Source organism: Stegostoma tigrinum, chromosome 5 (assembly GCF_030684315.1).
Source record: "Stegostoma tigrinum isolate sSteTig4 chromosome 5, sSteTig4.hap1, whole genome shotgun sequence".
In the NCBI taxonomy this organism is placed as follows: domain Eukaryota; kingdom Metazoa; phylum Chordata; class Chondrichthyes; order Orectolobiformes; family Stegostomatidae; genus Stegostoma; species Stegostoma tigrinum.
Window position 1 is genome coordinate 5,522,501 of NC_081358.1, and position 849,707 is coordinate 6,372,207.

Sequence of the window (849,707 nt, forward strand, 5' to 3'; positions counted from 1 at the left end):
AGTGGGACTTGCCCCCTCTCCAACATCTTCAGAATGACTGTTTGTCGACATGACAGGGCAGCTTCAGAATGCCAGTGCTCATCTGGGTATACAGAAACCTATTAAAGATGGTGCAGGGCTCTAAGATGCTGGTCTTCCAGAGGATATCTGGTGAAGGAGTGTACTTCCAGGAATGGTAGGTGGCAGAATGGTAAAAGATAGGCCTTTCAGAGAGCGAGAGGACTCCTCATCTCTGCAAAACTTAATGAAACTGATGCTTAGGCAAAATAAATGTCAGATTCAGCTCAAACTATCCATGAAATTGTTCTGTCATCTCTTTTTCACCTGTCAAACACAATCAAACCTCAGTAATCCATGTGTATTCTCACCAATCTTTTTCATTTTTAGGTGCTTATCAAAGTTTACAATCCCTTCCTAGATTTCTAGTCTAGTATACTCTCACATCAATGTTTTTTTTTGTCATCCTTTGCTAAATAATAGAACTTTAAATACTGCAGTTCTCAGACAGACTGATCTTTCTGGCAAACTTAGAAAACTCTTATACAATCATTAAATGTTCTTGTTATCCTTGGTTTGAACACTTTTTCTGTGGAGATTTTATTTCTTAAGGGCAAGCATAATGGTTGCACATTATGAATTAATTCTTTAAATGCTTTGCCTTTCAACAAATTACCCATTGGCATGGAGATAATTTACAGCAAAGTACTTTGCTCAACATACATAATCTTCTATCCAAAACAAGAATCACTCTGGCTTCAGGATTGAGCTCAGAACAAAGATGAGCTTATTGGGGTTACTTACTGAGCTCCAGGACATCATTGACTATTTCTCTAAAGTGCATGGAAGAATAGGCATTCATTAGAACACACAGAAAACTGAAGTTCCCCCAACCTTACTCCTGCCTCCACCCCCTCCTCACTGATTATGATTGCTGGCGAAGTCCTGGAAACTGTGGACCAGTTCCATAGTTTTGTCTCTCGACAAAGGCAGGCATAGACAATGATACTCAACATTGCCTCCAACATTCCCAATTAGTAGGGGTTGACACCCTTAAAGAGGTCTAATACCCCACTGACTCATGGGTGTCCTGAGCTTATGGCCAATCAAATTGATGAATGTTCATTCATTCACATCTTACCAGTGACAGATTTCATTGGGAGCATGCAGAGGTGAACCCAGGGCATTACACAGGGACCACCAACATCCAATAAACTCAGCTACCCAAACCTTCAAGCACCACGTGTCCTGCTCTGGGAAGACTTCATCAGCGTGATATTCGTAACCATAAATATTCATTTCTTCTGTTATCATCTGCACAGTGCGTACCCTATAAAAAAGGCACTGCATAAAATTCTCTTTGAAAACAACTATCAAACTTGCTACCTCTATCACATGGACAAACAAGGGAATCAGACTTACTGAACACTACCAAGGGTAAGCTTGCATCCAAGTCCCATGCTAACATGATACGGGAGTGACAATAAAAGCTAGTCCTGCCAACAATATTTGCATCCTAAGTATGAGAAAGAAAGAGAGAAAGTTATCAAATGTCTCACTTTTACTTGCACAACATCAATATAAAATTGTCTCTTTTCTAGTTGCTTCTCAATTTGTTGATTTAGAAAACTAACTGATGGTTTCCAAAAACGAATGCATGATGGTATTAATTTAAACTGATGTTGAATGTCTGTCTGAATATAAAAGACCTCAATGAATATTGTTATACTCTTATTACATGCCCCTCTAAATTCCTAATTTTTATACTGGCAAAAATTGCAGCTGCTGTTAGGGGACAAATAAATTGTTCAAGTCATTGTATTTCTCTCCTTACTGCTTCTTAAGTCTACCTGAACTGAGAGTGTGGATGCAGTTTTTCATTTTCAAGTTAATGAATAGCATCAGGTGGCTTAAGGCATCACTTCCACCATGGCCAGTGATGCACCAGATACACTTGGTTCCTTGCCTGCACCCATAAGAAAAAATAATTGTCAGGGTCTGAACTCATCTACTATTCTTTAATACGGAACCCTAGCTCAGATCAGGACTGTCATTTCCAAGTTTCGCTGGTTTTCACTGTTTATTTTCCTCCTGGGCCCCCTGCCAGTGATCCCATTGCCTGAAGCAACTCAGCTGAGCAGGATACACCTCCATCTGTACAGGAGGCTCTCAGCAGGCCAAACCTCTCAAGGCCCCAGAGAACACTCTCTGAAACCTTCACAGCCATCAGAATGCAGCAGACGACAGGCTTTCTCCACCTCAAGCTGTGGGTTTAGGGACTGCACCACGATGTAGTGAGAAGCAGAGGAAAGAGAAAAGCTTTTGAGGGCGCATTAGTGGCATGGGTGTTTCATCAAGTATTTAGTGTTCACAAGTGAGATATATATATAAATATATTCACTTTCAATGTTCCAATATTGGTTGTCATCTTGTTTTTCCCACTAAATGCTCACATGGTCATCTGAAGGCGAAGGATTCTTTCATTTACAGGGAGACGCTGGCCATCCATTGGAATACCTTTAATTGTCTCATGGTGTCAGCAGTGATTCTGCCTGAAGCTGTTCTCAGGACGTAGAAAACCACAGACCCAGCATTTGGAGAGTGCAGTCAAAGTTCTGGAGATGGTGCCCAGGTATGCTTGCTTTACCCAATGTGTTCAAACTGAGTAGTCCACATAGCGGGATTCATACAGATAATTAGTAGAAGTCATGTAGATATGTTGCCAGTGTGTACAGTGTGCATGAAGTAAAGGTCTGGAGTTTCAGTCGGCGGTCAATTTTCAGTAAATGAGACATCCACTGGCAGCTGAGACGTCACTCTCTGCATTCCCTATGGATAATTGTGTTTAGGTGTTTGCACTTGTGCAGCCCATAGTAGTGGAAACACAATCACTGAGGAAACTCAGCCATTGCAATCAGAGATAGTGTGAACTGCCAATGCTGGAATCAGAGATAACACGGTGTGGAGCTAGCAGAACACAGCAGGCCAGGCAGCATCAGAGGACCAGGAAAGTTGACACTTTGGGTCAAGAAATGGAGAGGGGGAAGAGAGCTCAGAAATAAAGAGAGAGAGGAGGGGCAGAGCTGTGGATGGTAGGTGGGATAGATGAGTGCAGGTAGGCAGTGGTGGGGATTGGTCAGTGAGGTGGGAGGGAGAGAAGATGGAGAGGTTGTGTCAAGTCAAGGAACATCTACCATACTCTGGGATAGTGAGTTTCACTTGAGCGAAGTAATTTCTCCTTATCTCTATTTTAAATCTGTTGCCTGGTATCCTAAAACAATGACCTACATGAGGGACCATCCTTTTTATGTCTACTTTATCAATCACCTTTAGCGTCTTATATACCTCAATTGGATCACCTCTCATTCATCTAAACTCCAGACAGCATAGGCCAAACTGCTCAATCTCTCTTCATAAGCCAAACCCCTCATTTCTGGATTCAATCTGGTGAAGCTCCTCTGAACTGTCTCCCTACTCAATTAAGGCGACCACAATTGCATGCAATTTTCCTGGTGTGGTCTCACAAATGCCTGTACAGTTGAGCAACACTTCCCTCCTGTCTATTTTCTGAGCATCAAATGTAAAATTCCATTTGACTTAGATTGTCGAGGCATCGGTGATGACCTTTCAGGAATCACTGGAGTCAGCAAGTGTGCCCGAGAACTGGAAAAAGGTTAACGTGACACCCTTGTTTAAGAAGGGAAGAGGCAGAATACAAGAAATATTAAGCCAGTTAGCCTAATCTTAGGTGTTGGTGAGATTTTAGAGTCCACTGTAAAGGATAAAGATGCCGAATATTTGGAAGTGCATGGTAAGATAGGGCTAAGTCAGTATGGCTTCATCAAGGGGAGGCAATGCCTAATAAATCTGTTAAAATTCTTTGAGGATATAATGAGCAAGTTAGACAAGGCAGAACCAGTGGGCATCAGCTATTTGAATTTCTAGAAGGCCTTCCACAACAGGCCTCCCATGAGTTTGCTAAAATGATGTTAGGAGAAATACACAGGCATTATTAGAAGATTAGCTGACTGGCTGAAGCCAGAGTGAAGATGAAAAAGTTTTTTTAGTGTGGCAGTCAGTGACGACTGGAGTTCCACCAGGGTCAGTGTTGGGGCCGCAACTATGTGTGTTTTATAATAACAAACTGGATGGAGGAAGTGAGGGCACTGTTACTAAGTTTACAGATGATATAAAGATAGGTGGAGATACAGATAGTGTTGAGGAAGTAGGGAGGCTGCAGAATTCATAGATTCACACAGCACAGAAAAGGCTCTTCAGCCCATTTAGTCTGCACAGGAGGGTTTGGACAGGTCAAGAGAGTGGGTCAAGAAATCGCAAATGGAATACAATGTAGGTTAGTGTGTAGTCATGCACTTTGGTAGGAAGAGTAGTAATGAAGATTATTTTCTAACTCGGGAAAAGTTTGGGAAATCTGAACCACAAAGGGATTTGGAAGTTCTGCTTCAGGATTGTCTTAAGCTTAACATGCAGTCACAATTGGCAGTTAGGAAGACAAAATCATTTTAAGAGGGGTAGAATACAAGAAGAGAGATGCACTGCTAATCCTGTTTCAGGCTCATTTGCAATATTATGAGCGGTTTTAGACTCTGTATCTAAGTAAAGATGTGTTAGCATTGAGGGTGAGAGAAGTGGGTGTGTTGTCTAGAGGAAGTGTACAAGAATATTCCTGGGGATAATGGGTTGTCAAATGAAGAATGGTTGTGGACTCTGCGTCTGTACTCAATGGTATTTAGAAAGATGAGTGCGGATCTCATTGAAACTTGCAGAACACTGAGATTGTGTTAAAGACCCTGCAATGCAAGCTCTGCCATATGAACCTGTGTTACACATGGCATCTCCTCCAGGTTTATGCAATTTGGCATAAAGAATAAAGTTAAAGGGAGAAACAGTGTAGAAAACTGGGGTTCCTCGTGCATGAATCTCAAAAAGTTAGCATTGAGGTTCGATGGGTAATAGGAAAGGCAAATGCAATATTGGCCTTTATCTAAAAGGGAATGGAGTTTAAAAATAGGGAGGTCTTGCTGAAACTATACAAGTCACCAATCAAACCATAGCTGCAGTACAGTGAGCAATTTTAGGAGCCTTATCTAACAAAAGGTATGCTGACATAGGAGACAGTCTAAAGATGGTTCACTCGGCTTATCCCAAACATGATGGGATGAGTAGGCTTGGCCTGTACTTATTGGACTTTAGAAGAATAACAGACATGTTGTTGAAATATACAAGATTCTCAGAGGATGTACAGGGTATGGGCAAAAAGGTCATCTCACCTTCTGCGAGAGTCTAGGATCAGAGAGCGTAAGCGCAGAATAAGGGGTTGTTCTTTCGAAAAGATATGTGGAGGAATTTCTTCTCTCAGAGTGGAGTGAATTTGAGAAATTCTTTACCACGGTGGGCTATAAAATCTGGGCCATTACGTATATTCAAGGCTGAGTTAGACAGATTTTTAATCAGTAAATTAATTAAGGGTTATGGGGAAAAGGCAGGAAATTAGAGTTAAGGATTATCAGATCAACCGTGATCTCATTGAATTGCAGGTTGCTGGATTTTTATTGTGAGGCGGTAAATGGCAAAGTGGTTAGTAACACCTTAGGGAGGTGCTTTTATGTGTGTAGGACATGTGTTAAAAAGTGTCTATCCAATTTCCTGCTCAAGCCTACACTGATTTTTTTTATTTTTAAACTTAACCAATTTTTCTAAGCAACCCGTTGCAGAGATGTTATTATGCAATTTTGCAGCAGGTGGGACATGAACCTGGCAAACCTACTCCAGGGATAGAGATAATGGGAACTGCAGATGCTGGAGAATCCAAGATAATAAAGTGTCAGGCTGGATGAACACAGCAGGCCAAGCAGCATCTTAGGAGCACAAAAGCTGACGTTTTGGGCCTAGACACTTCATTAGAAAAGGGGAATGAGGAGAGGGTTCTGAATTAAATAGGGAGAGGGGGAGGCAGATCAAAGGTGGATAGAGGAGAAGATAGGTGGAGAGGAGACAGATAAGCTAAGGGGCAGGGATGGAGCATGTAGAGGTGAGTGCAGGTGGGGAGGTAGGGATGGGATAGGTCAGTCCAGGGGGAGAGGGGAGATTTTGAAGCTTGTGATATCCACATTGATACCATTGGGCTGCAAGGTTCCTAAGCGGAATATGAGTTGCTGTTCCTGCGACCTTCGGGTGGCATCATTGTGGCACTGCAGGAGGCCCATGATGGAGATAGTTAAAATGGTTCGCGACTGGGAGGTGCTGTTGTTTGTTGCGAACCAAGCGGAAGTGTTCTGCGAAGCGGTCCCCAAGCCTCCGCTTGGTTTCCCCAATGTAGAGGAAGCCACACCGGGTACAATGGATGCAGTATACCACATTGGCAGATGTGCAGATAAACATCTGCTTGATGTGGAAAGTCATCTCCCGGCCTGGGATGGGGGTGAGGGAGGACATGTGGGGGCAAGTGTAGCACTTCCTGCGGTTGCAGGGGAAGGTGCCAGGTATGGTGGGCATGGATGGGAGTGTGGAGCAGACAAGGGAGTCGCGGAGAGAGTGGTCTCTCCGGAAAGCAGACAAGGGTGGGGATGGAAAAATGTCTTTGGTGGTGGGTTCGGATTGTAGATGGCGGAAGTGTCGGAGGATGATGCGTTGTATCCGGACGTTGGTGGGGTGGTGTGTGAGGATGAGGGGGACTCTCTTTTGGCGGTTATTGCGGGGACAGGGTGTGAGGGATGAGTTATGGGAAATGCGGGAGACACTGTCAAGGGCGTTCTCGACCACCGCAGGTTGCAGTCCTTGAAGACCGAGGACATCTGGGATGTCCGCGAGTGGAATGCCTTGTCCTGGGGGCAGATGCAGTGGAGGTGAAGGAATTACGAATACGGGATGGAATTTTTGCAGAAAGCTGGCTGGGAGGAGGTGTATTCCAGCTAGCTGTGCGAGTTGGTGGGCTTGAAATGGATATCAGTTGCTCCAACTCCACACTTTGTTATCCAGGGATGGGGACACTAGTTCTGCACCACAAGAGGGCCTCATTCCAGCAGTAATTTAGTATTGGCATCATACTTGAGTCAATTGGCTTGCTAGCAAACAAATAGCCCGTTAATTAAATTTTAAAATGGCAGATGTGCTCATGATTTTATTGTCTACCTGTCAATAATTTTATGGGAAATGGGTTGAAGGTAGGCAGGAAGTTGACAAATTAGCCATCCATCATATTTTACAAACCCCACAGCAACAATGCACGTGAGGAGAGCTGTAAAATCCAGCTCAAAATATCTTTGTAGAGGTAAATATATCTCATACTGAACTCTGCAGAATTTCAGATAAATATGACATAATATCATTTACATTTTGTATCCAGCTTTCTTGAGCTAGAAGGTAACATTCCTTTTTTTTAATGTACCTGTTCGTTGGCTTTTAATGATCAGATCCCCAAATCTTCCAATTTCTCCTCATTTCCTTATCTTTTACTACGTAGAAAGTACTCTGATCCACCTTGCACTGACTCAATTTGCTGATATCCATTTCCCTGCATTGAACACCACAGTTTTGTCCAAGAACTTGTTCTATTAATATATCATTGAAAGCTTCTATTCACAGCTACACTATTTACGGTCAATAGCATACTTTGATACACAGTTCTTTATTACTTTATTCAAATCATTTATTAAAGCTAGAGCCCCTAGGGGCAAAAGTAGACATACCCTTCCAACCTATGTATCTACACATTATCCATATTTTCCATCTCTTAACCAATACTCTAATTGGGGTTTGCCTCTATTCCCATGTGCTGTTAGCATCATTAATGTGGGTGGCACAGTGGCTCAGCGGTTAGCACTGCTGCCTAACAGCACCAGGGACCTTGGTTTGATTCCACCCTTAGAGGACTGCCTGTGTGGAGTTTGTACATTCCCGCTGTGTCTCTGTGGGTTTCTTCCCACAGTCCAAAGATATGTAGGCTAGTTGGATTGGCCATGCTGAATTGCCCGTAGTGCCAGGGGATGGGTCTGGGTGAGATATTCTGAGGGCTGGTGTGGACTTGTTGGGCCAAAGGGCCTGTTTCTGTGCTGTAGGGATTCTATAATCCAAGACACTCAAATAGTAAACCTTATTGAATGTGCCCTGGATGTCACACATCCCTCAATCATAGGTTAGCTATCTCTTCAAAAAGTGCCATTTGAGTCCATTAAATATGATTTAGACATCTTCACAGTCAACTCTGATTCTCTCTCTTCAGTTCTATTTTTGTCCAAGTGTTCAGTCAGTCTGTTTTGATAGACCTATAAGTATTGAGTCTGACTAGCTTTCCCTTCTTATATAGTCAAGTAACATTGTCAACTTTCCAACCCAATAGTACAATCAATAAATTTAGGGAATTTAGGAAGATTTTGACTCATGAATGAGCAACTTCCTCAACCAATTCTGTTACTTTCTTTGGGGTGACACCAATAGGTCCTAGAGATCTGTCAATTTTCAGACATATTTTTCTCCAATACTTTTTCCCACATATATTAAATCTGGTGTGCTTTTCCCTTGTTTTTTATTTTTAAATCCATTTCTGCAATGTTTATCCTCACCACTTATGAAGACTAATACAGAGTGACTATTTAACAAGTTTATTATTTCTTCATATTTTAATTACTCTATCTGGAGAAACTGTAAGTAGGATTTTTGGTATAAAATTTTTGATGGACACTGTATGACAGGGACAAAAATAGAAATTACTGTAGAAACTGAATAGAGCTGGCAGCATCCATAGGAAAAGAGCAGAATCAATGCTTAAGTCCAACAACTCATTAGCTGTTAGCAGCTGGGAAGAAGTAGTATTTATGTTGAAGAAAAGTGTGGAGGAGGGAGAGGTGATTGATATGTAGAGATGGAACCAAGAGGGAGAGAGTGATATGAAAGCGGTAGTTAAACAAGGAGATTATGAATGGCAGCTCAGGGCAGAAGAAAGGCTTAATAAGTGATAATAAGAGCTCAGATAGGAGAGAATGGATGAACAGCACTGAAGTCAACCCATATAATATGAAAATCAACCTAGGAGCAGGTGAGAACAGATAACTTTGCTAAAAGCAACGCATGTGTGGAGTGGGAAAGAAGGAATTAAACTCTAAAGTTACTGCACTCGATGTTGAGCCCTTGAGGCTGCAGGGTCCCCAAGCAGAAAATGAGATGTTGTTCTCTGAGTTTGCGCTGAGGCTGCCTCACACACTACAGCAGGCCTGTGTCAGAAATGCTGGTGTCGGAACTTGGTGGTGTGTTAAAGTGGCAGGCAAATGAAAGCTCAGATTCATTGTTATGGACAAAGTAGTCGCCCAGTCTGCATGTTGTCTGCCGTATGTGGAGGAGACCACATTGAGGACAGTGAATACAGTAGGCAAGATTGAATGAATTACAGATAAATCATTGCTTCACCTTGAAGGTATGTCTGGGACCTTGGATAGTGAGGGTGGTAAACAGGGAAGGGTGTTACACCTTCTGTGATTGCATAGGGAGGTGCCATGAAGTGTGAGGAGGTGTTGGGAATGGAGGAGGAGCGGTCCAGAGTGTCCCAAAGGGAACAGTTCCTGCAGAATACTGACAAGGGAGGAAAGGGGAATATATATCTGGTCTCGGCATCCCATTGGAGGTGGAGGAAATGGTGGCTCATAATCAATTGGATCTGGAGGCTGGGGAAATGGTAAGTGAGGACTGGGGAAACCCTATCAGTGTTGTGTAAGGGAGGGAAGGAGTAAGGGCAGGATTGTAGGACATGGGTCAAATATGGCGAAAGGCCCTGTCGAAGGCCATAACGAGGAATCCTTGGTTGAGGAAAAAGATAGAAATTTCTGAGGGTGCCCCGCAGAAGGTGGCACTGTTGGAATAGGTGCAACAGAGACAAAGGAACTAGGAGAATGCAATGTGGTCCTCCCAGGAAACAGGGTGTGAGGTTCTATCGTCAAAGTAACTGAGGGAGTCAGTGTGTTTGTAATGGAGATCAGTTAATAGTCTATCCCCGCAAATGAAACAGAGATGTTGAAGAAGGGATGAGCCACAGATGAAACAGGTGAAGCTGAGGGCTGGTGAAAATTGGAAGTGAAATAGATAATTTTTTACAAGTCAGAATGAGAGATAGAGCCAGCACTGATGATGTCATTGATGGACCGGAGAAGGAGTTGTGGATGGGAGCCAGAGTAGAATCAGAACAAGAAATGTTCCACATACCCCACAAAGACATAGGCACCACCAGGCCCATGTGGGTACCCATGGATGCACCTTTGACCTGAATAAAATGAGAGGAGTTAAAGTAGAAGTTGTTTAAAGTGAAGACGAGCTCAGCCAGGAGGAGAAGGGGAAACAGTTCGGACCTTCTTTCCAGGAAGAAGTGGAGATGCCTGACAGCATCCTGATGGGGGACGGATGTGAAATGGGATTGCATTTCCAAAGTAAGGAGCAAGCAGCTAGAATCTGTGAAATGCTTCTCACTTCCAAACCACAATTTCATCTTCAACAAAATTACAACCTTTACCAAAATACTAGCAACTCTGATGACTTTTCACTGGACATGAAACACTAACTCTGCTTTCTTCCAACAAAAGCTAACAGGCTGGCCGAGTTTCCTGTAGCAGTTTCTATTTTTGTTTCATATCTCCAACATCACCAGCTTTAATCGATGGTGTGGAGTCTATCTTGGGGAAGTCTGTTTTGGGGAACACTGAAATAGAATCTGTGATGGAGGGATTCTGTGATGGGTGTGATGAGAGTTGTGGATTTCGGTGCTGGGGGAATCTGTGATGGGATATCGGTGCTGGGACAGTGTGTAATGGGATATCGGTGCCGGGGGAGTATATGATGGGATATCGGTGTTGGTGGAGTCTGTGATGGGATATCGGTGCTGGGGGAGTCTGTGTGTTATATGATGGATGAATACTCACTTATTCAGGAGGCTGAAGGGGTGATAGAGAGGAGTTACAGGGAGGTGGTCACACCCAAGGTACAGGAAAAAGGTAGTTGGGTGACTCTGAGGGAGGGGTAAGGGAATAGGCAGATAGTGCAGGGATCCCCTATGGCCGTTACCCTCAATAATAAGTATACCGTTTTGGATACTGTTGGGGATGGTGACCGACCAGGGGTATGCCATAGTGGAGAGGTCTTTGACCCTGGGCCTGGCCCTTTGGCACAGAAAGGAAGGGAGGAGAACAGGACAGCAATTGTTGTGGGGGTTCAATTTTAACAGGCACAGACAGGCAGTTCTGTGGACGCAAACGAGATGAAAGGATGGTATGTTGCCTCCCGGGTGCCAGGGACCGAGATGTCTCGGATTGTGTCTTCAAGATCCATAACGGGGAGGGTGAGCAACCGGCCGTCATGGTATACATCGGTACCAATGACATTGGGAGAAAGAAGGACCGAGAATGTGAAAAACGAGTAGAGAGTTAGGTTGGAAGCTGAAGTCCAGGACAAACAGGGTATTTATCTCTGGATTACGACCAGTGCCACATGATAACAAGGTAAGAAATAGGGAAAGTGTGCAGCTAAACACATTGCTACAGGGCTGGTGTAGGAGGGAGGACTTCCATTATGTGGATAATTGGAGCACATTCTGGGTAACGCGGGACCTGTACAGTAAGGACGGGTTGCAACTGAACCGGAAGGGCACAAATATCCTGGGAGGGAGGTTTGCTCGAGCTCTATGGGATGGTTTAAACTAGTCCAGTAGGGGGTGGAGAGCTGGATTTATAATTCAGAGCATGAGGTATTCGGCCTTCCAACAGACACAACAGGGGGTGAGGTGGTTTATAAAGAAATGCAGTCGATGGAGCGTACTTGCGTGTACAGAGATGGTTTGAGGTGTGTATACTTCAATGCTAGAAGTATCAGAAATAAAGTGAATGAACTCAGAGCAATGGTTGGAACTTGGAGCTACGATGTTGTGGCCATTACAGAAACTTGAGTAACTCAGGGAGAGGAATGGTCGTTGGAAGTTTTGGGATTTAGATGCTTTAAAAGAAATAGGGAGGGTAGAAAAACAGGTGGGGGAGTGGCATTGCTAGTCAGGGCAACTACAGCAGCTACTGAAAGGCAGTTCGAGAATGATATGTCCACAGAGTCAGAGATAATGGGAACTGCAGATGCTGGAGAATCCAAGATAACAAAATGTGAGGCTGGATGAACACAGCAGGCCCAGCAGCATCTCAGGAGCACAAAAGCTGACGTTTCGGGCCTAGACCCTTCATCAGAGAGGGGGATGGGGTGAGGGTTCTGGAATAAATAAGGAGAGGGGGGAGGGGGACGGAAGATGGAGAGAAAAGAAGATAGGTGGAGAGGAGAGTATAGGTGGGGAGGTAGGGAGGGGATAGGTCAGTCCAGGGAAGACGGACAGGTCAAGGAGGTGGGATGAGGTTAGTAGGTAGGAGATGGGAGTGCGGCTTGGGGTGGGAGGAAGGGATGGGTGAGAGGAAGAACAGGTTAGGGAGGCAGAGACAGGTTGGACTGGTTTTGGGATGCAGTGGGTGGAGGGGAAGAGCTGGGCTGGTTGTGTGGTACAGTGGGGGGAGGGGACGAACTGGGCTTGTTTAGGGATGCGGTGGGGGAAGGGGAGATTTTGAAGCTGGTGAAGTCCACATTGATACCATTAGGCTGCAGGGTTCCCAAGCGGAATATGAGTTGCTGTTCCTGCAACCTTCGGGTGGCATCATTGTGGCAGTGCAGGAGGCCCATGATGGACATGTCATCTAAAGAATGGGAGGGGGAGTTGAAATGGTTTGCGACTGGGAGGTGCAGTTGTTTATTGCGAACCGAGCGGAGGTGTTCTGCAAAGCGGTCCCCAAGACTCCGCTTGGTTTCCCCAATGTAGAGGAAGCCACACCGGGTACAGTGGATGCAGTATACCACATTGGCAGATGTGCAGGTGAACCTCTGCTTAATGTGGAATGTCATCTTGGGGCCTGGGATAGGGGTGAGAGTGGAGGTGTGGGGGCAAGTGTAGCATTTCCTGCGGTTGCAGGGGAAGGTGCCGGTTGTGGTGGGGTTGGAGGGCAGTGTGGAGCGAACAAGGGAGTCACGGAGAGAGTGGTCTCTCCGGAAAGCAGACAGGGGTGGGGATGGAAAAATGTCTTGGGTGGTGGGGTCGGATTGTAGATGGCAGAAGTGTCGGAGGATGATGGGTTGTATCCGGAGGTTGGTGGGGTGGTGTGTGAGAACGAGGGGGATCCTCTTTGGGGGGCTGTGGCGGGGGCGGGGTGTGAGGCATGTGTTGCGGGAAATACGGGAGATGCGGTCAAGGACGTTCTCGATCACTGTGGGGGGAAAGTTGCGGTCCTTGAAGAACTTGGACATCTGGGATGTGCCGGAGTGGAATGTCTTATCGTGGGAGCAGATGCGGCGGAGGAATTGGGAATAGGGGATGGAATTTTTGCAGGAGGGTGGGTGGGAGGAGGTGTATCCTAGGTAGCTGTGGGAGTCTACCTAGGATACACATCCTCCCACCCACCCTCCTGCAAAAATTCCATCCCCTATTCCCAATTCCTCCGCCGCATCTGCTCCCACGATAAGACATTCCACTCCCGCACATCCCAGATGTCCAAGTTCTTCAAGGACCGCAACTTTCCCCCCACAGTGATCGAGAACGCCCTTGACCGCATCTCCCGTATTTCCCGCAACACATCCCTCACACCCTGCCCCAGCCACAACTGCCCAAAGAGGATCCCCCTCGTTTTCACACACCACCACACCAACCTCCGGATACAACGCATCATCCTCCGACACTTCCGCCATTTACAATCCGACCCCACCACCCAAGACATTTTTCCATCCCCACCCCTGTCTGCTTTCCGGAGAGACCACTCTCTCCGTGACTCCCTTGTTCGCTCCACACTGCCCTCTAACCCCACCACACCCGGCACCTTCCCCTGCAACTGCAGGAAATGCTACACTTGCCCCCACACCTCCTCCCTCACCCCTATCCCAGGCCCCAAGATGATATTCCACATTAAGCAGAGGTTCACCTGCACATCTGCCAGTGTGGTATACTGCATCCACTGTACCCGGTGTGGCTTCCTCTACATTGGGGAAACCAAGCGGAGTCTTGGGGACCGCTTTGCAGAACACCTCCGCTCGGTTCGCAACAAACAACTGCACCTCCCAGTCGCAAACCATTTCCACTCCCCCTCCCATTCTTTAGATGACATGTCCATCATGGGCCTCCTGCAGTGCCACAATGATGCCACCCGAAGGGTGCAGGAACAGCAACTCATATTCCGCTTGGGAACCCTGCAGCCCAATGACATCAATGTGGAATTCACCAGCTTCAAAATCTCCCCTTCCCCCACCGCATCCCTAAACCAGCCCAGTTCGTCCCCTCCCCCCACTGCACCACACAACCAGCCCAGCTCTTCCCCTCCACCCACTGCATCACAAAACCAGTCCAACCTGTCTCTGCCTCCCTAACCTGTTCTTCCTCTCACCCATCCCTTCCTCCCACCCCAAGCCGCAACCCATCTCCCACCTACTAACCTCATCCCACCTCCTTGACCTGTCCATCTTCCCTGGACTGACCAATCCCCTCCCTACCTCCCCAGCTATACTCTCTCCACCTATCTGCTTTTCTCTCCATTTTCAGTCCCCCTCCCCCTCTCTCCCTATTTATTCCAGAACCCTCACCCCATCCCCCTCTCTGATGAAGGGTCTAGGCCCGAAACATCAGCTTTTGTGCTCCTGAGATACTGCTGGGCCTGCTGTGTTCATCCAGCCTCACATTTTGTCCACAGAGTCAGTTTGGATTGAGGTCAGGAACAAGAAAGGAGCAGTCACTTTGTTGGGGTTTGTTTACAGACCCCCAAATAGTTGCAGAGAAGTGGAGGAGCGGATTCGGAGGCAGACACTGGAAAGGTGCAGAAGTCACAGGGTTGTAGTCATGGACTTCAACTTTCCAAATATTGATTGGAAACATTTTAGTGTAATAGTTTAGATGGAGCGGATTTTGTCCAGTGCATTCAGGAAGGGTTCCTGACACAGTATGTGGGTAGACCAACACGAGGAGAGGCCACTTTGGATTTGGTGCTTGGCAATGAACTGGGCCAAGTGTTAGACCAGTTGGTAGGAGAGCATTTTGGCGGTAGCGATCACAACTCTGTTTCTTTTACAATAGTCATAGAAAAGAACAGGTACATACAGCAGGCTAAGGTTTATTACCGGGGGAAGAGTAATTACAATTCTGTAGGGCAAGAACTGGGTAACATAAATTGGGAGCAGATACTGTCAGGGAAGAGCACGATAGAAATGTGGAGATTGTTGAAGAATGCATACTGCTTGTGCTCGATATGTTTGTCCCTAGCAGACAGAGAAGATGTGGTCGTGTGAGGGAGCCATGGTTCTCGAAAGAGATCGAACGACTGGTTAAGAGGAAAAAGGAGGCTTATGTAAGATCTCGGAAACAAGGATCAGAAAAAGCTCTAGAAGAATACAAGTTAGCTAGGAAGGAGCTGAAGAAAGGGCTGAGGAGAGCTATAAGGGGGCATGAGAAAACCTTGGTGGATAGGATCAAGGAAAACTCCAAGGCTTTTTACACCTATGTGCAGAACAAGAGAATGACCAGAGAGAGGTTAGGGCCAATCAAGGATTGTAAACGGAATTTGTGGATGGAGCCTAAAGAGATATATGAGGTCTTTAATCAATACTTTTCTTCGGCATTCACAACTGAGAGGGATCTAGTTGTAGAGGGGGGCAGTGTGAAACAGGCTCGTAGGCAGGAAGGAGGTTGATGTTAGCAAGGAAGATGTACTAGGAATTTTGAGGAACTTGAAGACAGATACAGCCCCCAGGCCTGATGGGATTTATCCTAGGGTTCTATAGGAAGTGAGGAAAGAGATCGCAGGGTCTTTCGTGATGATCTTTTCATCCTCACTGTCCATGGGTATAGTGCCGGAAGATTGGAAAGAGGCTAGTATTATTCCCTTATTCAAAAAAGGGATTAGGGATAACCCCAGAAATTACAGGCCAGTTAGTCTTATGGCAGTGGTGGGCAAATTATTAGAAAGGGCTCTGAAAGACAGGATTTATGATCACTTGGAAATGCACAGTTTGGTTCGTGATAGCATGGATTTGTGAGGGGTAGATCATGCCTCACAAACCTTACTGAATTATTTGAAGAGGTGACCAAACACGTGGATAAAGGTAGAGCGGTGGGTGTGGTATACATGGATTTAAGTAAGATGTTTGATAAGGTTCCCCATGGTAGGCTCATGCAGAAGCTAAGGAGGCATGAGATGGGGGGAAAGGTGGCAGATTGGATTCAGAATTGGCTAATCCTTAGAAGACAAAGGGTAGTAGTGGATGGAAAATATTCAACATGGTGCTCAGTTACGCATGGTGTACCACAAGGATCTGTTCTGGGTCCTCTTCTATTTGCGATTTTTATAAATGATTTGGATGAAGGAGTGGAAGGGTAGATTAGTAAATTTGCGGAGGATGCAAAGGTGGATCATGTTGCAGACAGTGCGGAGGGCTATTCTAGGTTACAAAGGGTCATTGATAGGATGCAGAGCTGGGCTGAGAAGTGGCAGATAGAGTTTAACCCTGAAAAGTGTGAGGTGATTAATTTTGGAAGGACAAACTTGAAAGCAGAATACAAGGTTAACAGAAAGATTCTTGGCAGTGTGGAGGAGCAAAAGGATCTCGAGGTTCATGTTCACAGTTCCCTGAGAGCTGCCACCCAGGTGGATAGTGTTGTTAAGAAGGCGTATGGTGTGTTAGCTTTCATTAATAGAGGGGTTCAATTCAAGAGCCGTGAAGTTATGCTCCAGCTCTACAAAAGCCTGGTTCAGCCACATTTGGAGTATTGTGTCCAATTTTGGTCCCCTCATTACTGGAAAAATATGGAAGCATTAAAAACGGTGCAGAGGAGATTTACCAGGATATTGCCTGGATTGGAGGGAAGGTCTTATGAGGAAAGGTTGAGAGAGCGAGGGCTTTTCTCTTTAGAACGACGAAGGATGAGAGGTGACTTGATAGAGGTGCACAGAATGTTCAGAGGAACAGATAGAGTGAACAGCCAGAGACTTTTTCCGAGGGTCAGGGTAGCTGTTACGAGGGGACATAGTTTTAAAGTGAGTCGAGGTAGATATAGGGGAGACGTCAGAGGTAGGTTCTTAACTCAGAGAGTGGTAGGGGCACGGAATGCATTATCGGAGACGATAGTGGAGTCGGCCTCATTAGGGGCATTTAAGTGCCTATTAGACAGGCATATGGATGTTAGTATAAGGTAGGAGTGGAGGTTAAATAGACTTTAGGATTAGGGTAAAAGTCCAGCACAAAATCATGTGTCAAAGGCCCCATACTGTACTGATTGTTCTATGTTCCACGTTCCATGTTCTATGTTCTATGTTCTGCTCTTTATGTTCTATGTTCTTTGTCGGTGCTGGGGGAGTCAGTGATGGGATATCGGTGCTGGGGGATTCAGTGGGGGATATTGGTGCTGGGGGAGTGTGTGATAGGATATCGGTGCCGGTGGAGTCTGTGATAGGATATCGGTGCTGGGGGCGTGTGTGATAGGATATCGGTGCTGGGGGAGTCTGTGACGGGGTATCGGTGCTGGGGGAGTCTGTGTGGGATATCGGTGCTGGGGGAGTCTCTGCAGGATATCGGTGCTGGGAGAGTCTGTGTTGGGATGTCGGTTCTGCGGGAGTCTGTATGGGATATCGGTGCTGGCGGACTCTGTGTGGGATATCGGTGCTGAGGGAGTCGTTGCGGGATAGCGGTGCTGCGGGAGTATGTGATGGGATATGGGTGCTGGGGGAGTATGTGATGGGATATCGGTGCTGGGGGAGTCTGTGTAGGATATCGGTGCCAGTGGAGTCTGTGATGGGATATCGGTGCTGGGGGAGTCTGTGATGGGATATCGGTGGTGGGGGAGTCTGTGTGGGATATCGGTGCTGGGGGAGTCTGTGTGGGATATCGGTGCGGGGGGAGACTGTGCGGGACACCGGTGCTGCGGGAGTCTTTGTGGGATATCGGTGCTGGGGGAGTCTGTGATGGGATGTCGGTGCTGGGGGAGTTTGTGACAGGATATCGTTGCTGGGGGAGTCAGTGATTGCATATCAGTGCTGGGGCAGACAGTGATGGGATATCGGTGCTGGGGGAGTCAGTGATGGGATATCGGTGCTGGGAGAGTCTGTGATGGGATATCAGTGCTGGGGGACTCTGTGATGGGATATGGTGCCAGTGGAGTCTGTGATAGGATATCGGTGCCAGTGGAGTCTGTGATGGGATATCGGTGCTGGGGGAGTGTGTGATGGGATATCGGTGCCAGTGGAGTCTGTGATAGGATTTCGGTGCTGGGGGAGTGTGTGATGGGATGTGGTGACAGTGGAGTCTGCGATAGGATATCGGTGCCAGTGGAGTCTGTGAGAGGATATCGGTGCTGTGGGAGTCTGTGATGGGATATCGGTGCCAGTGGAGTCTGTGATAGGATTTCGGTGCTGGGGGAGTGTGTGATGGGATGTGGTGACAGTGGAGTCTGCGATAGGATATCGGTGCCAGTGGAGTCTGTGATAGGATATCGGTGCTGTGGGAGTCTGTGATGGGATATCGGTGCTGGGAGAGTCTGTGTGGGATATCGGTGCGGGGGGAGTCTATGTGGGATATCGGTGCCGGTGGAGTCTATGATAGGGTGTCCGTGCTGGGGGATTCTGTGTGGGATATAGGTGCTGGGGGAGTGTGTGATAGGACATCAGTGCTGGAGGAGTCAGTGATGGGATATTGGTGCTGGGCGAGTCTGTGATGGGGATATCGGTGCTGGGGGAGTCTGTGATGGGATGTTGGTGCTGGGGGAGTCAGTGTGGGATATCGGTGCTGGGGGAGTCTGTGATAGGATGCCGGTGCTGGGGGAGTCTGTGATAGGATATTGGTGCTGGGGGAGTGTGTGATAGGATATCGGTGCTGGGGGAGTCTGTGTGGAATATCGGTGCGGGGGGAGTCTATGTGGGATATCGGTGCCGGTGGAGTCTATGATAGGGTATCCGTGCTGGGGGAGTCTGTGTGGGATATAGGTGCTGGGGGAGTCTGTGTGGGATATCGGTGCCAATGGAGTCTGTGATGGGATATCGGTGCTGGAGGAGTCTGTGATGGGATATCGGTGGTGGGGGAGTCTGTGTGGGATATCGGTGCTGGGGGAGTCTGTGTGGGATATCGGTGCGGGGGGAGACTGTGCGGGACATCGGTGCTGGGGGAGTCTTGGTGGGATATCGGTGTTGGGGGAGTTTGTGATGGGATGTCGGTGCTGGAGGAGTTTGTGACAGGATATCATTGCTGGGGGAGTCAGTGATCGGATATCGGAGCTGGGGGAGTCTGTGATGGGATATCGGTGCTGGGAGAGTCTGTGTGGGATATCGGTGCGGGGGGAGTCTATGTGGGATATCGGTGCCGGTGGAGTCTATGACTGGGTGTCCGTGCTGGGGGATTCTGTGTGGGATATAGGTGCTGGGGGAGTGTGTGATAGGACATCAGTGCTGGGGGAGTCAGCGATGGGATATTGGTGCAGGGCGAGTCTGTGATGGGATATCGGTGCTGGGGGAGCCTGTAATAGGATATCGGTGCTGGGGGAGTCTGTGATGGGATGTCGGTGCTGCGGGAGTCTGTATGGGATATCGGTGCTGGGGGAGTCTGTGTGGGATCTAGGTGCTGGGGGAGTCTGTGATGGGATATTGGTGCTGGGAGAGTCTGTGATAGGATATCGGTGCTGGGGGAGTCTTTGCAGGATATCGGAGCTGGGGGAGTCTATGTGGGATATCGGTGCCGGTGGAGTCTATGATAGGGTATCCGTGCTGGGGGAGTCTGTGTGGGATATAGGTGCTGGGGGAGTCTATGTGGGATATCGGTGCCAATGGAGTCTGTGATGGGATATCGGTGCTGGAGGAGTCTGTGATGGGATATCGGTGGTGGGGGAGTCTGTGTGGGATATCGGTGCTGGGGGAGTCTGTGTGGGATATCGGTGCGGGGGGAGACTGTGCGGGACATCGGTGCTGGGGGAGTCTTGGTGGGATATCGGTGCTGGGGGAGTTTGTGATGGGATGTCGGTGCTGGAGGAGTTTGTGACAGGATATCGTTGCTGGGGGAGTCAGTGATTGGATATCAGTGCTGGGGCAGACAGTGATGGGATATCGGTGCTGGGGGAGTCAGTGATGGGATATCGGTGCTGGGAGAGTCTGTGATGGGATATCTGTGCCAGTGGAGTCTGTGATAGGATTTCGGTGCTGGGGGAGTCTGTGATGGGATATGGTGACAGTGGAGTCTGCGATAGGATATCGGTGCCAGTGGAGTCTGTGATAGGATATCGGTGCTGTGGGAGTCTGTGATGGGATATCGGTGCCAGTGGAGTCTGTGATAGGCTTTCGGTGCTGGGGGAGTTTGTGACAGGATATCATTGCTGGGGGAGTCAGTGATCGGATATCGGAGCTGGGGCAGTCTGTGATGGGATATCGGTGCTGGGAGAGTCTGTGTGGGATATCGGTGCGGGGGGAGTCTATGTGGGATATCGGTGCCGGTGGAGTCTATGACTGGGTGTCCGTGCTGGGGGATTCTGTGTGGGATATAGGTGCTGGGGGAGTGTGTGATAGGACATCAGTGCTGGGGGAGTCAGCGATGGGATATTGGTGCAGGGCGAGTCTGTGATGGGATATCGGTGCTGGGGGAGTCTGTGATGGGATATGGGTGCTGGGGGAGCCTGTAATAGGATATCGGTGCTGGGGGAGTCTGTGATGGGATGTCGGTGCTGCGGGAGTCTGTATGGGATATCGGTGCTGGAGGAGTCTGTGTGGGATCTAGGTGCTGGGGGAGTCTGTGATGGGATATTGGTGCTGGGGGAGTCTGTGATAGGATATCGGTGCTGGGGGAGTCTTTGCGGGATATCGGAGCTGGGGGAATCTGTGATGGGATATCAGTGCTGGGGGACTCTGTGATGGGATATGGTGCCAGTGGAGTCAGTGATAGGATATCGGTCCTGTGGGAGTCTGTGATGGGATATCGGTGCCAGTAGAGTCTGTGATAGGATTTCGGTGCTGGGGGAGTGTGTGATGGGATATGGTGACAGTGGAGTCTGCGATAGGATATCGGTGCCAGTGGAGTCTGTGATAGGATATCGGTGCTGTGGGAGTCTGTGATGGGATATCGGTGCTGGGAGAGTCTGTGTGGGATATCGGTGCGGGGCGAGTCTATGTGGGATATCGGTGCCGGTGGAGTCTATGATAGGGTGTCCGTGCTGGGGGATTCTGTGTGGGATATAGGTGCTGGGGGAGTGTGTGAAAGGACATCAGTGCTGGGGGAGTCAGTGATGGGATATTCGTGCTGGGCGAGTCTGTGATGGGATATCGGTGCTGGGGGAGTCTGTGATGGGATACGGGTGCTGGGGGAGCCTGTGATAGGATATCGGTGCTGGGGGAGTCTGTGATGGGGATATCGGTGCTGGGGGAGTCAGTGATAGGATATCGGTGCTGGGGGAGTCTGTGATGGGATGTTGGTGCTGGGGGAGTCTGTGTGGGATATCGGTGCTGGGGGAGTCTGTGATAGGATGCCGGTGCTGGGGGAGTGTGTGATAGGATATCGGTGCTGGGGGAGTCTGTGTGGGATATCGGTGCGGGGTGAGTCTATGTGGGATATCGGTGCCGGTGGAGTCTATGATAGGGTATCCGTGCTGGGGGAGTCTGTGTGGGATATAGGTGCTGGGGGAGTCTGGGTGGGATATCGGTGCCAGTGGAGTCTGTGATGGGATATCGGTGCTGGAGGAGTCTGTGATGGGATATCGGTGGAAGGGGAGTCTGTGTGGGATATCGGTGCTGGGGGAGTCTGTGTGGGATATCGGTGCGGGGGGAGACTGTGCGGGACATCGGTGCTGGGGGAGTCTTTGTGGGATATCGGTGCAGGGGGAGTTTGTGATGGGATATGGGTGCTGGGGGAGCCTGTAATAGGATATCGGTGCTGGGGGAGTCTGTGATGGGATGTCGGTGCTGCGGGAGTCTGTATGGGTTATCGGTGCTGGGGGAGTCTGTGTGGGATCTAGGTGCTGGGGGAGTCTGTGATGGGATATTGGTGCTGGGAGAGTCTGTGATAGGATATCGGTGCTGGGGGAGTCTTTGCGGGATATCGGAGCTGGGGGAGTCTATGTGGGATATCGGTGCCGGTGGCGTCTATGATAGGGTATCCGTGCTGGGGGAGTCTGTGTGGGATATAGGTGCTGGGGGAGTCTGTGTGGGATATCGGTGCCAATGGAGTCTGTGATGGGATATCGGTGCTGGAGGAGTCTGTGATTGGATATCGGTGGTGGGGGAGTCTGTGTGGGATATCGGTGCTGGGGGAGTCTGTGTGGGATATCGGTGCGGGGGCAGACTGTGCGGGACATCGGTGCTGGGGGAGTCTTGGTGGGATATCGGTGCTGGGGGAGTTTGTGATGGGATGTCGGTGCTGGAGGAGTTTGTGACAGGATATCATTGCTGGGGGAGTCAGTGATCGGATATCGGAGCTGGGGGAGTCTGTGATGGGATATCGGTGCTGGGAGAGTTTGTGTGGGATATCGGTGCGGGGGGAGACTGTGCGGGACATCGGTGCTGGGGGAGTCTTTGTGGGATATCGGTGCAGGGGGAGTTTGTGATGGGATATGGGTGCTGGGGGAGCCTGTAATAGGATATCGGTGCTGGGGGAGTCTGTGATGGGATGTCGGTGCTGCGGGAGTCTGTATGGGTTATCGGTGCTGGGGGAGTCTGTGTGGGATCTAGGTGCTGGGGGAGTCTGTGATGGGATATTGGTGCTGGGAGAGTCTGTGATAGGATATCGGTGCTGGGGGAGTCTTTGCGGGATATCGGAGCTGGGGGAGTCTATGTGGGATATCGGTGCCGGTGGCGTCTATGATAGGGTATCCGTGCTGGGGGAGTCTGTGTGGGATATAGGTGCTGGGGGAGTCTGTGTGGGATATCGGTGCCAATGGAGTCTGTGATGGGATATCGGTGCTGGAGGAGTCTGTGATTGGATATCGGTGGTGGGGGAGTCTGTGTGGGATATCGGTGCTGGGGGAGTCTGTGTGGGATATCGGTGCGGGGGGAGACTGTGCGGGACATCGGTGCTGGGGGAGTTTGTGATGGGATGTCGGTGCTGGAGGAGTTTGTGACAGGATATCGTTGATGGGGGAGTCAGTGATTGGATATCAGTGCTGGGGCAGACAGTGATTGGATATCAGTGCTGGGGCAGACAGTGATGGGATATCGGTGCTGGGGGAGTCTGTGATAGGATGCCGGTGCTGGGGGAGTGTGTGATAGGATATCGGTGCTGGGGGAGTCTGTGATGGGATATCGGTGCTGGGGGAGTCTTTGCAGGATATCGGAGCTGGGGGAGTCTATGTGGGATATCGGTGCCGGTGGAGTCTATGATAGGGTATCCGTGCTGGGGGAGTCTGTGTGGGATATAGGTGCTGGGGGAGTCTGTGTGGGATATCGGTGCCAATGGAGTCTGTGATGGGATATCGGTGCTGGAGGAGTCTGTGATGGGATATCGGTGGTGGGGGAGTCTGTGTGGGATATCGGTGCTGGGGGAGTCTGTGTGGGATATCGGTGCGGGGGGAGACTGTGCGGGACATCGGTGCTGGGGGAGTCTTGGTGGGATATCGGTGCTGGGGGAGTTTGTGATGGGATGTCGGTGCTGGAGGAGTTTGTGACAGGATATCGTTGCTGGGGGAGTCAGTGATTGGATATCAGTGCTGGGGCAGACAGTGATGGGATATCGGTGCTGGGGGAGTCAGTGATGGGATATCGGTGCTGGGAGAGTCTGTGATGGGATATCTGTGCCAGTGGAGTCTGTGATAGGATTTCGGTGCTGGGGGAGTCTGTGATGGGATATGGTGACAGTGGAGTCTGCGATAGGATATCGGTGCCAGTGGAGTCTGTGATAGGATATCGGTGCCAGTGGAGTCTGTGATGGGATATCGGTGCCAGTGGAGTCTGTGATAGGCTTTCGGTGCTGGGGGAGTTTGTGACAGGATATCATTGCTGGGGGAGTCAGTGATCGGATATCGGAGCTGGGGGAGTCTGTGATGGGATATCGGTGCTGGGAGAGTCTGTGTGGGATATCGGTGCGGGGGGAGTCTATGTGGGATATCGGTGCCGGTGGAGTCTATGACTGGGTGTCCATGCTGGGGGATTCTGTGTGGGATATAGGTGCTGGGGGAGTGTGTGATAGGACATCAGTGCTGGGGGAGTCAGCGATGGGATATTGGTGCAGGGCGAGTCTGTGATGGGATATCGGTGCTGGGGGAGTCTGTGATGGGATATGGGTGCTGGGGGAGCCTGTAATAGGATATCGGTGCTGGGGGAGTCTGTGATGGGATGTTTGTGCTGCGGGAGTCTGTATGGGATATCGGTGCTGGAGGAGTCTGTGTGGGATCTAGGTGCTGGGGGAGTCTGTGATGGGATATTGGTGCTGGGGGAGTCTGTGATAGGATATCGGTGCTGGGGGAGTCTTTGCGGGATATCGGAGCTGGGGGAATCTGTGATGGGATATCAGTGCTGGGGGACTCTGTGATGGGATATGGTGCCAGTGGAGTCAGTGATAGGATATCGGTCCTGTGGGAGTCTGTGATGGGATATCGGTGCCAGTGGAGTCTGTGATAGGATTTCGGTGCTGGGGGAGTGTGTGATGGGATATGGTGACAGTGGAGTCTGCGATAGGATATCGGTGCCAGTGGAGTCTGTGATAGGATATCGGTGCTGTGGGAGTCTGTGATGGGATATCGGTGCTGGGAGAGTCTGTGTGGGATATCGGTGCGGGGGGAGTCTATGTGGGATATCGGTGCCGGTGGAGTCTATGATAGGGTGTCCGTGCTGGGGGATTCTGTGTGGGATATAGGTGCTGGGGGAGTGTGTGAAAGGACATCAGTGCTGGGGGAGTCAGTGATGGGATATTCGTGCTGGGCGAGTCTGTGATGGGATATCGGTGCTGGGGGAGTCTGTGATGGGATACGGGTGCTGGGGGAGCCTGTGATAGGATATCGGTGCTGGGGGAGTCTGTGATGGGGATATCGGTGCTGGGGGAGTCAGTGATAGGATATCGGTGCTGGGGGAGTCTGTGATGGGATGTTGGTGCTGGGGGAGTCTGTGTGGGATATCGGTGCTGGGGGAGTCTGTGATAGGATGCCGGTGCTGGGGGAGTGTGTGATAGGATATCGGTGCTGGGGGAGTCTGTGTGGGATATCGGTGCGGGGTGAGTCTATGTGGGATATCGGTGCCGGTGGAGTCTATGATAGGGTATCCGTGCTGGGGGAGTCTGTGTGGGATATAGGTGCTGGGGGAGTCTGGGTGGGATATCGGTGCCAGTGGAGTCTGTGATGGGATATCGGTGCTGGAGGAGTCTGTGATGGGATATCGGTGGAAGGGGAGTCTGTGTGGGATATCGGTGCTGGGGGAGTCTGTGTGGGATATCGGTGCGGGGGGAGACTGTGCGGGACATCGGTGCTGGGGGAGTCTTTGTGGGATATCGGTGCAGGGGGAGTTTGTGATGGGATATGGGTGCTGGGGGAGCCTGTAATAGGATATCGGTGCTGGGGGAGTCTGTGATGGGATGTCGGTGCTGCGGGAGTCTGTATGGGTTATCGGTGCTGGGGGAGTCTGTGTGGGATCTAGGTGCTGGGGGAGTCTGTGATGGGATATTGGTGCTGGGAGAGTCTGTGATAGGATATCGGTGCTGGGGGAGTCTTTGCGGGATATCGGAGCTGGGGGAGTCTATGTGGGATATCGGTGCCGATGGCGTCTATGATAGGGTATCCGTGCTGGGGGAGTCTGTGTGGGATATAGGTGCTGGGGGAGTCTGTGTGGGATATCGGTGCCAATGGAGTCTGTGATGGGATATCGGTGCTGGAGGAGTCTGTGATTGGATATCGGTGGTGGGGGAGTCTGTGTGGGATATCGGTGCTGGGGGAGTCTGTGTGGGATATCGGTGCGGGGGGAGACTGTGCGGGACATCGGTGCTGGGGGAGTCTTGGTGGGATATCGGTGCTGGGGGAGTTTGTGATGGGATGTCGGTGCTGGAGGAGTTTGTGACAGGATATCGTTGATGGGGGAGTCAGTGATTGGATATCAGTGCTGGGGCAGACAGTGATGGGATATCGGTGCTGGGGGAGTCTGTGATAGGATGCCGGTGCTGGGGGAGTGTGTGATAGGATATCGGTGCTGGGGGAGTCTGTGTGGGATATCGGTGCGGGGTGAGTCTATGTGGGATATCGGTGCCGGTGGAGTCTATGATAGGGTATCCGTGCTGGGGGAGTCTGTGTGGGATATAGGTGCTGGGGGAGTCTGGGTGGGATATCGGTGCCAGTGGAGTCTGTGATGGGATATCGGTGCTGGAGGAGTCTGTGATGGGATATCGGTGGAAGGGGAGTCTGTGTGGGATATCGGTGCTGGGGGAGTCTGTGTGGGATATCGGTGCAGGGGGAGTTTGTGATGGGATATGGGTGCTGGGGGAGCCTGTAATAGGATATCGGTGCTGGGGGAGTCTGTGATGGGATGTCGGTGCTGCGGGAGTCTGTATGGGTTATCGGTGCTGGGGGAGTCTGTGTGGGATCTAGGTGCTGGGGGAGTCTGTGACGGGATATTGGTGCTGGGAGAGTCTTTGCGGGATATCGGAGCTGGGGGAGTCTATGTGGGATATCGGTGCCGGTGGCGTCTATGATAGGGTATCCGTGCTGGGGGAGTCTGTGTGGGATATAGGTGCTGGGGGAGTCTGTGTGGGATATCGGTGCGGGGGGAGTCTATGTGGGATATCGGTGCCGGTGGAGTCTATGACTGGGTGTCCGTGCTGGGGGATTCTGTGTGGGATATAGATGCTGGGGGAGTGTGTGATAGGACATCAGTGCTGGGGGAGTCAGCGATGGGATATTGGTGCAGGGCGAGTCTGTGATGGGATATCGGTGCTGGGGGAGCCTGTAATAGGATATCGGTGCTGGGGGAGTCTGTGATGGGATGTCGGTGCTGCGGGAGTCTGTATGGGATATCGGTGCTGGGGGAGTCTGTGTGGGATCTAGGTGCTGGGGGAGTCTGTGATGGGATATTGGTGCTGGGAGAGTCTGTGATAGGATATTGGTGCTGGGGGAGTCTTTGCAGGATATCGGAGCTGGGGGAGTCTATGTGGGATATCGGTGCCGGTGGAGTCTATGATAGGGTATCCGTGCTGGGGGAGTCTGTGTGGGATATAGGTGCTGGGGGAGTCTGTGTGGGATATCGGTGCCAATGGAGTCTGTGATGGGATATCGGTGCTGGAGGAGTCTGTGATGGGATATCGGTGGTGGGGGAGTCTGTGTGGGATATCGGTGCTGGGGGAGTCTGTGTGGGATATCGGTGCGGGGGGAGACTGTGCGGGACATCGGTGCTGGGGGAGTCTTGGTGGGATATCGGTGCTGGGGGAGTTTGTGATGGGATGTCGGTGCTGGAGGAGTTTGTGACAGGATATCGTTGCTGGGGGAGTCAGTGATTGGATATCAGTGCTGGGGCAGACAGTGATGGGATATCGGTGCTGGGGGAGTCAGTGATGGGATATCGGTGCTGGGAGAGTCTGTGATGGGATATCTGTGCCAGTGGAGTCTGTGATAGGATTTCGGTGCTGGGGGAGTCTGTGATGGGATATGGTGACAGTGGAGTCTGCGATAGGATATCGGTGCCAGTGGAGTCTGTGATAGGATATCGGTGCTGTGGGAGTCTGTGATGGGATATCGGTGCCAGTGGAGTCTGTGATAGGCTTTCGGTGCTGGGGGAGTTTGTGACAGGATATCATTGCTGGGGGAGTCAGTGATCGGATATCGGAGCTGGGGGAGTCTGTGATGGGATATCGGTGCTGGGAGAGTCTGTGTGGGATATCGGTGCGGGGGGAGTCTATGTGGGATATCGGTGCCGGTGGAGTCTATGACTGGGTGTCCGTGCTGGGGGATTCTGTGTGGGATATAGGTGCTGGGGGAGTGTGTGATAGGACATCAGTGCTGGGGGAGTCAGCGATGGGATATTGGTGCAGGGCGAGTCTGTGATGGGATATCGGTGCTGGGGGAGTCTGTGATGGGATATGGGTGCTGGGGGAGCCTGTAATAGGATATCGGTGCTGGGGGAGTCTGTGATGGGATGTCGGTGCTGCGGGAGTCTGTATGGGATATCGGTGCTGGAGGAGTCTGTGTGGGATCTAGGTGCTGGGGGAGTCTGTGATGGGATATTGGTGCTGGGGGAGTCTGTGATAGGATATCGGTGCTGGGGGAGTCTTTGCGGGATATCGGAGCTGGGGGAATCTGTGATGGGATATCAGTGCTGGGGGACTCTGTGATGGGATATGGTGCCAGTGGAGTCAGTGATAGGATATCGGTCCTGTGGGAGTCTGTGATGGGATATCGGTGCCAGTGGAGTCTGTGATAGGATTTCGGTGCTGGGGGAGTGTGTGATGGGATATGGTGACAGTGGAGTCTGCGATAGGATATCGGTGCCAGTGGAGTCTGTGATAGGATATCGGTGCTGTGGGAGTCTGTGATGGGATATCGGTGCTGGGAGAGTCTGTGTGGGATATCGGTGCGGGGGGAGTCTATGTGGGATATCGGTGCCGGTGGAGTCTATGATAGGGTGTCCGTGCTGGGGGATTCTGTGTGGGATATAGGTGCTGGGGGAGTGTGTGAAAGGACATCAGTGCTGGGGGAGTCAGTGATGGGATATTCGTGCTGGGCGAGTCTGTGATGGGATATCGGTGCTGGGGGAGTCTGTGATGGGATACGGGTGCTGGGGGAGCCTGTGATAGGATATCGGTGCTGGGGGAGTCTGTGATGGGGATATCGGTGCTGGGGGAGTCAGTGATAGGATATCGGTGCTGGGGGAGTCTGTGATGGGATGTTGGTGCTGGGGGAGTCTGTGTGGGATATCGGTGCTGGGGGAGTCTGTGATAGGATGCCGGTGCTGGGGGAGTGTGTGATAGGATATCGGTGCTGGGGGAGTCTGTGTGGGATATCGGTGCGGGGTGAGTCTATGTGGGATATCGGTGCCGGTGGAGTCTATGATAGGGTATCCGTGCTGGGGGAGTCTGTGTGGGATATAGGTGCTGGGGGAGTCTGGGTGGGATATCGGTGCCAGTGGAGTCTGTGATGGGATATCGGTGCTGGAGGAGTCTGTGATGGGATATCGGTGGAAGGGGAGTCTGTGTGGGATATCGGTGCTGGGGGAGTCTGTGTGGGATATCGGTGCGGGGGGAGACTGTGCGGGACATCGGTGCTGGGGGAGTCTTTGTGGGATATCGGTGCAGGGGGAGTTTGTGATGGGATATGGGTGCTGGGGGAGCCTGTAATAGGATATCGGTGCTGGGGGAGTCTGTGATGGGATGTCGGTGCTGCGGGAGTCTGTATGGGTTATCGGTGCTGGGGGAGTCTGTGTGGGATCTAGGTGCTGGGGGAGTCTGTGATGGGATATTGGTGCTGGGAGAGTCTGTGATAGGATATCGGTGCTGGGGGAGTCTTTGCGGGATATCGGAGCTGGGGGAGTCTATGTGGGATATCGGTGCCGGTGGCGTCTATGATAGGGTATCCGTGCTGGGGGAGTCTGTGTGGGATATAGGTGCTGGGGGAGTCTGTGTGGGATATCGGTGCCAATGGAGTCTGTGATGGGATATCGGTGCTGGAGGAGTCTGTGATTGGATATCGGTGGTGGGGGAGTCTGTGTGGGATATCGGTGCTGGGGGAGTCTGTGTGGGATATCGGTGCGGGGGCAGACTGTGCGGGACATCGGTGCTGGGGGAGTCTTGGTGGGATATCGGTGCTGGGGGAGTTTGTGATGGGATGTCGGTGCTGGAGGAGTTTGTGACAGGATATCGTTGATGGGGGAGTCAGTGATTGGATATCAGTGCTGGGGCAGACAGTGATGGGATATCGGTGCTGGGGGAGTCTGTGATAGGATGCCGGTGCTGGGGGAGTGTGTGATAGGATATCGGTGCTGGGGGAGTCTGTGTGGGATATCGGTGCGGGGTGAGTCTATGTGGGATATCGGTGCCGGTGGAGTCTATGATAGGGTATCCGTGCTGGGGGAGTCTGTGTGGGATATAGGTGCTGGGGGAGTCTGGGTGGGATATCGGTGCCAGTGGAGTCTGTGATGGGATATCGGTGCTGGAGGAGTCTGTGATGGGATATCGGTGGAAGGGGAGTCTGTGTGGGATATCGGTGCGGGGGGAGACTGTGCGGGACATCGGTGCTGGGGGAGTCTTGGTGGGATATCGGTGCTGGGGGAGTTTGTGATGGGATGTCGGTGCTGGAGGAGTTTGTGACAGGATATCGTTGATGGGGGAGTCAGTGATTGGATATCAGTGCTGGGGCAGACAGTGATGGGACATCGGTGCTGGGGGAGTCAGTGATGGGATATCGGTGCTGGGAGAGTCTGTGATGGGATATCAGTGCCAGTGGAGTCTGTGATAGGATTTCGGTGCTGGGGGAGTCTGTGATGGGATATGGTGACAGTGGAGTCTGCGATAGGATATCGGTGCCAGTGGAGTCTGTGATAGGATATCGGTGCTGTGGGAGTCTGTGATGGGATATCATTGCTGGGGGAGTCAGTGATCGGATATCGGAGCTGGGGGAGTCTGTGATGGGATATCGGTGCTGGGGGAGTCTGTGTGGGATCTCGGTGCGGGGGGAGTCTATGTGGGATATCGGTGCCGGTGGAGTCTATGACTGGGTGTCCGTGCTGGGGGATTCTGTGTGGGATATACGTGCTGGGGGAGTGTGTGATAGGACATCAGTGCTGGGGGAGTCAGCGATGGGATATTGGTGCAGGGCGAGTCTGTGATGGGATATCGGTGCTGGGGGAGTCTGTGATGGGATATGGGTGCTGGGGGAGTCTGTGTGGGATATCGGTGCTGGGGGAGCCTGTAATAGGATATCGGTGCTGGGGGAGTCTGTGATGGGATGTCGGTGCTGCGGGAGTCTGTATGGGATATCGGTGCTGGAGGAGTCTGTGTGGGATCTAGGTGCTGGGGGAGTCTGTGTGGGATATAGGTGCTGGGGGAGTGTGTGAAAGGACATCAGTGCTGGGGGAGTCAGTGATGGGATATTGTTGCTAGGGGAGTCTGCGATGGGATATCGGTGCTGGGGGAGCCTCTGATAGGATATCGGTGCTGGGGGAGTCTGTGATGGGGATATCGGTGCTGGGGGAGTGTGTGATAGGATATCGGTGCTGGGGGAGTCTGTGTGGGATATAGGTGCTGGGGGAGTGTGTGAAAGGACATCACTGCTGGGGGAGTCTGTGATGGGATATCGGTGCTGGGGGAGCCTGTGATAGGATATCGGTGCTGGGGGTGTCTGTGATAGGATATTGGTGCTGGGGGAGTCTGTGTGGGATATTGGTGCTGGGGGAGTGTGTGACAGGATATCGGTGCTGGGGGAGTCAGTGTGGGATATCGGTGCTGGGGGAGTGTGTGATGGGATATCGGTGCTGGGAGAGTCTGTGTGGGATCTCGGTGCGGGGGGAGTCTATGTGGGATATCGGTGCCGGTGGAGTCTATGACTGGGTGTCCGTGCTGGGGGATTCTGTGTGGGATATAGGTGCTGGGGGAGTGTGTGATAGGACATCAGTGCTGGGGGAGTCAGCGATGGGATATTGGTGCAGGGCGAGTCTGTGATGGGATATCGGTGCTGGGGGAGTCTGTGATGGGATATGGGTGCTGGGGGAGTCTGTGTGGGATATCGGTGCTGGGGGAGCCTGTAATAGGATATCGGTGCTGGGGGAGTCTGTGATGGGATGTCGGTGCTGCGGGAGTCTGTATGGGATATCGGTGCTGGAGGAGTCTGTGTGGGATCTAGGTGCTGGGGGAGTCTGTGTGGGATATAGGTGCTGGGGGAGTGTGTGAAAGGACATCAGTGCTGGGGGAGTCAGTGATGGGATATTGTTGCTAGGGGAGTCTGCGATGGGATATCGGTGCTGGGGGAGCCTCTGATAGGATATCGGTGCTGGGGGAGTCTGTGATGGGGATATCGGTGCTGGGGGAGTGTGTGATAGGATATCGGTGCTGGGGGACTCTGTGTGGGATATAGGTGCTGGGGGAGTGTGTGAAAGGACATCACTGCTGGGGGAGTCAGTGATGGGATATTGGTGCTGGGGGAGTCTGTGATGGGATATCGGTGCTGGGGGAGCCTGTGATAGGATATCGGTGCTGGGGGTGTCTGTGATAGGATATTGGTGCTGGGGGAGTCTGTGTGGGATATTGGTGCTGGGGGAGTGTGTGACAGGATATCGGTGCTGGGGGAGTCAGTGTGGGATATCGGTGCTGGGGGAGTGTGTGATGGGATATCGGTGCTGGGGGAGCCTGTGTGGGATATCGGTGCTGGTGGAGTCTGTGATAGAATGCCGGTGCTGGGGGACTCTGTGATAGGATATCGGTGCTGGGGGAGTGTGTGATAGGATATCTGTGCTGTAGGAGTCTGTGATAGAATATCGGTGCTGGAGGAGTCTGTGTGGGATATCGGTGCTGGGGGAGTGTGTGATTGGATATCGGTGCTGGGGGAGTGTGTGAAGGATATCGGTTCTGGGGGAGTGTGTGATAGGTTATTGGTGCTGGGGGAGTCTGTGTGGGATATCGGTGCTGGGGGAGTCTGTGATGGGATATCGGTGCTGGGGGAGTCTGTGATGGGATATCGGTGCTGGGGCAGTGTTTGATAGGATATCGGTGCTGGGGGATTCTGTGTGGGATATCGGAGCTGGGGGAGTCTGTGATGGGATATCAGTGCTGGGGGACTCTGTGATGGGATATGGTGCCAGTGGAGTCAGTGATAGGATATCGGTGCTGTGGGAGTCTGTGATGGGATATCGGTGCCAGTGGAGTCTGTGATAGGATTTCGGTGCTGGGGGAGTGTGTGATGGGATATGGTGACAGTGGAGTCTGCGGTAGGATATCGGTGCCAGTGGAGTCTGTGATAGGATATCGGTGCTGTGGGAGTCTGTGATGGAATATCGGTGCTGGGAGAGTCTGTGTGGGATATCGGTGCCGGTGGAGTCTATGATAGGGTGTCCGTGCTGGGGGATTCTGTGTGGGATATAGGTGCTGGGGGAGTGTGTGATAGGACATCAGTGCTGGGGGAGTCAGTGATGGGATATTCGTGCTGCGCAAGTCTGTGATGGGAAAACGGTGCTGGGGGAGTCTGTGATGGGATATGGGTGCTGGGGGAGCCTGTGATAGGATATCGGTGCTGGGGGAGTCTGTGATGGGATGTTGGTGCTGGGGGAGTCTGTGTGGGATATCGGTGCTGGGGGAGTCTGTGATAGGATATCGGTGCTGGGGGAGTCTGTGATGGGATGTTGGTGCTGGGGGAGTCTGTGTGGGATATCGGTGCTGGGGGAGTCTGTGATAGGATGCCGGTGCTGGGGGAGTGTGTGATAGGAAATCAGTGCTGGGCGAGTCTGTGATAGGATATCGGTGCTGGGGGTGTCTGTGTGGGATATCGGTGCGGGGGGAGTCTATGTGGGATATCGGTGCCGGTGGAGTCTATGATAGGGTATCCGTGCTGGGGGAGTCTGTGTGGGATATAGGTGCTGGGGGAGTGTGTGAAAGGACATCAGTGCTGGGGGCGTCAGTGATGGGATATTGGTGCTGGGGGAGTCTGTGATGGGATATCGGTGCTGGGGGAGCCTCTGATAGGATATCGGTGCTGGGGGAGTCTGTGATGGGGATATCGGTGCTGGGGGAGTGTGTGATAGGATATCGGTGCTGGGGGAGTCTGTGTGGGATATAGGTGCTGGGGGAGTGTGTGAAAGGACATCAGCGCTGGGGGAGTCAGTGATGGGATATTGGTGCTGGGGGAGTCTGTGATAGGATATCGGTGCTGGAGGTGTCTGTGATAGGATATCGGTGCTGGGGGAGTCTGTGTGGGATATCGGGGCTGGGGGAGTGTGTGATAGGATATCGGTGCTGGGGGAGTCAGTGTGGGATATCGGTGCTGGGGGAGTCTGTGTGGGATATCGGTGCTGGGGGAGTCTGTGTGGGATCTAGGTGCTGGGGGAGTCTGTGATGGGATATTGGTGCTGGGGGAGTCTGCGATAGGATATCGGTGCTGGGGGAGTCTTTGCGGGATATCGGAGCTGGGGGAGTCTGTGATGGGATATCGGTGCTGGGAGAGTCTGTGTGGGATATCGGTGCGGGGGGAGTCTATGTGGGATATCGGTGCCGGTGGACTCTATGATAGGGTGTCCGTGCTGGGGGATTCTGTGTGGGATATAGGTGCTGGGGGAGTGTGTGATAGGACATCAGTGCGGGGGGAGTCAGTGATGGGATATTGGTGCTGGGCGAGTCTGTGATGGGATATCGGTGCTGGGGGAGTCTTTGATGGGATATGGGTGCTGGGGGAGTCTGTGATGGGGATATCGGTGCTGGGGGAGTGTGTGATAGGATATCGGTGCTGGGGGAGTCTGTGATGGGATGTTGGTGCTGGGGGAGTCTGTGTGGGATTTCGTTGCTGGGGGAATCTGTGATAGGATGCCGGTGCTGGGGGAGTCTGTGATAGGATATTGGTGCTGGGGGAGTGTGTGATAAGATATCGGTGCTGGGGGAGTCTGTGTGGGATATCGGTGCGGGGGGAGTCTATGTGGGATATTGGTGCCGGTGGAGTCTATGATAGGGCATCCGTGCTGGGGGAGTCTGTGTGGGATATAGGTGCTGGGGGAGTGTGTGAAAGGACATCAGTGCTGGGGGAGTCAGTGATGGGATATTGTTGCTAGGGGAGTCTGCGATGGGATATCGGTGCTGGGGGAGCCTCTGATAGGATTTCGGTGCTGGGGGAGTCTGTGATGGGGATATCGGTGCTGGGGGAGTGTGTGATAGGATATCGGTGCTGGGGGAGTCTGTGTGGGATATAGGTGCTGGGGGAGTGTGTGAAAGGACATCACTGCTGGGGGAGTCAGTGATGGGATATTGGTGCTGGGGGAGTCTGTGATGGGATATCGGTGCTGGGGGAGCCTGTGATAGGATATCGGTGCTGGGGGTGTCTGTGATAGGATATTGGTGCTGGGGGAGTCTGTGTGGGATATCGGTGCTGGGGGAGTGTGTGATAGGATATCGGTGCTGGGGGAGTCAGTGTGGGATATCGGTGCTGGGGGAGTGTGTGATGGGATATCGGTGCTGGGGGAGCCTGTGTGGGATATCGGTGCTGGTGGAGTCTGTGATAGGATGCCGGTGCTGGGGGACTCTGTGATAGGATATCGGTGCTGGGGGAGTGTGTGATAGGATATCTGTGCTGTGGGAGTCTGTGATAGAATATCGGTGCTGGAGGAGTCTGTGTGGGATATCGGTGCTGGGGGAGTGTGTGATTGGATATCGGTGCTGGGGGAGTGTGTGAAGGAATTCGGTTCTGGGGGAGTGTGTGATAGGTTATTGGTGCTGGGGGAGTCTGTGTGGGATATCGGTGCTGGGGGAGTCTGTGATGGGATATCGGTGCTGGGGGAGTCTGTGATGGGATATCGGTGCTGGGGCAGTGTTTGATAGGATATCGGTGCTGGGGGAGTCTGTGATAGGATATCGGTGGTTGGGGAGTCTGTGACGGGCTATCGGTGCTGGGGGAGTTTGTGATAGGATATCGGTGCTTGGGGAGTCTGTGACGGGGTATCGGTGCTGGGGAAGTCTGTGTGGGATATCGGTGATGGGGGAGTCTCTGCAGGATATCGGTGCTGGGAGAGTCTGTGTTGGGATATCGGTGCTGTGGGAGTCTGTGTGGGATATCGGTGCTGGGTGACTCTGTGTGGGATATCGGTGCTGAGGGAGTCGTTGCGGGATAGCGGTGCTGGGGCAGTCTGTGATGGGATATCGGTGCTGGGGGAGTCAGTGATGGAATATCGGTGCTGGGGGAGTCAGTGATGGGATACTGGTGCTGCGGGAGTCAGTGATGGGATATCGGTGCTGGGGGAGTCAGTGATGTGATATCGGTGCTGGGGGAGTCAGTGATGGGATATCGGTGCTGGGGGAGTATATGATGGGATATCGGTGCTGGGGGAGTCTGTGTGGGATATCGGTGCTGGGGGAGTCTGTGATGGGATATCGGTGCTGGGGGAGTCTGTGTGGGATATCGGTGCTGGGGGAGCCTGTATGGGATATCGGTGCTGGGGGAGTCTGTGTGGGATATCGGTGCTGGGGGAGCCTGTATGGGATATCGGTGCTGGGGGAGTCAGTGATGTGATATCGGTGCTGGGGGAGTCTGTGCGGGACATATGTGCTGCAGGAGTCTTTGAGGGATATCGGAGCGGGGGGACTCTGTGATGGGATATCGGTGCTGGGGGAGTCAGTGATGTGATATCGGTGCTGGGGGAGTCAGTGATGGGATATCGGTGCTGGGGGAGTATGTGATAGGATATCGGTGCTGGGGGAGTCTGTGTGGGATATCGGTGCTGGGGGAGTCAATGTCGGATATTGGTGCCGGTGGAGTCTATGATAGGGTATCCGTGCTGGGGGAGTCTGTGTGGGATATCGGTGCGGGGGGAGTGTGTGAGGGATATCGGTGCCAGTGGAGTCTGTGATGGGATATCGGTGCCAGTGGAGTCTGTGATGGGATATCGGTGGTGGGGGAGTCTGTGTGGGATATCGGTGCTGGGGGAGTCTGTGTGGGATATCGGTGCTGCGGGAGTCTTTGTGGGATATCGGTGCTGGGGGAGTCTGTGATGGAATGTCGGTGCTGGGGGAGTTTGTGACAGGATATCGTTGCTGGGGGAGTCAGTGATTGGATATCAGTGCTGGGGCAGACAGTGATGGGATATCGGTGCTGGGGGAGTCAGTGTTGGGATATCGGTGCTGGGAGAGTCTGTGATGGGATATCAGTGCTGGGGGACTCTGTGATGGGATATGGTGCCAGTGGAGTCTGTGATAGGATATCGGTGCTGTGGGAGTCTGTGATGGGATATCGGTGCCAGTGGAGTCTGTGATAGGATTTCGGTGCTGGGGGAGTGTGTGATGGGATATGGTGACAGTGGAGTCTGCGATAGGATATCGGTGCCAGTGGAGTCTGTGATAGGATATCGGTGCTGTGGGAGTCTGTGATGGGATATCGGTGCTGGGAGAGTCTGTGTGGGATATCGGTGCCGGTGGAGCCTATGATAGGGTGTCCGTGCTGGGGGATTCTGTGTGGGATATAGGTGCTGGGGGAGTGTGTGATAGGACATCAGTGCTGGGGGAGTCAGTGATGGGATATTGGTGCTGGGCGAGTCTGTGATGGGGATATCGGTGCTGGGGGAGTCAGTGATAGGATATCGGTGCTGGGGGAGTCTGTGATGGGATGTTGGTGCTGGGGGAGTCTGTGTGGGATATCGGTGCTGGGGGAGTCTGTGATAGGATGCCGGTGCTGGGGGAGTCTGTGATAGGATATTGGTGCTGGGGGAGTGTGTGATAGGATATCGGTGCTGGGGGAGTCTGTGTGGGATATCGGTGCGGGGGGAGTCTATGTGGGATATCGGTGCCGGTGGAGTCTATGATAGGGTATCCGTGCTGGGGGAGTCTGTGTGGGATATAGGTGCTGGGGGAGTCTGTGTGGGATATCGGTGCCAATGGAGTCAGTGATGGGATATCGGTGCTGGAGGAGTCTGTGATGGGATATCGGTGGTGGGGGAGACTGTGTGGGATATCGGTGCTGGGAGAGTCTGTGTGGGATATCGGTGCGGGGGGAGTCTATGTGGGATATCGGTGCCGGTGGAGTCTATGATAGGGTGTCCGTGCTGGGGTATTCTGTGTGGGATATAGGTGCTGGGGGAGTGTGTGATAGGACATCAGTGCTGGGGGAGTCAGTGATGGGATATTGGTGCTGGGCGAGTCTGTGATGGGGATATCGGTGCTGGGGGAGTCAGTGATAGGATATCGGTGCTGGGGGAGTCTGTGATGGGATGTTGGTGCTGGGGGAGTCTGTGATAGGATGCCGGTGCTGGGGGAGTCTGTGATAGGATATTGGTGCTGGGGGAGTGTGTGATAGGATATCGGTGCTGGGGGAGTCTTTGTGGGATATCGGTGCTGGGGGAGTTTGTGATGGGATGTCGGTGCTGGAGGAGTTTGTGACAGGATATCGTTGCTGGGGGAGTCAGTGATTGGATATCAGTGCTGGGGCAGACAGTGATGGGATATCGGTGCTGGGGGAGTCAGTGATGGGATATCGGTGCTGGGAGAGTCTGTGATGGGATATCAGTGCCAGTGGAGTCTGTGATAGGATTTCGGTGCTGGGGGAGTCAGTGATGGGATATGGTGACAGTGGAGTCTGCGATAGGATATCGGTGCCAGTGGAGTCTGTGATAGGATATCGGTGCTGTGGGAGTCTGTGATGGGATATCGGTGCCAGTGGAGTCTGTGATAGGATTTCGGTGCTGGGGGAGTGTGTGATCGGATATCGGTGCTGGGGGAGTCTGTGATTGGATATCGGTGCTGGGAGAGTCTGTGTGGGATATCGGTGCGGGGGGAGTCTATGTGGGATATCGGTGCAGGTGGAGTCTATGATTGGGTGTCCGTGCTGGGGGATTCTGTGTGGGATATAGGTGCTGGGGGAGTGTGTGATAGGACATCAGTGCTGGGGGAGTCAGCGATAGGATATTGGTGCAGGGCGAGTCTGTGATGGGATATCGGTGCTGGGGGAGTCTGTGATGGGATATGGGTGCTGGGGGAGCCTGTAATAGGATATCGGTGCTGGGGGAGTCTGTGATGGGGATATCGGTGCTGGGGGAGTCAGTGATAGGATATCGGTGCTGGGGGAGTCAGTGATAGGATATCGGTACTGGGGGAGTCTGTGATGGGATGTTGGTGCTGGGGGAGTCTGTGTGGGATATCGGTGCTGGGGGAGTCTGTGATAGGATGCCGGTGCTGGGGGAGTGTGTGATAGGATATCGGTGCTGGGGGAGTCTGTGTGGGATATCGGTGCGGGGTGAGTCTATGTGGGATATCGGTGCCGGTGGAGTCTATGATAGGGTATCCGTGCTGGGGGAGTCTGTGTGGGATATCGGTGCTGGGGGAGTCTGTGTGGGATATCGGTGCCAGTGGAGTCTGTGATGGGATATCGGTGCTGGAGGAGTCTGTGATGGGATATCGGTGGAAGGGGAGTCTGTGTGGGATATCGGTGCTGGGGGAGTTTGTGTGGGATATCGGTGCGGGGGGAGACTGTGCGGGACATCGGTGCTGGGGGAGTCTTTGTGGGATATCGGTGCTGGGGGAGTTTGTGATGGGATGTCGGTGCTGGAGGAGTTTGTGACAGGATATCGTTGCTGGGGGAGTCAGTGATTGGATATCAGTGCTGGGGCAGACAGTGATGGGATATCGGTGCTGGGGGAGTCAGTGATGGGATATCGGTGCTGGGAGAGTCTGTGATGGGATATCAGTGCCAGTGGAGTCTGTGATAGGATTTCGGTGCTGGGGGAGTCTGTGATGGGATATGGTGACAGTGGAGTCTGTGATAGGATAGCGGTGCTGTGGGAGTCTGTGATGGGATATCGGTGCCAGTGGAGTCTGTGATAGGATTTCGGTGCTGGGGGAGTGTGTGATCGGATATCGGAGCTGGGGGAGTCTGTGATGGGATATCGGTGCTGGGAGAGTCTGTGTGGGATATCGGTGCGGGGGGAGTCTATGTGGGATATCGGTGCCGGTGGAGTCTATGATAGGGTGTCCGTGCTGGGGGATTCTGTGGGGATATAGGTGCTGGGGGAGTGTGTGATAGGACATCAGTGCTGGGGGAGTCAGCGATGGGATATTGGTGCTGGAGGTGTCTGTGATGGGATATCGGTGCTGGGGGAGTCTGTGTGGGATATCGGTGCGGGGGGAGTCTATGTGGGATATCGGTGCCGGTGGAGTCTATGATAGGGTATCCGTGCTGGGGGAGTCTGTGTGGGATATAGGTGCTGGGGGAGTGTGTGAAAGGACATCAGTGCTGGGGGAGTCAGTGATGGGATATTGGTGCTGGGGGAGTCTGTGATGAGATATCGGTGCTGGGGGAGCCTGTGATAGGATATCGGTGCTGGAGGTGTCTGTGATAGGATATCGGTGCTGGGGGAGTCTGTGTGGGATATCGGTGCTGGGGGAGTGTGTGATAGGATATCGGTGGTGGGGGAGTCAGTGTGGGATATCGGTGCTGGGGGAGTGTGTGATGGGATATCGGTGCTGGGGGAGTCTGTGTGGGATCTAGGTGCTGGGGGAGTCTGTGATGGGATATTGGTGCTGGGGGAGTCTGTGATAGGATATCGGTGCTGGGGGAGTCTTTGCGGGATATCGGAGCTGGGGGAGTCTGTGATGGGATATCGGTGCTGGGAGAGCCTGTGTGGGATATCGGTGCGGGGGGAGTCTATGTGGGATATCGGTGCCGGTGGACTCTATGATAGGGTGTCCGTGCTGGGGGATTCTGTGTGGGATATAGGTGCTGGGGAAGTGTGCGATAGGACATCAGTGCTGGGGGAGTCAGTGATGGGATATTGGTGCTGGGCGAGTCTGTGATGGGATATCGGTGCTGGGGGAGTCTTTGATGGGATATGGGTGCTGGGGGAGTCTGTGATGGGGATATCGGTGCTGGGGGAGTCTGTGATAGGATATCGGTGCTGGGGGAGTGTGTGATGGGATGTTGGTGCTGGGGGAGTCTGTGTGGGATATCGTTGCTGGGGGAGTGTGTGATAGGATATCCGTGCTGGGGGAGTCTGTGTGGGATATCGGTGCGGGGGGAGTCTATGTGGGATATTGGTGCCGGTGGAGTCTATGATAGGGTATCCGTGCTGGGGGAGTCTGTGTGGGATATAGGTGCTGGGGGAGTGTGTGAAAGGACATCAGTGCTGGGGGAGTCAGTGATGGGATATTGTTGCTGGGGGAGTCTGTGATGGGATATCGGTGCTGGGGGAGCCTCTGATAGGATATCGGTGCTGGGGGAGTCTGTGATGGGGATATCGGTGCGGGGGGAGTCTATGTGGGATATCGGTGCCGGTGGAGTCTATGATAGGGTATCCGTGCTGGGGGAGTCTGTGTGGGATATAGGTGCTGGGGGAGTCTGTGTGGGATATCGGTGCCAATGGAGTCAGTGATGGGATATCGGTGCTGGAGGAGTCTGTGATGGGATATTGGTGGTGGGGGAGACTGTGTGGGATATCGGTGCTGGGAGAGTCTGTGTGGGATATCGGTGCGGGGGGAGTCTATGTGGGATATCGGTGCCGGTGGAGTCTATGATAGGGTGTCCGTGCTGGGGTATTCTGTGTGGGATATAGGTGCTGGGGGAGTGTGTGATAGGACATCAGTGCTGGGGGAGTCAGTGATGGGATATTGGTGCTGGGCGAGTCTGTGATGGGGATATCGGTGCTGGGGGAGTCAGTGATAGGATATCGGTGCTGGGGGAGTCTGTGATGGGATGTTGGTGCTGGGGGAGTCTGTGATAGGATGCCGGTGCTGGGGGAGTCTGTGATAGGATATTGGTGCTGGGGGAGTGTGTGATAGGATATCGGTGCTGGGGGAGTCTTTGTGGGATATCGGTGCTGGGGGAGTTTGTGATGGGATGTCGGTGCTGGAGGAGTTTGTGACAGGATATCGTTGCTGGGGGAGTCAGTGATTGGATATCAGTGCTGGGGCAGACAGTGATGGGATATCGGTGCTGGGGGAGTCAGTGATGGGATATCGGTGCTGGGAGAGTCTGTGATGGGATATCAGTGCCAGTGGAGTCTGTGATAGGATTTCGGTGCTGGGGGAGTCAGTGATGGGATATGGTGACAGTGGAGTCTGCGATAGGATATCGGTGCCAGTGGAGTCTGTGATAGGATATCGGTGCTGTGGGAGTCTGTGATGGGATATCGGTGCCAGTGGAGTCTGTGATAGGATTTCGGTGCTGGGGGAGTGTGTGATCGGATATCGGTGCTGGGGGAGTCTGTGATTGGATATCGGTGCTGGGAGAGTCTGTGTGGGATATCGGTGCGGGGGGAGTCTATGTGGGATATCGGTGCAGGTGGAGTCTATGATTGGGTGTCCGTGCTGGGGGATTCTGTGTGGGATATAGGTGCTGGGGGAGTGTGTGATAGGACATCAGTGCTGGGGGAGTCAGCGATAGGATATTGGTGCAGGGCGAGTCTGTGATGGGATATCGGTGCTGGGGGAGTCTGTGATGGGATATGGGTGCTGGGGGAGCCTGTAATAGGATATCGGTGCTGGGGGAGTCTGTGATGGGGATATCGGTGCTGGGGGAGTCAGTGATAGGATATCGGTGCTGGGGGAGTCAGTGATAGGATATCGGTACTGGGGGAGTCTGTGATGGGATGTTGGTGCTGGGGGAGTCTGTGTGGGATATCGGTGCTGGGGGAGTCTGTGATAGGATGCCGGTGCTGGGGGAGTGTGTGATAGGATATCGGTGCTGGGGGAGTCTGTGTGGGATATCGGTGCGGGGTGAGTCTATGTGGGATATCGGTGCCGGTGGAGTCTATGATAGGGTATCCGTGCTGGGGGAGTCTGTGTGGGATATAGGTGCTGGGGGAGTCTGTGTGGGATATCGGTGCCAGTGGAGTCTGTGATGGGATATCGGTGCTGGAGGAGTCTGTGATGGGATATCGGTGGAAGGGGAGTCTGTGTGGGATATCGGTGCTGGGGGAGTTTGTGTGGGATATCGGTGCGGGGGGAGACTGTGCGGGACATCGGTGCTGGGGGAGTCTTTGTGGGATATCGGTGCTGGGGGAGTTTGTGATGGGATGTCGGTGCTGGAGGAGTTTGTGACAGGATATCGTTGCTGGGGGAGTCAGTGATTGGATATCAGTGCTGGGGCAGACAGTGATGGGATATTGTTGCTAGGGGAGTCTGCGATGGGATATCGGTGCTGGGGGAGCCTCTGATAGGATTTCGGTGCTGGGGGAGTCTGTGATGGGGATATCGGTGCTGGGGGAGTGTGTGATAGGATATCGGTGCTGGGGGAGTCTGTGTGGGATATAGGTGCTGGGGGAGTGTGTGAAAGGACATCACTGCTGGGGGAGTCAGTGATGGGATATTGGTGCTGGGGGAGTCTGTGATGGGATATCGGTGCTGGGGGAGCCTGTGATAGGATATCGGTGCTGGGGGTGTCTGTGATAGGATATTGGTGCTGGGGGAGTCTGTGTGGGATATCGGTGCTGGGGGAGTGTGTGATAGGATATCGGTGCTGGGGGAGTCAGTGTGGGATATCGGTGCTGGGGGAGTGTGTGATGGGATATCGGTGCTGGGGGAGCCTGTGTGGGATATCGGTGCTGGTGGAGTCTGTGATAGGATGCCGGTGCTGGGGGACTCTGTGATAGGATATCGGTGCTGGGGGAGTGTGTGATAGGATATCTGTGCTGTGGGAGTCTGTGATAGAATATCGGTGCTGGAGGAGTCTGTGTGGGATATCGGTGCTGGGGGAGTGTGTGATTGGATATCGGTGCTGGGGGAGTGTGTGAAGGATATCGGTTCTGGGGGAGTGTGTGATAGGTTATTGGTGCTGGGGGAGTCTGTGTGGGATATCGGTGCTGGGGGAGTCTGTGATGGGATATCGGTGCTGGGGGAGTCTGTGATGGGATATCGGTGCTGGGGCAGTGTTTGATAGGATATCGGTGCTGGGGGAGTCTGTGATAGGATATCGGTGGTTGGGGAGTCTGTGACGGGCTATCGGTGCTGGGGGAGTTTGTGATAGGATATCGGTGCTTGGGGAGTCTGTGACGGGGTATCGGTGCTGGGGAAGTCTGTGTGGGATATCGGTGATGGGGGAGTCTCTGCAGGATATCGGTGCTGGGAGAGTCTGTGTTGGGATATCGGTGCTGTGGGAGTCTGTGTGGGATATCGGTGCTGGGTGACTCTGTGTGGGATATCGGTGCTGAGGGAGTCGTTGCGGGATAGCGGTGCTGGGGCAGTCTGTGATGGGATATCGGTGCTGGGGGAGTCAGTGATGGAATATCGGTGCTGGGGGAGTCAGTGATGGGATACTGGTGCTGCGGGAGTCAGTGATGGGATATCGGTGCTGGGGGAGTCAGTGATGTGATATCGGTGCTGGGGGAGTCAGTGATGGGATATCGGTGCTGGGGGAGTATATGATGGGATATCGGTGCTGGGGGAGTCTGTGTGGGATATCGGTGCTGGGGGAGTCTGTGATGGGATATCGGTGCTGGGGGAGTCTGTGTGGGATATCGGTGCTGGGGGAGCCTGTATGGGATATCGGTGCTGGGGGAGTCTGTGTGGGATATCGGTGCTGGGGGAGCCTGTATGGGATATCGGTGCTGGGGGAGTCAGTGATGTGATATCGGTGCTGGGGGAGTCTGTGCGGGACATATGTGCTGCAGGAGTCTTTGAGGGATATCGGAGCGGGGGGACTCTGTGATGGGATATCGGTGCTGGGGGAGTCAGTGATGTGATATCGGTGCTGGGGGAGTCAGTGATGGGATATCGGTGCTGGGGGAGTATGTGATAGGATATCGGTGCTGGGGGAGTCTGTGTGGGATATCGGTGCTGGGGGAGTCAATGTCGGATATTGGTGCCGGTGGAGTCTATGATAGGGTATCCGTGCTGGGGGAGTCTGTGTGGGATATCGGTGCGGGGGGAGTGTGTGAGGGATATCGGTGCCAGTGGAGTCTGTGATGGGATATCGGTGCCAGTGGAGTCTGTGATGGGATATCGGTGGTGGGGGAGTCTGTGTGGGATATCGGTGCTGGGGGAGTCTGTGTGGGATATCGGTGCTGCGGGAGTCTTTGTGGGATATCGGTGCTGGGGGAGTCTGTGATGGAATGTCGGTGCTGGGGGAGTTTGTGACAGGATATCGTTGCTGGGGGAGTCAGTGATTGGATATCAGTGCTGGGGCAGACAGTGATGGGATATCGGTGCTGGGGGAGTCAGTGTTGGGATATCGGTGCTGGGAGAGTCTGTGATGGGATATCAGTGCTGGGGGACTCTGTGATGGGATATGGTGCCAGTGGAGTCTGTGATAGGATATCGGTGCTGTGGGAGTCTGTGATGGGATATCGGTGCCAGTGGAGTCTGTGATAGGATTTCGGTGCTGGGGGAGTGTGTGATGGGATATGGTGACAGTGGAGTCTGCGATAGGATATCGGTGCCAGTGGAGTCTGTGATAGGATATCGGTGCTGTGGGAGTCTGTGATGGGATATCGGTGCTGGGAGAGTCTGTGTGGGATATCGGTGCCGGTGGAGCCTATGATAGGGTGTCCGTGCTGGGGGATTCTGTGTGGGATATAGGTGCTGGGGGAGTGTGTGATAGGACATCAGTGCTGGGGGAGTCAGTGATGGGATATTGGTGCTGGGCGAGTCTGTGATGGGGATATCGGTGCTGGGGGAGTCAGTGATAGGATATCGGTGCTGGGGGAGTCTGTGATGGGATGTTGGTGCTGGGGGAGTCTGTGTGGGATATCGGTGCTGGGGGAGTCTGTGATAGGATGCCGGTGCTGGGGGAGTCTGTGATAGGATATTGGTGCTGGGGGAGTGTGTGATAGGATATCGGTGCTGGGGGAGTCTGTGTGGGATATCGGTGCGGGGGGAGTCTATGTGGGATATCGGTGCCGGTGGAGTCTATGATAGGGTATCCGTGCTGGGGGAGTCTGTGTGGGATATAGGTGCTGGGGGAGTCTGTGTGGGATATCGGTGCCAATGGAGTCAGTGATGGGATATCGGTGCTGGAGGAGTCTGTGATGGGATATCGGTGGTGGGGGAGACTGTGTGGGATATCGGTGCTGGGAGAGTCTGTGTGGGATATCGGTGCGGGGGGAGTCTATGTGGGATATCGGTGCCGGTGGAGTCTATGATAGGGTGTCCGTGCTGGGGTATTCTGTGTGGGATATAGGTGCTGGGGGAGTGTGTGATAGGACATCAGTGCTGGGGGAGTCAGTGATGGGATATTGGTGCTGGGCGAGTCTGTGATGGGGATATCGGTGCTGGGGGAGTCAGTGATAGGATATCGGTGCTGGGGGAGTCTGTGATGGGATGTTGGTGCTGGGGGAGTCTGTGATAGGATGCCGGTGCTGGGGGAGTCTGTGATAGGATATTGGTGCTGGGGGAGTGTGTGATAGGATATCGGTGCTGGGGGAGTCTTTGTGGGATATCGGTGCTGGGGGAGTTTGTGATGGGATGTCGGTGCTGGAGGAGTTTGTGACAGGATATCGTTGCTGGGGGAGTCAGTGATTGGATATCAGTGCTGGGGCAGACAGTGATGGGATATCGGTGCTGGGGGAGTCAGTGATGGGATATCGGTGCTGGGAGAGTCTGTGATGGGATATCAGTGCCAGTGGAGTCTGTGATAGGATTTCGGTGCTGGGGGAGTCAGTGATGGGATATGGTGACAGTGGAGTCTGCGATAGGATATCGGTGCCAGTGGAGTCTGTGATAGGATATCGGTGCTGTGGGAGTCTGTGATGGGATATCGGTGCCAGTGGAGTCTGTGATAGGATTTCGGTGCTGGGGGAGTGTGTGATCGGATATCGGTGCTGGGGGAGTCTGTGATTGGATATCGGTGCTGGGAGAGTCTGTGTGGGATATCGGTGCGGGGGGAGTCTATGTGGGATATCGGTGCAGGTGGAGTCTATGATTGGGTGTCCGTGCTGGGGGATTCTGTGTGGGATATAGGTGCTGGGGGAGTGTGTGATAGGACATCAGTGCTGGGGGAGTCAGCGATAGGATATTGGTGCAGGGCGAGTCTGTGATGGGATATCGGTGCTGGGGGAGTCTGTGATGGGATATGGGTGCTGGGGGAGCCTGTAATAGGATATCGGTGCTGGGGGAGTCTGTGATGGGGATATCGGTGCTGGGGGAGTCAGTGATAGGATATCGGTGCTGGGGGAGTCAGTGATAGGATATCGGTACTGGGGGAGTCTGTGATGGGATGTTGGTGCTGGGGGAGTCTGTGTGGGATATCGGTGCTGGGGGAGTCTGTGATAGGATGCCGGTGCTGGGGGAGTGTGTGATAGGATATCGGTGCTGGGGGAGTCTGTGTGGGATATCGGTGCGGGGTGAGTCTATGTGGGATATCGGTGCCGGTGGAGTCTATGATAGGGTATCCGTGCTGGGGGAGTCTGTGTGGGATATCGGTGCTGGGGGAGTCTGTGTGGGATATCGGTGCCAGTGGAGTCTGTGATGGGATATCGGTGCTGGAGGAGTCTGTGATGGGATATCGGTGGAAGGGGAGTCTGTGTGGGATATCGGTGCTGGGGGAGTTTGTGTGGGATATCGGTGCGGGGGGAGACTGTGCGGGACATCGGTGCTGGGGGAGTCTTTGTGGGATATCGGTGCTGGGGGAGTTTGTGATGGGATGTCGGTGCTGGAGGAGTTTGTGACAGGATATCGTTGCTGGGGGAGTCAGTGATTGGATATCAGTGCTGGGGCAGACAGTGATGGGATATCGGTGCTGGGGGAGTCAGTGATGGGATATCGGTGCTGGGAGAGTCTGTGATGGGATATCAGTGCCAGTGGAGTCTGTGATAGGATTTCGGTGCTGGGGGAGTCTGTGATGGGATATGGTGACAGTGGAGTCTGTGATAGGATAGCGGTGCTGTGGGAGTCTGTGATGGGATATCGGTGCCAGTGGAGTCTGTGATAGGATTTCGGTGCTGGGGGAGTGTGTGATCGGATATCGGAGCTGGGGGAGTCTGTGATGGGATATCGGTGCTGGGAGAGTCTGTGTGGGATATCGGTGCGGGGGGAGTCTATGTGGGATATCGGTGCCGGTGGAGTCTATGATAGGGTGTCCGTGCTGGGGGATTCTGTGGGGATATAGGTGCTGGGGGAGTGTGTGATAGGACATCAGTGCTGGGGGAGTCAGCGATGGGATATTGGTGCTGGAGGTGTCTGTGATGGGATATCGGTGCTGGGGGAGTCTGTGTGGGATATCGGTGCGGGGGGAGTCTATGTGGGATATCGGTGCCGGTGGAGTCTATGATAGGGTATCCGTGCTGGGGGAGTCTGTGTGGGATATAGGTGCTGGGGGAGTGTGTGAAAGGACATCAGTGCTGGGGGAGTCAGTGATGGGATATTGGTGCTGGGGGAGTCTGTGATGAGATATCGGTGCTGGGGGAGCCTGTGATAGGATATCGGTGCTGGAGGTGTCTGTGATAGGATATCGGTGCTGGGGGAGTCTGTGTGGGATATCGGTGCTGGGGGAGTGTGTGATAGGATATCGGTGGTGGGGGAGTCAGTGTGGGATATCGGTGCTGGGGGAGTGTGTGATGGGATATCGGTGCTGGGGGAGTCTGTGTGGGATCTAGGTGCTGGGGGAGTCTGTGATGGGATATTGGTGCTGGGGGAGTCTGTGATAGGATATCGGTGCTGGGGGAGTCTTTGCGGGATATCGGAGCTGGGGGAGTCTGTGATGGGATATCGGTGCTGGGAGAGCCTGTGTGGGATATCGGTGCGGGGGGAGTCTATGTGGGATATCGGTGCCGGTGGACTCTATGATAGGGTGTCCGTGCTGGGGGATTCTGTGTGGGATATAGGTGCTGGGGAAGTGTGCGATAGGACATCAGTGCTGGGGGAGTCAGTGATGGGATATTGGTGCTGGGCGAGTCTGTGATGGGATATCGGTGCTGGGGGAGTCTTTGATGGGATATGGGTGCTGGGGGAGTCTGTGATGGGGATATCGGTGCTGGGGGAGTCTGTGATAGGATATCGGTGCTGGGGGAGTGTGTGATGGGATGTTGGTGCTGGGGGAGTCTGTGTGGGATATCGTTGCTGGGGGAGTGTGTGATAGGATATCCGTGCTGGGGGAGTCTGTGTGGGATATCGGTGCGGGGGGAGTCTATGTGGGATATTGGTGCCGGTGGAGTCTATGATAGGGTATCCGTGCTGGGGGAGTCTGTGTGGGATATAGGTGCTGGGGGAGTGTGTGAAAGGACATCAGTGCTGGGGGAGTCAGTGATGGGATATTGTTGCTGGGGGAGTCTGTGATGGGATATCGGTGCTGGGGGAGCCTCTGATAGGATATCGGTGCTGGGGGAGTCTGTGATGGGGATATCGGTGCGGGGGGAGTCTATGTGGGATATCGGTGCCGGTGGAGTCTATGATAGGGTATCCGTGCTGGGGGAGTCTGTGTGGGATATAGGTGCTGGGGGAGTCTGTGTGGGATATCGGTGCCAATGGAGTCAGTGATGGGATATCGGTGCTGGAGGAGTCTGTGATGGGATATTGGTGGTGGGGGAGACTGTGTGGGATATCGGTGCTGGGAGAGTCTGTGTGGGATATCGGTGCGGGGGGAGTCTATGTGGGATATCGGTGCCGGTGGAGTCTATGATAGGGTGTCCGTGCTGGGGTATTCTGTGTGGGATATAGGTGCTGGGGGAGTGTGTGATAGGACATCAGTGCTGGGGGAGTCAGTGATGGGATATTGGTGCTGGGCGAGTCTGTGATGGGGATATCGGTGCTGGGGGAGTCAGTGATAGGATATCGGTGCTGGGGGAGTCTGTGATGGGATGTTGGTGCTGGGGGAGTCTGTGATAGGATGCCGGTGCTGGGGGAGTCTGTGATAGGATATTGGTGCTGGGGGAGTGTGTGATAGGATATCGGTGCTGGGGGAGTCTTTGTGGGATATCGGTGCTGGGGGAGTTTGTGATGGGATGTCGGTGCTGGAGGAGTTTGTGACAGGATATCGTTGCTGGGGGAGTCAGTGATTGGATATCAGTGCTGGGGCAGACAGTGATGGGATATCGGTGCTGGGGGAGTCAGTGATGGGATATCGGTGCTGGGAGAGTCTGTGATGGGATATCAGTGCCAGTGGAGTCTGTGATAGGATTTCGGTGCTGGGGGAGTCAGTGATGGGATATGGTGACAGTGGAGTCTGCGATAGGATATCGGTGCCAGTGGAGTCTGTGATAGGATATCGGTGCTGTGGGAGTCTGTGATGGGATATCGGTGCCAGTGGAGTCTGTGATAGGATTTCGGTGCTGGGGGAGTGTGTGATCGGATATCGGTGCTGGGGGAGTCTGTGATTGGATATCGGTGCTGGGAGAGTCTGTGTGGGATATCGGTGCGGGGGGAGTCTATGTGGGATATCGGTGCAGGTGGAGTCTATGATTGGGTGTCCGTGCTGGGGGATTCTGTGTGGGATATAGGTGCTGGGGGAGTGTGTGATAGGACATCAGTGCTGGGGGAGTCAGCGATAGGATATTGGTGCAGGGCGAGTCTGTGATGGGATATCGGTGCTGGGGGAGTCTGTGATGGGATATGGGTGCTGGGGGAGCCTGTAATAGGATATCGGTGCTGGGGGAGTCTGTGATGGGGATATCGGTGCTGGGGGAGTCAGTGATAGGATATCGGTGCTGGGGGAGTCAGTGATAGGATATCGGTACTGGGGGAGTCTGTGATGGGATGTTGGTGCTGGGGGAGTCTGTGTGGGATATCGGTGCTGGGGGAGTCTGTGATAGGATGCCGGTGCTGGGGGAGTGTGTGATAGGATATCGGTGCTGGGGGAGTCTGTGTGGGATATCGGTGCGGGGTGAGTCTATGTGGGATATCGGTGCCGGTGGAGTCTATGATAGGGTATCCGTGCTGGGGGAGTCTGTGTGGGATATAGGTGCTGGGGGAGTCTGTGTGGGATATCGGTGCCAGTGGAGTCTGTGATGGGATATCGGTGCTGGAGGAGTCTGTGATGGGATATCGGTGGAAGGGGAGTCTGTGTGGGATATCGGTGCTGGGGGAGTTTGTGTGGGATATCGGTGCGGGGGGAGACTGTGCGGGACATCGGTGCTGGGGGAGTCTTTGTGGGATATCGGTGCTGGGGGAGTTTGTGATGGGATGTCGGTGCTGGAGGAGTTTGTGACAGGATATCGTTGCTGGGGGAGTCAGTGATTGGATATCAGTGCTGGGGCAGACAGTGATGGGATATCGGTGCTGGGGGAGTCAGTGATGGGATATCGGTGCTGGGAGAGTCTGTGATGGGATATCAGTGCCAGTGGAGTCTGTGATAGGATTTCGGTGCTGGGGGAGTCTGTTATGGGATATGGTGACAGTGGAGTCTGTGATAGGATAGCGGTGCTGTGGGAGTCTGTGATGGGATATCGGTGCCAGTGGAGTCTGTGATAGGATTTCGGTGCTGGGGGAGTGTGTGATCGGATATCGGAGCTGGGGGAGTCTGTGATGGGATATCGGTGCTGGGAGAGTCTGTGTGGGATATCGGTGCGGGGGGAGTCTATGTGGGATATCGGTGCCGGTGGAGTCTATGATAGGGTGTCCGTGCTGGGGGATTCTGTGGGGATATAGGTGCTGGGGGAGTGTGTGATAGGACATCAGTGCTGGGGGAGTCAGCGATGGGATATTGGTGCTGGAGGTGTCTGTGATGGGATATCGGTGCTGGGGGAGTCTGTGATGCGATATGGGTGCTTGGGGAGCCTGTAATAGGATATTGGTGCTGGGGGGGTCTGTGGTGGGATGTCGGTGCTGCGGGAGTCTGTATGGGATATCGGTGCTGGGGGTGTCTATGTGGGATCTAGGTGCTGGGGGAGTCTGTGATGGGCTATTGGTGCTGGGGGAGTCTGTGATAGGATATCGGTGCTGGGGGAGTCTTTGCGGGATATCGGAGCTGGGGGAGTCTGTGATGGGATATCGGTGCTGGGAGAGTCTGTGTGGGATATCGGTGCGGGGGGAGTCTATGTGGGATATCGGTGCCGGTGGAGTCTATGATAGGGTGTCCGTGCTGGGGGATTCTGTGTGGGATATAGGTGCTGGGGGAGTGTGTGATAGGACATCAGTGCTGGGGGAGTCAGTGATGGGATATTGGTGCTGGGCGAGTCTGTGATGTTGATATCGGTGCTGGGGGAGTCTGTGATGGGATATGGGTGCTGGGGGAGTCTGTGATGGGGATATCGGTGCTGGGGGAGTGTGTGATAGGATATCGGTGCTGGGGTAGTCTGTGATGGGATGTTGGTGCTGGGGGAGTCTGTGTGGGATATCGGTGCTGGGGGAATCTGTGATAGGATGCCGGTGCTGGGGGAGTGTGTGATAGGACATCAGTGCTGGGGGAGTCAGTGATGGGATATTGGTGCTGGGCGAGTCTGTGATAGGATATCGGTGCTGGGGGTGTCTGTGTGGGATATCGGTGCGGGGGGAGTCTATGTGGGATATCGGTGCCGGTGGAGTCTATGATAGGGTATCCGTGCTGGGGGAGTCTGTGTGGGATATAGGTGCTGGGGGAGTGTGTGAAAGGACATCAGTGCTGGGGGAGTCAGTGATGGGATATTGGTGCTGGGGGAGTCTGTGATGAGATATCGGTGCTGGGGGAGCCTGTGATAGGATATCGGTGCTGGAGGTGTCTGTGATAGGATATCGGTGCTGGGGGAGTCTGTGTGGGATATCGGTGCTGGGGGAGTGTGTGATAGGATATCGGTGGTGGGGGAGTCAGTGTGGGATATCGGTGCTGGGGGAGTGTGTGATGGGATATCGGTGCTGGGGGAGTCTGTGTGGGATCTAGGTGCTGGGGGAGTCTGTGATGGGATATTGGTGCTGGGGGAGTCTGTGATAGGATATCGGTGCTGGGGGAGTCTTTGCGGGATATCGGAGCTGGGGGAGTCTGTGATGGGATATCGGTGCTGGGAGAGCCTGTGTGGGATATCGGTGCGGGGGGAGTCTATGTGGGATATCGGTGCCGGTGGACTCTATGATAGGGTGTCCGTGCTGGGGGATTCTGTGTGGGATATAGGTGCTGGGGAAGTGTGCGATAGGACATCAGTGCTGGGGGAGTCAGTGATGGGATATTGGTGCTGGGCGAGTCTGTGATGGGATATCGGTGCTGGGGGAGTCTTTGATGGGATATGGGTGCTGGGGGAGTCTGTGATGGGGATATCGGTGCTGGGGGAGTCTGTGATAGGATATCGGTGCTGGGGGAGTGTGTGATGGGATGTTGGTGCTGGGGGAGTCTGTGTGGGATATCGTTGCTGGGGGAGTGTGTGATAGGATATCCGTGCTGGGGGAGTCTGTGTGGGATATCGGTGCGGGGGGAGTCTATGTGGGATATTGGTGCCGGTGGAGTCTATGATAGGGTATCCGTGCTGGGGGAGTCTGTGTGGGATATAGGTGCTGGGGGAGTGTGTGAAAGGACATCAGTGCTGGGGGAGTCAGTGATGGGATATTGTTGCTGGGGGAGTCTGTGATGGGATATCGGTGCTGGGGGAGCCTCTGATAGGATATCGGTGCTGGGGGAGTCTGTGATGGGGATATCGGCGCTGGGGGAGTGTGTGATAGGATATCGGTGCTGGGGGAGTCTGTGTGGGATATAGGTGCTGGGGGAGTGTGTGAAAGTACATCTGTGCTGGGGGAGTCAGTGATGGGATATTGGTGTTGGGGGATTCTGTGTGGGACATAGGTGCTGGGGGAGCCTGTGATAGGATATCGGTGCTGGGGGTGTCTGTGATAGGATATCGGTGCTGGGGGAGTCTGTGTGGGATATCGGTGCTGGGGGAGTGTGTGATAGGATATCGGTGCTGGGGGAGTCAGTGTGGGATATTGGTGCTGGGGGAGTCTGTGATGGGATATCGGTGCTGGGGGAGCCTCTGATAGGATATCGGTGCTGGGGGAGTGTGTGATAGGATATCGGTGCTGGGGGAGTCAGTGTGGGATATCGGTGCTGGGGGAGTGTGTGATGGGATATCGGTGCTGGGGGAGTCTGTGTGGGATATCAGTGCTGGTGGAGTCTGTGATAGGATGCCGGTGCTGGGGGACTCTGTGATAGGATATCGGTGCTGGGGGAGTGTGTGATAGGATATCTGTGCTGTGGGAGTCTGTGATAGAATATCGGTGCTGGAGGAGTCTGTGTGGGATATCGGTGCTGAGGGAGTGTGTGTTTGGATATCGGTGCTGGGGGAGTCTGTGACGGGGTATCGGTGCTGGGGGAGTCTGTGACGGGGTATCGGTGCTGGGGGAGTCTGTGTGGGATATCGGTGATGGGGGAGTCTCTGCAGGATATCGGTGCTGGGAGAGTCTGTGTGGGATATCGGTGCTGGGGGACTCTGTGTGGGATATCGGTGCTGAGGGAGTCGTTGTGGGATAGCGGTGCTGGGGGAGTCTGTGATGGGATATCAGTGCTGGGTGAGTCAGTGATGGGATATCGGTGCTGCGGGAGTCGTTGCGGGATAGCGGTGCTGGGGGAGCCTGTGATGGGGTATCGGTGCTGGGGGAGTCAGTGATGGGATACTGGTGCTGGGGGAGTCAGTGATGGGATATCGGTGCTGGGGGAGTCAGTGATGTGATATCGGTGCTGGGGGAGTCAGTGATGGGATATCGGTGCTGGGGGAGTATATGATGGGATATCGGTGCTGGGGGAGTCTGTGTGGGATATCGGTGCTGGGGGAGTCCGTGATGGGATATCGGTGCTGGGGGAGTCTGTGTGGGATATCGGTGCTGGGGGAGCCTGTATGGGATATCGGTGCTGGGGGAGTCTGTGTGGGATATCGGTGCTGGGGGACCCTATATGGGATATCGGTGCTGGGGGAGTCAGTGATGTGATATCGGTGCTGGGGGAGTCTGTGCGGGACATATGTGCTGCAGGAGTCTTTGAGGGATATCGGTGCTGGGGGAGTCTGTGATGGGATATCGGTGCTGGGGGAGTCAGTGATGTGATATCGGTGCTGGGGGAGTCAGTGATGGGATATCGGTGCTGGGGGAGTATGTGATAGGATATCGGTGCTGGGGGAGTCTGTGTGGGATATCGGTGCTGGGGGAGCCTGTATGGGATATCGGTGCTGGGGGAGTCTGTGCAGGATATCGGTGCTGGGGGAGTATGTGATAGGATATCAGTGCTGGGGGTGTCTGTGTGAGATATCGGTGCTGGGGGAGGCTGTGATGGATATCGGTGCTGGGGGAGACTGTGTGGGATATCGGTGATGGGGGAATCAGTGATGGGATATTGGTGCTGGGGGAGTCTGTGATAGGAAATCGGTGCTGGGGGAGTCTTTGCGGGATATCGGTACTGGGGGAGCCTTGATGGGGTATCTGTGCTGGGGGAGTCTGTGTGGAATATCAGTGCTGGGGGAGTCAGTGATGGGATATTGGTGCTGGGGGAGTCTGTGATGGGATGTCGGTGCTGCGGGAGTCTGTATGGGATATCGGTACTGGGGGAGTCTGTGACGGGGTATCGGTGCTGGGGGAGTCTGTGATGGGATATCGGTGCCAGTGGAGTCTGTGATAGGATTTCGGTGCTGGGGGAGTCTGTGATGGGATATGGTGACAGTGGAGTCTGCGATAGGATATCGGTGCCAGTGGAGTCTGTGATAGGATATCGGTGCTGTGGGAGTCTGTGATGGGATATCAGTGCTGGGGGACTCTGTGATGGGATATGATGCCAGTGGAGTCTGTGATAGGATATCGGTGCCAGTGGATTCTGTGATAGGATTTCGGTGCTGCGGGAGTCTGTGATGGGATATCGGTGCCAGTGGAGTCTGTGATAGGATTTCGGTGCTGGGGGAGTCTGTGATGGGATATGGTGACAGTGGAGTCTGCGATAGGATATCGGTGCCAGTGGAGTCTGTGATAGGATATCGGTGCTGTGGGAGTCTGTGATGGGATATCGGTGCCAGTGGAGTCTGTGATAGGATTTCGGTGCTGGGTGAGTGTGTGATCGGATATCGGAGCTGGGGGAGTCTGTGATGGGATATCGGAGCTGGGAGAGTCTGTGTGGGATATCGGTGCCGGTGGAGTCTATGATAGGGTGTCCGTGCTGGGGGATTCTGTGTGGGATATAGGTGCTGGGGGAGTGTGTGATAGGACATCAGTGCTGGGGGAGTCAGTGATGGGATATTGGTGCTGGGCGAGTCTGTGATGGGATATCGGTGCTGGGGGAGTCTGTGATGGGATATGGGTGCTGGGGGAGCCTGTGATAGGATATCGGTGCTTGGGGAGTCTGTGATGGGATGTCGGTGCTGCGGGAGTCTGTATGGGATATCGGTGCTGGGGGGGTCTGTGTGGGATCTAGGTGCTGGGGGAGTCTGTGATGGGATATTGGTGCTGGGGGAGTCTGTGATAGGATATCGGTGCTGGGGGAGTCTTTGCGGGATATCGGAGCTGGGGGAGTCTGTGATGGGATATCAGTGCTGGGAGAGTCTGTGTGGGATATCGGTGCGGGGGGAGTCTATGTGGGATATCGGTGCCGGTGGAGTCTATGATAGGGTGTCCGTGCTGGGGGATTCTGTGTGGGATATAGGTGCTGGGGGAGTGTGTGATAGGACATCAGTGCTGGGGGAGTCAGTGATGGGATATTGGTGCTGGGCGAGTCTGTGATGGGATATGGGTGCTGGGGGAGTCTGTGATGGGATATGGGTGCTGGGGGAGTCTGTGATGGGGATATCGGTGCTGGGGGAGTGTGTGATAGGATATCGGTGCTGGGGGAGTCTGTGATGGGATGTTGGTTCTGGGGGAGTCTGTGTGGGATATCGGTGCTGGGGGAGTCTGTGATAGGATGCTGGTGCTGGTGGAGTGTGTGATAGGATATTGGTGCTGGGGGAGTGTGTGATAGGATATTGGTGCTGGGGGAGTCTGTGTGGGATATCGGTGCGGGGGGAGTCTATGTGGGATATCGGTGCCGGTGGAGTCTATGATAGGGTATCCGTGCTGGGGGAGTCTGTGTGGGATATAGGTGCTGGGGGAGTGTGTGAAAGGACATCAGTGCTGGGGGAGTCAGTGATGGGATATTGGTGCTGGGGGAGTCTGTGATGGGATATCGGTGCTGGGGGAGCCTCTGATAGGATATGGGTGCTGGGGGAGTCTGTGATGGGGATATCGGTGCTGGGGGAGTGTGTGATAGGATATCGGTGCTGGGGGAGTCTGTGTGGGATATAGGTGCTGGGGGAGTGTGTGAAAGGACATCAGTGCTGGGGGAGTCAGTGATGGGATATTGGTACTCGGGGAGTCTGTGATGGGATATCGGTGCTGGGGGAGCCTGTGATAGGATATCGGTGCTGGGGGTGTCTGTGATAGTATATCGGTGCTGGGGGAGTCTGTGTGGGATATCGGTGCTGGGGGAGTGTGTGATAGGATATCGGTGCTGGGGGAGTCAGTGTGGGATATCGATGCTGGGGGAGTGTGTGATGGGATATCGGTGCTGGGGGAGTCTGTGATGGGATATCGGTGCTGGGGGAATATGTGATAGGATAGCAGTGCTGGGGGTGTCTGTATGAGATATCGGTGCTGGGGGAGGCTGTGATGGATATCGGTGCTGGGGGAGTCTGTGTGGGATATCGGTGCTGGGGGAATCAGTGATGGGATATTGGTGCTGGGGGAGTCTGTGATAAGAAATCGGTGCTGGGGGAGTCTTTGCGGGATATCGGTACTGGGGGAGCCTTGATGGGGTATCTGTGCTGGGGGAGTCTGTGTAGAATATCAGTGCTGGGGGAGTCAGTGATGGGATATTGGTGCTGGGGGAGTATGTGATGGGATATCGGTGCTGGGGAAGTCTATGATAGGATATCGTTGCTGGGGGAGTCTGTGTGGGATATCGGTGCTGGGGGAGTCTGTGTTGGATATCGGTGCTCGGGGAGTCTGTGATGGGATATCGGTGCTGGGGGAGTCTGTGATAGGATATCGGTGCTCGGGGACTGTGTGATAGGATATCGTTGCTGGGGGAGTCTGTGTGGGATATAGGTGCTGGGGGAGTCAGTGATGGGATATCGGTGCTGGGGGAGTCTGTGATAGGATATCAGTGCTGGGGGAGTCTGTGTGGGATATCGGTGCTGGGGGAGGCTGTGATGGGATATCGGTGCTGGGGGAGTCTGTGTGGGATATCGGTGCTGGGGGCGTCGGTGATGGGATATTGGTGCTGGGGGAGTCTGTGATAAGATATCAGTGCTGGGGGAGTCTTTGCGGGATATCGGTACTGGGGGAGCCTTGATGGGGTATGGGTGCTGGGGGAGTCTGTGCAGGATATCGGTGCTGGGGGAGTCTGTGATGGGATGTCGGTGCTGGGGGAGTCTGTGATAGGATATCGGTGCTGGGGTAGTCTGTGTGGGATATCGGTGCTGGGGGAGTGTGTGATGGGATATCGGTGCTGGGGGAGTCTGTGATAGGATATCAGTGCTGGGGGAGTGTGTGATAGGATATCGGTGCTGAGGGAGTCGTTGCGGGATAGCGGTGCTGGGGGAGTCTGTGTGGGATATCGGTGCTGGGGGAGTCTGTGTGGGATATCGGTGCTGGGGGAGTCTGTGTTGGATATCGGTGCTCGGGGAGTCTGTGCGGGATACCGGTGCTGGGGGAGTCTGTGATAGGATATCGGTGCTGGGGGAGTCAGTGATGGGATATCGGTGCTGGGGGAGTGTATGATGGGATATCGGTGCTGCGGGAGTCTGTGCAGGATATCGGTGCTGGGGGAGTCTGTGTGGGATATCGGTGCTGGGGGAGTCTGTGATGGGATATCGGTGCCAGTGGAGTCTGTGATAGGATTTCGGTGTTGGGAGTGTCTGTGTTGGATATCGGTGCGTGGGGATTCTATGTGGGATATCGGTGCCGGTGGAGTCTGTGATAGGATATCAGTGCTGGGGGAGTGTGTGATAGGATATCGGTGCTGAGGGAGTCGTTGCGGGATAGCGGTGCTGGGGGAGTCTGTGTGGGATATCGGTGCTGGGGGAGTCTGTGTGGGATATCGGTGCTGGGGGAGTCTGTGTTGGATATCGGTGCTCGGGGAGTCTGTGCGGGATACCGGTGCTGGGGGAGTCTGTGATAGGATATCGGTGCTGGGGGAGTCAGTGATGGGATACTGGTGCTGGGGGAGTCAGTGATGGGATATCGGTGCTGGGGGAGTGTATGATGGGATATCGGTGCTGCGGGAGTCTGTGCAGGATATCGGTGCTGGGGGAGTCTGTGTGGGATATCGGTGCTGGGGGAGTCTGTGATGGGATATCGGTGCTGGGGGAGTCTGTGTGGGATATCGGTGCTGGGGGAGCCTGTATGGGATATCGGTGCTGGGGGAGTCAGTGATGTGATAGCGGTGCTGGGGGAGTCTGTGCAGGACATCGGTGCTGCAGGAGTCTTTGTGGGATATCGGTGCTGGGGGAGTCTGTGATGGGGTATCGGTGCTGGGGGAGTCAGTGATGTGATATCGGTGCTGGGGGAGTCAGTGATGGGATATCGGTGCTGGGGGAGTCTGTGATGGGATATCGGTGCTGGGGGAGTATGTGATAGGATATCAGTGCTGGGGGTGTCTGTGTGAGATATCGGTGCTGGGGGAGGCTGTGATGGATATCGGTGCTGGGGGAGTCTGTGTGGGATATCGGTGCTGGGGGAATCAGTGATGGGATATTGGTGCTGGGGGAGTCTGTGATAAGAAATCGGTGCTGGGGGAGTCTTTGCGGGATATCGGTACTGGGGGAGCCTTGATGGGGTATCTGTGCTGGGGGAGTCTGTGTAGAATATCAGTGCTGGGGGAGTCAGTGATGGGATATCGGTGCTGGGGAAGTCTATGGTAGGATATCGGTGCTGGGGGAGTCTGTGTGGGATATCAGTGCTGGGGAAGTCTGTGATACGATATCGGTGCTGGGGGACTGTGTGATAGGATATCGTTGCTGGGGGAGTCTGTGTGGGATATAGGTGCTGGGGGAGTCTGTGATGGGATATCGGTGCTGGGGGAGTCTGTGATGGGATATCGGTGCTGGGGGAATCAGTGATGGGATATCGGTGCTGGGGGAGTCAGTGATGGGATATCAGTGCTGGGGGAGTCTGTGTTGGATATCGGTGCTGGGGGAGTCTATGTGGGATATCGGTGCTGGGGGCGTCGGTGATGGGATATTGGTGCTGGGGGAGTCTGTGATAAGATATCGGTGCTGGGGGAGTCTTTGCGGGATATCGGTACTGGGGTAGCCTTGATGGGGTATCGGTTCTGGGGGAGTCTGTGCAGGATATCGGTGCTGGGGGAGTCTGTGATGGGATGTCGGTGCTGAGGGAGTCTGTGATAGGATATCGGTGCTGGGGGAGTCTGTGTGGGATATCGGTGCTGGGGGAGTGTGTGATGGGATATCGGTGCTGGGGGAGTCTGTGATAGGATAGTGGTGCAGTGGGAGTCTGTGATAGGATATCGGTGCTGGGGGAGTCTGTGATAGGATATCGGTGCTGGGGGACTCTGTGATAGGATATCGGTGCTGTTGGAGTCTGTGATGGGATATCGGTGCCAGTGGAGTCTGTGATAGGATTTCGGTGTTGGGGGTGTCTGTGTGGGATATCGGTGCGTGGGGATTCTATGTGGGATATCGGTGCCGGTGGAGTCTGTGATAGGATATCAGTGCTGGGGGAGTGTTTTATAGGATATCGGAGCTGGGGGAGTCTGTGATGGGATATCGGTGCTGGGGGAGTCTGTGTGGGATATGGTGCCAATGGAGTCTGTGATAGGATATCAGTGCTGTGGGAGTCTGTGATTGGGTATCGGTGCCAGTGGAGTCTGTGATAGGATATCGGTGCTGGGGGAGTGTGTGATCGGATATCGGAGCTGGGGGAGTCTGTGATGGGATATCGGTGCTGGGAGAGACTGTGTGGGATATCGGTGCGGGGGGGAGTCTATGTGGGATATCGGTGCCGGTGGAGTCTTTGATAGGATATCGGTGCTGGGGGAGTCTGTGTGGGGTATAGGTGCTGGGGGCGTGTGTGATAGGACATCAGTGCTGGGGGAGTCTGTGATGGGATATCGGTGCTGGGGGAGTGTGTGATATGATATCGGTGCTGGGGGAGTGTGTGATGGGATGTTGGTGCTGGGGGAGTCCTTGTGGGATATCGGTGCTGGGGGAGTCTGTGATAGGATATTGGCGCTGGGGGAGTGTGGGATAGGATATCGGTGCTGGGGGAGTCTCTGTGGAATATCGGTGCTGGGGGAGTGTGTGACGGGATATCGGTGCTGGGGGAGTCTGTGATAGGATATCGGTGCTGGGGGAGTCTGTGATAGGATATCAGTGCTGGGGGTGTGTGTGATAGGAAATCGGTGCTGGGGGAGTGTGTGATGGGATATCGGTGCTGGGGAAGTGTGTGATGGGATATCGGTGCTGGGGGAATCTGTGTGGGGTATCGGTGCTAGTGGAGTCTGTGATAGGATGCCGGTTGCTGGGGTTTCTGTGACGGGATATCGGTGCTAGGGGAGTCTGTGATAGGATATTGATGCTGGGGGAGTCTGTGATAGTATATCGGTGCTGGGGGAGTCTGTGTGGGATATCGGTGCTGGGGTCTCTGTGTGGGATATCGGTGCTGAGGGAGTCGTTGCGGGATAGCGGTGCTGGGGGAGTCTGTGATGGGATATCGGTGCTGGGGGAGTCAGTGATGGGATATCGGTGCTGCGGGAGTCTGTGCGGGATATCGGTGCTGGGGGAGTCTGTGATGGGGTATCGGTGCTGGGGGAGTCAGTGATGGGATACTGGTGCTGGGGGAGTCAGTGAGGGGATACTGGTGCTGGGGGAGTCAGTGATGGGATATCGGTGCTGGGGGAGTATATGATGGGATATCGGTGCTGCGGGAGTCTGTGCAGGATATCGGTGCTGGGGGAGTCTGTGTGGGATATCGGTGCTGGGGGAGTCTGTGATAAGATATCGGTGCTGGGGGAGTCTTTGCGGGATATCGGTACTGGGGGAGCCTTGATGGGGTATCGGTGCTGGGGGAGTCTGTGCAGGATATCGGTGCTGGGGGAGTCTGTGATGGGATGTCGGTGCTGGGGGAGTCTGTGATAGGATATCGGTGCTGGGGGACTCTGTGATAGGATGTCGGTTCTGTGGGAGTCTGTGATGGGATATCGGTGCCAGTGGAGTCTGTGATAGGATATCGGTGCTGGGGGAGTGTGTGATCGGATATCGGAGCTGGGGGAGTCTGTGATGGGATATCGGTGCTGGGAGAGACTGTGTGGGATATCGGTGCGGGGGGAGTCTATGTGGGATATCGGTGCCGGTGGAGTCTTTGATAGGATATCGGTGCTGGGGGAGTCTGTGTGGGGTATAGGTGCTGGGGGAGTGTGTGTTGGGATATTGGTGCTGGGGGAGTCTGTGATAGGATATCGGTGCTGGGGGAGTCAGAGTGGGATATCGGTGCTGGGGGAGAGTGTGATAGGATGTTGGTGCTGGGGGAGTCTGTTTGGGATATCGGTGCTGGTGGAGTCAGTGATGGGATATCGGTGCTGGGGGAGTGTGTGATGGGATATCGGTGCTGGGGGAGTGTGTGATTGGATATCGTTGCTGGGGGAGTGTGTGATCGGATATCGGTGCTGGGTGTGTGTGTGATAGGATTTCGGTGCTGGGGGAGTCTGTGTGGGATATCGGTGCTGGGGGAGTGTGTGATGGGATATCGGTGCTGGGGGAGTCAGAGTGGGATATCGGTGCTGGGGAGTGTGTGATGGGATATCGGTGCTGGGGAAGTCAGTGTGGGATATCGGTGCTGGGGGAGTGTGTGATGGGATATCGGTGCTGGGGGAGTCTTTGTGGGATATCGGTGCTGGTGTAGTCTGTCATGGGATAGCGGTGCTGGGGGAGTGTGTGATGGGATATCGGTGCCAGCGGAGTCTGTGATAGGATATCGGTGCTGTGGGAGTCTGTGATGGGATATCGGTGCCAGTGGAGTCTGTGATAGGATAGCGGTGCTGGGGGAGTCTGTGTGGGATATCGGTGCTGGGGGAGTGTGTGATGGGATATCGGTGCTGGGGGAGTCTGTGATAGGATAGCGGTGCTGGGGGAGTGTGTGATAGGATATCGGTGCTGGGGGAGTCTGTGATGGGATATCGGTGCTGGGGGAGTCAGTGATGGGATATCGGTGCTGCGGGAGTCTGTGCGGGATATCGGTGCTGGGGGAGTCTGTGAAGGGGTATCGGTGCTGGGGGAGTCAGTGATGGGATACTGGTGCTGGGGGAGTCAGTGAGGGGATACTGGTGCTGGGGGAGTCAGTGATGGGATATCGGTGCTGGGGGAGTATATGATGGGATATCGGTGCTGCGGGAGTCTGTGCAGTATATCGGTGCTGGGGGAGTCTGTGATGGGATATCGGTGCTGTTGGAGTCTGCGAGGGATATCGGTGCTGGGGGAGTCAGTGATTGGATATTGGTGCTGGGGGAGTCTGTGATAAGATATCGGTGCTGGGGGAGTCTTTGCGGGATATCGGTACTGGGGGTGTCTGTGATGGGATGTCGGTGCTGGGGGAGTCTGTGATAGGATATCGGTGCTGGGGGACTCTGTGCTGGGATATCGGTGCCAGTGGAGTCTGTGATAGGATTTCGGTGTTGGGGGTGTCTGTGTGGGATATCGGTGCGTGGGGATTCTATGTGGGATATCGGTGCCGGTGGAGTCTGTGATGGGATATCGGTGCGTGGGGATTCTATGTGGGATATCGGAGCTGGGGGAGTCTGTGATGGGATATCGGTGCTTGGGGAGTCTGTGTGTGATATGGTGCCAATGGAGTCTGTGATAGGATATCAGTGCTGTGGGAGTCTGTGATTGGGTATCGGTGCCAGTGGAGTCTGTGATAGGATATCGGTGCTGGGGGAGTGTGTGATCGGATATCGGAGCTGGGGGAGTCTGTGATGGGATATCGGTGCTGGGAGAGACTGTGTGGGATATCGGTGCGGGGGGAGTCTATGTGGGATATCGGTGCCGGTGGAGTCTTTGATAGGATATCGGTGCTGGGGGAGTCTGTGTGGGGTATAGGTGCTGGGGGCGTGTGTGATAGGACATCAGTGCTGGGGGAGTCAGTGATGGGATATCGGTGCTGGTGGAGTCTGTGATAGGATGCCGGCTGCTGGGGTTTCTGTGATAGGATATCGGTGCTGGGGGAGTGTGTGATAGGATATCGGTGCTGGGGGAGTCTGTGATAGTATATCGGTGCTGGGGGAGTCTGTGTGGGATATCGGTGCTGGGGGAGTGTGTGATGGGATATCGGTGCTGGGGGAGTCAGAGTGGGATATCGGTGCTGGGGGAGTGTGTGATGGGATATCGGTGCTGGGGGAGTCAGTGTGGGATATCGGTGCTGGGGGAGTGTGTGATGGGATATCGGTGCTGGGGGAGTCTTTGTGGGATATCGGTGCTGGTGTAGTCTGTCATGGGATAGCGGTGCTGGGGGAGTGTGTGATGGGATATCGTTGCCAGTGGAGTCTGTGATAGGATATCGGTGCTGTGGGAGTCTGTGATGGGATATCGGTGCCAGTGGAGTCTGTGATAGGATAGCGGTATGGGGGAGTCTGTGTGGGATATCGGTGCTGGGGGAGTGTGTGATAGGATAGCGGTGCTGGGGGAGTGTGTGATAGGATATCGGTGCTGGGGGAGTCAGTGTGGGATATCGGTGCTCAGGGGAGTCTGTGATGGGATCTGGTGCCAATGGAGCCTTTGATAGGATATTGATGCTGTGGGAGTCTGTTATGGGATATCGGTGCTGGGGGAGTGTGTGATAGGATATCGGTGCTGGGGGAGTCTGTGTGGGATATCGGTGCGGGGGGAGTCTATGTGGGATATCGGTGCCGGTGGAGTCTATGATAGGGTATCCGTGCTGGGGGAGTCTGTGTGGGATATAGGTGCTGGGGGAGTGTGTGAAAGGACATCAGTGCTGGGGGAGTCAGTGATGGGATATTGGTGCTGGGGGAGTCTGTGATGGGGATATCGGTGCTGGGGGAGTGTGTGATAGGATATCGGTGCTGGGGGAGTCTGTGTGGGATAAAGGTGCTGGGGGAGTGTGTGAAAGGACATCAGTGCTGGGGGAGTCAGTGATGGGATATTGGCGCTCGGGGAGTCTGTGATGGGATATCGGTGCTGGGGGAGCCTGTGATAGGATATCGGTGCTGGGGGTGTCTGTGATAGTATATCGGTGCTGGGGGAGTCTGTGTGGGATATCGGTGCTGGGGGAGTGTGTGATAGGATATCGGTGCTGGGGGAGTCAGTGTGGGATATCGGTGCTGGGGGAGTGTGTGATTGGATATCGGTGCTGGGGGAGTGTGTGAAGGATATCGGTGCTGGGGGAGTGTGTGATAGGATAGCGGTGCTGGGGGAGTGTGTGATAGGATATCGGTGCTGGGGGAGTCAGTGTGGGATATCGGTGCTCAGGGGAGTCTGTGATGGGATCTGGTGCCAATGGAGCCTTTGATAGGATATTGATGCTGTGGGAGTCTGTTATGGGATATCGGTGCTGGGGGAGTGTGTGATAGGATATCGGTGCTGGGGGAGTCTGTGTGGGATATCGGTGCGGGGGGAGTCTATGTGGGATATCGGTGCCGGTGGAGTCTATGATAGGGTATCCGTGCTGGGGGAGTCTGTGTGGGATATAGGTGCTGGGGGAGTGTGTGAAAGGACATCAGTGCTGGGGGAGTCAGTGATGGGATATTGGTGCTGGGGGAGTCTGTGATGGGATATCGGTGCTGGGGGAGCCTCTGATAGGATATCGGTGCTGGGGGAGTCTGTGATGGGGATATCGGTGCTGGGGGAGTGTGTGATAGGATATCGGTGCTGGGGGAGTCTGTGTGGGATATAGGTGCTGGGGGAGTGTGTGAAAGGACATCAGTGCTGGGGGAGTCAGTGATGGGATATTGGCGCTCGGGGAGTCTGTGATGGGATATCGGTGCTGGGGGAGCCTGTGATAGGATATCGGTGCTGGGGGTGTCTGTGATAGTATATCGGTGCTGGGGGAGTCTGTGTGGGATATCGGTGCTGGGGGAGTGTGTGATAGGATATCGGTGCTGGGGGAGTCAGTGTGGGATATCGGTGCTGGGGGAGTGTGTGATTGGATATCGGTGCTGGGGGAGTGTGTGAAGGATATCGGTTCTGGGGGAGTGTGTGATAGGTTATTGGTGCTGGGGGAGTCTGTGTGGGATATCGGTGCTGGGGGAGTCTGTGTTAGGATATCGGTGCTGGGGGAGTCTGTGATGGGATATCGGTGCTGGGGCAGTGTTTGATAGGATATCGGTGCTGGGGGAGTCTGCGATAGGATATCGGTGCTTGGGGAGTCTGTGACGGGGTATCAGTGCTGGGGGAGTTTGTGATAGGATATCGGTGCTTGGGGAGTCTGTGACGGGGTATCGGTGCTGGGGGAGTCTGTGTGGGATATCGGTGATGGGGGAGTCTCTGCAGGATATCGGTGCTGGGAGAGTCTGTGTTGGGATGTCGGTGCTGAGGGACTCTGTGTGGGATATCGGTGCTGAGGGAGTCGTTGCGGGATAGTGGTGCTGGGGCAGTCTGTGATGGGTTATCGGTGCTGGGGGAGTCTGTGCGGGATATCGGTGCTGGGGGAGTTTGTGATAGGATATCGGTGCTTGGGGAGTCTGTGACGGGGTATCGGTGCTGGGGGAGTCTGTGTGGGATATCGGTGATTGGGGAGTCTCTGCAGGATATCGGTGCCGGTGGAGTCTGTGATAGGATATCAGTGCTGGGGGAGTGTGTGATAGGATATCGGTGCTGTCGGAGTCTGTGACGGGGTATCGGTGCTGGGGGAGTCTGTGTGTGATATCGGTGATGGGGGAGTCTGTGCAGGATATCGGTGCTGGGAGAGTCTGTGTGGGATATCGGTGCTGGGGGACTCCGTATGGGATATCGGTGCTGAGGGAGTCGTTGCGGGATAGCGGTGCTGGGGGAGTCTGTGATGGGTTATCGGTGCTGGGGGAGTCAGTGATGGGATATCGGTGCTGCGGGAGTCTGTGCGGGATACCGGTGCTGGGGGAGTCTGTGATAGGATATCGGTGCTGGGGGAGTCAGTGATGGGATACTGGTGCTGGGGGAGTCAGTGATGGGATATCGGTGCTGGGGGAGTGTATGATGGGATATCGGTGCTGCGGGAGTCTGTGCAGGATATCGGTGCTGGGGGAGTCTGTGTGGGATATCGGTGCTGGGGGAGTCTGTGATGGGATATCGGTGCTGGGGGAGTCTGTGTGGGATATCGGTGCTGGGGGAGCCTGTATGGGATATCGGTGCTGGGGGAGTCAGTGATGTGATAGCGGTGCTGGGGGAGTCTGTGCAGGACATCGGTGCTGCAGGAGTCTTTGTGGGATATCGGTGCTGGGGGAGTCTGTGATGGGGTATCGGTGCTGGGGGAGTCAGTGATGTGATATCGGTGCTGGAGGAGTCAGTGATGGGATATCGGTGCTGGGGGAGTCTGTGATGGGATATCGGTGCTGGGGGAGTCTGTGATGGGATATCGGTGCTGGGGGAGTATGTGATAGGATATCAGTGCTGGGGGTGTCTGTGTGAGATATCGGTGCTGGGGGAGGCTGTGATGGATATCGGTGCTGGGGGAGTCTGTGTGGGATATCGGTGCTGGGGGAATCAGTGATGGGATATTGGTGCTGGGGGAGTCTGTGATAAGAAATCGGTGCTGGGGGAGTCTTTGCGGGATATCGGTACTGGGGGAGCCTTGATGGGGTATCTGTGCTGGGGGAGTCTGTGTAGAATATCAGTGCTGGGGGAGTCAGTGATGGGATATCGGTGCTGGGGAAGTCTATGGTAGGATATCGGTGCTGGGGGAGTCTGTGTGGGATATCAGTGCTGGGGAAGTCTGTGATACGATATCGGTGCTGGGGGACTGTGTGATAGGATATCGTTGCTGGGGGAGTCTGTGTGGGATATAGGTGCTGGGGGAGTCTGTGATGGGATATCGGTGCTGGGGGAGTCTGTGATGGGATATCGATGCTGGGGGAGTCAGTGATGGGATATCGGTGCTGGGGGAGTCAGTGATGGGATATCAGTGCTGGGGGAGTCTGTGTTGGATATCGGTGCTGGGGGAGTCTATGTGGGATATCGGTGCTGGGGGCGTCGGTGATGGGATATTGGTGCTGGGGGAGTCTGTGATAAGATATCGGTGCTGGGGGAGTCTTTGCGGGATATCGGTACTGGGGTAGCCTTGATGGGGTATCGGTTCTGGGGGAGTCTGTGCAGGATATCGGTGCTGGGGGAGTCTGTGATGGGATGTCGGTGCTGGGGGAGTCTCTGTGGAATATCGGTGCTGGGGGAGTGTGTGACGGGATATCGGTGCTGGGGGAGTCTGTGATAGGATAGCGGTGCTGGGGGTGTGTGTGATAGGATATCGGTGCTGGGGGAGTGTGTGATAGGATATTGGTTCTGGGGGAGTCTGTGATAGGATATCGGTGCTGGGGGTGTGTGTGATAGGAAATCGGTGCTGGGGGAGTGTGTGATGGGATATCGGAGCTGGGGAAGTGTGTGATGGGATATCGGTGCTGGGGGAATCTGTGTGGGGTATCGGTGCTAGTGGAGTCTGTGATAGGATGCCGGTTGCTGGGGTTTCTGTGATAGGATATCGGTGCTGGGGGAGTCTGTGATAGGATATTGGTGCTGGGGGAGTCTGTGATAGTATATCGGTGCTGGGGGAGTCTGTGTGGGATATCGGTGATGGGGGAGGCTCTGCAGGATATCGGTGCTGGGAGAGTCTGTGTTGGGATGTCGGTGCTGTGGGAGTCTGTGTGGGATATCGGTGCTGGGGGACTCTGTGTGGGATATCGGTGCTGAGGGAGTTGTTGCGGGATAGCGGTGCTGGGGGAGTCTGTGATGGGATATCGGTGCTGGGGGAGTCAGTGATGGGATATCGGTGCTGCGGGAGTCTGTGCGGGATATCGGTGCTGGGGGAGTCTGTGATGGGGTATCGGTGCTGGGGGAGTCAGTGATGGGATACTGGTGCTGGGGGAGTCAGTGAGGGGATACTGGTGCTGGGGGAGTCAGTGATGGGATATCGGTGCTGGGGGAGTAAATGATGGGATATCGGTGCTGCGGGAGTGTGTGCAGGATATCGGTGCTGGGGGAGTCTGTGTGGGATATCGCTGCTGGGTGAGTCTGTGATGGGATATCGGTGCTGTTGGAGTCTGTGTGGGATATCGGTGCTGAGGGAGTCAGTGATGGGATATTGGTGCTGGGGGAGTCTGTGATAAGATATCGGTGCTGGGGGAGTCTTTGCGGGATATCGGTACTGGGGGAGCCTTGATGGGGTATCGGTGCTGGGGGAGTCTGTGCAGGATATCGGTCCTGGGGGAGTCTGTGATGGGATGTCGGTGCTGGGGGAGTCTGTGATAGGATATCGGTGCTGGGGGACTCTGTGATAGGATGTCGGTTCTGTGGGAGTCTGTGATGGGATATCGGTGCCAGTGGAGTCTGTGATAGGATTTCTGTGCTGGGGGAGTCTGTGATGGGATATCGGTGCCAGTGGAGTCTGTGATAGGATGTCGGTTCTGTGGGAGTCTGTGATGGGATATCGGTGCCAGTGCAGTCTGTGTTAGGATATCGGTGCTGTTGGAGTCTGTGATGGGATATCGGTGCCAGTGGAGTCTGTGATAGGATTTCGGTGTTGGGGGTGTCTGTGTGGGATATCGGTGCGTGGGGATTCTATGTGGGATATCGGTGCCGGTGGAGTCTGTGATAGGATATCAGTGCTGGGGGAGTGTTTTATAGGATATCGGAGCTGGGGGAGTCTGTGATGGGATATCGGTGCTTGGGGAGTCTGTGTGTGATATGGTGCCAATGGAGTCTGTGATAGGATATCAGTGCTGTGGGAGTCTGTGATTGGGTATCGGTGCCAGTGGAGTCTGTGATAGGATATCGGTGCTGGGGGAGTGTGTGATCGGATATCGGAGCTGGGGGAGTCTGTGATGGGATATCGGTGCTGGGAGAGACTGTGTGGGGTATAGGTGCTGGGGGCGTGTGTGATAGGACATCAGTGCTGGGGGAGTCAGTGATGGGATATCGGTGCTGGTGGAGTCTGTGATAGGATGCCGGCTGCTGGGGTTTCTGTGATAGGATATCGGTGCTGGGGGAGTGTGTGATAGGATATCGGTGCTGGGGGAGTCTGTGATAGTATATCGGTGCTGGGGGAGTCTGTGTGGGATATCGGTGCTGGGGGAGTGTGTGATGGGATATTGGTGCTGGGGGAGTCTGTGATAGGATATCGGTGCTGGGGGAGTCAGAGTGGGATATCGGTGCTGGGGGAGAGTGTGATAGGATGTTGGTGCTGGGGGAGTCTGTTTGGGATATCGGTGCTGGTGGAGTCAGTGATGGGATATCGGTGCTGGGGGAGTGTGTGATGGGATATCGGTGCTGGGGGAGTGTGTGATTGGATATCGTTGCTGGGGGAGTGTGTGATCGGATATCGGTGCTGGGTGTGTGTGTGATAGGATTTCGGTGCTGGGGGAGTCTGTGTGGGATATCGGTGCTGGGGGAGTGTGTGATGGGATATCGGTGCTGGGGGAGTCAGAGTGGGATATCAGTGCTGGGGAGTGTGTGATGGGATATCGGTGCTGGGGGAGTCAGTGTGGGATATCGGTGCTGGTGTAGTCTGTCATGGGATAGCGGTGCTGGGGGAGTCTGTGATGGGATATCGGTGCCAGTGGAGTCTGTGATAGGATAGCGGTATGGGGGAGTCTGTGTGGGATATCGGTGCTGGGGGAGTGTGTGATAGGATAGCGGTGCTGGGGGAGTGTGTGATAGGATATCGGTGCTGGGGGAGTCTGTGATGGGATATCGGTGCTCAGGGGAGTCTGTGATGGGATCTGGTGCCAATGGAGTCTGTGATAGGATATCGATGCTGTGGGAGTCTGTTATGGGATATCGGTGCTGGGGGAGTGTGTGATGGGATATTGGTGCTGGGGGAGTCTGTGTGGGATATCGGTGCTGGTGAAGTCTGTGATAGGATGCCGGTGCTGGGGGAGTCTGTGATGGGATATCGGTGCTGGGGGAGTGTGTGATAGGATATCGGTGCTGGGGGAGTCTGTGATAGGATATCGGTGCTGGGTGTGTCTGTGTGGGATATCGGTGCTGGGGGAGTGTGTGATGGGATAATGGTGCTGGGGGAGTCTGTGATAGGATATCGGTGCTGGGGGAGTCAGAGTGGGATATCGGTGCTGGGGGAGTCAGTGTGGGATATTGGTGCTGGTGGAGTCAGTGATGGGATATTGGTGCTGGGGGAGTGTGTGATAGGATATCGGTGCTGGGGGAGTCTGTGATAGGATATCAGTGCTGGGGGAGTCTGTGTGAAATATCGGTGCTGGGGGAGTGTGTGATGGGATATCGGTGCTGGGGGAGTCTGTGATAGGATAGCGGTGCTGGGGGAGTGTGTGATAGGATATCGGTGCTGGGGGAGTCTGTGATAGGATATCAGTGCTGGGGGTGTGTGTGATAGGATATCGGTGCTGGGGGAGTCTGTGTGCGATTTCGGTGCTAGGGGAGTCTGTGTGGGATATCGGTGCTGGGGGAGTGTGTGATGGGATATCGTTGCTGGGGGAGTGTGTGATGGGATATCGGTGCTGGGGGACTCTGTGATAGGATATCAGTGCTGGGGGAGTCTGTGTGGAATATCGGTGCTGGGGGAGTGTGTGATGGGATATCGGTGCTGGGGGAGTCTGTGATAGGATAGCGGTGCTGGGGGAGTGTGTGATAGGTTATCGGTGCTGGGGGAGTCTGTGATAGGATATCAGTGCTGGGGGTGTGTGTGTTAGGATATTGGTGCTGGGGGAGTCAGTGATAGGATTTCGGTGCTGGGGGAGTATGTGATGGGATATCGGTGCTGGGGGAGCCTGTGATAGGATGTCGGTGCTGGGGGTGTGTGTGAAGGATATCGGTGCTGGGGGAGTCTGTGTGGGATTTCGGTGCTGGGGGAGTATGTGATGGGATATCGGTGCTGGGGGAGTCTCTGATAGTATATCGGTGCTGGGGGAGTCTGTGTGGGATTTCGGTGCTGGGGGAGTATGTGATGGGATATCGGTGCTGGGGGAGTGTGTGATGGGATATCGGTGCTGGGGGAGTGTGTGATGGGATATCGGTGCTGGGTAAGTGTGTGATGGGATATCGGTGCTGGGGGAGTGTGTGATAGGATATTGGTTCTGGGGGAGTCTGTGATAGGATATCGGTGCTGGGGGAGTCAGAGTGGGATATCGGTGCTGGGGGAGAGTGTGATGGGATGTTGGTGCTGGGGGAGTCTGTTTGGGATATCGGTGCTGGGGGAGTCAGTGTGAGATATTGGTGCTGGTGGAGTCAGTGATGGGATATCGGTGCTGGGGGAGTGTGTGATGGGATATCGGTGCTAGGGGAGTGTGTGATTGGATATCGTTGCTGGGGGAGTGTGTGATAGGATATCGGTGCTGGGGGAGTGTGTGATAGGATCTCAGTGCTGGGGGAGTCTGTGTGGGATATCGGTGCTGGGGGACTGTGTGATGGGATATCGTTGCTGGGGGAGTGTGTGATGGGATATCGGTGCTGCGGGAGTGTGTGATTGGATATCGGTGGTGGGGGAGTCTTTGTGGAATATCGGTGCTGGGGGAGTGTGTGATGGGATATCGCTGCTGGGGGAGTCTGTGATAGGATAGCGGTGCTGGGGGAGTGTGTGATAGGATATCGGTGCTGGGGGATTCTGTGATAGGATATCAGTGCTGGGGGTGTGTGTGATAGGATATCGGTGCTGGGGGAGTCTGTGTGGGATTTCGGTGCTGGGGGAGTGTGTGATCGGATATCGGTGCTGGGGGAGTGTGTGATGGGATATCGGTGCTGGGGGAGTGTGTGATGGGATATCGATGCTGGGAAAGTGTGTGATGGGATATCGGTGATTGGGGAGTGTGTGATAGCATATTGGTTCTGGGGGAGTCTGTGATAGGTTATCGGTGCTGGGGGAGTCAGAGTGGGATATCGGTGCTGGGGGAGAGTGTGATAGGATGTTGGTGCTGGGGGAGTCTGTTTGGGATATCGGTGCTGGGGGAGTCAGTGTGAGATATTGGTGCTGGTGGAGTCAGTGATGGGATATCGGTGCTGGGGGAGTGTGTGATGGGATATCGGTGCTAGGGGAGTGTGTGATTGGATATCGTTGCTGGGGGAGTGTGTGATAGGATCTCGGTGCTGGGGTGTCTGTGTGGGATATCGGTGCTGGGGGAGTGTGTGAAGGGATATCGGTGCTGGGGGAGTCAGTGTGGGATATCGGTGCTGCGGGAGTGTGTGATGGGATATCGGTGGTGGGGGAGTCTTTGTGGGATATCGGTGTTGGTGGAGTCTGTGATGGGATAGCGGTGCTGTGGGAGTCTGTGATGGGATATCGGTGCCAGTGGAGTCTGTGATAGGATATCGGTGCTGTGGGAGTCTGTGATGGGATATCGGTGCCAGTGGAGTCTGTGATAGGATAGCGGTGCTGGGGGAGTCTGTGTGGGATATCGGTGCTGGGGGAGTGTGTGATGGGATATCGGTGCTGGGGGAGTCAGTGTGGGATATCGGTGCTGCGGGAGTGTGTGATGGGATATCGGTGGTGGGGGAGTCTTTGTGGGATATCGGTGTTGGTGTAGTCTGTGATGGGATAGCGGTGCTGTGGGAGTCTGTGATGGGATATCGGTGCCAGTGGAGTCTGTGATAAGATATCGGTGCTGTGGGAGTCTGTGATGGGATATCGGTGCCAGTGGAGTCTGTGATAGGATAGCGGTGCTGGGGGAGTCTGTGTGGGATATCGGTGCTGGGGGAGTGTGTAATGGGATATCGGTGCTGGGGGAGTCTGTGATGGGATATGGTGCCAATGGAGTCTGTGATAGGATAGCGGTGCTGGGGGAGTCTGTGTGGGATATCGGTGCTGGGGGAGTGTGTGATCGGATATCGGTGCTGGTGGAGTCTGTGTGGGATATCGGTGCTGGGGGAGTGTGTGATGGGATATCGTTGCTGGGGGAGTCTGTGATAGGATAGCGGTGCTGGGGGAGTGTGTGTTAGGATATCGGTGCTGGGGGAGTCTGTGATAGGCTATCGGTGCTGGGGGTGTGTGTGATAGGATATCGGTGCTGGGGGAGCCTGTGATAGGATGTCGGTGCTGGGGGTGTGTGTGAAGGATATCGGTGCTGGGGGAGTCTGTGTGGGATTTCGGTGCTGGGGGAGTATGTGATGGGATATCGGTGCTGGGGGAGTGTGTGATGGGATATCGGTGCTGGGGGAGTGTGTGATGGGATATCGGTGCTGGGTAAGTGTGTGATGGGATATCGGTGCTGGGGGAGTGTGTGTTAGGATATTGGTGCTGGGGGAGTATGTGATGGGATATCGGTGCTGGGGGAGTGTGTGATGGGATATCGGTGCTGGGGGAGTGTGTGATGGGATATCGGTGCTGGGTAAGTGTGTGATGGGATATCGGTGCTGGGGGAGTGTGTGATAGGATATTGGTTCTGGGGGAGTCTGTGATAGGATATCGGTGCTGGGGGAGTCAGAGTGGGATATCGGTGCTGGGGGAGAGTGTGATGGGATGTTGGTGCTGGGGGAGTCTGTTTGGGATATCGGTGCTGGGGGAGTCAGTGTGAGATATTGGTGCTGGTGGAGTCAGTGATGGGATATCGGTGCTGGGGGAGTGTGTGATGGGATATCGGTGCTAGGGGAGTGTGTGATTGGATATCGTTGCTGGGGGACTGTGTGATCGGATATCGGTGCTGGGTGTGTGTGTGATAGGATCTCGGTGCTGGGGGAGTCTGTGTGGGATATCGGTGCTGGGGGACTGTGTGATGGGATATCGTTGCTGGGGGAGTCTGTGATAGGATAGCGGTGCTGGGGGAGTGTGTGATAGGATATCGGTGCTGGGGGAGTCTGTGATAGGCTATCGGTGCTGGGGGTGTGTGTGATAGGATATCGGTGCTGGGGGAGTCTGTGTGGGATTTCGGTGCTGGGGGAGTATGTGATGGGATATCGGTGCTGGGGGAGCCTGTGATAGGATATCGGTGCTGGGGGTGTGTGTGAAGGATTTCGGTGCTGGGGGAGTCTGTGTGGGATTTCGGTGCTGGGGGAGTATGTGATGGGATATCGGTGCTGGGGGAGTCTCTGATACTATATCGGTGCTGGGGGAGTCTGTGTGGGATTTCGGTGCTGGGGGAGTATGTGATGGGATATCGGTGCTGGGGGAGTGTGTGATGGGATATCGGTGCTGGGGGAGTGTGTGATGGGATATCGGTGCTGAGGGTGTGTGTGATGGGATATCGGTGCTTGGGGAGTGTGTGATAGGATATTGGTTCTGGGGGAGTCTGTGATAGGATATCGGTGCTGGGGGAGTCAGAGTGGGATATCGGTGCTGGGGGAGAGTGTGATGGGATGTTGGTGCTGGGGGAGTCTGTTTGGGATATCGGTGCTGGGGGAGTCAGTGTGAGATATTGGTGCTGGTGGAGTCAGTGATAGGATATCGGTGCTGGGGGAGTGTGTGATGGGATATCGGTGCTAGAGGAGTGTGTGATTGGATATCGTTGCTGGGGGAGTGTGTGATCGGATATCGGTGCTGGGGGAGTGTGTGATAGGATATTGGTTCTGGGGGAGTCTGTGATAGGATATCGGTGCTGGGGGAGTCAGAGTGGGATATCGGTGCTGGGGGAGAGTGTGATGGGATGTTGGTGCTGGGGGAGTCTGTTTGGGATATCGGTGCTGGGGGAGTCAGTGTGAGATATTGGTGCTGGTGGAGTCAGTGATGGGATATCGGTGCTGGGGGAGTGTGTGATGGGATATCGGTGCTAGGGGAGTGTGTGATTGGATATCGTTGCTGGGGGACTGTGTGATCGGATATCGGTGCTGGGTGTGTGTGTGATAGGATCTCGGTGCTGGGGGAGTCTGTGTGGGATATCGGTGCTGGGGGACTGTGTGATGGGATATCGTTGCTGGGGGAGTCTGTGATAGGATAGCGGTGCTGGGGGAGTGTGTGATAGGATATCGGTGCTGGGGGAGTCTGTGATAGGCTATCGGTGCTGGGGGTGTGTGTGATAGGATATCGGTGCTGGGGGAGTCTGTGTGGGATTTCGGTGCTGGGGGAGTATGTGATGGGATATCGGTGCTGGGGGAGCCTGTGATAGGATATCGGTGCTGGGGGTGTGTGTGAAGGATATCGGTGCTGGGGGAGTCTGTGTGGGATTTCGGTGCTGGGGGAGTATGTGATGGGATATCGGTGCTGGGGGAGTCTCTGATACTATATCGGTGCTGGGGGAGTCTGTGTGGGATTTCGGTGCTGGGGGAGTATGTGATGGGATATCGGTGCTGGGGGAGTGTGTGATGGGATATCGGTGCTGGGGGAGTGTGTGATGGGATATCGGTGCTGAGGGTGTGTGTGATGGGATATCGGTGCTTGGGGAGTGTGTGATAGGATATTGGTTCTGGGGGAGTCTGTGATAGGATATCGGTGCTGGGGGAGTCAGAGTGGGATATTGGTGCTGGGGGAGAGTGTGATGGGATGTTGGTGCTGGGGGAGTCTGTTTGGGATATCGGTGCTGGGGGAGTCAGTGTGAGATATTGGTGCTGGTGGAGTCAGTGATAGGATATCGGTGCTGGGGGAGTGTATGATGGGATATCGGTGCTAGGGGAGTGTGTGATTGGATATCGTTGCTGGGGGAGTGTGTGATCGGATATCGGTGCTGGGTGTGTGTGTGATAGGATCTCGGTGCTGGGGGAGTCTGTGTGGGATATCGGCGCTGGGGGAGTGTGTGATGGTATATCGGTGCTGGGGGAGTCAGTGTGGGATATCGGTGCTGGGGGAGTGTGTGATGGGATATCGGTGCTGGGGGAGTCAGTGTGGGATGTCGGTGCTGCGGGAGTGTGTGATGGGATATCGGTGCTGGGGGAGTCTTTGTGCGATATCGGTGCTGGTGTAGTCTGTGATGGGATAGCGGTGCTGTGGGAGTCTGTGATGGGATATCAGTGCCAGTGGAGTCTGTGATAGGATATCGGTGCTGTGGGAGTCTGTGATGGGATATCAGTGCCAGTGGAGTCTGTGATAGGATATCGGTGCTGTGGGAGTCTGTGATGGGATATCGGTGCCAGTGGAGTCTGTGATAGGATAGCGGTGCTGGGGGAGTCTGTGTGGGATATCGGTGCTGGGGGACTGTGTGATGGGATATCGGTGCTGGGGGAGTCTGTGATCGGGTAGCGGTGCTGGGGGAGTGTGTGATAGGATATCGGTGCTGGGGAAGTCTGTGATAGGATATCGGTGCTGGGGAAGTGTGTGATGGGATATCGGTGCTGGGGGAGTCTGTGTGGGATATCGGTGCTGGTGGAGTCTGTGATAGGATGCCGGTGCTGGGGGAGTCTGTGATAGGATATCGGTGCTGGGGGAGTGTGTGATGGGATATCGGTGCTGGGGGAGTCTTTGATAGGATATCGGTGCTGGGGGAGTCTGTGATGGGATATCGGTGCTGGGTGAGTGTGTGATAGGATATCGGTGCTGGGGAAGTGTGTGAATGATATCGGTGCTGGAGGAGTCTGTGTGGGATCTCGGTGCTGGGGGAGTGTGTGATGGAATATCGGTGCTGGGGGAGCGTGTGATAGGATATCGGTGCTGGGAGAGTGTGTGAAGGATATCGGTGCTGGGGGAGTCTGTGTGAGATATCGGTGCCGGGGGAGTCTGTGTGGGATATCGGTGCTGGGGGAGTCTGTGAAGGACATGGTAAGCAACTTCTGTTGAAGGGTCTGCAATATTTAATTTTTGACGATCGCGTACGTGATTGGCAATACCTGTAATGTTTTCGTGGATAGCTGAGCAGTGAAGGATTTCTGTGTTGAGGCAGCCGAGATCGAGTATTTGAAAGGCAGAATCCATTATGGGATAATGTTAGTTCTGAATGCGGGATGTGAGTGCCATGATGGAGAATCCATAGTGAAGAGGACACAATGGGGAGTAGATGACATGAAGTAGCTGTGAATTAAGCCCGCCAGGTGTTTTAAGTTTTCTGGCATATTTATAGAGATGTTGTCGAGGCTCAGGGTTAATACTTCCCACTACCCCATGTTGCCATTTGCCTTGCATTGGAATGAGAGGTTTCAATGTTCTAAACTCAGTGTACAGATACCAGTTTTAGCAAGACATTCGCAGATGATAATTTCTGAATTGCTGGAAAATTTGTGGAAGAAAATATTTAAACCAATGTCGTGCAAATGGGGCCTCAGCATCTGAGAACATCATGGAGGCAAAGCTAAGTACATATACATAGTCTCAAATCACAACCCCGTGGTGTGACATGATCTGCAGTTGTGTACTTGACACATTGTGAAAAAAAATTAAAAAAGCCTATAAGCCTGTTATAAAACCTCCTCCAATGACTGCCCATCTAGGCAGCTTGCGTCTTCAGTTTCCTGAGTGCCGGTATCCGGAGGCTGTGCTACCAAGCTGCCAGTCTGCAGCGTCACACCTTACTGCCTTTAAAGATTGCCCTGCAGAGACAGAGGAAAATGGCAATTTTTACATGATGCAGTCTGGCAGCCCATGAGATTTAAAGACAGAACTGGTGCCAAGGATTACCCTAGAGAATGAAAGATGCAAAGCACAGACCTGCATCTCAGAAGAAAGTGTGCGTTAGTCCCTAACCCAGTTCCAGAATTATAGGTGCAATGGTAGAAATCTGAAGTATTTAGTTTTACTTTTTAATCCTTATTTCATTTATGTGTTAAAAAGTAGAGCAAACATTTGTGGTTTTTTTTGTCAGAAATTGCAGTAGATTGTGAAATGTAAATGAGATGGTTATTACACCAATGTTCATCAAGCTGAGCTGGAAAGACTTCAATAGCCTGATGAATATGCATGTGAATTTGTTAATTAAGTTAATTATTCTGCTGAAAATTCATTTGTCTTCCAAGGACATTTTCCCAATGATTTTAACATGCTTGTGCCATTAGTCATGCCCTATGCTGTTTAAAATCACTTTTGTCCACCCATGTAACAGCAACTTCATAAAACATGGTAACAAGTAAAATATTTTTATTTTTCTAAGCGCCTAGAATCCAGAAATATCTTTAAAGTCCTTTTGTTCTCCTGTGAGTCTACCAATGAATTTTGCCTTTGAATCTGTGTAACAATTGCAGCTTCTCAGGGGTTACTGGTTTTAACAATAAAATATGCCTTCAACAAATGAGAATAACTAAGCATTGGCTTCAGAGTGCAGCATGTAAACTTTTGAGAGTGCCAAAGGGAATCTGTGTATGCAATGACAAGCAACACAATGCCAACATTCTGCCCTGCGACAAGAAAAATTCAACTACGAGCCAATACTGCAAAACTTATTCAAATAGAGATCTGGTTTGTACATCAGATACTTCCTTCTGCAACATTTGCTTTTGAAATCTCTAGAATAAGCAGTGCACCTCTTTCAAGTAATAAAATGACTAAAGCTTGGGATTTTCCCTTTCCAGCCCTGCTGACCTTGTGCAACACAGCAGGTGATTTCTCAATTTGTTTTATGAAACATGTTGTAAAATTGTCATGACTTTTAAAAGAAAACCATATTAAGGCTCAGCAAAATGTCTTGTTTTTATAAAGAGCATCTGTGTGACTGAATGAGGAGAGAGGACTCAGATGGTATTCAGTCACAAATGAGTGACACCGTCGGCAAGGAAATATGATGTATGATTTTCTGTCAACTTCCCAGCAATTGTTAGTGCAGCATTGCTACACATTCGGTATGCTGCCCACCCTTTCTTCAATAGATGATCCCTTTCCTACACATCACCCCTCTCTGTACCCCCTCTCAGTCCTTTACTGGAATATCTATCCTGTTCCAATTCATTTTTTCCTACATTTTCTATTTCCTTTCTTTGGCAGCTTTCCTGTTACTGCACAATGTAGGTGCTAGGCCAATTTATCCCTCAGTGAGCACTTTCCCAGTATATCTCATTTACCATATAAACTTCAAAACAGCCAAGATCCTACCAGTGACAGCCAGGGCATGGCAAGGGAATTCATATTGGCTGCTTTTACTTATTTACAACTGGGATCTTGTTTGTTCCCCATCCCCCAAATAACTTGAATCCACATAAACATGTTTATATGTTTGCCAAGAAACGTTATGCTTGGATAAGGCTTACATTTGGATTAGAAATTCTGTGCAATGCATATGAAAAAAAACAATTTATAATAATTATACCCTATCCCATTCACTGCTTAATTCAGTAAATTGGTGTAAATTAAAGCAACTAAGATGGTGCAGTGTTATAAATATGCTAAAGGAGTAATGTTCATTATTTTTAAAAATGTGGATTCAAATAAGTTATTTTGCAATTGCAACATTTTGCCAGCTGTTTAAATAGTGTCCCACTGCATTCTTTTGTAAAATTCTTCAATGCCAATTCTCGTAGTGAATTCTCACCAATATCATTTCATTCTGGACAGGAGCTGCAGTTGTAGCTAGTCATATTTCACAAAAAAGAAATACTTCTATATGTATATGTCGAAATACGCACACATATTTTGAGTGGAGATACCTGCAGAATTGCTAAATCAGATGATGAAGAAAAATCGGAATGCCAAGTTACTCTTACATAAATACAGCTTCAGATTGCAGAGTTTAGTTTTATTTCCTTTAAGCAGCGAAGTGCGATGGATAACATAGGGCTGACAAAGTGATTTGAGTGCAATATTTCCAATACATAGTTTTTCATCTATTTTGTGCACTTGCTTGTGAGGGACTGAACTTGTTGGAGAAAGCAAATCCTGAATATTTTCTTAATTTAGTGACGTGCTAGTCCCTGATAATGTGCTCAGATCACCAGATCCTCCTGGTCAGGCACCAGCAGACTGTGAGGTTTTGCTGGAAGTCCACCGTCAGTTGCGTAGACCAGGGGAGCAGCTTAATAAGCTAACCTTACAATAAAAGATCTTTTTTCAGCTACCAGAAATCATGCTAATGTATAAATTTGGCACATATAATTTGATGCCTCTCCCCCTCCCCTTTTAAACTATGAATGTTATATTCATTTTAGTAATTAACCTCAATTTTTCAATCCAGAAAGGCACATTTTGTTCAGTGTAAATCATCCCAAAGTATCAAACAGGGTATATGGGCTGTGTCGCAAACAGAATTTTCAGGAGTTAAACACATGTTAAACACAAATAGTGCATGGGGAGTGTGAAACTGAAACGGGTCCTCCAAAAAGAAAATTCAATTCTGAACTCTGTTTTCAAGCTAAAACACTTGGTAACTTGTTGTACACAGCAAGGGAATTCGGTGTTAGTGAAAAACTAGTATGAAAACAAAAGAAAAGTAAAATATCCTGAAAATGCCCTAGATCAAATGTGGCACTCAAATAGGGACCAGCCATTGATCAGATCTTGGGAGGCATGTATCAAAATATATCCTCAAAAAATCAAAAGAAAGGTTATATCATCACAAAAATGCAACATGTTTTTACTCACTCAAACCCTTAGCCCAACAAATATTTCAGACCAACAGCTAATTGGGGGCATCACTTTATGAAACAAAACTCTCGCATGATATGACGGAATATCACAATTACCTAGGTACCCTCAAGAGGCGCCATTTGGAGGAAGCAATAGCCTAGTGGCATTATTGTTGGACTGTTAATCCAGAGACCCAGATAATGTTCTGGAGACTGGGTTTGAATCCCACCACAGCAGATGGTAGAATTTGAACTTGATCAAAGATAAAATCTAGTATTATGAACCAAAAAGTGACCATAAATCAATTGTCAGGAAAATAAAACCCTCTGGTTCACTCATGCCCTTTATAGAAGGAAACTGCCATCCATACATGGTCTGGCCTACATGCGACTTCAGACCCAGAGCAATATGGTTTACTCTGGATAATTGGAGAAGAGCAAAAAAATGCTGCCTAGCCAGTGACAACCTCATCCTGTTAATGAATATAAATAAAACCTTGATGCCAAAATTATCATTTTCCGCCTGTTCATCTTCAGACATTATCAAAATCATGAGCACCACCAAGTCACATCAGCAACATGGATGAAGTGCATGTGAATTTTGAAACGTGAAGAAGGTAAATTGTGGAGTAGAAATGACTGAGGATAGTTCTGTTGAAAATGACAGGCCATGAGAAGATCAAGATTTACAGTGGTTCTGCCCTGCATGGCTGATGGGAAAATTAAAACATGCAATTTTCAAATGTAAAGCTACACCTGCATCAAGATTCTTGAAGAAATTTTCATGCATATCTATGACAAATGTTGAATGGATGAGGATGGAGTCAAATTCCGACTTGCTAAATTCTAGATTGACATTCTGTGGAATATGCAGTCCAGTGGCTGAGGTAAAGAATGCAGCTGAGTGTGTGGGAAATTTTCAGAGCAAATATAACCAATAAAATCAAGAAGTACTAGCAAAGAAATTTTAGTTTTACCAGAGCCTCATTCCATAGTGCACCTTTTGAATGAGTGCCTCAGCATGCCATTCAAGTGACATGATTGCACTGTGTGAAATAACCAGAGGGTTGACAGTGCGAGACTTTCAGAATGAGACGAAATATGCATGCTGCTCCATTTGATGTTTTGTATGGTTTCATTACCAAATCATAGGCTGCTATCAATATTCAGAATGTCATAGATCCATATAAACAATGCAGGATGTACAATTCGATGGATGGAGATTAAAGATGATTTGTTGTGGAAGAAAGATTCAGGAAGTGAAAATATCACATCTAACCCAATGAGGGACCTATACCAAGATGCCATAGCCAAAGTGACTCTAAAAATTTAATAAACATGCATAATTGGATGCCAAAAACAATAACATTAATGTTTTTAAAACATTTTAATTACCCTTACAAGTAGCTTTGCACAATTAATTGATTTAATAGACTGGGGCATATCGATTTAATCTGAATTACCAGGTTTTTTTCACTACATTTCAAATTATGCCTACCAACAGCTGAGTGGCTATTGGCATTTTATACTCACTGTATAAGTCTACCCCTGTTCATGGAAGGATTTTTAGAGTTTTCAAACATTGAATGACACACCACAATCTATAGTAATTGTTTTTAACCCACACTGCACATCAAAGAGGAATTTTAAGAGCTACAAATTGTTTGAAAAGTCAAAAATATGATGCTATATTTGAATAAATTATAACGACCAAATTTCTTGCAAAATTAAGTTATATAAAGCAAAATATTGACGAGAAATGATATATCACATTAGTAGCATACATTATAATGAATTATGCATTCAAGATAGATAGGTAGGTAGATAGATAGATAGGTGGATAGATAGATAGATAGATAGATACATAGATAGATAGATACACAGATAGATACATAGATCAATCATAATTTTATAGGAACTTGAATGACACGGCCTCTGGGGAGAAATGTGACCTAATCATGCAAAACGTCCAGTGGGACCGATCTTGGCATTGGGAACAACCTGCTGCAACTTTTAGTGGTGACCTGCCTATTGAGGAGGATTGTTGCTTACTAATCATTAACTACAGATCTTGCGTCATTAATATGCAATTTTCTGTTTTACCACCCACTGTGAGTAAACTGAACACTAGGAATTCTCAACATGGAAGTCAGAGCAGTTTGCTGGCGACTTCAGCTTACTGCATCTTCTGAGGCACCTTTATGTTAAACACCAGGCACCACAGTCTCAGGGCATGGTCCATGGGCACCTGCCATATCCATACCACATTCATGGGTGTTAGCCTACTACCTGTGTCAGTTTCTAAAGACACTCAGGTCTCACTTCCATGTACAGTATGCTTCTGAACAACAATGCTGTACCTCAGGGTAAAATGGTGACCATTATTGGAATGCTGCAACAAGGACACTGTGCTCTCAGGGACATGCAATGGACAGGACTGGGCTATATCACCAGCCTGAACACCTAGCTTCTTGGTGCTCACTTTCCTTGCATTTTCCTGGATGCTCACAGAACCATTGCCTAGCCTTTTTGCACCCTACCCCTCAGCCATAGATAAAATGCTCACTTTACTGCTCATTTGTCATGATGTTTGTTACAGAGACAAAGCCAGGAGGCTGGACATATTTGTCAGCAGTCTTCTGTCAAGTCTACAGTACACAAATGTGAAACCACCCTCAGCCCAGAGAATTGGACAATGGCCAGCCAGCTGCTCAAGGCACTCAGAGTCAGGATTTTCCCCTCAAAAGAGGTGAGGATTCGAATTGTGTGCAGCACCCTGCTAGCTTTGAGCTTTTCTGCCCGACTCTGAGCTGTTTTCCTCCCAGAATGGGAGAGGCAGGTATTACAGAAGTTGAAAGCGGGTGGCACAGCTGTTACTTTTGGTGCAGGTGGGGAGACATCCCAGGTGAATGATTACAGTATGCAGGGTTAGAGATATAGGAAATTGAGTTCGGGTACAGCAAGCAAGGGGAACTGTTGCAGACAATAGTGAGAGTGGTAGAGCATGAGTTTTGGTGAGAGTTTGGCACAGTAGCAGAGGTAGAGTGAGGTACTAGAGAGAGGATGATGGCACTTACACTGGCGGAGTGGAGAAGGTCATTAACTTTCTCTCCACGTTGCTATGCATTATCCAGACAACTGAGGCTGTATTGACTCAGGTGACAATCTCAGAGCAAGTTGGTAAAATTGAGTGTTGCAGCTTCCCATTGCTAGTCCTGGGGGATGAGGGCAACCTGCCTCTATACCACCCTGCCCACCATGAACACCATATCATCGAGCCATACAGTTATACAGGGCAATAGCACTGAAAAGGGCCTTTTGGCCCTTGACCCTGTCAAAAACAACCACCTATTTGTTCTAATTTCCCACTTTCCAGCACTTGGCCCATGCCCTTGCGTACCTTGGCATCACAAGTGCACATCAAAATTTTTCTTAAATGCTATAATGGTTTCTGCCTCTGCCACTCTTACAGTGAGTTCCAGATTCCCAGCACATTCTGGGTGAAAAGAAACCTCCTGCCCCTTACCTGAAATCAATGCCCCCACTCATTGTTCTCACCACCAAGAGGAAAAGCTCCTTCCTCTCTACACTATTTATGCTGCTAATAATTTTATATAATATTGATGGAAGGGCAATGGAAAGCCGGAGACAACATTGTAAAATCAGCCTGAATATTACATGCTTTTTGATGGCAAGCTGGGAGGTGCGAACACTGGTAACAATGTCTTTCTCCTACAACAATGGAGCCTCCTACAGAAATGTCCGTGTCCACAAAGCATGACACCAATTTCCCCTTGTCTGTCATGTCCAGCACAAATGTTAGGCACTGTGAAGGGCAGCTCTGGACTAATAGAGCTTGTCCTGCTGTATAACAGGCTGTAAGAAATGGTGTCAGTGCCAGGGATGATAGCCCATTCCAGGATATCCTAGCAGTGGTGAGGTTTTGAAGCTAGGGCAAGTGGCAGAATGGAGCTTGAATCAGGCACAAGGGACACCATGGTAATTAGTGAGGCACGTTTAGTGAAACAGGGTGAGAAAATGCATAAGGCCTCATGGAGAGAAACCCTCAGGAAACACAGGAAAATGGAAGGAAAATAATATAAAAAGATGAGAAGAAAGGAAGAGAATGAGGGGATAGACATTCTTCAGTAGCTCTTGACTGTAACAGGATTAATAAGCCCAGCACATGTGAAATGAAGAAGAAAGGGTTCCTCTGTTATTGTTCCTGCATTGATTTTGTTTTATTTGTTGGGAATCTATTGGCATTCAGCTATAGAAATACTGAAGATACATAAAAGCAAAATACAAGAACATTCATGAATGCGCTGGTGTAATACCACAAAATTTAAGCTGAAACCTTTACACTTAATGCAGCTAAATAATTAAGGGAGCTCAGTCACATATGAATCTCGATACAGACAGGGCAGATGGTTGTCTACCTAGAGGATGGGTGTGAAAGGGATGTGATTTTGTACATTGGAATTCCACCCTTGGCTCAGTCACACAGTTATCTCAAATCAACTGCAGTAGAATTCTGAACTTCAGTGAAAACACTCCTTGGGAGCCAGATGCTCATTTCAGTGCTGTTTGCACAATGCACAGCTCCTTCTCTCTCACTGTCTCAATGAAATAACTGGATGATAGCTTATTTTTGTGCTTTTTTCCTCATATTATAATCTTCCTATATGTTTTAATAAAGAATGTCAAAGGCATGAAATGCTTAAATCCACAGTGAGCACAATTCCACTGATCCAAAGGAAATTCAAGAGACATAAATTGCAGCCTTCATATTCTAGAGCTTTAGTCCTATGATCACGCCTCATTCACTAAGTAGCATCAGTAATTTATCTGCTTTATATTGAATATAAGTTTCACCATCGTAGGTAAGAGGGTGAAAACGTCGTTTTATGCTCAATAGGTTTATAATTTCAGAAGTTTCATTTTTTTGCAAACATGTTTCACTGAATCCTACTCCCAAAAATTTGTGCGCTGAGATCGCTAAGTATTATTGAAACAATTTAATTTCTTATATGCAGTTACAGCACACTCTACTTCAATCTGTCCAACAAAAAGCTTAGTCCTGATTTTGGTTTAACCTGCTCAGTAGAAAATGTTGGGATCGTGGGACACATTTCTGACATTTTAGCTGATTTTATGCTTCAATGTCTTATTTAGAATACAGCCAAGCGTAGGGTGTAGAGCAAGCATCTGACCTAAGTCTGCTAATTCTTACTGGGCAGATTAGTTCATCTCTGAAAATATCCTTGCTCTCAGTGGATATGGAATGCTCACATCTTTGGAACTTACATTACCTTTTTGTAAAAAACTGTGTGGATTCTCATTGACAATACTCGGATTTAACCAAATCTCTATCAAATATGAGAAAACATTTGCCTGGCAAAGCAAGCTTATATTTTTGCTTGGAGACCAGTTAGCTGAATGACCGAGTTACTATGCTGGATGATGCCAGCAGCACAGGTTCAATTCCTGCCCCCGCTGAAGTTACCATAAAGGTCCGGCCTTCTCAACCTCACCCCTTGTCAAAGGTATGGTGACCCTCAGGTTAAACTCCCTGCCAGTCATCTCTCTGTGAGATAGCAGGACCATGACGAGTTTATCTATGTTTTTGCTCTTGAACCTTCATAGTCAAATTGTATTAGTTTAATCAAATACAACACAGGCTTCAACTTCTTTCACAAGTAGGTGAAGAAATTTAGGGATATCTTCAAACTAATGAATTTGTTGGAACGAAGTGCAAAAGACTTTCACTTAGAGCACTTTATAACAAAGAAAAATCCCCAAAATGCTTCATATGAATCACCAGTGAAGCAAGTGTTTTTTTCAATGCAAGCATTTCCTGCGCTATAGATTCCACAAAAGTAAATTAAAAGCAACAAATTAATGCAGTTATCTGTATAAGAATCATAGAAAGGATGACGTTTGAATATTATAACACAATGACTCCTTAAAGCAGTGGTATTAAATGTATATTAGACTGAGTTAGATAAATTTCAGATCATCATGGAAATCAAAGTTTATGGGGAGAAGTGGGAAATTGGAGACCACAATGAGATCAGCCATAATATCATTGAATAACAAAACAGTCTTGAGGGGCCAAATGACCTACTCCTGATTCAATGTATTAGGTTCTTATTAAGTGCTTAATGTGTTGCTTTCTCAACTATGTAACAAGGCAGTTTCTCTTTTAGATAGGGTACTTGCCCTGTTTAGTTAGCAGATACAGTGGTTTCACATGAAGGCATTCAATGCTTTCCATTCATTTCAGGACGAGATAAAGTTAAAACCCTATATTTTTGTCACTGCCTAGGGCAAATAAAATTTAAGGTACACTCTGTGACCAAATGTATCCTAGAGATGGTTTCTGTGGTCACATTATATACCTAATAGCTATTTCTTTGTTTTGTTCCCATTCACTCACATGCAATTCTTGCCAAATTGAGAAAGGTGTGAGCAAGCAGAAACAAACTCGTACCTCTCCAGTGATTTAGTGAGGAGAATGAGGAAGAAGTATTTTCCAGCACTCAGTCAGAGAGAACATGCAGAATGTTTAGAGGAGGAGCAGGCTGAGCTTCTGGGGAGATGTACAGACGGCATGTTTCAGATATGCAGAATTTTATTCTTGGCATTCATCAAAGCACACAGCAAGAGTACCAGATTGAGACTGTACCTACCTCTATGTCTGTTACAGTTTCAAGTAATTGGGTAAAATCAAATTGTCCTGCATTTTGTTGATCATCTAAACTATCTATTCCCGGTCCAGTAGTTTCTGGTAAGCATTTTACTAGCACTTTTCCACAACTGGTTAATCTTAGGTAGCCAGATTCTCTCTGATGAAAATTCAGTAGGGATTTGAGGCTTCAGGTTCGTGCAAAGAAATAATTATGTGGGTAGTAATTGTCAAACTTATAGTGCAATTCAAGGAACTATAGAACATTTAGAACTAGCCTCATCTACTTTGGTATTCCAATTATATTAAAAGCCTGATTAGTTCGTTTCAACACGCCCAGTTACAGTGTTGTTGCCACATATGCAGGTATAATGTCAATATGGTTGATTGTTGTTTGTGAAGCCCTCACTGACTAAAAGTATTCTAAAAATTATATTCACAGATTATTTCATAATTCATATTACACATGCACTTTGTTTGTGTAAAGGGCCTTTCATATACCCAAGAAATGTCCACAATTGTTTTTCTACTGACTGAGCAATGTGCCCCTGGACTAGATACCTCAGATTCATATTTTCCTCACTAAGCTAAACACAGCCATATCAAATCCTTACATTAAAGCCAAATGCCAACTAAATATTACATAACATTGAATTAGCTAGAAATGGTCAAGCTACCATTTTATGCACACGTTTCGGTGTTAAGGGCATACAATACAAAATACTTTGAAGTATGGTTCAATATCACTTTTTGACACAAAATGTAATCTGTGAACAACTTTTAGGATTCATAGTAATAAGCACCAATTCAAAGGCAGCTACAATGTTTGCTCTGGAGGGACCATTTTGCAAGGCTTTTCTCTTGCTAGGTGAGAGTGAGGATTGGAGATAGGGCTCTAACACTGTAGAGCCATTTCTCTGGCCCCTGTTCCCATCTGGCAAGGCTCCATGCCAGAAGCGCAGCCTCATAAAATTACCCCTAGCATTGTAACAGCAGAAATGGCAATCTGCCCATTTTTGCTTTAATTTATTTTAATGAATTACCTGAAACAAAGCAAGACATCTTCTACATGCTTACAGTGAAGGAATGAGAACCCAGAGGCATTTAAGATATGTCAGAATACCTCGGAAACAGAAAATGGAGCACATATGGTTCACCCACAGCTTACGATTCTCATTTTTAATTTTACATCATGCTCGTAACTAGATTAAAAGGCACTAGATTAAAAAAATTGAAACATTTCACTTTAAAAGAATTTGACAAAAAACTCAATACATTGTATTAATGATTTTACACTGTACAAATAAAATAGGACAATTTTATTCACTGATGTTTATAATTAGTCTAAAGCTCTCAAACTTGCTGAAAGGAAGAATCATGACACAAATGATCCACAGGGACAGCCTCTGTGGGAAGAAACACATCAACCACAATAGCTCTCAAGTCTGCCCCAAGAATTCTGCCAGGCTGTCAAACGACTCCAAGGAAAAGGCCTGACTGGCATTATCCTTGAGCTGCATGAAGGAAAGTGCCTGGCTTCAGACCAGTGTAGTTACTAGATTGACAACAGAGCCAACCTGCAGAACAAACTGTACCCAGCCAACTGGATTAGTGTGATTCACTGTGAAACAGACTGTACGCTATCCAAGAATTGTCAGAGCCCTGAATCTTTAGAGTATTCACTGTATCAGGCTGTCTTAACGTGAGGAATGGGAGGCTGTTAAAGGCGTCAATCCAGGTCCTCTCACTGATGTATCCTTTCAATTTTTAAGCACCGATCCTTAAGAAAAGTCGCGTTTAGACCAAAACATTTGGAAAAAAGATTCGGAGAGGCTCTGCATAATCCTTATTTCAACGTGCAGGATGTAAGAAATGTGTTATTTGTGGACAGATAACTTTTCATGTAATTATACCTTTTCAAACTATGCAGCCTTGAGCTGATATTGAATGAACAAACATTCTGAAATGCAATTTTTCACCGCAGCTATATCATGTTAGCTGTGACTGATATTATTTACTAAATGACATGAAATAATGCAGGCCTCTGCAGTCCTTTTCATCGGAAACATCGTATCGTAGGTTTATTCCTTTATGTAGTTAACATTTAATGTCTGTGACAAATGTCCACCCTTATCTATTCTTCATACAGGTAATTCTTTATTTTCACCTAACATCAAGCAAACAAATTGTTTCAGATTATTGAGATTCTTTCTGATATTTAAAGGTATATTTTTGTGTTTTAATTTTAGTTTTTCACACTACCTAGGTTGAAAGCAATATTCTCATTAACTGTTCATCCTTCATCTGATCAGCGCTGAATACTTCCTTTTATTCAATTAAGAGTTTGTGTTTTGATGAAAATGAACACAGCTAAACATTCAAGACTCTGCTCCCTCTGTTGGAAGCATTCATAACAACACAATATTCTTAACCTAGAGATCATGTGGTTGGAATTCTTGACCTGACAATTTATTTTTTTCAGGATATGGGTATCACTAACAAGGCTATATTTATTGCCCATCTCTAGCTGCCATCAGATAACCGTCTCCTGCTTTCAATCGAGAAACTATTGATCTTCCTGTATGGCTGTGGTTTTTCAAACAGATTTTTCACATTTTTTTCCTTTTTAAATGCTACTTATCTATTTTATCTTCCGGGTTCAGTGAGGATAGTACATCATCAAAACATTGAGCAAAATCTTCCAAGGTACTGAATGATGTTGGAATTGGCAGGTAAGTTGAAAATTTGAGCTTGGCAATGAGGCAATTGACAATGTTGAGAGCAAAATGTTCAATTTTCCAGCTAAGCATTGAATAGTGCAAATAGGTTATCACTGGTGAGGGTCAAGAGGGCTATTTGCATTTATTATCATGCATCCTTATATCATTATTAGTTAATTTCTCTTCATCTACATACAGTTTTCCATTCTCCCACCAAATCCAGTCAAAATAGAAACCTAACATTGCCTGCTTGTTCTCCAGTCTTTCATCTTGAACATCAATCATCAACATCTCAGGGCAGCTCCATGGATAGAGACCTCCTGCACCTATTATCTACTGAGGTTGGCATTGAGTAGGTACCAACCTGACTGGACCCTCATGGCACATCTCTGATCTGCTTACAGTACTGTTCTTCACTTCAATGATGCACTTTTGGGTGTCTTGGCACTTTACAGTACAAGGATGCTACGAGCACACTTTGCACACAAGATCAAGCACCTATCTCAGGGATTTGACTAGGATGTATCTCAGGAACTTTTGTTAGCTCTCTTAGCGCTCACTCATTCACACTGCATCTACATTCTGACTTGAAGATAATAAAATGTGAGGCTGGATGAACACAGCAGGCCAAGCAGCATCTCAGGAGCACAAAAGCTTTTGTGCTCCTGAGATGCTGCTTGGCCTGCTGTGTTCATCCAGCCTCACATTTTATTATCTTGGAGTCTCCAGCATCTGCAGTTCCCATTATCTCTCCCTACATTCTGACTTGTCCTGCTTTTGTTTGCCTTCTTGTATTCTGCCCCCTCAACCAGAATCTAAAGCTTCATAATACTTCTACACTGACTTGCCTTTTAGTGCAAGTAGCTTGTCTTGGTTGTCAGCAGTGATCAGTTGTGGAGGTGGCTATGTTGGTTACAGCATGCACTAGCAGCATATGCAGCAAACACACTGCATGTACAATTCGCAAACAGCCATATCTCAAAGTCTAAGGGGAGTCATCGTCATGCACATCAAGCGAGATGGCCTTCAGTCAGTCTCAGCTCAGCAAATCAAGGCCAGCCTCTGATATGAGCCCAGGGGTTTGCGTACAGTCAGTCCACTACTCAGGGCAATCAGGGTGGGGATCTACTCCTCATGGGGCTGAGGTGGCAAATGTCAAGCACCCTGCCAGGCACATTGGCACTTTTTGCTCCAAGTGCCATTCTCTCTTGAAGTGAGACAAAGGAAGGGATTGAGTGAAATGAAAGTAGCTGGAGCAACTGGCTGATTGATTGATTTATGGTCGCATGCACCAGAATACAGTGAAAAGCTTTGTTCATGAGTGGTACAGGCAGATCACAGCAAGCAAAGGACGTACAGATCAAAAAGACTTAGAGCCATACAGGTTACATTGCAGGTTACATTATTTGAGGCTAGTCTGATTCAACAGTCTGATAAGAGCCAGACAGGAGCTGTTCCTGAACCTGCGTATGTGTGTGTTCAGGCTTCTGTATTTTCTGCCTGTTGGAAGAGGCTGTAGGAGGGCATTACCGGGGTGTGATGGGTCTTTGATGATGCTGGCAGCCTTTCTGTGATAGGGAGCCGTGTAAACAGAGCCCATGGATGGAAGGTTGGCTTCCGTGATGCTCTTGCCTGTGCACACCACCTTCTGTAGTTTCTTACAGTCCTGGGCAGAGCAGTTGTCATACCAGGCCATTATACACCCAGACAGTATGCTTTCAGCGGTGCATCTGTAGAAGTTGTTGAGGGAAATTAGGGACGTGCCAAATTTCCTAGCCGCCTCAAGAAGAAGAGGCATTGTTGTGCCTTCTTGGCTGTCATATTTACGTGGGAAGCCCAGGACAGGTCATCAGTTGTCATCACTCTGAGGAACCTGACACCCTCCACACTCTCAACCTCAGTTCTGTTGATGTAGGTGGGGCCACGTTCTCCTCCTTTCTTCCTGAAGTCGATGATCTGTTCTTCAGTTTTGCCAACATTGGGAGACAATTTGTTTTCATTGCACCAGGACACCAAGCCGTCTATCTCCCTTCAGCAGTTTAGCTTATCGTTGTTAGTTATCTGTCCCGCTACAGTGATGTTGTCAGCGGTGTTCTATCAGAATTTGGCAATGCCATTGTAGGTTTACACGGGATACAGAAGGGGGCTAAGAACGCATCGTGGGGAGGCAGGGGTGGATCCAGTGTTGAGTGTTATTGTGGAGAAGGTGCAGTTACCTACCCTCACCGATTGTGGCCCATGGGTTAGAAAGCTGAGAGTCCAGCTTTAAAGGGTGGAGTCAAGACCAAGGTGATGCAGTTTTGAGGTCAGCCTGGAGGGGATCTTGGTGTAAAAGGCAGAGCTGTAGTAAATGAGCAAGACTCGATAGGTGTCTTTATTGTCCAGATGCTCCAGGGATGATTGCAAGGCTAGCGATATGGCATCATCTGTGTATCTATTATGTTAGTAGGCAAACTCTAGGGGATTGAGGCAGGTTGGGAGACTAGAGTTGATGTGGGCCATCACCAGCCCCTGGAAGCTCTTCCTGATGACTGAAGTCAGAGCTACTGGGTGGCAGTCATTAAAACACGTTGCATGTGTTTTTTTTGGGTACAGAGCTGGTGGTGGTCTTCTTGAAACAGGTGAGGGAAGATGGTCAGGTGTCTTGAGTTAGTGAGAATACAACTCAGATGCCATGAGAGTTTAACAGTGTGTGGAGGGTGGGTGAGTGTGAATGAGGGAAGATCCTGCATGTGACGGCGCAAGTGGTTGAGAAGGATCCTTATGGGAAGTATATGCACTAGAAGAGATGGAGTGAGTGTGAGGTCGTAGATGAAGATCCCCTCCATGTCAAACATGTCAAACATTACAAATATTGCAATTACTAACTGGGTGATTCAAGAACAGAACTACATAAGATCCTCTGTGAGCCATTCACCATCCTGATTTGCAAAAGATTGCCTTTCATTCTGTGTCACTGGATCAGTGTCCTGAATTTCCTCCTGAACAGCATTGAGGGTCCAGACCAGAAGAAGACTGATAATAAGGATATACAAACCCCAACTAACCACAAAGAGAAATGACCAATTCTCATTGGTCTCAGTACACACGGACAAAGAAGGATACAAATTCGACTGGGACAACACATCCATAATAGCACAAAGCAAACAGACACATGCCAGGGAAGTGGCCTGGCGTTCCAACCAGAACTCCATCAACAAACACACTGACTGGACCTAATATACAAACCGTTGAAAAGCAAAACAGGAAGTGATGCCACTACCCCAGCAATCTGAGGCATGTCAGTAACAAGAGGGACAGAACACCAATGCTTCACCAGAGGCACACTGATGATGTTACCGAGCTGGGTGACGAAACGTCTGCGATCAAACACACTGGCTCGGTGAGCAAGCCTACAACCACATCCACAACACAAGCTACAAATCTTCTCAAAGATTTTGTGTCAGAATTTAGCTGTTCTGGTGTGTGAGCCACAAAGAGTTAGTACGCAGGCAAAGCATCTTCTCAAAGAGGCTAAAGTCCTTTATCTCAAGAGGAATTGAACATAAAAATAAGGACTTTATGCTTTGGTTATATTGTACATCACAGTGAGATCACATTTTGAACATCGTGTGTAATTTGGTCTCCTTACTTAAGGAAGAACACAGTTACTTTGGAGACAGCGCAAAGGAGGCTAGCTAGATTGATACCTGGCATGAGTAGGCTGTCTTGTGAAGGGGGAATGGATAGGTTGGGCTTGTTTCCACTGGAATTTAGAAGAACGAAGAGTAACTTGATCAAAGTATACAATCCTAAATGGTCTTGACAAGGCAGATGTGGAAAGGACATTTGTAGCTTAGCCCAGAACAGTTTTAAAATTGTGGGTTTTCCATTAAGGACAGAAATGAGAAAAAAGACATTCCCTCATACGATTGCGTGACTTTGGAACTTTCTAACTTAAAAGGTGGTGGAGGCAGAGTCTTTCAATATTTTTAATATAGAGGCGGATACATTGTTGTTAGACAGGGGGCTCAGGGGCTATCAGGGATCGATGGGAATGTGAAATTCAACACCCATGATCTTATTGAATAGTGGAGCCGCGCAAATGGTCTACTTCAGCTCCTATTTCGTTTGATGGCTTGATTGTGTGCATTTTCAATATTTAATGAGGTTTCATGACTTGATTTGGAAAGTTGGGAGTTAACAGCTCCATGCTTTAAAATAATGAAGTGAAAAGCCTGTTTGTTGAGGTCCACTGACACAGATAGGTTGAGCAATCCAGAAAGTGGTCAGTATGTGTAGATGCACTAAAGAGAGGAAGCCAATGCCGCAGTAAGAAACCTTGCAAGAAAACTGCTGGAAGCTAAATTTATGGAATGTATTTGTCTTTTGTGAAGACAAAGTAATAGTGGATTTAGGTTGCAATTTATTCTATAGAGTCTCAGGGAGGGCCACTAGCTGAAGAAGACTAGCATCCAGAGGATGCGCAGAAATTTGCCAGAAGAAATTGATTATAGTTGTATGAGCCAGAGTGATAGAGCCCAGTTTGGAGACAGTAGCAACTCTTCACTGAGATTTGGGTGTTTGTCAGGGTATTGGAGGAGAAAAGGAATTTGGATCATTTTCTAGTGTTTACAATGCAGTCTTTTCAAACTTTTTGTCTGGTTGTAGTTCATGTTCTTTTTTCTCCTTAAAAGAATTCTCATAGAGTCATGAGTCATGCAGCATGGAAACAGGCCCTTCAGTCCAACATGTCATGCCAAAAAAATTCCAAATTCAACTAGTCCCACCTGCCTGCTCCTGACCCATATCACTCCAAAATTTCCTGTTCCCATACTTATCTAAATACCTTTTCAACATTGTAACTGAACCCGCATCTGGCACTTCCACAGGAAGTTCATTCCACACGCAACCCACCCTCTGTGTAAAAGAATTGTCTCTAATGTGTTTTTTTAAATCTCTCTCCTCTCACCTTAAAAATATGTCCCCTAGTCTTGAAATCCCCCATCCCAGGGGAAGGAAAACCACCACTAACTCTATCTACACTTCTCATTATTTTATAAACTTGTACCAGGTCACCTCTCAACCTCCTACACTCCAGTAAAAAACAATCCCAGCCTATCCAGCCTTGCTCCATAACTCAAAACTTCCATCCCTGGCAACATCCTGGTAAATCTCTTCTGAACCCTCTCCAGCTTGACAATATCCTTCCTGTAACTGGGTGACCAGAACTCATTGTTAAAAGTACATGGGCAGGCCCTTGTGAATGTGTTCTGTGAGTGGCCTCCACAGTTTATAAAGCAAGTTAGCACCTAACAGGCCAGGTTTAACTCTAGGATCTGACTTGTTGAACATTTATTTCAACTAGGATCATATCACTGTGTTTTGGGAAATTTAAAGAGGCAAGCATTTGTATGTTCACAGGATAAATTGCTGCTGTTAATCATTACTGAATTGACATTGAATGGGTTTTGTTCTGTATTAAGAGATAAGGAAAGTCACCCCAGACCCATAAAGCTGCTCTCTCAAATGTGAGACCTGGTAGTGGTCTAACCTGAGAGTCACGACACCTCAAGAGAGGGGAATGTTTAAGAAGTTGGGTTGTGTTTATCGAACGAACCCATTTTATGGATCATTTCTTTCTAATTCTAACATCGAGAAACCATATCAGGAATAGGGTACGATGGAATAGGATAGAATAGAAATGTATTATCGTGTGTACTTTTACATGAAAAATACAATGAAATGTTTTATAATCACCACACCCCGGCGCCTACATTAGCAACAAAAGCCATCCAGCACAATAATAAAAAAAGATAAAATTAAGACTAAGCTCATCACAGTTCAGTTAAAGGCTGCGCAACTTGGGGAAAGCCGATCAGGGAATGATGGAATACCCTGAAGATGCAGTCGGGACAATACCACCATTCCAGGCCACAGGAACGCTGCACCATGACACACCGAGACTAGATTACCATTCCAGGACACAGGAACACCACACCGCGACACGCCGAGACAAAATCACCATTCCAGGACATAGGAACACCACCGAGATGAGATCAGCATTCCAGAAAAGGAACCCTGCACCGCAACATGCTGGGACGAGACCATAATTCCAGGAAAGGAACGCTGCACCGCAACACGCTGGGACAAGACCACCATTCCAGGACACAGGAACACCGCACTGCAACATGCCCGGACAAGACCACTATTCCAGGACAGGAATGCCGCACCGCGACATGCCGAGACGAGACCAACATTCCAGGACACAGCAACACTGCACCATGACACGCTGGGATGAGATCACCATTCCAGGCCACAGGAATACTACACAGTGACACGCTAGGATGAGACTACCATTCCAGGCCACAGGAATACTGAGCTGGAAGCTTGCACCAAAGAAGACCACCAGGCGGACTAAGCCTGCTACGCTGTGCGGCTGGAAACCAGCTCGTTGTTGGGCCAGGAGAAACCTCCTGAGCCGCTGGAAACCAGCTCGTTGCTGGGCTAGGAGAAACCTTCTATTTCCGATTTGACACTCATCCAGAAACTGCTGCCGATCTGCCACCCGTCTCTTTCACTGGATCTGGAGCCTTAGCCCTGCCTCCAAATCAAACCTGGGGGAGTCAGCCCAGGAACTGCTCCTTGTGTGACAGGGGACCATGGCCTGGGGTGAACCCATGTCCAGCTTGTTCTGGCGTTGCTGTCAATGCTGCCATCACTGGGGCCCTCAACCTTCCACCACTGCTCGCCAGGTTTTAAAGATAAGAAAGAAAAAAGAGAAAAAAAGAAACAGAGCGAAAGTAAAAGTGAGGATAAATAGAAAAAGAAAGCTGATGGGAGTGGATGAGCCCCAGGCTTTCCCAAGCCTTGGGTTTAAAGTTTTTATTTTATGTTGCAATCTGGCCCAGTCCATAACACTTTACCACGCAACATTCCCAGATTAACACGCCACTAGTTAGATACCTGCCAAACGTCCCTTGAAGTTGCCTCAACTTTTGAAAGGCTGCTGTAAACATGGAAAAGCACTGGTATTCTGAAGCTATCCTGCTCAGCCCATGATGTTTCAAGGAGATGTCAGAAAAGGGAAAGATGGCACTGTGATTCAGAGACTTGAAGGTTTTGGCTGAAGACATGGTGCAAAGGAATTTCTCAAGGGACTGGCAGAGAAGGTTACATCAGTGTTCTCTGACATCCTGGTCCAAGGGTGCCACCTGAGTTGTTCCAAAGGAATGACCATCAGTGGCAAAAGTAGATCAATAATCTTCTCTCCTCTGCCAGCATAAGTGCTACATTTATCCCTCTACCACCTTACACTCACTCTATCCCTGCTACTGCACGCATTCATTAACAAAGTTCATGCTCTGCCACTCTCACTATTGCCTGGAACGTCTTCGTTCACCCACTCCAAACTCCCACACTACCAATCCCACATGGCCAGAACACCTCACCATCTTTCACCCATCTTCATCAAGGCTAATAGTCATGCCATCCACTTTCACCTTAATCAGCACATCCCTCTCTCTCACTGCAGGAGAAGACAGCATGTACCGGAGCAAAGCGAGCTCATACAGGTGGAGGGGGTGCAGAAATGAGGATTCTCACTCCACATGAGGCGAGAGCCCTATCTCTCACAGGAGAAGACAAGATCCCGAGACTTCCATGTCTACCTCACCCGAAGAAGTGCCACCTATTTTCCAGTATAACTCTCACAGTGATGTTACTGTCCTCACTCCTGAGCAGAAGTGCCATGAAGCCTTTTGTCTCTTATTTTTGCAGGTGGGGCCATGTCTACATGTACAGGTCTGCATTCTATACAGTGCATGGGGCTGTGTGTAATATGCTTTTCTCTCAAAAGCATGAATATCATTGAGTCCTGCACAGGTCAAGTCACTGACTCCACCCACTCTGAGTATGATACAGCCGCCTTCTTCCCCAGAGTGCACGTTCAGTTTTGAGGACAATGGAAGCTGACAGTGATTACTCCTTGTGCAACTCCCTGCGTCTCTAACCAAAATGTTTAGTTGAGCTTGTGCATGTCCAAAATTCCCAGCCAGCCCCTGGCATGCCCATGGTGCCATGCCATGTGTGGCCATACACCGACCAACTCTGAGGACCGTGGACAAACATCCTGACCACATGATGCTTTACCATATCCCACATTGCAGATACCATTGTCTTCCTTCACAACTATAAATCACCCCAGCCAATCCCAAGCCTGTAGACCACAGCCCAGTCCTTTTTGAGGCAATGGCCAACCTTTATCCCACACCCTTTCCCCATTGGGTATACTCAATGGACTGACTGTGGCCCACCCGCTTGACTGACCAAACTGGAACAGAGTGGAGAACAAGTGCTCAGTCCCCACCGTAGTATCATTTCCCTGACTGTGTTAGCCCATGTTCGGCCTACTTCCCAAACTGGCTGCTATGGGGCCACAGGACTGACTGTGACCCACTGCCTGGACTGCAGAGACACAGGCACCCTGTGTGAGAACGCTCCGAATGGGTATTTGATCATAACAAATCCCCTGGACCAGTAGAGGAGGCTGCACTAGATTCACAATACTGGGACCTCCAGACTGATGGGTTTCTCCATGGACTTCAGTGTGATCTACTCCCCTAAGGCTATAAGACATGGTACTTGTTTACACATGTACAATGTCTTTGTTGCTGACACATGGGGCAATTGTCAGACTGACTTAGTGCACTGTCATACAGCAAGGTGTGTGCCTTATAAACTGAGGACTGCTGACCAGCGGCAGAGGCCCTAAACCATAAATTTTGTTTGCTTTCTCAGTGAAAGATGGTAATTTCTTCCCAAAAACTTCAGTTACTACAGAGGAGCTTAGCAAAAATACAATGAATAAACTGATGGAGATAAAGGCAGCTAAGTTGCTGGGACCTGATAGCCCGCACGCTAGGGTTTGAGGGGAGGTGGCAGTAGAGCTAATAGGTGCATTAGTTATGATATTCTGGAAATGTACCAGTGAATTGGAAACATGTTAATGTGCCATCGTCATTCAAAACCGGTGATAGGCAAAATGTGGGAAACTATAGAACTGTTAGTTTCACATCTGTCGTGTAGTTGGAGTCAATCATAAAGCAGGAGATGACAGAACACGTGAAAAAACAAAGCTAAATTCATAAGTGTCAGCACAGTTTCCTGGAGGGCAAGTTGTGTTTGGCAAAACAGCGAGGCAGATAATTGGGATCTGGTGGATGTGGTGTATGTAACTTCGAAAACGCATTTGACAAGGGGCCCCATAAAAGACTGATCCAGAAGGTTAGATGCCCGGGTTTAAGGGTAGAGTACTGGCTTGGATAGAGGATTAGCTGACTCACAGAAAGCAGAAGGTCAGGATAAATATCTCCTTCTCCGGATGGTGAACTGCAACTAATGGGGTACTACAGGGTTCAGTTCTCGTACCTCAACTATTTCCAATGTATATGAATGACCCGCAAGCAGGGACAGAGTGTAACATAGCAAAATTTGCAGATGATACTAAAATAGGTGGGAAAGTAGGATGTGATGAGGAGATAAAACGTTTACAGATTGACATTAATAGGTTAGGAGAATAGGCCAGAAACTGACAGATGGAGTTTAATGAGGATGTGTGCGAGGTCATCCATTTTGGCTGGAATAATAAAAGGGCAGATGATTATTTAAATGGAATGAAAATTCAAAGTGCATCAGTGGGGGGGGATCTGGACAAAACTGTGCATTGTTCACAGAATGTGGATATGTAAGTGCAGCATATATTAAGAAAGACAAGTGGAATCCTGGCATTTATTACAATGTGGGACAGTCTCAAACAAGGGGTCATAGATTTAGATTGAGAAGATGTAGATTCAAAACACAGGTGAGGGGAAATTACTTCTCTCAGAAGATTGTGAATCTGGAACTTACTGACTCAGAGTACAATGGAGGAAAAATTTATCAGATTCAAGAAAGAAACAAATATGGTTCCGATGAAAACTGGAATAAAGGGGAGCAGGCAGAAAAATGGAGTTGAGTTCAGGATAAGATAGCCATGACCATGTTAAATAGCGGAGCAGGCTCCAAAGACTGAATTATTTGCTCCTGCTCCTCTTTCCAATGCTCGTATGACATAAAGACATGCTGTTTGGTTGTATGAATGCACTAATTGGAATAACAAAGCAACACAAGGTGAGGGTAAGCATGGATGGTGCGAGGATGCAGGTGGCTGCTAAGTGATCCAGTGCTAAGAAAGCAAGTGAGCTGCTCTGAGATGTAGAGAGATAATGGGAACTGCAGATGCTGGAGAATCCGAGATAACAAAGTGTGGAGCTGGATGAACACAGCAGGCCAAGCAGCATCTTAGGAGCAAAAAAGCTGACATTTCGGGCCTAGACCCTTCATCAGAAAATGAAGGGTCCAGGTCCGAAATGTCAGCTTTTGTGCTCCTAAGATGCTGCTTGGCCTGCTATGTTCATCCAGCTCCACACTTTGTTATCTGTGTTGCTCCGAGATGTAGCCTTTCAATCCTTCAGCAGGGGTCCTGTGCCTGCGTGCAAACTGACTTGTAGCAGCCTTTCTATATCAGCTGCCAGTGCACCCTGCAGTGTAAGGCTGTACTTTCAGAGTGCCCTGCCTGTGAATATTAGAAGTGCCAGGATAATTGTGAGGGATAGGCAGATGCTCAATGCCAGTGGCTGTGATGAGGTTTGCATACAGATGGTGCCCCTGGATGTTAATCTGCAATGACATTTGGTTCATACACAACATGGAGGTCCTTTAGAGCAAGTGACGAGCTGAATCCATCAGGTACCCTCTCTAGTTTCCATGGTGAGTTTTCAAAATTTGTCGTTTGTTTGGCAACTTCTGGTCACTGAACAAGTCATTGAACAAGGAATAATACTCCCATAATTAATAAAATGTGAGGCTGGATGAACACAGCAGGCCAAGCAGCATCTCAGGAGCACAAAAGCTGACGTTTCGGGCCTAGACCCTTCATCAGAGAGGGGGGTAGGGAGAGGGAACTGGAATAAATAGGGAGACGGGGGAGGCGGACCGAAGATGGAGAGTAAAGAAGATAGGTGGAGAGAGTATAGGTGGGGAGGTAGGGAGGGGATAGGTCAGTCCAGGGAAGACGGACAGGTCGAGGAGGTGGGATGAGGTTAGTAGGTAGATGGGGGTGCGGCTTGGGGTGGGAGGAAGGGATGGGTGAGAGGAAGAACAGGTTAGGGAGGCAGAGACAGGTTGGACTGGTTTTGGGATGCAGTGGGTGGGGGGGAAGAGCTGGGCTGGTTGTGTGGTGCAGTGGGGGGAGGGGACGAACTGGGCTGGCTTAGGGATGCAGTTGGGGAAGGGCAGATTTTGAAACTGGTGAAGTCCACATTGAAACCATTAGGCTGCAGGGTTCCCAGGCGGAATATGAGTTGCTGATCCTGCAACCTTTGGGTGGCATCATTGTGGCACTGCAGGAGGCCCATGATGGACATGTCATCTAAAGAATGGGAGGGGGAGTGGAAATGGTTTGCGGCTGGGAAGTGCAGTTGTTTGTGGCGAACTGAGCGGAGGTGTTCTGCAAAGCGGTCTCCAAGCCTCCACTTGGTTTCCCCAATGTAGAGGAAGCCACACCGGGTACAGTGGATGCAGTATACCACATTGGCAGATGTGCAGGTGAACCTCTGCTTAATGTGGAATGTCATCTTGGGGCCTGGGATAGGGGTGAGGGAGGAGGTGTGGGGGCAAGTGTAGCATTTCCTGCGGTTGCAGGGGAAGGTGCCGGGTGTGGTGGGCTTGGAGGGCAGTGTGGAGCGAACAAGGGAGTCACGGAGAGAGTGGTCTCTCCGGAAAGCAGACAGCGGTGGGGATGGAAAAATGTCTTGGGTGGTGGGGTCGGATTGTAAATGGCGGAAGTGTCGGAGGATGATGCGTTGTATCCGGAGGTTAGTAGGGTGGTGTGTGAGAACGAGGGGGATCCTCTTGGGGCGGTTGTGGTGGGGGCGGGGTGTGAGGGATGTGTTGCGGGAAATACGGGAGACGCGGTCAAGGGCGTTCTCGATCACTGTGGGGGGAAAGTTGCGGTCCTTGAAGAACTTGGACATCTGGGATGTGCGGGAGTGGAATGTCTTATCGTGGGAGCAGATACGGCGGAGGCGGAGGAATTGGGAATAGGGGATGGAATTTTTGCAGGAGGGTGGGTGGGAGGAGGTGTATTCTAGGTAGCTGTGGGAGTTGGTGGGCTTGAAATGGACATCAGTTACAAGCTGGTTGCCTGAGATGGAGACTGAGAGGTCCAGGAAGGTGAGGGATGTGCTGGAGATGGCCCAGGTGAACTGAAGGTTGGGGTGGAAGGTGTTGGTGAAGTAGATGAACTGTTCGAGCTCCTCTGGGGAGCAAGAGGCGGCGCCGATACAGTCATCAATGTACCGGAGGAAGAGGTGGGGTTTGGGGCCTGTGTAGGTGCGGAAGAGGGACTGTTCCACGTAACCTACAAAGAGGCAGGCATAGCTGGGGCCCATGCGGGTGCCCATGGCCACCCCCTTAGTCTGTAGGAAGTGGGAGGAGTCAAAAGAGAAGTTGTTGAGGGTGAGGACGAGTTCAGCTATACGGATGAGGGTGTCGGTGGAGGGGGACTGGTCGGGCCTGCGGGACAGGAAGAAGCGGAGGGCCGTGAGGCCATCTGCATGCGGAATGCAGGTGTATAGGGACTGGACATCCATGGTGAAGATGAGGTGTTGGGGGCCAGGGAATTGGAAGTCCTGGAGGAGGTGGTGGGCATGGGTGGTGTCACGGACGTAGGTGGGGAGTTCCTGAACCAAAGGGGAGAAAATGGAGTCCAGATAGGTGGAGATGAGTGGTTCGTCCCCACCCCCCACTGCACCACACAACCAGCCCAGCTCTTCCCCTCCACCCACTGCATCCCAAAACCAGTCCAACCTGTCTCTGCCTCCCTAACCTGTTCTTCCTCTCACCCATCCCTGCCTCCCACCCCAAGCCGCACCCCCATCTACCTACTAACCTCATCCCACCTCCTTGACCTGTCCGTCTTCCCTGGACTGACCTATCCCCTCTCTACCTCCCCACCTATACTCTCTCCACCTATCTTCTTTACTCTCCATCTTCAGTCCGCCTCCCCCTCTCTCCCTATTTATTCCAGTTCCCTCTCCCCATCCCCCTCTCTGATTAAGGGTCTAGGCCCGAAACGTCAGCTTTTGTGCTCCTGAGATGCTGCTTGGCCTGCCGTGTTCATCCAGCCTCACGTTTTATTATCTTGGAATTCTCCAGCATCTGCAGTTCCCATTATCTCTAATACTCCCATAATTGGTAGTTTTCCACTGTCTAGTGAGAAACCTGCCAAGCTGCTTATCAAAAGCATAAAATATAATGCAAGATGGTGCAACTTCAAAACGGGCGTCATTGGGTTTCTCATCCAATTCTGACATAATCTCATCATGATCGGTATTGCTCAGACCCCTATAAAATTTTGCCCTCTATTTAGTATGAACGGAATTTTAGACTGTTGGCAGTTAAGATTAATGGTGAGGGAACGGCTAAAGAAATTTGTGAGATCTACCTTTGTTCTATTAACTATTTAAAGCATAATTTTATTGTTTCGAGGTTATATCATTTGCCTGTTAATTTGTGTTTAATTTATGTTGAATATTTACTTCACAACAATGTTGAAGCATGATGTTCCATTGGTTTTGTTTTGGGGAAGGAACAGGAGGATCCAATGGAGCATTGAGGAAAAGGTACAGATGAATTTGAAGTTATGCCTGGTCTTATCCAACCACACATGTCCACAGACCAAGCCAAACTTAATCCAAGATGGCATACCTTCAATGCTAAAGGCAATCTAGATTTCTGACATCTGAATATGAGGACATTTTCAAGTACGGCTGAGCGAGTAGCTGTCAAAGTAGTCACATTTCAACAAGCAGATTCATAAGATTACTGGTGAATGGAAAGCAAACAGTACCAGGAAAGAGCACTGCATTTTCCTAACTTATAAATTTCACCAAAATGTAAAGCATTATCAATGACATGCAAAGAGCCAAGATGGCCTCATTCCATTAAGCATGTAAGTAATGTTTAATTATAAGAGCAACGTTATTCATGTCAATATCTGCTACCCTAATAACTGCCAAGCTTCATTCATTTTACTGGCACTGTTTACTGTGTATCACACCTGTGTTTGTAGCAGTACTTGAAGAAATAGAAACCACCAGTATCTTATCAGCTAGAACAGCCCCCAGTGAGGGACTTGGAAGTAGCTGATGGTAAGTTGGAGAGGGATCAGTCTCACCTCCCATCAGCTCAATTAATTGGCCACAGGATGACCCTGGAAACAGTGAGCCTTCCTCATTTTCAACATTTAATCCTGCATCTGAGACCACTTTGAGGTTCCTTCATGTTTCTCTGTCTGTTTCAGCAGCACCCACTCCTTGTTGTGTTACTGTGCATCCAGTGTCATGGCATCTTGTGCCTCAGGGACCCATCCATCATCCTTAAGTGGACAGCAAATGCCAGAGAAAGTCTCCTAATTGGTTGTTCGCAGTAAGTTTCATGTTGTCAGTGCTGTTGACCTGTGGAACTTGAACACAAAAATTATGCTGGCCTATGATTATAAACAAAATCAGACCATTTCCACCCATAATGTTTGTCCACATCTTTATAAAGAGAAATGGTTACACTTCAGCAAGAATATTGGGCTCAATCTTCATTTCTTTTGGCTGTCAGGTTCATCAAAATTACGGAAGGTTTGCATCTGTGAGCCCTAGCAAGATTTCTCACTATATCCTACCAAATTTGCCTTATTAACTATCTGCCCTGTCCCAATGGCACACCTCACCCAATCTTAGCTCGATTCTACCGATAATTGTTGCTAGAGGATTAGTGCTAGTCACTGGCTTCCAACCAAAAGCAAAGGCATCTCTGATGTTTGCACCATCTTTAAAAGTGTATTTAAAAGCATTGGCAAACCACACTGCCCATGGTACCGAGCAAGCGAGGCTCACCCTCCCTTGCACATACAACCCTATTGTCTCAGCTCGGTCGCTGTTTAACCCGTTTAAACACCCACTTTATGTCACTGCTAGTCTGTCACCATTGGTCCATTGTAGACTTGTATTTTGTCATTGTCATCACATTGTCCAATACCAAAGGTGGGCTGTGAATTTTTAGTGGCAAACGCCAACTCAAACAAAACAAATATAATAAACACTGATAATTTTTAGATTAGATTCCCTACAGTGTGGAAATAGGACCTTTGGCCCAACAAGTCCACACCGCCCCTTTAAGCATCCCACTCAGACCCATCCCCCTATAACCCGCACACATCCCTGAACACTACGGGCAATTTAGCATGGCCAATCCACTTAACCTGCACATCTTTGGACTGTGGGAGGAAACCAGAGCACCTGGAGGAAACTGACGCAGATACGGGGGGGCATGTGCAAACTCTGCACAGTTACCTGAGGCTAGAATTGAACCTGGGTCCCTGGTGGTGTGAGGCTGCAGTGCTAACCACTGAGCCACTGTGCCACCCAAATGCTGGCAGCATGATCAAAGATCACTTTGCATTCCATGCTGCCAGCTCATGTCTACTGGAACCCAAAGTCAATAAGGTCCTGTCCAGTTTGCAGCATCTGGTGCGGCTGAACTCCTTCATGGGCAAGGAGAGCTTCTTCCTCCACAATGTCCTATTCCTCCTCCTCCGAAGGCTGTTCCCATTTCCCAGCTCCTCAGCATCCAGTATATCAACTGGTTGTCTGCTCCAATTGTGCACAGCACAGCACTTCAGGATGTTGCAAGCCAGTCTCCCTGGACAATACTGGAAGACCTATGTCCCACCAGATCATTCCAAGAAGCAACCCCATCATCTGCTCCACCACGGCTCTGATCGAAGTCTGAGCAGCATTGTGTCCCTGCTCCACATCAGTCAGGGGTGGGCACAATGGTTACAGTAGGTAGACCAAATTCCCCAGTAACACACCTTATAAGTCACCTGGAATCTGAAAGGCAGTATGTACAAGAGGGATGCTCCAGCATGGATGAATGTTGGCAGCTGCCAGGGACTGGGCACACCCCTCCAGGAATTTGTAATAGAGACCACAGATCACCTTTGTATTTACCAAATGAAACACTTCCTACTGATGAGTCGTATAATTTTGTGACAGAGCCCTCTCGGTGCCACATGAGTGCAGTCGTTAGCCCTCTCCAGCTGTGGGAAGGCAGCTATGACCCTTGTCCGGGCTGCAGCACTGACCTCAGTCTCGGGATACAAAGCAAACAAGAGCGACCTTGCAGGATGACATTGGCCACTGTACTGTGTGTGTGCACGAGTGAGAGATCTCATACAGGTGAGCTGTTGGATCTAGAAGGAGTCAGTGACTGAGACATTCTCAGCAGCTTTCACAGTTACTGGGAGAGGATAGCCTCCCTACTATTGCAGCCCTCAGGTCCCACTCTCACAGCCAGCAAAGTTCCGTCACAGAGTACTAGGACATACAGAGTCTGAACTGACAGAGTGCCTTGCTCATGTTCAGGAAATGGATCTGGGGCGAAAGGGGTCTGGTCTTCTCAAGTATCCTTGCGACTTTGACATCTGCCTGAACTGGGAGCTGCTCAGCCTTGGCAGTGGCTTACTGCTGCCCCTGGGCTTGTCATCAGCCCTGATCATCCTGCATCAACCATTGCCTTGTTGGTTAAGTAACCAGTAACCAGTATCCCACCAGTGACAGGGCGCATGACTCAGAGCATACAGGGTCATGGTTGCAGCAGTAAAGTATCTTGTCACGGTTCAGAGACAAAGTTGGAAGCAAAGTTCAATGTGGCAGGTCTCCACATAGAGGGGGATGGGTGCAACAGGGCTACCAGGGGTAGTACAAGGTAAAATGAGACATGAAAACTCCAGAAGGAGATACCTGGCGGAGCCCCGTGCTGATGGTGTCCGCTGCTAGCTGTGTTCCTTACCATCACCTGCTAGTCTCAAGACATTAACTGCAACTGGAAACTGGCTGGGTCAATGTTCAAGATGCTGAAAGCTGCAGCTACATTTAATTTGCAATCACTTTGTCAACCATTTGAAATACATGCAGAGTGAATGGGTTTACAGATCTAGTGCTGGTTAAAAGTGATTTACACCCTGTCATTGGTGCTTGCAAATTGAGCATTGCCGTCCCAGTGGTACAGAGTCAGCAGCAATGACTTTAAAAGAAGTGACTCCTGCTCAGAAGTGGCCCATAACTTGTGACTGCAAGGCATTGAGGGAGGCTGAGACAATCACTTTATTGTCTTTCACATGAGTATTGCATGGTTCAGTTTGTGCTGGATGTGCATTTGGGAAGGAAACTGTCCAGAGAGCAGCAGCCATGGTTCTATATGGTCTCTTCTGTCAAGACCATACAGTAGGCTGCCATGGCCCTCCGATGCTGTATCACCTACGCCACCCCCGATAAGTTGATTTTATTCTATCACCTTGTTCGCAAATCGACATAAGCCTCTGCTTCCCCCAACCAGCTTTGACTGTCCCACCCACTTTTGGTAACCTTATTTCCCCCACAGCCCATCTTGCACCCTCTGCACCAAACAACACTCGCCCCCACAACCCCCTCCTGACTGTATTTCCCCCCGACACCACAGCGACAGCCCCAAGGCATGAATGGCCTGACGCCTGGATCTGTCTCTGCAGCTCTCAGACTGACGATGCGTGATTCCCCTCGCTGCTGGTGGTAACCTCACAGGACTGGGCATGAGCTGCAGCTAGACATATCCACTGACTGTGAACAAGCCTAGTGGACAACTGACTGCAGACAAGCACCTGAACTGTATGTAGTCTGTGTCATTGACAGACACTTCCAAGACCATCTCCTAGCCCAGCCTCCATTCCACCATGGTCATTTTATTTGAATGACCATTTGTATTTACCCGAAAGGCAGCTGGCACATGCTGTGGGTGCTGGGCTGACATCTCAGAGAGTATACAGTAAGATGGCCATCCACCTCCAAGCAGGTCCTACTGAGAAGTTTGACAAGGAGCCTGCCTGAGCTTCTGGGTTAAAGAGCACGTCAATACAGCATTCCTGAGAGCCTTTAGGTTCTGCCTGAAGTGTCAACACACTAACAGGCATGGCACAGTCTGGCTGTGAGTATACCGATAGATGCATTGTTCACAAGTGCTAGAAGTGCAAGTGAGCAGCCCTGAGTTTCAGCTATCACCAGCCTGTGAACTGTGTGCCTGAGCCCGTGCTCAAAGTATTCTTGCAGCAGCCTTTCAATATGATTTCCTGTGCGACCTGTCATTACTAAATGTGTTGCAAGTGGATTTGCAAGGTGCCATAAGGGGTTGGAAATTATGGGATATCAATGTCCATGGATGAGGGGCGTGTGCAGCTGTTGTCTATGGGTTTTGCCATTTCTGAGGAAGGGTCTAGGCCTGAAACGTCAGCTTTCCTGCTCTTCTGCTGCTGCTTGGCCTGCTGTGTTCATCCAGCTCTACACCTTGTTATCACAAGTTATATGTACATACATCAAAGTAGGATCAACAAAAGACATAATTTACACATTCACATGGATTAGCAAAACATTTATTTACCTTAATGACAGCAAAAGTAACAAGCTCTGGAAAAATTAGAAGGCTCTTATGTCCTTTGCTCTAAATAGAGCAGCTTGCCAGTTTCAGGACAAACTGACAAACAATTAAATGAAATCCAGAGTCAGTTCATTCATCCTGGAAGCTGGTGGCCAGGAGGTTTGCTTGTTGTCTCGGGCTCTGCATTGCTCTGTTGTGCTCTCCTGGAAGGTGCTCTTGGTGAATGTCCTGATCTTCAGCCTCTTCATCCTCAGAGGATTGCTGCCAAAGTCACACACCCCCACCAACCCCCAAACACCCTGTCCCATATCATCTGCATCCAGGAGATCCCCTCTTTTTCAGCTCCCATTGTAAAGGGCACAGTAGCCACTAGAAGGCGTAACGTCTATCTTTGAGCTATGCTGTAGAGCCCCACATGAGTGGCTGTGGAATTCAAACAGTAGAGGTGAGGCTTCTAGCAACCACTACCCCCACCCCCATTCATGCTCAATCACCATTTTAATGAACCCCACCTAAAAGCAGACAGATTATTCCATATTCCTAGTTGGCAAGGGGGCGGGGTGGGGGGTGGTGAGTGGGTGGTGGCAGCTGCCAAATTTCCCGGTTGCAGGAGACACAGTTAATTGTTTTGGTGATGGAATGAAGTCCTTAGTAGTCATTAAGGGTTTTAATAGTTGGGCCAACCAGGAACTCTCTGACACAGAACATAATTCCTGATGTGGTGAGAAGAGTCCATGTATCACCCTAGTGCCAACTCACACAATTATTTGCCCACCTTGCCTGTTCTTGGGGAAAATGCCAGCCTAATTGTCTCACAGATATCAGGTGACTAGCAGAAGAACCAGAGATGGCCTATGGAAAATGCTTTTCATGGAACAAATGATCAGGGTCTGAACTATGCTTTCTGATAGGACAATGGGCACAAATTTAATCGCAGTAAATTTAAGCTGTGCTCTGGGAAGTGGGTATCCTCCTCTTCCACATTGCAATAACAGGCAACAGATGAAAGCCCCTTGGCCTGACCCAACTACAGCCAGTTCCATTCTAAGAAAAACATTATTTTATCAGCTTCAGTTCTGTCACCGATGTATATTCAGCGCCGACTCATTTGGCAACAGCTGAAGAGGTCAGCTTAAAGGTTTCACTTTTTTATGTCCTACTTGATCATTCATATTAATCAGAAAATGTTATACAATCAACAACAAGCTATACTTGCGTAGCACTTTAATGTAATAAGCGTCTCAAAATGTTTCACATGGAGATTATAGAAAATATGAAAGCATGCCTTAGTAGGAGGTATAAATTTATAAAAGATATAGATTTATAAAACTGTAAAATATTTATATGAGGCCAATCAGCCCATCTTGTTCATGTCAGCTTTCTGCAAAAGTAACTAAGATGTGCAGGCTAGGTGGCTTGGCCATGCTAAATTGCCCGTAGTGTTCAGGGATGTGTAGATCAGGTGTCTTATCAGGGCATGTGTCTGGGTGGGGTGCTCCAAGGGTCAGAGTGGACTTGTTGGGCTAAAGGGCCTGTTTCCACACTGTAGGGAATCTAAGTATAAGTCTAATTTAGTCCCATTGCTCTGCCTGTGCCCCATTGCCCTACAAACTTTCGTCTTCAGATAATTGTCAAACTCTCCTTTGAATGCTTCAGTTGAAACTGTCTCCACCAAGTCTCCATCAGTGCACTCCAAATCCTAACACTTGCTCAATAAACAGGTGCTTTTTTCCTCATATCGCCATTTTTCCAACAATCACCATGAATTACTATCCTCAAGTTCTTGACCCTTTTCCCAATGGGAACAGTTGATCCCTACCTATTCTGTCCAGAACCCTCATGATTTTGAACATCCCTATCAATTCTCTGCTTCCTCTTTTCTCTAAGAACAGCCACAGCTTTCCAATTTACCTGCATAACTGAAGCTCCTCATCCCTGGAGCCATTCTTGTGAATCTTTTCTGCACCCCTCTGATGCTTTCACATCTTTCTAAAACTACGGCATTGAAAATGGGAGATAATACTCTAACTGAGGCCAAATCAGGATTTAATGCAGGTGTAGTGTAACTTTATGTTGCTGTTTGTAAAGCCCAGGATTCTACATACTTTGTGATTTGCTTTCTCAACCTTCAGTAATTCTACAAATAAACTCTGGATTCCTTGTAGAATTTTATGTTTTGCAGCTGCTCCTTGCCCCTTCTGCTGTCAAAAAGTAGTAAAATGTAACTGCAGTTGTATAGAAGAAAAACAAAGTTGCTGGAAAAGCTCAGCAGGTCTAGCAACATCTGTGAAGGCAAAAAACGGAGATAACATTTTGGGTCCGGTAACCCTTCCTCAGAACTGTTCTGAGGAAGGGGTCACTAGACCCAAAACGTTAACTCTTGTCTTTTCTGTCACAGCTGCTGCCAGACCTGCTGAGCTTTTCCAGCAACTTTGTTTTTGTTCCTGATTTACAGCATCCACATTTCTTTTGGTTTTTATTTTGCAGTTATATAGAGTCTTGGTGGGACTGCTCCTAGAGTATCGCATGCAGCTTTGGTCTCCCTCCCTAAGAGAGAATGTACTTGCCAATAGACGTGGTGAAGTGAAGGTTAGCTAGGCTGATACCAGGGATGATTGGACTGTTGTTTGAGCAAAGATTGGTAAGACAGGAAATTATCTTAACTAACTGGAGTTTTAAAGAATTAGAAGTAATCTGACTGATCTATATAAATTTCTAACCGGCCCAGAAAGACAAGATGCAGGGATGATGTTTCGCTTGTCTGGGGAGTGTAGAACCAGAACTCACAGTGATAGGATATAAGGTAAGCCAGGTTACGTTGGTGATGAGACTGAAATAAGATTTGTTTTGGAATAGAGCTAAGTCTAGATAGGCCAAGCTATGGACCATCAGCTGTTGCTGGTATTGCAATGTGGTCCATTATCCAATAGGCTGAAATGAGGAAACATTTCTTTACTCGGAGGGTGCTCAACCTAAGAAATTCATTTGATAAATATTTAGATATTAACATCATGAATGGGCAAGGAGAGAAAGTGGGAATATAGTGGAAATATAGCGCTGAGTTAGAGGATCAGCTATGTTAGCACCAAGGCATGGGCATAAACTTAAATGGAAAGATTCAAACATGGAGTTCTTGGCACAGATTTTGAACGCAACAACAGTCAAAGGTTTTGGGAAGGAAAACGAGATTCGAGGTGATGTGGTGGAGTAAATGACAAATGAGACCAAGGCTTTTTTAGACATGTTGATGGCAGTAGATTTGAGTAAACCGAGCGCTGTATCTGAGGAGAAAGAACCATTAACAATCGAATTAACCAAAAAAAGCAGCCAACAAGCAAAGTCAGGTGATCACTATTTTCATGCAAATAAATTCGTGAGAGCAGGAATCCAACAGTTCACAAAAAGAAGAAATAAACACTGTTTGCACTGAGTGTTCTGAATTATTAACTTTTTTTTATATGTTTGGCCAAGTTACTTTGACAAATAAACATATTAAAAATATTTCCACGAAGCATCAGTGGGTCTGGAACTGGAAATGTTAGAGTTGCTCGCCATCTATTGGAGATTGGGAGGAAATGCTAAAAAGTGCAATGAAGAATGAATAACCCACAGGTCACGAAAAGGAGGGAAATCAGCTTTGTTCTTCTAATGTTTCCTCTTGGTAACCTTTTATCGTTTTTTTATTTACCTGTCGCTAAATTTTCTGTTACAGACTGAGGATGAACGCCGATGAAATTGACATGACGAAACATTCTAAAGGGCTTGTGTACCAATGTCCACAGAATGCACCAGAAATCTGTGCAGAATTGTCATTGTGATGAAACACAGCTAGTTGGGTAGCTGATTTGAACGATGCAGGTCTGGGCAAATATTTTGTATATTATTGCACAAACAATAAGTATTCAGCAGTAAAAAGGGCTGAATATAACGTTATTATAGAATCAGGCAACCAAATTGCAGGGATGTAATTTTGAAGAACTGTGCTATTACAAAATGTTGGGAAGCATGCTGCAGTGTTTTTGGAGATGTTATGGTGAACTCTGATTTGACAAAGATATGCTTTCTCACAGGGAGGGCAGATGTGTTATATTATTTGCTTGTTTCGTGTGTGACTGATAGAAGGGTAACAAGAATGCAAAAAATATACCATGAGTCCATGGGTTCTTTATTGTAACTCATTACATACACTATGAATGCAGCAGAATGTTTACACACATCTCACTCTGTTAACCTACACTGTACCCAGCTCTCAGGTCATATGAGAGATGTGGAGTAACACTCCACATACCGTTTCTTAAAGTGATCCCATAAAACTTCCTTTCTTTTTCCAAGGATAACAACATTTTCCATTAATCAAAAAGCATATATAAAGTTTGCAACGGTGTTTCAATTCATAAAATCTAACCTTCACCTCAACACATTCAAAGGAGTTACCATTGAATGCCCCACTCTCAATATATTTGGGATTATAACTGACCAGAAACTGGACAGAACTAGCCATACATAATTAGTCTCTGAAATCCGCATTTGGGAAAGTAGTCACTGAAAGTAGCAAGCGAATGGCCCATTAGGCACTAGAGTGAGCTATACTCACATTGTCTCTGCCTACGTTAGACAATTTCTTCTGTGACTAGAATAGAACTTCCTTTATTGTCATGTGTACTCCATTGTAGAAGTACAGTGAAACATTTTTGCAATGTCTTCCTTTTGTGGCGCCATCTTAGGAAAAAGCACCTGGGTACGAATTTCAGATACAAAAGAGGAATAAAAGGTAGCTGCATTATTTTACAAAGTTTAAAAAGTAAGTTAGAAATAAGGCATCATTAAAGGGTTGACTTTATAGCCAAGTAAAAGAATTTCAAATAAACATTTAACATCTAGCAGTTCAGCGTGGGGCCTCCCGGTCTGACTGCCCGTACCATACCTCAGTCCAACATCTATCTCCGCTCTGATCCAAGCCTCCAGTCTGCTCCATACCAGCACTCAGTTGATCCAAGGTAAGTTCCAGGACTGCCTGCCCCATACTAGTTTTCGCCTGGGACTCGCTGCCCACGCACTGCTCCAGGACTCGCTACCCACGCACTGCTCCGGGACTCACTGCCCACACACTGCTCTGGGACTCACTGCCCACACACTGCTCTGGGACTCACTGCCCAGGCACTGCTCTGGGACTCACTGCCCATGCACTGCTCCAGGACTCACTGCCGACGCACTGCTCTGGGACTCACTGCCCAAGCCCTGCTCTGGGACTCACTGCCCAAGCCCTGCTCTGGGACTCACTGCTCACACACTGCTCTAGGACTCACTGCCCACACACTGCTCTGGGACTCACTGCCCACACACTGCTCTGGGACTCACTGCCCACGCACTGCTCCGGGACTCACTGCCCGCGCACTGCTCCGGGACTCACTGCCCAGGCATTGCTCCGGGACTCACTGCACTGCCCACACACTGCTCTGGGACTCACTGCCCACACACTGCTCTGGGACTCACTGCCCACGCACTGCTCTGGGACTCACTGCCCATGCACTGCTCTGGGAGTCACTGCCCAAGCCCTGCTCTGGGACTCACTGCCCACACACTGCTCCAGGACTCGCTGCCCATGCACTACTCTGGGACTCACTGCCCACACACTGCTCTGGGACTCACTGCCCATGCACTGCTCCGGGACTCACTGCCCACACACTGCTCCAGGACTCGCTGCCCACGCACTACTCTGGGACTCACTGCCCACACACTGCTCTGGGACTCACTGCCCAAGCCCTGCTCTGGGACTCACTGCCCAAGCCCTGCTCTGGGACTCACTGCCCATGCACTGCTCCGGGACTCACTGCCCGCGCACTGCTCCGGGACTCACTGCCCACGCATTGCTCCGGGACTCACTGCACTGCCCACACACTGCTCTGGGACTCACTGCCCACACACTGCTCTGGGACTCACTGCCCACGCACTGCTCTGGGACTCACTGCCCATGCACTGCTCTGGGAGTCACTGCCCAAGCCCTGCTCTGGGACTCACTGCCCACACACTGCTCCAGGACTCGCTGCCCATGCACTGCTCTGGGACTCACTGCCCACACACTGCTCTGGGACTCACTGCCCACGCACTGCTCTAGGACTCACTGCCCACGCACTGCTCTGGGACTCACTGCCCACGCACTGCTCTGGGACTCACTGCCCATGCACTGCTCTGGGAGTCACTGCCCAAGCCCTGCTCTGGGACTCACTGCCCACACACTGCTCCAGGACTCGCTGCCCATGCACTGCTCTGGGACTCACTGCCCACACACTGCTCTGGGACTCACTGCCCACGCACTGCTCTAGGACTCACTGCCCACGCACTGCTCTGGGACTCACTGCCCGCGCACTGCTCCGGGACTCACTGCCCACGCATTGCTCCGGGACTCACTGCACAATTACTGAATCCCTCAGAATTAACATCCTGGGGATTTACCATTGACCAGAAACTAAATTGGATCAGTCATACGAATACAATACCTAGAAGACCAGGCCAGAAACTGTGAATTATGAGATAAGGAACTCACCCTACTGGCTCTCCAATCTATGTCTACATCTACTACATATCTCCTGTTGAGCATTTAGATGATTATTTTCCAAGGACTTTTTTCTTACTATACCTGTATAGACCACCCTCATTTATATATATTGAAATGCATTGATATTACATGCCCATCCTGCATGTTTATTACGACAGTCTTCGTAGAATTATTAAGGTGGGGAAAATTAATGTGTTTTTATCATAGAATCACTACAGTGTGGAAACAGGCCCTTTGGCCCAACAAGCCCACATCAACCCTCACAGCATACCTCCCAGACCCAACACCCTGTAAACTACTTCATCTATATACATCCCTGGACACTATGGGCAAATTAGCATGGCCAATCCACCTAGCCTGCACATCTTTGGACTGTGGAAACCAGAGCAGCAGACAGTTGACCGAGGGTGGAATTGAACCTGGGCCCCTGACACTTTGAGGCAGCAGTGCTAACCACTGAGTCACCATGCTGCCCACTATAAAGTTTTCTCGGTCTACCACTTGTACCATATTGCAGCATTAAAAAAAAATTAAATATACCCTGACCACTAGAGTCTGGAAACAGGCCATTTGACACATCACGTCCATACTGACCCACTGAAGAGCATCCCAACCATCCCCACTACACCCCACCCTATCCCTGTAATTTCCTTATCCCTGCACAGGATGCTGCAGCAAGATTAGAGCTGGATTATCTTAAGCACATCATTGATATAGCATAAGCCTAGATAAAGCATATCATGTTTGTGATGAGGCATCCGTCTCCCGCATTTCCCGCGACACATCCCTCACACCCCGCCCCCGCCACAACCGCCCCAAGAGGATCCCCCTCGTTCTCACACACCACCCTACCAACCTCCGGATACAACGCATTATCCTCCGACACTTCCGCCATTTACAATCCGACCCCACCACCCAAGACATTTTTCCATCCCCACCCCTGTCTGCTTTCCGGAGAGACCACTCTCTCCGTGACTCCCTTGTTCGCTCCACACTGCCCTCCAACCCCACCACACCCGGCACCTTCCCCTGCAACCGCAGGAAATGCTACACTTGTCCCCACACCTCCTCCCTCACCCCCATCCCAGGCCCCAAGATGACATTCCACATTAAGCAGAGGTTCACCTGCACATCTGCCAATGTGGTATACTGCATCCACTGTACCCGGTGCGGCTTTCTCTACATTGGGGAAACCAAGCGGAGGCTTGGGGACCGCTTTGCAGAACACCTCCGCTCAGTTCGCAACAAACAACTGCACCTCCCAGTCGCAAACCATTTCCACTCCCCCTCCCATTCTTTAGATGACATGTCCATCATGGGCCTCCTGCAGTGCCACAATGATGCCACCCGAAGGTTGCAGGAACAGCAACTCATATTCCGCCTGGGAACCCTGCAGCCATATGGTATCAATGTGGACTTCACCAGTTTCAAAATCTCCCCTTCCCCTACTGCATCCCTAAACCAGCCCAGTTCATCCCCTCCCCCCACTGCACCACACAACCAGCCCAGCTCTTCCCCCCCACCCACTGCATCCCAAAACCAGTCCAACCTGTCTCTGCCTCCCTAACCGGTTTTTCCTCTCACCCATCCCTTCCTCCCACCCCAAGCCGCACCCCCAGCTACCTACTAACCTCATCCCACCTCCTTGACCTGTCCGTCTTCCCTGGACTGACCTATCCCCTCCCTACCTCCCCACCTACACCCTCTCCACCTATCTTCTTTACTCTCCATCTTCGGTCCGCCTCCCCCTCTCTCCCTATTTATTCCAGTTCCCTCCCCCCATCCCCCTCTCTGATGAAGGGTCTAGGCCCGAAACGTCAGCTTTTGTGCTCCTGAGATGCTGCTTGGCCTGCTGTGTTCATCCAGCCTCACATTTTATTATCATGTTTGTGATGGAGAGGTTTAGGATGAAAGACCAGCTCAAGATCCAGAAGCAAGAAGAAATACAAGAGGAGGTGACAAAGGCAAAGGGGCTGCCTTAAATATGTGGCAAATAATTAATATAGAGGGAGAGGTTTAAGGAGGATTAAAATTGAGGATGATAGGTAGGGAGTTGGAGCAAGATTGTTTCTCAGAGAAATTCCGGGTCAAATGGTATTCCATGAGCATTTGAAACAAGGGCTGAAAAGGATTGAAAAAGAAAAAGTACCTGAAGGCATTCTGATGTCTTCATGTTTAATCACTTTTGTGGACTTTGTTTGGAATTTGTTTTTAAAACTCAATGAATGGACACTAGGAATTTTTATGTTCAGCAAGCAATTTCTGAGAAAGCATGTTTCCAGAAACTGCTGACCATTGTTGTTTGAACTCACTTCAGGGAAAACAGCTGACTGTTCCGAAAACTGGCTTTCAGCTAGTTCTGTTTGACGGTGTTTTGTGGGTCTGAGGATGGTTTTGACTTTTCAGTTGCGGAAGAAGTCTGTAAACCAAAGTCGGAAGCAAAAAGATTTCTAGTTTAGTGCTACCATTTCCGAAAACCCTCTTGTTGGGAAACCTACCAGAGGAATCTGCATTACTGTATTTCCCCAGAAACTGCATCTGCAATGATCTCAGAGTCAACTATCTGTGGTTTGATGACACCTACACACATGCCAGAATATCAGATCAACAGCCATCTGATCGTCTTTAATCTTATCATTTTTGCCATCAAAAAATTAATTAACTTGAAATAAGCATTGTTATTTCCCTCCATCTCTGTCAGCTTAAGCCTAGAGAAGAGGAGCAACATGGAAGTATAAAAATTTGGCTGAAGGCTTTGAGAAAGTGACTGGTGCTGATAGAATGTCAAGAACAGAAAGTGAGTTTAGTTGGAGTAATTCAAAGAGATGAAATGGAGGATTGTGTAATGAAAAATACTGCTGAAACTGAAAGGAAGACGGTTGTGAGACAGGGTGGTATCAAAACCGTGGCCTGGGCTTAGTTCATGATAAACATTGTGGCAGAGAAGGATTAGATCTGAAATGGGAGCAGACCTTCTGGATATTTCCAACATCTTCTGTTTTGTTCCTAAGTCCCAAAATGTTTTGCCTTGGTTGTCTTGATTAAATGACACAAGTTTGCCTGCTTAATAACCATACCTAATACACACATTAATGTAAAGCTGAAAATGATTTTGTAAAATGTCCAGTTGCCTAAATGGGCATGTAATGTCAATGAATTTCAATACATGTAAGTGAGGGTGGTCTATACTGATAGAAGAATAAGAAGAAAAGTCCTTGGAAAATAATCATCTAAATGCTCAAGAGGAGATGCATAGTAGATGTGGGCATAGATTGGAGAGCCAGTAGGGTGAGTTACTTATCTCATAATTCATAGTTTCTGGTCTGGTGTTCTAGTTATTTTATTTATATGACTGATCCAATTTAGTTTCTGGTGATTGGTAAATCCCCAGGATGCTGATTCTGAGGGATTCAGTAATTGTGACACCATTGAAGGTCAATTGTAGAATATCCCTTGCTAGGGATGGTCATTTACTGGAGGTTGTGTGGTGTGAGTGTTGCTTACCAATTATTATCCCAAGGTCTAGGGTCCAGACTGAAACATCAGCTTTCCTGCTCCTCTGATGCTGCTTGGCCTGCTGTGCTCATCCACCTTGTTATCTCAGATTCTCCAGCATCTGCAGTTCCTACTAGCTCTGGATGACGTATAGAGTTTGTTCAACACTTTATACTTAATGCTCATAGAATATTCAGATATTTGAAGAAATTAACTTTGGTTCTGCTTTCTCCTCAGGTGTCTAACAAAAGGTGAAGCATTACTCTGGATTTATGTGTCTACCCTCTTGAGATTCTCATCTATCACAGACAGCAATTTATTTACATTGATTCCACAAGGGCAGCTGTTTGAGCAATGCTTTACATAGAGTTTTAACACAAAATAAATATCGGAGTGATCAACCAATATGCTTCAGAACCGAGCATCTATATTCACTGTGTTCTGTCGGGATTCAAGCATGCTGTGGCAGGGAGTGGTGAGATATTAATTTACAACTACAATTGGCCACATGGTGATACGGCACACAGTGGAGACCAGGCAATTGCTTTCAGGGAAGATGAGAACTAAGGGCAACAATCCAGACTGCACTCTTGCGCCACCTGGTTGTCTAAACACAAAGTAGCAAGAGCAGAGATCACAAATGCAGCTTAACAAAGTGTGGAGCTGGATGAACACAGCAGGCCAAGCAGCATCTCAGGAGCACAAAAGCTGACGTTTCGGGCCTAGACCCTTCATCAGAGAGGCTCTCTGATGAAGAGTCGAGGCTCAAAACATCAGCTTTTGTGCTCCTGAGATGCTGCTTGGCCTGCTGTGTTCATCCAGCCTCACATTTTATTATCTTGGATTCTCCAGCATCTGCAGTTCCCATTATCTCTGATACAAATCCATCTTACCTGTCTTCTCTTTAAATGGGCTTCGGCCTGTAATGTGGGAACTTGCTTCAAATTCAGGTTAAGTCCTGGGCAGTTGGAAAGGCTTTGGGAACCAGGCCCGGGGCTATTATAACCCTGTGGCCTCCCTGAACCCATTCCAGCTGTGGAATGATGAGAAGCCTACTGACACCCAGGCAAGTGCCAGGACCATCAATTGGGATTATGGTGGTTGAGAAGAGGAAACCAGGTCACAGCAGGAGAAAAACAGCAGTTGTTGGAAAAGCTCAGCAGGTCTGGGAGAATCAGTGAAGAAAAAAAATCAAAGTTAACGTTTCAGGTCCAGTGAGCCTTCCTCAGAACTGATGGTAGGCAGGAAAATGCTGGTTCACATGCAGAAGGTCGGGTACAAGGCGGGGTAAGGAGTAAACAATAGGTAAGGTTAGAGACAGCACAACAGTTGGATTGACAAAGGAGTTGATAAAGACCTGGCTAGGAAGGTGAATAGCTGTTAATGGATGCTGTCAGTGGCTAACAATTGGGAGTATGTACTGGTGGTGATAACACACGATGTGACTACAAGGCCTGGTGTGTGTTGTAGGGGGCTAGGACAGGGGAGAGTGTGGGCCCTAAAATTATTCAAATTGATATTGAGTCTGGAAGATTACAGGGTCCCCAAGTGCAAAATAAGGTGTTGTTCTTTCAGCATGAGCTGAGCTTCGCTGGAACACTGCAGCAAGCCTGAGACAGAGATGCTGGCCAGGGAACCAGGAGGCGTGTTAAAGTGGCAGGCAGCCACAGCAAGAGAAGCCTGAGCTTCCATTCCCTGCCATTCAGACACATTCCGAGTCTTTCTTGCACCATGAGGATATAAGAATGCAGCTCTTCATATTTCTTACGACCGTCTTCTCCACCCAGTGGGGAAACCATTACAGAATAAGTACTCAGGGATTTTATCTGAGAGATAGTGGGAACTGCTAATGCTGGAGAATCTGCGATAACAAGGTATGGAGCTGGATGAACACAGCAGGCCAAGCATCATCAGAGGAGCAGGAAAGCTGACATTTCGGGACTAGACCCTTCTTCAGAAATTGTGGAGGGGAAGGGGGATCTGAAATAGGGAGAGAGGGGGAGGTGGATCAAAGATGGAGAGAAGAAGATAGGTGGAGAGGAGACAGACAGGTCAAAGAGGTGGGGATGGAGCCAGTAAAGGTGAGTGTAGGTGGGGAGTTAGGGAGGGGACAGGTCAGTCCAGGGAGGATGGACAGGTCAAGGAGTTGGGATGAGGTTAGTAGGTAGGAGATGGGGATGGTGCTTGAGGTGGGAGGAGGGGATAGGTGAGAGGAAGGACAGGTTAGGGAGGCGGGGATGAGCTGGGCTGGTTTTGGGATGCGGTAGGGGGAGGTGAGATTTTGAAGCTGGTGAAATCCACATTGATACCATTGGGCTGCAGGGCTCCCAAGCGGAATATGAGGTGCTGTTCCTGCAACCTTCAGGTGGCATCATTGTGGCAGTGCAGGAGGCCCACGATGGACATGTCGGCTGCAGAATGGGAGGGGGAGTTGAAATGGTTTGTGACTGGGAGGTGCAGTTGTTTGGTGTGAACCGAGCGGAGGTGTTCTGCAAAGCAGTCCCCAAGCCTCCGCTTGGTTTCCCCAAAGTAGAGGAAGACACAACGGGTACAGCGGATACAGTATACCAAGTTAGCAAATGTGCAGGTGAACATCTGCTTGATGTGCAAAGTCTTCTTGGGGCCTGGGATGGGGGTGAGGGAGGAGGTGTAGGGGCAGGTATAGCATTTCCTGCGGTTGCAGGGAAACGTGCCGGGTGTGGTGGGGCTGGAGGGGAGTGTGGAGCGAACAAGGGAGTCACAGAGAGAGTGGTTTCTCCGGAAAGCAGACAAGGGTGGAGTTGGAAAAATGTCTTTGTGGTGGTGTCGGATTGCAGATGGTGGAAGTGTCGGAGGATGATGCGTTGGATCCGGAGGTTGATTGGTGGTACGTGAGGATGAGGAGGATTCTGTTTTGGTTGTTATTGTGGGGAGGGGGTGTAAGGAATGTGTTGCGGGAAATGCGGGAAACACATTCGAGGGCATTCACGACCACTGCGGGGGGGGGGGAAGTTGCAGCCCTTGAAGAACGTGGACATCTGGGATGCGCGGGAGTGGAATGCCTCATCCTGGGAGCAGATGCAGCAGAGGCAAAGGAATTGGGAATAGGGGATGGAATTTTTGCAAGTAGGTGGGTTGGAGGAGGTGTATTCTAGGTGGCTGTGGGAGTCAGTGAGCTTGAATTGGATATCGGTTTCTAGGTGGTTGCTAGAGATGGAGACAGAGAGGTCCAGGAAGGAGAGAGATGTATTAGAAATGGTCCAGGTGAACTTAAGGTTGGGGTGGAAGGTGTTGGTGAAGCGGATGAATTGTTTGAGCTCCTCATGGGAGCAAGAGGCGGTGTCAATACAGTCATCTATGTAACGGAGGAAGAGGTGGGGTTTGGGGCCAGTGTAGATGCGGAAGAGGGACTGTTCCACGTAACCTACAAAGAGGCAGGCATAGCTGGGGCCCATGCGGGTGCCCATGGCCCCTCCCTTTGTCTGCAGGAAGTGGGAGGAATTGAAAGGGAAGTTGCTGAGGGTGAGGACGAGTTTGGCTAGGCAGATGAGGGTGTCGGTGGAGGGGGACTGTTCAGGCCTGTGGGACAGGAAGAAGCGGACGGCCTTGAGGCCATCAGCATGAGGAATACAGGTGTATAGGGACTGGACGTCCATGGTAAAGATGAGGTGTTGGGGACCAGGGAATTGGAAGTTCTGGAGGAGGTGGCAGGCACGGGTGGTGTCACGTATGTAGGTAGGGAGTTCCTGGATCAAGGGGGAGAAAATGGAGTCAAGATAGGTGGAGATGATAGGAACTGCAGATGCTGGAGACTCTGAGATAACAAGTTGTAGAGCTGGATGAACACAGTAGGCCAAGCAGCATCAGAGGAGCAGGAAAGCTGTCATTTCGGGTCTAGACCCTTCTTCAGAGATGGGGGTAGGGAAGGGGAATCTGAAATAAATAGGGAGGGGGGGAGGCGAATAGAAGATGGATTGAGGAGAAGATAGTTGGAGAGGAGACAGACAGGGCAAAGAGGGGGGGATGGAGACTCCCCACCTACACTTACCTTTACTGGCTCCATTCCCGCCTCTTCGACCAGTCTGTCTCCTCTCCACCTATCTTCTCCTCTATCCATCTTCTATCCTCCTCCCCCTCTCTCCCTATTTATTTCAGAACCCCTCTCCCCTCCCCCATTTCTGAAGAAGAGTCTCGGCCTGAAATGTCAGCCTTTCCGCTCCTCTGATGCTGCTTGGCCAGCTGTGTTCATCCAGCTCTACAACTTGTTACCTCGAGATAGGTGGAGATGAGTTCAGTGGGGCAGGAGCAGGCGGAGACAATGGGTCAACCAGGGCAGGCAGGTTTGTGGATTTTGGGAAGGAGATAGAAACGGGCCGTGCAGGGTTGGGGGACAATGAGGTTGGAGGCTGTGGGTTGGAGGTCACCTGAGGTGATGAGGTTGTGGATTGTTTGGGAGATCGTGGTTTGGTGGTCGGGCTGGGGTCATGATCAAGGGGCTGGTAGGAGGAGGTGTCGGAGAGCTGGCGTCTGACCTCAGCGATGTAGAGGTCAGTGCGCCATACTACAACTTGTCTGCGGGTTTTATGGTGAGGTTGGGATTGGAGCGGAGGGAGGCTTAGTTCACATTCTTGCACAGCAGCTGAGATTTCTAGTAAGGAGGTGAAAGCTGATTGTGAGAGAGTTAAGGAGTACCAGTGTATTTGAAAGCAGGAGAAAATATGGTAGATATACCCCAAAACAACACACCTGTGCATCACTGTACAGTCACACTATGCTTTCACCAAAAATATTGGAATGTAGTACTGAAAAGTGTACAAGTGATTTGAAATGCTTTTCTGCTCCACCCAATATCAACAGAGAATAAATTTTGTAAAATTTCCTGCAGTCTTATTTTTCCCAAACAAGTGAAATGCATTGGCAACAATGAGTGACTCCTCCCAGAGCTCAACCTGATTGCAGACAGCAAGCTCTTAATATTGTCTCCATCTGCATGGGAATAAACTCCCAGAACGATCCTAAGTGGAGGAAACAATGAATCAACATGTCATGTTAAATGATATCGTCCTCACTTTGCCAGGGAAATCTAAGGGTTATTATCGAGCAAGTTCAGTGTGTCAAAATCTTTCAAAAATCAAACATAAGTGAGATATCAGAATTAATTTTATCTTATGTTTTCTTCTTTCTATTTTTATGTGCCAGTTTTGAACGTATTTGTTCATACATTAAGACATAATTGAGGGAATTGTGGAGTAGGAATTGCATGCGCATGCACAAATATGTGTGTTTGCATACAAACGTCCATGACAGCATAGACGTGGCTGGCAGCCTTTTAAGGACAGTCTCAAAACCTGTCTTTCAGTCAGTAATGGTAGAATTGCCATCATTTTGGCCCATCCTATTCTTCAATTGAATGCCCCCCCCCCCACCTCCAAGCAGTTAACTTGGCTGCCACTTGTGGCTTGAGCAGGAGCAGCACGCTCCAACAGATTCCAGCCAGCTTTTGTGTTGACAATAGATCCTCTGTAGAGGATCTCATCTTTGTTGCCTTCCTGACCTTGTTCCTGACCCCATTGTCCATGGGTCTACCTGTGCATCTGGAGATCCTGCTCATCATTATCACTGTTGTGTTGTAGCTTAATCCCATTTAATTTCCATTTCTGTGCCTTTTTTCTTTTCCACTATAGTGTCCAATCTTTCAGGATTCCGATGTAGCCCAAAGCAGCGGAATCTGTCCACACCTACCTTCCCAAATTTCTCCCCAGATTTGCCCCTCCAAAGTGCCAGTGCAACACATTGTCTTTGCCTGACAGCTTCTTGTTATTGCCCTGTGGCTCAGAGTGGTTTCTTTAATTTCCCCTCCTCCCTGGTGTATTTTGGATCCTGCACCTGAACAAAAATACCCAAGACTGGCCTTTGAAGAATTGACAAAAATTTCATTAACTGTCCATTAACTGCTCATTTCACAGTCTCAGTGCTGTTTGGCACTTCCACTCTCAGCTGACCCTTTTAAATTTGAAGCCGGCTTATTTCTGAGCTGGAAACCAAAGCTCCAATGTTGGAGAACCAGCATTCTAACTTTTTTTAAACGGTGAATTTGTGCACATTCCCACCGCTCCCCCTTCACGCCCTGATTTCTGCCTCCCTCAGACACAACCCCTGATCATGGTCCGGAGTGCCTCCTCCTCCAACCCGAATCACAGTCCAGACTGTTCAGCAAATGTCCCACAGCACTTCAAAAATCTTGAATTACTTCTGATACCTCGCAGTTTTGAAGCATATCAGTCAAATTCAGTATAGGACTGTGTTCGCAAACTGTGAACTTGTTATCAGTATGCACTAACTTTAGTTGAGTTAGGAATGTTGACGAGACTGTTGGCCGGTATCCACACTGTTCAAGAGAAGGAATTTAAATATTTTGTCTGAAAGTTAACTCCTTTGTAGATACAGCAATATCTTAGTTCTGCTACAAATTGTTTAAATTGTGTGTTCAAGAATTTGAGGGGGCTTAAATGTTTTATTTAGGAGGGTGTTATGAGCCAAAATGATGAGATAGAATACACTGGCTGAACAAAAGACCAGGCGTGAAAGTGTGACAGAGCTGGAGGAAAGCATCCATAATCAGCTTCATTCACGAGCCTTCAAATACTTGACATAGAACATAGAACAATACAGCGCAGAACAGGCCCTTCAGCCCCCGATGTTGCGCCAACCTGTGACCTGTGATCTAAGCCCCTCCTCCTTCACTATCCCATCATCATCCATATGCTTATCCAAGGACTGTTTAAATGCCCCTAATGTGGCTGCTTTCACTACATTGGCAGGCAGGGTGTTCCACACCCTTACCACTCTCTGAAGTAAAGAACCTGCCTCTGACATCGATCTTAAATCTATCACCCCTCAATTTGTAGCTGTGCCCCCTTGTACAAGCTGAAGTCATTATCCACGAAAAAAGACTCTCACTGTCCACCCTATCTAATCCTCTGATCATCTTGTATGTCTCTATTAAATCCCCTCTTAGCCTCCTTCTCTCCAATGAGAACAGACCCAAGTCCCTCAGCCTTTCTTCATTGGGCCTGCGCTCCAGACCAGGCAACATCCTGGTAAATCTCCTCTGCACCTTTTCCAATGCTTCCAATGACAGAGCTACTTTGGACATAACAGATCTTGAAAGTAGAATTGGAATGGGTTACCTACACCATCAAAGTCTCTGTATCCAGATACAATATAAACATACTAACTTTAATCTCCTGGAAAAGCAAAGCTGCCAATTAAGAAAGTATGTGTTTCTAGCCTGAATGCGAGCAGCCTGGATCTCATAACTGGCTATTCCACAGTGTACCATCCAAGTTAGCAATGCGTTGCTATAGCATTCTCACCTAGGAACCAGAAACCTATAAGTTCAGGCCTCATGCCAAGAGTTGAGCACATATCACAGTGACAACTTCAGTGTTGTACAGAGGGAGTGCTGCACTGACAGTGATATTGACTTTCAGGTGCGTTGATAAATCAAGTTTAGTGCTTACATTAAATTAAAAAGAAATGTTTGTGAGTTTGTCTGGAGATAAACTATACCATAAAGCTTTTCCAAGAACTTACTGATCCCCTATTAGCATCTCAAGCACACAAATATGTTTGTAACATGTCATTTATCTCAATGCTCTTTTTGCCTACATAACAACAATAATTCAGATTGTGGAGAACTTTGGGATTAATTTAAGATGTGAAAGGAGTTATAGAAATGTAAATTCTTTGACATCTCTCACTGGGAATGTCCTTTTCGTCAGACTCTCTCCTCCTTACTTTCCAAAATACAACAGTGAATACATTCTTGTTGAATGATTTAGTAATATATTCCAGAATATGACTTTTTTTTATAAATAATGTTTCCTGGCACCAATTTGCATTAGGAATAAACTCTCCCTTTTTATGTAAGAGCTACACAAATTTTGTTTTGCCAAATAGTCAGGTTAAACTTAATTTCTTTTTCAGTAAAATGACAGAAGGCAGCTCAAATATTGTAAGAGCAACTTCTTGAATTTTTACTCCCAGGACGGAACTCCTTCGCCCATCGGGGAGCTGGATCATGAATTCCGGTGTAGAGGTCAGCAACCTCTGCTTTTCTGACTGTAGACTCAAACTCTGAAGGGAACCGGACGGATTTTTAGTTCCCTTGGCGGGTGACGGTGCACTTGAAGCAAAGTAACCCCGTAAATATGTATCTCTTCGATTGCCTGGACAATTACTGAGGCAGCTTGCTCAATAGCAAACTGGGGTGAGTGGGTCCAGGCATGTCTGCGGGTTGTTGTAAGAGACAATTTAACTTTTTTCCTGATAACGTATCTTCCCCGTAAACCACAATAAGCTGTTCTATCCTGCTGCTAAAGTAACTAAAACCAATCATGCCCAATGTAGCCCTGGGTGTGCTGGGAGTTTAATGTGACTCCAAACGCAGTCACTCATGGCACACTCCAGCCCTTTCCACTAACAGGACAGCATTTGAGCTGATTCATTTGCACTGGTTCCCAGCAAATGTAAAAACAGGCAGAAAAATTCGTAGTTGATTATTATTTTTCACTGAAGAGTACAGTACATGGTTTTTCTAAAAAAAAGAGATTCGAGCAGGAGCCATGTCTTTGGAGTTTGGCTCATTTTGCTGAGAAGTTGTTTAACATAGACCACAACGTTAAGCATTCGCATTCCAGGAGTACTACTCACTATCTTCCTATTGCCAAAGGATTTCTCCCATAATTGCTTATAGATGTGGCTCAGCCACTCTCAATCAACATCAGTATCCAAGAGCCATTTTATCAGCACTAATTGGACATTGACCCTGAATTAGTGGATTACGAATAAGTCTGGGATTTTGCACCACAAACAATAGCGGCTATCACATTGTAGAGTTAGTGTAAATGAAACGGTAATTTTTACTATGCAGTGATAATCAGTACAGGCATCAGAGTGTTGCTATTCAACTTGTCTTCCACAGTTTTGGCAAGAAATTCGGCATTGAAGCATATGCAATGTGAAACGTATCCATGAAATCTCCTGGATAAAGTTTAAAGCTTGTCCAATCCAGAGTCAGGAATTTCCTTTAATAATGTGTTAAGTCTTAATTATCATTGAATAAATATCCTGGCATTGAACTTTGACTTTTTACAATGTGTAATCTCATTATAGCAGATTTTAATTGTTGGACTTAAATGTTTTTTATTCTAATTTATCATTTATCTCTTAACCCAATCTTTTGCTCTTTATTTCAAGTTTTTTCCTCAGGAATTTACGTTCAGTTGATCATTCTGACTGTCCTGGTTCTGACTTTTCATACTTTATAAAGAATAATCCTAGCTTGATTAAGGAGCCACATTGTTATGTGTTCAGATCACACAGATCTCTTCTGAGGACCCGCAACATTAACTCTGATTTTTTTTTTTCTTCACAGATGCTACCAGGCCTGCTGACCTTTTCCAGCAACTTCTATTTTTGTTCACATAAACCCCAGGTATCCATTGTAGAGGGAACTGCAACAATAAAAATGCTTTCTTATCACAGCAAGTCCAGGTCCAATTCCCCAAGAAAATTCCTTGGGAAGGTGTGTGTGGTTAACAGCTGATGTCATTTGTTTGTCACTGAAAACGCATGCCATTTTACTGTAGCTTAGGAGATAGTTGCCGACTCATACAACCAACGCTGACAGTTCTGAAGTTATCGCTGGGAACAGAACAGGCTCGCAGAAAGTGTAAAAGAGTTGCATTTATAAACCCTCCTTTGAAACAGTGCCATCGAATGTTTATATCCACCCAAGCAGGAGGTGGGGCTTTTGCTTGACATCTCATTTCTGAAGACTGTATCTCTAACAATACAGCACTCCCTCAGTCTTGTTTTGAGGTGTTAGTGTAAAACTTTTGAATTCAAGCCCGAAAGTGGGACCCAGAAATTTGTGTCTCAGAGGCAAGAGTACAGCTGGACCTCCTGGGTATAAGATACTTAAAGGTAGCTGAGGCTGTGATGTCTACATTTCAGAAAGGTGACAGGTGACTGTACAGAGATTTAAAAAATTATGAGAGGCATAAATGAGGTGAATTGCCAAGGTTTTTTTTCCCCCAGGGTAGGGAAGTCCAAAACTAGAAGTCATAGGTTTAAGGTGAGAGGAAAGAATTAAAAAGGGGCCTGAGGGGTAACATTTTCACATAGAGGGTGGTGCACGTATGGAACAAGCTGCCAGCGGAAGAGGTAGAGGCGGATAAAATTACAACATGGAAAAGACATTTAGACAGGTACATAGCTAAGCAAGGTGTGGAGGGATATGAGCCAAATGCAGGCAAATGGGACTGAGACAGAATCTGTAAAACTTATAAAGGATATAGAATTCTTATGAAAATGTATTTGGGAAAATCTTTTAGCCAGCACGTAATAAATCTAATAAGTGAAAGACGCAGTAATGGAGACAAGTTTAGGAAATGAGTCCAGGCAATTGTAAGTGTGAGCACACTTCTCTAGTAGCAATCATCTTTAATGTAGTTATGGAAAATGACAAAGAACGAAGATATTAATCTGTGATGCTGACATAATTAATGCAACAAAGAAGCAGGAGTAAAAGTACTAAATGGGGAAAAGGGCATCTCGTTAAACTATTGTCAGATTTTGGCAAATGTGAACTGGACAAATCTAATTAAAGATATATCCCTTTCACAGTAATGGGAGCATTTTAAAGTGGATAATAAAATAAAACGAAGAACTACGGATGCTGGAGATTCGAAAGAAAAACAGAACTACCTGGCAAAACTCAGCAGGCCTGGCAACATCTGTGGAAAGAAAGCTGAGTTAGCATTTCTAGTCCAGTGACTCTTCATCAGAACCAGTGATGAAGAGTCACGAGATTCGAAATGAAAACCCTGCTTTCTTCCTATAGACGCTGCCAGAGCTGCTGAATTTCTCCAGGAATTTCTGTTTATTTTTCCCTTTTGAAGAGGATTTGCAACTGATCTTAAACAGATATATTCCTCCAAAGAGAAGGGGTGAAGCTCACATATCTACATCCCTCTTGGTGTCAAAGAATATGCAGACAAAGATATGGCAAAAAATGGAAGGCTCATTGCCAAATACTGAGGGCACAATACTTTAGAAAGTCTAGAGGGCTAGAAGATTGCAGGGTGGAATTAGGAAAGCAAATAGAGAGTCTGAAAACATATGGCTAAGTAAAATTAACAGCAATGTCCAATAAATTGAAGGGCAAGAGGGTGCCTAGTGACTGAAAAGGAATGTTGTATGTGGTCAGGAAGACTTTGGTGTGATTCTGAATGAATAATGAATATTTTGCATTTGCCTTCACAAAGGGGGAGGATTTTGGAGGCTTTTAATTAAGGTGAAGAGTGAAATATTGAATCGAATCATCCCCGGTGACATCAAAAAACATTAAGTAGCGTTGGGCGAGGCAGCAAAACAGGGAAACAGGTGTGTCGTGGTAATGTCACTGGACTAGTAATGAGACACTCAGTCTAGTGCCCTGGGGACAGAGGTTCTAATCCCACAATGGCTATGGTTGTTAGAGTTCAATTATATATAAAATGAAACGAAATGTTTTGGGTTCTTATTCATTGGCTGATTAGATAATTCAGTAGTGGGGTTATTAAAATAAAAAACGGAGCAGGTTACTTCCTGCTGCTGCCCTGATGATAGTTGCCATTGAGAGATACAGGCAAAGGGCCCTGGAAGGGTCTTAAATTGAATGGAGTTAGAACATAGAACATAGAACAGTACAGGCCCTTCAGCCCATGATGTTGTGCCAAACTTTTACCCTCATCCTAAGGTCTATCTAACCTCCAACTCTACCTCATACTATAATCCCAATGCTTATCTGATAGTTGCTTAAATGCCCCTAATGAGGTCGACTCCACTACCCTCTCTGGCAATGCATTCCACACCCCGGCCACTCTCTGAGTAAAGAACCTACCTCTGACGTCTCCCCTATATCTACCTCCACTCATTTTAAAAAGTGAAATGTCCCCTGATAACAGCTACCTCCATCCTAGGAAAGAGTCTCTGGCTGTCTACTCTATCTATACTTCTGATCATTTGTACACCTCTATCAAGTCACCTCTCATCCTTCATCGTTCTAAAGAGAAAAGCCCTCGTTCTCTCAATCTTTCCTCATAAGATCTTCCCTCCATTCCAGGAAACATCCTGGTAAACATCCTCTGCACCTTTTCCAATGTTTCCACATCTTTCCTATAATGAGGTGACCAGAGTTGGACACAATACTCCAAATGTGGCCGAACCAAGTTTTTGCAGAGCTAGAGCATAACTTCATGGCTCTTGAACTCAATCTCATGAACTCATGAATGAAAGCTAACACACCATACGCCTTCTTAACAACTCTATCCACCTGGGTGGCAGCACTCAGGGAACTGTGGACATGAACCCCAAGACCCCTCTGATCCTCCACACTGCCAAGAAACTTTCCATTAACTCTGTGTCCTGCTTTCAAGTTTGTCCTTCCAAAATGAATCACCTCACACTTTTCAGGGTTAAACTCCATCTGCCACTTCTCAGCCCAGATCTGCATTCTATCATTGCCCCTTTGTAACCGAGAACAGCCCTCCGCACTGTCCACAATGCAACACACCTTCATATCATCTGTGAACTTGCTAATCCACTCTTCCACTCCTTCATCCAAATCATTTACAAAAATCACAAATAGAAGAGGACCCAGAACAGATCCTTGTGGTACACCACACTTGTAACTGAGCACCAAGTTGAATATTTTCCATCCACTACCACCCTTTGTCTTCTAAGGGTCAGTCAATTCTGAATCCAATCTGCCACCTTTCCCCCATTCCATGCCTCCTTGCCTTCAGCATGAGTCTACCAGGGGGAACCTTATCAAACGCCTTACTTAAACCCATGTAGACCACATCCACTGCTCCACCTCTTTAAAGAATTCAGTAAGGTTGGTGAGGCATGATCTACCCCTCACAAATCCATGCTATCACGAATCAAACTGTGCCTTTCCAAGTGATCATATATCTTCTCTCTCAGAGCCCTTTCCAATAATTTGCCCACCAATGCCGTAAGATGAACTGGCCTATAATTTCCAGGGTTATCCCTGTTCCCTTTTTTGAACAAGGGAATGACGTTTGCCTCTTTCCAATCTTCCAACACTATACCCGTGGACAGTGAGGACAAAAAGATCATCGCAAAAAGCCTTGCGATCTCTTCCCTCACTTCCTATAGAATCCTTGGATAAATCCTATCAGCCCCACGGGACTTATCTATCTTCAACTTCCGCAGAGTTCCTAGCACACCTTCCTTACTAACATCAACCTCCTCTAGCCCACCTGCCTGTTTCACAACATCCTCCTCCACAACTAGGTCCCTCTCAGTGGTGATTACCGAAGAAAAGTATTCATTAAGGACCTCACCTGTCTCTTTAGGTTCCATACACAAATTTCCTTGACAATCCTTGATTGGCCGTCCCCTTTCTCTGGTCATTCTCTTGTTCTGCACGTATGTGTTAAAAGCCTTGGAGTTTTCCTTGATCCTACCTGCCAAGGTTTTCTCATGCCCCCTTATAGCTCTCCTCAGCCCTTTCTTCAGCTCCTTCCTGGCTAAGTTGTGTCCATCTGGAGTCTTTTCCCATCCCCTTTTCCTAAACCTTGCATAACCCTCCTTCTTCCTCTTAACCAGTCGTTCGATCTCTCTTGAGAACCATGGCTCCCTCACTCGACTGCATCTTCTCTACCTGCTAGGGACAAACATATCGACCACAGGTAGTCTGCATTCCTTAAAGAATCTCTGCATTTCTGTGGTGCTCTTGCCTGACAGCATCTGTTCCCAATTTGTTACCCGGTTCTTGCCTAACTGAATTGTAATGAACCTTCCCCCAATTATAAACCTTATCCTGCCGAATGTACCTATCTTTATCCATGACTATCCTGAAAGAAAGAGTTATCATGGCTACCGCCAAAATGCTCTCCTACCAACAGGTCTAACACTTGGCCCAATTCATTGCCAAGCACCAAATCCAAAGTGGCCTCTCCTCGTGTTGGTCTATCTACATACTGTGTCCGGAATCCTTCCTGAACACACTGGACAAAATCTGCTCCATCTAAACTTTTACAACTAAAATGTTTCCAACCAATATTTGGAAAGTTGAAGTCCATGACTACAACCCTGTGGCTTCTGCACCTTTCCAGTGTCTGCCTCCGAATCCACTCCTCCACTTCTCTGCAACTATTTGGGGGTCTGTAAACAAACCCCAACAAAGTGACTGCTCCTTTCTTGTTCCTGACCTCAACCCAAACTGACTCTGTAGACATATCATTCTCGAACTGCCTTTCAGTTGCTGCTATACTAGCCCTGACTAGCAATGCCACTCTCCCACCTCTTTTTCCACCTTCCCTATTTCTTTTAAAGCATCTAAATCCTGGAACTTCCAACAACCATTCATGTCCCTGAGTTACCCAAGTTTCTTTAATGGCCACGACATCGTAGCTCCAAGTATTGACCCATGCTCTAAGTTCATCTGCTTTATTTCTGATACTTCTAGCATTGAAATATACACACCTCAAACCATCTCTGTACACGCAAGTACACTTCATCGACTGCGTTTCTTTATAAACCACCTCGCTCTCTGTTGTGTCTGTTGGAAGGCCGAATACCTCATCCTCTGAATTATAAATCCGGCTCTCCACCCACTACTGGACTAGTTTAAACCATCCCATAGAGCTCGAGCAAACCTCCCTCCCAGGATATTTGTGCCCTTCCGGTTCAGGTGCAACCCGTCCTTACTGTACAGGTCCCACCTTCCCCAGAATGTGCTCCAATTATCCACATAATGGAAGCCCTCCCTCCTACACCAGCCCAGTAGCCACGGGTTTAGCTGCACTCTCTCCCTAGTTCTTAACCTGTTATCACGTGGCACTGGTAGTTATCCAGAGATAAATACCCAGTTTGCCCTGGACTTCAGCTTCCAACCTAACTCCCTGTACTCATTTTTCAGATTCTCATGCAGAACACCTCCGCTCGGTTCACAATAAACAACTGCACCTCCCAGTTGCAAACCATTTCAACTCCCCCTCCCATTCTTTAGATGACACGTCCATCATGGGCCTCCTGCAGTGCCACAATGATGCCACCCGAAGGTTGCAGGAACAGCAACTCATATTCCACTTGGGAACCCTGCAGCCCAATGGTATCAATGTGGACTTCACCAGCTTCAAAATCTCCCCTTCCCCCACCGCATCCCAAAACCAGCCCAGCTCTTCCCCTCCCCCCACTGCATCCCAAAACGAGCCCAGCCTGTCTCTGCCTCCCTAACCTGTTCTTCCTCTCACCCATCCCTTCCTCCCACCCCAAGCCGCACTTCCATTTCCTACCTACTAACCTCATCCCACCTCCTTGACCTGTCTGTCTTCCCTGGACAGACCTATCCCCTCCCCACCTCCCTACCTATACTCTCCTCTCCACCTATCTTCTTTACTCTCCATCTTCGGTCTGCCTCCCCCTCTCTCCCTATTTATTCCAGAGCCCTCACCCCATCCCCCTCTCTGATGAAGGGTCTAGGCCCGAAACGTCAGCTTTTGTGCTCCTGGGATGCTGCTTGGCCTGCTGTGTTCATCCAGCTCCACACTTTATTATCCTGGAGAAGAACACAGCTCATTTTTCCTATACCCAGAAGTATTATCACTCCCAACCAAATGGCTTTTTTCAATCACTAAATGGCCTGTGGCATTTTTTCATCTGTTAATCACCACCAGTAAATCACCTTTCCCATCAAGGTAAGGTTACTATAGTCTTACCAGACCATAGGGCTGCTCTCTCATTGTAGAGAGACAACTACTATTCAATTACACTGACAGTCACCATACCTCATCAAGGGGAGAGGCTCAGAAGGAGGGTCCTTCATAGGAACCTCAGCCAATGCAGGAATTTGACCCAGATAACAAAGTGTGGAGCTGGATGAACACTGCAGGCCAAGCAGCATCTTAGGAGCACACCTACACTGTCTGAATCACTAACCAGTCATCCAACCAACTGAGTTAACCAACAGTACTAAGAACTTGCCTCTTTTTTCTTTTATTCAGAAGAGCTCTTGCACACAACTGAACAGTTTTCGCAAAGATCTGTAGCTGGGGTTGTGGGTGAGGCTGTTGCTGTGCTCACCAAGCTGGCTTGTTATAGTGGCTGAATGAAAACAAGCCAGCTCACTGAGCATGTCAACAACCGCTCCCCATCACAAATCACCATCGGTATTTTTTTCATCTATTGACCAGCACCAATAAACCACTGATGTTTTCCAATTGATTAATTTACATGCAAAGCCTGTTAAGGGCATGCAGGCCACTAAAGGTGGTGGAGAGGGCTAAATCATTAAAAATACTTTTTTTTCTCTGTACCCAGGCATGCTATCACACACAACTGATTGACTTGCTCACCACTGTTAATATTTTTTCCCACCCTATTTTTTCTAATTAACCTGTTCTGAGACATTATTACACGCTTCTGGAGCAGGTGGGACTTGAATCCAGGTCTTTCGGTCTAGGGGTAGGGACTCTATCTATATTGCGGACTCCCAATTAACAATCAGCTCTGATGAAGGGTCTAGGCCCGAAACGTCAGCTTTTGTGCTCCTGGGATGCTGCTTGGCCTGCTGTGTTCATCCAGCCTCACATTTTATTATCTTGGTTTACCACTAGAGGGACATGAATTTCTAACACACACCATGTCCCTTCCAAACCACAGATAATCCCACCTGGGAATGATGTTTCCGTTCCTTCATTGTCACTAGGACAAAATCCTGGAACTGTCTTCTTAACAGCACTGAGTGGACCTAAACCATATAGACTGTGGTTCAGCAGTTAGCACATCACCACTTCTTCATGAACAGTTAGGGATGGACAACAAAGGCTGGCGGAGGCAAATGATGCCCATAATCCCATGAATGAATAAATGAAAGAAACAGGGAATTTGAGTTCAATAACTAAAGTCTGGAATTGAAGAGTGGTCTCTGTAAGTGTTACCACATAACTTTCATTGACTGTTGAAATTGGTTTAATAATGTTCTTTAGTGAAGGAAATTTGCTGGGCTTTATGTGGTCTCACCTACGTGTGACTCCAATCCCACAGCAATGTGTTCGAGGCCAATTAAGGATGGGCAGAAAATACTGCCCTAGCTACCAATGCACACATCACAGTATGAATAAATAAAAGGAAGGGTGGGGGCAGTCAACATTTTTAAAGTACATCCTTTTCTAGGCCCAGATGAAAAGTATCCTAATTTGTTAAGAGAAGTGAAGAATAAAATTACAGGTTTTGATTGGCATTTTCCAATCCATTTTGATTACAGAGGCTGTAGGACTCCTCCTAATGTCCTAAAAGGGAGCAGGGGTTGGACTGAGTAATTATAGGTCAGCCAACAGTGGACAAATTACTGGGAGAAAGTTCTAATGAACAGTGAAAGTCATCATTTAGACAGACTCTGGTTAATCAATGACAGTGAGCATACTTTGGACATGCATTTGGTCAAGACAAAAACTTCCTTGTGTTTAAAAATACTTTGGATACAAATTTGTATTGTAACCAACAGGACTAAAGACTAAGAGTTGGAAAAGGAGATTAGGCTGGATAAAAGCTGGACCAAATGGTCCAGAACACCTCCGCTCAGTTCGCAACAAACAACTGCACCTCCCAGTCGCAAACCATTTCCACTCCCCCTCCCATTCTCTTGATGACATGTCCATCATGGGCCTCCTGCACTGCCACAATGATGCCACCCGAAGGTTGCAGGAACAGCAACTCATATTCCGCCTGGGAACCCTGCAGCCATATGGTATCAATGTGGACTTCACCAGTTTCAAAATCTCCCCTTCCCCCACTGCATCCCTAAACCAGCCCAGTTCATCCCCTCCCCCCACTGCACCACACAACCAGCCCAGCCCTTCCCCCCCACCCACTGCATCCCAAAACCAGTCCAACCTGTCTCTGCCTCCCTAACCGGTTCTTCCTCTCACCCATCCCTTCCTCCCACCCCAAGCCGCACCCCCAGCTACCTACTAACCTCATCCCACCTCCTTGACCTGTCCGTCTTCCCTGGACTGACCTATCCCCTCCCTACCTCCCCACCTACACCCTCTCCACCTATCTTCTTTACTCTCCATCTTCGGTCCGCCTCCCCCTCTCTCCCTATTTATTCCAGTTCCCTCCCCCCATCCCCCTCTCTGATGAAGGGTCCAGGCCCGAAACGTCAGCTTTTGTGCTCCTGAGATGCTGCTTGGCCTGCTGTGTTCATCCAGCCTCACATTTTATTATCTTGGAATCTCCAGCATCTGCAGTTCCCATTATCCCCAAATGGACATCTTTTGTGTTTAGGTATCTCTAATTTTATGTGTTTATTTCCAGAATTCAAGTGAAATGAAGTGAAAAACATCATTGGACTCTTAAAGCTGTCGTTACATCAAGGCAATACATAGTGAAAGGTTAAAGTTGTTTTGGAAGATTAATTTGAATTTTAATTTTTCACATAAAATCATATGTTTGTAATTAACTCTGTTTCTAGGCTGTTGCCAAGTAAAGCCATGTTTTTATATTTGGTAGAATGATCTCACTCACATGTTATTAATGCAGCAATTTGGAGGTTTAACTTTGCTCTTAGACAACACTTCTACAGACAGGATGTGCCCTATTTTCATTCAATGCAACAGCTGTTCTCCATCAAACTCTCACTCCCAACTCTAAAAGCTGTTAATGACTCTATAAATTGCAAAAATGTCTCCTATTTTCACCACATGTGGACAGTCAGGTTGTCTATTTCAAGGGGGTCCCTTCAGTAGCAGTAGGAAGTGCGACAACCTCAGGAAATTCTTAGCCTTGTAGGAACATGCAGTGCAAAACCAAGCATCTGTGCTCGAGGAAGGTCACTCACTCAACCCAGTACAATATGTCTTTTGCTCAATAGTCTTTCATCACTGTCTACGTTTCTCCAAATTCCTGTGGGTGTTCGGAAATGTTTCTGAGCAAGTGAGTATGTAGTCTCGAAAGGTGAACTGAAGTAATTTTCCTACAGTTAATCAGCTCAAAAGTTAATGAACCCATCCTCAATTGGAGGACATGGTGCTTGCAGCTTAAGGTTCATTGGATGCTGCTTATTTTGAGATTATATGTAATTACAACTAATTTCTCACCCTCTAGTTTAATAAAAGCTTTTGCAAAGTGTATGACTCGTGGCAGGAATGAATATTACCATACACAGGCTGAAACAGAGCTGTGGCTGAGCTTACAGAAATTGATCCAATGTAACTCAGAGTAAAAAAACAATGGTTAGTGCCTCTGACATTCATGGTCCTGCTACAAACACCTTGTAGGACAGGGTATCAGAAAAAGTATTATATGAACTGTTGTTTTGAAGTAAATTGTGATGGTATTTGGCAATCAGCAAACTATCTGGAGGTGTAGATGGTCAGCCAAAATGTTATGGTAGTGCCCTAGCAAGAAGGGGAGTTGTAAAAATTAAGTAGGATGCCATTATATGGGTTTAAGAGGGTGGATGTGGGTCTGGTGGAGGTAGCCCTGTGTTCACTGGTTATTTAACCTATGACAGGTCAGATGTCAGATGCTTAGAGCCTATTGAGATATTTAAGTGGCCAATTAACCCATTGAAATTTCCATTTTGTGTATGATTGAACTCCCACCCTACCAGTTTCTTGATCACATCCATCTCCAAACCCCCACCCTCCCTTGGCAATACCCCTGACTGGTCTCTGTGAGATTGCCCCACATGACTTCCAGTCTGTCACCCTCTGTGCCTCCAGAGTTGGACACTGACAGCTGCCCCAGTGATGGTCTCAGCTCCTCTCTTCTTGCCTAGGATTATGTGTATCCCGCACATGGTTGTGACCAGATAGCCCAGTGCCTGCAAAATGAGGCTGATTTGTGTTTTGGACTAAGGTGACCCACTGGCCCACCAAATTCCTACCATGACCAACTTTAAGTCATCATTGGATAAGCATATGGACGTACATGGAATAGCGTAAGTTAGATGGGCTTCAGATTGGAATGACAGGTCGGCACAACATCGAGGGCCGAAGGGCCTGTACTGTGCTGTAATGTTCTATATGTCTATATGACCATATATGAGAGAGATGTGCTGTTGACACATCAGGATCCCATTGGAAGCTGTGGCCTTGACCTGAAAGATCAATTGGCTGCAGACCAGAAGGATGCATAGAATCATATAGTTATAGAGCTAGATAGCACAGACTCAAACCCATCGGTCCAACTTGTCCATGCCAACCAGATATCCTAAACTGATCTAGATTCATTTGCCAGCATTTGGCCCATAACCTTCTGGACCCTTCCTACTCATGTGCCCATCCAGATGCCTTTTGAATGTGGCAATTGTACCAGTCTCCACCACATCCTCTGGCAGGTCATTCCATACACACACCCACCCTCTGTGTTTAAAAAGTTGCCTCTTAGGCCCCTTTTAACTCTTCCCCTTCTCACCTTTAATCTATGCCCTCTAGTTTTGGACTCCCCTACACTGGAGAAAAAAACCTTGGCTATTCATCCTATCCATGCCCCTAATGAGCTATTTAAACCTCTATAAGGTACCACTCAGCCTCTGACATGCTAGGGAAAATAGCCCCAGTCTATTCAGCCTCCCCCATAGCTCAAACCCTCCAATCCTGGCAACACCCTTCTTGTAAATGTTTTTCTGAACCATTTCAAATTTAACAACATCCTTTCTACAACAGGGAGAGCAGAATTGAATGTAATATTCTATAAGTTGCCTAACCAATGTTCTGTGACCTCCCAACTCTTATACTCAATGCACTTACCAATGAAGGCAAGCATGCCAAATGTCGTCTTCACCACCCCGTTTACCTGCAACTCCACTTTCAAGGACCTATGCACCTGCACTCCTAGGTCCCTTTGTTCAGCAACACTCGCCATGGTGCAGCAGAAACTATGTGTAAGACCCAACTCCTCCAAGTTCATCATAGCTGGCGACATACTGACCAAGTTTAACTGCACGTGTAGCACCTGTCCCCATTCAGTAGTAATTTACATAAGGCTTGCAACAAAGATACAACATTGCAGTTGATAGATATTTAATGTAAGAGTTGGGAGTTTTTCATGAGTCATAGACAGCTACATTTCCTTCCAAACCCATTAAAGTCCATTGAATTTCCAGTTGAATCTGTTTTTTAATAGTATTGGTTGACAGACAAATGTTGGCCAAGATTGTGAGAAATTTGTGAACTTCTTTAACTAGTGTCATGTTATCTAACTGTGAGATGAACAAGCTCAACTACTCACCAAATATATATCACTTTCAATAATACTGCATGTCTGCACGACAATATTGAAGTGTCAGTCTAAATTATGAGTTCAAATCTGTTGTGGTACTTAAACTTGACCTTTCAACACAAGCTAGAGTGCTACCATTGGAGCCAAGCTGACATTTGGCTTTCCATTCCCCAGAGTTCTGACTTTGAAATTCTTACTATATTATAAATCTTTCTACAGCGATGTTTGTTTCCTCCTCTTCCAATCATGTATTACTATTCACACAGTGTATTTTTCTGATTTACCACAATTCTCTTCTTACTTCTGAGCCATCACCAGTGATAGACACCCCACCACCTCCAGTATGGGGATCGTGGCTTCTCTTATTATTGCTGTTTCCCCTTTCAAAAGTCCCCATTAAAACCTATTGCATTAAATGGGCTGTTGTTCACCTCCACAGCTTCTCTGTAACTGCTTACTCAGTGTTCACCACCCTTCCTGCAAAGCACGTTGGATCACTTTGTTATTTGAAAGTTGCTACAGCTATGTCAATGGCTGATGTTATAGATTGTTCATTCTGCCCATGAAAAACAGCTAAGGTTAAACAACAGGTACACGTCGGCTAATTCTGCTATAGCTTAATTAAAAATTGTTTAAATGCAAAGGAATGTTTTAATCTGAATGGTACTCACATGTAGTTTAAGATGCAAATGTACAGCAAATGTTCATTATACCAGAGCAGATGATTCTATACAAAGCAGCAATTGAATTCAAATCAATTGAATAGAAACATAGAAGAAAGGAGCAGGAGGAGACCATTCAGCCCTTTGAGCTTGCTCCAACATTTTTCATGATCATGGCAGAATATCCAACTCAATGGCCTAATACTGCTTTCTCCCCATAATCTTTGTTTGCATGCACCCCAAGTGCTATATCTATTCACTTTTTGAATGCATTCAATGTTTTTGCATCAACTGCTTCCTGTGGTAATGAATTCCACAGGCTCACCACTTTCTGGGTGAAGAAATGTCTCCTCATCTCCGTTCTAAATTGTCTACCCCTAATCCTCATACTGTGACCCATGGATCCGGACACACCCACCATCAGGAACATCGTCCCTGTAGCTACCCTGTCCAGTCAGGAGGATTGTAGGCAGTCAACACAGATTCTGGTGCTACAAAAAGGTGCAAAGGTTTGAAATGGTTACTGTGAATATATGGCTTAAACACCAACCACTATGATAGTGTCACGTAGTCTTGTGGGCCGAACGACTTAACAGCTCAGAGGAGTGGGACCTAACATCCAGGTCCTCCTTATTGTCAGTGTTATGTTGTCATGTATCAATGTGGTCCTTAACTCATCGCTAACATGAAACCTGGTCCTACCTACCATCAGTGTCAACCTATCACCACCATTCTGCTACCACCCCTCCGCCCCTCTCTTTATCTGCAGCTCCCCCTACCTCCACATCCAGTCCTGAAGAAGGCTAATATTCAAAATATTGACAGCTCCTTTCGTACAGACAATGCTTGGCCTGCTGTGTTCTTCCAGCCTCCCGTATGTCTACCTTGGATACCAGCATCTGCAGGGGTTTTTTCTGTCTCAAAACAACTTGAATCTTTCATTGAGGAAGTGTCCCTCCACCTGAAACATTAACCCTGATTTCTCCCCACAGATGCTGCCAGAAGTGCTGAGCTTTACTGGCAATTTCTATTTTTGTCATTGGATCTTTAACTTACAGTTTTAACAGAATTCAGAAAGGGCACAGATTGATCAATCCATCCACGGGAGGTGAGTTGATCGATGAGTTAATGAATTTTCGTGTTTTCAATTTAGTAATGATTCTACTTTTAACTTAGCTCAACTGGCTTTTCTATCTCAAGAACCCCATTAGAGACATGAAGGGCTGATTTTTCTTTTGTTCCTTCATAGGATGTTGGTGACACTAGCTAGGCCAGCAGAGACAGCTAAGAGTCAATCACATTGCTGTTGGCCTGGGGTCATTTGTAGGCCAAACCAGAAAATGACAGCAGTTTCACTAATAAATCAGATGAATTTTTCCAAACATCTGCAGTGGTTTCGTGGTCATCATCAGATTCATAATGCCAGGTTTGGTGGAATCATAATCCATGAGCCAAATGCCTTTGCAGCACCACTTATAGACCATGAGGGGGAGGGGTACCACTCTCTGAGCCAACAGTGAACACCATTCCCCTCCCATATCTATCATCCAAGAACTTGACTCTCATTGGATACCTACCACTACGTAACCAGACTCCCTCCACAATCCAGCCCACCACCACCCACCATCCCCAGGACTCTCCCATACTCCACTTGTTTGCCATGCAACTTAGTTGTAAGTTGTGCTATAAGCTATCAATCAGAATGGCTTTAGGTAGGGAACTAAAAGAGAAAAAATATCATTGACTGTCAGGCACACATTCTTCAAAACAGATTCCATCTAAGTGTTTTGTTTGTTGTCCATATGGCTTCAGAACAAGCCTATTCTTGAACTTTACAACTTATTTTTACAGGAAGGTTTACCAGGGAAACCGACTATTCGCATGTGTAAACATATCAAACACCTTTCGTTCCTGCAATTTACATCTCTGCAGAACTCAATAATTATTAATCATTTAAAATAATCAAAAATTTCCTCTTCCAAAACTTCTCAGAGTTTGAGAGCAGAGCAGTTGAATGAAGATCTAGCTGTCTATGATGAATCACAGGTTCCAGTTGGTGAAGACTAAGAGAACTCGGAATATTTTCCATTAAACTAAAACCACGGCCCAGCTCTTGGGGCTTATTGGAACAAGATGAAGTTAATACATTCATGCTGCTGAACTGGCCTGTTTCTGATTAGGCTAACATGCCCATCTGCAAGCTTTCAATCTTTAAGGTTTCATTACATTCCTGCCCCCTCCTTGTTTACCCCAGACATACACACAGACACAGCATCTCCTCGGCAAATCAGCAACCACACAAGGTGCTATGACAAATGGGCCTTCACAATGAGACATGTGAAAGTCAAAACCAATTCATTTCTTTCAACCTCTGTGCAACATTCATCTCAAACACAGCAACCACGTTTGTTCCTCAATTTAAAACACAGATAAGGAAAACTTGAAGGATGACAAATCAAAGATCAGTGGTCTGTGTGTCACTGAACATGAATATTGTACTTTGTGCATTTCTCTCATTGGGGAAGCTAGCAGCAGCTTACAATGTTTTAATGAAACTTCTGTTTTTTTTTCAGCTATGCTGACAACAGCTGTTGTACTAATAATTGAAGGGTAGGCAAATATATTTGCCACTGAAAATGATCTAAAAGCCATGTATCCAACTCATGTTAATCTTCTGAAATAAGCAAAATCTACAGAAAAATACTTGGGATTAATTTAGAAGGTAGTTGAAATTGATCTCCAACTCTTTAAGCCAAGTGGGCAGGTTCCAGTAGATCGGAATAGGTCATAAATGTCAGTTGACCGCACACCTTACCTTCTGCAATTTAAAATATTCTCTATCTTTTCTAGGGCTGTAAGAAATCCATATTTATATGCCTTGGTACTTGGACCATGGTAAAAAGTGCCAAATAAATGAAAGCTTTACTATTGTTGATTCATTCTCAGTAATTGGTTACATAGGGCGATGACAAACACTAACCCCATCCCAGGCCCCAAGATGACCTTCCATATTAAGCAGATGTTCACCTGCACATCTGCCAATGTGGTATACTGCATCCACTGTACCCGGTGTGGCTTCCTCTACATTGGGGAAACCAAGCGGAGGCTTGGGGACCACTTTGCAGAACACCTATGCTCGGTTCGCAATAAACAACTGCACCTCCCAGTCGCGAACCATTTCCACTCCCCCTCCCATTCTTTAGATGACATGTCCATCATGGGCCTCCTGCAGTGCCACAATGATGCCACCCGAAGGTTGCAGGAACAGCAACTCATATTCCGCTTGGGAACCCTGCAGCCCAATGGTATCAATGTGGACTTCACAAGCTTCAAAATCTCCCCTGCCCCCACTGCATCGCCAAACCAGCCCAGCTCGTTCCCTCCCCCCACTGCATCCCAAAACCAGCCCAGCCTGTCTCCTCTTTCCTAACCTGTTCTTCCTCTCACCCATCCTGTCCTCCCACCTCAAGCCGCACCTCAATTTCCTACCTACCACCTCATCCTGCCTCCTTGACCTGTCCGTCTTCCCTGGACTGACCTATCCCCTCCCTACCTCCCCACCTATACTCTCCTCTCCACCTATCTTCTTTTCTCTCCATCTTCGGTCCGCCTCCCTCTCTCTCCCTATTTATTCCAGTTCCCTCTCCCCAATCCCCTCTCTGATGAAGGGTCTAGGCCTGAAACGTCAGCTTTTGTGCTCCTGAGATGCTGCTTGGCCTGCTGTGTTCGTCCGGCCCCACACTTTGTTATCTTGGATTCTCCAGCTTCTGCAGTTTCCCATTATCACTTATACTAAATAAAAGCATTTCTAGCCGCCTAACCCAATGCTGCCTCCATACATTTTACCTATGTTTCTCGCTTTCCTATCCCTATCCAACTCAAACAGCCTATGACTATGAATATCAGCCTAAGCTCGGCGTAATACTGTTGAGTCTGGGTCAGCAGGTTAAAAACCACACTGCTAACACAGTAAATGAGCACACATTTTAGATAACAGTTCTTTACCGAGCTAAGGGAGCATCAGAGATGAATTTTCCGAGCTGCAACCATTTGAAGAAGAATAGTGTAGTTTCATCCATCAACAGGTTGACAGGGCTGTTAAGAAGGCGTACAGTGTTTTAGCTTTTATCAATAGAGGGATCGAGTTCCGGAACCGAGAGGTTATGGTGAAGCTGTACAAAAGTCTGGTGCGGCCGCACTTGGAGTATTGCGTACAGTTCTGGTCACCACATTATAAGAAGGATGTGGAAGCTTTGGAAAGGGTGCACAGGAGATTTACTAGGATGTTGTCTGGTATGGAGGGAAGGTCTTACGAGGAAAGGCTGAGGGACTTGAGGCTGTTTTCATTAGAGAGAAGAAGGTTGAGAGGTGACTTAATTGAAACATATAAAATAATCAGAGGGTTAGATAGGGTGGATAGGGAGAGCCTTTTTCCTAGGATGGTGATGGTAAGCACGACGGGGCATAGCTTTAAATTGAGGGGTGAAAGACATAGGACAGATGTCAGAGGTAGTTTCTTTACTCAGAGAGTCGTCAGGGAATGGAACGCTTTGCCTGCAACGGTAGTAGATTCGCCAACTTTAGGTACATTTAAGTAGTCATTGGACAAGCATATGGATGTACATGGAATAGTGTAGGTTAGATGGGCTTGAGATCGGTATGACAGGTCGGCATAACATCGAGGGCTGAAGGGCCTGTACTGTGCTGTAATGTTCTAAAAAAAATCAAAATCATCAGATTAACTAGTCAATTATGCCACTTCTGTTTGAGTGACCTGTATGCAATTTGACGCTGTGTTTCTTCCATTGCAGCTGAGACTTTCCACAAATGAAATTTTTATGTCAAAATGGTGTAGTGGCTTTCGTGTTTGGAGATTATGTGATCCTTCTGCTAATCCCTATTCAACCTGCAATCCATATTCTTGTTGTTAATCCTTGGTATACCTGGAGTTCCCTCCCTAATAGCACTGTGTGTGTACCTCCAACAGAGGACATTCAGGTGTTCAAGATAGTAACTCACTGCCAATTACCCCAGGGCAATAAGGGAGGCCAGTAAATGCTGGCCCAGTAGCAAAGCCGACATCCATATATAAATCTAATAAATGGACCAAAGTGGCACTTTGGATGGGAATCCTACACACTGTCTTAAAATGCTTAGCTTTGTTTGAAATTTGTTGCTGAAGGAAATGAGCCCCAGGTCTAAATTCAAGCCTGTACCTCAAAGAAGTGCAGGCATTTTATGAAAAAAAAGTACTTTAAGTTGCCCCCCCAGCCCCACATATGAATGTGTGAATGTATCAACTCTGAAATTAAAAACAGAACATGCTGGAGAAACTCAGCAGGTCTGGCAGCATCTTTAGGATGAGAGACAGAGTTAATATTTTGTGTCCAAAGTTGTTCTTCAGAAATCTACATATGGACTTTCCTGATCCTGTACTCATCTTCAGCGCACTCATTCCTTTTGACATGGGCAGGGCCAATGACTACTGATATACATTCAGGTGTTTATGCTGGAAAGTGATTCTTGCTCACTGCAGATTTTCAAGGTCTAACCTCACAGCGCTTTTGTTTTACTGACATTCCAAAGACACACGAGTTCTTTATTTCCAAGCCCAAAATTCTGTATTTCTATTTTTGTAACTTAAAACCACAGCATCAATAGTTCTTCTTTGAAATTTCTCCAAGTGTATGTTGTTTTGTAGATGCATGTTCTTTCAATCATCAATTGCAACTCGAGCCAAGAAGTTCCACACTGTCATTGTGAGACAGAATGCGCAGTTGAGAGGGACTTCCAACTTCTAGATCTACATCAATATAATTATCCAGATCTGATACTGAAAGAAATTTGCTCTTACCCTATCTGTAAACAATTTTCTGTGTGGTAGATTTTTCTAACAACCCTCTCTTTTGCTGCTTTCTATAAATGTAATTGTCCATACTGCAGACAAAAATGTTCATCTTCATTGCATGGAGCAGATGGTTGCATGGTTTTAGAACATGTGCAATTTTCAGCCTATTGAAATCATTGAGAGGTTCCAATTTTTGATGACATGTTGGCCGTTATCCCTTCTCTTGCCCTTACCTCTCCTCCTGCCTCCACATGGATCTGGCCTCTGACATTGGCAGTACGGTGGCTCAGTGGTTAGCACTGCAGCCTCACAGCGCCAGGGACCCTGGCTCAATCCCCGCCTTGGGCAACTGACTGTGCGGAGTTTGCACATTCTCCCTGTGTCTGTGTGGGTTTCCTCCGGGTGCTCCGGTTTCCTCCCACAGTCCAAAGGTGTGCAGGCTAGGTGGATTGGCCATGCTAAATTGCCTGTAGTGTTCAGGAGTGTGAGCGTTATAGGGTGATGGGTCTGGGTGGGATGCTTCAAGGGGCAGTGTGGACTTGTTGGGCCGAAGGGTCTGTTTCCACACTGTAGGGAATCTAATCTAATCTAACTTTTCCTCTTGCTTTATTTATATTACTTCACCACTTCCTACTCACTCTTAAGATCAAGTCATTTGCAAGTTATTAGAAGTGATTTGAAAGCAACCTTGTTTCACAACCCATTTTCAGCTTGATGTCACGCTGTCTGGATTCATCCTATACACCAGTGGTGCTGATGCAGGGCTTTGCACGATGACAGTTCAATTCGGGTTTCCAGACCCAAAAGGTCACTGTGGCCTGGATGCATTTCTCTCCATTATTTGAATGCACTTAAAGTCATGCAGAGGTGTCAGTGCCTGTCCCTCAATTCCTTTGTTTTCAATAGTTTCTCAAGCCAACACTTAAGTTAGACTGTACCTACTGCCTCAATTCACTTTTCTCAGGCTGTTCAGTTGAATTAATTTGAATCCTAGTGCTGAACACACTTAAATAATTATAACAAATTTTGCACTCCCTTCCAAAATTCTCTTGTCACATTTTGCACCAGTAGTTCATAGGTTCTGAGGAAGGGTCATCAGACCCGAAACGTTAACTCTGTTTTTATCCTTCACAGATGCTGCCAGACCTGCTGAGCTTTTCCAGCAAATTTGTTTTTGTTCCTGATTCACAGCATCCGCAGTTCTTTCACTTTTTAATTAATATATTTGCTACTTGAGTATTTTCTGCATTCCCCTTGCAATGCTAACTGTCATGATGCGATTTCAGGTAATAGCTACAAGTTGACTTTGTGGAAGAAGTTGCTAAAAGAAAGAAAAGATTTGGTTTTGCATGAGACACAACCTCAAGATGTCCCAAACAATACTTCTGAAGTGTGGGTCTCGTAATGTTGGAAATAAGGTAACCAATTTACACACAGCAATATGATAATAAGCAGATGGTCTGTGTAGTGTTATTGATGGAGGGATAAATATTAGCTAGGACACCAGGTGGAGGGAAAAACCAATAATACTTGGACACGAACATATTATTCAAATTTTGAAGTATGGAGAATGAGTTGCATCAGAATATATAATTCACCAGTTTCACTACTTTTTCTTTCAGGACAGGAAGCATTCTCTTGTTCTCCTTTAAGATCATGCTGTGAGGTCTTACATTCCACCGAAAGGCTGGAGCAGACACGACATTGGTTAAGCATTTCATCCAAAAACAGCATTTCCAATGGTCCAGCACCCGCTGTCAGATTAGATTTTATACTGAAGTCTCCGGGGTGAGAATTCCAACACAGAAGCAAGTCCTCTGTTAACAGAACAATATTTCACATCTTCATCACCGGTTTGCATTTAAAGGAATATATGATGTGCAAACATCGATGCCGCGGATAATTTTCTACTTAGTTGCTGTTCAAGCATCACCAAGAGAGAATCCAAGTGCTTCATGCAAGTTTTGCATTTCTTGCCACAAAAGGCCCAATGCAATAATAAATAAATCACTATTAAAAAATACAAATTCAACTAATTTCCAGGAAGAGCTTGCCAAACAACCTGAAAATGGTAGATAATCTATTATGCCAAAGCTTTTCTCTATGTATCTTACTAACAGTATTTTGGGAAGGAAAATTAGAGTTTAATGGCTGCATATAATGAAAACAGAGACTTAGATTTGACATGTTCTGCATGACTTTCTGTTCAATATGCTTGATGGATCGGAGAGAATTGAGTTATTTTTTACTGTCCTCTTCTGTCCATAGCAAATTGTCGTCTTATGAGATAGCAAAACTGCCAATGCTGGAGTCAAAGATAACACAGTGTGGAGCTGGAGGAACACAGCAGGCCAGGCAGCACCAGAGGAGCAGGCACTTGGAGATAGGAAGAACTGCCAATGCTGGAGTCGGAGATAACTGATCCTCTGATGCTGCCTGGCCTGCAGCTCCACACTGTGTTATCTCTAAATTGTTTTCTTATGTTCCTTTTCCCTTTAAAAATTAAGCAGTTGTGTGTTTCCCCAAACAGTGTATGTGAAGTCCAATTTAAAAGGACTTAGAATAAATTCCTTTAGTATTAAAACAAACCAGAGTTTATTTCTGCATTCAAAAGCCAGGCAATTGTTCATTCCCAGAAAGGAAGGAAGAAACTTTCCAATTAATTAGTCAGGGCAGGAGGGCATGACAACAAATGAGGCGGGTAAGGGGATCCTTAATGCTGTGTTGGAGCAACCTCAGTTCTTGACCTGTCTATCAGGTATGAGGAATCTGCTCCCTCTGGAACCGAGAAAAGAGTCTGCAGAGAGGATGGTCAAACTGACAATTGCATTTTGGTCCATGAAGCCACTCAAGTGAGAGGATCACAAAGAAAAGTGATAGTGATAGAGAATTCTATAACTAAGGAGCTGGATACTATCCATTGTGAGCAGGAACAAGAGTCCTGCATGGTGTGTTGTCTATCTATTGCCAAGATACAGGGCATCCAGAGTCAGCTTGAAACCATACTGCAGAGGGAAGGAGAGTGTCCAGTTGTTGGGGTCCTTGTTGGCACCAACTACATAGACAAGAGGTTGGGTTTGGGTAATGTCATGAATTAGGAAGAAAATTTCAAATAAGGACCTCAAAGGTTGTAATCTCTGGAATATTGCCTGACCCACATGCAAATTAGAAAAGAGATATGAAGAAATAAGAAGATGATGGAATTAAACACACGATTAAAGGAACGGTTTGGGAAAGAAGGACTCCATGTTGTGGGACACTGGAATCGGTATTGCGACTAGAGGGATCAATGGGACAGGCTGCACCTGAGCCCATCTGGAATGAGGATTCCAGCAGAAAAAGCTAAATTGGGTAGTCACAAAAGCTAACGGGGGCAGGGGTCAGGGGAAGTTATTAGAGTTTCCAAAACAAGTTATAGGACAGAAAGCATGGAAAGGGTCAGGAATCTAACTTCAGATAAGGGTACAACTGTGAGAAGGGGAATGCTCAATGCAGGACTAAAGGCTTTGTAATTAAATGCACACAGTATATGAAACTGGGTAAATGAGTTGTAGTGCAGATTGCAAATGGCAGGTAAGTTAGGGGTAGAGGTTAGATAAACCTTAGGATTGGGGTAAAAGTTCAGCACAACATCGTGGGCCGAAGGAACTGTACTGTGCTGTGGGCATCATAGAGAATGGTTGCAAAGGGATCAGGACTGGGAGCTAGACATCCAAGGACATCTGTCATATTGAATGAACGGGCAGATGGGGCAGGGTTGCCCTGTCACTAAGAAAAGAAACTAAATCAATAGCAAGAAGTGATATAGGGTTAGAAGGCATAGAGTTGAGGAGCTGCAAAGAGAAAAAGACGCCGATGGGACTAACGTACCGACCTCCTCGCAGTCGTCAGAACGTGGGGCAGAAAATAAATCAAGAAATAGCGATGACATGTAGAACAGGCACTATTTCAATAACTACGGGGGACTTCAACATGCAAAAAATCAAGTTGGCAGCCGATCCCAAGAAAAGAAATGTGTAGAATGTCTACAAGTTTTTTTTTTGGAATAGCTTGTGGGCTCGGTGATATGTAATGAGGCAGATTTCATGAAGGAACTTAAGGTGAATGATTCCTTTGGGGGCAGTGATCATAATGAGATAGAATTCACCCTGTAATGTGAGAGAAAGAAGCTGGAATCTGACGTAATTGCAGTACATTTGAGTAAAATCCAGAAACATGAGGGAGGAGCTGGCCAGAGTTGATTGGAAGGGAACTCTAGCAGGTTAGTCAGTGAAGCAGCAATGACAGGAGTTTCTGGGGGTAATTTGGGAGGCACTGCAGAAATTCTTCTTAAGGAAGAAGAAACATACTGAGGAGAAGACAAATCAACTATGGCTGACAAGGGAAGTCAGGGACAGCAGAAAAGAAGAAGCAAAAGCATACAATGTGGTGAAGATTAGTGGGAAGCAGAAGGATTGTGAAGCCTTTAACAACCAGTAGAGGATAAATAAAAAGCAGTAAGCAGGAGGAGGATGAAATATTAAGGTAAGCTTGCTAGTAATATAAAAGAAGATTGTAAGAGATTTCTTTGATATTATAAGGCAAGAGGGAAGCAAGAGTAGACATTGAACTGATGAACAATTATCCTAGTGTCGGTGTAATGGGTAACAAAGAAATGCTGGAGGAATTGAATAAGTACTTTGCATCCGTCTTTATAGCAGAAAATATCAGTAGTGTACCAGAACTTCAAGAGAGTCAAGGGCAGAGGCGAGCATAATGACCATCAATAAGAAGAAAGTACTGGGGAAGGTGAAGGTAGAAATGACATCCAGGCTGGATGGATGACATCCCAGAATTCTGAACGATATAGCTGAGGAGATTGTAAAGGCTTTATTAGTGATGTTTCAGGAATCATTAGCATCAGGGAGAATTCCAGAGGACTGGAAAAAAGCTAAGGTGACACCTCTGCTTAAGATGGGAGGGAGGTAGAAGTCAGGAAATTATAGTTCTGTTCTCCCAACCTCAGTTGTTGTTAAGATTTTGGAGCCCACTGTTAGGGATGAGACGGGGGAGTATTTGGAAGTGCCAGGGAAAATAGGGTAAAGTCAGAACAACTTCATGAAGAGGAGTTCCTGCCTGACAAATCTGTAGAATTCTTTGAGTTGGTAACAAGCAAGTTAAACAAAGAGGAGCTAGTGGATGTGATCTATTTGGATTTCCAGAAGGCTTTTGACAATGTGCCTCAGGAGGTTACTAGAGAAGATGAGAGCTCATTGTTGAGGTTGTTGATGTTTCATTACCCTGCTGGGCAACAATGTCAGTGCAACCTCCGATGAAGCGCCATTGTGTTTTCCCGCCTGGTATTTAAACTCTAGAATCCCTTGAGCTGGATTACCTCACTTCTGGTTTCCCTTCGTAGTGATGTGTATATGAGCTCTATGTGTTTGTTGATGGCTTTCTTCGTGGAGTACCAGGTTTCTAGGAATTCCCATGCTTGTCTCTGCTTTGCTTTTCCCAGGATCTTGGTGTTGTCCCAGTCTAATTGGCGGTCCTCCTTATCCATGTGGATTGAGATGAGTGAGTATTGGTCATGTCTTTTTGTAGCCAGTTGGTGTTCATGTGCCCTTGTTGTTAATTTCCTTCCTCTTTGTCTGATGTAGTGCTTGTTACAGTCTCTGCAGTAGCACACAAACCCACGTCAACCCTACGACAACTGCTCTCCCAAATCAAAGACCCACTACCCACTATGGACAGGACCATAGAACATAGAACATTACAGCACAGTACAGGCGCTTCAGCCCTCGATGTTGTGCCGACCTGTCATACCGATCTCAAGCCCATCTAACCTATACTATTCCATGTACGTCCATATGTTTATCCAATGATGACTTAAATGTATCAGAGATAATGGGAACTGCAGATGCTGGAGAATTCCAAGATAATGAAATTTGAGGCTGGATGAACACAGCAGGCCAAGAGGTCCCTCTCTGATGAAGGGTCTAGGCCTGAAACGTCAGCTTTTGTGCTCCTGAGATGCTGCTTGGCCTGCTGTGTTCATCCAGCCTCACATTTCATTATCATGACTTAAATGTACCTAAAGTTGGCGAATTTACTACCGTTGCAGACAAAGCGTTCCATTCCCTTACTACTCTCGAGTAAAGAAACTACCTCTGACATCTGTCCCATATCTTTCATCCCTCAATTTAAAGCTATGCCCCGTCGTGCTCGCCGTCACCATCCTAGGAAAAAGGCTCTCCCTATCCACCCGATCTAACCCTCTGATTATTTTATATGTTTCAATTAGGTCACCTCTCAACCTTCTTCTCTCTAATGCAAACAGCCTCAAGTCCCTCAGCCTTTCCTCATAAGAGCTTCCCTCCATACCAGGCAACATCCTAGTAAATTTCCTCTGCACCCTTTCCAAAGCTTCCACATCCTTCTTATAATGCGGTGACCAGAACTGTACGCAATACTCCAAGTGCAGCTTGACCAGAGTTTTGTACAGCTTCACCATATCCTCTTGGTTCTGGAACTCGATCCCTCTATTGATAAAAGCTAAAACACTGTATGCCTTCTTAACAGCCCTGTCAACCTGGGTGGCAACTTTCAAGGATCTGTGTACATGGACACCGAGATCTCTCTGCTCATCTACACTACTAAGAATCTTACCATTAGCCCTGTACTTTGCCTTCCGGTTACTCCTACCAAAGTGCATCACCTCACACTTATCTGCATTAAACTCCATTTGCCACCTCTCAGCCCAGCTCTGCAGCTTATCTATGTCTCTCTGCAACCTACAGCATCCTTCGTCACTATCCACAACTCCACTGACCTTAGCATCATCTGCAAATTTACTAACCCATCCTTCTACGCCCTCATCCAGGTCATTTATAAAAATGACAAACAGCAGTGAACCCAACACCGACCCTTGCAGTACACCACTAGTAACTGTTCTCCAGGATGAACATTTCCCATCAACTACCACCCTCTGTCTTCTTTCAGCAAGCCGATTTCCGAACCAAACTGCTATATCTCCCATAATTCCATTCCTCCGTTCCTCCACCAATGACCAATCACCAATGTCATCTACAAGACTCCCTGCAGAGACTGTAACAAACACTACATCAGACAAACAGGAGGGAAATTAACAACAAGGGCACATGAACACCAATTGGCTATGAAAAAGCGCAACCAATACTCACCCATTTTTTCTTCTTTACAGGAATCAGACCCTTGAGATCATATTGAGATCAGAGATAGCATTTAGCTAATCCTGGAGCCACTATCTCAAAAGGGTCTTCAGGTATTATGAGCAAACTGACAAACAGTAGACATAGCTATATAACTATAGGTGGTTCAAATAAACTAATAGTTACAATCTATTGATTGAGGCTTTGGGTTGAGACATTTGACTAGAGAAATGGATAATAAAATGTGAGGCTGGATGAACACAGCAGGCCCAGCAGCATCCCAGGAGCACAAAAGCCGACGTTTCGGGCTGAGACCCTTCATCAGAGAGGGGGATGGGGAGAGGGATCTGGAATAAATAGGGAGAGAGGGGGAGGTGGACCGAAGATGGAGAGAAAAGAAGATAGGTGGAGAGATTATAGGTGGGGAGGTAGGGAGGGGATAGGTCAGTCCAGGGAAGAAGGACAGGTCAAGGAGGTGGGATAAGGTTAGTAGGTAGGAGATGGAGGTGCGGCTTGGGGTGGGAGGAAGGGATGGGTGAGAGGAAGAACAGGTTAGGGAGGCAGAGACAGGTTGGATTGGTTTTGGGATGCAGTGGGTGAAGGGGAAGACCTGGGCTGGTTGTCTGGTGCAGTGGGGGGAGGGGACGAACTGGGCTGGTTTTGGGATGCGGTGCGGGAAGGGGAGATTTTGAAGCTGGTGAAGCCCACATTGATACCAAGAGGCTGCAGAGTTCCCAAGCGGAATATGAGTTGCTGTTCCTGCAACCTTCGGGTGGCATCATTGTGGCACTGCAGGAGGCCCATGATGGACATGTCATCTAAAGAATGGGTGGGGTTGTGGAAATGGTTTGCAACTGGGAGGTGCAGTTGTTTATTGCAAACCGAGCGGAGGTGTTCTGCAAAGCGGTCCCCAAGCCTCCACTTGGTTTCCCCAACGTAGAGGAAGCCACACCGGGTACAATGGATGCAGTATACCACATTGGCAGATGTGCAGGTGAACCTCTGCTTAATATGGAAAGTCATCTTGGGGCCTGGGATAGGAGTGAGGGAGGAGGTGTGGGGGCAAGTGTAGCATTTCCTGCGGTTGCAGGGGATGGAGCCGGGTGTGGTGGGGTTGGAGGGCAGTGTGGAGCGAACAAGGGAGTCACAGAGAGAGAAGTCTCTCCGGAAAGCAGACAAGGGTGGGGATGGAAAAATGTCTTGGGTGGTGGGGTCGGATTGTAGATGGCGGAAGTGTCGGAGGATGATGCATTGTATCCGGAGGTTGGTGGGGTGGTGTGTGAGAACGAGGGGGATCCTCTTTGGGCAGTTGTGGCTGGGGCGGGGTGTGAGGGATGTGTTGTGGGAAATGCGGGAGACGCGGTCAAGGGCATTCCCGACCACTGTGGGGGGAAAGTTGCGGTCCTTGAAGAACTTGGACATCTGGGATGTGCGGGAGTGGAATGCCTCATCATGGGAGCAGATGCGGCGGAGGCGGAGGAATTGGGAATAGGGGATGAAATTTTTGCAGGAGGGTAGGTGGGAGGAGGTGTATTCTAGGTAGCTGTGGGAGTCGGTGGGCTTGAAATGGACATCAGTTACAAGCTGGTTGCCTGAGATGGAGACTGAGAGGTCCAGGAAGGTGAGGGATGTGCTGGAGATGGCCCAGGTGAACTTAAGGTTGGGGTGGAAGGTGTTGGTGAAGTGGATGAACTGTTTGAGCTCCTCTGGGGAGCAAGAGGCGGCGCCGATACAGTCATCAATGTAACGGAGGAAGAGGTGGTGTTTGGGGCCTGTGTAGGTGCGGAAGAGGGACTGTTCCACGTAACCTACAAAGAGGCAGGCATAACTGGGGCCCATGTGGGTGCCCATGGCCACCCCCTTTGTCTGTAGGAAGTGGGAGGAATTGAAAGAGAAGTTGTTGAGGGTGAGGACGAGTTTGGCTAGGCGGATGAGGGTGTCGGTGGAGGGGGACTGGTCGGGCCTGCGGGACAGGAAGAAGCGGAGGGCCTTGAGGCAATCTGCATGAGGAATACAGGTGTATAGGGACTGGACGTCCATGGTGAAAATGAGGTGTTGGGGGCCAGGGAATTGGAAGTCCTGGAGGAGGTGGAGGGCGTGGGTGGTGTCACGGATGTAGGTAGGGAGTTCCTGGGCCAAAGGGGAGAAAATGGAGTCCAGATAGGTGGAGATGAGTTCGGTGGGGCAGGAACAGGCTGAGACAATGGGTCAACCAGGGCAGGCAGGTTTGTGGATTTTGGGAAGGAGACAGAAACGGGCCGTGCGGGGTTGGGGAATAATAAGGTTGGAGGTTGTGGGTGGGAGGTCCCCTGAGGTGATGAGGTCATGAATGATGTTGGAGATGATGGTTTGGTGCTCGGGTGTGGGGTCATGATTGAGGAGGCGGTAGGAGGTGGTGTCGGAGAGTTGGTGTTTGGCCTTGGCGATGTAGAGGTCAGTGCGCCATACTACCACTCCGCCACCCTTCTCTGCGGGTTTGATGGTGAGGTTAGGGTGGGAGCGGAGGGCTGCCCGTTCTGCGGGGGAGAGGTTGGAGTGGGTCAGAGGGGTGGAGAGGTTGAGGCGGTTAATGTCTCGACGGCAGTTGGAGATGAAGAGGTCGAGGGAAGGTAGGGGGCCTGGGGGTGGTGTCCAGGAGGAGGACTTGTGTTAGAAGTGGGCAAAGAGGTCAGTGGAGGGAGGGTTAGGTTCCCGGTTGACGAGTTGGAAGCGGGCGAAGGGGTCAGTGGAGGGAGGGTTGGAAGTGGGCGAAGGGGTCAGTGGAGGGAGGGTTGGAAGCGGGCGAAGGGGACAGTGGAGTCTTGGGGACCGCTTTGCAGAACACCTCCGCTCGGTTTGCAATAAACAACTGCACCTCCCAGTCGCAAACCATTTCCACTCCCCCTCCCATTCTTTAGATGACATGTCCATCATGGGCCTCCTGCAGTGCCCACAACGATGCCACCCGAAGGCTGCAGGAACAGCAACTCATATTCCGCTTGGGAACCCTGCAGCCCAATGGTATCAATGTGGACTTCACCAGCTTCAAAATCTCCCCTTCCCCCACTGCATCCCAAAACCAGCCCAGTTCGTCCCCTCCCCCCACTGCACCACACAACCAGCCCAGCTCTTCCCCTTCACCCACTGCATCCCAAAACCAATCCAACCTGTCTCTGCCTCCCTAACCTGTTCTTCCTCTCACCCATCCCTTCCTCCCACCCCAAGCCGCACCTCCATCTCCTACCTACTAACCTTATCCCACCTCCTTGACCTGTCCGTCTTCCCTGGACTGACCTATCCCCTCCCTACCTCCCCACCTATACTCTCCTCTCCACCTATCTTCTTTTCTCTCCATCTTTGGTCCGCCTCCCCCTCTCTCCCTATTTATTCCAGATCCCTCTCCCCATCCCCCTCTCTGATGAAGGGTCTAGGCCCGAAACGTCAGCTTTTGTGCTCCTGAGATGCTGCTGGGCCTGCTGTGTTCATCCATCCTCACATTTTATTATCTTGGGTTCTCCAGCATCTGCAGTTCCCATTATCACTGAGTAGAGAAATGGTTTTGATAGTCCCAACAGAAACAATTGTGTTTTTCCAGTAGATAACTATGGAGCCATTTTCATCAAGTCAAGCAATAATGAATTTTAATTTCCTAGCTTTTTCAGAAAAGGCTTAGATAAATGTTTTATTTACTTATCTTTCTGTTGGCTTGGCTTATAAGTTCATGGAATACAAAGAGTGTCACATTCCAAGAGCTGATAAGTTCATATTTATGCTGATAGTTCCTGGACATTTTTGGAAGCGATCAATGTCATTATTCCATGTTCTATAGCAATGATTTTTAACAATGCAGCAAGGCTCTATATTTAAATAAAAAGGGTCCGAGAAGAATCATATCCAACTTCAAACATTAACCTTGTTTCTCTCTCCGTAGATACTGCCAGATCTGCTGAGTTTCTCCAGTACATTTTATTTTTATTTCAGATGGCGAGCATCTGCTGTGTATTGCTTAAGTTGAACAGAATAATATAGTTCAATAGGAATCAGTTTATGCTATGGCTTTCTTCCTGCCCACTGGGCAGCTCAAATAGAAAAGCAGACAGAGTGCAGTGACTTTTCTTCTGGATTCCACATCGGCACTCCCATCATGGAAAGCTCATGCAGATACTGCAGGAATATTGTTTTCCAGTGCGTGATGATTGCAGGTGGCAAAGCATCAGTACTTGGACCTTTGTCCATGGCAAGTGAGCCAACAGCTTCGCTATGCTCCAGCACTGTGTGTTGCTATCCCTGAGAGGTGTACTTATTATAGTGTCCACAGGTTTTTCAATGACAGCGTTCTTGTGGAGAACAACTCAATGAAGTGTTCATCCAGCCTCACATTTTATTATCTTGGAATCTCCAGCATCTGCAGTTCCCATTATCTCTGAACTCAATGAAGTGTTATGCCCTTCATTCCAACTGTTTGTGCAAGTTCGTGATGACTTTCCTGCCTGTTTTTAATGGGCCCATTTTCTTTGCTGATGGATATATTTCCTTTTGATGTCTTCATACATGCCCCTAACATGTTCTGTGTCATAAGACATCTGGATTTGGAACCAGCAACGATTGGCATGCCAATAATAATCTGTTGAACTGGACTTTGAGAGACAAATAATGCTTTCAGTGCCTTCTTGTTCAGAACGCTACATTAAATATTGAACGGCATACTTGGCTGCACTTGCAGGTTTCATGACAGTAATGTTAGCCTTGAACTAGTCAGCATTTTCCTTTTCTTATTTCCAGCATGGTGGGTGCTAAATTACAGATAGTGCCTGTGAATTCCTTGCATTTTGTTTCTGCAGTCTGTGCGGCAATAACAAAGAATGTCTGTTGAAACAAGCCACAGAACTGCTGCGTTCCTTTTTAATCAGGTAGGCAATATGGCGGACATAGAGAGGAAAATAGCATTTTTTGTTTTAAATGAACAGAACTTTAAGTATGACATCCAAACACCATTGCACACCAAGACGCATTCTATATCACGGTCAGCACTGTGAACACTGCATGTGTTGAAAATGTTGTTCAAAGTTATACCTGGTGATGATCAGATCCAGCTGGTGCCCATCCCTGATCCTGGATCCCTCCAAGACACCTTGTAGGATGGTTTGTTCTAAAAGAAAGTGTTTGTTACACAAAGCTTGTGGTAGCCACAAAACTCAAGTAGTCTCTCTGGCGTTGTCATTTATCATGCCCACGGCCAGAGGGCCATGCCTCATGGGGTCAATACCCACTCTTGAATTTCCCAGCAGGTAAAGTTCTGATTGAAGGATACTGCTGATTACAGTGTCAGTTTCCTCAATGAATCACCTTTCTTTTCTGGAACTCAGCCTTAGAGCATGGATACCCGTGAGTTAGCTGACCCTTTTGGAGTTGAGAGGAAGATGGAAGGAGCATGTTCTAAACCATTTGCAAGTGGGTTGAATCATTGAAAGTAGTGAGTTCCTTAATTAGAGTGAAGCCTATATCCTGCTCATACATTTCCACTGGATTCTTTCCCAGCCAGATGAAATGGTATTGCTTTCCTTTCAGTGATCCACTTTCAACAAGACTCATCTCATGTAAGGAAGCAATGTCAATGTTCAATCCACTAACGTTCCGTCAGATCATATCTGTCTTGATACACTATTGACTAATTTTATCAAGCTTTGTCAAGCACAGATACCTTTTATGAATCGAAAACAACTTTAATTAGGCATATTCTGATTTTCCTAGTGCCCTGTTACCACATTTCTAGTAACAAGTTCGAACATTGGCTTGGATTTTCCAATAGCCAGGAAGTCATTATTGCATCGTGGGTGGGGATTTTGCACAGGGACCCCATGGAAGCTGAATTCAAAGGAAATTTCCCAGGAAATTGAAGATTCTGCTGGGCAATTCCTTTAAATTTTGAACCTTCCAGAAGTATCTGTTTAAATTGGAGAATTCAGAAGATTCCAAAGAAATTAAGCAACTTGCGACTCAAGAAAAGTTAGGTTATTAAATACACAGTTTACCTCCCGAGTAACTATTCACCTGACCTCACCACTGACCTTCTCTCCATTTAAACCCTCAGGCACTGATCTAATAATGACTGGAATCAATGCCACCTACTCCTGTCTCAAGTTCAATGTCCTCTTCCACCATTCCCCTGTCACCATACTCAGCCCCTTTTGTCCTGCTCCTGACCCAATTCCCACCTTTCCCTGCGAAGCTAAACTCACTCTGTCTTTTTCTGCTTCAGACTGAACACTCGCTTACCCCCACCTCCAGTCCTGCTCTGGTTTTCTTCACCCTGACAGGGATCCAGCAGCCCCTTTCCCATCTGTGGACCAAATCTGCCTCTGCCAATCCGACTTTCCCCCAACCCTATAAATGGCCACGTTCCATCCGTCACAATTTTTCCCATCTATCCCAACTTACCACAGACACGGTGTCGCTTAACTTTCTCCTTTGCTACCTTGTACTTTGACACTTAGCCATCTACCCATTTGGCATCCTACCCAGCTGGGACTTTAACCTGTGTCCAGCTGACACCATACCCAGCTGCACCCTACTTACCAGGCACCAGGCCCACCTGGCAACCTCACCTGGTTCTGTTAAGAGGTGGATTTCTACTCAGAGGAGGGAGATGGGTAGACCCTCCATTATCTCTACTTGCTTTGTTTTCTTAGTCTCTGTTTGACACAATGGGTGTGATATTCCATGGGTCCTACACACAACTTTACTAGACCACGACAAAATTCACATCTGTCATAATTTGTTTGGGTTAGTTGACTTAACTTGCAAAAGAATTTCTGGAGTTTCAAGTTAACAGTGCCCATGGTACTTTGGGATTTTGAACCTTCATCACAATAAACTAGTATAAGCTAACATTAAGCAGAGTTAGCCTTGCCTGAACTTGGGTCCACTGCCCAAGCCAATGGACACTCAGCAACATCATTAGTGCAAGACTGCATGCTACTACTGTTTAAATTAACCATTCATTGGTGATCCTCTCCATCATTTTCAGTAGCTATTGAGCTTTTCCCTTATAATATTCAACGGAACCTGAACATCACAGCTCCAAATCCTTCCCATATGGTGCAGTGAAGTGAGTAGCACTCAGCATCCTCATGGGCCAATCAAACTGATGGATTTGCTCCAACCCCACGAGACCTCCTTACTGGTCTTTGGTGATAACTAGATTGTCGTTTGGGTTTTCAGGAGGGCATTGAGAAAATCCAACAATCTTAAAAAAACTACCCATAACTTGTGACAAATGTTTTCTCTAGGATCTTACTATTCAAGCTTCAGTCAGATGGAAACACAGCAATGTGATAAGACTGATGTTCTGCACATAGTCATGAAAGTAATCTCAGCCAATGATCATGATCCAGCCAAAAGCAGAATCACAGGAGAGCCTTTCTGCAGCATGCAAACATTTCTTTCTTTATCCTCATGCAACAGTTTCCCCAAACGTCCATAGATATAATACTGTTGATTTTACCAAACCAGGATCGCAAGTGAAATATAATATGTCAGCTCATTAATGTATCCAGGAGAGTCAATTATCTGGTGTTTAGCACTGGGCAGCAATTACATTTTTAAATGTAATTGGGGTGGCACGGTGGCTCAGTGGTTAGCAGTGCAGCCTCACAGCACCAGGGACCCGGGTTCAATTCCAGCCTCGAGCCACTGTCAGTGCGGAGTTTGCACATTCTCCCCGTGTCTGCGTGGGTTTCCTCCGGGTGCTCCAGTTTCCTCCCACGGTCCAAAGATGTGCAGGCTAGGTGGATTGGCCATGTTAAATTGCCCGCAGTGTTCGGAGGTGTGAGGGTTACAGGGGGGTGGGCCTGGGTGGGATGCTCCAAGGGGCGGTGTGGACTTGTTGGCCAAAGGGCCCGTTTCCACACTGTAGGGAACCTAATCTAAATAAAGTCATCTGTTATAACTTCACATTAAAGTAAATATTGGTGTGAACAATTCACCCATCCCATGTTATCTGGAATAATTACAGGAAGCCTTTCCTTGATCAAGTGAAATATGTCCTGTTCCACCATTCAGTGAGATCTCGGCTAATCTGTGACCTAGCCCTCTGTGGTAACGAATGGCACAGATTCACCACCCTCCTGCTGAAGAAACTTTTCATCTCAGTTTTAAAGGATCATCACTTCACTATTCCAACGGATAATTTGTAATCAGAAAAAAAATTACTACAAATTAATTTTACCTCTAGAGGGCAGGATTAGCTGAATGTTTCCAACTGTAAGAATTCGACACTTGCATTACAACATTAAGTGATAATGTTTAGCAGCTTTGGTTTATCACCAGTGCAGTTCTTATTGTACGCAGATGGCTACCAAATCCTGAATATACATCATATAATCTTCTGCATATCAATAATCATGGACCAGAAAATTGTAACTGAAACACTGTGTCAAAATTTAGTCAAAAAATATTCCTGGAGCTTGTAGAATGAGCCAATTTGCAGTAATTTACTGCTGGCAGGACATCTCAAAGTACCTGCAGTTCATGGGCAATGTTTGAAGTGCAGTCTCTGTCATTATGTAGCAAATCCAGCTGTCAGTTTGCACACAGCAAGACCTCAACTGAAGTGAATTACTGTTCTTTTAAGATGTGAGTTGAGGGTCTAAGTAGAAGAGCATAGTGAGAGATTTACCCTGTTTTCCTTTAATTATTGTCATAGGATATTTCACATGCACTTGAACAAGCAGATGAAGCCTCAGTTGAATGTCTCTTCTACAAAACGGCACCTCTGACTGTGAAATTCTCCCTGAAGTGTCAGCCTAAATCATGCACTCAAGTTTTTGGAGTGGAACTTGAAAGGCAATATTGTGTGGACCTCCATTAAAACATTCCTTGCTTTAAAAATTCTGTTAACAGGAAGAGGCAATACCAATGAAAGAGTAACATGTTAAAAAGAGTTGGCACAGTCGGATTAACCTCGGGTAGCACATCCTCAAATTATTGAAGTTTGCAGGACATGTTGAAAAGTTAAACAGCCATTCAACGGCTTTGACTTATACTCAAAGTACTTACAGTACAAAATCAAGGTAGTTATATGAGACCTTTATAAATCACTGCTTTAGCCTTTGCTGGAGTATTGTGTCCAGTTCTGAGCACCAAATAATAGGAAGCATGTCAAGGCTCCAGGAAAGTTGCATAAGAGATTTACGCAGATCTGGGACATGAGATACATGGACAGAAGACAGAAACTAGCAGATTTGCAATGAGGCAGAGAAGTTTAAGGGAATATTTAATTGAGATGTTTAAGATTTCAAAGGACTTTGACAGGAATATTAGTGATAAAATGTTTCCAGTGGCAGAAGGGTAAGTAATTGACAGATGTAGGTTTAAATATCCTCAATTCGATCTTTTAGTAATCTAAGAATGAGCCCCCCATAAGACCATAGGAAATAGACACAGGAGTAGGTCATTCAGTCCCTTGAGCCTGCTCTGCTATTCAATAGGATCATGGCTGATTTGATATTCCTCATATCCAATCTTCTACCCTTTCTCCATAACTCTTGATTCCCTGACTGATCAAGAACATCTATTTCAGCTATAAATATCTACAAGGACACTGGTCCCACACTTCCCAGTGGCAAGGAATTCTAAAGACTTGCAACCCTCTGAGAGAAGAAATTTCTTCAAATGCCTGTCTTAAATTGGCATCCCTTTGTTCTGAGACTATGCCCTCTGGTCCTAGACTCTTCCATGAGAGGCAACATCCTCTCAGCATTTGCACTGTCAAGCCCCTTATGAATCCTGTATGTTTCAAAGACATCACCTCTCATTCTTCTAAACTCCAGTGAGTAGAGTCCCAACTTGTTTAGCCTTTGGTCATAAGACAATCCTTCCATATCAGGATCATCCTAGTGTACCTTCTCTGACCTACCTCCAATGAAATGATATCTTTCCTTAAGCAAAAGGACCAAAACTGCTCACAGTACTCTGAGTGTGGTCTCAGCAGCACTTTGTACAGTTGTAATTAGACTTCCCTACTCTTGTAATCCTTGAAATAAAGGCAACATTCCATTGGCCTTCCTGATTACCTGCAGCACCTCTGTGCTAGTTTTGTGTTTTGTGCACAAATCCCCCAAAAGTCCCCTTGTGCTGCAGCTGTCTGCAATTATTCTCTGTTTAAATGATATTCTGTTCTTTAGTTCTCCCTACCGAAAAAGGAGCAACCTCACATTTTCTCATATGATACTTCATTTGCCAGTTTTTTGCCCATTTACTTAACCAATGAATATCTCTCTCTAAACTGTTTGTATCCCTCACAAAACCTGCCTTTCCCTATATTTTTATGGTCTGCAAATCTGGCTACAGTATATTCACTTCCTTCGTCTGACTCATTAATAAATATTGTAAACATTTGTGGTCCCATGAGTGATCCCTATGGAACCACATTGGTCATGGTTCAACAAGCTAAAAAAGCACCTCTTATCCCCACTTGCTACATCCCCACATGTGAACTAAGTTATTTCTTTTTCTTTCACTCCTTTGAGAACAGTCAACCTTTTAAGGTCAGCTGAACTGAGTTGGAAGCCAGTTTGTTGCAATTTATTGAGTCAAGAGATTGTGAGAGTTCAAATCCTGCTCCAGGTCTGAACATGGACATCAAAACTATGAGCTAGTCCAAGGAATCCTTCGCTGTTAGAGCTCCTCTTGTTTCGATGAGATATCAAACAAAGCCTCCATTTGGATTCTTAGGCACTAAGTCTCCTTTGACAACTTGCTCCAAATCCGCAGCTACTATCACCAGGAAGAACAAGGGTAAAAGATGCGTGGAAGCCTTGACAAGCCGCTGTAATGCATCTTGTAGGTAGTATGCATTGATGCCACTGTATTGCTGGTGAGGGAAATGATGATGTAGAGGTGCTAGTGTTGGGCTCTTGTGGACCAGGTGGAAATCGCACGACACCAGGTTATAGTCCAACAGGTTTATTTGTAAACACAAGCTTTCAGAGTCTTACTCCTCCTTCAGGTGTTAGTGAGAGGGGTAGTATCAGGCACAGAGCTTATAAGTACAAGATCAAAGGGTCACAACACTGATGAGGATGCACTGAACAAACCTGAGATACCGTTAAATCTTTAATCAGTTAGAAGGTTTCAATTGATTAATATGCATCTGTAAATTCCCAAATTCCTTTCAAGTCACTGCCCTGAGAGAACTAAAGGTTTTATCTGCATAAAGAAGAGATAACATTTTAGATCAGTCAATGCAGATTAGGTGTGAGATAATAAAGTGTGGGGCTGGATGAACACAGCAGGCCAAGCAGCATCTCAGGAGCACAAAAGCTGACGTTTCGGGCCTAGACCCTTCATCAGAAACCTTTTCCTGATGAGGGTCTAGGCCCGAAACATCAGCTTTTGTGCTCCTGAGATGCTGCTTGGCCTGCTGTGTTCATCCAGCTCCACACTTTGTTGTCTCGGATTCTCCAGCATCTGAAGTTCCCATTATCTCTGATCCATTCTGTACCTTGAGACTGCTCTGCCATTTAAGAAAACAATGGCTGATCTATTTATGCTTTGAATTCCACATTCTTTCTTCCCTGATAACCTATGATTCCTTCTCCCAACAAGAATCAATCTGCCTCTTGCTTAAACATATACAATCACACTGCTTCACTACTTTGAGGCAGAGAATTTCAAAGTCACACAATCCTCTGAGAGAAAAACGACATTCTTTTCTCTGTCCGAAAAGGACAGCTCCTAATTTTAAAATTGTGTGCCCTAGTTGTAGTCTCACCCACAACAGGGAAACCCTGTCAAGACGATTCAGGTCTTTATACATGTTAATCAAGTCAACCTTAACTCTTCTAAACTCCTATGGAAGCAAGGCTAGCCTGCCCAACTTACCATCTTTAGACAACCCACTCATTCCAGATCAGTCCAGTAAACATCCCCTGAATTGCCTCCAGTACATTTAAAACCTTCCTTCAATAATGAGACCAAAACTGCTCACAGTTTTCAATATGTGATCTCAACAATGTCTTGTCTAACTGAAGTATAACATGTTAATCACGTATAAAGAAAGGGAGGAAGTACATTGTGGTGAAGCTTGTGTGTGATGTAGAGTGACAACAATCAGCAGCAATACAAGCAAATTTTGAACCAAACGCAATAGAGTCAATGTGTATCTCTGCAGAGTTATGTGTTATCGGCAGATTAGGGTGAGAGTTCGAACTGCCAAAGGGTTGCATTGAATATTGAAATGTCAGTCTTGGAAATTCTATTTTTACCCATTGTATTGAATTGACAACACATACTTATATACAACCATATATATCACTCTGTTCTGAAAAAGCCTGATAACAGCGGGGAAGAAACTGTTCTTCTGAGGCCGGTCAGAATGAATGAACACTCAGTTGTACAGCTCTGGCTAGTTCCCCACAGGTCCAGGGTTATTGATTGCACACACGGGCAATCAATACACCCTCAGATCACCACAACAACTTCTGCTCCATCAAAATTTAACATGGGAGACCCCGAAAAGGTCATCGTGCATATTTACACAAGATTTCCAGGGAACTGCCATGATATTTTCATCCTGTACTCATCAAACTTCCCTGAACTATTTGCACCTTGAAGCAGAATTAATCACAGGTTCCTCGAAAACAGTGGCACTTTGCTTGCATAAGAAATTGTTGTCACATAACCTTGAAAAATATTGTTGAAATCTTATTAAATAAACTTTTATAGCAGCTGAAAACCTCAGGACAAGCTCTGTCGAGGATATGCCAGTAGTAAACAAGTTCCTGATATTGGATTTCGTGACCTATGCACAAACCAAACATCTCAATGAAAGGTGAAACAGATCATAAAGTCATAGACTCATACACCACGGGAACAGACTACTCCATCCAAACAATCCATGCTGAACATAACCCAAACTAAACTAGTCCCACCTGCCTGCTCCCACCTGCCTGCTCCTGACCGATATCTTTTCAAACCTTTCCCATTCATGTAATTATCTAACTGACTTTTATATGTTGTAACTGTGCCCTCATCTGCCACTTCCTCAGGAAGTTCATTCCACTCGCAAATCATTCTCTGTGTAACATATTTTCCCCTCAAGTCTTTTTAAAATCTCTCTTACCTAAAAAACATACCCGAGTAATGCAAATTATTCTGATCCACCTACAGATGGGAGCATATATTTTCTTTTGGAGTAACTCAGAGATTGTTTACTATGCTGAATCTTGGAAAGAGTACTTATCTTAAAGGAACGGTGGAGCATGTTGGCTAACACTCAGTGGAAGAGTGAGAGATGATCTCATTGATGAGTAAATGATTCTAAGGGTACTTGTCAAGGTAGATACTGAGAGCATATTACCACCCATGACAGAAGCTAAAGCTAGTGCCACAATTTCAAAATTAGGGTTGCTCATTTAAGATGAATTTGGAGTGAGATTTCTTTTCCCAGAGAACCTTTATGTGTGGAATTTACTCGCTCAATGAACAGTATAGAGTGGGTCATGGAACATATTCAGGGCTGAATCAAATTTTTTTTACAGATAACTACTGAGGTCCATATTGTGGGCCAGGAAAGTGAATTTGTGACTATAACCAGATCAACCATGATCTTACCGAGTAGGTCAATTGGCCAAATGGCATATTTCTGCTCCTAAGTTCTAAATCCATATAAAAATCCCTGACCATTACGTAAATATGTCTGTGCTAGAGCTTTCCAAGTTACACTGTGTAGTAATATAAGGAGGGTTCAAAGCTGTGCAAGATTGATGTGGTTTGAATGTTCCTTTGAAAAGGTGAAATGATTTTATAACTTAAGATTTCTGCTCGTAAGTTTGTTTTACGTCTGGAAAAACAAGACTAGACCAAAAGAAGTTCAACATATGTTTATAAAGTGTGTATTTAGTCAAGATTTCCGATCAAAGGATGGACTTAATTAGCAAGACACAGCACTCAATCATGACACACAGAGCAGAGAAACACTGATAAGACAGGGAAAGGTATAAAAGATTTGCTTAAGATTATTTTCCACTTTACCATCCAGCTTCAGACTTCCTTCCTAGTGAAGCAAGGGGTTCATTTCCATCAGCTATAAAAGTACAACCACCATTAGTTTATTTACACATGGTTCCTTCTATGGATCTGTAGCATGTATTTGGTGAATCTCACAATCAGCTGATTTCACAGGTGACTACTGCCACATTTGCCAGGACTGGGAATTATGAGCAGATTGCAGCTGATGATTTGATTCATTATTGTCTCATGTGCCGAGATACAGTGAAAAATATTGTAGTATGTGCTATCCAGATAAATTATTCCCAACAGAAATACATCAAGGTAATAGAACAGAATGCAAAATATACTACACATACAGAAAAGTGCAGAGAAGGATTAATTCTATTCTAAGAGAGGTTCATCCATAAGCCTGATAACAGCGGGGAAGAAACTGTTCTTCTGAGGCCGGTCAGAATGAATGAACACTCAGTTGTACAGCTCTGGCTAGTTCCCCACAGGTCCAGGGTTATTGATTGCACACACGGGCAATCAATACACCCTCAGATCACCACAACAACTTCTGCTCCATCAAAATTTAACATGGGAGACCCCGAAAAGGTCATCGTGCATATTTACACAAGATTTCCAGGGAACTGCCATGATATTTTCATCCTGTACTCATCAAACTTCCCTGAACTATTTGCACCTTGAAGCAGAATTAATCACAGGTTCCTCGAAAACAGTGGCACTTTGCTTGCATAAGAAATTGTTGTCACATAACCTTGAAAAATATTGTTGAAATCTTATTAAATAAACTTTTATAGCAGCTGAAAACCTCAGGACAAGCTCTGTCGAGGATATGCCAGTAGTAAACAAGTTCCTGATATTGGATTTCGTGACCTATGCACAAACCAAACATCTCAATGAAAGGTGAAACAGATCATAAAGTCATAGACTCATACACCACGGGAACAGACTACTCCATCCAAACAATCCATGCTGAACATAACCCAAACTAAACTAGTCCCACCTGCCTGCTCCCACCTGCCTGCTCCTGACCAATATCTTTCCAAACCTTTCCCATTCATGTAATTATCTAACTGTCTTTTATATGTTGTAACTCTGCCCTCATCTGCCACTTCCTCAGGAAGTTCATTCCACTCGCAAATCATTCTCTGTGTAACATATTTTCCCCTCAAGTCTTTTTAAAATCTCTCTTACCTTAAAAATATGACCCCAGTTTTGAAAACCCCCAACCTTAGGGAAAAGATACCTATCATTAACCCTGTCTACACCCTTCATGATTTTATAAACCTCTATAATCATAAGGGGGAAGTTGTCTTTTTGGACTGGAAAGAGTTTTAAAATTAATCCAAATGGATTTTGGCCATTATGAGATGGAGGACAACCCGGGAGGAGCTCCATTAAACTTTGTAAGGAAGCCAAATGGTCTGGTAGCACTAGATGCAGAATCAATACTTCCTCTATATTTCAGCCCTTTATCCTCCAAAAGGAAATCTCCTTATAACTGTCATGGATCGTTCATCTTTATTCTGTTTTTACTAGCTCACATGCACATATTTAATTGTTGCCTCTTACTTCAAAATCACTTACACACTCATACTGACTTTGACACTGAATGTGTTAAGCACCAGTCAGTAGGATGTTGTCACATGTACTAAGATAGGAGAACAGCTCTGGATCTCAAAGTAGATCGACATTATAATCTATGTCTCTTTCATCGTTTCTGTCACATTGTCAATTATACTGGAGTGACAATTGTTATCCTGCCATAAAATACACCTCATTTAAGACAAGAGCCTCTTCTCATTAAACTACCAAGTTGTTTCTTTCTGCCACACTTGACCAGTAAGTTTCTTTAGTTTATTTTTTATATTTCAAAAATATACTTTATTCATAAAAATATTTATATATATATATAGTCGGTAAAGCAGTTCAATCCTATGCAGTCTATATATATGGAGAACCATCTAATGCAAGGCATTTCTTACTCACACAAGACTATATTTATATATATTTGAGGCATTGGAGGGTCCAATAACTGAAGAGATTCCCACTGTACTTTGGCTGAAAGATCTTAGACAGTGGCCTTTTCACACTGCACCATGGTAGCAGCTGCTCCAGGTTTTAGTGTGTCCCTCAGCATGTAGTCCCTTACCCAGGAATGTGCCACTCTGCAACACTCTGTTGAGGTCAACTCCTTGCTTAAAAGACTAACAAGTTTCGGGTGGGCCAAACAGCATCTTTCACTGAGTTGAAGGTCTCCAGGTACAGTCGATGTTTGTCTGAGTGTGCGTCCTGGGGAAATGACCCGGAGAGCACAGAGTCCTGCATCACAGAGCTACTCAGGACGAACCTCGATGAAAACCACTACATATTTCTCCAGACGATTTACAAAGGAAAATTCCAGAAGGAGGTGTATGTGACAGGGTCTTCACCCCCAGAGCTGCTTTGGGGTACATAAAGGAGCTCACAGGCATTGCCTTTCTCAATGCCAACCAAGAAATGTCTTGGCTCTTGTTGGAAAGTTCTGGTGATGAAGCATTCTACTAAGTGGCTTTGACAGTCTGCTCTGGGAACCATGCGTCAGGATCCATCCTTTCCTTTTCCCTCAGGGTCTCAAGGACGTTATGTGTTTAGCTTTTCCTAATGGACTTGAGGTCAAAAGTGTTTCTCTTTGCAAATTTCTCCACAAAGGACATGTGGTACGGAACGGTCCAACTACTCAGAGCATTCCACAATGCCAAGGCCAGTCCCGTCCTTCACAACACTGGGAAGAGGTACACCCTCCGTACATAGTGACACTCGGTGTTTGAGCACTGAGGGTTTACCCACAGCATCCACACACAATGGTGGCCATGAGGATGAGGGTGGAACGGGGTATGTTTCACCCCTTATCCAGAGCTTTGTACATGATGTCCCTGTGGATACAGTGCATCTTTGACCCCCCAGATGAAGTGGAAGATGGCACGGATGACTGGAAAGGTGCAAGGTCTGGGAATGGGCCAGACCTGCGCTGCTTATAACAACAGAGAGAGTACTCACACTTGGTAACCAGTTCTACACACAATGGAGAGGGAGGGGTCTTCCAAAAGCCCAGGTTCTGCCTCACCCTGGTGAAACGCTCCTCTGTGCAGAGAGAACAAAGACAGGATAGGACAGAGAGGAGACCCTCACTTCCTTTCTCCTCAAATACCTGCAGGAGATGTTCACATTGCTTCACATTTCTAAGGCTTTTTTTAGATTTCATCTTTTCAGAAGATGAAGGCAGAAAATTCACCTGGTATATCTTTTACGAAGGTGACTGTAGTGAAGATCCAACATGCAATGAACCTGACCGCAGATACCAAGAGTCAGTATTGATTGGCATTCAAAATACTTGGAGCAGTGGGCAAATCCACATCCAAAATCCACAAATTATGGTGAAAAATTCAGTAAATTCAGTGACCGATGACAGAAAAACAGAATAGAAGGAGAGGTCCTCCCCTTCCTTCAATCACAGACTGGTACTCTCCTATGCTTGCTAATGGGTTCAGAGTGAGCCTATCAGCAGCAAGCATGGGAGAGAACCAGCCTGTCATTTGAGAGTGAAACGATTCACAGGAATCAATCTGGCCAGCTGGAGAAAGACCAGGAAGTTAAGGTCACAAGGTGAAGAGCTGGATGAACATAGCTGGCCAAGCAGCATCTTTGGAGCAGGTATTGGGTACAGGAGCAAAGCTAGCATCTGAAATTGGAGAGTAAATCCCAGGCAACAAGTTTGTGGACCCAAAACCGGTGGAAAAGTCAGGTTGCAAAGTGGGGACAGGCTGAAAAGGGAGTGAGAGAGATTGCAAAGAGGGTCGGAGGTTTGGAGACAGGAGACGGGAGACAGGAGACATAAAGGAGGAGGAGGTCTACAGAATGGCGGGGGGGGGGGTGCTACAAGGTGAAAAGAGAGACTATGATATGGGAGATTGTATAAGAGGCAGAGGTTCTAGAAAGAGAAGAGGCTGAAAGAGGAATGGGGGCTTTAAAGAAGAGCGGGTGGTCTATAAAGTGAGAAATAGCCTGTAAAGAGTAGTGTGGTGTGATGGGGGTTATCTGCAAATTGTGGAAAGAGTGAAAGGGGGTGCAAAGGGGAGCAAACTATCTTAAAACTTCTAATAAAGGAATACTCACATATCTAGGAACAGGGCAAATGAAATAATTGCAAATGAATGTTGAGTCTCTAGATTAACCTGCAGTTGTTCAGGACATACTGTATGGTGAAAAATATTGTAGTAGATATGTTTGTAAGAAACCCTGGGTTAACTGACTAATTTAACATTGAACAGTTTTATTTCATAAAGATTTGCAATTATACGAGTTCACATGAAATTGAGGTCATGTATTGCAATGGATGGTAAATTGTAACCAAACTGGAAACAGATAGTAGAATAAACGTTTTTTCTGAATGGCAGATAGTGACAATTGTGGCACCTCAGTGATCTATACTCGGGCCTCAGCTACTCACCATACATGTTAATGATTTAGAAAAGGGAACTAAATGTAATATATCAATATTTGCAAATGACATGAAGCTATCGGAAGAGTGAGCTGTGAGAAGGATGCAGAAATGTCGCAGTATGGCTTGGACAGGCTGAATGAGTGGGCAAATGCATGACAGATGAGGTATAATGTGGATAAATGTGAGGTTATTCACGTTGGTAGCAAAAATAGGAAGGCAAATTATTTTTCGAATGGCTGTAAATTGAGAGAAGGGAATGTTCAATGAGACCTGGTGTCAGTGTGCCCTAGTCACTGAAAGTAAGCATGCAGGTGCAGCAGGCAGTAAGGATGACAAACTGTATGTTGGCCTTCATAGTGAGTGGTTTCAAGAACAGGATCAAGGATTTCTTGCCACAGAGGGATCGTGGTAAAGGTTTACTAAATTGATTTCTACGAAGTCAGGACTGATATATGAGGGGAGATTGATTCAGTTAGGATTGGTTTATAATTTTTAATTTTTAATTTTGTTTTTTTTTGGTTGAGGCTTTATTGTCATGTATACTCAAGTATACTCAAGTACAGGAATACAGTGAAATATTTGCAAAGTCACCACATACAGTAGCATCCAGGGTACAAGTACCTCGGTATAAAAACTTACAAACAAGGTTGAAAGAAATAAGGAACAAAGTTAAAAGTTAACCATTACAGGCACTCTTGGTGTAGTGTTAAAATAAAGTTAAAAGTTAAATGTTATGGAACTTCTTAGAATTAAGTCTTTCTGAAGTGCTTAGCCGTGCTGGGACCAGACTTCGGACAGGGGCTCTATCTCTGCCACTTTGGTACAATTTCCCCTGCTCTTGTCATTGCTGTAGATGTTGGGGGAACCTCCATTGCCGTGTTGGGCTCAATCCTGGCATCTCAACCACCAAAGACCCGAACCAGACGCCATCCCCATTGGGCTTTGGCCTCACCTTCGGCCCATGCGCCGATTGTCAGTCTCACCATCATGCCAGGCATCAAAAACTCGTTGAAGTTCCCGGGTCTGACTCCCAGCCATTGCCTTGCCTAGGATATCAGGCCAACTGCCAAGTTCAACAAGCCCAATACTGCCACCACCACTTCCAGTAGGTAAGGTAGTCAAAAAACTAAAGCTTAAAAAAAGGGAAGAAGAGCGGGTGGAGTAGACAAACCTGTCCGCCACCATCTTGCAGAGTTCTGTAGCAGGAAACAACTAGATTGAAGAGTATTAAAAATATTAACATCTGCTTTAATTATTTTTCATGGAAGTTTCAAAATCTGTGTCTCCAGCACTTTGGAACGAGCCAGAATGATTATGGTTTGAATGAGATTGAATCCAGTTTTGATTATGTGAGTTCTTTTAGAAATTTATTCATGGGGTGCAGCCATTGATGACTAGGCCAGCATTTAACGCCCAGCCCTAATTACTCAGAGGCAATTAAGAGTCAACCATAATACTGTTGGCCTAGAGTCACAAGTAGATCATAGAATCGCCACAGTGTGGAAACAGGCACTTCGGCCCAACAATTCCACACCCGACCCATTCCCCTATAACTCACCTAATCTACACATCCCTGAACACTCTGAGCAACTTAGCATGGCCAATCCACCTAACCTGCACATCTTTGGACTGTGGGAGGAAACTGGCGCACCGGGAGGAAACCCACGCAGACACGGGAAGAATGTGCAAACTCCACACAGTCACCCAAAGGTGGAATTGAACCTGGGTCCTTGCCAATGTGAGGCAGCAGTGCTAACCACTGAGTCACCATGCCACCCTTATCCAGGACTGATCAGATAGGGTTGGCAGATTTCCTTCTCTGAAGGATAGTAATTGATCAGATTTTTAAAATAAAAATTGAGTGTTTACATGATTGCCTGTGGGACTAGCTTTTTATTTAATTCTGAAATATGAATTCATGGCCCCAAACCATTAGCCTGGGATTCTAGGTATTTGGTTCAGTGACATTCCTGCTATGCCATCATCTCGCTTTTGATGATCCATAAAGAACTAAATATCAGCAGTCTGAAAGGATGATCATTTAGCAGGAAGTCTCACTTAATGAATTCCTGACCAGATGTGGTCAGTCCTTTCCAAGCAAGCCATGTGCTGGCTATTAAAATTAATAAGATATACGATGAATCAATAACGTCCACCTCCATGCCTAGTTCTTCAAATTCATGCACCCAAAATAGAGACTCCTTGATGGCAGCAAAGAGTGTCAGAATTTCAAGGCTCAAGTAAGAAAATCAATACTAAGTAAGTGTTTCAGTCATGAGAAAATAGATTACAAGAGGTGACGGCCTTGTGGTTCTATCACTAGGTGAGTAATTTGGAGACCCAGGGGACCTGGGTTTGAATCTCATCAGGCAAATAATTGCCTTTGATTTCAATAAAAATCTGGACTTATGTATCATAGTGAACGTTAAAAATTGTCAGGAAAAACCAATCTAATTCTCTAATGCCCTTTTAGGGAAGGAAAGTGCCATCCTTACCTGGCCTGGCCTATATGTGATCCCAAACCCACAGCAATGTGGTTGACTCTCAACTGCCCTCTGGACAATTAGGAATGGGTACTAAATGCTGGCCGAGCTAGTGAGGCCCTCATCCTGTGAATGATTTTTTTTTTAAAAATGCAACACATCTCGATGGACCATAACATGGGGGTGTTTTGCTTGCTATATTTTCCAGCATACGCTCTTTTTTTTGTACAGAGAACTTCTCAGAAAACAGGAAACAGAGTAGGAATAAACAGTTCTTTTTCTGAGGGAGCCACTGATGAGTGGGGTACATTGGTATCGATGCTTGGCTCCCAGATTTTTGCGATAATTGGATGAGGAAATTAAATGTAATTTCTCCAGGTTTGCAGATGAGACAAAGCTAAGTGGGAGGGTGAACTGTGTGGACCATGCTTCAGTGTGGTTTGGACAAGCTGAGCAAGTGGAAAAATGCATGGCAGATGAAGTATTATGTGAATAAATAGGAGGTTATTTATTTTGATAGCAAAAACAGGAAGACAAATGATTACCTGAAAAGATGAATAGATTGGGAAAGAGGATGGTGCAATGAGACCTGGGATTCTTTATATACCTGTTGATGAAATTAAGTATGCAGGCGTAGCAGGTGGTGAAGAATGCAAATGGTATTTTGGCCTTCAGAGATAATGGGAACTGCAGATGCTGGAGAATCCGAGATAACAAAGTGTGAAGCTGGATGAACACAGCAGGCCAAGCAGCATCTTAGGAGCACAAAAGCTGACGTTTCGGGCCTAGACCCTTCATCAGAGAGGGGAATGGGGAGAGGGTTCTGAAATAAATAGGAAGAGAAGGGGAGGCGGACCGATTGCAGTGGGAGAGATAATAAAATGTGAGGCTGGATGAACACAGCAGGCCAAGCAGCATCTCAGGAGCACAAAAGCTGACGTTTCGGGCCTAGGGTCCCATTTTATTATCTTGGAATTCTCCAGCATCTGCAGTTCCCATTATCTCTGCAGTGGGAGAGAGATTCCCTGAGGTTGGTCCGGAGGGAGGAGGGTAACTTCTTCAGGTTAGGCATTCCTGGAAGAGGCTTCTCAGTGAGGTCAAAATTGTGATCAGAGATAATGGGAACTGCAGATGCTGGAGAATCTGAGATAACAAGGTGAAGGATGCCTAACCTGAAGAAGTTACCCTCCTCCCTCCGGACCAACCTCAGGGAATCTCTCTCCCGCTGCAATCGGTCCGCCTCCCCTTCTCATTCTATTTACTTCAGAACGCTCTCCCCATTCCCCTCTCTGATGAAGGGTCTAGGCCCAAAACATCAGCTTTTGTGCTCCCAAGATGCTGCTTGGCCTGCTGTGTTCATCCAGCTTCACACTTTGTTATCTCAGTATTTTGGCTTTCATAGCCAGAGGATTTCAGTACATGGACAGGAATGTCTTGTTGCAATTGTACAGGACCTTGGTGAGACCACCCTTGGAGTATTGTGTGCAGTTTTGACCTCCTTATCTGACGAAGGATTTTCAGGTCACAGAGGGAGTGCAAGAAGATTTAACAAACAGATTTCTAACATGGCAGGGCTGATGTATGACAAGAGACTGGATTAGTTGGAATTACATTCATTCGCATTTAGAGGAATGCGAGGGGATCTCCTTGAAACCCGTAACAGCACTAGACAAGGTAAATGCAGAAAGTTCCTGATGATCAGGGAGTCCAGAACCAAGGATCACAGCCTAAGTATATAGGGTAGGCTATTTAGGACTGAGAGTGAAGAAAAATTATGTCATTGAGAGTGTGGTGAGCCTGTGGAATTCTCCACCACAAAAAATAGTTGAGGCCAAAACATCAAATGGTTTCAAGAAAGAGTTCTGTGTAGTTCTTAGGGTTAAATGTTTGAAAGGGTATGGAGAGAAGGTGTGAATAAGGTGCTAAATTGGATGATTAGCCATTATCAGATTGAATGGTAGAGCAGGCTCAAAGCCTACTCTTGCTCTGAATTTTTTTTTGTTTTTATGTTTATACACAGCCCTCTTCAAGAGGTCCAGTGTTGTTCACCTTTACTCACGGTAAGGAGAAAAACCTAAATATGAGCATTGCTAAATATCCTGAAAGCCAATGGCTGCTGTAATCTACAGAAGACTAAGTGCTTCAACAGTAAAAAAAATGCCAATAGAGTAATGGTGTGAATTCATTTTTATTAGAAAATTGAAGGAAATAATTATAAATATATTTTGGAATGAGCTTGCTCTTATAAATGTAACATCACAGAAAATCAAATCCCATGTTTAATAAACAAACAGTAGTAGTATTTTCTAATCAAGAATAAAATATGAAATACTTAATGGCGATTTGTATGCAGTGCTGTGTGTGCCTATAAGGTAGCTCAACATGGTCAGCAACATGTAAACATTCCAAAAGCTCCTCTGATGGGCTACTGCTGAAGGCAACATCTTGCATCATTCAGACCAGGAAGATCCATGCTGAATTAACTGATCTTACCAGGGTGGCAGTGGGAGGATGACAGCTATCTGTGGCTGGTTTAAACATGCCAGGGAAAATAAATTAGCCAAAATTTCTGCACCTAAAGGCTACAAGACATTGTAAGAAGTTTGAAAATTCTCCCAGATGTACAAATTAACAGTGTTCACTTGAGAGAAATGTCAGAAGACTGTTAGCACTCAGGGAATTGTACTCTGCATAAGTTGGAACCTTCCAGAGACATGGAGGTAAATTCTGAAAATCATTCCCTTAACTAAGCAAACAGGTGAGTAGAGATTTAATTTGCCCAACAATATCATATTATCTATCTTAAATCCACAAAGAACATGCTCAAACAATGTTGGAAAAATCACCCGGGGTCATCAACTGCTAACAGAATCATATAAGCTTGAGAGCTTCAATCCTCCTTATTAACTATGATGCCTTTTTATGGGTTCAACCTGGGCCCCGTGCAGTAACCTGTGTGGAGATGCTTCGGGGGATTCTGTGAAAAGTAACTCATTAACCAACTGCCATATGATAAAGTTGTGCTATTTCCCTGAGCTGGTGTCCACACGCAGTAGTTTGCCACATACACTGATACATTCTTTCTAATTGCACTCATAAATAACAATTACTATACAAAGGTCTCTACTAATTTCTTTAGTTAGCACTTCCTATAGCCAATACAGCACAGTCCACTCCCAAACAATTTTACACTCATAATAATCCATTAGGGGAAGGAGGCAGCTGTACATGATTGAAATGTGATCAAAAACTACAACTTCATTAGCAGTAAAATGTTGTCATATTTTCCTCTGAAGGTGGATACTTAGAACACAAGGAGAGTGAAATTATTCTACACCATAAACTTCTAAAGAAGTTCAAATTGCAGCAGCTGTCTGTCCTATATCACACCCAATTTTCATCAAGATCAGTGAAAAAGAAAATGGGGTGCAGTTTCATCTGAGTGCCTATTTGCTATGACCCCGTTTTGGTGTTAGCATAGGTCAAAAACAACACGCCTCATAAAGAGAAAATTCCCCATAGCTGTTCCTCCAGAGACAAGCACATGAGAAGGGAATCGAGATCAATTGGAGTTACAAAGCTTTAAGTTCTTTCTCTGACCTGCACTGCCCGTTGGATGTGGCCATGTACCAGCATTCCAGGCTTACTAGATTCACACTTATTTGGAGTTACAAAATGACCACAGGGAAAAACGCCTAAGAAGAACTTTATCTGTCTGAAAGATGTTAAGTTTGTATCTTGCTTCCTAAGGTTTTCATTACCTTACACTTTGTGTGGTCCTCAACACTGTCAAGAAGAAATGCTGAATGAAATTAATTTCAAAAGCCAGATCACTTCACTAGGTCCTGGTCTTCAGAACTGAATGTGGATTAGTTGGAATTCGAATCTCTCACTGGATCTATTGAAAACTAAGTGGCTGTTTGCCATAGCAGATAGTCAACAACTCCATTACTGTTGCATCATGCAAATACCAGGATTTGTGAAGGGAAAGAAGATCAATATTAAGTCTTTCCCAATCTATTCATTCCTACAAAGTAGAAACTGAAATGCCTTGTCTAGTGACAATGATGAAAGATAAATTGTCTATTAATTTCAACAAGAAAGCTCCAGGTCACAGCATTTGCTTTGGCAATTGGGTTATATTGTCCATACAGTGTAGCAAATTACCTAAACTGGCGTTGTTTCTAATCTGCCTTCCCAAGCTTTCTTACTGTAGCACCTGATTTGGTGTTAACCATCACTAGCACAATGTAACTATTGCCACAGATCTGGAGCAAATGACTCTGGTAAACTGTATTCTAGTGAAGGAATGGCAAATAGTTAGAATGTAAATACAGCATGTAATTGGGAATGCCAGTAGAATGTTATTTATTGCATGGGGAACTGAAAATACACATATGGCTATATTTAAAATTGGGTGGGGATGAGACCAGATCTGGAGTAGTGTGTACTGTAACACTCTCCATTTTAAGGATGTAAAGGCATTGTGAGCAATTCAGAGAGGGTTTACTAAACTAATTCTGGCATGGGTACATTGCCTTATCAATGTGGAAATGTTGTTTACTCTTGAAAGAAAATCTAGAACTGGAGGTCACTCTTCAAAAAGAAGGGATCATCCATTTAAAACAGTGATGGAGGAAGTATTTTTTCTTACAAAGGGTCATGAGATTATGGAAGAGAGATAATGGGAACTGCAGATGCTGGAGAATCCAAAATAATAAAGTGTGGAGCTGGATGAACACAGCAGGCCAAGCAGCATCTCAGGAGCACAAAGTGCTTGGCCTGCTGTGTTCATCCAGCTCCACACTTTGTTGTGAGATTATGGAATACTCTTCCTCAAAAGGTAGTGGAAGCAGGGTCTTTAAACATTCTTATGCAGAAGTGGATAGATTCTTGAGAAGCAGGAGGGTGAAAAGCTATCTGAAGCAGTCAGGGATATGGAATAAACAGATGATCCATGATCATATGAAATGGTGCAGTAGGATTGAGAGGCCTACACCTGCTCCTAATTTGTATGTTTGCATTTCCAATAAGAAAAGCAAAATTTCTAAAAGCTAACTGGGCTGTTGTCAAAGCCTAGCATATGATGTGAATGGGATTGAAGGAGAATCTTTTAATTTTGGCCCATCAAGTTTATTACCATGCCCATGTATTGAGAGATGGGATATCCCTGTATTAAACTGTTCTATTTAATTCTTAAACCTCCTCCATCAAAACCAAGCCTCCTGTTTTAGCATTTGATAAAGCTCTAAGTGATGCTCAGTAAGTGATACAATCCTAACATTATTACGTAATGGGTTATAAATTCTAAAGATTAGTTTGATAACTAAAAATTATTTGAGGATTTCATTAGTTTACTCATTTCTGTATTTTAAAATAACACAAGTTACATACATGGAAAAGCCAATTTTTAATGAATTTACCAATTATACAAATTGTGATGTTTCATGATAAAGTGTAGAACCTCTCTTGAATGACAATCAAGACACAAATTTCAGCCCTAAAATCCACAGGGCAGAACTGCCATTTGGTGAATCTCTCACAATATGCTGGAATTATAGGGCTAGTCCTGCTACCTCATACTCTGCATCAACATCTTGTTCCTGATTCTCGCAAATATGCCCACTGTCAACATTGGACTACGGAATTAGTTTATACTTTTGAGGTGCGTTATTTGTATATAGATGTTAAGCAATTTGCTTTATTATTGTAAGAATAGTAGTACCAACTCCATTTAGAGAAGCAGCAAATTATCAAGCAGCATTAATTAGTCATTGACCATTAGTGCCATTCTATAAAATACAAAGAATCTGATATTACAGAAAAGCTTAATAACGTTTTCATAGCACATTTAAGAGATGATTGGGGATGATAAATTTACACCACAGATTTATGGGTCCATTATCCTGAATTTTTGTAATCTATGTGACATGCTCTCTTGGAATTGCATCAACATCACCAATTCCTGCTGTGTACGCAGGACAAGCAAAAGCCATGAGGACCATAGCTGCTTACCTCTATCATGCTCATTTGCTAATTCTCCCTTCCTTGTGACACAGATTGGGCAGAGTTTGATGTGTGGCACATTGTTCCAGAACAGCACTTCCACGGTCTTGCTTACTTCCATTTTGATCAGGAATGGAAAGTTCCAGCATGTACATGGGAGACAAGTATGATCCCAAAGTGGCAGAAGTCTTTCACTGGCAAAATCCACTGACAGTCAATAATACTGCAGTTATGGGTAAGCTATAAAAGTGTCTGCAGATTGTACAGGGATGTTCTGCACTATAATCAAAACTTTAACTTTCCTGAGTTCATCAATAGTATTTTGTCACTTTCTACACCCTTTCACAACCCTCAGCACCTCCACTAAACTCCTCCCCTGTTCATTAGCCCCTCCCTTTACTCATATCTCTAGTACTTACATGTCCACCTCATAAGTCAATCCCCTGTAACTCAACAGCTGACCTGCGAGGGTGTCACCAGTGAGCAGTCCCATTCAGCACTGCAGCTTCCCTCACTTGCTATCATAGGGACAAGGGACGTGTTCTTTCTTTCAGGTGGCACCTACCCATGGTGGCTTCTCTGAGGTGGCTAAAGGTAATGAAGAGTCAAGGGATCCTGAACAGAACCTGCTTCCAGTGCAGGAGACTGCCCAATAATCTCTAACTATTGGCCAGGCTAAGGGCCACTGTTGTAGTGTTGAGATTTCTTGTCAGATCATCAAAAATTGATGCGTGATCAGCCCAATCAGGTTTGAATTGAGGCCACGGCGTGCGCAAGTTTTGTTTTTATGTGCACTTGGGCACAATGTGGGACTTTAAGGCCAAGACATGATGGGGCTTCAGACAGACAAGGGGTTCTATGTCATTTGACAGGTCACTGACTCTGCACTTTGATGTGAAGGCCCACAAATGCCAGGGAGAAATCAAAGCCACGATGGGGATGCCAGGCCTCTGGTTCATCAGCCTTGACATGGAACAGGTGCTGGAGATTGTGGAAGCAGGGAATGCAATCCATTGCAGGTGGTGAGGCTAGACCCACGAGGTGTAAGGAATAACAAGCAATGATCCTGCTGGTGGCACATGAACACAATGTAGGCATGTGATAAAATCTGAAGCATTCCAACTGTGATGATGTAATTTTTTTTCTGCTCTACGGGCCATTTCGATGAAAGATCAAGCCAACAAACCATACCTGCTCCAGGAACTCCTGGTGAAGGTGAATGCAACACTCCAGAGTATGCACCATCACATGCTTTATAAACTTGCAGCAGTGCATGTTATATCCATACAGTCCTCAGGCTGGTGACTGTTGTTGCAACAGCCAGGATCTATGTGCACAGACAAATCCGCTGACATTTGAAAAACTCCTGGAAACCAGGTCCCTGTTGAGCCTCACATCAGCAGTAATCCTCTGGTCACAACTAAAGGGAGCCTTCTGAAGATGCAGCAGACACTAGGGGAAAACGTGGTGGAGATGACAGGGGATATGAATTTTTTTTTCAGTTTTGTGTGGAGTATAGAGGAGATGCTCCAAGCCATGTGTTCTGATATGTCTCAGGTATGTGAGTGCAAGGCTTTCTCCATGCAGGCAATGGAGACCACTGTGAACAGCCAGGTTATCAATCACCTCACGTCCCTGCAGATCTGCGTTCTATCACTCCGATCATGGCTTCACCAAAGCAGTAGCTAAACTAGAGGGGGTCACAGTACCTGCACCTCCTCCCAGAGCCCCATTCCCTCAGGAGTGAATGGTAGCTGACCTGGGTCATACTCCCAGATCGCCCCAAGAGTCAGTGATATCTTCCCACCCCTTCACCATTGATTCCAACAGTTCTAGCCAGCAGGACTAAGGGTGGTGCCCCTGCACCAGTGCAGAAGACTCCCAATAGGCTGGAGCCTTCAAGGTATGTGTCTCACATCTCCAAAGGATGGGTGCCACATTCATCATCGCAGTGAGCAAACAGTGTCCACCTCAGTCACAGAGATCTCAGTTGTTGATGATAAGGACCTGCCTTGGTTACAACCTTTCCTCTGTATCTGAGGTTAAATGATTATTAGGTACATGAGACCAATGAATATTATAGCAATTGCACCATACTTTCAGGGCAAACAGTGAGGTGAGAACATGCTTACCCACAGTTCTCATCTGCAGAACTAATGTGTAGTGAATGTCTTAAATCTTCACATCGTCCACACTTAAAACACGATTCAAACAACTGGGGCCCTCCCAAGACCTGCAATCTTGGCATTCTTGCATAGATTTGAAGTGACCCTGAAACGATGGAGCCTGATTCTCTAACTTCCAATGCCTCTTGTCATCTTCACAATTTCCCCTATCACCCTTGACCCACCTAACATAACTTTGCAACCTTTGAACAACTTCTCTATCGCTTTGGACCCTATCACTGATAACATGGCCACACCATTTCTCACCCTTCACGCTTGCCTTCATGGTTGTTGAGTTGACTATTCGGACGCTAAATCCTTTCATTATCATCCTTACTGTATTCATTCATTCATTCATTCCCAATCATGACACTGAACCTGTTCCCCTGCTGAATTCAACTGCCCCATGACTATGACTGTTCCCTCCACCATCCAACACCTTCAATTTGATCCACACGACCCCAATGTTTGCATCACCTGACCTATATATCCCTGCTACAGTAGCCCTACCTGTATCACAGTGTTCAAGAAAAAGTACTAACCTCAGGCACAACTGCTCAAATGATGAAGTGTTTTTTTAAACGACTGTGAACCAGAGACACAACATGGTCTTGCAGGGAGGATGTAATTTTAAAACATTTCAGCATGATGAAGATTCATGGCCTGCTAAGGTATTACAAATGCCAAACCCTCACAGAGGTCTGAGACCTGTCCTGCCACAAACACACCACTGAGGTCATCTCTGCATCTCAACCATCAGCAAGAAATAGAAATTTTCCACTGCCACTAAATTAACTCACCCCTTACACCTTACTCCTCCATTCTCGCAGCTTCCATAAAAATCCCCAAATCTAATTCCACTCAAGAAAATACATCTTCCGAACCTGTTGCTACATCTCAGATGCTGTGATGCACCTTTCAATTTCCCAAAATGTCTCCAGGTCTTAACTATCATTAAAAATGCTGAAGCACTGAACAGACGTGTGAGCAGCACTACTTAAACTAGCATTCACAGATCCCAACTCCTCCATCCCAGCAGCTTCACAAGCAAATGGTGATCCTGTAGCTGTCCCCTCCTGTGCTGTTACAGGTGCTTCTCTGTTTAATGATTGTTGCAACATTACTGACATACAAGTACAGGTCAAGGGGAACGTTGTCTGCAGTTCTACATTCATTTAATCATTGTTGATTTTATTCTGTATGAATAGGAGCAAGAGCAGGCCATCGGAGCCCTTTAGCCTGCTCTGACATCCAGTTAGATTGAGGCTGATTATTTTAATGGAGTTAGCTCCACTGACTTGCCTGTTCACCACAACCCTTAATTCCCTTACTGTTCAAAAATCTTTCTTTGCCTTGAAAACATTCGAAGAGGTAGCCTCAACTGCTTCACTAGGCAGGGAATTCCATAGTTTCACAACCCTTTGGGAGAAGTTGTTTCTTCTCAGCTCAGTCGTAAACTGCTTCCCCTTATTTTGAGGCTATGCCCTCTAGTTCCAGTTTCAACTATTAATGGAAACAAACTCCCTGCTTCTATCTTTCCCAAACCATTCTGATGTATGCTATAACCAGAGATTCTCACAATCTAAATATTTCAAACTTTACACGCATAATCAATTTAATTCTTCTGAATATTCCAGGGAAACGAGTTCCTTTAAGTATTTAACATCCAATAATTTTTATTGACTCTCTGGTCTCATTATTTTGAATGAATTTAATGAGGCTCAGTCTGCAGCAGATTGGATGATAGATCAGTCCCGTTGAGAGACCGTGATAGTCTGACATTGGAAATATCACAGAAATTACTCTTATTAGTAATGCAATTTTGCAGAAAGCAACGTAGAAAACAAAGGTAACAGGAACTGCAGATGCTGGAGAATCTGAGATAACAAGGCGTGGAGCTGGATGAACACAGCAGGCCAAGCAGCATCAGAGGAGCAGGAAAGCTGACGTTTCAGGCCTAGACCCTTCTTAAGAAAATAATAATATTTTAATGAAATAAAATAATAATGCATGTTTTTGAAGAAGGGTCTAGGCCTGAAACATCAGCTTTCCTGCTCCTCAGATGCTGCTTAGCCTGCTGTGTTCATCCAGCCGCCACACTTTCTTATTGTAGAAGAAAAGGAACTGAATAACCCACGAAAATCACTTAGTAACAAAACCTTACATTATATGTTCACAACACAGTAAACTTCAACAAACTCGGACCACAATATATCAGTTCTGCTCTCACTAGCGTCATGTTTTCTACAACGCACTGACCTAAGGAAACTTTTTACACAATGAGGTCACCAAAATGCCCAATTTCAACAAATCAAATTAAAGATCACATTTAACTGCTCTGCAACAGAGAGATTAATGGATAATAATACAATCAGTTAATATGCACAATTGTTTGCAATGGTGCTCTAAATTATCTTATCACCTGAAAATAATTGTTCATTGCTTTCCATCAGCTCTGCAGTTAGCAACACCTGGGCTCTATTCTTTTCCATTTCATTTCTAAACTATCCCATTGAGCACTCTCTCTTTTCCCTGTCTTTCTGAAGACTTTCTAAACATGGCCTCTTTGTTTTAAGCTTCAATCTTGCTTTGTTTTTGTTTTTTTTATCTCATTCAGCATAGAATTTTAGACATGTTTTTTCAAGTGAGGAATATTCTAGGCTCTTGCTATACCAGTCTGCATCCTTTTATTTCCCTCATCAATTTTCACCCATCTGTTCTGATTATGCTGAGTCCTTCCCATGGACACTGTCTCCAGCACTTCAGACAAGTGGTCATTATTTTATCTGAGCCTTGGTAGTTGATTATCAGTAGGGTATTCAACTATTGAAGATAATTACAGGCAGCTTCATACTACACCCATTAAACAGGCACAAATCGTAAATTTGAGTCACTAGATAGAGGTCTGGCATAGAAACCCTGGCCTAAGCCTCTGCTAATCCCCACAATACCAACCAGATTGAAAGTTTTGCGCATATAGTATAGAACATTGCTTGGTCATTGTTTCAGACAGTAGATAATAGAAAGTAGCTTGCTGCAAAGTGCAAAGAATATACAGTACTGAAAGGGTCAGATAACTCTGCATGTGGTCATGAATTTTTATCATCAAGGCTGACCTTACTGCAAAGACCTTTAGATAAAATTGCTCCTTCATCAACTTGTCGTCACTCAAGTCTGAGCAAGACATCAGTGCAGTGAGTGTAATATAGAAATGGATAAGAGTAATTTACATTTGGATAAAAATATAAAGGAATAAACATTTTGGACAAACATGTTCTTCTCTTATAAAAATATCTGTTTCTCTTGACTGACACACAAAGAGAATTCAATCCCCTGAGGGTTGTATTGTTGTAAATCCCATTCTCGTCCATCTTGAATCTGTGTTCTTCACAGCACCTTGCTTTCTACAGTTCATTGGTGAGCTTTAAAGGAAGTCTAAGCACCACAGAACAGATTTTCTGCCTGCTTTAGTAATGCTTCCAGCTGTTGAATTACACATATACACAATCATCAGATCTCCGGAAAATCTGGAGAAGGATTCCCTCTTCCACATATGGAAGACTCTGGAACAGGGTCAGTTGGCTGTCTGATGCATGCCACTCAATTATCCGGCAGCTCATTGGTCCTTCTGCACCCAGTCCCAACTTTCTTCACTGTCCTTCCTGTTCTTCTCAGCCTCAATGATTTCTTTGTACCTTCGCCGAAAGAAACCCATCTGGACAAAACAGAGAAGTGGAATCAGTAAGGGTCCAAGATGATTGCACACATAGTCTTGGAAATGTTTACAACAGATCAATTGTGACAAATCTCATTACAATCAGCCAATCGTGAAGTATTTTGCATTTTGTCGTGACTCAGTCTTGGAAGTATGTTCTAATTCATCAGCATGAACTCAATCATGATAAGTGAGCATGTGGTGTACTGGTGCTAGCATATGACTCACCTAACCCCTTCCATTCCAAACCAATAAACCCTCTTGACATCAACAGAAGGAAGTCATTCCTTAACACAAGACAAGTTGAGACTGCCCTGAGAATTAAAAGGTGAAGGCATTGTCACAGTTGTGTTTAAAAGGCTGGTAAAGGGAACAAGGTTTTTGCATACATTTCTGCCAGATGAAGTCAAATTCAGAGCAACTTAGTGGAATCTGGCAGCTGGAATGATCCTATGTGACATGTGTTTAAACTCAGGGCTCAGCCACCGTGATGGGAAAAAATATAAACCTACTGACAATTCAGTAAAAGTTGGCAATACAAGAGTAATAGAAGGGGTGATATGTCAAATGGAAACATTCACTTGATTGCAATTGGTTGCAGGAGGTTCTGGCATAAATGCATATTGTTAAAATGCACCTGCATCAGATCTATGACAGATATCAAACTTGGGCTTGGGAGAATATGAATGGATAGCACAAAAAAATAGAAACTGTCCCAATTCGTCAGATTAGACATGAATCATTTTGATGAATGCCAGAAAAGATAACAGAGGAAAAAGTCATGACCATCATTTTTAATGAACTAATCTCAACAAAATCTCAATTAAACCACAAAGGGCCATCAGACTGTAGTGTTTTGTGGTAAGTTTGAACAGACTAACCTTCATGCTGATTTTCCTGATCCAACATTCCCAAAGGGAGTGATTCTTAACAGAAACACGAGTCAAGGAATCTATTTTCTGATCTACTCCAATTTCAAAACAGCTCACCACTACAAGTGTCCAATTTCCCCTTCTTTTTGGTCTGGGCTTTGTACTCACACACTAAAGATCGTTTACAGCTCAACATGGCATTGATTAACTTCACTGGCCGTGATGAAAAATAAAGGGCACAGGGAACTTTCCACATGCATAAAGTATCTCCATTTCCACCATTTTGTTCTATGAGTCTGACGTTGCTGACTTTGATCTTTATAGCAAAACTTCAAGTCTTTGACGGCGTTCACAGGAGCAGAGGACAGGAGACAACCTCTGCAGCCCCTTTGGCCAGAAACAGAAACCAGACCCCAGCAGCTAAGCCTCTCCACCATCTGGCTTCACTCTCGACTTATAGAGGGAAACGTGATCCCAACTTAAAGCAAAGTCTGGAAACCTAATAATTTTCATGGTCAAAACAATTTTTGTCATTTCCGCCAACACCTACTCGATCATAAATAGTTTCTGCCATGAATATTACTGCAACTATAAAAATTTATCAAAGTGCAGTACCACTGATAGCATTAGTTGGAAAAATTATTAATTCTTTGATGATTGGGCAACGTGTCTAACAGTTTTAGCCTAATTTGAGGAGAACTGAAGATTTCCTCTCTGTGCTCAAAGACTTCAAACTCTCATGTCATTTTCCAATCATGTTTCCTTGTTTTAAATCATTCCAGTGTAATTTTCTGTTTTTTTTAAACTTTGGACAAAAGAAAATTTACTAAAAGCTGGAAATCCAAAATGAGAAACAGGAAATGCTGGAAAATGTACAACAAGGAACACAGCATTTGCAACCGAAAGAAAATATTGCATATCCTCAGGATATTCCCATGTAATTTGCAACCAACAAAGTGCTTTTAGGAAAGACTGCAGTCAACGTCATACACAGCAAGATATCATAAGCAAGAACTTGCGAGCTCACTAAGTTACTTGCTATTGATAAATAAATTCAGTTTGGAAAAAAGTCGTTCATTAAAAGGAAAGAGCAATTTTTTTTAATGAAAGTTTGAAATTCAAAAATTGACTGTCATGTGCTGACCAATCTGATACGCATTTCCAATAGTTTCTGTTTTTAACCTAAAGATTGTTTTACACAATTTGAATGAGATAGGCAGAGAAATAATATCAATATCAGGATTCTGTAGTGCAGTTTGTATAACTAGAAAATGTGAATTTGGTCATGTGTTAGCAAATGGCCAACACATAATTATATACTGACTGAAGTGCAACAAAAGCAACTTTTAAATTGACTTTCCAGATCTCTACAGATCCTGAAGTAACCATGACCAATGAGGCAAGGCCAGGACAATATCTAGACTTGGACGAGTTATAAGTAATATTTGCACCAAATAAATGCCAGGCAATGACTATCACCAGCAAGAGAGGTTCTAACCATCACTCCTTGATATTCACTGGCACTATCATTGCTGAATCCCCCACCATCAACATCCTGGGAGTTATTATTGACCAGAATCTGAACAGAACCAGTCAGATTAAACAAAAAGAACCAAAGAACTGCAGATGCTGGGAATCAGAAATTGCTGGCAAAATACAGTTGGTCAGGCAGCATTTGTGGAGAGAACGCAGAGTTGACATTTCTAGTCCCATGACCCTTCTTGTGGCTACAATCCTGCAATGAGTAACTCACCACCTCACTCCCCAAAGCCTATCCACCATCTACAATGCAAGTCATGAGAGTGAGGAAATATTTGCTACTTGCCTGAAAAACAGCAGGACACCACTCCAGAAATTTGGCACCATTCAGGACAAACAGGCCACATGAATGGGACCTCAAGTATTAAATGCAACATTCACTCACACCACCATCATACTGAGTGTTAGAAATGGTATCATGCACTTTTGTAGCTCACCAAGGCTCCGTAGACAGTATTTTCTAAACCCGCAACTTCTGCCGCTCAGAAGGACAACAGCAACGGTGGCTAATGTAACAACAGCATCTGCAAGTTCGCCTCCAAACCACTCACCATCCAGAATTGGAAATATATCATAATTCTTCTCCTGTCACTGTGTCAAAATGGTGGAACTACATCTGTAACAGTATTATTATGGTACCCTGCAGCACAATGACTGGTGATTCATGATTCTATTTGGTTGAGGTATTGCTATGGTGCGTGTACTCAGGAACAATTATCCCTGTGCTTTTCTTTAATTCAAATATATCACCTAGTTAATAAAATGTGAGGCTGGATGAACACAGCAGGCCAAGCAGCATCTCAGGAGCACAAAAGCTGACGTTTCGGGCCTAGGCCCTTCATCAGACCCTAGACCTCTCTGATGAAGGGTCTAGGCCCGAAACGTCAGCTTTTGTGCTCCTAAGATGCTGCTGGGCCTGCTGTGTTCATCCAGCCTCACATTTTATTATCTTGGATTCTCCAGCATCTGCAGTTCCCATTATCTCTGATACTATATCACCTAGTTATATTTCTTTCCTGCAGAGGACAGGCCTCTCATATGAGAAGCTTCTAGCATGAGTAAAAGACGTACATTGTGACCCACACTAACAATCTTGAAGTGGCTTTTACTGCTTGATTTTCTCAGAGGTGATAACTTAAAATGTTTTCAAAAGATCATTTATAATTTTAAGGTGGGATCTTGATCTCAACAGTGCTGCAGCTGACTCCTCCTGTCCAGTTCCAAGGTTATAAGAATCAATGGTTCTGTGAGATTACTGTCATAGAACATAGAACAATTCAGCACAATGCAGGTCTTTCAGCGCATGATGTTGTGCCGACAACATCCTACTCTAAGATCAAACTAACCTGCATACCCGTCATTTTATTCACATCTATGTGCTTATCCAAGAGTCGCTTAAATGTCCCGAATGTATCTGACTCTACCACCTCCAGCAGTGCATTCCACGCACCCACCACTCTCTGTGTAAAGAACCTACCTCTGACATCTCCCTTATAACTTCCTCTAAACACCTTACAATTATGCACCCACACGATAGCGATTTCCACCCTGTGAAAAAGTCTCTGGCTATCCACTCTATCTATGCCTCTCATCATCTTTTACATGTCTATCAAGACACCTCTATTCCTTTTTCACTCCAATGAGAAAAGCCCTCATAAGACTGCCCTCCAGTCCAGGCAGCAACCTGGTAAATCTCCTCTGCACCCTCTCCAAAGCTTCCACATCTTTCTTATAATGAGGTGACCAGAACTGAACACAATATTCCAAGTGTGGTGTAATCAAATTTTTATAGAGCTGCGGCATTACCTTGTGGCTCTTAAAGTCAATTCCCCTGCCAGTGAAAGCCAACATGTGAAATGAATCTCACGAATCAAGGCCTCTTGGAGTTACCAATATCTATCAAAATCACTCATGCTGATGGACAACTCTGTTTTTACCTACAACAAAGACAGAAGTTGCTGGAAAAGCTCAGCAAGTCTTGCAGCATCTGTGAAGAAAAATATTAGAGTTAACATTTCAAGCCTGGTGACCGTTCCTCAGAATGTTTTTACCTGTCTGAATTGTTTGATACAATAATCAAACAGTGTCAAACACCCTACCATCTCATTGTTATCAGATATCAGCCCACTTCTCTAGACAGACAGACAGTGCAGAGATCCCCTGTGGGCATTCCCCTCAGCAATAAGTATACCGTTTTGGATACTGCTGGGGGGGTTGACCTACCAGAGGAAAGCCATAGTAGTCAGTTCTCTGGCACTGAGCCTGACACTGTGGCAAAGAAGGGAAGGGGGCAGAATAGAAAAGTACTCGTGGTAGGGGACTCGATAGTTAGGGGAATCGACAGGAGATTTTGTGGGCAAGATCGGGATTCCCGGAAGGTATGTTGCCTCCCTGGTGCCAGGGTCCGGGACGTCTCCGATCGGGTGTATAAAGTTCTGAAAGGGGAGGGTGAACAGCCAGAAATCGTGTTACATATTGGCACAAATGATATAGCCAGAAATAGGTTTGAGGATATAAAAAGTGATTTCAGGGAGTTAGGATGGAAGCTGCAGAGCAGGACGAACAGAGTAGTGTTCTCTGGTTTACTACCGGTGCCACGAGATAGCGAGGTGAGGAACAGGGAGCGGGCGCAGCTGAACACGTGGCTACGCAGCTGGTGTAGGAGGGAGGGTTTCAGATATGTTGATAATTGGGATGCCTTCTGGGGAAGGTGGGACCTGTACAAGAAGGACGGGTTGCATCTGAACTGGAAGGGGACCAATGTCCTGGGTGGAAGGTTTGCTCGAGTAGTTCGAGAGGGTTTAAACTAGTATGGCAGGGGGGTGGGAACCTGAGCTGTATACCAGAGGTGAGCGTTGATGCAGGTGAGGCAGTAGCGAGAGGTAGACCAGCTAGTGGGAAGGATTTTCCTGGGAAGGAACCAAGGGATCGGTTAAAGTGTGTTTGCTTTAATGCAAGGAGTATCAGGAATAAAAGTGATGAACTTAGAGCATGGATCAGTACCTGGTGCTATGATGTTGTGGCCATAACAGAGACATGGGTTTCTCATGGGCTGGAATGGTTGCTGGATATTCCAGGGTTTAGAACATTTAAAAAGAATAGGGAGGGGGGAAAAAGAGGAGGGGGTGTAGCACTACTAATCAGAGAGGGTATCACAGTGACAGAAGCTTCCATTGTCGAGGAAGATCTGCCTACTGAGTCAGTATGGGTGGAAATTAGGAACAGCAAGGGAGTAGTCACCTCGTTAGGGGTTTACTACAGGTCCCCCAATAGCAGCAGGGAGATTGTAGAAAGCATAGGTCGACAGATTTTGGAAAAGTGTGGACGCAGTAGGGTTGTTGTAATGGGTGACTTTAACTTTCCTAATATTGATTGGAACCTCCTTCGAGCAGAAGATTTGAATGGAGCTGTTTTTGTAAGGTGTGTTCAGGAGGGTTTCCTAACGCAGTACGTTGACAGGCCGACGAGGGGAGAAGCCATTCTAGACTTGGTGCTCGGAAACGAGCCGGGGCAGGTATCAGATCTTGTGGTGGGAGAGCATTTTGGTGATAGTGACCATAACTGCCTCACATTCTACATAGCTATGGAGAAGGAGAGGATTAGGCAAAATGGGAGGATATTTAATTGGGGAAGAGGAAACTATGATGCGATTAGACACGAGTTAGGAAGCATGGACTGGGAGCAGTTGTTCCATGGTAAGGGAACTATAGACATGTGGAGATGGTTTAAGGAACAGTTGTTGGGAGTGATGAGTAAATATGTCCCTCTGAGACAGGCAAGACGGGGTAAGATAAAGGAACCTTGGATGACGAGAGCGGTGGAGCTTCTAGTGAAAAGGAAGAAGGTAGCTTACATAAGGTGGAGGAAGCTAGGGTCAAGTTCAGCTAGAGAGGATTACATGCAGGCAAGGAAGGAGCTCAAAAATGGTCTGAGGAGAGCCAGGAGGGGGCACGAGAAAGGCTTGGCAGAAGGAATCCGGGAAAACACAAAGGCATTTTACACTTACGTGAGGAATAAGAGAATGGTCAAAGAAAGAGTAGGGCCGATCAGGGATAGCATAGGGAACTTGTGTGTGGAGCCTGAGGAGGTAGGGGAAGCCCTAAATGAGTTTTTTGCTTCTGTCTTTACGAAAGAAACGACCTGTGTAGTGAATGAAACCTTTGAAGAGCAGGTGTGCATGCTGGAATGGATAGAGATAGAGGAAGCTGATGTACTGAAAATTTTGTCAAACATTAAGATTGACAAGTCGCCAGGCCCGGATCAGATTTGTCCTCGGCTGCTTTGGGAAGCGAGAAATGCAATTGCTTCGCCACTTGCGAAGATCTTTGCATCCTCGCTCTCCACTGGAGTCGTACCTGAGGACTGGAGAGAGGCAAATGTAATTCCTCTCTTCAAGAAAGGAAATAGGGAAATCCCCGGCAATTATAGACCGGTAAGTCTCACGTCTGTCGTCTGCAAGGTGTTAGAAAAGATTCTGAGGGATAAGATTTATGACCATCTGGAAGAGCATGGCTTGATCAAATACAGTCAACACAGCTTTGTGAGGGGTAGGTCATGCCTTACAAACCTTATCGAGTTTTTTGAGGATGTGACTAGTAAGGTTGATGAGGGTCAAGCTGTGGATGTGGTGTATATGGACTTCAGTAAGGCATTTGATAAGGTTCCCCATGGAAGGCTCATTCAGAAGGTCAGGAGGAATGGGATACAGGGGAACTTAGCTGCTTGGATACAGAATTGGCTGGCCAACAGAAGACAGCGAGTGGTAGTAGAAGGAAAATATTCTGCCTGGAAGTCAGTGGTGAGTGGGGTTCCACAGGGCTCTGTCCTTGGGCCTCTACTGTTTGTAATTTTTATTAATGACTTGGACGAGGGAATTGAAGGATGGGTCAGCAAGTTTGCAGACGACACAAAGGTCGGAGGTGTCGTTGACAGTGTAGAGGGCTGTTGTAGGCTGCAGCGGGACATTGACAGGATGCAGAGATGGGCTGAGAGGTGGCAGATGGAGTTCAACCTGGATAAATGCGAGGTGATGCATTTTGGAAGGTCGAATTTGAAAGCTGAGTACAGGATTAAGGATAGGATTCTTGGCAGCGTGGAGGAACAGAGGGATCTTGGTGTGCAGATACATAGATCCCTTAAAATGGCCACCCAACTGGACAGGGTTGTTAAGAAAGCATATGGTGTTTTGGCTTTCATTAACAGGGGGATTGAGTTTAAGAGTCGTGAGATCTTGTTGCAGCTCTATAAAACTTTGGTTAGACCGCACTTGGAATACTGCGTCCAGTTCTGGGCGCCCTATTATAGGAAAGATGTGGATGCTTTGGAGAGGGTTCAGAGGAGGTTTACCAGGATGCTGCCTGGACTGGAGGGCTTATCTTATGAAGAGAGGTTGACTGAGCTCGGTCTCTTTTCATTGGAGAAAAGGAGGAGGAGAGGGGACCTAATTGAGGTATACAAGATAATGAGAGGCATAGATAGAGTCGATAGCCAGAGACTATTTCCCAGGGCAGAAATGGCTAGCACGAGGGGTCATAGTTTTAAGCTGGTTGGTGGAAAGTATAGAGGGGATGTCAGAGGCAGGTTCTTTACGCAGAGAGTTGTGAGAGCATGGAATGCGTTGCCAGCAGCAGTTGTGGAAGCAAGGTCATTGGGGTCATTTAAGAGACTGCTGGACATGCATATGGTCACAGAAATTTGAGGGTGCATCCATGAGGATCAATGGTCGGCACAACATTGTGGGCTGAAGGGCCTGTTCTGTGCTGTACTGTTCTATGTTCTATGTTCTCTACTTGCCAGAAACTTGATATATAAAGTTTCACTAAGGACAAACATCTTTAGACAAGCTGATGGCATCCGTCTAGAAATATAGACTTTGTTTTCTGATGCCACTCTGCATGGCATTATTAAGCTTGTGTATCCAGAGCAATAGCTCCAGGTGAGAATTCACTGATTAAAATGTTTCACACTGTACAATTGTTCATCAAGGTAAAGTCACTACAGTTCTACTGGGCGATACAGCTGCTCTCTCATTACAAAGAGATGCCTTGTGGTGGTTTAACTTGAGGGTCATCATGCCTCAGGCAAGAGGAGAAGCTGAGAAGGAAGCACCTTCATGGTAACCTCAGTTGTGTGTGGGAATTGTATCCATGCTGTTGGTGTCGCTCTGTATTGCTAACCAGCCGTCCAGCTAACTGAACACCTTAAACTATCAACAGCTCTCAATAACAGTGCTGCACCTGCCTCAAATAAAAACAAAATAACACTGATGGTGGAAATTTGAAACTAACACAGAATGCTGGAGAAACTCAATGTCTGGCAGCATCTGTGGAGTGAGAAACAGAGTTATCCTTCTGAGTCTGGTAAAACTCTTCAGAACTGAAAGATGCTGGAATTTTATTAATACACTTTTGGCAGGGATGTAAGAGAAGGTACCCTGCCTCTCCTCTTCCCAAGGAATTCATTGTTTAGAGGTTTAAAAAAGCTGCAGATGCTGGAAACCAAGGTAGGCAGACAGGAGGCTGGGAGGACACAGCAAACCAGGCAGCATCTGGAGAAAGTTCATTCTTTGTTAGAGTGCTTTTCTCCGATCTTAATAACTCTGGTTGTTAATGGTCCAATATGCATTCTCTCCTCCTGAAGATATCAATTTCTTGGTTGTATATTTCTTTTTACTGAAACCTCTGAGTGGCCATTGTGCATGAGAGTCTTGGTAGTGCGTTACAGAGGTATTTGATTAAGGAATGCATCACAGCCGAGTCCCTCTTTGCTTGATAGCCCTATGATCACGCTTCAATCAGTGGTAGCCAGGTAGCAGTAAGGTGTGACAACCCTGGTTGTTCTTCCATCCCATCACTTTACCAACTGAAATACTGCTACTGTAGCTTTATATGCTGATCATATCTAATATGCATTGAGTATCTTCCTGACTTTTAAAGGTGAATTATGATATGGGGGCTGAAGGGAGCATTTTAGATTATCATGAAACATAGCTCCCCGCACAACATTCTGAAGACACAGTGAGACAGTAGTGGTATCGATCATTGCTCCTAGCAGAAGCTCTTGCCTAGTGGGGAGGTAGTTTATGAGATTTTGCCCTCAGGAGGATCTTCCCCCACTAATTGTACATATTGAGCTGTTGTTATACAAGTCACTGCTCCTAGCACAAACTAGAAACTCAGACAGCTGGGAAGTTCAAGACTATTATTTTGAACCAAAACTGTCAAATTGAATTGTCAAGGCTTGCTGCCAACAGAATGGGTTGTTAAAATTCCTCCCATTCAATGCAATTCCCATCATTCTCTACTCTGTAATGGGTAGGCAATTTCCCAATTCTAGCACTCATCAGTAAAGTCTCCACATTTGTATGTTAACCTAAGTAAATTAAACTTTCTGCATATCATCGAGGGCCGAAAGGCCTGTTCTGTGCTGTATTGTTCTAAAGATATTGCATGAACAGATGATAGAAACTCCTCAGACCACCTTCTATTCAACAAAGAAAATTGCTTAAGGTCAGTGATAGTGTGCTACTGATTGGCTTAGAGTTTGAATCACTTTGCAAATTAATTCACTTAGGGTTTCAGTCCAGATGGCCTGCTAGTTAACTGAAGAGTTTACAACACCTGGATTATGCCTGAAGATACCATCCTCTTACAAACGTTAGCTAAGATGACACAAGATTTCAATGTGAACTTAATGTTTATTCCAGCACAAAATCCATTGTAACATAAAAAGCGCTTTTTAAGATGTTTTTATATTGTATGGATTGATGGCCTTGATTGCATCAAATCTTCCTTAGAAGCCTGCACATTTTTACTCAGATATGTTCGACAAAGTTCCAATTGAAGATTAGTGTGTATACAAGGAGAACAGGAAAATAAATCAATCATAAGCTGCTTTAGATATGTAAGTATGGATTTACATCTGTTTGCATGCTTATTATTAACATATATTTTTCGGCACCATTGATAGTCTTTCGGCACTAGGCAAACAGTCTTTCTCAAGTCAGGTTTAAATTTACCTCTGTTCGACAACGTAAATACTCCAGCTGCTTTCTGTGGAATCTTAACTGATAAGCAACTGGAAATTTATTTTCACATCAGCTGTTAGCCAGCAGTTTTAGCACTACCAAAACTTTTGACTATTATTGAACTAACACAGCCGACAAGTTCCCATAAAGGCGATCTTGGATCAGTGCCACAGTTATCAGGACTAATGAAACATAGCACTAGAAAACAGTTAAGATGTACACTGATACCAACCACCTGAGGGTATTAGTTTCAGTGTTGCATGGCACAACATTCCTTAAGCATGGGAACGGCAACACAAATCACTTGAGGTTAAAAGTGCAAGTAATAAGCAAAGATGGAAAACTGATGGATTTGCAAAGGGTAGGCACTTTCTATTCAAGATAAAGCAAGCAAAACACAAACCAGCCCTCCTTTCACCTCAAATCTGGAAAAGGAACAAGCGAGAAATACCACAAACAATAGAATGAAATTTTCAAATTATTTTAGATCATCAGCTCAATGAACAAAACACTGATGCTGTTCTCCGGTGCTGAGGTTTTCACCAATGTCAGATATTGAATTATTTTGCCTTATATGGATATGTCCCAAAAGCTTGCTAACGATAATTACAAAACATTGTTTTATTGGTAACATGTTGGCTCAGAGAAGGCTTGGGCTGTAAACATTAACTCTGTTTCTCCTTCCACAGGTGCTGCCAGATCTGTTGAGTTTCTCCAGCAGTTTCTGTTCTTGTTACAGATTCGCAGCATTTGCAGTTCTTTGTTTTTATGTTGGCCCAGAGATTCTCAGGTCTAATTCATCCAAAATTGGACAAACCAGCACAAAGGTTAAGGAATTCGAAACAACAGCTTTGAAACCAACAGAAATTATGTCTAGCACAAATTGAATATTGAGGTTTTTACTTTGGCTTTATAAAGTCATGCTGGAAGCTAGTGCCAGGCCCAGGTGGTCTTGTTTGTCGGTAAAGGTTCTGTTGCAGAGCCTTGGCAATATGTAGGTGTAAACGCTATTGCCACAGTTCACCAGTGATGAAGGAATGAACATTTATTTTGATGGGCAGGATGCCAGACAAGTGGGCTGTTTTGTCCTGGGCAGTGTGAAAATGGGAAGATTTGTCGGTGTAGTTCCACTCATGCACCTGTCACATTGGATGCTGCTCATGCATCCATCACTGGACCATTTCTCTCCCTCATTTGCTGATGATAGGTTTTCAATGAAATAGTAAACAGTAAATGCAGGAGTGAAGTGGCATGTGACTGAACAGACAGCTCTCCGGCAAATTTCAAATCAACCTGCTTGTGTCTTTTGGCCATGGCATAATGGGTCTCATACACAGCACCCACAGGCCACTTTCTACCCCACAGTTGCCTGTTCAGAGTGAATTAAATGAATGGATAGAAAAATCACGGTGCATCTGAATCAGCAAGCAATCTCGTCGTTTAGAATTCTGTTCAAATTAGTGAGTAATTGCACAGAGGACAAGTCACAATTGTGACATTGGCCTGCAGCAACATTTGCACAGTGGTCATCTCGAGAAATCTTAACCCCCTCTACCCACAGAGGTTAGTTCTAGGTTGTGGAAATTGAAGTTGCAGGAAGCATTTAATTGAATGGATAATCCATCAAGTTTAGCGTGTCCACACTGGAAAGAAAAATGACAAGGCAAAATTCTGCTTCAGCTGAAAAATCTAAGATAGTCTGAGAAACCACAGGGCCAATTACCTTCCAAAGCAAGACTGCAAGTAACAGGAAAATGAGGATTCCCACAAAAAGGCTGATGGCGATGATCCATCCCACAACATAACCACGAGGCTCCAGGTTATGTAAAGCTTCAAACACCACCTAGACAGAAATGAAAACTGGGTTACACATGGGGAATCAGTTACCAATTGACCATTCATTAAGATGGCATCACACGTGGTGTCAATAAATTCGCAAGACACTTCAATTGGACAATGCACCAGTGAGAGAAGTAACCTAATCTGACATCCAATGTGCAAAACTGTCAATCATCAAACCAACACGCCACTTTCAGATTTTCTCAGTGATTCAAATCACGCCTCCCGTGGGTTTAAACCACAGGCCAGTTGCTGAAAGGTTGCTGCTGACGCAGAAGACTGTGGGTGCAAATCTCACTGAGGCCACAAATCAAACTGGTACTGAATGAGTGCTGCACTGTTAGAGATGTTGTCTTTTTTCTGTGAGACATTAAACCAAGGGTGGATGCAGGAATTCTCTTGGCACCATTTGCAAGAGGAATAGGGAGTTGTCCTCGGTGTCTTGGCCAACACTTACCGCCACCCTATATCACAAAACAATACATTGTCTGGTCCGAATCAAATCAGTTACTGTGTTTCTCAGAACAGTGACTACACTCCAAAAGTTTGCCATTGGCTGTGAAGTGATTTAGGATATCTCATGATAATGAAAGATGCTATGTAAATGCAAGTCTTTTGTTTCCTTTCCATATTTTCCATTCCAGTAGCACTGATGATAAATTCTCTTGCACAAGAATTTATTGGGGTGTAAATGGCTTAGTGCACTATTGGTGGACTATCATTCCTTAACTGAATGTTCATTGTCTCTAAAATTTTGAGACAAGGAAGAGCATGATGTCTGATTTTCCCTGGGAGTTGGGGGACAGACTGAATTTAAGATGAATCCTGATTACAGTGGTTTCTACTCAATGACCTTTCAGTATGAGGGAACAGGGAACTATCTGGTCCTTACAACAAAGTTGTATTCAGGACCATGATAATAAAATGTGAGGCTGGATGAACACAGCAGGCCAAGCAGCATCTCAGGAGCACAAAAGCTGACGTTTCGGGCCTAGACCCTTCATCAGAGAGGGGGATGGGGAGAGGGAACTGGAATAAATAGGGAGAGAGGGAGAGGCGGACCGAAGATGGAGAGAAAAGAAGATAGGTGGAGAGGAGAGTATAGGTGGGGAGGTAGGGAGGGGATAGGTCAGTCCAGGGAAGACGGACAGGTCAAGGAGGTGGGATGAGGTTAGTAGGTAGATGGGGGTGCGGCTTGGGGTGGGAGGAAGGGATGGGTGAGAGGAAGAACCGGTTAGGGAGGCAGAGACAGGTTGGACTGGTTTTGGGATGCAGTGGGTGGGGGGGAAGAGCTGGGCTGGTTGTGTGGTGCAGTGGGGGGAGGGGACGAACTGGGCTGGTTTAGGGATGCAACCTCTCCCCCGCAGAACGGGCAGCCCTCCGCTCCAACCCCAACCTCACCAGCAAACCCGCAGACAAGGGTGGCGCAGTGGTAGTATGGTGCACTGACCTCTACATCGCCGAGGCCAAACACCAACTCTCCGACACCACCTCCTACCGCCCCCTCGATCATGACCCCACACCCGAGCACCAAACCATCATCTCCAACACCATTCATGACCTCATCACCTCAGGGGACCTCCCACCCACAGCCTCCAACCTCATTGTTCCCCAACCCCGCACGGCCCGTTTCTATCTCCTTCCCAAAATCCACAAACCTGCCTGCCCTGGTCGACCCATCGTCTCAGCCTGCTCCTGCCCCACCGAACTCATCTCCACCTATCTGGACTCCATTTTCTCCCCTTTGGTCCAGGAACTCCCCACCGACGTCCGTGACACCACCCACGCCCTCCACCTCCTCCAGGACTTCCTATTCCCTGGCCCCAACACCTCATCTTCACCATGGACGTCCAGTCCCTATACACCTGCATTCCGCATGCAGATGGCCTCAAGGCCCTCCGCTTCTTCCTGTCCCGCAGGCCCGACCAGTCCCCCTCCACCGACACCCTCATCCACCTAGCTGAACTCGTCCTCACCCTCAACAACTTCTCTTTTGACTCCTCCTACCTCCTACAGACTAAGGGGGTGGCCATGGGCACCCGCATGGGCCCCAGCTATGCCTGCCTCTTTGTAGGTTATGTGGAACAGTCCCTCTTCCGCACCTACACAGGCCCCAAACCCCACCTCTTCCTCCGGTACATTGATGACTGTATCGGCGCCGCCTCTTGCTCCCCAGAGGAGCTTGAACAGTTCATCTACTTCACCAACACCTTCCACCCCAACCTTAAGTTCACCTGGGCCATGTCCAGCACATCCCTCACCTTCCTGGACCTCTCAGTCTCCATCTCAGGCAACCAGCTTGTAACTGATGACCATTTCAAGCCCACTGACTCCCACAGCTACCTAGAATACACCTCCTCCCACCCACCCTCCTGCAAAAATTCCATCGTCTATTCCCAATTCCTCCGCCTCCGCCGCATCTGCTCCCATGATAAGACATTCCACTCCCGCACATCCCAGATGTCCAAGTTCTTCAGGACCGCAACTTTCCCCCCACAGTGATCGAGAACGCCCTTGACCGCGTCTCCCGTATTTCCCGCAACACATCCCTCACACCCCGCCCCCGCCACAACCGCCCAAAGAGGATCCCCCTCGTTCTCACACACCACCCTACCAACCTCCGGATACAACGCATCATCCTCCGACACTTCCGCCATTTACAATCCGACACCACCACCCAAGACATTTTTCCATCCCCACCCCTGTCTGCTTTCTGGAGAGACCACTCTCTCCGTGACTCCCTTGTTCGCTCCACACTGCCCTCCAACCCCAACACACCCGGCACCTTCCCCTGCAACCGCAGGAAATGCTACACTTGCCCCCACACCTCCTCCCTCACCCCTATCCCAGGCCCCAAGATGACATTCCACATTAAGCAGAGGTTCACCTGCACATCTGCCAATGTGGTATACTGCATCCACTGTACCCGGTGTGGCTTCCTCTACATTGGGGAAACCAAGTGGAGGCTTGGGGACCGCTTTGCAGAACACCTCCGCTCAGTTCGCAACAAACAACTGCACCTCCCAGTCGCAAACCATTTCCACTCCCCCTCCCATTCTTTAGATGACATGTCCATCATGGGCCTCTTGCAGTGCCACAATGATGCCACCCGAAGGTTGCAGGAACAGCAACTCATATTCCGCTTGGGAACCCTGCAGCCTAATGGTATCAATGTGGACTTCACCAGTTTCAAAATCTCCCCTTCCCCTACTGCATCCCTAAACCAGCCCAGTTCGTCCCCTCCCCCCACTGCACCACACAACCAGCCCAGCTCTTCCCCCCCACCCACTGCATCCCAAAACCAGTCCAACCTGTCTCTGCCTCCCTAACCGGTTCTTCCTCTCACCCATCCCTTCCTCCCACCCCAAGCCGCACCCCCAGCTACCTACTAACCTCATCCCACCTCCTTGACCTGTCCATCTTCCCTGGACTGACCTATCCCCTCCCTACCTCCCCACCTATACTCTCTCCACCAATCTTCTTCACTCTCCATCTTCGGTCCGCCTCCCCCTCTCTCCCTATTTATTCCAGTTCCCTCTTCCCATCCCCCTCTCTGATGAAGGTTCTAGGCCCGAAACGTCAGCTTTTGTGCTCCTGAGATGCTGCTTGGCCTGCTGTGTTCATCCAGCCTCACATTTTATTATCTTGGAATTCTCCAGCATCTGCAGTTCCCATTATCTCTGTATTCAGGGCCATGCTGGGAAGAGTTACTGAAACTGCAGGTACTGACTGAAATACATAAGCAGCCCATTGAGAATTTGTTTGAGTTCCCTTAGAGGCCTCTCTCAAGCCGTCAAACCTCATCTGGACAAAAGTAACCTGTCCCAGGAAGGGAGCTGATAATCAGCCCGAAGCCAACATAATTCTTTTGCAGACAAAAATTAGAAGTTAAATTGTTTCTGGAAAGGGCTGAAGGGGTATTCTTTCATGGGATGCAAGGCCAGCAGTCACTGCCCATCCCTATCTGCCCTTTACAAGGTAGTGGCTCACTAACTGCTTAAGCCTTTGCAGTCCATGTGTTGCAGGTTCAACAGTAGGAGCTGGGGGCAAGAGTACACAGGTGGCAGGAGCTGTGGGTCGCTTCACTTGCCAAGGCTGGATCAGGACTGGTGCTTTGGATGCATAGTTTCACATCGTTCGTCAATAGCTCATTGGATCATGCAAATGGCTTCACTCCCAAGATTTGGGCTACGTCGACAGCTACCTTTATTTGTGTGGCTGAACAGTTCGTCAAATTTGAAGGTTAATGAAAATGCAAAACATGAAAAAGATCACCTGGATAAACATTTCCACACTGGTACAGTTTGATGGCAATTTATAAAACAGAACAGCTACAGCACACAGGACCAGCATTGAAAATATTAGACATTTTGTCCCACTCCTGATTCCTTTTGAAAACATGAAAGGCTGTATTTTGCATTCCTCTGTTCTGGGAACAGGCTGTCAGGGGCAGGAACACAGTTAGATGCTGTGCTGGTTTGTTGGCCCTGTACCAACCTGCCTCTGCTACTGTGACAGGGACTGAGTGGGTTCTTATATGTGCGGGGCCCTGATTGGCCCAGGCAATGCCAACTTAATGGCCTCTTCCTCCCACTGATACTATTTTAACAGCAGCATAGAATCAGGGAGTCCCTACAGCATGGAAAGAAGCCATTTGGCCCACCAAGACTGCACCAACTCTCCAAAGAGCGTCTTACCATCCCCAAACCCTGCAATTACCATGGCTGATCCACCTAACCTGCACATCCCTGTACACTATGGGCAATTTTGCATGGGCAATTGATTGAACCTGCACATCCTTCTACTGTGGGAGGAAACCAAAGCACCCACAGGCTGGAAATGAACACAGGTCCCTAGCTCTGAAGGAGCAGTGCTAACCGCTGAGCCAGAAGCCAAATGGCAGGTTGTGATTACACCACAAACTGAAAGCTGGCATCTAATGTGGGCTGAGGGAAGCGGAATCCCTGCTACATGGGCATCCCTGTGCCCAACCCCCAGTCCCCCACCCCACTGTACTTTCCATACCAACGTGCTCTTTCACTGCAGAACCCTCCCCAGCCCCTCAACAGCCTCATCGTGCCTATCAGCCTGGCTCCAGCGAAACACTCATTCTGATGAAAGGTCACAACCTGAAACGTCAGTTTCTTTCTCCACTGATGCTGCCAGGTTAACGATTTCCAGCACTATTTAAATGCAGGCTTGCATGAGTCTCTGGATGAATAATTTCTTGTTGCTGGGGACTGCCTTTAGACCCCACAGTGACCATTGCTTTCTGGTACCAGAGAGCCCTGTGATTAGTTTGCTGCTCTCTTTGACAGACCATACTCCAGCAGTAGGGGACAGGTATCTCACCCTGATTCAATGAACAGCTCAACAGCCATTCAAACCACTGCAGTCAGGGATTAAAGCCACCACGTCAGTCCAGAAGTCCAGAATCATAATCATACAGAAAGAGGGCATTTTACCATGACTAGATTCCCTAGCATCCCATCAAAATCAGCAATCTTCCAATTTAGCAGTTCACCTTTATTGTTATTGCACTGTTTCTGTCACTGCATTGCTACTCCATCATATTTACAGACAGCTGCTAGGAGCTCACCAAACTTATTCAACACTTTTAGTATGTCGACATAACATGCATTCAAACGTGGCTTTGTATTCCTTGATGTTGCTGTTATTGGTTCCTATTTAATATAACCGTACTTTGTCCACTACTATTGAATACACATTATCCTCTACATGCCTTACTCCTGTTTTCTGCTTCTATGTGCTGGCATTCTGGATTCTGCTTTTCTTTCTGTTTCTGGTTACAAAACCACGTTTCAAAATATATTCACTCCGGGAATGTGGGTATCACTGGCAAACTAGACACTTGTTTCATGATTCCCCTAATTGAGTGGCTAATTTGGTCACTTTACATTGCAATTAGGAGTTCACCACAGGTGCAGGACTGGAGTCACAAAAATGCAACCACTGTCCAATTGAGAATTTTCATCCTACAATAAATAAATTCCTTTAGATGCTCAAATCATTTTTGGTAACAATCTTAAACATATAGTCTTTAATTAGCTTTAACAATGTCAAGTTCCAAATATTCCCAATACAACTCCTCTCTCACTCTCCTCTAATAAAGGAGCTCAATTTCTCCATTCACTCCTCATAAGTAAATCTGAAGTCAGCTCAGTAAAATATATCTCCTCATCATCAATTTTCAAAACAGAGGTATGTTAGTTAACTTGGGCAACATAAAAATATTCACTGCCACTGAAGAAACAAACATATGTACAATTAGTTGTAGTTATTAAAGCTGTTTAAAAACATACTTCAACATTCCATTTGGAGTGTTTCTTGCTCAGTCAGTGGTTGCGTGCTGGTAACAGTTAACCTCTAACTTATCATTTTTACACAGGGCAGGGTTCTCGCACATGCAAAGGTCACTTCTGACTTATTCCAGAGCTTTCAACATTGGGGGATTTGTTAGGAGTCGCATTAATGATCAGCAAGCGTGACACAGATTGTAATCTCATTTGAACATAAATTTTTAGACTCAACACATTTGGATTTGTCATCAGAATCGTGGGGTCAGGTTCACCTTCGCACTTCCCCATTCCAACCGCACCCCCACCCCCCAACCACTAGAGCCTTCCCTCCAAGCCCATTCACTCCAGCAGCCCCAACAATGTTGAACTTATAACCGCAATATGCATTTATAAAGCACCTTGAAAGTAGTACAAATGTCACAAGGCATTTCAGTGAACATGGAAATTTTGACATTGAGTTATATAGAGATACAAGGAAGAGAGACAAAAGATTGCACGAGGAGATATATTAGAAACAATAAGCTAAAAGGAAAAAAGTAGAGAGCTGAAAAGGTTGAGGGAAGGAATTCTAGGGCTAATGGCTTTGGTATCTGAAGTACAATTCCCAATAGCGCACTAACGAATCCTGGGGGTTTGCAGAGCACTGTAATTGCAGGCAGATAGAGATCGTGGTGGGGTGGTAGAGGTCAATGAAGATACAAGAACATAAGCAGGAGTAGGCTGTCCGACCCTTCAAGGCTGCTCCCCATTCAATAAGATCATGGCTGAACTTTTTGTGGACTCGGATCCACTTACCCACGCTCTCACTATATCCCTTAATTCCTTTATTGTTCCAAAAAGATATCTATCTTAGCTTTAAACGCGTTTACTGAAGTAATGTCAACTCCTTCACTTGGCAAGGAGTTCCACAGATTAACAACCCTCTGGGTGAAGAAGTTCCTTCTCAATTCAGTCGTAAATCTGCTCCCTCTAATCTTGAGGCTATGCCCTCTTGTACTAGCTTCACCTGCCAATGGAAAAACCCTCCCTACTTCTAACTTATCTTTTCCCTTCATAATTTTACATGTTTCTATAAGATCCCCCCTCAATCTTCTGAATTCCAATGAATATAATCCCAATCTACTCAGTCTCTCTTCATAAACCAACCACCTCAACTCCGGAATCAACGTTGTGAACCTCCTCTGCACCCCCTCCAATGCCAATACGCCCTTCCTCAAGTAAGGAGACCAAAACTGCACACAGTACTCCATGTGTGGCCTTACTAGCACCTTATACAGCTGCAACATAACCTCTCTGCTTTTAAATTCAATCCCTTTAGCAATGAAGGACAAAATTCCATTTGCCTTGTTGTATCTGCAGACCAACCTTCTGTGATTCATGCACAAGGGCACACAGGTCCCTCTGCATATCAGCCTGCTGCAACTTGTTACCATTCAAGTAATAGTCCTTTTTACTATTACTCCTAGTAAAATGCTGGACTTCACATTTATTTACAATGTATTCCATCTGACAGACCTTTGCCCACTTACTCAATGTATCTATGTTCCTCTGCAAAGTTTCACAGCCTTCTGCACACTTTGCTCTGCCACTCATCTTAGTGTCATCTGCAAACTTTGACACCCTACACGTGGACCCCAACTCCAAATCATCTATATAAATTGTAAATAACTGCAGTCCCAACACTGATCCTGGAGGCACACCACTAGTCACTGATTGCCAGCCAGAAGAGCACTCATTTATCCCCAATGTTTTCTTCCTGTTAGTCAACCAATCCTCTATCCATGCTAATACTTTATCCCTAACGCCATGCATCCTTAGATTATGCAGCAGCCTCTTGTGTGGCACCTTGTCGAAGGCCTTTTGGAAATCTAGGTACATCACATCCACTGGGTCCCCACTGTCCACCTTGCTCGGAATGTCTTCATAGAATTCCAGAAGATTTGTCAAGCATGACCTGCCCTTCATGAACCCATGCTGCATCAGCCCAATGGGACAATTTCTATCAAGATGCCTTGCTATTTCTTCCTTGATAATAGACTCAAGCATCTTCCCCACAACAGAGGTTAATCTAACCGGGCTATAATTCCCCATCTTTTGTCTACCTCCCTTTTTAAACAGTGGCGTCACATTTGCTGTTTTCCAATTTGCTGGGACTGGCCCAGAGTCAAGCAAATTTTGGAAAATTACCACCAGTGCACCTGCTATTTCTCCTGCCATCTCTTTTAGCACCCTGGGATGCATTCCATCAGGGCCAGGAGACTTATCAATCCTTAGGTCCATTAGCTTGCCTAACACTACTTCTTCCGTAATAATGATGTATCAGAGATAATCGGAACTGCAGATGCTGGACAATCCAAGATAACAAGGTGTAGAGCTGGATGAACACAGCAGGCCAAGCAGCATCTTAGGAGCAGGAAAGCCAACATTTCGAGTCCTGCTGCGAAGATGCTGCTTGGCCTGCTGTGTTCATCCAGCTCTACACCTTGTTATCTCTTCCTTAATAACGATTGTTTCCAGGTCCTCACCTACCTTCGTCTCTTTTTCAATTACTGGCATGTTATTAGTGACGTCCACTGTGAAGACCGATACAAAATACCAGGTCAATGCCTTGGCCATTTCATCATATCCCATAACCAAATTCCCCTTCTCATCCTCTAAAGGGCCAACATTTACTTCAGCCACTCTTTTTCGTTTTATATATTTGTAGAAACTTTTGCTATCTGTCTTTATATTCTGTGCAGGTTTTTTCTCATGTTCTATCTTACTTTTCTTTATAGCTCTTTTTGTGGCTTTCTGTTGGCCTTTAAAGTTTTCCTGATCTTCCAGTTTCATGCTATTTTTGGCCACTTTGTATGCCTTCTTTTTCAATTTGATAGCCTCCCTTATTTCCTTATGCACCCAGGGCATACTCAGAGAGTAGTAAGGGAATGGAACGCTTTGCCTGCAACGGTAGTAGATTCGCCAACTTTAGGTACATTTAAGTCATCATTGGACAAGCATATGGACGTACATGGAATAGTGTAGGTTAGATGGGCTTGAGATCGGTATGACGGGTCAGCACAACATCGAGGGCTGAAGGGCCTGTACTGTGCTGTAACGTTCTATGTTCTACGTTCTATATTACCCCTTTTCTTACAGGCCTTCCTTTTCACTGGAATATACTTGTGCTGAGCACTTTGAAAAATTGCTTGGAAAGTCATCCCCTGCTCGTCAACTGTCCCACCATAAACATCTTTGTTTCTAGTATACTTCAGCCAAATCCTCCGTCATTTTATTGTAGTCCCTTTTGTTCAAGCACAGGTCCCTGGTATTGGATTTTATCTTCACACTCTCCATCTGTATTCTAAATTCAACCATACTGTGATCACTCCTTCTAAGAGGATCCCTAACTATGAGGTCATTCCTGTCTCATTACACAGGACCAGATCTAGGATAGTTTGCTCCCTCGTTGGTTCCATTACATACTGTTCAAGAAAACTATCACAGATACACTCAACAAACTCCTCCTCAAGGCTGCCCTCACTGAGCTGGTTCAACCAATACAGGGTATATAATGCCATAAGGAAACTAAAAGCACAAGCCTAAGAGTTTTAAAATGAGGTGTTACCCCAAGAAACATGGATTGAATCGCTTATGCATTATTAAACATCAACAATTTGTGTTCATTAGAGCAACGCAAAGATCTTTTGATAAACACCTGATTGTCAATCATTTGGTGTCTGCCTTAGTTAGTGACAGTCCTCCTACCTCTAAACCAGGGAGTTGTAGGTTTATCTGATGACATGAGCATGTAATCCATGTTGACAGATGAAATTTTTCATACAAGAAATTAAATGAGGTTTATTATTCTGTCTCAGGGAGATATAAATACCACAAGGCACTTTATTTGTTATATTAATTCACAGGATGTGGGTATTGCCGGCTGGGCTGGCATTTATTGTTCATCCCTGTTTCCTTAGAGAAGGTGGTGTTGAGTTTACTGAACCACAGCAGTTTATTTGCTGGAAATAGGCCCACAATGCCAACAGGGAGGGAGTTCCAGGATTTTGACTCAGTGACATTGAAGGAATGGTGATATATTTCCAAATCAGGATGGTGAATAGCCTGGAGGAGAAATTGCAGGAGGTGTGTTCCCATTTATCATCTGTCCTTGTCCTTAGAGATGGAAGCGGTTGTGGGTTTGGAAGGTGTTGTCTAAAATGTCTTGGTGAATTTCTGCAGTGCATTTTGTAGCTAATACATAATGCTGCAACTAACCATTGCTGGTGAATGGAGTAGATGTTTGCGGATGTTGTGACAAAGAAATGGGCTACAGTCATACGGATCCACAGCACAGAAAAAGACCCTTTGGCCTGTTACACCCGCATTGGTCAAAAACAACCAGCTGACTACGCTGAACCCACTTTCCAGCACTTGGTTCATAGTCTTATATCCACTGGGATCGCAAGTACAAATCTGAATACTTCTGTATGGTTACGAGGCTATCTGTCTCCACCACCTCTACAGGCAGCGAGTTCCAGATTCCCACCACTCTTTGGGTGAAAAAGATTTTCCTCGCATCTCCTTCTCAACTTATGCCCCTTTCCTTAAATTGATGTTCCCAGTCAATGATCACTCCACCAAGTGTCTTCCTGTCTGGCCTACGCCTCTTGTAATTTTACACATCTCAGTTACATCCCCTCTCAATCTCCTCTGCTCTAAGAAAAACAACCTGAGTCTACCCAACCTCTCTTCAATAACTGAAAGTCTCCAGCCCAGACAACATCCTGGTAAATCTCCTCTGCCCCCTCTCTGGTGCTATCACATCCCTCCTATAATGTAGATCACAGAACTGCACACAATACTTTAGCTGTGCCCTAACGAACGTATTATACAGTTCCAGCATACCTCCCTGCTCTTAAACTTTATGCCTCATCTGATAAAGGCAAGTAAACTATATACCTTCTTAACAACTATAGCGAACTGTCCTAATACCTTAAGGGACCTCAGGTACATGCACACCAGGTCCCTCTGATCCTTGGTGCTTCCTAGTGTCCTACGGCTCATCATGTATTCTCTTGCCTTGGACGTCCTGCCCAAATGCATCATCTGACATGTATCCAGATTGAATTCCATTTGCCACTGACCAGCCCACCAATATTCTCCTCAAATCTAAGGCTCCTCAAACTTACTGATCAACCCTCTTACATTTCAATCTAAATCGTTTACACACACTGTAAATAGCAAGGCCCCCAACACTGACCCCTGTGGAACCCCACCAGACACAGACTTGCAATCAGAAAAACAGCCCTCAACCATCACCCTCTGTTTCCTGTCACTCAGCCAAGTGTAGTTCCAATTTGCCAAACTTCCTTGGATCGCATGGGCTCTTTTCTTTGCTATCAGTCTTCCATGTAGGATCTTACCAAAAACCATGCTGAAGTCCAAGTAGATTACGTCAAAAGCATTGCCTCATCTGCACGCCTAGTCACCTCTAAGAAAATTCAAATCAAGTTGATCAGCTATAATCTCCCCTTAACACAACCACATTGACGCTTCCTGATTAATCCCTGCTTCTCCAAATTCTGTCCCTCAAAATCGCTTCCAGTGGTTTCCCCGTCACTGAGATTAGGCTGACTGAGTTGTAGTTTCCAGTTTTATCTCTTGCTCCCTTTTTGGATAACGGTACCATATTGGCTAGCCTCCAGTTCTCTGGCACATCTCCTGTGGCCAGTGGGGAATTGAAAATTTTTTGCCAGTGCCCCTGCTATCTCCCCCCTTACCTCACAACATTCTCATCAGGCCCTGGAGATTATTCTATTTCTAAACCTACCAGACTGCTCAGAACCTCCTCTCTGTCTATGCTAATTTCTTTTATTATATTACAGGCATTCCCCTGTTTCCTATACCCATATGATTCTTCCCACTAGTGAACTCAGACACAAAGTATTACTTCAAAAGCCTACTTATTTTCTCTGGCTCCATGCATAAATTACTTGATCCTTCATGGGGCCTACTCTTTCCCCCATTATCCTTTTACTCTTAATGTACTTGTAAAACGATTTAGGATTTGCTTTTACCTGCTAATATCTTCTTCTAATTTCATTTTTAAGTTCTATCCTGTGCACTCTATACTCTTCAACAGTTCTGCTGTTTTGAGGCCTTGGAATCTGCTATAAGTCTCACCACTGGCCTTAACCCAATGCTGCTTTATCTTGGATGGTGCCAAGCTTCTTAAGTGCTGTTAGAGCTGCACTCGTCCAAGCAAGTGGGCAGTATTCCAACACACTCCTGACATGCGCCTTGTAGACCGTGAACAAGCTTTGGGAGTCAGGCAGTGATTTATTCACTGTGAATATTTTAGCCTCTGACCTGCTTTTATAACCACAGTGCTTACATGGTTAGTGTAATTCTGTTTGTGGTCAATCATGACCTCTGGATGTCAATGGTGGAGGAATTCAGAGATGAAATGCCATGATTATGTCAAGTGGCAATGGTCAGATGGTCAGATGGTCATTGCCATAGGGGTGGCACGGTGGCTCAGTGGTTAGCAGTGCAGCCTCACAGCGCCCGGGACCCGGGTTCGATTCCAACCTCAGGCGACTGTCTGTGTGGAGTTTGCACATTCTCCCCGTGTCTGCGTGGGTTTCCTCCAGGTGCTTCGGTTTCCTCCCACAGTCCAAAGGTGTGCAGGTTAGGCGGATCGGCCATGCTAAATTTCCCGTAGTGTTCAGGGGTGTGTGGGTTATAGGGAGATGGGTCTGGGTGGGATGCTTCAAGGGGCGGTGTGGGCTTGTTGGGCCAAAGGCCCTGTTTTCATGCTGTAGGTAATCTAATCTATTTGCCTGGTATTTGCGCAGCACATGTGTGGCTTGTTAATCGTCAGTCTAAGCCTGGATATTGTCGAGGTTTTGCTGCATTTGAACACGAGCTGCTTCAGTATCAGAGAAGCACAAAATGGTGCTGAACATTGCTTGCTGATGATTGCACATCATTTTATAATAGAGGGAAGGTCGTTGGTGAGGCAGCTGAAGATTGGTTGGGCCTTGGGCACTACCCTGAGGAATTCAGAGAAGGACAGGAGAGTTTTACCAGTAGCCTAGGCAAAAATTAATAACCAATCAATATAATTAAAATTATCGGGGAAATCAGTTTAGGCATTACAATGGGCTCTTCCTATGTGCACTGACTGCCATTTTTCTGACATAACAACACTGACTGCAGTAAATGCTTTTTAAAATTTCTTCTCAGAATTTGAGTGCATGGGCAAGGAGCTGATCAGTGCGTTTATTATTTGCCTTGAGATGAAAGCTGTTGCTGATGGGTGACCATCTGACTGTTTTTATTACCAGTAGCTTGCTGGGCAACTCCATAGGCCATGAAGGATCAGCCACACAATGGGGGAATAATGGGATGTTTAGGTCATGCCAGAAGGCCATATACCATTTTCACAAAGATCTGGTGGTTGTGTCTGATGATTATTAACCGCAAAAGGATATTACATTTTTTAAATTGAATTTCATCTGTTGTAGATGGCCGAAACCCCGCGCTGGGGCTGAAAGCAGGAGGCAGCCTGTCTTCAGAAAACAGTGGAACGTCAGGGGAATAAGTGGCAGTTAATGCGGCAGCCATCATTTAAGCACCAATCAGCTCAGCAGTTCCTTTGGGAGCTGTGGCCATTGGTGAAGAGACATAGCACATAGAACATAGAAAAGTACAGCATAGTACAGGGCCTTCGGCCCACGATGTTGTGCCGTGGAATAATCCTAAGCCAAAAATAAAATAACCTAACCTACATTCCCCTCAATTCACTGCTGTCCATGTGCATGTCCAGCAGTCGCTTAAATGTCACTAATGACTCTGCTTCCACGACTACCACTGGCAAACTATTCCATGCGCTCACAACTCTCTGGGTGAAGAACCTCCCTCTGATGTCTCCTCTATACCTTCCTCCTAACACCTTAAAACTATGACCACTCATGGCAGTCACTCCAGCCCTGTGGAAAAGTCTCTGGCTATCGACTCTATCCATGCCTCTCATTATAGACAGATGTAATGGCTGAAGATGAAGTGAAATTGGCAGCATTTGGGTCAGATAGGCCAACCCAGCAATGAGGTTGGGACTTGCCTTTACACACAGCTGGTGCTCCAACCGCAGGGGTAGCCAATGCTGCCTGGCAGAGGAGTGTGTGAGCCTTAATTAGACAGGTAGCATGTATCCAAGTAGGCAGCCAAACTGCCAACTTGCCTGCCACTAGATTATTGGGATTGTGGCCGGATTATGTCAGGTATGCCCAACGCTCCAATTTCCTCACCCCCAGCTCCTATTTCTCACCTTCCAGCTCCCATGCCTTCTCCTAAGGCTTGCTAAACTCCAGACATGGAGTGCAATGTAATGTGCCTTCACATCAACCATTGCTAACACAGCAAAATCCATCTGAATGTTCAGGCTTCTAAATGGATATGGAGGCAAAATGGGATGTTGCTTTTAACTGACCAGCTGCAACATTAGATTAGATTCCCTACAGTGTAGAAACAGGCCCTTCAGCCCAACAAGTCCATACTGTCCCACCCAGACCTATCCCCATCCGCCATAACCCACACACCCCTGAACATTACAGGCAATTTAGCATGGCCGATTCACCTAGCTTGCAATTCTTTGGACTCTGGGAAGAAACCGGAGCAAACCCACGCAGATACGGGGAGAATGTGCAAACTCCGCACAGTCACCCGAGGCTGGAACTGAACCCAGGTCCCTGGCGCTGTGAGGCTGCAGTGCTAACCACTGAGCCACCGTGCCACTCAGTGGAAGACTTGTATTGATATGTTGCCTTTCACGTCCAATAACATCTGAAAGCACTTTCCAGCCAATGAGATTTGAAGCATAGTCACCATTATTATATAGGGAACATGGCAGCGAATTTGTACTGTGCAAGCTCCCACAAAATGAAATCTGATGACGACCAGATTATCTGGTTTTGTTTGAGTCAATGGGAACTGCAGATCCTGGAGAACCCAAGATAATAAAGTGTGAAGCTGGATGAACACAGCAGGACAAGCAGCATCTTCGGAGCACAAAAGCTGACGTTTTGTGCCTAGACCCTTCAGTGTCATGATAATTGAGGGATAAATGTTGGCCAGGGATAGCCGTCTGCTTGTACCATGCAATCGTACATATGGACCTGAAAGGACAGACTGGGCCCTGGTTTCACTCAAGTGAAAGATACCTTCAACAGTGTAGCACACCCTCAGTGCTGCATTCGAGGATCAGGTTTGATGTTGTTTTCCCCGCTCCAGCCCAAGTTCTAGAGAGGGATTTGAAAACATATGGTTCTGTCTCACAAGTGAGTATGTTACCTGCTGAGCCACAGCTGATACAGAAGGGGTCAGGTGTGTACCTGAGAAATCGAAAATGTGATTTAGTCCCAAAAAAATGAATGAAAGCTGACCAGAAGTCCAACATCGGATCCTAAAGGGCATTGTCTAGAACAAAATTAAAGCAGAAGCATGAAGGAAAAATAGAAGAAAGTAGATAGTCCAAGGGTTCCCAATCAGCTTCAACTCCCTACCCTGGTTTGCCATCTGTATCAGCCTCCCTGATTCGCAGTCTCAATCCTTCGGTAAAATACTTACCTGTGAGGTTAGTTTGCAGTCACTAGTTTATGTAGGTTTGGTGGTCAGGCAGGGTTATAAGCTACTCCGATGTTGACTATTTCAAGTGTACATTAAACAACAGAATATAAGAGGGGACTGATAGCTGGATTTGTAGGGGAGACGGACCATGCAGAAACTTGCTGGATCCCTGCTGCCCATGTAAAGTGGGCACAGGGCTAGGAAAAATGTTGCAGTTTGTACAACAATGGAGAGGTAACTGTGCTCAAACTCAACGCATAACACCAGCTACAGGATGGAAGGATGCAACCTCTTGTGGGTACAACTCCTGTACCGTGTTTTACAATTGTAAATAGCTGGAACAACGGCAGCTAAGCCATTTACCGCAGGATGTTGATCCAGCACATGTGTCGATTCGGATGCATATAAAATATCAAAGATATTGGGGCTGAGGACTGTCGCCACTGACAAAGTTGGTTAGCTCAGCAAAAAATACTTGCCAGGGATTATATAAAACCAACAGCTTGGAAACAAACTAGATTTCTTACATAAAACCCACCTCTTAATGAAAATAGCGTAGAGTAGGGATTGAGACAATGATAAAATGCTAAAATATGAAACATACATTTCCAGCATCAGCTCTGCAGTCCCCCTGAAATATGGCCAGATAGAAGGAAAAAGGGAGTAGCAGACTGCTGAGAGTGATTTTAAACCACTAATCAGATTAGGTCTAAAGATTGGAGTCAAAAGCAGTTCATAGCTTTAAACTGAACTAATTCATTTGATTAAAATCTTAGACTTGCTTCTTATGGAGTTCAACTTATCAGGAGTTATCAGCAGGCGTGGCATTAAGTTTGTGTAAGAGTCAAGATTTCAAAATGTTCTTAAAAATAAGAGAAGCAGTTTGAGCAAAGGAGAAGATTACAGAATTCTGAAAGCTATCATTTACGATCTGGAAGATGTATTGAGTTGAAGGAGCACAGTTTTCAGAGGCTCTCAGGGGCTTGAGATGCTTACAGAGGTACTAAAGGGCAATTCCATATTGGGATTGAACATTTATGATGGAAATTTTAAATCTGACGCACTAGGGACTGGCAGTGACAAAGGCTTAGGTGAAGGTTTCAGTAGAAGGTAGAATGAGGTAGAAGGAGGAAGGGGCAGGTAATGTTATTGAGGCAGACATGAGGGTTAAAATCTGAGTCCAGGCTGGTTCAATCTAAGAGCTTCATCATAAGGCCAGAAGTTGGGATGTTTCCTGATGACTGCACAATGTTCAAAACCATCTTTGACTTCCCATATACTGAAGCAGTCTATGTACATATGAAACAACAGCTGGACAATATTCAGGCTTGGGTTGATAAGTGGCAAGTAACATTCATGCCACACGAGTGCCAGGCAAGTGGCCATCTCCAATACGGAATTTAAACATCTACCCCTGGCATTTCAGTAGCTTTATCATTGCTGAATAGTAGCACTGCATTCTGGACTTTCAACATTCCAGGGATTATCACTGACCAGAAACTGAACTTGACCAGCCATATAAATGCCATGGCAATAAAAAATCAAAGGCAAGAAATCTGTGTTAGTAATTCACTTCTCCACAGGACATAAGTCAGGAGTGTGAGTGATAATGGGAACTGCAGATGCTGGAGAATCCGAGATATGAACTGTGAGGCTGGATGAACACAGCAGGCCAAGCAGCATCTCAGGAGCACAAAAGCTGACGTTTCGGGCCTAGACCCTTCATCAGAGAGGGGGATGGGGTGAGGGTTCTGGAATAAATAGGGAGAGAGGGCGAGGCGGACCGAAGATGGAGAGAAAAGAAGATAGGTGGAGAGGAGAGTATAGGTGGGGAGGTAGGGAGGGGATAGGTCAGTCCAGGGAAGATGGACAGGTCAAGGAGGTGGGATGAGGTTAGTAGGTAGGAGATGGAGGTGCAGCTTGGGGTGAGAGGAAGGGATGGGTGAGGGGAAGAACAGGTTAGGGAGGCAGAGACAGGTTGGACTGGTTTTGGGATGCAGTGGGTGGAGGGGAAGAGCTGGGCTGGTTGTGTGGTGCAGTGGGGGGAGGGGACGAACTGGGCTAGTTTTGGGATGCGGTGGGGGAAGGGGAGATTTTGAAGCTGGTGAAGTCCACATTGATACCATTGGGCTGCAGGGTTCCCAAGCGGAATATGAGTTGCTGTTCCTGCAACCTTCAGGTGGCATCACTGTGGCACTGCAGGAGGCCCATGATGGACATGTCATCTAAAGAATGTGAGGGGGAGTGGAAATGGTTTGCGACTGGGAGGCGCAGTTGTTTATTGCGAACCGAGCGGAGGTGTTCTGCAAAGCGGTCCCCAAGCCTCCGCTTGGTTTCCCCAATGTAGAGGGAGCCACACCGGGTACAGTGGATGCAGTATAACACATTGGCAGATGTGCAGGTGAACCTCTGCTTGATGTGGAATGTCATCTTGGGGCCTGGGATGGGGGTGAGGGAGGAGGTGTGAGGGCAAGTGTAGCACTTCCTGCAGTTGCAGGGGAAGGTGCCGGGTGTGGTGGGGTTGGAGGGCAGTGTGGAGCGAACAAGGGAGTCACGGAGAGAGTGGTCTCTCCGGAAAGCAGACAGGGGTGGGGATGGAAAAATGTCTTGGGTGGTGGGGTCGGATTGTAAATGGCGGAAGTGTCGGAGGATGATGCGTTGTATCCGGAGGTTAGTAGGGTGGTGTGTGAGAACGAGGGGGATCCTCTTGGGGCGGTTGTGGCGGGAGCGGGGTGTGAGGGATGTGTCGCGGGAAATGCAGGAGACGTGGTCAAGGGCGTGTCAGGAGTGTGATGGAATACTCCCAACTTGCCCGGACGTGTGCAGCTCCAGCAATACTTCGGAAGATTGACACTATCCAGCCAATTGTATCTGCACTGCAACCACCAACTTAAACATTTGGTTTCTCTGTAATTGATGCACAGCGTGTACCATTTGGTTTCTCTGTAATTGATGCACAGCGTGTACCATTTGGTTTCTCTGTAATTGATGCACAGCGTGTACCATTTGGTTTCTCTGTAATTGATGCACAGCGTGTACCATTTGGTTTCTCTGTAATTGATGCACAGCGTGTACCATTTGGTTTCTCTGTAATTGATGCACAGCGTGTACCATTTGGTTTCTCTGTAATTGATGCACAGCGTGTACCATTTGGTTTCTCTGTAATTGATGCACAGCGTGTACCATTTGGTTTCTCTGTAATTGATGCACAGCGTGTACCATTTGGTTTCTCTGTAATTGATGCACAGCGTGTACCATTTGGTTTCTCTGTAATTGATGCACAGCGTGTACCATTTGGTTTCTCTGTAATTGATGCACAGCGTGTACCATTTCCTACATTAATTGATCAAGGCTCCTTCATGTTCCAAAGCATGACCTCTGCCATCTAGAAGGACAAGCATGAGAAAGCCAATTTATTTTGTGGGTGAGTCTAAAATGAGGGGACACTATTTAAAACTTAAGAATTTTACATATTAAAGGTTATTTCTATCAACGAAAGTCTATTTTTAATGCTATGAAGCCTGTAATAGATGCTTAGAAATTTATTTCACCTTAGTATGGCTCCTGAGATTTGCCCATGATGGATAACAGGTCAGTAATCACAGGGGGTATAAGGTGAAAAGATTGCTGGTTTAGGGGTTATGAGTTGGCATGACATTGACATATAGTAGTAAGGGGTCAAGAGGATGCATAGGTGGGTCACAGGTTGGCTTGAAGAAATGAAGAGCCATGGTCATGGGTAGAGGGGTATAATTTGGTATGTTGTATGTGATGGCCATGAAGGGACAGTGAGGCATGGATTGGCAGAGATGGAGCATTGGAAGTGAATTCTGGGGTCAGGCTTGAGAGCCTAATTGCTTTTAGTACAACTGCGATAAATTGCACTAAAAACTGAGGCACAACTTGTAAACTGCCCTCATTAGCATTTGGCCACCTCCTGCTGCCTGCAAATTGTTCCTGGGTGGCAAAGAGGCTGAGTCCAGCACACACTCACTGTCCCAAACTCACCTAGGAACATAAAACGACACAGCACAGGAGGTGTCCAATCAGCCTGTCATGCTTATGTCAATTCTTTGGTAGAGTCTGAAATTAAAGCTATATTGGAGGGAGGGGAGGGGTTTGGTGGTGTGTGTGGTGATGGTGATGGAATCACTAAACAATGGTTTGTGAGTGTAATACCCACAGCAGGCCTGGTTAGGTTGAGGGAAAGGGAAGCACAAGGATATGACTCTTTCCACTCCAACTTCAAACGAAGCCTTCAAGTGGGCAATTATTGTACACTTAAGGGCCTCACCCCACTGCTGAGGGAGGGCAGAGCCCATGTGGAAAGCTAGAAAGCAGACCCTGTCCTGCTGGTCGGTGAGATTAAGGGGTAAACCTTTTCTGAGCTTGATCAAGGGGCCCTGCATCCAGAAGCCTGTTGAGAGTTACCCTCTACCCAATGCCCATCTTTCCACACGTGCCTGCACCTCCCTAGCCAACAATTCCAATGTACCCGTCACCAGCTTGTGGGCTGAGTCCTTGGTTGATCCTGGGCTTCTGATTGGTGCACTGATGCCAGCCCCCACCGCTGCTCAGATGGTGCTGTCAACAATGATGAGCTGCCAGCCTCTGGTCATCAGCTCTTGCGGGTTGGGGTAATACTTCACAAGTGGACATTCCCCAAATTCAAGTTCCCAGCCAGGTGGCAAGACTTCCTGTCATGTGGATTACATTCCACTCAATATTTCTGCACATTTCCACTAGGTCTTTTGCCAATCACTTTAAATCTGATGTCCCTTGGTTGTTAATCTAATTGTCCATAGGGGTAGTTTTTCAGAGCTTACTCTGTCCAAGTCAGTCATAACTTTGAACGCCACTGCTGAACCTTCCCTGAACTGTCTCTGCTCAAAGAATAACCCAGCTTCTCCACACAACTGAAGTTCCTCATTTCAGGTACCATTCTAGGAATGCTGTCTGCTTTCTCTTCAAAGCCTCAACATCCTTCCGAAAATCTGATGCAATAATCCTCTGAAATGCAATACTCCAGTTGAAATTTACCAAGTATGTTACAAAGGCTAAACATAACTTGCTTGCTTTTGAATTTGATGTCTCTATTAATAAAGCCAAAAGAGACACCTCTGCAATGTCTCACTCTGACTATGCAACAGCACTTCCTGTAGCTCTGTTTTTGATCTGAGCTCTCTCTCAGTGTGAAGCCAAGTAATGGATTTGCTCTAGCACCCTTGTGAAATGCTTGTCAAGGTCTTTGTTTATGTTCAGCAATTGCAGTAAGGGTTTGCTTAAAAGTCTGTAGCTGGCAGCTAAGGGACATTAAAGCATCTGGGCTCAGTTCTGAGTTAGTTTTCATATGATGTGAGTGGTTTGGAAATCCTGCAAATATTTTTCATATTTGCACATATCTGTGGCTAATGTTATTTTGTGGTGGGGACCTGGCTCCCTTTCCACTGTTCCCTCAGTTCCCATAACATAAATACATTCCCACCCTCTTGTTTCTTCTCCTCCCCCGCCCCCCCCCCCGTAATCTTCAGAATAGTGCCAGTTATAATAGATATGACATTCTGTGTCTCCTACAATTGAACTGATTTTTTTTTGAAAAGGGAAACAGTACTCAAGATATGTAGCGACTTCCAGAAAGGACGGGAAGAGCAAGATGAACTTGACATCTTTTTAATGAGCATTTTCACAAGTGATGGCTTAAAATAAAGTTAAATTTGACGTCAATTCATGGTTATGTGCAAACAAATACAAAAACAGACTTTACCAATACTTGTTTCCACAAAGTTCCTGCTAACTTTGTGGCTAAAGATGCATCAAAGTGCTGGCTGAAAGTCATGGCAAATTCCTATTTAACAACACAATCTGTAATTATCATTTTAATTGCATGCAATGGCCATACATTTCGCATTGCAGTTGTAAGGTTTATTAATAATTACAACTGATATTAATAGGGGAATTCTTAATTTTTCCACATGTTGTAACACAGACAATAATTGACTAATAAACTTGAATCTACACAGTACTACTAATGCATAGGTAGTAAAATATTCCAACGTGTTTAATCAGGCAAAAATTTGACATTGAGCCATGAATGACATTAGTATGGGTGTTCATACACTTATTTCTAGCACTGTCTTGAAGAAAAAGAGCAAAATTTGTAAGGGCAAAGAGGTTTAGGGACTGAATTTCAAAATTAAATGTTTCAGTGGTTGAAGGTACAGCCAGCAACGGTGCAGCAGAACAACTGGCAGGTACGAAACCCAGAGTTGGAGGAGCACAGAGGTCACAAGGTTGTAGGGTTGAAAGAGTTTATCGAGTAGGGGTTACAGGATGGTTAAACAGAAACGCTGAGACTGGGGACTTGATTCAAGCTGACCATGAGACAATGCAAGCCACTTGATTATTGTCTACAATGTCAATGGCATTTCTGATTTACAAGTGGAATTTAATTATTCTGTTTTCCTTGTATTTATTTGTCTTTTGCTGGATGATGCTCTTTAAGTTTGACCATAATTTTACTATTATTTTCAGCAATGTTGTCCCAAACACTCTGTGGGATTAGATTTTCTAATTTCAGGTAATGCCTTCAAATACTCAATAATATTCAGCAATATATATTTGCAAAGTTATGACAAAAAGTATGGAATACATCATGTCACTAGTGACTTCACAAAAATGATCCATAACATTTTATGGTAAAGGTTAAATTAAATTCAATTGTAAGTAGGTTGTATTTCCCCTGCTGAATTTTGTGTTCTTTTGGGACCACATCCAACCTCAGAACACACTAATTTGGCTAAGTTCCATCATTAGCTCACTGATATCCTTGTAAGTCAGTGATACAACAATCGGATCCCTTACACTCAGCCGCAAGCCTTCTGACATCAATAAACTTGTAAAAGGCGGATGGAGGCCCAATTCTTAAATTAATGCACGGAGACTGCTGTTCAAAGCCAGGAACATATGTATCCAGTTTCTCGCCCAAAGAAACACGGAAAGATTTCATGACATGGAAGGAGACCACTTGGCCCACCGTGGCTGTGCCAGCCAAAAAAAGACCTAGCTATTATAATTTCACCTACCAGTTCTGGGTCTCTTGCCCTTTAGAATGCATATCTAAGCATTATTTAAATGCACCAAAAGTTTCAAAGAGCCACTTGCTCTTTCAGCCTAGATGAAAATGTCAGTCCTCATGCAATTCCCTTTTAATTCTTCTCATAATTATTTGATATCAATGCCTTCTGGTTATGGACCTCTCTGCTAATGGAAATAAGTTACATATACCCCTCAATCCTCTTCACTTAGTAGCCTGGGCCACACTTCATCTGAGCCTTGTGATACATCCACTTTCAAGGATGCTAGACAATTTATAATTGCATCCTTGCTGGATTTATACTGTCCAATATTTTCCTCCTCCTAACCTGCAATGTCTATTTTGTCCAAGATAACAAAGTGTGGAGGTGGATGAACACAGCAGGCCAGGCAGCATCTCAGGAGCACAAAAGCTGACGTTTCAGGCCGAGACCCTTCATCAGAGAGGGTCTAGGTGAAGTGTCTAGGCCCGAAATGTCAGCTTTAGTGCTCCTAAGATGCTGCTTGGCCTGCTGTGTCCATCCAGCTCCACACTTTGTTATCTTGGATTCTCCAGCAGCTGCAGTTCCCATTATCTCTGATGTCTATTTTGTCCACCTCTTTGTGAAAATAGGCACACAGCATTCATTAATAACCAGGTCAATGTTTTGTGCCCCCACACACTGGTTACCTTTTTTGCCTGTAATTTATGTGGCCCTTCCTTAGTTATCCTTTCTCTCTTTATCCATTTAGAAGATGTGTTTTTTTTTTCTTGATTGTACTCTTTGGGCTTTTTGTAGTATGAGTTCTCTCATGGGGCACCAGCTTCTCTTTTTGTTAACTTTAATCTATTCTCGGCACATTTGTGCGGGCTGGTAGGAGAGGAAGTGGTCAATATTTTTGATTCCTGCCCTTCTTCTAAGAGTTCCATATTTAGCTCCTCCTTGATTGTCTTCAATTTCTTTGACACTGATTCACCTTCAAGTAGCTCCTTCCAATCCACTTCTCCCAGATCACAGTTTAGCTGCTTAAAATTGGCATTGCCAGAAATTAAAACTTACTACTTGTCTATGTCCTTTGTCTTACAGCTGCTCTAAATCTAACCGAATTGTGATCTATCACTAAAATGCTCCCTTACCAATACCCCGTTCACCTACCCAGATTCATTTCCTTAAGGTAAGTCAAGAACCAATCCTGATTTCGGCAATTAAAAATGCCCAGCTTCTTCACCTTCAGTGCTACTTTAATGTACTTCTACAAATTTTTGCTTCCTTTTTGTCTTATTTGCATGTGAATAACATTGATATAGTGAAGCATTACTTACAGTTGAATCTTCAGAAAGTCCCCCTGCCACCTCCACCATCCTCAAGTCTGGCATTACCATTCCTTTTGCCCTGGTAACAAACTGGATAACTGAGGCACTGTCCTGCAGAGAAATGGTGAAGAATACAAAAATGACAACAGCTGCCCTCATCATTGGTGCATATTATCACCAGACTGCTACAGACATTTTAGCAGCCCAGGCAAGAGACAATTCAGACAAGATTGTTTTATTGTATGATTACTGCAGGCAGATAAAGTCCGTACAGGATTATTCAAGCATAAAAAGAAACCATTTGGCCCATTGTGTCTGTATCAACTCTCCAGTTTTGTAATTCAGTTGGAGCTATTCTCCGGCCTTTTCCCTGTCATTTCACACAATCTTCCCATTGCTTTTTTGCATTTGAATTGTTGGACTGAATTTGACACCATCACACTCATGCAGTGTGTTCCAAACTCTCAACAAACTGCGTGGGAACATTCTTCTTTTCTCAAGTCATTTTTGCTTCTTTTACCAATTACTTAAATCTGAGCCCTAACATTCTCTAATCATTTACAAATAGAAAATGGCAAGTGGGTCCCTATCAACTCTATTCAGATCCCTTATGACATTTACTACCTCGTCCAAATCTCCTCTCGTTCTTCATGTACGAATCTATCTTCACAAATGCAATTCTTGGAACTTGGGACTACATCCTTGGAACTTGTGTCACAAATCATTTCTTTCCCAAAGGTGTGACACCCAGAACTGAAACAATACTCCAGGTGAAGCTAAGCCAAAGTAATGCTGTACACAAGTTCAACGTGACCTCCTTGTTTGTTTATTCTACGCCCCCTAATGATGATGCTAAGGATACTGTATGCTTTACTAACTACCTTGCCCTGCTTCTTTCAAAGATTTGCGCACATATTTACTGAAGTCTCAGTTTAGATTTGTTCCCTTCATTTAATATTGTCTCTTCATGTTCTTTCTACCAAAATGATTCATCTCACAGTTTTCTGCATTGAACTGCATCTGTCATCTGACTTTCCTCTACACCCAACTTGTCCATGTCCGTTTGAAGTTCAACTCTAATTTCCTCACAGTTTCCAATGGTTTCAGCTTCTGTCATTTGCAAATTTGAAATTTCACTCTAAAGACTAGGTCATTAATACATATTAGTAAAAGCAAGCGTCCTAACACTGGCACCTGCGACACCTGACACCACAAATCTTCCTCTAGGCCACAAAACCTCCATTAGCCATTACTACCCTGTCACTAAGCTAAGGTCAAATCCATGTTGCTACTGTCACCTTTATTTCATGACTATAACCTTGCTCATCAGTCCATGAGTATCACATCAACAGCATTGCCCATACCAAACTGCTCTCTTCCCTCTTTGAAAAACACAAGCAAGTTAGTTAAAAGAAAAGTAGTGGCTATTTCCTTAATTAATCTGCACTTATCCATGTGACTATTAACTTTGTCTCAGATTACTAAATTGTTGAAGATTCCCTGCTGCTAAAGTTAAACAGTATTTGCTGGTTCCTTATTAATCAGAGAAGCAGGGAGTATTCCTAGATGAGAATAAAATTATACCATGCAATAGCATTCAATTGGACTTCAAGAACATAGAACATAGAACATAAAACATAGAACAATACAGCACAGAACAGGCGTTCGGCCCTCGATGTTGCGCCGACCTGTGAACTAATCTAAGCCCATCCCCCTACACTATCCCATCATCATCCATCTGCTTATCAAAGGGCTGTTTAAATGCCCCTAATGTGGCTGAGTTAACTACATTGGCAGGCAGGGCGTTCCACACCCTTACCACTCTCTGAGTAAAGAACATCATGAGATGGGATGAAAATTGTCATAAAAATCCAAAGTGCATGGTTTCGACATGTGGATGCACCATTTTATCTTTAACTCATCCATAATTTAGGACAAATAGGAAATAAGTTACAGCCTGACTCCAAATAGGCCATAAAGACAACCCAGGGTGGGAAATGGAAATGTTGCAGTGTTAGTTTGCATAAACATCTGAATGGTGGTGGGGGAGTGCTGGGGGTGGGGGGAGGGGGTTAGGCACCTGATGAGGCAGTCCACATTGTAACAAAATGAAGGGTGCTCAGTAACAATGTTGACTGTCAAAATGAAAATGTGCTGTGTTCCCCCAGCACACTACAGCACAGGAACAAAAAAAGTTGCTGGAAAAGCTCAACAGATCTGGCAGGTTGTATGAAGAAAATAAGTTAATGTTTTGGGTCCTGATTTACAGGTTTTTACACTAAAGCACAGGATTGCTCACATGCTGAAATTTAAAACACAGCATTGTATACCACAAAAGTCTTGATTCTGAAAGGACCAAGTTCCTATTCTTGTATTTGGGGGAAAAATAAATGATTTACAAACCTTTTTCAATATTTCAGTATTGAGTAGTAAGTGTACATAGATATTCCTTATTTCTTCCTTTGACATGGAGGCAAGTTGACAGTTGATGATTGAACAGGGTCGTCCAGGCCTATCACAATCCTAGAAAGAATTGGCAAGCCAAACAAAAATAAACTTAAGATTCTGCAGTTACGTAATTGATTCAACAGATTACCTGTACAGCATGGCCCAGAAACTGTGCAAAAACTTTTTATCACTTTCTTGAATGGCGATTCATAGTGAACTATGGTGAGAAAAATGAAAGAACCACAAATCATGGACACACCAACATGGATGTCTGGCAACTTCAGGGATTAGATGAAATGAGATACAGATAATCATGTCGGCAACAGGATTCCACACATCTGCCTTACATTTTACACATAAGGACTTGGCTTGAGTTGTCTGAAGACGAAGCAAATTACGTAATTATATCCATCAGTTAAGCAACAGCACAGTAACAGATAATAGTTATAAAACATATGCAAAACGGATAATTTTGTGATAAAATAGAAACATGCACAACTGCAGACTACAGATTACATTTCTTGGGATATGCTCCCTGAAAGCACCATTTTCCACTGGCAAAACCAGCTCGAAATCACCCTTCAAATGTTATTCAACCTTCCTAGCGTGTGTCCAAATTAGTACACACCACTGGTTACAGAATAGTGTTGAATTTTGCCCACCATACATTAAAACGCAAGTCAAGGTCTTGGAGAAACTATTGATTCACAACAATAGCAACAGGGATGAGGAATGTTGAGAGAGGGGAGCTGGAATTTTCCACTTACAGCAAAAAGGTTCAAGGGAGATTTGACAGATGTTCAAAAGTGAGGGAATTTGAGAGTGAATTAGGAAGAAACGATTCACAGGATTAAGGGTCAGTAACTCATACTGGGATTAGCATCAGTGAAGGTTTGCTCAATTGTTTTCTGGGAGCAGGATGTTGTACTACGGTGAGAAGTGGAGTAAATTTGGTCTGTATTCTGTGGAATTCAGAAGAGTGATAGGTGATCTCATTAAGCAGAACATTCTTAAGAGTTTTGATAGGATAGGCACTGAGAGGTTGTTCCACTGGTTGGGGAATTGAAAACATTGGGACACAGACTTGGGATCACTTTGAACTGACCTGAGGAGAAAGCTCTACATTGGAAGGACTGTGAATCTTCAAAATTCTCTTTCTCCATGAGATTATAAATGCGCCATCACTGAATACATTAAAGTTGAGGTAGGTAGGGATGGATTTTACTGGAAATCAGCTCAATATCAATTTTTGTGAGTCTCATGTGGGGTTTCTCTTCTTGAGGCTCAGCAAGATTTCTCATGTAAACTTCCCAGTCTTGCCTTATTAGCCATGCATCAGTTCCCAGTGACACACGCTCTACAGCTTCAATGTTGTTGGGATGCCATAGGATTCCTGGTGCCAGCAATATCTTGGAAACCCAGCATTGCAAGTGATGTGTTGGCAGTCCAGAGCTACAGGGCATGGTTTCTCTTGATTTCCTCTGGCACACTAGACAGAGGAAATGTTGGAGCTCAGCTCTGCCAGTGGGGACCTGGAGGACATAGTGGGCAGTTGGTATTCATGCAGCATAATGGGGGATATTGTTGACTGGTGTCAAGATGGACATTTGGAGGCACAAAGGGCGAGCTGGGGTTGCCCAGTGGCCACGCCAACTTGCATATCGGAAATTGTTGCTGATTTCTATCTGATGGTGGGGGCGAGAGAAAATATCTGTCAATGAGGCAAAATTAACTCATGACGGAATGCTGTTGAGTACGAGTAGGTTTCTTCTCACTCACTAGCTAGGATCTTGACTAATCATTCAACATTTTGTTGAAAAGGGTGATGCAGGATGGAATAGAAACTAAAGAGCAGCAGCAGCAAAACAAAGTTAACACACCTTATGGTCTACCCTGCACTTGTTTCTAGTTTCAAAGAGCAAGTAGGGAGAAGAGATGCTGCTTTTATTCATAGGCCTGTTGTATTCTGAAATGGGGGAGAGAGAGAGAGTAGGAACTGCAGATGCTGGAGAGTCTGAGATAACAAGGTGTAGAGCTGGATGAACACAGCAGGCTAAGCAGCATTCAGAGGAGCAGGAAAGCTGGTGTTTCGGGTCTAGGCCCTTTTTCAGAATTTCTGCCGAAATATTCTGAAACGCTTGCCTGAAAACATGGTGGACGCAGATGCAAGTGTGAAGAAACTGAACTGCTACTAAATAGAAAACTTTTCAGAGCTGTGGGAAAGAACCAGATTGAATTGCTACCTCTTCCAGAAAGCCAGCACAAGAATAATGGACTGAATGGTCCCTTGTGCTCTATGGATCTATGATACTACAACAACAGGTTCTTCCCTCATAGAATGCATTTGTTAATTTTCCTTCAGAAGGAGAGAATTCTCTGTTACGTATTACACAGAATGACAGTGAATTAAGGTAGCTACATCATGTATGAAAATGTTGATAAAATAGCGAGTTTTGAGAATATTTGTAGCTCAGGTTGAGGCTGTGGATGTAAGTTTGCTCGCTGAGCTGGAAGGTTAGTTTTCAGACGTTTCGTCATTTTTTTTATTTGAAAAATATACTTTACTCAAAGAATGTGCAAAAAAAACATTTATACACCTACCCAGTCATGCAAGCCGCTCCAGGTTACCCAGGGGGTACATACACCAACTAAAGGAAAAAACAAAACAAAGAAAAAAAAAACAAAACAAAGAAAACACCCCGGCAGTCATCTCGCCGCACAGTCCCCGTTGGCCCCCTGACCAGTTGGGGAAGGCGCCAGCTGGGCTCAGTTACCAGATAGGGCCCTTTTTTCTATTCTGGACGAGGGGTTTCATACGGTGGTCTTTCCCCACCACGCCTCGGCAGCAGCTGCCCCAAGCTTTAGCGCGTCCCTCAGCACGTAGTCCTGGACCTTGGAGTGCGCCAGTCTGCAACACTCGGTCGGGGTCAGTTCTTTCAGCTGGCAGACCAGCAAGTTGTGGGCAGACCAAAGAGCGTTTTTTACCGCACTGATGGACCTCCAGGCGCAGTTGATGTTGGTCTCGGTTTGCGTCCCGGGAAACAGCCCGTAGAGCACAGAGTCCCGTGTCACAGAGCTGCTCGGGACGAACCTCGACAAATACCACTGCATCCCCATCCAGATCTCCAGCACATAGGCACACTCCAGAAGGAGGTGATCGACAGTCTCATCTTTGGCAACGACTTTGGCAGTCTGCTTGGGGAACCACACGACAGGATCCACCCTCTCCTTTTCCCGAAGGGTCTCGAGGATACAACGTACTGACCACTGCCTGATGGCCTTGTGGTCAAAGGTGTTTCCTTTCATAAATTTCTCCACGAAGGACAGGTGGTACGGGACGGTCCAACTACTCAGAGTGTTCCGCGGCAACGAGGCCAGGCCCATCCTTCGCAACACCGAGGACAGATAGAACCTCAGTAAGTAGTGACACTTGGTGTTTGCGTACTGAGGATCTACGCACAGCTTGATGCAGCCGCACACAAAGGTAGCCATCAGGCCGAGGGTGGCGTTCGGTACGCCCTTTCCCCCATTTTCCAGGTCTTTGTACATGGTGTCCCTGCGGACCCGGTCCATCCTCGACCCCCAAATGAAGTGGAAGATGGCCCGGGTGACCGCAGCGGCGCAGGTCCAGGGAATAGGCCAGGCCTGCGCCACATAAAACAGTATCGAAAGCCCCTTGCACCTGACAACCAGGTTCTTATCTGCGATGGAGAGGGACCGGAGCGTCCACCTGCCCAGCTTCTGCTTCAGTTTGGTGATACGCTCCTTCCAAGTCTTAGTGCACGCCCCAGCTCCACCAAACCAAACACCCAGCACCTTCAGGTAGTCTGTCCTGACGGTGAAGGGGATGAAGGAGCGATTGTCCCAGTTCCCAAAGAACATGGCCTCGCTCTTACCCCTATTGACTTTGGCACCCGAGGACAGTTCAAACTGGCCACAGATGTCCAACAGCCTACTCACCAACCGATGATCAGTGCAGAAGACGGTGACATCGTTCATGTACAGGGAGGTCTTGACCTGAAGGCCTCCGCTGCCTGGGATAGTCACACCCTTCAGGCTCACGTCCTTCCTGATGGATGCGTCGAAGGGCTCCACACAGCACACAAACAAGGCAGGAGGGAGCGAGCAGCCCTGCCTGACTCCAGATCTGACAGGAAAACTGTCCGATTCTCACCCGTTGATCGAGACTGCGCTAATGATGTTGGTGTAGAGCAGCCGGATCCAATTGCGGATGCCCTCCCCGAACCCCAATTTGGAGAGGACGTCCCTCATGTAAGCATGAGAGACCCTGTCGAAGGCCTTCTACTGGTCCAGGCTGACAAGGCAGGTGTCCACCCTCCTGTCCTGCACGTAGGCGATCGTATCCCTGATGAGCATGAGGCTCTCAGTGATCTTCCTGCCCGGCACAGCACAGGTTTGGTCAGGGTGAATCACCGACTCCAGGACTGACCTAACTCGGTTGTCTATGACCTTGGCCAGGATTTTGTAGTCCATGTTCAATAGGGAAATGGGACGTCAATTCTTAATTTCTTCCCTCTCCCCCTTCCGAGTGTGATGATGCCCTTCCTCATGGACTTGCACATTTCCCCCGCCCGAAGCGCACTATCGTACACCTCCAGCAGGTCCTGGCCGACCAGGTCCCACAAAGCAGAATACAGCTTGACCGGTAAGCCGTCGCTCCCGGGAGTCTTATTCTTCTCCAAGGACTTGAGGGCTCTGGTCAGTTCGTCCAGGGACATTAGCCGGTCGAGCCACTCCCTCGTGCCATCGTCTAAGACCTCCGTGATAGATGACAGGAATGACTCGGAGGCCGTGCTGTCCTTGGGCTTCGCGTCATATAACCCGGCATAGAAGGATCTGCTGATCCTCAAAAGGTCGGGCCGAGATGACGTCACCGAGCCGTCGTCCTCCTTCAGCCGGCTAAGCACAGAGCTCTCTTTGTGCACCTTCTGAAAGAAGAAACATGAGCACGTCTCGTCCTGCTCCACGGAGCGGACCCTTGACCGGAAGATTATCCTGGAGGCCTCTGCGGCGAAGAGCGAGGCTTGCTGGCTCCTCACCTCGCGGAGGTCCTCCGTGACATCGACCCCCCATCAACTGCAGAAGGAGCAGGTTCTGCACCCTTTTCTGGAGTCACAACAGCTTTCCCCACCTCTCTCTCGCCTTCCGAACACCCTTGAGGACAAAGAACCTCTTGATGTTCTCCTTCACCGTCTCCCACCAGTCGCCCGGAGACTCAAAGAAGGGGTTTCACGATTCTCCAACCGGCGTACTCCCGGACGTGACGTCCAATTGACTCCCCCCACCCGCCGGATCTTCCATCTGCATCGATGATGCAGTTGAAGTCTCCGCCTAGGATGACCGGCCTGGACGTAGCCAGCAGGGGTGGAAGCCGCTGCAGGACGGCCAGCCGCTCACTCCGTACCGCTGGGGCGTACATGTTGATCAGCCTCAGGGGAGCGTTCCTGTAGGTGACATCAGCCACTAGGAGGTGCCCCCCCCACCACCTCCTGAACTTGAGAGATGGTGAAGTTGCGCCCCCACAGCAGAATAGCCAGGCCCGAGGACCGATAGTCGTTACCCCCCGACCAGATCGAAGGCCCACAGGTCCAGGCGCCGGACCATTTCCCGTACCTGCCGAGGTGCGGTATCCCGCACTCCTGCAGAAACAGGAGGTCCGCCTTGACAGTGGTCAGGTAGGCCAACGTGGACACACATCTTGTGGTGGACTTGACGCTGCGCACATTAAAGCTCGCAACTCATACCCCCATTGTGGGCAGTGACCGTAGTACCCTCCCCAAGTCGAAGGTCCAGCCCCTCCATCAGTCCCTTCATGCCCATTGCCCGGGCTAACTGCTGGACGCTCTCTGGACTCAGGAAGCCGTCCGTGCTGCCTTCCAGGAGGCATCCCCCCGTCGGGGGTACGGAGGCAGGAAAGTCCGGCTCTGGGTCAGGCTGGGGACACGCTGTTTCCTGCTTCCCGCCTGAGAGTTCCAGGGGGCCCTCCAGGGCCCCAGCAGCGCATGGCTGGGTGTCGGAGGGATCCTCAGGAAGCCTCCCGTCACCTGGAAGTAGGGTGCTGCTTTCCTTCTCCCTTGCGATCTTTAGCTTCTGCTTTGGGTGGGCGTCCTCCGAATCTCCATCGTCAGAGGAGCTCTTATAGCCCCCCTGTAGCTGCCTCTTCCCGCCTGATGGTTGCGGTGCCTGGGCCCGCCGGCGCGCCTTCCTCCTCGCTTTTCTGACCATCATCCACTCCCCTGGGTCACCTGTATCCTCCTCCATCGACTCCGGGTTGTCAGGGGGGGAGCGGAGCCTGCAGGGGCGCTTTGCTGGCCTCGGGTCCATCCTGCGGGGCTGGGCCCTCCTGCACGACCTGGCCCTCCTGCACATTAGGGGGGTCCTTGCAGGGGCCTGGTGCCTTCCTCTCCTCTGGGGGGGCTTGCCCGCATTGGCCCTGCCAGCGACCTGGGCGTAGGTGGTCCCCCATCGCGGGCATGCCCTATAGATGTGGCCCGCTTCCCCTCAAAGGTTGCAGCTTTTTTCTTGTGGGCAATCCTTTGCAAGGTGTCCCTCCTCCCTGCAGTTCCTGCAGATGGTGGCTTTGCAGTCGGCCGCCTCGTGACCTGACCTACCACAGGCATGGCAGGCTTTAGGTTGCCCTGCGTAGGTCAGGTGGCCCTTGCTCCCGCCGATCGCGAAGCTGGACGGTGGGTGTACGATGTTCCCGTCCGAGCCCGTCCTCAGCGTCACCCTGACCTGCCTCTTACTCGTCCAGATCCCAAAGGGGTCCATGATGTTGGTGAGGTCCCCTTCCGCCTTCACTTACCTTCTGAGGAAGGTCAGAACATCAGCTGCTGGCACATGCGTTGTACATATGTACAGTCACCATACGGCTCCTCTGTACCGGCATCACAAACAGCGGGACAGCGGTCAATACAGAGAGGGGGCCCTCACCTCCTTTCTCCTTGAAAACCTCCAGGAAGCGCTCGCAAAGCTTGGCACTCCGGAAGGTCACATCGTAAAAACCTCCTCCGGGGAAATCCTGCAGGCAGTAAATGTCCGCAGCAGCAAACCCACAACAGTTCAACAGGACCCTCTTCACGAAGAAGGTGCGGTCCATAGGTGCACCTTCATCCACCTTCTTCACAGAAGCACGGATGGTGTTCCGGACCCCCTGACCCGGGGCACGAGCACATGCCGCAGCCATCGTTGCAGGTTGGCTGCTCCCCTGAACCAGCGTTAGGCCGAAGCCAGCATTAAGATCCACTGGTTGCAAGGGTGCACAGCCAACCCGACGTCTTCATTCCACCTCCAACAGAGTGCTCTCCTCCTCTCGGTCCACAGAAGAGTGGGTCTTTATTTTGTTCCGGATGTAAGCTTGTTCACTGAGCTGGAAGGTTCATTCCCAGACAATCCGTCACCATTCTAGGTAACATCAACAGTGAGCCTCCAGTGAAGCGCTGGTGTTATGTCCCGCTTTCTATTTATCTGTTTAGGTTTCCTTGGGTTAGTGATGCCATTTCCTGCATTGGTGATGTCATTTCCTGTTCTTTTTCTCAGAGGATGGTAGATTGGCTCCAAATCAATGTGTTTGTTGATGGAATTCCTGTTGGAATGCCATGCTTCTAGGAATTCTCGTGCATGTCTCTGTTTGGCTTGTCCTAGGATGGATGTGTTGTCCCAATCAAAGTGGTGTCCTTCCTCATCTGTATGTAAGGATACGAGTGATAGTGGGTCATGTCGTTTTGTGGCTAGTTCATGTATCCTGGTGGCTAGCTTTCTGCCCGTTTGTCCAATGTAGTGTTTGTCACAGTTCTTGCAAGGTATTTTGTAGATGACATTCATTTTGCTTGTTGTCTGTATAGGGTCTTTTAAGCTCATTAGCTGCTGTTTTAGTGTGTTGGTGGGTTTGTGGGCTACCCTGATGCCAAGGGGTCCGAGTAGTCTGGCAGTCATTTCGGAAATGTATTTGATGTAGGGGAGAGTGGTTATGGTTTCTGAGCCCGTTTTGTCTGTTTGTTTGGGTTTGTTGCTGAGTAAATCGGCGCACTGTGTTCATAGGGTACCCATTCTTTTTGAATACGCTGTATAGGTGATTTTCTTCTGCTCTGCGTAGTTCCTCTGTGCTGCAGTGTGTGGTGGCTCGTTGGAATAATGTTCTAATGCAGCTTCGTTTGTGGGTGTTGGGATGGTTGCTCCTGTAGTTCAGTATTTGGTCCGTGTGTGTTGTTTTCCTGTAGACGCTGGTTTGAAGTTCCCCATTGACTGTTCGCTCTACTGTGACATCTAGGAATGGCAGTTTGCTGTTGTTTTCTTCCTCTTTTGTGAGTGTTATGCCAGTAAAGGGTATTATTGATGGTCTTGAAGGTTTCCTCTAATTTGTTTTGTTTAGTGATGACAAAGGTGTCATCCACGTAGCGGACCCAAAGTTTGGGTTGGATGATTGGCAGAGCTGTTTGTTCTAGTCTCTGCATTACTGCCTCTGCTAAGAACCCTGATATCGGAGATCCCATGGGTGTACCGTTGGTTTGTCTGTAGGTTTTGTTATTGAAAGTGAAGTGGGTGGTGAGGCATAGGTCCACCAGCTTGATGATGTTGTCCTTGCTGATGAGGTTGGTGGTGTCTGGTGTATGTGTCTTTGAAACACTGAATACACTATTAGAGGAACCAAAGACACCAATCATCCAACCCAAACTTTGGGTCCGCTACGTGGATGACACCTCAACTCAATAAGGTTTGTGAGGCATGACCTTCCCTTCACAAAACCGTGCTGACTATCCCTAATCAATTTATTCTTTTCTAGATGATTATAAATCCTATCCCTTATAACCTTTTCCAACACTTTACCAACAACCGAGGTAAGGCTCACTGGTCTATAATTACCAGGGTTGTCTCTACTCTCCTTCTTGAACAGGGGAACCACATTTGCTCTCCTCCAGTCATCTGGCACTATTCCTGTAGACAATGACGAGTTAAAGATCAATGCCAAAGGCTCGGCAATCTCCTCCCTGGCTTCCCAGAGGATACGAGGATAAATCCCAGGAGACTTATCTACCTTCACCTCTGAAGGATTTCTAATACCTAATATGTAGGTAAGGTATGGTGGACCATGTGAGTGCAATAGGCTGCTTTATGTCTGACAATTCAGGCATATTTTACATGTGAATGTATACATATATAAGCAATTGACAACTTCATGTACAATTTAGCATTATGTGTTCTAAGTAGTTATATGATTAAGAGATAACAAGGTGTGGAGCTGGATGAATACAGCAGGCCAAGCAGCATCAAAGGAGCAGGAAAGCTGATGTTTCGGGCCTTGACCCTTCTTCCGAAATGGGGGAAGGGAAGTGGGTTCTGAAATAAGTAGGGGGGGGTGGATAGAAGATGGATAAAGGAGAAGATAGGTGGAGAGGAGACAGACAGGTCAAAGAGGTGGGGATTCAGCCAGTAAAGGTGAGTGTAGGTGGGGAGTTAGGGAGAGGATAGGTCAGTCCAGGGAGGGTGGACAGGTCAAAGGGGCGGGACGAGGTTAGTAGGTAGGAGATGGGGGTGGGGCTTGAGGTGGGAGGAGGGGATAGGTGGGAGGATTGGCAGGTCAGGGAGGTGGGGACAAGCTGGGCTGGTTTTGGGATGCAGTGGGGGAAGGGGAGATTTTGAAGCTTGTGAAGTCCACATTGATACCATTGGGCTGCAGGGTTCCCAAGCGGAATGTGAGTTGCTGTTCCTGCAACCTTCAGGTGGCATCCTTGTGGCACTGCAGGAGGCCCAGGATGGACATGTCATCCGAGGAATGGGAGGGGTATTGAAATGGTTTGCGACTGGGAGGTGCAGTTGTTTATTGCGAACCGAGCGGAGGTATTCTGCAAAGTGGGCCCCAAGCCTCCGCTTGGTTTCCCCGATGTAGCGGAGGCCACAATGGGAACAGCAGATACAGTATACCACATTGGCAGATGTGCAGGTGAACATCTGTTTGATGTGGCAGGTCTTCTTGGGGCCTGGGATGGGTGTGAGGGAGGAGGTGTAGGGGCAGGTGTAGCATTTCCTGCGGTTGCAGGGAAAAGTGCCGGATGTGGTGGGAGGGGAGTATAGAGCGGACAAGGACGTCCTGGTGAGAGTTATATGATTAGTCCATTTCAGTTTCTGATGAATAGTAGCTAGGATGTTGATGATAGGGGAATTCAGTGATGGTAATGTCGTTGAATGTTAATGGACAATGGTTAGATTCTCTCTTATTAATGATGGTCATTACATCATTGTCTTGCCCTTGTGTGGTACAAATGCTCCTTGTCACTTGTCAGCCCAAGCCTGGATATTGTACAGGCCTTGCTCCATTTGGACATGAACTACTCCAGCATCTGATAAGTTGTGAATGGAGCCGAACATTGTGCGGTGATCAGTGGACAGCCCGTGTCTGGCTTTTTGATGGTGGTGTGGGGAAGTCATTGATTAAAGCACAGCTGAAGATGATTGGATCTAAAATTCAACCCAACAAAACTCCTAACCTCCAACAGCTACAAGCATCTACCTTTGTGCTCAATTTGACTCCAAACAGAGGAGGCTACTCCCCTTGATTATCATTAACTCCACTTTTCCTACAGCCCCTTAATGCCACACTTGGTCACTGAGGCCCTTATATCAAAGGCAGTAACTCTGACTTCACAAGTTACAGGTGACTTAAACATACCAAGATGCGAGATACAGGGATTCGTTTGTAAGTACTATACGTGTTGTATTTTTAGAAACAGTCCCAGGAGCAGTGGCTTTGGTACTAAACTAAAGCTGCTTTGTTTCTTTTCAATTTATAAAGGTGTTTTCAGATTAATTGGATTACAATTTTTACTTTCTGTTCCATATCTTTGAATTTGTATTATTATTAATCTCAACTTTTATTTTTTCATCATTTCTTTTGTATTAAACTTCCCATTTTGTTGTTAATGCAAAATCTGCTGTGTGGCATGCTTGCGTTTCAGAGAAAGAACACTTCATTAAAAGCAAGCCAAACAGAAATATTGTTTATCAAGCAAGGTTCCTATCTCGGTTCTGGCTTGTCTGATAATAATTTCAGCTGGGAATCATAACAATTAAGTACAGATTCAGATTTGTGGTATTTTAACAAATGATAGGCTTTCCTCTTGGGAGTAGAGTTTTGATTAGTGAGATACTAAGGCCTGGATTTTTACAATGATGCTGAGCCTCTCTATCATGTCACAAATGGTGGAGCATAACTCTTCTCAAATTCTTGGGGGCACGTGACCTTTCACACTTGTGTACTTCATGAAGGCAGCTGGTCATATAAATCAGAATCTGCCTCCAATCAAGTTGGATGTTTGCAGCATAGGACTGTGCAAACCTAAAAGTGGGTCTGTACTTTGAGCATTTCTTCTAATAGCCAGAGTATCCCTTTGGAGAGATATAATCTTGGGATACTCTTGGAGGGAAAAAGTGCCCCTTTTTGGGGGGTGAGGTACCATTTCGAATTGTAATGATGTGAATGTGCATAGAAAGTTTATAAACTCATTAACTGTCACGCTTATTGGAACTATTAATTAACCTGTCAATAGTAACTCAGTATTATCAAAGCAAGTGACAATAGGATCTGTCAAAAGGCCCAGAAAATACCGTCTTGAGGAACAGTCAACAGCAACTATCAAAGGAAGTTGTCGAGGTCTTTAAAATTTGTGCTTTATGTCTTTGGGAAAAAAAGATTTTCAAAAATCATTCCTAATTATCTCAGTCAGTGTGTTGACATCAGCCTGAGAAATTACATTAATGGAATTGGTCTGCATGACTGATTTCATAACCTTCCATTACTAAAGTAGGATACCTGCTATTTCACTGTTTGATTGATCACTGTAAGCGATTATAGATTCTTTGAATTGGAACTTTGAATTCCAGATAGCTTGTTGTTATAAGGGACTTGCACTTGAATGACATTTATAAGGATTTATTTGGTTGAGGCATGTAAAATTAATAATGTTTTATGTAAGAAAATGCTTTGCTTTAATATAGTGAAGTCTGCAATAGATTCTTAAACTTTGTTTCGTTTCTGTAAGAGTGCTGAGGTCTGTCCATGGTGGATGCAGGGTGAGCTGGCATGGAGGTGTAAGTGCCAAAGGTAGTGGGTATAGGTCATGAAGCACCATGGGGCGGGTAGAGAAACATACGTTTTCATGGAAGATACAAGGAATTAAAAGGTGGTTGCAGGGAACGATGTGGCATCAAAGTTTCATGATGAGACACGGGGTGCATGTCAAGGTGAGGGGGCATAAGCTTTGCAAGAATGCTTTGTACTTCACTCTTCCTTTTTAAAACCTTGACACAGTGCCAGAGCCACAAGGCAGGCTTTCTGACCAAAGTACCTCCACAACCTACTCACTACTTCCATAAGTGAGTGTGGAATAGTGGTGAGCACTGCTGCCTCACAGGCACCATGGATCTGGATTCAATTCTAACCTCAGGTGACTGTCTGTGTGGATTGAGTACTTTCTCCCTGTGTCTGCTGGGTTTCTGCTGGATAGTCTGGTCTCCTCCCACAGTCCAAAGATGTGCAAGTTAGATAGATTGACCATGGGAAATTGCCCACCGTGTCCAGGGATGAGCAGGCTGGGTGGATTGGCTGTGGTGGTAAATGCTGGATTACAGAAATGGGGGAGCGCACGGTCTAGTTGGGATGCTCTTCCGAGGGTTGGTGCAGACTCAATAGGTCAATTGGCCTCAGTCTACACAGTAGGGATTCTATGATCCCTGGGTAGCCCAGTCGTCTAAAATAGTTCAAACTTCCTGGGCCTAAAATCTGATGACTGGGCACGCACTTTTGAAAGTCAAATTCACAGCACCTGGAATTTTGCCGACTGTGCGCACCCTACTCCTGGACAAGAATGCAGTCCTAGATTGTTTGTGATGTACAGACTATAAAGAGGCATCACAGATAGTTTGAAGACATCACAGTTTGCCAACCTGTGCTGAGGTGGAGCATAAAGGTGGTATGTGGCTCAGCAGGGGCTTGTTGCTAAGATACCAGAGACACAGCTCAAAGTCAGCATAGAGATGTTTTTCCCTCCTCCTGCTCATTGTTATTCGCTCTGAAGAGCAGTTCTGTGGCATTGGAAATAATGGGAACTGCAGATGCTAGAGAATCCAAGATAACAAAGTGTGGAGCTGGATGAACACAGCAGGCCAAGCAGCACCTCAGGAGCACAAAAGCTGACGTTTTGGGCCCTCTGATGAAGGGTCTAGGCCCGAAACATCAGCTTTTGTGCTCCTGAGATGCTGCTTGGCCTGCTGTGTTCATCCAGCTTCACACTTTATTATCTGTGGCATTGGAAGCCCTGTTTCATCCTCATATAAGTAAGCATTCTTTACAAGTAAGACAAAATAATGATTACCTGAATTGTCAGCCTTAATTTCTGATACCTCCCTGGATAGGAATTCAGGTCAGACAATCAAAACTCAGCTATTATTAACAAATGAGGCTCCTCTATCATTGTGGTGCCACACCAAACAGGTATGCGTGGGTTATAGGGGGATGGGTCTGGGTGGAATGCTTCAAGGGGCGGTGTGGACTTGTTGGGCCGAAGGGCCTGTTTCCACACTGTAGGGAATCTAATACAGTGGGTCAAGTGAGACCTATCAACGTGGAACCGAACCACTCGAGGTTGCAATGACAACACAGACGTTTTCTATGCATGCTGTATCCTGAGCTGTAGACAGTGATAATAGAAACTCCAATTTCTTTCTCTCACAAGACTGGACAGGAATCTTTCCCACTTTTACTGCTTACCATTGGCATGTGTTGGAAGCATGTACCAATTGATCTTCAACTTGTTTTGTAATGTTATAAATGCATTTACCTTGATCTTCAAATCCTAGAATTGGACTTGAGCTCAAAGCTTTTGGCTCAGAAACAGGAATGTTGCCACTTGGCCACAAGACCCTATTTTCTATGTACAAGGGTCCCATCAGGGAACAGGCCACTAAAGATGCTATAACTGGACTTTTAACATTACCTTTACATCAAATTCATATATGTTCATTGTATTACAGGAAACGTTGCAGGGGATAGGGGAAACAGGAAATTAAGCTATTGTTTCTTTCTAATATCTCAGGTATATCCCATCCTCCAACATAATTAGCACATGACGCAACACATCTATTTGACTGATTAATTTATGCAAAAGCCCAAGTTCCTTTTTTAAAGTTAATTTACTACTAACCTTGTGGTTCATCTTTTTCTTGTGCCATCTGATGGACAAACTAAATCTACTGTGTTACCTTAAATGACAACCCATGTGACACTTTATTTTGAAAGTCTTCACTCACCAACACCTTCCTACCAGACTTGGTGAAGAAAGCAAAGATCGTGTGGAAAATATTCTCCTTATCGTGAGGTATGAAGCAGGGTTCAGGGTTCCTGTGGTAGGTGCAGTTGCCTCCCTCGTGTTCAACCTTAAAAAAGAACAAAACCAGGATCAGTGAGCTTTAGACTACTGGGCTGAAGGTTTGTACTTCAGAAATAGATGTGCACCAAGCCAAATTATTACAGTATAGCTATAACACTGGCATTTACTTAAGAATTTGGAAAATTTTTCAGTTGTTTATTGTATACAAAAATCAGGACAAACCTAATCTACAAAAATGGGAGCTGGAGGAGCACAGTAGGTCTGGCATCATTAGAGGAGTGGGAAAGTCAACTTTTCGGGTCCTGAACATTCATCAGGACCTTGGTTCTCAAGTCCTGATGGAAGGTCCTGCCCTGAAACGGTGAATTTCCTGCTACTCTGATGCTGCCTGACCTGCTGTGCTCTTCCTGCTCCAGATTTTATTGATTCTGACGTCCAGCATCTGCAGTCCTTACTACATCTACAGATCTAACCTTTCTAATTACCATCCAATCAATTATCAGCGATACAATGGAAGGTGTTGTTGGCTGTAATATTAAATGTTACTTACACAGCAATACCCTAAACAATCCGGAAGAAGAGTTAATAATTGATTTGAAACATTCACTCTGTTTTTCCCTCTCCATGGTTGCTGCCAGGTCTGTTGAGTTTCTCTAGCACTTTCTACTTTTCTTTTTCAGATTTCTGGTGTCCAGAGTATGTGGCTTTTGCCTGACTCTCTAATGTTTAGTTTGGCTTCCTCATGGGCTTGAGTTCCTTGTGAGTCTGATTTCCCCCTCAGCTCCTGGTCTCATTGTGGCCTTTGGCCAATCCTTGACAAAAATATGAAATTAAGAAGCAAAGGGAGGCAGCATTTGATTTGAAGTCATCCAAGATTCCACAGATTATGTTCTGACACACACCAAGCCCTGTCTACTCAGTGCCCTTCTCTTTTCAGGTCTCTGTTCTTTTCTAGTGGAGAAAGCACTTTCTCATCCTATTTTTGAGTCCCTCTACGACTGCACTTTTGCTAATGTCTGTGAACTCCTCCAGACCCAAAGCCATCCAAGATATCTGTGCTCCTGTAATTCTGGTCTCTTGACTGTCAACAATTTTAATTATTTCACTATTTGGAGCTATGCCATCAAAGCCAAGATGTTAAAATAGCTCTGTAATTCCATCCCTAACCTTTTCCATCTCTTTCCCACCCCTTTCACTTTTAAGGCTTTTTCTAGAGCTTGTATCATCGTCCAAGCTTTCGGTCATTTGGCTCAATATAAAATATTTGCTTTCTGACTCTCTTTTGAAGTGCTTTGGGACAATTAATTATGTTGAAAATGCTACATAAAAACAGGGTTGTTGAATTCTGCACTTCCAATCCTCAGAAAACGAGATCGAAGCCAACAACTTCACTGGATGTTTCAAGTATGGCAACATCCCAGTTGGGATCTTTGGCTTAACTTCAACAGCAGCATTATGTGCCTCCCTCGCTTCCACAGTCAACATTAGAAAGTCAGATTCTGGCCTGTTGATGCTCTGTCAGTCGTTGTGGCGAAAACATCAGCCTGTTCTCAGAAGTATTTGTTTCACAGCCATGCCTTTCTTAAGCCTTAAGTTGAGCAAGTTTTAGCAGTTCAGATTTTGACTCAAAGCTTGAATCAGGTCAGGGGATGTGGAGGGGAGTGGTGGGATGACGGTGGGAAGTGCTGTAAACAAAAGGCTCCCAAAATATCACCAACATTCCAATTGGATTGGCAGGCTGGCCACCCAAACTCAGGAAATTGGCAGCTTGCCCACTGTGCACAGGCAGTGACTGACTTGAGTCTTCTCCTGCAGCCTATTTGACTGTACCTCTTAAAGTTAGGATACATTGCCTGAATACAGACTACCTTCCTGGGCTGTGTTCACAACTGCACTTGCAGGATCTATCAGAGACTGTCTAAGATTCTCAGACACTAACCATGCCCCGCACTCCACTCTCCTTGAAATTTTGGTGCAGAATGTCTAGCCAAAGAGCAAGATATCATTCAGCAGACCTACTGAAACACTCCAAAGGGCAAGCAAATGAAAAAGAAAATTGCTGGGAAGACCCAGCAAGTCAGGCAATATCTGTGGACAGGGAGACTTAATGTTTCAGGTCTATGATCATCCATGCCTCCACCTTGCTGCAACAGCTCAGTATGCTAGAACTTTTTCACCACCCCCAGCTCTCCTGCTCCTGTCCCATCCAGCACAGACTAAGTTAGAATCACACAAACTCACTGTTGTTGTGGACCACACCAAAGCCCCTCAAAATATATTAAGCAGACAGCCTGGCCCCTAACTCCTCCTTATTTTGAAGTTATGTTTAAGGCGTGGCATTCTAGATGTAAGTTGATTAGTCAAACGACTCGACTTCAGTCAAAAACACTTTATTTTTACACCACAGATGAAATACAGACGAAATAAAAAGAAAAGAATTGGCTCAACTATAACTCTATCAAAATGGTTAACAAAATCATATATAAATTAGCTATTACTAATTAACTGTTCCAAATCAGTAGCATCAAACAAACACACCCTTGCCGAAGGCAAATTTACTAAAATAGATTGTCTCACAAGCAATTCTAGCAGCAGGAAGAGAACCCCAACTTTTAGCTGTAACAACAGAGGAATAAGAGTTTCCACATCTAATTTTAAGTTCCCAACATCTGCAGAAAGGTAGAACGAAAAATCCTGGTTTTGTGAGATCTTGATCCCACCCATCGGGCTGCTTCTATTTTTCTAACTTTAAAAACAAACTCCAAGGCTTCACTAGCTGTTTGCTTTATTGGCTTTGAGCAGACTGCTCGGTAATTCTATCTCAACCTTTGTTCATAAGCAAAAACCAGAACAAAATACACTTCTTAAAGCCATAGTATATTGCACTGTAACAGCTCCATTTCCAGTTCCAAACAGGGCCACCAATTCCTTTGTTCTCTTTACACCCTACACTCCAGCTCCCTTCAGGAGGCCAAGGTAACAAAAGATCATCTGACCATCTTTGACAGTGAGCATCAACGACATATCTCACACAGGGGAAAAATACCAATTTTCGCTGTGAGACAAGCCCAACCAGACAGATCAGAGGTGTCCAAGTCATCATCAGCATGAGACAGAGGTCATTTTAACCCCTTATAACAAAATGTGAAGCGGATGAACACAGCAGGAAAAGCAGCATCTCAGGAGCACAAAAGCTGACATTTCGGGCCGAGACCCTTCATCCTGAGATGCTGCTTGGCCTGCTGTGTTCATCCAGCCTCACACTTTGTTATCTTGGATTCTCCAGCATCTGCAGTTCTATTTTAACCCCTTGTCCTCCTGACCATCTTAGAGACTAGACTCACATCCAAATTCAGTGTCTATCATTACATGGCTAATAAGTAAGAATTCAGGCAAGCACCTGAAAGAGTGGACACCTACAAAACAAAAAGGGCAAGTATCAGTGCCAAGAACTATTTGTGTTTCTCTGAAGTTTTAGCACACAACTTGACTGTAATTTGACATGAGGTTAAAATAGCTGCACTCTGAATGGCACGGTCAATCACCAGTTTTTAACTACTTGTAACACTCTTGCCGGCCTGTGGCAATCATTTTTGATAGTTCTCAAACGCACAAATTTAAAAACAGGCAGGTGCACAATATGCAAATGTATATTTCTATGTAAAATCTGAAAGAACTGCGGATGCTGTGAATCAGGAACAAAAACAGAAGTTGCTGGAAAAGCTCAGCAGGTCTGGCAGCATCTGTAAAGGGAAAAACAGAGTTAACCCTTTTGGGTCTGATGACCCTTCCTCAGGAGGGCATCCGACCATCTCTGCATATATTTCTACATAATCTGTTCAGATAGGGTATGGCACATCTCTGGGGCAGGTAGGATTTGAGCCCTGATTCCCCAGCTCAAGGGTAGAGGCATTACTGGTGTACCACATGAGCCCTGTTAAGCCAGTTTAGAGACATCATTAAACATCTCAGGAGAAGATGGGACCTGGAATCAGGCTTCTGGCTCAGAGATAGGGACACTACCATAGGGAACATCTCTAAATAGATGCTGTCTAAATGTTGAATACTTGCCCTGCCTATCCTTATCAGTGCAAAGGTTAAAACGGGACTATGATGTTTTCCTTTCAACTGTTTATATTTAATTATTACTGATCAGCAACTGCTCCTCTGATGCTGCTTGGCCTGTTGTGTTCATCCAGCTCTACACCTTGTTATCTCAGATTCTCCAGCATCTGCAGTTCCTACTCTCTCTGATACAAGGTCTCTACATTGTCCAGTGAACTGGCCCAACCATTCTCATCTTTGGAAACGAGTGTTACAAACATTACTGACATAGCTGCCTGGGTTCTGTTTACCACACTGCTGCAATTAAACATTGCATTAATTGTCCCCAGCAGGACTCTGAATGTGAGTAAAATCAGAAAAATTAATTTTTAAAACAGAGGAAGTAAACCTGTGGGACTATTTTTCTGTTAAATTTTATCTGAGTAATGGCCACATTTGGAGCCCCTATTGCTTATACACTGTAATATTACTTTAAGAATGACCTGTTCAGTTTAATATGTGCAAACTTCAAGTTCTACATGCTACAACCATCCTTCTGGAGGCTAGTGTCTCTGTTGCAGCGGATGTTCAGTAAAAATGCTTAGGAAAATTGCTAACTCCCAACAGAAACTGGCTGATATCCATTAGTCAATTAACAACAATGGGGAAGTTGAATTAGAAATAACAATATTTGCAAAAAGTAGTTATTGTCGTAATGACTGTGGCACTCTTACCGGCTGCATTGATTGCTATGTGAGCAAACGCTTTATACGGTGTCACACCAAGCATCAAACCAATAAGAACAGCAACCAGAATTTGTACTTTAGACAGGTAAGGCAAGAACTAAATGATGTGAATTGTTTAAAATAGGGGCAAGAAAGAACAAACTTGCAAGTGATACATTACAGCACAAAAATAGAATAGATTGCAACTAAAACAGAAAGTGCTGGAGAAACTCAGCAGGTCTGGCAGCATCTGTAGAGAGAAAACAGAGTTAACATTTCAGTCCAGAGATGCTTTGTCAGAACCCACTGTTAGTGCATGGCCCAATTAATCAAATGTGCCAATGTGTAGCAACTTAACTGAATGAATTACGGCCACAGATTCAATTTCAAATGTGTAACATTTCAGCCATTGCTAAGAAATAACTGCAAGACAGTCAATAAACTGGGTTATTAGGTCCATGAGGAAAATAAGTGTCTACAGATGAAATCGTTTCACTGTAGGAAGCAATATCACAAGGCATAAACAGACAATGGAGATTTTAAGGGTAGAACTGAAAATCAGGAAGAAGGATTTAAGTAGGAGCTGTGCATCAAGGCCCTGGTAGGGCAGAGTGGTTTAATGGGGAATTTTAACTTCAGATAGGTTGGGGAAAGTAGATTGGCTTCTCTAGTGTGTACCAATGTCTTCACTGCTTCTATATTTCTGCACCAATGTCTGGGATCAACAAAAGGACAAGTCACATCAGATCTGGCAAGAAACCAGATCGAAATACTAGTCTAAATATACATGAACATTTATCTCATGATGATCACGAATGATTGACTTCAAAGTAATGTTTGAAAGGGAAAAACTTTGTTACAGCTACCATGATACTAAATTCAGATAATACTGAGACAAAAACAAAGCCAGTCACACGGAAAAATCTGTTAATGAGTAAAAAGACAGGGGATCAGTGGCAAAAATACAATCTGCTTCTGCTTTGGTTGTATTAGCCCCACCGACTAAAATATTCCTAAGAAGCAAGACATCTACATGTCAACAAAAATAAAGCCATGGATAACCAAAATAAAACTTAAAAAAAAACACAAAAATAGCACAAATCCTGGCAAGTGGAAAAGGATACAAAGATGAGTAAAACGTAACAAAATACACGACAAAGATTTCCCAAGGGAAAGATCAACTCTAACATGGCTGTATGGCAGCCAGGACAGGGGACTGAATGCTGAAGGGTATTTGATTTTTCAGAAGGGCAAACAAGAAGGAAAGAGAGGTGAAACTGCACTGATAATAAGGGATGGGATCAGTGCATTAGTAAGGGAAGATACCGGATGGGAGGATAAATGTATGGAATCAGTTTCAGTGGAACTAGGAAACAGGAAGGGGTAGCAAACATTGGATGAAGTTATTTATAGGTTACCAAAGAGTTACAGAAGTGTGGGGCATGGTCTGAATTGGGTGATGAGATATCATGACGACACAGTTATCATGAGTGACTTCAATCTGCATATGAGATAACAAGGTGTGGAGCTGGATGAACACAGCAGGCCAAGCAGCATCTTAGGAGCAGGAAAGCTGGTATTTCGGGCCTACACCCTTCTTCAGAAATGGGGGAGGGGAAGGGGGTTCTTAAGTAAATAAGGAGAGGGGGGAGGCGGATAGAACATGGATAAAGGAGAAGGTAGGTGGAGAGGAGACTGACAGGTCAAAGAGGCGGGGATGGAGCCAGTAAAGGTGAGTGTAGGTGAGGAGGTAGGAAGGGGATAAGTCAGTCCAGGGAGGACGGACAGGTCAAGGGGGCGAGATGACATTAGTAGGTAGGAGATGGGGGTGGGGCTTGAGGTGGGAGGAGCGGATAGGTGGGAGGAAGGACATGCTAGGGAGGTGGGGACAAGCTGGGCTGGTTTTGGGATGCAGTGGGGGGAGGGGAGATTTTGAAGCTTGTGAAGTCCACATTGATACCATTGGGCTGCAGGGTTCCCAAGCGGAATATGAGTTGCTGTTCCTGCAACCTTTGGGTAGCATTGTTGTGGTACTGCAGGAGGCCCATGATGGACATGTCGTCTGAGGAATGGGAGGGGGAGTTGAAATGGTTCGCGACTGGGAGGTGCAGTTGTTTAGTGTGAACTGCACCTCCCAGTCGCGAACCATTTCAACTCCCCCTCCCATTCCTCAGACGACATATCCATCCTGGGCTCCTGCAGTACCACAATTGATGTGGATTTCCCATTTCCCCCATCTCCTACCTACTAGCCTCATCTCGCCCCCTTGACCTATCCGTCCTCCCCGGACTGACCTATCCCTTCCCTAACTCCCCACCTATACTCACCTTTACTGGCTCCATCCCCACCTCTTTGAGCTGTCTGTTCCGTCTCCACCTATCTTCTCCTTAATCCATGTTCTATCCGCCTCCCCCTCTCTCCCTATTTATTTAAGATCCCCTTCCCCCTCCCCCATTTCAGAAGAAGTGTCTAGGCCTGAAACATCAGCTTTCCTGCTCCTCTAATGCTGTTGGGCCTGCTGTGTTCATCCAGCTGTACACCTTGTTATCTCAGATTCTCCAGCATCTGCAGTTCCTACTATCATTGAATCCTAAACACTTGTTGCTTATAAAAGATTTCCCTCATGTTGTTGCTGGTTCATTTTAATGAATGCATCATTCACTTATGTATCGTTGATCACAGTTCCCAGTGAAGGTCACTCTGCGGCAGTATTTGAGAAAGTGACCGAGCAGAGACAGAATGGTCTCAAAAGTAATAGCTGACCAAAGAGCACATCTTGGAAGATCTTTACAAAGTTCTACTGTTTACTGGCTATACAAATTTATTACTTATGAAGAAGTAAATCTTAAACTGTAACTTATTCCTCTACTCTGGAAACTCTGCCACATGTAAAGCATTAAGTGATCAAACCTTGGAGAAAGATCAGAAAATTGTTCAGATAAATAGCTTTGATGAAATTTCCATATAAGATGAGACAAGTCAGCAAATTTCTTTCTCCTTGGTTTGTGCCATTAATGCTTTAAAAACTAAGTACCCTGCAACTGTAAAACAGGCAATATGGGTTAATCAACAAATATAGCGCCAGTCTAAGCAAATGGAGGAATCTGTAAAGTGATAGCTCTGTTCTCTGGTGATTGACACCACTGTAGAAAGTTTTAATGCATGTTAGTAATGCAGATACAACAGGGAATGGTGATTAGATTGAAGCAGAAATGATAATTTCTGGTCCCCTTTGCATCAGCAGGGAACCACTGCCAACCGAAGCAAATTGCAAGAAAGCCCTCCATGAATTAGTGCTTGTTTAAAGCAATGCTCAGAAAATTATGAACAATGCATGATTAAATTTCAGATGCTCATTTATAGTGAATGAGATTACTTACAGCAGCACAAGGGGGTGACACAGTGGCTCAGTGGCTCACACTGCTGCCTCACGGTTCAAGGGTCCTGGGTTCAATTCTAGCCTCAGATGACTGTCTGTGTGGAGTCTGCACATTCTCCCTAGATCTTCGTGGGTTTCCTCCCACAATCCAAAGATATGCAGGTTAGGGTGGATCAGCCATGCTAATTTTCCCAGTGTGCAGGCTAGGTGGGTTAGCTGCGGGAAATGCATGGTTATAGGGGAGCGGGTCTGAGTGAGATGCTCATCAGTGGGCTGAATGACCTGCTTGCACACTGCAGGGATCTTATGCTTAGGAAAATCATTCCTGTGTCTGGGACTCTCAATGTATCCTGGTTCTGGGCATTAGGCTGCCTCGGTCTACTGAAGGAATAGCATGGGCTGCACACATACAATTTACCAAGGTGCATTCCAAAAGGTACAAATCATCCACCCTACAACTTAGTTTTAATTGCATCATAGGGATGTGATTCTACTGTTTGAACATCAGGAAGGAATATTTTGGGCAAAGGGTGAAAACTAATTGAGTGTAATGTAAGAAAAGTCTGTGTATTTTAGAAAATCTCTGGTTTTAGTCTGGAGCTAATTCATGATCACCAGGAGTTAATGGTTGGATGTAAGATAAAGTTGCCATAATTGCAGAGGACCATTAGGCTGCTCTATCGTGAGAGAGAGGCAACTGGTGCTGGGTTTAACCATGTCTCAGGTAAGGATGAGTTTGAAAAGGTCAGGCCTTCATAATATCAGCCAGTGCAGGGGTTGAGCCCATGCTATTGGCATTCTCCCTCTTCATAGCAAACTCCTGGAAGTGCAAACATGGAGAATTGCTAATCAAGCACATGTAACGAAAGACATGTGTTGGACTGTTGGGCTGACCACTCTCACAACATTTTGATGTTAAACCTTACAAAGCATCTCCCCAGAAAACCAAGAGTACGAAGATCAAAAAATATCTCAAGGCTCAAACAGGCAGACATAAAAGGTTTCTTCCGGAGAAACCCATAAGGTGGGCACGTATATTTAAAATGTACACTGACAGCATTGAGGACGACCAATTGATTTCTGGTATGTACTGTATTACACTGCTCTAGAGACTGTTGGTTCTACCTATTGTAAGTATCATTGGTTCAGTGAAAAACGTAATCCAGAAACAAAAGGACTGCCTGGACATGCTTTACCTCAATGATATGTCATCACCATCTATGCACTATGTTTACGAAGCATTCACAGGGCTGCTCAGTGTAAGCTGAGAGAGACACAAGTCACTTGGTTGAAGCAGAAACCCTGCTTATCGGCCTGTGTATAGACTCATCACCAATTTTCAGTACTGACAGATTAACAATGTTCGTACAACAAGTCTAAATCACAGAAAGATGCTCTCCATTTCTTTGTGAGAATCCTTCTGAACCGCTTAGGATAACATCTCCAGCAAGATCTTCTGTCAGAAAGTTCAGTGCAGCGTCAGAAAAAGCAAAGGAACCGTTGAATTGGACTGTGCCATTGAACAGCTCCAGGAGAGACAGAACATGGACCTTTGTACCACATTACCTGATCTAAACCAAGATTGTTGACATGGTCAACCATGGCAGCCTTTGAACAGTAATGATGAAATTTGGCTACCAGAAGAAATTCATCACGATAGTTTGACATTTCCCATCAGTGTTGGAGTTAACCAGGGCTGCACACCCTGCCAACCATCTATACGGTGAAATTGGTCAAACTGGACCTGCATTCTCTAGTGTTCTGAAGAATATGAAGTAATCTCATGTAATTTACAAAGTAAAGGAATAGACAGAATTGTGCAGACAAGATGTTTCCCACTCTGTGTAACTAGATTGTATAAATTAAAAATAAGTGGGATACCATTTAGGTCTGGGATGAGCAATACTTTTACTCAGAGTGCTATAAAACATTTGAAATCTCTACCCTAGATGATTGAGGAATCTCAGTCTTTGAGTATGTTTAAGGTAGAGATTGATAGGTTTCTGTTAAGAATGGTGTCCAGGGTTATAGGTATAACATGTGTAAGAGGCACTGAACTGTTTGATCAGCCACAATTGTATTGAATGGTGTGGGGGTCATTGGGCTGAATGGCCTACACCAGTTCCTATGATGATCTATGGTAATCTGAGACAACTCAAGGCAAAGACCAAGGTGTGTAAAGGTGTTCTTTGTGACCTCCTGTTAGCCAATGACTGTACACAAACTTTCAGCTCACAGATGGACATGCACGATGAAGGTGCGGCTTATTCTCCAATAACTCCAAGTAACAACTACAGCCTTACAACGAGCATGAAAACAAAATCTGAATTATTCATCATCCTGTGCAAGGAAAGCCCTATATCAAACCCAAGGCTTCAGTACATAAACAAAGCCTGTCAGGAATTATTAGGTGTAATTAATTTGGCAGTGCATTCTCTTAAGCTGCCTACAGTAATGATGAGACACATGTAAGAATTGTCAAAGCAAATGTGGTCTTCAGCAGATCTCAACCATCATTTTGGGAATGAAGAGTAATTTTACTGAAGGTCTACACATGAGGCTTTTACTGTGTATCAACACGATGTCAAGAAGATCAACACTTTGACTTGAACAGCTCTGGAAGTTTCTGAAGATCAGATGACAAAACAAAGTACCAGGGACTGAAATGCTCACCTGGGCTGGTGTGCCAGATATCCACACCATACTGAAATATTCACACAACTGCAGTCATTATGCAACCTGAATGTCTGACACTCACGTGCCAAAAGCAATCTTTCAAGGAGAGCTTGGGGTATGCTTTCAAGGCAGTCAAAGATAGCATGGCAAGGGCATTCTGAATGTTTCACTTGGGAGTTATGACATTGACCCAAGTCCTGCAAAAAGCTGTCTGAGGATCACTATAAAAATGATGTGACCTCCTTTGAAAGCAAACACAAAAGACCAAACACTTAAGACCCGGTCATGACTATCCAGCATGTGAGGAATGTGCTGACTGACAGATTCCCTGGTTGTCTAGTGGTTAGGATTTGGTGCCTTCACCACTGCGGCCTGGGTTTGATTCCCAAACAGGGAGCAGAAGTTCTGTTGGGGTGGCACAGTGGTTAGCACTGCTGCCTCACAACACCAGGGCCCTGAGTTTGATTCTAGCCTCAGGCAACTAACCGTGTGGAGTTTGCACGTTCTCCCTGTCTCTGGGTGGGTTTCCTCTGGGTGCTCCGGTTTCCTCCCACAGTCCAACGATGTGCAGGTTAGGTGAACTGGTCATGCTAAATTGCAATAGTGTTTGAGAATGTGTAGATTAGGTGGGTTATGCAGGGATGAGTCTGGGTGGAATGCTCTGAGGGTCGGTGTGGACTTGTTGGGCTGAAAGGCCTGTTTCCACACTGTAGGGATTCTAGGATGAATGAGATAAGCTGACCTATTCAACCATGACAGATAACAACATTTATTAGAATGCTCAGGAAGCAAAGTGTGGGGCTCACAGTTTCTCTAAGGAAGGAGGTCCTGATGTAGGAGGGATGTTAATTACACACAGGAGGAAGGATGCTACAGATGCAAACAATGTGGCCCATGCGGGAGAAGATTGCACAGCCAGAAACCTGGCTCCAGTGCCAAGAAAAATTAATGAATGCCAAAGCTAGAAAAATAAACTGCAGAGTTTTTTGGGGTAAAATTATGAGGCTGAGGACTTCCATGCTTCTAAGAAATAAACACTCTTTGCAATAATTACTTTTAGATTTGGCTGGTGCTAGAAAATTATTTATGATAAATTTGAAAATATGAAAAGATAGATTAGTGTATTTCAACATAATTCCATTCCATTAAAAGTATTTGACAGATGGCAAAAGAGCAAGGAAACAATACCAAATACTTTTGATGCAGAGTTGCTGTGTATACACGATATCATCATAAAATAGCAGAAACCAGTAAAGGTGTTCAGATGCTCTCAGCAGTGAAGAGCAATTAGCTACAGCTAAATTTAATTTTTTTCCATTCCTTAGTGATCAAATTGGTCTGCTTCCTACATGAACAGCAGTCTACAATTGACATGAATAAGAGTTTGCTTTTTCTGTAAATTTTGCATGCAAATTGGTCATAACTGTTGACATGTTGCAAAACTGCACAGATTGAAGGGGATTACACTGCCCAACACACCTAGTGAATCTTGGAAAATCCTCAACATGCAGTCCATGACTTTCCTCCAATGAACATCTGGCAGTCTAACTTCTAGAGCCAGATATAAATTGTCTGTCTGAGGTGCAAGATTAATTTTCCAGTTTTATACTTCAGACTGGTAACCTCAGCCACTACAAACATCTGTAATAAGTTATACCACGGTCTGGACATGATTTCCTGATCATTAATTCAAATGCATGGAAAACATGCACTGGAAAAGCCTACATTTTGATACATGCTTTCATCAAATTTCCATAAGAACATAGGGCTTAAGACTAGGAGTAGACTAGTCAGGCATTTGAGTCTGCTCTGCCATTCAAAAAGGTCATGGCTGATATTGTTGAGGTCTCAGTTCTACCTTCCTACCTGTCTCCCTCCTGCAACCCTTGATTCTGTTCTCCATCAAAAATCTATCTAAATAGGCTTTAACAAATTCAATAATCCGGCCTCCACTGCTTTCTACAAAAGACAATTCATAGACTAACAACTATCTAAGTGCCACTGCACATCTCACAAAAACCTTACCGTGAACATTATCTTCCACCACAATGTGAACCTTACATCACAGTTTAACTCACACTACAGCTCATACCAAGGGAACTCAGCGCACCACCTCAGGTACCCATTCACACTGAAGTTCTGTGGTAACATGTTATAGGGGCAAAACTGCAAGGTTAAGTGTGCCTTTCAATCTTGAGAAAGGAAATCACGATGCGGACATCATTAATATTGCAACCATTCAAAGTCAAAATCAAAAAATTCTTCCCCAGTGTGCTCCTATCCAATGCTATATTTAGTTCTGACCATTAAGATGTTAGAGAAACATCATTAGGAACAAAAACACATTACATCATGTGGACCTTAATGAAGATGGATTGATTGTGAAATGAATTAAATCAATTCATTTTATAAAATTCCATGACAGATGTCATCCCTGCTGTTTTTACAAATTAACCAGGTATTGGTGTTTTTAAACAAGTTACTTGGCTTGGTCTATAAAATGGGCAGCAAGGAACCCAGATGCAGTCTTCTACTTTATTAAGCAAGAACCCTTGTCTTGAAGGTACATGGTCTTGATAATATATCACTTAAGGAGTGGAAGATAATTCAGACAACCCTCTTTTTTATCACCATTATTCAATCTTATTTCTACCATTGGAAGCTATGTGTGCGGATGAAGATGGGATTGCACTCAGGCCCACAATCATAGAATGGTGACCAACAAAACCAGGAGCTAGTGCAGGCCTGAGTCACCTCCTTCAGAAGACAATGAGGAAATAATGAATAATGAGGGAAAGAGGGAGGATCATTTTTTCAGTCTTGTGTTGTTTGCAATTTCATAACAACACTTCAAATGTCACTAGCATATTAAGCTTCAACCACCAACAGAACACTTTGCACAATAAATATAGTATTTTACCCCTCTGAGATTTCTATGGAATGGGCTCTTTCAGGCATGCTTCCGAATTACAGAGAGCCATGGGGATCAGTGTTACTAGCCTTCTCAGCCAACATCTGGCAAACTCACATTGGTTTGCAGCAGCTCACCCAACAGATTTACACGACATCTTCAACATGAGAAATGATTAATAATGAGCAGGTTATCATACTGCACATTGCTCTGACAGGCAGATATATGTGCCTGTATTGTGTTTCACCTTCTGTTGCGATACTATGAAGTGAACCTCTTGGGAGATGGCCCAGAATGTTAAGCTCAGCCTGCCCCTGTCATTATTCCAAGTTTGGTTTATTTATACAAATATATTTTATTTATCAGTTTTTTCCATCACCTTGTAACTTCAGTACCGGACAAAATTAGTCATGGCAAAATTATGTGGATTGATTTGAACCATTTGCAAATAATATGTTTGCATTGATTATTTTTTTCCATTTAAACATCTTGACTGATTAGTCAGTAAACAGAATTTTTCTTGAAAAGGACCGGATGAACTCATGAACTATATATTATAATTAGATTGTTAAATGAACAACACAAAATAAATTTACTGTGCTATAAGAATTATTTCTTTGTTTGTCATTCCATGTTCAATGTTTTCATCTTCTTCCCATGGGTTTCCTACTGCTCCAATATTATTCTTCTGACTGAGTTTCCAGCTCTTTCAAAGTTGTTCTCCAGCCAATCTCTAGGAGGTTGACAGAGGTGGGCCAGTGGGTCACAATGACTCACTCGTCTCCCTCCAAGCTGGAAACTATTTGGCCTCCAAACTACATCAGAACTTGGTGTACTGACTGCAGTGTTCAATTGTTCCGCCTTTGATTATTATGGGAATCTGATTACCATTGACGCTCACTGCGTCTGAGAGATAATGGCATAGTAGTAATGCCACTGGACAAATCATCCAGAAACCCAGGCTAATGCTTTCAGAAACATGCTCAAATCCCACCATGGCAGCTGGTGGAATTTCAGCTCAGTTCTTAAAACAATCTGGAACTAAAAGTTAGTCTCAGTAATTGTGATGATGAAATTATCATTGATTGTCGTAAGAAGTCTATTATATTAATGCCCTCTGGGAAGGAAATGTGCCATTCTTACCTGGTCTGATCTACATGTGATCTCAGATCAACAGAAAAGTGTTGGTTCAATTGTCTTCTGAATGGCTAGTAAACCATTCAGTTCAACAGTAATTAGGGATGGGTAACAAGCGCCAGTAACACTCGAATCCTACCAAAAAATATGTAAGATGATTGCGGAAGGATATAAAAACATTTGCAGCTGACTGCAGTGGTTCAAGAAGGCAACTCACCACACCCTTAGTAAGGGCACCTAGGAATGGGCAATACATGCTGCCCAGCCAGCACTGTTCACATCCCATGAACTAATTTTAAAAAAACAGGGTTGTCTAAATGGATGGTTTTAAATTATGCAATATTGATGGGAATCCCCTAGTACCAGGAGTATAGAAGGGACAGAATTTGTTAGGTGAATCCAGGAGGGTTTTTTGAAACAATATATAGATAGTTCAACTTGGAAAAGAGCCATACTGGGGAATAAGGTGGTTGAAGTTTTAGTGAGGGAGCATTTTGGCATAAGTGATCATAATTCCGAAAACTTTCAGACAATTAAGGATAAGACCAGTCCTTGAGTGAAGGATTGAATGGGGGGAAGGCTAATTACAACAATACTGGGCAAGAGATGGAGAAATTAGATCGCAGCAGCTATTGAAGGGTAAATCCACATCTGGCATGGGAGAGTCTTCTGAAATCCAGTCGATCAGGACCAGCAGGTTCCTATGAGGACAAAATGTAAAGCTAGCAAGATTCATGAACTTTGGAGGATGAGAGATATTGAAAGTTTAGTCAAAGGAAGAAGGAAGCATACATAAGGTTCAGGGAAGTGAAATCGAAAAGGGCCCTTCAACAGTATGATGAAAGCAGAAAAGATCTGAAACAAGAAATTAGAAGAGGGCTAGAAAGGGCCTTGAAATATCCTTGGCAAGCAGTATTAAGGAGAATCCCCAGGTATTTTATTCACATATTTAGAGAAAGACTGTAACTAGGGAACGATAGGTCTAACTCAAGGACAAAGAGGGAATTTATGCATGGAGCCAGAAGAAATGGATGACGTCCATAACAAGTACTTTGCATTGGCATTCACCAAAGAGAAGGACATGGATGATGATAAAATGGGAGCGTTATGTTAATATTCTGGGGGATATTGATATTAAGGAGGAGGAGATATTGTGTGTCTTGAAATCCATCAAGCTGCATCGGTTCGTAGGGCCTGATGGGACCTATCCCAGGATACAGAAGGAGGCAAGAGAAGAGATTGCTGGGCCCTTGACAGAGATCTTTGTCTCGTCTTTAATCACAGGCAGGATCCCAGAAGATTGGAGAACAGCCAGAGTTGTTCCTTTGTTTAAGAAGGGCAACAGGGATAATCCAGGAAATTATACATCAGTGATTCATTTCATTGGTAGGGAAATTACTGGAGAAGATTCTTATGGACAGGATTCAGTCACATTTGACAAAGAATGGACTTGATATTCAGCATTGCTTTAATTGGGGGAGATCTTGTCTTACGAACTTGGTTCAGTTTTTTTGGGGAAGTGATGAAGATGATTGATTAGGATAGGATAGTGAATGTTGTCTACATGGTCACTACTAAAGAATTTCCTTATGCTAGGCCAGTCCAAAAAATTAAGTCATGTGGGATCCACAGTGAGTTCATAAATTGGATACAAAATTGGCTGGTGCACAGAAGAAAGAGGGTTGTTGCGGAAGGATGTTTTTCTGCCCGGCTAACACCAACAACCAAGCTTGGCCTTCAGCATGTTGGTGCAGATTCAATGGGCTGAATGGCATCTTTCTGCACTGAAGCGATTCTATGATCCTATGAATAAGGTGTGGTCTTATAATTGATGCAAGACTTCTTATTCTGGTACTCATTCACTTGCATCATGCCTTTTGCCTTCCTAATTTCTTGTACCTGCATGCCAATATAGAGGAGTGTACCTTTGTCTCTCTGGAAATCAAAGTTCCCCTTTCTTGACTTTGAAAAAAAATCAATTTTTATGATTATGAACTGAATGTTCGGTCTGTTGTCATGTAAATTAACTGATTGTTTTCACTTCATTGTCACCTTTCTAATGTTGTAACCATTAAAGCAATAGTGTTAGAAACAAGAACCAAACTTATTAATGGATTCTAATTATTTTGTTTAGGGAATTAAGGATCATGTCTGCAATTATGTTTTACAAAACAAGTGGCTCTTTGTTAATTATTGTGCTCTTCATGCTGCCTTCATTTTTTTATGTAATCAGGACCTCCGATATTGATAAGATTCTACATACAGTAGTAAGTTTGAAAAGGGTTTCAGCTACATGGTTCTCCAAACTAATTAGATATAAATTTGCATGATTTGTTAAGGGAAAGTGGTTGGCTAAGAGCAACAGATGGGGGAAAGAATTAATTTTTAAAATGTACCTCCTGGTCATGACCATGACTTTGACAGAAACCTCACACAAAGCCCATGATGAAATACCACTATTGATGCTGATGACATTCTTCCAGGGATTCCACAGCTGTAGGCAGCTGAAATTCACCACTGAGAGCTTTACAATTATAAACTTTGCATTAATTAAAAGTACTTTTGTTGGCATCAGACAGACATGGATACAAGAGAACACAAAGCACATGATGATACATTAAATTATGACTGCCCCCAACTTGAATGTTACGTTTCTGCACTGGGGAGAGATCAGAGATTAGAACCAACCATGGATCTGGGACTTAGTTCTAGGTTATGAGTGGAAGCCTACAGAAAACTTATAATTTTCAATTATACGTCATGTTTTCCTTTATAACATCAAATCAAAAGCAATGAACTAATTCCAAAAATGTTAAAGATGCTCCGTAAACATGAGTCATCTTCTTTGATTATTTTGAACAAAAGATTGAAATATGATTTGATCTAATTTTTCAAAACATAAAACATCATGGTTAATTTAGAAATAAGCAGATTACTTCGATAGATCTGTAAGTTCATAACTATGAGAGACACAGTACAAAAATAACAAGGAAATGGTTTCCATAGAAAATTCCACACAGAAAAGAGAACAAACTTCAACTAGCATATGTGTGTTGCCAGAATACAGAGATCAAACTGTGATGCCAGCATGACCTAAGAAGGATTAATGTTATATGATAAAAGCTCCTCAAAGGGGGACAGAAAAGTGTGAAGCTGGATGAACACAGCAGGCCAAGCAGCATCTCAGGAGCACAAAAGCTGACGTTTCAGGCCTAGACCCTTCATCAGAAAAGGGGGACGGGGAGAGGGTTCTGAAATAAATAGTGAGTGAGGGGGAGGCGGATCGAAGATGGATAGAGGAGAAGATAGGTGGAGAGGAGACAGATAAGTTAAAGGGGCTGGGATGGAGCCTGTAGAGGTGAGTGTAGGTGGGGAGGTAGGGAGGGGATAGGAGAGTCCGGAGAGGGCGGACAGGTCAAGGGGGCGGGAAGAGGTTAGTAGGTAGGAAATGGAGGTGCGGCTTGAGGTGGGAGGACGGGATAGGTGAGAGGAAGAACAGGTTCGGGATGCAGTGGGGGGGAGGGGATGAGCTGTGCTGGTTTAGGGATGCAGTGGGGGAAGGGGAGATTTTGAAGCTGGTGAAATCCACATTGATACCATATGGCTGCAGGGTTCCCAAGCGGAATATGAGTTGCTGTTCCTGCAACCATCGGGTGGCATCATTGTGGCGCTGCAGGAGGCCCAGGATGGACACGTCGTCTAAGGAATGCGAAAGGGAGTTGAAATGGTTCGCGATTGGCAGGTGCAGTTGTTTACCACGAATCGAACAAAGGTGTTTATACTGTAGAATCCTGAAGGTTGCCAAGTGCGCTCTGATCTGATTGTGAGAGCCATTGTGATATGGATGCATGGGTTAGCTGATGACTGACAGTTAATTGCCAAGCTTTGGTTAAATTTTAAAGCAGAGAAGTTGGCCCGAATTGACATACTCCAGGCTCCCCAAAATAAAAGCCAAGTTAACCAGAATCCACAGTAAACGCAACCTATAGACATTTAACAATGACTATTTGGCCTAGGGTGGCCTTTCACCATTGTCATGGAAAATGACTGCTGCGATGGAGCTTGGGTTCTAAGGTAAGCTGAGGTTGCTCCAGACCCAGGCTAACAGGCTCTAATGAGGGAGGGTGGAGGGAGAGGGTAATGACGGGATGGGTCAGAGATTAGAATAGCACAGGAGGCATTGCATGGACAGGCTTCAGAATGACACAGGGTGCCCAGGAAGGAGGCACTCCTCCTCCCTGCCAGGTCAGGTCATGGACTAGATACATGGTGCCAGCTTCCCCACCATGTGTAACACCCCAATGACCTTTGAATGAACATTACGGGCCTCAATTGGCCACAGAGGAGTTGCTCAAGGCTTTCCTACCGCTGGTTAAAATCATAGTGGGGCACCTGGAATTGCACCACTGGCATAATGCCGAGTTTTCTTAACACCTTTTGTGTCATCCTGTTCCTCAAAGGTCGGTAAGGTTCAAGCCCAGCACTCATTGTGGATATTCATGTATCTGACTCAGGACTCTGTTAATCCCCTTAACTGAGCATGTTGCTATATTTTCAGGGCGCGCAAAGGGGCATGTTAGGTGTACTGAAGACAAACTGTTCCCCATTAGCAGTATGAATAATACGAGGCTTGTTGGTAGTTACTGGTTTTGAACAGGCAAAACAGCATCAAACTTAAATGTGTTGTAAACGGACACTGTACAATATTCAGAAAAGAACGCCTCATACAATTGGAGTCCACTTGCCAAACCTTCATTAGATAGAGTCAAAAAGCAACTAAAAATAACCTAACAACTAGTTCTTTGGCATTAAGAGAATAGAAAATCCTGATGCCAACAAAATTATTCTTTGCAAATGGTGCTAGTAATGTAGTTTTACCACAGCTATGGAAAAAGATAGGACAGGTCCACAGGTTAAGGTGCTAAACTGGGGCAGGGCCAATTTTGAGACCATTAGACAGGAATTAACAGAGGTCAAATGGATGAGTCTGTCTGAAGGAAGAGGAATGGCCGGCAAATGGGAAGCTTTTAAAAGTGTGATATCAAGAGTCCAGGGATGGTATGTCGCTGTTAGGGTGAAGAGGAAAGCTGGCAGGTTTAGGGATCCCTGGCTGATGAGGGATATTGAGGCTCTGGTCAGGAAAAAGAAGAAGGCATATTTTGGGTTTAAGCTGTCAGGCTCAAGTGAATCCCTAGATGACAATAAAGAGTGGAGGATCACCCTTAGGAAAGCAATCAGAACAGCAAAAAGAGGGTATGAAAGGATCTGGCAGACAAGGTTAAAGATAATCCCGAGAGGTTCTATAGATATATTGAGTAAAAGGGCTGCTAGGGAGAGAAGTCCCCTTAAAGATCAGCATGTGTGGAGCCGCAGGAGAGGGGGAGACTTTTAATGAATATAGCGAGTTTTGAGAAGGTTTGTAGCTCAGGTTGAGGTTCTGGGTGTGAGTTTGCTCGCTGAGCTGTAAGGTTCATTTTCAGACGTTTCATCACCATTCTAGGTAACATCATCAGTGAGCCTCCAACGAAGTGCTGGCATTAATATTTTAATGAACATTTCTCCTTAGTGTTTTCTGAGGAGAGAATCATGGATGCTAAGAAAATAAGGAGAACAAGTGGTGACGTTTTGGACTGCATATATATTAACAGAGAGGAGGTGTTTGAAGCCTTACATTGCATTCGGAAGATAAACCCCCTGGGCCTGATCAGGTCCATCCTCAGACATTGTGGGAGGCTGGGGAAGGAATTGCAGCAGGCCTTGCAGAAATGTTTGCTGTACCTTTAGCCACTGGTGAAGTTCCGAAAACTGGCTAATGTTGTTCTAATGATTAGGAAAGATAGTGAAAACAAGCCAGGGAACTACAGGCTAGAGAGCCTCACAGCGAGTTATTGGAGAGGATTCTGAGGGACAGGATCAACCAACATTTGGACAGTCATGGTCTGATTAGATATTGTCAGTGTGCATTTGTGCATGGGAAAGTCATGAGCGACAAATCTTTTACAGCTTTTCAAAGAGGTTAGCATGAGAATAGATGAGGGTCGGGCAGCAGATGTTGTCTATATGAACTTCAATAAGGCTTTTGACAAGGTTTCGGACAGCAGGTTAGTCACGAAGGTTAGGTCACATGGAATCCAGGGAGAAAAGCTAATTGGATGCAAAATTGGCTCGATGGTAGGAAGCAGAGGGTGATGGTTGAAGTTGTTTCTCAAACTGTGACTAGCAGTGTGTGACAGCTGTTGGTGCTGGGGCCTTGTTATTTACATAAATGATTTGAATGTGAATGTACGAGGCATGATTAGTAAGATTGTGGATGATACAAAATTAGGATGTATCGTCGATAGTGAGGAAGATTACCAAAAATTACAGAGGGATCTTGATCAGATGGGGAAGTGGGCTGAGGATTGGCAAATGCAATTCAATACAGGTAAGTGTGAAGTGTTGCATTTTGGAAAGTCAAACCAACGTAGGACTTTCACAGTTAATGGTAAAGTCCTGAGGAGTGTTTTGGAAGAGAGGAACCTCAGAGTACAAGTACATAGTTCGTTGAAAGCAGCATCACAGGTGGACAAGGTAGTGAAGAAGGCATTTAGCATGCTGGCCTTCATAGGTCGAGGCACTGAGTATAGGATCTGGGGTATTGTGTTACATTTGTATAAGTAGTTGGTGAGGCCGCACTTGGAGCACTGTGTACAGTTTTGGTCACCCTGTTATAGGAAGGACATAGTTAAACTGGAAAGTGTGCAAAGAATATTTACGAGGATGTTGCCAAGCCTAGTAGGCCTGAGCTATAGGGAGAATTTGGCCAGGATAGGACTTTACTCCTTGGAACGTAGGAGAATGAGGGTGACCTTATTCTGGTGCATTAAATCATGAGGGGCAAAGATAGCATGAATGCATATAGTCTATCTCCCAGGGATGGGGAATTCAAAACTAGACGGCACAGATTTAAGGTGAGAGGGGGAAAATTTAAGAAGGACATGGGGGATAACTTCTTCCCACAGAGAGTGGCGTGTATGTGGAGTGGGCTGCCAAAGTGGTTGAGGCAGGTACAACAGCAACATGTTAAAGAACATTTGGATAGGTACATGGATGGGAAGGGCTTAGAGGGATATGGACCAAGTGTGGGCAATTGGAACCAGCTGAATGGGCACCATGGTTAGCATGGGCTGAAGGGCCTGTTTCAATGCTATATTACTCTATGACTCTAAGACTCAACGTACAAATGTGAACTGACAAAAGAAAAAAATAACACAATCTAGGCCTAGAAAGTGAACATAAACAGAAAAATAACTTCAGCTCAGAGATTTACAAAGTGCTACAGTAACTCTGCATCGTATGATTTTGGAAACAATGATATCTACATGCGAAAATGAGATTTAAAAACTGACACAAGTAACACGCTCAAAGTCAGCAGGACAGTGCAGAAGTGTCAATGATGCTATGTACTCACCACAACTTCCTGGATGAGAAAGATGTCAGCTCCATTTGTAAAAAGTCTACTGGGAATCATAATTTGCACAGCAAGTTCTGGTGCACTGCTCGGACCCATGTTTATAACCTGACATTCAATAATAAATGGAGAAAAGACCATTATTAGCATCGTGTGATTAAAACTCTTATAGGCATCAGCATTAGCTCAATTCCTCAGTATAACAGTCTACACGCTCCTGACACAATATACAATATTTATGGAGATAGTGGGAACTGTCGATGCTGGAGAATCTGAGATAACAAGGTGTAGAGCTGGATGAACACAGCAGGCCAAGCAGCATCAGAGCAGCAGGAAAGTTGAGGTCTTTCCTCAGTGGATCTCTCCATCTGCCTCCCCCCCCCCTCTCTATTTATTTCAGAGTCCCCTTCTCCTCCCCCATTTCTGAAGAAGGGTCCAGACCCAAAACATCAGCTTTCCTGCTCCTCTGATACTGCTTGGCCTGCTGTGTTTATCCAGCTCTACACCTTGTTATGTCATACAATATTTATGGTTCCCTTTCTAATGTGGAATTCTATAAAAAATGGATGATTAATCGGAGATCCTTCTTTGTGAATGGGAGTTACACATTGTGCAGGCCTAATTTCTGGAGATTCGTGCTGTGAGCATTGCTCATTGCTGGTAACACCAGCCTCATTATGTGTCTCATTGTGACTTCCTTCTTGCATGGAGCTATGTTTATGTTTTGAAGGTGTACGTTTCCATGTTTACCCATTCTATAATCATCACAAGTTGAAAACTCCAGAAGAAAAACAGAGGCAGTGCAAGAAATGATGAAGTCAGACTTAATGGTAACTTCACTTCTAATTATGCAAGAGCTCAGTAAACATTTAATCACAATTTGATTTGCAAGGTAATGCTTCTCATTTCACAGGCTGTAGCACAAGTCCATTTAATCCCAATTTAGAAAGAGTTGTGATGGAAGCAGTCCAAAATGTTTCAACCAACATTGATGGAATTATCTTAGCATAATTTCAATCAGAAAATTCCAACTATAAATTCAGTGAAACAAACTTTTGAACTGCTAGTTATTGCAAGAACAATTCTGGTTTTGTTAGGATAGAGGCTTTTAAAATGGTTAAGTTCCTTTGCTTCATATATTTTTTAGACCACATGAATCCGACAAGACTAAACGCATAACAAGGCAAAACTCGAAGTGGATGCGAAGGAAAATAGATGAAATGTGCTCATTTTTTATTGCTTGAATAAGTTCAGAATATGCCTCAGTTCAGACAGGAAGACCTGACAACTTTATAATGCACCATTACACGTCCAAGTGCATAAATGTACAGCCTCAAGTGTTCTACCAATGCCAAATTTTAAAAATAGCATCAATGTAAAATAATACCTCTGTAAAACATTCTCTTGCCATTTGTAGGGATAAAGTGATTTGCAAAAATTCCAAAGTGCAGGATAATGCTGGACAATAACTCCTCCCCTGCTGTCATACCATCCCCATTATGGAAAGGAGCACGATCAGAATGAGATAAAAAAAAACTGTCAATGGGGCCAAGCAGGCGTAGAATTGGGTTGGAATGTGTTTGCAAGCACTAAATGCATTTTCCCAATGGGGTTGTTTATGATGAAAGGAATGCTTGTAGAAGAGAGCTTTATGTCCCCAGCCAAGAACTTACATTTTTCCAGAGGGACAAAGAGGGACTGAGTTTAATTAAAATAATTCTGAATGCTCCGAAGTCTTGGCAGTATTCAGAGTAAACGAAAGTTCTATTCAGTCAAACAGGACAAACGGCAGTGACTCCACCCACAAGTCAGGTCCACACAACCCGTGTTCTCGTAAGGATCAAAGATACACAATTACACATTGCATAAAATAATTGAAATAAACATATATTGCTTCAAAGCAGTATACCCTTAGCCCTCAGAGTATCAAGCTTTTGAGTTTAGGGTCTAAAACCTTTCTATAAATAAATATATTGGATTATTTCAGAGCATATCCATAACATATCAACTAAATCACTCAGTTGGAACTACCATTTTCTAAACCATGTAAATTTGAACTGTAGATGTTTATAGTAGAGAAGGCAGCTATTTGGTCCATCCTGTCAGTATCAGCACTTTATTAGAGCCATTCAAAAGTGATTTTATAGTTCAACTCACTCCCTAAGCTCTGAATCTTCCTGAGCTTCTATTAACTGTCAATGTTTTCCCTAAAGGAAGCAAATAATGTTCCCATTAACCATACCCTGAGGCAAACCATTCTGAGCTCCATCTATTCTTACATCAACAAATTTCTTTAACGACATAGCTCACTGTGAGGAATAGTTTGATCATATCTAGTCATAAGCAGTGGGAGGGCAGGGGATTGAATTTTGACTCCAAACCATGTGATGAATCCATGGAGATTGGAGGAGGTGCAGTTGCTTAACTTTCCTTGGAGATCTACCTAAAAACATTGGCAGACCAGACACCTGACTGATTGACAGTAGTAGGAAATTACTCATTATAAACTGTGGGATCAAATCCTGCCATTACTGAAGTAGCAAGCGAGGACAGAGGGAAGCCTGATACACTAGAGATGCAAAGTTTCCTCAAAACACCTAGAGAAACACTTCCTGCTCCCAAAAGGCAGCCTAAATAACATATTTAAAGCTAAGCTTTCTGGGTCACAGTTTCTGATTCACAATCCATGTCCCAGCAAGCCTGGCCTAATGGAAAAGTCCTCAATGTGCCTCCACTGAGGCCTCCAATTAAAATAACTGATCAGGTCCCTGGGACATTAAAGGGGCTGGACTCTCTGCTTAACAAAGTCTCGTGCCCTTTCTTGTGGATCACGTGCTTGCCATCACAAAAGAGTAAATTAAATTGTGACACAACTAGATGGCAGCTGGGTCTAAAGGGCAAATTTCCTTTCATTTTAGAATTCCACTCACCCAGCTCATTGGCTCAAATCTCAACAGGCAGGGGAGTGGAATTGAAATCAGAGCCATTGTTCCACTATTCAATCTCTTTAACATTTAAAATTCTCAAATAATCTCCTTTTGGTCTTCTCAACTCCATTTGAAGCACTGTCAGCATCTCTGGTCTCATCTCAACACAATGGATTTCCACCAATCATAGGGTTCTTCAGTAAATCTAGTAAGAGTTTAGGAGTGAGGATTGCCAATCACTGTCCTTTCTAACGCAGGTTCATACAAAGGTATTGCCCAATTAGGGAGTCCGCTGCATGCTCCAATTCAGGAGCATTCCAAATCTGATCCACTGATCTCCTGTAGCAAAACCTCAAAAGATAGCAGCACTGTAGTGCAGGAGGAGGCCACTGGTCTATTAAGTCCATACCAGCTCTCTGGGCATGTAGGTTAGTGCCAAATATTGGCCCTTTACCCTGTGATCCTCTGCCTCATTCTTAATTAAAAAGTCATCCAATACCCTCCTGAATGGCTCATCTGAACCTGCATCCACCAAGCCTCCAGGCAGTGCATTCTAAACCAGACCACCTACTGTGAGAAAGCCATTTTTCTCACCTTCACCTCGTATTTGATTCTTTAGCAAAACACTTTAAAAGTGTGCCCTCTGGTCCTTGATACTTTCAAAAGGAGTGAACAGCTTCTCCCAGCTACTCTCTCGAGATCACTCATGATTTTTGAAAGTTTCTATCAGATCTCCTTATGGCCTTCTGTTCAAGGAAAACAATACTAACTTTGCCGATGCAGACTTATTACTGATGTTTCTCATTCTTTAAAAGAAATATTAATAATTTCCAAAATGTATACAAAAATCTGAGAGCTGCAACTGGAAATGCAAAGTAAAATAACTTACATTTAAACTCAGTAAAGTGTACAGCACTTAACTCTCCTCACCAGCATTTTAAAATCTATTCACAAGCAATGAAATCCACTAATTGATATCCTGGAAAAGAAGTTATCAAACTAGTGATGACTAATTGGTATTTGTTCCTAACCTCTGATTTTGGGTATACTCAGATATGTGCATGGGAACCTGGAGATTCCCATAGCATCATCTGCCATTTGATGGATGAGAAACAGGTTGGCATTTTGAACATGGGCCATTCCTGAGAGCAGTGCACTAGCGAGATATATACTCCTGGGTTATTCCTCTGTTTGGATGCTGGTGAGTTTCCTGCAAACATTTACTATAAGACATTTCTTCACCCAGAGAGTGGTGAGCCACAGGAAGCAGTTGATGCCAAAACATTGAATGTATTCAAAGAGTGACTAGATATAGCACTTGGGGCGAATGGGATTAAAGATTACAGGGAGAAAGCAGGATTAGGCTATTGAGTTGGACGATCAGCCATGATCATGAAGAATGGTGCAGCAGGCTTGAAGGGCTGAATGGCCTCCTCCTGCTCCTATCTTCTATGTTTCCATCAGTTGCTCTAGCTTCAATCAGCTAACTTGGCACAGACCAGAGATTGAATCTGTAACTATTTGATAAATGTACATGGTACTGATATCACCAGCTGACAATATTCCATGGCAGCTCTTACAAGGCACCAATGATTATGTCTGTAAAACACCGCAGAGCTTTGGAGTATGAGTCAGAAAGAGGCCTTCAACCTATGTCCAATGATGTCTGTGAATCTCTGTCAGCATTTCCAGGTTGTGAAGCCACGCCAGAATGAGGTAGATTTTACTATTTCAAATGCCTGTTAAGATTGCATAAACTGAAATGATATTCTGGTGGAACTTGTGCAACAACTGTAAGGCAGGCCAATTTAAAACAATTACCACTGTAAAGAGCTTAATAGAAGGAGGACAAGTCACCTGAAATGTCAAATTAAAAGGTTGAAAAAGGCAGGACATGTCTTCCAATTGAATAAATTTTGCTGCATCCACTGAATCACCATAAATAAAAGAAGTTGGTGAAATCGATCTATTTTAAAAAGAAATAAAGAGTTATTAACACTTTGTCCAACAGATCAATTATCAAGAATAAACAAAGGGTCAGCGTAGAATATGTTAACTAGTATCAGCACTATTCTTAAACATCTTCCAAGAGAATTAAATAATTTTTGTCTTGAAATTCAAATTAATGGAAATTTTAATTTGAACATCTCTCAGAGGCATTGTTTGGGATTGAAGAACAAAACAGCACCTGAATCCTTAAATGAGTTTACCATAACCAAAGTCTAAAATATCAATATAATATATTCAATCCAACCTAAAAGTGAATGTGTCTTGACATATAAATGTTGTACATAGTTAATTAAAATGTAACAAATTGCACTTATCGTAGTAATTTTTTTTCTTCAGGTGGGGAGTCCAAAACTAGAGAGCGTATGTTTAAAATGAGAGGGAAAACATTTATAAAGGAACCTGAGGGGTAATTTTTTCATGCAGTGCGTGGAGCTTGCGTGGACTGAGCTGCCAGAGGAAGTGGTGGAGGCTGGTACAATTACAACATTTAAAAGGCATCTGGATGGGTGTATGAATAGGAAGAGTTTAGAGGGATATGAGGCAAATGCTGGCAAATGGGACCAGATTTACTTAGGATGTCTGGTCAGCATGGTCGAGTTGCAGTAAAGAGTCTGTTTCTGTGCTGAATGACTCAATGACTTTATGAATTGGTATAGTATTGGAAGAGCAACAAAAACTGATGTAGGAAAGGAAGCTTCAAAGGTGTGACTAAAGAGTTTGGAATACCTTCCAGAGAATGGGATCTGGTAGTTATTAAGTTTAGCCATGAATAAGGCAACATAAAAAGATGTAGGAGTGAGAAGGTTTTTTTTGGTTTTGTTTAACACCTCACCAGCTGATTGGCAGGACGTATTATCAGTATGTTACAGAAACCACCCAAATTTCATTTCCAAGAACAATGTTTTTAGTAACAAGGATTACAATTGAATAACAACCATAAAATCAATTCTCGTTTTTTTTGGTTGGGCAAAGGGACAAGTGGAAGTCCTGCACTGTCACTATGCCAATAACCACAGTAAGCCATATACAGTCAAAAGTCATGGCCACCTTTCTTCAATGTAACACTTGTAGTATCCAAAGGGTTAATTGGTCAACAAGATGTTTCCATCCCAGAGTCGTAGAAACTTCAAAGCTGCAAATTTCTAAACTGGCACTTGAGGAATGAGTCAGGAGTCAGTGAACCCATTACTAATAAATCATTCACCCTGACAGAACAGTGGGCGTTCCCCTATACAAAAAGCACAAAGAGGAAGATATCTGACAACAGCAAAGGTCTGTAACATCCTTTGGAAACTGCACACAGAAACAAAGTTGGATATGTACTTCCAGTCCTTCCTGTTTCGGGTATTATTAGGAGATCTGCCTTTCTCTTTACTGTGCAACTCTGTCTCCCTTCCAATTACTCAGGGTCCTTGTGTGATCAGGTTTTCCTGCATTTCAATTATTCCATGACCTAGTACTCAATTCTTGCATCTCTTGAACTAAATCAGTTCGTTTACACCACCTTCATCTTCCATTATTATCTAATGTATGAGATTTACAAATTAGATTCTCCTTCTACTTTGAACATAGCTATAAAACCTAGTAACTGTCATCCTTTCCTTTATATCTCCCACTCCACTTTAATGTTGTGTACAGAAAATGTTGTGGGCAGATTTTCTGCTGTAAGAACCACATCTGGAGAGGAAAGTGGATCATTGTGCAGTGGTTATGCCTGCTCTCCTCTGATTCCCTGTATGTGGCCTCCCTTGACAGTCCCTTTTCTAAAATACTTGTTTTCTGATCCCCAACCATCCACAGTAGCAGCCTAAACTCGATCTTTAAAAATAAACTGTGCTATTACTTGTTCAGGCAGCATTTATTGCCCTCCCTAATTTCTCAGTGGGCAATTAGGAGTCAACCACATTGCTGTGGGTCTGGAGCCACATGTACACTGGACAAGGTAAGGATGGTAGATTATTTTTTCCCCCAAAGGGCATTACTGAACCAGATGGCTTTTTATGATAATTAACTGTGGTTATATGACCACTGTTAGGGCAGCTTTTTAACTCCAGTATTTATTGAATTCAGATTTCACTAATTGCCATGGTGGTATTCAAACCCAATCAGCAAAACATCAGTCTCTGCATTACCAGCCCAGTCACAAATCCATTATGTCATTGCCTCCCCCTTTCTACTCTATGTTGGCTGGCTGCTTTCACTATTCCAGCTTGATGTCAAGCAAGCCCAAGATCTACCATCAGCAACCATTAAGACACCTGCCCCCTCCATAAGCTTCATGATTCAGGTCCAATGATTGAATCATGCACCCCCATTCCCACTCCATTTCCCCAACGTCAAAAGATGTGAGCATCTGAATTTCCGCTCTACAGTCTTATCTATTACAAATATTCACGTCAAACCTTCCTAATACACTGGTCAAATTTACCCTGTGATAGCAGTGTCCACTTCGTGTTTCAGGGGCATCGCAAGGATGAGTGTGTTATCAAACAGAGATTCATTGCGCTCAATATTCCCACTGCAAATAAAAAAGAAACAATGTTTATTTCAGAGGTTGTATCAACAGTACAAAAACAAAGCCAGCTTAGCCATTTCAAACTGCTGCATCAGAAACAATATAGAATTAAATAATTATAACGTTGTACTTTGATGACAAATAGTGGTGCGACAGAGCATATTCCTAAACTGATACCATACCAGCACAAATTTTGAAAAATAGCTTGACTTCTACAACTGCTCATGTTTGACTGGTAGAAGTTACAATTACGAACCAGCTGCTCCATTCAACATTTCTGAACAGCATGTTCAAATGTTGCGATCATTTGATACTTTTGTAGACAAGTAATGATGTCCCACTGGGTTAGAAAGGAAATTTAAGGCAACATGAGAATTTCAGATTTAAATGCAATGTTATCACAAACAGATTAGGAACACTCTGTCGGCATGAGGATCTCAAGGTCATGGTGAATGGATCGAAAATGAAAGTGCTGTCTAACCTAGGAGAATTACATCCCACAGTAGGAGGCACAGAGATTCTCTCTGTCATGTATCAAAGCACTTCAGCTCAGCAACTTGCAGGTGATAGGACTTTTCAATAAAATGATATGTTAAATTTTAAATAAAAAAGAAAATCCTGCAGCCAATTTATTTTAAGATTAGGATCATTTGAAAATAAATAGGTTAATGTTTTAGGAACAGGGACTTCATCAGAACTGGAAATTGGAAGCTAAGAAGGCTACTTTACTGAATCAAAATCTGAATCTGTGTGGAGTTTGCACATTCTCCCCGCATCTGCATGAGTTTCCTCCGGGTGCTCCGGTTTCCTCCCACAGTCCAAAGGTGTGCAGATTAGGTGGGTTGGCCATGGGAAATTGCCCATAGTGTTCAGAGATGTGTAGATTAGGTGGGTTACAGGGTGCTGGATCTGGGTGGTATGCTTTGAAGGTCAGAGTGTGAAGGGCCTATTTTCACACCGTAGGAATTCTACAATTCTATGATAAAAACACATTAAATTCCCTCACCTTGATAAAGCTTTGTAAAATTATCAGTTCATTCACATGAAAAACATTGGAATTCATAGTGACACATTAATCCCATATTCCTGCTTTCTCCCCATTTCCCCAATGCTTTTACCATGTAAACTTCTATCTATCTCTCTTTTTTGAAAACATTCAGTGGATTCACCTCCATTGCCGTCTGTGGTAGGGAATTCCACAGGTTCACTCTTCTGAGTGAAGAAATCTTTCCTCATCTCAACCCTGAATGGTCTATCCCATACCCTGAGAGTGGTTCTAGATTCCCCAAACTCCTTTTCAACTCTGATGAATAAAGGCTCAGTTAAGCTAATCTCTCCACATTGGACAGCTCTGCCATTTTATAGAATTGGCCAAGTGAAGTTCTGTCGCACTCCTACTATGGTAAATATATCTTTTCTTAAGTAGGAAGACAAAAAGTGCATGCAATACTACAGATGTGGTCTCACCCAAGCTCTGCATAACTGCAGTAAGACATGAATTCAAATCCTCTTGCAATGATGACCATTGTACAATTTGCTTTCCTAATTGCCTGGTGCATATACTTTTTTTAAAAAACACAGCTAGCTAGCCATCGAAATTATAGACTGCCTGTACTCCTTTGTGATTTTGTTAAGTGTCCTGGGCACACACATATGGCGACAACATGTTTCAAATACACAGATGGGGTCTTCCAGGCACAGGGTGATATGTTCCAAGCATAAATAAGGTAAATTATTTTAGGCACCCACATAGAGGAAACAACCCCAGGTTATCCAATCTTTCCCCATGGCTGCAACTCTCAAGCCCTGGCAACTTTCTTGGAAATCTTTGTAGTCTTGATGCAGTAATTATGTCCTTGGTGGCTGGAACTGTGCACAAAAGGTCCAGCTATGACCTAACGAGTGTCTTAAATAGCTCCAGATTTTTATCCCTGCTTTTGTATTCAATGTTTCACCCAATAAAGGAAGACATTCCATGTGCCTTCTTTAACACCTTATTTCCCTGCTCTACAGCATTCAGGGATCTGTGGATGTGCAACACGGTCTTTCACTTCCTTTAAAACTCTCAATACAATCCCTTCTATTGCTTGCTTTGCTTCCCTTCTCCAAGTGTATAAGGTCGCAGTACAGAATTCCATTTACCACTTTGCAACCCACTCAATAAAGCTGGTGGCATCATTTTGCAGTCAATAGCATCCTCTTCATTACCAATCACCTGGCCAACTTCTGTGCTGTCCTCAAATTCCCCAATCACGCCTCCCAGACCTAAATAATTAATATATGACACAAATTTCAACAGCCCTAAAACTAAGCCCTGTGGAACACTTCCGGGAACAGGTTTTTGAGAGGATTTGTTAGCTCAGGTTGTGGGTGAGGTTGCAGTCTCGCTCACCGACGTTTCGTCACCCCGCTAGGCAATTCCGGGCTGTGAAAGCAGAAGAGGAGCACTTATACGGAGGGTTTTTAAAAGGAATGGAAACCCAAAAAGCATAGCCCCTGTTACTTCTGCGACAGACCACAAGAACTGCCTCACATTCTACATAGCTATGGAGAAGGACAGGATTAGGCAAAATGGGAGGATATTTAATTGGGGAAGAGGAAACTATGACGCGATTAGACATGAGTTAGGAAGCATGGACTGGGAGCAATTGTTCCATGGTAAGGGAACTATAGACATGTGGAGACTGTTTAAGGAACAGTTGTTGCGAGTGATGAGTAAATATGTCCCTCTGAGACAGGCAAGAAGGGGTAAGATAAAGGAACCTTGGATGACGAAAGCGGTGGAGCTTCTTGTGAAAAGGAAGCTTACATAAGGTGGAGGAAGCTAGGGTCAAGTTCAGCTAGAGAGGATTACACGCAGGCAAGGAAGGATCTCAAAAATGGTCTGAGGAGAGCCAGGAGGGGGCACGAGAAAGGCTTGGCAGAACGAATTAGGGAAAACACGAAGGCATTTTACACTTATGTGAGGAATAAGAGAATGGTCAAAGAAAGAGTAGGGCCGATCAGGGATAGTATAGGGAACTTGTGTGTGGAGTCTGAGGAGGTAGGGGAAGCCCTAAATGAGTTTTTTGCTTCTGTCTTTACGAAAGAAACGAACTTTGTAGTGAATGAAACCTTTGAAGAGCAGATGTGCATGCTGGAATGGATAGAGATAGAGGAAGCTGATGTGCTGAAAATTTTGTCAAACATTAAGATTGACAAGTCGCCAGGCCCAGACCAGATTTGTCCTCGGCTGCTTTGGGAAGCGAGAAATGCAATTGCTTCGCCACTTGCGAGGATCTTTGCATCCTCGCTCTCCACTGGAGTCGTACCTGAGGACTGGAGCGAGGCAAATGTAATTCCTCTCTTCAAGAAAGGAAATAGGGAAATCCCCAGCAATTATAGACCAGTAAGTCTCAAGTCTGTCGTCTGCAAGGTGTTAGAAAGGATTCTGAGGGATAAGATTTATGACCATCTGGAAGAGCATGGCTTGATCAAATGCGGTCAACACGGCTTTGAGAGGCGCAGGTCATGCCTCACAAACCTTATCGAGTTCTTTGAGGATGTGACTAGAAAAGTTGATGAGGGCCGAGCTGTGGATGTGGTGTATATGGACTTCAGTAAGGCATTTGATAAGGTTCCCCATGGTAGGCTCATTCAGAAGGTCAGGAGGAATGGGATACAGGGGAACTTAGCTGCCTGGATACAGAATTGGCTGGCCAACAGAAGACAGCGAGTGGTAGTAGAAGGAAAATATTCTGCCTGGAAGTCAGTGGTGAGTGGTGTTACACAGGGCTCTGTCCTTCGGCCTCTACTGTTTGTAATTTTTATTAATGACTTGGATGAGGGGATTGAAGGATGGGTCAGCAAGTTTGCAGACGACACAAAGGTTGGAGGTGTCGTTGATAGTATAGAGGGCTGTTGTAGGCTGCAGCAGGACATTGACAGGATGCAGAGATGGGCTGAGAGGTGGCAGATGGAGTTCAACCCGGATAAATGCGAGGTGATGCATTTTGGAAGGTCGAATTTGAAAGCTGAGTACAGGATTAAGGATAGGATTCTTGGCAGTGTGGAGGAACAGAGGGATCTTGGTGTGCAGATACATAGATCCCTTAAAATGGCCACCCAAGTGGACAGGGTTGTTAAGAAAGCATATGGTGTTTTGGCTTTCATTAACAGGGGGATTGAGTTTAAGAGTCGTGAGATCTTGTTGCAGCTCTATAAAACTTTGGTTATACCGCACTTGGAATACTGCGTCCAGTTCTGGTCGCCCTATTATAGGAAAGATGTGGATGCTTTGGAGAGGGTTCAGAGGAGGTTTACCAGGATGCTGCCTGGACTGGAGGGCTTATCTTATGAAGAGAGGTTGCCTGAGCTTGGACTTTTTTCATTGGAGAAAAGGAGGAGGAGAGGGGTCCTAATTGTGGTATACAAGATAATGAGAGGCATAGATAGAGTTGATAGCCAGAGACTATCTCCCAGGGCAGAAATGGCTAACATGAGGGATCATAGTTTTAAGCTGGTTGGAGGAAAGTATAGAGGGGATGTCAGAGGCGGATTCTTTACGCAGAGAGTTGTGAGAGCATGGAATGCGTTGCCAGCAGCAGTTGTGGAAGCAAGGTCCTTGGGGTAATTTAAGAGACTGCTGGACATGCATATGGTCACAGAAATTTGAGGGTGCATACATAAGGATCAATGGTCGGCACAACATTGTGGGCTGAAGGGCCTGTTCTGTGCTGTACTGTTCTATGTTCTATGTTCTATGTCCTAAGAAGACACAACACAACCAAACATACAGGTCACGCTACCGTACATCAGAGACATTTCAGAGATGATTATACAAGACTACTCAGAACCCTAGCTGTCAAGGTAGCCCACAAACTGATAACCACACTGCGACAGCTATTGACAAATGTAAAAGTAACCCATTCCCACAAATAAAACTAATGTAATATACAAAATATCATGCAAGGACTGTGAGAAACACTAATAGGCCAAACTGGAAGAAAACTAGCAATAATGACACACAAACACCATCTAGCCACTGAGAGACGCAGCCAATTCTCACTGGTATCAATACACACAGCCAAAGAAGGACACAAATTCACCTGGGACAACACATCCATAATAGCACAAAGCAAACAGAGACAGCCAGGGAATTCCTGGAGGCCTGGCGTTCCAACCAGAACTCCATTAACAAACACACTGAAGTGGATCTGATATACAAACCACTGAAAAACAGAACTGGAAGTAATACCAACCACCCCAGCAAACAGAGGCATAGAAGTAACAAGTGAGACAGAACACCAACGCTTAACCAGAGACGCACCAATGTTACCTCGCAGGGTGACAAAACGTCTGCAATCAAATACACCAGCTCAGCGATCAAGTCTACAACCTCTCCACTAGAAGCGACCTGGTGATACGTTTTAGCACACAAATTATAACAATGTTTTCCGGGCACTCATGAAATGCTAATGTGTTCTGGATATAGATAAAACGGCAATAATATGTGTTGAATATGCAGAAGTCTCAATGTCTTCAGATTACACAGAGAATAACAATATACTCTCCAACACAGATATTGCCTATTTATTCTGAATATATACCGACCAGAAATGTTCTGTGTATAAGACGTTGACCATTTGATATGGATACACAGAAGGCAGCAATGTTTATTGGATCGATAATTGGAACTTTTTTTTGAATAAGCTCTGAACAATTTGTGCTGGGTTTTGAAAGGATGACAATGAGTTCTGGGAAGACAAAGCTTGCCAATATATTTATGGCATTTTTAAATTTAGTAATAGACATTCCATCAGCACTGTTGTGGTAAATATATTGTAATATTTTAAAATTAATTCCCATGAGAACTACAGGCAAAATCATCCAAGGAACAGAGTCACAGCTTGTGGGCTTAAGCAAACCATTTCACTCACCCCAGCTTCCCACACACAGGAAAACAACTTAGATTTACAGTGGTGCAGACTCATGCAGTGACCTTTTGGAATCTAAATTAAACAGTACATGATAATGGAGAAGAGAACCATTGCGATAGGATTTATTTTAAATAAACACCAAAAGCATGCATCTTTGACTCAGTAATTTGGTGAGTAAATTCTCATAATCGCAGTAACAAACTTTAGAAAAGGATCTACAATTCCAAAGCAATGAGATGTCTATTGAGCATCAGTCAGAAGGAAAGCTCCAGAGAATTTTTCAGCAAGAATAGCTCATGTGGCTGTTGACTCAGGGATTGTTTGTATGTCAGTCTAAATTCAGCTATCTAGTAAACAGTATAAACTGGCCCTGTCCCAGTACAAGTCTAGAATTGTAACTGTATAATGATCTTCATGACCACAGGATGCCCAAAACCCTCACAACCAGAGGTGTTTTAGAAAATTAAATCACTTGTAATGAAGAAATGGCCACAAAATGTGTACTGACTGAAAAAGGTCCACTCAATTTTGGCAAGTGAGCCGAGCAAGATATTGCTGTGTGTACAATTGTTAGAAACAAGGCTGCGAGGCAAATATTTTGGATACATACTATTCCATTTCACCATGCTAAATTTTGTCAGAATAACACTATCTTGTATCCATGTACTGAATCATATTAATTGCACTATTGCAATTGTTTCTGTTTGGAAAAGCAAAAAACTGATTCATTTTTGACTTAATAAAAAGAAAATTAGCTTTAGAAATGTTCCACTAGATTGTTTTCAGTTCCTCGATGAGCCAGGCTGCACTCACTCCTTGAGAATAACATTTGGCCCATTTTGGCAGTGCCAGGTTCGTTGTGGGATGGTTCTTGTATCCACAGCAGACACAGGCCTGTTTCCACATAAAGCATGGAGCTTGGCTATTGAATTTGTCAGGAAATAGCTTTGAATTATTTACTGTGTAAATAATCTCAATGTACCTGGTTTGTGTTAGGTCCAGGAATGTCAGCAGGTTTAAAAGTTTGCTGAGTGAGGGTTTGTACGTGCTAAAATGTAATTACATCTTAAACTATTAACTATATCAGTGTGTAGTTAATGCTTTTGCTAATAACTGCATTTTTGCCATATATGGAATCAATCTCTGAATTCTTGTGTGTATTCAGCCAGACTCCTATAACTGCTAATCTTGGCTTAAGGTCCCCTGAGTAAATCAGTTTTTCTCACTCTGTTTTTCATCCAAACAAAAAATCAACTCATATTTGAACTCTGATAGTTTAGGGCAACTGTTATCAGTGGATAATTCTGCAGGGCTATCTGCATATTCTTTGCAACAATGCTAGCTACAGACAGAGTAACTACACTAACCACTGCTTTGCAACACAGATGAATCGAGCAATGGATAGCTGATCCCTATTCACTGAGGATTAAGTTACAAAGTGAACAAAATAAGGAGCATGACTGCATCTTGCCTTGAAATGCCGATGACAAACGGTTTATTGTGGCTTGAGCCATAGATTTGTGCATTTCTAATATGCACAGCCCATGGAACCAAGGGCTTAAACTAGATTTAGAGCAAATAACAGTTTTCCTTTAACAGAATTATTGCTTGGAGTTCTGACTGGAAAGCATTAACACAGAGAAGATAACCAGTTTTCATCTAAAGCAGACCATTTAAAAGTGTGCAAATGATAAAATGTCCCCTCTCTTAGACTATTAAATCCTGGGGCCCAAATGTTCATAATCCCTGCTAATAAAATATCGGGTTGGATCTGAAGCTGTTCTTAACAATGCTGCCTACGTCTAAGGATAGAGAGTTAACTGAGCACTAATTACATCAAGGAATACGCGTAGGGTATTGATCTATCAGCCAGGATCTAGAATGGCAGAGCAGGCTTTAGATCTGCAATGACCTATTCCTGCTTCCATCTTCCTTAACACAACAAGTCTCCGTCAACAAACAGAGCAGATTGTATTTTAGAAGCCAATGATTTGCATGTATGCTAACTGGCCCGGTCATTTTACCCAGTGGATGGTGTCATGACATCATTAAGCGATGTAAAAACATCTCCATTGAGTAATAAGCGGTTCCTGTGGGCCATGTCATAATGTCATTGACAAATTGTACTGACAACTCTGCACCAGAGTGTTCCTCAGGAAGCTCAGAGCAGTCAGGAAAACATTTCTTACAAACCCCAGGTTGCCTTAATTTGACGTACCACTTCTGTTACAGCCTACACTAGGCAAACTGAAAAGGTCAGCAGTTTGAGTCTAAACACTTGAGATTCCAAAGAATTATTTTGCAGTTGCATTTACACGGTGCCTACTAAGTCCTTTGAACATCCTAAAGCACATCACAACAACTACAGTGCAGCGTTGTTGCAACTTTGGGTCAAATCTGAGATTATATCCAGAATCACACTGCAGAAATTAATCTGCAATTGTCAACACTCCTGGCATGCAGAAAAATGCAGTAGTTCATATGTGGTCAGCAAGATCTCACAAAGCAATGAGGTGATTGACCGATAAATCTGTTATTTGATGTTGCTGGTAGCAACAGAAATGTTGGTCAGGACCCCCATAAAGTCAGTTATCACTGTCTCTATCACTGGGATGACACACTTTATTTTGTGAGAGAAAAGCTGTAAAATCTAGGGTAATTGTTTGTTATCAATGTTTCTCCCCATTTCTAATTCTTTCTTCATCATTGCATATTTAGTTCTATCAGGATGAGCATCCGTAGAATACAAATTGCTGGAACAGATTTGACAGCCATTAGGGGGCAGGGAAGAGCCGCAATTAATGGGCTGATAAAGCTGCCCGAAAGCAGGCAGGACTTAGCCAATACAGACAAAGCCACACCCACAACTCAAAGAAGGAAGTTGTTCAGTTAACAGTTTACAGATATATTAGAATAATTGTTTTAGAGAAGTGTCCTAAACTTCCAAATCTTGTTCTTGCTTTGAGCTAGTTTGAGACAATGCAGATTTTTGACAGAAAAAAACAAGTTAAACAAAGCCCCTGCCTTGACCCCAATCAATAAAGTTAGGGCCTCTTTATTGGATGGGAACAGAGCAGCATTTAATAAATACTGTACGTCTTTCAGGATACTGACTCAAAACAATCAAATCCTTCCTCGTCTCCCATCCCAGCTCCCCACCCTCACCCCACTCAAACTCAACAAACAGCTGGTTTGAATTACAAGCGTGACAAGAATGCTGCATAGGAGTGTATTGTGCAATTTATTTGTTAACCAGATTCCACACTATCTCGAATGTACGACAGTGTCCACGCCTAAATCTTCAAGTTATAATTCACTCCATTTATTCTTCATGCTTCTATGTCTCTTGTAAACTATTTCAAACACTTGACTGAGGTTTTAAAGTAGTTTTTCTTTCTGCAATTAAATTCTCAAAATAAACTTCCAACAAACTGAAAGCATGTCTTATTTCACTGACCTCTATTATTACACAGCTTGTCTCAGCCTGAGAGGTGATGATGTACTTACAACCGTAAACATGTGTTTACTTGGATTAGGAAACTTCCAGTCTGCACAGTGCTATGATTAGGGATGTAAGAGAATGTCTTTGAGTCAAGGTTTCAAATCCTGCCATGACGACAGGTAGAATTCTCAGGGATCAATGAAGAGAAAGCTGAAAACATCAGTGCAAATTATAAGGCTGAAACACTTGCAATTACTTTAAGCCAGAAGGACAGAGTGGATACTCATCTCAGCTTCCTGTTTTGAGGCCTCCAGTATCACTGGCACCATCTTTCAGCCAACTGATTCACTTTGTGTGATATTAAGAAACGGCTGGAGGCACTGGATCCTGACAACATTCTGGAAATGGTAATGAAGACGTGTGCTCCAGAACCTGCTGCACTCGTAGCCAAACTGTTCCAGTACAGCTACAACACTGGCATCTACCCAAAGATTTGGAAAACTGCTCGGGTATATGCTATACACAAAAACCTGGACAAATCAAACCCAATTAATTATTATCCCATCCCTTTATTTTCAATTGTCACCAAAGGGATGGAATATGTCATCGATATGGCTATCAAGTGGCACTTTCTCAAAAATAACCTGCACATCAAGTACTACGAGTAAAATAAAACAAAGAACTGTGGATGTTGAAGATCTGAAACAAAAACAGAAATTGCTGGAGAAAGTCAGCATAAGGATTCTGAAGAAGCATCTCTGAATTCAACGTGATAACTCTGCTTTCTATCTTCAGATGCTGTTGTGTTTCTCCAGCAATTTCTGTCCTTGTTTTAGGTTCTAACAGGCCGACTCAGCTATCGATCTTAATGGCAGCCTTGGTCCAAACATGAACAAAAGAGCTGAACTTAATATGACATCAAGAAGCCCTATCAAAACTGGAGTCAATGAGAATTAAGGGGGCACACTGCCTATTGGCGTTATTTCAGACATCTCTGCAGTTTCTCAGGGTAGTGTCTGCGGCCCAGGCACCTTTAGCTGCTTCATCAATGGCCTTCACTCCATCACGAAATCAGAACTGGGAATGAGCACTGATGATTGCACAATGCCCAACAGTATTCATGGCTCCTCAGATACTGAAGCAGTCTGTGTCTAATTGCAGCAAGGCCTGGACAGTATCCAGGTTTGGGCTGATAAGCAACAAATAACATTTCAACCACACAAATGCCTGACAATATCTATCTCCAACAAGTGAGGACCTAACCATTGCCCATTGACATTCAATGACATACCATCACTGGGTCCCCTCTATCAACATCCTGGATGTTGCCCTTGACCAAAAACTGAAGTCGACCAGCCATATAAATACTGCAATTACAAAAGCAGGTCAGAAGCTAGGAATTCTTATAACTCACCTCCTGACTCCCCAACATCTGTCTACCATCTACAAAGCACAAGTCAGGAGTGTGATGGAATACACTCCATTTGGCTGGATGAGTGCAATTCCATGACATTCATGAAGTTTGACACCATCCAAGACAAAGCGGCCTGATTGACTGGACCTCCATTGAATACCTTCAACATTCACTCCTTCTTCCATAAATGGACAGAGGAAGCACGGTGTAATATGAACAAGAGGCATTCAAGCAGCTCACCAAGTTTCCTCAGACAGTATCTTTCAAATGCATGGACTTTACTACTGAAAAGACTAGGGCAGTGGATACACTGGAAGACTACCACCCACTTCCAAGAGACATACTATTCTAACTTGGAAACATATTGCCAGGCCTTCACCGTTGCTGGGGCAAAATTCTCGATCTCCCTCCCCAGCAGCATTGTAGGTGTACTTACATACCGCATGGAGGGCAATGATTCAACATGATTCAACAACTTCTCAAGGGCGATTAAAGAGGGGCAATAAATAATGCCCCAGCCAGTGATGCTCACAACCCATGAATTGCTTACATAAAAAAGAAAGATTAGTGGATGAATGGGGACAAGGAGGTGAAAATGAAGGATTCATACCAGATGAAGCAAGGGAGAATGTGCCATTTAGATTCCCTTCTTCCCTTCCACATGGCTGTGTATCTGGGGTTACTAGGGTCTCTCACAGCTGGCAAAAGTTTCTAGCAGGACAGCATGAATAAGTAAAGCAACAACCCAATTTTTTTCAAAGTTAATACAGTACTATTTGCATGTGACCACATGCCACATTATCAAATATCATGTGGGTCCAAATATCACATGTTCCAACTTAAGTTGGGAACCCTTAAAGTGAGTTTAATGTTCACCGCCAAATTGAATTTAATTCCAGGGTTGTGTTACCACAGAATGAAAGAACCCAGTTTCAGATTGCAAGAGTGCAATTTACTTATTTAAAAAATCTGCATAAATGCTATTGCAATAATGAATTACAAATATAAGAAGATGTGTTTTAGCTTTAGCTCATTTCTGACCCAGTTTCCTCAGGAATAATACTGGTTTGAACTTCCCGTCAACACTTTAATATTAACATGACTATACTGCAGAATGTTTTAATTAAGTCAGTGCTGGATAATACAACTTACATGTAAAAAGGTTCAACAGAAACCTCACTAATTAATTGGTGAACTGGTGGGTACTTGTATTTCTCCACACTAAAATGTACGTGTTTATGCTGTATCTGTGGAAAACTTCTCACTGAACTGAAAATTGTTTCCAATTCTGCTTTTAATCAGCAGAGTGTAACCTCTTGACTCTAACCTGTCTTTGAAAGGTCAACCAAACCCAACCAAATGCCTGAGGTGACCCTACATGACCCAAACGGGGCAATTTTTGATCGAAATATAAATAGCCAAATGCAGTCCAGCCTGACCTTTTCAATATAATTTGACAGTATTCATGCTTGTAGAGGAAAGAGCGTGCAAAGCTATCAGTGAGAATTGACTATTTGGTCATTCTTTCACTAAATTGTTTTTGCTATCATAGCTGGAGCATCCCAAACATAGCAACTCCTTCTATTTACGTGACAAACTATTGCAAATATTTATCACTCCACATTAAAGGTGCCGGGTTTGAATGATGTTAAGGACATGACTGCTAATCAGCCTGCAGATAAACTAATGGAGTACCAAAACAAACTGCACTTTGTTGATTTCCTTCCAGTAATTTTTTCACCAGCTATAAAAGTGTTTGAAGATGGGAAGAAAAGACTGTTTGACTCAGGATCATCCAGTTGAGTAGTGACAACTTTGACACTTTCTGCTTAATGTGGGAAGATGGACAACGTTTTGGGTAATCAACAGTTGAAGTTTGGGGGCAGGGCAGTTGAAAGCAGGAGGTCATCACGAGATGTTCCACCTGCATTGACACCAAATGAAGATTCTAAACTCACCACTGTCAAAGATATCCTCCCTGGTGATATAGAGCCACTAGAGCAGTGAACAGAGCTTCGTCCAGTTCAGCTGATTATGATGTGATCTCTCAAGGGTCAGTAGTCCTTACATTTGTACAGTACAATTCCTGAATGCATTATGAAATAGCCACTTATGCAGGCATCAGTAAACTGCCACGGCCTAAAGGCTAAGGAAACCAGGGTGGTGCAGAAAAGGATTCTTGACGCAAAGTAAGAACTAAAATTGGCACATTACTGCAGCTCTCACTCCAAGTCAAAAGATTATGCATTCAAATCCCAAAGCAGGGCTTGATTGGATAAACTTGACATGACACCTTGGTACAGTGCTGTACTAAGAGAGACACTGCACCATCAAACCAACTCTCTTCATGATTTTTCTTGCTGCAATATTGCATCTCACCACCAGCAAACCACCTACACACATAGAGACAATCTGGAGAACAGCTGGGTAACTGTTCAACCTAAACTGCTTTTGACCCAAAAGCAAAGCACTCTAAATTCTGCCAAAGATTCTCAGTATCCATGTGACGCTGGTGTGTGCACTGTCTTAAAAACTGAACTTCGGGTCACTGTCAACTTCTCTGCAGCATATCAAAAAACAGGCCTTTCATTCAAGACTCAGAAAGCTAAAGTCTTCTTCCAACCAATACTTCCTACAATAAAACATTGTTGCCTTGTCAGTTAAGATAATTTGCAAAATTATGGAAAATGTGGATCATTTCCCATATCTCGGAGACCTCCTCTTGTCAAATGCAGTTGTAGACGTCAAAATTCTTCATCATTATAATGTGCCACTTAGCCATCACCCAAATGAAACAAATAGCATTTAAGAGCCAAGATCTTAAATTGAGAGTAAAGTCATGGTTAACTGAATAGCAGTAATGCCACACTCCTATTGCTTCGGAGACATGGGCAACCTCCAAAAGGCACCTCAAAACAGTCAAGAAATGCCATCAGCAGTGCCTCATCAACATCCCCCAAATCTTATGACAAGAAATGTGAGACAACAGTAACCTCTCCTTCCAAGCACTGAGGTGCTAATCCCTGAAAACCAGCACTGCAGAGAAGGACATGTCCTTCCTATGCCTAATACCAGACTCTTGAAATAGCTCCGCTATTCCGAGCTCAGCTACGGCAGGAGAACATAGGAAGCACTTTAGGGATCAACTCATGGGAGACCTTGGCATATGTGCAAGCAAAATTGAGAAGACTGATTCAGTTAGGTATTCAACACGTTGACAGACTTTGTCAGAAGTTTGCAGAAGCAAAGTCAAGGTATTAGAGGGATCACACAAACATCCAAAACACCTCATATGTTCAACCCTTTAAGTACCAACTATTTCCCTATGTGGCAGTGTGCACAGATTGCAAGCTGGATTTATCTGGCCATCTCAGACCAAGGCACCAGAGTGGAAACAAGTCATCCTTGATCCCGAGGAACTACCTAAACGGATGAGTGAGGCAGTGCTGCATCTAAGACAAAATGGTAAACTAAGGCTCTGCCGGCCCTGTTGTGCAAAATAAAACAATCTGCAGTACTATTCTCTTGTACTGGAGTACAGGAGATCTCCTGGTATGATGACATACTTGCATTTCTCAATGAAGTATCAAGAAAAAAAATTAAAGACCGACAGACTGGAAACCATTCATCATGTAAGTTCATGAATAGGTCACATAGACAACAGCCTGCAGCACATTTCTGTGTTAAACCACAAACTAAATTATTATTCAGAGCATCACAAAGCAGGGGCAGACACGATTTAGCCCATCATGTCTACCTCTTTCAAAGTGCTATCTAATTAGCCAGCCCTTGCTTTTATCACATGGGCATGCAAATGTTTTTTAATCTGCTTCAGCACCATTTTAGGCACTCCAGACCTTAAAAGCTCACCACTTTGAAAGACTCAATTCCCCTTTGATTCTTTTGCCTATTACATGAAAATTGTGTCCTCTAATTACTAACCCCCCCATAACCATTGGAAATAGTTTGTACTTGCTTTATCAAAAACCTTCATAGGACCTAGCAAGAAAAACTCCAGTTTATCTCATCTTTCCACAAAATGATGGTCCTCATCTCTGATATTATTCAGGGGAGTTGACGGCCTAGTGGTTTTATTGCTAGGCCACTAACCCAGTTATTGTTCTGGAACTTGGGTTTGAATCCTGCTGTGGCAGATGATGGAATGTGAATTCAATAAAAATTTGGAATGAAGAATCTAATCATAATCATGAAACCATTGTCATTAAAAACATCTGGTTCAGCCTTTAGGGAACGAAACTGCCATCCATTTCTGGTGCCACATAATAGTGATTCCAGACCCACAGCAACGTGGCTGACCTCTGAGGAAGGGTCACCAGACCTGAAACGTTAACTCTGTTTTCTCCTTCACAGATGCTGCCAGACCTGCGGAGCTTTTCCAGCAACTTTGTTTTTGTAGTTGACCTCTAATTGTCCTCTGGGCACTTAGGGATTGGCAATTAACGCTGGCCTCACTAGGGATGCACACATTCCATAAATGGGTAAACCAAAGTTTGAATAAATCGCTGCTGCACCCTGCCCAAGACCTTGAAATCCTTCCTAGACATTAGATACAGCTGAAGCCTAACTGGTCATACAGAAATGTTCAGCATCACTTGTTCACTTACAATTGGGTCACAATTATAACAAGCTTTAACTATCAGGAACTGAACATTTGAGCAGTCATTCTGTATAACTTGACCCCATCAGTCAACTGTCACTAGCATTCCAGTGATGGTCAGCCATAACTCTTTAGGAACATAAAAAAAAAGAGTTGCAGGAAAAGCCCAGCAGGTCTGGCAATATCCGCGAAGGAGAAAACAGAGTTAACATTTCAGATCCGGTGACCTTTCCTCGGAACTGGGTTCTGGGCTTTTCCAGCAACTTTGTTTTTGTTCCTGATTTTACAGCACCTGCATTTCTTTCAGCCTTTGGTTATAACGCTTTATGAGCTGTGGACCTGAACTCTGGCACTGAATTCTGAGCTGCGTGTTGTTTCTTTTTCAATGGCCTTCTAAAGTTAGAAAAGGGATGAGATTGTGCAGACAGTCAGACTTTAGGAAGGGGATAAACAAGACAGATTTCAAAGATAATGAGTATTATAATAGGAAGATACAGTAAATTAATGTCTGGGCACGGAGATGGTGAGGAGGGAAATTAGGACATTCGGACCAATTCTGCAAAACATGGGAACTATATAGGCTGCACCTAAACAAATTCAGTGGAGTTGTTCAGGTGTGGAAATTTGCTTGTATTGTTGAAGAGTGTTGGAGCCATCTTAGTCGCGGAACCAGAATTTAATACTAGAAAAGAGTAACAGAGAGCTGAATCTTAAGCTTTTCTGGTTGTGTCAGTTTCTCTATGGAGCCAGGGAGATCTCTTATCAAGTTGTTTCAAACTCACCTCATTAACTACCTTCCCCACTGCACGGTGCCACTCCCGCCCAATTCTAGCCCGATCCTACCACCTGCCTTTTCTGGGAATAGCCTGCCACTTTTTGGATATCTGACAAAAGACTGGAATCCTTAGCGCTGTGCCATCTTTAAAAGACTGCTCTGAAATCGGGCAAGCATTGGCAATCCAGCATTGCCCTTCACCAGCAGCGTAATGCCACAGCAGCCACAAATCCATATTGTTTGCGGCACATAGCTAGCACGGTTGATACAACAGTGCACATACAACCTCCAATCTTCAGTCTAGTCACTACTTAACCACCACATTATACAACTGTCCTTTTAAAATAACCTCTACTATCACCGTACACTCATATCGTGTCATTTTCCAGTAGGGGAACATCACATACAAACAAGAAATCTGATAATTCCAAACATGAGCTTTAATTTACAGCCAGCGAAAGCAAGCCCAAACAAAGTGAATAGAGGCTGCAACTTACTCCCACAATGCAGACCAAATGCTGGCATGATGACCGACGGCTATTCTACAGTGTATAATTGTCTATTGCACTCAGCTCTCAACTAGCGGAATTCAGTGTCAATCAATATGTATCTGGCTTGAAGCACCTGACACAGCTGAGTTTTGTCATTGAAAAGGAGAACTTTCTTTTTCATCACCCAGTGTCACTTCACATCAGCTCTGATGAAGCATGATTTGGACTTGAAACATTAGCATGCTTTCTCTCCATCGATGTTAACTGGCCCCTGGTGTTGTCCAGCATTGTTTGTTTCTAGAGAAGAGAAAGCACCTGTTGCCCTCAGCTGAATGGTCAATAACAAGGGGGCATAATTTTAAAGTGAAAGGCAGGAGGTTTAGAAGGGATTGTATCAGTGATAATGGAAACTGCAGATGCTGGAGAATCCAAGATAACAAAGTGTGAAGCTGGATGAACATGAAGGGTATAGGCCCGAAACGTCAGCTTTTGTGCTCCTGAGATGCTGCTTGACCTGCTGTGTTCATCCAGCTCCACACTTTGTTATCTTAGGTTTATAAGGGATTTGAGGAAAAGCCTCTCCATCAGAGGATGGTAGGGATTTGGAATGCACTGCCTGGGAGGGTAGTTGAGACAGGAAACCTCACAACCTTTGAAAAAGTACCAGGATGAGCAATTGAAGTGTCATAACATTCAACACTATGGGCCTAGTGCAGGCAAGTTGGACTGGTATAGGTAGTAATGTACTTTTGTCAGTATAGAGTCAGTGAGCCACACAGTCTCTTCTATGATTCTTTGAAAAAAATTGTAACTTGTTAAAATCAAAATTCATGCAACTGCATAAATTGTCACATGGAACATTATAGTGCAAATAACAAAGTTTAAGCATTTGATAACTCTTAACTTGCATGTCATATTTGAAGTCATACTAAGCACAGAGAAAGATGGTTGTGGAGGTTATAGGACAATTCTCCCAATTCCAGGATATTTCTTCAGGAGGTCCTCAGTAATATCCTATCATCCCAATCATCCTCAACCACTTTATCAATGACCCACCTACAATTGTTAGGTCAGAAATGAGATTTTTAGCAGATGATTGCATAATATTTGCTACTGTTGCTGACTCCGCAGTACTGAAGCAGTTCATATCCACGAACTAAGACTTCGACAAGATCCAGGCTGGGGCTAATAAGTGGTAAGTAATATTTGCATTGGCAATGATGATGTCAAATTGAAGTGGATCTAACAATTGCCCCTTAACTTTCAATGGAATTACCACTGTTGAATCGAAAGTATCAACATCTGGGCATTATTGCTGACCAAAAATTGAACCATTGACTGAACTGAACAGTTTATATAAACTGTGATTACAAGGATGGATCTGAGCTTAGGAATTCTGCAGCAAGTAATTCATTCCTGAATTCCCAATGCCTGTCCATTATCTACAAGGCACAAATCCACAGTATAATGAAGTATTCGCCACTTGTGTTGCTAGGATTGGAGGGTTAAAGGTGTAGGGAGAAGCTGAATAGGCTGGGGCTATTTTCCCTGCAGCATCAGAAGCCAATGCGTGGCTTTGTAGAAGTTTATAAAATTGTTAAGACATCAATAGGGTGAATAGCCAAGGTCTTTTCCCCAGGGCAGCACAGTCCAAAACTAGAGGGCATAGGTTTAAGGTGAAAGGGGCAAGATTTAAAAGGGACCTAAGGGGAAACTTTTCCACGCAGAGGATGGTGCGTGTATGGAATGAACTGCCAAAGGTAATGGTGGAGGCTGATACAATTACAACATTTAAAGGGCATCTGGGTTGCTAAATTAATAGGAAGTGTTTACAGGGATTTGGGCCAAATGCTCACAAATGGGACTAGATTAATTTAGACAATCTTATCAGCCAGGACAAGTTGGACCAAAGTGTTTGTTTCGACATTGTACAGCTCTGTGACTCTATGACTGGATGTATGCAGATCTAACTGCACTCGACAAGCTCTGCACCATCCAGAATATGGCTGTCCTCTTAATTAGCACTGCATCCACCTATTTAATATTCACCCTCTTCGCCACTAATGCAAGCAGCAGCATTGTGTACCATTTATAAGATGCACTGCAGCAACTCACCAAAGCTCCTTCAACAACACCCTTCCAAAACTGCAACCTTTGCCATCCAAGACAAGGGCATCAGATGAATGGGAAGACCATCAGTTACAAGTCCCACCTCCAAGCCACACAATCATTCTGTTTTGGAATGATATCACCACTGTTCCTTTACTGTTACAGGTTCAAAACCCTGGAACTTCTTTCCTAACAGTGCTACGGATATACCTACATTCGAAAAATTGCAGTGGTTCAAGAAGGCAGGTCACCAGCACTTTCTCAAGGGCAATCAGCTTGGCTCAACAAGCAACTCATAACATCTCACAAATGAATTTTTAAAAAACTTACGCAAAAAGATCAACTAATTGGAAAAATAGAACACCACGAAAACTTATTACGACCTCACACAGACATCAAACAAGCAAAGTCAACACTTCTTTGTCTCTGTTAATAAATGCACTCAATCATTTTGTGTGAGTCAGTGCTTTGAACCAAGACTCATTTTGTACGGTTGGCAAGATACAACATGTACAGAATCAATCAACTCGAGTGACAATGGAGTGTAAGGAATTGCTTAAAAAAGCACCCAATCATAACCCCTTTCAAACAAACTGCTGTCCCTGCAACTAAGAAAAATATGAATCAACAGAAAGAATATTAGCACATGCCCCTCTTTATGTTGTGTAAATAAACATTCAGCCATTTACAAAAGAGAGCCTTTTTTTAAAAAAATGCTCACTACAACATCACAAAATTGTCAATCTTTTCGACATCTTTGTTGTCAATTTTTTTTAAAGTAATTCTTTCATGTGAGTGTGGGCTTTCTAAATGCCAATTAATAGATTTAATGGTGCAAGATCAAGAACAAGAGGGCACAGATTTAATTTGGAAAAGATGCAATGGCAGCATGAGGAAAAACCATTTCAGGAAGCAAGAGATAATACAGTGTGAAGCTGGATGAACACAGCAGGCCAGGCAGCATCAGAGAAGCAGGGAAGCTGATGTTTCGGGTCGGGACCCTTCACTTTCTGAAGAAGGGTCTAGGCCCGAAACGTCAGCTTTCCTGCTCCTAAGACGCTGTCTGGCCTGCTGTGTTCATCCAGCTCCACACTGTGTTAACTCTGACTCCATTTCTTACTATCTCCCCGGAAGCAAGAGGGTGGGAACTGGAATCCTTCAGAGGGCCAGCAAAGACAGCTTCTGTGCTGCAGTTATTCTGTGATTCATTCCTCTCCACTATGACCTTGTCTCTCTGTAGTTCACTGTCCCATTGTCCGTTTAAGTCACATTTTCTCATTTCTGCTTATTCTCCAACGCATTCTTGATTGCTTAGTTCCAAATTTGTTGAGAGAACCTTCAAACATCTTGGCCCTGAACTCAAATTAATTTGTTAACTCTTTCTTCGATTGTTCCACCTTCCCTGAAAATACCTACTCAAAATCTACTTCTTCAATCGTGTCTTCAGTCTCTGCAAAAATTCTCACCCTACTGTTGCTCAACATCTTATCCTTACCTTTGGGACTTTTACTGTTCTCGTAATGTGATATGCATATGCAAATTTTAGCATTATGTAAAAGTTATTGTTTCTTTGTAAATGAAACACCAGTTTTATGGTGAGGAAGTGACACTGGAGAATTTCTGGGTAGGAACAATGACACTGGCAGACAGACACTTGCCTATCCCAAATCACGTCATTTTCTTCCAATTACTCAGAATGACAGGAAGAAATAAGTTGCACAGAGAGTTTACCCAACTAATAAGTGTGTTTTAATGACATATCATTAATATCCAAATGTGAATTTGACTAAAGCACAATTTTCTCAAAGAAATCTACAAATGATAAATTGTCAGCCCATTGTCCTGGAAACATAGGTGTTTGTTAACAAATATTATCAATACATGCTTCAAAATACTAATTGCAAAGATTATTACAAAATGTTGCATACAAGAGATGACATTTGCAAATCCAAAATTCAAATTTTATTTCTCTGAATTTCTGGCCAAAGCACTCCAAATAGGATAATATCTGAATGAGTGGTGGAGCAAATGCCTAATCCAGAAGTAGGGGCTATCTTCCACCAAGTCACTGGGTCTTACATCATCAGGAGCTAAAAAAACATGTTAACCACTAAGACTATGCACTCCATATTATCTTTACTCGTTATGGCAAACATGTTTCATTCTGAATTTTTGCATGTTTCATCCTGGATTTTTGCAAGTTTCTGTAAGTCAGTATCCTCTAGTGAATGACTCTTTTGTAAGTGGAAACATTTTCCCTGTACTTTATCAAAACCTTTTGTGATTTTGAACACCTCTACTAAACCTCCGTTAACTTCTTTTATTCTAACAAAAACAGTCCAAGCTTCTCTAGTCTCCCCAAATCACTAAGTTTCTCATCCTTGCTATCGACCCACAAACTTGCTCTGCACTTTGTATAACATTCTTACCAAAATGTGGTACTCAAGAGTTATGATCAAAAATCAAGCAGGTGCCTAGCTGGCAATTTTAAAATGTTCAGTACAACTTCATTAATTTGGAACACTATTTACATGTATGCGTATGTGGATCCCGTATGTCATTTCAATAGCCTTATTAGCTTGCCTGTCATCATCACAAAAATGTAAACTCCAAGTGTCTCTATTATTACACCTCCTTCAGAACTGTTCAATTCAGATTGCACCTTCTCTTTCTCTATTCCAAAGTGTATTATTTCGCAATCCAATTCATGTCATTTCACCTTCCATGTGTCTACCCAAATGACTTATCTTTCTACTTCCTTTACTGTTCGCATCATTGTTTGCTACATTTATGATTTTCATGTCACTGAAACTTAGAAATTCTGCCTTCTAAGCCCAGGTCATAACAACAAGTATCACAAAAACAACTGATGTAATGCAGACCACTGGAAAATGCCACTGTATACTTCCCTCCAATCTGTAAAACTGCCATTCACCAATATAAAGAATGTAAAAGATAATAACAGCTGAAGGCAAAAAACATTTTGAATCTATAAGTGATAGACAAATACTTGAGTTTTGTAAATAAGGCACAGTGTATCATTATATTTATATCTGTATAAAAGCAAACAAATTCACATTTAACAAACTGAACTTATATTTTGTCCAGCTCAGTAGTCATCAATTAACGAGGCAACCATAAATGCCAAAAGGTACAAAATAATAAACCCAAGCCAGCCAATGATTTTTCAATTCCACACGAATCCTTACCTTTGTGTTGTAATTGTGAACTCCAAACTTTCCTGCTCCCCAGACAGGTGGCTTGTGTCAAAAATAATGCTGAAGTCATGCTATAGGGTAAAACAAAATTGCAAATAAACGAATGAAGTCATGCAATCTTAGCTCTCTTGCAGAATGTTAAGGTGACTGGAGGTGGTCCGTACAACACTTGCTCATCTCTGCTGATGCACTGCAATGCACGATAGGCACAGAGATACATCCGCTATCTAGTTACACCAGGCATTTTAATGAGCTGTCACTGTTGACCAAGGCAGCACTGTCAAACCATCTATAGCTTTATCCAATCTAATATAATGTTGTGGGCCCCAAATTTAACAAAAACCATAAACAACATTTGCAATGCCTTCAAATGGGACGCATACCATAATAATGACTCTTCATATGGAGGCCTGTCAGTTCAAAGCACAATCATAAACAAGTTTTATTTATTAATCATTATAAACAGAGAGAATAAATCGACATAAAATAAATACAAGAGGAAAAGATATCAATGCTCTCAATGATTTGAAAACTCTGATAAACACACATGAAACATTGCACACTGCTCCAAGGATGGTCAATTTAAATGCCTTTAGCTGATAAGTCATCAATGCATGCCAATGTGACCAAAAAACAGTGCTGTTTTAGTTCAGCTTGCCATCTCAAAGGTTAAATAGCCGATAATCGAAGAAAATATTACAGTAGATAAACAGACATAACAGACTTGATATTGTGAGTTCTTCTGTAGTTCCTGCTCCTGCTGCTTTGTTTGAATTTCCAAGTGGCCAAAGCTAAAGAGGACAGAGGAAGCATGATGAGATTTTGGAAGGATGATAGGAAGGAGGGGGTGAGAGAAAGGCCCTGGTGGCACAGGAGGAGTTAGAAAAGCGAATGAAAGAAAAATGTCTTGGAAGTAATGCAGAGCACTCAGAGAAAAGGGGAACATCATTCTGTGGTATGTTGACACCTGTGGCTGATCCACTTATAAAGGTCTCCTGTTGATTTTCTGCTTCAGCCTTGACCATTCCTGCCTGTTGACTTTAACCTCTAGAAAATTGTGAGCTGACCATCACAGAAGCAGAAAATCACAGCCTTACAATTCATGCAGCATATAAACAATATCACAGCAGTAAGCCAAATTTCTAACTGAACTGGCCCTTCTTCCTTACCAGATTGCAAGTAAAAAATAGTTTGGTGCATTTTTTTTAAAAAGTATAAATAGAATTGCCCTTAATTTCCTCTCTTCACTTTGTAGCAACGACATCTGAAAAGGGGAAATGTAATCCCTACACATTAATTATAGGAACGGCTGCACAATCTTGACCCTTGCTGAATGTAAGCTACAAGGAAAACCAGTTAGCAACATTAAGTGTGATTCTGGAAATAATCTTAATATTGAAACTGTTGGACATGGAATAGTCAAGTCCAAAGGGATATTACTGCTATATTCGGCCTTCAGCAGATGATGACAGAATCAGTAAAGAGGAAAAAGAATCAAATTGACCTCCAACTAACCAATTTACTTATCACAGTAGTAACTGTTCGCAATAGATTTGGTAACAGAGACCACTGCACAGTCTTTGTAGTGTAAAAGTCTGTCCACTGCTGTTGACACCCTCCATTATGCTATGTAATGCTACTATTTTGCAAAATGAGATAGGCTCGAAGTAGATCCAGCACCTCAAAGTTTGGCATTCGTGATGGAATCATCCATCATCATGGATCATCATCAACAGCATGAGTAATTCCAATTAATCAGTAATCTCACAGCCTTCACTCTACTATTACTTTCAAGCTGAGGATCAATCTTGATTCAATAAGGAGGAACGGCACCTGGGAAGCTTAAAAATGAAGTATCAATCTAGTGAATCTCGACTATCTGCATGCTAAACTGTCAAAGCAGTATGCAAGAGACAAATGTTTAGCAGAATGTTGTCTATTACATTTAATTGCAATCGATGAAATTATCCACCCATTAACTCCCAACACACAATAACAATGCACTGGAATACTAAATTACAAAAAATAACCCCAGATGTTTTGTTTTTTTTTCCTACAAAATGTTATTGGAATGAAATAATAACTGGAAAAATAATGGCAAGTGTTTGTTTAAAATGTCAGAGAAGCCTATAAATCACAGAGAGTTGATCAAATAGCATATACAAGCAAGGTGCTCCTGTGGATCTGAACTGGGCAGAGCTGGAAATGAGTGTTCTCATCTTATATGGATAGTCTGAAGGTCAGTGGGACTTATATGGAAATGTGCTCTATGTTTCTGTGGCAGCATCTGCCTCGATTGGGAGCTTGAATAGGTAAAGTTGAATGTGTCCTGACTGTATGGTGAAATGTGAATTGCTGGGCTGATAGACCTTTCGAGATTCTACACTTGTGTATCTTTATATCTATTCATTAAACTACTTGTGTATCTGAGAGCTTTCTTTGGGCTTTTCAATTGTAAAAGCTGTGTCCACACTTGCATTGAAAAGTGCTCATGTAAACTACTTTTTTGACCCTCCCATCAGCATTGCTGAATCAAATATATTTTTCTGCTTCCCAAATTAAAGCAAATTCTATGTGTTCACAACAAAGAACAATAAACATTTATATATATGAAAACAAGGTAGAATATTTTACTGTAAAATTGAGACTGATTTATGTCTGTAAAACCTAGTTAAATCCTACTCTGCCCTCCAACCTCACCACCTCAGTAGCATTCTTGGATTTCATCTGCATGCTCCATATCACAGATAATCCACAATATACATGAAGCATATATTTTCTGAATATCTCACATCTGTGCTGAAACATGTTTCTGATCATATATTGTTAGTAGCAATCCTGCTGTTCTGCCTCATTATGAGCAATAATACAGAAGAGCTGCAGGTAATCAGGAACTAACAAAATATTTTGTTTTATGTCATAAGGAACATTTTATGACATACTTTCAGATTCCAAAGCAAGGCTTAAGCAGTTTTAGTGTTTTAAATTTTGTGCTTGTCTGTCAGATGCACTGAGTGTAAAGAGCCAGTCTTTTCTCAATCTGAACAAGCAGTGGTAGCATAGGACTTCCACCTCTAATGGTGACTAAAGATTAATGTGAAAAACAGACTTGGCATTGCCAGCAAGCAGAAACCCAACACAGTGAGCACAGAATGTCAGGCAGTGCAGCAATATCTTGTAAATCTCAGGCACAGCTCTCAAAGGGTCTCAAAGACACTATAGACTGCAAATATTGTGAGGAAGCTCCATAGGCCATTTGAAGGAGAGGAGGTCCTGAATAGATCTCTCTGACCATCATAATACTGCTATCCTGGGCTGTATGATATCTTCTATCAGGTGGTCTCAAAGTATGGCAGTTGGAGAGGGAGCACAAATTGGAGGGAACTTTTGAAACGAGGTTCCACCCACATCACTCTCTCTCTCTCTCTCTCCTTATCTTATGTTTACATATGTTAGGCAGGGAACTTGTAGGTAGTTATGATCACAAATGCTGTATGAGGTACACGATATTGAAACTGAGATGCAATAATTAGCTTTAATGTCAGATTTTATCATCTCATCTTCACCAATATCCATTCCAATGTTGGAAGGTAACACACAGAACTTACAAATGGGTACATATTTCCCTCATTAAATAACAGCAAACAATGGCACAGTTGGGTCAAACTGTACAAAAATTAAATCAAAGCATCATAATCACACCTATGTTCAAAAAATGAATTCAAATCCCAGTTTTTGCTGGTATCCTAAAGCTATTGAGTTCAGGAAAACACCATAAGCAGAAAGCAAGTGGAAAAATGTTGACAAATATTGTGGGTGTGGAGAGAACTGGAAACATATCTTGCACAGGACTCTCACAGAATATTAATTCATACGCAGCTTAGGTGGATCAACAAGTAACCATTCAATTGTCACATACATTTTGAATGCATATGGTAACTTGGCAAAGCCAGACGAGCAAATGTCTTCATTGCTGAAGGCTGGGAGGGAAATATGGGCAATGCAGAAATTTGCATTAAACCATTGGACCTCTCTAATCCAGCAAAACAAATAAACAAACCATTATATTAGCACCTCCTGATTCAAGGTGGTCCCAGACAGCAGTTAGAATTGGAACAACCAAATTGGAGATGTAATATGATCAAAAAGAAAGGAGAGAGAACAGTCCAATATTGGGTTAACTTGTTTAATGTGGAGAGGTGCCACCAGTGTCGCAAAGGCAAAAAAAAATTCATGTACAAGGACAATGACTAAACCAGCCAAAGGTTCGGACAAATTAATCTAAACCATCTGGTGTAAATATAACAGACTCAGCACTCTACCTTGGACTGTGATCTCATGAAAGGAAATCCCACGCTACATTTCAGGAAGTCCGACTCCACCAGTTCACAGGAAGTGCTCTTTTCTTTCTGAAACGGTGATGGGAAGGGTGAGAAATTACCAATCACAACAGAATACCAGCTCTTTCTTCAGCAAGTTATTTTACTTTTGCATAAACTCAACACCAACTAAAAGTCAAATATATGGACTCACTGTATTATAACATCAAAATAAATCTTTTCAGTTAAGACCTACAAAAACATTCTGCGAAATGCCTTGTTCGGAGTGCAGGAAATATGCTTAATCCTATGGTGTCATCAGTGATTTTTTTTGTTTGTATAGACGCTACCATAAAACTATAATCACTGAAGAAATTTTATCTGTCATGCACCTAATCAGATAGCACTGTTTGGTTCAGCCCTGATGATAATTTCTAGTACAAATGGATTTGGTACTGGGGCTAGTAGAAAAGTTACCAATAGCAGCCAAGATATTAAACTGGAAACAAAAGCCAAACAATTGAGTAGGGCTAGCAGTGAGATAAACTAGACTGTGACTTGTCAAAATAACAGAAGATGCTGGAAATATTCCATCACTGAGGCAGTGTTTGGAGAGTGAAACAGATTGCAGGTCAATGACTATAATTCCTCAAACAGAAAGAAGATTTGGTGACGTAATGAATTTCTACTCCCTAACTCAGAATTATGAGATTCACAACACACTCCTGATCTTGAGCAGATCACCTCGAATGGCAATTCAGCAAAAAACAACAAGTGTATTGCACTAGCAGAGGCAGTATCTTTGGGACAAGATGTTTAGCTGGGCTCTTATTTCCCTGCTCAACTGGATGCAACAGATCCCAAAACACCGCTCAAGGAAGAAGAACAGAAAAGTTTTCCTGGCCTCTTCAACAACACTTATGCCTCAACTCATAATAGAATAGAAATTTTGAATACAATAGAAATTTACTGTCATATGTAATTTTACATGAAAAATACAATGAAAGGTTATATCAGTCACCCCACCATAATGCCTACAGTCGCCTCACCACTGCCCCACAACAGAAGAAACAGCTTGGACTTAATATTGAATTCAAAACATTCAGGTTGTGAACTCAGTCCTGTTTCTGCCCTTTCTTTTAGCTTTACTTGTTGCATTCTCTGTCACCATGGACTTTCTCCCCTCTGCCAACTCTAGTGGGACCATCTATTCTTTCAGGTTTAGCAATTGGACACACCATTGTTCTGCCATTCTCACATTCCAGTATCGTATAAATGCTGCTGCCTCCACACTTCACACCAGCTCTGATGAAGAGTCATCTAGACCCAAAACGCTAACCCGTTCTGACTCCCCAGTGATGCTACCAGACCCGCTGTGATCTCCAGCATTTTTGTTTTCAGTACAGATTCCAGCATCTGCAGCAATTTGCTCCTGCTAAGAGAAACAGCTTAACTGGTTGTTCATCTCAGCTAATTGTGAAACTTTATCATGTCCAAATTACTTTCTACACTTGCCAACATAACAGTGACAACTTTTCAAAAAGAAATTCAGTGGCTGTGAGGTCCTTTGTAACATCCTATGAGGGGGAAGGTATAGACTAAATGCAATTTATTTTATTTGGTTTAATCTACTTTATTTTCCGTAATAGTTTACAGTGTTAATATGTAGTGATAACACTACCTGCAAACTCAATTAAACATTCTCTGTACCTCGTATATGGCTGAGAATGGATTCAATTTGTCTGAATGGAAACAGGTCATAAAAAGACTGACGACCAGCTGCTAACTGCTGCATCCATCTGCAAGGGAATAGTAAAGTGGGGTTGATCCTTAGAATGTGCAAGCTTCTATTCTCAAAGCAAAATATTTTTTCTCTGCAGTACTCATACAGTACTCTGCACTGTTGTTTATTCACAAAAAGAAAGGCAGTTTTGCTGTAGTTGGTTAGGGTAACTCTTGGCTTGATAAAGCAGAAAACCAGCAGATTTCTGCTGTAACTTGTCTCATAAGACAGTGCACATTGCAATAAGACCGAAGAATAGCCGGGCAATTTGATGGCTGAGTTTAACTTCCAGCTCCTGTGGAAAATGGGTGGTTGTGGATCAGCTCTTTTCTTTTCAACCCCCCCCCAATTTCTTTCATCCATTTGTGTCAAGCAAATGGAAAACCAGGCAACGTCGTTCATGGAGGCCAATTCACAATCGCCTGCTTTCTGTCCCTGCAGTCTTAATATAGAACATAGAACATAGAACATTACAGCACAGTACAGGCCCTTCAGCCCTCGATCTTGTGCCGACCTGTCATACCAATCTCAAGCCCATCTAACCTACACTATTCCATGTACGTCCATATGCTTATCCAATGACGACTTGAATGTACCTAAAGTTAGCGAATCTACTACCGTTGCAGGCAAAGCGTTCCATTCCCTTACTATTCTCGGAGTAAAGAAACTACATCTGACATCTGTCCTATATCTTTCACCCCTCAATTTAAAGCTATGCCCCCTCGTGCTCGCCGTCACCATCCTAGGAAAAAGGCTCTCCCTATCCACCCTACCTAGCCCTCTGATTATTTTATATGTTTCAAATAAGTCACCTCTCAACCTTCTTCTCTCTAATGAAAACAGCCTCAAGTCCCTCAGCCTTTCCTCGTAAGGCCTTCCCTCCATACCAGGCAACATCCTAGTAAATCTCCTCTGCACCCTTTCCAAAGCTCCCACGTCCTTCTTATAATGCGGTGACCAGAACTGTACACAATACTCCAACTGCGGCCGCACCAGACTTTTGTACAGCTTCACCATAAACTCTTGGTTCCGGAACTCGATCCCTCTATTAATAAAAGCTAAAACACTGTATGCCTTCTTAACAGCTCTGCCAACCTGGGTGGCAACTTTCAAGGATCTATGTACATGGACACCGAGATCTCTCTGCTCATCTACACTACTAAGAATCTTACCATTAGCCCTGTACTTTGCCTTCCGGTTACTCCTACCAAAGTGCATCACCTCACACTTGTCTGCATTAAACTCCATTTGCCACCTTTCAGCCCAGCTCTGCAGCTTATCTATGTCTCTCTGCAACCTACAGCATCCTTCGTCACTATCCAGAACTCCACCGACCTTAGTGTCATCTGCAAATTTACTAACCCATCCTTCTACGCCCTCATCCAGGTCATTTATAAAAATTACAAACAGCAGTGGACCCAACACCGACCCTTGCGGTACATCACTAGTAACTGGTCTCCAGGATGAACATTTCCCATCAACTACCACCCTCTGTCTTCTTTCAGCAAGCCAATTTCCGATCCAAACTGCTATATCTCCCCCAATTCCATTCATCTGCATTTTGTACAATAGCCTACTGTGGGGGACCTTATCGAACGCCTTGCTGAAATCCATATACACCACATCAACCGGTTTACTCTCATCTAACTGTTTGATCACCTTCTCAAAGAACTCAATAAGGTTTGTGAGGCATGACCTTCCCTTCACAAAACCGTGCTGACTATCCCTAATCAATTTATTCTTTTCTAGATGATTATAAATCCTATCCCTAATAACCTTTTCCAACACTCTACCAACAACTGAGGTAAGGCTCACTGGTTTTATTGATCAACTCCAAATGGCCCATCCATAATTATTTTGGGAAGATGTATTTATAAGAGTTTCATAATCACAGAATCCCTGCAGCGCAGATAGAGGCCATTCAGCCAATCAAGTCTGCACTGAATCCCTGTAGGCTATCCTTCCTAGACCCACCACCCCACCGTCACCCTATAACCCCAGATTTACCCTGGCTAATCCACCTAGCCTGCATATCTTCGGATTTCAGGAGGAAACCAGAAAATCCAACAGAAACCCATGCAAACATGGAGAGAATGTGCAAACTGCACACAGACAGTCGCCTAAGGCTGGAATGGAGCCCATGTCTTTTGTGCTATAAGGCAGCAATGTTAACCACTGAGCCACTATCGCGCTATGTGAGTGAAATTCAAACAGGAAGACATTTCCTTTAGTGTTCTTGGGATGCCTTTCTTGAATATTCAAAATAGTATCAAAGATCAGATACGTAATGGAACTGGAGCTATGTTTGGATCAGTGTAGGTAACAGCGGTATACACCATTAACTGATGTGTTGGTTGTATTTTTTTTGTACAGTGACACAGCAGCTGAACATTTCCTCTGTTGCTAATGCGGATATTGGTCACCTAATCTCTATACCACCGACTACTATTATAACCACTTAGATACCATGCCCATGACTTCAATATCTGGGGAAAGGAGAAGGGAATTTGGGATATTTGTCAGGCTGGCACCATACCACACCCAAAGCGAGAACAGTTTTTTTATTTATGCCAGGCACAAATATGCACCAGCTGTACAAAAATACAGGGAAAGCCAATTCCCCTATTTCCATGTCAAATGTGACAGGGATCACCCTGAAAGGGTCCTTCAGCTAGGCTACCAGGGCAGCTGCCTGTTTAATTGCAAACGAGGGTCTGATGATGTATGACTTAGAAGTGCAAACTGGTGAAGCACATATTGTAGCAGTTTCATGGTAAATAAAAATGGTAAGTTTAAAATAACATGGCCAGTCATCCCAATCCCAATCCCTTCAAGATTGCAAATAGCCAAGTGTCATTGTTAATTTGCAGCAGGGAGTGTTTTTTTCACTTAGAATGCAAAGTAGAAAAAAGATTTTTCCCCCCCTTATTCTATCTCAAAGCATCTAAAACCAAAGCCAATCCCTTCCCACTTCCAAGATTAAAAAACAGCCGAGAGGTATTTACTCATGCATATACTAGAAATTGAATCTGGAACATTTCTTAGCTGTAGATCTTCATATCTCATTTCTTAACTCTTTTTTTTAAGTAAGGTATCTGGGGCAATAATTCCTCTTTCTCTACCTGCCTTCTTGTCCCTAATGCAGCAGTCCAATGGAATGTCCACGAACTCAGTATCTGGATTCTCATTACTCAGGTGGATACCTCACTTTGGACAGTTTACTGTATTTGGACACCCACCTCAGAACAAGGGCTTCCATTAAACCTAAGTTTCAATTTGAGAAGGTGCGACATGTTTGGGTCAGGCTCACTGACCCGGGAAGCAGATTTTAGGAAAACTAGATTGTGTGCGTGCTGAGGCGGGCTGGTTAGAAGGTTCACCTTTGTTCTCTAGGACCAAACTCCAACTGTTTTAAACATGATCGGACACTTGAGCCCACATCTCACACATCCCGATCCACCTCCTCCCCCATTAACCTACATGCCACTTTCATAGCCACTGACCTAGTATCCACCATGGTTAGACTTTGAGAGCCACCTGGAGATGAAATGAAGTAAAGACAGCTGATAATTTAACAGCATCTTTAAATTATCAATCAAATTGTGAACTCAGAAGCCCCTGCTGAGATTACAGTAGCTTTTGAAATTTAGCCAAGCATACATAATGGCATTACAACAGCTTCTGAGGAAAAGTCAGGAAAGATCTCTTATTGAATTTGCAAGACCAGATTGCAATGCTGTTTTTCTAACAGGCATCAGATAATCTGTCAATCACAGCAGTCAACAGGAGGGCAACTTTTAAAATTCTCACTAACAGCTTCGATCATTTTTCTGCATCTTTATAAGAGTGGGAGATTTTTTTTAAAAACTTCAGATCTTGACATTTGCACAGGGCTTATTCAGCTTTCCACAGAGTGTGCATTTGATCCATCAATTAATGATTCCCACTCTTTGACCTAAGGCACAAAGCTTGCAAGTCTCAAAAAGAGTTTGTTAAAACTCAGTCCAGGTTTAAAGATCCACTTTTCCTACCCATATTGAACATCCACTTCCACCTCGTGGGATCTGTCAAATGAGGACCAGATTTCCACATCCAGGTCCCATCTGCCATTTTTAAGAGGCTGTAAAGTCTCCTAACAGCACAAAAGTTGGATTTCAGATATTTGAGACCCATGATATTAACTCAGAGAGAATAGTATTCAGTGAGCATGATAACGGCAGTAGCTAAGGCTGCTTGATCACAGAATGTTCAAAATAATACTCACGTATCAAAAATATGTCACAGTAAGTATAAGAGGCTTCACAAAACTCAAATGGTGACTCGTTTTGTTGAATACGATGGCAATAAGGATCCCATAAAAACTAAAAGAGTAACACTCCTAAAATGTTTTCCCTTCTTTACTATATTTGCAATAATCTCGTTCAAATTGAGCTTTTAAGACATGATATCAGCATTTGGCACTTCTTGTCCATTTTCTTGCTTATTCCATGATCTCAGTCGTAAATACTGCATGGTCTCCTCTGTTTTCATATGTTAACAGCACCTACATCGAGAAGTTTAAAAATGTTTTGAAATTTTTTTTCAGTGAATGATGTGTAAACATTAAACTCAAAGCATTCACATATAATGGCCGTGTGTGTGTTTCTTCTCCCCGTTTAAAAGCTTGCATTAATGGCTGTCCCTGCACAGGAAATGTTCATACTCCAACCCTGGCCTCTTTCTGTACTTTAAACAAAACATTTGGGTGTTTAGGAAAGAAACATCATTGTGCTAGAAAGTAACTACATTGCAAAATGAGTTACACATCCACAAAGAATTTAGTATGTTTTATTATACTGGCATTACCAAATATAAAGTAACATTAAAATAAATTTCTTCTTGGCTTTTTCTGAATGTTTCTCTAACATTCGGATTACTGTTTGTGGAACTCCTTCCAAGTGGGTGTTTTCCATTAATTTGAGAGGACAAAGCTGTGCCCATTGCTTCCACATTATTCCCAAAGCAGCATGAACTGGTACAATCTGCAGGGCACTGAAGCACCGTTTCCACAGTCTACTCCAATGCAATCATTATTACCTCATACCCCCTCACTGTCTGCACAGCTGAAATGCCACAGTTACGGCTGAACCGCAAGTAATTTCGAAATCACAATGAACAGATTTATACTCCACTTTGTCTGTTCTGATCTTTAATGTCAGATCGGGACCTCAAATTAAAAGAAGTTCTTTTCTAAGCCGTCTTCACACTCTACTATGACATATATTTTCCCTCGCTGCCACTCATGCACCAGCACTAATTTCCCAACAAGCATCACTGACAAGAAAGACTTACAGTGACAGCACCAAAACTTGGCTCTAACGCTTTCCAGGAGGCAGCTTCCAATTCTTATATATTTCTTTTGAAGCATGGATTTGGTTTAGTAATGGCACCAATGTCTTTGGGTCCGAAGATTGTCTGGTCTAACACTACATTGGGGATTTCATTGCATAATCTGAGCGGATTTAGTGCAGTACTGAAGGAGGGCGATTATGTCTGAGGTACAGTCTTTCGGATGAGACATTAAATTGAGACTCTTAACGCTAGATGTGACGGATTGCACGTGGTCATTTAATAACAAACAATAGCAGCACAGTTCATCCAGTTACTGGATGACATTGTGTTTTAACAATGTTTGCTGCATCAGTCACTTATCTCACTAATGTTTGGGGAAACCTTCATGTACACAAATTGGCTTTAATGATTTCTATGTACAAAAAAGTACATTGACATAAAAATACTTAATTGCTTTTAGATGTTGTGAGATTGCAAAAACGCTATATCATTACAAGTTCTTTTGTCCCTTACTTTCATCTGCACTCCTATGTTTAACATGTAGGACAGGAGCCTGGAATTATTTTGGGTTGTTCTGGTCTCCTGCTATAACTTCAGGGAGGATCAGCGAAACAATGGAAAAATGGTATAAAAGTTCTTTTGCTCCATTTGTTTGTGTTTTTTTTTAAATGGTTACTGTTTGAAATTGAAACCAATAGCAATATAGAGTAAAAGAGAGTTAATCACAGACTTTAAAAAATGCATGTTGCAATGTCACAGCCAGAATTTTCACATTTCAGCCTTTAGTCTGACAGTGTCAGCTTTATTGTGTGCACTACAAGGACAGAGAATTTCACTTGGTTTTCTCAATTTGCAGCCACCACAAATGGCTGTTCTTACCATTTCTCACAAGGTTCCTCCAAAGCTGCAGATATGGTGAAATACCACAAAAGTGTCAGATGATTAACAAGTCAACCTTGATGTTTCTTTGATAAGCCAAATGAAAAGCATTTTTACATTTAAACGGCAATGTCTGATCCCCCATGTACACAGATTATGTACATTTACCAGAGCCTGACTGAAAATGTGACACGATCACTCAGATTACAGTCTAAAGACAACTGTTCAAAACAACTTTCCTGGCACCCAATCTCTATAAATCCTGGCTATTTGGCTAGCTTTATGACACAGGCCTGGTCCCTGCAGTATAGGTGTCAAGTGTGTCTAAGATCTGGACTCCATCTCCTGAGGAGCCTGCAAAGAGTTGTGAAATTAACCAGGTTACTACACCCACTTTGGTAAAAAGTGTACTGGTGATGGGATCGTCATTCTGGGAAGGATGGGCGTGTGGGATGGAATTGGATACACCAACCCTGGCGACAGATGGACTCAATATCGAGTTTAATAAGTTTAGGATCTTAGCATCTTCGTCCAATTCCTTTATTCACCCCAACACCCAAGATCCTGTTATGACATGGGCTGCTAGCACCAAATCACTGTCAATCATGGCCCCCATTCGCAGCCATCGATTCTCCCAAGTGACCATTACGTATTCCTTTGTGTGCCCGACTGTTGTTCTCCCTCTATGGGTTCTATGTCCACCAATCATTTACTCCTTCCTCACCTCCCACACCCCATTTTCAGCATATGTCCCAACTTTTAACTAGCTACAATCCATTATGAAGAAGGGTGACTGAGCTTGAAATGTTAAATCTGCTTTTTCCGCTGCCAGACTCGCTGAGTTTCTGCTGCAGCAATTTCTGTTTTTGTACCCCCGCGCCCCCCCCCCACACCCCCCAACAACCCCACTCTTCATTTAACATTCTTCATTTGCTGTCAAAGTGCTTTCAGGACCTTTAACTCCTGAGATAGGAGGATCTCTCCCACGGGTTTCTTCCAATGGGTACATTAGGTCAGGCCAGACTCGGAAACCCGATTGTAAAAAAAATGCCGAATGCTAAGTACTGGTCAAGATTGTGCGGACATTAACCTGAACATCAGGTTCATTGTGCCAGTCATTGTTACTTTAAGTTTCCAATGAGAGTAATTTAAAACCGACACATTTCAATATGTAGCAGTTCCTTGATGTTCATTGCCATCACTGAATCTCTCAACTACCAACATTCTGGTGGTCACCATTAATCAGAGACTGAACTGGGCCAGACACACAAATACTGTAGTTACAAGAACAGATCAGAAGCTAGACAACCTGCCGAGTAATGTGCTTCCTGGCTTCGAAGAACCTGTCCACCATCTATGAGGCACAGCTCAGAGCTGTGACGGTGCATTACACACTTGCCTGGGTGAGTAAAGCTCCAGTAACACTCAAGCTGCTCAACAGTATTCAGCTCTATTCTAACATTTCAAGTTCAAAGATTTCTCAGAATGAAGAAGAGTTATTGGACTCAAAATGCCTCACCCTCCAGGTTAAGTATTTACTCCTTTCAGTGGCAGCAACGTGTACTACATACAAGATGAATTTCAATAACTCGCAAGGCTTCTTCAGTAGTACACACCAAACTTACGACCTGTTCCATCTACCAAAAAAAAAACAGTGCAGCAGATGCATGGGAATGTCACCACTTCCAGATTCACCTCCAAGCCATCCTGACTTGAAACGATATCTCCACCATCACTGGAGTAAAATTCTGGAGCTCCTTCCCAACAACACATTGTTCCTGGTTAATCTTGGTTACTCTGTCTCTGCTGAACCTGAAACTATGGCTCTGAACCCAGTCCTACTCATTTTATATAGGCAGATAGGCAGAGGGATCTGGGTGTACAGGTACACAGATCACTGAAAATGGCAACACAGGTAGAAAAGATAGTCAACGATGCATGCAGCATGCTTGCTTTCATTGGCCGGGGCAATGAGTTTAAAAATTGGCAGGCAATGTTGCAGGTTTATAGAACCATGGTTAGGCCAAATTTGGAACATTGTGTTCAATTCTGGTCACCACTCTACCAAAAGGATGTGCTCGCTTTGGAGAGGGTACTGAAAAGATTTACCAGGATGTTGCCTGGTATGCAGGGCATTAGCAATGAGGAGAGGTTGGAGAAACTTGGGTCGTTCTCACTGGAATGACGGAAGATGAGGGGGCAACCTAATAGAGATCTACAAGGTTATGAAGGGCATGGACAGAGTGGACAGTCAGAAGCTTTTTCCCAGGGTGGAAGGTCAGTTACCAGGGGCCATGGGTTTAACGTGCGAGGGGCAAGGTTTAAGGGTGATGTACGAGGCAAGTATTTTATACAGGGGGTGGTGGGTGCCTGGAATTCGCTGCTGGGGGAGGTATTGGAAGCAGATACTATAGTGACTTGGTCGTCTTGACAAATACATAAATAGAATGGGAATAGAGGGATATTGTCCCCAGAAGGGTAAGGGGTTTTAGCTGTGATGGGCAGCATGTCGGTGCAGGCTTGGAGGCCTAAGGACCTGTTCCTGTGCTGTAATCTTCTTTGTTCTTTGTTCTTTATCTGATTTTATTTTGCAGTACCAACAGACGGCAAGAAATGAGCAGTGGTACTGTAACCTCAGCAGTCTCCTCTTTTGGGCAATCAGATAATTTCTAAACAAATGCCCTGTACATTAATCAGACATTTAGGATAAGATGCTAGGTCCCACTCTCAATGACCAGTAGGCAGATGTCCCACTATCTGATCAGGACATCAATCAAACTAAGTCCTTTAATAATGATTAAAATCAACGGTGTTTTGTCAGAACTTGAGGGCTCTATTACTTCTCATTTACTCTTTACACAGGTTAGCGTATGTACACATAGCATTCTCCATCTGTAGGACAGGATACACAGTGGATCAACAGCTCTTAAAGAGATGGTGCTCAGAACTAAAGCATGACATATTGAAAAACCTGATGCTTTCTTACTAGCTGCTCAGCTGGGAACCAGGGATAGACTAGATCAGGAATGATCCGTGATAATTGTGCCACAGAGTCATACAGCACAGAAACAGACCCTTCACTCCAAACTGTCCATGCCAACCAAGTTTCCAAACCAAATTGGCCCCACTTGCCTCCATTTGGCCCATATCCTTCAGAACCTTTCCTATTCATGTACATGTCCAAATATATTTAAATGTAACTGTACCTGCATTTACCACCTCCCCTGGAAGTATACACAACATACGAACCACCCTTTGTGCGAAAAAATTGCCACAAAGGTCCTTTTTAAATCTATTTCCTCTCAGCTTAAAAATATGCCCCCTAGTTTTGGGTTTCCCTACCCTGGGGAAAAGACCTTTCCTATTCACCTTATCTCTGCTTCTTATGATTTTATAAACCCCAAATGCTCCAGTTTAAAAAAAGTCCTAGCCTCTATAGGTCTTATTCTGGGATGTGTTACAAAGCAGCGTTTATATACTTCAAGCGAGATTTCCAGAATACAGATACATGTTTCTAGCCATTTAGAAAATTGCACATGTAACAAAGAAAGGTGAGAGAGGAATAAAAGAGAACATGTTTCAGAAAATTAATGGTTTCCAAATCATGATGGTGTAACTAAACATCCTGAAAATTTTCAGCTCATCATAGGGAATCAGTTTGGATTTGTAAAGGCTAAGTCATGCTTAATAAACTTGTACGAATATTTTGAAGAGGTAGTAGTGATGGACAGGGAAATGCCTATTTATTTGGGCTTCCAGAAAGGCACTTGATTTAAAATCTCCCATAAAAACATGTTGCTAAAGTCGAATTGCATGAAACTCAAGGGAAATTATTAATCTGATTAGAACATAGGCTGTGCAGCAAAAGAAAATGTAAGTGTAGTGGATAGTTAGTCTAAATGGCAAAATGATTTGAAATGTCCCATAAGGAACTGTGTTCAAGGACTTATTCAATCATTTTTTTCTGTTAATGTTTTAGATGATTGGACAGTCATATATCCAAACTTACTGATCAAACTAAGATGGGTGGTAGTATAAATGGAAGCATTATATTAGAAAGTGATATTGACAGATTAAGTGAATTGGCAAAACTGTGGGGAGTGAGTTTTAATACAGGCAAAAGCTAGGTTCATCCACTTTGTCTAAAAATGGCTAAACAGTGTAATTTCTAAATGGTGAATGGCCTCAAATAGCAGAGATCCAAAGAGACTTGGTGGTCCAGGTACCTAGGTCATCAAAATGTCATAAACAGGAAAAGGAAATCATCCAAAAGGCTAAAGAAATGTTGGTGTTTATAACTAGAGGATTAGAATACTTGGCTATCAAAGGCATGCTATACAAAGCCTAAGTTAGATCATACTCAGGTACTGTGAGCAGTTCCAGGCACCACACTTTTGGAAAAATATATTATCCTTGAGGGAGCTTTGTGTAGATTTACCAGAATTCCTGAGCAACCATCTATTCAGTCTAAGTAGAGGCAAACAAGGTCATTTATTGATTAAGGATGGTCCTAATGACAAATTAATGTAGCATCCAACTGGTTCTTAAATTATTTCAAACTTACCACCTTCAGTAAACTATTTGAGAGTCCCATTTCTGCAAATGAATGCATTCAAATATTTGTGATGCATTTACTTCTTATTCACTGCTACTCATGTTCTATACTTGTAATTTATTGCAAAGTAGTATTTTAGATTTATCTTTTCAATACTATTTAGAATCTGTTATGTCGCTGGAAAGTCACCTTTCAGATATCTCCTTACAGGAATGAAAAGCTAAAGACACCACAGTTTTCACAATTTCCAAAAATAAATCTAATAACTAGTTCGCTGATACAACAGTTGTAATATTTTGGGTACATGTCTTTCGAAATGCTAATGATGCACAACTTGGATGATTGCTATCGTGTAGGTCCTAATTTACAAAAAGTAGTTCAGGGGCCTTTTTGTTTGAAGGGATATAATTTGCTTTTATTTTAAATAACAGACATTCATAATAATTGATGTGAACAAGTCATTTAACCAAGGCTATAACTATAGAACCACAGGAAATGTTTCTGAAATTGACTTGCTACAAAGCAAGGACTGAGACTGAAAATTGAAACTTGCAAAAAGAGCATGGGGTCATGACATCAGCATCAACAGATTTGATAAAATATTTGACAAAGCTTCACTACAGAAGCACAGATAAAAACCAGTGGAATCACTGTTTTTTAATGGAATAATTTTTCATAATCTTGTATCCCATTCAGCCATACAAGCTTCCTCTCTATATAAGGCTTGAACTCATTTATTGTCATCACTGCAATTTCCCTTCTGATTTGTTAAAATGGAGGGGGACACTAAAGGAAATGAATCACCAAACTGCTGTCATTGATCCTGTCTCTGACAGACATTATGCTGTAAGTTACAACCAAAATAAACCTGAAGCCACAGGAATTCCCATAACACCCTTCCATGAATAGCTAAGCTTCAAAAGCCTGGTATAACAACATGGGTTTTAATGGCCCTAGGGTGGGCTTCAGTTCCAAAAAGGCAGATCAAAGATTTTGAGCCTTATGAATTCAAGATTGTTTACCAACCTGCCACATTTTGATGAAGAAGACCTCTTCAGTGAAGTTAAAATAAACATTGGAGTCATATGCATCATCTCCTGCATTTCGAACTGTTACATTCACAGAGATATTCTTCACTCCTCCTAACGCTAAGTAAGGTTTGTGCTCATCAATACTGAAATGAAAAAGAAATAGATTAGCATTCTGAACTAATGAGGATCAACAGAGAGTGCTGCTACAGTTTGGATAGAAAATTTAACTTAAGGCAGCAAAAGGTAAATGCACAAAACTATGCTATTAGCAACATCTGAGCCTTTGCCGTAATGTAGTATTATGATGCTGCTGATTAAGACAATTATCCATCAAATGGTAACATAATTCGTTTATGAATTAGATTTAGATTTTAATTGTCATCTTTAAAGGATACTATACAGGAAAAGATAAGGCCAGGAAACACTGTGAAATCGCTGGTTCACTCTCCAATCTAGAGCACAGCTAAGCAAAAACAGAGAGGGTGCAAGAAATGAGAAAACACAGATGGTCTTCAGACAACCGAATAGGGAGGACGGTGTGTTACAGCCAGCAAATGTGAAATACTTTAGAAGCAGCATTTTCCTCAAGATTAAGATGTAGAGTTTTATATACATTTGAAAGAACAGCCCTCCATTCCACCCTTTACAAGCCCTCACCTTATGGCCATCCTATTTTCACAATCATTGCTCATGGCCCACCATTCCTTTCATGGCCCTTCCCTACTTAACCCCGTTACCCTTTATAGCACCAATGCTAATATAAAAGCAACCCATGCCCTTTAACCCTCTCGTGCCAACTCATCTAGTATCCACAATAGAAACTGTGGTGACCAAAAACAAATTCGAGTTCATTGGTAGCATTGCAATTTGAAACATTTACATTTATACAAAAACATTCAATACATTGAAGGTGCTTAATCTAATCAGCTACAAAAGCAAACATTTATATTCCACACCTGGATTTGTCAATCAGTTTGTACTAAACAGGCATCCCGCTGTAAAAATGCGAGGTTGTAAAATTCATTATGCACTATAAATCCCATTATGATAATCGACTGGCTTACGCCAACAAAATGAATTAGAAAGCACTGCTATTTTTCATTCACTTTTTTTTAAGTTTAAAGCCCTGTGGAGTTAAATCATTTGACAGCTTTTACTGTTCAAACGGATGTTTACAGTCTAATATCTTTGACAATTTTTGGCAACATACACTTTATTCACACAGTCTTACCTACTTGTAACAATCTCAGAAGCTTATGGCCTCCCCTACATGATACCTAACCTCTCCCAAAGCTGTACCTAGAACAGGAAAGGAGTTGAGGCCGAGATGAGGTCATCCATAATCATATTGAATGGTGAAGCAGGTTTAAGGAACTGAATTGCCTACTCGTGTTTCAAGTTTTTACAGCCAAAGACTGCAAGATAAAGGAGCAGAAGTAGTCTGTTCAGCCTATAAAGACTGGTCCACCATTCGCTGAGATCGCATCTGATCTGATAATCCTCAACTCTACTCTTGTGCTTTATCACTGTACCATTTGATTGCCTTGTTGATTAAAAGTCTGTCTGTCTCAGTCTTGAATATACATAACAATCCAATCTCAACAGCTCTTTGTGGCAAAACATTTAACAGACACATGGCCCTTTGAAAGAAGAAATTCCTCCACATCTATGTCTTAAATGGGTAACGTAAATCTGTAACAGATGATAGTTCTCTCTGTGCGAATAAAAATTCAGGCCAAAGTTTTAATGCTCAGTATAAATGTCAGAGAAACACACCTTACACTGTAAACAATATTTCATGATCCCCAGTGGAGCAACATCCTTCATCAGCTAAGGCAGCATGGTCAGTGGAAGCATCTAAGCAGTGGTTAATGGCATGACCTGCTTCTTTTCCCATGTCCTCAATGCTCCTGTTGACCAGCAACTCCTGATACTCTCCACTCAGTTTCCTCCTGCTTCCCAACTAACTCATACCCAACCATGCTCCTACCGTCTCTGTGTTCCTGTTCCTGTGGTGTACTTCCCCACTGCTTCCACTCCATACTGCTCCTCTCATGTTTTCTCCATGTTTTCTGCTCCTTTTGCTCCTGCCACTACGCAGTGAGAAGCAGACACTTTTCACAAATCAGTCAGTAAAAAGAAGGAATCATGACAATACCCTTTCCTTGCATATTTTTAGCATCATTACCTCGCATTACAGTTGCATGGAGCTGTGTGGTTGATAATTTATTTGAGGGAGGATCCTTCAATCAAAAACATTTGAGAATCACTGATCTAGTGCACTTAGTTAGGGCTCATTGCTAGTGCAGAACCTCACTGTACAATCACAGCTACAGCTCCTATCTTCCAGTGACTGCCACGTGGCCCTCTCTCTTACACACACACAAAGACAGACAAGCATATGCTCGTGCACACACGTGCACACACACACACACACACACACACACACACACACACACACACACACACACACACACACACACACACACACACACGTAGATGGTATAAGGGGGAATCTGGTGGGTCCAAATTAGAAGTGTTAAATCTGGTGCACTGGTGATTTCTCTGATCTGATCTGCCGTTAAGGGAGTCTCCATACAAGGAGTGCTCACTTGGAGAATTGATGCTATATATGTTAATGATGTGCAAACATTATGTGGACAACAGTCATAAAGTCTAATTTGTACAAACCTACAGGTCACAGGCTTCAAGGTTGTCTAAACAGAAAATAAACACCACATCTAGTGAAAATGGTACAAATTGTTGCTTGTAGGTATTAAAGAGTGTGAATAGTCTTAACCTAATCAAGGTTTATTTTTGCATGTGGGAAGGTGCTGGGCCCATTTTGTTACATTCATTCCTCTACAACAGCAAGTCTTGGAGTCTTCTACTTGGCTTCCTGAAGCAAGGAAGAATCCAGAATAGCCACACAGAAATGCCTTTCCACTTTCACAATCCCTCTACCACCCCTTCCCTGTTCCCACTCAGGTCTCCTCCCTTCTGGTGGGCCATGAGTCGTTATAACTGACTTACCACTTGAGCATTTAAAATGTTAGCTTGCAGAGCTCTGTATAAGGAAGTTACAGCTGTTATGAGCCCCTCTGAAAAATCTGAAGCCCCCATTATGAACGTGTGGAGCCCACAGTGCGGGTTCAGACTGCTGCAGAAGAGAAAACTGGGTCCTCTTAAACCCAGCACAAATTTCAAGTTCTCAGCAAATCAGTGTCTCACACCCATGCACTTCATAGCCCACCCCTTTCCACTGCCAGTTAGAACAATTTCTGCCAGGACTAGGACCTCTCCGCCATTTTATTGGCCTCTGGAATCAGCTTGACTCCAAGATAATCCAACCTGGTATCATATTACTTAAATTGTTTACACTTTGTTTCGGTCAGAGTTAAAAGCTGAACTAATCATAGTTATTATATTTTACACTGTGTGACTGTGTATAACAGAAATAAAAAGTGGCTAATGTATCAGGCCTAATACTTAGGGCAGTAACGGAGCTAATATGACTCCACTTAAAAACAGTAGAATTCTTACTCCAAGCTTGAACATAATCTCTCCCAATAGAGAGATTCCAGTGACTTTAAATTTCCAAACGGAGACTTTCAGTCCTGCCCATACAAGTAAGTGTGATTAACCCATCACTGATCTGCACCAAAGTGGAGTTGAAGCATTCTGCAGTCTCAACTATTCTTATGCTTGGTCTGTTTTTTTTCATTCCTCAGCTCTAAAACAGAGGTTATATATAAGTCACTGTAAATCACTCCATTCAGAAGCTTGGTTTTTACGCTCCTCCAGGGTTAGAATCACAGGTGGATGTAGGTGAGCATTAGTGTCCCATGCCACCCCAGCCCCTTTTTAGGGTGGTGGGTGGCAGGGGTGACGAGAGGACTAGCCGTCCGTATGCAGTGGATAGCCAATCCAGCTCACCAGGGGGCCACTTCAGGTCAAAGAGGCTGATGGAGTTTTTTCAAATGTCTTCCAGATTCGTTCAGGCAGCAGAAGCCAATTCAGGAACTTTGAGGCATCCACCCAGCAGCAGATCATGGGCCAGTGTCCCAGCTTGTCCAAGAGGTCCTCCCAGCCACAGGCTGGTCTAATAAAGACTTTGTCCTTTCCCCGACACATACAGTGGACTACACACACACACACACACACACACACACACACACACACACACACACTCATATACACACATACTCATACACACCCACACACACACACTTATACACACACACACACACAAACGCAAACACACTCACACGCACAACTTGTTCTTTCTGGAAAAAAAATAGTTGCTTTAGTTTAAATGTAAAAAAAAGTTGCTGACCGACCACCTCTAATTTGAAGTTTTCTTTCTCTTCCTTGCCTGCCAACGCAGTCTGTTATTCCTTATTTTCAGGAGCCCGCTCACTATCCTTAATTGGACAGCAAGCCTGCCCCTCGATGATTAATCGGCCACTCTGGGAAAACCTCAAGTGACTTCCTCTCACAGTGCGGCTCCTGACCTCTATTTCAGCCTGACACCAGAGTTCAAATAACCACAATGAAAAACTTGTCTTTGTGTGAGTTTGCAAAAGAATATTTGAATCATACTTTCCATGGGACAGCAGTTGTTATGTAACGGCAAAACATGGATATTCAAAGAAAACAATTCAGACTGAAATCAAAACCACACTGGTTGCAAAGCAAAAACACTAATGGTCAATGTTATGGCAAGCTCTGAAACTGAATGGGTTTATTGATCAAAACTGGCAGAACAGCTGACTGCCAAACATGAAAATTCAATAATTTAATTAGCTGAACAACTGAGAGCAGCAATATATTGCAAACTGTTATTGCACTGTTTTATGCTATTTGAAGTGACTTAACCACAGAAAATTAAACTGCACTTTCTTCTGCTCTTTGAAGTGGCAAGTACTGTCCACATCAAATATCCAAACTATTTATCTGGGATATTACTAAACTATTGCGAAACAAATGTTGCCAGTAGCATGCCAGACTTCAGGTGGCCCCAATGAACATGGAGTCTTAGAGATTGATACCCTCAGGTCAAATGCTATGAATGCAGTAATAATACTATGAGCAAATCTCTTAAAAGTGTATTGACATAAGGACTGACACACATGAACTGGCATCTTTCTCAGCAACAATAACATTGTTATAATGCTCCTTGCAATGCAGAGGCAATGGCCTGGTATTTTAATGCTAGACTATTGATCCAGAGACTCAGGCAATGTTCTAGGGATGCCGAGTCCAGCCAACTGGTGTTTAGAGTCTAAAAGTTTAATTCAGAGTCTATTGATGACTGGGAAACCCCTTGTTGATTGTAGGACAAACCCAATCAGTTTACCAATGCCTTTTAGGGAAGGAAACTGTTGTCCTTACCTGATCTAGCCTACATGTGACTTCCACCCACAGCAATGTGATCAACTGATAAATGCTCTCTGAAATGGCCCAGCAAGTCATCCCGTTGTAAAATTTTGTTGAGATTTGTTAAATATGCAAACAGTCTGCCTCTGGCAACAAACTCAAAAAAGTGAAGGTGTATTCAGCAGATTCAATTTACATCATGACCCTCCAGTATTGTTTCTACGCTTGGTGTCGCAGTAGAATTACTCAACAATTTGGCACAATTCAGTGGATCAAACACAATCAGTCCTTTTCAGAACTGCGGCTGCTATGCCAGTTGCAAGCAACTTCAGAAAAATTCCGAACTGATTTCAGTGCCCAACAGGCAGAGGATTGCAGTTCCCCATTGCAATGTCAGTTTTCCAGCCACTTCTCAGTCATCAAGATGTCTAAGACAATGTCGGCTATCCTAAGCTGGGAAATCCAGGTAGCACTACTGATGGTAATCTCCACTCGGTCTGCTCCAGCTTGGTTTGAATGTGAAATTAAGGCACCATTTAAATGCACCAACTTCAATTTGGTACAATTTGAATCTTTTCGCAACGAGTAGGAATTACAAAAGATAATCAAGCATGTCCTCTCTTTGCTGGCACTGTCAAGGCCACCTAAACAGAAGCTAGTACGGGTCTAGGCCCGAATCGTCAGCTTTCCTACTCCTGAGATGCTGCTTGGCCTGCTGAATTCATCCAGCTCTATATTTTGTTATCTTGGATTCTCCAGCATCTGCAGTTCCCATTATCTCTGAAGCTAGTATTTTTTGCTTTAGTTTGTAGCAGCTTCTAATCTTCTCCTCATATATTTCAAGAGTACAGAATCTAAACTGGTGAGTGCAGAGCAAAAATTCATGATACATCCACTACCACACTATTCATATATTACAGATAAACTTACAGGTCACAGAACTTTCAACATGCTGGCTGACCTGGGAACTTTCTTCAGCTGAATGTTATTAACCTTCAAATGCAGAATGCCAATTTAAAGCAGCATCAGTTTAAACAGAGAATTAAATATTTTTAATTGCTACAGTAATAAAATCAATTCAATACTCAAACCAAGGATAAAACAATTACACTGATATTTGCCATCCATTACCTTGTGTAGCACTGCAACAGCATCATTCTGTTCAGTCTGAAACTTTTCAAACTTACAAACTTATCCAAAATGAAGGAATGTGATAAAGATTATTTTCTGGTCCTGTGACATTTTGATGAACTAACGATGCTCAGAACCAGCTGGGTCTTGTGAACAAAGTTTTCTTTACTCTTTTGTGGATGTGAACAAACACTGGCATCTACCCAGCAAAGTGGAAAATTTCCCAGATAAGTCTTGTCCACGAAAATCAATACGACTCGAATCTGGCCAGTTACCACCCCCTAAACCAGCAATAAAACAATGGCAAATATCGTCTACAGTGTTATCAAACAAAACACACTCACTATTAACCTACTAACTAAGATTCAGCCTGGGTTCCATCAGGATAACTCAAGTCCAGACTTCTGAAAGCCTTAGTTCAAACATGGGCAAAAAAGCAGAATTCAAGAGAGGAGTTGACAGTTACTGTCTCTAATATCAGGGCAGCTTCTGACCATGAGTGGAACCAAAAAGCACAAGTAAGATTAAAGTAATTGGAAATCAAGAGGCAAGCTTTATGGTTAAGTCATAACTAACATGAAGGAAATTGTTTTATGGTTCCTGGAGGCCAAGCATTTCAGCCCCAGGCTATCACAGAGGCAGGTAGGGTCAGTTAGCTCACTTGGCTGGTCTGTGATGCAGAGTGATGCCAACAGCACGTGTGCAATTCCTGTGCCAGCTGAGATTACCACAAGGGTCCTACCATCTCAACCTCACTCCTCACCTGAAGCCTGGTGATCCTAAAATTAACTCATCACAAGTCATCTCTATGAGATAGCTCTTCTCCATGGCTACTTTATTTATTATTACTGCAGGATATTCTGAGGGAAGCATCCTGGGTCAAACCATTGATGGCTCTCCCTTCATCATATGGTCAGAAGTGGAGAGGTTCACTGATGAAAGCACAGCGTTCAGTTTCATTCATTGTTCATCAAATAATGAAGCAGTCCAGGCCTGCTGTTGTAACCGGACTATATTGAGACTTGAAATGTTTGGCAATCATTGTGCCAATCAAGTACCAAGCAATGACCATCCCCAGTGAGAAAGATAATAAGTGCTTCACGATGTTCAAGTTCACCACCATCAACATCTTAGAACCACCACTGATCAGAAATGTAACTGGATCACCTCAATAAAACTTGTGGTTATGAGAATCATCTGATGCTAGGAATTCTGTGGTAAGCAGCTCTTCTTTCAAATCCCAAAGCCTTTTCACCACTACAGATCAGGACTATAACTGAACACTATTCACCAGCCTAAATTTGTGCAGCTCTATATAATCAATGACAAAGCTTCCCATCCAGCATTGTACTCTCTCCCTCCACCACCAATACACAGTAATATAATTAAATGAATGACAAAGATGTCACAGGTGGTGTGATTCTGAAATCAATTGAAGAGATCAAGAGAAGCCATCAGATTAGGAGGTGAGGTCTTAGGCTTTACACTTGAGAGCTATATTAAGTTACCTGCAAAGTACAGATGCAACCAAGAGTTATACAGCTCTTCAGGGGTAAAAGAGCCTTACTTAAGGATAGGGAGCTAACAGCACCAGGTAGAGCACACGTATAGATGTCCACAGCAAAGATGTACTGAGGAGAAGTATTTAACTTTTCTGGTAGTAGTTTTAGCTTAAGAATGGAGCAAAGCATATACCACCCAGAAAATGTACTGCAGCAACTCACCCAAATTTCTTTAATAGCACCTTCCAAACCAAAAATCTTTATTGCCATAAAGCACAAGATTAGCAGCTACGTAGATAGATGCTTGCATGTCAGATAGGATAAGGTAAAGTGCATATTGGTTCTCCTAACACTGTTTCTGACAGCTATGCACATCAGGACAGAGCCAGCTGTGTCAGGAGTGGTGCTACCATGTCACATATCATACCGTCTCAGAAATATATCACTGCTCGTTTACTGTTGCTTCATTAAAATCCTCACACTCCCCCAGTAATTGCCCTCTCAGAGTAGCTACATCATACAGACTGTAGTAGTTCAAAAAGGCACCCTCATCACTATCTTAAGAATATTTAGGGAGGTGCAATGGATGTTGACCTTGCTATGCTCATCTTGAAAAAGAACTACTTTTTATATATATTATGAAATTAACAATTGAGCTGACCTAATTAAATTTATGGCACAAATTACAATAGAGATGCAAATTCCGTGCCCACCTCTTTCCAACTTGTTTCAAAGACTTTCAAGATGTCAAAGTTAAGAAGTTAAAATGTTTCCAACTGGGAATGGGACAACCACAGGACAATTTTGACACCTTCTATACATTGTTCCCACTGGACAGGAAGTAGGGTGGAGAAGGGTTCAAATTTTACGTTACAATTTTACTAGGGCTTTGGGCCACAGCAGGAATAAGGAATTCAGTTTATCATTACCCTAACTTCCCAATCATATTACATAATCTGTCTTCAGGTCATTCCTGCATCTGTTCTGCATTATATTAAAGGCTGCACAGCAGGTTTGCAAAGCCTTTCTGTCCTCTTAGTAGTCAGAAGGATTTAACATTCGAGATTAAAAGTAGCTTCAGTTTTAGTCATAGATTATAGGCAGCACAACAAGAAACTCAGCCTGCTCTGAAGGGACCAATAATTAAATATATGGCAATTCTCCATCCTATAAGTTTGAAGAGATTCCATTATTCAAAGAAAGAAAAGAAATATCTAAGATGATGAACAACCTAAACTGCATTAACTCTGAACAGATCTGATGTAGATTTTAAAGGAAAAAAATGCTTCATGCCAGTTGTTGACTATGAGCTGATTTTATGTTGAGATTTTCAGTTCTATTCTGCCTGGTTGAGAACTATCCACAACCAGTGTAAGTATTAAAATGTATAAGTGCAACAAAAACTGCATGTTGCTACATCTGAAAACTGAGAGCTACTCCCACGATGAGGCATTCCACTCCCGCACATCCCAGACGTTCAAGTTCTTCAAGGACTGCAACTTTACCCCCACAGTGGTCGAGAACGCCCTTGGCCGCGTCTCCCGCATTTCCCACAACACATCCCTCACACCCCGCCCCCGCCACAACCGCCCCAAGAGGATCCCCCTCGTTCTCACACACCACCACACCAACCTCCGGATACCACGCATCATCCTCCGACACTTCCGCCATCTACAATCCGACCCCACCACCCAAGACATTTTTCCATCCCCACCCCTGTCTGCTTTCCAGAGAGACCACTCTCTCCGCGACTCCCTTGTTCGCTCCACACTGCCCTCCAACCCCACCACACCCAGCACCTTCCCCTGCAACCGCAGGAAATGCTACACTTGCCCCCACACCTCCTCCCTCACCCTTATCCCAGGCCCCAAGATGACTTGCCACATTAAGCAGAGGTTCACCTGCACATCTGCCAATGTGGTATACTGCATCCACTGTACCCGGTGTGGCTTCCTCTACATTGAGGAAACCAAGCAGAGGCTTGGGGACCGCTTTGCAGAACACCTCCGCTCGGTTCGCAACAAACAACTGCACCTCCCAGTTGCAAACCATTTCCACTCCCCCTCCCATTCTTTAGATGACATGTCCATCATGGGCCTCCTGCACTGCCACAATGATGCCACCGAAGGTTGCAGGAACAGCAACTCATATTCCGCTTGGGAACCCTGCAGCCCAATGGTATCAATGTGGACTTCACCAGCTTCAAAATCTCCCCTTCCCCCACCGCATCCCAAAACCAGCCCAGTTTGTCCCCTCCCCCCACTGCACCACACAACCAGCCCAGCTCTTCCCCTCCACCCACTGCATCCCATAACCAGTCCAACCTGTCTCTGCCTCCCTAACCTGTTCTTCCTCTCACCCATCCCTTCCTCCCACCCCAAGCCGCACCTCCATCTCCTACCTACCAACCTCATCCCACCTCCTTGACCTGTCCGTCTTCCCTGGACTGACCTATCCCCTCCCTACCTCCCCACCTATACTCTCCTCTCCACCTATCTTCTTTTCTCTCCATCTTCGGTCCGCCTCCCCCTCTCTCCCTATTTATTCCAGAACCCTCTCCCCATCCTCCTCTCTGATGAAGGGTCTAGGCCCGAAACGTCAGCTTTTGTGCTCCTGAGATGCTGCTGGGCCTGCTGTGTTCATCCAGCCTCACATTTTATTATCTTGGATTCTCCAGGATCTGCAGTTCCTATTATCACAGCTACTGAGAAATTGCCACAAACAGTAAACAACATAAAACTTCTGTGGGCTTCCTCTTCACTCACAATCATCACCACTCCTGCTAAATGTTGGTCATGGGTGGTGTAAGAAATGGTCAAAAGAAGCAATGCTGCAGAAATCTGACATTTAGAACTATTTTATGGTGCATCTTTATATGGATCATAGTTGACTTTAATTTCAATCCCGACTAAAGGAATCTACCAGGGACACCCTTTTTCTTCATGAATGCTTATTTAAACTGCACAAAAAGACTTGCTTTTACTTATCATCCAACTTACTCATTCCTGCCCATTACATAGAAGAAATATTTATAAAGGGGAAGAAGGTAGACATTGGTGGCCAAGATGGGAAGATGTATCTTCTCCTTTTGTTTTTCATCCATTATTATTATTGATCCAGTTTGATTGCCTAAAATTTGCACATCCATGAATCATCATGGACCATCTGGAAGAGCATGGCTTGATCAAATACAGTCAACACAGCTTTGTGAGGGGTAGGTCATGCCTTACAAACCTTATCGAGTTTTTTGAGGATGTGACTAGAAAAGTTGATGAGGGTCGAGCTGTGGATGTGGTGTATATGGACTTCAGTAAGGCATTTGATAAGGTTCCCCACGGTAGGCTCATTCAGAAGGTCAGGAGGAATGGGATACAGGGAAACTTAGCTGCCTGGATACAGAATTGGCTGGCCAACAGAAGACAGCGAGTGGTAGTAGAAGGAAAATATTCTGCCTGGAAGTCAGTGGTGAGTGGGGTTCCACAGGGCTCTGTCCTTCGGCCTCTACTGTTTGTAATTTTTATTAATGACTTGGATGAGGGGATTGAAGGATGGGTCAGCAAGTTTGCAGACGACACAAAGGTCGGAGGTGTCGTTGACAGTGTAGAGGGCTATTGTAGGCTGCAGCAGGACATTGACAGGATGCAGAGATGGGCTGAGAGGTGGCAGATGGAGTTCAACCTGGATAAATGCGAGGTGATGCATTTTGGAAGGTCGAATTTGAAAGCTGAGTACAGGATTAAGGATAGGATTCTTGGCAGCGTGGAGGAACAGAGGGATTTTGGTGTGCAGATACATAGATCCCTTAAAATGGCCACCCAAGTGGACAGGGTTGTTAAGAAAGCATATGCTGTTTTGGCTTTCATTAACAGGGGGATTGAGTTTAAGAGTCGTGAGATCTTGTTACAGCTCTATAAAACTTTGGTTAGACCGCACTTGGAATACTGCGTCCAGTTCTGGGCGCCCTATTATAGGAAAGATGTGGATGATTTGGAGAGGGTTCAGAGGAGGTTTACCAGGATGCTGCCTGGACTGGAGGGCTTATCTTATGAAGAGAGGTTGACTGAGCTCAGTCTCTTTTCATTGGAGAAAAGGAGGAGGAGAGGGGACCTAATTGAGGTATACAAGATAATGAGAGGCATAGATAGAGTTGATAGCCAGAGGCTATTTCCCCGGGCAGAAATGGCTAGCACGAGGGGTCATAGTTTTAAGCTGGTTGGTGGAAAGTATAGAGGAGATGTCAGAGGCAGGTTCTTTACGCAGAGAGTTGTGAGAGCATGGAATGCGTTGCCAGCAGCAGTTGTGGAAGCAAGGTCATTGGGGTCATTTAAGAGACTGCTGGACATGTATATGGTCACAGAAATTTGAGGGTGCATACATGAGGATCAATGGTCGGCACAACATTGTGGGCTGAAGGGCCTGTTCTGTGCTGTACTGTTCTATGTTCTATGTTCTATCATCTGCATTGAGACTGTCTACTTCCTGATGCCTGGGTATCTCAGGCAAACATGTGGCATTTTCACAAACTATACTTGAACACTTACAAGTTAAAGGTAACTTGCTGAAAAGACGCGAGTAGCACTCTCGTACACATGGTGCCATTTTGCAGAAATATTATGCAAACTCAATGGTGATGGACAATGAAACAACTAACAGGAGTAGAAGCCTCCACAAATATTCCACTCCTCAACAACAGGACAGTGCAGCACATCAGTGCAAAAGACAAGGTTGAAGCATTTGAGTCCACCTTCAGCCAGAAGGGCTGAGTGGATAATCCATCTTGGCCTCCTCCAGAGATCCCAGTACCACAGATACCACTCTTCACTCAATTTAGTTCACTCCACATGGTATCAAGAAACATTTTTTATAAAATCCCTAAAGTGTAGAAACAGGCTCTTCAGCCCAACAAGTCCACACTGACCCTCAAAACATTCTACCCAAACCCATTCTCCACCTAATCTATGCCTGAACACTACGGGCAATTTAGCATGGCCAACCCACCCAATCTGCACATCCTTGGACTTTGGGAAGAAACCAGAGAAAACTCACGCAGACACGGGGAGAATCTGCAAACTCCACACAGACAAATTGCCCAAGGGGGAATCAAACCCGGGTCCTTGCTGCTGTGAGGGAGCCGTGTCAACCACTGAGCCACCGTGCTACTCCAAAAGCATTGTAAAGCATTGAATATTGTAAAGGCTACAGTTCCAAACAACATTCTTATGATCTTAATGAAGAACTGTGCTGTGGAAATGGCATGTTCAAAGCCAAGATGTCCCTGTACAGCAACAATACTGGAAACAACCCAACAAACAGAAAATTGTCAAGTTATGCACTATGCACAAAATGCAGATCATATCCAATCACCTGATAATAACCCTCTCAGTCTATTCTCAATAAGCATCAAAGGAAGGACAGAAGGGATCATTCACAGTACTTTCAAATGGCTGAGGTAGTATGAACTGCCGATGTTGGAATCAGAGATAACACAGTATAGAGGAACACAGGAGGCCAGGCAGCATCGGAGAAGCAGGAAAGCTGATGTTCAGGTTCCACCTGAGCTATTCAGCTAATGACCTCGTTTCAGCCTTGGTCCAAGGAAAGACAAGAGCGCTGAACCCCAGGAAGTGACTACCTTTGACATCAAGTCACTGTTTGATCAAGTATGGCATCAAGTAGCCCTAACAAAACTGGATTCAATGGGAATCAAGGGGAAAATTCTCCACCAGCTAGAGGCATACTGAGCACAATGGAAGTTGGTTTTGGATGTTGGGCATCAATCATTTTGGTTTTTGAAAATCACTGCAAGTGTTCCTCAGAGAAGAGACTTGGGCCTATCTATCATTAGCTGTTTTATCATGGTCTTCTTCTCATCTTAAGGTCAGAAGTGGGAATGTTTGTTGATGTTTGCCCTAGATTCAGCACCATGCATGTCCTTTCAGATACTGAAGCCGTTCATGTCCATATGCAGCAATACCTGTACAATATCCAGGTCTGGGCTAATAAGTGGTAAATAACATCCACACTACATATTTACCATGTGAAACAAGAGAAAATTAATTATCTTCCTTTGATATTTAATGGAATTACAACTGTAGAACCCCTAACCATTAACATTTTGGGGCTTCCATTCACCAGAAACTGAACTGAACTAGCCATATACGTACAGTGGCTACAAAAGCAGATCAGAGTCTGGGAATACCGTAGCAAGTATGCCATCTCTTATGTCTTCAAAGCATTTTCACAACCTACTTGATTGGCACACCATACACCACCTTCAACACTCTCTTCCTTTATCACTAACGGACTATATTTCTCTGCCTCCTGCAAAAAATTAACTATATTAGAAAAAAACTTAAATGTTTTAACTGTAATATTTCCTTTTATTTGTGTATATATTAAAACAAGTTTTCACTTCTGGCTAAGCTGGAACTAATAAACAGCTTACAACACAATTGAATGAAAGGCGACGTTGGGCAGTTATTCACTTAATTTATTACTCATAAAGGGATAAGACATCTAGAATAGGATTCACACCTCATCACATACCTGGACAACAGCAGTTTGCCACGAAGTTGCAGATCAGCAGCGCAGTCTTCTGATAAGCAATTCCTTTCAAAAACCGTCTGTAAAATAAGAAATAATGCAATAAGTCAGTGAGGCGATATAGAGAACACTGAAAGAAGGCAGGAAAAATTTGAAATGCATCAGTTTAGAAGAATACAACAGCTATGCTTTGCAATTTTATTTTGAGTTTCTGAAACAGTCCTAATTTCTACTTCTTTACCTTAATTCCCTCTCTCCTTAGTTTCTCACTGTTCAGTGTTGTACAAGTGTAAAAACTTATTGTTTAAACCAAGGTTTTTCCACAGAAATCAATAATTTTAAACTTACTAATCTATCCATCCTCCTTTATCAGACAACTCCAAACATTGCAAACCCAACCAGACTACTTTGTCGTTCTCTCGGATCGACACCCTATCCAGTCTTCCATTTAAATGGAACTAAATATCTAAGATAACAAATCAGGATTGTGGAATTCACAATTAGGAATATAACATGCCATTGCTGTCAAACATTGAAATCAGTTGGTCAGCATTAATGTATTTGTACACAAGTGACCTTCAGGATAAACAGCAGAATCTTGGGTGAGCAAAGTTATCCATGTAGTTATATAACTAGGATGTCCTACCTAATAGTATCAGAGATAATGGGAACTGCAGATGCTGGAGATTCCAAGATAATAAAATGTGAGGCTGGATGAACACAGCAGGCCAAGCAGCATCTCAGGAGCACAAAAGCTGACGTTTCGGGCCTCTGATGAAGGGTCTAGGCCTGAAACGTCAGCTTTTGTGCTCCTGAGATGCTGCTTGGCCTGCTGTGTTCATCCAGCCTCACATTTTATTGTCCTACCTAATATATTTGTTGCATCTCAGCAATCTTATTGAGCAAAATAAGTAATCCTAAAGTCAGAACTTGCTTCAGTTGTGGGTTTCCAGCACCCATTGTAATTAAAACTACATGACCCTTGCAATTGAAACATGATGGTTATCACTTAGAAATATGTTGAAAATGTTTTTTTTTGGTCACTGCTGATCACATGGATTCATGTAACAACCCCAATACGAATTAACAACAGGAAGCTTTTATTTCAGCTAATGTAGAGCTTGAACCTGTCAAAGATGGGTGGGTTTTTACGCAGGTGACAAATTAAAGTAGCAAAAACAACTAGTATGTTCAGGAAGCTAGCAAAACACATCAGTCTGAAACTATAACCCACACATGTTATTCAGGTAATGGGAAACCGCCATGTGGCTGCTGCCACTTACATCTGTTAAGTAATTATTAGCTGCTGTATTAATCTAGGATTAAATTCTGTGCACAGGAGTTCTCATGGAACTTACCAGGAAAAACACGGTGAAAGGACAGCAGGAATTCATATGGTCGAGAGAACAAACTGGCAAAAAAGTTTTAAATGTAAAATGGGTAACCTGCATACTTGCCAAAGTAAAGGCCTCAGAAACATTCGGTGAGCTAACAGTGTGTTTTTACTGCTTTGGAGGCAATTTTCAATACTTCAAAATCCCTTCCTCCACTCTGAACTGGGTTAGTATATGTCGTCAGGGCACTACAATACTTACTTTCTTAGGTTCCAGCTAATTCCAGACAGCTTTGTTCTCTTTTTTAATTCATTCATGAGATGCGGGCATCACTGGCTGAACCTGCATATATTGTTGCCCTTGTGAAGCAGGTACTGAGCTGCCTCTGCAGTCCACTTGCTGTATGTAGACAGTAAATGCTGTTAGGGAGTGAGATCCAGGATTTTGACCCCGCAACACTGAAGGAACAACAATATATTTTCAAGTCAGAACAGTGCATGGCAGGGAGTGGAACCTGCAAGTGATGGGGTTCCCGTGTATTTACCACCCTTTTCATTGTATTGGTCATGGGTTTGCAGAGTGCAGTCTAAGGAGCCTTGAACCTCTGTGGTGTATCGTTTAGGTGGTAAGCACCACTGGTATTGAGCATCTGTGTTGCAGGGATTGAATGTTTGTGGATGTGGTGCCAATCAAATGGACATCTTTATCCCAGGATAGTGTCAATCTTCTCTAGTGCTGTTGGAGCTGCACTCATCCAGGCAACTGGTGAATATTCCATCAGTCTCCTGGTTTGTGAACTGTAGATAGTGGACTCTTGGTAGGGAATCAGGAGATACAAAATTGCTGGCCTTTGACCTGCTCCACTAGATATACTATTTCTATGACTAGACCAGTTCAATTTCCATGAATGGAAACCTTCAGGATATTGATATCGAATGAATCAGTGATAGTAATGCTATTGAGTATCAAGGGATGATGGTTAGATTCTCCTTTGTAGAAGATGATTATTTTCTGGCACTTGTGAGGCATAAATTTTACTTGCAATTTATCAGCCCAAAGTTGGATATGGTCCAGGTCTTGCTGCATTTGGACACGGACTGCTTCAGTATCAGACAAGTCACAAATGTTGTCGAACACTGTGCAATCATCAGAAAACATCCCCACTTCTGATATTAAAATGGAGGAATTTCATTGATGAAGCACTGAAGATAGTTGGAACAAGGACACTACCCTGAAGAAAAGCTATAGTGATGTCTTGGTGCTGTGATGACTGACCTCCAACAACCTCAACATCTTTGCCGGGTATGAATCTAGCCAGCAGAAAAATTTCCCCCGATTCCCATTGACTCTAATTTTGCGAGGGCTCTTGATATCGCACTCAGTCAAATGCAGCCTTGGTGTCAAGGCCAGTCACTCTCATCTCACCTCTGGAATGTAACTCTTTTATCCATGTTTGAATCAAGGCTGCAAGCAAGTCAGGAACTATGTGATTCTGCTGAAAACGAAACTAAGCATCACTGGGCAGGTTAGTGCTGAGCAAGTGCTGACTGACAGCACTGTTGCTAACACCTTCCATTACATTTCAGTTGATCGAGAGTAAACTGATGGGGTGATAATTGGATAGGTTGGATTTTTCCAGCTTCGTGTGCACGTAGACATACACAGGGAATTTTCAACATTATTGATTAGATGTCTTGTTTAGGGGTGCAGCACATTTCACCAACTGTTCCTTAATATCATGGTGGTTACTGGTGGGTGTGACATACGAAAAGATGAGGGTAGCAGTCAGTGGTGGCTCGTTCGACAGGGGTCTGATAAGGTGCCTAACATCATATCTGTGATGAAGGCACTCACAGGTTTGTTAGCCTGAGAAGGGATATGCAAGGAAGCACATTGAGGGGCCTGTGCTGTGCCACTTAACTTTCCTGTCCTGATCACTGAACCTCCTGTAACCCCAACATAGAAGCACACACTATATTCCTTATGCAGACTGTTCCTACACTTCCAACCACATTTGTTTACTGTCTGAAGCTACCTTCCTTCTTCCACCTGTGGGGAACAGAATCTCTCTTCGTAGGAATTAGACACTGTCTCCTTGTGACACCTCCCGCCCCACCCCGCCTCAGCTGGGAAGGTCTGGCTCTGTCAAAATGCATGTTTCAATTCTCATCCTTGGCAGGGTTCCTTTGAAAAGGGGAGCTTAATAAAACCGTGCAGGTCATCATCACACCTCCTCACTAACTGGTCAAAAAATCTAAAAATCAGATGCAACTCAATGGGTGTATTAAGAAGGCATTGATGAGCACGAAAATGAAATCTCCATTAGACTTTTCTTCTACAAACAGGTTTCAAGGTTAATATCCAGCTTCATGCATTTAAAGTTCTAATTTTGACAAATCCAAGGCTTCGCATTGTCTTGCACTGGTTTTTCCCAGTTCCAGAGAGTTTACTCAATTCCTCCTCAATCCATTAGGTGGAGCAGCATACTCTGGCATCTCTTGTCAAAAGGAACTGGCTGAGCGAAGCTGTAGAAAACTAACTGGAAGAGCCAGCCTTCAGAAAAGCTGTGAAAAATCTGTGGCTTCACAAGGACTGGAGGAAACACTGGAAAAGCTGATAGAGGGCCCAATCCTGATTGAAGCAATGGAAAAGTCCACAACATGCCCAGCCCTAAAGAAGCCTGTGGAAAAGCTAAGAACCGTCTGTAGATCTGTTAAAAAAAACGATGAGATCATACACTCCTTTAAGCAAAGAATATTGTTTCCAAACTGCTTCCAAAACTTTCTGCAACACATTTCTTGTTCTGGCTATATATGCCACACAGCACAACAGAAATTACGAATCACATCACTGACATAATAGAGCTGATCAATATGAATAGATCAAAATAAAACATGTTCTGGGATAGAGATAACAAGGTGCAGAGCTGGATGAACGCTGCAGGTCAAGCAGCATCTTAGGAGCAGGAAAGGGATAGCTTTCACAAGGATTTTATTCGTTTATGTTCAACCGATCAAAACCTTCTTGCCTTTTATCACATGGATTCATTTTTGACCTGGTTCAAGATTTTTAACTGTAATATTCAAAAGCAACAGCATATTTATAATTGATCAAGCAACCTCCAGAGGAATTAACATAGAAAGATTTCTTGTGAAGATGCTGTGGAGTACTGGAGTAAACACTGCTTGCTTGTGATTAAGTGCATGATCCTTATTCAGTGCCAAAACTGGCAAACTGAATCCTAACCTCATGTACTGAATGCTAGGAAGACCTTTGAGGATTTCAAACAAAAAATTAAGTTATGCAATCTTTGGAATTATTATGTCATAAATGAAGGCCATTCAGTCCAGTGCATCCAGGTCAGCACTCTGTAGAGAAATCCTCTCAGTCCCACTCACTCACACTTTCCCTCTGGCCTTATAAGTTTAGTTTGCTCAGGTCCATTCCATTTTCTTTTGAAATCATTCATTATTTCCTGCTTCCACTGCCTTTAAAGGCAGCAAACTCCAGGTCACGATAATAAAGTGTGAAGCTGGATGAACACAGCAGGCCAAACAGCATCTCAGGAGCACAAAAGCTGACGTTTCGGGCCTAGACCCTCTCTGATGAAGGGTCTAGGCCCGAAACATCAGCTTTTGTGCTCCTGAGATGCTGCTTGGCCTGCTGTGTTCATCCAGCCCCACACTTTGTTATCTCGGATTCTCCAGCACCTGCAGTTCCCATTATCTCTGATACAATTTTAAACTCCAGGTCACTACCAGTCAGTGCTTAAAAATGTTTTATTTTGCTGACCAGACAGCATTTATTGCCCATTCCTAATTGCCCAGAGGGCAACTGAGAGTCACCCACATTGTTGTGGGTCTGGAGTCACATGTGGTCTGGACCAGGCAAGGATGGTAGTTTCTTTCCCTAAAAGATGTTAATAACCGGATGGGTTTTTCCAACAATCAACAATGGATTTACAGTCATCAGTAGACTCTTAATTCCAGTTTCTTTTCTATTGAATTCAAATTCCACCATCTGTCATGACAGGATTTGAACCTGGTCCCCAGAACATTATCGGAGTCTCTGGATTAACAGTCCAGCAATAAGACCACGAGGCTATGTTTCTCATATTTCCTGTTCACCTCTTGTTCAAAACCCTCAATCAGTCTTCCACAGTCCTCATAAATCCCTCATTACAAACAAAAACAAGCATGTAAACATTTGCAGTTCTCCGGGACCCTGGCACCACCCAGGGATCTAAGAAAGATTCAAGCATAATGGTCTGTTCCTCCACAATCTCCAACATTTGTTCCCTCAGTAATCTTGGATATGTCCCTGGTGACTTACCTACTTTAGATACGGACATCCTAACTAATCTCTCCTCTTTGTCAGTTTTTAACCAATCAATTGTCTCAACTAAGATAACAAGATGTGGAGCTGGTTGAACACAGCAGGCCAAGCCGCATCAGAGCAGCAGGAAGGCTGACGTTTTGGGCTGAGACCCTTCTTCAGAAATTGTCTCAACTAACTTTTCTTTCACTGTGAGTTGGGAAACATCTTCTTCCTTGGTAAAGGAAAGATGAAAAGCACTCATCAGTAGCTCAGCTCTACACTGAAATAGCTCCACAGAGGCTGATATCCTGTCACCAAATCACCTTTTGTTGACATGTGGAGAATCCTTGACACTAATCCAGCTCAGTCACAGCTAGCTGTCAGAGTGAGCAGGATGTCTTGATACTCCTCTTATCTGTCAGTCACAGCTCCCTGATGAACCAGATTTACAGGCCCAGTCAGGGAACTCACATTGCACGAGGTGCAGCTGGTTGGCCCTATTACAATCACTACGATGACAATTAATTTTTTCATAGAGATAAACCCTGTGCTTTGACTACTTGACCAGGGTTGTGACTTAAAGTATACTTTTTACAAGTTAAGGTAAAACCAAATGCCCAAGAATGGGGGATGGCAGGATGTTGATGTAAACTCTATTTGACAACAGGGCCATGTTAATTGGTTGCCATTTGGGCAGTGGGCCAGGTCTAACACTATTGAATGTCAAGTGTGAGCTTCAGGCACAAAGAGAGAAACGACTGGCCTTGCTACCTGCAGACACAGACCTAACAAAGGCAGTCAGAATGAAAGTAGCTGCTGCAATAGCAGGCAGAAGGAAAAGACTGCTTTTGGATTCATCACAAGCAGAGTGCTGGCGCAGATAGAATCTCTAGTACCTCAGGAATCCCTGGCACCTGTCAGCCAACACTGTTACCGAGTGATGGGGTGAGGGCAGGTTGAGCACATTATTGAATGGTTAGGGCATAAGGGAGGGGGACGAATTGTTTGAGGTGAGAGGGTGGGAAAGAACACTGTCTGGGGGGGGGGGGGTGCACTGAATGAGAGAGAACATTGCACAAGCTGAGGGAGGTGGTGAATACTGTCTGGAGGGAGGGGCTGTTTTTGCAGAGGGAGGGTTTGTTTACACCAAACCAAAAATGTCAACCATGGGCTAAGTAATATTTATTGTGATTGTCAAACCTTTGTTCAGGATCAGCAACTAAACAAGGGAAACTAACATTTAAAGTGGTCCCTTTAAAGCAAGGGAATATCCCTAGGCACTTCATAGGAACATGAGAAAACAAAGTATGATACTGAGCAACATAAAGGCAATTTTTGGAGCAAATATCCAAACCCATTGTCAAAGACATGAATTTTAAGAAGTGACTTAAAGGAGGAAAGCTCATAAAGGTGTACAAGAGTGTTTTCTAAAGATTAGGGCTCGGCAACTGCAGGCATATCCACTGAAGTTTGAGGAATTAAAATTGGGGATGTTCAAGAGGCCAGAATTAGACCAGCATAGATGTCCTGGAGGGTTCAAGAATTGGAGGAGACTATAGAGATAAGGAATTGGAAGACCACAGAAGGATTTAAAAACAAAGATTGGAATTTTGAAATCGAGGCATTGCTTGAGCAAAATCCAATGCAGCTATGGAAATGATCTTTAATATCTGTGAATTGAGCTTTTTGGCTAATGAAATAAAGGCAAGATTGTGGTCAAAGCGGCTCAGCCTGGATCAAGGCAGCTTTAATTGAATGATATTAGCAAACAAGCTCGGAAGAAAAACCATTACATATTCCCATTAATAGAATGGCACTGTGAACAGAAATTACATTATTGGAGCAACAGTGTCATTAATTTGCTGTCTGCAGCACAATAAGTGTTCAGAACTGTTCTGAACTTGTATTTCAATTAAAAAAAATTTTTGAAGCTAATGCCAAACTATTACAAAGAATTGATTCCTATTAATAACTTAACTTTCCTTATTTTCACAGATTGCACTTGTCATTTGCAAAGCCTGGCATCTCACTTGATTCATGGAACAACACAACACTAAACAAGTTATGCTAGATTTCTAATGCAAATATCCTCAGGGCATAAGAGCATCTGGACAGCATATTGAACACTAGTGCCTTTTAAAAAAAGCTTTAAGTCCTTTGACTTATATTTTAAACAAAAGGACAGAGATCAATGCTGACGATATTTCAACGACAGCTAAACAAATTCTAGAATACCATGGAAATCAACTAACATCTTGAATTTCCTCAATTACAGTAACTACGTATGAGTTCTTCATTGTAGGTGGGCTGTTCTCAGAGTTAGTCATGCAATGTTCACTTTCAGAAATCGGAATTTACATCTGTATGTTGTTACATGTTAAATCCAAGCAACTCCTATTCTAATAGAAAACATTTTTGTTCAAGAATCTGTCATAGTTGAGTCAAAAGAATTTATACAAGAATGTTTAAATCATCAGCATTGTCTGGTGTGTTAAATTGTTAATGATTGGTTCTGTACCTCATAGTTTGCCGGGGGAGGACAGCCCTTCAATAGTCACAAGGTGTTGCGAACACTATGTTGTCACTTTGGCATGAATATGAAGAGGTGCTAGCCTGACCCCTCATCCACTGAAGCATGTAGTTGTCATACCTTATCCAATATGATTTCCCAACAGAATGAGTTTTACTTCAATATAAAGTAATTCAAATCACGCATGGCACTATTTCAAAAATGTTGACAAGCTTGTAAGGTGTTCAGGAACATTTTAAGGACTTGAATAGATTTATAGAGTTAGCAAAACTGAAGACACTCATGTTCAGAAGTTCAAGACTTGTCATTAGGAATAGCATTTGTCAGCAACAACTCATATTTGAATAGTCTTTTAATATTGTGAAACATTCCAAGTTGCTTCACGAGCAATACAGCACATCTATTTAGTTTATTTAGCTGTCAGTGTGACATTTGTCAATTAATATTACAGCAGGAGTCATATTGTTAGTTGCAGCTTAAATTCTTGAATTCTCTTGTGTTTCCCCCTCTGGCAATCATACTTCAACTTCTTCCTTCCGCATAGAATAGATTGGGCATCAGCTCTTTGATATAATAATCAGAGAATCCCATGATGAATATCTATGCTCAGTGACTAAGTTTTCACTTGGCAACAGAATATTACAAGACAGATGCTGGACAATGTTGCAGGAAATAACCACTAGAAAGAAACAAAGAATGAGAGGGTATGAAAAGGTGCAGTCTTTGAAATTAGTACCGAGGAGGTTCACTGAGTTGATCCTGCGCACAAAGAGATGATTGTTAATGAGGGGAGGTTGAGTGGGTTGGGTTTGTATGGGTTGGAATTTTGGAAAATAAGAGGGAAGACACAAAATTCCCAGGGGGTTTAACAGAGTTAATGCAAAGCAGTTGTTACCCCTTGTGGGAAAATCTAGGACCAGGCTGCAAAATCTCAGGGTGAGGGGTCACCCATTTAAGGTACAGAAAAGGAGGAATTTCCTCTCTAAAGATGTGAAATAATTAAATTCTTTACTGCAGAGGCAGTCGGTGGTGGTGGGGGAGGGCGGGTTTATTGCTGCAAATGACACATTTGCAATCAGTGAGGGAATCGAGGGTTATGGGGGAAAGACAGGAAAGTGGAGTGGAGGAATATCACGTTAGCTGTAACGAGTGAGGGTGGAAAAGATTTGCTGGGGTGAATTGTGAAGGATTAGTCAAGAAATTCCTTGCAGCATTTTGGGCTCCTCCAAAGTTACTTTTCCAGAATTGCTAGTCTGGGAAAACAGGCAACATTTCATAAGGACAGATCTTAACTCTTCAAATGTGGACAAATTGTGGGAACAAATAAGCATCTCAAGTCTTCTTGGTTGCAGTGTATCTTCATGGAAGACACACAACCTCCAAAGAAAATTACGTACAAAGTTAAAAGTGTTTAGGTATAGCAAGCTGAGTTCAGGAGGGTATTTCCTAGTTTCCTGCTGTGGTTAAAGTGTGAGACCAAGAAACATTTATAGTTAGCCAATATCTTAAACTCTCAGCTCTGTTGATTGTATCTTATGTGGAGTTTTATAGGATAGTGTGCAAACCTCAAATGGTGAGAATTATTTTACCCAAATGTTTTGAGCCATACTGGAAATTACAGCCAAGGCAACTTCCATGGTCCTTGCTGAAGGACTTCAGCCGAGGCCATCCTCAATTCAAATAAAAACCAAAAGAACTGCAGATGCTGTAAATCAGGAACAAAAACAAAGTTGCTGGAATAGCTCAGAAGGTTCGGCAGCATCTGTGAAGGAGAAAACAGAGTTAACATTTCAGGTCCAGTGAGCCTTCCTCAGAACTGACAGTGACTGGGAAAATGTCAGTTTATATGCAGAAAATAGGGAGGTGGGTGGGGTAGGGAGTAAACGATAAAATAGAGCCAACGAGAGAGAAAGACAGTTGGACAGGCAAAGGAGTTGCTAACAATCAGGATGGGAGGGTGAATAACTGTTAATGGGGACTGTTAGTGACTAACAACAGGGGGTGTGTAATGGCAGGCTATGTGATAACAAGGCCTGGTGTGTAGGGTGGGGGGCTGGGGCATGGGAGAGTTTAGGCCCTAAAATTATTGAACTCAATATCGAGTCCAGCAGGCTGTAGGGTCCCCAAGCGGAAAATGAGGTGTTGTTCCTCCAGCTTGCAATGGGCTTCACTGGAACACTGTAGCAAGCCAAAAACAGAGATGTTAGTGAGGGGACAGGGTGCTGCATTGAAGTGCCATTTCTGAAGAAGGGTCTAGGCCTGAAACATCAGCCTTCCTGCTCCTCTGATGCTGCCTGGCCTGCTGTGTTCATCCAGCTCTACACCTTGCTGTCTCATACTCACCCTCTCAGCCTGATGTTTGCAACTCCTTTGTCCGACTGTCTTTCGCTCTCTGGTCTCTATCCTATCGTTTACTCCCTACCCCACCCACCTCCCTATTTTCTGCATATAACATGACGTTTTCCCAGCCACTATCAGTTCTGAGGAAGGGTCACCAGACCCAAAACGTTAACTCTGTTTTCTTCTTCACAGATGCTGCCAGACCTGCTGAGCTTTTCCAGCAACTTTGTTTTTGTTCCATCCTTAATTCAGTTGTTAAAAACCTGATACTCAAATCTCCTCTATTCTCAAAAGAGAAGCACCTGATCTCCATTCAACTGTTCTAAAACCATCTATCTGTGAAAGAAAACCAGCTTGGGTCTTCAGTTCTTTTATTTAACTACTGCTTGTGTCAATTTTTACCCAATAAAATCTTTGCAAACATATATTCACTGCCAAAATATCCTCGTGCTCTCAAACTACAAATATGAATTACAGAAACATACAAATATGCTTATGGCACCCAAAACACATCAGATATAAAAGTACTGAAGTTATGAAAACTTTTATATTCAGAAAGAAAAAAAGACAATGTCACACGCAGAATTCTAAACAATAATATGAGGCTGGAAAGCAGAGTCAGAGTAGACGTTTGGTTGTCAAAGGGTTGAATTAGGGCCATTGTATAGCAGATAAGACTAAGTTACAATAACTTACTTACGCACCTCAAGAGAAAACACAAATCTAGGTTAAAAGGGTCCAAGATGGAAATAGTGTTGGAGAGAGACTTAATTGATCTCAGGACACAGAAAGCAACAGCACAGGTCATGTGTGATGGTCTGGTCAATACTGTCTGAAAAAAAGGAAAGGTGTCAGAAAATGGAGATGTGTTCTAGTTTTAAAAGGGATCAATGATTTTAATCTGGTAATCACAGATGAATGAATTAAACTTGACATGAAGAACTTAATTACAAGCATCATTAGTTTTGCTTGTTATGAACACCTAGAAGATTTAGCGAGATAGAGAACACATAACAGACCAGCATTATATATATATAAACCCAACTATTCAAAGTCATTAGAACAGTATATTGGGGAGGTATTGTGGGCATTATCTACTTGGATTTTCAAAGTGTTTTTGATTATTTTGGAACAGACCCTTTGGAGAAGTTTATGTTTCACGGCTTAGGGATCACAAATAAAAATTATGTAATTCTACAGCACATGTAAGTATGTGGTCTCATCGATATCCTGAATAACTGAAGTGCAACCTCGATACTTTTGTATACAATTCCTCTTCCAATTAATGTTAACAGTCTATTAACTTTTCTGATTATGTGCTGTAGCTGCATACAAACCTTTTGTAATATATGCACCTGAACACTCAGATGCTTCGACATCTCAGTGCTCTGTAAACTCTCACTATTTAAATATTAATAGAATCCCTTTAATGTGGAAACAAGCCATTAAGTCCAACAAGCCCACACCACCCTCTGTAGAGCATCCCAGCCAGACCCATTCCCCTGATGTCCCAAGTCTAATCCACCCAACCTAAACATCCCTGGGCACTGTAGCATGGGCCAATCCACCTACCCTGCACATCTTTGGACTGTGGGAGGAAACTGCAGCATCTGGAGGACACTCACGCAGACACAGGGAGAATGTGGAAACTCCACACAAACAGTCGCCCGAGGCTGGAATCGAACCTGGGTCCCTGGTGCTGTGAGGCAGCAGTGCTAATTGCTGAGTTACCGGGCTGCCCTAATGACATAGAACATAGAACATTACAGCACAGTACAGGCCCTTCGGCCCTCAATGTTGTGCTGACCTGCCATACCAATCTGAGGCCCATCTAAACTACACTATTCCATGTACGTCCATATGCTTGACATGCTGCTTTTCTATTCTTTCTGCAAAAATGGATAATTTCACATTTTCCTACATTACATGCCATTTCCCAAATATTTACCCACTCATTTTATATATTCATAACTCTTTGTAAGCCCGCTTGGGTTCTCTTCACAATTTACTTTCCTACTCATCTTTGTGTCTTCAGCAAAGTTAGCAATTATACGTTTGGTACCTTCATCCAAATTATTTTTGGAAATGTCAAAATTCCAGCACAGATCCCTGTGACACACCAATCATTACATCCTGCCCCATTTACACCAACTCTATGTCCTTAGAGCAAGCCATTCTTCTAACCGTTCCCACACATTATCCCTTATGCCATGAACTTTTACCTTCTACAGTAACTTTTGATGTGGTACCTTATCAAATGCATTCTGAAAAATCTAAGTATCGTGAATCTACTGGGTCTTGTTCATTGACAGTCTGTTATTTCCTCAGGGAACTCTAAGAAAGTGCTTAAAATTGACATCCATTTAACAAAGCATGTTGACTCTGCCTGATTACCTTGAGCTTTTCTAAGTCCCTTGTTATGATGTCCTTAATAATAATTTCAACATCTTCCCTATGACCAATGTTAAGATAACTGGTTTCCCCCTTTCTGTCTCCATCCCTATGGAATGAAGGAGCTACATTTGCTAATTTCCAATCTGACGAAACTTTCTCAGAATCTACAGAATTTTTGAAAATTAAAACCAATACATCAATTATTGTTCTAACCAATTATTTTAGTACCCTAAGATGAAGTCCATTAGCAACTGGAGATTTGTCAGCCTGCAGTTCCCAACCATGTGCTCCACATCCTGGCTTCCTGAATTTAGGTCATTCTTCTCTCACTCCGACTTAACTTAATGTCCTGCTCAGAAGTCCTGTACCCTTCAATATTCAGGTCCCAATCTCTGCCATCCATCAGATCATGCTTTTTCAGATCTGCATTATCATGTCATTTGTTCTGTTTTGAATGCTTATGTATTCAGACAGAGAGACTTTAATTTTGCCCATTTATATTATTATTTTTGTAATGTCTAGCTTTATCTTTTGACTTACTTTTAGATTCATGCTCTGTATCCTTTTCTGCCATGGCCTCTTTATAATTTCCCATATCAATGCCTTCCTCTCTTGTCAATGAAATCCAATAAACATTGCCACTTCAAGATAAATAATGCAATTCTTACTTTCTTTCCAAAAGACATTCGACATAGTGTTAGAAAAAACACTTGAGGAAATATATGCCTCACTGAATTAAAAGGACAATAGCAACATGGATACAAAAATGGCCGAGGGATAAGAAACAACTAATATCTAATAGATATTTTTTGGGCTGGAAGAAGATTTGTGGTTGAGGTCTCCTGTGGTCAGTATTAGAATCCTTGCATTTCCTGGTGTATATTTATGATCTAGAACTTGATGTGCAGGGGATAATTTCAAAGTTTGCAGTTGATATAAAACATGATGTGGAGGTATCAATGTTGGACGGGTGTGGACAAAGTCAAAAGTCACGCAGTCATGTTGTAGTCCAACAGGTTTATTTCAAATCATAAGCTTTCAGCATGCAACCCCTTTGTCAGGTGAAGTTCTGGCTTTGAAACAAAACTTAGGAGAACTGCAAACTGTTAGGACAATGTAGAACTTCAAAAGGACATTGACACAAAGGCAGAGATAGTAGGAACTGCAGATGTTGGAGAATCTGAGATAACAAGGTGTAGAGCTGGATGAACACAGCAGGCCAAGCAGCATCATTTCTGAAGGAGGGTCTAGGCCCGAAACATGAAGCTTTTGTGCTCCTGAGATGCTGCTTGGCCTGCTGTGTTCATCTAGCCTCACATTTTATTATCTTAGCTTTCCTACTCTTTGACACATAGGCAGGCAGGGCAGATTGGTGACAGATGAAGTTCAACACAGAGAAGAGTGAATAGTAGAATAGCAATTTATTGCCACTCGTATTTTTGTAAAAAATCCTGTGAGAAGTGTTTAAGTCACCATACTCTGGCACCTATATTAACAACCGCAATCATACATAAAACAAATTAAGGCAAAGACCATCTTTGCTCAATTCACAGCTCACAGCTTCCTGGAAGCACATTCTCTACCACTGAACAAAGCCGAAATCAACTGAGTAATAAGTTTCTCACACAAGGTATAGAGGGACAGTACAAAGTAAAGGAGACAATTCTGAAAGGAGCAGAGAAACCCAGGAATATGCATAAATAAATCATGAAAGGTTTCAGGACAGACAGAGAGAGCTGTTAGTAAAGCATGCAGCTTTCTAGGCTTCATTAATGAGGGCCTAGAGACCAATGGCAGGGAGGTACATTACAGACATTCAAGCGACTCTTGGATAGGCGCACGGACTACAGTAAAATGAAGGATATAGAACACAGAACATAGAAAAGTACAGCACAGTACAGGCTCTTCGGCCCACAATGTTGTGCCGTGGAATAATCCTAATCCAAAAATAAAATAACCTAACCTACATTCCCCTCAATTCACTGCTGTCCACGTGCATGTCCCGCAGTCACTTAAATGTCACTAATGGCTCCGTTTCCACAACTACCACTGGTAAACTATTCCACGCGCTCACAACTCTCTGGGTGAAGAACCTCCCTCTGACGTCTCCTCTATACCTTCCTCCTAACACCTTAAAACTATGACCCCTCATGGCAGTCAATCCTGCCCTGGGGAAAAGTCTCTGGCTATCGACTCTATCCATGCCTCTCATTACCTTGTACACCTAATATGTAGGGTAGTTTGATCTTAGAATAGGGTAATAGGTCGGCACAACATCATGGGCTGAAGGAATGGTATGTTCTATGTTCCAGACAACAATGAAATTCAAGAAGACACCAGTTAGATTCTCTTTTGAGCACCTTACTATAGGAAGAATCTAAGTGCATTGGCGAGCATACAGGAGACATTTAAAAGGAGGGTTTCAGGAATATGAGGATCAGCTGAAGAAGTTGAGATTGTTTGGAGTGAAGATGAAGAGGAGATCTGATAGAATTTTTCAATCATGAGTGACCTGCACAGAGGAGACAAGGAGAAACTAGCTCCACCTCCTAAACAGCCCAAGAACCAGAGGGCACAGTTCTAAAGTATTTTGCAGAAGTAGCAATGTGAAGTGAGAAGACACTTTTCTGAAGAAGGGTCCGGACTGGAAACATCAGCTTTCCTGCTCCTCTGATGCTGCCTGGCCTGCTGTGCTCCTCCAGCTCCTCACGGTGTTATCACTTTTTACATAGTGTGGAGTTAGGGTGTGGTATGCACTGCCTAAAGGCATAGCGGGGGTAGGTTCAACTGAGGCATTCCAGGGGACATTGGACAATTTTTAAATAGAAACCATGTGCAAGGTTACCCATAGAGGCAGGAGATTAGCACTACGTTAGCTCAACAAGCAGACACAATGAATCAACGGTTCCTTCTGCACTGTAACAATTCTGTGATTCTGCTACAGTCACTTAAATAAGTCTAGACTGTGGAACCATGCAATGTTTTCAAAAAGTTACATATTTTTCTATTTTAGCACTTTACACACAATATTTTATAAAGGTTTTAAAGACTTCCTTGTCTGTACTCATAGGGAATATAACTTGCAATTTCTGTGAAATGGAGCATTGTCCATCAAAATGGATAAGTTACAAATTGGACCCCCCAACTCATCTAATTAATTTCAGTGTAAGAATCTGGGTCTCCCAGTTCCCCTCTTCAAACTGCTGGTAGCATGGTTGACCCAGTGAGCAGGGCTGCAAACATTATTTCCCATTCACACAGCAAAGGCAGACTATTTTATATTAAAAGGCAAGTTCCTCTTAAAGACAAGTCAAAAAGAAATTATTGGCATATTGGAAAGCAGTGAATAATGCAGAAAGATCCAGATAAATGGTTGGAGTGTTGAAAGTATCAGTGCTCCAGTTGCAGTAGGGGACCTAATTTGTAAATCCACAGGGAGCCAGTTAACTCTTAAGACCATTCTCAGAATGCCATGTCATTTCTGAAGAAGGGTCTAGGCCCGAAACATCAGCTTTCCTGCCCCTATGATGCAGCTTGGCCTTCTGTGTTCATCCAGCTCTATACCCTGTAATCTCAGATTCTCCAGCATCTGCAGTTCCTACTATCTCAGAATAGCATGTGATTGGATTGCAAGGAAGGTCAATTCCCAGAGTGTAGATTTAAGGTCCTGACCGCATTATGTCTCATAAACCTAGGTCGGTAGTGCATGACAATGACTATATCCTGTCATGACATTTTGTACAGCCAGCCAATCATACTGCATAACGCACTACGTCCTCATCATTCATCCAGCACTAAGCCTTGGAACTCAGGATTCATCTGTAGCATCTAAATATTCCAAGTCACACTCTGGCCCCTGTCAATGTTTCTATCCTCTCAGCTGTGTCTACGTACATTATTCTTCTGTGGCAGAGACATCACACCATTATAGCATCCACTGAAATTCTGTTTCTCTCTTTAGGACCAGGTAGCATACAATGAAAGCTGTCTGTATCTCCCTAGTTCCACAGAGCAGTGGGGTCTGCTGCATCCAATATCACTGACTACATTGGGGACGATGGCATCTTCCTGCCTATGTCCTTTCTCTGCTCCCAGTACACATCCATTCCGCTATTTGTATGATCAACAAGTTGCTGATGGCGTGACCATTAAACCTTGTTATCTACTTCATCCCACCCCTGCTTGGCCTACCTCAACATTTCCCTTCCAAATTTTTATTTTCAGACAGGCAGGAAATACTGCCTGTCTAGCCAGTGAAGGGAAAGGGAGACAGATCAGTAATAATTGCTTGATCTGAAATTTGCAGCCACTAGCATGAATATTAGCACTGACTATGCCAGGCAAGTTACCGTACAGATAGGATAAGAAAGCATTGAGTTTTCCGGGTATGAATAGTCTGAAGTTGGGAGTAAATGATGGATGCTAGCTCTCCGTGGAGGGTGAGAACACAGACAAGTTTTAGCTGCAGAAGATTCAGATGAAGACTTCAAAGAGGCACATGTACCAGCATGTTGGGTGCATTGTCTGGCCTGTTTGACTTTCTTGTGTTGTTGCCCAGGAGCATGCAGGAACTCTTCTCCATTTCACATCGCATCATTTGTTTTATATTGCCTCTCCTTATTCTTCCCACCAAAATGTACCTTGCAGTTCTGTGTTTAATCTCCGTGTGTCTACCCATTTCACCAGTCCATCTATAACCACTGAAGTCTGTTACTATCCTCCTTGAAGTTTAAAACATTTCTGATTTTCATATCATCAGAACATGTGAGTTTATGCCCTTAATATCCAAACCCAGATAATATATATAAGAGAAGCATTTTCTTAATACTGATCTCTGGAGAAAACCATTGTGAGCTTCTTCTCACAATCTGAAAATCAATAATTTACCGCCAAACACTGGCTAAACCAATTTTGTCACCATGTTGCCAATGTCCTTTTAGCTCCCCAGATTTCAAATTTGTAACCAATTAACAATGTGATACTTTTCAAAAACACTTTTTGAAGATACAACACACATCAACCACACTACTATCATCAATTCTCTCTATTACAAGTATAAAAGAACTCAATCAAGTTAGTCAAACCTAATCTCTCTTTTTAAAAAAATCCACGTGAACTCCCATGTCATAAGCAAATAACAAATGATTTTCCATGAATAATTTCCTCTAAACATTTCCACAATTTGATATTAGGTGACTGACTTGTAGTTTTCCAGTTAGTTAAAAATATCTTTAAGCCTAGACTGAGTTTAATGGGCCTACTTCCCTATGGAGTCATTATTAATGGGATAACCGACAACTTGCTGTTAGCTTTACTTATACTCATAACTTTTAGTATTATGTACAGGGAATATTTAATATGCTTACTAAATTAGCACATTATATTGAATTGAGTAGTAACGGCAGAATTTCAGAAGAAAGGAATCAACAGAAAACTGGATTTGGACAGTACAATAGCTCACAAGAAAAATGTTGCCTGGAGTTCGCACAAAGAGCCCCAAGCGTAACATCCAACCTACCTGTGTAGGAGTCGGACTTAATGACTGTGGTTTGGAGTGATGGAAGACAATAGACTCAGACAGCAAGTGATTTGGGGCTTCAACGAAAAAGATATTACAAGCAAATATATAATTTGAGGTGAGCCGTGTAGAATTAGAGTCATCCATTTAAACTGCTAAAGGGTGATTTAGATGTATCGGTCTTAATTTTCTTAGAAAATTTGGGTCATCCCTACATTTACCTGATCACCTGTGAGAAGGTGAATAGAAATTGTTGACAGATTCCCGAATTGCCTCCAATGGTTTTTGTTTCTTCTTCCAAATAGTAGGATGATGTTAGTTACTTTTGAATGAATCTTCTGAAAATGGGGCAAGTGGCTCAATGGAAAGTTGTCAGCAAATGTGACAGTCCAAACATAAGTTAATTATTTTGCCTGTAGAATGTTACATGAACATTGTGAAGTAAATAATTTACTTCCCTTTACAAGTAGATCAATGGATAATTATTCAACAAGTTTCTCCACTTCACAATCAATCCATCACCATTAAAATTATTTCATTATCCAAACTGGCCTTAGCTTATTTGCAGCACTCAAATGGTTTTGCACATTTTTCAATCAATTGCACAATTTCAACAAGATGACACTATGAGTGTTTCAGAAATTGTAGGAACTGCAGATCCTGGAGAATCTGAGATAACAAGGTGTAGAGCTGGATGAACACAGCAGGACAAGCAGCATCAGAGGAGCAGGAAAACTGACGTTTCATGTCTCCCAGACCCATGACATCAGCTTTCCTGCTCCTCTGATGCTGCTTGGCCTGCTGTGTTCATCCAGCTCTACACCTTGTTATCTGAGACTATAAACGATTGTCTTATGACAAATTATTGAAATGGGATTTTCATTAACTCTTTGATCTCTCAAAGAATTTGCCAGATATTTACTCTTTCAAAACATCTGCTGAAATAATATCAATAAATTATTGCCAGAACGTCACTCTCACAGAAAGTAAAGCTTCAGACGAAGAATGATTCAAATCAAATTCCAGAAGTTAAACACTGAGCCTATGATGTTTGTCTTGGGCACAGGGAACCTGTTATTACTCTCAAGGGGTTGCAATGTATGGATTTACCTGTTGCTGACCAATGTACAAGTCTGCTTAAAACTTGCACTTTTCATTTTAAAACAATCTGTAATAAAATGAACACAAACAGCAAGAAATGTAGCATCTGTTGAGCAGTAAAACTGTAATCTAAGTTTCACCTGGTTTTGCTGAGCCAGCTTCTGTCCCTTCCTCCAGCGCAGGATTGGTTTTAGAGCTGGAAACTCCTTTTCAGACTTGCCAGCAATTAGGTGCTTGCCCAAGTTGTAGGTAACTTCAAAGACAATTGGTGTTATCACATCCTTCACCTCCCGCTGCAGAAAGAAGCAAATTAAGATATCTCACAACAAGGCACAACAGGAATATCAGCAGGAAATGCTGGGAAGACTCAGTTCTAGCAGCATCTATTGTGAGAAACAGATTTCCACCACTTTTGTATGGCATACCAGAAATCCCCACAAGAAGATCCGAGAAAATTGGGAAATTCTTGCAGCTCAACAAGGAAAAAGACATTCATACTGTTTCACAAAGAGAACATCTACCAGATGGTACAGCAGGCCTAGCAGCAGCTGTAAAGGACAAAACAGAGTTGACATTTTGGGTCCGGTGATCCTCGAACTCAGTTCTGAGGAAGGGTCACCGGGTCTGAAACATTAACTCTGCTTTATCCTTCACAGATGCTGCCAGGCCTGCTGGGCTTTTCCAGCAACACTGTTTCGTTCCTGATTTACAGAATCTGCAGTTTTTTCAGCTTTTACTTCCCAGATAGTACTAGAATCTACAATCAACATAATTAAGGCAGAAATTAAGTGGAAGAAAAGTTGTCACTTCTTTTCAATGTTCTAAACATAAGTTCTAAAACACTTACAGGATGAATTATTTTACCTAATCATCCTATTCAGCAATGTTATTACAAAAGTCTGGAGTAGGTGGGGTCTTGAATCTGGGTCTCATAGCCCAGAGAAAAGGACACTGCCATTGCACCACAGTGCCCGAACTTGTCCAGTATGATATTTACTAATCAACCTGGTCAGTGATATTGTTGCATATCTCTGGAGCAGGTGGGACTTGGAACCAAGCCCCCATTGGCCCAGAGATAGAGGCACTACCGCCGCACCACAAGTGCTCCCATTCTTCAACAGTTTGCATTTTGCTTCTATATTTTTCAGCCGTCTAACCTTTAACAAAGCAATTGCTCGGATTACACTGGCTGATTTTATCCACAGCTTTAGTGCACGAAAGTTTGAAAGGACATTTAAGCATTGAAGCCAAAGGTAAAAACCTCCGACCCTTCCCGTGCCTCTATGTTCAACTCTGGATCTAAATGTGATGCTTATTCACACCACCAAGCCAACATAGTGGTTAGGGTTAATAAATAGTAACAAGGGAAAAGAGAGACATGTTACTGATGCTTTTTGACTTGCACTCATCAGGACAAATGCAACAATTCCAAATTTCAAATGGTCACAATAGTTTACACAACAGGAGCAAAGATTGCAAATTGTTTGGCAAGTGGATTCTGATTGACTGAGCCACTGCCTTGGAGAAAGATACAGGAGACTCCTAGCCTCCAGTGTAATTTAAAACCGTGCAAAGCTTGAACATATTCCCTTACTTTACAAAGAATGATTCCCTGTTTATGAAAATGTATCACTTCCAGCAAGCAGATATGAGCCATTTTATGAGCTCAATGTATGATTTTAAATTGGTTGTTGGTGTAATATTGAGGATTGTTCAACAACTGCTACTGATCACTGAATCACATTTAAGAGTAAACGTTGAGATAGTAGGAACTGCTGATGCCGGAGTCTGAGATGACAAGGTGTGGAGCTGGATAAACACAGCAGGCCAGGCAGCATCACAGGAGCAGGAAAGCTGATGTTTCAGATCTGGACCCTTCTTGAGAGGTTTCTCCCACCTATCCACTCCGCTATCCATCTTCTATCACCGAACCCCCACCTCTCTATTTACTTGAGAGCCACCTTCCCCTCCCACATTTCTGAAGAAGGTTCTAGGCCCGAAACATCAGCTTTCCCGCTCCTCTGATGCTGCCCGACCTGCTGTGTTCATCCAGCTCTACACCTTGTTGTCTCAGAGTAAACATTATCATTTTCAGCATTTGCAGGCATGGCCTGATTGTGGACAGTCTGTACTTTGCATATTACAAACAACCAAAGGAACATACTTCTTGATATAGACCAGTGAGCCTTACCTCAGTTGTTGGTAAAGTGTTGGAAAACGTTATAAGGGATAGGATTTATAATCATCTAGAAAAGAATAAATTGATTAGGGATAGTCAGCACGGTTTTGTGAAGGGAAGGTCGTGCCTCACAAACCTTATTGAGTTCTTTGAGAAGGTGATCAAACAGGTAGATGAGAGTAAACCGGTTGATGTGGTGTATATGGATTTCAGCAAGGCGTTCACTAAGGTTCCCCACAGTAGGCTATTGTACAAAATGCGGAGGAATGGAATTGTGGGAGATATAGCAGTTTGGTTCGGAAATCGGCTTGCTGAAAGAAGACAGAGGGTGGTCGTTGATGGGAAATGTTCATCCTGGAGACCAGTTACTAGTGGTGTACCGCAAGGGTCGGTGTTGGGTCCACTGCTATTTGTCATTTTTATAAATGACCTGGATGAGGGCGTAGAAGGATGGGTTAGTAAATTTGCAGATGACACTAAGGTCGGTGGAGTTGTGGATAGTGACGAAAGATGCTGTAGGTTGCAGAGAGACATAGATAAACTGCAGAGCTGGGCTGAGAGGTGGCAAATGGAGTTTAATGCAGACAAGTGTGAGGTGATGCACTTTGGTAGGAGTAACCGGAAGGCAAAGTACAGGGCTAAGGGTAAGATTCTTAGTAGTGTAGATGAGCAGAGAGATCTCGGTGTCCATGTAAACAGATCCTTGAAAGTTGCCACCCAGGTTGACAGGGCTGTTAAGAAGGCATACAGTGTTTTAGCTTTTATTAATAGAGGGATTGAGTTCCGGAACCAAGAGGTTATGGTGCAGCTGTACAAAAGTCTGGTGCAGCCGCACTTGGAGTATTGTGTACAGTTCTGGTCACCGCATTATAAGAAGGGTGTGGAAGCTTTGGAAAGGGTGCAGAGGAGGTTTACTAGGATATTGCCTGGTATGGAGGGAAGGTCTTACGAGGAAAGGCTGAGGGACTTGAGGCTGTTTGCATTAGAGAGAAGAAGGTTGAGAGGTGACTTAATTGAGACGTATAAAATAATCAGAGGGTTAGATAGGGTGGATAGGGAGAGCCTTTTTCCCAGGATGGTAACGGTGAGCACGAGGGGGCATAGCTTTAAATTGAGGGGTGAAAGTTATAGGACAGATGTCAGAGGTAGTTTCTTTACTTAGAGAGTAGTAAGGGAATGGAACGCTTTGCCTGCAACGGTAGTAGATTTACCAACTTTAGGTACATTTAAGTCGTCATTGGATAAGCATATGGGCGTACATGGAGTGGTATAGGTTGGATGGGCTTGAGATCGGTATGACAGGTCGGCACAAGATTGAGGGCCGAAGGGCCTGTACTGTGCTGAAATGTTCTATGTTCTAAAATTAAATAACCAGCCAGCTGTAGATGCAGATGGCTTCTGTAACTGGCATCACACCAGCGCTGTGTGATAGGAGGAGCATCTTTCTGAACTAATAGTAGCATTCAATTAGCAGAAAACACCATTTAAGGAAACCAATGAAAATGTCAATGAGTGTTGAACCTAAAGAGGATTTAACAGTTAGACCACAGTTACACCATGACACAAGCTGTCATTAAAACTTTGCTCAAATGCTTGAGTTGGTAAGTTTATACTTTTAATATTACATATCCAGAAAATGGTAGCACATCTATAATGCCATGATATAACAACAAGGCATAAATATTTACAGCTTCCTTCAGCAGCATGTTCATGACTAAATTTGCAGTTTTGAATGAACATATGAAAGGAACTGCTATCCCACTTCCTGCAGACAAAGGGGGTGGCCATGGGTACCTGCATGGGCCCAAGCTATGCCTGCCTCTTTGTAGGTTACGCGGATCAATCCCTCTTCCACACCTACACTAGCCCTAAACCCCACCTCTTTCTCTGTTACATTGATGACTGTTTTGGTGCTGCGTGCACTCACAAGGAGCTCAAACAGTTCATCCACTTCACCAACACCTTCCACCCCAACATTAAGTTCACCTGGACCATCTCCAATGCATCCCTCACCTTCCTGGACCTCTCTGGTTTCCAGGTGGTTGCCTGAGATAGAGACAATCTCCATTCAAGCCTACCACACCTCCCACAGCTACCTAGAATACACCTCCTCCCACCCACCTTCCTGCAAAAATGCCATCGCCTGTTCAAAATTCCTTCACCTCCGCCACATCTGCTCCCAGGATGAGGCATTCCACTCCCATTCTCAGATGTCCTTGTTTTTCAAGTACTGCAACTTTGCTCCCCTCCACTAGTCGAGAACGCTCTCGACCTTGTCTCCTGCATTTCCCCCAACTCATCCCTCACACCCCCTCCCCGCTATAGAAACAAAATCAGAATCCCCCTCGTCCTCACGTACCACCCCACCAACCTTCGGATCCAACGCATCATCTTCCAACACTTCCGCCATCTGCAATCCGACCCCACCACCAAAGACATTTTTCCCTCCCCACCCTTATCTGCTCTCTGGAGGGACCATTCTCTCCGTAACTCCCTTGTCCGCTCCACACTCCCCTCCAGCCCCACCACACCTGGCAACTTTTCCCTGCAACCGCAGGAAGTGCTACACCTGCCCCCACACCTCCTCCCTCACCCCCATCCCAGGCCCCAAGAAGACTTTCCACATCAAGCAGATGTTCACCTGCACATCTGCCAATGTGGTACACTGCGTCCGCTGTAACCGTTGTGGCCTCCTCTGCATTGGGGAAACCAAGCAGAGGCTTAGGGACCGCCTTGCAGAACACCTCGGCTCGGTTCCCAGTTGTGCACCATTTCCACTCCCCCTCCCATTCCTTAGACAACATGTCTATCCTGGGCCTCCTGCAGTGCCACAATGATGCTACCCAAAGGTTGCAGGAACAGCAACTCATATTCCGCTTGGGAACCCTGCAGCCCAATGGTATCAATGTGGACTTCACAAGCTTCAAAATCTCCCCTTCCCCCACCGCATCCCAAAACCAGCCCAGCTCATCCCCGCCTCCATAACCTGTTCCTCCTCTCAGTTATCCCCTCCTCCCACCTCAAGCCCCACCCCCATCTCCTACCTATTAGCCTCATCCCACCTCCTTGACCTCTCTGTCCTCCCTGGAGTGACCTATCTCTTCCCTACCTCCCCACCGACACTCACCTTTACTGGCTCCATCCCCGCCTCTTTCACCTGTCCATCTCCTCTCCACCTACCTTCTCTCCTCTCTCCATCTTCTATCCGCTACCCTCTCTCTTCCTGTTTATTTCAGAACCCCCTTCCCCTCCCCTATTTCTGAAGGAGGACCTAGGCCTGAAACGTCAGCTTTCCTGTTCCTCTGATGCAGCTTGGCTTGCTGTGTTCATCCAGCTCTATATCTTGTTATTTCAGATTCTCCAGCATCAGCAGTTCCTACTATCTCTCGCTATCAATCTGTAGGTCAAATACAATCTTCACAAAGATTACGCCATTAACAGTATGCTGCAGTCAGTCCAAGGGATTGTTCAGCCAATCTTGCAATTGAGCAACCATGTGAATTAATAGCAATGCCACAGTGATGCCAGATTCGTATTCCATAAACTGAATGACTGCAAAACTCCAAGGTGCTGAGGTATTCTCATGCTTAAGTAACAAATGCATAGTATGCAGGAACGGCAATTAATTAACACATCTAGTAGAGTGCTAGTAGAAGTTGAACTTATGAGTATGACTGTTCTTCTTCATTTATGCATGGCATTCATGAAGTCACATCTTGAATACTGTACTGAAAACAACAAATGCTTGAGATCACAGCAGGTCAGACAGCATCCATGGAGAGAAAGCAAGCTACTGCAAGTCTAGAAAACTTCAGGGCTGAAGTGTGGAAGGGAAAGCATTTGTGCTCAGTGAGGTAGTGGGTGCAGGGTGCTGATGGAGAAAAAATGTTGCTAGCTCAGATTAAGCAATCAAAATGTGAGTATGGTATAACAATGGTGTGTCTCCAGCCAGACTTGACTTCATTTCAGCTCTGATGAACAGTTATGTAGACTCAAAACATCAGCTTACTCTCTCTCCATGGATGCTGTATGACCCACTGTGGTCTCCAGCATTTGTTGTTTTCAGCACAGATTGCAGAATCTGCAGGAATTTGTTCCTACACATTGAATACTGTCTGCAGTTTTCACCTCCTTATTTCAGCAAGGATGTAAATACATTGGCGATGGTTAAGAGGAGATTCACGAGATTGACACCTGGAATGAGTGAGCTGTCTTACAGCTTGGACTGACCAGGTTCATTCAACTGGCAATTAGACAGTGAGGAGTTACTTGACCCTGAGTGGTCTTGACATGATGGACATAAGGAGGAGGTTTCTGCTTCCGACTGAGTTCAGAAATGTTTAAAAATTAGGAGTTCCCCTTTTAGGACATAGTCAAGGCGTTTTTCTTCTCCTCTCAGAAGGTTGTAGAACCTTGGAACACTGCCTCAGAAGGCAGGGTCACTAATATTTTTAATGCAGAGGAATGGTTTCTTGTTTGGCGAAGTTATCAGGCCTAGATGGGAATGTGGAATTCAGAACACTAACAAATCAGCAGTGTTTATCTTTTAGATAACGATCCAATTCTCTTCTGAATGCAATCAATTAGATCTGCCTCTACCATACTATCCCCAAGCACTCGTCACGTAGAAAGGCTTTTCCTCATCTCATCGTAACTTTTTTTGTTAGTCAGCTCAAAACAGTGTATACTGATTCTCAAACCTTCTGCCAAAGAGACAGTTTCTCCTTAATTATTCTGTATTCTTGGCAGATTCTGTAAATTGTTTGTCAGTGTTGGTTACAAGCGCATTGTTCTAATGTCTTGGTCAATGAGATGGATTTCTCCCAAGCTGCACTTTAAGTCATATTCCCATTTATCAGTAGAAAAGATTGAGATTGTTTGGAATGAATGCAAAGCTTTGGCAACCAGGTTCCCTTTTCAGCAATACTCAAACTGGGAGAATAATCAGAAACATTAAGCAATTCAAACACAGAGACTCAGCGGCTGTAGGCAGTGCCTACAGAACAATAGGTTCTGCCTCTTGGATATTTCATCATAACTTTATTTCTTACGACTTGCACAAATTCTTTCACTGGCAGCAGAGTGCCCTGTATCTGCCACCTTTGCTCCCACATGAATAGCAGAGGGAGATGGCCAGCACGGAGGTTTGCTGTCACGTTCCCTGCGAGTCCTGGCCGAGTGCCAACAGATGAGGCACTGAATTGGTCTTACTTAAGGGTCTTAATGGGAAATGGGGCAGGTAGGCCACCCACAGATCTTCCTGCTACCACTTTAACCAGGGTGGAACCAAGACACACCGGCCAACTATCTGTCTAATAATAGGCCCCCAGTTTACCAAACTCCCCGCAGGGGGTTGTGCATTAAGTACCACATTGAGGGTAGAACTAGAAGAGATGTTTCACATTCAGTAACTTGTACTACCTTAAAATCTTTGCCAACTAATCCTCTCATTATTTATATATAATAGTTAATCACAATAACTAATCTTAGAGGTTAATATGAACGGAAAACTGGACTGAGTTGTACAAACAATTAAGTGACAAAGTTCCAGCTATCTCATCCTTTAACCCTTAACACTCCTCATCTCAGTTTCCTTCTATCTGTTTTCACACTTCAGCACAACTATTTCCCTGCATATTTGTTCTAAAACCTGTTTATCAGTTTAATTTCACTGAAACCCAAGAATACAAACAGGCAAAATTCAAAACCACTGTGAAAACCAAGTGATTTATCAGACAGTTTCAAAGGAGTCTCTCCACAGAACCTCATAATCAGATAAACTAAATTATGTCAAAATCATTAGCTCATTAGATCTGACACTAAGTAAATTAGGAAAGAAAAGTTCAAAATCCCTAATCAATGCCTAATTAAATGCAGCTTGCTGTGTCAGCCTGATTTATCCTAATGTGTGGACTGAGTTCAGTAATCACACTATTTTCCTAAACAACATTGTGTTAAATTATATTAACAACCAGGAAATATTAAACCTAACATTGAATTTCTCATCTGCTAATCCCAATATTGTGCATCCATCCATAACCTGAACACTGGCTTGTTCATTAATTTATTCTGGCTAAAATTAAGGTTTCTAAATGTGATGCTGAACAAAGACCTCTATAAGGTTGGCAGCTTTTTAACTGAGTTGTGCAAGATTGCTTTTGGAACTGACTTAGCCTTAAATATCCAGACATAGGATAAAACTTTGAAGCTAGACCACAGAACACTAATTTAAGGTCAATAGCAAAAGAGACATGAAGGAGAACTGTTTTATAAAGTGAGTGTTAGCTTCTGGAACGCATCTGCCTATTTGCAGCAAAACTAACTCCAATCTGTCCAATTACCACTCCATCAGTCTGTTCTTATCACAAAGTCATGGAAAATGCCATTAATGCCATTATCAAAGGGCACTGGCTCCTGCTCACTAATGCTCAGTTTGAATTCCACCAGCATTTAACACCAGAACTTCTGAAGCTTTAGCTCAAATATGGACAAAAATCAGTGAATTCAAGAGGTGGGATGAGAGTGAGTACCCTTGATATCAAAGTACCAACTTCCTGGACTTGGCGAGCCAAGCTCCAGAGAAGAATGGAAGTCAATGGGAATGGGATAAGGCTGGGGACGGGAGCTCGCTAGTGTTTGAGTCATATATAGCACAAAGTTATTCATCTCATCCCCAGGACATTACTGCAGCCAGGTAGTGTCCTGACTTAACAGTCTTCGGTTGTTTCTCAAGACTTTCCCCTTGCATGTGGTCAGAAGTGGACAGTTCACACAAATATTTGACTGCGTTTGGATTCCTCAGGTACCAAGATAGTCTCTGTCCACATTCAGCAAGACTTGGGTGACATTCCAGCTTGGGGCGAGAAGTAACATTTGAGCCTCACAGTGCCAGACAATGCACGTCACCAATGAAAAAGAATCCAAACATCTCTCCTCAATATTCAACAATGTTACCATTGCCAAATCCTCCAGCATCAGTGTTGGCATTAGCCAGAAACTGGGCTGGACCAGCCATCTAAATGCTGCGACATCAAGAGCAAAGCAGATGCTGAGAATCCAGCAAAGAGTAATTCACATCCTAACTCCCCAAAGACTGACCACAAGCTACAAGGCACACATCAGAAGTAATATGGAATACTCTTCATTTGCCTAGCTCCAACAACAGTCAAGAAACTCCAAGACAAAGCAGAGATAATGGGAACTGCAGATGCTGGAGAATCCGAGATAACAAAGTTTGGAGCTGGATGAACACAGCAGGCCAAGCAGCATCTCGGAAGAACAAAAGCTGACGTTTTGATGAAGGGTCTAGGCCTGAAACGTCAGCTTTTGTGCTCCTAAGATGCTGCTTGGCCTGCTGTGTTCATTCGGCTCCTCACCTTGTTATCCAAGACAAAGCAGCCTGAGATAACAAGGTGCAGAGCTGGATAAACACAGCAGGTCAAGTAGCATCAGAGGAGCAGGAAGGCTGATGTTTCAGGCCTAGACCCTTCTTCAGAAATAGGGGAGGGGAAGGGGGTTATGAAATAAATAGGAAGTGAGGACGAGGTGGATAGAAGATGGATAGAGGAGAAGATAGGTGGAAAGGAGACAGACCGGTCAAAGAGGCAGGGATGGACCAGTAAAGGTGAGTGTAGGTGGGGAGGTAGGGAGAGGATAGGCGGGTTTGAGGTTAGTAGGTAGGAGATGGGGGTGGGGCTTGAGGTGAGAGGAGGGGACAGTTAGGGAGGCGGGGTTGAGCTGGGCTGGTTTTGGGATGCGGTAGGGGGAGGGGAGATTTTGAAGCTTGTGCCTACTATCTCTGAGACAAAGCAGCCTGTTAGATTGCCATTCTACTCACCAATAAATACTCACTCTCTCCATTCTCAGCACACACGAACTGCAATGTGTATCATCAACAAACTTAACTGTAGCAACTTATCAAGCTAATTCAACTGCTCCTTCCAAACTTGAGAGTTCTATCACCTGGATGGTCAAGGGCATCAGACTAATGGGAACAGCACGACCTGTTGAGTTCTCAGTCAAGTGACTCACCATACTTATGTGGAACTATACCACTGTTCCTTCATTGACCCAGAATGGTGGAGTTTCCCTTACTGGAAGCATTAAGTGAGTACCTACGTAAGACGGATGATAGCAGTTCAAGACAACGCATCACCAGTTTCTCCACAACAAAGGACGGACAAGTCCTGGCCTTATCTATGACAATCATACCTCATGAAAGAATATTTGAAAACTGCTTGACAGTGTGGTGAAAAACAACATTCCAACTGTAGGTTTTTAGAAGAGAATTGGTTAATTATCTGAAGGAAAAAGAAATTACAGAGTGGCAGGAAAAAGAAAGAGGAATGGAATTGGTTGACTTGCCCTTTAGTGAGCCAGCACAGGTAGAAAGGGCTGAATAGCCTCCTTCTGTGCTTTTAGCTATGACTTTAGATCCCAAAACTTAGTAAATGGCATAAAGCTTTGGATGAGGCACAATTAAATAAATTAACTGGTAGGGCAACATGCTTAATTTTATACTTGTTAAAATTTAAAACCTGAAGTTAATGAGAAGTACTAATTCATTGACCTACCCAGCAATTTGTTCTATCAGCACTTTCATCAGGGAAGCCTCCACATATGGACACAGACATACACACTTATATCCATATCTAAGATAATAAAATGTGAGGCTGGATGAACACAGCAGGCCCAGCAGCATCTCAGGAGCATAAAAGCTGACGTTTTGGGCCTAGCCCCGATGAAGGGTCTAGGCCCGAAACGTCAGCTTTTATGCTCCTGAGATGCTGCTGGGCCTGCTGTGTTCATCCAGCCTCACATTTTATTATCTTGGATTCTCCAGCATCTGCAGTTCCCATTATCACTATATCCATATCTATATTACCAGTCAGCAACATTCTTACTTTGAGACAGAAGTTTGTGGATTCAAGCCCCATTTGGGTTTTTGAGAATCAAAATTTAAGTTGATTAATGGAGCGCTTAGATATTTTTTATTCTCTTCAAAAAACAGAAGACAAATTACATTTGGTGTCCTTGCCAATATTTATTCTTCAATCAACATCATAAAATAAGTCATCATCACATTAATTTTGGGACATAGGTTTGCATAAATTGGTTTTCACTGCTATGTTACAGCGGTGTCTACAGTTCAAAGATACTTCATGGTCTATAAATCACTCTCAGCTATCCTGTGATCTTGCAAGGCATTTTATAAATACATGTCTTATTTTAACAGGGCATGCTGGAATTAGTGCATAGACAAAAAGAAAATCACAGCATTAATCATAATCAGTGGGATTAATACAAGGAAATTTAGGTCACCTCCTTTGTGAAGATCAAAAGAGTGGAATCGTAATCTGAGGTCTGAGCAATGTGCGATATGTCACATTGTGTAGCAGAATCGGGTGAGGAGTCTGCTGCAGCTCATCTCAACGTCAGGAGCATATCACACCATCATTTATGCTTTTCACGTGCAGTGAGGTGAGTTTCTCCCCAGGAAGTGATGATTTGCCAATTAAAGAGGATTATTGCTTGTTAAAAATCTTGCTGACTGTCTGTTCTGCCTCATTAACATTCAGCTTTCTAATTTACCAAACCACGAGGGGTCATAGTTTTAAGCTGGTTGGAGGAAAGTATAGAGGGGATGTCAGAGGCGGGTTCTTTACACAGAGAATTGTGAGAGCATGGAATGCGTTGCCAGCAGCAGTTGTGGAAGCAAGGTCATTGGGGACATTTAAGAGACTGCTGGACATGCATATGGTCACAGAAATTTGAGGGTGCATGCATGAGGATCAATGGTCGGCACAACATCGTGGGCTGAAGGGCCTGTTCTGTGCTGTACTGTTCTATGTTCTAAGCTTTTGAGAGAATTCGGCATAGAAATCAGAGCGGGTGCCTGACACCTTCAGCTCACCACTTGCTCCAAATGACCTCCATGCTGGACACTGGGAACCAACATCTCAGGCCACACTCCATGGGCATTAGCCACACACAGCTCCCATCCATGGTCATCAGCATCCAATATGCATCAACCTCTAACAACCCGCATGGCACATCTCTGATACATGTGCATCAATGATGCTTTGGCAACTATCAGTGTAGTGTTACAACAAGGACATTGTGCTCAAGGACAGGGACTGGGCCAGGCTGCATCTCCAAGTCCCCTGCTTACTGTCGAAATACTCATTCATTCTAAGCTGACCTGGATACTGGCAGCGCCCCTACTTTACTCTGCCTTTTTGCATTTTGCCCACTCAGCAACAGACATCAGCCTCACATTACATCTGTCTTGCTTTTCCATTTAGCTCAGGCATAAAGGAAGGAAGTTCACCATTGTTGTCTGCGGGTTTCAATCAAATCGAGGGAGATACCTCCACTCAGAAAGTCCAGGTACATCAAGTCACAAGCAGCCCCCATTAGCAGTCAGCAGGCTTGGAAATTGTTGGACAGCTGCTCGGGCAGTCAAGGTCGGGTTGCTCTCCGCATAAGGGCTGACGAGCTGAACGTTGCTGAACTTCTGCCCTTTCTGGGTCAGTTTTCCTCCTTGAATGACAGATAGACAGGAATGGCAGCAGATGAAAGTGAGCAACACAGCTGTTATTCTTGCTGGATATGTCCTGAGGATGTGGGTAGACAGCACAGAGGGAATACAGGGTTAGTACTGATGACAGTAAGTGAGTGAAGAGGTTCGAGGGCAATAGTGATCGTGGGTGAGCGTGAGCCTTGGTGGGAGGTGGGTGCAGTATCAGAGACAGAGTGAGTGTTAGGTAGTTGAGAGAAAATGGTGGCACTTAAACAGATGGAATAGAGAAGGACATTCACTGTAGGAGGAGGGTCCTGGGCACTCCAGTAGATCGCTGAAACTGCTTTAACTTGGGTGGTTACCTTGGATCAGGGTGTCATGGTCTGGTGTCATGGCCTCCTCTCCTGCTCCTAGGGAGTGAGGATGTCCATCCAATCAGTTGTACTCCTTCCACTGGGGCCTTCAGGTCCCTGCCAGTGTTCCCTCTAATGCTTTTTCTTCCACACAGATCTCCAAGGTCCGTGCACAGCAGCTACTGCTAGAACCGCAAGTTGTAGATGCAAATGCAATGAATGTCATGCATGAAATATTGGAGTGGCACAACAGGCATCTTAGAGAGAAAGCTGCTCCCTGTTACACAGCAGAGCAAATGTTAGGAACTGTGCAGGTAAGCCTCAGACTAACAGTGCTTGACTGGACACACTGCAAGCTTTTTAAGGTGACAGAGATGCAAGGAATGATATCACTGCATAGTATATTGTTCTGGGAATAGAACCTGGTAAATTGGGGCTCGAGTCAGACCCGAGATGCAAAGCAGTGATGTTGGCAATCAATGCAGTAGCTTTTGTAAGATATGACAAGAGAACTGGCTAGGTCTCACAACAAAAAACCCTCTAAAAATCTTGACATTTCTTGTGCATGACCAAATAAAATGTAAGACTCAGCCCGACATGGCTATTGGTCACGATGACTAACAGGCAACCATTCATAACACAGCAGCAATTGCTGTGAGAATTCTGCTCTTGTGAAGTCCTGCAACAAAAGATATATATTGGGAAACAGCCATTTTGTTTATCTGTTAGTCAACTGCAGTTTTTTTTTAACCATGTGGGTCATGGCAAAGTTGGAGTTTTGCCCTTCGAGAAATTAATGCTGACACTGGATACTTTACAATAGGAAATGTCCAATTCCTCAGCATGACCACCTGTCAACATAATGTGTATAGAGTGTTCAACTTCCTTACAAACAAACTTTGTAAATATAATCCTCTCACATACACTTGTTCTTGAAGTTTATACTTAAGGTAATTGGTACGGTGACATGGTATAGCACTAGCTATTATGAATTTATACTTAACATGCGGAAAATCAAAGTTAGAACATGGACTTTTTAAAAAACTATTGTTACTGAAAATCATCAGTACATCAAAAGCAGACTATCACAATCTGCAAAGAGAAGTGTGGAGAGCTCATGTTTCCAAGTTTAATATATGTTGAAGGTTTATTGTTCTCAATTAATATCTGATTTCCTGAGTTATCAATATGTTATTTTTTGTAGAAAGGTTCATATCATTATTCTTGAACAAATAACTTGAACTATGTTAAGTACAGATTCTCTGCTTCCCAACTGTGCGCTTAACTAGAGAATATCACTGGAAACTCGCACAAAATAGCAAGTATTAATTTTCAGGTTAGCCACATCACCAACTGGAGTACATGTTGGGAATCCCAGTTTACATCTGAATACAAAACCGTAGGCAGTGCGACTATTATCTAATAATATTCATTCTAGTAGTTATCGCAGCCGGCAGTTTACATTTTTAAAATAATTGCCCTCAAAATTAGATGAAACAAGCTGGTAAACTGCATATATAAATGGAACATTTTAGTTACAGTGAATATGTGAACTCTAGGTCCAACAACATTTTCATCGAAGACTAAATCTTGAAGATTTCAATCACAGCTATGCAGCACTAGAAGACAATCTGGCATTTTTTGGCTCTACCCCAGATGAGGCTCTGCAAATTATTATGGTTCCAAATGGGATTAACAAAATTGTCATCGGTTCGAAGGGATAAATTGGCTCTCCTTTGGTTGCTTTGCAGGTTGATTTATGAAGAATCTCCTCCCTTTTGGATTCCTTTTTGCAGATTCAAATGAATTCAGAAAGGAGTCAATTTTTCTTGAGATAACAAAAGAATAAGTTAAACAGTTACTAAACATAAGAAGTCATAATAACACAGCACACATACAAGACATTATAAATGAGAAAGAGACAACACAGTTGGAGCTGGAGGAATACAGCAGGTCAGGCAGCATCAGAGGAGCAGGAAAGTTGATGTTTCAAGTCTGGACCCTTCATCTGAAATGGAGAAGGGGAAAAGAGCTGGAAAATAAATAGAGGGGAGGGGTGGGGCTGGTGAAGGAATGTGAATGCAGGTAGGGAGTGGTGGGGCTTGGTCAGTGAGGTAGGAGGGATGGATAGGTGGAGAAGAAGATGGACAGATTATGTCAGGTCAAGGAGGTGGGGATGAGAGGAAGGATTGGACATGGGTTGAGGCTGGGAGTTGGGGAAATTTTACAACTGGTGAATTGTCTGTTAAGGCCGTCAGGCTGTAGGATCCTGAGGTGGAATGTGAGGTGCTGCTCCTCCAGTTTGCGGATGGCATCATTGTGAGACTGGAGGAGGCCCAAATTGGACATGTCACCCAGGGAGTGGGAGGGGGAGTTAAGATGGTTCGCAACTGGGAGGTGTCATCGTTTGTTGTGTACAGAGCGCAGATGCTTCATGAAATGATCCCCACATCTATGCATAGAGCAGTGGTACAGTAGACTGAGTTGGAGGATGTACAGGTGAACCCCTGTTGGATATGAAAGGTTTTTGTGGGGCACTGCATGGAGGTGAGGGGGGGAGGTGTACGGGCAGGTGTAGCTCTTCCTGTGGTTGCAGGAAAGGGTGCCGGGGTGGTGGGGCTAGTGGGGAGTGTGGAGCAGATGAGGGAGTCACAGAGAGAGAGGTCCCTACAAAAGGCAGATAGGGTTGGAGAGGGAAATATATCCTTGGCCGTGGGGTCAGTGAGAAGCAAGTCTAAAAGTAAAAATATGTATAGTTCAGCCTCTGGGTTATTCATAAAGATTAAATAGTGGTGTTGGACAGTCAATATTTGGGAATTTTGACTTTTCAGGTTGATGGAAATTCTTTTATCATCTTTCTTTTTGACAGACTTGCTAGTTTATAGCATTTACAGTGAAAGAATCTTTTACCTATAATGCAATGGTGATTAATGGGTATTCCTCCAACTGTGACCTTCACAGCACACGAGTATTTGAACTCAGACTGTACACATGGGCACTTCAGGCCACTTGCACACACGAGCACCGCATCTCACTAGCACCTTCCACTAGGACACACAGACTGGGGTCAAACTGGCTTTTAACCCCTCTTCTTGCACATTCTTGACAAGGAAGACATAAAACATGTCTCATACCAAGACTGTTACTTTATCTCTTCTCATTTTCATAGCCTGAGGTAACTCCAGGAGATTCCAGTTCAGTTTCAATTGCATTTTCTTTTTCATTTTTAAGTATCTCTTCAAAGCTTCCTTGACACGTCATCAGGGTCTCAGTCCAGGTGCCCCTCTCTCTCTCTCGCTCTCCCTCTCTCTGTCCAGACAACCAATGAATTTACATCCACTGAATTTATTTGCACATTTTGGCTGTATAGGTCCCTTTCAACAATACACATGTTGCAATTAAAGTTTGATGTGTCCATGTATGGTCTGGGGGTATGATCCCTGACATTGTCACGTTGATCTCCAAACATTATTAGAGTGACACACCACAACATTTTGAGAGCCCCAAAATAAATTTGGGAGAGCAGCAGAATCCACAAGGGAAAAAAAAGGCAGGGACAGTGTTTCTCCAGTTTCAACAGTTTTCCCTTTGCATTTAACAGGAGGTTAAAAATTTGTCCATTGCTTACATGGCAAATGATGGACACATTTAGTCAATTCCTTCACCTGGGAATCCGAGTTTCTGAGCTTCACTCAAGAGCAGTGACAGTTGTAACAGAAGGTATACTCAGTGCAGGAAACTGTATCAGCTCATCAATGGCAAATGGAGGCCCGAGGCACCAGGATAGGCAAGTTATGTGAATGATCAAAGGGGTAGAAGTTTACACATTGGCCCCCGAAAGAAAGGGATCACACTGTCCTTTCACATAGCTGGGTACTAGATTGTCCAACAGACATACCAGAGCTGCACCCAGAGTGGTATTTGCATCTGCCCAACTATTATCAACGAGATGCCTTACCAATGACTCCAAAACTTCATGTGGTGGTCAGTGTTGTTAAGCCTCATGATGCTGAAATTTAGGGTAAACAAGCATGAATCAATACCCTGGACAAAAAAGTGTGAGGCTGGATGAACGCAGCAGGCCCAGCAGCATCTCAGGAGCACAAAAGCTGACGTTTCGGGCCTACACCCTTCATCAGAGCCTCTGATGAAGGGTCTAGGCCCGAAACGTCAGCTTTTGTGCTGCTGAGATGCTGCTTGGCCTGCTGTGTTCATCCAGCCTCACATTTTATTATCTTGGATTCTCCAGCATCTGCAGTTCCCATTATCTCTGGATCAATACCCTGCTAGGACATAGTATCCCACTTCTATCCCACGGACTGTACTACTTAACAACCTTATTAATATGTTCCAGAATTGCTGTACTTTACAACTTTCTTGAAATAAATTATATCTCCACCTGATTTTTTTTAGGTTATATTAAATGATTGTGACTTGTGGTAGCAGGAGTTTCTGTGTCCTCATATCTCCAAGTTAAAACCTCGTTAGGATTTGTAAGTATATTAAAATCGGATGGTATTAATTATGCCTGAATTGTGATGAACATATAACCGTGTTGCAAGGTAATTTTAGAATTGGACAGCAGCTCTGCAAACTGCAGATATAAAAAGCTAACATGCAGCTGATAACAGATTATTTCATTGTTTAGTTAAGACAAACAAAGGAAAATATCTATTCTTTGACTATGATGTCTGGATCCAAGCCACTTAGCTACTTCTATCTCTGGCTACATTTGGTGCACTGAGCATTAAGAGGGGCTATCTGTCAGAATTTTCATCTGTTTTGATCAACTCGACCCAACAAAGAGTCATTAGTTCATTGAGTACGAATTCCAAGACTGGATTACAATGCTAGGATTGAGATTACATCTATCTGTAACTGAGTGTGTTTCCAAACATATTGACAGGGATGATGACCAGGAAAATGCACATGTGGTACAGCTCTCTTTTGCATAAAATGTTTTATTTCAAATGCAGAGTATTTGATGCTAATGCCAGGCTGTAGTCTCTAGCACTCAAAGCACTTAAACTGTTCTGGCAAAACAACCTTAAAACATATAATACGTTATTCTTGTACATTCTAATGTTGAAAAATATAAACAAGTAATTGACAAAATTTCATGATACATCGCTCATTATTGCCAACGAATTTATATCATTAGCAGATTTTAACACAAGCAGCTAATATGTACAGGTACTGGGGTGCGTGGGAAACCTCCATAATGTGAGACCAGGACCACTTAGCTCCCAAGCTTCATTACAATCCGAGAGGAAAAATAGCTGCCTGTTGTCAGTAGGAATCACCACCTGGATAACAGCAAGATTTCAGATGACGAGAGTCCATCACTGGGTACTCACTGGAACAGGAGTTTGGAGTGGGGAGGGGGTCTTCAAGCGGCAAGATAAAAGAGTTTAAAACCCCAGAGGCATTAACAACAGTAGTGTGGATGGAAGGGTGGGGATTGATGAGTGAGGACCAGGGTGGCTCCTAGAAGAGGCCACCTTTGCCTCCTGCTTTACAAGACAGCTTTCAAATAATTCAAGTAATTCAGAAGCCCTGGTGCTCCCTGCCTCAATGTTCAACTGACTGGTCCACTGCTGCAGACACGTTTCTCTGTGCTGACAGAGTCACAACACAGTTTGAATAATCACAAGGGCTACAGCAAAGCATAAAGCCCACTATCACCTCCTCAGGGAAATTAGTGATGGGGAATAAAACAATAATACTGTCATTGCCTAAAGCCCGTGGAAAATAATCACAAACGGTGCCAGTTTGATTGACAGGTGTCCAACAGATCCTCTCAATAATCCATGGCATCCCTAGCCTAGGCAGAATGAAATGATGCAAAATTCCTGACACTCTTCCATGGTGTCATCTAGCTAGAATGCGTGCCTACACTTCAACAAAGAACACAACAAGGATTGCTGTGATGTTGCAGAGTTAAATAGTTGTGAACAGTTCATGGAGAATGATCAAGCTCACAAGGCATGGAAGCTAACAGAACTGCACTCAGAAGAGGGTGGAAAAAATGGGAGGTAGGGTTTTTAATTAATCAACATTGGTTTAAATGTCCCTGAAAGTTGTCAGTTGATGTTTAAGAATTTACTTTATTTAAAATAATCTCAAAGTTACAGACAGCAAAATGTCTGAATATGTATTCCCAGGAGGGAACTGTAGCAAAACTTGATAATGATAATGGTGGTGACAGCAATAATTGTAGTAATAATCAAAGTGACAATAGTGATAGTCATCACTGTGAAAGGTGTGATAAAATTACAATGCAGATAAAAAAATTGATTTTCCACTACACCCAGGAATACAGTAATAGCACCTTCAGAGAAATCCACCCTTTTTCTTTATAGAAGGAAAACACTACCTGAGGCCAGACTTAGAAGAGATGTTTGAGAGGGGGACAAAGGATCACAGGACAAATCCTCCAATCAGAAGGCCTAACAGAAGTGGCATCCTGAGGAGGGATATGTCCAGTTTTCACTACGCTGCCAAACTGCAGAGGAGAACTGGACGTTTGTTGAAGAAGGTCAGGCTTCAAATCAATGAGTGTATCAAACTAGTTTGAACTGCCATACTGATCATTGGTCTCGTTGGCTAGACTTGATTACACTGATAACCATGGCACCTAATTTTCTTTGCCAGTGTATATATAAATGGGGACGTGTCATTGTACTCACAGCTCTAGCATCCCATGTACTCAAAGATTCAAAAGGTGACATCCAATGGGTTTTTTTTTAAAAAAACAGATGAAACATAATTTTACTGTGCATTTTAGCCTCCATTTCTAAGCACAGACTGCACAATTAATCAACTTGCTACAATCAGTGGTTGAATATTTTAATGGAACTATGCCCTGCTGATCGACAAACTATATGAAGGAAGGAAGTCATTGAGAATTCAGGAAACTCCCTGTGATGATTTCTGGGTAATGATCATTCTGTGCTGGCATTCTGCATTTTCCCAGAAACAGCTGGACAAATCGGCTACATGGCATTTTTAGCCATGTCAATAACACACAGCAGGCATGAGGTAAATGTCCTTGGGGGAATGTCACACCCTCCACACTATTGACTCTGCTGCTTCTTTCTTTAAGGATTAAGACACAAAATAACTCTCCATAATACAGTTCGAAAATTCTGGAGAGTTTTGACAGAGTAAAACGGGAAGGACTTTGTATGTCGGTGATAATGGGAACTGCAGATGCTGTAGAATCCAAGATAACAAAGTGTGGAGCTGGATGAACACAGCAGGCCAAGCAGCATCTCAGGAGCACAAAAGCTGATGTTTCGGGCCCAGACCCTTCTGATGAAGGGTCTAGGCCCGAAACGTCAGCTTTTGTGCTCCTGAGGTGCTGCTTGGCCAGCTGTGTTCGTCCAGCTCCACACTTTGTTATCTGGGACTTTGTATGTCATCAGGGATTCAAGAATGAGGAGCTATCAATTTAAAATTATCACGAGTAAAGTGAGGAGAAAAGTGAAATTTCTTTCAGCAAAGAAGTTTTTCGGGCATAGAGTACTTGGTATGATGGAGGGATGCAAGCAGAGACTACTGCATCTTTTAAGGGAGCAATGAATATTTGAGTCTACAGGGCAGGGGACAGAATCAGCATAGAGTAGGCTTCATACTGTCCCAGCACAGACAGAAGTCAAACAGCCTCTCTACCTCCATTGTAAATGTCCATTTTTATGGTTCTTATCCATGTTTATATTTCTATGTGGCTATTAACTGAAGGTTCAACAATACAACCATTCCAAACTAGCCATGTTGGTTCTTATGCTCATCACGTAAAAGATATAAAAATTTGATTTCATGATGTGAGACCTATTTCATGATAATAGCAAAAATAAAATGATAACATGAAGAGAATGTAACATTATTGACACAGAGCCTTCTGAGCAGGCTTTTACTCACTTTTACAAGAAAGGGCTCCAACCAAGATATCACAGAGGTGCCTTTAAGCTTCACATTGGGCACAAATTGCAGCCCATTATAGAAACGTCGCAGTTTTTGTTTCCAATTATTTCAAGGGGGAAGTCAGTTTTATGCCAAAGTGACATATTCAAAATTTATTGTCACATGAGAACCTTTCCCATTGTGTACTGTTTCCTTCCCATTGTAAGGCCAGCTGGAACAGGACTGAAACAGCAGCTGCATTTCAATTGCACCCCTTTGTTTCCAAGACAACACCTGAGTCCAGCAGGGACCTTGCAATGGGAAAGCTCAGCTTAGCTTGACTTGGTTCTCTTCACTGCTAGAAGTAGCAGGAGCTGAGCACGCAATACCTGCTTGCATGGACCAGCGAGGAGATTTCATTTTGTTGGTTGACAGCAGCTTTTCAAGGTAGCATGGGAATCCCATCCAGCAGCCAGAAAAAGTAATCAAAATATTAGCGCTGAAACCTCTGCACTAGTTGCTTGTGGAGTGAAAATGACCCATCACAACTGATGGGAGATCACCACAATGGAAAAAAAGTAGAATAATTTCCAGTAGAAGCAGTTCCACACAATAAAGTCACCATTTACCACAAATTCCTGATCCACATGTCTATCATATGTTGTTAACTGGTGCACTTTAGCTATGCATGAATACAGCTGTCATGTATTTGCAACATAAAGATCTTTCATTGATCAGAAATGATGTGCTAAACTTACACCTCTAAGCTAGGTAACTTCCAATAGGAATCCATTGGCCTCCAGCTGAATCTTCCAGATAATTCACCTGTCAGGTTTTGCTAGTCTCAAGAAATGAACAAATCCTGAAGGGAACTGAAGCAGCCCATTGTGAACCATGATGCACACTCTGGTCACTAAGTAGCTTTAATAATGGAGCATTAGGTGCCTAGTTCAGATGGGTTTAGAATGTCTCCTCTCATTGTGAGATGAGTTATCAGAAAGGATGTAGTTTAAAACCCAATGCATACACAGGGCATTAAAAGATCAATCATGCAATTAAAAGCTTATTGTTTTGTCAGTTGATTGAGCTACTATATTCAGGACCCATTTGCAGATGGATGACTGAGTGGCCATGTTATGATAGTGGGTGGGGAAGTTTGCACAGCCACCTGCAGGGAAATAATAATCATATTTATTTTCATTTCCTAGATTTATAACAATACCAAAAACTGAATAATGACTCTCCCATAGGTTTTAGGTTACCATGTTGCTGTCAAAAGTTAAAGCTTTACTCATAACCTCCTAACCTTCCAATGTTTTACCTGAGTCTCCACGGTATTTCAATCCTTCCTCGAGTTGTTCAGTCCTGAGCTAAAAGTCCTTAGCATGTAAAATTTGTGCCAACAATCCAAACATAAACACAGGGTCAGCAATCTAATGGCGCTGACTAGCTTGCGTTGCAGCCAACAATTCCTCTGTAGTGCTATAAATTGCAATTCAACGATGCAATTATTAAAGAAGAGGCCCACAATATATAACACTACCCTTGACCAATGCCCTAATGACCTCCTCATGTTGTCAATGATTCTAAGATGGAAGCTGAGATTTTTCTTTGGAAATCAGTAGCAGTAACAATCATGGCCAGCATAGCCTTGTCAGCAGCCTGTGAACAGTCGGTGTTTAGTTTCAGTGTGAGTTTCAAAACTTTGCCAGTTAAGTTATTTGCAATGCTGCAAACAAGTTTCTCTATTCACAAACTAAAGCTAAAATTTCTTGAAATTGCAATTCAAGCAGCATCAGTGGAGAGAAGGCAGTGACCCTTCTTCAGAACTCATTTAAAAAAATTCTATTTTGAAGTATGGAAGAAAGACTGCCAACAAATTCATACATTCAACAGTCTCCCCTTCATGTCTGATCTAGAAAAACTCTTCAAAGTTTAGAAACATATATTTTTTTCTTAAACTACTCCTTTTTACTATCCGATTGTGTGGTCATCATTTCCTAAAGATGATCTCAGGTAAGATTAGATTAGATTAGATTCCCTACAGTGTGGAAACAGGCCCTTCGGCCCAACAAGTCCACACCGCCCCTTGAAACATCCCACTCAGACCCATCCCCCTATAACCCACACACCCCTGAACACTACAGGCAATTTAGCACACCTAACCTGCACATCGTTGGACTGTGGGAGGAAACCGGCGCACTTGGAGGAAACCCACGCAGACACGGGGAGAATGTGCAAACTCCACACAGCCACTCGCCCAAGGCTGGAATTGAACCCAGGTCCCTGGTGCTGTGAGGCTGCAGTGCTAACCACTGAGCCACCGTGCCACCCTAAGGGAGTATTAAATTGACGATTTCAGGGAAGAGAATGTCGAATTTCTAAGCCAAGTTGCAATTAAAAAGGAAGAGATGTTGTGTATCTTACAAAGTATTAAGGTACATAAATCATTTGGGTCCCAATGAGATCCATCCCAGAATATTGAGGCGTCAAGAGAACAAATTGCTGGGGCATTGACAGACATCATTGTATCCGTAGTCATTGGAGACAGAGGGTACCAGTGGAATGAGAGATAATGGGAACTGCAGATGCTGGAGAATTCCAAGATAATAAAATGTGAGGCTGGGTGAACACGGCAGGCCAAGCAGCATCTCAGCAGCACAAAAGCTGACGTTTCGGGCCTAGACCCTTCATCAGAGAGGGGAATGGGGAGAGGGAACTGGAATAAATAGGGAGAGAGGGGGAGGCAGGCCGAAGATGGAGAGTAAAGAAGATAGGTGGAGAGAGTGTAGGTGGGGAGGTAGGGAGGGGATAGGTCAGTCCAGTGAAGACGGACAGGTCAAGGAGGTGGGATGAGGTTAGTAGGTAGCTGGGGGTGCGGCTTGGGGTGGGAGGAAGGGATGGGTGAGAGGAAGAACCGGTTAGGGAGGCAGAGACAGGTTGGACTGGTTTTGGGATGCAGTGGGTGGGGGGTAAGAGCTGGGCTGGTTGTGTGGTGCAGTGGGGGGAGGGGATGCACTGGGCTGGTTTGGGGATGCAGTAGGGGAAGGGGAGATTTTGAAACTGGTGAAGTCCACATTGATACCATATGGCTGCAGGGTTCCCAGGCGGAATATGAGTTGCTGTTCCTGCAACCTTCGGGTGGCATCATTGTGGCAGTGCAGGAGGCCCATGATGGACATGTCATCAAGAGAATGGGAGGGGGAGTGGAAATGGTTTGCGACTGGGAGGTGCAGTTGTTTGTTGCAAACTGAGCGGAGGTGTTCTGCAAAGCGGTCCCCAAGCCTCCGCTTGGTTTCCCCAATGTAGAGGAAGCCGCACCGGGTACAGTGGATGCAGTATACGACATTGGCAGATGTGCAGGTGAACCTCTGCTTAATGTGGAATGTCATCTTGGGGCCTGGGATGGGGGTGAGGGAGGAGGTGTGGGGACAAGTAGCATTTCCTGCGGTTGCAGGGGAAGGTGCCGGGTGTGGTGGGGTTGGAGGGCAGTGTGGAGCGAACAAGGGAGTCACGGAGAGAGTGGTCTCTCCGGAAAGCAGACAGGGGAGGGGATGGAAAAATGTCTTGGGTGGTGGGGTCGGATTGTAAATGGCGGAAGTGTCGGAGGATAATGCGTTGTATCCGGAGGTTGGTAGGGTGGTGTGTGAGAACGAGGGGGATCCTCTTGGGGCGGTTGTGGCGGGGGCGGGGTGTGAGGGATGTGTCGCGGGAAATGAGGGAGACGCGGTCAAGGGCGTTCTCGATCACCGTGGGGGGAAAGTTGCGGTCCTTGAAGAACTTGGACATCTGGGATGTGCGGGAGTGGAATGTCTTATCGTGGGAGCAGATGCGGCGGAGGCGGAGGAATTGGGAATAGGGGATGGAATTTTTGCAGGAGGGTGGGTGGGAGGAGGTGTATTCTAGGTAGCTGTGGGAGTCGGTGGGCTTGAAATGGACATCAGTTACAAGCTGGTTGCCTGAGATGGAGACTGAGAGGTCCAGGAAGGTGAGGGATGTGCTGGAGATGGCCCAGGTGAACTGAAGGTTGGGGTGGAAGGTGTTGGTGAAGTGGATGAACTGTTCGAGCTCCTCTGGGGAGCAAGAGGCGGCGCCGATACAGTCATCAATGTAACGGAGGAAGAGGTGGGGTTTGCGGCCTGTGTAGGTGCGGAAGAGGGACTGTTCCACGTAACCTACAAAGAGGCAGGCATAGCTGGGGCCCATGCGGGTGCCCATGGCCACCCCCTTAGTCTGTAGGAAGTGGGAGGAGTCAAAAGAGAAGTTGTTGAGTGTGAGGACGAGTTCAGCTAAGCGGATGAGAGTGTCGGTGGAGGGGGCCTGGTCGGGCCTGCGGGACAGGAAGAAGCGGAGGGCCTTGAGGCCATCTCCATGCGGAATGCAGGTGTACAGGGACTGGACGTCCATGGTGAAGATGAGGTGTTGGGGGCCAGGGAATTGGAAGTCCTGGAGGAGGTGGAGGGCGTGGGTGGTGTCAGGACGTAGGTGGGGAGTTCCTGGACCAAAGGGGAGAAAATGGAGTCCAGATAGGTGGAGATGAGTTCGGTGGGGCAGGAGCAGGCTGAGACGATGGGTCGACCAGGGCAGGCAGGTTTGTGGATTTTGATGCTTTTCAGAATGGATGGTTGTGACTAGTGGTGTTCCACAGGGATCAGTGCTGGGACCCCTGCTGTTTGTGATCTATATAAACGGTTTGGAGGAAAACATAGCTGGTAAGTTTACGGACGATACAAGGTTGGTGGAGTTACACATAGTGAGGAGGACTATCAGAGTATACAGAAGGATATAGATGAGTTGGAGGTGTGAGCAGAAAAGCTGGAGTTTAATCCAGACAAATGTGAGGTGGATGCATTTTGGAAGGTCAAGTACAGGTGAAAATTATACAGTGAATGGTAGAACACTTAGAAGTTTGTTATGCAGAGGTTTTTGGGTGCGCAGGTCCACAGATCACTGAAGGTGGTACTGTGGGTAGATAAGGCAGTATAAAAAAGGCTGATGGCATGCTCACCTTCATTGGAAGGGGCATTGAGTATAAGGATAGACAAGGTATGCTGCAGCTTTATGGAACTTTAGTTAGACCACAGTTGGAATATTGCATACAGTTCTGGTCACCACACTACCAGAAGGATGTGGATGCTTTGGAGAGGGTACAGAAAAGGTTTACCAGGATGTTGCCTCGCATGGGGGAATTTAGCAATGAAGAAAGATTGGGTTTGTTTTCACTGGAACGCAGGAGGTTGCGGGGGCGGGGGGGGGGGGGGGGGGGGGTGTGACCTGACAGAAGTTTATTAGATTGTAAATGGCAAAGGATAGAGTGGAAAGAATGAGAAGTTTTCCCAGGGTGGAGAGGTCAATTACCAGGAGACACAGGTTCACGGAGTGCCGGGGTGGGAGGGGAGAGGGGGGAGCGGAGTTTAAAAGCGATGTACGAGGCATGTTTTTCACACAAAGGGTGGGGGAGTGCCAGGATTGTGTTGCCAGAGGTGGTAGTAGAAGCAGACACAATAGCAGCATTTCAGAAGCACCTGGACAAATACATGGATAGGAAGGGAATAGCGGAATACGGATCCCGTAAGTGAAGACAGTTTTAGTATGGGAAGGCAAAATGTGTCGGCACAGGCTGAGAGGGAGGAAGGGCCTGTTCCTGTGCTGTATCGCTCTTTGTTCCAAGTAGACAGAGTAAAGCTCGAGATTGAAGACAAAATCAATAAATGCATCAACTGAAGCCCGTAAGAGTGGGGGAATAAAAGGCGGGATGAAGAACCTACCCAAATCGCTAAAAGGCCGGTATACAGTGGATGACACATTGAATTCACAGTGTGGCACATTTACTTCTGTTCAAAGCACAAAGGTTGGAAATCATCAATCACATTCTTCAGTTAGGTCAATATAACCACTATCTTAAAAGTAAATGAAAAGTGACCTAAAGCTCCAACTCACACTTAACCAGTGATTTGGCATCATCAAACTCTGCTGGTTAAATATTCTGTTGTGACTATTGACTCAACGATTCATATGTTTTGATACATAATCTTTAGAATTAGAAATTAAAGTTTAACAACAGAAAATGGGATAAATACAACTTAAAATCTATTACACTTAAAGGTTGGAGTCATGTTGAAGTTACCCATGTTTGTTTCATTGAATTAGAATAAAAGATATTTTTTGGGGAGCAAGAGCAGCATTAGCTTAGCTTTGCATTCAGTGAATCCTGAAAGGAAATTTTAGATTAGAGCAAAGAAGAAATTGCAAATGACAGATGGTTGCTCTTAAAGATCAGGTTAACGACAGCCACCTTCCTGCAAAAATTCCATCCACTATTTCCAAATCCTTCGCCTCTGCCGCATCTGCTCCCTGGATGAGGCATTCCACTCCCGCACATCCCAGATGTCCACGTTCTTCAAGGACCGCAACTTCCCCCCCGGCACTGGTCGAGAATGCCCTCAACCATGTCTCCTGCATTTCCCGCAACACATCCCTCACACCCCGCCCCTGCAATAACCACCAAAAGAGAATCCCCCTCGTCCTCACATACCACCCCACCAACCTCCAGATACAACGCATCATCCTCCGACACTTCCGCCATCTACAATCGACTCCACCACTGAAGATACTTTTCCAACCCCACCCTAGTCTGCCTTCCGGAGAGACCACTCTCTCTGCGACTCCCTTGTCTGCTCTACACTCCTCTCCAACCCCACCACGCCCGGCACTTTCCCCTGCAACCGCAGGAAGTGCTACACCTGCCCCTACACCACCCCCTCACCCCCATCCCAGGCCCCAAGATGACTTTCCATATTAAGCAGATGTTCACCTGCACATCTGCCAATGTGGTATACTGTATCCACTGTACCCGGTATGGATTCCTCTACATTGGGGAAACCAAGTGGAGGTTTGGGGGCCGCTTTGCAGAACACCTACGCTCGGTTCTCAGTAAACAACTGCACCTCCCAGTCACAAAACATTTCAACTCCCCCTCCCATTCCGCAGATGACATGTCCATCATGGGCCTCCTGCAGTACCATAATGATGCCACCCATAAGTTGCAGGAACAGCAACTCATATTCTGCTTGGGAACCCTGCAGTCCAATGGTATCAATGTGGATTTCACCAGCTTCAAAATCTCCCCCCCCCCCCCCCCCCCCACCCACTGCATCCCAAAACCAGCCCAGCTCGTTCCCCCCTCCCTAACCTGTCCTTCCTCTCACCTATCCCCTCCTCCCACCTTAAGCCACACCTCCATTTCCTACCTACTAACCTCATCCCGCCGCCCTCTTGACCTGTCCGTCCTCTCCGGACTGACCTATCCCCTCCCTGCCTCCCCACCCATACTCTCCTCTCCACCTATCTTCTCCTCTATCCATCTTCACTCCGCCTCCCCCTTTCTCCCTATTTACTTCAGAATCCTCTCCCCATCCCACTTTTCTGATGAAAGGTCTAGGCCCAAAACATCAGCTTTTGTGCTCCCATGATGCTGCTTGGCCTACTGTGTTCATCCAGCCCCATACTTTGTTATCTTACATGGTCAAGGAGACGTGTGAAGCTTAGAAGTGTTCCCTGGTTTGAAGTCAGAAGTGTGATTGGTGGTAAAGGCAGCTTGCATCAAGGCAGTGCTGGAGCAGAATAAGTAAGGCTGCTAGGAAAATCCATGCAGTTATCACAGGATAAGTTCCAAGAAACCAATGATAGATCACAGCATTTGTTTGGTACAGCTGAGAACTATTGGAGCTCAGAGAAGCCTCAGGGTTAGTGAAAGAGGTGGAATTGTGCCCAGGATAGATGCTTTACAGTGGTCTCTGATATCCAGTGAAATGCAAAGGCTAAATCCGAGAAAGCGCAGAACTGGTGTCCCTTGTAAACTAAAAAAAATGTTCTTATGAGATTTATTGACTCCAGGGTCATTAATATTGGGGGAATTTCCAACAAATCTGACTTGAAGATCTTTGTCATTTGATGCAATCTGTGGCAATGTTTGATAATTGTTTGTCTGTCACCCATAATTATCTCATGTTAATTCTGGATGTCAGAGTATAAGTTGTATCTACAGAGACTGTTTTACATTTCAACTTTGCGTTGTAAAGTTTATTTGTTTGATCAAAACTGTAGAAACTTTTGAAATTATTTTTAGAAGCATGTGGGATTTCAAAACTTGTCTACTTAAGTAACAAAAAGTAAGTTACTAGTTTCTAGCCACATCATAACATAAATTTAATGGTCTCATCAACAACCATAACATTTCAAGAGAACAGCATAAAATGTTGCACTGATCTTAAACCATGAAGTGGAAAAATTAAACTTTATTTTTGTGAATTCAAGACTCGTGTTGTACTGTCCACTCTGGAGTGGAAAAAGAGGATTTCCTTCTTTGCCATGCAAAGGTGTGACGATTGGTAGCCAAATTTTCATATTTCTAAGAGATAGTGCAAGTCCTGTATAGATTAGAACTGCTTCTGAGGGTAATTGGATCTCACAGGCACAGTCTTTTGAAATATTAATTACTTACTTGTGTGTGCGGTTTTTATTGTATGTTAAATAAAATGAGAAAATGCTGAAGAAACCCACATCTGGCAGCACCTTTGCAAAGAGAGACAGAATCCAAAGCTATTTCCCTCTTCCCTCATTTTCTGTTTCTATTTTGCTCACCAGCATGTGCAGTATCGTGCATTCATTCAGGAAACAGGCCTCAGCAAATAGAATAGCATTGCTGAGTACAGGAAGCCCTTCATAGTGACGTTAGCACTGCCCAAAGGAGAGCAAGAAACCAGAACTGTTTCTAGGCCCGAAACGTCAGCTTTTGTGCTCCTGAGATGCTGCTGGGCCTGCTGTGTTCATCCAGCCTCACATTTTATTATCTTGGATTCTCCAGCATCCGCAGTTCCCATTATCTCTGACACCAGTCCTGCTGCAGGATTGCTGGATAGGCACATTATAAGTGATAAGTAACTGCCTACGGAATTCCACTCTGGGTCTTCTGTCAGATCTTGTCTCTTCGCCTTCCTACATTCCAAGACACCTGTACAGTAGTGATGCTGTTTACCCAGATGCCAGATATCCTAGATGGTGGGGCTTGTATTTCATGGGCACCAGCGTGTAAACGTCTGCTCATAAGCCTGATTGCCGGGCAGTTAGACACCAGGCCTCCTACAAGCCACCACAAGAAGGCTTTACCTAGGGATTGCTGGTAAAGGCAGGTGTTCTGGTATTGAGAAACTTAGACATTTGTTTTTATTTTCCTTAATACATGTATTGCTAGCCAGCAGTGAGAACTGGAAACCAAGAGGTGACAAACAGACAAAAGGCTTTGTACCAGTCACTATGCCGACACCCTTAACACATTACAGTTGCAAAACACCGCAGATGCTGAAGAGCAAAATAAAAGCAGAAAATAAGAGATACTGAAAAAGAGGAAAGAGAGGGAAATAGTTTTGCATTTCTGCTTCTTTCCACACAGATGCTGCCAGATCTGCTGGATTTGTCCAGCATTTTCAAAAATACAGTAATACACTCAAATTGATATTATATAGGGCCACAGCAACGAGATCTAATTACCCTCAGGAGTAGTTCTATTCTTTACAAGTCTTGCACTATCACATAGAAATATACAAATTCATCCACCAATCATCAGACTCATGCATGGCTGGCAAAGAAGGAAATCCTCCTTTTCTACTCCAGTGTGAACAGTACCACAAAAATCCTAAATTCACAAAAATAAAGTTTATTTTTGCATTGTGTATGGAACATTTTGTAAAATAACATCTGAGGTTCAGACGTTCAATGCAGATTTTTGAATCCATTCCATTAGAACATTGTATATTTTTACAAAGCTTTTATTTTCCTGTTATTACGACAGTTTTTTTAAAAGAACTCTTTGAAGAAACCGAATAGGATGGAATTGAGATGGAGAATTTGTCTGCTTGTGGTATTTTTCTGAAATTCGTTTTGAAATCCAGAAATCTGAGATGATAACAATTGCTACATGAAAAAAAATCAGTGTTTCTTTTTGACAACTTGCTTTTTAAATGCAGTATTCAAAGCCAAATAATTAGACCCTCACATGTTAGATGCTGGCCAATTTCCAATCTCCAAAATAAAATATTTTTACTGTCATGTAGCCAACAGCTAAGTTATTCAAACAGCAAATCCAGGAAAGAAACTGAAATCTCTGTTTAAACAAAATCAAAATGCTGGATTCAAAATTTGCTGTTCTCAAAGCATTATTAAAGCCTATAAACTCAGAGTCCTTTACAATAATACTACTTTGCCTATGTTCAACATCAAATGCTAGCTGGTAAATGATCCCAGATCACCAAAGGATAAAGGAATAAATTCAGAAAACTGAGTAAATGTAAAGAATGCCCAAGCCATACCTTGGCATTGTGCAAGTGCTTTCGTGCTACGTGCTGTTTCATGTGGCATTTGAAAGATTTTACCATTGCATAGAGTTGATGAAAACATAGCTATAAAAAAAGAACTGGCAGATTTCTTCTTTGACAGCATAAACTGCATGATAAGATAAAGGCAACAAATCTGAACATAACACATGGTTACGAGCTATGTGAGCACAACCATGAACCTCTGCCAACCCAACACTTAAACTAATTAGTGCTCTTTTGTTTCAGAGCTAAGGATGAGGGTTCTGCTTCCAAGATCTGACATAATTACATACCACTGGTTTCATCACCAGCTCTCAATCTCGGGCACAGTTACTCACTAATTCACTCATTAGTGTTAGGCTCTCGATCTATTGCATTTTTTTAAAGGTATGGACAGGGCACCTGACAACTCTTTCACCACCTCCACCGATCACTGTACCCATCAGCCCCGAGCAATCGTACTTCCTTCTCAACAGGACTTCAGTGTAAGACCTCATCTAAAATATGAAACAGTGCAGCATCCCCTCCATAGCTCACTACCAACCACTCTGGAGTGGGAGACATTTCTGAGATAGGAATGCTGCAAACACAGCTAATTTGATATTCACTTTGTCTTCACTTGAACTTTATTGGAAATACCCTGAATGGATCATCCCGCTTATACAGTTCGTGCTCATTTTCAAACCCAGTGGAAGTGCGCTCAGGGATTATGCACTGTGGGGGTCATCCTGTCGTTACTGCTCAATTAGACATTTAAATTTTAATTGTATTTATTTGGCCTTCAGGCTTGGATGAAGTAATGTCCATTTATTTTTGTTTAAATACAGACTGCTTGCATGTGGAATGGAGCTTTCTTAAAACTAATATTAATTTGAGAAGGAGGAATACCTTTGAATAGCTGACAATACAGTTACAATTATTCCACAGGCTGATAGGAATTGGATGTATGTTCACAGTTGCCTTTACTGTGAATTTACAGCCTTAAAAACACCACACAAATTGTCAAGCAGATACAGTACATTCATCCCCCCTGTCCCAGCTATGGAGTGAGGGAAGACAGCACTGAGAGAAAAGGGCATGTGAGTTCTGATTGTGACCTACAACCAAACCTAAGCTATTAAGATGGAAAGCTCTTATTGGGAAATCAGATCAATTGACAAACTCGATTCAATGGAAATGAAACTCTTAGGCATGATTTTGGTTCTGGAAGGAGATGGGGTATAATGGAGGCAGCCTGTCCCTCTACTACAGGGACAAGCAAGCATGAAGCAGCCTTGTTAGAAGGTGCAGAGTATAGTCAACCATGGGTAAAATAAGTTTTGTGAGGCCATATACATGGCATATATAGGAGAAGGAGAAGAGGGATATTTGTCCCTTAGAGTCTAGTCCAACATTCAATGAGAACATGGCTGGCCTGGTTGTGTTTTGAAATCCATAGTCCCGTCTAACCCCAATAACTCCCCAGCTTATCAAAAATCCATCAACCTCAACCTTAAAAATATCCAGTGACACTGACAGCACTGCCTTCTGAGACAGAACATTCCAAAGTCGCAAGAAAATGGAAAAAAAAATTCTGTCTTGAAACGGCAACCCTTAATTCTTAAAGTCTCCCCTAATTTCAAACTCACCCAGCAGAGGACCCATCCTTCAGGATTCATTTCTCTTTCATTCATGGGATTTAGGCAACACTGACCGGCCAGCATTTATTGCCTGACACCAGTTGCCCTTGAGAAGGTGGTGGTGAGGTTCCTTTTTCAGCTGCCTCAGTCTATTTAATGTTAATACACTCACAGTGCTGTTAGGGTGGGAATTCCAGGACTCAGCAATAATGAAGGAACAGTGATGTATTTCTAAGTCAGGATGGTAAGTGGCTTAGAGGGGAACTTGCAGGATGATGTGTTCTCACATCTGCTGCTCTTATCGATCTAAATGATTTTGGGCTGGAAGGTGGTGTCTAAGGTGTATCGGTAAGTTTTTGCAAAGCATCTTGCAGCTGGTATGCACTGCTGCTACTGTACATTGGGCATGGAGGGAGTGACTATTTGTGAATATGGTTCCAATCAAGCGGCTATTTTGTCCTAAATGATGTCAAGCTTCTTGAGTGCTGCTGAAGCTAAACCTATCCAGGCAAGTGGGGAGTGTTCCATCGTACTCAATTCCACACTGGAATGCACAGCCTGAGAGGGCAGTGGAGGTGGGAAAACTCACATCCTTTCAAAAGAAGTGAGGTTAATGTAATCTTGTCGATGAAGCTACCATGAGCTGAAGGGTCCCTTCTATGCTGTATGACGCAATGACTCCTGAATTGTGCTGAGTGGATGCTGGGCAGGCTTTGGGGCAGGATTCCTAGCCATTGACCTTCCCTTGTCGCCTTTGTATTTAAATAGCTAGTCCAGTCAGTTTCTGATCTATGGTAAGCCCCAGTCTTTTGATAGTCGAGGATGAAGAGATGGGAATGCCATTGAACGTCAAGGCCATGGTTAAATTCTCTCCCATGGATGCCCGTCATTTGCAAATGTGAATGTTATTTGCTGCTCATCAGCCCAAGCCTGGATATTGTACACATCTTGCTGCATTTGGTCAGTGATTCTTTCAGTGTCTGAGAAGTCATGAATGTTCTGAACACCACCATGAGGAGCTCCTACACAGATGATCTGGGTTGAGATGAGTGATCTTCAACAACAATAGCCATCTGCCACACTCAGTCAAATGTAGCCTTGATATCAAGAGCAGTCACTTTCACCTCTCCCCTCTTACTTCTAAACTCCAGTGGACACAAACCTGGTCTGTCCAAACCTTCCCCATAAGACAACTGCTCATTCTAGCTATCAATCTAGTAAGGCTCCTTTGAAACACCTCCAACGCATTTATATTTTCCCAAAGAAGGAGACCAAATATGCACACAAAAAACAAGATTTGGTTTCACCAATATTTTTAGTATAACTAAAACATAATAGCCTGACTTCTCATAATAAAGGACAGTATTTTATCAGCCCTCTTAATTACTTGCTGCAACTTCATACTAACATTTGGGACTCATGTACAAAACACTTTAATCCTTTAGCACCTGTGAATTCTGCAATTATTCTCCGTGGGAGTTTTTTTTTATTTTTCCACATTATATTCCACCTGCCAGATTCTTGCCTACCCACTCAACCCATGTCCAACTGTATTCCTATGTACGCCTCACAGCATAATTTCCTACATATATTTATGTCACCTGCAAAATCAGCTACCATGCCATCACTTCCTTCATCTAAGTCATTGATTAAGTGAATCTAAAATGTTGACGGCCCAGCATACAGCACTGAGGGGCCCTATTTATCGCATCCTGTCAATCAGATGAGGTCCCAGTTATGCATGCTCTCTGTTTTCTATCAGCCAGATTATCTTCTCTCCATGCTAGTATGTTATCCACTACATTATATATACAAAGCAGTGTCGTTGTGTAGTGTCACTGGACTGATAATGCAGACACCCAGGCTAATGCTCTGTGAGCTTGTTTTTAAAGTGCACCAAGGCAGATGGTGAAATTTGAATAAAATAACATCTGAGGTATTAAAAAGTCAGCCTAATGGCAACTACCTAAGTATCTTTCATCCTTACCTGGCCTGCACTTGACTCCAGATCCACAACAATATGGCTGACTCCTACATGTCCTCAGGAACGGTCTACTAACCACTCACTTGTATAAAACTGCGAAAAGATCTAAAGCATGGAATGAAATCAGGCACAGCAGTCACTCCAGTAAGTTGTTTAGATCATCTCCAGCTGCTCTTGAGGTAATTACCTTGGCCTACTGCTTCAATTAACTGGTCTTTTTAACATCATGTTGCTGTTGGTTGCTTCCAATAACTATCCATTTTTCTTGTGACTTTGCTATAACCTACAGGCACTGCAAGAATGTGCCAATTTAAAACTGAGTATGACTAAACTGCATTCACGCAAAAAACAAGCAGTGCATTTACCTATATATGGGCAGACACCTTGGAAACATTTTCATGGATCTCTAACAGACTGATGACTGTCACTTGGCAACTACTGACATAGAGCAAACCACTCTGCTGCAGTTCTTCATGTACGTGTGTAGCCTTCAGTATAAGCAATGGTGCTCAGGTCATTGTGACCCAAACCGAATACCAACATCAAACATTGAGAATGAAAACAGGGAGCATCTGTTTACTAACAGTCTGTTAACTAACAGACTGCAGCAAGCAATATGCATCATCACTTATTAAGTAAGAAGTAAATGAACAAATTATTAAATCAATTTAATCTTAATACTGCAAAGGCCATAGATCCACCTAGTCCACCTATCCATAGCAGTCGCTTTGTGCATTTCTACTTATCCAAAAATACCTTTTACTTCTATTTTACTTATTGTCCTCCTGTTCTTAATTTCTAAGTACACACTATTCTGTTTCAATTCTGTATGGCAAAAATGCTTAAAATCCTGGGTTAGTAAATCTTTTCTGATATAGTATGCTTTATTGTGATGCAGGTGAAGAACAATTTGAAACTTTATTTCTGGCACCAAAGACAATTTTTCCCAATTTAAGAACACGGTGCAAGGATGTGGGCTTGACAGTACAGTTGGAAATGCCAAGTCTAGTATGATTTCATTACTTCTCAATGTTAGCCCTCTAGAATTAAAGTCTAGTGCCTTGTTTGCTTTGTTTTTAAATGGTCTTGTTAACCTGTGTCACTGCTTCTCATGATTTGTGCATTTGTACTCTCAAATCACTTCGTTCCTTCGAAGTAATGTGTGATCTCACTACATTTCTTTCAAAAATACATCTCACAGTCTTGTGAAATTCATTAGTCAATTCTTTGCTCATTCTGCAAAAGTTGTTAATATCCTCTTATAATTTGTTATGGTCATCCTTCTCAATAATGACAATCATACATAATTCCGTGTGGTCTGCAAATGTAGAAGTTGTGTTTTTAATTCTACAGTCTGAATTGCAATTATAAATTACATGTGGACATTACTGGATTCACCATTACTCATTGTTGGATTCCACTTTCCACACCCTAAATCCCATCCTCTACTTTCTGTCCAGAAGCCAGAGAGCAATCATTTCTGCTGCTTGTCCCCTAACCACACCTTCTCTCAGCTCGTTCAATAGTCTATTGTGTGGTTCCTTTACAAAGACCCTTTGAAAATCCCTGCCCTTCACTGTTATTCCTCGAAAACTAAAGAGCTAGGCTGAATGTGTAAGAATTTCCCTTTTGAAATCCATGCTATTCCCTTTTGTTTTGTTTCTCAATATGCTTTTTCTGAAGAAGGGTCTTGGCCTGAAATGTCAGCCTTCCTGCTCCTCGGATGCTGCTTGGCCTGCTGTGTTCATCCACCTCTACACCTTGTTGCCTCTCTTCTGTTGTCTCCCATTGCTTTCCTGCTGTCATTGTGAAATTGACAGACTGCATGCATTTCCTGGGTAAGAAAGCCCAAATTTGGAATGCGTCCAAGCTTAATTTTATTGTAGTTGGAGTTAGCATTAAACTGAATTCCGATAGAGCTAGCCTTAAGCAGTGATTTTATTTTTTCCCAAAGCGAGCAATGAAACAGCAAATTTAAATAAGAACCGGCTAAAACTGGATCTTCATTAAGTGGCTCAGATAACCTCACTTTTTGCTCGGAACACTTTTAAGTAGGCAACTTGGCACATTTTCCAATAGAGAGCTGGAGCTCAAAGTCACAAGGAATGAAGTGGAGAAAGGAGAGCAGTGTGTGATTGCTTTTGCTCATACAAGGCAGCTGACGATGAGTAGAATTGGCAAGCATATCTAGACAGGAAAGTAAGGCCTTTAGTTTGTGTTTTAGTCTCTAGTCTTATTTTTTCTTCTTTTTGTTAAAGTAATATTTTAGGTTTATGATTGAGATTGGTGTAACGAATTACAACAAAAGAGGAAGAATGGAAATCCAAAGAGATTTCTCAAGAAATGAAATAAAATAGAAGTAGCTGATCAGGTGATGTGCTGTTACTGCAGTTTACTGGGAACTGCTGGACACCAAACTGATCCACAGTGAACAGATTGGGAGCAAGTATTTAGCAGAAAAGACTGCTGGTAATCAATGGATGATACTTGACCTTGTATTTGGGAATAAGCCCGGCCAGGATTTCGAATTTTCAGTGCGGGAACTCACAAGGAACATGTTAAGATCCATGTGAAATTAAAAACAAAACTGACCAAAAATATTGCAGATACAAAGGTCAGAAAGACATGGATTTGTGGGAAGACCGATGGCAGTGTCACTTTGTAAGTCTGGCAAAGCCCACCTCACTTTGCTTTTGTGTACTGCCCCCCTCAGAGATACAGTTTCATATTATTTCTGATTTACCTTGCTGTTTAACACATCCACAAAAGCACAAAGCTCAGTCGTGGCTGTCAATGGGCCTCAGTAAAGTCAAGGAGAATAACCTTCACTCAGGAACCTGACACACTCAGGCAAGGACAGCCTCTGATATCAGTGCAGAGAGGCTTTGAAACAGTCAGACAGCCACTTGGGATGCTCAGAGTCAGGATGTTCTTACCATGACGGGTGAGGAGCTGAATATCAGGCAACCCAACATCATTATTGATTCCTTCTAACTTACTTGTGTCTGATTTCCTCCTGTACAACAGAAAGGTACGCTTAAGGAGAAGAACATGGGAGGCATTTGTTATCATTCTTGGTGTAAGTGATGAAGTGTCCCCAAGAAGTGACAACAAGGCTAAACTGGGGGCATGCATCGGGGTTTGGAGTGGGTGACGGTGAGCGAGAGAAGATATGGGTTTGGACTGGGTGACGGTGAGGGAGAGAAGATACCAGTTTGGAGTGGGTGACAGTGAGTGAGAGAAGGTGTGAGTTTGGAGTGGGTGACGGTGGGCAAGAGAAGACATAGGTTTGGACCGGGTGACAGTGAGGGACAGAAGATACCAGTTTGGAGTGGGTGACGGTGAGGGAGAGAAGGTATGGGCTTGGAGTGGGTGACGGTGAGGGAGAGAAGGTATGGGTTTGGAGTGGGTGACGGTGAGGGAGAGAAGGTATGGGTTCCAAATGGATGACGGTGAGGGAGAGAAGATATCGGTTTGGAGTGGGTGACAGTGAGTGAGAGAATGTGTGAGTTTGGAGTGGGTGACGGTGAGCGAGAGAAGACATGGGTTTGGAGTGGGTGATGGTGAGGGAGAGAAGGTATGGGTTTGGAGTGGGTGACGGTCAGGGAGAGAAGATACCGGTTTGGAGTGGGTGACGGTGAGGGAGAGAAGATACCGGTTTGGAGTGGGTGACGGTGAGGGAGAGAAGATATGGGTTTGGAGTGGGTGACGGTGAGGGAGAGAAGATACCGGTTTGGAGTGGGTGACGGTGAGGGAGAGAAGATATGGGTTTGGAGTGGGTGACGGTGAGGGAGAGAAGATACCGGTTTGGAGTGGGTGACGGTGAGTGAGAGAAGGAATCGGTTTGGAGTGGGTGACGGTGAGGGAGAGAAGGTATGCGTTTGGAGTGGGTGACCATGAGGGAGAGAAGGTATGGGTTCCAAATGGGTGACGGTGAGGGAGAGAAGATATCGGTTTGGAGTGGGTGACGGTGAGGGAGAGAAGATACAGGTTTGGAATGGGTGACGGTGAGGGAGAGAAGATGAGGGTTTCGAGTGGGTGACGGTGAGGGAGAGAAGGTATGGGTTTGGAGTGGGTGATGGTGAGCGAGAGAAGACATGGGTTTGGAGTGGGTGACAATGAGGGAGAGAAGATATCGGTTTGGAGTTGGTGACGGTGAGGGAGAGAAGATACCGGTTTGGAGTGGGTGACGGTGAGGGAGAGAAGATACCGGTTTGGAGTGGGTGATGCTGAGGGAAAGAAGATACCGGTTTGGAGTGGGTGACGGTGAGGGAGAGAAGATATGGGTTTGGAGTGGGTGACAATGAGGGAGAGAAGATGAGGGTTTGGAGTGGGTGACGGTGAGGGAGAGAAGATACGGGTTTGGAGTGGGTGATGGTGAGGGAGAGAAGATACCGGTTTGGAGTGGGTGTCGATGAGGGAGAGAAGGTATGGGTTCCAAAAGGGTGACGGTGAGGGAGAGAAGAATTCGGTTTGGAGTGGGTGACGGTGAGGGAGAGAAGATACCGGTTTGGAGTGGGTGATGGTGAGGGAAAGAAGATATCGCTTTGGAGTGGGTGACGGTGAGGGAGAGAAGATATGGGTTTGGAGTGGGTGACGGTGAGGGAGAGAAGATACGGGTTTGGAGTGGGTGACGGTGAGGGAGAGAAGGTATGGGTTTGGAGTGGGTGACAATGAGGGAGAGAAGGTATGGGTTCCAAATGGGTGACGGTGAGGGAGAGAAGAATTCGGTTTGGAGCGGGTGACGGTGAGGGAGAGAAGATACCGGTTTGGAGTGGGTGACGGTGAGGGAGAGAAGATACGGCTTTGGGGTGGGTGACAGTGAGGGAGAGAAGATGAGGGTTTGGAGTGGGTGACGGTGAGGGAGAGAAGGTATGGGTTTGGAGTGGGTGACGATGAGGGAGAGAAGATGAGGGTTTGGAGTGGGTGACGGTGAGGGAGAGAAGATACGGGTTTGGAGTGGGTGACGGTGAGGGAGAGAAGGTATGGGTTTGGAGTGGGTGACGATGAGGGAGAGAAGATGAGGGTTTGGAGTGGGTGACGGTGAGGGAGAGAAGATACGGGTTTGGAGTGGGTGACGGTGAGGGAGAGAAGATGAGGGTTTGGAGTGGGTGACGGTTAGGGAGAGAAGATACGGGTTTGGAGTGGGTGATGGTGAGGGAGAGAAGATACCGGTTTGGAGTGGGTGACGATGAGGGAGAGAAGGTATGGGTTCCAAAAGGGTGACGGTGAGGGAGAGAAGATGAGGGTTTGGAGTGGGTGACGGTGAGGGAGAGAAGATACGGGTTTGGAGTGGGTGACGGTGAGGGAGAGAAGATGAGGGTTTGGAGTGGGTGACGGTTAGGGAGAGAAGATACGGGTTTGGAGTGGGTGATGGTGAGGGAGAGAAGATACCGGTTTGGAGTGGGTGACGATGAGGGAGAGAAGGTATGGGTTCCAAAAGGGTGACGGTGAGGGAGAGAAGAATTCGGTTTGGAGTGGGTGACGGTGAGGGAGAGAAGATATGGGTTTGGAGTGGGTGACGGTGAGGGAGAGAAGATACGGGTTTGGAGTGGGTGACGGTGAGGGAGAGAAGGTATGGGTTTGGAGTGGGTGACAATGAGGGAGAGAAGGTATGGGTTCCAAATGGGTGACGGTGAGGGAGAGAAGAATTCGGTTTGGAGCGGGTGACGGTGAGGGAGAGAAGATACCGGTTTGGAGTGGGTGACGGTGAGGGAGAGAAGATACGGGTTTGGGGTGGGTGACGGTGAGGGAGAGAAGATGAGGGTTTGGAGTGGGTGACGGTGAGGGAGAGAAGGTATGGGTTTGGAGTGGGTGACGATGAGGGAGAGAAGATGAGGGTTTGGAGTGGGTGACGGTGAGGGAGAGAAGATACGGGTTTGGAGTGGGTGATGGTGAGGGAGAGAAGATGAGGGTTTGGAGTGGGTGACGGTTAGGGAGAGAAGATACGGGTTTGGAGTGGGTGACGGTGAGGGAGAGAAGATACGGGTTTGGAGTGGGTGATGGTGAGGGAGAGAAAATACGGGTTTGGAGTGGGTGACGGTGAGGGAGAGAAAATATGGGTTTGGAGTGGGTGACGGTGAGCGAGAAATGATACAGCAGAGAAAAATGAGAAGGATTTACCATGAGCCTTAAGAGGTGGATACAGTCAGAGATCAAATGTGTGCGAGGCATCAGAAGACGGTGACGCTTATGCTAGTCATTAACCTTTTTCTCATATTGCTGTGCATTCCTCCAGCTGGTTGAAAATACTCTAAATATAGATGGCAACCTGAAATCATGGCCTCTGAGGGAAGGTAGCTACCTCACCTGTACACTGCACCATCCAGCTGCACCTCCACGCCCCTTCCTCTAAAAAAAGGTGAGTCATTGTGTTCTTGCCTGCCAGTCTGGGATAAATACAGGAGCCGCGCAGAGCAGCTCCACACTGACAGTGTTTCCTCGGGTGCACAATAGGCTTTTAGAGATGGTGCCAGCACTAGGAATGCCAGTCAATTCTGGAATACTTGGTGAGTGGCAAGTTGTTCCAGGAATGACACACGCTGAGATATATGGCTAGATTAAATGAGAACAACACTATCTGGGCATTGAAGGTAATTAATGACATGAATTTGGTCAGATACCGTGGAAAAACTCACTATGTCTCACAGCGCAGAAAAAAACCACAGCCTTTCACACTTAGCCAAAAGAAACATAGGATTCAACCCAAAAAATGAAGTGTCTATGGTTACTTCCAGCCACAGTTTTACACAGAACAGGAGGAAAGTGATTCACACCTCCACAATCTAAAGTAACAGTCAGTTGAGAATCTCAGACAGGTTGGAAAAGACAAGTGTTAGCCTGACTTTATTTCTACCCTGCACCAACAGACAAACCTGACAGCACCTCAGATCAAAGGCAGACGTCACAGATTGCAGACACCTTCAATAAGGTTTTTGTTAATGAAATAAATCAGCTCCCTAACGGCCTGACAAAACTGTCCCCTGAAAAGAAACAAAAGCAATTAACTGGGCAAGCACCTCTTTTGCAACAACAGCTACTGCCTGGCATCAAAGGAAAAATTCAAGAGTGTCACTGGGAGTTCTTCAACAACTTGGCAAAAACATCAGACTCAGTACATTGTGAGGCCTTTTGCATTTAGGCTTTAAAAATTTAAATGTCCAATCAGGTACATCGTAATCCTGCAATTGCTCAATAATGATATAACTCCAACTGTCTTTAGTGGGAGATTTGAAACAGATGCTTTCAATATCCAGATCAGAGCTCAAGCAAGAATTTACAATACCCTCCCCCCAACAAACTGTTTACGATGAAGCTCTTCACCCCAAAGGTCAAGTGTACTTTTGCATCGATGTTAAATACCACCAGATGAAAAACTCTTTAACCTCTGTTACCTCTGTTCCAAAATTAAACTTACTACCAGAGATGTACATGATCTACAGCCTGTGGATAGCTGCAATATCATTGCCCATTCTGTACTAGATTTGCAAGCCAACCTCAATCTTTTCCATTCTGTACCCAGAAAGTCAGCCTGTCTGCAAATGTTGCCAAAATGAAACTCCTATCAACCCACACCTAGTCAGCCATTGTATTCCACCTCCAATATATGTTGAAAGAGACACTTTGGAAAGCATCGAACACTTCCCATGCCTTGGAAACCATCACTTATGAGGAGAGGTCCTGATGAAGGTTTTTGGCCCGAAATGTTGACTTTCCTGCTCCTTGGATGCTGTCTGGCCCACTGTGTTTTTCCAGCCTCACACCTATAGACTCTGGCTTCCACTATCTGCAGTCCTTATTGTCTCCTAATGAGGAGGAGATGAGATGCACCATCTCAGCCTTCTACAAAGTATGGCCTCCAAAATTCAGCAAAAAGCTACTGTACAGAGCCGTTGTCCATACTCCTACAGTGCAGTGAGACATGGGGTGTGCACATGGAGAGACAGAGAAATCCCATTAACACCTCCATCTTCTATACTTAAAGGAAGGACTGTCAATTAAACACTAGACTCTTCTATGGCACGAGCTTCACAAGCAACATAAATGAATTGCATTCTACCTCAATGATCAGAAAATATCGATCCCTCAGGTCACAACATGCGAGAGATTGGCAAAGAATGAAAAAGAAAACAAGCAAATCCTCCAGTCCAGATCTGACTGGCTTGCTAGTATTAATTTTCAGAGAGCAACATTTTAAGAATTTAATTGATATTCTATCTTTGGATGGCAGTATTTATGGCAATTATCCAAAAATCCTCTCCATTATGTCGACTGAGGTTTAATACTGCCACTGAAACAGTGAACATGGAAACATTTCAGATGAATGACTTAAGGACTGTTACATGAATATCCCATAATATCACAGACTACAGTACAGAAGAAGGCCATTCAACCAAATGTGACTGCATAACATAGCATTTTAATAGTTTAAAATTTTAAGTTTAAATCAAGGAATGTGACTGAAATTTTCCAAACCCTCATTTCCATGTATTTTTCCAGGAATATTGTTTGGGCTCTGAGAGTCACTTTACTTTCTAGCTCTCTCCTTCCTGCTCCTATCCTTGCTGAATTGGATGAAGTCTTAGGTTTGACATCAGATCTTTACTGCTGATATTTGGTAAGCCTGGAAACTGAGCCAAAATGACTGTTTTGCTGGTACATGTAAGGACATATTTGCAAATTGAGTATGTGACGGCATCAGGGTCAGTCAGTGGGTTCATTCCGGTTGCAGAAGAGGTAAACACAACTGAAAAAGAGGAAGTGAATTTGCTGAATTATCTACTCCTCAGTAACATTCCTAATTCTGGAATTAATGCCAGTCAACTCCAGCATCAGAAGCTGTTCAGAGCAAAGTGCCTGAACAGGAAATGGCAATGAGCTACTTTAAACAGTGTTTCAATGATTCAATTAAAAAGAAGTGCATGCTAGGTTTTCAGTGATCTGATTTCATTCGCAAATTTGGAAACAAATCATTTGTAAACGTGAACCAAAAGTAGTGAAATCTTTCTGGATCAGAATTCCAAAGCAATTCACCTGAAATCAACCAAACCAGCGTAACATATTGGAATTTCAAGCACAAGTTAATTTGACTTAAGTTCCTTCAACCCCAAGCCTTGGTTTAAAAAAAATTCACTGGAAGTTGATCTTGTTCACAAAACTGGCTTTATCCTCCAGACTGAAATAATGAGCATGAGAAGTTTCCGCTGAAAGTGCCCATTTGAGTTGGAACTAAAAACTAAACAGTTTACACCAGGAGAAAATAAACAATTGTGATATATTGAGCTGCTTTGGTTCAAGGACATTTTGCAAATAGGTTTGACCAGGAAGTCGAATTATAACTTCACTTTATCACTGCTGACTGCAGACTTTCCAAGTGGAAACTCTCGTCTGGAATGACAGCAAACTGAGGTTGTTGTATTCCATCCTCTCTATCAACAACATCCATTAAAATGATGGGCTGAAGTAAATATTGGGATCGATTCATATCAATTAAAATGAGGCAAGCTTTTGCTGGTATTTTTCTAATGAGTTAACTAGTTCCTTAATAGCTTTCCCATACTGTGGTTTTAATTCCCAAGTTGGCAGTCAACTTGATTTTTTTCCCCACATTTTGATTGATTTACTTATGACATTACTATAATTCCAAGGTCAATGATAAGTTCAGGTCTTGTTCAGCATTTCAATTCATACATGTTTAATGGGGGAGGATGCACCTGCCAACTTAACTAATTCAATTTACAAAAAACATTAATCTAAATTAAATCATTCAGACAAAAATACCCTTGCCAATTGTTTTCAGATATTTACAGGCAACAGCATTGCCAAGTTTCACAGCAGAATCAAGCACTCCAGCCAATAGTTCTTATGGTTTATGTGGTGCGTCTCAACCACAATCTTGCTGATATTCTGTGACCTGAGAGTTGTAGTGTATGCCCTTACAAAATCACAAAATCCCTACAGAGCAGACAAAGGCCATTCAGCTCGAGAGTCTGCACTGACCCTCTGAAGAGCATCCCACCCAGACCTACCTCCCCAAATCCTATCCCTGTAACCCAGCATTTCCCATGGCTGGCACACCTAGCTGGGCACAATGGACAATTTAGCAGCTTGACCAATCCACCTAACCTGCACATCTTTGGTCTGTTGGAGAAAACCAGAGCACCTGGCAGAAAGCCAAACAGACATGGGGAGGACATGCAAAGACCCTGAAGAAGGGTCTAGGCCCAAAACATCAGCTTTCCTGCTCCTATGATGCTGCTTGGCCTGCTGTGTTCATCCAGCTCTACACCTAGTTAACTTATTTTTGCTCAATATGTCAAGTCAAAGTAGTAAATAGTGTTCATGCCCAGAGGCCTTTGGATTATTTAGACTGCAGTTAGTTATACCTTTGAATGTGGTCATCATGTTGAGTGGGTTTGCCAGGTTTCAGGACCATTCATCGCTCAATTTTTTTTCTAATATTAATTTTCTCACTCTAACTGGTCCTTGGTTTTCCACAAAGAGGGAGGTGACCATCAATCAATGGCAAACACTCTAATTTCAGCAGCAGGAGAGGTGACAGCATGAGCTGGGGGCAGCCAGGAAGGTAAGGTCTCTGCATAAAAAACTTGACTCATGACTAGTCGGAGCAAAGGCTGAGCAGAGCAAACGTGGACAATGGGACTGCTGGCTAAGTGAACTAGTACATCCGGGCAGTGGCTAAATGGATCAGACAATACCTATCACATGAACAACAGGAAGATGCTGCACGCCCTAACACACTCATCTCACTACCATACATCAAGAACATATTGGAACTGACCACAAGACTCCTACAACCATTGGCATCAGAGTAACACAGAAACCCTACACCAACCGGCATATCGAACTAAAGACCCCTTACCCACTATGTGCAGAACAAATGTAATGTAGAAAACTCCATGCAATGATTGTGACAAACTTTACATTGGACCAACAGGAGAAAACTGGCCACAAGAACACATAGACACCAATTAGCAACAAAGGGACATGACCAATACTCACTCATCTCCATTCACACGGACAAGGAGAACCACCAGTTCAATGGGGACAACACCAGGATCCCAGGACAGGCTACAGGCCTGGTACTCCACCAAGAAGGCCATCAACAAACACCTAGAACTAGCCCCTGTATATACACCACTGTGAAGGAAAACCAGAAATGAGATAATCAAATCCAACGGACCCCAGAGTTTAAAAACCAGGCGGGAAAACACATTAGAGGCTGCACTGATGATGTCACCCAGCAGGGCAATGAAACATCTGCGAACTAATGAGCCAGGTTGGCGAGCCAAACAACCACAACACCCAAGTGCTTCTTTCTACAACTATTGCCATCCTTTGTCATTCTTCCTGTTGTGGTCAAATAACATGATCAAGGATGCCTGACTACAGTCAAGAATGTTACACTACTGTAGGGGAGAAAAAAAACAACTGTATTCCAGGGTAAATGGTGCAGATAATGAGAAGTATTTAAGTGAAGTGTGCAAAGAGATATGGTTGTAAAGCTCTCAAAGAAACCTGACACCCTCCAAGACTGAGACACCCTATCCCTATTAGAAGTATTAGGGAGGCATGGTGGCTCAGTGGTTAGCACTGGTGGGTTTCCTCCAGGTGCTCTGGTTTCCTCCCACAGTCCAAAGATGTGCAGGCTAAGCGGATCGGCCATACTAAATTGTCCGTCGTGTTCAGGGGTGCGTGGGTTATGGGGGATGGGTCTGGGTGGGATTCTTCAAGGGGCGGTGTGGACTTGTTGGGCCGAAGGGCCTGTTTCCACACTGTAGGGAATCTAATCTAATCTAATTGTTCTTCACTAAAAAGCAAAAGAGCATTAAGTCACCAGCCCCAAGTTTCCCTCCAAGTCACATTATCATATGAACTGAACATATATCATTAATCAACATCACAGGAAAGCCTACCCCAGACTGCAATATAAGGAGAAAGCCCACCCTCAACTTTTCCAGGAAGATAGTAATGGGCAATAAATGTGACATCACTGCCATCATTCATACCCAATGAATGTTTTTTAAAATCAATTAATGCTGCTAATTAATGAACCTGTGTCACGAGTTCTATAGAATCACTAAGTTACATTATTATATGATTTATACACAAATCATGAACATACCATTAGAACACGAACAGGTCACCTAAAATTGAACTGTTATTTACAAATCCGACTCCCATCACTACAAACCTATCCCAGCAAATATTCAACCACCTGCAATCTCACATTCACCTCCTCAAAAGCTCAGGCTGCAGAGTGCATTCCTTTCAATCAGCAATATGACCAGTTTGACACAGAATATTCCACTACCTGCCACATTGAATGCCCACATGTCCATTTAACATCCATTGTCGTTTAGACATGTATCTCTGCCAAAATGTTAAATGGCTTCCCAAAGCAGGGGTCATGAGCTGAAATTTTCCAGTCATGGGCCCTGAGGCTACAATGGCTACCATTGAACACTGACAAAGTTATAACAGCTGTACAGATGTCCTTCCACTCTCTCACCTCTCACTGAGGGTTCACGACAATTCACAAGCCTCAAAATGGGGTCACAGCAGGAAACGTTTAGGAGCCACTGATATATAATAATATTGCCTTACACTTGGGAGTACATTTCCATTATATTTTGCTTCTGCAAATTTTGCAAGGGGATTAAATATAATCACTGTGTTTAGCTGTGCCTGTACATAACTTGTCCGATTGGTTAGTCTTTTCTATTTTAGAAGAGAGGTAGGGCTTCTGTCAGAATCTAGCTCAATTTCCAGGATCCATCAGGAATCATTGAGAAGTGTGGTGGAAATCAGAAGTTGCAGAATTTTTACCGTACAAGACAGAGAGGCCAAAGGATGTGCCAGTTCATCTTTTGCACAAAATGGTGTTGTTACATGGCAAACTGCAACAACAAGATTCAAAATAATGGGTAAGATGATTTTTGTGCTTGAACTGAGGTGTGTTGGCATACAGCAATGAAACGCATCTCATTATGGACACCCAATATCAGTTGTTGATAGAGTCAAGCATTCCCAAACTGGGAAAACCACAGGCAGAAGTACAGGAAAGTTCCTTCCATTCTGTCTCAGCCATATGGCTCAGTCCCAAGTTAAATTAAGCACTTTGCACCTTTTCCATTTTACACACTAATTATCCTTCGGGCTGCCTGAGTGGCACTGCCAACAAAAACAAATTTGGAACAGTCTGATGATGTGGGTTTTTGCCCAATAGAAACTTCCCAAACTTATATTATGAATGATCCTTCCAATGAGCAGATGGAGGAGCTCTCCATCTGTCAGTTGGCCTGGATCTGAACTCAGCTTTAAGACACGAGGGCAAACACTTACCAGAGAACAACTGTTGTTTTTTTTTAATAAAAGCATCCAAATTTCATTACTGATTTTTAAAGACCAACAGCACTTGGCTCCCTCTCTAATGGGTTTAGGAACAGAAAGGTAAGAGGGTCATTGCATCTAGCTCTGTAAGACAACTGCAGCATAAACAGTACAGTGAAGTGAAATGCCGAGACAGTAAACTGGATCTTAAGGATTAAAAAACACTCACAAAATTGCTAGGACAGGGAAGCGCAGAAGTTACTATTTATAGATCAAATGTAATCTATTAAAACAAGCATGACAAAGGTTCTCATTGTTTTAGCTGCAGTATTGTGGAGAAGATGCAAACAAACATTCTTAAAAGGATGAGAACAAAAGGTCATCTCAGATTATAAGTAAGGATAAGCAAAGAATCCAATTGATTGAATTTAGTCCCTTTTATTTCTCCACGTTGTAAAGAGACCCTGTCTGCCAATGAGCCTGTGCAGTCAGGCATTCCTTGTGATTGATGAGCAGGACAATAACAGCGGTAACCATATGTAAAATACTTGGGTGAAATCATGCTAATGAAATTCTTAAAGAACAGGGACCTTGTAGTGAAGTTTCAAATCTTCTTCCATCCATGGACTCCATTTACTTGGCTCGCTGCTATGGAAAGGCTAGAAAAATCATCAAAGACCCATCGCAATTTCTATAACTTCTTCCATCAGGTAGAAGATACAGAAGCCTGAACACACACACAGAAATAGGCTCAGGAACAGCTCCTTCCTGGTCGTTAATAGACTGCTGAATGGGCTCCCTCACCTCAAACAATGCTGGTCCTACTAATGTTGGCCTGTCCCCACGCACACCTTGTGCAATATAACCTGTATCCCTCTGCCTAAGTCTTTTTAGAGCCTCTGATCTATACATCCTTGTCTACAATGATCTGTCTGTACTACTCATAAACAAAGCATTTCACTGTACTTCAGTACATCTGACAGTACATCAAGCAGTCAGTTGAGTTTTTTAAGAAGCCATAAAGGACGTTTTGTTTCCTTGGGGCGGAGGTAAAATTAGAGAGTATGTCGTTCTCTCATACACCCTAACAAACAGTACCAAAGGTCCAGTTATGCCCTTGAAGCAAGAAAAAAACATGCTGCAAATAAGAAAAAGAGAACTGGGAGGGGTATTTGAAAGATGGATGAGATAATTCTAGATACTCTTCTAAACCCATACAGAAGTAAACCATTCAAAGTGCAAAAACACAAACACAGAATTGATGATCCTTGGAAAGTATGCACACTGTAACAAATTACACTTCTGTTCAATAACAATGTTGGTATCTTGTGCTCTATTCATGACAGCATTACCAAGCTCTCAGAAGTTTCCAGCACACAGTTTGAACTATAAGCTGTTAAAGACAATTCGCAAACTGGCACATAACTTGTAATATCCTTTTAAGGGCAACCCATCAGTGGCTTGTTTCCTGCGAAGGGTCATCAGTCCATTTTCTCAGGAAATGCTTATTCCTTTAATACAATCCCGTCAACAACCGCAAAACCAGGGAGGTTGGGAGGAGGTCTCAATGAATGATAATAAAGAAACAGATAATGCGTTTCATTACGTGTCATTATTACGTCCTGATATGGTGGAGCTGCACTCAGTTTCAAAAGTTTATATGAAACATATGTGCCAGCATTTAGACCTTGAAGAAAAATATAAAAGAAAGGATTCTTATTTCAGGTACCAGTAGTGCACATTCTTAGTATGTTGACTTTGAAGGGAAAATTTTATAAATTTACAGTTCATTTTGGTGGGAATACCAGTAGCATCAAGAAACCTGATTTTCCACCCTTTAATAGGACAGAAATTACTATGATGCTCAGTAACTCCTGGGACACAGTATGATATTTGTTCTCCACCACAGAAAAGCTCCAATCTTGGACTAGTGTTTTGGGGGATAAAATTTAGCTTCAACTCATAGTCTTATTTTTATAAAGTAAAAGGTTTAAATTGTGATAACAAAGTGTGGAGCTGGATAAACACAGCAGGCCAAGCAGCATCTCAGGAGCACAAAAGCTGACGTTTCGGGCCTAGACCCTTCATCAGAGAGGGGGATGGGGTGAGGGTAATGGAATAAATAGGGAGAGAGGGGGAGGCGCACCGAAGATGGAGAGAAAAGAAGATAGGTGGAGAGGAGAGTATAGGTGGGGAGGTAGGGAGGGGATAGGTCAGTCCAGGGAAGATGGACCGGTCAAGGAGGTGGGATGAGGTTATTAGGTAGGAGATGGAGGTGCGGCTTGGGGTGGGAGGAAGGGATGGGTGAGAGGAAGAACAGGTTAGGGAGGCAGAGACAGGTTGGACTGGTTTTGGGATGCACAGGGTGGAGGGGAAGAGCTGGGCTGGTTGTGTGGTCATCTCCAACACCATTCATGACCTCATCACCTCAGGGGACCTCCCACCCACAGCCTCCAACCTCATTGTTCCCCAACCCCGCATGGCCCGTTTCTATCTCCTTCCCAAAATCCACAAACCTGCCTGCCCTGGTCGAACCATCATCTCAGCCTGCTCCTGCCCCACCGAACTCATCTCCACCTATCTGGACTCCATTTTCTCCTCTTTGGTCCAGGAACTCCCTACCTACGTCCGTGACACCACCCACGCCCTCCACCTCCTCCAGGACTTCCTATTCACTCGCCCCCAACACCTCATTTTCACCATGGACGTCCAGTAATATACACCTGCATTCCGCATGCAGATGACCTCAAGGCCCTCCGCTTCTTCCTGTCCCGCAGGCCCGACCAGTCCCCCTCCACCGACACCCTCATCCGCCTAGCCGAACTCATCCTCAACCTCAACAACTTCTCTTTCGATTCCTCTCACTTCCTACAGACTAAAGGGGTGGCCATGGGCACCCGCATGGGCCCCAGCTATGCCTGCCTCTTTGTAGGTTACGTGGAACAGTCCCTCTTCCGCACCTACACAGGCCGCAAACCCCACCTCTTCCTCCGTTACATTGATGACTGTATCGGCGACGCCTCTTGCTCCCCAGAGGAGCTCGAACAGTTCATCCACTTCACCAACACCTTCCACCCCAACCTTCAGTTCACCTGGGCCATCTCCAGCACATCCCTCACACATTCCTGGATCTCTCAGTCTCCATCTCAGGCAGCCAGCTTGTAACTGATGTCCATTTCAAGCCCACCGACTCCCACAGCTACCTAGATTACACCTCCTCCCACCCACCCTCCTGCAAAAATTCCATCCCCTATTCCCAATTCCTCCGCCTCCGCCGCATCTGCTCCCACGATGAGGCATTCCACTCCCGCACATCCCAGATGTCCAAGTTCTTCAAGGACCGCAACTTTCCCCCCACAGTGGTCAAGAACGCCCTTGACCGCGTCTCCCGCATTTCCCGCAACACATCCCTCACACCCCGCCCCCGCCACAACCGCCTAAAGAGGATCCCCCTCGTTCTCACACACCACCGACACTTCCGCCATCTACAATCCGACCCCACCACCCAAGACATTTTTCCATCCCCACCCCTGTCTGCTTTCCAGAGAGACCACTCTCTCCGTGACTCCCTTGTATGCTCCACACTGCCCTCCAACCCCACCACACCTGGCACCTTCCCCTGCAACCGCAGGAAATGCTACACTTGCCCCCACACCTCCTCCCTCACCCCTATCCCAGGCCCCAAGATGACTTTCCACATTAAGCAGAGGTTCACCTGCACATCTGCCAATGTGGTATACTGCATCCACTGTACCCGGTGTGGCTTCCTCTACATTGGGGAAACCAAGCGGAGGCTTGGGGACCGCTTTGCAGAACACCTCCGCTCTGTTCGCAATAAACAACTGCACGTCCCAATCGCAAACCATTTCCACTCCCCCTCCCATTCTTTAGATGACATGTCCATCATGGGCCTCCTGCACTGCCACAATGATGCCACCCGAAGGTTGTAGGAACAGCAACTCATATTCCGCTTGGGAACCCTGCAGCCCAATGGTATCAATGTGGACTTCACCAGCTTCAAAATCTCCCCTTCCCCCATCGCATCCCAAAACCAGCCCAGTTCGTCCCTTCCCCTCACTGCATCACACAACCAGCCGACCTCTTCCCCTCCACCCACTGCATCCCAAAACCAGTCCAACCTGTCTCTGCCTCCCTAACCTGTTCTTCCTCTCACCCATCCCTTCCTCCCACCCCAAGCCGCACCTCCATCTCCTACCTACTAACCTCATCCCACCTCCTTGACCTGTCCGTCTTCCCTGGACTGACCTATCCCCTCCCTACCTCCCCACCTATACTCTCCTCTCCACCTAACTTCTTTTCTCTCCATCTTCGGTCCGCCTCCCCCTCTCTCCCTATTTATTCCAGAACCCTCACCCCATCCCCCTCTCTGATGAAGGGTCTAGGCCCGAAACGTCAGCTTTTGTGCTCCTGAGATGCTGCTGGGCCTGCTGTGTTCATCCAGCCTCACATTTCGTTATCTTGGATTCTCCAGCATCTGCAGTTCCCATTATCACTGACCAAGAACCATCCTTTGACAATCCCAAACATTCACTCCATCTATCATTGGATTACCATAGTTTCTGTGGATATTATTTACAAGCTGCACTTTATTGAAATAACCAAACCATATTTGACAACAGTGACATAGTAAATTTTCAACATTCTGAGGAAAATAACCCACAGAACACATGCAGTTCCAAGAGTGTTACGTTTGACAATTTCAAAAGGTAATAACATTCAATGCAGTAACAGAGGAGGTAGTTATTACGGGGCTATTGCTAAGTTACTCAGGACAGCTCAAAGTTCACTGAAGATTACTTCACTTAGTTAGTTAGAGAACTACAATTAGTTAGAGAAATCAAGTGAGACAATTGTGACACAAATATTCAATCAATCAGGCTACACAGGAACAGGAGAAGGCTATTCAGCCTTTTGAGCCTGAATCACCATTCAATAATCAAGAAGGCTAAATACCTTTATATCTAGAGGACAGGAGAATAAGGATGCAGTGTTATGCTGCAGATGTTTAAACCCTGGTTAGGTCCCCCTAGGAGTACTGAGAGCAGATCTGGGCAGCACACCTGAGGAAGGATACATTGGTCTTGGAGGGAATATAGTGTTGGTTTAGAAGAATGATACCTGCACTTCAGGTGTTCAGTTATGAGGAGACATTATACAAATTAGAGATAACAATGAGTGGAGCTGGATGAACACAGCAGGCCAAGAGTTAAGGATTTCCTGCTCCTCTGATGCTGCTTGGCCTGCTGTGTTGATCTGGTTGATCTGTGGCCTAGCTGTTTGTATCCAGCTCTGGCCCATATTCCTTAATCCCTTTGCTTAACAAGAAATTGTCTATCCCAGATTTAAAAGTAACAACTGATCGAGTATCAACTGCCATGTGTGGGAGAGAGGTCCAAACCAAATGGTGTGCAGCCCTGCTTCCGAACATCGCTTCTGGCCCGCATTTACATTATGTCCCTGGTTCTAGAAGCTCCAACCAGTGGAAACAGTTTATCTTTGTACACCCTGACTTTACTTGATATTATTTTGAACATTTCAATTAGGTCACCTCTTAACCTTTTGAATTCTAAAGAAAACAGGCCTAATGTGTAATAATGAGACTGTAGGAACTGCAGATGTTGGCGAGTCTGAGATAACAAGGTGTAGAGCTGGATCAACACAGCAGGCCAAGCAGCATCAGAGGAGCAGGAAATCCTTAACTCTTGGCCTGCTGTATTCATCCAGCTCCACCCCTTGTTATCTCTAATTTGTATAATGTCTCCTCATAACTGAACACCTGAAGTGCAGGTATCATTCTTCTAAACCAACACTGTATTCCCTCCAAGACCAATGTATCCTTCCTCAGGTGTGCTGCCCAGATCTGCTCTCAGTACTCCTAGGGGGACCTAACCAGGGTTTAAACATCTGCAGCATAACACTGCATCCTTATTCTCCTGTCCTCTAGATATAAAGGTATTTAGCCTTCTTGATTATTTTCTACACCTGTTCTTGTCATTTCAATGATCTAAACACCATCTACAAAGAACCCAGTCTCTTTCTTTGTGGACCAAAGTAGACAACCTTGCACTTGCTTACATTGAAAAGTCATCTGCCACAGTTTTGTCCAATCATCTAGCCTATCAATATCCCTTTGCATTTTTATGCTATCATCCTCACTCTCTACAATGCAATCTAATTTTGTGCTTTCAGCAATTTTGAATATATGGCTTTCCAGCCATTGTAAAGTCAGTAATAATATGAATAATTGAGGACCTCTCTCAGATGCTATGGGACAGTACTAGTCACATCGTACTAATTTAAATACCTACCCAGTATCCCTACAATCTACCAATTTCCAAGCCACTTCAGTAATTTGCCCTCAATTCCATGAACTTCTATCTTGGCTAACGGTCTCTTATGAAGGACTTAATCAATTGCCTTCTAAAAGTCCACATAAACAACATCCGCAAACATTCCCCTAACCACGACCTTCGTCACCTCTGCAAAAGATTCAGTGAGGTTTGTCAGGCATGACTGACCTGTCATGAATCCATACTGGCTCTCTTTGATTAATTGAAACTTTTCAAGGTGTTCAGTCAACCTATGTTTGATTATAAACTCCAGCAAGTGCCCCACCACAGATGTTAAGCTAACTGGTCTGTGATTCCCTAGCTTTCCTCTTTGGCCCTTCTTAAAAAGCAGACCACCATCTTCAATTTTACAATCTAGAGTGATGACTCATGAATCTAGGGAACGCTAAAAGATTATAGTTATGGAATCTATAATGTGTACCCTTACTCCCTTTAACACCCTAGATGGTCCTGGGATTTGTCACTCTACTTCATTAATTTCCTCATTATCAACTTTTCACTTACAGTAATTTCATTTGGTCCCTATCCTTGATCCACTATTAATTTCCTCATGATCTCTGACAATATATTCTCTTTTTTTTACTATAAATGCTGAGGCAAAGCAATTACTCAACATGTCTTCTATTTCCCATTTGGCAATATCCTCACTTTCGGTCTTTAATGGACCAACATTGCTCCTGACCAACTGCTTTCCCTTTATGTCACTAGGAAATTACTTTGTATTAAGTTTGATGTCCCTGGCAACTGGCTTTCAGTTATTGTCTTTCCTTCAGTGTCACTGGTTCAAAATCCTGGAATTCCCTCCTTGACAGCATTACGTGTCTACTGAAACCCATTGGACTACAACTGTTCAAGAAAGCAACTCACCACCATTTTATCAAGGGCAACTAGAGATGGGCATTAAAAGCCCAGTGATCCCCACATCGCATAATTGAATTTGAAATAAACGACGGCCAACAGAAATTACACAATTACTCAATCAAACCTGATCATTGCTTTTGACACCTTGGCTTTCCCAGCTACAAGGGAAACAATCTCAGCTTCTTCAATCTCTACAGATAACTGACATTTTTCATCTGTGGTATCGTTTTACTAAGTTTCTTTGCACCCTTTCCAAGTCCTCATTAATTTTAATGCAGCTATGAGATGAGAGAACCTGCATTTGTCCAATCCCATTTATGAAGTCTCAGAGAGTATCACAGATGAAATGAATGACTTTGAAATGCAGTGGTTGCTGTTATGTTGACCAGTACATTGACCATTTCTACCAACCAAAATCCCAGGCTATAAATTAACTAAATGTCTGATTCGTGATAACTGTCCAGAAAGAATGTTTACAGCATCAAAAGTGGCCATTCTAACCACTATTTTATATTAAAGCAAATCAAAACTCAAAATAGGATCATATTTGAAATAGGCTCAAGCCAGTCCTTTGACAGTTATCCATGGTCCCACAGCATTGTACTTTACTTACCTTTGTAAGTCACTATTTAATCTGCTTCGACCATTTGTTCCAGCAGTATATGGCAGATCAAAGCAACTTGCTGCAGTAATGTCCCTCTGATTCCTTTATTCTCTTAAATTTGTACTCTGATTTTCATGCCAATGGAATCAGCTTCTCTTCATTTATTACAAAAAAGCCATGCTCAATTTTGAACATATCCATTCACGTTCCCCACGGCCATCTCCCATGGCAAACATATTCGGCCTCTCGAATTTCTTTACATACTCAAAGATCTTCAGCACTTGCCCAGCTCCAAGCCAGATCTTTGCATGGTCTCCTCTTCAAATCATATCCAATTTTCTCATGAGAGATGCATTGAACAGGGCACTACTATTCCCTTTGACCAAGTGTTTCATGCTCCAATGACACTTTCCATGAAGAAACATCTCTACTCATTTCCCTAATTTAAAGTTGATGACCCCACTGTACTATGCTATCTGTATAATTTATCCCATAGCTATTATAAGGGAAAATAAGCCCATTGAAGGCTTAATAAAGGATCTAAATTTAGATTGTGTGAAATGTTGTAGAGTGCAACTGGGATTTGGGAGCATTCAGTGACTATGCCTAGTGAGGGAAGGTATGAATGAAAATGGAGGCAGATCAGCGCCTTTGTTGATGGTGAGGTGAAAGAAGTCATAGAGTAAAAGTTATACAGCACAGAAAGAAACTCTTTAACCTCCGTCCATGCCAACCAGATATCCTGAACTGATCTAGTCCCATTTGCCAGCATTTGGCCCATATCCCTCTAAACTCTTCCTACACCAATTCAGACGCCATATAAATGTTGTAATTATACCTTCCTCCTCGACTCCCCCAGCAGTTCATTACATACAAGCACCACAAAGAGATCTGAGGGGCAACATTTTTACCAGTTCTTTCCTGTCTCTCCTTAAACCTATGCTCTCTACTTTTGGACACCCCTACCCTGGGGAAAAGACATTGTCTGGTGGTGCTATAGTAGTCTGGTGTACTGACCTCTACCTTGCAGATGCTGAAGCGCCAACTCTCAGATACCTCCTCCTATTTTCCCCGGACCATGAGCTCACTGTGGGACATCAGGACGTTGTATCAACTACAGTAACTGAACTAACTTCATCTCATGGTCTCCCCCAACACTGACTCCCCCAGTCCAGAACAGCTCACTTCCACCTCCTTCCCAAAATCCACAAACAGGTCTGTCCAGGCAGACACATTGTTTCAGTCTGCTCATGCCCCTCAAAACTCATCTCTTCCTACCTTGACTCAGTCTTCTCCCCCCGATCCAAACAACTCTCATGTACATCCATGATTCCTCTGACGCCTTATGCCGGTTTCAAAACTTCCAGTTTACCTGGTTCCAGCCACCTCCTCTTCACCATGGACATGCAATCCCTTTACACATCCATTCCCCACCAGGACAGACTTAGGGCTCTCCGCTTCTTCCTGGAACAAAGATCTGAACCATCCCCACCCACCACCACCCTCCTCCGCTTGGACGAGCTGGTCCTCACCCTCAACAACTTCTCTTTCAACTCCTCTCATTCTCTTCAAGTCAGAGGGGTAGCCATGGGCACCCGTTTGGGCCCCTGTTATGCTTGTCTCTTCGTGGAGTATGCGGAAAATTCCTTGTTCCAGTCCTATTCTGGACCCACCTATAATTCTTTTCCCCAGGTATCGATATCGTCAGTGCTGTTTCCCTCGTTCATGTGGAATTGGGAAAGTTCATCAATTTCTCCTCCAATTTCCACCCTGCCCTCACTTTCACCTGGTCTATTTCCTCCCTTTCCTTCCTCAACATCTCTGCTTCCATTTCTGGGATAGATTGGCAAATTAATATCCACTATAAACCCACTAACTCCCACAGCTACCTGGACTACACACCCTCTCACTACGACTTCCTGGAAAGACTCTTGTCTTTTGTCTACTTACCCTATACATGCCCCTTATGATTTTATAAATATCTACAAGCTCACCCCTCAGCCTCCAACATTCCAAGGCCAAACGCTTTAGCCTATTCAGCCTCTCCCTATGACTCAAATCCTCCAATCACAGCATCATACTTCTAACGCTCTGAGATAGCAAGAACTGCAGGCGCTGGAGTCAGAGATAACAAAGATTCTTCAGAAATTTCTGAAGAAAGGTCCCAGCCCAAGGTCTGAATCCTTTAATACTGACTGGCCTGCTCTGTTCCTCCAGCTCCACACTTTGTCATCTCAACATCCTTATAAATCTTTTCTGAACGCTTTCGACTTTAACCACATCTTTCCTATAGCAGGGAGACCAGAATTGAATGCAGTATTCTAAAAGTGGCCTCACCTATGCCCTGTACAGCCACAACATGACATTCCAACTCCTAAACTCAATGCTCTGACCAATGAAGACCAGCGTCAAATGCCTTCTTCACTACCCTGTTTTCCTGCACTCCACAGTCTCTTCGTTTGGCAACAGTCTCCAGGGCCTCACCATTAACTGTATAAGTCCTGCCCTGATTTGCCTAATCAAAATGCAACACCTCACACTTATCTAAAATAAGGTCTATTTGCCAATCCTCGGCCCATCTGATCAAGGTCCCATTGTACTCTGAGATAATCTTCTTCACTGTCCACTGCACTATCAATTTTGGAGGAACAGGCATTATCATCTGGTCCTGTTCTACAGATACTCCTGCGTCAAGAAGGCTGAGGAAACTGCAACAATATGGTGTCCTCAAAGGTGAGGCACCTTTTTCCACTTAGGCACATCCTCAGCACTTGTTTGGTGTTCTTGCTAGAGGGAGACTTGGATGCAGCTGGAATTCCCTCCAGCCACCTGCACAACTGACCTGTCTAGGTTACAGAGTGCCTCATGTGGTCTATAGCCATCAATGCTCAAGTGATGAACTGACTGAGCTAAACTATATAAAACACCAAGAGTTCTGTGCAGGACATTGCACTGCTCCTTCATTCCTTCCAGCTGCTGGCATAAGTCACTCTTCATAAGATTCTTCATTCTCTCATGGAAGGAGCTCAGGCGTTCCAAGCCCTGAGATATGGTTGGGCTTAACTGCTACATTGACTCCTCCACAGATACTCAAAAAACCTATATAGCTTCAAGGAACAGCCAACAGCTAGAAACACATCCCATCATAGAATGGCTTCTGCTGTGTGTCAATTTATGATTAAGTGTTAAGCCTCTGAGTTCCTCACACCCACGGAATGGTTAAATTTAGGAGTGTCCTAGACATTGTACATTCGGTTACCTCAGATCTTTAGGATGGTCACAAGGAGCAATTGGGAGAGATTATTTTATTCAAAGCCACATGTGTGGAGAGACTTCTCAAAGTGACAGATCTGCTCCACTGCGCGTCTTTTTGGCACTTTTTTAAACTGCACATTACAGTCTGCATACACACAATTAGGAGAGAAATGAGAATGCTAAGGGCAATCAGCAGCTGTATTTGTAAAGTGGCTCCGAGCCAACAAAGCAAGGACTCAAAGCAATGGACTCCTCAAAGTTGTTTCCAACTAATTTGATGCTCATTATGTGAGACCAGTTTGCAGAGATTCTTAGAAACAAGTGACAGAAGAGAAAAGCTTCAGAACAATGTTTTCCCTTACCTAAAGGTCCTGAGCAAGCACTGATAAATGAACAAGATAATTCAAGCACAGCGTTGGTGCCAGAGGCTGGCCTTGTATCCCACTAGCTCTGGAGTCAAGCTGTCTCTGTGACCAGGTTCTGGCAGTCTAATCAAATGACAGCTCTACCCCTGACTTCACCAGGGCCCTGACCTGAAGAAAAATCACTGCCTCTTTGGGATTTGTGATGGAGACAGGTTTGGTGTGCAGAATCCAGCCTGTCTCTCTTAACCTTTTTCCGATAGGAAGATCCAGATTCAAAGACTTTAACTGATTCAAAACAAGTTCACTGTTATTGCTTACATTGGAAAAGTTTAATGGGCGATTTTAGGATCTTAATTCATTGGGGCGTTGGTAATTATCAAGTTCACAGAATGTATGTCACTGCAGTTTTTTAAGTCAGTAGCTAAGTTTCGTGGGGATTTACCACTCCACTGTTTATATTTAAATGACCAGAATCTGTCCTATAAGATTAAAAATGTTGCTCATTTATATTAGTTATATTTATTATATTTAGTTAGCAAATTGCAATTTTAAAGCTTTATTGGCTAAAGTTTTTTAGAAATCAGTAATCTTCACAGGGGCAAAAATAGCGACCATCTGGATCTGATTGGACAAAAGTACGAACTTACTGAAAACCTCTTTAAAAGCAGCTTTCTTTTAAAATCACTATCTACTGTGACTTGTGGCTTTTAACTTTCAAGTTGCATAACAGCATCATTAATCTTGGGGGAAACAATCTGACTATAGTTTTTAAATGCATAATAACATTTTACCAATATTATACTATTTTGCTAAACTAAACATTGGTCTGGTATGCAATTAAAGTTTCATTTATTTAGCTTTGATTTTGCAGTCCCTTCCCTGAAGGAAAGGTTATGGCTATCCATTGTTCTGATTCACTGCTAGTCACTCATTGAGGCCCGCTTAAAACTTCAGAGAATTCCCACAAATTTACTAGAGTTCTGAGGCAGCAATAATTATCTGTGCAACACCATGGCTCAAATATTACTTCAGCTGGTCCATATCATGAAGGAGGAGGATATCATTCATCAATGTATTACAGGAAGCTTTCCATTTCTTGGCATCCTTCCCTACTGTTGATGCATTGTTAAATTTACAGACCAACTACTCAATATCTTCCCAATATGTCAGATGCATACAAGATTCATACTCTTGTACTTGTCTTCAAATTATACATTCCACTACCCAAAGTGGAAAAAAAATCAGATGACTAATCAACTGACCAAATCACTATGGATAGATTTCTAAGGCTTAACTGGTGCTAAAATGCCACCAACAAATGAAACAGAACACAAGCAGTTGCACTGCATGCCTCTGACTGTTAATTTTCATTGCCATTCATTTTACAGTGCTCGTCACAATGGGCCTCCACCATCAAAAGGAACAGTCTAAAGCTGAAGATACAAATATCAATTACACATAAAGTCATACAGCACTGAAACAGACACTTTGGTCCAATTCATCCATGCCAATCAGGTTTCACAAGCTGGTCCCATTTGCCTGTGTTTGGTCCATATCCCTCTAAACTTTTGCTATTCATGTACCTGTCCGAATGTCTTTTGAGTTTTGTAACTATACCTGCACCTACCACTTCCTCAGAGAGCTCATTCTACACATGAACCACCAGCTGTGTGAAACAACAATGTTATGAGAAACACATGCCTGATCCCATATTTGGAAAATTAAAGATACACCATAGACCTTAATCACCAGGTGAGATACTTAACACATATCGCAATGCGGAACTATAATTTATTTTGATGTCAAACAAAGCATATTGGAAATGAAATGAGCTTTTTACTTTATTATAATGAGGATAAATCCAAACTTTGATGCGTTGCTTCCAATTGACCGTCTGCATTCTTGCGTATTGGTGCTTTAATTTAATACTCATTAAACCCCAAAAATGACCTGACTAGTGAAAGGTAACAGAAAGATATAGAATTTATCAGATAATATGAATTCAAAAACACGAGTACTTAACCTCATCAAAAAGAAGAAAATCAAATCAGCCAATTTTCAGAAGGCATCTGATAAGGGGCCTATCAAAAGAGACTTCTTGAAAATTTTGGAGTATCATATACAAGGAAATCCAGCACATAAACAAAAAGTATGTTGAGATACAAGAAAACGTATAAGTGATGAATTATACCAGTTAATTCCAGTTTTCTGGTTGCACGTGGAGTTCTAGGAAATCTGCAGCAAACACACATAACTATGGAGGATATTGTGCTGGATCACGTTTTGGTGAAATAATTGGTGCATGTGAAGTTCACTGCTATCAGAGGTAAGCAGATTATGAGTCAATCAGCATCAAACACTTCTTTACCAACAGTATTACCATTTTCAAGCTCAACACTTATTCGCTTGAACTTACACAGCTGAGCCCACAGCACAAGACAAACCTCAAACAACACTAATTACAGAGATCAGGCCAAGCAGCATCTCAGGAGCACAAAAGCTGACGTTTCGGGCCTAGACCCTTCATCAGAGAGGGTTCCGTAGGCAGGTGCTGAGGAAGGTGATGTGGCTGTGGTACCTGGTTTGCTTCAGGACATGGTCGAGCATTTTCAAGGCCGAAGAGATTACAAGAGAGTTGCAATGGGAGAGAGATTCCCTGAGGTTGGTCCGGAGGGAGGAGGGTAACTTCTTCAGGTTAGGCATCCCTGGAAGAGGCTTCGCAGTGAGGTTAAAATAGTATCAGAGATAATGGGAACTGCAGATGCTGAAGAATTCCAAGATAATAAAATGTGAGGCTGGATGAACACAGCAGGCCAAGCAGCATCTTAGGAGCACAAAAGCTGACGTTTCGGGCCTAGACCCTTCATCAGAGGTGATGAAGGGTCTAGGCCTGAAACGTCAGCTTTTGTGCTCCTGAGATGCTGCTTGGCCTGCTGTGTTCATCCAGCCTCACATTTTATTATCTTGGAATTCTCCAGCATCTGCAGTTCCCATTATCTCTAATTACAGAGATCATCAATTTACATCTCTGTTATGTATCAATTTTTTATGTAAGATGCAATGATTCTACAAGAGTTTGGTGTAACCTTTGATTGTTTCACGTTGCAGAGATCTCTAGGAAATTGTGTGGTAGTTGCTAAATGTCTTTTTTTGGGAATGTCACGCTTCTCCACAAACCATGTGACCTCAGATTCGGGCATACTAGTAGGGATTCCCCTTGGAATACCACATGATTTGGAGAACAAAGTCTCACAAAGCAGCTCAAGCTGCTCAAGAAGGAAGTAGAAGGGAATGAATAGCTCCCAGCAGTAGGCCATATCCACTGGCAGTGATCAGAGGCCAGGTTTTGAACTTGCAACTCAGTGAGATTGAATTTGCGCGATATCTATGCTTCAATATGGTCATGCTGCCAGTTGCTATGGGCACAGTCGTCACTTCAGAGCAGGCCAAGAATGACATTACCAGGTAGAGGTGACTGCAGAAAAGAACTAAATGCTTCCAGGCTAAAGCTAGAGATATTTGCAACACTTAGCAGTTTGTCATCCACAGTTACTTAAAGGAAATCAAACACAGTTCACCGCATTGGAGTCTCTCTTGCCAAAGAAAAATACACAGAGTGTCAACACTAAATTGCAGCCTTCCCTACTGTGTAGGATATTATCAACTAAATACACATCATTTTACCAACTCCATATTAACTCAAACATATACCAGACCAGAAAGGATTCTATATCCTCAACATTCAGCAGCTTTGAGGCCATTAGCAGTTAACATTGTTTTGAAATGGCAATTTGTGCGCATTTGCAGACAGCAAGTCTTCGAGGCAAAAACCCCAACCCCATCCGCATGGAGGGCTGGACCAGTATCCAGACTCATTAAGAGGTACAAATACAGAATAGGCTCAGGTGGAAAAGATGGTATAGATATTGGGCTGGATTTTACAGAATGCATGTTGCCCAGTCAACAAATATATCAATTGGAAGTCTGCGCACAAGAAAGCCATAAAGCTACCACACTGCCAGTATTGTAATCAATGACTGTGGATTAATTACACATTATGATCCTCATTGATTCAGAGGTAGTAGGAACTGACGATGCTGGAGAATCTGAGATAACAAGGTGTGGAGCTGGATGAACACAGCAGGCCAAGCAGCATCAGAGGAGCAGGTAAGCTGACGTTTTGGGTCTGGACCCTTCATCAAAAAATTTTCTGAAGAAGGGTCCAGACCCAAAACATCAGCTTTCCTGCTCCTCTGATGCTGCTTGGTCTGCTGTGTTCATCCAGCTCTACACCTTGTTAGCTCATCATCCTTATGCCCATTTTCAGAAGCTTTCCAATTTATCCTACATTGGCATAAAATCAGTCTTTGTTAGAAGCATGAAATGAGCTCAGAATAAATTGACAACTTATGATATACTATTTTCAATTTCAATAGCCAATTAATTTCTACTTAAGGTTGTTCAACCACTGAATAAGGTGGGCAGGTCAGGGTACTTCTGTGTCTTTGCAGGCACTGACAGCACTCTGGATGGACAAATTACCCTTTCCCTGTGATCTCGGAAGGAGTTCCCAGCCTGGGGCAAGTCTGGGTAACTGTTCTGCTCTTAATTCAATAGAGTAGTACCACTGGGATCTCCAAGCCATGAAGTGTAACCACAAACAAAATAAATCTACTTACGACAGAATCATGAATTTAGAATGAATTTAATGCCAGACCAAAGCATGTCATGGACACATAACTTGTGCCATTAAGGGAAGGACATACTTTCAATCACTGCATCTGAGCAACAGTTTAATTGCATCAAAATATATTTATTATTGGTGAAACTAAAGCATTTAAACTGTTCAGTTCCAAACCCACCTTCAGTTCATCCCATCAAAATGAAGGGAAATGTTAAACTTTAAGATGAACATGCTAACTCTCCACGATTACTGACAGGTCTGGCATTTCAAAGAGATAGTTTGACTGCATGTCAAAAGGAAGGAATTTGAAAATTTAGTATAAGAATAAAGGACATGCTTTTCACTCAGTTATTTGGAAACTGATAATTTACTCATTTCTTTAATTTTCTCTATCCATTATCAATAGTAAAGTATACATGGCCTTTCATATATTATTTCAATTTGTGTAATCTCTGCAACACATGTGTGAACTGTAATACACTATGAAAATATTGCAAGTAGATCAAGACCCATTTTAGACAAAAACCTTCCATTTCACATTTCATATTTCACTCATTATACAGCAGCTGATGCAGAATAACATGACAAATTTCTTGTCACATTTTAAAATTACGATTACAGAGCTGACCTGGATTATGTTTCACTATACTACTCCAAATAAAACAGGATAGTGACAAAAACTATAGGAGAATGAGGTAGTGGAGCATACCTCCAACTATGCTCAGACCACACCTTTCTTATCCCGACATCCCTGTGAAGGCATTTGCTAATCTCCCCTTTTTCTCCAGCTTCTGTTAAATGCTGACAGAGACAGAGCCTACACCTTCATCTTATCAGGCTTGTTATGTCTCTGCTTCAACTAACTAAAGCGGCCATCAGGACAATGGTGTCAGTAGACCCTGCATAGCTGTAGTAAGCCTCATTAAATTACAGCATGAGTGCAGGAGGCCTAGTGATAAGACCATAAGAGACAGGAAGAGGAGTAGGGGAGTAGACCATTTGATTCTCAAGCATGCTCCACAATTCAAAAGGATCATGGATGTTCCTACATTCATGTTTATTTTCCCGCCCCTCTTCCCATAATCCTTGATTCCTGTACTGATTAAGAAGCTATCTATCTCAGCCTTTAACCCACATTGGGACTCTGCCTGTTTTCTGTGACAAGGAGTTCCAAAGACACTTAATCCTTAGAGAAGAAATTCCTCCTCATCTCAGTATTAAACTGGCACTCCTTTATTCTGAGACTATACCCACTGATCTTGGGCTATGTCATGAGGAGGGGAACATCCTCTCAGCATTTACCCTGCTCAGCCACTTAAAAATCCTAAATATTTCAATGAGATCACTTGTCATGCTTCTAAACTCCAATGAGTAGAGTCCCAATCTGCTTAGCCTTTTCTCATAAGGCAATCCCTCTGTACTAAGGATCACGCAATTGAGCCTCCTGTGACCTGCCTCCAATGAAATAATATCTTTCCTTATATGAGGGGACTGAAACTGCTCACTGTACTCAAGCTGTGGTCTCACCAGCACCTTGCACAGTTGTAGCCTTCTCTTCATACTTTATAGTTTAAAAATCATGCTCAAAGATCTCTTCACTACAACACCACTAACTATTTGCCCTGCTTAACCTGCCCTGCACGTTGACCCGGGAAACTTGGCAAAGTTCAAGGCAAGTAATAATGGGAACTGCAGATCCTGGAGAATCCAAGATAATAAAATGTGAGGCTGGATGAACACAGCAGGCCCAGCAGCAACTCAGGAGCACAAAAGCTGACGTTTCAGGCCTAGACCCTTCATCAGAGAGGGGGATGGGGTGAGGGTTCTGGATTAAATAGGGAGAGAGGGGGAGGCGGACTGAAGATGGAGAGAAAAGAAGATAGGTGGAGAGGAGAGTATAGGTGGGGAGGTAGGGAGGGGATAGGTCAGTCCAGGAAAGACAGACAGGTCAAGGAGGTAGGATGAGGTTAGTAGGTAGGAGATGGAGGTGCGGCTTGGGGTGGGAGGAAGGGATGGGTGAGAGGAAGAACAGGTTAGGGAGGCAGAGACAGGTTGGACTGGTTTTGGGATGCAGTGGGTGGAAGGGAAGAGCTGGGCTCGTTGTGTGGTGCAGTGGGGGGAGGGGACGAACTGGGTTGGTTTTGGGATGCGGTGGGGGAAGGGGAGATTTTGAAGCTGGTGAAGTCCACATTGATACCATTGGGCTGCAGGGTTCCCAAGCGGAATATGAGTTGCTGATCCTGCAACCTTCGGGTGGCATCATTGTGGCACTGCAGGAGGCCCATGATGGACATGTCATCTAAAGAATGGGAGGGGGAGTGGAAATGGTTTGCGACTGGGAGGTGCAGTTGTTTATTGCGAACCGAGCGGAGGTGTTCTGCAAAGCGGTCCCCAAGCCTCCGCTTGGGTTCCCCAATGTAGAGAAAGCCACATCGGGTACAGTGGATGCAGTATACCACATTGGCAGATGTGCAGGTGAACCTCTGCTTAATGTGGAAAGTCATCTTGGGGCCTGGGATAGGGGTGAGGGAGGAGGTGTGGGGGCAGGTGTAGCATTTCCTGTGGTTGCAGGGGAAGGTGCCGGGTGTGGTGGGGTTGGAGGGCAGTGTGGACCGAACAAGGGAGTCATGGAGACAGTGGTCTCTCCGGAGGTTCATCCACTTCACCAACACCTTCCACCCCAACCTTCAGTTCACCTGGACCATCTCCAGCACATCCCTCACCTTCCTGGATCTCTCAGTCTCCATCTCAGGCAACCAGCTTATAACTGATGTCCATTTCAAGCCCACCGACTCCCACAGCTACCTAGAATACACCTCCTCCCACCCACCCTCCTGCAAAAATTCCATCCCCTATTCCCAATTCCTCCGCCTCCGCCGCATCTGCTCCCACGATGAGGCATTCCACTCCCGCACATCCCAGATGTCCAAGTTCTTCAAGGACCGCAACTTTCCCCCCACAGTGGTCGAGAATGCCCTTGACCGCGTCTCCCGCATTTCCCGCAACACATCCCTCACACCCCGCCCCCGCCACAACCGCCCAAAGAGGATCCCCCTCGTTCTCACACACCACCCCACCAACCTCCGGATACAACGCATCATCCTCCGACACTTCCGCCATCTACAATCCGACCCCACCATGCAAGACATTTTTCCATCCCCACCCCTGTCTGCTTTCCAGAGAGACCACTCTCTCCGTGACTCCCTTGTTCGCTCCACACTGCCCTCCAACCCCACCACACCCGGCACCTTCCCCTGCAACCGCAGGAAATGCCACACTTGCCCCCACACCTCCTCCCTCACCCCTATCCCAGGCCCCAAGATGACTTTCCATATTAAGCAGAGGCTCACCTGCACATCTGCCAATGTGGTATACTGCATCCACTGTACCCGATGTGGCTTTCTCTACATTGGGGAAACCAAGCAGAGGCTTGGGGACCGCTTTGCAGAACACCTCCGCTCGGTTCGCAATAAACAACTGCACCTCCCAGTCGCAAACCATTTCCACTCCCCCTCCCATTCTTTAGATGACATGTCCATCATGGGCCTCCTGCACTGCCACAATGATGCCACCCGAAGGTTGCAGGAACAGCAACTCATATTCCGCTTGGGAACCCTGCAGCCTAATGGTATCAATGTGGACTTCACCAGCTTCAAAATCTCCCCTTCCCCCACCGCATCCCAAAACCAACCCAGTTCGTCCCCTCCCCCCACTGCACCACGCAACCAGCCCAGCTCTTCCCTTCCACCCACTGCATCCCAAAACCAGTCCAACCTGTCTCTGCCTCCCTAACCTGTTCTTCCTCTCACCCATCCCTTCCTCCCACCCCAAGCCGCACCTCCATCTCCTACCTACTAACCTCATCCCACCTACTTGACCTGTCCGTCTTCCCTGGACTGACCTATCCCCTCCCTACCTCCCCACCTATACTCTCCTCTCCACCTATCTTCTTTTCTCTCCATCTTCGGTCCGCCTCCCCCTCTCTCCCTATTTATTCCATTACCCTCACCCCATCCCCCTCTCTGATGAAGGGTCTAGGCCGAAACGTCAGCTTTTGTGCTCCTGAGATGCTGCTGGGCCTGCTGTGTTCATCCAGCCTCACATTTTATTATCAAAGTTCAAGGCAAGATTGGGACGACACATGAGAGGGGGATGCAAGAGCTCCTGGGTTCAACTCCCAAACGAGCCCAGGTTTCTTAAAAAATGGGTGGCATGATGGCTCAGTGGTTAGCACTGCTGCCAGGGACCTGAGGTCGCTTCCACCCTCAGGCGACTGTCTATGTGTAGTTTGCACATTCTCCCTGCATCTGCGAGGGTTTCCTCTGGGTGTTCCAGTTTCCTCCCACGATCCCAGATTGTGGGATGATGATCTGTGATGAAAATTCATGATCTTTAGTGTACCTTGAAAAAGCAAGCCAATTCCATGTTCTCCAACAGCACAGGGAATCAAAAAATTAAACAGAGTTCAATTAATCCAATTGGTGGCGCCCCCAGATTTCTGTTAGTCATATTAGTCTGGAAAAAAGGTCAGGTGCAGCATAAACTTGGCCCAATAGATTTGCACACTCCATTCCCTGAGATGTATCTATACTATTAAGGCACAATGCAGACCACAGCCTTGTTGAATTTAGCCTGTCAAATAACCACACTTTAAAACTATTTCCAACTCTGACTGGGTTGGCAAATGAGACAACAAAATAACTTCTCCCTAACAAGATTTTCTGTGACTTCTAGTGATTTCAAAACTCACATGTGCCAAGTTAAAAATGTGTTTTGTTATTACTATTCCAGAATACAAAGGGGTATCCTCCTGCCAATGTTTCACAATGAAGATACTTGTGATCCAGCATGAGGCAAGAGGCCAGATGCTAGACCGCCCGAATACAGTGGTACTCACAGGAGTCGACGTTTGCTTAGAATGTAAAAACCAACGAAAGCTAGTTTGATTGAAAGGGCTGTTTCTCTGTTACAGCCTCAATGGATTCCTATCAATTTTGGAAATTAAAAATAGAATCTCTTTGGTGGATTGAAATTTGTCATAGTAAAAGTTGAAAGAGATTGTGAGTTGTCTCAGAGCTCATCAGGACCAGAGAGAGATAGCTGCCAATAAATAAAGGATTTGGATGTTCAATTCTAGTATTATCTCAGTTGAGTTCAAAAGCTCAGAGGTTATGTTTCACAATGTCAGTCAAGCTGCTTCAGAATATAATTCTGGTCACTGTGACATTAGGAATACCTGGTCCTTCACCAGCTCATAAGTGAATAATAAGGCTCTTTGCCATAGTCAGAAGAACTTTGAGATGTGATCATTTAAGGCTCATCATCTGTGAAAACAAACACATCACGAGGGCTCGTACAGACCCGAATTAGAAGTCAAGCCTCTAACTTCATTTTTAAACTCGCTCCCCATTTGCAGTCCAGTTGAAAAACAATTGGAATGAAAGGTTAGATCCTGTCCCGCCTCAACCCACAGCAGATAATTTCCATGTCCTGTCTTGCACCACACCTACATTGGTCATTTGAAGCAGTCTTCAAATGTATCAATGCCCTATTTGGGCCAGAGGCAAATTTGGCACACAATTAGCGGCATCAAGCTCCTTCAGGCAGATGCCTGCTACAGCAGGAGCTTGAAAGGTAGACTGCAGTCTTGTCAGGGACTGCCACAGCTTTGCAAAAGACAGGAGGCAGGAATTCAGAGGTGCAGAAACCTCAGCATTCAATAAATGAACACACAACATTCTGCCTTGCAGCTCAACCCCTAACAGCAAAAGAAAACACTCTGGTCTAAAAAATTCTTTGCTCCCTATAATTATGTCATCAGATGGACTCTATGGTGCACCAGACTGTTCAGTTTTACAATTTCAGTTTTGAAAATTGCCTCCTGGTTCGATTACAAGCTCCACAAGCTTTTATTAATTGGCATTAATTTAATGTTAATGTTAATTCGTAGTTTATTCCCTATGCATCTTCCATTTGAAAAATACTTGGACTTTAAGAGGCTGTGGGATGCACTGAGACCATGTTCAATGTGTTCCTACATGAGTTTTCCAGCTTCTTGTAAATTCATGCTGTTAACTAATCCTGTCACACTCGATAATTCTAGCACATTCTGTCTTTTATTTCCTATTAGCTGTAGTTACCATCAAAGTTCAATGGCATGTTTACATTTGAATTATCGACATCTCCAGCATACTAGAGGTTCACACGTTTCTTCATTTTAACAAAAATTGTAGAATCATCCTTGTGAGCTTTAACATAAGCTCCACACCAAGTGATCATCACCATTTCAAGGAATGGGGGTTAGATTTTCATCATGGGGATAGGAATTGGGAATCAGGTAAACCCACCTCCATCTCAGATGTGCCAATAGGAAGCATTTTCATCTCCTGGAGTGCTGTGCAGCCTGGGCTCTCTCCTGTGACCAGAGGCTGAGGCAGGCCAATGTTCGTTCAGCCTGGTTAGAAGTCACCCCTTAAATCCTACTTCATTAGCCCATTCAGCCAGCGCCCACTTGTGAAACAAAAGTCTTGTCCTATAATTAAATGCCCATGTTGCTGAAAAGATCTTGAAACTGACAAAATAAACACCATAGAGGGGGGAGCAGAGGGGAAATTGAGACAAGCACGCAGAGGAAATTGAACCCAGTGCAGGATAGAGGCTCTGTAAGGAATCTCATGTGTGCAGCATCTGCAGGCACATGGCTAAAGAAGGGCTGTAATGCTGAACTTTTAACTTTATTTCTTTATTGTTCCACTTTATACAAGGAAGAGCTGTAATGTTTAACTTTTAACTTATTTTGTTACTTCTCTACTGTACTCTGTACCTAAAATTTTGAACCTAGGTACCTCTGTACCTAGGATGGCACTGGGAATGGCTACTTGTGCACTTTTCATTACACTCCTCTATCCCTGTACTTGAGTACAAGTGATGATAAAACATAATTCTAAATCTAACGTGGATAAGTGTTTGAAAAATGCAATATCTAGCTATGACAAAATAAACCAATTCACATTACTCTTAATGGCTATGTAAACAAACTCTGTCGTACAACATCCATTTGTGTATTTGAAGGTAGACACACTATCAAATTCATGTTCCTGAGGACTGTTGCATAAATAAAGTCTGCATTATAACTGTCAATGCTTTTGGGAAGCCGAACAGATGGCTATGCTATTCCATGAAGAACGAACAAACAGTAATGAAAAGAGTTTAAACAATTAGCTCTGGACTTCACATTGGACTAGCCTTTCACAATCATAAATGCAGAACTTCACTTTATCAAGTAGATGATCCATTATAATGCACATGAAAATAATTCCACTTTTGAAGTGCCTTTGTTTTCAGTTGGTGGCCATCAGTTGTTGAAATTACCAACCTGCAGTTGTTTAATAGTTATTGAAATTTTCAATTCACAGGACTATCACTGATCTTCAAAACACCTCTCAGGCTGCAACATTTTATAATGAACTGTAAACGAAGAAGTGTCATTTTTTCTTCCCCCCCCAAACCATGATTCATACTTCCACCCTGCAAGTGCGATCTCGTAAAGCTTCCAAAACACAGCCATCTGAAAGAAAACTGCAAAACTTCTGAAATGACCAAACCTACAGTGGTCACTGCTGGTGAGACTCAGCAGATCTGGTATCACTTGTAGAGAAAAAAATAGTTAATGCTTCAAGTCCAGCAACCCTTCCTCAGAATGCTTCTGACAAACAGACTGCACTCTGATGAAGGATCACTGGATTCGAAATGTTAACTCTGTTTTTTCTCTATACAGATGCTGCCAGACCTGCTGAGTTTCTCCACCACTTTCTGTTGTTGTTTCAGATTTCCAGCATCCACATTTCTTTGTTTTCACTTCTACGATGGTTTTAGCTCCTTTTGAACATTAGTAAGTAGGATTGCCAACATATCCTCTTTCCTGCTCTGCTGGATATACCCAGAGAAGAAACTGGGGGTAAGGCTTCAGATCATGGCCTTCAAACAACCATGTTTCTCAATTCCCAATCCTATTTCATCCTGGAACAGAACGACAAATATTGTCCTGAGTATCCAAAGTTAAAATTATAGCAAAATCATTTCTGTAATAACAATTTGATGATGAAACACTATCATATCAGAAACATCAAAAACTAGGAATTGCTGAAGAAACTCAATAGGTCACGCAGCATCTGTAGAGAAAATAAAACAGGTAATATTTCAAATGCAGTGACCCTGCATCAGAACGCATATTTTCTACTACTTTTGGAGAGTACTGAATGTTTACAGCACTTTATAATACCAACATGACATAAAAGCATATGTGGTCAGTTAATCTGTTTTTTATCAACTGCTATAGATTAAGTGTCAATTCAAATGATGAGATTAAACCTCACTAGTAGAACATAGAACAGTACAGCACAGTACAGGCCATTCTGCCCACGATGTTGTGCCAAACGTATCTAACCTCCACTGCTACCTTACACTATAATCCCTATGCCTATCTAATAGCTGCTCAAATGCCCCGATAAGGCGACTCCACTACTCTCGCTGGCAATGCATTCCATGCCCTTACCATTCTCTGAGTAAAGAACCTACGTCTGACTTCTGCTCAATATCTACCTCCTTTCACTTTAAAACTATGTTCCCTCATAAAAGCTGCTTCCACCCTAGGAAAAAGTCTCTGGCTGTCCACTCTATCTATACCCCTGATCATTTTGTACACCTTTATCACGTTATCTCTCATCCTTCATTGTTCTAAAGAGAAAAGCCCTTGCTGTCTCAAACTTTCCTCATAAAACCTTCCCTCCATTCCAAGCAACATCCTGGTGAATCTCCTCTGCACCTTTTTCAACGCTTCCACATCTTTCCTGTAAAATGTAGGTGAGTAGCTCCGTCCTACAATTTTCTAACTCAAGGCCAGCAGCTCTCCAAAGCCTGACATGTATGTGTATTGCCTTTGTAGCCTATCAGCCATTGAGTAAATCAGTAAAGAGCAGGCAGGGAGAATTCAATATCTAAAAGTGCTAATCCTCAAAGAGTGACTCACAAAGTGAAAGATCAAACAAATCCTAAATATAAAAGTCACTGAATTAAACTGAGCTGTTTCACGTTACAATAGGATGCTCTAAAAATGTATCCCATTATGAATATTAAACCTGTTGAGTCAGGGCCACATGAATTAGCTTCAGTCAGCAAATGGGAAAACATACAATTTATCTCATATGTGTCAAATATAGCCGCACTGCATTTTCATCACACTTGAAATTTAGTTGAGATAAGTAGTATCTTTTAGGAGGAGACAGGAAGTCAGGCAGACTAGTTTAATTAGGGAGAAAGTAATTGGAGACTGGAGCGAATATAGCTATAAGTACACTGCCGATGATGGAGGGATGGAAAAGGGGTTACACAATATGTTAGGTGTGGGGAATACAGAAGCATTTGAATAGTAAGATAAGTGGTTTTAATTTGAGGCACTGCTGGATCAGCAGCCATCGTAGACTAACAAGAACATGGACGGTTGCTGTGCAGAAGTTCGCGAGAGTTAATGTATGGAGTTATAGCAACAGACCTTTAAGTTTACTAAGAGCAGAAAATGGGAGATCATCCAATGGAGCCATGGAGAAGTTGATCAGAATGTAACAGAGGCTTGAAGGAGAGTTCAGCAGGACAGGCACTGAACCATATTGATGTTTCAGTAAGAAGTGGGCAAAATGATATGGGTTTGTTAACTCAGCCCAAAGTTACAGTCAAATAGCTTGCTGAAAATGCAGGAGACAGACAATCTGATTCAGTAACAGACTGTAGTCAGGTTGAAGTGAATAACTTACATCCTCAACAGGACTGGACATCCAACTATTCATCCAATAACGAATGTCATATTGTGCAGTGAGACAGAAATTAGTGTCATCAGCTTACTTGTCTACGTGGACATGGTTGTCTAATAATGTCAAAAAGGTGCAGAATGTGGTCAAAACATCTGAAGGACTAGAGTTGTATCCTTTGGGGATTTAAAGGTAACAGCATGATATGGGAAGAAAAGCCATTGCTTTAGCTCTGGTTTCAAGTGCATAGGTGAGGATGAGGTAAGAGCGGAAACTTAGAGAGGCCCAAACAGAGAGCTGCAGGAAAATGGGAACAGATCTGAGATTTGACAACATGTTCATCAAATGTCAGAGGATTCAAAGGCTTTTTTGAGGAGGAGTGAGGCAGGGGGGAGGGGATTGTTAACAATACTGTCCTGTCAGTAAGGACATAGCAGATTCACAGCTTTTAAAAATGAACTTTATTTAGTATTGAATCTTTTTTGAACTGACTTTTCTTTTAAAGAGGTGCTGCAAAGGATGGCAGCTAAGGATCATCTGACCTGATATGTGAAGTCAAAACGTATCACTCTTACAAAGACAAAAGGATAAAGCCTGGACTAAGAGGTGTCAATGACCCATATCCCGAGATGTGGTAAATAAAACCAGAAAGAAATGTGGATGCTGTAAATCAGGAACAAAAACAGAAGTTGCTGGAGAAGCTCAGCAGATCTGGCAGCATCTGTGAAAGAGAAAACAGAGTTAACGCTTCAGGATCGGTATGCCGAAGGGTCTGAGGAAGGGTCATCGACTCGAAATGTTAACTGTTTATCCTTCATAGGTGATGCCAGAGCTGCTGAGCTTTTCCAGCAACTTTGTTTTTGTTCCCGAGATATGGTGCTTGTCTCAACCTTCCTCAAGATGAGTAACTTCAAACAATAACATAGGTTCTGGATAACCAAACTCAAATGAATACCATATTTGTAAAAGTCATGCGGTGAATCCAATAGTGAATGTCATATACTGCAGTGAGACAGGGATTAGTGTCTCTACAGTGGTCTCCCTTTTTAGTGTTTAAGTGCTGTCTGCAGAAGACACAGTAGCACCTGAAAAGACAATAAAATCTATGATCATAGATCATAGAATCCCTACAGCCCAACAAGTCCACACCGACCCTCAGAGCAACCACCCAGACTCATCCCCCTATAACCCACCCAATCTACATATCCTGAACACTACCCACAATTTAGCATGGCCAACCCACTCAGCCTGCACATCTTTGGACTGTGGGAGGAAACCGGAGCACCCAGAGGAAATCCATGCAGACACCGGGAGAATGTACAAACTCCACACAGACAGTTGCCCGAGGGTGGAATCGAATCTGAGTCCTTGGCGCTGGCTTTAAGAACCAGAGAGTGAACTATCATGAGATTTCCAAAGCTATCCCCAGATGCATTCATCATTGCTGCCAAGTGAACTCAAGGTACTAGCATGGCCAAGCAATTAACATTACAACTCATAGGAAGTCCACCTCTTTTTCAGAACCCAGCAAACAACTTCAGTACATGACACTAGCTGTAAAACTTAACCAAACCACACTTCAGGAGCCAATGTGTCTCTTCCACCAGGTCCATAACACATGTTTTCTAGAATAGGGCAATCACATGAATTATGAACTATTCCTTTTGTTTACAACTTATAAACATACACTATTCTCTTTAAATGTATTTTTCATGTGTGAGAGGCAGTGAAACCAGTGCATTTAATTGTGGGTAATGCATATAAAGCAATCCTCTAATAATATCGTGCTGCTGTTTGTCCAAATCATACACATACCGAACAGTTAAAAGAAACACATCCTCCAACTAAAGCTCACTGATTATGGTCGCTAGGGAAGGGAACAGTGATTTTAGGAGTTCTTTCAGTTAACAACATTAATTAAAATTGCAGACAGGAAGGAAGTTGCTTGGTCAGCAGCTTAGTGGAAATACAGTCAAGAAAGCAAGAGTTGAGTCTCATGAAGAAGATGAATTCAGAAACGACATAAACAGAGATAGGTAAGAAACTAGAGGCAATTCCAGTTCAGGGGTAAGACAGCATGGAATAATTAATATTTAGGGAATTTTGGCCTTGTGGACTGAAAGATGGTGCACAGTTAGTTTAGTTTCTTGCATACATTGTTGAAGGCAAATAGAAATTTAAGAAACAATTGCTAATAAGGAAGAGGTAGAAGTCTGCTTTCCATTTGAAGATAATCCGAGGCTAATGAGCATTTTTGAGAGGGGAGAACCAGATCAAATAGATTTTTCCACAGTCCAGTCAGTTCCTTCAATATACAGTTACACCAACGGTTTGCTAAGAAAGTTTTAAACTACATCTTTGGAATTAAAAATTTAACCATTGACTTCATTAATCACTAATGCACCACAGATGCAATATATCCCATGTAAAGAAGCACTGCAACAGCTCATGAATAAGGGAAGGTGCCTTTATACAAAAGGAGAGAATAAGGCAGGAGGAAGGGAATGAACCAATGCGAGGTGGTAATGCAAGTTGAGATGGAAGTTGAAGTTATCAAGGATGAAAAGTTACTTGGTGCTACGGATGAGAGATTAAATCAAGGAAGCTATTTTCTACAAAAATTACCAGTTGCAAATCATTGCATTAGTCATTTTTCATATTTGTTGTTTCGTTCATTCATATTGTAACACCGCTGCATCTCCTCAGCCTCCAATACATATATTTCCATTTGAATGTGCCCAGTTTTCCCACGACCATGAAGTTAGCAAAGTGATCCTTTTAATGCATCACTTAGACCAACAATTTGGACACAAATTGGATGTTACTGTGGTACTACTATTTATATCTTCATTGTTATTGTTAATAGTTCAGGACACAGGCCAGATCAATGCTGAATTCTATTAATCAGAGCCTCACAGACTGAAGATTTTTCATTATCATCATCCTCTTTCTCTCTACTGGTAAATTTCTTTTGAATCCAGTGAACAAATTTTTCATTTCCATTTTAATTTCCGAGAGCCTTAATTTTGTTAAAACCTCAAGAGACCTTTATTAAATGTCCTCTGGAAATCAAAGTTCTATCAACTGAATTGCCCTTGTCCTCTTATTAATTGTAAGCTCAAAGAAGTCCAGTCCATCAAAGTATTGAGAATTTTCTGTAATTTTCCATTTGCTCCTTTGCCTTTTAACTATTTTGCTTTCTTACCCTATATTCTTCTTCATCCACACTTGTCCATTATAATTATCCATGCACACTTGTCTATCTTTCTTATGCAAACTTCGTCTGCCTGATTGTACTTTAGGACAGGGGCTTGTTTGACCTAATTAGAACCAGAGTTCCAAGCAACAAAAATCTGGAAGTCAAAGATAGTGTGAAAATTTTCAGAGACACCAGAGAAATCCAACAATGTGAACATATATTGGTGGTGTACAAGTATGTTCAGTTTTTCAGCATAGCTACTGTTTATCCAGAAATTGTTCCACTTCATTTAAGCAGTGTGAATCACAGATGACTTACTGAACAAATACTGGAAGGCTTTGAGTTAGTCGCAGCTGAAGGGCTGGCCATATGCAGGTGGTCTACAGGTGTGTCCACAAATGGCACATTCAATAACTTCAAACTTTGAGGCCTTGTTACTTAAATTGCAGGCAAATAAAGCAACAGGGTTACTCAAATCAATTGGACAGGTTGTTATTGGCAGCACTTCTGTTTCAATTTCACACGCAGAGGGCTCTGTATGAATAACACATGGGCTGGAATGCAGACTGTATTTCGCCAACTATTCATTGAATAAGGTTGGAAATCAACAAATCAGCATTGCACATCATTACAGTAACAGTGCATTCTAGAGGTTACATCACTGTTTCATTTCTTGTTGCTTTATCATTGCGTGCACACGTTTCTTTGGCAGTCCAAGATCTGAAAAACATTTTAACACAACTTACCCAGCCTGGTCCTAGTGCATCCCCATCCCCATCCATTTAGTACACCTCATTAAACCAGATGATATCAGTGGCCCTGTCACAATGCTTTAAATTCTATGTCTGTGAGAGGCCAATGTGCCTCTAGCCCTACCAGATGAACCACAGCATCAGCTGTGGAATGGTCAAAAGAGGCCAAGCGAAGTCTAAAAATGTAACATTATTTGGAATTCTTTCAAGCCAGGAAAGATGCCTCAAGGCCCAGAGAGAGTCCATTCTCTTCCACAGTTCCAGGTGCCAGCATGAGCTGCCAAATTCCACCCCCTTCCAGTTTGGATAGATTGAAACACAAGACATTAATCAGACTGTTGCTTTGAATAGTGAAAGGGTACAGGAATCAACTTCAGAATTAGCTTCAGGGTTGACTTCATCTATACTCAGACCTTGAAGCATGTTCATATGCAATGATCGGGAAAAATTATCCCGCTATGTGCTTGCTCTGGCCTACCTCCATTCAAAAACAAGACACCAGATTTCTACCATGTCCGTATCGAAAACCAGAAGACAAATCTGGGAATTAGCAAACATCGGAATTTATTACCATTTTCTCTAGCTTTAAAGTATGTTCTGAAGCGCAACAAGAAATGTTGGGTTTGATTTTCAAACACCTCGGGGGGGGGGGCAGTGTCTGGAGTAGGCTCATTTTGAGAAGAGAGCTTTTGAGATGGCATGTCAATCTTTCAATGCCTCTGGAACAGGCTGATATTTACAAGCTGGGAGAATAGGCAAGGAAGGGGAGAGAGCCATTCAAAGTAAAGTATGGGAAAACAAATAGGCTGGTGCACACGTGTTCAGCTGTCAGGAGCAATGCAATTGGTGAAGAAAAATAATGAAAAAAAAGTGTTTCAAAAAGAATAGATAAACTATTTGCTGACGAGTTGTTTGACTTGTATGTACCATCAATCTGCCGGGTCTCTGATGTCTGCTCCTTACTGCATTCCTGTTATGGTTGCCATTTGCCTTTTGACTATTTCAATCTAGAGCCAGCTCACACATCCATGCAGTACTTCATCCCATTAATCAGATGCCATGCTCACCACTGACCTAACCAACACCTTTCTATTCCAAACTAGTGTCGTGGGGAGCAAGTAGAGGATAGCACCAAGTGATGAAGCTAATTCAGGTGCAAGTACGATGGAGCAAACAGTCTCTAGCTGCACTGTGATAGAAACACAGAAATAGGAGCAAGAGTAAGGCATTCCATCCTTCAAGCCTGTTTCTCATTTATTATGACCATGGCTGATTATCCAACTCAATATCCTATTCCTGCCATTTGCCCCATATGCTTTGATCCATTTAGCCCCAAGTGCTACATCAAGCTCTTTCGTGAAATCATACAATGCTTTCTGTTGCAGCAATTTCCACTGGCTTACTACAGCCTAGATGAAAACATTTCTTCTCATTTCAGCCTTAAATAATTTACCCCATATCCTCAGATTGTGAACACCAATTCTGGACTCCTCCACAATCTGGAATACTGTTCCTCCATTTCCCCTGTCTGGTCCTGAGTCAGTGACACGGATGCAGTGTGGGGTTGGGACGCAGAAATGATCTGGGTGTCAGGTCCCCAAACCTTAATTGAAAATTAACTCTGCTGTTCCAAACATTTCTTTCAGATGTTTGCTTTTTTTTTGCTCAATAGATCATACTGTTGATGTACAGATCAAATGAAAATCATATGTGCAAAGGTAAATTCTGAGGATGAGACAGTAGGAACTGCAGATTCTGGAGAATCTGAGATAACAAGGTGTAGAGCTGGATGAACACAGCAGGCCAAGCAGCATCAGAGGAGCAGGAAGGCTGACGTTTTGGGCCTAGACCCTTCTTCAGAAATGCGAAAGAATTTCTGAAGAAGGGCCTAGGCCCAAAACGTCAGCCTTCTGCTCCACTGATGCTGCTTGACCTGCTGCATTCATCCAGCTCTACACCATGTTATCTTAAAATATGAGGATTGCTGTTTGTAAAGTCCTAGGGGAGAGACAGGGAGAACATTTACCTCTGTTGGGTGTGGGCATCCATAAATAGTTGTTATTTTTATACTTCTTAGGCAGTGTGTATTGCAGCATGGTAGTTTTTCCCATAATCTGTCAACATTCCAAGACATATTCTCAATTTCTCTCAAATTTTTTTGCTTAAACACTCCTAACGAAAATTCAAGGCCTGGACTGTTATCTCAAAACCTCTTGTAAACAGTGCAAGTGATTGTGAATACTTCAGAAACCAGGGACCACGGACTTTTAGTATTGCTTGTAAAGCTGATTTACAATTACCATGTGGAGAACATTTTGAAGAACACAATATTCACTGAATGTAAATTGGCAAGAACAAATTCCCCAAGTTATATTTTCATATTTATTTTTAGAAACAATTTATATTTGTACTCTTTACAACAGGATTTTTCAAACAATAAAACCTCCAAATTTACAATGTCGGAGGGCAACACAGCAAAACACTTGAGGTGCAAAAAATGCACCACTCTCAATCCAACAATAATAAATATCCTGCTTGTGTAGCTGAAGCATGTCAAAATGAATGTATCAATAGTTGAGGCAGGAGGCAGCTCCATGAAAGAACTCCTCTTTTAACCCGTTCATTAACCACTGCTGTCTGAACATTAGGCACTAATAGTTGAAACTGCGTCTTGCATCAAATTTTTTTTTGCTAAAATTAATAGAATTCTGATTGCCTGAGCTAAGAGTACAAGCTCAGGCAAAGTTTATAGTGACCAGTTTCCCAGCTCAGGCTGAGAACCCAGTTTCAAATATTGAAGTAAACCATTAACATTTGATACTAAGGGAATCAAATAACTCATATTTTAATAAAACATTCACACCTTTAGACTATCCTAAGTGAACTTACAGCCAAGTAATTACTTTAAGTGTTACTGATGTTGTAACAGGAAAATGCAGTACCTACTGATGGACTATAACAACTGGGATGAGATAACTGACCTATGATCAGTTAGCTTTTATGAATAGAGGGATCGAGTTCCGGAACCAAGAAGTTATGCTGCAGCTGTACAAAACTCTGGTGCGGCCGCACTTGGAGTATTACGTACAGTTCTGGTCGCCGCATTATAAGAAGGATGTGGAAGCTTTGGAAAGGGTTCAGAGGAGATTTACTAGGATGTTGCCTGCAATAGAGGGAAGGTCTTACGAGGAAAGGCTGAGGGACTTGAGGCTGATTTCATTAGAGAGAAGAAGGTTGAGAAGTGACTGAATTGAGACATATAAAATAATCAGAGGGTTAGATAGGGTGGATAGGGAGAGCCTTTTTCCTAGGATGGTGACGGCGAGCATGAGGGGGCATAGCTTTAAATTGAGGGGTGAAAGATATAGGACAGATGTCAGAGGTAGTTTCTTTACTCAGAGAGTAGTAAGGGAATGGAACGCTTTGCTGCAACGGTAGTAGATTCGCCAACTTTAGGTACATTTAAGTCGTCATTGGACAAGCATATGGACATACATGGAATAGTGTAGGTTAGATGGGCTTGAGATCGGTATGACAGGTCGGCACAACATTGAGGGCCGAAGGGCCTGTGCTGTGCTGTAATGTTCTATGTTCTATGTTCTATGGCTCCCTCTTTGGGAGTGTTGATGGAGATAGATGGGTCAGGGTGCGAGGAGAGCTTAATTGCACTTCTTTGTGTGGTGCCGTGGTAACTTTCACGTCCACCCTAAGAACCAGATGGCTCTTTTGATACAATATCACATCCAAAAGATAGTGTTTCTAACAGCGTAGTGGTCTTTCAGTGCTGCATTTCAACATCATCTTCGATCATGTGCTCAAATTTTGGATCTGGACTTGAATCCACAATTATCTCATACTTAGCTGTAAACTGGTTTGTTTATGGGACAGATTCAAAAATCCATGGGCTCCTTTTTAAAGTGATGATCAGAGTGTTAACGGAACATTCTACCTTGTGAGTAAAAAATTGTGATATGACAAATTTTAAGTCAAAATGCTGCAAACAAGTTTGACCAGAGAGTCACATACTTCTGATGCAAAGTCAAGCATGAAAGGATCAAAGATCACAAACACGGTCCAGCAGTGTAGCAGGCTTGTCTCTGATATTCTCTAATCTCTATTCAAGCATGGCTAACCTCTCTTACTCCAAGATAAGAATGTGAATTTACTACCACACATAGTTCAAATATACCATTAACTACAGGGATAGTAAGAACTGCAGATACCGGAGCCAGAAATAACACAGTGTGGAGCTGGAGGAACACAACAGGCCAGGCAGCATGAGAGGAGCAGGCAAGTTGATGTTTCAGGTCAGGACCCTTCTTCAGAAAGGTTTTGGAAAAGATCTCTGAAGATGGGTCCCACCCTAAGCATCAACTTTATTTATAAATAAAGGCACAGAGTGTGAAAGCCAGGGGTTTATTCGGAGCCTCTAGAAAATAACAGTTAAAAACAAGCTGGAATACACTGTCCAATTCTGAATACCAGAGTTTAGAAGGGGTGTGGAGTCTTTGGAAAGAGTACAGAAGATTATCACTAGAATGTTCCAGAGATGGAGAGAGATGATAGTTGCATAGGCAGACTGGAGAATTTGCAGATGTTCTTCTTAGAGCAGAGATAAGATGATGTCTACCAGGAGACTTCCAAATTATGAAGTGTTTGGACAAAAGAAGTAAAGAGAAACTATTTCCAAATAGATAAAGGGTCGAGAGCCAGGGGGTAAGGTGACTGGCAAAATAAATTAAGGTAACATAGGGAAAAGTGTTTTTATTCAATGAGTAGTTAGGACTTGAGATGCACTGCCTAATGGGGTGTTGTAAACAGATTCAAAGGGAGCTTTCAAAAAGACAATTGGACAAATTTATGGAGGGAAAATAAAATCGCAGGAAACATGGACAAAGACCAGGGAGTAGGATGAATTGAATTATTTGTTGAAGGAGCCAGCAGAAACCCAACGAACCATATGACTTCCTTTTATAGATAACACAGTGTGAAGCTGGATGAACACAGCGGGCCAAGCAGCATCAGAGGAGCAGGAAAGCTTGACGTTTTGGGTCAGGGCCCTTCTGAAGATTCTCCAGCATCAGTAGCTCCTACTATCTCTGTGACTTTCTTTTATGTTCAGCTATTGTAAGATTCTATGACATATCCTTTTGAATGTTATTATTCAATGTGCTTCTGCCGTCCTTTCTGGCAAAACAATCCAGATTATAACTCTCTGCATATAATAAGTCAGATTTCCTATCTTGTTACTAATTATGTTGCCCGTTGAATTGGTTTCCTATTTATCTCATTGGAACCCTTTAACAAAAAAGGGTTTCACCAACATCTAGCCTCTGATTTCAAATGACTTTCACTTGTCAAACCTGACCTTGAGTTCAGAAGGGTCCTGATCTCCCAACTCAATTTTCCTGTCCTGACATGGGGCAGAGTGCTTTACAAAGCTTCAAATTCAGGATTCTTTGCTCCATTACTGGCAGTGGCAGTATTCAACAGCCTGGAAAATGGGGAAGGCCAGGAGCCCACAAGATGCTGCCAGATATTGCTGACATCATCGGAAGTGGGTATTTTAAAATGTCCATAATTGTGACGGATGCAATTCGGTTTTGTCAAGTGATGTGAACCATAGGATAGGATTCTTGGCAGCGTGGAGGAACAGAGGGATCTTGGTGTGCAGATACATAGATCCCTTAAAATGGCCACCCAACTGGACAGGGTTGTTAAGAAAGCATATGGTGTTTTGGCTTTCATTAACAGGGGGATTGAGCTTAAGAGTCGTGAGATCTTGTTGCAGCTCTATAAAACTTTGGTTAGACCGCACTTGGAATACTGCGTCCAGTTCTGGGCGCCCTATTATAGGAAAGATGTGGATGCTTTGGAGAGGGTTCAGAGGAGGTTTACCAGGATGCTGCCTGGACTGGAGGGCTTATCTTATGAAGAGAGGTTGACTGAGCTCGGTCTCTTTTCATTGGAGAAAAGGAGGAGGAGAGGGGACCTAATTGAGGTATACAAGATAATGAGAGGCATAGATAGAGTTGATAGCCAGAGACTATTTCCCAGGGCAGAAATGGCTAGCACGAGGGGTCATAGTTTTAAGCTGGTTGATGGAAAGTATAGAGGGGATGTCAGAGGCAGGTTCTTTACGCAGAGAGTTGTGAGAGCATGGAATGCGTTGCCAGCAGCAGTTGTGGAAGCAAGGTCATTGGGGTCATTTAAGAGACTGCTGGATATGTATATGGTCACAGAAATTTGAGGGTGCATACATGAGGATCAATGGTCGGCACAACATTGTGGGCTGAAGGGCCTGTTCTGTGCTGTACTGTTCTATGTTCTATGTTCTATATCTTAACAGGTGTCGTGAATTTTGTTTTACTTATGTAGGGGATGTGGGCTCCACTGACTAGGCCAGCCCCTATTGTCCATTCCTAATTGCCCTTAAGAGTGGGGCAGCAAGCTGCCTTCTTGAACCACTGCATCCCATTTGCAGTAGGTAGACCCACAAAGTATTTAGGGAAGGAGTTTAAGGACTTTGACCCAGTGACACTGAAGGTACGGCAATCTGTTTCCAAATCAGGATGGGTGAATGGCTTGGGGAGGATCTTGTAAGTGGTGATAGTCCCACATTCCCATATCTGCTGCTCTTGTCCTTCTAACTGGTAGTAGTGAGAGGATTAGAAAACGCTGTCTAAGGAGTCTTGGTGAATTTCCACAGGGCATTTTGTAGATGGTACACACAACCGTTACTGTGCATCAATAGTGTAGGAAGTGAATATCGGTGCAATCTTGGGTGGACCATGGTTTGGACACAGGAATCATATTAAAGAAGGGCATAAAATAAGTTGCCTTCTTCAGTAATTATGAATTGCTGAAATATGAGTTATTGCTGTTTATAGTACTATGAGTGATGATAGTGCTGTGATTTGAAGAAGTAAATTACCATTAGATCACATGGATACCAGGTAGTTACATCTAACAAATGGAAAACTGTCAAGCATAAGAGCTTGAAACTGGAACAAAAGCAAAGTTGCTGGAAAAGCCCAGCAGGTCCGGCAGCACCTGTGAAGGTAAAAACAGAGTTAACATTTCGGGTCCAGTGACCCTTCCTCAGAACAGACATGAACTGTGTTCCTTTACAGATGCTGCCAGACCTGCTGGGCTTTTCCAGCAACTTCTGTTTTTGTTCCTGATTTACAGCATCCTCAGTTCTTTTGGGTTTTTTTCATGTGAAACTGGAACTGTCTTCAGATGAATTTGAGTAGCTATCCACCAAATAAATTGTTGCTCTGCACTGTTCAATCTTGAAAGGTAAGTTGAGTTTAAAATCCAAACCCGACTTTGTGAAATGCCCCCCTTGCCTTCATTTTGTAACTGAAGTTCAGTTCATCCATCTGTTTGGTTGTTCTACCTGCATTAATAAACATGACCTTGGAATATGATCAAATTCTTCATAGACACAATTGAATGCTTTCTTAATTCTAGGTATTGTTGTGATCTAGGAAATATACAAGCTACCTTGCACATAACAGAAATGCGCAACCAACTGGATTAATGACCACATAAACTGTTTTAGTGGGGTAACCTGTGGTAGAAATATTATTCCAGTAACCTCTTTTCCCAAAAGCACTGTATAAACAGTTTATACCATCCATATTAGCTCTGTATCTCAGTTGATTTTCAGCACCTCTGATATCTCAGCATTTCCTTCGTCCTGCACTGAAGTATCAACCTAGACTATGTGCTTAGGTCTTGGAAGTGAAATTATACTCATGACCTACTCTAGAACCATTCTATTGATTTATTGCATTAACATGATTTTAGCTGCAGTGCATATCTAAAGCTACTTTACATTAACGAGCTCACAACATAACCCTCTGAGGTTACTTCATTGACGGATACAAAACTATCATCTATTACTGGCAAAATCTTTTTAAAAACTCCACTGGTCTGTCAATCACTTTGGAAGCTTTTAAACTGCAAATCATTTCTGTCTATAAGTGTAGTTGAAATCCATAAACCATGATTAAAACAACTTAGAACATAAACTAGATTATGCTTTTGAATAGGGTTGTGCGCATTCAAGACCATAACTAATTGCTTACAATTCATTCATTAATTGTGTGTACAATATAAAATTCTGTAGAGTATCACAACATCATTAATTAGGAATTAAAAACTGCTCAAATATTTTGAACAGCAGTGACTAAGAAAACAAAAATACCAAAGTGATACATTACAACAGCTTCGGTCAAAAAAAAATGTTAAAGTGTGTTGTGTGTAGTTGGATAAAGAGACATAATTTTAAGGTGATTGGTGGAAGGAATAGGGGAGATGTCAGAGGTAGGTTCTTCACACAGAGAGTGATGGGTGCGTGGAATGTGCTGCCGGCAGTGGTAGTGGAATCAGATACTTTACGAACTTTTAAGCAACTCTTGGATAGACATGTGGAGGATAGTATAATGTAGGGTATGCAGGGTAAATTGATCTTAGGAGGATAATAGGTCAGCACAACATCGTGGGCTGAAGGGCATGTACTCTGCTGTACTGTTCTATGATCTATGTTCTATGTGACACTGAAACGTATAAGTAGAAATTCTTGAGCTTTGGATCAGGCAGTGAAGGCATGGCCACTAATAGTGAGGCCAGGGAAGTAAGCTCACCCAAAACACGAGTGTCACTAGAACACAGAAGTATCAGCGGGTTAGAAGAGTTTACAGAAAAAGTGAAAAAACAGCACAGGGAAATTTGAACATAAGAAAGAGAGTTCTCAAATTGAAGCACGGGGATGCTGAGAGCCAATATAGGCCAACAGGCACAGTGGCTATGGGTGAACTGGATTTGGTGCAGGATAGACTTTGCTGCAGTTTTGGATGCGCTCAAATTTATGGAGAGCAGAAGTCCAGATGCCAGCATCGGAATGTTTGAGCCTGAAGCTACAAAGAGCAAAGGTGAGGGGTTTGGCAGTAAACAAGCTGAGATGATGCAGAAACCGGTGGTTTTGTGGCGATCACAGTAGGTAGTCTTGGCGATGGCAAGGGTATGACATCAACAGTTCAGTCTAGCATTAAGTAGAATGCCAACTTTGTAAAACTCGTATTCCACTTGGGAACCCTGCAGCCCAATGGTCTCAATGTGGACTTCACAAGCTTCAAAATCTCCCCACCCCCGACCTCATCTCAAGGCCACCCCATCTTGTCCCCGCCTCTCTAACCTGCCTGCCTTTTCTCCCACCAACCTGCTCCTCCCACTTCACTGACCAACCCCCGTCCCTACTTCCTACCTACACTCACCTTTACTGGCTTCATCCCCGCCTCCTTGACCTGTCCATCTTCTTTCCAATATCTGCTCCTCTATCCACGTTCTCCAATCACCTCCTCCTTTCTCCATTTATTTCAGAACCCCCTTCTCCTCCCCCATTTCTGAAGAAGGGTCCAGACCCAAAACGTCAGTTCTCCTGCTCCTCTGATGCTGCTTGGCCTGCTGTGTTCATCGAGCTCTGCACCTTGTTATCTCAGATTCTCCAGCATCGGCAGTTCTCTTTGTAAAAACCTTGTTCCGCTCGACAGTGGCCAAGAAAAGGGATTGTATCGATGGCTAGGAAATGAAGATTGTGGCAAAGTCCAAAATGATTAGCTTTACAGATTCTTTTTCCAGGTGTATCTGTATGGGTGTGAGCTGAGAAAGGTTCGAAGGAGGTTTAGTGAATACAGCTGAAAAGGAGAGTGAAAACCTGGTTTGTTAGACAATAAAGGAGAGCTGCCAATGAATGATGGTTTGGTTAATAGTATAAAAGTCCACAGACAGCTTGAGAAGGATAAAAAGGATTGCACACTGCGGTGGCAGCAACAGATATCATCTGTTCACAACACTGATCGAGGCTGTTTCAGTTCTGCGGCAGCAGTGGTCACTCCAACAAGAGAGATTCAGATTTAAGGGCACAGGTTTGGAAGCCCACAGTATTTCAAGAAACTCTAACAGGAAAACAAATTGGAGATGAAGAGAAAGCTCACAATGACAGAAAGGACAAAGGTATCTTATCAAGGCACGGGCTGATAAAAGCAGATTTGAATGAACTGGAAATGAAAACAGTGAGTCATATCTGCAAGACAAAAAAAACAGAGCACAAAACACCCGCTCACAGGATGCCAGGTTCTAGAAACACATCCAAGAAAGATAGGCCGATAATCTGGGAAAAAAATTGCTGAGACCACCCATTATCCATTTCTGGCACTCGGTCTAGCTATTGTTAACAGATTTAATGCAGATGCAGTGGAAAAGGTTCAAAACAGTCACCAAGAGATAGTCAAAGATTTAATCTATTCTCAAAGCAGAATTGACTATGGGGGTGGCAAGCAATTCAGGGCTTTATAACAATAGAAAACTTTTTAAAAAGAACGAGGCAAGTAAAACAAATGTCAGGCTTGGCTTTATATAGCACCTACCATAACCTCAAGATGTTCCAAGCGCTTTACAGTAACGTAAAGAAAGTAGTCTTAAATTCCAATCCCTTTTGCCATGTTGGAAAACAAACTCTAGGACATGACTGGACAAAAATAGATCTAAACTTCACATTTATGTCTAAGTTATGGGATAGTCTGATGCCAAGGTTACTGAATATGAGTCTTTAGGCTTCAAACAGGAAATTGACAGTTACATTAAAAATGCAGGTACTGGAAATCTAAAATAAACACAGAGGATCTTGGAGAAACTCAGCAGGTCTGGCAGCATCAGTGGAGGCAGAGACAGAGTTAACATATTGGATCCAATATAGCTCTTCTCCAACCTTGAAGAAAAGTCATACTGAACTCAAAATATTAACTCTGTTTCTTTCTCCACAGGTGTCACCAGCCTTCCTGAGTTTCTTCAGCACTTTTTGACAGTATTTTAGGAAATTAACAGCTTCCTGATTCTGCAAGCAATTGGCTAAAATAGATAATGTCACTGAAAATTATATTTATGTGGCATCTTTCAGGGAGTTTGGGCTTCTGAACTGTGTCACAGGTGATGAAATGAGTTTTGATGTGTCTTCATTGCTGGAAAACTGGGCAGCCAACTTGTTTATCAAAGTTCCACAAATAGCACAAAAATTCCTAGCCATCTGGTTTACTGATGCTAATGGAAGGCTAACGGCTATCAGAATCTTTCCTCAAATTGTGCCATGTTACCATAATGTCCACCTGGCAGGAAGACAAGACCTTAGGTCAACGTCCCATCTGAAGGATGATATCTCCGACAGCAGCTCCTTATTGGTACTGCACTGCGGTGTAAATCTGGCATTTTACATGTCAACAGCTGGAGGTGGATTTTCATTCTGGGATTGGGGCTACCGCGTCAGGCAGAATTTCTGTATTCCAAACCCCTGCATTGGGCTCTGATGTCATTTTTTTCCTACCTGGTCAATGAGGGCACATACATGCCATCTAACTGAAGAGTGTGGGCAAGCTCCCACAGCTGGAGAACAGAAAAGGAGCCTCTCCAGAAATGCCTGGTCAACAGCCTCGCCATCAGAGTTACCAATGTAGCTCGAAGAGTGGGGAAACCATCAACATGGAGATGCCCATCAAAGACTTTTACAAATGGTTAAAAGAAAACTGACTAAAAATAACGCTGCCAGATTAATACATTGGAGGGGAAATCCATCCACATGGTAGTCTACAGTCATAACGATGGAATACCGGGATGGCGAGTTATGGCTGTCGCCAACTCCTCACCACCGACAACCCCCATTCCACACAACCCCTTCCACCAGGAAGCCATTTCCATTCACTGGCTCGGATTTGGCCTCAGTGGAGGAGTTGGTCTATATCTCCAATATTTTCTTTATTGTCTCTTTAAGGGCCTTAATTGGCTATCCAATTAAGTAGACAGTTACGATTCGTTTCCTTCCAAAACCCATTTCTAAAGAAGCCCACAGGAAGGAACATGCACAAGCTGGCACATCAGCCTGCATGTGGAAATTCTGGACCTGTCTGCTTCTGATCCAGTTTACAGCCATTAAGACACTAGCTTTCTGTTCGTAAAATTGCAAACTTACTCCATACAGTAAATAAAGCAAATCAACTAATTAGAGGTTTGCATAATGTCCCCAGAATTTATCTGATTGTTAGATGAGATAGTGGACTGACCTTGACAATGACAAAGTAGCGCTTGCAGCTCTCTTTCCCGGAGGACAGCTCAATTTTCTCCATGATCTGGCTCATTGGTTCACTGGCATAAATGTAAACCCTGGCCTGCAGGCCTTTCTGTTTCTTCAGTGCATCTGCCGTCAGATTGTAAATCAATTCTGCAATGAAGCATTGAATTAAGTATCAGTAAAGTCATTACAGTAGACGTCCAGCGTTCAGGCAGACCAAACAAGGGTAATCTGGTTAACATGGGAACACCAAGGATAATAGTATCAGTACCTACTTAAATAATATTGAATCTTAAAAAATCACACAGCAAGATCACTTTTGGATATAAAACAACATTTTAAAATATCACACAGGATACTAAAAAGAGTCACACAGAGTGAGGGACTCTTATTGCAGAGTGGTAGTATTCCTACCTCTGAGGTGGCAGACCTTGTTTACAAATCTTATCTGCTCCAGAGATGCCTATTAACAAGTCTGAACAGGGGGATTAGGAAGTATTTTAAGAAGTCACACAGAAATGCATTTTCAGTCTCAGTGTTATTAGAAAGCTGCTTCGTTTTCCGATGTGAAATTTCACTGCTGTCTCATTCACTCAATAGCTTCTGCCTGTGCCCCTCAGGCCCAGCCAGACATAACTGAGTGAGGTTAAATCTGCATTTTCCTTTACCTTCAAAGATTATCTATCCCTCCAGCTCTCAATGCCCCATACACCACCCCAGCATAACACCATTGGATACACTGATATCTAGTAGAAACAGAATCATAAATTTATTCAACGTTTTGAACAAGAACTTTCTCCCAGATGTTTCTTTGCTTCTAAATATCAGCTACTGTTACACTCTGCCCATAATGAAGAAAAAGCCTGCCAAGGCTGATATTGTGCACAGAGCACAGCTGGACACCTTGATTGATTTTGACTGGTCATCTTGCAAGACTGGACATGACAAACCTGTATTCCACATCTTCAGGGAGTCTAATATCTCAATGTTGTGCCACTGTCAACTTGATGCAGCTTTGCTTCTACGCTGTTCGAAAGAGGTTGTGTATAATTTTGCCAAAGCTCAGATGTGAGAGGCAGGAATGCACAATAACGTTAGTGATTAAAGCACACAGCAAGCTTGCAGTTAAGAATAATTTAGATAAACCATCAAAATCATACTGAAGTTTTAGGCTTAACAGCTTGGGTTTGGAAAGGCTACATCATGCCTGACAAACCCAAAAGTACATTCTACAAAAGATAATGACATTAAAAGGGGCATGCCTATAAATATAATTTAGTAAATGTCTTCTGTAAATCTGTACAATGTCCCATAAGAGAGACGAATAGTTAAAGTGAAACTCATGGAACTCAAAGCACATTACTGACTGATTACGAAATTAGCTAGAGAGAGGATGTGGATAATGGTCATATACTCTAATTAATAGCATACAGAAAATGATGTCTGAGAGGAATCTGTGTTAAAGCCTCAACTATTCAGTGTAATCAATAACCTAGATGATGTGATAGAATAATAAATAATTTGCATGTGAATAGTGTAGATGAATACATAAAATTGCAAAAAGGTAATAGAATATTAAGTTGGTAAAATTACAAATGAATTTCAAGATGGGCAAATGTATGATTGCACAAGTTGGATCTTAAAGAATAGTTTGGAGTGCTTTATAGATGTAAAAAACCAGAAGCAATGAAAGTTAAATAAACCTTGCAGTGTGTGCATGTAGGTTAAAGTTATATAAACCGATGCAAAAACAATTAAAATGGATAATGGAATCATGATCTCTATACCACAAAGACTCGAATACAAAAGATGAGAAGTTGAACACTGTGGCTATATAAAGTTCTGAATTGATTACACCTGCAGAATGTTCTTACTTTCTAAAATAAAAAATAGAAGCAGAAGTAGAACATTGGCTGCCTTGAACCTGTTCAAAACAAACCCCTGAGAGATGATGTTTTTCCTTATCAGCATGTTAGGTGAGAGGCTTCTTATTTTGAAACTATTCTAGGTTCTACTATGAAGTGAAACATTCTTTCCATATCCACCCTTTCAAGCATCCCCAAAATCTTATATCTTTCAGTAAGATCACTTCTCATTCTTCTAAACTTTAATTAGTACAGGCCCAGTCTGTCCAATCTTTGTTTACAAGACAAGGATCTCACAAATCAAGCTAATTTCTTGAACTGTCGCCATGCAAACATGTCATTCCCTAAGTAAGGAAACCAAAACTGTATGCAGTGCACTAACTGCAGTATTACCATGGTCCTGTACATTTTCCCGACCTGAATAGCCAGTCTCCTAGCAATCAATACCAATATTCCATTTGCCTTCTTAACTATTTGTAGTACACACAGGCCAGAATTCTCTGAATCATGTACACGTAAATCCAGATCACTCCGGACACAATAGTTAGCAGTGTCGCTCTATCTAAATAATATTCTGCTTTTCAATTCTTCTCCCTAAGTGTGGAATCATACAAATTCCCACATTATAATGTATTTGCTCATGTTTTGACCACTCATTTAACCAGTCTATAACTCTTTGCAGACCCATTGTACTCTCCTCACATCATGCTTTCTATTCAAATAAAAACCGAAAGAACTGTGGATGCTGTAAATCAGGAATAAAAACAGAAGTTTCTGTTAAAGCTCAGCAGGTCTGGCAGCGTCTGTGAAGAAAAAAATCAAAGTTAATGTTTTGGGTCTGCTGAGTAAGGGTCACCGGACGTGAAACATTAACACTGTTTTTTTCTTTGCAGATGCTGCCAGACCTGCTGTACTTTTCCAGAAACTTCTGTTTTTGTTCATGTTTTCCATCCAACTTTGCATCATCAATAAATCTGGCTACAAGACATTCCATTGTTTCATTCAGTTACTAATATGAATTGTTAGTCTATGGATGCACCTTACTGGGTCCTTGCCAGGGATTAGGGCTAATGGTACTGGGCAAGAAACACTGAGTCAATGTTCAGGAGGTGTCTAAAGCAAAGAAAGCTGTGGACTTTCCCCATCAAAGGGAGAAGGTACCTGCACTGACAGTCAGCGGGGCAGTTTGGTTAAGCGTCAGAAGGCAAAATTCATGACTCAGTTGTTGGAACAAACACTCTCTGCAAACTCCCATACACTATAGTTGGAATTCATCAAATTGTCTGCCATTCCTCTTTCACCTTATTTTACTAACTTAATGAATAAAGGTTAAATTAAAATTAGCAATTTTTTCTTTAAACTGTTCCAATTCCATTCCTTACTTTGCTCCATTCCTTAACTTTTTTGGCTCATTTGTTCTTTTGTTTATTCTTGACATTGTAATTATGTCAGTTTTTAACTTGATGATTGAACCAATATTAGTAACCGCTATCTGGTTGATTCTGAAAAGTCTTTATCACTTATCGATGGGTCTCTGAGCCCCACATAAGCTTTGACCTTGCTTCATAAGATTGAATTTTTTTCGACTCTTCCTTGTATCACATAAAGACCTCTCCTTTCAGCCTCTTGGGCTTACCAGCCTATTTCTGCTGACTTTGAGGGTTAGAAGGCATAGATTAGAAATTTGAGTTAGACGTTTTAAGGAAACACTTCTCTGTGCAAAGGGGAATGATTGTGTTTAGAACTGTCTTCTGCAATCAGCAATCATTACTCAGTCAGTGATTTGTACCAGTCACAGGTATGAAGGAATACAGGGCAAAAAACAACTCTCTGGCATTAAATCATGGACCAGCCTTGATTTCAATAAGTTGCAGAGCAGGCTTGAGGAGCCAAATGGCCTCCTCATTGCCCTCTGTGTGTAAACTGAAACAAGGCTAACTTCCTATCTGGAGGGTCACATCAAAACGTTAGGCTAAACAACTGCTTCCACGGTGTCACATCAGAGTAACTTTCTCACGCCGAGTTATTGGGTGAGCCTAATAACCAACCACAAGGGAGAACAGTGAAATGACAGTTTTCATAAAATCAAAAGTCTCATTATTCCATTTCATTTGCTTTAATTAGAGTTTCCCAATTTAACAGGGCTGTGCTTTGTTTTCCTACAAGCAAACTGTATACTTTCCAGCTGTTTCCTGTAACATGTTTCTGGTGAGATGAAGGAGCATCCAGAACGAACAGAGCTGCACAGGTACTACATTTAGATAAAGGTCCTCCTTCCAGGCAGGAGCACAACTATAGGCGTTTAAATGTGTAAGCAACTGTAGTCTATTTAATATTCATTAAAGGGTTGTTTATTATAAATTGTGATATGTTTGGTGGGTGGGATGACATGAAGGCCTTTTTATACCATTCCTCAACATCTACATGGACCATTAGCTGCATATCACCCCTCCCCCACATCCCTACCAGCATAAAGCTCTATTCTTCTTGAAACAGGGGATTCTTCTTGCTAGTAATTTCAACTCGCCACAATTTCTGCTGGAATTCCTGCGGCAAGTAGGGTAAAGATTACTTCTGGTTCTTTGCGTTTAATTTTTTTGTAAGACAGTCATGGCACATTTATATTCTGAGGCCTGTTTGTAGTCAGCATTTTGGGGCCAGTTTTGCTACACCCAAGATCCAGTGTATGATGATCCGGCTTGTTCTAGCCGAAAGAAATCAGATATATTGAAACAGCAGCACAGTGTGGGGCTATATGATCTGTCATGCCTTTCATGGTGCTAGCTTGTCAGCTACAGCTGTCCTAGGAATTAGTGCAGCTCAGGAAGAAATAAACATAAAAGTGGAAGTAGCTGAAAGTTAATTATTATGAAAGATACAATTTTAAAAGTTGCATGGTTTCAAACGAAATAGTCCTCATTTAGCCCTGAATATATTGAAAAGGCAGAGTCAATGACAGGAGGGGAAATTGTGCCTCGTTTCTGTCAGTGAACAAATAAAATGTGTCAAAGCTAAAAGTGAAAGAATGGTGAAATTTCAGAATAACACACAAGTCAAGTAAATAAAAAGGCAGCCGCTGAACAACAAGCCATAGTAACTGGCAACGCTAAATGAATGCTGGGGCAGCTAACACATAAGATCATGGGAAACTGTCATAAGGAGCATCTACAGATTCCATTGGACGCATATGCACAATCTGCGGCAGCTAAATAGCACCAGGAAAAAGTATCTGAGAACTTAGAAATCTTGGAATGATCTGGATTCCACAGCTGGGCAAGCAACTCGGATATCCAGAACTAATCATTTTGAGTCCTAGGAACTAAGTTACATTACTTGTTTATTAATTTAATGTAATATCATGACAGTTGTATTATAAAACCATCAAAACTGGATATTGAATAAACCGATCTTCCAGAACCACGATGGTATTATTTTTGAAAGCCTACCAACCTTAGTGTCAAAGTAGCCACAGTGGAAATTACTTGAGATTAAACGAAATGAAAACAAAGCCCAGAGTATAAAAAGTGTTAAAGATAATGTAAATACTTCATAAAACTTTACTGCACTGAAATGACAATTCAACACATTCTGTAGTTATACTTTACATGAGTCTCCATCCATTATAATTCAACTCTTGCCATCAACATATTATCAGTCTCTATCCCCCTCAAGTACTTATCTGGCTTGTCCTTCAATGCATATATGGTATCTAGCCATTCTGTGGCATCTTGAGTATTGATTTTCTATCACCGAGAGGTTTCTCCTCAGTTCCTTGTTGCATTTATTGGCATCTATCCAATATTTACGGATTGCCCATGAATGGAAGAATCCTCTCCACGTCTACCTTATCAAACTTCTTCAATAATATGACAACTGCGATCAGTCTATTTCTCAGCAGGAAAATCTTACTGCAACTGTACAATGTGCTGGAGTATGGGGAGGTGTTCTGGTCCCCTTATTCAGGCAAAAGTATCATTTCATTGGAGGCAGTTCAGAGAAATTTAACTACTATGATCCCTAGTACGGAGAAATTATCCTATGAACAAAGGTTAAACCGGTTGGGACTCCACTCACTGGAGTTTAGAAGAATGAGAGGTGATCTCATTGAAACATTTAGCATCCTTAAGGGGCTTGACAGGCTTAAATGGATGATTTCCGTCATAGGAGTTTAGGATCAGAGAACATAGCCTCAGAATAAAGGGCACCAATTTAAGACTGAAGAGGAATTTCTTCTTTCAAAGAGATGACAGTCTTTGGAACTCCGTGCCTCAGAAAGCTGTGGGGCAAAGTTCTGTGTACATTTATGGCTGAGATGGATAGATTCTTGATCTGTCAGAGAATCAAAGGTTATATAAAAGGGCAGAAAAGTGGATGTGAGGAATGTCAGAGCAATGATCCTATTGAATGGCAAAACAGGCTTGAGGAGCAAAACAGTCTACCTCTGATCCTATTTGTCAGGGTCTTAAAGATCTTAGCCTGTTCAGGTTTTACTGACAATTGCATCCAACCTTTCCTGACTGGTAAATCAGATTTTGCAGTTTATTGAGCACTTCAATATATTTTGCAATATGGAGGCCAGATCTGTATGCAGGGCTCATTTGATACTGATTTAGGTCAACTTGTCTGTTTTTCAACTCTATCTCAGTCAAAAAAAAATCTTTCAAATGAAAACTCTCTGTCTAATTAAACAGGAAGAATTTACAGAGCTAATGTGCAAGACCAGAGGAGTGGATATAATTGCATTTCTGACAGAAAGTCAGCACAGACAGAGTAGACTGATACTGCTTCTTTACGACTGAACTATATAAATTAACCATACTGCTTCTTTTGCCTTGAAGGCCACTTTTAATGACTTGTGAATCTGTATTTCTAGATGCTGTGCCTCCACCACATTTAAATTCATGCGTCCTCAAAGTACATGGCTTCCTCTTTCCTCCTACGGCAATGCAGCTCTCATTTATTTTTATTGAAATATTTTGCCATTTACACACACACACATTGCAAGTTAAAGAAGAAGGGTCGAGGCCCGAAACGTCAGCCTTCCTGCTCCTCTGATGCTGCTTATCCTGCTGTGTTCATCCTGCTCTACACCTTGTATATTGCAAATTAATGAACGTCTTTTTGTGTTTCATCACTTTTTGTCAATGTTATCTATACCATCCAACTTGATGTCATTGACATGTAGTGGTATCGTATTTCCTACGCATCTCCAAATCACTTGTGTAAATGGTAATATTAGACTGATCGAGCACTGATCCCAGTGAAGATCCCAGACATTCCCCACCCTGGATGATTAACTGTCTTTATCCAACACTGTTCTCTACTTTGTCACCAGTATGCGATAGATTCTGCTGTTTATTTCCTGATTCTCTATTTTCTGACCTCAATTATAAGGTAGTTACAATAACGTTTAGTAAGTTTTTATAAGGTCCATGTGTGCATATTTTAGTTCAGGAAACCAAAATATAAATAACAAAACACGGATAAAAATAGGAGCAATGCAAAGCAAATGATGCAAGAAGTGAAAACATAAGAGAAATACAGCAGCAAGGATAAAAAATAGGGTGCAATCATTTATCCTATTAAGAGTATTATTTACATACTTACAGTCATTTACATGATCAAAAGTTTTATATACATATTGACACACAATAGGAATAGCTTAGTAGTAGCACAATTCTAGTTTCAAGGATATGTTGTATTACCTATCACTGAGACCTAACTACAATGGAAATGAAAAAAAATACTCCTGATGAGGCAACCTGTAACAAGAACAAGGAGATTGGAGGAGGAAGAGAATGCAGCAGTGTTGATAAAAGAACTCACTAACATAATATTAGAGAAAGAGGTTATCAGCAAGGGAGAATAGGACTGAATAATTTCAAAACAAAATATGTAAAGCTTTGCTGCAAATTGACTGCAGGCAGCAGTGTCAATGTTGTGAGGTATGTACAAACAAAGTTCAAAGAAACACCTTATCAAACATAGTGTGGCAATATGGAAAACTTTAATTTCAAAGACTGGGAGTAGCAGAATATCTTTACTCCCAAAGGTAGTGAATTTCCTGTTTTAGAGACAATTTTCTGGAACAGTTGCCTTGATATTAAATGAGACGTTCATAGGGAATTTGACGTCAAAGAGTTAACCCGATTGTATGTTCAGTGCATCTTTCTGTCACAATTCACTGAACTCCACATATTATTGCTTAACATCTTAGGTTAACACAATTGTGTTACAGCTGCCACATAAGAAGTACGCCGGGAGATGGCCTGGGAGGTCAGAAGGACCTTTTTGACTTGCTCCTAAATTCACTGCAAGAAGCAATTTAATGACCTAACCAGGTCAGAAAAGGCAAATACCCTACCTACACCGTGTTGTGCTCATAAGCATACTCCCAGCCCCTTCAGTCTGCCATTCAAGCTTGTTCTATCTCAGCATTCCACTCACTGCTTCGTACTTTCATCCGCCCACATTTACTACTCACCTAAATCCTCGTTGTCATGCCATTCCCTGATACAATCAACACAGCGACCACTAGGTGAACAACACCATTACAATAATACACAGGTCTGTTCTTTTTCCTGTTGCACAGGATTACATGGGAGGGATAGCACAGACAGGTCAGTTAGCTGAGTTGGCTGGATGGCTGGTCTGTCACGCAGAGTGATGAGCTCAATTCCTGCACCCTTTGAAGTTACCATGAAGGACTCGCCCTTCAATCACTCCCTTCTTCTTGGGTGCGCTGACCCTCAGGTAAAACCACCAAGTGTCGTACAAGATTGTTGAGCAAGATAAAAAAATACGGGGCACTGAGGAGAAGACAAGAATTTTTTTAAACTACATTGACAGGATGAGGGCGTTGCTGACCAGGCAGCATTTACTGCCCATCCCTAATTGCCCAGAGGACAGTTAAGGGTCAACCACGTTGCTGTGGGTCTGACGTCACATGTAGGCCAGACCAGGCAAGTATCTTTCCCCAAAGGATGCTAGTGAACCGGGTGGGTTTTCCCAATAATCAACAATGGTCACACAGCCATCACTAGTTGCTTAATTCCAAATTTTTATTGAATTAAATTGCACCGTCTGCCATGGCAGGATGCGAACCTCAGTTCCCAGAACATTACCTGGGTCTCTGGATGGACAGTCCAGTGATAATACTGCCAGGCCATTGCCTCCCCTTGGAGGTTATTTTCCACAGATTTCATAGCTAACATCTGCAGCGTGGAAATCAGTGGCATCTCTGCTCAGCAGCAATTTCCCAGCTACCTGGTAGCAATTACAATATCAACAACACATAAAGTGCTCAGTGGCACTGAATGATTTCAATAGCAAGCAGCAGGATACATCTCAGGCACAAGGCTGCTGATGTTGCACATCATCTTGTACGGACGATTTGGTCAACTCCAGGTTACATCAAATGCAATAGTCAAATGAATCTAAGCACCCCTCAATCATAGAAGTGCAGCTCCAAATCTGTCAAATGAAAAAGGACAACAGATACCTTAGCTTTGACCTGACAGCACCTCACTCATTTTCACCAATGTTTTCACCAGCAGTGTGGTAACAGTGTGTGTGGCTTTATTGGAAGTGTGGCATGAAAAAGATGATGGTGAAAGCATGATATTGAAGTGGTGACTCCAATCCAAAGGCTTCTAGTTCACACACATTGCCCCAACTACTGCTTCAGCAAATATCTGAAATGTTGCCATGTGTCCTGATGGCTGAGTCTGCCTCACAACTAATGCAGGTGAAGCACTGTTTAGCAGGACCCTCACAAGTTGCAAAGCTGAGAAGTCAGCAGCCAAGGGCATCTCAAGAGCCAGAACACGGTCCTAAGCAATTTATCTTCACTGAAGTTATCGATCGCAGGAAGGGCAAAGTTGCACTGGAGAAATGAGAAAAATGTCATGCTGTGAAATTTCCCTTTTTCAGTAAAATCACATCAGTTTTATTAGTTTCTCACTTGCCCATTCTTGGTTCCTGGTCAGCAAGTTGCCTCAGCTTGAATAATGCGAATTGATGGAAACTAATAAACAATATGCAAAATGTGATGTAATGTTGTAATACCCAAATGCCTTCATCTAAAGTGGCATCCATTTTTATAACAGAATGAACAGAAAAATGTTTAGCATCATCTACCCAAGATTCAAGATTAAGGTATGCTAATTTCTTACCATTGGGGTGCTCTGCACCGGTGATGCTATATGGAACATTATACAATGGGGAACACTTAAGTCTAACAGACATTCTTGCGTGTCTGAAATAAGTTTGGCCAGTATTCCTGAAGTTCAAAGTCAAATGTCATAGTCAGGATGCTGCCATACTATCATGTATCATTTTTCACAATGTGAAGCTGGAGATTGTTGATAACTTCTTGTATCTAAGCTTAACAGTCACCAGAATCTACCACTTGATGCTGAAATTAACACATGTATTGCTAAAGCTGCAGCTCCTCTATTCAAATTACAAAACAGAATACGAATCAGCAACTACTCGACTGAGAGCATCAAGACACCTAGATAACAAAGTGTGGAGCTGGGTGAACACAGCAGGCCAAGCAGCATCTTAGAAGCACAAAAGCTGACGTTTCAGGCCTAGACCCCTCAAGCATCTGCAGTTCCTATTATCCCTGATCACATCAAGACACCTGTTTACTAAGCCTGCATTCTTAATGAATCCCAGTAGTGAGGCCAAGTAGGAGAAAAGGCTCTTCACTTTCCACCTTCAAGCTCTCAGAAGCATGCTCAGCTTCTCTTGGCAAGACAAAGTGATCAATTCAGTAATGATGGAGCAAGCTATTTGCATCGACATGCAGTCTTTTCTGGGTCAATGAAGTTGCCCAGGCAAGGTCATGTTCATCATATTGATAATAACTTGTACAGAAAGTACCTCTATATGGTGATGTGACCACTGAACTTTGTCTCCAAACTTACACTACAAGCAAGAGATGATGATGGCAGACATTGTCACAGACAACTGGGTGACCACCAGTGACAGCTGAGACCTTTGGAAACTGAGTGGGTGTTGGAAGTGCCAAGCAGGAACAGAAAGCTGTGCTGACTGAGAAGAGAAAATAGAGGTCAGAAAATGCCGCACTTGCCCAGCTCACTGCCTTGCTTTGCAGCAAATGGTACAAAAAATTGTCAGCTTAGAGTGAGACTCCCAAGTCGTACTGACAAATGTTAGGGTCGAACATAGAAGCAAGGCTGAAGACTGTCAAAAGATTGAACATTGTATGCCTATTGGTCTAATGTTTACAGTTACCAGAATCCATTATTAGGTACTAAGTTACTAAGCATTTGACAGATATGAATTGATCAGCGAAAACCAAAATGGATTTGTAAAGGGAAGTTACTTCTAATATCGGGGGATTATATGGTGTATTGGTAATGTCACTGGATTAATAGAACCCCAGGCTAATGCTCTGGGCATGATGGATGGTGAAATTGGAACACAATAAAGTAAGGAATTCAAAGCATGAGTAACAGTGGCCATGTTACCACAGTCATAAAATAATTAGTTTGCCAATATCATTTAGGGAAGATAATCTGCCATCCTTACCTGGCCTGACCTCCAAATCCAGAGAAATGTTGCTGATTTTTAACTGCCCTCTGACAAGACTTCTTAGTCCACTCAATTGTAACAGACCATCACAAACTCTAAAGAACTGAAATGTGGTAGGCCAACTAGAATAAATCTAGACACTGAAAAGGACGACAGCAAATTTATCCATGTGAACCTTGGAAAGTCTCCCTTACCAACTTTTGGGGGCTAGTGACAAAACAAGCAAAAGTCTGAAATGGTCATACTCACAATATCAGCTCAGAAACAAGGTCCCAGACACTATCATCACCATCCCTGGGTGTGACCGGACCCAGCAGACAGCAAAGATTGAGAAGAGGCGGTGACACTGAGGTATACAACTGAGAAGCAATTGCCCTGAGAGTCTTCAACATTGACTTTGGACTCCACGAAATTTCATGGCATCAGGCTAAGCATGAGTAAGGAATGAAGGAAAAGATGCAGAAGGTAAGGCTGAAGCATTTGCACCAATCTTCAGCCAGAATTGCCAAGAGGATGATTGACCTTCATCTGCTCCTGAAGTCTCCAGCATTAGAGATGTCAGTTTTCAGCTGAATTGACTCAATCTGTGTAGTATCAAGAGATAGCTCAATGTGTCGGATCTGCAAAGCTTATGGGTCCAGACAATATTCTAGCAAAGTAATGAAAAGGTGTGCTCCAGAACAAGCCATACCATAGTATTCAAGTACAACTGAAACACTGGTATCCACCTAACTATGTGAAACAGAATAAATTCTAGTCCACCTCGATCATTGGCATTCTGATGAAAGGGGTCACTGATAGAGCTGCTCACTGACATTCAGTTTGGGATCCAGCATGGCTACTCAGCTCCTGACCACATTACGTTATCTATATGGTGGCAAAAACAGGAAGGCAGATTACTATCTGATAGCAGCAGATTTGGGAAAGAGGAGATGCACAAGATCTGGGTGATCTTGTACACCAGTCTCTGAAAGTAAGCATGCCGGTGGAGCAGGCAGTGAAGAAAGCAAATGGTATGTTAGCCTTCGTAGCAAGAGGATTCAAGTATACGAGTAGGGATAACTTACTATAAATATACAGGGTCTAGTTAAGATCATTCCTGGAGCATTGTGTGCAGTTTTGGTCTCGTTATCTGAGGAAGGATGTTCTGGCTATGGAAGGGGTGAAGCAAAGTTTTAACAGACTAATTCTTGGAATGGCAGGACTGATGTATGAAAAAAGGCTGCATCAGTTAGGACTGTCTTCACTGGAGTTTACAAAACTGAAGTTGGGGCATTCTCATTGGAACCTATAACTTTCTAACAGGTGGAAATGACACCAGGTAACATGTAGAAGGTCTAACAGGGTACAGTAGAGTGCTGGACCTAATTCTGTGGAATGATGCAGAATAAGTGCGCAACATAGCAATGGAAGATTATTTTAGTGATAGTGACTCCAACACCATTTTCGTTTTGTTATGGCAAAGGAAAATGCAAAAAACGGCTTTGGATTGGAGTATGGCAAATTTTATTTAAACAAGGCGGGATCTGGCTAATGCAGACCATGAACAGCTACTTCTGAAATCAACTGCAGAACATTGGCAAGGGCTTCCATAATAAAATTGACAAACATACGGATCCAACACATTCCGTGAAATGTAAGAGCAACAATCCCAGAGCACCCTGACATTTAGGAATATTCACAACTGCACAAGAAGGAAAGGGAGGCGTTTAACAGGTATAAAGGGCACAAATCAATGGAAGCCCTAGTGGTGTACAGAATGTGCCGAGATGAACGAACAAAGCAATTGGGGTATCAAAGAGGTGGCATGACAAAGCACTGGCAGATTAAATCAATGAGAATCCCAAGACATTCTATAAGTTTAGCAAGGGGAAGAGGATAATCACGGAAAGAATCAGATTCATCTCAGGCAATCTATGCATGGACCTCGAAGAATTGGTAGGGTACTAAATGAATATTTCACATCTCTCTTCACTTTGGAGAAGGAGAATGTAGGCACAGAATGCGGGAAGAGGGACAATGAGGTTTTGAAAAGTTTGCTGTTGTGAGTGAGGAATATTGGAGGATCTGGCAGGCTTAAGAGGTGGACAAATCCCCAGGTCTGGGTCAATTGTATCCCAGGCTGTTGTGGGAGTTGAGGGTGTAAATTACAGGGGATCTGATCCAAACTTTTAATGGAAGGTGCCGGAGAACTGGGCAACAGCTGATATTAGCTGAGCTATAGGGATAAACCAAGGAATCACAGACCAGTGAGTCTCACATCAGTGACAGGGAAATTATTGTAGAAAATTTTGAAGGAAAGAATTTATCTCCATGTGGAGAGGCAAGATTTGATCAGGGATGTTATGTGTAACAAATCTGAGTGAACTTTTCGAGGAAGTGGCCAGGTGTGAGGATATGGGTGGTGCAGTTGATGTACCTTTTACGGATTTCAGGAAAGCCTTTGACGAGGTCCCATATGGGAGGCTGAAAAAGAGGGCAAAAGCACATGGGATCCAGGGTAATGTGGCATGTTGAATCCAAAACTGGCTTTGTGGTAAGAGATAAAGAGTGGTGGTAGAAAGCTGCCTGCGCGACAGGAGGCCAGCGTCCAGTGGTATATCACAGGGATCAGTGCTGGGTCGTGATATAGACAAATGATAAACAAATTTACCAAGTTGTTGACAGTGAGAAAGGAGGTCTTCAGTTAGAGAAGGGTATGGACGGTTTGGCCAGATTGGCAGATCAATGGTGGATGGAATTTAACACGGCTAAGTGTGAGGTGATGCATTTTGGAAGCAGGAACAAGACAAGGGAATACTCAATGAATGAATGGCAAGACGCCAGATGGCTCAGAGGTACACAGGAACCTTGGGATGCTTGTCCACAGATCACTGAAGACAGCAGGATGGGTTAACAGGGTAGTTAAGACAGTACATGGGACACTTGCTTCTATCAGTCACAGCATATATTGTACGAGCAGGGAGGCTATGTTGGAGCTGTCCAAAACTTTGGTTAGCTCACAGCTGGAATACTGTGTGTAGTTCTGGGCACTGCACTGTAGGAAGGATACAGTTGCACTAGAAAGGGTGCAGAAGAGATTCTACCAAATGCTGTCTGGACTAATAAGTTAAGCTATGAAGAGAGGTTGGATAACCTCAGGCTGTGCTCTTTAGAATGGAGAAGGCTGGGAAGGGACCTGACTGAGGTGTATGAGATGATGAGGAATGTGGACAGGGTGGATAGGAAGCAGCTTAGTTAAACAGTCAATAACAAGGATGCACAATTTTAAGGTGAAAGGCAGGAAATTGAAAGGGTGGTGGGAAACTGGAATGCACTGTCTGGAAGGGAGGTTGAGGTGGGGAACCTCACAACCTTTAAAAAGTACTTGGATAAACACTTGAAATGCTATGACACTCAAGTCTCTGGATCAAGCACTGGGAAGAGGGATGAGTGTAGATTTAGAGTAGATTTTTGACAAAGCAGACATGGGCCAAAAGTCCTCTTCTAGACTGTATGGTTCAATGATTTTTGATAAACACAGGAAGGATGTATCTGACTACCAGCAGTCCAGAACTGGGGTCACAGTCTATGGATAAAGGAGAAATCATTTAAGACTGAGATGAGGAGACTTTTTTTTCACCCAGAGAATGGTAAGTGTATACTGTGACTGAAAGCAGTTGAGGTTGAAATGTTGAGTGTTTTCAAGAAAGAGTTGAGATATAGTTCTATGGGCTATATGTATCAAGAATATGGGGGAAATAACAGGAACAGATCATATTGAATAGTTAATAAAAACCAAAAGAGCTGCAGATGCTGTAAATCAGGAACAATTTGAGGAAGGGTCACTGACCTGAAATGTTACCTCTGTCTTCCTTCACAGATGCTGCCAGATCAGCGGAGATTTTCCGGCAACTTTGCTTTTGTTCCTGATATTGAATAGCTAAACAAGCTTGAAAGGTTGAATTGCCTACTTCTGCTCCTATTTTCTATGTTTCTATGTGGATATGAACATGGATAAATGAGCTGAACTCCAAAGGTGAAGTGAGGCTTTAAGAGAATTAGAAAACAATTTGATTGCAAATATATAAATGTCAGTTTGGATCACATTTTGAATCATTCATTAGTTCAGAATTCCGAACGAAACCTCAGGGTGGACAAATTGGATGGGGTCACGTGCAGTACAGATTCAAAAGGGTGACAACAGGACTAATCAGCACAGGTTATATTTATTTTGAGTCAAGAAGATAAGGATGTTTTGTAATCCAATTCTTTCAGATAATCAAAGGGTTTCATAAGGCAGATAGAATGAAACGATTTTCTCTGACAGAAGAGATTAGAATGAGAAGGCCTAACTTTACAATTAGAGCTTAGCCATTCAGGAATGTTGTCAGGAAGCACTTCTTCACACGAGGAGCAATTAAGGAAATCTGGAACAGCCTCCACAAAAAACACTGTTTATGCAAGGTCAACTGAAAATGTCAAAACTGAGACTAATAGATTAAGTTACATAATTCAGGATATGGAACCATGACAAGTAAATAAAGTTTAGTCACAATTTCACTGAAATAACAAAACCAATGTAGTGGCTGATTGATCTCTGCTCCACTTCAAACACACTTCCCTGACCAATCCTCATTTTCCCATGGTCTTTCTCCGAATCTTTGTATTCTTGATAAAGAAGCAGGCCAAAACTATTAATGAGATAGACTCGTAGGGCTGTACAGCATGGAAACAGACACTTTGGACCAACTCGTCCACGCTGACCAGATATCCTAAATCAATCTAGTCCCGTTTGCCAGCATTTGGCCCATATCCCCCTAAACCCTTGCTGTTCATACACCCATCCAGATACCTTTTAAATCTCGTCATTGCCCCAACCTCTGCCACTTCCTTTGGGATAGAGAAAAACACAATTTTATGTTCGACCATTCCAACCCCTAGTTATGAATTTTGAAACAGAATGAGGCTGCAGTTTGACAGGATGGTATGAAGCCTTAAGGGTTTCATACATGTTACAAATTATGCCTGAATGCAACTGCTATTCCTTCCAGGATTTATATGATTTTGTAAAATGATAGAATCCCCACAGTGCAGATGGAGGCCATTCAGCCCACAGAGTCTGTAACAGACCTCCAAACAACATCCCATCCTCTATCCATAACCCCACATTTACCTTAGTTAACCCACTTAGGCTGAAAATATGAGGCAATTGAGCATGGCCAAACCATCTTATCTAAAAATTTTGGATTTTGAATTAATAGTAATATTGCTTATTTGGGTAACTCCTACTCACTGATTTCTATTCAAGTTATACATATCGTCCACATTTTACTCCAGTAATTTCTGTGTTCTTTGATGATTATTGAACAGTAAGTTTTTTTGCTTCAAGGAACTGATTTCAGAATAGTATATGGCCAAGATGTCAACAAAGTTCTAAGATCTTATTTCAACACTGATTCATGTTCTTTATACTCTTCAGCTTACACATGTCTAATCGTAGCATTTAATTCAGAAATCAGGGCATACCGAAGAATATTTTACAATTTGTGCATTTTAGGAGCAAATTCTTAGTGGGCTTGTATATTATTCAGTATTTTTTGGCAGACATTAATCCATTTAATGAATAATGAAGAAAAGAATAAATATGGCTTAAGGTAGCACTAAGCATTCATAGCTGAAATATGCCAATTGAAAACGGTATGTCCAAACTTTAATTAATGATTTAAAAACTTCTAAAAGAGGAGATTCGCAGTAAGATTCTCTAGCTTAATCAAGCTCCACTAACGTACAATTTAAGTTTTCACTGAATCACAATCGTTGACCATTGTATTTGGAATCAGATACTTATTCCTGTCAGAATGGTTTGTGAAGAGCAGTTAGATGTTTTATCCCTGCCATTCTGTGAGTGGATTGCTTAGCAGTTGGAAAACGAAGAAACAGAGTGGCTCAAACTTAATTCAGTCAAGCAGAAATGGCCATGTTTCCGTTAACTAGTTGGTTAGTCAACCTGGGAAATATTCACAGGGCTAAAGAAAAACTGAGCATCACAAAGAAAGTAATCATCAGACTGTTACCTATTTCACCAGGGACCTGCTTGCCATGAAAGCGGAAACAAGTGGTGACATTTAGACAGTTGACTGGCTGTATGCCATCGTGGCACTGTGGAGCTGTGATGTTAATGGAGTCAGGAAGTAGAATGGAGATCTCCAGGGTAATAACCGGACGAGCTCTGGAAAGGAGGAAAAAAAATAAAAGAAACATTCTCAACATGAGATCAAATAAATCAGAGATTACCGTCCTTCATGCGGTGTGGATAGTGAACTTTTTTTCAAGCATGGAACAGTGAAATCGGCACAGAAACCCAATATTGAGGCTGCAGCCCTACTGTACCATCAGCATTTCCATATGGATGTCTTTTACCTGTCGTGCATCCTGTGCCTGCCCATAATTGGAAACTTCTCCCTTTTCTCAGCCTCCAGAAACCATCTGTGGAGGTTCAGTTGGTGGCAACTCTTGCCTCTGAGCCACAAAATTCGGGTTTAAATTCCAATGCTTAAGCACAGAGGTCAAGGCTAACATTCAAGTGCAGTACTGACAAAATTCAGCACCTTCAGAAATGATTTTAACCTAAGGTCCTACCTACCTCCTCAGAAAGATGCAAAAGATCTCATTATACTATTCTGAAGAACCCTGGTGTCCTGGCTGATATTTATCTGGAATCAACATCACAGAAACTAATTATCTAGTCTTTTACCACTTTGTTATTTATCTGGGAACTTGCTATGTGCAACTTTGTACTATGTTTCCTTTTTACAACATTGACTACACTTCAATAGAAAATATATCAAATCTAAAGTGCTTGTGATGGGCTTTGATCATGGAAAGTGCTAAATAAATGCAAGTCTTTCTTTCTTTTTAGAGGCAAACAATTTTTCCTCTGGATTTTCATAGTGAGCAGTTCCTTTCCCATTCTAATGATCTATTGTAATGAAGGGATTCAAAGCGATAAAAAAGCGTAACTTGGTTCTCTTTTTCTCACTACGTCAACTAGATTTCTAGCCAACCTAAACAGAATTCTTGGGTATCAACATTTCTATAACCTGTAACAAACGCTCGAGAATTCCAAAGACTACTGGAAAAACAGTCACATTTCTATTTGTTACAATACTTTTCATATCACATTAGGTGTCAGCATCAGCCCAAAAGAGATAATGGGAACTGCAGATGCTGGAGAATCCAAGATAATAAAGTGTGAGGCTGGATGAACACAGCAGGCCCAGCAGCATCTCAGGAGCACAAAAGCTGATGTTTCGGGCCTAGACCCTTAACCCAAAAGAATAGACAACACAGTTCCACGTATTTATCAGAACAGCATAAACTGATTTTCTTTAATGTTTCAATCCATTGCTTTGAGAGGTTCTTAGCATTCATTAAGCACCTTCCCAAATTATCTAATCATTACCAGTAGAATTCTAACATGGAGATATGGTGAAAGACTAGCATTTATCACCTTAACAGCGCATTGATTTACTATACAAATACACTTCTCCTTTCAACTATGTGTAAGTTTTCAATTTGTAATTATCATTGGAGGATGTGGTAACATAGAACATAGAACATAGAACAATACAGCACACAGCAGGCCCTTCGGCCCTCGATGTTGCGCCGACCTGTGAACTAATCTAAGCCCCTCCCCCTACACTATCCCATCATTATCCATATGCTTATCCAAGGACTGTTTAAATGCCCCTAATGTGGCTGAGTTAACTACATTGACAGGTAGGGCGTTCCACATCCTTACCACTCTCTGAGTCAAGAACCTGCCTCTGACATGTGTCTTAAATCTATCACCCCTCAAGTTGTTGCTGTGCCCCCTTGAACAAGCTGAAGTCATCATCCTCAGAAAAAGACTCCCACTGTCCACCCTATCCAATCCTCTGATCATCTTGTATGTCTCTATTAAATCCCCTCTTAGCCTCCTTTTCTCCAATAAGAACAGACCTAAGTCCCTCAGCCTTTCAGCCTGCACTCCAGACCAGGCAACATACTGGTAAATCTCCTCTGCACCTTTTCCAATGCTTCCACATCCTTCCTGTAATGTGGCAACCAGAACTGCATGCAATATTCCAAATGAGGCCGCACTAGCGTTTTGTACAGTTGCAGCATGACATCACAGCTCCGAAACTCAATCCCTCTACCAATAAAACCTAACACACTGTAAGCCACCTTAACAGCACTATCAACCAATTAAACAAGAAATGACAATGGTTACATTGGCTGCCATCAAACTAACTTGTAACGTCATGGTGAAATATGAATCCACGAACCCAGAACATTAGCCCAAAGCACCAGATTACTAGTTCAGTTACTTTACCAAAATGCTGGAGCTTTTCCATTGCCATGTAATCTATTTGGTTTATCTTTGCACTCTTAGTTAATCTATGTATGTCCTTTTGTAAGTCCTTTGTATCCTCTTTGGATCTGTATTTGCATCATGGACAAATTTGACAATCGTACCTTCTGTCCCTTCATCCAATTCATTAATAAATGTAACAAACTGAGACTCAGCACTGATATCTTGGCACACCACTTTTCCCGAATAGAAAAGGATGCATTTATACATGTGTTTCCCTTGAACCAGTCAATCATCTATCCTTGCCAATATGCTAACTTCCACACCGTGAGCTTTTATTTTCACCATAAGTTTTGATGTGGTATCATATTAAATGCTTTCTGGAAATCTCTGTATAGTTGATCTGCCAGTTCCCCTTAATCCATAGTAGACCTACTTCCTCAAGGAACTCCAATAAACTGGTCAAACTGTATTTCTTTTTCACAAAATTATGCCTGATTACCTTGAATGTTTCTAAGTTCCCCGCTATAACATCTTTAGCAGTGGTTGATATTATTTTCCCCATAAGTGTTAAGTGAACTGACTTATAGTTTCCTGCTTTGTGACTCCATCCCTTTTTGAATAAAGGACTCACATTCACTATTTTCCAATTTAATGGAACCTTACCTGGTTTTGACTCTATCACAGAATATATTTATATCAGAGACAGACTAATACTCGGTCTCTTTTGGAATTGAGGGATGTTATGAGTAGGCAGGAAAGTGGTATTGAAGCCAAAGATCTGTCAAGATCACAATGAAAACTGGAGCAGATTCAGTAGACTGTTTGGCGTAATCTGGCTCCGATCCCTTGTATTCTCGCACTTATATGTTCTTGTCCTTTTAGATGGACTTTCTATTTGCTCTGTTGGCGACTCTTGGTGCCTTATTACATGGGTTCAAATGTAATGGTCACCAGTGAGTGGGAATCAGCAAAACTAATTTGCCAAGACTAACAGGTTGAGTAAGTTTCATGAATACATGAAGTCAAAAAGAGGAAGTAATAATAGCAACAATCATCTGTTGTTCAGTCAGGTTTTTTTCCAGGACAAAGTTATGCTTACACATTTAAATGGAATTTTCTTTCCGCCAAAAGCAATAGATATCCTGATTTGAATCGGACTCTTTATGTTCTTCCATTATGTTTACTGAATGAGCACAAGCCTCTCTGTTTCAGAATAGCTGGCACACTTGGAGCATGCCTGCAGACCTATGCTTGTCATGCCATGTCTGTGTATCTTGGCGGAGAAGCATTGCAAGAACAAAGAGAATAGTACAAACAGAAGCAGGCCAAATTTTCAGAGAATCTTAGCAATGTATCAATAACACTTGGCTACTTGTCTGTTTTTCTTGGCAGCCTATGGTCCAGGACTTATGCATTTTATTTATATAGGATTAGATTAAGTGTTTCTTATTATAATAAACTATTTTCCAATGCTTAATTTAAAAAATGCTGTGATTAACTCGAAAAGACACAGGGATGGAGGAAGGATTGTGTCTATCACATCTGGATGAGTGCATGAACCATTGGAGGTTAGTCATGAGAGTTACATATTTAGCCTTTGTCCTTGACATTTAATGTCAAGCCAGTTCATAAAAGTAAAATTGGTTAATTAATATTAGTTTTGTAATTTTTAATTCTTTTTATTTATGAGGTTCCATGCTTGGCTCACTAGTAGAAGTCTCACCTCTAACAGCAGGATTCAAGTTTAGTTTAAGGCTTGAGATCGTAATCTTCTCTGAAGGATAAGCAGGTAAAGCATTGGGTTCTGCATGTTGTGGTGTTAAATTCTATCTGTGTGCCAAAACAGCCATTACAAGTCATTTCACTTGACTTCGGCAAAAATATACTGCCAGGCTAACTAAGGAGGGCAGTTTTCTTCCCTAAAACAGTGAGTCAGTTGGATTTTTCTGACAATCGCCAATAGATTCACAGTAACTATTAGACGCTTAATTCCAGATATTTTATTGAATTCAAATTCCACCATCTGGAGTGGCAACATTCAGTCCTGGGGCCCCAGAACATTAGCTAGATTTCTGGATTAGCAGTCCGGCAATCATACCACTAGGCCATTGCCTCCCCAGGCAGAAGTAAAGTGCTTGAGAACTCTGAAGGTGTCCCAAAGTTTGCTTGCTGATTTCTGACTTCACCCAGACTGAAGACTTTGCAGTAACATCTACATTTGACCTCCTGCAGATCCAACAGTGCTAAAATCTCCACTAGTTAACTGTTATTCCCCTTCCTCCTAACTTGCAGAGAACAACGCTGGAAAAACTGTGCCATCTTTTATGGGCATACTTTATGGAGGATATGTAGTAACAAAAGGACAAAGAGAAACCAGACATGTACCCAATGTCACTGGGTAAACAGAGATGTCTTGAAGCCCTCTGAGGAGCTCTGCCTTCAAAGTATGTGATTGCATAAAGCTATTACTACACATCTTTCTGCTCTTCTTTGTATATATTTTCATGATTTTGCGGTGCTGGGCTATGGTGGACCAATCAGAAGTCACACGACGCCAGGTATAGTCCGACACGTTTCTTGGGAAGCAGAGGTTTTCGGAGCACTGCTTCTTTGTCAGGTGCAGTGAAGAAAATCACACAGGAACAGATTAGAACATGATGGGCAGAACCTCTTGTCTTTCCTCCTTTACATTGGCTAAAAGCCACTGGCGAGTATTCCAGAGATAATGGGAATTGCAGATGCTGGAGAATCCGAGATAACACGGTGTCGAGCTGGATGAAAACAGCAGGCCAAGCAGCATCTTAGGAGCACAAAAGCTGACATTTTAGGCCTAGATCCTCTAGGCCCGAAACATCAGCTTTCCTGCTCCTAAGATGCTGTGTTCATCCAGCTCTACATCTTGCAAGTATTCCATTCAGGCATAATGACTTAAATACATTCAAAAATGATAACCTTGTTATTTCCTCTATCACTAACTGCATCCTATCCAATATCCCTCCTTACTTAACGAGAATGTCTCCATCCTGCATCAGTCCACTCAGTTGTGAAGACAGATGCAAAGTATTCACTAAGAACCATACCTATTTTTTCCATCCCTGACATGCAGGTTACTTTTTTGATTTTCATTAGGCCTTACCCTTTATTTAATCATCCCCTTGCTTTTGACATAATTATCAATGTCCATAGTTTTTTTTCTAGCCAATAGTTTTTCACATTCTCTCTTTGTCTTCCTCAGTACCTTTTAAATTCACCTTGCACATTCGACACTCTTTTTGGTTTTCTGCGGTATAATGTTTTCAGTATCTGGCATAAGCCTGGCCTGCTGTGTTCCTCCAGCATCTGCAGTTCTTGCCATCTCTAAGCCTTATCTTACCTTGCATTGACCTTTAACGCTCAAAGAGACTCTAGAATTGAGTACCGCCCTCTACTTTGTGGGAACACTTCCTTTTAAATATTACATCCTTTCCTTGAACATGTCTCTCTGCTGTGACATTGATTTCCCTTCAAGTCACGGTTTCCATTCCTGATTAACAAATCACATCACAGCTTCAAACTGCCTTTTTCCCAAATAGTTCTCTCATTTCTGGTCTACCATTTTTTTCTTTAATTATATCAAATCTACATGAATTATAAGCATTCAAAGGATCTCCCATGGCATTCATTCCACGTGCTCAGTTTTACTTCCTAAACTAAATCCAGGTCCACCATTTCTCTGATAACAAGGTGTAGAGCTGGCCAAGCAGCATCACAGGAGCAGGAAAGCTGATGTTTCAGGCTGAGACTATTTCTGAAGAAGGGTCTCGACCCAAAACGTCAGCTTTCCTGCTCCTCTGATGCTGCTTGGTCTGCTGTGTTCATCCAGCTCTACACCGTGTTATCTCAGATTCTCCAGCATCTGCAATTCCTACTATCTCTCCACCATTTCTCTGTCAAGGTTTTTAAACACTGGCTACATAAGTACTTTTGAAAGTTCCACTATTCCTTCCACTGATTTTATACTTACTAAGGCAGGGGAAACTGCCTCCTGTTACTGTCTTGCTGTTTCTGCAATTTGTCACAAGATTACCCAAATTTTGGCTCTTTTATCTCTCTGATGATTTGAGGATCAATAATATACTCGCAGTAACGGTACTGCCCTATATTTGTTCCTCAGTTATACTTATGTGGCCTCATTTGATGGTTCTTCCAGGACATCATCCTACTATCTGCTCTTGTTCTTCTTTCGATAGTGACTGAGGATATTTTACATCCACCTGAGAGAACAGAGAGGTCACCAGCTCCACATCTCAAATGGAAGACAGCACCTTCACAAATCTGCACTTCCTCAGTGTCAACACTGGAGTGTCAGGATGGATAATATGCTGTGGTCCTGGAAAGGAGCTTGAACCTTCCAATTTCTAACTCATCAGGTTTGCTGTCAACTGCACCAATGCCAACACTTCAACATTTTCCTTAACTTTGCACAACAAAGAACAAACTTGTATTCAGTGCTGAAATGTACAATTAACATTGACCCTTATTCAGACAGATTTATTTTTTTTCAAAGTTTTCATTTTCCTCTGAAAGGCATGAAGTTCAAAATTAAAGATTTATTGCATATACATAGAATAATTAAATCACTGTTTTAGCTCAGAGATAGTTCTGGCTGTACTGTTCTGAAATCTCCATCTAACTTGACTGACACATAAAGAAAATCACAGGGGTTACAGCACAGGAAGATGCACGAACACACTGCCAAATCCAAGAAGCACATCAATAACACTGCAGAGTACTTGCAAGCACTTGTTGGAAATGGTTATTGTCTGGGACTGTGCGAAGTGAATTACCACTTTTCAATCCAAGTGTGAATGCTGGCCAGTCTTACTCCGTATTCAGTATGAGACTTACAAATGGTGCTAAACACTGCAGTGTCATAAAAAAAAACACTTATGGCCTTATTTTGATTCAAAAGTCATTGGTGAAGCAGCTGAAGACAGTTGGACCTAGGGCTCTACTCGGAAGAGCTCTGCATGTCCTGGAGTTCAGATGACCATCCTCCATCCTAAGTACGATGACTGCATGGGCATTCTCCAAATTGAGGGTACTGGCATTACTTCAGCAGCTGGGCTGTGACACGTTAGACTGGCATCCTTTTGGCACACACAAGATGACCTTGCTCTGTGCCCTTTTAACATAATGCTGTACATAAAGTGACCAGTAGCTTGAGAGGGCATACTGACAGCAATTCAAGCCTCCGTACTTCTGTTATAAGTGGCGCTACATTGAGGTAATTTCTCACAAATAGGACAAAATATGCAGTAAATACATGAGTATCTGTGACGAAAGGAAAGCATTTTTGATTGTAATCTTTCATGGGAGCTACTTGGCCAAACAGCTGATATCTGAAACATCAAAGTAATTCCTCCTCATGACCTACTGCACATTTTCAACGCTTTTATTTCAGATAGTCAACATTTTCATCTCATTTTGTACAAAACACCTGGTTTTAAGACAAATAATGAACAGTTCTTACCTCAATAAGACCACACTGTCTGACATGAAGGCACCGATAGTTACATCTGAAGGAAAAGAAGACATGCTGATCATTCACCAATCCAGTACTCTTTCTCTTCATGAGAACTTCCTTTGATTTTTTGCAATTAGGCAATCTTTTTTAACCACTGAATCACTCCAATGACAATGCTTTGATAATTTTTCATGTTTTTTTATGCAAAGGGCATCTTGTTCACACTTGGTCTGGAGGATTGTATTTAGTCCAGGTTACCAGCACAATAATATGCTTTATAAAGTTACAATACAGGTTCACCATAATGAGACCAGGGCATGAAGGGTTAAATTGTCCAGACTGACTGTATAACCGAGGCTTGCATTTCCATGAGTTGGGAACTTCTAGGAGTCATTAAAATGACTGAGTGATTCAATAGAAAATCAAAAGAATTGCGGATGCTGGAAATCTGAAACAAAAACAGATATTGCTCAAAAATCTCAGCAGGTCTGACAGCATCTGTGGAGAGAAATCAAAGTTAACTTTTAGGATACCGACCCTTTTTCAGAATGGGTTCACAAATGATTTGATATCCTAGAAACAGAGAAAGTACTTTAAATGATGGAGGAATCCAGACTAATGGACAGTATCTCTTAAAAATAGCGAGTTCAATTAGATGGGAGATTGGGACTGGTGAAATTTTCAGGACAAGTTTTGCAGTGGAATCTCTGACTTTATTTTCCCCTGTTCCTTGTGATACTGATGCGTTATGATTAGATGAGATTCCCTACAGTGTGGAAACAGGCCCTTCAGCCCAACAAGTCCACACCGCCCCTTGAAGCATTCCACCCAGACCCATTGCCCTATTACCCACACACCCCTGAACACTACGGGCAATTTAGCATGGCCAATCCACCTAGCCTGCACATCTTTGGACTGTGGGAGGAAACCAGAGCACCCAGAGGAAACACACGCAGACACGGGGAGAATGTGCAAGCTCCACACAGACAGTCGCCCAAGGCTGGAATCGAGCCCAGATCCCTGGCGCTGCGAGGCCACTGTGCCGCCCCTATGGATACCAAATGAGTGAAGGCTTGTAGCTGGGATGCTCTATGAAGAGAGGGCCTGATATAATCCAAACAAAAGGAGTGTTGATAGCGTTGGCAACATTCCACAAGTGACACAGGGAAAATCATGAGCAATGCAAGGATGACAAAAGTTGCTGGGGGGGACCACAGTGAGTCAGGCAGCATCCACGGAGAGATGGCACGCTAACTTTTCAAGTCTAAATGACTCTTCATCAGAGCTGAAGCAAAGTGTGGAAGGGGCAGCAGTTCTTCCCAACCCACATCCTGCAAGGATTCTATTCAATTCTCCATTTCCTTTGCCTACATGGTATCATCTGTTCAGATGATGTCACCTTCCAAAACAGTGTTGCTGACATGGCTTCCTTCTTCCATAAGCACCTGCCCACTGTGGTCAACAAGGTCCTCAACCACATCCGACCTATTACCTACGTTTCCACCGTTGCCCTTCCCATCGCTCACCACAGCATGATTGGGTCCCCCTTGTCTTCACTTTTCATCCCACCAGCCTCCGCATTCAAAAGATTATTCTTTTCCATTTCAGGCAACTCCAGCACAACACCACCACCAAACAGATCTTCCCCTTAAAACTCCCTGTCTGCATTTCACAGGGATCGGGATACCCTAGCCCATTCCTCAATCACCAACACCATACCACCCTCCCCACTTCCCAAGGCACTTCCTCATGTAACTGCAGAAGGTGCAAAACCTGTCCCTTCACCTCCTCCCTGCTCACCATCCAAGGGCCTAAACAGCCTTTTCAGGTGAAGCAGCATTTCACCTCTACCTCCTCCAATCTAGTGTGTTGTATTTCCTACTCCCAATGTGACCTACTCTACATGGAGAAACCAAAGGCAGACTGGGAGACCGTTTGTAGACACCTCCAGTCCGTGTGCAAGCATGACCCTGACCTTCCCATAGCCGGTCATTGTAACACAGCACCCTGCTCACATTCCCATATGTCTGTCCTTGGCATGCTGCAGTGCTCCAGTGTGTCACAGTGCAAACTGGAGGAGCCAGATCTCACCTTCAAACTGGGTACCTTACAACCTTCTGGGCTCAATACTGAATTTAATACCTTCAAATTGTGAACCCATTCCTTCTCTTTCTTTTAGCTTTGCTTGTTACATTCTGTCAAGATGACCTCTCTCCTCTACTCCCACACAAGTGGTACTGCCTGTTCTTTTCAATCTGACAGCTGGACAGACCATTGCCCTGCTACTCTCACAGTTCACATTAATATCCTTTATCCCCCAGCACCCAAAACTCCCACCCCATCCCTCACTACTGCATAAGTGCTATCCTCTCCACACTTCACTTCAACTCTGATGAAGAGTCATTGAGACTCGAAACATTAGCTTGCTCTCTCTCCATGGATGCTGTATGACCCACTGTGATTTCCAGCACTTTTTGTTTTCAGTACAAATTCCAGGCTCTTGCAGTAATTTGCTCCAGCAATATAAGGACACTTTGTTCCTGTACAAACACTAGTGTCGAGTTAAGATTGATAGTTACCTGCTAGAAAATAGTGGAAGTGAAGGAAGACTAGGGGCTCCTGCAGAGGTCATGGTGTTCACACCTTTGGAACAAAACGTCCAGGTTCAAGACTCACCATGAGATATGATAGCCACAGACATGTGTCATAACATGAAGTTGATGAGGGTCGAGCTGTGGATGTGGTGTATATGGACTTCAGTAAGGCATTTGATAAGGTTCCCCATGGTAGGCTCATTCAGAAGGTCAGGAGGAATGGGATACAGGGGAACTTAGCTGCTTGGATACAGAATTGGCTGGCCAACAGAAGACAGCGAGTGGTAGAAGAAGGAAAATATTCTGCCTGGAAGTCAGTGGTGAGTGGTGTTCCACAGGGCTCTGTTCTTGGGCCTCTACTGTTTGTAATTTTTATTAATGACTTGGATGAGGGGATTGAAGGATGGGTCAGCAAGTTTGCAGACGACACAAAGGTCGGAGGTGTTGTTGACAATACAGAGGGCTGTTGTAGGCTGCAGCGGGACATTGACAGGATGCAGAGATGGGCTGAGAGGTGGCAGATGGAGTTCAACCTGGATAAATGCGAGGTGATGCATTTTGGAAGGTCGAATTTGAAAGCTGAGTACAGGATTAAGGATAGGATTCTTGGCAGCGTGGAGGAACAGAGGGATCTTGGTGTGCAGATACATAGATCCCTTAAAATGGCCACCCAACTGGACAGGGTTGTTAAGAAAGCATATGGTGTTTTGGCTTTCATTAACAGGGGGATTGAGTTTAAGAGTCGTGAGATCTTGTTGCAGCTCTATAAAACTTTGGTTAGACTGCACTTGGAATACAGCGTCCAGTTCTGGGCACCCTATTATAGGAAAGATGTGGATGCTTTGGAGAGGGTTCAGAGGAGGTTTACCAGGATGCTGCCTGGACTGGAGGGCTTATCTTATGAAGAGAGGTTGACTGAGCTCGGTCTCTTTTCATTGGAGAAAAGGAGGAGGAGAGGGGACCTAATTGAGGTATACAAGATAATGAGAGGCATAGATAGAGTTGATAGCCAGAGGCTATTTCCCAGGGCAGAAATGGCTAGCACGAGGGGTCATAGTTTTAAGCTGGTTGGTAGAAAGTATAGAAGGGATGTCAGAGGCAGGTTCTTTACGCAGAGAGTTCTGAGAGCATGGAATGCGTTGCCAGCAGCAGTTGTGGAAGCAAGGTCATTGGGGTCATTTAAGAGACTGCTGGACATGTATATGGTCACAGAAATTTGAGGGTGCATACATGAGGATCAATGGTCGGCACAACATTGTGGGCTGAAGGGCCTGTTCTGTGCTGTACTGTTCTATGTTCTATGTTCTATAACATGTCCAGACAGGTTGACTGACAAGAAGAAAATACAGAGAGGCCTGATAGAGGTGTATAATTTATAAAAAGGGAGGAGTTCATGGGGAATGTACAATACTAATGTCTCAAAAATGTTGGTGCTTCAACAATTTCAGATAATGTAAGTTAGTGATGTAGAACAGGTACAGTCTTTCCAAAACATCACTGAAGATTCACTTAATGATTATACAAGGGACTGTAAAAAGAATCAGGAGGCTGTGCACAATGTCAAATTTCACCATGATTTCTCTACAGATTAATACATCACTCAAATCGTAAGTGTGGTCTCAGTCTGTAACCTAATCAAGGGGGTCTAATGATTTAAGGGTCGGTTTATTTCATCTACTCCTTGCCCACATCAGGTGAGCTGCACACACACACAGTCACAGAGTGGAGACAAACAAAACACTTGCATTTGTATTGTGTCTTTCAAAACCACCAAATGTTCCAAAGCTCTTTACAGCCAATGAGTGGTAATTAGTCATAATGCAGGAAGACACTTGCGAATCTCTCTATTGGCGAGGGATCAATCCATGTCAAGTATGGGGAAAGCTAAGGAGCAAGAGCTCCATAAACTACCTCAGCCAGAATGGGAACTGAACCCATGCTTTTGGCATTATTCTCCACCACACTCCAACCATCTAAACTAAGTGACCCCACACAATGAGGGCCTGTAACTGTAACCTCTACTGTTACTCAAGAAACATGACCACACTTTACACATAGCAATCTCCCACAATTGGGATGATGACTAAATAAGGTATCCTTGTGATGTTAGTTGAAGGATAAATATTGACCAGTAATCCAGCTCTTCTTCAAAACAGTGCTTTGGGATCTTTTACATTCACTGGAGAGGGCAGACAAAGCCTCAATTTAACATTTCATCTGAGAGATTATACCTCTAACAGCACAGAATTTCACTAATGTCTCTGCAGAATTTTGCATTCAGGTCCTGGAGTAGCTCCCAAACCCACAAATTTCTGACCCAATGCTGCTACCAAGTGAATCTTAGATCTTAGAATCCCTACCTTGTGGAAACAGGCCCTTCGGCCTAACAAGTCTACGCCGACCCTGAAAAAGCATCCCACCCACACCCATCCCCCTATAACCCACCTAATCTATGCATTCCTGAATGTTATGGGCAATTTAGCATGGCCAATCCACCTTGCCTGCACATCTTTGAACTAGAGGAAACCAGAGCACTTGGAGGAAACCCACACAGGCACAAGGAGAATGTGCAAACACCACACAAACAGTTGCCCCAGGGTGGAGTCAAACCTGGGCCCCTGGCGCTGTGAGGCAGCAGTGCTGACCACTGAGCCACCGTGCCACCCCACAGTTTCTTGATCTGTAATTCTTGTGTGTGGCAAGAATTGGTAGAATGGAACTAAAATTACAGAATTATGGCAAAATGGAGTCTTTGTTGCTTGTTGCCCATGGTATTTTGTCTAGCATCTATGTTCTTGGTATCAATGTATTCTTTACAATTTACGGATGGAATTTCTTTCCCTAGAGCATAGGAAACCATTTAGCTTATTGTGTTAGCACTGGGTCTCTATATCAGTAATTCGTGTGGTGCCAAATTCTCACCTTCTTCAATATCCTGCACATTCTTCCTTCTCAGATAACAATCCAGTTTTGTCTTGAATGCTTTGATTGAACCTGCCTTCACCACACTCTTAGGTAGAACATTCTCAATTATCATCACTCAACAACATGAATAGATTTCTAACAATGTCTTCAAAGCTTTTTTCACCAATTACCTTGAATCTTGGCCCTCTCATTCTCAAACCTACTGTCAATAGAAGCAAGATCCCTTATAACTTTGAAGCCGTTTATCAAACCTTCTCTCAAGCTTCTCTTTGCCAAGGAAAGCAATGACATTCTCTCTAAACTTCAAACCTAAATGCTGTCATGATCATGGACTTGTTTACTCCACTCTCTCTAGGTTCTCACATACTTCCAAGCGTATGGTGCCCTGAACTGAACACATTACTCTAGGTGAGGCTGGACCAGTATTTTATAAATGTTTAACATAACCACCTTTGATTTTTAAACTATGCCCGTGATAATAAATCCTGATGGCGTATGCTTTAATAAGCACTAATTCAATCTGTTCAGCAACATTCAATGTTTTACATAGATACACCTAGATCTCTCAACTCATTCACCCATTTAGAATGTGCTCTATATTTCATATTATCTATGTTCTTCCAACTAATGAATCATTTCCCATATCTCCACATTTATTTTCCATCCGTCAGTTCTGCATGCATTCTACCAATTTCTCCATTTTCTTTTAAAGTTCTGCACTATCTCATTCTCAACTCATTATGCTTCCAAGTTTTAGATCATCCACAATCTTCTGAAACGTAACTTGTAAAAAATGTAAAGTCAGCACAGTCTCACTTACAGAGAAATGACTCATGATGGTCTAAACAAGATACCAATGTTTTAATCAAATAAGGAAGTAGCATAAAGAAATGCAAACAAAATGTGAATGTTTAAAGATCATTCCAGCTTTGCAAAGATTTTTCTGTCTAAAGATGATACTATAACCCTGGTAGTTCAAGCTAAAGGCACAATTAAAATTGCTTCAATAGAAGAAAGTACAGATATAAACTGAGCGAAGATTCAGGCACTTAAAAGTTGATCGTGCTGATGGGCCTGATTCCATCTGCTCCAAAGTGTATACGGAAATGAAGGATATTGTATGCTGAGCCAGCGGCTCATATATTTAACAACTGGATGTGTTCCAATAGATTGAGAAAGATGTCCATGGCCCTATTATTTGAGGAGATAAAGAAATCAGACCATCTGACGAATAAGCCTGACAGTTTGACATCAGTTGTAGGGTTGTTATTTATGGCTATTTCAAGAGGTTAATGGATTTTCGAGGATTTCCAGCATGGTTTCAGGAAACCCATTGACATTGTGTACAGAGATTTACTAAAATGTGTTTGACAAAGTGCCATGTAGAACATCATTGGAAAAATATAAACCATAGGAGAGTGTCAGACAGATAAAGTAGGATTGCCCATCTAAGATTGACCCTCATCTCCAACATCCCTTTAACATCTCATTTCCCAAATCCATGCCCCTTCTTCCTGTAGCTTCCTGCTAGAATTCCTACAATCATGTCCTTTCATTGCCACAGTTCTGAAAAAAAACACGTATCAAAGTTATAAATTGATCACAAGAGGGGAACATTGAGAAATGATTGCAAGATAATGCTTTAGTTTAGAGATCAAGGAAAAGACGGGCACACTGGTGTTCTGTAACAGTATCCACTTCAAATCACCAGATTTAGAATATCATGGATTTTGTATTCCTGCATTGGTTTGTGAACAAGAAGAATATCAGCGTTCTAGAGAAGACGCTAGTGAAAGTTATCAGATTGATTCTTTGCTAGTATACATTCCAAGGATTCATATTTGTTTTTTTTAATGAATTGAGAGACATATTGAGTTTATTAAAATGAGGAGAAACTAGATTCTGTCCAATTGAAAAGGCTATTTTTAACTGGATTGGCTTGCTTAGACTTGAATCTAAGCTGTTAAACAATCAGCTTGAGAGCCATCATTCTCTGGAACAGACTACCAGGCCATCTGTGTTCTAAGCAGTAATTTGTCAAGTTGCTGAGTGAAGAATATTTCCAATTATACAGTCATAGAAAGAACAGCACAGAAGGTGGTCAATCAGCACATTGAGTTTCAGCTTTTGAAGAGTAATTCATCAGTTCTATTCTGCCCTCTTTCCACAGATCCTTACAAATGTTTTATTCCCTCAAAGATTTATCCAATTTCCCTTTGAAAGTTACAAGGGTTGTCTACTCAAAGCCCTATCAGGCATGCTTTCCAAATCCTAACCATTCATTGTGTTTTCCTGCTCAAAAACACATTCAAATTTTTTTGAATAAGGCTCAGACAGAAATTTCTGAGAAAAGATTTTCCAGATTTGGCCCAGAGCAAGGTGTTAATTGTAAGTGTTAAAGTCAGAATATAGGCTAGCTCTGCTGAAAGCAAACCAAACAAAGTAGACATACAGTGATTGTGGGGAATATATAAAATGCTGGAGATCTCACTGGGTCAGGAAACATTCATGCAGAGAGATCAAGCTAAAGTTTCCACTCTAGATGACCGTTCATCAGAGGCCCTACAGTGAATGTTGGCCGGGGTGGGGGGGGGGACAGTAAATCCGGGCTAATGTTTTCAACATTCAACATGGATTAGTTGAGCACTTTGCTAAACACATCTGCTCAGTCTGCAAGCATAACCCTAACTTCCTGTTTGCTTGCCATTTTGATAGACCGTCTTGTACTTCTGCTCACATTTCTGCCCTAGGTCTGCTAGGGTTCGAGCAAACGCAAGCCAAAAAAACCACCTCATTTTCCACTTAAAAACTTTGCAGCTTTCTAATACAACACTGAGTTCAGCACTTCACAGCACTTCACTCTGTTGTTTGTTTTGTTTCCAGTGCTTCCCAATCTTCCACTTCCCCAACCATGCCCAATGTGTCCAGCTTTCTTAGCTTTGCTTTCTGCACAGTTAACCTAGATTCTGCCATTAACAACTACTATCAGCATCTTGTCTGGATCTATCTCTCTTTTCTACAACCATTGACATTCACTTTGCCTTCTGCTCTATGACACGTGTGACTCCAATCTGGCGAGCCAACTAATCATTCCTTCTGTTCCACTTGCTCTTCCCCACCTTTTTTCTGCAGCATTAAACACATTACTTTCCACCAGTTCTGAAAAAGAGTCATATTGGATTCAATACATTGTCTTATTTCTCTTTCTGGAGATGCTGTCAGGCCTTCTACTCTTGCTCCCTAAATAGGTCATCACCTGTCAGGAAATGTGCTAATAGCATATTTTGCATGGTCAACCTGATGGTGTTTTACTGATTCTTCTCTCCACATGTTCCATCATGCTGTCTCCTTGCATAAATGTGCCTGACAAAATCTCTTAATCACTGATGGATAAATGCAAAAAACCTTAAAGCAAAGCTCCTCATGTCTAATCCTATTTTCAAGTTATCTTTTGCAATTTGATCAGTTCTTTTCATTACATGATAATTTCATGATCCTAGCTGTGTAAGAATTATCAAATACATTGGAATGATCTTTTCTCCCAATTTCTCTCTCAACTAATCTGGACAGCCAGATGTTGCTCATCAATTCCCGATATATTCCGATAGGTTCTGGCATGAAAGCCTTTGATAAAAAGCGTCCATAACCTCTTGCCATGGCCTGAGCTATACGGGAGGGGACCATTTACTCCAATCCTCTACTCACATCGCTAAGCAATGCAGAATCATATGAATACAGGCATAGAGGTGTACAGCATGGCAACAGACCCTTTGGTCCAACTCATCCATGCTGACCAGATATCCTAAATAAATCTAGTCCCATTTGCCAGCATTTGGCCCACATCCCTCGAAACCCTTCCTATTCATGTACCCATTCAGATGTCTTTTAAATGTTGTAATTATACCAGACCCCACCACTTCTTCTACCTGCTCGTTCCATACACGCACCACTCTCTACGTGAAAAAGTTACCCCCTAGGTCCCTTTTAAATCTTTCCCCTCTCACCTTTAACCTATGTCCTTTTGGACTACCCCAGCCCAGGGAACAGGCCGTGTCTATTCACCCTATCTATGCCCCTCATGATTTTATAAACCTCCGTAAGGTCTCCCCTTAGCGTCTGATGCTCCAGGGAAATTAGCTTAAACAAAGCAGTGTCCAGAACAGATTCTTGGAAATCTTTGTTCATATCACTTGCTGTCAAAAAATGGCACAATCATTTTATCTCTGCTCCAAGTTACAGGGGCTTTTCCCAATATTGCTGCCTAATTTACCTTTACAGAGTTTCTGAAGACGTCACATTGAATAATAAGTCATGGCTTAACAAAAGAGATGTGGTTCTCGTAATACCTATAACTGTATCATTATATTACTCACCACAAAGGGTTGTAATGGGGCATAGTGGTAGCCTTCCTACCTCTGACATGAGAGCACTGACTTCAAGCCCCAACTGTTTCAGAGATGTATTATAACATTTCTGAACAGGTTGATCAGAAAATATCTAACACTTTATATGAATATAATGAGATAAATGTCATAGATTAACATTCCCTATATAGCCAGAAGTGCAAATTAGGAATATGGTCAAAAGATGTCAGTTCTAGTCATTTTCCACCTATTAAGGGCCTAATGCATAATGAGACTTGATTGTGAATCCATGCCAATAAAAGTATTAGCTCAGCAGAGAGGCCATTGCGAACTGCTAGACTGGCAAATGATTTGACAGTTGAATGAAAGGAGCTTAGGGGACATCAAGGGAGACTGGGAAACATGAATAATACTTCTGAATTTTTGATAAAGGAAGTGAACCATTGATTCAGCTTGATTGATATATTTCAGTGGTTATATTCAAAGAAACAAAGAAACCTACAGCACAGGAACAGGCCCTTTGGCCCTCCAAGCCTGCGCCGATCAAAATCCTCTGTCTAATCTGTCATCTATTTTCTAACGGTCTGCATCCAGTTGCTCCCTATTCATCCATGTACCTGTCCAAATATATCTTAAAAGAAGCTAACGTGTCTGCGTCTACCACCCCCGCTGACACCGCGTTCCAGGCACCCACCACCCTCTGTGTAAAGAACTTTCCACGCATATCTCCCTTAAACTTTCCTCCTCTCACTTTGAACTCACGACCCCTAGTAATTGAGTCTCCCACTCTGGGAAAAAGCTTTTTGCTGTCCACCCTGGCTATACCCCTCATGATTTTGTAGACCTCAATCAGATCCCCCCTCAATCTCCGTCTTTCTAATGCAAATAATCCTAATCTATCAACCTTTCTTCATAGCTAGCACCCTCCATACCAGGCAACATCCTGGTGAACCTCCTCTGCACCCTCTCCAAAGCATCCACATGCTTTTGGTAATGTGGCGACCAGAACTGTACACAGTACTCCAAATGTGGCCGAACCAAAGTCCTATACAACTGCAACATGACCTGCCAACTCTTGCAATCAATACCCCGTCCAATGAAGGAAAGCATGCCATATGCCTTCTTGACCACCCTATTGACCTGCATTGTCACCTTCAGGGAACAATGGACCTGAACACCCAGATCTCTCTGTTCATCAATTTTCCCGAGGACTTTTCCATTTACTGTGGTTTCTTATTCTGTAATCTCTTTCTTCAATGTCTCAGTGTTTATTTGGACAAATTTAAGAGGTGTGAGGTGTTTGCAGCCCAACTGGTATTTCAATGGTCTGTCTGACTGACACTTTTAAAAGACTGTAAGAACAGCATTTCTTTTTCAAAAGATGATTAGTGAATAGGTGTTTTAGTTTCTCTCGTCAGTTCCACACTTGCCATTGTTGGTATTGTGTGGTTTTATATCATTAGTGCATACTGGGTGAATGGCCAAGAAGGACATGAGTTAATGTGGATAATAGGAAAGGCCATTGCAAATGGCTAGACTGGTGGATAAGTTGACACTCAGTTGAATGAAAGGATCATGGGGAATATCAAGGGAGAATGGGAGACACAAATAACAATAGTTCTGAATTTACCCTTCAAACATTTTCTAGATTCAGGCTATGATTCACATGTCCTTTCAGATGTGTGTTACATGCATTAGAGACATGATGACATTGTATTGACTCCTTGAAAATTGCAGAGGTCAAGGAGATGGCTAGCCTTGCAATGAAGCCAAACAGATCAGGAGTATAGGATATGGGTTTACTACCCTCACCTTTATCCTTCACCAACTAAACTTAAGACACTAGGGATAGGGGCAGAAACCTGCTGGAATTGATTGCTGCGTTGTTGGGTAAATCTATCAAGGGTTACAGCCCCAAAACAACTAAATGGATTTAAGGGACAGATCAGGCGTAATCTAACTAGTTGTTAGAGCTGCTTCAAGGGACTGAATGACCTACTTAGTTCCAATGTATCAACTCAGTACATGGTAAATATGTATGAAAGACAACTCAAGCTAGCAGGCATTTCCATGAAAGTATGATTGAGTTGTGAAAAAGTTGAATGTGAAGGAAATATGTTAACAGTCCAGACTGTAACATAAACCATAAATCTTTTCCCTGCTATTATTCAACACTGGCTATGTTGTATTAAGTATCCATTGTACTCAAAACAGGCTTAATGTGCTGAAAAATGCATCAGCAGTAAAGAATGCACATAAAACATGTCCTATAATGGAAACAAACTATCGCCAAATTTCAATTTACTACAGAACATGTAGCCAATAACATAAGCATACCGACATATTGAAATCAAACAGCTCAGGCTATCCTTCACAACTTTTGGATAAGAGTCAAGATTCAACAAAACACTTTCTAAAATGGCTTTCAGCTCACATACCTGGATAAGCATTTCCATCCATGTCCACTCCTCCTGATATAGACTGGCCAAACATGCGCAATATTGGATTGATTGTCTGCCCTGAAATTCTCTAGAGGGAGGAAGAGGCAGCAAGCATTAGAAAAATTGCACAAGGGAATAGGAAACTTCTCGCATCAGAGGAGACATTAAGCTGGTATCATTTAACAAATCTAATGTTGGAGTTGGCTTGAGACTCGAGTCAAGGATTTTCAACAGCATATCTCCGAGTAAAATGGCAAACATCTCATTTACCAACTTACCTTCTGTCATTACTGAACCCAAGTGCTATAATTACTGCCATAGTGTTGAAGTACTTTCCAATTATATATGGGTGCTTGTCCATGGCTCTAAATAGGACAAGGCGACAGTTTCAAACACAAATATAAATGTCACCTGTTTGACAGCAGTGATAATACAATGTATTTTTTAAACTCAATCAATAGAAATGCTTTGAAAGCTATAAAGCAGCACATTTATAACTAAGTACTCATCTCATCCTGATTAGTAGTTACAATTTGTTTTCAGTGCCATTGATTAAATGAAGAAATCAGGTTTGGAATAATTTTGGGAAATCACATCGAGTCTTAAACAAGAAAGTGAGAACAGTTTAGCAATCCGTTTTGCACCAAATTACATTGTCATGCTCATTGACAGTAAGCCAATGAAATGTCAAACAAACTGGTGAAACACACTCTCATGTTTTTTGCCTGGCAAGAAATGAAACTTAACCCTGTAGTGTGCCTAGCTCATTCAAACAGTAACATAAATCAGAAACAAATTTTCTCAGAGGATTTCACCAGCTTCAATCAGAATTCACAGAAAAAGGACAATGTCAGCTCTTTAAAACAGCAATCAAGTTAGTCCATCTCTTTATTCTTTTCCCATATCCCTGCAAATATTTTCTCTTCAAGTAAAAAATTTGACCAAATTCATCTCAATAGGCAACATCAAAGCTGTAGCCACCATCCTATCAGGAAGTGCAATTCAATTCCTAATCACTTTGTGAAAAAATGGTTTCCCTCATATTGTCTCAAGTTCTTCTACTAATCATCTTAAATCTGGGACCTCTCGTTATCAACTGTTCAGTCAGTAATAACAGTTTGCCTCTATTTACTTCATTCAGGACCACAATCACACCTTATGAAATCTTCTCCACTTCTGCTCAAAGATGCACAACCCCACCATCTCTAGTCTGTCTACATTACTGTAATGCCTCAACTCAGAACTATTATCCCAGAATCATTATTATAAATCTCTTCTGTGCTCTCTTCAAAGTTTTACATCCTTCTGAAAACATGACTTCCACACTTAGATCAACTGAGTTTGAACTGCATTCTACATACATTTAGGGCAGCATCCTGGCAAATATCTTGGTTTTTGTAGTCTATGCCTCCATGTACAAATCCCATCACTTTTACTAACTACTATCTTAACTTTCCTACAACTTTCGAATATTTGTGCATAATCGCCCTGTCCACTATCAAAATATGTATTTAATTTATGTTGTCACTTCTCATTTTTCCCACAAAAATCTATCACCGCACACTTTTCTGCATTGAATTTCATCCGCCATGTCTCTACTCATTCCATCAGCTTGTCTATGTTCTCCTGATACTAAATTTCTAAGCTTCTTGTCATTGCAAATTTTGAAACTGTGCTCAGTGTAGCCAAGTCCAAGTTGTTATACTGAAAACAGCAACAGTCCCAGTCTAGAGCCTTGGGGAACTCCAATGTATACATTCAAAACAGATAACTCTTCCTCAACTCTCTGTTTCTATTCTTTAACTAATTTTATAACCGTGATGGTATAGCACCTTTCCCCATATGAACTTACTTGTGTTAACAAGGTTAATATGTGGTATTTAATCTAATATCTTTTAAAGGTCCATGCATTCAATATCAACTGTACTGCCCTTGTATACAAAGCATCTGTTTTCAAGTAAATAGAACCATGTGAAACATTCTCAGTTATTTGGATTTGTCATGACCTAAGGTGGTGAATCAGTCACTGAGGATGCTCACTGTAACAATGCAGACAAGAAGATGAACATTCCCCAGCACTTTAGGGATAGAGAGCGAATAAGGCAACAAGTCTCATCAGCCAAGATGCAGGTAAATGGGAGAGTCTTCCCCAGGGAGTGTTTGACCTAATCTGCTTCCTCTTTCCTTAAGGTAAGGCCCATAATCAAGCTTCCTTCTGCGAGGCTTTTGTAACAGGAATACAGAGTGTTGCGCTCATATAGCTACAAGCAATTCATCCAGAGGTTAGGTTTGTTCACACATTTTGACACTTCTAAGTGATGACAGAACCAGCAAAATGAGAAATCCTTTACTTAAACTAAGAGAGCAAAATGAAAAAGTCTTCAAACAATTATTCATATCTCAAAGAGGAACCAGCACTGCCTCCCAGAGAGGAAACAGCGGGCTCCCAAACGGTGGTTTCCAAAAACCGTAACAAAATCAAGCAGGTCCGGAAAGCTCAATTGGCATGGATGCAGTGCGCAAGAAAAGGTCTTTGTGCGGCTGCTTGTCTCATCAGGTGAGTGACCGCCTGACCCACATTATAAGCCTTGTTTTTCCCTTCCTCGTTGCAAGGGACATCTTATTCCTGCATCTCTTTCTCTTCCCAGATATTCCCCCTTTCCTGAGTGAGGGCATGGAACACCATGAAAATGCAGAGCCCTCTCTATGGTGTACATTACAGGGCACTACCTGAGCAGCCAATGTATTGGAATCTCTCTTGCTGAGCAGTCCTGTGATTTGTTCAACAATGGCCCTTGTAGAATAATGTTGTACCTATCATTGATATCAGCCTGAGGATTCCTGACTGGTGTCATAACTGAATTTGAGGGGGTAGTCCCTGGATGTAGCCAGCGCTGCAGCCAATGAGGGGCTTTAAAAACATAGGAATGTGTGCACGTGAGCACGCGAGTGCTCCAGGATGCAGGAGTTTCACTAGATAATGTGTGCAGACGTAGAATATTTGAATGGCAAGGTCACAGATGACTGTACATTAAGGAAGTAGACACACTTCCTATTGATAAACACAGGTGGCTGCTGCAATATGGCTGCAATGATTAGGTCTTCTACTTGTGGGAAATGTACTATCACAGAAAGCCTCACCACCTGACTCCAAGGGGAAGAATACGAATTCACGCACTTTAGCAAATAGATAATCAGTCTCCTCCCAGCTCGATTTGGAAATGGCCTGGCTGTATAATTCCACAGAGCTCTAGTGGATCCTTGGAAAGGGCTACCTGTTTCAGGTCTGCTATTACTTTTGGGGTGGGGGGGTTGGTGGTGGTGGTGGGAGGGGTTGGCGAGGTCGGGGTTATTGTGGGGTTTGCCTCCCAATTCTAGAGACACTGCTGCTTGTCCAGAAACTGGTCGGGTGGAGAAGATAAACTCCAGGGACCTCTTAAGCCATCTTCAGCATTGCTTCTCTGTCAGTTGGGGTTAACAAGTTTGGACATGATTTCTGGCCAATGCTCATTATCACCATGGTAGCCCAATCTTACACCTCTGCAGGCTGGTCTGTAACCTGGGCCTGCTGGTACTGTTTCAGTACTCCACAACACTGGTTCCTCCTCAGCTACAAAATGCTCAGGAGAAGAGCAGGGTTTTGTTGTGCCATTGTGCTATCAGTTTCAGGAGATCTGTAATTAATGCATATTGTCACTATTCTCTTTGAAGATTACCATCCCAACTTGCTCCATGATGCCCTTCCCTAGCAATTTCCTCCCCTACCAGCACACTCATCATAATGTCTTGTGAGGCCTAGAGAACAGTTTCTTATTGGCCAAATTCTCAGGCATATTGGTGAACTTTCCCATTCATAATGGCTAGCTTCGCTGCTGGGAGGTTGTAGCAGAAACATACTACTTTTGCCTCGGCACAATAGAGCTACCAACAAAATACATTACTGGGGAGGCAACAGCCTAGTGATATTAGATTCCCTACGGTGCGGAAACAAGCCTTTCAGCCCAACAAGTCCACACTGCCCCTTCAAGCATCCCACCCAGACCCATCCCCCTATAACCCACACACGCCTGAGCACTACGGGCAATTTAGCATGGGAAATCCACGTAGCCGACACATCTTTGGACTGTGGGAGGAAACCGGAGCACCCGGAGGAAACCCACGCAGACACGGGGAGAATGTGCAAACTCCACACAGACAGTCGCCTGGGGCAGGAATCGAACCCGGGTCCCTGGTGCTGTGAGGCTGCAGTGCTAACCACTGAGCCATCATGCTGCCCAGGACTGCTAATCGAGAGACCGGGCAATGTTCTGGGGACATGGGTTTGAATCCTACCACAGCAGATGGTGAAATTTGAATTCAACAAATATCTGGAATTAACAATCTAATAATGACCATGAATCCATTGCCAATTGTTGGGAAAACCCATCTGGGTTCACTAATGCCCTTTTAGGGAAGGAAACTGCCTTCCTTACCTGGTCTGGCCTACATGTGACTCCAGACCCACAGCAATGTTTTGACTCTTAACTGCCCTCTGGGCAATTAGGGATGGGCAATAAACGCTGCCTGGCTAGGACGCCCTCATCCTGTGAATGAATGAAGAAAAACAAGCTCCCCACGATCCCTTTCTGTCCCCACATTTCTCCTCTTTTGGCAGAAGCCTCCACTCCTTTAGACACTTGCACTGCACCCCTAAGGCATTCACAGATATCGCATGTATCTCCTTTCTGCTATGGCTGTGTCCAAACAACACACCCCATGAGATTATAATCAGTCTGCATTGTAGCTCCATGACTTCAGGGAGTATCATTGAAATGTACTAGCATGAACGCTGGTAAATTTGGAATGGAACCCAGCTGCGAATAATTCTCCACCCATCAGTTGACTCTTCAATCGGCCAAAAATTCAATGCTTTCATACCAACCACCCAAAAAACTCCTCCCAACTTTTCAAAACCAAAACAGACTTTCCATAAGTTTTTTTAAGTTGATGAAATTTACATCCATTGTTGATGGCCCCCATCTGCCATGACTAAGCTCCTTTTATTCTTTATTTTCCAAACTTTGTAATCCCTGTCGCTCTGTCCCCCTCAAACCTCCCCATGTTCCTGCCAATCATATCCATATTTATGTTAACATTTCGATTTTTTTACTGAGTCCCCATTCATCCATGTCCAAGGTTCTCACTGACCCTCTCCCCTCCTTTCCTTGAAACCTATTATGCATGCACTTTTCATGACTCCCAAACTTTCATCCTGTCACATCCAACTCCTTCTATGACAAACTCGTGCAACCCAATACTACCAGACCTAATTCCAATCATTAACTTCCCACAGCAAAGATCAGACTCTGCACTGCGAGGTTTCTGTCACTTTGCCTTGCTGGTCATCTCCCCAGCAAAGGACAGAAAATGCTGCTTTGGTCACTCTTCCATTCAGTACCCACCCTTGCCCCATCAACCTTCCCTCTCCTTTATCACTTTCATACCATCCTATTCCGCAGATACAGTCACTCTCGTCCTCATAGCCACTTTGAGTGCACTTGGCAATCTTACGTTGTAACTCAAAGCAAACATCACCTAAAGCTGTATCATTCAAAAGGCAAAGCGGCACATAATTACTCTGAAATTCAGAAATAATGAAGGGCACCAGGTACTCAGTGATTACATGCAAGCTTATATCTAAGGGGACAGAGACGTCAATTGGATAGAATCTAACTGGGATCAAGCACTTAAAGCTGTGTATTTAATGAAATGCTGATGCACGCAGATAAGCTGCCCAACACCAGAAGCCAGGAAGGTCAATACACTTTCCGAGGTCGGTGGCCTCGAATGCAAGGGGTTATTCTGCTGCGAGAGTCTGAATTTCTAATTCTGTTTTTAATTTAACCTATTTTTTTTAAACAGCCTGTTCAGAGATGTTATTACACAGCTCTGGACCAGGTGGGTGCTGAACCCAGGCTTCATGATCTAGGGATAGGGGTACTACAACTGAACCACAAGAGAGCCACGAATCTGAATGTTTAACATTGCCTAATTAACTTCTCCGGCCCATCATTCTTCTTGCCTCTTCTTAGTCCAGAAGATTGCACGCACAGTAACCGAAAACCTATCCATTCTCCCCTCAATTTACTGAAGGATTGGCTGTTCACAACTCTCTCAGATAGAGTATTCCATATGCTCACAACCCTCAGTAAAGATATTTCTCCTCATTTCAGTCCTAAACAGCCAATCTGTGACCCCTCATTCTAAAATCCAGCCAGGAAACATTCTACAAGCTTCTACACTGTAAAGCCTCGGACTTATTTTTACATTTCAATAAGATTAACACTCAGGTTTTCAAGCTCTAAGGACACAGAACTAATTTACTTAACATCTCTTCATTGGACAATCCCTTGTCCCTTGAATCATGCAAGTGAACTGAACTGAACTTGCTCCAATCCAACTACACTCTTCCTTTCTTACGAAACAAAAAAAAAATCCAGTCTTAAGCAGCTGTCAGGTTTTACACCAGCTGTATGGTACACTGGCTAAAATTGTTTCACTTCCTTTATAATTCATTCCTAAATACTGTAGCAGGGGCTGCACTTGTGCTCCTTAAGGTAAGTCACAACAGTGATATGAAAGATCCAGCAACTGCAGACAAGCTAAGTCAGAAGGTAGCAAAATCCAGAATGGACTGTGTGTCCAAACAGTACTTAATGGGAACTGGAGGGTCACCTAGCAGAACCCACTGGGAGGATTCCAAGAAATCTTGTAACTTGGATGAACACTGAGGAGAAGCAAAGTGAATTACTGATAGTTGTGGTATATACTGGTTTGGTCCCAGAAGAGATGAAGGATCCCTCAAGGTCAAATATCAGGAATCTGTTGGTTGAAACTAAAACTCAACAGGAAGTGATCTGTTGAGATTTTCAGATTTAAAATCCAACTTTTACATGAATTATACATTATGTTAATTTAGCAATCAATTTGTTTAATTCTTACATTAAAGACTTTGTTTAAAATGTGAAATCCTGTCTGTAACTACAGCAGTTCAAACTTCTTTTAAAAGTTAATGATGTGCCTTGAGATCATGACAATCAGAGGTGGAAAGTGGGGCACCTGCTCTGCATTCTGCCTGCTTCCATCTCCACCTTAAAGGCAAGGCTATCTCAGTGCTCCCGGAAAATCATGCCTCCCGAAACTGTGCAGACAGAGCTAAGAACAGGATGCGGGAACAGTCACAACACTAAGTTCCCACCTCTGAGATGAAAAGCAGGCCCTCAGGTCTGCCCAGATTCAGGCAGAACACATGAGGAAAGTCTGCCCTTCAAAATATTTCCTACTCAGTGCAAGGAGTAGTGTCACAAACTGTTGCCACTGGAAGTGGGTTTTTGACCTTTGTAGAGGTTGATGTGAAGTGGTAATGTTACTGGACAAGTAACCCCGAGGCTCAGGCTAATGTTCTGGAGAAATGAGTTTGAATCCTGCTATAGCAGTTGGTGGAAACTAATTCAACAAAAATCTGGAATGACAAACAATACTTGTCAGTTGGCTGCTCTGTAACCCTTGTTGTAAAATCCCATCTGGTTCATGTTGGGAAAGGAAATCTGATATTGGTACACAGTCTGGTTACATGTCACTCACAGCAATGTTCTCTGGGCAATTAGAGATGGACAATAAATGCCAGCCTAGCCATCAATGCTCAAATCCCACGAGAGAGTAAAAGCAAATCAATGAACAGTTACCATTGAGTATTTGGAGACTATCCCATTGGCATCTCCTTGGTAAATGTAGACAGCTCCTTGGTAATCATTTTCATTGGGTGCTCCAATTGCTACGTCTGAAAACAAAAACATACTTTCAGTAAGTGCTGGCAAATGGTTACTTTGGGATCAGTGTGGGAATAGGTTTTCTGACACAGAATGCAAACCTGATGATTTGTGGATTAGAATTTCCCCTTGTGGCTGTGGCATTAGACCGACTGACCGAGGATCTGTGATACTGGACCCATGGAGTCTGGCAGCTGTGGTAGTGGGCTTGGCGCTAGCAGATGTACAAGGTAATGAGAGGCACGGATAGAGTCGATAGCCAGAGACCTTTCCCCAGGGCAGGACTGACTGCCACGTGGGGTCATAGTTTTAAGGTGTTAGGAGGAAGGTATAGAGGAGACGTCAGATGGAGGTTCTTCACCCAGAGAGTTGTGAGCGCATGGAATAGTTTGCCAGTGGTATCCGTGGAAGCAGAGTCATTAGTGACATTTAAGCAACTGCTAGACATGCACATGGACAGCAGTGAATTGAGGGGAATGTAGGCTAGGTTATTTTATTTTTGGATTAGGAATATTCCATGGCACAACATCATGGGCCGAAGAGCCTGTACTGTGCTGTACTTTTCTATGTTCTATGTTCTATGTGGTTTAGATTCAAGCTGGTGCTGACCATGGTGCTCTAGGATTGGACCAATGCCTGGTAGCTATGACTCAGGTGGTAGCCCACTCTCCCCATTCTTAAGTGCAGGATTCATAAAAATAAATGGAATAGCTGAGCTGTTATACACCTGCCACCCAAATTTCCTGTATTTCCCTATTCTTAATGCATCTTTTCAATTTATCTTCAATTTCACTCTGAAACTGTCCAATCTAAACCTTTCATATGTACGTGGGGGATAAGTTAAAATTCGACAAGGAAGAGGACCTGGATAAAACATCAGAGATATAAAAGAAAGAGTAGAGGGATGAGGGAGACGTAAACAGATTAGGATAATCAGTAGTTGAGAACAAAATGGATTGTGCTGCATGAAATACAAAGCACTTTAGGGCGTACATGTAAATGGACAGACAATTACAAATTAGATGAACGATCTGCAGATATACATGATTACATGGGATTACATTAGCCCAGATATTCCCATAGTTAGACAACACTTGAATCAGTGTGGACTGGAATTGAGAGTCAGGACCTGCAAGAACCCTAGATGCAGCTGACTGCAAGGGAATTACCCGTGAAATTGAAGATTCCAGTGGGGAATTCCTTAGTGCCTGGAACACTGAAACAATCCTTTCAAGGTGGAGAGTTCGGGGTGCTCCACTTGCTTCGCGAACTTGCATGGAAGAGTTAGAAGATTAAACCCTCGCTAACTCTGAGTAACTGTTAAGCTGACCCTCAACAAATCACATAACTTCTACTCCTTGCCAGACCCCTTACACTCTGGGACGCTGATAATCATTGCCCACAGTTCAGCCTACCCCAACCTAGCACGGCTCCCTGTTTCCTACAGCCTGACAGTGCTCCCCTGCCATCAGCCTGAAGACCCAGGGCCTGACACTTCTTCCCACTGCTGCCCTCGAAAACTACTTCATCCCAACCAAACCCTGGTGAACCTAACCTAAGCACCCATCAATTACTTGGCACCCTACCTGTCTATCACCCAATCTACATGTCAACATGTTACTCTACTTACCGGGTACCCTACATGCCTGACAACCTAGCTATCAGGCACCCCTCGCACCCCACCACTTTGCATGATAACACCCTCACCAATAGCCACACTTCCCTTACATATTTACACTTCCACAGCAGGTGTCCAAGTGTCTGGCTGTGCTAAGACATTTAAATGTCAGAACACAGTGCAGTGACTGCTGTGAAAGGGGACAAGGTTTAACTCCTGAGGCAAATGGAAACTAACCTCTGGTGAAATTATAGTACGTAAATAATAGGGCCTGGGTCAAACAAAGGCAGGAATGGAAACCTATCCCTAGATACAGTGTATTTCAGAGGGAAAGTGAAGGGATAAAAACAGTGGAATGAATGGTGGGATATTATTCAACTGATAACAGACACAGAAGGGGTTGATGTGCATGAAGATTCAAAGGCAGGAATGATAGTTACACTTGTGGGCAAGCTGTTATCAGTGTGTTATTACTGTTAACCAAATAACGGCAAGATGGAGCAGATCTCAAAGCAAAATTCAGGAAAAATTAAAGGCAGCAGAATAATGTTAAAAGCAGTCTTCAATGTAATGGATAAGAAGGGGATAAATTCTTGAAGTGTGTACATAAGAACTTCCATCATTTTTTGGACCTCGTTACATAGAAAAACACTAAGGTATACCCCAATGGAAGTGTTATGGAAAGGGACAATAAACAATGCAAAATGATGAGCTTCAACTGGAAGAGGGATAATTTCAGTCGGTCACTGAGAAATCTGTTCCAGAAACACAGATTAGCAAGTAAATTGTTAAATGAGTACTGCAGGGCAAGGAGATGATAGTTCAGATATAGACCAGATAGGTTTCAGTGAGGGAGCAGAGAAAGTTGTTGACCTGAAACAATAACGCTGTTTCTCTATCCGTGGGCAGTGCCAGTGTATTCAAAATATCCTCTTTTTGTCTCAGCGTAGAGACCTATTTTATTTTGTATTGGACTGTGGACCTTACCCTTTCTACTATTCGACATGGGTTAAAAACAGTTTGATTTAAAAATTATTTTGCAGATGGCATGTATATTCTTTGAATTTGAATGAGACACAGTCAGGTAAAATGGTGTAATTTGGTGACTTCATCAATTGTTCACATGTGTGATGACGCTGGGATTCATGGGGTTTGACCCTCAGCACATTACCCCAGTAACTTGTGGCGATGTGTGGGAGCTCTTGGCCGGGATTTTTTCGTAAAAAGAGAGTGCAGAATTTCCTTTAGTGTAGTTATACCAAGCGGCAAGGCCAAAACAATCAATGATGGTATCTTCATACCAAATCGTCCTCCTACTAGCCCATCTTGACCTCATCATACAAGTTCTTCTGATTTAGAAGCTGCTTTCTTCTTCTCCTTTCTTGCCCAAATCTTGATATTGTGCCTCTCTCCTCTCAGACATCAAGAAGTGCATCCCAACACAAAGATAACAGTGATGGAACTTGATTTTACACTTACAGCCAGATAGCAGCATGGTCCACCACTTGGAGGATGTCACTGAAGATGGATCAACACATAAGGACACATTGGGCACAACTGGTCCAAAACCAGGTCAGGCGTAAGGATAACGCAGCTGACCAACTTTGCTGCCAAAGGCTTGGGCAAGGATTTGAAAGAAGAGCCTAAAGAAGAAGGCTAATTGGTATTCTCATTGGAATCAGGAAGACCATGTTAAATCTCATGTGGTATGGTGGAGTCCAGCACTGACATGGCTTGTTCAGAATTTCCTTAAGAGGAAGTAATGGCCAAGCACTGGGGGCCAGCCATAATGTAGCATCTACTGGCTGGTGTCACAGCTTTTGTGCAGCGTATGTAGCAGTCACCTGGCATCTGAACTGTGTCATGCTATGTCAGGCTGCTCAACCTGCCCGGGGTTTACAGTTTGCAATAGGCTTGAAAGGTATCACAGCTGCCTAGGAATTTGCCCCCCAACACTTCATTAGGATTGTCGGTTCCCAACTGCAATGGCAGTGGCTCACTAAAAGGCAAAGGTGAAAGGTGAAAGGCAATCTCTCAAGAGTGATCCTTCCACCCCTCCCACTCAGTCAATGCCTGCCAACCAGTTAGCCGGAATGGCTCCCACCCATGCCAGGATGGTTTGATGTTTGAAGCGAACCCTCCAAGAGCCGGAGTTGCTCGCCATGTAAAGTTTTCTGTCACACCACTCCCTGTGGACATTTACAACTTAAAATGAATATTGAAAGATTCAACACTGCTAGAATCCTTGTAATGGCTAGGAAAATGAAAACAGCAACTAATCTGCGAGTGATTGGGGATTCATTTCAATGGTGGCAGGGTGAGGGAAGCCTCTTTTGTAGCTGAGTATATGTTCAACCACATGAGGTTAAGGGAGGACATTCCTTTGTGCAACAAGTTCTGACATGGCACTGATGGTGCCGAAGAAGTACTGCATTCTCACTGGCGTTATGATTTGCCTGTGTGATGATGCTGTCACTTTAAGAGGCTATTTTCTCCTGCTTTTTTTTGTAGAAAGGCTGTAAGGCAGAGGTGCAGAATAGTCTCTAAGAAAATAAACAATATCTGACACCATGGAGCCTTCTTTTCAGTTGCAACAATTGAAGCAGCTTGTGTGCATCCAGCTCTCACAGACCAGCTTTCCAGTTTTTTTTTAATTTTTAGATTTAGAACAGAAGCCTTTGGGGTCTCAAAAACATTAGACGCTTCAGTGACTATCTTCTGGCTGCTATTCACTCTGAATTTTATCTTGATGTTTTTTCCTCCTGAATTGGAGAACTGCATGTCAGAATCTATCTGAATTTGGGATTTGTTTTTTGCCAAGGGATGTGTCTATGAGATGTTACTACATTCGAACAGTTAATTAGTAATAGGTACTATTACTCATTTAAATTTTCTAATAACTAAGTTATTCTAAACTCCTCCTTCTTCCATTTGCATTTTAACTATAGTGTTTAATTAAACTATGTTTCGCTTAACATTAAGCAGTTTGACCAGTTGTATTGCATCAGAACATGACACTTCTCACCTACCTTAAAATAAGAAAACGTTTGGGTCTTGTAAACCTTCTTAAAATATATTGAGGGTGTCTGATCTGGTCCATGACACCTGGAATGCACACTTCCGACAAACATTCATCATTCACATATTCATACCCTGGCAAATTTGCATCCCGTGTGATTCACCCCAACAGTGTATGCTCTCACAGTGAACGCTAGTTTCAAAGTAGCCTTTTTGTATAACCCCATGAGATAGTTACTATTTTAGCCCACTGGCGTTAGAAGTAAACAGTAAAGGCAGAGTCAAGATAAATGGCAGGTTCATAAAACAGGACAGGATCAAACAGAAGAACTGAGAAAAGAAGTGAAGCACAAAGAGAATTATGGAAAAACATAACTGGATAAACCAAAGGGAAGGCTAAACTCTTTTATATACAAAGGAATCTAAAAACAACAGCGAAATAAAGGATGCGGCTGGTTAAGGTCCGAAGAGGAAATTTTGTTGAGCAGTGGTTAGGCGTCAGATACTATATCAGAACATAGTGCCTTTCTTCACAAAAGTTGATGCTGCCAAAAATCAGTCACAGATGAATGGTAGGCTAATTACATTATATAAAAATAGGTAAAACATAGCCACTTAGTGCATCGGCACAGCCCAGAAATGGAAAAGTCATTCAGCGCAGACATGATCTGTGCTTCTTCAGAGAAGGAACGGTAGAAAAATCAGAGGCGGTCACAACCTTTCAAACCACCTTGGATATGAAAATGATGCCAGAGGATTGCAGGATTGCAAACATTGCACAACTGTTCAAAACCAAAAAGGGATAAATAAATTCAGTAACGAGATCAGTCAGTTTGATGTGCATTGGGAAAATTTCTGGAAACAACTGAAGACTGTAACTTGGAAAAACTACACAAGAGAAGCCAATATTGTTCTTCTCAGAAAAGAGAGAGATAACGGAAAATTTAGGAGAAGTTATCAAGGATTTTGAGGCAGTAAATAGATAGGAGAACTGGAGGGCCCTTGTGGGAACGTTCTTACCTCTGATCTGCAGAGGCGTGGGTTCAAGACTCACCTGCTCTAGCAGCGTGTAATTACATCTCAGAGCAGGCTGACATAAAATAAAGAGAAATTGTTCCCTCTGCCAGGAGGACTGTCAGAATTTTAACATATTTGGTTCAAGATCTAATGGGAAATGAGGCTGTTTTTGATTTAAGCATGAAGTGGTTCTGATTTGAAATGTATCATCTGAAGGGTGATGGTAGCCATAGTCAACAGTAACTTAATAAGTTGGATACATACTTGAAAAGGAACGTGTTGGGGAAAAGGGTGAGAGACTAGTTCTCTACTGAAGGAAATCTATTTGATCTTAATGTAGGATGGAAAGATTTCCCTTGTGTTAGATGATTACATGATCTTAGGTCCCCCTTTTCAAAATTGAGGGCAGCTTTTTATAATTACTTTTATATGGGCTCACAAGTTCCGAAAAGGCTAGTTCTCTAGCAAATCAGATCGCTAGTTATTAAACATGAACACAAAACTTGAATATTACAGATGTTTAAAATATGAAATAAAAACAGTGTGTTGGCAATATTGAGCACAATTCTGATGTATGGAAAAGTCTATTTTTCTCTCTGCAGATACTGCAAAAGATGCTGAGTATTTTCAGCATTTCATATTTCATTCAGCGTGTTAAAGATTGACATGGTCAAACATTAATGTAAAAGTCACACTTCAAACAAATTGAGTAAAATCATGTAAGCTTTGTTGTTTATGTCAGTCACCATGACTAGTCGACATCTAATGTCTTCTTCACATTTTAACATGATAAAGATGGCACACAGTGGGAACAGGTAAACAGCTGTTAAAATAATTTGACAAAATTAGAAGGGAATGTATAAGGAGACACTGACCTGAAAACCCATCATCATCTATATCACCCAGAGATCCAATGCTATCTCCAAAGTGAGCATTGTACATGCCATCACCTCTTAAAATCTGCTGTTCTTCCAGTGCCGCCTATAGACAAGAAATAAGGAGTGTTGAGCAAATCTTCTACTCTGGCCTGATTCACTTCAGTTTTTTGTAGACTAATTTTCAACAAAAGGTTAAAAGGACTTTATTCCTATACTCAAAAATGCTTCCCATTAACATGTCAAATTTGCTTCGGTCCATTTATTTGAAACTTTAGATTGACTTTGTGTCAGGTGTGCAAAACAGCATTTTCCCAAAATTTGACACCCACACCCGACTCATGACTGACTGTGCCTGGATCTTTAGGATTTTATGCATTGTTATGCTCACAGTGAAGTTTATAAGCCATCCTGGAATGCAGGAGAGGTGTGGGGGCATAGAGGCAGGGTGGTTAGAAGGCCCATCTCAGCAGATCCTGCATTCGCCCTCATAACTCTTTGCCACCTCATGTGTACTGCCTAGCTACTCATCCAATATCCACTAGCTATATTCTAAGGAGCCGTGCAGTACCAGTGGAAAATATTTTAAACGCCGGAGTTAAAAAATTCATTGACAAGTGAGTTAGTTTCTCACTCAGAAATCTGCATTCACACCGCAAATAAAAATCTGCAACCCTATAGGAAAGAAAAGTTTAATCTCTTGAGTGACTACCCCTTGAGCAATTGCATCAAAACACCCCCATCTGATAAAAGACAATAGACAATAGACAATAGGTGCAGGAGTAGGCCATTCGGCCCTGTGAGCCAGCACCACCATTCATTATGATCATGGCTGATCATCCACAATCAGTATCCTGTTCCTGCCTTATCCCCATAACCCTTGATTCCAATATCTTTAAGAGATCTATCTCTAAGATAGCAGAAACTGCAGATGGTGGAGAATCTGACAGGCTTGGGGACCGCTTTGCAGAACACCTATGGTCGTTTCGCACTAAACAACTGCACCTCCCAGTCGCGAACCATTACAGCTCCCCCTCCCATTCTGCAGACGGCATGTCCATCCTGGGCCTCCTGCAGTGTCACAATGGTGCCACCCAAAGGTTGCAGGAACAGCAACTAATATTGTGCTTGGGAACCCTGCAGTCCAATGGTATCACTGTAGATTTCACAAACTTCAAAATCTTTCCTCCCGCTACCGCATCCCAAAACCAGCCCAGCTCATCCCTACCTCCCTGACCTGTTCTTCTTCCCATCTATCCCCTCCTCCCACCCCAAGCCCCAACCCCATCTCCAACCTACTAACCTTATCCCGCCTCCTTTACCTGTCCATCCTCCCTGGACTGACCTATCCCCTCCCTAACTCCCCACCTACACTCACCTTTACTGGCTCCATCCCCACCTCTTTGACCTGTCTGTCTCCTCTCCACCTATCTCCTCCTCTATCCATCTTCGATCCACCTTCCCCTTTCTCCCTATTTATTTCAGAGCCCCCTTCCCCTCCCCCATTTCTGAAGAAGGGTCTAGGTCCTAAATGTCAGCCTTCCTGCTCCTCTGATGCTGCTTGGCCTGCTGTGTTCATCCACACCTTGTTATCCCATCTGATGAGATCAAGCTATTACGAGATTTTGGAACTCAGACATGCACTCTTAATAGCTACATCTGTCAAACTAAACTATGACAGCCACATGACCCTGAAATTGTAAGAACGGATGGTGTTATAGCTCTCTTTCAAAGCAGGCTGCCTGTCAATCAATAAAGTTGGGAAAAGGTGCTTCATTTCTCTTCATGTTCAATAGCAGAGGATTTCTTTTGCAAAATCAGAGCTACTATACACGGAAATCACAGGCTGCATGTCACAGGAAGGTTTACCAAATCATTTTTCTACCTTTTTGAACGCATTGTGGCACCTTTCCCAAAATAAAACTTATGCTGATGTACGTCAACATTGACGGCAGGCTTATCAGCATGGGTCAACTTGGCTTTGCAGCACAATGCCCTGCAATCAATCATTACATTAAAAGTACATTTATGTGACTAGACACCATTCAATAGGGACACTGGAAGATGTAGATACAGTTCAGACTTAGCCTCAGAATGTTCCCACTGCTCAGTTGGCTTCCTGCCGCAGTCAGAGGCTTTTGAAGGTGGCACTTTTTTCTGAGATTCCAAGCCCAGGGCAGCACATAAAAATAATGAGCAGAAAGAAATGCAATTTTCCAGCGGTGCAAACAAAGCGACACGGCCCGCAGAAACGCAAATGCACTCCAGGCTCTCCAAGCTTCTAAAAGTCACAGAAAAATGATGTATGGGTGGGAAGGTACATAAAAAATTATTTGCCTCTAAAAGAAAAATCATCTGCATTTTGTCAGCCAAATCCTTCCTCCATTTGGAGACAAAAATCAAGCCCTGATCTTTACAGAACCAAGAACAACAAATTCAATTCTACTTTAGCTGTGACTTAGTTGGTTGAACTCTCACTTCTAGGTCAGAATATTTTATGTTCAAGTCCCATACAAGATATCTGAACATAAGCATCTACCGTGGCAATGAAGTGCAAGCATCCAGAGAAAGGGATGCACTATCAAAGTTTCAATCTTTGAATCAAACTTCAAACTAAGGCCCAGATTAATCTCTCAAATGGGCAGAAATAATGCCTACTTTAAAGAATGCGACAGCATTCCTGAGTAATCTAACCACTATGTATCCCTCAATCAACATAAAGAAGATTATCTAGTCATTATCAAAGGTTGGATTTAATCCTACTGTCAGTAAAACAGGAAGCTGGCACAAGCCTACAGCCCAAAACACTTAAGGAAGCAGCCCTAAAAATATTGGTTGAGCTAGTTGTCATCTTCCAAAATTCTGCAGTCTCTGCAAACTTTCTACGGATTGGTGGATAACCATTTCACCTTCCATTGAAGAAGGGAAGCAGGAAAATATAGAACATAGAACATAGAAAAGTACAGCACAGAACAGGCCCTTCGGCCCACGATGTTGTGCCTTGGAATAATCCTAAACCAAAAGTAAAATAACCTAACCTACATTCCCCTCAATTCACTGCTGTTCATGTGCATGTCTAGCAGTCGCTTAAATGTCACCAGTGACTCCGCTTCCACGACTACCACTGGTAAACTATTCCATGCGCTCACAATTCTCTGGGTGAAGAACCTCCCTCTGATGTCTCCTCTATACCTTCCTCCTAACACCTTAAAACTCTGACCCCTCGTGGCAGTCAGTCCTGCCCTGGGGAAAGGTCTCTGGCTATTGAAAATAAAACCCAGGAACTGTACAGCAGACAGCCAGATGTCAGACATGGAAAAAATACATTACAAAAGATTTAATGCTGAGCATGTGGAAATCAGAGTCAGGATCAATGGAATCAGCATGGATTTACAAAAGGGAAATAATGCTTGACAAATCAATTGGAAATCTTTGAGTCCTTCAAACTACAGATGTGTTGAAGGGGAAAATTGTATGGGGCAATGGGGAAACAGCATGGAATGGGATTAATTACTGAACTCCACCTCTAATTTATAGATTTAATGAGAGTAAACTAGAGGATATGGTTAATTCGTGCTTTAAGAAGGCTTTCAGTAAAGTCCCACCGGAAAAATGAGGCATATTGATTGGAGGTACTGCATTAAAACATACAGAAAACTGTTTCTTGTCTGCTACTAACCAAGATTAGGAATAATCAGGTATTATTCCAAGTGACAGGCAGTACCTAGTGGGTTACTGCAGGGATCAGTCCTCGAACCCCAGCTTCGCAATATCTACTAAAGATTTAGATGAGGGAATTAAATATCCCCAAATCTGCAAATGAGGCAATGATAAACTTGGAGGGTGAGCTGAGAGACAGATTCAGAGATGCTTCAGTATGATTTGGACAAGCTGAGTGTGTAGATACATGCATGGCAGATGCAATATAATGAGGATATTTGTGAGGTTATCCACTTTGAGAGCAAAAACAGGAAGGTGGATTATCATCTGGATATTTTCTGAATTCTTACAATTTTGACTTTTAGTAGCAGGAAAACCCACAGAAAGATGTTTGGCTCTTAAGGGCCCTTAACAATTGATGGGCAATAAATATTTGCCTAGTCAGCAAATATGTGTATTCAATGAATTTTAAAAAATTCTAAGCACCACACTTTAGGAAGGATGTCAAAGCTCTGGACAGCTTTTGAAGGAACTTACTAGAACAACACCAGGATGAGGGGATTTAATTACACAGAAAAGCTGAAGTGGACTGTGGGAAATTAAAAAAAATACTTGATAGAAGTTTACAAAATCATGAATGATTTTGATAGCTAAAATAAGGAGAAACTATGTTGAGAGGAAGAAAGACCTCAGAGAACAGAGGACTGAGGTGATTAAACAAACAAACCAGAAGCAAAAACATGGGAACATTTTTTTAACACAATATGTTGTTGAGGTCTGGAAAATACTACATAAAGGGTGATGGCAGTAGTTTCAACAGTAACATTAGAAAGAAAAAATACATGTGTATTGATGCAGACAATTTTATAGGACAATGGGGAAAGGGATTGGGGCTAATTAACTCCACCCACAGGCATGATTGGCCAGATGAACACTTTCAACACTGTATTGCCAAAAAGTGTGATTCACAGAGACACAAATACATATCTCAAATAGCAGGTTTGCTTGGAATAGCCAAAAACAAGAAAAATACTGTAGATGCTAGAGATCTGAAAGAAACACGGAAAATGCTGGAGAAACTCAGAAGGTCTGGCAGTATACATGGAGAAAATAAAGTCAGAAGTCACATGACATCAGGTTGAGGTCCCACAAGATAACTTGAAATCACAAAGGCTCCAAGCGCTGCTCCATCATCAGGTTCATCTGTTCCCATGTTGTATGTGTCCCTGCACCTCCTGAACCAATAACAGAACATCAAACACGCCAAGTGCCGGTTCAAGCACAGTGACACGGACCGGGTACCGGATCACAGCGCGGTGGCACGGACCGGGTACCGGATCACCGCGCGGTGGCACGGACCGGGTACCGGATCACCGCGCGGTGGCACGGACCGGGTACCGGATCACCGCGCGGTGGCACGGACCGGGTACCGGATCACCGCGCGGTGGCACGGACCGGGTACCGGATCACCGCGCGGTGGCACGGACCGGGTGCCGGATCACCGCGCGGTGGCACGGACCGGGTGCCGGATCACAGCGCGGTGACACGGACCGGGTGCCGGATCACAGCGCGGTGACACGGACCGGGTGCCGGATCACAGCGCGGTGACACGGACCGGGTGCCGGATCACAGCGCGGTGACACGGACCGGGTGCCGGATCACAGCGCGGTAACACGGACCGGGTACCGGATCACAGCGCGGTGACACGGACCGGGTACCGGATCACAGCGCGGTGACACGGACCGGGTACCGGATCACAGCACGGTGACACAGACCAGGTGTCGGATCACAGCCTGGTGACACAGACCAGGCACCAGATCACTGCGCGGTGACACAGAACAGGTGCTGGATCACTGCGCGGTGACACAGACCAGGTACCAGATCACAGCATGGAGCCAGAAATCCCGCAGCAGCTGGTCCACATCCTGAAGGCCCCATATTTAAAGGGCAGATCGCTCTCCTTTACAGCTGTACTTCTGTTTGCTGGGTTTCTCAGGAAGGATTTGATGGCACATTGGATCAGGGGCACATTCAACCTGCCAGGTATTGTGGGGCAAAACAGAAGCAGCTAACAGAGCTGCTAGATGTTTGCAGTAGACACAATCGGCTGATGAAAGGAATCTATTCACAAGACTGTTGTTCCGTAAGCATGCTGGTGATTATCATGGAGAGGTCCAGGAGACCACACTACACATGGTAGACGTCCACACAATCCTGCAGACCACAGTTGGCATCATGACCTCATGGCAGGCATGGGCCAGGTAAAAAGAGATTCTCGGTGTAGCTCAATGAAAGGAATGCAAAGAGGTGACATCTTGCACCAAGACAGCAGGGGAATTATAGCCTGCCACACTTGACAATTCTTCTGACAATACTAAATGCACTGAGGAGTTCCTGAGCTTCCCTACCAACAAACTCAATTCCTACAGTAGCAGTGAGCACAGAGGATCCTATTACTTGCCACTTGCATTAATCAGAGGGAACAAATTTCCCAGGCGGGAAGGAACTGACTTTATTAGAGCAGGGGTCAGTTATAGAAAGTCTGTCATTGAGAAAGTGCTGAGGGAGCAAAAAGTGGACTTTGGACAAAGAGGATGTAATGATAACATTAGTTATCGCAAGACTGAAGCCCAGATAAAGGACAATATACTGCTGACATTTTGCAAAGCTAGAAGATTATTGATTGCCTATGCAATTAGAGACAAACAGCTAGATAAGTTGGAAAGAACAGGAACAATTAAAAGGGTGAAATGTTGTGAAGATCACCTCAGACAGGAGATTTTACCACTCTGTGATAAAACATAAGAAGTGAGTTCTTCAGTGGAAGGACAACAGTACCTTATTTGACTGGTAGCTATAGCAAGTGACTAAATGTTGAGTTAATACTCACCATCACAAATGCTAAAATTATTTGAGATCTGAGCAGGTTGAGATCTGCTGACAACCATGATAGGCTTTCTGACTTTGAGTCCGCATAAAATAACATTGCATGATGAAGAATCTAGGCCCAATACATCAGCCTTCCAGCTCCTCTGATGCTGCTCGGCCTGCTGTGTTCATCCAGCTCTGCACCTTGTTATCTCAGATTCTCCAGCATTTGCAGTTTCTACTATCACTAAAATAAACCCAGTAGCTCTGCTTAAGGAAGCAAGGCAAGGTAAAGCAGGGATGCTGTAGGCATCCAGCTTAGAATGAGAAAGCACAATGACAGCAAGTGAAGAACCAACAAATGCTGCCTGGTTCAGTCAATGATCTGGGACCGTGTTCCTGAGACAACAGTGTCCTCACTGCAGCATTACAATGAGAGTTGGCAGTGCTGCCGTGATTCAGTACTCAAGTGCAGAAACATCCTGTACATGGAGATTTTTTTTTTCCCTACAGTGTGGAAACAGGCCTTTCGGCCCAACAAGTCCACACTGCCCCTTGAAGCATCCCACCCAGACCCATCCCCCTATAACCCACACACCCTTAAGGTTCTTAAAGGTGCCTTAAAGGTTCCTGAAGCCTGCCACACAGTGAGTGCCAATGTCTCTTAACATGGAGTGGATGTGTCTATTGCACACAGTGTGTGTCCTGAGATGTTAAGTGTCCAACATGGATTTCCCTCAGAGCAAGCGGTGAGCTGAAGTCATCAGGGACCCTAGGATCTAATTGCTCTCAATTCCCATGCTTATCATTGTTTTGGCAACTTTATAAGCCTGTTATTTTGATCTAATGCAATTTTAGCATCTATTGTTCACCATGTTTGGATCACCTTTCCTTCTCCGTTTTTGTGCTTCAAAAGGTTTGTAAAATTTATTATAAAGTATGTACTGATGATCTAAAAGCTAACCATTGTTACCTTCCAATTTGTAGGAACCAATCCACATTCTATAGAATATTGGAAGATTTACCACAACCAACTCGCCCATCAAAGACGTGAACAAGGGCAAGTGAGAAGGTAAAGCCTTCCCTGGTGATTACTGCCTGTTCCTTATTACATGCACACCTACTTTTCCAATTTATACCATGTCCTACACTACAAGTATTGTCTGCTCGCCTAGAAACAGCACCTAGCATTGTTTACTTCCCTTTGCTGTTTCTTAGCTCCACCCAAACTGATCAAACACCTTGGTCCTTTGATCCAAGATCCTCTCTCACAATGTATGGATCTCATCCTTTCAGTAACAGTGCTATCCCATCTCCTTTGCCTTTCTGCCATTCCTTCCCAAACATTGAATACCCTTGAACACTCATTTACCAGCCTTGTTCACATCGCAGTATGTCACCATTTGTAATTAGGTCATATTTATTTCCATTTGTGCCATTGATTCATCTATCTTTGTGTGAATGTTGTGTGCACACAGAGTATGTTTAATTCACCGTTTTACTGCTTTTGCAACCACTAGACTTATCTACTGGAATGAACTTAAGCTTGTACACTCTGTCTGTCCCTGTCACACTCAGATTATCAATCCCTGATTGTTACTTGTTCTGCTACCTTGACCTCTCTTCGATTCGCAGAATTTCCTTTCCTTGACATCTTGAGTTCTGAGGAAGGATCACCGAACCCAAAGCATTAACTTTGATCTTTTATTTCCTCACAAATGCTGCCAGACCTGCTGAGCTTTTCCAGAAACTTCCATTTTTGTTCCTGACCTCACTGTTTTGTTTAAAGCCATCTCTAGACATTCTATTATTATTACAATTTGTCAGATCCATCAGACTCAGCACGGTTCAAGTGAAGGTCACCATAAGCTACAGATCCCATTTTCCCCTTGTAATGGCGCAGTACCTCATTAATCAAACCTCACTTCTCCTACACTCTAATCTTTCAACTCGAATCTTAATTACCCTATGCCAATTTGCTCATACAGCAGGTAATAACGCAGAGGGTCATATCTTCACTGTTCTGCTTTATAATTTCGCCACAGCTGCTCACACACCTTCAGCAGAACAGCTTTCCTAGCCCCATCAATGTTGTTGCCAGCTAAATGCACAAAACAGCTGGATTCTCCCTGTCCCACAGCAATTTCCTCTGCAGTATTGATACCCTGCAGCTATCCAGGACAAAGGAGCACACAGTGAACTACTGCCATTGTGCCATAACCTCTCTCCTTTTTTTTAAGGAAGGCAACCTTTGAAGTGCCCTCTCCTTCAGGACTCAGATATGTAATAGCACTGTAAGAACCCATTCAGCCGCACACTGCCTGCCTAAGTACTAAACAAATGCTTCTGATTAGGGATAATGGGAACTGCAGATGCTGGAGAATCCAAGATAATAAAGTGTGAAGCTGGATGAACACAGCAGGCCAAGCAGCATCTCAGGAGCACAAAAGCTCTGTTTAGGCATAGGCTGTCTCAGAGCCTCTCTCTTCAATGAGTGAGATTTCTGTATTCAAACTCCAACACAGATGCCTGACCAAAGGAAATGTAGCTCCCTCTGACTCAGTGCTTGTGATCAAGACAGCTCTCTTGAGCTGTGGGAGCCACATTTAAGTTACCAGTGTTCAATGAGCAGGTTCGTGCAGGCACAGGTGACTGAAATCAATCCGATTGCACAGGGGAAGCTGCATTAAATACTGGCTAATAATATTTCAATCGCAAGTGTCCATTTTGCAAAAAAATTGTGATGTCCCTGCCCCAAACAGGCGAGTTTCCTAAATCTTTATCTTCTCGATGCTGACGTAATCAGGAGTTACTTTCCCCACTGCCAGAGTTCTGATGCCAGACCTCCCGCATGATTCTCTGAGCCACCCACTAACTTGCCTACTCTAACAAGCTCCACACCAAATCCAGCTTCACAAGGTTCTGCTGTATTTTGGATTTTGCTGCAGATTAGATGATGCGATGTTGCCTCTCTGCAACATTGACTACTTTTCAAAAGAAATTGACTGACTTCAGGATGCCCTAAAGTCAGGCAAGCATTTCTGTCATTCAGTTCAGTCAGTAAGAAGCTATCAGTTCCTAACAGAGCCAAGCAGTGATACAATATACTTCTAAAGAGGGCAGGATTGAAATATTTGCACTTCAATGATAATTTGTTTCTTCATCCTTCCTGAAAATATTCCCTTGAGCTGTGGGAAATGGGCCAGTAGCAATGAACTGCAGAAAGTTTGCGGGAAGGATGGGAAGAACAAAAGCATAACTGGAATGAACTAACAAGATTAATTTCAAGTGGCTTCATTCATTTAGAAAAATAAGCTCTATTTTAGATAGAAAATAAACCTATTTTAGATAGTTAAGCAATGAAATATCTGTGCTTGCCCCTTGACTCCACATGAGATAGTAATTTGTTTCTACTTTAACCAAGTCCAGCTTTTACTGCCCATGGTCTGATTTTCTACACACCAGAAAAATTCAAATCCCAATTCCTTGACCAGTGCATTAGCACTAACCCTCATTACCCTTTGCAACACTTACAATGGGATCGACTGTGAACATTTTTTTTAAAATGCTCCTCAAAATCCAAACGAAAATTCAAACCCACTTTGAGTTAGAATCAGATGGTAAAATGGCATCAAAGGGTTAAAAAATTTTAACCTTCTCCAAAACTTGCAATCCCAAGGAAAATAAATTCTTTGATAACATTACAGTGTGCTGTTTTCACCTTGCCATATCAGAAAACTCATACGGTACTACGTTTCATTTGTTGGGCAATCACACAATTATTCATCCAATGTGCCACATTCTTCAAACTACATACTCTATCCAGTGAACCTTCTACACAGTTGGCATCTTAGGAACTTTATCCTATAATGTATGCACATGCTGCGTATGTTTTCCATAAGTTACTGAAACTCATGATCCCTTCCCATTAAGGTAAATACAATGGATATTGGAAATCCAAAGTAAAAACACAAAGTGCTGCATATGCCCAGAACGGCGAGCAAACTCTGCGAGAGATGCTACAGAGATCAGTATATCCTTTTTGTTGTTCATCCACCTCTTTCCCTTCAATGGCACAAAACCCGCCAAGTCTGTGAATAAAAACTGAAAAAAAACACAAAACTGTAAATCAGAAAGAAAAACATAAATTGCTGGAAAAGCTCAGCAGATGTGGAAGCAGGTCTTTGGGTCCAGTGAGCTTTCCTGGTAGCTAAGAAAATGTTAGTTTATATGCAGAGGACATGGTCAGGTTAGGGAGTAAGGAGTAAACAATAGGTGATAGGGTTAGGGTTACGGTTAGACAGAGGACAGTTGGACAGACACAGTAGCGGATAATTGTCTGGCTAAGAGGGTGAATCTCCATTAATGGGGACAGTTAGTGCCTAACAATGGGTTGGGTATAATAGCAGACTCTGTGACAACAAGACCTGGTGTGTGGGGGTGGAGGCAAGGACATAGGAGAATTCAAACCATAAAGTTTTTGAACTCGATATTGAGTTCAGAAGGCTGTGGGGACCTCAGGAGAAAATGAGATGCCGTTCTTTCAGTTTGCACTGAGCTTCGTTGGCACACTGCAGCAGGCCTGAGTTAGAGATGTTGGCCAGGGTACAAGTTGGCGTGTTAAAGTGGCAGGCAATTGGAAGCTCAGGGTCTTTTTTGCAGGCAGAACATTGGTGTTCTATGTTCAGTCTACGCTTCACTTCGCCAGTGTGGAGGAAACCACACTGTGAGCAGCAAATGCAGTAGACTGGATTTAGTCAGATTCACTAGATGCTGCCAGATCTGCTCAGCTTTTCCAACAATTTCTGTTTTTGTTCCATCATATTTCCACATTCTTTCAGTTCTGAATAAATTTTGGACTCGAAATGATCACTGTTTCTGTCTCCACAGCTGTTGCCAGACCTGCTGAGTAATTCCAAGCACTCTGTTTGTATTCCATTACATTGTGGCCCAAATCTTCAAAATGTAAATGAAATTTGGAAGGATTTTTCTGCTGAGCTCGGCAAATATCAAAATCAAACAGGGTTTCTCTTATCCAATAACTTTTATCTAAATAAGCAATATAGCATTTGTTCCAATAATAAACTTACATTGCCTCTGTTGATGAACACAGTTACTTGCCCTTCATCTCTTATCTCTGTGAACATTGGGGCTCCAACGAGAAGATCAGAGTAGCCATCTGAGTTCAAATCAACTGCGCATACTGAAGAGCCAAAGTAGGATCCTAACTAGAATAAAGAGATTCAGAAAGTGTCAACAAATACGTGGGGCTCCATCACTTAAAGTAAATCTTTTGGTCAAGAGCAATGATTTTATATTTCAACATAATATTGCAGTTCTCAAATGCATTTCTGTGCTGAAAGGTTTTAATTTTTAAAAAAATTCAAAGTTCAGTTGTATGCAAATAAAATGCTGAATAAACCACATACTATTTAACATCGATAATAGAGATGCATAGAGACTGATACATCAAGTATTTAAAATGAATGGTCAGAATATTGTGCAGGGCTTATGCCGGGATTTCTAAGCTGTGCAGACGGTGACTGAGAGTCTGTATCAGTGGCAGGGAGGTCAGAAATTAATCCCTTTTAGAACATAGAACAGTAGAGCACAGTACAGGTCCTTTGGCCCACAATGTTGTGCCGAACTTTTACCCTAAACCTAAGGTCTATCCCACCTCCACTGCTACCTTATACTGTATATCCATAAGCTGTCTAATAGCCGCTTAAATGTCCCTAATGAGGCCGACTGCACTACCCTCTCCGGCAATGCATTCCACGCCCTGACCGCTCTCTGAGTAAAGAATCTACCTCTGACGTCTTCTCAATATCTACCTCCACGCACTTTAAAACTATGCCCCCTCATAATAGCTAACTCCACCCTGAGGAAAAAGTCTCTGGCTATCCCCTCTATCTATACCTCTGATCATTTTGCACACCTCTATCAAGTCACCTCTCATCCTTTGTTGTTCTAAAGAGAAAAGCCCTAGCTCTCTCAACCTGCCCTCGTAAGACCTTTCCTCCATTCCAGGCAACATCCTGGTAAATCTCTCCTGCATCTTTTCCAATGCTTCCACATCTTTCCTGTATTTTAACACTGCTGTATTATCACACTGAAGGTAGCATCAACTATTGGCTAAGAGGTTTGCTTAACTAATGCACATGCAACTCATGATAAAACACTTTGGGTTCTACAAGACTTTTTTTAACCTTTTTTTGTTGGAAAACACATGCTTAGTGGCAGCTAATCATTAGATTTTTAACATATTCAGCAAGGTGCTTCAGCACTCTTCAAAGAGCAGTGTCTGATAATACACAGTGAAACACAAAGACATGTTTAAACCCAGATAAACAAGAAAATATAATTAACACAAAAGTACAACTGCCAGATTTTCCATCTACATCTGTGCCCAATGTCTAGTCTGTTAGTGATGCCCAGTAATAAATCAGGCTTAGGAAGGCAGCAGCTTCCTTTCCGGCAAGACAAAACAATGTAAAATGTACCTTAGAGTGTACGCAAGGGATCCCACCCAATAATACGGAAAAAGACCTGGGAGGAGCCTGCTTCCAAAGTCACCTGCCAGGTCACATAACTGGGATTAACAGTAAGGGGCAGTTCACTGCTAATTGAGAACATGTACCACACTGCCAGACAACATCACACAAAGGAAAACAGACACAATCCAACTCCATCATAGGTCATTGTTTCCATAGTAAATGCTGGGATAGTGGGAAATGATTCTAGGCAGCAACGCACACATTCGGGAAGGGCAGATACTTTTTTAATCAACTTGTTCAGATCATATCAGGGCAGGTGGGACTTGAAAACAGGCCTTCTGGCCCAGAGGTAGTGATATTATCTCTGCACCTCTCAGGAAGGGTAGATATCAACGCAGTTTATGTTCACTTGTTATGCAGTGTATTCATCCAGACTCACAAGGGAGAACTCAGAATAAGGATAATTGGAACTTTGCAAATACTCAGCATGCCAGCTAGTACCTTCATATAAAGAAATAGAACTCTTTTGGCTATTTCTAGGATTTAGTATTTTAATTTCAAATTTCCAATATCAGACACACTTTTCTTAAATAATAAAATGTGAGGCTGGACGAACACAGCAGGCCAAGCAGCATCTCAGGAGCACAAAAGCTGACGTTTCGGGCCTAGACCCTTCATCAGAGAGGGGGATGGGGGGAGGGAACTGGAATAAATAGGGAGAGAGGGGGAGGCGGACCGAAGATGGAGAGTAAAGAAGATAGGTGGAGAGAGTGTAGGTGGGGAGGTAGGGAGGGGATAGGTCAGTCCAGGGAAGACGGACAGGTCAAGGAGGTGGGATGAGGTTAGTAGGTAGCGGGGGGTGCGGCTTGGGGTGGGAGGAAGGGATGGGTGAGAGGAAGAACCGGTTAGGGAGGCAGAGACAGGTTGGACTGGTTTTGGGATGCAGTGGGTGGGGGGGAAGAGCTGGGCTGGTTGTGTGGTGCAGTGGGGGGAGGGGACGAACTGGGCTGGTTGAGGGATGCAGTAGGGGAAGGGGAGATTTTGAAACTGGTGAAGTCCACATTGATACCATATGGCTGCAGGGTTCCCAGGCGGAATATGAGTTGCTGTTCCTGCAACCTTCGGGTGGCATCATTGTGGCAGTGCAGGAGGCCCATGATGGACATGTCATCAAGAGAATGGGAGGGGGAGTGGAAATGGTTTGCGACTGGGAGGTGCAGTTGTTTTTTGCGAACTGAGCGGAGGTGTTCTGCAAAGCGGTCCCCAAGCCTCCGCTTGGTTTCCCCAATGTAGAGGAAGCCGCACCGGGTACAGTGGATGCAGTATACCACATTGGCAGATGTGCAGGTGAACCTCTGCTTGATGTGGAATGTCATCTTGGGGCCTGGGATGGGGGTGAGGGAGGAGGTGTGGGGACAAGTGTAGCATTTCCTGCGGTTGCAGGGGAAGGTGCCGGGTGTGGTGGGGTTGGAGGGCAGTGTGGAGCGAACAAGGGAGTCACGGAGAGAGTGGTCTCTCCGGAAAGCAGACAGGGGAGGGGATGGAAAAATGTCTTGGGTGGTGGGGTCGGATTGTAAATGGCGGAAGTGTCGGAGGATGATGCGTTGTATCCGGAGGTTGGTAGGGTGGTGTGTGAGAACAGGGGGGATCCTCTTGGGGCGGTTGTGGCGGGGGCGGGGTGTGAGGGATGTGTCGCGGGAAATGCGGGAGACGCGGTCAAGGGCGTTCTCGATCACCGTGGGGGGAAAGTTGCGGTCCTTTAAGAACTTGGACATCTGGGATGTGCGGGAGTGGAATGTCTTGTCGTGGGAGCAGATGCGGCGGAGGCGGAGGAATTGGGAATAGGGGATGGAATTTTTGCAGGAGGGTGGGTGGGAGGAGGTGTATTCTAGGTAGCTGTGGGAGTCGGTGGGCTTGAAATGGACATCAGTTACAAGCTGGTTGCCTGAGATGGAGACTGAGAGGTCCAGGAAGGTGAGGGATGTGCTGGAGATGGCCCAGGTGAACTGAAGGTTGGGGTGGAAGGTGTTCACCCCACTTCACCAACACCTTCCACCCCAACCTTCAGATCACCTGGGCCATCTCCAGCACATCCCTCACCTTCCTGGACCTCTCAGTCTCCATCTCAGGCAACCAGCTTGTAACTGATGTCCATTTCAAGCCCACCGACTCCCACAGCTACCTAGAATACACCTCCTCCCACCCACCCTCCTGCAAAAATTCCATCCCCTATTCCCAATTCCTCCGCCTCCGCCGCATCTGCTCCCACGACAAGACATTCCACTCCCGCACATCCCAGATGTCCAAGTTCTTAAAGGACCGCAACTTTCCCCCCACGGTGATCGAGAACGCCCTTGACCGCGTCTCCCGCATTTCCCGCGACACATCCCTCACACCCCGCCCCCGCCACAACCGCCCCAAGAGGATCCCCCTCATTCTCACACACCACCCCACCAACCTCCGGATACAACGCATCATCCTCCGACACTTCCGCCATTTACAATCCGACCCCACCACCCAAGACATTTTTCCATCCCCTCCCCTGTCTGCTTTCCGGAGAAACCACTCTCTCCGTGACTCCCTTGTTCGCTCCACACTGCCCTCCAACCCCACCACACCCGGCACCTTCCCCTGCAGCCGCAGGAAATGCTACACTTGTCCCCACATCTCCTCCCTCACCCCCATCCCAGGCCCCAAGATGACATTCCACATCAAGCAGAGGTTCACCTGCACATCTGCCAATGTGGTATACTGCATCCACTGTACCCGGTGCGGCTTCCTCTACATTGGGGAAACCAAGCGGAGGCTTGGGGACCGCTTTGCAGAACACCTCCGCTCAGTTCGCAAAAAACAACTGCACCTCCCAGTCGCAAACCATTTCCACTCCCCCTCCCATTCTCTTGATGACATGTCCATCATGGGCCTCCTGCACTGCCACAATGATGCCACCCGAAGGTTGCAGGAACAGCAACTCATATTCCGCCTGGGAACCCTGCAGCCATATGGTATCAATGTGGACTTCACCAGTTTCAAAATCTCCCCTTCCCCTACTGCATCCCTCAACCAGCCCAGTTCGTCCCCTCCCCCCACTGCACCACACAACCAGCCCAGCTCTTCCCCCCCACCCACTGCATCCCAAAACCAGTCCAACCTGTCTCTGCCTCCCTAACCGGTTCTTCCTCTCACCCATCCCTTCCTCCCACCCCAAGCCGCACCCCCCGCTACCTACTAACCTCATCCCACCTCCTTGACCTGTCCGTCTTCCCTGGACTGACCTATCCCCTCCCTACCTCCCCACCTACACTCTCTCCACCTATCTTCTTTACTCTCCATCTTCGGTCCGCCTCCCCCTCTCTCCCTATTTATTCCAGTTCCCTCCCCCCATCCCCCTCTCTGATGAAGGGTCTAGGCCCGAAACGTCAGCTTTTGTGCTCCTGAGATGCTGCTTGGCCTGCTGTGTTCGTCCAGCCTCACATTTTATTATCTTGGAATCTCCAGCATCTGCAGTTCCCATTATCTCTGACACTTTTCTTAAAACTTAGTTGATGCTTCTCTCAACTATAGCAATCAAGGACTTCCTAAACATAACTGAAGTGAACACACATTTTATAACAACAGTGCTTCTTAAAAACATAAACAGGTTTTTTTAAAAATTGCAGGTAAATGGTTATAGATATGGTGTATTGTTCTACAGAGCACAAAGGCTTCAGTTGGCTGTCGGCTCACATTTTTCTGGACTAAGTCAATATTATAAATCCACTGCTTCCCCTATCAATCCAAGTAACAGTGTATTTCTACTGGTGTTTTATGGAGCCTGCATTTGCTTCATCAACTAACAGCAAAAGCTACAATGGCAGCACAAACAAATGCATTAAGGAAATTCTACCATGCACTCTAGCTAGAGGTCACCTATTCCCATGTGCAGTCAAATTTCAACCCAGGTGTCCGGAGCATCTGCAGCATATACAGGCACCTCCTTAATAAACACAAATTGGGGTTCAACACAGTTTAAACACAATGCCATCTTCCCTATTTAATCCTCCTGCTAAAGATATATGATACAAAGTCAGATGTAGCATTACACAGCTACTAATTTCTGTGGTACTGTAGCGAGGTAATCTCAAAAAATAGTGGCAAAACAGACAACAGGGCATTTATGATGCATCTAAGACCACTATCCATTCAGTCTTTTCATCTGTAATCCAACAGAAATTAAAGTGTGGAACTCTAGAGGAGATGCAGGAGCATGAAGACCTGTCTGTATATGTGCATAAATAATTCAAGGTGGCAAGCCAGGTGCAGAGTTATTAATAAAACACACGTTATCCTGGGCTTTATCAATAGGGACACAGGGAACAAAAACGCAGAGGTTATGCTGAACTTCTTTAAGTCCAGCCTCAGGTGAAATATTGCATCTATCTCAGAGTTGCACTTCAGGAAAGATGTAAAGGCATTGGAGAGTGTGTATGAGAATGTTTCCAGGGATGGAGATAGATTGGAGAAGTTTTTTTTTCTTTTATCTCGATCAAGTGAGATTTGATCGAAATAAAAAAATAATCAAAGGGTTCAGATAAAACAGATAGGGCAAGGCTGTAAGGAAAAGCATTTCATGGCAAGTGGTTGAAGTCAGGGACGTGGTATTTGAGAGTGTGATGGAAGCAGGTTCAACCAAGTATTCATAAACGCAATTAGGTAGCTATCTGAAAAGAAAGAATGCACGAGGTATGTGGAGGAAGGAGAGGAATTGCACTAAGTTGCTCATTCTGACAGTCAGAACAGACACTAGGGGCTGAGTGGCCTCCTCTGTGCTGTAAATACTCTGAGATTCTCTGAGATTCTGTCCAAGGTTGAACAAAATCCATAGCTATCATGATTTCTGTCATGAGAAGACCCAAGAAAAGAAATGTCCCAAGGAAGGCCCAAAAAAAATTTAATTGAAGTGATCACCCACAGCTGCAAACTTTCAACGTCATGTATTTTATCCCTAGGCAAGCCTGCAGTTGACTCCATCAAAAATCCAGCGTGCTACTGATACTAGCACAAGTCTAAGGTACTGGGGATCCTGGAAATCTGAAGCAAAAATAAAATGCTAAAACGCCAAGGCCTTCAGAGAGAAACTTAATCAATATTTCAGATCAATGACCCCTCAGCAGAACTCAGAGCTATAACCATTTTTAAACAAGATAGGGAACGAGTGAGGGATGAAGGGAAAGAATGAAAGGGAAAGTATGTGTTAGAGTGGAAGGCTGGAAATATTACATGACAAAATGGATCATTGTGCAAAACAAAACAACATAGTAATTCAGGCAAGTTAAAAGTGGGCTTAAATTAGGTGCAACTGTGAAATACAGATTCGTTGCTGCCATCCGAAAGAAGAGAAATAAAATGACAAATTCTCCACTTCACTTTCACTCAGATCCTTCTGGCCTCAACCTCCTACTGTGCCAATGAAGAAGGGTCACTGGACCCGAAACAATAACTCTACTTTCTGTCCACAGATGCTGCTAGATCTGCTGAGTTTTTCCAGCAATTTCTGTTTTTGTATCTTCCTAGCGAACTGAATTGTATCATTCTCTGAACTGCCTCCAATTAAATAATATGTTTTCTGATATAAGGGGGCTAAAACTGCTCATGGTATTCTAAATGTGGTTTCACCAGCACCTTGTACATTTTGCAAGTTGTCTCTTACTCTTCAAAACTCCAATGGATATCAGAGATAATGGGAACTGCAGATGCTGAAGAATCCGAGATAACAAAGTGTGGAGCTGGATGAACGCAGCAGGCCAAGCAGCATCTCAGGAGCACTAAAGCTGACGTTTCGGGCCTAGACCCTTCATCAGAAAATTGAAGAGTCTAGGCCCGAAACGTCAGCTTTTGCGCTCCTAAGATGCTGCTTGGCCTGCTGTGTTCATCCAGCTCCACACTTTGTTGTCTTCAACGGATATCAACCTAGTTAGTCTGACTGTTGTTCATAAGACAATCTGCCCCTTGTAGATAAACTTTCTCTGAACCTCTTCCAACATATTTACATCCTTCTTTCAATAAGATAACCAATATTCTACACATTCTCCAGATGTGATCTCAAAGGTGCCCTATAAAACTGAAACATAACCTCTCTCCACTTTTGAATTCCATTCCTCTCACAATGAATAATAATATTCCATTACCATTGCTAAACACTTGCCATATTTTGCATACTAAGCTTTTGCAATTCATGCACTAGGACACTCAGACTCCTCTGTACCTGAGGGCTGTCAAATCTCTCAGCTTTTGGATAACATGTCTTTATTTTCTTCCTGACAAAGTGGACAAACTCAAAATAAGCTCAAATGGACAAAATCTTTTAATTACCGCTTTCTGAGCTCAACACTAAATTCAACAATTTCAGATCAAAACCTCTGCCCCATTTTTCTGTTGTTTTGACATTTCATTCTTCCTCCAAACACATCCTTTGTTTCTTGTCCCATTGTCCGCTCTTTTTGTCTTCCAGTTCATTTCTGCAGCCTACCAGGCTTTTTTTTTGTCCTTTCCCAAAATCTGTAATATCTCTGAACCCTCATTCTGAGAAAGGTCACTGACTTGAAATGTTAACTCTGTTCTCTGATGATTGATGCAATCAGGTCTGCTGAGTATTACCAATAATTTCAGATTTTTATGAAGTTGTAGACTTTCCTGGCCAGCTGTTCAATTCTTTCAGAAATTGGCTCTTGCAGAGACAGGCCCTAAAATTTACATCTCTACCCTGTTCTACAGTGCAAAAATGTTTTATTGTCCTCCTCTCACATGGACTGTCCTTTCAAGATGCACTTAGTTGTATTGATCAGTGAATCAAGCAATGTAGGCCCCTTGAACCAATAGTCTAATGGCAATAGCGCTTGGAAAATTAAGAGCAAATGGCTGTGCAACATTGGCTACAACAATGCTACTGTTCTTTTGTGTTAAAATTAATTGAGTTTACAAACCGCCTTAGTGGTTGATTAGTTTTAAGATTTCATAAATGTTGTTTTTCCTGTGTAACAATCTTTTTATTTAGGTGGCTGCTTGAAAAACAAAGAAATAAACTGCATTTTTACCTGATGTAAATTAAATGACAATTGTTAGGAGGCTGCTGTAAAATCTCCACAATACCAATATTCATGAACTTTCTTCCACTGGCTTGTGAAAGATGGCTGGGGTACTTGGAATTTGATTTTATACATTATCTGGAGACAGACCAATGAGTAACAGTGCGGCTTCCATCTGAAGTATGTCTGAAGACATTATAACCATCAATTTTGAAACTGTTGTTCACACAAATACAGTTGATAAGAATTATATATTGTCAGAGGTAGAGACGATGTGGTTCCAGAGTGACATTTCATAAAAATAACATTACATAGCTAGGGAACACTGAAAATTGCATTAAAATACTCGTTATACTAGTAATTGCATGTTAGAATGTGCATCAGAAATTTTTATAACATGGAAAACTTAAGTTTAAGATTAAGAAAATCAGTGGATTAGAAATTAAGATCTTTAGATATATATTCAAATATCGCCCACCTCAAAAAGTGTCACGTCAGTATAAAATCCCAACCCCCTTCCATAACAGAAGTTTGTACTTCCCTTTCTGGGAATAATTTTAGAATTTAGAATTAGAATCCCTACAGTGTGGAAACAGGCCCTTTGGCCCAATAAGTCCACACCGAACCTCAGAACATCCCACCCAGACCCAGCCCCCATAACCCACCTAATCTACACCTCCCTGTACACTACGGGCAATTTAGCATGGCCAATCCACCTAGCCTGCACATTTTTGGACTGTGGGAGGAAACCGGAGTACCCAGAGGAAACCCACGCAGACACGGGGAGAATGCGCAAACTCCACACAGACAGTCACCCGGGGCTGGAATCGAACCTGGTCCCTGGCGATTTATGTTGTGTTCTACACATCCTTGGACAGAGGTGCAAGAAAAAGTTTTGTTGCTTGATTTCCTGTTTCCCTCCTAACATTCAACCTCATTTCATTGGTATTGTTGTGGTCAATAATGTTACCCACTCCAATTTTTCCCCACAACCCATCTTCCAACTCAATGAAATTAAAGGTCCAATTTTACGAACATGCATTTTGTTTCCAGACATTTCCAACAGCTTGCACATATTGACAGATTCCAGACTGCTATTCACAATTTTCTAAATGTTAGCAGTCATTTGGACAAATGTAGATTAATTAAGGAAATCCTGCATACACTTGCTAATACAATAGGATTGTCAGAAAAGTTGAAGTGAATATTAGGAACAGCACCGTGCATGGATATGAAGTTGTCTGAGTACAAGAAACAGTGAGCACTGGTTGTTCTTCAGACTGGAGGGAACCATATAGCCAGGGGCATATGCAGGTTTTATTTTACTTAATACTGAAGTTAGATCTAACTCATCAGAAATGTAAGCACCATGTTCAAAATGAAGCAAAGTGGCCAGTCACCTTTAAACCTAACTTATAAGCTGATACCAGCAAGAGGTAGGAATGTAACAAAACATCAATCCTCTGAAAAACTAACCTCTTTTCCTGGAATTGTGAAAATCGCTGTAAGTTTGCCATTGCCAATCTTAAATATGTAAACCTAGAAAAGGAAATTAGATGGCATTATATTGCGCCAATCGTAAAGAGACAAGCCACATAAATAACTTACATTTTGGACTGAAAGATGAGGAATGCCAATTAAATGACCTTGCACAAAAATTCCTTACAAATATATATTGTTTCTAACAATGCCCAAATTGATTTCTGACCCACTTTTCGTAAATGGGTAAGGCTTACGTAGTAAATTAATGTTAATGTTGATTCTAGTTTCACTATATTGTAAAATGTAGAGGTATCATTCTGCAATCTACACATGATGTAATGTCTGCCCACTGGAGCTCATCATAAGCAAACTAACAATATGTGATTACAGTACAAGTTAGCATTATGGATATAAAAAATGTTGGTCTGTGTAAACAAAATGGAAGATTGGTCTAACAATAGCAGAACCATATGGATTCGACAATAGTTGCAAATACTAATTAGTTATTTAAAGGGCATTTTTTTCACAGAAAAGTTTTTAGCAAACTGCAGAGGGAAGAATGGTATACAATCTTTAATGATACTTTTTTCATGGCCTCCTTACTCCTGTACTCCTGTATTCCTTTGAAATAATGCCTTTCTAACTACTTGCTCCACCTACATGCTAACTTTTAGTCTTTTAGAGACAAGAACAGCCAGATCATAATGGACATCCACATTTATAACCATAATAGAAATATTCTGCCTTTTTTTCCAATTAAATGGAATTATTTCACATTGTACTCCATCTGTTGTGTTCTGGGCCACTTACTTAGCCTGTCCAAGCTTGTTGGAAGCCTCCATGCGCTGTCTTCACAAATTATATTCACATAATTAAATGTGGTCTGTATAACTATAAACGATCAATCTCTGAATAAAAATACCTAACCATGAGCCGAAGCATTTACGACATCAATTGAGGAAAATCATAGTTGTTATGTTAGTGACAAGAAATCTGTTGGTAAATACCAGTGAGTAAAAGATAATATGGCAGTAATGTCTGAGGGCGACACAAAGATGCCTGGAGTCCTTGACTTGTTGAGCTGCCTCTAAATATTAAATAATGAAGGTTTAAGTGTTGTTTGAATATTTATCTTTCACACTGTAAGTAATTGTCTTTTTTTTAACTGGACTGTTAGTTTTGTGGGCTTCTCTTTTCTTTTTTCCATTTCTGTTGCAGATGAAATATATAAATATAACCTTATCATCAGTTACGAGGATGAACCAGGTTTGCAAGTGCTTTCCTGTGTTTGTCTATCATATGGGCCAGGAGTTACAAGTAGGGCAACTCAAGAATGTATTGCTGTCAGTAATTTCCTTCCTCTCCATAATGGAGTACTATCTCCTCCACATGATGTTCTTCATCTACTTTCACATGAATGGTCATGAGGGTAAACTCACATGCCACATACAAAATGCAAAAGCCAGGCTGTCCTTATATCCTACAATTTCTAATACCTCCACTTGGAGACTGTAGAAATTTGTGAAAGGAATGAATAAACTAACTGGCTGGTGCAAGCCAACAAATTGAATATTAGCATCAACTCCCAGCACAACTTGCCGTAGGTAGTTTGTTATTCCAGGATATTAGAAACACAGTCAGCAGCTAAATTGTGTGGCCATTGCACAGAATCTGGCCTGTCAAGAGTAGTTCGATAGTTGGTAGGATGAATGCACGTCATTTAATATGCCTTGTACTCAGGAAACCTGGCACCCGAGAAACTTAAGGTTTCTGGGACTTACTTGATCTATTTGTGTACAACTGACTGCTTGATGTGGCCAATGTCAGCAACAGTGCTTTAAATGGATTTTGAGCTACACCCGACATACTTGAGTAGAAGTCGATCTCTGGTAAAAGACAGCACCCTATTTTTGGCCAAAAAAATCTGGAAGTTTCAATGTATCACATGTAAAAGCCAGCCCGAGTTCCTCACAGATAAAAGAACAACATTTGCAAGTTATCCTGTACATACCAGTAGATGTTGCGATGAGGAAATGATTGGTGAAACTGTGTGAGAGTCAAATGAAAACAACAGTAGACAACAAAAATGGAGGAAAACGGGAGAATTTGGTACAAAACTTTAAGTCTCATCCGGTCAGTGTCAGGCACTCGAGGAATACAGCCATATACCCACTTGAAGTTTTGAAATTTCTTCATCATTTTGTGTAAAAGTACCCTCCAGGAGAAACAAAACATATACAACAGCATTTAAAATGGAAGCTATTAAAGTTGAGAGAAGATGAATAATTGTGCAGCAGCGAGAGAATTTTGAGTTCCAGAGAAACTTGAGAGAGACTGGAGAAAGATATCAAACGAACTCCAGGCAATGCAAAAAACAGTGTGCCAACAGACGTAAACCCAGCAAGTGGCTACAATAGGAGAAAAAAGTTGCTGAGTGGGTACTTGAAAATCGTCAAAATGGAAAATGTGTTAGTCATGAAGCCATCCGAATCAATGCATGAAACAAGTCAAAGGAAGATGGAATTTTGGATTTTAAGGCAAGTGCAGTGTGGTGTACAAAGTGCATGAGAAGGCATGACTTAGTACTTTGGCAGAGAACAGCGTCTGTGCAAAAGCTGCCTTGTTGAACTTGAAGGTATGACATTACAGCTTCACCAGTTTGTAATCAGAGATCGACAGAAAGAAGGCTACAAGTTATATATTGAAAACGTGGACGAAATGCCTACCACTCTCAACATGCCTGAGAATCGAACTGTGAACCAAAAAGGAGAAAAAAACAGTACAAGTGAAAACCACTGGCCATGAGAAAAAACTAGGTTTACTTTAGTTCTTTCTTGTATGGCTGATGGTGCTAAGTTAAAACTGAAGGCTGGTTTTAAGAGAAATACTTTGCCAAAGGAGAAGTTTCTGAAAGGAATCATCATCCACGTGTATCCACAAGGGTGGATGGATGAAGATGGATGTAGAAAATGGATAAAGGAAGTTTGGAATTTATGACCTGGTGGACTACGCAAGGAAGAGTCTGCTCATCAGGGGCCAGTTTAGATCACATCTGGTGCAGAATGTTGTTGATAACGTCTTATCACATAACACAGATGTAGCTGTAATTTCTGGTGGACTTACAATTGTTTTGTGACCAATGAATGTTAGTATCAATAAGCCATTTAAAGACACGGTAAGATTGAAGTGGAATAGCTGGGTGCATGATGGAGAAAAAAACATATACAAAAGGAGGCAGTATGTGGGCTTCCTCACTCTCACTGATCTGCGAGTGGATCGTTGATTCATGGAAGCAAATAAAAGCTGACATTATTTTCAAATCATTCAAGAAATGTGAAGTTTCGTACAGATTGGACAGTACAGCAGGCAATTACCTATGGGATGTCATACATGAGGATGATGAAGCGGATGATGTGTTACCTCTAACTACAGACAACAAAGATGAAAATGATCCATACGATGATATTATTCTTCTTGATAATTATGAAGCTTTATTCAATCCTGAAGATGTTGAACAGTGTGATTGTGCAAGATTTTAATGAGGATTTGTATTTTGACATATTTAATTTTTGTATATTTAAATAACAACTTATTACTGGTAATTCATTTTTGTTTCTACTGTCTTTATCCAGTAATTACTGGTGCCATAATTTGTTGTGTTTTTCTTCTTTATTTGTTCACAGATGAATTTGGCTTCTGTTAATGATACAGTATTTTGGACTGTAGCACATATTTCAGCTGCTCACACATAGTGTCCATTTAGTAGTCAACCCCATAAAATTCACCTTAAAAAGCAGTTTAAAAAATTCGACTTCTACATGATAAATACAATAAATGTTTACTGCACAGTCTCATGTGTGAGCTCATGATAGGAAAAAGGTGCTCACAGTCCTGAAATGGACATGTGAGAACGAGAACAGGACACATCAAATGCCAGATTAAGATGAGCAGAACAGTAAATGTTTCCTCTAAGATGTACGAACTTGGCTACACTGAAATTTGGAATGTGCCACCATACAGGCCTTTCACAAGCTCTTGCAAGTTTAGCGATTCTTAAAACTTCCAGTGAACAAAACTTGCGTGGTCTGTGAGGTTTATGGCCAACGCAATAAAATAAAACTGGGTACATGATCAGCAGCAGTGAAGTCTGGTGAGTGCCTACATTTCTTCACAGCATGTTAATTTGCGGTGTGACCCAGAACTAGGCCTTGAATTTGTGCCTCAGTGTCATGACAGGAAGTAAAATGAAAATTTACTTTATGTGCTGTACCTTCAAAAGAATAGTAACTAATGCAGTGAGACGATATTGAAACTAAATAGTGAAGTTCAAAAATACACAATCTGACAAGGAAAGTCATTACTGATATATTTGAGGAAATCAAGAAACTGCAAACTATTCTTATATTCTGTCTATTACTCGCAATAGATGGAAAATCATGAGTAACAACCATGCATTTTTTGCTCGCGTAACTGGTGGGCAAAAGTTAGCATTAGGAAAATGTTTTCCAACATTCACCTTTAAACACTGACCCAATCTATACATCTTTCATGCAGCTGGGATGCATTCTATACAATTGGGCTCACTGGAGATGGCGAGATAATTGTGAGATATCTCAGAAAAAGCAGCAGCAGAATGAGAGCAATCTCATAAATCAAGATTAGAGGAATCTACTGACAATACGTTGTGATCAATCTCTTGAAGTGGAGGAGGTTCCAGCTCATTTCCTGTTTTGAACAATGGCTAGGGGAAACAGGGCTGGGCTGGAAACAAAACTTTTGTACAATTAAAAGTCTCCATTGCTCTGCACCATGCACTGCTAATGATATACACTGACTGAACACAACTAGAAACATTTACAATTGTGGCTGCTTGTCAATGATTGGATCCAGATGTTCTGAACTTATTTTTACAAAGTAAAATTCACAATACCACAAACCGAATTAATTAAATAAATAAATAATAATAAAATTCTCCTTTATGACACAGCTGCATTTGGAAAATTAGTATGTTTCTGGAAATGCAGCTCCATGGGACATGCATGAAGGCCTCAGTGTCCATTTGTGATGAAAGTGGATGACTGAACTGGTTATACTTCTAGACCTATACCTTTCCAATGCCTTCATCCTGTGGGGCTCCGCCGACAATCTCCAAAGAACTAGGCTGTGTAAAATGGCCAGTAGCCACGGCATATCCTATATGGGAAAAGAAGAGAATAATAGATGTATAGTCCAGCTGGTTCAAATTAACAGCAAGACCTGTTTCAGTAAGCTCCATTCATTCCCTCTAATTCAATGTAAACAAATAGATTCAGCAACTTCACAACAGTATTTGTCAATACATACAGCAACACTCAGGAGGTCGAATACAAACACTTCCTGCAAAAACAAAACTATATGAAAGCAGGCTCTGATCTTATTTTCGTTGTCCTCCCCTACTGTTTAAGAAAAGCTACAACATTTTGGTGTTTAAATCAAAAGAGTGTTCCAGAAAAATTACTGCCTTATCCGATATTGTGAGGCTAATACTGATACTTACATTTTATTTATAACTGAAATGCAGAGCAAATGTAAAATGTGTCAAATGATGAGTGCACAATTTGAGCCATTGGACAATGGCATCTGCCCAATGCCAAGTGGATCTTCATTCACTTTAAAAATAATTTGAAGGTTATAACTGGCTGCACAAGAATCAATCAGGCAACCCCTGATCCCTGAATAAACTAAAAAATTGTTATGAACACATGATGTTTCTGATTCCTGAGAAAAAGGGTAGGCATTATTGCCTGACAGGGAATCAGCATCCAATGCACTGGCCACAAGCAAATCTCAGGCATTACACCGTCTGATGCAGTAGATCATCTTGTATATTTCTGTACGTCTTACAATAATACCAAGCTGCCCAATTCTAGAAGGACATGTTTGGTACGTTCAAACACCCATATACAACAATCTCATAAAACTCAATGTTCTATGCCTTGATTTGAGAAAAATATGATGTGTTGGGCATGTCTTTCTCCAAAATGTATACTGTGAGTTTTTTTGTCAAAGATATCACTGAAGCTTTGAGGATTTAGCAGAAGAACAGTAGGTGATAAAGTCCCAGACTATGTTTATTGCATTTAATCCCCAGATGGAAAAGTTGAAAATCTACCTTAGTGAGACCAGAACAAGCTGCAGTGAGACTCCCCTCAACTCACTTCATTTTGAATTCAAATTGGCCTGATTATAACTTCACAGACTTCAAATGTTCTAAAACCAAAAATGGTTTTGCTGTAACCCTACTATTCTGTTGCAAATACTTACCAAGGTAACGGTAATGGCTGGGTCCATTGATTGAATCCTCAAAGTGATAATACTTTCCATCTTTCAGATTATAAACTTTGACAGTGCCAGTCCAATAGTATGAGCCAGGTGCCCCCATTACAACCAGGTCCTACAACATAAAGCAGTTGTTAAGGCCACTAAAGTAATGATAATATCGCATAGACCTGATGGTCACTAATCATAGAAACAGCATCATTAAACAGAAACTGAGCATTCTAAGGTATTGGCAGCATGGGATCTTTGGTAAACTAGCAGTTCATGATATCTAGGAACAAATTACAGCAGATGCTGGAATCTGTGCTGTTAATAACAAATGCTGGAGATCACAGCTGGTCAGACAGCATCCATGGAGAGAGAACAAGCTAACATTGAGTCTAGATGACTCTTCATCAGAGCTGAAGTGAAGTGAAGTATGCAGTGGACAGCATTTATGCTGTACCTGATATTGTTAATGTCTGTCACCCAGAGGTTCGACAATTCAGCTAAAATTGTCCAAATCAGTGTTAAAGGTTGTGTAATTTTAATTCAAGTTTCATCAGTCATTAGTCTCAAAATAAATTTCAAAATAAAAGCTACCTGAAGCAGCTCTACACACAAAACAGGACCAACTTGGATGAAAACAATGACATCATGGATTTCATCAATTTCTTTCATTCAGTGAGAGTCTTCAAATTTTCAACTTCTTTAAAATTTGGATTAAATGATGGAAGAGTTACATTTTATTATGCTGACCAAAAGGGTATGTCCCTGAATGTGTACATAAATTATAACTGACAACCAAAGTATAACCTCATTTGGAGAGAAAACACTATTTCTAGTGCAATTTGTGTTCAATTTCCTGATAGCATCCTATATGGAAATAATATGCCCCAAGTTCCCAATTCTGTGAAATTCAGATGTTTTTCCTGAATCTCTAGTAAGCCTTTCAGCAGCCTGGAATTAGTTGAATAGCTGTTTAAATACCTCAACTTATTGGCTTGAGAGCTGCTTGGTCTGACCAAAATACGCAAGTTGTAACCCGAGGTGTAATTACAGAGTTTTGCTTTCACAATTCAATTTTTCTTGCTATTTTCTTCTCTCCTGTTCCTGCAAGCTTAAAATATTAGCCAATGACAAGAATCTGTGAAATATGTAAAACAAAATGGCCTTTGAGCACAAGTGTTATATTTACTCCCTTCGTGCTCCCACTGAGCTCCTACTTTTTATTCTTCTCCCTAACGAGTGTAAAAAATTGTGGCACACTTAATGAAGACTATTTCACCAATCAAATGCATTCCTTCCACAGACCATATTTCACAAACCTTGTCAAAACTCAACCCCAACTATGCAGAGTCCTGATGAAAAATTCTGCAAAATGTCCACCTAGTCCTCAATCTTATGTTGCTAAATGCCAGACTATCTGTCTCAATGTTAACATCTCAAAATTTTACATTCAAAAATACACAACCCATGGACATCATCGTACAATAGCCAGCCATATATATCAATCTAGACTACTAGTAGCAATCTCAAAGTCAAAAGATAATGAGTCAAGGCTCATTCTAGGTCTTGACGTTCTAGGTCTTGACCAGATGATCTAAGATGATCCTATAACATACCATGAAGTTACTGAACAGTTACTGCAGATAAAAAAACTTGTCATTTATCTCAGTGCTGCTGGTGGGATCCCACTCTGCAAACACTAGCATAGAAAACCAAAGGAATCACAAATTTTTATGATCCCAACTAATGCTACAACTTAACGAGTCAGATCCCAGGCTGAAATGTGGCTGCATGAGAGTTTCTGTTTAACATGACAGTCTTTCACCAAAACACAAGCATGTAATAGTGCAGATTTAGTTTTAACAATAAAAAGATGTTTATTATGCAAAAGAAATGAAGGTGAAGTAGAACAAACCAAGTTGTTTACATATAACACAACTTTAACACTTTTGAAAGAGATGGCTTAATAAAATCCCATCTGTCCCAATATCAGAGATAATGGGAACTGCAGATGCTGGAGAATCCGAGATAACGAAGTGTGGAGCTGGATGAACACAGCAGGCCAAGCAGCATCTCAGGAACATAAAAGCTGACGTTTCAGGCCTACACCCTTCATCAGAGAGGGGGATGGGGTGAGGGTTCTGGAATAAATAGGGAGAGAGGGGGAGGCGGACCGAAGATGGAGAGAAAAGAAGATAGGTGGAGAGGAGAGTATAGGTGGGGAGGTAGGGAGGGATAGGTTAGTCCAGGGAAGACGGACAGGTCAAGGATGTGGGATGAGGTTAGTAAGTAGGAAATGGAGGTGCGGCTTGAGATGGGAGGAAGAGATGGGTGAGAGGAAGAACAGGTTAGGGAGGCAGAGACAGGCTGGACTGATTGTGGGATGCGGTGGGGGAAGGGGAGATTTTGAAGCTGGTGAAGTCCACATTGATACCATTGGGCTGCAGGGTTCCCAAGCAGAATGTGAGTTGCTGTTCCTGCAACCTTTGGGTGGCATCATTGTGGCACTGCAGGAGGCCAATGATGGATATGTCATCTAAAGAATGGGAGTGGGAGTTAAAATGGTTCGCGACTGGCAGGTGCAGTTGTTTATTGCGAACCGAGTGGAGGTGTTCTGCAAAGCGATCCCCAAGCCTCCGCTTGGTTTCCCCAATGTAGAGGAAGCCACACCGGGTACAATGGATACAGTATACTACATTGGCGGATGTGCAGGTGAACCTCTGCTTAATGTGGAAAGTCATCTTGGGGCCTGGGATAAGGGGTGAGGGAGGAGGTGTGGGGGCAAATGTAGCATTTCCTGCGGTTGCAGGGGAAGGTGCCGGGTGTGGTGGGGTTGGAGGGCAGTGTGGACCGAACAAGGGAGTCACGGAGAGAGTGGTCTCTCCAGAAAGCAGACAAGGGTGGGGATGGAAAAATGGCTTGGGTGGTGGGGTCGGATTGTAGATGGCGGAAGTGTCGGAGGATGATGCGTTGTATCCAGAGGTTGGTGGGGTGGTGTGCGAGAACGAGGGTGGTCCTCTTTGGGCGGTTATGTCCCAATATTATCACCACCTCCAGCCACTTTACCCAAATATCAGAGAGAGTTCCCTTCTCCAATACAGGTTTAACAAAAGTATTCTTTTAATTCCTAGTCTTGAGAAGTTGACAGTCTCTTCCTCGATTACTCAGTCAACTGAGCTTAAACATTCTTAGCTTCAAATAGCCTGTTAAAGGTTATAACTTCTATTATAACCATTTCTATTTTAAAATTTTCAAACAAAATGCTTCCACTGAGGAAATCTATTTCCTATCTGTTCTGAACTAACCCTGTAATAGAGAAGAAACTATCCTTAAATCTGACCACAACAAGGTCATCTGTGAACTGCCCAAAACACTTTCCAATCTATGGATTTTTCTTCAGGAAAACAAAATCAATTCTTGTTCATTTCTGAACCAAAAGCAAGTTAATACCATTCAACATTGGCTCACTCTGATTAAAAAAAGTTCTCTTGAGGGAAAAAAGACACAAGGAAGCCCACAGTATCAGTGGCATGTGGTCCCAGTCACCTGTTCTCTGAAATACACCAGTTTAAAAGTACAGCTTCAGTAAGGGAAAATTATTAAACTCCCTCATACACGCAGACCAAGACCAACATGTAAATAGTCCAAAAGTTAAAGTCCAATCTAAGTTACGCCAACATTCATGAATCACACACCTTACATCTCAAAATTATTAAAAAGTAATTAAATGCTTATTCATGTGTTTTTGGGATCCAACAATTCTTGTGTCAATACAAACTCTGTTTCTTTGCCTGGTAGTGAGAGTTTCTCAAATAAACCATTCAAAAACTGGTGGCTGTCCTTTCTCCTAAAACAAAATAAACAATACATGGGCTAACACGGTGTGGAGCTGGAGGAACACAGCTGGTAAAGCAGCATCAGAGGAGCAGGAAAGCTGACGTTTCGGGTCTGGGCCTTTCTTCAGAATATATGAACAGTTCTTACTCTTTTCTAGAGTTCTAAGCTCACATACTAGTGTAATTCCCATCCACATTCTAGCCATCCAGCCAATTTAGCGAACCAACCCCCAAAGGAAGTTCGACATCTAAAAAATTACTCTACGTGCAGTTTTTATAAATCAATAACATTAGCAATTACGGACCAAATTGCAAACCTAAATGCCAGCTTTCCAAGTGATTCTTCCCTAAGCAGTGGCTGTCAGTGCCATCTCCACTTCTGAAGTGAAGAAAGAACCTTTATGTTGACACTTTATTCGCAAGCACCATTAAATAAAAGCAAAAGATATTTAAAAATCCATTCACACAATATCACTGTTGCTGCCCAAGGTCACAGTCACAAGGTGGTGACGAGCTTCCTCCTGATCCTCCCTGCAGCTTTGTAGTGGTGGCGTTCTCGCTACGATATCAGAGATAGGAAATTTCAAGATACTGAGCTGCTAATGGTATCTTCTTGATGTCGTTTTTAAAATCTTTTCATGGGATGCTGGTGTCCATTGCAATGCCACTGTTTGTCACCCATTCTTAATTGCTCTCGGGTTTGCAGTGGTGAGCTGCATTCTTACAAGATTTCAGTACCATCGGGTGTGGGTATTACCCAAAACCATATCAAAACGTGAGCTCCACAGTCCTTCAATAGTGACCTTCACAGCACATTAATGTTCAAAACCAGGTGAATTTAAGAACATTCAGTCCCACAGACACACTTCAGGAGAGTTAAAACCAACCTTTTAACCCAGGTTCTTCAGAAATTCTTCAAAGACAAAACACAAACTATGTCAACAGTTTAGGGCATAATCCACCATGGGTGGCTTGTTGTTTAGCAGTGGATCGTCAGTTCCTTGTTACCTTTGTAGTCAGAAGGAATCACCGTCCCCAGTCTGTTTGCAGTTTCTTAGACACCTTCAGCTATTACATCCCATTACAACTGCATAGATGTTTTAAAAACCAGTCCCTGAATTTATAGCAACAGTTATTTTATCCCTGTGGCAGTGCTCCTGGTTAAGAAAAAAACATTTTAGAATTAAGGCCTAAAAGCACTCAAAAATATATCAGAGTTCTGACACACTAGTGTAACACAGTGAAGTTCCTTCAGCAATATAATGCCAAGTCAGGATGGTTTCTGGCTTCATAATCTCAGGCTTGGAATGCAGTATTGAAACAGCTTTATCAAGTTGCTGCAGTACATTATCTAAGTTGGCCCACATTGCTACACTGCCACTGGTGTTGGAGGGAATGAATGTGGGAAGTGTTGGGATATGCTACCAATCAAGTGGGTTGCTTGCTCTTGAATCGGCAAATCCAGCAAAGTGGAGACTACTTCACTTCAAGCTCTCCTGAGATGCTGCTTGGCCTGCTGTGTTCATCCAGCCTCACATTTTATTATCTTGGAATTCTCCAGCATCTGCAGTTCCCATTATCTCTCAACATATGGCTTGTAGACTTTGTGCAGATATGAGGTGAGTTAGTCACTGTCGAATTCCTAACCTCTGACCTGCACTTGTAATCATTAGAAACAGAGTAAACAGAAGAAGGAGAAGACCATTCAACCCAGTGAGTCCATGCTAACACCCGATATAATACCTGCTTGGCTATCACAATGCCACACTCCCATTTCGCTTTCCATGCACCAGTGACACCTTCAGCCTCCAGAAATCTATTTATTCCAAAAAACATATTCAGTGACTTGACCTTCAGTGGTAGAGAATTCCACTGGTCTATTGCCCCTTTGAGTAAAGAAATTTCTCCTCACTCAGTCCAAAATGGTATACCATATATATTGAGATTATAATCTCTTGGGTGGGCATAACTTTTCCAGCAATTTTTTTCTCCCACTAATGCTAATTTCTTTCAATTTATCCTTCCCAATAGATGCCTGTTTCCCACATATTTCTAGGAAATTATTTCTGTATTCTTCTGTGAAAACATAAGTAATGAAATTGCTGAATTGCTGAGACATTGTCCTGTTCTCCATAATCAATTCTTACATTTCAGACTGTAAGGTGCCTGCATGTCAGTGTACTAGCCTTTTGCTTTTTACATGTTATACAGACTGTTACAGTCTGCTTTCATATTCCTTGAAAGTTTACTCACTATTTTTTCCTCCCTTAATGAGCCCCTTGGCTTTCCTATTCTGATTTCTAAACTTTTCCCAATCCTTAGGCGTGCTACGTTTTGTAGCAACTTCATACAACTCATCTTTGGATCTAATATTATCCTTAATTTCTTTTGCAAGCCATGGTTAGAGCATTTTTCTTGTTATTTTCTTTACCCAAACACAATGTATAATTGCTGCATTGCACGTAATCATTCCTTGAATATTCGTAATTGCCAATCAACAGCCACGCTTCTTAAATGAAGTTAACCAGTCCAATGCAACCAACTCACCCTCATACCCACAGGGTATCCTTTGCTGAGATTTCAAACCCTCCTTTTGAATTGAACTACTTCACATCCTATCCCAATTAAGAATTCTATCATGTCACAGTCACTTTTTCATAATGGACATCTCACAACAGTATTATTACTTAACCTTCTAGTTGCACAAAATATAGGATAGCCTTTTCCCAAGTTAGTTCCTCAATACATTTGTCTGAAAAAGTATTCTGTACATACTCGATGATAGTAATATTGCTAATGTGATTTGTGCAGTCTACATGCAGAGTTCTGTAGCATTGTGCTGCAATCATCTCTAATTTGCTGTAAAATGCCATCACTATACTTAGCACTCTTATTTGGAGGCCTTGAGAGATAAATCCCACTAATATTTCCACTCTTCCTTGCTTATTAGCTCCACTCTGACAGATTCCATATCTAGATTTCCTGCACCCATATCCTTTCTTACTACTTCAATGATTTCATCTTTCACTAACAACACCTCAGTAATCAAAGTGCTGCAATGGCTAGTTCAGTTTCTGGTCCATGGTGAAGATATGTTAGAAGAGGATTTAGCAATGTCAAAGCCTTTGAATCCACAGCAAGCTAATTAAATTCTCTCTTGTTGAAAACGGTCGCTGTCCGGCACAAATATTAATTGCCTCTTATCAATCCAAACCATTGTTGAAGTAATTGAAGATGGTTTGGCCAAAACATTACCCTGAGGAGTTCCAACAGATATGCCCTGAGGTTTAGGTCATGTGTCCTGCTTTTGAGTAGATGTGATAAATATTCCACATTGATTGGTAAATGCCAGTCTTGTATCTGCATTAGAACAACTTGGCAACCAGCTCTGAACGATGATGCTTCAACATGGCTGCTGGAATGTTGTCCTTTGGAGCTTTTGCTGTGTCTGGTGCCTCACCTAGAACTTAATAACATGTGATATGAATCAAATTGGCTAAAGCCTAGCAACTGCAATTCAGGGGAGAGCAGGAGAAGGACCACGCATTCAGCACGTCCAGCTGAAGATATTCACAAATCATTTAAACTTGTTCTTTACACTCTTGTGCTCAGTTTCCCCACGATTGAGAATGGGAATATTTATGAAGGCTTGTATTCCAGTTAGTTGTTTCATTGAACAACGTCATTCACAACTAGATGTAACAAGACGACAGAGCTTTGATCTGATCTAATGTTTATGTGGTGACTTTGCTCTGTCTAGTTTATGCTGCCTCCACCATTTGGCATGCACCCAAACCTGTTCACTCTGTTGGCATCTGATTTTTAGCTCTGTCATTCTTTCCTGCCATCTTCAGTGAAGTAGGATTGACATTATTGTTTGACCATAAAGGTCAAGTGAGGGGATATGTAGGGATGTGTGATTAGAGACTGTGGTTGAATACAATTCTTCTATTGCTCATGGCACCTCATGGATACCCAGTTTTGAGCCACTGCATCTGTTCTCAATCCATCCTATTTATGACATGGATGAGTGTTACACAGCGCAATAAACGGTAGGCTTAGCATGCAGACAGGATTTCGTCTCAAAAGCAACTCTTGAATTTCTCAATTTAACCTGTCTCTATCACACTTTCAGGCAGTCATCCCATGCAATAAATACTCACTGAGCGAAGAGGAATCTCATCACAATTGCTCCTTTTGCATACCATTTTTAATCAATGCTCTCTTGCTCTTGTTTCTTTTACAAGTGGAAGTCACCCTGACATTTCTGCAACTATCGGCCTTTGGAATCCCAACCACAACCTCACCTTTGATTCTCTTATTCTCATTTCTAATGAAACTATGACTTTCTCACGCTGGTTATTTCTCTAGTAAAGTCCTCACTTCCACTCATGATGCACAACTGGTTAGGTTATTTATCACCAGGTTTGGCAGGATGATGATTATGATCTCCACTGCCAAACTATTTACTATTCCAGAATGCAAAGTTAACCACCTGCTTCTTGTTTTCATTACAAACCCTTCCTGAGAACCTCTTAACCCATTCCCCTGCATTTCCATCTGCAAATACTAGTACAAGGAGCTTTTGGATGTTTTTGTCACTATGCATCTGGTTTCTCATTCATCTTTTTTTCACTCAGCTTCTTCAGTGATAGTTTACAACTGAGATGTTGGCAAATCAACTGGGAATAAGATTCAACCATGATGAACTGCCGGAGGAAGTGGTAGATGTCGGTGCAGTTACAATATTCAAAAGACATTTGGACAAGTACATGAATCGGAAAGGTTTAGAGCAACATGACCCAAACACAGACAAACGGGACTAATTTAGTTTGGGAAGCTTGATTAGCATGGACGAGTTGGACTGAAAGGTCTGTTTCCAGGCTGTACGAAGCTATGGCTCTTTTACTGGAGACGCAAATCAATCAGATCAAGGAAGCTTTTTTCCTTCAGTGGAATTAGTGAGTTAGTCATATTTTTAAAACTCTTCAAAAACTTCATGGTCATTCTTCAGTAAACTAAGTTTTTATGTTTTTAGTACAAAGTAACATTGTGCATCTGGTTTATGGATATTCATTAACACCTATAACGGTGGTAACAAACTTGTTTCCTTCCAGCTGTTTCTCTTGTGAAACTTGTACAATCTAAATAAAAGATCTGCTCCCCATGGGTCTATTACAGGAGCTGCAGGCAGAGATCACTGCTAAACCGGCTTTGAATTCATGATGTTTATTTGTTTTAGCTCTGTGATTTTTTTTCAGTCATTAAGTAGTGGCCATGCTTTATCTCTAACAAACATCCTCATCCACACAAGCCTACCAGAGTCATTAGCCAGTTGGGTTTCTCTCTCATTTATTGTGAGAGGTTTCACCCCATCACACTGTGCCTCCAATCAAAACACCTCACAGTCTCACAGTCCTACTAATGCTGCCAGAAAACAAACACACTCTTTTTAACCAATACAATCATTTGTAACGCCAAAAGATGAAGGAGCAGGAGTAAGCCATTCAGCGATCGATTCTGCTCTGCCATTTATTGAGATCAAGGCTGATCTAGTAATCTTCAATTTCACTTTTTTATATTTTCCCCAAAATCCTTGACTCCTTTATTGATTAAAGACAGTATATGTCAGCCTTGAATATAATTAATGATCCAGCCTCTATGGGCCTCTATGGTAATGATATCCACAGATTCACTACCATCAGAGAACGAAATTCCTCCTCACCTCTGTCTTAAATGAGCGACTCATTATTCTGAGATTATGCCCTCCCACAAGGAGAAATAACCTCGCAGCACACACCCTATCAAGTTCTCAGAGAATCTTATATGTTTCAACAACTAGTGTCTCAACTCTCAGTTAGTCTTCTTTTGACCTCCACTGAATTGGTTATCATTTAATTTTGTTTAAGTTATCCAAAACACAGTTTTCAACACACCATGATATTGCTGCCAAGTTGCTAACAGCATTGCCTACAAGGTTAGTACTTTAATTTCTGGAAACTCCAGGATAGTTCAAGAGAATTAATAAACTCACTCAGCACTCTTTTGTTCCTATAACAGCTGTGATTATTTTAAAGACCATTGCTTAGTTGATGCTTTAGATAGCTCTGCATTTGGAGTCAAGAGCATTTGGAGTCAAAATTATTTTTTTCAGCTAAATAATTCACTTTCATAATTAAAATCCACAAGGTAATTGTGTGAGAAAAATGTTCTTGCAAGTCCCTTGACAGTCCACAACAATTTTTCCAATTAGTTGACATCTTTATGTTATATTATTCTTTGTTAAGAGATAGTAGTTAAATTGTTGTGCACAGGAATATACAGAATGCTAAATCACTCAGCAATCAAGGTGTCAAGCATCAGCCACAGCACACAGTGAGATCTGTGAAAATATATTCATTTACAGCTGCAGAATGGCGTCTAAAATACGATTATTTCAAACTTCCGAGAATTTTAAGATATAACATGGCTACCATCACTGTCCGAAATTAAAATCAACATGGATTATATGTTGAATTGAGCAAAAATAATCAAGACTAGTGGCACAGCGAGGAGAAAAACCTCAATGAATTATGTATAAATACAAAACAGTCACTACAAGAGCATTTTTACAAAAAAAAATGGTCACGGAGAAAGCCAATCTATGGTGCATCTGCACAGAAACAGCCTGGACCATCAGAATTAACCTGCCTGGTTTGAGAATCAAGATTGACCATTAATTGTTCTTACTACATCTTCATGGTAACGATGGACCAGTTAGTCAGCACCATCTTCACATACTGTATAAAATGGTATCCCTTTGTTCTAGTCTCTCTCTTCTGTCCTATTTCTGATGAGTACATGATAAAAACCTCATGGTGGCTGACTGTTAGTCAAAATTCTCTGTTACCAGGAAGGTGAAAGGTTTGAGAGCTACAACATTTACGTCAGCTGTACATAGCTGTTTGCTGAACAATGGATTCCTGAAAGAGTAATGTTTGACATTGGAACACAGTTCACCTCAAAAGAATTTAAGAAAATGGTTGAACAGTGTGGGCTCAACATCATTACATCAGCATCACATTACCCTAGGAACGTGGTTTTATAGAAATACATGTTAGAGGGTCAAGACGATGTTCATGAAATGTTGACCATGAAGGAAGTACAAAACCTTGCCTTATTATCACTTTGAACCATACCTCTTGAGGTTGATATGAAATTGCCTGCAGAGGCACTCAGTGGCAAAAAGTACTAGACAACTTTCCCAAGCTAGATACTTGCTCCCGCTCGCACTTAGAGAATGTAATGCAACAACTCATTAATACACTGATGCACAGGCAGCAGAAAGTCAGTACTTTAACAAGCATGCCAAGGACAAATGTTATATGTACAAGATCCAATCATTCAAATCACTCAATCCATTCAAGCATTCAAAATCTGGACCCCACCAAAGTTAATGATGAAGCTCAGACTTCATCACTAAAGACTGAGACTGGTAACATATGAGGAGGAATAGAGTCCATATACTACCTACACCTGAGCAGGAAAAGCAGAAAAGGTTATCAACATCAGGAGCACCATTAAGAAGCCAGAGAATATAACCAACATCATCAACAAACTCATGCATGACCCTTAGATTATAAGGCACAACATCATGAGGACATTACGCCAGGTCATCACTGAGAATAATGAAATGGAGACACATCATGTCAATTCAGCAGTACTGTAAATATTTTTAGTAAAAGAAAGCAAGTTATAAAGCACTCAACGTGCTTAAGCTTAGTTATAGAAGTCAATTACTAATCTTTCATTTTCTTCATATTTTGTATGATGCTTTGAACAGTTATATTGATATGCAGAGGCACGACATTTTGACAGCCTTGTTAATCTTTACAAATAATGTAGAAGTGTAAGAACCAGATTATTATGTGCAAGTATACAGAGAATGAGTATTACTGAAAAAAAGACAGTTTTGTTTAATTTTTTCCTCTTGCACAAATCAGGACAATTCACACAAACGTCAATGTAAAGGGAAACAACATTTTACACTGTCAGAGCAAAGGATGTTAGGTGGTTGGCAAGTGGATTCTGACTTGGAATAATCATGCTTAACAAACGCTACCATAGCAACATAATATTATCAGATCAGCTGCATAGCAAGAATGGATAGATTTGCTTGAATGGAAGATAAGAAAATGCTTAGCAGATCTCTGTAAGAGCAACAAACTGTTTGGTGATATAAACAACAGGGTTCATCCTCACAGTTCACAGCATTCACTAATGTATGAGATACCTAATAAGCGATATCACTTCACACACTTTTCTTATCTATGACCTGTTCTGCACAGCAAGAGCTGGCTGGATGGTTACGTGGTTTCGTGCAAGGTTTAAGTAAGTTCTCCATATACACAATGAAATGTATGTCTAAGTAAAAGATATTGCCAGTGGACTCCCTCTAAGCCCAGGTCTTGTACAGATCTTTGTTGGGAACTGTGGAAAATGTGTCTTTGACAGCTATTCCTTGGTTCATTCTTCAGGTTAATGCCTTGACTAGCCACAGAGTAAACTTGCCTGGCTTCAATCTGATCAAAGCTTAGCAGTACACTATTATTCATCACTAACTGGTACATTCTCCATGGCAATGCATTTGACCAATGATTTATAGAGATGTAACATCACTTCCTTGCTTTTGTACTCTGTGCCTTGATTTATAAACTCAAGGATCCAAATGCCTTCTTAGCAACTGTTTTAACTTGCCTGGCCACTTTCAGAGGATAATGCACGTGAATGCTGAGGTCGCTCTGTTCCTATACCTCCATCAAAGTTAGCCTGTATTGTCTCTCCATGTTTCTTCTACCAAAATATATTATCTTACATTTCTCTGCATTGAACTTCATCTGCCATTTTGGTCAACACGTTGGTGTCCCTCTGAAGTCACTCAACATCACATTCACAAGCCACTATTCTCCCTAACTCAGTATCATCTGTAAATGTAGAGATTTTACCATTAACACCTATCTCCAAATTATTTATAAAGATCAGGAAAAGCAAGGGCCCAACACCGACTCCTGGCTAGTACTATTTTCAACTCATCTCCAATCTGAGAAATGCCCATCTATACTTACTCACTGTTTCCTATCTTTTAGCTAACTTCTAATTCACATTGTCAAGGACCCAACAATCCCAAATATTTCTAATTTGCTAACCAACCCATCACGCGCCACCATATCAAGTACTTTCTGTCAGTCCAAATAGACTACACCCACTAAACTACCTTCCTCTACTACCTGTGTCACTCCATCCAAGGATCAAATAAATTTGTCAGACACAGCCCGCCATTATAAAGTCATGTTGACTGTCTAGTATTAACTTATTTTTCTTTAAGTGTATATTTACCTTATCCTGTATTATCACCTCCATCAGTTTTCCCACTACTGATGTCAAGTTGACTGGTCTGACATTGCCTGGGTTATCCCTTGCCCTTCCTTAAACAACAGTGTTACATTTGCAGTACTCCAGTATCCAGGACTAATCCTGTCTTCAGAGACGACTGTAAAATTTCTGCCAATGGCTCAAACATTTACTCCCTTGCCTCTCTCAGCAATCTAGGACGCCTCTCATTCAGGCCTGGTGACTTCTCTACCCGGAATGCTGCCAGGCTTATCAGCACCTCTTCCTTATCCATCACTATACTGCTCAGTTCTCAACACCTGCATTTTCAACCTGGTCTGGTCCATCTGTGACTCCAGGCCCACAGCAATACAACTGGCTCCTAACGGCCCTCTGGGCAATTAAGGATAGACAAGAACTGCTGGCCTATCTAGTGGTGCCCACATTTCATGAACCAATTTTTTAAAAGAACAACTATTTACGGAGGGAATGCTGTAATAGACAGTACTGCAGTATAGTTAGGTACCAAGCAACATGTCAGTCCAACACATGTGGCAAAACCTGGAAAATACATTCGAAGAATGCTCCAGTGTTTTGTGTGAAAAAATGTAACTATTTTGAAATTCTGGGAACCACAGAATGGCACAAGTCTTTTATTTGCCTCGAATTAACAGAGCGGTCTGTGCAGTCAGTGATCCACAAGGGTGTTTGTTATGTTCCTGTTGCCATAGGTGTTATATTACTTATGCAAACTAAAAGTCATCTGTTTAAAAAAATGCCAAACTTGTGCAAACATTTTGTTCCTCTCAGCAAGTTCCCAGCCAGTATTGTGCTCTACATTCTGACTTCAACATACAGCATAGTTTTGAGAGTTCACATTAGTCTTTTGGGGAATTAAATAAATTTAGTTAATATAGTTGCACAAAACATTTATTCATAGTGTTTGCCGAAGCTCTTCCACCCTCGGCACGGGTCAGGGAAGACAACTGGAACCAATTAATTGAGGTGGATTCACAGTCCAGATACCAACAGCTCATAAAGTACATTGAAAGGCAACTGGACACTTGGTCAATTGGCTTAACTTGCAGTCTGGTGCTCAAATCATGCTAGGGCCTATGTGCTAACACACAGAATTGGTGGGAAAACAGGAAAACAGGAGATAAAATGTAAATCAGCATTTAGGAAAGAGAGAATGGTCAATTTATGATTAGACCCCAGAAACTGCAACAGCATCAGGATAAGCACTGACAGAATGTACTCTCTCAGCAGGAGGCGTTTCAATGCTTATCACCAAGACTTCTCATATTTTGAGTGACTCCTGGCAGAACTGTTAAAGATATATTTGCTGCACTGGGTGTGCATAGCGTATAATCACTGAGAGTGAAATGTCTACACCTCTCATCTACCTGTTGCAGATGATAGCCCTAGTATGAGTGACCACTAAACAGTACTTGTGGAAAAAAACTCTATCTTCACGTTGGGAAGACATTCCATCATACTGTTTACCACCTAGAAGATTAGCTGTCACAGACGGATGGAAACATTACCAACTTCAAGTTCTCCTCCAAATCCTTGACTCAGAACTAAATCAGTGTTCCTTCATAAGCAAATTTTGAAACACTCGTCACAGCCATGCAGTGAGTGTCTCTATGTAGCCAGAACTGTTCAAAGAGCGGTTCAGCACCATCACTCCAAGGACAGTTGCCAATGGGCAACAAATTGACAGCTTTGTCACAGATACTCTCATCGAAAGAATAAACAAAAGGTAAAATTACCATTATACCAATGAAATAGATTCAGAACAGATCTAGCAATTCACACAACAGCAGCAGGATTAAGTTCGACCTCACGGTCCAGCATGTCTCTCACTCCAGCATGGCCATCAAGCCTAGGGACCAACTCTAGTTCAGTAAGGAGTTCTGGGAAGCATTTAAAAATGAAATACAACACAGGGTGGCATGTGTGCTATAAAACTGAAGCAGCATGCTGTAGACAGAGCTAAGCTATCACATAACCAACTTATTACATCAAGGTTTGGTACTGTTGACACATCCAGTCATTGAAGGTGGGGGATAATTGAACACCTGGAGGAAATGCTTCAATAATGTCCATCTGCCATGATAATAGAGCTCAGTGGCTGAGTCCAACAGGTTGAAGTTCTTGCTACTATTTCCAGCCAGAATTACAGAATAGATGATCCATCACGGTTCCTTCCTGAAGTCCCCCAGCATTAAAAAGCATGATAGTCTTCACATTATAAAAAGAAATGACTGGAAGCACCAGATATAGTGAAAGCTTGGGTCCCTGTCTAAATCCCAGATGCAGTGCAGATAACCTGAGTTCCAGAACTACCCGTGACTCCAGCCAAGCTGTTCTGCATCATATGCATCTCCCTGGCAAACTGGAATTGCCCAGGTTTGTCCTATCCAACACATATTAGATAAATCCAATCTGGCTATTGACCAACACTTCATCTGTTGCAATCATCAGCATATTGTTGGAAGATATCACTGTAAATGCCATTAAGTGGCACATACACAGCAGTAACTACCCATCAGTTTGGGTCTCACCAAGACCACCCTGATCTAATCCCACTGATACATTTGTCCAAACGTAAACAAAAAAGTGGACTTCAAAAGATCATGTGAGAGTGACTGCCCTTGACATGCAGGAGACAGTTGTTCAAGTGCACAGTTAAGAAATTTGAGCACAACTGAAGAAAATTAAAATCAAGAGGAAATTCCCCGGTGATTAGAGACTATTGTCTATGCTGAAGGCTAATCATCCCAGCCTCAGGATATTGCTGCAGGAGTTCTTCACAGCAGTGGATATGACACATTCATCTTCCGTTGTTAATGATCTTCCCTTCATAACAAGGTCAAAGGTAAAGTTACATTCATCCCTTGAGATTTAACCAGGTGTGACACCAAAGTGTTTTAACAAACTTGAAACCATTGGGAATAAGGGGAAACTTGCCATTGGTTCAAGTCATAACCTGCATAAACAAAGGTTACTGTGCTTAATGACAGGGCAATCATCTCAGGCTGGAGCATCATTGTAGATGCTCCTTAAGGTAGTGTCCTAGACACAACCATTTTCAGCTGCTTCATCAACCACCTTCTCCCCAACCTCAGGTGATGAGAATATTCACTGACAATTTCACAGAATCCAGGGCTATTCACAGCTCTCAGATACTGAAGCAGGCTGTGTCTCATAACTAAAGATCTGGATAGCATTCGGGCTTGGGCTGACCAATGTTGAGGAACATTCACAGCACAAAAATGACCGGCAAGGACATTCTCTAATAAGAGAGAATCTAACCATCTCTCTTTGACATCCAATAACACTACTATTGCTGAAGCCCACACCATCAACAACCTCAGGGTTAACACTGACCAAAATCTTAACTAGAACTGCTTTATAAATAGCATTGTCACAGATATTTTGTAACTTTGCACCATATTGTGCAAGTACCAGGGAATGATAATGCTGGAACAGTATATGAAAAAGGAAACTGTTTCCAAGTCAGCTCACACTGCTTTAGTATAGTTGTCAAATAGTTTATTAGAGAATTTGGCAATGAACAATTTTAGGGAATTAGGTCAAAGAAGTAGATGGTAGGTATCATGGATGAGAACAGACTGATTTGATGACATCATGGAGAAAATGAGACAGAAAGGTTCAGCACTAAACTTGTACATGCTTGCACATGCAGCAATATTGAAGGGGATGAATTGCTAAACCCAAGCTGAATAAGTACAATATGATAGCCACATGTTATTACCACATTCCAGCTGATGAAAGACCGGTACACTGAGACGACAGTAAGTGGCCAGATTTAATTTATCCTGCTTTTCATGGACAACACATACCTGGACAATTTTTACATTGTGGAGCAAATAACAATGTTGCATACAATGCTGGAACACCTTGGCCAGGGATTCTGGAGCATGAGTATTTAGCAATGTAGCCAGAACATTATTGGAGTCCATAGATTCCTTATTGCATGCACTGTGTTCAGTTGTTTCTTGATATCACACAACATACATTTAATTTAAAGATTTGGCAAAGATCGGTAACTCAGGTTGTGGTTCAGGTTGTTGACTTGCTCATCGAGCTGATCTGGTCTTGTTCAGACGTTTCGTCACCAAGCTAGGTGGCATCATTAGTGGAGCCTCCAATGAAGCGATGTTATTCTACTCCGCTTGGGAATTTATACTGTCTGCCCCGTTATGGTGAGTAGATTCAGAACCATTACTTCCCTACCAGGTACACCTTCACACAAACTGGCCAAGGGCCTACAACAGAGACTGAAACACCTCGTCGACAGATCACCCCATTCCATCCACTCAAGATGTCGTCGATACCCTCAAGAACATAAAAATTATAGACAACAAGATTATGGTATCCTTTAGTGTCACAGCTTTATTCTCATCAAGTCAACAACCTCATTCATTTAATTGATTGGAGCGTGACAAAAACTCAGAATCTCTGATAAGGATGTGGGCCAATGACAGAGATTCGATTGGATAAAATAGTTGTGGAATCACTTTATTACCCAAAATGAGTTACTTCAGCTGATGGTTTCAATTTTTATGAATTTGTATATGACTGGCTGGGTCAGCATTTATTGTCTATCCGTAAGTCCAAAGATGTGCAGGCTAGGTGGATCAGCCATGCTAAATTGCCCGTGGTGTTCAGGGGTGTGTGGGTTATAGGGGGATCGGGTTGGGTCTGGGTGAGATGCTCCAAGGGGCGGTGTGGACTTGTTGGGCCAAAGGGCCTGCTTCCACACTGTAGGGAATCTAATCTAATCTAAGTGTTCTGAGGGTAGTTAAGAGTCAATCACATTTCTATGGATCTGGAGTCAACTTGCTGGCCAGGCCCCCAGATAAGGTTTTTTTTAATTGTTTGATGATCACCATGAGGCTAGCACATTATTTGTGTGTTGTTAGCTGGGTCTGGCACTGGTGGCAGTGAACCAGTGGCAGAAAGCTATCACAGTGATATCAATGAGGTGGGCCCAGCGGCAGGAGATGCGACTCTGACACTGGTGGAACCGGTACAGGTAGTGGTAAGGCGGTAACGGAGGAGAACTGGCCCAGCAGTGAAAGGTGATACCCAAAGTGTGGTGACTTTAGCATTGATCGAGTTCAGTGTGGACAGCGGCGAGCCGGTGGAGTGGAGGTGGGTGGGGTAGCAGTGCTGGCTTCGTTGATGATACGCTGGCTCAGGACTGATGGGCCCTCTTTCAGCTATTTTTATTTTTCTCTTATTCTTAAAGCTATTCAAAATGACAGCAGATTTGGTGACAGTGCTGAACCTTTTCAATGTATTTTTCACAGTAAAATATACACAACAGTAAATCATTTCTGTGTTTTATTGTACTCAATCTGACTATCTGCCATGGTGGGAATGGAACCCATGCCCCTGAAACATTAACCTGGGCTCTGGATTACTAGGCTGGCGACATTACCACTGCGCCATTACCTCCTCTTGCATATTGCACTCTCATATTGTAGTTTTACAAAGCTAGCACCTCAGTTTCAACATGTTTGGCTGTTGCTTATGGCATGTTCTCCTGCATCCACTTTGAACCAGGCTGATCTTCTGGCTTGAGGTTAGTGACTGAGTAAGAGCTAAGTTACAGTCTAAGGTTATATGTTGTGGTAGAATGCACTTCTGTTCCCACTGGTTGCCCACTACACCTCAAAGACCCAAGTTTGGTGATGCTTGATCTGTTTTGAAGCTAGTACGGTGATGCCACACAGCAGGATAAAGTCTGTCCTAAGTTCAAAAACTGGACTTGGTCTGCCCTGAGCATTGGTCACTTCTACCATATCATGGGTCGACACATCTGTGATAGCTAGATTGGTGAGAACAAGGCAAAGTTTATATTTCTGCCACTTGATTTACTCACCATTTGCCACATGCCTAGAATGACAAATATTCCCATTAGGATTCAGCCAGGTCAGTCAATAGATAGTGCCAGTGAGCCATCCTGATGTCTGTCATCCAGCGTATATTGTCTGTCTGTGCTACTGCCTCTTCCAAGTGATGTTCAATGTGATCCGTTGATTTGTCAGCCAAGGGAGGGCAGCCTATGATAATCATGCAAGAGATTTCCTTGCCTGTATTTGATCTGAAGCAAGGCGGCAACAATGGATCTGAAGAAATACGGAGTGCTCCCAGGCCTACTCTCCCTATCAGTATACTCCGCTGCGCTGCCACCTTTCGGGGCTGTGGCCCATCAAGGGGCAGATCATAGTCACAAGGTAAGGGAGGCGTAAAGAGTCATCCACAAAAATGATGGGTCTGGAGTGGCATATAACCAAGACCAGGTAAGATCAGATTTTCTTCTCAAAAAGGATACTTGTGAACCAAATAGATTTTAATAATAATCAAATAGGCAGATGGACACCATTATTGATATTAGCTCTTTATTCCCATTTCTCTGAATTTAAGGTTGTCAGCTGCCAAATTGAGATTTTAACTCAAGTCTGGATCAATCCTCTCAGCTTCTGGATTATTAATCCAATAACAAAATCATGACACTAACATGCGTGCAAACATATTCTCCATGCAACTTTCTGTGTTCCTTATAAAGTTCAGACCTAAATTTAGGTGAAGTGGATGTAATGAAGCTGGACTTCCAATAGCTTTGCAGATATCTTTGATTTCTTGGCTGAATATCAATCCATGCAAAATCTTCCTCTTGGAGGTGCAATCCTGAGGGTCTGCCAGGAAGCCCTTCCCCATCGAAAGCCTGTATGTCTATTTTAAATTAATTTATTCTCTTCAACTTGTTGCCCTGAAGGAGGCTTTGAGATTTAACTGTGTACACGTTCCAAGAATTAAGATGACTTTTCTATTTATTCCTCTCTGTAAAATGACAGATGATGTATTGGACGCAAAGGACTCTTCTCCATAACGGATTGCTACCCCTGTCAGTTATGTATAAATCATTCTTCAAAACACTGAATTGAGATACAGTACAAAAGCTGGTCAGAATTAACACTGTCTCACTAGTTTAATAATTTTCATTAGGAACATGTAGAATTTGCAAAAGAAGAAGCAGGTTCTAGTTATTGAGGTAGCTTGGTTCAGAGGCCTGAAGATTAGTAGCATATGAGATAATTCTAGGATACAAGATGTATTGTGAAAGGATATGGTGGGCATGACATCTCAGCCAGAAAGAGAGAGTGCTTTCAGAAGCTCATTTGTAAGAAAAAGAAAAGACAGCTCAACAGAAACACTCAGAGATCCTATCAGAACTCAGTTCAGATAGAAATAAAACCTAAAGGTCAAACATATTCGTTCCCTTTACAAGTCCTAGTGAAAGATATCACAAATTAAAGATTTCTTAAACTCTACATCTCTCAGATTATGAAAGCCACAAGAATCACTCGCTGAAACTCTTATTTGATGCAAAGCATGTATGCACTTTGAAAACATCAAAAGACTTTCAGAGTACAAATTAAATAACACAAATAAACTCTTATGAGGAGGAGGTCTTTTAAGTGAGAGGAGCAGGCTAAGTAGGAATCTATTTCTTTGACTGGTCAATTCTGTTCCAGACAGTTCGCTGTAAACACAATAAGGATTCCAATAAAGTTATCATCACAGTAACACATGGTTTCAGTGATTCCTGACAATAATTAGAACCTTAGGTAAATTTAAAGAAAATAAATCATGAGAACTTTCTGGGAAGCAAGAATAAGTTTTCAGCTGAAAGGTTTAAGTAATCAAAACAGATCCTTTATTCCTATAACATAATTCAATTGAAAAACAATATTCACATTGCATCAAATTCCGACAAATAGGTACATTGAACTTGACATTATACAGTATTCCACAAAATAGATCTCAGTAGAAGTTGTTCCTTACCCCAGAGAAGTGACCTGCTATACCAGCCTGGCAAGAGCCATGTTCCTCGCCATACTTTTTCTTGTACTCTGCACAAAAAGAATCCACAATTTATTAGAGAGAGACTTTACCGGAAATTGCTGTCAATACCTTTCAGAATTTCTTATTTCAATTTGTATCACTGATGATCAGAGGTACATGCCATGCAGCCCTAAAAGAAAAAGTCTGTGTTAAATGTAGCAAAAGCTTTAGTCTCACTTTTACCAGCACTATGGGGGCAAGCTGGAAGATGGCATGGCTAGCTCAGTATTGCAGGGAGGCAAAGACTGGCAGGACCATTGTATTCCTGCCACTGTATGCCATTTCAGGTTAAACAGGGAGGGGACTGGCAAGTTCAGAGCCCAATGAACCAATTAAGTGGCCAAATAAGGACTTCCTTGTGGTCCCAATGGCATTTTAGCAACATTTGATGGGTGTCAGGAAAGTGACCCAATAGTTTTGATACTCCAGCCTAACCTCACTTTGTGAGCAATTTAAATCGTCAAATATAAGAATAAAAATTGAATTATGCAATAGTCAATGGTTTCAGACAGAGACACAGTTTCTTGCTCATTCTAATGTATATTTTTTGTCTCGTTGTTATTTCTGTTTGCAGTGATTTTATTGGATGCTTCCAAGGCACCGCATCCCTTGTTCAGCGAATGGGAATCTAGGCAGGAAGCACAATCAAACTGTTTAGACACGGAGGTCATCTCACTCTTTAAAAGTAATAATTAGTGATGGACAGACGCACATGAAAGTATAATCTGGACTGTTTTATGACATTGTGCTTCTACTTGATACCGGTAACAAAGGTATCCTTACAAATGATGAGAAGAAAATTATACGTCCATCAGCAAGGAGTGTGTTATTTGTGTAAAAAATGTCTTCCCTTTCAGCTGGCTATTTACATTTATCATTAATATTTTGTCAAAGAGGCAAGTCAGGGAGAATGGAAAGCTACCACCAACACCAACCCCACCCATGGCCCAACGTTCACCTCTTCAAAAGGAAACTATGGTGGGCAAGCGTCTTTTTAAGGAGACAGATCTGCTGAGTCATCTTCTTGCATCACCCACAAAAACCCAGAATAAAATGTACATTTAAGGACCATGCCCATTCTTGTATCTAAACAAACCACATATTGGTGTCTAACAACAATACACTAGTTTCTGAAATCAGCCCGGCTGCTCCTGAAAAAGGCACTATTCCAAAGTCCACAGCTAAAGCATCCAATGTGAAGGTATTTGGAAAAGCTGGGTTGTAGTGGACCAGGATGTTTGTGGGCATCAGCATGTCTTTGATCCTTAAGAAAAGTCTGTCCTAATGGGAGTCCCAGCACCACCTTGCACCTTCTTGAGTAACTGCTTTGAGGGGTCAGTGCTGATTGTTACCTGAGGCAAAAATTTCACAAATGTGTTACCATGCCTAGAAATCCTCACAGGTCATCAAATAATTTCAAAGCAGTAAATTGTTTAACACCCTTCTTTTTCTGAGATTAATGTTATTCCATCCTTGTCAATTCCACGTCCCAAGAAGCAAATAAATACCTTGCAACATTCAGTCATATAGTTTATTGAGGATAAGCTCTTTAGCTTGCAGGAATTTTACAAAATGTCAACACTCTGGTCTTGTCCTTCATCTGTCTCCCCATGTATCAATATTTCATCCACATGGTGACATCATTGACCCGAAGCATCAACTTTCCTGCTTCTCTGATGCTGCCTTGCCTGCTGTGTTCATCCAACTCCATGCTGTGTTATCTCAAATTATTGGGCAAAGTTCTTTGAAAATATCTGAAGCATTCCAAATGGAAATCTCTTGAAGCAAAATCTCCTAAATGGTGTGACAGAGGTGTGAAGTAGTCTTGACTTCAGAGGTCATTCTACCTGTCAGAACCCAATATTGGTATGAACTTTAGTGACTTTTAGACAACTTGGATAAACTCTCTTCAATGTCGGACATGGGATGGATTTCCCGCACTACCATCTTGTTGAGTTGTATTAGATCAATGAGCATTCTGATAGATTTTTGGGATTATTCAATTTGGTGTAGTTCAATGCTGTCTAAAATTAACCCTTTCAGCATCATTACTCTCTACAGCAACAGAATTTGAGAGAACAATGTCAGGCTAGTTTAATGGGTGACTGATACAAAGTTAACTGATACATTTCATGGGAAGAATATGTTGGTGCACTATAAACTAAAAGATACAATTCTGAAAGAAATACACAAATTATTGAAGGGGACAGTACAGATTGATAAAAAGCTTACAGAAGTAAATCATAGGCTTCATAAATAGAGGCATAAAATATAAAAGTAAGTGAATGACAAAGCTTTATAAAATATTGGTAAAGTCTCAACTAATGCATCTAATTCTGGGCACTCCACTTTAGGAAGATTGTAAAGTCTTTAGAGAAAGGTGTGGTAATGCTCATTAATACTGAGTCCAGGGATGAATGATTTCAACTCTATCAATATATTGGAAAAATAGGGACTCCTCCTCAGAAAGGAAAAGTTTACAAATAGATTAAATAGAAAACGTTCAAAATCAGGAAGGATCCAGACAGAGTAGATAGGGAGAAACTGTTCTCTTTGATAATAAGTTTGAGGACCAGGCAACAGATTGGAAATGTTTCGCAAAAGAACCAAAGGTGGAATATGGGAAAAATATTTCCTGGAGCAAGCAGTTAATATCTAGATGTCTCATCCTGAAAAGAGTGTTGAAGGACAAATTTAATCTTAGCTTCCAAAAGGGATTTGGATAAACACCTGCATGGAAACAAACTGCAGAGAAAGAGTGGAGAAAAGTAGGTTTCACAAAATTGCTCTTGCAGAACGGAATTGTCTCCAGCTGTTTCAACCATTCTATAATTCTTAGATACTAATACCAATACTGAAAGCTATTTCCTTTCGACATTAATGGATGGCAAAATCAGCTTAATTAGAATGCTGCATATACACATAATAAGCCTCATCCTGTTTGCAGGTTAATGGATTAGTAAGGCATAAACCCCAATGGAACATGGCAACAGTGGAGTTGGAGTAGGATTTGGATGGGCCTAGAGCATCTCTATTTCCTGCCCATCTCAATCCACTGGGTGTAGTGCAGTGTGTGTTGATGTTCCCACTTCTCTTTGGCTGTAGTGAAATGTGATCAACTAATCTGTCTGGAATGGAATGAGCATTCCCATTTTATTGCCATTGAGATAATCCTGTATTGTTATCTGAAGAGCAACCACACAGACAAAACATAAAGGCATTGTATCTGATGAGAACAAAGCAACTTAAATGCTCTCAATGTGGAATTGGAGTGCAGGGTGATCTTATTTGTATGGTATTACTTACTTGGCGATATTTCTTATCTAATTTTCAGTCAACATTACTGTCAATCAGTCAGATCTAAAATTCAGACTCTCTGGTTCAAAACCATAGCAACAATCAGCCCTGGATAGTGAAGTAAGATTATTATCATCAAATCAGTCCATAGCACTTTAAATCCAGTAGTGATTGGAACAAGTTCAGGCAGGTAGACCTCACAGAATAGGAGTTCCCTAATTGGACCAGGTTAACAGCCCCAATCAGGGAGTCCTGGCTAACAGATATAAATAGGAGTGTCAGAGGTTCTGTTCACTCAGAGTGGGCTCTGAAAAAGCCAGATCACTACCTAGTGCTCTGCACATGTAAATAAAAGGTGACTTGGTGACAGGATACAGCCTTTGTGGAGTTATTTCAGTAGCGACAAGGGTAAAAAAATGCTCCTGCAGAAATTTGCTCGCTACAGTCATTTTGAATTGAGATAAACATTTCTGGCATCATGCTGTTATTTAAGAAGCTCAACTCCTTTGATCCTGCCACTGAAGACCGCACGCAATACTTGCATTGTTTTCCCAGACAAATGATATTGGGAGACCCGCAGCATTTCTGGTTATAAGGAGCCTAACATTTCGTCAGGCACCAGATACTAAATCCTTTTAAGAGTTGGCAGATTTGGCTGAAGAATATTACAACCCCATGCCACCTCTAATTCTGAGATGCTAACGTTTTACTCAGCAGTTCACCAACCAGGGGAATCTGTGTTGAGGTTTTTGACGATACTACGATGCCTGGCAGAGGTATGTGACTTTGGCTTAACCCTATATAAGATGCAGAGAGACCATTTGGAATGGGGGCTTAATGACGTAGCTGTGTAAAAGTACCTAACAGCTAAAGTCCAAATGAACTTCAAACAGGCAACTACAACTGGCTTTGTCATTACAAAATGCGGCAAATGGAGCATTAGAGGTAAAGGTTATGCCAGTAGAAGGAGAAACCCCTGCCAGGCCGACCAAGCTCATAGAGGCACCACTTGAGTGAAAGCAATTGCATAGCCTCACCCAGGACATACCCTGAACAGAGCGAGGCTAGGGCAGCCCACGGCAAAACCCCAAAGCAAAGTGAAGTGTCAGCCAAAGGGTTAACATTTTATTCAGGATCCGGCCCATTGCAGTTGCTGCCATTATGGAGACTCGATACAGCAAAACAGTCCCACGAGACCTAAACTGAGTAAGGGAACTCATAGACCAGTTTTTGGGGCAGTGCACACCCTGGAAAGCCCACCCACATCTGGTTTGGTTCAGTTAAATTGCTCAGTGACATCCAAAGCAGAACCAATCAAAATAATTGTCTTGTTAAATGGTCATCCAGTTCTAATGGACCTTGTTACTAGCGTCACTATTATCAGTGATTTCAGAAACAATCTGTAACACAATTCCCTTAGCTTTGCGCAAGTCTTTGGCTAAGACTGAGAACCTATATTGAGAAACGTTCACAGATTAAAGAGACAACTTCAGTTCTGGTCCCATCTGAGAAGCAGCTGGTTCAGATACCACTGACTGTAGTAAAAGGCTCAGGCCCAAGCTTGACGGGACAAAATTGGTGAGAAAGATTCACCCAGACTGGCTCAACACTTTTTTTGACTCGAAGATGGCTGCCTCAGTGAAGTCCTAAGTAAATACTTTGAGGTTTTTCAGGAAGGTCTAGGGTCTACTCAAGGACCCATGGTCACCTTGCATGTTGACCAGGAAGCAAATCTACGATCCTGCAAGGCCCATCCAGTACCATGTGCCTCACGTTCAACAGTAGAGATAGGAATCAGAAGGCTGGAAAGTGAAGCAATTACTACAGCAGTCCAGGGCTTTCAGAATGGGCAGCACCGGTTGTACTGATTGTGAAGCTTAACAGGTCGGTTCACCTTCGTGGGGATTTTGCATAAATTTCAAGTTGTCAATAAATGGCACGTCTTGCATGTTCTATTTAAGGATTTATTTGCAGTGATGGGATTTGATGATCATGCCGATGGGTTTCTGATGGCACTGTGAACTTGGTTGGTTGGTGCTGGTATTTTAGTAAAAGGCTGGCCCCTACACAGCTCAGAGACTCCTGTTACCTTACCTTATCAATATGCACACTTTAACTATAATCATAGTTTAACAGTTACTTAAATGCCTTCTCTTGTATTGTATCAATATCTGAAGAGCCAACAGAGAATAGGATCAAAGCATCAATAATACAGCAGCATTATTAAAGGTAATTTCTTAATATGCAGACCATTAAAAAGTATTCCTGCACTGTGTGTTGCCTAGACCCAAAGATGTGATGTCACAGTTTGGAGAGTAAGGGTACATTTATTACAATAATTTAATGCAGACCGGAGCAAACATTTTGTCCTGTGACATTGTCAGTGCAAATGTTAAGATGAAGGCATGATGCTCACAAAAAGGTCTGTACATTTTCTAAGTAAAAGTCTGTAGGTAACTCTTATAGTGCCAATGGTTATGCAGAATTTTCAAAGCAACGAAGTTCATTTTTAAATTGAAACACATTTTCAGTGCATGAAAATTATGAGGTGGCACAGTGGCTCAGGGGTTAGCACTGCTGCCTCACAGCGCCAGCCTCAGATGACTGTGTAGAGTTTGCACATTCACCCTCTAACTGCATGGCTTTCCTCCAGCTGCTTCGGTTTCCTCCTACAGTCCAAAGACGTACAGGTTAGGTGGTTTGCTCATGCTAAATTGGCCGCAGTGTCCAGGGATGTGCAGACTGAGTGGATTAGCCATGGGGAATGCAAGGTTACAAGGTCAGGGCAGGAGGAGTGGGCCTGGGTGGGTTTGTCTTCAGAGGGGCACTGTGGACTCAATGGGCCATATGGTCTGCTTCCCCACTGTAGGGATTCTATGATGAAATTTGTTCTGATCCTAGTAATGTGGAACAGGCTCACTCAGGCATGGGCAATCCTAAAACAACAGCATTAAACTTTTGTCCTTTGGAATCTGAAAATCAGCAGTCATCAGTCTCGCCCCAGAGTCCATACTCAGCTAAAAGATCACAAACAGTGATCTATTCTCATTCCTGATGACTGAGAACTGGGTATCTGGAGAATCGCTACCAAACATACCAACTCTTCTAAACCCAAGGTCAGAATTAGTCTCTCCATGGCCAGTAATTACACTAGGAACTTTTACCTTGGTAGCAAGGGAGCAGTTCTTTAGTTTTTCTGGACAAATTAGGTGGAATGATGTAGCAGGCTCCATGAGGCAAGATGTGATCTGACTCATAGTGTATATTCTTCCAACGATGTGCACATGCCTAAAATCAAGTAACAGTAAAATTAACTTCTGGTCATTTACATATTATTGCATAAATTGCATAGTCTATGCATTCCCCCATGCAGAAATCTTGTCCTTGATTTCTAGTCACCCTTTTTGGTCAATAATTATCATTGCCATTGTAAATTGCCCAGATCAGTGTCACTGCACAGCATTACCATTTTACACAGATGCACACAAATATGTAAAAAAAAATCAACAGTCCACGAGCAATAACACGAGAAACTTAAAATGCTCCCCAAGCAAAATTCTGGTTAGACTTTACAGATCAGACCCCCAACAGTAAACACTGTATATTTGTTACAACACACTGACTTCCAGGTTCACTTTCCTCGCATGAGCTCTTTGTATTTACTGATTCACCAGGAATTTGACAGAGCTTTTTAAAATCACGAGGGGCACAGATAAGGTGAATAGTAAAGATCTCTTCCCAAGGGTGGGTGAGTTCAAAACTAGGGGATATATTTTTAAGGTGAGAGGATTTAAAAGGCACCCGAGGGGCAACTTTTTCTCACAGAGGCTGGTTTGTGTTTGGAATGAGCTAAAACTCTATTCATGCATTGATCTGGAATTCTGATACTCTGGTGAAGTTACGGGAACTGATCAGGAATGCTGTGGTGGAAATTCCCAGCAAAGTTCACTGCCAGGAGCTGCAAAATATATACAAGCTAGGGAAGTCGACATCCTTTTGTGAGCATATGAACTGTTTCTATTCCAGTATTTATGATTTTATCGGAAAAACTCCCACATGTATTCAGAAGGCTATGAACCATATTCTGTCAACAGTCACCTGTTTCCTTTCTGTTTGCCCTGTTATCTGTTTAATTCATTCAATTCAAGGCCTTAGAAAATTCACATCCATATAAATGTTAACAGAGGGATAAAATGATTATTAGTAGTTAGGAACAAAGTGCATATTTTAAAAACAAATCTTGTGGTCTGTTTGAAAGTCCCTTTCTGTACATGGGATTGCAGTGCATCTCAAGCTTCACTAACGGCATTGTATCAATAATTACCACTGAAAATCAATTACAATGGTGTTTCACTATATACACAGATCATGCAGGCTAAAACCATCCAATAACATTTTAATGTAGGCTGTATAACACAACTCTCAGACACACTTTAAATAAAAGAACCCAAAGAGTAAAACAAAACCACTAAGTTACAAAAACAACTTCACACCACTTTGTACAAAGCGTTAGTGTAAGAAGCTACCAGTGAAAAAGGGAAATTGTTCTATAAGTGTTTCAGCAGCAGTACAGGTTCTTTTCTTAATCAGATGGAATGGTAGGGCAATAATCTTCAAACAGGAAAATCTGGGAGTAAATCACATGTTCAGCTGCTCTTTTCAGAAAATTTCCCTGGAGACGGTAAGTTATGCTGCCCAGTGGAGGCTCCAAAGCCAATGGGTAAAATTGAATATCCTGCATTTTTATGGAATATTTGATATCTTCAGCATGTCCAAAGTGCATTGCAGCCATTGATGCACAGAAATATCAGCCCCATTTGTATCCTTAAGTCCTGAAGTGAACCTTACAACTACAACTTTCTGAATCAAAAGTGGGAATAATCTCACCAAGCTGACGTTAAAAGCAATATTGTCACTCATGCACTTAGCATGCAGAACATCATCTCCGAAAGGAGGACAGATAACAGATGGCATTTTATCCATAATAAATATAGAAGATATTTACAACCTATTACAGCTAAACCGAAAATAATACTTAAATAATAAAAACATAAAATTATGCACCAGACAGAGAGCTCACTTATTGTCCCGGGGCCAGCTCTTTGAAAGAGTCCAATAAACCACAGTGGGTTGTCCTTTTGCAGCAGCCTGCAAACTTTAACCATTTAAATACTTATCTGATATTCCTTTCAACATTCTTTCAAGCTGGCATTACAAATGTGGTGTAAAGGTAGTGTTACCTTGTACAATCTTTTTCAACATCTCAATGTGGGACATTAATGACCTCAAATTAAAGAAGGCACACTCCCAAGGAGCAGAGGCCACAACAGTTGAATTTTAGATCTTGCTTGAAAAGGAGATGTTTGGGTGTAAGGCAAGTATTTTAAACATAAACAAGGGCAACTATACATGCATGAAAGATGGGGTAGTTGAAGTGAACTGGGATTAAGCTAGGAAATAGATCAGTATAAATGTGCCAGAAACTACAAGGGATATTTCAGAATACTGAAAATGAGTATTATAAGAAAAATTCTAAGGGAGTTAAAGAGTGCTTCAAACTTTAGCAAAAAGCATACAATTTTGTGAAGATGACTGGAAGGTCAGATGATTGGTCAGAATATAAAAAACACAAAAATGACTAAATCAAGAGAATTAAATTTAGAGCAGGAGAGAATGCTAACTAGAAATGTAAAAGTGGATAGCAAGAGTTTCCAAATTTACTTTAAAAAACCGAGTATCTAAAGGGGGTGTTGATCCTGTAAAAGGTGAGAATAGAGTTAATAGTGGATTAAAAAGAAATGACTGTAATGAATAAATATTTTGTTTCTATGTTCACAACGAAAGTTACCAAACAAAAATCAGTAATGCCTGTAAATCTGGACATTGCAAAGAGAAACTTGGTAAAATCACAGTCATGAGGGAAATGGCACTGAGTGGACTAGTACACCTATAGGCCTCCAGGTCCTGTTAGATTCTTCAAAGCTCTTCACAGAAGTTGTTGTTGAGATGTAAGTCACGCATTGGTGTTAATTACCCAAATCCTATTAGGTTATAAAAAGATCCCAACAGACTGGAAAGTGACAAATATTACTGCAGAAGGGAGGAAACAATAGACTAGCTGGCTTGATGCTTGTAGCAAAGGTGTTAGAATTAGCCATTAAGGAGGTAACAGCTGCACACTTGGATAAAGTCAGTGGCAATTAGATAAACCCAGCACGATTTTGTGAAAGGGAAATCATCCAGGTTTCCTGAGGTGGACAGTCCTATGACTCCAAGTAGCACAGGCACAGGTTGTTGACAGCTATGAAGATAAAGCACGAGGGAGAATTGGCAGTCAGGTTACAGTCTCAATTTTCTCAGAAATGAATGAAAAGTGGGGCCATCTTTAGGAAGCTGACATTATGTCTGATGTGTCGGCTTGAGGTGGCTCAGTAAGTCTGTTAGTGCTGCATTTCACAGGGATGAACTTTTATCAGCCCCTACAGAGACTACTTCAGAGGCAGGGGGAGGAATGTGGAAGGCTGTGCATTTTATCAGCTCCTGGAAAATGCTCCTATTACCACTCCTTTTGCCAGAAGCAGACTTACGACTACAGAGGCTACAAATCTGGCAACAATGGACAGTCAACTTAGACTTATCTGTGTTGGGTTGGTCCCTGCTGAGTCTGAAGGCTTGTAGTAGCTGGGAGGTACGCTCTGAACCTATGTCTATTTTTCCTGCCATGGTGTGGATGACTAAGGTCCATAAGCAGCAGAACAGGGTGCGTCTTCACTTAATTGAGAGAATCGTAAGGTTGTTGAGCTTAAAAGAGTTGAATCTTTATCTAGGTATGTGTAACAAAACTGTTTTACCTATTTTTCTAAACAACCTGTTCAGGGATGCTATTACACACCTCTGAGCAGGTGGGGCTTGAACCCAGGTGTCCCAGTTCAGCGGTCCCTCTGCACCAGAACAGGATCCCATAAAACCATTTCAAACTAAGCACACAACATTTTTAAATTGTACTCCCTTGTCCTGCACACAATTTCACAAATAACATCCGTGCTACACAGGTACCAGGTAACAACCATTTCCAACAAAATAAGATCTAACCATTGTCTCTTGATCGTCAATGATATAGCCATCAATGAATCCCCTACTATCAACAACCTGTGGGTTTCCACTGACCAGAAACTGAATTGGAAAAGACTTGTAAATACAGTGGCTACAGAGCTGGTGAGAGGCTCGGAAACCTGCAGCAAACAAACACCTGATGGCTCCACAAAGCCTGTTCACCATCTATTAGGAAGAAGTCCACAGTAGGATGGAATACTCTCCTCTTGCCTGGATAAGTGCAGCTCTAACATCATCCAGGATCAAGCAGCCCACTTGACTGGCACATTCACTCCTCCCCATCACTGATGCACATTTGCAGCAGTGTGCCATCTACAAGATGCAATGTAGAAACTCACCAAAGATGCTACACAGCACTTTCCAAGTACACAACCACAATCATTGTATTAGGACAAGTGCAGCAGATACATGGGAACACTGCGCAAATTCCGGTCCATGCCACTTATCTTCTTCGTTTGGAAATATATTGCTATTCCTTCAGTGTCATTGAGTCAAAGTCCTGGAACTCCCTCCCGAACAAACACTGTACACCTACATACACTGTACACCTACATACAATAACAGACTATATCAGTTTAAATAGTCAGGTCCCTGCCACCTTCTTAGGGGCAACTAAGGATGTCCAATGAACACTGGCCCAGCCAAAGTTGCACACTCCGCCTGAATGATTTTTTTTAAGGAAGTAATATTCCAGACTTATCTTTATCATGCAATATACTATGCCAAATTTCTGTAAGATTACCTCCCAGTTAGATCTTTTTGAGGCAAAATACTCTAAGCCTCTTCAGGTTATCTTACACCTCAGGCCTCTAAGGCCTTCAGGAGTGTCCTCTTGATTATCTTTCTGAACTGCTTTGAGCGCTGGAAATGTTTCCAGCTCCCAGCTGATCAGTTGCAGCCGTTTGTGCTGTCCCTGCTTGCTTTGATCATCTGCTTTTCATTCCATTGGGTCTTGCTGCCAGTAATCTGACCTGTCATCTGATGTGATCTCTCAATAGATTTCCTTATACTAAATCTGAGGTGCTGAGAGAGCGAAGGCAGGCCGAGCATGAAGATAGAAAGATAGCAGAGGAGAGACAAATGAAGACAGAGTGTGCACACATCATGAAACACTAAAGCTTGACTTATAAACCACAAGTACAACCATAGTGGCTTAGTAAGTCAGATATAACCCCAAATTTATTACTTTCAGACAATTTCCTGTACACGCTGTTCTTCAATAAACTTTAGAAAACCTCCGAAAGGGTCAGGAAATAAGAAGATGCAAGGCAGCAGAGGGAGTGAACTGCATACAGAATTTAGGAAAGGCTGGAGTGTCATGGCTATAAATAGTGAAAGTGAAATGAAATTAAAAATGCATATATACCTTGAAGAGATCATAAACATGTCATTTCATTTACTACAATGAGCAGCAAAGATCCTGATTCAAGATTAAGCTCTGAGATGTTGTTTTCTCATTGTTACGACTTTGATTACAAGAAAATGACTGAAATAGGCTTTAAAGCTAATTAACTAATTGTGAACAATTGTGGAATCTGCAACCAACTAAGGGAAGACAGCTGAATGGCCTCCCTGCTACTTGACAAGAAATTGTAAAACTAGCATTTAAACAGGAGGCAATTTCTTCCCGTTGACCATATTGAGATTAGGAAATGCAACGTAGGCAAGTTGCATGTAGAAAATCAATTCATTCCTTGTAGGAATTTTGCATGGTTCTGCACCCAACACAGAATGCACAAAGTGGAAATATGGGTCAAAGATAGACGATGATAAAAAGCTGGAGAGGGCTCAGAAGAGATTCGCCAGGATGTTACCGAGTATGGCGGATTTGAGGTATAAAGAAAGGCTGGATCGGCTGGGACGTTTTTCACTGGAGTGTAGGAGGTGAGAGGTGATCTTAGAGAACTTTACAAAAACACGATGGGTACAGACAGAATTGATGGTATTTGTCTGTTCCTCCCTGGGATGGGGGATTTTAAGACCAGAGGGCGCACTTGTAAGGTGAGAGGGCAGAAGTTTAAAAGACATGAGGGTTTTTTTTATACAAGAGTGGAAAGAACTTCCTTAGGAAGTGGTCGATGCAGGTACAATTACAACTTTTAAAAAACATTTGGATAAGTACATGAATAGGAAAGGTTTGGACAGCTATGGGCCCAGAGCAGGTAGGTGGGACTAGGTTAGTTTGGGATTGTGTTCAGCATGTACTGATTGGACCAAATGGTCTGCTTCTGTGCTGTATGACTTTATGACTCACAACAAGTAAGTGAGGTTGCACGTCTGGACTCCTGTCTCACAAACTGCCCACCACATTAATGTTAATCATCTTATCAATATTGTTCTCTTCATACTTTGAGCAATAAGCCTCTACTGCATTCCCTCTACAACAAGTGTATCCATCCTCAGGTGAAGGGTGCAGAGCTGCACTCAATTTTCCAGCTGCAATCTCACCAGGTTTTCTGTGCAAGTGAAGCAAGACATCTTTGTTCCAGTACTCAAACCCACTTACAATAAAAGCTAATACATTGTTTGCCTTCCAAATCGCTTGCTGGACTTATATGTTAGCTTTTGATTACATAAGAAAGAAGTCACGAAGATCCCTTTGGACAGGAAACCTTGCAAACTCTCACAATTTAGAAATAATCTGCACCTTTGTTCCTCCAACCAAAGTGGTTAGCCTCACACTTATTCACAAAATATTCCATCTACACTGTTCTTGCTGACTCAATCAACCTGCCTAAATACATTCGAGTTAGTAGGAACTGCAGATGCTGGAGAATCTGAGATAACAAGGTGTAGAGCTGGATGAACACAGCAGGCAAAGCAGCATCAGAGGAGTAGGAAGAATTTCTGAAGAAGGTTCTAGGCCCAAAACGTCAGCTTTCCTGCTCCTCTGATGCTCGTTGATCTGCTGTGTTCATCCAGCTCTACACCTTGTTATCTAACTACATTAGAAGCCTCTTTGCATCCTCCTCACAACTTACAGACCAATCAAGTATTGTATCATCTGCAAAAACCACACTTGGAATATTGTGTTCAGTTCTGCTCGTCTCATTATAGGAAGGATGTGGATAGGCAGAGACTTTTTCCCAAGGTGGAAAAGACTATTACGAGGGGCTACAATTTTAAGATAGCTGGAGGAAGGTACAGGGGAGATGTCAGAGTTAGGTTCTTTACATAAGGTGGGCACATGGAATGTGCTGCCGGCAGTGGTAGTGAAGTCAGATACATTACAGACATTTAAGTGACTCTTGGATAGGCACATGGAGGATAGTAAAATGTAGGGTATGCAGGGTAGTTTGATCTTAGTAGGATAATACGTCGACACAACATCGTGGACTGAAAGGCCTGTACTGTTCTATGTTCTAAATTTGGAAATATTACAACTGGCCCCCATGTTTAAATTATTGATACAGATTTTGTACAGTTGGGACCCAAGCACTGATCCTTGTAGTCTCCCACTGGTCACAACCTGCGAACTTGAGAATGGCCTATTTATTCCTGCACTGTGCTTTCTGCCTGTCAAACCATGCTAGTAATTTTGTATGCTAAACAAATATACCACACATCCACTAGTTTACCCCTTATCAAGTCTTCCAGAAACATCCCCGACAAACTCAGGTAGGTCAAACTTTATTTTCTCCTCATAAATCCATGTGAATCCTGTCCAATCACACAATTCGTTCCTAAATATTTTCAAAGGTTGTGTATTTTTATTTGAGTGCTTTTTAAAATTGTGGCCTGAAATGAGAAAGAACTTGTTTAAAACCAGTTTTTTGAAGGATTTCGGAGAGCTTTGAAAAGCAAGTATCCTGACAGTTCACTTCTCAAGGGCAACTGGGGCTGGGCAAGAAATGCAGGCAAGCCAGCAATGCCCACATCCCACAAATGAAGAGATTAAAAAAAAAGTAGCAGAAAGCATTGTGTAAACAGCTGCTGGAGCAAGCAGTAATTGAAGTGCTTAAAGTGTTATGTGCTAATGGTTTATGATTTTTACTTGTACCTGGAATCTAATTACCAGAATAGTAATGCTTGTTAAATACAGAAACCTGGTCCACGATTTATCAATCTGGGTCTGAAAATCAGGTGAAATAAGTGAATTTTGCATACTTACTTTGATATTTTTAACTTCTGTGATGACTCTACAAACAGCAGGGCTTGATTCCCAAAACTCTACTCCAGTGAATGGTGACAATACCTAGTAATCACATCCATTATAATAGATTCCAGTATTTCACCCAAGTTGTCAAGCTAACAGGTTCCTAGTTTCCTGTTTTCTTGCTCTATCCTTTTTTAAACAGTGGGGTTACATTTAAAATCTCCCAAATCCACAGGCACCTTTGGAAAATTGATAGAAGTTTGAAAGAGGATCACCAGTGCATCTATTATCTTTGTAGCCATTTACTTCAAAACTCTAGAATGAAGGTCTTCGCCTACTGAGGATCTGTCAACTTCTGGTTCCATTAATTTCTCCAAAACTACATTTTTACTAATACTAATTTTATTCCCAATCTTGTGAGTCCCATAAATTTTAATTATTTCAGGGAAGTTCTTGAAGACAGACACTAATTACTTATTTAGCTTCACCATTTACTATTACAAAGTCTTTTGTAGCTGCCTCAAATGGGCCCACATCTGTATTTGACAACAGACAATAGATAATAGGTGCTGGAGGAGGCCATTCGGCCCTTCAAGCTAGCACCACCATTCATTATGATCATGGCTGATCATCCACAATCAGTATCCTGTTCCTGCCTTATCCCCATAACCCTTGATTCCACTATCTTTAAGAGCTCTATCCATCTCTTTCTTGGAAGTATCCAGAGAGCTGGCCTCCACTGCCTTCTGAGGCAGAGCATTCCGTATATCCACCACTCTCTGAGTGAAGAAGGTTTTCCTCAAGTCTGTTCTAAATGGCCTACCCTTTATTTTTAACCTGTGTCCTCTGGTTCTGGACTCACCCATCAGCGGAAACATGCTTCCTGCCTCCAGAGTATCCAATCCCTTAATAATCTTATACATCTCAATCAGATCCCCTCTCATCCTTCTAAACTCAAGTGTATACAAGCCCAGTCGTTCCAATCTTTCGACATATGATAGTCCCGCCATTCCGGGAATTGACCTCGTGAACCTACGCTGCACTCCCTCAATAGCAAGAATGTCCTTCCTCAGATTTGGAGACCAAAACTGCACACAATATTCCAGGTGCGGTCTCACCAGGGCCCTGTACAGCTGACCATTTGCTAATCTTTTCCTTTTTACATACCTATACAAGCTTTCACAACACATTTTTTATGTTTCTTGATAAAGCTTCAAATATGAAACAATCATTTAAAATAGAGTATTTTTGATATGGCTGAAATGTCAGAATTCCACATCGGCTCACTTCTCAGATCATTAATCTTTGCTCATTTACCCTTTCTTAACATGCAAGAAGTAATTTTCCAATGGGAACACTCATTCAGTTAGCATTCCCACCAACGATGCAAAATACTAAAAAGGGTCCTTACAGGCTGCTTCATCAAGAGGTGCTTGGCAATTTTGTTCTGTTGGCAGCATGTCGTACATTACAAAGGCACAAACCTGTAATGACATTTAATTTCATTGTAGCAATATGATGCACAGCTCCCAAGATAATAAAATGTGAGGCTGGATGAACACAGCAGGCCAAGCAGCATCTCAGGAGCACAAAAGCTGACGTTTCGGGCCTAGACCCTTCATCAGAGTCTGATGAAGGGTCTAGGCCCGAAACGTCAGCTTTTGTGCTCCTGAGATGCTGCTTGGCCTGCTGTGTTCATCCAGCCTCACATTTTATTATCTTGGAATTCTCCAGCATCTGCAGTTCCCATTATCTCTGATGCACAGCTCCCTATCTTTTTCCAAATGAGAGACAACAAATATATTTTCGATATATTATAAACAGTGCCCCTTTAATTGTTGTATCCTTTGGTTTACTAAAATAGTCTAAATCTATACTTCAGCACTTTCTGATACTTTCTCTCTAAAACCTGGAGGCGGGAAGGACTGCAGACGCTTGAAGCTAGAGTCAGTAAATGTGGGGCTGCAAAAGCACAGCAAGTCAGACAATATCCGAGGAGAAGGAAAGTCAACGTTTCAGGTCAAAACCCTTCAACAGCCCTGACAAAGGTTTTGGACCAAAATGGTGACTTTCCTGCTCCTCAAATGCTGTCTGGCCTGCTGTGCTTTTCCAGTTCCACGTTTATTGATTCTCTCTGAACAGACTTTTTAACAGCCTACAACCACGTCATTTTCTGGTCAAGCATTAAACCAAATGCATTTTTAAACACACATGAAAAAGTGTTGGAACTTTCTCAGAATGAAGGAACTTAGCACATTTAAGTTTCTGAATATTTTGGGAATTTTGTCTTGTAGTAATCAACCACATCTTTATATTGAATAGTAAACAGATTTAAGTTTATACAACAAGTTATATGACTTCAGAATGTCCCAAAGTGCTCTACAACAAAAGAAAAGTGTGGTTTTAATAGATAGTCATCGTGGTCGCACTATCAGAATTGTAGCAGCTGGCAACGCAGCACTCCTTTAACATTGAACCAGACTGTCTGTTTAAGATTTTTGTGCTCATGTCCTGAAATGGGACATGAATCAAATCACAAAGATAGAACAGGGCTCTTAACTTGCCCATTGCTGACAACAAAACAGAAGAAAAATTATTTATTGCACGACATCCCAGCAGGGAATTTACAACTCAAACATCAAAATAACTACAGTCTTCAGACAGCTCACGTAGATTCTGGTAACAATTGGTAACCAGGTTTAATTTTTTTTTAAATTCTTAGGTTGCACATTAAACATTTTATATGATACCTCAGTATTCAGAATTACCAACAGCGTATTTCAGCCATCACAAATTCTGCATTGCATAAAAGTTTCTATCTTTAAATTCATTAACAGATTATATTGTTCTCTAACATGACACTGGTGGTTCAATATTGAGATCACAATCATGCCTTCGCAATTCAAGCTTCAGCCAATAACTGATTCTAATTTCAAAGATACTTCAAAGATCATATCATTCTGTTAAAAAAAACACAACTCTGACAGAATACAGGAAATAAGGGCAGATGTACAGTATATCACTCTTCAAGACTGCTGTAAAATTCACAAAGATTTTGGCTGATCTGAACTTGTACTTCCTATCTATTTCTCATTACCCTCAACTCTCTGTAGTTTTGGTCTTTTTGTTTGCACTCAATCAGTCAACATTCATAGTCTCTCGATACAGATTTCCAAAGATTAACAAATTTGACAGAAGAAAGTCCTTACCATCTCTGTTTTGAATGGGTGACCCCAAAACTATTCTGAAATGATGTCAACATCTTCCTTCAACAGTAACTTTCTAACCACAAAACCACAATCTGGAAGGATACGAGGATCAGATGTATGGGAGCACCATCACCAAATGTATGTCCCCTTCAAGACATACATTATTCTGAATTCCAATGATATCACTATTTCTTCACTGTCACTGGGTCAACACACTGGATCTCCCTTCCTGAGACACTGTGGGTGTGTCTAACTCACAAGGAATGCAACAGTGCAAGAACAGAGCTCACCACCAACTTCTCAAAGGCAATTAGGGATGGACAATAAATGTTGGCACACACAACATGCAAAAAAAAATTTTTTAAAACTACCTGTGAAACTCCAGAGAATCTTAAGTCTCAATAAGACCACATCTCATTCCTCTAAATTCCACTGGATATAAGCCCAACCTGCTCAAACTTTCCTGGTAAGCCAACCACTCATCCAAGCAGAGGCTTCTCTGAACTGCGTCTGATGCACTTGCATCCTTTTAAGTAAAGAGATAAAAACTCTTCAAAGGGGTCTAGGTGTGGTCTCACCAATGTCTTGTATGGTTGCAAGAAGATTCACTGCCTTTATATTCCAAACCACTTGGAATCAGCACCAACAGTCTACTGGCCTTCCTAATTACTTATACCAGCTTAGATGCATTTTTCATGTATAAAGACACCCAGATCCCTCTGTTCTGCAGCATTCTGTAGGCTATCTGCTTAAGAAATATTGTTTTTCTTTCTTTATACCAGAGGGGATAATCTCTCATAATCTGCTATCTTTTCTTACCCATTCACAGGCCTATCTATAACACTCTAGACCTTGAGACTGAACCAGGAATGTAGTATCTGAGTCACTATCAATATTTACCATTGTTGATATGGATAAAAGTGGGCTTGTAATGCAAATTGTTTATTCCATAACTCCTACCAGGCAACTACCTAAGGGGTGAATATTTACTTTAACTACTCTCTTCCTGCTGCTCCATTTGTAGAAATTCTGTTTTGATATTTCTTGCTTGTTTGATGTTAATCTGTTTTCTCTCTCTATTTTTTTGTTTAGGAATCCACTGTTGACTTATAAAACCTAAACAATCTCCTGGCCAACTGCTAACCTTCACAATAATGTATGCCTTTCCTTTCAATTTGATACCTAAACATACAGAGTTTAGCATTGAATTGTTTATCCTTCTCACAGAGTCTTCCTTTCTCAATGGAATACAATATTGTCAGTTACTCAAGCTTTATGTCTAAATTAATGGCTGATAAATCAAATGACATGTTCCTTTGGCTGTTCATGATAAATAACGTACATACTAAACTCAAACAGTGTTTACTTTCAAAACCAAGAACAAAAAATCAATGGTTAGAAGTGATCCTGAGATTAGGCAGCTCAAATTGAACAACACTGAGTACACTAATGGCTAAATTAACAACAATTTTGAGGTCTTTAGTTGAGTTCATATAGTGGTTCATTTTCCCTTACTGGAAGTCAGATACATACATACTCATGCAGCAAATTGCTCTCTGCAAGCCCAAAGAACATGCTCAAGCCTTGCAAATTTACTAATTACCCTGAAGCATGGGATGTTTATAGGTACCCATTGCTTTCTCCATAGCAACAACTCAGCCCGAGTCAAGTTTCTAACCAAACAGCACCTTTTTCTCCTGTAATACGGGGGTGACGCGGTGGCTCAGTGGTTAGCACTGCAGCCTCAAAGTACCAGGGACCCGGGTTCGATTTCCGTCTCAGGCGACTGTCTGTGTGGAGTTTGCACATTCTCCCCGTGTCTGCGTGGGTTTCTTCCGGGTGCTCCGGTTTCCTCCCACAGTCCAAAGATGTGCATGTTAGGGGGATTGGCCATGCTAAATTGCCCATAGTGTTCAAGGGTGTGTGGGTTATAGGGGGATGGGTCTGGGTGGGATGCTTCAAGGGGCAGTGTGGACGTGTTGGGCCAAAGGGCCTGTTTCCACAGAGTAGGGAATCTAATATGGTGATCAGTTGAAATTTGGCATTCTGGTGATTGTTCTGAGGAGTGCAAGATAAAATACTTCAGCAACATGTCTTCTTTTTCAATAATATTCAAATTTTATAATACAACATAACTGTAAAAATACGTAAATATATTAACTGATGCTTATAACTACAAGTAAGCTGAGCTTTTGTGGTATCTGAGTGAAATATAACCCATAAAAAATAATGCTGTGATTCAGTGAAAGGATGTGTAATTTTAAAGCTATCAAAATTCTTTCCCCCAAAAGTACATTTCCACCTGTTCACAGTTGAGCAAGTCAATGAGCTTCTGCAGAAGATTTAATCAACTTAGAGCATCCTGTTGATCTTCCGCACATTTACAAACACTTTGCAAATGTTACTCCTGCACTAAATTAATGGGTGGCCTGAGTAAAACAACACAAGCATTAAAGGATCAATTCACTGGTGAAAGCTGTGCACAGGAGACCCACTCCCAGAACCTGACTTCTGTCTTCAGATCCCCACGTGTCCTTTTACAAGGCTGTATGTAGAAGGTCGCTGAGAAATGTGAGCTTAATCTTTCTTCTTACTTCCCTAGTTCACTGCCATTTCTTTTGAAGCCCAGGTACTGGTAACCTTCACTACAGATTACTGGGCTGTCATCAGTCAAGAGCTGCAATGTTCCGGTCATAATTTAAATAAGCCATACATTGCACACAATAGGTAGCAGCGATATACAATATGCCAGGTCACCTTGTTTAGCTTGGAAACATCAAAAGAGCAATTAGGGCCACAATTCTGGCTATGTTTTCCCATTGTGAAATTTCCATTCAACTAGCACGCAACAGTTTTAAGTTGCTACCAGTTCAATTGACTTTCATTTGTACACAAGCCATTTATTAATTTTTTAAAGATATATCATTTCAAGAATTTCGATGAAGGTATCGATGGAAGCAATCAATAGGTTTTCAGTTACAGTACACCATGATTGTGTCTTTTAAATATTCTAAACACTCCTTTTGACTGGAAGTCAAATTCCATGTCAAAGGAGGTCCCTCAAGCCCACAGACCAACATGGACCTAAAAGCAGACTTTCGGGCTCCCTAACTACATGATCGGGTTAAGGATTCCCAGGGCCTTGCACATCCAAACGCTTTCACTCTAGGGTTGTTAGCTTGGAGGCATTATCACATGGCCCCTTGCCTCCAAGTGATCCACCCTGTCAAATGGGCTTGCTTCGCTTGCCTTATCTTCAATATCTTTCCAGCTAATAAGCAACGAATCAGCCCATTTTTGCTGATGTCTCTTGAATATTCACATCAGTGTCCAGCAAATGAATCCTTAAATCTTGGGGATGCAAGGGCAGTTTTGGAACGTGTGTACTCCAACGACCTCCTTTCTACTGTACGCCAACACCAAAACCACTCAATCCATCAAAACAAAGATAAATTACAAATGGCTATTTGGATAAATAACAAATACGAGAGCTTTGTCTTTTTGTTTCTCACAGTACTTTTAAATACTGGGTTACATTTAGTCCAACGCTAGATGCACTTCATTCTTCACACAGAGAGTGATGGGCGTGTGGAATGCACTGAGGGCAGTGGCAGTGGAGTCAGATCCTTTAGAGACTCTTAAGTGACTCTTGGATAGGCACATAGAGGATAGTAAAATGGAGGGTCTGCGGGGCAGACTGATCTTTGTTGGATCATAGGTTGGCACAACATCATGGGCCAAAGGGCCTGTATTGTGCTGTACTGTTCTAGGTTCTATGTTCTTCTATTACTGCATTAGTTGGTTCTGGACGCAGAGCTCACAGGCCTGTGTGTTCATCTGCAACTGCCTGGTCAGAAGCATATTTTTAGTTTACATTTTTTTCCATGACAGTTGTTCAGCTGCCACCTGTTTCTCGGTCAACAGAAAACAGTAAGCCACATGGTCACACTATCATTCTGGGTCTGACCAAAATGTAATTCGAAGAATTTAAAGTATACTGCTAAGACTCAAGTATTGCATGGAATTTAACGAACAGTTAATCTTATACCTCTCAGGATAGAATGGACCAAGCTAAAATTGGAGATAGAGAGCTTTATGAGCCTGCGTTCCACACAAGCAACAGAAATGGTTGATACTCAGGGAACAGCCCAGATCGTTTTCAGTGAAGAAAACCAAATGCAGTGGCACTGTGCTGTTTTGTGATGCTGTGATATTTCCACAAATCAAACGTGACTGCAAGGAAAATTATACAACTTAATTCTGCAAATATAGAAAAACCCAAAAAAAGGGGATTTCTAACTGTATCACAGGAATGCTGATATCTCTTTATTGAAGAGGATCAAAAGATAGACTTGTGAAAGCAACTAAAATGGTAACACATAGAGTTTATAACAAATAGACAATTTATTTTGAATGACGTTTGAAGTCAGTCCCAATTTTACTGGGGAGCCAGAGCACAATGCATGCACATCCTAAACCTGGTAGTGAATAGGGGACACGAAGATCTCACTGCAGCACATATGACCAACTGACCTGAACATTCAACAGGCAGATTGGTATTTAGAGAGCAGAACCTCAGGCCCAGTGAGGCAACTAGTTACTAATGGGGCAGTAAGTCCCCCAGGCCAAAAAAGGCTCATTAGGGAGATGATGGCCTAGTCGTATTATCACTGGACTGTTAATCCAGAGACCAAGGTAACGTTTTGGGGAGCTAGGTTCAAATACCGCCATGGCAGATGTCAGAATTTGAATTCAATAAATATCTGGAATTAAGAATCTAACGATGACAGTGAATCCATTGTCGATTGTTGGAAAAACCCATCTGATTCACTAATATCCTTTAGAGAAGGAAACTGCCATCCTCACCTGGTCTGGTCTACATGTGACTCCAGACCCACAGCAATGTGGGTGACATTTAACAGCATTCTGGGCAATTAGGGATGGGCAATAAATGCTGCCTGGCCAGCAACACCCTCATCCCATGAATGAATAAAGAAAGCAAAAGGTTCAGTCTAGAGCCTGGAGTAGCATTCCTCACATACCATGTTAAAATATAAAGCTTCTCTTCCTGTTCAGTTTCTTTCTACCTACAATCCCCCTTCACACAGGTCTGATACAACAGGAAAACCCTTTCCCATTCAATGTTTGGATAAATACTACAATTATTTGCCAATTACACGATATGGACTCATGAGTGTATATTGAAAAAGTCTCAGCTGATGTCTTGTGTGCATCCTGCTAATCTGCTCAAAAGAACCAGCTAACTTCAGGATATGGCAGGAGGCTAAAGCATGAGAAGAGTTCAACATACCTATCCTAAAGTGACCACTTCTCTCACTTTCACCGCCCCTTCCTACCACCATTGCTTTCTGTCAGGTGAAAGGAGTCAAACTGGAGAGTTTATATGAAGCTTATAAACCGAGTTTGTACTAAACAAATACATGAAGATGATGGTAACTCATTAGTTTAAAAGCAGAGCTATTAACCAAAAGAGTTACAGATGCTGTAAATCAGGAACAAAAACAGAAGTTGCTGGAAAAACTCAGCAGATCTGGCAGCATCTGTGAACAGTATCTCAATATATCAAAAACAGGGTTCATCAAACAAAGTGAGCTCATAGGCATGGGTGCTTCTGGTTGGTATCGCACTAGTTCTTTTTTAAACACCTTCAATCTAATATTTCCCTGATTTGAGAACCCTACTGGAGTTGAAACTGGTCATAACATAATGATCAAGGGACAATGCCTTCGAGAAAGTGATGGGTTTTTTTATGATTGTTGTTCATAGATAAATCAGATGATGAAACTCCTGATGTGTAAACATGGAACTGATGAGGATTATCTTGCTCTCCAAATTATAAATCATTTGTTGAACCATATTTCAATAAATTGCATGATATGAATAAAAGCTAGCATCACATTTTCATGCTTTGAGGCCTGCTAGTGAGTTTATACAAATGCACATGTATCTATAATGTATCAAAAGTGTTCAATTACATGTTTTTGTTATTAACTTTTATTACTACATGTAGGATCATAGTGTGTGAAGATGTAAACATTGTCTAACGGCAGAGGACATCATAAGAAAAGGGGTTCAGAAACATAGAAACAGGAGTAGGCCACTCAATCCCTCCAGCTTGCAGTGCTATTCGAATTAGTCATGCTTGATTCATATCTTAATTCCATTTACCCACTTTGATGCCATAACCCTAAATAGCCTCACCTCATACAAAATTCTCCACTTTGCTTTTAAAATTTCTGTTAATCTTGCCTTCATAACTTTTCGCTAGAGACACTTCAAACTATCCACCATCTACCGTGTAAGTACTTCCTTGAAAGCACTCTGAAAGGACTCACTCAAATTTTAATGTTATACCTCCCTGTTCTGAACTACACAAAGAAAATCCAATTCTCTCTAACTTAGCAATTTCTCTAAATTATCTTTCAATTTGCTACAATCAATGAAATAAAATCTAGTCTCTGCAGCACATATTTTCCCTCTGTTTATGTTGAAACCACACTTAAGGCTAATATGAACTGCCTGAGGTGAGATGTCCAAAGATACACACAAGATCAGAGCTGGGATGAACCAGAAGTGCATACAACTATTAGACACCTTTAATTCACTTTGTAATCCAGGCGTCTTGAAATAAAGGCCAATATTCTACTAGCCTTTATTGCTATTTTTGAACCTGACCACTATGTTTTAATAATGAATAAGAAAGAATAAGATACACAGCTTCATACTAAATGGAGAAATGTATTAGAAACTATAAAAGTAGGAAAAAGAAGGAATAACTTTAGAACAGAGATCAAAATACATCTAAGCATTCTAATCATCCTCACCCCCAATTACCCTTCAACTGTGATGAATGCCATGAAAGAAGAACCAAGAGTAGGATTAGCTCATTTGCATTTGAAAGCATTCAACAACACACACTTTTGAACTTGAGTGACTGAACAAATATCCAGTGTTCTGGGTGCCAGATGTATTCATATGCGAGGTCACCTTCTAGTTCAGACTAATGGAAACTATTTGAAAGTGTGTACAAAATCATAAAACCTTACAGGAGCAGGTCAGTCATTGGGAATTCTGCAGAAAGTAGCTCTCACTTTCCTCATAGCCTGTTCACGATCTACAAGGCATGAATCCGACTGGAATGTGCGTCTGCATAGGAAGTCTGCAGAAAGATGCAGTGGTTTTTGTCAAGGTTCGTACCAAGCAACTCCATGATGCAGGACACTGTGCTCTATGGTAGGTGCCCCAGGACACACACTAAGTCAAACAACTGTGCCTGGAAGACCATCAACTCAGTGGAAGACACTCTTTGGTCTGCCCAAAATTTCTTGGTCTTCTAAAGCAAGGAGCTGAGCTCAACCAGGTATTGCAAACTGGCATATTCCAAGGTCCAGGACCACGTGTTGCACTACAGCTTGGGGCAGCTGATGACAAAGTACAGTGGGAAAAGACCACCATGTAAGGTCTTTCTGCCAAAGTTAAATTGGGACCTATTCAGTTATCAGGCCTTCCTGTTGCCATACAGATGTAAATATAATCTTCTACCAGGTGAGAGCTGCCTTTTTTTTGCTGGATAGAGTCAAACTCCAATGCTTGCTTCTTCGTATGTTACTGTAGAGTAACTATATTCTTAAGAATGTATTTGTATACATAGAAAGTATATTTTTCAAATTTTAAAAAATCAGTGAGGAAAACTCTCCAGTTGCCTAGCTGGTAGCAGCTCCAACAACACTCAAGAAGCTCGGCACCATTCAGTACCAAACATCCTGCTTGACGGCACCATATCCCCAAACATTCACTACCTTCACTGCTGATGAACAGCAGAAGCAGTGCGCACCATCTAAATGATGCACCACAGAAATTCACCAAGACTCCTTAGACAGCACCTTCCAAAATCATAACCTCTATCTCTGAGTAGAAAAAGTGCATCAGGTGCATGGGAACACCACCAAATGCATTAGAGAGAAGAAGGTTGAGAGGTGACCTAACTGAAACATTTAAAATAATCAGAGGGTTAGATAGGGTGGATAGGGAGAGCCTTTTTCCTAGGGTGGTGACGGCGAGCATGAAGGGGCATAGCTTTAAATTGAGGGGTGAAAGATATCGGACAGATGTCAGAGGTAGTTTCTTTACTCAGAGAGTAGTAAGGGAATGGAACGCTTTGCCTGCAACGGTAGTAGATTCGCCAACTTTAGGTACATTTAAGTCGTCATTGGACAAGCATATGGACGTACGTGGAATAGTGTAGGTTAGATGGGCTTGAGATCGGTATGATGGGTCAGCACAACATCGAGGGCTGAAGGGCCTGTACTGTGCTGTAATGTTCTATGTTCTATGCATGGTCTCTCCAAGTCATACAACATCCTGTTGTAAAACCATGCCACTTGGTCAAAACCCTGGGTCGTCCTGATAGCTTTGTGGGTGTCCCTACTCCTGTAGGAGAGCAGCAGGTCAAGCAGGATATTATTAAGCTGAAGACAGATCAGAATAGATTTACCAGGATGTTGCTGGGGATGGAGTTTGAGTTATTAAGAAAGGATGGACAGGCTGGGATGTTTTCAATGGAACATAGAAAGTTGAGAGGTAACATTTCAGAGGCTTATAAAATCATGTGAGGTACAGATAAGGTTAATGGGAGAAGTCTTTTCCCTAAGATGGGGATTTCGAGACTATGGATATACTTTTTAAAGTGAAAGGAGAGAGATTAAAAAAAGACGTGAGGGGCAAATATGTTACACAGAGAGTGGTTTGTGTGTGGAATGAGCTTCCTGAGGAAGTGCTGGATGGAGGCACAGTTACAATGTTTAAAAGACATTTAGATACGTACATGATTGGAAAGGTTTGGAGGGATTTGGGCCAGGAGCAGGCTGGTGGGACTGGTTTAGTTTGGGATTATGTTTAGCATGGACTGGTTGGACCAGAGGGTCTGTTTCCATGCTGCATGACTCTATGGCCACCACCTTATCCAGGGCAATAAAGGGATGAGCTATTAATGCTGGTCTAGCCTGTCACACCCACGTCCCATGAATGAATTTTTGTGCCCTGGACAGTGTTGAGTTTCTTGTGTGATGCTGGAGAAATACTTATCCAGACCAGAGGACAGAATTCTATCACAGTCCTGATTTGTGTCTTATGGGTGATGGCCAGAATTGGGGAAACAGTTACTTGCCACTGAGTTCTAACTTCTGACCTGTTCTTGTCACTGCAGTATTTAAAATCACTCCAGTCAATTTTCTAGGCAAAAGTCCTGGGTATTGATAGTGGGCAATTCAATGAGGTAATGCCATTTAAAGTCAAGGAGTGATGGTTAGATTCTCTCTTATTGGAGATGGGCATCACCCTTGGCACTTGTGTGATGCAAATGCTACTAAAATTTCTCAACAAAAAGCTGGACGTTGTTTTAGATGTTTACCACATTGTGCACAGTCTTTTTCTAATTCTTCTTTTACTAATATGTTTCACAGGTCGCAGGTGAATTAGGGAAAGTGCACTAACAAGTTTCTGTTACCACTACTGTCAATTACAAGAAATTAATTACTTGTTTACAAGGGGTCCGTTCAGAAAACAAGCGGAATGAAGGGCCTCCATTGGCGTGATAGCGATTGCCTGCAATCAATTTCATATAAACTATCCAAGAAACATGAAAGTAGGCCAGGTATTTCCTTCTCTCTCTCTGTCACACACACACACACATATACATAAGGTGGTTGATGACATAATCAATAAAGTGCATCACACTACTGAGCCTGGCACAGGAGGCTCGAAGTAACATAAAAGTAATTTCAGGATATTTAAAGAATTCATTCCACATGGGTTCACTTCTACATGGCAGCACAGAGATCAATGCAGTTTGGAGAATTAGACCCAAAACATTTGACGTGACATCAATCAGGGGCTGAGCTGCATTATTAGTGGAATTGCATTATCATGTCTGCATGTCCAGTGATGCCTGGGACTCTGTAGATTGCCTCAAAGGAAATTTGTTCTTCTCATCTTTCGGTACTTTCATAGAATCAGACAGGTTTGGGAATGCTTTGAAAAACACACTTTGTTTTACAGTTTGTGAACTTTGGGGGAAACTTGCTGAGGAGGTTGGGATATTCTGACTGCTAAGTGTTACCTAGTTTCATGACATCAAATGTCATTAATAGTTGTTGTGATAAAAGTTAGATATGTATTTAGTGCAGTGGCTGATTAAAGTCCACTATTCTCCAAAGGTATGTTATGGTTACATTGATCAGTAATGGGTAGGCGTTGAAATTCATTTCAACATTATACTAATACACATTCGGAACTGAAGTCCATACCACTTGGGAACCTTAATATCCTGTTATGATGTAATTTTAGAGTGCATAATCCTTTAAATTTGAAACAAATGATATTCAAGCTTTTTCTTGGATTAAAAACAATTGACTCTAGATTATTTCAATTGGCAGGACATCTGATGAAACTGAGAAAAGGAAGGATCATCATTTTGCAGTTACAAAATGTTAGATTGGCTGAAGATGTAATAGTTTATTCTGCACAGTTGGGCCTTTATAGATGCTTCACTGATTTGCAAAGGCTACAGAACCACATATTTCAGGAGGGAGCTGGGCTCACAGATAGAATAATTGTTTTGAGAGGCAATTAAAGGACTTCTTCAAGTGTAACATTAATGCACTCAAGGCTTTGGGGATAGTGTAGTGGCATGGAGAGAGAATTGGCTGGCAGAAAGGAAACAATGAGTCGACATAAATAGATACTTTTCTGAGTAGCAGCCACTGATTAGACATGTACACAGGGATCAGTATTTGCACCCCAGCTACTCACAATATAGATTATCAATTTATATGAAGGACTAAATGTAATATCTCCATGTTTACAGATGTCACAAAGCTTGGCGGGAGTAGGATGATGGTTTTCTTCAGTGTGATTTCAGTAAGTTGAGTAAGTGGGCAAATGCATGGCAGATGAATCATTATGCGGGTAAATGTGAAGTTATTCACTTTGGTATCAAAAAGAAAAACAGAAAGGCAGACTATCTGAATGGCAATAGATTGGTAAAGGGGAGGTGCAAACAGACCTGAGTGTTCAATTATAGCAGTCGTTGAAAACAAGCCAACAAGTGCAGCAGGCAGTGAAAAAAAGCAAATGGAATGTTAGCCTTCACAGCAAAAAGATTCAAGTACAGGAGCAGGGATGTCTTACAGCAATTGTACATGTCACTGATGAAACGATACCCCGAAACGTCAGCCTTCCTGCTCCTCTGATGCTGCTTGGCCTGGAGATTATTATCTCTGGAGAATTGTGTGTAGTTTTGTTCTCTACACCTGAGGAAGGATGTCCTGGCTATGGTGGGAGTATAACAGGTTTACCAGACAACTTCTGGGGAGGGCAGGATTGACCAATGAAGATAGAATGGAGTGGGTAGGACTACATTCACTGGAGTTGAGAAGAATGATGGGGCATCTCACAGAATCATGTAAAATTCTAACAGGACTAGACAGGTCAAATGCAAGAGGGATGTTCCGGATGACTGAGGGCTCCAAAACGAGGTGTCAAAGTTTGAACATATCAGCTATTTAAGACAGCACTGAGGAGAAATTTCTTCATCCATACAGCAGTAAGCCTGTGGAACTCTCTACCACAGGTTGAGGGCAAAACATTTAATCTTTTCAAGAAAGAGTTACATATAATTCTTAGGGCTAAAGAGATCAAAGGGGAGAAAGCAGGAACAGGATACTGAGTTGGATGATCAACCATGATCATACTGAATAGCAGAACATCCTCCATGAGCTGAATGGCCAACTCCAGTTCCTTTATTCTTAGATTCTATGTTTCTAAACCTAGCCACTTTTACTGTAATTACGGAATAGAAGTTTGTTTATTTTTATAACAGCATGACAACTTGAGACAATTTACAATTTTTTGTTGATTGGGCTTTCTTTTCTACTATGATGGGCTGCATTACTCATTAAGAGCTCAACTGAATTGTGCTGGATGTATATTTTTAATATTCATTTCAAAAGGATTCGAATTGCTATTACCTAGATTCTGCACTGGTGACTACATTTCTGAAGTCCTTTGTTGACCATAAGCTGCTTTGGGACAAAGAGTTTCAAAATAGCACTACACTACACAAGTTGTTTCTTTCTTGTCGGACCCCAGATAATTTTACACATTGCTCCTGTTCAGACTCAGCTGGTACATATAATTTTAAGACAACTGCAATTCAGCCAGGAAACCCCATGAATATTAAAATTTAGAGCTACTTATGACTTGTCGTATCATGAAGCATAGTTTAATCCTGGAAATGTAACATGTAGCAAGTCAAAGAATCCTCAATTAAAGATTTAAATACAAACCAAAGACAAAAGCAAAATAATACAGATCTTGGATATCTGAAATAAGAGAAAAAATAGCTGTAAATGCTCAACAGGTCAGGCAGCATCTGATATCAGAAACAGAGTTGATGTTTCAGGTCGGTGACCTTCCCACAGCACTCAGAAGGCCTTTGGTCCTGATACATGAACTCTGTTTCTTTCCATGGATGCTACCTTAAACACAAATCACTTTGCAGAAGATGAGACTTGGTTTTCAGGGAGCTATTAAAAATGAAGACCTGCATGTATCAAACGACCATCTCTCAAATGCTCAGTCCCTACAGAGAGCAACTATCTCATTGAACTGGGAAGCTGTGTTGCAAAGTGAATAGTCTATTAATTTTTTGTATTAGTGTTGAGGTATGCAGATAAATACTGAGGAGTGCGCTACACAATGAATGCCAAACTGAACCCAAAACATTAACTCTTTCTTCTCTCCACAGATGATGCCAAACCAGCTGAGTTTCTCGAGCAATTTCTGCTTTTGCAGCAATCAGCCTGCCCCCAGTTTTTTCCTTCCCTTATACTGACCATTTGTTAGTTTGTTCTGTTGGAATTTTATTTGTCTGGAACTTTGGAATCATTTCTAACATTGCTGTCTTATCCATGAATAATTACGAAATCAAGTATTCGCACAGGCTGTTCTTTTACTTGGCTGTACCATTTTGGAGCCTTCATCCTATTACACAGAGTAATGTCTCATCAACTCCATTCCAAATACCTTGAAATACTAATAACAAAAAGTAAGATTACACAACACATCCATTAACTCACCAGCCTCAATCGATCCTCTCAAGCTTACTTAGCCTGACTCATTACGTACTATGCACCCTGGTGAGGGAAAGTGTCCTCACATTTTCAGCTGCCTTAATTTGCATATATCGCTAAAGAGGAGTTTCTTAAAGGGATCAGAGGCCTTGTCAGCTGGCTGACCAATCCTCAAGCACCCTGCTATTGTTTGTAACTTTTGTGATATTTGTTCCCTGTTTTTCTCCAGTTGTCAAGTCTCAGCTGCATTCAAAAGTCTAGGCATCATGTACTTCTTACCACTGGCCTGAGTGAATCGCTAGGAAGCTCAGTTACCAACTGGGCAGGTCTTCACAAACTGATCAGACCAATTTCCTCACAGGAGGAATTTATAGCCTCTGCATGGCTACTCAACATTTCATAAAGTTAGATTCATGTTTGTGCAGATTAGGACACTATTTGATGAAATGACTCCTCCAATGGAAAAAGAGCAACAAAGAAGTCATAATGGAATTTAGTACATCAGATAAGTCTATAAAGGCAGGGTTTTGCTAAGAGGTCATCATCTTACCAGGATGCTACCATTGCCTTCAGTCTGTCGAGACAGGCTAACACCCATCCACTCGTTGTCCCTGTTTTCTCTGCAAGTTTTACCACAAGTCTTTCCCCGTTGATTACCTAAGAAATTCAAGAACAGTTGTTACACCCTATGTTAGTCCTAACAATGATAAATTACTGACAATCAAAACATGGCGAAACAAACAAATGACATTTGGAAAAATGTGCCAGATCCATCAAAACTTATCAACCTTAAAACAGAATATCCCATTCATCTCATAGAGATTGAACATTCCTAATGTCACAACAACAATATGAACATTACCCATTCTTAACACAATGATCTTAGCGAGTGGACTAAAATTTACCCCACTAATTGAAAATTGTGTTTGTTCAAAAAAGATCTGGGTTTGCAATCACTTGAACTGAACAATTTTAATAATACAGCAAAATGGAAATTTAGTGGAAAATAGAAAACAAACGATCAGATAATTCACACAAGTTAACTAAAACCATAAACATCACAACAACAAAATCAACATTGGGTCTTTTTCTAATCTCTGGCCCACTGAAAGAAGCTTGGGATAAATTCTCAAATGGCTTATGGTAATGGAAGGACTGAGGAAAGGATAAAACCAAAACAAATTCAAAAAGCTCTTCTCTGAGGATTAGGGCAAAAGCAAAGGAATCAAATATTCAGAAGTACTGGCTACTTTTATTGTGAAATGTCACAAAGCTATATTATGTGAAATAATGGATTGATGTAAAATTAGGCTCTTACAATATAAAAGGGAGCTTCGTTAACCAAATATGCTCATACCTGCTCTTTGAGGTTGCTATCCAATGACTACCATACGTCTGCTCTTTTTCCATAGTTCTGCAAATGTTTTCTTTACAAATGTACATCCTTCTCCCCATCAGCTGGGAGGTCAGGTGTAGTTAGATCAGCACCCTTAAAGGAGCCAACAGCACCAGCATTAAGGCCATGACCATCCACAAACAACTCAGATGGACCAATCATGTACTTAGGATGCCCGAGGCCCAATTACCAATGTCAAACTTCTATGTCCAGCTCAAGGAAGACACTCGAACGAGAGGAGGACAAAGTAAGCACTTCAAAGGCTACCTTGAAGAAATGCAACAGTAGATATCAATGAGTGCAAGATCCCCATTCAGAAGAAATTGATTTGGAGGAAACTACTGTATGGAGGGACACATTATTTGAGAACACCAGTCAGCTAGAGGAAGTACAGAAAAGAACCAGAGAAAGGAATGCTAATGATCAAAACCAAGGACCTATTCCATCTCCCAGACACACTTGCCAGACGTGCAGTCGGAGATGCAGCTCTAGAATCATGTTTATGAGCCATGCAAAGACTCTCAGAAGCTATATTCTACAAAATGGAATTTCCTAAGTGGAGAGACATATTTATTCACAAGTGACTGCCAACAACAATACCCAGTTCACTTTTGAAAATTATTGAATTTTCTTTCAATCCAGATTTTGACAACTCACTGTAAAAAGTAATTTTTCAAGCTTTGGTTCTTTATCAAATTATCTTAAGTCTGATTTTCAACCATCTTGCAAGTGGAAACCACTTCTTCATATCTAATCAATCAAACCATTCATGGTTTTGAACACCAGAATAAAATGACTCCTTAGCCTCCCCTGCTCTGATGAGAGCAAATCACAGGTTCCCTAGTCTCTCCACACATCTGACATCCCTCAAACTTAATCCCATTCTAGTAAATCTGCTTTGCATTTTTCCAAAGTCTCGGCATTCTTTTTGCAGTAGTGTATAGAATTACACATAATAATCCAGCTTAGGCCCAACAAGCAATTATTGCAGGTTTACTTACTTGTGTATCTTTTGCTTTAATTATAACAGATCAATCAATTTGTCCTGCCATCTTCAAAGACTTACGAATGATATCTGCATTTTATATTTATATATTACCTTTGTATTTTTAATATTTATATATTTTATATTTATATGTTTTATATTTAAATATTGTAATACTTATATATTACAACATCATTGATATATCCTTAAGCACTTCAGAGCCACTTATTTTATAAATGTAGATATGTAGACAAGAACAGCTGACAATTTATACACAGAATGGAATTGCTAATCTTCTAAGATCACCCTGAAGTCACCAGGAGTTAAAGATCAACAGCAGGGTGTGTCTACACACTCTGACTGCAGCAACTCAAGACAGCTCACATTACTTTCTCAAGGGCAACTAGAAATGAGCACTAAATGCTGGCCAGCCAGCAATACCCACGTTCCATGATTGAATCTTTAGAAAATTCTAGTCCTCCAGAATTGAAGGCAACCATTAATCTTACTGATTATTTGCTGTATCTGTTCATGGTATTTAATGATCTACCAAACTGGATCTCCTCCATGAATCTCTTTGGAACTGCATCGCTTCTAACTTATCACTCTTTCAAAAATTTATAGCTCCAATGTTTACTGATGCATTCACTCCAGTTTTTCCCATTAACATATCATTTGATCAACATAGATTAAAATTCTGCCCATACAGATAATTGTGTCATCAGCAATTTAGGATCTTTGGCTTTCTACCTCATTATCTTTCTTGTAAATACATTCACTGCATAGTTGAGGCCCCACTGCAGATCCTCACAGAACACCAAATATGTTGCCAAACAGAGAGTTTCTGCTCACTGTCCCTACTGTCTGGTTTCAGCTGTTCAGCTTACTTTTCAACTAGGTCAGCAATTGCATTCAATTCCATGAGCTTCAACTTTACCTAACAGTCTCAAGAATGACTTTCCATCAGACTTCTGGAACCCCATACGTACTAAAATCTGGTTACATTCATCTGCCCTCTACTTTAGGCAACTCTTCAAAGGGTGACTATCAATTGAGTAAAGAAAAACAAAGCTGTACTCCAATATTTTGCCTCATATCCCACTGACTGATTCTGATCTAAAGTGTAGGCACAGTAAAAATTAGCAGGACCATCAGGAGTTCCAAAATCCACAGATCAATGGCAAATATCATCTTGGGAATGGTGCTGCTGAAACCATAGGAGTTGCATTATGCAACAGTGTTAGGAGGAATGAAGAATTCTAGATGAACGTTGGTGTGTATAGATCTTGAATGGCAAGCCTAGTTTATTCACTCGATATGTACACATGTTATTCTGCCTCTCTTCCTCATCTGCATATTCTTGATTCCTGGCTGGCCACCAGCCTTTCCAGAAGCAAGCAAGGTTAGTATTAGTCAGTCTCAACTCCTTAGTTAGGCCCCATATCCATCCATTATCTCCAACCCCCATGGGGGCGATCAAGTCTCAGAGACTAGAAATTCTCTCTTTCACTCCATTTCTTATCCAAAAAGGATGAAAAAGTTTATTACTTATCTCTGCTGCTCCACAAAATTGAAGTCATTTTTATTTATGTGATGGGTTAATTTACTGTTCTGAATTCTTTTTCCCCCTGAGGTACACGTTTACTCACTTTTCTGAAATATGCGCACCAGCACCAAGTGAGACAAAAATTGAAATGAAGCCCTCCAAGTGAAAAAGGTTGGACAAGGTTGTTGTAGAGGGCTACAAGTCTTTTTAGCGTCTATCCTTAATTGGAAGCTGAACATGTCTTCCGGTCACTAATTGGCTGATAAAGTGAAAATCACTGTTGGGTGACGGCCGCCAGCACAGTATGCGTTGGGATCCTCATTTGACCTTAGTTTCAGGAATTGAATGGTCTCCCTGATATGAACCTGCAACCTGGCAAAATGGCAACAAAATTTCTTGGAATTCTTTGACCAAATTCCAGTCACACAAATGCAAATATGAGAGTTTTCTCCCAAATTCCAGTCACACAAATGCAAATATGAGAGTTTTCTCTCAAATTCCAGTCACACAAATGCAAATATGAGAGTTTTCTCCCAGATGAAGGATACAATATACAAGTTGATTTGTTTCTACCAATTTAAGGAAGTTGAGATTATGAGCCTACGGGATATACAATTCTCTTTAGAGCACAAGGGGTAAAGAGACCAATCCTTCCCCTGAAGAAATTAGATATGAGAAGCAGGCTTTTCTTGTGCCTGGATAATAACTAAAATCTTACCATGATTAACTTAGGTTTGTTAAATGTACTAAGTAGCTTCTACTATTTGGCATTATCTGTGAGGATAGATTTCATTATGTGAACATAGTGCTGGAAGGAAAGAACTACAGATCACCAATGTCACAAAACACAGATACTCAGAATAAAAACAGGCAGAAAAAATGTTCCTTTTTAGTACTATTAGTGTAATCTTCTTATCCAAATCAGTGGGCCATCAGTTGCTCCAGTCCCTGCATGTACTGAAGTAGGGTCAGCATTAAAATGCTGTTGCTAAAAGATACATAACCTGATAACCTTGTGTAGTGATTGGAACAAGGACCAGGTGGATCTCATTGACTATGAGACCCTTGATTTTCGGTTGTTCACCTGGGCCAATCAGGGAGCCCTGACTGACAGATATAAACAGAGGACTTAGAGAGATTCCTTATTCTAGGGACTGGCTCTGAGCAAGCTAGTCAGAGTCCATGTACTGTGCACACATAAATAAAAGATGACTTGGTGACAGGATATCTGCCTTCATGGAGTTATGGCACTGAATTGGCACCACAGCATAATAATAGATTCAATCATTTGTGCATTGGCAGAGGTAAATAATCATGGAGTTGACTAGATGACTATAGAAAGCAAAATGGTTCACTAATATCCTTCGGGAGAATTCGTTATCCATAGCTTGGCTGCAATCACATACAATATGATCATTTGTAATTCCTACAGGACAAATAGGGATAGTTCTTCATCACTGTTACCCACATTCCAACAATAATCCTTCAAATAGATCATCAGTAATTATTTGCTTGAATGCAACACATATGATGTATGTGAGGAAAAATAAAGTAAACTATATCAAAAGCAAGAGATAGTAGGAACTGCAGATGCTGGAGAATCTGAGATAACAAGGTGTAGAGCTGGATGAACACAGCAGGCCAAGCAGCATCAGAGGAGCAGGAAAGCTGACGTTTCAGGTCTGGGCCTTTCTTCAGATTTTCTCCCTAAGAACAGGCTAGGGAGGCGGGGATGAGCTGGGATAACAGAAGCTGGATGAACACAGCAGGCCAAGCAGCATCTCAGGAGCACAAAAGCTGACGTTTCGGGCCTAGACCCGTCTTCAGAACCAAAACTTCAGCCTTCCTGCTCCTCTGATGCTGCTTGGCCTGCTGTGTTCATCTAACTCTACACCTTGTTATCTCTGTATCAAAAGCAATAAAATTTTCATTCCCTATGGTCATCCAATAAATCCTGCCTTATTCTGGAAGAACCATCATAACAGTAGTGAAGTAACTGTACCCAGTTCCAGCTCCAAGGAAAGGTTCTTAGAAGATTGTATCCCAGTTGTTTTAATTTGCTTACAAACACCTTGAAAGATGATGATGCCCCTTTCATAGCAGGTCAAGCCAAGTGAACCTGACTGAGTAAAGTCAGAGTCTCACGTATACAAGGTGTTAACAGTGAATTCAGGCCTTACACAGCATGCCCTGAAGAGTGATAAGATTCAGCACAAAACCTTTTCATTGAAAGAAAAATTAAGAAACTTCAGGCATTCAGTATATCCATGTTATAAAATGTTCTGATAAATCTCTGTGTTTGATAAACATGTTTACAATATATTTCCTACGTTCTTGTACGTTTGGTAATGAAAGAAGCCAGGCCGATGATGGGATCATTTAGCCTCCTGTGGGAGGGGGTGGGTCCCAGGTTCACCCTCCTGTGGTGTCTGTTCAGATTTCATTTTCGTACAGTCCTCCAATTTAAATACATCCTCAAGGATGCAACCCCCTGCAGTTTTGGCCGAAGTGGCTCCTGTACGTGTGAACTTATGAACCTAACATCACATCCAAATCAGACCAGGAAACCTTGCTGAACTCCTTTTCTTTGTAACAATGCTGTAGGATTGTCAAATGATCAGGGATAACGCTCTCAGAGATAATGGGAACTGCAGATGCTGGAGAATTCCAAGATAATAAAATGCCCGAAACGTCAGCTTTTGTGCTCCTGAGATGCTGCTTGGCCTGCTGTGTTCATCCAGCCTCACATTTGATTATCAGGGATAATGCTCTATATGGTAACGGAATGATCGTGTTGATCATGTGTTCATACAAGTATCCAACTCTGAGAGTGATGATTAGTTCCTCCACGCTGACTGACATAAGCAAAAACAGCACATGTTCAGAACCCTGGTCATAACCATTTAAATTTGCCTCAGCAGAAACGGATCTCAGCTCAAGACTCAAAAGTCCTTTCCCCTGCTTGGAAACATTTAAGTTAAATTTAATCCCGTACCAACCCTTCCTCCACCTCTCCACGCACACAGCACGACTACTAGTTCTGGGAACACAAGTTGGTTTTGTTTCTACAAAAGAATTCGTAAGCTTTCTCTGAATTTACACCGTGAACATCGCCGGGTCAACGACGAGATGCATCAGAATTGCTTCATACATATACTCCCTGTGCGCTCCCGCGGTCAGAATGACGGGACGCTGCACAGCTGAGGTTCGTTTCTATCCGAGGTGCACTGTTAGAATTCAGGAAGGAAATCAAGTCACCCCCCACCCCAACCCCCACAAAAAAAAGTAAACAAGACCAACCTCGACCCAGATCCAGCTCTGTACATCTCTTCTCTGGATTACTGTGAATTCGACATTTATACACTGCTCCCGGGGACAGAACAGACGAGCTGTAAGTAGAGTTAGCTTGCGGGGCTCCAACCAGTACCCTGCAGAAAATACATCACATTAGAAAGGGTGAGGATATTGCTTAAGACTAGGATTTTCGGATCCAAGCACAGTAATTTGCCAGCACACGAATTCGCTTCTTCGAGGAACCGAAGGAAAAGTGCTGGGACATTGTGTGAATCTGGCTGAACTCATATTAATCCAATATTAGCACTCATCCTGGGCCAGCACACGTTTCACCTTCAGAAAAAAACATCGCCAAACATCACACCGATACTGAAATCTCTTTAAATTACATTGGCACGGGCTGCAATTTCATCCGGTTAGTAAATGCCGTTACAAGCGACAGTGGAAGCACGGAGCTGACAACGGAGAGTTTCAGACCAAGTAAATGCTGTTTTCTGACACTTACAGACCTACTCACCATCGTGTGTTGTCGTGAAAATGTTCCAGTACGGAATATCCAAAGAAAGTACCACTGGTACCCCGGAACACGACTGGATGATCTAAATCAATATTGTACGAATGCACCAAAACAAACCAAATTAAAGCCACACAAAGTTTCAATAACTTCATATCCTCTCCAAGCAGCCCATCCATTCCCCACTTCGTCAGAAGCCAGTGTGTGTTGGGGGGGCGGGGGGACGAAAAGAGTTGCTTTAGGCGTCTCTAAGCGAAAAGACGTAAACTCTTCGGTGAAATGCAAATAGGTCCCGAAGAGGAAGCAAACAATCAATTCGTTGGCAATGCGGCTGATCCCCGATCAGAGATCAACTCACATCCTGCAAACTGTTCAGAAGGACAGAGTTTCTACCCTCCGATCATCTGATTAACTGGGAGTGGGCTGAGAGGACAATCTTAACTAGAGTGCAAAGGCGCCACACACAGGCTATTCGGAGACATTGAGCATTTCTCCAGCGTGTGCTCGGAGCATAAACACTTCTTGATAAAGTCATAGAACATAGAACAATACAGCACAGAACAGGCCCTTCAGCCCTCGATGTTGTGCCAACCTGTGAACTAATCTAAGCCAGTCCCCCTACACTATCCCATCATTATCCGTATGCTTATCCAAGGACTGTTTAAATGCCCCTAATGTGGCTGAGTTCACTACATTGGCAGGCAGGGCGTTCCATGTCCTTACCACTCTCTCAGTAAAGAACCTGCCTTTGAGATCTGTCTTAAATCTATCACCCCTCAATTTGTAGCTATGCCCCCTTGTACAAGCTGAAGTCATCATCCTTGGAAAAAGACTCGCACTGTCCACCCTGTCTAATCCTCCGATCATCTTGTATGTTTCTATTAAATCCCCTCTTAGCCTCCTTCTCTCCAATGAGAACAGATCCAAGTCCCTCAGCCTTTCTTCATAGGGCCTGCGCTCCACACCAGGCAACATCCTGGTAAATCTCCTCTGCACCTTTTCCGTCATACAGCAAGAAAACAGACCCCTCGAAAACACTTTACGCTGTATCTTTCCAGACATATGGGACAATAAATTTTTAAAAATCTGCAGCTGAAATCGTCTGCGCGACCAGGTTTCTCAATCTAAACTAATCCCACTTGTCTGCTTTTTGCCTGTATTCCTCTAAACATTTCCTATTAATGTGCCTGTCCAAATATCTTTCAAATGTTGTAACATTACCTTCATATTCCACTTCCTCTGATAGTTCATTCTTCTTTCATTATCTTGATACAAATTGCAACAATTTTCTAGAAACATTTCAAAGATATGATTGTAAGATTCTCGGTTAAATTTAATAAAAAGCTGAATGTCATGCATTTGAAACTTATTGAATAGGAATAATTTGAGTTTAATCCATCTAAAAACAGTTCATGGATATGTGCCATTACTGTGAACAAACAACATAACAAATGTTGCACAGAAAATCAAATGATTCAAATGAATAATTTAAATATTTGCTATGGTGTGTGGGAGTAATGTTGACCAGGACTCTAAGACAATCAAAACAAAGAGGCAAGGCTTCAAGATACAAGGTGTGGAGCTGGATGGACACAGCAGGCCATCAGGGTCTAGGCCCGAAACCTCAGCTTTTGTGCTCCTGAGATGCTGCTTGGCCTGCTGTGTTCATCCAGCCTCACAGTTTTTTATCCTGGAATTCTCCAGCATCTGCAGTTCCCATTATCTCTGAGCTAAGGCTTCAGTTCAGTTCAGTGCAAACTGGAAGAACATAATCACATCTTGGGGACTTTACAGCTTTCAAGACTCAACATGAAGTTGAAAACTTTGAAAGAATGAACATCTCTTTGCGTTTCTATTGCCTACCCCACAGCCCGGGTCCTGTCATTAAATAGATTGATTTCAACGCAGCCAACAGATTTTCAAATACTCATAAGCCCTCATTCTCATCAGTTTCTCTTCTCCCTTGGCCAACTATCAACAATTCCTTTGTCTGCCCTTTTTTTATGTTCTCTGTTCGTGGGCTGTGTCTCCACCTATGCGCTCACTCCTTTCCCTCCACCCAATCATCAACATAAATACCATCGTTTCCTAGCTGCTTTCAGTTCTGGTCACTGGACTTGAAACATTAATTCTGCTTTCACTCCACAGATGGCTGTCAGACCGCCAGAATTTCTCCAGCAAATTTTGTTTTAGTTCTCCTCATTTGCACTTCTTTGTTTTATTTTAAGGCTTCAGTTTAATGTCTCAACTAAAGACAGCATTTCCAGAAAAGCGTAATAAAATGTGAGGCTGGATGAACACAGCAGGCCAAGCAGCATCTCAGGAGCACAAAAGCTGATGTTTCGGGCCTAGACCCTTCATCAAGGGTCTAGGCCCGAAACGTCAGCTTTTGTGCTCCTGAGATGCTGCTTGGCCTGCTGTGTTCATTTAGTCTCACATTTTATTATCTTGGATTCTCCAGCATCTGCAGTTCCCATTATCTCTCATTTCCAGAAAAGGGAAGTCTCATTCACGACTGTACTGATTGGTACATTCAAAACTAACTTTTCTTTCATGTTGATTAATACAATCTTGTATTGGTACTGTTAATATTATGATACCAATTTTGTTCGTTATAACCTAATCTTCTTATGAATAATTACAACAGAAAATTACAAATATTGAGAAGTGAATCTTACAAAGATTAAGAAGATTCTTGTTGAATCAGACCTATTCACTGTGCAGCCATAAGATTGTTTATTTTTTGCTTATCTTTGATGAACTGTTTACTCATTTCCAAATAAGTAACACATTAGTGCACTGAACGCAAGAGTAGAACTCACATGTGAGTTACCATTGATTTTTAGGGTCGTGGATACACAGTAGCATTTGCAACTTGCTTTCATTTCTGTGATTTGACAATAAGAGTGCTGCAGTAATAGGCTTAAGCAATCTCAACCCAGTTTCTAGAAGGCCCAAAACCATGGAAGAAACTGCAAAGAATTGTTTGAACTCTTCCATTTGAATTCAGTTCCTGGGTTCATGTGTATAAGTAGTTAAGATTACAGAAGTGCAGCCTGAAATAGAACATAGAACATACAGCACAGTACAGGCCCTTTGGCCCATGATGTTTTGCCAAACTTGGACCTCAATCCTAAGATCTATCTAAAATAGAACATAGAACATACAGCAATACAGCACAGAACAGGCCCTTCAGCCCTCGATGTTGCGCTGACCTGTGAACTAATCTGAGCCCCTCCCCCTACACTATCCCTTCATTATCCATATGCTTATCCAAGGACTGTTTAAATGCCCCTAATGTGGCTGAGTTAACTACATTGGCAGGCAGGGCGTTCCACGCTCTTAAAACTCTCTGAGTAACGAACCTGCCTCTGACATCTGCCTTAAATCTATCACCCCTCAATTTGTAGCTATGCCCCCTCATACAAGCTGATGTCATCATCCTAGGAAAAAGACTCTGATTGTCCAGCCTATCTAATCCTCTGATCATCTTGCATGTCCCTATTAAATCCCCTCTTAGCCTTCTTCTCTCCACTGAGAACAGACCCAAGTCCCTCAGCCTTTCCTCATAAGACCTTCGCTCCAGACCAGGCAACATCTTGGTAAATCTCCTCTACACCTTTTCCAATGCTTCCACATCCTTCCTGTAATTGGGCGATCAGAACTGTATGCAATATTCCAAGTGAGGCCGCACTAGCGTTTTGTACAGTTGCAACATGACATCACGGCTCCAGAACTCAATCCCTCTACCAATAAAACCTAACACACCATAAGACTTCTTAACAGCGCTATCAACCTGGGTGGCAATTTTCAGGGATCTATGTACATGGACACCAAGATCCCTCTGCACATCCATACTACCAAGAATCTTTCCATTGACCCAGTATTCTGCCTTCCTATTATTCTTCCCAAAGTGAGTCACCTCACATTTATCTGCATTTAACTCCATTTGCCACCTTTCAGCCCAATTCTGCAGTTTATTCAAGTCTTCCTGCAACCTGCAACATTCTTCCACACTGTCCACCACTCCACCGACTTTAGTGTCATCTGCAAACTCGCTAACCCATCCACCAATACCTGCATCCAAGTCATTTATAAAAATGACAAACAGCAGTGGTCCAAAAACAGATCCTTGAGGCACACCACGAGTAATCGGACTCCAGGCTGAATATTTTCTATCAACCACCACTCGTTGCCTTCTTACAGAAAGTCAGTTTCTAATCCAAACTGCTAAATCTTTCTCAATCCCGTGCCTCTGTATTTTCTCCGATAGCCAAAGGCTTTACTGAAGTCCATGTACACTACATCAACTGCCCTACCCTCATCCACATGCTTGGTCACCTCGTCAAAAAACTCAAAGAAGTTTGTGAGACATGACCTGCCCTTGACGAATCCATGTTGACTCTCTCCAATCAAATTGTTGCTTGCTAGATGATTATAAATCCTATCTCTTATAATCCTTTCCAAAACTTTTCTTACAACAGACGTAAGGGTCACAGGTCTATAATTACCTGGGTCATCCCTTCTGCCCTTCTTGAACAAGGGCACAACATTTGCAATCCTCCAGTCCTCTGGTGCTAAACCTGTAGAGAATGAGGACTCAAGAATCAAGGCCAAAGGCTCCGCCACCTCCTCCCTAGATTCCCAGACAATCCTTGGAAAAATCCCATCTGGCCCAGGTGGTTTATCTACCATCACACCTTCTAGAATTGATAACACCTCCTCCTTACTAACCTTAATCCTTTCAAGTCTAAATAAAGAGATAAAGTATCTTAGTCTTCCCCTCTACAATATTCTCCTTTTCCTGAGTGAAAACAAATGAGAAATATTCATTTAGCACCTCTCCGATCTCCACAGGGTCCACATACAACATCCCACGTCTGTCTTTGACTGGCCCTATTCTTACCCTAGAGATCCTTTTATTCCTCACATACCTATAGAAAGCTTTAGGGTTCTCCTTTATTCTACCTGCTAATGTCTGCTCATGTCCCCTTCTTGCTCTTCTTAACTCTCTCTTTAAATCCTTCCTAGCTAATCTGTAATTCTCCAACGCCTCATCTGAACCATCTCGTCTCATCGTCACATAAGCCTCCCTCTTCCACTTAACAAGAGATACAATTTCTTTAGAAAACCACGGCTCCCTTACCTTATCGCTTCCTCCCTGCCTGACAGGGACATACCTGTCAAGGACACTCAATATCTGTTCCTTAAACCAGCTCCACATTTTGATTGTTCCCATCCCCTGCATTTTGCTAACCCATTCTATGCCTCCGAAGTCTTGCCTAATCGCATTATAATTTCCCTTCCTCCATCTATAACTCTTGCCCTGTGGCATGTTTCTCTTCCTTTCCATTGCTAAACTAAACATAACCGAATTATGGTCACTCTCTCCAAAGTGCTCACCTACCACTAAATCAAACACCTGGCCTGGTTCTTTACCAAGTACCAGATCCAGTGTGGACTCCCCTCTTGTCGGCCCTTCGACATACTGAGTCTGGAAACCCTCCTGCACACGTTGGACAAAAATTGATCCATCCGACATACTACAGTTATAGCATTTCCAGTTAATGTTAGGAAAGTTAAAGTCTCCCATAATGACCACCCTGTTCCTTTCACTCCTGCCCAGAATCATTTTGCCAATCCTCTCCTCCACATCCCTGGAACTTTGCGGAGGCCTATAAAAAACTCCCAGTGTTACCTCTCCTCTCCTGTTTCTGACCTCAGCCCATACCACCTCAGTAGACGAGTCCTCATCAAAGGTTCTTTCAGCCACCGTTATAATGTCCTTGACTAACAAAGCCACACCTTCCCCTCTTTTACCACCTTCCCTGATCTTAATGAAAGATCTAAACCCTGGAAGCTGCAACATCCATTCCTGACCCTGCTCTATCCATGTCTCTGAAATGGCCACAACATCAAAGTCCCAGGTACCTATCCATGCTGCAAGCTCACCCATCTTATTCCGGATACTCCTGGCGTTCAAGTAGACACACTTCAATGCAGCTTGCTGTCTGCCAGCACAATCCTGTGACAGTGAGATCCTGTCCATGTCCTCCCTACTCTCATCCTCCTGTGTATTAGTACTACACCTCAGTTTCCCATCCCCCTTCTGAGCTAATTTAAATCCACCCGAATAGCACTAGCAAATTTCCCACCCAGGATATTAGTGCCTCTCTGGTTCAAGTGGATACCGCCCTGTTTGTAGAGGTCCCACTTTCCCCAGAATGAACCCCAATTGTCTATGTACCTGAAACTCTCCCATCCCTGCAGCCACGTTTTCAGCTGAAATCTCTCCCTGTTCTTTGCCTCGCTATCACATGGTACAGGTAACAAACCAGAGATAACCATTCTGTTTGTTCTGGCTCTCAGCTTCCACCCTAGCTCCCTGAAATCCTGCCTGACATCCCTGTCCCTCTTTCTACCTATGTCGTTGGTGCCTCTGTGGACCATGACTTGGGGCTGGTCACCCTCTCCCCTCAGGACCCCAAAGACACGGTCCGAGACATCATGGACCCTAGCACCTGGGAGACAACACACCAACTGTGAGTCTCTTTCGTTCTCGGCAAACCTTCTATCAGCCCCTCTAACTATTGAGTCCCCAATGATTAACACGCTCTTCCTATCCTCCCTTCCCTTCTGTGCAAGAGGGACAGACTCTGTGCCAGAGACCTGCACCCTACTGCATGCCCCTGGTAAGTCACCCCCCACAACAGTAATCAAAACGGTATAACAAAGTGTGGAGCTGGATGAACAAGCAGGCCAAGCAGCATCTCAGGAGCACAAAAGCTGATGTTTCGGGCCTAGACCCTTCTGACAACCACAGGGGATCCCTGCACTGACTGCTTTTTCCCCCTTCTAATAGTTACCCAGCTTTCTTCATGCCTAGCAGTAACTACTTCCCTGTAACTCTTATCTATCACAGACTCTGCCTCCTGAATGATCTGAAGTTCAGAGATTAGAAATTAGATTACCTACAGAGTGGAAACAAGCCCTTCAGCCCAACAAGTCCACACCGCCCCTTGAAGCATCTTACCCAGGCCCATCCCCAACCCCTATGACCCACATACCCCTGAACACTATGGGCAATTTAGCACAGCCAATCCACCTAGCCTGCACAACTGTGGACTGTGGGAGGAAACCGGACCACTTGGAGGAAACACACGCAGACACGGGGAGCACGTGCAAACTCCACATGGACAGTCGCCTGAGGCTGGAATCGAACCCGGGTCCCTAATGCTGTGAGGCTGCAGTGCTAACCACTGAGCCACCGTGCCACCCAATCATCCAGCTCCTGCTCTAGTTCCCTAACGTGATCTTGGAGGAGCAAGAGTCGGGTGCACTTCCTGCAGATGTACTTGGATGGGACATTAATGGCGTCCCTCATCTCAAACATCATGCAGGAGGAACATTCCTCTCCCTGCACTGCCATCCTTGCTAGTCCCCTTATCAGAAAGTTAAAAAAATGTAACCTCCATCCCTACCTTATACTAACATCCATATGCCTGTCTAATAGCTGCTTAAAAGCACATAATGAGGCCAACTCCACTACCCTCTCCGGCAATGCATTTCACGCCCCGACCACCCTATGAGTAAAGAACCGACATCTGATATCTCCCCTGTACCTACCTCCTTTCACTTTAAAACTATGTCCCCTCGTATTAGCTACCTCCACCCTAGGAAAATGTCTCTGGCTGTCCACTCTAGCTGTACCTCTGATCGTTTTATACACCTCTATCAAGTCATCTCTGATCCTTTGTCGTTCTGAAGAGAAAAGTTTAAGAGTTTAAGAGTCGTGAGATCTTGTTGCAGCTCTATAAAACTTTGGTTAGACCGCACTTGGAATACTGCGTCCAGTTCTGGGCGCCCTATTATAGGAAAGATGTGGATGCTTTGGAGAGGGTTCAGAGGAGGTTTACCAGGATGCTGCCTGGACTGGAGGGCTTATCTTATGAAGAGAGGTTGACTGAGCTCGGTCTCTTTTCATTGGAGAAAAGGAGGAGGAGAGGGGACCTAATTGAGGTATACAAGATAATGAGAGGCATAGATAGAGTTGATAGCCAGAGGCTATTTCCCAGGGCAGAAATGGCTAGCACGAGGGGTCATAGTTTTAAGCTGGTTGGTGGAAAGTATAGAGGGGATGTCAGAGGCAGGTTCTTTACGCAGAGAGTTGTGAGAGCATGGAATGCGTTGCTAGCAGCAGTTGTGGAAGCAAGGTCATTGGGGTCATTTAAGAGACTGCTGGACATGTATATGGTCACAGAAATTTGAGGGTGCATACATGAGGATCAATGGTCAGCACAACATTGTGGGCTGAAGGGCCTGTTCTGTGCTGTACTGTTCTATGTTCTATGTTCTATGTTCTAAAAGCCCTTGCTCGCACAGCCTTCCCTCCATTCCAGGCAACATCCTGGCAAACCTTCTCTGCACCTTTTCCAACGCTTCCACATCTTTCTTGTAAATAGAACAAGCCTGCTTGTCAATCCCTAGTTTAAAAAGGCCAATTTTGAATTGTTTACACTGCATCTGTTTGGGATCAACAGAAGTGCTTTCTTAAGAAAGTAGAATCGGTTTAAGTTGCTTAAATTTATGGTTGATTTGGAACAAAAGCATATATTCTTGGCTGACATTTCAGTGCAGTACTAAGGAAATACTGAAGAGGTTGTCTTGCAATGAAATGTCAAACCAAGACTTCAATTCATTTTGATTCAAAAGATCCCATGCTAGAAAGAAGAGCAGGGCATTTTTTTTTCTGGTTCATATTCAGTTTTCACCCAACACCAATTACCTGTTGTGTTTACCTATCTAATAAAAGCAAATGCAGCTCAACACATTAATGCAAGTTAATTTTCTCAATGGCTATCTTTAGCACCACTGTGCCTTATGAATGTTCTGACTTCAGAAACAAGCAGAACAGCATAATCATCATGGAGACAGTTTGACCAGTTTATCAGAAATGTTCTTTGTGCATTTGTAAGGGATCAGGTTGTATGGCGGGTCATTATTGGAGAAAAATGAGATCTGAAAGAGTATGTTACATGAATATCCTGTCAGTTAGATAGTAACCATTTTCCTTCCTGTCAGATATATGCATTTTCCTTCCTGATGGTCAGGAAAGGGTGTACATAAGTCTTCCTGCTTTAATCAAGGAAAGCCTTTTCTCAGTCAGCTCTGTGAATATATTTATAACTGGTTTGGAAAAATACTAACTTTAGGAGAATGGCAGCTGTCTGAATCTAAACTCCATATTTGTGTAAACATTGTAGGCTTAATCTCCTCAGATTGTCCTGGAGAATTATGAAAATGTCTGAATACATGTCAGCGAATCTTCACTGTTTTGCAATAATTGATCTTGCGTACAAAAAAATTGACTTTGAAATGTTGATTCCTTGTGTGCTATCTCGGATATTGTTCAATGTTTCAGTTGTACTGTTTGTTCATTCTTCATCACCTTCACACAAATGGATTGGTCAACAGAATTTTGTGCCTGTTCTGAAGAATGAGACTCACAGTGGCTTTTTGGGGCGTAAACCATCTTAGTTGATTTTGAAGTCCTTAACATTAATTTTGAACTGTTGTTTTAACATCTTCATGGAAATAGATATGGATGTGAAAAGTGAGCATGTGGAGCCAGATTACCAACCAAGTAACAACGAAAAGGAAAAGGAAGATGTGCATTTACTTGCTACCTTTGATAAGTCTCAAGAAATCTCAACATACATTACAGAACATGAAGTATTTCTAAAATGTAGTCGTCGCTATAATATAGGAGTCACAACTGTCAATTTTCAGACAAAAGGTCCCAAAACAGCAATGAAACCTAAATCATTTAGTCTATAAGACGGTAGGAACTGCAGATGCTGGAGAATCTGAGATAACAAGGTATTGAGCTGGATGAACACAGCAGGCCCAGCAGCATCAGAGGAGCAGGAAAGCTGACGTTTCGGGCCTAGACCCTTCATCAGAAATGGGGGAGTGGAAGGGGGAATCTGAAATAAATGGGGAGAGAGGGGGAGGCGGATAGAAGATGGACAGAGGAGAAGATAAGTGGAGAGGAGACAGACCGGTCAAAGAGGCGGAGATGGAGCCAGTAAAGGTGAGTGTAGGTGGGGAGGTGGGGAGGGGATACGTCAGTCCAGGGAGGACAGACAGGTCAAGGAGGCAGGATGATGTTAGTAGGTAGGAGATGGAGGTGGGGTTTGAGGTGGGAGGAGGGGATAGGTGGGAGGAAGGACAGGCTTGGGAGATGGGGACGAGCTGGGCTGGTTTTGAAATGTGGTGGGGGAGGGGAGATTTTGAAGCTTGTGAAGTCCACATTGATACCATTGGGCTACAGGGTTCCCAAGCGGAATATGAGTTGCTGTTCCTGCAACCTTCGGGTGGCATTGTCGTGGCACTGCAGGATGCCCATGATGGACATGTCGTCTAAGGAATGGGAGGGGGAGTTGAAATGGTTCGTGACTGGGAGGTGCACTTGTTCAGTGCAAACCGAGCATAGGTGTTCTGCCAAGTGGTCCCCAAACCAAGCGGAGGCAAAGGTGCAATGTCTTCAAAGAAGCTAGATGTATTTTTCAGTGTTAACACTGAGCTGTGCCTTCCTACTCTGCCTTGAGTTATTCAAAGGTTGAGCTGTTTTGGGAAGGAGTGGAATAGAGGTTAACACTCCATACCTCAGGCTGTTCATTCCTTTTTGGTCTGTACAACCAAAACAAGTGAAATTGTTGAAAAAAACACGAACTTAGGCCTGGTTCATTGGCTCAAAAGAGATTCTAAACACTCTCATTCATTCATAAAAAGTGATGGATGAGCTCTCACCCCTGTCAAGTAAACGCTTTTTTCTAATCTAATATTTGGTTACCTGTTGAATGTGTTACTGTTTTTTAAATGAAGCTAAGGCCCAAAATATAATTAGTTAACAGGAAGGCCTTTCTTGCCATTGTTTTAGGGGCATGGAACAAGGTAATAAATTTTGTACCATCTGTGAGACTCTGGTGGTGAAACTGTTGTTATTGGAGCATGAATCAGAGATTGATTGGCTGACCACAATTTTCAACACATCAGGCCCACTGATCACTAAGAAAACTATTGCGGCTCGGCCCAAATTAAAATTCAAAAACCAGGAAGTGACAGATTTTAGTTAAGCAAGGACTTTAACGGCTCAGAACCAGATTGGTGCAGTTCAGAGACGTATCAGTCTTCATTGAATTGAATGGGCCTGAGAAGCTGAATGGCCTACTTCTGTGCTCCACTCCACGCTCCATCTGAGGCAGTTCACAAACAGCCAACCCTTATAAGACGCGCCCTGCAGTATAAAAGATTTAGCAGCCGTGAAGTAATTACTTATGAGACTCCATAAAGAGTCTCTTCATTCATCACCAAGCATATCATCATTTATATGGCACCCTCCATGGCCTGAGGTCACCCAAAAACATGAAACACCAGAACAATTGTTTTTGAAATGCAGTTATTACTATGTAGGTAAACAGTAGCAGCAAGATCCCACAGACACAAAATGAGATGGGTGACCTGTTAATGCGTCAGTGATGCTGATTAAGGGATTGATGTTAGGATATCAGTAGAACACCCCGATGTCCTTCAAATAAAATGACACGGAATTTTATCATCCTTCACTAAACTGACAGGCACACACATTAACTTTTCAATCTGAAAACAGTATCTCCAACACTCCCTCTGTACAGTAATGAAGTATTAGCCTGGATGATTCCATTAATTAGTTTTAGCGGTGAGAAGCAAGATATACAAGGATGTTTGACTAACAAATCTTAATTTTCCATCCAAGTTGCCCTTTAGCTGACTTTAAGGTCTGGATCTTGGGATAACTCCTCATGTGCAGTACAAACTGGGAGATCTGATCAATCTCTCAGTATGGGCAAACATAGTCCATAACGTAATGCAGTTACTTTGCCTGAGATGTTGTTGATAACACTTGTCATATATTAACAGCATATCCAGATGTTAGTATAAGAGTTGCATAAACGTCTGCCTCACTCTTATAGTTAAATTTAGTCATTTAATGATGTAACCATTTTAAAATCCAGACAAAGTGTCAACATGAATTCTCAAAATAGCAGACCATTATACAAATGATATCATTGCAAATGGCATCGCCTGTGAATAGACCCCATCACAATTGCAAAGTTCTTTGTTTATAGAGTCAATTTACTTAGAAACTATTAAGGTACTAAAATAACTGGAAGGCAGAAGGGTTGGCTACTTTAAAATCTAGTATGAGCATTCAGGAGAAATCTCAAATTGAAGATGAGGAATGAAATGTATGTCGATATTCTTAGTATTGTTTATAGAACGGAACTGGTAAATCTCCAATGTTACTTAAATTGGAAGCAATAATTGCTGTTCTATTCACTGGAAATTCGAGACTGCAATAAACTGAGCACATTGGCCCCTGTTCCCAATTCTTTAATTTGTTTTCCTGTTAGTGAAAGCTTTGAATTGTGAACAGAACCTCACAAATTTACCTCACATGACATAACTTTTGCTATATTACATATCGCAGTTTCTTTTTTAAACAAAGAACAGAGTGAAATTAAAACAGGGCTAAAGGACCCCTGTAAAAGGCAGTACCAAAACTCCTGGTCCCAGTTCCTTGGGTCCAGTTTTCATCCAGATACCACCTCATTTTAGCCGCAAATGGGGCTGTGTCCATGTCCATGCTGTCTGTGACTTTGAGATAAATGACCTTGAAAGCAACAATGTAATTTGTTTGTCCCATTTCAATCCAGGAACATGTAAACGTGTACATTGAGCTCATAGCTCTGTTTAATTTTAAGGTCTGTGCTCCAGCTGAGCCAGGCACATATTCTATCACCCTCAATTTCACAATCTGCATTGACACTGTCTGCCACTGTTGTGTTCTTTTAGATGACTTGAGGATGAGATTTTGTATCTCCCACAACATATTATGAAAGGTCTTGAGATGGAGTGCATAGTCTCCCTGCCTCTAAGACAGAGCTTCTTGTTAAAATCCCACTCCAGAACTTCAAGATCGTGAGAATTTCATTAATAACATGGCCAAACAACTTTGTGATCAACCGGTGACTCCGTCCTATACATCTATAGCAGGTGTTTTTTTAAACTTCATTCACGGGATGAGGGCCATCACTGACCAGGCAGCATTTATTGCCCATCTCTAATTGTCCAGAGGGTAGTTAAGAATCAACCACATTGCTGTGGGTCAGGGGTCACATGTAGGTCTGATCAGGGAAGAAATGGAGTTTCCTTCCCTAAATACCTCAATAGTTTCAAAATAAATGGGCTCTTTAAACAACATTAGTGAAGCAGATGGATTTTTCCCCCTGGCAATCGACAATGGATTCATGGTCATGGTTAGATTTTTAATTCCAGATACTATTTATTGAATTCAAATTCCACCATCTGCCATGGCAGGATTTGAACCCAAGTCCCCAGAATGTCCCCTGCTGGGGTCTCTGGATTAACAGTCCAATGATAATACCACTAGGCCATTGTTTCCCCTGTCAAGTTTGAGAGTGTCTCCCGGTCAGCAGAGAGGTAAATATTCAAGCTATTGCCTCTGGTGACAAGCCAATGCTCTTTTCCAGAAATAACTAGCTATAGAAACAGATGTAAGCATGTTATTTTGTCTGTCTAGTGGCTCACTAGATATGGAAAGTCTCTAAATCACATGTTATAGCCCAATCTACTCATATGCGCAGCTGTCTGTTTCCCCATCACTGAATCCTAGTTAGATTGACTTTGTGCTACAGAACTCACTGAAAACAGCTGCTGCTGTTGCATATATGAAGGCCAGACTCAGTCCAGTTTCCATTCAATATTCATAAATCACCAGTGTGAGTTGAGAGGAAAATCCTGCCTATTTAATGTAAACAAGGAAGCAGACAAAGTTATGCCATGAGTGAAAATAATTCAGGATACTTTGCTTGTAAAGCTATTGGAAATAAAGAATTTTACAGTACAGAAGGAGGCCATTGACCCATTGAATCTGAACTATCTCCCAAAACAGCGACCTAGCTAGTGCCACGCTCCAGCTCTATTTCAGCTTCATTCCTTTCGAATATATACCTAGCTCTCTTTAGAAACCTCATATTTAACCCACAAGTGATCAAGCCTCGTCAAATTCAATAGAACAAGAGAAATAAACATATACACCTAAAGGGAAAAAAGGGAACTGATTAGATAGCATTTTGAAAGAAACAGCACAAGTACATTGTGCAGTATAGAAATATAAATATTCAAAAGCTTACATTCGTTATTCCTTTTCCAGCCTGAGGCTGTGGCATTTAAACATGTTACTAGACTGAATCACCCATAACAGAAGCATGGACATTTGTCCACATGTGTGCAGTGAACAGGTCAATTCACTGTTCCAATGTGGGATTATACGAGTCGCTGAGTACACTCGACTTGAATAGCCTATTTTTGGACTGACATTTGCTATTGTTGCTGTTACTCCAAACAGTTTCAGGAATGTTCATTTTAAAATAAACAACATTATTCACAGCCTTTAATACAGCTTTAAAAAGAGCTTTCTTTGCATATTTTCCATAATTTTGGAATAATTTAAACAGATGCTCCATGTTACTAGGGTATCTTTCCAATTACAGAATAATGTTTTCATTGAATATACTTTAAGCTTGAAATAGTTTTCAACAGAAGTCTTATTAGAAAGCTTACTAAAGTAAGAGTTTTAACCATGAATGATCAAATTGGCTTTTAAATGTAGTACCAGTGAAGGATTTCTGCAGCAGTGGAAAAGAATAAGCTGCTAACAAATTCCTCTTAACTCAAAGAACATACTTAAAACATCCCCTTGTAATGACGGCATATTCCTTGTTCCCACTTTTTGACACGACTTATGAGGACTACAAGTGTACCTGCACCACACGATTGCAACTTTTCAAGAAGGCAGCTCACTACCACCTTCTCAAACACAATTAGGGAAAGCATTGAATGTTGCTTTGGAAGTGACAGTTACATCCCAACAACAATTTTTAAGAACATTAAAGCAGGTGTTGTCAACACCCAGGGTTCACAGACTAGAGCAATAGTTACGGAGAAGTCTTTTCAGTAGTTTCACACAACCTGAAATGCCCTGGAGACCTAGAATTCTACAGCACTGGTTAATCTATATTTTTAGTTGCTTTTCAGATTGTCGGCTGCAAAAAAGATGAAGTAATTTCGTCTTGTCAGTTTGTACTAACAACCCATTTCCTGGATAAAACCTTTTCTTATATCTTCTTTTACAATTTCGGTTATATTTTTGGCAGAAATATGTTAAATAAAAATGCTTAAGGTATTTAAAAAGTAACTATTGTCAAAACTTGGATGAATCAGAATGGTAAACAATTAAAAATGAAAGCTTGATGTGCAAAGTTGGGAATTGTTCTCAGGCTTCGGGTCACAGAAAGTTTTCATGCCGCACTGAATTAGTTTGCTCTGTGTTCAGTCTCATAACCCAGCTCCATGGGTTCATGTTGGTTTCAGTTTACCTTGTAGGTTGAGTTCATGTGTCTCTTACACTACTAGCAGATCCGAACCTATAATTGAACTAAGTTAACAAGGTGGAGAGCTGGATGAACACAGCATCATCTTAAGAGCAGGAAAGCTGACGTTTTGGGCCTAGACCCTGTTCCTGCAAGCTTCAGGTAGCATCATTGTGGCACTGCAGGAGGCCCAGGATGGACATGTCGTCTGAGGAATGGGAGGGGGAGTGGAAATGGTTTGTGACTGGGAGGTGCAGTTGTTTACTGCAAACCAAGCGGAGACTGCAAAGCGGTCCCCAAGCCTCCACTTGGTTTCCCCAATGTAGAGGAGGCCACACCGGGTACGGCGGATACAGTATACCACATTGGCAGATGTGCAGGTGAACATCTGCTGGATGTGGAAAGTCTTCTTGGGGCCTGGGATGGGGGTGAGAGAGGAGGTGTGGGAGCAAGTGTAGCACTTCCTGCGGTTGCAGGGGAAAGTGCCGGGTGTGGTGGGGTTGGAGGGGAGTGTGGAGCAAACAAGGGAGTCACGGAGAGAGTGTCACTCTGGAAAACAGATAAGGGTGGGGAGGGAAAAATGTCTTTAGCGGATTGCAGATGGCAGATGTGTTGGAGGATGATTCGTTGGATTCGGAGGTTGGTGGGGTGGTATGTGAGGATGAGGGGGATTTTTTTTGGTGATTATTGCGGGGACGGGGGCATGAGAGATGAGTTGTGGGAAATGTGGGAGACACGTTCGAGGGTGTTGTCAACCACTGCGGGGGGGAAGTTGCGGTCTTTGAAAAATGAGGATATCTGAGATGTACGGGAGTGGAGAGCCTCATCCTGGGAGCAGATGTGGCGGAGGTGAAGGAATTGGGAATAGGGGATGGCATTTTTGCAGGAAGGTGGGGGGGAGTCAGTGGGCTTGAAATGGATATTGGTTTTCAGGTGGTTGCCCGAGATGGAGATAGAGAGGTCCCGGAAGGCGAGAGAGGTATTAGAGATGGTCCAGGTGAACTTAAAGTTGGGGTGGAAGGTGTTGGTGAAATGAATGAACTGTTCGAGCTCCTCTGGGGAGCACAAGGTGGTGCCGAAACAGTCATCAATGTAACAGAGGAAAAGGTGGGGTTTAGGGCCAGTATAGGTACAGAAGAGGGATTGTTCCACCTAAGTGCCTCCCTAACCTGTTTCTTCTCTCACCTATCCCCTCATCCCACCTCAAGCCACACCCCCATCTCCTACCTACTAACCTCAGCCTGCCCCCTTGACCTGTCCGTCTTCCCCTGACTGACCTATCCCCTCCCTAACTCCCCACCTACACTCACCTTTACTGGCTCCATCCCTGCCTCTTTGACCTGTCTGTCTCCTCTCCACCTATCTTCTCCTTTATCCATCTTCTATCCCCCTCCCCCTCTCTATTTCAGAACCCCCTTCCCCTCCCCCTTTTCTGATGAAGGGTCTAGGCCCGTAATGTCAGCTTTCCCGCTCCTCTGATGCTGCTTGGCCTGCTGTGTTCATCCAGCTCTACACCTTGTTATCTTGGATTCTCCAGCATCTGCAGTTCCCATTATCTCTGATTGAACTAAGTTTACAGTTTTGACACTGGGAACATGAAATACTAATGGAATACGATATAACAGTCTGACAACGTTACATGGGTACAGACCATCTGTTAACAAATTATTTGCCTGACACTGGGGATACTAAAACTACTAGGATGAGTTTTGAAATGGGCTCCAGGACACAGATGGAGTATTAAAATACGGACTCTAAGCCTGCACTTGCTGAAAGCAGGACCTTTTCGCTGATTTTACTGCAAAACAATCCCCCTTAAACTCTCTACTTCTTCACCTCACTACACTGTTAAAATATTTCTCTATATTGATTTTGATCACCTATCCCACTATCATGTAATTTTGGCTCAATTTCACTTGTCTGCCTTTATTAATTGTCTTGTGCAATTGTGTGCTAAAGGTAGTAAATATATGAAAGCTGTTGTTGCCTAGGTGAGTACTTATCATGTGAGAGACATGACTCTTTGTCCTTGTTGATCATGTTTTGTCATCAGTTTGTGCCATTAGGAAAGGGAACGTTCATTTTTTTTTCTTCTCTAACCTAAAGATGGTGAGTGGGTGGCACGGTGGCTCAGTGGTTAGCACTGCAGCCTCACAATATCAGGGACCTGGGTTCAATTCCACCCTCAGGCGACTGTCTGTGTGGAGTTTGCACGTTCTCCCTGTGTCTGCGTGGGTTTCCTCCGGGTGCCCCAGTTTCCTCCCACAGTCCAAAGCTGTGCAGGCTAGGTGGATTGGCCATGCTAAATTGCCCGTAGTGTTCAGGGGTGTGAGGGTTATAGGGGGATGGGTCTGGGTGGAATGGTCCACAGGGCGGTGTGGACTTGTTGGGCCAAAGGGCCTGTTTCCACACTCTAGGGAATCTAATCTAAGCAATCCCCCATTTTTACAATTGCACCCATGAATCATATGGCTCCCGGTGAATTAGCAGGTGAAGTACATAAATAACAAATAACTGAGCCAAATAAAGAAACATCTGAAGAAGTGGCATGTGGGTAGAAAATGCTGAACCTATAATGTGGAATTCTATTGTTTCTCTTAACTTCTAAATGAAGTTTTTTTTTGTGTAGTAATTGAAGTTTAAGTGATTTTTAATTCCTAAGGTCTGGCTATCTTGGTTCAAAGCCTGTAATATGATCAATGTGATATAACTGCCAGATTATTAAGAACATACTTAAAACATCCCCTTGTAATGATACATTATTATCATTAAATTATTAATCAAATGTTGTATGTGTTGTAGGGGCTGGATGTCTTGAGATGAGATCAGGTAATTGCGCAGCCTTGAGAAGGCTACTTGAGTCTAACCGAAGCTGATCATGTGGGTAGCAAGCAATGAGCAGGGGCAGGATATAAGGAACTGTGTCCAACACGATTGCTGGCTAGCTCAGGACAAAGTGGGCTCAACAACTGCTTGGAGACCAGAATTAGACACTCTTTCCATTCCCACCTTCAGACAAGCCCAAGGAACTTTGCACACATGGATACTGGGGCATACAGTCTAGCTCACAACAAAGAAAACTGAACAACTATTTGGAGACAAGAAGGCAAGAACTGATCAGAGCCCTGTTCCAAATCTTGGGCAAGGCTAGGCAACCTTCCACACATGGACAGGGCAGTATAAATCATATTGAGCATAAGTTTCTTTTGTGAGTGCCGAACTTTGAGTGTTAAGTGCGAACAGTAATTTAGGAGTCAACTTGTTGCTACTCAAAGTGAACATCTGATTCAAAACCGAAACCAAGAAGCTTACCTTTAGTAAAAGGTAAAGATAAAGTGATCATAGTCCTATTGGGCCACAGGGCTGCACTCTCAATACAGCGAAAAAGGTGGTGCTATAATCCAAGGATCATCATGCCTCTATCAAGGGAGAGGAGAATCCTCCATGGTAAACTCAGCTGGTGCAGGAATTGAACTCACACTGTTGGCATCACTTTGCATTCCAAGCCAGCAGTCCAGCTGACTGATCCCTGTTACTTTAACAGGTTGCACGAGATTAATTGCAGGATTCCTTCCTTTTAATCTTCCTACAATCAGTTGGCTCATAAGGACCTGGGATTAAACCCAACCCATGATAACTTAGCATTATACCAAAGCCAAACACACAGCACTTAATTTCAGCTCTTATGAAAGCTAAAGAACACATTTAATCAAGGATAACAAGGCGTGGAGCTGGATGAACACAGCAGGCCAAGCAGCATTAGAGGAGCAGGAAGGCTGACGTTTCGGGCCTAGACCCTTCTTCAGAAATTCAGATATGAATGCAAGCTACATTATCCTACATATTCATGTTCTATTGCTGTCCAACTAAGTGCAATGTGTTCTGCAGTATCATAGTTTGTATCACTTGACCTTCAGTGCAAACATAGTATAAAACTTGATTTTTATTTGGTCTCCTTTCATAGTTTGGCTTTTAAGCTGGATCTTTCATTCGTTTGGTTTGCAATAGAGTTGTAACTTCAAAACACATTCTTCTCAACTTTACCATCCCTACCTTTCAGACCTTTCCTTTATTCTTACAAAAGTAGTTGCACTCTAATGATAAAAGATATTTCCAATAGCTTTCATGAGTTGGAGGATGAAGTGTTTCTCAGGTGGCCTAGTTTCACTGCAGAGAGGTACAGGACACTTGGGCAATCTCAAGAGTTGTATAAAAATCAAAACACATTTCTTGGATGTGTCATTTAGATCATTGTTGATTCGTATATCATTCCATGTGCTTTGGTTCTGATACCATTGATAGTATTTCCTAATAAAGATTTATCAATCTCAGTTTAGAAAATTTTCAACAGACAAAGTTGCACAACATTTCAGGAACATAAATTTCAGATTTCCAGTACTGTTGATTTGAAGAAGTACATCATCACACCATCCCTGTTCTCTGTAATCCTTCCTGTGTCATAACCTTTATATCAATGGTACACAATTCCCCACAATGAACTCCATCTGCCACTGCTTTGCTCACTTAGTTAATTATATAATATCACTGGAGGATTTGGAAAGGAGGACGCAAGCATTACATTCCCTTTCTGGCCAGGCTAACTGTGATTGAGTCATTTGATTGTGGTACTAGTGAATGGAACTGGAATTTCAGACTTTCCTTCTCTTGTGACTGACCATCAAAGTGACCCGTTGGCTAACACATAAAAGTAAAAGGCACAATAAATGTGTTAAATCAACTTTATTATCAGCTCATACAATAGCCACATAAAATCAATTGATCACCTTCGCCTTGTACATTCACTTAACGCCTGTCTTCCCGGGATCCTGCAACAACTCAATTCCATACGCACAGTTTCTTTATCTTCATCACATCTGTCCTGATGATGCCACTTTCCACCCGAATTCCCTCCTCTTTCACTTTAACTGAAAATTCCCCCACTCCACCATGGTTGACAGGGCCCTGAACTGTGTCTGACCCATTTTCCACTCTTGTTCCCTCAACGTTTCCCCTCCCTCCCAGATAAACAGAAGGGTTCTCCTTGTCTTCACGTTCCACCACAGTAGTTTCCACATTCAAAGGATCATCCTCCACCATTTCTGCCATCTCCAGCAGAATGCCACCACAAACACATTTCTCCCTCCCTTCCTCTAATTAGCATTCTGTTGGGATCATTCCCTCTGTGACACTCTCATTCAACCTTTTATCATTTCTAACATTACTCACTCCCCAAGGCATCTTCCTATGTAAATACTGAAAGTGTAATGCTTAACCAATCACCTCTTTGCTCCCCACTGTCCTCAGCCTCAATGTTCCAGTTGAGGTAGTGTTTTACCTGTGCTATTTTCCAATATAGTCTACCGCATTCATTACTCACAATGTGGTCTCCATTACATGGGCAAGACCAAATGCAGACTGGGTGACCATTTTGCGCAACACCTCTGCTCTGTCTCAGTTCGGATTTGAAACGTTAACTCTGATTTTCTTTCTTCATAGATGCTGCCAGACCTGCTGAGGCTTTCCAGCAACTTCTATTTTTATTCCTGATTTACAGCATCCACAATCCTTTCAGTTTTTATCCATTCTGATCTTCTGTATTAGGTAAAGTTAACTGTTTCCAAGCATGTAAAGCATCAGAAGCAGAACCAGGGAAAGGCAAACAGTCAGTTATGAATAGGTGTTTGATTCAACAGAGGATCTTGATCGGCGCAGGCTTGGAGGGCCGAAGGGCCTGTTCCTGTGCTGTAGGTTTCTTCATTCTTTCTTTGTTCAATGGGAACTTTGCAACATTGAGAAATGAGCTCAAGGCCTGACTTGTCATTGTTTCAGAGTTCAGGCATCCGTAGTATTTTGGTTTTATTTGGATCCCTACGCTTGTCCTAGTGCTCCTATATATTGTTACCCCCGTAGTTTGTTGACAGGATGCTGCTGAGTTTCAGTAGAAGAGATTTTAGGTAGTCTTAAAGGATGGCTTCAAGCAACTGTGGGCCCTGAATATCTGGGTTTGGGCTGCCAACCTCAGTATGGGTTACGGCAGTAGGATGGGTGCACCTACTTATCATTGCGGAATCAGTTAATCCTTGGGCTTTTGATCCTTGTTCATTTGATTCCCACAGCCACAACACCACCCCCAGATCAGCCCACTCTGCATTATACACATAGTGGTCACATTCCACTTCCTCCTACAGAATTGTACAAAGCAATGGCTTATACACTTGACTGTGGCACACCCGTGAAGATGGGAAGATATCATTACCACAGATAATTAAGTGAATGGGCAGAACCGAGTGAATGGGTTTTCATGCAGAGAACTGTGAGGTCATCCTCGTCAGATGCAAAATGGTTAGAACAGGATTCTTCAAAAATGATAGATCACTAGAAAAGTTGGCAATCATGGAGGCTCAAAGAGACTTGTCGGCCAAAGGTCATTCAAATATCAAGAACAAATACTTAAATTTAACTTGAACTTTCTGCTGCAGTGTGGCAACATAATTGGAAATCCTGGAGTGTCTCTGACATAATTTACTTTGGTGCAGTCTGTTGAATTTCATCATCTGTTGTCCTAGAATTAAACTCAAAGTCTCCCAAATTGGATTCTCTAAGTGCAAAGGGGGCAGTTGTAAAGACAAACAAATAAGCAATTTTCCTTACAGCAAGATGAAACAAACAACTTGATGATAAAAGACCTACTCATTTGAATTTTGTTCATGACATTTGAGAGACACTATCTAGACACTGGGATCTCCTGCAAATAATCTTAAATGTCCACTTGAGTAGGAGACAGAGTCTTGCTTTTGCATTTTTATCCCTAGGTTGACATCTCCAACAGTGGGCCTGCTGCTCAGATTCTGTTGGATACTTAACCTGTAGATAGTTCTGAATTGGGTTTTCAGTGATGCAAGTGTCAGAAAGTTGGCCTGAAGATAGTTTTATGAGAATCTCACTTAAGTATGCTAAACCAAAAATGGATATAATTCCCACTGGGACTGCAAGTTAGAGCTGTGAGCACCTGAGATACAATGGGAAACTTACAGAAGGAACCACAAGATAATCCTCAAAGTTAAAATGAATGTTTTCATTAATGTGCATTTTTTTCAAAATCAACTACTGATATATCCAAATATACTGTTTCAGGATTCACTCATTACTAAGCAATAAACTGTCTACTTATCAGGCATACTACTTACAGAATTCCACATAAATGTAATAGCAAACAAAACACATTCAATGAACAGCCAAAACTGAAACACAAAGGGCTTGTTAACTTCCTATTCAGTCAAAATTTTAGTGTTCATCAGGTAATCCAATCAATTTGGTATTTTAGTACAAGAATGTGCTACTGAGTTGCAACCTCACAGAAATGCGTAGTTAAATGATCCCAAAGGTAAAGATTATTCAGTAAAGGTAGATTTATGCCATGGATTATCATCCACACTTAATAAGTGAGAAAATAAAATGCTACTGCACTCAATTTGGCAGGGATCATTAAGAATGTCTTCAATTATCTAATGATTGTTTGGATTTAACCACATTTTCATGGATGACAAAGAATGTTATGAGCTCTATTTTATCCATATTTTACTGTAAATTACTCATATTGACTGCTTGAAATGGGTTCGACATCAAATAACAAATGCAGGATCATAGATTCAGGATTAAATTGCAAATACACCCACATTTAATTTGCCTTATTTTATGCTGTTCAACTTTAATTTCAAACAGACAGCAAGGTACAGAGGAGAGCTCATGATGCTTTGGTAATATTCTTTTAAATTCTGCGCTAAAAGCTTTGGGTTCAAATTGCTTACTTGGCTTATTGACCACAGAAGGAACATTCATGAGGTGATTCAAAAGTCTCATCATTCCACCACAGAAAATAGCATAAATAAATTTATTGTACTATTAAAAAGCTAATACAGCAAATGTTGGGTAGTCACCAAGCTGTGAAGCAATGGGTTTGATTTCCTGCTGCTACGTTTTAAAGTGGAGGGGCACATAAAATACACCTTCCTATATGCTCTTAAACCAACTTTGTCTTCACACATGAGAATGATGGGGCAACATGGCCAACCTGCCCTTGTGCATAAAAAGGCCCTCAGTGACCAATTAATGGCTAAGTGCCTTTATTTAAAAAAATCACTCACAGGATGTGGGGACCTCTGGCTAGGCCAGTGTTTACTGCTCATTCTTGTGCCAGAGGGCACTACAGAGTCAATCACATTGCTGTGGGTCTGGAGTCACATATATAACAAACCAGGTAAGGATGGCAGATATGCTTCGCTAAAGGGCATTGTGAACCAGATGTTTTTTTTTCTCCCCAATAATTGACAATGGTTTCATGATCATCATCAGACACCGAATTCAATTCATCATCTGCCATGGCAGGATTTGAGTTAGCTGAGTTTCTAGATTAATAGTCTAGTGATAATACTACTAGGCCATTGCTTCTCCATATCCAAAACACCATGGGGCAGTAGTCTTCTTTTAAAGCAGGTGACCCTGCAATGTTAACCACGTGGAATGCTGTTGGAAAAGGTGGTGGGGGTTTTATTTTGAGGTTCCCTATGCCCAATGGAGCAGTCCTCTGAACAACTTAACATGACAGAAATAAGTGACTTTGACTAATGAGGATATCATAAACAGCAGTGCCTCCTCTAACAAGGAATAGAAGGAGATACATAGGGAACCACCCAACAACCATGTCATAGTGCACTGAGAAACATGCAAGCAAGGTTCATGATGTGCTAATACATACATGCGTCAGATGATTCTCAATGGCCATTCTATGCGAAACAATCAAGCTTTAATTTTCCACTGTGTTTTTGACATTTCCTTTACTGCTCCTCTCGTTTATTGGCACCCATTAAGGCATTAAACTGCAACACACTACAGCACTAACCTCATACGCTGTGTTCTTTCCCATCATATTTTTTAATGGAGCCACTGCACTGCTAAACGTCCAACAGTCCAGAACAACTGTAAACAATTTATCTTGCCTTGTAATGTTCCACGCTTATTGGTGATCAAGAAAAAGGTTACAAATGAACATCAAGAAAATATAAACCCTGAAACCAAAGTGCAGCTAGACTTTCTTAAATCTGTTTCGTGTTTGTTCCATGGTGCTTGCCTAGCACCATCACCCAAATTTGAGTCAGGTTGCTGAAGTTGCTGCTCTTAAATATTTGATGATCAAACCACTGTCTTCTCTGGCTGACTGAGGGTAGGAGGGTCTGAGCATACTGAAGGCCTTCTGGCCAAGTACATAAGTCTCCTGCATCATGTCAACCTAAATCACTTGTATCAGTGAGAGAATTGCTATCCACACAGAGTACACCAACACGAGCTTCAAAATTCATTGGGCGGCCACTCCTCTAACCTTTCAGGGAACACTTGACCCTGGTTACATGAGGAGTCCATTCAGTTGGCAGTGACTTTGGAGATCTTGAACCTGCTCATCCAACAATTGCTTTTTAAACCCACAGAAGAGGCAATTGCATTACAGATCCGCATGCATCTCTCATCCACAAAGGAATCTGATGGATATGGATCTCCATCAGGGGCATGGGTCTCTTGATGGAGAAATGAAAGCACATTACTGAGGATGCTAGAGATCTGAAATAAATACTGGAGAAACTCAACAGGTTTGACAACATCTGTGGGGAGAAAAATAAGGTTAACATGTTGAGTCCAACATGTAACCTCTTCTTGATGGAGAAAACTGAGCCAAAATGTGGTCAAAACATAGAGGTTTCACGGCCAGGAGAGACTATTCCATTACACATGCTTGAGTACACATAGCATTTCTGACCTCATGATGGAAGGAGTGGTAATTGATTAATCAACTGAAGATTGTGACGGCCAGGGTGGTGCCCTGAGCAACTCCAACAATGATGTTGTAACGCTGAGATAATTGTCCTTCAAAAATCATAATTTTCTTTTCGAAAATGATTCATTTGCATAATAAAAACTGCCAATGTAAACATGTCATCGTAACATTCTGCTGACCAAGCTCCTGTCTTAAAAAAATTTTTAAAAATTATCCACCCCTTCAATTACATCAGTCCAAATATTCCCAGTTTCTAACCTGACTTCATTTAGTTACACTTTATTATCGACTCTCCAGTGTACAATGTTGCAGCACATCAACTAGTACATTATTCAAAAAACTATATTCTATTCCCAAGAAATACTATTCATAAGTGCCTGTCATACTTGTAAGTGTCACTGTAATAGAGGTTGCCCATTTAAGCCCTTGGCCCAGTTCCTCAACACAACATTTTCTTGAGCTGGTACTGCAAAACTTTGGTGATGTACTGCAGCAAATATGTAAATCTCTCTCGTGTTGGTGGAAGTACCCACAGCTGCCAGAGCTCTAAGCTTTACAATCCACTCCTTTTATGTGAAGCAGTCAAAGCAGCCTTACTAGGGTTAAGGTGCAATACAAATATCAAGTGGTTATTGCAGTAACAGAACTTACGTCACAACTGTAGCCTAGTTATAGCAGCAAAATGAAATCACATTAAAAGAAAAGATCAGGCTGAAATTGATCACAAATCCACCGTTTGGCCTCTTTTTAATTTCATCAGAAAAGTAACTGATAATAACGCGAAATAATCGCTAAAATTAACTGAATGAAATGCAATCATTCATGATCAACTGTTCTGTTGACTTAACATATACCAATAGAGATCACTAGCAATTCTTCTAAGGTCTTCAGTTTGAAAAAGGCTCTTATTGTAGGACTGCAAACAAAAGTGTGATTAAACCAAAATACTGTGATTAAATGTAGTAGAGTGGTGACAAAAGTGATGGAGAACATGAAAATGTCGACAAATACCATGCAAGTTGATCTTAGGAAAGCATTCTTTCAGACATTTGCAAACAAATGGTCAGATTAACAAAACAAAGGCATTTTCGTACATTAAATAAAACTTTATTTCACTTTTCCAAGTGAATGTTACAAGTTACCCTTTGCTTAGCATAGATATGAATCATGTATTTACAATTTACAGTAGTGTATCTCTCCAAAATACAAGTACAAAAGCTATAGTAAACAAACGAGGTACTGCGATTCAGTATCTTTATAGGCTGAAGCTCCAAGTTTATTACCTAGCAAAAAAAAAAATCAAGCCGTACAGAAAGAAGCATTCCAGTCAAACATTAACAGCATCCATTCACGGCTTATATCCCAATAGAAATTTATTGCACATTTTATCCTAGTGCCATTTAACAAGAACCTGCTAGAGTTAACATCAGAATAGTATCAAGTCTTCTTTAAATTTTAGACTTTGTACAAATCACAGTAAAAGGCCATAGAAACATCATCTTTATAACAGTACCATATTTCCCTTCCCTCCACAAGCAAATAGATAAATAACATCCCAGCAGCATGATCATGGAATAGCTCCGTGTCACCCTTGTAGATTTCCCAGTTAACGTAACCAAGTCTGGAAAGGGAAACAAAAGATCATTCTGTAAATGTCATATCATTTCCTGTTATATTTTCAGAACAGAATATACACTTTATTAGCAACGCACCCAAATGATAGTGTTTCACAGGTTCATGCTTCAAATGTCTAAAATTTTGCCCACAAAAGAAACCGATAAATCCATGAATATACCACCGACGCTTCTGCAGCACAGAAACTCATTTTAAGTGGCTCAACAACGTTTTGAACACATGAAGATAAGTACAGTTTCTGATCAGCCAAATCTCAGAGACAAAAAAGCCCTCACAAAAAATTTAATCAGTGCAAAACTGAGCAGTGTCAATTATAATCATATTGCAGAGCAGCCACAATTACAATGTGCAATTCATTCTGTTTCAAAAAGGAGGAACGTTAGCTTGATGGTGAGCTCTTTGCTATACTGCCTGTGGTCTAGGGATACTTACAATGCTGTTAGGTAGCATTTCCAATACTTTAATCCAATAACAATAAAGGCATTATGAAATATTTCCAAGCCAGGATGTTGTGTGACTTGGAGGGGACCTAGCAAGCAGTGGTGGTCCCACGTATCTGCAGAATATTCCAATCCACTCCTGACTTGTGCTTTGTAATTGACTGATAAAATAAAAAGAACAGGAGAAGACAGTATTGCCTGTTGAGACTGCTTTGAAATTCAATACGATCATGGCTGATATTGGTTTCAACTCCTTGCCAATTGCTCCCATATTCCTTGATTCCCTGTGATTCAAAAATCTGTGCTTAATTATTTTCAATAATTGAGCATCCACAACCCTTTGCACAAAAGAATTCAAAAAATCTCCAACCCTTTTGGCTGAAGAAATTTCTCAGTACTTAATGGTTGGCCTCTGGTCCTGAGATTGTGTCCCTGTGTACAAGATGCACCAGTCAGGGGAAACTGTTTCAACGTCTACCCTGTCAAACAGACCACTTCTCATTCTTTTAATCTCTACAGAATATAGGCCCAATTTACTCAGTTTTTCCATTGGACAATCCTATCATTTCAGGAGCAAAACTAGCAAATCTTTGCTGTACCATCTCCAATGCAAGCATATCCCTTCATTGAATGTGGAAATGAATATTATGTACAATATTCAAAGAACACTTTCATTGAAGCTTTGCACCGCCGTAGCAAGATTTCTTTATCTTTGTACTTGATATCCCCAACAATACAGACCAACATAGCATATGCTTCCCTAAATGCTGGCTGTATTTGCATGCTAACTTTTTGTGCTTCTTCCAAAAGTGAACAACACACTGGCAAGTCTCACACCTTCATTTTATCAATTATTCTATCAGCCACCACATGGAACGAATGGTCTGAACAGAGAAGGAGATCACAATTCAACTTGATTTGACTGTTCTCGTTTTTGTAATGAAGAATTTATCCTACACCACCTCAACGTTCTCCCCTAGCCTTCACATTCTCTTTTCAGATCCAATTCCTTTTTAAATGCTTCAACTGCACTTCCAGGTCAAAGCAACTCGCTTGATTGACACCCCATCTAACATTTCCAACATTTTATTCCTTCGCTAATAACATACATGGGCAGCAGAATGACACACTGCAGTAACTCACCAAATCTCCTTTGACAGCACCTTCTAAACCTGTAGTCTTTATCACCTACAGAGACAAGGGCAGGAGATACATAGGAACACCACCACCTGCAAGTTCCTCAACAAACCACACAATGTCCTGACGTGGAACTATACTACTTTCTTTCACTATTGGTGAGTCAAATTCCTGGAACTCTCTTCAAAGGTGTACTGTGTGTGTACCTCCATCCCAAAGACAGCAGTTCAAGAGGCACCTTCAAGACAACCACCTTCTCGAGGGCTATTGGGGCGGGCAATAAACACTGGCCCTTTCAACAATGCCCACATCCCATGAATGAATAAAAATTAGTTCCTCATCCATTTCAATAAATATTTTCTGTTCTTTTTCTGGTGCCTTCACATCCTTTCTGAAGTGTGGTGTTCTAAACAGGAGACAATAACTCAGCTGAAGCCAAACAAGTATTTTATGCAAGTTTGTCTCCAAGTCTCACACAATACTGACCTGGAACTCGAATTGTCATTGCCTCACTGTTACTGGATCAAAATCCTGAAACTCTTTTCCGAGCAGAACTATGGAAGTACAGACAGGGACTACAGTGGTTCAAGGCAGTTCATCACACCAGGAAAATTAAGGATTAGTAACACATGTTGGCCTAGCCAAAGACAGCCACATTCCATGAAAGAATTTTTAAAAAACCTTGGATACTCTATATATCTTGTCAGCCATGTGTTCAATCTATCCTTGCAACTTCAATAACTTATACATACTCACATCCACATCCGTCTACTCCTATATCTTATACCTTCAGAATTTTATTATTTTATCTTGTCTTTGCGTTTTTCTAAGCAAAGTGAATTAGTACACACGTGTGCAGTAAATTTAAATCAGCCACACGAGTATCAATTGTACCAACTTCTACGCCATTTTCTTTACTATCCTTTTCACAGTTCACAATGCTCCTAAGTTCCACATCATCTGCAAATTTTAAAATTTCACGCTGTACACCAAGGTCTACATCATTAATACAGATCAGGCAGAGCAAGCAGCTACAAAACAAACCTCTCCAAATCTGAAACACATATTAATCATTACTTGATTTACTGTCACTCAGTAAATTTCATATTCACAGTGTGCTTGTCCCTTTTATCCAATTACTTATAAATCCATTGTGGCACTCTATCAATGTCTTTGGATACCCATGTACAATGCAACCATAACACTGCCCTCATTAAGAAAGCACATGAAACACTGGGCTTACTATGAGAATGTTTTTTAAAGGGTGTAACTTTGCAATTCTCCAACCTTGAGTCTAAGAATACAAAATGCATCAGTATTTTCCACTCATTTTCCTTATTGTCTTTGGATGCATGTCCTGGAGCCTTATTAACTTCATGCATAATCCAACTACCCAAAACCCGTTTCTAATCGATTTCTAAAAAAAAATTCACTTGTGGAACATGGGTGTTACTGACTGGGCCAGCATTTATTATTCACCAACTGTTGCCCTTGAGAAGGTAGTGATGAGCTGTTTTCTTGAACCATGTGCTGTAGGTAGACCCACATTGCTGTGAAGGAGGGAATTCCAGGATTTTGACCAAGCAACAGTGAAGGAATGGCAGTGATATATTTCCTAATCAGGATGGTGAATGAATTGAAGAGGGGGGCATTCCCTTGGCGTTCTAGATGGAAGTGATCGTGGGTTTGAAAGGCACAGTCTGACCCTTTGGGAAGTTCGGAAGATGCCATACACTTTCTTTGCGTGTCAGCTTATAGAAAGGCTTTGAGGAATCAGAAGGTGAGCCATTTATCATAAAATTCCCAGTCTCTGAAATGTGCTAGACAATTCACTATTAACCTGATTAGTCTAGTTATATTCTGATTAGGGGAAACAACAGAACATTGGAGCTGCAGTATTTAGTGACAATAAAGTAACTGTGGGACACAGAGATGGTTAAGTTCTCCCATTCTGGAGACAGTCATTGCCTAATTTTTGAATGCTATGAATGGTCCCTACATTTAACAGCCCAAACAGAATGGTGCCCAGCTCTTGAATGATAGAATCAGATGTGTCGCTATCTGAGTCATCACAAGTGGAACAGTACATTATGCAAATACCAGTAAACATACAACTCTGACTTTAAGATGGAGACAGGATTAGTAGTGAAACAGCTTAAGATACTTAAGCTTCGCACATTGCCACAAGAAACGCCTGCAGTGATGTGCTGGGGCTGAGAAATTCGTCTAAACAAAGAGAACCATCTTTCTTTGTAATAGGTATGACTCCAACCAAGAGAAACAACTATGCCCAAGTCCCACCATTTTCAATTTTGTGAGGGCTCCAACATGGTACAATTGGTGCTTAGATGCCAAGGGGAGTTATTCCCACCTCACAAATGGAGTGTGTGCTTTAAGTCTGCCAGACAAAAATAAATAGACTGTCAAATCGACAACAAATAGACTGTCTCCCACCTTTAATGCTGGAATTAAATCACAGTTGAATGGACTCAGAATGGGAAAATTTTAACTGATCTGCAAAAGCCAAGATCATAAAATCAACCATTCAACTATTCATGTCACAATACCAGGAATCTCGACTGCAATATTCACAATGCTCAATGATTTTCTCTTTGTGAACAATTTACTGACTGATCCCTTTTTTCTTGAGATTTTTATTTCTTTGGACTCACTTTGAACCCCTGTGTACATGTTATTTCAGCATTTCTTTCTCACTTGCAGTAGTTAATAAACTTATTCTTCTTGACAATACAAAAGAAGCTGATGTTTGCTTGTTTCAAAATGTAAGTTCATTTGGGTCTGGAAGTACCCATAAGGGATCCTTCATAAATTGAGCTTTTGCTGCAACTAATTGAGAGATAGGTGAATAAAGAGTGGGGCCAACTTAACACTCTCGCCCAAGAGTTGAATGGTTTATGGTATCCCAATCTGCCTGAAGTTATTGACCCATGAAGCAGTACACAGACAAATGGATTTTAAACCAAAAACAAAATAAATGTATGGTGAGATTTATGCTATTATGTGAAGGAACTCATTCTGCAATCTGTTTAGGACAACAGTCGAACAAAATATTAATATGCCTTTGTAAACTGCATAATATTAATATGGGTACCAGCTAACTTTTTAAAATGTGAACTTAATTTATAACTTTACAGTTTTGCACCCAAAAATGCGTCAGTGCTTTTTGTTGTTATTTGAATTGTTTTATTTGTTAAAATATAAAGGTTTAAAATACTCATTCAGTTCCTAGAGACTTCATTGTGGTCATTATCTTCAGAAAATTACAAATACAGTACGATCAAATTAAACTACATGAAGACTATGGAAGGGAAAATTCAACGGTTGAATATCCACTTCTTGTTCCAGGTTGTCTATGAATGCTGTTTAACACACTTAATCAATTACAATGCCGAAGCAGGTGAACTATGAGGCAGCTACATAATTTTATTAGTTGGCTAGCTTTATGTTGTAACGAAAAGCTGACGAAGAACAGACAAATGAAAGGTATGACTCACCCATGTATTAAGTGACTGCATCACCAAGTCTCAGAAAATGCCAGTGCGAGATGAGGAATACTACACAGCCAGGGATAAACGAGTATAATAGCTTTTGTTAGATAAGCAAGCAACACACCCAGTGCCATGGAAAATACATGCAAAAGAGTTAACTGTTAGCTGGATTGCCCAAACAGTTCTAAGGATTGTTAAACTAGTGTCTAATTGGAGGAAATCACTACTGATGATGGGGAAGGAAATCAAGAGAATGCCTTGACACTGGACTAATTGAGTTCCTTGGAAAGGCCAAATTGCTAGAAATATGATCAATTAGCATTAACATGCAAAAATAGAAATTGCTGGAGAAACGAGTTTTTGTGGAGAGAAAACAGAGTTCTGAGACAAACTCATTGGGCTTGAAACATTAATTCTGATTTCTCTCTACAGATGCTTCCAACCCTGCTAAATTTCTCCCATAAATTTAACTTGTGTGTGCTTCAGACCTTCTCCATCTGCAGTTCTTTGTTTTATTCCATTATCATTAAGCTAATTTAACATATTATAGTCAGTACATTAAATGTGAAGAATCATGTAAATGTGTCATATCTATGTCTCTAAGCATATGCAACTTGCTTTATGACAATAAGGATCGACTAATAGGAGTGACAACTACTTATTTACAATTTGGTAGATTTTTGGACTCCCACTCAAGTTGATTCATTCTTGTCTCATATTCCCATTTTATAGTCCTTTTTCTTTTTACTTCCTTTCTAAACCTATTGCATTTGACACTGTTACACATGAAGACTTCACCTGGCCTGTACCATACACCTACTATTTTTGCTTCATCTCTATCAACTTGAGGGGCTCTGGTTTTGGTTCTCCTACCTGTCGCTTTTATTGAACTGCATCTAACTTGTACTTGAAGCATATCTTCCTTAACAATCACCAATTATTTCATCTTCCTGTCAGTTTCTGGATTAATTTTAGCCTGGCTAGATTCCTTTTCAACTCATTGAAATTAACTCTCCTACACATTTATCATGCCCATCTTCCTACCTCTCACTAGTGCAGAGCACTAGGAATAATCCACAGATTATTCACCTTTCAGGTCCTACTTTAACTTCCTCCCTAGCTCCTGAAAATTTCATCATTAGGCCTCAATGTCTCTCCACATTGTACAGCAAGGGCTTTCATGCGGTGGGGTCAAAGATCACCACTCAATTTTATGCTCCCACTAAGTTGCTTAGTGCTGCCTTTGAGATGACCAGTTGTCTCTAAAAAGTGAAATGCTTATATTAACTATGCTTTGAAATTCTGAATTAAATGGAAAGCACAATTTTTTTTAACAATTAAACAGTGAGATTGGTGCTACAAACAAACAAAGAAACAAAGAAACCTACAGCACAGGAACAGGCCCTTTGGCCCTCCAAGCCTGCGCCGATCAAGATCCTCTGTCTAACCTGTCATCTATTTTCTAACGGACTGTGTCCATTTGCTCCCTGCCCATCCATGTACCTGTCCAAATATATCTTAATGACATCACCAATCCAAGGAAACCTAACCAGATAAATAGAAAGCGGGACATAACACCAGCGCTTCGTCGGAGGCTCACTGATGATGTTACCTAGAATGGTGACGAAACGTCTGAAAACTAATCTTCCAGCTCAGCGAGCAGACTCACATCCAGAACCTCAACCTGAGCTACAAATCTTCTCAAAACTCGATTTCTTAAAAGACGCTTAGGTGTCTGCGTCTACCACCTCCTCTGGCAACACGTTCCAGGCGCCTACCACCCTCTGTGTAAAGAACTTTCCACGCATATCTCCCCTAAACTTTCCTCCTCTCACTTTGAACTCATGACCCCAAGTAATTGAGACCCCACTCTGGGAAAAAGCTTTTTGCTATCCACCCTGGCTATACCCCTCATGATTTTGTAGACCATATTCAGGTCCCCCCCTCAATCTCCGTCTTTCTAATGAAAATAATCCTAATCTATTCAACCTCTCTTCATAGCTAGCACCCTCCATACCAGGCAACATCCTGGTGAACCTCCTCTGCACCCGCTCCAAAGCATCCACATCCTTTTGGTAATGTGGCGACCAGAACTGTACACAGTACTCCAGATTTGGCCGAACCAAAGTCCTATGCAACATGACCTGCCAACTCTTGTACTCAATACCCCGCCCAATGAAGGAAAGCATGCCATATGCCTTCTTGACCACCCTATTGACCTGCATTGTCACCTTCAGGGAACAATGGACCTGAACACCCAGATCTCTCTGTTCATCAATTTTCCCGAGGACTTTTCCATTTACTGTATAGTTCGCCCTTGAATTTGATCTTCCAAAATGCATCACCTCGCATTTGCCCGGATTGAACGCCATCTGCCATTTATCTGCCCAACTCTCCAGTCTATCTACATTCTGCTGTAATTTCTGATAGTCCCCTTCACTACCAGCTCCCTCCCCCAATCTTAGTGTCATCAGCAAACTTGCTGATCAGACCACTTACACCTTCCTCCAGATCATTTACATATATCACAAACAACAGTGGTCCCAGCACAGATCCCTGTGGAACATCACTGGCTACAGGTCTCCAATTTGAGAAACTCCATTCTACTACTACCCTCTGTCTCCTGTTGCACTGCCAGTTTTTTAAATCCATCTGGCTAGCACACCCTGGACCCCATGTGACTTCACTCTCTCCATCAGCCCGCCATGGGAAACCTTATCAAACACCTTACTGAAGTCCATGTATATGACATCTACAGCCTTTCCCTCATCAATCAACTTTGTCACGTCCTCAAAGAATTCTATTAAGTTGGTAAGACATGACCTTCCCTGTACAAAACCACGTTGCCTATCACTGATAAGCCCATTTTCTTCCAAATGGGAGTGGATCTTATCCCTCAGTATCTTCTCCAGTAGCTTCCCTACCACTGACGTCAGGCTCACCGGTCGATAATTACCTGGATTATCCTTGCTACCCTTTTTAAACAAGGGGACAACATTAGCAAGTCTCCAGTCCTCTGGGACCTCACCCGTGTCTAAGGGCACTGCAAAGATATCTGTTAGGGCCCCGGATATTTCCTCTCTCGCTTCCCTCAGTAACCTGGGATAGATCCCATCCGGGCCTGGGGACTTGTCGACCTTAATGTCTTTTAGGATACCGAACACTTCCTCCTTCCTTATGTCAACTTGACCTAGACTAAGCAAACATCTATCTATCTATCTACTTTCACATTATTTTGTAAATTATATTTGCCACATAATAACCTGACAATTTGCAGTTATCTCCGAGCCATCATTGAAAAGGAAATTAAATGCTTATGTATTCAAATATTCCTGAAACGGCTGGTCAACTTCTCTCTCAATACAATTTGGCATTATTCTCCGTTGTATTTTTTCCGAGAAACACTGTCACAATTTATACTGTGCCAGCTCTGTTTTAATCTATCTGAACACATGGCTGTTCAATTAGCTATATTCCAAGGACAAAACAGGCAAACCAAGTTCCAAACTTAAAGTTTCCTGTATGACTTCTTAACTAAATTCGCATTATAACTGGATTGATAAAGCTGTAGTCAACTCTCCTATTTTAAATTATAACCAAACTCTCTCATTAAAAATTCATTACAGAAAATTGGCGATGATGCACAAGAATGTCACTTTATCCTGATGCATTCAAGTGTACTTCAATTGAAATCAAGTCTCATAATAAGAAGTTTCATTTGTTCTTAATCTGATATACTGTACTAAATGTGTCAAGAAAGTTAGAGATGGATAAGTTTTTCTGCTGACTTGTTTCCATTCCCTAGTGGTGGACTGTGCAAAAGCAATGGTGGACTAAGTAATGGATGCATCATTTACTGCGAGAGGGTACTTATTGAATACTCCAAGCCAATATTCAAACCAGGGAACATTTAGAAGCCATCATATATTTGATTGCAGCTTTAAAATTGAAATTAGTTTAAAATTCTCCAGGAACTATCCAAATAACACAACAGATAATGAAACGAGTTAAATTACTCAAATTCTTTTATGTTTGAAATTTTAGTCATGCTATTCACACAAAACAGCTTGCATGTACGTTAGAAACAAATCAATTTTTCCAAAAAGCACTTTTCATATTTGTAAAATGACTCCAGGCCTTCATTATGAATGATTATAAGTGAAATTCAAGCATAAACGTAAAAATCTATAAAAATACCTACAAAAAGCATAATTATAAAACAAATAAGCTTATTACAATTAGGATAACAGCAGTACAGATGTAAGAAGGAAATAATTTGACACTGACGGGCACTTTAGGAAGTAGTATTTGGTAGGTTCAGGATCCTAAAACCTAAAAGTACCAAGGTGGAACAGGCAATGGAAAGTTACGTTTTATAACAAGTACACAATATAAACATTAAGATCTAATAATGAAAATATACCATCATCAAACTACAGCAAGGATAATAAGGCAACATAGGCTATGACACAGAACAAAAAAGATCTACAGGAAATGGGGAAATTCAAATATGAAGAAAGTCTTGAAAATCAGTTATTTGAGCAATGAAGAATTAGAATTGATTAGAGAAATGCGTTCAAAACAAATAAGGTGTGGGGGAGCAGACATAAACAAGCCATTTCCAGTGATTGAAGTGTCCAGACCAAGCACCATTAGCAATTACGGATTCAAAATAAGCAACTTTCCCGTTCTTCAGATCAAAACATAATTTCCCATTTACTTGCCCATTCTCCAAATTTATTTATGTATTTCTGTAATTTATTTCAGTCTGTGTTGATAACCTCAAAATGTGGTGTAATCACAAATTTAGAAATTGTGTTGCTGTTCTAAAATTCAAATGATGAACCTAAATTGTGAACAGCAACGGTCCAGGGACAGTCATACAGCAAGCGAACAGTCCATTTAGTCCAACTCGTCCATGCCAATTAAGATTCTCACACTAAACTAGTCCCATTTGCCTGTGTTTGGCCCATTTCTTTCTAAAATATTTCCAATTCATGTACCTATCCAAATGACTTTTGAATGTTGCAGCTGTACCTGCATCTACCACTTCCTCTGTTAGTTTGTTCCAGATGAGAACCACCCCCAAGTCCCTTTTAAAACTTCTCCTATCGCCTTAAAAATATGCCCTCTAGTTTTGAACTCCTCTACCCTATGGAAAAGGCCTTTGCTATTCATCTTATCCCTGCCCCTCATGATTTCATAAACCTCTACAAGGTCACCCCTCAACCTCCTACCCTCCACTGAAAAAACTCCCAGCCTATCCAGTCTCTCCTTGTAACTCAAATCCTCGACCTCTGTCAGAATCTTGTAACTCTTTTCTGAACCCTCTCCAATTTAATAATACCCTTCTTATAACAGGGCAACCAGAAATGAACACAGTACTCCAAAAAATGGCCTCACTAACATGACGTAAAATGACGCCCCAACTCCTGTACTTCAAAGGTCTGAGCAATGAAGGCTAGCATACTTCAGGAAAAAAGAAAAACAACATAAAAAACACCACTTTGTACCTTTTAAACAAATGCACTTTACCCCATTCTCTGTTTTTTGAATTGAAAGTGGCTAATGATTCTACCACTTGTCCTCTGACTCAACATCCTCTGACCTCTTTCATTTGTTGAAAATGGGCACCTGATTGGAAGCCTCTCAAAAATCCATAAGCATGTACATGGGATAGGAAACATCAAAATGGATGTTTTCATGTATAAATGGGCTATTTCAGTGTGGCAACAAATGCCTGGAGCACTACTATAAAGAAACACAATCAGTAGCAAATCTAAAGTCTTTTTAGATCAGAAGAGATTTTACAACCTGGTAGCAGGAAATGGACCAATTTTGACCTAACTGACAGAGTCATCTATTTCGAAAGGGAGAATCAGTCACAGTGTAGCATTTTTACTAGGGAAGTTTTATATGTAGAATCATTATATTTTGAATTTTACATTGAGTTTTATACGTTGGTTAAATTGGGAGAAACAAGGGGAAATAGTTATTGACAATACTATGCTATGGATCGTTAGGATAAATGGAAATTTAATGCACTGCTGCTGTAAATCATTGAAAAAATGTTGAATACAGAGTATTTGGTCACATGGTGCTCTGTATCAATGCCAGCTCTTAGTTAAAGCAATCCAAAACTAACATAAACGCAAAACAAAAGCAAAATAATGCAGTTACTGGGAATTCAAAACAAATGAAAGAAAGAGTTAGATGTATTTGACAGATTTGGTAGCGCCCGAAGAGAAGGAAAGAATTAATGTTTCATGTCGAATGCAATTCCACTTCAGAACTGAAGGATAGAACAAACATGTTGGGTTCTCTAAGGTGGAGGGAAGGAAGAGCAATGAGGAAGAGCAGAGACAGAGAAAACAACAAAGATACCAAGAAACAGAAGGGAATAGCTGTAAAAAAATACATTTTTCAAAAACTAATTTATATTGTCCCACTTTCTCCCCAGTTCTGCTTGGTGCTCCGCTTCCAGTTTCTGGTCAATTTTCGCTTAAAACTCATCATTGATCCAACCAATCCCTGCAGTCCATGCTGCAACACATTAACATAAACAAAAAGGCTTTCTTCCTGAATTTCAGAAATGCAAGTAATATTGTTCCAGACATCAGACACATTTACTGGGTTTGCACACATATGAACGGGAGTGGGCCATTCAGACTTCAAGCCTGTCCCACCATTCAACGAGATTATGGCTGGCCTGTGGCCTGGTTCCACATATCTGCCTGTGACCCATGTCCCTTTATACCTTTGTTTAACAAAAATTAATCTATTTCAGATTTAAAATAAATTTGTCAATTATTTGCACATTCTTCAAGTTAATGAACACATTTCTGTAATTTACTGCAATCTTAGTGTTGCCAACACCCAAAATGAGTTATAAAAGTATTTCCAGCCTTCTCTTTTTTTTTGGCTTTAAACCAGCTAACGATTCCATTCACTCCATGACTTATCCACGCCCCAGCATTCTCTGACTTCTTTTATTTTCTACGATGGATACCTGATTGAAGATGCCTTGAAAATCATTGGGCACTTACATGGGATTAGAAAGTAAATTCACATTATTTATTAATGGCTTGGATAATGGCATATATCCTAATCCACAATCCACTGCTGTTTGGGGATGAGTTCCAAACCACTACTACATTTGGTGTGTAAACCAGCTTCTTAACATCTCTCCTAAACCATCTGGCCTGAATTGTCCGACTATGTCTCGAAATTCTAGAATCCCCAACTAGTGAAAATAATTTCTTTATCTACTGTTTTTCCTGTTAATACCTTGAAAACTGGGCAGATCACCCCTTAATGTTCTAAATTCCACAAAAAACAGGCCAAATTTACACAATCTGTCTTCATAACTTAACTCCTGAAGTCCAGGTATTATTCTCGTAAACTTACATTGTACTCCCTCTGAGGCCAATATATCCTGCCTAAGGTGTGCTGCCCAGATCTTCTCTCAATATTCCAAGTGGGGTCTATCAAGGCTGTGTATAACTGCACCTTAACTTCTGCATCCTTGTACTGTAGTCCTTTCGAAATAAAGGCCAGCATTCCGTTATCTTTCTTGATAATTTTCCGCACCTGTTGGTAAAATTTTGAAGGTCCCAGTCTCTTTGAACATCCACTGTATTTAACTTCATACCATCCAGAAAGTACCCATATCCATCCTCTTTTGTTCCAACATGGATAATCTCACATTTGCACATTGAAATACGTCTGCAACAACTTTGGCTATTTACTGAGATTATCAACAACCCTTCATAATAGTTTACACTATCATCTACACTGTCTACAAGGCCACACAACATTGCATGATCAACAAATCTGGATATATTTGATTATCCAAATTATTAATAAATAACGTGAATAAATGAGGCCCTGACACAGATTCTTGTGGGATACTACTGGCCACATCTTGCCAATTTAAGTATCTACCCATCATTGGTACTTTCTACCATCTTCAGGTATGACAGGTCAGCATAACATCGAAGGCCAAAGGGCCTGTACTATGCTGTAATGTTCTATGTTCTTCTCAGCCAATTTCTGAGCCATGTCAGTCATTTACCCTCAATTTCATGCACTTTATTCTTAGTTAACGGTGTTATTGATGAAATAAATTGCAATGGATCATCAAAGTGCACTTTTTATTTATAAAAAGATAAACATAGATTCCAAAAAGATACAATTAAGGTCTTCACAATGATTAATGGCATTGATTCTGCTCATGTGAATTGGTTTTTTGAACTAGGTAGAGTGCAAATAAATAAGGGAGGTTCACTGCCACTTGTGTGATATAGATTTGATACAGACCTCCAAAACAGAGCTGGAAGACCTTCTGGCAGTGACAGCATCTCCTCACATAACAAGTTAGTTGGGACAAGCGAGATCATTTACTGCAGTGTTCAGGAGTTTGTCTGATTGTCCGCAACACTCAGAACATCATTTACCAGCAGTAACCAATGGTGCACTGAAGTTTAGCCATACTGAATTGATCAATAAATATCTTCCTATTTTCTGTACAAGCATAAATCAACGGCAGTGACTTAGAGGTCAACAGTACTTATATTGTATTAATCTTGCAGCTGAACAATTTTTTTTATTGTAAATACTTTCAAATCAAAACTGGGCTGTTTAAGCTGCTCATGTTAAAATATTATGCACCCATCAGTGAAACTTTAGAGGAGTTCAGAAATAACAGTGACGGAATATAAACCAAGCCTTCTAATTAAGAAAATGAAATGAATTTGTGAGCAATCACCAATGATACTTATAAATGCTATGAAATTATATAACTGCACAGTATAACCGGAAGCTATTTGGGTCTACACGGGTTCATACAAAGAACAATGCAATAGGTACCACTCCCTCCTTCTGTTCTCACACCTTATCTTTTCTCTCTCTAATGAATAACCAGTTTCCTTATGCACACCACATTGAATCTATATATATATTCTTTGTACCAGTCAATGCGGTCCAAATGTGAATGACTTCATTGTAGAAAAAGTCATGTTTCCCTTGTTTTTTTTTGTCAATTTCCTTAAATTACCAAGAAGGTCTGGTTTTTGACCCTCACCTTCTGGAAATGATTCACTTTACTTAATCATTTCAAACTCTTTTGAATTTTAAACACGTCTATCAATTCTCCTCAGCCTCCTCCACTCCAAACCTTCTTCAGTCTATCCATGTAATAGCAAACTATCATCACTGGAGCTATTCTAGCAAATCTCAGCTCTCTCCAAAATCTTCACATCCATCCGAAAGTTCGGTACTCTGAATTATGCACAATCATCCAACAGAGGGAGCACTTGTTTAAAAGAGCACAAGGTACATACAGAGATAGTAAGAACTGCTGATGCAGAAATGCTGAAGTGTCCCAACTCGAAAAATCAGCTTTCCTGCTACTCTCATGCTGCCTAGCCTACTGTGCTCCTTCACTTCCACATAAAGTACATACATATGAATTAGGAGCAGGAATGGCCATTTGGTCCCTCAAGCCTGTAATGGCATTTGGTAATATTATGGCTAGTTTGATTGTGGTCTCAACTCCGTTTTCCTGTTCACTCCCTATACCATTGTTTCTCTTGTCAACTATTAATCTATCCAACTCAGTCATAACAATATTTACTGACCCACCTTTCATTGCACTTTTGTATTAATAGGCCTAAACTAACAGCTAATGCAGTCCAGAATCAAAACTGCTGGGAAAAAAAATTCACAAGATTTGGCACTCTTGTATTTTTCAATACCTTTAGAACATTAATAATACAAACCAAGTTTTGGTTTTTGAAAATCCAGGCCTAAATATGAGATAAATGCGAGACAATGGTCTACTGATACCATGTTCGGATTTTAAGTGCATAAAGGCTTAAAGTGAAAGCAAAGTCTAAAAGAGGTAAGATAATAAAATGTGAGGCTGGACGAACACAGCAGGCCAAGCAGCATCTCAGGAGCACAAAAGCTGACGTTTCGGGCCTAGACCCTTCATCATCTGATGAAGGGTCTAGGCCCGAAACGTCAGCTTTTGTGCTCCTGAGATGCTGCTTGGCCTGCTGTGTTCGTCCAGCCTCACATTTTATTATCTTGGAATCTCCTGCATCTGCAGTTCCCATTATCTCTAAAAGAGGTAAGGAGCTCTTACATGGTCCTGACCCAGAATCCAGCAAATGCTGCTGCAATGACTACCGGGCACTGAAGTATCTGGGACATGAGATTTCAGAAAAAAAAACAAATGTTGGAGCAACATCCGCAGAGAGAGGGCAAACTAACGTGGAGTCTAGCTGATTCTTCTGTTGAGAGCAAGTTAGCATGCTCCCTCTCCATGGATGCTGTACGACTTCCTGTGATCTCCAGCATTTGTCGTTTTCAACAGATTCCTGCATCTGCAGTAATTTACTCCTAGATTTTAAAAGTACCGAGTTAGTATAGGAGGCTGTATAATGAGGATTATTAAAGATAAGGTCTGGGAACAATGATCTGGGTCAGAAATACAAATGACTGTGGACAAAATACAGAGGGAGAAAACTTGTGTGTATGAGCAACAGAATCTGAGATTGAAACCTACAATTCAAAGGATGATTTATCGTGTGATTTTAAAATTTTCATCCCACTCAAGTTGCAAGCCTACAGAAACTTTATATGATGGCGATATATAAAGGGATGGAGACGATGTCATATGTCAGAACAGCAAAGTCTATACATGCATCAAACAAATATCAACTCTGAGACATGTTACTATTTTGCAAACTACAGGCAGTCCGTGGGTTCTTTGGTCTGTTCATAAGTCGATTTGTATGCAATGTAGGACAAACTAGAAGTAGCTGTTCTTAAGCACAGGAAATGTTTGTATGAATGGACTCACGTGCGTAAGTATGTCTGATCATAAGTTGGACATTTGTAAATCGTGAACCCCCTATACTTGTATTTTTAAAAAAATTTGCATTCATTCATGGGATAGGGGGTCCCTTGGCAAAACTAGCATTTAAGGTCATTCCTAACTCCCTCAGAAGGTGATAACTATCTTCTTGAAGGTAACTAAACTTCAGAGGGCAGGGTAGCAGATTTCTTCCCTTAAAAGGCATTAGTGAATGAGGTGTCTTTTACTATAATGTCACCACTGCTACAGCTAATTTATTACTCAATTTGTGGCTTAGTTAATTACTTGGATTTAAATTCTTCAGCTGCAATGGCACAGTCTGTACTCATAATGTCTGTTCACAGACCAGTTCTCTGAATTACCAGTCCAAACTACTATCAAGAGGCTACTACATCCATACGTTCGCCAATTCTCTGCATTATTACTGTTGGGTATTGTGGCATCTGAAGCATAACCATTAGGTTTACTTGCTAATACGAGGTGGGCCTTTGAGGTTCCCTGCAGGGAAATTGTTTAAATAGATCCCAAGGTATGGACCGATTGTTTTTAAATAGGAAGCTGCATGATCTGCCCTTTTGTAATTTCAAGGTTGAGGAAAATGAGGAAATAATCAAGTTTTCTTCAGTACTCTTTTTCTCCTCTAAGATGAATCATGTGATTTGTTAGCATTTTTACATAAATTTTGACAACTGGCATTGGAAAGGCTTTTGAAACATTTTGAAACAGATATAAAGTCTTTACAGAGCTAAGAAGACAGGCAAATTGCTAGAGACTTTCATCTTTCCCTTATCAGAACAGACATATGAATACCAAAATTTTAACTATCACAACATTTTTTACTATTGTATACAACCCCCACGTAGGCTGATTGAATCAAACAGTACATTCCTTCGGTTATTTGTATTCGGCAAAGTACAGACCATATTCAAACAGCAAAACCAAAAACAAATGTTGGATGTGGTACTGCAACCGAGTACTGTCTGTTGAAGAATCCCAAGTGTGCTATTAGCTAGTAAGCCCTCGGCCAGTGTCTCTTCTCCCTGAATATAAATGTTGTGATTGTTCAATATTTGATACTTTTGCACTTGTCCTGATGAGTGCAGGATGAAAAGTTTCAGCCATGCAACATTCACTTCAACAAAATTTAAGTTTTGTATTACAGTGACTGTTTGTAGGTGTTTTATTTCACTTTCAGTGGCAGAAGAAATCCTGGTAGCTTCTTTCTGAAGAAGGGTCTCGGCCCGAAACGTCAGCCTTCCTGCTCCTCTGATGCTGCTTAGCCTGCTGTGTTCATCCAGGTCTACACCTTGTTATCTCAGATTCTCCAGCATCTGCAGTTCCTACTATCTCTGAAGCTTTGTGATCTTTAACTTTTATCAAACAAATACCATAACATGACATACACATTGGGAAAGTACTTGAGTAACTACTGTGAATTAGAATACATATCTAATAATATCCGTATTTAGTAAAATATATATTTTAAGAAAGGTAAGGCCACCTGTCATGCTAATGCAATTTATTCATCTACTGCTAAGCTTAGCTGTGTTCCTTTGAGGCAATAAGGTACAGTAGTATATCCAGAGATCAACTTCTGATTAATTACTTTGAGCAGATCACAAAGCTAAAATATTATCATTCATTTGCATCTTAGGTCAGGACAGAATGGAACACTTAATAGGAAAATCACAGAAGTTCAGTGGGTCAGTACAATTACTTGTTAAAGGCATCTTTTTAAACACAAAACGTTCGATGTCAGCTCAGTCATTAAACCAATTAGGCACATCATCTAGCTTATTTCTCATATTTTTGCAGTTCATAGGATGCAACCAGTTAATTCTACAACACAGTAGTGATCTTAGGCCTTATAATCAATAGAAACTCAAATGGGCGCCTAAGTCCCAAAGAATGCTGGTACAGAAACAAAGGATTCTAAAGTACTCACTATGTTGAACTCAAAATAATTTTGAAGCATTATTGATAACAACACTAATCTAATGACATCTGCAAATCTATTTTTCCCCACTTATAAATGGTTTTCAATTGTTAAAATTGACTAATTTTTTTCATTTTTTTTAAAAACTTGAGCACTCTGTCAGAATGGTGGCTTTCACAAATTCATAAAAGGAATTGACTAAACAGGCACACTACAATAATTTGCAATTCTGACACCAGAAAAGAAACAAGTTTGTATTTCTACAGAGCAAGCGTCACATCTTCAAGACACTCCCACTTTACAAATAGAAGATAACATTTGGAAATATCTTGTTCATTCTAAGTATTATTTGTTAGATTAAGTTAAATTAATAAACGATGGAACTTTGGTATTTGGTTTGAATTTTTTAAATTTGTGGTATGTACTTGCCATGGGAAAATTGGGTTAGGGTAAGGAAAAAAGACTGATAATTTTGGGCAACAGACAAGAATGTATGAAATATAAGCAATGGACAATTAGAGTTCTAATTTGAACTGTAAAGAGCTTTTAAGTAACAGATTAAAGTCACATGATTCCACTTTGTCATAATGAGGTTCATTACTTTACATGGTATCCATTCTCCCTGAAGGAGAAACAACTTGGCAGCATTTCATTTATAGATATAGTTCAGACCAAAAATCTAATTCATGGAATCCCCAGTGTGGTAACAAGCTATTCCGCCCAACAAGTCCACACTGACTCTCTGAAGAGCATCCCACCTACACTCACCCGCCTACCTCTTCCCTGTGATGTTGCATTTGCCATGGCTAATCCACCTAACTTACATATCCCTCGACACTATGACCAAACCACCTAACCTGCACATCTTTGAACTGTGGGAGGAAACTGGAGCACCTGGAGGAAACCCACACAGACATGGGGAAAATGAGCAAATTCTGCACAGACAATTGTCTGAGGGTGGAACTGAACCCAGGCCCCTGGCACTATGAAGCAGCAGTGCTAACCACTGAGCCACCTTGCCGTCGCAATCTAATTAATGAAATCCCTGAAGGTTTTGTTACAAACCTGAAACTTGACAGTAGTGCTGAAAATCCAGCCCATTATCGCTTCTAAAATTAGATGAGAAAACTAAGGAAAAAACTGAATGTGGACTTACTGTAGATCGAGACTCTTCTCGTTCTAATATCTTTTGTGTCTGCTCTGCTGGGAACTTCAGTACAGTGGTTATAACTTTTGCCAAAGTCTGAAATAAAAATGCAATATAAGTGAAAAACCCAAATAATTGCCCTAAAAAGATAGTCTGGAAATCAACTGTGCCATCCTGACATTAATTGATTTGTGGGCTGCAAATGAGTTAGCTATCTCTAACACAAAAAGCTCAACAGAATAGTCAATATTTGCTAGAAATAATTTTGCTGAAAACAGTCTAGCTTCTGGACTGCTGCTCACATGACAGTGAATTATAACGTGAATTATAATCATTACCGCAAAAGGATGAGTGCCAAATAGGAGCTTGACGTGTGCAATTTTGAACAACATTCATTTGATAAAATAAAGCACCTTGAAGGCAAGAAATGTTTCAAATTCAATTGAGAAGAGTCCACAATCAAATACAATTAACCGCTTTAAAAAAACTGTTTTTAAGAGGAAGTGATGTGGTAATGTCAATAATCCAAAAACCAGCTAAAGCTCTGGGGGCATGTGTTCGAATCCCACCTTGGCAGATGGTGAAGCTTGAATTCAATTTAAAATGTAATTCTGAAGAGTTAATAGTGGCCATAATGTGAAGTGCTGTATTTTGGTAAAGCAAATCAGGACAGGACTTTTACACTTAATGGTAGAGTACTTGGGAATGTTGCAGAACAAAGAACCTGGGGGTGCAGGTTCATAGTTCCTTGAAAGGGGAGTCACAGTTGGACAGGATGGTGAAGGAGGTGTTTTTTACGCTTGCCTTTACTGATCAGAGCACCGAATACAGGATTTGGGATGTAATTTTTTTTGCGGCTATACAGGACATTGATTTATTCAATTTGTGTCTCCGGGCTATACAAAAGATGTGAAATTCAAAAGGGTTTAGAAAAGATTTACAAGGATATTGCCAGGATAGTCCGAGCGATAGGGAGAGGCTGAAGAAGCTGGGATTATTATCCCTAGATCATCAGAGACTGTAGGGTGACCTTATGGAGGTTTATAAAATGAAGGGCATGGATAGGGTGATTACCATAGGGTGACAGGTCTTTTCCCAAGGTTAGGGAGCCCAAAACTAGAGGACACAGGTTTAAGATGAGAGGGGAACGATAATAATGGGGACCTAAGGGGCAACTTTTCACTCCAAGGGGTGATAATGAACTCCCAGAAAGGGAGAGGAGGCTGGTAAAATTACAACATTTAAAAGGCACCTGGGTAGGTCCTTGAATAGGAAGGGTTGAGGGGGATATGGGCTAAATGCTGGAAAATGGGACTAGATTAATTTAGGACATCTGGTCGCCATGGATGAGTTGGAGCAAAGGGTCTATTTCTGTGCTGTATAACTCTACAATGACAATACAAGAACAGAACAGTATAGGAGCAGGCCCTTCAGTCCACCAAGACCGTGCCAACACATGATGCCTGTCTACACTGAAAACTTTTTGTCTCTGCAGATTGTATCCCTCTATTCCCTGCCTATTCATATCTCTGTCTATTGTGATTTATTGTAAAAACCCATCTGGTTCCCTAAAATCTTGTAAGAAAGGAAATCTGTTATCTCGTCATGTATTTGCGACATAGCAACTTATAAATTAGGAAAGGAGTATGCCATTTGGCCTTGCAAAACTTTCTGCAACTTAATATGATCATGGTTAGTTATTAAAATCAATACCCTGTTTCTGCTTTCACTTTTAATTTCCTTTATCCTCAAATGCATTTTGTGGCAGAGATTTTCACATGTTAATCACTCTCTGTGTAAAGAAATTTCTCCACATCTCAGTTCGAAATGGCCTATCCTGTATCATTAGATTATGATCCTTAGTTCTGGACTCCTCATATGTTGGAAACATCCCTCCTGCATCCCTCTGTAATCCTGTTATAGATTTATGTGAGATCTCACTCATTTTTTTACAAACCAGTGAATATAGTCCTAACAGAATCAGTCTAGTACTTCCATTGCATTCCTTCCATGGCCAGAACATCCTTCCTCAAATAAGGAGATCAAACCTGCATTCCAGGTATGGGCTAACCAAGGCTCTATAATTACAACAAGACATCCCTGCTCCTGTACTCAAATTCTCTCAGTATGAAGGTGTTCTGCACCATGAACTGCCCCTGCTTGCTTACTTTCAACGCCTGGTGTACCAGGATATCCTGGTCTCAATGTATCTCTGCTTTCCTAATTTATTGGCACTGAGATAATAATCCTCCTTCCTGTGTTTGTTCCCAAAATGCATAACCTCACACTTACCTATATTATGCTTCATCTACCATGTTCCTGCCCACTCACTCAACTTGGCCAAATCACACCAAAGCATCTCAGCTTCCTCCTCCTGGTTCACCCTCCCACCCAGCTCTGACTCCAGATCCACAGCAATGTGATTTGACTCTTAACTGCCTTCTGCAAACAGGGATGGGCAATAAGTGTTGGCCTAACAGCCATATCCTATGAATGTATTGATTAAAAAAAATTGCTTCAGTACATTTTAAGAAACAAATTTATTCCAAGTGTTACAATCATGGGAAATTGTTCAAAGTGGAGTAAAATAACTATTTGATGCAGCAAAACATGGTGGAACTTTGGGTGCAGTTACCAGTTGGGAAATTGCCATCTCTTTTAAAACAATATTCAATGGAATAATGCATATTTCCAAACGTTTGTGATATGTTTGATATATTTGAAACTGCAGTAATATTAAAGACTTTCCTTAAACACATCAACAGGCTAGATCGTGTTTTCAAATTCACATTTGAAATGGAGCTGCTCTAACAGAGTCCTTTCTTCAAACTGCTTTGCCACCTAATGGCTACCCTTGTCAGATCATTGTGGCTATATACTGCGCAAGATCACGAACAGGCTTGAGTGCTTCAACTTTGCATCTGGTCTACCTGAGATTACCTACATAAGATATTATGTCTTTACAAATTTGAGCAATTGGCAAAGCTAGCCATTTCACACTGTGACTATGCAGTACCACCATGAGTGACATTGCCCACACACAGAAAGGTGCTGTCAAGTCAAAAAGTTGTTCTTCCTATTGCACAAACGAATAATGTGGTATATGAATTTCAGTGCCAAAAGGATGCCAGATTTATAGACTGTACATCTCTTTGATTAGTAGATTGTATCGAGCAGTACATCCCCTCGATTGCTTGCAACAAACAAAACACTGACTGTAGTCAACTAGCCTATGTTTGCAAAACATAGAACACTGAATCCAACATGAGATATTTTTCAACAATTGAACACCACTAACCCAACAATTCCGAGTGCACCATTAATTACACTGATAACTAATTTAAGGTTATTGCGTGGGTTTGCGTTGTGGCCTACATACGTTTAGTAGAAGTTACACTTATTTATACACAGAGCCCAGCCCATTGCAGACAAAAGAAGATTGTCCAAGCAATGCATCTTCTCAGTAAAGCAAAAGCTTGTGGGTCACTGCTCCCTCAAAAATATGATACTGTACCTTAGTTTCCTTTCCCATCATGTATTCAAAAAGCACCTTCTTAAGATATTCTAATTCCGTGGGTTCTGTTATCACAGAACCATCAACAGCATAATTTCCATCTGTTCAGGAACACAGTGAGAGGGAGAATCAGAATAAATCTTAACAACACCAACATCTCAAAAGAAAGTTTTTTTTTCAAATTGACTTAGAAATAGAAAAACATTTAAACCAATTTGACATGTCAATAAGTGTAGCCATTGCTTTAATTGATCGTGGTTGTATACAATCATGCTGAACGAGATAAGTTACAGCCTATGCAACTTAAACCAAAGATTTAAGATGTCCTTCGAGCCCCCTTAATTTTGTTTCAACATCAGGTGAATAGCTGCTTTACTCTGAATTATTTGACAAAACATGGCATTCAAAGAAACTTAAAATGCACCCTGGCCCAAGTGCAAAGTCACTGCATCAATGGACCCCTATGCCACCAAATCTTCTGGCAATTAACTGTTGAACCATTATCCCTAGTTTTATTGCTAAATTAAGAAGTCATGTGTCAAGAAGCACTGGTAACAGGGTACATTATTGAAGAACATATAGAACATTACAGTTCTATAGACAGAAGATTTATACAGAAGATTTTGTCCTTCTGACAAACCAATGGGCTATATCGCACAACAGACCAAAGTATCAACAGAGCTCATGTTCGGCCATGATCTGAACAGGCCACTGGTGTCACAGCACAAAAAATGTGCATCTTAGTACAGTATTTACAGTTTTAACAATTGGATCATAATTAGAGTAGTGAACCTAAACAGCTCTATTCTTAATACACATCACAACCTTGAACTGTCCCAGATACCATAATTATAACTATAAAACACTCAGAACTTTGTCAAGAAGTAGACACTTGTTCCTGAGTGAATGGCAGAGCAGGCTCAATAGGCCAAATAGCTGAATTCTGTACCTATATCTTACGGTTTCATGAGAGAGAGAACTTGGCTCAAAACAAAATATAGCTTAGGATAGAGATAGTGAGAATTTCTTTTTCTTTCAGAAGCTAAAAAGCATGTAGAATCTTCTTCCCCAGAGAACACTGGAGACTGAATCAATGATTATTTTGAAGACTGAGCTGGACAAATTTTTGATGGTCAACAGAGGCAAAGAAAATGGGGGTAGAGAGGTTAATAGTACTTAAGTCACAACCAGATCAGCCATGATCAAAGCAAATAGAAATATAATAAGGGCCTTACAGCAAATTGGCAAACTCCAATTTCTGTTATATCATCTAAAAACATTATTCCTTGTACACTCAAGTTTAGGTTACTAAGTAGTGAGCCCAATATCAATGTCTGGAGAATGCCAATGCAATTTTCCCACCAGTCTGAGAAGCAACCTTCCATCATTGCTTTTTCTCTGTCAGTCAAATGCTGCATTCACTCTGCCCTTTAATCCCATACACTTGAATATTGCTAAGAAGTCTGTTAAATACATTTGGAATTCCCTGACAAAACCCTTCAGAAGGTCTGTGCAGACCTCAAAAGGTTGAATAGCCTCTCTATTTTCTAGGATGATATGGTAGCTGAGTGGTTAGCAGTATTATGCCAGAGACCTGGGCTCAATTCCAGCCTTGGCCGACTGTCTGTGTGGAATCTGCACATTCTCCCCATGTCTGTGTGGGTTTCCTCTGGATGCTCTGGTATCCCCCGCCACAGTCCAAAGATGTGCAAGCTAGGTGGCTTAGCCGTGGGAAATGCAGGGTTACACGGACAGGGTAGGAGAATAGGTGTGGGTGGGATCCTCTTTGGAGGGTCAGTGTGGACTCGATGGATCAAGTGACCTGCTTTCATACTATAGGCAATCTATGATAAATGGATCTTTTTCAGATTGGCAAGATACAAGGAATGGGATCCCACAGGTGTTTACAGGGGGATCTCAACCTTTCACAATTCATACAATGATTTAGATGATGGACGAGAGACATAGATGCTAAATTTGCAGATGACACAATGAAAGGTTACAAAATATGTTGTGAAGATGACGTAAGGTTGCAGTGTGTTGTGGACTGATTATGCGATTGGATTATATTCCGACTTCCAGATTATTATGTGTGAAAATGTCAAGTTGTTAACATTGATATGAAGAATAAGAAAGCAGAGTATGATTTAAATGGAGAATGACTGTGAAACTCAGGTGTAGATGGATCTAGTTGTTCTTGAGTCACAAAAAGTTAGTATACAATAACAGTATGTAATCAACAAGGATAATAGGATGGATCCTTAATATGAGAAGGATTGTACGTAAAAAGGTTTAAAATTCAGTTAATATTAGTGAGACACACCTTGAGTACTGATTCTGTTCTCAGTATTTAAGGAAGGGTGTAAATGCACCAGAGGCAGTTGAGAGGCGGTTTATGAGATGAATAGCTGAAGCGAGCAGACTGTCTTATCAGAAAAAAATTGGAGAGACGGGCATGTCTTCACTGGAGTTTACAGCGAGTAGTGATCGCATTGCAATCTGTAAAATTCAGATTGGTCTTGTCAAGGTGGGTGTGGAAAGGGCATTTAACCTTTCAGATGAGTCAACAGCCGCTTTAAAATATGGACCACCTTTCAGTTCAGAGATGTGGAGAATACTTTTTCTTTCAAAGGTCAAATTTGCTCCTATTATTTGTTCTGCTGTGCAGAAGTCAATCTGTCAACATGCTGGTCAATTCCATAGGAAAACCGCTAAGGAGCTGACTGACTTTGGAACTTCGTGCCACAGAATGCAGTGGAGGTAGTATCAGAGATAATGGGAACTGCAGATGCTGGGGATTCCAAGATAATAAAATGTGAGGCTGGATGAACACAGCAGGCCAAGCAGCATCTCAGGAGCACAAAAGCTGACGTTTCGGGCCTAGACCCTTCATCAGAGAGGGGGATGGGGGGAGGGAACTGGAATAAATAGGGAGAGAGGGGGAGGCGGACCGAAGATGGAGAGTAAAGAAGATAGGTGGAGAGAGTGTAGGTGGGGAGGTAGGGAGGGGATAGTTCAGTCCAGGGAAGACGGACAGGTCAAGGAGGTGGGATGAGGTTAGTAGGTAGCTGGGGGTGCGGCTTGGGGTGGGAGGAAGGGATGGGTGAGAGGAAGAACCGGCTAGGGAGGCAGAGACAGGTTGGACTGGTTTTGGGATGCAGTGGGTGCGGGGGGAAGAGCTGGGCTGGTTGTGTGGTGCAGTGGGGGGAGGGGATGAACTGGGCTGGTTTAGGGATGCAGTAGGGGAAGGGGAGATTTTGAAACTGGTGAAGTCCACATTGATACCATATGGCTGCAGGGTTCCCAGGCGGAATATGAGTTGCTGTTCCTGCAACCTTCGGATGGCATCATTGTGGCAGTGCAGGAGGCCCATGATGGACATGTCATCAAGAGAATGGGAGGGGGAGTGGAAATGGTTTGCGACTGGGAGGTGCAGTTGTTTGTTGCGAACTGAGCGGAGGTGTTCCGCAAAGCGGTCCCCAAGCCTCCGCTTGGTTTCCCCAATGTAGAGGAAGCCGCACCGGGTACAGTGGATGCAGTATACCCCCTTGTTCGCTCCACACTGCCCTCCAACCCCACCACACCTGGCACCTTCCCCTGCAACCGCAGGAAATGCTACACTTGTCCCCACACCTCCTCCCTCACCCCCATCCCAGGCCCCAAGATGACATTCCACATCAAGCAGAGGTTCACCTGCACATCTGCCAATGTGGTATACTGCATCCACTGTACCCGGTGCGGCTTCCTCTACATTGGGGAAACCAAGCGGAGGCTTGGGGACCGCTTTGCAGAACACCTCCGCTCAGTTCGCAATAAACAACTGCACCTCCCAGTCGCAAACCATTTCCACTCCCCCTCCCATTCTTTTGATGACATGTCCATCATGGGCCTCCTGCACTGCCACAATGATGCCACCCGAAGGTTGCAGGAACAGCAACTCATATTCCGCCTGGGAACCCTGCAGCCATATGGTATCAATGTGGACTTCACCAGTTTCAAAATCTCCCCTTCCCCTACTGCATCCCTAAACCAGCCCAGTTCATCCCCTCCCCCCACTGCACCACACAACCAGCCCAGCTCTTCCCCCCACCCACTGCATCCCAAAACCAGTCCAACCTGTCTCTGCCTCCCTAGCCGGTTCTTCCTCTCACCCATCCCTTCCTCCCACCCCAAGCCGCACCCCCCGCTACCTACTAACCTCATCCCACCTCCTTGACCTGTCCGTCTTCCCTGGACTGACCTATCCCCTCCCTACCTCCCCACCTACACTCTCCCCACCTATCTTCTTTACTCTCCATCTTCGGTCCGCCTCCCCCTCTCTCCCTATTTATTCCAGTTCCCTCCCCCCATCCCCCTCTCTGATGAAGGGTCTAGGCCCGAAACGTCAGCTTTTGTGCTCCTGAGATGCTGCTTGGCCTGCTGTGTTCATCCAGCCTCACATTTTATTATCTAGCAGTGGAGGTAGTATATTGTTTTAAGGCAGAGGTAGATTGATTGTTATTAGACAAAGGAATTGAAGCTTATCATGGGTAGATGTGAATGTGGATTTCAGAACAAAAACAATTCTGTCACGATCTTATTCAATGGTGGAAATGCAGAATTACCTCCTTTTGCTAGAAATTCCTAGTTTTAGATCTATATTTAATACTACCCTCATCAACCCTCTCCACAATTCCAAAACAGATCCCAATCAAGTTGGTCAAACACTATTTTCCCTTAACAAGTCAATACGGTCTTTAATTTATTAGCTCATACTTTTTAATATGTCCATAAGACCATAAGGCATAAGAGTGGAAGGAAGGCCATTCGGCCCATCAAGTCCACTCTGCCATTTAAATCATGGCTGATGGGCATTTCAACACCACTTCCCTGCACTCTCCCCGTAGCCCTTGATTCCTTCTGAGATCAAGAATTTGTCGATCTCTGCCTTGAAGGCATCCAACATCCCGGTCTGCGCTGCACTCTGCGGCAATGAATTCCACAAGCGCACCACTCTCTGGCAAAGTCAATTAATTTTATCCTGGATTACTGTCCCCAAATGCTTCTCAACAGTGAACATTAGACTGGATGGTTTCCAGTTGCTGTGTTTAAATATCTCACCCTTTAGATGGAGTAAAACATTTGCAATCATTCAGTTCTCTAACACCATTCCCGCATGTAAAGGCAATGACTGTGGTGACAGCCTTCAGAATTTGCAGCCCAATATCCATCAATAAAATCAGATGTATCCTATCTAGTCTGGCTGAATGTTTTTTTAAGTTCCTTCTCTTCAATGAGAACTGTTGCTGCCTCCTTTTTTACAGCAATCTCTTCATCAGTGAAAACACATGAAGTACTCATTTAGTACCTCAGTCATATTCTTTGCTTCCACATGACTTCAGAAACAATTCCATCTTTCCTCTGAATAGTCTTTGATATATTTTTAGTATTTAGGTTTTCTTTTGCATTCGCTAATGATACAGTCTTGTGCTCGATCTGATTCGTATGTCCTTTCAGATCTCATGTCCTTTTGTATATTTAGCTTGGTTTTCTAATGCATTTATAACTTCATATTCATCATAAGCCTCCTTTTTGTGTTTAATTTTAAACGTCACGTCTTTTATCGTTTACAAGGTCTAAGCTTAGATGACCTCCTTTTCACCTCTCTTGGGTTTCTTTATTCTGTATATGAATTATTCCCTCCTTTAAAACCCCCAACTGCTCAATTACAATGCTGTTCATTAATTTTTAATTCCAATTCACCCGAGTGCTGTGTTTTCTGTGTCACCAGAATCAATTTTCTTCCAATTAATAGTTTAATGCTTATTTTCTTCTGAGCTTTTCTATAACGGATCTAAACTTGATCAGGTAATTGTTTTCCAAATACTTCTCCAGCAAAACATGACTCTACTTGCTCCAATTCATTCTCAGCAATACATCCAGAACAGCTCCCTTCTTCTTGGGATTATAAATGTCCTGGCCAAAGAGGTTTTTCCGCAAACATTTAATGAATTCCTCCTAAAAGTCAAGAAATCAGCATCTCTCCAACCTGTCCGCATTAAAACAAAATAGGATTCCCAATTTCTCACCTCTATACGGTGTTCCGAATGGTGACATACAAGAATTTTTCTCATGAACCTTAAGTTGATCCTGGAGTGAATGAATCTGCGGGGAAAAGAACAGAAGAACAATTCAGCGAATAAGAGTTTTGGGTGTAGAAACTAAGCAAAGATTTTACAGAAAATGTAAAATCTTCTTTTCACCTGCTCTCGAAGCTCCTGTTCCTGGAGTCTAGCATCATTAACAAGGGTAGTTTTCTCTGCTAGCTGTGCCTGTTAAATAAAAATACTTCAGCATTGAAAAAAATTCCAAACTGCAAAGAATTGTAATTCACAAAATGGGATGTGTTTAGACAAGATATCTAACATCAGTGAGCAGATTTTGCCTTTGCATTGACATCTCATTTACAAATGTACAAATACGAAGGCCAAAATAACACTGGCACAAAGCAGACCTAGCATACATTTTCTATTATTTGAATTAGCTCTTGTCCTGGAATCAGAGTACATTTGCCTGTATCTTCAGCATAATATGAAGCAGGGCCTCTCCAAATCAACGTTGAGCTTGAGGCAAACGCATCCTCAGCTTCATAACTCTGATAGATTTAAGAATCTAGCTTATGTGAAGTAGCAACAAAATTTAAAAGTGGTTCAGTAACTCTAGTGGTCAAACACTTGACTCTCAACTTCCAAGGCCGGAAATGTTTCTCATTTGGAAGAGCAGAATTGTGTTTGAGAAGTCATAATTATTGTGATGTTGAAACAACAAGGCTTTTTAGAAACTGCACAATTGGTAATAACTGTTTGTTTTGCTGCAGAACTTGCTGGATCTGTTTTGAGCAGCGACCAGTTTGGAGAGGATCTTGTTCCATCGAGGTGACTTAGAGGAAGCCTGCTAAGAAACAGCTGAGTTGGAGATCAGTTTGTTATGCAAAAGGAGTCCAGATGATCTTTCCCATTTCTGAACAGAAAACCCTCTACATACCAGTTCAGTATTAAACCTAAATGTTCACTTGAAAGAGTGCTTTTAAAGAATACCTTAAGATTGTATTTCCTGAGCAAACTGAGCCTGCAAGGCTTAAGGAAACAACCATGCATAATTAATAACTTGGCCACATTTTCCAGAACAATGCAACAAATTCGGCAGCATCTTACACTTTTAACTTCAGGAATAACTCTTCGGCCAAAACGTTTTTGTTCAGAAAACTAAACTGCAGAGAAAACTCTTTTTCCCCCTCTTTTCCTTTTCCATTGCGTTTGCTGATGTATCTTAGGGATATTTATGGGGAGAAGTACCGAGACTGCATTATTCAATCACAGAATCCCCAGAGTCTGGAAACAGGCCATTTGGCCCACTGAGTCCACACCAATCCGCCAAAGAGCATCCTACCCAGACCCACCCCTACGCTATCCATGTAACACTGCATTTCCTGTGGCTAACACACCTAGTCTGTACATCCTGGGAATCTATGGGCAAGTTTGCATGACCAATCCACCTAACTCACACATCACTGGATTGTGGGAGGAAACAAGAGCATCCGGAAAAAGCCCATGCAGACTACTGACTAGCTTAACCAATCGTTGTATCTTAACTGAATAAATTTTATTCTGATTAAAAAACTGTGTTTATTGACTAAACCTGGTAAACAGATTCCATTGTTTAAAACCTGATATACAGAAGGTATTTAATTGGTCATTTTGGTTACTGGCAAAGTATTTTTATTTCATATTGCGACCATGAATTGTTGTGACTACAGCAACAATGCACTCTTCCAAATTCAGTTATAACAATATGGGTAGGTGAATAAGTGCAGACAAGCAATATAATTTCAAGCATTAAAATCAAAACATAAAGCACAACAAGGAGTGGGTGACAAGAAATGCAACCATTTTATGAGCACTTCAACAAAATCAAATTATTAAGTACAAGCAGGTCTGAAAGACCAAAATACAAAGTTTTGGGGTAAAAAAAAGTATAGAACTATTGAGCATTATTAATGAAGATGATAAAATAATACTTGGGAATGCTTTACATATGTATTCATTGCTCTGGATTCTACATAAAACTAGTTCTGAGGAAGGGTCACCGGACCCAAAATGTTAACAATGTTTTCTCCGTCACAGATGCTGCCAGACCTGCTGAGCTTTTCCAGCGGCTTTGTTTTTGTACCATATAAACTAGCTTTGTCTGGATAACAGTATTTGAAATATTAGCCAGGAACTGGCATCAATAAGTTTTCATACTGTCTCACCTGCAGCTCTGTCACTGTTAATGGACATTCCTGAAATCAAAGCAATCAAAAAGACAGACATAAAAATACTAATAGAGTAGTTTCAGGGTGCAATTATGCTTGAGCTCTTCATTAATATGGTCTGTAGCAACTGTATAACATCAGTGGAAATCTTTCTGGCATTTTCCATTGCAAATTCTCAGACAAGTCTCCAGATAATAAATCATCTAATTGGATATATTCAAGGCAATAAAACATAATGTGGGGAATAGTCACCTATTTTAAACGGCCATCTTGACAGACAGCCAATATTATAAGTGCCCAGTCTAATCCTTCATGAACAATCCTACCCAATGTTAATTACAGCAGGTCTGGGTGCATGAGAAATTTGCAAGAGACAGATGGGAATACAACTACAAAATGCAAATAAGGGTCTGATCATCAGATTTCAACAGTTGCTCGAATTCAACACTGATGAAGCAGATATTCTAGATTTCAACAACAGGCAGCTAAAGGTGGGAAGAAGCAGCTGTTTCCAGCAAGTTAGTGGTATTTTTAAACAGCACTGCTCATAGATCAGAAGGAGCAGCTGTGCCTAACTGATTCTACAAACAAGTCTTCGGCTGTGGTTGGCCATTCCCTTTCCACACCATCCTTTTTAATCTCTCTCAATCCTTCCTCACGTGTAATTGTTGCACCGACAACTCTCCAACCTAACCCATGCTCATATCCCAATTCACCCAAAAAAAACACCCTCACCATTACTACCAGTATGCTCTGAAAAGCAGCGCTCTCTCAAAGATCTCTTTAAGGGCTTATCTACTCCGATTGAGATACCCCCACCTCAACCTTTCAATGTTTTCTGGTTCCACTATAATGCCCCAATAGTTTTTGGCTCTCACAATATTTCAACTGATCAGCATTTCAAGGAGGCTGGCGACCAAGTGGAAAAAGTAGTAAGAAAAATGGTAATCTCCATTAAGATTGGAATGGCTTCTGCATTCTCAGGATTTTCAGATTTACCACTGCTCTCCTACCCACAAACATAATTCTCTTCCACAAAGCCACATTCCATCCAATTACATTTTCTTCTCCAGCAATACTCGACTCCTAATATGTTGACATATAAACAAATTAGAAGCAGGGGTAGGCAGTTTGAGCTGGCTTTGCCATTTCAATGATCATTGTTGCCTGAATGAGCCCAATCCTATGTTCCCATTCATAAAACTTTGACTCTCTTATCTATCACAAGCCTAACACTTGAAAAATGTTCAATAGTCTACCTCCATTGCTCTCTAATAGAGAATTATACAGATTAATGGAGGAAAAATGTTTCTCCTTATCCGTCTTAACTAGGAGACCTCTTGTCTCTAAACAATGTCATCTAACTCTCATGCCTTCCTCACCAAAGGGGAACATCCTGTCACAATCCACCCTGTCAAAATTCCTTAAGTTTCAGTCAGATCAACTCTCAATCTTCCAGATTCAAATGGAAAGAGGCCAACCTTTTCTCATAAGGTAATCCATTCAAACCAGGAACCTAGTCTACTGAACCTTTTTGAACCATTTCTAATGCAGCTATATCTGTTTTTTCAAATATGCTGACCAAAATTGCAACAATATTCAAGAAGTGATCTGATGAATGCCCTGTACAGTTGCAAAACTTCCCTAGTAAATAAAAGCAAAGTACTACTGAAGCTGGTGATGTGAAATTAAAACAAAACGTGCATCTGTAGAGAGAAAGACAGAGTCAACATTTTGAAACTAAAATGATTCTTCTTTGGAACAACCACTCCAGACTGAAAACATGAACTTTGATTTTGTCTCTACAGATGCTGCCAGACCTGCCGAGTTTCTCCAGTACTTTATTTTTATTCCCTTTTTTCCCCACTCCCCGTGCAAAAATGACAATATTCCATTTGCCTTCCTGAATGAAAACTCTCCTGAATCACTTGCTGCAGGCACCCACTAACATTTTGAAACTCAGATATCAGGGCATCAGATCCCTTTGTTTAAGAGGTCTGATACTCAACTAACGCTAAGGTTTTGGTTGATAGCAACAAGAGGAAGCCAAGGATACATTGGAAAACATCAGGAATGACAATGGAAGACCGGAAAGATAACCTATGACAAACAATACTCTGGCCACAATTTGGTAGACTAAAATAGAACCAAGCAAGTGCAGGACCACGCAGGAAACAGTGGTAAATCATTGGAGGTGGACTGTAGGGACAAGCATGTCAAAAGTTGATAAGGACAGCAGCATTAATCACATTGGTTCTATTTTGAGATTTTGATAACGAAGGACTGAGTAAATAACAAATCTTTCTACATGGCAGAAGCTTTCAAACTAGGATGTTTAACTTCAGTCAGCCAAGGGCATTCCTGGGTGTGAGATCTCTAATCTTTCTTCTGTGTTGTTGGTCCTCTAGCACATATTTCTGCCTTGGGTCATTAAATGAAAAAAAAATTATATACCTTAAATGTACCTCTCAGAAGTTAGAAGAATGAAGGTGTCATTACTTAAAGGAATTTAGTCACAAAGTCTGAAAATCACACGTACACAAGCATTAAGCTATGTAGATTACTCAAGAGTTTAAGATGGGCAGAGAAAGCTGTGGTTCATTATTAGTTATTTCAAACGTAGAATAGTAAAAAGGTCATTTGTTATGGATTTTGTGATGTTATGAAATACAAAAATCTTTAAAACTTAAAATGAATTCTAGCAGAATAAAGTTTAGCATGAGAAAAGGTGTAAAGAAAATAATCTTCACTTGAGCTTTCACACAGCTGCATTTCCAACTTACAGAAGTTAATACACATTTAGAAAAAGAGAAATCTTAGCAATAGAAAACAGAAGTGATAAAGAACATATGGTAAGAACTGTATTTGAGATACAAGAATAAACAGCATGATCCCATAACAGAGATTTTCTTAAGAGTAACAAATCAATGCAGTCAGCTGTGCAGGATTTTTTCCAATTACACTTTATAAAAATAGATCTTACAGGTGAGCTATAATTAGCTTTTGGGACATTTTCACTTTTCTTGCATTATTGAAATGTAACGTGCAAAGGTAAACATAATGTGTTAAGTATATGCCTGTGAATTTAATAATATTTACATCTTTTGGATCCAATGCACATCAATAAAAATGTTTTACTGTGAATCCCATTTCCCAGAAACCAGAAAATGTGTCAATGCCATTTCTTGAAAATCAGGTAATTATATGCCTTAACTACTTTGCATATTGTTTTAAAGATGAATTTAACTTTCAAGGATATTTTCAAGAGGTAACCTCCTTCCAAATTCAGTACAGCCCTAAGAACAGTATCTCAAATCTGGTTATCTGAAAATCACAAGTCATGGTTCTGGATGTGAGTTTGCTCACTGAGCTGGAAGGTTAGTTTTCAGACGTTTCGTCACCATTCTAGGTGATGAAACATCTGAAAATTAACCTTCCAGCTCAGCGAGCAAACTCACATCCAGAACCTCAACCTGAGCTACAAATCTTCTCAAAACTCGCTATCACAAGTCATGTAAACATTTTGAGTGCTATTAAATTACTAAAAAAAAATGACGCTTTGAAGAGTCACTGAACAATGCAGTGGCATGCTAATTAATTACTTTGCGTGTGCTATTTCCTGTGTGTATGATTGGAACAACCCTTGACCACATTCAACCAAACTCAGAACTACACTGCACATCTTCCATTTTGATTTTTTCTACAATGCTTAAGTGACCCAACGTGAACACAGATATTAAACTGAGGCCTGACCAGAGCACTCTCCAACTTCAGTACGATGCACTCCACCACAGATATTGAGAAATATCTTGAGAGCTGATATCCCTTAAAACCTCAGTCCACAGTTGCCAGTTTTGCTCACAGTTCTAGCAATACTTTGAAATAATGGTCAACACGTAACTCAATGTTGATTTAATCTAGAAAGATAAAGAAATAATTGCTTCTGAAAATTTCCCCAATTCTATTTTATAATTTTGATCCTTCATTTCTACTAGTGAATAAAATAAAACTGTGAGCTGTAAAAGCTTATTTGAAGATTTAGCATACGAAGTTATCCTTTAACAATTATCCTCATTCGCAGGTTGTGGATGTCACAGACAAAACTAGCATTTACTGCTCTTCTCTAACTGTCTTAGAAAAGAAGACTGCAAGCCTAACTCAAACACTGCTCTGACTGTGTAGTCACACATAGGCCAGACAATAGAAGGGCAGCAGTGTCAGTTAAAAAGGTAGAGTTTTATGACAATTCAGTATGTCTTATGGCCACATTACTATCTTGTCAATTGCACATTTATTTATTTAATTGAAATTAAATTTCTAGCTGTTGTGCTACATTTTGGACTCATGAGCTGAAATTTTCAACTCCTCCACAGCAAATGTCACACACAGCAGGATACAAAGTCATCATATGTGAAGTCTGACAGTCAGCTTTTCTTTCTCCTTCTCGAATCCTGCTCTGTATTTATTGTAGTTTTGAACCCTTCTTTTATGGCATCAAAATCTGTTCCATTTAGAAGGAAAACTTGAATTGTATTAACAATCAATATTTTCAAATTGAAATTAGATTTGTACTTGAAGTTAATTACTTGCAGGGTTACAAGGATATAACAGGTGGCTATGTGACTGGACTGCTCTGGAGAGATGCAGTGTGGATATGATAGGTCAAATAGCCTCCGTCTACGATGCAGCCTTTCCTACTCAAAGTAGAGATCAGCAGAATCAGGAGAGTTTAAGTAGTATAGAACATATGGCTCAAAATACAGCTCAATGCATTTCTGAGCACACATAGTTTAAGGAAATCGAAAATAGATCCAGAAAACACCAACTTTGATGGAAACAGAGTTAGTCAGCTCTTTAAAAAATAGGTCTATTGTGGGTGACTTTTCAATTCCTAATAAACCTTCAGCTGGATGTACTGTCATTTTATATTTAGCATGTATCAATTCACCATTTAGTTTGTGTTATTTATCTTTCCTGTGTTGTATAACTCAGCAGGTATGCTGAGGTAACTCTCAATTGTAAAGTTTTCAAATATTTTATGTCATAGCATAAGTTGATGAATTTGTCTTATTTGTTTATGATGCTTATCACAGAATTAGTAATTAGGGCACTTTACCTGTTCAATATTCCGATTTTCCCCATTAAGCTGTAACATCTGATGCTGGGCTCTTAACTCCGCTAGTTCTGCCTGCAGTTCAGTCACTTTAGCAGTCATTTCATCTTCTCGAGACTTAAAAACATCAAAATTATTAATTACAATTATATTTACTCACACGCATTTCATCGTGTCTTGGGAATGGACGTGAAGAAAGAAAGACAAAGGTTAAGATCAACACTAGGATTAAGAACACAGGCACATGCCGTCTTGTTCTTCAAAGAACTTACAAAGTTCCTTTGCAGAAAAGCTTGCATGGCACATCTTGGCTTATTGTCCAGCAACAGGTATTTCATATATGGTGGACTCTTGGCTAACATCAGCATAGCCCATATTTCAGTAATAACTAACAATATATACATGATTCTTGCGAAGTTTCTAGGAGCTTTCCTCTACCTTTTCTTTAATGCAGAAAATGTGCTGGGCAGTTCTGTTTATAAACATAATGCCTGGTACTGTCATATGAATGTAAAAGGACAATATAAATACAATAACCGCTCACAAATCCTACCATAAGTTTCATTGATTTCCACTGTGTAATGAAACATCAATGAATATTGGACATTTTAACACAGCAAGATAAATGGCCCAATTAGCATACGGACTTCCTTTGGCACTAAAAGGAGAACAGTCTAGGTAAAACCTAGAAATGCATAAGGAATTGGCTGCAAGAAAGAAAGCAACAGGAACTAGGCATGGACTATAGAATGAGGCGGATCATTACTGAATCAAAAACGCGAGCGTTCAGTTATTCCCTATTGTTTCATTGATAAGTTCACATCAGAACCACAGTATAAATTTACAAATTATAATAAAACAGGGCAAGGCATAACCGTAAAGTCTGATGAACCACTGAAGGAATCAGGAAGACCTACAAAAACGTGAACATGAAAAGAACAATGGCAGATGATATTCTACACAGCAAAGTACGATAAACAGGCAGAGGATAGCTAATGAACATCAAACAAGCTAGGCAAGAGGCTGAGAGATAGGAGACACCAAACACTGAGCTGTATTGTCAAATTTAACAGAATACAAGTCTGACGCCAATGTGCTTACTGCACTAATAGGAACACAGGACTTAACAGCAAGAGGAGACTATTCAGCCCTTTGAACATACACATCAAGTTGAATCGCTTTATACAAGCTCTGCAAGTGGTGAGAACAGGTTGCTGCTTATTGCCAGAGGACAGAATTAGGAGTTAAATTTCAACAACTTGAGCTTTTTGGCCTGACAAGGAATCAAAGAAGGGCATTAATGAAGGAACATGCATATAACCATGAAAAGAATGGTTAAACCTGAGGACTATTTCAAATTTAACTGTGGTTCTACAATAATGAAGCAGATAAAAATTGGGGAATGACCAGCTCAGGATTGATATAAAGAAGTTGCCTTTCACATAAAGAATGATCAGTACTATTTATGGTCTTCTGCTAGGTAAAATGTCAAACAAAAACTTCAGAGCCATTTCAGAGGCAGTTAGGTACCATGAGTTGGATTACAAGTTTCTGTAATCTATTGGCCTCCTTTGTCAGTGCCTGTCTATTTTTCAAATATTTGTTATTATTCATGGGATGGAGTTCAGCATTTACTGACTGGCCATAACTGCCCAAATAGCAGTTAAGAATCTGTGGGTATGGAGTCACATGTAGGGCAGATCAGGTAAGGATGGTAGAGTTTCCTTCCTTAAAAGGGCATTAATAAACTATATTTTACAACAATCAAAAGTGGTTACATATCATTAGGCCAACTCTTCATATTAAATTTTATTGAATTCTGCCAAGGTGTGATTTGAAGCCATGTCCTCAGAACTTTGACCCTGGCTTCCCGATTGTTTGTCCAGTGACATGACCACAATGCCATAGCTCCTGCTTGTAAGTGCCATGTGGCCACAGTTAGGCCGAAGTTGACAATACAAAAAAAATCAAAGAACTGCAGATGCTAGAAATCAGAAATTACTGGAAAAACTCAGCAGGTCTGGCAGTATCTGAGCAGAGAAAGGACAGTTAATATTTTGGGTCCAATGACTTCGTAGAACTCTGATGTTCTGAAGAAGGGTCACTGGACTTGAAATATTAGCTTGACCTTCTCTCCACAGATGCTGCAAAACCTGCCGAGTGTTACCAACAAATGTTGTTTTTGGCTTTGTGTCCCTTTGTGCACGCACTTGTATATATAGTTAACAACTTTTCTAACAACCGTTACCATTAGCATTTCCACACAGCAAATTTCCATTTGCATTTAATTAATTTCTCAACTTTGATATGAAAACCTAAATACCAAACAATAAGCAATCGAGCACATTTTATGACTTTAAAATTCTTGATTTAACAATATGGGGATTAGTCGGTTAACTCTGCCCACGCAGATGACATTTCTCAGCAATCAAGAAATATAAGTGTTCGGACATGAATATTTACATACCTGCAAAATCTCTTCATATTTTTTCGTTGTCCTTTGTATATAGTCATCCTTTTCAGCCATCTTGCGATAGAGCTGGTTTACATCCTCCTTATGGGTTTCCAGGAGCTCTGCCTCCACTTCCTGGGCTTTGCCTGGAAAAGTAAGGAAATGTATTTGATTCCACTATGCTTAAGTGTACATTTCAGATTCACTAAGGAAATGATTACATCATTTGATACAAATCCAACGATTAAGTAAGATATGAAATACATGAGCTAATGTGCCACTGATTTATAAAAGGTCAGAAGTTGAATGGGTCAGAGATATGTTCCATTCAAAATTACAAATCCTAACTGGCCTACTCTTGCTTGGTTCGCAAAAGCTATGAGAAAAGAATCCAGTAGCACAGTACACATATGGCAGAGGACTGGATTTGCAGGTAGAAATACATAGATATGAATGCTAACATATGAAGGACAGCTGTTGGTTGAGGTAATAAAGACCTGACATGTTGAGGACTAGTAACCCAGCAGAAGCTAAATTTCAGTTTCACAGATTAGCTCTGCAGCTACAAATAAGCAAATTCACCGCATCCCATGGGACAGACATCAATTAAGAGCAATACAATTTAACAAAACAATTGCTGTTTAAGGCAGAAACATAGCTTAGAAAAATATTTATTTGAAAGCAGACGATGTCCAGGAATTCCTGCAACATTTTGTATGATGACCCTTACAAAACCCAAGGGAAATCACTAATTAATTTCCTTGTGGAGCCCTGCATGCTCAGAGGTGGGAATACTACCACCATACCACAAGAGTTCCTGGGACTTCACTGAAGTCAGACTTCATGCCTGAACTGGTGAGTGGCTGAGATCACCTGCGAAAGCTCAGCAGCTACATCTTGGCACAGCATCACGAAGGCATGAAGTTGAATAAGATCATAAAGATCTTTTCCAGAAGAGCCAGCAAAAACAGGAGTCTGGGCGACAATGGTCCACAATGTGAAGCCTGGAAAAGTGTTAGCGTTGAGTTAGAGGAACATAGCTGGCCAGGCAGCAGCAGAGGAGCAGGAAAGCTGATGTTTTGGGAATGGGATACTTCTTCAGAAATGGGGGAGGGGAAGGGGGCTCTAAAATGAATAGGGAGGGGTGGGCGGGCGGGCGGCGATAGCAGGTAGATAGTGGAGCGGATAGGTGGGAGAGAAGACGGATGGGTCATGAAGGCGGGGATGAAGCTAGTAAAGGTGAGTGTAGCTAGGCAGTGGTGGGAGGAGTGGATAGACGGGAGAGAAGATGGACAGGTCAAGGAGGCGGGGATACATCTTTGATCCTTTAAACAAGGTTTTGTTTTGTTAAGCGCTTGATTTACAGATTGTATTTACCAAATTCAAAACAGTGTCCGTGCTTGAACACAGGCAGCTGTACTCAAGACCTTTTGATTTATCTCACCTTGGGCTATTCTTTATTAATAGTTTTATTGATAAATGCTGCTTGTGGATTCAAAGGTACATTGAATAAACCAAAAGTACAAGTACTTTTCACATCATGATACATACTTCTTCTATACCTATAAGCTAAACTGATGGAGGTCAAAATTTCCTGGCTGTTGCAAATGCAAAAATAAACATGTACAGCAAACTTTGTTTTAACTGGCACCTTACTAGCCAGCACTTTAAATAAACTGGCAAAAATTATATGTCTGCGACATCCAGGTAGTTAGTTGGGGGTGCAAGCGAGAAGCCTCTCTGCCAATAAGTTGCATTTTTATTTAAATGATTTATGCTATAAATAAAATATAACAGTGATGTGTGTACACCTTGCATTACATTTCTATTATCGTGTGTTTTTACATTGATTTTGGATGTTTTGATCCCACAGGCGCTGGTTAATAAGTAGTTTTCTGTATTTTTATCCTACGAGCTTGGTATATTGGAACCCAATCCTTTCCAAGATCATTCCTGATAAATGGAGCTGAAGAATTTCTGTTGCTTTAATTCTACAGGAAAAGATATTACTGAAATGACCAGTATAAAGTCCAATTTCAACTCTCATCAAACAACTAAAACAAGGATTTTACGCATTATTTCCAGACAGTGAATTATCTATACCCATTTATATTTCTGAGTAAGCATTTTTTAATGATCAAAATGATTACATAAACTGAATACAATTATAATTTCTCAACACTATATTAGAACATAGAACATAAAAAGTACAGCACAGTACAGGCCCTTTGGCCCACGATGTTGTGCCGTGGAATATTCCTAATCCAAAAATAAAATAACCTAACCTACATTCCCCTCAATTCACTGCTGCCCATGTGCATGTCCAGCAGTCGCTTAAATGTCACTAATGACTCTGCTTCCACGACTACCACTGGTAAACTATTCCATGCGCTCACAACTCTCTGGGTGAAGAACCTCCCTCTGACGTCTCCTTTATACCTTCCTCCTAACACCTTAAAACTGTGACCCCTCGTGGCAGTCAATATTATTTCATAATATTTTTTTCATCATCAGTTACTCAGTACCAGATATCTCTCACCAATTTTTAAGGAGTTGAGTACGTGATAGAAAAATAGATTTGCATTGATGGTCTTTCGATCTCAATCACTGTGCAGACAAGGTACTTTGAAACGTTACAGCGTTGGAAACAGGGCTGGCAATTTGTGCACAAAAAGCTCCCAATTTTTGCCATGTTTGAAGGGAGACTGGGATATTATTCTTACTTCCCAGCACTTCTCTGAATACTGAAATTTTTGCATTCATCCATGTTAGAAACAGTCCTAGTTCAACAGCTCATCGCTGCAGAATTGCCTCAGCGATATACTAGATCGTCAGCAAGAATTTTTGTGTTGTCTTAAACAAACAACGTTCTGGCTCAGAGGTGGGTGCGCTTTCAAATCAGTCACAGCTGACAAAATATTTTCTTCGAAGCAATTTTCCATTCCCATAAAAAAAATTACTGTAAGGCTTGGCCTTCCCTCTAAATTTTAGATACTCAATGTAAAAGGCGCATTCTTCACCCTTAGCATGCAGTAAAAAGGACTTCCAAAAAATGCTCAATTTTGTCCTCAATGACATGAATTTGGTTTGAAACAAATATACCTTTATTTTTGCCGGATTATCATTTACACTTCACTTTCACCTCCCTTACTTTTAAAAGCAATAAACCTCCCAATGATAATATAACTCCTGTTGCACAATGAGCATTCTGAGAGGTTAAATAATTTTTACAGACCATTCCATAGCTTGGTAACCTCCTTAACTCTGTGATCATTGCTCAAGGATTCAATCACAAGTGGAAAAAGATAAGGACAAGAGCGGCATAACAAATATCTACTTAAAGGTATTACAATATTCCTTTCATTTATAAACATCTTCAAAATTATTTTTGTTCTTAGACTCACTAATAGCTTCTTTGACAGAAATATTCAGCTCTTCTTCTTTCTGAGCTAGCTGTGTATTGAATTCTCGCATTAACTGTTTGAGAGTTGAGTTATGTTTCAGCTGCAGATCTTCCAGTTCCAACCTGTGAACCAAAAAAAAACTGTCATCAAAATCAGTGCAATAATATTTTAAGTTTTTCTTGGAATGAAGTTGTGCCTTCAAGGATAACTTTTTACCTATTAGGATAAAGAATAATGGTGAGTAAATAAAAAGACGGTTTAACAAATACAGTGACTGCTTCAGCCGGTCAAAAACAAGTTTCCAACATTTCTGGCTGGTACCAAGTTTAGACTATATCTGTTCTTGTGTCCATGCATTTATTTGTTCAGCTTGTGAATGAACGCTTATAACATGATGTTTAGGAAAAAAAAATTCATTATTTGAAGCAGAATACACCAGTTAACAGTCATGCGAGAAGACAATTTGACCCATTAAGTCTACGTCAGCTCTCAATAAAGCAATCTCATCATTCCCATTAATTTGCTCAATCTCCATGGCCCTGTAGATTTACGGTATACAAATGCTAATCCAACTTAATTCTGCCATCTGTATCCACCATTCTCTTTACTCTTTGTCCTTATTCACATCATGCAGAACAATGTATTAATTGAAAATCTAACAAGTGAATTATATAAATTTACAGCTGTAAACAACTTGCATCTTACAGGCAGAAAATACAGATTTTACAGTTAAATATTCAAAAATTGAAACTCCAAGCTGTAGTCATCAGGTCAAGGCAGCTGTCTAGATTAGGGAATTTTAGATCTGATGGAAGATTGGACAGATTGAGGGCATTTCCTTCAAAACTACTGAAATTGACAGGAAGGTTAACTGAATCCAAAATTATCAAAAGACAGGAAGAACTTTTCCTTGCCAAGAGAGGTCAACACACAATCAGTAGGCATAGATTTAAAGTAACTTCCAAAAGGATTAGAGAGGAGTTGGAGAGAATTTATTTCATCCAAAAGTGGTGGGGAACTTGAACTCTGTCTGAAAGTGTAACAGAAACCCTCCTTAGATTTTAAAACAACTCAGTTATACACTTTAACAGTACATTTGAAATGTTCCAGCATTACTGAAGGACGTAAGTATTACTGCAAACAAGCAACCTTCAATAAAGATAATAAAATGTGAGGCTGGATACCTAATGGTATCAATGTGGACTTCACCAGTTTCAAAATCTCCCCCTCCCCTACTGCATCCCTAAACCAGCCCAGTTCGTCCCCTCCCCCCACTGAACCACACAACCAGCCCAGCTCTTCCCCCCCCCCCCACCCACTGCATCCCAAAATCAGTCCAACCTGTCTCTGCCTCCCTAACCGGTTCTTCCTCTCACCCATCCCTTCCTCCCACCCCAAGCCGCAACACCATCTACCTACTAACCTCATCCCACCTCCTTGACCTGTCCATCTTCCCTGGACTGACCTATCCCCTCCCTACCTCCCCACCTATACTCTCTCCACCTATCTTCTTTACTCTCCATCTTCGGTCCGCCTCCCCCTCTCTCCCTATTTATTCCAGTTCCCTCTCCCCATCCCCCTCTCTGATGAAGGGTCCAGGCCCGAAACGTCAGCTTTTGTGCTCCTGAGATGCTGCTTGGCCTTCTGTGTTCATCCAGCCTCACATTTTATTATCTTGGATTCTCCAGCATCTGCAGTTCCCATTATCTCTAACCTTCAATAAAGAGTTGGCAAATGGCCCTGTAGACACCCTGCAGATCACTAACAATATAGCTGCAGCAACCTTCTCTATGAGTTGGCACAAATGCATCAAGCTCATCAAAATTTTCAACAAGAAATCATCTTGGACTTTGTCCAGTATATCTGTAAGGTTCAGTTTTGTTTGTAACAACAGCTTCATTGAAGATAGTTTCTAATCGACGTGTTTAGAGATGTTAATACACCTCTGGAGCAGTAGGGTCTTGAACGTGGACCTCCTGGATCAGAGGCAGAGACATGAACACTGCTTCATAAGACCTCTAAAATCAGGAACCAGTTCATCACAAGTGAAAGCAACTCATGCAGACTTTTCTATCTGGTTTCAAACCAGAGCCCTTTCATGTGTGAAGAGAACGTGATAACTGCAATACTACAGAAAGAGAAAACAAACGTATTGTTATATGGAATCATAGCTTATGTTTTAAATCAACCTAAACTACACGTGTGGTGTCTCCCACCCGCCGCCCTCCTCTAACCAAAAAAAAGACTCGGTGCTGTGTAGATAAGGTAAGGCTTTTTCGGTTTCACGTTTCTTCATATATATATCACGTGATTGCCAAAAACCTTTTGGTTCCTTTTTCATTTATCTAAGTTCAGTTTAATAATGTCAGGAGATCTCACACCCATGTTGTGCTCCTCTTGCACAATGTGGGAGCTCAGGGACAAGGCTGATGTCCCCGACTCCTTCACGTGCAGGAAGTGCGTCCAGCTGCAGCTCTTGTTAGACCGCATGACGGCTCTGGAGCTGCGGATGGACTCACTTTGGAGCATACGCGATGCTGAGGGGGTCGTGGATAGCACATTTAGCAATTTGGTCACACTGAAGATTAGGATTGCTGAGGGAGATAGCGAATGGGTGACCAAAAGGCAGAGGAAGAGCAGGAAGGGAGTGTAGGAGTCCCCTGCGGTCATCTCCCTCCAAAACAGGTATTCCGTTTTGAATACTGTTGGGGGAGGTGGCTCACCAGAGGAAGGCAGCAGTAGCCAGGTTCACGGCACCATAGCTGGGTCTGCTGTACAGAAGGGCGGGAAAAAGAGTGGAAGGGCGATAGTCATTGGGGATTCAATTGTAAAGGGTGTAGATAGGCGGTTCTGTGGTCGAAAACGGGACTCCCGAATGGTATGTTGCCTCCCAGGTGCACGGATCGGGGATGTCTCCGATTGGCTGCAGAGCATTCTGAAGGAGGAGGGCGAACAGCCAGTTGTCCTTGTGCATACAGGCACCAATGATATAGGCAGAAAACGGGATGAGGTCCTAAAAGCAGAATTTAGGGAGTTAGGAGCCAAGTTAAGAAGTAGGACCTCAAAGGTAGTAATCTCAAGATTGCTACCAGTGCCACGTGCTAGTCAGTGCAGAAATGAAAGAATAGCTGGGATGAATGCGTGGCTTGAGAGATGGTGTAGGAGGGAGGGGTTCAGATTTTTGGGACATTGGAACTGGTTCTGGGGAACATGGGACTATTACAAATTGGACGGTCTACACCTGAACCGGACTGGAACCAATGTCCTTGGGGGTGCTTTTGCTAATGCTGTGGGGGAGGGTTTAAACTAATGTGGCAGGGGGATGGGAACCAAATATTGGACAGAAAAGAGGTAGGAACGAAAGCCTGTAGGGAACTAGATAATGGAGTCAGTGTGACTGAAGGGGATAGTAGTCGGGGAGCAGATGATGAACACAAAGGGACAAGTGGTCTGAGGTGCATTTGTTTTAATGTGAGAAGTGTAGTAGACAAGGCAGATGAGCTTAGGGCTTGGATCAGTACCTGGAGGTATGATGTTATTGCTATTACTGAGACTTGGTTGAGGGAAGGGCATGACTGGCAACTAGTTATCCCAGGATAGCGATGCTTCAGGTGGAATAGAGAGGGAGGTAAAGGGGGTGGAGGAGTTGCAGTAATGGTCAAAGACGATATCACAGCCGCATTGAAGGAGGGCCCCATGGAGGACTCAAGCAGTGAGGCAAAATGGGTAGAACTCAGAAATAGGAAGGATGCAGTAACAATGCTGGGGCTGTACTACAGGCCTCCCAACAGCGAGCGTGAGATAGAGGTACAAATATGTAAACAGATAATGGAAAAGTGTAGGAGAAACAGGGGGGTGGTGATGGGAGATTTTAATTTTCCCAACATTGACTGGGATTCACTCAGTGTTAGGGGTCAAGACGGAGCAGAATTTGTAAGGTGTGTCCAGGAGGGTTTTCTAGAGCAGTATGTATGTAGTCCAACTCGGGAAAGGGCCATACAGGACCTGGTGCTGGGGAATGAACCCGGCCAGGTGGTTGATATTACGGTAGGGAACTACTTTGGAAATAGCGACCACAATTCCATAAGTTTTACAATACTCATGGACAAGGATAGGAGTGGTCCTAAAGGAAGAGTACTAAACTGGGGGAAGGCCGACTATACCAAGATTCGGCAGGATCTGAGGAATGTAGATTGGGAGAAACTGTTTGAAGGTAAATCTACATTTGATATGTGGGAGGCTTTTAAGGAGAGGTTGATTAACGTGCAGGAGAGACATGTTCCTGTGAAAATGAAGAATAGAAAAGGCAAGATTAGGGAACCGTGGATGACAGGTGAAATTGTGAGAGTAGCCAAGAGAAAAAAGGAAGCATACATGAGGTCTAGGCGACTGAAGACAGACGAAGCTTTGCAAGAATATCGGGAATGTAGAGCGAATCTGAAAAAAGGGATTAAGAGGGCTAAGAGAGGACATGAGATATTGCTGGCAAACATGGTTAAGGAAAATCCCAAAGCCTTTTATTCATATGTAAAGAGCAAGAGGGTAACTAGACAAAGGATTGGCCCACTTAAGGACAAAGAAGGAAAGTTATGCGCTGAGTCAGACAAAATGGGTGACATTCTTAACGAGTACTTTGCATCGGTATTCACCAAGGAGAGGGACATGAAGGATGTTGAGGCTAGGGATAGATGTTTGCTTAGTCTAGGTCAAGTTGACATAAGGAAGGAGGAAGTGTTAGGTATCCTAAAAGACATTAAGGTGGACAAGTCCCCAGGTCCGGATGGGATCTATCCCAGGTTACTGAGGGAAGCGAGAGAGGAAATAGCCGGGCCCTAACAGATATCTTTGCAGTGTCCTTAGACACGGGTGAGGTCCCAGAGGACTGGAGACTTGCTAATGTTGTCCCTTTGTTTAAAAAGGGTAGCAAGGATAATCCAGGTAATTATCGACCAGTGAGCCTGACGTCAGTGGGAGGGAAGCTACTGCAGAAGATACTGAGGGGTAAGATCAATTCCCATTTGGAAGAAAATGGGCTTATCAGTGATAGGCAACATGGTTTTATACAGGGAAGGTCATGTCTTACCAACTTAACAGAATTCTTTGAGGACGTGACAAAGTTGATTGATGAGGGAAAGGCTGTAGATGTCATATACATGGACTTCAGTATGGCGTTTGATAAGGTTTCCCATGGCTGGCTGATGGAGAAAGCGAAGTCACGTGGGGTCCAAGGTGTGCTAGCTAGATGGATAAAAAACTGGCTGGGCAACAGGAGACAGAGGGTAGTAGTAGAAGGGAGTTTCTCAAATTGGAGACCTGTAACCAGTGGTGTTCCACAGGGATCTGTGCTGGGACCACTGTTGTTTGTGATATATGTAAATGATCTGGAGGAAGGTGTAGGTGGTCTGATCAGCAAGTTTGCTGATGACACTAAGATTGGTGGAGTAGCTGATAGTGAAGGGGACTGTCAGAAATTACAACAGAATATAGATAGACTGGAGAGTTGGGCAGATAAATGGCAGATGGAGTTCAATCCGGGCAAATGAGAGGTGATGCATTTTGGAAGATCAAATTCAAGGGCGAACTATACAGTAAATGGAAAAGTCCTCGGGAAAATTGATGAACAGAGATCTGGGTGTTCAGGTCCATTGTTCCCTGAAGGTGACAACGCAGGTCAATAGGGTGGTCAAGAAGGCATATGGCACGCTTTCCTTCATTGGACGGGGTATTGAGTACAAGAGTTGGCAGATCATGTTGCAGTTGTATAGGACTTTGGTTCAGCCACATTTGGAGTACTGTGTACAGTTCTGGTCGCCACATTACCAAAAGGATGTGGATGCTTTGGAGCGGGTGCAGAGGAGGTTCACCAGGATGTTGCCTGGTATGGAGGGTGCTAGCTATGAAGAGAGGTTGAATAGATTAGGATTATTTTCATTAGAAAGACGGAGATTGAGGGGGGACCTGATTGAGGTCTACAAAATCATGAAGGGTAAAGACAAGATGGATAGCAAAAAGCTTTTTCCCCAGAGTGGGGGGATTCAATTACTAGGGGTCATAAGTTCAAAGTGAGAGGAGGAAAGTTTAGGGGAGATATGCGTGGAAAGTTCTTTACACAGAGGGTGGTGGGCGCCTGGAACGCGTTGCCAGAGGAGGTGGTAGACGCAGACACGTTAGCGTCTTTTAAGATATATTTGGACAGGTACATGGATGGGCAGGGAGCAAATGGACACAGACCGTTAGAAAATAGATGACAGGTTAGACAGTGGATCTTGATGGGCGCAGGCTTGGAGGGCCGAAGGGCCTGTTCCTGTGCTGTAGGTTTCTTTGTATTCAGACAAGTAATGACAGCTCCTCAACTGATGGGGCAAGAACAGGAATCTAGGAGCCTAAAGACACTACCACAATGCCTCAACAGCACAAACTGCTTTAAGATATTTCAATCCGACAAGTTCCGCGATGGCATTACGCACTTCTAAAGCAGGTGGGACTTGAGCTAGCTAGGAGGTACAAACATTGCTACAGTACAGCAGTCAGCATCATTCATTACTCCTTGGCTACTGAAGCAGGTAATGTTTGCCTATAGTAAAACATTCATTTTTGAGCTGAAAAATGGCAAGGAACGTTCATTGCCAGGCAATAATCATTTTGAACAAGGGGAATCTAATTTTGTCCCCATGACATTCAATGGGCGTAAGGTCACTGAACTCTGCCCTCCACCATTACATTCTGTATACTACACCATTGACCATAAACTGAACAGGATAAGTTATACAAATACCACAGCTAGAAGAGTAAGGTCAAAGCCTGGCAAGTAACTAATGGCCTGACTTTCCAAAATCTGTCCATCATCTGCAAAACACAATTCAAGACTGTAACTCAATACAACATATTTCTGTGAAAGATTTCAATTCAACAGCACTTTAAAAAAAACTTGACATTATCAAGGACACAGCACTCGACTTGACTGGCACCCTTGTCATCACCTTAAACATTTATCCAATCTCTCTATCTCATTGTCTCTGGTTAAAAAGCTTTGAACTCTATTCTGATCAGGACATTTTTGAAAATGGCCAAATTCTCACCTGAATGAAATGTACCATAGATTGTTAAAAGCAGCAAGGGGGCCCTCTTGTGGGGCAGTGGTACAGTCCCAAGCAACCTTGGTAACAAAGTGTGGAGCTGAATGAACACAGCTGGCCAAGGAGCATCTCAGGAGCATAAAAGCTGACATTTTGGGCTGAGACCCTTCATCAGAAAAGGGGGAGGGGGAAGAGGGTTCTGAAATAAATAGGGAGAAAGTTATCTCCAATTCTCCAGCATCTGCAGTTCCAATTGTCTCTGATACAATTTTAATCTTGATAACAACTGGTGTAAGAACATCTCTCAACAAGTTGATTAGAAAAATTGGTTAAATAATATTTTTAAAAATTAAAAGCAGCTGGTGATGGAATTGTGGAATGTCAGACAATTATTTTCCAATTTTCTTTGGAGATCAGCATGATGCCAGCGTGTTGGACCTAACTCTATTTTAGCATTGTTTAAATCAGGAAAAGAGTGATAAACCGATTTATTAAAACTAACCACTGTGGCATGAAAAGATGCTACATATATTTAAAGGACAAGAGGTAACAATTAGAAAGCCACAAACAAATCATAGCACGCATGCATGATGGGAATGTCACATCGGATTAACATGATTCAGTCATGTGAAAAGGTAATAAGGGACATCAATTAGACCACTAAATTTGGCAAGGATTGTTACAAGAATTTGATGGCAAAACAGTTTCAAACTTGGCTACAGGATTGGGAGTAAAGTCTAATGAGAGTTTTTGTGATGAGTAAATCATTTCCTTTAAGTTCTGTGGTTCCCAATACTAGGTCCTTGCATTCTGTGGCATATAGCTGCGACTCAGAATTGAATGTAGGGGCACGATTAACAGCTTAGCAACCAACACGAAAATTAATCATGTGGCTGATAATCAGGAACAATACTTACGTAGATATTAATGGATGAATTGTGTCGGGAACAGTGGCACATGAAGTTTAATGAACAGAATGAGCAGTAATGTATTCGAGAAAGGCTAATGAGGCAAGGCAATACATGATGGTAAGTTACTAAGCATTGCAAAGGATTAGAGGGACCTTGGAGTGCATGTTACCGATACCTAAAGGAGGTTAGACAGATGCATAACATGGTCAAGAAAATGCCTTGATTAGTCAAGGCATAAAATATGGTTTGGCAAGGTATTCAGGAGAATTATAAAACACTAACGTAAACACAACTGCAGATGCTGGAAATCTGAAACACAGAGTGGTAGAGAAACACTGCAGATCTGGCAACGTTTTGAGTCCAGTGGTCTTCAATAGAACAGAACAGAACTAAAGCACTAGTTGGGTCATTCCTGCAATACAGCATGCAGTTCTGGCCACTTCACGACAAGAAAGATGTTGTTACACATTGGATAATATCGAAGAAATTTCCCAGGATGTTTCATGGACTGGGACAGATTAGTTAAAAGATAGGATTGAAAAGGCTAGGATTAATAGGAGATCCCACTGAAGGGCATAAAACTGACAGTGACCTAGGTAAAGGTGCTATCCCTCTAAATTGAGGAGTCCACATCCAAGCGCATAGTTTTAGGACAAGTAGTAAGCAGAAAAAAAAAAGGATCAGAGGTGTAATTCTTTTCACCGAGAGGATTATGGGAACCAGCTAAAAGGGTGTAGAGGAGGAAACCTTCATAATATTTCCAAGGTGATGGGATACACGCTTACAGCGTCATTTACTATGAAGCTACAGGCTGAGAGTTGGAAAGTGGATGAGGTTTCTTGTCAAATGAACAAATACAATAGGCTAAATGGTCTCACACCAAGCTGTACATTTCTATTATTCTTTCTAAGATTCTCGAACAACCCCAACTTCTCCAAAATATACCCAAGAAACTGAAGTCCTTCATCTCTGTCCCATCGTCACAAATATTTGCTGCCTACTCTCCAAAACCTCTATATGTGCTCTGAAGAATGGTGCCTAAGATTGGACACAATGTTACAGATGAGGCTGAACTTCTATCAAAATTCACCATTACCACATTTGCCCTGATGACCTAATTTACAAATCTAAGATCTTGTACACTTGAACGTCAGTGCTCTCAACCTGCCCAAATGTTTTCAATGGCTTGTGCACGCAAGTCTCACTGCGCCTACGCTTGCTTCCAACTGCATCCTTTATTTCACATTCTTCCTCTCGAAATGTATCACTTCACATTCATTTGCATTTGATCTGTTAAGTCTGCTGATTTCATTTAAGTTGGCCAGTTCCTTTAAACCAGAAAGCTAACTGCTCTTAGTTAACACCTCCTTGGGTCATTCAGATGTTACGTTGTTTAATCACAAAACTTTGCAGATAGAATCTGTAGGTTACAGGTGAACAGCAATTTTAATACTGTGGTACACCTTCAGTAAGGCAAGTCTATATGCTAATCCTCTGTTAAAAAAAATTTAAATAGATTCACCCACTTAGCAAAAGCGTCAGCAACTTATCTCAGTCATGCATATTAACAACTATGAGCCTGACAATTTTTTTTTGGCTTATGTTAAGCAGAAGGATATAATAGTCACACAAAGTATTCCTGGAATTCTTCTGTTTTTGTTATCCCTGTCCCATTGAAGTGGTATCCTCTGTTCTAAGTCAGTGGACAAAATAGTGATCTGTAAACACACCGGCCAAACAATTTAAAATATTTCTCACCCATTGACTTCCTGAGTATTGAAATTAATCTATTTTTTTGTTATGAATATTTTGGCTGTTGGAGCAATGAGCGGTTGTCCATTTTTATAAGAATTTCGCTGCTTTACGCGAAGTGATAGTCATTCTCTGTAGAAAAAGTACTTACTACCTTTTTTTAAAATTATTTCCATCCAAAAATTAGATTATAGGAAATAAAGGAAAGATTATTCAAATAAACCATGCAAAATCAAATACTAAACTTGATACAGTAAGTCAAAGGTTGCATAGCCATTCCAGGAGGTCGTGAAAATAGAAGGTGTGTAGTAAATAATCTGTTGGAGGCAAAAAAAACCCCTCAAGAATAAGCTCAGACTTGTTTCAAAAATAGCCAGGATAATGTATTTTAAAAATGAATTCAGTTGGTTGCGGCTGCAGCACAGCCTTTACCGCGTAGGCAATTCAGTAACCTTAATCAAAAGAAGACAGAGCTGCATTTGTAATGCCTCATTCATTTCTTGGGGACATCCCATAGCACTTTGCAGCCAGTGAAGCCTTTCTACATGAAGTGACTGCTGTAATATAAGAAACATTGTTTTGGAAACAGCTCATACAGTAACAGAGGACTTGCACAGCTGACTTCTCATTAAATGTTTCTGCTTCTGCTTAAGTATTACTCTTTAAATATGGCAAACATGAGAATTAGCATGAATGTTGCTGAAGCATTTTCAGCTTCCTGAAAGACACAGAATACATGAGTAGCATATTTAATCTTCAATGGATTGTGAAACATCATTCAAGCCACAGTAAAGATTCCTTTGTCTGCTATCTTGTAAACCTTCAGTTCAGAATTATGCCTCTACTGCTCCAACAGCCTCTTGGTAGTAAACACAGTTAAATTTCTAAGTTACATTTGGCTCTGCCCACCATCATGCCAATCTTCATTTGTTTTGGATAGAATAACAAAAATGTCAACACAAGTTGGCCACAATGTATATCCTTAACATGAGCAGTCCTCTCAAACTCATGGAATCATTTTATTCCTTTACTCCCTAAACCTTGAACAATCAGTTACGTTATTGCATGTTTACAGTATCGGATTCTGTCAACTACTTCAGAATCATATTTGCGTGCTTTCCAGCCTCAATCCTCACAATCCTGTGTAAATAACAATGATTTTCCTGCTTTCCAACTTAAACAAATCATCCTTCTTCAATCAGTGGAGAGAGGTTATTTGTTGCAATCCTACTCCAATTATTAATTTTAAACACTTCTATAAAGTGGATTTTAAGTGTTATAATTAGCTCATTGCTGACATCAATCCAGGTTATTTTGAGCCAAGTGTTGCATTGCAAAACATCAATCAGATGAGACATAATATGTCTGGGTTCCCTGTAGCCTAGTCAGCATTCATCTCTCAAACTACGTTCAAAGAATTCTCATCATTATGACATTACTGTTTTTGCAAGACTTCATTGCGTGCTACCACGTTTTTATCATCAAGGCAATAGCTATTTCAAAAGTACTTAATCAACTCTGAGATGCCCTTTGGTCATGGAAGGCAGAAGACAAGAGTAAATCTTAATTTTAGCTAAATTCCTATGATATGATGTGCAATGTAGACTTGCAGACTATTGTTAACAAAAAAAGCATCTGCAGCAAGACATGGGTTATAATATTGTTGACATTTTTGTAGCGATTTCTGCATTTTTGTTAACCTGATAACATTAAGGCTTCCCCATCCCAACCTAATAAGACAATCTTATCATTTGACCAGGCAATGTCAAGACAAAAAAAAAGTTTACAAAAAAATTCACTGGAGACATATACACACTTACTTGGCTTTGTTTTCAGCTTCTTCACTTATTTCCTTGCGAATGATTTCTCTTTCAGCTTCATGTTCTTTGCGTAATGCACGAAGGTCTTTTTGCAGTTTGGCATGTTCTTTGCGTGCTTTTTGTTTCTCGTTTTCTGCCTCTTCCAGCTTGTGTCCCAATTCTTTTTGCTGCTCCCGCATGCCATCTAACAACTTTTGTAGGTCTGTGTCAGATTTTGTCTTCTCTTCAGAACTTTCTTCAAACATCTTAAGTAGAGTGACTTTTTCTTCCAACTGCTCCTGGAGCACCTGTATCTGTTTTTTGTAGCTTTCAGTCCCAGAACTGGTCTCTGATTTTTCCTCATCAACATCTTTCTTTCTTAAAGCAAAGGCACTTGAAAGTTCCACTAGTGTTTGTTTCTTTGTAATTTCTTTACCTTGGATATTATTTTGTAACTCTGCAATTACTGTTTCCATCTCATTTATTTGTTTATCTTTTATGCTCAACTGTTGCTTATACTTTTCCAATGTGTTAATTTCCTCTTTTTGTTCTTCCACCAGTAATGGATGTAAATGCTTCTGCTGTTCAAACTCCTCTCTGTTTCCCTTCTGGATTTGCTTCCCATCTGCAACTTTTTCTAGATGTGTTTGAAAACCTGTACAAGACTTACTAATTTCCTGCTCAGCATTCGTTTCTGTCTGGTTCTCTCTGTATTTTTGCAACATTTCATCTCTCGCTGACACATCATTCTGTAAAACCATAAGTTTTTTTTCATAACTTTCTTTCAACACCTTCAGAGAGTTCTCCTTCTCAAGTTCCATTTCTTTCCTCACTTTCTCAGCCCATTTCTGTTTCTCTTCATTTTCTGACCCAATTGTAGTTTCTAGACTTCTCAGTTTCTCATTTAAGGCTCCAATGACTGCTTCTTGCTCCTGCGTTTTGTGTTTCAAGTCTCTGATTTGTTCATTCGTACATTTTTCTTTTTCTTCTAAATGATTAGTTAATTGTTTCCTTATTTTTGCAATTTTTTGTTCTGCTTTTTTCTTAAATTCAGCTATTTTATTGGTGCTCTCAGTTTTCATTCGAGTTTCCAAATCCATCAGTTCTTTCTCTTTACTATTTATAAGTTCAAATTTAGTTTGTTCCCATTCATTCTGTTTCTGTGAAAATTCAAGCCGCAGTGATTCCATCTCTTTCTGAAATGAGTGGATTTTTTCTTCAGCAATCTTATATCTGCTGTCCTGCTCACAAGCTCCGACCTGAGCCTGCTCAAGCATCAGTCCCATTTCCTGCAATTCAGTTTCTTTCTGACACAATTGCTTGTTGAGTTCTTCGACAACTTTACATTCCTCAGACTTTGCAGCAACATCTTGGTCTAGTTCGGCTATTCTAGATTTGGTTGTTTCCAGTTGAGCATTCAAATCATTTATAGTTTTCTCCTTTTCCTTTGCCATGTATTCAACTTCAATTGTAACACTTTGTAAGTTGCTGGTCAATTTTTCCACCTCTGCTGTCAATGTTGATATTCGGTCATCCTTCTCCTTATTCTGTTTAACAGATGTCTCATATTTTGACTCAAGCTCTTTCACTTTGTTGTTATGCTGTACTAATTTTGATTCCATTTTTTTCTTCCATTCTGTTAATTTGATTTTGTGCTGGTTTGCCTGTTCAAGGGCTGAAATTTTCTCGTGAGAAACAGTTTCAACACTTGCAGATAGTTGATCTATTTGGTCCAGAAGTTTTTGTTGTTCCACTTTGTATTGTTTGTCAAGCAATGAAATAGCTTCTTCTTTATCTGAAAGGCAAACGCTCTGCTCAAGCTGCAACTTCAGATCATGCATTTGTTCCTTCAAGCTTGAGATCAGTATTTCTCTTTCCTTCAGCTGTTCTATGGTGGATTTGCAAGCTAATGTACTTTGGGACAATTCTTTCTTATACTGTTCAATGCAAGTTTCCTTCTCATGCAATGCTTGACAATTTTGTTTGTTTTCTTGCTGGAGTGTGTTATGCTGTGCAGTTATGGTTTGGAGTTCAGACTGCAATGCCTTGAAGTTTTGTTGCTCATTTTGCAATTGTTGTACTGTATGCTGCACTGAATCATTCAATAAGATATTTTGATTTACCACCTCGTCTAGTTTAATTTCAAGTTCACTAACGCTACTGATTCTTTTCAGTAGTGCCTTTTGTACCTTTTCAATTTGACTTTGGTAAATTTTAACACGCTCATGAAGGATGTTCATTTTTTCAGTGCACTTCTTATTAAAGTCATTGGTATGCAGCTCGACTTTCATATTTGCTTCACGAAAATAATTAATTAATTGCTCCACTTGACTCCTGATTTTGCTTTCGTTCTGAAGTTCAACAGATTTTTCTTGAAGTTGTTTCGCATATTCCTCCGTTTCTTTGCAACGAGTATTTTCCAATGCATGTAGGTTATCCTCAGTTTTCTTCAACAAATCGCTAAGCTCCAAAATCTTAGCCTGATTCTGTTCATCTACTTTCTTCAGTTCTTTTAGACACTTTTCTAATTCTGTTCTTTCCAACAGTTTTTGACTGTTATCCTCTTCAAAAGCCTGCAATTTAGCTTTAAGGGCTGTTTCACTTTCTGTCAAAGTGTCAACCTGAACCAATGCTTCCTTTAATTCCTCTTGAAGTCGCTGTATATTATCTGCTCCTAAAGCAACCTTCTTTCTAAGTTCAGTTATTTCCTTGGCTATCTCAGCCCTTTCATTACTGGAGGCTTCAAGGTTCTGTTTTAATTCTCTCAACTCTTGTCGCTTTTCTTGAAATGCAGTCTCATGCTTTTCTTGCAATTCTTCAATCTGCCGATTCATCCTTTTCTCCCAGCTTTGTTGAAGTTCTTCAAACTCTTGCTTGTGAACATCTTTAAGAGTTTCCAGTTGCTGCTTGTGATTTGATTCCAACTGGTTCACTGCTTCATTCATTCCTGTAGAACTTGCATGTGCCATTTCGACCAGCTTTTCGTTGAACATTTGTTCCTTTTGAACAATTTCCTTCTGTTGCTTTTCCAACTGTGTTTTTAATTTAATCTCTTGTTCAGACAGTTCCATCTTCAATTTATCCTGCATTTCAGTTTCCTTTTGTTTAACTTCTTGAAGCTTTGTTTTGAGTGCTTTTATCTTCTTTCCATATTCTTTGTGAAGTGAATCAATTTGTTGTGCACTTATTTTTTGTTCTTCTGTTTGTTTTTGAGAGAAGGCTTCTGCCTGCTGTTTCTGAAGATTTTGTGCATCGTTAAGTGCCTTTTGCTTTTCTTCTGAACTTTTCTGAAACTGTTCAATGTCTGATTTCAGCTGAGCTATTTGAGTTTCATAGTGTTCTGTCAGGGAAGTTACCTTATTTAGCATCTCACTGTTTTTCTCTTCCAGAACTCTCAATTCCTGGGTCTGGGATTTATAATTATCTAAACTAGCAGTAAGTTCATTGAGTCTGGTCTGATCTGACAACTGCTTATTTTCTTTCTCCGTCTCTAAGTTCCTCAGCAAGTTCTGCAATTCTGTTAATTGCATTTCATACAGTTTACGTTGATCATCTAATTTCCAATTAATCTTTTCCTCAACATTTTCTTGCTCTTTCTGACGGGCGTGGTTCACACATTCAAGTTCTGCTGAAATTTCAGCAGCTTCTTTTTTAACCTTTTCAAGTTCATTTACCAGGCTCTCCTTTTCCTCTTGAAGGTCTCCTACAATTTTGTCCTTACCCTCAAGAAGCTGACGGAGGTTGTTTACCTCATCTGTCAACGTTTTCTCAACTCCACTAAAGGATTGTTCAACGTCTTTTTTAGCAGCATCAATTTTTTCTTCATAATCTAGTTTCATATGTGCTAGCTCCTTCTCATGGTCTGCTTCAATTGCAGTTAACTTATTTTCCAACTCATTCCGTATTCTGAGCATTTCAGTCATCTCAGATGAAAGTGATTCCAATTCAGTTTGTTTCACATCAAGTTTTTCTAGTGTTTTTTGGTTCATTTCCTCAATGTGTGCACAGAATTGAGTTTCTTTCTCTTTCAACTGCACTTCTAGATGTTTAGATTTTTCCTCAAGTTGTTCCACTTGAGCTTTATGCTGATGGCCAATTATCTGTATCTTTTCAGTGTATGACCGCTCTTCCGCTTGACGGAAGTTTTCCAGTGCCTCCTGGTGGGTTTTAATTAAGGCTGCAATTTCCACTTGATGCTTGGCCTTCTCTGTTTCCAACTCTTCCGAATGAGCTTCGCCATCTTGCGATTTCTTTAAAAGCAAACTTTCCAACTCCAAAACTCTCTGTAAAAAAGGATAATTACATTTTAGTAATGGTAGCCACATACAATATCTTGAATTTCAGATAATGTGTATGTGGAGGTGTGTATTAACTAATTGACCCAGAAACAGCATTTGTCAATGTGAAAGAAAACTAAATCAAGTTAGTTTTCAAAATTGTTCTGAATCAACAACTTCAATCTACTCAGAAATGCTCCCTGAATTAAACTTCAAACACATTTTACACACTTCATCCCCTCACAACTTATGATACAAAAAACAGGGCTAAACGTGCCAGATAACAATAATGGCCTGGATTTGTTGGGAGAAGTGAAGGAATAGTTTTCTCCAATCATTTTGTGTCTAGATACCCAGGGTTTTGAGAGTGGGCTTGCAGCAGAAATTCTACTTTCCTAATGCCTGGGGTTCAAGCTGGTGTCCTCTTATAGAGGATCTTTGGTCACTAAGCAAAAAGTGGGCAGCAGAGAAACTGGACAGCTACTGAAATTGCAGAAACATTCAAAATGAGTAAAGAAGAAATTTAAATAGTTAAACCAAATAAAGAATGGAACACAAATTGGATAAAAGGAGGCAGTGAAAATCAAACAGACTATGCAAGTTACATTAGTTTTTTAAAAATCTGGCACATTACTCACATATGTAAAATTAACTTTTGGGGATAAGAAAAATTCTTCAACATTGATCAGAACTTATTATACTGCTTAAAAACTCAGAAACAAGGCCCAGGTCAGCAGCTCCCGAATGATGACATCCAACCCTGACTTTCTTTAGACCCTGGTGAAATACTGAATGGCAGTTGCAACTTCACCTCCACCAAGTCTGAGCCCTGCAGAAGCCGTGGGACCCAAGCATCATTTGGCCCTGCCCATGCTCCACTCGTGACTTGGTCTCATTTCTCTCACTGGGTAATGGGCTCTGGCTCATGGTCAATGTCAGTGTCCCTCCAGCCCCAGTCATGAATCTGGCAGGGATGCCTCTGCCACTGAACAGCCTGAGCTCAACCTATCACCCTACTTCTGTGGAAATAACCTGAATTCTAACCTATGCTTCTATTGCTTCCTGGTCAAGATCCACAAACTCAGCTCCCAAATGTAGTAATTTACTGGTGAGTATATATATAAAACACCAAGTCTTCCTGAAAAAGAACACATTCATGCCTATATAACATATCATGATTTGATCTAAAGTTCATGAGTTTTAATAATTATAAAATGAATGTTCCTATTGGTGGAAAGCATTTTCATGTTTAACATTTCTTAGAGGACTTTAGTTTTGAAGGATTGTGGAATAAAATTATTCCAAGTTTTGAGGAAGTACCTAGAGTAGCTTATTTAAAGGATGCCACTGAATGGGAACTGTGGATATTGGAGATTATTTTTAAATAATTTCGAGTAACCACATGACTGATGATAAGCACTTGTTCTGCTGTGGACGTGTTATTCTTATTTAAGTAACTAAATGTCCAGTGCTTTAGTACCTGGAATTAATTGAAGTACAAGTAACCTAAGAACGGGCTGCCCAGATGATCCTGTTTTTTTTGGGAGAAGAGGTCTCTTGGTGAGTCGAGGATGAAACCTATTTGTACTTTTGAAAGAGTGTAGAAATTTCTCAATTGTGCATTTTCTGAGCTAGCTGTGTCTATCAGTGCATTATCAGTGACATGACCATATGTCAAGAACATCAGATAAATTTTGGAACATTCTGTGCTTCATCTTTTGGCTGAAAAGATTAACTTGAATGGTCTGGAAGTAGATGTTTTAAACATTACACCTGCAGAGGGCATTCTCTTTTTTCCTGAAAAGTGAACGTGTGCATACGCACCTATAGTGGTGTACTTTGGTTTATGAAGAGGTTAAACATTCATACTTACACACTTCTGTGTATGTAAACCAGCTATTGCATCTTCAGTGAACAAATTTTGCTTTAATAATGATCCACTAAATATGCATTTAAGGGAATCCGGTTGATAGATCTTATTATTTAAAACATAATATAGGTAAAGTTTTAAATTAACCACCTTGGAAACTGAGAAAAGCACTTTTATTTTACAGAGTGACTCAAAGACTGGGGAGACTGGAGCAACAATGCATTGCTCCAGTTTTAGTTGTGACATAACAGTGCCTTAATCATTTTAATTTCCATCGGCACCTGGAGTTGCATTCATTTTCAAGTGTTAAAATGGAGCAATGCTGTAAAGTTGCCTGCAAAGTGCTGGTGTAAGAGTGTCCGGTGAACATTTGAATTAGGACTAGGCCACTCTGTCCATCAAACCTGATCTGCCATTGAACAAACTCATGGTTGATCTAATTAGTTATATTCTAACCTACGTTGAATAACCTCTCTCATATTGCTCATTAAGAATCTATTCACCTCTGAATTAAAGTATTCAAAGACTCTGCTTCCACCATGCGACAGGTTAGAAGTTCTAAAGAAATGCAACTGTCAGAATTTTTTTCCCCCCTCATCAGTCTTAAATGGGAAATCCCTTACTTTTAAAAGAAACCTTTAAACAGCTAATCTCCTTAAAAAGGACACATCTTTTCTACAACCACCCTGCCTAGCCTAACCAGGATCTTAAGCATTTCAATCAAGTTGCATACATAGTCTTTTAGGCTCCATCAGACACAAGTCTAGTTCATTCATCTCTCCTTACAAGATGAAGCATCCATTCCAGCCTACACCTGAAACCTGTGAATTGCTTCCAATGCATTTCCATCCTTTCTTAAATAAGGACACCAATACTTCATACAATATCCAGCATGTGTCTTACTGCTGTCCTGGGTAACTGAAACATAACCTCCCTACTTAATCATAGAATCCCTACAGCGCAGCAAACAGGCCAATTAACCCGTCCAGTCCACACTGACCCTCTGGAGAGTATCCCAGCCCCCAACCAATCCCTGTAACTCTGCATTTCCCCTGGCCAATCCAAGTAGTCTAATCCCGGCACACTATGGGCAATTTAGTTGGGCCAATCCACCTTACCTATCCATCTCTGGACTGTGGGAGGAAACCCACGCGCACACACAGGGAGAACATGCTAACTCTACATAGACAGTTACTTGAGAGTGGAATCAAACCCCAGTTCCTGGCGCTGAGGCAGCAGTGTCAACCATTGAACCATGGTGCTGCCCAGTACTTAGGTGTTTAATTCTCCTAGCAGTCAAACATAGCATTTTATTAGCTTTCTGAACTACATATGCAAATTTTCTGCAATTTATGTATCGAGACACCCAGATCTACCTGCAATTTCTCACTATTTATCTAATATGTTTCTTCCTAAACCTTTCTGTGAAAATGAACAATTTCACATTTTGCCATGTTATACGCAGTTTGGCAGATCATTCCCCTTTTCACATAATCTGGCAATGTTCCTTTAAAGCCTTCCGTCTTTATCACAACTTACCTCTGTGTCATCAGCAAATTTACCAACCAGAACTTCAAGCCCCTCATTCAAGATATTTACATAAATTGTAACAAGTTGAGGTCACAGTGTTAAACCCTTTAGCCTATGTTCACATCTTAACTGGAATTTCTGTCCAAATTCCATTGGTTAAGACTGCACCAATGCAAGCTGAGAAAGTGTATCAGTGAGAGCAAATGTGCATGTGAGGACACCAGAGGTAGCAGTTAATTTTACCTGGTAATACTGCCGACGACCAGATAATGCAGATGAATATACTCAACCATAGTTAAATGCTCCATTGCTCTTGCATCAAAATCTTAGCTGCACTTTTGAAATCAAGGAAAGAACATCCATATCACACATTTGAAATCACATATTAAGAAGGATCAATTGTGCCTACTGATTTAATACAAGCTGCAGCAAAACTAATTGGTCTTACCCTTAAGAAGTACATGTTTACAATAAGACTTTGATTTTGTTCACAACTAAAGTGGTTACTCAATTCCATGGCCACCCCAAACTTAAACCTGATTTTATCATATCTAGATTATTGGTTGAATATAAACTGGTACACAAACACGTTTGCTTTTATTGGTCATGTTTTGCTATAATTCTACTAATTTACTTTTATCACGTATTGGCTCATCTTAACGGGTGAGGTGTTATGAGGCTGTGGTAAAAATCTTCATGATGATGACAGCTCCCACCTAAACCATCCTCCATGTCTTCCAGAATTTCAAAGTATACAAAATTGATAAAGGGCAGAACTAGAGATCTAATCAGGTCCATAATATTTAGTAAAACTTATGATATATTTTATCTGCCTTTTAAATGCAAATCAGATATGGCATTGTGATGAATAAGTTGTTATCCAATTCAAAACAAAAATTCGGTAGATCACTTTAAAACATTTGAGGCACAGACTATCATCAACATATTACTCAAGTTTCTCTTTGAGGTAAATTGAACATGAATCAATGTTCTTCTCACAATTAGAAAACAGGGTAATGTTCTTGCACGAGGCAGCACTTTGGCTATTCAGACGTTGCAAGACCTCAGTGGAGCTATGGAGGCAGTCACCAGTGTCCATTTCTTCACTGAGGCAATGACAAGGAATAGAAGGGCCGATCATCATTCTCAAGTGTAATAAAAAAAAGTCTTACTAAATCATTAAGGATGAGCCTTGGCCAAGTGGCTAATCAGTTCTTCAGATCTGGGCCGGCAAGCCATCATAGTTGTTGGCTGTATGCAAACTTGAGACAGCAAAGGAGTCTTACTAGGCCTGACTTGAGTAGGAAAACTCATAGGCCAGTACCCAGTAGAGTAAGCATCCTGGAAAGTTGCCCTACATGTGGGTTGGAACAAATAAATTGCATAGTGACACCCAAATCAGAGCCAATTAAAACTGGTGCTTGGTTAAATGGTCACCCAGTTCCCATGTGGATGTAGAATCTGCCTTTAGCAAGACTCACTCAGGACTCCAACTACTAAGCTTCCACAAGACCTCTGAGAGACTGAGAACATATGCGAGGCAACCATTGCAAATCAGTTCCAGTTTTCTATCAGAAGCAATTGGTGCTACTACCACCGACAGTAGTAAAAGGTTCAGGCCCAAGCATGTCGGAGCAGAACTGGTCGAGAAAGATTCGCCTTGATTGGCTTAACATTGTCAATTGGTAAACGGCTGCCTCAGTGAAGTCCTAATGATACACCAATGAGTATTTCAGGAAGAGTTTGAGACTATCAAAGGGGCCAACACCACTTTATATATTGATCAGGATGCAATTCTGAGATTTTTGCAAGGCTCGCCTGGTGCTATTTGCCTTGCAGACAAAAGTAGAGATGGAAATAAGAAGCTGGAGGACAAAGGAATCATCAAACCAGTGGAGTGTGTAGAATGGGTTGTACCGATTGTGAAGCCTGACAGCTCGGTTCACTTTTGTGGTGATTTTAAGCAAATGGTAAAACACTTTTCTTGTAGCTGGATGAATACCTGATCATTTGTAGAGAGGACTTGTATGCAAAGTTGATTGGGTGGGGGTTGCTGCCCTATATGAAGCTGGGCATGAGCCATGCCTACCTGCAATTTTTGGTATTTATACTTAATCCATACTTAAAAGTTTGTAGGTTTTCCTTGATCTATGATATTTTGTCAGGCCTCTTCTGATTCTGCAAGTAGTACTTATGCCGTCACCGTACCATTGGTTTGTTACATACTTGCCTCAAAATTTTAGCCCTGGGGGCACATCTTGATCTGAATATTCGTTCTATGTTCAACCTGAATACTTTTGGCAACAGTACATAGTCTCATCCAACTCTTTTCTACACGTGAAAGATTTCTGACTGTCCACCTGCTAGTCTAATGATTGGTGTTTGATTCCAGTGTAGACGTATAAATATTTTTAGTGTCATATTTCAGCTACATATTCATTAGCTTTTGACAATAAACATGATCCAATGCTTTTTTTTTGTAGTTGATTTCTTCCAGATACTTATCAGACCTTCTCTAGGTCTGAAGGTCTAAAACAGAAGGATGAATATGTGGAGGATGATGGACAATAGGTTGACGGTCAATTAACGAGAAGCTTTTGTTTTTGAGGCTTCCTAACTCATAGATGGACATTTTGCACTAATTTCAAAACAGGTTACAAGTCCAGAATCAGATTGGCTAATCTTCTTGCTGCAAGGGAGAAATTAATAAATAAAGGAACAAGTTTGCAATGTACAGTCACTGTTTTATGTATGTGAGATCAACAAGTTGGAAGTGTTTCACTACCGCCACATGTGGCTGTGGCTTGACTGATTTCAAAACAAAACAAACAATCATGAAATACAGAAGAAAATCTAGGATAGATCTATTTTCCCAGTTTATGATTGCTGAATTTGGTAACTCAATTAACATTCCTCATCAACTTTTATTTGTTCAATGTCCTCCTGCACATTTGCTTACTTCATTTGTCCTGCACTAATCTGCATAATAAAATTAAATCCTTTGCATCTTCAAATAATCCTTTCCAAATTGTTAATTATACTGCTTTCTTGGGGGTGGGGGAAGTTGGGAAGAATGATGAAGATGGCAATACATATAGCTGCCAAAGAGTTCAAATACATCAGATGGAACTTGAAGGATCTGTCAACTTCAGTTCCACTTATTCCCTATATTTCAGTCCAAGCTTCAAAGATCTTGTATACGTGGCAATCTAGAAAACGGCCTTTCCAAGACTGGCTACAACCAGGCTTCTTGAACAATACATGTGCTAACTCATGATCTAATTTTACAAATTGGTAATGATGAGGTGAAATCAGTCTATCCACAGGTTGGTACTCTCATCATTTGCCCAGCATGAGACCAGCAGCTCGCCCTTCATGACTTGGCTAGCAGTGATGGCCCTGAGGCACTCTAGCTAATGGACAGTGAAGTCTCTTACCATGCATAACCTCTGTATAGTTGCTACCCTCAGTGCTTTTCAAAGTGGTGTTCAGCACAGTACTGATTCTTCAGCTGAAGGAGAACAGGAAGGGTGTCAGTCAATACAAGAGTTCCTCTCATTGGTGTACTCTGTATGTATATATTTCTGCACTGTACTGACTTACCACTTTACAAATTTGCTTGAGATACAAGAAAGTGTTTCAAAGCTTCCTAATGCAATAAACTATGAACATGTCACTTTATAAGGTGACCAGACTGACAAATTCAGTGACATTTAATTATGTTTCAAAGAATTACACTTAAACCCCGATGCTTGGCTTACCGTTTTGAAGGTTTCCAATTCTGCTTGCAATTCCTGGATTTGCTTAGTTGCCTGCGTCTGAACTGCATGCTTTTGTAATTCCTGTTCTTCTAACGCCAACACGGTTTGCTGTTCTTTCTCCTGCTGCTGTGCTTGGTACTCAGCATGACACTTATCCTGCCAAAAGCGGATTATACGATATGAACAGGAATTTCCAATTCAGCACATAACTCTTCCCCATGAAAAACTGTGTTTGAAAGCTGTGGCTCTACACACATCTTTGACTTTTTTAAAGTTGCGTACTTAATTCAAATAATTAGTATTAAGCCAAATGAACATGCCAACACATTAGTCATCATAGTTATCTTAAGTTGAGCAAATGATATGCTGTTTTCTATCTACAACCTGATCCCTAAGAGTAATTAGTAGGGGGCGTGAAAATATTGTTGCTTTGTTGAAATAAAGCTAGATAGCTGGTCCAATCTTTTCAAAATTGCTTCTAATCACATAGCAATGTGCCAGAAAGGGAGTGAAAAGAGCCTTAGGTGATCAAGAATCAGAATGCTCTTATTTCCTACTGAACACTTACTGCACTGATACTAGATAGCCCAGGTGGGCAATGATCATGCCCAGTAGAAACACTCCCACTGCATTGACAAGTTGATTCTAGTTTGGCTAAAGTTTCCTCAATTAGCCTGAATAAACAAAACTGTACAGTTAAATCACACACTATCACATAAACAAAAAATATTTGAATATTTGCTTTCAAACATTCTATGCAATACTTTTCATCTTGTGATCATGGATGGTTTGTAATTCTGATTCAAAGCTCAAAGCTAGGGCCTTGTAAGTTCTTCCATTTGTTTTGGTTTTGGATGGGCATACAGACAGTCTCAGAGCTTGCTACGTGATGTGCATTTCTTAAATACAAGACTGCATCATCAAAATCAACAAGAAACTTGCAGTCAAAAATGTCCTTCCAATGCGGGAAGTACATTCCAAGGGAGGGAACTGTAACCCTTAGAAGCTAAAATAAGTTTTACCTTGCTGTTATTATTTATGTATTATGTCTTGCTGAAACACGGTAATAAGGTTGGTAAGCTGCTCGGCAATATTGTGGTGATAAATGGAGAGCTGCCTTGTAAATGGCAAGACTGGGAAATAAATATTCCTGAACACAAGGTATTCAACAAAGTTCTGAAAGGCAAGTAATATTGACTGAGAATATTATAGTCTTCGAAAGAGATAATGCCTGTAAGGTCAAGCAAAAATCTATCTGGTCAGAGATAAACAATAATGGAGTTTCTGGCATATTACTGGGTGTGTTCTACAGACCATTAATTAACAAGGAAGATATAAAATAAATTTGTCAGGAAATTAGAGGTGTGCAAAAACTTGAGTATTAACGATGCAACTTTCAAATTATTCTCATACTGACCAAGATCGTAAAGGCAATGACTGCAAGAGATTCTTAGCTATTTTTAGATCAACAAGGAAGGAGACACTATTGGATCTGGTTGTTGACATTGAGTAGGGTCAAGACTGAGGGAGGAAATCAGTGCAGGCAGCTCTTTGAGAAAACTGGCATGACACCTGGACAGTAAAAGAAAAGAGAGAGTTTTGAACAAGAGGAGAAAGTGCTGCAAGAACATACAACACTCAAAGTAAGATAAACAACAAAATAACAGGAGAGATCAAGGTCATGTTTGATTCTAAAGGTCATTGTCATGTTCTGGGTACAATGGGGAGGCTACTAAAAAATAATCTGCGGTTTTGTCTCTCAGCATGTATTAAACATGAAATGGGAAATGATCAATCTATTTTCCTTGCAATAAAAAGCTGAAGTTATATGATACATACCAGAGCATTTTTTAACTGTTCCTGAAACTCCTGCTGAGAAACTTGCAACTGCTGCTCAAACTCCTTTTCTTTGCAGGTCAGTTCTTCCATATGACTTTTCTCCAATTCTCCAATACGATCTTCACAGGACTTGTAAAGAAATTTATAACATTAGCTTTCCTCAAAAAGCATGGAAACCTAAAGGGCATTTGCTACCAAGTAACATGATTGTGTTTTTTTTTTACCAGAACAAAGTGCAATCCAGAAAATTGTTGCAAACAGTTCTTTTTGCCCTGACCATATTATAATATAATTAATAATTATCCATAATCTTACAACAATTTCTACTTTTTTATTGTATATTAACAAGGTATGATTCTGTTGAATTGTGATTCCCTCTCCAACTCTCCTATGCACCTTGTCGTTCTCATGGCACAATCCCTCACAAGTGCAGTAAATGCATCACTTGCCCTATTACCTCCTCTCTCCTCACTATTGAAAACTCCAGACATTCTTGCCAGGTGCAACAGTAATTATGTGCATTTCTTTCAATCTCATGTAACACACTGCTCAAAATGTCGTCTGTGGCCACAGAAATTCTGGCCATTCACTGCTCCTTCATGGTTGCTTGCTAGTCGTATTTTCTCCTTTCTGTTACAGCTGAGTCAGCTGTGGACTGGCTCTACCTGTACTCTCCACATGAACCATCACATTCACTAATATTCAGAAGTGAGTAGTGATGGGAGAGCAAGGTGACCTCATGATTCTTGCATGATTCTGGTTCTGTCTTTTTTCTTTGCCTGCCAGTTACCTCTGTCTTCTTGTCCCGTATGGTTTCAATGTTACCATTGCTGAGACTAGCTTTTAAATTTGGATAACTAAATTCTAACAGCTTCTGTGCTGGAATTTAAACATGCGGTCTCAAAGTATTAGCCTGGGCCTCTGGATTACTTGTCCAGTAACATTACCACTGTGCTCCTACCCCTTTGGTCTAATGTGACTGATGACGCCCTCCGAATTCTTCTTCAAATCATATTCAAGATTTTATGTAAAAGTTTTTTTTGCCTATGTTACAAACATCACTCCCTTCGTTGAGCTTTTGCCTCACTTTGCTTCTCTCTCTCTGTGTCCCTGCAACAACAAACCGTCCACAGACAAAAATGACAGGGTCGGGGTCTTGTGCTATGTCAAGTGTATTCTTCCCATAAACAGGTCATTTGGCCCTACATTCAATTAGATCATGGCTGATCTGGTCAGAGCCTCAACTCCACTCTTCTGTTTGTTTCTGTGGCTCTCTTTTCTTTGACAGGGTTAAATTTATTCAAAGTAGAGTTAATTAAATAGCAGCCCCTACTACCATCTGAAGAAGAGAATTCTACATTGTAATGGCTCTTTCAGAGCAAAGGGAAGACCTCTTATTTTTAAACTGTCGTCTAGTTTTGTCTCCCCAACAAGATATATCCTCCTTCAGTTCTCTCAAGTTCTCATATGATGGATATGGCATCTGGCCAGGTCAGCTCCACTTGCATAATTTTGCTTTCTTTATCTCTTCCAAACAATGACACGTGTCCTATCTGAGCTCACTGTGCATCATTCTGCCCCATACCACATTACTTTGCATCACCCAATAACACTAATTATAACATTTTAAAGGAAACATTCATGTTTCACTACTCTCACTTATAACTTCCCTTCTAAGAAAACACAACAGTTTATCAATATTTCCCAGTGTCTCAAAAGCGCTTTCCTGCCTAAGACAGCCTTTTGTGCACACTTTCTCCAAATTAGGGCGGTGGAAATTAGCTGCCACTGCAGCTTGATGACAATTTGTGAAGTTGGCGATCATCTGGCTGAGCAGAGGCGATCATCAAGATCTGCATGTGATCTCCACAAGATTCACCACTGAATAATCCCACTCGCTTTAGTTCAGTGACCATTATTTGCTGTGCTAATCACATGTTTTAGGAGAACTTGCTCATTTTTCTCCTCTACAACCTGCCATTGTCTGGTCTGAATACGGAATTCAGCAATTGGAAAATGTACTTTCATTGAATTTTCTTGTGTTCGGGAGTGCTGATAATATACAGTGTTTTGATAAACATCTGAGTGAAAAGTAAACTAAATTCGTACTTCAAGTATAAATACTACATTAGAATTCAATGTTGGTACAGGCTAGACTTGAAACTGGCACTGGTCTGATATTTTGCTGCTCACATATCTGCTGTATGTTTGGAGACTAATGTTTCAAACATGCACATTTAGATTGCTTGCACTTTCAGTTTCTTACTTGCTCTTTTTGAGTTTCAATGTCTCTTTTTCTCATTTTTCATCATCTTTTCTGATGTCTATTTGTTCCTTCCATTCATTCCCTCACTAAAAAAGCCTTTACGTGTGATATTTTCATTGTCATTGTCTATAAGGTATACAAAGATTGCCAACCAGTTCTCTTTGAAAAGGGTGTTTATTCTAGTTATTCATTCCTATCTTTTTGTTCTCACCTTCTACCTGACCAGTCCACCTTGACTTGTTCAGTTTTACTCCATTCTAAAAAACAATGCATTCACAATCTCACCGAGGAGAAAAAACGAAAATACAGCATCTCAGATCATTGCGAATCTCAAAATGATTAATGTTAAAATATATCATTGCATGATAATGAAATCAAGATGTTTTAAAGAAAAAGTCATTTTCATTTATATTAGATTAGTTTTCATATTACTATATTGCAGTGACTTAACACATCCTAAAAGCACATTTGAATTTCAGTGTTGAACATTTGCAGAACATGTCTCAGCTACACTGTAATCAGCTTGCTGAAATGCATTACTTTTGCTTTACAATGCTAAAACATTGAGCATGTCCACTTGTCAAGTTATATCCAATCAAACCAGGTTTATTGCGGATTTGCAGTCAAACCTGAAACAATGCAAAATAAATTCTACAAAACTGCAGAATTCAATTCACAAGTTAATCTTATACAAATCTTATACAATTAACTAGAGAAATGCAAAAGCACAAAGTAATGCCACACAGCCTAAATAGCGTATATATTAAAAACATACATCCTCACTTGTACTACTCCAATTTTTTTACTCATCAATGGTGACAACCAACTCAGAAAATTCAATTTTAAGATAAAGAGTATTAAATGGATTTAACTTCTTGCTTTGATGCGAGAGAATACTTTACCACAATTGGCTCCTTACCTGCATGCTGCTGCATCAGTGATGTCATATGTCAAGATGTCCCCCTGACTTCAAATTTCTTTTGGAAAAACCACACCACAGAAATCACTAAATGTACATGAACAGATTTCTTCAAGGTTAGCAATGAATGCAGTTGCTTCACCGCTAAAATGTGGGCCATTATTTTTCATGGAATCAGGCCATTCAGCCCATTGAGTCTAATCTGACCCTCTGAAGATCATCCTGGCCAGGCCCAACCTTTATCCCTACAGTCCTGCACTCCCCATGGCCAATCCACCTAACTTGCTTATCTTTAGACATGGGAGGAAACCAGGGCACCCAGAGGAAAGTCACCCATGGAGATACAGGGAGAATGTGCAAACTCCACACAGCAAGTTGCCTGAGGGTGGAAACGAACTGAGGTCCCTGAGGCTGCGAAGCAGCAGCGCTAATCACTGAGCCAGTGTGACACTCAGTAATTCAACTGATAGGAGTCAGAAATATTCAACTTGAACTTAACATCTTGACAGGTATTTAATTTTTTTTTAAAGAGGCCTCAGTATAATTCTACTGGGTACCCTCTTCTAGCCAAAAGTCTTTCCTTTATTTCTGACAGGTGTAAATTTCAAAATTCATACTTTTTAAAAAAAAAAATCAGACATGTAAAAATCATGCCTGGATTTCCAAAGTGCGTCAAGGGCTAGAGACCACATCAGCTATCAGCTCTACAAACTAGAGAAGTATTTGTAGCACATCAAAAAGAATATACACAGCAACTGTACATTTTATCAGCCATTAGGTTACTTACCTTCATTACAGCAGCAATTTCCAGCTTAACCCGTGAAAGCTCCTGTTGCAAGTTCTTTTGTTGTTCTTCATTTGCCTCCTCCATAGCTTTTAACCGTTTTTCCATCTCCTGCTTCAGTTTTTTACGCTTATCTTCGGATTTTTGAGCTGCGACCAGTGCTTTCTCGAGCTCTTCAAACGCTGGAGAAACAACAAGTCGTTAACGTTAGGTTCAAAACTATCAAGGTGTGCACCCCACAGTTGTGTCAACCAGACCAACATTCAAACAGGCACAAAAGTTGAACAAATCGAGTGTTAAGGCTAATACATAAACTTTTAACAGCCCCAAGCTGCACTGCTCTTCAAAGGCAATATATTTGCCTTTCAGCATCAGAATGAAGCAACAAGCTTTACAATTAAATCTTGATACTCAAATATACAGTGAAGAGATTGCATCCACCTCTGAGCTGATAAGCAGCAAATCCACACATGTATCAAGTGGTATGGCTTAGAAATGGGCCAATATCAGCAGAGGAGCGAAATATTTCAAGAAGATATGAAAACAAAGTTATTAAAGTTTTGAAATCACATCTATTAATACCTCCATTAGAAATTATGCTTGCCAACAGTGAAATATTATCGTGCCATTTCAAATTTCGTAAACTTTTCCTCAAAAAGATAGACGAAGATTTTCCCTTACTTTAGATGATTGAAGTCTAGTTCTGAACTCAAGAAACCAATCCAATTTATGACTCCACAAGCCAACCAGAATTACCAAATCTTTTGGAGTTAAAGCCAAGAAATACACAACTGCTATGCAAACAATCGAATCTGCTCTTTTTTTAAAACCAGAAAACCAAAACATTTTCTTGTATACAGCTGTCATGATAAAAATATACAAAGTATCTAATGAATAAAAATGTCAACTTGTGTAGTTTTGTTTTGAAAAGGTTTGGTTAACACAAGTGGGAAGATTTTTTGTTGTAATCTACTTATACTCATAATATTCTCATTCTTTTTCATACGATAAATAATGATCATTAAACTATTTACAAAAGATTTACAGTATTTTGTTCATTAAATAACTTCCAAAAATCAAAGGGTGTATCAGTTTAGTCTTTATTTGTATATTCTTCCCCAGAAATGGCAATTAGATAACCATAAAAGATACACTGATAATTTATGTTCATCGAAGAAACATTCTCCAAAATGATGGAAGAACTTACAGTTCTTCTTCAAATATTGGTAATGGTCTAACCCAAATGTTCAGAATAGGCAAGCTTTTCTGAATTTAACACTTCATCTGAAGAACAGTATTTCTGACGAAGCAATGTAACACTCCAGTGAAGGAATAGGGTTGTACAACCAAAACTAGCACGTTTTGTGGCTTTGATGGGGACTTGTTAGTACTACCCTAATATTGAACGTTCTTGCATACAATCATCAGTATCCTCTGCAAGAGAAGCTGATGCAGTGCAGAAAATAATGTGGTAAATTTTTAAAATAACATTTATTAAATACATTTTGGGGGTAAAAGGGTCAGATAATGTTCTTCAAAGAAAAATTGTTCCAACCTCTTTGAACACAAGACCATGAAATACAGATACTGATGTTCATATCTCAATTCAACATATGATGAAGAATTGAATATTTGATGATTCCAATAAAGTTCAAGATGACCTTCCAATCCCATAAATTTCAGTTCATTCAAATACAGCATTGTACTAAAACTCCTGCAGCTAAAACTCATTTAATCATGTTCATGTTCTTTGAAACTTAACATAACTGAAAATTTTAAATGCTCTTCTTTGTGAATTTCATCATTGATTTCTCTCCTCTATCACTGGGCAATTCCAACCAAAAAAGGTTCATTATAGCGTCTCAACTTGCCGACATTGATTCTTCCTTCACTCAGCAGCATCTGACCTTTCAGTCATGAGAGTTCAATGCCGAGCACAAACCTAAAGAACTGCAGATTTTGGAAATGTGTAAGAAAAACAAAGTGCTGGAACAAACTCAGTAGGTCTGACAGCACCTGTGCAAAGAAATCAGAGTTAACGATCCAGGATTTGAAAATGTTAACACTGATATCTCTCCACAAATGCTGCCAGACTTTCCGAGTTTTTCCAGGAATTTCTATTTTTGGTCCTCCAAAATTCATCTACTCTCTATCCCCTGAAACCACTCCTTAAAATCCACCATTCTGACAAAGCATCTGGTCATTGCTCCCAAATTTATTTCATTGGTTCAATGTCCATTTTATGCTATGTCTGAGAAAACACGCTAGAATTTCCTCACATCTACAAAATGCTTGAACAACTTCACAACTTTGTTTTAAAAAAAACGCACAAAAAAAGTTTGTTAATGATTGATTCGAAAGCAACAGTAAAAGTAACAGACCCAACTATCATTCATCACCTGGTTCTGTACACTTTTATTGGCTGCTTTCGATTAGAACTGAGTCGATTACAGCCAAGGGTAGGGAAGATCAAAACTTAGAGGAGATAGGTTGAAGGTGAAAAGGGAAAGATATAAAAGGGGCCGAAAAGCAGTTTTTCATGCAGAGGGTGCTGCATGTATGGAACGAGCTGCCAGAGGAAATGGTGGAGACTGGTACAATTGCAATATTTAAAGGGCATGTGAATGGGTACATGAATAGGAGGAGTTTCAGGGCAATATGGGCCAAATCATGGCAGATGTTCATTAGACTAGCATAATTTGGGGTATTTGGTTGGCAAGGATGGGTTGGACCAAGCGGTCTGTTGCCATGCCGTACAACTCTGTGACATAGAAGGAAGCCATTCAGCCCATTTTGTCTGCACCAGTCACCAAGATCTGACTACAGTCACAGCACCTTCTGGCTCCAGTCCTATGGAGGTTAAAACAAAGCAAACAAATATCTAAATACTATTAACATGTTGAGTGTTTCTGACTCAACTATCCTATCACGCAGTGAGTTCCAGACTCTCAATAGCTCTGAAAAAATTACCCCAGTTCTCCTCTTAGATTTAAGAATACAAAACAATACCGCATAGAAAAAGTGTTTTCCTATCCACCCTACGCCCATCAACCATATAGACCTTGCAATCTTCATTGCTCCTGCAAAAAACAACCCCAACTGACCTAATCTTTCATCATGGCTCAGATGCTGCAACCCAAGCAAGCTCCCTGTAATTCATTGCAGCTTCTCTAGTGCAATAATACATTTCAATAATATGGTGACCACAAGTGCACACAGCTTTTCAGCTGTGGCTTAACTAGTATGTTGTCCAGTTCCAGCGTAACCTCCCTGTTTTTGCATTCCATGCCTTGACCAACAAAAGCAAGTATCCCAATAGCTTTCTTAACCACCCAATCTACCTGCCTTGCTACCTTCAGGAATCCATGGTTATGCACACGAAGGTCCCTCCGATTTTCAGTGCTTTCCAGGGTCCAGAACATCTAAAACTTGTATCTTAAATAAAGCTGTTTACTTTGCTCTATATTATTTCCACAACTGATCTGAACAGCATGAATCCTAATGATGCCACGTCTTTCATTCCACCTTAGAGCAATTAATCAGTATACGGTTATTTTTGTGCAGAAATTGTAAATAGCAGTTCTTTTTGCACAAGCCTACACAATTTAACTTCAAAATTTCCCATTCATAATTGCCATTAATGACAAAAATATATCTAATTATTTCCTCAGACAATACAAAATAATAAGAGCCACATCGACACAAATGTATAAAGAGAGTTCAAAGTCAAATTACAGCTACTCTACACAGAATAAATCACAAAAAATGTGCAAGGATGAACACTAACAGGAGTTAAAATGAAACTGTTTCCATGGAGGTGCAACGTGAAAGGGTCAGGCGTTAGTTACAATTTTAGTTAAGTCTGCTTTCAAACGAATGGTAATATTTGTTACTCTTGGGAAATATTCCACAATTTTTTTGCATAATCTGTTTATTGAAAAACACAATTGGTCCTTGTACCTGTTAAGTCCATTTTGCTCATCTTAGATTATCGACAATGGTGAACAACAGCATAGCATGCATACGCACTGAATTATTATGTCAGTTTCACAGCAAGTATTAGCATTTTTCTTTGCAGTTAACAATGGCATATTGGTGAAAGAAGCAAGCAATGACAAACATCACAAAGCCACATGTAAGCCCATTTAAAGTTAAATCTATGGATCTCAGACAATTCAATTGCTTTGTGTTAAAGATTAGTCTTGTCAGGAGTCAGACTAATGCTAATTAGTTTTTACTTGACAAGTTTAATACTTGTATGATAGACACAGGGATTGGCTTCAGAGGTCCTATGTTTGCTAAATTTGTTAGATTGACCAGGTAGAGTATGACTCCGGTGAAGCACATCAATTGCATGCTGAACTAACAGACTTGACAACACATGTGATTCATTTGATTCATACAAGCATCTGTCAGGAGTCATTTTTTTAAAACTAAAATATGAAGCACTTTAAGTGTAAAAAAAAAACCCAAGTTATTTGAGGTCATCAATAGTTTGGCTAGTTAAGACATACAGATTGAGCCAATTCAAGGCTGACCCCTAATCTACAGCGAAATCCATTATCTATAGTTCACATGCAGTATTACATCTTTTCACTGTGACAAATCTAAGTGTTGCATTATCCAGTTGTTTCCAGCAAGGGTTACTGGAACATGAGATGATCTGATTTTAAGTTTTTCATTCCAATTCATCATGTAGGACCCAACTATTCTGGTGCTAAGATTTTCTTAATGATCTGACTGCAGAAAGCATGCTCAAATTTTCAGACGTGCACAATTATTCATCTGTATACCTTGTGAAAATGCAAAAATGTCCTTCATACTTGTAATTTAAAAAAAAATCAGCATTAATTTAACTGCCTGGAATAACTTAGTTAGGAAATAGGTGCTGAAAATAGTGATAATTGGAAGCAGTATCACGTGACAAATATTGATTTTTGTCTTGAATTATCAAAAGGACCATGAGCATTCAAGATTTGAATCCATTGCCTGAGAAACATAGGGCTTACTTATTGAGCAAGTGCACACACTATGGAGTGTAAGAAAGAAGAGCCCTTACCCCAGTCCTGTTCATACAAGGCTTGGGAAAGGCACCATAATTCACTTATTTGCATGCAAGGATGTACAGAAATAAAACGCTGTGTAAGATTTCTGCATAATGAACCTCAAAAAACACCAACAGTAAAAACCTAATATTGCTTTATTTTTAAGATAAGCTACCTGATATTTGTTCCACTAAGCAATACTTAATGCAATGCTATACTCTTCCACCTTTACAAAAGTTATCAACTTCTAAGAATACAGTTTACAAAAATTTCTAACTTTGCCCAACTACCAAAGCAAAACAAACAACGCTGTAATGTAAAATGTGCACATGATACATCAAAATGTAAGTAAGGATCTGATTGCCATTTCGTTGAACCTAATGCCAACTACCCAAGGTCAGAATATGGGTCACAAAATTATGAATTTCATAAAATAAATGTATTATACTTTTCCTAACAATGAAGGCTGAAAATAGTTTCACAGATGCTAGCACCAATTGGTCTTACTTTCAGTCAGACTGAGGGTTAACAGGCTATTTATTCACTGAGGTATAGGAAGTTCTGACAAGCCTGATCCTGACCTCACTGAACACCTACACACAAATAAACAAAGATGTTCATCATTGATTACACCCCCTACTGCATCCCTAAACCAGCCCAGTTTGTCCCCTCCCCCCACTGCACCACACAACCAGCCCAGCTCTTCCCCCCCACCCACTGCATCCCAAAACCAGTCCAACCTGTCTCTGCCTCCCTAACCGGTTCTTCCTCTCACCCATCCCTTCCTCCCACCCCAAGCCGCACCCCCATCTACCTACTAACCTCATCCCACCTCCTTGACCTGTCTGTCTTCCCTGGACTGACCTATCCCCTCCCTACCTATACTCTCTCCACCTATCTTCTTTACTCTCCATCTTCGGTCCGCCTCCCCCTCTCTCCCTATTTATTCCAGTTCCCTCTCCCCATCCCCCTCTCTGATGAAGGGCCTAGGCCCGAAACGTCAGCTTTTGTGCTCCTGAGATGCTGCTTGGCCTGCTGTGTTCATCCAGCCTCACATTTTATTACCTACACACAAATGCATGTTTTTCGAAAGTATCACTGCACCGCAATCAGTAGTAGGAATTCTGCTTTCCCCGCCAAAATCTGGGCATAATTTAGTCAATTTTAGTGGTACTATAAATTTACAGCAAAAAAACATTGTAATTTTCATTAGTTAATATTTCATTAAGATGGAAACAAGGAAATTATACTGAATGAACATGTTCAGTGTATAAACCAACAAAATCAAAAAATGACAAACATGAAACGCAGTTCATCAATTCTGCCAAATATTTACTGCCTGGTTTTTCAGTCAATGACACTGAACATTTAATCACAATTGTAACTGCACACAAAGATTTTATTGGCTTTCTTAACAAGTTCTTTAATAGAATGAGTGTGTCGCTGGCAAGGCCAGCATCTGTTTCTAGTCTCTAGCTGCCCCAGAGAAGGTGGAAATGATAAAACTTCTTGAATCACCAGTACATCTGGTGTGAGTACACCATACTACAGCTAGGGAGTTACAACTTTTTGACAGAACAGTAGATACAGTTCCAAGTAAGGGTGATGTGATTTGAAGCAGAAATTGCAGCTGGCAGTATCTAATTGGTTTGCTGTCCTTATCTTTCCATGTTTTAGAAGTCACTGCTTTAGAAGGTGCTGTTCAAGGGAGACTCAGCGATTTCCTGAGATAACAAGGTGCAGAGCTGGATGAACACAGCAGGCCAAGCAGCATGAGAGCAGCAAGAAAGCTGATGTTTCAAACCTAGACCCTTCTTCAGAGATGCAGGAGGGGATGGAGGTTCTGAAATAAATAGGGAGAGCGGGGCAGGCAGATACAAGATGGATAGAGGAGAAGATAGGTGGAGAGGAGACAGACAGGTCAAAGAGCTGGGGATGGAGCCTGTGGAGGTGAGTGTAGGTGGGGAGATAGGGAGGGGATAGGTCAGTCCAGGGAGGACGGACAGGTCAAGGGGGCGGGATGAGATTAGTAGGTAGGGAATGGGGGTGCGGTTTCTGGTGGGAGGAGGGGATGGGTGGAAGGAAGGACAGGTTAGGGATGCGGAGACAAGCTGGGCTGGTTTTGGGATGCGGTTGAGGGGAGGGAGGATTTTGAATCTTGTGAAATCCACATCGATACCATTGGGCTGCAGGATTCCGAAGCGGAATATGAGTTGCTGTTCCTGCAACCTTCGGGTGGCATCGTTGTGGCAGTGCAGGAGGCCCAGGATGGACATATCGTCTGAGGAATGGGAGGGAGAGTTGAAATGGTTAGCGACTGGGAGGTGCAGTTGTTTAGTGAGAACCAAGCGTAGATGTTCTGTAAAGCAGTCCCCAAGCCTCCGCTTGGTTTCCCCGATGTAGAGGAGGCCACAACGTGAACAGCAGATACAGTGTACCACATTGGTAGATATGCAGGTGAACCTCTACTTAAAGGGGAAATTCTTCTTGGGGCCTGGGATGAGGGTGAGGAGGGAGGTGGAGCACTTCCTGTGGTTGCAGGGAAAAGTGCCGGGTGCGGTGGGGCTGGAGGGGAGTGTGGAGCAGACAAGGGAGTGCTGTGGAGAATGGTCCCTCCAGAAGGCAGATAAGGGTGGGGATGGAAAATTGTGTTTGGTGGTGGGGTCAGATTGCAGATGGCGGAAGTGTCTGATGATAATGCGTTAGATCCAAAGGTTGGTGGGGGTTATGTGAGGACGCAGGGGATTCTGTTTTGGTTGTTACTGCGAAGGGGATATGAGGGATGAGTTGCGGGAAATGCAGAAGGCACGGTCGAGGGCATTCTCGACAACTGAGAGGGGGTGGTTTTGGTCCTTGAAAAACGAGGACATCTGAGATGTTCGGGAGTGGAATGCCTCATCCTGGGACCAGAGGCGGCAGAGGCGAAGGAACTGAGAATAGGGGATGGCATTTTTGTCGGAAGGTGGGTGAGAGGTGTAGTATTCTAGCTTCTCAAGCTTCAAAATCTCCCCTCCCTCAACCGCATTCCAAAACCAGCCCAGCCTATCCCCGCCCACCTAACCTGTCCTTCCTCTGACCTATCCCCTGTTACCACTCAAGTTCCATCCCCATCTCCTACCTAGTAGCCTCATCCCACCTCTTTGACCTGTCCATCCTCCCTGGGCTGACCTATCCCCTCCCTAACTGCTCTCAGCTTTACTGGCACCATCCCTGCTTCTTTGACCTGTCTGTCTCCTCTCCACCCATCTTCTCCTCTATCCATCATCTATCTGCCTGTCCCCCTCTCCCTGTTTATTTCAAAACACCCCCTTCCCTCCCCCATTTTTGAAGAAGGGTCTAGGACTGAAACATCAGCTTTCCTGCTCCTCGGCTTGCAGTGTTCATCCAGTTCTGCACCTTGTTACCTCACATTCTCCAGCATCTGCTGTTCCTACTATCTCCTCAGCAATTTCATGCAGTGTACATTGCAGATACTGCACATGGTTCAAAGTTGTGGATGCAGTGAGTGTTAATGTGATGAATGGAGTATGTTCAAGTGAGCTATTTAGTTCTCAGTGGTGTTAAGTTTCTTCAGTATTGCTGGAGCTCATCCAGACAAGTGCATTCTATCATAATCTTAATTTGAGGTCTTTAGATTGTGTACCATTTTTCAGCAGTCATGAGAATTAATCGCTGCCGATTCCTGGTCTCTGACCTGGTCTTGTACTCACAGTTATAGAGTCAGAAAGGAATACAGCATGCAAACAGGCCTTTCGGCCAAACTGGTCCATGTTGACCATGGTGCCCTCTCAGCTAGTTCCAATTGCCTGCACTTGGTCCATATTCTTCTAAACTGTTCTCATCTATGTACTTGTCCAAATATTTTTAAAATATTGCTATTGTACCTGCCTCAACCACTTTCTCTGGCAGCCCATTCCACATACGTACCACTGTCTGTGTGAAGATGTTGCCTCAGGTCCTTCTTAAATCTATCCCCTCAAAGTTATTACATGACTGGTTCAGTTAGACTTCTGAACCAAGGTAACTTCCAGAATATTGATAGAGAGATTCAAGGGCATATATGTAATTAAACATCAAAGGGAGGTGGTAAGTTTCTCTCATTAGAGACAGTCACTGCTGGCAACTACTTGGCATGAATCAGCACAAGCCTGAACGTTGTTCATGTTCTTTTTGAATGGACCTCTTTAATGTTAATGTCGATCTGTCTCTGCACCTCTCGACAGCTGTAATATTGTATGCTGCAATCTGTTCTGTTACCCTGATGCACTTATAAAGTACAATCTGCCTGAAAAGCATGTCAAACTTTTCATTGTAACTCAGGACACATCAAAGTAGTAGATCAAATCTAAGCAAATCTTGCTGAATAGGAGCACCTGTCCAGGAAGTTGCAAACGGTACTGAACACTGTGCAGTTGTCAGCATGTATCCCCACTTCTGATGGAAGGCCAGCCAGCAGTGAAGCAGGTGAAGCTGAGTGGGCTGAGGATACAACCTGAAGGACATACCGGCAATGTCTTTGGAGTGAGATGATTGAGCTCCAGCAACCACAACCGTCTTCTTTTATGTTAAGTATAACTCCAGCCCTTGAAGGGATTTCAACTGATTCTAATTGACTTTAATTCTGTCACTTCTCTTTGATGTCACACTTGGAAAATGGTACCTTGATGACCAGGTGGTCACTCTCATAACACTTGAAATTCATTTCTGTTGTACATTTTTAGACAAGGCTGTCCTGATTCAAGAGCTGTGTGGCTCTAATGGAATTCAAACTGTGTTACACTAAGTGTCTTATTGTTTAAAAGGCACCTGTCAATCAAAGCTTCCACTACTTTTGATGATGATCAAGGCCAGTCATCTGAGGGAAGGTGGTAGATGATGAGCAGAATATGCCCATGTCTGACATGTCATCATTCGGCTTACTGGACGCACTGGAGTCTGGAGTGGACTCCCAGGGCCACTTACTTCCAACAAAATACAAAATCCATGACTTGTGATGACTGTGTCTTGCAGGTGAGCATTTGCTGGAAAGTACAATTTGGTGTTTGGATTATGGAAGGCTGTTGCTTGCTTAGAAGTTGGGACAACTGTTACAACTTTAACACAAGTCCCCAGTGTCAGGACAGAGATTTATCAGGGACCAATTCATATGGTGCACCTGAAAGATTTCTGGTTTCTAGTTCCACACTAGGTGATTTGTCAAGTTTCATTGATTTTATAACTCCATGTGCTGGTGTTATGAAATGAATTAGCTTGCCTGCCTATTTGAGAGCGTGATTGACTCAGGACTGTCATTAAGTGACAGCACAGTGGTGTATAATTAGGAACTAGTTGCTTTGAGAGTTAACAAATTGGCTCCAGTGGAGTTTCATGGCATCAGGTCAAACAAGAAAATATTTTTCTGAATACCATTACCACAACCTCCCTCCCCACTGACGAGTCTGTACTCTTCTACCATTTCCATCATGCCATACAATCAACCATGGTTCAAAGAACAGTGCAGGAGTGTGTGGCAGAAGCAGAACAACACATAACTAAAAATGAAGTTTTAATCAAGTGAAATAAAAACACAGGGTGACTTGAATGCCAAACAGCAGAACGAACATGTAACACCCAGGATTTTGCAGCTCCACAGCCAATGGATCAGATCTAAGCTCTGCAGTCCTGCTACATCAACTCATGGGTGGTGGACAAGTAAACAAATAACAGGAATCATTGTCTTGACAAATATCCCCACAATCTATCATTAGGAAGCCCAGCACAAAAATGAAAAAGACAAAGCTGAAATATTGCATTCATCTTCAGTCAGAAGTGCTTGGTGAAATATTTGTCTCAACCTGCTCCTGACGTTCCCAACATCACAGATCCCAGCCTTCAAACTTTATTACTCCACATTATCAAGAAAAGGTTGAAGGCAATGAATAATGCAAGTGTTATGAGCTCTGACAACATTCTAGGAACAGTACATAAGACCTGCACATCACAGCCAGCAACGAATGTAGCCACAATAATAGCATCTCCCTAACAAGGTGAAAACTTGCTAGTGAATATCCTGTACATGAAAAGCAGGGCAAATCCAACCTGGCTAATTACCAATCTGTTCACTCTCTATTATCAGCACAGTGATAGAGTGGGTGGCCGACAGTACTATCATGAGGCAATTACAAAGGAATAACCTACTCCCTGACACTCAGTTTGGGTTACACTAGTGAGACTCGGTGCATGACTTCATTATCGCAACATCTAAAATGTCAATAAAGGAGCTCAAGTCCAGAGATAAGATCAAAGTGACTACCCTTGACAGAAAGGCAACATTCAACCAATGCAACATCAGGGAGCTCAAGCAAATATGAAGTTAATAAAACACAGTGGAAGCTCTGCTGCTTGAAGTAATAGTGAGCAGAGAGGAAGATGGTGGTCGCTGTCGGTTATTCATTTTCAAGACGGGATTTTTTTCTCATCAACCTACTCAGACGTTTTTACACACGTCTTCAGCAGGGTGTATTTGAACCTGAGTCCCCTGGTCCAGAGGTAGGGTCACTATCACTGCAGCACAAGGACATTTTTCAACTTCTATGTTATGTCCAATATCTTCACCTCATCCTTCAATGACTTCCCTCCACCATGAATACAGAAGTGGAGATGTTCGCTGATGACTGCGCCAGATTTAGCACTATTCATGACTCCTCAGATTCTAAGTGCAGCACCACCTAGACAAGATTCAGTCTTGAGCTGATCAGTGGCAAATAGTAGTTGCGCCACAGAAGGGCCAAGTAATCAATATCTCAAACAAACAACCTAATCAGTGCCATCATTTAATTCCCAGTGATCGGCATTTTGGTGAATACCATTCACCAGAAACTGAACTGGACCAGTCATATCAATAACATTGTTACAACAGCAGGGCACAGAGTAGGAACTCTATAGCACCTTTTGTCTCACCCAACACCCCCCAACCCCAGTGCCTATTCACCATGTAAAATGTATATCAGGATAGTGATATAATACTTTTCACCTGCCCGGATGGATGCAGCTTCAATAATGTTCAAATAGCTTTACACCATCCATGTCAAAGTAACTTGTTTGACTGGCGCCTCATCTGCTACTGCTGTGTAGTGGCAGCAACATGTGCTCTAAGATTCTCTGCAGTTATTCACTAAAGCTCCTTCAACAGGACCTTCCAAAAAGCCAGGCTTCAACACCTATGAAGACAGGGGCAGCAGATGCATTGGAACACGACAACCTTCAAGTGGCCCTTCAAGTCACACCAATCCCCTGGCTCAGTTGTATCAACATCCCCTTGGTGTTCTTGGTTCAAAATCCTGGAAATGCCTTCCTAACGGCACTGTGGGTGTCCATACACTGATGGACTGTACCAGCACAGGGTGGCAATTCATCATCAACTTCTCAAAGGCAGTTAGAGATTGACAATAAATGCCGAGGGCTGAAAAGCCTAGCTAGTGACTACATCCCACAGACAAACAGAAACAAACATTCAAGGCTTTGTCTTTTCGTTTGCAAATTTTGTAGGCTATAATTTACTGCCCATCCATAACTGCCTGTGAGCAGATGGTAGTGAGGCACTTTCCTGAACCACTGTAGATCATGATGTAAAGGTAAACAACAGTGCTCTCAGGAAAGGAACTCCAGGTTTTTGAGAACCAGCAATACGTCTCAAGTTAGGATGGCGTGTTTTTCATCAGTTGTGCTCCCATGAATTTGCTAGTCATGTGGATCCAAGTGATGGAGGTCACAGGTTTGGAAGGTCAGCGAAAGCACTTGGTGAGCTCCTGCAATGCATTCCGTGGGCAGTGCACGCTATTGTGGACAATGCACGGTATTGTGGACAATGCACGGTATTGTGGACAATGCACGGTATTGTGGACAATGCACGCTATTGTGGACAATGCACGCTATTGTGGACAATGCACGGTATTGTGGACAATGCACGCTATTGTGGACAATGCACGCTATTGTGGACAATGCACGCTATTGTGGACAATGCACGCTATTGTGGACAATGCACGCTATTGTGGACAATGCACGGTATTGTGGACAATGCACGCTATTGTGGACAATGCACGGTATTGTGGACAATGCACGGTATTGTGGACAATGCACGGTATTGTGGACAATGCACGCTATTGTGGACAATGCACGGTATTGTGGACAATGCACGGTATTGTGGACAATGCACGCTATTGTGGACAATGCACGGTATTGTGGACAATGCACGGTATTGTGGACAATGCACGGTATTGTGGACAATGCACGGTATTGTGGACAGCACACATTATTGTGGTTGTGCATCAATGGTGAAGACAGTGACTATTTGAATGGTGGATGGACGTCATCAACTGGGTTACTTTGCCCAAGATGGTGCTGAGCTTCTGATTGTTGTTAGAGCTGTCCCCAGATAAGGCAAGTAGAAATTAGTTAGTGCAAAGGCACTGATGAGACTGCAGGTGAATTACTCATTTTAAAATTCCTAGCCTTTAGCCTGCTACCTAAGTTATGAATGATCCAGTTCGGTTTCTGGTCTATGGTCACCCCTAGAATGTTGATAAACACTACAATTCATTTTTCTTCATCATAAACAAAATGTCCAAAGAAGTAACATGAGCAAAAATGTATTTTTATTATTTTAGAAAATTTAGCACTGCTTCATCACTTATCGTAATAGAACAGCACTAATGGACAGACTGTGAACTATCTTCTCACTAAACATGCAGGAAAACTGGTCAAACTTGATCATGAAGAAAGTGCGCAGAGCACCTAATCCTCACCCGACCCACAGTGATAACCCTCATTTATAGAATACAGGTTAATAATCAAATTCAACCAAATTCAGTCTCTGACACCAGAAAAGATTTAAGTATAGTACTGGGAATAATGCACCCAACTATCTCATTTCACTATCGTGGCAAATAAAAGCTAAGCACTTATTTATGAAACTTGATGCGTTGACAATTAGTCATTGCACATACAGTCGATGATCTGGATGATCATTAAAATATTCAGTCCTCATCCTTTAGAACTGTCAATTACAAATCACAACCAGCAGAGAAACGCCAAAGAAATTAGTGACAACCAAACAAAGTTAATGGAAGTGGAGAGATCCCATTTGCAAGCATGAAATGTTTGCAACAAACTAATACTTAAATGCATGCAGAACCAGGCATTCAGTATCAAGTTGAAGAAACACTACAATCAATTAGTGAAAATGTTCCTTCTGCCTACTACTGGGAATTACAGTATGCACATGAAGAATTGCAGAGCAGTTAAAATATGCAATATGGACTAATGCACACAGTATTAGCATAGCATAAAACTGGTGGAAATAAACAATCTAAGCTCAAAGGTCACAGATTTTAGTTCATGTCTAAAGTATGCTTGGTAACTTCTTGATAAAACATCGGCCTGAATCTGACTCGCTTTCTTTGTCTCCTAGCTGAATCTGAATTTATATTCTCATTTTATTGATTGTAACTGAGTTTAGAGAGATACTGACTAAAGAAAGCAAAACAAAATAAATCAGATAATATAGAACAGAGCAGGAACTGCTTACCAGCTTTGTCAGACTTCTCTTTCTGTTCAAGCAGCTCTTCACGTTGTCCAGTGAACTGCTGAATTTTGGCACGAAGTTGAGAGATTTCCTCTTCCTTCATCTCCAATGTTTCATGCATTTGCCGTTTTGTCTCTGCGATCACCATTCCCTGTAATTTATCAACATTTTAAAATTTTTCTTGCAAAAGGCACTAAAATAGGCCCTTCAGATCAAATGATCTATGCTGATGTTTATTCTTCTCACAAACCTCTTCTTGTTTCAACTTTTGTCGGCTTTGCTCATACCAAGCCACTTATTAGTCCTTCGGGTTGTCTTTTACAAGGCAATTACCATCTCCAAGTTTCTTCTTATCCATGAAATCTTCTCTTTTCTTTCGAAGATTTCTTTCAAATTGAGGGAATTAACAAGGGGGAAAATCAGTTGGGAACAACTTGACTCTATCAGCAGCTCGCCGAATAGGAACGTACTGACAAATAAGAACTTGTAGAACTCAGATTTCTACCAAAACCAGCAGTAATTTAAAAGCTCATCAGTAGTCTGCCTTGTGGCTGGTATAATAAATTTAACATCCAAAGATACTTCAGATTGCAAGTGATAGAAATCAACAAAATGGATGCGAATTTCCACTGTTGAAGTCTCTCTAAGCACCCTTTAAAAAGGCACACCATTTTAGTGAGGTGCAATTGGGTTTTTAACTAATTTACTTTGTACTAATTCCATAATTACTAAAAAATGCCCTGAAATATTAATTTTGTGTTACAGAATGCCTTTTTTTTAAGTAACAAAGAAAAATCTGCATTACAAAACTGCAACTCTTTCATAAAAGTTAATCCATTTTAGATTCTATCATAATTACTGATTTAGCTCTCTGAAAAGTTCATGGAAACCTGAAGAATATGAAATGCTGAATGTGACGCAGGACTGGACAAACAGAATTTAGATGTGTTGAGGTTTACAAGGGTAATGCTGGGCAGCTGCACAAAAAGGCTTTGGAATTATATTTGGTCACAGATTTTGGTGTCAGTGGCCAGGCCAGCATTTATTGCCCAATCCTAGCTGTCCAGAAAGCAGTGAAAAGCAAACCACACTATGGTAGGACAAAGTCACAAGTGGATCAGACCAGGTTAAGACGGCAGATTTCCTTCAGTAAAGGGCATTCCTGAACTTTTCTTTTAAACAACAGATAAACTGTGGTTATTTCAGCTCCCCTTTTTTGGCTTTTTATTCCAGATTTTTACGAAATTAAAATTTCACCATCTGCCAAGGCAGGAATCATACTGAACTCCCCAGAATATCTGAAACAAACAGAAATTGCTGGAAAAATTCAGCAGCTCAGGAAGCATATGTGGAGAGAAAGCAGGGTTAACATCTCAGGTGCCGTGAGCCTTCTTTAGTTATGATTTCCAACATTCACGGTTCTTTGGTTTTCCTCAGAATTTCAGCCAGGGATTCTGGATTAAATAGTTCAATGAAATTATGATGATATCATCACTTCCCAGAGGAGGTGCAGTTAAGAATGGTTCAGTCAGCAAGTGACAAGGCACACGGGGTTTCTGGCAGCAGCAGGCTCACAGTAAGACTGGAGATTAACCAGTACAAAGGTGATAGGAAAGAAATTCAGTGAAGAAAAGAATTTAAGTCAGAAGCCTCATCAGGCTCAACTAGGATACTGAAGGGCCTACAGACTAGTTCAGGCTGAGACCATACTAGGAAAGGGAATGGAATCAGTGACATAGACGTAGGCCTTGTAGCAACCATCAAAGATGATGGCATTCTTTTTTTATCCCTGAATATTTTGTTGGAAGAAATTGCTAATCACAGATGAGGTTTTGGATTGGCAGTATTGAAATCACAGGGGTCATGATGGAGTTTAGAGAGGCTATGTCACCTACATCCATGTTAGCTGATCCCATATCTGTTAATTGTATTCCTCAGGTCAACATGCAGACGATAAGGAGCAAAGGGTCTAAAGAGTTTATTATTGCTGTCTTCAAAAATGATGATGAAGCAAACGTTAGATAACAAGGTGTAGAGCTGGATGAACACAGCAGGCCAAGCAGCATCAGAGGAGCAGGAAAGCTGATGTTTCGGGTCTAGGCCCTTCTTCCGCAATCTCTTGGCCTGCTGTGTTCATCCAGCTCTACACCTTATTATCTCAGATTCTCCAGCAATGGCAGTTCCTACCATCTCATGAAGCAAACATGTTGTTTTTGCAGAGTTAACAGCTCCAGAGAAGCTTCATGTCCTCTGTTATCTGTTTTAAGTGACAGTGTGTGTACAGGGGAGAAGTGTATTATAAAAACATGGGCAAAACAGTAGGCCTTCAAACATATTCCACCATTCAATGAGACCATAACTGATGGATCTACCGTTGCCGCAATTTTTTAATATATTTGCTAACAAATATCCATTATTGCCAGGTTTAAAATTAATAATTTATCTACTACTATCATTTGTAGAAGAGATTTTCGAACTTCGCCCACCCTCTTGCATTGAAATGCCGTCTGGGCTTGAGTACAGCAGCAACGTTAGTACCTCTGAACTAAGAAGTTCAGGTTCAAGTCCCATCTGCTCCAGAGGTGAAGCATAACATCTCTGAAAAGGTTGATTGGAGGATGTCAAGAAATGCTTCCCAATTTCATTCCAAAATTATCTGGCTCCAATACTGACACAAAGACCCAAGCCTAGACCTCTCAAACAGAACAAATTGATACGGTTCATCTACCCTCTTAGTCTCTCAGAATATTTAAAGTCACAGATTACTTACATGCAAAAGGCCCTTCAGCCTATCATGTCCAGTTTTGGACATCAACCATCTACCTACTTTAATCAATTTTCACGTACTTGGCTCAGAGCCTTATATGCTACAGTGCTTCAAGTGCTCATCTAAATAATTCTTAAACATCTTGAGGATCTGGTGTAATATCTGTGTGGATTAAGTTATTTATGGAAATGTGGAGGCATCAGTCTAGATTCTTAGCCGCCATCAGTCTGAGGTTGCATCAAGTCAGGCTGTGGGAATTTGAGCAGTCAATGTTAAGGTTGCTCATCAGGGAGCAGTCCATGCTTTATTGTGGAATGTGGGAAAACTTGTCTGGAATTGAGACACTGAGGTAATAACTACAAAGTCTAAATTTAAGCATAGGATCTGATATACCACTGGAGGGGCTGATGTACTGTGGGCCAGTGGGAGAGGTTTCACATCACCTTCAAAGGGTGGACAATGGATGGATACCATTGCACAGCAATGTGGTAAAGCCAAGGGCTGAGGAGAAAACTGAGCATATTAACCGCCAAATAAAAAGGTGCCATGATCACCTGGAAAACCTGAAGGGTTTAACAGTGACACAAAATGGTAGACGAGGGATTGGGGATGGGGGACAATAATGGCTATCAAGGGGAGCCTGGAATTTATTCACAACAGGCTGACTTGGATAGCACACATTCTTCAATGCAATCTTAATTGTCCAGTAAGGAAGAAAAATGGCTGTCAATATATTCACATTGGGAGGACTAACATCTCTTTATAGGGGGTACAAATATGCACTGAGGCCAAGTTTGGATGGTAGATAGGTTTTAGTAATCACCCCTTCTTGAATGAGTGTGCACTCTATTATTCATTTCGAGCTAAATAAATCTTTGCTTCCAGAAAAATGTGCATTCATGAAAAATAACGCAGTCATACGCACAAAATGTCCGTAAATCTGGAACAGATGACTGCAGGTACAGTTCTTATTCCAAGGCTTTCACATTACCTTTGGCCTCTGTGAACTGTTCATTAAAGACCTGAGAGTGGATTCACTTATGAACCTAAACGTTGAAAGATCCCTGAAGTCTATTACTATCCAAGCTGTTTTTCAAATGTGAGCAATGCCTCACCAATATTACTTCTATCCACCTTGAGACATATTAAGAAGCTGTTTAATTTATAACCGAGAGTCAGAGACATATTGTTCAGCCGGTTGTGTTGAGTTTGAAAGGAAATTGAAAACAATAGATGCATCACAAACAACTTTTGAGTCATTGGTTGTTAAGAATGTGCTACTAGGAGTTGTTTTAAATTGCTCTAAGTTAGAAAACAGTTTTATTTTTGAAGAAAAACCTACACTTGGACTAACCTAAGAATCACCACGAATAAGTTTATGTCAGGTCAATATAATAAAATATACTAAGACAGACTGGGGAATTACAGACAGAATGCCATTTGGAAATACAGTGTTGTGACAATACCTTGTATGGATGTGTTTTCTCATAGTCATCATATTGGGAAACTTTGACTGACCGAATGCATACTGGGACAGTAGTAGCATAAAGGGTGAATTTTCAGTGGCAGGGGTGGTGAAATTACACATAAGAGAAGCAAAGAAGGATTATAAGAAAAGAATGATGACCAATTAAAAGGGTAATCTCAAAGTCTTCTGCAGGCACATATACACTAAGCAGGTAGCAAAAGAACTAAAAGGGCACCTTGGAGATTAAAAAGGGGATTTACACCTAGAGGCAAGAGACACGAGTGAGGTGTTAAGTTAATACTTTTCATCTCTCTTTATCATGAAGACAGATGCTAACCAGGCATGGTGACACTAGAAAAGTTTATAAGGTCAAAAACCACACAACACCAGGTTAGATATTACACCCAAGGAAGGAGTAGATCTTCGAAAGCTGGTGTTTTCAAATAAACCTGTCGGACTATAATCTGGTGTTGCGTGATTTTTGACCTCGTCTATCTCAGTCCAACACCTGCACCTCCACATCATGACCAGAAAGGTTCAAGACTGATGAGGAGGAAGTGTTGAATAGAATAGCATAAAGTAGACAAGATACCAGGGCTGAGAAGGTACCAAGATGTTGAACATGGTGTGGAGGTGCTGCTGTTGGACTGGGGTGGACAAAGTCAGAAATCACATGACACCAGGTTACAGTGCAACAGGTTTATTTGTAAACTCAAGCTTTTGGAGTCTTATTCCTTCTTTAGGTTGAAGGAAGTGAGAGTTGAAATTACAGACACACTGGTTGTAATCTTTCAGTCTTCCCCAAATGCAAGCAAGTTGCCAGAGGGCTAATGAAAGCATTACACCCTTGTTCAAAAAAGTTTATAAGGATTAGCTGACAATTACAGATCAACTAGTTTAACTTCACGTTAATTTCAAGGGATTATTTTTGAAGGTAGAGTTAAGAGTTGTAGGGAAAAGGTGGGTTGATTAATAAGTGTCAGCGTTGATTTCTAAGAAGGAAACTATATTTAACTAACATGCTGGTGATTTTCAAAGGGGTAAAAGAAAGCATCAATAGGATTGCTGTGCTGTACACTGACTTTCATAGGACATTCAACACAACGCCATGTAACATTTGTGAGATACAGCAATGTAGATCAGAGGGGAATTAAAATTCAGACACAGAATCTTAAACAGTGTAAAGAGAACTGTTTTTTTCCACAGGTTCTGCCTGAATGGTGGAACATTGTCAACTTTCTGTGAATTAGTTTTCAGATTTCCAGCAAGTGTAATAGTACGTTTCAGAAAAAATGCACTTTGGAATTTACCAAAAAAATGTATCTGTATGCAATGGAACTTGCACTCTTACTAATCCACATTTAAGAAAGTTATTCATAGCCATCACTGAAACTACAGTAGCAACAGTGTAATATTGTGTGCTAGCAGAATCGATGCACTTCACAGGGCTAATTTGACCATTTCATCTTACTGTGCAGTTGAACTACAGACTGGGTCAGTTCTGCAGCAATCGTAACATTCAAAATTTAGCTGCTTCTGCTTTCCGGCAGTTTTTGACAAAACAGCATGCCACTCACCTTATCTTGTTCCAACTGTTCAATTAAATTCTTTGCATCTCGGAGCTGAGTGATTAGCTTTGTTTTTTCAGCGGTGTGTAGATCCTGAAGAAAATAAACAGTATGAAAAGGCACTCTCCATCTCATGTCCCTATTGAACAGGACAGAACTTACAGCATAGAAACAGGGAATTCAACCAACTGGCCCATGCCAATGTTTTATGCCTCACAAGCTACTTCCTACCTACAATGTCTAACTATATCAGCACATTCATTTCTTTTATATCATATACTAAACTAGCTTCCCATAATGTCCGACTACTCAAAATTCTTTTCTGATGAGGACCAGAGAAGTCAGAAGAGAGAATGCAACAAACATTATCTATGTGGATTTTAACAAAGCAGTTAACAAGTACTACAGAAAAGTTTTAAAAATACATGACTCATGGATCAGGACTATAAAGATAAACCAAAGAATAGGACTAATGGAACTAGATATCACAGTAAAACCACTAGGCACTTTCTGGTGCTCAGGGAAATATGCATGAGCAGTGAAGAACCTAGCACCTTGCAGCCGACCTCTATGATGTTGCCAAAATGTGGCAGCTGATTCTTCAAAAATAAATTTTAAAAATACATAGATACAGGTCAATTGTGCCAGCTATCCAAACCAATTCACTGGATAATGAAATAATACAAAACCAAAACACTGCAGATGCTAGTGATCTGAAAATAAAACACCAAGTGTTGGCAAAACTCAGCAGGTCTTTCAGCATCTACAAAGAGAGAAACAGTTAAAGTTTTGAGTAAGATGACACTTCTTTGGAACTGCAGAATTCTGAGGAAGAATCATGGGACTCAAAACATTAAACTTTGTTTGTCTTTCCACAAGTCTATCACACCTGTTGAATTTCTCCAGCAGTTGGTTTCTTCTTCAGATTGTACACGGCCCACACCACAGGCAGATGACATCGGCAGACAGACAGACAGAAATGGGCATTCTACTTCAAAGATAGAAAGTACAGCTGCATCCTATTTTTTTTGGGGGGGTGGGACGTGGAAGCTGCTTGGTGCACATCTAGTTCTCCACCTCCCACTCAAACTTTTTCACTCTTTTTAAGCCTTCCGGTTTGGCCTCCCAACCTTCCTCACCCACTAAATAAAAACCAAAAGAACTGCGGATGCTGTGAATCAGGAACAAAAACAAAGTTACTGGAAAGCTCAGCAGGTCTGGCAGCATCTGTGAAGGAGCAAACAGAGTTAACGTTTCGGATCCGAGAAGGGTCACCGGACCCAGAGCATCAACTCTGTTTTCTCCTTCACAGATGTTGCCAGACCTGCTGAGCTTTCCAGCAACTTTGTTTTTGTTCCTCTTCACCCACTTCCTTCCTGACCCAATAAGGGCTAACTTAACAGGCTGTGCCCCCAAACTCTCTTGTTTATGGCGCTGCTTTTAGCCCAATACCAAGTTCTGCTACTGGAATACAGCTGTAAGACAAGTCTTTCATTAAAGCAAAAATCAGAAGGATCTGGTGGATTAGAAAAGACGTTCAGAGCACCAAAGGAACATACATATATATAAGGAAAAAGACTGAAAACAATGGATAGGGAATTAGAAACATCGTGCAAGGGATATGACTGCGAACACAAAAGATTTTTCATGCAAGCCAACAGGGTGACTACAGCAAATGAAAGCCCCTTAAAGGCTGTTATGTCCTTGAAAAAAAAAATCAGGAAATGGAAGGCTTGCTAATCAGTGCTTCTGTGTTGTTTTCCGATGAGGAGTTGCTGATAAAGGGTTGAGGACATGAAAATTAAAAAGGAACTTATTAAATCAAATGCAAGTTTTAAGAAGTAATGATAAAAAAACCTAATAAGACTAAAGATAAACAAATCTCCGGGACATGATGGTTTCCATACAAGAGTGTTAAAGGAGTGGGTGAGAAGTTGTAGATATTTTAAACACAATCTTCCCAAGTTCTCTTGGGTCAGGAATTTGTCCTTGGATTTGATACTAGTTAAGTGATAATGATAATTTAAGAAAGATGGAGAAAAAAAATTTAAACCCAGTATTCTTTTGTGAGGAAGTGAAGAGAATTTGTCATTCAGAACAGAATTTAACAAATTAATTAAAAATGAGCTAATCAGCAAGAATCAGGATGATTTGTTTTTGATTAAAACATGGCTAAGAAACGTAAATAACTTTTTAAGTGTGGTAACAAATAGTTTAGGGATATGAATTATCGTTATTTATATGGACTGATAAAAAGCATTTCATAGTTAATTGTTCTGTGCCTAAAATGAGGAGCAGGTTTAAAGACTTAACTAAAATGTGGGGTTTTCCAAGAAAGAGTCAGACTGGACTAAACATGATTTTTTTTTAAATTCCACAGATGCTGCCAGATTCTGATTTTCTTCAGTACTTCTTCCATTTCAGAGCTCCAGCACCCACAGTACTGTGCTCTTAACTAAAATGTGCGCATTGAATTGGAGACAGCTGTTGGCATGGGTAGGCAACTAGTTCGAAAAGGAAAGACCAAAAAAAAAAGCTATGTACCCAAATTGTCAAGAAGCATATTGCGCTCTCCTCCAGGGATTTGTTCTGGGGCTTCACCTTTTCACTATTTTTCTAACTGACTTAGCAGACAGATAAATATCTGTGCATCCTGACGGTGCTAAATTCAGTAGAAGTGGGAACAGAAAGTTACAAACATTAAATTTAATAAAAAGAGGTAAAACAATTACTGATTGAGCTCAAGACACAATGTGCCATATCATTCTCTTTCAATGGAAGATAGGGGTCAACAATATTTTGAAGTAGTGAGACTGAGGGACAGACATAAAATAATTACTTAAAAAGGATGTTGGAATGAAGTCTTTATCTCAACAAAGTTTTAGAACCAAAGATGGAAGGTATTTTAATTATTTTCAAAATCATGTTAAATAACACTTCAGTTCTGAACACTCCCCTACATGAAATTGAGCAGCACCGATTCGGTTCCATCAGATGGTTTGCCCCTTCATTTAGTTCACATTGATCTTAATTCCAGTTACTACAATTTCCACATTCCTTAATATGCTTTCAGAGCAAAAATCTACTAACTCCAGCTTTGATGTTTTCAATTAAGCTAACTGCAATAACTTTGCAGGAGTTTCAGATCCACACTGCCTTTGTGTGAACGGGTGTTGCCTGATGTGAGCTCCAAAAAGTTCCCTAATTTCTAGGTTGTGCCCCTTTACTTTGGGCTCACCTATTGGAAGACAAGAGTGTCTTGTTATCTGCTCCGTCAGATCCTTTACACATCTTAAAGTGCCTCAATTCCTTAAATCTTTGATACTCGAGGGAATGGAAACTAATACCTACGCAACCTGCCCTCTTAATTTAAGATCATTTTATTCAACCTACAGCGCACACCTTCCAAAGACATCTTCTTGATGTGCAGTGCAAGGATCTGATTGAGGTCATGATTAAATTCATATATTAGGATTGTTCCCCTTTCCAATGCAGGGCCAGAGTGATTTGGTGACCATCTGCTGTGCTTGTCGCTTTCAGCATAGCTCCAGTCACGGTATTCAGTCATAATGAAAAAAAAACATTTTTTTCAATCCCTCTGAACTATCAGAAGGATACACTAAACAATGTCAGAATTTGGATGTAGATCAAGCTGAACATCAAAATGACTCTAAGAACCTAGTATACAAATAATGTTTGCTTCATTTCCTCAAAATTTTAGCAACTGGTTTTCATTAAAAGATGACATTTGAACCTGCCGAATTCTAAAATATATATTTTTCTATACTCTTTGAAGTTGACATTCCATGAAAAGCCCGAAAATAAGTGGATCATGTGCATCCATTACTGAACTTAGCAGGACACGTTAACAGAGGAGTTAGCACAACATATGGAATTTTGGGTTTCCTAAGTAGATGTACTGAGGTCGTGCTATACTTTTAGAAAGCTCAGATTAACCAGGTTTTGCCTCCATTTCTGGTCACTGCACTTTAGAAAGACTAGGAGAATCATTGCAAGGGGCACAAATTTACCAGAATGGCTCCTGTTACAAGGGAATTGAGCTGCAAGGTTAAGCTAGAGAATCTAGGACTGCTTCTGCAGCAAAGGAGATGGAGAGAAAATTTGTTAGAGGTGTTTAGGATTGAATAACTTAGACCGAGAAAAGTTGTTCCAGTTATCATGCAATGATTGCCTAAAATCTAAGGAACACAAATTTAAGGATTTGGGCGAATGGTGCAGGACAGGTATGCAGAAGATCTTTCTTTTATGCAATAAATAGCATTGACCTCGAAATGTCTGCCTAAGGGGGCAAAGGAAGTAGAAACAAGGAATAATTCCAAAACAAAATTGGATAGACACTTGAAATTAAACTTCCAGTGCTGCAGAAATGAGACTGGGACTGCCATACTGATTGCTTTACAGAGTGGTAGCATGGACCTGTCGAGTCAAATGGCCTCCTTTTCTGGTGTCATAATCTTTTGAGAAACAATACTTTAAAAGTACAATCTGCAAACTAGTAGTTTTTCTCAAGGAGCTAACCAGCTCTGGATGGCAAAAAGATGTTTCGAGGTGCAAGGCAGTAGCATAGTAGTAAAGTTTACTTTGGTATTTGTCAGTCAGTGTGAAGAAAGGAAACAAAAAGTCAAAAGGAACTCTGAACAGTTGGAAATTTGTTTGCATTAAATGATATCTTCTAATTATGTGTGATCTGACTGCCCAAAAACTCGGCTTGTACAAAGGACACACCATTAGTATAGTCTTTTTTGGAAAACAAACTAACTTCAGTTCTGAACCAAGTATCAAACATTCAACAGCATCTGGACTTCAAGTCCTTTCAGTATGTATTGTGGGAATATAATGAGAATCCATCACAAAACAAAGCTCCGTTCATCTGTGCATTCACCTTTATTTTTTCCAGCTCCTGATAGCGTTCATCCAGTTGCTCTTGAAGGGCTTCCTTTTCACTAGTCATCTGGGTGCAACGTTCTTTGTGCGCATGAATCATCTCCTTGCAACGCTGTAGGAGATTTTCTTGTCTCTTCACTCTTTTTTGAAGAACTGTTAAGGAATTCGCAGCATCTCCAGATCCCTCTGTATGACACAGTGGCAGCACAATTGTTAGCAACATAATGAAAATAATTTAAATTAATTACTACTATTATAAAATCAATGATTAACAATAAGCAAGGCTTAAATTTCACATTATCATCCTCCCACTTGACTAAACCTCACTTTTAAAATGCTGAACTCAACAATACAATACAGGGAGAACCAGCTATTTGGATTCAGAACTGGCTTGAGCAAAGAAGACAAAGGGTGGTGGTGGAAGGTTGCTTTCCAGACTGGAGACCGATGGCCAGAAGTGTGCCACAAATTTGGTGCTGGGTCCACTGTTTCTCATCATTTATAAATTGATTTGGAATGTGAACATAGGAGGTATGGTAAGTAAGTTCGCGGAAGGGAGAGGCTGATTAGGCTGGGGTTATTTTCTCTGGAGATTTGGAGGCTGAGGGGCGAACCTATAGAGGTTTATAAAGTCATGAAGGACATGGACAGGGTAAATGGACAAGGTATTTTCCCCAGGGTGGAGGATGACTCAATTACACCAAAATTGGAGGTGTAGTGAACAGCGAAAGAGGCTACCTCAGAATACAATGGGACCTTGATCAGATGGGTCAAACAGCTGAGCAGTAGTAGACGGAGTTTAATTTAGATAAATGTGAGGTGCCACATTTTGGAATGGACATTAGAGCAGGGCTTACACATTTAATGGTGAGATTCTAGGGAGTGTTGCTGTACCAAGAGACTTTGAAGTGCAAGTTCATAGTTCCTTGAAAGTGGAGTTACAGATAGACAGGGTAATGACGAAGGCATTTGGTTTGCTTGTCTCTATTGGTCAGCGCATTGAGTACAGGAGTTGGAGTTGTGGCTGCACTGTACAGGACATTGGTTTGACCACTTTTGGAATACTGTGTGCAATGTTGGCCTCCCTGCTATAGGAAGGATGTTGTTAAACTTGAAAGGGTTCCAAAAAGATTTATAAGGATGTTGTCAGGGATGGAGGATTTGAACTTGTTGGAGAGACTGAACAGGCTGGAGTTATTTTACGTGGCGCATTGGAGGCTGAGGGGTGACCTTACAGAGGTTTTTAAAATCGGGAGGGTAAGCCCAAATCTCAGGGGCATAGGTTTAAAGTGAAAGGTGAAGGATTTAAAAGGGACAACTTTTTCATGCAGAGGGCGGTATGTGTATGGAATGAGCTGCCAGAGGAAGTGATGGAAGCTAGTACAATTACAACATTTAACAGGCATCTAGATGGGTAATATGAATAAGAAGGGTTTAATAGGGATATGGGCAAAATGCTGGCTGATGGGACTAGATTAATTTAGGATATCTGGTTGACATGGATGGGTTGGGCTGAAGGGTCTATTTCCACGCTGTACAGCTCTATGACTCTAATACTACACTGCAGCACTAAAGATCTGTTTTTCGTAACAACTGACCAAGTTAGTTCATTAGCAATTTTAAAAAAACGCACAAAAAATTAATTGCCAAATTTCAAGCCGACACCGCAATAAACTCAAAAAGCAGAGCAACTGTTCAAGTAAGTCTTCAGTGTGTCAGCACTTTTCTAATTTCGCTTCAATGACTCCGAAAAAAATTCACTTTAAACACTCATCACTGACATAAGACAGCCATAATTCTTCTGTTAACAACTTCAGAGACAGTTACAATTCCAGCAGATTGTTCAGCCCAAGCAGGCAAGCATTGTTCATATACTGGTAGTCTTGAAAGTCAAACATGTTTCCTCAGTCCTAATTTTCATTTAATTCAGGACATTTCTTACAACTCAATATGATATATTGAAGAACATTAAAAAAAGTCTAAGAACAGGGAATGAAATTACTAATAGGAACTTCAGACTTGTATTATGGTTTGCATCACGCTTATGCTTGTAGTTGCTATCAATTTGCAAATAATTAAAATGACTAATGAAATTGTTAGTAATATTCAAATAAATCCCAAGCATTTCAGAGACTCGTGAATAAAACAGGGACTTAACAGAAAGAGCTAGCCAGAATATGCTACATAATCACAAAGCAAACAACACCTAATATCTGTCAGACTAGCCCTCACCCATTAAAATTCCAGGAGCTTTTATACAGCAAGTGGCTGCAAGCATAAGACTGAAATGGCATGGCATGCTCTACATGGAAGCTGGAATTTGTGTAAATGGGGCAAGTAACTGTTTATTTCTTGGACAGGCTGAAACTGCGTTAATGAATAGTCTACAGTGTGAACAGAAAATCTCAGCTGCAACATATAATTAAATGCTAAAATAGATGCAGAAATTGAGATATAGAAAAGATTGGATAAAAAGAGAAACAGAGACTGTTAAAGAGAAACAAAATTACAATCTATTAAAACCACCGACAGCAGCGAATGCTTATGCAATGGTAGCTCACTCTAAGTTCATTTATAGTGGTAAAGTGGTTGTAAGGGACTAAAATTCGACAACACATAGTTGAGGGGGTACTTGGGCATCGAACAAACTTAGTCTCGAATTTACTCCCCATTTATAAATGCAGCAACTCCATGCAACTCATTATATTTGAACAGGGACCCAGTCAACAAGATGCTGTTTTAAGCAATTAAGCTCTGGCTTTCAAATTTAACCAGCATTTGCCCTTGTCTCCAGTTGCTGTCTGACTTTTACAGACTTAACAATTAGGACCCTAACTGTAATAACATTTACAGTGTATTAAAGCCCTTCATATCTTTATGGAAAACCCTCTCAGCATGTCTGCATGTTCGCAATTACTGAAGGGTTCTTTTCCCACCATTCTGTTAATTTAGCTTGTGGATAATATAATTGGAATCACCTCCTGATCCATCAGGACTGTCTATGCTATTTCCTTCATTGCTGGGACTCGTTTGAACTGCTTCTGCATTTTCAGTCACAGATGTTTGAACTGTGGATTCATCCAGATCTGTATTTGCCCCTGCAAGTCCCATTCTTTGCTTCAGTAATGCAACCTGCGAATTAATAATAATAAACGCTGAATGTTGATAGTACGGAGTGCACTTAGTGCTATAAGTCTCCTTTAACTTAACCCACTATTCAACAGTAAACCAAAACACCGCAGAAAGCTAAAATAAAAACAAATGTTGCAAACACTCAACAGATCTGGGGGCTTGTGTGAAAAGATAAGTTAATGTTTAAGGACTGTACAAAGTACTTCAATTTGCTTGCATCAAAATCCTGCACAAATACAGCAGAAAACTAAAATACTCCAATTTCTGAAAATAAATATTTACTATGATACACCTTCCCTTGTTCATGCCATATCTGCATGTTAGATTTATGTGCATTGTATTAAAACTTGTCTGAACACCAACATTAATAGTTTCTTGTCACTGGAAAGAAAGCTGCTTTTCTTTGTGTTGAAGTGAATAGCCTCTTTTGCAGACTCCTGGCATCATCACAGCTTACGATATGACTTAGCTTTGCACGGTCAGAATATGTGCATGTATTACTCTTGAATCCTCTATCCAAGTCATCGATAGAGTGCAATTAGTTAGGTACCTACTGATCATTCTAGTACTGTACCAGAAACAACCTGCCATCTGCAAATGACATTTTTTTTCTGTCCTTTAACTAGTCCACTATTCATGCTAATAAATTATCCCCAAGGCAATAAACCCATACTTTTATGCACAAGCTTTCACGTGGCAATGTATCAAATGCCTTTCCTAAATTTAAGTATTATATCCCAGTTAACTATGCTACATATTCAACAAATTCTCAGACTTACAGAACACTTTTTTCACTCCAGAAGGCAATGCTTGCTTTGTGTAATTGTATAATTTTCCAAGTGCCCAATTAGAAATTTATTCTTCATGAATTCCAACATTTTCTTGACGATTAACGTCAGGCTAACTTGCCTGTTTTTCTTATTCTCCCTCCTTTCTTTCAGCACATTTGCAACCATCCAGTCCGTTGGGACCAGTTCTGAATCCAGGAACTTTGGAAAATTGAAAATAATTCATCAGGCTCATCAATAATCTGTCTACAGCCCTATAATGTAGGCATCCATTTCAGAATATTTGTCAGATTTCACAAAATTTGTTTTATTATTCATTAACAGGCCGAGGACGTCTCTGACCAGGCAACATTTAGTGCCCATTCTTAACTGCCCAGAGGGCAGTTCAGAGTCAACCACATTGCTGTGGGTCTGGAGTCACATGTAGGACAGACCAAGTAAGGACGGCAGTTTCCTTCCCTAAAGGACATTAGTGAACCAGATGGGTTTTTCCAACAATTGACAACGGGTTCATGGTAATCATTAGATTCTGAATTCCAGATATTTTATTGACTTTAAATTCCACCAGCTGCCATAGCAGGATTCAACCCGAGGTCCCCAGAACATCATCTGGGTCTCTGGATTAATAGGCCAGCGATAATCACACTTGGCCATCGCCTCCCCCTAAATTAATTAAGACTGGCAGAAAATATGGTTAAACTTGCCATTTTCTAATTCCCAACAATAATTTCCCCATAGTAGAGAATGTGTAACACCAGAGCAAGAGACATGTTGGTATAATCTCTCATACACGAAGGTTCTCAGCCCAGTCGAGTTGCTGCAGGATGGTTCAAAAAGCTGGCTAACTGTACACCCACTGAAGTTTTCCTAAAATGAAATCAGGAATATCCAGTTTGCTGCAGTCTGTTAGTATTTACAGCAGAAGCTAATGGGAGAAAACTGCTATCTTAATCAAAGCATTTGAGTGCTAAGTTGGTTAGCAAACCAGTGTTAACACCCACATTTGGAGGAGCATGGCACCTTGTATAGCAGCTTCCTGATTTAAATTCTAAATCGCACTTGTGCAGACGCTAGAAGCTGCTATAGATCTTTCACATTAATAATGGTGAGTATCATTAGCCTTGCTATTTTACTGAAATGTAAACCTAGCTCATTATGCATCTGTGACTACAGCATTTAAATAAAAAGAAAATTCTGCGGACACTGGAAATCTGAAATAAAAGCAACATGCTGCAGAAACTTAACATGTCTGGCAGCATCTGTGGAGAGAGAAAAACAGAGTTAACGTTGAGTTAACCAAAAAACTGAGCAATTAAACCAAGTAACTGCTACGTGAATACCACGACCACTTGTTGGAAATACAGAAGAAAATTTCAACCAGTTTAGCTATCATCTGGCATTTATTCAAAATACAACCATGCTATGCAGTTCTACCTGTGTCTGCAGAACACCAATAAGTTGATCTTTCTCCTCCAGAGCTGCTTCAAATTCATCCTGAAGATGCTTCTTTGCTTGCTGATCCATTTGGAGCTCCTAAATAGTTAGGAAAAATAACTTCGCTGAAAATTTGGAATTAGCTTTATTCCAGACATTTCAACTACATTTGGAACATCTGTACTATGCTGTCTTGGAGTGTGTAATAAAGAAGACAGAAAGTAACGCACTTGCAGGTCAGCGTAGCAACCTATAATTAATGGAGCGTCACAGGGTTCACTGCTGGGGCCACGATTACTAATAACACATTAATTTGGAGAAGAAAAATGCATGTACTCTTGCTAAGCTTATGGAACATACAAATAGGCGACAGGCACGTACTGAGGATAACTCCAAAATTCGGCAGAGTGACAGAGGCAGATAAAGTGAGCAGACAAAAACTTGACAGACGGAATGTAACGTGGGGAAATGTTAGTTTATACACGTTGGTAGGAAGAGGAGGAGCTAAATGCTATTGAAATGGAGCAAGGCTGCAGAAATCTGCAGTTGATGGATGTGGGGTTCCTCGTCCATAAAATCACAAAAAGCTAGCATCCAAGATCAGCAAGTAACAAGTAAGATAAATGGAACATTGGTTTTTATTTCCAAGGGAGGCTTTGCTAAAACTATACAAGGTACTAGTCACACCACAACTCGAATCCGGCATGTGGTTTTGATTCCCTTATCTAAGCCAAGATATACAAGCATTGGAGGCAGTCCAGAGAAAGTTCACTAGGTTGATTCTAGATACTGTGAGATTTTCTTGAGTAGTTGAGGCAGTTTGGCTTGTACTCATTGGAGTTTAGAAGAATAAGAAAAATAACTTTATTGAAATACACAAGATTCCGAGGGGGCCTGACAGGTTAGATGTAGAGAGATTGCTCCCTGTTACGCAATGTCAGATTAAGGGATCACCCATTTAAGACAGAGGTGAGCAAGAATTTCTTTCAGCGGGTAGTCAATCTGCGAAATTCTTTCCTACAGAAGGCTAAAGAGGTTAGGTCATTAAGTATATCATCAGTGAGGGAATAAAGCACTATGAAGACAAGGCAAGAAAGTGGAGTTAGGGATTGTCAGATCATCCATAATCTCATTCAGTGGCAAACAAGTTCCTGTACCAACCCAAAATTTCCCTCATCTGCGCCTCTTTTCAGACTTGAGTTTGTCTTCTAGATTTATAATTATGACACCATGTTTTATTTTACAAATCTACTGATGGTCACATCTCAAATATCTCCCTTCAAGTCATCTGATTTTTTCATGTAATGTTCAGCAGGATAACATTATCGCGCACAACAAATTCATTCCAGAATTTAAACGTAATAAGATACTATCAGCCATTATCTACCTACCCACCTTGACTCCACAACCATTAATTTCCATGCCTAAAAGCGATCAATCTCAGTTTTAATTGGACTTACTGCTTTGAGGAAGACTTGGGAGGAGGTTTCCACCACTCTTTATAGGCATAATTGCCTCTTGCCCAACTCTAATTTGAAGCTATAGCTGACTTGTTCTAGAATCGCCTACAAAAGAACTAGTTTCCCTCAATTTACTCAAGGAAATTTTTTATCATTTAACTCTTCAAACATTTCACCCTCAATCAATCGACACAACCTGTCCTCCTAACTTGATTCCTTTATCAAGTCAGTAAATCTGCACAGAAGCTCCTCTACAACCCATGTACCTTTTGTGACTAAACAGTTTCAAAGACTATATTTTTTGACACCTTATCGATTTCTTATTTGAATTCTTTTTGGGGTTGGGGCTGGTCACAAACTCGAGGAGTATACAGGAAGTGTTGAATCCAGGAGGCAGCACTGTTTGGATGTGGAAAGTATGCCTTTCCAACCTTTGTATCATGAAAGTCACTAAGGTGGGATGGTAGAGCTGGTTTTGGTTAGGGCTTTGGACCCAAACCTCTGAGAATAAACAATCGTGTGAGACTGTTTGATAAGCTTTTTGAAATGTAATTTCATAGTTTTTACAAGACACAATTTGCCAGTTAATTCATGCTCACTCTGCATTGGTTGTAATTTTGTGAGAGCTAAATTTTACCAACATATAATCTTGTTCATTGTATTTTTCTATTGGGATCATCTAATTGATTTGGTTCCTTTATGTTATTTGTACACACAGAATTTGCTGCACTTTACTTCAGTGCAGCGCCCAGACTGACCACTATAATCAGATTAAGATTTTATTAGTGTTTTAAAACTAATGTGACTTTCGAGTCTTTGTATTTCAATGCCTCTGAGCTGAAGGCCAGCATATCCACAAGCATGCCCCTCAGAAAATACTGTGATCAATCTTTACGACCCAAGTAGATGACCACAGACTTGACCACAATGAGCTCTGTCGGCAATTCAGCCCACTCATCTAACCCAACATTACTTGGAACCATCTGCTCCCATTACACTGCATATTATGGCATTAAACATTAAATCATCAGCAAGTATGGAAATACATCTATTGCTCCATCCAAGTCATTTTGAAAAGCAGACAGCTCAACAAAAAAAAACTCAAGACCCAAATTGTCCCATTATCTCTATTCTCAATCTCCAAACTTGTAAACAACCCCCTATTATTCTAATAGCTTGCCTCAATCCAGAGCATCCTCTTATGTGCAACTTCCTTGAATGCTTTCTGAAAGGTCATTTAAATTTAGGAAATTGACACTTCCTATCCTGCCAAGTTATGTACCACCTCAAAAAAATTCAAATTGATTTATAAGACATGACTTAACCTGTACTTTACAGCTGAGATCTATGGTCAGCTTATACTTCACCACTTTTTGGCCCTCCTAACAGTTCTCTTACTATTGGAATAGTGCCCCTGAGCCACTTCAAATAATTGCCAATGAACAGATTCAATGCTGGGTTAGACAGATTTTTGATTGCCAAAGTAGTCAAGGGTTTAAGTAGGAGAGGCAGGAATGTTAAGGCCAAAATCACATCAGCTACAAACCTGATGAGTGGCAGAGTGAGCTAAATGCACAAAGCAGTCTATTCCTGCTCCTGTTTCTACTGATCCTCATTCATGAGAACCAGAGAAAACGTAGGCAGTGCAAGGTCTGGCTTCCAAGAACTGCACTAGACTCTTTAGTCAGGAGTTCAGCATCTGGCGTACTTTGTTGATTGGTACTTCAGAAACTGATAAATCAATTCAGCAAAAATGGAGACATCTTCCAAATTTCTCTTCAGCTGTAAACTTAAAAATCTGGAAGATGTTATTCATTTCTTTTTTCCTATTTGCATTAATTTATACATCATGCTTTTTAAACCATATGAGCTGTCTCCTCAGGTTCATTCATTCCCCTGCATTTTTCTGTTAGTGCAACTTCAAAGTTTAGACAGAACATCCGAGTACAATTCTGTTTAACAAACAGTAAACCAGAGGAAGAAATAATGAATGCTGAGGTAAAATCAAGAGATTCCCTCCCCATCATTACATAGTTCAGATAGCAAGTATTTGTGGTCACAGTATCCCATCTAAGAATTCATTCATCCAAAAAGTCTAACTGCGCTGCCCACCAAATATATCCCAATTGGCCCTACCACAAAGTGAGAGGTCAGCTTTGCATAACAGTCTATGACACAGGGAACATGTCACTCCACTACACAGACAAAGCAATCCTTCCTTGGGGGAAGGAGCAGCGAGATCCACAATTGCACAACTAACAACAATGTTCAAAGCACCACTGGCACAGCCTGGGAACTCTTGTCCATCGTATCTTGAGCTTAGAAGAGTATGTGGCACTGGAAGCTCAAGGCTGGAAATAGCCCTCGATCAATGGATTTGGTGTTGCTCTGCTCATTTCTGAGTTGATCACAAAATAACGTTGAGCCACAAACAAACCAAAAAAGGTCTGCGAGTGAGTCCTGCTGATTGGCTGCAGCTGCATTACCACATGGAACAGGAATTAACAAAAGTCGACTGGTACTTCAGTTCCAGATCTCTATTTGTGAGAACCAATTTGTGCACCTAAGGATTCAATTGCTATCAACTGTGGTGGCCTCACAATGAAACAGCACTTGGGAGAGGCACTGAAGAGCTTTTAATCCCTTTGGAGCAAAATGCATGAATATAGCATCTTCAATGTTCACTCTTCAACAAAAAACACAAGAACCTAAGTAATGTAAGAACATGTTTGCCCTTATAGCGCATCTTTCATAATCTCAGGATATTCCAAAGTGGGATCACACCACATTAAATGCTTTTGATGAGGTGTTAGTTGGGGGAAGGTGTAAGGAAACGTAGCAGATGTTTGTTTACATTAAGCCTCAAGATAAATGACCAGATAAGCTGTTTTAATGAACTCTGTCACTGAATAAATATTGGCAACAAGAGCAAGAGAATTATCCTACTGTCTCTGGAATAGTGTCACAGGATATCTTTTCAAAAATTTCTAAGATGAGGCCAGAAATTAATTCTCATTCTAAAAAGTGATGTTTTAAAAACAAAATGGGGATAGGCTGCAAGGAGCGAAACAAAGGATCTGAAGGACTGAGCAATAGCTTAGTCAAGAAGATGGGTTTCATTCACAGAAGGCTTAGAAAAGCATGGAGGACTTAGGTGACAGTTACAGACAGCAGGAACAAAGCAGCTAAAGGCTATGCCACAAATGAAAAGATGATCCAGGTTTGAAGAAGGACGGACAGCAGATGGGTTACTGTACTCAGAACACACAGTCTCAAAGCAGCTCTCAACAGATTTTAAATCATACAAGTGGAGCCCGAGACTAATATAAACCAAGTAAGATAGATGGTGATGAATGGACCGAATACTGTGGGCCTTTTTAAGAAACAAATTGTAACTTTTGGAACATCAAGATGACACATTCACAAGTTGGTCACTGCAAGTTAAAGCCTGGAGGTGAGAAAAATAATGGTTTCAGTCATGACAAGACTTATCCAAGTATGTTTGAATAATCATGCTTCTTCAGTCAATATCAGGCTATGTGGCTTTGAATCCATTAGCTTAGGTTCTAAATGGAATCTCCCATCTGCTGACTACTTAGTCTTTAATTGTTTCATTTTTCCAGTAACTTGGGTGCTTTGCAGTTTTAATAAAGCAATAAATCTGTTATACAAAATTACATGGATTCAAATTCAGAATTACATTTACGTATCCAAATTTAATGCAATGCAGCATCTCGGTAAAGTACATAGTTCTACTGTGAAACCATATTGAATAAAATCCAGATAACCAGGAACTCCAACAGTGTTTAAGTAAGTTGTTCACCATTTCTACCAGGAGGAAAAGAAATCCAGCTGAAGGATGCCATGACTAGATGAAGTTTTGGATCGATAAACTTGAATTAGCGAAACTCATGTATGCTCCTTATGTGACTGCCATTGCAAAATAGCCTGAAACATATCCTGAACAAATCTTCACCAACAGAATTTTTTAATTCAAATGAAACCTGATTGCTTTATCGTCTTTTACGAGATTGTTCTTAATTTTGTTTTTAAATCGCAATGATGGAAAGCAGAGCAAGGAATGTGCTACTACTGTGGTCTGTGTCCAAAAGGATGCCTTCAAAAAACTGCCATTTCTTGTGACCAGAAAATCCAAGAAGCCACATTCCATCACAAATGCCAAAACACTAAACACGCACTGTGGGGTAACAAAAACTGCCAAATTTGTGTCACAGGTGGACAGGGAGGTTAAGGCGGCATTTAACATGCTTGCCTTCATTGCTCAAACCATAGAGTATAAAAGTTAGGATGTCATGCTGAGGTTGTATAGCATGTCCTCATCTGCAGTATTGTATGCATTTCTGTCACCCTTATATTGGGAGGGTAATATTAAACTGGAGAGGATTCAGAAAAGATTCACCAGGACATTGCTGGGTATGGACGATTTGAGTTCTAAAAATAGCCTGGATAGACTGGGACTTCCTTTTCCACTGGAGCATGAGAGCTTTAGGGACGACCGTACAGAGATTTATAAAACCATGAGGAGCACAGCTAAGATGAGTGGCAAAGATCTTCTCCCTAAGGTGGAGGAGTTCAAAACTAGGGGGCATATTTTTAAGGTGAGAGGGGAAAAATTTAAAAAGACGTGAGACGCAACTTTTTTACATAGAGAGTGGCTCATGGGTGGAATGAACTGCCCAAGGAAGGGATGGATGGAGGTACAGTTAGAACGCTTAAAAGGCACTGGCATAAATACAACAGTAGGAATGGTTTGGAGGGATATCGACAAGTTGCAAACAGGTGGGACTAGTTGGACCAAAGGGTCTACTTTCATGCTATGTGACTTGCAGCATTTTTGACTTGTGAATCAGGAGAGTGGACAAAATGCATCAACAAGAAAAATAGAAGATCGACATCCTGATGACTCTGAAGAGTCTGACAAATGCCCATCCGGTCACCCATCTGTCTCACCCACTGAAGCCCCAAAGGTTATGGAGCTGCGGTGGGATTCTGTGTGGGAGCACAAAAACACAAAATCTGTGTGAACATGGTGAACACGGCGCAAGACAACATACTACTCGGCTGAAATTGAATGAGATTTTCCAGAGCTAACTCCCAACATTTTTCAACGTTTTATGGCACAAAGACAGGCCAGCGTAAGATGTGAACAAACTGAAAAATAAAGATTTTTTAACAATGTACTTATACATCATTGTGCTTTCTTTTCACAGAGTGAATTTTTTAGACAAGTAGGTGTATGGATGGGGTTCCTTCCCGATCTCAGAGTTCAGCTTAACAGTAATTTGTTGATGGCTTTACTGTATACGTAACTACATTTTTCTCACCTTTTAAATTACAGCTTTCATTTAATGATTTAATAAAAGAGAATATTTATGACCAGTTTGGTGAGCTGTCCAAATATCGTTCTTTTCTCTGTCCTGAACAGGATGTGTATAGTCAAGTGTATTAAGGTCAAAGCATGCCGGGTGGTTCTCTAATCAAGTTCACATGGGCAGGCTTACATAACTTTCAGATTCATACCAACGCCTATAACCTCATAACACAGTACAGGTCAGCATATAGAAGTGTTTCTGAAAGATTGATTTTTATCACCAACACCATTGTTCCGAGCAAATGTCTTTATGACTACTTTAAACGGGGTAATGATCCATCAACACAGGCACTTGCATGTCTTGTGTATGCCAACATACTAGACAAAATACCAATGACAAAACTGGAGAACTGCGGAACTTGAAATTTGAAATAAATATACGCATTCAACTTGCAGTTCTAGGTCAGTCATAAAGTAACATTTTACTCCACTGAATTTCTCATACTCAAATACAAATTGCTGATTTTCATACAACAAGAAAATGTCGCACAAATAATTTAGCAATAGATTAGTTAAACATTTTTTATTTTCATTTTCTTGCAAATTTATGAAAGACAATTATATTAAGTATTGTTTTCCGATGTCGCAGTTGTCTTAAAGAACTGGATGTGTATCTTAGTACAGTTCAAAACCAATGGAAAATATTCTACATGTCACATGCAGCAACGTGCCCAAATTCAAATCAACTTTAACATGTTCTTTTCTTCTTCCCAAATAAAAATGTCAGCAGTTACAAATGAACTGCATCTCAAAACAGATTTTAAAAATTGATAAGAGGGACCTTGGAATTTAAGGGTCCTATCACCCTCTAAACAGAAGGCAGTCAGTTTAAATTAAAATGTACAGGGTTTTACCTCACGTAATTCTCCAATCCTGCGCAGAGCTTTATCTTGACCCTGACTTAAAACGATCTAAAAAAAGAGAGATGATTTTAAAAATCAATGTACAAAGTTACAAACAGAAACTAGTTCATGAATTAACTTGATCTCCATATTAAATTTCTCAGCAAAGAAAGCAACGTTTTTCTTCAGAGATAATGGGAACTGCAGATGCTGGAGATTCCAAGATAATAAAACGTGAGGCTGGATGAACACAGCAGGCCAAGCAGCATCTCAGGAGCACAAAAGCTGACGTTTCGGGCCTAGACCCTTCATCAGAGAGGGGGATGGGGTGAGGGTTTTGGAATAAATAGGGAGACAGGGCCGAAGATGGAGAGAAAAGAAGATCGGTGGAGAGGAGAGTATAGGTGGGGAGGTAGGGAGGGGATAGGTCAGTCCAGGGAAGACGGACAGGTCAAGGAGGTGGGATGAGGTTAGTAGGTAGGAGATGGGGGTGCGGCTTGGGGTGGGAGGAAGGGATGGGTGAGAAGAAGAACAGGTTAGGGAGGCAGAGACTGGTTGGACTGGTTTTGGGATGCAGTGGGTGGAGGGGAAGAGCTGGGCTGGTTGGGTAGTGCAGTGGGGGGAGGGGACAAACTGGGCTGGTTTTGGGATGCGGTGGGGAAAGGAGAGATTTTGAAACTGGTGAAGACCACAATGGTACCATTAGGCTGCAGGGTTCCCAAGCGGAATATGAGTTGCTGTTCCTGCAACCTTCGGGTGGCATCATTGTGGCACTGCAGGAGGCCCATGATGGACATGTCATCTAAAGAATAGGGGGGGGAGTGGAAATGGTTTGCGACTGGGAGGTGCAGTTGTTTGTTGCGAACCGAGCAGAGGTGTTCTGCAAAGCGGTCCCCAAGCCTCCGCTTGGTTACCCCAATGTCGAGGAAGCCACACCGGGTGCAGTGGATGCAGTACACCACGTTGGCAGATGTGCAGGTGAACCTCTGCTTAATGTGGAATGTCATCTTGGGGCCTGGGATAGGGGTGAGGGAGGAGGTGTGGGGGCAAGCGTAGCATTTCCTGCGGTTGCAGGGGAAGGTGCCGGGTGTGGTGGGGTTGGAGGGCAGTGTGGAGCGAACAAGGGAGTCACGGAGAGAGTGGTCTCTCCGGAAAGCTGACAGGGGTGGGGATGGAAAAATGTCTTGGGTGGTGGGGTCGGATTGTAAATGGCGAAAGTGTCGGAGGATGATGCGTTGTATCCGGAGGTTGGTGGGGTGGTGTGTGAGAACAAGGGGGATCCTCTTAGGGCGGTTGTGGCGGGGGCAGGGTGTGAGGGATGTGTTGCGGGAAATACGGGAGACGCGGTCAAGGGCGTTCTCGATCACTGTGGGGGGAAAGTTGCGGTCCTTGAAGAACTTGGACATCTGGGATGTGCGGGAGTGGAATGTCTTATCGTGGGAGCAGATGCGGCGGAGGCGGAGGAATTGGGAATAGGGGATGGAATTTTTGCAGAAGGGTGGGTGGGAGGAGGTGTATTCTAGGTAGCTGTGGGAGTCGGTGGGCTTGAAATGGACATCAGTTACAAGCTGGTTGCCTGAGACCGCGTCTCCCGTATTTCCCACAACACATCCCTCACACCCCGCCCCCGCCACAACCGCCCTAAGAGGATCCCCCTCGTTCTCACACACCACCCTACCAACCTCCGGATACAACGCATCATCCTCCGACACTTCTGCCATCTACAATCCGACCCCACCACGCAAGACATTTTTCCATCCCCACCCCTGTCTGCTTTCCAGAGAGACCACTCTCTCCGTGACTCCCTTGTTCGCTCCACACTGCCCTCCAACCCCACCACACCCGGCACCTTCCCCTGCAACCGCAGGAAATGCTACACTTGACCCCACACCTCCTCCCTCACCCCTATCCCGGACCCCAAGACGACATTCCACATTAAGCAGAGGTTCACCTGCACATTTGCCAAAGTGGTATACTGCATCCACTGTACCCGGTGTGGCTTCCTCGACATTGGGGAAACCAAGCGGAGGCTTGGGGACCGCTTTGCAGAACACCTCCGCTCGGTTCGCAACAAACAACTGCACCTCCCAGTTGCAAACCATTTCCACTCCCCCTCCCATTCTTTAGATGACATGTCCATCATGGGCCTCCTGCACTGCCACAATGATGCCACCCGAAGGTTGCAGGAACAGCAACTCATATTCCGCTTGGGAACCCTGCAGCCTAATGGTACCAATGTGGTCTTCACCAGTTTCAAAATCTCCCCTTTCCCCACCGCATCCCAAAACCAGCCCAGTTTGTCCCCTCCCCCCACTGCACCACACAACCAGCCCAGCTCTTCCCCTCCACCCACTGCATCCCAAAACCAGTCCAACCTGTCTCTGCCTCCCTAACCTGTTCTTTCCTCTCACCCATCCCTTCATCCCACCCCAAGCCGCACCCCCATCTCCTACCTACTAACCTCATCCCACCTCCTTGACCTGTCCGTCTTCCCTGGACTGACCCATCCCCTCCCTACCTCCCCACCTATACTCTCTCCACCTATCTGCTTTTCTCTCCATCTTCGGTCCGCCTCCCCCTCTTTATTCCAGAACCCTCACCCCATCCCCCTCTCTGATGAATGGTCTAGGCCCGAAACATCAGCTTTTGTGCTCCTGAGATGCTGCTTGGCCTGCTGTGTTCATCCAGCCTCACATTTTGTTGTCTAACATTTTTCTTCATCCTTTCAAACTTCCAAATAATAAAATGATGCTATGCTCTTAAACATGTCCTTGTAAATCTCAGTCAAGTATTTGGATGTAATTCTTTTCATCATTGTTTTCAAAACAAGTTTCGTTGGAAAACAATTTTGTGTTATGACAAACAAACTCATCAAGCACAAGTCAGTCATGTCATAGATGAATGACTCAGAACTAGCTTGCGACAGCACAAACTGAACAGAGGCAAACATTCTGCAAATACGCTTGAGAGCTTGAACTGCATTGCGATTACACAGAGGACTGAAAAATTTGCAAAGCTGTTTGAAATTGTAATCTATAATGAAACCAGTATTTCTTACCACTGAATGATACTGAGCTGAGTGCATGTATTGTGAGTACTACCTTTATACCCACAAACAATACTGTATCCATCCCAATTATTCCATGTAATTCTAAAATTTAAACAACTGAACAATGATTTCAAAAAGCTCATTGTATTTCCATTATTCAGTACCGAATACTGGTGAAGAAATGGCTTCTCCAGGAGTTCAGCCTAAGTCAAGTCCAGGTACCATGGAAAAAGTCTCAGCTCAACTGAGAAGGCAGGGCAGGAGAAGAAAGGTCAATAAAGCAATCAAGAAAGAAGAATCAATAAGAGTGAAAAATGAATAGCCTTTGCTGCGGGCCCAGAAACAACTACTAGGCGGTTTGCTGTTGCAGAGTGACAGGGTAACACAGTTGCTGGTGAGGCATGCAGGGAGGGGTAGCGACCAGATGTAAGAGCCCATCCCAACACCAATTATAAATAAAAAGACAAATCAAGTCCAAGGAAAACAAATTAAGAAGTTAGACTACAAAAGGAATCATCCCTGTTTCTTGTGTCATCAAGTGAGTACAGAATTATGAAAACAAAGCAGATGAATGTATGGCTGAAGAGGCATAAGATTTTGTGGGAGAAGGGACCAAACAACAGGATAAGTTGCACATTGCCAGGGACTGGATTGAAATTGTGGCAACAATGTTTGACAATGCTGCAATAGAGGACTTAAACCAGCTCAGATGGGAACCCGAATGAACATTCAGAAGGAATGGAAATAATGCCGAAAATTAAAGGCAAGAGAGAGAGAGAGAGGAGAGAGAGAGACAGAGAGAGTGAGGTGGGGGGAGAGAAAGAGAGACAGCATGCGCGAGACAGCGAGCAAGAGAGAACTCAAACTAAACGGATGATCCCTGGAATGGTCGGTTTAATGTATGATGAACGGCTAAGGATCCTGGGATTGTACTCATTAGAGTTTAGAAGGTTGAGGGGAGATCTAATGGAAACTTACAAGATAATGTATGGTTTAGGAGGGGTGGACGCTAGGAAGTTGTTTCCGTTAGGCTGGGATACTAGGACCCGTGGGCACAGCCTTAAAATTAGAGGGGGTAAATTTAAAACTGAAATGAGACGACATTTCTTCAGCCAGAGAGTGGTGGGCTTGTGGAATTCATTGCCGCAGAGTGCAGTGGAGGCCGGGACGTTGGATGCCTTTAAGGCAGAGATCGACAAATTCTTGACCTCAAAGAATCAAGGGCTATGGGGAGAATGCAGGGAAGTGGTGTTGAAATGCCCATCAGCCATGATTTAAATGGCGGAGTGGCTTGATGGGCCAAATGGCCTTACTTCCACTCCTATGTCTTATGGTCTAAATCAACCAGAAAAGAAACATGTAGGACTGCTCAGCTGAAGTCAGGAGACAGAGCAGGAGAGTGAAAAAAAAGCCTGAGAATCAGTGAGCAAGGTTAAAAAAAAACTCAAAAATGTCTTCAGCACAAGGAACAGTCCAGACTGGTGATTTTGTTGTTTAAAGCAAGCCTTTCATCATGCTTTGCTTCACTTACTTAAAATTTAATTTAACAAATACTGGCATGGTAGGAATCCTCATTTCTATGGAATGTACATCCTATAACAAGCAAGAACTCCATAAATTGTCTCAAGTCCTGCACAATCAAATATGCAAGAACACTTATCAGCAAGAGGAGTTCAAACATAGAATTTCAGAGCTCGAGCAGTCACCTTCAAGATGGAAAGGGTCATGGATAACATATTTCTGGAAGGAGTTACAATACTGCTGAATGATATGTAGACAGAGAGGTTATGTAGGAGGATGAGATGGGTCGTGCAGTAATTCCCAAAACGTATCTTACTCTCTGATAGGTATTCAGTTCTGAAAAATGGTGCGATGTTTCCTCAGAGGAGTACAGCCTAAGGCAACTCCACAGCGCTCTCAGTTAGAGATGGGGGAAAATGCTAGAAAAACAATAATGTTCAGAGATCATATCGTTCAGGGAATGGGAGGATGTTTCCACAACATCAAAACTAAATCCTGAAAGGAATGTTGCACTCCTGGCTCAAGGGTGAAGGATGTTGCTAATTGGTTGAAGAGGACGAGCAGGTTGAGTGAATAACCAGCAGTTGTGATACATATGGATACCAACAAGATAAGCAGGAAGAGGGATGAGATCCTACAAGTATTTTTTGGGAACTAAGTGAGAAATCAAAACATAATAATCACTGGATTAATTGTTATGCCATGTTGCAATGAGTACAGGAACAGGATAATGCACTTTGAATTTCAAGCTGAAAAGCTGTTGCAGGATTGTGGATATCTAAGACATTGCAACTAGGTTGTTTTGGGGGATGGGTGGACATGAGCAATTTACTACAGATCGGGAGAATTTAAATTAACTTGTTAGGGGAATAGGAAACAGAAAAACATGAGAGAAGAAAACAATGCAGAAAGATTTGAGTGGGGTAGATAGCGCCACAGCAAGAAACAGTTTGGTGCAAAGCGGAATCACAATAAGATGAAATAGAAAACCTTAGTTGGGTTTACTGTGGAGAAAGTGAGATAAATTATGTTGGTAAACTGCAGACGTGTGAATATAACGACAGAAACAGAGACCAACTTCAAAAAAAACCCAACTTTTACAAAAAGGGTTCGGCACAGCCTTGGTCGATGTACTAATGGACAAGTCAGAAGGGTCTAGGCCCAAAACGTCAGCTTTTGTGCCCCTAAGATGCTGCCTGTCCTCTTCCAGTTCCATACTTTGTTATCTCAGATTCTCCAGCATCTGCAGTTCCCATTATCTATGAAACTGGATAGTGTTTTTTTTATTATTTGATCTGATATGGTGATCATGCACTCTTACAGAGTTATACAAGGCTGCAGAACATCTCTAATAACACAACTAATGCTTTGAAACAAATGTCAAAAACAGAAAAAAAAATAAGATTAGATATAGAACACAGTTACAAAAATCCTAAGAGAGTACAAATAACAACACCCTTGAAATGCTTTCCCAACACTAGTTCCACTTTCTCAGCATCAAATAATCTGCAGATTCCTCATGAAACACCTGGTCTGGTAGCTGAACAATTTTTTTTAAACGGAAGTAATTTATTTCTTTAACTGAAATAAAATGTTTCTAGGAGGGACGGTAGACTGTCTTCTGACTCCTGTCCCTCCTCTGAACTGACTTGAAAACTAATCTGTTTTATTTTAAAAGCCAACTACAAAAGTCGCAAACACCCATAAGCCACTATTTTGAACTTCAAAACCTAACAATATCAAATCACACATTTCATCTTAGTACCAAATATTCCCAAACGTATAATGTCCATGAAAGACAGGGAAGACAAGAAAGGAAAAAGGGGTAGAAACAGAAATGCCCAAGAGATTCTACAGGCCTAGCGTGATCATGAGAGAAACAGAGTAAATGTTTGAAGACGGATCATATTTACCTAGAAACGTTAACCCTGTTTCTCAATAAGCATTGCCAAACCTACAAGAGTTTTTCCAACACTTTTGTTTTCCTTTCAAATCACAGTGCTTTGCTTTTATTTAAGAGGAACAGCAGTCAACACTCAATATTTGCCAGTGGAGTAGGTGCGTCTACCTGAAAATCTACAAAATATCCCAAAAAATTTACGAGGGATGCAACTGATCACAGAAAAATTACTCAGTAAACAGATTGATTTTGCTTTAATTGTCACAAGGTAGACTTATCAAAAGGCTAAAAGTCCTTGGAATGCATGGAAAAACAGACACATTGATGTGAAAATTAGCTCAGTGGTCGGGAAACCAATTCATCACTTAGCTGTGTCTGAGAGATAGCAGGAACTGCAGATGCTGGAGAATCTAAGATAACAAGATGTAGAGCTGAATTTCTGAAGAAGGGTCTATGTCTGAAATGTCACCCTTCCTGCTCTTCTGATGCTACTCAGCCTGCTGTGTTCATCCAAGCTCTAAATCTTGTTAACTTAGCTGTGTCTGTTTGTCTGAGAGTGTGGAGGAGGTTATGATCAAAGAAGATTGGACTTTATATTGTCGATATTTAGGCTACCTTGTGCTTATCAATGTTCTGCTAGGGATTACATTATTAGGAATAAATTGACAATTTTTGTTCATGTTATAAACTTGGCATCCAAGATCTGTTATTCATAAAGTCTGGTTCGGAACAATTCGGCAATTGGCAGGGTCATCAATTGTTTTAACTTCACAGTTTCAAATCCTGTGATAGAGATGCTGATTTGGTTCGACTGGCCATCTGTATTGTTAAGTGTAGGTAGATCTGCACCAGCTGAATCGGCCCAAGGGTCTCTTCTGTACTGTATCGGTCTTTTAGAGGTGAGAATGTATCGTTCAACCCAGAGGTTCTGTACTACAGTCTTACCGTTGAGTATATTTCACAGCAATTATATTTGCATTTTCTATAAAATACGTCATTGTAGTCATTGGTGAGAAATTTTTTTTAAATCATCCTGATTAAGCTAAGGACAATTAAACTACAACTCATTTCAATAATAAATAGCCTAAATAAGAACTTGTACAGCACATTTCAAATTATTATTAATCACCAATTTACTGACTGATCAATGGGCTGCTCTTGAATATGTTACCACAGCTGGTAATTCCATTTACCTGCATTTTTTCTTTGTCTCTTTGCAAAGTCCGATAGGCAGTGACCAACTGAAAGAACAAAACAGATACTCAATGTGAAAATTCCATCTACATACATAGAGGTCCAAGTTCATGGAACAAGGTACAGTGGTCTGAACAAACGATACACAAAGAATATCAACTACAACAGCTCCACGAGAAAATTGACCAATTCAGTGATCAACAAAGAAAGTGCTAGCGAGTTTTGAGAAGATTTGTAGCTCAGGTTGAGGTTCTGGATGTGAGTTTGCTCGCTGACCTGGAAGGTTAGTTTTCAGACGTTTCGTCACCATTCTAGGTAACATCATCAGTGAGCCTCCGACGAAGCGCTGGTGTTATGTCCCGCTTTCTATTTATTAATAAATAGAATATAATATAAATATAATAAATAGAAAGCGGGACATAACACCAGCGCTTCGTCGGAGGCTCACTGATCATGTTACCTAGAATGGTGACGAAACGTCTGAAAACTAAGCGAGCAAACTCACATCCAAAACAAAGTGCTCACTCTTAACCTTGAAGCAAAAGCCCACCAAAAGGAAGTAATGGACTTAGTGGCAACAATTCCCCCATTCTTAGGACAATTGAATTCTGGTGATGACTGACATCAAGAAATAGTGAAATTAACAAGCAGACAATCAGAATCATCCAAATAAACAAAGGAATACTTTTTTTGAAGTGTTCATTTTTCAATCATTTTACAGAGAGTGAAATTAAAATCGGGCATGCTCTTTGGACGACGGTTAAAGCTGAACCAGCGAACAATGTTTAATAAACTGTATTCATATTAAAAATCTTTAGAAATGGAAAGGCGATGGCCTAGTGGTATTATCGCTAGACTGTGAATCCAGAGACCCACATAATGCTCTGGGGACCCGGGTTCAAATCCCATGGCAGCTGGTGGAATTTGAATTCAACAAATATCTGGAATTAAGAGTCTTATGATGATCATGAATCCATTGTCGATTGTCAAGAAAAAAAAACATCTGATTCATTAATGTCCTTTAGGGAAAGAAACTGCCATCCTTACCTGGTTTCACCTACATGTGACTCCAGACCCACAGCATTGTAGGTGACTCTTAACTGCTTTCTGGGCAGTTAGGGATGGACAATAAATGCTGCCTTGCCAGTGACGCCCTCATCCCATGAATGAATAAAACAACTGTTTTTGTGGCATGGAGGAAATGACGCTGGCCTTGAGTTAGTTTTCCAGAGCCAAAGTGATTTTTCAGCGATAGTTATGATTTTGTATACCATTAAACCGAATTACTTGTGCTTTGTAGAGCTGTAACAGCACTATTTAGATCCATGAACTAGCCAAAGAGACAACTGCCACATTGCCGGACAAATCAAGACGGCAGGCAACCCCAGACACCAACAATATCAATAAGGAGACCACCATGAAACTACCAGATCTGTGCCTCACAACCCACTTCACCTTCAATGACAGCATATACAAACAAATCAATGGAACACTAATAAGATCCCCAATATCAGGAATGATTGCCAAAGCGGTTATGCAAAGGTTCCAACAGACAGTGCTCCCCATTATACAACCCGAACTTTGGGTCCGAAATGTCGACCAAACCTTCATGATTATTGAATGCACAAAACTACAAGAAACCCACCAACACATAAACATCATACTCGCTGGGATAAAATTCACAAAAGAAAAGAACAACAGCCAACTACCCTTCCTAGACATAATGACAGAACATAAAAACAACGGGAAACTCCAGAGTAGCCTAGAGAGAAAGACCACACATACAGACCAGAAACTCAATTACACTAGCAAACACTCCAACGCTTCAAACAGTGTTGGATCAGGACACTATTTAAACTAGCCACAACACACTGCAGCAACCTAGAACAACGCAAAGCAGAACAGGAGCAGCTGTACAGAGTCTTCAAAAGGAATGGATACCTGTAAAGCACAATCTGCCATTACCTCCGAGACAGATCATAACATGACCAGACCCATGAATCACCCTGTCGTACATTAAGGACATATCAGAGTTGACCACAAGACTACTCAGACCCCTAGGTATCAGAGTAGCCCGCAAACTGACAACCACCTGACGACGGCTACTGACGAAAGTAAAGGATCCCATACCCAAAACCAGTGTAATATACCAAATACAACTCAAGCACTGTGAGAAACAATACATCGGCCAAACCAAAAGAAAACTGTCAATACGGATACACAAGCACCAACTAGCCACCAAAAGACACGGCCAATTCTCACTTGTCTCACTACACACAGACAAGGGCCATGAATACAACTGGGTCAACACACCCATAATCACACAAGCCAAACAGAGACAGACAGGGAATTTCAGGAGGCCAGGTATTCCAAACGGAACTCCAACAACAAACACATTGAATTATACCCTGTGTACAAGCCTCTGAAAAACTGAACCAGAAGTATTACCAACTACCCCTGCAAACCGAGGCATATAAATATTCAGTAGGTCAGAACACCATTGCTTCACCAGACGCGCACTGATGATGTTACCGAGCAGGGTGATGAAATGTTAGCATCCAAACCCACTGGCTCAGCGGGCACATCTCCAACATCACCTCTCTGGCATTTTGTTAAGAATTCATCCCCAGTGAATCTAGGGATTGGAAGGCTACCTTCCATAGCATCGTCTCCAACCTGTTTTTCTCCTCCCTGTATTCCAAATGTTTACCCTAGCACTGTAGTTGATTGGGTCCTCAACCACACCCACTTTATTTCTTACGTTTCCGTACTCCTACCTTTACCTTTCTCCCCGAACCATGAGACGCTTCCCCTGTATTCAAATTGCATTCCACCAGCCTCTTGTACTCAACAAATTATCTTCTGCCAGTTCTGTTAATTTCTGCATGACATTCCAAAGAAGTGTTTTTTTGTGAGTTTTATTTGCGCTTGTCCGTTCAAAACTGGATATTGTCCTGGTCTTCCTGCATTTAGAATTGTTCAGTATGAGGTGTTGCAAATGGTGCTGAACACAGTCCAATTATCAGTGAACATCCCCATATCTGACATTATGATGAGGCAGAATGTCATTGATGAAGCAGCTGAAGACAGTTGTGCTAAGGACACTATTCTGAGCAACTTCTGCATAAGTGTCCTGGAACTGAAATGACCAACCTCCAACAATCACAACTATCTCCCTATGTGCCAGGTATCAACAATATCTCCTTGATTCCCAAAGACTCCAGTTTTGCTCAGACTCCTTGATTCCACATTATGTTAAATGCTGCCTTGATATCCAGGGCAGTTGCTCACAACTCCCCTCCAAAGCTAACCTCTTTTATCTATCAATCGAGACTGTAATAAGGTGAGAAGCTGTGGCCCTTGGGGAACTCAAACTGTGTACCAAGAGCAGGTTGAGCTGAACGAGCGTTGCTTGATAGCACGGTTGATCACTTTATTGCTGAGGCAACAGTAATTGGCCAGGTTGGATTTGTCCTGCTTTGTGTGTACAGGATACACCTGGGCAATTTTCCACATTGTTGGGTAGACGCCAGTGTTGTATCTGTACTGGAATAGCTTCGTTAGGGGCACGGTAAGTTCTGGATCACGTCTTCATGATTATTACTGGGATCTTGTCCGGCCCTATAACTTTTACAGCATCCAGTGCCTTCATCTATTTCTTTGGCCAAAGCCTAGCATCTGCATTGCTGAGGACCTGCACAGGAAGCCAGGATGGATCAGCCACTCAGTACTTCTGACCAAAGATTGTTGCAAACACATCAGCCTTATTCTTTTACACTGAAATGCTGGGCTCTCCAATCATTTGAAGTAGTGAGTATTTGTGGACGATCTTCCTCCAGTGAATTGGAGATTTGTCCTCCGACATGCATGGTTGGATGTGGCAACACTGCAGAGCTTAGAAGTGATATGCTCATAGTGGAATCACATAGTTCTATCACTTGCACCTTATACTGTTTGGCACAGAAGCAATCCTGAAATGTGGCTTGCTTTCCATCATTTAAAATGTGACCCACTTATCCACTGGCACTCTTCGCTACTTTTTATGTTGCTTCCATTTGTCATAATCTGTGTTATTGTTTTTATCTCAGTCTGCTTTCATGTGAGCTCACTTCTTCAATCTACCTTTGATGCTTTTTGTTTAAAACCCCTTCACAATACAAACTAGCTAAGTTATTTTTTAGAACTTCACAGATGCTCTGTCTTAAGTCGTCAGCAGATTTGCCTAGCTTACTCTTGTGTCTCATCACATTTTGGTCATATTATGAATGCTATTACATGAATTTTCAAGCACCGTGAGGTTGTTAATTAAATATGGGTCATTATTCATGACTAAAGCTAATCTGACTGACCCCGTCTTGGTTCTTGAATGCAATTCTGTGGAACACTCCCTTGAACACAAGAATTTTACAACATCTTTTGGCATATGCTCGTCTGCTTATTACAATTTACATCCAAGTTAAAACGTTTCTCAATTCCAGCCACTAAGTCACTTTTTAAAAATATATTTTGTGGATTTGGGTGTCAAAGGCAAGGAAAGCATTTTTTTTTAAAACTTCTGCTTAACTGCCTTTCACAGGACTGGCTTGCTAAGCTTTTTCAGAGGTCAGAGGCTCAGGAACCAGGTGAACAAAGGCAAATTTCCTTCTCTGAAGGACATTAGTGAAGAGTATGAGTTTTCATAACAATTGATGATAGTTTTCAATGTTTACTATTATTCATGAACTAAATTCATAATCCATTAACTGCCATGGTGGAATACAATCCTATGACACCACGCTGTTAGCAACCGTCTTCCTGTCAAGCTTATCCTTAACCACCCTGGCAACACCCACCTCTGCTACTTTTCCCCACCTTTCCTGTGGTCCTCACATTTTGGTGTATTCAGATCCCAATCTTACACCCATGCTGTTGTAAAGGCTACCATGTCAGACACTCCAAGTTGAATTTGTGCATAAACGAAAATAAAAATTGCTGGAAAAGCAGGTCTGGCAGCATTTGTGGAGAGAAATCAGAGTTAACGTTTCTGGTTGAGTGACCCTTCCTCAGTTCTATTTTCTAATTTTTGTTTCTGATTTACAGCATCTGCAGTTCTTTCGGTTTTTATTCTGAATTTGTGCGTGCTAGTCATTCATCTTATTCCTTATACTCCCTGCTAACCCCCAAACCCAGGCCTAACTCTGTTTTTATGAAGGACATCTATATGGAACACACACTGGTCTGTCCTTCTGCACTTGTTAAAATGCATTTGCAAGTGCAAGAGCTCCAACACAACGCTAATTAGCAAATTCATTATCTTATGGCACCTGTAAATAAATGAGGGTTGTAAAAAGAAAGTGATTTGCACTCTGAACTATCGGATAAAACTGTCATTTTGAATCAGAAAATGACAGGACCATGTTCCATATTAAGTCTTCAACAGATACTGCTGTTGAGATCAATGTGAAAACACAGAAAACCCAAAAATGCTAAACTGCAGCACGTTTTAAAGGAAAGCCATGCGTGTTTGTTCAGGTTAAAGAAGAACTGGCATTTTGGGTGTTCAGGCCAATTGCAATCCTCCCAAACAAATGCTTGTATACAAAGTTCTTTCATGTTTTTAAGAGAGAATTACAAGGGAATGATTACTGCCACAGGGAAATACAGTGAATGAGAAAATTGTGTTATTTCGCTTGTTGCATTGAGAGTCTATTTATATCACTTCAACTGCAGCAGATCAAGGCGGTTTTCAAACACAATTAGAACTGAACAACACAAGTTCATCTCGTTAGCCGAGATCACATCCCATAAATGAAGGATAATGAAGTTTTACCTCTGAATACTTCAGTCGATAGTTGCTTAAACTCCGCTCCATCCTGCGGAACTGGTTCGAAGATGGGTCCTTGCTAAGGCTCTCAAAGTTACCTGTCGAATCTTCTGCCTCACTTTCAATGTCTGACGACGGATCAAAGGTAATAACTGAACTTTGAACGTCTGCATCGATCCTACTGAGAGATTCTCTTGAGGCAGATCGCACCAATGATTCTTTTGAAGGAGACTGGAATAGACTCTCCTTTGAAGGGGCTCGAAATAAAGACTCGATTGACGGAACACGAAGTTGAAGTTTTTGGGCAAAAGACTGCATCTCAGGTTTCTACAACAGAACACATATTTATCAATTCTTAGAATTAAAATAAACAAAAGCTTTCACTTACCGATTCAAATTTTGGCAGTTTCTTTTGATTTGTCCTGTATGTGTTTATGTAAAATCTAGTAAGGAACATTCTGACTGTCAAAATTAAGAGCGTCAGATTCAGAAGGCACCACAGCATTGCATACAAGTTTTATAGTTTGAACAGGAACTCAACTTGTTCAAGGCAGATATTGTTATTAGTTTTAAATGCATCAAAAGAATTTATAATTTTTCTATACAATAAAATTCCATGCTCAACTGATATAAAAATGCCTTGTAGTCCACAAAGAAAGCCATCAACAAACACATAGAACTCGACCCTATATACACTCCATTGCAAAGGAAAATATAAATAAACATCTGTGGAACAATGAACTAGCTCAGTACGCCAAACAACCACAACGTGGTTCCTAGTTTTGAACACCCCACAATTGGACGCATTTTCTCCCCATTCAATAATCTTCATGAATTCTTGAACTTGTTTCAACTCACTGGTTAGCACTGCTACCTGACAGCACTAGAGACCCGGATTCAATTCCAGCCTAGAGAGATTGTGTGGAGTTTGCACATTCTGCCAGTGTCTGCGTGGATTTCTGCCAGGTGCTCCAGTTTCCTTCCACAGTCCGAAGATGTAGAAGTTAAGTGGACTGGCCATGCTAAATTATTCATAACGTTCAGGGATGTGCAGGTTCGGTGTATTAGCCATGGGAAATGCAGGAATCAGGGTCGGGGTGGGGAGGTGGGGGAGGATGAGTCTTGGTGGGAAGCTTTCAGAAGGTCTGTATGGGCTTGTTGGTACGAATGGACTGTTTCCACGCTGTGGGGATTCTAAAAGAAAAAGCTTGTTTTCTTTATCCTTGTACTTGCAGCATCATCCTTGTATATCCGTTTTCACATTTTCCGGTGCTTCTTGTCAATTCTGCAATATGGAGATAGAACTGTACAGTGCCCTAACCAGCAGTCTACGCAAGCTTCGCTGAACTTCTCTACCCTTTAAACGTATGCAACTCGATTTGAACCTTGCTAAGATTTGCAGCTTTCTGAGGTGACATTGCCACTTCTACCATTTGTGAATATGTGCCCAAAGATCCCTTTGCTCCTGGAATCTAATTAGAAATCTATCTTGAGCCATGATATCCAGCCAACATAAGTTCACCTAATAGATCACAGAATTAAAACCAAATATTTCTAGGACGCAATGTTATCCTTCTGAAAGCCTTTTCAGTATTTTAATTTGAATAATACAATGCAACGTTAGATTGGCTAAGCACAATTCTGCAAATCGTTGTCATTACCAAATGTTATTTGGTCTGATTACCAAATAACATTAGTTGTTCAAAGGCTCACCTGAGCAGTGACTGAACCTTCATCACTGAAGTGATCCATCTTTGGAGAAGACAGGTTTTCTGTCGATGTCTTGAGTACATTCTGGAAGCAAAATTAAATCAGACCAAGAAAACAGTCAATTAAAGCTCACTGAAATGTTGCTTGGAGAAAAATACTACTATATTTCTCTCAGTTTTTCATTTGGACATATTGGGCCATCATATTTATCAAGGTATCCCTAAAACTTATGTCATGGTCATTTTACATAGAGGTACATTTCCTTGGTGCACAGGATTCATCTAGGATGCAAATAGTGGCCAATGAGAAGTTTTGCCGATGTGTAAAATCATTAATCTTTAAGCTAATACAAATCAACTCATCTGATTTCAGCAATCTTTGAGACTATTTAATGCCTAGCAAGATGTAATATAAAAGACAAGGCTCAAAGACACTTCGTGAACAATGTGTTAAAATCATCAGCAGGCTTAGACAGAGACAGAATAGAAGATTAGTTTAATTGTTTTATTGTCAGGAGTGGCAGTTAATCACAGTATACAATTAAGACAAAGGAGCAGGACTACCAGCACTAGCAAAGACATATTTGTGACTAATGGTTTTGGAAGACTCATGCCAATAAGATCATTATAAATTAAAAACACTTCGCTATATTGCTAGCTCATCTTGTAGTTAAGATGCATGAATAGTGTCAGACACTTCAGGGTACGATGGCATCTGCAGACTGATGCAAGGTACTATTATCTCACTTACAGAGTCATACAGCATGGAAACAATCCCTCAGTCCAACTTGTCCATGCTGACCAGATATCCGAAAACAATCTAGTCCTATTCATATACCCATCCAGATGCCTTTCAAATGTCGTAATTGTACCCACCTCCACAATTTCCTCTAGCAGCTCATGCATCCACCACACTCTGTGAGAAAGCTACCCCTCAGGTCCTGTTTACATCTTTTCCCTCTGACCTTGAACCTATGCCCTCTAGTTTTCGACTCCCTTACCTTGGGAAAAAGATCTTGGCTATTCACCCTCTCCATGCCCATCATGATTTTATAAAGCTCTATAAGGTCACCCCTCAACCGCCGACGCTCCAGGGGAAATAAAACCTCAGTCTATTCACCCTCTCCCTACAGCTCAAACCATTCAGTCACAGCGATGTCTTGGTAAATATTTTCAGCAGCCTAGATCCAGGTAATGTAATTTATTTATTTAAGACAGGAATAATGTTTAAACAATCTACATATCTTTGTAATACAGCACCAAATTAAATATATCATGCTAGCCTTGAACTCGATGATGAAGAGCATTTTTCAGTTGTCTAAACATCTGTTTAGAGTGGGAAAACAAACTCGTACTCTGATCATATTTTTGTTATTAAAAGAAATGTATATGAAAAAGTGACAAAAAATAGTCAAATATAAAATCAATTCAATTCACAAATAATTTGATGAAGGTATAGAAACCAAAACACAGTAGTTATGTTACTGAAGAAGTAATTCAGTGACACAAATTCAAATTCCACCATTGAGAAATTTAAATTCAGTTAATTACACATCAGTAAAACAGTGCATACATTTAATAGTGACCATGAAACAACCAAATTATCTCATAAACCCATTGGCTTAAGTAGAGCGCTTTAAAACAAAAAAGCCTACTACTGCTGCCATATACCTATACATGACTACAGAGCTACTATAATGAGGCTGATTTTTTTTAAAAAAATCAACCTGTTCAGAAGACTTGAGCCTTCTGGCTCAGAGACAGGCACACTACCACTAAAATTCCCTATAAAATTACCCGGCAAGCCCCTCAGTTGTGTACAAAGATCCAAAATCAGTAAAACTGAACAGACTAACATCAACCTAAAAACCACACATAATTAAAGACACTATAAAGTGCAGTGAGTCACCAAAAGGAAACATACTCAACCTCATCAGCAGGTAAGAAATGTAAAATGAATATATAGCAGTGACACCTCGTTGAGGGTAAAAGACATTGTTGAGAAGAGGGTTGAAACTTCCTTTGTGCTGTTTATGTTACATTGTTGCAAAACTGTCTTTTCAATAGCTTTGTTTGTTTTTTTTTCCCCTTTTGCACAGCAATGGTGTTTCTTTTATTAAAGTACATTAACTGTCTCATTAAGATGTTCAGTGACTGTATATCACGATAACTGAAGTGCAGAAATAAAACTGATGGTCTATCAAACCAGCTTTCACTCTAGAATCTGATGAGTCCAGCATTACTCTCTTCACAAACACAAAGATTAACATAGGATATATTTGCAAACATTGAAAGAGTGGTTGCAAAGACTAGTCAAGCAAAAGCCTTTTCGGCCATCATCCAGGATGCCTTCCTCACTGTCCCGAATTATGTAATGTCACACAGCTGATGAATCTTTTGTGCACCCTCATGGTGAACACTTCAAGGAACCACTGAGTGTTGCAAAAGCACAGAAAGTACATCGTGACTTCGGTATCCACCATGACCTACGGTACCTTAAAGAAATATCCAATCTGAGTTGGCAACAAAGTGAGAGAATCTTCACAAGGAGACTGCCTACTTGATAATGTCTTCACTCATCAATCTATCATGTCCATTGACAACAATACTGGTAGGAGGGACCATCACACAGTTCTTGTGGAGTCAATTAAACATCTTCATCCCAAGGGCATCTTTTCATGTTTGGCATTACACCATGCTAAATGGAATACATTCAAAATACAGCAATAAAATGTACACCCATGAAATACTGTGGGGCCATAGGCAGGTACAAACTACGTTCTGCCATAAACTATTACCTCATAGCCCAGCATTTCCCACTATTATTTTCACAAATTAGCTTGGAACTGCAAATAATAAACAAATATTATGAAGCTACAACTGAGAAACACATTGTGCAGGCTCATTAGAGGAAGCACTCTCAAGCAGACAGAGTTAATTGATCCTATAGTCCAATGATCAAATCAAAATTCCATACCCCTGCCACATCGAGTTGGTGGGAAATTCAACAAGAGAGAGAAGGTGGCTCTGTGAACATTCCCATTCCAATAATGGTGCAACTCAACTATCTTCAGCAACTTCACGAATGCCCTTTCCTCATAATGTGCCAAGCGTTCAGTTTCATTAACAATTTCTCAGAGAAGACAGTCTGCAGCAGAACCTGGGCAAGATTAAACTTTGGGCTGTTAATCGCAAGTAACACATGTCGCAATAGGGATCAAGCAATGATAATTTCTAACCACAGAGAATCGAATTATCTTTTCTTTACAAGTAAATAAATTACCATTCACAATCTCACACCATAATCTTTAGCGTTATCATTTACTGGAAAGATAGCTAGACCGGGCTTACAAGTAATCTAGTTCTGAGCCACATCCAAGGCCAAGAACTCTGATGCGAATAACTCAGCTCCAGATTCCACAAAATCATTTGCAATATGGTGTAATATGTTACATGTGCCTGGATGAGAGCAGTTTAACTAACACTCAAAGTTCAGCACACATCCTGGAAAAAGTTTACTGCACAGCATCCACCACTTTTAACATTCAATCGCTCCACCACCACAGTACCATAGCTGACTTGTGTCATTTACGAAACATCCTGTGGCAACTCACGAAGCTTATGACAGAATCTCACAAATATGCAACATTTACTGCTCCCAGGAAGCCACGAGGTCCAAGTTCACCTCCATTACATACCACCCAGGCACTGAATTCTATATTGTTCTTTCATTGTTACGAATCAAAATCTTGAAAATTCTTTTCGAGAAGCACAATAAACATACCTCCACCACAAGGATAAAACAGCTCAATCTCACCTCAAGGAAGCAAATGCTCGCTTTACAACACATATGCCATCAGTATGTAATTTAATTAGAAACTGAATCATTTAAGGTACAGATTTACCAAGGTCAGCTATGACTGAGAAACTCTCAGGTTTTGTTAAATAACACACTATAAACGTCCTACACTGGAAATTTAAATCTCTGTCAAGCATGACATCATCAATGACTTGGACCTCCAAAAGGTCTATCTTCACAGGATGATGAAAGCTTTTAACACAGTAAGGGGTCATTATGCTTGTTATACCTGTTCAGCTTCTTTGGAAAAGCACTTCATTCCAGTTTTTCTTAAGCCTATAATCCTGTAAATTCCTCATCCTATCTGCAAATAGCTCCTTTCAAATTATTTCAGGAATCAGCTTCCATTGCCTTCTCATTGAGAGCATTCTGTTCTCAAAAATTTTGTGAAAAATTCTCATTTCCCTGATACTCACTCTGATCTTTTGTCACTAATTATAAATCTGAGTTCTATATCGATCCATTGATCAGAGAGATTTTTTCGCTCTAAGTCCATAAGAAATAGGAACAGGAGTAGGTTGCTTGCCCACCTTGGGTTTGCTCTGCCATTCAATTGGATCATGACTAATTTGACATTCTTCCCATTCACGTTCCTGCATTTCCCCACAACCCTGATTTCCCTGACTGAGCAAGATTCTCAGCCTTAAATATACACAAGGATGCTGCCCCCACAGCTGCTGGGGCCAGGTTCCAAACCTTCTCAGAGAAGAAACTGCTTCTCATAAAAGTCTTAAATTGGCAGCCCTTTATTCTGAAACTTTGCCCTATGGTTCTAGGCTATCCTATGAGGATAAACATCTATCAACATTTACCCCCTCAAGCCCCTTATGAATCCTACGTGTTTCAATCAGATCACCTCTCACTCTTTTAAACTCCAGTGAGTTGAGTTCCAACCTTTACTCGTAAGACAATAACACCACCCCAGCGATTATCCTAGTGAACTTCCTCTGAATTGCCTTCAATGGAATAATTTCTTTTCTTAAATAAGGGGAGCACAATTGCTCACACCACTCTATATGGTCTCACCCGCACTTTATACCTTTGCAATAACACTTCCCTACTTTTATACTCCAACCCCCTTGAAATAAGGGCCAATATTCTGTTTGTCTTCTTGATTATCTGCTGCACCTGTATGCTTGCTCGTTTCCTATACAAGTACGCCCAAAACCATCTGTGTTGTAGCTTTCTGTTGCTTTTCTCCATTTAAACCATCTTCTGTTCTTTGGTTCTCCCTTCCAAAGTGAACAATTTCACATTTTTCCTGAATTTAGTCCATTTGCCAACTTTTTTGCTCACTTCATTAACCTAATAATTTCTATCTACAGACTGTTTGTTTCCCTCTCGCACCCCGGCCTTGTATCTATTTTTGTGTTGTCTACAATTTTGGCTACAGTACATTCCTTGTTGCATATCATTAATTTATCTATCTACTCTATCAAACTCTTCCATCAGTTTAAAAATGTGTGTTAGATCACTTTTTGACCTTATCTGCTTTAAGTCCAGCAAACATATTTTTTGCTGCCCGAAACTTGAAGCATATCCCTGGTGTTTTAAATTATTTCTTCATCATTATTCATGGTAAATACTTGGACCACCAGAGGGAATATCACCGATCAAAATACAGTACAATGATGTTTTAATCCCTAAAATATATCTATATTCAGATTTATATTTTCTCACAGATTACCATGCTTGTTTCACAAAGCCAGGATGATGCTCCAATAACTAATTACATGATTATGTAAATTATCTGAATGCACTTCATTCCTTTTGTTATCTTTCCTTTTTGTTTTCCTCCCTGCTCTTTTCAGCTTGCTTCAACATTACGTTGAACGCTGTTTCATTCCTGGTAATTAATTTATTAACTCTCCCCACAAATGATCACAAAACATAACATAAACACATGGAAATCATACTTAATTTTAGAAAGGCAGTAGGAAGGCAGATGAAGTTCAGACAGGATATTAGGAGTTTTAGGTGAAGCTTCAACCTTGAATACACCATCTCCACTGCCCCACACCGTCCCCCGCAACAACTAAGTTTTGAAAATAAATGCTGTGCTTGGAAATGTGCAAAAGCACTGCAATTACAAGTAGATTTATTTGACGTGAAACAGAAAATATTCAGCTTCTGATTGCATATTTTTGTTGTTCTCAGCTTATCACAGGGGGCACAGAGGAAGAAATACATATTGTAATACATATGGCTCACATTATGTAATGCCGTTATAACAACAGTTACAAGATGATTTTATGCACAATTAACAATCTATGTTTGTGCTAATAGTGAGAGAGATTAAATTACATTTTCATACTATATACTGGCCCACAGTTATGAAAATGAAAGAGTCCTGTAAATGCACAAATTTATGAAACTGTTGTTTAAAAATAATGAGGAAAATAGTATGGAAATCTGAGAAAGATAATGTGAATACACGGAAGTTCATACATATGTCAGTGCTTGTGGTTGTCTATCAGTGGATCTACATCTGGATTTGGGTAAGGCAAAGGTGCAGCTAAGTAACAGTCGGACTGCAATGCAAAACATTACCAAGTCTTGGAGATAATAGGAAGTGCAGATGCTGGAGAATCCAAGATAACAAACTGTAGAGCTGGATGAACACAGCAGGCCAAGCAGCATCTTAGGAGCGCAAAAGCTGGCGTTTCGGGCCTCGAACCGAAACGTCAGCTCTTGTGCTCCGAAGATGCTGCTTGGCCTGCTGTGTTCATCCAGCTCTACAGTTTGTTATTACAAAGTCTTGATTAGTTTTACTGACAATAGGAGTGACCAATAGAAGTCTGTGCAGTGAAGAATGTGATGATAGAGTGCAAATAGGTCAACTGAGAATTTTAAGTGTCTTTTAGTCTTCCAAACTTTTGTCTCTCTCCCTCAAAAAAGCTCCAGCTCACATCTTACCTGGCGTTGCCCAAATTCCATCTGGTTTGAAGTTGATACAACATTAAAATATTGAAACCCCACCTAGACATTCCACAACTGCATGTTGCTGCTGTTGTTTGTTCAAAACTATGGAATCCCGTGACTTTATTCTCTTATGAAGTAATCTGGTTCTCTTGTGATGTTGATTTTCAGTCTGGTCTGGGGTTGGTATAAATTATTGGGTCTAATGACCAAAAACCCTGATCAAAGAGGGGGGGGTTTTAAAAGCTATGCGGGAGGAAAATTGATAGAAAGATGTCAGGAGGGTATTCCAAATCTTGATTCCCAGGAAAGTCAAGATACAGCCATCAATGGTGGAGCGATTATGATTGGGAATTCATAAATGGCCAGACTTAGAGGATAATAAATATCTCAGAGGGTGTTGGGCTTGGAAGATATTCAAGAGATCAGGAGGGGCAACGACCTAAAGGGGCTTGAAAACAACTATGTATAGTAAAATCAAAACATTGCTTGTGGTGAGTTACTGCAAGCTAAGACATCAGCCTTGAATAACTTCAAATTTAGGGGTGTAGGATGTGGAAAACCAGCCAGAAGTGTACTGGAACAGTTATGCCCAGAGGCACTGAAGGCATTGATGAGGATTGCAGCACACTGCTCATCAATATAACGCATAGTGCTACAATGCAAATTGCACTGACAACTTGATGAATAGGGTCTCAAGCCATCTGCTTTGTGCAAAATTTATGCTGAGATAGGGTGTGTCAAAACCATTTCGTATCATAACAGCTACCCTGATCAAATATCACTTCCCTTTTTCCCCACAAAGATTCATGAATAGGCACACAATCAACGTATCTAGATCATTCAGAGATCAAGTTGCTTCCCTGAATTAATCACTAACCAATGTTTGAGACATCTTCACTTCACTGAGGAAGTCAGCACTAAATAATCTGTCCTGGTCCACTCATGTCAAAATGACAATCAAGAAAGCACAAAGTCTCTATATCGTCAGGACGCTAAAGACAGTTGGCACATCCACAAGGACTCCTAGCAATTTTTATAGGCTGTGATGCAACTATCAGGATGCAGCACATGGCAACCTCTCTTCACAAGACTGCAAAACACAAGAGGGTCTGGAACACTGCCCAGTCACCCAAACCAGCCTTCCAACAGTTGACACCATTTATAATTCCTGCTGCCTCAGAAAAGCAACCAACATAACAAAAATTTCCTCCCACCCAGGTTTTACTCTCTTCCACCATCCTGGGCAGAAAATATACAAAGGTTGACTACTCATACGCCTGGATTCCAGATCAACTTCTTCCCTGCTGTTGAATGGATCTCCCAAATGTTAATTCTGATTTCTCTCTCTGCACCTTCTTTGTGTCTGTAACACTGTATTTTGCACTCTGTTCTGCTACTGTGACGTACTTTGTATGTTATGATTTATCTGTGCAGCAAGCGACATTTTCACTATATCTCAGTACAAGTGACACCAATAAATTAATCACCTAACTCTGTCAATAAATTAATCATTCTAATTAGTGTAGCTCGAACTCTAATTTCAGAACAAGGAAAGGAACAATACCATGAACTGTGGAGGTATCAGTCAGCATAAATGTATTTGGCTGCTTCCAGGCTCCTGCTGGAAATAATAGCAACAACCTGCAAATTGCATAAAGGTCACAGTGAACCTCTTCAAAAGAGAGGTAACATCAATTCTACAAAGCCAGTCACAAAGGATAGAACTGGAGCCATTCTTTACACTTTTTAAATTTATTTAAAGATACATTTCAGGCATATATTACCTTCTAACACAACAACCTTAGCCTTAGAATATAACTACTTCTAGGTGCTCGTAAGAACCCCAGTTATTCTTCAACAGCTAAAGACAATTGAAAATAATACATGATTAGCAACAACTTCATTTTGTTCCTTTTTGTCAAAGAGAATCAGGTGGAGTTCATGTTTGTAAAGATAAAGGTTGCTATTGACTGTAAGCATGCAGCTTTGCATGCACCGGATATAAATTTTGCAAACTACTTCAGCTAAAATGTATTACATTTCATGAATCAGCAGACGATGAAAGACCGTAGCTGACACATCATGCAGGTCAACGTCCAGTATCCTGGCAGTCATCACAATATGTCCGTTCTGCAGCAGTATGCTGCTCCAGCCATCATGTCAAATCAAAGCCATTGTCACCCAGCTGCACTTATCTTCTGATGACATACTTCATGAGACTGGCTCACAGTCCACATCTTGCCTGTATACAATGAGATATACTGCAGCAAACAAAGTGATAGAAGAGATCACTCATTTCCTAAAATGATCCTGTTGCTTGTGTCACTCTAGGGGAGCCCTCAAATACACAGGTTGTATATTGCATGTTTTCAACCTTGCCATCAGCTGTCAAGAAGCTAAAAAGCTGAGAAGTAGAGAACAGAGGGTGACAACAATGAGAAAGCAGTGCAGAGACAGGAAAGGGTTACTGCATTTTAGAATTAGCACAAAGGGGCCACCTATCTGGAAGGAACAGTTTCCAATGCGATAACTATGACCTTAACTCCAATTATCCAATCTACCATCAGTCTAATACTCCTTTTCGTCCCTGATCAACACCCCCTTGGCCATAGTACGAAGATAAAAGGCAATACAAAATACATATTCCATACCAAGTGCAGATATTAAATCATCCCATATTACACATAAAAGTTACTTAATTTAATAAAAGTTACTAGGCATTCCTTCCACGCCAGTCTTCCATAAGCCTTTGCCTGCCCTGGTGCTCCTACCAAACATAAATGAAGGAAGATAGTTGGTCGAAACTGCTGACTTTCTATACAAGATTATCCATAGACTCGGAAAATGACCTTGAGTTGCTATGAGTTGTGAAGACGTGAATTTCCATGTACTCGGATGATGGGGCTGTCATAGCTGAACAACTGCCAATTTGTGCACGATGCAAGGTATGGATTTGAGACTTGTAACAATGCCAAGCCCACAAATGTGAGAAGTGTATGAATACTGGGTAAGAATCCTGGTTGGCTTAGATTCCCCGTCAGTGGTTGGGTTGTGGTGAATTAAGCAGTGCTCCACATTCCTGGTGCATGTGACTAGATGTGTCATTTAAAAATTTATTCAGTGACATCAACCACTTGTGAGCTCTTAGTGACCCTGGGCAAGTTGTGCACTAGAAATCGTGGCCTGACACTCCATGAGTCATTACAAATGAAAAACATGACTAATTTAACCACTGAGATGATTAACTTGCTCTGAATTAACCACTATCTAAAAGAAAAAAAACATCTCAGGTTCCATCAATGAACAAAAAATTATATTTATTCTGATAAACATATTGAATAACAAGCAGCAAAATGGATCAATTGCTAATATACAAAGTAAGACCACACCCCTGCTTAATCCAAATATGCACACATTCATTCACAAAGAAGAGTGGACACAACAGACAATTTTAAGGTAATATCAGAGGTGGAAAATATAGGTAAAAATGAACAGATTCTGTGGAGTAAGAATCCAGGAAACAAGGACGGTATGAGTTCGCCTTCTCTTAAGTCCCTCGGTTTCTGGGGTGATGAGATCATGCTGCTAACCGCAGCGTTTTGCTTGTGTTATATCTTCATTTCAGGGTCTTTTCGTGCTCATTGCTGTGACTCGGCTGCTCTTTCTTTAATCCAAAGGCACATGGTGCCTGCTAGTCCCACAAATGTATCAAATCTAGCCTCAGTAGAGGTTACATGCATCCGACTAATCGATGAGCAAATAATATACTTCCACTTTTGCTTCAAGCTGTCAAGTATAACAGTTCATTCTTTGCAATACTGCAGCCAAAACTTCCATTTTCTAATTTATATTACAAATACAGCAAACTTTGTTTTAACTGGCATGTAAAAAATTGATATTCTTGATAAACCAGCAAAAATTATGTACCTTAAATACCAGAACTTTATTATCGAAATCTCTGACTACTCAGTTGACAGTGACAGTGAGAGGTTCTCAGCTGGAAAATATTGCTTAAGGCAAAGCTGCATGCTTATTTGAGTTAATGGGAACTGCAGATGCTGGAGAATCCAAGATAATAAAGCATGAAGCTGGATGAACACAGCAGGCCAAGCAGCATCTCAGGAGCACAATGCTGCTTGGCCTGCTGTGTTCATCCAGCTTCACACTTTATTACCATGCTTATTGGAGTCATTTGTACTGTAAGTAAAACAGTGATACATATTCCAACAGCATTACGTTTCTATTATTTAGTATGTTTTTATGCTGATTGTGGACCCCTTCATCAACAGGAAGACTTGATCAAATGGCAGACTCCTGGTCCCATCGGTGCCTGTCAATAAAAAGTTTGCCATAAAATACATGTAGTACTTACATACTGTGGCCGTGCCCTTGTGGATAATTCCAGGAATTAAGTTGCACAGCATTGTTCTCTGTCTCTCACCATACGACTGAACCACCTCCTCCTTTTCCCCGCCTTCACCTTACAAATACAACAAATACTGACATTGCTCTCCTTTTCTTCTCCACGAATTCCAGTGCAACTTTAAAGTATGTGCTCTTCCAAGCTGACTGGTGTACACAAAGGACATGATAGCCAATTGTGATGATACTATGGCTTTAAGAGGTGTATTTTGTCCTGCTTTTTTTTTGAAGACGTTTTGTGTCATAGGCAGCAAGCTGTGTCTTCCAAGCCAATGAAGTAACCAGCTTGAGAGGCCTTGGGTTTTTTTTAAAAGATGGAACAACAGAAGCAGCATGAATAGGTGTAGGCAGGCTCCCACTGAATCAGGATTGTAGTTTAGCTTTCAGCAGTTGTTGGGGCTTGAAGCTGAAAGTAGAAGCTGTTATTTCTCTCTGTTACAGCTAAAAGCTGGAGTTCTCTCTGCTTTTGCCAAGGTTGTCTCGACAGAATGTTACTATATTGGTACAGTCGCTGTTAAGTAGTTAAACAATCTACTTTTCTGTTAAGTTTTCTAACAGAGATATGTTATTCCAATGCTTTTTTCTTTTGTTTGTATCTTAATTATAGGATAAGAATAAAGTGTGTGTGTTTGCTTAAATCCAAGTAGTATAACCAATTGAATTACATCTGGAACACAGCACCTTAGCCTAGACCACATTTATCTTATTTAAGTGCAAGCGTATCTCCTGATGTAATTGAGGGGTTTTGGACTGGTTAATAACACATTGGTCTTAGCTCTCACAATATACATTCTGATACAAAGATACTTAACAATTAATATCGCTTGGAAGACTTGCATTCCTTTTTCCACAATCCTAAAACTTACATCCAGTTTTGTGGACATAAAAAATTAACTATGATTACCATAAGACATAGGAGTGGAAGTAAGGCCATTCAGCCCATCAAGTCCCTCCGCCATTTAAATCATGGCTGATGGGCATTTCAACACCACTTCCCTGCACTCCCCCCCCGTAGCCCTTGATTCCTTTTGAGATCAAGAATTTGTCGATCTCTGCCTTGAAGGCATCCAACATCCCGGCCTCCACTGCACACTGCGGCAATGAATTCCACAAGCCCACCACTCTCTGGCTGAAGAAATGTCGTCTCATTTCTGTTTTAAATCTACCCCCTCTAATTTTAAGGCTGTGCCCACGGGTCCTAGTATCCCAGCCTAACGGAAACAACTTCCTAGCGTCCACCCCTTCTAAGCCGTACATTATCTTCTAAGTTTCTATCAGATCTCTCCTCAACCTTTTAAACTCTAATGAGTACAATCCCAGGATCCTTAGCCATTCATCATACGTTAAACCTACCATTCCAGGGATCATCCGTGTGAATCTCCGCTGGACACGCTCCAGAGCTAGTATGTCTTTCCTGAGGTGTGGGGCCCAAAATTGGACACAGTACTCTAAATAGGGCCTAACTACAGCCTTATAAAGCCTCAGAAGCACATCACTGCTTTTATATTCCAACCCTCTTGAGCTAAACGACAACATTACATTCGCTTTTTTAATTGCGGACTCTACCTGCAAGTTAACCTTTAGAGAATCCTGGACCAACACTCCCAGATCCCTTTGCACTTCCGATTTGCGAATTTTCTCACCGTTTAAAAAAATAGTCCATGCCTGTATTCTTTTTTCCAAAGTGCAAAACCTCACATTTATTCACATTGAATTTCAGCCGCCATTGCCTGGACAAGTCTCCTAAACTGTCTAAATCTTTCTGCAGCTTCCCCACCTCCTCAGTACTACCTGCCTGTCCAACTATCTTCGTATCATCAGCAAACGTCGCCAGAATGCCCCCAGTCCCTTCATCCAGATCATTAATATACAAGGTGAACAGCTGTGGCCCCAACACTGAACCCTGCGGGACACCACTCGTCACCAATTGCCATTCCAAAAAAGAGCCTTTTTTCCCAACTCTCTGCCTTCTGTTAGACAGTCAATCCTCAATCCAAGCCAGTAGCTCACCTCGAACACCATGGGCCCTCACCTTGCTCAGCAGCCTCCCATAAGGCACTGTATCAAAGGCCTTTTGGAAGTCTAGAAAGATAACATCTACTGGGTTTCCCTGGTCTAACATACTTGTTACCTCTTCAAAGAATTCTAACAGATTTGTCAGGCACGACCTCCCCTTACTAAAACCATACTGACTTGTTTTAATCTGACCCTGCACTTCCAGGAATTTAGAAATCTCATCTTTGACAATGGATTCTAGAATTTTACCAACTACCGAGGTTAGGCTAATCGGCCTATAATTTTCCATCTTCTGCCTTGATCCTTTCTTCAACAAGGGAGTTACAACAGCAATTTTCCAATCATCTGGGACTCTCCCTGACTCCAGTGACTTTTGAAAGATCACGACCAAAGCCTCCGCTATTTCCTCAGCCACCTCCCTCAGAACTCTAGGATGTAGCCCATTGGGGCCAGGAGATTTATCAATTTTTAGACCTTTTAGCTTTTCTCGCACTTTCTCTTTTGGAAGGCCTACCGTACTCAACTCTGCACCCTGGCTTTCCTTAATTGTTGGCATACTACTCATGTCTTTCAATGTGAAGACTGACGCAAAGTACTTGTTAAGTTCTCCCGCTATTTCCTTATCTCCCATCACTAGCCTTCCAGCATCAATTTGGAGCGGCCCAATATCTACTTTTGCCTCTCATTTGTTTCTTATGTATTGAAAGAAGGTTTTACTGTCATTTCTAACATTACCAGCTAGCCTACCTTCATATTTGATCTTCTCCTTCCTTATTGCTCTCTTTGTTATCCTCTGTCTGTTTTTGTAGCCTTCCCAATCTTCTGATTTCCCAGTGCTCTTGGCCACTTTATAGGCTGTCACTTTTTCTTTGATACGTTTCCTGACTTCCTTTGTCAGCCACGGCTGTCTAATCCCACCCCAGATAATCTTTCTTTTCTTTGGGATGAACCTCTGTACTGTGTCCTCAATTACACCCAGAAACCCCAGCCATTGTTGGTCTACTGTCTTCCCCGCTAAGCTCTGCTTCCAGTCGATTTTCGTCAATTCCTCTCTCGTGCCCCTGTAATTACATTTATTTAACTGTAACACCATTACATCCGATTTTGCCTTCTCTCTTTCAAACGGCAGACTGAACTCTACCATATTATGATCGCTGCCTCCTAAGTGTTCCCTTACTTTAAGGTCTTTTATAAAGTCTGGCTCATTACATACTGGAATGTTTTTTCAAACAAGGCTTTCTAGAAATCATATGACTTGTTATAGCTGCTTCTTTTGCTTGAGACACTGCTGAGGATGCTTTGCACAGTGACTCACTTGGAGAGCGAGTTTTGAGAAGATTTGATAATAGAAATAGAAAGCGAGACATAACACCAGCGCTTCACCGGAGGCTCACTGATGATGTTACCTAGAATGGTGACGAAACGTCTGAAAATTAACGTTCCAGCTCAGCGAGCAAACTCACATCCAGTCACTTGGATAGGTTTATTTTCTGATTAAGTTGGCAGGAAGACTGCTGAGAACAAATCAAGTCCCTCAAGACTGTCTTGATATTCAAATACATCAAAACTAACCTGCCACTATAATTCTACAAACTTCAAGGCTCGCCTAATGAAAATCAATTTTGAGTTATTTTAGCTTCAAATTGACCTGGCCACAACAGGTTTTTGTTGTGCAAGTTCAAGATTTCCAATGTACCTTTTGAGAAGAGGTATTTCCTGATAACCATTTTTTTAAATGTCCATTCCTGGGTATTTAGCATATCTGGCAAAACCTGTTGCTCATCTCCAGTGCTCCTGAGAAAGTGAAGATGAACTACCTTCTTGAACTGCTGCTTTCCACATCGTATAGGTAGATCCAGTATTGAAGAGAGAGTGAGTGTTCTAGGATTTGGATTCAGCAACAAAGTAAAAGCAATATAGTTACATTCAGAATGGCATGCAAAACTTGCAAGAAGTGGTATTCCCACACATCTGCTGCCCTTGCTTTTGAGGATGGTAGATTTGATAGTCATTAAATGACAACAGACACGGTTACATGTTTAAACATTATTTACTTTTACTACTTTTGAAGGCTGCACTCAGTTGGCAAAAGCAAACACCCAATTTAAACCTACTATATTCCAACTTGAGACAACTTCACTTAAGTTTATGAGAAAATTCATAATGGATCTAAGACTATGACTGTTAATATGCAGAAAACGTTTGTTTTTAATATTGTGAAATACACATTTAGGTATTAGTTACATCAGCCAGTTATGGACAGCAATATTTGGTGAGGACTTTAGAGCAAAGCAAACTTTGAATATCTAAGGGTTTCATTATTTTCTTGGAGGTTTACATGTTCAGAACTTGGACCAAAGGATTTCTGTCAGACAGAACATGATTTGAATTAATGATAAATAAATCAGCAAATTAAACATTTATTTCTAAGTCAAGTTCTCTGCTTCCAAAGCTGGCATAGGCTTCTGCCATCTTTCAATGAAACCCCTAGATAAACTCACAGTTAAGTGGTAAATGGCTTTGAGGAAATAATGCAAGTATCAAGCAGCGCAATCTTCTGTTTCTAAACACTTCTCCTACCCTGCCATGGCATGTTTGGAAGGGTGGGAGGACTCACCACGTTAATATTCTGCACTTTAGGCCATTTGGTGCTTTCCAGAGCAAAGATAGTATACTCAGAGAGAAAAGCAGGCTCTGCTATCATCTCGGCCAATAGCTGTTTCATTCCCAAGCAGAAAAGGAAACAAAAAATAAAAATATACTTAGAGGAAATGATGCACGTCACTAGTAACAGGTAGACTGTTAAAATTAGATTCTTCATATAGGGAGGTTCAGACTTCATTTGGCTTCATGGTACATCTATTTGAATAGGTATCCTTGGGTGGAAAATAATGCCTGGCAAATAAATTCTTTTTCATCTTTGGAGCAACTCCAAGTAGTCTTGATTAGTTTTGGAGCAGTTTCCTCAACAAATCTGCCTTACAAAAACAGAAATTGTGAGAAAAACTCAGCAGGTCCGGCAGCACCTGTGAGAAGAAATCATAGTTAATGTTTGAGGTCCAGTGACGGTTCTTCAAAACATTTCTGAAGAAGGGTCTCTGGAATCAAAACGTTAACTCTGGTTTCTCTCTGCTGACGCTGCCAGACCTGTTGAGTTTTTCTGCAGTTTCTGCTCTTGCGTCTAATTTCTAGCACTCAGTTCTTTCGGTTTATCAAATCGGCCTTTTGGAACAAAATTTTTGTATCAGCTCAATAAACCCAAAATTGGGAAGATTCATTTCCAGGTGGGCAGTATCTAACAAAGTTACACCTCGTTTACAGGACAGCTTTTCTTTTATTTAAAAAAAAGGCAGGGGTTGCTTATGGTAAAAACAAAAATTAGATGCTAAATTTATTTGGCCTGTAATGTGACTAGGCTACTTTGCAGATTCATGTTCAATATGTCAAAAATCAAAGCCTAACTGTTCCACAATTTAACAAAAAGCTTCAAGTGGAATCAATACTCGATTTTCATCCTTTATTCTTTCATGGGATATGGGCACTGCTGGCGAGATGAGCGTTTTTTGCCCATAGTCAACTGCCTTGAGAAGGCAGTGCCTTCTTGAAACATTGCAGTTCACATGTAGTAGAAACACGCACAGACTGCTCAAACATGAGCCACCAATAGAGATTATTTTCAGTCAATCATGATACAGCATTCAGAGATGCCAAGAGCAGGGAGAATGAGGAGCAAAGAACAGGATAAACCACAGTAAACTCTAAAAGCTTCGACAAACACATTATTGGGTATAGAAGTATAGATTTTAAATACTGCAACAAAAAACAAGAATAACTTCTTTAATCAAGAATTGTAAATTGCACATTAGGCCTTAAATTTCTATATTCTCAATTTGTGAATCCATCAGAAGACAACCTGTATAACTTGGAGCAAAGGGTGTGATTGGAAGAATATAATTATTCAGAAAAATCCCCCCGTTAGGTACACAATTCACTACGCAGTACTTTGTGAGCCACAGAGATCAGGAAGATTCCAGATTCAATTCTTGACCTCCGCTATCTTAATTTCTGTAAGGAGCCAATTAATGTAATTTTTTTTGGTTTCAGGCCTACACGAAAGAAAGAAAATGGTTCAGATTCCCATTCTTGGTTGGCATCCCGGGTGACCCAGTCTTTGTTGCATTCTTGGTGAAACAGAAACAGAGTCAGACTTAGCTCAAGTATTGTTTCTTATTTGAGGAGATTACAATAATTATTGTTCCATAATAATCACAAAATAATAATGGATGTTTAAGAAGTGCACTTTTGTTCACAACTACTGAGATTGTCTGGGTTATTTATACAGCACCAAAAGTATATTCCGACAGTGTAAGGACTTGAAAATATTCGTCTGGTCAGATGGCCTTACTTAAATGAGTCTAAAATTGCTGTTTAGAAAATCATTAAAGACTTTTGCTGTCGACTTCACAACTTGACAGAAATTATTTAAATCACCTCAGTAGAAATGACACAGCAGATTGAATCAAATACTCAAACACTTGGCCATTAAGTTGTGATCTTCTGAAGTTCAAATTAAAATTCAACTTCATCTGCATTACCGGTATACTGATGCTTGTGCACACAATGAGATACTCAATGGTTACGCCTAAGCCACAAAAACATTGAAATATTTAATAATTAAAATGTAACTCACCATGCTTGGTATACTACACTTCCTTTTACCACCTAATTGTCTTTTAGTCTTGACAATTTATACTTTCTTTCTCCTCATCAATATAATCAATGTCAGAATTAATTTTGTATTGTTGATTAAATTGGCTCATTTTCTTTCAAATTCATTTGTACCTTGCCTATTGATCCCAAGTTTCTTCCTATTACAACATTTCACCCTGTGACACTAACTCAGAATTACTGAAATCAAAACATTTTAAACTTAAATGAGGTGATGGCTCAGTCAGTCAAGTTTTGAGTTTAAAAAAAAGAGTATTTTATAATTCCTATGCAAGATCTCATCATACATCACAATTAACTGAAAGAAAATAGAGTCAGAGAGATGTACAGCACGGAAACAGACTCTTCAGTCCAGCTCATCCATGCTGACCAGATATCCTAGCTAAATCTAGTCCCATTTGGCCCATATCCCTCTAAAACCTTCCTATTCATATACCCATCCAGATGCCTTTCAAATGCTGTAATTGTACTAGCCTCCACCACTTCCTTTGACAGCTCATTCCATACATGCACCAATCTCTGCAGGAAAATTTGCCTCTTTAGTCCCTTTTAAATCTTTCCCCTCTCACCTTAAGCCTATGTCCTCTTGTTTTTAACTCTCCCATCCTAGGGAAAACATTTTGTCTATTTACCCTATCCATGCGCATCATGATTTTATAAACCTCTGTAAAGGTCATGCCTCAGCCTTGAATGCTCCAAGCCCCAATCTATTCAGCCTCTCCCTACAGCTTAAATCCTCCAACCCTGGCAACATCCTTGTAAATCTTTTCTGAACACTTTCAAGTTTCACAACATCCTTCCTATAGTGCCTTATGACTCTTCTCAGTTCTATAATCTGAAGATATAGATTAAGATTTGAAAAATAATTAAGGCCTAATTATTTAGAAACAAGGTGGAAGAAAAATTTCAGCAAAGTATTTACTGTGAAGATAAAATGTGATTTTTTTCAAAATTAATGAAAACTAAAATCTTATTTTTTATAATTCAGTCTGAGCTTAAGATATGTGACACAGCTCAATTCAAGTGTCTAACAAACCTGCAGAGCTTGTCACGTTGCAACATATTCACTATAATCCTCAATAATTTTTTTAAAAATTCTACAAAACAGAACAACCCATAATAACAAGTATTTAAGATGCATGTGTGCTTACAGTAGCACATAATAATGGAAAACAATCCAAAATTAAACAGCATCCACATTATTATTTTGGTAGACACTACCACCTTAAATAGAATGTCAGGTTGTCAATACTGCAGCATTTTACTGCAAATTTTCAACTGAAACTGTCCTTAGTCATGTTTCATGATCTAGAAACATGGAAAAATATGGAGAGTAGGTCATCTGGTCCTTCAAGCCTGCTCCACCACTTAAGATGATCAAGCATGATCCTCTATCTCAATGTCTATTTCCACTTCCTCCCCATTACCCCTTGAAGCCTTTACAATCTAAACAATCTATTACTTGAATATATTCAGGAGAGAATTCCACATGTTCACAACGCTTTATGTGAAGAAATATTTCCTCATCTCAGTCCAAAATGGCCTACCTCATATCCTGAGACTGTAACACCCTGGTTCGAGAATTCCCATCCAGGGAAAGCATCTTCCCTCCAAGGAAGTCTATTCAGCCCTGATCGAATTTTACACATTTCAATCAAACATACTTAGCAGTCATTGATAACTGTCGTGCAACTAATGCTTCGTTAATATTGTACAATTAGCAACAAATGTACAGTTCAAACGAGTCACCAGTTTCATACTGTACACACATTTAATTTTGTCGTTTAAGTCTTTTTCCACAATAAGTTTGCAGAAAAATAAGCCATCTTAAGTCAGGTGATTTGCTTCGACATAAACAAATCTTTAAAATTTGCAAGAAAGGTAAAAAATAACAAAAAGCACACAAAATGTATAAAACCACAGATAGTAGGTATTTAACCAATGTGTTTTGATTCCAACATAATTATTGCCTCAAAACATATGATCAATAACATTAGAAAACATAATAATTCGTTAAAAAGGCTGGATGAGCATACAAAGCATTCATACCTTCTCAAGCAGTAGACTGTTATTCTTCAGAGTATGGGCCAAAAAAAGGCAAAAATGCCAATTGATGATATTGCAATTCAACAGATCTACCTCTGACCCAAGAACACTTGTTTGGATTTGAGATTTCTTTCCACAGGCAATAGTGCCAGTTTGTTAGTCCTAAACCTGGCAAGATAAACTTCTGAAACTTATGCAATGACACCTCTTCCTTTCTCTTTTCCAAGTGCCTTGCTATACACAGAACATAGAACAGTGCAGCACAGTACAGGCCCTTCGGCCCATGATGTTGTGCTGAATTTTTACCCTAATCCTAAGGTCTATCTAACCTCCACCCCTACCTTGTACTATCATCCATTTGCCTATCTAATAGCTGCTTAAATGCCCCAATGAGGCCGACTCCACTACCCTCTCCGGAATGCATTCCACACCCCGGCAACTATCTGAGTAAAGAACCTACCTCTGACGCCTCCCCTAATATCTACCTCCACTCACTTTAAAACTATGCCCCCTCATAAAAGCTACCTCCACCCTAGAAAAAAGTCTCTGGCTGTCAACTCTATCTATACCTCTGATCGTTTTGAACACCTCTATCAAGTCACCTCTCATCCTTCGTCGTTCTAAAGATAAAAGCCCTCGCTCTCTCAACCTTTCCTCGCAAGACCTTCCCTTCATTCCAGGCAACATCCTGGTAAATCTCCTCTGCACCTTTTCCAACGCCTCTGTATCTTTCCTGTAATGAGAACTGGGCACAATTCTCCAGATGTGGACGAACCAGGCTTTTGTATAGCTGGAGCATAACTTCACGGCTCTTGAACGCAGTCCCTCTATTAATGAAAGCTAACACACCATATGCCTTAACAATTCTATCCACATGCACATCTAATTCAGAAGCACTCTTCTACTTGTGTCAGAAATGGATTGGTGTCATGCATTATAGACACTTGGCAGCTTAAGGGTTCAGACTCCAATATTTCTTATCTGGAAATATTCAAATAGAGATGAAATCAGCCAAAAATCTATGTTCCTGGAATTCCAATTCGAAGAATGTTTCGGGTTATTTGGTACAGGTACGCCAATGTCAATTCTGTACTGTGAGCAGGATTTAGCTTTCACTAAATGTGCTGACATCTAAGGCATCGTTAAATTATCAGCGCAAATGTTATAATGCTATTCTGCCGAAGAGCACATAACTAAACTTGCTTCATTATTCCTTTCTCCTCCATATACTTTTAACTAGCCTGCTACAAAAATTAGAAGTGACGTATTTAATAATTTCAACTTCAGGCAAATTTTACAAGGTAGATGCACCAAAGATGATCTTTTCTGATGGATAATTCTAAATATTTACTTATAGAAGGGGATTGCTCCAAACTGACTGGTTAACAAAGAAATGAAACTGGCTTTCTCAACAATTTGCAGCATTCACAGAAGTTGAGGCAGAAAATTCATGAAGTAAAGAGACGAGTTTCAAAAGAATCAAACTAGAATATGCCTTCAACATGTAGCGAGCTCCTTGGGCAAGGAACTCATTAACAAGGAGCTTTTCTCAGTACTCCAGAGGGCACAGGCAGTCCATTTCACTTTTTTGTAAAGATCCTAAAATGTGAGTTAAATAAAGAGGTAATACTGCATCTTTGCATACTGTGATCAGATGAGCAACAACAGAGGCTCTCATCCTTCTGAACTAGATGAAAAAGCTTATAGCCAACCCAAAATACTTAGTAACTTCCAAAAATGAGACCAACACATTCATGATATAGTCTTCAATGAAAACTTATCATGGCAGTTTGTAGATTCTGGTGGCCAGTGGCTATTTTAATGCACCAACTCCCTGAAAACGGAGCAGAAAACAGAATACAGGCCACTGGCCAGAAACGTTTTTCTCTCCACAGTTGGTACATGATCTCTTGTATATTTCCAGTATATTATGGTTTTAAAAACATGATGTTGAAATTTAAACTGATGGACTGTTCTCAACAACATTCATACAAACTGAGGACTGTTTCACAATCCACTACATAATCTGCTCTAATAATGTGAAACAAACTAAGAAATACTGTAACAAAACAAATGGTAAACATCTAAATTAAAATGGATTCACACAGAAATCATGGCAACGTGTTTCCAAAGAACAGAAAAATAGTGATGCAATGTATCAAAATTATTTTTCCCCCACATCCTGGAATATTTCAACAATTAAATCAAGCAAATAAAAATGTTCAATGATTCACATCCAGTTCCTCATATTTGGTCTTGAATTTACCTCTCTGTCACCTAAAGTGCCTTCGTTATGTTGACCTGACAAGGAAGAGGTGCGGCTTCTATTTCCTGTTGAAGGTGGAGTTGATTTTGGAGAAGCCTATGGGGAAAGAAAAGAAACTGTTTTCAAAATTTAAAAAGATTTTTAAAAATCTGTCAAGCCTTGGAATTCTTGTTTCTATTACCCCAATGAATTTGGGATAAATTTATTCATTCAGCATAGCAAGAAGGTTGCTAACTCAATTACTAGGAATCACGATTTCAAGGTGAGAGGGGAAAAGTTTAAGGGAGATATGCGTGGAAAGTTCTTTCTGAAGATGGTGGTGGGTGCCTGGAACGCATTGCCAGGAGAGGTGGTAGAGGCGGGCACGATAGCGTCATTAAAGATGCATCTAGGCAGATACTTGAATGGGCAGGGAACAGAGTGATACAGATCCTTGAAAAATAGGTGACAGGTTTAGATAGAGGATCTGGTTTGGCGCAGGCTTGGAGGGCCAAAGGGCCTGATCCTGTGCGGTAATTTTCTTTGTTCAGCAATTGTCAGGACTACATATCTTGTTCTAAATTGCACATAAAGTTATTTATATAGAACATAGTACAGTACAGCACAGTACAGGCCCTTTGGCCCTCGATGTTGTGCCGACCTGTCATACTGATCTCAAGCCCATCTAACCTACACTATTCCATGTACGTCCATATGCTTGTCCAATGATGACTTAAGTGTACTTAAAGTTGGCGAATCTACTACCGTTGCAGGCAAAGCGTTCAAATTCCATTACTTCTCTCTGAGTAAAGAAACTACCTCTGACATCTGTCCTATATCTTTCACCCCTCAATTTAAAGCTATGCCCCCTCGTGCTCACCGTCACCATCCTAGGACAAAGGCTCTCCCTATCCACCCTATCTAACCCTCTGATTATTTTATATGTCTCAATTAAGTCACCTCTCAACCTTGTTCTCTCTAACGAAAACAGCCTCAAGTCCCTCAGCCTTTCCTCATAAGACCTTCCCTCCATACCAGGCAACACCCTAGTAAATCTCCTCTGCACCCTTTCCAAAGCTTCCACATCCTTCTTATAATGCGGTGACCAGAACTGTACGCAATACTCCAAGTGCGGCCGCACCAGAGTTTTGTGCAGCAGCGTCATAATTTTTTAATTTGCCTCAAATTTCTTCACCAGTTCCAGGTTATTATGTATCTTTGTGCTGTTGTTGGTATTTTCTGAACATGATCTACAGGATTTAATTGATTACAATGCGCTGGTCATGTTTTAATGTCAATTGTTATCCATTATGCAATATGCAAAAACAAAATACCAGAACTAATCAAAATTTGAAGTAAACAGATTGAGTCATAATCTTACTGAATGGCAGAGCAGGCTTGATGGCCTCAATGGTCTATATCTCCTCTCAATTTATATGTACAAACATTCATAAAAGCAGATAATGCAAAAATCACACAGCATCATGTGTGGACAGAGAAACACAGTTAATTTTTCAAATTGTAAATTTACAGCAAACATGAACTCTAGACCTGATCGTCCGATGCCAACAGCTGCAAATGCAGCTATGTTTAGCAGTGCTGTGCATTTGAACCCTTCTGATGTTTTGACCCATGCATAATAATTGCCTGGTAGGTTTAAGCTTCCAATTGTGCAGACCAAGTCTCTTTTTTTGACAAATCGATTACAGTTTTTTTTTGAGGGCAAATAAATTTGAACTAGTGGTTGGTAACATACATGGGTTTCCAAAAGACATTTAATAAGCTGCTGCACAAAAGACAAATAGGTCAAGTACATTTTCAAGAAGTTAGGGGTTATATGTTGCCATGAACAAAGGATTAGTTAATGGGCGCAAAAGGTGAAATAGGGCATTTTTAAGTTAGCAGGATACAACTAATGTATTTGGATCTTGGCTATTTACAATCTATATCAATGGCATAGACAAAGAGTAATGGAGCTAAATTTGCTGACAATACAAAATTAGGTGAAAGTGTAAGCTGAGAGGAAGAGATGAAGGCACAGCAAAAGGATATTAAAAAGATTAGTAAGTGGACAAGATAGCAAATAGGAATATAATGCGGCAAAGTGTTAAGCTATTCATTTTGGTTCTGAGATCAGAAAAGCAGATTTTTTAAAGTCATAAAATTCTCCTTGTTGATGTTTAGTTCTGGGTGTGCTCGTACAAGAAACACAAAGTTAACATGTAGGTACATCAAGCAATTAGCAAAGTAGGTAGCATGTTGTCCTTTATTACTAGAAATCTGGAATAAAGAGCCTTGCTGTAAATGCACTGGACTTTGGTAAACTAAGCTGATATTCCCGGAATGTTAGTAGTAGTAGGAGTGATTTCCATATATCAACATTCCAGAAGATTGTGACACGATAGGCTGAGGGATCTAAAATATGAAGTCAGAACCTCAAAATAAGGCGTTAATCATTTCAGACTGCGATGACGCAGAGGTTTGTATACCTTTCGAATTCTCTGCACCAGTAGATTGTTCCATTCACTCCTGGCATGAACAGATTTTTGGTCGCTCATGGAATTGAGAGAGACACAGAGCAGACCGTAAAGTGGAGTTGAAGCCTGAGATCAGAAATTAAACTTCCAAGGAAGGATACAATCTGCTGCTCCTCTGTCATGTTCTTGTGAAAAGTTCTTCAATGGTTGTCATCACAGCCAAGACAAAAAGTGGAAAGAATTGTTGTTGGAGATCAAACATTTCACCCCAAGACATTGTTACAAATTGCTCAGCATATATTCTTAGGCTGAATCATCTTCAGCTACGTCATCAATGCCTTTTCCTTTATTTCAAGTCAAAAGTGAGAATATGAACTGATGTTTTACAGTGACAAGTACCATTTGCAATGGCTTTGCTTCTGAAACAGTTCCTGCCCACATATGGGAAAACTTGGAACAACATTCAGGCTAAATCTGTCAATACAAATAATAAGAACATAAGAACTACAAGCAGTAGGCCATCCGGCCCCGCGAGCCTGCCCCGCCATTTAATAAGATCATGGCTGATTCTCAGCTCCATATACGCGCCCACCCACCCACCATAACCCTTAATTCCTTTACTGTTCAAAAATTTATCTTGCCTTGCCTTAAAAACATGCAGCAAGGTAGCTTCAACTGCTTCACTGGGCAGGGAATTCTACAGATTCACAACCATTTAGGTGAAGAAATTCTTCCTGACCTCAGTCCTACATCTGCTTCCCTTTGTTTTGAGGCGATGCCCTCCAGTCCTAGTTTCACCTGCTAGCAGAAACAACCTCCCTGCCTCCACCTTATCTATTCCCCTCATAATCTTTATGTTTCTGTAAGATCTGCCCTCATTCTTCTGAATTCCAATGAGTATAATCCCTGTCTATTCAGTCTCTCCTCATAATCCAACCCTCTCAACTCTGGAATCAACCGAGTGAATCTCCTCTGCACTCCCTCCAGCGCTAATATATACCTTTTCAAGTAAGGAGACCAAAACTGTACACAGTACTCCAAGTGTGGCCTCACAAGGACGCCATACAGTTGCAGTATAGCCTCCCTGTTTTTAAACTCCATCCCTCTAGCAATGGCAGACACAATTCCATTTGACTTTTTAATCATCTGCTGCACCTGCAATCCCACCTTCGGCATTCATGCACAAGGACACCCAAGTCCCTTTGCACGGCAGTGTGCTGCAATAGTTTACCATTTAAAACATAGTCCATTTTGCTGTTATTCCTACCAAAATGGATGACCTCACACTTATCAACATTGTACTCCATCTGCCAGATCTTTGCCCACTCACTTGGACTATCTATATCCCTTTGCAGGCTTTCAGTGTCTTCTGCATGCTTTGCTCTACCACTCAGCTTAGTGTCATCTGCAAATTTCGACACAGCACACTTAGACACCAACTCCAAATCATCTATGTAAATTATAAACAATTGAGGTCCCAACACTGATCCCTGAGGCGCACCACCAGCCACTGACCGCCAACCAACCAGAAAAACACCCATTTACCCCTACTCTTTGCTTTCTCCTGGTCAACCAATCCTCTATCCATGCCAATACACTACCTGTAATACTGTGCAACTTTATCTTAGGTAGCAGCCTTTGGTGTGGCACCTTGTCAAATGCCTTCTGGAAATCCAGATACACCACATCCACATGTTCCCCATTGTCCACCATGCAAGTAATGTCCTCAAAGAATTCCACCAAATTAGTTAAACATGACTGGCCCTTCATGAACCCATGCTGGGTGTTCCCAATGGAATAATTTATATCCAGATGTCTTGCTGTTTCACCCTTAACGATAGATTCAAGCATTTGCCCCACTACTGAAGTTAAGCTAACTGGCCTATAATTACCTGCTTTTTGTCTACTTCCTTTTTTAAACAGTGGTGCCACATTGGCTGTTTTCCAATCTGCAGGAACCACCCAAGAGTCCAGTGAATTTTGGTAAATAATTACTAGTGCATTTGCTATTTTCCCCCCCATCACCTCTATAAGCACCCTGGGATACACTTCATCAGGGCCAGGAGACTTGTCTACCTTTAACCCCGTGAGCTTGCCCAGCACAGCCTCCTCACTGATCACGACAGTTTCTCGGTCCTCATCTGCTATAACCTTCTTGCTATTAGTTTTCGGCGTGTTATTGACGTCTTCCATTGTGAAGACCGACACAAAATAACTGTTTAATGTCTCAGCTATTTCTTCATTCCCAGTTATTAAACTGGCCTTCTCATCCTCTAAGGAACCAATGTTTACGATTTACATACTTATGGAAACTTTTGCTGCCTGCTTTTATATTCTGAGCTAGTTTACTCTCACAATCTATCTTACTTTTCTTTATAACTTCTTTTGTGGCTTTCTGTTAGCCTTTAAAGATTTCGTTGTCCATTAGTTACCCACTGTTCCTTGCTTTTTTTTTGTATGCGTGTTTTTTCAATCTGATACGTTACTTTATTTCCTCAGACATCCATGGCTGGCTCTCCATTTTCGTAGAGGTCTTCCTTATCACTGGAATATACTTCTGCTGAGCACTGTGAAAAATTGTTTGACAGTCCTCCACTGTTCCTCAATTGACCCACCATAAAGTTTTTGCTCCCATTCAACCTTAGCTAACTCCTTCCTCATTCCTTCATTGTCTCCTTTGTTTAAGGACAGGACATAGGTACTGGGTTTAACCTTTTCATGCTCCATCTGTATTTTAAATTCGATCCTACTGTGATCGCTCCTTCCAAGAGGATCACTATCTGTGAGATCATTAACTATTCGTGTCTCATTACACAGGATTAGATCTGGGATAGCTTGCTCCTTCGTAGGTTCCATTACATATCATTCAAGGAAATTATTGCAGATGCATTCTATGAACCACTCCTCCAGGCTGCCACGTCCGACCCGATTTGACTAATCGATATGTAGACTGAAATCCACCATGATAATTGCTGTACCATTTTTACATGCATTAGCTATTTCTATGTTCATTGCCCTCCCCACCATGATGTCATTATTTGGTGCCGATACGCTACACCTATCAGTGACTTCTTCTCCCTGCTATTCCAAATTTCCACCCAAATGGATTCAACGTTTTGTTCAGTAGAACCTATATCATCTCTCACTACTGCCCTGATATCATCCTTAAAAATCAGAACACCACTTCCTTTACCTTCCTGTCCGTCCTTCCCAACAGTTTGATATCCTGGGATATTTAACTCCCAGTCATGACAATCCTGTAACCATGTCTCTGTAACGGCAACTAAATTATACCCTTTTTACATGATTTGCACTGTCAACTCATTCACCTTGTTTCAAATGCCCCGAGCATTAAAACACAGTGCCCTTATGACATTTTTTGCACCTTCTTTTTGGGTCAATAGACAATAGGTGCTGCAGTAGGCCATTCAGCCCTTCGAGCCAGCACCACCATTCATTATGATCATGGTTGATCATCCACAATCTGTATCCTGTTCCTGCCTTATCCCCATAACCCTTGATTCCACTATCTTTAAGAGCTCTATCCATGTCTTTCTTGAACGTATCCAGAGAGTTGGCCTCCACTGCCTTCTGGGGCAGAGCATTCCATATATCCACCACTCTCTGGGTGAAGAAGTTTTTCCTCAACTCTGTTCTAAATGGCCTACCCCTTATTTTTAAAACTGTGTCCTCTGGTTCTGGACTCACCCATCAGCAGAAACATGCTTCCTGCCTCCAGAGTGTCCAATCCCTTAATAATCTTATACATTTCAATCAGATCCCCTCTCATCCTTCTAAACTCAAGTGTATACAAGCCCAGTCGTTCCAATCTTTCGACATATGATAGTCCTGCCATTCCGTGAATTGACCTCGTGAACCTACGCTGCACTTTCTCAATGGCAAGAATGTCCTTCCTCAGATTTGGAGACCAAAACTGCACACAATACTCCAGGTGCGGTCTCACCAGGGCCCTGTACAGCTGCAGAAGGGCCTCTTTGCACCTATACTCAATTCCTCTTGTTGTGAAGACCAACATGCCATTAGCTTTCTTCATTGCCTGCTGTACCTGCATGCTTGCTTTCAATGACTCATGTACAAGAACACCTAGATCTCGTTGTGCTTCCCCTTTACCTAACTTGACTCCATTGAGACAGTAACCTGCCTTCCTGTTCTTGCCACCAAAGTGGATAACCACACATTTATCCAAATTAACCTGCATCTGCCATGCATCCGTCCACTCACCTAGCCTGTCCAAGTCACCCTGTATTCTCATAACATCCTCCTCACATTTCACACTGCCACCCAGCTTTGTGTCACCAGCAAATTTACTAATATTACTTTTAATGCCTTCGTCTATATCATTAATGTATATTGTAAACAGCTGCGGTTCCAGCACCAAACCTTGTGGTACCCCACTGGTCACCGCCTGCCATTCCGAAAGGGACCCGTTTATCACTACTCTTTGCTTCCTGTCAGCCAGCCAATTTTCAATCCAACTCAGTATTTTGCCTCCAATACCATGTGCCCTAATTTTGTTCACCAATCTCCTGCACGGGACTTTATCAAAGGCTTTCTGAAAGTCCAGGTACACTACATCCACTGGTTCTCCCTTGTCATTCTTCATAGATATATTCTCAAAAAATTCCAGAACCATTTCTAACAATTCGAATTCTCCTTCCCTTTCACCTTTTTCCTAGTTTTCAATGGAGTTGAAGATTCCTCATCACCTGCTAACCTGCTGCTTTGCCTTACATTAATTGTTATTCTCTCTCTATGCTCACTTCTCCCTTCTCCCCTAATTACGAGTTGAAAGTCCTATTAACCACCCTATTTACCTTTCTCGCCAGAACACTGGACCCGGCCCTGTTCAGGTGGAGTCCATCCCAGTGGTATAGATCTCTCCAGTCCCGTAACTGATGCCAGTGCCCCATGAAATGGAAACGCTCTTTCTCACACCGCTCTTTTAGACACTTGTTTACTTCCCTGATCCTCGCCTCACTATGACAATTTGCACATGGCTCAGGCAGCATGTCCATATGTGCGCCAATTAAAAGTCAATGAATTGCCATCTCCAATAAGAGAGAATCTACCTGCTGCACCCAACCCCTCCCCCCCACACACACATACACCCTCACCCTCAAACTCCCAATCTCAACTACATCATCAAAATCTCAGGGGTTACCACTGACTAGAAAATTAACTAGGGCAACAATACAAATACCATGGCTGCAAAATCCAATTTGAGGCTGGAAATTTTGTGATGAGGAATTCAGGTTTTGATTTCCCAAATCCTGCCACCATCAACAAGGCATGAGTCAGGAGTGCAATGACATACTTTCCATTTGGCTGAATAGATGTTGCTCCAACAACACTCAAGAAGCCTGACACCTCCTAGAGATAAAGCTGTATGCTTGAGAGGCATATGATCCACCAACATCAACATGAACTCATTCCACCATTAGCATACTGAGGCAGACTTGTGTATTCTGCACAAGATACACTGCAGCAACTCAGCAGAATTACATTCCCAGCATCTTGGAATGTAAAGACAGCAGACTTATGTTCACATCATCTGCAATTTCCACCCCAAGACTTCAAACAACATTATGTTGGCTGAACCAAGAAGTGGCAACACCATTCAGAAAAGCATGGTAAATGTAACTACATGAACTGTGGCAATTCAAAAGGTAAATATTGACACAATATCTGCAACTTTCACATGAAGATGGTGACAGCAGCAACAGGTTTGTAAAATAATTTGACAAGTGGAATACATAATCTCTTTTCAAAGAAACCTTAACATAGTAGGCAATTAGGAATTTCACAGACTGGTATATAAGAAAGTAGGCCAGAGGTTACTGTCGGGAAGGTTAGCAACTGTTGAGTCATACAGATCAGTTCTGAATGTCTTTAAACTATGCCACAGAAAGACAAAGGTTAGTCAAGGATTTTCAGATGGTTAAAGTCAGAGGTATCTCTCTGTTCTGTTAGCAATGAAAGGCAAGTGTGACGATATACAGTCCTGAAGAGGCTGTAGAGATAACGTGCAAAACACCATGAAGGGATTTAAAAATGGATAAGAATTGAATTTGGGATGGGATCACCTATGGGGACAGCATGAAACAGATAGCAACAGCCTTATTAAGTCATATCATCATTATTATTAAGTGAACTGCACAATTAACCAAGGGACATGCTCACCAGACAATTACCACTTGTGATTCAAAGGTTAGCTTCCCTTTAGAAATATGTGTTCTATTATTTCTTCTAATAGACACAATAAATCTGAACTGTCAATTTGATTGAGTGCACAACCAAGTTAAAGGAATAAATGTAAAATTTTTAGCTGACTTCTGAAAATCCTCAAGGCCCCAGCTTTGCTCTTTAAAGTTTGCAACTTGTAAAACACAAAATTTAATGTATGATATCAGAATGTGCTTTAAAATATGTATAGAAATACATCTAAAATAAAAATTGTATATATTAAGCCATAAGATATAGTCACAGCATCACAAGTTGAATAGATCCATTGAACAAAATATATCTGGACTGGGCATTGTCACTGTTATTGGGAAACAGATTAATTCGCCAAAATAGTTTCCTTCAACTATATGTAGCAAAATTAAATCTCATGGTACAACGCTTCCATGGAAGACTGAACACAACGCATTTCAAATAATGTACAAATTTTGCACCAACTCTTCGACTTTCCTGTTTCATTCGGCCCATTGTGCGCTGGCACCGAGTTGATGGTGGACACAAGAATTTTACAATGTGGTCATTTTTCACTTGTGGGCTTAGACTGCATCTGTAATTAGGCTATTCACTGTGATAAAAATATTTAATTCATTTGGGTGTGATAGGATAGACGTAGATAACGTGCTTCCACCTGCAGGCAAGATCAGAAGTTCGTGCCACAAACAGATGATAATTACAAATGACAGTAACAGGTAATATGACAGAAACTTGTAAAATAAACTACCCAGTCTCAGTCCCAAACAATGCAGCCTAATATAATCCAGTGCTGATTCTCAGGGTCAAACAGTGGTTCTACAGAGGTGTAGGTGGGGTGTCATTCAACTGAGGAAATAATTAAAAAATAGAAGCCACACCACAAAGAGCAGGTGACAAGAACAGCACCGGTGCATTCATGGCAAAGCTAGTTTAAGTTGAGGGAGAAACAATGGATTATATCTTGGCGGAATTGGAAGCAGCAGCATATGGGGAGTTTCATGGAGGTCATAACATTGCCCTGGACCTGTTGGGTCAAATCTGCAATTATTCATAACAAACTACATTGGACACGTTACGTAGAACAACACAGAACAGTCTGTTTCCACAATATACAATCACACTAACAAGTTTGTGATGGAGAATTGACAGCTCTCATCTTGAACGTGAGATTTTAGTCAATCAACTGCAAAAACTTCCGTATTTAGCTGAATTGTCCATTTTTTCACTTTCTTAATGGGTTGAGGGACCACAGAATAGCCAGTAGCAGCTGACCTTTTGTCCTGCCTTGTCAGAGAAAATCGTGTCGGGGTGGCACCCCACCGACGACCCTGGGACAAGTATTGGTAGATTTTGAGAAACGGTACTGGAATATTGTCGGTGACATAGTTCTGAACTGAGTCTGGCCAGCTCGTTTAACAAGGTCATTGCAACTTTTGATTTACTTGCTATGACAGTCAACCACAACACTAGGCAGTTCCTGTTGACTGCACAAGAATAATGAAATCAAAATAAGCAGTGAGTTTTCAAATGCTTTTTGTTTTAGCCTCCCAAACTCATAATTTTCGAAGAGGACCATGAATACAATATTGTCTTTTTAAAATCATTCCTCAAATTTTTAAACAACTCTTAAAATCAAGTATCAACAACAATGAAACAAAAGCAACTCACATGACAAACCTTCAACTGTAATGCTGAAAATTCCATCATATTGTGGATAGCTTCTTGTCTGCCTGGTTCTAAAGAGCTTGAAGAAAATTATCCAAAATGTAAAGTTTATGTGAATTTTCAAATTCACCATGATAGGTTTTCCTTGCAAGTTACCAGCAATCTTTAGCTTGGACACGTCTGGCCGAACGATTATCAACGTGTGGGAAATAGTAACCTTGGGTCTTATTCAATCTAAGTTTTGAACAAGAGTCATCCTGAGACTTGAAGACTCAGTACACTTTGCCAAATTGCTAATAGCTCAGTGAATATCCCAAATTTGGATTCCAACTCACAATAATTCCATAATTCTAGTGGCCAGATCAGCCAATTACTTTTAAAGACCATAAGACATAGGAGCAAAAATTAGGCTGTTCAGTCCATCGAGACTGTTCCACCATTCAATCGTGGCTGATAAGTTCCTCAACCTCTTTCTCCCTGTAACCTTTGATCGCCTTGATAATCAAGAACCTATCAAACTCAGTTCTAAATGTACTCAATGACCTGGCCTCCACAGCCTTCTGTGGCAGTGAATTTCATAGATTCATCACACTCTGGCTGAAGAAGTTTCTCCTTATCTCCATTCTAAAAGGTCTTGCCTTTCCTCAAGGCTGTGGCCTCAGGTACTAGTCTCTCCTACCAATGGAAGCATCTTCCCAACATCCACACTGTCCACATAACTCAGTATTCTGAAAGTTTCAATTAGATCCCCCCTCATCCTTCCAAACTCCAATGAGTATAGTCCCAGAGTTCTCAAATGTTCGTCATATGTTAAGCTTTCCATTCCTTGGACCATTCTCATGAACCTCCTCTGAACCCACTCCAAGGCCAGTACATCCTTCCTGAAATATGTTGTATTCCTGCATTCCTTTTTTACACCCAGTGTACAGGCACTGGAATGCTCTTTAGCAGTTTTATGTTGCGGTTAATATTGATTGGTTTCTGCACTCAACTCATTTACCCCTGGCAAGTTCTCTCTTTGCCTTGATCTATGCACTTGGCTGAAGCTTTATATTTATTTTATTCACGCTCTCAAAAATATTGAGTGACAATTTTATACAAATTTTACTGATATGAATTTTAGATTCACAATTAAATTGAGCTGAGCACTGTACATAAATTTTAGGCATTAGAATCTTTTAATACTGAGGAGAGTGGGCAAATATATGGGAACATGAAAATGCAAACAAATAAAACTGCTGTGTCATTTGTTAAACCCATATGTAGGCCCTTCGTGTAAGTAAAACAATTTAGTTGCACATCCCTTCAAAGATATGACAGAGAACCAGTTGAGGGGGTTTGTTAAATATTTACTTCCTCATTTAGTTTCAATTTTTAATTGAACCAGTACTGGCGCGAATTGTCCCTGGGAATTTACCAGCTTCTGCGTTCTTAGTGAAGCTGGTTGTAATAAATCATTTATTTGAACCATGTTTCAAATTTCACTATTTTCAAACATCATACCCAAGAGGACAAAATTCAGAATCCACAATTACACAACTGTGCATAATAAAATTATCTTTCAGTGAATGTGGCCAAAGCTTCGCTTTAATTAGCTTGTTTCTGACATTTGGGCAACTTCTTTACAAATAGATTCAAAGCATTACATCAACAACCCAATGTATAGAGATAATAATACCAAATCAACAGCTCAAATTTATAAGTTTCAAGTCAGACATGACACTAAACCAGCATCATTAGCCGATTAGCCAGCTGTTGGTTTGTCAGGCACGGGTTGTAATCAACCACTGTGAAACACAAAAACATTTTGTCACTTCAAGAATCCAAGTAGCAGCTTATCCTACAAAACAAACCTTCAATAACTAACGAAGTTCAATTCACGACAAAATCATAAATGAGTTTTCTTGCTTTGTTCAGTAAATGCTCAATTCTATTGAAACTGTCAAAAAGGTGGCATTGATTCCCCCACGATTATGAAAGCAATATGTTGACCAATTACAGAAATGTTGAGAAATGTTAAATGTGTACCATTCCTCTTTGTGATGAGGGTGTTAACTCCACAACATTGATGCTCTCCATTGATCAAAAAACAAGAGGAGACATATCCACGAAGCTTCTTGCGTTTTAAGAAAACTTGACTTATATATTGACCTCACTTGTACTCTGCTGCTCTATCCTCATATTTTAATTCACTGTGGGTCCAAAGGCCAATCATCTCAAGTTGTAAATATACTTAACTACTGAGTACCTTCAGTCATTGGGAGAAGGAGCAAATCGAACATCAGCTGCAGGATAGCAAAGACTGTGATTCAATGAGGGTGCCTGCGATGCAGGCTAACGTACCTACCCTGAGCTAGAGACCCAGCTTCAAGTTTCACCTACTACACTGGCGTAAAATAAAATCTTGTGAGCAGGTTGTTTGGAAAAGATCAAAACGTCAGCTGTTGGGCTCCTGAGATGCTGCTTGGCCTGCTGTGTTCATCCAGCTACACACTTCGTTATCCTGAAAACACTTTTTTGGGTTTTGCAATGCAATGGCAGTGTTCCTACCGCTGGCTCAGAAAACCTGGGTTCAAGTCTCAACTCCTCCAGATGAGTATCATAACATACCCGTAACAGTTGATTTAGGAAAAGAAAACTAAGACTGTGATTCAAATATGGGCGAGTAAATCGTTTACACAACTGGCATCCCAAGATTGAAAATCCGGAAAGAAACGCTGACACAGTTTTCCACATCTCTCTCTTACAGAAATATCAATATCACCAATGAAGTCACCTCACCTCACAACACAACCAAGATGGGTAATTCTGATTTCATCGTGATAAAAGGTTTCCTTCCAAAACACTCTCGTAAATCAATTACAATAATTGTTTATCCTGACCAGAGTCGAAATGAACCACTGCGAAGTTGGAAAAACCACTGAACTTCAAAAATCCCACACAGCCACGTACAATGAAGAAGCAGAGCTTTCGAAAACTTGCGCGAACCACTGTCGCTCTGCCGGGGTCTCGTCCAGCTGAAGGTACCAGAGGTCAAAGAGGTCGGGGTTTCGTCTGCGTGATCTCCGGGAAATGAGGGTCAACTGACAGGACAATTCTGAACTACCTGGTACTCAGCCTCTGCTCCGAGAGTTAGCCTGGGGCCCTATGACAGCTGTTAGGGAGGGGACAGTGGCTCATTCCCCAACCCGCCCTTACTCACTGATGTTCAGAGTGGGGTCTGGAGGGAGTCTGGATCATCCCAACACCCCCTCCCGGAGCTTCAGGAACGCCTCTCCCCGGCCGGGCCGGGACGGGACGGGCCTGGCCGACAGTGCCCTCCGCCCTCTCTCACCTGAACTACGCCGCTCCTGACCGGGAACTGCTCTTCGTTAAGCTTCTGCTTGAGTTTCTTGAACATCGTGCCAGCCGCCGGGATAGCCCGAGAACCAGGGTGGGGACAGAAATTGCGTGGGTCGCCGACAGCCTCCACGGTCCCCGCCAGGCCCCGGCTCCCGGACTTCAGGCCTCACGATCCGGATTGCCGCACAGCGCATGTGCCGGCAACGTGGCCCCGGCAGCCAAAGGCGCGTGTCACACGCATCAAAGACCAGCCGGGGGCGCTGCTTGCACCCAGGGCGCTTTAGGGGAGAGAGACTTGCAGGAAAGCGCTGTTTGCATCCAGAGCTCTGAGAGGTGAGATCGCAGCAGGGTGCTAATTGCATCAGTGATAATGGGAACTGCAGATGCTGGAGAATCCAAGATAATGAAATGTGAGGCTGGATGAACACAGCAGGCCCAGCAGCATCTCAGCAGCACAAAAGCTGACGTTTCGGGCCTAGACCACTTCACCAACACCTTCCACCCCAACCTTCAGTTCACCTGGGCCATGTCCAGCACATCCCTCACCTTCCTGGATCTCTCAGTCTCCATCTCAGGCAACCAGCTTGTGACTGATGTCCATTTCAAGCCCACCGACTCCCACAGCTACCTAGAATACACCTCCTCCCACCCACCCTCCTGCAAAAATTCCATCCCCTATTCCCAATTCTTCCGCCTCTGCCGCATCTGCTCCCACGATGAGGAATTCCACTCCCACACATCCCAGATGTCCAAGTTCTTCAAGGACCGCAATTTCCCCCCCACAGTGGTCGAGAACGCCCTTGACCACGTCTCCCGCATTTCCCGCAACACATCCCTCACACCCCGCCCCCGCCACAACCGCCCAAAGAGGATCCCCCTCGTTCTCACACACCACCCCACCAACCTCCGGATACAACGCATCATCGTCCGACACTTCCGCCATCTACAATCTGACCCCACCACCCAAGACATTTTTCTATCCCCACCCCTGTCTGCTTTACGGAGAGACCACTCTCTCCGTGACTCCCTTGTTCGCTCCACACTGCCCTCCAACCCCACCACACCCGGCACCTTCCCCTGCAACCGCAGGAAATGCTACACTTGCCCCAACACCTCCTCCCTCACCCCTATCCCAGGCCCCAAGATGACTTTCCACATTAAGCAGAGGTTCACCTGCACATCTGCCAATGTGGTATACTGCATCCATTGTACCCGGTGTGGCTTCCTCTGCATTGGAGAAACCAAGCGGACGCTTGGGGATGCACTTTTCAGAACACCTCCGCTCGATTCGCAATAAACAACTGCACCTCCCAGTCGCAAACCATTTCCACTCCCCCTCCCATTCTTTAGATGACACATCCGTCATGGACCTCCTGCAGTGCCTCAATGATGCCACCCGAAGGTTGCAGGAACAGCAACTCATATTCCGCTTGGGAACCCTGCAGCCCAATGGTATCAATGTGGACTTCACCAGCTTCAAAATCTCCCCTTCCCCCACCGCATCCCAAAACCAGCCCAGTTCGTCCCCTCCCTCCACTGCACCACACAACCAGCCCAGCTCTTCCCCTCCACCCACTGCATCCCAAAACCAGTCCAACCTGTCTCTGCCTCCCTAACCTGTTCTTCCTCTCACCCATCCCTTCCTCCCACCCCAAGCCGCACCTCCATCTTCTACCTAATAACCTCATCCCACCTCCTTGACCTGTCCGTCTTCCCTGGACTGACCTATCCCCTCCCTACCTCCCCACCTATACTCTCCTCTCCACCTATCTTCTTTTCTCTCCATCTTCAGTCCGCCTCTCCCTCTCTCCCTATTTATTCCAGAACCCTCTCCCCATCCCCCTCTCTGATGAAGGGGCTAGGCCCGAAACGTCAGCTTTTGTGCTCCTGAGATGCTGCTGGGCCTGCTGTGTTCATCCAGCCTCACATTTCATTATCTTGGGTGCTAATTGCACTTGGGTCTCTGTCACTGAGAGGGTCCAGGAAGGGCGCTGTATGCATTCTTAGGCTCGAGAAATGAGAGTACAGCTGGGACGTTTTCTGCATCCAGAGCTCTGGGGAGGTGAGGGTCCAGCAGTGTCTGAACCTAGGCTTCCTTGGAGGGGAGGGTTCAGCAGGGGTTCTGTCTGTACGTAGAGCCACAAGCAGGTGCGCTGTTTACACCAAGAACAGTATGCAAGGGAGGCTCAGCAAGGCTGTTGTCTGCATCCAGGACTCTTTGGAGGAGAGGGTGCAGCAGAGGCAGTATCCGCACCCATGACTCTTTAGAAAGGAGGAACCAGCAGGGGAACGTCTGCACCCAGGACTTTGTGGAGGAGATGGTCCACCGGTGGCAGCCTCTGCACACAGGTTAGAGGGGAGGTGGGGAACCAGCAAGGGTCGACTTGCATCGAGGGCTCCGAGGAGCTGATGTCTTGGGTTGACTTCCCAATTCCCCAGGACTGTCTTGGAGCAACTAACTAAAAGCTATCATCTTCATTGCATTGAGATAACAAGGTGTAGAGCTGAATGAACACAGCAGGCCAAGCAGCATCATAGGGGCTGCTCCTTTGGCCTGCTGTATTCATCCAGCTCTACACCTTGTTATCTTGGATTCTCCAGCATCTGCAGTTCCTCCTTTCTCTGATACAATCTTCGTTACGTTGTTCACAGTCTCAAGATAACATATTTTTCCTTTTTTTGAAATGTTCTTTTAATAGATCATTTTCATTTCTCATGTCATAGAGTCGTAAAGCATGGAAACAAACTCTTTGGTCAAAGCGTACATGTTCCCAAACGAAACTACTCCCACTTGCCAGCAATTGGCCTATATCCCTCCAAACCTTTCCTATTCATACATCACAGAACATAGAACAATACAGTGCAAAACAGGCCCTTCGGCCCTCGATGTTGCGACGGCCTGAGAACTAATCTAAGTCCATTCCCCGACACTATCCCATCATCATCCAATATGCTTATCCAAGGACTGTTTAAATGCCCCTAATGTGGCTGAGTTAACTCCATTGACAGGCAGTGTGTTCCACACTCTTACCACTCCCTGAGTAAAGAACCTGCCTCTGACATCTGTCTTAAATCTCTCACCCCTCAATTTGTAGCTATGTCCCCTCGTACAAGCTGACGTCATCATCCTCGGAAAGACACTCTCACTGTCCACCCTATCTAATCCTCTGATCATCTTGAATGTCTCTATTAAATCCCCTCTTAGCCTTCTTCTCTCCAATGAGAACAGACCCAAGTCTCTCAGCCTTTCTTCATAAGGCCTTCGCTCCAGACCAGGCAACATCCTGGTAAGTCTCTTCTGCACCTTTTCCAACGCTTCCACATCCTTCCTGTAATGGGGCGACCAGAACTGCACGCAGTATTCCAAGTGAGGCCGTACTAGCGTTTTGTACAGTTGCAGCATGACATCACAGCTCCGGAACTCAATCCCTCTACCAATAAAATCTACCACACCATAAACCTTCTTAACAGCACTCTCAATCTGGGTGGCAACTTTCAGGGATCTATGTACATGGACACCAAAATCCCTCTGCACGTCCACACTACCAAGAATCTTTCCATTGACCCAGTATTCTGCCTTCCTATTATTCTTCCCAAAGTCAATCACCTCACATTTGTCTGCATTGAACTCCATTTGCCAACGTTCAGCCCAGTTCTGCAGTGTATCCAAGTCTCCCTGCAACCTGCAACATTCTTCCACACTGTCCACCACTCCACCGACTTTAGTGTCATCTGCAAACTTACAAACCCATCCACCTATGCCTGTGTCCAAGTCATTTATAAAAATGACAAACAGCAGTGGTCCCAAAACAGATCCTTGAGGCACACCACTAGTAACCGGACTCCAGGCTGAATATTTTCCATCAACCACCACTCGTTACCTTCTTACAGAAAGCCAGTTTCTAATCAAAACTGCTAAATCTCCCTCAATCCCGTGCCTCCGCATTTTCTCCAATAGCCTACCATGTGGAACCTTATCAAAGGCTTTACTGAAGTCCATGTACACCACGTCAATTGCCCTACCCACATCCACATGCTTGGTCACCTTCTCAAAAAACTGAATGAGAGTTGTGAGACATGACCTGCCCTTGACGAATCCATGCTGACTATCTCCAATCAAATTGTTGCTTGCTAGATGATTATAAATCCTATCTCTTATAATCCTTTCCAAAACATTTCCTACAACAGACGTAAGGCTCACAGGTCTATAATTACCTGGGTCATCCCTACTGCCCTTCTTGAACAATGGCACAACATTTACAATCTTCCAGTCCTCTGGCACTAAACCTGTAGAGAATGAGGACTCAAAGATCAAGGCCAAAGGCTCCGCCACCTCCTCCCTAGCTTCCCAGACATCCTCGGAAAAATCCCATCTGGCCCAGGTGGTTTATCTACCTTCATACCTTCTAGAATTGATAACACCACCTCCTTACTAACCACAATCCTTTCAAGTCTAAAAGCCCGTATCTCAGTCTTCCCCTCTACAATATTCTCCTTTTCCTGAGTGAAAACAGATGAGAAATATTCGTTTAGCACCTCTCCGATCTCCACAGGGTCCACACACAACTTCCCACTTCTGTCTTTGACTGGCTCTATTCCAACGCTAGTCATCCTCTTATTCCTTACATACCTATAGAAAGCTTTAGGGTTCTCCTTTATTCTACCTGCTAATGTCTGCTCATGTCCCCTCCTTGCTCTTCTTAACTCTCTCTTTAAATCCTTTCTAGCTAATCTGTAATTGTCCATCACCTCATCTGACCCATCTCGTCTCATCGTCACATAAGCCTCCCTTTTCCGCTTAACAAGAGATACAATTTCTTTAGGAAACCACAGTTCCCTTACCTTATCGCTTCCTCCCTGCCTGACAGGGACATACCTATCAAGGACACACAATATCAGTTCCTTAAATCAGCTCCACACTTCATTTGTTCCCATCCCCTGCATTTTGCTAACCCATTCTATGCCTCCTAAGTCTTGCCTAATCGCATTATAATTGCCCTTCCCCCGTCTATAACTCTTGCCCTGTGGCATGTTCCCATCCCTTTCCATCGCTAAACTAAACGTAACCGAATTATGGTCACTCTCTCCAAAGTGCTCTCCTCCCACTAAATCAAACACCTGGCCTGGTTCATTACCAAGTTCCAGATCCAGTGTGGCCTCCCCTCTTGTCGGCCCTTCAACATACTGTGTCAGGAAACCGTCCTGCACACATCGGACAAAAACTGATCCATCCGAAGTACTAGAGTTATAACATTTCCAGTCAATGTTTAGGAAGTTAAAGTCTCCCATAATGACCACCCTGTTCCTTTCACTCCTGCCCAGAATCGTTTTGCCGATCCTCTCCTCCACATCCCTGGAACTTTGCGGAGGCCTATAAAAAACTCCCAGTGTTACCTCTCCTCTCCTGTTTCTGACCTCAGCCCATACCACCTCAGTAGACGAGTCCTCGTCAAAAGTTCTTTCAGCCACCGTTACACTGTCCTTGACAAACAAAGCCACACCTCCCCTTGTTTTACCACCTTCCCTGATCTTAATGAAAGATCTAAACCCTGGAACCTGCAACATCCATTCCTGACCCTGCTCTATCCATGTCTCTGAAATGGCCACAACATCAAAGTCCCAGGTACCTATCCATGCTGCAAGCTCACCTACGATATTCCGGATACTCCTGGCATTGAAGTAGACACACTTCAATGCAGCTTGCTGTCTGCTAGCACACTCCTGTGACAGTGAGATCCTGTCCATGTCCTCCTTACTCTCATCCTCCTGTGTACTAGAACTACACCTCAGTTTCCCATCCCCCTTCTGAGCTCGTTTAAATCCACCCAAATACCACTAGCAAATTTCCCACCCAGGATATTAACTTATCATCAAGTTACCCAAATGTCTTTTAAACCTAACTGTACCTGCATCTGCCACTTTCTCTGACAGTTCATCCCAAAAATGAACCATCTGTGTAAAAAATGTTGTTCCTTGTACCCTTGTTAAATCTTTCCTCTCAGCTGAAAAATTTGCCTCCTGGTTTTGAACTCCCCTACCCTATAGAAAAGGCCCTTGTCATTCACCTTTCTATGTCTCCCATTATTTTATAAACCTCAATAAGGTCACCCCCAACCTCTTACATTCTATATTTATATATTCTGAAAGTCATAATAAATTTGATTAGCGGTTAAAATTTTTCTGTTCCAGTAAAATATTAATCATTTATGGTTGCAGTGATATATGGATGCATGATGTATCTTTGGACAGGGAGGGGGCCCAGCAGGGCTACAAACCACCTCCAGCGCTCAGGTCTGAGAAATATATTCAGTCTCGCCACTCACCCCATTTACCCACTCACCCAGTGAAGCTCACTGTAAGATTCCAGGATACCATTTAAAAAGATCTGTGATTTATTGCTAGCTCATAAAGGGAAGAAGAATGAAAGTGCATTGTTTTGAAGTGGTTTGCGAAAGAAGCAAGGGATGTGAGAAAAACTTTTCAATACAATATGCCATTAGGATATGAATGCACTGCCTAGAAATGTGAGTAAGGCAGGTTTAATTGAGGCATTTAATAGGGCATTGGAATATTATTTGGATAGAAATGGTCTGCAAGGGTTTGGGGGAAAGGCAGGAGATTAGCACTAATTTGAATTGCTTGTGCAGGCACAATGGACTGAATGGCCTCCTGCACCTTAGGAATTCTGTGAATTGACTCATGTTCTTACCTTCGTAAACTCTCCCAGAAGTGGTTTTCGTCCTCATTCACTTCATTACTGATTAGTTTGTGCTTAATATGGCTGCTGCAGCAACTGTAACTTGACATAACAAAAACAAAGTTGCTGGAAAAGCTCAGTAGGTCTGGCAGCGTCTGTGAAGAAAAAATCAGCATTAACATTTTGGGTCCGGAAACTCTTCCTCAAAGCTGATGGTAGTTTGACAGAAACAGTTTATGGCATGTTTGACAGAACTGATGGTAACTTGACAGAAGCAGTTTATGGCACGTTTGAGCCCTCTTGAAAGGCCATTAGATGTTTTGATATGTGAAGATTCTATCACTTTTTGAAATAGATACAAGATGAGATTGTTTTTCTCACACACTGGTAAAACAATTACATTCTAGTATTTTTAAGTTGATGGTAGAACGAAGTGGGGAACATGTATTAAGTTTTCATAAGAAATTTGTCCTACTTATGAACAGTAATACTTAATAACAGTAAAAACATTGAATACAGAGGCTATTTTACAAAGCTGTTTCGCTAGAGAAAATTAGGTGGTGATGAATTCACTGCTTGAAACTGTGCTTTAATTTTGTCCATGTTGACGACAAGTTTGCCCTTCTTTGGGTGCTTTTGACCTATTTGCTTGTTAAAATTGTCATTTAAACTTTTAACTGGAGGAAATTAATCCAGAAAATTATGCAAGTCCCAAAGGCTCAAGCATTTGACAAGTACAAGAGGACTAATGTCATGTAATGGTTAGGATGAATGTACTGCTCAAAAGTAAGCTGGAAGCAGTTATAATCATGGCTTTTATGGAGTGGATAAGCAATTGCCAAAATATTTGTAAAGCAACTGGGAAAGGCTGGTGTGTTGACAATGAGCTGAGTTGTTTGTGCAGAGATCTGAGGTAGACAAAAAGGACTAAATAGCCACCACTTGTACTGCAACCATCTGGTGATTCTGTTCTATTATGGTTGGTTGTGTTCTGTAATTCAGTCAAATCATATGTACCTTAACTCTATCCATCTGCCTTGATTCCCTAACCCTTTGTTAAAGAGAAGGAACTTGGAAATGTTGTTGAACAGAGAAATGTTGATGTGCTTAAATAAGGAAAAGAACATCAACACACTGGTCCATCAATTACATCTTGGTAAGATCAATGGTATGCTGCTTGGCCTGCTGTGTTCATCAAGACTCACATTTTATTATCTAAGATCAATGGTATGTTGGTCTTTATTGCAAGAAGACTGGAGTATAATGAAGACTTCTTGCTCCAATGTGCTTTAGTGAGGCCAAATTTGGAACACTGTTTACAACTGAGATCTCCATATTGAAGGAATTTTAGTGGAGGCAATACATCAATAATTCAATAAGTTGGTGTCTAATGTAGTACAATTGTTCAATGTAATTATTCTTCACAATATCACATAATTGGGTATCTTAGACAGCCTCAGGGGGGTGTAGACAGAACAATTATATGAATAAAATTCTTGGAATTCTCTGCAGACTTATATTCTGCTTACAGTTTAGTGTATAGTAACAGTGCAATATAGTGGCTGTGCACGAATACTTTGATGGAGATCATTGCCATTGCCTCTACCATTGCCTGACAGCTTTGAGTAGATTGCAGGACTCAACAAAGTAGAAGAATAGTGAAAATGTTATTGGAGATTTCACAGATAATGTACTGTCTTTGGTTTTGCTGCAAAGGCATGTAGTGAACAGGTAAATACTCAGTTGTGTATGTATAGCTGACATCCTGATCATGCAGGGGTAAATGAGGAGAAAACATGTGTGATGAAGTCATCAAAGTACTCAGTACATACTCCAATCTGAGAAAGAATACCTCTGAGTGTGCTAAATTTATCATACCTAACATCAAGAGCATTCTAAGTGTGACAGCTTGAAAGATGAATAGATCGGAGACAAAATGAACATAGGAGTGTTGAATGATGTCTTGTCTGACCATTTGCAGTCACAAACTGAACTCAGCAAAGAAAACCCAACAGAGCACAGAACATGGGTCAGGAAACAGAACTGATCTGCGGTTCAAGGTGAAAGGGACACTTTCGTCAAAAGCAATTATTCAATACAATATGTCAAGCATTTAAAAAAGTTCTCAGTATGTAAGAAGTCCAGTAGGATTTTTAATAGGTAATGAATCAGAACAAATAACAGAAATAAGATCATGACATAGTAATGCTAAAGCTGAAGGTAAGTTGGAACTTAAATATTCCTCAGAAGAGACTAAGTCAAAATTGTTTATCTTGTATTAATCAGAACTGAAATGCAAGAAAACCAAGGGATCGGTTAAAGTGTGTTTGCTTTAATGCAAGGAGTATCAGGAATAAAAAAGTGATGAACTTAGAGCATGGATCAGTACCTGGTGCTATGATGTTGTGGCCATAACAGAGACATGGGTTTCTCATGGGCAGGAATGGTTGCTGGATGTTCTAGGCTTTCGAACATTTAAAAAGAATAGGGATGGGGGAAGAGGAGGGGGTGTAGCACTACTAATCAGACAGGGTATCACAGCTACAGAAGCTTCCATTGTCGAGGAAGATCTGCCTACTGAGCCAGTATGGGTGGAAATTTGGAACAGCAAGGGAGTAGTCAACTCGTTAGGGGTTTACTACAGGCTCCCCAGGGAGATTGAAGAAAGCATAGGTCGACAGATTTTGGAAAAGTGTGGATGCAGTAGGGTTGTTGTAATGGGTGACTAACTTTCCTAATATTGATTGGAACCTCCTTTGAGCAGAAGATTTGAATGGAGCTGTTTTTGTAAGGTGTGTTCAGGAGGGTTTCCTAACGCAGTACGTTGACAGGCCGACGAGGGGAGAGGCCATTCTAGACTTGGTGCTCGGAAACAAGCCGGGGCAGGTATCAGATTTTGTGGTGGGAGAGCATTTTGGTGATAGTGACCATAACTGCCTCACATTCTACATAGCTATGGAGAAGGAGGGGATTAGGCAAAATGGGAGGATATGTAATTGGGGAAGAGGAAACTATGACACGATTAGACATGAGTTAGGAAGCATGGACTGGGAGCAATTGTTCCATGGTAAGGGAACTATAGACATGTGGAGACTGTTTAAGGAACAGTTGTTGCGAGTGATGAGTAAATATGTCCCTCTGAGACAGGCAAGGGGTAAGATAAAGGAACCTTGGATGACGAGAACAGTGGAGCTTCTTGTGAAAAGGAAGAAGGCAGCTTACATAAGGTGGAGGAAGCTAGGGTCAAGTTCAGCTAGAGAGGATTACACGCAACAAGGAAGGAGCTCAAAAATGGTCTGAGGAGAGCCAGGAGGGGGCACGAGAAAGGCTTGGCAGAATGAATTAGGGAAAACACAAAGGCACTTCCTAATTGAGGACCTAATTGAGGTATTCAAGATAAGAGGCATAGATAGAGTTGATAGCCAGAGACCATTTCCCAGGGCAGAAATGGCTAGCACGAGGGGTCATAGTTTTAAGCTGGTTGGAGGAAAGTATAGAGGGGATGTCAGAGACGGGTTCTTTACACAGTTGAGAGAGCATGGAATGTGTTGCCAGCAGTTGTGGAGGCAAGGTCATTGGGGTCATTTAAGAGACTGCTGGACATGCATATGGTCACAGAAATTTGAGGGTGCACACATGAGGATCAATGGTCGGCACAACATTGTGGGCTGAAGGGCCTGTTCTGTGCTGTACTGTTCTATGTTCTATGTAACTGGGACTGAGGCAGGCTTTCTAACTAGTCTCAGCTCTCAGCCTCCCAGGTTTTCAATACTGTCAGCAGGCCCAGATGTGTAGGTTCTTCACTCTAAACCACTTGAGTAATGAAATTTCTCCTCTTTGCAGTCAGATGATTAACTGATCATTGCTGATATTGTACTCCACTGTTTGAGTTTTCCCAAACAAGGAACTCAACTTTTCAATGTCAACCCATCAAACCCCTTCAAGAATCTGAGATAATTAGGTATTGTGCTAGATGAACACAGCAGGCCAAGCAGCAGAGGAGCAGGAAGGCTGATGTTTCAGGCCTAGACCCTTCAGAAATGGGGGAGGGGAAGGAGGTTCTGAAGTTAGTAGGGAGAGGAGGAGGCGGCAGATAGAAGATAGGTGGAGAGGAGACAGACAGGTCAAAGAGTCAGGGATGGAGCCAGTAAAGGTGAGTGTAGATGTGGAGTTAGGGAGGAGAGACAGGTCAAGCAGGCAGGATGAGGTTAAATAGTACGTAGGAGATGGTGGTGGGGCCGGAGGTGGGAGGAGGGGATAGGTAGGAGGAAGGACAGGTTAGGGAGGCAGGGACGAGCTGGGCTGGTTTTGGGATGCAGTGGGGCGGGGGGGGGGGGGGGGGGGGGGGAGGTGGAGGAGAGCTTTTGAAGCTTGTAAAGTCAACATTGATACCATTGGGCTGCAGGGTTCCCAAGTGGAATAGGAGTGGCTGTTCCTGCCACCTTCAGGTGGCATTGTTGTGGCACTGCAGGAGGCCCAGGATGGACATGTCATCTGAGGATTGGGAGGGGGGGTAGTTGAAATGGTTTGCATGCTGCTTGGCCCACTGTGTACACCCAGCTTCACACTGAATTACTTTACCTGCAAGTTTTAGGTAGGAAAAAAACAAAGCAAACTTATAAATATTACTGCTGGACATGCATCAGCTAATTAATCTGAGAAATCTCTACATCAGAGAACAGGTTGGCATTGTCACATTTAAAGGTGATGTATATGGTGGTGTATATGGACTTCAGTAAGGCATTTGATAAGGTTCCCCATGGTAGGCTCATTCAGAAGGTCAGGAGGAATGGGATACAGGGGAACTTAGCTGCTTGGATACAGAATTGGCTGGCCAACAGAAGACAGCGAGTGGTAGTAGAAGGAAAATATTCTGCCTGGAAGTCAGTGGTGAGTGGGGTTCCACAGGGCTCTGTCCTTGGGCCTCTACTGTTTGTAATTTTTATTAATGACTTGGATGAGGGGATTGAAGGATGGGTCAGTAAGTTTGCAGACGACAAAGGTCGGAGGTGTCGTTGACAGTATAGAGGGCTGTTGTAGGCTGCAGCAGGACATTGACAGGATGCAGAGATGGGAGTTCAACCTGGATAAATGCGAGGTGATGCATTTTGGAAGGTCGAATTTAAAAGCTGAGTACAGGATTAAGGATAGGATTCTTGGCAGTGTGGAGGAACAGAGGGATCTTGGTGTGCAGATACATAGATCCCTTAAAATGGCCACCCAAGTGGACAGGGTTGTTAAGAAAGCATATGGTGTTTTGGCTTTCATTAACAGGGGGATTGAGTTTAAGAGTAGTGAGATCTTGTTGCAGCTCTATAAAGCTTTGGTTAGACCGCACTTGGAATACTGCATCCAGTTCTGGGCGCCCTATTATAGGAAAGATGTGGATGCTTTGGAGAGGGTTCAGAGGAGGTTTACCAGGATGCTGCCTGGACTGGAGGGCTTATCTTATGAAGAGAGGTTGACTGAGCTTGGTCTCTTTTCATTGGAGAAAAGGAGGAGGAGAGGGGACCTAATTGAGGTATACAAGATAATGAGAGGCATAGATAGAGTTGATAGCCAGAGACTATTTCCCAGGGCAGAAATGGCTAGCATGAGGGGTCATAGTTTTAAGCTGGTTGGTGGAAAGTATAGAGGGGATGTCAGAGGCGGGTTCTTTACACAGAGTTGTGACAGCATGGAACGCGTTGCCAGCAGCAGTTGTGGAAGCAAGGTCATTGGGGTCATTTAAGAGACTGCTGGACATGTATATGGTCACAGAAATTTGAGGGTGCATACATGAGGATCAATGGTCGGCACAACATTGTGGGCTGAAGGGCCTGTTCTGTGCTGTACTGTTCTATGTTCTAGTTCTAAATTAAAGAACAATTCAGAAAGCATAAGAGAGTATCAATTGATTGGACTATGGTTGGTATGGAGATGCAGCAGGAACTATTAACTGATTAAATTCAAATGAGGCAAGTGAACACTAGCTAGTCAGGCTGTTGTCATGGGGACACAGCAGGATTTGCTTGTTTCCATCTCAGTTTTTTTCATTAAAAAAGATACAATGAATGTGCTTTTTTGCTTCTGGTCAAGACTAGTAGGGTCCATGGAGCAACTTATGAACAGTGAATTTGCAAAGTTGGTTTAGTCCATTTCACATTTTAGTGTTCCAATTTTAAAGAAACCAGCAGCAATGCTTTGGTCTAAAACAATGTCTAAAGATTATTTATCACCAGTTCAGTAACAAACTATTCTTGGGTAAACAATGAATATTTATTAATAAAATACTGGTACATTGATTAAAATTAAGTCTAGGTAAGATAAATTGATAGAAGTAAGATCATCCTGTTATTGCTTTTGGTCTGTTACTTTCTTGAAGACTCTCTCATTCTGAGGTTAAAGGATTGAAAACGTGAAATGTGGCTTGCATGGGTAGACTGAGCAAATCAGGTTCTTTGAAGGCATGAGGGCACTTTTTGTTGCTTTTATGGTGCTGCAAGTTGTCTTTGTTAGCATGGTTGATCATTGGTTTGTCTTTTTCCATCTCCTTGTCTAGAACCCTCTGTCCTTCTCTGTGATGGTGTTTCTCAGAGGTAGTCTTGGAAATATGCTGAAGGTAATTCTTATAGACTGTCTTAGACAAGTCAAAAGCTTAAGATAGCTGTTGTAGTAATGTTGATAAACCTTTCCACAAAACGACGTAAATGATAGCCTAGAGATAGTAAGAATTGCCGATGCTGGAGTCAGAGATGACAGTGTTGAGCTGAAGGAATACAACAGGCCAGGCAGCAGAGAAAGAGGAAAGCTGACGCTTTGGGTCGGGACCCTTCTTCAGAATAGTCTGCTTACAAGACTCCAGTCTTCTTGATTGTGGCCGATTATCTCATCAAGGCAACTCTTCTGCACTATCTTCATAATCTTTGACATAATTAGTATCAGAAAACTATATGTTTCTCTCTTGAACATGTTCATTAATTGATCTTCTGCAGTCTTTTGGGGTAGAAAAATCCAAAGATTCACACTGTCTTAAGTGAAGAAATCCTTCCTCATCTCAGTCTTAAATGACCTGTCCCTTATGCTGAGATTACACCTTATAATTGAAACTGTCAGGTCAGGGGAAATATTTTGTCTACATTTGTATCCCGAGCACCTTTTCTCTCCTGATAATTATTGTATTATGTCCTTTCCTCCTTTTGTCTCTTGAATATTTAATAATTTGGAATGCTATTAGTGTCTTCTACTATGAAGATTGATGCAAATTATTTTTTCAACTCCTTTGCCATTTCCTAGTTGCTCATTATTAATTCCCCAGCCTTACTCCCTAAATGACCTTTAATTTCTCTTTTTCATTCCATGTATTTAAATATGCTCTTATTGCTCATCTTGATACCACACACAAATCCGACATCCGACGCCACCACCCAAGACATTTTTCCATCCCCACCCTTGTCTGCCTTCCGGAGAGACCACTCTCTCCGTGACTCCCTTGTTCGCTCCACACTGCCCTCCAACCCCACCACACCCGGCCCCTTCCCCTGCAACCGCAGGAAATGCTACACTTGCCCCCACACCTCCTCCCTCACCCCCATCCCAGGCCCCAAGATGACTTTCCACATTAAGCAGAGGTTCACCTGCACATCTGCCAATGTGGTATACTGTATCCATTGTACCTGGTGAGGCTTCTTCTACATTGGGGAAACCAAGCGGACACACGGGGACCGCTTTGCAGAACACCTCCGCTCGGTTTGCAATGAACAACTGCACCTCCCAGTCGCGAACCATTTTAACTCCCCCTCCCATTCTTTAGATGACATGTCCATCATGGGCCTCCTGCAGTGCCACAAGGATGTCACCGGAAGGTTGCAGGAACAGCAACTCATATTCCGCTTGGGAACCCCGCAGCCCAATGGTATCAATGTGGACTTCACCAACTTCAAAATCTCCCCTTCCCCCACTGCATCCCAAAATCAGCCCAGCTCATCCCCTCCCCCGACTGCATCCCAAAACCAGCCCAGCCGGTCTCTGCCTCCCTAACCTGTTCTTCCTCTCATCCATCCCTTCCTCCCACCTCAAGCCGCACCTCCACTTCCTAGCTACTAACCTCATCCCACCTCCTTGACCTGTCCGTCTTCCCTGGACTGATCTATCCCCTCCCTACCTCCCCACCTATACTCTCCTCTCCACCTTCGGTCCACCTCCCCCTCTCTCCCTATTTATTCCAGAACCCTCTCCCCATCCCCCTCTCTGATGAAGGGTGTAGGCCCGAAATGTCAGCTTTTATGCTCCTGAGATGCTGCTTGGCCTGCTGTGTTCACAAGTTTTCCTCCTGGACACCACCCCCAGGCCTCCTACCCTCCCTCGACCTCTTCATCTCTAACTGCTGTTGAGACATTAACTGCCTCAACCTCTCCACTACTCTCACCCACTCCAAGCTCTCCCCCGCAGAACGGGCAGCCCTCCGCTCCAACCCCAATCTCACCATCAAACCGGCAGACAAGGGTGGCGCAGTGGTAGTATGGCACACTGACCTCTACATCGCCGAGGCCAAACGCCAACTCGCCGACACCTCCTCCTACTGCCCCCTTGATCATGACCCCACCCCTGAGCACCAAACCATCATCTCCAACACCATCCATGACCTTATCACCTCAGGGGATCTCCCACCCACAGCCTCAAACGTCACTGTTCCCCAAACCCGCACGCCCCGTTTCTATCTCCTTCCCACAATCCACAAACCTACCTGCCCTGGTCGACCCATTGTCTCAGCCTGTTCCTGCCCCACTGAACTCATCTCGACATATCTGGACTCCATTTTCTCCCCTTTGGTCCAGGAACTCCCTACCTATGTCCGTGACACCACCCACGCCCTCCACCTCCTCCAGAACTTCCAATTCCCTGGCCCCCAACACCTCATTTTCACCATGGACGTCCCGTCCCTATACACCTGTATTCCTCATGCAGATGGCCTCAAGGCCCTCTGCTTCTTCCTGTCCCGCAGGCCCGACCAGTCCCCCTCCACCGACACCCTCATCGGCCTATCTGAACTCGTCCTCACCCTCAACAACTTCTCTTTCGATTCCTCCCACTTCCTACAGACAAAAGGGGTGGCTATGGGCACCCGCATGGGCCCCAGCTATGCCCGCCTCTTTGTAAGTTACGTGGAACAGTCCCTCTTCCGCACCTACACAGGCCCCAAACCCCACCTCTTCCTCCGTTACGTTGATGACTGTATCGGCGCCGCCACTTGCTCCCCAGAGGAGCTCGAACAGTTCATCCACTTCACCAACACCTTCCACCCCAACCTCAAGTTCACCTGGGCCATCTCCCACACATTCCTCACCTTCCTGGACCTCTCAGTCTCCATCTCAGGCAACCAGCTAGTAACTGATGTCCATTTCAAGCCCACCGACTCCCACAGCTACCTAGAATACACCTCCTCCCACCCACCCTCCTGCAAAAATTCCATCCCCAATTCCCAATTCCTCCGCCTCCGTCGCATCTGCTCCCAGGATGAGGCATTCCACTCCCACACATCCCAGACGTTCAAGTTCTTCAAGGACCGCAACTTTCCCCCCACAGTGGTCGAGAATGCCCTTGACCGTGTCTCCCGCATTTCCCGCAACACATCCCTCACACCCTGCCCCCGCCACAACCGCCCAAAGAGGATCCCCCTCGTTCTCACACACCACCCCACCAACCTCCGGATACCACGCATCATCCTCCGACACTTCCACCATCTACAGTCCGACCCCACCACCCAAGACATTTTTCCATCCCCACCCTTGTCTGCCTTCCGGAGAGACCACTCTCTCCGTGACTTCCTTGTTTGCTCCACACTGCTGTCCAACCCCACCACACCCGGCACCTTCCCTTGCAACCGGAGGAAGTGCTACGCTTGCCCCCACACCTCCTCCCTCACCCCCATCCCAGGCCCCAAGATGACTTTCCACATTAAGCAGAGGTTCACCTGCGCATCTGCCAATGTGGTATACTGTATCCATTGTACCCAGTGTGGCTTCCTCTACATTGGGGAAACCAAGCGGAGGCTTGGGGACCGCTTTGCAGAACACCTCTGCTCGGTTCGCAATAAACAACTGCACCTCCCAGTCGTGAACCATTTTAACTCCCCCTCCCAATCTTCAGATGACATGTCCATCATGGGCCTCCTGCAGTGCCACAAGGATGTCACCGGAAGGTTGCAGGAACAGCAACTCATATTCCGCTTGGGAACCCTGCAGCCCAATGGTATCAATGTGGACTTCACCAGCTTCAAAATCTCCCCTTCCCCCACCGCATCTCAAAACCAGCCCAGTTCGTCCCCTCCCCCCACTGCATCACACAACCAGCCCAGCTCATCCCCTCCCCCCACTGCATCCCAAAACCAGCCCAGCCTGTCTCTGCCTCCCTAACCTGTTCTTCCTCTCACCCATCCCTTCCTCTCACCTCAAGCCGCACCTCCATTTCCTACCTACTAACCTCATCCCACCTCATTGACCTGTCTGTCTTCCCTGGACTGACCTATGCCCTCCCTACCTCCCCACCTATACTCTCCTCTCCACCTATCTTCTTTTCTCTTCATCTTCGGTCCGCCTCCCCCTCTCTCCCTATTTATTCCAGAACCCTCTCCCCATCCCCCTCTCTGATGAAGGGTGTAGGCCCGAAACCTCAGCTTTTGAGATGCTGCTTGGCCTGCTGTGTTCATCCAGCTCCAAACTTTGTTACCTTGGATTCTCCAGCATCTGCAGTTCCCGCTCTCTCTTTTTTAACCCAATTGAGTCCAGCCAGTTCTTCCCTCATTGCTTAATAACCACCGTTATTCATAACTGGCACGTTGAATCAAACCCAAATTCGTCCCTCTGAAACTAGATGCTAAATTCTACCATCTAATAATCACCGCTTCTCGGGGGATCTTTCACTCTGACACAATTTGTCAAACCTGCCTCATGATACTTCACCTGATCCTTGGTTGGATCCACAATATATTGTTCAATAAAACTCTCTTGAATACATTGTATGAATTCCTCCCATGGCTTCCTCTGTCAAGCTAACAATCCCAATCTTAATGAAGATTAAAGTCATCCAATTAGAAATGACCTGCCTTTATTACATGTTCTCATGATCTCCTGATTTTTCTTTTAATTGTACTACTGTGTCGTTATTGTTATGAAACAACCCCAAACAATTCTCAGATTCCTTCTCCCATTGCGATTCTTTCCAGAACATGTGTCTTGGCGGTGATGTTATCCAGTGGTCGGCCCTCTCCAACCTCTTCTACTTGTTTTCTACCTCTTGACCCTCATCACTTTGTTTGTTTTCAGCCCTTGAACCTCTGCTGTCTTTTGGTGCTATCCAGTTCTCCAACTTCTACCCTCTCTTGTTGCTTTGCAGTTCTTCAACCTGAGCTCTCTCTCATTATTTGTGAATTCTAAGACTGCTCCACTCACATGCTGCTTTTGATCTCTCAGACCTCTCCTCCTCACATATTTGTGACCGGTCAAACCCCACACCACTTCTTCTGTTTTACAACTTTCATCTCAATCGACACCTCATGCTGTTTTACAGCTCTAATATTATAGCTTGAACAATTTTAGAGCTCTAGGATCTCTTCTCCTTTTGCGCTGTAGAACATGTACCTACCACCACTTGTGCTGCTTTCCAGCTGTTGACACTATCCCCTCTCCCACTATTTCTCTGACCCCACTCTCTTGAGGTGTATAGTGCTCTCTGACCCTGCTCTCACGCTCCTTTCTAGCTCTTATCCTATCAAGCCATACGCTTCAGGTGAAATCTGGCAAGGCTCCCCTCTTTGTCAGCTTTCAAGCTCTTGGATCTTTCCCCCCTGTTGTACTTTTCTGGTTCTTGAGCCTCTCCCATCCCATGTTGCTGTCCATTTTTTGAGCATCTTCTTTCTTGCACTGTTTTGCAGCTCTCAGGCCTCTTCAATCCAATGCTGATTTCTAGCTCTCCATCCTCTCCTGTCAGCTGCTAACTTCCACTCTCAAACCGGTCCTATGTGGCACACTTTTCCATCTCATCTGGTGCTATATTCAGGAACCCGGGAAGTTCCTTCTCAGACTGTTTACCAGCTGTCGTGCCTCTCTAAACTGTCTTAGTTTCTGACTTTTGGGCAGCTACCCTCGGCTGTTTTCCAGCTCCCGGTCTCTTCCATCTGTTGCAGTTTTCTAGCTCGAGATTATCCAATCTGGTACCTTTTCCTGCTCTTGGATTTCTCCCACTCCCAGCTCTCAGTCCTCTCCCCTCTTGTACGGTTTTCCTGCTTGGGCCACCTATTTGGAGCAGTTTTCTCACACTCAAGCGTCTCTCAATCATTGTTGTCCAGGTCTTGGGCATCTTCTCTGATATGCAGTTTTCTTGCTCTCAGACCACTCCAATCAGATGTTATTTCACAGCTCTCGGAAAATTTTCTCTCATTCTTTTCCAGCTGTCAAGCCAGACCCATGTGGCTCACTTTTCCACCTTTGGGCAACTCCCATCTGACGCTGTGTTGCAGTGCTCAGGCACATCCTCCTCAGACTCTTTTCTAGCACTTAGGTCTCATTGGTCTGGTACTGTTTCTGACTCTCCAGACTGTTGTAGTTTTTTAGCTCTTAGGCACCTCTGCTCCACCTCTCTGGCCCTTTGAATCCAATGTAGTCTTCTGGATTACACACTGTCTAATCTGGCACCATTTTATGGTTTTTCAATTTATTCCACCGACAGATATTGTTTTCTGGCATCCAGTTCCTGAATGTCTCTGGTCTGGTTCAGTTTTGTAGCTGTTTTCTGGATGTCCAGCCTCTCCATTCTCGTGCTACTTTTCAACTTCCCCATAAGGGGTAAACAACATGTTGACATCTACTCTGTCAAGTCCTCTAAGAATCTTCTATGTTTTAATAAGATCACCGTTCATTCTTCTATATTCAAACAACTGCAAGCCAAAACTACTCCCCTTGTATTCATAAGACTGTCCTCACATACTGAGCAAATCTTCTCTGGACTGCCTCCAATGCCAGTATATTTTTCCTTATTTAAGGTGCCCAAACTGTCCACAATATTTGAGTTGTGGTCTGAGTAGCACTTGTATAATTTTAGTCAAACCCCCTGCATTTACACTCCATGCTCTTTGAACTAATAGCTAACATTCCATTTGTCTTCCCAGTTACTCTATGAACTTGGATGCTAGCTTTTTATTATTCATGGATGAAAACTCACAATTTCTTCTACTCTGCAGCTTTCTGTAGTCTTTGTCAATTAAGCATGCCCTTTATGAAGCTATGCCAACTCTGCTTGATCCTATTATGTATTTCTAAATGTTCTGCAATTGCATCTTTTGTAATAAAATTTAACATCTTCCCAGGAGCAGATGTTAGGCTAACGGGCTCACAGTTACCTTTTTTTGAGTCTCCTTTCCATTTAAAATAAATGTATTACATTGACAGTTTTGCAAAGCTCTAGTACAAATCTAATGGTTCCTAGAAGATCACGACCATCACATCCATAATTTCTGTAGCTACTTCTTTTCATTAGGTCCAATGGACGAACTGGTCTCTAACTCCATTAGTTTCCCTGCCACTTTTTCTCTCGTCATAGCATTTATTTCCACTTCACCTTGAATATTGAATAATTTCGGAATGCTGTTAATGTATTCTACTGTGAAGATTTATGCAGAGTATTTATTCAATTCCTTTGTCATTTCTTCATTCCCCATTATTATTTACTCCATCTCATTCTTGAAGGGGCCTATGTTCACTTTGGCTTCTCTCAACTTTCCATATATTTAATGAAACTTCAGCTGTCCATCTGGATATTAGTAGCAAATTCACTCTCAAAGGTTATTTCCTCCCTGTTTATTGAGTCGTCTTGACTTTAACAACATTCTCATCCACTGCCTTTCATCTAAACTTTGTCCCACTGTACCTTTTCTGGCTTTCAAACGCATGTCAGCCTCAACTTCCCTTGTTGACCATGGTTGGCTGATCCCCTTCCTAGAATCCTCATTCCTCACCAGAATATATCTTTGCTGTGAGCCCTGAACTGTTCTCTTATATGTCTGCCATTGCTTCTCAACCATCTAAGCTTCAAAAGCCCCTTACCAATTTTTTCCAGCTAGCTCTGCCCTCACTCCTTTGTAATTACCAGTATTTAGTGTATCTGACACACGTTCCTCCCTCTCCAACTAAATGTTCAGTGCTACCATGTTATGATCATTATTTCTGAGACAATCTTATTTTTATGAGGGTATTCATATTGAACCTGTCTCATAACACTGCGCCAGGTCCAAAAGAGTCTAATCCCCGGTTGGATCCACAATTCAGTTTCAAGGCAACTATCCTGAATATACTCTCCAAATTCCTCCTCATGACTTTCTAGTGCGAATCTGGTGATCCCAATTTTCATGAAAATTAAGTCACATTGTAAATGAACTGCCACTGAATCATACAGCACAGAAACAGACCCTTCGGTCTAACCAGACCACGCTGACCGTAATCGCAACTAAACTATTGCCACCTGCCCGCACTTAGCCCATATCCCTTCAAACATTTCTTATTCATATGTTTATCGAAATACATTTTAAATGTAACTGTACCCACATCCACCACTTCCTCTGGAGGTTCATTCTGAACACAAACCATTCTCTGTGCTTAACAAAAAATGACCCTCATGTCTTTTTAAAATCTTTCGCCTCTCACCTTAAAAATATGCTCACTGGTCTTGAAATCCCCAACCCAAGGGAAAAGGCCTGTAATTCGCCTTATCTGTACCCTTCATGATTTTATAAATCTCTACTGGAAGCACAGAAAATAGGTGCAGGAGTAGGACTTTGGCCTTTCGAGCCTGCACCACTATTCAATATGATCACAGCTGATCGTGCAGTTTCAGTGTCCCATTCCCGCTTTCTGTCCATACCCCTTGATCCACAAGGAAATTCTTCCTGATCTCAGTCCTGAAAGACTTACCCCTTATTCTCAGATTGTGACCCCTAGTTCTGAACTTCCCCGACATTAGGAACATGCATTCTGGCATCTAGCCTGTCCAGTCCCATCAGGATTTTGTGTTTCCATGAGAACTTCACTCATTCTCCTAAATTCCAGAGAGTACAAGCCCAGTTGATCCAGTCTTTCCTCATATGTTAGTCCTGCCATCCCAGGAACCAGTCTGGTGAACCTTCACTAAATAGCAATGATATCCTTCCTCAAACTAGGAGACAAAAACTCCACACAATATGCAAGGTGTGGCCTCACCAAGGCCCTGTACAAGTGCAGCATGACATCCTTACTCTGATACTCCAGTCCTCTCCAATTTAATAATTTTCTTCCTATAACCGAGCAACCAGAACTGGACACAGTACTCCAAGAGGCCAAACCAATGTCCTGTACAATGTTCAGATAACGTTCCAAATCCTACTCTGAAAAGTCTGAGTTATAAAAACATCTGTGCTTAAAAACCTCCTTAACCACCATATCTATATGTTATGCAAACTTTGAAGTATTATGTAAGTGAACCTCCAGGTCTCTTATCTCTACAACACTGCTCAAGACTCTACTTTTAATTGTATAACTCCTGCTCTTGTTTGTTTTGTCAAAATGCAATATCTATCATTTATCCAAACTAAACACCATCTGCACACATCTTACAGATGCTAATGAGCTTTTCCAGCAACTTCTGTTTTTGTTCCTGATTTACAGCATCTGCAGTTCTTTCGGTTTTCCTTTAAACACCATCTGCTACGGTTCAGCCGATTGACCCAACTGATCAAGATCTCTTGGAGCATCTCAGGAGCACAAAAGCTGACGTTTCGGGCCTAGACCCTTCATCAGGGTCTAGGCCCGAAACGTCAGCTTTTGTGCTCCTGAGATGCTGCTTGGCCTGCTGTGTTCATCCAGCCTCACATTTTATTATCTTGGAATCTCCAGCATCTGCAGTTCCCATTATCTCTGATCAAGATCTCTTCTTCACTGTCCACTATACATCCACAAACATACTAAACGTGCCTTCTACATGCTCAGCAAAATCATTTACATAAAGTACAAGCAGAATGCTTTTGAGACATGCTCTCATTATGCCCTGAAGTATTCTGTCTCACTATATAGCAATTGTTATGGGGCCAGTAGGCTATTCAAACCCCTTCTTGGATCTTTTGTCACATACTCTTCATGCTTGTGCTGTTTTCCAGCAGTTGGCCTTCTCTGATCTTGCACTGTTTTCCAGCTCTCAGCCCTCTCCTGCCTGGCACAGTATTTTACTACCCTAAGCCCCACACTATCACGTTGCATTCTAGTTTTCTGGTCTTTCCTTCTTGCGCTGTTTTTGAGCTTACTGACCTTGCCATATTTTGCACATATATTTTACTTTTGGCCTCTCTCTTCTTGTTGCTCTTCATTCTAGTTTTGTATCTGGGCTGTAGAACCTCTCCCATTGGTGTGGTTTTCCAGCTCTCGAGTCTCCAGTCCATCATTCGTTTTTGGCTCTTGGGTTCCTTCTTTATGGCAGTTTTCTGGCTCTCCGGCCTCTCTCCTCTTGCTCTTGTCATTCTAACTCTGTACTGTGGCACTCGACCCTCTCCTGACTGGTACTGCTTTCCACTCTTGAGCCAGTCCTCTCTGGTCCTGTTTCCAAAGTCATCCTCAGACCTACCCAATTCACATTGATCTCTTGTTCTTAGGCATCTGCCCTCTCGCACAGTTTTCCGGGTCTTGAGCCTCTCTGATCCGATGTTGTTTTCCAGCTCATCTGTCTCTCCTGTCAATCAGGGTTTACCAGCTGTTAGGTCATTCTTTTGGAATGTTTTCTGGCTTGTGAACTTGAACTTTCTGTTTCCAAATCACTGCCCTATCCCGTCATGCCCAATTTTTCAGCTCTGTGTGCTCCAATCTGGTGCTATTTTCTGGCTCTGGGGCTAGTCTCCTCTTGGACTATTTTCCAGCTCTTTGATCTGTTCCCACTCACACAATTTTATAGCTCTCGTGCCTCTCACGCCCTCACCCTCAGTCCACGCACTGTTTTCCACCCCTGGAATCTCACCACTGTCATGCTACTTTCCAGATCTTGAAGGGTCTAGGCCCGAAACGTCAGCTTTTGTGCTCCTGAGATGCTGCTTGGCCTGCTGTGTTCATCCAGCCTCACATTTTGTTGTCTTGGATTCTCCAGCATCTGCAGTTCCCATTATCTCTAACCACTCTCACTGTTTTCCAGCTTTTAGAACAATTGCCGCACACACTATTTTTGAGCTTTTCAGACCCCTACCCGACTCGTGCTATTTTTGACCTCTGGAATCCTACATCACTCACCCTGTTTTTGAGCTATTACCTCACTCTACACCTGAAGCTGTTCTTCAGCTCTCAGTTGTGTTTCTGCTGGACTATTTTCAGTCTCTTGGATCCCTTATCCTCTTGTGCTGCACTAACAAACAAATACCTCCATATGCATGTGCTGTTTTCACACTGTCGCCACTCTACCTATTGTTTACCATAGCTCAAATTCCTTCCCTCTTGCAGTGTATTCCTGCTCTCTGACCCCTCCTCTCTCAGGCTGTTTTCCAACTTCAATCCTGCCATGTTTCATGCTTTTTGTGAGCTGCAGCATGACTCCTCGTTCTTCCAGTTTTCAAGCTCTCAACCCTCTCCCATGATTTAGGCTATTGCTTTCTTTGGAACCAGGAATTACATAAGATACTCATATCAAAAATGTAAACAGGAACTCTTTAGAGATGATGCTTACACCTCCGTAGCTGGTTCTACACTGGTGCCAAGCAACAGGAGTAGCACCCCCAATTACGTAATACCATCCAACACACTCTCTTCTTGTGCTGTTTTCCAATTTGGCTCCACATTCATTCTGTTTTCCAACTATCAGCCTTTGATAGTCTCATGCTTTTTATTTACTGCAGCATGACTCCCTTTTCTCTTGGTGTTGAAACTCTCAGCCTTTGCCTTTGGCTCTTTTCTGGCCCTCTGATCTCTTACATCCAGAACTATTTTTCAGTCCTGGAATCTCCTGAATGGCGCAGTTTGCGAGGTGTAGGGCCTCGTCAGTTTTCCCAGATATGTGATTCCTAGACATCCGGCAACTGTCACTGTTTTCCAACTCTGGATTTTCTCCCTCTTGTGCTGTTTTTTACCGTCTCACCGGTCTCTCCCATTTTGTCTAGTTAGCTGGCTCTCTAGCCTCTCTCTTCCAGAGGTGTAGTCCCAATCACGAGGGATCTCTCCTTTCATGCGTTTCTTATAATATGGCTGGTTTTTGAACTCTTGGCATCCTCCTGACTGATGCTGTTTTTGCCTCTCTTGTTATGCCCATCTGGTAATGTTTTCCTGCCCTCATGCCACCTGTGTCTGACTCTATGTTCTAGCTCGCAGACCTTTCCAGCCTGGCGTTGTCTACTGACTCTCAGGCTTCTCTCCTTTTGGCTATCTTCCAGCTGTTAGGCCTCTCCACTCAGGTGCAGTTTTCCTGCTCTCCAGAATCTCCAATCTGAGGCTCTGTTTTGGCTCTGCATACTCGCTCCTCTTGCGCTGTCTTTGGGCTCACTGACGTGTTTCATTTTGCCCAGATTTCCAACTCTCTAGCCTCTTAATTCCAGTTGGTCTTTACTCCGGTTATGTTTTCTGGCTCCAGAGACTCTCTCATCCAATACGGTTTTCCAGCCCTAGAACCTCTCTCGTCCATCACTCTTTTCTGGACTTTGGGCATCTTATGTTCAGTATAGTTTTCAGGTTCATCAGCTTCTCCCATTTTGCCCAGTTTTCCGGCTCTCTGGCCTCTCTTTTCTTGTGACTGTTACCACTGGCCCTGTATTCTGGCACTCAGCCCTTGCGCTGTTTCTCAGCCCATTGGACATGCCCAACTGATGCTGTTTTCCTGCTCTCATGCCAGGCCTACCTGACTGTATTTTCTGGATCTCAATTCCGCCATACTTACAGCTCTTGGGCTATTCTCATCTGGAGCTTCTCGGGCTGCATCTGACTGATGCTGTTATCTGGCTCTCGGGAATCTCCTGTGTGAGGCTGTTTCCCCACAGTCAGGCCTTTCCAGTTTTCAGAAAGCCCTTCTGACCCCTGCTGGCTGACACTGTTTTCCAGTTCTCAAGCCTCTCAAATCTGCCAGTTTTATGACTCTTGAGACTATCTCTTGAATCTCATTACTCTCCTCCTGCTTTCCAGCTCTTGAATCTGTCTTCATTCTCACTAATTTTGCAGGTGCCAAGACCAAGCCACTCACTCACAGTTGTTCACACCCCTCCATCTTTGTGCTTTTTTGGCCTCTTGCACCCCACACTGATCACCCTCTTTTTGAACTCAGTCTACACCTAGTGCTGTTCTTTAGCTCTCATATGTATCTATGCTTGGACAATTTTCGATGTCTCAGATTCCTTCCTGTCTCACCCTGCGTCATAGAACACATAGCTCTACAGGCTTGTGCTGTTTTCAAGCTCTTGTCATCCTCATCACTGTTTTCCAGTTCTCAGATCACCTCCCACCTCAGGTTGTATCACAGAACACATCCCTTTAAACACTCGCACTGTTTTCGAGCTGTCACTGCTCTCTTCACTCCCTCTGTTTTCCAGGTCTGAAATCCTTCCCGTCTCACAGTGAGTTGCACCTCTCTGACCTCTCCACTCTCATGCTGTTTTCCTCATGTGTTTTGTGAGCTGCAACATGTCTATGTTTTCTCTTTTTTTAACTTTATGGCATCTCTCAACAGATGCTTTCTGGCTCTTAGACCTCTATAATCAAGCACTGTTTTTCAGTCCTCAAGACTCTTCCACTTGGCGCTGTCTTCCAGGTGTCAGACCTGTCCAGTTTTCTGCAGGTTTGTGGTCCCTAGCCATCTGCCGAGTGCCACTTTGTTCCAGCTCTGGGATCACTCCTGCTTGCTCTGTTGTTTCACCATTTTCTGCCTCTCTCCTCTCATGTTGTTTTCCCAAACACTGGGCGTCTCTCCTTTCCTGCTGTTCTTCCAAAATGGCCCATCGGTCACTTAGTACCCCACTTACTGGGATTCGAGTCTAAGATCACACCCGACTATTACTGCTTTCCACCTCTCATGCTACTCCTCCCTGCCTCTATTTTCTGGCTGTCAGGCATCACTTCTGCAAGTTATTTTCTACCTCTCAAGCCACTCCAGGTAGCGCTGTTTATGGACTGTTGGACCTCACACATTTGGCTGTTTTCTGGCTCTTGGACCTCTCCAATGTGGTGCAGTTTTCCAAATCTTGGGCATCTACAGACCTTTGTCTTCCGGTGTAAGATCAGCCTGTGTTTTGAAAGACACATCAGGCCAACAAGGATTAAAGCTCTAACATTTAAGTGAAACACGATGGTACTTTTTGAATGGGACTACTCCAAGGTCAGCAAGGGGGCCCTACAAGCAACCATCCAAGACAGTTTGATAAGAGGATGCCCAAGGATAAACAAGTGATCAATTCCAGCCTCGTTAATGAAAGGATGTTGTCTCACAAAGTGAATAGCATCAGGGTGTAAATCTCAGCTCACAAACCAGTCAGACTAACTCTCTTTGGAGCTGTAAAAACAATAGCTAAAGTTATTTTGTAGCAATTATTTTTTTTTAAGTTACCCACAATATGAAAAAATAGGTTCTAGTTAAAGGTTCTTCAGATAATTATTGAATGAGGTTTCAACATAAGGATAGGCACACGGATAACTAAAAGTATAATAGAAGCATTAAGGAAAAATATTTATACACAGATGTGAAACCTAATTAGTCCCAGCAAACACTTATCTTAACAAAAAAATGCCTGGTAAGCCCTGAACGAGAGAGAGCGGTCACAACTTATTATTTATGAAGTGCAAACAGCAAAAGTAGTTGTATAACAGACATTAATGTTACAAATCTTATAGCAATTAATTAAAACTGTCTTTTGTATTTTTACATATATACATGAGACAACAGGAAATGTGAAAGGAAAGATTGAATTTGGTGAAGGCAGCATAAGGAATACAATGAAGAATAGAATTCGAGCAGCCCCAGGGGACAAGCAAGTCTAGGACAGTTCAGAAGTATAGCTAATAAGTTTTGGAATGCAAATTAATAGGGTGCATAGAAAGATCCCAAGGCTTGGAGACTAATGTCTGGTAAACACCATACGATCATGAGAACCTGGGCTGTCCACAGGAATGCTCATCATTGATTAGGTATCTCATGGGACGGGGTATATGGATGAAGGGGGAAGGACAGTGACTATGCTGTATTTGATTAATATAAAATGTATAAAAATGCTGTGTTTCACCATAAAAATCAGTGTGTGTCACTGATCACTCTTATGATCTGAGCCAAAGATTAAGGGAAAAATTGCTTTCTCACGTTGAGGCCAGATTCAGGGAAAGATCCTTTGGTCCTCTCCCTGGATCAACCAGTTTTTGGTTGAATAAACACCTTCCACTTGCCTGAATCCTGCCTGCCTCCTGATTCTTTGTCCCAGTCAGAGGGTACGCTCCTACATCCACCTCAGGATCCTCTCCCATTTTAACCAGATTTCCATTCTCTGGCCTCTCATGTCCAGTTGCTGTTCACTACGGTTCTATATTCTGGCTTTATGGTCTCCTGTCCGGTGCAGTTTTCCAGCTCCAGCATTTCCTGTCTGTCGCTTTTTTCTTGGTCTTGGACATCTTATCACCAGCGCAGTTTTTTGGCTCACTGGCTTCTCCCATTATGCCCAGTTTTCTGGCTCTCTGGCCTCTCTCCTCTTGTGACTCTTCACTCTAGCTCTGTATTCTAGCATTCGGCTCTCTTCCAACTACCACTGTCTTTCGGTCATTGGGCCAATACCGTCTGGCATTGTATTCCAGCACTCGAGCTGCTACCCTCAGCCTATTTGCCGGCTGTCAGGCCTCTCCAGTCCACAGTGATTGCCTGCTCTTGGGCACCTGCAGTCTCGCATACTTCTGGACAATTAGGATGGGCAATAAATACTGCCTAATCAGCGACGCCCTCATCCTGCAAATGAATAAAGGAAAAAAAAAATCCCCTTTCTCTTGGTTTTTGATTCTTGCATCTCTCCCTTCGGCTATTTTTTGTCTCTTGGGCCTCTCCCATCTGGCAGTATTTTCCACTTCCAGATCTTTCCCTTTCAGTTTTTTTCAGCACTCTGGCCTCTATCTTCTGTTGCTGCTTTCCCAGTCACTGGCCCTCTCTGATCCCATCTGAGCCATTTAGGCCAAATCTGATGACACTGTTATCCGGCTGTTGGGAATCTCCCACATGACATTGTTTCCCCCCACAAAGTGTCCACACTTCCAGACATCGTTTCTCAGCCCATGGGACAAATCTGACTTGTGCTGATTTTCTACTCTTGTGCTACTCCCGTCTAGTTCCGTTTTCTGTATCTCAGCTTTGCATCAGGCTGTCTTCCAGCTCTTGGCCCCTACAGTCTTGGGTGTTTTACCAGCTCTGAGGCTTCTCCGGTTTGTCACAGTTTTCTGATTCTTGTGAAGCTCTGTCTCTCTGGATATTATTATCCAGCGCAGCTTTTCAAAATTTATCCCTTCCTTTTCAGCACCATCTTCCCCGCTCTCAGTCCTCTCCCATCTCATATCATTTTCCACCTCTTGTGCCCCTGCGTGTCTGGCACACTTAGAACTTTTGGTTTTTCCTATCTGGAGCAGTTTTCAGCCATTTAGGCCAACCCTGATGACACTGTTATCCGGCTCTTGGGAATCTCCCATATGTTGCTGTTTCCCCACTCTCGGGCCTCTCCAGTTTTCAACAGATTTATGCCCTTCAGACCTCTCTTGAGATGCTGCTGGGCCTGCTGTGTTCATCCAGCCTCACATTTTATTATCTTGGATTCTCCAGCATCTGCAGTTCCCATTATCACTCTCCCAACTAATGCTGTTTTCCAGCTCTCAGGCCTGTCAAACATGCCACAGTTTTATGACCCTTCAGACTCATTCACCTCCTGGACCTTGCCTATCCTGTGCTGTTTTCTGGCTTTTAGTCCTATCCAGTTGGGACCAGCTGTCTCTTTTCTGTATCTCATCTTAAAATACCTCATGCTTTTTATGAGCTCCGGTATTGCCTCCATCTTTCTCTCTCTGTTTCCAGGTCTCTCTCCTTAGTTTGTTTTGCAGCTCTTAGGCCTCTTCAATCCTGTGTGGTTTTCCAGCTCTCGGGTCTCTCTGATCCAGCGCTGTTTTCCAGTTTTGGATCCTTTCACCTCTTGCACTTTTTTTGGGCTCACTGGCCTCTCCCATTTTGCCCAGATTTCCACATCTCTGGCCTCTTTCTTCTGTTTTTTCTTAACACCAGCTCTGGATTCTGGTTCTCAAGCTTTTCACAACTGATGAGGTTTTCTGGCTCTACAACCTTTCCTGTCCATCGTTCTTTTTCGGTTCTTGGGCGTCTTATGTCCAGCACAGTCTTCTGGGTCAACAGTCTCTTCCATTTTGCCCAGTTTTCATCTCTTCTCTCATTACCCTTCACTCTGGCTCTGTATTCGGGCCCTCAGCCCTCTCCCAAATGCTGCTGTCTTTTGGTTCTTGGCCCAATGGTATCTAACGTCACAGTCCAGCTCTATTTAGACACCGAGATAATAAAATGTGAGGCTGGATGAACACAGCAGGCCAAGCAGCATCTCAGGAGCACCTGAGATGCTGCTTGGCCTGCTGTGTTCATCCAGCCTCACATTTTATTATCTTGGAATTCTCCAGCATCTGCAGTTCCCATTATCTCTGATTCTATTTATACACCCTCAGGTCTCTCCAATCCACACTGATTTCCAAATGTTTGCCATATGACCTCTTGCACACCTGTGGGTGCCTTCCACGTCTCCAATCTGACTCTACTCTCTGGCTACGGGCCTCTCCTATCAGCTGTTAATTTCTGGCTCTCGGGCCATTTCTTCGAGTTTTATGTTCTCAAATCTGGCCTTTATTTTGATGTTTTCTGGCTCACTGGTCAAACCCATTATAGCTAACTTTTCAGCCCTCAGTGTGCTCCCTCTGGTGCTGTTTTGTGGCTGTGGGACCAGTCTCTTGTGCTGTTTTCCAGCTCTCAAACCAGTCTGCACATGTGCTGGTTTTGAGTTCTCAGATCTGTTCCCACTTGTGCTTTTGAACCTCACCACTGTCATGCTGCATTCTACGTCTTGAACTACTACCCACTCTCACTATTTTCCAGCTCACAGACCACCACATCACACAGTGCTTTTGAACTACTCAGAGCTCTCCCTCTCGTGCTATTTTTGATCTCTTAAACCCCATACTGCACACCCTTGTTTTTGAGCCTTCACATCACGCGGTTCTTCATTTCCCATATGTCTTTATGCTTGGACAATTTTCAATCTCTTAATTTCCTTCCCAACTCACCCTACATCACAGAACATATACTTCCAAATGCTTGTGCTGTTTTCAAGCTCTCACCTCAATCTGTTTTCCCGGGCTCAGATCTCCTCCCCTCTTGAAATGCATCATAGCACACAGACCTCAATACTCAACATGTTTTCAAGCAGTCATCACTCTCCTTGCTGTGTTTTTCAGGTCTCAGATCTCTTCCTTCTTGTGGTATATCCAGCTAGATTATCTATCTTTGAAGTGCCATCAATACTACCTATCACGCGAGTTCACCTCCACTATCCTGATAGCAGTCTCCATAACACCCTACGCTATACACTGCTACAAATGGAATTGAGGTGGAATGCCTCTAGGCACTCATTATAGACAGCAACATCAACCAGGCCAACCTCAACAGTATGCTACCAAAATACTATCAACATGCTTCCTGCCCCATCAAGGGCTGAACATCCTTGACCATTGCTACACACCTGTCAGAGATGCCTACTGCTGCATACCCCATCTACATTCCGAAAATCAGATCACAACGCAGTGTTGCCCGTCACAGCTTACAAGCAGAATTTGAAACATGAGGACATTGTACAGAAAGTAGCAGTGTTATTCCGAGGTACTGTTGGAGCTTCTATGGGAGTGCTTTGAATCGGTGGACTGGTCCATTTTCAAGAATTCAGCGGCCAATCTAGATGAGTATGCTATTACCATTAAATAATTCATTAGCACTTGTGTGGAAGGATGTGTGACAAAATACTCAAACCGAATAGTCCCCAATCAGAAAGCATGGATGAAGCGGAGATCCATTGCCAACTAAAGTCCAGGTTTGTGGCATTCAAGTCAGATGACCCTAATGTTTACAGGAAATCCAGATGTGACCTCCATAAAACCATGAGACAGCCTCCAATGTATCTGTTCCATCATTCACCATTGCAGATGTCAGACCTTTATGAGTGAACCACAGAAAACGACTGGCCGATATGGAGTCCCCCACCATGCACTCAGATTATGCATGTACCAGCTGGCAGGAGTAGTCGCTGACATTTTTAACTTCTCCTTTCTACAATCTGTAGTCCCCACCTGCTTCAAGAAGACCACCATCAGGCCGGTACCAGAAAAACTTCATGCAGCTTGCCTCAATGACTACCACCCAGTGGCTCTGACCTCCACAATTATGAAGTGCTTTGAAAGGTCAGTCATGGCTCATGTCAACTCCAGCCTCCCCTGATCCCTGGCAACTCACTTACCGTTGCAACAGGTTCATATCAGACACCATCTCCCTGTCCTTACAGTCATCCCTGGAATAAAAGGATACCTACATCAGTCTTCCACTCATTGACTCCAGCACTGCCTTTAATACTATAATTCCAACTAATCGTCAAACTCCAAGACCTAGGTTTTTAATCCGCGCTCTGCAACTGGATCCTTGACTTTCTGACCCACAGACTGCAGTCAATGAGAATAGGCAAGAGCACCTCCTCCATGACAATCTCAACACCAGCGTTGTGCAAGGCCCTCCATGTATACTCATGATTGTGTTGTCAAATCAAACTCTGGCAACAAGTTTGTTAATAACACCACCATGATAATCTGGATCTCAATGACAAGACAGAATAAACGAAAGAGGTAGAGTGTTTGGTGGTGTGGTGTGAAGATAACAATCTCACCCTCAAACGTCAGTAAAATGAAAGAGCTGGTCATTGACTTCCGGAAGAAAGGTTGAGGGCACGCCCCTGTCTGCATCAATGGATCTGAGGTGGAGATGGTTAAGAGCATCAAATTCCTAGGAGTGATGATAACCAAAATTGATGCAGTGGTCAAGAAAGCACTACAGCACATGTATTTCCTCAGGAGGCTAAGGAAATTTGGCATGTCCAAAAGACTCTTACCAATTTTAATAAATGCTCCATAGAAAGCATTCTATCTTGATGCATCACAGCTTGGTACGGCAACTGCTTTGGCCAGGATTGTGAGAAACTACAGAGTGTCGTGAACATAGCCCAGTAATTCACACAAGCCAACCTTCCATCCAGTGACTCCATCTATACTTCTCATTGCCCCAGTAAGGCAGCCAACATAATCAACGATCCCTCTCACCCTGGTTATAATCTCTTCCAACCACTTCCATTAAGCAGAAAAGGCAAAAGCTTAAATGCATGTACGAAACAGATTCGAGAACAGCTTCTTCCCTGACTTTGGAATGGACCTCTCCAAATTTAATGTCGACCTCGCTATTTGTACATCTTCTCTGCAACCGTAACATTGTATTCCATGCTGTGTTCTCTTACCCTCTGCACTTTGGCTGGTATGATCTGCCAGTACTGCACAAGAAACAAAACATCTCATGGTCCCTAGCTAGACATGACAATAATATATGAAATTCTAAAAAACAAATCAGCTCTCTGACCCTTCCATCTCATGCTGTTTTCCAGCTCTAGTCCTATTATGCCTTGCGCTTTTTGCAAGCTGCGGCAGGACTCCCCTTTCGTCTTGGTTTTTGAGGTCTTGCACCTTTCCCTTTGGATGTTTTCCGGCTCTTGGGTCTCTCCCATCCAGCACTATTTTTCAGTCCTCAGGACTGTCCCACATGGTGCTGTTTTCCCAGTTGTCAGGCCCTTCCAGTTTTCAGTCTTTTCCCTAATATTGGGAGACCTGCTGAGCTTTTCCAGCTACTTGTTTTTGTTTGATATCAACTGCAGTGCCTTCCTCAGCACATCGCAAGAAAAAAAATTCATTCAGGACTCTGAGAATAGTAGAAACTGCAGATGTTGGAGAATCTGAGATAACAAGGTGTGGAGCTGAATGAACACAGCTGGCCAAGCAGCATCAGAAGAGCAGGAAGGCTGACATTTCGGGCCTGGACCCTTCTTCAGAAATGGGGGAGGGGATGGGGGGGTTCTGAAATAAATAGGGAGGCAGATCAGAGATGGATAGAGGAAGAAGATAGGTGGAGAGGAGACAGACAGGTCAAGGAGGTGGGGATGGCGAGCAGTTTCAAGGCTGAAGAGATTACGAGAGAGTTGCAGTGGGAGAGAGATCTCTTGAAGTTTGTCCGGAGGCAGGAGGGTAACTTCTTCAGGGTAGGCATCGTTAGAAGAGGCTTCACAGTGGGGTTAAAATTGTATCAGAGATAAGAGGAGCTGAAGATGCTGGAGAATCCAAGATACCAAGGTGTAGAGCTGGATGAACACAGCAGGCCAAGCAGCATCAGAGGAGCAAGAAAGCTGATGTTTGCCTGTTTTCCCTATCTGTCTCCTCTCCACCTATCTCCTCTATCCATCTTCGATCCGCCTCCCCACCCCCTCCTTATTTATTTCAGATTCCCCCTCCCCCTCCCCCTCCCCCATTCCTGATGAAGGGTCTAGGCCCGAAACGTCAGCTTTCCTGCTCCGAAGATGCTGCTTGGCCTGCTGTGTTCGTCCAGCTCGACACAGTGCTCATTCGGGACCTCCCTGACTTCCTACAACAAATGACCAAACGCTGAGCTTGTCATCTTCGCCACGGTCGCTCAAAAGGCTCTCCAAACCGCTCACAATCCCGCCTCGCCGAACGCGCACACATGCGCAGAACGTCGCCCCCGAGCGCATACCAACCCGAACTTGTAGCCTGTGCGCGTGCGCACCGAGCCGCCTCAACCAATGCTGGCGCGAGGCACGCGGTTAAGCGCATGCCCAGCGGGAGCCGTTGACGCATGCGTGCAAAGGAATTGGCGGAGTTGCCAGCTGGTGGTGGTTTAATTTTGGGATAGGGTTAGAGTTTTATTTTAAAATCCTCGTTTCAGGCGGAGCTAAAGCCGAGTGGTCGGATCAAGAAACGGGTTTGTTGGTGATGTTTGAACGGGTGGCTCAGCTGGTGACGAGACGAATGGCTGGTTGATTGTCCAGGACTGACCGAAGGAGTGGCCGAGCCGCTTGGTAAGACAACCTCGGGGCCGACTGATCACCAGCACCGCACCTCCGTTCCGTTCCCCCGGCAAGATCGGCGGATAGGCCTTAATCTCCTTTGCCGACCTCGAGGGCTTTTCAAGCCCCTTTTCCTGGCCTGTCGCCCCGAGCTTGACTTGGTCTTAGCCTGGCCTATTGTCACTGTTGGAGAGAGCAGGTCTGAGCCGCGCTGCTGGTGTCAGCCCGGGGCCGGGCCGCTTCCTGCGCTGTACCGCCCTTGCATTGCTTACATTCAAACTCAACTTTTGGCTCCTGTCCAGGATTACTACCTTTTATTCAAAAAATCATGTCTCCGAACCTGCGGAGTTAGCTTGAGGTGAAATGGGTTACCTTGGCGATGAGAGGGCAGTCATGCTGCATTCCAGAGCAGTTTGCTGTCAAACTTCACTGCAGGTTATGAAGACCCAGTGATGACAGGAGTGATAGGAGAGCAGTATAGATAGACATTTTGCTGCCATATCGACTTCTGCTTGGTAGTGATTGTTGAGTTTGTTTATTGTCGTAGCTTCTTGACTATTTTACATGATTGTACTTTTGTTTGAATTCTGCATATTGATTTTCCTAGCTGTAGTTGTTTCCTCTTGACTCCTTTTGGCTTTTGTGCATCTACCCTTTTCTGGCATCTGTAGCTATGTATTAAGTTGCATAGATGTTAAATCCCTTTTTGTATCTCGAATACTGTTCCCTTTTATTAAATCCACCCTTTGACCAAGCTTTGGATCATCCTTCTTAATCTCTTTTTGGTTTGAACTCTGTTTTCTTCTGGCTTCTGTCAAGCACCTCTGTATATTCTTCTAGATTTAATATATAGATAAAACTGCACAATGGTTAACAAGAAGACTCCAATTTGAAACTTTTTTAAACGTCTAGACAGCAGTTTGATGTTGGCACATTGACACTGCAGTATTATGTGCTGAAATGTCATGATGCTTTGCACCTGTTAGCTGTATGACTATGAAAAAAGGAGTTGACCTTCTCCTAGTTACTGGGCTAATTGTTTTTTACATCACAGATAGCTTTACAGTCTTCACATTATTCACAACTTATTTTGTATTCATTTCTTTGTCCAAAATGAATGTCAGAACACTAATTATTTTAATAGTTTGCAACTTTAGTGTTGAAGCAAAAAAGTTGAAGTATAAGTATTGAGACATTACAGTCTGGTTTGAGATCAAGTTATGTTAATTTCTGTTAAATGACATTAACCAGTGAAAGTCATGGGAAATTGCAGCATTAGGATTTGCAGCATAATTTGTCAAACGATATTCTTGTCCCCTGAAGATCATAAGTATTAGAAATAAGAGTAGGCCAATTTGTCCCCTTCTGTCTGTTCTGTCATTCTATAGGATCACGGCTGTTCTGACTTTACTCACGTCCACTTTCTTGCATTTTGTCCGTAACTCCAATTCCCCTCCAAATCAAGAATCTGATCCTTAAATACAAAGGACTCTACCCTTTGTAGCTAGGAGTTCCAAAGACTCACTTCCCATTGGGATAAGGAGGAATTTCTTCTGTCGTAAATTGGCACCCCTCAATCCTGAGACTGTGCCCTCTGTACCTACATTCTCCAGTGAGGAGGAACATCCCCTCAGCATTTTCCTTGTCGACTCACTTCAGAATCGTAAATATTTCACCTGAGATCACCCCTCATTCTTAACTCCAGTGAATACGGTACCAACTTGTTTGGCTGTTCTTCATAAGACAGCTGCTTTATTGAGATCATTGTAATAACAAATATAGAAATTAGGAGCAGGAGTAGACCACTTGACCCCTTGAGTCTGCTGTACTATTCAGTATGATCATCAATCTCAGTACTCTAATTGCTTCTTCCCCCATATTCCTTGATCTCTTTAGTCACACAAGCTGTATCTACCTCCTTCCTTAACACAATATTTTGGCCTTGACCACTTTCTGTGGTTGTGAATTGCACAGGGGTGACACTCTGGGCGAAGAAACCTCTCATTTCAAAACTAAAAACCATACTTCTCATTCTTAAACCATGAACCCTGGTTCTTGACTCCACCCACCATCTGGAACATCCTTCCTGCATCTCGCTTGTCTTGTCCTGTTAGAATTTAATACTTCCCAAGTGATGTGATTCCCTTCCCCTAACCCTGTTAACGTTCTCTCTGAACTGCCTTCAATGAAATGAAACCCTACCTTAAGGGCACCAGATCTGTTCTCAGTACTCCAAAAATAGTCTCAGCAGCACTGCGTACTTCCCTGATCTTATGCCCCAACCTTTGAAATTAGGGCCTATGTTCTATTAATTTGTGACATGTAATTATTCTTTGGAGGAGAACAATTTTGGTAAGAATCTAATTTTGTCTTGTAGTACAACTGGTGGAAGGAGTTCCCCTCCAAATGGTATTCGATCTTATTGGTTTGGACTTGTAGAAGATTTTAATTGTTTGGAGAAAATGGGGACACCTGGATCTGGAAGGAAACGAACGCCTATTAAAGACAGATTCTCTGCTGAAGATGAGGCCCTGAGCCACATTGCCAGAGAGGTTGGTTGAAATTTAATTTTGAATGTTTCCATTATTATCAGCTGTTGTGATTATTCATCGTGGTGGGATGTTCTCACCTTTTATCTTCAGTTTATAGTTTAAATTCACATCCCCTCTAGGGTACACAATGCGACAAGCCAAGGCTTGTGACATACTTTGTATGAGTTGAACTACAGTTTTTATGCAAGTTCTGTTTCAGTATTGGAAAAGAATGCTGCTGCAATCTTACATCTTTAAGTGGTACTGGGACATAACTTTAATATCTAAAAATAGTCTCTTTTTGATTGCCATTGTATAGTTGAGTAACAGATGTATCTATTTGTCTCTAAATTTCACAGCAAAGTGAAGCGCAGGATGTTCTGGAATATTTTTAATTGTTTCACAAGTTAAATATTACTGCCCATGATTTGAGAAGCTGTAGTTTGATAATGTCTTTCAAATAAAAAACGTCATGTATTGCACATTGAACTAATAATGTCCAGCGTTCTAGTTTTGTTCACACTTTTTTAAAATGTGGGATGTATTTGGATCAGATGTTCCAAATTTAAGAAATCTCAAGCACAACTCATTCATTTCCAGCTTCTGCAGAGGTTGAACAAAGGTAGTGTGGGTGTGTGGTGAGTCAGTGAATGATCCATCAACAGGTGGGCAGCCTATTGAGGTATTTTAAATGCTAGCCCCCTTTGATTGATTTAGCAGTGTTGGTCAACCATCCAGAGTACAAATGCTTCTGCCACCTTGTCTTAGAAATGTTATGTAGCTCAGTCACATGTATCCCTGACCATCAGTATACAAGAGTTCTGCCTCTTTCACCGAGACTTTCAAAACCCCAGTACCCCTTGTATTGTCAGGTTGAGTATAGTGTGCAGTTTTCAAATAAGTTATTTGTTTCCAGTTAACTGTTGGTGAAATGAAAATGGCATAATTGACATAACTGCAAGCTCTGCATCAGACTGTAAATTTTAGCCAGCTTCTGACTGCAGACATTTTCCTTTTTTAGATTAACATTTACTTGTTTCAGTGCTTCTTCAAAAGAAACTGAGGATATGATCTTGTTTTAAAGTCTCTGCATAAATATTCTGTATGTAAACGCAAATTATTGTCAAGCTTCTTGTAGTACCATGCCCAAATAGCTCCTTGGTTTTGTCTAATATTGCATGTTGGCAGAATTTTGACCTAGCTTTTGCTAATCCAGCCCTTGTTATTAATTCTTGGAATGTGGACGTCACAAGGGCTAGCTTTCTCCCTATCCCTAATTTTCCTTGTACAGATGGCAGTGAGCTGCTCACCTGAACTGTTCAAGTCTTTGGGTATTGGTGCATCCACAATGCTTTTTGGAAGGGATTTTCAGAATTTTAACCCAGCAACAATGAAGGGAGCCAATACAGTTCCAAACTAAGATGGCATGTGGCCTGGAGATGAATTTATAAGTGGTTATGTTTGTATGGTTCTGCTCCCCTTGTCTCTGTTGGTGGTCAAGTTAGGATTTTGAAGGTGCTGTCAGTAGTTACTGGTGAGTTACTGCAGTGTACCTTTTAGATGCCAGTCTGAATTGGTAGTGAAGGGATTGAATGTGGAAGGTGATGGATAGTGTGTGAGTCAAGTGGAATGCTGTGTTCTCTGGTGCTGACCTCCTTGAATGTTGTTGGAGTTGGACTACTCAAGTGGAGAGTATTCCATCAGACACCTGTTTTGCTCTTAGATTGTGGACAGACTGAGGAGTCAGGTCTGAGTAATTTGTGAGCATCTAAACCAATTCTTGTAGCTGTGTTTTTTATGTGGCTGGTCCAGTTTATTTGCTGTGAATGGTAATTCTAAGGATGTTGATATTTGGGTATTCATCATTGCAAATGCCGTTGAATGGGAATGTTAAGATTCTCTCTCATGTTGTTGACAGTCATTGCCTGGCAGTTTGAGGTTTGAATATTACTTTCAATCTGTAGCTCACACCTGTTGCTCTCTGGATCTTGCTGAATATGAATGAGATCTGTTGCAGTCAGAAAGAAGTCACAAATGGTACTGAACATTGCGCATGCAGTCATCAATGAAGATCCCACTTGATTTTGTTTTTAAAAGATTGTCAACCAATCTGTTTGGAGAGATTATGCCATATTCTTAGGTCTTAAACCCATGCTTTCCTGGCTCAGACTTAGGGATACTACTACTGCACTGCAAGAGGCTCCATTTTCTACTACCTTCAAAATTTTTCTCACTAATACCAAATCATTGTGACATCTCTGTTTTGTTTTAAACTACTAGTCACCTTAAGTAAATTATGTGTAACCAATGGATATTTACATGCAAAGTCTGCTATGGATTATAGAAACTACCTTTGACCTTAAGGGGGAGAAGGTCATTTGAAGCATCTGATGGTAGTTGGATACTACCTTGTGGAACTCTTGCAGTAATGTCCTGCAACGAAATTAATTTAGAACCCTTGCACCACTTTTATTTTTGATCAGTTTTTGTTTTGACAGTATTCCAACCAGTGCCAAGTTTTCTGCCTGCTGCTCATTGAGTCACATTCATCTAGGTCACCTTGATGCCATATTTTGTCATGTGTTGCCTTGTGTCCAGGACTGTAGTGCTCACATCATCCCTGAAGTTCATCTCTTTGGTCCGTGTTTAAACTAAGGATATAATGAGGTCAGGAGCTGAGTTACCCTGGCAGAGCATGAGCTGTCAAATACCAGGTGCTACTTGATAGCACAAGTGAGAATCCCTTAGTCTACTCATCATTACGAGAAAGTAATATAAGTGAGGTAGTTGTTGGGCTGGATTTATTGTGCTCAAGATACAGCTGGACAGTATTCCACATTGTCTAGTAGAGGAAAATTTTGTAGCTTTTAGTAGAACAATATGAGAGGGGTGTGGCTAGTTCTGGAGCAAGTCTTAATCCTATTGCAGAAGTGTTAACAGACTGAACCACATTGGCTGATGACATGTATTTGTGTTATCTGGGATCTCTGGTGGAGGCCAAGTTGGATCATCACTCATTTCTTCTGGTTGATGGTTGCAATTATTTCAGCCTTTTGCATTGATATGTTTGGTTCCTTATCATTTAAGGCGGGATTGTGGAGACTTCACCTGACGTTCATTTGTTTAATTGTCCATTAACTTTCACTGCTGTCTGTGACAAAACCTCAGAAGTTGGATCTGGTTTATTTGAGTTCTTCTATTGTTTGTCCGATGCTGTGGCTTCACCGTGTACATATCTCTTGTTTTAAAGTATGCCTGGTGCTGCACCTGGCATGCCCTTCTGCATTCTTCACTGAACCCGGGTTGTTCTTCAGTGTTAATGATTGGAGGGATATGCCAGGCCAGGAGGTGCAGAATGCACTTGACTACTCTCATGCCGCACATGACCCTCACCACATCATGGATGCCTAGTACAGAGTTGCTAGATCTGGTCAAACTTTCATCCATTTTAGCATGATGATCATGCATGTGAATATGGAATTTTTTTTTTCCCAAAAGGACAATAGGTCATTGTTAGCAACACTGTCACTGACAGGTAGGCTGATGAGGGTAAGGCCAAGCAGGTTCTTCTACCTTGTTTGTTTCCTCACGACGTGCTGCAGGCCCAGTCTAGCAGCCCTTTGCTTAAAGATTCAGCTAGTTTTAACAGTCATGGTCCCACAAGGTCACTCCTGATGATACCTGTGGAAAACCCTATGCAAAGTGCACCTGTGCCTTTGCTTTTCAAGTTTCTTCCAAATGCTCCTCAGTCTGGAAGAGCACTGATGCATCAGGTGAGGTGGTAATTGGAACAAGACTTCTGTGTCTGTCCCATGAAGTTTCATGAGGTCCAGTATCATTGGTGAGTTGTTCCAAGGCAACTCTCACCTGATTGTATACCACCATGCTGCTGCCTCTACTGTATGGCAAGTGGTTCGTGAGATATGATTACATGAAAATGACTTGGTGTCTGATGCTTTGCTAGTTTGCTTGACACCCCTTCCAGTGTTGGCAAAAACCACAGACATTCGTATGTAAGGCCTTGCATTATTAATGACAGAGTTTGCCATTTTTTTTCTAATGCTTGGGTTGATTCAACGTGGTCTTTTGAGTATCATTGCATGCTTTAAAATTGTTTGAGATTTTAAGACCACCTTACTAGTATAATTCAGGGAATGTTTAAGCATTCCACACGTTGCTTTCAATCTCAAATCATATGTAGGCCAACCAGATAAAGACAGCAAGTTTGCTTTACTAAAGGGTGTTAGAGGACCAGATGGGTTTTTAGAATATTCAACCAATATTTAAGGCTCATAGTTAGACCAAGTCTTTTAGTTCCAGATTCTTGCATTTAATGTCACCATCTGCCGTGATGCTATTTAAACCTGTGTACCCAAAGGAATACCTGGTCTTCTGGATTATTAGTCAGATGATAAAGCACTAAACCACCTTGCCGGTTTTTGCAGAGTAATAAAGATTTAGTCATTGGTTGATTTTGTTTTTACTTAATAATTCTGAACTATTTAGGCTCCTGCACTGTTGTCCTGTTAAGTATTAGCTTGACTTGAGTGCAGACTAGGCAAATATTGGATTTACCTGACATTCAAGGACTTAACCTGAAGCACCTGGATTTGGACATTTTTGAATGATATTCACAAACTCCAAGTACTCCAGGGAGAAACTGGTCACTTTTGACAATAAAATGGCAAAATTAGGAAGTGTGAAGTTTTGTTCTTTTTCTTCAAAGTTTGTGTGCAATATGAGGTTCTGACTCTTGTGTCTTAATTCATGAGCCCCTAACTGGCACTTTTGGAAATTCCAAAAGAGTTGATGCTCATCCACGGGTGGGAGAATGAAAGAGGGTTGAATGTCCAATTTTCAGGACAATTACAAAAGTTTGATAAATGGTAATGAAAATAACTTAGTGATGATTGATAGCAGGAAAACTCCATTGCCCCTCTTCATAGTCCAGTAGGCCTTTTGCTGACCATTTGTACTGATAAGGGCTCCATATCAAATCTCAACCAAAAAAAGTTTTTGTATTCAAGCCATAAAGTGGGGCTTTAATGCAGATCCATGACCTTTTGACTGTAAGTCGAAGTGCTTCCATTCAGTTAAGATGGCATTTGGAGATGTCAATAAAAGCTTCTGAAATGGTAAGGAGAAATAATGTTTCGTATGAAGTGGCATGATGTTGAAACATGACTCGTGTGTTGCAAGATGCTGTGGTTAAGCACATTGCTATTTCTCCGTTGTTATGACAAGTATGAAGTTATTTAATTAAAGTTTGCAGGAATATCTATCTTGTTTAAACGATCACATGAATGTTTTTAAATATTTTCTTGAAGTAAATATTCTATACTTCAAGGCACTGGTTTAAAAAAACTGCAGAAAAATACTATTCCAATGAAGAAACTGATCTTTCAACTGTCAGGTTGTTACTTTTTTTTTTGCATGATGCATCTAATCTTGTGTTTTTTTAAAGTGCAAGTAAAAATGTTACAAGTGCTTCCTAGTAGCTGTTAGAAGCACATATTTACACCTTTGAAAATGGTGAATTTTACCTTAAACCCTTCGCCACTGAAACACTTGATTAGGGTGTAAATTCTCGATGGCAGCTTCATTGACCACCTGAGTTACTGTTTATGAACTGTGAAATGTTGAAGTGTGGCTGTCTGTATTCTGCATCAGTGAGCTGAGCACACAGGCTATGTCCCACAGTGGCAGCAGAGAGAACACAGGAGGGACCAAAATCCCGGAGTGACGGCAGCAGGGGAATCCCAAGTCCTGGAGTGGCATGAGATGAAGCAAAGCCCAGTATAGTGTGACTTGTTGCAGGTGAGTAGTAGTCTGGAGGCTGAAGTGATGCAGGACAGTGGTTGGACTTGGGCCTAGCGCCATGTCCCGAGCTACAGCAGTTCGGAATTTTTTACTGGATGGTAATGTGAATCCTTTTCACAATGTTACAACTAACTCATTCTCCGACACTAAGTAATGTTAGAGATAATGGGAACTGCAGATGCTGGAGAATCCAAGACCACAAAATGTGAGGCTGGATGAACACAGCAGACCAAGCAGCATCTCAGGAGCACAAAAGCTGATGTTTCGGGCCTAGATCAGAGTACTAAGTAATGTTACTGCTTTCCTTTTAATCCTCTTTTGTATAACACACTACTTTCTTACTCTAAGATTTGTACCTAGCTACTTGTACCCAAGATGGCACCACTAAATGGCAGCCATTGTAAAAACTTTTCATTGTACTCTGGTACTGGAGTACAACTGACAATGGATATTCAAATTCAGACTGACTATCAACTTGTATGAGCTTTTCATCCTTCACTGTTCAAGGAAGGAAGGAGAAAACATGGATCTGAGGTCTTGTCTGTCTGGCAGCAGTCATTGGAAGAAGTATTGGCATCTTCTAAAATCTTCAGCACTGTCCTCAAAAGCACTGTATAATCAGAATAAGCTTGATTTTTCAGAAGAAAATTCTTTAACCAATTTGTTTAAGTTTTTTAATGTAATTAATCTGGTTAACTCAGTTGACTAGATAACTAATGTGTGAACAGGAGTAGCAAACAGTACAGCTTCAATACGCTTTCTGACTGGGGTGAACTTGAGACCTGCCCCTGAAAGTACAAAGCAACGCCAAGCCACCATGGACAAAAAAAACACTGCTATAAAACCACAGGGTGAAGAATGAGCAAACAATGAGCTAAAGACTGCTTTCGGTTGGAGCTTGGGAATGAATAAACAAGTTGTTTGATTCCTCCTCATTCATACTATGTCATATGTGAATTTCTAAAAGACCTTTGATAAAGTGCCACCCAAACCATTGCTCCATAAGTAGTGGTCCATAGACTTTATTATTGCATGATAGCATGGATCAGCAAGCACAGTAGGGATAAATGGAGCACTTGCAAATTGACAAGCTGTGACTACTGAAGACCTGTCCAGATCAGTTCTGAGCCTATATTACTTAGAATTTATATTAATGACTTAAAAAAGGCAGGGAGTAAAGTATCTAACTTTGATAACAAACTTCAGTGGAACAGGAAACACAGCAGAGACTGCAGAGGTATTTCCACGTTAAATGAGTGGTAACAGATGAGAGATTTTAGTATTGGGCTACATGAGGTTATTCACTTATTGCAAGAGTAGTAAAGTTGAATTTATTTTAAACAGCGCAAAACTTGTAAATGTTCAAGACTTATGTACTTGCACAAACACAAACCAATAGAACTAGAGAAAAATAACAGCATAGACAAAACATTTGAGCCCACCATGTCTTGCTGACTAAATAAGTTAGAGCTCATTCTAATCCCGCTTAGCACCTGATCAATAGTTTTGGAGGATACAGTACTTCATTTGAAGTCCAAGATCAGCATAAATCTAATTCAAAGTGGAAAATATTTGATAGGCCAAATGATTCCCAGTGTCTACTGTCTGAGCGATTCAGTATTTTAAGTTTCAATTTGATCTCCTGACATCCTCAAACTAATTGAGTGTAAACCCAGAGTCCGCAAACATTCCTGCTATGTTAAGCATTTTGTTCCTGGATTCATTCTCGTGGACCTGCTCCATGGCCTATACATCTTCCAAGAATTGTAACAGATTTGCTAGGCATCACCCTCTCTCGAGAAACCATGCTGACTTTGCCCTATTTTACCATGCACTTTCCAAGTGTACAGAAGCCTCATCTTTCATAATGGACTCAAATCTTTCCAGTGATCAAGGTCAGGCTGATCAGCCTGTAATTTTCTGCATTATGCCTTACTCCCTTAAATGGCAAGCGGAGGGAGTGTGGTTTACATTAACAATTTTCCACTCCTCTCCGACCTTTCCCGACTGCGAACTCCTGAAAGATCACCACCAGTGCGTCCACCACTTTTACCAGATGTCTCCATCAGATCCCTGGGGTGTAGTCCATCTGGTCCAGTTTTTCTGGCCCTTTCTCCTTTTGTGGTGGTCACCATACTCGCATCTGCCCCGACTCTTGAATGTTTGGGGATTACTCAGTCTCTCAACGATAAGGACTGACACAAGGTCCTTATTACCTCAACTATTTCTTTGTCCTCCATTACTAGTTCACCCACGTCACTTTCTAGTGGCTGAATGTTCACTTTTTTGCCTCTTTTGCCCTTTACATATCTGAGGAAACTTTGCAGTCCTTTTATATTGCTGGCTTGCTTACGTTCATTTAATCTTTTCCCTCCCATTATTTCTTTTGTCATCCTGTGTTGCTTTTTGTAGGCTTTCCAATCCTCTGGTTTCTTGCTGCCTTTTGCTATGTTATTTGCTTTATTTTGCTTTTATGCTATTGTGCTCATTGCACAATACTAAATCCAGAATTGCCAGTTCAGTAGCGGATTCCACCTCAAGCTGCTCCAAAAGGCCATCACATAGACATTCCACAAATTCCTTTCCTTGCGATCCACTACTAATCTGTTTCTCTCAGTCCCTCTGCTTATTGAAATCCCTCAAGATCATTATAACTTTGCCTTTCTTATGTGCTATTTCTATCTCGAAGTACACCCCAAATCCTGATTAGTTTGAGGCCTGTATGAAATGGGAGTTAGGTTTTTAAAAAAACCTTTTGTGGATCCTCCATTCTACCCACACAGATTCTGCATCAGCTGACTACTTTTTTTTTCATCCTAGTGATTTAATTTTGTTTCTCATTAATAAGGCAACCCTACTTCTTCTGCCCACCTATCTGTCTTTTTGTTAGAGATAGTAGGAACTGATGATGCTGGGGTCTGAGATAACAAGGTGTGGAGCTGGAGGCACATGGCAGGCCAGGCAGCATCAGAGGAGCAGAAAAGCTGATGTTTTGTTTCAGGTCTCGACCCAAAACATCAGTTTTCCTGCTCCTCTGTGCCTGGCCTACTGTGTTCCTCCAGCTCCACACCTTGTTATTAAGCCTTTTTGATGGGATGTGTATATCCTCCAATATTTAGCTCCTAGTGCTGATCCCCTTGCAGCCACATCTGTGATGTCTGTCACATCCTAACTGCCAATTTTCATCTGTACTACAAGCTCATTTACCATACTTCATATACTATGTGCATTCAGATACAGTGCCTTCAGTCCAGCATTGACCATCCTTCCTCTCATTGTCGTTAGTTTATCCAGCGTGCTTGAAGTTTGATTCTTATCCCTTTCCAAAACGCTGTCATATTTTGTGTGCCAGAGACTTTAATAATCTTTCCTGAAATCTCCTTCCTTTTCATTTTTCTTACTTTTCCATGCAGTGGAAGCCATCCTCACAGATGTTAACCTGCTGCTTTGTTTCCCATTGGCTACTATGCTAATTGGTGTTTTCCCCTTCTCCACTTGCTTGCAAGCTTAAAGCCCTATTGACTACCCTATTGACCGTTTTCACTAGAACAATTGGTCTCAGCTCAGGTGGAGAGACTGTCCGAACGGTACAGATTCCTCCTGTTCCAGTACTGATGCCATTGCCCCAAGAAAAGGAACTGCTGTTTGCCACACCACTCAGCCACATGCTTACTTCCTCCTTTCTTGCATTTCTATATCAATTTACACGTGGCTTGGCAGTCATCAGGAGATCATTACCATAAAATTAACGAGCCAGCAGTGTAGCCATTTGACCTAATCAGTCCACAACAGCGTTTGTGCTTCACAATTTGTCATCTTCCTCATCTGACTTCATCTACTTCTGTTCTTCGTTGCTTGTACTTCTCTAGCTTCTGCTTAAATGCCACTATAAGTTTCTTCTCTGCTCAGTCCTATCATTAAAGTCCATGTTACCACCATAAACATTTTTTTCTGCCTTCAGTTGATTTCTTGGTGATTCTATATGTTGATGGCTTTTAGATCTTTTGTTCCTAGTGATCAGACTGTGGATGAATTATTTCATAATTGTAAGGACTTCTATTAAGCCACCCCTCAGCCATCTTTCAAAAGATAAGTTATCCTGTTCATTGTTTGATCACAGACCTAACTGTATTTCTAGTATTGCCCATTCTTCCTCATGATCATCATTTCACTTGCTATAACTTTAGCAACTAAAACTGCATGCAAGATTTGGGCATTATCTAAGGCAATTTCAACACAGATTTAGCATAACTTGTAACTTTTCTATCCCTGTGGAAATAAGTCCTTGAGTGACACTCCAGATGGCTGTTGGCTGCCCACTGCTGGGGTTCTGGACATCTGCTCAGGACTAAAGTGTAACTTTGTCATGGTAGGGGGAGGATCCAGTTGTTGTAATCCAGGAAGGCACCTACTACATAAGTAGAATGAGGAAATAAGGAAAAGTAAACTCAATTGCTGGTGCTAGAAATCTGAAACAAATACTCAGTTAATCTGGCAGCGTCGGTGGACAGAAGGCAGTTAATGTTTTCCAAGTCGAGTGATTTTTGTTTGAGAACTGGAAAGATGTCCTGCGTAGGGAATTTTAGGAGTTGGGGACTAATTGAAAAAGCAGAACTTCAAAATTCATCCTTTGACATTGTTACCTGAACCAGGTGCAAATTGGAATAGGGTACATGCAATTGGAACAATTAAAATCTTGGGTCAAAGGCTGCTGCAAAAGTAGTGGGTTCTGGTCTGTGGAGCACCGGCACCAATACTGATGGAAGTAGGGCAATCTGTTTTTGAGTTTTGCTGGAATTTTGTGAACTGCATTCCGAGGAATTAGGTGGCTGCTTAGTGGCAAGACATCAAAGGTGGAAACAGTTAAGACAAGTGGAGTAAAATAGTAAGAGGGTCAGAGAATGGCAGGAAGTTCCTTACCACCCAGTATTAAATCTTACCAAGATAACAAAGAAAACTCAAGGCTCTCTTTATGAATAAGTATCACATTCACAACAAAATAATTTCATTGCGCTCATAGAAATAAATGATTATGATCTGATGAGCATTACGTTGCATGATGTCAAGAATAAGGTCCTGAATGCTGATGGACAGAAAGCTAGTCAGAGGTAATGAAGTAGCACTGTTAATGAAGAATATTGCTACTCCGCTGGCATTTCATTCAGGTGACCAGGATATTGAAATGTTTTGGGTGGAGATGAGGAATTGTAGTGGGAGGAAGGAAAAAAGCAAGAGTTTCCACAAGTATTTTTAAGTGTCCAGAGGAAGTCAAGTGAGCAGTGGTACTGTAGAATGTGATTAATAATAGAAGGAAACGGCAGAAGAAATGAACAAAAGTTTACTTCTGACTGCACCAGAGCAGATACAAAAAAGTCAAGAAAGACAATATATCAGGAGGTAGAAAGGAGAGAGAATCTTGGTGAAATTGTTATCACATGGTGTTATGTTTCAGTTAGGGTAACTTTATGGTAATTCAACTCCATTATTCCCAGAGTTCTTGGAAAAGTTCCAGATTGTTTAAAAAACCAAACTATTCCACAATTTACTGGTCTGTTACATTACTATTGACAAAGCATGGGCTAGGTTAATTGCCCACTAGCTACAAGTAAACAGTTACTAACTATTGGCATATAACTAATTAAAATCTCTAATTCCCTAATGAGCACGCTTGCTCTTGTTTTAAAAAAACTTATTATTCACAAGTCACAGTTTACAGCAGCAGCAAAAAGAATTGGTTTTTTTCAGGCTTAAGATGTTTTTCTTACTGCAGAGAACAGAAAGCAAACTTTTAAACTGCTGGCAGTCAAAGCTTACTTCATCCTGTTTTCGTCCTAGGCTAATTAGTTATTTGAAAACCAATAATACCATTATTGCTGGCAGAAGACCCTGATCATTGGTTTGCAGAAGAGTGACCAGTTACTGATTGACTACTTGGCAACCAAAGCTCCATTTGTGTCCACCCCTTCAGATCCAGTTCATTTGCAACCACTACTGTAACTCATAGCTGTGCAAACTGTGGTCGCAAAAACTAAGTTATTTGCTTTCAAACTATGCAGCAATGTTTGCAATCCCTGTTTTTGAAATAGTTCTTTCCTCATTTCAGGTCACAATTTTAAAATAACTGACATTTATCTGGGTCAAAATGGACTTCTTAAAGGCCTTTAAAATAAAAGGCTGATGAGGTAGCAGATTTATTTTGATTTCGCAATTACCCTGGGTCCTGGAAACATCCCATCAGTCTGAAAGGAAGCAAATGTAACCTCTGGGAAGCAGAACACAAAACTTTTAAGACTGAGATAGCAAGAACTATAGACGCTGGAGTCAGACAGCAATGTGGAACTGGAGGAACATACCAGGCCAGGGAGCAGCAGAGTTGACATTTCATGTTGGGAACTTTCTTCAGAAATAGGGAGGGGTGGGAGAAAGGACCTGGGAAATAAATAGAGGAGGGGTGGGGCTGGAGAAGGTTGGTGGGATGGTGATAGGTGAATGCAGGTAGGGAGTAGTGGGGATTGGTCAATGGGATGGTTGGGGTGGATAGATGGACTTGGCATTTTGAAGGTGTTAAAATCCACCTTTTTAAAGAGGTTAGAGATAAGCATTTAGAGGAACATAGTGTATTTGTCAAGAGTCGGCACAATTCTGTTAAAGTGAAATCATGTGTAACCAATTTAGATTTGTTTGAAGGAGTAACATGTTAATAAAAAAGAACTGCTTGGATTTCCAGAGGCCTTTTGGTCAGGTTCCACACCAGAGGTTATTATGGAAAATTAGATCTCGCAATAGAGAAAGGTACCATATTAGCATGAATAGCTGGTGGAAAACGAAATGCATAAGTTTTTTTTTGGTTTAATCCACAGCATGTGCTGAGTGGCATTCCACAGGATGACTGTTTGGAACCTCTCATATTTACAACTTGCATCAATAATTTAGATGAGAATGAAGGCATGTATCTAAATTGAAAGATAATACAAGATGAGTGGGGAAGTATGGTGTGAAGTAAACATGAGTTTGTAGATGTATAGTGTTTAAATGAGTGAGGAAAGCCTGGCAGATGGAATGTAATGCAGGGAATCACAAAGTGTTTCTGGCAAAGTGAATAAATGAAGAAAACAAGCTAGAACTTAAAAGGAGCTCGAACAGTTCATCCACTCCCACGATAAGACATTCCACTCCCGCATATCCCAGATGTCCAAGTTCTTTAAGGACCGCAACTTTCCCCACACAGTGGTCGAGAACGCCCTTGACCGCGTTTCCCGCAACACATCCCTCACACCCCGCCCCCGCCACAACCGCCCTAAGAGGAGCCCCCTCGTTCTCTCACACCACCCTACCAACCTCCGGATACAACGCATCATCCTCCGACACTTTCGCCGTTTACAGTCCGACCCCACCACCCAAGACATTTTTCCATCCCCACCCCTGTCTGCTTTCCAGAGAGACCACTCTCTCCGTGACTCCCTTGTTAGTTCCACACTGCCCTCCAACCCCACTACACCCGGCACCTTCCCCTGCAACCGCAGGAAATGCTACACTTGCCCCCACACCACCTCCCTCACCCCTATCCCAGGCCCCAAGATGACATTCCACATTAAGCAGAGGTTCACCTGCACATCTGCCAATGTGGTATACTGCTTCCTCTACATTGGGGAAACCAAACGGAGGCTTGGAGACCGCTTTGCAGAACACCTCCGCTCAGTTCGCAACAAACAACTGCACCTCCCAGTCGCAAACCATTTCCACTCCCCCTCCCATTCTCTAGATGACATGTCCATCATGGGCCTCCAGCACTGCCACAATGATGCCACCCGAAGGCTGCAGGAACAGCAACTCATATTCCGCCTGGGATCCCTGCAGCCTAATGGTATCAATGTGGACTTCACCAGTTTCAAAATCTCCCCTTCCCCTACTGCATCCCTAAACCAGCCCAGTTCGTCTCCTCCCCCCACTGCACCACACAACCAGCCGACCTCTTCCCCTCCACCCACTGCATCCCAAAACCAGTCCAACCTGTCTCTGCCTCCCTAACCGGTTCTTCCTCTCACCCATCCCTTCCTCCCACCCCAAGCCGCACCCCCAGCTACCTACTAACCTCATCCCACCTCCTTGACCTGTCCGTCTTCCCTGGACTGACCTATCCCCTCCCTACCCCCCCACCTATACTCTCTCCACCTATCTTCTTTACTCTCCATCTTCGGTCCGCCTCCCCCTCTCTCCCTATTTATTCCAGTTCCCTCTCCCCATCCCCCTCTCTGATGAAGGGTCTAGGCCCGAAACGTCAGCTTTTGTGCTCCTGAGATGCTGCTTGGCCTGCTGTGTTCATCCAGCCTCACATTTTATTCTCTCCAGAACTTAAAAGGAGAGCAGCTGTGGAATTCTGAGGCCCCTAGAGTCCTTGGTATTCTCATGGTTAAGTTACAAAAGTCACTATGTAGGTACAGCACATAATCTCGAAGGCTAATGGATGCTTTATTTATGATGAGAAGAACTGAACATATCAACAGTAAAGATGCTTCAGAGATAGTAGGAACTGCAAATGCTGCAGAATCTGAGATAACAAGGTGTAGCGCTAGCTGAACACAGCAGGCTAGGCAGCATCAGAAGAGCAGGAAAGCTGATGTTTCGGACCTAGACCCTTCGGCAGATTTCTGAAGAAGGGTCGAGGCCCGAAACATCAGCTTTCCTGCTCCCCTGCTGCTTGGTCTGCTGTTCATCCAGCTCTACGCCGTGTTATCTTCTAACAATAAAGATGTTAAGATGTACAAAACATTGACACCACTTCTGAAATTGAGACCAAAACCAGCATTCAAGGATTAACATAAATTATAAGCAGTTCCATTGAGTTTTAAGGGATAGCTGGAATGAATGGATTGTCATTTGAGGATAGGTCGGCATGCTTTCTTTTTTGCCCCACTGGAGTTGAGTGTGAGGGATGACTTGAGCTGTTTAAGTGCTGAATGGCTTTTTGGGTGAATCCAGAACTAGACGGCACAGTTTAAAAAATTAGTTTCAATAAAGGACAAAAACAAGATGAAAATTTTTATTTTGAGGTTTCTGTGACTTCTGAACACTGCCACACAAAGTGGAGTCATTGAATTTCCTTCATGTAAAGGTAGGTAGAATTCTTCCTGGCAAGGGAATATCTCATTATCAAGTGTAGACGAGATATGCAATTTGAAATACAAACAGATCAGGTACAATCTTATTCAATAGCGGTGCAGGCTTAAGGCCTACTGCTGATTTTGTATTTTAAATTTGTGTATGTTGTTTCAGATTCTACGTCTTTTCATGGTTTTTGCAGTAGCTTGGCCAACATGTTTCCACCCTTGAAACCCTACTTTCTTACTCTGCTGCCTGTTGCATTCTTCATTCAGTGACCCCTTCAGAAGCTTGGCTTGATAGCAGCATTTTCAGTTTCTTCAGACCTGCTATCAAATTGCTCTGTCTTCACTGTAACTTCCTCAAAATGACTTGGTTTGGCTACTCTTTTCAGTAACCTTCCATCAACTGTTTCCCAACGTTTCCTCTTTCTGCATTGTAGGGATTCTCTGATACAGTGATTTTACTTTTGTATCCAGTTTTTCTGACAGGTGCTTCAGAATGTATTTCCTTGATTTTACAGGGAAAAAATAATGCAGCTACATAGGGGTTACATTAAACACAATGTATTTTGAATTAGATGAGTTCTCATCTCTTCTTGTGTGGCTAAAACACTGGATTTGTGACAAGTCATGTTCCATAGGGAACCCAAGTGCTCACCAGAAAAGTGAATCAAATGTGAATGGATTCTTAGCAGTACGGCAAATTTGCTTAAGACATCATGCAAATGAGTAGATAGAAGTGTTTTCAACACCATTTGATTCTATTTAAATGAATTAAGTAGCTAGAAGGGATGGTATTGGTGTTTGTTTTCTGAAAAATTCTGTACATGAACACAGATGAATTGCCAGTTTAATTGGCAATCAAAATGAAAGCACTTAGTTTAACTGACTTAATTGATAACTATTTACATGAGATTTTTTCAAATACAGCATTGTGGTGTTTCATTATCTGTTGAAGGTGGTGACTTGACCGCCTTGAATTTCAGCAAAATACATTGATCGTACTGAATTTTAAGCACTGTAGCAATAAGAGACAATTTTGAGAGAATGCAGCGTGGAGCTGGAGGAACACGACACATCCGGCAACATCAGAGGAGTAACAAAGTCAACAATTTGGGTCGGGTCCCACCTTCAGAACAAGGGTCCTGATCCAAAACGTCAATTTGCCTACTCTTCAGTTGCCTGGCCTGCTGTGTTTGTCCAGCTCCACACTGTTGGCTCCAACTCCTGCATCTGCAGTTCCTGCCACCTGAGTTTTGAGAGAATAATGTTTTTATCAAAATTGCATGTAACCAGAATAGGTTGAGAGAATTTGACTTTTTTTTTGACTAGTAAGATAATTTTGAGGTCAAGATTTAAACAGGTAGCAATGAAGTTGATGAACTGGGTTCTCTGAATTGAACTGAGTGTCTTGAGGAAAGATGTGGGAAGCGGTTTCACCCACTCCAATCCCATTGGATTGTTGTTTCTGTGGCTAGGACTCCATGCAAAAATACTTATTTTAATGTCATAAACTGGATGCATGATATGACGCAAAGTTATCACAGTGAGATTTAGGGATTTCTGTTTATGTCATTGTCACAGGTGTATGGAATTTGATGGGGTCACATATCCAAATTAAATTAGTGTTCCTCTTAATTTTCACTTAACCTGAGTTATGGATGCTTGACAAATCTTGGTGTACCTACTTGCAACTTATTGATGAAGCAGTTTATATTAACAACAGACCTTTCTAAATATTTTGTCGATGCTAGGATAAATCAAGAATAAGAAATAGAAGCACAGGGAAATTTAATTTCTCTGTAGAAGATTAGAAATCATCTTTGACCAGATTTTGGGTGACTAGATGCTTGAGAGCATTGTGGTTATATTGAGATGAGTTTTTCTTAGTGGAGTTGGAGAGAAATTTCAGTTTTGTCTTGGCTATGTTTGTTATATTTTTGTACTGTGGATGGAATCTTAATGCTGTAGACAGATGGTGCCCATTCTGTATTTTGAGGCTTAAAGATGTATGCTGTGAAATCTTGGGACCATACAATGTTAAAATTCCTATTTCTGCTCACATGTATGTGTATAGTCTTGGTGTTTCTAAATTTATTTTCATTAAGGCAATAGGATGGAAAAACACCTTCTCTACACAGATTGTAGGCAGGTCAAACAAGTGACTAAGCTTTACTAAATGCAATAAGAGCACTAAATACACAGTTAATGTGTGGAGCTGGATGAACACAGCAGGCCAAGCAGCGTCTCAGGAGCACAAAAGCTGACATCTCGGGCCTAGACGAATCGTCAGCTTTTGTGCTCCTGAGATGCTGCTTGGCCTGCTGTGTTCATCCAGCTCCACACTTTGTTATCTTGGATTCTCCAGCATCTGTAGTTCCCATTATCACTAAATAGACAGTTGCTTGGAGTTTTGATTTTTCACGTGACCCTGCAACTGTACTTTGACACAGGTTGTGCGGAGTTACCGTTTGTTTGTGATCTTTAAATGATTTCTGAGTCACACGAGGTAGAAAACTTCCAATGTCAGCAGAATTCCATGTCTACTCCTTTCTGCTTTGCTGATCTTGCATGTAAAATAATTGAAGCTGAGCTAAATGTATCCTGTTACCCTTAGGAATCACACCCATCTTTGCTCTCGAACATGAATTCCCGATCTTAATCTTCAAAATTTAACATCTACACATCAAAGTCCTGCCATGGTTCTGCTAAATCCTACTTGTGCAAGGTATACAAACTGAAATGCCATCCCTGAATTTATTTTCAGTCTGATTTGCTGTTCCATCAGCCGAAGAGTTCTCAGCCACATAGTTTTGGAATTGTCTGCCAAAATCCCTCAACCTCTGCATTTTAAAAACTTGAATGCGAGTTTGCTCACTCGGTCTTGAGCTGTGTCTGCAGCTTGTTTTTTGAAGGATATTCTGTGCAAAGGTGCTTCTTGAAAACATGATTTTAATAACAGATTAAAATCACTCTTTAATTTTGTAATGATATAGGTGTGTAACCCATATCTATTTTCATTTTATGCGAACTGCTAGAAAATTATCTGTGACAGCTTAAGCAGTGAAAATGGTCAAGTTTTACATGCTCCCACCCCACTCCAGTTTTCTTACCCTGGCCATTATTGAGATTTACCGGGAAAGGATTTTGTCAGAAATTGAGATAACACAATGTGAAGCTGGATGAACACAGCAGGCCAAGCAGCATCAGAGGAGCAGGAAAGTTTGATATTTCGGGTCAAGACCCTTCTTCAGAAATGGGGCAGGGGAAAGGGATTCTGAAATAAATAGGGAGACGGGGGAGGCTGATAGAAGATGGACAGAGGAGAAGACGGGGTGAGAGGAGACAGACAGGTCAAAGAGGCGGGGTTAGAGAAGGTGAATGTCAGTGGGGAGTTAGGGAGGGGATAGGTCGGCCCAGTGGGGGGTGGACAGGTCAAGGAGGCGGGATGAGGTTAGTGGGTAGGAGATGGGGGTGGGGCTTGAGGTGGGAGGAGTGGTGAGAGAGGTGGGGACTAGCTGGGCTGGTATTGGGATGTGGTCAGGGGAGGGGAGATCCCTCCAGATTTAGGCTATTTGTCATAGCAGTTGTCTCCCATGCAATCCTAACAGCAGGAAGGCAACCCTAGCTTTTAGCTGTAACAGTGGGATAAGATCTTCCACATTAGGCTTCTGGACCCCTGCTGTTGCTACTTAATGCTAAACTAAATCCTGGTTTTGGGGGAACTTGACTCCACCCATTCAGGCAACCTCAGTAGCAGCAGTGAAGGCATCATGGCCCGACGTGGGAAGAGCAAGTGGTTTGGAATATCCCCTAATATTGGTGGTGATGGCATCCAGAACAGGCAGCTGAGGTCTTCTGTAGAGTGAGCTAAGCGGAGAACTGTGCTAAGACAACTGAGCTTTTAAATTAAACTCGGAAAATAAAGGAATTAAGAAAGACTTTAATGTTAACTATTAACTCATTTCTTTATCTTTCTACATGGTCTGTGAAGATAATGCTTAACTTTTAAAATTCTTTCTCTTCCTACTTTGTGCCTAGGTTTTTTGTGCAAAGGTACATTTGTACCGAAGATGGTGCTGTGTGCAGCAATATTATACACTTTTTTTTCTGTTTTTATGCCTTTTTATGCAATTTATCTGCAGGTAGAAAGTATCCATTGCCTATGAGTAAAATTGATTAAGCACAGAACCCTAGTCCTGACTTTATTTATATGCCCGAACCAACAAATAAATTGGGAAGCCTTTGTGTATTTGAATAAAATCTTTAACTTTTGTGATGCCTCCAAGAATAGCGGACTTGATTTCCAGTGCAGAACCCGAGTGAGATGTGATAATTGAATATGACACAATTTTTTAATTCTATGTTGAGATTTAGAGGCTGAAATAGACCACTATTCATTACAAGTCAAGCAAGTTTAAACGTTGTCACATTTTTACTACATTTTAGTGATTACATATTGCAGTGTACCAGAATAACTAATTTACTTAACTAAAATTATCATATCAAAATTATGCATTTAGCCTACATTAAGGTAGCTTTCTCCAAGCTTCAACTGTAAGTCCATAAAATTTTCTGTTTGTGATTTGTGTTCAAAAATTCTTACAGTAGAAACCAATGTCTTTTGGACTATTAGGCTCCATTTAGCAAGAAACTGTAAGGAGAGGTGAGGTTTATTTTCCCTGTAGCAGTACTTTTGAAGAGCAACCTCGAATGCATTTAAACATGTTGAGCAAATCATAAGTCTCAAATGCTGTGGTAAAACGGGGGGAAAAAAAAGTCCTCCTTGGCAAATGAAGTTAATACGTATAGTAGAAAGATAATTATGCTATCTGAGGAGCTAATGAGCCAGGCAGGTTGCTGAATTAGGCTTAACTTTACATGCTTGGGAGCTCTATAGATTGAACCTAACAGCTGATTATTCTGCTTTCAGTCCTATGTTATACTCAACAAGATTCCTCTTTCAGAGGGATGACAGGTGCAGCTGACACTTGGGCTAGTTAGGGTATAAAAGTCAGCCCTGCCTCAGCTCTCAGGCAATTGACAGATAAATGTGAAAGTGAATGCTGGCATCACTTGATGGGTAATTTTATTTTTTTCCAATGAAAACAAATCAACATGAACTGGTAATCCTTTTACTTCTGTGGCACAAGGTTCTGGTTTCAAGTCCTGTTGAGTTTAAACAAAATAAAATCAGTCAACTTTCCAGTACAGTTTTAAGGGAGTGCTGGACTGTCGGAAGCACCATCTTTCAGATGAGATCTTCAGCTCGGGACTGAGGATTTTACCTAGTAGATAAGACATTGCAGAACAGAGAACATTTTAAATACAATGCTGGTCATTACTATGAAGCAACCATGTATTTTTATTGTGTGCATGAAAGCTGCAGGCTATTTTGTGTATGTCCTCTTCAACCTAATTATTGTACCTGCTGGAGACTGGTAATTGCTTTAAATCAACATTGTTAGCAAGTCTTCCTGAGAATTGACTTCAGAAATGCAATGTTTTATCAATTTATCTGGAATGTCCTCAGAAGTAAGTCTGAGGATTGGCCAATCTGATGATGTTGCATTTATGTTGAGATTCTTTTATTTTACTCTTCTAGTGTGATGATTAATTGGTTGAAAGGTTGTTGACCTTGCTAACAAAGGTTTTGCTGTTCATCTTTGGAAAGGAGGATATAGTTCAGTGGCATATGTCATCTGTGCAAACTAGTGTGAACATGTGGAAGGGGACAAATGGGAACAATGCAGAGAAAATTTAGATACGAGTGAATAGACATTTGCTAGCATTGCGAGCTGAGTCATGAGTTGTACGCTTGAAGCAAAGTTAAGCTCGTTCCACATAATATGTAACTTCACCTTGCACTGGAAGGAAATTCCACTAACCTGAGGTCTTGTCTTTTGGTTGGGTGTTAAATTGAAGGCCTGCCTGTCATCTAAGAGCTCCAAATATTTATTCTGCCGGTACGTATTTTTAAATCATCGGTAAAACAAATTTTCTGGCCACTCGTCATTTTGCTTTTTGTGAGACTTCGATGTGTGCATAATTGGCTGCGAACAGTGTCAACATTTCAAACACAGGCAATAAGAGGGAGAGTTTTTCTGGGTCAGCTAGAACAATGTGGTAGCTGTAGTATCCCCACGTGAAACAATTCTGCGACCAGTTCTTGCCATGGGTAAGCACTATCTTGTTCTGAGGAGTTCAAACACTTTTTCAGGGCTGAATATCTTGAACATACAAAGAATCACTGTATCAGAGATATTGGGAACTGCAGATGCTGGAGAATCCAAGATAACAAAATGTGAGGCTGGATGAACACAGCTGGCCGAACAGCATCCCAGGAGCAAAAAGCTGACGTTTCGGGAAGGGTCTAGGCCCGAAACGTCAGCTTTTGTGCTCCTGAGATGCTGCTTGGCCTGCTGTGTTCATCCAGCCTCACATTTTGTTATCAAGAATCACTGTATAGTGTTTTACCTATGCAAGAAGACAGTCAACGCTTGTTAATGTATTTGGCATTCTCTACATTGTGTGTACCAATGACGGCAATTTCTGTTCCATCATCTTTGTAACTGAAGCAGTCTCTTACAAATTCAACAAGATCTGGACATTATCCAGGCTTGGGCTGGCAAGTAGCCAGTACATCTGTGCCACAAAAATGCTAGACAATGCACATCGTCAATAAGAAACAATATTACTGCTGTTCCTTGACATTCAGTTGTGTTTCCATCACTGAATCCCCCACTACCCTTGGGGTTACCATTGACTGGAAACCCAACTGGTTGCAACACATGAGCACAGTGGCTGCAAGTGCAGGCCAGAGGCTAGGAAGAGTGCAGCAGATAATTCACCATCTGACTCCCAAAAGCCTATTTATCTACAAGGCACAAGTCAGGACAGTGATGCTCCAACAACAGTCAACACCATACAGGACAAAGCCGCCTGCTTGATTTGCATCACATTTACAAACATTCACTCCCTCTACTACCAATGCTCCAGAAGCAACAGTGTGATGCAACTTGAACTACAGAATTTCACCAAAGATCCTCAGACAGCACCTACCAAATCCATGACCACTTCCATTAGGAAAGATAAGGGCAGCTGATACTTGGAAAGAAGAACACCTGCAAGTTCCCTTCCAAACCACTCACCATCCTGATTTGGAAATATGTCGCTGTTGATGGATCAGAATTCTAAAATTACCTCCTGAGCCACAATGTAGGTAAATCCACAGCAGATGGGTTGTTGAAGTTCAAGAAGGCAGCTCACCACCAGCTCAAGGACAAGTAGGGAAGGACAGTGAATGCTGGCCAGCCAGAGACATCTACGCCCCACAAGTGGATGAAGAAAACTTTTGAGATTTTGAATTGTCGTAGTTTGAAGAGATTTCAATCTATTCCAAATGTAATCAAATGCTTCACATCACAGCAAAGAATATACTGATGAACACGGGCTGTAACATACCCATGCTTCATGCCTTTTTCTTTACTTGAAAGAGGCCAATGCATTCACCACAGTTCACATTCTGACTGTAATTTTTAATCCTGAATCTGCTGTATCAGCACAACTAAGGATGGTAAAAACTTTGTGCAAGGTTTATGTGTTTACATTATCAGATGTTTCAGCTGAACAACAAGTTCCATCTGTCGTTTGCAGCATTTCTGTTGTAATTGCTGAAGATGATGTTTCGATTGTCTCAGCTTTTCTGAATCAACTTTGATTTCCTTGCAGTACATGTTGTGTAGCACACCCTAGTCTGAGTAGGACTTTGGCTAGTATCAGAGCTAGAAGATTCTTTTGTTGTTGTGTAAGTCTTTGTTCTTTTCCTTTTGTACATGTGAACAGTTGTGGCACTCTTCAGTTCTTCACAAATGACTTATTGATCCCACCATGTTCTGTGGTGTGATTGTGAGAGTTTGACAGCTAGCTATGATGTGTAAAATGCTCCTGGGATCCCACCTTAACTTAAAACTTTGCTTGATAGCTTGTATCTGATGGCTTTGTCAAAAATGCACAACACGGTTGGATTCTGTCCAGGTTTTCACATTAGCACCCATCTAGAAGCTTATTTTTTCACCCAATTTACAGTGGATGGTTGGTTAAGCATAACCTGAAGTGCTCAATCTTGACAAATGCCTTGCTGGCAGGAGAGATTCCTGTCAGGATTGAGAATAGCGGAGTAACGATATGGGTGAAGACCATGCAGTTGTGAGGACTTCGTAGAAATTGCTTAGATCAGACTAATCTGCATGGATCTGAATCTCTCTGACTCGTTTGATCCTGTGCATATTCCTTTTTCTATCTTTTGGAATAATTTCTTAGCAGTAGATATATGGTTGTTTCCTTACTGTGCTGTGTTTACATGTCGCGGTGTCTTACTTTTGATCATGGTTTTTGTTGAACCAGGCTTGCTTTCATTTTGTGTTACTGGGATGTGTTTACTTCATTTACTGGCAACTGCCTGGACTGTTTAGTTTGAAGCAAAAACAGAAAATGCTGGAGAAATTCGGGAGGCCTGGTTGCATTTTTAGAGAAAGCAGAGTTAATGTTTCAGATCCAGTGACCCTTCTTCAGTTCCATCACTTGGATTTTCTTTAGAGTTCGACAGTTTCTCAACTCTGAGCCTGAGTTATTTGCAATGTTTGGTAGATGACAGTTTTCCCGTGCCTATTTTTCTAGTGGGGTCTTGTGCATCTTGGTCTTTTGAATGAGATGGTAAATTCCATTTTGGAACAGTGTTTTATGGTCTTCAGAGCACTCCACTGCTCTGAAAACCCTGATGATCCTAATATCCAAGTTAGAATGGTCACTGGACCCAAAACATTAACTCTGACTCTATTTTTTCCTGGATGCTGCCAGACCTACTTTTCTAGCAACTTCCGTTTTCGTTCCTGATTTACAACATCCACAGTTCTTTTTGCTTTTATCTAATGTTGCTTTGTTGAGTAACTGAGAGAATCAAAGAGACTAAAAATAGCTAAAGAGAATCAATCTACTGCCACTGTTTAGGTTGTAGGATGCATCAAATATTTTGGTACATTGCCTTCTCTCCATAAATGGTGCTGATGGAAATATTACAATAGGGCTCACTGGATGCCACCATTGTTGTATTTCCCAGGCCTTCCTTCTGCTAGATGAAATCCCAGGCCTGGTAGTCAGCTCCTACCCTGGCATCTGAAGTCCTCCTGTAGAGTATTTCAGCAGTTTTATTCTGCTTCTTATTGAGTTTTCTTTTGATAGTTTTAGAATTGATCATTGTTTGGATGTATGTCCTGATAATTGTCACAGATGTTCTTGAGGGGCAGTTGAAGACTCAATTTGTTAGGTCCTTCGGCTCAATGGCAAACATGTAGACATGTTAGCGGTGGTTTGAAAGCTGCACCTGTTCTTTGCCCTTCATTCTTTAGTTTGATCATCCAGATATGTTTGCGACTGCTGAGAGCTGTGGAGGACCAGCCAACAGCAATGGTGAGTTTTGCTTAAGCTAGCAATGTCAATTTGTATTGGTCTGCCTTTCTTTTAAGTGGAGATGCTGCATTCAAAGGAATGAAACAGACTTTTCACTTGTGTAAGCTGAAGAGGAACAAGCACATAGCTGAAAACTTAATCTCTCGCCTTGCAAAGCAATATTTATGTAAGGAGTTGGTATCCTGTGCACAGTAGAGCCTGTTGGAGATAATGGGAACTGCAGACGCTGGAGAATCGGAGATAACCAAGTGTGAAGCTGGATGAACACAGCAGGCCAAGCAGCATCTCGGGAGCACTGAGATGCTGCTTGGCCTGCTGTGTTCATCCAGCTTCACACTTGGTTATAGAACATAGAAAAGTACAGCACAGGACAGGTCCTTCGCCCCACAATGTTGTGCCGTGGAATAATCCTAATCCTAATCCAAATAACCTAACCTACATTCCCCTCAATTCACTGCTATCCATGTGCATGTCCAGCAGTCACTTAAATGTCACTAATGACTCTGCTTCCACAACTACCACTGGCAAAGTATTCCATGCGCTCACCAACTCATCATCTGATGAAGGGTCTCGGCCCAAAACGTCAGCTTTTGTGCTCCTAAGATGCCGCTTGGCCTGCTGTGTTCATCCAGCTCCACACTTTGTTCTCTCATAGCCTATATGAGAGTTCTTTTACAATGAAAAAGAATTACTCTTGACTAGACACACTCGCTATGAGAGTTCTTTTACAATGAAAAAGAATTACTCTTGACTAGATACTCTGCCTCGCACATTTGAGGTTGATCGCTTGACAAGTTGAAACCAATGAAGGGTTTGATCACCTCCAGTACTTTAATTGCCAGTATCAATGAGCCTACTGGTCACAACTGTCCGGAATGCTTTCATTCACAACAAAGGAGTACTGTTTCCTCTGTTACATGTATTGGAAAGGGTGGGTGAAGATGGGCACTCTGTCTCCCTTGTGGCCACTTGCTCCTTATGTAATCCTTGCCTGCTTTGACCTGAAAACTAACATGGTTACTGAGGTGTGGCCACAGGTGTGCACAAACACCACCTGGGGCCACAGATGAGAACTGGGTGAACACAAGATGCACTTACCAATCCAATTGAGTAGTAGACTGCAGCTGATTTTTGAGCAGGGAACTGGCTCTGATGCATGCATCACCAATCACAAATCCGAGGTATAAGATCTTCTGTTTCAGAGGTAGGGACAATACCACTGTGCCACAAGAGCCCCACTCGATGATCCCTCTTTCTCAAACCAAATTAACTGCGCCGATTCTCTTTAGAGAACTATTCCTCCCAAAGCTAAATTCTTTCTGCCTGTCCAGAGAGAGATTTTTCGTGCTAGTTTATATTTGCGTTGCCATTGAGTTGCACTGTAGATCCTGAAGCAGCAATTGTGACTTTTAAAGACATTTAATTTATTGTTGACCTTTATTAACCATTAAGCAACTTGGATTTTAGTCCACAACATGGTTAACAGAAGGCAAGAAATTGCTAATAATATTCCATCAATTAAATACATCTCAGCAAACAATTTGATTCTGCTGTATGGATGGTAATATTACTAATAGATTTCAACCACAATGTGAGGGAATATGGAATTGTTCTAGTGCAAATTAATATTTGAACATTATTTGTAGATGTGTACAACTCATGTTCCCAATGAGCCCTGTTTTTAAAATAATAAACAGCACGAATATGAGAGTATTTTTATCTTAGTCTATATTAAAATGTTGAAAATACACTTGTTAACATTATTGGGACTTCTTGGGTGTCGTCACCATATGAATAGAAGCCCTTGGGATTTGTGTGCAAATAAATAATGAATTACAACTGTGCTACATTCAGTTGATCAAAAAGTCATTGGTAAACATTTCACTGGAATTCCAATAAGTTGAAATTCATGAACAAGGAGCAATGTTTAAGCTGTTTTGTGAAACATGGAAACAAAACACAGTTGTAGACGTGTTAAGTTGAACTCAAATGCAATACTGAATTGGACTTAAATCCAGCAAATATTTATTCATAGAATTAGGACTGTTTTAGCTTTCCATTCTATTTCATTGAGTGTTGCCAAACTTAAGAAAAAAATCTAACTGCTGTTTTGAATCTACTGAATAGTTCTACCTAAACCAATTTTTGGGAGACCGCTTTGCAGAACACCTCTGCTTGGTTCGCAATAAACAACTGCACCTCCCAGTCGCGAACCATTTTAACTCCCCCTCCCATTCTTCAGACGACATGTCCATCATGGGCCTCCTACAGTGCTACAATGATGCCACCCGAAGGTTGCAGGAACAGCAACTCATATTCCGCTTGGGTACCCTGCGGCCCAATGGTATCAATGTGGACTTCACCAGCTTCAAAATATCCCCTTGCCCCACTGCATCCCAAAACCAGCCCAGCCTGTCCCCGCCTCCCTAACCTGTTCTTCCTCTCACCTGTCCCTTCCTCCCACCTCGAGCCACACCTCTCTTTCTTACCTACTAACCTCATCCCGCCTCCTTGACCTGTCTGTTCTGTCTTCCCTGGACTGACCTATCCCCTCCCTACCTCCCCATCTATACTCTCCTCTCCACCTATCTTCTTTTCTCTCCATCTTCGGTCCGCCTCCCCCTCTCTCCCTATTATTCCAGAACCCTCACCCCATCCCCCTCTCTGACGAAGAGTGTAGGCCCGAAACGTCAGCTTTTGTGCTCCTGAGATGCTGCTTGGCGTGCTGTGTTCATCCAGCTTCACACTTTTTGTTATCTTGGATTCTCCAGCATCTGCAGTTCCCATTATCTCTGACCAGCATGTGGAACATTTCCTTGATCGATAGAATATATGAAAGGAAGATTGAACTGCAAGTTAAGCCAGTTAATGGAAAAGGAATTGTTACATTCTGATTTTATTTCCAGAACTATCAAAAAACTCCCAAACAAAACCAAAAATCTATAGGTCCTGTTAATCAGATAGAAAGAAGTATTAGAAAAGCAAGATTGTAGCATCTGTTGGGGGTGGGCAGAGAGTGAGAGAGTGACTGAGAAAGGGGTGGGAGCATAAGTGCAGGAAATTGGGAAGAAGTTGTCGTGGGCCTGGCCAGCTACTATGATTTGATTTTGATTTATTCCTGTCACATGTACTGAGGTACAGTGAAAAATGTTGACTTGGATGCTTTACAAGCAGATAGTACTATACAAGTACATCAGGGTAACAACTGAATGCAGGATGCAGTGTTACAGCTGCTCACAAGTTGCAGATTGAGATCATCGTTAACATTAGAGAGGTCTGTTTGTAACTCTGACAGCGAGGAAGAAGCTGTTCTTGAGCGTGTGTCTCTGTGTCTATATATGCAGTCTCTGACAGAAGAGAATGGAGGAGAGTCTAACAGAGGTGGAAACTGTCTTTGATTCTCTTGATGCTTTGATGCAGCAGCTAGTATGAATGAAGTCATTAGATACGAGGCTAGTTTGCATGATAGACAGGGCTGTGCTCACTAGCTCTCTGTATTTCCTTTTGGTCTTGGAAAGAGCAGTTGCCAGATGCATTGATGGAACCAGATAGGATGCTTTCTCTGGTTGATCTATGAAAAGTTGTAAGTCTTTATAGGCATGGTGAATTTCCTTAGCCTCCTGAGGAAGTAGGGACATTGCTATGCTTTCCTGACCATAATGTCAATGTCAGTGCACCAGGGTAGTTTGGTGATTTTTCACTCCCAGGAACCTGAATATCTCCAGCATATCGATCTTTCTTTAATCCTGGAATCTTGTGGGAAATGTAAGATGAAGCAGAAGATTAATGTTATATTTAATCTAAAATGATAAAGCAGAGTTGGGTTACAGAACAGGTGAAGCTTTTTACATTATGACAATGTCATGAACAAAATTATTTCTACATATCCCTTATTCCCCTTGTACCAAAGAAGCCTCTGACATAGAGCTCCAATTCTCCCAGAATCCACAACTGTATTGAAAACTAAATCCAGATTTGTATTTGCCTTAGTATAAGTGGTTTCTATTCAAAATGGCCCAATTCCAAGGATTATACCCCATTGTCCCTGAATGAACCTATCTAACAAAGTAATTTCACCATGGATCTCAAATCATTTTAGATTAGTTATTTGGTTGAACTCATTTCATTACTTGCGCACAAGGAGCAGCTCTCTCTTGTTTTATACTGTCCAAGTATGACCAGTTTGCAATTTTCCTATTGTAGTACATGATTGTCAAAGATTTCATACAGATATCTTTGTTATAACACGTGTTTGTTAATGCAAATTGACGGTAACGAGTTTAAAATAATTTGAGATCCATGGAGAAATTACTTTCTTGGATGGATCAAATCAAGGATAATGGGCATAATCTACAGAATTGGGCCTTTTTTTGAACAGAAGTGACTTATCGTCATTAAGACAATTAGAAATTGGAACAGTGGATGCTGTTTGGCTAACGCAAACATTCTGCTGTACAGGGAGAGCGATTTCCCTATGATGCAATTTTCTATAGTGCAAGGTCACACAAAAATGCAACTATCTGTATTGGCATAAAGTTATGGAATATATGCAGCATTAAGCCAGACCATGTCTTTGTCACTACTCCTCTGTTTTCCTGCTGTGCTTCTTCCTTCCTCTGCTTCATCATGAAGCCTGTTTAACCATAGACTCCTGATTTACGCTTCTAGTATTTGTGCAAAATAAATCTGCACATTAACTAACTCGATTTGCCAGTGCTGATTCCTGCTGTGGTCCATTTCGCTTCCTGCACCTTCAACAGGACACCTACCAGCTGTTCTCTTAAACACCAGAACAAGTGAAGGTGAAAAACAAGGTTCTGAGGTTAAGTCAGGATGAATTGCATAGGCAAAAGAAACTCTCTGGTTAAGCGTTTAAGAAGTTAAATTGACAGGCAACAACTGGATGGAAACAAGTCCTTAAGGTTATTACTCAGACTATGTGCAAACTAGCTTGAGTAAACAAACGAGTAAAGTAAATTATTCCCAAAATTCTTAAATTGAGGGTCTCTGTTCAAGGAAACACTGAAGCTAGCATTAGAATTTCATAACTGCCATTATTAATAATTTTTTTTCTTTTTAGGCTCTTGTGCTATCTGCCCCCGTTGTTATAATCTACACAGTGGAAGCCTTTAGAAAGGCTCAAACTCCCAGTTAATAGCTGAAAAAAATGACAAGTTTTAAGATACTAGCCCTCAAAAGATTAAATGTGCTCATGACTAAACAGTGTCCTTTGTAGTTGACAATAAAATGTGAGGCTGGATGAACACAGCAGGCCCAGCAGCATCTCAGGAGCACAAAAGCTGACGTTTCGGGCCTAGACCCTTCTTCAGAGAGGGGGATGGGGTGAGGGTTCTGGAATAAATAGGAAGAGGGGGGAGGTGGACCGAAGATGGAGAGAAAAGCAGATAGGTGGAGAGGAGAGTATAGGTGGGGAGGTAGGGAGGGGATAGGTCAGTCCAGGGAAGACTGACAGGTCAAGGAGGTGGGATGAGGTTAGTAGGTAGGAGATGAAGGTGCGGCTTGGGGTGGGAGGAAGGGATGGGTCAGAGGAAGAACAGATTAGGGAGACAGAGACAGGTTGTACTGGTTTTGGGATGCAGTGGGTGGAGGGGAAGAGCTGGGCTGGTTGTGTGGTGCAGTGGGGCGAGGGGACGAACTGGGCTGGTTTTGGGATGCGGTGGGGGAAGGGGAGATTTTGAAGCTGGTGAAGTCCACATTGATACCATTGGGCTGCAGGGTTCCCAAGCGGAATATGAGTTGCTGTTCCTGCAACCTTCGGGTGGCATCATTGTGGCACTGCAGGAGGCCCATGATGGACATGTCAGCTAAAGAATGGGAGGGGGAGTGGAAATGGTTTGCAACTGGGATGTGCAGTTGTTTATTGCGAACCGAGCGGAGGTGTTCCACAAAGCGGTCCCCAAGCCTCCGCTTGGTTTCCCCAATGTAGAGGAAGCCACACCAGGTACAGTGGATGCAGTATACCACATTGGCAGATGTGCAGGTGAACCTCTGCTTAATGTGGAAAGTCATCCCTGGACTGACCTATCCCCTCCCTACCTCCCCACCTATACTCTCCTCTCCACCTATCTTCTTTTCTCTCCATCTTCGGTCCGCCTCCCCCTCTCTCCCTATTTATTCCAGAACCCTCACCCCATCCCCCTCTCTGATGGGTGTAGGCCCGAAATGTCAGCTTTTGTGCTCCTGAGATGCTGCTGGGCCTGCTGTGTTCATCCAGCCTCACGTTTTATTATCTTGGATTCTCCAGCATCTGCAGTCCCCATTATCACGAAAAATTGCTGATGTTGTGCTACTGGTTCTTGTGTGGGGAAGAGTCCTTCAGAATGTTGGAAGAGTTTCATTAATCTGAAGTGTTAACTTGATTTCTCCCTCCTGTATATGTTCCCTGACCCGTGCATTTGCATTTGATGTTTGTATTTCATATTTCTGAATGGGTGCAGCATTTTGCTTTGATATTAATCTTTTGATTTTGAATTTGGTACCTGTTTAGATGGCCATGGTCTGTGTCTTTATGAAGTTAGCCACAATTCTCAAATTTGAATATTGAATCATATGAGTGAAATGTGTACAATAGTGGTGAACGAAAGTTCAATGTTCCTTGAGGTATGCTGCTTCCAACTTCCAACTGTTTTTTTCCTGTACAAAGGCATTCTCCAAATCAAAGTAGTGACCGAATCTCTGAGACAGACAATTTTTAGAACACTTAAATTCCCGTTGCCTGGGCTTGATTGGTCCATTAATCTCGAAATGCTCACAAATTTGATGCATGGTGCATTTCTGCCTTTAGTTGATGTAAGTTAAGTTGTTATTGCTTCAGTCTTTGAAACCTCTCAAAATAATTGCTATGCTGCCGTTCTTGACAATCATCCTTGTGCTGTATCCTGCTAACTTTTCCTGTAGCTCGTTGTAGAATCCATACAATGTGGAAGCAAGTCACTCGGCTCTTCGAATCCACACTGATGATCCGGACAGCATCGTTCCCAGACTCCCGTAGCCCACACCTTCTATTGCTAATTCACCCAACCTATACATCCCTGAACACAACAGATAATTTAGCATGGTAACAAAGTGTGAAGCTGGATGAACACAGCAGGCCAAGTAGCATCTTTTTGTGCTCCTGAGATGCTGCTTGGCCTGCTGTGTTCATCCAGCTTGCCACTTTGTTATCTGTATTCTCCAGCATCTGCAGTTCCCATTATCACTGAGATAATTTAGCATGGCCAATCCACCAAAACACCACACGTTTGGACTGTGGGAAGAAATCCATGCAGACATGGGGACGATGTACGAACTCCACACAGAGTGCCTGAGGATGGAATTAAGCCCACGTCCTTGGCAATGTGCCACAGTGCTGACCACAGAGCCACCAAACCCATCATAGGGATCCAAACAGACGAACTATCCTGTTTTCCAAATTATCCTCATCTTTGAGCAATATCTCACAGCAGCATTATCTGTCAAGATACACAAAGGACACATACCAGCAGTGGTTACATCATTTTAATACTTAATGAAGTTCATGAAGGAAAAGATTACTATAATAAGAATGGAAGAAGTAAGAACAGGAATACACTGTACTGGGTCCGAAGCCTGCACTGCTGTTCAATATGGTCATGCCTGACCTGCCTTGATTCTACTTTTCCACCCAGCCTATGTATACGGCAGGCTGAAAGGATACCTGGACTCGGTAAGTTAGTATGCAAGTATACCATACCAAGTGTTTGGGAAAGTAAAGTAAATTGCAAGGAGAATGGCGTACAAATGGGTCAAGATTTTTGCTGTTGTTGTACAGGGCATGAATGAGACCTGATCTTGTTCACTTGTTAAAGGAATTAATTGCATTAGAATGTTTACCGAACTGATTACTGTTATGAAGGAGATAATAGGAACTGCGGATGCTGGAGAATCCAAGATAACAAGGTGTAGAGCTGGATGAACACAGGCCAAGCAGCATCCCAGGAGCTGGAAAGCTGATGTTTCGGGCCTAGACCCTTCATCAGAAATGGGGGAGGTGAAGGGGGTTCTGAAATAAATAGGGAGAGAGCGCGAGGTGGATAGAAGATGGATAGAGGAGAAGATAGGTGGAGAGGAGACAGACAGGGCAAAGAGGCAGGGATGGTGCCAGTAAAGGTGAGTGTAGGTGGGGAGGAGCAAGGCCAGTCCAGGGAGGATGGACAGGTCAAGGGGTGGAATGAGGTTAGTAGGTAGGAGATGGAGGTAGGGCTTGAGGTAGGAGGAGGGGATAGGTGAGAGGAGGAACAGGTTAGGGAGGCGGGGATGAGCTGGGCTGGTTTTGGGATATGGTGGGGGAAGGGGAGATTTTGAAGCTGGTGAAGTCCACATTGATACCATTGGGCTGCAGGGTTCCCAAGCGGAATGAGTTGCTGTTCCTGCAACCTTCGGGTGGCATCGTTGTGGCACTGCAGGAGGCCCAGGATGGACATGTCATCTGAGGAATGGGAGGGGGGGAGTTGTTTATTGCTAACCGAGCATAGGTGTTATGAAGGAGTTTGCTTTTGAGGATAGTTTGGACAGTTGAGCCTGCATTAGAAGTGTGAGATGTGCTTTTACTGGATCATCTGAAATCCTGTGGGGACTTGACAGGATGGATACTGAAAGGATATCCTCCCCCTGTTGACAGACTAACTTTATTATACATTAGAATAGGGGCCGGAGTTTGGTGTCCAATCTTTTTTTTGAGTCTGCTCGCCCATTGAATAAGTTCATAGTTAATCTAGTTATGGCCTGAGCGCTCTTTTCTTGTGTACACTCTGCCCTTTCTCTCAAGTCTATCTAACTCAGCCTTAAGTAACATTGAAGACTTAGCTTCTTTATTTGCACTCAAATGACCCTTAAAAAGAGGGTCACCCATGGGTTGAGGGGGGAAAAAAACTGGTTCAGACCTTGGAGAGAGGGGAAAAAACTACTCAGCACCCTTTGGAAAGGGCCACCCTTTATTCTTAAACAATGTCATCTAGCTCTAGTCTCTTCAACCCCACCTCCCCTCCCCCACCAAAAAAAAGGTCAGAGTACCCAAATCACTCGGCTAGAACTGGAGATGCTGGAGTTGGAGACAACACAGTATGGAGCCGGAGGAACACAATGGAACATTTTTGAAGAAGGGTCCTGACCCAATACGTCAACTTTGCTGCTCCTGTGCTCTCTGGCCTGCTATGTTCCTCCAGCTCCACGCTGTGGTGTCTCCGAGTATCCAAACTGAAGTCTTCTCAAGAGCTTTTATTTAAATGAGAATGTTTACTGATTTGTTTTTTTCTAAACTCCAATGGATGGACCTTTCATCCATTCAAGCTTTCTTCATAAGGTAAGCTCTTAAACCCAAATATAAGTCAATACATGGAAGTGTCTTCTCCAGAACCAAGAGACAATCATAAATATTTTTGAAGCTGAGGGGATAGATGCTTGACTTCGTAACAATCAAGTCACAACATATTGTGGGCAGGTAGGAATGCTGAATTGAGGCTACAGTTCTGATTGCCCATGGCTTTAGTGAATGGCAGAGCAGGCTTGAGTACAAATGGCCTACTTCTAATTTGTGTGTGCATATCCTAGTCTGACAGATTTTTGGTTTCACCAGTACCCTGTATGCTTGGAGCAAAGCATCTTTCTTCCATGCACAACAAGACTGTTTTATACCTGTCGGCCAAGCCACTTGCAATAAGCGCCAACATGCTGTTTGCTGTCTGAAAAGTACTTTGAGCGCTTGAAACGTCAACGTTCAAGGCTGTTGGACTTGTGTAGATTTAATGTAGCTCCTGTATTGTATGATTTTCATTCACTTGTTGTACCTGCATGCTAATCTTTTGCTTCTTAGACAAGCGCACCCAAGTTTCATACATGATCATTCACAGGTTTAACACTTTTTTGAGATTTTTTTTTCTATTGATTTAAATGAATAAGCTGAGGCTTCTTATCATTTAAATGATATCTGTCAAGTTGTTGCCTACTTGCTGAGCTTGTCTCTTGGCAGAGTCTTTGTTTCATCCTCATTCCATGACTTCAACTAGTTTAATGTAAGGAGAAAGCTTCCATTCCTCTTAACCTATCCTTGAGTTCATAGATCATTTTTAAAAAAAGCAAACATCTGAGCAATTAAGACATAAAATATAGGGGCATAATTGGGCTATTTGGCCCATCATATCTAGTCTTCCTTTCGATAATAGCTGATATGCTTCTCAACCCATTTCCTCTTACCTGATCGCTTTAACCCTTGGACCCCTTACCAATCAAGAACCAATCTCTCCCTGTATTAAGTATAATCAATGTCTAAGCTCCACAGCCCTCTGGCAATGAGTTCCACAGATCAACCACCCCTGCATGAAGAAATTTCTCATCTCCATTCTAAAGAGTCATCCTTTCATTTTGAGGATGTGCCTTTTGGGTCTTAGTCTCTTTTACTAGTGGAAACATCTCCACATCCACTCTGTCCAGGCATCTGTGTTCTGTACATTTGCAAGAGATACACCATTATCCTTCTAAACTTCATTGAGTACACCTAGAGTCGTCAACTGCTCGTATGACAAGCCTTTCATCGCCGAGATCATTCTTTATAAACCTTCTCTGGTTTAAGACCCAATTATTCCAGAGATGTGTAATATTGTTACTGAACTACTCAGAAAATATTTCTCCGGGTCTTAGTTAGCCAGGGTAGATCAATTTACCTAATTTAAACTGATATGAATCCATTCTGAAATGATTGTTCGTCAGTAACGATACAGGTAATTAATGTTGGATTGCAAACCCATGGATATTTGTCTTGTCGCAAATGTGTTGGCCATGGACTGAACCTGCCCTAAATTAGAATTTATTGTATGTGTACTTTGACAAAATGAACTGATAAAATATTCACTTTTCTGACTTCTACATGAGGCCAGTTTTGTAAGTGAGCACTACGAAGGATAAATGAATTCTTGAGTTGGCAATTCGGACTAGTCAGCACTGATAGCTGAGCAGAAATCATGAAGAAGCATCAAAGCACTACACTTTGCCAACTTCTTGAGCTGCTCAGTAGTTTCATGCATAAATTTGACATGAAAGTTGCTGTATTCCTGCAAAGCCGGATGTTGAGTTCGTTTTCCACCACGTTCTTCTCAAATGGTTTTACTTCACTGACTTGGTACAGCTTTCATATGTTAAAAAATGGATCATCACTTATTGGCTTTAACAGGTAATAGCATCTTGAGTGGCACTCTACCCTTTGTGTGGTCATGCAAAGTGGCCTTAAACTGAATGCAATATGCATTGTGTCCAAATTGTTGAGATAGTATCAAGAGTGCTGTTTTTTGCCTCCACCAGTAGTAGTGGCTGTAAAACCCTGAGGCTGCATTTAAAACTTTTGTCCTGTGTCTTCAAGCTGAGTGCACAGTCGTGTTAAGGGGAAAAAAAAATCCAAGATATAAGTAATTTTAACCTGGATATTTGTGATTTGTGGAGGCTGCACTGAGTGAAGATATCAGCGAACACAGTTATGTCTCAATTTTCTCCCTTCTTGGCCTTGCCATTGGCTGGAGCGATTATTGTAAATTGATTCAGTGAAGGAAGTGGTGGAGTATTATGACCCATTGGGGCAGCACGCCTGTAAATCAAGCCCTGCTGTTCCCAGACCAAATATTTTCATGCTAGTTTTAAAATTATACATTCACAGCCCCACAATAAGGAAATTATTTAAGATGTTTTTGTGTATGTCTTGCACTAATTACAATGCAGCTCTGTCTCTTTTGATACGTTAAAATTGCTACTAGCAGTTAACCAAGAGTAATCTAAGTTGAATGTCACATCTGTTCAGACCCAATTTATCTCAATACTAGATGTTGAGTGCATTTTGGTCTGTCAGAATTTAAACTCCAAAGGCTGATTACAATGATCATAATTGTTTATTTTCAAATTAGTTTAGAATTGCACATGTGGTTTGAAATTTTAGACCTCGGTTTCTGATAGTTGGGGGGGGCTCCGCTTACCTCCAGCACTCCAAGATCACCAGTTTCTTGTGTAACACATTTGAAGCCTCAAAAATGAGGTCACAGCTGGGGGTAGAAAAGTTAGTAAGCACTGCTTTACACATCCTGGAAACTGATTTCAGTACAAATAGATTAATATAAAATGCAACGCATGTGAACTTTTCTGTTTTTCTTCTTGTTTTTCTGCTACTGGATAGCACATAGCTAACAAATTTAAATTTACTTTTTATAGGCAGAAGCCAGGCTTGCAGCTAAGCCCGAGCAGAAGCTCGAGATATCCGTATGAAAGAACTGGAGCGACAGCAAAAAGAGGTACAAGCAAATGTAATCATGTTGAAATGTATAGTTTGAGTGCTGGAGGAAACACTGAGCTGATGACCAAGAAAAACATGTACACACTTCAGGCAGTCACTTCAAGTAGAAGTGAAGCTCTGAGACGGGAAGACCAAGACCTTGTTGAACTAAATCAGTAAGCTCTGGTCCTGCAATACATAAGATTAACAAAGATCCAGAGTGGCAGGTTTAGCTATAGGCTTCACTTTCTCCACCCACTTTGTTGTGATTGGAAGCACAAGGTCTGCTGTGATTATGAGAAACCACATCAGTTAGAAGCCTTTGTGTATTTGTTAACTTGCAGAACACAAATGTTCCTTCACTTAGCAGAATGTTGCCAACTTAGTAGCAGTAGAAAATGTGACCTAAAGAGAGAATAATTTAAGGTTTGAACTTGTGGATATGGTTTTTATTTTCACTTTTTCTGTTCAACTCACATTTTGCACAGCCAGCTGAAAAGGCTTAATGCTTGTTCAGCTGCTGCAGTGCCATGATGGACGCTAACAAACACTTTTTGAGTCACAGCTTTCACCCTCCATGTGAAACTACTTTCCATCGTAAACAGCCAACAACAACTCAAAGATGATATGCTGTTCCGAAATTAGTTCTTACCAATCGGGACATGTAACACAAAATTTCAGCATGCTTCATCTTAGATCATAGAATCTCTACAGAGTGGGACAGGCCCTTCAGTACCACAAGTCCACGCCTCTCCCTCTCCCTCTCCCCTCCTCCCTCTCCCCTCCTCCCTCTCCCCTCCTCCCTCTCCCCTCTCCCCTCTCCCCTCTCCCCTCTCCCCTCTCCCCTCTCCCCTCTCCCCTCTCCCCTCTCCCCTCTCCCCTCTCCCCTCTCCCCTCTCCCCTCTCCCCTCTCCCCTCTCCCCTCTCCCCTCTCCCCTCTCCCCTCTCCCCTCTCCCCTCTCCCCTCTCCCCTCTCCCCTCTCCCCTCTCCCCTCTCCCCTCTTCCCTCTTCCCTCCTCCCTCCTCCCTCCTCCCTCTCTCACTAAACCACACATCCCTGACAACCATGGGCAATGTAGCATGGCTAGTTCCCCGAGCCTTCGGACTGTGGGCGGCAACCAGAGTACCCGGAGGAAAACCACACAGACGGTTTCGTTTTACAGTCAGCCATAACTATTGGGAATCAGAAACCAATAGTGCTCTTTTGCAATTCTGCCGTGTTGACATAATTTGTTGTGTGTAATTTGAATTTCCAGGACAGAAGAGTGCTGAACCATGTGGTAGTCTCTCTTACAGTGTCTTTGTTTCCATGCTGACATATTTGGGATGACCAGTCTTTATTTAAAATTACAAATTTTGCATACCTACACATGTCACTTACCATATCAGTGGGTACAATAAGATAAGTTTTACACTCAAACTACAACATGGGCTGGAGAACAGTGACGGACTCTTGACATTGCAGATTATTGCATTTGGCACACTACAGCTGAAATCGCGACTGTAAACAGAAGCGAGTATTTGTTTCATACAGTTTGCATGGTGAATTGTGGAATATTATTGAACATTATAGATTACATTGACTGGTGTATATGTATGCAAATATATTTTGCATATTACTTTCTTGGGCAAATCCATACATTGTAACTAAGTTTAGTGTTTGCATTCAGTATAAGATGTCTGAAGGTGCTTTTTCAGAAATGTTGCTCGTTATTAATGGAAGCAAGTCTTTTACTCATTCAGCTTGGGTGTGCTTTGAAAAAAGTGCACTGTGTGACTAGTGTGCAGCAAATAACCTGCTAGTCTAATGTTCCAAAAGCTGGAATGAAAGCCCAAGTAAGTCACTAAAATGTTATGCTTTATTAGGAAGGAATTGAATGCAAGAATAAGGAGGTTATGCTTCTGTTATGCAGGATGTTGATGAAACCATACCTGGTGTACCGTGTACACTCCTGGTCACTGTACTGTGAAAGATGTTAATGCATTGGAAGCAATTAAGACAAGTTTATTAGACGAATACCCACAAGCCTTGAGGGGAGGTAAGACAGGCTTGGCCAGAATCCCCTGGAGTTAAGAGTCAGTAGTGACTTAATTAAAATATAAAAAATCCTGACGAGGTTTGACTGGGTGGATGTCAAAGACATGTTTCTCTTAGGACAACCTACAACTGAGGATGCTCATTTAAAAATAAGGGGGCATCCATTTTAAACAGATGAGGAAACATTTTATTGATGGTTGAGTATCTTTGGAAAAATTCCCTGCTTCAAAAGGCAGTGGATACAGAGTCTTAAAATATTATTTAAGGTGGATTCTTCATTATCAAGAAGATTAAAAATTAATTGTTATGTAGGAATGTAGAGTTGAAATTAAAACCAAATCCGCTATTATCTTGAATGGCACAGCAGGCTTGAAGGGCCAAGTCATGTACTCTTGTTTCATGTTTGTAAAATAGCATGTACGAATTCAGGTAACTTTTGGAGAGCCAAAGATAACTTAATGAAGTTGCTGATTGAAACAATGCTCTTTTGCTCAAGCACAGTACTGCACAGAGCCTTTTTAATATCTAGTTAACAGGTCGGCTCAACATCGAGGGCCGAAGGACCTGTTCTACGCTGCATTGTTCTATATCTTCAGTTCTCAGACTTTCAAGAAATAACTTTTGGCAATAGCCTGGTACACATCGGTTTTCCAGAACATGACCACAACAAATGTGTATCAAAGTGCAAGGTACGAATAAAAACTATTTTTGAATCAACCTATACATCCCTGGAAAGGGTGGGACTTGAACCTCTGCCTCATGCTGACAGGTAGGATGCTGTCAATGCGCCACAAGAGCAGCATAGTTTGCCAAAGGACCACCTTTTCAAAATAAAGAAAAAACTCGCACCATTAAATGGGCACCATATATGTTGCTTCAAAATTGGATGTATGCATAATTGTATGCAAAGCTGATTTTGAACGAAAATGATTCTTCCGCAGTAGTGGGAGCCAGGAGACAAAAAGTGCACAGATAATTGAGTGGCACGTAGTACAAGAGTGGAAAAACAAGTAAAACTCCAAGTATAGTAAGACTAAGCAGGATTGCGATGTGATTGAGGTTTGGTTGAGTGCATTCACATGTACAGTAAGTGTGGCAATTAACATGAAAGAGTAGACAGTAATGAGGAAATATCATGTGATACTGAAAATCTGGCTCATAAAGGTTAGGACTGGATACTACTGAATATTCCTGGATAGGTGTTAGCAAATGATAGAGAAGGAAAGAAAAGAGGAATGACAAGTGATTGAGAGAGTATTAGTGTGGAGCTGAAGCTATCTGGATTGGTCTAGAGTTGAATTTTCATGTTATAGCCTTGAAAAATAGTGGCATCATTACACTAGAATAAATTTCTTGCTGACTTGTTCTACTATCAATGTCTTGTCTACTAATTGGTGGTTAGGAACAGAGAAATGCAAAAACTCAAAAGTAATTAGAAAGGGGGACTTGACACTGATCCCAGCCTATATTTAACAAAGTATAGAATGGGTGAGAGATTAGAATGTGTATTCCTAAAGTGTTATTACAAGAATGTTCTTAAGTTTTTGGAAAATTTGAGGAAGGTGGCTTTGTTAGACCTGTTTTACACATGGAATTGATCAAGAAAATCAACTCAATATTAGAAGGTTCAGCAGTCAGTGAGCCCTGCATCACAAGATCTAGATTAGAAATTGAAGAGGCTTGGGGGAGATCTGAAGTAAAAATCATTTGGAGAAAGTTGAGTTTCAGTGGTGTGAAAACAAATCTGGCCCAGGTAACTCAGAATTAAAGCTTGGTAGGCAAAATTTGTGGAAAGCATATAATAAGGCATATGATATCTTGGGTTTCACAAATAGAACACCAAAACAAGAAAGTTCGGGCAAATATCTCCAAACATTGATCTTTGGCTCAAGTTGATAGTGTTATGTCTAAATCTGGGCTGCACACTTGAGAGACGATATGGATGTGGTTTAAGGTGAGAGAGGAAAGATTTAAAAGGGACCTTGGGTATCTTTTTCACTGAGGATAGTGCATGAATGGAATGAGCTGCCAGAGGAAATAGTGGAGGCTGGTATAATTACAACATTTTAAAAGGCATCTGGATGGGTACATGAATAGGAAGGGTTTCGAGGGATATGATCCAAATGCTGGCAAGTAGAACTAGCTTTATCTAGGATATCTGGTCAGCATGGACGAGTTGGACTGAAGAGTCTGTTTCTGTGCTGCGCATCTCTATAACTCTGTGTGACTATAAATATTAGAGGCTACAAAAGTTACGTAAATTGGAGATTCTGAACCTGGTATCCCCTTTAGAGGAGAAGCTGGAGAGGAAGTTTAATTGACCTGTTCCAAGTACACAAAGGATCTTGACCAATTGGAGGGAATAAAACCTGAAAATATTCAGGGTAAAGCCTGGAAACTTTCCATATTAGCCTTAGAGCAAGCATGGACATGATGAGCCAGTGACCTTGTTCTGTGATTCTGTTTCTCAGTGTAGGGGCAAATGCCAACTAGAAAGTGGAGAAATTTCTTGCTTCACAAGAGTTTGAATCTTAAAGCAGAAAATGAGGTGGTGTACCTCGGCAACATTGTAGTCAGCGCAGGACAGAAATGTTAGCATGAGCTTAAAAGATATATTGAAATAGCAAGCAACAGGGAGGTCACCAGATGATCACCTCATTTTCATCTTGGGAACTTGACAACATCTTCAGAAGCTGGCCATTATGCTTGTTTGTTTTTTTTTGTTAGATTCTCTCCCCGTTGCTGCCCACAGGTTCACATGTGATGCACATCCCTGTCCTGTTAGTCGTTTTCACTTGGCTCTTATAGAGAGGATCTCTGACTTCCCTGTCTGTCCCTTTCCTAATGTATGCCCTTTTTACATACATTTTCTCTTGGTCCACCAATAACAACCCTTGTCTTTTGTATTGGACCTCTGCTTCTGTCAAAAGTATGAAATGTAACTTTTTTCAGCACCCTTTCAGGTCCTGTGCTATGAAATGATTGCTGAAAATTATGTAATTTTTGAGGTTGTTCTGTTTCATGATGAACTTTACCATCAGACTGGTTGAATTGGTTTTGATTTTTGTTACCTTCACAATTCTTTCTTGGAAATCAAAAGTTGATTTGTTTTGATTTAATCTGTATCAAGATTGGGCACTTAATTCATGTTTACATGGACTTAGGACAGTTTAAGACCATAAGACGTAGGAGTGGAAGTAAGGCCATTCAGCCCGAGTCCACTCTGCCATTTAAATCATGGCTGCTGGGCATTTCAACTCCCCTTCCCTGCACACTCCCTGTAGCCCTTGATTCCTCGAGATCAAGAATTTATCGATCTCTGCCTTGAAGGCATCTGAGGTCCCAGCCTCCACTGCACTCTGGGGCAATGAATTCTATAAGCCCACCACTCTCTGGCTGGAGAAATGTCTCCTCATTTCCATTTTAAATTGACCCCCTCTAATTCTAAGGCTGTGGCCATGGGTCCTGGTCTCCCCACCTAATGGAAACAACTTCCCAGCATCCACCCTTTCTAAGCCATGTATTATCTTGTAAGTTTCTATTAGATCTCCCCTCAACCTTCCAAACTCTAATGGATATAATCCCAGGATCCTTAGCCATTCAGACCTACCATTCCAGACGACATCCATGTGAATCTCTGCTGGACATGCTCCAGTGCCATTATGTCCTTCCTGAGGTGTGGAGCCCAAAATTGGACACAGTATTCTAAATTGGGCCGAACTACAGCTTTTAAGTAGTCTCAGAAGCACACCACTGCTTTTATATTCCAACTGTCTTGAGATAAACAGCAACATTACGTTCACTTTCTTAAACACGGACTCTACCTGCAAGTTAACCTTTAGAGAATCCTGGACCAACACTCCCAGATCCCTTTGTACTTCTGTTTTATGAATTTTCTCACCGTTTAGAAAATAGTCCATGCCTGTATTCTTTTTTCCAAAGTGCAAAACTTTGCACTTGCTCATGTTGAATTTCATCAGCCATTTCCTGCACCACTCTCCTAAGCTGTCTTAAATCTTTCTGCAGCCTCCCCACCACCTCGGTACTGCCTGCCTGTCCGCCTGTCCACCGATCTTCGTATCATCAGCAAACTTCGCCAGAATGCCCCCAGTCCCTTCATCCAGATCATTAATGTATGAAGTAAACAGCTGCAGCCCCAACGCTGAACCCTGTGGGACACCACTCGGTTGCCATTCCGAAAAAGAGCCTTTTATCCCAACTCTCTGCCTTCTGTCAGACAGCCAATCCTCAATCCAAGCCAGTAGCGCACCTTGAACACCATGGGCCCTCACCTTGCTCAGCAGCCTCCCGTGAGGCACAGTATCAAAGGCCTTTTGGAAGTCTAGATAGATAACATCCACTGGGTTTCCCTGGTCGAACATACTTGTTACCTCTTGAAAGAATTCTAACAGGTTTGTCAGGCATGACCTCCCGTTAATCCATGCTGACTTGTTCTAATCTGACCCCGCACTTCCAGGAATTTAGAAATCTCATCCTTAACTATGGATTGTAGAATTTTATGAACAACTGAGGTTAGGCTAATAGGCCTATAATTTTGCATCTTTTGCCTTGATCCTTTCTTCAACAAGGGGGGTTACAACAGCAATTTTCCAATCATCTGGGACTTTCCCAGACTCCAGTGACTTTTGAAAGATTACAGCCAAAGCCTCTGCTATTTCCTCCGCTACCTCCCTCAGAACTCTAGGATGTAGCCCATGGGGGCCAGGAGATTTATCAATTTTTGGACCTTTTTTAGCTTTTCGAGCACTTTCCCTTTTGTAATGCTTACCATACTCACCTCTGCCCCCTGACTCTCCCTAATTGGCATACTACTCATGTCTTCCACCGTGAAGACTGACGCAAAGTACTTAAGTTCTCCTGCTATTTCCTTATCTCCAATCACTAGCCTTCCAGCATTAATTTGGAGCAGCCCAATGTCTACTTTTGCCTCTCGTTTGTTTCTTATGTATTGAAAGAAGCTTTTACTATCATTTCTAACATTACTAGCTAGCCTACCTTCATATTTGATCCTCTCCTTCCTTATTTCTCTCTTTGTTATCCTCTGTTTTTGTAGCTTTCCCAATCTTCTGATTTCCCAGTGCTCTTGGCCACTTTATAGGCTGTCTCTTTTTCTCTGAAACATTTCCTGACTTCCTTTGTCAGCCATGGCTGTCTAATCCCACCCCGGATAATCTATCTTTTCTTTGGGATGAACCTCTGTACTGTGTCCTTAATTACACCCAGAGAGAAATGTACAAAATTCTAACAGGACTGAATGTACCAGATGCTTGGATGATTTTTCCTGTTTGGAGAGTCTGGAACTAGGAGACTGTGCCAGGATATAGGGTAGACCATTTAGGGACTGAGATAGGGATGTCTGTACTGACTGTTCCCACCTCCTAGTCTTGAATTATTTTTTGCTCGAAATATGACATTTTGTGATTTAGTTGTGATACTCGATATAATTTGTGCCAAATCTGTCATGAAATTTATTTGACTTGAGGTGGCAATTTTGGTGTAGCCATAATTGGGTGATACTGACAGTTAATTGTACCACATTTGATGAGCTATCAAAATAGAAATAACGGTGCAATGAAAACCTGAACCTTTTAAACTAAATTGGCAATCCTCTAGTTAACATGTTAAATATGTGAGGTTTTTTGGGTAACCAAACTACGGGTGTGTATTAAAATTATTACTCACACACTTTTGCATTGTCTGTTGTCCAAGTAGAAGTACCAACTAGCCCCATGATTTTCAGTAACAAGAGATTCTTTGTCCATATGCAGCCATGACTGTATGCTACAAGTGCCTTCAAACAGCAAGATAATAGTATTCAAGTACAGCTGAATACTCTTAAAGTTATGGGGGTTATTGAAATTACAGAAGGGTGCTGTTTGTCCCATTTGAGTCTGTGCTGTCTCATTGTATTTTGGTTATGCTGATATTTGCATTAGTGACTTAATATGTGAGCCTTGATTTCATGATTTATGTACCTTCTGAAACTGATTTGAATGATTTCATCTGCAAATCATTGACCACCTCTGCAGCTTTTCTCTCAGACTTTGAAGTTTGATCTCTCTTCATAACTTACTGATGTCATACCTTTCACAAAGTGAACTTGGAAGAATTGTCAGAACAGAATCTGAGCTCTGTTCTCTCTTGGTATTGATCTGAGTTAATGGCACTTTAGATAAACAGTGTTTCTGAAATGGAATTTTTTTCTCTTGCCCTTTTCCTTTTTAGATTTACCGCTCATCTGGTAGGAAGTGGGGAGAGATTCATCAATGGATGGTATGGTGCCTGGTGTTGGTGTGCACTAATACCTGATGTTTAATTACTAACATGCATTTTTAAAAAGTGCACCTGCTTATTTATAGTCCATTTGTCTGAATTAACAAGTTGGTTTTGGTTTAATTGGTCTAACGGATTGACATATTGTGACTAAGATGCAGCATTCAGCAGCTGCAGTACAAAATGCGCAAATAAAACTAAATGGAAGTTTTCATGAGATTATGACGTGTCACTTATTTCTGCTGTTGAGCATGAGGATCTTGGTTTTAATCAACAAGATTATCTGACCCATAGAAGAGATGTTAGTGTTGAGGATTTGAGCAGACAATTTACATGTTTGTTTTGAATACCAACTTTGTGGAATGATTCCTCAGTTTTAAAACTTGAGCATTCAATTACTCAGCACAGTAAGCCATCACAAAATGAGTCAAAGTTACAATATCTTTTAGAACATTTCTATTCGGAACTTTATTTGATAACCTGTCTAATATGTCTTGATATCAATTAATGTGTTTTTTGTTCTATAATGTGTGCATATAATCTGTTCCACATGCTTGCAAGCTTTTTTGCAAAATGTAGAGGTTCTGTGGCATTTCTCGTTTCATTAGATGTGAACTCCTACATGTCTAAACAGCTAAGCTGCCATTCAGAATATGGACATAAGGCAGAAGGGATATTGTTGTACTTGCACAATAATGCCAAATCATGGTGTCAGTTCCCAAAGTGACTTCAGAGATGGTGGGCACTGCAGATGCTGGAGCATCTGCGATAAGGTGTGGAGCCTGATGAACACAGCAGGCCAGGCAGCATCAGAGGAACCGGAAGACTGACGTTTTGGGCCTAGACGCTTCTGAAGAAGGGTCTAGCTCCAGCTCCACAGCTTGTTATCCCAAAGTGACTTCAAGTCATTTTGGTAATAGCCCCTTTTCAGTTCTGTTTCAACTGTGCATTGAACAAGAAAGCAAGAGATCTTGCCACAGTCAGCACATGGTAATGTTTATAGTTTCATTACTGGGTAGCATTTTGTTCTTGAAGATTTTTTGATGATTTTTTTTTTTAAGTAGTCAGTTGCAGGCAGAGGTCTGAGTGTTGCCGCAAGGGTGTTTAAGGGATAATCTTTCCTTCCAGTATTTGTTGTGCCCAGCAGGACTGAAGGTTAAATTTAGTTTTCGAGGACCTGTTATTCAGCTGACCGTAATAAGCTTTCAGTTATTTATAGGCCTGCCACACAGAATCTAATCAAAACTTGGAGCATGTATCAGCTTCTGGAATATGCGAATAATTATTTGATTCATTGTTAAGCTTAGTCTGTCTTAAAGATCCATAACGCGTTGATTCAGATTTGTGAATGTTAATTATTGCCTTGACTTGCATTACGGCAGAATCTGAGCTGCTACAACTAGCGTAAAAATAGGCTGTCTGTCCAGGTGAGGTGGAAGTTAAATACCTGGCAGGATCTCCTGTACTAATTGACCCTGAAAATGGGTATTTTCAAATCAACTAGGTCAGAAATGTTACTAAACACCTCCTAGAGGAAGTGAGACTTTAATGTGGGCCTCCTCAGTCAGAAGTGGGACACTGCTGAAGATATATAGTTGATAGCAGAAAATTCAGCTGAATGCATAGTTGAATAATTCCATAGATTAATAGCCTGGAAATACTCTCTGCTTTGGCTTTCACATGAGCTCTCACTTAAACACGTTATCTGAGGATTGTGCTGCTCACATAAGAAAGCATGTGGGTTTTGGTTCGAGGATTTAATGAAAGGACAACCTTTCGTTGTCATCTCACTGCCACACTGAAGTGTCAGCTGAGACTTAATATTTGGATTTGCAGAGTAGGGCATGAGAACCTTCTAATTTAAAAATTAGCCATTACTGATACCTATCTACAATTCTCTCTTCAGCAGCTTCAAATTTATGTCACCTCAAATTTTGGAAGAGACTTTTAAATACTTGAATAGTAGTTAATTGAGGTTTCACTGTAGTATGCATTCCAAGGTTCTAGTTCCTTCCCAACTTAACGTTTCTTTCATGCCTTCGTACCGAAATAAAACAAACACTCTGGCATAATACTTTATCATATGACCTTCTTCGCTTAATCATCAGAATGAATTCATAATGATGTCACTCTTAACACTGTTTGCTTCAGTCTACGGTAAACACCATTTCCCTTCACCCTGAAAATTTGAACATTACCATTAATTTTTGATTTCTATACCATGGTCAAATATCTATCCAAAATTGTACTTGAATTCAGCTGATAGTGATTTAGCTAAGCTGACTACTGTGTTTAATTTTTTTCTCATTTCACTTAGTTCTCCCTCCATAACATTATCCAACGTGACTTTCCCTTAGCTTATGGCCTACTGAGAAATGTTCCTATGCATTCTTTAGTTACTTCCACATTTTGACTTATCCAACACACTGCTAATCAGTGCCCCCTAAACTTGAGGCTATCCAAGATTGCCTGTGTCATGTCTGGAATCATGTTCCATTTTACTTAATCCTTGAGCTCACTGACTTTGGCTCTCTGTTAAGAAGTGCTTCAATTTTAAACTGGTATCTTTGCTCCAAACTCCTTCAATGACATTGTATGTCCTATCTGTTCATCTTCTACAGCCTCACTACCTTCTGACATACCTGCTCTTCTACAGCTGACTTCTTGATTATGCCTGATTTTTAATTGTTCATATTTGTTGGTTGTGCCTAGAATAGATGCTCTTCTCTCTCCTCCCTTTTTTAAGTTTCTTTCTGAGTCATCTGGCCTAATATATCCTCAAGTGAAATTTTACTTCATAACACTTTTGCGGTGCACTTTGAGATATTAGATGAATACAGTGCATCTAAACAAGTTGGGATGTCATCTCGTGGTCATACAGGACATTGATTAGGACATGTCAGGAATACTGCATTCAGTTCTAGTCTCCCTCCTTTGGAAAGATGTAGTGAAACTTGAAAGGGTGCAGAAAGGATTTACAAGAATAATGCTGGGATTGGAGAGTTTGACCTTACGAGCAAGGCTGAGGCTATTTTCCCAGGAGTGACCTCTGGTTTATAAAACCAGAGGGGTATGAATAGGGTGCATCGATAAGGTGTTTTTCCCAGGGTAAAGGAGTCCAACACTAGTGGGTATAGGTTTAAAGTGAGAGGAGACATATTTAAAAGAGACCCAAGGGGCAACCTTTTTTATGCAGAGGGTGGTGTGTGTATGGAATGAGCTTCCAGAGCAAATAGTGGAAGCTGGTACAATTATGATATTCAAATGGTGTCTGTATCGTTACATGAATAGGAAGGGTTTGGAGAGATATGAGCCAGGTACTGGCAAGTGGTAGCAGGTGCAGACAAGTTGCACCAAAGGATGTTTGCATACTGGACAATGCCTATGAATCTATAAGTCGTTGCTATTGGCCAAGTCTACACCATCATCAACTTGATCAGTCCCCTTTATTTCATCAAGAAGCCTGATTAAATTAGCATAGATCTTTGTCTTTTATTTTGTTTTGTGGGATCTGAGTATCATAAACATAACCAGCATTTGTTGTCTGTCTCTAATCACCTTTGAACAGTGCAGTGGAAGTCTGTGAAACCTTTCTACCCATTTGCCATGGAATACATTCTTCCTGCATTTACCCTATAAAATCCTCTAATTTCTTTGGACGTTTCAATTAGATCACTTCTTATATTTTCTACAATTTAGAGCACTAAACCCATTCTCCTCTCAGAACTGGGCAATGATCAATCAATCTTTGATGCACCACCTCACTGGCAGTATAAGGTTTTGTCCAAATGGTGGTGTCCTTGCCTGTGGGCTAGGACCATGGTCATATCTCACCTGTCATGACATGTTCAAACAGGTTGACTAAATGGATTATGTTTTGGTCGCTAAGGAGACCAAAATACACAAAGCATGCAATGAATAAACAAAGAAAAGCTATTCCAAAACTGTATAAAAGTGTTGCAAGTCTTTACTCCTGTGCCCAAAACCTCCTGCAGTAAGGGCAAACATACCTTTCTGCCTCCCTTATTTGTTGCTGTGATGGCATGTTAGTTTTCAGAGCCACCAGTGAGAACACTAAGGCCTCTTTTGGATGTCAGCACTTCACAGTCCCTCACCATTTAAGAAATGCTGTGCACTTTTTGTTTTTCACTACAATGAATAACTTCATATATTTCACATTTGTATTTCATGTGTCACACCCTTGCTTGTTCAGCCTGTTCAAAAGCCCTTGATCAAAAACTCTCAACTACCTAGTTTTGTATGATCCCAAAGCATGAAAATATTGAATTTGGGCCCCATATCCAAATCATCCATCCAGATCTTGAAGAGCTGGGGCACAAGTATTGATCCCTGAGGAACCCCATTCATCACAAGTTGTCAAGCTAAAAATGACTTGTCTGTATCTACTGTTTTCATCCACGCATCCATTCTCAATCTGTTGCTACTACATTAACCAGAGACCTGCTGTTGTGAGATCTTCACAAAAACACTTCTGAATATCCAAATACACCATTCCCACTGGTCATACTTCTGCTTATTGCAACCTCAAAAACAAAATAATAGGATTGCCCAAAAAAAACTTACTCTGTTCAGACCTCCTGTAATTTTCCAAGTACCCAGTCGTCACATCCTCTAAGAGATGTTGTTCAAAAATTGGGGTGAGAGAAGTTCATAGATAATTGCTGTCCGTATTGGGGAACATCAGAGCTGTACGACTGACAGTCTGCTACTGAACTGTGGAAGAGTCAGTGTTCTTACAAACCATCTCTTATCACTGTTTTGCTTTTCTGCCTCACTTTCACTGTTGAGTTTTGAGCCCTCCCTAACTCCTTAGTTACAGTGGGGCCAAATATGAGAAATTTTGGCCGTTCGTCATGTGGTGATGCTAACAATGATGGATAATTTTAATTTACTTAACCTTATTTTTCTAGTTTGAAAGTGTAGCCTGGACAAAGGATCTCATCAAATGCTTTTCAGAGTTTCTGAGAGCAGCCCATTCTGGAACCAACCGGAGCTGATTACGTAATACCAAGTCTAGTTTAATGAGGCAGTATTTATTAATGCTTCTAGAGAAAAGGTGTCTCTAGGTAGCAGCAACTGCAATATGATTGAGATTTAGTATTAGTTTACAATGCTCTTAAAAATGGTAAGGCAACCATGTCAACACAAACAAAAACAAAGTTGCTGGAAAAGCTCAGCAGGTCTGGCAGCATGTGTGGAGGAGAAGACCGAGTTAATGTTTCAGGTCCAGTGACCCTTCCTCAGAACTGAGGAACAGTTCTGTGGAAGGGTCACTGGACCCGAAACGTTAACGCTGTTTTCTCCTCCATAGATGCTGCCAGATCTGCTGAGCTTTTCCAGCAACTTTGTTTTTGTTCCTGATTTACAGCATCTGCGGTTCTTTTGGTTTTTATGTAGACACAAAACCCAAATTACCTGAAGTGAACTGAGAAATTAGGACCAATCAGTGGAAGAGTGCCAACGATTTAAGGGGCCATCAGAGAATTCTCAGGATAAGTATACTGCTACCCTTTAAAACAAAAATCCTAAGTGAAGGATTCACCATCTGTGGTTAACAAGTCGAGGTAAGGACAAGATCAAACTTGAGAAAGTATAAAATTTTTGTAACTGAGTGGCATATAGAGTGATTGGATAAATTTATTTTTTTAAAAAAGGCAGATGATGAATAAAATATTTACAAAGAAATTAGGCTGAGATGCAGTGAGTTCGGTGTGGAAGCATGGACAGCAAAAGTTTCTACAATTAGTTGAAATGAAAAGTCATGAGGATGCAGATGGATTTGAATAGTTTGAATCCTGAACCCTGATGCCAGACAGTAAATCTTCCAGGCTATCACCCTCAGCAGGCTATACACTATCTATACTGTCCCAGATTACAACTAGTTCATAATACCTCCCCTACTTATTTGGATTCATGATCAGTCCATTCAGTTAGGCAAAAGGAGCCTCATAACCACAAGACGGGTGCAAGGTTTGAAGCTCCTTTCTGCTAGCTTGATCCCAGGCCAACCTCACTTAGAATTACACCCTTCTGTTCCTGACTATGGACCAAATCAGATGACCGTATTCTAAGGGGTGTGACTGTTTCTTGAAACAAAATGTCCAGGGAGCATAGGAATGTTAGAAAGTTAAATAGACAGAAGCCATTCAACCTTTGAAAAAAACCCCTGCTATTCAGTGAGATCGTAGCTGATCATGTAGTTCACTACTGATTTCTTGCACTAGCCTGTATTTCTTGATCTTTCTCAGCTGCCACTTTCAGCCTTGACCTGACTCAATGACGAGGCATCTACAGTGCTGTGGTGCAGAGACGTCTGATGGTTCAGCACACATTGTATAAAGAAATTCCTTTGTGCCTCAGTCCCGAATGGTCTGCTCCCGC

General features: G+C 43.0%; 3 protein-coding genes across 5 annotated transcripts in view; 1 reads left to right on the forward strand and 2 right to left on the reverse strand.

Moving 5' to 3' along the window:
• Nucleotides 1-185,093: 185,093 nt before the first annotated feature.
• itga9 (integrin, alpha 9) lies at nucleotides 185,094-574,221 on the reverse strand. Its single transcript, XM_048530144.2, has 28 exons — nucleotides 573,824-574,221; nucleotides 573,313-573,440; nucleotides 566,636-566,742; nucleotides 541,681-541,804; nucleotides 535,160-535,227; nucleotides 514,065-514,194; nucleotides 512,869-512,954; nucleotides 507,756-507,818; nucleotides 497,809-497,946; nucleotides 486,191-486,296; nucleotides 479,579-479,673; nucleotides 471,852-471,942; nucleotides 459,537-459,582; nucleotides 451,743-451,897; nucleotides 434,250-434,407; nucleotides 344,089-344,241; nucleotides 324,418-324,494; nucleotides 309,855-310,002; nucleotides 296,284-296,370; nucleotides 291,953-292,032; nucleotides 269,890-269,979; nucleotides 267,309-267,417; nucleotides 262,525-262,632; nucleotides 240,123-240,248; nucleotides 225,756-225,875; nucleotides 223,362-223,463; nucleotides 198,919-199,038; nucleotides 185,094-186,758 (listed from the first exon to the last, which is right to left on the reverse strand). The coding sequence occupies exons 1-28, from the start codon at nucleotides 573,997-573,999 to the stop codon at nucleotides 186,660-186,662; spliced, it is 3,090 nt and encodes a 1,029-aa protein (XP_048386101.1). The 5' UTR covers nucleotides 574,000-574,221; the 3' UTR covers nucleotides 185,094-186,659.
• A 26,044-nt stretch (nucleotides 574,222-600,265) lies between these two features.
• golga4 (golgin A4) lies at nucleotides 600,266-761,066 on the reverse strand. Of its 3 annotated transcripts, none has more exons than XM_048528967.2 (25): nucleotides 760,877-761,066; nucleotides 747,188-747,283; nucleotides 724,933-725,013; nucleotides 723,226-723,546; nucleotides 717,416-717,463; nucleotides 709,765-709,821; nucleotides 702,059-702,157; nucleotides 699,683-699,836; nucleotides 696,703-696,890; nucleotides 691,809-691,892; nucleotides 686,000-686,147; nucleotides 671,393-671,571; nucleotides 667,421-667,549; nucleotides 665,582-665,737; nucleotides 654,165-658,426; nucleotides 642,606-642,727; nucleotides 639,217-639,347; nucleotides 636,753-636,866; nucleotides 631,634-631,663; nucleotides 629,586-629,654; nucleotides 629,412-629,487; nucleotides 623,344-623,444; nucleotides 619,839-619,925; nucleotides 605,871-605,930; nucleotides 600,266-600,764 (listed from the first exon to the last, which is right to left on the reverse strand). In XM_048528967.2, the coding sequence occupies exons 1-24, from the start codon at nucleotides 760,940-760,942 to the stop codon at nucleotides 605,901-605,903; spliced, it is 6,828 nt and encodes a 2,275-aa protein (XP_048384924.1). In that variant the 5' UTR covers nucleotides 760,943-761,066; the 3' UTR covers nucleotides 600,266-600,764; nucleotides 605,871-605,900. The 3 variants fall into 3 exon arrangements, with proteins under 3 accessions (XP_048384924.1, XP_048384922.1, XP_048384925.1); XM_048528965.2 differs by lacking the exon at nucleotides 605,871-605,930 and adding an exon at nucleotides 740,765-740,863; XM_048528968.2 differs by lacking the exons at nucleotides 747,188-747,283; nucleotides 760,877-761,066 and adding an exon at nucleotides 727,906-727,926.
• Nucleotides 761,067-795,546: 34,480 nt separating this feature from the next.
• lrrfip2 (leucine rich repeat (in FLII) interacting protein 2) overlaps nucleotides 795,547-849,707 on the forward strand; it is a 163,379-nt gene continuing 109,218 nt past the window's right edge. Inside the window, exons 1-5 of the mRNA XM_059645778.1 lie at nucleotides 795,547-795,779; nucleotides 798,145-798,319; nucleotides 809,822-809,852; nucleotides 834,937-834,992; nucleotides 843,258-843,305. Coding sequence (XP_059501761.1) covers nucleotides 798,230-798,319; nucleotides 809,822-809,852; nucleotides 834,937-834,992; nucleotides 843,258-843,305 — 225 coding nt within the window. The 5' untranslated portion in view covers nucleotides 795,547-795,779; nucleotides 798,145-798,229. The remainder of the gene's footprint in view (nucleotides 795,780-798,144; nucleotides 798,320-809,821; nucleotides 809,853-834,936; nucleotides 834,993-843,257; nucleotides 843,306-849,707) is intronic.

Bases quoted from the DNA above. Each gene is read 5' to 3' on its own strand.
- itga9 (XM_048530144.2), bottom strand. From the start codon at position 573,999: ATGGATGGGCTGCTTGGAGAGGATATGAAGTTATTGAAACTTTGTGTG. The intron at 541,805-566,635 runs GTAAGATGATGA...ACTTGATTTTAG, and splicing joins AAGGCAATGGTAGCATCCTG to GCATGTGCACATCGTTGGAA. The intron at 486,297-497,808 runs GTAAGTTTATTA...TCTTGTCTATAG, and splicing joins TGTTCATCAACAGAGGCAAT to GCGGCACTGGAAGAACAGCA.
- golga4 (XM_048528965.2), bottom strand. From the start codon at position 760,942: ATGTTCAAGAAACTCAAGCAGAAGCTTAACGAAGAGCAGTTCCCGGTC. The intron at 699,837-702,058 runs GTAGAACTGCAT...ATTAATTCGCAG, and splicing joins TTGGTGTTCTGCAGACACAG to GTTGCATTACTGAAGCAAAG. The intron at 636,867-639,216 runs GTATGTAAATAT...GATGTTTTTAAG, and splicing joins AATATGAAGAGATTTTGCAG to TCTCGAGAAGATGAAATGAC.